A 1,153,433-nucleotide genomic window follows, 5' to 3' on the forward strand; every position below is an offset into this window, starting at 1 on the left:
TTTCCATAATTTGGCTATTCTTGAAAGTGCTGCTATAAACATTGGGGTACAAGAGCCCCTATGCATCAGCACTCCTGTATCCCTTGGGTAAATTCCTAGCAGTGTTATTGTGGGTCATAGGGTAGATCAATTTTTAATTGTTTGAGGAACCTCCACACTGTTTTCCAGAGCGGCTGCACCAGTTTGCATTCCCACTAACAGTGCAAGAGGGTTCCCATTTCTCCACATCCTCTCCAGCATCTATAGTCTCCTGATTTGTTCATTTTAGCCACTCTGACCAGCATGAGGTGGTATCTGAGTGTGGTTTTGATTTGTATTTCCCTGATGAGGAGTTACATTGAGCATCTTTTCATGTGCCTGTTGGCCCTTTGGACATCTTCTTTAGAAAAGTGTCTATTCATGTCTCTGCCCATTTCTTCACTGGATTATTTGTTTTTTGGGTGTGGAGTTTGGTGAGTTCTTCATAAATTGTGGATACTAGCCCTTTATCCGATATGTCATTTGCAAATATCTTTTCCCATTCCATCAGTTGCCTTTTAGTTTTGTTGATTGTTTCCTTGGCAGTGCAGAAGCTTTTTATCTTCATGAGGTCCCAATAGTTCATTTCTGCTTTGAATTCCCTTGTCTTTGGAGATGTGTCAAGTAAGAAATTGCTGCGGCTGAGGTCAGAGAGGTTTTTTCCTGCTTTCTCCTCTAGGGTTTTGATGGTTTCCTGTCTCACATTCAGGTCCTTCATCCATTTTGAGTTTATTTTTGGGAATGGTGTAAGAAAGTGGTCTAGTTGGTCGAGTTTCATTCTTCTGCATGTTGCTGTCCAGTTCTCCTAGCCCCATTTGTTAAAGAGATTGTCTTCTTTCCATTGGATATTCTTTCCTGCCTTGTCAAAGATTAGTTGGCCATACTTTTGTATGGCCTCTCACCCTGGGGTTTCTATTCTATTTCATTGGTCTATGTGTCTGTTTTTGTGCCAATACCATGCTGTCTTGAGGATGCCGGCTTTGTAGTCGAGGCTAAAGTCTGGGACTGTGATGCTTCCTGCTTTGGTTTTTTTTTTCAACATTACTTTGGCTATTCACGGTCTTTTGTGGTTCCATACACATTTTAGGATTGCTTGTTCTAGCTTCGAGAGGAATGCTGGTGCCATTTTGATTGGGATTGCATTCAATGTGTCGATTGCTTTGGGTAGTATTGACATTTTAACAATATTAATTCTTCCAATCCTTGGGCACAGAATATTTTTCCATTTCTTTGTATCTTCTTCAATTTCCTTCATAAGCTTTCTATAGTTTTCAGCATACAGATCTTTTACATCTTTGGTTAGGTTTATTCCTAGGTATTTTATGATTCTTGGTGCAATTGGGAATGGGATCAATTTCTTTGTCTTTCTGTTGCTTCATTATTAGTGTATAAGAATGCCACTTATTTCTGTACATTAATTTTGTATCCTGTGACTTTACTGAATTCATGTATCAGTTCGAGCAGACTTTTGATGGAGTCTATTGGGTTTTCCATGTATAACATCATGTCATGTGCAAAAAGTGAAAGCTTGACTTCATCTTTGCCAATTTTGATGCCTTTGATTTCCTCTTGTTGTCTGATTGTTGATGCTAGAACTTCCAACTCTATGTTAAACAACAGCGGTGAGAGTGGACATCCCTGTCGTGTTCCTGATCTCAGGGGGAAAGCCCTCAGTTTTTCCCCATTGAGGATAATGTTAGCTGTGGGCTTTTCATAAATGGCTTTTACGATGTTTAAGTATGTTCCTTCTATCCCGACTTTCTCGACAGTTTTTATTAAGAAAGATGCTGAATTTTGTCAAATGCTTTTTCTACATCGATTGACAGGATCATATGGTTCTTATCTTTTCTTTTGTTAATGTGATGCATCACATTGATTGATTCGTGAATATCGAACCAGCCCTGCAGCCCAGGAATGAATCCCACTTGATCATGGTGAATAATTTCTTTTACATGCTGTTGAATTCGATTTGCTAGTATCTTGTTGAGAATTTTTGCATCCATATTCATCAGGGATATTGATCTGTAGTTCTCTTTTTTTACTGGGTCTCTGTCAGGTTTGGGAATCAAAGTAATGCTGGCTTCATAGAATGAGTCTGGAAGTTTTCCTTCCCTTTCTATTTTTTGGAACAGCTTGAGAAGGATAGGTATTATCTCTGCTTTAAATGCCTGGTAGAATTCCCCTGGGAATCCATCTGGTCCTGGACTCTTATTTGTTGGGAGATTTTTGATGACTGATTCAATTTCTTCGCTGGTTATGGGTCCATTCAAGTTTTCTATTTCTTCCTGTTTGAGTTTTGGAAGTGTGTGGGTGCTTAGGAATTTGTCCCTTTCTTCCAGGTTGTCCAGTTTGTTGGCATATAATTTTTCATAGTATTCCCTGATAATTGCTTGTATTTATGAGGCATTGGTTGTAATAATTCCATTTTCATTCATTATTTTATTTATTTGGGTGACCTCCCTCTTCTTTTTGAGAAGCCTGGCTGGAGGTTTATCAATTTTGTTTATTTTTTCAAAAAAAAACTACAACTCTTGATTTCATTGATCTGCTCTACAGTTTTGTTTTGTTTTTGTTTTTGTTTTTGTTTTTATTCTCTATTGTTTGTATCTGCTCTGATCTGTATTATTTCTCTTCTTCTGCTGGGTTTGGAGTGCCTTTGCTGTTCTGCTTCTATTTCCTTTAGGTGTGCTGTTAATATTTGTATTTGGGATTTTCCTTGTTTCTTGAGATAGGCCTGGATTGCGATGTATTTTTCTCTCAGAACTGCCTTTGCTGCATCCCAAAGCGTTTGGATTGTTGTATTTTCATCTTCATTTGTTTCCATATATTTTTTAATTTCTTCTCTAATTGCCTGGTTAACCCATTCATTCTTTAGTAGAGTGTTCTTTAACCTCCATGCTTTTGGAGGTTTTCCAGACTTTTTCCTGTGGTTGATTTCAAGTTTCATAGCATTGTGGTCAGAAAATGTGCATGGTATGATCTCAGTTCTTTTATACTTATGAAGGGCTGTTTTGTAACCCAGTATGTGATCTATTTTGGAGAATGTTCCATGTGCACTCGAGAAGAAAGTATATTCTGTTCTTTGGGATGCAGAGTTCTAAGTATATCTGTCAAGTCCATCTGATCCAATGTATCATGCAGGGCCCTTGTTTCTTTATTGATCCTGTGTCTAGATGACCTAATCAATGCTGTGAGTGGAGTATCAAAGTCCCCTGAAATTACCACATTCTTATCAATAAGGTTGCTTATGTTTGTGAGTAATTGTTTTATATATTTGGGGGCTTTTGTATTCAGTGCATAGACATTTATAATTGTTAGTTCTTCCTGATGGATAGACCCTGTGGTTATTATATAATGCCCTTCTTCATCTCTTTTTACAGCCTTTAATTTAAAGTCTAGTTTGTCTAAGTATGGCTATTCCAGCTTTCTTTTGACTTCCAGTGTCATGATAGATAGTTCTCCATCCCCTCACTTTCAATCTGAAGGTCTAAAATGAGTTTCTTGTAGACAGCAAATAGATGGGTCTTGTTTTCTTTTATCCATTCTGATACCCTATGTCTTTTGGTTGGAGCATTTAGTCCATTTACATTCAGTGTTATTATTGAAAGATATGGGTTTAGAGTCATTGTGACATCTGTCGTTTTCATGCTCGTAGTGGTGTCTCTGGTACTTTGTGGTCCTTGCAACATTTCCCTCACAGAATCCCCCTTAGGATCTCTTGTAGGGCTGGTTTAGTGGTGTTGAATTCCTTCAGTTTTTGTTTGGGAAGACCTTTATCTCTCCTTCTATTCTGAATGACAGGCTTAAAGGATTCTCAGCTGCATATTTTTTCTGGCCAATACATTGAAGACTTTCTGCCATTCTTTCTGGCCTGCCAAGTTTCAGTAGATAGGTCTGCTACTACCCTTATGTGTCTACCTTTGTATGTTAGGGCCCGTTTATCCCTAGCTGCTTTCAGAATTCTCTCTTTATCCTTCTTTTTCCAGTTTCACTATGATATGTCGTGCAGAAGATCGATTCAAGTTATGTCTGAAGGGAGTTTTCTGTACCTCTTGGATTTCAATGCGTGTTTCCTTCCCCAGATCAGGGAAATTCTCAGCTATGATTCATTCAAATACACCCTCAGCCTCTTTTTCTCTGTCTTCTTCTTCTGGAATTCCTATGATACATATATTATTCCATTTGATTGTATCACTTAGTTGTCTAATTTTCCCCACATACTCCTGGATTTTTTTTATCTCTCTTTTTCTCAGCTTCCTCTTTTCCCACAATTTTATCTTTGAATCCACCTATTCTCCTCTCTGCCTCTTCAATCCGAGCTGTGGTCACCTCCATTTTATTTTGCACTTCATTTATAGCATTTTTTAATTCCTCATGACTATTTTTTAGTCCCTTGATCTCTGTAGCAATAGATTCTCTGCTGTCCTCTATGCTTTTATCAAGCCCAGCGATTAATTTTATGACTATTATTCTAAATTCTTGTTCTGTTATATTGCTTAAATCAGTTTTGGTAAATTCGTTAGCTGTAGCTACTTCCTGGAATTTCTTTTGAGGAGAATTCTTCCATTTCGTCATTTTGGCTAGTTTTCTATCCCTTATGAGTGTTCAAATCTTGTTATGTGCTCTGCATCTGTGAGCATTGCTATATTAAAGGAGGGTCTAGGGGCGCCTGGGTGGCGTAGTCGGTTAAGCGTCCGACTTCAGCCAGGTCACGATCTCGCGGTCCGTGAGTTCGAGCCCCGCGTCGGGCTCTGGGCTGATGGCTCGGAGCCTGGAGCCTGTTTCCGATTCTGTGTCTCCCTCTCTCTCTGTCCCTCCCCCGTTCATGCTCTGTCTCTCTCTGTCCCAAAAATAAATAAAAAACGTTGAAAAAAAAAAAAAAAAAAAAAAAAAAAAAAGAAAAAAAAAAAAAGGAGGGTCTAGGGCCTGGCCTTTCAGGAGGTGTTTTTTCAGGGATTGTTACTTGCTCTCTGTTGTTGTGACTTTGATTATTTTATCACCCTACTCGTAGTGATTTTTTGGACCCTCCACCAGATGTGCCTTGATTTGTTCCTTGGAGTAGCCCTGGAAGGGAAAACAGATAGACAAACAGGAGACAAAAACACACAAACACACAAACAAATAAACAAACAAATAAACAAAAACAAAAACCTAAAGACTAAAAAAAACAAAACAAAAACAAAAACACCAACTACAAGTAAAGAATAGAGTGGAGGCAGTGCTAATGGATGAGCACATACCACGGGAGAAATGCGTGGAGGGTGGTAGAAAAAATAAACATTGATTAGGCAGAGAGACTAAAAGCCTTAATCAAGAGAGAGAGAAAGGAAACTAAGGAAGGAGGTGGGGAAAACGAAACAAGGATACAGTTACCCAGACAGAGAAACTGTGTGGCTTGGTTATTCCAGAGAGAGGGAAAGAAGTATAAGGAAGGAGGTGTAGAACATGTATGAAGATAATGGGTTAAATGTCTGTTTAGACAGACCGATAACCAGAGTGACCAGCCAAGGGAAGGAAGAGATAAGGAGGAGAAATGGGGTGGTGGGGTGGGGGAATATATCTGTATATCCAGAACTGACCTAGAGTTAATCCAGGCAATGCTGCATAGCTTGTCGGGATGAGCTGTCCGCAGGGTCTGTGCCACTCCAGTCGATAGCAGTTACCCAGTGCAAAGGAACGTGGTTTGGTGTGGTCTGGACCCACCTCCACTATGGGCCTGGTAGTGATCCCTGAGGCCCCGCCTTGGTGGTGGTGGTGGGGGGGGGGGGGAGGGGGGATGGTGATCCCCCAGTCTCTTCCACAGAGCCAGACCCAGTGGACAGTTTGAGTTGTCCTCACTGTGCCGCGGGTGCAGAGGGGGCAGTCTTACCTCTCTCTACCGACTCCCCTGATCCTGTGCTTGACTAGGATTCAAAGTCCTGCTCTGCGTGCTCTGGCCCTGGAGAAGCGCCTCTCAGTGTGGCCGATATGTGGTCCCGCTGGCTTTGTGTCGCCGCACTTCAGGGAGGACCGACTTCTCCTGCGGACTGAGCCGCCACCCTTGCCACCGCAAGCCCCTGGGGTGGCGGACACAGGCCGGCTTTGTCTTTTCCCACAGCACTCCAGGGAGACAGCGGCCTTGTCCCCCTGCAGACTGCGCCCTCGGCCCAGCCACTGTGCCCAGGGTGGCTGATGCAGGCAGGTTTTGTACTATTGTGCAGCCCTCCGGGGAGGGAACCAGTTTCTCCAGCTGCGGACTGCGCCCCTGACCTACCACTGCACCCAGGGCTGGCTCCCCTCCTCTTCAGGTGGACTTCGGAACAGGGAGCCGGCCCCAGTCCAAAGAAGGCCACGCAGTTAGAGATGGGATCCCTCTCAGTCTCAGTCCGAGGTCTTTCTCCTGTCCAGATATGGTCCTGCACTTCCCCAGCCACTCTTTCTCCTCCCTTTGCCTCTCCGCAGAAGGGGGTGCCACCCCTCCGTGCCCCCGTGGCCTTTTTTAATCTCCCCCAGTTCTCAGTTATCCACCTATCTTTTTTCCAGCTTTCCCATTTTCTTCCTAATAGATTCAGTTTCTTTTCCTCCCAGGCTCTGGTGTTCAAAGTCCCTTGGCTTCTACACTTCTTTGTTTGAGAGACACGGGACATATGGATCCCCCTACTTCTCCTCCATGTTGGCCCCTCTCCCTTTGTTTCTTTTTCTCCCATCATTTTGATCCTGTAACTAGGGGGAGCATCTGTAAAATATAATTCTCTGGACTCATGGTCAAATGGGACCTTTTCAGGGTTGGACATGAAGATTGGGTCCTTTGGGTTACTATAGTTATGGAAATGGTAAACCCATTCAATTATGCCAGTTTTGTACCACAGGACCTGGGCTTTATCTTATTGTTTTTCATTCACTGTGAGGAGACGGTGCCAAGCCATAAATATCCAAGTGAGGAGAAGAAGGTCCTGGTACAGACATTAGTGGTTCTAGGGGTCTTTGCCTTTCCTTTTCCCCCTTTCTCCTCACCAGAGGACTCAATAACCCTGTTAGCTTTTCCCTTTGCAGGAAGAATGCCTCATCGGGTACATTTCTTCATTCTCACCTGTTCAGGGAAAAGCCAAGGGATGCAGGATTTGTGATGTTTCAGAGGGAATAAGTATATAGCCCAGATGGACCTTTAAGAAAGTTATGGATTTTAGGGGTTTTAGAGATACTGGCCAGTGGACACATTTTAGCAGCCATGAGTAAAAATTCAGAGCTCTTTTAAGCAAATAAGAAAACCCACAATAGCCTCCTCTCCTTCTTTCTACATAAAATACTTAAGAAAGGTTTAAATTTCAGTTAAGGCATAATTGTGTTTTTTTTTTTAATCTCAATTGCTACTTCTTGATTTTTTTGTGTGTTGCCTTAATCTTACGTGTTATTACCAAAAAAATTTCAATGATGTCACTATGAGCCCTCTTTGTAGATGGCTGATTTCTTTTCCAGGGAGTCCCAAAAGACTTCTCCAGAATTGGGTCTGTCACTACCAGCATGATAACAATGGGAAAAGCCCCTAGGCTCCTGGAGTGTAATGCCAGAGTCTTGGCTTATTGGTATGCATGGTATTAAATAATGTCCAGGAAGCGTCCATGGGGTTTTGCATTTATCAAAGGGCTAGTCTACCTTCTCAAGGCTCTAAGGAGGTGCTAATCCCAAAAGTTCAGGACATTTTTATTTGTCCATTATTTTTTTTAGCAACATCATGCCAGGAATTAGACCCATCATATCCCATCAGGTCAGGGAAGGCAGTGACACTTGTGAGTGAACTGGTGACACAGAGACTGTAGGCCTCTGTTGTAGTTTTCATTTTGTGTTGTCTTTGGTTTCTGCTTGCAAGGCTATTTCACTTTTCTGGGTTAGGACATACAGTGCAGGCAAGATCCATTAAGTCATTGGTTGCAGGCAGGCGTCTCTCATCCCACTCACCTACAGGAATCCTTTCCTCATGCCTTTAGTCCAGAGCCTCTCCTCAGGAAGTGACAGTAAGTCTGCAATCCGATCTGATCCAGTCCAACCTCCTCAGCTTTCCTTGGCCTTGATTCAGAGACGACCCCTTCACACTTTAATAGTCAAGTAAGGCTTTTATAATTAGTGGTCTAATCATCTTGTTAGAACATATGATACTGATCATGCTTCTCTGGGGATCATTGGATTATTTTGGAAGCGATAGCCTTTTGGGTTGCATACCACAGGCAAAACGTGACAGAGGAAATATGGAAAAGCACATAGTAGCAAGAAAACTTCTAGCAAGTGGTGCTTCTTTCCCAGGTGGTATTACCCACCTGAGTTAGATGGTTAGTTAGCAAGTCACAGGTAAAGGACACTCCTGTTGATTAACTGCTAGGGCAATCATGCAATCCTACTGATTACACAAACTGTTTTGTGTGGGTCTTAGCTTATAACTAACCAATGACCCAACCTTTGTTGTTTTTAGTAAGATGGGAAGACACCCTTCAACAACAAGTTCAGGAAAGTGAAAAAAGATAGTTTTATTACTTAAAAGACATGGAAATTACACTTGGTGTCACACAGCAAGATTTTTGTTGGGTCAGGGAGACAGAGGAGGGGAGAGAGAGAGAAGACAGTACACACAGGGTGGGGTTGTGTTTTTGTTATGGTATAAATGGGGGTCTTGGGTGTCATGGCATTAGTCTTTATTGGTAAATTAAAACATAAGAGTGGGAAGAGTACAGAGAATAAAAAACACAAGTGTCCCAAATGCTGAGTTATTGAAATCAACCAAGCCTTATCAATCAATGGAGCTTCAGTGGGAGGAGGTGTCCTATTTGTCTAGTCCTGTGGCTAGGGATGTGTTTATTGGAGATAGCTTTCTTTGAAATGGATGCCTCTTTGAGATGTATGTCCTGGCAATCAAAGCTTAAGTCAGACACTTGCATTACAAAAAAGAAAACCACAATTGTGTGGGTTCCTGCTACACTAACAAAAGTCAATCAGTCCTCTGGAAGGTAGTTCCTCACCTGCAGAGTGTTTAAACTCTCCTTTAGGGTAATGACAATGTGCCTTTATCCTGACTTTCACATGACAGCATTTAGATGCATAAAGACCCTTAAAATATTTTATTCCACTTTAGGCCTCCAAAGTTCCATCAAGTTTTTCCTCTTGACACTCCAGACACACTGATCTCTCTGGAAAACTCCACTCAATGTGGGCAGTGTGGTATTTATCCCTGAATGAAAACTTGGCTAACTACAGAGATGAGACCTCTCACAGTATTTGCTGATATCAACTGCCACTTTCTAAATCCCAAGGCTCAGAGATAATTCTCTCTCCCACTGTCATAGCCTTCTCTAAAACATGGATGCTTAAACTGATCAGAGTGCTAGGGGTGTGTCTTACTTTCCTTCTACAGATTTGACTCTAAGAATATTTGCTACTCAATGGTTAACTCCTATGCAATCAAGAAAATCACTACCTTCTCATGGTGTTCAACATTAAACATTTCACAATATTAACATCCTCTATGAACAATGGTTGACCACGTACTATGTAATAGTTTCTGCAAAAACAAAAATAAAATTAAAAAAAAAACACTAAAGTTTGGCTCTGAAATCCAGGAATCAAAAGTTTTGTTAGGATAGAAAATTTATCCTACAATAGCTGGCTAAATTCTTCATCACAGATACAGCTAATATTTTACCAGTTCCTACCATTTTCATAGAACAAGATGTTTCTAGTAATTGAATGTTACAGCTATTAAAATCTGGATTATGTAGGAAAATTAAAAGTCTATATTTTGTAAGAATGTATACTATGACATTATCACACTACTTGCAAACATGCGTATCCACAGAGGTTTATAGAATATTTTTTAAAATTAAGGTTATAATTCTTGCCCTCTCAGAAGATTTTCTTGTTAAAAACTATAGTCACTTGCAGATTTATAGTATGAAAAATAATAATTTCCAGCAACATATTAGTCATTATTTCACATCTAATCAGAGATTTAATTCACATTAATAAAACAGATATTTTAGTAAGGCACTTGTATTCTGGAAAGATGATTACTCCGTTGGCTTCTGCAGAATATTGAGGGTAATTTATTGAGCCTCCATGTATTATTTCTCTCAGATTCAGATCTTTACCATTGATATGCTCATTATCCTCAAATGTACATCTCAATCTGAAGTATTTCTGAGCTTGACACTAACATGGCCATATCCAGTATCCTACTGGAGAATCTCATTTGGCTAATATGTCTTCAAGCTCATGTAAAACCGTTAACTTTCTATCTTCTTTATCAGTTCCTTTTCCTGTTTTCTCCACCTTGAAAAGTTTCTTTCCACCTATTTCTCTGTCTCTTACCTCTCAAGTAGCTTATTAATTTTATTATATAAGAGTCTCTTGAGTGTGTTCTTTCCTCTTACAAAGAAAGAAAGAAAGAAAGAAAAGAAAGAAAGAAAGAAAAAAAAGAGAAGAAAAAAGAAAGAAAAGAAATTCCTACTTATGTCCTAGTTCAGATCTTTACATCTTCTGTCAATATTTTCCATGTTACTTCCTTTCAATCTGTTCTCCATGCTGCTGAGAAAATACTCTTCATAAAATACAGGAATAAAATCAACTCCTTCTTTGTTTAAAAACTCCCCAATTTTGGGGCGCCTGGGTGGCTCAGTTGGTTGAGCATCTGACTTCAGCTCAGGTCATGATCTCGCAGTTTGTGAGTTCGAGCCCCGCATCAGGCTCTGTGCTGACAACTCAGAGCCTGGAGCCTGCTTCCGAGTCTGTGTCTCCATCTCTCTCTGCCTCTCCCCTGCTCATTCTCTGCCTCTCTCTCTGTCAAAAATAAATAAATTAAAAAAAAATTTTTTTTAATCTCCCCAATTTCTTCCCATTGCTTTTTATTTCCTTAAATAAATTTCCTTAAAAAATTTAAAGGAGATTTAAGGAAATTTAAATTTCCTTAAAAATATATTAAAAATACATTTTTAGCCTGGTAAAATACATATAATCTAAACTTTACCATCTAAATCATTTTAAGTGAACAGTCTGGTAGTGTTATGTATATTCATATTGTACAACCATCATCAACATCCAAATCCAGAACACTTTTCATCATTCAAAACTGAAGCTGTATCCATTAAATAATAATTCCCCATTCCCTTCTCCTCCCAACACCTGGCAACTGCTATTCTACTTTTTATCTCTATGAATGTAACTATTTTAGTTACTTCATAGAAACAGAATCATAAAGTAATTATCTTTTTGTGACTAACTTATTGCGCTTAGCATAATGCCTGCAAGGTTTATACACATTATAATATATGTAAAAAAATTCCTACCTTTTCAAGGGTAAACCATATTCCAGTGTAGTTGTATAACATATTTTGTTTATCTGTTTGTCAGTGGACCCTTGGCTTGCTTCCACATTACAGATATGGTAAGGAAGGCTGTTATAAACATAAGCGTACAGATATCTTGTTGAGAACCTGCTTTCAATTCTTTTAGGTATATACCCAGAAGTGGAATTCCTGGATTTTATGTTAATTTTGTGTTTAATTTTTTGAGAAAATGCTATATTGATTTTCAAAGAAGCTGTGCCATTTTACATTACCAAAAACAGGGCACAAAGATTCCATTGTCTCCACTGTCTTGCCAACAACCACATTTGTCATTGTCTATTTTATCTTAGTCATGTTCATTGTAATGGGTGTGAGGTGATACCTCACTGTTGTTTTGATTTGCATTTCCCTAAAAACGAGCATCTTCTATTGTGCTTATTAGGCATTTGTGTATCTTCCTAGGGAAAGCGTCTATTCAAGTGCTTTGTCCAGCTTTTAAATTAGTTTGTTTCTTTTGAGTCTTAGGATTTCTCTATATATTCTGGATATTAATCCCTTATTATGTGTATAATGTATAAATATTTTCTGCCATTGAGTAGAGGAGGTCTATCTATTACAAATTTGTGATCTCCAAAGAGGCAGCATCAATAAACAGTTCCTCATGTGTTGATAACTAGTAAAGATACTTCAAATGTGAAAACAGCAATATAGTAATGCTATAGTATAGTATATAGCAATATAGTAATGTCAAAACCAAGAAAACATGGCATTGCCAAAAGCTATCAATATTTCCCCAACAACAGAAAAAAAGACAAATCTGTAATCTAGCTGATAAAAAATGTAAAATAGCTCTATTGAAGAAACTTGACAAGCTACAAGTAAACTCAGATAAACAGTTAAATAAAATTCACAAGAGGGTACAGGAACAAAATGAGACCTTTATCAAAGCACAGAAATGATTAAAAAGAGAGCAACAAATTCTGGAGGTAAAGAATTCGATGAGTTGGATGAAGTGAAGAATACAATAGAGAGCATCTAAGGTAGAGTAAGCAGAGAGAAGAAAGGGAAAAAAATGAGTTAAAGTATGTAACATTTGAAATCACACAGATATAAGACAATGAAGAGCCAAGAATGAATGAGTGAAGAAACCCTGAGTAGTGTAGGTAATTCAATCAAAATGTCATCTCCAAATAATCAGGATTCCAGAAGGAGAAGAGAGAGAGAAGACAGAAAATTAAGTTAAAGAAATAATAGGTAAAAAGTTCTCAAGCCTAGAAAACTTGGACATCGAATTTCAAGAAGATAATAGATCACTGTATTATCTCCATACCAAATGACCTTCTGTAAGGCACATTATAATGAAACTATAAAAAAATCAAAGGTAAGTAAAGAATAAATACTAAAGGCAGCCAGGAGCAAAAACAGTTTAACCCACAAAGGAACCCCCACTAGACTGCCAGCATATTTCTCAGCAGAAATCCTGGAGGCCAGGAAAGACTAGGATGATATATTCAAAGTGCTAAAAGAGAAAAATTGCAGACTGAGAATACAGTATCTGGCAGTTATCCTGAATATATGAAGGAGAAAGAAAGACATGTATAGACTAAAAATCTGAGGGGATTTATCACCAGTAGACCTACCTTGCAAGCAATGCTGAAAGGAGCCCAAGTTAAATTGAAAAATGCCACTTAGTAATAGGGAAGCACATGGGAGTGTACCACACACTGGTAAAGTGAAAAATATACAGTCAGATTTGGAAAATTCTAATTCTGTAAGGATGATGGAGAAACCACTTAAGTATAGTATAAAGGTTAAGCAAATGGAGGTTTCAAAATAGCTATAGCTACTATAATTTGGAATTGAATATACAGCATAAGAAGAGGTAAATTGTGGCATCAAAAATATTAAAGGGAAAGAAGAAAAGTGTGAAGCTTTTACTAGAAAAATGAAGGTAAGTAGCTATCAGTAAAATCAACAAGTGGGACTACATCAAAATGAAAAGCTTTTACACAGCCAAAAGAACAATCACCGATATGAAAAGGCAACCTGCAGGATGGAAGAAAATATTTGCAAACTATATATTATGTAAGGTTTTAATATACGAAACATACAGAGAACTTACATGATTCAGTAACAACAATAACAGTAACTACTACAACAAAAATAACTATGACAACTCAATGAAAAAAAATGAGCCGAGGAACCTAATAAACATTATCCAAAAGATTAACACATACTTGAAAGGACGCTTAACATCACAAGTTATCAGGGACACGCAAATCAAAGTTACAGTACATGTCACCTCACCTCACACATGTTAAGATGGCTATCATCAAGAAGGCAGCAGGTAACACACATTGGCTAAGATGTGGGGAAAAGGAAATCCTTGGACATGTCTGCAGGAATGTAAATGTGTTCAGCCGCTATAGAAGAAGAATGGACCCTCCTCAAAAAAATAAAAAATAGAATTAAAATATGATTTAATATTGACACTTCAGGGTGTATACCCACCCAAAGGATATAAAAACAGGATATCAAAGAAAATATGTACACTCATGTTTGTTGTAACATTATTCACAATAACCAAGATATGGAAATCATCTAAGTGCCTGTCGATGAATGAATGGGGAAAGAAGATGCGGTATAAGTGTATAATGGAATATTATTTAGCCATGAGAAAGAACGATACCCTGCCATTTGTAATAGTATGGATAGGCCTAGAGGAAATTATGCTAAGTAAGGTAAAGCAGACAGAGAAAGACAAATACAGTATAATATAACATATATGTGGAATCCAAAAAAAAATCACATCCATAAAAACAGAGTAAATGGAGGTTATCAGAAGCTGAGGTTGGGAGAATAGGGCAGATGTTGTTTAAATGTACAGATTTGACACCAATAGACAAATAAGTCCAGGAGATCTAACTCATAGGATAGTGAAACAACAATATTGCCCTATAATAACCAAGCTTGCCAAAGACCAGATCTTAGGTATTTCCATCCCAAAAAGAAATTAAAGTTATATGATGAGATAGATGTGCTATCATTACAATGGCAATTAAATTACTGTATATAAATGTCTCAAATCAACACATTGTACACCTTACATGTGCACAGCTTTTTATGTCAAATACATTTCAATAAAAAAGAGAAATGCTCAATATAGTCGATTAAGGTGAAATGAAAGAAATAGACAGCAGCTTAAAGCCACATGGTGGAATGAAATATTAATAAAAGTAAATGCACAGGTAATTGTTGTGAAATGTCATCAAAAAGATGTGGTTTTCAGTTGACCTGTGAGCCAGACTTCAGGCCCTCAGAGGTTTCGCACTTTTCTCCTCTCCTTGTGGTGTGTATTCTAACGGCCTTTCCCATTCCCAGAGGCTACTCCAAGGACATAGCCGTGAGATGGTGATTTGGTATTGAAAACACCTACGTGGTACATGTGACTGGGCCCAGTTCCGTTTCTTTAGAAACTTGTAGGGTTTAGTGAGTGGGTGCAGGGATCCATCTGCCTTGCTACCACCTAAAAGAAATCTCAAATGTAAGTTCCTTTTGCTTATTAAAACTGCCACCTACCAACCTGAAGTGGCCTGCCTCTTCCTTTGGTTTCTCTCTGTCTTCTGTATATGAAGACCAGTGTCAGGTGATACCTGGAAACTTCTCGGAGGGTTATGAACCAACAATTGGTAAGTTAGGCAGGAGACCGAAGAATGGGCCTTGAGAAAAAGACATCTGGAGGGGAAATCCCAAGTGGGCCATTGACCTGTCTGTGGGGCGGGAGGACCCTATGTCAGATACTTGTAGATGGCCACACAAAGATGGGATGGCCTAAGAACACCACTGGGTCTAATGTGCTTGTTAAAGGAACTACACCTTGTGCAGTATGTCAGAGAAAGGAAGCTCATGGTAGCCCCAGTGGGCTGGCCTCTACTGTGGATACTTTGGCCAGCCACGATGTCCAACTGGAGGCTAAAGTCGTGTCAGGAAGTTAAAAGATGAGCTAAGATCAGAAAAGGACATGAGAGTGCCCACCACCATGACAGATTTGGGGCTGGCAGACAAAATGGTAGAGCAGGATGATAGTAGGAGACTTTAGCATGCCATTTTGCAATGCAATCTGCCATGGACTAAAGATCTAGGCACTAATGACAAGGTCTGAGTAGGACACTAAAAGGTGGAATCTCTATAAAGAAGTGATGAAAGTAAAGAGGAGGATGTTGTGGTGATTGATGAAGAAACAGAATCTCTAATACAAAGGAAAATTTTAAACAACAAGTATCCCCCAAACCTTTAGGAGAAAACTTCTTTCTTTCCAGGTCCTTTGAAGTTGTAAATCTTAACATGTCTTTGAAATGTAAACACCCCAGCAGATTATCAAAACACTGCCCAAAGAGACTGAAGAAAATACAAGTGGGGTGGGGGAAGACTCTAACATACAGACCACTATAGCAGTTAGCTTTTCAACTGCATTATAATGACCTCTCAAAAAATCTTTAATTCTGGCCATTTTTAAGTCTTTTGTTATTTGTTATTTGCAGATAGTAGCTGTTTTACCCTAATGCTTTGTCAAAAAAAAAAAAAAAAAAAGTGTCCTTGCAAAAGTCTTTTAGGAAATTCATTTAAAAAAAAAGGCTTTGGTGAGTAAAGGTTTCTGGTAACTAAGGTTAATTTGGCTTCATGTGGAAGGGACAATGATGAACTTTCTAACCCACCCCCCCCGCCAAAGCTACCTGAATAGGCAGTCCCGCCATATGTCATGGATGGTAGCTGGGGACCTATTTATTCTGTTCTCTTTCCCACATAGGTGAGACAGGATCATTATATTGATGATATAATTTTAACACGTAAAGATTTGCCTCTACTCCAGGACACCTTGCGGGCTTTGCTGGAACATCTGCAAAAGAAAGGATATACAACAAACCCATAGAAAATTCAAGCAACAAGCACTCACATAAGTTTTGAGTTATCATCTAGTCAGATAAGACTCATATTGTTCCAGAAGCTGTGATTTATAAGATGCAAGTCCACCCAAACTCTAAGAATGTGAAAGAGGCACAAGGTTTTGTAGGGGTTTGGGGGTTTTTGAGGACTTTTATTCTCTACCTGGCACAGTGCCTCTATACTTTAAAGCACCTGATGAAAAAAGGACATATATGGGATAGGGGATCAGAACAGCAAGCCACCTTTGAGAAAGTAAAAATAATAGTAAGGCATGGGGCGCCTGGGTGGCTCAGTCAGTTGAGCTTCTGACTTCAGCTCAGGTCATGATCTCATGGTTCGTGGTATAAGCCCCTCATTGGGCTCTGTGCTGACAGCTCAGAACCTGGAGCCTGTTTGCGGTTCTGTCTCCCTCTCTCTCTGTCCTTCCCCACCTCACACTATTCCCCCCACCCCATTCTCTCAAAAATAAATACACATTTTTAAAGAAATGAATGTTTAAAATGGTACATTAAAAAAAAAATAGTAAGGCAGATTAAAGCTCTGGGCATTTGTCCAACAGGGCTACTTTTTGGATTAGATGTGTCTTTGACTCCAGAGGCATGGGTTGGCACTGTGGCAGGGACAGTAAGAGGAGAGAGTACCTCTAACATTTTGGTCAAAATCTGACATACCCCCAAGAGAACAATGGTTTTTAGGCAATGTACACAGCTCTCCTCCAGGTAGAGCCTCTCACTGTAGAACACACTGGGATGAGAACTTCCATGACTGTGCAGGAGAAGATGAAAACTATTTTTCATCGACCCATCTCTGCTATGGCTCAAACCCCTACTTTGACTAAGTGGCATGCCTGTTTTCAGCAGAGGAGTCCCTGTCCACTTCCCAGGGTCTCTAGATGTGCAGGCACTACCAGGCCCTGTATAGAACCTCCAGATGCCCCACACCTATTCCTAATGGTGGCCCCTGCAGCCGAGAAAGAGTGGGTAGGAGTGATTCCCACTGATACCTGGTATACTGAGGACATCTACTCACATGGTCTGTGATCAGTATTCAGTCCAACACCGACACCATCTGGATGAGAACAGGAACAAACCATAGCAGCCAGTGGGTTGAAAGCAGCAGTCAGGCTGTTAACCCTTTGCACTAACAGCTGGGCTTTTCTAAAGGTATTAACCAGAGGGCTCAGACAATGGAAAGCCAAGTGTTTTGATGATTATGAATAAGTCCTTATGGAGTCAAAATATGTGGAAAGACATTTGGGTCTGTCTGCCAGAGCCTAAGGCGGACCTCACTGTTTTCACTGTACCAGCGTATAAGACACTGACACCTCCTGGCAGTCAGAAAGCTCACGCTTTAACTACTTGTACTCAAGTACAAGCTTTAACTACTGAACTCCGTTAGAATGGGTGCGTAGGAAGAGTGGCCACTGCAGTGCCCAGATGGAATGGCATATTGCTAGGAATGCTGAATTACCTTGAAGTACATTGACGTGGGTAACGCAGTAACAGCCTGTCCTGTGAGTTCTAAACAATGTCCAAGGAAACTGCCAAAAGCATCTGGAGCCATTCACTGGAATTCCTAACCAGGAAGACATTGGCAGGTTGATTCGATCAGCCCTCTTCCTCTGAGTGAATGTTCTAAATACACCCTGGTTTCTGTGGTCACTGCATCTGGCCTAACCCAAGCTTTCCCTTGCTGCCATGCAAACCAGGCCGCCACCATTAGGGGATTCGAGAAACTGGAAACTATGTATGGATGCCTTCATAAAATATACACCTTTCAAAAGTGGGAGTCACCTTTCAAAAGTATAATATGCAAAACTGGGCAAAAGAACATGACTCCGAATGGAGGTTTTACCTACCCTATAACTCACAAATGGCAGGGCTGGTAAAAAGAAAAAAAAAAGAATATTAAACTAACAAATTAAATTAAATATGAAAGTAACAAGCAAAACCATCTTGGCTAGTGGCCTAAAATACTGCTCCAACCTTAACACATTGGAATGATCAACCAGCAGGGCCTATTACTCCCTATGATAGACTAGAGCCCCCCACCGAGATAACCAGCACCCTAATAAAAGTAAAAGCTGTGGGAAACAGCCTTTACCATGACCATACATAGGATTAACTTGCTCTCCTGCTGACAACACCAAGTCCTATGACAACAAAAAAAGGAATTACCTCCTGAAATTTAGAATGGGACATTCCCCTGGGATAAGAAGGTTGCTTTGCACCTTGAGTGCCATCTCTGCTTGGATCTCTGCTTGGATTCCATCGCCCTGCTTCAAGCTGGACTTGATGAAATACACTATGCTTGAAATTGAATATACCTCGAGAGAGGGGAAGTGTGGGCATCTTGGACGGTATATCTCATTCACGATTTACCTTCTCATGCTTGCCACTGTGTTCCCCCTGGCCAACATCTATGGTATCCTACAACCAAGCCAAGGTTTTAAAGCTGCCAACTCCATCTCCTCGAGGCCAGGAAGACACTGTGCTTCATTAGTATGATCATTTGGCCACCACTTTGTTCCCTCCACGGGAACAAAGAGGATGTTTGCATATTTTCCAAACTCCTCTTCCCAGGTGTCCCTGTTGGCCTGACCATCCTTCCACACCTTCTCCAAGTCTGGCACATGATCACGATGAGCAGGGGGATTTTTAGCCACAGGGATATGGGGCTCATGGCATTATGTCTGCTGTTCTGCACTTTGGTTGCCAAGGAACACGCCCCTGGGACCCCTCCAGATCAGGAGCAAGGGCCTTACCACCTAGACAACGTTCTGGAAATGAGACCACTCACGTCCTCACCCATTCAGCCCTTCACAAATGTGGGATTGTGACAGGATTCCCTTTTCTTGCCATGTCACAGTGCTGCACTGAACATCCTACATGTCCTATCATCCTGATCCAACCTCTGCCAGGTAAAGTCCCTGTCTTCGGATCCCCAGAATGGACTGTGCTGTTAGAAATCACAGGGACACTGCTGTTAATGCAGGGAGCTGCTGTCCATACTCATCTAACAATCTGACCTGAGATCCTAATGTGTTCAGTCATTTCCCACCTCAAATTCTCGTGTGAATGCCAGGATCCTTTTTCCTACTCTGGGCACCCAGGTCTCAGGCTTGCCACAAGTCACTGGGGTCTGGGGATTTGGTCTGCATTCTGGACTCCAACCCTTCTGTTGGCCATAGTGCTGTGTCTGATTCTATGTCCTTCCTGTGTTCTACCTCAGGGTACAAAGGTCACACCCGGGAATGAGAATGAGAACTGTGTGGGGTGGACCATCGATGCAGGCCTGCTGAAGCAGCGAGTGGAGCACCTCGTGCCCGCCTTCTTGGGGAGAGACCCCACGTATGTCTCCACCTTCTTGGGCACGTACCCAACTTTTACTACCACCCAGCAGGTCCTGGAAGTGTTGTTTATGAGGTGAGCACCCTGCCCTTCACAGCCCAGTGTGATTCAGCCCCTGAAAGCTCTGAGTCTCAGGAAAGTCACCAAACGTCCTGGAGTCTCACTTTGTTCCTCTGATCCCGGTGGAAAAACTCCAGGTTCTCAGTAGGGGCACTGAAGGGAAAGTCACCCTGGCCTGTGGAAAGGTCTGCTGGCAGGGCTGCGTCTCTGCTGGGTCATCTTTGTCCTCTTCCCCATGATCAACTTTCTGCCTCCTCCCTCACCGTCGCCAGGTGTTGAGTTGGGCTGTTTTCCCATTGGAAAAGGAGATTGGAGGCTCTATCCGTGTGTCTGAGTCCTGGCTCAAACCAGTCAAGGATGCCCAGGATGAGCAGGACGCCCAGACCCACACCAATATGTGTGATGGAGCTGATTGGGGCCCTATCATTCTTCAAACACGCAGGAAGCCCCACTAGGTGCAGGCACTTCTGTAGGAGCTGACTGGGATCCAATGCACAGAGCCGACAGTACCCTCCCCTCCAGAGCTCCATTCTAGCCAGCAGTCAGTGACTCTGGATAGGACAAGACGTAGCATCCACAGGGCACCTGATATGATATCCTTCCGGCATCCTCCAGATATGGATGCTTCCATTCTGAGGCTGAGGAGGATGGCGGACCCCGGGAGCAGGAGAAACTGTGAGTAGGCTGAGCTCATGCTGGAGGGCCTTCCTTCTCCAAGAGGGCAGTGCTGAGACTGCGTGGGAGGGGCTGCAGGACCCAGCATCGCACACGTCTGAGAGTCCTGTGAGAGGGCAAAGTTCTGAGGGCTTTCTCTTGGAAGCAAGGAAAGGGGTTCTGTCCTCTCTGGTAGAGGATGGGCTGTGGGCACAAGGAGACAGCAGAGGGCGCCAGAGGACCGCGTCAGCCCCTTAGAGAGTCCAACCCCATCCCTTCCCACTCACAGCCTTGCTTCCACCCCCATCAGGGGACCCAGAATAACGGTTTTGGGGAGCATCACGCTCACCACCTTGGGGAACATCCACAGTGTGTGCTTAGCAAGGGTACAGGAGACACAGTGAGGGCTCAAGGAGCACATATCACCCACACGATGGGAGAACAGTGTCAGCGGGAGGACACCCACATGTGCACTGAGGGCATGAGGCAGCACAGAGGCACAGGTCGTCACGTTGAAGGCATCAGGAGGGTCCCAGCAAGCCCAGGTAAGAGACAGAGTCCCCTTGTCCTGTATTTGTGCAGATTTTCATGGAGCGCTAGGGTATGCAGTGAAGGCACCGACTCACCCCGACACCACCCCTCCACTCTCGCACGGACTTGAATTCTGGTGGGAGGTAGGCAGCGGGACACAGCGAGGAGTCTGGCTGGCTTCCCCAAGATGGACAGACTTTGCCACATCATTGTTTAAGGGGTCCCAGTCAAAAAGACTTTGGCCAGTCCCTCTTCAGTGACTAAACTATCTCAAGCAGGACTCCTAAATCACAGGTGGGCAAGGTGTAGGAACAGTCTCTGGACATCCAGGAGCAGGAGGCATAGAGGCCAGGTCCCACAGGCCTGTCCTGAGACATCAGTGTGGGAGGAACACCCCGTCCTGATTGTTCTGGCTACTTTTGTATTCCCAGGGCCATCTTCTCCATCCTGGGCACCTGGCTGGACTACTACCCAGGGTACTTTTTCCAGCCCCCAGATTTCATCAGCCTGAAGGCACTGCAGGAATATGTAGGGGTCCACATGCCGGGCTCTGAGCTGCAGCGCCGCGCCCGCCTTCTCTACTCATGGCGGAGAAAGTGTGAGCCCAATAAGCCAGAGTCTCTGGGTGAGGAGGACTCTGGGTGGGAGATGTGGGCGTGTGGAGGGGACGGGATATGCCACAGAGAGCATGTTTACTGAGACTGCAGGTGGGCCAGGCGTAGGGACTAGTCTCAGATCACTGTTCCATTAGCCTGCCGTCTGGGAGATTTCCTCCTGGTGGGTTCTTTGACTCAGATGACAATGTCTGCGGGAGAGGTTTCCTGCCATGGAATGGCAATCACGGTGATGACACTTTGTATTCTTGAAGCTTTGGCAGCAGCTCTAGAGCCACATCCACACGTCCCTCGGGAGCGAGCCCCCGCTATCCCTGTGGTGCCCACTGCAGCCTCGCAGCCCAGGCTGCCTGAAGCCACCAGTTCTCCTGGAGCTCAGCGCGTACGAGAATCGGAGACCCTCACTACAGCGTCCCCACCAGGGCAGGAGGTACTCCCAGCTCTGGCTGACAGACAGGAGCTGGAAGAGCCACCTGCCCCTTTGGTGGCCCCAGAGCATGAGCAGCCCTAAGCCCCAGCCGGCGGGGTCACGGAAGGGCTGGAGCAACCACCTGCTGCAGCTGAGCAACCAGCCTCAGCTCCCCAACAGCGGCTCATGTCAGCAGCAGCCCCAAACAGTGAATTCCCTGACCCTCTCATTTCGTTCTTTGTAATTTTTGTGGTTTGTATAGAGCTATTTACTGTCCTTATGTATTGTTTTATAAGTAAAACATAAATTAACTTCAAAATAATTTTACTCTGATCTTTTGAAAGTACACATTGAAGTGCCATTACGTATATTCACAGAATTATACAACCATGACCACTATGTTCTCCTAGAATATTTCCATCACAGACACATGTATACTACCCATCAGCCATGGCTCAACCCTCACCCCGGTCTCTGCAACCACTGACCTCGGTTTCTGCTGCTTTAGCTCCTCTGGGGTTTTCAGGTGTGTGCAATCACACACCATGGCTTATTGTGTCTGGCTACATAACATGAGAGTGATTAATAATTGGTTAAATATTCAATCAAACTAATATTTTTAGGACAGAGGAATATTCCCCAAAGAACAAAGATTATGGAAGCCTCCTACTTGAAATATCTTCATTATCTGGGATAGGGATCCCATTTAGAAGTTTGACTTGATAGCTAAAAGCCACAAGAGAAATGTCTGGAGCAGAGTGATACCTTGAAGACCTTTCATTTTCCTGGTGAGGCCATCTTTAAATTAGTCTAAGGTGCATATTAAACAAATATCAAATTCAAATATGAAATCTTCTCATTTACTACTGATATAGGTTTTATACGGATGTTATTTCTTAAATAAAATAAAAATCTGAATAATAAGGACAGGCGCCAAGGTGGCACAATTGGTTGAGTGTCTTGACTTGATTTTGTCTCAGGTCATGATCTCATGGTTCATGGGATCAAGCCCCAAGTCAGGCTCTACAATGACAGCACGAAGCCCTCCTCAGGATTTTCTCTCTCTCTCTCTCTCTCTCTCTCTCTCTCTCTCTCTCTCTGTCTCTGAAAATTAAGAACTAGAAAAAAAATAAATACAAATACATATGAATAAAATGATATACCCTTGTCAAGAAATATTTGCCATTAGACATGGGGTCCCTCCTTCCAGTCCTTTTACTTTGAGTGCAGCAAATTGTGTGTGTGTGTGTGTGTGTGTGTGTGTGTGTATCAGTTGTGTGACAGGTTGGGCGGGGAGGGTTTCATGAGTATGCTCTTTAGTACCTGATGTCCCCATAATGGACAGGCTCAAGTCCTGTCCCCTTCTGCATCCTCAGTGGTCACACATCATCATTTACTCTGTGTCTCTACAAGTTGAATAATTGGGCCAATTCCAATATTTTGACTCTCATACTTGTACCGAAGGGTACATGTGTACCATTAATCTCTATTTCTTTAGAATGGCACACCTAGCACAATTTTGGGGACATAATTTGTACACATTTTTCAGGTGTAGCCTGAAGTTCCTAATATCTACAGACTCTTTAAGACGTTAGGGCCTTCTTTGGGAAGGGAGCGACCCCTGGGACTGAGTGGATACCTGAGGACTTCAGAGGACAAGCCAGCACTGAGGTCATCGGGGTACTTGGGAGTGACCCAGGGGGCAGGGAAGAGCCCACACTCCCCTCATTCTGACCTCCTGCACAGCACCCCTGCCCCATGTCCTGGAACACACTCATCCAGACCCCATCCCGTGACACATCCCAGACCCTTGTGCACCTCCTGTTCCATAGCTCAGCTTCTAAGTAGAGCAGCCATTCCCTGTTTTCAGGTCAGGGGAGGATGCAGGCTGGGCCTCTGCTGCTTGCTTGGGTAACTAACTAGGAGTGTAATTGCCAGATCATAGGGTCGTTCTATTTTCAACTTTTTCAGGCACCTCCATACAGTTTTCCAGAGTGGTTGCACCAGTTTGCATTCCCACCATCAATACAAGACGCTTCCCCTTTCCCTGAATCCTCACCAATACCTATTGTTTCTTGGGTTGTTAATGTTAACCATTCTGACAGGGGTGAGGTGGGATCTCATCATGGTTTTGATTGGTATTTCCCTGATGATGAGGGATGTTGAGCATCATTTCATGTGTCTTTTAGCCATCTGGCTGTCTTCTTTGCAAAAATGTCTATTCATATCTTCTTCCTATTTCATTTGTAAAAGATGTATTAATTTATTGTGAGACAGAGAGACAGAGTGTGTGTGTGTGTGTGTGTGCACGCGCACACACATAGAGGAGAGACAGAGAACAAGGGAGAGAGAGAATCCTAAGCAAGCTCCATGATGTCAGCACAGAACCGGATGAGGGGCTCGATCCCACAAAACCATGAGATCATGCCCTGAGCTGAAATCAAGAGTTGGACACAGAACTGTGCTACCCAGCATGCCTCTTCTACCCATTTGTTAACTGGATTCTTTGTTTTGGGGGCATCGAGTTGTATAACTTCTTTATGTATTCTGGATAATAACCTTTATTGGATATGCCATTTCCAAATATCTTCTCCCATTCCATAGGCTGTCTTTTACTTTTGTTGATGGTTTCCTTCACTGCACAGAAATTTTTGTTTTGTTTTTGTCTGTTGTTGTTGTTGTTTTGGTGGTGGTGGTGGTGGTGTTTTATGTTTTATCTCGAGGAATTCCCAATAGTTCATTTTTGGCTTTGTTTCCCTTGCTTATAGTGATGTGTGTGGTAAGAAGTTGCTATGGCCAAAGTCAAAGATTTTGCTGCCTGTGTTCTCCTCTAGGATTTTGATGGTTTCCTGTCTCACATTTAGGTCTTGCATCCAGTCTGGATTTCTTTTTGGGTACACTGTAAGGAAGTAGTCCAGTTGCCTTCTTCTGCATGTTGCTGTCCAGTTTTCCCAACACCATTTGTTGAAGGGATGGTCCTTTTCCCATTGGCCATTCTTCCCTGCTTTGTTGAAGATTAGAAGACCATAGAGTTGTGGATCCACTTCTGGGTTTTGTATTCTGTTCCACTGATCTATGTGCCTGTTTTTATGCCAGGACCATACTGTCTTGATGACCTACAGCTGTGTAATACAGCTTGAAGTCAGGTCGGCCAGTCCTGTCCATACATAATTTTTTTCGAAAATTTGCCTTCACATGCTTCTACAACTTTCTCTTTCATTGAGATTTGGTCCTAAGTTTTTACCTTTCCAAATAATCTGTCTTGTTTCCTGGCAAAATTACATTCTTTTCTTTCCAGAAAAATGTATTCTCACTTCTCATTCCTTTTATACATGTCTCCTAATTTCTTACATACAAGATTCTTTCCTTCAGGGTGCCCTGGTGCCTCAGTTCAATAAGCATCCAACGCTTGGTTTTGGCTCAGGTCATGACCTCATGATTTGTGAGTTTAGGCCCCAGGTCAGGCTCTGCACTGACAGTACAGAGCCTGCTTGGGATTCTCTCTCTCTCTCTCTCTCTCTCATTCTCTCTCTCAAAAATAAATAAACAAAAATAAAAAAGAAAAGATTGTTCCTTACAATATTCAGTAGTTTCGATTCCATTTATCTGATGAAAACTAAGTAGTAACCAGTTGTGAATTACCACAGGAGAATTCTTTAGGTTAGCAAATTCATGAATATTTTGTAATTTTTAGAACATGTTCTTTCATAGTACAACTCTTTCATAATGAATGAAACATGTTTCCAATACACCCATATTTACCTTTACATCTCTATAATAAGAAGCCAACAAATGATAAACCTCCGTTTAGCAATGAATGGTTTAGCGTTTTAGCTTCTTTGGAAAAGACTTAGACATCTAGTGACTTTAACTCAATTTACAAAACTTTATGAAACCAACGAATACTTCATAAAATAGGCAAAATCAGTCAGCACTTTCAGGAATCCTTGCTGACAGAGAGCAATTATTACAACATGAATTTAATAAATTCAGGTAGAATAAAAGTGGATTATCTATATCACATTTGACACTGATAACTCAGGAAGACGTATCTCTGTTCCTTGAAAGAACAATGTTTAGTATGGAATATGTGGCACCTGCACCCCCTGAAAGTTAATCACTTTGTTCCACACTGGCAATTTTACCTGGGGCTCCCATGGGGAAATCTCAAGTGGGCAATTTAACCCCAAAGCAGGCCTGGAGCCTTTTCATGTTGCTTTGGTAGATGCTCCACTCTGAAGCTCATAAGGCTGCGACCCAACAGCCTGGGTGGGGTACTTTTGCTCCTCAACAGTGAGGGGAGGAGAAGCAAGATCTGATAGTGGCAGAAATGCGGAGGATGGAGTCCACTGTGACAGTGGAAGCCTTGCCGGTCGTGCAGGAACTAGAGGAGGGGAAGGCGGGGGCAGAGGGGTGCTGGTAGGGATGCCACCAGCAAGGCCAGAAGCAGGTTCAAAGTTTGGACTAACATTCCGCTGTCACTGACTCCTGTCTCTTCCTCCTGCAAAACATGTCTTTTTCTCTACTTGGTTTTGAGCCCTCTGGTGGAGGCAGAGGAGCAGGAAATGGGTTGGACAGCTGGTGCTCGTGCTTGAGGAGGTGGATGGAGTATTTCCAGTGTTGGCCTGCCTTCCTTCTTCTTTTTCTCATTATTCTGACGATTGGCAAGGGTGTCCCGTGTCGTAGATTTTCACCCATCCTTATCTTTCTGGACCATAAATTGAAATCCTCCCCACCAGGCATCTTTATGATGGAGTCACAACAAAGCCTGAATGTAGGTGATTTCATCCCAGATCGGGTGAACTTGAAAAACACTTTGTTTAGTTTTTATTTTTCTGAGTTTTAGAAAGCACAGTCTTCCTCCACAACTGCTTGATTTTAAGCCAATTAAGTAGAGCTCATCTATAAACTATTTTTTGGAATGCTATCCAGAGGTAGAAAAAATTTCAGTCACAGTTGTAACACATATGGGCACATATACACAATCCAGATGCAAACAAAATCTAGCCTTTGTTTCACTGATATTTGTGGAGTGAACATTAAAGATCCAACTTCCAATGATCTCCCCGTTATTAAAGCAAATCAAATGGCAAGATAGCATGTCAATTTAGGGACGTATGAATTAGCTATTTTCCAGTTTCCGACTAGAATACGACCAGTTTTGTCCAAAGATGCCAAATGCTGCAGCCATCAGCACAGCAAGTGAAGCCCAGTCTGCTTCTGTGAGCATTGGCTCCTCTCAGGAAGTCAGGGGTTTCACTGACAGAACTACATGGCTTCCTAGTCTCTGGTTGCTTAGTGTTAGAGCTGGGTTTCTCTAACTCTGTGTAGAAGAAAACTCATTTCCACATGTCAACAGGAGCACGTCTGAGTCATCTGTGACCCAAGTTATTCTTGGTTAGTTTTCCCAGTTAAGTAAGCACTTCCAAAGAGAGGTTCCATATACATTGTATCTATATCCTGTGGAATTCCTGTGGGTGGTGGTTGCTTTTCCAGAAGCCGTTTGGCTTTGAAAGCACAATTCCCCATTCATTTAGTTTCAGTTTTAGAATAAAGCTTGAACAAAATAAAAAATGGTAAGTATAGTGGGTTGGGAGGGTGCTGCCTGTGAGTGTCTCTTACAAATAGCCACAATAGACTCTCATGGGTGTCAGGTTTTCCCAGAGAGGGCTCAAACCGTTGAGGGGGCTCAGAGCACTGGAAGATCAATCCGGGCGTGTGCGTCTCTGGATGAGCCAATCACTAATTACATTATGGAATAGGAAGTTCCTCTAGGACTGATACACATCTCAAGGAATATCCTCAGACATTTGCACTAGGCTTTCAGCCACCAAAAGGTGACATTCAGCTGGAAGAAACAAGTCCTTCTCTTTTATTGGAGAGGAATGCCTTAGTCTCTCATAATTCTAGCCAGAAAATTGCAATCACTATGAAGTCAAATTCAAACAACAAACCCATCCAGGTCAACACCTCTATGGTATTCCCACCTAGAGAACATTAACAGTAACACTTAACACCTGGAATAAAAGTCAGGCCCACCAACCGAAACTGGGGAGTTCCAGATGTCAGCAGAACTCATGGATACACTTTCAGATGCTGAGAAGTCAGAGGGGGCACAAAGAGCCTGTGCTGGTACCAAGCGCTGAGTTCCCAAGGACCTCCAGGTGCTTGTTCTCAGGCAAGTTTCTGTGATATCCTGCCCACTATGCCAAGAAATGTCGACACTAAATGAACAAATTGGGGAAAACAATGAAAAGAAAATGGGTTTTATCTGAGCTCCAGTTAGAAGAGCTGCTCGGGATACACAATTTTCACAAAAAACCTCTGCTCCACTGAAGGATCACCTGGTGTAAGGGTATATAAATATGCATACATATGTGTAAAGGGTAAGGAATACTCATGAAGAAAGACATTGCAGAAAGTTACAGACTTAATCTTAAGATTTTAGTATATGGAAGGCTATATGAATTTAGACATATGGGAACAGGGAGTTTTTTTGTTTTTCTTATTTTTATGATTGGAATGAACCTTTTTTGTCATTTTAAAAAACCTATCAGATGTACAGTATGTCCTCACGGGAGTAATAGAGCCCATGCTTTGAGGTTTTGCAGGGTTATTTTGACCTTGATCACTGTTAAAGGATACCTTCCCTGGGAATCACACAATGAGGCCCACAAACATGAAAACTGGAGAATTGCTTGTATTATACCTGTTCCCATGTGTGAATGGAGCCTGCCTATAAGCCCACACTTTGAATTCCTCTGTCCCCACAAACCTGTCCCACATTTGAATCCCTTATTCACAGCCCCACTTCCTGAGAGGCTCTTTCCCTCAGTTCTGAACAAAACAACACCTGTCACCTCCCTCTTGGGAAAGAAGTCCTAGGGTGGAGTACCTTGAAGTGGGGCCCAAGCCCACCTCCTCACCCTGAACCCAGCCTCTCTCATCCCTTACCATCAACATTGTGCCCTTTTCCTTCCTGGATGCAGGGATGTGTGGTAACCTCTAGAGTGCATTTTAAAGTAGTCAAACAAATGAATTGTATTTTCTGTTGATTACTTTTGCTCTTAAAATGACTTAATATTGAAATTGACCTGGAACCTCTAGGGTCTCTGGTTCCCTCAGGTGGTGTTTCTTGAAACATATCTCAGAAAAACATGTTCCTACTCCCCCACGTTGTTTCAGCTTCCTGCTAAATGTGGTGTTGCAGACCCTGGCGCCCAGCGCTGTGCCCCCTGCGGGGTGGGGGTGGGGGGATGGGGGGCTTGGATCCTGGACCCAAGTAGGTCTGCGGGAGCGCCTGCCGCCCCAAGCCCCCAAGTGTCTGGGCCAGCCAGGGGCTAACGCCCACCTCAGCCCCCGACCGGGGACATGCTGCTGCCTGGCGCCTGCGACCCAGTAGCCATGGCATTGGCGGTAGGGGTAGCGGTAGTGCTCGCAGGAGCGCTCGCGGGAGCGCTGGAGGGCCCGCGTGGAGAAGATTGGGAGCCATGAGCCTCCAGCCCTGCTGCTCCTGCTGTTCCTGGAGCCAGCGGGACGCGCTCCCCGGGCAACTCGGTCTTTGGCTGCGCTGGTGGAGTGCCAGCACTGGCAGGGGCAGAGCGCAATTCGATGCCCCCCCCCCCCGGGGCCCCCGAAAGACCATCTGGGAGAAGCCTAAAGGTGGAGGAGCTGAGACCCTCAGCCTCCCTCCAGGACCTGCCTCAGTCGCGGTGCTGCCAAGGTAGAGATCCTAGTGACAAGGTCCCACGTGGCCTTCCCCCCTGCCCCTCTCTGTCTTCCCCTTCCATGACCACCCCCCCCCCCCCCTTGCTCCAGGCTTCTTCCTGGGCTCCTTTGCAGCTGCAGTCTGGAGGACTCAGGAGTGAGCTTTCTGGGTTGGACCCTGGTTCCCTGGAGGAGGAGGGCCCCAGATCAAGTAGGGGGTTAGGCTCCAGTGGTGGGGATGGCGCAGGTCGGAGTGGGGGGGAGCGCCCTGAGTGCCCTTGGAGGTCTGACTGGGTTGGTGGCTGGAGGGTGGAGGTGGGAAGGAACGAACGAAAGAACGAACTAACGAACGAATGAAGGAAAGCGTGGACCTGCGGTTGTGGGAAAATGTCAAGGCAGGGCCAGGGACGTCGCAGTCATGAGCAGGACGAAACATTCCTGCCTGTGAAAATGAAGCACAAGGGACCTGAGATTCCAGAGAAACATTCCAGGGAGAGTCAGGGTGGTGGGCCTGAGTTGCTGGAGGCCAGCCAGGGCACTTGTTGAAGCAATTGATATGGAAGCAGCAGGTGAACACAGGCCTCCTCCCTCCTCTTCCACACCCACTGCCCTTCCCCGCCCTGCCCCGCCCCTGGTGGCAAAGTTGCACCCTCTGATGGGGGGGGGGGGGAGGGAAACCCCACCCTGCTTTTGGCTAAAGGCCAAATGATACTCCAAGTATCTTGGAAGTCAATTTGACTCTGGGGTGTGGAATCTGAAGTAGGGGTAGTGTAACTACCTGTTGAGTTCTTCATTTCTGAAGGCAATTTGCGTTCAATCAATGCACTCTGAGCAAATGGGCCAGGAATAAGTGGCGCTTCTTTCTTTTAGAGGGTGGTCCAGACACCTTCCTACTTGGAGATGTATGCTGAAGAGAACTGGGTGTTTCGGATAGTTCAAAGTCATCTTTTTGGGAAATGTTGAGTGGGAACGTCTTCTTCGCACTCTCTCAAGGAAGGTGGATGGGAAAGCTCCTTGTTCCAGGACGACTTGTGGGTTTTGTTCTTCATATCCGTGGGGCGTGGTGCTTCATGTTTCCGAAGAGCACCTCCTGTCTTGAATTCGTTCCGTGTTTCAAGAGTTTCTGACCTTAAGAATTACATCTCCTCCGGGACTCCCCAGGTAGCTCGAGGCAGAAGAGTCTCTGAGACCACCGGTTCCCTAGAAACCAGTGCATGTGTACTTGAGCAGGCAGTGCTCCTCTCTCAGCTTCCTTTGGAAATGAGGTCTTGAGCAAACGCTCTTTCATTGCATGGGTTCCACCTCTGTCAGGTTGTTGGGGTTTGTGTTTGTGCATGTGTGTAAGTGTCTGCGGTGCCATGTCCTGTATTTAGTCTGGACCACGGCAGGCTCCCAGTTCTTTCCAAAGACACTGTTTTGTTGCATAGGAAATTCACATTTCAGTAGAGTGTTCCAATCCTGTTACAAAGGATGAAAACTTCCTGAAGGCAGCACCGTGACCTCACCGAAAGCAAAAGTCTGAGAACTGAGGCTTTCCCAAACTTACATATCAATCTGACTGGTACTTTATGTTTTCAGTAAGACGGTGTGGTGTAGGTCACTTTCAGCAGCTGCAGCTACTAATCATCTGTTTGTCCCTGGGGGTGAGTTGTCTCTATCAGCAATTAAGGATATTATGATTATCTTGAAAATCATTATTTTCTTGATTACCATGATTACTATATTCTGCGTAACCCTTCCATGGAATTTGGTACATGAGCTACATACCTGAAACCTTTTCGTCACCAAACACGTGCTACAACACGGGGAAAAAAATCACTTTTGTGTGATGGACAATGTACCTTACCTTTATAGTACTGTTTTAGTGGTATGTACATATGTTTAGAGTAATGAAAGTGTCCACTTAGATCTAAGGAGTTTTTTGTGACATAATGGTACTTCAAGAAATCATAAAAATAATGGAAAATCTAAGTTACGTAGTAATCTAAGGACTCTGTCCTTTTGGATACGAAATCCTAAGTAAAGAACTCATCTTGCAAAAACTGCCAAGACCTGATACTTCGTTACTATTCACGTAGGTCTAGTGAATGGAATGGACTGAACTAAGGTCTCTGAAATAGAGGAAGCTAGAATTTGAGATATTGAGTCACCTTTACTCTCCCTTTCCCTGGTGACATGGTCTTTTTTTATTCGGTGATGTCTCTTGACCTTTACCCTATTTCCCTCCTTCCTGCCCCCCACCTTTGCAATCATCTTTATGTATTGATGGGCTTGTTTCATTCTGTTTTGAGGATTTTTGGTTTTTGTTTCCTTAGTTTTTGTTTCAGATTCCCCATATATGTGCGAGCATTCTGTATGTGTTTTTCTCTGTGTGAGTTCTTTCACTTAGCATAACGCCCTCCAGGCTATTATAAACACTGTGGCATAATAACAGGTGTGAAGGTATTTTGGGGAGTTAGTGATTTCATGTGTTCTGAGTAGTACCTGGGGAGTACTTGAGGGAAATTGCTGGATGATATGGATGTTCTCCTCTGAATTGTGTGAGGAAACTTTACATTGTTTGCGACTGCCTCTGCACCAAGTTCCAATGCCACCAACAGGGCCCAATGATTCGCTTTCTTCCACATTGTACCCGACACTTGTGTTTTCTTGTCTTTTTGATAAGACCGTTCAGACAGGTTTCAGGTGATATCTCTTTGGCTTTGGACTTTCATTTCCCTAATGTGGAGTGACATGGAACTTCTCTTCATGTATGTGGTGGCCATCTGTATGTCTTCATTGGAAGAATGCCTCTTCAGGACTCTGCCAGGTCCATCATTGCTCTTTGGTTTTGCATTGTGGCGCTGTAGGAGTTCTTGGTATCTTTTGTGTTTTAACCCTTGACCATGTATGTAGTTTGCAAGTATTTTCTCCCATTCACTATGTTGCCTTTCCATTCTGTGGAAGATATTGTTGCTGTGCAGAACTGGTTTTTTTAGTTTCATGTAGTCCCACTTGTTTAGGTTTCCTTTGTAGCTTTGGCTTCTGGTGTCAAATCCCAAAACTCAAGTCAAGACTGAGACTAAACATTCTCTTGGGTTTGGCATTTGGCTTTGCCCAGCAAAGCCAAGGAGAGCAGAAAGGATTGCTTCAGACTCCATGCAAGTCAAGAGAGGTGAGAGGGAGTTTAAGGGACGTCTCCGCGAGCTGCTCGCAGGCTCCCGTAGTCATTAAGCCTACAAACGATGTGCAACACGCCAGCAGGCCACATGCTACAAAGAAAGTATTGAAGACATGGTGCAAACCACATCAAGACAGGATAAAATATTCCACGCGACAACACGGTCCAAGGACTTGGTGAGCCCATGCAGAACCCAACCCCTAGATACACATGCACTAGATCAGCCAAGTCTCGCCTGCCCCCCAGATACACACCAACTAGGTAAGTGAGCTGCTGCTGGCTGTTTGCAGGGAGGCCAGAGAGCAGTGATCTGCTCGGCAAAGCGTTCCCTATAATCTCCCACCTCAGGACATCGTTGTGCGATTTCCCACACCTTCTGTCCAAGGTCTTATCCAGGTCTTTGTGGTTTCAGGTCTCAAGTCTGTAATACATTTTAACTTCGTTTCTGTGTGTGATGCTAAATAGGTGTCAAGTTGTGTTTCTGTGCCTGTTGTTTTCCTGTGCCCAGTGATTCTGGGCACCACCTATTGAGGAGACTGCCTTTGCCTCAGGTTATGTTCTTGGTTCTTTTGTTGTGAATTAATTGGTTACATATGTGTGAGTTTCTCCCTGGGCCTTCAGTTCTGTTCCAATGACTTGTGTGTTTGCTTTTACCCCAATAGTGTACTGCTTTGGGTTATTGTAGCTTTGAGATCTTGTTTCAAATCAGAAAGCATGATGCTTCCAGCTGTGTTCTTCCTTCTCAAAATGACTTTGGTATTCAGAGCCTTGTGTGGTTCTGTCCACATTGAAGGATAATTCTATTTGTGGTAACGTGCTTCAACTTTGATAAGGATTGCACCTAGGGAATGTGTAGATGGCTTTAAGTAGCGTGGACATTTTGACAATCTTAATTCTTGGGATCCACTAGCATAGAAAGTCTTTCCGCTTATTTCTGTCCAAATTCTTTCTCCACTGATTTCTGGTTTTCAGTAAAGACGTCTCTCTCCCTCTTGGTTAAATTCATTTTTTTCTTTTTTAACATTTCTATGTTTATTCTTGACAGAGAGAGATACATGGAAACACACACACATACACACACATTCAGAGAGATAGAGAGACGGGGGGTGGGGGGGAGCGTATGAGTGGGGATGAGCTGAGAGAAAGGGAGACACAGAATCTGAAGCAGGCTCCAGACTCTGAGTTGTCAGCACAGAGCCCAACACAAGGCTCAGAACACAAATCATGAGATCATGACCTGAGCCAAAGTCAGATGCTTCAATGAGTATGCCACCCAGGTACCTGTAGGCTTAATTTACTCTTAAGTATTTTCTTCTTTTGGAGTGATTTAAAATTATTTTCTTAATTTCTCTCTCTGATACTTCGTGATCATGTATAGAAATGAAGCACATTATGTACATCGACATACATATCTTAACATGACTGAAATCATTTATTAGGTCTACCAGTAATGTTGTCGAGTCACTTTGGTCTCTCTAGAGCGTATCATGCACCCCCAATAAGTGAAAAAGTACCTGGGAACATAGGATGATGTGATCGAATTTAGATGAGAGTAAGCAGACATATGGAGTGAGAGTGTGCAAATTTTCTGAAATGTTTTGTGGGTGATATAATCCAACAAGTCCACAAATAAGGTTTGTTTGGATATATTTTTTCTTTAAACCAGAACCAGAGAGCTGTGACATAAATATATGCTTCCCAACACAATCCCACAATATGCCCTGTGCATCTTAGGAGGTAGCCACCTTGTCTCTTTTTTCTGTCCTGGAACCCAGTGCCTGACTCCACCGCTCAGTGAATTCATCTCAGAATACTGCAGTTGGGAAGAGACCTATATTTTTCATAGACTTCCTGAAAGGCACCTCAAAAACATTGGATTTTACAGAGTTGTGTCTGATCTGCCTGGAATCCTCTAAGGATGTGTCGGTTGGAATGGCACTTTCTTTGCTGGGAGATCAGGGAGCCCTGCAGTATTCCTGTGTGTCTTGTGGTCACCAGTGGGTGCTGTGTGGCTGCTCATGGCAGGGACACTGCTCCCCAAAGATGAGGCTGGCAGGGCCGGGCGCCATTGCTGGAGGAGCCTGAAGGGTGGAGGGGCTTGACTCGGTATCAAAGCCTGACTGAGTCTCCATCCTGCAGTCTCCTTGAGCTCCTGATGTGCTGTGTAAAGGACTCTCTTCCTTGCCGAAGTTCAAGTGGTTCTTGCTGTTGCCACTCAGTCATCAGGATGAACACATTCAAGTTATGGTCTTTAACTCATTGACCTGATCTGCACGTAGAGGTACTTTCCTGAGAGTAAGCGACCCAACCTGGGAGGAGGGCCAGCAAGCAGACAGCAGTGGCCAAGCCTGCATCCTCCACCGGCCTGAATACAGGGACTGGCTGCTCTACTGAGAAGCAGAGCTATGGAACAGGAGGTGCACAGGCAGCTGGGGTTTGTCATGGGATGGGACCTGGATGAGTGTGTTCCAGGGCATGGGGCAGGGATGCTGTGCAGGAGGTCAGAATGAGGGAGTGTGGTTTCTTTCCTGCCCCATGGGTCACCGCTAGGTACCCTGATTGCCACAGTGCTGGCTTGTCCCCCTGATTCTTCAGGGATCCATCAGTCCCAGGGGTCCCTGCTTTTCACATAAGACCCCAACGGAATAAAGAGTCTATAGATATTGGAAACTGGAGGCAGCGCCCGAAAAATGCCTATAAATTATGTCCCCAGAGTTGTGCTAGGTGTACACGCCTACAGAAAGGGAGAGTTTCGGTACACATGTACCCTTGTGTACAGTGATGACAGACAAAATATTGGAATTGGCCCAGTCATTCAGCTTCTGGAGACGTAGAGTAAAGGATGATGTGTGACCCCTGAGAATGCAGAAGGGGACAGGACTGTGCCTGTCCACTGTGGGGACATGCCATAGTACAAGACCATAGTCCTAGATGGATGCCCAACCTGTCACACCACTCGTGAACACAAACACAGACACCTGCTGCACTCAAAGCCAAAGGACTGTGAAGATGACACCATGAGTTGGGGGCCATTATGTCTTCAAAGAATATACTTTTTTTTCCGTATATATTTGTTGTTTCCTATTTATTTTTTTGGAAAGAGCAAGAAAGGGAATCCTGACCAGGGCTTCAAGCTGTCATTGCAGAGCCTGACTTGGGACTTGATCTCAAGAACCATGAGATCATGACCTGAGCCAAATTCGACTTGGAAACTCGCCCACTGAGCCACCTTGGTGCCTGTCCTCATTCTTTAAATCTTCATTTTACTGAATACATGTCACCTGTAGGAAACCCTGAGAACTTTATACTTTATTGCCTAATAGATTAGCATAAATGGCATATTGACGGTTTCATTTGGGTATTTTTATAATATGCACGTTAGACCAATATCACCATGGCCAGTCCAGGAAAATGAAAGATTTTCCAGGTATTCGCTCTGGTCCAGACATTTCTCTTCTGGCTTCTGCTCTTGTGTCAAACCTCAGAGGGTCCCCATGCCAGATAATGAAGATATTTCAAGTGGGGACTTCACCTAATCTTTGTTCTTTGAGGACTATTCCTCTGTCATAAAAAATATTAGTGCCATTGAATATTTAAGCAATTATTAATCAGTCTCCTGTCATGTAGCCAGACACAACAGGCCATGTTGTGTGTTTGCACACACATGGAAGTCCCAGAGGAGCTAAAGCAGCAGAAACCAAGATCGCTGGTTGCAGAGACTGGGGTGAGGGAATGAGCCGTGGGTGATTGATTAGTAGTCCACGTGTCTCTGTGATGGAAATGTTCTAGGAGTACATAGTGGTCACGGGTGTAAAATCCTGTGAATGTACATATTGACACTTGAAGTTGTAATTTCAAAAGATCAGAGTAAATTGTTTGGAACTTAATGTTTTATGTATAAACCAATAATACATAAGGACAGTAAATACCTCTATACCCACTACTAAAATGACAACGAATGCCATGACAAGGTCAGGGAATTCATCCTTTGGGGCTGCGGCCGACATGAGCCGCTGTTGGGGAGCTGAGGCTGGTTGCTCAGCTGCAGCAGGTGGTTGCTCCAGCCCTTCCGTGACCCCGCCGGCTGGGGCTGAGGGCTGCTCATGCTCTGGGGCCACCAAAGGGGCAGGTGGCTCTTCCAGCTCCTGTCTGTCAGCCAGAGCTGGGAGTACCTCCTGCCCTGGTGGGGACGCTGTAGTGAGGGTCTCCGATTCTCGTACGCGCTGAGCTCCAGGAGAATTGGTGGCTTCAGGCAGCCTGGGCTGCGAGGCTGCAGTGGGCACCACAGAGATAGCGGGGGCTCGCTCCCGAGGGACGTGTGGATGTGGCTCTAGAGCTGCTGCCAAAGCTTCAAGAATAGAAAGTGTCATCACCGTGATTGCCATTCCATGGCAGGAAACCTCTCCCGCAGGCATTGTCATCTGAGTCAAAGGACCCACCAGGAGGAAATCTCCCAGACAGCAGACTAATGGAACAGTGATCTGAGACTAGTCCCTACGCCTGGCCCACCTGCAGTCTAGGAAACATGTTCTCTGTGGCATACCCCATCCCCTCCACATGCCCACATCTCCCACCCAGAATCCTCCTCGCCCAGAGACTCTGGCTCATTGGGCTCACGGTGTTTCCGCCATGAGTAGAGAAGGCGGGCGCGGCGCTGCAGGTCAGAGCCCAGCATGTGGACCCCTACATACGCCCGCAGCAGCTTCAAGCTGGTGAAGTCTGGAGGCTGGAAAAAGTCCTCGGGGTAGTGATCCAGCCAGGTGCCCAGGATGGAGGAGATGGCCCTGGGGATACAAAAGTAGCCAGAACAATCACCATGGGGTGTTCCTCCCACTGATGTCTCAGGACAGGCCTGTGGGACCTGGCCTCTATGCCTCCTGCTCCTGGATGTCCAGAGGGTGGTCCTATACGTTGTCCACCTGTGATTTGGCAGTCCCGCCTACGAGAGACCTGGTCACTAAAGAGGGACCGTCAAGATTCTGTTTGACCGGAACCCCTTAACCAATGATGTGGTCTTCTGTCCTTCTTGAGGAAGCCAGCCAGACTCCTCGCTGTGTCCCACTGCCTACCTCCCACTGGAATTCAAGTCCGTGCGTGAGTGGAGGGGTGGTGTCAGGATGAGTCAGTGCCTTCACTGCATACCCTAGCGCTCCATGAAAATCTGCGCAAATACGGGACAAGGGGACTCTGTCTCTTACCTGGGCTTGCTGGGACCCTCCTGATGCCTTCAACGTGACGACCTGTGCCTCTGTGCTGCCTCATGCCCTCAGTGCACATGTGGGTGTCCTCCTGCTGACACTGTTCTCCCATCGTGTGGGTGATATGTGCTCCTTGAGCCCTCACTGTGTCTCCTGTACCCTTGCTAAGCACACACTTTGGATGTTCCCCAAGGTGGTGAGCGTGATGCTCCCCAAAACCGTTATTCTGGGTCCCCTGATGGGAGTGGAAGCAAGGCTGTGGTTGGGAAGGGATGGGGTTGGACTCTCTAAGGAGCTGATGCTGTCCTCTGTCGCCCTCTGCTGTCTCCCTGTGCCCACAGCCCATCCTCTACCAGACAGGACAGAACCCCTTTCCTTGCTTCCAAGAGAAAGCCCTCAGAACTTTGCCCTCTCACAGGACTCTCAGACGTGTGCGATGCTGGGTCCTGCAGCCCCTCCCACGCAGTCTCAGCACTGCCCTCTTGGAGAAGGAAGGCCCTCCAGCATGAGCTCAGCCTACTCACAGTTTCTCCTGCTCCCGGGGTCCGCCATCCTCCTCAGCCTCTGAATGCAAGTATCCGTATCTGGAGGAGGCCAGAAGGACATCATATGAGCTGTCCTGTGGATGCTACGTCTTGTCCTATCCAGAGTCACTGACTGCTGACTAGAATGGAGCTCTGGAGGGGAGGGTACTGTCTGCTCTGTGCATTGGATCCCAGTCAGCTCCTACAGAAGTGCCTGCACCTAGTGGGGCTTGCTGCGTGTTTGAAGTATGATAGGGCCCCAGTCAGCTCCATCACACATATTGGTGTGGGTCTGGGCGTCCTGCTCATCCTGGGCATCCTTGACTGGTTTGAGCCAGGACTCAGACACACAGATAAAGCCTCCAGTCTCCTTTTCCAATGGGAAAACAGCCCAACTCAACACCTGGCGACGGTGAGGGATGAGGCAGAAAGTTGATCATGGGGAAGAGGACAAAGATGACCCAGCAGAGACGCAGCCGTGCCAGCAGAGCTTTCCACAAGCCAGGGTGACTTTCCCTTCAGTGCCCCCACTGAGGACCTGGAGTTTTTCCACCGGGATCAGAGGAACAAAGTGAGACTCCAGGACGTTTGGTGACTTTCCTGAGACTCAGAGCTTTCAGGGGCTGAATCACACTGGGCTGTGAAGGGCAGGGTGCTCACCTCATAAACCGTACGTCCAGGACGTGCTGGGTGGTAGCAAAAGCTCTGTATGTTCTCAAGAATGTGAAGGGGTAGCAGGGGTCTCTACCCAGGAAAGCAGGTACCAGGTGCTCCACTCGCTGCTCCAGTAGCATCCAGCCTCCTTCGATGGTCCACTCCACACAGTTCTCATTGTCGGGCATGGGTGAGATGTTCGTACCCTGAGGTAGAACACAGGAGGGACACAGAGTCAGACACAGCACCATGGACGTCAGGAGGGTTGAGGTCCAGAATGCAGACCAAACCTCCAAGCCGTCAGTGACTTGTGGCAAGAGTGAGACCTGGGTGCCCAGAGTCCGAAGAAGGATGTTGGCATTCACACGAGAACTTGAGGTGGGAAATGGCTGAACACGTTAGGATCTCTGATCAGATATCCCCAAAGGAAAGGGAATTAAAAGCAAAAATGAACTATTGGGACCTCATGAAGATAAAAAGCTTCTGCACAGCAAAGGAAACAACCAACAAAACTCAAAGGCAACCAATGGATTGGGAAAAGATATTTGCAAATGACATATCGGACAAAGGGCTAGTATCCAAAATCTATAAAGAGCTCCCGAAACTCCACACCTGAAAAACAAACAATCCACTGAAGAAGTGGGCAGAAAACATGAATGGACACTTCTCTAAAGAAGACATCCGGATGGCCAACAGGCACATGAAAAGGTGCTCAACGTCACTCCCCATCAGGGAAATACAAATCAAAACCACACTCAGCTATCACGTCACGCCAGTCAGAGTGGCCAAAATGAAGAAATCAGGAGACTATAGATGCTGGAGAGGATATGGAGAAACGGGAACCCTCTTGCACTGTTGGTGGGAATGCAAACTGCTGCAGCCACTCTGGAAAACAGTGTGGAGGTTCCTCAAAAAATTAAAAATAGACCTACCCTATGACCCAGCAGTAGCACTGCTAGGAATTTACCCAAGGGATACAGGAGTGCTGATGCAGAGGGGCACTTGTACCCCAATGTTTATAGCAGCACTCTCAACAATAGCCAAATTATGGAAAGAGCCTAAATGTCCATCAACTGATAAATGGATAAAGAAAGTGTGGCTTATATACATGATGGAGTACTGCATGGAAATGAGAAAGAATGAAATATGGCCCTTTGTAGCAACGTGGATGGAACTGGAGAGGGTTATGCTACGTGAAATAAGCCATACAAGGAAAGACAGATACCATATGTGTCCACTCTTTTGTGGATCCTGAGAAACTTAACAGGAACCCATGGGGGAGGGGAAGAAAAAAAAAAGAGCTTAGAGTGGGAGAGAGCCAAAGCATAAGAGACTCCTAAAAACTGAGAACAAACTGAGAGCTGATGGGTTGTGGGAGGGAGGGGAGCGTGGGTGATGGGTACTGAGGAGGGCACGCGTTGGGATGAGCACTGAGTGTTGTATGGAAACCAATTTGGCAATAAATTTCATATTTTTTTAAAAAAAAACATGAAGGAGAAAGAATCTCAGGTCAGATTGTTAGATGAGTATGCACAGCACCTCCCTGCATTAATAGCAGTGTCCCTGTGATTTCTAACAGCACAGTCCATTCTATGGGGATCCGAAGAGAGGGACAGTACCTGGCAGAGGTTGGATCAGGATAATAGGACATGTAGGACGTTCAGTGCAGCACTGTGACATGGCAAGAGAAGGGAATCCTGTCACAATTCCACATTTGTGAAGGGATGAATGGGTGAGGTGAGTGGTCACATTTCCAGAATGTTGTCTAGGTGATAAGGCCCTTGCCTCTGATCTGGAGGGGCCCCAGGGGCGTGTTGCTTGGCAACCAAAGTGCAGAGCATTAGACATAATACAATGAGCCCCATGTCTTCTGGGTAAAACTCTCCCTGCTCCTCACGAACGTGTGTCAGATGTGGAGAAGGTGTGGAAGGATGGTCGGGCGAACCGAGACTCCTGGGAACGTTCGTCTGGGAAACGTGTACAACAATGTCAATATATTCTAGACTGAATGGGACGTGAAATGGTCTCACACCTCTTTTCTGATATTCCTACAAAAAATGGAGAGTGATGTTCTGTCTGGCCGTGGCAGGGGCTGGGCCTGAGGGCATGTTTGGGGAGCAGATGGGGTTCCAGGTTCATCTGGGACCAGGAGTCTCCGAGAGCTACCAGGGGAGCAGCAGTGTGTTTTCTGGGCCCTGGGATTCTTTGCATTGCCTCTGGGCCCTGGGGTTTGGGTTTCCCTGGTACCTGCACTCACCCTGAGTCAGCGCGGCCCCCTGCTGATGGCATGGGGCTTCCCCTTTCCTTTAGGGAAGTAGAGCAGGGGCTCTCATTCAGCTTCTCCTCCATCTGTGGCATGTGTCTCTGTAAAGACAGTGCCCAGCAGGCAGGCAGGCAGGCAGGCAGGAATCCTCAAAGCCGTGTCTGCTTGCTTTCACTTGTCCTCAGACCCATATGAATTCATTCCAGATATGGCACCACAGTGTGCACTCACCTCCCCCACGGAGGAGAAGCAAGGTGGCTTGAGGGCTTGGATTCAACCTGTTACAGGTTAGAGGCACCTCAGAGATCCCTTTTCCCTCCTTCCCAGCATGACATGTGCGTGGCCATGATGGGTCCACCAGGTGGTCCACTGCCATCCAACCTGCTCCGGTCCCGGGGAGGACCGGCCCCCATGTCCCCCTTTCCCCGAAACTGAACATGAGGGGATGGGAGTGCCCAGGGAAGGCTCAGAGTTGTGACCTGGCTTGTCCTGACCTGCCTTAAGCAGCTCTGTGTTACCTTATGTGACCTCCTGGAAAACATCCTGAGGCATCGCCAGCGTGGGTTAGGGAAACCTCTCCAACATCTGAGTAATCCTGAGCACTGGGGTTTCTGGTATCCAGAGCCCCGGTACCCGGAAAAACAACAAGAGAACATCCCAAAGTCTCTGTGTCTGTAGACAAGTGAGCCAGGTATGAGACCTTACTAGAACATGGGTGCCAGGTTACGGGAGTTCCAAGCTTTCCTGGGGCCTGTTGTGAGCAAAGTGATGTCACTGCCTAGGATCCACCTCCTGAGTCCCCTCCTGGGATAACACCTTTGCAAATAGCCCTCTCTTTGCTGACTGCTCACCCCCATTCTCCATGAAATGTCATATCGGTACACAGTTCCACCAATGCACCCCTCTCCACAGTCCCCTGGGAAGGTCTGGGGGCAGCCAGGGTCCGAGCTGTGAGCCCTATCTGGGTTGAGACAGAACTCTTCTTTCTTACCTCTTTCTGGTCCCAGAGTCGCGACTGTGCTTCTCAGGGATGGTCCGTGTCTTTCCTGCCCAATGGAGATCATTCTAGCCTGTACTTCCTCAGGAGGTCCTCAGGCATATGTAGGATGATACCTGTGAAACTGGAGCAGTGGTATCACCTGTTGGAAGTTTATCCAACCACATTGACTTCAACTTCTCACCTCCTCTGATTCTGCTGCTCCTCCGATCCCAGCCCACAGTCCTTGCAGGTGTGCGTACGTGCGTGAGTGTGTGTGTGTATGTGTGTTTACCAGTGCTTGTTTTCTGGGGTCCCAGAAGGTCACATCCCCACCTAGGGAAGGATGGCCAAACATTTCCCAGGAGCTTAGGTTCTCTACTTTCTAAAGCAATCCCTACAGAAGGGATTGGAGTTGGGGCCTAGTAGGACAGAACTCTCTTTTACGTAGACTTGGTCAGTAGTGTGCCACGAGCCATTCCCTGCCTTTCCACTGGGTACATACAATGGGGACAGGGTGGCACTCAGTGGGTTGCCCTGGCCTGGGGGTCCTCCTCAGGGAAGAACGTGCTGGGATGTCTTCTGTGACGCTCCTCTTCAGCCTCACCCCCACGCCACCTCCATGTCCGCACCCAGTGACAGTAACACACCCTTTTCCAGACCCCCTCCGAAATCCTGGGTCAAATCCAGGACCCCATTTTGAGGACATGAAGTTGGGGTCATGCCTGGTTCTGCCTTTCTACCAGTCTGTGATTCTGGGCGAGGCACTGACCCTGGCAGGGTCTTCACTTTCCCCTCCCCTCAGTGGCTCCCTGGGATGCCCACATCCTGTCAACACATCCTTGTGGGATTTCCTTCCTGGAGTGTGGTATGGACGTAGTGTTTGATTTCTGTTGCAAAGAAGATGGCACCGTGACCCCAGACCAAACAAGTTTAGGTGATAAAATGTGCATGGCACGGCCACGTGCTCACTGTCACTCTCCGTGTTGTCTCTCAGCTCCTCACAGTGGGGACCAACCCCCGTGTTGAGTCGTGACACAGACAGTTACACTAGCCTAGCCCTGAGAGACAACAACAGACAGGGAAGGACTAAGGCACTCGATGTGGACTGAATCGTGCCACCACCCTGAAGTGGGCTCAGGGGTTGAGTGAAGCAGGTTCTGTCTCAGTGATGACAGCAGCCCCAACCTCCTGAGAGGCTCTGGTAGGAGCCCCCAGCTGAGTCCTGCTGAATTCCTGGTCCCCTGGGCCTGTGAGGTGGCAATTTTATGAGGAAGCCACTAAGGGTGGGGGAATATTGTCCCACAGCACTAGAGCAGAGTAGTGACAATGTCCTCTTGCCCCAGGCCCTGGCCCTCCTCACCCTCCCTCTCTGCTGTCCTCCGCAGCTCTTTCCGGTCTCCCTGGTCTCCTTTCACACGTCCCCTCTGAAACAACGACCCCTGCCTCCGAGTGTCCGCCCCACTGTGCCTTCTGCCAGGCTACATACCCTCAGACTTGTGCAGGGCTGGCTCGTTCTTGCACTGCGGCAGGAAATCTTAACGTTTCCTCAGCACAGCCTAGACAGACCCTCCCCTGGTGGAGCTCAGGGACCAGTTGCCGCACCTTGAATTTTTCTATGGAGTCCTTGCTCATGTCATTCCCATTTTTGTTTCATGTTCTTTCCATCTTCCTGGCTAGACCTCGAACTCCTAGAGGGAAGACGTGGCTGTCTTACCGACACTGGCACTATGTGACTGCTCAGATGCTCATTTCCAGTGGCTGACTGAAGTGGTAAGGGGATCCATCCCACCATTTAGCAGCTCAGTCATTATAGCCTAATTTACCTGGATCATTTTTCAATACTTATTTTATCATATATCTGTTGAGTCCACTAGTCGTAATTTGGGGCGTGAAATCACACTCCAAGATCAAGAGTCTCATGCCCTACTGACTGAAACAGCCAATTTTAATGGAACTACACTGATTTCTAAGTTATCTTGCAGGTTAACATTTTGTACGTATATTAGGTTATGCTGAATTACCAGAGAACCAGCCACATTTCACAAACATGTCCCCATAGATTTCCTCACCTGACGTTGCTGGGTGTGTGTTTAGATTGGAGACTAAAGTCCTTCATGTGGTCATTGAGGAACCCAGAGTTCCTCCATTTTGTCCCTTCTCCCTCCCAAGGATATCAGGTAGTTGCACAACCAGCAGCACAAGGGGCGATAAAGGGGAAAGAGGACAAGGAAATGCACATGGGAGCATGTTATCAGCCTGGTCTAGAGTGCCTAAAATATCCACCTTTTCACTTATTCTTGGTTTTAAAGGCAAGGAAGTTTTAAGTAATGATCTGTGAGAAACTATGTCCCACAAAACACAGAAAATGCAACCCTAGATATGCACCACAAAACATACGAAGGTAATTCCTGAGCTGAAGGAAAATTTTCTCCCTACGGGACACACTGTATGAAGGAAATTAGAAGAGTAAACATCTATGTGTGTGTTTATGTGTGATGTCTACATATGTATGAATATGACGTTTTACGAATATCTCTGTATATCTTAAGAAGTGAAGGATCATCGGCTTTTAAACAGAAGACTTAGAAAAACAATAGGTTAAAAATCATAATTAGTGAGCTTACAGACATATTGTATTAAGATATATGAGAGTATCGGGGCGCCAGGGTGGCTCAGTGGGTTGAGCGTCCGCCTTCGTCTCAGAACATGATCTCACGGTTCGTGGGTTCGAGCCCCGCATCGGGCTGTGTGCTGACAGCCTGTTTCCGATTCTGTGTCTCCCTCTCTCTCCGCCCCTCCCCCACTCATGCTTTGTCTCCCTCTCTCTCAAAAATAAATAGACATTAAAAAACATTTAAAGAAATTACATTAAGATATATGCCAGTAGGAAGTAAACGACTGGTGTTTGAGAAATCAATGAAGTGCCTCTTAAGATTGATTGTATTCAAGTACGAAAACTCTCATAAACTACATGACTGCAAGTATAGTGTAAATATGGAAACTCCAGCCAGTTAAATGGGTAGAATTCCATATATCTGTGTTCACTTACACTTCAGCACCCCACTCTTTCTTTCTGCTATGGTCATGATCTCTTGGTAGTGAGAATGCTGAGAGAGGAAGTTGGAAGGAGCCCCCTTGTGTCTGGGTGCTGGTGACATGGAGGGAGCTATTGTGGGCCTCCATGTTTTTCTAGGTGTCCCCGGTCCAGGAATATTATAGCCCTCCCTAATTCCCCTGCACAAACCGGTCTAGGTGAGGAAGTTCTGGCTGCAGCAACTTCCTGTGAGATGTGGCCCCAGATCTCAACAGATTTGACCTGAGATATCATGAGATTTGCCCCTCGAACTCATGACATCTGTCAACAGGACAGAGTTGGCTGTTTGCTCTGAGATTAGAAGAAACACAGAGATTCTGGAACCCTGAAGTGTCCAGAGCCCAGGAGAATCAATGAGGGCTTATTGTGTGTCTGGGGGAGCCAGGTGCTGTGCACTTTCCTTTCCCCTGCACCTCCTCACCTCCTGTTTCAATCCCCTCTAGCTTCACAGAAAGCAAGGGCCACCAAGCCAAGTGTTCCCTATTTTAGTGGTGGTTGTTACCCCGGCTGCTCTTGGAACGCTGGGTGAGTTGGAAAGGATGAGCCAGGGACCTCATATCCTTTTGGTGGTGGCCTTAGTTGGTTTGTGGGACCCTGGGTGTTGGTAGCAGTCCACAAAGCAGAAGTGTCCCAACGCTGCCTATTTACACTGCACAAAGGTGACTACACTAAGGAGTTGTCGTGCCTCCCCCCTTCTGGCTATATTTGGCCTGACATCTCATGAGATTTTGCCTGGGGATCTCACAAGATTTGTAAACCAAGCAGAATGGCTACATCTTTTTGAGTCAGGACAGACACAGACTGCGCTAAGTGTCCATGGCCTAGGACAACGCTCAGGGATACCTTTTAAGTGTTCCCAGGAGTCCATTTCTGGGCACTCTTCTTCACCCCACTCCTCCTCCTCTGCTGTGTCTTGCACCTCTAGTTTACTGGGAATAACGGGCCAATCTGGTCCAGCAGCCCCTGTTTCTGTGGCCAGGTGTTTCACCCACCACATCTAGGATGCTGAGACAGGAAATATGAACACGACCCCTCGTGTCTTGATGCTGGTGACATGGCAGGGTCTACTGTGGGACCACAGGTTTTCCAAGGTGTCCCCAACCCAGGCAGAGCACAAGTCGACTTCTTTATCCTGCACAAAAGAGGTTAGGCTACCTAGTTCCCGCTCCTGCCAAGTTCCCAGGAGGTTGGAAAAGATCTTGCCAAGTTTGGCCATGGATCTCATGAGATCTGCCCCGAGATCACGGGAGACTTGTCAACAGGGACGAGGTGGCTGTGTTCTCCGGCGGCAGGAGAGACACAGAATGCCCACAAGTTCCTGCACCCTGGGAGGTGCAATGGCAGGCTGCCTCTGTGTTCAGAAGAGGCGGCTCCTGTGCACTTTGTTTCTCTCTGCACCTCCTGACCTCCTGTTTGCACCACCTCTCGTTTAGCATGAACAATATGCAGTCCAGCTGTTACAGCACATACTCGGCACCCAGGAAGAGCCAAGCCACACTCATTCAGGCAATGAGAAAACACTGTTTATGGGGCAACGTTGCCGGCCCAGTGGAGTCCCCTCCAAAGGCTGAGCCCCGCACCTCGGCCTTCGCCTCCTTTTCTGGCGGTGATGTCAGGGGCTTGAGAGACAAAAGAAAAATGGAAGGGGGTACTTATAAGTGGTGCTCCACGGGTAGTTGGTGGAGGCAGGAGGCAAAGAAGATCACAGAAGCCATTAGAAAGCATGGGGAGTATCTAGCCCCAGGCATCGGGCCGGCCCCTTTTATCTTTTTTTCCCTCTAGGTTTTCTTCTCACAGCCATTCTTTCCTATTTCAGTAGTCCGTGTTACGGCCACTGTTCCTAGAATGCTGAGAGGCTTGGGGAGTACTGGTGAGACACCTCGGGACACTTTGGTGGTGGTGCCTGGAGACATTTGTGGAAGTACAGGAGTTCCTAGGTGTCCACAATCCATGAATGTCCCTGTCCTGCACAAACTAGGTGAGTGAGTTCCTACTCCTGTGAGATTTGTCCCGAGATCTCCTGAGAGGTGCAATTAGATCTCGCATGATCTGGCCTTATATCTCACGAGAATTGTCCCTAGATCACGGGATACTTGTGACCAGGGGACTGTGGCTTCCTTTTACAGACTCAGGATAGACACAGCCTATGCTCCAATGTCCAATGTCTGGGACAGCTCTCAGGTAGCCTTTTTGTGTGATCACAGAAGCCACTTTCTGTGCACGTTGTTTCTCCCTTCCCCTCCTGCACGCAGCTTTCTCTGTCCTGTAGTTTGTTGTGACAAATGGGCCTCCGGTCCATTTATTCTTACTTCATTGGTCCGTGTTTAGCTATTGTGTACCTTAAGGCTGGGAGCGGCAGAAAGTAAGAGCGAGGCCCTTCGTGGTGAATTGCTTCCGGTGTCTGTTGGTTTTTGTACACCCCTGGATGTCGCAGCAGTCCCCGTGCAGAAATGTCCCAGCCCTGGCGGTGTGCCTTGCAGGTACCAGGCAAGACCAGGGAGTTCCTCCTGCTGCCAATTTCCTGTGAGATGTGACTCAAGATCTGGTGAGCTTTGAACACACGTGTCCTGAGATATGACCTTAGATCTCAGGAGATTTTCCCTTCATGAAGCGCTATTGGTCACCAGGGAAGAGTGGCCGTGAATTCAGGGGCAGGACGACACAGACTGCCCTGAAATGTCCAAAGCCTGGGAAAGTTCTCAGGGACTCGGTTCGTGTGTTCATGGCCACTTCCTGTGCGTGTTGTCTCTCTGTACTCTCCTACTTTCTGGTTTGTGTCCCCTGTATTTGTGTGTGGAAAATGGGCTGTCTGGCTCATCCCTTCCTGTCTTGGTCTGCGCCTCACTCTCCTGCACCTAGAACACTGAAAAGCTGGAGGTATGAGCCAGGCACCTGATGTGGAAGTGCTGGTGGCATCTTTGAGCTTTGGTGCAACTACAGTTGTTCCCGGCGGTCCTCAATCCAGGAATGTCCCAGCCCTGCCAGCATACCCTGTGTGAATCAGACGAGGCTAGGAGTTCCTGCTTCTGCGGACTTCCTGGGAGATTTGGCCAAATTTCTTGCAAGAGGTGGCCTTAGTTCCCTCGCGATTTGCCCCTAGATCATGGGAGATTTGTTAATAGGGAATCGTGACTCCTTTTGAGGAGGGCAGGACATATGATCCTCTCAATCGATGGAGAAGAAGGAATTCACAAAGGACAGCATTCTTTCTGGAATGAAAACCCTCAATAAATTAGGAACAGAAGGAACAAACCTCAACATCCTGAAGACCATGTATGAAAGACCCACAGCGAATATCATCCTCAATGGGGAAAAACTGATAGCCTTTTCTGGGCTTGAGATGATTTTGTGGCAGAGTCCAGAAGGAATATCTCCAGTGCTTGCTCCCTGTGTCTCGCAACTCATGTTAAAAGCTGGAGTAATTGTCTCCGATTGGGACTGGCTGGCATCTTTGCTCTTAGGGAAACTGAGAAACCCGGCATGTGAACCTTCAGTTTCAAAATGTGGGATATTCCTCAAACATGCAAAGGGATTTCAGACACTGAATGGACAGGATGTGACAAAATATCCTCCAATGCCCAACACCATGTAGACAGCCTTGCGGAGAACATTCTAAACCCAGTGCCAATCGCTCCCCGACACTCTCCCAAACACACACTCGTGCACAACACAACTCAGACATTGATACTGCCCAGAGCATAGGGTCATGGGATAGAATTCTTAGTGTGGATGGTTGATTCAACCTTCAGTATTATTTAAATCATTTACAGTGAACCTTGAAAACTTTTAAATTTCACATTTCTCAGAATAGAGCAATTATTCTAAAGCCATGGTAACAAATAACGCATTAAAGCATGTTTTCAATCACCTGTATCCGTCAGTGACCACTCTAGGAGCCTCCTACTCCTATTGTAACAGATTCCCACAAACTCACTTGCTTAAAACCACACCAACTAATTGTTACGCTCTGGACATGAAAAGTCCACAATGAGTCTCCCGGCACTAAAGTCAACATGGCAGCAGGACTGAATTTCTTTCTCTGGACTCCATGGAAGAATCTGTTTGTTGTCCCTTCCAGCCTTTAGAGGATGCCCACCTTTTTGTCTTGGAGCCCGTGCCATCTCCAAAGCCGGCCATGTCTGATCAGTTACTCTCACATCACATGATCTTGACACTGACTCTCCCTCTTTCACTGACGTGGACCCTTGTGATTACATTGGCCCCTCCAGGCTAATCTCCCCAGCTCAAGTTCCTTCATCTTATCACAGCTACAAAGTCTCTATCGCCGTGTAAAGTAGCATATTCCCAAACTCATGGGGTGAGCATGTGGACATTTGTGGGAAGCTCTAGTCTACCATAGCTACTCCCATCAGTGAACACATTTCTAAAATATGTCAATCAATGCAATCTCCTCATTCCTTAAATCAGCGCATTACCACCCGTCAGTCTCCTGCTTTTGAGAGCCAACCTGTCAGCAGCTGACACCAACTCATGTATGTCCCCGACATCCACCATTTCCAGAACTCCACACTTGCCAAAAATTCTACATAAGATCAGCAGTGTGGCCGGTTCAGAGAGACCGTGAGTGACTGACAGGGCTTGCCCTTCCTGAAGGAAGCAATACATTCAGCTCTGTGCTTGCTGCTGCAGAAATTATGAGCAGAGCTTGTCATTTTTCAAACTATTTCAGTATGACATGTATACATTTCCCAGAACATAACTGAATGAAAGGGAAAAGGGAAAGAAAGACCGTGCACGTGCCAGTGTTGAGGCATTTGAATTGGGGAGAGAGAAGGAGGAACTCTGTGGTGGGAGGAATCTGAGGATCCAGTGCCTTGAAGGTTCTCAGGGATAAGAGCTGTGTGCTGCAAGCAGATTTCATGGGGGGACGGGGCTGGAGGAGTGTGTGTGGATTGACTGTGTCCTGTTAAAAAGTCACACATTGAACTCTAATGCGTAATGTAACTCTAATGTGACTGACTTTGCAGAAAGGCCTTTACAGAAGATATAAGGTTAAATGCAGTTAAGGGCATGGGGCCCTTGATCCAATAGGGTTAATGTCCCCAAAACAGTGAGCTTGAGCTCCCCACCTCCCACCCGTGCACAAGCACCCAGAAAAGGACACGTGAGATCACAGGGCAAAGAGGGCCCTGTATGAGGACGGGAACAGAGCTCTCACTGACACCTGAATTGGTGAGAACTTCCCATTTTGATCTTAGATTTCCAGCCTCCAGAATTGTGACAAACAGATGTCTGGTAAACTCAGACATGGTGTTCTGTGGTATTCTGTGAAGGTAGCCTAAGCTGATTAAGGTGGGTGACACTCGGTCATCGGCCTCAGCAGCGTATCCTACCTGGGCATTTCCAGAATCTAACTCAGTTTTGTCTATGTTCTGGAACTGGCACTCACAATCCACTTCCCCCTTGTGAAGAATGATCTGTGAATTTACTTTTTTTCAGTTAGCTCCATGCCCAGTGTGGGGCTTGAACTCACTGACCCCAAGATCAAGATTCACACGCTCTACCAATGGAGCCAGCCAGGTGTGACTGACCTGTGACTTGTCACGTGGTTGATGATTTCATAGCACAATTTCTTACATGTAGGAATGACCTAGACCGAAGATCTTCTTGGATTTTCTTATCATCCAGTTTGACCTCAAATATCAACCTAGAATGACCCGGGAAATCTAGATCCAGATTCTGCAGGGTGACTTCTTGACCCCACATGGCATGCTCTTCCTTTTCTCTTGGGAAATTTCTGTGCTTCTGACTCTCCAGAACCACAAGACACGTATTTGACTGCTGTGGAGAGAGCTGGGCTTAGTCTTGGGGAGACACAGTTGAAAAGGAAAGAATCCCCAGAATCAGGGTATGTTGTGGTGTATGGAATTATAGAGGATGTTCCTGTGGGAGGAACAGAAGCTGAGGATGAGAGCCCCTCTCCGACTCCGCTTTTTGGCGGGCCCAAACCTTCCTTTTGTGGGAGCAGCAGATGAGACACTTCCAGCAATAGTCAAAAACCATCATAATAATTTATAGAAGCAAGGATTCCGTGCAGCCTCTAGATTTGAAGGCCTGGAGGCTCTTACATAGATGGCAAGCCAGCACAGCAGAAGAGGACCTCAAAGTCCGAGAAGTGTGAGTTCACCAAGCGGATAAGGAGCCCTTTGCAGATAGGTGGAGTGTGCTTAGTGGAGGTAATCTCGCAAACGAAAACTCAGGTAGGAAGAACATGCACAGGCCAACGGCAGCGCGGCCTGAGGGAGAAGACAGTCTGTGCCAGCACAGGTGTATCTGCACACGGCCACCAGCTCCATTTGGGCAGGCACAGGTACTCTGTTCATCTAGGTTTGCCTGGCTCCACCTTGAAATTGTCTTTCACACAGGCCAACACAGGAAAGGCTGTGTCAGCCTGAGGGGAAGATGAGGGAAAACTTTGCACCAGCAAGAGAAGCACTCATCTTTCACCCTGTTTGATCAGATCCTGGGGAACTCAGCATTCATGGCCACCTGCCCCCCGAACCCTTCCCCCGCAGGCCTGGGCACGACAGGCCTTAGGCCAATGTTGGGGGAAAGGTGACCAAAAGTCAGGAAGCCCTGGGCATTCAGGATGACACCTGCCTGCAAAATCTTCATGCACTGAACATCTGAGTGCCTGCTTCTACACTGTGGGTTCCGAGAGCAGGACCACGGTGCCCCTCGTGGCCTCTTGGGGGAGGCGCACAAGGATCCCAGGATTGAGGCAAGGGCAGGTCCAAAGGATACCATCCCACCTTCCCCTTTAGGCCCAGCTGAGAGTTGACAGCAGGAGGTGAGCGGGGTTCCAGGCACACCTCGTTCTTCCCTTGGGTTCCTCCATGACTGCACCTTGGATGAGATTTGTGCAATCCAAATCAGCCCTTGGAGGGAACAAGCCATGTCTTGAAAACAAAGCCAAACAACTATTCCGAAGACACTAGAAGCATCTGGGCAATTTTATGGTCATCAGCAGAGCACTTCCAGGGGTCTGATTTGCCTATGTCTTGATTGCGCCTCTAGGTACTGTCTGTCTTTTCCACATCTATACATATACATATACATACGTATATGTGTGTGTGTGTGTGTGTGTGTGTGTGTGTGTGTATATATATTTACATAATTAATTGCTCTAGTAACGAACCCTCTACCTTCATTGCCCTTTTTAGCTTCTCTCGGTCTTTTTTCTTGCTACCATTCTCCTTTCAGCATGGATTGGGTCATTATTATGGTTGAACTTCCAGATTCTTTGTCCCTTTCATAGGCTTCATGGGGTAGTGCATCTTCGTGAGATCTGCGAGATCATTTTGCTGTCCCTTTGTGTGGTATTTGTGGTGTACTCTCCTATGATCCTGTTGCCAAAGATTGACTCTAGAGTTGCTTTCGTTAAGTGGTCTGGGTTGTTGGTGCACTACTAAGAAAGAATGAGTTCAGCGGTAAGTATATTTTGTCATGAAGCCTTTGGCTTGCCTCCTATGTCTTCCCATTATGTCTTACTTGAACATTCAGGACACTCTGGCTGTATCAGAACCGTCCTGTGGACCTTGTCATATGCAGATAAGATAAGCCAAGAGATTCACATTGAGTTTTCAGTGGCATCAAAATCTTTTGACAGGGGCTCCTGGTAACCCACAAATCCTCACAACAGTTGTGGAGACGTATACTGTGATTTATATTTTTTGGAACTGTCAATCGGGCGCCTGGGTGGTTCAGTCAGTGGAGTGTTTGACCTTGGCTCAGGTGGTGATCTTGCGGTTTGTGTGTTGGAGCAACCGAGTTGGGTTCTGTGCTGGGCCTGGAGCATGCTTCAGATTCTGTGTCTCCCTCTATCTCTGCCCCTCCCCTGTTTGTGCTCTGTCCATATGTCTGTCTCTCTCAAAAATAAAACGTTAAAACAAAAACCTGAAATTGAGATCAATGTATTTATTGTAATTCTATTTCACATTAGCATTCTTTATCTCATCTAGTTAAACTTGTCAACATCTGTTTGGGTGGTGTCTCAGTCCGTTCGGCCTGCTCTAACAAAATCGACCACAGAAATTTCTTTCTTCTGGCTCTGGAGGCCGGGAAGTCTAAGACCAAGGCCCCAGCATGGCTGAGTCCTATGAGGGCCATCTTCCTGATTCATAGCCAAACACCTTCTGGCTGTGTCCTCCCTTGGTAGAAGGAGCAAGGGGTCTCTGTGGCATCTCTTTTATAAGAGCACTAATCCCATTCATGAGGGCCTCGTGATCTCATCACCTTCCAGAGGCCCTAGCCGCTAATACCATCACATCAGGCATTAGGATTCCAATCTATGGATTTTGAGGGGACATGAACATATGGATGTTAGCAGATGATGACATGACCATGTGTTATAGAATCTCCACTTTGTGTGCCTTGGCTGGGAGTCTTTGAGGAAATTACTGAAGCTCTCATTGACTCAGTTGATTCACTTGTAAAAGGAGAAGTGCCTTAGTGTTGTGGGAGGCCATGGGAAAGTCCCCCACTTGAACCTTAACTCTTTGTGTAGGCTGGATCAACAGATTGTGAACTTGTCTCTAGGCAGGCCCTCTGGTGTGTTGATTTCTTAACAGATGCACAGTGGCTCTGAGGGGATGAAGACTTGGCATTCTTTAGTCAGCGACTAACCTGGATGCTGCAGGTCCCTGAAAGTACCACATAATCTCTGCTTGTTTCCCTCCTCTCTTCCTTTGCCATTTGAACTCCCACCATATGTGAAGAGGCTCAGGTGATTGATGTCTGGGAAGAGGATGCTGACTGTTCCCTCAGGTAAGAGTTAAGTGCCAGACCTGGGCAAACCACGTTGAGGACCTCCTAGCTCAGGTATTTTAATGGCCTCTTTGTGGTGTGTGAGCCTCTTAGATCTTAACCTAGAGGACCTTGGTGCAGAAAAGCCTAGCAGATGGAGGGGAAAATGGAAACAGGAGTTGGATATAGATGTTAGCCTCAGGGGAAAGAATGTGGTTTGAGTTAGGAAATGAGGAGGTGGGTAGGAGGGAAGGTGCAGATATATTTCTGGTGGCCCTCTGGCCATCTCACTCCCCCTCTCTCTCCATAGTAAGGAAACATGAACAAATATTAATAGAACGTTCCCCAGGGCAGGTGCTGGCCCTGGTCACAGCCATTCATTCGCTGAGTAATGAACTCGACTGTGTTCCTTTCGTATTATTATTCGAGGTTCTTTGTTTTTTTCGTTCATTCTGAGACACAGAGAGAGAGTGCACGCATGCATGTGTGCCTGTGAGCAGGGATAGAGCAGATAGGGAGGGAGAGAGAGAGGACGGCCAGCGGGCTCCACAACGTTAGCACCCATCTTGAAGTGGGGCTCCTTGTGGGCTCAGCCTCAGAAATTGGAAGATCATGACTTGAGCCGAGATCCAGAGCCACATGCTTTTGTTTCATTTTTAATGTTCACGTCTAAGAGAAAGAGAGAGAGAGACAGAGAGAGCACAAGCGAGGGAGGGGCAGAGAGAGAGAGGAAACCCAGAATGGAATCAGGTTCCAGGCTCTGAGCTGTCAGCACAGAGCACTAGGTGCGACTCAACTAAGGAACCCTGGGAACCTGACGTGACCCAAAGTTGGACCATTACCCAGCTGAGTCATCCAGGCGGCCCAGAGTTTTCAGTGTGTATTTTCAAAACAAAAAACAGCTGTATTTATATATAGATCTATCTATCTGTGTGTCCATACGGATAACTCTATACATACACATACATGTATACCTATACGTACATATATTCATGAATATATATGCATATGAATACACACACACACACACACACACACACACACACCAAGTAAGCTGAGCAAAACAGTCTTCTCAGTGGAGACGCAGAGCCAGGAGGAAGGCATCAGTACAATCTTCAAAATGAAAGGGAAACGTCATTCTCCTATCTATCAATACGTGCCATGACACGGAGACACACGTGAGGGTTCTGGTAGGATAGGAAGCTGCTCCCCCGGAGAATGCAGGCAAATGGTCCCTATGGAGCCAATGGAACCCAAGTGGACTTGTGGCATGGGACTGATAAATGAGGCCGAAAACTGGTGACCTTTCTAATGCTAGCAGAGGTCATTTGCATTTGTATAGCATGAGATCATTGACATTGCCCCTGGGGGGAGAAAGGTTTTGCATCTCTATTCTCCTAGGCTTGTGGCTTAGTTTTCTCTTCCCTTGTGCACTTGAAAGAGTCCTGACAGGTCCTGATGGTACACAGTAAGTCCAAGTCACCAGAGTCCAGAGTCCCTTGGTGGGTATTGTGGGATGGTGTCCTTCCCATGACCATGAAGTCCACAGACCAGTCTTGTGCTTTTGCTGTAAGTCCTGCTTCTACCAGGTCCAGTCTGGGGGTGCCTCTTTGCAAGTCCTCAGGTGAGGACATGTGATGAAGGCTGCACATTGGGACTGACCTTCGATGATCCATATGTCCGTGACTCCCTGCTCTCCTTCCAGGGCTGCGTAGGTTCGTGCCCTTGATGCTCCTTTCGTAGAAAGCCTTGACTGCTTGGTCTCTCTACTCCTCCTCACCCTGGATGGTAGTCCTGTGGCTCCCCTTGAATCCTCAGGCCTATGTTTTCTTGCCCACCTCTGTACACTGGCCCTCCAGAGCGGGGTCTGGTACACCTTGCACGTTCAGTCGATGCTTGCTGCAGAATGGCATGGGTGATGGCCTCTCTCTCTCTCACCAAAAGAAAGAAACGTAGAAAAGCAATTGAAAAGCAAGAAAAGGAAAATGGCATGGAGGAGTTGGGATCTGAGGCACACTGTGAAGAAAACATGGGGGTTGGGAAGTAGTGGAGGTGGAAAGGCGGTTCCACAGAGTTGAAGGACATGCCACAGTCAGCGGTGGCAGGGTGGACTTGAGGGTGGGACCGCTGGTGGTGCAGTCCAGGTAGGGCCATGGGAAGGGCATGCAGAGCTGAAAAGCACCGGCATTTCCAGGAGAAGGGAGGTGGAAGGAGTCTCGTGTGCCCAGTGTGTCTCCCTGTCCCTTAGGGCTACCCTTGCGGTCACGGGTCACGAGCGAGGAGGGTGCACAGCTGCAGATGTCCACGGTTGGCGGGAACATGAGGCAGAGTGAAGAACAAACACAGAGGCCTAGGATGCAAGAGGGAGCACTGGGTTCCCGTCCAGCCACCTCCCTGGGAAACCAGCTTTGCAAAAGCTTCCTGGTTCTCTTGAGGGGTGACAGGGAGGTGTCCACCTTGGGAGGAGACACCTGCCAGTCCCTCTCCCACTGGCCTGGTCTCTGGAGCCCTCTGCCTGGCTCCTGGCTGTCAGGCTGGCGGGCAGGCGGTCAGAGCATCTGGTGGGCGCAGCGAGGTGCGGTGGTGCAGACCCTGGCGCCCAGGAGCTGTGCCCCCTGCGGGGGGTGGGGGTGGGGGTGGGGGGATGGGGCGGCTTGGATCCTGGGCCCAAGCAGGTGTGCGGGAGCGCGCGCGCACGAGTGCGCTCATGCGCGTGGGCCAGGGGCGGAGCCCATGAGGCCCACAGCTGAGGCTGCAGCCGTGCTGTGAGTCCTGGCTCCCAGCCTGCCTGCCGCCCCAAGCCCCCAAGTGTCTGGGCCAGCCAGGGGCTGACGCCCACCACCCCCCCCCCCCCCCCCCCCACTGCCCAACGGGGACATGCTGCTGCCTGGCGCCTGCGACCCGGTAGCCATGGCATTGGCGGTAGGGGTAGCGGTGGTGCTCGCGGGAGCGTTCGCGGGAGCGTTCGCGGGAGCGTTCGCGGGAGCGTTCGCGGGAGCGTTCGCGGGAGCGTTCGCGGGAGCGTTCGCGGGAGCGTTCGCGGGAGCGTTCGCGGGAGCGCAGGCGGGGCCCGCGTGGAGAAGACTGGGAGCCATTGAGCCTCCAGCCCCTGAGGGTGGCGGCCCTGCTGCTCCTGCTGCTCCTGCTGCTGCTGGAGCCAGAGGCCAGGGCGCGGGACGCGCTCCCCTGGCGCCTCGGTCTTTGGCTGCGCTGGTGGAGTGCCAGCACTGGCAGGGGCAGAGCGCCATGCGATGCACACACACCCCCCCCCGCGCCCCCCCCCCCGGCGCCCCCGAAAGACCATCTGGGAGAAACCTAAAGGTGGAGCAGCTGAGATCCACAGCCTCCCTCCAGGACCTGCCTCAGTCCCGGTGCTGCCAAGGTAGGGATCCTAGTGACAAGGTCCCATGTGGCCTTGCCCCCTGCCCCTCTCTGTCTTCCCCTTCCATCCCCTCCCCCCCCTCGTGCTCCGGGCTTCTTCCTGGGCTCCTTTGCGACTGCGGTCTGGAGGACTCAGGAGTGAGCTTTCTGGGTTGGAACCCGGTTCCCTGGAGTAGGAGGGCCCCAGACATGTAGGGGGTTAGGCTCCGGTGGTGGGGGGTGGTGCAGGTCGAGAGGGGGGGCGCCCTGAGTGCCCATGGAGGTCTGACTGGGTTGGTGGCTGGAGGGTGGAGGTGCTAATGAAGGAACTAAGGAACGAACGAAGGAAAGCGTGGACCTGCGGTTGTGGGAAAATGTCAAGGCAGGGCCAGGGAAGTCGCAGCCATGAGCAGGAGGAAACATTCCTGCCTGTGAAAATGAAGCACAAGGGACCTGAGATTCCAGAGAAACATTCCAGGGAGAGTCAGGGTGGTGGGCCTGAGATGCTGGAGGCCAGCCGGGGACGGTGTTGAAGGGATTGAGAGTGGAAGCAGCAGGTGAACACAGGCCTCCTGCCTCCCCCCTCCACACCCGCTGCCCTGCCCCACCAAGCTCTGCCCGTGGTGGCAGAGGTGCACCCTCTGATATGCGGGAGAGATCCCACCCCGCTTGTGGCTAAAGAGGTTCCTCTATCATGGGAGTCAATGGGACTACGGGGTAGGAGTCTGAATTAGGGGAAGTGCAACTCCCTGTTGAGCTCTTCATTTCTGAAGGCCATTTGCATTCAATCAATGAACTCGGAGCCAGTGAGGCAGGAATAAGTGGTGCTTCTGTGTTTTAGAGGGTGGTCCAGACTCTTTCCTACTTGGAGATGTGTGCTGAAGAGAACTGGGTGTTTTGGATGGAGTCCGAAGTCATCTTTTTGGGAAATGTTGGGTGGGAACGTCTTCTTCGCACTCTGGCGAGGAAGGTGGATGGAAAAGCTCCTTGTTCCAGGCAGACTTTGGGTTTTGTTCTTCCTATCCGTGGGGCGTGGTGCTTCCTGTTTCTGTGGAGTGCCTCCCCTCTTGCATTCGTTCCGTGTTTCAAGACTTTCAGACCTCAGCAATCACATCTCCGGGACTCACCAGGAAGCACAAGGGAGAAGTGACTCGGAGCCCACCGGGTCCCTAGAAACCAGTACATGTGTACTTGAGCAGGCAGTGCTCCTCTCTCAGCCCCCTTGGAAATGAGGTCTTGAGCAAACGCTCTTTCATTGCATGGGTTGTACCTCTCCCCGGTTGTTGGGGGGAGTGTGTGTGCGTGAGTGTGGTGCTGTGGCCCGTGTGGAGTCCGGACCGTGTCAGGGACCCAGGTCTTTCCAAGGAATGTGTTTTGTTGCATGGGAATATCTCATTTCACTAGAGAGTTCCAATCCTGTCTCAAAGGCTGAAAACATCCTGAAGGCAGCACCTTGACCTCACTGAAAGCAAAGGCCTTAAGAGCAGAGGCTTTCCCAAACTTCCATATCGAGCTGACTGGTGCTTTATGTTTTCAGTAAGATGGTGTGGTGTAGGCCAGTTTCAGCAGCTGCTGCTCCTAGGTGTCTGTTTTGTCCCCAGGGGTTGAGTTGTCTCTGTCAGCAATTAAGGAGATTATGATTATCTTGAATATCACTATTTTCTTGATTACCATGATTAGTATATTCTGGGTAACCCATCACATGGAGTTTGATACATGAGCTCGATTCCCGAAACCTTTTCGTCACCAAACGCTGGCTACAACAAGGAGAAAGGAAATCACTTTTGTGTGATGGACAACGTATCTTACCTTTTGTGTACTGTTTTAGTGCTATGTACATATGTTTATTTTTTTAAATGGTTTGTGTATTTTTGAGAGAGAGAAATAGAGCGTGAGCAGGGAGGGGCAGAGAGACAGGGAGACACAGAATCCGAAGCAGGCTCCAGGCTTCGAGCTGTCAGCATAGAGCGTGATGTGGGGCTTGAACTCAGGAACTATGAGATCATGACCTGAGCCAAAGTCAGACGCTTAACAGACTGAGCCACCCAGGCGCCCCTGTACATATGTTTAGAGTAATGAAATTATCCACTTAGATCTAAGGAGATTTTTGTGACATAATGGTACTTCAATAAACCATAAAAATAATGGAAAATATAACTTACCTAGTAATCTAAGCACTCTGTCCTTTTCGGTATGAAATCCTAAGTAAGGAACTCATCTTTCAAAAACTGCCAATTCATGATAATTCATTATTATTTAGGTAGGTCTATTGAATGGAATGGAATGAACTAAGGACTTTGAAATAGAGGAAGCTAGAATTTGAGGTATTGAGTCACATGTAGTCTCTATTTCCCTGTTGACATGGTCTTTTTTTATTCACATTTATCTTTTTTTAAAAATTTTTTTTAACGTTTATTTATTTTTGAGACAGAGAGAGACAGAGCATGAACAGGGGAGGGGCAGAGAGAGAGGGAGACACAGATCTGAAACAGGCTCCAGGTTCTGAGCATTCAGCACAGAGCCTGACGTGGGGCTCGAACTCACGGACCGTGAGATCATGACCTGAGCCGAAGTCGGACGCTTAACCAACCGAGCCACCCAGGATCCCCTCGCATTTATCTTTTGACCTTTAACCTATTTCCCTCCTTCCTGCCCCTCACCTTTCCAATCATCTTTATGTATTGATGGGTTTGTTTCATTATGTTTTGAGAATTTTTGTTTTTTGTTTTCCTAGTTTTTCTTTCAGATTCCCCATATATGTGCGAACATTCTGTTTGTGTTTTTCTCTGTGTGAGTTCTTTCACTTAGCATAATGCCCTCCAGGCTATTATAAACACTGTGGCATAATAACAGGTGTGAAGGTATTTTGGGGAGTTAGTGATTTCATGTGTTCTGTGTAGTACCTAGAGGGTAATTGAGGGAAATTGCTGGATGACACGCATGTTCCTGTTTAATTTTTTGAGGAAACTTTATATTTTTCCGACTGCCTCTGCACCAAGTTCCAATGCCACCAACAGGGCACAATGATTCGCCTTCTTCCACATTGTACCCGATGCTTGTGTTTTCTTGTCGTTTTGATAAGACCGTTCAGACAGGTTTCAGGTGATATCTCTTTGGCTTTGGACTTTCATTTCCCTAATGTGGAGTGACATGGAACTTCTCTTCATGTATGTGGTGGCCATCTGTATGTCTTCATTGGAAGAATGCCTCTTCAGGACTCTGCCAGGTCCATCATTGCTCTTTGGTTTTGCATTGTGGCGCCGTAGGAGTTCTTGGTATCTTTTGTGTTTTAACCCTTGACCACGTATGTAGTTTGCAAGTATTTTCTCCCATTCACTATGTTGCCTTTCCATTCTGTGGAAGATATTGTTGCTGTGCAGAACTGGTTTTTTTAGTTTCATGTAGTCCCACTTGTTTAGGTTTCCTTTGTAGCTTTGGCTTCTGGTGTCAAATCCCAAAACTCAAGTCAAGACTGAGATCCAAACATTCTTGTGGGTGTGGCATTTGGCTTTGTCCAGCAAAGCCAAGGACAGCAGAAAGGATTGCTTCATACTCCATGCAAGTCAAGAGAGGTGACAGGGAGTTTAAGGGACGTCTCTGCAAGCTGCTCTCAGGCTCCCGTAGTCATTAAGCCTACAAACGATGTGCAACACATCAGAGGGCCACATGCTAGAAAGAACGTATTGAAGACATGATGCAAACCACATCTAGACAGGATAAAATATTCCACGCGACAACACGGTCCAAGGACTTGGTGAGCCCATGCAGAACCCAACCCCTAGATACACACGCACTAGATCAGCCAAGTCTCGCCTGCCCCCCAGATACACAACAACTAGGTAAGTGAGCTGCTGCTGGCTGTTTGCAGGAAGGCTAGAGAGCAGTGATCTGCTCGGCAAAGCGTTCCCTATAATCTCCCAACTCAGGACATCGGTGTGCGATTTCCCACACCTTCTGTCCAAGGTCTTATCCAGGCCTTTGTGGTTTCAGGTCTCAAGTCTGTAATACATTTTAACTTCGTTTCTGTGTGTGATGCTAAATAGGTGTCAAGTTGTTTTTCTGTGCCTGTTGTTTTTCTGTGCCCAGTGATTCTGGGCACCACCTATTGAGGAGACTGCCTTTGCCTCAGATTATATTCTTGGTTCTTTTGTTGTGAATTAATTGGTTACATATGTGTGGGTTTCTTCCTGGGCCTTCAGTTCTGTTCCAATGACCTGTGTGTCTGCTTTTACCCCAATGGTGTACTACTTGGCTTATTGTAGCTTTGAGATCTAGTTTCAAATCAGAAAGCTTGATGCTTCCAGCTGTGGTCCTCCTTCTCACAATGACTTTGGTATTCAGAGCCTTTTGTGCATCTGTCCACCCTGAAGGATTATTCTATTTTTGGGAACATGCTTCAACTTTGAAAAGGATTGCACCTAGGGAATGTGTAGATGGCTTTAAGTAGCGTGGACATTTTGACAATCTTAATTCTTGGGATCCACTAGCATAGAATGTCTTTCTGCTTATTTCTGTCTGTTCAAATTCTTTCTCCACTGATTTCTGGTTTTCAGTAAAGAGGTCTTTCATCTTCTTGGTTAAATCCATTCTTTTCTTTTCAAATTTTTTTATGTTTATTTATTCTTGACACAGAGAGATACATGGAAACACACACACATACACACACAGAAAGGAAGAGAGCACGTGTATGAGTGGGGAAGAGCTGAGACAAAGGGAGACACAGAATCTGAAGCAGGCTCCTGACTCTGAGCTGTCAGCACAGAGCCCAACAGAAGTCTCAGAACACAAATCGTGAGGTCACGACCTGAGCCAAAGTCAGATGCTTCACTGACTGTGACACCCAGGTGCCTGTAGGGTGATTTACTGTCAAGTATTTTCTTTTTTTGGAGTGATTTTAAATTATTTTCTTAATTTCTCACTCTGATAGTTTGTGATTCATGTACAGAAATGAAGCACCTTATGTACAACGCATACATATCTTAACATGACTGAAATCATTTATTAGGTCTACTAGTAATGTTGTAGAGTCACTGCGGTCTCTCTAGAGCATATCATGCACTCCCAGTAAGTGAAAAAGTATCTGGGAATATAGGATGATGTGATCGAATTTAGATGAGAGTAAGCAGGTATATGGAGTGAGAGTGTGCAAATTTTCTGAAATGTTTTCTGGTTGATATAATCCAACAAGTCCATAAATAAGGTTTGTTTGGATATATGTTTTCTTTCAACCAGACCCAGAGAGCTGTAACATAAATATATGGTTCCCAACACATTGCCACAACACGCCCTGTGCATCTTGGGAGCTGGCCACCTTGTCTCTCTTTTCTGTCCTGGAACCCAGTGCCTGACTCCACCGCTCAGTGAATTCATCTCAGAATACTGCAGTTGGGAAGATACCTACATTTTTCATAGACTTCCTGAAAGGTACCTCAAAAGCATTGGATTTTACAGAGTTGTGTCTGATCTGCCTGGAATCCTCTGAGGATGTGTCGGTTGGAATGGCACTTTCTTTGCTGGGAGATCAGGGAGCCCTGCAGTATTCCTGTGTGTCTTGTGGTCACCCGTGGGTGCTGTGTGGCTGCTCATGGCAGGGACACTGCTCCCCAAAGATGAGGCTGGCAGGGCCGGGCGCCACTGCTGGAGGAGCCTGAAGGGTGGAGGGGCTTGACTCGGTATCAAAGCCTGACTGAGTCTCCATCCTGCAGTCTCCCTGAGCTCCTGATGTGCTATGTAAAGGACTCTCTTGCTTGCCGAGGTTCAAGTGGTTCTTGCTGTTGCCACTGAATCCTCAGGATGAACCCATTCAGGTCATGGTCTTTAACTCATTGACCTGACCTGCACTTACGGTACTTTCCTGAGAGTAAGTGACCCAGCCTGGGAGGAGGGCCAGCAAGCAGAAAGCAGTGGTCCAGCCTGCATCCTCCACTGGCCTGAAAGCAGGGACTGGCTGCTCTTCTGAGCAGCAGAGCTATGGACCAGGAGGCACACAGGCCACTGGGGTTTCTCATGGGATGGGGCCTGGATGAGTGTGTTCTAGGACATGGGGCAGGGATGCTGTGCAGGAGGTCAGAATGAGGGAGTGTGGTTTCTTTCCTGCCCCATGGGTCACTCCTAGGTACCCTGATGACCTCAGTGCTGGCTTGTTCTCCTATTCTTCAGATATCCACTCAGTCCCAGGGGTCCCTGCTTTTCACATAAGACTGCAACGGAGTAAAGAGTCTGTAGATGTTGGAAACTGGAGGCAGCACCCGAAAAATGCCTATAAATTATGTCCCCAAAGTTGTGCTAGGTGTACACGCCTAAAGAAAGAGAGAGTTCCGGTACACATGTGCCTTTGTGTACAATGATGAGAGTCAAAGTATTGGAATTGGCCCAGTCATTCAGTTTCTGGAGATGCAGAGTACAGGATGATGTGTGGCCCCTGAGAATGCAGAAGGGGACAGGACTGTGCCTGTCCACTGTGGGCACATTCCGTAATACAAGACCATAGTGCTGGATGGATTCCCAACCTGCACACCATTCGTAGACACAAACACAGACACCTGCTGCACTCAAAGCCAAAGGACTGTGAAGATGACACCATGTCTTACGGGCTATTATTTCTTCAAAGAATGTATATTTTTTCTCCGTCTGTATTTGTTGTTTCGTCTTTATTTATTTGGAAAGAGCGAGAAGGAGAATCCTGACCAGGGCTTCAAGCTGTCATTGCAGAGCCTGACTTGGGACTTGATCTCAAGAACCAATAGATCATGACCTGAGACAAATTCGACTCAGAAACTCGACTGTTTGAGCCACCTTCGTGCCTGTCCTCATTATTTAAATCTTCCTTTTACTAAATAAACATCACCTGTAGAAAACCTTTAACAACTTTACACTTTATTGCCTAATAGATTAGCATAAATGGAATATTGACTGTTACATTTGGGTATTTTTATAATATGCACATTAGACCAATATCACCATGGCCTGTCCAGGAAAATGAAAAATTTTCAAGGTATTCGCTCTGGTCCAGACATTTCTCTTCTGGCTTCTGCTCTTGTGTCAAACCTGAGAGGGTCTCCATGCCAGACAATAAAGATATTTCAAGTAGGGGCCTTCACCTAATCTTTCTTCTTTGTTCTTTGATAAAATGTCCATATCATAGAAATTCCAGAAGAGTCAGAGAAAAAGGGGCTGAGGGTTTACTTGAACAAATAATAGCTGAGAACTTCTCCAATCTGGGGAAAGAAACATGCATTGAAATCCAAGAGGTACAGAGAACTCCCTTCAGACATAACTTGAATCGATCTTCTGCACGACATATCATAGTGAAAGTGGAAAAAGAAGAATAAAGAGAATCCTGAAAGCAGCTAGGGATAAATGGGCCCTAACATACAAAGGTAGACACATAAGGGTAGTAGCAGACCTATCTATTGAAACTTGGCAGTCCAGAAAGGAATGGCAGAAAGTCTTCAATGTGATGAACAGAAAAAATATGCAGCCGAGAATCCTTTATCCAGCAAGCCTGTCATTCAGAATAGAAGGAGAGATAAAGGTCTTCGCAAACATACAAAAACTGAAAAATTCATCACCACTAAACCATCCCTACAAGAGATCCTAAGGGGGATTCTGTGAGGGAAATGTTGCAAGGACCACAAAGTACCAGAGACCACTACAAGCATGAAAACTACAGATGTCACAATGACTCTAAACCCATATCTTTCTATAATAACACTGAATGTAAATGGACTAAATGCTCCAACCAAAAGACATAGGGTATCAGAATGGATAAAAGAAAACAAGACCCATCTATTTGCTGTCTACAAGAGACTCATTTTAGACCTAAGGACACCTTCAGATTGAACGTGAGGGGATGGAGAACTATCTATCATGCTACTGGAAGTCAAAAGAAAGCTGGAGTAGCCATACTTTTATCAGACAAACTAGTCTTTACATTAAAGGCTGTAACAAGAGATGAGGAAGGACATTATATAATAATTACAGGGTCTATCCATCAGGAAGTTCTAACAATTAAAAATGTCTATGCGGCGAATATGGAAGTCCCCAAATATATAAAACAATTAATCACGAACATAAGCAACCTCACTGATAAGAATGTGGTCATTGCAGGGGCTTTAATACTCCACTGACAACATTGGATAGATCGTCTAGACACAGGATCATTTAAGAAACAAGGGCCCTGAATGATACATTGGATCAGATGGACTTGACAGATCTATTTAGAACTCTGCATCCCAAAGCAACAGAATATACTTTCTTCTTGAGTGCACATGGAACATTCTCCAAGATAGATCACATACTGGGTCACAAAACAGCCCTTCATAAGTATAAAAGAACTGAGATCATACCATGCACACTTTCAGACCACAATGCTATGAAACTTGAAATCAACCACAGGAAAAAGTCTGGAAAACCTCCAAAAGCATGGAGGTTAAAGAACACCCTACTAAAGAATGAATGGGTTAACCAGGCAATTAGAGAAGAAATTAAAAAATATATGGAAACAAATGAAGATGAAAATACAACAATCCAAACGCTTTGGGATGCAGCGAAGGCAGTCCTGAGAGGAAAACACATTGCAATCCAGGCCTATCTCAAGAAACAAGGAAAATCCCAAATACAAACTCTAACAGCACACCTAAAGGAAATAGAAGCAGAACAGCAAAGGCACTCCAAACCCAGCAGAAGAAGAGAAATAATAAAGATCAGAGCAGATATGAACAATAGAAAATAAAAAAAAAAACAACTGTAGAGCAGATCAATGAAACCAAGACTTGTTTTTTTTTTTTATTTTTTTTGAAAAAAATAAACAAAATTGATAAACCTCCAGCCAGGCTTCTCAAAAAGAAAAGAGAGGTGACCCAAATAAATAAAATAATGAATGAAAATGGAATTATTACAACCAATCCCTCATAAATACAAGCAATTTATCAGGGAAACCTATGAAATATTATATGGCAACAAACTGGACAACCTGGAAGAAACGGACAAATTCCTAAGCACGCACACACTTTCAAAACTCAAACAGGAAGAAACAGAAAACATGAACAGACCCATAACCAGCGAAGAAATTTAATCAGTTAAAAAATATCTCCCAACAAATAAGAGTCCAGGACCAGATGGCTTCCCAGGGGAATTCAACCAGGCGTTTTTTTTTTTTTTTTTTTCATGTGACATTTATTGTCAAATTGGTTTCCATACAACACCCAGTGCTCATCCCAACAGGTACCGTCCTCAGTACCCATCACCCACCCTCCCCACCCTCCCACCCCCCATCAATCCTCAATTTCTTCCCAGTTTTTAAGAGTCTCTTATGGTTTGGCTCCCTCCCTTTCTGTTTTTTTCTTTCCCCTCCCCCATGGTCTTCTATTCAGTTCTCAGGCATACACATTTTCAATAAAATAGTTGACTGAATCCAAGACTGCATTACAAAACTAAACTGAGATCAATTAGTATTTATCCCAGAAATGCAAAGATGTTTTATTTTTTAATTTAATTTTTTAATTTATTTTTTAATATGAAATTTATTGTCAAATTGGTTTCCATACGACACCCAGTGCTCATCCCAACAGGTGCCCTCCTCAATACCCATCACCAGGCATGTAAAGCAGAGATAATATCTATCCTTCTCAAGCTGTTCCAGAAAATAGAAAGGGAAGGAAAACTTCCAGACTCATTCTATGAAGCCAGCATTACTTTGATTCCCAAACCAGGCAGAGACCTAGCAAAAAAAGAGAACTACAGGCCAATATCCCTGATGAATATGGATGCAGAAATTCTCAACAAGATACTAGCAAATCGAATTCAACAGCATGGAAAAAGAATTATTCACCATGATCAAGTGGGATTCATTCCTGGGATGCAGGCCTCGTTCGATGTTCACAAGTCAATCAGTGTGATACATCACATTAATAAAAGAAAAGATAAGAACCATATGATCCTGTCAATCGATGCGGAAAAAGCATTTGACGAAATTCAGCATCCTTTCTTAATCAAAACCGTCAAGAAAGTTGGGATAGAAGGAACATACTTAAACATCACAAAAGCCATTTATGAAAAGCCCACAGCTAATATCATCCTCAAACTGATAGCTTTCCACCTGAGATCAGGAACACGACAGGGATGTCCACTGTCACCAGTGTTGTTTAACATAGTGTTGGAAGTTCTAGCATCAGCAATCAGACGACAAAAGGAAATCAAAGGCATCCAAATCGGCAAAGATGAAGTGAAGCTTTCACTTTTTGCAGATGACATGATACTATACATGGAAAACCCAATAGACTCCACCAAAAGTCTGCTAGAACTGATACATGAATTCAGCAAAGTCACAGGATACAAAATTAATGTACAGAAATAAGTTTCATTCTCATACACTAATAGTGAAGCAACAGAAAAACAAATAAAGAAACTGATCTCATTCACAACTGCACCAAGAATCCTAAAATACCTAGGAATAAACCTAACCAAAGATGTAAAAGATCTGTATGCTGAAAACTATAGAAAGCTTATGAAGGAAATTGAAGAAGATACAAAGAAATGGAAAAATATTCTGTGCCCATGGATTGGAAGAATTAATATTGTTAAAATGTCAATACTACCCAAAGCAATCGACACATTCAATGCAATCCCAATCAAAATGGCACCAGCATTCCTCTCGAAGCTAGAACAAGCAATCCTAAAATGTGTATGGAACCACAAAAGACCCCGAATAGCCAAAGTAATGTTGAAAAAGAAAACCAAAGCAGGAGGCATCACAATCCCAGACTTTAGCCTCGACTACAAAGCCGGCATCCTCAAGACAGCATGGTATTGGCACAAAAACAGACACATAGACCAATGAAATAGAATAGAAACCCCAGGGTGAGACCTACAAAAGTATGGCCAACTAATCTTTGACAAGGCAGGAAAGAATATCCAATGGAAAGAAAACAATCTCTTTAACAAATGGGGCTAGGAGAACTGGACAGCAACATGCAGAAGAATGAAACTCGACCAACTAGACCACTTTCTTACACCATTCCCAAAAATAAACTCAAAATGGATGAAGGACCTGAATGTGAGACAGGAAACCATCAAAACCCTAGAGGAGAAAGCAGGAAAAAACCTCTCTGACCTCAACTGCAGCAGTTTCTTGCTTGATGCATCGCCAAAGGCAAGGGAATTCAAAGCAAAAATGAACTATTGGGACCTCATGAAGATAAAAAGCTTCTGCACTGCCAAGGAAACAATCAACAAAACTAAAAGGCAACTGATGGAATGGGAAAAGATATTTGTAAATGACATATCAGATAAAGGGCTAGTATCCAAGATCTATAAAGAACTCACCAAATTCCACACTCCAAAAACAATCCAGTGAAGAAACGGGCAGAAGACATGAATAGACACTTTCTAAAGAAGACATCCAGATGGCCAACAGGCACATGGAAAGATGCTCAACGTCGCTCCTCATCAGGGAAATACAAATCAAAACCACACTCAGATACCACCTTATGCCAGTCAGAGTGGCTAAAATGAACAAATCGGGAGACTATAGATGCTGGCAAGGATGTGGAGAAAGGGAACCCTCTTGCACTGTTGGTGGGAATGCAAACTGCTGCAGCCGCTCTGGGAAACAGTGTGGAGATTCCAAACAATTAAAAATAGACCTACCCTATGACCCAGCAGTAGCACTGCTAGGAATTTACACAAGGGATACAGGAGTGCTGATGCATAGGGGCACTTGTACCCCCATGTTTATAGCGGCACTTTCAAGAATAGCCAAACTATGGAAAGAGCCCAAATGTCCATCAACTGACGAATGGATAGAGAAGTTGTAGCTTATATATACAATGGAATACTACTTGGCAATGAGAAAGAAGGAAATCTGGCCTTTTGTAGCAACATGGATGGAGCTGCAGAGTGTTATGCTAAGTGAAATAAGTCAGGCAGAGAAAGACAGATACCATATGTTTTCACTCCTATATGGATCCTGAGAAATTCCACAGAAGACCTGGGGGTAGGAGAAGGGGGAAAACAAGTTACAGAGAGGGAAGGAGGCAAACCATCATTGAGACTCTTAAAAACTGAGAATAAACTGAGGGTTGATGGGGGGTGGGAGGGAGGGGAGGGTAGGTGATGAGCATTGAGGAGGGCACCTGATGGGATGAGCACTGGGTGTTGTCTGGAAACCAATTTGACAATACACTTCATATTAAAAAAAAAAAAAAAAGAAATAAGAAAAAGAAACAAAAGCTGGACTTGGCTGTAGCTCATACTCTCCTGGTAGAATTACTGAGGCTTACAGATTGTCATCCTCCTACAGGTCTCTCAAGGACTTTAACGTTTTACCACTATAGCTTGGCCCCGGTTAGTGTCACTTTCCCTGATAGCCATAAACACTTCCCCAGATAGATGTTAGCAATTACCTCTCAAGCATATGGCCTACTGATACACATCGGAAGGGTTTCAAGACTGATGTTTTAATAGCCAGTAGTAAACAACCTTATCTTAGCAGCAGCTAGCTCCTCATGGTCCTGAAAGTGCTACTTCTAAATTCCTTAGAGACTTGCATTATCCTTAGCCCCCACTAAGTAGAAAGTATGGAATCAGTCACTTCTCACAAACACAAGTGCAGCTCTTCCTACCCATGGGTTCTAGCTCCATCCTGTAATAGAAGCACATTTTTGCACCGAAAATGGCTCAAAATTCTTTCTTGACTGTTTGCTCCCAGCCCACATCACACCAGCAATGCTACATATTAGCTCCTGGTGCATTGATCTGTTCCTTTGTGTGTTAACTTTGAATTTTGTTTATTTCTGCTTTACTCTTCATTATTTCCTTCCTTCTAATGGTTTTGGGTTTTGTTGTTCTTTTTCTAGCTCCTTTAGATGTAAGGTTACATTGTTTATGAGGGAGTTTTTCTTGCTTTGTGAGGAAGTGTATTGCTATAAAATTCTATCTGAGAACACTTTTGTTGCATCCCAAAGATTTAGGACCTGTGTATTTTCATTCTCCCTCTCTCTCTCTCTCTCTCTCTCTCTCTCTCCATATATATATATATGTGTGTGTGTGTGTGTGTGTGTGTGTGTGTATGTATATATAATCTATATCTATCTATAAAATTTCCTCTCTTATTTCTTGGCTCACCTTTTAGCTCTTTGGTCACATGTTATTTAACCCCCATGTATTTTTGGTCTTTCCAGATTTTTTCTTGTGGCTGATTTCTACTTTCATAGCATTGTGATCAGAAAAGGTACGTTGTATGACTTCAATCTTCTTGAATTTGTTAAAATTTGTTTTGCGACCTAAGATGTGATCTATTCCAGAGAATGTTCCATGGATGCTTGTGTACAATGTACAATGTGTATTCCATTGTTTCAACATGGAATGTTCTGCATGTACCCATTAGATACATTTGGTCCAATGTGTCATTCAAATGCACCCTTTTCTTGATGATTTTCCTTTTGGATGTTCTGTGCATTGATGTAAGTGTGCTGTTAAAGTCCCCTACTGTTATTGTGTAATTGTCAATGCTTCCATTATGCTTTCAATAGCTGCTTTATGTATTTGGGTGCTCTCATGTTGGGTGCCAAATTATTTGCAATCACATCTTGTTGGACTGTACCCTTTATGATTATATAGTGCCCTTCTTTGTCTCTTGTTACAGTCTTTGTTTTAAAGTCTCTTTTGTTCAATGTAAATATTGTTGCTTCACTTACTTGTGACTTTCATTTGCATGTTAGATGTTTTTTCGTCCCTTCACTTTCAATCTGCATGTGTCTCTAGATCTGAAATGAATCTCTTACAGGCAGCAAATGGATAAGTCTTATTTGTTTATCCATTCCATCACTCTTATTTCCTTTGCTTGGAGTGTTTAGTCGTTTAGTCCACTTACATTCAAAATAATTCTTGCTAGGCATGTAATTATTGCCATTTTGTTACTTCTTTTATGGTTCTTTTTGTAGTTCTTTGTTCCTTTATTCTCTTGCCTTTGCCTTTCATGGCTTGCTGGCTTTCTTTAGTGATATATTTGGATTCCTTTCTCTTTATTTTTTCTATATCTGTTACTGGTTTTTGATTTAAAGTTACCATTAGGTTTGTGTCTAGCAGTCTGCATATGGCAGTCTATAGTAAGTTATGGTCACTTAAACTTGAACCCATTCTTTGCTTCCCCCAGCCCTCCAGGTGTATGATATCATGCTTTAATCCTTTTATTTTGTGAATCCCTTAATTTCTTTTTGTGTACATACTTCATTTTACTGCCTTTGTGCTTTCCACATTCCTTACTCCTGCTCATGTTCTTTCCTTTCCACTCAGAGAATCCCCTTTAACATTTATTGTAAGGTTGGCTTAATGGTTATGAATTCTTTTAGCTTGTGTTTATCTGGGGAACTCTTTATATCTCCTTCTATTCTGAATGATAGACTTCCTGGATACAGTATTCTTGGTTGCAGCTTTTTTTTTTCCTTTCAGAGCTTTGATTATATGATGACACTCCTCTGGCCTGCTATGTTTCTGCTGGAAAATCAGCTGATAGCTCTGTGGGGTTTCCCTCATATGTAACTGTCTTGCTTTCTTTTACTGCTTTTAAAGTCTCTCTTTATCACTACAGTTTGCCCTTTTAATTACCATGTGTCTTGGTGTTGGAGCCTCTTTTTGTCCTAGACCTGGATTTCTGTTTCCTTCCCCAAATTTAGGCAGTTTTCAGCTTTGTTTTCTTCAATAAATTTTCTGACCCCTTTTGTCTCTCTTTTCCTTCTGGGACCCGTATCATGCAAATTTCATTACACTCTGTGGTGTCACTGAGTGCCATTATTTATTTTCATTTTTTAGTATTCTTGTTGCTCCTCTTGTTTTGCTTCTTTTTTTTCCATTTCTCTGTGCTCCAGATCACTTACCTGTTCTGACAACTGAAACTGTGTCCTTATGAAGGAGAAGTCCTGTGGTCCCCTATAGTGCAATGTCCCCTCATCACCTGACCATGGTGCTTCAGGGTGTCTCATGTGTGTGGTGCATATATCCTGCTGTTGTGGCTGAGCTGTTTTTGCCTTCAGTCCAGTCATCTGCAATGGCTCTCTTTGCCTGTTGTGGATAGGGTTTGGGCCCTGTGTTGTTGATGGGACAGTGGGCTTGTGTTGAGTCTGACCTGGCATTTGTTAGAACCACAGTCACACTGAATTCCAAAGTACTCTCTCCCTGTGTTGTCCTCTGAGAAGGCTTCATTGGTGGACAGGGCCTGAAGTCAGACAAAATGTCTGCCCCCAGTTGACTCCACTGCTGGGGCCACAGTGGAACATGTGTTGATGGTTATCTTGCCCTCTTCCCCAGGTAGGAGTCACTTTGGAGCTGTGTTGTACTTCGTGCAAGCTGCATGCACACTGCTACGCTTGTGGCACCACTTTGGATGGACTCCTCCTGAGGGTGTGTTGGATGGGGCAGGTCTGCAGGAAAACACAGAGTGTGGCATGCAGGGTTAGCCAGGCTTGCACAAGTACGCTGTGGGAGCAGATCGCCAGCTGCTTTGTAGAACGACCAGGGGTATCTCAGCAAGGGAATGCTGGTGTGGAGTGCTCTTTTAGCAAGCTCGGTGGAGAGTGCTTTGAATGTCACTGGTTTCCACAGGTGTTCGTGTGTTTAGCTGTGGGCGTGGGGTGGGCAGCGAGAAGGAAATGGCATCCACCAGCTCTTCTGTTCCTGGGTAAGTGTTCTATCCTCTGCTCCTCCAGCACATGTTCTGAGATTACTAAATAAATCTCTTTCCCATATACCCCAGGAATTTTTCAAACTTCTCCCCCTCCTCCTCCTCCTCCTCCTCCTCCTCCTCCTCCTCCTCCTCTGCCTCCTCCTCCTCCTCCTTCTCCTACTTTTTAATTTGAGATGGGGGGGTACTGGAGGGGGAGAGACAACCTTAAAATTCTCAGATCATGAACTGAGCCTAAATCAAGTGTCTGACACTCAACCGACTGAGCCACCCAAGTGCCCTCAAACTGCTACTTCTATGCTTTATCTCAGCGGTCTTGTTTGTTGTACTATCTCTTCTTTAAGGACAAGGACTCTATTTTCCATCACCCTTCAGCTCTCCCAGAGCCAAGTTCACTGATTTTAAAGTTTCAGGTGTTCAGCCTCACTGATTTTAAAAAACTTGTGAAGTTAAGCCTCTCTGGGTTTCACAGCCAAATGTTACAGGGATTCATCGCCCCAGTATGGATCCCTGTGGCTCAGGTGCCTGGGGTGGGATCTGCTCTTCTCCCTTTTTTCTGCCTGTGGGATCCCTCCCTCCCATAGACAAATAGTATACGATCTCACTCCTATGTGGAATTTAAGAAACAAAAGAAATGAAGAAAGCAAAAAAATAAAAAACAGAGAGAGAGACAAGCCAAGAAACAGATTCTTAACTACAGAGAATAAACTAATGGTTACCAGAGGGCAGGTGAGTGGGGCATGGGTGAAATAGGTAATGGGCAATAAAGAGTACACATCATGATGAGCACTGAGTAATGTATAGAATTGTTAAATCGCTATATTGTACACCTGAAAACTGATATAGAACTGTATGTTAACTAAAATAAAAAACTTAAAACAATGAAAATATAAAAGTAAGGAGAAAAGGCATGCTATATGGAATAGTGACCCTTTCACATCTAGTAGGAAATGCTTTTTTTTTTAAAGACCTACTAGGGTTGGGTCGCCTGGGTGGCTCAGTTGGTTAAGCGTCCAAATTTGGCTCAGGTCATGATCTCACAGCTTGTGAGTTTGAGCCCTGTGTGTGGCTCTGTGCTGACAGCTCAGAGCCTGGAGCCTACTTTGGGTTCTGTGTCTCTCTCTGCCCCTCCCCTGCTCTCTCTCTCTCTCTCAAATATAAATAAACATTAAAAAAAAAAAAAAAAAAGACCAAGCAGGGTTATCCTTGAAAAACCAATCTATGGAGTGTCAAAGCTACCACCATTGTTTTGCTTTTTAAAATCTGATTATAAAAATCTATGATTATTGACTAAATCCTTAACTCCGAACTTTCCCATTTCTCACCCAATCTTGTCAATTTTTCATTCACTAATTCTCTTGCATCAGCCATGTTGTGGGGGAAGGAAGCTTTTTCTCTACTCTCTTAGGCTAATTCATTGAGGACTTGCAAATTAAACTGAAATGGTAGGTTAACAGGAGAAAAAAAGATTTATTGCCTATGTAGAGGAGAACTTACGAGTAAGAGGAGCTAGCTTACTACATGATTACCATTAGAGGCTTACATATCTTAGTAGGAGAAAGGGAGTGGGGGAAAGAATTTCTGTGGGTAGAACCAAATAGGTTTGTTTATAAAAGAAAATGGATGAGGCACTTGGGTGGCTCAGTCAGTTAACCATCCAACTTCAGCTCAGGTCATGATCTCACAGTTCGTGGGCCTGAGCCTGGAGCCTGCTTTGGATTCTTTGTCTCTGTCTCTCTCTGCCCTCCCCACTTTACGCTCTGTCTCTCTCACTCTCAAAAATAAATAAACATTAAAAAAATAAAAGGGCAGTGGAATTTTAGGAGAACACATGGGAGATAAGGAAATTTTTTCTTTTCATCATGATAAGTATATTCTGTAATCTCCATCACCTTATTCCAACCATATCCCCTCCCACACACACTTCCCCTCTGGTAAACATCAGTTCATTCTCTATTGTTAAGGGTCTGTTCTTGGTTGGTTTGTTTCTTTCTCTTTTTTCCCTTTGTTTATTTGTTTTTTTCCTTAAATTCCACAGGAGTGAGATCATACGGTATTTGTCTTTCTCTGACTGACTTATTTTGCTCAGCATTGTACTCTCTATCTCTATCCATGTTGTTGCAAATGGCAGTGTTTCATTCTTTTTATGGCTAAGTAATATTCCATTTTACATATACCACTTCTTCTTTATCCATTCAGCTGTCTGTGGATACTTGGACTGCTTCCGTATCTTAGCTCTTGTAAATAACGCTGCCATGAACATAGGGGTGCATGTATCCCTTTGAGTTAGTGCTTTTGTATTTTTGGGGTAAATACCCAGTGGTGTGATTCCTGCATTGTAGGGTAATTCTATTTCAATTTCTTGAAGGACCTCCATACTCTATTCCACCGTGACTCCACCCGTTTGCATTCCCATCGACAGTGCACGAGCGTTCCTTTTTCTCTGTATCCTCACAAACACTTGTTGTTTCTGGTGTTTTGGTTGAGGTAGGAAGAGTTTTGTTTCTGTGGGTGTGAGTAGTCTTTTCATACTTTTTCATGGCCATGAAACGTTCCCAGAGAGGGGATTTATGATAGATTTATTCTCAATCTTCTTCCCATGAGTGGACGCACTCAGAAAATTTATGGCCTTTCCCAGCAGTTGTTGCTTTGAGTCACATCAGAGAAGCTCTGAGAAGATTCTTCTGTTGAATCTCCTATGTCTTTAGATCATAATAATCTCCACACCCACTCTGGGGTTCTGAGTGGTTTTCTGAGTCAGCCCCTCCCCTTTCCTTTACTCCAATATCCTCACCTCAGTAACAGACTAGCCTCCTTACAAAGTCGACAAGTAAGGACCTTTAGGTGGTCACCCCAGCATAGACCTTAGATTCTCGTGTTGCCGTCTATTTGCTTAAAAGTGGAAATTAGACAGCTGGAAATAGGGAAGGTGTGGCAAGGCCAGGAGTAAGTCCACTCTTATTTCTATAAGGCATGACTCCTCCAGTCTGCAAGGGAAATCAACAAAGACTAAGCACATGAGAACAGGCAAAGGCTATGGACTCGGTGCTTGGGACAGCAAGGGAGTCTGCCGTGATCTCTCGTATTTGGCAGAGACTCCAAGTCAGGCAGAGGAATAGGAAAGCTTCAAGGCAGAAAAAAAGGGAAGGCTTCTAGGATGCCCCGACTTAAGTGGAGGCTGTTGTCATGGAGAAACTGTAGGTGAGGTAACTAGAGGTGGGCCATACTATGGGATGGATTAGGGGAGTATAAGTGGCTTTCTCCAGTTGATTCTAAATTGAAAGTGGGGACACAATGTATACAAGCTTCTGCCAGTCTGACTTCCAGATAGTAGCCTGGCCATTGTAGATAACAGGTTGGTTTCCTGAGCAAATAATTGCCACAGATTGCGGGTCCTATTTTGTCTTTGAATTCAAGTTTTACCACATGTAGAGAGGAGCACAGGGCCTCACTGCACTGATCCTATTTGAAAGTTCCCAGGGCCCTGGCTGCTCGTACCTTAGGGCCTTTACTTAATAGTGCTGTTCCGTTGTCCTGCCTCCCTTTAGGTCTCTGCTGCTGACAATTTGCCATAGAGACCTGGCCTGCCTCTCCTATTCCCAGTGACACCTGCCATACCTACTAAATGTTTCATGCAATTTATTTTTCTTCCTGGCCAGTTACAACTTGACATACGTTTGTTTCTTTATTCTAATTATCCATCACTCCTCCCTCACTGGATTGAAGTCTACACTTCAATCTAGAGGGTAAGCTACAATGTCTGTTTTGTTCACTGCTATTATCCCCAAGGACCACAAGAATACTCAACTGAAAGAAGGTGTAGACACATATTGGTGGAATAAATGAAATCCATGTCCATCATTCAGGCAGACTCCATGCGAGGAGAGATGAGCTTTGCACGGGGGACTCCAGGTCGAGCCCAGTCGCTCGTGTATTTGCTTCCTGTGACAACCCAAAAGCCCAGGTTCTAGGATCTTCCCTCATCAGGGGCAGCTGAGTAGGCCTGGGGCATGTCTAGTCCTGTCCCAAACAACAGATCAGAGAATTTCTTGCAACTGCCAGTCACATCCTCCTTGAGAGTTGTTGTACTAGAGTCGTCTTCACCTTGTTACTTTTTCAGAAATTTGTGCGCTCTCATGGACTGTCCTCGGGGAAACAGCCTGGCCAGCCAGCCTTTACCCTATTACCGATTCCTGGAAGCAACCAGCCATCATCTAGAACCAGGTAGAGGACACACAGGAGAGATACCAGGCTAGGAGGAAAGCATCGCAAAGTTTCACCTTCTTTGTTTTTAATTTTTCTTAATGTTTGTTTATTTTTGAGAGATACAGAGACAGAGCGTGAGTGGGGGAGGGGCAGAGAGAGAGAGAGAGGGAGACACAGAACCCAAGGCAGGCTCCAGGCTTTAGCTGTGTCCCCCGCCTGTGCTTGGATCCCGGTGCCCACGGGCGCGTGCCAAAGAGGGCGTGGCAGGCACGTGCGCGCTTCCAGGCGGGGGGCGGGGGGGCAGGACACAGAGAGGGCTGAGGTGTAAGTGCTCTAGGTACTGGCTCTGTGACCTCAAGCCACCCAGATACCCCGACTCCCACCATCCCGGGCCCGCTGGGAGCTAAGGCCCTCCCTGCATTCTCGACCATCTCACGGGGGACATGCTGCTGACTGGCGCCTGCAACCCGGTAGCGCGGCACACCCGCAGAGGACTCGGAGCCATGGATACCCTTCACTTGCTCCTTACGGTAGATGTCTTCTCACAATCCTGCATATTCTGCTTTGTGTATAGTTTGTACATTGTGTGTTGCTATTATTTATGATATCTTTGAAAAAGAGATGGCTATGCTTATTACTTTCATTATACACATGGGAGGAGTATTTATGAGTGCATTGAGGGCCTACCATTTGCCCAGAACCTGGTAGAGAACCCTGGCTGTTGAAGATGCCCAGTCGGTAGCAGAGAGCAGCTGACATGACCTCTCCTAACAAATATAGTTTCTTTTTCAGTAGATGGTCAATCCCTAAGAAGCTATGATAGTACCTTTGTAGAATGAGTAGGCCTACATTTTGGGTGGACAGTGGTTTTTTTCCCCTAGTTTATATAGTTAAAACTTGTTTTAGGGCGGGGTTTGTTTGCTTTAGAGAGATTTTGGAAAACTAGTGTGCAAATGTCAGATATTACATACTTAGAATCTTTGTTCTCAGAAGGTTTGAAAGCGTTGCTTCTACTTGGATGATCATAGTAAAGTGAGTCATGTGTTGCAGAGACGTAGGAAAGCTTGTTTCAGGGCACACATTTAGAGATGGAATTCCTGGCTGGGTGTGAGATTCAGTGGACTATACACTGATCTGGTCAGGCATTTTGATGCATTCAATCTCAATGACTTCATGAAGCCATCTTATAAATTCAGTAGGGAAGACAGACGATCTTGTTTTAGAAATACGACAGCTGAGGTGCAGACTGACTGGCACCATGGCTGATAAGTGGCAGTCAGCTTGAGAACCCAGCTATGTTCTGATTCATCTTTCTTCGGTGGGATGAATACACCCTTAACCCTTGATGTGGGTGTGTTTTCCTAGTGGACCCTAGCACAAAGCCTTCCTTCTGCCTCTCCCCATACCACCCATCCATTTGCTCACAAAGTCACTTCTGAGAGCCTTTGTTGGTAGACTTTCACTCGGCGGAACTGGCTCTCAACCCTGGGTCGTTTCTAGCAGGGATCTTCCTTTCCGCCTCTGGCCCTACGGTACCTGATCTTCAGTCCTACCATGAAGCTCTTGGATTGGTGTGCAAGCTGACTTTGACACCTGGGATTCAGTTAACAAGCATTTAGTGAAGGAAAGACTCGATGATGAAAATTCCCAGGACTTCATAGTCCTCATTCAGTGTTTTCAGCTGGCTCATGAAATATGTCATTCTGTGTTCTTCCAATTATCCAGCTGTAAAAAGGAATAATACCCCATTCTAACTTTAGGGAAGTATTATCTGTGTGTATTATTATATAACATTTCTTATACAAGAAAGCTGTTGTAAAAGTCCAGCTACCAAAAATAATGAAGAAGTTACCTGGATGTTTGCAAATGTCAAAAGCTTAAACTAGCTTCAAGTAGCGATAAATGAAACTATGTTTTAATGGTAGATAGCTCGGCTTCAAAAGTGTTTATCTCTTCTGCTTCAGGAAATGTGGCCACAAATTGTTCAGTTTGGTAAAGATTATTTTTATTTATTTTGAGAGGGGTGGAGAGAGAAAGAGAGAGAGAGAGAGAATGAATGTGCACAAGCAAGGGAGGGCAGAAAGAGAGAGAGAGAGAATCCCAAGCAGGCCCCACACTGTCAGCACAGAGCCCAACACAGGACTCAATTTCAGGAACTGTGAGATGATGACGTGTGCTGAAATCAAGAGTCGGTTGCTTAACCGACTGAGCCACCCAGGTGCCCCCACAATAACATTTTCTGAAGAGAATCTTTTCTAAAGGAACAAATGGAGGTTGATACTTTTCAAAATAAGTTTTATTTGACTAGTTTAATGAAAAATGGTAAAAAGGTGATTAGCAAATAACTGTGAACAAAAGTAATGACCAAGGAGGCCCCAGTGAGGTTACTGAAGATCTCAGCAAAAACACCAGAAATAACATTTTGAGATCAGAGGGAGAATGGGATGGAAATAGTGTCCTAACATCTGAGGGCATTGGGAGGGTGTGAAGAGGAGTGTGTTCTCCTCACAAGTTTCTTGTGAAGCTCTTCTAACTTCCCAGCTGTTTGCTGTGTCTGCTTCCTTCCGGCAAAAAGTGATGTGTGCGTGCAGTGCCATGATAGTCCTTAGTCGATTTTTGTGGTCTGAGAAGAGTAGATTCTTTACAAATTCTTTTTAACTTAACTTTATTTTTCTCAACATGAAAGAATTTTACATGATTCCAAAGTCAAACTGTGAATAAAAAAGTATACACAGAGAAATGTGTCATCACTCTCTCTCCCATCTCCTAACGCAGCCCCCATGGGGTAAGCGTTCTCAGTAGTTTTTACTATACCTTTCCTGTAATTCGTTTAGTAAGAAATTAACCAAATGTAGAATTTTTCTTTTCCGTAACAAGGAGCATAGTGGATGCACACTTTTGCCTATTGTCTTTTGAGTAACACTGCATCTTAGAAATCATTTCATACTGTTTCCGAGAGACCTCGGAACAAGACCTCTCGTTGGCCACGTTGTGTAGATTTCTTGTTGTGTATTTAAGCAGGCTGCTGTGAGTATCTGTGTCATTGCCAAGATTTTGCTATTAGAAATAATGCCATGATCAATAAACCTTTGCATATTATGTTTCATATTTGTGGAGAGATAGTCAGTGGTTAAAGAGAAATACATTCATCGTTTTCCAGGCACTGCTAGATTTCCTTCCCAATCATCATGTCTGAGAGTGCCTGGGAGCTGTTCTGTATGTAACAGTTTGGTGCTTTTCGATACCCTGTCGTAGTTCTGAAGTTTCACACATACCGCCATAGGTCCCATACACACATCTGTGCATGTCACATGCCCCACCACACGGGCAGCTGAGTGTCGAGGGCAGAGAGAGCCTCCTTTCACAGAGTCTGTCAGGCTTAGAGAGAGAGCTGGGAGCAGGATCCTGATGTCTTGGTCTGGATCTCTCTCTGCCACCTTGTAGTCATAGGGCAGTATGGGGAGAGGTGAGTGTCAAGTTCTAAGAAAGTGTGCCTGTCTCCAATAGTGATGGAGAATAAAGAAGGAACATTTAACATGCCACCTGGAAGAACGCCCTGGTTGCTCAGCTTATAATAGAGGACTCTAGTGAAATAAATTGTAATTTAGGGCAGACACTTGAAATTTCTCTTTCTTGCCAAAATAAATTAATTTCTTTAGCTGTCTGAATTTCCTTTCTTGAGCTGGACAGGAACTAACAGAGTCTAAATTAAACTCATTTTCCATTCATACAGCTGGGTCACTTTGGGCTGCCCGAGTGTGCTTCTGGGTGTCCTAAAGCACATTTAAACCACCCCACCCCCACCCCCAGTGTTTCACGCTGTTTTCATAACCCATCTGATTTAGCCAGTGTAACACATAATATTTGCTTTCGCCTCTCCACTCTAGAGTCAGGGTCTGTTTCTGAAACGTCTTGATAGCTATTCGTGAAGACTGTTCTGGGAAGGCATCGCCATACACCTGCTAGCACTGGGCAAGGCAGAGGGCAGATGGCGGGGGTCAGGCTGGGGAGTTGGGTGAGACAGCCCCTGCCTTGCCCAAAGAAAGCTTTGTTTTCGTGACGCCTTTCCCTGTGTTCCCACTGGTAGCTTTGCACTACTATTTGGGAGGTATTGTTTATACATAGGGTCCAATGAACTGGATCATGAATGGAGGAAGTTGTGAATTAAAAAAAAAATGGTAGAACAAGCAGAAGAATTTTAGAAATATCTTGTTTAGGTCCAGGACAGTGTTTCTGCTTGGAGCTCTCACTGAGCACTTGGTGCCGTCGGCTTGCTCTCACTTGTTGGAGGCATGTGAGGCAGTCTGTCTACCAGGGCAGCATTTGCACCTGCTGTGCCCCCCATAACATCAAGTGTGACACTTCCTTGGAAAGCAATCGGGAGGCTCTTAGTGTCTTTCCTCATCACCCTCCCTGTTTCTCATCCCTGGGAATGAGGGCAGGGGGCAGTACTGATGCTGGCAAGTGAATCCTGCTTTACACAGTCTGCCAGATGTGGATCCCCATGGGAGGAGCCATGATTTGAATATACCTTTTGGAATATTCTGAAATACAAAGATCTGGAAAGGTCAAAACTGTGGGAAATACCTTTCAAACACAAAAGTTGGGGAGAAATGGAAATAATTATAATATTTTAGTTCTAGCATATTTTAGATTTTGGAGTATCGTAATATGTGAATTTTAAATTTTGTTAACTTTATTTATTTATTTTGAGAGAGACAGACAGTGAAGGGGGGGGCAGAGAGAGAGAGAGGGAGAGACAGACTCTCAAGTAGGCTCTGTGCTGATGTGGGGCTTGAAACCGCAAAACCGTGATCATAACCTGAGCCAAAACCAGAAGTTGGGCACTTAAACAACTGAGCCACCCAGGTGTCCCCATACTGTGTGAATTTTTAAAAACAGATTGTCTTTAGTTTACTTTTGAATGAAATGGTCATGCCTGTGTATGTAGGGAAATAGAAAGCTAGAAAAATTACAGGCAAAGAGATGTTTTCCTATGTTTTCTTCTTCCCTTTTAAGAAATATAAAGAAATAAAAAGTCATCGTAGAGGGTGGATCTCCCTCTGATTCATGGTCTCCACCAACCCTCTATTTGCTTGCTTTTCTCTGCTTTCCCTTGGATCTCAGGCCCAAGCAGGTGTGCCCAGGGCAGGTTCGGGTATGCGCATGCGCGTGGCCAGGGGCGGAGCCCGGTGAGGGACACAGCTGGGGCTGCAGCGGTGCTGTGAGTCCTGGCTCCCAGCCTGCCTGCCGCCCCAAGCCCCCAAGTGTCTGGGCCAGCCAGGGGCTGACGCCCACCCCACCCCCCGACCAGGGACATGCTGCTGCCTGGCGCCTGCGACCCGGTAGCCATGCCGGTGGCGGTAGGGGTAGCGGTAGCTCTCGCGCTGGGGGTAGCGCTCGCGCGGCCCACGTGGAGAAGACTGGGAGCCATGAGCCTCCAGCCCCTGAGGGTGGCGGCCCTGCTGCTCCTGCTGCTCCTGGAGCCACAGGCCAGGGCGCAGGACGCGCTCCCCAGGCGCCTCGGTCTTTGGCTGCGCTGGTGGAGTGCCAGCACTGGCCGGGGCAGAGCGCGATGCGATGCCCCAGGGCGCCCCCGAAAGACCATCTGGGAGAAGCCTAAAGGTGGAGCAGCTGAGACCCACAGCCTCCCTCCAGGACCTGCCTCAGTCACGGTGCTGCCAAGGTAGGGATCCTAGTGACAAGGTCCCATGTGGCCTTCCCTCCTGCCCCTCTTTGTCTTCCCCTTCCATGACCACCCCCCCCCCCCCCTCCCCCGGCTCGTGCTCCAGGCTTCTTCTTGGGCTCCTTTGCGGCTGTGGTCTGGAGGACTCAGGAGTGAGATGAGATTTCTGGGTTGGACCCCCGTCCCCTGGAGGAGGAGGGCCCCAGATCGAGTAGGGGGTTAGGCTCTGGTGGTGGGGAGTGGTGCACGGCGGGGGGGGGGGGGGGGGCGCCCTGAGTGCCCTTGGAGGTCTGACTGGGTTGGTGGCTAGAGGGTGGCGGTGCGAACCAAGGAAGGAACGAAGGAAAGCGTGGACCTGCGTTTGTGGGAAAATGTCAAGGCAGGGCCAGGGAAGTCACAGCCATGAGCAGGAGGAAACATTCCTGCCTGTGGAAATGATGCACAGGGACCTCAAATTCCAGAGAAACATTCCAGGGAGAGTCAGGGTGGTGGGCCTGAGTTGCTGGAGGCCAGCCAGGGAACTTGTTGAAGTAATTGAGAGTGGAAGCAGCAGGTGAACACAGGCCTCCTGCCTCCCGCCCTCCACACCCCCTGCTCTGCCCCGACCCATCCCTCCCCGCCTCTGCTGGCAAAGTTGCACCCTCTTAAGTGGGGGGGGGGGGGGGGGGGGGAGGAGATCCCACCCTGCTTTGGGCTAAAGAGGGTCCTCTATCATGGGAGTCAATGGGACAGTGGGGTGTGGAGTGTGAAGTAGGGGAAGTGCAACTCCCTGTTGAGTTCTTCATTTCTGAAGGCAATTTGCATTCAATCAATGAACTCGGAGCCAGTGAGGCAGGAATAAGTGGCGCTTCTGTGTTTTAGAGGGTGGTCCAGACTCTTTCCTACTTGGAGATGTGTGCTGAAGAGAACTGGGTGTTGTGGATGGAGTCCAAAGTCATCTTTTTGGGACATGTTGGGTGGGAACGTCTTCTTTGCACTCTGGCGAGGCAGGTGGATGGAAAAGCTCCTTGTCAAAGGCAGACTTTGGGTTTTGTTCTTCATATCTGAGGGCGTGGTGCTTCCTGTTTCCGTGGAGCGTCTCCTCTCTTGCATTCGTTCCGTATTTCAAGAGTTTCAGACCTTATGAATCACATCTCCTCCGGGACTCATGAGGCAGCATGAGGCAGAAGTGACTCCGAGCCACCGGGTTCCTAGAAACCAGTACATGTGTACTTGAGCAGGCAGTGCTCCTCTCTCAGCCTCCTTTGGAAATGAGGTCTTGAGCAAACGCTCTTTCATTGCATGGGTTCCACCTCTGTCAGGTTGTTGGGGTTTGTATTTGTGCGTCTGTGTAAGTGTCTGCAGTGACGTGTCCTGTATTTTAGTCCGGACCGCAGCAGGGTCCCAGTTCTTTCCAAAGACACAGTTTTGTTGCATAGGAAATTTCTCATTTCAATAGTGTGTTCCAATCCTTTTACAACGGATGAAAACTTCCTGAAGGCAGCACCATAACCTCCCTGAAGGCAAAAGTCTAAGAACTGAGGCTTTCCCAAACTTACATATCAAGCTGACTGGTACTTTATGTTTTCAGTAAGATGGTGTGGTGTAGGCCACTTTGAGCAGCTGAGGCTCCTAAGCATCTGTTTTGTCCCCGGGGGGTGAGTTGTCTCTGTCAGCAATTCAGGAGATTATGATTATCTTGAAGATCATTATTTTCTTGCTTACCATGAATACTATATTCTGCATAACCCATCACATGGAATTTGATACATGAGCTCGATACCAGAAACCTTTTCATCACCAAACGCTCACTACAACAAGGAGAAAAAGGATCACTTTTGTGTGATGGACAGTGTACCTTACCTTTATTGTACTGTTTTAGTGGTATGTACATATGTTTAGAGTAATGAAAGTGTCCACTTAGATCTAAGGAGTTTTTTGTGACATAATGGTACTTCAAGAAACCATAAAAATAATGGAAAATATAAGTGACTTAGTAATCTAGCACTCTGTCCTTTTGGATATGAAATCCTAAAGAACTCATCTTGAAAAAACTGCCAAGTCCTGATAATTCGTTATTATTCACGTAGGTCTAGTGAATGGAATGGACTGAACTAAGATCTCTGAAATAGAGGAAGCTAGAATTTGAGATATTGAGTCACCTTTACTCTCTCTTTCCCTGTTGACATGGTCTTTTTTTATTCGGTGATGTCTTTTGACCTTTACCCTATTTCCCTCCTTCCTGCCCCTCACCTTTGCAATCACCTTTCTGTATTGATGGGCTTGTTTCATTATGTTTTGAGGATTTTTGTTTTTTGTTTTCTTAGTTTTTGTTTCAGATTCCCCATGTATGTGCGAGCATTCTGTATGTGTTTTTCTCTGTGTGAGTTCTTTCACTTAGCATAATGCCCTCCAGGCTATTATAATAACAGGTGTGAAGGTATTTTTGGGAGTTAGTGATTTCATGTGTTCTGAGTAGTACCTAGGGGCGTAATTGAGGGAAGTTGCTGGATGATATGGGTGTTCCCCTCTGAATTGTGTGAGGAAACTTTACATTGTTTGCGACTGCCTCTGCACCAACAGGGCCCAATGGTTCGCTTTCTTCCACATTGTACCCAACGCTTGTGTTTTCTTGTCGTTTTGATAAGACCGTTCAGACAGGTTTCAGGTGATATCTCTTTGGCTTTGGACTTTCATTTCCCTAATGTGGAGTGACATGGAACTTCTCTTCATGTATGTGGTGGCCATCTGTATGTCTTCATTGGAAGAATGCCTCTTCAGGACTCTGCCAGTTCCATCATTGCTCTTTGCTTTTGCATTGTTGCGCTGTAGGAGACCTTGATATCTTTTGTGTATTAACCCTTGACCATGTATGTAGTTTGCAAGTATTTTCTCCCATTCACTATGTTGCCTTTCCATTCTGTGGAAGATATTGTTGCTGTGCAGAACTGGTTTTTTTAGTTTCATGTAGTCCCACTTGTTTAGGTTTCCTTTGTAGCTTTGGCTTCTGGTGTCAAATCCCAAAACTCAAGACTGAGATCCAAACATTCTCGTGGGTGTGGCATTTGGCTTTGTCCAGCAAAGCCAAGGACAGCAGAAAGGATTGCTTCAGACTCCACGCAAGTCAAGAGAGGTGAGAGGGACTTTAAGGGACGTCTCCACGAGCTGCTCTCAGGCTCCCGTAGTCATTAAGCCTACAAACGATGTGCAACACGTCAGCGGGCCACATGCTAGAAAGAACGTATTGAAGACATGGTGCAAACCACATCTAGACAGGATAAAATATTCCACGCGACAACACGGTCCAAGGACTTGGTGAGCCCATGCAGAACCCAACCCCTAGATACACACGCACTAGATCAGCCAAGTCTCGCCTGCCCCCCAGATACACACCAACTAGGTAAGTGAGCTGCTGCTGGCTGTTTGCAGGAAGGCCAGAGAGCAGTGATCTGCTCGGCAAAGAGTTCCCTATAATCTCCCAACTCAGGACATCGTTGTGCGATTTCCCACACCTCCTGTCCAAGTTCTTATCCAGGACTTTTCTGGTTTTAGGTCTCAAGTCTGTAATACGTTTTAACTTCGTTTCTGTGTGTGATGCTAAATAGGTGTCAAGTTGTTTTTCTGCGCCTGTTGTTTTTCTGTGCCCAGTGATTCTGGGCACCACCTATTGAGGAGACTGCCTTTGCCTCAGGTTATATTCTTGGTTCTTTTGTTGTGAATTGGTTACATATGTGTGGGTTTCTTCCTAGGCCTTCGGTTCTGTTCCAATGACCTGTGTGTCTGCTTTTACTCCAATAGTGTACTGCTTGGGTTGTTGTAGCTTTGAGATCTAGTTTCAAATCAGAAAGCATGATGCTTCCAGCTGTGGTCCTCCTTCTCAAAATGATATGGTATTCAGAGCCTTTTGTGGTTCTGTCCACCTTGAAGGATTATTCTATTTTTGGTAACGTGCTTCAACTTTGATAGGGATTGCACCTAGGGAATGTGTAGATGGCTTAAGTAGTGTGGACATTTTGACAATCTTAATTCTTGGGATCCACTAGCATAGAATGTCTTTCTGCTTATTTCTGTCTGTTCAAACTCTTTCTCCACTGATTTCTTCTTTTCAGTAAAGAGGTCTTTCTCCTTCTTGGTTAAAGTCATTCTTTTTTAAGTTTTCTATGTTTATTTATTCTTGTCTGAGAGAGATACATGGAAACACACACACGTACACACACACACACACACACACACACACACAGAGACAGAGAGAGAGAGAGAGAGAGAGAGAGAGAGAGAGAGGAAGAGCTGAGAGAAAGGGAGACACAGAATCTAAAGAAGGCTCCAGACTCTGAGTTGTCAGCACAGAGCCCAACACAGGGCTCAGAACACAAATCATGAGATCATGACCTGAGCCAAAGTTGGATGCTTCGGTGACTATGCCACCCAGGTGCCTGTAGGCTGATTTACTCTTAATTTCTCTCTCTGATAGTTCGTGATTCATGTATAGAAATGAAGCACATTATATACCCCGATATACATATCTTAGCATGAGTGAAATCATTTATTAGGTCTACCAGTAATGTTGACGAGTCACTGCGGTCTCTCTAGAGCATATCATGCACTCCCAATAAGTGAAAAAGTACCTGGGAATATAGGATGATGTGATCGAATTTAGATGAGAGTAAGCAGATATATGGAGTGAGAATGTGCAAATTTTCTGAAATGTTTTGTGGGTGATATAATACAACAAGACCATAAACAAGGTTTGTTTGGATATATGTTTTCTTTAAACCGGACCCAGAGAGCTGTGACATAAATATATGCTTCCCAACACATTGCCACAACACGCCCTGTGCATCTTGGGAGCTGGCCACCTTGTCTCTCTTTTCTGTCCTGGAACCCAGTGCCTGACTCCCCCACTCAGTGAATTCATCTCAGAATACTGCAGTTGGGAAGAGACCTATGTTTTTCATAGACTTCCTGAAAGGCACCTCAAAAACATTGGATTTTACAGAGTTGTGGGTGATCTGCCTGGAGTCCTCTGAGGATGTGTCGGTTGGAATGGCACTTTCTTTGCTGGGAGATCAGGGAGCCCTGCAGTATTCCTGTGTGCCTTATGGTCGGTCACCAGAGGGTGCTGTGCGGCTGCTCATGACAGGGACACTGCTCCCCAAAGATGGGGCTGGCAGGTGCCTGGCGTCACTGCTGGAGGAGCCTGAAGGGTGGAGGGGCTTGACTCGCTATCAAAAGCCTTGACTGAGTCTCCATCCTGCAGTCTCCTTGAGCTCCTGATGTGCTGTGTAAAGGACTCTCTGGCTTGCCGAGGTTCAAGTGGTTCTTGCTGTTGCCACTCAGTCGTCAGGACGAACACATTCAGGTCATGGTCTTTAACTCATTGACCTGATCTGCCCTTAGAGGTACTTTCCTGAGAGTAAGCGACCCTGCCTGGGAGGAGGGCCAGCAAGCAGACAGCAGTGGCCAAGCCTGCATCCTCCACCGGCCTGAATACAGGGACTGGCTGCTCTACTGAGAAGCAGAGCTATGGAACAGGAGGTGCACAGGCAGCTGGGGTTTGTCATGGGATGGGGCCTGGATGAGTGTGTTCTAGGATTGGGGCATGGATGCTGTGCAGGAGGTCAGAATGAGGGAGTGTGGTTTCTTTCCTGGCCCATGGGTCACCCCTAGGTACCCTGATGTCCTCAGTGGTGGCTTGTCCTCCTGATTTTTCAAGGATCCACCAAGTCCCAGGGGTCCCTGCTTTTCACAGAAGACCCCAACGGAATAAAGAGTCTGTAGATATTGGAAACTGGAGGCAGTGCCCGAAAATGCCTATAAATTATGTCCCCAGAGTTGTGCTAGGTGTACACGCCTACAGAAAGGGAGAGTTTCGGTACACATGTACCCTTGTGTACAGTGACGAGAGTCAAAATAGTGGAATTGGCCCAGTCATTCAGCTTCTGGAGACGCAGAGTAAAGGATGATGTGTGGCCCCTGAAAATGAAGAAGGGGACAGGACTGTGCCTGTCCACTGTGGGGACATGCCATAGTACAAGACCATAGTCCTGGATGGATGCCCAACCTGTCACACCACTCATGAACACAAACACAGACACCTGCTGCACTCAAAGCCAAAGGATTGTGAAGATGACACCATGAGTTGGGGGACATTATTTCTTCAAAGAATATGCGTTTTTTTCCCGTATGTATTTGTTGTTTCCTATTTATTTATTTGGAAAGAGCAAGAAGGGGAATCCTGACCAGGGCTTCAAGCTGTCATTGCAGAGCCTGACTTGGGACTTGATCTCAAGAACCATGAGATCATGACCTGAGCCAAATTCGACTCGGAAACTCGCCCATTGAGCCACCTTGGTGCCTGTCCTCATTATTTAAATCTTCCTTTTACTGAATACATGTCACCTGTAGGAAACCTTTCAGAACTTTATACTTTATTGCCTAATAGATTAGCATAAATGGCATATTGACGGTTTCATTTGGGTATTTTTATAATATGCACATGAGACCAATATCACCATGGCCTGTCCAGGAAAATGAAAGATTTTCAAGGTATTCACTCTGGTCCAGACATTTCTTTTCTGGCTTTTGCTCTGGTGTCAAACCTCAGAGGGTCCCCATGCCAGATAATGAAGATATTTCAAGTGGGGGCTTCACCTAATCTTTGTTCTTTGAGGACTATTCTTCTGTCATAAAAAATATTAGTGTCATTGAATATTTAAGCAATTATTAATCAGTCTCCTGTCATGTACATGGAAGTCCCAGAGGAGCTAAAGCAGCAGAAACCGAGATCGCTGGTTGCAGAGACTGGGGTGAGGGAATGAGCCGTGGGTGATTAGTAGTCCACGTGTCTCTGTGATGGAAATGTTCTAGAGTACATAGTGGTCACAGGTGCAAAATCCTGCGAATGTACGTACTGATACTTGAAGTTGTAATTTCAAGAGATCAGAGTAAATTGTTTGGAACTTAATGTTTTATGTATAAACCAATAATACATAAGGACAGTAAATACCTCTATACCCACTACTACAATGACAACGAATGCCATGACAAGGTCAGGGAATTCATCCTTTGGGGCTGCGGCCGACATGAGCCACTGTTGGGGAGCTGAGGCTGGTTACTCAGCTGCAGCAGGTGGTTGCTCCAGCCCTTCCGTGACCCTGCCGGCTGGGGCTGAGGGCTGCTCATGCTCTGGGGCCACCAAAGGGGCAGGTGGCTCTTCCAGCTCCTGTCTGTCAGCCAGAGCTGGGAGTACCTCCTGCCCTGGTGGGGACGCTGTAGTGAGGGTCTCCGATTCTCGTACGCGCTGAGCTCCAGGAGAACTGGTGGCTTCAGGCAGCCTGGGCTGCGAGGCTTCAGTGGGCACCACAGGGATAGCGGGGGCTCGCTCCCGAGGGACGTGTGGATGTGGCTCTAGAGCTGCTGCCAAAGCTTCAAGAATACAAAGTGTCATCACCGTGATTGCCATTCCATGGCAGGAAACCTCTCCCGCAGACATTGTCATCTGAGTCAAAGAACCCACCAGGAGGAAATCTCCCAGACGGCAGGCTAATGGAACAGTGATCTGAGACTAGTCCCTACGCCTGGCCCACCTGCAGTCTAGGAAACACGTTCTCTGTGGCATACCCCGTCCCCTCCACATGCCCGCATCTCCCACCCAGAGTCCTCCTCGCCCTGAGACTCTGGCTCATTGGGCTCACGGTGTTTCCGCCATGAGTAGAGAAGGCGGGCGCAGCGCTGCAGCTCGGAGCCCGGCATGTGGACCCTTACATACGCCCGCAGCAGCTTCAAGCTGGTGAAGTCTGGAGGCTGGAAAAAGTCCTCGGGGTAGTGATCCAGCCAGGTGCCCAGGATGGAGGAGATGGCCCTGGGGATACAAAAGTAGCCAGAACAATCACCATGGGGTGTTCCTCCCACTGATGTCTCAGGACAGGCCTGTGGGACCTGGCCTCTATGCCTCTTGCTCCTGGATGTCCAGAGGGTGGTCCTATACGTTGTCCACCTGTGATTTGGCAGTCCCGCCTACGAGAGACCTGGTCACTGAAGAGGGACCGTCAAGATTCTGTTTGACGGGAACCCCTTAACCAATGATGTGGTCGTCTCTGTCCTTCTTGGGGAAGCCAGCCAGACTCCTCGCTGTGTCCCGAGCCAACCTTCCACCGGAATTCAAGTCCGTGCGTGAGTGGAGGGGTGGTGTCAGGATGAGTCAGTGCCTTCACTGCATACCCTAGCGCTCCATGAAAATCTGCACAAATACGGGACAAGGGGACTCTGTCTCTTACCTGGGCTTGCTGGGACCCTCCTGATGCCTTCAACGTGACGACCTGTGCCTCTGTGCTGCCTCATGCCCTCAGTGCACATGTGGGTGTCCTCCCGCTGACACTGTTCTCCCATTGTGTGGGTGATATGTGCTCCTGTACCCTTGCTAAGCATGCACTGTGGACATTCCCCAAGGTGGTGAGCGTGATGCTCCCCAAAACCGTTATTCTGGGTCCCCTGATGGGGGTGGAAGCAAGGCTGTGAGTGGGAAGGGATGGGGTTGGACTCTCTAAGGGGCTGACGCGGTCCTCTGGCGCCCTCTGCTGCCTCCCTGTGCCCAAGGCCCGTCCTCTACCAGACAGGACAGGACCCCTTTCCTTGCTTCCAGGGAGAAGCCCTCAGAACTTTTCTCTCACAGGACTCTCAGACGTGTGGGATGCTGGGTCCTGCAGCCCCTCCCACGCACAGTCTCAGCACTGCCCTCTTGGAGAAGGAAGGCCCTCTAGCATGAGCTCAGTCTACTCACATTTTCTCCTGCTCCCCGGGTCCGCCATCCTCCTCAACCTCAGAATGGAAGCATCCGTATCTGGAGGAGGCAGAAGGACATCATATGAGCTGTCCTGTGGATGCTACATCTTGTTCTATCCAGAGTCTCTTACTGGTGACTACAATGGAGCTCTGGAGGGGAGCGTACTATCTGCTCTGTGCATTGGATACCAGTCAGCTCCTACAGAATTGCCTGCACCTAGTGGGGCTTCCTGCGTGTTTGAAGAATGATAGGGCCCCAATCAGCTCCATCACACATATTGGTGTGGGTCTGGGCCTCCTGCTCATCCTGGGCATCCTTGTCTGGTTTGAGCCAGGACTCAGACACACGGATAGAGCCTCCAATCTCCTTTTCCAATGGGAAAACTGCCCAACTCAACACCTGGCGACGGTGAAGGATGAGGCAGAAACTTGATCATGGGGAAGAGGACAAAGATGACCCAGCAGAGATGCAGCCCTGCCAGCAGACCTTTCCACAGGCCAGGGTGACTTTCCCTGCAGTGCCCCCACTGAGGACCTGGAGTTTTTCCACCCAGATCAGAGGAACAAAGTGAGACTCAAGGACGTTTGGTGACTGTCCTGATACTCAGATCTTTCATGGGCTGAATCACACTGAGCTGTGAACGGCAGGGTGCTCACCTCATAAACAGTATTTCCAGGACCTGCTGGGTAGTAGCAAAACTCTGTACGTGCTCAAGAATGTGAAGAGGTAGGAGGGGTCTCTACCCAGGAAAGCAGGTACCAGGTGCTCCAATCGCTGTTCCAGTAGCATCCAGCCTCCTTCGATGGTCCACTCCACACAGTTCTCATTGTCGGGCATGGGTGAGATGTTCGTACCCTGAGGTAGAACACAGGAGGGACACAGAGTCAGACACAGCACCATGGACATCAGGAGTGTTGGGGTCTCGATTGCAGACCAAACCCCCAAGCCATCAGTGACTTGTGGCAAGAGTGAGACCTGGGTGCCCAGAGTCCGAAGAAGGATCTTGGCATTCACACGAGAATTTGAGGTGGGAAATGGCTGAACACGTTAGGATCTCTTATCAGACATCCCGAAAGGAAAGGTAATTAAAAGCAAAAATGAACTATTGGGACCTCATGAAGATAAAAAGCTTCTGCACAGCAAAGGAAACAGCCAACAAAACTCAAAGGCAACCAATGGATTGGGAAAAGCTATTTGCAAATGACATATCGGACAAAGGGCTAGTATCCAAAATCTATAAAGAGCTCCCCAAACTCCACACCTGAAAAACAATCCACTGAAGAAGTGGGCAGAAAACATGAATAGACACTTCTCTAAAGAAGACATCCGGATGGCCAACAGGCACATGAAAAGATGCTCAACGTCGCTCCCCATCAGGGAAATACAAATCAAAACCACACTCAGCTATCACGTCACGCCAGTCAGAGTGGCCAAAATGAACAAATCAGGAGACGGGAACAGGAGGACGTTGTCACTGCTCTACTGCTGTGGGATGGGGGTCCCTCGGGGGTTATGGGGATCTCGGACGAGCCTCCGAATGTTATGCCCAGAATTCGTGATCCCCAAATACCGCCAGGGAGCCGAGTCCGATGTAAGCAACGGAGCCTTTGAGCTAGCTCGAGCTCAATCCCCTACCTGCACAAACGCAGCGGTGAGATACCAGGGAGAGCATGTTTCCAAAGCAGAAAGGTTTTATTGGGGCCTAGGGGCAGTTGGTTAGGTAATGGCTATGGCCTCAGCCGATTGGCTGGGGAAGGGTCCAAGTTCTGTTAGGCAGGTGGGGAGGGGGTGGCTCAAGGGGAGGAGGTGTGGTCAAGGTGAAGGACACAGAACAAGATGGAGTTTGCCAGCATAGGCCCGCCCTTTCAGAATTACCTTCGTATGTTTTGTGGTACATATCTAGGGATGCATTTTCTATGGTTTGTGGGACATAGGTGCTCACAGATCACTACTTAAAAATCCTTGCCTTTAAAACAAGGAATGAGTGAAAAGGTGGATATTTTAGGCACTCTAGACCAGGCTGATAACATGCTCCCATGTGCATTTCCTTGTCCTCTTTCCCCTTTATCGCCCCTTGTGCTGCTGGTTGTGCAACTACCTGATATCCTCAGGAGGGAGAAGGGACAAAATGGAGGAACTCTGGGTTCCTCAATGACCACATGAAGGACTTTAGTCTCCAATCTAAACACACACCCAGCTCTGTCATGTGAGGAAATCTGTGGGGACATGCTTTTTGAAATGTGGCGCGTTCTCTGGTAATTCAGCATAACCTAATACACGTACGAAATGTTAACCCGCAAGATAACTTAGAAATCAGTCTAGTTCCATGAAAATTGGCTGTTTCAGTCAGTAGGGCATGAGACTCTTGATCTTGGAGTGTGATTTCACGCCCCAAATTACGACTAGAGTGGACTCAACAGATATACGATAAAAGAAGTATTGAAAAATGACCCAGGTAAATTAGGCTACAATGACTGAGCTGCTAAATGGTGGGTGGGATCCCTTTACCTCCTCAGTCAGCCCCCGGGAATGAGCATCTGAGCATTCACGTAGTGCCAGTGCTGGTAAGGCAGCCACGTCTTCCCTCTAGGAGTTCAAGGTCTAGCCAGGAAGATGGAAAGAACATGAAACAAAAATGGGAATGACATGAGCAAGGACTCCATAGAAAAATTCAAGGTGCGACAACTGGGTCCTGAGCTCCACCAGGGGAGGGTCTGACAAGGCTGTGCTGAGGCAACGTTAAGATTTCCTGCCGCAGTGCAGGAACAAGCCAGCCCTGCACAAGTCCGAGGGTATGTAGCCTGGCAGAAGGCACAGTGGGGCGGACACTCGGAGGCAGGGGTCGTTGTTTCAGAGGGGACGTGTGAAAGGAGACCAGGGAGACCGGAAAGAGCTGCGAGGACAGCAGAGAGGGAGGGTGAGGAGGGCCAGGGCCTGGGGCAAGAGGACATTGTCACTACTCTGCTCTAGTGCCGTGGGACAATATTCCCCAACCCTTAGTGGCTTCCTCATAAAATTGCCACCTCACAGGCCCAGGGGACCAGGAATTCAGCAGGGCTCAGCTGGGGGCTCCTGCCAGAGCCTCTCAGGAGGTTGGGGCTGCTGTCATCACTGAGACAGAACCTGCTTCACTCAACGCCTGAGCCCACTTCAGGGTGGTGGCACGATTCAGTCCACATCGAGTGCCTTAGTCCTTCCCTGTCTGTTGTTGTCTCTCAGGGCTAGGCTAGTGTAACTGTCTGTGTCACGACTCAACACGGGGGTTGGTCCCCACTGTGAGGGGCTGAGAGACAACACGGAGAGTGACAGTGAGCACGTGGCCGTGCCATGCACATTTTATCACCTAAACTTGTTTGGTCTGGGGTCACGGTGCCATCTTCTTTGCAACAGAAATCAAACACTACGTCCATACCACACTCCAGGAAGGAAATCCCACAAGGATGTGTTGACAGGATGTGGGCATCCCAGGGAGCCACTGAGGGGAGGGGAAAGTGAAGACCCTGCCAGGGTCAGTGCCTCGCCCAGAATCACAGACTGGTAGAAAGGCAGAACCAGGCATGACCCCAACTTCATGTCCTCAAAATGGGGTCCTGGATTTGACCCAGGATTTCGGAGGGGGTCTGGAAAAGGGTGTGTTACTGTCACTGGGTGTGGACATGGAGGTGGCGTGGGGGTGAGGCTGAAGAGGAGCGTCACAGAAGACATCCCAGCACGTTCTTCCTTGAGGAGGACCCCCAGGCCAGGGCAACCCACTGAGTGCCACCCTGTCCCCATTGTATGTACCCAGTGGAAAGGCAGGGAATGGCTCGTGGCACACTACTGACCAAGTCTACGTAAAAGAGAGTTCTGTCCTACTAGGCCCCAACTCCAATCCCTTCTGTAGGGATTGCTTTAGAAAGTAGAGAACCTAAGCTCCTAGGAAATGTTTGGCCATCCTTCCCTAGGTGGGGATGTGACCTTCTGGGACCCCAGAAAACAAGCACTGGTAAACACACATACACACACACACTCACGCACGTACACACACCTGGAAGGACTGTGGGATGGGATCAGAGGAGCAGCAGAATCAGAGGAGGTGAGAAGTTGAAGTCAATGTGGTTGGATAAATTTCCAACAGGTGACACCGCTGCTCCAATTTCACAGATATCATCCCACATATGCCTGAGGACCTCCTGAGGAAGTACAGGCTAGAATGATCTCCACTGGGCAGGAAAGACACGGACCATCCCTGAGAAGCACAGTCGCGAATGTGGGACCAGAAAGAGGTAAGAAAGAAGAGTTCTGTCTCAACCCAGATAGGGCTCACAGCTCGGACCCTGGCTGCCCCCAGACCTTCTCAGGGGACTGTGGAGAGGGGTGCATTGGTGGAACTGTGTACCGATATGACATTTCATGGAGAATGGGGGTGAGCAGTCAGCAAAGAGAGGACTATTTGCAAAGGTGTTATCCCAGGAGGGGACTCAGGAGGTGGATCCTAGGCAGTGACATCACTTTGCTCACAACAGGCCCCAGGAAAGCTTGGAACTCCCGTAACCGGGCACCCATGTTCTAGTAAGGTCCCATACTAGGCTCACTTGCCTACAGACACAGAGACTTTGGGATGTTCTCTTGTTTTCTTCCCAGGTACCAGGGCTCTGGATACCAGAAACCCCAGCGTGCAGGATTACACAGATGTTGGAGAGGTTTCCCTAACCCACGCTGGCGATGCCTCAGGATGTTTTCCAGGAGGTCACATAAGGTAACACAGAGCTGCCTAGAGCAGGCCAGGTCAGGTCAGGTCACAGCTCTGAGCCTTCCCTGGGCACCCCCATCCCCTCATGTTCAGTTTCGGGGAAAGGGGGACATGGGGGCCGGTCCTCCCCGGGACCGGAGCAGGTTGGATGGCAGTGGACCACCTGGTGGACCCATCATGGCCACGCACATGTCATGCTGGGAAGGAGGGAAAAGGGATCTCTGAGGTGCCTCTAACCTGTAACAGGTTGAATCCAAGCCCTCAAGCCACCTTGCTTCTCCTCCGTGGGGGAGGTGAGTGCACAGTGTGGTGTCATATCTGGAATGAATTCATATGGGTCTGAGGACAAGCGAAAGCAAGCAGACATGGCTTTGAGGACTCCTGCCTGCCTGCCTGCCTGGCACTGTCTTTACAGAGCCACATGCCACAGATGGAGGAGAAGCTGAATGAGAGCCCCTGCTCTACTTCCCTGAAGGAAAGGAGGAAGCACCATGTCGTCAACAGGAAGCCACGCTGGCTCAGGGTGAGTGCAGGTACCAGGGAAACCCAACACCCAGGGCCCAGAAGCAATGCAAAGAATCCCAGGGCCCAGAAAACACACTGCTGCTCCCCTGGTAGCTCTCAGAGACTCCTGGTCCCAGATGAACCTGGAACCCCATCTGCTCCCCAAACATGCCCTCAGGGCCCAGCCCCTGCCACGGCCAGACGCAACGTCACTCTCCACTTATTTGTAGGAATATCAGAAAAGAGGTGTGAGACCATTTCACGTCCCATTCTGTCTAGAATATATTGGCATTGTTGTACACGTTTCCCCGACGAACGTTCCCAGGTGTCCCGGTTCGCCCGACCATCCTTCCACACCTTCTCCACGTCTGACACACGTTCGTGAGGAGCAGGGAGATTTTTACCCAAAGGACATGGGGCTCGTTGCATTATGTCTAATGCTCTGCACTTTCTGGCCAAGCAACACGCCCCTGGGGCCCCTCCAGATCAGGAGCAAGGGCCTTACCACCTAGACAACATTCTGAAAGGAGACCACTCACCTCACCCATTCAGCCCTTCACAAATGTGGGACTGTGACAGGATTCCTTTCTCTTGCCATGTCACAGTACTGCACTGAACGTCCTACATGTCCTATTATCCTGATCCAACCTCTGCCAGGTACTGTCCCTCTCTTCGGATCCCCAGAATGGACTGTCCTGTTAGAAATCACAGGGACACTGCTGTTGTTGCAGGGAGTTGCTGAGCATACTCATCTAATAATCTGACCTGAGATTCTTTTTTCATTGATGCTTTTATTAAAAAATTTTTTGAAACTTATTGCCAAATAGGTTTCCATACAACACCTAGTGCTCATCCCAACACGTGCCCTCCCCAGTACCCATCACCCACGCTCCCCTCTCTCCCACCCCCCATCAACTCTCAGTTTGTTCTCAGTTTTTATGAGTCTCTTATGCTTTGGCTCTCTCCCACTCTAAGCTCTTTTTTTTTTTCTTCCCCTCCCGCACGTGTTCCTGTTACGTTTCTCAGAATCCACAAAAGAGTGGACACATATGGTATCTGTCTTTCCTTGTATGGCTTATTTCACTTTGCATGACACTCTCCAGTTCCATCCACGTTGCTACAAAGGGCCATATTTCATTCTTTCTCATTGCCACATAGTACTCCATTGTGAATATAAGCCACAATTTCTTTATCCCTTTATCAGTTGATGGACATTTAGGCTCTTTCCATAATTTGTCTATTGTTGAGAGTGCTGCTATAAACATTGGGGTACAAGTGCCCTCTGCATCAGCACTCCTGTATCCCTTGGGTAAATTCCTAGCAGTGCTACTGCTGGGTCATAGGGTAGGTCTATTTTTAATTGTTTGGAACCTCCACACTGTTTTCCAGAGCGGCTGCAGCAGTTTGCATTCCCACCAACAGTGCAAGAGGGTTCCCGTTTCTCCACATCCTCTCCAGCATCTATAGTCTCCTGCTTTGTTCATTGTGGCCACTCTGACTGGCGTGACGTGATAACTGAGTGTGGTTTTGATTTGTATTTCCCTGATGGGGAGCGACGTTGAGCATCTTTTCATGTGCCTGTTGGCAATCCAGATGTCTTCTTTAGAGAAGTGTCCTGTCTGGTAGAGGATGGGCTGTGGGCACAGGGAGGCAGCAGAGGGCGCCAGAGGACCACGTCAGCGCCTTACAGAGTCCAACCCCATCCCTTCCCACTCACAGCCTTGCCTCCACCCCCATCAGGGGACCCAGAATAACGGTTTTGGGGAGCATCACGCTCACCACCTTGGGGAACATCCACAGTGCATGCTTAGCAAGGGTACAGGAGACACAGTGAGGGCTCAAGGAGCACATATCACCCACACGATGGGAGAACAGTGTCAGCGGGAGGACACCCACATGTGCACTGAGGGCATGAGGCAGCACAGAGGCACAGGTCGTCACGTTGAAGGCATCAGGAGGGTCATAGCAAGCCCAGGTAAGAGACAGAATCCCCTTGTCCCGTATTTGTGCAGATTTTCATGGAGCGCTAGGGTATGCAGTGAAGGCACTGACTCACCCCGACACCACCCCTCCACTCATGCACGGATTGATTTCCGGTGGAAGGTTGGCTCGGGACACAGCGAGGAGTCTGGCTGGCTTCCCCAAGAAGGACAGAGACGACCACATCATTGGTTAAGGGGTTCCCGTCAAACAGAATCTTGACGGTCCCTCTTCAGTGACCAGGTCTCTCGTAGGCGGGACTGCCAAATCACAGGTGGACAACGTATAGAACCACCCTCTGGACATCCAGGAGCAGGAGGCATAGAGGCCAGGTCCCACAGGCCTGTCCTGAGACATCAGTGGGAGGAACACCCCATGGTGATTATTCTGGCTACTTTTGTATCCCCAGGGCCATCTCCTCCATCCTGGGCACCTGGCTGGATCACTAACCTGAGGACTTTTGCCAGCCCCCAGACTGAAAAAGCTTGAAGTTGCTGCGGGCATATGTAGGGGTCCACATGCCGGGCTCTGAGCTGCAGTGCTGCACCCGCCTTCTCTACTCATGGCAGAAACACCGTGAGCCCAAAGAGCCAGAGTCTCTGGGCGAGGGGGACTCTCGGAGGGAGATGTGGCCATGTGGAGGAGACGGGGTATGCCACAGAGAACGTGTTTCCTGAGACTGCAGGTGGGTCAGGCGTAGGGACTAGTCTCAGATCACTGTTCCATTAGCCTGCCATCTGGGAGATTTCCTCCTGGTGGGTCCTTTGACTCAGATGACAATGTCTGCGGGAGAGGTTTCCTGCCATGGAATGGCAATCACGGTGATGACACTTTCTATTCTTGAAGCTTTGGCAGCAGCTCCATAGCCACATCCAAACATCCCTCGGGAGCGAGCCCCCACTATCTCTGTAGTGCCCACTGGAGCCTCGCATCCAGGCAGCCTGAAGCCACCAGTTCTCCTGGAGCTCAGCGCGTACGAGAATCGGAGACCCTCACTACAGCATCCCCACCAGGGCAGGAGGTACTCCCAGCTCTAGCTGACAGTCAGGAGCTGGAAGAGCCACCTGCCCCTTTGGTGGCCCCAGAGCATGAGCAGCCCTCAGCCCCAGCCGGTGGGGTCACGGAAGGGCTGGAGCAACCACCTGCTGCAGCTGAGCAACCAGCCTCAGCTCCCCAACAGCGGCTCATGTCGTCCGCAGCCCCAAAGGATGAATTCCCTGACCTTATCATGGCGTTCTTTGTCGTTTTAGTAGTGGGTATAGAGGTATTTACTGTCCTTATGTATTATTGGTTTATACATAAAACATAAATTAAGTTCCAAAGAATTTACTCTCATCCTTTGAAATTACAACTTCAAGTGTCAGTACGTACATTCGCAGGATTTTGCACCCGTGACCACTATGTATCCTAGAACATTTCCATCACAGAGACACGTGGACTATTAATCACCCATGGCTCATTCCCTCACCCCAGTCTCTGCAACCAGCGATCTCGGTTTCTGCTGCTTTAGCTCCTCTGGGATTTCCATGTGTGTGCAAACACACAACATGGCCTGTTGTGTCTGGCTACATGACAGGAGAGTGATTAATAATTGCTTAAAGATTCAATGACACTAATATTTGTTATGACAGAGAAATAGTGCTCAAAGAACAAAGACTAGGTGAAGCCCCCACTTAAAATATCTTCATTATCTGGCATGGTGACCCTCTGAGGATTGACACAAGAGCTGAAGCCAGAAGAGAAATGTCTGGACTAGAGCGAATACCTTGAAAATCTTTCATCTTCCTGGACAGGCCATGGTGATATTGGTCTCATGTGCATATTATAAAAATACCCAAATGAAACCGTCAATATTCTATTTATGCTAATCTATTAGGCAATAAGGTATAAAGTTCTTCAAGGTTCCCTAAGGTGACATGCATTCAGTAAAACGAAGATTTAAATAATGAGGACAGGCACCAAGGTGGCTCAATGGGCGAGTTTCCAAGTCGAATTTGGCTCAGGTCATGATCTCGTGGTTCTTGAGATCAAGCCCCAAGTCAGGCTCTGCAATGACAGCTTGAAGCCGTGGTCAGGATTCCCCTTCTTGCTCTTTCCAAAAAAATAAATAGGAAACAACAAATACATACAGGAAATAAAATGTATATTCTTTGAAGAAATAATGGCCCCCAAGACATGGTGTCATCTTCACAGTCCTTTGGTTTTGAGTGCAGCAGTTGTCTGTGTTTGTGTTCACGAGTGGTGTGACAGGTTGGGCATCCATCCAAGACTATGGTCTTGTACTATGGCATGTCCCCACAGTGGACAGGCACAGTCCTGTCCCCTTCTACATTCTCAGGGGCCACACATCATCCTTTACTCTACGTCTCCAGAAGCTGAATGACTGGGCCAATTCCAATATTTTGTCTCTCATCAGTGTACACAAGGGTACATGTGTACCGAAACTCTCCCTTTCTGTAGGCACGTACACCAAGCACAACTTTGGGGACATAATTTATAGGCATTTTTCGGGCGCTGCCTCCAGTTTCCAATATCTGCAGGCTCTTTATTCCATTGGGGTCTTATGTGCAAAGCAGGGACCCCTGGGACTGAGTAAAGAATCAGGACTGAGGCCAACAGAGTACCTAGGAGTGACCCAAGGGGTAGGAAAGAAACCACACTCCCTCATTCTGACCTCCTGCACAGCATCCATGCCCCAATCCTAGAACACACTCATCCAGGCCCCATCCCATGACAAACCCCAGCTGCCTGTGCACCTCCTGTTCCACAGCTCTGCTTCTCAGTAGAGCAGCCAGTCCCTGTATTCAGGCCGGTGGAGGATGCAGGCTTGGCCACTGCTGTCTGCTTGCTGGCCCTCCTCCCAGGCGGGGTCGCTTACTCTCAGGAAAGTACCTCTAAGGGCAGATCAGGTCAATGAGTTAAAGACCATGACCTGAATGTGTTCGTCCTGACGACTGAGTGGCAACAGCAAGAACCACTTGAACCTCGGCAAGCCAGAGAGTCCTTTACACAGCACATCAGGAGCTCAAGGAGACTGCAGGATGGAGACTCAGTCAAGGCTTTTGATAGCGAGTCAAGCCCCTCCACCCTTCAGGCTCCTCCAGCAGTGACGCCAGGCACCTGCCAGCCCCATCTTTGGGGAGCAGTGTCCCTGTCATGAGCAGCCGCACAGCACCCTCTGGTGACCGACCACAAGGCAGACAGGAATACTGCAGGGCTCCCTGATCTCCCAGCAAAGAAAGTGCCATTCCAACCGACACATCCTCAGAGGACTCCAGGCAGATCACACACAACTCTGTAAAATCCAATGTTTTTGAGGTGCCTTTCAGGAAGTCTATGAAAAACATAGGTCTCTTCCCAACTGCAGTATTCTGAGATGAATTCACTGAGTGGGGGAGTCAGGCACTGGGTTCCAGGACAGAAAAGAGAGACAAGGTGGCCAGCTCCCAAGATGCACAGGGCGTGTTGTGGCAATGTGTTGGGAAGCATATATTTATGTCACAGCTCTCTGCGTCTGGTTTAAAGAAAACGTATATCCAAACAAACCTTGTTTATGGACTTGTTGGATTATATCACCCACAAATCATTTCAGAAAATTTGCACACTCTCACTCCATATATCTGCTTACTCTCATCTAAATTCGATCGCATCATCCTATGTTCCCAGGTACTTTTTCACTTATTGGGGGTGCATGATATGCTCTAGAGAGACTGCAGTGACTCCACAACCTTACTGGTAGACCTAATAAGTGAATTCAGTCATGTTAAGATATGTATGTCATTGTACATATTGTGCTTCAATTCTATACATGAATAACAAAGTCTCAGAGAAATTAATAATTTAAAACCACTCCAAGAGAAGAAAAAGCTTAAGAGGAAATTTAGCCTACAAACACCTGGGTGGCACAGTCAGTGAAGCATCTGACTTTGGCTAAGGTCGTGATCTCATGATGTTGTTTTGAGCCCTGTGTGGGGCTCTGTGCTGACAACTCAGAGTCTGGAGCCTACTTTAGATTCTGTGTCTCCTTTCTCTCAGTTCTTCCCCACTCATATGCGCTCTGTCTCTGTGTGTGTGTGTGTGTGTGTGTGTGTGTGTGTATCTGTGTTTCCATGTATCTCTCTCTGTCAAGAAAAAACATAGAAAACTTAGAAAAGAAAAGAATGACTTTAACCATGAAGGAGAAAGACCTCTTTCCTGAAAAGAAGAAATCAGTGGAGAAAGAGTTTGAAAAGACAGAAATAAGCAGAAAGACATTCTATGCTAGGGGATCCCAAGAATTAAGATTCTCAAAATGTCCACACTACTTAAGCATCTACACATTTCCTAGGTGCAATCCCTATCAAAGTGGAAGCACGTTACCAAAAATAGAATAATCCTTCAAGGTGGACAGAACCACAAAAGGCTCTGAATACCAAAGTCAGTTTAAGAAGGAGGAACACAGCTGGAAGCATCATGCTTTCTGATTTGAAACAAGATCTCAAAGCTACAATAACACAAGCAGTACACTATTCGGCTAATAGCAGACACACAGGTCACTGGAACAGAACTGAAGGCCCAGGAAGAAACCCACACATATGTAACCAATTAATTCACAACAAATGAACCAAGAATATAGCCTGAGGCAAAGGCAGTCTCCTCAATAGGTGGTGCCCAGAATCACTGGGCACAGGAAAACAACAGGCACAGAAACACAACCTGACACCTATTTAGCATCACACACAGAAACGAAGTTAAAATGTATTACAGACTTGAGACCTGAAACCACAAAAGACCTGGATAAGACCTTGGACAGGAGGTGTGGGAAATCGCACAACGATGTCCTGAGTTGGGAGATTATAGGGAACGCTTTGCCGAGCAGATCACTGCTCTCTGGCCTTCCTGCAAACAGCCAGCAGCAGCTCACTTACCTAGTTGGTGTGTATCTGGGGGGCAGGCGAGACTTGGCTGATCTAGTGTGTGTGTATCTAGGGGTTGGGTTCTGCATGGGCTCACCAAGTCCTTGGACCGTGTTGTCGCGTGGTATATTTTATCCTGTCTCGATGTGGTTTGCACCATGTCTTCAATACGTTCTTTCTAGCATGTGGCCCGCTGACGTGTTGCACATCGTTTGTAGGCTTAATGACTACGGGAGCCTGAGAGCAGCTCGCGGAGACGTCCCTTAAAGTCCCTCTCACCTCTCTTGACTTGCGTGGAGTCTGAAGCAATCCTTTCTGCTGTCCTTGGCTTTGCTGGACAAAGCCAAATGCCACACCCACGAGAATGTTTGGATCTCAGTGTTGACTTGAGTTTGGGATTTGACACCAGAAGCCAAAGCTACAAAGGAAAACTAAACAAGTGGGACTACATGAAACTAAAAAAACCAGTTCTGCACAGCAACAATATCTTCCACAGAATGGAAAGGCAACATAGTGAATGGGAGAAAATACTTGCAAACTACATACGTGGTCAAGGGTTAAAACACAAAAGATACCAAGAACTCCTATGGCGCCACAATGCAAAACCAAAGAGCAATGATGGGCCTGGCAGAGTCCTGAAGAGGCATTCTTCCAATGAAGACATACAGATGGCCACCACATACATGAAGAGAAGTTCCATGTCACTCCACATTAGGGAAATGAAAGTCCAAAGCCAAAGAGATATCACCTGAAACCTGTCTGAACGGTCTTATCAAAAAGACAAGAAAACACAAGCGTCGGGTACAATGTGGAAGAAAGCGAATCATTGGGCCCTGTTGGTGCAGAGGCAGTCGCAAACAATGTAAAGTTTCCTCACACAATTCAGAGGAGAACATCCATATCATCCAGCAACTTCCCTCAAGTACCCCCCTAGGTACTACTCAGAACACATGAAATCACTAACTCCCCAAAATACCTTCACACTTGTTATTATGCCACAGTGTTTTATAATAGCCTGGAGGGCATTATGCCAAGTGAAAGAACTCACACAGAGAAAAACACATACAGAATGCTCGCACATATGTGGGGAATCTGAAACAAAAACTAAGAAAACAAAAACCAAAAATCCTCAAAACAGAATGAAACAAGCCCATCAATACATAAAGATGATTGCAAAGGTGGGGGGGCAGGAAGGAGGGAAATAGGGTAAAGGTCAAAAGACATCACCGAATATAAAAAGACCATGTCACCAGGGAAAGGGAGAGTAAAGGTGACTCAATATCTCAAATTCTAGCTTCCTCTATTTCAGAGACCTTAGTTCAGTCCATTCCATTCACTAGACCTACGTGAATAGTAACAAAGTATCAGGTCTTGGCAGTTTTTGCAAGATGAGTTCTTTACTTAGGATTTCGTATCCAAAAAGACAGAGTGCTTAGATTACTAGGTAACTTAGATTTTTCCATTATTTTTATGGTTTCTTGAAGTACCATCATGTCACAAAAAACTCCTTAGATCTAAGTGGACACTTTCATTACTCTAAACATATGTACATACCTCTAAAAGAGTACAATAAAGGTAAGGTGCATTGTCCATCGCACAAAAGTGATTGTTTTTCTCCTTGTTGTAGCGAGCGTTTGGTGACGAAAAGGTTCCGGGTATCGAGCTCCTTATCAAATTCCATGTGATGGGTTATGCAGAATATAGTAATCATGGTAATCAAGAAAATAATGATCTTCAAGATACTCATAATCTCCTGAATTGCTGACAGAGACAACTCACCCCCCAAGGACAAACCAGATGCTTAGGAGCCTCAGCTGCTCAAAGTGGCCTACACCACACCATCTTACTGAAAACATAAAGTAACAGCTTGATATGGAAGTTTGGGAAAGCCTCAGTTCTCAGACTTTTGCTTTCGGTGAGGTCACGGTGCTGCCTGCAGGAAGTTTTCATCCGTTGTAACAGCATTGGGACACACTATTGAAATGAGAATTTCCTATGCAACAAAACTGTGTCTTTGAAAGAACTGGGACCCTGCCGCGGTCCGGACTAAATACAGGACACGGCACCGCAGACACTTACACACATGCACAAACACAAACCCCAACAACCTGACAGAGGTGGAACCCATGCAATGAAAGAGCGTTTGCTCAAGACCTCATTTCCAAAGGAGGCTGAGAGAAGAGCACTGCCTGCTCAAATACACATGCACTGGTTTCTAGGGACCCGGTGGTCTCAGAGTCACTTCTCCGTCATGCTGCCTCGTGTGTCCCGGAAGAGATGTGATTCCTATGGTCTGAAACTCTTGAAACACGGAACGAATGCAAGAGAGGAGGCGCTCCATGGAAACATGAAGCGCCACGCACCCACGGATATCAAGAAAAAAACCCACAAGTCTGCCTTTGACAAGGAGCTTTTCCATCCACCTTCCTCACCAGAGTGTGAAGAAGACGTTCCCACCCAACATGTCCCAAAAAGATGACTTTGGACTCTATCTCAAACACCCAATCCTCTTCAACACACATCTCCAAGTAGGAAAGAGATAGGACCGTCCTTTATAGGAGAGAAGAGCCACTTATTCCTGGCCCATTTGCTCAGAGTTCATTGATTGAATGCAAATTGACTTCAGAAATGAAGTGCTTAACAGGGAGTTGCACTTCCCCTAATTCAGACTCCACACCCCATATTCCCATTGACTCCCATGATAGACGACAGCCTGTAGCTAATAGCGGTGGGTGGGGGGATCTTCCGTCCCATCAGAGGGTGTAACTTTGCAACCAGGGGCTGGGTGGCGGGGGTCAGGGGGTTTGGAGGGGGGAGGCAGGAGGCCTGTGTTCACCTGCTGCTTCCACTCTCAATCCCTTCAACACCTTCCCTGGCTGGCCTCCAGCAACTCAGGCCCACCACCCTGACTCTCCCTGAAATGTTTCTCTGGAATCTGCGGTGCCTGTGCTTCATTTTCACAGGCAGGAATGTTTCCTCCTGCTCTTGGCTGCGACTCTCCTGCCCTTGCCTTGACATTTTCCCACAACCCCAAGTCCACACTTTTGTTCGTTCCTTCCTTCCTGTGTTCGCACATCCACCCTCCAGCCACCAACCCAGTCACACATCCAATGGCACTCAGGCGCCCCCCTCTCGACCTGCGCCACTCCCCACCACCGGAGCCTAACCCCCTACTCGATCTGGGGCCCTCCTCCTCCGGGGAACCCGGGTCCAACCCAGAAAGCTCACTCCTGAATCCTCCATACCGCAGCCGCAAAGGAGCCCAAGAAGAAGCCCGGAGCACGAGGGCTGGCGGGGGGGGAGGGGGGGGACGACACGGGGGGGGGTGGTCATGGAAGGGGAAGACAGAGAGGGGCAGGGGGCAAGGCCACATGGGACCTTGTCACTAGGATCCCTACCTTGGCAGCACCGCGACTGAGGCAGGTCCTGGAGGGAGGCTGTGGGTCTCAGCTGCTCCACCTTTAGGCTTCTCCCAGATGGTCTTTCGGGGGGGGCGCCGGGGGGGGGGGGCATCGCATCGCGCTCTGCCCCTGCCAGTGCTGGCACTCCACCACCAGCGCGGCCAAAGACCGAGGCGCCCGGGGAGCGCGTCCAACGCCCTGGCCTCTGGCTCCAGGAGCAGCAGGAGCAGCAGGGCCACCACCCTCCGGTGCTGGAGGCTCAGGGCTCCCAGTCTTCTCCGCGTGGGCCGCGGGAGCGCTATGGCTAGCGCTACTGCTACCCCTACCGCCACCACCACCGCCACGGCTACAGTGCTGCAGGCGCCAGGCAGCATCATGTCCCCGTTGGGGGGGGGGGGGGGGTGGGGGTGGTGGGCGTCAGCCCCTGGCTGGCCCAGACACTTGGGGGCTTGGGGCGGCAGGCAGGCTGGGAGCCAGGTCTCACAGCACTGCTGCAGCCTCAGCTGTGTCCATCACCGGGCTCCGCCCCTGGCCACGCGCATGCGCGCACTCGTGAGCTTGCTCCCGCACACCTGCTTGGGCCCAGGATCCAAGCCGCCCCATCCCCCCACCCCCACCCCCACCCCCCGCAGGGGGCACAGCTCCTGGGCGCCAGGGTCTGCACCACCGCACCTCGCTGCGCCCACCAGATGCTCTGACCGCCTGCCCGCCACCCTGACAGCCGGGAGCCAGGCAGAGGGCTCCAGAGACCAGGCCAGTGGGAGGGGACTGGCAGGTGTCTCCTCCCCAGGTGGAGACCTCCCTGTCACCCCCAAAGAGACCCAGGAAGCTTTTGCAAAGCTGGTTTCCCAGGGAGGTGGCTGTACATGAACCCAGTGCTCCTCAAATAATAATACTCAAATACTCAAATAATAATGCTAAAGTAACACCGTCGAGTTAATTACAAAGCGAATGAATGGCTGTGACTGGGGCCAGCACCTGTCCTGGGGAACGTTCTATTAATATTTGTTCATGTTTCCTTACTATGGAGAGAGAGGGAGTGAGATGGCAGGAGGACCACCTGATATATATCTGCACCTTCCCTCCTACCCACCTCCTCATTTCCCAACTCAAACCACATTCTTTCCCCTGAGGCTAACATCTATATCCAACTCCTGTTTCCATTTTCCCCTCCATCTGCTAAGCTTTTCTGCACCAAGGTCCTCTAGGTTAAGGTCTGAGGTTCACACTCCACAAAGAGGCAATTAAAATACCTGAGCTAGGAGGTCCTCAACGTGGTTTGCCCAGGTCTGGCACTTAACTCTTACCTGAGGGAACAGTCAACATCCTGTTCTCAGACATCAATCACCTGAGCCTCTTCACGTATGGTGGGAGTTCAAATGGCAAAGGAAGAGAGGAGGGAAACAAGCAGAGATCATGTGGTACTTTCAGGGACCTGCAGCATCCAGGTTAGTCGCTGACTAAAGACTGCCAAGTCTTCATCCCCTCAGAGCCACTGTGCATCTGTCAAGAAATAAACACCCCAGAGGGCCTGCCTAGAGACAAGTTCACAATCTGTTGATCCAGCCTACACAAAGAGTTAAGGTTCAAGTGGGGGACTTTCCCATGGCCTCCCACAACACTAAGGCACTTCTCCTTTTACAAGTGAATCAACTGAGTCAATGAGAGCTTCAGTAATTTCCTCAAAGACTCCCAGCCAAGGCACACAAAGTGGAGATTCTATAACACATGGTCATGTCATCATCTGCTAACATCCATATGTTCATGTCCCCTCAAAATCCATAGATTGGAATCCTAATGCCTGATGTGATGGTATTAGCGGGTGGGGCCTCTGGAAGTTGATTAGATCATGAGGTCCTCATGAATGGGATTAGTGCTCTTGTAAAAGAGACGCCACAGAGACCCCTTGCTCCTTCTACCAAGGGAGGACACAGCCAGAAGGTGTTTGGCTATGAATCAGGAAGATGGCCCTCATAGGACTCAGCCATGCTGGGGCCTTGGTCTTAGACTTCCCGGCCTCCAGAGCCAGAAGAAAGAAATTTCTGTGGTCGATTTTGTTAGAGCAGGCCGAACGGACTGAGACACCACCCAAACAGATGTTGACAAGTTTAACTAGATGAGATAAAGAATGCTAATGTGAAATAGAATTACAATAAATACATTGATCTCAATTTCAGGTTTTTGTTTTAACGTTTTATTTTTGAGAGAGACAGACATATGGACAGAGCACGAACAGGGGAGGGGCAGAGATAGAGGGAGACACAGAATCTGAAGCATGCTCCAGGCCCAGCACAGAACCCAACTCGGTTGCTCCAACACACAAACCGCAAGATCACCACCTGAGCCAAGGTCAAACACTCCACTGACTGAACCACCCAGGCGCCCGATTGACAGTTCCAAAAAATATAAATCACAGTATACGTCTCCACAACTGTTGTGAGGATTTGTGGGTTACCAGGAGCCCCTGTCAAAAGATTTTGATGCCACTGAAAACTCAATGTGAATCTCTTGGCTTATCTTATCTGCATATGACAAGGTCCACAGGACGGTTCTGATACAGCCAGAGTGTCCTGAATGTTCAAGTAAGACATAATGGGAAGACATAGGAGGCAAGCCAAAGGCTTCATGACAAAATATACTTACCGCTGAACTCATTCTTTCTTAGTAGTGCACCAACAACCCAGACCACTTAACGAAAGCAGCTCTAGAGTCAATCTTTGGCAACAGGATCATAGGAGAGTACACCACAAATACCACACAAATGGATAGCAAAATGATCTCGCAGATCTCACGAAGATGCACTACCCCATGAAGCCTATGAAAGGGACAAAGAATCTGGAAGTTCAGCCATAATAATGACCCAATCCATGCTGAAAGGAGAATGGTAGCAAGAAAAAAGACCGAGAGAAGCTAAAAGAGGGCAATGAAGGTAGAGGGTTCGTTACTAGAGCAATTAATTATGTAAACATATATATATATACATATATATACACACACACGCATATGTATATGTATATGTATATGTATATGTATATGTATATGTATGTGTATGTGTATATGTATAGATGTGGAAAAGACAGTACCTAGAGGCGCAATCAAGACATAGGCAAATCAGAACCCTAGAAGTGCTCTGCTGATGACCATAAAATTGCCCAGATGCTTCTAGTGTCTTCGGAATAGTTGTTTGGCTTTGTTTTCAAGACATGGCTTGTTCCCTCCAAGGGCTGATTTGGATTGCACAAATCTCATCCAAGGTGCAGTCATGGAGGAACTCAAGGGAAGAACGAGGTGTGCCTGGAACCCCGCTCACCTCCTGCTGTCAACTCTCAGCTGGGCCTAAAGGGGAAGGTGGGATGGTATCCTTTGGACCTGCCCTTGCCTCAATCCTGGGATCCTTGTGCGCCTCCCCCAAGAGGCCACGAGGGGCACCGTGGTCCTGCTCTCGGAACCCACAGTGTAGAAGCAGGCACTCAGATGTTCAGTGCGTGGAGATTTTGCAGGCAGGTGTCATCCTGAATGCCCAGGGCTTCCTGACTTTTGGTCACCCTTCCCCCAACATTGGCCTAAGGCCTGTCGTGCCCAGGCCTGCGGGGGAAGGGTCGGGGGGCAGGTGGCCATGAATGCTGAGCTCCCCAGGATCTGATCAAACAGGGAGAAAGATGAGTGCTTCTCTTGCTGGTGCAAAGTTTTCCCTCATCTTCCCCTCAGGCTGACACAGCCTTTCCTGTGTTGGCCTGTGTGAAAGACAATTTCAAGGTGGAGCCAGGCAAACCTAGATGAGCAGAGTACCTGTGCCTGTCCAAATGGAGCTGGTGGCCATGTGCAGATACACCTGTGCTAGAACAGACTGTCTTCTCCCTCAGGCCGCGCTGCCGTTGGCCTGTGCATGTTCTTCCCACCGGAGTTTTCGTTTGCGAGATTACCTCCAATAAGCACACTCCACCTATCTGCAAAGGGCTCCTTATCCGCTTGGTGAACTCACACTTCTCAGACTTTGAGGTCCTCTTCTGCTGTGCTGGCTTGGCATCTATGCAAGAGCCTTCAGGCCTTCAAATCTAGAGGCTGCACAGAATCCTTGCTGCTATAAATTATTATGATGGTTTTTGACTATTGCTGGGTGTCTCATCTGCTGCTCCCACAAAAGGAAGGTTTGGGCCCGCCAAAAAGCGGAGTCGGAGAGGGGCTCTCATCCTCAGCTTCTGTTCCTCCCACAGGAACATCCTCTATAATTCCATACACCACAACATACCCTGATCTGGGGATTCTTTCCTTTTCAACTGTGTCTCCCCAAGACTAAGCCCAGCTCTCTCCACAGCAGTCAAATACGTGTCTTGTGGTTCAGGAGAGTCAGAAGCACAGAAATTTCCCAAGAGTAAAGGAAGAGCATGCCATGTGGGGTCAAGAAGTCACCCTGCAGAATCTGGATCTAGATTTCCCGGGTCATTCTAGGTTGATATTTGAGGTCAAACTGGATGATAAGAAAATCCAAGAAGATCTTCGGTCTAGGTCATTCCTACATGTAAGAAATTGTGCTATGAAATCATCAACCACGTGACAAGTCACAGGTCAGTCACACCTGGCTGGCTCCATTGGTAGAGCGTGTGAATCTTGATCTTGGGGTCAGTGAGTTCAAGCCCCACACTGGGCATGGAGCTAACTGAAAAAAAGTAAATTCACAGATCATTCTTCACAGGGGGGATGTGGATTCTGAGTGCCAGTTCTAGAACATAGACAAAACTGAGTTAGATTCTGGAAATGCCCAGGTAGGATAAGCTGCTGAGATCGATGACCGAGTGTCACCCACCTTAATCAGCTTAGGCTACCTTCACAGAATACCACAGAACACCATGTCTGGGTTTACCAGACATCTGTTTGTCACAATTCTGGAGGCTGGAAATCTAAGATCAAAATGGGAAGTTCTCACCAATTCAGGTGTCAGTGAGAGCTCTGTTCCCGTCCTCACACAGGGCCCTCTTTGCCCTGTGGTCTCACGTGTCCTTTTCTGGGTGCTTATGCACGGGTGGGAGGTGGGGAGCTCAAGCTCACTGTTTTGGGGACATTAACCCTATTGGATCAAGGGCCCCATGCCCTTAACTGCATTTAGCCTTATATCTTCTGTAAAGGCCTTTCTGCAAAGTCAGTCACATTAGAGTTACATTACGCATTAGAGTTCAATGTGTGACTTTTTAACAGGACAGAGTCAATCCACACACACTCCTCCAGCCCCGTCCCCCCATGAAATCTGCTTGCAGCACACAGCTCTTATCCCTGAGAACCTTCAAGGCACTGGATCCTCAGATTCCTCCCACCACAGAGTTCCTCCTTCTCTCTCCCCAATTCAAATGCCTCAACACTGGCACGTGCACGGTCTTTCTTTCCCTTTTCCCTTTCATTCAGTTATGTTCTGGGAAATGTATACATGTCATACTGAAATAGTTTGAAAAATGACAAGCTCTGCTCATAATTTCTGCAGCAGCAAGCACAGAGCTGAATGTATTGCTTCCTTCAGGAAGGGCAAGCCCTGTCAGTCACTCACGGTCTCTCTGAACCGGCCACACTGCTGATCTTATGTAGAATTTTTGGCAAGTGTGGAGTTCTGGAAATGGTGGATGTCGGGGACATACATGAGTTGGTGTCAGCTGCTGACAGGTTGGCTCTCAAAAGCAGGAGACTGACGGGTTGTAATGCGCTGATTTAAGGAATGAGGAGATTGCATTGATTGACATATTTTAGAAATGTGTTCACTGATGGGAGTAGCTATGGTAGACTAGAGCTTCCCACAAATGTCCACATGCTCACCCCATGAGTTTGGGAATATGCTACTTTACACGGCGATAGAGACTTTGTAGCTGTGATAAGATGAAGGAACTTGAGCTGGGGAGATTAGCCTGGAGGGGCCAATGTAATCACAAGGGTCCACGTCAGTGAAAGAGGGAGAGTCAGTGTCAAGATCATGTGATGTGAGAGTAACTGATCAGACATGGCCGGCTTTGGAGATGGCACGGGCTCCAAGACAAAAAGGTGGGCATCCTCTAAAGGCTGGAAGGGACAACAAACAGATTCTTCCATGGAGTCCAGAGAAAGAAATTCAACCCTGCTGCCATGTTGACTTTAGTGCCGGGAGACTCACTGTGGACTTTTCATGTCCAGAGCGTAACAATTAGTTGGTGTGGTTTTAAGCAAGTGAGTTTGTGGGAATCTGTTACAATAGGAGTAGGAGGCTCCTAGAGTGGTCATTGATGGATACAGATGATTGAAAACACGCTCTGATGCCTATTTGTTACCATGGCTTTAGAATAATTGCTCTATTCCGAGAAATGTGAACTTTAAAAGTTTTCAAGGTTCATTGTAAATGATTTAAATAATACTGAAGGTTGAATCAACCATCCACACTAAGAATTCTATCCCATGACCCTATGCTCTGGGCAGTATCAATGTCTGAGTTGTGTTGTGCACGAGTGTGTGTTTGGGAGAGGGTCGGGGAGCGATTGGCACTGGGTTTAGAATGTTCTCCGCAAGGCTGTCTACATGGTGTTGGGCATTGGAGGATATTTTGTCACATCCTGTGCATTCAGTGTCTGAAATCCCTTTGCATGTATGAGGAATTTCCCACACTTTGAAACCTGAAGGTTCACATACCAGGTTTCTTAGTTTCCCTAAGAGCTAAGATGCCAGCCAGTCCCAATCAGAGACGTTTACTCCAGGTTTTAACATGAGTTGTGAGACTCAGGGAGCAAGCACTGGAGATATTCCTTCTGGACTCTGCAAGAAAGTCAACTCAAGCCTAGAAAAGGCTATCAGTTTTTCCCCATTGAGGATGATATTCTCTGTGGGTCTTTCACACATGGTCTTTAGGATGTTGAGGGATGTTTCTTCTGTTCCTAATTTATTGAGGGTTTCCATTCGAGAAAGAATGCTGTCTTTTGTTAATTCCTTCTTCTCCATCGATTGAGAGGATCATATGTCCTGCCCTCCTCAAAAGGAGTCACGATTCCCTGTTGACAAATCTCCCATGATCTAGGAGGAAATCGCGAGGGAACTAAGGCCACCTCTTGCAAGAAATTTGGCCAAATCTCCCAGGAAGTCTGCAGAAGCAGGAACTCCTAGCCTCGTCTGATTCACACAGGGTATGCTGGCAGGGCTGGGACATTCCTGGATTGAGGACCGCCGGGAACAACTGTAGTTGCACCAAAGCTCAAAGATGCCACCAGCACTTCCACATCAGGTGCCTGGCTCATACCCCCAGCCTTTCAGTGTCCTAGGTGCAGGAGGGTGAGATGCAGAGCAAGACATAGGAAGGGATGAACCAGACAGCCCATTTTCCACACACAAATACAGGGGACACAAACCAGAAAGTAGGAGGAGTACGGAGAGACAACGCGTACAGGAACTGACAATGAGCACACAAACCGAGTCCCTGAGAACTTTCCCAGGCTTTGGACATTTCAGGGCAGTCTGTGTCGTCCTGCCCCTGAATTCACGGCCACTCTTCCCTGGTGACCACTAGTGCTTGATGAAGGGAAAATCTCCTGAGATCTAAGGTCATATCTCAGGACACGTGTGTCCAAAGCTCACCAGATCTTGAGTCACATCTCACAGGAAATTGGCAGCAGGAGGAACTCCCTGGTCTTGCCTGGTACCTGCAAGGCACACCGCCAGGGCTGGGACATTTCTGCACGGGGACTGCTGAGACATCCAGGGGTGTACAAAAGCCAACAGACACCAGAAGCAATTCACACGAAGGGCCTCGCTCTTACTTTCCGCCGCTCCCAGCCTTAAGGTACACTAGAGCTAAACACGGACCAATGAAGTAAGAATAAATGGACCGGAGGCCCATTTGTCACAACAAACTACAGGACAGAGAAACCTGCGTGCAGGAGGGGAAGGGAGAAACAACGTGCACAGAAAGTGGCTTCTGTGATCACACAAAAAGGCTACCTGAGAGCTGTCCCAGACATTGGACATTGGAGCATAGGCCGTGTCTATCCTGAGTCTGTAAAAGGAAGCCACAGTCCCCTGGTCACAAGTATCCCGTGATCTAGGGACAATTCTCGTGAGATATAAGGCCAGATCATGCGAGATCTAATTGCACCTCTCAGGAGATCTCGGGACAAATCTCACAGGAGTAGGAACTCACTCACCTAGTTTGTGCAGGACAGGGACATTCATGGATTGTGGACACCTAGGAACTCCTGTACTTCCACAAATGTCTCCAGGCACCACCACCAAAGTGTCCCGAGGTGTCTCACCAGTACTCCCCAAGCCTCTCAGCATTCTAGGAACAGTGGCCGTAACACGGACTACTGAAATAGGAAAGAATGGCTGTGAGAAGAAAACCTAGGGGGAAAAAAAGATAAAAGGGGCCAGCCCGATGCCTGGGGCTGGATACTCCCCATGCTTTCTAATGGCTTCTGTGATCTTCTTTGCCTCCTGTTCCACCAACTACCCATGGAGCACCACTTATAAGTACCCCCTTCCATTTTTCTTTTGTCTCTCAAGCCCCTGACATCACCACCAGAAAAGGAGGCGAAGGCCGAGGTGCGGGGCTCAGCCTTTGGAGGGGACTCCACTGGGCCGGCAACGTTGCCCCATAAACAGTGTTTTCTCATTGCCTGAATGAGTGTGGCTTGGCTCTTCCTGGGTGCCGAGTATGTGCTGTAACAGCTGGACTGCATATTGTTCATGCTAAACGAGAGGTGGTGCAAACAGGAGGTCAGGAGGTGCAGAGAGAAACAAAGTGCACAGGAGCCGCCTCTTCTGAACACAGAGGCAGCCTGCCATTGCACCTCCCAGGGTGCAGGAACTTGTGGGCATTCTGTGTCTCTCCTGCCGCCGGAGAACACAGCCACCTCGTCCCTGTTGACAAGTCTCCCGTGATCTCGGGGCAGATCTCATGAGATCCATGGCCAAATTTGGCAAGATCTTTTCCAACCTCCTGGGAACTTGGCAGGAGCGGGAACTAGGTAGCCTAACCTCTTTTGTACAGGATAAAGAAGTCGACTTGTGCTCTGCCTGGGTTGGGGACACCTTGGAAAACCTGTGGTCCCACAGTAGACCCTGCCATGTCACCAGCATCAAGACACGAGGGATCATGTTCGTATTTCCTGTCTGTCTCAGCACCCTGGATGTGGTGGGTGAAACACCTGGCCACAGAAACAGGGGCTGCTGGACCAGATTGACCCGTTATTCCCAGGAAACTAGAGGCACAAGACACAGCAGAGGAGGAGGAGTGGGGTGAAGCACAGTGCCCAGAAATGGACTCGTGTGAACACAGAAAAAGTATCCCTGAGCGCTGTCCTAGGCCATGGACACTTAGTGCAGTCTGTGTCTGTCCTGACTCGAAAAGATGCAGCCACCTCTGCTCGGTCGACAAATCTTGTGAGGTCCCCAGGCCAAATCTCACGAGATGTCAAGCCAAATATAGCCAGAAGGGGGGAGGCACGACAACTCCTTAGTGTAGTCACCTTTGTGCAGTGTAAATAGGCAGGGTTGGGACACTCCTGCTTTGTGGACTGCTACCAACACCCAGGGTCCCACAAACAACCCAAGGCCACCACCCAAAGGATATGAGCTCCCTGGCTCATCCTTTCCAACTCACCCAGCGTTCCAAGAGCAGCCGGGGTAACAACCACCACTAAAATAGGGAAGACTTGGCCTGGTGGCCCTTTCTTTCTGTGAAGCTAGAAGGGATTGAAACAGGAGGTGAGGAGGTGTGGGGGAAAGGAAAGTGCACAGCACCTGCTCCCCTGAACACACAATAAGCCCTCGTTGATTCTCCCGGGCTGTGGAACCTTGAAGGCACTCTATGTTTCTTCTAATCTCAGAGCAAACGGCCAACTCTGTCCTGTTGACAGCTGTCATGAGTTTGAGGGGTAATCTCATGAGATCTTAGGTCAACTCTGTCGAGATCTCAGGCCACATCTCACAGGAAGTTGCGGCAGCCAGAACTTCCTCTCCTAGCCCGGTTTGTGCAGGGGAATTAGGGAGGGCTATAATATTCCTGGACCGGGGACACCTAGGAAAACATGGAGGCACACAATAGCTTCCTCTATGTCACCAGCACCCAGACACAAGGGGGCTCCTTCCAACTTCCTCTCTCAGCATTCTCACTACCAAGAGATCATGACCTCACTAGAAAGAAAGAGTGGGGTGCTGAAGTGTAAGTGAACACAGATATGTGGAATTCTTTCCATTTAACTGGCTAACTGGGCTGCAGTTTCAATATTTACACTATACTTGCAGTCATGTGGTTTATGAGAGTTTTCATACTTGAAAACAATCAATCTTAAGAGGCACTTCATTGATTTCTCAACCACCAGTCGTTTAATTCCTACTGGCCTAGATCTTAATGGAATTTCTTTAAATGTTTTTGAATGGTTATTTATTTTTGAGACAGAGGGAGACAAAGCGTGAGTGGGGGAGGGGCAGAGAGAGAGGGAGACAGAATCGGAAACAGGCTGTCAGCACAGAGCCCGATGCGGGGCTCGAACCCACAAACCGTGAGATCATGATCTGAGATGAAGGCGGACGCTCAACCCACTGAGCCACCCTGGCGCCCCGATACTCTCATATATCTTAATACTATATGTCTGTAAGCTCACAAAGTATGATTTTTAACCTATTGTTTTACTAATTCTTCTATTTAAAAGTCAATGATCCTTCACTTCTTAAAGATATTCAGAGATAGTGATAAAATGTCATATTCATTAATATGTAGGCATCACACACAAACACACACATAGATGTTTACTCTTCTTATTTCCTTCATACAATGTGTCCCGGAGGGAGAAAATTTTCCTTCAGCTCAGGAATTACCTTTGTATGTTTTCTGGTGCATATCTAGGGATGCATTTTCTATGTTTTGTGGGACATAGTTTCGCACAGATCATTACTTAAAACTTCCTTGCCTTTAAAACAAGGAATGAGTGAAAAGGTGGATATTTTAGGCACTCTAGACCAGGCTGATAACATGCTCCCAGGTGCATTTCCTTGTTCTCTTTCCCCTTTACCACCCCTTGTGCTGCTGATTGTCAAGTACCTCATATCCTTGGGAGGGAGAAGGGACAAAATGGAGGAAATCTGGGTTCCTCAATGACTACATGAAGGACTTTAGTCTCCAATCTAAACACACACCCAGCACCGTCATGTGAAGAAATCTATGGGGACGTGCTTTTGAAATGTGGCATGTTCTCTTGTAATTCAGCATAACCTAATATACGTACAAAATGTTAACCTGCAATATAACTTAGAAATCAGTCTAATTCCATTAAAATTGGTTCTTTCAGTCAGTAGGGCATGAGACTCTTGATCTTGGAGTGTGATTTCATGCTCAAAATGATGACTATACTAGAGTGAACAAATATACGATAAAATAAGTATTGAAAAATGACCCAGGTAAATTAGGCTACGATGACTGAGCTGCTAAATGGTGGGATGGATCCCCTTACCGCTTCAGTCAGCCACTGGGAATGAGCATCTGAGCATTCACATAGTGCCAGTGCTGGTAAGGCAGCCACGTCTTCCCTCTAGGAGTTCAAGGTCTAGCCAGGAAGATGGAAAGAACATGAAACAAAAATGGGAATGACATGAGCAATGACTCCATAGAAAAAAATCCAGGTGCGACAACTGGGTCCTGAGCTCCACCAGGGGAAGGTCTGACAAGGCTATGCTGAGGAAACGTTAGTATATCCTGCAGCAGTGCAAGAACGAGTCATCCCTGCATAAGTCCGAGTAAATGTAGCCTGGCAAGTTGGTGTTCAGTTGGGGATCCTAGTCCCATCCTTGTGACTGTGCAATAGGTTTGGTAACAGGGCCCCTGGGAAGTTGGTGTCAAAACCATTCAGGCATTCAGATGCCTAGGGAATTGGAAGAGCCCAGGTTGGAACATTTGCACTTGACTAGGCCAGAGGACTGGGAAGGGAGCTGGCTTCCTTTCTTGGCTGAGGGGACATGAAGTTACACATCCCCTTTCCAGATTGTTCCCATTCCCATTGGAAATATTGGCCCTCATAATGGACACTTGCTTCCCATGGTTCTATGTCTAACTATGTACCTGTTTAGACTTAGGAGTGTTGGAGCTGTCACTCACTCAACTGGCGCCCAGGCATAGATTTTCACACAAGCCTGTGCATGTTGGAAGTGGGCAGCCCACTTCCACTGGCAAGCAAGCAAGGCAGCCCAGCCACCGCTAATGGCAGCACTTGCACTTATTCAGACTTGGATTTACCTTCCATCTGGGGGCACAGAGGGGTCAGCAGGACCACAGGCACCAGTGGTGGGTGCAGGTCACCACCACAATGAGGTTTCTGGGTCAGGTGCCAAGGCATGAACAACCCTGTGCATCAGGCAGTTCCATAGCAGCCTCAGTGGCCCAGCAAAGCCACTCTGTGGTCATGGTGTGGCAGCCATGGCATTGGCCTATGCAGTACTGTCCTCCTTCAACATACTCAACAGTAACGACAGTGATAGTTCTGGCTGGCAGGACTAGTTCCACAACAGCCCCAAGGACAGTGGCAGAAGGCAGGGCCTGGCAGATAGGGTGGAACCCATTAGAGCAACACTTAGTGTTTGCCTCCTTACCAGTTCACCTCTCCCAGCCCACATTTGGAGGATTAAAGTGCTTTCACATGTTTACCCTCACATGAAATGGATATGCATGTTGTGATGTGTAAGAGGACCAGGAATAAACTATGTGAGGAGATAGTCAAGATGCTGGCCAGTGTGCAGTATGCCTGGAGAAATGCAGAGGAACGAACTAGAACAGGGTTGCTTTGTATATTCCCATATTATTAAGGTTGCACTGGTTTAAAATAAATAGATACTGACTTGAGCATCATTCAGATACTGTAACAACTTCCCATTTTATAGTTAGTCTCATCTTTTCAAGATGTTTCAAAACCCAAGAGGCTCTGAGGATCTGTTCATGGCAAAACAAAAAGAAAAACATAGGCCTACTTGGCCAGAAACCTGAGTTTGAGACTCATGCAGAGATGAACAAGCATACAGGGAAGTCTATTCTGTAAAGACCCTGGGGCCCTTTGGGACAACATATGCCACAGTCACAATAAATGGACCAGAACCCCAGTGGAGAGCCCAGGATATGACAGTAAGACAATCACATGGAATGGACCCCAGCATGGGCTCAGCACTAAAATAGAGCAAAGGGGTGAAAACATATAGAGGGAATCCCAGAAGTCTGCATCAGAGATAAGAATGAGATAATATAGGAAGTTATGTGACTAGCACAGTCTTCCCCAGTTCACTGACTGACTCAGGAAAGAGAAACACCAGCAGGATTTGGCCAACAGTGCCATGTATAAGTTCCACCTGAAAGCCCTGTCATCAAGAAGCCTTCCGATTTTGTTTTTCAGAATCAGAGGGAAAGACCTGGTTCTACTTATGTGCTCTATCCTTGCCATCAGGACATAGGGGCAGTGGTGATACAGCTGTAGCAGGGATGTACTCCCAGCCGATGGGTAAGTGTTTGGAAGCAGTACATGGTACAGAATTCCATCCAAGGGGACTTTATGTGGTGATCAGATCTTGGAGCATCATGCCCACATGAAAACTGCCTGTTCTTCAAAATGAATGGATCTATATTAGTGAGGGGAGGGAGGGCAACTGGATAGTGATGCTTGTGCATACACTAGCCAGCTAAGCAACACCATGTGCTCAGGGACAGAAGGGCCAGGTTTCCTCTTAGATATTAGACCCAGAGAACCTTCAATTTACAGGAACTGACTGGGAACCTGGCACCATTCATATAGTCATGGCTGTGTTAATAACAGCCCTATGGTCCTGGAACATGAACTGAGACCTAGCTAGAAAATCAGCAATGGGATGTGTATGAGTACAAGCAGTGCCAAAGTTCTTCATCTCCAAAGAGAATAGCATCCATATGCAAAGGAGATATCTCTCTTAATTAAGTCTTGATGCAGATAGTAGGATGGCTACCTTCCTAAAACCTCTGGCTTAGCCTACACACAAGCATTTTCCAGTGGGCACCTGCAAATGCTCTAGGCCTGGCGATGTCTACAAATTCTGAAACACAACTCCCAAAGCCCCTGTGACCAAACCTATTGCACACTCACCAAAATTGTTCCAGACTCCCTGCTTAATAGGAAAAGATATGACTCTGAGACACTGGCTCTGAAAGGATTCCAGGGAATCCCTTGATTCAAAAGAAGAGCAGTTATTCACTATTCCTATAATAGCCCGCTAAGCAAGAAGAGTTTGAGGACATGAGGGTCAGTTGTTCTCTGAGACATCAGACTCTGAGAGTCCTCCACTGGCTCAGGAACTGACTGAAACTGGCTTCCAATCCTTGGAACATGGCTGGGTATAGACAGCCACACTGTCTTTCTGTGTGAACAGAGAGCAAGTTAGAAAAGCAGCAATGGGAGAGGAATGACTACAAGGCCAAAGTTCTCCATTCAAATGGGCACAGGTCTAATTGAGGAAGGAGATATCTCTAACATCCCTTCCTCTTGTCTCACCCAGGATGCAGGATCATCCCCTAAACACTGGCTTAAACTACCCTCAAGGATTCTCCGTGGGCATCTTTACACACCTTAGGTTTGGGGGTGGCCACGTAATTATAAAATGAAATTAAGAAGGACCCAAAGCAATACCTATATCAACATCACAAGGATACCACCAAATTCCCAAGCTGAAACAAGAGGATATTGCTCTAAGAAACTGACTCTGAATAAATTATATGCAGGATGTTTCTTCACAAAAAGGGTTAAGTGGTGGAGATAGAGACACAGACTGCGAGAGTTCTTCATCACGCATGAGATTTGGAGAATGTTGAGAATGAAGTACCCAGTGCAGTCTCCTCTCAACCAAGTTATATCCGGAATAAGAAATGCCTGTGGGCTTAGGCCAAAAGAAGCCTCTGAAGGACTACATCTGGGAGCCCTGTCAGCAAGAAGCCTGCATTTTTTTCCATAGGAACCAGTGAATTATGGCTTTGGGTATCCCTCCCCCTTTTTCAATTAGTTGAGCAAGGCAGCAGTGTTTGAGCTGTAGCTGTTGGGTTCTGCTGGCTCTTGCTCAGGATTCTGGAACAAGGATTTGGTTCCCTCCATCCTGGCAAGGGCTCTTCTAGTGCTGACCCCCTCCCATTCATGTTGCCCATGTGCTAACTTTCTGCTTGTCAGAATGAAGAAAACTCAATCGTCCAGGTCAGTCAGGCAAGCTGGCTCCCCTTTACCTTACATAGCACAGCAGGCCAACCACCAAGCACCAAGGGAGTAAATGCTTTCTTTCCTTTGGTAGAACAAAGCCTGATAGCTCTCACTTAGCACAGGAGCATAGTGGGAGTTTGCAGCCTACCCAGTAGTGCCAGCTGAGTGAGTGATGGCCCCATGGCTCCTAAGGGAGAAAAAATTATCAAAATACAGAAAGGAAAAGGAAATGCAAGGAGAGACAAAGCTCAACACTTCCAGTGGGAATGGGGATACACTTGGAAAGAAGATGTCTTGTTTCATTTGCCCTCAGCCCAGAAAGATGCCAGTTCCCTGGCCAGATCTCTGGCCCAGCCTACATATGAAACATCCTTTGCTTGGCTGCTAAAAATGCCCTGAATGGCTGCATCCTTCTGAAAGCCAGTCACAAGGATTTTAAATAGGAGCCTTGTGGCAAAATCTCTCCACCAGTCACAAGGACTGGACCAGACTCCCAGGTGGAAGGCAGAGGATAGGACTTGGAGACATTGACTCTGAATGGATTGCTGGAAGAACCTTGTTTTTAGAGAAGGAGCAAAGATGTGTGAAGTTGAATAAGGAAAACCAGAACTCTTCAAAGATTGGAAGGGGAATTCTATGGAAAAGTGAGTGCCCAGCAAGAGCTCTGGTAACATGGCGGTGGGAAGAAGAAGAAACACCAGAGGTCTTAGGGAAATATGCTCCCTAGAATCTCCATTTGGGAGCTGTGTTGGCACCAGGCCTGACTTCTTCCTTCGGAAGGACCTAGAGAGCCCTGGGACTTGGTCTGCCTTTCTTGCTTTCTCCATCATTGAATGGAGTGAGCTCTGACAGTGTTTTAGCTGGGAGGTGCCCCAGATGTGGCTCCAAAGTGTGGAGAGAGGCATTGGTGCCCACTTCTTGTCAAGGGCAGTTTCTGGGCTCACCAGCTTCTGGAGCTCACCAGCTCACCAGCTACTGCTCTTGTGTGAACTGTCTGCCTTTCAGGGGGAAGAAACCTCAATCAGGCAGAGCAATGGGTCAAGCTGTCTACACTCCCCCCACCCCTTGCTACAAACAGCCAAGCACCAAGCTCAGGAATAGGAGGGCTATTCTCATTTGGTGTATACGATGCTGATGGCTGTCACTGAGCACGGGACAGTGAGAACACAACATCCATCCCTAGGAGCCCACTGAGTGTGTGCCAGCTCCATGGCTCCTAAGCATGAATGAAGGCAGAGTCAGAGACACAGTAAGGGTGATGGAATGGCTACAGCCATGACCAAAGGGCATTCAATATTTCCACAATGGGAGTGAAACCAATATGGCATGGAGATGTGTTTCTTCATGTCCCCTAGGTGCAGCAAGGAGGCCAGCTCCCTTTAATACCGTCTGGTCCAGCCTCCAAACAAACTGGTCTCGGGTGGTCCACTGCCAAGGCCCTATGGCTCTACATGTCTAAGTAGTCCTGAAACCAGAAGGCCAGGGATCATTTGGCTCAACCTGTCCCACAGTCACAAGGGCTGATCTACATTGGACATCTCCAAGCCAGAGATAGTACTCTGAAAGACTGAATTTGTATGGACCCTGAGAAGATTTGATGGATAATAAACAATGTCATTAAACTTGATATACCTAAGGCAAGAGTTCTTCATTAAGGACAAGAATTGGGTTATGTTTACAAAAAATGCTGATCCTGGCATTCAAAATTGGCTGTCCAATGCACCCAATCCTCATGCCTCTCCCACACTCTATCAGGCATGGTCAATTCAGCCTTCCAGGGAGATCTGTGCACTGGTACCAGTTCTGTCCCTGAAACCTCCTGGGACCTAACCCTGACCCTAGCCAAGGATCTTTCCTTATGGGGGCCAAATTTGCAGGTCTGAAAGGAATGGATATGGGGCCCATAACAGATGCAGATTATTCAGCATGGATGTTGTGAAATCACCCTGTCATATCCAAAGTAAGGATGGAGCTGCACAAGGGGGATCCTGAAGCCCGACCTGAGCTTGGCCCACATCATAGGCTGGCCCTTGAACCCAAAGACTAAGCCTGACCCACAGCCTCCCTTGAGCACTCAACTCAGCCCTCCAGCAAATTCAAGGCACTGTTGGTGGTTGTGCCCCTAGCACTTCCTGTGAGCCAACCCTAACCCTAGCCATGTCTCTGCTTCTGAGAGGGATCACATCCTAGGTCTGAAAAAAGAACAGACTTGGGACTCATGATGGGTGCTGAAATATTGAGTGAGGTATGCTGAATTTGACCTTGGGATTTCCAGGCCCTGAATGGAGCTTCAAAGGGGATCCAGTGCCTAAATCTAAGCCTGGAACACACAATGAGCTGTTCACTGCACCCAAAGCCTATTATTGTTACACACCCTAACAGGTGCACTTACTCACCCCTCCTGGGAAATCCCTGTATTGGTGTAGGTTCTGTCCCTGAAGTTTCCTGGACCTAACCCTGACCCTAGCCAAGGCTCTTTCCCTATGGGGGACCAATCTGTAGGTCTGAGAATAGAAAATAGATTTGGTGCCCATAACCAGTGCAAGATTATTCAGCATGGAACTTGTAAACTCATCAGACCATTTGCAAAACAGGGATGGAGATTCCCAAGGGAGATCCTGAGGCCAAAGCTAAGCTTGGCACATACCTTGGGCTGGTCCTTGAACACAAAGGCAAAGCCTGACTCGCACCCTGACATGCGCCCTCACCACAGTCCCCAGGGAGAACCCTGTGCTGTTGGGGTTTCAGCCCCTGGAGCCTCCAGGGACCTTATGATAATCCCAGCCAAGGCTCTGGCCATAAGGGAGCCCAACATGGACATGTGCAAAAAGAACAGATTTAGGTTCAATGACCAATGGGGAATATCTCAGGGTGAAAGTCAGAATTTCACCATGACATTTCCAAAGGAGGGGTGGATCTGCACGAGATGATGCTGAGACCTTACATAACTTTGGCCCACAAATCTTCTGGCTCCTGTATTTAAACCCAAAAGTTGACATGTACCCAACCATGCACCCTCAACTCAGCCTTCAAGGCAGATGACCGCATTGTTGTTGTTTGTGTCTCTAGCACTTCCAGGGAGCCATCCTTAACCTTAGCCTTGGCTCTGCTTCTAAGAGGGCCCACCTTTTACCAAAAGAACAGATTTGGACCACATGATGGGCATTGAAATACTCAGCGAGTAACACTGGAGTTGACCATGGGTTTTCTAAAGCCTGAAAGTGGGGCAAAGTGCTAAGCATGGGACACATAATGGGCCATCCACTGCACCCAAATCCTGTGCCTGTCCAGCACACTAATAGTCGCACTCAAATATGCCCTTCTGGGAGATCACTGGACTAGTATGGTTCTGTACCTGAAAACTTCCAGGACCTAACCATAACACTAGCCAATGCTCTTTCATGATGGGGGTACAATTCCTTGGTCTAAGAGCAGAACAGTTTTGGGGCCCACAAACAGTGCAAGAATATTCAGCATGGGATTTGGAAAATCGCTATGCAATTTCCAAAGCAGGGAAGGAACTGCTCACAGGGCATCATGAAGGCAAATCTAAGCTTTGCCATGGATAAGACCTGCCCTGGAACCCAAAGATTAAGCCTGACCCACACCCTACCATGTGCCTTCAACTCAGTGTTCTGGGGAGACCACTGCACTACTGAGCTTTTAGGCCCTGGTGCCTCCTGGGACCTAACCTGAACATTTGGCAGTGCTCTGGTCCTACGGGGGCCCACATGGAGGTTTGGGAAAAGGATAGATGTTGTCCCAGTGGCCAACGGGGAATATCTCAGTGTGGAAGCCAGAATATTGCCATGACATTTCCATGGCTGGAATAGAGCTGCTGGAGGGGATCCCAAGACTTTGTCTAATCCTGGTCCACACAATCCTGTGGCTCTGGAATTCAAACCTTAAGCCTGACTGGTATCAGACCATGCGCCCTCAACCCAGCCCACCTTGGAGACCACTGTGCTGCTGGTAGTTCAACTCCTAGTGCCTCCTGGGTGCTTTTCCTAATCCTAGCCTGGACTATGACCCTAAGTGGACCTGCCATCGAGGTCTGAGAAAAGAATAGATTTGTCCAGGTGGATAACAGGGAATATCTCAGCCTGGAAGCCAGCATTTCACCACAACATTTCCATGACCAGGATGGAACTGCAGGAGGAGATGGTCCTTGCCTACGGTCCTTGCCTAACCTTGGCACACACTATCTTGTGGATCCTGAATCCAAACTCTAAGCAGCTTACAAACCATGTTACATTTTCCAGTAGCTTGATGTGCTATTTAGAAAGACAAAATAAGGATAAGGAAGAAAATAAAAATCCTGGCATTCGAAGGCAATCACAGCCTAGGTTATTTTTCTACATATGAACATTATTTTCAGAGTGGAATCTCAATGTGAATTAGGTTATTTGGTTGAGTAAACTGTTTTTGTTTTTGTTTGTTTTTGTTATTGTATTGTTTTCATTTTAACAGGGTAAATGCAAGTCCATATCTTTAAATATCCATTTATATTGGTTGTCAACCTTTTTTACTCTAATCATCATAAAGAATAATCTTCACCTGATGACAGTGCCCTAAATAGTACACAGAAATGAGAACAACAAGTAACCATAGAAGGAATACTCTCTAACATTTTCCTTAAATAAACCATACCTAAGTGGCTGCACGAGTTTGCATTCCAACCTGCAGCGCAAGAGTGTTCCCCTTTCTCCATATCCTCACCAACAACTGATGTCTTTTCTGTTGTTAATTTTAGCCATTCTAACAGGTGTGAGGTGGAATCTCATCATGGTTTTGCTTTGCATTTCCGAATGATGAGTGATGTTGAGCATCTTTTCATGTGTCTGTTTGCCATCTGGAAGTCTTCCTTGGAAAAGTGTCTATTCATATCTTCTGCCCATTTCATAACTGGGCTGTTTGAATTTTGGGTGTTGAGTTTGATAAGTCGTGTCTAGATTTTGGATCCTAACCCTTTATTAGATATGTTGCTTGCAAATATTTTCTCCCATTCTGCAGGCTGCTTTGAGTTTTGTTGATTGTTTCCTTCACTGTGCAAATGCTTTTTATCTTGATGAGAATATTACTCAGCCATCAAAAAGCATGGAGTCTTGCCATTTGCAACACGTGGATGAAACTAGAATGTATTATGCTAAGCGAAATGAGTCATCTGAGAAAGACAAATATCATATGATTTCACTCATACATGGAATTTAACATATGGGAAGGTGGGGAGGAGAAGAAAGGGAGACAATGATAGAGAACAAACTGCAGATTGATGGACAGAGGTGGGTGAGAGATGAGCTCGATGAGTGATGGTTATTAAGGAGGGCACTTGTGATGAGCACTGGGTGTTATATGTAAGTAATGAATCACTGAATTCTACTTCTGAAAACATGTTAACTTTTTTTTATTTAAGAAAAATTTTTAAATGTGTATTTATTTTTGAGAGAGAGAGAGAGAGAGAATATGAGTGGGAGAGGGGCACAGAGAGAGAGAGAGAAAGAGAGAGAGAGAGAGATACACAGAATCAGAAGCAGGATCCAGGCTCTGAGCTGTCAGCACAGAGCCCAATTTGGGGCTCGAACCCACAAACTGAGATCATGACCTGAGCTGAAGTCAGATGCTTATCCAACTGAGCAATTTAGGCACCTCCTAACTAACATTTAAATTAAAAAAAGAAAAAGAAAGTCTTAACAGATCACTTACTAGGTCATGGTCCATTAAAGTGTTTTGACAATGGTGTGAGACATTCTGTCTGACACCATCATTTTAAATGGTTGTGTCATGGTCCTGCTTCCAGGGGAAATGGATCCTCTCTGTCTGAGAAGGAGGTGTCCCATTGAAGGCTCTTAGAGTCAAGCACAGATCACAAATGCCTACATGAATTCTTTGTGAAAATTTCTAATCACTGTCTTTGGTTTCTAAAAGCAGAACCTCTCACCATAATCAAAGCTGATGGCAACTGAAATCATGGCAACAATCACCCTCCAGTAAGAGAGTTGAGGTCCCTCTCACTACTGAAACATAAGTGCCCTTAGCTCTAATGCCCAAAAAGGGGTCTAGTTTCAGGAGTGGTGAAACGTTTTTGCTGGTTTGTGGACAAATCCATTGTCCTGTGTTCACTTTTCTAATAATGAGTGAGGCTGGACGTTCATCACTTACAGCCATTTTGGAAATGGCCACTGTTCTCGCTTCTGGGGTATGCCTGCTCAACATACTCTCCTGGACTTTCCCAGGGGATGCAGACAGTGATGCATGTCCAGTCAAGAAACTTCACTCCTTATAAAATCACTACACTGTTAGTGACTGCCTTCTAACCAGTGAAACCCAGTTGGAGTGATGGGAGATCAATTTCAAGACTTCATGACAAAAATTCTGTCACTTTCTTCTTACTTTGTCCTGTGTTTGTTCCATCTCTCTCTCCTCTCTACTCCGCTGTCTCCCTCCTGCCCTTTCTCTCTCCTCCCTTCTTTCTGTATCTCTACTCTCTCTCTCTCTCTGTGTGTCTAACTCTCTGCTTTCTGTCCTCATTTGCTCCCTCTGTCTCTCCATGAACCCTGGAAATGGGGAGATCAAATACTTAACTTAGGGGCTACCCTATGAGACCCCTATATAGGAGAGAAAGATATACGTTCCCTGGTCAAAAGATTGAAATAGGCTCTCAGTTCAAACTGAATTCTGATATTGCCCATGTGAGTGAGCTTGGGAGTAAAATATCACCCTGTTCAGTCTCCGTTGAGACCACAGCCCTGGCTTCATAGAGACTTTGAGGCAGTATCACACAGCTATGCTGTGCCTGGATTTTCTCCCAGAAAAATGTGAGCTATTAAATATTCGTAGTTTTAAGATTCAAGGTATTCGAATAATGCTGTCAGAGAGGAATGGATAACTAACGGTCTAATAGGTCCCAGCATCTGGTCTATGATCTGCCTTCTCCCTGCCTCTCCCCTTCCAGAATCCTACAGGCACATTTTCCACCTTTCTAATGTTTCTAATGGACAAACACAATTTTGTCTCCTATTCTCTGCACCAGCAATATCTTCTCCCTGACATACTGCAGACATGTGCAGTGTGGATTCCTTTTGTCATTCTGGCTCCAGTAAATGTCACCTCAGTGCAGCCTTTCATATACTCCAGTGACTCCCCAACCTGTCCTCACATCACACTCATTCTTTTCACAATTATATTTCTGGCTTTTTTTTTTTTTTTTTTTTCACATGTCTTTCATACCTTTGTTCATCTCCCCCTCCAAAATGTGAATACCTGGCAGGCAGGGACCACTTTGTCATTGTAAGCCTTGCACTTAGGCCCACCAGATCCCCAAGCACAAGGTGAGTGCTTGGGACAGTTACTGAACGAAGAAATAGAAAGACCATGGAACACTCCATCTAGATTTTGACCAGCTTAATCTGTGGAGATAGCTGCTAGTAATGGGAGATTCCTGTTGTATCCAGAATGACCTCTGAATGACCTTTCCCTGGTCCAGTTTCTCCAGCAAAACTCAGTGGACACCACTGACACTGGAGGCTGCCTGTTCCCTGATGTCCAGCACTAGCACTGGAGCCACAGGCATGAAGATCCCCAAACAAAATCAGCACTTTTATGTGACTGAGAGGAAGGTAGTGGCCCTTTAAGGTCCCAGGATAAAGCTCAGGACCTACAGACTCCAGGACTGTGCAAGGGAACTCAGGCTTCAGCCATTCCCCTTACTCTGTCCATCCCCAGTATATAGTCTTTGCTCATGGGCATCCTCAGGTTGCCAGGACAATGACTCCTTTGATTCCAAATGAAGACTCTGGGTGTCCAACAAGGACTGATATTGTGCTTGAACTCTAGACTCAGTGTACAGTGCTCTGACATATCCTTCCCTATCCCAAATCCTCACCAACCCAATTCCCAAAGCCTCTAGGCTCTCAAAGACTTCCAACAAATGTAGAGCATTTCTACAGTATCTCAGAACACAGTGAGTCACTGATAGAGAGCCAAGGCCAATTGAGCATTTATGATAGTATGCAACTCTGGAGAAACCCACTGGTAACATAACTCTCTATGGAAAAACATTGAAGCCTTTTCTTCTGTAGCTGTTGTCTAAGCAAAGGGGAATTATTCATAATTCCAGGTTCCCACAGAATTGGACTGCTGTACCCTAGTCCTTTCCTCAGAGAGACCTGAGCTCCCACCTAGAACAGGGACTGGCAAATGTTTTCTCTAAGGGACCAGACTATAAATATTTTAGGCTTTGTGGGCCATACGGTCTCTGTCACAACTACTCAACTCTGCCTTTGTAGCATGATAGCATTAATACACAATACATAAATAAATGAGCATGCTGTGTTACCCATAAAACTACACAAATAGGGACTGGGCCACAGGACCTAGCATGTAGGCTGCACTTTGCATTAACTTAGGTAAAGGAACTCAGCCATGCAGCTTAAATTCTGAGCCTCATGTGTTAAAAAAAAAGATGAAGTGGGGCGCCTGGGTGGCGCAGTCGGTTAAGCGTCCGACTTCAGCCAGGTCACGATCTCACGGTCCGTGAGTTCGAGCCCCGCGTCAGGCTCTGGGCTGATGGCTCGGAGCCGGGAGCCTGTTTCCGATTCTGTGTCTCCCTCTCTCTCTGCCCCTCCCCCGTTCATGCTCTGTCTCTCTCTGTCCCAAAAATAAATAAAAAACGTTGAAAAAAAAAAATTAAAAAAAAAAAAAAAAAAAAAAAAAAAAAAAAAAGATGAAGGAAAAGTGCTTACTGCATATGGCCTTTTATAGGAATTATAAAAAGTAAATGGAGTAAGGTATGTAAGCCTCTTAGCATCAGGCCCGGATATTGCTTGTTTAATAAATAGTAATATACTTTTTTGAAGTCAGTAAAAGAGACTCTCCAATGTTAGTAGCCCATTCTCATTTCACAACTTAAAAAAAAAAAAAAAAAAAAAAAAGGTAGGTTTAGAAAAGCCAAATGGAATTAACAAGAGGGAATTTAAGGTGCCCACACCTGTAACATCCAGGGGTATTGCTGGCCTCAGGCATAGCTGGACATAAGGGTTTTGCATGTGCTATTCCTTCCACCTGAAATGTTCTCCACATCCTTGTCTGCCTACACCTGCCAAAAGTCTTTCTCAACGTTCAGATTTCAATGCATTCTTTAGGGAAGGTTTTCCTAAATTCTTGACTAGAAAAACTCTCTCTAGAACAAGATTTTAAAATCCTCCTTTAGCATTATTCATAGCTGTGCTTTAACATTTATTATGAGTAACACTTTTCTTCCTTACTAGTCCACAAGCTCCAAGAAACTTTGATATGCACAGGAATCACCATGCAATCTAAAATGCAGATTCTGGTTCAGTAGGTCTAAGGTGGGCCTCAGAATTTGCATTTCTAACAAGTTTTTAGGCCGTGCCAAAGCCAAGGCTACTGGTCAGCACACCACATTTTGAGTATCAAGGGCTTCATTATCCTAGACCTCTTATTCCCTTCTTTCCCATTAAATCCTATTAATTACTTTTGCAGAGAGGAGTGTCTATTTTTTTCCCCTTCAACCCATCAGCCTAGGTTCCCAAAGCTTCTCCTTTTATTACAGTCAATCCCCCTCCATCTCCAACACCACCACTACTTATGGACTGGCTTAGCAAGGAATTTCCCAAACAGAAGCCCTCTCTTGAGGAACCGTAGAGCCATTGACTAAAATGTTTCCTCCCCACCCTCTTTTTTTTTTCCACTTGATTCCTTCAGGCAGTAAACCCTAAGGAGAGATCTATTGTTAGGATTTAAGGTGCCAGCAAGGTGCATTCCTTTTTCTCCTTCCCAATTCTGGGGACCAATTCAGCTATAAACATAGGAGAGAGTCTAAGTTTTTTAAAAAAGTATTATTATGACAAAGATTGGGAAATGTAGCTGGGATCCAAACCCAAATAGGTTTGCTACTCTGCTCTTAGAGTAACTTTCTTTCAAAGCTTCAAGCCACCCCACTACAGAGGAAGAGCCTACCCCTGTCACCTACCACATGGACAAATGGAGAATTCAGGTGCACCTAGAGGGAGGTTGAGCTTTGCTGCTTAGTTTCTTTTTCAGCTTTATCACTAAAGGCAGGTTGCTCCTACCACAGAAGTGGGTGAGGAGCAGAGAGGGATCAAGGGCACTACTATGTTACTTTCCTTCCAGAAGACCCTCTAACACAAAGCATTAGTACAGTGGGATAAAGGGCTTTTTTCTTCTAGTTGGACAAAAAGCCTAATTTGTTCTGAAATCTCAGACTTCAAATCCCTCTTTTCTCACTAAGCCTTCCATGAAAGTCAAGGGAAAAAACAAAGGTCACCATATTTTGGGTAAACAAATGGCAGGGGATACTTGTGGCTTTACTTCAGTGAAGCTCTGGAAGACAGTGATGATTGGGGGTGGGGGTGGAGGTGGGGTTTCAGAGGAAGGAGTATTTGGGAAATGCTGCAGTTGGCTGGGGCCAGAATGGCTCCAGTAGCCCCAAAGGATGATGAGGGCAGTTGTAAATAGCAGAGGAAGGACTCCTGCTCCATCTCTCCAGATTCTATTTTCTCCCATCTTTTCCTTCTCCTTCTGCAATTTTTACCAATTAGTAAAACTAATGGATGTTTTCATTTTAATCTCTTGACCACACACAAAACAAGCTTAAGATGAGTAGTCATCAATTAGTAATCACATAACCCATGACAAAGACTTTGACCAAACTTTTAGTCAGGCTCCTCTGAACCCTCTTCTCAAACTAGGCCTCAAACTTTGGATTTCCACGTCTGTCTTTGCATCACCCAATTTAGCAAAACTCTTAAGTCAGTTCCATGAGAATCAATATCTGATCAAATCCCTTGTCCCCCAGCCCTGGTATTTGAGTACACTGGCCTGCCTTCAGCAAGAACCTTATCAAGTTGGTTTAGACAGAATTCCCTCCCCATGTTTCCTCTTAGTAATTTTCCATCCACTGAAAATACAATTTGGAATTGAGCCTGGTTCTATACTGAGATCTGTTTTCATCTATCACAAGTCTTAATTAAATAAAACCAGTTTATACCACTTTACTATCCAGCTCTGGTTTTGGCACCCACCCCCACCTCTAATACCAAATACGGCCAATATTTTTGAAATAGCAGAGTTATCAGGCCCAAATGGGAGATGCCATTGCACTACATTCTAATCACATATTTGCCTCATGCTAGATGCTGTACAACACACAAAAATAGATACAATATTTCCTGGCCACAAAGGATATTTGATGTGAATAATAAAACAAGAGAACCAACTGACCAATATTTATTAAACTGTTTTATATGGCAAATAAAAGAACAACCTTAAGGAGTTTTGGTTCCTACCTTGAGGTATATGGTGACAGAATCATGGAAATCGAGGTAGAAAATAGAGTGCTGACACCAATGACTTCCCAGCTCCTAAACCTCACAATGGGAAGGTAGTAGGCAAAAAGCAAGAGGGAGACATTCACAAAGGCAAGAAATCTAACACAAGCTTCAAAGAAAATGCAACAGGACAACCAATGAAATGAAAGGGAAGATTCCTGGGAATCAGCTCTGCCTCAAGTCAGCTGTGTCTCAACAGAAGCAGTGAGTCTAGATAAGCCAAGGGCTGCAAGTATGAACACATTTGTTGGCTCTTAACGGGATGCCTCCTCCTTGGTCTCAAGTCTCATTTCCTCCTGGAAGTTTTCATTTCTAAACTAGAAAACTGACCATGCCACTCCCCTGTTAAATAAGAGCCTTCAGTGCCTAAGAAACAAGACCCTAGCTCCTTGATCTGGCTTATAGGGACCCCACAGATTTAATCTCTGGGACTCCCTCCTCCAGACACAATGCTCTAGCAACACTGTTCCCAGGGTACTCGCCAGCTTGTTTCTCACTTCCTTCTCTTTGCTCATGTCAGCACTCTGCCAAGAAAAGCCCTCCTCTCACCTGTACACAACTAACCTAGTTATGAAGATTTGGTTTGTAGGGTTTCCCCAAACCTTCCTCCAGATGACCAGGGGCATACCTCTTTTACTGGACCTATTACATTACAGTGACCAGTTTGTATGACTGGTTTGCTTTCGACAAAGTTAGCGAGGAAAGTGGCTATGTCTTATTCATTTTTAGAATCCTTAGCACCTAGCATACTCGCCCAGTGACAGTTTGTTGGGTGAAACATAACTCCTTAAAGCAGGGAAGAGGCTATTTTGCAGTGGTTCAGTGCATGAGTAAGATTTAAAGGCTGGTTCTCGTATTTACTAGCTGGGTGACTTCAAATAAAACTTTCCAATATGCTAATGAAAACAAACCTGGTAATACCCATCTGATAGGGCTGTTGGGAAGAGTAAATTAAATCAGGCATACGAAGCACTTGGCTCAGCTCTACCAAGGTTAGTTCTCTCATCCCTATTACATGTGCCCCAACTCCCAAATATCACTCCCAACACAGCTCGGGACAGTTAGCAAATCCTGTTTGCCCAAGATATGTTTAATTGTAAGAATAGAGATAGAGGTCAACTCTTCATAAAAAGCAAACTATGGTCCCATCTTAGATGTGCCGCATGTTTCCTTCTCTTCCTTCTTTGAGTAGCAGTATTTCTGGATTTCTTCTGCAAGCCACAGGCAGTGCAGGATGCGTTTCTTTTCAGCAGCCAGTTCCTTTTCAGAGAACTGGCCCAAGAGTTTCTGGACAAATATGTTTTGATCTTTCAGGAAAATATTCTTATTGACTCCTACATTTGGCATATTCTCCAGGGACCCAGATTTAAAATGGAAGCTTAAATGTCTGTTTCGTTTTAGACCAGGTCCTTTCTCTTCAATCCATGTGAGCGGACTGCAAAGACAAAAGAATCATAAATGTTAGAGATTACAAGAGAGTGCAGGTGGATGTTTGCTAGCCCGTGAGAACCTGGTAACAGGTCTGCATATTGTACCTATCTTCCCTGAAGCTGCTGCTCAATGTAGTGGCTCAGGTGGCATCTTGACCTCTACCAGCCTCCCAAAGGCCTTGGGTGATTGTTTCCAACTTCAGGGCCAAACAGTCCTTCATTTAATTTTGCCATCAGGCAAGGGAATTCACTCAATGATTTTGTGTGAACATCAGTTTGTTTTTTCTTGTGACTGTCTTATCTGTAACTTTTTAAAAAAGTTTTTATTTTAATTCCAGTTACTTAACAGTGTACAATATATTAGTTTCAGGCGTACAATATAGTGATTAAACACTTCCATACATTATCCGGTGTGTGCATACTGACTGTTGGCACTTTACTGTCAACTGAATAGAGTAGGGCTGAGGATGGGACCTTGTCCACACACGTTCTGGGCTTGGACAACACTTAGCTCCAGACATCCCAACCCAAAACACAAGTTTTAAATTCACAGACAGCTCCTCCACTCTTTCTCTCTGCGAGAACTTTCATTTGCAAATATTTGCATTTGTCAACTTGGGCATAGACTACCAACAAAAAGCTTCTTAGGTCTCCCCTTCCACAGGGAGGTGTTTAACCACATCCATATCCCGAGTTTCAGCCTGCATCTGCAAACCCGGTGGAGGTGGTGATTTCTAACTGCTCTCCCCAGGCTCTTAAGGATGAGCAGGCAGGGACCACACTCCTACCAGCTGTCTTTGACAGGAGAGCTGAAACATGTAACTCTTCTATACATTGACTATCCACATGACATTTGCATTAAAAAAGTATTGTTTATTTTTACAAAGTGTGAAAACTGTTGGTAAGATGGAAAGAACACGGGCTTGAGAATTAAGCTGCACTAGGGTTATCTGGATGACCTTGGGCTCTAAGACAATGACACCCAGGTCATTGGCAGGTGAAGACTGCAACAAGGGAAAGACGAGACCTGATGTGGTTTCTAAGACCTTCCTTTCTTGTGCCCTTCCCATGTAGTTTTGGGGAGAAGGTGTCACAATCTGGGGACAGGAGACAGGCTGCCTAAGTGTGATTCTCACACAACACTTAGTTCTGTGCCTTTAGCAAGTTTCTTAACAGTGCTGAACCTCAGTTTCCCAGGTGATCATAATAATTCCCACTTAGAGAGTTCGCATAAAGATTCTATGAGAAAATCCTTGTTAAAGGGCTAGGCCTGTGCCTGGCACACGGTAAGCACTCAGTAAACAGTCTCTAACACCAGCACTTCCACAACAGGAATTCAAGTAATGATCCCTGTCTGGCTAGTCCTTTTATTGTGACCTCTCAAAATCATGCTTCCCACCACCTCCCACCCCCCACCCCCCTTCCCTATTCCCAGTTATGGTTCTGTTCTATTCTACTCTATTGTTTGAAGGTAGCTATAACTTAAAAAATTGTGTCTGGAAACAACTGGCACAGGCTCCTAATGTGCAGTTAACAACCCTAGAAAGACATCTACTTATAGTTGAAAGCTGAAACTCAGGCCTGCAGACTGAGTCAAGTTTTGGGGGAGAGAGAGAAAAGAAGCCCACAGATCCCAAGCATTCTTCCCAAGCACAGTCAGAAGCCATAACTGCATTTACAGGATAAGATGGCCTTTCTCTGTCACAGAGGACACTATACTAAGCGGCATGTAAACCAAGCAGGGACTTACTTGCTTTGAAGAGCTACATTTCACCAAGTTGTCTATTCTGGAAGTCATTAAAATGATAAAATGATTCATGTATAAATCAATGGTAGCCCATACATAAAAAATTCATATTCAGGTCAGAGTCTAAAAGATAGTAGTTAGATTAGTAAACTAGTAAAACTAAGGTGTTCAATCTATCATTTAAAAATTTTTGATTATGACTCCAATTTTTAAAAATAAATTATTACAAACTCTATCATCAAAAAGTTGGTCTCACTTCTAAAACATTAATCTCCATGGCTAGTTTTGTTTTACTTAACTGAGGTAGGTGACATTAACACTGTATTAGTTTCAGCTCATGGCTAGTTTTAAAAGCACATGGTACACGCTTTAAAACATTCCAGAATTTGATAACAAAGATGAACATTAATGCTGTTTATTCACTGCTTTAACGTTGGATACAAATAAATTTGAGACAGGGGCACCTGGGTGGCTCTATCAGTTGAGCATCTGACTCTTGATTTCAGCTCAGGTCATGATCCCAAAGTTGTGGGACTGAACCCCACATCAGGCTCCAGGCAGAGTATGGAGTCTGCTTGGGATCTTCTCTCTCTCCCTCTGCCCCTCTACCCTGCTCGTGCTCTCTATCCCTCTCTCTCAAATAAAATAAATAATAAAATAAATAATTTTTTTTTTTTAAAGGGAACAAAAAGAAATTTGAGATATTCCAAAGGTTCTGATCTACCTAAGAAAATTTCTCATATCCTTCCATAGAACATGGAGTCTTAAAGTCTGAGGAAATGCCAAACATCAAGGATGTTCCTGTTTCAATTTCCTAATCAGTGGACATGACTAATAAATATACAGCTTCACCTATGCTATTGTGGTGGTGTGACAGTAAAAGTACAATCTGTGAAGTAGAAAGTATTATATGTAATTAACAACTTATTATAATATGTTGTTTGCCATCTGTCCCAACCTCTCATCTGATGCCTGCCCCGCCTTTGCAATAATGAGTTAGTCTCTGCTTCCCTCACATCTTATTTCCTGTCAAGGACTGAGAAGAACACACTTTCCTCTGAGAAGCATGACCTGACCTCTCCACATTCCCCTTTTCTGTGCTCCAGAAGCACCCTGAGCTATGTTTAGCTCTGGCTACTGGGGACAGCACCTGTCCGTGGGGATGGTCAGACCAGAGCTGCAATTCTTACACTTACAATGTCAGGGTCCGCTAGTGCTATTACTCCAAATGCAGCACTTGCAGGTTCCGCATGCTTTATCTTCCTTCATCTGTGACCTCTGCCTTTCCCCAGCAAAGAGGAAACTCCTCAAAATGGACAAAGATCAGGCTTCATTCAGGAACCCAAATACTTTTCTCTTTTTGTAAATACCCAATGGTCTGTTTCTTTTACTACCAAGAGCCCCACCAGCTGGAAGCACATTTAGAAACACTCCAAAACACTTGTTATTTTAAATATTTTATAGAGCCCAAGTGCTTTTCAAGGAGAATTATGAATATGCTTTTGTTTTAAAAGACTTGGTATAAAAAATAAAGAATCAGAACACTTTGGGAATAGTATGACAGTATAAGATAAAGCTGAAAAACAGAACCTTAAATTGTAGTCACAATGAGGGATGGATATTTGGACACGTGATAAGCAAGCAGGATAAAATGTCAATGGCAAGATCTAGGTAGTAGTTGTATGGGTGTTCACTGCAAAATTCTTCCAACTTTACCATATGTCTGAAACATTCATAATAAAATGTTGGAAAAAATTCAGGTCTCAGGGGTAAACTGGATTTCTGTTACTTCATCTGATCTTGCTCACTTGTGTGGCTTAGGCAACTTGCTCAAATTCTGTAAGCCTCTAGGTACTTCTTGGCAAAGGGGATCATGTTCGTCTTATTTACCTTCCAAGGCTGCTGTGAGGATGAATAAGGCAACATAAGTGAAATCCCAGCACCTACTGTGTCTACAAAAGCAGACAGTCCTTCTGGAGTTGGGGTTGGGGGTCTAGGCCCTCTGGGCTCGGTCTAGATTCACCTTTGTGAACATATGACAATGTCCTCAAGTTTCCTCCTCACAGTTTCTCACAACCTACCGTTTGTTCTCTGTCTCTAAGCACACAGTCATTTTCATATGTTGATCTTCCTTTCGCTCTTCCAAAGTGGCGGATATAAGAGAAAGTTCCCCAAAGAGGGAGACCAGCCAGGTCAGGCGAGAAATGCCACTGAACGCAGGGAAGCCAAACCGCTCTTCTTCCAATGGGCCAGCTGTGGGGAATCACAAATACCATGGGAAGTGGGAAGTAAGGACTGATAGCTGGAGAGCTGAGGGTGCAAGTGGGCAGGTGTGTGGCTAGGTCCTCAAGACAAAGCAACCTTGCCTTACAGCATGATATGCAAGATGACTACTAATATTTAGGTGCCTGAATGAAAACTTCATAGAAGCATTTCTCTTTTTTCTTGTTTACTTGATTCAATTTTCTTAGGAAAATAAAACATCTTATTGGAAACAGCAGTCCATCTAGCCCATAGGATAATAAAAATATTTCAGGCTTCTACTATGCACATGTGGTTTACATATAGTAAACATACACACACATACATACATACCCTCTTCAGTTAGTGATTTAAAGAAGTCTTATAAAAGAAAAAGAATCAAGGTATTTTAGGCCCCCAAGCCTATATTCCTATAAATACCACATAACTAACAATAGGGTAAATGACAATAGGGTGAAGGCACCATGATAGCTATGAAGAAAACAGCAATACCTATAAACTATGTCAATATAAAAAAAAACTGATACAGTGTTACGTGTTTCCTTAGTCTTCATAATCTCCTACACAAAAGTACATTAAAAAAAATATCTGTGTGAGAAATACATGTGGTTAAGATATTGCTCCCGACTCTCTCCAGCCCCAATTTTAAACATAACCCAAACTTAAAAGGCTACATAACCTGTTACGTTGTTTATAAACTAATTCCTTACAAATTTGATACTGACTTGAAAGGAATTCATATTATGACTATGTTTTAAAAAAGAGAACAAGCTATAAATAAAAGCAAAAAAAATTATAAGTTTCATAGACAACATGGTTTGAAGTCACTAGGACCTAAATATCAAAGTTACAAAAGAAAGGTTTCTCCCTCTCAGCTGGTTACTGTCTGCTCTTGGGCTTTTTGGAGAGGACAGAGCAGCCATCAAATGTTTGAGCCATGAAGTCAGAGGCCTGAGCTCCAATCTGGCTCTGCCACAAAGCTGTTTTTGACAACTTTGTGAAGCTATTCACCTCTCTGAGCTTCCTTTTCTCTGTGTGTATAATGGGGGTATAAATACTCACTTTATAGGATTATCATATATGAATTAACATGAACTAATTAATACATTCACATACGTGGCACAGTTCCTTGTACAGGTTCATGGTTATTATTGTTACAACTCTATCATTATTTTAAAAGATGAAGGTGGATTTTAAAAAGGCGTTTCACTGTTATTTTCTGAAAATTCATTAGGAGATAAATGGTTTTACCACTTAGCAATGCCTGACCATGTCAAGGTTTTGCTTCTATAAGGAAAGCCCTCAGGAAAGGTTCCAAATACTCTAGGATATAGCCAGATAAGAAGGCAATCCAAAGAGCAGGAGGCTCCAGGATGCTCATATCCTATTGCTAATGGAGCTCCTCAAATAATGACCAACATAGAGCAAATAATCAAATATAGTGTAGACCAAATATTCTGGGGGCTGCCCATGTCCTTGTAACGTGTTGGAGGAAGAAAGGGGCTATAAATATTGTTTACTCTGCAAAGAGAACAAAAATATTCTCCTCTCCAAGAACCTGAGTCCATGTTCAACCTCCTGTGGAAAAATAGTCTCCAATTTGTTAAGATTTAATGAGGAAAATTCTATCTAAGAGGTTGGGACAGAAGCATTTGTAAGCTTAAGATTTCTAACATACTTTTACCTAAGGTCCACCAAGCACTTAAATCTCATTTGAGGAAAGAAAAAAAAATGGCTATTTTTATTGTTTGTGGAAGCATGGGAAGATTATATTAAATTGGCCTTCAGTCAGACAGTCTTTAGAAAAAATGAATCCAAATTAACATCCTAGAGAACTAGGAAAGAACCTAGTTAGCTTTCTGGCCTCACCAGTTACACATGACCTGTGATCCCACCTCAAACTGACCTGTAAAGAGGAGAGACCCTTTTAGCAGGTCTTTTCCCACCACTTCTTTTTTCAGGAATGCAAACTCCTCCATCAAGAGTTCAACATGCTCCTCATGCAAGACCTTTCCTGTCATGACAAAAATGGGAGTAAAAAAGGCAGTCATCATCAGTCATGTATAGATGTGCATCCCAGAGTCTAGGTCTGTCTTCTACCAGCACAGAAGGACACAGCGACTGCAGAACCACCTGGGGTACCACTATACCCTTACACACCCCATCTGGAGGTGATGTCAGTTCTCAACTTACAACAGAAATGAAAGTCTAAGAAAGCAACATGATATCTACCTGCCCCAAAGGCAAGATGAGATCTGGGAAGTATCTGAGCTGAGTGCTAACTTCTCTTCTAGCCAGAATGGGGCAGAGCAGCATAAAAATCTAAGAAACAAGGAGAAGAAAAGGAATTTTGAGGACTGAAGAGAAGCTAAAATTAGACTCTTTATTTCAAAAACTGGAAGAACCAAGTGACTTTTTCAAATTACCCAGGTTGGAGGGTGGATAGATAATTATTCATAACTAAAATTTTGGATTATAAAAGAAAGCTGTTAAATTTTTTTGCTCTGGTGGCTTTTTCTTACCTAGGTTAGAAGATTCATAAAATACCAGAACTGGTTCCCCTTCTTCAATAGTTCTTTATTTTCAACTAATCCCACATGACTATTTTTTTTTAAATATATATTCCTTCCATATCACCAACCTCTCTAGGTACACAAAACAAAACAAAACTCAGGAAAAACTTAAAGTATAACAAAGCTCTTTTGTTCAAATATGTTTTGTTCAGTATTTCCCTTTTATTTTTATTTATTTTTATATCTCTCTGGCTTATTTACTACTTGTTACAAGTTTGTGCCCTTAAACATTATGAATCTTACCCCTCACACATCCTATTCCCTGGTGGTAATCACCATTTCACTGGCTATTTTTTTTTTTATAGGTTTGACTTTCTAGATTCCACAAATTAGTGATAATCATATAGTACTTGTCTTTCTCTGACTTATCGCACTTAGCATAATGTGCTCAAGGTTTATCCGTGTTGTTGCAAATGGCAGGATATCCTCTTTTCCCACTGCTGAATAATATTCCAGTTTATATATGTACCACATCTTTTTTTTTTTTTTTTAACATTCATCTGTTGATGGGCATTTGGGTTGCTTCCATGTCTTGGTTATTGTGAATAATGCTACAATGAACATGGGTGTGCAGTTATCCCTTCGATGCACTGATTTCAATTCCTTCAGATATATACCCAGGAGTGGGTTTCTGGATCATCTGACAGTTCTGTTTTTAATCTTTTGAAGACCCGTCATACTGTTTTCCATTTTGGATATGCCAGTTTACATTCCAACCAAGAGTACATCAGAGTTCCTTTTTCCCCACATCCTTATCAACATTTGTTACCTCATTGTTTGAAAATAGCTACCATAATAGATGTGAGGTGATATCTCATTGTGGTTTTGGTATGCCTGATGATTAGTGACCGTGAACTCCTCTTCATACATCTGTTGACATACCTGTTTGTATATCTTCTTTGGAAATGTGTCTCTTAAATTCCTCTGCCAATTTTCTAATTGGATTGTTTGCTTTTCCCCTATTAGCTGTGTGAGTTCTTTATATTTTAGATATTAACCCGTTATGACATATATAGTTTGCAAATATTTTTTCCCATTCTATAGGTTGCCATTTCAGTTTACTGAATATTTCCTTTACTGTGTAGAAGCTCTTTAGTTTGATGTGTTTATGTTTATTTTAGCTTTCTTTGCCTGTGAAGTTGGTGTCTTATCCAAGCTAACACTGCTAAAAACAAAGTCAAGGATTTTCCCCCTATGTTTTCTTTTAGGAGTTTTACAGTGTCAGGTAAGTCTCTTTTTCTTATGATTTCATGTCTCTGACACATTTCAAGACAATTTCTGTGACTGATGTAAGAAAGGAGTCCAGTTTCATTCTTTTACATGTGCATATCCAGTTTTCCTAACACCACTGATTGAAGAGACTACCATTTTCCCACTGTATGTTCTTGGTGCCCTTGTCAAATATTAGTTAACCACGTATGCATGGGTTTATGTTTGAGCTCTCTATACTGTTCCACTGGTCTATGTGCCTGATTTTATGCCAGTGCCACACTGTTTTGATTCCTATACCTTTGTATCATAAATTGTAATTTAGGAAGTGTGATGCTTCCAGATTTATTCTTCATTCTCAAGATTGTTTTTGGTATTTAGGGTCTCTTATGGTTCCACACAAATTTCAGAATGGTTTTACTATTTCTGTAAAAATAATGCCATTGGAATTTTGCTAGGGATTGCACTGGATCTATAAATTGCTTTACAAAGTATGAACTTTAAAAATATCTATCCTTCCAATCCAAGAACATGAGGTACCTTTCCAATTAGTTGTGTCTTCTTCAATCTGTTTTTAAAAATTTTTTATTTAAATTTCAGTTAGTTAACATACAGTGTATTGTTAGTTTCATTATACTGTATGTTTCAGGTGTACAATTTAGTAATTCAACACTTAACATATAACACATGGTGCTCAATTACAAGTACACTCCTTAATCCTCAATACCTATTTAACCCATTCCCACCCCCCCCCCCTTCTCCTCTGGTAACCATGTGTTTGTTCTCTATAGCTAAAAGTGTGTGTTTGGTTTACCTCTCTTTCTCTTTTGTTCCCCTATGATCATTTGTTTTGTTTCTTAAATTCCACATATGAATGGAATTATATGGTATTTGTCTTTTTCTGACTGACTTATTTCGCTTAGCATAAACCTCTCTAGCTCCATCCACGTCCTTTTTTGCAAGATTTCATTCTTTTTTATGGCTGAGTAATATTCCATTGTATATAAATATACCACATTTTCTTTATTCATTCATCTGTCAAAGAACCTTTGGGTCGTTTCCATAATTTGGGTATTGTAGATGCTGCTGCTATAAACATTCAGGGTACATGTATCCCTTTGAATTTGTATTTTTGTATTCTTGGGGTAAATATCTATTAGTGCAATTGCTGGATCTTCATTAATCCCTTTCATCAATGTCTTACAGTTTTCAGTGTACATGTCTTTCACCTCCTTGGTTAAATTTATTCCTAAGTATTTTATTGTTTTTAATGGTACTACAAATGGGATTGCTTTCTTATTTCTCTTTCAGATAATTTGTTAGTATATAGAAACACAAATGATTTCTGCATGCTAATTTTGTATCTGCAACTTTACTTGCTTATTTTATTAGTTCAAACAGTTTTTTGGTGGAGTCTTTAGGGTATTCTGCATATAAGAGCATGTCATCTGCAGAGACAATTTTACTTTTTCTTTCTGATTTGGATGCCTTTTATTTCTCTTTCTTGCCTAATTGCTCTATGACTTCCAGTACTACATTAAACAGAACACAGTGATAAGAGTGGGCATCCTTGTCTTGTTCCTGATCTTGGAGGAAAAGCTTTCAGTGTTTCACCACGAAGTATGAGGTTAGCTGTGGGCTTTTCAATATATTATTATACTGAGAAACATCCCATCTAAACCTAATTTGTTCAGATTTTTTTTTTTTTTATCACAAAAGAACTACCAAATGCTTTTTCTGCACCTATGGAGATGATGATATATTTATCCTTCATTATGTTAATGATTTACATACGCTGAATGATGCTTGCATCCCAGGGAGGAACATCATTAAATCCTCGTGTATGATCCTGTTAATGTGTTCTAGAATTTGGCACTAGTATTTTGGTGAAGATTCTGCATCTATGTCCATTATGGATATTGACCTGTAATTTTCTTTTCTCTTAATGTTCTTGTCTTGGATCATGGTATGTTGGTAATGCTGGCCTCATAAAATGAGTTTGAAAGTGTTCTTTCCTCTTCAATTTTCTGTAAGAGTTTGAGAAGGATTGGTAACAATTCTTTACATGTTTGGTAGAATTCACCTGTGAAGCCATCTCATCCTGGACATTTATATGTTGGGATTTATTATTATTTATTATTGTCATCATCATCATCTAATCCCTTACTCATTGTTGGTCTGTTCCATTTTTCTATTACTTCATGATTAAATCTTGGTAAATTACATTTCTATGCATCTATCCATTTCTTCTAAGTTATCTAATTTTTTGGCATAAAATTGTCCATAGTAGTCTTATGATCCTTTGTATTTCTGCGGTATCAGTTATACTGTTTCCTCCCTCACTTATTCCAGTCATCTTTTTTTTTCCTGGTAAGTGCAGCTAAAGGTTTGTCAATTTTGTATTTCTATTCAAAAAACCAACTCAGTTTCATTTATCTTTTCCATCATCTTTCTAGTCTCTATTTCATTTATTTCTGCTCTAATCTTTATTATTTTCTTCTGCTTTGTTCATTTTCTACTTCCTTGAAATGTAAAATTAGGTTGTTTGAGATCTTTCTCTTTTCTTAATATAAGTATTTACCGCTATAAATCTTCCTCTTAGAAATGTTTTTGCTAGATGCAATAATTTTTGGTATGTTTGTTTCCATTTTCGTTCATCTCAAGATTTTTTTTAAATTTCCCTTTCGATTTCTTCTTTTGACCCACTGTTTTTTCAGAAGTGTGTGGTTTACATATTTATGAATTTTCCAGCTTTCCTATTATTCACTTTTATACCATATCATGTGGTCAAATACTTGATAAGATTTCACTCTTATTAAATTTGTTAACAGTTGTTTGTGGCCTAACATATGATCTATCCTGAAGAATGTTCCATGTTCCATTCTTGAGAAGAATGTATATTCTGTTGTTGGTGGTTGAAATACTCTGTATTCTGTACATGTCTATTGGGTCCATTTGGTCTAAGTGTAATTCAAATCCATTATTTCCATATTATATTTCTATGTGGATGATTTATCCATTGTTGAAAGCAAGGTATTGAAATCCTCTATTATTGCATTGCTATCTACTTTTGTCTTCAGATCTATAAACTATTTAATGTATCTAGGTGTTCCAATACTGGATGTCTATATATATATTTCTTAATGTTTATGTTTATTTTTGAGACAGAGAAAGACACAGCATGAGCTGGGGAGGGGCAGAGAGAGAGAGGGAGACACAGAGTACAAAGCAGGCTCCAGGCTCTGAGCTGTGAGCACAGAGCCTGACACAGGGCTCAAACTCATCAAGTGCAAGATCATGACCTGACCCAACATCTGAAGCTCAACCAACTGAGCCACCCAGGTGCCCCTATTGGATGCCTAAAAATTTACTATTGTTACAACCTCTCAGTGAATTGATCCCTTTATTTTATCTCTTCCTGCAGCTTTTCACTTAAAGTCTATTTTGTCTAATATCAGTATAGCTACTCCAGCTTCTTTTGGTTTCTATTTGCATAGAATATTTTTCCATCCTTTTAGTTTTGGTCTATGAGTGTTCTTATAGGCACCATATACTTGGATCTTTTTTTTTTTTTTTTTTGTAATTCATTGAGCCACCCTATGTCTTTTAGTGGAGAATGTAAGTCATTTACATCATTGATAGGTAACACTTTTGTCTTTTAACCTATGTGCTAGAGTTCACTATTGCAATATTCAGAAAATTAACTATATATTTATATATTTACCTTTAACAGTGAATTTTATACTTCCATATATTTTCATGTTACTAATTCACATCCTTTCAGCTTGAAGAACTCCCTTTAGCATTTCTTATAAGGCAGATCTAATGATGATAAATTACCCCAGCTTTTATTTGCTTGGGAAAGACTTTATCTCTCCTTCATTTCTAAAGTTTGTGATTGACAGTTCTGAAGTATTCTTGGTTGATTGTGTTTTTCTTTGAGCACATGGAAGGCCTGCTGGGCCTTCTGCTGAGAAGTCTGCTGACAGCTGTATCAGGATTCCCTTGTATGTGGTGAGTCTTTTTTCTCTTGCTGCTTTTAGAATTCTTTGATTTTTTTGAGAGCTTGACTACAATGTGATCTCTTTGGATTAAGTCATTTTGGGGACACTTGAGCTTCATGTTCCTGGATGACTGTATCTCTCCCTAGTTTTGGAAAGTTTTTAGCCATTATTTCTTCAAATAAGTTTTCCCTGTCTTTTGCTCTCCTTTCTCCTTCTGGGACTCCCAAATGTGAATATTGTTTCAATTGACGTCCCATAATTCACATACACTTTCTTTGCTCTTTTCCAATTTAATTTCTTTTTTCCCACTGATTGGAAAATATCAAGAGACCTGTCTTCACATGCATAGATTCTTTCTTCTACCTGATTGAGCCTGTTGTTGAAGTTCTCTACTGAATTTTTCATTTCATTCACTTATATGCTTAAGCTCCAAAATGTATTTATGTCTTATGATTTCTCATTTTGTTCATACATTGTTTTCCTGAGTTTGTTTATTGTTCTCTTGAATCATGCTGAGCTTCCTTCAAGTAATTATTTAGAATTTTCAGGTAACTTGTAGATTTCCACTTCTTTTGTGTCAGTTATTAGAAAATTATTGTGTTCCTGATAATGTCATGCTTGTTTTTTTTTCCTATTTCTGATGGCTTTTGCATTGATGTCTGTGTATCTGAAGCAATCACCTCAATATCTTTCAGCAATGTTTTGCGGTTTGTCATATATAGTTTTTATTATCATGAGGTAGTTTCCTTCTATTTATTGTTAGTTTGTTGAATGTTTTTATCATTAAAGGGTGCTGAATTTGGTCAAATGCATTTTTCTGCAACAACTGAGGTGATCATGTGGGTTTTGTCCTTCATTCTTTTAATGTGGTATATCACATTCTTTGTTTTCATATGTTGACCCAATTCTTGCATCCCAGGAATAAATCCCACTTGGTCCTGCTGAATCTAGGCTGCTAACATTCTGATGAGAATTTCTGCATCTGCAGAAACCAGATATACTGGTCTTTACTTTTCTTGTAGTTAACTTTGTCTGGCTTTGGTATCAGGCAATGCTGGCCTCATATAAGTCTGAAAGTGTTCTTTCCTCTTTAATTTTTTGGAAAGTTTTGAGTAGAATTGTTGTTACTTCTATAAATGTTTGGTAGTATTTTCCAGTGAAGCCATCTGATCCTGGGCTTTTCTAGTTAGGAAGTTACTGTTTCAGTCTTCTTACTAGTTATAGGTATGTACAGAATTTATGATTCAGTTGGTATTTTGTCTGTTTTTAGGAACTTATCCACTTACTCTATGTTATCCAGTTGTTGGAGTATACTTGTTCATAGTAGTCTCCTGTAATACATTTATTTCTGTGGCATGTCATAATGTCTCCTTACACTTCTGAGTTTGTTTATTTGAATCTTTTTTTCCTAGTTAATCTAGCTAAGAGTTTGTCAATTTTTTAAATCTTTTCAAAAATCAATTGCTTTAGTTTCTTTGAAATTTTCTATTGTTTTTCTATTTATTTATTTATTTATTTATTTATTTATTTATTTATTTATTTCTATTCTAATCTTTATTATTTTCCTTTTTTTCTGCTAACTTTTGATTTAGTTCAGTCTTCTAGTTCCTTGAGGTGTAAAGTTAGGTTGTTGACTTGAGATCTTCCTTCTTGTTTAATGTGTTTACCACCATAAATGTTCTTCTTTGTACTGTTTTTACTATATCCCACATATTTTGGTATGCTGCATTTTCACTTTCATTTTCTCAAGATATTTCTAATCACTCTTGTGATTTTTCCCTTCACCCATTGGCTAACTAACAGTATACTGTTTAATTTTCATGTATTTGTGGATTTTCCAGTTTTTCTTCTGCTGTTGATTTCTAGTTTCATTCCACTGTGTTCTGAAAAGACACTTAGCATGATTTCAATCTTTTCAAATTTGTTAAGACTTATTGTGGCCTACATACAGTCTATCCTGGAGAACGATCTATGTGTGCTTGAGAAGAATGTGTATTCTGCTATTATTGGATGAAGTATTCTCTATATGTCTGTTCAACTGGTGTTGTCCAAGTCCTCTGTTTCATATATTGACCTTCTGGCTGGTTTTCCTATCCATTACTCAAAGTGGAGTACTGAAGTCTCCTATTATTGTGTCCCTTCAACAATGTTTGCTTCATTCATTTGGGAGCTCTAATGTTAGGTGAACTGACCCTTTTATCATTATATAAGGTCCTTCTTCATCTCTTATGACACTTTTTGATTTAAAGCCTATTTTGTTTGATAAATTTATGTCTTCTTGCTCTTTTGGTTACTATTTACATGGAATATCTTTTTCTATCCTTTTAGTGCATATGTGTCTTTAGATCTGAAGTCTCTTGTAGACAGTATACAGTTGGACCTTGTTTTTGTTTTGTTTTAATCCACTGAGCCAATCTAAGTCTTTTGATTAGGGAGTTTAACCATTTACATTTGAAGTAATCACTGACAGAAAAAAAAACTTCTACTGCCATTTTGTTAACTGTTGTCTATAAATTCTTGCAGTATTTTGTCCTTCTTTTCCTCTCTTACTGCCTTCTTTTGTGTTTTGTTGATTTTTTTTTTTTTGGTGACATGTTTTGATTCCTTTCTCATTTCCTTTTGCACATCTCATGTGGTTACTGTGGGGATTAAATAAAACTTCTAATTATAGTAATCTACCTTAAACTAATAAAAACTTCAACTGCATACAAAAACTTTATTCCTTTACATTTCCAACCTCCCACTTTATTTTACTCATATCACAAATTATATCTATTTATATTGTATATCCATTAACATAGATTTATAGTTATTTCTTATGCTCTGTCTTTCCAATTTCATACTAGAATTAAAAATGATTGGGGTGCCTGGGTAGCTGAGTCAGTTAAATGTCCAACTTTGGCCCAGGTCATAATCTCATGGTCCATGAGTTTGAGCCGCACACAGGCTCTGTGCTGACTGCTCACAGTCTGGAACCTGCTTCGGATTCTGTGTCTCCCTCTCTCTCTGCCCCTCCCCTGCTCATGCTCTTGCTCTCTCTCTCAAAAATAAACATTAAAAAATTGTTTGATGATTTATGAACCAACAAAATACTACAAGATTCTATATTTCTTTTTATGTTTCCCTTTACCAGAGTACTTTTTATTTTCATATGATTAATTGCTGTTTAAAATCCTTTTGCTTCAGTTTAAATGACTCCCTTTAGCATTTTTTGTAGAATAAGTCTAGTAGTGATTAATTCCCTCAGTTGTTGTTTTTCCAGGAAAGTCTTAATTTCACCTTCATTTCTGAAGAACAGTTTTGATGAATATAGTATTCTTGGTTGGCAGTTGTATTTCTTTCAACAAATTGAATATATCATCCAACTCCCTCTGGCCTACAAGGTTGGTGAGAATTCTGCTGATAAGCTTATTAGGAGCTCCTTGAGAAGTCACTTTTCTCTTGCCTTTTTCAAGATTCTGCCTTTATGGTCTTTACAGTGTGATTGTGTGTCTTGGTGTGGATCTCTGGAATTACTCTAGTTGGAGTTCATTAAGTGTCTTCAATTTGTATTCCATTTCCTTCCTCAAATTTGGGAAGTGTTCAGCCATGATTATTCCACATAAGCTCACTGCTCCCTCTGGGACTTGTATAATACATATATTGATCTGTTTGATGGTGTACCATAAATCCCTTAAGCTTTCTTCACTTTTCTTCATTCTTTTTCTTTTTGCCCCTTTGACTCAAATTTCAAATGACCCATCTTCAAATGTACCAATTCTTTCACTTGATCAAGTTTGCTGTTGAACCCTTGCACATTTTTCAATTCAGTCATTTTATTCTTCATCTCTAGAATTTTTTTGTTTTTTATAGTTTACAGCTCTTTGTTGATATATTCATTTTGTTCATGCACTGTTTTCCTGATTTTATTCACTTGTCTGTGTCCTCTTTTAGCTATCTTTTAGAGTTACTTTGAATTCTTTATCAGATAATTCATAGTTCTCTATTTCTTTAGGATTAGCTTCTGGAGATTCATTTTGTTCCTTTAAGAGGCCAATTTTTCCTTGTTTCTTTTTATGCCTTGTGATCACTTGTTGAGATCTGAATATTTGGAAAAACAGCCACTTCTCCCAGTCTTTACAGACTGACTTTTTATAAGGAAAGACCTTCTCCAGGCAGGCTAGCAATTCAACGAGCCTCTCAAATCCTTCCTGGGGATGTATCTTCTCTGGGATTATGTGTATAATTTCCAAGTGAAAGAGGTTTTCCCCTGTTCTCAAAAACCTAATATCTTGCTCACCCTGGTTTCTTTATGCAGTACTGCAGTCTCTCTGTTGCTATAACAAATCACAGAGTTTGCCTTGTTCTTGGCAGCCTCTAATCTCGCATCTAAAGTACACTACTGCTTCCTTCAGCACCCCAAGTCAAGAGAGATAGAAACCAGTCTCTCAAGCAGCCCTTGCAAAACCAGAACACTAGATGCAGGTTCCACTCATCTTTCTTCCCCCAAGGGAGAAGCTAAGACTTGGGAGTTTTGTCCTGATCACACCCTGTTCTGCCAGGGTGAAGGTGAGCAAATGCAATGAACCTTGTTACCGGCTTCAACGCAGCTCTTCTTGGCTTTGTGTATGCCTGGGTGACTACAACCATTTAAATTGTTTCTGGAATTCTCACAAAGGCAATATGGTCTATATATTGCTCTTAAGTCAGTGTCTCCACGGCAGAATGAGGTCCTAGTGCTTCCTATTCCACCATCTTGCTGACATTATTCCCAAATTATCCTTAACTTTTGCCATACAAACTGATATTGCATTTAGGTATTCCAAGTTGAATAAAATTATTACTTCCCTGGGCTACAATGTAAATGTTATAGTTACATTTTCAACTCATTTTCAGCAGATTAATCTTACCTAGTTGTGAACATATGGCAATGTGGGCTCCTCAAAAGCAAGGGTCATCTTTTTATTATCTCTATTGTTAATAAGTACGGTATCTCATACATAATAACTATTGTGTAAAAACTGCTTAATAAACGCTCTGAGTTATAAATACTTGCCTAGAGAAAAAAATGTCAGTTTCATTGCTAAGAACCTTTTTCTTTTTAAAAGCCATTAATGATCTAAACATATCCACCCAGATTGTGCTTGCTAATGGAGATAATACCAAGGCTCTAATATAACACTTATCCTTAGTTTTTAAAAAACTAAGCTTATTATTTTTAATTAACTAAAGTCCATATTTTGTTCAGATTTCCTTAGTTTACACCTAATGTGCTTTTTCTGTTTCCAGATACCACATCACATTTAGTTATCATATCTCCTTAGGCTCCTCTTGGGTTAGAAAGTTTCTTAAACTTCCTTTGTTTTTTAATGACTTTGACAGTTCTGAAGAGTATTGGCCAGGAATTTTGTAGAATGCCCCTCAACTGGGATTTTTCTGATGTTATTCTCATGATCACACTGGGGTTATGGATAGGGGAGGAAAACTACAGAGGTAATGAACCATTCTCATCATATATCAAGAATACATCCTGTTATCATAACTTACCACTGCTGATGTTACTTTTGATCAACTAGCTAAGGTAGTGTTTGGTTTCTCTAGTGTAAAGTGTACTCTTTTCCCCTCCTTTCTATATTTACACTTTGGAAGGAAGTCACTATGTGCAGGATATTACCTTTCTGAGAAAATTTAGCCTGTTATTTTGTAGCATGTTCCACATTCTAGTTTGCTTGATTTTTTACAGTGCCATTTAATTTGCTCCTTTATCCTTGCATGTCCTGTAAGTCTCAATTATATGATTGACACTGTGTACATCACATCAGATGGTATGTATCATCAGACTGACCCATATCAGCAATCATTCGGTTAGGATGAAAACAACAGAGCTCTTCATTGTAAAGGCACATTTTTTTTTTTTCTTTCCTTTGCAGTTAGCAAGAAATCTATGGTGTATGCTTTGGTGTCTTGTTCTTTGTCCATGGATATCTGTGCTATAAGAAAATAATATACAAAGGTGATGGCCTCAAAGCTCCTCTTACTCACAGCAGTAATTCTCTATCTCCTCATTCAAACACCTCCTGAAGGTCTACTCAGTTCTAGGCACTGCTTAGCTGCTGTGGCGATGGGCTCTGTCCTTCAGCAGCACATCCCAGTGCTACAGAGTGCTACAAGAGTTTCAATAAAGTCTGACCAGTCTACACTGGTGATAAGCACAAGGTGCTTTCTTTGGTGATTTTCATGCAATTGTTCATGATACTTTGCTCATATATTAAAGCTTTTCAATAGCAAATGTTGAAACAAAGAGTTTTTAATTTAAACTTCATGTAACTAGGTCCCTTAATCATTAAACATTATAGTTAATTCTTGTTGCCTCCATAGAGGGACTTGTGCAGGTAATGTAAAAACAAAAATCTCTGGAAGGCAGTATGGCTTAGAGGAATGAATGTAGACTTCAGAGCTGGAAAAGACTGAATTCAAATCTCTATCTTCCAATTAGTAGTCCTGTTACTAGCTTTGTGATCTGGCACAAATTAATTTAACTTCTCTGAGCCATGGATTCCTATACATAAGCTCCTATACATAAGAGAAAATACCTACCTCCAAGGGTTTCTAGAATTAAACAAAATAATATATGAAACACGTAGTAGAGTTCCCAAGTTCCTAACATGTAGGAGATATTTGATAAATACTCCTCTTGAGAAACAACACAAACTAGAAAAGTATGCACATAATTGCAAATGACATATCAGATAAAGGGTTAGTATCCAAAATCTGTAAGAACTTATCAAACTCCACACCCAAAAAGTGAATAATCCAGTGAAGAAATGGGCAAAAGACATGAATAGACACTTCTCCAAAGAAGACATCCAGATGGCTAAGAGACACATGAAAAGATGCTCAACATCACTCATCATCAGGGAAATACAAATCAAAACCACAATGAGATACCACCTCACGCCTGTCAGAATGGCTAAAATTAACAACTCAGGCAACGACAGAGTTGGCAAGGATACAGAGAAAAGAGGATCTCTTTTGTACTGCTGGTGGGAATGCAAACTGGTGCAGCCACTCTGGAAAACAGTATGGAGGTTCCTCAAAAAACTAAAAATAGAAGTACCCTACACTCAGCCATTGCACTACTAGGTATTTATCCCAGGGTTACAGGTGTACTATTTCGAAGGGACACATGCACCCCAATGTTTATAGCAGCACTAGCAAAAAGAATGAAATCTTGCCATTTGCAAGTACACAGATGGAACTGGAAGGTATTATGCTAAACGAAATTAGTCAGAGAAAGACAAATATCATATGACTTCACTCATATGAGGACTTTACGATACAAAACAGATGAACATAAGGAAAGGGAAGCAAAAAGAATATAAAAACAGGGAGGGGGACAAAACATAAGAGACTCTTAAATACAGAGAATAAACAGAGGGTTGCTGGAGGGGTTGTGGGAGGGGGGATGGGCTAAATGGGTAAGGGGCATTAAGGAGTCTACTCCTGAAATCATTGTTGCACTATATGCTAACTTAGATGTAAATTAAACAATAAATTAATTAATTAAAAATAAAAAAAATAGGGACACCTGGGTAGCTCAGTCGGTTAAGCGTCTGACTTCAGCTCAGATCATGATCTCACTGCTCACGGGTTCAAGCCCCACCTTAGGCTCTGTGCTGACAGCTTGGAGCCTGGAGCCTGCTTCGAATTCTATGTCCCCCTCTCTCTCTGCCTCTCCCAAAATCACACTCTGTTTCTTTCTCTCTCTCTCTCAAAAATAAATAAGCATTAACAAAAATTTTTTTGAATAAAAAATTTTAAAAAGTATGCATATAAGACTTGGGCATGCATTACTCTGACTTGGGCATTTTTCTACTAGCAATGTTTCATATGAATAACACCAAAATAATATCATGGCACTGGCACAGGGCAAAGCTAATTCATGCTTTTCATTAGAGTCAAAGACTCTGATAAGTCTCTAACAAAAATGTGCAAATTCCCATGCATCCCTCCGCCCTGCTGGCCCTCCACACGTGCTCCTTATGCACGCCTACAATTTTGGGGATGAGTAGGGGGTTGGGAGCCCACAGGACCAGTAACATATCTGACATAGGGTTAAGTTTTAAAGGCATAAAGATGGTACCAAAGACATTTTACAGGCAGAAACTCTAAAAGAGGGTCTGTGCTCCAGACAGAACATACGTCACCTTTCTGCTCAGCCAGCTTCCACAGGTCCTGAGCTGCTTCCCAAGACAGTGTCATTGGATATTCCACAAGGACATGCTTACCAGCATTAAGGAACTGCCTTTGGAAAAAAGAGAGAGAAAATATATTCAAGTAAGCTTCACTAAAATGCCCTGCATAACAGAGAATGGAATGTTATAAATACACATAAATCTCCAAGTTATGTAGGACTACAGATGAGAATCAGTGAGAACTGGGGCCAGAGGATAAGGAGGACGAATTGTACTTCCTATTATTTTCTAATGCGCTAGAGGAGAATGACTTTCCAGGTATGTGTTAATTTGAACATGCATCCATTCAACTACTCATGTATTCAACTAGGCACTATTTATCAGCTACTCTGGAGGAGAAATAAAAGACATTAATATGAAAATTGTCTATTACCACATGATAGCTATAAATAAATACTACCAAACCCATGAACCCATGACAGCAGCTCTGCCTGAGGCAGTTTGAGAAGATTTCAGTAACTACATCTGAATTGGGTCTTGAAATAGGAGGCATTTTCCAGGTGCAACATGCAAGATGAGGGAATTTCACTTTGGGCAGCATATGCAGAGGCGTGGATATTTATGGGAAATTTGTCCATCTGGATAATAGTATGAATTTCGGCATGGCAGGGAAGCGGACTCAGGGACGAGAGGGAAACAAAATCATGAAAGTAGCTGAGAGTCTGACTGTGAAGAACCCAGAATGCTACACTCAGAAGTTTGGATTTTATTTTCTAGATACTCTTAAGGTACAAACATTTATAAGATGAAAATTACACAATTACCTTTTTAAGGAAATACATTCTGGTGCCAAAGTGGGTTAAAGGGAACCAAGGAAAGGTGTTTCTTTCCACACTAGAGTTGGAGAGACAATGAGGGAGCAGCTTACTCCTGGGGAATAGCACGGTGGCAGCTTCAATTTAATGTAAGGACCTAAGAGGGCAGTGAGATTCAGGGAGGCGACTGGTACTGCCTTGTTAGCCGCCAGATCCTGTGTGGGGCTCCTCCTTCCAGGGTCAGTACCACCCAATGCTTGAAGGGCTCTAAGCTTTGCATTTGAAGCTGGGGCAGAGGAACATGTCACCTCCCTTGCTCTATGATATCGATGCCACCACTACTTCTTTCCTCACCTCTTGGCAAAAATACTTCATATTAAAGGAACTCCTGGAGATATTTAACAATATTAAAAGCACAAGAAAGGATTACAACAATCTGCCAAGGCACAGAATAGATGCTGGCTCCACATCCTACCATGAGAAGAAACCAACACTATTCAAACTACTGTCAGTTTTTTACAAAGAAAACTCTTTAATTCTTTGTTTCTATTGTTTTAAATTACAGTGTACTAAATAAATTTTAGTTTTACATAATTTTCATTTTCTTCTATTTTTATAACCAATAGTAAGAGTTTTTAGGATTTTGACAATTTTTAAAGGTAATGGCCCCACTGTAATTTTTCCCTTTAAAAAAATTTTTTTTTTTTTTTTAACATTTATTCATCTTCAAGAGACAGAGACAGAGTGCGAGTGGGGAAGGGGCAGAGAGAGAGGGAAACACAGAATCCGAAGCAGGCTCTAGGCTCTGAGCTGTCAGCGCAGAGCCTGACACGGGGCTCGAGCCCACCAACCATGAGATCATGACCTGAGCTGAAGTTGGACGCTTACCCAACTGAGCCACACAGGTGCCCCTTTTCCCTTTGATTATTAAAACTTCTTTGCAAGATTTCAGCTTTCCCAGTCATTTTTATACTCCTGCACTACTGTGCAAGGCAAGGAATACCTACATTGAAAACCCACCTGATATAGTCCTCATGGCTGGAGCTCTCACTGCAGATATAAGCAACCTCTACCTCTGGGCTGGAAAGAGCATTTTCCAAAGAAATCTGCTGGACTTCATCAATGTTCCCGAGCTCTCGTCTAGTTAAGAATAATAGAAATGCAACTCAAAAGTACACAGAATATCAAATAAATAAATGACCACATATATACATATATATATATATGTTATATTTATATTTATATTTATACTTGTATTTATTTGAATTTATCCTTCTCTTCTCCTCCCAACAATGTCCTGATAATTAGCTTTTGGGCTTTTGGATATAAAGAAATTAATTTCCTCTGTCCCATTTCCAGGACAGTTTCCAACATGGAGTGAGAAAAACAGCCTCAGGGTTTAAGTCAAGAGATCTGGCACTGAGTGCCAATACTACTGCTAACAGCCTACATGACATGGCGGTCTTTGAATTATTCCATCTCTAAAATAAAAACAACTGATCTCCTTTTATCTCATGAGAAGTGGTCTCTATGATCACAGCCAGCTCCAAGCATTTGGCCAAACACTGACTATACCAGACTTCATTCACAGTCTAAAAGAGGAAGGAAGGCACACATGCATAAATGTAGCACCATCACAACATTAATACGAGAAATGTTGTGTTGGGGGTATAGGTGGGTAATTCAAGGAAGGCAGGGAATATCCACTTTAAGGTTTCAGAGTAGGCTTCCAGGGGAGATGCTACAACACAGCGGGTAGGTCATGAAGAATGGGGAACAGTGTGAGAATGGCAGGACTGTAAAGCAGGCCATCTTCCCTCCTGACTTGGGTAGCTTAGGAGTTTCGACTGTATCAGTCACAGCAGCCAGCTAGCAGGGGACTGGGGCTTATGGGACAAAGAGAGGCCCTGCTTCAGCCTTGAGCCCAAGTGTTGTGTTCAACCTGGCTTCAGGCAGGGGTGCAATGGGAGTTACAGTGCTAATAATAATTTTGATATCCCATTTGTGTGCAACTCCCTTAGAATCTTACTGAGAGGAGAAGACTGCCCAAGGGCAGACTCCTAGCACTTCTGGGTCTCTCTACTGTCCCCAAACCCACTTTATATCCTTAAGGGAAAAGCCAGGTTTGAGACAGGTCAACTGGAGGAAAGTAGGTCCCATGAATTAAGATATGGAAAAAACATCTGCAGGGACCATCACAGGAGTTAAAACATGCTTTGTGCCACTATTTATTTGATTTCTCTAAAGCGCTAGAAAGCAGAGACGTGTCTAAGTTGCATGCCACCCCCTCTCCTTAGCCAAGAAAGTGCCTACATCTTGTTCACTCATAAATTAACACTCCTAAATGATGTTATATGGTGTTAGTTCAGTGAATGGTGTGTATGAGGAAGTGGTAAGTGGTGAAGGAAGGTGCTGAGCACCTTCTCTATGGGTCAGGGAAGAAGAAACATGGTAGGAAGTCTGGTTTTGATTGAGTTATAGGAGATAAACGAAACCTTAAAGAAAAGTAAGGCTCAAAATTATCAAAAGGAAAATAACACATGTTGCTTAGATGAAGGGCTTTGGAATCAAATAGACATGCATGCAAATCCAGGTCTTAGACTTTCCAGCTGTGTGTCCATAGTCAAATTATTTAACCCCTCTGTGGCTCAGTTTCTGTATCTGTAAAGTAGGGTTGATAATGGTATTTATGTCAAATAGCTGAAAAGGCTTATAAAACCCAGGGCCACTACATAGATGGCCATCATAACTGACATAATGATTAACTGGTACACACCTAATGCCTTCTTTTAGCCAATCCACATGTGTTCACTGTGACCCTTCTGTAACTATTAGGCACTGCTCTCATCTTCTCTGCCTTTGTCTTCACAGTCCCATCAAGGCTGACTCGCCTTACACCCCAGCCGCAGGCCCAGCACTCCAGACCCCAAAGCCATCCAAACTTGAGATCCTGTGGGGCTGACCCTGAGCACAGTTCTCTGGAATGACCCCAGAGCTGGCTTTCTCTCTCCTGGGTCTGGAGAGTCTCTATGTCCCAAGCCCTAATCCATTCTCACTGGTCTTCCCATGAATTACAAGGCACAAGACAAATGCCAGCCACCTGGATACGAAGCCAATCAGGTTCAGGAACGCCGAGGAAGCATGTGGATTCCGCAAGTCCCTGATCCGCACTGAGCCAGCTCTGCCAACGCCAACCACCACCACTCCAAACTTTCTCTCAGGCTGAAAAACACGGGACCACGGTAGGATTTAAAAACAGTCCATGCATCTAGCAGAGAACAGCAAAACAAAGACCTGTGACCAGGACCAGTCAGAGTCCAGACAAGGAAGGAAAGGAGCCAACCCAGAACCAAAAGTTGCAGCATACAAGGGGCAAATAGGACACTCCCTGAAATGAGAGCTCGGAGAGAAGTCAGCTCCACCCAAGATATATTTCTACAGGAGCTCAAGTGTATCATCCATGGAGAAGGCTCCTCACATCTGGTTCTCCACTTTGCCACCCTTCCAAAGATAAGAGATTTTCCTCGTTAAGCTGTACCTCTGTACTCCCTGAATCCTTCCTCCAGTGGACATACAAATCTGATACAGGTGGGACTCATTCCGAGGCCACAGGTACTTAGTGAGATGCTGGCACACAGAACACAGGGAAAACCATGAGCAGTCACCTTGTTCAGATTCCACATTGGCTGTCTGCATTCCAACCAACTTCACTCCCACGGTACTGTGGTAGCTTACCTATTACTCAGGTATACTGCTGGGTGCTGTATGCAAATAGTATCAGAATGAAAAAATCAAGTCAGTTCTTTAAAGGTATAGAGCCACTTAATATAATCCAAACTGATAAAAAATTATCTACACATCCCTTACACCCAGTTCTTCTTGGATGTCTCTCAGCATACAAATGGGAACATCACCTAGGACTCACCTGTCACCTGAGATATCTGGTATCACCATTTCCCACTAATTCTGCCCCTTCCTGTGTAAACTGTTCTAGTGTTGACCCAGGATTTCTTTGTCTCCACCTGATGCCACACTAAATCACCAACTGCTCTCACTCCTAATCTCACCCTTTCCATGTCTCATCGACAGGCCTGCCAGAGCAGTTGCTTAAGATAAAAACTAAGTCCCTCCCCTGATTAAAGCCTCCATTTTCCTGTTATTGACTGACTGTGTCCTCCTAAAATTCATATGTTGAAATCCTAACCCCCAATATAACAGTATTAGGAAGTAGGGACTTTGGGAGGTAATTAGGATTAGAGGAGTGCATAAGGTAGGAGCCCTCATGAATGGGATTAGTGCCCTTATGAGTCACAAAAGACCTTGCTTCCTCGTCCTGCTCTCTGCCCAGGTGTCAGCAATCTGCAATCCAGAAGAGGTCCCTTACCAGAACCCCACCACACAGCCTGATCTTGGACTTCTAGCCCCCGAACTGTAAGAAATAGACTTCTGTTGTTTATAAGCCATCTGGTCTGTGGTACTTTCTTTGCTTTATCATAGCAGCCTAAACTGAGACACCAGGTAAAGAGAGAAAAATACCAAAGCCCAAGTTCTTTAAAAAAGAAAAGAATCCTCAATCATTATGCTGTACATCTGATACTAATGTATTATTATGTGTCAATTATATCTCAACAAAAAAAAATACTTTAACATAAAAAAAAAAAAAAAAAACCCTCTGCCCCTTGGTGTTCATGGAACAAAAACATGGGAAGTTTTTCATTCTCTACTCCAACCCCTCACCCAAGGTATATTTCCCTCACTCTCCATCTCAGTAATGCCACCACCATCTACTAGGTTGCTCAGGTCCTTAAACTTGGGAGTTATCCTGGCCTTTTTTCTCTGCCCCACATTCCATACCCAATTCACCCATAAGTGGCCAAGATCCGTCCATAAGCCTTCTATCTACTTCTGTCCATCTTCATTGCTACCCCCTAATCCAAGCTACCATCTCCTCTTTTGGACTGTTCCCACAGCTTTTATAACTGCTTTACTTCTTGCCCTGTTCTATTCTTTTTAATTTTTTTTTTTAACGTTTATTTATTGTTGAGACAGAGAGAGACAGAGCATGAACGGGGGAGGGGCAGAGACAGAGAGGGAGAGAGAATCCCAGGTAGTTTCCATGCTGACAGTGTGGGGCCTAATGCAGGGCTCAATCTCACAAAAATCTCAAATCTCAAGTCTCTAGAGCCGAAATCAAGAGTCGGATGCTTAACCAACTGAGCCACCCAGGCACCACTGTTTGCTACCTTTAAGTCTTTGCAAATCCTTTGTCCCTTGAGCTCCTCCCTACTCCCCACCAGGACACCTTCAAAACTTTCAAGACCCAAGGATCTTACGAAGCCCTTTTTGATGCTATCAGTTAGATTTTTTGTATCTAATAAAATTCACCCATTTTAGTGTACATTTCCATGAGTTTTGACCAACATACATATTACTACCACAAGTAAAGATATAGAATAATTCTATCAGCCTCCTCCATAATTACCTACGTCCTTTGTAAAAGTCAAATCCAACTCCCACTCCAGGCAACCATTGATTGGCTTACTGTGTCAACAGTTTTGCCTTTTCCAGAAAGTCATATAAATGAAGTCATACAGTATATAGTCTTTTGAGTCTGGCTTCAACTTAGAACAATGCATTTTTCATCTATGTTGTTACATGTTGCAGTAATTTCTTTCTTTTTATTACTAAGTAGTAGCAGTCCATTGTATACATATCCTGGTTTGTTTATCCATTTAGCAAAGGAAGAACATTTCTGATGCTCCAAGCTCGAATGAATTCATAATTCATTCTTTTATGAATAAAACCGCTATAGTCAATCATGGACTAGTTTTTGTATAAACACAGTTCTTATTTAACTTGGGTAAATACCTAGGTATAAGAGTGCTGGGTCATATGTTAAGTCATATGTTTGTGAATTATGTTAAGTCATACATATGTTATGTCTGCTGGGTCACATGTTAAGTATGGGTTTAATTTTATGAGAAATTGTGAAACTATTTACTGAAGTGAACCTTGGCAAAGCTATATGTGCTGTTCTGCATTCTCACCACCAATGTCTGAGTTCTACATTCTTACCAACACCTGGTACCATCAGGTTTTTCTCCTCTTCTTCATTTTAGCCAGTATAATTGGTATGTTGTGGTATCTCTGATTTCTACATATATTTCCATAATGACTAGTGATGTTGAGCATTGTTTTGTGTGCTTATTTGCCATCTGCCTATAGATGTCTGTATCTTCTTTGTTAAAGCATCTGTTAAAATCTTTTGCCACCTTCTGCTGGATTGTTATTATTGAGTTTTTAGAGTTCTTTATATGTTTTTAATATATTCATTTTGTTCATTTATCAAATTTGTAATTTGCAAACAGCTTCCAGCTTGTCTTTTCATTTTCTTAAGAATGGCTCTTGAGAGGCTAAAGTTAAAGTTCTTAATTTTGATGAAGTCCAACTTATCACAAAAATTTTAATATATCATTCTTCTGGCTAACCCAAGGGTACAAAGGTTTTCTCCTATGTTTTCTTTTAGCAGTTTTATAGTTAAGATTTATAGTTTTAGTTATGTTATAGTTTATATTCTGATTTGAATTTTTATATATGGTGTTAAGGTAGATACAAGGGCTCTTGATAGGTAGAGATGCAGCCTCTAGAATGTGTATTCCACAGGCTCTATACCAACTGTCTACAATGAGGCAGAAGTATGCCAGGCTTGTATGTAAATATACCCAGACTTCACACCCAGCTCATGTGCCATCTCCTCTGGAGGCCAGCAAGGTTCTTTTTTTTTTTTTCTTCCTCTTTGCATATGATATCCAATTGTTCCAACAAAAATTTATTGAGAAAAACTATTCTTTTTCCATTTAAATGCCTTTGCATTTTTGGGGGTGGATATTGTCTCAATTATTGTAGTTTTATAGTAAGTTTTAACCTTACTACAAAGTTAACTATAAACTTACTATAAACCTAACTATCAATTACTGTCAACCTTCCAACTTTTTTTTCTTTTCAAAAATTCTAGTTTTCCTGGCTTTACATATAAATTTTAGGATGAGCTTGTCAATTTCTACCAAAAAGAAAAAAACTGCCAGGATTTTGAATGGGATTACATTGAATATAGTTTGGGGGGGAAAAAACAAATATCCTGGAATAATGAATCTTCAAATCCATGAACATGGTATATATCCCCATTTATTTAGGTCTTCTTTGACTTCGTTCATTCTATCATTTTCAGTGTATGAATCTTGCCATGTTTTGTTAAATTTATACCTAAGTATTTATGATTTTTAGTGCTAGTAAATACTATGTTTTTTTAGTTTCCACTTCTCATTGTTTATTGCAAAGATATAATTGATTTTTATATGCCAATTTGGATCTTGTAATCCTGCTGAACTCATTACTTCTAGCAGCTTTTTTTGTAGATTCTGTCAGATTTTCTAGATAGACCATAAAGTCAGACATAAATAGAGATGGTTTCATTTTTTCCTTCCCAATCTGCAGTGCTTTATTTACTTTTCTTGCCTTATTGCACTGGGTGGGTCTTCCACTATGATTTTGACTAGGATTAGTGACAGTAGACATTCTTGCCTACTTTCTAATCTAAGGGGAAAAACTTTGGGTCTTTTACCATGAAAACTTAAGTTAGCTGTAGATTTTTTTGTAGATACCCTTTATCATGATGTGAATATTTCCTTCTATTCATATTTTTGCTGTTTTTTAAAACTATAAATGGTTTTTATGGTTTTTAAAACTAAAAACAGTTTAATCAAATTCCTTTTCTGATCTATTGAGATGATCATATAATTTTTTTTCTTCTTAAAGTCTATGGATCTGATGATGCCTTTCATTCCTAGGGTAAACATCACTTGGCCATCACGTATTATCCTTTTTATTTATTGATGATTCTATTCACTAAAATCTTATTAAGAGTGTTTGCATTTATGTTCATGAGAGTTACTGGTCCGTAATTTTCTTGTAATGTAAAATGATTTCTAGGATAATTGATTTTATAAAAGTATTCTCTTTTATATTGCCTTTATAAAATATTTTATACCACTGTTGATGCCACTGAAGAGCAATCTTTTCTTTAAGGTACTAACTCCAATAGATGATACATGCTCTTAAAATAGGTGTCCCTTACCTAATAAAATTAAGATCACTGCTAAGTTTCTTGGTTTATGGCTAGACAAGAAGCTAGTAGCACATTTAAACTCAGTAACATTCTTCATTAAAAACTGTGAGATCATCCACTTAAAACTTTCAGAATAATTCATAGAAAGTATATTAAATTACACACTGAATGGTACACACGCTGAACTACTAACCATAGATATTTATACACAAAGCAGCTCTTTTAAGAAATAAGACTCGGGGAGCCTGGGTGGCTCAGTCAGTTAAGCGTCCGACTTCGGCTCAGGTCATGATCTCGCGGTCCGTGAGTTCGAGCCCCGCGTAGGGCTCTGTGCTGACCGCTCAGAGCCTGGAGCCTGTTTCAGATTCTGTGTCTCCCTCTCTCTCTGACCCTCCCCCGTTCATGCTCTGTCTCTCTCTCTCAAAAATAAATAAACGTTAAAAAAAAAAGAAAAAGAAATAAGACTCATAGGGGCACCTGGGTCGTTCAGTTGGTTAAGCATCCAGCTCTTGGTCTCGGTTCATGTCATGATCTCATGCTTCAGGAGTTCAAGCCTCCATTGGGCTCTGTACTGACACTGCAGAGCCTGCTTGGGATTCTCTCTCACTCTCTTTCTCTCTCTCTCTCTGTCCCTCCCCTCCTCGTGCTGTCTCTGTCTCTCTCAATAGTAAATAAGTAAACTTAAAACAAAAAATAAGATTCATAAATATGTCTGTCTTGGTATAATATATATAATTGAGATGAATAAAGTTTGGAAGATCAATGTTGTTACACTATGTTCTGTTAGTATCTTTAAAAATCACACAATTAGCAATCCATTTGTGTTTATGGTATTCATATATATAAGCTTACATTTAACAAAAAAAAACCTCTGTACGTAATAAAAAGGTTATATATTTAATTATATATAACATGTATGTATGTGTTTACACACACACACACACACACACACACATATATATACTATACTATTATTTAAAACACTTTCCTAAAGTCAAACCCTCCTCTTCAGCTGCAATAACTTTTCATGCTTAACTGCTGACATCTGGAAGCCCCTCTGGTATTACGTACAGAACGCAGTGATAAAAGACCAAGCAAAAGCCATTAACCGAGGTCTTTTTTTTTTTTTTTTTTTAACATTTATTTATTATTGAGAGACAGAGAGACACAGAGCGTGAGCAAGGGAGGGGAAGAGAGGGGGAGACACAGAATCCAAAGTAGGCTCCAGGCTCTGAGCTGCCAGCACAGAGCCTGACGTGGGGCTCAAACTCACAAACTTCGAGAGCATGACCTGAGCCCATGTCGGTCAGTTAACCAACTGAGCCACCCAGGCGGCCCTCGAGGTCTTTAAATTGATGGTCATCTTCATCTGCACCTTCACAACCCTCACCATTAAGCCCATCATCCATACAATGATCTACTTTTTCATGTTTGTTTCCCATCACTGTTAACTGTGACAATGTTACAGCAACAGCTGACCTCTTTCTTGCCTAACAGGAAATCATCCAACTTGCTGTACATAAACTAGTAACATGACTTCCGTTGCCATGATAAACTGAAAAAAGGAAGAAAAGAAATATACTGTGCTGAAGGGAACTGCAGCTTATGAAAACATGTACCTCCAATCTAGCCAGTGTCAGCTGACATTTTCATTTAGCACTGACCCTCCCTGTGCATTCATTTGAACATCCTCCTTTGGATCCATTTTCTTTGACCACTAGATTTGGAGCTGGTGAGATTACTCCCCAGGAACATGTGCCAAATGTAGAGGCTGTGAAGCAGTAGGCTGAGCTGGGTTGGCATTTGATGTGGCCTGAGCTGAAACTACTGTTCGATATTGCACATAATACTAATGAGCATACGTATTTGTCATCGTAACACTTGCAGGGGGGCTAAAAGCAGGATACACTGGGAATCTAGGTGGAATAGTTTGCCCGAGAAACTAGCTATCTCCATTTCTTTACATTACATGTGGGAACTGGTAACTCTGTATAGGGTCCATTTGTGCTTGTAGAAGCGTGCACTGTCTCAATCCTTCTGAAGTACTGGAAGCTCTAAACAAGGTTTGTTTGTTTCTTTCTTTCTTTCTTTCTTTCCTTTTTTTTTAACACACTCCCTCAAAAAACACATAGTGTATTATTCCATTTATACAAAAGTCTGGGCAGTGCAAAGTAATCTATACTGACAGAAGGCAGATTAGAGATCACTTGCCTAGTTGACAGATGGTGAGGAGGGATGAAGAGAGAAATTACAAAGGAAAATGAAGAAGCTTCTGCAGGTGATGCATAACCTCATTACCTAGATTGCTAGGATGTATTCACAGATGTATACATACATCAAAACTTATCAAACTGCACGGTGAATATGTGCAGTGTATTATATATCGAGTATACCTCAATAAAGGTGTTTTTTAAAAGGATTATCTAATATCTTCTATCTAACATGCTTCTATCTAACATGCTTCTCAAAGTTTCCCACCAAAGTTTTATTCTATACAATAAAAGGAATAAAAGCTTAGGGGTCTGGGAATATAACCCACAGCCACAAAAACTAAGCTTCTTTAAGTCTCAAGCTATATCTTAAAAATCTGTATGTATATTGGGGCTCAGTCAGTTAAGCATCTGACAACACTTGATTTTAGCTCAGGTCATGTTTTCATGGTTCATGAGTTCGAGCACTGCATCAGGCTCTGAGCTGACAATGCAGAGCCTGCTTGGAATTCTCTCTCCCCCTCTCCCTCTGGTCCTCCCTCTCAAAATAAATAAACTTTAAAAAATATTGTATACATGTTACTTCATAGTCCATAAATTATGTGTTTCATTAGTGTAAACATAATGTTTAATATTAATTACAAGTTAAATTCTATAACATTTCCCTCCACAAATTTTCAGGTTACATAGATACCACAAGAAGATGTACTCTGTTTTCTTTGTGGCAATTGCTTACAACTAACAGAAGTATACAAAATTTTTTGCACAATTGAAAAGTCTGAATGCTTTTATTGTTTTTCTGTACTGTTTATCTTCTCTTACTCCTCTTTTTTTTCACTTATAATTATTGCAAAACTGGGGCAATAAAACGTTTGCCAGTATTAGATACCACTTTCCTCTTTTAAGGAAGTAACACTTAAGAATTCAAAATATTTGTCATTTAATCAATTTGAAAGGAAAAAATACATTAGACTTTTCATTTATCCAGGAAGGGGGCATTTTTGTTTCTGAACAACTGAATATTCTAGATATTCCAGAAAACCTTGTTTTGTTTTTTTTTTTGTTTTTGGGGTTTTTTTTGGTTTACTTTCCACTGGATTAGACAATGCCTTAGGATAATTACGAACTTCAGGTTTTATTATATAGTCCCATGGCTTTTGAGAAAGGTGGAGAAAAATCTGCATTGCAATGGCCCTGAACAAATCTTCCAGGCCTATAGACTCATCTGTCTGCTATGGTCTCTTGAGTATTTATTGAACATGCAACACATGATTCTGATTACTTGAGTTTGCCTTTTCGTGATGAACTATTTGTAATTTTATGATGCTTTATAGGTAGGTGGTTTTATTTTTATTTTGAGAGAGATGGGGAGAGAGAGAGCACCGGCAGAGGAGGGGCAGAGAGATAGTAAGAGAGAGAGAATCTGAAGCAAGCCAACACAGATTTCACAAACCATGAAATCATGACCTGAGCCGAAATAAAGAGTAAGATGCTCAACTGAGCCACCTAGGCAACCCTAGGTAAGTGGTTTCAAATAAATACATATGTCACTTACTCTAGAATAAAGAAATAATTGAAAATTACTTTTTGGAATGGTACAGAGTTGAACTCATCTAAGCAAGTTCGACCATGGTCAGGTTGACCATAGCTTGCCTACACTGTCTTAATCCATCTGAGAAAAAATAGGCAGCTCTAAACATAGGTTTCTAACTGGATGATGGAGAGGTTGATCTTGAGTTGTTTGAACTGGAATTGTTGCTGATGCCAACACTTCATGATTTTCTCTATTGGTACTGTGTTTTGGAAACTGACAGGAGTTCACTAAGTACACAAATGATAAACTATATGACACTCATTTTGTTTTCAGATGTCTTTCAGCTGCAAATGACCAGAAAGGAGTCTGCCCAAACACACCGATCTCTGACCCTTTGTCAAATATATTATCTCACAATTACCATGGGTTAGGTCCTCTGCTCAGAGTCTCAAGGCTGCAGTTAGGAGTTGACCACGTTATGTTCTCATCCATAACAGCTCAGGGTTCCCTTCCAAGCTCCTATGATTGCCAAGAGAATTCAGTTCCTTACAGTTGTAGGACAGAGTCCCTTAAGTCCTAGAAGCCACCGTCAGTTCCCTGACAAATGTCCCTCTCCATAGGCGTGCCCATCATAGCAACCTGTGTCTTCAATCCAGCAGAATTTCTCTCAGTAGAAACATTTTTTAATTAAAAACGATTCAACTTATTTAATAGGTATAGTTGGAATATACATACATTAAAGTTGCCCATTGTTTTTCTTTTAGATTAAGACACTTGATAAACTCAGTTTATTATGAATCTTCATTTTGGAAAACATGCTCAATTATTAATTATTATTATTATTATTATTATTATTATTAAGACTTTTTCCAAGAGTGTCTGGGTGGCTCAGTTGGTTAAGCATCTGACTTTTGATCTCATCTCAGGTCATCATCTCATGGTTTGTGAGATCGAGCCCCATGTCAGGCTCTGTACTAACAGTGCAGAGCCTGCTTGAGATTCTCTCTCCCCCTCTCTCACTGCCCTTCCCTATCAGCTCTCTCTCAAAATGAACTTAAAAAAAAAAAAAAAACTTTTTCCAGAAGACAGTGGAGTAGTAGACACTGGGCATGTCTTGTCCCTCAAACACAGCTACAACAACATCGAAACATCTGGAACACCTAGGAAACGGATCTAAGGATTAACAGAACATTCTGCATAATTTGAGGGAAAGAATGTGGCAGGTATGTGGTGTGGAGAGGTGAACTGGGGGAGAGAAGAGCCATGCTGTCGTGGAGGGGCAGGAGCTGTTTTCATGGAGCTATTTCACGGAGAAGAGAAAGAGAGAGGGGGAGATAAGGCACTGCATTGGGATCATGCAAGAAAAGTACTCCCCCTGCAAGTAGGTAGAGAGAAAGAAAGACAGAAAGAATGAAAACACGAGCAGGGGACTACACAAGAAAACTGTTTCCCAAAACCATTGATGGGGAAAAAAGAGAGGGTTTCAATACTGCCAATTATTTGCAAACAGTGGAGCTCAGGCTGAAATTTTGGAACTCATGCTCCAATAAGGAAGCAGGGCAGAGCCTCGGGAGCAGGCAGCACAGTCTGAGGATCCCCTAGGTTTCATAGGGAGAAGTGGCTCCACTGCTAGGAGTGCATTCAGTAGAGGTGATACAGCCTCTCCATGAGCAAAAGACCCAGTGGGTGTCATAGAACTGCCTGTTCACTGGTATAGGAACAAAGACACAGGCTGAAGGCAGCAAACCCTGGTACAGGCTGTGTGTTGTGATTTTACCATAAACTCTGAGCTGTTGCCACTGCACGGTCACATTAACATTTTCTGGAACAAGCAAGTGTTGGCCAGAGCATGGCAAGAACCTCCCCCAGAGGATCAACGTGGACATGAGCCACAGGTGTCTCCGCAGTGTGGGGTTTTTGAAACACAGTGGCAACTGAGATAAAACTCTGGAGGGAGGCACCACCTGGCAGGTGGACAGCTTGGAAACAGACAGGGTGAATCTCACTTCTGATATTTGTTAACTTCTGGCTTTTCTTTTTCCAAAGCCAAGTTAAAGGTTTATAAATTCTAATGACCTCAAAAAGTTTTTGCTTTCCCTGATTTTCCCAATTGTTTTTGTTTGTTTGTTTCCTATTACATAGATTTCTGTTGTTATTTTTATTACTTCAAATTTTCTGCTTATTTTGAATTTAACATGCTTTCTTCTTTTTAGTTTGAGGATAAGAGTTTAGGTCCCTGATTTGAAACTCTTTTTTTCTTTTTTTTTCCCCCCCAAAAATAAGCATTTAGTCCTATAAATTTCTCTGGGATGACAATGTTTTAGCTGCATCCCACAAATTGTAAAACGCCACACTTTCATTTTTATTCAGTTTATTGTCTAATCTCCTTTTTGATTAATTCTTTGCCCATGGATTATTTGGAAATGTGTTATTTGGATTACAAATGTTTACAGATTTTCCAGATATTTTTCTATTATTGATCTCTCATTCGGTTGCAATGCAGTCACAAAACATCCTTTAAGTGAGAAAGAAAGAAAGAAAGAAAGAAAGAAAGAAAGAAAGAAAAAAGAAAAAAATTATTTAAATGATCTGAATCATCAAAAAAATTTTGAAACACGCTTTATGATCCAGAATACGGCCTATCCTGGTAAATGTTTTAGGCACATTTGAAAAGAATGTATATTCTACAGTTGTTGGGTGGACCTTTCCATAATACCTTCTGTTATTAGATATATAAATGTTTAGGTTGGTTATGTCTTTTTGATTAATGGACTCCTTCATCATTCTGAAGTGACCATTTTTTTTCCAGTTAATACTTCTGCCCTTAAATTTATTTTGTCTGATACTAACAATCCACTTCTGGTTTCCACGGATTAGTGTTAGCATAGTACTTTTTTCCCCCAATCTTTTATCTTTAACCTTTGTGTGTTTTTATATCTAAAGTGAGTTTCTTTAAGCAGCATATAGTCAGGTCTTGTTCAATCTAACAGTTTCTGCCTTTCAGTGAAGTGTTTAGACAATTTACATTATAATCATTGAGATGGTTAGGTTTAAACCAACACTTTATTGTTTGTCTTCTATTTGTCCAATCTATTCTGTCCCTCTTTTTCTGCCTTCTTTTAGATTAATACAGTATTTCTTATGATTCCATTTTACCTCATTTATTGGCTATAGCTGCAACTTCTCTTTAGTGGTTATTTAAAGGCTTTTATATTATACATATTTTACTTACCACAGCTACCTGAAAACAATATACCATTTCACATATAAGACTCTTACAATATTATACTTCCATCTCCTCTCTCCCAAACTTTATACTACCATTTTTACACAATGTACTTCTAATTTTTTCTTATTTCTTAATGTTTTTATTTATTTTTGAGAGAAAGAGACACAGAGCGAGTGCCTCAATGTACTTCTACTTTTGATTAAACTCCACAAGGTATCAGTTAGGAACAGATCTTAAAAAAAAGAAATCATTCTAAGTGTTCTTAGCATAAAGTTGTAATATAAGAAATTAGAGGGTGGGAACTAGCAGAAGGCAGAGGAAAGGGCAATAGAAAGGAGCAGAAAGAGAAGATGCACACAGGTTGAGGAGGTTGAAGGTAACAGAAAGGAGCCAGTAAGGGTGGGCAATGGATTTCTAGCAACCAGGATATCTAAAATTCCATTTTCGGTTGTTTGCTTTACTTTATCTTGAACCTTTGGGTAAATGCCACTACAGTAGAGGAAAAGGAGCAGATTCAAGACAGCAGAAAAAGGACACACACACAGGACAGCAAAGTGACTCAAAAATTCAGAGCCAAATCATAGTCATGGAATGAACTTGCTCCCTCTTTTGGAGTCAGAGAAGCTGGGGTCTGGAGCTCCAGATCTGATCACAGCATTTGAAGGAAGTCAGGATTAAGAAAACATGCTCTGCTAACTTAGAAAAAACTTGTTTTGAGATGAAAAAGGTAAGAGAAAATGTAAAATAATTTTAGAGGAACCTTGAGAGGTGAGACATGGGGACACGTGCTGAACTACCACTCTGGGAGGGGGGGAAGGAGATTCCAAATAATCAGGGACAACAATCTAATGTTTTTCATCCACTGTTCACAAGGATCAAAAAGTTTGACAGCACATTGGTGGGTGTGGAAAAAGAGGTATAGTCATACACTGCAAGTGGGAGAGAAAAATGGGCAAATTTGTGGAGAGCAATTTGGAAATACTTATGCAAATTCTCTGTGCTCCAATAAATCCATTTCTAAAAATGCATCCTATAGAGATACACAATGAGATGATTTAAGTTTATTGCAGCCTTATTTGTAACAGCAAAAGATCGAAAATAACATGTGGACTGTATTATATGTTATATTATATATTATAGTAGCAGGCTGGTTATGTACATTTGGTATGCTCTTAAAATGGAATATTACAGGGGCATCTGGGTGACTCAGTTGGTTAAGCAGCCAACTTTGGCTCAGGTCATGACTTCGCAGTCCATGAGTTCGAGCCCCACATCGGGCCTTTGCTGACAGCTCAGAGCCTGAAACCTGCTTCGGATTCTGTGTCTTCCTGTCTCTCTGCCCCTCTCCCACTCATGCTCTGTCTCTCTTGCTCTCAAAAATAAATAAACATTAAAAAAAACTTAATGAAATATTACACTGCTATAGAAAAGAACAAGGAAGTTCTTTTTGTATTTAAAGGGACTGATCTCCAAGATAGATTGCTAGGTGAGAATAGCAAAAAACAGATCAGTGTTAAGTTGTGTGCTATAGTTTGTACAAAAAAGAAGGAGCCATATGGAGAGAAAAAAAATATTTGTTGTATATGTTTAGAATCTCTCTGAAAGAAAGATTCCAGGAACACAAAGTTACGTGGGAGCATGAGAAACAGAATAGCTGGGAGGGAAGAGAATTTTTTTCTAAAGCCTTTAAAATTTTGAATCAACTGAATATATTAGTTACCTAAAATAAAAACACTTAAAATACATACAAATATCTAAGGGATGCTCCAAGTAGATAAGAACTTGACAGCTTATGGACTCTTTGGCTTACTCCCATCTCCCTTCCTGGAGTTCCCTCTATAAGGCCCAGAATCTTCTGCTGTCCCATGTTGGGGACTTTCTGCCCCTGACGGTGTCCTGTCCAATGTCCCCAATCATCTGACTCCTCACAACTGCTGTTTCCACCCATACTTTCTGGCCCAGTCGTAATCTGGTTTTCAATGCTCCTCTGCTTCATCACAGATCTGAGACCTTCTCGTTGCTAAATTCAAGGGCTTTTTCTCTACTGAATTCCCCTAGACCTCAGACCTATTTAAAATTCAAATGGACCTTCCCTCCTTTCTTGGTTTTTCTCACCTCATACTGAGGTTTTCTTTTCATACTTCACTTTCCTTCTTCACCCTGCCCCCTGGAAGTGCATAATTCCCAGCACTCAATACTTGTCCCTCTGTTTTCCTCTCTTCCCCATATTCCCAGAGGTTGGGGGAGGGGGGAGTCCCTTCACCATGACCACTTTTATGCTGAAGACTCCAACATCCTGAGCTGTGAGCCATTCTTTCCTCCAAGTTCCAATCATAAGAAGAAATGCCAATTGGGCATTTCCAATTTCCACCTGGCCATCTCATTCTGACCTGGATCATCCCGCTCTGTGCTAGATGCCAGCCATCCACTCTACCTTACTGGCTATGCTCTGAAATTCTGGGCAAATGCCAATGGCTCTACAAATCCTATCAGGCACCCAGCTTGAAATGCTCAAAATCCTGGGAGTCATTCCTGTACTCAGCAAAGTTCCTCTGAGATCCAAGGGCTCGCTGAGGCTGACAATCTTTCTCCGCCCTTCTACTCCAGCCAGACTCTGAATCACAGCAAATTTTCCTTGAAATTTTCTGTCATATGATTTCCTTCCTCCACATTTTCTCTAACCCACCCAAGTTCTGGATTGCATTACAGGATTACTGAACAGTTTCTGAACCATCTGATCATTTGACTAAATGATGACTGACACTTGGTGAGGACAAACTAAGTATGAGGCATCATGCCAGATGCTGTGGGTATACTAAGATGAACAAGATACACAGACAGCCATATTTGAGGTCAGAGAATGGAAAGTAACCAAAAAGTAAAGAGCAATGAGAATCAAGGAGAGGGAGATACCACTTCTAGAGAGAAAGCCCTGAGAAACTTTTCATGCAACAGTAACAACATTTGAACTGGATGGACAGGATTAGCTGAATATACACAAGAAGAAAGACATTCATGGAGTCAGAGACATCGGGGCTTGCATCACCATTCTGCCCCCAATACCCTGTGACTTGAGCAATTTACTTAACCCTCATTTTCCTCATCTACAAAACTGAGACAATAATAGCATCTTGCTCCTAGGTGTCTTGTTAGGATTAAACAGATGCACATCATGGGATACTGTGCAACAGATTAACTGTATGTTTTATCTTGAAAATGTAGTGCTGAGTAGGAAAAAAAGAAAGAGAACTAGATATAAACTGTAACATAATACAATTACTAAAATTAAAAGTATATTACACAGTGGTTGCCAGGGGTTAGGGGTGGGAAGGCTGTGACAAACAAAGGAGCAACAACAGAAAGGAATATTTTGGAGTAAGGGTCTAAATCTTGATTGTGGTAATTCACAGAACTGTACACCAAAAAAAATTAAAAAGCTAATCTCACCAAATGTAAATGTGAAGGGTATTTATACAAAGACAGTGACATATAGTTTCCTAAATACATGAAAACAAGAAGACAATCATTTAATACATTAGAACAGCTGTCTTTGAGGGTGAGAATGGGGATGAAGACCAAAAGGAATGAGAACATACATACAAGAGAGGAGCCTTGCACAGACCGACAAAGACAACATGTCACGAACAGAGGCTGAGAAGTCTGTTCTATGCCTAAGGTCTCCTCCTCTGCCCCTCAAAAGACCTAGAAGAGGGTAAGAAAAGGAGGGGACAGTGGGGCACCTGGGTGGCTCAGTCAGTCAAGTGTCCAACCTCAGCTCAGGTCATGACCTCAGGGTTCGTGAGTTTGAGCCCCGCCTTGAGCTCTCTGCTGTTAACATAGAGCCCACTTCGGATCATCTGTCCCCTTCTCTCTGACCTCCCCCACCTGTGTGCATGTGCTCACTCTCTTTCAAAAATAAGTAAACATTTAAAAAAATGGAAAGGAGAATAAGTACAGAAGTGAGGAAGCGATAAGGAGGCAGAAAGTCAAGCAAGAAAAGGGCAGATGTGAAAGATATTATGGTCTCACTTCTCAGCAAATTCCATGAGTACAAGTACCACATCTGTATTTTTTACCATTATAGGCATAAAGCCAAATGTAGAGTCTGGTACAATGTACTGTTTCATAAATTTTAGATCAAAATAAAGAAAAGAGCAGGATTTACGGGTTGGAGTGTGGGAAAGGAGTTAGGAGGATGTCAGGCTTCTAGGCCGTGGAAATGGACAGCACTAGTGCCCTTCCGTACAGGGCCCCATTAAGAGAAGCTTACGTGGGTCAGGTGAAAAACAGCAGGTCCAGCTTGGGTGATACTGAGCTGGGAGTGCCTGTGGCACCTCTCAATGAAGATGAGCAATCCAGGCTTCCAGATAGATGGATTTGACGTTGAGGAGTAGGATCTGGTTGAACAGATCCATCGGGGGCATTCTTAAATCTGATCAATAAAATCTGTGGGACTGGATGAGCAGCCCAGGACAATGGTAGGGTGAGAAGTGTCCTGGGAAATGCAAAGTTTTAAGAAGCAGGCAGAAGAGAAGCCCAAGAAAAAGTATGAGAAGTGAGCAGAGAGATGGGAAGAAATCCTGAGATATCATGGGAACATTGCAAGAACATGGCCGATAGTGTCAAATGCCTCAAGAAGAAAGTTTCCACAAAATTTGGCAATATGAGCTACTGGTGACTTTCAGCTGTAAAGTTCTGGTGGGACAGTGAGAACCATGTCAGACTGCAATGAGACTGACATAAAAGGAAGTGAGGAAGTGGTCACAGACACTGAACCATGAGTGTTTAAGGCAGAAGAGAAGTGAAGATAGTTAAAGGGAATCCAAGGTCTAGGAACGTTTTCAAAGGTTGACAGGAAAAAGCCACTGTTGCTGGGCCAGGCATTTTAGGCTTAATATTAATGCAAAGTTCCTACTTTTTCTTCAGGACTCCTAAGACCATAAGAATTTAAGTGAGTCACAGGGGGTTTCACAATAAGGGGTCAGAGGCACCAGAAAGTGGTTAAGAGAAGTCAGCCCTGAAGTGAGGAAGGCCAGGGGATCAGGCAGTAGGGAGACTTAGTTTTGACTTTTATCATTTTGTAGCTTTTGAGTTTTGTACTAGGTGTTTGTATTGACGTTACTACAAAAATAATTTTTAAAAATTATTATTTACGATGAATTTCTGTATAATGGTAAGAAAGAAGCCCGACTGCAGCAGGTTGAGAATGACTTGGGAGAGAGGAATAAAATGGGGAAATTACCCATGGACATCTCTTTCAAGCCTCCCTTTGAAAGAGATTGAGAACAGTAAGATTACAGTAGTTTGACAAGATGTCATGTGTTATTTTATTCTGAAGAAAGTAAAAACTAAGGCATTTTGAAATATTAAAGAGAACGAATTAGTAGAAATGAGATTAATAATGCAGGTGGTAAGGGAGATAACTAGGGAAGCCATAAGAGGTCTGAAGAGGCAGCAGAATTTGCAATTCAGAGTATGGACAGGAGTCTCATGGGACACTAGAAATGTCTCGGACTGGATGCTATAGGTTTCCTTTTTTCTTTCTATATCCAGCCAAAGTATGGGGTGGGGAACTGCTTGAGGGCAGGCCTGACTAGTCTAAGCCAATTGGCAAAATCTTGGTTCCTCTAACCCAATAATTACTCAAGGAGTGGGCATGTGACATAATTCTTAATAAAACCTAAGGAGGCATTTGGTAGGACTTCAAAAAAAAAAAAAAAAAAAGAAGAAGTTCCTACTTTTCTGGGAGAGCCACAGGAAGTTATCTCTTTCTCCTGCTCAAAGTGAATGAGGAAGCATGTAGCCCCAACGGGTAACTGGCAGCCATCCCATAACCATAAGGGGAACCATCTCTAGGATAAAGCTAACACTTGGATAAAAAGCAGAGCGGTGAAATGATCCTGGATCCTCAAGATTGCCGAGTCACCAGATCAACCAGCCCTGAAGCCTGCCCTCCATTTGGACTTCCAAGATAAAAAAACACGTGAAGTTGGGTTTTCCTATGCTCACAGCCTGGAACTCTCTCACTGACAGACATCCCTTCCACTGTGAGAAGAGCAGTAAGACAAATGGGAAGGTAGGAATTGAGAGAGATGATGTCTGATGGTTCTAATTTTTCTCTGTAAGGTAAAAGGTGGTCCAGATGCTAACAGTAAGGAGAGAGCAGGGAGGGGTGAGAAGACTGGACCTGGCCATCCAGGGCAATGGGAAAGGGGGCCTCCTGCAGCTACATGGGGGCCAGGCTGGCAGTGCTGAGTACCCACTTGAGGGTTTAGAGATAGCTGCAAGCTGTAAACAGCATGAAGCTATACCACTCACCTCAGACCACTGTCCTGGGTTTGGATTGGTGGATCAACAGGACAAGAGGAAAAGAAAAGTTAGGGACATCAGACCAAGAGTGGTTGAAGAGATGGAGCCCACAATTCAGTGGCTTGGAAAGGAGTAAAGACAGGAAGAAGCTGGTTAGTCAGGAAAAAGAACAAAACAGCCAAGTGACTAGACATCTCACCAGATCAAAGAACAGGGACAGTGGAATGGAGAACCCCCAGGAGACAATGCAGAGAGTAAGTGTCCCCAGAATAACACAAAGCAGGGCTCTAGGCCCAGCACCCCAATGCCACCCCGCTGTCCACTCCACGCCTAGCTCTTGACTGTTGTTTCAGGATTAACTGCAATGGATAAATTCTAATCTAACTGAGGCTGGACAGACACAGATAAGAACTCAGAGGAGCCTAATTCCTCCTATATCACCCAGAACCATGTGCACGTGGGCAGGTTGGAGGAGAAATGTTTTCAAGTTTGTGCAGATGTTTCTGAAAGCTCTCTAGGGAGACAAGACACTCTGTGAAAGAGAAATGAGGAATACTGCAAGAAAAGCATTCCTTAAACTGGTCCTTTTAAAGAACTTACCTCTGCATTCATCTTGGTCCCTTCCTTCAGTGGCTGTGAAGACAAAAGCAGAGGTCAGGACTCACATGACACCTGCCCCACACTCCAGGCAGACACTCCCCGCTGCCACCCCACTCTCTCCCACACTACTTACTGTCCACTGGCCCTATATTCCCCAAATGCCTCCACCACCTTGAGCCCTCCAGTAAGGGGACCCAGGCCAGTGTCTGATTCTGAGGCTGCTGGTGGTGGACTCCCCTGGGATGTCATGCCCGTGATGTTTCTCTGAAGAAGGACACTTCCAACCCCCAGGCACACCTCCTATACTAGATGAGGGACGATAAACACAATGCCATGTGTACTTAAAAGAATAATGCTTGTCCCAAGGCTAGTGCTTGGAGAGGATAGCTTCGGGTCTGCCTTTCTTTTATGGAGACAAGCAGGGCAGCAGGAAATACACACTTCTTTTTTTTTTCCTCCCAGCTGACTTTCTAAAGGATTAAATTTATTACGAACAGTTTGATAGGCTAATCTGAACCTGCAGCATTAAGGAGGAGGAAGGAAGGAACAAACAAGTCATCAGGAGTCGGAAGAAATGGGGAAAGAAAAAGGGAAGGGAAGGAGAAACAGGAGAGAGAAGGAAAAGAAATAAAAAACTAGTACAGAATAATAGTGGCTCCAAACTTTAATGTACTCCAAGGACTGCTTGTTGAAAATGCGTATTTCTGGGTTCTACCCCCAGTGTCTGACTCAGGAAGTCTACAGGGGAAGGGACGCTAAAAATCGGGTATTTTCAACAGTCATCCAAGAGATCATGCCACACTTGGAGAAACACTAGAACAGAGAGGCCTATAAAACTTAACTTTTTCATTTGTTTTTCAGAGCTGTTAGAATTGCCACTTTATTTCAACTAAGACTTGGGCAGGCAATGGCAGGGTGACTGGGTAACCAGAAATGACAAAGAGCTAAAGCCTCTCTAGCCCCTCTACCTGCGTGGGATGTCCAGGAAGCCAATGCAGATGACTGCTCAGAGCTGGAGGAGAAGGAGGGCTCTCCAAGTCCTCTGGGAAGAAAAGGCCATGGTAGCCTCAATCCTTGGACCCATCCCTGAATTTGATCTTGTCCTCTTTCAAGATATAGAAAGAGTTGAGCACACTGATGATAACCATGAATAAGAACAATGAAATAATAACATCAATTATTTGAAAAAACAAAAACAGGGGTGCCTGGGTGGCTCAGTTGGTTAAGTGTCTGACTTCTGCTCAGGTCATGATCTCTCCGTTGAAGTTCAAGCCCCGCGTCGGGCTCTGTGCTGACAGCTTGGAGCCTGGAGCCTGCTTCAATTCTATGTCTCCCTCTCTCTCTGCCCTCCCCCCACTAGCTCGTGCGCGTTCTCTCTCAAAAATAAACATTAAAAAAATTTAAAAAACAAAAACAAAAAAACTTGACTCCTGACAATCCTATGAACACCTGGGAGGTCACCTAGGCTGTGTGTTGAAAATAACCCATTTTCAGTAATTCCCCTCCCTTCTCTCTTCTCATTCCTCCTGTTTTGAGATCGGGTCTCATGACCCAACCTAGCCAGCACACATGCAATCTTTCCTTTAATAATCTGGAGGTTTCATGCTTCCTGAAAAAATATGAAAAAGGGAACTGCTAGAAGACAAACCCTAAAAAGCAGGAAGTGACAAAGTGGGTAAGCTTTCTTCTCAGATCCCAGGGAGTCAGTATAGGTGTAATATCTTGTGCATAAAATATCTCAGAGGTATGACTAACACACTGATAGCAAAGTCAGGGAAAAAAGCCAAAACTAAGGCAAGGATGTGTGTTAAGCAACAGTCTTGACCACAGGGACTCCCCAGAGAACACACTTGGTTGCCCTCCCCTGCATAGATGCCCTATCCTAAACTCTATTGTGCTTTACTTATGTTCTAAACAACTTTAGTTTAAGCCTGCTTAGAGCTTACATGTCAGTGGAAAAGTCAGATAACAAAATGCAAACATATGAGGATAATAACAGTTGTGAGCTTACTTGTGTCAACTACTTTATATTAACACTAACCCATAAAACCCTTGACAAAAAGGCCAACACTAACTCCATTTTACAGATGAGATACCCGAAGTGCAGGGTGGGTAAAAGCGTTTGGTCTTTCACAGTCAAGGCACTGTAGCACTGCACTGTAATTTTCAGACTTTCTGGTTCTAGAGCCAAATTCCAGAGTGCTCCGGAGAACTTTACAGATCCTGTCAGACAGCTATTATGACAAACAGGAGAATGAGTGTTTGCCCTGCTTCAGTCATGGGCTAGCCAAGCAGCCAGGTCCAAACAGATTCATCGTAGGCTGTGTGGCTGGACTTCATCTCTAAGGTCTGTTCCAGCTCTAAAATGTTCTGATTTCCACAAAAGGAAATTCAGATAACTCTTAAAATAGGTGGAACAATGCTCAACCTCAGTCAGTCATGATCACAGAATGCAAATTATTATTTCACAATTATTTCTGATGCTCTATCAGACTGTCAGAGATCAAAATGTTTGCCACAGTGCAGTGGTCAAAGTGTGGGGAATAGACTCTCTGACAATATCAGGGGGACTACAGATGGGTATCATCTCTATAGTGGGCAGCTTAGCAATGTCTATTACAAATCTAAATTCAGGCAACCTCTGACATAGCCATTCCACTGCTTCCAATTTGTCTCCAATCCCCAAATCATATTCAAGAGAAATTAAACTGCCCTAAGTCCTTTGTCTTCATAGAAACATTGCTACTACTTGCTTCTCACATGAGAACTTCCAGGAAAGTTTTCCTATAAAAAATGTCTACAAAACATTGTTAATAAACTTGACTGCTTCCCCAAAGAATCTGGGAAAGCAAAACAAAAGAAAACAAACAAACAAAAAAAAATGATTTGGAGAAATGCACATGTGTGAAACAATCCCACTTAGAAATCTACTGCATTAGGCATTAGCAATCTACCACCTAGGATGAATAGCACTGTCATGTATAAAGAACATTCAACTGAGGGATCCTTCCCATGCTCTTTTCCATCCAGCTTTCAACTCCCCTTAAGATGGCACTATCAGGAGGCAGAACCCTGGACAGGTGAGATCTGGCTCTGCCTTTCCACATCTTCCCTGCTCATCACACAGCTCTCTCTTCCTCCCCACTGTCTTGCCAAGACTAGTTAAGGTTTGAAAAGAAGCCAGGGAGAATTTTATTCTATATTTTAATATATTCTTAAATATCTAAGACCTAATCCTATAACAAGAAGATTTAGGTTTGTTTGCTAGTTTATTTCAAGGGTTTAATATTTAAATGGTCCAACTTAAGTTGGGCCAAAAAAACTTAAGTTTTTGACTTTTAGTATTATGTTTAGAAATACTTATAGACACATTCTTATTTCCTTGATTTTTAATTCTTTTATACTTTTATATTTTAATCAATCTAAATAGTATTGTGGTGATGGCATAAGACTCTAACTATACTTTTCCCCCAAATAGTTGAGTTGTTCCCAAATCATTAATTGAATATTTCATCCTTTCCCCCAATGATTCATACATAACTTTTTATAAACACAGTTATTCTTTTTTTCACTTCCTCTACTGTGTCACTGACCTTTATTCCCATGCCTATAATATATTGTTTACATAACTGTGGCTTAACAATGTTTTGCTATCTGGCAGTTTAAGTTCTCTCATTAACTTGTAGAGTATTCCTATCTAGTCTTGCCTGTTTGGACTTCCAGATTAATTTTAGAATATCTTTGTCAAGTTAAAAAAACAAAAAAACAAAAAACAATTTCACTGGGATTGTGCCTATAATTGTATCAAACGTATAAATTAAATTAATGTGAATTAATAGGTTTTCTCATCGAGAAATACATGGTATGCCTGTCTAGGAGCAGGCACTTTAAGAAAAATTACAAAACAGAAGAATCTTGAGTTAGTTCCTGAATTACCACATAATAACAAATGATAGTTCAGGCTGCAGTGGTTCACTAGAAAGATAAAGAAAAAAGGCAACACTTTTGCATAAAAGACCTTCTTAAACCAATTTAAAGTAGGTTTCTCCTTTCCCCTACTGTGGCAGGTCTACTAACTTAACAGAGGTGGAGTTTGAGCTTTGACCCCAAAATATGAGGCACTGAGGTACACACAGACAAGTTATCCCTCTGGGGGATAAGAGCCTGCCTGTGACTCAAGAGCCCAGAATTCTACACCTGGCATGGGCACCCACTACCACTCTGACCAAGGCCAACGTACATGGCCTCTTACTGCCTTGGTTTCTGCACCACAAGAAAGGAATGGGGGCAGATGAACTTTACACAAACTTAGATGATCTCTACGCTCTCTTTCAGTGCTGACATGCTATAATTCTAACCCATTTCACTTCTATTTTTTCTTCTCCTCTGGCCTTAGCTTCCTCAGTGTTTGTCTTGGTTAACTGGAGGTTATTAGCTTCTCTCCTGGTTCTCTCATGGGCAGAACTGTACACAAGTAAACTGGGACAAGGCTTGGGTTATCAGAACCAGGGAAGCTTTCTTGAACACTCCCTCTAAACCTAAGCCACTCTCTTCCCCATCCCACCTTCTTGCCCCTCCTGCTCAATGTTCCTCCTATTCCTCATCACCATTTCAAAACTTTCTACCTTTTCTTTAAAGTGGTCTTGATATAATAAGAGAGAAAGGAGATAGCAGAAGTCAAAATACTTTTAAGGAATAAACGTCTACTGTATTGAAACTTGTAAGGATACATCCATGTTTTTTTTTTTTTTTTTTTTTAAGTGACTTATTAATTCAAATTGCAAGCAATGTGCAACTCAGTTTCAAAATCGGGTTGAGATCAGGACATTCTGGGCCCATACATGTTGTTAGGCACTGATCCCCCAGAAAGATCTGAACCTTGACTCCCTCTTACTGAAAGACTAGTTCTTTCTGTAGGAGGAAACCATGAACTACTGAAGAGCTGACCACAGCACAACTGAGGAGTGGGGGTGGGCAAAGGAACACAAAGCTTCCACACAGGCAAAACGTGTAGGAGTTAACTTTTTGTTTTTAACATTTAAAAAAGTCCTTACATACACAAAACGAAGCGATGGTTGCCAGAGGGAAGGTGGGAAGAAGTCTCTAGCATGCTTTACTACCAAATGACTAGAACTGTGTAACTGAAGTTAACCGTCCTAGGATACTCAGCCCGCAAAACAATATAGACCTGCCTGTGCTATAAGGTAGCCACTTGACACGTACAGCTATGTAAATGTTAAATATAGGCCACTTCCATTACCGCAGAAAGTTCTATTGGACAGCACTGACATACTTTCTTTTTCACCCAGACTTATTTTGTTCTTACATCGTCTCTGTCCCCAGTATCTTAGTCATTTATTTTTTATATTTATGTGTTACTATTCTACGTGTTGTTGTCGTAAACTACGTTAATTTATTTGTCAAACAATTCAGGGTATCAGTACTTCGAAATATCTGTGTATATATTTAACCCTGTTGCTGCTGAGAGCTCAGCCTTAGTTTTTTAGAGCGCACTTAATTCACGTAACCCTCACAGGGGTCTGTGAAATACCTGATACTTCCCAGTTTCCCAAGAGGAAAGTGTGGCGAGGAGAAGCTACGGGGCTTGCGCAGGATTCGTACCCGAGGAGCAGAACCCGGCCCCGCACATCTCCTGTGGGCCGAGCTGTCTCCCTCACGTTGGAGCTGCCTCGACAGAACCACTGGCTCAGCCTCAGTCCCCTAGGCTACACCGTACATGTACGCAGCACCAGTCTACGTAAAAACCGAAACCATAAACTCTTCTTAGATAAAATACAGATTTTTTAAACACTCTTGCATTTTGGAGGAAGCCCCTTCCCGAGGGAGCTCGTCGCGATCACCAAGCCTCCGGACTGCTAGCTTCCCTCTGGGCCCAGCGGAGCGAGATTAGGAGGCGCTGAGGCTGCGCCTGAGGTTTGGGGCTTGGGCCCGAGACCGCAGGGCCGGCGCCGGCCTCCAGGGGCGGCGCTCTCCAAGCTCCTAACCCGAAGGCATTATCAAAGCTGCCCGCGACCCCCACTCCTGGACGGGAGCCTTACCTGCCGCGGGGCACAAAGCTCGGATTCTGCGCGCAGCCGCCTTGCTGCCACCTGACCGCGCTGCTGTAGGAGGCGGGAGCCGGGCTCGGATTGGCCGCGGCGCCGGAGGACGCGAGGGCGCGCGGGGGCGAGGGGGTGGGGGGAGAGCAAATGGGGCTGGGAGGGGAGGGGCCCTGTCTCCCGCCCGCTTCTGGGAGAGCCCGGCTCTAGCGTTCCGCTCCGCTAGAGGGCCGCAGGGCTGGCTGTGAACCTGAGCTGCCTCTAGCCTGCCCCTCGGACTTCTGCCTTGCTCCGCTGCGGGGCCATTGGGAGCTTGCGAACAGGAGGAGATGACCTTAGGCCGTGCTCGGGACCTGCGAGGCCTGAGGGGGAAAGGGGTGGGGGCCTCACCGAGTGCTCTGTCCCTCTCCTTGGCCGCACCGCAACCTCGTGAAACCTGCTCGGTTCTTTTTGGGCCCAGACCAAAGAGGCAGCAAAACTTTTTTTTTTCTTTTCTTTTTTGGTGTTTCTTCCATTACCATCTTGATGATTTTAAGTGCACAGTTAAGCGGTGTCAAGTACGGTAACATTGTGCGATGATCACCACCATCCATCCCCTGTGTTGATCTTGTGAAACGCAAACTCTATACCCATTAAACAGTAACTCTCCCTTACCCCCTGCCAAAAGAACAAAAGTATAGTATACTTTTTGTCTTTATTATTTGACTACTCTTATGTTCCTCCAATAAGTGGAATCGTGCAGTATATGTCTTTCAGTAACTAGCTAATTTGATTTAGCATAATGTCCTCAAAGTTCATCCATATGTAGCATATTGCAGAATGTCTTCCCCTTTTACCACTAAACATTTAAGTCTTATCCGTTCATCCATTGATGGACACTTGAGCTGCTTCCACAGTTTAGTTGTTGTGAATAATCTTGCTATGAAAAGTGGTGTACAAATACCTGAGACCCTGCTTTCGGTTCTTTTATATAAAGTACATACCCAGAAGTGGAACTATCGGATCATATGGTAATCCTATTTTAAATTATTTGAGGAACCACCATACCGGTTTCCATAATGACTAAACATTTTTACATTCCCACCAATAACGCACAAGGGTTCCAATTTCTCCACATCCTTGCAAACACACATTTTTCTGTTTTCTTGATGGTAACCATCCTAATGGGTATGAAGTTGTGTCTCACTGTGGATTTGGTTTGCACTTCCCTAATAACTGGTGATGTTGAACCCCTTTTTGTGAGCATATTTTATCTCTTCTTTGGAGAAATACCTATTCAAGTCATTTTGAATCAGGTTTTTTTGTTGTTGTTGGTTTTAGGAGTTCTCTATATATTCTGGATATTAATTCTTTATCAGATATACGATTAGCAAATATTTTCTCCCATTCTGTGAGTTCCTTTTTTTTTTTTTAAGAGATGGAAAGTCATTGAGGGTTTTTTTTAAGTTTATTTATTTTGAGACAAGAGAGTGAAAGTGGGGGATGGGCAGGGGTGTGGAGGGGTGGGGAGAGAGTCCCAAGCAGGCTCTACACCACCAGAGCAGAGCCCAAAGCAGGTCTCAAACTCATGAACCTCAAGATCATGACCTGAGCCATAGTCAGATGCTTAACCAACTAATCCACCCAGGTGCCCCTATGAGTTACCTTCTTACTCTGATGATAGTGTCTTTTGATACAGAATATTTTTAAATTTTCATGAAGTCCAATTTCTCCAATTTTCCTTTTGTCACTGTGCCTTTGATATCATATCAGAAATCATTGCCAAATCTGATGTCATGAAACTTTTGTCCTATTTTCTTCTAGAAATTTTATTGTTTTAGGTCTTATTTTGGTTCTTGACCCATTTTTGAATTAATGTGGATATTCAGTTTTCCCAGCACCATTTATTGAACAGACTGTCCCTTCCCCATTGAGTGAACTTGGCATTCTTGTCAAAAATTATTTGAACATATATGTGAGGGTCTATTTCTGCAGTCCCTATTTTATTCTGTTTAGTCAATATATCTGTCTTTATGCCAGTACTACACTGTTTTGATGAGCTTTGCTATGTATGAAAAAGAAATCATTGGAATTTTGGGGGACTGAATTGAATCTGTAGATTACTTTGGGTAGTATTGACACTTTAATTTCCATTTACTTATGTCTTCTTTAATTTCTTTCAGTAAGGTTTTATACTTTTCATTGTGCAAGTTTTTCACCTCTTTGGTTAATTTCTAAGTATTTTATTCTTTTTAATGCTGTTAGAAATTGAATTGTTTTTGTAATTCTTTTCAGATTGTTCATTGTCAGCACATAGAAATGCAAGTGATTTTTGTCTGTTGGCTTTGTGTCCTGTTACCTTCCTGAATTCACGTATTAGTTCTAACCATTTTCTATAGGATTTTAAAATGTCTACATATTAGAGGGGTGCCTGGGTGGCTCAGTCAGTTAAGCGTCCAACTTCGGCTTGAATCATGATCTCACATTTCGTGAGTTTGAGCCCCATGTCAGGCTCTGTGCTGACAGCTCAGAGCCTGGAGCCTGCTTCAGATTCTGTGTTCTGTGTCTCCCTCTCTCTCTGCCCCTTCCCTGCTCATGCTCTGTGTCTTTCTGTCTCTTAAAAATAAAGATTAAAAAAATTTTTTTAAAAATGTCTACATATTAGATAATATCATCCAAAACAGACATAATTTTACTTCTTCTTTTCCAGTTTGGATAACTTTTATTTCTTTTTCTTGTCTAAATGCATTGGCTAGATCTTCCAGTGTGGAAAATAAGTTTAAGAATTCTATAGCTTACACCAATAGGTTAACAAGGCTTAGGGCAGAAAGCTGCCACAGGCAAAAGTGCCCAAGGCCAGTCATTAAGTAAGACTTACCGTAGAGGTAGAAAGCAGCTGCAGGGCAAAAGTGTCCAAGGTTAGCTAGTGAGAAGAATGCCTTGTTAACCCTGAGGTTACATGCTCCAGCAATCTTAAACCTTAGAGATAATAGCTAATTGGCTGTATCACCTACAGAAAAACACTTTCCATCTGGTGCCAGTATATCATTGTGCTTTATCTCAACCTCAAACGCCATTTGCCCCCCAAACCCTTTGCTTCTTACACACACAAGTTAATGGTCACTCTCATCTTTTCCTTCTGCACATTCACCACATATGTACAATCTTGAGAGCTCAATAAATACGGAGACAAAACCTCTGTTCGGGGCTCTTGTCTCCTCCTGGACATTAGCCTCTCTGGTTTTCATTGCTGCGTCTGCTCTCTTGTTGGACAAGAGAGAATTCTAGACTCATAGTCTGCAACATTCCAGTACAATGTTGAATAGAAGTGGTGGAAGTAGGCATCCCTGACTTGTTCCTGACAAGGAACCTGACCTTACAGGAAAAGCTTTCGGGTACAATCGAGTACACTATCGAGTATAATTTTTGCTGTTAATTTTTCATTTCTAGACTTTATGATGATGAGGTAGTTTCCTTCTTTTCCTCACTTGTTAAATGTTTTTGTCATGAATGGCTGTTGAATTTTGTCAAATGCATTACCTGCAGCAATTGAAGTGATCAGGTAGTTTTTCCTTTGTCTCTTGATGTGGTACATTATATTGATCAATTTTCATATGTTGAACCATCCTACTTGGTCATGGTGTATAAACCTTTCAATATGCTGAGGAATTCTGTTTCCTAGTGTTTTAGTGACTATTTTTTCATCAAAGCTAATAAGGGATATTCATGTGCAGCTTTGGCATCAGGGTAATATAGGCCTCATAGCCTAAGTTAGGAAGCATTCCCTCCTCTTCAATGTTACAGAAAATTTGAGGATTGGTACTAGTCCTCTTTTAATGTTTAGTAGAATTCACCAAGTAAAGCCAGCAAGTCCAAAGCTTTTATTTTTGTGGGGATTCTTGATTACTGATTCACTCCTTACTAGTTATAGATCTATCCAGATTTTATTTCTTCATGATTCAGTTTTGGTAGATTTTGTTTTTCTTGGAATTTGTCCATTTTATCTAGGTTGTTCAACTTGTTTAGTGTACAATTTTTCATAGTACTCTCTTATAGTCCTTTTTATTTCTACAGAATAGTTACTACTTTCATTTCTGATTTTAGTAATTTGAGTCTTCTCTCTTTTTATTTTTTTCTTAGTTCTTCTAGCTAAAGTGTTGTCAATTTTGCTGATCTTATCAAAGAATACACTTTTGGTATTATTTGTTTCTCCTTTCATTTATTTCTGCTCTAATCTTTATTATTTCATTCTTTTTGCTAGCTTTGAGTTTAGTTTGTTCTTCTTTTCCAGTTCCTTAGGTTATAAAGTAGGTTGTTGATTTGAAATCTTTTTTGTTTTTTAATATAAGTGTTTATAGCTATAAAGTTCCACCTTAGCACCACTTTTACTGTGTACCATAAATTATGGTATGCTGTGGTTTTGCTTTCATTAATCTTTAAGTATTTTTTAATTCCCCTTGTATTTTCTTCTTTAATCCATTGGGTATATAAACATGCATTGTTTAATTTCCACCCTTTTGTGAATATTCCAGTTTTCCTTTTGTTATTAACTTCTAATTTCATCCTATTGTGGTCATAGAAGATACTACAGAATATCATCATCTTTTAAATCTATTCAGACTCCATTTGTGGCCTAGCATCATCTGGAAAACGTCCAATGTGTACTTGTGAAGAATGTGTATTCTGTTATTGTTAAGTTAACCATTCTGTGTATGTCTATTAGATCTAGTTGGCTTATTGTGTTCTTTAAATCCTCTATTTCATTACTTGTATTCTGATTGCTTTATCCACATTGTGAGTGGGGTATTGATGTCTGCAACTATTATTGTGGAACTGTCTATTTTGCCCTCCCATTCTGTCTATTTTTGCTTCATATATTTTAATGGTCTGTCACTAGGTACATGAATGTTTATAATTATTATATATTCTTGCTGTATTGAAAGTTTAATTAATATATATTGTCCTCCTTTGTCTCTTATAAACTTTTTTGATTAAAGTCTGTTTTGTCTGATATTATTAAAGCTACTTTTGCTCTCTTTTGATTACTATTTGCATGGAATATCTTTTTCCATCCCTGCACTTTCAACCTCTTTGTGTCTTCGGACCTCATATGAGTCTCTTGCATGTGTTTTTGTCCATTCTGCCAATCTCTGTCTTTCGATTGGAGAGTTTATCCATTTACATTTAAAGTAATTACTGATGAGGAGGGACATACTTCTGTCACTTGCTATTTGATTTCTACATACTCAGTAGCTTATTTTTGTTCCTCATTTCCTATATAACTGTTTTCTTTTTTTAGTTGACTTTTTGTAGTGAAATGTTTACATTCCTTCCTCATTTCTTTTGTGTGTATTCGATAACTATTTTCATTGTGGGTACACTGGAGATTACATTTAACATCCAAAAATTATAACACTATAATTTGAATTTATATCAGCTTAACTTCAAGAACATACAAAAACTATTCTCCTTTGCAGTTCTGTTCCCTCTTCCTTTTGGTTGTTGATGTCACAAAATTATTTCTTTATACTTTGTGTGCCCTAAAACATAAATTAATGATTTTTAAAAATAGTCTTTTTTTAAAACGTGTTTAATGTTTATCTATTTTTGAGAGAGAGACACACACACAGTGCGAGTGGGGGAAGGGCAGAGAGAGAGAGGGAGACACAGAATCTGAAGCAGGCTCCAGGCTCTAAGCTGTCAGCACAGAGCCTGATGCAGGGCTTGAACCCATGAACTGGGAGATCATGAGCTGAGCCGAAGTCACGTGCTTGACCAGCTGAGCCACCCAGGCGCCCCACAATATATTAGTCTTTTAAATTATATAGACAATATGATTTAGACTTACAAACCAATGTTAAAGTAATACTAACTTTTGCATTAATAACAAATTTTCTTTAAATACATTAGTTTCTTAAATCATATAGAAAACAAAAAGTGCAATTACAAACCATTGTTATAATAATAGTAACTTTTATAATCTTGCATGTGTTTACCTTTGTTGAGATCTTTATTTTTCTGTATGGCTTTGAGTTACTGTCTACTGTCCTTTCATTTCATTCTGCAGGACTCTGTTAACCATTTCTTTTTTTTTTTTTTTTAATTTTTTTTTTAACGTTTTATTTATTTTTGAGACAGGGAGAGACAGAGCATGAACAGGGGAGGGTCAGAGAGAGGGAGACACAGAATCTGAAGCAGGCTCCAGGCTCTGAGCTGTCAGCACGGAGCCCGACGCAGGGCTCGAACTCACAGACCTGTGAGCCCGATGCAGGGCTCAAACCCATAAACCGTGAGATCATGACCTGAGCCGAAGTCTGCCACTCAGCCAACTGAGCCACCCAGGTGCCCCTCATCTTTCTTTTCTATCCCACATCTATGGGTCAGGAAATTCAGTTGGCTGGATCTTCCTAGCATATCTAGAATCTGATTACTTCTTACATTACATTACATCATCACCCACCTGAGTCACTGAAGTCTCCTCTCTGTTCTTCCTGCAGTTTATCCCTCCTGCAGCACAAGAGGGACCTTAAAAAAAATGAAATATCATGTCCCTTCTCTGTTCAAACCCTCCAATGGTCTCCCATTTAAATCAGAGTAGAAGCCAAACACTTAAAAGACCCTACAAAGCCTATATGATCTACTTCTCTGTTACTCCTGCAACCTCATCTACTATGACCTTCCCCTTGGATTGCTCTGATCCAGTCACTCTGAACTTCATGCTCCTCCTTGAGCAAGACAGACAGGATTCTGCTGTAGCATCTTTGCACTTGCTGATCCCTCTGTAATGCATGGCTGATTCCCACTCTTCCTGATCTTTGCTCAAATTGCACCTCAGTGAGAACTACTCTGACAGCTCCATTCAAAATAATCACCTGCTCTGCTCCCCACTTCCTTAGGTTACTATATCTCTTCCCATAGCACTTTCACCTTCTAATGTATTCTATTATTTATTTATTATGTTTATTATTTACTGCCTGTCTCTTCTATCCACCTTAATTCTTTCCTCTTGTGCCATGATATATAACTTTTCTTAAAAATAAATAACTGCACAAAAGGATGCCATATTTTCACTGGCAAAGCTTAGGTCACTAAACTCTGGGATCTGAATGCAAGGTCACTTTAAATAATCTGTATGGAGAAGTGGTTCCCCAAAAATGGAATGCTGAATTCTGTTACTAGGATGAGAGATGCTGGCTAAGCAAAACTCACAGATGTTCACTTGCTGAGTCAGACTAGCATACCCAGACGAATTTTGAAAAAGCCTGTAAGAGGGGCCATATGTGTCCTCACATATAAAGTGAAAGATGGAACCACTAACATCCTAACTTTCTGGTAATGATGTGTTACAAATGTGTTAGCTTACTTATTTTAATCCTTATGAAGTCTGATTTTACTTTCAGTTTCTATGTCATTTTTGAATAGGAACTTCTCAAGGTACAAGGTAGTACAGCCTGAAGAATTCTCCAGCCTAAAGAGTCTGGAGGTGGTAGGTTTTGGGGACAGTAACAGACTTCCTTAGGCCACAAGTAACAGAAAACCTTACTCAAACAGCATTAAACATATAAGAACCTTTTTTAGGGCTCCAGTTCCATTTCTCTAACATTCTTTTTGCATACCCCCCCCCCATATGAGTAACAGATTTTGTATCGGTTTTGGTTAAAACAAAAGGATACACTAGATGTAAAATTCTAGGATCAGATCTCCAAGATAGAAGAAGGAATCAAAGTGAAGAGATCATTTGGCCAAGAAATCTCCAATGAGTTCTTGTTGTGCTGTGACTTTCCCTTCTTCCCATTTGAAGGAAGCTGCAGCCAGGCTATTTCCCTACTATCACACCTACAGGCTACCAGAGTTCAGCTGGGGAACTTGGTAAGTATGTCAGTGCACTTGGGGAACTTTCTGGACTGTCATCTGTCTCCCATCTGGGAGAGACAGGATGCAGACACTGAGGTGGGCAAGCCAGCTGTGTGCTGCTGTGGAGTTGGTCAGCATACACAGAGGGTCAGTTCGTAGGACAAATTTGAGTTTCCTGTTGGTATGGGCGATGCAGGAGGGAGAGTCCTCTTGGGTCCAGTCCAATAAAGCTGGCTGAAAGGAGAAAAAGATTCCCTCAGCAAGAAGCTGGAGGTGAATGTCAGATTTGTAGAGGCCAGGGAAGGAGTCACAGTACATCTGCCTTTGACTTTCCCAATACAAAACTTCCTGTAGACTTAGCCCACCTTTGATAACTTCATTTTAGAGTAGATCAAAACACATTAGCTACAAGCTCCAGCTCCCTCCTCCAAAGACCTCTGAATGCAATTTTAAGCCTCTGCAGCCCATTGGTTAGAACTAGTCCATGGCTTCATCTAACTGCTAGACAGACTGGAGAATATAGGGGACCAAATGCAATATTTAGTAGGTCATACTCTCTCTGCTATCTAAGGCCATAATGTCATCCAGCATTCTACAAATATTTATTGGGCATATACTATGAGAACTGGTACAAGGCACTGGGAAACATGTTAAAGAAATAGTTCTAAACAACAGAGTTTTGAGGGTGTTGTAGCTTTGGAAGTATGTCAGGCAAAGTCAGGAGAGTGCAGTATCCAGCGTACTGGATACTGTTTACAGCCTGTTTATGAACCCTTCTAAGATACTGCTTGAGGAGGGGGTGTTGCATAAGGTCCTGCATATGTAGGTAGGAATGATCATGAAAAAAAAAAAAGGAAAATAAATGCAAATGTGACCTTATTTATAGAAACAGGTGGGGGAAATTTGAGGACATTAGAAACGTATCTACATATTCTAAAATTTTGAATGTTGGCAACACATAGTTGGGAAAGGATTACCATATTGTCCATTATAATGTGAATGTCAGATTTGTAGAGGCTGAGGAAGGAGTCACAGTACATCTGCCTTTGACTTTCCCAATATAAAACTTCCTGTAGACTTAGCCCTGCCTTTGATAACTTCATTTTAGAGCAGATCAAAACACATTAGCCCCAAGCTCCACCTCCTTCCTGAGAAAAAACAAAAACAAAAACAAAAAGTTGTGCTCTTAAAAGAGTTACATCTGAATCCCCTTTAAGATTTGGAGGGATTCCTCCTTTCCTGGAAATACTGCTTAAGAAAACTGTCTCCATTTTATGCTATTTAAATTGTCTACCCAGAGAAATGGCTCTCAACTACCTGCCTCATCATTTACCTCTACCCGTTTCTTTCCCTTAAGGTTCTTCCACAATTGACATTGGGCTGTCTTTTTGGCTCCTTGTATTGGCCCCATATTTTCTTTTCTCTCTGCAAAATATACTAACTAATGCTAAATACTCACAGTTCTAGTATGGTACCCACTTTTATACCAACCCCCTGGGCAATACTCACCAAGTAGTAAATGGACTGTTATAGGTTGAATGACGTCCCATAAAAATAAAAAAAGATCCTTTAAAGTCCTAACTCCCAGGACCTCAGAATGAGACCTTATTTGGAGGTAAAGTTCTTCAGAGCTATTCAAGTTAAAATGAGGTCATTAGGGCAGGCTCTAATCCATTATCCCTGGTGTTCTTATGAAACAGAGAAATTTGGATACAGAGATAGACATACACAGAGAGAAGACATGTGAAGACAAAGAATTGGAGTGATGCCTCTACAAGCCAAGGAATACCAAAGATTTCCAGCAAATTATCTAAAGCTAGGAAGAGACAAGAAAAAAATATACCTTCTACAGGCTTCATAGAAAACATGGCCTACTGATACCTTGAATTCAGACTTCTAGCCTTAAGAGTTGTGAGACAGTAACTTTGTACTAAGTGATCCCAGTTTGTGGTAGTTTGTTATCTCAGCCATACAAAGCTAATGCAGTCTGTGTATGTCAATGCCAGTTATATTAATTATCATAATAATGTTATTTAAGTAAATATATATAAATATATTTAAGTAAATATATATAAACATATAATGTTATTTAAGTAAATATATATATATATTTGAATTCAAATATATATTTGATATAATTCAAATATATTTGAAATATATATATTTATATTTATATATATTTCAAATATATATGTCCAAATATATATTTGAAATATATATCAAAGAATTAATGTAAAAAGAAGCTATTGTTTCTAAGATTTAAGTTGAATGCTTTGGAAAGACTGGATAGGAGTGAGTCAATGCGAGGGGCACCTGGCTGGCTCAGTTGGTAAGGTAAAGCATGCAACTCTTGATCTTGGAGATGTGAGTTTAAGTTCCACTTTGGGTGTGGCGACTATTTAATTTTAAAAAAACAAAAACAAAAAACCAAGAAGTGAGCCTATGTGAGGTTCAGCACTCAGATTGCTTTGAAAGTATTTCTCCTTTAAAGAAATAAAAACTGGACCTCTTTCATGGTGCTTGGTGTCATTCATGCAAGAAAAATGCTAATCCAGACAAATGCCTTGAACCTACAAAAAAGATTGACAAACAAATACACATTTATGTGTTTTAAGTTAAAATATTTGGGAAATGTGGGGCACCTGGGTGGCTCAGTTGGTTAAGTGTCCGACTTTGGCTCAGGTCATGATCTCACGGTTTGTGAGTTTGAGCCCCACATAGGGCTCTGTGCTGATAGCTCAGAGCCTGGAGACTGCTTCAGATTCTGTGTCTCCCTCTCTGCCCCTTCCCCCACTCACACTCTGTCTTTTTCTCAAAAATAAATAAGCATTAAAAAAAAAACATTTGAACGATGTGTGTGTTATTTTTAAGTAATTCTCCATCTTGACTCTGGGTTAATTAATCATTTACATGCAGAGTACATGAGTAAGAGGGCTTCTACTGTATTGTGGTAGCTTGGAACTAGTTATGAATTTGAAATGTGGTTCAATGAGCTGTACGTCTTGTACAAGCTACTAAATTTTTCTAAGTTTTAGTTGCCTCACTCAAAATGATAATAATAATACTAATGCGCTGCAAGTGTTGTGAAATTAAATGATATAATATATTTAGTGTCAAACAGTATTAACTATTTTTCTGTTGAAAGTGAGAGAAAACCTTATCTATTATGACTTTAACAAAAATAATATGTATCAGCTTGTGGCAGAAAATAACAAAATTCTTTTTATTTTACATGTATTTATTTTTGTGAGACAGAGCACAAGTGGGGGAAGGGCAGAGAGAAAGGAGACACAGAATCCTAAGCAGGCACCAGGCTCAGAGCTGTCAGCACAGAGCCCCACATGGGGCTCAAACTCACAAACCACGAGATCATGACCTGAGCCAAAGTCAAATGCTTAACCAACTGAGCCACTCTGGCACCCTGACAATAACAAAATTCTAAAGGTAGCATTGGCTCCAGGCACAGCTGGACTTAAGTCTGCAAGTAAAGTCTCAGGACCTGGTTTCTCTGTCTATGTCCATCAGCTTCTTATCATTGTCTTTGGACAGAATCTCTCTGATGGCCACAATAGGCATTTTTTCATATCCTCCCAAGTTCAAGACTAGTGGCTGGAAAATAGTGGCTGTTTTTCTCTCATAGAGTCCTTGATTCTGAATAGATTATATATTTATCTCTGGGTCACTCACTATCCCAGAGAAATGCAGTGATGTGATGTGATGTGATGTGATGTGATGTGATGTGATGTGATGTGATGTGATGTGACATGATATGATTTGGGAGGTCTAGGTCCTACACTTCACACATAGCAGTGGACTGAGTAGGAAAAGGGAGCTCTCTAAAGAGAAACTAGATGAGTATCAAAAGTAGGGGGAATGGATTTGGGGCAGGTAGAAACACTGAATGCTCATAACACTAGCTCTGAGGATAATTCCTACTCCACAATTAGCATTTGCTACTTCCTTTCAGTGCCTTTCACTCCCAGCCCTTTGCTTAGACTTTACTTAGACACTTTGGGCTCTGATGACAGTGCTGATTTCATTAGGGCAGATGCTCCTGCCATACCCCAGCTCCACTTTTCCATCTACTTTCAAATTTGTGACTGTGAACCCAACCAGTCTGTCAGACCAGTGTGGCAAATCTCCCTTGGCCTAGTTCTAGCCTCCAACTGCCTGGCACTGTATTTAGTCATTAAAACCTTATCAGATCATCATTCCCACCCACTACCCCAGTTAAAGCCTATTTCAAGTTCTAAGTTTTCCCTTCAATTCTAGTACAGTAGGATGTAATAAAGTCTTAATCTCTTCATGATTGTCATGACTTTGCACATTTAACTCTTATTCTTGCTCTTTTTCTCAACTCATATCTTAATTTTGATTTAAGCCACATATGGAAATGTATCCCTCTCCTTTCCCTTGCATTTGAAAACTGGATTTTGTCTATCACTTTTTCTATAAGTGTTTGGAGTAGATGTCTGTCCAGTATTCATAATTGGCTATAAATAGAATACTGTGGTGGAAACTACTAACCAACCCCAATAACCATTCTCCTGCTTTTGGTGCCACAAATTTTACCTGGGCACATGCTTCCAAGAACAGACTATATTACCTAGCCTCCTTTGCAGAATAATCATGAGATTAGGTTCTAATTGGAAGTATGTGAACTGAAGTGATTCACACAATTTCCAGGTAATTTCCTAAAAGGACAAAGGTGTTCCCTCAACTGCTCATTTTCCCTTCCCTTTTAGATGGAATATAGATCCAGTGCACATGGTGGCATGGTCTTTTGATTGTGTGGAAGAGAGCAACATTCTAGGACAGAGATGACACACTTTTTCTGTAAAGAGTTAGATATTAACTATTTTCAGCCTTATGAGCCATACAAACTCTGCTCGACCCTGTTCCAGGGTGAAAGCAACCATGAACAATATGTAAAGGAATGGATGTGACTGTATTCTTATAAAACTGTATTTATAAAAGCCAGCAGTAAGCCAAATTTGGCCCATATGCCATTGTTTGCTGACCTTTGATTCAGAACACAGTGAGGCAACAACATTAAAAAAGCCCGTATCTCCAAAACTCTCAAGTTTTGTATGGTAGAGGAAAATTAACTGTACTTCTACAGAAAGAGTTACCTTTTGTTAAGCCATTGTATTTTGGGGAATAGTTGTTTTAGCAGAAATATCTTTGTATTTTTTAATACCATGAAGCCAGCATTTTTTAACTTAGAATATGACAAATATTCTCTCATTCTTTCTCCTTTATTCTTTCTCTCTCTCTCTCCTCACAGGCCCTTTTCTCTCTGGTTATAAATTTACTTGCATTGTAAAAATTATTTTATGAATCCTAAATTGTTCTCAGCTCATTCTTTCATTTTTTACTAGCAAAAATTTTTCCTTACTTACATGTATTTCTGCTGTACTGAAGTTTGGCTTCTACCTCTGTCTGCTGCAACTGAAGATCACATTGCCACTGAGATCTTCTCCAACTTCACTCTACTGAAACTGTAAGGGTTAAATTGTAGTGTAGGGCTAACCTGCAGCCTTGAGAAATAACAGCTTTGTTTTGACACTGTAGGTTAAGAGATAACAGCCTTGTCCTATCAATCAAGGGAACAAAAGTTCAAGGAAAATCAACTGGATTAGTGTCTGATTGGATTGGGGCAAGGGCATGTCTGAACTGTTTCCACCCCCATCTGGGAACTATTTCTTTTTTCTGTTCCCAGGTGATGATAAGGCGATGTGGTCGGCTATAAAAACTCTGTACCCCAGCTGTTCGAGGCCGCACTCTGGTCAAGAGTGCTGGTCCCGATCAGTCGGCCTTGCCTCTCATTGCAATAAACTTTGTTGTGACTGTCACTGGTGCCCATAGCATTCTGTTTCAGGAGTCGTGTGGATGCAACAAAACTTTCCATTGTATTTATCACGATGATCATCTTCTACAACCTTTACTGCCAAATCCTCCTCTTTCATGCTTTCATGAAACTGTCCCTCCTCAGCTTCTGCAACAATAGTATATTCTTAAATCTTTCTCTACATTTATCTCTGGCCAATTCAGCATAGCTAATCTTAGCAGTTATTCATCTGCTACCTATGTCTTCATGTAGATAATATTGCCAGTGGCACCCTTGGTTCTCTTTCAGTTGATCCTAGAGTCCTACAAAATCCTGAGGCTTTCATCATGCACCATATTCTAATGACTTCCAAATATGTAACTCCAGGCTTAATTGTTCTCTGAAGTTCTAAACCCTTTACACCCAACTGCTTATCTTATTCCAGATGATTTTCTAAATCCATCATCTATTGTATCTCCTTGTATCTATTAGAATTCTTCCATTCAAAAGAATTTACCCTCAGGGCACTTCAGTGGCTCAGTTGGTTGAGTGTCCAACTTCAGCTCAGGTCATGATCTCATGATTTGTGAGTTCCAGCCCCGCATCAGGCTTTGCACTGATAGCACGGAGCCTGCTTTGGATTCTCCGTCTCCCAGTCTCTCTGCCCCGCCCCCGCTCAAGCGCGCACGCTCGTGCACACGTTTGCTCTCTCTTTCCTTCTCTCTCTTTCTCAAAAAACAAATAAAGATTTAAAAAACAAACAACAACAAAAAAGAATTTACCCTCATCAGCTACTTGGGTACCCTGAAATGAAGTATGTACAGAAAAAGCAGGTGAATGTTTTATTTATTCCTGTTCTAATTCAGAATACGGTTCTGGTGCTCTAACAACCACCAAAAGAGAGTTCCTAGGTAGCACTATGTACATCAAAAGAAGAAATCAACCAATTAAAAAGGTAACCTACAAAATGGGAAAAATATCTGTAAACCATGTATCTAATAAGAGGTTAATATAAAAAATATATGAGGAACTCATACAACTCAATAGCAAAAAAGAAATAATCCAATCAAACATAGACAAAGAATTTGAATAGACATTTTTTTTACCAAAGAAAACATACAAATAGCCAATAAGTACACGAAAAGGTGCTTAACATCATTAAACATCAGGGAAATGGAAATCAAGCCACAAAGCACTCCTGTTAGAGTTGTTATTATCATCAAAAACACAGGGGATAACAAATGTTGGTGAGGATATGGACAAAAGAGAACCCTTGTGCAATGTTGATAAAAAATATATATTGGTACAGCACTAGGGAAAACAGTATGAAGTTTCCACAAAAAAATAAAAAATATAACTACCATATGACCTGTTGCAGCATGATTCACAGTAGCCAAGACATGGAAACAACCTAAGTGTCCACTGACAGATGAAAGGATAAAGAAATATACATATTTATATTTATATTTAATTATATATAAAATTATCATATGTACATGTAATTATCGTATGTATATAATTATTTAGCCATAAGAAAGAAAGAAATCTTGCCATTTGCAACAACATGGATGGATTTTGAAGGCATCATGTTAAGTGAAATAAGTCAGAGACAAAGACAAATACTGCAGTATCTATCACTTATATGTGGAATCTAAGAAGGCCAAACTATTCCAGAGAGTGGAATAGTGGTTGCCAGGGGCTGGGGAGTGGAGGTAATGGGACAATATGGGTATAAACTTCCTGTTTTAAATGAATAAGTTCTGGGTATCTAATGATCAGCATAGTACCTACACTTAACTATAACCATGACTTATTATTTATTTATTTACTTTTTTTTAGGAAATGTTTTTTTTAATATGAAATTTATTGTCAAATTGGCACTTGTACCCCAATGTTTATAGCAGCAATTTCAACAACAGCCAAATTATGGAAAGAGCCTAAATGTTCATCAACTGATGAATGGATAAAGCAATTGTGGTTTATATACACAATGGAATACTACGTAACTATAACTTATTAACTTTATTATATACTTAAGATTGCTAAAGAGAGCAGATCTTAAATGTACACACACACACACATACACACACACACACACACACACACACACAAGGGTAATTATGCGATGTGATGAGAGGGTTAACTAACCTTATTGTGGTAATCATTTTACAATATATATGAAGACCAAATCATCATATTGTATATCTTAAACTTACACAATGTAATATGTCAATTACATTTCAAGAAAATGGAAAAACATTTCAAGTATCACTATGAACTTATAGATTTTATTTTTTTAATATAATTTATTGTCAAATTGGCTAACATACAGTGTGTAAAGTGTACACTTGGTTTTGGGGGTAGATTCCCATGGTTCATTGCTTACATACAATGCTCAGTGCTCATCCCAAGTGCCTTCCTCAATGCCCATCACCCATTTTCCCCTCTCCCCCACCCCCCTATCAACCTTCAGTTTGTTCTCTGTGCTTAAGAGTCTCTTACGGTTTGCCTCTCTCCTTCTCTGTTTGTAACTTTTTTCTCCTTCCCTTTCCCCATGATCTTCTGTTAATTTTCTCAAGGTCCACATATGAGCATAAACATATAATATATGTCTTTCTTTGACTGACTTATTTCACTTAGCATAATACCTTCCAGTTCCATCCACATTGCCGCAAATGGCATGATTTCACTCTTTCTTATTACCAAGTAGTTTTCCACTGTATATACAAACCACATCTTCTTTATCCATTCGTCAGTTGATGGACATTTAGGCTCTTTCCATAATTGGATATTGTTGAAAGCACTGCTATAAACATTGGGATGCATGTGCCCCTTTGCATTAGCACTCCTGTAACCCTTGGGTAAATTCCTAGTAGTACTATTGCTGGGTCATAGGGTACTTCTATTTTTAATTTTTTGAAGAACCTCCACACTGTTTTCCAGAGTGACTGCACCAATTTGCATTCCCACCAACAGCACAAGAAAGTTCCCATTTCTCCACATCCTTGCCAGCATATGTTGTTTCCTGAGTTGTTAATTTTAGCTACTCTGACTGGGGTGAGTAGTATCTCAATATGGTTTTGATTTGTATTTCAGTGATGATGCGTGACGTTGAGCATCTTTTCATGTGTCTGTTGGCCATATGGATGTCTTATTTGGAAAAAGTGTCTATTCATGTCTTCTACCCATTTCTTCACTGGATTATTTGTTTTTTGGGTGTTGAGTTTGGTAAGTTCTTTATAGATTTAGGATACTAACCCTTTATACGATATGTCATTTGCAAATATCTTTTCCCATTCCATTGGTTGCCTTTTAGCTTTGTTGATTGTTTCCTTTGCAGTGCAGAAGCTTCTATCTTGAAGAGGTCCCAATAGTTCATTTTTGCTTTTAATTCCCTTGTCTTTGGAGATGTGTCGAGCAAGAAATTGCTGCAGCTGAGGTCAAAGAGGTTTCTTGCTTTCTCCTCTAGGGTTTTGATGGTTTCCTATCTCACATTTAAGCCTTTTATCCATTTTGAGTTTATTTTTGTGTATGGTGTAAGAAAGTTGTCTAGTTTCATTCTTCTGCATGTTGCTGTCCAGTTTTCCCAGCACCATTTGCTAAAGAGAATGTCTTTTTTCCATTGGATATCCTTTCCTGCTTTGTCAAAGATTAGTTGGCCATACATTTGTGGGTCTAATTCTGTGTTCTCTACTCTATTCCATTGGTCTATGTGGCTGTTTTTGTGCTAAATACCATACTTTCTTGGTGATTACAGCTTTGTAGTGAGGCTAAAAAGTCTGGGATTGTGATGCCTCCTACTTTGGTTTTCTTTTTCAATATTACTTTGGCTTTTTGGGATCTTTTGTGGTTCCATACAAATTTTAGGATTGTTTGTTCTACCTTTGAGAAGAATGTCGGTGCAATTTTTATTAGGATTGCATTGAATGTGTAGATTGCTTTGGGTAGTATTGACATTTTAACAATATTTATTCTTCCAATCCACGAACATGGAATGCTTTTCCATTTCTTTGTGTCTTCTTCAGTTTCCTTCATAAATTTTCTATAGTGTTCAGCATACATATCTTTTACATCTTTGGTTAGATTTATTCCTAGGTATTTTATGGTTCTTGGTGCAATTGTAAATGGGATCAATTTCTTAATTTCTCTTTCTGTTGCTTCATTGTTGGTGTATAGGAATGCAACCAATTTCCATACATTGATTTTATACACTGAGACTTTTCTGAATTCATATATCAGTTCTGGAAGCCTTTTGGTGGAGTCTTTCAGGTTTTCCATGTAGAGTATCAGGTTGTCTGTGAACAGTGAAAGTTTGACTTCTTCTTTGCCAATTTTGATGAATTTTATTTCCTTTTGTTGTCTGATTGCTGATGCTAGGACTTCCAACACTGTTAAACAACAGTGGTGAGAGTAGACATTCCTGTCGTGTTCCTGATCTCAGGGAAAGTTCTCAGGTTTTCTGCACTGAGGATGATACCAGCTGTGGGCTGTTCATATACACCTTTTATGATGTTTAGGTATGTTTCTTCTATCTCGACTTTCTTGAGGGTTTTTATTAAGAAAGAATGCTGTATTTTGTCAAATGCTTTTTTCCGCATCTATTTACAAGATCATATGGTTCTTACCCTTTCTTTTATTAATGAGATGTATCACATTGATTGATTTGCAAATATTGAACCAGCTCTGCAGCCCAGGAATGAATACCACTTGCTCATGGTGGATAATTATTTTTATATGCTGTTGAATTCAATTTGCTAGTATCTTGTTGAGGACTTTTACATCCATGTTCATCAGGGATATTGGCCTGTAATTCTTTCTTGTGGAATCTCTTGTCTGTTTGGGGAATCAAAGTAATGCTGGCTTCATAGAATGAGTCTGGAAGCTTTCCTTCCATATCTATTTATTTGGAACAGCTTGAGAAGTATAGGTATTAACTCTGCTTTAAATGTCTGGTAGGATTCCCCTGAGAAGCTATCTGGCCCAGGACTCTTATTTGTTGGGAGATTTTTGATAAATTATTCAATTTCTTCACTAGGTATGGTTCTGTTCAAACTTTTTGTTTCTTCCTGTTTGAGTCTTGATAGTGTTTGGGTGTCTAGAAATTTGTCCACCCCTTCCAGGTTGTCCAGTTTGTTGGCATATAAATTTTCATAGTATTCTCTGATAACCGTATTTCTGAGGGATTGGTTGTGGTAAGTCATTTTCATTCATGATTTTACCTATTTCGGTCCTCTCTCTCTTTTCTTTTTGAGAAATCTGGCTAGGGGCTTATCAATTTTGTTTTTGTTTGTTTTTCAAAAAAAACAGCTCTTAGTTTCATTGATCTGTTCTGGGTTTTGTTGGATTTTATATTGTTTATTTCTGCTCTAATCTTTATTTTTTATTTATTTATTTATTTATTTATTTATTTATTTATTTTTTCGATATATGAAATTCATTATCAAATTGGTTTCCATACCACACCCAGTGCTCATCCCAAAAGGTGCCCTCAATACCCATCACCACCCTCCCCTCCTTCCCACCCCCCATCAACCCTCAGTTTGTTCTGTTTTTAAGAGTCTCTTATGCTTTGGCTCTCTCCCACTCTAACCTCTTTTTTTTTTTCCTTCCTCTCCCCCATGGGTTTCTGTTAAGTTTCTCAGAATCCACATAAGAGTGAAAACATATGGTATCTGTCTTTCTCTGTATGGCTTATTTCACTTAGCATAACACTCTCCAGTTCCATCCATGTTACTACAAAGGGCCATATGTCATTCTTTCTCATTGCCACGTAGTACTCCATTGTGTATATAAACCACAATTTCTTTATCCATTCATCAGTTGATGGACATTTAGGCTCTTTCCATAATTTGGCTATTGTTGAGAGTGCTGCTATAAACATTGGGGTACAAGTGTCCCTATGCATCAGTACTCCTGTATCCCTTGGGTAAATTCCTAACAGTGCTATTGCTAGGTCATAGGGTAGGTCTATTTTTAATTTTTTGAGGAACCTCCACACTGTTTTCCAGAGTGGCTGCACCAATTTGCATTCCCACCAACAGTGCAAGAGGGTTCCCATTTGTCCACATCCTCTCCAGCATCTATAGTCTCCTGATTTGTTCATTTTGGCCACTTTGACTGGCGTGAGGTGATATCTGAGTGTGGTTTTGATTTGTATTTCCCCAATGAGGAGCGACGTTGAGCATCTTTTCATGTGCCTGTTGGCCACCCGGATGTCTTCTTTAGAGAAGTGTCTATTCATGTTTTCTGCCCATTTCTTCACAGGATACAAAATCAATGTACAGAAATCAGTTGCATTCTTATACACTAATAATGAAGCAACAGAAATAAAAAAACTGATCCCATTCACAGTTGCACCAAGAAGCATAAAATACCTAGGGATAAATCTAACCAAAGATGTAAAAGATCTGTACGCTGAAAACTATAGAAAGCTTATGAAGGAAATTGAAGAAGATATAAAGAAATGGAAAAACATTCCATGCTCATGGATTGGAAGAATAAATATTGTAAAAATGTCAATACTACCCAAAGCAATCTACACATTCAATGTGATCCCAATCAAAATTGCACCAGCATTCTTCTCAAAACTAGAACAAGCAATGCTAAAATTCATATGGAACCACAAAAGGCCCCAAATAGCCAAAGTAATTTTGAAGAAGACCAAAGCAGGAGGCATCACAATCCCAGACTTTAGCCTCTACTACAAAGCTGTAATCACCAAGACAGCATGGTATTGGCACAAAAACAGGCACATAGACCAATGGAATAGAATAGAAACCCCAGAACTAGACCCACAAACGTATGGCCAACTCATCTTTGACAAAGCAGGAAAGAACATCCAATGGAAAATAGACAGTCTCTTTAACAAATGGTGCTGGGAGAACTGGACAGCAACATGCAGAAGATTGAAACTAGACCACTTTCTCATACCATTCACAAAAATAAACTCAAAATGGATAAAGGACCTGAATGTGAGACAGGAAACCATCAAAACCCTAGAGGAGAAAGCAGGAAAAGACTTCTCTGGCCTCAGCCGTAGCAATCTCTTACTTGACACATCCCCAAAGGCAAGGAAATTAAAAGCAAAAATGAACTACTGGGACCTTATGAAGATAAAAAGCTTCTGGACAGCAAAGGAAACAACCAACAAAACTAAAAGGCAACCAATGGAATGGGAAAAGATATTTGCAAATGACATATCAGACAAAGGGCTAGTATCCAAAATCTATAAAGAGCTCACCAAACTCCACATCTGCTCTAATCTTTATTAGTTTTCTTTTTCTGCTGGCCTTAGGATTTCTTTGCTGTTCTGCTTCTACTTCCTTTATATGTACTGTTAGATTTTTTGTTGGGGGATTTTTCTTGTTTCTTGAGATAGACCTGGATTGCAATATATTTTCCTCTCAGGACTGCCTTTGCTGCCTTTGCACCCAAATTGGGTGCATAAACATTTATAATTGCTAGCTCTTCTTGGTGGATAGACCCCATGATTATGATATAATGCCCTTCTTCATCTCTTGTAACAGCCTTTAGTTTAAAATCTAGTTTTTCTGATGTAAGTGTGGCTACTCCAGCTTTCTTTTAACTTCCAGTAGTATGACAGATGGTTCGCCATCCCCTCACTTTCAATCTGAAGGTGTTCTCAGGGCTAAAGTGGGTCATTTGTAGACAGCAAATAGATGGGTTTGTTTTTTTATCCATTCTGATACCCTATGTCTTTTGATAGGAGCGTTTAGTCCATTTACATTCAGTGTTATTATTGAAAGATATGGATTTAGAATCATTGTATTATCTGTAGGTTTCATGCTTGCAGTGATGTCTCTGGTTCTTTGTAGTCTTTGCAGCATTCCACTTACAAAGTCACCCATTAGGATCTCTTGTAGGGCTGGTTTAGTGGTGATTAACTCCTTCAGTTTTTGTTTGGCTGGGAAAATCTTTATTCCCCTCTTCTATTCTGAATGATAGCCTTGCTGGATAAAGTATTCTTGGCTACATTTTTTTCCTGTTCAGTGCATTGAATATTTCCTGACCTTCCCTTCTGGCCTGCCAAGCTTCAGTAGATAGGTCTGCTACTACCCTTATGTGTCTACCCCTTTAGGTTAAGGCCAGTTTGTCCCTAGCTGCTTTCAGAATTCTTTCTTTACCTTTGTATTTAGCCAGTTTCACTATGATATGTCATGCACAAGATTGATTCAAGTTACATGTGAAGGGAGTTCTCTGTGCCTCCTAGCATTGCTTCTGGGAAAGCAATGTCTGTTTGCTTCCCCAGATTGGGGAAGTTTTCAGCTATGATTTGTTCAACTACACCTTTTGCCCCTTTCTCTCTCTCTTCTTCTGGAAATCCTATGATATGGATATTATTAAGTTTCATTGAACCACTTAGTTCTCTAATTCTCCCTTCCTGGTCCAGAATTTTTTTGTCTCTCTTTTTCTCAACTTCATTTTTTTCCATAATTTTATCTTCTATTTCACTTATTCTCCCCTTTGCCTCTTGAATTCTTGCTGTCACTGCCTCAAGTTTATTTTGCACCTAATTTACAGCATTTTTAAATTCATTATGACTATTTTTTAGTTCCTTGATCTCTGAAGCAGTAGATTCTCTGCTGTCTTCTATGCTTTCTTCAAGCCCAGTGATTAATCTTATGATGATTATTCTAAATTCTTGTTCACTTACATTGTTTATATCTGTTTTGATCAATCCTTTAGCTGTTATTTCTTCCTGGAATTTCTTTTGAGGAGAATTCTTCCATTTCATCATTTTGGCTACTTTTCTTATCCCTTATGTGTTTTAAAAGCTTGTTATGGTCCTGCACCTGTGAGACTACTATATTAAAGAGGGGTTATACACTGCCCAGGGCCTGGCCCTTCAGGCCTGTTTTTTGGAATGTGTTACTTGCTCTCTTGTTGTGACTTTGGTTGCTTTATCTTCCTACTCATAGTGATGTTTTGGACCCTTTACCAGGTATGCTTTGATTTTTTCATTGATGTTGCCCTGGAAAAGAAAAGAAACAAACAAACAAAAACCAGACAGACAAAAAAAAAAACCTTTAAAACAAAGCAAAACAAACAAAAACACCAGCTACAAGAAAAAAACGGGGCAGAGAAAAGGAAAAGAAAAGAAAATTGACCAGGCAGAGAAACTATACAGCTTAATCCAGAGAGTGGCAGAGGAAAATAAAGAAGGAGATCTAGAACAGGTATAAAGAGAATAGATTAAATATGTCTGCTTAAACAAACCAATGACCAGAATAACCAGACTAGAGGAGGGAAGAAATAAGAAGGATAAAAGGAAGAAAAAAAAAAAAAAAAATATATATATATATATATATATACATATAATAGGAATTGTCCATGAATTAAATCAGAAAATGCAAAACTGCTGGGTGCCTTGGAACCAGTGGCAGCACTGGTCTGACGGAGGGGCTGTCTTGTTCATCAGCATCTATCTTGCTTCAGTAGATACACAGTTACCAGGTGCTGAGGCGTGTGGTTTGGTATAGGCGGGCCTGCCTCCCCTGTGGACCTGCTGTCTGTTCCTTGAGGCCCAACCTTGTTGGTGATGGGGAGAAAATTGGTGACACTCCAGTCTCTCCTTCACAGACCAGGTGTCCCAAACCACTCTGTTCAGGCCATCCTCACGGTGCCATCAGAGAGAACGAGGCCAGTTTGTCTCGCTCTGCGGACTCCTGCACCTCCCTGGCACTTGGTGGGGATTTAAACCCTGATGTCTTAAGGGGTCCTGCTCTGTGCATTCAGTTCTAGAGAAGTGCCACTCCATGCCACCAATGATATATTGCCTCTGGCTGGCAGGCACAGGCAGTCTTTGTCCTTTGAACTGTTGTATACCTTCTTCTCACAGCACTCCAGGGAGGGGATTGCTTTCTCCCACTATGGAATGTGCCTCTGAACTAGTTACTGAGCCCGGAGCTGGCTTCCCTCCTCCCCAGGTGCACGAACAGGGCAACTGGCCCCAGTCCGGAGAAAACTCTGCAGTTAGAGGTTGGATCTTTCTCCCTCCAGGTCCGTGATTTTTTCTCTTGTCCAGATACAGTCTTATGCTTCCCCTGCCTCTCTTTTCTTCCCATTGTCTCTCTGAAGAAGGGGATCCCTCCCATCTGTGCCTATGCTGTCCATTTTATCTCTCCCAGTTCACAATGACACACCTATGGCCCACCAGGTTGTCCCCGTGGGTCTCTGGAGACAACTCTGTCACTCTGCAACCCTGACTCCTGGAATTTAGAGTCCTTTGGCCTCAATACTGCTGCATTTGAGGGATGAGGGAACTTTGGGTCCCCCTACTTCTCCACCATGTTGGATCTCCCTGAACTCATAGATTTTAATATGCATTTTGCATATTAAATGCAATGTAGTCATTACTTTACAAATTTGTCTTATTTTTGGCCAGATAAAAACGATGTCTTTGTCTTCTTAACAGTGATGTCTGTAGTCTTTGATAGTTACTTTGCTTTCAGAAGTGACAAGATATCCCAGATACATTTTTTTCTGTTTCCTGTGCCATATTTGGAGTCAGCCATTTCTTCAAAAGTCCTGGTTTCTTTTATAAAGGAATAGCATTTTAAGACCACAATCTATGCACTAGAAATGTTTATTCATTGCTAATAGATTGTAATTATGTTTAGTCCTTTTTAGTGAACAGGGTTAGGAAATATGTATTAATTTAGGAAAAGAAAAATAAATTCTATACTTATAGCTATATTTTTTATTCAAATTAAAGATTATCAGGTTTTTAATTCTTCATTTTTATATTTGCAACTCATTTTCTTATTTTGAAAAAAATCCTGATAACACTAATGTAATTACTTATTTGATTTTATTCTAATGCACTCACATAGACATTGAATATTATATATATATAATATTGTAATAGCTTCAAAATAAATACAAAATAGCTTCAAAATTAGTATAAACCTACTGAATTCAATTTAAGTCTTTTTTTGCAGGTATTTTTGTCTTTAGATGGATAGTCAAAATGTAGTGCTTTAAAGTTATGATAATTTTTCTCAAAGTGGTTATACCACTAACTTCATACAGAGTTAAGTTTATTTCCTTAATTTTTGCTTTAGACAGTCTACTCTTTAAATATTTTTTTGAAGTTTATTTATTTATTTCGAGAGAGAGTACAAGGGGGAGAGAAGCAGAGAGGAGAGGGAGAAAGAAAGAATCCCAAGAAGGCTCTGCACTGCCAGCATGGGGCCCAATGTAGGGCTTGAACCCACAAACCATGAGATCACCCAACTGTAAGTTGGGCCCTTAACCAACTGAGTCACCCAGATGCCCCACTCTCCTTAAATATTCTTAAAAATTAAATTTTGGTCCAGTGTGTCATTCAAAGCTATTGTTTCCTTGTTGATTTTCTGCTTAGGTGATCTGCCTATTGCTGTAAGTAGGGTATTAAATCCCCCTATTATTATGGCATTATTATCAATAAGTTTCTTTATATTTGTTATTAATTGATTTATATATTTTGGTTGCATTAAGTTGGGGGCATAAATATTTACAATTGTTAGCTCTTTTTGATGGATAGATCCTTTAATTATGATATAATGTCCTTCTTTATCTCTTGTTACAGTCTTTGTTGTAGTATCTAGTTTGTCTGATACAAGTATGGTTATTTCAGCTTTCTTTTGATGTCCATTAGCATGATAGATGGTTCTCCATTCCCTCACTTTCTTTTTTTTAAACTTAAAAAAAATTGTTTAATGTTTATTTGTTTTTGAGAGACAGAGAATGAGCAGGGCAGGGGCAAAGAGAGAGACACAGATTCCAAAGCAGGGTCCAGGCTCTGATCTGTCAGCACAGAGCCTAATGCAGGGCTTAAACCAATGAACCATGAGATTATGACCTGAGCTGAAGTCAGATGCTTAACCAACCGAGCCACCCAGGTACCCCACCATCCCCTCATTTTCAATCTGCCAACATCTTTAGGTCTTAAATGAGCCTCCTGTAGACAGCCTATAGATGGATTTTTTTTTTTTTTATCCATTCTGATACCCTATGTCTTTTGATTGGAACATTTATTCCCTTTATATTCAGGTGATTTTTTTTTTTTTTTGTAATTCCAATGTTACAATTTATTATTTTTAAAAACTTTAAGTTCTACACCTAAAAAAAAAGCAATCTCTACACCTAAAGTGGGGCTCAAACAACCCTGCGATCACGAGCCAAATGTTCCACTGATTGAGCCAGACAGGTGTCCCTCCAATATTGTAATTTATTTATTTATTTTTAATTTTTAAAATTTACATTCAAGTTAGTTAACATATAGTGTAATAAATATTTCAGAAGTAGAATTTAGTGATCTATCACTTACATACAATAACCAGTGCTCATCCCAACAAGTGCCCTCCCTAATGCCTATCACCCATTTAGCCCATCCCCCCATTCAACATCCCTCCAGCAACCCTCAGTTTGTTCTCTGTATTTAATGGTTTGCCTGCATCTCTGTTTTTATCTAGTTTTTGCTTTCCTTCACCTATATTTATCTGTTTTGTTTCTTAAATTCCACATATGAGTGAAATCATATATATTCAGGTGGATTATTGAAAGATATGAATTTAGTGCTGGTGTGTTACCTGTAAAGTTGATGTTTCTGGTGATGTTCTCTCATCCTTTGTAGTCTTTGTTGGTTTGGTCTTTTTTTTTCACTCCACTCAGAGTCCCCCTTAAAATTTCTTGCAGGACTGGTCTAGTGGTAATGAACTCCTTTAGTTTTGTTTGTCTGGGAAACTCTCTATCTCTCATTCTATTCTGAATGACAACCTTGCTGGATAAAGAATTCTTGGCTGCATATTTTCCCATTCAGCACATTGACTATTTCCTGCCACTTACTTCTGGCCTACCAAGTTTCAGTGGACAGGTCTGCTGCTAATCTTACGTGTCTACCCTTGTAGGCTAAGGACCATTTTTCCCTAGCTACTTTCAGAATTCTCTTTTTATCTTTGTATTTTGCAAGTTTCACTATGATATGTTGTGGTTTTGACCTGGTTTTTTTGTTTGTTTCTGAGGGCTGGTATTCAAAACCTATAAAGAACTTATCAAACTCAACACCCAAAAAGCAAACAACCCAGTTAATAAATGAGCAGAAGATATGAATAGACACTTTTCTAAAGAAGACATCCAGATGGCTAACAGACACATGAAAAGATGCTCAACATCACTCATCATTAGGGAAATACTAATCAAGACCATGATGAGATACCACCACACACCTATCAGATTGGCTAAAATTAACAATACATGAAACAACTGGTGTTGGTGAGAATACAGAGAAAGGGGAACCTTCTAACACTGCTGGTAGGAATGCAAACTGGTGGAACCACTCTGGAGAACAGTATGCAGAGCCCTCAAAAAACTAAAAATAGAACTACCCTATAATCCAGCAATTACACTGTTAGATATTTACCCAAATGATACAAAAATACAGATTCAAAGGAGTATATGCACCCCAATGTTTATAGCAGCATTTTCAAGAATAGACAAACTATGGAGAGAGCCCAAATTCCTGACTGATGAATGGATAAAGAAGAAGTGGTATATATATAGAATGGCATTTTACTCAGTCATCAAAAAGAATAGTCTTGCCATTTGCAACAACATGGATGGAGCTGGAATGTATTATGCTAAGCTAAATAAGTCAATCAGAGAAAGACAAATATCATATGATTTCACTCATGTGGAACTTAAGAAACAAAGCAGATGAACATATGGCAAAGGGGAAGAGAAGGAAAGGAAACAAACCACAAGAGATTCTTAACAATAGAGAACAAACTGAGGGTTCCTGGAAGGAGGGAGATGTGAGATGGGCTAGATGGGTGTTAAGGAGGGTACTTATTGTGATGAGCACTGAGTGTTGTATGTAAGTGATGTATTAATGAATTCTAATTCTGAAACCAATATTGAATTGTATATTAACTAAAATTCAATAAACAATTAAAAATTTAATTTGGGTTTTCAAGTATGTAAGATAGACAGTTGTATCCAAAATAAAAATTATAAAATCTGATATATTTAGAGGTCTAGCTTCCATTCCTGTTTCCTTTCTTCTCTTCCTTCCCCACTTCCTATAAAATGATTAGATTTTATTTATCAATATTTTTCCAAAAGTTAGCAAATACATATCTCTCTCCCTCCCCTCCCATTTCTTATACAAAGTATAGCATATTATTTCTACTATTCTGACTCCTGGTTTTTTGTTTTTTTTTTTTGACACTACTTTCTGAATATCATATCATTCCTTGGACCTATGAAGACATCTTCATAACTTCTTTCACAGCTTCACAGATCTCCATTGAATAGATATATCATAATTTATTAGACTAGTCTTTAGTTAATAAAGTGAGTAAATCCCAGTATTCTATTAATAGAAATAGTGTTAAAATAAGTATTTTTGTGTATATTTAACTTCATATTAAAAATTTTATTTTAATTGAAGTTTAATTAACATACAGTGTTATATTAGTTTCATGTGTGCAACATCATGATTCAACAATTTCATACATTACCCAATGCTCATCATGACAAGTTTACTTCTTAATCCTCATCACCTATATCATCACTTCCCCCTGACTTCCTTCCAGTAACCACAGTTTGTTCTAAATAGTTAAGAGTCTGTTTCTTGGTTTACCTCTCTCTCTCTTTTCCCTTTGTTCATTTGTTTTGTTTCTTAAATTCCACATATGAGTGAAATCATATGGTATTTATCTTTCTCTGACTGGCTTATTTCACTTAGCATTATACTCTGTAGCTCTATCCATGTCATTGCAAGTGGCAATATTTCATTCTTATTTATGGCTGAGTAATATTCCATTGCATATATATATATATATATATATATATATATATATATATATGTATAATCTCACATCTCTTTTTTCCATTTATCTATTGATGGACACTTTCATAATTTGGCTATTATAATGTTCCTATAAACACAGGGGTGCATATATCCCTTGGAATTAGTGTTTTTTGTTTGTTTGTTTGTTTTTTTGGTAAACATCCCATAGTATGATTATTGGATCATAGGGTAATTTTATTTTTAAATTTGTGAGGAACCTGCATACTGTTTTCAGCAGTAGCTGCACCAGTTTGCACTTCCACCACTATGTAAGAGGGTTTCTTTTTCTCCACATACTCGTCAACACCTGGTATCTTTTGTGTTGTTGATTTTAGCCATTCTGACAGGTATGAGGTATATCATTGTAGTTTTGATTTGTATTTCTCTGATGATGACCAATGTTGAGCATCTTTTCACATGTCAGCCATCTGGATGTCTTCTTTGGAGAAATGTTTGCTCATGTTTTCTGCCCATATATTAATTGGATCATTTGTTTTGGGTGCATTGTGTTTTATAAGTTCTTTATACATTTTGGATGCTAACTGTGTCAATTTCAAATGTCTTCTCCCATTCCATAGTTTCCCTTTCAGTTATGTTGACTATTTCACTGTGCAGAAACTTCTTATTTTGATATAGTTCAAATATCTTATTTTTGCTTTTATTTCCCTTGCCTCAGGAGACACATCTGGAAAATGTTGCTACAGTCAATGTCAGAGACACTGTTACCTGTGCTCTCTTATAGGATTTTTATGTCTTAGGTCTCACATTTAGGTCCTTAACCCATTTTGAATGCATTTTTGTGTATTGTTTAAAAAAGTAGTCCAGTTTCATTCTCTTGCATGTCCTGGACTGGTTTTCCCAACGCCACTTGTTGGAATAGACTGTCCTTTTCCCATTGGATATTCTTTCCTGCTTTGTTGAATATTAATTAATCATATAATAATGGGTTTATTAGTGGATTTTCTCTTCTGTTCTATTGATCTATGTGTCTAATTTTGTGCCAGTACCATACTGTTTTGATTACTATCTTTGTAATATAATGTGAAGTCAGGAATTATGATACTTATAGTTTTGCTTTTCATTTTCAAAAATGCTTTGGCAACTCAGAGTCTTTTGTGGTTCCAAATAAATTTTAAAAATGTTTTGTTCTAATTCTGTGAAAAGTACTGTTGGTCTTTTAATAGCAGCTACATTAAATGTGTAGATTGCTTTGGAATAATATTTATTAACAATATTTATTCTCCCAATCAATGAGCATGGGATGTCTTTCCATTTCTTTGTGTCATCTCCAATTTATTTCATCAATGTTTTATGGATTTCAGAATGCAGGTCTTTCACCTCTTTGGTTAGGTTTATTCCCACGTGTCTTATTATTTTGGATGCAATTATATATGGGATTGTTTTCTCAATTTCTCTTCCTATTGCTTTAGTATTAGTTTTTAGAAATGCAACACATTTTTATACATTGATTTTGTATCCTGCAACTTTACTGAATTCATTTACCAGTTCTACTAGTATTTTTGGTGGAGTCTTTAGGGTTTTCTATGTAGAATATCATGTCATCTGCAAAGAGTGAAAGTTTGAGTTCTTCTTTGATGATTTGGATGCCTTTTATTTATTTTTGTGTTCCGATTGCTGTGGCTAGGAATTCCAGTACTATGTTGAATGAAAGTGGTGATAGAGGACATCCTTGTCTTGTTCCTGACTTAAACCTACTTTGTTGAGGGCTTTTATCATGAAGCGATGTTTTACTTGTTGAATGCTTTTTCTGCATCTACTGAAATGATTATATGGTTTTTATCCTTCTCTTATTTATGTGCTGTAACACATTGATTGATTTGTGAATATTGAACCATTCTTGCATGACAGAAATAATTCCCACTTGATTGTGGTAAATGATTTTTTTAATATATTGTTGGCTTCTGTTTGGTAGTATTTTGTTGAGGATTTTTGCAGCTATATTCATCAGAGATATTGGCCTGTAGTTCTCTTTTTTGGTGGAGTCTTTATCTGGTTTTGGTATTAAGGTAATGTTGGCTTCATAGAATGAATTTGGAAGTTTTCCTTCCTCTTGTACTTTTTTTTTTAATAGTTTGATAAGAATAGTGTTAAATCTTCTTCAAGTGTTTCATAGAATTCTGGTTCTAGACTTTTGTTTTGGGGGAGTTTCTTGATTACTGATTCAGAACATATAATCAGTATATTTATATGTTCTATTTCTTCCTACTTCAGTTTTGGTAGGTTACATGTTTCTAGGAATTTATCCATTTCTTCTAGGTTATCCAATTTGTTGGGATATAGTTGTCACAATATTCTTTTACCATCATTTGTATTTCTTTGATGTTGGTTGTTATTTCTCCTTTTTCATTTGTAATTTTACTTATTTGAATACTTCCTCTTTTTTTATGAGTCTGGATAGAAATTTATGAATTTTGTTTACCTTTTCAAGGAACTAACTCCTGGCTTCATTTATCTGTTCTACTGTTTTGTTGTTGTTGTTGTTTATTTTTATATCATTTATTTCTATTTTACTGTTTATTATTTCTTTCCTTCTGCAAGTTTTGGGTTTTGTTTGTTTTGTGTTGTTTCATTTTTTTTAGAGAGAAAGAGCACAAGTGGTAGAGGGAGGCTCCACATCTAGCATGAAGTCCAACATGGGTTTCGATGCCACAATGGTGAGAGCATGACCTAGGCTGAAATCAAGAGTTGGTTGCTTAACTATGCCCTCCAGGTGCTTCTGTTTGTTGTTCTTTTTCTAGCTCCTTTAGGTGTAATGTTAGCTGGTTTAAATGAGACTTTTCTCGTTTCTTGAGGTAGGCCTGAATTGCTATAAACTTCCCTCTTAGAACCCCTGGCTGATTCTAAGTAAAGAAAAAGTTTTAAACCATTGCATTGTGTTTTCATTTTCATTTGTTTCCTTGTACTTTTGGATATTTTCTTTGATTCCTTGGTTAACTTATTCATTGTTTAGTAGCATGTTATTTAACATCCATGTGTTTGTGGTCTTTCCACATTTTTTCTTGTGGTTGACTTCTAGTTTCATAGTGATGAGTTCGATCTTTTTGAATTTGTTGAGACTTGTTTGTGGCCTAATATATAATCTATTCTTGAGAATACTCCATGTATATATAGCTGAATACAATGTGCATTCTGTTTTAGGATTGAATGTTTTATTAAATCCATCTGGTCCACTGTATCATTCAAAACCATGTTTCCTTATTGATTTTCTGATTAGATGATCTGTCCATTGGTATATGTGGGGTGTTAAAGTCCCCTACTATTATTGTATTACTATTGGCTAGTTCCTTTATGTTTGTTTTAAAGTGTTATATGTATTTGGGCGCTCCCATGTTGGTTGCATAGCTACAATTATTATACCTTCTTGTTGGAATTACCCCTTTATGATTATATAGTGCCCTTCTTTGTTTCTTTTTACAGTCTTTGTCTTAAAGTCAGTTTTGTCTGATATAAGTATTGCTACTATGGGTTTCTTTTGACATCCATTTGCATGATAAATATTTCTCCATCCCCCACTTTCAATCTGTAATTGTCTGTAGGTCTAAAATGAATCTCCTGTAGGCAGCTTACAGATGAGTCTTGGTTTTCTTTTTTATCCATTCTATCACTCTATGTCTTTTGATTGGAGTGTTTAGTTCATTTACATTCAAAGTAATTATTGAGAGATATGTATTTATTGCCAATTTGTTACTTGTTTTGTGGTTATTTTTGAAGTTTTTCTCTGGTCCTTTCTTCTCTTTCTTTCATGGTTTGCTGGTTTTCTTTAGTGATATAGTTGAATTTTTTTCTTATTCTTTGCATATATATTAGTGGTTTTTGATTTGTGTTTTCCACTAGGTTTGTATATAACATCTTCTGCATAAAGTAGTCTATATTAAGTTAATGGTTATTTACGTTGAACATATTCTTTTCTCCTCTCTTCCCCATGTTTTAGGTATATGGTGTCATATTTTATATTCTGTTATTTTGTGAATTCCTAGACTGATTTTTACAGATATATTCATTTTTACTGCTTTTATGTTTCCTATTTTTAAAATGTCACATTTGGTCTTTCAGATCCACTCAGAATTCCCTTTAGTATTTCTTGAAGGCTGATTTAGTTATCATGAACTCCTTTAGTTTTTGTTTGTCTGGGAAACTCTTTGTCTCCCCTTATATTCTGAATGGTAACCTTACTGGGTAGAGTATTCTTGGTTGCAGACTTTTCCCATTCAGCACTTTGAATATATCATGCCACACCCTTCTGGCTTACAAAGTTTCTGCAGAAAATCTGCTGATTACCTTATGGGGTTTCCCCTTATATGTAACTGTCTTCTTTTGTCTTGCTACTTTAAATTTTTTCTTTGTTACTAAAATTTGCAATTTTAATTACAACATGTCCTGGTATGGAACAGCTTTTGTTGCCGGGCGGGGGGTGGGGGGTGGGGTGGGGCGGGAGGGTGGTGGTGGTGGTGGTGGTGTTCTCTGTGCCTCCTGGATCTAGATATCTGTTTCCTTTGCCAGATTAGGGAAGTTTTCAGTTATTATTTCTTCAAATACATTTTCTGCCCTGTTTTCTCTTTCTACTTCTGGGATCCCTATAGTACAAATGTTATTATGCTTGATGGCATCATTGATTTCTGTATGTCTATTGTTGTTTTGCATAGTTCTTTTTCCTCTCTTTAGTTCAGCCTCATTACTTCCCATTACTCTGTGTTCTAGATCATTAATTCATTTCTCTGCTTTTTTCAAGCCTGGTGTTTATTCCATCAAGTGTGATTCCCATTTTATTTATTGAAACTTTTATCTCTGCTATGTTATTCCTTATCTCTGTGTTAAGGTCTTACTGATGTTTTCCACTCTTTTGTCAAATTCAGTGAGTATCTTTATGATCATTACTTTAAATTCTCTATCAGGCATGTTACTTATATCTGTTCCTCTTAGATTTCTGGCCATGGCCTTGTCCTTTTCTTTCATTTAGGACAAATTCCTCTGTCTTCTCATTTTTTCTAAGTTTCTGTGCCTGTTTCTGTGTTAGGAAAGTCAACTATGTCTCCTGTTCTTAAAGGGTAATGTCTTGATGAAAAGAGGTCCTGTAGTGACCTGCAGTGTGGTGTCCCCTGTTCCCAGGGCCTGGTGCTTTTGGGAGTGTCTTCAATGTGAGCTATGTGTGCTTTGCTATTGTGTCCTGGCTGCTTTGTCCTTCAAGCCTGTCATCTGCAGAGGCTCTCTTTACCTGTTGTGGGCAGTATTTGGACCCTGAACTGAATGTGATGTATTTTAACTAGGTATGCTCTGGTATGCTTGTGAAATGAGACTTGACACCCCACCACTGGATTTGAGGTTCTACAAACCTCCCAGTTCAGGAGATGCTGTGTTGGGAGGTGTTTGGGCTGATCTTTCTTGGGGAAGGAACTTGCCAAGGTGAAAACTGAAGCAAGCCTGACTTGGTACAGTGTTTCCACTGGAACACAGGGTGGGGTGGGTGTGTAGGGGGTGTGTGACTTGATATAAGCAAGTTAGGTATGAGGGTCAGTGCTGTGCTGATTCCTGCAGGTGGCCCTTTACTTATGTTGAAGGGCAGGGGAGAGAAATGTCTCCTGCCAGTTCCTTTGTTTCCGGAGGGGTCTCTCTGTGAACTCTGTCTCTTCAGAACATGGTCTCAGGTGAGCAAATAACCTTACCCCTGTGTGTTCCAGGTGCTCTACAGATCACTATTTCCATGCTGTATGTCCACAGGCTGTTTGCCCTGCCTTTTCTCCAAAAGCAACCCAAACGCTCCCTGGGCTCTCCCTGAGCCAAGCCACTGACCCTAAAACTCTAGGCTTTATGCCCTGCTGGTTGCAAGAACTCATGAAATTTGGCCCCTCTTGCTTTCCAGGACAATTGCTATGGGGAATTAATATGCCTTGTGTGGGCTTCTCCAAGTGCTAGTCTGTCTCTCACCCTTGTCCATGACCACAGCTCCTTCCCTACCACAGCAACCTTGATCTGTCTCTCTCCCAAACTCCATCTCTGCACTTCCTACCTTCTTTGATGTGGTCTCTTCTCTCCCTTTAGTTGTAGAGTTTGTTCTGTCAGTCTTCAGGTCACTTTCTGGGGTATTTAAGATAAATTGACAGTCATCTATTTGTATTCATAGGTGAAGGTGAACTTAAGGCTCTCTTATTCCACTACCATCTTCCCAAATCCTTATTTAATCATTCTCCTACCATTAGGCATTTTCACAATTTTATTTTTTTCATGTAATTTTTGTGTGTGTGTGAGAGAGAGACAGAGCATGAGCAGAGAAGGGGCCGAGAGAGAAGGAGACACAGAATCTGAACCAGGCTCCAGGCTCTAAGCTGCCAGCACAGAGCCTGACGTGAGGCTTGAAATCACGAATGGTGAGATCATGACCTGAGTCAAAGTCAGAAGCTTAACTGAGTGAGCCACTCAGGTGCCCTGATTTTCACAATTTTCCAATTATTAATATTCTAAAGAATACCATAGTTAACATCTATATGCAAAATTTTCTCATTTCTCTTTTATCTATAGATTTTATAAATAATTTTGCTATAGTGATGAACATTGAAAATATTACACTAAGTGTAAACCAGTCACATAAACTTCATGTTGTATGATTCTTTTATAAATAGCTAGAATAGTTTATATCTATAGAGACAGGAAATAAAGTACTAGTTGCCTAGGGCTGGGAAAGTGAGTGAGGATATTGGGGATTGACAGCCAAGGCATGTAGGAGTTCTTTTTTGAGGTGATTAAAATGTTCTAAAATTGAAGGGTACCTAGTGGCTCAGTTGGTTAAATGTCTGACTTCAGCTCGGGTCATGATATCACGGTTCATGAGTTTGAGCCCCACATCTGGCTCTCTGCTGTCAGCACAGAACCTGCTACAGATCCTCTGTCCTCCTCTTTCTATGCCCCTCTCTTGTTGGTTCTCTCTCTTTCTCAGAGAGAAAGAGATTTTCTCTTAGAAAAAAACGTTCTAAAATTGATTGCAGTCATCGTTGCACAAATATAGTACAAGCCATTGAATTGTTCACTTTAAGTGATTACATGCATTTCAATAAATCTATTCAAACCAGATTTTGACCTAATTACGTCTGCTGCTTTTCTATTCTCTACCTCACTAATTTGTGTTTTTACTCTCATTATTTCCTTCTTTTGATTTCTTTTGGCTTATAGGGCTTTTTTGCCTCATTTTGTATCTGGGAATTTAATTCACTTATTTTAATTCTTTAATTTTGATTGACAATAGTATCTAGTGTATTGAATTTTCTTCTGATCACTACTTTACATACATCCCATAGGTTTCAGTGTGTAGTGATTTTAGTCTTTTTTGTAAACTTTGTAAATTTATTTTATATTTTCTTTTACCAAGCATGTTTAATAGTATGTCTTCAAACATAAATCTAGATTCTAGGTTGACAGTTTCTTCCCTTTCATCACAGTGGAGAGGTTTCATTTTCTTCTGACCTTCATCTTTTTCTGAAGTGAAATCAGCCATCCTTCTTATACTTATGTCCTTTTCTCCCTCCTCTTTCTTATTTTAGCATTTTCTCTTCTCTTTAGGTTTTTAGTACTTCTTTTATTATATACCTAAGTTTTTTTTGAAAGTCCTGGGGGATTACTGAGCTCCCTGTCTCTGTCTGTTCTTGCTGTTGCTATCTTTTTGGGGCGGGGGGAGGTTAAGTTTATTTATGTTGAGAAAGAGAGAGCAGGGGGGTGCAGAGAGAGGGAGAGAGAGAATCCCAAGCAGCCTCTGCACTGTCAGCACAGAGCCCAATGCAGGGCTCTAACCCATGAACGATGAGATCATGACCTGAGCCAAAATCAAGAGTCAGATGCTTAACTGACTGAGCCACCCAGGTGCCCCTATTGTTTTAAATCAGATTAATAAAGTTTGGGCTAATATTTCACTTTTTTGCCTGATTTGGGAATTGTGATGTTTTCACCTATTTGTGGCCATTTCTTTTTAGTGTGCCTTAATTGTGTATAGAGATGTTATTTTGTTCCTTACTCCTTTTTTCTCACAGTAACCATTGGTTTGAAACCTCTCAGGAGCTTCCTAGGTGAAATCTGAAACTAGCCCCTGTACACAGAGGGCAGGAAGAGACCAAACAAAAACACAAGCCATTCTAGGTTAGTAGGTGGCAGCAAAAGGAACTTATATACAAGGTTTGTGTTTGGTGGCAGCAAGACAAGTGAGTCTCTGTGCTGGCCCGCCAACTCTTAAAAGTTTATATAGAGGCCTTAACTGGATTCAGTCACATATACCATGCAGGTGTTCTCAACACCACATCGCCATCTCAATACTATGTTCTGGGGCAGCCTCTGGGCATAAGAAAGTCAAGTAGAACCCACATTCCAAGGACAGAAAGGGGATGAGGAGCCACCTAGTGCCTGAGTCCAGCTCACAGGTCACTGTCTTAATGATCTTCTTCAACAATAACTTTATAAAGGATTCAGTTGTGTGATCTATTTGCTTGCTCATGCTTAAGTGAGGTGAGTATTTCTATACTAGTGGAGGATGTAACCTAAGGATAACCTTCTTAATGTCTCAGTTCTAGAGCTCCCTCTTATGTTGTTTTCATAAAGTGCTCCTCCTCCTATGATTGCATCTCTTGTTTCCTTTGCCTTCTCTATTCCTAACTGCTCAATTTGCTCTGCTCAATTTTAGTTTCAGCAGTTTCTTAATGTGGGCTTTGTCCTGTAAGAAAACTTCCATCACTTAGAATTGAGAGTTTATAGGACTCAGACTGCTCTAGTCCTACTGTTATTTGGGACTGGGAGTCTTCAAAACTTCATCCAGTTTTGGCTATTCTCAGATTGGCCTTATGAGTATTTCTGAGAATACTTATAGTAATTTGGGGACTTTCCAGCTCTCAGGGCTATCAGAAGACCCTCTTTTTTCTCTGCTCCCTCCTGTGTAGCTGCTGATAATGCCATGCATGTTTGTTACTATTGGAGATTGATTCCTACCTACTCAAATTTTAGTTCATGAGAATACTTTGTCACCTAGTGTGTTATTGATGTTTTGGCTTCCCTACCCTACTTCTTCTGTTTGTTTTTATGGCGGGCTTTAGGAAGTTAAAAAACATATGGTACCATTTTATCTTCCTAAAAGATATGAGGAAAAACCACATTTCTGAAATGTAGTTAAGAAAGTGATTTAGAGCATGAACTTTAGACTTAAGAACGAAAAACTTAGCTCTTTGTTACATGATCTTTGGCCACTGATTTATTCTTAGTCTCCATTTTCTTACCTGTAGGAATGATGTTCAAAATTCTTAATAATTGGAGTAGTCCATGTGCTGATGGATAACAACAAAAACTGTGACTAATAAGAATGGATGGCTTTGAATAACTGGTTCAGCTGTATCAGTATGAATTGACTGAAGACCAACAATGCTCATCTGTAAAATAAAATTGTAATTATATATGTCTTGCAGTTTTGTGAGGAATAAATGTAATAAATGTTTGTAAAAGGAATTTGGTGCAGAGCCCATGACATAGTAAACACTTAATAAATGGTATTGATTATTACTATTATTTATCAAAAATTGGGAAACACTAATATACTCTGTAAACTTTTCCTGGATGTTCTCTTCACTTTTCACCTTACCTGCTATTGTCAAAGAGTACTCTATTCTCTGAGTTTTCATAAAACTTTAAAAATCATTAATATAGAATTTTATCACATTTTCCCACATTGTATTTAGTGGTAGAAAAAGGAATGATATTCAAAATATCATAACAGAAGCTGTCTATAATGCCAGACCTTTGGTTGCTGGATAATAGGATGTCATATGGGTCTCAGAGATGGGACCTAGTTGTGCCTAAGGTTATTGTTGTGGGTTAGGGAACTAGGGTCTTATGGTATCAGCTATTTATCAACTAGTACAGAAATATTTTGGCATTAGTTAATAGGATCACATTTGTGTGCCCTGGCTGAACTTAAGCTGTTAGTATATACAGTTTGCATCTCTCTTTGTGGCTAGGACTTTGACTGACACAGATAATCAATATTCACTTGCAACAGGGTTAAGAACATGTGTGCACATGAAAGAAGCAGTTAAATGGGGATGACAGAAATGGGGGGATCAGATAATGATCTTAGAGGAGGGAACACTTTCAGAGAAAGTTTCCACAGTAAATAACAGATATTAGTAAGAATGTTTATGCTTTTTAAGTGGAAGAAAGCATCAATGAAGATATACTGACAGTAAATCTGTCAAAAATAAAACCAAAAATAAGCAAAACTAAAAGCAAAATAAAAGCAAAAATAAAAACCAGCCACACCTAATGAGGTAAAAAAACACTCACATCTGATGGGCACAGTTGGTGTATAAAGTATTTGACAAAATCATCTTCTAGAAGTAAGAAGGAAGAACTAGAGAATACAAATTTAAAGACAGTTGGTTTGCAATAACTTTGGTAAAACTTGTCCTGGAACATTTGACAACTAAATGAAAAGATTCAAGAGAAGTTTGAAAGTCCCAGGTGAAGAGGCTCACACAAAATTTTGCTCTCACAAAATAACAATGGGTCTGATTAAAGCTATATTTTAACTGAAAAGACAGCATGCTTGTCACAAAATTATAGAGATGGAGAATAGATTAGTGGCTTCCAGGGGTTACGAGGTGGGGGTGGGGGCAGTAAAGACAGGAATTGACTGGCTATGAAAGTGTAGCACCAGGGATCCTTGATTGGGATGGTGGTTACATGAATCTAAACATGTGATAAAACTGAATGGAACTACACACATGTACACACACACACACACACACACACACACACAGGAGTGTGTGGAAAACTGGTGAAATCTGAATAAGTTCTTAGAGTATGCCAACATCAATTTCCTGGTTTCGATATTGTAGTATAGTCAACAAAAGATGTTATTATTGGAGAAAGCTGGGTCCTGGTACACAGGACCTCCCTTTACATTCTTTTTTTAAGCTTCCCGTGAATCTATAATTATTTCAAAATAAAAAGTTTTTTAAAAGACTACCCACAGCATACTTGTAAGCTCACATAAAGTTTATATAATTTTAGAAATTAGCTGTTACTTTTCTCAGTTCTATGCTTTGTGTCACAGTATTTCCTCAGGGGGAAATGTTCTTCTTTTCCTTTGTCTAAATCCAGCCTGTCTTTTTAGGACATCTTCCAGGAAGCTTTACCTAATTTATTTTTTCCTTTAAAATTTTTTTTTTAATTTTAATGTTTATTTATTTTTGAGAGAGAGAGAGACAGACAGAGTGTGAGCAGGGGAAGGGCAGAGAGAGGGAGATACAGAATCTGAAGCAGTCTCCAGGCTTTGACCTGTCGGCACAGAGCCCAACGTGGGGCTCAAACTCACAAACCATGAGATCATGACCTGAGCCAAAGTTGGACACTTAACCAACTGAGCTGCCCAGGTGCTCCCCCTTCTTTTGTTGAATAATTCTTATGTCTTAAATACCTGATTCTCCCCACATTTGTTTCTCTTCCTCTCACAAGTTGATGGTAGTTGTTGAGACACACTACCTGGCATGAAGAGCTCATTACCCTACCTTCTAGGAGCTCCCTCAGTTCAAGAGAACTGTCTCACTCATGGCTATGTTCCTTTCCCAGAGTGGCCAAAACCCTATGGCTGACCTCTTGCCTCTCAGGATATCTTGGAATGTTGATTCAATCTTCAAAATGTTTAATGTTTGTGGGATCTCTAGTGATAACTCCTTTTTCATCCCTGATACTGTTAATTTGTGTTTTATTTCTTAATCAGTCTAGCTAGCAATTTATGGGTTTTGTGGACATGTCAAAGATCTAATCTTTGGTCTTGTAAATATAATCTGTTTTTAGTTTTCTATTTCATTGATTTATACTTTTATTTTTATTATTTCCTTCCTTCTACTTTCTTTGGCTTTACCTGCTTTACCTTTTCTAGTTTCTTAAGGTAGAAATTTAGATCATGAGTTACACATTTCTTCTTTTTTAAAACAAGTATTTAAAGCTATAAATTACCTTCTAAGTAGCTACAAATATTTAGGGATTTTCCAGGTATTTTGCTTTACTTATTTCTGATTTAATTTCATTATTGTTAGAAAACATAATGTATGATTTTAATGTTTTAAAGTTTATTGAGATTTGTTTCATAGCCTGGAAATGATCTATCTTTGTGAACAAATCATGTGTATTTGAAAAGAATGTGTATTCTACAGTTGCCGAGTGCAGTGTCCTTTATAGGACACTTTATATTACTTTATAGTAACAGGTCAATGTGGTTGATAATACTATTCAGACCTTTAAGTCTTCACTAAATTTTAATCTAGATCTCATACTAACTACTAAGAGAAGAGTGTTGAAATCTCCAACTATAATAAGTTAAAAAAAAAAAAAGGAAAAAAAAAAAAAAAAAAGGAAAGAAAGTTCCAACTATAATTGTGGATTTGTCTGTTTCTCTTTTCAGTTGTCAGTCTCAGCTGTGGTAGACAGGAGATAATGTCTCTTTTCAATTTTTGAGTCTTAGATACCTTAAAAGCCTGCTCCACACATGTGTGTTTCATGTGTCAGCCAAAAATATGGGCAGTTTGTACACAGAATTTGGTCTTCTTCCTTTTTGACTTCTTTCCTAATTGGGACTTCCTTTCTTAGATTATTCCCTACTTTCCAGCTCTTCTAGTTGTCCCAAACTCTGTCTCCTGGGACTGAGGATAACAACTGGGATTCTCCCTCAAACAAAAAGCCATACAAATGGGAAGTTGACAGTGTCCCATTTCTTTTTTTTTCTTCTTTTCCTTCTTTCTTTTCTTTTTCTTTTTTTACAAAAGGATTAACTCCTCTCCGGTATACATCTTCTTGTGATGTTCTCTCTTTACCTTCAGGTAGTTATTTTTTCTACTTGGTCCAGAGTTTACAGTTTTTACCTACAGGAGGGCTAGTCCAATAGGAAGTACTCAGCTACCACTAGAAGCAGAATCTCTTATTTTTTTACTAATGTCTGTTAAGATCTGTGCTCATTTCTCTCATTCCCAATATTGGTAACTTGTGTCCTCCCCCACCCCTTTTTTTTTTGATTGATCAGATTTTTAGCTAGAGGCTTACTAATTTAGTCTTTTAGAAGAAGCACATTTTCTATTCAATTAATTTCCAAAAGTATCTTTATTTCCTTCACTCCTACTTTTGTTTTTTTTTCTCCTAATTTCTTTTTTTTTTTTTTTAATGTTTATTTATTTTTGAGACAGAGAGAGACAGAGCATGAATGGGGGAGGGTCAGAGAGAGGGAGACACAGAATCTCAAACAGGCTCCGGGCTCTGAGCTCTGAGCTGTCAGCCCAGAGCCCTACGCGAGGCTCGAACTCACGGACCGCGCGCTCATGGACCGCGAGATCATGACCTGAGCCGAAGTCGGCCGCTTAACCGACTGAGCCACCCAGGCGCCCCTCTCCTAATTTCTTAAAGTGGGAGTCTAATTTATTTTAGATTTTCCTTTTTTCTTTTAATTTTTTTTTAACGTTTTATTTATTTTTGAGACAGGAAGAGACAGAGCATGAACCGGGGAGGGTCAGAGAGAGGGAGACGCAGAACCTGAAACAGGCTCCAGGCTCTGAGCTGTCAGCACAGAGCCTGATGCGGGGCTCGAACTCACGGACCGTGAGATCATGACCTGAGCCGAAGTCGGCCGCTTACCAACTGAGCCACCCAGGCGCCCCTAGATTTTCCTTTTTTCTAATGAAACATATAGAGCTATGATTTTTCCCTCTAAGCACCACTTTCACTGTGTTCTACACATTTTGATGTTTTTATTTTTATTCAGTTCAACATATTTTTCAGTTTTCTTGTGATTTCTTCTTTGACCCATGGGCTATTTAAAAATATGTTGGGGGCATCTAGGTGGCTTAGCCAGTTAAGCATCAGACTCTTGATTTCAGCTCAGATCATAATCTCAGGGTTTGTGAGTTTGAACCCCATGTTGGGCTCTGTGATGACAGCATGGAGCCTGCTTGGGATTTTCTCTCTCTGCCTCTCTCTCTCTCTGCCCTTTCCCTGCTCATGTTCTCTCTCTCTCAAAATAAATAAATAAACATTAAAAAATGTTGTTTAATTTCAAAATATTGGGAGTTTCCCCAGATATCTTTCTGTTACTGATTTCTAATTTAATTATATTCTGTAATATAAATATGATTTGATTATATTATTCTAATTTAATTGTTATATAATTATATTACAGCTAGATAACATATTAAGTAATTTTAATCTGTTTAAATTTATTGAGATTTATGAACCAGCATAATAAAGATACATTTTGCTTTTTACAAAGTAATCTATAAATATTAATAGGTCAAGTTGGTTGATAATGTTTTCCAGTCTTCTATACACTCACTGTTGTTTTTGTCTACTTGTTCTATTAATTGCTGAGAGATGAAGGTTAAAATCACTCACTATAATTGTTGATTTTTCTAAGTCTCCTTTCACTTTTTGTTTCACATATATCAAACCTCTGCTGTAAGTTGCATACAAATTTAGGATTGTTAGATCTCTTGACAACCTAATCTCTTTATCATTACAAATTGTTCCTATTTTCTACAGCATATTTGAACAGATGCAACTTTATAACCAGACTATAGTAAAGCATGTAATTTCCCATAACAAATGCGTAGAACAAGCATAGACTTTGCATTAAAGGTGACATTCTGTAAGAACAAAGAACTTTCCCAGGGTTAAAAAACAGGATATCATGGAGAAATTTCTTGTAAACAAACTAGTCATCATTCAATCTCATGATGATAGTATGCAAGATAAGTAAGAAAGGACATTCATTCCAACCCAGCTAATGTTAATTTTGTTAGTGTCTTTGAGGTAAATATTGTCTGTTTACAATTACTTTTATGACAAGATGTAGTGGCATGCTTCATTCTGTTTTCTCAAGGCCCCTGTGTCAAAATTTTCCCTATTCTCTTAATAGCTGGATACTTCCTTAACGTGATAAAAGATAAAAGATTTACCTCAGTCTCCCAAACCAGCAGCATACTTAATGGGAAAACTAGAGGTATCCCATTAAAGGTAGGAATAAGACAAAGAATCCCACTGTCTTCACTATTATTAAATATTTTTATTGGAAATAACTAGCCAATACAATTAGATATGTGAAATTAGAGGTATAAAACTTGGAAAGGATTAGGTAAAACTCTATCTCAATGAGACTGTAATCATAGAAAATCAACTCCAAACAATAAGTCAACTTAGTAAGGTAGAACATTAATATGCTGAAAATGATACTTCCATATATATGAACAACTACCATATGTAGTAACTATCCAGATTTGATAGTTCTGGGCTGCTGCTGAAAGATAGACTGGATATGCTGGATTAGCTCCTGTCACTATTGAGTGCATTTCTCAAAAGAGACATTTCACCACTTAATAGTGCCCCACATTGACAGCACTATAGTCAACCCCTCTCATCTCTCCACCTCCTATCCCTGTCCTGGTTCCTTATAAGGTAAGAGGTAGCAAAACAGATACTTTTCTTAAACATATAGGAAACAGAGAGTATCAGATTGGATAATTTTGGCTATAAGAATTAGAAACTCTGTCTCAAGCTGACTGGACAATAATGATAACTAATATTTTTGAGCACTTACAACATTACCAGTGCTATCTAAACTCATTTAATCTTCATACCACCTCTATCAGAAAATAGGGAAATGTATTAGATAACCCTACAAGAACTTCAGAAAGAGGGTGAGTTCCAGCTTTGGAATGACATTTCTATCACTTCACTCAGTTGTCCTCAGCATCAGCTTTATTCTCTTGTGGTTGGCAAGATGGCAGCATGGGCTAGATGTTTCCACATCAAGAGGACAATGTGTTAGAAACTGCCCTAAGCAAGAAGTGGAAGTATTTTCCCTTCAGTCTGATTGAACCAACTTGTGTCACTTGCTCATCCTTTGACCAATAACATTCTTAGAAGAATTCAGTATGGTTATTGTTTTAAATTTAATTAGTATTATTTTTTAATGCTGGGAATAGGGTAGCCATCTGAACAAAATATGAGTTTTGTTACAAAGGAGTAAGAGAGGAATAAGTATCTGTTGGATACATACCAACATTATTCACTGTATTTTGAACTCCATATTAAATTTAGGTTAAAACTTTAGCAGATGTAAGTCCAGTGATAGAAATGTAAATTCCGAGTTTTCAAGCAAATGGTCAAAGAAAGTATATTTTATGCTTTCCTATTTGGAAAGTAAACATGCAGAACTAATGGATCCAGAGTTCATTTTCATGAATATTGCATGAAATACACATACACAAAACCTCATAAGGTTTTTGTTACTTGATTTATTCTGTGAAATATCAAACTTCATGTAAGGCACTGTGATCTTAATCTTTCTTTGGAAATTTAAGAAGTCAATAGTTAGTGTCAGATTGATGATGATTATGCAATGGATGCCCATTTTATTTCCTCTGTTGTACTCAAATAGTCCTTATAAGTTCAAGCACCTCAAAATTTGATTAAATTCTTCCTAAACAGCTATTCTGGAGATTCCTAATTTAAAGACAGGCCACTTTGATAATGTGCTCTTTAGCCAGGAGACTCCAAAGTGATGGAACTTATGTACCACAACCCATTTGTTGCATGGGAAGAAAATAATAGAACTTCGATTAAAATTTTATCTCAGTTTTTAAAAACTCTACTTTTTGTGAAAGTTTTTTTTAAGTTTATTTATTTCGAGAGAGCAAGAGTAGGGGAGCCACGGGTCGGGGGAGAGAGAGATAGAGAGAGAGAGAATCCCAAGCAGGCTCTGCACTCTCAGCACAGAACCTGATGCAGGGATTGAACTCAAGAACTATGAAATCTTGACCTGAGTGGAAATCAAGGGTTGGTCACTTAACCAACTGAGCCACCCAAGTGCCCCTTGTGAAAGTTTTATTGTGCACACAATATATATCAATACCATACATAGTACATGTATATAATTTAATTTTATTTTTTAAAGTTTATTGATTTATTTTGAAAGAGAAAGCTAGAGGGAGAGAGCGTGCATGCAAGTTGGGGAGGGGCAGAGAGAGGGAGAGAGAGAGAATCCCAAACCAGTTCCCCACGGTCATTGTGGAGACTAGTACAGGACTCGAACTCAGGAACCATGAGATCATGACCTGAGCCGAAGTCCGATGCTTAAATGACCTAGCCACCCAGGCGCCCCTTATTTGATTTTTTTTAAATTTGTTTAATGTTTATTTATTTTTGAGAAAGAGAGAGAGACAGAGCATGAACAGGAGAAGGGCAGAGTGAGAGGGAGACACAGAATCTGAAGCAGGCTTCAGGCTCTGGGCTGTCAGCACAGAGCCCGACGTGGGGCTCGAACTACTGAGCCATCCAGGCACCCCTCTTATTTGATTTTTAATAGGGATGTTTGATTAAGAGTTTGAAGATTACCAGCTTAGATTAAACTTGATTAGTCTGGTTATGGAACACATCAAATTTAGGGGACCGACCAATAGAGAGACTCTACTTCTTGGACTTCACATTTGACATTAAAAAAGTAAAGGATGGTAATAGGGATGATGACAGCAGTGAAATAATCAAAATGAAAATAAGGATAGTTAACATTTATGGATAATTTACAAAGTGCCAGACACTAAGTGATTTACATCCTCTTTACAAATCTATGAGGTAAATTCTGTTGTTCATTTTACTACTTAACTCACGGAGTTTAAAGCTTTTTCTTACCCTTGCATTCCCTGGAGCATAGTAGGCTTAATAAATATTTGGTGAATAAAAGAAAATTTAGTGTTGCCAAATTTCTCAGCTAAATGGGGCAAGATGGACTTCAGAGCCAGAATGGGATTCAGATGGCCTGAAACCACATCTTTGTAATGAGGGAGAATAAAGTAAATTGAAGACAAAGTACAAGCTACTGTTCCCCCCCACCACCCCCCCCGCCCCCCACCGGGATATGTGTGACATTCCTCAGGCACTCCTGGCTGCTCAAGAACAAAGGAAAGAAAACAAATGGTTAAATAATAGAGGTCACAGTCATACAGGAAAAGAGTCTCCAACAGTTTACAAATATCTTAGTAAATTACAAGAAAAAGGCAATCTTATCAATAGCCTAATCTTCAGAAACCCATAGACTCAGTTTCCTGAAGTTCCTAGTATCACCCTCCCCTCAGCAGTGATGTGGGGAAGAAAGACAAGAAGGAAATGGCAGGTAAAATTAAATTTCCTTAAAACCTACAGCCCACTGACAAATACTTGAGACAAACACAGAGTACAGCTTTTTTCCAGGAACCCCCTACTGTCCTAATGTTAACGCCTTACTAGAGGAAAAACAACCTTAGCTTGATAATAGCAAGGCCTCATATCTTGAGTCATCTTTAGCATGGGAAAGTCCCTCTGGAGGCCTCCCTTGTATCTTAACCTCCCCTAATTCCATAGTATATAATCAGTTGCTCTTCACAACCCCAGCACAGCTCTTTCTGCCCACAGGTCCTGTCCCCATACTTTAATAAAATCACCTTTTTGCACCAAAGACGTCTTCAAGGATTCTTTCTTGGCTGTCAGCTCCGAGCCCCACCATCACCCCAAAACATCATCACTTGGACTTCAACTAAAGCTCCAGATCCTATGAGGAGCAATAGAAGCCAGGTGTTTAAATTTCCTCGCCTAGCGCTGCTGGACTGAGTATGCTGGGGACACAAAACAAAAAGAGGGGATCTGAAGAGACGACTCCCTTCCCCGTGCGGGACCGAAGATGAAGCCACAATCTACCATTCTCAGGCTGGAGCGCCAACTTGGATGCCCTAACCCAGAGCCGCAGCGCTGGAGCGGCTGGCGCACCCCGGCGCTCTAGCCCCTGGAGGATGACGCACTGGAAGTCTCAACTGCTCTCTGCGGGGCTTGCGGGCCTGCGGGCTAGTCCCACCCACTTTCCCACTTCCGGGAGGAAAGCACACGCTTTTGGCTGAATTGTGTTTATAGCTCTGACAGGTTAGATGCTCTGTGGGCCCTAGCGTCCCGGTCTCTTTTATCCCCGGAAACGTTTGTCCCCGCAGCCTGGGCTGCTGCGTTTGTGTGCCACGTGGGTTTCGGCAAGGGGAATGCCCTTAGGTATCACCTCCCAGCGGCTTGCGCAGTCGCTGGGTCGCGACCTCCCTTCTGCTTTTGGTTGGTGCATGGGGGCCCTTGGTGGGCTCAGCGCCTTGAGATGCTACCTCACCCTGTGGTTATGAGGCCATGACGAGCTGACAGTGGCCTTGCTTTGCAGTCCCTGAGACCACATTTGTGATGGGTTGGAGTCCTTTCAAAAAGGTAGAACAGGGCACTTAGTTGGTGGTCCTAAGTTACAATACTGAGGAAGACCCTGCCTAGATGATTGTATTAAATAATTTTCTGATAGTGGTCATAGTGAATTTTGCCCCCATCACACTTGAGGTCCATACAGGGTTTTGACTATGGGAGTGATTTTAGTGCCGGGGCCGGCATTAATGTGTGTGTATGGATGTCAGTCTGTGTGTTTGTGTATGAGGGGGTGCGTTGTGTGTAATAATAAAAATCCATAAAGATTAGGTGTTGAGACGCTTCTGAGTTGTTTAGTCAATTAAGGTCTGACTCAGGTCCTGATCTCACCGTTAGTAAGTTCCAGCCCTACGTTGAGCTCTGTGCTGACAGCTCCGAGCCTGGAGCCTCTTTGAATTCTTGTGTCTCCCTCTCTCTCTGCACTTCACCTACTCATGCTGTGTCTCTCTCTGTCTCAGAAGTGAACAAATATGAAAACAATTTTTTTTTAAGGATTCTTACATATTAAAATTAAAAAAAATGTTTTTATTTATTTTTGACAGAGAGAGCGCGTGAGAACACACACACACACACACACACACACACACACACACACACACGCGTGGGGAGGGGGGTGTTGGTAGGGGAAGAGAGACAGGCAGCCTCCAGGCTCAGAGCTGTCAGAACAGAGCCCCACTCGCGATTGGAACTGGTGAAATCAGGACCTGAGCCAAGTCGGGTGCTTAACCGACTGAGCCACCCAGGCGCCCAGATTCTTATATTTTGATACTTGCTTCTTGAATCTTCACCCAACTCTTACTCATTCTTACCTGTGGGGTATTGCTCTACTTGTAAGGCATTTTATTGCTCAATTTCACCTTTGGATAGAAGTAATGACTCTCTACTTAAACTTTGCATGTATAAAACCCAAATCTGATTATGTTATTACCATCCTCAAAATCTTATTTCCCTGCCCATTGATTCAGGATAATATAAATTCCTTAGCCTGGCTTCCAGACTGTTTTCAAGGTCTTGCTCATGCTGAGTTTTTCAGTCTCATCTTTCACGGAAAACATGCCCGCACATATACATTGCTCCAGCGATGCCAACATGCAGTAATTTCATCACTTAGGGTATGAAAGTTTTATAATGGTTTATCTGCCTTTTGAAATTTATTTTTCCATTCCATCAGAATTTTTTCGAATTCCTGATATTTCTAGGCACTGTTTTAGGAGCTAGGGATATAATAGAAAAAAACAATCCTTTAAAAAAGTAACAGTTTGATTGAGATATAGTTCACATACCATAGAATTTACCCATTTAAAATATACATTGATTTTTAGTACGTTAGCAAAATGGTGCAACCATCACTGCAATCAATTTTAAAGTATTTTCATCACCCCCAAAAGAAGTTCTGTACCTGTTAGGAGTGTTTGGATTTTTACTCCTACCCCACCCACTCCTAGCCCTATGCAATTACATCTACTGCCTATATATATGCCTATTCTGGGTAGTTCATAAAATGATATTCTGCAATATGTGGTCTTTTTTGGTTGTTGTCTTTCACCAAATGTTCATGTTCATCCATGTTGTAGCTTGTTTCGGTACTTCATTCCTTTTTATTGCTAGATAGTATCTTACTATATGAATATACCATCATTTGTTTATCCATTGGCCAATGGTAGACATTTGAGTTTGAGCTGTTATGAATAATGGGGGTGTGAAAATTCATGTACAAGTTTTTGTGCGAACATCATGTTTTCATTTCTCTTGGGTATATACTTAAGATTAGAATTGCTGGGCCATATGGTAACTCTACATTTCACATTTTGAGGAACGGCCAAACTGTTTTCTAAAGCAGCTGCAGTTCCCATCAGCAGTATATGAAAGTTCTGATTTCTTCATATCCTTGCCAACACTTGTCATTATTGTTTTTTTTTTTTTTGATTCTAGCCATCCTAGTAGCTGTAAACTGTATCTCATTGTTTTGATTTTCATTTCTCTGATGGCTAATGATGTTGAGCATCTTCTCATGTGATATCAGCCATTTGTATATCTTTGGAGAAATGTCTATTCATATCCTCTGCCCATTTTAAAAATTAGGTTGTCTTTTCATCATGGAATTGTACCTATATACTCTAACTACAAGTCCTTTGCCAGAAAAAATGAGGTTAATTTTTACTCAGGTAAAAATCAGGTCTGTGCGGGTAATTCAGAGAGTGAGTTGATGACAACTTTTATGTGTGGAAGACCAGTCCTAGGAAACCATGCTGTGAAGAACCTGTGAACAGCATTTTAAGAGTTGAAAAATGAAGCAGGGGGAAACAGTTTTTATAATTTGTCCATTCCCTATTGAGTTTCACCTTTTCCTTATTGATTGGTAGGAGTTCTTTGTGTAGAGCTATTAATCCATTGACTGTTGGATATGTGGCAGATATTTTCAGTCTATTTGCCTGTTAACTTCGTTTTGTATCTTTTACTATACTAATGGTTTGCATTTTTGTGTTGTCGAGACTGCCAGTCTTTTCCTATAAAAGGCTTCCAGGTGGAAGTTGGGGATACTGTTCTTAAATTATAGGAGTTACAGAAACTGACACTGGTTAGCATTAGTATCTGAGTCCCAGGTACTATATTTAACTTTATAGCTTTCATTGTTTCAGACACTGATGCCTCCTTATCTCTCTGCCTTGAAACAATACTATAATCTTCTTTAGCTTTGTTGGTTCATTTAATTTTCTATTTGAAACAGATTCCTAGATGTTATTCCCTTATTCTCTTATTCATGTTTAATATACTGCATTAGATTTTGGAGAACTATATTGGACAGTTGGTCAAATAGTAGGTACTTACCTCATACCAGCAGGAGTTTATTTGAAGATTTTGTGTGTGCAGGGCTTGAATGTAACTATACTGTATTCTATATATTGATTGGGACATCCTGGAGATAGTTTTAAAAAGTCCTACTAAAATTATTTTCATATTTTTCTCACTTCGTTGGATTAAAGGTAGTGGGAATATGAATATTTCTAGGATCTCTGAACATTTTGAGAAACTGAGGAAAGCTATATAACATAGCTTCCTAGAAAAAATTGCATCTCTATTTTACATACAGTGTCCAAAGCTTCATTATCACCCTTTGGCCTGATTTGTTAGGAGGACTCTATATTTCTTGATCCAGTGTTTCTTTTTTGGTTGTTTGTTTTAATTGTGGCAAAATATACATAACATGAAATCTAGCATTCTAACCATTTTTACGTGTACAATTCAGTGACATTAAGTACATTTATGTTATTGTGCACTATCCCCACCATCCTCTCCAGAACTTTCATCTTCCAAACTTAAGCTCTGTACTCATTAAAGTAATAATTCTCTAGTGCCCCTCTCTCCAGTTGCTGGCAGCCACTATTCTGTTTTTTGTCTCTGAGTTTGGCTATTCCAAGTACCTCATATAAGTGGAATCATACAGTATTTGTCCTTTTGTGTCTGGTTTATTTTACATAACATAACGTCTTTAAGGTTCATTCATGTTATAGTATATTGCAGAGTTTCCTTCCTTTTTAAAAGCATATTCCATTGTATGTATGTATCACTTTGTTTATCCACTTCAAATTATAGTTGATAGATATTTGGGTTGTCTCCATCTTTTGGCTTTTGTGAATAGTGCTGTTATGAACGTTGGTATACAGATATCTGTATTCTTTTGAGTGTGAACCCAGAAGTAGAATTGCAGGATTACAGGGTAATTCTCTCTTTAATTTTTTGAGGAATTGCACATATGCTTCAGTGATTTTTGTCATTCACATAAAATATGAAATTTAAAAGAACTATGTAATTTAGGCGTGTATTATCACATTTACCTTTCTATAAATGTAAATTCAAGGAGCCATCTCGTAATTGAAGGGATATAGAAGTTTTTGTCTTAAGACATGTGGATCTTGGAGTTTATTAAAATTATTAGATTTTGGATTAAATGAATGTTTTACCTGGACAGTGTCCCAAATCCTAAACATCTTTGTCATCCATGCTCTGTTTTTGTTGTTGTTGTTGTTGTTTGTTTCTTTTTTCCTCAATTCTATGTTTTTAATCTTTGGGGGCAAGTTACCCATGATGGCATACTCTAAAATGGAGGTGATTTTGCATACTTGCATAGTTCCAAAGGTCTGGATTACTCTATTATTCTGCTCTTCTAGGTGAATATTTTGGCAATTACTCTGGTATGCTGTGACTACTGCTGCTTCTGATAGGTGAGATTTCCCTCCCCCACTGCAAAAATATCCATGATATTTATTAGTGAAGAATGTAGGTTGCTGTTTACTGTGGGGTATGGGCTGTAACAGTGAGGAGGGTATATTAAACAGCAGTTTGTGAAAGATGTTGCAGTTGGAGGGCAAAGGGGTTAAGGAGGGTCAGCCAGGCAGCAAGCAATTTCAATTTTCTAAGGTTTTGTTGAACTATACTATTGCCTTTTTTTCTACATTTGCCCATTGGTCTCAGGGAGGTCACAGTTGTTCAGAATGGTCCCAATACCCACAAAAATTTGCAGTTCAAACATCAGGGGAATAGTTGAAAAAATAATGGTACAGTAATAAATATCATTTATTTCATTCTTTTGCATGTAGCTGTCCAGTTTTCCCAGTACCAGTTTTCTCTGTTCTTGCCTCCTTTGTCATATACTAATTGACCATATAAGCATGATTTTACTTCTTCCTCTCAATTCTGTTCCATTGACCTGTGTGTCTGTTTTTGTGCAAGTAGCATACTGTTTTGGTTACTGTAGCTTTGTAATATAGTTTGAAATCTGAGATTTTGATACCTCCAGATTTATTTTTTATTAAGATTGCTTTGGCTTTTTAGGTCTTTTGTGGTTCCATACAAATTTTAGGATTATTTGTTCTAGTTCTGTGAAAAATACTATTGGTATTTTGACAGAGATTGCATTGAATCTGTAGATTGCTTTGGGTAGTATGAACATTTTAATAATATTAATTCTTCCAATCCATGACCACAGAATATATTTTCATTTATTTGTGTAATCTTCAATTTCATTCACCTGTTTCTTAGGTTCCAGAGTACAGGTGTTTCACTTCCTTTGATAAATTTATTCCTTGGCATTTTATTCTTTATGATGCATTGTAAATGGAATTTTTTCTTAATTTCTCTTTCTGCTAGTTCATTATTAGCATATAGAAATGCAACAGAATTCTGTATATTAGTTTTGTGTCATGCAATTTTACTGAATTCATTTACTCTTACAGTTTTTTTTGTTTTGTTTGTTTTTGTTTAGTCTTTAGGGTTTTCTTTATGTAGTATCATGTCAGCTGCAAATAGTGACAGTTTTACCTTTTCTTTACCAATTTAGATGCGCTTTATTTCTTTTTCTTCCCTAATTTCTGTGGTTAGGACTTCTAGTACTATGTTGCATAAAAGTGGCAGAAGCGGGCATCCTTGTCTTGCCCTTGATCTTAGAGGAAGAGCTTTTAGCTTTCATCACTGAGTATGTTATTAGCTGTATGTCTTTCATAAATGGCCTTCATTATGTTGCAGTACGTTTTGTATATTCACTTTGTTGAGAGTTTTATCATGAATGGATGTTGAATTTTGTCAGGTGTTTTTTTCTGCTTCTATTGAGATGATCATTTGATTTTTGCCTTTCATTTTCTTAATGTGATGTATCATGTTGATTTATTTGTGGATATTGGACCGTCCTTACATTCTTGGATAAATCTCCCTTGATTATGGTGAATGATCCTTTTAATGAATTGTTGAATTCAGTCTGGTAATATTTTGTTGAGGATATTTGCATCATGCATCATGCTCATCAAGGATAGAGTGTGTAGTTTTTTTGTTTTTTTCTTTCTTTCTTTCTTTTTTTTTGTATTTGTCTGGTTTTGGTATAAAGATAATGTTAACTTAAAAAATGAACTTGGAACCATTACTGTTTTAAGTTTTTGGAGTAATTTGATTTTTAAATGTTTAATAGAACTTACCAGTGAAGCCATCTGGTCCTGGACTTTTATTTGTTGGGAGTTTTTTGATTACTGATTCAATTTCATTACTAGTAATCAGTCTGTTTACATTTTCTATTTCTTCCTAATCCTATTTGGAAAAATGTATGTTTTTAGGAACTTACATATTTCTTCTAGGTTGTCCAATTTGTTGGAATATAATTGTTTGTATAATTTCCACAATCCTTTGTATTTCTGGTGTGGGTTTCTGGTGTGGGTACTTCTATTTCATTTCCGATTTTATTTTAGTCCCCTCTCTCTTTTTTTCCTTAATGAGCCGGGCTAATTTTGTTTGTCTTTTCAAAGAATCAACTTTTGGTTTCATTGTTCTTTTTTGCTGTTTTTTAAAGTCTCTACTTCATTTATTTTCAATCTCATCTTTATTTTCTTTCTTTTACTAACTTTGGGCTTTGGTTGTTCTTTTTCTATTTTCTTTACTTATGCAGTTAGATTGTTTGTTTGAAAATTTTCTTGTTTCTTGACATGGACCAGGCCTGTATTACTATAAACTTCCCTCTTAGTACTGCTTTTGTTGCATTCCAAAGATTTTGAACCATGGTGTTTCCATTTTCATTTGCCTCAGGTATTTGATTTCTTCTTTGTTTTTTTTTGAGACTCATTGGTTGTTTAGTACCATGTTTAGCCTTCACGTGTTTGTGTTTATTTCTAGGTTTGTTTTTTTTTTTGCTTGTGATTGATTTCTAGTTTTATACTGCTGTGGTTAGAAAAGATGCTTGAATTGTTTCAATCTTCTTTAATACTGAGATTTGTTTTGTGACCTAACACGTGATCCATGCTGGAAAATATTTCATATGTATTTTAAAAGAATGATGGGTCTTATTTGTTTTTTTTAAATTTTTTTAAGCTTTATTTTATTCATTTATTTATTTTTTGAGAGAGAGAGAGTGAGCGAGCATTAGTGGGGGAGGAGCAGAGAGAGGGAGACACAGAATCAGAAGCAGGCTCCAGGCTCTGAGCTGTCCGCACAGAGCCTGACGCGGGGCTCAAACCCATGAACAGTGAGATCATGACCTGAGCCAAAGTCAGATGCCCAACTGACTGAGCCACCCAGGCGCCCTGGGTCTTGTTTTTTTTATCCATTCAGTCACCCTCTGCCTTTTAATGGAAAATTTAGGCCACTTACATTTAACGTAATTTTTTTTAAAGATTTTATATTTAAGTAATCTCTACACCCAATGTGGAGCTCAAACTTAAACTCCCAAGATCAAGGTTTACATATTTTATCAACTGAGCTAGCCAGATGCCCCACATTCAAAGTAATTTTTGATAGGTATGTATTTATTGCTCTCTTGTTTTCTGGCTGTTTTGTAGTTCTTCTGTTCCTTCTCTTTTGATTTGATGAGTTTCTTTAGTGGTATGCTTCGATTCCTTTTTCATTTTCATTATCTTCTATGTATCTACTGTGTATCTACTCTAGATTTTGGCTTGGTGGTTACCATGAATCTTGTATATAAAAACTTATATTTATAATGGTCTATGTTAAGTTGATAATGAGTTTAATTGCATTCTAAAGCTCTACATTTTACTCTCTCCCTCATGTTTTATGTTTTTGATTATACATTTTATGTCTCTTTATCTTGTGTATTCTTTAATTACTGTAATTGTTATTTTTATTACTTTTGTCTTTTAACTTCCATACTGGCTTTATAAGTGATTTTTTGAAATTTTTTAATGTTTATTTATTTTAGAGAGAGAGAGAGAGAGAGAGAGAGAGAGCGCACAAGCGGGGGGAGGGGCAGAGAGAGAGGGAGACAGGGAATCTGAAGCAGGCTCCAGGCTCTGAGCTGTCAGCACAGAGCCTGATGTGGGGTTTGAACTCACAAACTGTGAGATCATGACCTGAGCCAAAGTTGGACACTTAACCAACTGAGCCACCCAGGTTCCCCATATAAGTGATTAATCTTCTACCTTTACTACATATTTACTTTTATCAGTGAGATTAATGCTTTCATGTTTTCTTTTTAAATTAATGCCCTTTCTTTTCAGCTTAAAGAAGTCTTTTAAAACCTTCTTGTAAGATTGGTTTAGTGGTGATGAACTCCTTTAGTTTTGTTTGCCTGGAAGACTTTTTATCTTTCCTTCAATTCTGAATGATGACTTTTCTGGGTAGAGTATTCTTGGTTGGAAATGTTTTTCTTTCAGCACTTTGAACATATTGTGGCACTCCTGTTGCAAAATCTGCCGATATTCTTAGGGGGGTTCCATGTTGCATAACAAATTATTTTTCTTTTCCTTCTTTTAAGATTCTCTGAGTCTTAACTTTCGACATTTTAATTATGATGTGTCTTGATGTGGATCTCTTTGGGCTTATTTTATTTGAAACTCTATTTCATGGATCTGGATGTCTCTTTCCTCAGGTTACAGAAATTTTCAGCTATTATTTCTTCAAGTAAATTTTCTACGTCTTTCACTCTGTTCTCTTTCTGCAACTCTTACAATGCACATGCTAGCCCACTTGATGTCCTAGAAGTCCCTTAAGGTATTTTTATATTTTTTCATAATTTTTTTCTATTTTGGCTCCTTTGCCCTGTTTTCAAGTTGACTGATCCTTTCTTCTGCTTCATGTAGTTTGCTGTTAAATTCCTATAGCATATTTTACAGTTTAATTATTGTATTCTTTAGTTCTGTGATTTCTTTTTGGAATTTTCCTATATTTTCTACCTCTTTTGAAATTCTCAGTGTTCATCCTTTCTTCTTCTGAGTTTGGTGAGCATTTTATGACTATTAATTTGAATTATTTATCAGATAAATTACTTATCTCTGTTTTTATTAAGTTTTATTTTCTGAAGTTTTATCTTGTTCTTTCATTTGGAGCATATTCCTGTTTCTTCCTTTTGTTTGACTACTTAACTCTCTGTGTTGGTTTCTATGCACTACATGAAACAGCTACTTCTTTCTGTCTTGAAGTATCAGCCTTGTGTAAGTGATGAACCTTATTGTTCAACCCTTGCCATAGGTCATAGTTGTCTCTCAAACCTATTTGATTGTCCAAGTAGCCTATTTTATTTTAGTAGCTCCCAGTAGTTGGGGGTGTCTCAAAGGGGAGGTCAGTCAGCACCTACATTCAGGTGATTGGAAGCCATACCCTCAACAGCTTTTAAAGTATGCAAACATATATATAGTTCTGTGGAACCACTAACATAAGCCCTGCTGGCCACCAGAGCCAGGCAGTCTGGAGGTGTCTTGTTGCCAAGAGTTACAAAAATCAAGATTCTGGATGAATGTAAAACTTCATTTTGGGAGATACTAGTGAGCTGTAGCAAGGCATAGGGAAAGTGCTAAAATGGTGGTCCTCCAGCCTGTTTCTTTTCTTTTTTTAATTTCGTTTTATTTTTTGTTTAATTTATATTTTTTTTAATTTACATCCTATCCAGCCTATTTCTTAAGAGTACTTGTGTGGCCTCCAGATGTGTGCCAAACCTGAAGCCTTTCCCAAGGCCGAAGCTCCAGAACTATCAACTAGGCCTTTCGTGAAAAGGTAGTCTTGGTAGCCTGCCAAGAAATGTTTCTTTTCTTTTTCTTAATGTTTTTTTTTTTTTAATTTTTGAGAGAGAGAGGCAGACTGCAAGTGGGGAAGGGGCAGAGAGAGAGGGAGAGATGGAATCAGAAGCAGGCTCCAGGCTTTGAACTGTCAGCACAGAGCCTGACACAGGGCTTGAACCCATGAACTGTGAGATCATGACCTGAGCCAAAGTCATACATGTAACTGACTGAGCCACTCAGGCGCCCTTACCAAGAAATGTTTCTAATTATTGTGGTCCTGTGGGACCCAGGAAATGCAAGCCCCATTGCCACCAGAGCCATTCAGTCAATGGGTATCTCCTAAGTGGCAGATGCAAAATCCAGGGACCAGACTCTTCACTAATTGTTTTTATCAAGTGTGATGGGCTAGAAAGGATAAAAACATATGCCTTTTCATATTCTTTCAGAAATTCACAAACTTCCCCACAAACTTGATTAGGAATAAAAACATTTCGTTAGTGACAACTTCCAACAGGTGGCAGTGTCGTATCATAATAGGACATGCTAATAAAGATTGTAATGCTTCTTGTCAGCTGGAAAATAATTGCTTTAAGTTTTTACTTCAGAAAAACAATTAATTAAGATTTAAGTTTTTATTTTAATTCCACTTAGTTAACATACAGTGTTATGTTAGTTTCAGGCATACACTATAATAATTTAACAGTTCTATACATCACCCTGTGCTCATCATGACAAGTGCACTCCTTAATCCCCATCACTATTTAACCCATCCCCCCCTCTCTGGTAACCATCAGATTGTTCTCTATAATTAATCGTCTGTTCCTTGCTTCATTTCTCTCTCTTATTTTTTTTCTCTTTGCTTGTTTTTTTTTCTTAAATTCCACATATGAGTGAAATCATATGGTGTTTGTCTTAATCTGACTGATTTCATTTAGCATTATACTCTCTAGCTCCATCCATGTCATTGCAAATGGCAAGGTATCATTCCTTTTTATGGCTGAATGATATTCCATTGTGTGTGTTTCTGTGTGTGTGTGTGTGTGTGTGTGTGTGTGTGTGTGTGTTCTACCTCCTCTTTATCCATTCATCAGTCAGTGAACACTTGGGTTGTTACATATCTTGGCTATTGTAAATAATGCTTCTATAAACATTCTATGCATATATCCCTTTGAATTAGTGTTCTGTATTTTTTGGGAAAATACCCAATAGTGTGATTGCTAGATCATGGGGTAGTTCTATAATTAACTTTTTGAGGAACCTCTATCCTGTTTTCCAGAGTGGCTGTACTGGTTTGCATTCCCACCAACAGAGTAAGAGGGTTTTCCTTTCTCCACATCCTTGCAAATACCTGTTGTTTCTCGTATTGTTGATTTTTTTATTCTGACAGTTTGGAGTGATATCTCATTGTAGTTTTGATTTGTATTTCCCCAATGATGATTGATGTTGAGCATCTTTTCATGTGTCTGTTGGCCATCTCTATGTCTTCTTTGGAGAAATGTCTGTTAATGTCTTCTGCCCATTTTGAAATCGGATTATTTGTTTTTTGGGTGTTGAGTTTTATGTTCTTTATAATATTTTAGATACCAGCCCTTTTTTGGATATGTCATTTGCAAATATCTTCTCCCATTCAGTAGGTTTACTTTTTACTTTTTAGTTCTGATGATTGTTTCCTTCTTTGTGCAGAAGCATTTTCTTTTGATGTAGTCCCAATAGTTTGTTTTTGCTTTTGTTTCCCTTGCCTCAGGAGACCTGTCTTGAAAGAAGTTGCTATGGCTGATGTCAAAGAAATTAATACCTGTGTTCCCTGCTAGATTTTTATGGTTTCAGGTCTTAAATTTAGATTCTTAATCCATTTTGAATGTATTTTTGTGTATGTAGGAAAGTGGTCTAGTTTCATTCTCTTGCATGCTGCTATCCAGTTTTCCGACCACCATTTGTTGAAAAGACTGTCTTTTTCCCATTGGATATTCTTTCCTGCTTGTTGAAGATTAATTGACCATATAGTTGTGGGCTTATTTCTGGATTTTCTGTTCTGTTATTGATCTATGTGGGGTGTGTGTGTGTGTGTGTGTGTGTGTGCGCCAGTACCATACTGTTTTGATTACTACAACTTTGAAATATAACTTGAAACTGAAATTGTGATGCCTCCAGCTTTGCTTTTCTTTTTCAAGATTCCTTTGCTTTGGCTATTTGGATCTTTTGTGGTTCCATACAAATTTCAGTTGTTTGTCCTAGTTCTGTGAAAAATGCTGTTGGTGTTTTGATAGAGATTGCATTAAATGGGTAGGTTGCTTTGGGTAGTATAGACATTTCAAAAATATTTGTTTTTCCAATCTGTGAGTATGGAATGTCTTTTCATTTCTTTGTGTTGTCTTGAATTTCTTTCATCAGTGTTTTATAGTTTGCAGAGTACAGGTTTTTCACCTCTTTGGTTGGGTTTATTCCTAGGTATCTTAACTATTGTGGGTGCAGTTGGAAATGAGATTGTTTTCTTAATTTCTCTTCCTGCTGCTTCATTATTGGTATATAGAAATGCAACAGATTTCTGTACATTGATTTTGTATCCTACAACTTTACTGAATTTGTCTAACAGTTCTAGCACTTTTTTGGTGGAGTTTTCTACATAAAGTAGAAATGTCTAAATAGAGGAAAAATATCATCTGCAAAGAGTGAAAGTTTTACTTCTTCCTTACTGATTTGAATTCCTTTTATTTCTTTGTCTTCCAATTGTTGTGGATAGGACTTCCAGTACTATGTTGAATAAAAGTGGTGAGAGTGGACATCTTTGTCTTGTTCCTGACTTTGGGGAAAAGCTTTCAGTTTTTCCTCATTAAGGATAATGTTAGCAAAAAATAAAATAAAAAATAAAAAGATGGTATCTGTGGGTTTTTCATATATGGCTTCTATTATGTTGATGTGTGTTCATTTTAAATCCACTTTGTTGAGAGTCTTTATCATAGATGGATGTTGTACTTTGTCAAATGCTTTTTCTGTGTCTGTTGAAATGATCATATGTTTCTTATCCTTTCTCTTACTGATGTGATATATCACATTTATTGATCTGTATATATTGAATGATTCTTGAAACCCAGGAGTAAATCCTACTTGATCATGGTGAATGATATTTTTTAATGTATTGTTGAATTTGATTTGCTAGTGTTTTATTGAGAATTTTTCCATCTGTGTTCATCAGGGATATTGACCTGTAGCTTTCTTTTTTACTGGGGTCTTTATCTGGTTTGGGTATCATTTACCCAGGTGCTCATAGAAAATATCTGGGATCATCTTTAAGATCTCTCAACATTCTTTTGCTTCCTCGCAAATGTGATCATATCTACCTTTATCATCCTAGTCCAAACTACTATTGTCTCTTATCTGAATACTGCTTCCTAACTGGTCTGCCAAAATGTATTAATAACTGGACTTTATTTTTCACACAAAAGCCATTTAAAAAATATAAAATCTGATCATATTAATCTCCTGCTTGAGACCCCACTATTATTTACTACTATACTTAGTATAAACTAGAAATATTTAACTTGAACCACAATATTCCTCTTTCACAAGCCTACCCTGTGATCTCTCTGCTTATTGTTACAGCCTCATATCATGCCACTTTTCCCTAGTTCACTGTGCTCCATCCTCTCTGGTGTCCCATTTGTTCCTTGATTGGAGGAAGTGAGTTGAATAGATGCAGGGAGACTTGTTTTTAAGCCAACAGACATTTTAGGCAAAGAAAAAGATGCTTAGTAATATATTAAAGTTTGCAGCTCATAGGGACATTTTTATAGCAGTTAGGAACCCATCATCGCTTTGCCACTTTTCAACTGTTCAATTAAATCTAGGGATAAATGCACATCTGAGCGCAGATTCTGTGTGGTGAAAGAAATTATTTTTCAACTGAGAAAAGGAAATTTAGTACTAGCAGTCATTACCTGTTATATTCTAAGTGTGGGAAGTTCTTTATATTTGGGAGCTTTCTCTCAGTTTACCTAGGTTTTAGTTTTGTAATTTCATACTTCTAACATTTCATCATTTGCAAATTTTATTTTTCACATGTGTTTGCCTTGCCTCAGCAACCAGTCTAGGTCTTAGATGCTATTATTAGTGGCATCTTGAATAAATGATAGTTATGTGGCCTGTTTGTTTATTTTAGAGAGAGAGTGTGAGTGGGGGTGAAGGGGTGAGGAGAGGGAGAGAATTTTTTTTTCTTTTAATGTTTATTTGTTTTTGAGAGAAAGAGAAAGACAGAGCACAAGTGGGGGAGAGGCAGAGAAAGGGAGACACAGAATCCAAGCAGGCTCCAGGCTCTGAACTGTCAGCACAGAGCCTGACTTGAAGCTCAAACCCACGAACTATGAGATCATGCTTAACCGACTGAGCCACCCAGGTGCCCCCAGAGAGAGGGAATCTTAAGCAGGCTCCCGCATGGCTCAATCCCACAACCCTGGGTTCGTGACCTGAGCTGAAGTGAAGAGTTGGATGTTTAACCCCCCAGGCGCCCTATCAGAGTAGAGCTTGATGTGGGGCTCAGTCCCATGAACCATGATATCATGACCTGAGCCAAGATCAAGAGCCAGAAACTTAACCAACTGAGTCACCCAGGTGCCCCATCTTTACTCAATTTCTGAGTTAATTTTTGTGAATGATGTAAGATAATGTTCTGATTTCATTTTTTTGCCTGTGAATATGATTTTCTAGCAACATTTATAAAAGAGACTATCTTCTCCCCATTGAGTATTCTTGGATCCCTTGTCAAATATTAGTTGGCCATATAAACATAGCTTTATTTCTGGGCTTTCTATTTTGTTCTGTTGCTCTGTGTTTCTGTTTTTATGCCAGTACCATATTGTTTTGATTACTATAACTTTGTAATATAGTTAGAAATCAGGAAATTTGATACCTCCAAATTTGGTCTTACTTCTCAGGATTGGTTTGTGTGTTGGGTCTTATTGTTCCATGTGAGTTTTTATTTTATTATGTTTTTAATTTTTTTTAATGTTTATTTATTTTTGAGAGAGAGAGAGAGAGAGAGAGAGAGAGAGAGAGAGACAGTGTGACTAGGGGTGGGGCAGAGAGAGACACACACACACAGAATCTGAAGCAGGCTCTGGGCTCTGAGCTGTCAGCACAGAGTCTGATGCGGGGCTCAAACTCATGAACTGTGAAATCATGATCTGAGCTACAGTCAGTCACTAAACCAACTGAGCCACCCAGGCACCCCTTTATTTTTTATTTTTAATTTATTTTTACTAAAAAAAATTTTTCCCATATAGAGAGGTGGGGGCGGGGGGGAGAGAGAGAGAGAGAGAAAGAGAGAGAGAGAATACCAAGCAGGCTCCATACTCAGCATAGAGCCCAACACAGTGCTTGATCCCATGACCCTGGGATCATGACCTGAGCTGAAATCAAGAGTTGGATGCTCAACCGACTGAGCCACCTAGGTGCCTCTCATATGATTTTTCTGTAAAAAATGCCTTTGGAATTTTTATAGGGATTGCATTAAAACTATAGATGACATTGGGTAGTATGTCTATTTCAACAATATTAAATCTTTTAATTCATGAACTCAGGGAATATTTGCATTTATTTGTGTCTTCTTCCATTTAATTCATTAGTGTCTCATAGTTTTAAGAATAAAGATGTTTTACCTCCTTGATTAAATATATTTCTAAGTATTTTATTATTTTTGGTGCTATTATAATGGATATTGTTTTTATTATTTCCTTTTTAGATATTTCATTGTGAATGTATAGAAATGCAATTGATTGATTGCATTTGTGTTGATTGTTGATTTTGTATGTTGATTTTGTGTGCTATAAATTTAATAAGATCAGTTTTAATAGTTTTTTGGTGTAGTCCTTAGGATTTCATATGTGTGTAAGACCATGTTATCTGCAGAGATAATTTCTTTCTGCTTTATGAGTTGGATGCCTTTACTTCTTTTTCTTGCCTAATTGTCTTGACTAGGATTTCCAGTACTGTGTTGAATAGGAATGATGAAAGTGGGCTTCCTGTTTTGTTCCTGATCTTAGGGGAAATGCTTTCAGTATTTCACTGTTAAGTGTGTTATTAGCTGTTGGATAGTCATATATGGCCTTTATTATGTTGATGTACATTCCTTCTATTTATTGAACATGTTTATTATGAAAGGATGTAATTGTTTTTTCACATGCTTTTTCTACATCTATTGTGACGATCATATGATTTTAAATTCTCATTCTGTTAAATCACATTTATTGATTTGCAAATGTTTAAGCCATCCTTGCATCTCAGGGATAAGTCCCACTTGATCACGGTATATGACCTTTTAATGTGCTATAGAGTTTGGCTTACTAGTAATTTTTTTGAGAATTTTTGCATCCATATTCATCAGGCATACTGGCCTGTAGTTTTCTTTTCTTGTAGTGTTCTTATCTGGCTTTGGTATCAGGATAATGCTGGCCTTGTAAAATGAGTTTGTGGGTGTTCTCTTTTCTGTTGTTTGCAAGACTTTAAGGATTGGTGTTAATTCTTTTCCGAATGTTGGCAGAATTCACTAGTGAAACCAGTTGATTCTGACTTGTTAGGAGTCTTTTCATTAGCTATTCAATCTCCTTGCTCATTTTTGGTCTCTTCAAATTTTCTCTTCATGATTCAGGCATGGTAAGTTGTATGTTTCTAGGAAATTGTCCATTTTATCTAGGTTATCCGGTTTGTTGGCAAATAATTTTGTTAGCATTTATAGTAGTTTCTTTTGATCATTTGTATTCATGTGGTGTCAGACTTAATATCTCCTGTTTAATTTCTGACTTTATTTATTTGAATCTTTGTTTTCTTTTCCCAAGTCTGCTAAAGGATTGTGGATTTTGTGAAAAAACTCTTAGTTTTGTTGATCTTTCTTTGTTTTCCTACAGTAAATTTATTTATTTCTGATCTCATCTTTTTTATTTCTTTCCGTCTGCCATTTCTAGGCTTAGTTTGATCTTAGTTTGATCTTAGTTTGAACTAGAAAGTTCCTTTAGCTGTAAGGCTAGGTGGTTTATTTTTTGCTAAGGTAGGCCTTTATTGCTGTAAACTGCATCATATTTCATGAATTTGGTATGTTGTGTTTCCTTTTTCATTTGTTTCAAGATACTTTTTGATCTCCCTTTTGACTTCTTCTGTGACTCACTGGTTGTTTAGGAATATGTTGTTTAATTCCCACACATTGGTGAATTTTCCAGTTTTTCTCTTGTAATTCGTTTCTAGTTTTATGCCATTTTGGTCAGAAAAGATATTTGCTGTGATTTCAATCTTGTTAAATTTTGTAAGACTTGTTTTTTGACCAATCATATGCTCTATCTTGGAATATATTTTGTGTGTACTTAAAAACAATGTGCATTCTGAGCCTTTGAGTGGAATGTTCCGTAAATGTCTGTTAAGTCCATTTTGTTTAATGTATAGTTCAAGTACAAGATTTCCTTATTGGTTTTCAAAGTAAGCTATCCATTGTTGAAAAATGGAGTATTGCAGTCCTCTTATATTAATATATTTTCTCTCTTTACATCTGTTAGTATTTGCTTAGTATATGTAGATGCTCCATTATTGGCTGTATATAAATATACATACTTATATGCATGTATATATGTATATATATATTATATATTCTTGTATATATGTATATGTATATTTGTATATGTATATATTTGTGTGCATATGTATATTTGTATTGTATATATTTGTATTTATTATTTACAAATATTTGTATTTGTATATATATGTATATGTATATCTGTATCTGTCTATATATATATGTATATATATATTTAGGATTGATATATCCTCTGATGAATTGATCCCTTAAATATTATATTATAACCTTTTGTTTCTGGTTTCAACTTTACAGTTAAAGTCTGTGTTCTCTTGCTCTCTCTTTTTTTTTGATGTTTGTTTATTTTAAATGTTTATTTTTGAGAGAGAGAGAGGGAGGCAGAAAAAGAGGGGGACAAAGGATCTGAAGCAGGCTCTGTGCTGACAGCAGCAAACCTGATGCAGGGCTGAACTCACAAACAGTGAGGTCATGACCTGAGCCAAAGTCAGATGCTCAACTAACTGAGCCACCCAGGTGCCCCTAAATGTTTATTTATTTTTGAGAGAGAGAGAGAAAGAGAGAGAGAGAGAGAGAGAGAATTAGAATCTCAAGCAGGCTCCATGCTCTCAGCACAGAGCCCGATGTGGGGCTTGATCTCACAAATGGTGAGATCATGATCTGAACTGAAATCAAGAGTCAGACGTTTAACTGACTCAGCCACCCAGGCACCCTGCTCTCTTTTGGTTTCTATTTGCAAGGAATATCTTTGTTATTCCTTCATTTTTTAGCTTCTGTATGTACCTAAACCTGAAGTTTCCTTTTGTATATATCACATAGTTGGGTTTTGTTATTATCTGCACTGCCATGATATGCTTTTTGATTGGAGAATTTAATCCAAGTACGTTCAAAGTAATTATTGATAAGTAAAGAATATTAATGTCATCTTTTTGTTTTCTGCTGTTTTGTAAGCCCTCCCATTCTTCCCCTACTATCTTCTTTGGGAATTGATGATTTTCTATACCTTTGATTCCTTTTTTTTAATATTTTTTCTATCTGCTGCAAGTTTTTGCTTCTTGGTTACCATGAGACTTCAATAAAACAGGTTATAGATATAATAGTATATTTTATGCTGATAACAACTTAACTTTGAACACATACAAAAACTAGCATTTTACCCCTCCCTCCATCTTTAATGTTTTTGATGCCACAATTTATGACTAATTTACAAATTATTGTAGCTATAGTTATTTTTCATATTTTTGTCCTTTAACCTTTATTTAGAAGTTAAGTGGTTATTACACCCACATATTACAATTCCAGAATATTCTAAGCTTGACTTGTACTTACCTTACCGTGGTATGTTTTCATGTTACTAATTAGCATCCTTTCATTTTAATTCATAGAACTCCTTTTAACATTTTTTGTAAGGCAGGTGTGGTGGTGATGAACTCTCTCAGCTTTTGTTTGGGAATGTCTTTATCGCCTTCATTTCTTTTTTTTTTTTTTAACTTTTTTTTTAATGTTTATTTATTTTTGAGACCGAGAGAGACACAGCATGAACGGGGGAGGGGCAGAGAGAGAGGGAAACACAGAATCGGAAGCAGGCTCCAGGCTCTGAGCCATCAGCCCAGAGCCAGACGCGGGGCTCGAACTCGCAGACCGCGAGATCGTGACCTGAGCTGAAGTCGGACGCTTAACCTACTGAGCCACCCAGGCACCCCTCGCCTTCATTTCTTAAGGACAACTTTGCTGGGTAACATATTCTTGATTGTAAGTTTGTTTTCTTTCAGCACTTTGAATATATCATACTATTCTTTCTTGGCCTGTAAGATTTCTGCTGAAAAATTTGCTGATAGCCTATGAGATTTCCCGTGTAACTGAGGATTTTTTTTCCCTCCTGCTTTTACAATTCTTTCTCTTTGACTTGAGACAGATTTATTTTAATGCATTATGGAAAAAGTTATTTAGGATTGAACTGGGATGTCTAAATCTTTCCTTAGATTTGAGAAATTCTCAGCTATTATTTCTTTAAATATTTCCTTTGTCCCTTTACCCCCTTCTGGGACTGCAATACTACATAGGTAATTTTTCTTAATGGTATCCTATAGTTCATATAGGCAATCAACACTCTTTTTTATTCTTTTTTTTCCTTTGTTATACTCCAATGATAATTTCAAAAGCCTTCTGTTTCACAGATTCTTTCTTCTGTTTGATTCATTTTCCTGTTAAAGTTTTCTATTGTGTTTTTTATTTCATTCACTGTATTCTTCAGGTCCAGAATTTCTGTTTGATTCTTTTTTATGATTTCTACCTTTCTATAAAGTTCTCATTTTTTTTGTCCATTTCCTGATTTCAATGAATTGTCTTTCTGTGTTTTCTTGTAGCTCACTAAGCTTCCTTAAAACCCACTATATTGAATTCTTATTCGGTAAATTTCTGATCTCCATTTCTTTGGGTTCAGTTATTGGAAAATTATTGTATTCCTTTTGTGTTGTTATGTTTCTTGATATTCATATTTCTTCATGTCTTGCATTGCTGTCTTTACATTTGAAGAAGCAGTCACCTTCTTCTGACTTCGGCTCAGGTCATGATCTCATGGCTGATGAGATCATGTTCTATTTTTAACAGAACACTGGAGGAGTTTGAAAACTCCTCCAGTGTTTATTCACTGGTTTTGAGAGAGAAATATCTTCCTTCAGCTCTGTGAGAGATTTAGTCTTTCTCAGAACTCTTCTACAGTTGCTCCACACTTCTTGCTCACTCTTATGGCAGAAAGAATTCTTAAGCTTGTATGCCATTTCTGAATCCTGCAAAGCTGGACTAGATGTTGACAGCCTCCTTCTTGCTTTCCCTAGGGTGATGCTGAATGCTTAAGTTTTCTCCAGGACTGGCTTTCCAGGCATGCTTACCTGCAAAAGCTTGTTCTGGGTGTGCCTGAGTGGCTCAGTAGGTTAAGCACCTGACTTTGGCTTAGGTCATGATCTCACTCTTCATGGGTTTGAGCCCTGTGTTGGACTCTGGACTGACAGTTCAGAGCCCGGAACCATGCCCTTGAGCTTTTTTTTTTTTTTTTAATTGAAGAATAATTGATGTACAATATCCTGTTACTTTCAGGTGTACATAATTGTGATTTGATGTTTTTATACATTACAAAATGATCCCCCCAATCTAGTTACCATCTGTCACTATACAAAGTTATTAACAATATTATTGACTATATCCCTATGCTGTACTTTTCACCTTCATGACATACTTATTTTATAACTAGAAGTTTGTACCTTTTAATCCCCTTCATTTATTTGTCCTTCCTACTCTGGTAACCAACAGCATGTTTTCTGTATGTTTCTGTTTTGTTTATTGGTTCATTTGTTGTAGTGTTTTTGTAAATAAAATTTTTTAAATGATTATTTTTGAGAGAGAGAGAGAGAGAAAGAGAGACAGATCATGAGTTGGGGAGAGGCAGAGAGACAGGGACACACAGAATCCAAAGCAGGCTCCAGGCTCTGAGCTGTCAACACAGAGCCTGACATCAGGCTGGAAACCATGAGCCATGAGATCATGACCTGAGCCGAAGTCAGATGCTCAACTGACTGAGCCACCCAGGAGCCCCAGTGTTTTTTTGTTTTGTTTTGTTTTGTTTTGTTTTGTTTTGTTTTAGATACATATATTAGTGAACTCACACACTATTTGTCTTTGACTTATTTCACTGAACATAATACCTTTCAGGTTCATCCATGTTGTCGCAAATGGCAAGATTTCATCCCTTCTTATGGCCGAGTAATATTCCATTTAATGTATATTTTCCATCTTCTTGTCCATTTATCTATTGATGGACATTTAAGTTACTTTCTTATCTTGGCAGTTTCAGATAATGCTGTAATGAGCATAAGGGTACATGTATCTCTTTGGACAAATACCCAGAATTTGCATTCTGGGAATTGCTGGAATTTCACGGTAGTTCTATTTTTATTTTTATTTATTTTATTTTTTGTGTGTTTATTTTTGAGAGAGAGAGAGAGAGACTGAGTGGGATAGGAGCAGAGAGAGAGGTGGACAGAGGATTGAAAGTGGACTCTGCACTGATAGCAACAAGCCCAATGTGGGACTCGAACTCATGAACCATGAGATCATGTGACCTGAGCCAAAGTGGGACACTTAACCTACTGAGCCACGTAGGCACTCTGGTTGTTCTATTTTTAATTTTTTGAGGAACCTCCATACTGTTTTCCATATTGGCTGCAGGAGTTACATTCCCAACAGTGTATGAGGGTTCTCCTTCTCCTTATTTTTGCCAACACTTGTTATTTTTGTCTTTTTGAAAACAGCCAATCAGAAAGGGTCAGGTGATATTTCGTTGTGGTTTTGATTTGCATTTCCTTGATGATTAGTGAGGTTGAACATCTATTTATGTGCCTGTTGGCCATCTGTGTGACTTCTTTGGAAAAATGTCTATTCGAGTCCTCTGCCCATTTTTAAATGGGATTGTCTGTTTTGAGAGTGTTGCGTTGTACAAGTTCTTTATATATTTTGGATACTAACCCTTTATCGGACATGTCATTTGCAAATAAATATCTCCTCCCATTCAGTAGGTCTTTGGTTCTGTTGATTGTTTCCTTTGTTCTGTGGAAGCTTTTTATTTTTATATAGTCCCAAAAGTTTAATTTTGCTTTGTCCCTTGCCTCAGGAGACCTATTGAGAAAAATGTTCACAGCTGATGTCAGAGAAATTAATGCCTGTGCTCTTTTCTAGGATTTCTATGGTTTCAGGTCTCACATTTAGGTCTTCAATCCATTTTTAATTTATTTTTATGTGTGGTGTAAGAAAGTGGTCCAGTTTCATTCTTTTGCATGTAGCCATCCGGCTTTCCCAACACAGTTTGTCTTTTTCCCATTACATACTCTTGCCTCCTTTGTCAAAAATTAATTGGTCATTTAATTGTGGGTTTATTTTTGGGTTTTCTCTTCTGTTCTGTTGAGCTATGTGTCTATTTTGTGCCAGTACCATACTTTTGATTACTACAATTTTGTAATGTAACATGAAGTCTGGAATTGTGATACTTCCACATTTTTTGTTTTTTCAGGATTGCTTTGGCTATTCACTGTCTTTTGTGGTTCCTTACAAATTTTAGGATTGTTTTGTTTTCTTTCTGTGAAGGTGTTATTGGCATTTTGATAGGGATTGCGTTGAATCAATAGATTGTTTTGGGAGTATGGACACTTTAACGATAATCTTCCAATCCGGAGCATGGAGTAACTTTCCATTTATTTTTGTTGTCTTCACTTTCTTTCATCAATATCTTACAGTATTTTTTTTTTTTCGTATACAGTTTTTCCCCCTCTATGGTTAAATGTGCTCCTAAGTATTTTATTCTGTTTATGGGACTGTAAATGGGATTGCTTTCTTATTTTCTCTTTCTGGTAGTTTGATATTATAGCACATAGATATGCAACAGATTTTTGTATATTGGCTTTGAATGCTGCAACTTTACTGAATTTTTTTTGTTATAACAATTTTTTTTTTTGGTGGAGTCTCTAGGATTTTCATGCCAAGTGCAAATAGTGACAGTTATAGCTCTTCCTTTATGATTTGGATGTCTGTTACTTTTTTCTACTGCTTAATTGTTCTGACTAATGCTTCCCATACTATGTTGAGTAAAAGTGGCCAGAGTGGACATCCTCATTTTGTTCCTGATCTTAGGAGGAAAATTTTCAGTGTTTTGCCATTGAGTATAATTTTAGATGTGGGCTTGTCATTTATGGCCTTTTTTTATGTTGAGGTATATTTCTTCTATTCCCACTTTGATAAGAGTTTCTATCATGTTGAATTTTATTAAATGCTTTTACTGAATCTATTGTTAAAATTATGTGATTTTTATCTTTTGTGTTGTTGATTGTTTGATTTGTGGATGTTGAACCATCTTTGCATCCCTGGACTAAATCCCACTTGATCATGGTATTTGATACTTCTAATGTATTGTTGAATTCAGTTATATTTTTGAGTATCTTTGCATCCTTGTTCATCAAGGATTTGGGCCTCTAATTATCTTTTCTTGTGGTGTCCTTGTCTGGTTTTTTTAGCAGGGCAATTCTGGCTTCATAAAATGAGTTCACAAGTGTGCCCTCCTCTTCTATTTTTTTTTAAAGTTTAAGAAGGTTTGTTATTAATTTTTCTTAAACATTTCAAAAAATTCACCAGTGAAGCCATCAGGTCCTAGACTTTTGTTTGTTGGGAGGTTTTAGGTGACAGATTAATCTCCTTACTAGTATTCGATCTGTTTAGCTTTCTGTTTCTTCATGTTTCAGTCTTGGTAGGTTGTATGTTTCTAGGAATTTATCCATTTCTTCTAGGGTGTCCAATTTGCTGGTGTCCATTAAACCAGGTGCCTTGTAGAAACTTTTTTAAAAAGTAGAGTCTTAGGTCCTGCCTTCAACCTGTTTAATTTATAATTTCTAGGAAATCACCGTATAAATTGTACTCACCGATAAAAATGGTTAGTCTGATTGATCTTAAGTGTATTGCCTTGTATTACTGATGTGGTCCAAGGAGTACAGAATGAAGTGGGTATATTTTTTTCCCTGAATGTAGTTCCCATGATCTCATTATATAAGGAAATTGTTCTCTTCTACCCAGTTACGCTAACATGGATCATAGTGACCCCTTATCTTTCGATGGTCCTGTAATAGTTTTAATTTATATCTATGTTAAAAACCAAATCCCAGGATTTCTTCTGTCACTGAAATGGAATTGTAAAAAGCGTAGGGTGAGGGGCGCCTGGCTGGCTCAGTTGGTCAAGCCTCTGACTCTTGATTTTGGCTCAGGTCATGGTGTTACAGTTCCTGGGTTTGAACCCTGAATTGGGTTCTGTGCCGACAGCACAGAGCCTGCTTGGGATTCTCTCTCTCCCTCTCTCTGCCCCTCCCCTGCTTGTACATGTACACTCCCTCTCTCAAAAATAAATAAATAAACTTAAAAAGTGTAGGATGAGATATATTACATGATCTTCATCATGTGTTAAAGATCTAAATATCTTTAATTTTTAAAAAAATCCTTTAAGCTTCAGGTACCAAAATTCAAGGGGAAAAAGAAAGGCAAAATCCCCACAAAACCCAAAACAAAAACAAAAAAATGGAAGGAAAGAAAGAAAGAAAGAAAACCAAAGAGACAAATCTAGTGTTGTTTTCAAAAGTGACTTTGTTAGGGGCAGTAATGTCAAAAGACTCCCATGTGACTTACTGTATTTATTTACAGTGAAACCCTGACACCTGCCTGGCTGTTGTTTTAGTGTCATTTTATATATCCTCCAGTGGAAAATCTAGTCTTTCAGCTCAGTTGTGAAATAAATATCACATGGATAGTAGCAGTTTGCAATGATAGAAAAAGCTTAGCAAATGAAGGCTTTAGTTAAGATCTAATATCTAGTATTTTCTTTCCCATTCCTTTTTTTTTTTCATTTGTAATTTGAGGCAGTAATATGTTAGAGTTGGAAAGATGAAATGAGATCATGTATGTCAAGCAGTAACCACACTGCCTAGTTGCTAAAGAAATATTAGTTCATAGTGTATTAGTTCTATGAGCATGCTTTTCTCAAGCCAGATATCTAAGAATCATCCACGAATCTTTTGTCTCTTTTATCTATCAAAGATCTATCCATTTCATCTTTTTTTCTTTTTTTTTTTTTTTAATTTTAGAGTGAGAGGGAGAGCATGAACAGGAGAGAGGGGTAGAGGGAGGGAGAGAGAAAGAGAATCTTAAGCAGGCTCCATGCTCAGTGTGGAGCCCAATGCAGGGCTTGATCCCATGACCCTGGGATCATGACATGAGCTGAAATCAAGAGTTGGGTGCTCAACTGACTGAGTCGCCTGGGTGCCCCTATCCAGTTCATCTTAATAGGCCTAGAATGGGAGTTTGACATAACCCACATTTTTTTTTTTAATAATTGGACATTAAACAGGCAGTAAATAAATCCTTTAGGACACCCAAGTTCTTTTGCACTTTTATTAGTAGTAAGCATTACTAGTTTTCCAGAACTCTAAAAGGATTGTAGTGATTTTCTTTTCTTTTTTTAACATATTTATTTTTTTAATTAAAAATTTTTTTAATGTTTATTTTTGAGAGAGAGAGAGAGAGCATGAGCAGGGGAGGGGCAGAGAGAGAGAGGGAGTCACAGAATCCGAAGCAGGCTCCAGGCTCTGAGCTGCCAGCACAGAGCCCTATGTGGGGCTTGAACTCACGAACCACAAAATCATGACCTGAGCTGAAGTCAGGCATTCAACTGACTGAGCCACCCAGGCTCTGTGTTTGTAGTAATTTTCAATTCAGTTCAGAAGTAATTTTCACTTCTACTGGCAAAATTGGTACTAATAGTACCAATTGGTATAGTACCAATTCATCATAAATTTGCCATCATTGACAGAATTAATTATCTTAACATTGCCCATAGTAAGTTGAATAGGTATTAAAATAATATTTTTTACTTGTGTATATTTTTATTTTTAGGCTTAAAATTTTTACCTAAAAAATTGAGTGTGAGCTTATGGGCATGCCGGATATTGTATTATAAAGCGTATACTTTGTACAAAGATACTCATGAGTTCAAGTCTAGACTTTGCAATTTTATAGCCTCAGGCAAGTTACATAATTCTTCTATACTTGCTGTATCATATTTTTTTAAGTAGGTTAATAAGATTTAGTTACACACAGGGTTGCCATAATCATTGAAACAGGTAAATTTATATGAAAATGCAAAAGGCTAAGAAGGGTCCAGACATTCTTCAAGAACAAAGTGGAATAACTTATTTGATTAGATATCAAGATTTTAATGAAGCTAGATTAATAAAGACAATGTTCTTTGTTCAAAAGATGAATAGAACAAAATAAGGAATATAAAAACAAGCACATGTATATACAGACACTTGGTTTACAGGAGAGGTGGCCGGTAGAACAATAGAAACATGGTATTTCAGTAAATAGTGCTGGAGCATCATGCATATTTATATGGAACAAAGATCTATATCACACCACACACCAAATAAATTCCCAGTGGATTGTGGGTCTACTTGTGAAAGGCAAACAGTAAATATTTTGCGAGACAGTATAGGAAAATATCTTTGACCTTATAATATAAAAACTTTTCTTACACAGGACACAGAAAGCATTTTAAACCTAAAAGTGAAAACAATGAATTGAACTTTATTAAAATGAAGAAGTCCATTTCTCCAAATTAAGAGAGTGAAAAACAAGCTATTTCTACAGAGTAGAAGATAATTGTACCACTCTGACAAAGACCCCAAAAGGATATAATTAAGACTACAGATTCATGAGAGAAAAGCCTGATAGAAAAATAAGTGAGAGACTTGAACAGATACTCATGAAAAGACTGTTCAATGTCTAGTAAAAGTCAGAAAAGTTGCTTGAGACCACAAGTCATTAGGAAAATACAGATTAAAACCATGATGGCATACAACTACCACAGTTCTACCAGAACAGTAAAATTAAAAAGACTGATAATAGTTTGTTGGAATGTGGAGCATTAAATTCTCATACACTATTAGTAGAATATGTATTGGTAGAACCACTTTGGTAAACTGGCAGTGTAGAAGCTGAATGTAGGTATACTCTGTGACCCAGCAGTTCAACTCTCCACAGAAATGCCACGCATGTGTGTAATCAAGTGCTATGTATATGAGTGTTTATGGCAGCATAATTTGACCTAGCTCCATATTGGGTGGGAGAGTGTGCATCAATTTTATAGTAGGTAGTAAGGCATTATATGTTCCCCTTGGAATATTATATTGTAATAAAAATGAACAGACACTGTTCACGTAACAAAATGTATGTAACTGGAAACATAATGTTGAGCCAAAAAAACCACATGCAAAAGAATGCATGCTCTATGATCTCAGTGTTTACAAGTCATGGTAGTTACCCTTGGAGAGGAGGAAGGGGTAAATGATTAGGCAGAAACAAGAAGCATTTGTGTGGTAGTGACAGTGCTCTATTTTTAGTCCTTAATGGTTGTGAGTACATGGATGCTTGCTTTGTTATAACTTATTAAGCTGAACATTTATATTTTGTGTGCTTTTGAGTATTAAACTTCAATAGAAAAATAAGGAAAGAATAACCCAGCTTTATAATACCCGGCAAATATTCAGTATGAAATTTTCCTTTTGACCTCTCAATCTAATTTGTGAATACTCGCCTATGTCCTTTGATTAATGATTAATTTTAGGCTTGATATTATACTTGTAAACTCTTCAAAGATTAGATAGGGATAGTTTTAGCCAGCACACATACACAAAGTGACTCTGCCCTTCAAAATTCAGATGCTCCAACTTTTTGTATGACCCACAAACAGCATACATTTTTTTTTAAAGATGACAGAAGTGTAACGAAACACTCTTATGCCACATTTGTTGTTTCTTTTAATTTTCACTGAAGAAAAGTCTAATTGTGAAAAAAGTTATCACTTTTTTTTAGTACTTTTTTCTATTGTTTTAAACCTTATTTTAACCCAGGAGGTTTGTGGTTTTATAAAAGTTACATATATTTTCTGTTAAAGTTTAGAATTTTTAATATATAGGGGCGCCTGGGTGACTCAGTCGGTTGAGCATCTGAGTTTGGCTCAGGTCATGATCTTGTGGTCCGTGAGTTCAAGCACCGTGTTGGGCTCTGTGCTGACAGCTCAGAGCCTGGAACCTGGTTCAGATTCCCCTGCTCATGCTCTCTCTCTCTCTCTTTCTCTCAAATAAACATTAAAAAAAATTTTAAACTAATAACTTAGAATAAAAAGTGGTTATTTTTATGAAAAGGATTCTTCAAAGTAATGTAATTGCTTGAAGTCTACATAAAGTTCTTGGTTTTGTTTGTAGCTTTCTTTTGTAGGAATGCAAACAGATAAAATAGGCGGGATATATGTCAGCATAAACTCATTACTGCTGTTGATAAAATGACATGTTAGTCCATATTATAATTTCTTTGAAGTAAGGAACCCTTTTAAGCCTCTGATGGCCCGAGAAGTACTTAACTTCTTTACAGAATATCTAGCAGGGAGGTCTGTGTTCTGGCCAGCTCAGCTATGGCTTTATTTTCTTAACTCACTACATTGTAAACTGTAAAGAATATTTTCATCCCATTTTTAAGAATTGAACTGTTGTGATAAAATACAGCAAGTCAGTGTAAACTTGAGTATTAAGTTATAAATTTAAGGTATTTTTTTTTCCATCATATGTATATAGGGATCTTCCTACATTTTTAGAAAGCTACTCAGTGCTTCTCTGCCAGTTTTTTTTTTTTTTTCCCGTGATATTACCAGAGATTTTTGAAACTTGAAAATTGTATTTGAAATTGGAGGACAGGGGTGCCTGAGTGGCTATGTCGGTTAAGCGTCTGACTTTGGCTCAGGTCATGATCTCATGGTTCGTGGGTTCGAGCCCTGCATCGGGCTCTGTGCTGACAGCTCAGATTTGCTGGCATAGTCCTGATTTTTGTTTCAGGAGGGACACCAAAGAGGTAGAAATTAAGTCTTCCCTCACCTTTTACGTGCTTACAAAGTGATGTCAAATGTGTATATATGTTTAAATATACTTATATTTTTAACATCGATCCACTAGATGAGGAATCAAAAGGACAGACTGAAAATATCCTCCAAATAGTCCCAAGACCTGGAAGTTGTATAATTGAAACATTAGGCCAACTCTAGTATTGCTCCAAGAATTCCCTACCTCCTGCCTAATTTTTCTTTCAGCATATTTCTCAAAGGCCTCTGGCCGTAACTTCTAAGGTAGCTCTCATTCTGAAATGATAATGCCTATGAAATGAATAACATTCTAAATATGTGTGGTATTACTTGTAAGATATCAAATAACCTATGTAGGACATATTGAATCAATTAAAACATTTTCTAACAGAATTGTTTAACATTTCCTTTTTTGTGGCTATGTGACAGTGGTGTTGTCTGTCAGTGGTAAAGAGAGTTGAGTGGAAATCTAGGGAGTCTTTCAAGATTGGAAACTGTATTAAGAGCAACTATAAAACACACCCATGCTGATTAGTACTTAGAAAAGTCTTCACTTTTTTTTTTTTTTTTTTTTTTTTACAAATAACAGGTTGACTCTGTAAATCCCATGGCTCACTTTAAACAGATATAATTAACTCTGTAATTAATAAAGTGAATAAGAACTTTTAATTACATCATAATAACTACCTTGGTTACAGCTAAAAGCATGAATTTCTTTTCTTAGAGACCTATGAATTAAGCACTTCTCATTGTTGTGCTTCCTGTAAAATTCACCAAGTGATGGGTAAATGTGGCTTTTTTCTGCATTTGATTCTAGTTTATCAGAATGCAGGATTCACTTTTGGGTGTGTCATTTTATGAGTGTCTCGATTAATGTCTTTACCTCCCACTCCTATAATTTGATGAAGGCAGCAAAGATATAATTGTAGCTTCCTTAACCCACCCTGTTCTGAATTTTCCCAAGCCCTAGATATCTCTGCAGTGCTAAAATAAAGCCCTGGGGAATTTGAAACTTTCTGGTTGACAATTGCAAAGCTGTTTATGCTACTATAAAAAAAAAAAAAATGGTGGTCGTGAAGACTTGTAGCTTTCAAATATGCATATACTTTTTCAGAATGGATATATCAGCCGTTTTGCAGATGGATCATGTGTGTGGCACTTGCTGTGCCCTCCTAGCAATATCTAATTGTGAAGTTTATTTAATCAGCAACAACTGGTAATGGGCCTTTAAAGCACATTCAGTCTTTGATTAGTTCCTTGGAAACTAAGTACCCAAGATCATGTGCAAGTATGACAGACTCTTGATGATTCACACCTCATAGCCACTAACAGAATTTATACAAAATAATTAGCATAATAGAATTATTCTCCTGCTATTTTACTGTCATTTTTGGCTCATGACTACCTATTGCATCAACTCTTTTTTTTATGTTTTTTTTTTTAATTTTATTTTTGAGAGAGAGAGAGAGAGAGAGAACGCGAGAGTGAGCATGAGTAGAGGAGGGGCAGAGAGACAGAGACAGAATCTGAAGCAGGCTCCAGACTTTCAGCACAGAGCCCGATGTGGGGCTCGAATTCATGAGCAGTGAGATCATGACCTGAGCCGAAGTTGAACACTTAGCCCACTGAGCCACCCAGGCGCCCCTGCATCAACTCTTTTAACTTTCACTGTGGTTACAAAGCAGGTTTTGCATTGCCTTTTGTCCTGAGATTCTCAAAGTTTCTGTATAAATATAAATAAATAAATATAAAGAAAATATAAATAGTGGCAAGTATTCAGTATCTTAAAAGTGTATAAAAGCAAGGAAACCATAACATTAAGAGGTTTGTCATTTATACCAGTCAGCTGGGTTTATGCCTCTGCATCTGTGAACTATGGCTCAGTTTTCATGTTTGAGATCTTATTTTAATTTTTAAAAAATGTTTTTATTTTTGAAAGAGAGAGAGAGAGCAGGAGAGGGGCAGAGAGAGAGGGAGACAGAGGATCTGAAGCAGGCTCCAGGCTCTGTGATGACAGCAGAGAGCCCAACATGGGGCTTGAACTCATGAACCACGACATCATGACCTGAGCTGAAGTTGGACACTTACCTGACGGGAGCTACCCAGGTGCCCCTGTCTTTGAGATTTTTAAAAACAATCTTGCTAAAAGAGCAAGTGGGTTGTACTGAGTCACTGAAATTAATCTAACCTGCGATTTATTTGCAGGCTAAACATTTCTTTTTCATATTGTATGTGATTCCATAACGTTTGTTTTGATCTTGCAAAAGTCAGTTTTCCTAAAGATTGTGTTTTAGTGTTCCTGGATTTCCATTCTGTATTAATCTAATTAATAAATGATCCTAAGGAAAATTTTTCCAGAGTTCAACTTGAATAGGCACTTTCTGGTTTTGATAAAGGTTTGAGAAAACAGAAGAGAGATCACTGGTTCTACTACAATCCGGAAACCCAAGACTCTAAAACAAAGAGCTTTTATCTACATTTACATTAGTCATCTGTACCAACTGGTGATTTTACAAGCTCACGTGAATCTTCATGCCTGTTGCTGTGTCTGCTTTAAATTACATTTCCACTTCACAGTCCTTACCTAGGGAAGTGTGTTTATGTGGTAGTGTTTACAGATGATTAATATTTAAGTAGAAATATGCTACTTTAAGAAAAGGAAGCTGAGGTGGAATACTGAGTGTGATGGCAACCGACCATCTTTTTGTGGAATTCCAGAATTTTCAGAAAAGCCCTGACAACCTTACCATTCACTTCAGTTAGAAGAAGCTAAGGTGACCATTGTTATTTGTGAAGTTTGGAAAGTGTGGAATTTTAATCATATAAGTTTTCTTAGAATGTAATATGCTTGATTAAAATTATGCATATTTTAAGCATACAGAAGACTTTATTCTCTAAAGCCTAACAAATACCCATGTACCTATCATCAATTTCAGTCAAATCTTGATATTTTTCCATACTTGCTAGGCTTCTCTTTTTTAGGAAATAAAACATATATAGTTGAAACATTCTGTATAATCCTCCCTGAATGTATTTTTCTCTCTTCCCTTCCTCTTCAGAGGTAACTAACCACTGTCCTGATATATATTATTATGTATGAATATGGTCACACATAAGGTAGCTTCATTTTCCAGGTTTTTAATAATATATATTCATAGGATCATATTGTAATATATCTCCTTCTGTAACTTGCTTTTCATTAGGTTACCATTATGGTTTTAACTACAGTATGTTGATATTCATGGGTTGGTCATTCATTTAGCTGTTATATAGTATTCTAGTATATGTATCTGTTATAATTCGTACATTTCCTGGTGGTAGATATTTAGGCTTCTGGTTGTTTTGCTTTACAACAATGTGGCAGTGACTATTCTTGTAGGGTCTCCATGTGTACTTGTGAGAGAGTTGCTCTAGGCCCTGGAATCTAGGATATGTATGCAGAGGTGCAGTTGCTGGATTGAAGGGTGTGTGTATCTTCATTTTTACTGGATATTGCTAGATTGTTCTATCAAGTACTTGCATTAATTTATACTCCCACCATTGGTGTGTAAAAGATTTTGTTCCATATTCTGATCATTCTTGGTTTTATCAGACTTAAATTCCAGGCAGAGAGAAAAACAAATGAGAAGACTTTCATATGTAGCATGTCACAAACTTCAAGAAAACCAGGGCAGCTGGAATAGGGTAAGTAAAGGGGTAAAAGGAGATGAGGTGAGAGAATTAATAGGGAGGCTCATAGGCTATTGTAAAGACTTTTATTTTTTACCTTGAGTGTGATTACTATCTGAAATGTGAAGTTTTTTTTTTTTTTTAACAGAGGAGTGATGTAATCTTACTTAGGTTTTAAAATGATCACTCTAGGGGCACCTGGGTGGCTCAGTTGGTTAAGTGTCTGACTTTGGCTCAGGTCATGATCTCAGGGTCCTTGAGTTCAATCTCCCCGTTGGGCTGTGTGCTTACAGCTCAGAGCCTGGAGCCTGCTTTGGATTCTGTCTGTCTGTCTGTCTGTCTCTCTCTCTCTCTCTCTGCCCCTCCCCTTTTCGCATTCTGTCTCTTTCTCTCTCAAGAATAAACATTAAAAATAAATAAATAAAAGGATCACTCCAGTTGCTGTGTTAAGAGGACAATGTAAGGGAGGCTAAAGGAGGAAGCAAGGAAACTAATTAGGAGATTGTTGTTATAAACCAGGCAAGAGATGATGGTGACTTAGTCTAGGGTGGAGATAAAGGTGGTGAAAAGTGTTCTCAGTCTGATATATTTTGAAAGTAGAGTGAACAAGGCATGCTAAAGTATTAGATGTGAGATGTGAGAGAATAAGTACAGAGTGTTTGGCCTGGACAACTGGAAGGCTAGAGTTGCCATTCATTGAAAGGATGTGTGGGAGAAGCAGGTTTGGGAGAGGAGAGATTAATCAGAATTTTTTGTTTTTGAACAAGCAAGTTCTAGATGCTTCCTTTACATTCAGGTTAAGATGTTGACTAGGCAGATAGATTCATGAGTCTGGAATACAAAGAAGTCCAAGCGAGAGATATGGATGCCAGCATAGAGGAATGTTTAAAGCCATGAGATTGGATGAAGGAATGAGTGCAGAGGTAGAAAAGAAGTTCAAGAAGATCCCTGGGTCATTCCAGTGTTTATAGGTCAGGAAGATGAGGTTTATCAATAAGAGAAACTGAAAAGAAGTGCTCAGTAAGGTGGAGGAGAACCAAGAGTGAGTCGTGTCCTGGAAGCCCAGTGTAGAAACTGTTTCATAGGAGGACTGGTTGGCGATATTGAATAAGCTCAGATAGATCAAGTAAGATGAGTGCCGAGACCTTTGGTTTTAACAATATGGAAGTCATTAATGACTTTCATAGGAGCTGTCTCTTTGGAGTAGCAAGGAGATAAAGGCTAGGATAGAGTGCCCTCAAGAAGGAATGGGAAGACAGGAATGGGAGCTAGCAAAAATAGATATCTCTTTTGAGGAATTTCTTCCCAAAGGGGAATAGAAAATGAGACTATTGCTAGAAGAAGATATGAGAGAGAGAGAGAGTTTTTTCAAAGATAGGAGCTATTATAGTGTGTTTGATGCTGATATAAATAGTATAATAAAGAGGGGGAAATTGATGATGCATAAAAGACGGGGAGAATTTCTGGAAGGAGGTTGAGGAGATGGGATCTAACATACAGTGGAGGGATTGTTTTTAGTAGGAACACAGACCATTCATCCATAATGGCAAGGGGAGGGCAGGAGTACTCAGGGACAAATGTAGGTACTGATAGATTCTGATTGCTTGGAAGCAAGAACTGGGAAGCAAGTTCATCTACTGAGCCTGAGAAGGGGGAAGGAGATATAGAAGTAAAAAGAGAGCTAAAAGTATGACCTGATCATTCAGGAGACTAAAGAACTTGTTTGTGATTACAAGGCCACAACCTGTGCTGATAAGGTAGAGAAGAGTATTTATCTAAGATTAAGGTTTGCCTGGTGATAATGATAGAGGAAAAGGGGCAGGATAGTTGAGGGTATATTAGAAGGAGAGGGATTATAATAATGGACCATGGACTCTAAGTTTGGGTGAAAAACAATGCAAAGGTGGTAGGATCAATGAATTACAGAGCAGGAGTTTAAAAATATTGGAGTAAAGATATTTGAAGAGGTGATTTGAAAAGATAGAGGCTGGCTCAACAGTGGGAAGCTAGAAATTGAGACTGTACAGGGGATCAAGTTATTGGTGACAAGTTCTAGAGTATGACTGAGAATGAGTAGCTGTGGTCAAGCAAAAGACTGGACCCTGAGAGGAAAGGAGGATATTAAGGTTCATCTATGTGGATATTTAAATATTCATGCATTTTGTTTCTAGGAAGTTATCAACTTCTATTAGGTTATCTGATCTGTTGGCATATAATTGTGCATAGTAGTCAGTTATGATTCTTTGTTATTTCTGTGGCATCAGTTGTAATGCCTCTTTTCATTTCTGATTTTACATGAGTCCTCTCATTTTAATTCTTGGTGAGTCTAGCTAAAGATTTGTCAGTTTTGTTGATTTTTTTTTAAAGTTTATTTACTTACTTTAAGAGAGACACAGAGAGAGAGAGGCAGAGAGAGAGATAAAGACAGAATTCCAAGCAGGCTCCATGCTATCAGTGCAGAGCCCAATGTGGCTCATAAGATCATGACCTGAGCTGAAATCAAGAGCCAAAATTAATTAACCAACTGAGTCATACCCAGGTACCCCTGCTGGTCTTTTCAAAGAAGCAGCTCTTAGTTCATTGGTCTTTCCCATTGTCTTTTTAGTCTCTATTTCATTTATTTATGCTCTGATCTTTGTCATTTCCCTCCTTCTACTAACTTTGGGCTTCATTTGTTCTTCTTTTTCTAGTTCCTTGAGGGATAATGTTTGCTTGTTTATTTGAGATTTTTCTTTTTTCTTGAGGTATCCATTTATTACTATGAACTTCCCTCATAGAACTGCTGTTGCTGCATCCCATAAATTTTAGTATGTTGTTTTTCTATTTTCATTTGTCTCAAGGTATTTTTTGACTTCTTAGATCATCATGCATTTTGGTAAGAACAGTGTTGGACAGAGTCATGGCCAGGAGCTAAAATATTTAAGGAATGATGTTGGGGGTGTCATGCCAATGACTACAGCAAGAATTAGGGATGGTATGGTCTGATAACGTGAGATTGAAAGCTAGAATTTTAGGGAGGCAGGTGAGATGGTAGTTTCAGAGTAGCAACAAGAAATAAGAACACCTACCCTGTCTCCAGGCCTAATGTGAAGAGGACTGTGAGATTGAAGAGAGCCAAGACAGGGGAATCCTGGGAAGATGGCGGCGTAGGAGGACGCTGGGCTCACTGCGCGTCCTGCTGATCACTTAGATTCCACCTACACCTGACTAAATAACCCAGAAAACCGCCAGAAGACTAGCAGAATGGAGTCTCCAGAGCCAAGCGCAGACGAGAGGCCCACGGAAGAGGGTAGGAAGGGCGGAGAGGCGGTGCGCGCTCCACGGACTGGTGGGAGGGAGCCAGGGCAGAGGGGCAGCCCGCTGGCCAAGCAGAGCCACTGAGTCTGGCTTGCAAAAGCGGAGGGACCGGATGGAGTGTGTTCTGACAGCAAGCGGGACTTGACATCTGGAAGGTTATAAACTAACAGCTCTGCTCGGAGAACGGGAGGGCTGGAGGACAACGGGAGGGAGAGTTGTTGAGCCCTGGACGACAGAGCTCAGCTTGGTGGGGAACAAAGGCACTCGCCAGCGCCATCTCCCTTGCCCATCCCCCAGCCAAAATCCCAAAGGGAACCAGTTCCTGCCAGGGAACTTGCTTGCACCGCGCAAACACCCAACGCTGTGCTTCTGCAGATCCGTCCTTCCGGCGGGTCTGACTCCCTCCCGGTGCCGCAGGGCCCCTCCCAAAACGGATCTCTGAAGGAAAAGCGAGCTGAGCCTGCCCCTCCCTCCCCTGTGCACCTTGCCGATCTGCCCCAGCTAATACGCCAGATCCCCAGCACCACAAACCTGGCAGTGTGCAAGTAGCCCAGATGGGCCACGCCACCCCACAGTGAATCCTGCCCCTAGGAGAGGGGAAGAGAAGACACACACCAGTCTGACTGTGGCCCCAGCTGTGGGCTGGGGGCAGACATCAGGTCTGACTGCGGCCCCGCCCACCAACGCAAGTTATTCAAGACAGCACAGGGGAAGTGCCCCACAGTCCCGCACCACTCCAGGGACTATCCAAAATGACGAAACGGAAGAATTCCCCTCAGAAAAACGTCCAGGAAATAATAACAGCTAACGAACTGATCAAAAATGATTTAAACAATATAACAGAAAGTGAATTTAGAATAATAGTCATAAAATTAATCGCTGGGCTTGAAAACAGTATAAAGGACAGCAGAGAATCTCTTGCTACAGAGATCAAGGGACTAAGGAATAGCCAGGAGGAGCTAAAAAATGCGATCAATGAACTGCAAAATAAAATGGAGACAACTACGGCTCAGATTGAAGAGGCAGAGAAGAGAATAGGTGAACTAGAAGATACAATTATGGAAAAAGAAGAAGCTGAGAAAAAGAGAGATAAAAAAATCCAGGAGTATGAGGGGAAAATTAGAGAACTAAGTGATGCACTAAAGAGAAATAATATACGCATAATTGGTATTCCAGAGGAGGAGGAGAGAGGGAAAGGTACTGAAGGTGTACTTGAAGAAATAATAGCTGAGAACTTCCGGGATCTGGGGAAGGAAAAAGGCACTGAAATCCAAGAGGCACAGAGAACTCCCTTCAGACGTAACTTGAATCGATCTTCTGCACGACATATCATAGTGAAACTGGCAAAATACAAGGATAAAGAGAAAATTCTGAAAGCAGCTAGAGATAAATGTGCTCTAACATATAAAGGGAGACCTATAAGACTCATGACCGATCTCTCTACTGAAACTTGGCAGGCCAGAAAGGAATGGCAGGAGATCTTCAATGTGATGAACAGGAAAAATATGCATCCCAGAATCCTTTTTCCAGCAAGTCTGTCATTTAGAATAGAAGGAGAGATAAAGGTCTTCCCAAAGACAGCCAAAACTGAAGAGGGCTACAGGGAGAGCCAAGTTTCAGTTGGCAGTGGCTTTCAACCCTGGCTGTGCATTAAAATCACCAGGGAGGGCTTGTAAACATACCATTTCCTTGGTCCCAGCCCCCAGAGATTCTGACTCAAGACCATCTTAGGTGGAGCTCAGGCTTAAGTAAATTTTTTTTAACTCCCAAGTGATTGTGTGTACAGACAGGGTTGTGTCCCAAGCAGGAATGTTCTGAGAAAAGGATGAGTAATTAAGGATGACAGATGTGTTTTTAAGGGCATAGGTAAAAGGTTTGGGAGTTCAAGAGGGGTGGGGCATCTTTAAAAGTTAATTGGCCTTTGAGTTTCTGTGAATTACATTTTCATACCCATGAATCTTTTATTATATTGGTACATGTTTGATTTTTGTTTTGGTTTGAGCTTTTTTTAAAAAAATTTTTTTTTTAGAGAGTGAGAAAGAATGAGCCAGGGAGGGGCAGAGAGAGAGAGAGGGAGAGAGAGAATCCCAAGCAGGCTCTGAGCTATCAATGCAGAGCCCAACTCCAGGCTCGATCTCACAAACTGTGAGATCATGACTTGATCTGAAATCAAGAATTGGACATTTAACTGACTGAATCACCCAGGCGCCCCTGGTTTGAGCTTTTTATTGAAGTATTACGTGAATACTGAAAAGTATGCACCTGTACATATTGTGTAATGAGCACCCAAATCAAGAAACTGATCATTACTTGCATCTAGAAGCCAAAGTTGTGCCCCCATTATATCAACTATCTCTTCACTGGGGAAGATTTGATTATTAAAAAGGATCTTATGCTACCTGTCTTGAATAGCATAATAGACTTCATACCAAAGTATACTGGCCTTAGGTTATAGAGTAAACCAAAATAGTCCCCAACACAATTTTTTCTCTTTTTTTCTTAAAGTACATAGAATACATAGAAGAGGGCTCACAAATTACAAGATGACATTTTTTCATCTGAAAACTGGCCTCCTGGAAATGCATTGTAGTTGGAGATACCATGGTATTTTCTGCTGCTCCTTCATCATCTCTTTTCCTCTCTGACTGGCAATGAGTTGTTTTGGCAAGTGGAAACATGCTCTGAGTGATAGGGCCTCACCCAGTTGGCCCAGACAGTTTGGGTTTTCCATACCTGCCTGATTGCAGTTCTGAGTCTGGGATTTCGGGCTTGAAAAATAGCTGTAAACCAGGTTTGAGTCAGGGAAGACCCCTGAAGAATGGTTACCATGGTTTTTCTTAACTGTAAAATATATTAAATAAATGTAAATTGCCAGATTATGCTTTTGGCATTTGCAATTATTCATCTCCAGTATTTTGACCTCTGCTGTAAAAGAGAGAGAGAGAGAGAGAGAGAGAGAGAGAGAGAAAGAAAGAAAGAAAGAAAGAAAGAAAGAAAGAAAGAAAAGAAAATAACTGGATTTTTGATCTGTAGAATGTGCAGCATAGTGAACTTAATTTTTCATTTTTAACAGAAAGCTGGGAAGCAAAAAGCTGGGAGAATATCATAAAGACTTTTTATTACTATCAGGAGCAGGAAATACCAGTTTTTTATTTTAGTTCTTTCTTTCCATCGTTGAAGAATAAAGTTAATTGAAAGTTACATCGTAAATGTTAAAGACCACTGGAAAAATGGTGAAGGCAAAAATACTGCTTGCTTGGGGCACTTGGCTGGCTCATTCGGTGGAACATAAAACTCTTGATCTTGGGGTTGTGAGTTTGAGCCCCATGTTGGGTATAGAGATTAATTAAAAAATAAAATCTTAAAACAAAGTACTGCTTACTTGCTTTTAAATAGTCACATTGTACCACATTCTCTAAAATTCTTTGAGGTTTAGGTGAAGATAATATCAGAATATTGTCAGATACATCAATAACTTATTAATAAGGGTGCCTGGGTAGCTCAGTCAGTTGAGCATCCTACTTTAGCTCAGGTCATGATCCCGCACTTTGTGGGTTCAAGCCCCACTTCAGGCTCTGTGCTGACAGCTCAGAGCTGGAGCCTGCTTCGGATTCTGTGTCTTCCTCTCTCTCTGCTTCTCCCATGCTCATGCTTTCTCTCTCTCTCTCTCTCTAAAAAAAAAAAAAAATAAATAAGCATTAAAAAATTTTTTTAAATAACTTATTAATGCTAAGTTTCATGGGTGAAATATTTTCCAACTCTTGTCAGTTTCCTCATCCTGTATTGTCTATATAATAGTGACATAGATCAGGTACCCTGTGATGCTGTATGACAGTGAGTGGAAACAGCCTAGGAAATTAAACGATCATATAACAAGTCTTCCCAACTTTAGGCTACATTTTCCTAGGGTAAATATTTGGCCTTTAAAAAAAGTCACTTGAATAAAATGATCAGTGGTTGCCAGGAGTTGGTGAGAGGTAGGGATGAACTAGCAAATCTCAGAAGACTTTTATAATAGTGAAAGTATTTTATATGGTGCTGTAATGATGGATACATGTTGCCATACATTTGTCAAAACCCATAGGATATATAACATCAAGAGTGAACCCTAATTTAACTATGGACTTTGGATAATAATGACGTGTCACTGTAGGTTTATTGATTGAAATAAATGGCCCATTCTGGTGCAGGATATTGGTAGTAGGGGAGACTGTATGTGGAGGAGGTGTACACAGGAGACATTTGGGAGCTGTCTGTATTTTATCTCAATTTCTCTGTGAAACTAAACCTTCTCTAGAAATAAAATTTGAGGGGGGCCTGGGTGGCTCAGTCGGTTGAACATCTGACTTCAGTTCAGGTTGTCATCTTGCAGTTTATGAGTTTGAGCCCCATGTTGGGCTCTGTGCTGACAGCTCAGTAGTATTCACTGATTCATCGGTTACATACAGTACCCAGTGCTCATCATCACAAGTGTCCTCCCATCACCCATGTAGCCCATCCCTTACCCACCTCCATCCATCAACCCTCAGTTTGTTCTCTATCTTTAAGAGTCTCTTATGGTTTGTTTCCCTTTCTCCCCACCCCTCCCCATATGTTCATCTGTTTTGTTTCTTAAATTCCACATATTCAGTGAAATCATGTATTTGTCTTTCTCTGACTGACTTATTTTGCTTAACATAATAATACTGTCTAGCTCTGTCCACATGGTGGCAAATGGCAAGATTTCATTCTTTTTGATGGCTAAGTAATATTCAAGTGTGTGTGTGTGTGTGTGTGTGTGTGTGTGTGTACACTTCTTTATCCATTCATCAACCAATCAATATTTGGGTTCTCTCCATAGCTTGGCTGTTGTTGATAGTGCTGCTATATAAACATCATGGTGCATGTACCCCTTTGAATCTGTATTTTTATATCCTTTGGGTAAATACCTAGTAGTACAATTGCTGGAACATAGAGTAGTTCTACTTTTAACTTTTTGAGGAACCTCCATACTGTTCTTCAGAGTTGCTGCACCGGTTTGCATTCCTACCAGCATATAAGAGGGTTCTCCTTTCTCCACATCCTCGCCAACACCTGTTTTTTGTTGTGTTGTTAGTTTTAGCCATTCTTTTTCTTTTATTTCATTTCACTTCACTTTATTTTATTTTATTAAAACTATTTATTTATTTTGAGAGAGAGAGAGCAGGGGAGGGACAGAGAGAGAGGGAGCGAGAGAATATCTAGCAGGTTCTGCACTGTCAGCACGGAGCCCGACTCAGGGCTCAGTCCCAGGAACTGCAAGATCATCACCTACAATGAAATTAAGAGTTGTACGCTTAACTGACTGAGCCACCCACATGCCCCAATTTTAGCTATTCTGACAGGAGTGAGGTGGTGTCTTATTGTGGTTTTGATTAGTATTTCCCTGACAATGAGTGATGTTGAGCATCTTTTCATGTGTCTGTTAGCCATCTGGATGTCCTCTTTGTAAAAATGTCTATTCATGTCTTCTGCTCATTTCTTACTGTTTTTTTGTTTTTGTTTTTTGGGTGTTGAGTTTGATAAGTTTCTTATAGATTTTGGATACTAATTCTTTATCAGATATGTCATTTGCAAATATCTTTTCCCATTCTGTAGGCTGCCTTTTAGTTTTGTTGATTGTTTCCTTTGCTGTGCAGAAGCCACATACTCACCATGTAGAACAGATAATCATTTATTAAAAAAAACTATAGCTCTTAATGTGTACATTATTTACATAAACATTTCTGAATTCTCAAAGCCTACCTTACTAATGGTTATGTAAGTGTTAGCTGAGGCCAAAAAGTAGCCATCTGGATTATTACTTTCAGAGAGGATTTCCCTTTGCTTTTAGGTTGACTGTAATATTTATACTTTTCAGTGTTCCTCTGGTAAATTAGTGTAAGATGGTTAATAATTATAATCAGTTCTTTCTGGGAAAAAAAAGTCTAGGAACTATCTCTAGGGATTTAGTTACATTAAATACATGAAATTGCTATAATCAATAAGTATTCACATATCATATACAACATTCTTTTGTAATAGGGATTAACTGCATAATATATTTCAATACTTTATCATTTTAAAATTAGAATTCAGAGGGATACTTGTGTGGCTCAGTCAGTTAAGTGTCCAACTCTTGATTTTGGATCAGGTCATGATCTCGTGGTTCATGAGTTTGAGCCCCATTTTGGCCTCTGCACTGACAGAGCAGAATCTGCTTGAGATTCACTCTCTTCCTCTCTCTCTGGCCCTCTCTCCCTCTCTGTCTGTCAAAAATAAATAAACTTAAAAAAATTAGTATTCTGAGATCATGGGGAATGGCCGTTCATTAGATTAATTTTGCATGTTTGTTTTTAGGTTTGTATTCTAAGGTATTTATTAATCAGTTGATTACCATTTCATAACTCGTAAATTATTCTTGCTGAATGACACTTTCTATTTCCTAGCAACTGGTTCCTCTACCTTTCTCTTTCCTTCTTGCCCAACACTAAAGAATGGCTAACCTTCTAAAATTTTCTTTCCTTTCTTAATGGCATAATATTATCATTTTATGTATTTTTATTATTAGAATCATCAAAATATGTCATCTATTGTGGCTATTTTAACTTAAATGGATTACGTTGAAAATTTAAGTGATATGGGGTGTCTGGGTGGCTCAGTTGGTTAAACGTCTGACTCTTGATCTCAGCTCAGGTGTTGATCTCAGGGTCATGAGTTCAAGTCCTGCATTGGGCTCTGCACTGGGCATGAAGCCTACTTGAGAAAAAAAGGAAAGAAAATTTAAGTGATGAAAATGCTATAGAGAGTCAGATTTTTTCCCACAGTCTTACTATTTTGAAGGTATCATTTGGCCTCAAAATTTTAAAGTCTACTTTTCTATTCTCCATTCCCATGGGAAGATGAAGTGCTAAGCCCTGGTTTCAAATTTAAGGAGAATAAACTTCTGGTCTTTGTTTTCTTCCTTTCTCCCATATTTCATTATGTTTTGACTTGGGATAGACTTTAGAGGATAATTTAGGTCAACCTTTTCATTTTATAGATGAGGAAAATAAAACGTGAAGTTAAGTGCCTTGCCTAAGAAAGATCTTGTAGCTAGTGACAGATCGTGGACTCTGGTATCAAACCCTGACCCTCAGCCCCCGTTCCCTCTTTTTCTTTTGTCTTTTTGTGCTTCTGATAGTTGGCACTAATGTTCTCCAGCCACTCTATTCTGGGCCAAAATATTGTGCAGTAATGTTAAGGCTTCCTTGGCAGCCTTGTCCACACCTCTCCTGAAGATCTATAAAAGTGTGGACTTGGAACCACAATGGTTACCCATATTTTCCCCAATCTGTGGTGTTTTTCCTCTTTAAACAGCATTGCTTTATCCATGCAAAGCAGTGAAGAAAAAGAAGCTGCTCAGGGCTCTGTGGTATGCAGAATAATGCTCCCTCCCCCAAAGGTGTCCACGTCCTAATCCTTGGAACCTCTGAGTGTTTGGTTACATGGGAAAGGGGAATTCGGTTTGCTAGTCCACTGACCTTAAAATATGGAGATGATCTTTGATTAATTTGGTGGACCCGGTGTAATCACAGGGGTCTCTGCATAAGAAGGAATTGGAAGGGAAACGTCTTAAGATAGCAGCGTGAGGAATAGGCCTGCTGTTGCTAGCTTTGAAGATGGAGGAAGGGGCCACAAGTCAAGGAAAGTGGAAAACCTCTCTGAGCTAGAAAAGACAAAGAAACAAATTCTCCCATAGAGCCCTCAGAAGAGAGTGCATCCTACAGACACCTTGATCTTAACCCAGTAAGATCTATGTTAGACTTCTGAATAACAGAAATAGAAGAAAATATATTTGTGTTGTTTTAAGCCACTGAGTTTGTGGTAATTTGTTACAGTAGCCATAGATAACTGATACAAGTACTGATACAAGAACTTACACTGCTTCTTAGAAAAAGTCACTTTGGCTCTCCCTCTTCCCAGGTCATCTGATTATTTTATTTCATTAGCTACCTTGGTTTCCCTTACACACCTTGGCTCCATGTTTCTCATCTAGATCCTTGGATCAAACAACCCACTGTAAGACTATTCACTGTGAATCAGCTATGAATGTCTTTAGGATGCACTTTCTCAGTATTTGGTCATTAGCTTTACAAAACACAACCAATGTTAAGAGGCTACGTAAAATTGTGAAACTATTTTGTTTGCTGTTTGCTGCTGCTTTTCAGGAATTCAAGGTCAGATAGTGATTCAGAACCCATAACTGTCCTGACCTAATTCCTAAGAAATTATTTTTGTCACCTTGTGATGTTTATGGTTGTAAATGAAGCTGCTTATGGCTTTGCTATTTATGAAACAGACTGAGTGAGATGTATATCTTGTTTCTTACCTGACAGAGGAGGAAAATGCTGGGCCATTGTCTGGTTACCTGTTTTATCAGGCTGACTTGCTCAGTAGACTAAAGTACACGTTTGACAGCCTGACTTGCCAAGATATGGCCAACACATCTATTAACTCCTGTAAAATCCTTGACCTGATGCAGCATCAAGTTTTTTTCTCATTGCTCAATGGCCTGTTAATTGGTGTTGAGGGCTGAACTTTGCGAAAGCCTCAGTGGGATAAGTGAATCCCTTATCCTTTTCAAATTAATGTAATTCTTTATGTGGCTGGGAGTCTCGAATTCAACCAAAGTTTCTGTCTTTTTAGATAATTTTTTAAGCATTTTATTTTTAAGTAATCTCCACACCTAACGTGGGGCTTGAACTTACAACCCTGAGATCAAGAGTTGCATGCTCTACCAGCTGAGCCAGCCAGGTGCCTCCTCTTCTCAGGAGATCTGATTCTATGTTAAGGCTACCAGAAGGCAGAATTCATAATTCTGACTTTCTGCACTTGTTTACTCCATGGCAGGGAAATTTTTTATTGATGAAAAATTTCTTGACCCACTGTGAAATGAGAACCCTACTGTGCTCTCCTTTCTGTACTAACTGATTTTCCAGAGAGAAGAGGATATTCCATATTTTTGTAGACCTGAGGGACACTGGTCATTGTCATGGGCCAACTAATTTTTTCAGATGGTATGTGGTTGAATCTTGTTTTCTTGTTTAATCCATTATGATAATGTCTGCCTTACATAGTGTTTAGACAATTTACATTTAATTATCAATATAGTTTAAGTCTGCCATCTTGCTCTTTATTTTTTGCATTTCATCTTTGTTCCCCCCCCCCCCTTTTCTTTCATGTTTTCCTGCTTTCTTTTGGATTAATAGAGTATTTTTTTGTGATTCCATTTATCTGCAGTATTGGCATATTAGCTATACCTTTTAAATTTTTTAGTAGTTACTCCAAGGTTTACAATATATATCTAATTTTATCAATTTACCTTTAAGTAATGTATCATTTTACACAAGAGCCTTACAACAATATACTTCTGTCTATGCACCTCCCCCTGATGCTATTTTTATCACATCTTTTCTTCTACATGTGACAAACCATATACTTTACTAAGTTTGCTTTAAATAGCCAAGTAACTTTTTCCCAGCTTTATTGAGATATACTTGACAAGTAAAATTAGTATATTTAAAGTGTACATCATGATGTACAATGATGATGATTTAATATACATGATGATTTAATATGCACGCACATTGTGAAAGGATTTCCACAATCAAGTTAATCAGCACATTCATCACCTCACATAGTTACCTTTTTATGTGTGTGTGAGACAACCCTTAAAGTAAACTTTCTTAGCAAATTTCATTTATATAAAATAGTCATTATACTATACATTTTGCTATATAGGCTATAGGTTATAATCACCATGCTGTATATAGATACTCAAAACTTATAACTGAAAATTTGTACTCTTTGACCAGTCTCTTCCCATTTTTCCACCTCCAGCCCCCTGCTATCCACCATTCTACAGTTTCTGTGAGTTTGACTTCTTCTTGTTGTTTTTTTTAATGACTCCAGATATAAGGGAGGTCATACAGTATTTGCATTTCTCTGGCTTATTTCACTTAGCATAATGTCCTCCCGGTTTGACCATGTTGTTGCAAATGGCAGGATTTCCTTTTTTTTTTTTTTAAATGGCTCAATAATATTCCGTTGTATATACTTATATATACATCTCTTTAAACACAATTTTGCTTGCATAAAGAATTTTGAACACATCCATTTACTGAAAGTATGGGATGGGGTGACACACATAGAGAGCCTGCCACAGGGTGGGAGTATGTGTGAGTGAGGCATGCGAAGTGCTGGGGGTAGGTACATGGGTCAGTTGGAGGAATTGCAGGCAGGGCATCCCCAGTACCTCAGCGGTAGGCTTCCTGATGCAGTCCATGAAATGGTTTGTAGGATACACGTCTCTTTGATACATTTTAGCCCTGGGTGCCCAATCTACCCTTCAGTTGTGCAGTTCACCTCAATATTCTGGATGAGATAAGAAAGAAGTGGGTCTTTTTGGCAGATTATAACACAGCTGGGGAAGCTGGATACTCACTTACATGCTCTGTTTCCCTTGTGGGAAAAATTGCAGGTGAGTGGGTCTTATGGTACTGAGCTGTACCATAAGGTATATATATAGTACCCTACCTTGGAGGAAGGGTAATGTGGGTAAAGTGAAATTGTTCTTCTTACCCTCTTCAATAAGTCAAATGTCAGAATTTTTAAAAAATTAAAGTATAGATGATGTATAATTTCATTTTAGGTGTACACCATAGTGATTTGACAATTATGTATGTTATGAAATGTTCACCCCAAAAAACATAGTTACCATCTATCACTATACAAAGTTATTATAATATTATCAGCTATGTTCTCTATGCTGTACTTTTCATCCTTGTGACTTATTTATCACCTTACCCCCTCCCCCAGCAACCCTACCCCCCTAGCCCCAGCAATCACTAGTTTGTTCTCTGTATTTATAAGTATTTTTTTCTATGTTGTTTGCTTGTTCACTCATTTGTTTTTCAGATTTCACATATAAGTGAAATCACATGGTATTTTTCTTTCTCTGACTTATTTCACTTAGTATAATACCCTTTGGGTCCATCCATGTTGTCACAAAAGGCAAAATTAAAAAAAAATGATTTAAATTCTAGTTAGTTAACATACAGTGCAACGTTGGTTTCAGGAGTAGAATTCAGTGATTCATCACTTACATACAACACTAAATGCTTGTCATAAGTGCCCTCCTTAATACCCATCACCCATCTATCCCATCCCCTGCCCACCTCCCTCCATCAACCTTCTGTTTGTTCTCTATCATTAAGAGTTTCTTATGGTTTGTTTCCCTCTCTCTCTCTCTCTCTTTTTTCTTTCTTTTTTTCCCCCTTCCTGTGCTGTGTTGGGCTGAGTTATTTAGCATGCTGGCTCTTTAAGGGTAGAGACTTGGTTTCCTATAGCAGTACAGTTATCCTGAAGTTAAACCTTAATGATTTTTAAAAGCACGTTTTAGGGGGATTTGTCTTCTCAATATGGGTCCCCAGGGTGATGGGTGTCCAATGTGGGCCCTAATCCCCTGACTCCTCCATGCTTGTGATGTCTGTCTCCTTTGTGAGTAGTTGGGCTAGGGGGTTTGGCTTCCTACCCTTTCTCTGCCCCTCCTACCTTTTTGATGTCACCTTCTCTCTATAACTAGCTGTAGAAGATTCTGCCAGTCTTCAGGTTGTTTTCAGTGTGAGTTGCAATACATGTAGTTGTTGCCTTGGTGTGTTGTGGGAGGAGGTGAGTTCATGATCCTCTTACTCTTACTCTGCCATCTTCCCTCTCTCCAAGCTAATGTCAGAAGTTTTTGCTCTGATGGTGTGCTGGAAGAGTAAGAATGGGGAGTTCTTCCTTTGCTAGGCTGTCTTGAATGACAAGTCTGAAGGACAAGGCATAGTGCCTCTCACTCAGATGGCTCTTTCCATGCTTATACCAGTTAGTATTAGTCTTTAGTTTCTGTGCCCAAATGGAATTGCTAATTTACACCTTGGTGAAGGAGATCAGGTAGGATGCTATAGTTCAAGCAAAGGTGATGATGAGGTAAATTAAAACCAGGCTGATGGGGTTGACTTAAGTAGATAATGATAAAGAACTGAGGAGACTTGGATGTGTAAGGTAAGGGAGAAGTATCAGAGCTTACGACTGTGCCAATCCCAGCTTTCATTTTCTTCTTCTTTTGTGTAATAGAACCCTAGTTTTTAGCTGGACTTATTTTTGCTTAGTGCAAAGAATGCATGTTCAGGTTCTTTTAGTAAGTGGATGTGACCATATCACTAAATTCAGATTAATGAGATGAAAGTAGAAGCATTGTGTGCAACTTCTGGAAAAATCTTAGGATTGAATGAATCCTGCTTCCCCTCTCCTACTGGCTGTTTTGTGCATGTGATACCAGGAGCTCAGGCAGCCATCTTGAGGTCCTGGACCTCAAAGTGGAAGGCACATGTTGGGAATGGCACATCACCAAGTGGAAAAGAGTCCAACACTCTGAACTGCTATACACTGAACTGACTACATCAGGGCTTCTTTTTTGTGTGGACAAAAAAAGATTTCTGTCTTATGTAAGCCGTCGGTTTTGTCTGTATATCTGTTTTGTTCTTGTTGTAGATGGCGATCTGCAGCTGCACCTAATCCTGACTAATGAAAACAGGGTGATAGAAGAGGTCTAAGTTTTTTTTTTTATCTTGGATGATGGAACAAGTGGTGATGCATTTGGTAAAGAACAAACAAGTTAGGAACTTCTGGACATAGATTATCCAATAAAACAATTATACACTGACCTGGATAAGTCTTAAATCATGAAAACATTCAACCTGTATTTGAATCTTTTTTTTCTTTTATTTTCTTAGGCATAAACACTGATCTCATGCCTTAATTACTTTAGGAATTTGATGACTTTGTCTGAGAACATAGTGGAGTTCTGAAATATTAATGCTGTCTCGACTTCATTTTCTTGTTAGTGGAGGGATAGATCTTAATCACATTCTTGAATTATAAAGAAATTTTTAAGTTTGGGGATCCTCAAAAGATAAATTGAAATAAAACATGGAGGAATGCATCATATGTTGGAATTATTTATGAGGTGCTATTTTTACTTTGGAGTAGGTCTTTGCCCTCAATCACTAACTGCTAATCTTTATCACATGTTTTGAACTCTCATGTCAAAATTATTGTTGAGCACATCTAGGGAGAATTAAATGCAGTTTACATTTTTGGCATTATTTATTATCATAAAACTTTTAAATGACAGTAATTTTGGATTGTAGATTTCACTTTGCTTTTTTATTCTTCAAGCTAGTCAAGGAATTTTTAGGATGCAAGTTTATTTTTAATTTATTTTCTCCCTCTGACTTTCTCCCTCGGGACAAATATAGTGGATTTGTGGTGGTAGTTTTAAGCTTACTGCCATCAAGGAAGCATTTAAAATGTCTTTAGGCAAGCTTGTTTTCCCTATCTTCTTGTCTGGTAGTAATAAAAGCTAAGTCTTTTTGTTTTTTTTAACTTGTTAATGTTTATTTATTTTTGAGAGAGACAGAGAGACAGAGCACGAGCTGGGGAGGGGCAGAGAGAGGGTAGACATAGAATCTGAAGCAGGCTCCAGGCTCTGAGCTGTCAGCACAGAGCCCGACATGGGGCTTGAACTCACAGACCGTGAGATCATGACCTGAGCCGAAGTCGGATGCTTAACCAACTGAGCCACCCAGGCGCCCCTTAAGTGTGTCTCTTTTTATACCTTTGAAAAAATATGTCTTTTTTAGATGCTGGCAAACAAGCTGGAATTTGACCTGTGATGTCTTTCATGGGACTGTATATGGGAAAAGGAAACTCTGGGGCAGATTTTGAGTTAGAGCTAATGTAATGCATCCCCGGGAAGCAGTGCTTGGAACTCAGGTAGCTTTAAGCAGGTAAGTTAATAGCAGAGTAAACTTGCCAGAAACAAGCATGTATAAAAGAATAAAAGAAATGGAAACAGTAAGACCATTGATAACAGAATACAGGGAGAAGGATTCAGGGCCTCTGTGGGAATCCATAGAAGCCAAAGGCTCTAAAAGCTGAGACTATTTCATTTTTCTTTTGATGTAACAGTCATTAAAAAATAGTAATAAGGCTCAGGCCAGGACCAACATGGATACTCACTTATATTATATCAGTGTTGTGTTTTTGTTTTTGTTTTTAATACTTGTATTACAGCATAGGGCAGTGTCGCATACACAAGGCCTTTTTTTGCGTAAATTGTGTGTTTCATTGAAAACAAAGACAGGCTTGCTTGAAACTGAATTGACAGCTTTGTGGCTGTAAAGATAAATATAGCACTTGTCAGGTAGTGAATTCATGAATAATCAGTGAACCAGCAAAGGACAAAAAGTGACATATGGCAGCCTGGTTTGGATTAAGTGTGATTGTCACATTCCCTTCCCCACCTTTTTCCCTTCTCTAATTTATTGAAAGAAACAAAGCCAGCCTCATTTAGCCAGAACACGGTACCTCTGAAAAAGTCTACTTAGGCAAAGTGTTAACAAGGAAGTTTATTCATTAAATGTCTCCTCTACTGTTTGATGTTTAAGAGCCTAGCCCAAGTTGTTTGCCTTAATAGAAATTTTACTGAGAATGAAAATTTGACTTGAAATCTTGAAATAAACTGGTAGAGTAGTTTTTGTTTTTTCAAATTACTGCTACATCAGTATTTCCAAATAAGTAACACTTAACCATGCTGATTTGCCAGAATGTTTTTCTAAATAAACCATAAATACATTATAGGTGTGTTTTCATGCCTTCACCCAGTATATAAGCCAGAATAGAGAGAAGGCATTCTTAATTTTTCCCTTTGTATCAACCAATACTTGATTGAAGATACTGATTCTATTATTTGTAACAAAAAATAACCATTTTTAATGGAAATTCTTCGGTAATGCCAAAGTTTTTACAATAGTGTTCTAAGGAACTGATGATGAGAGGTATTTGTTCCCAATCCAAGTAATAACTCTACCACTTTAAAACTTTAGTCTTTTCTGGTGCCTAATGAAGGGTGAGGTGTTCAGTCCAGTTAGTCAGTTTGCACCTTGAGTTTGCCTGGCTTTCGCCAAAGATCTGCTTCTGAAGGATTTCACATTGGAGAGTCTCTAGATTCTCTAGTCTCTAGAGTTCCCTTGATTCCACTCTCGTCTTTCCAAACCCTTTGAAATTGGCAGAGGAATTAGCAGTAAGTTTTGATTAAGTACATGTTAAATAAAGAATTGCTGTCTGTTTTGAATGGCTCCTGCCAACTTCCCCACAAAAAAAGCTTCCGAAAACTTATTCTTAGAATTGTAGTTTCCCATATGAATATGAAATATTAAAGGGAGTAATTTTTAGAAATCTGTTAGAGGGCTTCTTATTAAAGGAATCAGCAGAGCAGTACATTAATTATTTTTATTCCAGTGAGTACAAGTGAGACACTGAATAACATCTGGCTTTGTTCAAATTCATTGGAAGATTCCTTGATAAGATTTTTCATGTAAATTCTCTTGCACTGTGTACCAGTAGCCCCTTTTTTCACCTTAAAGTATAATCTAACTTTCTCTGTGTGACATTATCCCCCTATAATTCAGAGTAGTGAATGGTCATGAGATATTCAGCAAGTAATTTGTTAAATCTAGGAATTCGATTAAGTTTGTAATTAATTTACTTTTACCATACAAATTATGGTAGATTAACACTTAATTTTATAATAGTTTTTGACTTGTTTCCTTGATCATGGGGAAGGAGACGGTGTTACTGTGAATGCCCTTGTTTATTCTAGAGCCTGGCATGTATATGTGCATCTAAATGTCATGTGGTATGTGTGTTGGGGGAAGAAAAAACCATGAAGGACTACTGTTGTATAGACAGACGGTATCTAAGAAAAACGAAGTGTAATATCTGTTGAAAAATAAACTTGGCTAATGACCTTTAACCTTTAAAATTACCTTCAGCCAAGCAACTCTATCAGTTTATCAGCAGTTTTGAAAATGCCTAATACTTATGCCATGGTTCAGCTATAGAAAGCGCAGACTGGGTTGGAATGAGAATGGTCATGGGAAGCCTGCCCTTCAAACTCCTGAAGATAAGCCCTAATACTGAATTGTGTATATTTACTCCCTCTGCGACTAACTCAGTGAATGAAGCCTATTCATCAAGGAAATCTTGTCTTTGACTCAGATCCATTTGTCACAAATCATACACTTCAATTTTAGGATTACGTCAGGCTGAAATTATGAACAAAGCATGCTGCTATGTTCATTCTTTTATAACACAAAGGGTGGCTTATCATCAAATTGCCTATGGTAGTATCACCAGCAGTTTTATATATTTAGGGTAAATTCTGCCAACTCTGCCTGAAAGCTATTGAGCTTTCACTTTTGGAACAAGTAATAAAGAATCTTTGTTGTGTATTGAATGCTTACCATTTGCCAAACATTGTATTATGCTGAACTGGAGACAAGTTAATACACAGTTTCTACTTGCCGGTAAACACAGAGTATTGTTAGGAAGATATAACACACATGAGACAGAAGTTTATCCAGAGCTGAATTTTAAGAATAGTTTTTATTTTTATCAAAGGTCATCTTAGTCATTGGAGGTTTATAGTCTATAAAACAGAAGTGTTAGAACTGCTATTGGGTGAGGGAGGAGGAAGACACATTTAAAAATTCTATTTAAGAAGCCATTATTGAACCCCTTTTTTTGTTTCAGAAACTCTTTGATAGTCACTGGGGTTACAAACCTGATTATGCTCCCAAGATACTCAAAAGTATGGGACACAAGAACAACTGCATTGCCCTTTACAGAATACAAATTGCTTTTGATATTATATTATCTACATTATTCCTTAAAATTTTTTTTAATGTTTACTTATTTTTGAGAGAGTGAGAGAGAGAATGGGATCGGGATGGGGCAGAGAGAGAGGGAGACACAGAATCTGAAGCAAGCTCCAGGCTCTGAGCTGTCAGCACAGAGCCCAACCTGGGGCCTGAACTCACAAATCATGAGATCATGACCTGAATTGAAGTCCGATGCTTAACTGACTGAGCCATCCAGACATCCTTCTCCATTTTCTTTGTGACAGTACTGTTGGTGTTTTACATTTCAAAGGCTGAGACTAAATGAAGAATAGAGGAGGTGGTTAGTCCCCTCCTGTGTTTCTGCAGTATCTTTAGAAAATGCTGAGTCAGATAAGCTATTAATAAACTATGTAGAAAAGCACAAGGGACCTTTAGAATATATCCTGTATTGATCTTTGAGTGACTTTGCAAGGATAAAATGGTGAAGCAAAGCCATTTAGTGATTTGATAATATTGACAAGGTGAGATATATACATTTCTTTATTATCATAACAGATACATAATGTGCTTCAGGCATTGTATTCATTGACTGTTCTATTTGGTTTTGTTGTCATTCTTAGTAATCTAAGCATGCTTGATGCAGAAGATTGCAAAGTACAGATAAATATGAAGGTCCAGAAAAAAATTAATTTACTCTGCCTCTCATCACCTAGAAGTAGTCATTGTGAACATTTTGATCTATTTCCTCCAGTTCCTTTTTAATCTTTAAAATATGGGTCCAAATTGTACGATATTTTTATGTAGGGACTTTCACCTCACATTAAAAATAGTTAATATTTCTTGGGCATTAACTATATGTTTGGCACAGAGCTAATATTATGTTTTAAAGATTTTATTTTAAAAATCTGTACCATTAAATACATGCAAAGGAATCTAGGCATCACATACACATGGGTTATGGATTTCTGTGAATGGATCACCTAATGTAAGAACAATGTGAGAATGTAGAATAATATTGAAGGGTGGCAGAATATGCTACCTAAACATATGCCACTTTGGCATAAGGATTATTTTTAGCTAGAGGCACGTGAAAAACAGCAGGTGCAGAGAAGAATGCTCTGATCACCCATGTGAAAGATGCCCTCCCTATACAGGGAAGAAACATGCTTATCACTGGAGTAAGGAGTTGAGACTGGGTATTCTGTACAAACAGACCTTGTTAAAATAACAATTTTTATTTAGGTTTGCCATATATTCTAGTTGTCTTTCCAAAATCATCCTTCTTGTTCAACCTAATATCGAAGAACTTGGATTTTGCCGGTTCTTTAGGTCTTCATTTTCTTGTGGGAACTTCCAAGTGTATGTAAAAATAAAATTTGTGTGCCTTTCTCCTGTTAATCTGTTTTAAGTCAATTTAATTCTCAGGCCCAGCTGGAGACTGTAAGATGGTAGAGGTAAAATTTTACCCACCCTACATTGTTTGTCCACATGTATGTTTTTCCCCATTCCATTCTCTAACCTCCCCATCAGAAATACTACTGTACTCAATTTTACCATTTTCTTGCCTTTTAAATTTTTATTATTTTACCTTATTTTTAAAAATTTAATTTAATTTTTTAGCATTTATTTTTTTATTGAAGAATAATTGACATACAACATTGTACTGGTTCAGGTGAATAACATAATGACTAAACATTTATATACATTACAAAATGGTCACCACATGTCTAGTTACCATCTGTCACTATACAAAGTTCTTATAATATTATTAACTATATTCCCTATTTATACATTACATCCTGTGTTTTATTTATTGTAGAACTGGAATACTGTACCTCTTAATCACCTGTTTTGTCTGTCAAACTCCCCTCCCCAGCAACCATCATTTTGTTCTCTGTAACTATGAATCTGTTTCTCTTTTGTTTGCTCATTTGTTTGTTTTTTTTAACAATGTTTTATTTTTTTAAATGTTTATTTTGAGAGAGAGAGAGAGGTAGAGAGAGAGAGAGAGCAAGCAGGGGAGGGGCAGAGAGAGAGAGGGAGACAGAGAATCCCAAGCAGGCTCCATGCTGTCAGTGTAGAGCCTGACACAGCGTCCCATCCCACAACTGTGAGATCATGACCTGAGCCGAGATCAAGAGTTGGAGTCTTAACCGACTGAGCCACCCAGACACCCCCATTTGTTTCGGTTTTTTTTTTTAGATTCCATGAATAAGTGAAATCATATAGCCTTTTTTTTTTTCTCTGACTTATTTCACTTAACATAACACCCTCTAGGTCCATCCATATTGTTGTGAATGGCATGGTTTTTTTCCTTTTTATGGCTGAGTAATACTCCATTGTGTATATATACCACATCATCTTTACCCATTTATCTCTCAGTGTACACCTAGGTTGCTTCCATACCTTGCCTATTGTAAATAATGCTACAATGAACATAGGGCTGCTTATGTCTTGTTGCATTGGTGTTTTCATTTTCTTTGGAAAAAGATGCAGAAGAGAAATTGCTGAATTGTATGGTATGTCTATTTTTAATTTTTTGAGAAACCTATACTGTTTTCTATAGTGGCTGCACCAATTTACATTCTCACCAACAGTGCATGAGTGTCCCTTTTCTCTACATTCTTGCCAGCACTTGTTATTTTGTGTGTTTGTTGATGACAGCCATCTTGACAGGTATGAGGTGATATCTTACTGAGGTTTGGATTTGCATTTCTCTGATGATTAGTGATATTGGGTATCGTTCTTTGTGTCTGTTGGCCATCTTTATTTCTTCTTCTGGAAAAATGTCTATTCGGGTCCACTGCCAATTTTTTAATTGGATTTTTTTTTTTTTTAATATTGGGATGAATGAGTTTTTAATATATTTTGGTTATTAATCCCTTACCAAATATATCATTTGCAAGTAGGTTGCCCTTTCATTTTGTTGATGGTTTACTTGCTGTACCAAAAACTTTTTAGTTTAATGTAGTCCCTTTTGTCATTCTTTCCTGAGGAGACATATCTCAAAAATTGTTGCTAATATCAATGTCAAAGAGCTAACTGCCTATAATTTCTTTTAGGGTTTTATAGAATCAGATCTTTAATCCATTTGGGGTTTATTTTTGTCTATGGTATAACAGAGTGGTCCAATTTCATTCTTTTCCATATAACAGTCCAATTTTCCCAACACCATTTATTAAAGAGACTTTATTGTATATTCTTGTGTCCTTTTATAAATTGACCATATATGTGTGGGTTTATTCCTGAATTATCTATTCACTTCCATTGATCCATTTGTCTGTTTTGTGCTTGTACCATACTGTTTTGATTACTATAATTTTGTAGTAGTAGAGTTTGTAGTAGAGTTTGAAACTAGGAAGTGTGGATACATCTAGCTGTGTTCTTTCTTAAGATTGCTTTGGCTATTTGGGATCTTTTCTGGTTCCATAGAAATTTTAGGATGGTCTTTTCTAGGTCTGTGAAAAATGCCATTGCTATTTTGATAGGGATTTAACTGAATCTGTACATTGCTTTGGGTAGTATGGCCATTTTAACAACATTAATTTTTCCAATCCAGGTGCATGGTATATCTTTCCATTTGTTTGTTTTGGCTTCCCCTTTATCATCAGTGTCTTATAGTTTTCAGAGTACAGGTCTTTCACTTTGTTGGTTAAATTTATTCCTAGGTATTTTATCCTTTCAGATACAGTTATAAATAGGACTTTCTTAATTTCTCTTCCTGATTGTTATTAGTAACGAACTATAGAAATGATCCCTGAAAGTATAGCCTTTCTGATTGTTATTAGTGTACAGAAATACAACAGGTTGATTTTGTATTCTGCAACTTTACTGAATTTATTTATTTTCACAGTTTGTTGATGGGGGTTTTAGGGTTTTCTATATGTAGTGTCATGTCATCTGCAAATAGTGACAGTTGTACTTCTTCCTTTTGAATGAGGATCCATTTATTTATTTATTTACTAAGCCTAATTGCTGTGTCCAGGGCTACCAGTCCTATGTTGAATAAAAGTGGTGAGGGTGAGCATCGTTGTGTTGTTCCTCATCTTACAGGAAGAGCTTTCAGTTGTTCACAAGGAGTATGATGTTAGCTGTGTGTTTGTCATATTTTGCCTTTATTATGTCGAGGCGTATTTCTTCTATACCCACTTTGTTGAGAGTTTTTATCCTAAATGGATGTTGAGTTTTATCAAATGCTATTTTGTCTGCAACTATTGAGATGATTATATGGTTTTTGTCTCTCATTTTGTTAATGTGGTAAATCACATTGATTTGTGGATATTGAACTCTCCTTGCATCCCTGGAATAAATCTCACTTGATGATGGTTTATAGTCCTTTCAACGTCTCTGTCTCCAAAGGAAAAAAAAAAGTCTTTCTTGGTTTGCCTCTCTCCTTTTTCCACTATGATTGTTTTGTTTCTTAAATTCCACGTGAGTGAAATCACGTGGTATTTGTCTTTCTCTGACTTAGCATAATATTCTCTAGCTCCATCCATGTCATTGCAGATGGCAAGAGTTCATTCTTTTTTATGGCTGAGTAACATTCCATTATATATATGTGTGTATGTATTAATATATATACACACACATACACAGCACATCTTCTTTATCCATTCATCAGTCAGTGGGCATTTGGGCACTTCCATAATTTAGCTATTGCTGATAATGCTGCTATAAACATCAGGGTGCATGTATCCCTTTAATGAGTATTTTTGTATCCTTTGGGTAAATACCTAACAGTGCAATTGCTGGATCATAGGGTAGTTCTATTTTTGCCTTTTTCAGGAACCTCCATGTTATTTACCAGAGTGGTTGTACCAGTTTGCATTCCCACCAGTGGTGTAAGAGGGTTCCCCTTTCTCCACACGCTTGCCGATACCTGTTTCCTTTGTTGTTAATTTTAGCCATTCTGACAGGTGTGAGGTGGTATCTCATCATGGTTTTGATTTCTATTTCCCTGATGATGAATGATTAAGAGTACTTTTTAACATAAAAAACTATTCCCTTGTCTTCAAATATGGTTACATTCTGAGGTACTGGGCATTAGGGTTTCAACATATGAGTGGATGGCAGGGCACACAATTCAGCCCATAAAACAGAATGAGGGGCAATATAGAAGAGATAGAGGGTATAAATTTCAAGAGGACTGGCCAGAGAGGTAAAGGAAGAGGACTGGCCAGAGAGGTAAAAGGAACAGGTAGAGAGTTGAGTGAACATGATAGGAGAGTTTCAGGGAGGGAACATTCAGCCACGAGCCTCCCAGATTCTACTTCTAATCACTGATGCCAAATTGTTTTATTTTCCTAGATACTTTCTTTTTCTAAGATGGAGGGTTTTAATAGAAATGCTGAAGTAAACGTTTAATAGGGTTTTCCTTACTCATATTCCCTTGCAAAATGGTTATGAATCAGAGTCCTTTATCTAAAGTTTTTGATGCCAGAAAATACTGAATATCTTTTTGCTGTGTTTTCAAATCTGCAAGAGAATGGCCTTGAAACGTTTTTTATTCAAATGTATGAGACATCATGAGTAATCAGATTTAGCTATCAAAGTTTACTATTTTAAGCTTTCTACCACAAGTCTATCATTTCTAAAGTCTAAGTGCATGGTAATTTTGAATGCTGGTAATACTTGTAAGGAGGCTTAAGGATAATAATGATAAATCCTGTGAAATCACTCTGCCTTGCCCTTCACCATCCCTCCAGTATCCTGTTAGTTCTGCTTCCTACTTCATATGCTTTCACTTTTTTGCATCTTTGCTGCTACCAGCTAGTCCAAGCTGCCATTATTTCCTACTGCAGGAGCTTTTTAATTGGTTTTCATGCTTCCATCCTGCCCCTTCTAGAGAAATCTTTAAAAAAAGAAAAGGCAAGCCAGACTATATCATCCCATTTGAAGTCTTCAGCAGCATCTCATTACACTTGGAATAAAATCCAAACTGTCTGTGATACCCGAAAAAGGTCTACATGATGAAGACCCTGCCCTCCTGCCGGCCCTCAGTTAACATGCTAGCCTGCCTTCTGGTTCTTGAACATACCAAGTTGGTGGCTGCCTGGAGGCTTTAGCCTGCTCTACTTGCCCCTCTTCTGGGTTTCAAATTACTCCTTCAATCTCAACTCAAATGTTGCCTTGGTAGAGAGGCCTTCCTTCACCCCACAGTTTAAACTGCTCTTTCTTCCTTTTATACTCTAGCATGGGTTAACCTTAAAAGAAAACTGCCAGTTATTTCCCAGCAAAAGATGTTTTTTTTGGGAGGGGGGGGGCGGGGGGGGCGAAGGGCGAAGAATTGCAATCTGGGTCAAGTAAGCTATGTCAGAACCATAGGGAAGTTAGGAGAACAAAGGAGAGGCACACTCTTTTATAGAGGAAAACGGGGACTTGGGGAGGCTGTTATAAACAGCCCATTGCAGTAAACTGAGAGTTGGAAGTATAGTGGCTCCTCATTGGCTGAGTGGTGATTGTCTCTCATTGGCTGATCTGTTGCTTGGTGGTGGTGCATAGGCGTGAGGAAAACCTTTGTTCCACCTGCTGGGATGGGAAAGTAGAATCCACCTGCAAGGTCCCTCTCTTCCTGTTGGATTTGCATTTGAGGATGGGTGGTAGGGCATAAGAGCTCCCCTGCCAAACCCCCCGACTCCATTTTAGTGTGGTTTCCTTTTCTTGATTTTCACACATGTCACATGCATATATTTGTTTGTTTAGGTTGGTAGGTGGGCTACCAAACTGTTTCTTCAAAGTGGATGTACCATTTTGCATTCCCACCATCAGTGTTTGCTCCACATCCAATATTTGGTGTTAGTGTTTTGGCTTTTAGTAGTTCTGATAGATGTGTCATGGTATCTCTTTGTATTAATTGTAGTTCCCTGATGACAGATGACATTGAGTATCTTTGCATATGATTATATGCCATCTGTGTATCTTCTTTGGTGAGACATTTGTTCATTTTTTTTTCCTATTTTTTAATTAGGTTTATTTTTCTGTTGTTGATTTTTAGGAGTTCTTTGTATATTTTGGTAACAGTCCTTTATCAAATACGTCTTTTGCAAATATTTTCTCCCAGTCTGTAGTTTATCTCCTCATTCTCTTGACACTCTATTTTTTCCAAAGTATTTATCACTAACTAAACTAATCTTATTATTGTTTATCTCCTCCCACTACAATGTAAGGTCCACAAACCACATGTCTATTTTGTTCTCTGCTGTATCTCCAGTGCATAGATGGTGCCTGGTATTTTGAGTGCAGTTGGAAAATATTTGTTGATTGAATTAATGGATAACAACTGTTAACATTTTCAGTTTGTTTTATTCTTAATGAAAATGGCATTAAGCTGATTTTAATTTCTTCCATCTTATTTGAAACTCAATTTCAAATTTTGTCATTTTAATCTTCAAAATTAAGGATAATAGCTGCTTGCAGTAGTGGAAGGTCAATTTCCATCGTTGTATATATGAATTGACTTAAGATACGTAACTGCTGATCTGTACTTGCTTTGTCTTCTCAAAAATTGTACAGATTTATTCTCCAGGAGGTAGTCACAGGACTGGGCAATGGGAACAGTAGAATGTTTATGTCAGTCCCACGAAGCCTTATGCTAGACACTGGAAAATCTTAGTATGTTCAAATGTGTATTCACAGATATGTGCGCGCACACACACACACACACACACACACTGAACCTTGCAAGGTAAAAAAGTTATTCAGATTCTTGGTTCTTGATTGCTTTTTTTGTTCATTGGATTTGTTAAATATAGAAAATGACATGTTGGTTTCCTGCTGTAGTTTTTTTCATTTATTCTTTTATTTTTACTAGTTTTTGGCTTTATATATTTTATTGTATGTTGTTTGCTACTACTGATCATAGGTATTATATTTTTGTCTATTTTTGACTCCATTAAAGGCTTTTTGCCTTGAATTCTACTCTGAATATTTCCACTCTGCTTTGTTTTTGTTTGAATATAATTCTTCTTTTTTTAAGCCTTTCATTGCTTTTTTAAATTGTTGTTCTTAAAAATAATGTATATTTTACAGGGCACCTTGGTGGCTCAGTCAATTAAGTGTCTGACTCTTGATTTTGGCTCAGGTCATGATCTCACAGTTGATGAATTTGAGCCCCATGTCAGGCTCTGTACTGACATTGTGGAGCCTGCTTGGGATTCTCTCTCTCTCTCTCTCTCTCTCTCTCTCTCTGCTCTTACCCTGCTCGTGCTCTCTCTCTCAAAATAAATAAATAAACTTAAAAAAAATTAACATATGTTTTACAGAGTTTTTAAAATCTTTTCAGAAAAGCTTTTAAAAGATATTTTGGTTATCTATTGCTGCATAACAAACCATCTCAAAACTTTGTGGCTTCAAACTAGAACAATTTATTATCTGTTGTGATTCATGGATGGAACAGGTGGATGGTCCTTCTGCTCCATAGATAGTCTGCTGGTACTATAGTCATCTGGTGGCTCATGAATGTCCATGGTTGCTCATTCACATGGCTAGTGCGTTGGTAGGGATGGCTTGTTTCCTGCAGAAAGAACATGTGAACTTTTGGAGTGGCTTTTGGACAGCACATATTACCTGTATGGGAAGTTGATTGTTAGGAAACCCATAACATATCAGACAGATACATGTGATAGCTCTGTTGTGGAATAGCTATGTAACCATGAGCAACTTTTAGAACCTTTCTTAAGACTTCTTTCCTAGCTCAAAAAAGGCAAAAATATTTTACCATTTGTAGATATTATAAGAAATAGTAGTAGTGCATATAAAATATCCTGATTTATGCCTGGCCCATAGTAGTCACTCAGATGTGGGACAAGCCAGACCAGCCATATGTTATCCAGAGGAAATTGAGTGGGTAGATTATTCCTGGACTGGGTCTCCCTGAGCAAAGCCCAGAGTTAAAGAAGAACCATGGGATATTAATAGTCTTGCTGGGAAGCTCACATGGTCCTGAGTTCATGTACAGGCTGGCCCTGCTCCAACTTCAGCTGCCTATTATGCCCACTCTTAACGTATTAAGGCAAATTATGGTTTTAACAATTTGGGGATGGTAGTGTTGAGAAAAGAATCACTTTACTAAAGAGACCTAGCTTGTAAGACATAGCCTGATTTCAGAAATATTACAGTGTGAGAAAACTGCCTCATAAAAATCAAGGATTTATTATCTTAGATCAGTCCATCTTTCTCAGCTGGGTTTTGGGGTGCTTGTCTTTCTATAAGGACCTCCTGAGCTTACCTCTTATTAAACTCAAGGATTTTATCTCACACACTGGCAGATTGCTGCTTCAGGTTCCCACCATCAGACCGGGGCCCACGAGGGTTGTGTGCCTGTTATCCAGGGCCAGACCACTTGGGAAGAGGAGTCTATTTCATTTATTGCCACAGCCTCTAGATCTCTCAAGATGTGGTCGGGGAGGTGGTGTGTGTGGCGTGGAGAGAACAGCTGTCTCCATTCTCTAATGTCCCAGGATCCCCTACAGGATCATCTGACCAGCCTTTGCACCACAGCCCATGTGCTTGACTTGCAGGGTGTTGTTTCTGTAGACCACTGGCTGCAAATTTGGCTGTGTATTACGCTCACCTGAGGAGGTTAAAAAACACCAGTGCCTGGATCCCACTCCCATAGATTCTATTTCAATCGATCTGAGGAGTGGCCTGGACATCAAATTTTTTTTTTTTAAAGCTCTTCACAGGATTCTGATGTGCAGCCCAGTTTGAGATCGTACCACCAGATTGCTTCCATCTTCCCCTGGTCAGATCATGACTGTGGCTTGAACCGTCTAGCTGCTTCTGTTTATCTCCCTAATGATACTTCCTATGGATCTCCTCCATCTGGTCGGGGGCTCGGAGAGAGGTGACAGGAGGGTCCTCGACCCTGTTTCACAGATTGCCCTTTGACTCCGGAAAGGTGCTCACTCCTTTGAGAAGAGTTTGTAAGCCATTAGCCTTTGGGGGCCTAAGTCACCCTTCGTGTGTCAGAGCAGAGTTACTGACTGCTTTCTGAAAAGAGCCTACCTGTACTTTGTTCCGCTTTCCTGTGGCTAACCAGCTTCATTTTCAAGATGTGTCACAACCCTTGCCTCTTAGTTAACCGTAAAGCAAAAAATCTTCCCCTAATTGGCTGTGTATTAGGCTAACTGAATTTGAGTGTCTTGCAGATTTTCACATCAGATTAACAAATTTTCAGTGACCAAAAGCTTAGTTCTAAAATACAACATTCCTGGAGGTAGCCTCAAATTTGTCTCTAGTTCTCCAGGAATGCTTTTTGAATTTGTGGTGTGTGAGGTTGGGGGCTGCTGACCACTATCTTCAAGGCTGCAGATGAGGTAGGTAAATGGAAGCTGATTGAAAGGGGCAGAGGCTGAGTCCTTGTTCTCCTCTCCCCACCTCAACCCCAAATCCCTCACCTCACTGTCACACATGGAGGGGCTCCCTGGAGACCTGGTCAGTCATGACTGCCTTAGTTCTCCTTTGAGTCAAGGTAGCCGGTCAGAACTTCCCACTTAGGCCCCAATGTTTAGGCCACTTGTAGAATTGTTTATGTTTCTGCTTTGACTCTGATTGTGGCTTTTATTAGGGGATGTTATCCAAAAAGTGATTATTTGGAATTTGTGAACTTTTAAAAACAATTCTAGGGATGTTGTTTGCAAGGCTAGCCAATTCAGAGACTCCGTTGCTGAGCATGTGTGGGAGAGATCTTTCTCGGGCTTTGTGTGTTATTAGGAATTGTATTCCTCCTCAGCTGCTGTGTCCCATGACCCCATGGACACTGGGCCTTGTAGTTGCTCAGACTTCCCTCCTGGCTGCCTTGAAGAAATGTCTAGTGCACCAGAGTGTGTAATTTTATGCACTAATGTTACCCCAGCTGTATTTCTTTTCTTAAAATTATTTTCTCTTTGGCTTCATTTCCTCATTCATTTCTTTCTTCTCTTCTAAAATTTGCATCCTTGTTAGCCCTATCATCCTTTTTAGAATGAGCTGGTGTACAAATGAGCAAATAAATATTTTAAGAAACTGCCCTTCTCATATACTCTTTCTACTCCACTGCTGCTGCTCCTGCCTGTGGCCCCTTCTATGGGGTAGAGCCCAGCAGCTCAGAGACGGTGGCCTTCCTCAGCAGGAACTGCCTCCATTCCCAGACAACTGTCCTGTGGCTCTGACTCCTCCCACACCCCCAGCCCTCATTTCTGCTGCTGGCCTTCGCTGATCGTTTCCACCGACCTGAAGCCTGTCACCCTTTCCTTCAGCTCTGCTCTCTCTGCCGAGTTGATTTCCTCTGTGAAACCTTTGCTGACCCCCTCCAGGAAGAGCTGACCACTTCCTGGGCGTCGCTTCCTCTCCTGGTGCTCAGGACTCTGCCTGCATTAACCGAGCTGCAGCTCGCCCATAGGCACCTTTGTGCAAATTAGGAAAAGGTACCTGCCCCTTCCTCAAGTAACTTTCTAGAACTTCCAACTGTTGGAAAACCGTCTTAATAATGAGGAATCTAGGATGTTTCACCTGGAAGTGGAAGCCTGCTAGGATTGTGCTGTGCTGTACTGCATAGTTATACTTGACGGCCCTTTTGTGAATTGTCTGTATTCCCCTCAGCACTGTTTGCCTGACCAGAGCAGGCCCTCAACAACCATTTGCTAAATGAAAGAGTGAAAGTTCAAGTATGCGCCTCATTCCTATCATGAAAAATAGCAGGAAAGGCATATATGATGAGGTCTTTTTGCACTGAACATGAGTATATTTTAATTCAGAGACATACACATATGTGTATATGTATATGTATGTGTATATATTTACTTTTCAGTATTTCTGAAATCAGCAGGTATCTTAAAGTCAGTGCATCATGGTGCCTAAGAACACAGACCCTGGTACCAGACTGCCTGGGTCTGAATCCCAGTTCTACCACCGAGACACATATCAGTGACTTTGGACACTCTACTTAACCTCTCTGTGCCTCAGTTTACTTATCTATAAAATAGGGATAATAACATAGTTCCTACTTCATGGGGTGATTGTGAGAATTAAATGAATTATTGTATGTACCGTGCTTAGCATATAGGCACCAAGCACTAATAGAGATATGTTACCTCGTATCATTATTATTAAAGCCTATGTATACACTTAATACACTGTTGTTTCTTCTTAACCCTAAAAAACTGCTTTAATCCATGCTGTACAGCTTATATTGATGGTGTCTTGTTTTGGTGGGCAGCTGCCTGTATCCAGGATCGTGTGCATTGTGGTCAGACACGTGCCGTGTATGCCTGCCCCTCCACACCAGTTTTCTGGTTGTTATAAGAGATACATGGTGCACACGCAGGAGACCATCAGGCTTTGTTGTTTCTTCTTTTCCTTACATGGCAGAAGAGAAGGGGGGAAAACCAGAGCCCTGTATAGACAAGGCTTGTTTTGAAATTTAAACTTTTTATTCGTGTTCCAAAGCTTTGATTGGTAACAAAACTTGGCTGTCTTAAACTGGAAATCAGAGAGAATTGGGTTTGAAAAGTGACTTTAATGTAAAATCTTTATCTAATTGCAGAGCGACTTCTCTTTGATGATTTTCAAGAAAGCTGTGCTGTGAAGTGGCAAAGGTAATGAATGTTCTGGGGCCACGTTCCGCCTTAGAACCCACCAGAGTATTCTCAAGTTAGACAATAGATGTAAGTTGCTCCCTTAATAATTGTGAGTTTTTCCTGGTCTCTAGTGTCCACTTGTGGCTGTAATTTCACATGAGAGATGGGTGGCTATTCTCTGAATTGTTTCAGGACAGTTTTCCTTCTCATGTCTCATGCCAGCTGTAGAAACTACAACCTTCTGGGGAGTTCTATGTGATTCATGCTTACGGCCCCACCCTCCTGAGTTGTCCTTCAAATTAAGCAAGATCTGACTCCTGCATTTTTTGGAGATGCTCCGACCCTTTCCATTATGAGACTAAATGGCTTTTCCCAGATTACATTGCTGTAATTAGCTTACACGCAACTTTGATAAATATTCTTACATACTACCCAGCACCAGCCAAAACTGTCACAGCGATCTGGGTACATGTATTTGGGGTTTCAGCAGCCTTCTCTGTTGGATAAAATGCGTATAAATAAATAACACAAGGATGCTCTAATGCTTCATCTTCCTTAATTTGATATGTTGATCAAAATACTTTTTATACAGAAACCTCAATTTAGTGTTATTTTAGTGTAGAGCTGGTCAACATTAGCCCTGTCTGAGGGTATATTTAGTTCTCAGTTCCCAGAAGGAATATCCGTATGAGGAACTTTCTCCAACAGCCCTTCCTAAGTATTCATTTACCTTCAGGTTTCAGAAATAAGTAGACAGTTGTTAGTAGTGTCTGTATTCTAGAAGGTGGAGGAGTAGATGGTGAGAATATGGATACCTTGACTCACAGATCTAGCTGGCAGAGAAACTAGCATCATGCCCAGTATTTTGCACTGTAATGCCTTGGACCCCTTTAGGTCACATCAAAAGCTTGGTCCTAAAGAAGCACATAAAACTCTAACGTTAAATCTTCAAATGGGGATATAAACACTTTTTGTCTTTTCCTTCCCAGTTTATAACTGAGGTTTCCATCTCTGTCCAAAATCTCATTTCTTCTTGGAGAAATATCAGCAAAGACAGACAGAGGAATTTACCTAAATCTCATGGAGGGTGAGGATGCCCTGGTGCAGCTTGGGTGGTCAAAGCAAACCAGAAACCTACAGAAAGAACCTGACTCATATGCATTTTGTTGGGGTTTTTTTTTTTTTTTTTGGTTGTTGTTTTGGGTTTTTTTGTTTGTTTTTCATTTTAGTTGGTTGTCAACACTTAGAATTGGAACAGTTTAACATAAAGGGTCTCTTGAAGTATTGGAAGATCCATCCAGACTTGGCCTGCATAACCATTGTCAGCTGGAGCTGGGTCGAAGCTGCCCTTTGGCTGGGCCATGCACTCCTCACTTTTCAGTGTCTGCTCTCATTTATGTGATTTATCCAGTCCTAAGCCAGTGTCCTGCTCTGCTTTATGGCCGGGTATCTCACAGCTTCACAGAAAGGCTTAGGCCAGTTGTGAGCAGTGGTTAAATGGCCACCCGGAAGGAGCATAATTGGTACCATTGAGGCCCTAGTGCTCCTCAAAGCCCCACCCAGGCCTTCAGGAGACAGGAGTTAAGGCCAGGGTGGCCATGGTATGCTGAATTTGCTGAGCTGGCTCCTCTCCATCTGTTCATTCATCCTGAGAGTCATGACCACAGTTTCCTCATCCAGGGGGGTGGGACATTTTTCAAAATATGAAAGAAAGCAGCCAGTGACCACGCAGGCCTATTGGTAGGCTCATAAGACCAACTACTGCCACAAAAGGATAAGCTTCCTGTTTACCAGCAGGCAGGAGACAAAGTGGTTGTGCTTCCTGGCCATGTAGGACTTGGCACACGGGCTGGGTTCCGTCCGAAAAGACAAGTGCTGAATGCTTGCTCTGTGCTCAGCCGTCGCCCCCACGGCCTGGGTCCTGGATGTGGGCCACCCTCGGGAGGGCACTTTTGCTTTGGCTCCAGAACCAGCCCTGGTTTTCTGAAAGGAAGCAAATGGGGAAGGTGGCCTTGCTTCCTTGCTGGCTTCCTCTTTAGCTTTCCTTTCCCTGTGGGGCCCGATCCAGCCAAAGTCCCTTGTCCTAAACTTGAATTTAAAGACTAATTCATGTCTTTTGTTTGTAAAGTCTCCAGGAAGCAAGATGCCATTGCCTCTGGGGAAACTGGTCCTTCTTTCCAGTGTGGTGGCCAGTGGGAGCTGCACCCTTATATATTACCTTATACGAAGTAAGTATCCAGTGAACCCAGCTGCCAAGGCGTGGCTTCCTCCCAGCTCTCTCTGCCCTACTCCTCCATCAAAGGAAATACTTGAGATGCTTTCAGGAGATTAGAGAAAGGAGAAGAGGGCTATTTTTAGTAGCCAGTACCATTCCTTTGGCTGCAGCTTCCTGCTTATCCTATAATCCCAGTTTTTCCTGGAGCTCCAAGCGCAAATGAAAGGACCAGGATTCGTTTGCATCACAAGCCTTGCAAAAAGCAAGATGGGCTTTCACTCCAGTGCACACACAAGAGATCCCTTAAGATTTCTGAGATTATGTAAAGAAGAGAGGGAAGGGCAGTACCAGATGGTTCACAGGTGGGGAAAACTGGCTGTTTTTCAAGAGTCGTCAGCCTGTTTGCCCTGCCATTCTCTGCTGTAGATTTAGTGGAGGAGGGGACCTTGAGCAAGGGACTCTGGTGAGGGAAGAAAATAAAAGAAGAGCCCGGGATGCAAACTCCTGACAGATGCTGCTTCCAGCCCCACTGCACACAAATTTGAATTTGTAAAGACAGGCCACAGTTACTGTGGGCAGCCAAGACATTTAAGGTCATTTCAGTGCTACTAGTTGCAAAGCAGCAGCAGTTTTTTTCTTTTTTCTTTTTTTTTCTAGACTGCCTTTCTTTGAAGATCCTTTATGCCCACCCAGCCTGGCTTCTCACCCTGACTCTGCACCATTTTCACTTCCTGCCAGGACGTATCACCAGCAGACAGGCAGAGAGTGCTCAGTGTCCTGTGCGTCCCTTCTCCCCCACCTTCCTTCAGCCTTGGCCCAGGGCTCTCTGAGTCTTGAGGTGGCCTGAGGCGAGCACAGCCAGGGGTAATTCAGACTGGAATAGCTCAGCCTCCTCTCCCCTCTGCCAAAGGGGTGGGAGCAGGACACAACATGAATGGGTACATTTTATGGGTCAGGAGACCGAGGTCTTTCCTCCTCAGTAGGCCGGGCTCGTCCAGGAGAGATAGCCCAGCTGGCATCTGTAGCCAACCGCCTGAGTTGAATGCCAGAGCCAGCTCTGCGCTGGCTGTGTAGCCTTGTGGGAGGATCTCTCACCTCCATTATCTGTGTGATGAGGGGCAACACTAGTGCCTGTGCATGAGGTTGTTGTAAAATTAAATAAATTGTAAGACATAGGAGATACTGAGAACGGTGTCTCGCCATGGAAATCTGGACCCGACCTGTGCTCCTCCTTTTCCTGTCTTGGCTGGCACCATGCTCATACTTCCCAGTCCTGGGAAGTAGCCCAGGGTGAGCATCCTCCCTGGGCTCTCCTGTCTCAGGCCATCCTCCTCTTCCATACTGGGATGGGGCCTACAGGAGGGAAGCTCTTTCTTGTTGCCAAACTGAAACCCCTACTTGGGAAGCCTACCTTTGCTCTCTCCCGAAGGCAGCTCGTCTACCTTATACCTTCAGGGAGGAACTTCCTGGGGTTTCTGGTAGCCTTTGGCCCAAGAAATGTACCTGAGACTGAGAGCAGCTTAATAAGCAGCTTTACCTACATGAAATGTTGCCTTAAATCTATAAACTTGACAAACCAGCATTTTCACGTTCTGTTTCTTGGCCCAAAGGTTTTGTTGCTGTTGATGTTGGGGGCTATTTTATGCTGGTTTATTGGGGCCTTCATCCTAGTGAAAGGAGCAATGTTTAGAAGTCCAGAGTCATAGATTTTGGCCCCAGCTCTACCATGGACGAGCCATGTCACTTTGAGCAAGTCATGGAATCACAGGACTTTAGAACTGAAAGGAAAGCCAGAAAGGATCTGGGCAAACCCCTTAGATGAAGAAACGAGGCAACGAATAAGGTGGGAAATGAGAGATGAAGGAATTGAGGTACGGAAAGAATCAAGTACCTTGCTCAAGGTCATCTGCCACGTTCCCGCAGATACTGACTGTTAGGGTCAGGCGTAAGGCAGGGTAAAGATAGGAGTCAGAGGCTAAAAAATTTTAGCAAAGGCTTTATTTGGGAACTAAAGTCTCGGGCGAGGTTCCGTGACTCAGGGAGAGAGAGAGAGAGGAGTCAGGGAAGTCGCGCCAGGTATGGTGGGGTAGGGTTTTTAAGCTGCAGCAGTTCCGGGTTTAGGCTCGGGTGGGTCTTTCTCTTCTGCCAGGTTGTGCTGGCGCTTGGTGATTGGTTGACCTTCAGTTTGTTCCCGCGCGCTGCTCGGGGCTTCAGTTTGTTCGAGTGTGCCGGCAAGAGGGCCGTCCCCTTCCAGGGACATCCTAACATTCCAACCTCTTATTGGTGATAATGGGCGAGGGATCTGATCTGGCTGCTTCCTGCGGGTGTAAGGGTGATGCCATAGTATGTGGGGTCTGAGGTTGGAATGCAGGAATAGGGCTGGACCACCATCCGATGAAATGCGACCTGGGAAACTTCATGAATTCGTTTCCATACGAAACGGAGAAAACAAGGTAAGAGCATAAGTATTATACAGATAGAAACTAGTGGGGTGACTATGGGGAGGAGCCAAGTTAGGTGGGGTGATTGCCACCAGGAGGTTAGGGGGTCTGAGGATCCTGGGGGGGCGGATAGAGTTTTTTGGATTTCCTTTAGGTGTTCTATATTGGTTTCAACTAAGCCTGACTCATTGAGGTAGTAGCAACATTCTTCCCTCAGGAACAGGCATGTTCCCCCTTTTTCTGCCGTCAGGAGATCTAGAGCTCGTTGGTTTCATAGAGTGACCTGTGCTAGGGAGTTGATCTGCCTTTGTAAGTCGATAGGGAGGTTGATGAGGCTTCTATTGCGATCTGGAGCCTGTCTGACAGGTCCCTGGAGGAGGTAATGGAGTATGTGAGGGAGCCGGTCCCAACCCTGGCGGCCAATAGGGACGTGGCTAGCGATAGACCATTAGTGGGAGGAAAACGACTCGTTTTTGGAGATGGAATTCGAGGAGTTGATGGAGTTCTTCCTGTCCGTATAGGGTGAGTTGGGGGATAATGGTGACTGGGAGACAGATAAAAGCATTTTGGGGCATTTGTTTATAAGCTGTGCCCTTACACCAATAGAATCCCCCTGGGGGAGGGTCGTGGCTAGGCATAGGCAGGGGGGAGGGGCAATTTGGGGAGGCATGAGAGGAGTAGCATATTGGGTGAGACGTGTTGCCTTGAGGGGTCTCAGTGAGGATGGGAATCTGTAGGGAGATTTGACTTCTGGGGTGGTTGATGGAGTTAGTGGTGTTGGGAAAGGGGGTGGGTAATGGGACGGCTATTACTGGATCCTGCTGAAGGGATGCACAAAGAAAGCAGTGTGACAGGTTAGTTAAACCTGAGTGGTTAAGCAGGATCGCTCCTTGTCTGATCAATGTAAGCCATGAGAAGGGATGTTGTGCAGGGGGTGTCTGTAGTTGTGTGTTGAGCTGGTCTTTTTGGTCCGTGATTACTTGGGTAAGATCTTTAAGGTTGGAGAGGAAAGGAGACATTGAGGGCTCATAGGTTTGATAGATGGTTAAAAAGGAGATGGGGTTAGAGAAATGGTCATTCTGATACAGTTTGCCCTTTATTCCGGTTTGTCAGCGGGTATCCCATGGATCAGGGACAGTAAGGGTAAAGTTGCCATTTTTTAAGCAGAAGTGGACTGTCCTTGGTCCTGTGAAACAGTATAGGTTGAGCCAGTGTATGTTACAATAGTGATAGGGGCATCTTCCATATTGGGTGGGGGAGGTTTGGAAGCATATTTTGTCGGTTTGGTCATATAAAAAGCAAATGGCAGGAGTAATCCGCGTAGAGGCTTGGAGGGTGTTGAAAGAGGGGAATTTAAAGGTGACTTGATTTTGGCACCCAACAATGGGGCAAGTGGTAGAGGGTATGATAGAGGTGTGTCCATTAAAAGTTTCGGATAGGTAAAAAACTCACCTATAGGAGGGTTGTGAGGGTATAAGGGGGATGATGTTAACAAGGAGTAACAAGGGAAGTATCATCATGATATAGAAGTATGGTTAGTAAAAAGCTCAAGAAGGAGATTTCAACGGGGGAGAAATCGGAGAGAGTTCCCTGAAGTCAACAGTCAGAGACCCAGGAGAGAAATAAGGGGAGGGTGATGGGGTCGGATGAGTGGGAGAGTTGTAGCTCGTGTAATATTGTGAGTGTGAAGATGGGAAACCGAGGGGAAGGGTCCGTCATGAAGGGGCCTGTCGAGTTAGTTTGAGGGTGAGGGGACCGGTTGGTTGGGAGGTCCACAATTCTTCTGGTATAGGGGGTAAAGGGGGGGCCTGTTTGAGGTCGGAGGTGTAAACCCACGGGGTGTGGCCCAATAATTTAGCAGCCATGGGGGTTGTGAGTATGACTGTGTAGGGACCCTCCCACCGGGGGGGCAAGGGTTGGTTTTTGTCTTACTCGAAGGAGAACTGAGTCTCTTGGGTTTACAGATAGTGAGGGAGAGGAGAGATCAATGGGAACTAGTAGAGTGAGGTCAGCGTACTGTCGAATCAGGTGTCAGAGCAGGCTGAGGTAAGGGAGATAGGCAGCCAAAGGAGGAGGATCTTTTGGTAGGGGTTGGGGTAATAGGAAGGGTCGCCCGTATAGGAGTTCAAATGGGCTGAGGCCTGTGGGTCCTCGGGGAGCAGTTCGGAGTCAGGTGAGTGCTATAGGTAGGAGTTGAGGCCAAGAAAGCCGAGTCTCTATGGGGAGTTTAGTGAGATGGTCTTTTATGAGGCCATTGGCCCTTTCAACCTTACCCGAGGACTGGGGGTGGTGTGGTATGTGGTTTCCAAGTAATACCCAAAGCTTTGGAGACCTGTTGGGTGACTGCTGAGATGAAAGAGGGCCCGTTGTCAGACCGTATCCTTCTTGGTAGACCAAAGCGGGGAATGATGTCCTTGAGTAGGATCTCAGCCACTGTGGAGGCCCCTTCAGATGAGGTGGGGAAGGCTTCTATCCACCCTGTAAAGGTGTCAGTTATAGTAAGGAGATACCGTAATTTTTTGTGTTTTGGCATGTGAGTGAAATCTATTTGCCAGTCTTCTCCCGGGAGATGGCCCCGCATCTGATGAGTGGGGCCTGGGTGCCTCATTCTCCCTTGGGAACTGACTGCGGCGCATGTGGTGCATTGTTGGTGTGTTTTGGTGATCAGTTGTTGTAGGTGGGGGTGGTACATAAAGGGCTCAAGGAAGAGGAAGGTGGCCTCCGGCCCAATGTGTAGGGTTTTGTGGATTTTTGTTAGTAGGGAAGGGACTAGGCTATTTGGGGGGCCAGTCAGGGGCCCAGCATGGTCCAGCCTGCGTTGGCGTGGGCATTGGGATGGGCCATGTATTATTTTTGTTCATCTGGGGTATAATCGGGAGTGGTATCTTCGGTGAGGATGCCCATAGGAACTGGGTCGAGAGAGAGAGCTGTTTGTCTAGCAGTGTTGTCAGCCTTGTGATTTCCTGTAGCTATCTCTGTGGTTAGGGGTTGATGGCCCTTGCAGTGGACAATGGCCACTTCCTGTGGGAGTTTGAGGGCCTCAAGGAGTTTTGCCATGAGTGGCCCATTGATGATGGGGGTACCCTTAGTTGTGAGGAGTCCTCTTTCTTCCCATAAGTGGGAGTGTGTATGTGCAATAAGGAAAGCGTATTTTGAGTCTGTGTATATTGTGACCCTTTTGTTTCTGGACAATTGGAGAGCCCTAATGAGGGCTGTGAGTTCAGCCTTCTGGGATGTGGTTCCTGTGGATAAAGTCTGGGTCTCCAGAGTTTGGTTTAATGTAACTACAGCGTACGCTGCTTGTCGGTGGCCCTTGCAGTCAACTAGTGAGCTGCCGTCTACAAATAGGGTGAGATCAGGGGAAGTGAGGGGAAGGTCCTTTAAGTTAGATGGAGGTTTGGAGAGAATATCTATAAGTTCAGGGCAGGAGTGGAAGAGTGGCTGTGAAGTGTCTTTGGGGTTGATTTGTGGAAGTAGCGTGGCAGGATTGAGTCTGGGGGAGAGTTGGAGAGATATTTCAGGATTTTCAATAAAGAGCAGATGGAACAATTGTATGCGTGATGGGGAGAGGTGTGCCAGGGCCTTATGTGTAAGGAGATCAGATAGATGGTGCGGTGAAAGTACTGTTAGGGAGCAGTGCAGGGTGAGTTTGAATACCTCTTGGGTTAGAGTGGCTGCTGCTGCAAGTGCTCTGAGGCAGAGTTGCCACCCCCTTATCGTAGGGTCCAGTTGTTTAGAAAGGTAGGCGACAGCTTGTAACATAGGGCCACACGGTTGGGTTAGGAGCCCTGTTGCAATTCCAGCCCTCTCATCTGTGTATAAGAGGAAAGGCTTTGAAACATTAGGGAGGGAAAGGACCGGTTGAGTGACTAGAGATGTGACCAGCTGTTGGAAGGCCCTTGCGACCGATCCTGGGCTGGAGAGTGGGCCTTGGGGGGTTTCTTTGGCTGCTTTGTATAGGGGGGCTGCTTGTATAGCAAAGTTAGGGATCCAGTGTCGGAAGAAGCCTACTAGACCCAGGAAGGAGAGTATTTCGTCTGCATTGGTAGGTGGGGACAGGATCTGGAGGGCTTGAAGATGATCTTGGGTTAGGGCCTTGGTAGTAGGTGTGAGTGAGACTCCCAGGAATATGTCTGTATTAGTACAGATTTGGGCTTTGTGTGGGGAGACTCGATACCCCAGGTTAGCCAGGAAATTTAGGATTTGGACTGTATCTTGTTTGGTGTGGTCGAAAGAGGTTCCACATAATAGAAGGTCATCTATGTACTATAGTAGAGTACAGTGACTGGAGAGTGGGGCTTTGAGGAGATCCCTGGCCAAGGCCTGCCCAAAGAGATGGGGACTATCACGAAATCCTTGGGGAAGTACCGTCCATGTGAGTTGGCAGGCCAGAGAAGTGACTGGATCTTGCCATGTGAAGGCAAAGAGGAATTGGGACTCAGGATGTAAGGGAATGGTGCAAAAGACATCTTTGAGATCAAGCACTGTAAAATGGGTCGTGGATGGGGGGATTTGGGAGAGGAGGGTATATGGGTTGGGCACTACTGGATGGATGGGAATTACAGCTTCATTGATTATTCGGAGGTCTTGAACTAGTCTATATGAGCCATTTGGCTTTTTTACAGGCAAGATTGGAGTGTTGCAGGGGGAATGACATGGGATTAGGAGGCCCTCCTTGAGTAGGCGATCGATGATGGGCTTCAGGCCTAGTCTAGAGTGTGGGAGATTGAGTATTGGGGTCTAGATGGGAATTGTGATGGATTTTTGAGTCTAATGAGGACAGGTTGGTGATGGGTGGCGACTGTTGGGGTGGATGTCTCCCATACGATTGGGTCTATTGGGAGGTCTGGGCGTGGGTTGAGGCTGTGGTCTGTGTTGTCCGTGATAACAGCCAGTAGGAGATGAGTGGGGGAGGGAGAGGAGCAAATAGCTGGTAAATGTATAGAGGCTCCTAATTTACTGAGGATGTCTCAGCCCAACAGGGGGACGGGGCAGGAGGGGATGACTAGGAAGGAGTGGGAGAAGTGGAGGCCATCCAGGCAGCAGGTGAGTACCGGTGTGCATGGGGGAATGGAGGGGGTGCCATTTATGCCCATGACCGAAATGGAGGATGGCGTAGTGGGGCTGGAATAGCTCGGCAGGACGGAATAGGTAGCCTCCGTGTCCAACAGAGAGGAGATGGACTTACCCGCTACCTGGAGTTTTACCCTGGGCTCAGCGTGGGTCACCGGAGTTACTGAGTCTGGGCCTCGTCAGTAGTCATCCTCCATCTCCAGCAGTTGGAAGGCAGAGTCCCATCCGGGTGAAGCCTCGCCACGTGGAGGTGTTGGGAATCTGTCGTCCCTTGGGTTAGGACAATCGGATATCCAGTGACCCATTTGCTGGCACAATGGGCATGGACTGGTAGGCTTTTTGGGATGGGGACACTGACGAGACCAATGGCCTTCTTGGCCACATTTAAAACAAGGCCCCGGAGGGGGCTGTGGTCCAGAGGCCTTTACTACGGCTGGTCTCAGGGCAACTACCAAGGCTTGGGTTTGTAATTGTACCTTTTGTTGGAGACGGGCCTGTCGCTATTGTTCTTGAGCTTCCTCTTGGCCATTAAAAACTTTAAAAGCCATCTTTACCAGGTTGGCCATAGGGGTTTGAGGGCCGTCTTCAGCCCTTTTTAGTTTTTTTTGAATATCAGGGGCTGATTGGGAAATAAAATAGGTGGCCAGTACCGTGGCCCCAGCGGGGGTGGTAGGGTCTCGTCTGGTATATTGGGTAAGTGCCTCTGTGAGCCGGCTAAGGAAGGCTGTGGGGTTTTCATTGGGGTCCTGTATTATTTCTTGAAGTTTGTTAAAATTTACTGATTTGTTTGAGGTTGCCCTCATGCCTGCTAGTAGGCACTGGATCATCTGGTCCCGGCGCCGGTGACCATTGCCTGCATGTTGGTAGTTCCAATTGGGATAGGCTGCCGGGACAGCATTGGCTCCTATGGGCATAGTGGGGACGATCATGTGGGTTCGGTCTGCATGCTCTCTGGCTGCGGCCTGGATGCGCTCCCTCTCCTCAGGGGTGAGGGTAGAGGTGAGGATCACATGAATGTCATGTGAGACTGTAGGCTTGGGCGAGGTATTGGAATTCCTTAATGTATTGGGTGGGGTCTGCTGAGAATGACCCTAGTCGCTTTTCAGTGGCGGACAAGTCTTGGAGAAGGGGACGCGAACCAGGCCTTCAGTCCCTGCCACCTCACAGAGCGGTAAGATGGCCGCTGGGGTCTGTTCGCTGGGAGGGGCCTGAGCACGAGTTCGGGATGATATGGGAGGTGAGGGCAGGATGGCTGGGGGTTGGGAGTACGGAGGGGGGCGAGGCCTGGTGGGTGGCGTGGCTAGATCCTCTAATGGGTTGGAGATCGGGAAGTTGGTGAGGTGGGGTCATGGGGGGGGGGGTTGTGGGCGGACAAGGAGCACGCATGCAGAGGGGCAGGAGGAAGATAGGTGGGGGCGAGACCTGAGGTCCCAAAAGGCCATAACGTAGGGTATTTCTCCCCATTTTCCCAGCCGATGGCAGAAATTGTCCAGATCGGTTAAGATTTGGTATTGTAAAGACCTCTCAGGTGGCCATTGAGAATCATTATCTCATTTGTATTGAGGCCAGACTACAGTGCAAAGGCGGATGAGTCGGTTACGACGAAGTTCACCTTGTAAGCCCAGGAGCCGAAAGTTTTTTAACAGACATTGGAGGGGGGTAAGAGATCGAGGCGGTTTAGAGTCGTTACTCCCCATTGGCGTGGCAAGGCGAGGCGTCCCTCGCGTTGCGATAAGGGGTCTTTCGGCGTGTGGGCCTTTCGGCGTGCGGAGGAGAGGAGACTGACTTGCAAGACGTCTCTCGTGGGTGTCAGCTGTAGTTGGAAGGGGGGAAGGAGGGGTCTGTCCTACTTACCGGCTCCTGTAGGCTCTTGAGAGTAGGGTGGTTGGCATCTGGCTTGGTGAGGAGGGGGGAGTACCTCCGAGGGAGGCAAGCTACCACCTCCTCCTGGGTTCCGGCACCAAATGGTAGGGTCAGGCATAAGACAGGGTAAAGATAGGAGTCAGAGGCTAAAAAATTTTAGCAGTCAAAGGCTTTATTTGGGAACTAAGGTCTCGGGCGAGGTTCCGTGACTCAGGGAGAGAGAGAGAGAGGAGTCAAGGAAGTCGCGCCCGGGTATGGTGGGGTAGGGTTTTCAAGCTGCAGCAGTTCTGGGTTTAGGCTCGGGTGGGTCTTTCTCTCCAGCCAGTTTGTGCTGTCGCTTGGTAATTGGTTGACCTTCAGTTCGTTCTGGAGAGCCGCTCAGGGCTTTCTGTTGGATTGTGCTGGCGCTTGGTGATTGGTTGGCTTTTAGTTCATTCTGGAGAGCCGCTCAGGGCTTTCTGTTGGGTTGTGCTGGTGCTAGGTGATTGGTTGACCTTCAGTTTGTCCCAGCGCGCTGGCAAGAGGGCCGCCCCCTTCCAGGGACACCCTAACACTGACTTTCTATACTTTGCTTTTGGAGTCTCTAAAAGGGACAGTTTAGGGTAAATGTTCCCGAATTATTTTCCATCCAGAAATTTCACATATGTTTCTGTTTCCATGCTGTACATGAATTGTATCCTCCAACTTTCTATAGAGAGTCTACCTGACTGAGTTTAAAAAAGAAAAATAAATGTAACAACTGTCTTTCCCCCTTAGAAGCTTTTTCCAGGGCTTCCTATTACCAGCTAGCATTGGAGCAGCTGCACAGCTACCCAGAGGCCCTGGCGGCTCTGGGCCCTCCGCTTTTGTCCATTAGCTCCACCTCACCGACAAGTACAGCTTCGTGGACATTGCCCATGCCCAGGTAACATGCTCCCCATGCAGACTGAAGTCCGGGAGAGGGCTGCCATCGCTGGGGGGACGGTCTTGGAGGATTCGGGATGGGAACATGCACGAAGCAAAACCTCCACTAGGTATTACTGAGCACCTTCTGTGAAAGCATTATGGGTGAATTTATTCTCACATACTCCTCTTCCTTTCTGGGGGATAACTGTGGCAGGGAAGGCAGTGTTCGGGCTCAGGGCACCATCTGGAACTGACTGTTGTAGGGAAGTGAGCAGCGGCAGTGTGCCACAGCTTCTGCCTGGAACTTGAAATACATCTACGACCAGTCAGTGCTCATTCAAGTGTGAGCAACTCTTTAAACTGTAGTTTTAATGCTCATTTATTCCATTGCTGCCACGAAATGCCAGTCCATTTTCTCAGCTATATACGCTTTTATATTTCAGCCAGTAAAGTCACCTGAATATGAGATGCGATTATTCTTCTGTTGAACAAATATGTTTTGAGCCCAAACCAAGTTAGAGGAATGATTCGAAGCTGTGTGGGCAATACAGAGATACAGAAGGCTTTCCAGGGGGTTATGGTTTAAAACTCCCAAGTAAGACAGGGTGAAGCGAATGCTGTGGTAGCAGCCTGGGAGGGAGCAGTTAGCCACCTGGGACATTGTTGTGAAGAGAAGGAATGCCAGCTATGGAGCAGTGTGCCCAAGAAGGCACGTGGCTGTGCCCCCTGCCAGTGTGACCTCCACAGAGGTGCAGGCTTCCCAGGCAGGTGTGGTGGGTAGGACAGGCTGGGACCACAGGGCCGTGACATCATTGTGTGAGATAGACACACTCGATTGTGGGGCCAGCGGAAGCCATGGGTAAGAGTGAGATGCTCTGATCTATTTTTTTTTTGTCAGTGTTGTTTTTATTAATTTTTTAATGGGAATAGTTTCATTGGGACTTTTTTCTGACAAAAGCCACTCATACTTGAGTATTTTGATAAAAATATTTGATCTGGCTTTAAAAGATCAATTCATGCTGATTGGAAATACCCAGATACTGGACCCCGGGGACTGCCTTTAGGAAAGCAGTGTGGCTATGCAGCTGTGCAGCCGTGAGAGTGTGAACCAGAGCTATGGCCTGCTTAGATCAGGAGAGGACTGCGTCAGAGGTGATGCTTTAATGTCCGATATGGGTGAGTGGGAAGGTGGCGGTGCCACTAAGTGAGAGAGGGAGCCCAGAAGACAAAGGGAAGGGGTGGACAGGTACAGAGTGCCCCACTGTGTGCCGGGTGGCCTTATGTGCATGTCAGCGAGTCTTTCACACCATGCGGCGTGGCTCCTCTGTGCTTCCCCATGGGCTGGATCCTCTCTTTCATTATGAAAAGTTTTGAAGGTACAGAGAAGATAAAAGAATTGACACTCTGGTACCCAGGTAGCCGCTACCTGGATTCTCCGATTACAATTGTTCCCTGAACAACACAGGTTTGGACTGTGTGGGCCCACTTCATACACAGATTTTTGTTGATACAGTACAGGACTGTAAATGTGTTTTCTCCTTACGATTTTCTTAACATTTTCTTTCCTCTAGCTTACTTTATTGTAAGAATACAGCACAGAATACATAGAACATACAAATATGTGTTAGTCGACTGCTTATATTAGTAGTAAGGCTTCCAGTCATCAGTGTGCTATTAATAATTACATTTGGGGGGAGTCAAAAGTTACGTGCAGATTTTTGATGTGTTGTTCGAGGGTCGACTGTAATATTTTCCTTGATTTGCTTTATCTCATATCTGTTCATCTAGCCATATCTGTGTCCATGAACACATCATGTTCAAACATCCATACACTTCGTTTAAACACATAAGCAACATATCATTAACCAGAGTGTAATATATATTTATTGTTCTTTCTTTTTTTGAGGTAAAATTTGCATTCTGGGAAAGGTACAAATCTGTCCTATTTGATGAATTTTAATAAATGCATTCACCAATGTAACAAGCCCCCATCTAGATGTAGCCTGTTCACATCACCTGAGAGTCGCTTATGCTCTTCCCAGTTGGTCCTCTCACATCCCTCAGCCCTGCTAGAGACAACCACTTCTCTGATACATTTTTCCAACATAGCTTAGCCTGTTCTAGAAAATTAAATTATATGCTTCTGGGTAAGGCTCTTTCACTTGGCCTGTTTTTGATGTCCATATTGTTGCATGTATCTGTAGTTATGTTCTTTCTTAACAGTGGTTTTTTGAATATGGTTGTAAGTACTCAGAGCCCTGAGTTTGCACATAAGGTCTCTGCCAAATAGGAGGACTGCCACTGACCTCACCAAACCATCCAAAGAGGGGCAGGACATTTGGAGGGAGCCAGATGGAAAATCAGGTCAGTTCTCCAGCTAGAAAACAACCAATTCTGTGAATGATCATTGGACTTCATAGGGTTAGCTCTAGAAAACATCACTTTTTCATCTCTTGGGAGGACAACAATGTATCCAATTGTATCTGGCATTTTATACCCCCAGTTGAAGATTCCAGTCTCTGGAACCAAGTTAGAGGGCCATATCTATGTCAGCCCATACAGAGATGCCCCCTTTCAGAGGTATTATGGGAAGGTGGGTGGGAATGGGGGAACAGGAAGAGAACCCTCCAATGGAAACAATCCTGATTCTCATTTTCATTGTAGTGAAATGATTGCAATAGTAAGAATTCATTTTTCAAACCTTGAAAAGTTTCATGGCCTGGACACCAAGCCAGTGCTTTGGCTCTTAGCTCAGTCCAGATGTTTTATGCAGTGCAGCCTCTTGAATTGTCCTCTCCTTATGCTGCTGACTGTGAAGAACTTGACAGCTCTACTGATCTAGATCTATGATATTGATGCTGTGTTACAACTTCTAACACTTGCCTCAGTCTTCACAGATGAACAAAGGCATGGGTTCCTGTTCCAGAAGTATTATTCACATTCTTTATAGAAGATCTCCACCCCATTAATTGGCTTTTCTTGTCTGATTGCCAATAGCTACATTCACTCACTCCCTCTTCTGGAAGCCTCTCCAGAGATGCTTGCTGTTTAGCCAAGTTGTGTTTTAATTCCCCAGGACAAAAGGAGCAGGCAGCCCTCAGGCAGCCCCCAGCCGGCTCCTCCTGGGCTCATTGACCCCGAGCCTGGGATTAATGCAGGAGCTGGCAGAGTTCCAGCCAAGAATTGAAGGTTGATGTGAATTAGGAAATGGGGAATAAGCTCCTTCTCTTTCCTGGTGCCCCCTCCATTCACCGGTCATTCATTCTTTGTTAAACTTGCCTTGACAGTGATGTTGGTTAAACTATGAGAGTCCTTAAGAAAATGCTAAAACGTTATCTTATAGCTCTAACAAAATAGTGTGTAAAATTTTTAAGACATTATTCAAAAACTGTTTTTTTTTTTTCTTTTGACTATGCGTTTTGCTTTGGTGTTTGTGACTAGAGGCTATTCTTTTGTTTTCTCTCAGGTGGCACCTTCAGAAGGTCTTCTTAAAGCTCAAGGGTGGTCAGCAGATTCCTGTGTTTAAGCTCAGCTGGGACACTGGTGATGAAGGAGGACAGGTGATCAAAACGACTCTGCTTTCTCCAAACGTGGCCTCCCCTCCTCACCGGGTCCCTCCAGGGCCTTGAGCCGGGTGTCCAGCACCAGGGGTGACTGTACGTGCTGGCATGTGGTAATTTTGGTATAATGCTAATTTGACCACGGTTATTGCGGGTTTTTAATTTAATCAAAAATGGACATTTTACTATAAGTTTATAAGAATTTATCTGCAAATTCACTGTCTAAAAGCAAAGCACAGAGTAAAAGGAATCAGTGTTAATAAGATGTTCGCTGATTTTTGCTAGTTCTCCTCTTTCTTTCCTGCCCCCCCCTCCGGACCCCCATAGTTTTCAGTTCCATCAATGAGAAGGCAAGTCTTACTAGCAGCTCTGAAGAGGTCTGTAACTGTTAACATGAGAATGCCCGACCCTGAATTCATGTTAAGTAGCTTGCGAACATTGTCAATCCCTTTGAAATGCTTTTTGCTTCACTGCTTTCGTTTTATCTTCTTGTTTCTGTTTTATTGTCAGCTGTCTGCCTGATGAAGGTTTGCAAAATAACTGCTTTAGTCCAAACATTTTAGAAGCTTAAAAAATATGTAGGTGTACATAGCACATGCAAAACTAACTTGGGAATGGTAGTTCAAAGCTAGTAGGTCCTTATCCTTCTGCTCTGCAAACAGCCACATATTAGAGGAGCACACCTTTAGGTGGTACCTTTTTTATAAGTGAACATTATGAAGCCGACCATCTTCCTCCCCTCTGAGCACCAGAGCTGATGAAAACCAGAAATCTGATACATTTGCTTTGAAAAGGCCAGTATCACCCCCTTATTGTTATTAGGCTTAATGCAGTTATAATTGCCTACAATAAAGGATGTTCATTAGATCTTTTCCTAAATTAAAAAAATATTTTTTAATGTTTATTTTTGAGAGACAAAAATCATACTCTAAATATATAAAGAACATATAAACCATTAAGAGGTACACTAAAACCGTATTATAAAGAGGTCCAAGAAAAACTTAAAACAATTTTTTTTAATGTTTATTTTAGAGAGAGAGAGAGAGAGAGACAGAGCACGAGCGGGGGAGGGGCAGAGAGAGAGGGAGACACAGAATCTGAAGCAGGTTCCAGGCTCTGAGCTGTCAGCACAGAGCCCGACATGAGGCTCGAACTCACGAACTGCAAGATCACAACCTGAGCCAAAGTAGGACTCTCAACCAACTGAGCCACCCAGGTTCCCTCTTTTCCTACATTCTTAATATTCATTGGAGGGAAGACTTTCCAGAAATATTAAGCTTAAATTCAATATAGAGCATGAGGCCTTTGATCATTGGAAGTTATTTCTGTTCTGGAGCTTGTTTCTTTAAAAACAAATATTCTTTGAATAGATTATAGAGTGAAATAGGAGTCTCCCTGAAAGCACTTTTGCAGATAGTACAATCTGAACAATCTTTTAAAGTACAGTAAATCTTTGGTTTGCGAGCATAATTTGTTCCGGAAACATGTTTGTAATCTAAAACACTCATATATCAAAGCGAATTTCAAGAGCCATTGGCTCAGTTTTGATCATGTGACATCCACCATCACATACTGCTCATATTGCAAGACATAGCTCATTTATCAAGTTATAATTTATTAGAAATGTTTGCTAGTCTTGTGAAACACAGAACTTTTACATGCAATCCAAAGTTTTACTGCAAATGGTAGACTACTGTGCATGTACTTTTGTGCTTTTATTTTTTCAATGTTTATTTCTGAGTAAGAGACAGAGACAGAGGGTGAGGAGGGGAGGGGCAGAAAGAGAAGGAGTCACAGAATCCTAGGCAGGCTCCAGGCTCTGAGCTGTCAGCACAGAGCCCAACACGGGGCTTGAACCCACAAACTGTGAGATCGTGCCCGGAGCCAAAGTCGGACACTTAACTGACTGAGCCACCCAGGCACCCCTGTGCTGCTTTATTCGTGAACAGCTACACACTGTTTATTGTATATGTGTTAGTTTACATATTGTTTCATGTTTGATTGTTCTCTTTTACTTCCTTTCAGTGTTTGCTTGTTTCTTCTTGCTGTTGCCAAATCATAGAAAGCCAGGGCCTGGATGGGCCATCTGTTCTGAAGTAAAAGCAAGTGACAGTTTTTGTTTGTGTAGAATTTGAATTAAGAGGCTTTTCTAACCCAAGTGACAGGAAATAGTATTGTGTCAGGAAAAAATCCTTGATTTCTATTTGGAAATCACCATCTTGAGTACTTCTTCCAGTTAAGTTTACTTCCATCCACCTTGGGCAATTGTGAACAGGCTGGGACTTGGCCATTGCAGACAGACATTGTCTTTCATTGCTTTGAGCATAGCAGTGATGTGTATTTGCAGCCCACCACTTCCTATGTATCCAGTAATCACTGTGACTCAGCCGTTGGACTCCCACTACCTTGAAGACATCTTGGATAATGCACATTGTCATCAGAAGAAAAGGCAACTGTTGCCCACAAGCAGAGTTTGAGCAAGTGCCCCCTGCACACCCAGCTCAGGGACTGGAAAAGGGCTTCACTAGAATTGTAAGAATTCCATAAAGACTGTGGAAGAGAGAGCACAGTCAACAAATCAGAAATCACAGCCAACAAATGGTAGTATGACTGCTACATCCTTTACAGGATGTGGCATGTCTTCCCCTGCAAATTGCCTACCAGCTGGCATGCTGAGTGGGTGGGGAGGGCCCAGGGAGTTAGAGTGTTAGGAACACTGTGCCAGAAGAGTTTCAAGCACTGGTGCTAAAACGATAGAGAAGACTGAGATACTGATTAGGAGGAATCCAGGAGGCAGTCTGGAGGGAGCAGTCATCTGATGGGCCTTGAAATCTAAGATTTCTTTCTCTCTTTTTTTTTTTTTTTTTTTTAAATCTAAGATTTCAGACACGATAAGAGAGTGGCCTGCAAATGGAAAGAAAACACACACACACAAAAAGGCCTCAGCAGGAGAAATATGAGCTATGCCCCAGAACGAAGATACCCATTTTGGCCAGGGGATAGGTTAGCTGAAGCCACAGTAAAAGAAAGCCCTGGAAAGGTGAGTTGGCCACCACATGTGCCAGTGTTAGCATTTTGCATGTGGCTTGTGGCCATCATAGATTTGGGAGTAAGCATATGATTGCACAGTTAATGGATGGTTAAGAGACTATGATGAATATGTCCTGACAGGCTGATAGGACTTTTTGATAAATCACACATTTTACTGTCATTGATTCCATTTTTCTAGGATTGGCTTCCTCCTACCTCTCTTCCCTTCAACCATCCCCCCTTCACTGATTTAATAATACCTGATGAGACGTTTTATTACTCCTGGTTTTGGTAAAGTTTTTAACAGTAAAGATGAAGAAGCTGAAATAAAATACATGTATACAAAACAGCCAGAACTTGACAAAGTGGCCTCTGTCTGCTGGCACAGTGGGAAGGTCGAGGTAATGCTCAATAGGCAGCAGCTCAAGGGTTTCCTGAAGTCAGGCAGCCTTAGGCCACTTGACTGTTTGGTTTTCAGTTTGTATGAAAAATATGAAGAAATACTTACCAAGCACCTATCTTACAAGTGAGGCAATGCTTTTACCGCTCGTTGAGATGCTTGGCAAAAGCTGCCGTATACACAGGAGGCCTGATGGCTGAGGAGGTCAGGAGGAGGCGGGAGGATGATGGGAAAACCTCTAGGCCCCACCTACAGGATTCTTGCCTCCTTAGTAACCTGTACATCATCCAGGCTTGTTTTTTGGCCAGCGTCGGAGTTGCTCAGGTGAAAGTACATTCAGGAACATGTAGAGAAAAACTGTGGCATTTTACAATCCAGGGTAGAAAAGTGGGAGATGAAAATATTAAAAACATGCCTCTCAGACATAGGTATGTATCACATATCACATGTGGTATATTAAATGCCTTTTATCATTAAATAATAAGCCTTCGAGGCAGAAATTTTTTCCTCCACCACATAATACTTAGCTTTTTTATTATTATTTTGATATTTGATCTTATTTGTTCTTAGAACAATCTCATTTTTGACAGGACTCAGACTCAGAAGCTTTCCGAGAAGACAGCCTCTGTCTCTTGGCAGTCTGTTCCTGGTGTTTTCCTTGGCCTCCTTCATTCTGTTGGCCACCAGTCTGGCATATCCTGCAGCCTCTTGCTTATGTTTCTCAGTGTGCTGCTTCCAAGCAGTATGCCAACGTTCGTGCTGGACGACTGGTGGAGGAACAAGACGCTGAATCTTGAGAGCTTTGGTTCTAGGTTTCTTCCCTTCTTTGTTTAGGGGCTTTCTCACAAAGACTGGCAGACATCATCTTCCTTCAAGCGACTGTAAAGTCTGAGGTTTCTGCTAGCTCTTTTGGGGCCCTGGGCAATGAGGCACTGTAGTGTCCGTGAGTCTAGGAATATCCTTCTCCCTTTTCTCACGATGGCCACATGGAGAACACTGAGGTTGATCCGCAATGCAACCCGAACAGATATGGGCTTTCTCCAGTCCTCCTTGGTCGGTAGCAGGAATGCCCCTTGCTCAGCAGCAGGCGGACACGGCCATGGGTCAGGACACCTGGTTCATGGGGAAGCCTTGTTTGTCGTTGCCACCACTCACTGATTCAGACCACATCACCCTTCCATTCTTCACCTAGTTCATCAGCAGCAACTTCTGTGGCCATTCGCTTCTCAAAAAAGGTGTGAAGTTTCCATTCGTCATCCACTTCAATGAGTTTCTAGCAGTCAGCAGCTGGGAAAGAGATGTTCAGCTTCATCCTGAAGCAGCCTACTGCCTCCGAGTCCCCGCAAAAAAGACCTGTAACACTTAGCTTTTAAGTGCAGCTACCATGTGCCAATCACCTTGCAGCCTTAATAAGAAAGTAATTTTGTACTTCCATGTCAGTTTTATAAAGAGAGAAACCAATTCCTCCCATGAATGTGGTTGCAGAATTCTAAACACTAGCAAACTGAATCCAGGGACATATAATAAGTGGTATATTATTTTTCACAAAATATGGTGGTGCCTATATCTTTGCAGTGCCCTCCTCTATGGGAAGATTATATATCCCTGTCTTGTTGAACTCAGGTGTGACCAGGTGGCTTGTTTTGGCCAATTGATTTGTGAGTGGAAGTGATAAGCAAGACTTCTGAGTAAAAGTTTTAAGTGCCAGCCCTTGGTTCTTCATGCCCTCTTTTCTCTCTTCCCAAAAGTCAGTAATGTTCTAGATGGTAGCTACTCTAGGGACTTGAGTTCTGGAATGAAGATGATATGTAACAGAGCTTACAGATGACCCACAATGGGACATGTAGCATGGGTGAGAAATAAACCCTTAAAAGCCCCTAAAATTAGGGGCCATTTTTACATCAGCTTAACCTAGCCAATTCTGTTAACAGTGACTAAGATTTATTTCAGGAATGCAAGGTGGTTCAATATAAGGAAATCTATTGATAGAGCTAATCATATTAACAGAGCTAAGGAGGAAAATTATCTTTATTTCATTTTTTTTTTTCACTAGGCCTCATGCCCAGTGTGGAGCCCAACATGGGGCTTGAACTCACGATCCTGAGGGTTAAGACCTGAGCTGAGACCAAAGTTGGACACTTAACCAACTGAGCCCCATGTGATACTTTTATAGATACAGAAAGTCATTTCACAAAAACTCATTAAGTGTTCACATTAAAAACAAATGAGAATTGATAGTTCCTCTCATAAGAGGAGAGTGTGTGCACGTACATGTATTCCCAAAGCGATCATCTTACCCAACTGGAAAACTACTAGAGGTTTTTTTCCATTCAAGTCAGAAACAAGATAAGGATACACTATATCCACTATTATTTAACATTATGCTGTATCCAATATAGTTAGGCAAAAAAACCAAAACAAAAACAAGAGACCTCAAAATTAGGAAGAGTAAAGCAGTTGCTGTTTATGTAGATGATATCATTATATATCTGCAAAACCCAAAAGAATCTGTGGAAAACTAGAGTATTTAGTAGAGGACATTAATGTTTAGAAACAATCTTGTGCCTGGGTGGCTCAGTCAGTTGGTTGAGCATCCAACTCTTTATTTCAGCTCAGGTCATGATCCCAGGATCGTAGGATTGAGCCCCGCGTCCTGAATGTGGGTGGCTCAGTCTATTGAGCATCTGACTTCGGCTCAGGTCATGATCTCACGGTTTGTGGGTTTGAGCCCCGTGTCAGGCTCTGTGCTGACTGCTTGGAATCTGGAACCTGCTTCGGAGTCTGTGTCTCCCTCTCTCTGCCCCTATCCCACTCATGCTCTGTCTCCCAAAAATAAATAAACATTAAAAAAAATTAAGATGATCCTTCTCTCTGCTCCTGTCCCCCTCTTGTGCTCTTCCTCTTAAATTAAAAAAAAGACAAAAGATAATGGAGAGCAGACCCTATTTACAGTAGCAAACAAACAAACCCAAAATAGTAAAAACTTAGCAAGAAATCTGCAAAACTTATATGAGAAGTGCTGAAACACTACTGCAAGATAAAAAAGTAGAAATGGACAAATGAAAGGGCATACCACATTTGTGGATAGCAAGGTTCTCCATCAGAAAGATGCCAGTTCTCCCAGAGTTAAATTTAATGTGATGCCAATAAAAATATCACTAGTGGCTTTTTAAAGTTAGACAAGCTAATGAGTTATAAACCCATTTGGAAGAATAAACAAAGGTAGCCAGGAAATCCCTGCAAAGCAAGAGCAAGGAGGGAGGACTAGATGTTAAAACATATTTGTAAATGAAATAATGAAGTACTGACACATGAAGAGATGATGCTGTGTTGCAGGATAGAGAACACGGAAGTACCCAAGTGTATACAGAAACCTGGTTATGATAAAGGCAGCATCTAAGTCAGGGGAGGGAGTGGAAGGCCTCTGAAAAATGATGTTGGAAAAGACAGCTATATGCAAAAAGATAAAATTGGATCCATTGCTCAGCATACAATTTCCAGTTAGGCCAAAGATCTAAATGTAAAAATGAAACTATCTAAATACTAGCAAAAATATTGGTAAACTCTTAGAACTTGGAAGTGGAGAAACTTTTCCAACCATGAGTCATCATCTGTAAGTGATCAGGGAGACTGATAAACTTGACTATATAAAAACAAATTTCTGCATGTCTGGAAATAACAAAAACAAAGCAAAAAGTAAGTGACAAACTTGGAAATAATTTACAACGTAAATCACAAAAGTTAATATCCCTGATTTTTAAAGAGCAAAAATGGAGAAAAACAGTAACCCAGTAGAAAAGTGGCCAAAAGATATTAATGAATTCACAGAAAAGAAATGCAAGTGAATTTTAAACATTCAGGGGGGAAAAAAAAAAGGCTCAACTTCATTCTTAGAAAGAATGCAAATTAAAAGAAGATACCATTTTTCTTCAAGCAAATTGGCAATAACACCTAAATTTGAGAACCTACTTTCTTGAAAGGCTGGGAGGAATCAGCCTTTCTTAAATTGCTGGTGGGCACACAGTGATAAAACTCCTATAGAGTTGTATAGAGGGGAACTTGACAAGACCTAGAAAAATGTTACATGCCTTTACCCTTCGACCCACCAATCCCATGTCTGAGACTCTGCCAAAGAGATGATGGCAAAAATACTAAATGCCATTTAAATAGTATTATTAATGCAATACTATTTGTAATAGCAAAAACTGGAGACAACCCAAATATAACCAAAATATCCATTAATAGAAAACTGATTAAATAAACTTTGAAACCTTTGATACTTTCACACGATTGAAGAGTGTGTATAATGCATATTGTATATGCATGTGTGTGTGTATATGTATGTATGTATATATTAGCTCCTATTTTCAAAAAGAAACACTGGGATAATTACTACCTTAGAGAAAGCAAACAAAGGGCCAGGGGATACAGGTAGGAAACAGGGATAGAAACTTTACTTACCTGAATGTATCTTCTTTTGTACTTTTGACTTTGAAACCATGGTGTTTTGTTTTCACATAATTTAAAAATAAAATTAAATCACAATCTTTAAATGTGTGTGTGTGTATGTATATATATATATACACACACACACACACACAATATTGAAACAAGAGAATCTGTAGTGAAGAAATATTTCTAGTGAGTTTAACAGTTCTGACTCAGCATCTTTGGTAGGATATATCGAAATGGCAAAAAGAAACCCCAAGAAATCTTAAATTCCATTCAGTGGGCTAGTGTGAGCATACATGAGTATACACTCATTCACTTACATACACAATTGAGACTTCCTCCTTTCCACAAATGTAACTTCCATCTCCAAGAGAAAGAACTTGGCTCTCATCCTAGGTATATTTACTAATTTGCTCAAATCTAGAATATACAGAAAGGAGTTCCAGAATTGCTAACTCTGAAAAAACAAAAAAAACCCTAATAACTGGAGGGTTTCACATGGTTTTTTTACACTTGTAAAGGCAAATTTTATAAACAGTGAGATGCACGAATATTAAAGTGTACAATTCCATGTATATTTACAAATGCTTGCACTCATGTAATCCATACTCTATGAAGATTGTGATCATTTCCATCCTCAGGGAAAATACCCTCAGGCCCCACTATAGTCGATTTCCTGCTCCTACTCTGATCCCAGAGAGAACCATGTATTGATTTTTTTCACATAAACTTTGGTGCTTGAGATTTACTTTAAAAACACTCCACACATCAATGAATCTAGATTACAAAATTGTGATTGTTGAATGTTATTGCTTGATGAGTGTATGGGGTTTATTTTATCATTTTCTCTACTTATGAGAATTTTTGAAATTGTCAGTTTTTATGTTCAGTAGTATTTCAGTGTTTGTTCAGGGGCAGTCTCCTTTCCTAAGTATTAGTGCCACTCTGTTCTTTCATGAATTCTTACCATAAACCGTGGGTTTTCAAAGTGAGTGATAAATTAGACAAGTATCATAACATCTCAGGCAAAACACATCCCTTCTCTCCAATATCCACCCAGCCCCTCCCTCCCCCTCACTTTTCTCATAAAGCAAGTGATTTCATCTAAGGGAGGGAATTATGGCAGGTATTTGCTTTAACATCGTGTTTATATAAAATATTTGACACATTAGATCAGCAAGATTTACTCTTAATAGCTCAAAGAAGGAAGCTTTTAATATTAACCATTTTTTAATATACAATATATCCAAACTACTGTCATAAAGCTCTATACTTGTTTACCTAAGAATCCCTTATCAAGTTGGGTGGCAGATATCTTACATATGACAGTATTTTAGGTCCCAGTTTCAGTGGCATGATTTAAATGGGGATAAGAAAGATCTAACATAATCCAGGATACTTTAAAAAGAAAACACCTAAGAAAATTACACCACTCTTTGAAAAGGGAACTTAAAGGCCACAAACATCTCAAAGGGGAAGACTGTGTTGTTTTCTGCTTCTATTAAACGCATGGGATAAGCAAGACAGCCAAGTTCATACCAAAATTAAAACTGTTAAAACTCCTCTCAGTCCCCAGAAAAGGAACTTGGAAGCAAAGTATAGTGAATTTGAGAGTCATTTGCTAAAATTTTAATATTAAAGATGATCCTAGTTTGTGTTGGGTTTCTTTATCTAGAAACACAAAGAATTCACGGTTTGTGGAGAAAACAGAGCAAAAGCTGAAAGCTTTGAGGACACATCAAGGGTTCTGTATAGGAAACATGTTCCGGGCAAGTCCAGGGACCTTGCACGCAGATCCATTTGGAGAAGCCCTAGTTATCTAGGACCTCACCTAGGGCTGGTGGGAAAGTCTTGTAGGATGGTTGTTAGAATCTTGTGTTTGTTTTAAACCAGCAAAAAAAAGCATTTTTAAAAAGTTAAATCATTTAATTTCTCTTCCATTGTATCATTTGCCACAAAAATGACATTACCTGTCATCTAAACTATTCCCCACATGACACTAAAATCTTAAAGGTGTTCCCTGAAAGATATTCATGAGTTCTCACTATTTTTAAGAAGCACAACGAAGGAAAATAGCAGATTTGTCCATTGCTATCCAACTGGGGAAAAAAAAAATGTTTCTATAATACATTTAATGTACTTTGTACTAATTTATATCCCAGTTTGTGGGGTCCCCATTGATTTACTTTTTATAGCCCAGGTAGCATCTTTCTTTGCCATTGTACTGATTATACCAGTAAACCATCTCTCAAATTCTCCCATTTTGCAAATGTAAATGTTGGCCACAAGAGCACGGTGCTATCAAGATCAGCACAAATTAATCACAAGCATTATGAAATGTCTGCTTGACTGATGGTACTTGAACAGCGTCACCTTTCCACAGATATCGGGAATTGTGGCTTTATAAAAAATGTTGCTCTTGATGAGTGCAAGAGTTAGTAGATTAGAAGACAAGACTAATTCCTAGTTCTAGTCCTGGCATTGAGAATTCAGTATCTATATTTGCCCGGGTAAAGACCACTACTGAAGATGTAGCTGAGAGAAAGAGATGATTATAGTATTCTAACGATCATTGTAAATTTTAGCCAAAGATCTTTTTGTACGATTTTACAAATTTAGAGATTTTTAAAACTTTGATTTTACTTTTGTCTTAAGATAGGTCATTCCAAGATATCTGTCATTCAAACTTCCCAGCAGTTTGATGATTCCCTTACTCCTATTGCTACAGCACCCTATGGTTGCAGGGTGTGGGAGCTGATTACAGAATGTGTCCTTAGTGGTGTGCCTGAAGCCAGTGGGAGTGTTATAATGGTTCATCTGTGTTAAACAATACTTAAATACTGCTTCCCTTTTACAAATTAAGTCTACATAAAGCCAGTCTAGGACACTTTCAGCAAATTCATTATTCATAACAGAGTAGGAGGGACAAGATGGAGTAGATATGTTTTTCCCTGGAATTCTTCCCACTAAATACAGTTAAAAGCCCTGGACATAGATAAAATAAACATGAGACACTTCTGAAAGATGAAGAGAAGGAGAATGCAGATTGGCAAAGTACCTCAGTAAGAACACAGTAGTGAGTTCCTTGTGTTTTTGTTTCTTTGGTTTGTTTTGCTTTCATGTCTCAGACTGGGGTGTAAATGGAATGAGCAACCCAGAAACACCAATGAGAACAGACAACAAAAGCCAAGAACAGCCTGCTCTCTCAAGCCAAAGGACCCGAAAGCGGCAACCTAGAGAGGCAAAGAACTTTTATACAGTAATTGTGCATTCTAGCCAAACACATGGAAAAACCTCAGTCCCACCCTGTCAGCAAAGGCCAAGTGGAGTCTAGACTTCCTCCCTTGCTTGGCTACAATGAGGTCTCCCCAACCCAGTTCCCTATTGGGGTGGTGGCAGAGAAGGCCTAAGAGAAAGCTGGGACTCTCATCCCTGCCTGATGGTATGCCACCCCCCACCCCTGCCCCGTGGTGTCAGTGGAGGCCACCTGGAGAGCCTACACTTCTCCCCACTCCAGCAGGAATAAGCGCCCAACCCCTTGGTACCACTGGAGCCCACATTCTCCAGTAGGAAGCAGTAATGACGTACCTCTGTCCCTGCCTCGGTGTCAAGGGAGGCTGAGCAGTGAGCCTGAACCTTCACCTCCACCTGGCAGTAGTGGGGAGGCACTGTATGTACCCCGACTGTGCCCGCCAGTGTGGTGTCAGAGAAGACCTGCTAAAACAGAAGATGTAAATACGATCCAGAGTCTCACTGTACACAAAGTCACACTTTCATACCAAGAACCAGGAAAATCTCAACCTGAAGGAGAAGACGATCAACAGATACCAAGATGGAGATGACACAGATGTTGGAATTATTGGACAAAGCTATTAAAGCAGCCATCAAAAACATTTTAGAAATCGGGGCACCTGGGTGTCTCCATCAGTTAAGGGTCCAATTTTTGATTTTGGCTCAGGTCATGATCTCTCGGTTTGTGAGACAGAACCCCATGTTGGGTTCTGCACTGATAGCATGGAAACTGCTTGGGACTCTCTCTCTGCCCCTCCCCAACTTGTACTCTCACTCTCTCAAATAAACTTTAAAGGGGCACCTGGGCGGTTCAGTCAGTTAAGCATCTGACTTTGGCTCAGGTCATGATTTCACAGTTCCTGAGTTCAAGCCTGTGCTGACAGCTCAGAGCCTGGAGCCTACCTTGGATTCTGTGTCTCCCTCTCTCTGCCCTCTCCCCGCTCATGTTCTGTCTCTGTATCAAAAATAAACACTAAAAAAATTTTTTTAAAAACTTAAAAAAAATTTAGAAATCTTCATTAAGCAACTATGAACATGCTTGAAACCTGAAAAAACAAAGTCTCAGCAAAGAAATGTAAGAATCAAATGGAAATTTGAAGCTGAAATTAAATAAAAATCTCACTGGGAGGGCTGAACACCAGAGTGGAGAGGAAAAGGGAAAGAATCAGAGACTCAAAGTTAAAACAGAAATGACTCAATGTGAATGGGATAACAGCCTGAAGGTAGTAACTATGGGTTTGTAACAAAAAGATCTAACATGTCATCAGAGTCCCAGAAAGAGAAGGTGGGGCTGCAGAAGTATTTGAAAAAAAAAAAAAAAAAAAAAAAAGGCTGAAAAGTTTCCAAATTTGGCAAAAGACATAAATCTATATATTCAAGAAGCTGAGTGAACCCCAAACAGCATAAACTCTAAGAAATCTTGATAAGACAAACTTCTGAAAACTAAAGATAAAAAAGCTTGAAATCATCAAGACAGAAACAACTGCTTGCCAATAAGGGAAAGATAATTGAGATCACAGATTTTTCCTTGGAAACCACAGAGGCCAGGAAAATCCATACAATTTTTCAAGCGCTCTAAGAACTGTCAACTCTGAATATATCTGGTGAAATTAGCCTTCAGGAATTAGTGGGCGGCGGGGGGGGGGAACATCCTCAGACTCTGGCAAACTAAAATTGTTGCTTGAATAGACCTATGCTGAAAGAAGAAGGACTAAAGGAAGTTTTTAGAACAGAAAAGAATGTTTTTTAAAAAAAGAGAAGTCTTGGAACATCAAGGAACAATGAAAAGAGTGAAGATATGGGTAAATGTAATAGACTCTCCTCCTCTTGAGTTTTCTGAATTGATGGTAGAAACAAGATATATAACATTGTCTGATGTAAGACTTTCCTCAATCTGGGAAAATGTTGACCTCAACTGATTTTTGTGATGAAAACAGTTCTGGATCTTAATTGTGGTGGTGGTTACAGGAATCTACACCTGATAAAGTGGCACAGAACCGGACACATTGTACTACCATTGACTTCCGGGTTTTGATACTGTTTTGTAGTCACTGAAGACATACTGTACTATCTTTGCAATTCCCCGTGTCACCATCTAGGCCCCCAAACCTGGCCTTTACTGTCCAGCTGCTTGTACTAACCTTTCTCTTACATTTTACTGTAAGCTCTCCTTTTCAGCTTTCTCCTTCACTCAAATGAAATCTGAGAACCACCCACCCCCCCACCTTCCCAACCCACCCCCACCTCCCCAGATGACGGCAACTGCCTGGACTCTCTGGCCTGCCCAGACCATCCCATTTGAGATAAACCTGACTCACTCCTGCACAGATGGACCATGGAGTGACCTCTGGAATGAGTACTATTACCTTTTTACCTCATTTTAATACTAAACTCTCCGTCTAACAAGGAAACTCAGCCTCATTTACAAAGTATACAATGTATGGGCATGCGTGACCTTACGCTTGCCTCTAAATAGTATGACCAGGCTCCCCCAACTAAATATACAACCTAACCCTAAGCAAAAGGAACCCATTCACCCTCTCTCAGGGAGTAACAGCTTTGGAAGCCATTCCCTGGGAACTCTCCTTAGTTGCTGCAAATAAAAGTTTCTTTGTGTGAAAACTCAACCTTATAGTTTCTGACTCATCAAGGAGTGAACTCATGTTGTTTTGGTTCACTCACAAATCTTTACTTCAAAATAAAGTTTTTAAAGGGTATAGGACAAAGACACTGACTATGCTACTTTGAGAGGGGCAGGGATGAAGTGATAATCCCTCCTCCTGAATAATTTCCAGCTCTCAGAGATTAAACTGATCTCTTCCCAAATATCTTCCTTTATTTTCTGCTGGGTACATTTCTCTCACAATTTGTTAGAAGTCTGGTTATTTTAACAAGAGATAACTAGAGAGATACTACCAGTAGAAAAACCTATCACAGTTTATTGAAATTAAGATTACATTTTTTTTTAAAGCTTATTTGAGAGAGACAGAGTATGTGAGAGACAGCAGGGGAGGGGGCAGAGAAGCAGAGAAAATACCTAGCAGGCTCCTTCTGGTCAGCACAGAGCCTGACGTGGGGTTGGAACTCATGAACCATGAGATCATGACCCGAGCTGAATGAAATCAAGAGTCAAATGACCTTGAGCGAGAGGTGCTGAATCGACTGAGCCACCCAGGTGCTCTATAACAACTTTTTACATTAAGAATGTACTCTGGGTGTGGGCGCCTGGGTGACTTAGTTGGTTAAGCGCATCTTACTCAAGTGAGGCTCACTCTTGATTTCATTCAGCTCAGGTCATGATCTCATGGTTCATGAGTTCCAGACCCATGTTGTCAGGCTCTGCGCTGACCAGGAGAAGCCTATTTGGGATTCTCTCTACTCTGTTCTCTCTGCCCCCCCTCTCTCAAAATAAATAACGTTAAAGAAGAAAAAAGTTACTACTGATAACGTATTTAGGAAAACTAGTTTAGTTTTAGTAAGTACAACCCATATTTTAATAAAATGCATAAGAAGGAACGCAACCAAAGTTGTAAGATTATTCTGCCACGTGAAAGAAACTGGTTTCTGAAGGACTGTATCAATATTGGCTTTAAATAGGAAATATCCCATATTTCAAATACATTTAGGTTACAACAGCCTGGGAGTTGGCAAACTTTTTCTTAAAGGGCCTGATAGTAACTATTTTAGGCCCTAAGATCTCTGTTGAAACTGCTCAACCCTACAGCTTTAGTATGAAAGCAGCCACAGCCAAACATAAATGAATGGTCAGGCTGTGTTCCAATAAAACCTCATTTAACAAACAGGCAACAAGGGCCATAGAATGCTAACCTCTGCACTAGCCTGAGCTCAGGTTACTCATTCTCCAGTTATTAAAAAAAAATCCATACATAACCAAGTTACACACAACTAATTTTTAAAAATTGAGTTATGGACCCGAGCTAAAATGTAGCCAAAGGTAAAATGAATAAACATAGGTAAATGTAAATGAGAGAAAGGAAGGAAATGAAGCCAGAGTACAATCCATAGGTAAAAGCCCTTCCCTAGCAGTCAGGAGGTAGACTCATTGTTATTTAAATAAGTTCTAACATAGGTCTAAGCACAAGGAGTTAAAAATGACCACTGGAAGATAAAGTATCAAAAACACAAAAAAGGTAAAAGCAGAGTCCAAAACCATAGCATCAAGCAACAAAATATACAGAGCTAAAGGATGTGCAAGATCTCTATGTTAAAAAATACAAAACAATGCTGAGAAAAATTAAAATGAAATATAGTAACTTGTTCTGAGTGTTCTGCAAGACCAGTAAACATTTCTAATAAATTTTAACTTGATAAACAAGCAATATCTTGCAATACAAGTAGCACGTGACACCAAAAGTCACATGATCACAACCGAGCCAATGGTTCTTGAAATTCTCTTGATATATAAGTGCTTTGGATTACAAGCATGTTTCCAGAATGAATAATGCTCATAAACCATGGTTTTACTGTAAACAGAAACATATACTGTGCTTATGGAGTGGAAGATTCTGTTAGAATATCAAATTGATCAACAGATTTAATCAATGTCAGTCAAAATCCTATGAGGCTTTTTTTTGGTGGTGGGGGGGTGGGTAGTAATTTTGGTAGAAATTGCCAAGCCATCTCTAAAATTTATTTGGAACTGCAAAGGACCTGGAATCAACAGCAGTTTTGAAAAAGAAGGAATTGGAAGTCCTATTTTGACATCAAGACAAAGTTCTGACAAAAGTATAAGCAAATAGATTAATGGAAAGGAAGAGTGTCCAGAAGTAGATCCACAGAAATGACCTTAGATAAGCACAGTGCAACAATTCAATGGGGAAGGAAAATCTCTGACAAATGGTGCTGGAATGATTGAATATTCAAAGATACTTGACACCTACCTAAAAGCCTCTGTCCCCACACACAAGTGTAGTTCAAAGTGAATCACGGACCTAACGTAATAGCCCTAACTATTAAAGTTAAAAAAAAAAAAAAAAAAAAAAATATCTTCATGACTTTGGGGTAAGGACTTCTTAGAGAGGATACAGAAAGTATTAGCCATAATGCAAAAAGTGATAACTGGACTTCATCGAAATGAAAACCACCTTCTTCTGAAAAGGCATTGTTGAGAAAATGGGTAAGCCAGAGTGGGGAAAAAAATATTTAATACATAAATCTGACAAATGACTTGTATCCAGAATATATAAAGGACTATCACAACTGTTAAATTAAAAAGGAAAAAAAAGGACAAAAGAATGGTTCAATAAGCACATGAAGTAGTGTTCCTCATTAGTCACCAGAGAAATGCAAATTTAGCCAGTGGGCGATACCACTGCCCACCCACAAGGATGGCTAAAATGAAGACGATGGCCAACACTAGATCCTGGCAAGAAGGTGAAGCAGCCAGGACTCAGGTATTGCTGACAGGAATGGAAAATGGGGCAATCACCTGGGGAGGCCGTTCTTCAGCTTCTTAAAAAGTTCAGTAACCATCTATCCTATGACCTAGCATCCTATGCCTATTTAACTGGGGAGAAATGACAATGTGTCCACAAAAATTCTTGGACAAGAATATAGAAAGCATCTTTATTCAGAATAACCAAAACCTGAAACAGCTGAGGGATCCATGAACAGAGGTGTGGACACATAAACTGTGGTATATTCAGAGTATGACACTGCAATAGAAAAAACAAACTACTATGGCAGCTGGGTGACTCAGTCGGTTGAGTGTCTGACTCTAGATTTCAGCTCAGGTCATGATTTTCATGGTTCACGAGTTTGAGCCCCACATTGGGCTCTGCACTGACAGCGCGGAGCCTGCTTGGGGTTCTCCCTCTGCTCATCTCCTGCTCATGCTCTCCCTTTCTCAAAATACACACACACACACACACACACACACACACACACACACACACAGGAACAAACTAACTGATGTAAGCCCCAACATGGAGGCATCTCAAAAACATCATGCTGAGGGAAAGCCAGACACCAAAGAGCAAAGAGCACATTCCATGATTCAGTCCATGTGAATCTGAGGATAAGTCAAACTATAACAATAGAGTAAGAGCGGGGTTATAGGGTACACATGGCAAGCCTGATGCAGTCTAGTGTAGATTTAGATCTACACATTTCCTTATTTGCAAATTATATCCCCACTTCCCACGATGAAACAATAGTTGAGAGTAGGCCCCTAAAGATTAAGAGTTTTCATCTAGTTTTTTAAATTATTCAACAACCTGAAGGTACTAGGTGGTAAATGACTTTGAATGATTTTGACTATTTTTAGTTTCATCAGTGCAATTCAAATTCCTACAAGTGTGAGCTTAAAATATATTTAAGATTAGTTTGTTAGTACCCTGAATATTGACCTTTCCCCCTATATAAAACAATCTATGTTGATGCCATGGATCGATCTTGCTTTAGGCCTCCATGAACTGAGCTGTATACAACCCCATTACGTTACTAGGACTGTTATTCACCTCTTGCCCAACATTCTCTAAGTAACCTTTATGATTTTTTCTCTAGTAAATTTTCTTCCAAACTGAGGTCAGTTGTAAAAGTTTAAGAGTTTGTGGTGTCTCTTAATTAGCATCTAACCACTGGACAGTGGCATTTTTCTCTTACTTTTCATGTGAAAACCACAAAACAACATTAAAACACAATTTCCCAATTGACTAAAACCACATATACATTTTGCATATTTCACAAACTTCTCATCAAGCTAAATTATTAGTGAATTTTATTATAATTAAAACTGGACTTATAAATTCTAAGACTAAATTCAATAATACTGTTTAGTTCTTTGTAAACTTGTTAAAAGAAAAAATTACCAGTATTAGGTAAGTAAAAAGCTAGTTGGTTAGTCATTAATGGAAAGATTTTTATTTGGCCCAATTTTGTGAAGACTCTTCATGCTCTATTTATATCATATAAAACAAAAAATTCAGTATACTTTTACAAGTATAAATGCTTCTAAAAAAAAGGCACTGTACAACTCTAAATTCAAGGTACAAAAGCAAGTAGGGATATCAGCACACTGCAATCAGCTAAGTGGTCAGCTAAAGGAAAACAAATACAGCAACTGTAGTAAATGTATTTATTTTGAATGTAATATAAAATGGCTTGGAAAAAGTCTAAATGTTATCCGAATGATTCTGATTTTAAAACTGGACAAATCTATCAAGTATAAAAATATGTCATTCAATAATGGGTATTCTCACCTCCCTATTTTTGTCAGAGAGATATTTACAAAAATTTGTCTCGAATTGTGTCTTATTTCTTCCAAGACTTACCTGAGGCTTAACCGAAGTTTTCACCGAAAACCCTGCCACTATGGCATAATTTCCTCTTCCTCCTTCTAGAACTTATTTAGAAACTGTGTAAATAAAGCCAATTTAATGAGAAAATAGTGCAACCTGATGTATGGAACTGCCTAAGCAATCTCATCTGCTGGTGCCCCTGCACCTGCCCAGCAGGGCTGGGTGTGACTACAGACCACGGGGTAAATGTCTAACACTGAACTCCGCACACACCTGAAACGGGTGGTGAGGTGCTGCCACTGTCAGGATGTGACATCTGAGAACCCATGCTAGGAAGAGAGCATCATGTGACTTCCAAAGAGCAGCCTGCAAAGGGACTGGTCTGAATTGTACACAGTATAGGGCACAGTGCACAGCACAAGCCTGGCGTGTGCACAAAGTACATGTGGGAAAGACCAACTGCATTCACGAGCATCTAACGCCCTGAGCCTAACTTTGATAAATAAGGACACTACTAAGACTTTGTGTGAAAAAGAGATTTAGTTGCTTCAAGTTACACAGTGTACACTTTTACATTTCCATTAAAAAAAATTTTTTTAGTGTTTATTTTTGAGAGACATGGCACAAGTGGGGGAGGGGCAGAGAGAGAGGGAGGCACAGAATCTGAAGCAGGCTCTGAGCTGTCAGCACACAGCCTGATGCGGGGCTCGAACCCACAAGCTGTGAGATCATGACCTGAGCCAAAGTCGGACGCTCAGCCGACTGAACCACCCATGCGCCCCTACATTTCCATGTTTTTAAATAAGAATTTACTATTCACTGTGGGGACTACTTGCAATTGAAGTGTTCAATCCCAATCAAATTAAATTCTACTGAGTATATTTTTATATATCCTTAGGGAACAAGGCTTCCTCCCTAATGACAAAGTATCCAATGTCAAATTTTTTATGAACAAAATAAAAGTTTATAAATATTTTGGCATTTTAGAACTTTTCCTAATACAATCTGAGGTCTAATAAACTCAACAGAAATAGAGATTCGATGGCCAAGATGAATATGCTTCCAGTCTTACCCCTCTCTGGGGGATTTTGTTAACAAAAACAATACAACAGCGTCTTTGCATTGACCAAAGCAACCATCATGTTGATCAGATCACACTGACACTTGCAAGTGACCAAAATTAGGTGATAAGCATGTGAGGTGGTGGCAGGGGACAGCCTTATGAAAGGGGGTAAATACGTAAGGTGTGAGGAGGGAAACAGCTGAGAAGCCAACGCTGGTTTAATATTACAGGATTACTTAATCTACCTTGACCTTAAAACCAGAATAATGGGAGGTGAAAAATCAACACCACTCTTATTAGTGACGTTGAAGAGAAAAAAAAAAATGAGCAAGGGTTTTCACTGATAGGTTATAAGCATTAGGCAAAAACAAAGACAAAAGAAGTCAAATCAAGTCGATACAAAGCAGTAATAAAATATAAAAATAAGACATTATTAAACTATCATGGATGTTATTCTAGGTCTCAAAATTTGAAAGATACCTAATTAAAATCTTACTCCTCCAAAAAAATCCAAAGTGAAAAAGTATCAATTTTAGTAAAGATATCAATACATATATGCATATATAGATACACAAGAATAATGCAAATAGATTTACAAAGATGTTAATTTGGCACTTTTACTTCGATTTTTAAAGAAAGTAAATACAGATTATCTTTGCATAACAAATTTTCATTCTGGAGAAATAGGATTTAGAAATAAAAGGTTCAAACATCTCCCTTCTTAAAAATAACATTGACACAGATAACTTTACCCGTTAAAACTCCTGGTTGGCAACTTTATAAATCTGTCTTGATATATCTAAATCCACAAGTTTGACAAAGTAATTTTAGTTTTTTTTCTATCAGTGATACCTGGTTTGTCCACTTTCAGTACATGTACCATTTGGCCAGAAGTCCATAAATAATATTAATGTTTTCAATGTAGAAATCTTAAAGTTCTAAAGGGAAGTACTGCTCAGTAGATAAATTCTCCTGGAATTTCTTGTAGCAAAGGTTCCTCAAATTTAAATCGTTTGGAAATGGCCTTTTGCTCCATTTTCTCTTTTTCAGACTGTCTGCATTGTCCTAAAGTATATGAAGTAAATACAATTAACTCCTCTGTTACAACTGATTCCTCGGTTTCTGGTTTCTGAGTATCTGAATTAATTTCAGGCACAGAATCACCTTCTTGGAGTGCATTTGCTTCTTCTAATGTCCCTTTCACCTTGAAAGAAGGATCCTGAATACTGCTCTCTGTCAACCACGGATGCTTTAGACATTCTTCAGCTGTGGCTCGATGTCTATAAAAAGATACACATTTTACACTTAAGTAGTTTAAAACTTCAATTATAAACTGGAGCATAAGAGAGGTGCCTGGGTGGCTCAATTGGTACAGCATGAGACTCTTGATCTCAAGGTTGTGAGTTCAAGCCCCATATTCGGTGTAGAGATTACTTAAAAAAAAAAAAAAAATCTTAAAAAATAGTGAATGAATAAATCTATAAATCAACCAATTTAATAAATCAGAACGTAAGGTAGATTTATTGTATTATATTTTGGGAGTTATGAAGAGTTAACAAGAATCTTATTGTGATTCCTGGATAAGACTGGAAGTTTTGGTGTTTGTGTGCAATGCCATTCCCACAATCATGAAAAATATTTTAAGTAAAATGTCTCTGAAAAGTCCTTTTGAAAGACCAAACACAGCAGAGGATATCTGTTATACTGAGATGCAGCTTACATTTTCTAGAGACATTCTCATTTTTTAAAAAATGTTTATTCATTTTTTGAGAGAGAGAGAAAGACAGAGCACTAGAGGGGGAGGGCCAGAGAGAGAGAGGGAGACATAGAATCCGAAGCAGGCTCCAGGCTCTGAGCTGTCAGCACAGAATCTGACACATGGCTCAAACCCACAAACTGTGAGATTGTGACATGAGCCGAAGTCCGACGCTTAACCAACTGAGCCACCCAGGCGCTCCGAAACATTCTCAGTTTTGACACTTTTTCTTTCAATAGGTATAATAAGCTCAAGGTCTTATCTAGCTTAATGTCTACACTTTTGTGTTTCAGTTTAACCTGCTTTTGTTCAGAGCATACTAAAAAATTGACAAAGATCAATATTAACTAATACTTACTCAGGTTTCTTAACTAAAAGTGTCTTAATGAAGTTAATAGCAGACTCAGACACAACATCAAATTCTTCCTCAGAATAGCTTAAGTTCATCTGAGAGATGTTTAGGAACGTTTCTTGTTTATCATCACCTAAGAAAGGCGATACTCCCGTAAGCATGACGTATGTTAACACTCCAATGCTCCTAAATCAGAATGAAAATGTAAGAAAAATTAGTGACTTATTCATTTCTTGAAACTAATTTGATCAATTTTTTCATAAATAGCTCTTACCACATATCTGTTGCCATGCTGATAGGATCATAACTAAGAATTTCAGGAGCTAGTATCAGAAACAGAAGAAAACATTTAGGTGTGTGAAAAAAATTCCTAATTTGCTTTTCGAGATAAAAGTTTTTTTTAAAACCCACCAGAAATTCTAAGACACTAATCACGATTTGGGCTAAAATAAGTTAACATTATATATATTGTATAAGTTAATCTGAATTATTATAAAGTCTAACTAGATATAATTAACTTGTTTATTTTTCACACTTGCACCCTCCATTGTTGGGTCTTAATATTTTTAAAATATCTGAATGCATAAATAGTGTAATAGAAACTGACAACTGACACCTTTCTCTTCCCATATCCTCTATAATCATGCAATGTATCTAACAGATTACTACTTTCAAATCTTTCTCAATGCATCTGTGACTCTCCTTCCCTACCTCCCACCCTAGTCGAGGGTACTTTCCCCTCCTGACTTCCCCATTCATTCCACATGCCTGATCTATTTTCCATGCTGTAGCTTTAAAAGGTCTACCCACTGACAAAAAGTCAGCCAACAAAGTTAAAAAAAAAAAAACAAAAAAAAAACAGAGCCCTGGGCATTCTCAGATGACATGCATCACACACAAAGACAACAAAGTTGCCTCTGTGGAGTTTGTAAAAAACAAGTTTGCTTTGATAATATTTAATTAAACCGCTGTCACACATACAGTAATAGAAAGACATTCGCAAATGTTTAAAAACTTAGGAGAGGTTTATGAAAATCCTCCTTTAAAGAAAAACCTACTCATTGATACAATCCAGTCAACCAAAAGATTATTTTTTTTCAAAAATATGCAAATAGGAAGAAAAGATAGGCAATCAAGTACTGGATCCATTTAAAAACAGGGGGGGATGAAGATGTTCCAATTCTAGGAAAAGACAAAACACTCAAGTCACATATTCATTACTGGTTGGGGACAACCTTCTCTCCTCGTCCCCTGAATATGAGGAATGACAGGTTGGGAGAAAATGTTAAGTAGGTTAAATTTCCTCAACTTCTACTTCTGAAACTGACTTGTGGAACAGAAGCTACAAGTATTATTTAAAACTTTTACTTTATCAGTAAAACAATTTTTAATAGTTCAAATTTAAAAGTTTTAAAAGAAACTACTAGGAAATTTAAAATGAAATGCATAGCATCCAAATTACTGGAGGAGAAAAAGTAAAATAAGAGACCATAGAGCAAAAGATGGTGGGAAGACCATATGATTTCACTCATTTGTGGAATTTAAGAAACAAAACAGATGAACATAGGGGAAGGGAAGGAAAAATAAAATAAGATAAAAACAGAGGGAGGCAAACCATAAAAGAGACTCTTAACTACAGAGAACAAACTGAGGGTTGCTGGATGGGAGGTGGGCAGGGAGCCGGGGGGCGGGGGATGAGCTAAAAGGCTGATAGGCATTAAGGAGGGCACTTGTGATGAGCACTGGGTGTTGTATACAAGTGATGAATCACTAAATTCTACTCCTGAAACTAAGATTATTAGTATGTTAACTAACTAGAATTTAAATAAAAACTTGAAACATTAAAAAAAGATAGTGGGAAGAGGGGGTAGGAAATAAAAACAGCTTCCTTTTTGGTGATTATATGCTGAACACTGATATAAGAGCTTGGTATAGCAAATCCAATAAGGCAGTATTATTATGGCCCCATGTTATGGACAGAGGAATGTGAGGTACAGAGATTTCAGTACTGAGGTCACATACACAGCCAGTAGATAGCATACCGTTCCCAGGCAGGTGATACTGTGTAGAAAACAAGGTGGGAGTCTTACACTCATCGCTAAAGTCCATGAAAGAAAGAGGAGAGGCCCCCTTGTTTTTCTTTATTATATACTTTTGAATCATTTAATTGGGATTAGTTGTTTGGGATTGGGTTTGTATTACTTTTATAACAAAGATACTTCTATTTTTTGGAGGGAAAAAAAGCTCTCTTGGTAGAAAATTTAGAATTTACCAAAGAACAGAAAGCATAAAACAAAACAAAACAAAACTCATTCAGGGCAATAATTACTATAAGATTCTTAGCTCGCAACCCTTCATTCTAGTTTATAATGCTCTAAACTGGCCGAAATATCTGGACTACCTCTTTCCCAGATGAAGCCCTATTAAGCCACATTCTTAAACCTTACTTTGTGGTCATGACACTTGCTGAAATTTAAGTATTCTAGCCACAAAGAATACATCAACATTTTCAAGGTTGTTTTTCTGCCTGTGATATCATTTATTACCTAACTAAAGATCTGTTTCAAATTGTAGAACTTATTTTTTTATGTTTATTTTTGAGACAGAGAGGGAGAGAGGGAGAGAGAGACAGAGAGTGTAAGCAGGGCAGAGAGAGAGGGGGACAGAGAATCTGTCGGGACAGAGAATCTGTCAGCACAGAGACTGATGCGGGGCTCGATCTCACAAGTTCATGACCTGAGCCAAACACACATGCTTAACTGACTGAGCCACCCAGGCGCCTCTCAAATCGCAGGACTTATGTTAAAGCTTTGAGTTATTTTTTTGTACTATCATTGCCAAACAGCTTGGTTTTCCTCAACCCTATCGTCCTCCCAGCCTTGTGTCCTTGGAATTAACTTTCCCCTGTAAACAAAGTCCCGCTATCCTCCACTCCTTCAAGAATGACTTTCACTGTCTCTTCTGTGAAAGGAGGCCTAGGCCGCCCCAAACCCCGTAAAATGCAGCCTGTCTGCCCACCTGACACTTCTACTGTCAGGTAAATATGCTTCCCTTCAGGCATGGGCCCTGGGTGCTTGCTGTCATCGGACACAAAAACTATCCTCCTTAACCTGCCTGCCATCACCTCTGACAACTTCCACACGTGTTCATGACCCATGCAGCCACCAGCATATCCATGCTTCTTGACCTACAGGTCTAAAGAGCTGCCCTTCCACAGCTACATCCAAGGCCTTAAAATTACAAAGGGCTGTTTCATCTCTGAAATTTTAAATGTTGATATTATAATCTCTGGTCACAACCTTTAGATTATTTCACTGCCTTGCTCTGCTTACAGATATCTTTTTTGTTGTTGTTGTTACTCATTCAAACCACTATTCTTTTGCATCCTATTTTTCTTCCAGTTTATCAAAAAGGTCATAGTTTATTTATTTTTGTACCAAACGTAAGAGCCACAGTTCATCACTTCAGCTGCTCTCTTACTAGTACCTTCACAGTTTAATCTCCTTTTTCTTTCTGGCAGAGGCTCTCAACCTTGTATCAATCCAACAAAATACCTCTGTTTCACACATCTATGGAATTGCAGGGCTTGCAATTACTTTAACAATGTTTACTATGAACTTGAAATTCTTTAAAGGCCCTTACTTGTTTAATATCCTCCCACTTTCAGATAATATGATATCCTACACTTTGTGAAGAAAATCCTCTTCTATTCTTTTTAGAAGTAATACCTTCAAATTCAGTTAGCCTTTCGGGAAAGGGATCATCAGTTTGGTACCTTAAAGTTTACCATTTTTATATTTAATACAAAGGAAGGAGTCTCTGATGGCAGAATTTTAACATAGCAGATGGCTGGCCCCACTATTAATCATGCCACATGTGAATTTGCTAATGAAGATGATGCCTGACCCCAAACACACAACACAACCCAGTCTTATGAATACTTACCCACATATTCAGGAGTACCCATAATTTCTCGGAGCTCTTCACTGTTCTTCATTATTCTTGAAAGACCAAAATCAACTATCTTAATGTCACCCAGTGGAGATTCACTTGTCAGCAGAATATTCTGAGGCTAAAAACATAACATCCCACTCTCCAAATTAATGAAACCATGACTGAATAGAAAGAGCAAGTAGTGCATAAAACATACACATTTCAACTGTGAAACTGAAATTGACAAATTTAACAATAAGCAGTCATTCATTAAGCAAATATTTTTACAATGTACTTACGATGTGTAAGGCAACAGGCCTTGTACAATCTCCTTCTTTACACTGGCTCCTGCTCAGACCATAAATGTGCATCTACCCCTATTTTAAAAACAAGACCAAGCTACTCATAAAGGAATCCCCTATGACTCTGCATTTCTTTCTAGCCAACATACTTATTGCTATTCCCTCACTTCTCAATGCAGTTGATTCTGGATTTTGCCCCCTCTCCTAGATCTGTCCTAAGATCATAAAATCTTTAATAATCAAAGACCCACCAAATCAATGGATGTCTTTTAGGCACCATTTTATACACACTGATTGCTATATAATGTACTACTGGCAACCATCCTTATATGCCCTCTTGGACATCTTCCTCCTCAATAGATCCCTCACTGTTTTCTTAGGATTTTTTTCCCTTCTTTCCTTTTAAATATTGGTGTTGCCCCAGATCTCTTGCCTACTGGCCCTCTATCTTTCAGCAATCTCATCTACTATCAAGGCTTCAGCTACCACTTACCTGCTGATGACCTCTATCTACCTTCTACCCTAAGCCCCTTGCCGACTCATAGGTCCAATTAAAATCTATCTTGTCATTTGGCTGAAATGGGCCACACCTTCAGCTCCCACTACTGAGCAAAGGCCATCAGTTCAGTAAACACCTCAAGAACAGGTTCTTCCTTCAAACCCCACTAAACCCATGCCTCCCCTTCTGTACTCCCAGTCTCAATGCCCAGCTCAGCAACTAGGGAATCATCCTACAGTAGTTCATCTCCTTCATTTTCAACCATGTCTCACCCTTAGTGAAATCACTGGCATGCCAATGCTATTTCTTAAACTGCAAAAAACCTGCTGCTTAAAGTTTGGGCTTTCATTATTTCTTACCTGGACTACTAACCTCCTGCCTCTAACTGCCCCCACCTTCAATCCATCCTTCACTGTACAACGATCTCATCATAATGTAAGTCTGATCATGATACTGATGCTAGTCCTCACCAATGGACACACTCTCAAATGGGATGTATTTGACCATGGGTGAGAGAGAACTACCCAAGGCCACAAAATCAATAAGGTTCATATTCCTGGAGTCATTTTTTTTTTTTTTAACCCAAATGAAAATAACCTAAGACACTTTTACATAAAAAGTCAAACAGATATATTATGGACTAGAATATAAAATTCATTAGAATTTTTGAAATGGCACTTGAAAGAAAAGTTTGTGTTGCTTCAGAAAGTCTACACTGTCTTCTGCCATTAAGAAAATTTCCAAAGATAAATTGAGAAGCACCAGTACTAACAAAGTATAAATACCTCACTGTAGCACGACAAGTGTTTTATAACCCAGCTTCTGCTTCCTCTCTAAGATTAACCTCCTGCCACTATTCTGTAGGCAATCTGTGTTCCAAATCCAACAAGCTGTAATCCCTAAACAAGATGTGCACTCCCACATCTTATGCTTTTGCATTATGTATTGCCTTTTCTCAGGAAGCTCTCTCCCGGACAAATTTAGTTTCGTCATTCACTCCATGCATGGTGGCTCTCAACAAAGCACTGATTCCTCAATAAAGCCTTTTCTGATGCCCCCTCTGGTCTTCCAGGGAGGGTTTGATGCCTGACCCCTCTCTATTCCACAACATCTTATACATAGCAAACTTATCCCACTATTTAGCTAATTGTATTTTTCTGTCTTCTCCATCACACTGTGGTTCTCCAGAGTTTTACAATGAATGTTAACATTTCCTTTCCTTCCATGCATATTCAACCACTCCACTGGGCTTCTGTGTCCTCATTCCTCTACCGCAGGTCATTAAAATCCAGCGACGTATTTCCATGCTTTCTGGACTACCACCTTAGCAATGCTTGGCACTGCCGCCACTCCTTCCTTGTTTACAAACTCTTTTTCTCTTGGCTTCCAGAACAAACACTACCCTGGTCTTCCTCCTAATACTCTGGCTGCTGTGTGTGTCTCCTCATCTTCCTTTAACTGGGCCATTAAATGGTGGGTTTCTCACAGCCTGATCTTGAGGCTTTTTCCTCTTTTCACTCCACACTCTCACTTCACACAAGGTATCTGTACCCAAGGCTTAATTATCACCTATACATTAGGAGTCACAGATTTTATCTCTGGCTCAGACTCTTCAACCGCTTACCTAATCTCTCTCCTTTGATGTCTCAAGGCTATCTCGAATTCAACATGCCCAAACCAGACTCCTATTTTCCCTCCCAAATCAGATTTCCTGTATGTCAATGGTCATTACACCCCAGGGAATGCCATCCTCACCTAGCAGGGTAGAAGAAAACACTAAGAATCACCTTGGTCATTCCTCTCTCCCCACTTTCTCCTCATTTAACTAACATGTCACCATATCCTACTGATTTTAAATCATAAATGTAAGCACTTCTAAACTTTACTTATTTCTCTCCAACTAGAGAACAATCATTCAAGCTACCATCAATTTTTGCTTAATTGCAACAGACCCTAAATGGTTTGCTAGGATCTATTTTGCCCATACTTAGCCAGAAGGAGCTTTTGCGCTATATAAATCTGATTGGTCACCCCCCTGCCTAAACCCTTCAGTAGCTTCCCATTACTCTTAACTTCCAAATGTATTTGGAAGCTGCTAATTCGAGCTCCTGCCTAGCTCTCCAGCCTCATTATAAACTTGCTGCCCTTGGCCCAGGGACAGTGAGTCTCAATGGACACTGTTCAGTCTCTCCTACTTGCCATGCTCTCTCTCACAAAAGTATCTTTGTATACTTTTTCCCCATTCTTCTTTTCCTGGTGTCAACTTGCTGGGAAGACCCAGGAGGGCAGCGAAGCAGATTCTAACAATGTTCAACAGTGAAGAGCTGCAATATGAAAAAAGAACTTGAAGTGTAGACAGTCCCTTTTTAAAGGGGTTCAATGTTGACCCAACCATCCATTCTGCCCTTATCAGAAAATACTTGTAGATTATTCAAAGTCTGGATTCAGAAACAGAGGATGGGGAGAATCTAAAGATCCATGAGCCACAGTACTGGTCACTGTGATAGCACCAGGGTCCATGCCAGCACATGGGAGGCACACGTTATTTACTGTTTGAAAGAAAGGAAAAAACATAACTAACTATAAAAAACAATTTGAAGGGTGTCTATTTTGTGTCAGGAGTGGAGGCACTGTAAATATGAGTGATAACAAGTCCCTACTGACAGAGAGCTCACCATCAGAAGAGAAAACAGAAGCACCTATATCAGGCTTGACTAACTCTGCTGTGCATTTTAAGTGTTGTCATAGACAAAGTGCTCAGGTAACAAATAAATAAGAGGGAATAGGGGCGCCTGGGTGGCGCAGTCGGTTAAGCGTCCGACTTTAGCCAGGTCATGATCTCGCGGTCTGTGAGTTCGAGCCCTGCGTCAGGCTCTGGGCTCGGAGCCTAGAGCCTGTTTCCGATTCTGTGTCTCCCTCTCTCTCTGCCCCTCCCCCGTTCATGCTCCGTCTCTCTCTGTCCCAAAAATAAATAAAAAATGTTGAAAAAAAAATTAAAAAAAAAAAAATAAGAGGGAATAATTCAGCCTTGGAGAATTACACAGGAGGTAAGTGAGCAGACCCTGAAGGATAAGAAGGATTTTGACATTTATTAAAAAAAAAAAAAAATTATGGACTGCATACTGGAAAAATAACAGAAAATAAGACGTGAGTTCCCTGTTCTTTTGGAACCTTACATTCTAATGGGGACAAACAAATATGAATAAATAATAATACCTCAGGTAGTTTTAAGCACCAAGGAGAACTCAGAGTAAGGTAATGGATGACAGTGCCTGTTGTGTGTGTTTGTGTGCATATGCATGTTATATTCAGAATAGTTGAGGAAGGTTTCTCTAAGACAGTGTTTGGGGAGAAAGCAATGCTAAGAAGGAACGTCATGGCAGAATACTTTGGGGAGTGGGGTAGGCAGGGAGCATTCCAGGGAGAGGAAAGACCCCACCCAAGGCAAGGACAAGCTACTAGTGGAGGGACTGCACACTGGAGAACAGCACAAAGGTGAAAGGGACAAAAGTGGTGGCAGGCACAAAGAGGGTGGATGGACAAGAATCAGGGCTTTCTGAGCCATTCTGGAAGAACTGGAAGAAGTCAGACCACAGGGGAGGGCAAGAGGACATTCCAGGAAAAGAAAATGTCACATGCCAAAGAATACAGGTGAGCCAATATATAGCATGACACATGCAAAGTATCATCAAATACAAGAATGTCTCTGAAGAATGTCTCTGAAGTCTTGAAAGGGAGAGCGTGAGTGAGGGATATGATGAAGCATGGAATGAAAAAACACAGAAGAAACTTTACACATTACAGTGGCAAAATCCACAGCCCATTGTGACTGTTGCTGTGTAGGAGCAGGAACAATAAGGTGCTTATGTCATTCACTGACTAATATAGTCAGGTCAGCAAGAGAGGACAACTGGTTCAATTTTGATTCTCAGACCCAGAATCTGAGGTGCCCGCAGAACCACCCAGAACAGTTGGAAATTCAGTCTGGAGAGAATATAAGGCTGAGGATACTGCTTTGGAAAGCAAGGGCACAGAGGCAAGACTAAAACCATGGAAGTAAACAAGAGGAAGAGAATATGGCAGAAGAGAAGTGGCCAAGATGAGTTTTGGCTGATAACCACATCTAACGAGAGACAACAAGAGTGATGAAGGCACTCAGAAATGCAGTCTGAGAGGGAGGCAAAGAACACAGGCATCGTGTTGTAGTAAGAAAGGAAGGAGAGGATCATCAAATGGGATGAGGGGAAGAATGAGGACTAAGAAAAAGCTACTGAATATAGCAAATAACCAAAGTCTGAAAGACTTCTGAGAAAGTAATTTTTAGTAAAACCATGGGAGAAAAAGCTAGATTATAATAGGTTGAAAAGTAAGTTGAAAGACTAAGCGATCTTTACGTTACAGGCCATTCTGGCTTAATTATCTGTGGATACTCTCTAAACTGGTGCTATCCTATGAAAGGTACTGCAAGTCACAGAATGTAATTTAACATTGTCTAGTAGCCATATTATCAAAAGTAAAATGAAACAGATGAAATTATTTTTTAATTCAATATGTCTAAGATATCCCTTCAACATGTAATATATAAATTATTGAGATATTTTGCTTTTTCTTTTCCATACTAAGTCCTTGAAATCTGGTGTAGAGTTCACACTTTGAATACATCACAGTTCTCAAGTACTCAACAACCACAAATGGTTAGTGGTACTGGACTGAACACTGCAGCTATAAACGTTGTTAATAAAAAAGGATCTAAGTGATATCCCAATAAATGTTTAGGAATTCTTAACATCTCTTGCATAATGTCCATATTACCACTATGCAATCACAGACTGTACTTCATTTTGAAAACATGAAGTTTTGAAAACTTCATTCACAAAAACAGACTTCTCAACAGTGAAAATAACCATACCATGGCTCAGTGTAATCTGTGATTTTATATAAAAACCTGTTTTTTAAAACCATAGAAAGTTTTGGCTACAGTAAAAACCTAAAACTGAACAAAAAGACAAAACCAAATTGCTGTCACTATAGAAGCTTGGGCTGCAGACGCATGCTAAATTGTTATAAATACCCAAACCAGGTAAAGCACCCCTGCCTTGCCACACACACACAAAAGGAGTAAAAATGCTCAGCTGATCAGTGTTAGAATCAATCTCTCTTTTCAATGATAAAATAACGAGAGGTTTTGGTAATATATATAAACAAACTCCATTATAAAGTGACATTCTCCTTGTTAATTAGCTTCTAGCAATTTCTTCAAGGAAAAAACCTAGGATTATGAGTCCCAAGACTTCTCAAGGTAATTTTAGTTTTATTATATTAATGAAATACTATAGTAAAATAAAATGTCATTATTCAGGCAAATTAGATGAGTGAAGTTTGGTTCTGTTATATATATTCATCACTGAACGTGTTTTGCCCTTCCCAGTACATAAAAAAATGCCAAAAGAAATATTGCCAAGTGGAAATCTTCACCATATCTTAAGGTTCATTTTATGATTAATAAAACATGCACATTCTGTGAAATGTTCTTAAATATCATTTGTTCACTTAAAACAGCTTACATGTTTTCATAAGCTTAGAACAGCTTACGTTTTGTTTATACTTTACATTACTTGGGAAATGCTTTCTTTAGTAAAACCCACACTAGTTGGGTGTGGTGGTAATGTCGTAAATTCTCAACTAGTGTGATCAAATTATTAAAACGTTACTGTACTTGAAATCTAGGCCCAGTCACATGCATCTATCACCTACCAACGTGAGAGAACTTAAACAGTTGACAGAGATGTTGCTAGGAAAAAACACATCTCATAAAATCAGAACTCTTTCATGGAATTTCAGTTAATGTTTATTATGTAGTTTCTATCAGTTGTGCCTTGGTTTGAACACAGGTACATTTTAAAAACAGATCTTACTCCTCTAAATAAAACAAGTACAATTACAGGACTATAATCTGTCAGTCTTTGATGGCAAAATATACCCACTTCCAGTAAGTGAAATATATGGGTTGAAAACAAAGAGAAGTGCATTAGCATTACAGCTTAGACTTCCTTTCTAGGGAATCCAGTTCATGATAAAAAAGCTGTGGTTCACAATATTTAATTCTATTTAAGATGCATGAATCCCAGGTGGTAAGAAAGAAAATGACATGGTCAATTCAGAGGCAATGAAAGTGGGGGAAAAAAAGGAAACACACAAACTGTCCTCAAATAGACAAAGGCAGTAGGGAGGTCTTTGTAAAATCTTATTTCTCTGTTTCATGGGGGAATCCTTTCATTTATCTTGGTATCTTTATCTTTGTACATAACCCATTTAACATTTACTGAACAACCACTTCTGGGTAAGATCATTGTAAAGTTGAGGCTAACTTGCTTATTAATTAGCCTTAAGGTGCCATGGATAAAATTTTAAGGAACATTTTTATCAGGCAATGAGAATTCAAGTTAATTGGCTTTTTATTTATTAAAACCCAGGTCATAGTACAGAAATAGGTTAATAATACTGTCTAAATCAGTCTGGGGGCTGTTTAGAAATGTTCAAGTAAATGTTACGGTTTCAAACTGTCAATGATCAACTTAAATCTCAGAAGGGAAAGCTCTGGCTTCCTGGTCTGCTCCTGCGCTTCTCATCATATACATCTACCAGGGTGGACAAGCTAACAACTGAACACCTACCAACAGAAAACCATCCAAACACAAGGAGCACTGGGTTTTAAGACTGGATTTCTTTGTGTTCTTTTTGGTCAAGACCTTCCTCTGACTGAAGTAAAAGCAGGCCACTATGCCAATGGCTAATTCACCAACTGAGATTATTTTGAGGCTTTTAGGTTTGTTCTGACTTTGGTAGAGTTGTTGTTTCTCAGATTTGTCAGTCCCGCCATGATTTACATGAAATGAATGGGCTTTCTCCTAATCATAATCTAGTGTCTTTTCTATTTTTGTCGTCCTAGAAACACTCCAAAATCTGCATCTGCTACCCCTCAAAGCATTTGCCATATTCAATTTAAGATATTTGGCTGAGAGTCTTCAGTGAATCAGCCTTTGGCAAACTGCCCATCTGGAGTCTGATCTGAAGCCAAGTAGCAGATTTCCCATTGTGTCAATTATCTCTTTCATAGGAGCAACTATAATAGTTATTCTAACTTCTAACTACTACTTGTCTCTGTGACAAGAATTTCCCATTTTAACCATAATGGAGAACAAATAGTCTACTAACTCAAAGTTACCCTATACATAGGGATTACCAAGTTTCACAGATTTAAAACTATTTTTTTCTCTAATTCACAGAATTAAACCTTTAGAAAACATATTTAGCTTTGTAGCTTTCAAGCTCTTATAGAAACTCAGAGTCAACATTACAAGCATAAATTGTCATTGGGCGGACAGCTGTTAAACGGTGTAGGACAGTAGACCCTCTGTCCAGATTCACAGAAGTCACAGAAAGTCAACTGCAGATGACCTTTTGGTAGAAATCATTCCTATCTGCACTCCTGCCACACCAACCCCACCTCCAACCTTCCCCCTCCAGCAGTTCACTTAGAGACAAATTCTGACTGCACATGTGAAGACTGTGAGGGCAGAAGAAAGGCTGAGGACCTATCAGGCCACCCTGTCTTCTTTCTAGTTCCTCTGGGCCTAGGCAACATGAAGAGTCCAGCTTCCAACATCAAAGGCCCATCATCAAAGCCTCTATTAAATCCAGAAAGAATTCTACACTAAGTGTACTGGGGAGAAAGGAATATGATTTATACTGAGTGTATTGGGGAGAAAGGGATATAATTTCCAGTTAAACCTGGTATTCAAGAACTTAATTTTCACCCTTGGCTGCTTTCAAGTAACATCAAAGATCCATGACACATAGTGTTGGCAACCTGACTTGCTACTTAATTAGTTCCTAAATAATAGTCATAGGTTGAGCTGTCATAAATCGAAAGCATATTACCTATAAATGCAATGTTATTTAAATTGGGGTTCATTCCTAGAAGTCCTTTTTACTTCACAAAACTAGCAAAACATCATAAAAAATAAAACTTAAGTGTGTGAAACCAAATATGGAAATAAGCATAGCACAAACTTTACTTTTGGGAATTCTTCTGCATGGCTGAGACTAACTGAGGCTTCTTATAGTCTGAGTCCACTGAAGTCTGGACTGCAGAGACCATCTCTTTCTCTGTGTTCCTGAGGGAAGCACAGTTGGGTATTTCTTACAGCAAGGATCTTTGAATTTCTAACCATATGACAGGCTAAAGTATAAAAAACAAAGCCCCAGTTCCCTCACTCTTGCTATGAGGGTTGTACCTAGATCATCTCTAAGGCCACTTCAACTTTAATACCTTGGGACTACATGTGGGTACACACATGTCCACACTTACCTTCAAAAAATGACACTATAACTACCATAGTCTACAGTGTTATAATCATGCATTTTAGCTACCGTACTAAAAAATTAATTATCTTTTAGAAAAATATGTTTACAGAATGAATTTAAATTGGCATTTTTCAGAAAAAAACAAGAAGTTTCCGAACTGTTTTCTTTCCCCTATATTTTTCGGTAGGACTACTATTTGAGGGAATATCTATTACCCTTCCCCCTTATTTCAAATGGAATTTTATCAAGTTTACTTTAGAAGTCAACCTCCAGAGTACACATTGTTCACTCTTCCTTGAGAGTGTTCCTTCATGCAGTAAAGCTTAGACACAATTATTTATACAGTATTCTATCTATCAGGTGTCACGGTGTGCCCTACAGCAGGAGTTCTCAAAATGGTGCCTGGACCCACAGTATCAGCATCACACACCCCTTCCCTGAATCAGAAACTCTGGAATTGGGGCCTAGCAATTTGCTTTAATAAGCCTTTTCTGGTGATCCTGATCTCTGTCAAAGTTGGAGAAGCGCTGCCGTAAGTGTCTACTTTCTGCTACGGGGCAAACTACAGCAGAGGTCAAGATAGATTGGGAGAGGATGAGGAGTGAAATGAGGCAGAAGTCCAAGATAGGAAAGCCTTTTTTGGGTCCAGGGGTTCAGCCTCCTCAGGTGATGTTCCTTCCTAACCTGAACTCCTCTGGCTAATAAGGAACTGGAGCCACTGGTGTAGTCCTTGAGGAATGTTTCATTTCCCCATAGCTACACCTGGACTTCATGTGGTAGCAACCATCAGCAGGGATCTTAGACTTTTCTACTCCAGATGCCTGAAGGACTATGCTAAGGATACTTGTAGTGGACATTCACTGTCTGTCTCCTGATCGCCCACCTACTCTCTATTCTTTCTGAAACAGAACTGGTCTGAGAATCCATCCTTTCCCCACTCTCAGTCCAAAAAAAACTTGGGATGGGAGGAGGAATTTAACCCTCCCAGGTTGGAGCAAAGGACACTGGTAATGCTGGCCTGGCCAGTCAAAACCCAGCACCCCCAACGTCCCCCTGACACACTTACTAGTTCCAGACTGATCTAAGTCAGTTTGATGAGAGTGAATCTCAGAACTTCTGAAAGAGCTAATAAATAGAACCTGGCTCCTTCCTGCTGAATCTCTGGACAACTGTAAGGCTAAAATGGCAGCATCTAACTTACTACCATCTTACTGCCATTTTTAGAAGGTAGAGCTGGAGACCGAAGAAAAACCAACTATGTACTTGCAATATTTGAATTAACGAATAGTGGCATTCCTTAAGTTGGAATTGTCCCTGGAATTTTTAGCTAATAAAATTTCCTTTTTTGCTTCCCTTACTTTCAGCTGGCATTTTGATCACTTGAAAGCATCATAACTGCCCTTTGTGTATTCTTTCCTCCCTCTTCCCCTTCCTTCTTTGATAAATTTTAAACTAGAAATCTACCCACCTCCGAGGCCCCTGGGTGGCTCAGTCAGTTGAGCGTCTGACTTCGGCTGGGGTCATGATCTCATAGCTCTCATGAGCCCCATATTGGGCTCTGTGCTGACAGCGCAGAGGCTGGAGCCTGCTTCCGATTCTGTGTCTCCCTCTCTCTCTGCTCCTCCCCTGCTCACACTCTATCTCTCTCAAAAATAAATAAACATTAAAAAAAACAAAAGAAAAAGAAATCTACCCACCTCTAATTTCTTTAGTTCTCTATTTTATTTACTGCTGCCTAATATTCTACAAAATGGTTTTTCAGATATCCCTGCTAAAAAGTCATCTACCACTTCATGATATTTGAAACCCCTGGAATCTGGCCTTTCCTCAATTGTCAGCATCTCCTATTTCATCTCTCAATTCCAGTGACACTATTCCATTTATGTTTGCCCAACAAGTACTCTTAACTCTTGTGAATTAATTTTATCCTCTATTTTCTACATTTTCCTATATTTTCTCTATCTAAATCCCATTTTTTTTTTTTTAAAGGTCTAGCTCAAACTCTGTCTCTTACCAGGAAGAGTTCACCTACCCCACCAATATCCTCTAAGCTCCGTTTCTTGAGCAAAGTATTATTATTTATCTTTCTATGTACACAGATGTGCATTATCTCCTTAATATAACTAATTGGTTAGAGGATAAGAACAGACACAACCTTTATATCCTTATTACCTAATAAAATACACAATCTTGATAAATGTTTTAATAAATCACTGTTAAAAATATTTTACATCTGTAGTGTCATTCTCTAGCAATCTCAAAATTGTAAAGTAATCTAGATCTTACCTTCAGATCAAGATGTACTACATTATGAGCATGTAAAAAGCGAACACCTTCTAATATCTGCCTCATGAGTCTTTGAACATCTTTTTCTTTAAAGGCGTCTTCTCTGTCTGCAACACACTGGTCAAAGATTTCACCCCCAGCAGCACTAGAGAAGGGTAGAAGCATACTTTAATTATAAAGGAAAAGGACTCATTAAAAATATTTAGCCTTTTGTTCTTAATATTTTACATATTAAGTGTCTTTATTTAGGTAAAGTATAATTTGAGTGTGTGTCCCTATATCCATTTTTCTTTTGTCTTTTTAAAATAAAAATGTGAAGCCTCAAATATGAGTTCAGATTAAGAACTTCAAAAATTAAACTTTAATGGTAAAATGTATTAACACACTCTCAAGTGAAAATTTTTTGAGAATTTTTGGTTGAAAAACACATAGAAATATTATTTTTAGAAAAAATACAAACGATGAAAATAAAGCAAATGCTCTTCAATGAATTAAAGACCCCTTCCCCAATCCTACAGCCACATCTAGAGGTAAACACTATTCTCCCTTTGGTGTACTATATCCTTCCAGAGTTTCTAAAAATATATACTTATTAAATGCATACAAAAATATTAGTTGCCTGGATTTTTAAAAAAACAAATGGTAATATAGGACACATTCTCCTGATACTGTTCCACAACCCTTACTTTTAAACATGTCTTAAGAATCTTTCCATGATGGTTTTATATTTATCTATTTTGTAATTTTGAACTCTTACATCCCTGTGAATAGATAAACCATACTTGATGTAACCATTCCCCTTTGAAGGTCATTTACTTTCTTCCTAATGATTCACAACTATAAACAATGCTGTGATGAGAAGGCACATTACAATTTCTCATATGTTTTCTCATGTGTGAGGAGCTCTCAAGGGTAGACATCTAGAAAGAAACAGCTGGACTGAAGGGAATGTGCATTTAAAATTTTAATAGGAAGAGCCTATCCTCTCCAAAAGAGCAGTACTGATTTAAATTTTCTTTCAACCTCTGGCCAAAGCATCTCAGTTTTTCTCTAATTTTGCCAATAACGCGGGGGGGGGGGGGGGGGAATCAACATTAAAAAATGTTCATTTCCCTTCAGCAAAAAGTCCATACTTAAACATTCATTCATACCATAAATAACAGCTCGTGTCATATCACAAAATTTCTTTTATGTGTTAAAAAAAAAAAAAAAAGGCAAGATTGCTTTCATAAAGTTGCTATAGAATTGACATGGAATACCTAACTGCAAACAGCCATGCTGCTGTCAGACAAGAGCTACTTACTGAATTCCTTTTCAGAAGATAATTTAGTTATTTCCTTTCCTGTTAAAGCAACCTATTTCCAAATTCTGCCCATATAAGGAGACACAATTTGTCACCAAAATTAGATAAGAACATATTTAAGTTTAGCTGAGCAGCTGCAGGTGATGAAAGTGAAAGAATAATTCATTGGCTGATAAGGTTTTCATTTTGACTAAACCTACACAACTGAATTTTTATTACATTTTGATTATAGCATGAAAAAAACCATGTGTGAAAGCATCAAAACCATTTTTGTTATTTAAGTGTAAAATGGCCATCGTGCATCTGGGCACAGTTAAAGTAATATACAAGTCAGAAGAAAGGAAATGGTGAACATTCACAACACAATTACAGAGTAATAATGGCAGCCTAGGAGTACCATATACTGTTAATATGGATTTGATGATCTAAAGTAAAAGTCAGTATGAACTGTGTCAACTCAGTCTAAGCAGCACGATGCACCATGATATAACATATAGCCCACGTAGCCCTCTGCATACACACACCGCAATTTGCCTGTTACACTCAGAACTGTCCGTGTTCCTCAACTAAAACAAAGAACTGTATTTTTGGTTGAAAAAGTTTTCCAATCACAATTTATTGTCCTCTGAGTCTTTCAGCTCATTACTAGCATCCACAATAAAATTCACTATAGGTCAATTTACATAAGTACAATGATTTCTTTACCTAAAATTTAAGAGCAATTTATTGTTAGTTCTTTTCACTATAAAGTTTACCCATTCTTGCCTTACTTAACATAATTTAAGTACTTTACATAAGCACAAGATATGAAGCACAAAACTACCATTTTCTGAAAATTTTCAAGGATGTATTTCAAATGCAGACTATTAACAAAGCTGTAAAAGCTAGCCTTCAGTGACCAGCAAGACTTGCATATACCCTCTGATACAATCACCCTATTTTATACCTGCTTAAATGTAAGCTTGGCCCATTAACTCATTGTCATATTTACTAGTGGAACTAAACAAAATTATACTAAAGAACAATTTGCGACATTAAAAGCATTTGTTAGGCATGGTTACAGGAAATGTAAGAATATTATCAACTACTTCACAGGAAGTATCTTCCTTTACATAAAGCCAGAGAAACACTACATTTTGTTGTGCCTATCTTTTAACTACAGCAAGATTTTCATGTATATTATGGTATATTTACTTTAGTAGTGCTTGTTTTCCACTACTTTAAAACTATTCAGAAACTCAGCAATTAACTTTATTATGAATTACACACAATTCTTTACCAAAAAAAAATTTTATGAAAACATTAATTCAAAAACTTTTTACAAAAAATTTTACAAAAACCTATTTTTATAAAACATATTAAGAACTTTTAATTTCAACTTTCTAGTGGCCCTTAGAAAGTTAGGGAATAAGTATCTTTTTGATCAACATTATGCAGAGCCATATACATGATATTTGCAGGCTAAGAGCCACTGCGTTTTCTTGGTTGCCTGCACCTTGTCTAGATTTTAGCTCCCAACCTCGAACATCAAACACTCCTATTTCTATAGAAACTAGCATTTCCATTTCCATCCTGCTTAAAGGGTTGGTTTAGATCTTTATTCCTTCACTCTTAAAAATGAACAAATACCAATCAAACATGTTAGGTCTTGTGCAATGTGCTATGGACAGAAAGATAAATTAATTATAAGTATGGCTTATGACTTCATGTACCAGTAGGAGAGAGAGAAAATGAAACACATTTTAAAGAATATATGTGCATAAATATATATGGGTGTGAAATTATATATAAAGTGATGTGATAATTTAGCAACTGAGCAATTAATTGGAAAGGAGAAAAAAAAAATCTTAGAAAAATGACATTTACTCTGAGCCCTGTAGAATGAATAGGAATCCACCAGATGAAATGGTAAGAGCACATCCCCAGCATAGTGAACACAAATAAAAGGGCATGGTGGTATCAACAACACAGGATACAGACTCACTAAAGGTTAAGTAAGCTGTTACTTCCCCTTTCAGCCAAATGGTATGGAACTTACCCTTCAGCCATGAACAACTAGAAAATGAGCAAAGTATATAAGCCAACTGTTTTCAGACAGAACATAGGCAGTTAGGACCATGATCCCTGAAAAGAGGGACACAAACAAGTTGGGCTCTACTGTTTCTGTCTTCCTACTTTGGAAGTAATTTATGGACTGTGGTATAAGGTGAAGGAGAAACCCAAGCAGAATATGGCGGCCTTGCTAAACTGAGGAAACAGACTAGGAGTTTGACAAAGTTGGATTTCATAGGGACAGTACCAGAGAGGAGTGAGCTACACAGAGAAAGACTGATCCAAGTAGTTCAAAATAAATCACAAGCAGGATAAACACAAGGCAAATCAAGGCACATTATGCACAAATTACTGAAAGAAAAAAATATTTAAAAAGACACTTATAAGGGAACCAAAAATCAAAACAGACTTCTTGTCATAAACAACGCAAGGCAAATGACAATGCAATGCTATCTTTAAGTGCAGACAAAAGAAAGTGTGTCTAAAATGCAGGATGAGGTTGGAAAAGGACTAGCAGGAGATGAGGCAGAATAGAACACACACAGGAAAGCATGAGATGAGGTCAGAACAATCTGAAACATCCTAGGTAAGGCAATAAAAGTGCTAATATATAAAGCTAAATGTCTCCTCCAAAAGCACTCCCCACTCTCCCAAGCAGAGGAAAGCAGGACAACACATGGCTAAAAGCTTTGGAGTCACACACTTCCAGACTAAATCCCAGCTCTATTTGCAGTGTGACCTTAGGTTTGATTACTTCTCTGAATTTTTTTCTCATATAAAATCCTGTTCTAAAATTTATAAATAAACAAATTCAGTAAAGTTGCAGGATACAAAATCAATATATCAAAATTATTGTGCTTCTATACACTAAAAATGAATCTTCAAAAAGAGAAATTAAGAAAACAATCCCATTTTCTATGACGTCAGAAAGGATACTCAGGAATAAATTTAAGCAAGAAAGTGAAAGATCTATACAATGAAAACCGTAAGACACTGATGAAAGAAATCAAAGAAGATACAAGTAAATGGAAAGATATACCATGCTCATGGGTTGGAAGAATTAATACAGTTGAAATGTCTATACTATCCAAAGTGATCTACAGATTCAACACAATTCCTACCAAAATTCCCATGGCATTTTTCAGAGACACAGACAAAACAATCTGAAAATTTTCATAGAACCACAAAAGACTCTGAAACGCCAAAGCAATCTTGAGAAACAAGTCTGGATTTGAGAATATTTTCCGATTTCAAAATATATTACAAAGTACTACTCAACAAAAAAAGGAATGAAATCTTGCTACCTGTAACAATACAGATAGACATTGAAGATATTATGCTAAGTGAAGTAAATCAGAAGGAAGAAGACAAATACTATAAAATTTCACTCATATATGGAATCTAAAAAAACAAATGAACAAACAAAAAAAGAAACAAAATTCATAGGTATAGAGAACAGACTGGTGGTAATCAAAGGGGAAGAGGGGAGAGAGGTGTGCAAATGGGCAAAGGGGGTCAGTTAGAAGGTGATGGATGGTACCTAGACTTTTAGTGGTGATCACTTTGTAGTGCATACAGATATCAAATTATGTTGCATACCCAAAACATGTTTTATACCAATTATATACAATTTGTAAAAAATTTCTTGTGGAAAAAAATGTGTGTGGGTGTATATATGTATCAAAGCTATAGTAATGAAAACAGTATGGTATTGGCATAAAAACAGATCTATCAGTGGAACAGAATAGAAAGTCCAGAAATAAAACTATGCATATATTGTCAATTAATTTACTAAAAAGGAGCCAAGAATGTACAATGGGGAAAGGAGAGTTTCTTCCATAAATGGTTTTTAAAAAACTGGGTAGCTACATGCAAAAGACTGAAACTGAACACTTATCTTACATCGTACACAAAAGTCAAATCAAAACGGATTAAAGACTTGAACGTAAAACCTGAACTATAACACTCTGAGGAGAAAACAGGCAGTAAGCTTCTTGACATCAGTGTTGGCAACTTTTTTGAATTTGACAACAAAAGCAAAAATAAACAAGTGGGGGCTACATCAAATGAAAAAAACTTCAGCAGAGCAAAAGAAACCATCAACAAAACGAAAAGCAACCTACGAAATGAGAGAAAATATTTGCAAATCATATTAAATGATAATGGCTTAATATCCAAAATATATAAAGAACTCCTACAACCAATCTGACTAAAAAAGGGCTAAGAAACTAAACAGACATTTTTCCAAAGACGACATCCAAATAGGCAACAGGTACTTGAAAAGTTGCTCAACATCATTAATCATCAGGGAATTACAAATCAAAACCACAACTGGGTACCATCTCACACCTATTAAGATATATATTTTATACACTTATGTATAAAATGGAATATTATTCACCCAAATAAATATATTCCACTTATATGTGGAATCTAAAAAAGTAGAACTCCTAGAAACAGACAGAATGGTGGTTACCAGTGGGTGGGGGGAGGTGGCAGAAAAGGAGAGCTACTGGTCAAAGGGTACAAACTTCAAGTTATAAGATGAATAAATTCTGGAAATTTAACATACAGCATAGTGATAATAGTTAATACTATATTATATATACTTAATACTATATTATATACCTGAAAGTTGCTAAGGGAATAAATCTTAAATGTTCTTACCATACGTACACACAAAGGTAATTAAGTGACTTGATGCAGGTGTTAGCGAATGCTATGGTGGTAATCCTTACCCAATACATAAGTGTATCAAATCAACATACCCTACACCTCAAACTTACAAAATGTTTTAGGTCAACTGTACTTCAATAAAGCTGGAAAAAAATTTTAAAATAAAATAATGTATATAAAGCATGTAAATAATTTACATAAAGTTGGCTGACTTAGCTTAGTGCCTGGCACATGGTAAACTCTTAACACATTATGACTGTTACAATTTGTGTTCCCACAGCAACTAGCATTTCAAGTAAAACACCAACACTGCTGCAATCATTTATATTTCTTTCACTAAACCTGTAGCACCTGGAGGGAAAGGGCTATGCTGTTTTCACTTTTATACCACTTTTCACTTTTATACCTATTAGCACTAGTGCATATGGCAGGTATTTAAGTGTATGTGAAGTGCATTACTGAAATAGTGATCATAAACCTGCCTGTTTCTGTAACAACAATCTATTGATGTTTGCCATGAATTTTGATACCTCAGTATCTAAAAGTATATTTCTAAGACTTTCCCTTCAAACAAAAAGTAGAACACAAACATTTTTAGCCAAATCATACTCATTTGTGGTTATAAAAACATGATCATTGAAGCAATAGAAGCCACCAAAGGTTTCTAAGCAAGGGAATAATATCACCACATCTATGTCTCAATTATCTAGCAGCAGTCTGAGGAACATCCTAGAACTAAAGCCAGGGTGATCAGCAAAGATCTCTCTCCTGTGAGAGTCCACAGGAGAGACAATGAGAACCCAATACAGAAGAGAAATAGCAAGTACCAAGAAAAGGGGACCAGTAGGGGAAAGGCTTAAGTGTAAGACTTGGTGATTTATTATACATGAGCTTTTAAAGGAGATAGACAAAACAAGGATAGATTCAAAGTTTCTAGCCTGAGCTATGAAATAAATAGGGCTATTATCGAAATGGGGAACAAAAGAAAAACAGGCATTACCAGGGTAATGCAGGAGTGCACACATATCGATCCTGAATTGGTAATGATGTGTGGTTGGATGCAGAGATATGCAGCAGGGAGTTGGAACTTCAGAAGGTCCAAGGTTGTAGACAAAGATTTGGAAATAACTGCATGTAAAGAATAGCTGAAGCCACAAACATAGACTGTTACCATTCAGAGTAAGTGTACAGAATGAAGGTATGACAAGAACAACACTAATGAACTTGGGGGGAGCACTTGTATTCATACAGAAGAAGGGTAAAAGGCTGAGAGAGAAGTTTTTTGTTTTTTGTTTTTAAAGAGGACCATGAAAACCAAAAACATCATTTCAAGAAAGTATAATAAAATATTTACAGAGAGTAGAATGAACACTAAAATGAGGAGACTGATTTTGGCAAACAGGGTTTGAGAAGAGCAGGTGCAGCAGACGAGGAGTAATGGGAGAACTGGCATATGGCAGATTCCTGGGTCAATGAAGAACAAAACAGACCAGAAGGTGAGGAAAGCTATAAATTCAGACTGCTCCTTTAAGGACTATAGATAGCAATAAAGGAAAGAGCAAGCCAGGACCATGGTTTAAAGACAGTCAGAGATGAGGAAAAGGAATCTGAGGATAGGAGAGACAGAAACACTGGAAGATGAGGGAAAAGAACCACCTTGGGAGAGGTGTTCTTTCAAGAGAACCTTGAAAGGCTTCGAGAGGTCAGTGAACTGATTAAAAAACAAAACAATGGCGCTAGAAAAGGAAGGAAGAGAATTAAAGAGCACAAGTAAAGGTTTAAGCCTTGGAGTTAAGTAGTGAAAACTTCTTTGAACAGAAGGGAAGGACTGAGAGGAGTAAAAGCAGAGGGACACTGAGGGAGTGTGTGCCATCCTTTATCTTCTCCATGAGGGGAGAAAGGACTAGGTATCTAATAGAAGATGGGAAGGAAGTGATGTAGCAAGAGTATTAAAGATTCTGATTAGCTCCTTTTGGGGCTGGGGGGTACATTAATAGAAGGGGATGAGAGATTAGGTAAAAAATCACCCAATGACAGCGAGAGCCCAACTGAGGACTCTCACACTTGTAACGAGCAGGTCACAGACTATACAAAATCCTCCCCAGAGTGTTCAGGACACAGCACGGGCCAGGGTAAACAGGCAAAACAAGTTGCAGAGGAAGATGAAAAGGAAGAAGGAAATAATGGAAGGTGCTGATGAGAGATTAGCTAAAATAACTACTGAAGAAGAGAAGGGAATCACAGGAAAGAAAAAAGTCAGGAGGTGGCTGAAAGACTGGAAGACCTAAGAAGAGTTCAGGGTTGAAGGCTGAAGAGCAGGTTTGGTGAGAACAGGAGAGGAACAAGATCTGGTCAGAGAATAGTATTTTGCAAAGTCTCCTCTAGATCAACTTCCAATTCTGCCTTGATCCTCTCCAAAACAAACTGGAAACCAAAAACCTAGGTAGGCAGGGGATTTATGTATGAGATTCCTATACCAACATTTTTTAAAAATCATAAAACAACTCTATTCAGATATAATTCACATATATTACATTTGTTAACCATCCACCAATTTAAATATTTTTACTATTGTAATTAAAAATACCTTGGGTGAAACACTTTTGTGCTTCTCACTGTTCACATTTAACAATTTTTTTGGAAGGGATTCATATAAGTGAAATTACTGAATTAAAATATATGAATATAATGTTCTTGAAGTACATCATCAAGAGGAAGACACCACCAAGAATTTGCTTCCTACAAACTCTTAAAGTTTTTAAAAATAATACTACACATTAACTTTTAAAATTTTTAATATTTAAAAAAAATCTATGTCAATACATTTATATCTACCTTATCTTTTTAAATCACTGCACAGTAATTCATTTTGTAATATTATCACTTATTTAACCAACTCCCTCCTATGTTAATAATTAGATTATTTTTTGTTACATTTAAAAAAAAACTTCACTGAACATTTTCTAATATATCTTTGCACAACTGGCCTATTTTCTTGTGAAAAAATATTTAAGTGAAATTGCTGGATGAAATAGTGTTGCTGTTGTTTTTTTTTTTTAAAGCTTTTGATATATAACTCCAGCCTGTCCCCCAGATAAGTTGTACCATTAAGACAGACTCCCACCTGTAGTATAAATCAGATGGTTCAACCCATGAATATCACCTTTTCTTTATCATCTTTGCCACTCTTATAAGGGGAAATTGAAAACTTATTTTTAAATTTACATTATAAAAATTATAAGAATCAATACTTTCACGTACATATAGACCATTTATATATGTTATGTCTATGCGGAGTTCTCTTCATATCTTTTAAAAAGAAAAGCAGGCTCAAAATGGTGTCGCTTATACCAAGTCACCAAACTGGGGCTTAATATCTAACCCAAGTACAGTTTCAACCTCCCCCCAGAAATGTAAGTCTCAATCGGTCAGTCAGAAAATTTCTGATCAGCATCAATAGGAGTCTCACATGGGGCCTATCCATCCCCCAAAAGAAAATGAGGCAATCCACCTAATGAGACCCTCTGCTCTTTCCATAAGGGAAGGTGATGGATCTTGCTTGAAATAACCCTTTCTTTTCTTTTGCTAATAACTTCTTGCCATACCCTCCTTCCTAGAAAACCTATCCATTTTGTACAATGCCTTGGAGCTGCCCTCCGCTTGCTAGAATCATTTAATAACATTGATTAGATCTTCAATTTTATCTGGTTGAAAAAATTTTTTAACATATCCTTTGTCCATTGTTTTTAAACTGGGAGGTTCATGTTTTTGTGTAATTTGTAAGATCTAGTTACACACAATAAAGAAATTTTAAGCATTCTGGGTGAACAGGTATGAGAAGTACTTTCCCTGAGCTTGTCTTTTCCTTTGTGTTTCTTGATGTAGTAAGGATTTTAATGTATTCAAATCTGTCAATCATTTCCTTTGGTAGGAGAAGTAGAGAGGAAAAAAGGATTTCTTAGGAAGAAAAAACTGTTCATTTTCCAAAGCTGTTTCCTATACTGTCCCTCCTTACTCAAATGAAAACATGGTATGAATCAAAAAAATTGTTTCTGAAAGATTAACTCAGACTATATGAACATATAAAGGATTGTAGAATGTCTTTTAATATTACCTTGGTATCACTTACTTTCTCAAGAATGCCTCTAAGAATATAAGAGAATTTTACCCTACTATCAGGAGAATTTCATTAAAGAATGAAAATGAAAAATCTAATCTACATGCATTCTTGTTAATTTGAAAAATGTCAAATTAATATGAGAAATACATGAAAAAGTTCTGGAAATTCTTCAGATTTCCAGAGCCAGGCCCCAACAAGTATCACAGATGACTAGCTTCCTATAAAGGAAGTGTGAACTATCAAATAAACTCCATTTAAGGAAAATAATACTTACTATTCCAGAACTAAAATCATTTCTGATGGAGTTTCATAGACTTCATGTAAATTAATGACCCAAGGATTATCCTGTGCTAGTTCAAGAACAGCAATCTCATGAATTATTTCCATTCGACAATCTTGGCCTTTTCTTCTTTTTCTCATGAACTTTGCTGCAAATTCTTTTCCAGAATCTTTCTTTATACATTTCCTCACCACTGCAAATTTCCCCCTAGAATTAAACAAAAACATTCACTGTTAAACTTGACAACTTTCTAGAAGTGGTAATAATTTTAATAAAACTTCCAAATACTCATCAGTGGATATTCAAATTTAGATTATATTCAAACACAAAAGCAGCACTATCATTTAGGAATTTAATAGGATACATCTATCTATAATAAAATGTAACTGCAAATCTGCAAAATTCCTTCTAAACTGAGGATAACCAAATATTAAACTCAATATTTTTGCAGCTATACATAATTTGTTACACATTTATACATAAGAATGATTTAAATCTTTTAAAAAGCCACTTGACTTGTTAGAAACTAGTTATCAGAACTCCTAAAAGAATTGAATTGACTCTAATACTATAACCTTCCAAAATTAAAAAAGTTAGGGATCTCATTTATATATTTCAACTACAGCATAGCTGGAAATGTCTTGTTTTCCTATAAAGACAGACACAACACACATTATTTTGATACCTTACACTATCATTTGTTATTAAACTAATAAAGCAAGTCACAGGGGAGTTGAACTAAGCAAACTAAGGGTATGAGCTCTGAAATCAGATGTGAGCTTGAATCCCACAAATAGCTCTACAGCTCACCTGACATATAACCTTGGGCAATTTATTTAACCTTTTTAAATCTCATTTTCCTTATCTGTTAAGAGGACACACTGGAATCCAGTTCCTAGGGTTGCTGTGAGAATTCAAGTACAAACACATATCAATTGCTTAGCATGGGACTTGCCACGTGGTAAGTGCTAAATAAAATATTATTAAACAAATCATTGATTTGTGATAATCACCCATAAATACCCAATCTTTATACTGGAAGGCAACTTAGAAATCACAGGGTTATTTTTTAACCTATTGCCAGATGCCAATGCCTTCTTTCAAACTGTGAAGCAGTCTCTTCCACTCCTGGGTACATTTTTTTAAAATTAATTAATTTTGAGAAACGAGAGAGCACGCTCATGAGTGGGAGAGGGGCAGAGAGAGAATCCCAAGCAGGCTCCGCACTGTCAGGGCACAGCCTGATGTGTGGCTTGAATCCAAGAACTGCGAGATCATGACCTGAGCTGAAATCAAGAGTCTGTCGCCCAGCTGACTGAGCCACCCAGGAGCCTCATTAATAAGTTTTCATGACAGGCCTAAAGTGAAGGGTTGTTAAGTCTGGGTCTTTTGCTGAACAGTATAGAAAGACGTTTCTTTCCTGAATTTCTTTTTTTTTTTTTAATTTTTTTTTTTAAACGTTTTATTTATTTTTGAGACAGGGAGAGACAGAGCATGAACGGGGGAGGGTCAGAGAGAGGGAGACACAGAATCTGAAACAGGCTCCAGGCTCCGAGCTGTCAGCACGGACCGCAAGATCACGACCTGAGCTGAAGTCGGCCGCTTAACCGACTGAGCCACCCAGGCGCCCCTCCTTCCTGAATTTCAAAGACCAGTTTGTCAGGTATTGATTGCAGCTAACATGATCTGTTAACTGCCACTCCCTTTTCCAACTTTCAATCATTCTTTAACCCCATAAAGGTTTTTAAGACTTTCTCACTATTATGCCTCATCAGAACTGCTGATGAAATAAAACGTGCCAACCAAATTTGAAGCAACCTACTTCAAGTACAATTGAATCAAAGGGTTGCATGATTATTTTGTTAATCCAATATTGCTTTAAAAAAAAAACTTGACAGGTTTTTCATAGTTCATATTGGGCTGGTAAATAAACCACCTAGATCTTTTTCCTTTTGAAAATTTTCAAGCTGGTGTACTCATACTTTATTTAAAGGCAAGGTTTTCATTTGTTCTGTTAAATTCTAATTTCTAGGTTCAGCCCCAGCATTTGACACTACTGATGTAATTTTGAGTACTAATTCTTCCTTGCTAGTATTAACCAGAAACATGTTTTTCATGCCCTCTGTATTTTTGCAACCACCACAAATAAAAATGTTAAATGATACATCCTTAGGCATAGACCTCTCTAGCTGTTCAAATAAGTAACAATCTACCTAACAGCACCCTTGTTCAGATCAAAGTTCTTTTTGTTCACAAAAATGTGAAAGATTTCTACAGATGCTTGGAGGGATTAAATCATAAACATATTCATCACAGACTAATGCCTCCTTTTATTTTATCCTACAAAATCATTAAACTAACATTTCCATCAAATTTTAAGTGTTTATTTTGAGAGAGTGTGCACTTGAGTGCAGGCGTGGGGGAGGGGCAGAAAGAGAGGGAGAGAACCCAAGCCCAATCAGTGCTGTCAGGGCAGAGCCCAACCTGAGGCTCCCATCTCATCATGAGATCATGACCTGAGCTGAAATCAAAAGTTGGACACTTAACCGACTGAGCCACCTGAGCACCCCTCCACCAGATTTTAAAAGGTTCCTAATGACCTTTGGGTTCTTTTGAGAAAAAAAATCATTAATAACATGACTTCTTTTAATAGCTGTGAGAAGTTTTAAAAGAAGAGAAAAAAGAGAAAGGTTCATTTGTAGAAAACTGGCCAACATATATAACTGATAGCAAGCATATGCCTGGTATATCAGAAATAACTCGGTTGAACTTGCCTTCAAAATATTCCCACATCAAACATACCAATGTTTACTGTTACACACTTAAAATTCCAGGCAATACAGTACTCTGCAGTTAAGTAAAACACTACTTAATATCTGGCCAGAATGTGTATTTTTTTAAATGTATATTTTTGAGAGAGAGAGAGAGAGAGAGAGCGCGCGCGAGCGAACACGCACGCGCTTACAAGCACGGGGGAGGGGCAGAGAGTGACAGAGACACAGAATCTGAAGCAGGCTCCAGGCTGTCCGCACAGAGACAGACGCGGGGCTGGAACCCAGGAACCATGAGATGATGACCTGAGCCGTAGTCGGACCCTTAACCGACTGAGCCACTAGGAGCCCTGAGAATATGTATTTTTGAATAGATAGGGAGACTAATGACCCAACAGAGAAAAGGATCCACACACATCACTAAACTGCAAACTCTGGAAGCACTTCTTACAGAAGAGCTATTGCTAAATTCAGGGACCAGAGGCAAATACAGGGAAGAAACCCAGATGTATTCGACATCTGGGGCCATGCAACTGTTTCTTAGGGTCACCAGCACAGGTCCCAGAGCTCTCTTCCTACACCAGTGACTACTCTTGACATCATCTTAGTTTCTGTGGAAGCAATCCTCACAGTTTTAGTTTTATTCTTCCCACTGTGTCATGCACTATATTGGGAGTCAGCAAACTTCTTTTAAGGGCCAGACAGAAAATTTTCTTTTGCTGGTTTATGTTGCCACTGTTCAAGTCTGCTATTATAAAATGAAAGCAGACATAGACAAAAGGTAAATTAATGGGTGGATCTGGGTTTAAAAAACAAAAAACAAAAACTTTAGGGATACTGAAATGTGAATTTCACATGATTTCCATGTCATGAAATATCACTCTTCTGATTTTGAACCATTTAAAAAATGTAAAAATCATTCTACATAGCTTGTGAGCCTCACAAAAATAGGTGGCCAGCAGTAGTTTGCCAATCCCTGCATTATTCCACACTGAAGAAACTCATCCATCATTCTGATATGGAAACTGAGAGTAAGACAGCAGATCATGAAAGTTTTGATGAAACTTGGTCTTGCCTTCATTTCTAAATGACTGGTGCAATGAGTAGGGAACTCTTAAAACTACTCAAGGAGGAGTCCAAAGGAGATCAAGATATTTCTGGAGCTATTCTTTGTGTAGAGCAACACAGTACACAGGAATGTGAGATTCAGCATTCAAGGTGAGGAGTCCTAGTGAACACATTAAGAACTACATTATCACAGCACACCCCACAAAGATTCTAATATGTATGTTTTACCACAGCTTCATGGTAAAAATTGTGATTGTACCTAATCCTTTAATTTTAGGTTACTGAGACAAAGGCATAAAAATAAATGTTTCTTTGACACTAAGAGCCAGTTATATACAGACTTGAGGTAGATGAGATTCAAAGGACATAAGATGTTTGTTGCTCATCTACTTTATCTATTTAGCCAAAATTCTTCCTGGACTACATAGTTTTTACAATTTCCTGAGCTCTTCATCTATTTCACAAATATCTATCGTTCACTATTACATACTGAGAACCCAGGTTTTCATTAAACAGTTTTGGGGGGAATATAAAAAAAAAATCAACATATTTCAGAATTACTTAATGATAATGTATTGCAGAGTGGTGGTAAAGGAAAGATACATCAACAATTATTACAAGAGAAAGTGACATCTGAGTTAGACACCAGTCTTAGCTTCCTAAGAACAAGGATTAGGTTTTAGTTAACTTTGCATTGCCAGTGCCTAAGTGGTAAAGCTTAGGAAGGCATGGTGAGCATCTTTAAGTATGTATGACATGCTAAGGAGTTTGAGCTTTCTCATGGTAAAAATGAGTACATTAGAATTTTTAAAATAATTGTTTTTAAAAGATAATTCTGATAGTGCTGTGAAGAGTGTATTGCAAAATGTTAACAAGAAATCAGGGAAACCAATAAAATAATTCAAGGCAGTGGGACTCAACTAAAACAGCAGCAGTAGAGGCTAGGAAAAGACAATGCATTTAAAAGAAGGTCAAGGCTCATTAGCACCCCTGGAATTGCAGGCAGAGATGAGGGGAAAAGAGAAAAGTAGAAGCAGAGGAAAACCTGTAGATTTTTACCTGAATACTGGATAAATGTGGTACCATCAACTGAGACTGATTATAAGAATGGTAACAGGTTTGGATAAGGGGATAATGTCTTAGGTTATGGATGGGAGAAGTTTTATTTACTGGATAGATTCCAAATATAAGTTCCAGTGCTGTCTTACAGACAAAGGTGAACAAATAATAGAATACATAAGGTTTAGTCAAAGATCAAAAACTGGAGATGCTAATTCAAGTGGTATATAGAGGAAGCAAAATAAAAGTGATCTCTGAGGTTCTGGATTGGTTCTAGATTACAATAAAGTGCTTTGTTTATATCTGTATTATATTATTTAAGTTGGTCTGACATAGTACAATTTGTTCACTATGCCTGTCTCCCTAGCTAAACTGAGTTCCCTAGCGAGACCTCCCTTATCATTCATCTTTGTATCGCCATAGTGCCCTGCACATGGCAGGTACTCAAACAGGATATCAGCATGCTGAATATATACAACTGTTCTTGTTATTTTATTAAATAAAAGTTCTAAGGCAACTTAATCTCATAAAGTTTAATATCTTAACCACATTAGACTACTTGCTATTCCCTTTTATTGACTTTTTCTACCACTGTGCTTATTTATTTTATTGCCAAAGGCGAGAGGAATATCTTTCATCACTACTACTGAAATTCCATCCATTCTTTAAGGCTCAGCTCAAATGTTATTTTCCCCATAATATTTTCCCATGTGGCATGTCACCTTGCTGATAAAGGGAGTAGTGATTGATTTGTTACATTTGAGAATAATTTCCAGAGCCTAGTAAAGTGCCTTATGTGCTTAACATATAACATTTACTTAATAGCACTGGAGTAATACCTTAAATGTAAAGAAGTCCCATTCAAGGAAGACCTAGAATATATTCTACCTGTCTTCTTTACCTCGGAAAGGAAAACAACAAAACCCAAAATATCTGTTGACTCTAAGTATAAAAATTCATTGAGTCCATCAGACCAGATATCACCATGAGTAACAAGAACTGGCAGGGCTTTGAAAGTCAGACTTTTAAATTCTGGCTAATAAATGTGTATGTAATCTGAGGCAATGTACTCAACATTTTTGAGCCTTAATTTAACCTCATCTGTAAAATGAGGTTGATGACACTTACCTTGCAAGACAGTAAAGACTAAACAAAATTACATCTCTATAGTGTGCAGCATTCAGAAAATGATCAGTAATCAGTAGCTACTTTTATTGTTTGGGGCACTAAACTCAGTTCTACGATAATGATAGTAATTTGTAAAAAAGAATCCTAGAACAGAGGAGTTTTGAAGGTGGTCTAATTTGAACTCTTTACTTGATGCAAAAGTTCCCTCAATAAATCTAGTTCCTTCTTTACCTGAATAGGTGAATCAATGACAATACCTACTTAGCTTTCTAACACACTTGGCTTAATAATCCGACTGTATAAAATTTTGTTACTTATGGCTTTGTAAAAAGGCTGAAATTCATTAAATCTTTAAGTTTATGCATTTTAAATTACGATTTTAACTTCATAAGCCTGAACTTTTTAAAATTAAGATAGGTGACTTAATGAATTCTGCCTTAGAACACAAGCCATACTTCCTAAGTAATTCCCGTTGCTGAACCACATACATAGCCAATTTTTTAAATCCATCCAAAAATATCAGATTACACACAACTATTGGTAAATATTCTTCAAACTAATACCTAGTAGCCAGGAAATCTTAAATAAGAATATCCATCCTAAAACAAGGCAATTTCTACATGGATATTATTTAATAAGGGTCTTAATTTCTAAAGAAATTATGACTTACAATTTATGACACATGCTTAAGTAGCTGTAACATACAAAAACCTGAAGCCATTACCTACAGCCATGAATCCAGGTAAAGAACACACAGTTCTTGAAATACACCTGCCCCTGCATCTGCTTCAGCTTGAACATTCTCTTATTCTCTGATAAAAATCCTTCCTTGTTCTTGTTACTCTCAACTGCTTTGAAGAGAAAGCTACAACATCCCTACCCACCATAAGGCCCAAATGAAGAGGGAACTATAAATGAGGAGGGTGGTCTAATTTGAACAAACACAGGGTTTGTCCCAACGTGGAACTCATAAAAACTCTGGGAAATTGCTTTAGCTACAAGATAGACCTCAGATTATTCTCTGAGAAACACCCATGACTTCTACAATGGCAGGGATTTCAGAGTCCCAGCTAAGCGGTCTATCATAAGAATCAATTTCTGCCTTGGTTTTCTCATAGAAAATGGGATTTACCAAACATGCATGTGATGAGAATTAAATAAGATAATGCATGTGAAAGCACTTGTGTAACTGTACATTTATGTAGTACTCATTCAGCAGAGAATTCATCTCTTTTGTCCCAAAGGGAAATTCAACTGTCAGTATATAATATAAAGAACAAAATATATTCTTTTGGCTTTAAAAATCCTTTTTTAAAGATAAAATTTATGAATACATCAAAAAATGTTAAAGTTGAGGATTAGATAATAAGATCACATGCAAAGCAAATCAGTCAATGTGAAATTACTATAATTTTAAATTTCTAGAAACCTCTTTTTGTTTCTGTACTGTCAAACTCAAGGCAAATCAACATTATGAAAATATTCTCAGAACTGAAGGTCACGTCTCCCACATCTATAATCATTAATGTGGTTCACACTGGCACATATCCTGCCTCAAGGAAAGGCAACAAGCTTTATGAATAACAAGTCAAGCTTTTAGCAACAAAAGAAAATTTTACATCATATATTTACCCACATTTAGGTTGCTATGGACTCTGTTGGAGACATGAAAGAATGTGACATTTCATAAAATAATCAACATCACATCCTGTCATTAGATGGATATAGAACGAATATTGACCATTTCAAAAATCCTCTTCAACCATTTCACTGAAAGCTTTAATTTTCTGTAAGATAATGGTAACTCCTGAAAGAACTCAATTTCTTTGTTTGAACAGTTGGCTCTTCACTCTTCAACATTTTTGACTAAATGAAAGACCACAGAATATAATGTCCTAGGAAAACCTTAAGATCTATTCATCATTAAAATGTAACAAAGGTAACTTTGTAAGTTCTATATCAGAAGGAGAGGAGTTATATCAGAAATGCAACCACAGTTTATAGATGGAAAAAGAGACAACTTCATTACTACTGAAAGGTTTATGAATAAACACTCAATTATGTCAGAACCATAATATACAGGCAGAATTTGCAAACTTGGAACAAAGATTGTTTATGACACAAAACGGAACTCTTGCTTCCTGAGAGTTCCAAACAGTTCCTCTACCTTTTGCAATGAGATTTCATCACTTTTGCCATAGAGAGAAGCATGAAGTTGTGCAGGTTTTCTTGTTTTGGCTTTCTGGTTACATTAAAAATAATGTACATTTATTGTTACACAATGAGTTATATTTATTGAGTCCTCCTCCTAAGGCAGGCACAGACTTAGTGCTATAAACACGTGTTCTATTTAATTCTCCGCACAACTCTAAGTCAATAAATGGTTAGGTAACTCACTCAAGTGTACATAACTGGTAAGTAAAAAGCTAAGATTCAACCACAGACCGCCAGACTCCAAAGCCCATGTTCTTCACCACTGCATTAAACTTCCCTGTGATCAAAAAAACAAAAACAAAAAACAAAAAAGAAGAGGAGGAGGAGGAGGAGGAGGAAGAGGAGGAACCAAAAAGAAACAAATAATTTTGTTTTTCAATTTTAGATTTTTTTTTATATTAAGTATCTAACTGCATTATTCTGCTGCTTCAGGAATTATTACTTGCATAAAGAAATTTACATAAGCAAATATGTATAGAAGATAAACACCTATAGGCAAGTGAATTGCATAATGCAGATAAAAACAAGAGTTGAAAGGAACATTCCTAGAGGAATCAGTAGCAACACCTGGTAGGGCACACATCAATTTTTTCAGATTAAATCATTCATTTTAAACTCTACAAGACAGTGCTTGCCACCTGAAGATCTTTCAGTTTTGTAATACCAGTTTTCCTTTTGTGGAATGAAGCCAGACAAGCAAATAATAATGGAAAGTCTTAGTTTTCTTTCTCCAAGAGATCAGGGCTACTTCAGAATGTCCGGAATTCTGATGAATTAGAATACCTAGCTGAGTAGGTCCCTAGGTCTTCCCTGTCATATTTAAAGTGTGCACAGATCCAGTTCATCAGTGCCTGCCACAGTCAAGCATTACCTCTTGTTCTGAGGGATGTTTTTCCTTTTGTTAACATTTGGAATAAGTATGACATTTTAAAATGGTAGGATCCCCTCCAAAAACAAACAAACAAACAAAAAAACCAAAAACAAAACCCAACCAACCAAACAACAACAAAAAGCTTTTTTTTTTTTTAAATTTTTTTAATGTTTATTTATTTATTTTGAGAGAGAGAGACAGAGCATGAGCAGGGAAGGAGCAGAGAGAGACACAGAATCCGAAACAGGATCCAGGCTCCGAGCTGTCAGCACAGAGCCCGACCCGGGGCTTGAACTCAAAAACCGTTGAGATCATGACCTGAGCCGACGCCGGACGCTCAACCGACTGAGCCCCACAGGCGCCCCACAGAAAAGCTACTTCTAAACGCTACCTTAACATTTGTAAGGTAGCACATTTTCGATATTGTTTGTAACCAATGTTACAAGACTCTCCTTTTCCAAGACTCCAGAGGAAGGCTGTCACAATTGTCAGGCCCTTTCCCCATCGCAACATGGTGTTATTTTGCAACAACAACCACCATTTCTTGAAGGCTGTGTGCCAGGACCTGCAGCACGTGCTTTACAGGCATCTGCACAACACCCCCCACGAGACAGGTACCGTCATTATAGGATTTTATGGGTGAAAAACAGGAGGCTGGGGAGTCTAAGTCACCCGCTCAAAGGCACACATGACAAGCAGGCCGGGACTTAAGCTCAGGTCGGACTCCAAAGCCGATGCTCTCGACAACTTCTCCAAAGTGTTCGAAAGCAAAAAGGAAGTCAGTCCTCAGGCCCCGATCACTGGATCATCCCTCTTCACACAAAAAGTGAAGTATCCAAACAGGCTTCGCCGTTTACCATTTTAAAAGACCGAATCAAGAGCGGCGTGGGGAGGAGAAGGCTGGGGCCAGCTCCCAGCAGAGTAGAAAGAGCGAGGCAAGGGACAGGCGCCTGTGAACTTAACAGCCACAAGGACCTGAATATTCTAGAAGTAAAACAGCACAAAGCCAAGGCACCGAAACTGAAGTCCGCCGAAGGCTGAGAGGTTCACACAGCACTGACTCAGAGGAAGCTGTCACGTCTGGAGCGATCCGTTCTTACAGCCACACAAGGAGGCGGAGAACACGCACGAGTCGGAGGGCAAAGCCAAAGCCGCCTGCACAGCTCCGGGTCTGCTTGAGCCTCGCTGGCTCCGGGAAAAGGCGGCGGCGCGGCTCACACGCCACCCCCCCCCCCCCCCCCCCGCGCTCCGCCGCCTCGAAAACACCTCAGATGCCGAGAGGGCCGGGAGCGGAGGCAGGGGGGACGTCTCGGCGGCCCGCCATTGGAGACTTTCTCACACCCGCTACCAAGTGAAAGCCGCACGGTCGCGGGAGCGCCGCGCCGACGTCGGGAACCAGCGGAGGGCTGGCTGGTGCCACTCGACCGCCCCGATATCGCCGCCCGCACCCAAGTTTGTGCCATGTCACAGAGCACGCTATCGGCCCCGGCGCCGCCAAGCCACCGCGCCCGCCGGCCTCGGCACTTATCGGCCCGCCCGGCCCCCGCCCTCCTCACCTGCCCAGCTCTCGGCCCGGGCTGAGGCTGTAGCCGTCCTGGAAGGGCTCGGTGCGCACGGCGGTGCGGATCTCCGTCAGCAGCCCGCGGGCCTGGGGTGGGGGCGGCGGCCGGCGCGGCGCGCCCAGACTCCGGCCCGCCCCTGAGGCGGCTGCCGAGGGGGAGCCGCGGCTGCCCGGCTTCTCCAAGGGGATCATGGTGCGCAGGCACGCTTCCTTTCCGGCCGCCCCGCTCGCTCTCAGGTGCCGGGCGGGTAACGGTCCCACCTGCAGCTCCCTCGCGCGGGCCCGAAAGACCTCCCGGAACCCGCTCTCCTCCTCTGCGCGCTTAAACTACTGCCGGCAGACTCCCGGTGCCCCGCCCCATGCCCCGCCCCGCCAGACTCCCGGGTGCCCCGCCCCATGCCCCGCCCCGCCAGACTCCCGGGTGCCCCGCCCCATGTCCCGCCCCGCCCCCTGGCCCTACCCCTCCCCGTCCCCTCTTGGAGCTCGCCGGCCTTCTAGAGCGCCGGATACCTCACGCGCGCCCTCTGCAGCCGAGAAGGAGAAGGTGCAGCCTGGGGGCCGTCCTGGCCTCGGGGAGAAGAGAAACAGCACCACCCTTCTGTCCTGGCGGGGGAGTTGGGGGGGGTGGGGTACCCACTGCCTCAGCCAATTAACACACCTGTTGAGAACCCGAGTGTTCCAAAACCCGATCCCTCCTCAGTGAAAGGCATATGAGTTGCCAGCTGGAGCTTTACTTTGGGCGGGTGAGGAATGGTGATGAGACTCTGATCTCAGCTGCTGTACAGCACGTGGGAGTTGGCCAGGGCACCTGGTTCCTTCATACCATTAGGAGGAAATCTGGAAGCAGGAGTTGGGATAAATATTATTAAGCCCTCACACTAGCCCTATGCAACAGACACTGAAACTGTCTGTAGTCTACTCGGTTTTTAACATGGTGTTCTCATCTGGTCTTTTAAAAAAATGTTAGCTCGGGTTTTTTAAAAATGTTTATTTATTTTTGAGAGAGAGAGACAAAGTGTGAGCAGGGGAGGGGCAGAGAAAGAGGGAGACACAGAATCTGAAGCAGGCTCCAGGCTCTGAGCTGTCAGTACAGAGCCCTACCTAGGGCTGGAACTCCGGAACCGTGAGATCATGACCTGAGCCTAAGTGAGATGTTTAACCCACTGAGCCACCCAGGTGCCCCTAAAAGGAATGCCTTAATAAGGTGTATCTCTCAAAAACGTACAGAAGCATTGCTATTGAAGTCAGGGGCGTAACAATGATACTTGCCACTCCTATTCACTCCTAGTCACTCCTACTCAGCGTTGCAGTAGAGAAGGGAAGCAGTGTCATAAGACTAAAATGGTGTTAATATTAGAAAAGAAGAGTTAAAAAGGTCAAGAAGGAAAAGACAAAGTCATTAAATATAGACAATTCAATTACACTTCTAAAATATCCAAAAGAATTGACTGAAAAATATTAAAATTAAAAAAAGAAGGGTGATTAGATATAATAAAATAAAAATAAATCAACAGCTCTTTTACCTCAAAACAATATGAGGCATGCAGGATAGTGAGGATACTATCCCATTTGCAATAGAATTAAAAAAAAGCATGCAGAAACAACCCTAATAAAAATGCACAAAGCTTACATTTTATTTTATAATTATATAGAATATAATTATTCTAGAAGACATAAAAAAAGACAAATAGAGATACATAATCTGTTCTTAAAGAGATTGGATCCTGTAATTTTTTGTAAATCAATCAATACATTTAACAAAGTTTAATAACCCAACAAGATTTCTTTTGGAACTTGTTAAGGCTATCCAAAAGTTATTATAAAGAATGTTCAAATAAGAATAGCAAGGAAATTTTTAGAAAAGAAAGTTTGTAAGAAGAGAATTATCCTAACAGATACTAAAATGTAGTATGAGATAAGACAGCTCAACATAATAGAGCACAGTGTGCAGTTTTGAGATACTTTTTTAAAAAATTTTTAACGTTTATTTATTATTGAGAGACTGAGAGACTCAAGGCATGAGCGGGGGAGGGGTGGGGGGAGGAGTGGAGAGAGGGAGGGAGACACAGAATCTGAAGCAGGCTCCAGGCTCTGAGCTGTCAGCGCGGAGCCCGACATGGGGCTTGAACCCATGAACTGTGAGATCATGACCTGAGCTGAAGTTGGTTGCCCAACCAACTGAGCCACCCAGGCACCTCAGAGATGGAGACTCTTAACGGAAAACAAATGATGGTTACCAGAGGGGAGAAGGGTAGGGGGATGGGTGAAATAGGTGATAGGGATTAAGGAGGGCATTTGTGATGAGCACCAGGTGATGTATGGAAATGTTGACTCATATTGTAAACCTGAAACTAATATCATACTGTATGTTAACTAACTGGAATTTAAATAAAAACTTAAAAAAAAAAGAAACTTAAATAGGCCCCAAATATTCTAGATTATTAAATGTAATAAAACAAGACTATAAAGTCTAGAAAGAGTATGTAACAATTAGCTGATTTCTAAAGGAGAAATAATTTATAAACAGTAAAGTAGTGGGGACAAAACTCACAGGAAAACATTTGGCTACCAAAAACTTAAAAATTCTTGCATATCAAAAAATGTTATATATAAAATTAAAGGCAGACCAACTACAGAAACATTTGTATCAAACATTATAGACAAAAATCATAGTAAATTTATAAAGAACATATAAATCACTAAGAGGTATGCTAAAACTATATTAGAAGGAGGTCCAAAAAAAGACATTAAAAATTTTTTTTAAATGTTTTTTTATTTTTGAGAAAGAGAGACAGAGACAGAGACAGAGCATGAGCGGGAGAAGGGCAGAAAGAGAGGGAGACAATCTGAAGCAGGATCCAGGCTCTGAGCTGTCAGCACGGAGCCAAATGTGGGGCTCAAACTCACAACCCGTGATATCATGACCTGAACTGAAGTCAGACACTGACTGAATGAGCCACCCAGGCATCCATTAAAAAAAAAAAAAAAAAAAGAAGAAGATATTTTAAAAGGACAGATATAATAAATCCATATTAATGGTCAAATTTACCAGGAATCAAAGAAATATAAATTAGCCAATGAGGTTCCACTTTTGACAGTAAAATTAGCAAAGATTTTTAGTGCTATTCAATTCCCGTCATCAGTGGTAATGGAGGAAAAGACCAGAAGGATAAAAACACAGGTGCTTTTTATTTCCTTGTTTGATTCTATGTGTATTTTACCGCACGTTTCCAACAACTCTGATTATTACTTTCTTTTTTTTTTTAATGTTTATTTATTTTTGAGACAGAGAGAGGCAGAGCATGAACGGGGGAGGGTCAGAGAGAGGGAGACACAGAAACTGAAACAGGCTCCAGGCTCTGAGCTGTCAGCACAGAGCTCGACGCGGGGCTCGAACTCACAGACCAGGAGATCATGACCTGAGCCGGTCGGCCGCCTAACCGACTGAGCCACCCAGGCGCCCCTCTGATTATTACTTTCTATAGGGCACCTTACCTGATTCTATCAGACTGAGATAGAATGTGGCCTGTCTGCTTGCATATCATCATGAGCTTATCTTTATCAAACTGCATTATAAATGCATAATTTTCTCTCTTCCTAGTTAGATAGGATGGAGACCATTTATTTCTGTACCCTCAGTGTATAACTGACACTCCATAAGTATCAATAAATGTGGTTGAACTGAATACAAAACACTCAGTTATCTTTCAATAAGGGAAAAATTAAATGAATTATGATATATTTAACGGATAGGCTATTATGCAACACTGTTCAAAGGGTTAATAATACTGAACTATACTTGCTTTGCAATTATAGCCATAAAGATGGTTCAATATTATTTCTATTATATATTATATTTTAAAAATGCACTGAAGAGAGAAGACACAGAATTATCATTCTGTGATTGTCTTTGAGTGAGGTGACTATTGTTGAGTAATTTTCGTTTGTTTTGTACTTCCTAAATGTCTTTCAACTATTATGTTACTTTTGTTATTGAACTAAATTTAAAGCTTTGTTTTTAAAATAAATATTCCATAGTGCAGCCATCCAGGCACAGACAATGGTTATTTTAAACACCACTCACCTCTACCCAGGTGCTCCCTATCTCTCCATTTATTGATGGGGGCTTAAGTCACAGCCTCTTTCTCCCAGTTCAATTCAAATGGAAGCTTGCCGGGGCGCCTGGGTGGCTCAGTTGGGTGAGCATCCGACTTCAGCTCAGGTCGTGATCTCATTGTGAGTTTAAGCCCCATGTCAGGCTCTGTGCTGACAGCTCAGAGCCTGGAGCCTGTTTCAGATTCTGTGTCTCCCTCTCTCTGACCCTCCCCTGTTCATGCTCTGTCTCTCTCTGTCTCAAAAACAAATAAACGTTAAAAAATTAAAAAAAAAAAAAAACAAAAACAAATGGAAGCTTGCCATATGTCCAAACCTCTGTCATTTTTTAAATATCAGAGCACTGTTCTGGGAAATGATGTGCAAGTTACAGATCTAAGCTCTTTGAGGATAAGTATGCCTGTGAGACCGGCAGTTCAACTGAAAAACATAATTTCCTTTGATATCTGCTGTCAAAGAAAAAAGATTGATTTGTACTTCTCATTTGGGTGCCAAAATTAGCATTTAGGTCAAATGTAAGACTAGGCTCTAATCTGTCAGTGACTATTTCTCAGAATTCTGTTTAGAAAGGAGTAGCTTATGATGGCCATCTCTTTTTTTTTTTTTTTAATTTTTTTTAACGTTTATTTATTTTTGAGACAGAGAGAGACAGAGCGTGAACGGGGGAGGGTCAGAGAGAGGGAGACACAGAATCCGAAACAGGTTCCAGGCTCCGAGCTGTCAGCACAGAGCCTGACGCGGGGCTTGAACTCACGGACCGTGAGATCATGACCTGAGCCGAAGTCGGCCGCTCAACCGACTGAGCCACCCAGGCGCCCCTGCCATCTCTTTTTTCATTTTCTTTGCCATTTAGCATTTCTAAGCCAAGATGACATTTGAAAGAATGATAATTGTTCTATCAGAGTTATATATGATAAATCCTGTGAGGAGATTTGTTGTGAAACTAAAGAAAAATTCACAAATATTGAGGATTCAGGCTTGATAGCACCAGGATCTGAGAGAACATAAATGAAGCCGCTATACCATGTAATACAATAGCTGTTTGGTGAATGTTGTGGAATCCAGTGAAATGATCAGCTAATACTCTTTGATATGTTGATAAATGTGCAACTCAATTCCTAGATTACAACTTTCTATATAACTTTGAAGTGTTTATTGGCTAAGGAAATTAAATATCTTTTTTTAATGTTTTTTTTAAATTTTATTTATTTTTAAGAGACAGAGAGAGGGAGAGAGAGAGAGAGCCAGAGAGAGAGAGAGAAAGAGAGAGAGAGAGAGAGAGAGAGAGAGAGAGAGAGTATGGGTGGGGGAAGGGCAGAGGGAGAGGGAGACACCGAATCAGAAGCAGGCTTCAGGCTCTGAGCTGTCAGCACAGAGCCCAATGGGGGGCTGGAACCCATGAACCATGAAATCATGACCTGAGCCGAAGTCGGCACTCAACTGACTGAGCCACCCAGGTGCCCCAGAAAATTAAATATCTTAATTCATGTAGAAGATATAATGAAAAGTATAAGAAATATTTTCATAAGTTGAATGAAATTCTTGCAGTTCAGTGTTTTACAATGCAAATATTAAAATGAGAGCATGTCAGCTTATGAGAGAAAATGTGGATCCACTTCAGAATGGTTGAGAACATAATATAACTGGTATTTTATTGGCTATAATGTTTGGAGTTTGGGGGTTATTATTACGTAAAATACATAACAGATTTATGTAAATCTTTGAGTAAGAGGCAGAGGGCATCATCAAGACCGCCTAAACAGCAGCAGCTTAGGTGCCTAGAATCCCTCTCCTAAATCCTATTTAAATACTCATGGAGAGATGGACGTTGAAAAGGGCACTTGTTGGGATGAGCACTGGGTGTTGTATGGAAATCAATTTGACAATAAATTATATTAAATAAATAAATACTCATGAAGAGGATGAGGAAGAAATACCCTCATGAATTCTGAAAAATAAAAGAGAAATAAAATCAACCATAAAAATGACTCTACAAGAGAGACAAATCAAGAAACAGACTCTTATCTATAGAGAACAAATTGATGGCTACCAGAGGGGAGAGGGGCAGGGGTTGGGTTAAACAGATGATGAAGATTAAGGAGTGCACGTGTCATGAGGAGTACTGGGTGTGGTATGGAAGTGTTGAATCACTATACTGTATTCCTGAAACTAATGTAACGCTGTATGTTAATTACCTGGAATTAAAATAAAAACTTAAAAAAAATACCCCCCCCCATGACTTAGTTTCTACTATTTACAGTTCGATATCTGAAGGCACAACATTAAGAAAGATTAGTACATTTACTTACAAAATCCTTTCTGATGATATCTCCCAGGAAATGAAAGGAGAGGAAAGGTCAGCCTTCTTATGTTCTATGAAGACTGCAGACACAGACGTAATTGTTTTGTACTGGACTTTACTGACCTGATGCAGGAATGTTTAGGAATGTTTTAATTCCTAAATTCTGTCTCCTATGCAAGATAAGGTGGTTGAGGGGCACCTGGGTGACTCAGTCAGCTAAGGGTCCGACTTTGGCTCAGGTCATGATCTCACAGTTCGTGAGTTTGAACCCCATGTTGGGCTCTGTGCTGACCGCTCAGAGCCTGGAGCCTGCTTCAGATTCTGCGTCTCCCTCTCTCTCTGCCCCTTCCCCACACATGCTGTCCTTTTCTCTCAACAATAAATAAACATTTAAAAATTTTTTAAAAAGATAAGACTGTTCAGAAATGAAATTTATTAAATCCCTTGACTAAATGTATTTTAGGCACTGTTTTTTTAAGACTTCGCTTCAGGTACTTTCTTGAGGCCTCCAAATAACAGCATCTTGGTCTGTAGATTAAACATAATCTCAGTAAAAATCCCACTGGATTATTTTGTAGATATTGATTCTAAAATTCATATGGAGAGGGAAAAGACCTGGAATATCCAATACAATGTTGAAGGGAAAGAACAAAGCCAGAGGACTGACATAACCCAAATTCAAGACTTATCACAAAGCTACAGTAATCAAGACAATTGGTATTGATGACATCAGCAAAATGGTAGAATTACAGGTTCCCAAATCACATCTCCCACAGAAGCAAATATTTGATAGCTACCCACAGACAAAAGTGACTGTGAGAATTTTGGGATCTGAGAAGGAGGTTGTAACACTTCAGTGGAACCCAAGACTGAGGACAGCCACTTTGAGAAAGCAGGCTCATGCACCATTGGCAGGCCTGTTGACTATCATCTCAGCTGTGGAACAGAAGCAGCCCTGTCCTGGGTGGCTCAGTTCGTTAGCATCTGACTCTTGACTTGGGCTCAGGTCATGATCTCATGGTTCAGGAGACTGAGTCCCTCATCAAGCTCTGCACTGACAGTGCAGAACCTGCTTGGGATTCTCTCTCTTTCTGCCCCTGCCCTGCTTTCTCTCACTTTCTCCCTCAAAATAAATAAATGAACTAAAGAAGAAGAAGAAGAAGAAGAAGAAGAAGAAGAAGAAGCCACCTTGTCCCTCTGTGGACTTGGCTCAGTCTCTGCTTGTCCTTGGTTCTGCTACCAGCCCCTCCTACCAGGGGATGCAGGAGCCATGCCTGTCCATGCCCCTAGTAATAGGGCATGTTGACCTCAGACCCAACTACAGTCCCTGAAGTAGTCATGTGACCCAACTCTAGCTCCACTCCAGAGGATCTTGAGGCAGTTATACCTGCCTAGGAACCTGCTCAGGGACCCAGCAGTAGACAAGCCCATGGGCATCTCTGCTAAACAGGTCCACCAGCTTCAGATCCGTCTGTGCTCCTTGAAGCAGTCTTATGACCTTACTCCAGACCTGCTCTGTTGCAGTCCAGGGACAGTCCTGCATATGCAGGGACCAGCCCAGGAATCCAAAATGAGAATGCTTTAGGGACCTGGCAGAAGTTACACCTGTTTCGTGCTCCTGGTAACATACCTGCCAACCACAGACCTGACCATGGACCCACACCTTTTGTAATTGTTCCACAATGCTTTCATAGTCTGCTCTACTGTTTTATTTCCCAGTCTTTGTTTTCTTTGCTTTTCAGTCTTGAGGTTACAATTGAGATATCCTCAATTCTAGAGATTATTTCCCCATCTGTGTCCAGTCTACTAATAAGCCCATAAAAGGCATTCTTCATCTCTGTTGCACTGTGTTTGATCTCTAGCATTTCTTTTTGGCTCTGCCTTAGTATTTCCATCTCTCTGCTTACATTTCCCATCTGTTTTTGCATGTTGTCTATCCGTTAGACATGTAGCATATTGGTTGTGGTTGCTTCCCAGTCTAGTCATTCCAGCATCCCTGGCATTTCTGGTTCTGATGTTTGCTTGCTCTTTCCCTTCAAATTTTGTGTTCCATTTTGGTCTTTTGATAGGCATAATTTTTCTTGATAGTCAAACATGAGGTACTGCATTAAAAGAATTGCTGTACATAGGCCTTTAGTAATGTGGTGGTGTGATGTTGGGGAGGGAAGTGTTCTATAATCCATGATTAGGGCTCAGTCTTTCAGTGAGCCTGTGCCTCTGGACTGTGAGCTTCACAAATGTTTCCAAGTCAGTTCGCTTCTCTTTCCTTAGCTGGGAGAGTATGGAGTTGGGTATTTTCTCTTCTCCCAAGTGGAATTCTAGACTGGCTTGGAGTCTGTGGTATTTCCTTTTCCTGAAGTCAATTAGACTCTAATAACACCCCAGCAGGTTAAGATCTGATTAACTAGTTTCCTATGAGGACAGGCCTTGACAAGAACAAAGTGCTCTAGGGACACCTGGGTGGCTCAGTTAAGTGTCCAACTCTTGATCTTGGCTCAGGTCGATGAGTTCATGATTTGTGAGATTGAGCCCTGCATCAAGCTCTGCACTGACAGTGTGGAGCCTGCTTGGGATTCTCTCCTTCTTTCTCTGCTCCTCCCTCCCCACACACGTGTGTGTGTGCACGCATGCTCACTCATGCACACGTTCTTGTTCTCTCTCTCTCAAAATAAATAAACTAAAAACAAACAAACCAAAGCACGCAAAGTGCTCTGGGATGTTTCAGAATGGTTCCATTTGCCCTCTCCCCGCCAGAAGCTTGATGAGATTATTCTCTGATATCTACTGTGGGGACCTATTAAATATCTGAAAGTAGCTGTCATAATATTGTGGAGGCTTCCCTGTGACTGGAGTTTTTGACTCTCAGATTTGTCCACATTGAACTTCCAGCAATTTGTCAATTACAGTTCAGGGTTTCCTACTTTGGCAAAGGTTCCTGCAGCAATTTCTGCTCAAGAATCTTTGCTCAGCTTTCTCTGTGTCTTTCCCTCTGTTATGGATCCAGGGAGAGTTGATTTTTGAGTCTGTTCAGGTTTTTATGTGTTGCTAGGACAGAGTGGCAGTTTATAAGCACCTTACATGCAGAACTGGAAACTGGAAGCCTCATTAGTTTTTGATACTCTGTAGAAAATTAATTCATTAATTTATTTAAGAAATATCCAGTGAATATTTACTCATCCAGGAACTGCTCTTGGTACTGTAAGGGTAAAGCAAAAAAATATCCCAGCTTTCCTGGAGTTTACATTATTATGGAGGTGATACAATAAAAAAAACTGATATACAGGTGACCCTTGAACGACACGGGTTTGAACTGTGTGGGTCCACTTATATGCGACTTTTTTTCAATAAATGCAGTATGGTGCTATACTTGTATTTTATGATTTTCTGAAAAACATTTTCTTTTCTCTAGATTGCTTTATTGTAAGAGTACACATAACATACAAAATATGTGTCAATAGACTGTTTATATAATTGGTAAAGCTTTTGGTCTATAGAAGGCTATTAGTAGTTAAGTTTTGGGGGGTCAAGAGTTGGATTTTCAACTGCGTGGGGAGTCAGCATCTTAAGCTCAGTGTGGTTCAAGGGCCAACTGTATAACACAGTGTCAGGTACAAATAAGTAAGCAGGAATAGGGAAAAATATGAAGCAAGAATAGGACATAGGGAGGGACTGGAGGCAGTACTTCAGATACACTGGCCAGGAAACATCTCTGTGAGAAGGTGACAAATAGGGAGAGACCTAAGTAAAGACAGGAAGAGAATCTTGCAGACATGCAGAAAAACATCTCAGGCAGAGCAAATCATGACTGCAAATGCTTTCAGGTGAAAAACGTGTTGGGGGGTGTGGCTAGGAGAGTGAGGTAAGAGATAAGAGAGGTAGCAGCAGATCGTGTAGGGATTTATAAACTGATGGAAAATCATTGGAGGGCTTAAACTGAAGAATGACATGATTTAACACATGTTTTATAATGATTATTTGGCTACGGTGTGGAGGATAGGCTGTAGCATTGTGAACTGGTTGTGGGAAGGCTGGCTAGGAGGCTATGACAATCATACAGATGAGAAATTACTATGGCTCAGACCAGGGATGTGGCAGTGGGATTGATGAAAAGCAGTGGAATTCTGTCAAGCTAGGTTCAACAGGAATTGTTGGTGGATTCAATGAAGGGTTTCTCCGAGTTTCTCTGCAGTTTCTCTGAGTCTTGAGTCAGGAATATGTGCAGCTCCATGATGAAAAAAACCATCACTTTTGGCAGGTCACCAACCTGAAGAGGCTTCTAGTTTGCTCTCATGGGTTTCAGTTTATCTTAGTTCTTTGTTCTAGTTCACCCCTGCTTTATGTCTGACTTTTCTTCCTGATTCAGGCCAACCAGCAGCTGCAAAGCTTCCACAGATTTATTCACCAGCTCCCACAACTATGTAAGGTCTATTTTTATAATAAATTCCTTATTCTGAATCATTCGGAGTAACTATACTTTCCTGATCAAAATCCTGACTAATCAAATATGATATGTTTATTAGCCCACTGAATAGAGATGTTCATTGACCAGTTGAACATGTAAGTGTAAGAGATGTTTTAGCTGTTTCCACGAGTTAGGGATGCTTCATGCTTTGTTACTATCCTGTGGTAAACATTTTTTTTTTTTTAAGTTTGGTTTTAATTATGTTGTATTGTGGTCAGAGAATGTGGGGCCACCTTTTTTTTTTTAATATTTCTTGTGCTTGGGAAGAATGCATATTCTCCGTTTGTTGAATCTTATGGGTATTTACACAATAAGTGAACATAGATATCCACAGAACCCTTAATAACTCTTAATAAGCAAGATAATGCAATTTTAGGTGAATATTGATGGGGACTAAGAAGGTCATTACATATTTGTAAAATAAACAAGACATAACAATCATTAACTTATATACATGTAATACATAGTCTCAAAATATATGAAGTTTAGTGAACTACAAATTCAAGGAATTTTGATTTATAAATTACACAAATCAAACAAATTAATAACAAAAATGAACAAATCAAGTCATATTTATGTATATGTGTGTTGCTATGCCAATGAAGCAAATTGTATTTCCTGTAACAAAATGAAATTTAAATAACATTTATTAAGCTACACATCTACTTTTTGAAAGTTGAAGGTCAGCACTCTAAGGGTAGAAGTTCAGCATTTGCATGTTCTTACCTCAACCTGATAGTTAAATTTATAAAATAAAAACCAACTGAGGAATATTTGTTTTTACCATGCAATTCTGATAAAATTACATTTTATAAACACATCCATATGAAAAATACAGATTCACTTATTTTAGAAGCTACATCTTCCAAGTGCTGTGAGCTGTCATATACATTTTCATACAAGTTAAATACTTAAAGAATTCAAGTGGCTTGTTCCAGACCAAAAAAAAAAGAAAAAAAGAAAAAAAAATAAAAAGGAAAGAAGCACAGTGTTGTCCTTGTCAAGCCTGCCTTTCTAGGTTTATAATCTTCTCTTTCTGATTTATGTATTCTATTACTTCCTTGTCCATTTGAACATTTCAAAGTACTTATTTTATGCCTCTTTTAGATTGTAATATTTCAAATTCCTCCTGTTCCTTCTATCTGTGGATTCTCTTTCTGGGCAGTGGAGTTCCTAGAAAATATTATTTTCTAATATTTTTGTTGATGAGCTCATATAAAGATGTCAATTGTCTTCTCTCTTCAGTATCATTATTAATTTAAATTAAAGAATGGCTACTGTGCCTAGTGTGGATGCATTTATAACATTAAACTCAACTTCCAGTGCTTGGTTTCAAAAGTTACCCCAGAGAGGAAAAGATGCCTCCTGGTCTTTGAATCCATTATCTACTTCCACAAAAATGATGTGTAACAATCACAAAATATCACTGACATATAACCATAAACTTTCATTTCATGTTTCTGGGGTCAGCTGCAATTTGGCTTAAGTGGCTTTCATAATCTTGGCTGCATTTACTCAAATACCTGGGGGTCAACTGGCTGTTGATTGATTTAGCCTGGTCTCAGCAGCGTTCCCCATGTGTTTATCCTCCTCTTATACCACACATGTACTCCCCATGACAGTAGAGCATCAGGAGAGAGGTCAAGCTCAATTGTGCAAGTAATTTACATGCCTCTGTGCTTGACTCCCAGTAGGAGGTGACTGCACAGTTACAGGTAAAGGGTATGGTTATAGAGAGGGATGAAGAATTGAGGCCATTTTATGCGATCTATCACAATCTTAGAAAAGAGACATTCTCTATTGTCATTTATTTTTTCCTGCTAAAATAATAAGCTTAAAAGAAGAGTAGCTCTTTTTATAAAGGACAAATATAAAAGTCTGGATGTGATAAAACTCATGACCCAATTTTTATTACATTTAAAAAAGTCATGAGGATTACGTAATTATAGAGGAAAAAGAAAACTATGTGAAGTACTTTTTGGAATAAAATGGAAAGAAATACAAATTCTTGGGCACACATAAGATGATTAATCTCAACAAGTTTTGACACTAACTCACTCAGAGGTTCCAGACATTAAAATAAATCTCTTTGTAGCTGTAATCCCCCAGCTGTTTAAGATATGAAGGTGCTTAGGCTGATTCAGTCACTTCTAATCCTTTCTCTGTTTACTGTCATTCCTGTCTGCCTTTCCTCTCCGGTGGAGCCAATGGCTCCTGTTTTCTCTTCCCCGTAGCATTTTGTTTATTTATTATTATTTTTTTAATGACATCATATCTTACTCGGGAGTTGGGGTAGGGTTGGGTGCGAGGGACTATTCATATCAAAAACAAGGGCCAAATCTCACATGAAGCAGAAGAATGCACTGCATATTGCTAGACCAGAACTCACTGAGGGCAAAGACTGCTATTTCCCCCCTGTACCTAGCACAGGACACAGCATGTAATAAGTATTCAAGGAAGATAGTGTGGGGTGATGCTTGAGTGTTTGGGCTCTGGAGCCTGGCTTTCTCCTTCAATCTTGCCTATACCATTTATTTTGGACAAATGAATTAACTTCTCTATGTTTCAGGGTTTTTTTTCAGCTTAAGATAGGGTTATAAGTTATTTCATAGGGTGATACATGAAAAGCACAAATTAGGTTTTTCTTAAGTAGTGAAAAAATTTATTGTGATCACAGTCATCTTCATTAATCCAGTGATTAAACTGACACCACAATATTAATTATTGATTTACTATATTAAACTATTTTAAAAAGCAGTAAACTTATACGCAATGATTTTTATTCCTTCTGTGATTAGTATTAGAGCAATTAGAGAGCCTAGTGAATAGTGTTGCTGTAAGTATGTTAGCTTTTATTATTATTACAATTACTGTTGGGGCTGATGACAGCTATTAATGTGGCAGGAAAGAGGATAGTATGGACTGGATTGTGTCCCCCATAGAAAATATGAGCACCTCAGAATGTGACCTTATTTGAAATTAGGGTCTTTACAGACGTAATCAGGTTAAAATGAGGTCATAGGACAGGCCCTAATCCAATATGACTGCTGTCCTTATAAAAAGAAGAGATTTGGATGCACACACAGAGAACGTCACATGAAGATGAAGGCTGAGGTCTCCAAGCCAAGGAAGGACAAATGTTGCCAGCAAATTCCTGGAAGCTAGGAGAGAGGGATGAAACATATTTTCTCAGAGGGAATCAATCCCACCATCACCTTGGTCTTGGACTTCTACCCTTGTTTAAACTACCCAGTGTGTGGTCCTGTGTTGTAGCCACCCCAGCAAACTCATTCAGAGGGGCTACAGCCATAAGCAGCCTGCGTCCTTCTCTGGTGAGTACACATTGATTCCTGGCATTCCTTATGGTATGCCAGATACATTTCAGCTTCCATCTCTCCCACCTTCCTGGCAAATTTATTTTTTCTTTCTTTCTTTCTTTCTTTCTTTCTTTCTTTCTTTCTTTTCTTTCTTTCTTTCTTTCTTTTCTTTCTTTTCTTTTCTCTTGAGAGAGGGAGCACCAGTGGGGAAGAGGGAGAGAAAGAGAGAGAATCTTAAGCAGACTCCACACCCAGACTGACAAGGGGCTCGATCCCACGACCCTGGGATCATGATCTGAGCTGAATTCAAGAGTCGGCACTCAACCGACTAAGCCACCAAGGTGCCCCCTTTCTGGTCAATTTCTTAATGGTTCTGCCAGGTCTAGGAGCTCAGGACCCCAAAGGATATTTTGAGGGCATACCTTTAACCCTCAAGATAATGCTTCTGGCCTTGAGCAAATCATCTCTCCTGGTCTCAGGTTCTTTATCTCCAAGATGAAACTCTTCAGGCAAAAGCGTCTAAGTGTCTCTCTCCAGCTAAAAATGTGATGATTCCTGCAGCAGTGATAAAGGTTAGCCTGACCTTCCATAACTCTCTTCATTTATTCTGTTAGAGAACCAGCCTCTATAAACATACTTAAACTTCATCTAACTTCATCTGGAATATAAACTATATGTGCTTTTTTTTTTTTTTTTTTTTACAGCTGTCAGCATAGCATATTGGAAAAACATGGCCATAGAAATCAGGAGATCTGAAATCTAATCTTGATCTCAGAATAATTACCAGATTAAAATATAAAATAATATCATTTACTGTCTATAAATTATGGTTTAGGCTAATTTTTTTCTTATGCCTTAAGAGAAAAATCATTTTCAGTTAGAATGAATGAAAGTAAACCCAGCATGTGCATGAAATGAAATATTGAGACTTCTTAGATTTTTCCCTTTCTCAGTCCTACCTGCACTCTTTTTTAAAATTAAAAAAAAATATTTATTTATTTGAGAGAGAGAGAGAGACAGAGAGAAAGAGAGGAGGAGAAGAGACAGAGGGAGACACAGAATCTGAAGCAGGCTCCAGGCTGTGAGCACAGAGCCCAACGCAGGGCTCGAACCCACGAACCGTGAAATCATGACCTAAGCCGAAGTCGAACACTTAACTGACTGAGCCACCCAGGTGCCCCATATCTGCACTTTCTAATAATGTTTTTCTTTTTTTCCCTCAAAGAATAAATCAGCTTCTGACTGCCCAGTGACAGCCACATGGCTTGTCTTTTAGAAGTTGGAAAGGAAGTAATACCACTGCAATATTGGCAGTAATGATATGTGTCATTGGACACAACATTTTGGCCTGGTGCTAAACCTTTTCCTAGGGTCACACTTGGTATTAGGCTGTGTCCTGAAGTCTTTGAGAAGCACCTCAACATGTAGTAATTCAATAAGCCAGTGTATGCGTGGTTCAACATAAAGGACACTCACAAAGGAAGCCCACGTGGCTTGTGTGCAGTTCTAATAGGCTTACACAAGGAACTTGTTACAAAAGCCGTTCCTTTATTCATGGGTTTTTGAACACAGACTATGCTTTTTTGATAAATAATTTTTCCAGGGATTGTTCTTCATAGCGCTGGTAGCCTTCCATGTTGTTTTATTGCTTATATCCAATGAGAACATAGGCATAATACAAATTGTTATGCATTATCTTGGCTTTTGTTTGGAAGAAGGAACACACACAATGCCATACCAAAGTGAGTTTATTGACATTCCTTGAAGGTGGTATGATGGAAGAGAAAGCTCTGCCTGAGTATCACGTGACATTTCTCTTGCTGATGTAAGCAAAATCAGCCCAGTAATGTGGACTTCTCCTGCTATTGACTAGAACAAAGACTTTTAACAAAATTGTTATAGACATTTCCTTAGATAAATTGGAAGCTGCAGGAAGTAGGCTAATGGAACAATATTTACTCTATACACTACCTCTAGGCACCTTTTTTTTTCTACTAGAACAAAGGGACTACATGTCACTAACAGGAAAATAACACTTTCTCTTTTGGACCTCATGATGGCTAGAACATCCATCCCAGATTTTTATGATATAGTATTGCAGTAGATTTAATAATGAACACTGAAGTACATAATAATAATAATAATAAAGCACCACATTTGTTATGTAAAGTTCTAACTACTTTCATTTGAAAGTGTTTCATCTTGACTGGGAAATCATTTGCGGCAACTGAGAAATTTTTTGAACCCAAATTTTGGACACACAGTTTGACACATGGACTGACAATGCCATAGATGTAACATTAAAACTGTTCTGGAAAGTCTGGCTTATTGACTTGCCACACAAATATACTTACCATGAATGGACATGTGGTCATGGATTAAAAGAGAAAAAGATTTAGAAGCCTGCCAAAGAATCCCAGATCTCTTTTTCTTAATTTTCTCATGGCCCGCAAGAAACTGTGCTACAGCGGTGATGGGAAGGAAAAGTTCTCACAACCACTGCCAACTTCTCTCTACATAGGAAGTAACAGAGAACTCCTACCCTGAAGAGGCAATTTCTAATTTTAGGAGTATCATTTTCATGTGATAGAATAAAATGTCATATCCATAAAATTATTATGACACTTCATAGCATTTTAAAAGCATTTTTCTACTTGAAAGATAAATTTTCTCCTGCTTATTGTTCTTGTTTATCCTCTAGTTAAGGGTAATACACTCTTACCAAACTAACTCTAAAACGTTTTGTTTTAGGAGAATTGTGGTTTATAAGTAATTAATATAAAATGTCTCCATGGAGAAAATTCATACTTTTAATAAAAAAAAAAATTAGAAGTGGTAACAAACAGATCTGCATTGCCCATTGAGTCACATGATTGGGGGAGGTTTACACCTCCAGCTGATGGAATTAATAGCATAATTATATATGTAATGAAAAATTATACATAATTTTCATGTATTCCAGCTTCACATGTTAGGGAATAATAACTAAAGAAACATGACTTGGGACATGGGGAAATCATAGAATCATTCCATAACAGCTGTCTGTTCTCCTCTTCCCTTTGTTTACGATTCTGTGCAAGACTGTCATACAATCTGGGGCCCTGTCAAGCAAGATTTGCTTCCTTTCAGCTGACTTTGACATCAGTATTTCTTTTTGGAATTTTATACTTTTATCAAATACTGATCTTGTAATGAATGCTTCGTGGGACACATTTAGAGCCATGGCATCAGGGCAGGAGGGAGGAGGAACAGGAAGAAGGAAAAGTTAGTTGAAAATCCATTTATGCCCGAGATATCTATCTCTATATATTTTCTTGGATACCTTGTTCCTTCTGTGTATGGGTGGAATAGACATCAAGTAATCTAATTAATGTATTAATTAGATGTTTGTGTAAATGTAAAGCTCCTCACGAGCAGGTTCCATCTTTTGAACATCTTCCTCCCTTGCCAATGCCTAACAAGAGAAATACTAAAAAGAGAATGGATGCTTGAATTAATGAGTGTTTACACATGTATAACACCAAGTTCTAAAAATGAAAGATGCTCCCTATACTAGATATGATGTTCAAAGAGTTAAAATGGTGAAATGATTTGTATTACTCTTATGCTCTGATTTTATAAATAACAGCTTCAATGGAATTCATAACTTTTCAGACACTGAAATATGTACTGAATTTTACAGATCCTTCAAATTTATATTATATAACTTACACATTCCATCTTACCTTGGCAAATAATAGAAGCTAAATTTCTGAACGTATTACTTCCTGATTGACAATAGATACACAGCAGCAAGGTGTGCTGGACATTATAAATAATTCCTACTAAAAGAAGTTTCATTTTGGAGGGCAGGAAATGCAATGTGCTGCCTGTACACAAACCCATACAAGGAGCAGGAGGCATGGCTTCCTGTGAAACTGACTTTGTCTTAAATGTCTCACATTTCTCCCTTGTTTGGTATATTGGAAACAAACGATGTGACGTTTCAACAGTGAGGCCCCTTTAGCTCTTCTTTTCCCAGTGAAGAAAAACACTTTCACTCACGACATATTTCAGACAACATGGATAACAAGTTTAGAAAAATAGAGATTCACCATTATGTTTGCACTTATTCCAAATGGAATCAAGAGGTTAGGCTGTCTTTGGAGCCTGCAACTGTTTTCTTGAAAACACTAAGTTTTCTGAGATACCTCTTTACTGAGTGCTAAAAGAAACTGGATCTCTATTCTGACAAATCAATGTGCCTCTGGGGGTGTTAGGTGTCTGCTCCTGGAGGATTGCTATGGATGAAGAAGGAGTATTATATTGCCCTTGACCCCGAACAAGCACCATCACTCTCTGCAGCTTCTTGTTTAGTGTGGTCCCCATGGGACAATCAGATGTGAAGGAATTTGAACACCATCATAAAGAAAAGAAAAAAAAGAAAAAAGCATGAAAAAAACAGTATCAAAGTTAAAACAAAGTTTGTTTGCCAAGCAATAATTACCTGGCTTTAACAAAGTCATGAGATTATCTATACATTTTTTTCCTTTGTGAAGGAGAACTGTAGCTAGACCGAACAAAGCAAAACAGAACAAAACAGTACAGAACTCAGGTATTCAAACCAACCTAACATGGCCTTCTTCCCTCTCTCCTCTTTGCACCATCACATTCCACACAACACAATGTGGGGAGAAGCCTCGTCCTTTATGCTACATAATGAGATCTCCTTCGTGTGCACAAGTTTTCTGCTTCTTGTGTGGTAAGTGCTCATGAGGGGTGCACCCCTCCTAGACTTCTCTAAACTCAGGTTGAGCCACAATCCCCACAACCACTGAGATGCACCACATTGCATCAGCAGGAGGCGTTTTTCTTGCTTTTGTTTTTTGTTGGAAAGTGTAATATTTGCACCATATGCCTAGGCTCGTTCCAGCTAATGGGACTGATGCCACATATGAATCATGAGTTGAATGTATAAAAACTGCAGCTTTGTCACTGCTGTTTCTGGATGGATAGTGTGCACAGGGAAAAGTAGAGTGGGAGCAAAAGAAAATGTTGATTGACTCCTAGACCTGGAGTTGCTCGTTAGAAATTATAAAAAATGGTGGCTCTGCTCAGAAGACATGGGCATAAAAAAGCTCGGAATGCTTAATGCTCAAATTTCCCTAAAATTATATAAATGGAAGTAAACTTTTATTACCATTTGGTCAAGTGTAGCATAACTTGCATTCATATTTCATTGTTAGTAATGGAGGTATGTGGAGATACACACAGACCTTGAGACAGCTGTTGTTTAATATTGCATACAGGCTAGCAGTTCATTGAGAGTAGAGGAGATAAGCCTGAAGGTAGGATCTCAGAAGAAGGCAGTTCTTCATGCACAGCTTTTGTCAATCCTGATTTGGTTTGAAAATGAAAATCATGGAATACCAAAATCAAAGGAGAGTTGATTCAGGGAAAGGGCAAGGGGATGATCCCAGAAAGGGTGATGTGATTGCCAGGAAAATGTCAGGTGAGTTTCCATTTCCTCATTCAAGTCCAAAGGTGCTGGTTTCTTCTACTGCTGTTAGCAGCTTTTCATATAACATGGAGTATGAGGGATAAGGTGGAAGATCCAGTCGGTTGAAGCATGTGTGTGCCCTGAATGGGGAGAAAAGATTGGTGAAGGTGTTTGTTTCAAGGTACAACTGGTCTGTATGTATCTGTATGTATCTGTGATCAATCTGAAGGTATGAAGCAAAAGGGAATAAAAAATGAGCACAACCAGGTTTTGGACCACCATATAAGATTGCAACTAAGAACGATGGCCTTCTAGGCATGAATAAACTAGTTGAGGGAGTAGAATAACTAGAAACATTTACAAGCAAACCACACTCATCAATCGACAATATCAGTTTTATTCTGCAGTTGAAATATGAATTGGATGTGATCAGTGAAGGAGGCAGAAACATCATTAGTACTAGAGGATCATATTCCCAAGTCTCCTTGTCTAGCTCTGATTTCTGGGCCACAGTAAACCATGTGTATTGATGTAGAGATGCCACCGGATGCCCTGAAATTCTGAGATCCAATGCTCTATCAAGTCAGGTGTGCCCTGGAGACAGTGTGACTCTTCTGTTTCAGGGGGACACAGCTAACCTGACATCAGAGTGCGTCACTTCCAAGAACAGCTGAGCTTTTGGAATAGTCTTCCCTGGTTGCCTGGAGCATCCCTGTGCCCTGAGTTCTGCCTTATTTGTCATATCCTTCATTCATCCTATGGGCCCACGCACACCAGTATCTGGTCTAGATAACGAATGGCTTTCCCTGCCTTGCACTAATGCACGGACCAGGACCAGACCCCGTATTACCTACATAGGGCTCAGTGGTGAGCCCGAGAGGCCCAGGACACAGTTTCCCCTCGTGGAACTTCAAATAACCTGACTAATTTCTTCCTGTCAGATGTGCTTTGTTTTTATGGAATTGTTGGTTGAGGCCAAGGTCTATACCAAAGTAGGGAGAAAGGTGGATGGGTGCAGCTCAAGGTCAATTTAATGTCTTTTGCTTCCTAAAAGGTGTGTTGCAATGGTGTCTTGAGAAGCCAACCAGCACAGAAAAGGGCACATGAAAATGGAACGAAATAAACTAAACTAAACTAAAATAACAATAAACGAGAAGATAAAACATCACAAAACAAACATATACACAATAAGACTAAACAAAACTAAGCAAAGAGACCATTCCCCTTCATTTGAATTTCACTTGGGATACTGAATTCTTCTTTTAATTACAAGATCCTTAAGGAAGTTGTGTATTGTTTATACCTTTGTTTTCAGAGTTCCTGACCAGGCTGATGCAGTGCTCAGGGTATGAGAGAGATTATTTGGGTGATGGGGAGGTGGGAAGAGGGAAGAGGGAAGAGGGAACAGGGAAGTTGGGTTCTCCTGCACGGGAAGAATAGTGGGAGGATGCTGATGTTTTTGCCTCTCAGCATCCATTTCTCCTTCTCCTGGCCATAGCTCCCTCACTGTTCTTGGAAAACTAACCCCCGAACTCCTTGTGCCCCCACAAGCTCCAAGGGTGGGCACAGGATAGGAGTGTATCTGGCCTTAGGTCTTAAGGATTTACCCGGGAAGAAGCATAAAAATAGACCAAGATTAGCAGAGTCTCAGATTATGATTGAAGATTCAAACAGGCCTCTGTTGACCTCACAAGAGAATAATTAAAATATCTTACCTAAACTCATTTGAGTAAAAGTGGAAGAGCACTCAATGTAGGATGACAATTACAGCGACCCTTCTCTATGTTTAGAAAGATTAAAACAAAGACATGCTCCGGTTTCTGGCTAACCAAGTTAAGTAGGGTGGGAAAATCCCAAGTATGCTTCTGAAACTAGCTGAACTAGTTAGGAGCAAGGTATGAGCAGCCATCATTGCCTTGGTTTTCTTCCTCTGGCCATTTTAACTGGCACTCATGAGTGGAAATGTTACGTCAAAGATCCCATATTTGCAAAATAGCTGGAACCAAATGAATTGTGTAGAAGATACTTTCTGGGAATAATCTGAAAGCATTAGCAAATGGCACCTCTTCAAGACCTAGCATGGCTACCCAGTTTCCTCGAGTTGGTTTTACTGCATTTATCACCAGCTTTGGTTGATTCTCTTAAGTAGACTGTAGTTTGTAATTGAGAATGAATAACACAATCAAATCATGGTTTGATTCAGCATTCTTCTTCTTTTTTTTAATGTTTATTTATTTTTGAGAGAGAGACAGAGAGAGAGACAGAGCACGAGCAGGGGAGGGGCAGAGAGAAAGGGTGAGACAGAATCTGAAGCAGGTTCCAGCCTCTGAGCCATTCAGTGCAGAGCCCAATGTGGGGCTCGAACCCACGAACCATGAGATCATGATCCGAGGTGAAGTCAGACGCTTAACCGACTGAGCCACCCAGGTGCCCTTGATTCAGTATTCTTAAATGCTTGCAGTTCTCCAGGCATGGTTCTGACAGCATAGAACACCTGCTCATTCCCTCCCTAGGCTCTGGGCCCAGTGCTCCCGTGTGCAGTAGGTGGCAGAGAAAGCACAAAACCAGGGGTTGGAAGACGTCTATTCTGATTACAGCCTAGCCACTTGCTAGCTTTATCACCTTGGGAAAGTCAGTTAATCTTTCTAAGTCTCAGTTTTCTCACTTGTAAAATGAGGGCAATAATATATGCTTTGTGTACCTCAGGGGGTTGTAGTGAGGACCAATGTTAGAATGCACATAAATGCCTTTTGTAATCTGTGAATATTTATTTATTTATTTATTAACTTTTCCTTTCTTTTTTTTTTTTTTAGTTTTCTTTATTTTTTTAATTTAATTTTTTAATTTTTTTAAATTTACATCCAAATTAGTTAGCATATAGTGCAACAGTGATTTCAGGAGTATATTCCTTAGTGCCCCTTACCCATTTAGCCCATCCCCCCTCCCATAATCCCTCCAGCAACCCTCAGTTTGTTCTCCATATTTATGAGTCTCTTCTGTTTTGTCCCCCTCCCTGTTTTTATATTTTTGTTTCCCTTCCCTTATGTTCATCTGTTTTGTCTCTTAAAGTCCTCATATGAGTGAAGTCCTATGATTTTTGTCTTTCTCTGACTGACTAATCTCACTTAGCATAATACCCTCCAGTTCCATCCACATAGTTGCAAATGGCAAGATTTCATTCTTTTTGATTACCAAGTAATACTCCATTGTATATATATAACACATCTTCTTTATCCATTCATCCATCCATCGATGGACATTTGGGCTCTTTCCATACTTTGACTATTGCTGATAGTGCTGCTATAAACATGGGGGTGCCTGTGTCCCTTCAAAACAGCACACCTGTATCCCTTGGATAAATGCCTAGTAGTGTAATTGCTGGGTCGTAGGGTAGTTCTATTTTTAGTTTTTTGAGGAACCTCCCTACTGTTTTCCAGAGTGGCTGCACCAGCTTGCATTCCCATGTGAATCATCATCTAAACATAAGATTCTCTTAATAATGCAACCACAACTGCAGTTATAATTTCCGGAACTGTGTCACACCTGTGGGTACTCAAAAGCCTCTTTCATATAAACCACTGGTAAATGAATCACCCACCCTGATCTCCCATTTGTGCAACTGATACTTTGGAACTCCACATGAATCTTTTCAATCATGCCAGGTCAATTTTCACTCTGTTGTTGTTAATCTAGGGTTCCAGCATTTTGAGATAATTCAGGATTTAGATTGTGCCAATCACTGTATTATTTGCCCTTATACTTTGTAACATCTACAGTGTCTCCTTGATTTTTTCCAAGTTGTTGATTAAAATGGTAACCAATGATAGCATGCTCCTCCCCAGAAGAGACCACTTTAAGGCTGGCCAAAAGCAAACAACACTACTAAAAGCAAACAAAGCAGCTCTCTGCTGCTGGTTGTTCAGCTAGTTGGGAGGCCAATTTTAGAAGTCCTGTCTCCCCTTCATGTCACTTTCTTCCACTGTCCAACCATAGCCTCCCTGTACATATGGTTCTTACTCTCAGGGGTGCCTGAGTGGTTCAGTCGGTTGAGTGTTCAACTTTGGCTCAAGTCACGATCTCATGATTTATGAGTTCAGGTCCGGCATCAGGCTCGCTGCTGTCAGTCTGTCAGCCTTTCAGCGCAGAGTCAGCTTTGGATCCTCTGTCCCCCTCTCGCTATCCCTCCCCCATTTATGATCTCAAAAAGAGAGAGAGAGAGAGAGAGAGAGAGAATAACAGATGGTTCTTACTCTCAGTACTACTAAACCTATTCTTTTTCAACTTGAACCTCTTGGTCCCCAAATCCAGAGGCCCATTCTCTGCCCACACCTCCTCAAGTTTTTTAAAAGCCTTTGATATCTTTTCTTCTTGAACATCTCTCTCCTCTTGCCTTCTCTATGGCTTCTCAGTGGCTGTCAGTTTCCCTTTCAAACTCCCAATTGCTCCCTCAAGCCTCCTTTGTAGCCTTATAGCCTACAGAGCAGGGTTTTTCACCTTGGCACGACTGACATTTTAAACTTGATAATTCTCCATTATGAGGGGCTGTCTTGTGCATCGCAGGTGTTTAGCAGCATCCTTAGCCTCTACACTAGATGCCACTAGCCCCTCCCCAACAACCAAAAATGTCTCCAGACATTGCCAAATGTCCCCTGGGGGGCAAAGTCATCTCTCCCATCCCTCTTGAGAGCCATCCCTATAGAGTAAGTCAATATCTACCTCAACCAGGCCTTCCCCTCCACCTGGGCTTGGGCTCAGTTTATATCTGCAGTGGAACATGTTGTTAGAATTCTGTTTGCAACTTTTAGGCCAATCTGCCCATGACTCATAGTTCTGGAATCCCTGGTTCCCACTCCAAATGTAAACCCTTAAGTTCTCCTCCTCTCCTTTATTCCATCTCCATGCTGCCTTGTGATGTGTCTATTCAGACTAGCTTCCACGCTTTTCTTTGGAGCCTCTCCTCTGTTCCCTCCCCAGTCCTTGTTGTACAGTAAGGAAACTCTCCCACTCTCCCTTTCTGGACGTGGCCTACAAGTCTTAGTATCCTGTCTCAGTCCCCATGAGTAGAGATGGTCAATGGTCATCCTGCCACATTCTTTGATGTGAATGAGCACTTTGCTCACTCTCCACTACCAATTCTAGATCATTACTTTTGAGTCTTTGATAAAAAGTTTCTGTTCCTTTTACTCAGCTATAACAAAGGATGAGATCTTGCCGTTTGTGACAACATGGATGGACCTTGAAGGTATTATGCTAAGCGAAACAGATCAGACAGAGAAAGAGAAATACCAAATGACTTCACTTACATGTGTAATGTTCAAAACAAAACAAAGCAAACAAACAAAAAGCAGAAACAGACTCATAAATACAGAGAACAAACTGATGGTTGCCGGGGGTGGGGTGGGGAGGGAGGTTGGGCAAAATAGGTGAAGGAGAGTGGGAGGTACAGAGTTCCAGTCACAGAATGAATAGGTCACAAGAATAAAAGGCACAACCCAGGGAACATAGTTAATGGCACTGTCATAGCATTGTATAGTGACAGATGGTAGTGACACTCATGGTGAGCACAGCATAACCAACAGACTTGTCCAATCTCTATGTTGTACACCTGGAACTAATATAACATCTTGTAGCAACTATCCTTCAATTAAAATGAATAAATAAAAATAAAGGGAAACAATGTTTAAAAAATTCTATTTCTCTGAATCTTGTGCCACTTAGATTTTTTTCTATAATTACAGGTTTTATTTGGCATTTTATTTCAATCAAATAGGATAGATTAGAAGAGTGTACTACCTGCAGGTAATAAGGGTAAAGTATTGTTTTTTTTCTTAATTTTTTAAGTGTTTATTATATACTTTTAAAAGAGAGGGAGAGACACAGAATGAGCAGAGGAAGGCAGAGAGAGAGGGAGACACAGAATCTGAAGCAGGCTTCAGGCTCTGAGCTGTCAGCACAGAACCTGATGTGGGGCTTGAACTCATGAACAATGAAATCATGACCTGAGCCGTAGTCGGACGCTTGACCGACTGAGCCACTCAGGTGCCCCAGGGTAAAGTGTTGTTTTGAGGAACTTGTATTTCAGACAGACAGACCTGCACACACACACACACACACACACACACACAAACACACAGAAGTAGATACACATGTACTGGGTTGTGACGTTATGTAAAAGGTATTTCTTTCTGTGGCCTGTGATTAAAAAGTTTGCAAATCAGTGCTCTAGATATACCTTCCATACCTTCTGACCTTCCAGCTATAATTACATTTATTAAAATCTCTATCACTTTGCTTAAATCCTTCCCATTCTCAATACATTCTCAACAGACTGTGTAGCTTCTGAGTCCACATGGATGACCTGTTCAATGCCCTAACATGCTAGCTCCTTGACCTCAACCTTAGTCACTGTCCCACCTGTCTTACACCGAAGTTTATCAGGCACTGTAAAATTACATCCTAGAAACCATTATTCTCAAAGTCCTCTTTCCTAACCCTCCTATAGTTTTGGGGAGGCAAGGGCTTGGATTGATGTAAAGGTTTTATTTAGCTGGGCTATGATTCAGGTTTGGTTGCGTCAGTATTTGGCATTCTCATCTGGGCATCCAGTTGTCTGTAGAGGGGAGATCTGCAGACAAAGCAGCTCCAGACCACCTCTCCTCCCAGTGTGGGCAGTGTGCATTGAGCTCACATTCTCTGGGAAGTCCTGGGTCATCCTGTGTCTGCTTGACTCTCCTGCCAGCCTCTGGGCCCTTCCCCGCCCCAACTCATTGTAGATGTTGCTCCCGCCCACCTCAGGGCCTCCTGCCACCTGCCACGTCACCTGGCCAGGTCTTTCCAAACTACCATTCTTAGAAGTCAGAAGTTACTTCTTTCTCTTCACACATTGGTGACACTTTTTAGGTTCTTGGATCTTCAGAAAATGCACAAGGAAGACTAGTTAGGGGTTACTATCCAGGGGGTTATTTTCACCGTCCTCCCAGGAGCATCTCAGCCTTTGCTTCTTGGGGTCCTCCTGGTCCAGGGTGAAGTCCCTGCCTCCCCAAAGAATCCTCTCTGGGGTTTGTGGAACAGCAGACTTTTTAGGGATGCCTTGGCCCCGATGTGAAGAGCCTGACGATAAGCCCAACATCCACCTCATAAGCTGTTTGTGTAGGTGAATAGAATTAATGCACAATTCAAAGCTACTCAAAGCAAATACGTAATTAGACTCAATCTGTGATCCCCAAATGACAAAAGCAATTCCTATTTCCATTTCCTAAAGAACAAAACTGAGACTCCTCAGCAGGGGCTTCTCTCTGTGATCCACCAAACTATCTCTCTCAACCTTATTCCTTGTGAGTATCACTTAGGACATTCTGTCCTCCATGCTGGCCCAGCACTCCTTCCTGAACACATGCTGGCCACCTCCCACCCCCAGGCCTTGCTCAAGCTGCTGCTTCAGCCTAGAGTTCCCCTCCACCCATTCCTTGGCCCTCAATGCTCACCTAAATACCAGCTTCTTTGTGGCATCCCCTCCTACCAGCTCAGCTGGGATTATTAGGTCTGTGTTCTACATCCTCATAGCACCTTGTTTTTATCTTCCCTTCTCAGTGCCCCTTGGATTCCACCTTGTGTTGTAAGTTATTACTACTGGGCTGCCCTCTTTCCTAGACTATAAGACTACCTTCCTCTGGGAAGGTAGGTGGTTGTATCTTAGTCCCTCCTCGGGGCGGAGGCTATCATCAAATGGTGACTCAACACATTCTCCAAAATAAGAACAGAGTGTTTCCAAATAACCTTGTCTTTCAAATCTATCATTAAACTAGACAAATGGGAATCTTGCCTTTTTAGCATTATTTTCTTGCCAGATTTAATTCAGTAGGTTCAGCCATCAGCAGAACCATGCAAATGAGCCCTGAGGGGCTGCTGAGCAAGTGGGTGAAGCCAGGGCTGAAAATTGTGCCAAGGCTTTTTGGCTGTTATTAACCAGCTGGGCATGAGCTCTGTTTCCTGGGCCTCCTGATGCTCACTGGCATCAGGTGACTTGTCTTCAGGACATTAGAAGGTGTGGGAGATCTGGATGCAAATCATAGTTCAGTAAATCCTTCCATCGGGATTTAGCAATGGTATCTGGGAAGTCATGTGGAAATGGAGCTGAATGAAATGTGAATCTCCTTTTATAATTAGAAAGTATCATAGAAGAAAGTAATATGGATCAATCTTTTCTTTTGTTGTTGAGTAGGATTTATTACTGTAGTACCTATACAGAAGCATGTCTTTAGTGCTCTTTATTTCAGGGCAGGAAAAGGCTGCCCAGAGTGGATTATGAAGGACCCAGGAAGTGTAGGGATTAAAACTCACAGTGTAGGAAATTCATCAGTTAAACTGCCGGGATCTTTAGTGTCTCCTTTTTTGCATTTATCCCACAATAATCTCCTTGACAGCTTGCTATATAGAAGTCTCTCTAGAGGCCTGAGATACATATAGTCTTGTCCTCACATGGTTTAAAACACAGTAGGATAGGGGCACCTGGGTGGCTCGCTTGGTTAAGTGTCTGACTTCAGCTCAGGTCATGATCTTGCGGTTCGTGGGTTTGAGCCCCATGCTGAGCTCTGTGCTGACAGCTTGGAGCCTGCAGCCTGCTTCTGATTCCATGTCTCTCTCTCTGTCCTCCCCCACTTGCTCTCTGTTTCTCTGTCTCTCTCTCTCAAGAATAAATAAACATTAGGAAAACATAGTAGGAAAAATGTGCCACGTACATGCATAACTATCCTACAGAGTATCAAGTGACATGCTGGAGGAGTACAGATATGGCGTTGGAAGGGTTATTTTGGGCTTCCAGCCTCTCCTCCCACCCTCCCCAGGTGAGACCTTCCTCCTTAAATTAAACGGCTATGTACAGATTGGAAAGCTTCCCACAACTCACACACGGACCATGACATTATTGCCCAAACACCATCAATAGTCCAAAAATAACTAAGAATACGGTCTAAATTCACATCCCAGAGACTCTTCATTGGCACCTTTCATCAGTAACTCGTAACAAACTGTAGGTGGTGGGGAATTCTATCCTAAAGGATCATCATCCAAACTTAATAACAAAGTATACTTGGTGGGTTTCCTGAAGGCTGGCAGGAGCCCGTACCTGGGGAGAGACGTAATCTTCCCCCACTTCTCTATGCAGAAACGCCGAAGCCCATTGCTTCCTCGAAGGGCTGCGAAGCCTTCGTAGGGCACGCTTGACGTTCCCGTGACGAACTGAAGTAATCTCAGTCTCTGCTCATTATTGAAGCGCTCCACGGCGGCCCAGAACCAGCGGATCACAAGATGCCCGTCATGATAACCTGAATGGGGCAGAAGGAGGAAGGGAGGATGTGCAGAGAGGAGGAGGAAGGGAGAGAGGCGAAACACGCAGCAGGTGCAATGGGGACCGACTAGCTGCTGCTGGCCTGCCGATTTCTCTGACAGCCTTCACACAAGTTTAAGACCATCTGTGTAGCTAGGTCAAATTTTATAACAAAAGCAGATTTAGAAAGTAGCCATTTTATTAAAAGATTTTATGCTCTGAGGGGTGTCCTCAGAGATGTCTGCTTTCTATGTAAACAATTGGGACCACACTAGTCATTTTCCTGCCTCATATAAATGAGACAAGGAGTGGCTAGAGATCCTTGGGACCCTAAGAGACAAAACCCTCTATGAACATATTTCACTGTATTTTCTCTGTTCTGAGGTCTTAGCTCTTGGTAACTGCATACCGTGGGACAGTCTAGGACTTAAGAAGGACGGAAGGTAAACAACAAGCGTAGAGAACAGAAGATGCTGGAATCTCCAGTGGCCATTAGTGATTAGTGCTTCCGGAACAGCTGCTCTCAGGCCATTTGGGCCCATGGAAGAGGTATTGAGCCGCTGTCACTGTACAGTTGGGAGAGCAAGCTTGGGTCACCTGATTCAGGTAAATGATTCACCACCCCTGCAAATGCAACAGGCACTCCAAGATGGGAGAGATGTATGTCAGCAGGGGTAGAAAGAGAGAAGTGAGGTGTACGCTGAGCGCAGGAAGGCTTTGTGGGAGTGGAGAACAGGAGAAACGGAGAACAAGAATGAGGAAGAAATATGCAGGGAATTGCAAGCTGACTAGTGCAGAGAGGGGTCTGAGGGAAACTGGCTGAGGGCCATAGAGGGCTGTAGCAGCCAGGCAGAGACACTGGGACTCGACTCCTTGGTTTTCCCCTGCCATGCCAAGAAGTGCCCAGCGGTCCCACACAGGCTTCTCATGGCTGAGTACACTGGGGAGACGAGGGAGGCTGGGATGGCGGGCCCAGCTTTCTGTCTATGGCTCCAACTGAGGTTTCTCTGTCATATTTTACACAAAGAAATGGTTTTGAGCCTTAAAAACAAAACACTTTCAAAAGTAATACGGAGTTTGTTTTGTGGATAAGGAAATGGCTTGGTGAAAATGTCTCAAGAAGACTAGTTTGGCAGCGTGAAGGCCAAGAGTTAGGAGAAGTTTAGGGTTTGGAGAGACAACAGAACCAGGTTGCGGCGAACTGAGACGGAGGGGAAGAGGATTCCAGTTCCAGCTGGAGCGGAGACGCTTCCTTGCCAGCATGTAACCTAGCTCAGGAGCTGGTCTCTGGGTGGCCATCTCGGTCATGCAACTACATGCAGTTAGGCCAGAGATTACAGTAATGGGGATCACCTGAAGGAACATTCAGGATGGAAGTCACTGGAAGGCTTGTTAGGAGAACCTACTCTGCGTTGAAGGCCAAATCAAATTAAGGCCAAATTTTATTCACTCTTTAAGAAGTTCTGAAATATATATCATATATATAGCTATAACATGGCATTTTATCTTATATTTATAACTATACATGGAATATAAATATAAAAGGAATATCATTCAACCACAAAAAGGAATGAAGCAGCGAAACACACCTTGAAAGAGAATGTCTAATGAAAGAAACCAGATCCCAAAGACCACAGATTGTATGACTCTGTATGAAATATCCAGAATAGGTAAATCTACGGAGACAGAACGCAGAGTGACGGCTCTCAGATATGGGAAGCAACTGCCGAATGAGTCCGGGGTTTCCTTTTGGGGTGAGGGCAATGTTTTGGAACCAGCGAGAGGTGATGGTTGCACAACATTGTGAATGCACCAAATACCACCGCACCGTTCACTTTAAAATGGTTAATGTTACGATCTGTCAATTTCACTTCAATATAACATGTTTTATATTGAATATATTATTATATAAATAAATATTAATATATTTATATTGAAACATGTTTCACTTCAATATAACACTGTGTCTGTGCTGGGCCCTGCAGTCTCACCTCCCCGGTACTCTGTGTTATTCCGCCAGTCATTCAGGTCGATTTCCGCCGTGCCCGCTATCACCAGCTCCAGCTCCCTGGCGTCGAACACAGAGACAAGCCTCGAGTCTACCACCTGAAATACAGATTAGGCTTCAGGTACAACCACACTGAAAGGTTTTGTTCACTTATTATTACTTCTGTGGGTTAAGCTGGGAAACTGATCATCATTTACAACTTTTATTTTCTCTTTAAAACAATTTTTTTAACATTTATTTATTTTTGAGAGAGACAGAGAGACAGAGAGAGAGTGGGGGAGGGGCAGAGAGCGAGAGGGAGACAGAATCTGAAGGAGGCTCCAGGCTCCCAGCTGTCAGCATAGAGCCTGATGTGGGACTTAAACCCACACACAGAGATCATGACGTGAGCCAAAGTCGGTTGCTTAACCGACTGAGCCACCCAGGCTCCCCTACAACTTTTTAAAAAATGTACTATCATGTTTAAGTTCAAAATCGTGACTTACACATTTTGAAACACAACCCATTCACGAGCTGTGAACTCAAAAAAGGTCCCAGGGTTTTTACTCCCTCTGTCTCAGAATGACGTTATGGGCAAACCTGACTTGACTTTCTCTAGTCACATTTAAGTTCCAAGTATCCTTGCATTTTAAAGGCAAAAATCCAAACACTGTGTAGTGACTTGATGTTAGTATTATCACTTCACTTAAAAGGTACCCTCTCTTCCACATAAAACTATGACTTGTTTCCTAGGAATGGGCATTCTATATTAAAACAAGTGTATTTTCCTTCCTTTCTCCCCTCTCTTCCTTCCTCCCTCTAAAGAGGGAAGACCTCCTTTGTGAGGGCGCTAAGCTCTGACTTTATACCTTATTGCCAAATGTGTCACACACAACTGAACACCTGAGGTCAGTCGGTACCTCCTCTAATCAAAGTAGAGATGGACAAGCCAGTGAGCCATGTTGTTGTCCATCACGGCAGGGAAAGAAAACTTTCCAAGACTCAAGCCTTGAGAAAACATTTACAGTGTCTTGTTTCTTAATTGCAAAAGTTTAAGGGTGTCGACGTTTGGAGCATAGGAAGCTGGAAGCTGTCCCTGTCCTCTTGATTTACCACCTCAGTATGGATTACGTGGCACCGAGTGACACTACAACAAAAGAGAAATCTACCAAGAGTGGACAATGCCCTCGAATGCCTTCGCTTCACTTATTTTTATTTCGCCGAATGAAAGGAAACACACACGCGCAGCTCTTGACAGGAGATAGATAACAAAAGTTTTCCTATCTGGCACACTGGGGCCACAACAATATCTTTGTGAGAGCATTTTTCACCTACCGTAAGAGTTTGGTTTCCCAGAGAACTCTGACACCTTCTTCATCCACCCCAAGGGTGTCCTCTTTGCCCTCTGGTGACGGGAGCTGAGCCCTTTGCCCGCCTTGGTTCTTCTTCTCCGTTTTCCCCACAAGCCACCCTCCTCACCTCATAGAAGCCCCGCACCAGGGCCTCGGTCTGCTGCACCACACCGCGCTCCACCCGCCACTTCACCATCCTCTCGATGTACTCCTTCTTGTTCTTCTCCGTCACCTGCGTGTTGGCTCCTCCAGATTTCAACTCCCTTTCCGTTACCTTGTGGGGAAACAGAGAGACTGTGATGCTTGTCAACTCAGTGGATCGTGCAGTGACTCACATCAATTCTAGGAGGATGAACTATTTACAAAAAGTCCTCTTCAACGTGGCTTCTGCATTATTGCCTCCTTAGTTCTTGTTCCTTTCCTGGAAGCTACTAAAAAAAGCTCTGCGTGTTCTAAGATGATACTGATGCACCTTACTGCAGTTTTTGTTTTATAAAGAGGAAACATGTTTCTTTAACTCAAGAGGCATAATGGAAATAAAAGAAAAGTGCTCCTGGTTGTCCCAGGGGAACAGATGGACCAGAATGTCCTTATACCATAATCACACATTCAATTTCCCCAAATCCCAATTAGATCAAATTCTCAACAGCCACCAGCCTCCCCACCCGAAGCAGATCATTGGCAGAAAAATAGCAGATAATGAGAAGATGGTTTTTACATCCCAGTGTAATAGTGGCTGAAGAATGACAGACTGAGAAAGGAAACAGAATGACAATGCCACTTAACGTGGTGACACTTGTTTGTTAGGACAAACGAGTCACTGAGAAAAGTTACGATCTGTGTTCTGTCTTTTGAAAGGCAAGAGGGTGGGTAACATATTAGACATTTTTTTTTTATCAGAAAGCTTTGGTGTTTGGAGGGGGTCATCTTAAATTCACTTAAGGGGCTCACCTCATGTCTCAAAGCTATACGACATGTAAGGCATACCTCTACTTAGTCATTGGCTTAATAAACATAGATATGTATATTTGCACTCATTGACACAGCTACCTGAACAAATAGTCCACAAAAGGCTGACAGTTATTTTTCTCTCCAGCACTTAGGTGATTAGTGCTAATCACAAAATACTGGCCGATTATAACATCCTAGTTGCCACTAATTCTCCACATTCCTTGGAACCTCTGATTTTTAGCTGCCCAGTAAAAGACTTTATTTCCTAACCTCCCTTGCAGCTGGGTGTGCCCTGTAACTAAATTCTGGCCAATACTCTGTAAGCGGGAATGTTGTATGGCACTTTCAGGAACCCCCTGAAAGGGAGGGGTTGTTGCTCCTTTGTCCTGATGCCTCAGGCAGGAACATGTTGGTTCGGGAACTATTAGCATCTGGGCCATAAGTGCAGATGCCCTTGGTAGGTGTTGCAGCCTTGGGTTGCCTGCCTCTACACTTTTCTGTGAGGGAAGAATAAACTGTTAGTTTCAGCTGGGTCATTTTAGGTTTCTTCTCTGGCAGCTGACTCTAATCCTAACTAACACACCCAGGAAACGCCCATCATGTCTTTCACCTGCATCTATCTGTCTGCTCCGCGGTGTCTCATAACTTGCCAAAAAGAAGGGCTATAACTCGGTTTCCTAAAACCCAAGTCATAGTTCTTAGTGACCTCATTTGAAGAGGAACGAGACACCCATTTACAGAGATATGAGTTATTCTAGACCTATGGCACATCCTCTTTGGGAACATCTTAAACTTTTCTGAGTTGTTCCTATGCCACATACCCGTGAAGGATGGCTCTTTGTTTTTTAGATATTATTTTTTCCTTCTAATTTTATATATTCAGTTATTTGTGGTTTACCTCATTTTTTTAAGTAGGTAATATGCATCCATGGAATAACATTCAAGTGGCATAAAAGGCCATAAGTGAAAAGCAAGCTTCTTTCTCATTTCATCTCCCAGCCATACAATCTCCCTACCTGGAGAAAAATTGCCCTTACTTCTCTTCCAGGAAGATTCTATGTATTTATCAGAGAATATGTATATATCATCTCTTTTTGTTCACAAATAGTAGCATATTATATACACTGTTCATCACCATACCTTTCACTTAAAAATGTAAGAATTGTTTTATACCAATTTAGAATTGACTTATTCTATTTTTGTTATAATACCCTATTTATTGTTTATGATTTACATGTAAGTTGATGGGCTGGGATGTCTTGCATTTTTCAACCACACATCCCACTAGCTCACTATTCTGTTGTGTGGATGTATCATAATTTATTTAACCAATGCTCCATTGCTGGACATTTATATTGTTTCAGATCTTTTTCAAGTATCAACAATGCTGCAGTGAAGATCTTGATACATTACTCATTTGAATTAGGTGTGAATAAATATATTAGCAGGACAAATTTCTAGACATGGGTGCTGAGTCAAGGGCAGGTGCATTTATTTTCTTATTTTTCTTAGTTTAATTATTTTAATTTTTATTTAAATTCCAGTTAGTTAGGGGCACCTGGGTGGCTCAGTCGGTTAAGAGTCCGATTTTGGCTCAGGTCATAATCTCATGATTTGTGAGTTTGAGCCTGCATTGGGCTCTGAGCTGACAGCTGGGAGCCTGGAGCCTGCTTCGGATTCTGTGTCTCCTTCTCTCTCTGCCCCTCCCCAACTTGTGCTCTATGTCTCTCAAAAAATAAATAAATGTAAAAAAATTTTTTTTTAAATTCCAGTTAGTTAACATACAGTGTAATATTAGTTTCAAGTGTAGAATTCAGTGATTCACCACTTACATACAACACCTGGTGGGGGTGTGGGTAGGTCCATTTAGAATGAGGGTAGCTATCCCAAAGGTGCCCTTCATAGAGAGTGAACCAAACTTCTATCTACACTCCCATACAGCGTGTCTGTTCTCTACACCATCTCTAAAACAGAATACTGTTAAACTTTCTGACTCAAGATAATCTCATAAGAGAAAATGGCATTTCACTATGCTTTAATTTACATTTTTTTTTTTTAACATTTACTTATTTTTGAGACAGAGAGAGACAGAGCATGAATGGGGGAGGGTCAGAGAGAGGGAGACACAGAATCCGAAACAGGCTCCAGGCTCTGAGCTGTCAGCACAGAGCCCGACGCGGGGCTCGAACTCATGGACCGCGAGATCTTGACCTGAGCCGAAGTCGGCCGCCCAGCCGACTGAGCCACCCAGGCGCCCCTACATTTTTACAACTTGTGAATGAGATCGAGTATTTCCTCATATTTCCGTTTCTGGGAACCATTTATTTTTTGTTAATTTTCTATTGTGTTGTTGGTCATTTCTTATTGATCTGTGGGATCTCTTCCAATGTTGAAAGAATAGGCTTTTGTCTGTGTAATACATTACAGCGTATTCGATATTATGCCATGTTTACTTTGCTTATGTTGTGTCGTGGCCACATAGAATTAAAACAATAATTTTAGTTTGCTATGTCAATCTCTGCTTTTATGACTTTGAAAGTTGGGTCATATCTACAGGAGCATTCCTTACTGGAAGATTAAAAATAAAAATCTTGGCATTTTCGTCTTTTTATTTATTTATTTTTAACGGTTCGCTTTCTGATCCAGGTGGAATTAATTTTGGTGTAATGAGTTAGGTTAGGAGTGTAACTTAAACTTTAAGATGACTACCCATTTGTCTTAATAAAACTTTCTAAATGATTACCTTCTACTACAGGACAGATATAAAGAATGAACTAAAAGAAGTCACACACAGGGAACAATGTATTTTATACTTTCATCTAGTACAAGGTAGGACAGTCATGTGAATCGTATATTCTTTTTTTTTTTTTAAGATTTTATTTTTTAAGTAATCTCTACACCCAAAGTGATGCTTGGATTTACAACCCTGAGATCCAGTGTTGCATACTCCACTGACTGAGCCAACCAGGTGCCCAATGAATCATATATTCTTGAACATATTTACGTGTACCCTTTATAGTTATAAGGAGAAATAATTTTTTTCTCAAATATGGAAGAGGGTATTATTCAGAATACCTGAGTGTCCTTTACACAAAGGAAATTCAACAGAATGCTGACCTGTCCAAAATTTATGATTATGGTATGGTGCTGCAGAGGTCAGTGGGTACCTCTCACACAGACTCAGCACACTGTTCACATTCATCAAGATACTTATACAGCCTATCAACTCAATTCTCACAACAACCCATTTCAAATTATCATGTGTCAGAGGCTTTTGAAATCTCTTGTAAGTGACTCAGGCTATGGTTAACCTGATAAAACTGTAACCCAGAAGATTCAAAGGTATATATACTGGTGGGAATAAAAATGCAAAGCTTTATCTTATTAATAGTATTGAGATACGTGCAATTTGGAGGAGCAAACATCTAGATGCTAGTGATAAAAAAAAGTATTCTTGTCGTTGCGCAGATAACAGAAATACCTTACAAGTGTATTTCACACTTCAAAAAATGTTTTCTGATCCATTATCACATTTGATTTTCAAAAAACTCTCTAAAGCAGATCCATGTCATAACAAGGAAAAGAAAGAAGACAAGGAAGTAGTCCTCAAAGAATTGTATTTTAAATGGATGAGATTCTTTGTTTTCTAGATTAAAAAAACAATCCCATTACTTTACGATCCAGCAATCCCACTCGTCAGTATCTATCCAAAAGAATTGAAAGCAAGAACTTGAACAGGTAAATGTATACCCATGTTCACAGCAGCATTATTTACAATGGCCAAAATGTGGAAGCAACCCAAGGGTCCATCAACAGATAAATGGGTAAATAAAATACGGTATATACATATAGCAGAATATTATCCGGCCCTGAAAAGTAAGGAAATCCTGTCACATGCTGTAATGTGGATAAACCTGGAGGACATTGTATTAAGTGAAATAAGCCAGTCACACGAAGACATATACTCTATGACTCCATTTATGTGAGGTATCTAGAGCAGCCAAATCCACGGTGAGAGAAAGTAGAATGGTGGTTTCAAGGGATTGGGGAGAAGGAAAAATGAGGAATAATTGCTTAACGGCTATAGCTTCAGTTTTGCCAAATGAACAAGTACTAGAGATTATACAGCAGTGTGAATACACTTCACAAGTTTGAACTGCAGACATAAAAATGGTTAAGGTGGTAAATTTTGTGTTATGTGAATCTTCCACAATAAAAAAACAAATGGTCTTTTCCAAGCACCACATCTCACAAACCTGTCCAAAAACTTCTTCGTTAACAGTGAAAGTGAGGTCTAGGATATCTGTGATGTTGTTGTCCTTCATCCATTGCAAACTCTGGTGAAATTCCTCATCCAGATATTCCAGATCACTTAAATCACAGGGCCTGGATGCATCCCAAGGGTGAAAGGTAAACAGATTGTTAAACAAACGGCTGCCCAGCCCTGGCTAAAACAATATACACTGAGTCTAACAATCTGATACTTTTGAATACATTGATGAATCTTTCCATTCATTCGATGCTTTTTTTTGTTTTTGCGAATGACAGTAATAAACATGGGATAGTTACTGACTCAGGAACTCTTGATGGCAATTGGATAAAAGTTTTAAAACCTTTAAAAACAACTAAGTTTTAGATCAATTCTACTTAGTAGTGTAATGCAAAGTTTGTAATGTTACTGTAATTATTTATACAAACTGATTCATATCCTTTATATGATGTTATAATTGTCTACTCCTATGCTTACATAAAAACTCCAAATGCCTTTTTATTGTACTGAAAGGTTTATGTGATATCTAAGCATTCAGGAAAGTGAACAAACAGGAATGGTTAGGGCAAAACAGGGACAAAGGGTCAGTGGTGCCAGGGAGGTCAGCGACTGTTGTCCCATAGGCAGGGCTGCGGACCATGGCCTGCAATACACTTACAGTCTCAGGAGTGCCTTATAGAAGGGCCTTGTGAAGAAGGCATCAAGAAGGTACTGATGGATCAAAGCCAGGCCTAGGATCCGACCACTAAACCTGAACCTGGAACACAGACAAGGCAGAGCAATTTAAGGCCGGGTAGAAATTTACACTGTTAAAAATTTCAATTTGTATTTGTGTTTGATGTATTTCTTGATAATATTCATTGTAAGTTGTTTAAGGAATTTGCCAATTAATGACACAAGGGAGGTACCCATTCTCCTTCTCCTTCTTACTCTTTACCATAAACAATGCCTATGTGCTTGGTATGTGCTAAAGGAACCCTCCTTTCCCCCAGGTACCAGAATACAGTCATTAGGCTGGAATTCTCTCCTCAGAACTGATGGTATAAGGACCCAAAAGAAGAAATGCACTGTAAAGGGGAAGTCTGGAACCTAGATAAACAGTCCACATTGAACCTGAGGAGGACCTGAACCCAAGACACAGAAAATTTTTTTGGACCGTCCATCCTTATCTGTTCAGATATTCCAGAGATACCACCTGAAGGTCAAATGTGCACCTGACACCTGCCAAGAGGTGGAGAATTTGAGTATGAGTCCCATATGGCAGTTGTGCTTACAGTCAGTGGGAAGAGTTACATTGAATCACATTGTGATAAGCAATAAGCTGAGCCCACATTGCTATTAAATACTGCCAGCCACATGCAAACAAAGAACAGGTCTCTGCTGGAAGAATTGGTCCTGTAGATCTAGCTACCTCCAGCTGTAAGGGCCTTTACCAATTTAAATCCTTGTTGGGGCAAATCCTGGGATTTTTTCTAATATCCTGGAAGTTTTGCTAATAACCTGCTTGGCTGAGTGCTGAGGCTCCCTTGGTCCCATTGTGGCCCTGCTCCGCAACCAGATTCTTATCTGCTTGGTCTAACACCCTGGTTTCCTCACTGTGTGGGCCTTGGCCATCTCTGGCTCCTATGTCCATATAACAGGGGTCTCCCTGGTCTCTTTCCATCTAAGTAGATTTTTCACCTAAGTGTGAACTTAATTGTGATTTTTCAGATGGTCTTAGTTGGAATTTCCAATTAACCCATCTTTACTACCTTTCATGAGGTTCTTTTCAGGCTCAGAAGATTTCCTATTCTTTACTATAAAAATTGTTTAAATTAATAGATCATTTGATCCCATAGAATAAGCATAATTATAAACAACACTTCAAATTGGCAATAGTCCTGGGGCTCCTGGGTGACTTAGTTGGTTAAGGGACGAACTTTGGCTCAGATGATGATCTCATAGCTCCTGAGTTCGAGGCCCACGTCGGGCTCTGCGCTGACAGCTCAGAGCCTGGAGCCTGCTTCTAATTCTGTGTTTCCTTCTCTATCTTTCCCCTTCCCTGCTCACACTTTGTCTCTCTTTCTCTCTCTCAAAAATAAAAACATTAAAAAAATTTTTTTTAAAAACCCAAAAAACAAAGAAAAAAAAACAAATTGGCATATTTCAGGTGGTCAATTGTATTTGCAGGAAACAACATGGAAATATTAACATAGAAATATTATTGACTCCAAATAGACTAGAGGTGAAGGGAAGCTCAGTGAAGGCGTTATGGGCTGCACCGTGGATGGAGAAGTTCATAGGATAATTAGACATCTTAGAGTCCTTGAGTCCTTGCGGCCAGGGTGCCCCACCAGTGCTTCATCCCTCAGTGCTCTCTCCTGCCCTGCCCAATCAGTCCCAAACATGGTTACCACAATCCTGTTTACTTCTACTCCAATATAGGCTTACCCATTCTAACTGTACTCTAAGCATTACAGCTGATAATTCTAGCATGATGATGGGGTTGGTGACCATCCAGATGGAGATGACCAAGGCCACCCAAAGCAGAAAGACAGCAAAGATCAATACAGGTGCCTGGCTAAGTACCCTCCTCATTTGGAGGTGGCCCCAAAGGGCCTACTAAAGAAATATTGTAATCTCAGCAGGGACTAAGTACCCACAGATATGGAGTAGATAAAAATATTACACAAAAATCCAAGTTTCAACTCAATGTTGAAAAAATGGAATATTTCAATGAATTGTGAATTTTCTAACAAAATATAAAATTATTCAAATCTATTCAAGAAGAAGTAGAAAACTTAAATAGACCAATAACTACAGTGTGAACTAGAAAATTATAAGGAAAAAGGACTTCTACAAAATTGATGCTGGGAATGGATATATATACCCATGTATTTAAAGACATAGTCTTTCAAACCCTCCACAGATAGAAAACTCCCTTGCTATATAAATAGTTCAGAAATCATAAAAGTATAGAAAACCCAGTTCATCATTATGAGTTACATCACCATAAATGGAATCTGGAAAAGAGCAAAAGAAAGAAAACTAAAGACATCTCACTCATACATTAAAAAAATCATAAATAAAACACCAGAACCTACCAATCCATTCCCAGAACAATGCAAAGTGATTAAAGATATTTGATTTTAGGAAACTGAGGACAGTTTAATATTAGGTATTCTATTATTAGAATAAATTATGATGTCAAAAGACAAAAGTCATATGGCATTTTTGGTTGTTGTTAGAAGCTGAAAAGTTAGTTGTTAGTATCTGCCATCAATCTCTGAGGAAAAAAATCTTTGTAGTAACCAGGACGAGAAGAATCCTTCCCTACCATAATGAGGAACATCTATCTCAGCACACTATTTAACAGTAAAAACACAGAAGGATGCTGGTTACCACCACCCTTTACAATATGCCTGGTATGTGACCTTGTGCAAGGACTTAACTACCTGATTTCCATTTCCTCTTCTGGAAAACTGCACTCTTTAAATGATATCATTGTCTTATTTTATGTGGGCTTCCAACACCAACTTGTGGTAATTAGAAATATTTCAGTTTAAGTAAACTTCAACTAGCTTAAGCCAAGGGGAAATTCTTTATAAGTCCCTAGTGGTGTCTCACAGAATCCAGGGTCAGGAATGCAGTTGGGCATCAGAAAAATGAGGGACTCAAGTGACTTCTCCCTTCTGCATCCACCTTTTCCCTTTGGCTCCTCTCTGTGCACATCTGCTCCCTTCTTCTCTCTTGCTATCAGTGCTTCTCATGGTTTTCATCCTGGAGTTCAAGAGCAACTTGAGTCTCTTTGTCCTAGGTCCAAATTTCCAGCACGATTTCTTGCTTGTTGCAACTCAGGTTGGATGCTCACCTTGGATCAATTGTAAGTGATCAGGAAAGCAAGGTCTGGGGAGGATATCTCAGGGTTTGGTGTCTTGCTCAGCACTGTGCAGCAAAGATCACCACTGCCTACCTCTCAACAAAGGGCTGTGACCAGATGGACTGTGGCAGATGGCATGGTTTCTAGCACAGCAGACTTGCAATGCAGACCACCAATAGACAGTTGTTTGTTTGCTTTGAAAGGAGTAGACCATAAGATGGAATTTCTAAAGACCAAATTATACTGGTTTCACAGTATAGGCTGATGCAGGCCACTAGTAAGCTCTAGATATTTTTTTGTAGCTGTGCAAGCAATCTATGATAATGTGGTTTGGCTTTGCATAAACACAGACAAGATGGCTCATAGCCAGACCAAAATACATATAGTAAGATATATTCCAGAGTGATGAACTGTGATCTAGAATGAATTTGTGTAAAGCACAATACAACTGTACAATTCAAACCCAAAACAATAGCTTAAAGAGCATAGATTGGAATGGAAAGCCGCCTTTACCAGTTGATGAATTGCCATGGTGCTTAATTTCATTTATGAGAAAACATCTTCTAGTGATCCTGCACTTCCTTTATTTATCTCATTTAGCTTGAACAATTACTTGTTGGGAGAGTGATTGTATGTGTTGTTACAAATGTGTAGGAATTATGAAATGGAAAGAAATTATGTCTCTTTACTTCTGTATTAATAATTGAAGAAATTATGCACATAATTTATTTTATTTTTTTATTTTAAAGTGTTCTTTTTTTTAATGCTTATTTATTTATTAAGAGAAAAAGAGAGACAGAAAGTGAGTCAGGGAGAGGAAGAGGGAGGGAGTCACAGAATCTGAAGCAGGCCCCAGGCTCTAAGCTGTCAGCATAGAGCTCGAACTCATGAGCTGTGAGATCATGACCTGAGCTGAAGTCCGATGCTTAACTGACTGAGCCACCCAGGTGCCCCTACTGTGCACATAATTTAGGCAAAAAAAAAAAAAAAAAAAAGTTTGTTTTGATCTAAGTTACTTGGCACAAATGGGTTTTTTTTTAATGTTTATTTATTTTTGAGAGAAAGAGAGTACAAGTGGGGCAGGGGTAGAGAAAGAGGGAGACAGAATCCGAAGCAGGCTCCAGGCTCTGAGTTGTCAGCACAGAGCCCAATGCAGGGCTCAAACTCACAGATCCCAAGACCATGCCTTGAGCTGAAGTTGGATGCTTAACTGACTGAGCCACCCAGGCACCCTGGCACAAACAGTTTTAAGGACAGATAAAAGTAAGTCACTACAGGGGGCACCTAGATGGCTCAGGAAGTTAATTAAGCATCTGATTTCAGCTTAGGTTGTGATCTTGCGGTTTGTGGGTTCGAGCCTCCCGCTGGGCCCTGTGATGACAGCGCACAGGCCTGGAGCCTACTTCTGATTGTGTGTTTCCCTCTCTCTGCCCTTCCTCCTCTCATGCTCTGTCCTTCTCAAAAATAAACATTAAAAACAAACAAAAAAAAGTAAATTGCTACAGAAGTACGAGATTATGCCTTCCCTGCCTGTGAGTATGCATGGGTCACTTTAATATCCAGGCCTCAAGCCCCCGTTGCAGAGCCCCCATGAGTGAACTTGCAGGGCCTCCGTCCTTCCTTCCTCCTCAGGGACCCCATAAAGAGTCTCATCAGATACTGCAGACCAGCCTAGCTCTCGGGGTGTGGCCCTGTTCCTTCTTCTTTGCTGGGCCGCCATTCTTAAAACCGTACTGATCTCAGCAAATCCCAGAGATAGTTAATGTGCTGCATGTTCTGGTGCCACTGCCATCGACCCCCAGGCTGCTGCCCAAGATCTACGCTTCGAAGAGGCTTGTGCTCATTTTTATTTTGCTGGTAGGGAAACAGCTCCTCGGTATTGACCTGCTCTGGTAGAGGGACTTCACAGCGCAGTTTCTGGGGACCTGAGAGTTTCCTGGGACTCTTTTTGAAGTGCATTCATTGTCCTTGAATTCCTAGACTGGCAAAGCCATGGTGGGCCTAGGGAGCAGCTACCACCCCTCATTCACATCTCCAGCTCAGGCTTGCTGGCCACTCGGGCTTGCTGTGCCATTTTTCTGCTTCTCTTGAGCTGTGTTATTTCTGAGGACCCCAGATTCCCTGCTCACACTTGCTTTTTGTTGGCTTCCCTTTGCAAGCATATCAGACATGTCCACATGTGTTCAATTCCACTGAGGGACACCATTCAACTTCTCTTCACAGGAGGGGTCTCGGACCCCAGGTGAATCAGAGGATGCAAGTGAAGATAGCATGGAGATATCTGAGGACACGAGGAGACAAGGCATCTCCCTCAACTGCATGTACCAGGCATGTCTAAATCCACACACCAGCTATACCAGGGCAGGTCCCACAGGGGCCCTTCCCCTTGTACCAGATGGTGGGTCTCAACCTTTCCTCCATTCCAGCCACTTGAAGGATACAGCACTCTGATGGGTCAGGAGTTGGGTTGACCGCAAGGGCCTCCTTGCATCAGTAATCCTCAAGTTGTGGGAAGACAGAGTTTCCCTCTAGCTCCACCTTGCATATAATATGAAAACTCCCCAGGATATTCAGATATGCCAGCACCTTAAGATATATTCCTGACTTTTTAAAAACACAGGAGCCATTTTTCCTATTTGTTTACTGATCAGAGATGAATCCACAGAAACCCATTTGGACCCAAGACACCACAAAAATATGATCAATGTAGCAAAATACCAAGAACTCTATATTTAATAGAAACAAAATCACTTCTATTGAGAGCCAATCAACAACAGGTTTCACTGGTAAGAAGGAATGGTCTGTTTTCCTTCAGGGGAAGAATATGCACAGCTTATAAGCAGACTTATCGACATAACCCCACCAACTTTGTGATTTGTAGAAATAGCACTTGGACCCTAGTTCTTTCCCATGCATTGATTTTCCATGCATTGCAAGTTTCTGTTATTGGCGTCATCGACACTTACCCTCCTGCCAAATCAAACCAAACCAAACGAAACAGAATTGGGCATTTTTTAGTGTAAAGAAAAATATGAACAACATAGAAAATACCAAATAAAAGTACATCAACTCCATTGCATGGGGGGACATCTTTCACCCTGATGGGTCTTTCCCCTGCATATCCCTGGATGAGCACAGACACACTTGTGTGTGTTTATGGGGTTGCCTTGACACTCCTGCTCCTCTGCAGCGTCCTCTTTTCACACCACAGGACAGCTCAGAGGCCCTCACATATCTGCAAATATAGATTTGCATCGTGAGATTTAAGTAAACTGGCAAAGTATTACAATTTCATAAATGTTCTTCACTTGGTTTGGCCCCTCCTGCTCTGATGGAAACATAAGTATTTCTCACCTTTATCCATCTGCTCACAGGTATTGGGGGAGGCAGCATGCAGCCAGTTAACTCTGGGACCATCAGAGGACTTTTGAAATGGGCAGATGTCAGTCTTCAAACAGCCTCCTCAATACCTCACTAGATGTCTGGAGGATGAACGGAGTTGCCTCTGTTCTCATAAAGACATGGAGGGAGATTATGGCAGGAGATCTAAAAGGAACCAATGTCACTGGCACGGATTTATCTCAGTTCCATCTGCATTTTGTACATTTTAGTGAGTTCAAAAGGTAATGGAGTTTCACACTTTCTAGCACATCTTCCCACGTGGCTTAAAGGCCCAACAAAGACCTGACTCCCCTTGAATGTATTATTGTTTGTTGACTCATTACTCTCTGGGCTATTTGCTAATAATTCAAAACAGGCAATTTGGTGGGAAAGAAAAAACTGTCAGTTCTGGTGTCAGGCTGCCTCAGGTTAACTCTTCTGACCTGTGTGACTTTGGACAAGCTGCTGAGCATCCATGAGCCTCAGTTTACTCATCTGCAAAATGGGGGTCATGATGGTACCGCTTGTATAGAGCAACTGCTAAAACACTAAAAGACTCTGTCCAAGGACTAGTGGAGGTCAGTCTACCTGGGTATTTAATACATATGATCTGTAGATCCCTTATACCAGGCTCAGAACCCCAGGGCTGTACACCCATGCTGGATTGAAGGATGAGAATTGGACTAAGCCAGTGGACTAGTCTGCTGTTTGCTGCTGCTGCAGAACCGCAAGCTTTTGCTCTGTTTACACATAGCATTCAGGCATCACAGTGCATGATTTATTGAAATGAATTAAAAATTATCATTTGATTTTATCCCAGCGGAGCACAACTAAACAAGCCTACTGAAAATTTCTGAAACATCATCTATCACTTGATGCCTGTTGATTAGGTTAATTGCTCACATTCCCAGTATTGATAGCAGGTCTCTAGTCAAGAAGAAAGCAAGAAAGACTGAACTGCAGAGGAGACTAGGTGACTAAGGCAACGTATTGAAAGACGTGGTGAATGTTTTACACCAAGAAGCCGACATAGCAGGTTTCCTCCTCCTTCCCCCTCTCCCTCTTCAATCTCTCCAATGGAACTTTGCGTGAGAGCATGTTTTAGCCGGAAGGTATTATGTAATGATTTCACAGTGTATTTTTCAACTGATTCTTTAAACAAAAACAGTTTGTGCAATGGCAAAAAATTTAGTCAGGAAGTGTAGGAGAGGAATTTCTTGTTCACAGGCTGAATTTAGGGTAGTGAAAGCAGACGGCTTGCCAAGGGAAGAAAATAAAAGACCAAATGACACCTTGGAAGGACAATTTGGAAAGTGAAACGAAACACTCTTAAAAGGCTTCTAATTAATCCCTTTATATAAAAGTGATATAAAAATGGAATAAAACCCTCAGTGCACTATCCAGGCAATATGCTAAGTCTAAAAGATTCTGTAGTATGTATCTGGCATTAAACTTGCCCCCCTAATAATTGTCTCAAGGTGTCGTTGGGTTTGGTGATCTTCTCATTTTCTTCTTGACTTATAAGTAAGCCTTCAGTCTCCCTCTGTGTGACTCTGGTTTCTGGATATTTTGATGCAACACTACTCAGCATCACAGAGGCCCCTTGCATCAGCTTCAGCCTTGAAAGACCCAAAGCTGACCCCATCTCCTGGCCTTCCTGCCTAGAAAGGTAATCAGATTATTGAGTAATCAGTATATTGAGAACAGTAAAGAGGCTGGACACTTGGTTATAACATGCTTGGCTCTTGCTGCCTTTGGTGAGGGGATAGCAACTGGAGTAGATGTGGGAACATCTGGCAGGAAACAGAGATTTGCCCCAAATCCAGTACAGTTTTCAGACTTTGGAGGCCTCTTCCAAATGCCACAGCATCTCCTGGAGCAAAAACACCTGTCAGAAGTAACAATGTACTGGCAAATCCGAGGGGCTCAAAATCATTTTGTTGAGTCAATGAATGAGGCCATAGGGCTGCTAAAACTACACCCATGCCAGAATGCTCCCAGAACACCATCACAATGGCCTCCTTTCCAAGCTGTGACTCTGTGACTGCACCCACCTGTGCCCTGCCTAACACTTGCAGACTTGACAGCAGGTGGTTTGTATCAGCTGAATTCTAGAAGGCTCTCTCTGCAGAAACCATGTTTTCCATTCCTGCTACTTTCTTGACTGTCTTAGGTCACTGGTAATTGACCAGACTTGTGGGGTTAAGGTCTTTTAAGAGGTCTCAAAAGAATAGAACTGGTTCCTCAACTGCAGCACTATTGACTATTGCTGTCCAATGCACTCTAAGATGTCTGACACTACCTGTGACCTCTACCCACTAGATGCCAGTACTTGTTGTGATAACCCAAATTGTCCCCAGACATTGCTCAATGTCCCTTGGTGGACGTGGCGGCAAAGCCATCCTCTCAGGGGAAGAATATCCAATTAGGTGATCAGAGTCTCCTTTCTAACTGACACATAGGCACCACTTGCCTCTCCTGGACCTTCTGAGGCAACGAGGTTCACCAATCTTAAGGCTTTATGCTCTACTCTGCAATACCTGGGCAGTTGTTCAGTACTCCTAGAATCTCTAAGTATACCTTCCTACTCCACCAGATGTTATTTTAGACTCCCACCAAGAACTTGGCCTCTAGGTTTCTCTTGGGGAACCGATGGGAGGGAAGAATGATTCTTTCCAAGAGCACCAGACTGTGTCATTCTTTCTAAGCAGATGACACCTGATCTGAATTAAGCCTCCAAGAGAATGAGCATTATAAGCTTGGGGAACAGCAATGTCCAAGGGGGACACATACAGTTTGTTTGAATAACAGAGAAGAGCCTAGTGTGACTGGACCGCAGACAGACAAAGGGGGAATGGTAGAACATGAGTTTGGAGAGATACCCAGGGCGCAGTCCATGGTAAGGACTTAGGATTTTATCCAAAGTGTGACAGGAATCCACTGGAGATTTCATGTAGGGTCTATGAATGAACTGATTGATATGCTGAAATGATCACTCTGGATGCTGTGTGGAGAGAGGTGAGTCTGGCAAGAGTGGAAGCAGAGAGAATAGTTTAGAGGTTCCTGCAGTAATCCAGATGGGTGATGATGGTATCTTACACTAGGTTGTGATAGTGGAGGCGATGAAGTCAGATTCAGGATGTATTTTCACAATAGAGCCAAGAGGATTTGTTGATGGACTGGATGGGAGATGTGAGAAAAAGAGAGGCACCAAAGACATTCCATGATCTTGGACCAGAGCGATTGTGTAGATTGTGGTGTCATTTATCAAGATGGAAAACACCAGAAGAGAAAGTTGCAGGAAAAACTTGAGAGTTCTCTTTCAGACATATTAGGTTTGTCACGCCCATTAAATATCTGGGTAGAGCTGTTGAGTAGGCAGCTGTACCAATGAGTCAGTACTTCCGGGAACAGGGCCTGGCTGCAGATATTAATGTAAGGGTCGGCAGGATGTAGGTTGCAGTTGTAGTTATGTAGCTGGAAAGGATTTCCCCAAAGAAGTGTATGCAGATAGAGAGGTGGGCCAAGGGCTGAGCATTCATGGATCTGAAAGATGAAGAGGCACAATAAAATATATTGAGAAGAAATGGCAATGAGGTTGGAGAGGAACCAAGAGAACATGTTTTGGGATGGAGACAGAGACCAACTGTGTCAAGTGCCTCTGAGATCAGGTCACAGGAAGTCTGAGAGTTGCCCAGTGGATTTGGCAACCTTGATGAGAGCTGTTTCCGCGGGGGTAAAGGGGAGGAAAGGCTAGCTAGAGAGAATGGGAGAAGAGGAAGTGGACAAAGTAAGCACAGATACTCTATATGAATGTGTCCCTAAAGAGGAGCAGTAAATCAGAGTGGTAGGTGGAAAAGGGTGTGACACCAAAGAAGGCTTGGGTTTATTTTTCACATGAGAGAAATTATGGTGTGTTCATGAATTTCCAATTTCAACAAATTTACTGAGTGCCTTCTATGTATGAAGTGTGTAGAAAGATGACAAAGGTAAATGTTCATTCTGAAGAGTTTACAGGACAGTAGGAGGAGAGACATAACAATGCAGCATTTCATTGCCACATGAGATGTGCTGTAGAAAAGTACACAGGGTGTGTGAAAACACAGAGGAAGGACACTTGTTGATTTGGGAGGGATTAAATCTAGGCAGGGTTCCTGGAGGAAGTGATGACTGAGGTAAGCTTGGAAGAATGAGTAGAAATTAGATCACTTTAAGGCAGGGAAGGGGTTTCCAAGAAAATAAAATCACGTGAGGAAAGAGGTAGGAAATAGAATGGAATGTGTTTAGAAACGCATGCAATTCATGATGACTAGAGCACAAAGAGTGAGGAGGGGCAAGATTAGGCTGAAGAAAGAGGAAGTAGGAGGTCCTGCAAGGTCTTATTTTCCACGCCAATAAACTCAGCCTTTAAATCATAGAGAATGGGGACCCACTGAAGGGTTCAAGCAAGGGAGTGATATATTTGGTTTGTGATTTAAGAAATCAGTCTGCAGTCAAATGGAGGGTAGACTTGAGGAGGGCAGATAGGAGGGTGTATTAAGTATGTTCAGGTCATTGTGAGAAAAATTTTGGAGGTAAAAATGTCAGGACCTGGAGCTTTATGTGAGTAGAAGAAGGGAAGGATGGTAGGAGGTGGTTCATGGGAGAGATTAGATGCTAACTTGGAGGAGGATCAAGATAAAGATGTCTAGTAGGTATGTGGATAAAAGAGTCTGCAGCTCAACAGAGAGGTCAGGCTACAAATAGCTTTAGAATTCATATTGTAACATGGAGAGAACTTTATAAAACTATAAACTTTGATTCTATTGTTATATTTTTATAGAATTATATCTATCTTCCCATCTATCCAACCGCCTATAAAATATCATGGGAGGACTTGAGACAAAATATTAATAGTACCTACTTCTGTGTGGAGATATTTCCTTATGTGAATTAAATTTCTTACAATGAATGCACAATACTGATATTATAAAATTATATATGTTTATTTATGTAAAAAATATGTAAGTTAAAGTTTCCATTAAGGGAAGGACTGATAATCGTTCACTGGGTTTGTTGATTAGGTGCTCATAGAAAGGGCAGTTTTGGCGATGAAACTGATCTGATACTGATCTGATACTGACATCAGATTCAGTAGGAGATTGAATGAGGGAAAGGAGTCATAACCAGGGGGAGAAGGTAAACTATAAAGATGGATGAGAAAGAGAAAATTGCTGGAGCAAGGGTGTGGAGGAGATGGAAGCAGATGGATCCAGAGCCTAAGTGGAAGGGTCTGTCCTGAACAGGAGGAGGGCAATGCCGAGAAGGTGTCAGCACTGGGAATTTGTAGCTGGGGTGGGAACTTGAGGTGGTCACCTCAGTGTTTCTACCTTAGTAGGATCTGAAGTCATCTCCCCAAAGTGAAAAAGTCTGGTTGGTAGGGGCTTTCAGGCCAGTGGAATGCAAGACTCATCAGTCCAAGGACTGGTGAGCTTTGCTGTACAACCTGCTGAGGTCAAAGAGTGTGATTTAGGACTGTACCATTTCTCAGGATTATTTCATTTTCTTTGGTTCTAGAGGTACAGGAGACAGCTCTGGCACTGAATGTGGGAGAGTGTGTTTTGACATTGAACCAAGGTGGCGTTTTGCCCATCAGATGGAGTGTAAGCATGGAGGCCTGGGGTGAAGGGAGCCATGCCAGATGGGAAGGAGATGGCGAGTCTGAGGCGCAAATGAACTTGGTGAGCAGCTGTGATAGGGGGAGGAGGTGGGAACACTGGCTTTAGAATGATTGATGGTGGGATTTTAGAGTTTTCAATTTCAAATATGGCACAGTTCTGGGTGATAATGAGTCTGGGAGAGCCATTATGGGAGCAGGTGGATGAAGTGCAATGTAGGTCAAGGCCTCTGGGGTTAGGGAAGTTAGGTCTATTCTCTACACCCACCTTTATTCACATAATGTTTCAAGGAATGTGTAAAGAATCCCCTCCTTCATATTGCCAAAGTTGTTTAAATATTGCATATGCGAGGCATTTTTATTTGGTTTTCATAGCGCCATGTGTGAGGAAACAGTGTTGCTGAGAAACCTTGAAATTTTCCTTATCTGCCACGAAAGAGACTCTGCCAACACAAGATAATGATAGGATATTATCTTCTGATTGCTAATTAGCAACTAAAATGAGTGTCTAGCCCTGATGCCTGCCAAGTGCCCGCTATTAATATCAGCCTTGCAGGGGGCAAACGAGTAAGAACAAGGCTGCTTGTTCCTCAACATGGTGGCCAAATGAACGACTTCTTTTTAGAGAAATCTCTTCTAGAAGTATATAATGCAAATTATCTGTGTCTGTAGTGGGTTGAATGGTGCCCCCCAAAAATATACATCCACTTCCTAAACCTTGGAATCTAGGAATGTGAACTTATTTGGAAAAAGGGTCTTTGCAGATATGATTAAGGATCTCAAGATGAGATCACTTGGATTATTTACATGGGCCCTAAATTCACTGACAAATGTCCTTACTAGAGACAGAAGACAAGACATAGAAACAGGGGAAAGGCCACAAAAAGACAGAAACAGAGATTGGAGTGACAGCCACAAGCCAAAAAGTGCTTAGAGCCACCAGAAGCTGAATGAGGTAAGAAAGGATTCTCCTCTAGAGACTTCAGAGGGAGCATGTCTTTACCAACACTTTGATTTTGGGATTCTGGCCTCCGGACTAAGAATGTCCAGTCTGTGGTAATTTGGTATGGCAACCCTAGGAAAGTAATATTGAGCACAAATATAGAATCCAAAAATCCTCTTCTTCAGGTTTCTGGAATGCATATTGTATATTCTCAATAAGCATATTGTTATGTAGTTTGTAAGTTGATCCACTAAAGTCATAATATTTAATTTTATGAAAGAACAAAATTTATCTAATTTTGAATGAGACATGGAGTCTAGTTCCATGCCCAGAATTATGCAGAAAAGTTGGCCGAAAAGGGCTGCTTGCTGGATCACTAAAATACTCTCAAATCTGCTATATTCTCATCTAACTGAGTAACTTAGGAAAGTTAAGTTTCAAAAATCTTAATTATCTGAGCTACACAGAGCAGAGAATATAGGAATAGCAATGTCGCTGTGCTCTAAGCAGAATCCACAATGCCTAACTGACCCTTTAAACGTTATGTCCCTCTCTTGCCTATGACTCATTGAGCAATGCACAATATTTCACTAAAACTCAGGTTAAAAAATAATCAATTTGATATTGCCTAAACAACTATTAGGCCTACTTGCCTTCTTTCCGAAAAATCATAATGAGGTACCTACCATTTTTGGGCACTGGCTGGTTGTTGGCCTACTTGAATGAACACAACAGAAAAGGCTCCCAAGTTCCCATGGAGCATACTATCTAGCGACTTAGGGTTCAGGAAATTATTAGAATTACTGAAAGCCTCAACTACAGTGACATTCTTTAATTTTCATGTGACTGGCAAAATAACAGTGGCTCTGACAACACCAAGTTCTACACATGTACCGATGTAACCAGGAAAGCAGGGTGACTTGAAGCTACTTAAGTAATTGGTTCTGAATTAACTGTATTGATAGAGGGAGAGTATGGGAAACATAAACCAAACAAAATAATAAACAAATATGATATTGAGGCTTGCAACTATGTTTTATTTGGCTTCAGTGTTTTGAAGATTTATCTAGTAACTGTACTTTTCTTTAGATGATAGAATTAGTTGATATTCTTTGAGATTATAATATAAAGACAAAGTCCCTAGGAACCTGGACGGTAGGGAAAGCCAATTTTGGGGTCTACATTTGTTACTCATCATCTGAAAACTTGAAGCCCTTCTTGCCCTTTTTGCCCTTAAAGATCCCAAAGTCCCAAGGCATCTGCCCAGCCTATGCCTGGGGGTCTGTCTCCTGGATCATATTAGATACTTCCTTAGAAACCAATGATCTCCCTCCTCAGATCACTTGGATCCCTTGATCCTGTTCTCAACTTGATTAAGGTCAAACATCTGTCCCTGGCTCACCTCTGCAAATGCCATTCTCAACACTTTTTCTCAAACAGCTTTACTATTTTCAATTTAGGAAACCCATTCTAGGTGGTTCATATTGATCCCAACCCTTTGTTCACTCCCGTTTCTGTTGCTGCCAAACTCCACCCTTCCCCCTGCCATGAATATACATCTCATCTCATGAGATTGAGGCTAAACAGAAAATAAACCTCTATATTTTCACATAACTTATGTCTCTTTCAGTTTCTCTCAATAGACAAGGTGCTATTGACTCTCTTAATTCCATTCAGTATTTAAATAAATCAGAAAATGAACAAATTTCATGGAAAGTGCATCTTTCAGTGACTTAAACAATAGCTCCAACTTTGTCAATTTTTATACTTAGAAAGAGTCAAGCCTATGGATTCTCAGCCATGATGTTGGCCACATATTCTAATTTATCCTTGGGCTTGACATTGTTACTAGAATGCTCTCCTTTTTCTTTGTGCTCAAAGCAAATATTTAAGGTGGGCAGCATCAATTATCATTTATTTAATCAAGCCATAATAAATATATTCATAAAAAAGAGTTTGAGTCATATAATCAAAGCATAATTTTTAATCCCCATTTTATATATATGATGCAGTCAGGTAATGTAAATAGTCTGGTCAAATTAATTAACTCTGATTCTTTCAGAAGCATTCCTCAGTTTAAATCCCAATACACCAGGGAAATCAAGAGAACAGTAAATGGCATCTCTCCTTCCTGTGCAGCAAGGAGTTTCTTCCACCCTTCCACCAATGATTGATCATACAAAATCTGCTATAACTTCTTTTCCAATACTGTAAGCACACAGGAGAGCTGGAGCAAAATAACAGCCTGAAAACCCAGATCTTCTCTACAGTGGGAACTTTCTTTTTTTCTTTTAAATCCTTTCAATTTTAGGTCTACAATGGGCATGTCACAACTTTTGCACTCCTCTCTTCCCTTCTACAAATAAGGGATAATAATGTTAACATTTGCTTACCTACCACACAGGAGAATTAAAAACAAGAGTAATTTAATGTTAATAGGTTCTTTGAAGATGAAAAGGCCTTTGTAATTGCTAAGATATATTCTACTTTATAAACCTATCTCAAAGATACTCCTCTTTCCTTATGCTCATAACAATTATTAATTAAACATAATTATCCTTTCTCAACCTCATTATTTAAGTGCATACAATATTTATGATGTTCCCACACAGTGTACATTTCTATGCTTTACCAAATATCATTGCCTTCGTTTTTGGATTTTCATGTTTTCTAACTTCTCACACTTTGGTAAATTGAGTGAAAATCTGTTGTTTCTGCCTGTGGTGATTTCATTACTCTGTGTGAAAACTGCATGAACTTCTAGCTTTCTTCTTCCCATGTCTCTGAGGGCTCATGAAGCTGCCAGCATCTATGGCAGTGTTTCTTCAAGCGTGGCGACCCTTCTGTTGGCATCAGACTCCCTGGGGTGCTTGTTAAAATATGGGTGCCTGGAGATGAGACTCTGTGGATGGGTTCTGGAAATCTGCATTTAGAACAAGTTCTGCAGTTGCCAACTAAAGAGAACCATGGGCTTCATATCCCTCGTCCTTTTATTTATTTATTTTTAAATGGGAAAAAAAAGGTCTGAAAGTAAGAAGTGAAGTTTTGCCTTAGTTATCAGCCATTGTGCTTTCAGCACAGACATCAGAGAAGGGATGGGGTATAAAGCCCTGTCTCTTCTCAAAGCAGAGGGTACAAAGTGACCTGCTTGGCCTCCCCTCAGGCCACTTACCTGCAGCCACACACATCTGTCTGTGCCACCTGCCACCCCGATAAATAGGAAGGTTCTTCTTTTTGCCAAAGCTAATCCCCTTTACACATTACCAACCTCACGTGTGCATCTGCAGCCTCCACTAGTCAGTTCTTTCCCTCTGTCCAGGAAGTGGGAGCTGTCCTGGGTTCAAAGATTCTCTCTTCACTCGTGTGACAGTGTCTTTCCTCCTGTCCCTTCAGGGCTCTTGTCCCATCAATTTTCTGCTCTCTCTTAGAAGTCAAGTCTTTGCCTCTTTTCTTACATCATCTCCTTACATGCTTCTAGCTGCTGCACACAGCTAGGCTCCCAGAAAGAGACACTTTTCAGGGCCATTGATTGCTAAAATAATTTTTTTAATAGAAGTATAATTAATATACACTATCCTACTAGCTTCAGGGGTACATCATTACAAATTTATACATTACAAGATGCTCACCACGGTAGTCTAGTTATCATCTGTCCACCATACCAAGTTATGACAATGTTACTGATTCTATTCTCTATGCTGGACATTACGTCCCCATAACTTACGGAAGCAGAACTCCCTTTGGAAAGTGAACACACCTTGCAAACATCAGGGGCAAATGCAACAACAATAATATCCCTGCTACGGAGCTGTTCTGGAACAAGTGTTAGGAAAGTGAGGTTTTGATTCTTTGCAGCTCCTAGTCCTCCCAGAGGGGTGACATTTCCTTGTTCCTTGTTCCGTGCCACACCCACCATTGTTTCATTCCCTGTTTGGTGCACATTCCTGCTAGCTGAGTTCAGCGTTTGGCCCCAAGCTAGTCTCCCATTTCCACAGCTTATACTGGGCTGCACTTGGCCCTGGCATCTCCACCGGTGGTTTTGTCTGTAATTGCTCCCTCCTGGTCTAGAGGAAGACTGAGGCATGGTATTGGGCCCTCCTGTGCAGCTGTAGGCCTGCTAGAAGGGACAGGGTAGCCCGTGGTGTAGATGACAGCACTCAGCCTAAGAGAACCGGCTGCCTGCAGCCCTCCCAAGGGACTCCACTGGTATTCTGATCCCTGAGAGGGATGTCCTCTAATCTTTGCCCCTGGGTCCATGTGGCAATGGTTGTGGAAGCAAATGATTACAGTAGGTGGGAGGCTCCCTTCTGGATGGACAAGAAGGAAGCAGAGCATGGAGTTAGGGGCCTGACTGCACCGAGGTTCTTGCCTGGTCCCCACTCAGAGGCTGAGTCATGCTGCTCAGGTAGCCAGAGATGTCTAATAGGTGACTTGTTCCAATGTTGACTGTGTTTTTATGACACTAAAATAGGCCTGCAGAAATATTCTTTATCCTGCAAAAATGTTGCTGCCCTGGTTCAGCCACAAGACACTTAATCTCTTCCGAACCCCTTTCCATATGGGAACATTAAAACAGTTGTTCTCAACCGGGAGACATCTGCCTCCCAGGAGACATTTGGTGATGTCTGGAGACATTTCTGGTTGTCACAACTGGGGGTGGTGATGGGGTGCAACTGTACCTAGTGAGCAGAGGCAAGGGACACTGTTAAACATTCTCCAGCACATGGGACAGTCCCTACAGTAAAGAATTATCTGGCCCAAATGTCAACAGTGCTGAGGCTGAGAAATTGCGGATCAGATCGAAGGAAGCACTCTAGCTCTCTCTAGCACCTTCTCATGTCCCTGTAAAATGTGAAGGAAAGAAAAATAGCATCTACATTTAAATGCATATGGGGTGCCTATTACTTGCTCAGTACTTTTACAACCACCATGCAGAATAGGCACTGTTATCTCAAGGACGCTGAGATTCAGACAGGGTAAGACACCTGACCAGGCTCACACAGCAATGAAGAGCTGGAGTAGGAATTTATACCCGTGTTTGCCTGGCTCTGATGTCATCACCCTTGCTGAGTGGCACCCTGCCTTAGGAACTGGAGAGCTGCCTCCATGCCAGAAACCATGCTGGGTGCAAAGGGTAAACAAAGACAATGGGGGTGGGGGAGGGGGGGGTTGCCTGATCCAGTTTCAGAACTATCACAGATCTTTACAATGCAAGGAGCCAGGGAGAGCTGGAAAGAGAAATGCAGGCAGGAGGCACCCAGAGCAGTGTTTTTCAAACTCTTTTGAACAGACGCATAGAGATAGGGAAGGAGAAGGATTTGAGTGCGCAGGTAAGCAGCCACTCTGCTCCTGGAGGTGACAGGCTCTGCTTTCATTGTTCTGGGTACTGGGATTGAACACGAATTCCATTGGCAAGCAAAGTTTCAGCTAAAAGTATTTGAACGCCTTTGTTTCTAAAAGAACTCAAGAGAAGATGAAGTTGTTTTTCAGAAGAAAGTTCAGGAGAGCAATAAGGAAGGAACCACAAAATATTTTACATGGGCTTTAAGGGCCAGTGAAACATGGACTCCTGTGACTGAAAGAAGAGGGACAGAGGAACATTAGGGAGTGGAAGGGAGTGGAGTGCAGCCCCGGGGAGATGAAGGGGGAGGACAAAGTAGGAGCTGGCCAGGGGAGTCCGATGGTGTCTTAAGGCCAGAGGTCTCAGAACTCGGGCTGTCCTGAGGATCTGAGGAAGCCGTACTTCATTCTGTAGACAGTGGGAATTAGTGAAGATTTTTGTGCCGAGTGACAGGGGGAGGGGTGGCAGAATGAGGTGGAGAAAGGAGGAGACCAGGCTGGGAGAGGCAAGGTAGCACATGTACACATGGCACTTACAACATGCCCCAGGAGGCTCCCTGCGGGGCCGTCCCTGTGCCCAGCACCAAGTGCCCAGGAATGGGAGCGCACAGAGGAATTCATGCCTGAGACGTGCTTCCCTCCAATAATCAGCTAAGCCCTTTGTAGCAAATGGCATTTTAGCTATTAGGAATTTACTTTTTAAAAATTACACACATGTAATTTTTAGATAAATTTTTATTGTTGTTGGTTTTGTGTTCTCCTGGCTCGATTGGCTCCTCTCTCCTCACCTCATCTCCTGTGACTCACGTTGACTAAGACGTATCCTCCCGCATTTTTCATATAAATCCTATAATCACATACTAATTTATTTATATTTATATATCTGTGTTTATACACACATAGGTTTTGCATCAATGTTTCCCAATTTTGGATCCTATTGTTCATACTTTTCTACTTCTTTCTTCTCTCTACATATCTTGAAGAAATCCCCCTTCATCATCTGGCAAGGTTCTATGTCAGTGCTTTGCTGCCTCATGTCACTGTACAATGTGGATCTGCTGGAATGAAGTTAACCAGTCCCTGAGGATGGACATTTAGTTGCTTCTACATCCGTGTCTTTGCAGAGGATGCTGAAATAAACACCCTTGTTGGTTTTGTTAGGCAGCACAGGACAGCTGTTAAAAGTCTACATTCTAGAGCTGGACTGAGTTTGATTTCTGGCTCTGACACTTATTAGCTGTGTTACCTTGGGAAAGTATTAAACCTGAGTATCAGTTCCCTCATTTGTAAAATAGAAGATCATAATAAGATGTGTAACTCATGTAGAGCCTTTAAAAGATACCTGGTCCAAAATAAGCACTTAATAAGTATTAGCTATTATAATTATTTTTTAAAGTTTAGTTATTTATTTTGAGAGAGAGAGTGAGCAGGGGAGGGGCAGAGAGAGAAGGAGAGAAAGGATCCCAAGCAGCTCACAGAGCAGAGCCTGATGCAGGACTTAAACTCAGAGTTGGATGCTTAATCGACTGAGCCACTCAGGTGCCCCAATATTAGCTATTACTATAGGAGTCCTCATAGTTGTGATTTTGTTTCTGTGAGATAGATTCATGGGCCAAAGGGGTATATTGGGTTTTACATTTTTAGTATATATCATTCGTTGCATTTTTAAAAATGCTGTAATAATTCATGTTCCTACTGGTAATACATGAGAGTATCCTTTTACCCATATCCCTTTCCAAAAGCGATAATATAACTTCTTAATTTTTGCCAATTTGATAGTTATGAAGTGATAAATCTTTATTACTTTATTTTGCATTCCCATGGCCATAAAATTGACAGTAAAATTGAAATTCTTTGGCTTTTTGATTATTTGGAATTTTCTCTTCTCTGAACAGCTTTTTCATGGTCTCCTTTGATTTTTGTAGAATTGTCTTCCCTCTTCCTTTCAAGTTGTAAGATCTCTTTGAAATCCATACTATAAATTTGCAATCTCAAAATCAAAAGCTTGCCTTTTGACTTTATTTATGGTATTTCTGTCATCAAAAGTATTTTAATTTTAAATATTCAAATATATCTTTTCTATTATAGATTCTAGGGTTTCAATAATGATTTTAAAAGTTTCTACCACTCAAGGTTTCTGAGTTTCTTTTATGTTTTTAATGTTTATGTTCTAGAATATCTAGAGGTTTGAATTACTGAGGTTTGAAGAAATTTTGTTACATTTTTTTACATATGCTTTCAAATTAGAAATTGAACCTATTTTTGTTGTTGCACAGCTAATTGTATTGGCATCACTAACTAATGAATCCATTCTTTTCCAGCTGAATTGAAGTACATATATTAAATCCTCAGGTCTATTTCGGATAATGCAAGTGTTCAAAGGGAGCATTCTTTCTAATGGTTTTGAAACTTTTCCAGAAATTTCTCACAAGTTCTGAAGAAAGCTGGGTTAAGAGATGAACAAAATGGACACAGTCACAACTGGTCATGCACATCTGAATGGTGACTTCTATCTAAACTGATTTATGCCCCACAGTTACTCTAGGGCATTGTTGGGAGGGCTACTCAGATTCAGTCATAGATGAGAGCCGTGAAGCTCTTGGTCTAGGAAAGATCCTAGGGACTGCTGTTGGATGACTTGGGGCAAGGGAGTTCATCTGATCCTTGACTCAAATGAAAACTACACACTGACCTCTTCTGTAAGGAGGGACCCCTTCTGTAAGGGGAGGTTGAAGGGCCAGGAGACATCCAATGGGATCTTGTGACATTGTGGTTTCTAACTACTAATTCAAGACTCTGCACATGTAGCAAGGGATATTTAAAGTGTGTTATCCAGGACTTCTTAAGTTCCATAAAACTCTACAATTATACTTAATACCCACTTGGCCAACCTCTAAACATGTTCAAAGGAGCCTCCCTCCTCCCCCCAACCTCCCCTTGCTAAAGACCTGAAAGCAGAAGATTTTTACCACCCAAGTAGTGTCTGCTTGGAAAGGGAGAGAGGTCAGGGTAGAGGCAAAGGCTTTAAGAGATTTTCGCTTGAGAGGTCCTAGAATTTCTGGTTGTGACACTGATAATGTTAGATCTGTCACCATTACTGACATGAAATGACCACATGGACTCTAGTTGTTGCACGAAAACTGATTAAGCAGTGTCAGATTTGAAACCTGGCTTCTGAAAATTCTTCTTGTGCTGACAACTATGGAAAGAGTGACTCATACCACAGTAACTGCTTAAATGATGCATGATAATACTTAAAACAGAGTGTGTCTGACACTCCAGCATGTGGCCTCAAAATAGAGAAGGTGTTCACCTATTTCAATTGTTTAGACATCAATGCATCTTAGATTTGCTCTGGGAAAAGTGGCACTTAGAATCATCAAGACAGAAAAAGAATTTCTAGTGGTAATTTCAGAGAGGACAACTGGTAGAATCTTTAATGACATTCAAAAATAAGCACTTGTTCTGAATCCCAAGTATTCTGAATTAAAAATTAAAATGAGATTGAAATTCTTATAGCAAAGGATTTTTAACTGAGGGTTACTCCATCCATCCATCCATCCATCCATCCATCCATCCATCCATCCATCCTTCTTGCCTCCATTCCATCCTTCTTTCTTTGCTTCCTTCCACACATATTTATTGAGTGCCAAATTGTGATTAGGAAAACAGACCCTGGTCTTACAGGGCTTACATTCTAGGGGGAGAGGCAAACAATAATGAATTATAAGTATATAAGTTAAATATATAAATATGCCTTATTTCATATAGCAATAAATTCTGTCACTATAAAAAGCTGTTAAGTTGGAGAATTATAAATGGATGGGATATTTTAAATTGAGTGATCAGGCCTTTAGAGATGTTTAAGCTGAATGTGAATCTTTACTATTCAAGCATAATAATCTGAAAATATATGCATTTTCACCATTCATACTTTATAGTAGATACAAAAATAAGATTGGAGTTTTGCAAATTTATAGTTTTGTTGCTTCCATTCAAAAATCTATGAGAATTTCTTACTTGATATTTTCTTATACATCATATTTGGCAAGTGGGAAATTTCATATACTTAAACCCCCATCATCTATAATCCAACATCAAGTGTTGCTCATTTGTTCATTATCCTTCTGAAATAACTTTCCATTACCACTGTTTCTGCCCTAGTTTATTTTCTTTTGAAAGAACTATTTCAACAGCCTCTTAAATGACACCCCATCACCCACTCCAATTCAACTACTTATAACCAGAACTGACTTTCTAAAATACAGATCTGATCAAGGCATTCCTCTAAAAATATTACATTGTCATCTTCATGATAAAATCTGAACTCCCTGGAATCCCATCAGAAGCCCTTTCCTACCGGACATGAGGATGCCTTTATATCCTCCTTATGTCTCATTTTGCATCCACACCAAACTGACGTGTTTGTTCACCCCTCCACCCCACTGTGAATGTTGGGACCTCTATCTGGAAGTCCCTTATTCCCACTCATTCTTAAAGCTCCTTATACCTAATACCAATTACCATACAATGTGATATGTGCATAATAAGGTATATATGGCAATTATCACTTTGTATTGTAATTTGCCTTATTAAGTACCTGCCTTTGCCTTAGTATGATGTTTAGAGCCTGATGCTGGAGCCAGGTTGCCTGGGTTCCAATCCCAACTTAGTTGATGACTATCTCTGTGACTTTGGTTATGTCTGTACCTTATTTTCTTCATCTGTAAAATCAGGATACTCAGTATCGGGTTATAGTATTGTTATACAAAAATGTCTAGAACATTGCCTGGCATGGTTAGTAAGCTTTCAATGGATGCTTTATTATTTAGTTTTATATTAATTTCTGTATCTCCAGGGACATAAAATCAGCATACAATAGAGATTAAAAGAATAAAAATATCAGCATATGAACACCTCACTACTATGCAAATGGAATAATCATGATCAAAGAAGTAAGATATGGAATTTGTAGTATTAGTTTGAGATTTTTGTAGTCAAAGACACATACGGTAGATATACAGTTTAGCAAATGGTAATAACTCTAGTGGATGGATTGAAAGTCCTGAATTGTAGAAGCTCTTCTGGTTATTTTTAATCCCTGCCTTACACCTTCATGAGTTTCCCACCATTCCTTGCCTTGCATGGTGACCTTGGGACAGGCTGCTATGGGCTACAAAATCTGGAGATCTCTTGCCTTCTGGTCTATGGTTGGTTTGGCTGATGGGACTGGAAGATGGAAGAAAGTGTCAGGATACTCTTTTCCAGCCAGTCTCTGCCTGACTCATGTCTTTTGTGACCACAAGTCCCATGAGAGGACCGACGGGGCTTTAACTCCATCTGCTCTCTCTTGCTTGTCATGAGTGTTATCACTGCTGATTGACAGGATCCTTATCACCTTGGAAAGTCAGTGGTACAGATAAATAAAGAAACAGCAATTACAAGACATCCTTTTAGGGCTATGACAAAAACTTGGATTTTTTTTTCAGTTTAGTAATTGTATATATAGATTCCTCACTGTATTTATTCATATTGGGATCTCTCGACACTTGACTAGAAACAAAGAGAAGCAAGTGGAATCCATATACCCTTCTATATATGCTTTGGATTTCCCTGGCTGTTTTCCAGTGTATGTGAAGCCCACAGTTAGCAAGCAGGAGCCAGAGAATTTCAAGTGGCTGCTGTCAGGTGGGAGCTTGCAGGGAAGGCCCCTCTGCCCATCTCTTTGGGTAGTGCCTGGCCTGCAAGTGACTGATGGAGAGGCCCTGAGCAGTGTGAGAAGAGATGGAGGCTTTCTGTCAGTAACAGGTAGAGTTTGGGCACCGAGCAGAGTGCAAAGCTCCCAGGGGACATGTGCGTTTACTGCTGACATTGTAAGAGCTTTAAAACCATAGATGATTTTAAAAAAAGTGTGACTTTTGAGCAATTAATTGCACATGGAAGGTATGAGCCCTCTATATTAATGGCCCTGGTACAAGGAAGGTGTGGCTTGTGGAACAATACTCATTTATGAAGCCAATCTTCAAAGACATGTTATTTCAAACACCTCAAAGTAGCAGGTGTGTGCTAAAATAAAATAAGATGGATCTGTCTCTGCTCCAATGGAGTTTACTTTCAAGGGGGGAATCACATAAAACAGAGTATGAGACACAGAAGAAGGCCAGAGAAAGATAAAGACTAGAATAACAAATGAGCAAAAAGTGACCAGTGCAAGGATGCCTCCTCCAGCCACACCTGAGCAACATTTCAAGCCTGGGTGATGTTTGAATCCTGCAAAGCTGACTAATTTTCTCACTTTTCATTTCTGGTGTATATAGTGAAAAGGAGGGAGTCACTCCTCCTCCCTGGCAGACCCCTGCACAGGCCTGTTCTGCATCAGGAACAATTTCCAGCTTTACAAAGTCAAGGCTGTGACCGTGATGGGTCTCCTAATCTTTATGATCTGTTTTCTTAGGTGTGATGTATTGGTCACATCAAGAATCATCTTTCTAACTGCGCATGTGGGTGGTGGGATAAAATGTCCTGGGGACTAAGGAAGGAAGGAGAGCCTTGCACCTAGGTCTAAGATCAGCCACAGCTCTGCCCAAGGTTGGCGGGGGGGGAGTGGCACCTGCTTGGGCCATCAGATTTGAGAACTCAGGATTCAGGTTTCCTCAGTGTTGTCAACCTCCTGGCTGCAAAGGTGACAGTAACAAAGCCTCGGGCGGGGGCCTCAGTACCCACTCACTGCCCACACATTGTGCAAGGCCTAGAGTGACGTCAAGGTGTGAGGCCTCCTTGGCGCCCCTCAGTATAAGGCCTGCCAAAGAGCTAACTTAGCACTTGAGGGAGCTCAGTTTTCTTTGTAAAACCATTTGCTACAAGACACAAGGATGGCTCGTAGGAAAATACCCCGAAGGGATAGCTGCAGCATCACCGTTTGGCTGAGATGCCCACAACCCAGTAAGGCTTCCCTCCCAAAGCTAAAGCAAGCTGCCAGTGCCTCAGGTTTGCTCAGCCACGGCCATGACCGCCCAAAGGAAACCTGTTCCCTGCTCCCAGGACCCCCAAGGTGAGGATGAGAGAAGAGTTTGACTCCACGTGAATTTCACCATACAATCTGGCGCCTGTGCTGGTTCTGCATCCCTTGTCTCCACCAGCCCAGGGCTAGAGGGACTGGAGGTTCAGAGCTTCAGCCTCACATCAGAGGAGAGGTCCCTGCTCACTTTATAACAATTTGTTGTGCAACGTGCAGCACCACAGGGAACTCATCTGAATGAGCTCTGTGTAGACTGCTAGCTGCTCAGAAAGCTACCTGCAATTTTGTTCCAAGCTAAACAGTAAATATCCTCAAGGAGACTGGGAACGTCCTCAGGCGGAAGTCCTCACATCCCTTCCTTTGGGAAGACGAGGTTAGCTAGCACCTCCAGGGCAGTCATTTTCGGGCCTTTGACCTTTCTGAAGGAGCCATCCAGAGAACTCTGTTACTGCCTGCAATATCCCCGAATAGCCAGTTTCCTTCCTCACTGCAGTGAAGTAACTCACACATGGATAGAGCATCTTTAGCGCCTCTGTGCCAGAGATGAGCAGAGGGCAACCAGCCAGATTGACAGCAGGGGCCGGGCAGTTGGCCAGCCACCTTATCCAGTGGCAGGTGACTGAGGCCACCCTCATGTAGCACATGAGCAGGTCACAAGTCCAGCAAGTCTTCTGTGCTTCTCATTAGACCTCCATCTGTAGCCTCACTCCCTGTTTGCACGAAAACATGCTCAACTGCAAGGTTTTCTTCAAAATGTTGAGTCCCCATAATGCCACCATAGAGCTGACCCCGTGACCCCGTGCCACCATCCAAATGCGGCTCCCTTGGTCATCTCAACGCTCTTACTTCCTTGATGACCTCAGTTCTGTTCACTGAATCATATGTTCTGGAGCCCTGGAGCCCTGGAGCCCCCCTTCTATTGCCTGCACACCCCCTCTGCTTCTACCCCTCCAGCCCTCCTCTCCCTGCCCCAGCAGGTCTCCCCTGAGCACCTCCTGTTCCACCAGGCTGCTCCTTCTGTTGTCACTCTCATCCTAGGTGCGCAGCTCTCTGCCCACTCCTTCTTAGCTTTTTCAGGGACCCGCGACTCTGCCCACACCTTGCACATCCATGTTGTCCACTTCACCGCGGTCCTCTGCTCTGCTGGCCCTCCACCCAAGTTCTGTGGGCTCTCACCTCCTCCCACAGCTAAGTCACTCGGCTGTCTTCCAAACCTCAATTTCTAGCCCAGATGCTCTCCTGCCAACCAGGGCTCTAGTTCCAGTTACATAATACATCAATCTGTCTTTATAACAGAAACTGCAAACTACCTGTAAAAGAGTGAATTCCTCATCTTTCCTCTAAATATTGTTTACTTCACATAACTCCTGTTACAGCTAGCAGTATCAGCCCACCCAACCGGGAACTCCAGACACATGCTATACTTCTCTCTCTCTCTCACCTCTACATTCTGTCCGTGAACAAACTAGCTCCATCTCTTCTCCCTCCAGGATGTCCCTGAAGTCAGTCCCTTCCTTTTTCAGATGCTGCCTCTGCCTGAGTTTGAACCTCTATTTCTCCCCTTGACTCATCAACAGCTTTATAGCTAGCCTTGCTCTTTCCAGCCTTACCTCCTCAAATGTGTCTCCATGCTATAGCAAGATTTGTTTTTCAAAACCACAAATCCGGTGACAGCATTCTCCATACAGGGTCATCTGCCTCTCCCTTCCGTCCCCAGCCTCACCTCCCACCACAACTCCGAGGTCATTCTCTGCTCTGATCTGTCTTCACTGCTTGCTGAAGGCTCCGTTCCCTTTCATGCTTTTCAATTCTTACTTCCCATTTTGGTTTCTGCGAAGGTCTTCTCTCCCTTTCTCTGCTGAGTCTCCTGTTCAACTATTCCTTAAGACTTGGTGCAATTAATCATCCCCTTTTTTTATAAGATATACTGGGTTCACTCCCCACTCCCCACCCCCTACCTTGGGTGGAGTGAGACATTTCTTCCTGTGATTTAGCACAGTTCTCGGGCTTATATATGCACCCCAGACTTAACACACACAAATGCACATGCACGTTAAGTATTACCTGGCATTTAGGACACTGTAGCGTAGCTGTTGGTCTACTCCTGTGCTTCTCCCACTCCCACTCCACAATTTCATCTTTATATCATCCTGACACATAGTACATACTTGGTTTATAATTGCTAAATTCATGAAGCATCCCCATAATACCTTAGCATAGTCATATGTGGTATCATATTTGATGAAAATATTTATTGATTGCTCATTCTCATTCATGACTTCTAAGGCACCGTCTTTTTTTTTTTTTAATTTTTTTTTAATGTTTATTTATTTTTGAGACAGAGAGAGACAGAGCATGAATGGGGGAGGGTCAGAGAGAGGGAGACACAGAATCTGAAACAGGCTCCAGGCTCCGAGCTATCAGCACAGAGCCCGACGCGGGGCTCGAACCCACGGACTGCAAGATCACGACCTGAGCCGAAGTCGGACGCTTAATCGACTGAGCCACCCAGGTGTCCCTAAGGCACCGTCTTAAATTTCATGCTCACAGTATAATCTGTGTATGTAGGTACTCTTGTGCCACGGGCACTACAGCACTCTCTACTGTTGGAATGAACCCTGCCTGATATGACCTAAGTCAGAGCTGGCATTCAATTGTCAGGGTCATAAGTCCCCTTAAGGGCCACTTGCCTGCTCCACCGGCCCTGTCTCTGTGTTTCTGCCTCACAGACTTTAACATCCACTCATTGATAAATTACAGGAAAAGGAGCAACAAAGGGCAACCTTTGGTTCTTCCCTTATGTCAAACACTTGATGTAGACACAATGCTGCCTCAGCTCAAGAACTTCAGAGCTCAGAGTTTTTGGAGAGAGAGGACGTGTGCAATAGCTGGAAGCTTCAGCAGAGGTGGGTTATTCGGATGCTGTAAACCAAAATGCGGGGATCAGGGCTCTGAGCCCAGGAGGCCACGTATCACCCCAGGAATTCCCTTTGCCAGTAGCTGCTGCAACACATGATAAACAAGCAATGCCAGATAAGAACCCACATCTGCAGTTTCCAGGACTCATTTCCCTCTTAACAGCAGGAGTACCTGCAGTGAGAGTGGGGGTAATTTTCAATCCAGGTGTGGTGGTGCCACAGCAGGAAAAAGCTTGCAACCTAGATGTCCTATGTGGCTTTTTGGAGACTTCTAATACCCATATCTGAGGTATCTCACCCACAGAATTGCATTGTGTTGACTGATGCTTATCTTCTTACACATCTAAGTGGTAATATGCCTCAATAAAAGAAACAAAAGAGAGATTGGATTTTCAAGTCAGGAGGATGCTCAGAGAGCACCTGGCCCAACAGCCTTATTTCCCAGTAAGATGCAGAAGCTGACGTCCACAGTGCTAAAACCTCTGGTCCAAAGTAAAAAAAATTCAAACCCACAAATACCTCTAAGAAGCCTCCACCGAGGACTAATGATTTTAGTAGAGTTTTCAATATTTAGTAAAAATTTCAACATTCAACTGTGTCTACTTACTTTAGGGTTTCCTCAGAAGGCAATTACTGGATTTTACATCAATTTGCAATTGATAGTAAATTTGCAGTGTCTTTAGCAATTTATTTCATGTTCTGGGTGAAAATTAACAGTCTTCCTTCTAGGGCTTTGCTGTTCACTCTCATCACCCCTCATAAGATATGGCCCTCTGCTCTAAACAAGAAATAGTGCTGCTCAAGAAATACAATCCTACTGACTCCTGACCAGGAAAGACCAGAACTTACAAGCACAGAAAGCCAGCCTTCCAGATCTTACCATTCAAGATGGTTTTCCACAAACGCCGACATGGGGCTGATCTGCACCGTGTAGGTATCATTTGCAGAGTACTCAAAGAGTCCGTAGTAAGGGTTGAAGAGCTCCTGAGACAAAAGGAAGAAGAACTCTCGCGAAGGACCACTGTAGTCCAGACTGCAAAGGAAGCAGAGGCCCGGGAAGTTCGTTACATGCGGGAGGTGGGGGCCTGTTTCTATCCAGGTTCTAGTGTATTCTTTCAGACTCAGTGCAGGGAAAGCAGAGAGCAGCCTCTGTTCTTTACAGTGATCCCTACAGAAGCATAACTTGCTGTAGAAAGTGAGGATGCAGTAATTGGTAGGGATGTTGCTTACTAGATGTCCATGAATAAACCCTTAGGGCAGTATTTCTTAACCTTTTTTTCAATCATATAACACCTATTGTATAAACCACACAGCTGGTCCATTGAAAAGAAGGACTTTGTTGTGAGAGGCATAAAAGAATTTCCCATGATAGTGCATGTGTATGAACTGAAAGAACTTCCCAGTTTGTTTTGATATACCCTCCTAGGTAGGCTGATCCTCCACTGTTGAGATGGTTTTCTATGAAATCACTGAAATGCTATGAAAAATTTGGTATGTAGTGGTGTATGCGTGTTCTAGGAGGAGGAGCTCTGTGATCAGATATTCAGAAGTGTATGCCACCTGAAAAAGTGAAGATCCAACAGCTTAAGTCTGTATTTTTGGCTCATGCACAGTATAAGGGTATAACCTCAGACTCTAGCACATGTCAATAATTTTAGGCTTTTGAAGAACATGAAATCTAAAGCTTGGCAATACCTGGAGAGAGAAAGACCTCCTGGAAGGACATGATCAGAATCACCTTGGGGCAAAGCTAAGAGCCAGCCTCCTCTTTCCTGAGCAAAATAACCAAGATACGGTGGCTCTGGCCTGCCCACATTGAGTGAGGTGTCTGCATAAAACTGCTGGTGCCTCACCCCTCCTCTCCAACAAAGGTAACGTAGAGTTTGTTTCGCTGAAGCTCCTTCCGGGAATAGGCCATCACCTGATTGAAGGTTCCTTCTAACAAGTGGTCCCGACGAATGATGAGCCTGGGAAGAAGAAGCCATGTGGGCGGTGAGTGGTGGCTCCAAGCTCTGATGTTGGAGGGTGTTCTAGGTGAGCTGTGGGTGCCCTGCCTCTCCAACAAGGTGCAGATTCCATCAGTTCAGCAATGGACTCATTTTAATGCTCTTTGCAAAACATTGGGAGCACAAGGACAACATGTACACTTTTATAATTGGATGTATTCCATCATACTGGACTACTTTTAGGATTCTTTTTGATGAATTCCAAAAAGAATCTCTTAAGTTGGATACCTCAGTTTAGACTCATATTTTAAAGATAAAAATAATAAACCTAGAGGGGAAAAATACAACTATTCACTTAGACCCCAATTACAAAGCTATAGAATCCATGGCTTTGATCAATGAGTTAAATTTGTCCCCAAAATAAGTAAAAGGAAATATACATTATTTTATTCTGTTCAAGATTCTTTGTTTTCTGAAAAGGTTTATCATTAATTTTATATATATGTCTTTGCTTGAAATCTGATTTTTCTCTCCCTCCTTCTCTTCTCTTTCCTTTCTTTCTGCTTCTCTTCCAATTTAACTTCCTTTTTCTTTCTTCCCAACTTTTTTTCTTTCCTCCTTTACATGAACATGAATATTACCACACCACGGAATCCAATCTCCAAAAAGTATCACAAAGGTTATGGGGAAGAAAAGGATAGAAAAATCTAGCTTCTGAATTCAGGAATAAGCACGGGAGCACTCACTTAATTTTCCCTGGACCCTGACCAAATCCTTTGGCTTCCAGTTTTCGGTAGAAATTGCGGAGCTTGGCCTCGAAGTCTCTCCGGTAGGGTGAAGGGGCTCTTGCACTGGCTCTCTGTAAACCTGCAGAGAGAAGCACATGGTCTGAAGGCCATCACTGATACGTGAAGCAATGTTAGAAGAAGGGCCAACCAGAGGCACATTCCTATGTCTTCATATTTTTCTTCTCAAAGAAGTTTCCCTTGATTTCCATTACTCTTTCAGTTACTTTTATAATAAATGGAAAAAATATTAATAAAGAGATAAAGGAATTCTGATGACAATAAACATTTAAGTCTTGCACTCCATTTCAAGTTGTAGTTCTCTTAAAAATACCTTGATTAGCATATCTATTGGCTTAATTGTACTTAAATAATCTAAAACAACATAAATCAAACTAGTCTCAACTTTTCTTGTAAGTTTCTATACTATAAGAAGTGATTGTAACTATGATGAGGCAAGTCAGACTGTAATACATATGTATGTCATACTTCTCTAACTATATTGATCCTAAATTAAACATAGGTGTCCAGTAGGGCCCAGAGCATTTAGGAATTTGAATTAGATTACCTTGCATCATAGAAGAAACATTTATAATAATAATAATAATAACAACAACAGCAACAACAATAAGTCATTCACTCTATATAGAAGAGAGTTTTTATATCATTCAGGATCTTTGTAAATGTTTTATTATCTTTATATACTTTTTAATGAAAATAAGGAGTGGAAAAAATAACATTCTTTTCCAAGTTTTACAGATGGATAGAAATACAGCTTGCCCCTTCAATAACAAATAAATAGTTATATTTAATAGTTATTACTTATAAACAGGTATTATTTATTAGTTATATTGTTAATATAATATTAATAGTCATATAATTGTATATTATTATATATAATCATATATTATGTATAATAATATATAATTACAATGTATGTTATAATTATATATAATTATATAATTAATAGTTATATTATTAACAACTATTTATTAGTTATTGAAGCCCCTTTAATTACTACTTATTATATTCCAGGTATTGAATCTATATTCTAAAGAATACTGATACCAACAAACTCACAGGAATGAGAATATAATTACAAGTTGAGATGATTGCTGCTCATGAAGGAATGGAACTCAGTTCTTTGAGATCATGTTCTTTGAGAACTTGCCCTCTGGACAAGTTCAGGAAGGCTTTCCTAAGAAATAGCTGAAGAACAAGTAAGCATGAATTAGACTAAACTAGTTAGGAAAGGCCTCTATTGAACTAAGACAAGAGATGAGCTGGGAGAGGAGCAATCTAGGTAGAGGATCAGCATGTGCAAAGGTACTGCAGCAGAATGGAAAGTGGTGCTCCAGTTTATCTGGACCACAGGGTATAAGGACCAGAGTGATGCAACACAAGCATTGAGAGGTGGGCAGGAGATGATCAAACAGGATAAAGTCTACTTTGTTAAACAGTTTTGTTTAATGCTAAGCACAATAGGCAGCCATTGCATGAGGGCTGACATGATGAGACTAGAGTTATGAAAGCATCAGTCTTTCTGAAGTAGAGGCAAAAATAAATGAGAGGGATAAGGTGGATTTAGAGAGCTTAAATTGGACTAGGGTGGTGTCAGTGGAGGTGAGAAGTAGACAGACTGGAGGTGTGTTTAGGAGGCAATGAACTAGACACAGGTAATGAGGGAGAGGTGGGCTTCAGATTTTGTAATTGAAGGGACTGCAGTGACAGTCATTGAGAGGGGAACAATGGAAGAAGAACAGATCTGTAGGGGAGATAATGAGCTTGGCCTTTGATGGCATTATCTTTGAACGGATGATTGGAAAGAGATATAGGTTGAGAGAGAAGAGAAGAAACCTGGGACTGAGTCTTGAGCATGGTAGGAAGTGAAGGATGAGTTTGAAAAGGTGACCAAAGTAGTAGATGAAATGCATACAGTAGTGTCACAGAAACTAACTGAAGAGGTGACTTAGGAGGGAGAGCAGTCAATAATGTCAAATGTGGCTTAGTGTTAAATGTGAGAATTACCCAGTGAACTGTGTGCCCAGATGTCATGGTGACCTTAGTGAAGACACCTCCTCTAATGCACAGGTGTGGAGCAGAAGGAGAGGCAGGCTTTGTAAGCTTGTAGGATTGGTAGCAGGCATTTGAGAAAATGTTTATCTAATGGCTTTAATTTTCTCAGTGAAGGGAGAAGGGACATATTTGCTAGGAGAGACACAGAGGGTTGGAGGTTTGAGGGGAGCATAAACACTTGAGATTGCAGTGGAGAAGTTTACAAAGAAAATGTGGCAGAGTTTTCTTTTGGGTGTTCAAGGTCCATGTGAAGTGAGAGATGACTAACTTATAATTTATAATCTGCCCTGTCAGGTGAATTTGATCAAGAACGCCTGAGCACAGATGTAGAAGATGCAGATAGTACACTTGTCTAGGGGCACAGTTCTGCAAAAAAAAAAAAAAAAAAAGAAAAAAGGAAAAAAAAGAGGGGACCGTGGAATTTATATCACTGGCAGAGATGTTACTGAAATAATGAACCATGGAATCTATGCCAGATAAGGGAAGGACAGAAGGGAGGGGAGAGGTGTGCATGAACTAGAGGTCCTGATGAAGGCAAAGGACAGTAACGGGGAGAGCAGTTGAATAAGTGTGTTGGACGGGAACAGGATGCTTGAGTCAGTGATTTTAGAGATGACAACAAGGGTGGGAAGGTGACTGTGGGAACAAGTGGTTGTGGTGGGGAAGGGGAAGGTCATTCCAGACCAGAATTCCAGAAACCAGAAGGCCAGGGAAATGAATGGGTATCCTTGTGGATGTTGAAGTCATTCAGGATGATGGAAGGACTCAGCGAAGGAGAGGGAGACTATGAGACAGGTACCATAGTCTTTGGGAATAAGAAAAAGGCTGGTAGATGACAGCAACTGGGGGTGGGGGGAGAGACAACTGAATGGTACAAGCAGGGAAACATGAAGGGCACCAGCCCCACCTTTGGGCTACCCAGCAACTGAAGTGTGAGGGAACCAACAGCCACCACTTGAAAAGATGTATCCTCAGTGAAATGCCAGGTTTCAGGCTACAGGTAGAACTAGAATACAAGTCTGTAGGTGCAAGTATCATTTTCTGTCCAGTAGATTACAGTATATTTTGTAATATGATTTTTATGCTTCTGGTATTACCACTGCCCATGATGTATTTTTCTAATCATTTATGCTTTACAAAGTACTTTGGCATAAATATCTATGATTTGCTATCTCTGTAGCACCCAGTTAAATTTCATTAAAGTCTAGAAAAATGAGAATTACAAAATTTAACATCAAAATTTTTGGATTGCGTAATCTAGAACCTCATGATCAGAGCTAGGATAATAAAGAATTAAAATGAATTGAATGATTGTTTGGATTCATGGTATTAGTAATGCCTCATTAGGAAACTTGATTCCTTTTATAAAAGTCATACAAGTAATTCTCATTTAGCAAATAACTCTTTATTCTCTATTATTTTTCTATTTGTAATATGATATCTCCCCCGTGCAATGATGTTAAAAGCATACTATAGTGTCAAATGTTTCAACCAAAGTGCAGATACTTTATCAGGCTGGAACAATCTCTATAAGAAAATGGCAGATCATCATGCAGATGATGGTCCCCGCAAACGGAAGGCTCTGCTTCCCAAAAGTAAGTCATCCTGTGTGCACGGGAACATTTGACTGTCCTGATGCTGGCTCTGGAAAAGCTCTTTGTCCTCCTTTTCCCAGGCCATGGCATCTCAATTATGTTGTATGTCAGAGGCAGCACACATTGGGCATTTCCTCAGCAATGCCATTGGTGAACTGGTTTGGAGGAAATGACAAGGAGACACTGACTTAGAAACAGATTTTAGCAATTAATAAACTCTAAGAGACATTTCTGAGTGACATGAGTTGGAAGAGGCAAACTAAAAGATATTCTAGTTTTAGAGACCTATGGCAGTACTGAGTGATGCTGAGTGAGACATCCCTTCTGAGGGACTGAGCACACTGCTAAATTCTGTATTTCTTGTGAGTTTCTCCACTGGTTTCAAAAGCCAAGCTCAGATTCTGACTCTAGAAGTTGTGAGATAGGAATCTACTAGGTTTTTTCTTCTTTTCTTTTCTTTCTTTCTTTCCTTTTTTTTTTTTTTTTTGAGAGAGAGAGACAGAGAAAGAGAAGGAGAGAGAATGTGCATGCGTAGGTGCAGGTTAGAAGGAGAAGGAGAGAGAGAATCTCAAGCAGGCTCCATGCCCAGTGAGGAGCTCAATGTGGGGCTTGATCTTATGACTGTGAGGTCATGACCTGAGCCCAAATCAAGAGTTAGATGCATAACCAACCTTGCCACCCAGGTGCCCCCCTTACTGGATTTTTGAAACTAAATCCCTTTACATTTATCTATATATCTATATTCCTTTACTTTTAAAGTTATGAAAAGAAATTTGGGTTTATCCTCAAGACTTAGAACAAGGTGGCATTGCAATCAAACAAGTGAGGAAAAACTTTCCAGTGTCTGGATCCCATTTGGGAGTATGAATTTGACTTACACTAATTATCTGGATGAACCCAGGAACAAAAGCTTCTTTATTTTCACTAAACAGTTCAGTATACATTTCCTCATTTGGAACAGAAATTACCTATAACGAATTTCTGTGATATGAGTAAATTAATCCTAATACATAAAGAAAACTGTAGGGGAACAATTTCACATGTAAGAAAACTCTTCGACAGACAGCTTGGTGGATACATAATGGTGGTCCCTAGTAACCATATCACCTAGTAATTCCTTTACACGTTAACACAAAGTTACTAAAATCGGTATCTAATAACATTCAGAATTATAAGGCAGAATGTTTCAGAAAGGGCTCTTCCCTTCTAAGTGCTTGCAGAGTACCTTTGGAATGTAATAGTAATTTAGAACAGGGGTCAGCAGACTTTTTCTGTGAAGGGCCAGATAGTAAATATTTTAGGCTTTCGTGGCCATCTGGTCTCATTGCTACCACTCAACTCTGCTGTTGTAGTATGAAAGTTGTTATAGAAAATACATAAATAAATAGGTGTGGCTGGGGTCCAATTAAATTCTATTTATAGACACTGAAATTTGAATTTCATATAATTTTCACATGTCATGAAATACTGTTTTTGTAAAAACATTTTCAAATTATTTAAAAATGTAGAAAGCATTGTAGCTTGGGGGCATTACAAAAACAGCCAGCAATTTGTCAACACCCAATGTGACAGTGTGCTTTCAATCAGGAAATTGAAAGGGATGAAGGGAGAGAGGATGTATATACAATCACCTTTTTTCCTCTTCATCTGGAAACACAGATGTCTCTACAGGATACAGAATGCCAAATATTCAAGTTACCTGGGGAGTTCTGAGGTGAGGAACAGGGTGAACAGCGGGGAGAGAAGCTGTACCCGGGATGAAAGGCAGTCTGCAGTGGGACGTAGGACATAATCTCTTCTTCAAAGAGACTGCACAGTGAGAAAAGAAGGAGAAAGAGAAGGAAATGGTAAAGGAGAAGGACGAGAAGGAGGAAGAGCAGGGGGGAAGAAGAAGAAGAAGAAGAAGAAGAAGAAGAAGAAGAAGAGGAGGGGGGAGGAGGAGGAAGGAGGAGGGGGGAGGAGGAGGAAGGAGGAGGGGGGAGGAGGAGGAAGGAGGAGGGGGGAGGAGGAGGAAGGAGGAGGGGGAGGAAGGGGTGGAGGAGGAAAAGAAGAGGGAGAGGAGGAGAGGGAGGAGGAAGGGGGAAGAAACAAAGGGGGGAAGAAGAAGAAGAGGGAGGAAGGGGAGGGAGAAGAAGAGGGGGAGAAGAGGAACAAAAAGAAAGAAAGAAAAGAAAGGAAGGAAAAAAGTTAGTTTTCTGTCCATGAGTGTTCACGAATTGGGGTGATAGTGGTTACAGTTCTCACAAGGCAACAAAAGCACTTAGGTTCACTTAGATAGGCAAAAGCCAGTATGCAAATTCTCAGAGTTATTTTATACTCTAATTAATCATACAAAAATAAATTCTCTATCAAGTACTGTACACAGTTCTTGATACCCCAGTTGTAAATGTAAAGAAAGCAATGGACAGCAGGTATAAGGGTGGGGCCCTACTTTAGTTGCAGTCACTAGAATCCTCTAGAACAAATGTTGAATGTTTCAGTCATAGCTGTAGTGGAGAACTACCCAGAGCAGCTTTTCCAGAAGGGTTTCAGGCTTAGCCCCTTACCTCAGCAAAATGACTAGATCTGCATCACAGGACAACTTTTCAAGCCCATGATTACCCTCAGTCCGAATGTAATGGATTTTCTCCCTAGAACAATGTGGGAAAGAAAATAAGAATTACACACCAATACATAAGCTAAGGAATAAATCCCTTTCTGATTCATTTTGTCTGTCAATATGGCTGAATAGCAATTTTCTAACGTCCAGTGAGTTTTGTGGCATTTTAAGTTTCTATTGCAGGTTCCCATGATGCTCTACTAGGGACCACCCTTCCTCAGACTCACACAGGGATGGAAGCTGAGGAACACAACAAGGATAGGACCTCAGATAGCAATGACAGTCAGGAGTGAAGATGGATAAAGAGAGCTGCTGGAGGACTGTCATGGACTCATGGTGTCTCGGGAGCCATGGGAGGAAAGAGCAAGAGGAAATCTCTTGAGAAACCTTACGCCTGCTGGAAAATGTATAATGCCACACTGAGTAAGGGAAGGTCTGGTGTTCAGAATGCCAGAGTCCCCTAGGTCAGTCTGAGCACAGGCATCAATTTCTCCGTTTAATTACAATTTGCATTCTCTCTTTCATGACCTCCAACTATAACCTGGCAAATTATTCCGAGTCTATAGATAAATAACATTTATTTTGATCAAATGAACTTTGTACTTTGCTTCTCTGACATTCAAATACTCAAATATTATAGGGGTGCCTGGGTGGCTCAGTCGGTTAAGTGTCAGACTCTTGATTTCAGCTCAGGTCATGATCTCACAGTTCGTGAGTTTGAGCCCTGCATCAGGCTCTGTGCTGATAGCATGGAACCTGTTTGGGATTCTCTCCCCCCCACCTGCTCTGCCCCTCCCCCCCATAAACATTTAAAAAAACAAAAACAAATGTTCAAATATTACAAATACCACAACCAATGGTTTTTAATGGTTTGAAAAAAAATAGAGCAGATGTTTCCGCACATCATTTTGCAGGGAGGATGTGGAAACCTAGCCAAGAGTGCAAACACCATGCCTCCTCCACCACCTGTTTCTTCCTCCGTGTCCCTGTGTTCTTGATTCCATGTTCCTGAGCTTTGGCCTCTAAATCCTGATACCACCTCACAGGCCTCTTGTTTGGAAGACTTTTGTGGTTAATTGACTTCAGCCCCACAAAGGACTCTTCAGTTCATATGTCCTCCCAATGACAATGTCCCTAGGGCAGATTATCCTGTTGCCCTAGGTACCCATATGTGGGTAAGCCCCTGGTCTCCTTGCTTGGAGGAAAAATGGAGAGAAAATTCTAGTGATTGCCCTTTGTTCCCAGGGTCCCTGAGGAAACGAAGTCCAAAGGGGGTCAACTCTACTAGGGCAGCAAAGTAGTTCTATTATCTCACCACCCACATGGAGCATATCCATGTATCAGCCAAACACAGTTTTCTGAGACTTTCAGTGGCTCTCCACAGGACATTGCATCCTCTGTCACATAAATGAAAATTTCATGCAGACCCAGTGGTCTGGGGGGCCTCCAAATGCCTCTGGGACTCAACTCCAGTTCCATTGGAACTGGGAAAGATCTCTGAAGGCAAGAAGGCCATCTGCTCCTTCAACATATATCCCTTGCTCACCAGGAAAACTCCAGTGCAAAAGTCTCCTCAGAGCTCAGTTCAGTAGAGCCACCTGCCTTTCTGAAATCTTGACATCTCCCTTTGTAGCTTCAAAGACCTCAAAGCTTAATATCCAAACGAAATCCTTGACATTCTTCTATCATTATCACTGAATTCTGATCTTGTCTTTTGTGGCCTTTAAACACATGCTACAGCTATATATTTGACTTAGGGAAAACAAAAAGTCAAATTTGTCTATCGTCTGCCTTCTTCAATAGGTTGCAAATACCATGCGAAGTAGGGCCAATGTCTGTTTTGTTATGCTACTGCATACACAAATCCAGCACAATCCTGATTCAGAATACTGGTACAATAAAAGCACTAGTTGAAAGAGGAATGAATGAATGAGGACTAGTACCATGTCCCTTAATGTGAACAGATGTCATTAACCTCTGGGTTTTCTGGCTCCATCTTGCCTCTCCACATGTGGCTTCCTTATGATTCACTGTTGTCTGCTGAACACAGTTTTCTGATAACTCACTCTCTACCCTTTAACTCAGCAACTGGCTTTGTGGACCCAAGACAGTGGATCGATGGCTCTCTGAGATGAGCAATGGCTTAACAGGGTCACAGTCTCCACTTGGGGACAACAGAGGAAGCAGGAGGTTCTTCCTTTGGGAAGTGTCATAGGAAAAGGAGGTTTTCTTTTCAACTTCTGGACCTGTAAAATGGAGCTGATGCACCCTCACAGCACATCGAGGGGCAGGCACAGGCCCAGTCATGGTAACTAGTGCCTGGCTTCCTGCTTCCTGTAAGCCTGATTCCCTGAGGAGCAATTTCTTGTTCTTGTTCTCCCTTTTTAAATCCATGGCCTCTTAGTCGTTGTGGGCCTTCTGTTTTTGATGAGATATTTGGGTTCTCATCTTGGGTCTACAGGTCCTTAAAAGAATCCATATCTTAAAGAAGTTATTAGTTTCTGTACAAAATAATTGCCAAGATTTTTTCAATTCCAGTATCTCCTAATTCCAAGTTCTGCCATATCTGGAAAATCATAATTATACAATTCTGCACTGCAACAAAGCCTTTAAAAAGTCTTTTAAAAAGTCTTTAAAAAAAAGTCTTAAAAAAAGCCTTTAAAAAATATCACTATTGCATGTGATACTATGCAAAAGTACAGAAAATGGCTTCCCTTCCCTTGAAAACAGTTCACTCTTTTACCCAGGGGATTACATTTTTCACTTTTAAAATAACTTAAATGGGACTCTAGTGCCTTTGGTGAGATCAAATTCCTCCAAAAAATAAGCTGTGAAACTCATTACTTAGTGGTAGTATCAGAAACATAAAAAATGTTCAAGAGCAGCAAGCTCTCAGAAATTTTTCAGGTAGTACAACTCCTCTGAAAATCCCTTGAAATTCCCTTAAATTATGATGTACCGTGAGTCAGAGAATAGCCCACAAATAAACGACACAGTAATGAAATGGGTAGAGCTGAACATAAGTGGAAATGACAATCACTTGTGTGAAAGTTCATCTGTTCATGCTAAAGATCTTTCATTCACTCTAAATGTAATTAGTCCTTCTTCTCTTCAAAGAGGACTAGGTTCTGAAGGGGAGAGTGACACAAAGGCAAAGAATGGAAGGTCCTGCTCTAAGGAACCTATGTATTGTAGGGAGACATCAGTATGGACAACTATAAGAGATAATGGAAAAATATCCTAGAGGTACAAAAAGGAATGCCGTTAAAGCAAGGTAAAAGAAATACTAAAGTTTGCCTGGGTCAGTGAGTCTTTGCATTTGGTTTGAGCCTTTAAAATGAGTTAAGAGGTCCTTCAGAGAAAAGCCACTCCCCAGAGGTAGGAGATGACACAGACTGTCTGGTGAAGATAGAAGACTCTAGAAGGAAAAAACTAGTGTGGGATGGCGAGTTAGGTTAGGGCCAGACTTTGGAGACCATGGAAACTGTGCTTAGAAATCCTGACTTTATTTCACAGACAATGGGAAGGTGTTTTTTTGTTTTTTGTTTTTTTTTTTTTGAAGGGAAGTAGTAGTATAATTTAGTCTATGCCAAAATAAGGTAATTCTGGTTATAACAGGGTGAGAGAGATACGTGGTATCTTCTAGGACATTCCTGCAAAATCCAGGAGAGAAATGCTGAGCACCCAAACACAGGCCATGACAGGGAAGAATTAAAAAAAAAGAAAAAACGCTGGAAGAGAGAAAGTGAGGAGGCAGATGTTTGGGTGTGGAGACAGAGAAAGAGGGAGGAGTTGAGACAAGGCAGTGGGGAGGACATGGTTCTAATTCACACAGAGTAGAACACAAGGGAAAGAGGTGTCAGTGAGGGTGTGTGTGGAGGGGGAAGGACAGCGAATGATCCACTCTGGCATGATTAATAGGAATTTGAATAGCAAAGAGACTATTTTCAGGTGTTGGTGATTCACTGAGGAAGTCAAGGCAGAGTATTACAGTTGTCAACTAGATTCAAAAGACCACCAAATGGGAGGTAAAGAATCAGAGGCATTCAGTGACTGCATTCCCACCCACCTTGCCTGATCCTTTATACACATACCCATAAAAGCATCTCCCCAGTGCCCACACAGTGACCTGTTTCCAAGGAGATTAAGGGCAGATTTGGGCTGAATAACATGCCTCCATCAATGGTTCCTAAGAGCTGGAGCAAGAATTTGAACTCCAAGGGGACACACTTAACCATCATGCATTGCCAGCTTCCAAAATGCTGTGTAGTCAACTGAAGCAGAGTGATACTGAGATATCTTGGAGAGAAAGTGGGATTTAAGTTCGGAGGATATTTTCCCTTTTTATCACTTTTGGTGGCTATCCTTTCCAAATGAAGTGACTCAGTTTCAGAGACACTCATGCAACAATGACATTAATGGACAGTAAGATTTAACTAGTTAGAACATATATTTTTGATACTTTTTGTTTGCTTGTTGGTTTATTTTCTAATGTGTTCATCTAGTTTTTTGTTTACCATTAAACAATGATATTTTAAAAATAAAAACATTTAAAATGGATTAAAGACCTAAATGTGAGATCTGAAACCATAAAATTTCTAAAAGAAAATACAGGTAGTAATTGCTTTGACATCAGTCATAGAAAGATCTTTCTAGATATGTCTCCTTTGGCAAGGGAAACAAAAGCAAAAATAAACTATTGAGACTGCCTCAAAATAAAAAGCCTTTGAACAGTGAAGGAAACCACCAACAAAACAAAAGACAACCTAGTGAATGGGAGAAGATATCTGCAAATGATACATCCAATAAAGTGTTAATATCAAAATATATAAAGAATTTGCACAACTCAACACCAAAAATCCCCCCAAAAATTCAGTTAAAACTGGTCAGGGGACATGAATAGATTTTTTTCCAAAGAAGACATACAGATGGCCCATAGACACATGAAAATATGCTCAACATCACTCATCATTAGAGAAATGCAAATTACACCACAGTAAGATATCACCTCACACCTGTAAGAATGACTAAAATAAAAAACACACACACAGAAAATAAAATAAAATAAAAAACACATTGTGGAACTTCAGAGAACATTAGAATTCCTGGATCCTTCAGTTGGAGTATTCAAGACATAATTAAATGCATGAACAAAATGCATCATAAGCTTTTATGCTCTCTCCACAGATATGTTGTCCCACCTGGACGACTAGTTGGAGCTACAGGGTGAGGGACAAGCCCTTACCTGAGTGTGTGGTTTCTCGCCAGGCTTGGCTGACGCTCTTGCAGCATTTCAAAAATGTTTGGCTGGCGGAGAAATGCCACAATCTTGTCATTATATGCTGAAACAGACAAAAGTGCAAGTTGTGGTTGAGTTTTCAGCCCAGAGATGATTTCTCTAATGGTTGGAAAATAGCTGCTTGATACCAGGATTAATGCAAGAGTTCGAAGGGCAGGTAGCACACTCATCAGAAAAATGTAAGCTCTCGAGGGCTCTTTGTCTGTGACATAATAGCATTGTCATTTCTAAAAGATCAAACCAAAGTGAACTAGATCTAAGTTAATTATCCTTAATATTCTAAGACCTTAACGGGGTGTTAACTCACCCCTGTGTGAATAGGTGAAGGAGAATAAAATCATTCTTCCACAAGCTATTTTACTCTCTTCCTTCTGACTTCTCTTGGTTATTTTGGCATAGTTATTATGGCCAAAGATTCTTTGTAACTTCAAAGAAATCCATTTCTGAACACTTGACACTTACAACCTGTGGCCATGGTTGATTTCCCAGTAGTCATAATGGAAATATCCAAATCCATTTGGGCTTTCTTACCTCATTTCCCTTGATACAAGTGGCACGTGTTTTAGAAGGAGGTGGCTGAGGTTAGGAATGAAGACTACACTGACTTGTCCCCAGACACACATGGGAAAAGAGGTCTAAATTACAAACTGCATCTAGTAGCAATAAGATCCATCACCTCATTTAAACTATGCTCTCCTGTACTCAGCTAACAAATCACTGAAAGGAATAAAGAAGGGGCTGAGAGTCTGGAAAATAACTGAGACAGGGAAGAGGGAAGAACAAATCAAGGAGGGGAGGGAAAGGGAAAAAGGGCAAAGGAGGGATGGAAGCAAAGGGTAGGGGGTAGATTTTATCATAGGAAAGGAAAAAGAAAATACAGAATCCTGAATATTAAAGGACTTGTGATAAGAAAAACAAGGCTAAGGACTGGGTATCCAGGATCCCAAAAGCATGATACATACCTAGTGGCAATGACTCATGTTGATGTTGGCTTCGAATAGCAGCTACCAGGCTGTGTCCTGGCCTGGCCAGTAAAGAGGCTCCTCTGTTTCGAGAGACTTCTGAAGCCTAATTTCAAATAAAATTGTTAGCATTGGAAATATTATCAAATTCAGATGGTCTTTTGATACTAATTTTCCAATATGAGGGGGAAAGGACCCAGATATCACTTAAGTTAAAAAGCAATGAAGTTACAATCTTCAAAATGAATGGAAATAAGCAAGTTAAAAAAAAGATTAGGTAGGATGGTTGATGTGCTATGTTAGGGTTTTTAAGAAAGTGATTGTGCATGGGGCGCCTGGGTGGCTCAGTCGGTTAAGCATCTGACTTCAGCTCAGGTCATGATCTTGCGCTCCATGAGTTCGAGCCCCACGTCGGGCTCTGTGCTGACAGCTCAGAGCCTGGAGCCTGTTTCAGATTCTGTGTCTCCCTCTCTCTCTAACCCTCCCCCCGTTCATGCTCTGTCTCTGTCTCAAAAATAAGTAAATGTTAAAAAAAAATTAAAAAAAAAGAAAGTGATTGTGCCAAATGTCCTAAATGTTAACTAGATTAACATACTGACTAAAGAACATTTCTCTTCGTAAATATGTTCAAGAGACATAAATGAATTCTACATGAATACTATCAATAAAGATGGGTTTATGACCTTAATTTGTGAGAGTTGGTACTGAACTTCAGAACTGAATGTGGAATGGACTTGCTCTTTCCAACAGCACGTATCACCCTCAGATGGCCGCTCTTTGCTAATTGCCTATTATTCCATTCACTGTGCTGGCTACTCTTCCTTAACATAGTATCTTTTTATTTTCTCAAAATTCTGGAAGATAAGCATTATTAACCACATATTACAAGCAGAAAATCTGAGGATTGGATAAAATTAAGTTTTTACAAAATTTTCAACTGTAAGAGGCAGAACCAGGATTTGCTTGATTGCAAAGCATTTGTTGACTTCTCTCATGCTGCTAGCCTGCATCCAGTACCTTGGTTTTGGATGGGCATTTTGACAAAACGTCATGGAATACAGAACTTGCACAGCTTAAAGCTGATATTTGTGATGATTGATTTAACTCAATTTTAAATTTCAGAAATCCCCTAAGTCCTAGAGCATGACGATGAACTTTCTACTGTGATTCCATGTACATTCTGTTTCTTAAAGGACTCTTGAAGGGTAAGCTATTTAAACAGAGGCTGTATAGATCTTCCACAAATATATGGGTTTGCTGTAGAGTATGACTCATTCTATGATATTTGGTAAAGTATGCCAAAATAGGCTTTAAAAACATTTAAGAATTACATTGAAGATTACTTTGTAACATACTTATAAAAAGCTCAAACATCCAGACAAAAAAGGAGAGAAAATTCTCCCTCTGAGACCAGTATACAATTCATTCCCACAGAATTCAGGAGAGGTACTGAGATCCTATGCTACAAAGTCCAGAAAGGTCAAGTCAATCTCAAAGGGGTCATTTAAGACGAGACCATGTGTCCTAGTGCAGATGACAAACAGGACAGATTACTTAGGGCTTACTAATTAAAGACATAGTAATTGCAGGTTTTCCTTCGGGTCCTACTTCCATACTTCACACAGACAGGATGAACATCCTTCCTTTGCAGAGATGTGCTATCAGTTCACTGTCTGTACATGGCGGTCTTTGAACTGCTCTTCTGGAAGTAGCAGAGATGCAGATCCATCCCTTTTCTCTCCTGGTTCTTCTCCTTGCTCACTGCTTACTTGAGGGACAAGGAAATGGATTCTGTGCCATTGTGGTGGACTTCTCACTTCGGTGTCATTAACCCTCAGCTACTGTAGCCAGCCACCAAGATTTAGAAGTAGGTACTTCGACAACAGCACTTTCCAGTCCCAATTAAATGGTTACAACGCAAAGTGGTAAAAGAAAGGTTTGCTCGCTCTTCAGATACGCAACACCGAGTCTCTACGTTTCTTCCACCATGAATTAATATGTAAATATGTAAAGCCTTTCTGGCACTGAAATGTTAGGTTTCTTTTCCTTAGAGGGAATTATGTCAGTCTGCTTTATTGTGTGTTTGAAATATTTTCCATGCTGTAAAGACAGGAATCTCAAAGACCACTCAGCAGAAGATTATCTAAATGATGCATTACAGAGAGAAACTGAGGAAGTGGATCTGATAGCAGACTTCAGGAAGGCATGACTGTAATACAGAACTCAGGTGATATCTGCTGTCACATCCTGGGCTAAAGTGTGTCATTGTTGGTGGGTTGCCTGAAATAAATGGGGCTTTGAAACAGGAAGAAACTCACTTCTCTTCCTAGCTGCCAGAGGGAATTCACGTGTTACAGATATGCTTTAGGGGAAAATGGTGCCTTCTCCTGAGGTTACCTGTTCACCGGCAAAACCAAGCCAGACTGCAAAACTTCAGAAATCAGATGAAGGCCAGCCACCCCAAAGGTAGATGACTGACTGATGAATATGCTTCAGGACAATGACGAGTGAGATGGAGAAAACAATCCAGGGGGAAGGTGCGGCATGTGGGGTACCTGAACCACAGAAACAACTGCCAAGGGCAAAGGAGGTGATTGCAAAGTAGTACTGGAAGGTCTACAGATGAGCTGGAGGATGGGAAGGTTAAACAGAAACAGGCTTCTCCAACAAGGAGCCAGGAATTTATAGGGATAAGGACAGTTCCAGACAGGGCTAGAGAGAATTCTGAGATTGGGCGAGAGTTTAGTATGTGCTAGGATCCTTGTAGCCCTAAAGTAATACGAAATGGTCCATCCTGAGGAATATTAGGTATCGACTGAGTAACTGATTTGGATCTCACCGCAAACATGATGCTAACATTTGCTTTCCGAACTACTGAAAATGACTAGAAGTTTGAATTTTCCATTTAAAACCAAAATTATACGACTCACTGAATTCCCTGGCATTTGACACCTTCTGTGTTCCCGAATTTCTCAGGGATGTATGTGAGAGACAGACAAAGAAGGGACTCCCCCAGTGGCCTGCCTCTCACCAGACATGCTATGACTACTCTATGACTGGCTAAAACCCAGTTTCCAGTAGGGACTACTTTTAAGATTTCTTTTCCTTTTGATGTTGAAATAGCTTTAATCATAATTGCAAATGTGAAAACTTCAAACATTTAGCTCTCCAGAAAAAAAAGTAGATATGCTCAGAAAATAGTTTACAGTGACTGGTAAACAAATTTCTCTTCTGTGTTGCAATTTAGAAATGTAAACTGGTGTGTTTTTTTTTTTAAAGATGTGATTGAAAATTGCAGGTTTTAGACTGAATTTGGGTTAATAATCAGTGAATACTCTCTTTGAAAACACTGGAGATCTGATGATGAAAAAAATAGTGAGTTCAGAGGAAAGGCCCAAGTGATGAATTTTAATTCATCTCTAGAATCCTTTTGTGTTCTAAAAACAGATCATTAACAAAGTTTTCAGAATTAGCTTAAGGAAACAAAAGAGAGAGAGAGAGATCTTGAGCTATTCAACATATTTATAAAAGCGAAAAGTGGGCGATAAATAATGTACAAAGAAAGGCTTGATTTAAATTGTGGTAGATCTATATGAATAAATATAGAAGAATTTTAATTGCATGGGGACAGTCTACAAGGTACTGTATTAGTAAAATAGGATGCAGAACCATAGACAACATGATTCAATTTTTTATTTCCATGGTTACCAGAAAGTGTCTCCAGATCGGGAATTATACTCGCCTTTTAACTTCTTTCCCACCTGTGTCTGTGTTTTCTACACTCATTGCTTACTGTTGATAATTCAAAAGTTTATTTTCATAGGTGCCTGAATTTTATAAACTTCCAACCAAACTGTAATCAAATATTGGTTGCATGGAATCAAGAGAAAAATTCCCAAAATTTAGAAGCAGTGCAGAAGTTACCTCCCCACACTTCCCTGTGTCATCCGAGGCAGTGAAATAACTTTTGTCATCAAAAAATCTCACTGCAAAGAACGACCAAGAGTGACTTCTGCTTTTAAAGTGAAAAGTCAGTTTCTCTTCCCTGCCAGATTCTTATCCTTTCATGAGGCAACGCACCCATGTGTGTACCCTTCCAGAACTTTTCTATGACTAACGATTTTCTAAACTGGTAAAAGAAATAAAACTTAGGTGCTCTGTTATCCTTCCTTATTAATGTTAATTTATATTGCTAATTGCAGTATAAATAAGGCAAATGTGACCTCCAGTGACTTCCTCACTGATAGAGAGATGGAAACCAATATTTATAGCCCTATATGCTCTTTCCATTTGTCTGTGTCCATTTCCCTTGGGACATTATGGGAAGATACAGACTTGTTTTGTTAGTACTTTTTTTTGTGTATTGCAGACAGACGTGACCCTGTACTAAAATGCAGGCTAAAGTGTCAAATAATGATCTTTTTATGCATAAAGTATTATATTCCTGATAATGGCTTTCAGCAAACTTCCTGAAAAATGTTCACTTGAAGTAAAGGCTAATCCAAAAGACACTTAACTGTGTCTCTTTTAATAACCTATCTTAGGGGTTTTGAGAAAAATTTTTATCAATTAGGATCCTGAATATAGAAACTGATTTCAATTCTATCCTTAAATTCAATTGATAAAAATATCAACTGCTGAGCAACACTCGAGAGAATGGCCCATGAAGGTGAACAGAAAATAACTGATTCCTAAGGTTGTAGTATAAGAAACATCTATAGTAAATCCCCCATTGCCCCTGTTATGTGACACAGAAAAACCATGGATTATAAAAACAATTCATTGATTATTTGTGAGTCTAATTATTCCATATTTATGTCTGCTTAACTGTCCTTTCAAATTGGATATCCTGCTGTTTTCATACTCATTATCAACTTATCTAACAGCAAATCTACCATTGTCCCCAACTGGCTTTCCTGTTCATCTTACCAATGTGTTGATAATGTGAGTCAAGCCCCACAGACTCTGAGAGTCACAGAGCTAGCTGGCCATCCAATTCCCTTGTCTCCACTTGCAGATGAGGAAACTGAGGCCCCAGAAAGGAAAGGAAGGAGCAATGATACACAGTTCCTCTGTGGAGAAGCCAGAGCTGAGACTCTGTCTGCTAACTGAAGTCCCAGGTACCCCTTCCTTTGCACCTCTTGACCACCTGAGGCTTCTTCCCACACGGTGTCCATTATCTTCTGTCTCTTTGCTGCTTCCAAGGCCTCCCCACCTTATACCTGGTCTGTGGCAGAGGCCCCTGACGGGTCTTTCTCTCGCAGATCACTCTTTGCCACAATCCTTCCTCCTCTTGGCCATCATTATCTCCTTTCTAAAATACTAGTATACACTGGACTGGGACTTAGGAGATCTGAGTTGTGGTCTTGAACTCCCTGTGTCACCTGAGTTTTTGGTATTTAAGTTTACCTGACTTTAAAATACAATTCCTAACTAAAGTGGCATTGCCACATGGGAATATTTAGAAATGCTTAGGGGTATTTTGTTTTGTTTTTTTGTTTTGGTTGTCATAGTGACTGGTGAGGTGAGGGCACTCCTGACATTTAATGGATGTGACCAGGAAGAAAAGGTCCAGCAATGACATAAGACAATTCTACACTTCACAAAATTGTCCTCAAAATGCCAATAACCTTCTCTTCTTGAGGGACAATGGGTGACTTGATCTCTAAAGCCCATTTTTATACAACAACCATCATATTATTCCTCTCAATTTCATTCAGTGGGCTTTTAAGAAAGTGCCAACCATGTGGCATTCAAAACTTAACAAAAACCAAGACAAAAACCAAGTGGAAATGGTATTCTGGTCATACCAAACTATTTGTTGTGTCTCTACTGACACTTCTCAATCCTACCGCTGCATCTCTGCTTATGCTGTGTCTCTGGGGGATTGCCATTCCTCTTCCTTTGTTCCTTGCTAGATTCTACCAATTTTCTAGGGTTGGGTCAAGTACCTTATTCTATTTTATGTAAAAAAAAATTTTTTTAACGTTTATTTATTTTTGAGACAGAGACAGAGCATGAATGGGGGAGGGTCAGAGAGAGAGGGAGACACAGAATCAGAAACAGGCTCCAGGTTCTGAGCTGTCAGCACAGAGTCGGAACTCACAGACTGCGAGATCATGACCTGAGCTGAAGTCGGACGCTTAACTGAGCCGCCCAGGTGCCCCAAGTACCTTATTTTAAAGATGCCTTTCCTTGGCCTCTTTTGAACTCCTATTGCATTTGTCCTAACATCTCTCTTGGCACTCAATCATATTCTAATTGTTCTTGTTACTTAACTCTGTGTTTTTTTGGCCTGGCTTCAAACATAGAATATAAAATTCTCCTAGGGAGGGATCATATCTCATACTTCCTTGCATTCCACAGTGCTCAGAGCAGGCCATGAACTTAATCAATGTTTGTTGAGCAAAATCACATCACGGCAAACACAATTAACCTTTCTCACTACCCCCTCCCTCTGTTTTTATATCAAGATCCTCCTATCTTCTCATTCCCAGGCTGCGGGCTCTCTCAGCAGGAGGAATCAGATATTTGTTTTCATAGAGGCTGGGTCTTTGTTTTCTCTGGTATGCTGCTTCTAGATCAGATAGTCTCTGCCTCCCAGCTTTTTCTCTCTGTTGCTTTTCTTGGTTTCTCCCTGTGTCAGTGCAAAGGTACCAGCAGAGAGTGGATGCACAGGGGGACGGGAGGGGTTTGAAAACCTGATGAATTGAATCAGTTGGCGAGTGGATGAATTAGGAAGAATACAGATCGCTGGTACACATTGATGCCCTTTCATTGTTACGTATTACAGTCTTTCTGGACTGATGCAGGTGGTCCTTTGTCATTAATGTTGATATTCAATGTAACTGGGCTTGGGCTATTCAATTGTATTAAATGAATGTTTTAGAACTGGTAATGCAAGTGGTACTCGTGATCTTAATCTCGTTTCAACAGAAATGTTTTAGTACTTGTATTTTCAAGTTAATTTCTTATAAATGTGAGAGATCTATATCTTTAGGGGGTTCATCTTACATTTGAGTAATCTACATTTTTGTTTTATTGATACCGAATCTGTAGTACTCAGATTCTTTTATCAAATGTGATTACTCGATATTAACACTGAAACTGCCTTAATAAAATTAAAGAATTTTAAATAAACAGCATATTTCAAAATTTTAAATAAATTTAAATTTTAAATAAATTTTAAATAAACAGCATATTTCAAATTGATGCAGAGTTTTGAATCTATCCACTATTATCTCATAAATGTTGTACTTTCTAAAGTATTGTAAAAATGCCACCAGAGAAGGATACAATGCATGTTGAGATGGGAAGTCAGGGCACTGTTTTCCGTAATCTGTGAATGTGCCTGCTGCTGAGTGTGTGCTACCTGAGCATCCTGACACCCACATAAGCCTTGGGGATGCATAATATGCCTTCTCTGCATAGTCACATACACATTTTACATCTATGCAGAAAGGAAGAATTAACACGTTTTCAGCAGTTTCCTAAAACAATATCTAAGATGAGCCATGAAAGAAAAATTCATTTTATCACACTGGCCTTAAATCGTGAATGCCCTTGGTTGGAAACAGTTATGCCTGTCAGAGCATTCAGATGATTTCCTTAAAAAGTAGTAAAGTGGTGCCGATACACCAGCAACAGGCCCTTCCCCTGAGACTTATGTTTGCTGTCTGGAGTCTGCCAGGTAGATTGTTATTTTACCCATTTCTCCTGAGATGTTCACTCTAGTTCTCCCAGGAATAACTCTTGGGGGACAGGGTGGGAGAGGGGGATACACACACACACACACACACACATATATTGTATATACAATACATATATATACACTTTTTTTTCCTACACTATTTATTCATTTTTTACTTCATTGTAATCCAACTCTACAAGCTGTTTTATGAGAAGTGGTTCTTAGCACCCACATCTCCTGAGATCCTGGTGATTTTTATGAAAACATGGTACCGATACTTGGGAAATGTCAGTCAGGACATAAGAAGGGATTTGCTCGTAATATTGCCAGGAACTGACTAGAAGTAAAAAAGAGCTATGTTTTGAGTTTTGGCTTGAGAAAGGAGGCCAGGAAAGGGTATGGAATACAGAGATAGCAATTCAGGAAGGCAAAGAACATCATGTTTTAAGATGATGTTTTTCATCTTTTCAGCTTTTCATGATTCAATGGAAGGTGACCACAGGCAGGTAGGAGAGAGCACAGGGTAGGATGGGAACAGAGTACTCATGTGCCTTGTTGATTTCCCCCAATCTTTAGTTCATATATATAGTATTGATGTCTTCTCCAGGATCTATGAAAAGCCAGAAGTTTAATGTCGGTCACACACTGTATGATCTTTTAAGAATTCACATGTGACTGGAAGGCCTGAGGAAGCACAGCTCCAACCATAATGTAGGGATCTCCTTCCTGACCCTGCATTTTCAATTTCCTTTAAGCTAGACAGATTTTTCATAGTGACAACTGTTAGGACAAAAGGGAAGGCAGAAGGAAGGCGATATCAAGATGGGTCTAGGGAGTTCAGTGGGTGTCCCTGACTTATCATTCTTCTACAGAGCAGTGTGGATATGGCAGAGGCCCTTGAGGAACAGGCAATCCTAGATCCCAACCATTAAAACAGTGCTGGCCCCACTAAACGAGGGGCCTAAGGAACTGTGAAGGTGGCAGGGGACCTGGGGGTGTTACCTCTCCAGCGCTGTAACTCCGGAGCCTCTGGAGGTGCTGTCGATGTGTCAGGTGATTGGGAAGGCGACCGTTCTGAAGAGGGATTCGGGGGTCAATGAAAGTGGTGGCTCGACTATTGTGGTCCACGAAAAAAGACTGCAGACAGACCAATAAAAAAGAACACTGTGTGAGAATGAGCCAAAATGAAGTCAGTAATGTAAGGGAACGCGACGGGGCTCAGTCTTCATGTTTATTTCTGTCCCTCCTTTTTATCTGCTCAAAACTAGACTGAAGACTGGGGCACTGTGCATCTGTTTGCTCAGTAGTTGAATGAAACAATACCAGCCATTGATAAGCACTTTACAGTACACAGTTACAGAGTCATGATCACAGCATTTTATTCACGATGGAAAAGAAGAGAAATGGAGACTTTGAGACAGTAAAATAACTAGTAATTAATAATTTGTGAAGCATTCTATTTATTTTTTAAATAAATGCTCTTTTTTTTTTGGTTAAAGAATTAGCAGTCTCCCTGAGAAGAAACTTTAAAAGGATAAAAAAGTAAGGAGAAAGCCAAAATCATCCCAAATGTCACAATCTAAGGGTAATCACCAAAATATTTTGATAAATTTTTTTCTATTTTTTCTTTTCTTATGCAAATATACAATTATTTACATCTTTTCCCCACATTGGTACTTACAATTTTGTTGGAAGAATTTTTTCACCTATTATTTTTTGAGCATTTCCCTAAGTTATTAGACATTCTTTTAACACAGAATTTTAGTAAGCATATGGTATTCAGATGGATGCACAATAATTTCAGCACCTTCTGTCATTGGACATTTTACTTTTTTACTGCTTTAAAATAATGCTTCAGTAAACACTCTTGTTCATAAATCTTTGCAGTATGTCTGATTACATGTTCCAATATATGACAAAAATTATTCTTTAAATCTAAAATTACTTCTCATAAAAGAGAAAATTAATACTTTCTTTATAATGTCATGAAAACATATTTACATCCCTAATTTACTAAAACTATGTTTTATTTTTAAAATATAAATGTGTACTTAATTTTTATCATGTACTTGTATAGCATTTCTTAAAATAATCAACTAAAATTTCTCCTATAAACTATTGGTTAATGTTCTAGAGATAATAGATTTACTAGTAGTAAATGAGCCTTACATCTTTGGGAGAAAACCTACTTAATTGTGGTGGGTCACTCTTTCAATATACTATCTAATTCAACTTTACTTTCATTTATTTTTATTTTTTTTTATTTTACTGTTTTTTTAATGTTTTATTTTATTTTTGAGAGAGACAGAGACAGAACACGAGTAGGGGAGAGGCAGAGAGAGAGGGAGACACAGAATCTGAAGCAGACTCCAGGCTCTGAGCTTGTCTGCACAGAGCCTGATGCAGGGCTCAAACTCACGAACCATGAGATCATGACCTGAGCCGAAGTCGGACGCTCAACCAACTAAGCCACCCAGGCACCCCTCAACTTTATTTTTTAATATGAACTTTCTAGAACTCAGGTGAGTTTTGCCTACAGTTCTGTTTTGTTTTTTTAAATCAGATTTCCCTACTTTTACTCGTATTCGTGTGTGTGTGTGTGTGTGTGTATTTAGTTTTACACAGTTTTATCACCTGTGTAAGTTCACGTATCCACCACCACAGTTATTGAATGGTTCTCTCCAATGAGGATCCCTCATGTTGCCCCTCTGTCACACCCATCTCCCTCCCTTATTCCTCCACCCCTCAATTCCCAGCCAATCACTGATCTGTTCTCCATTTCTGTAATTTTGTCACATCCAGAATATTCTATAATGAAATCACACACTATGTAACCTTTTGGTATTTTTTATCCCCCCACACAGCACAATTCCCTTGAGCTTCATCCAAGTTGTTGTACCAATAGTTTGTTATTTACTGCTGAGTAAAATTCTACGGTGCAAATTTACTGAAATTTGTGCCAATGATTTTTGCTTTTTGTCTGGTTTCATTAGCAAAGATATGACTGCTCCAAAAAATGAACTATGCTGTTTCTATTTCTATTTTTCCCTTCACTATGGAATAGATCATAAAGAAACGTGGCACTGGGCAAGTAATTCATTGTTGCATTTTCCAATTTATTCCATAAGTCCACTTGATTTCTTGTATTTCTTAAGTCAATTTTTAAATCACATATATTTATTTTTAAATTATCCATTTCTTCTAGATTTTCTTTTAAAAAAAAAATTCTTTTAACATTTATTCATTTTTGAGAGACAGAGCACCAGCAGGGAGGGGCAGAGAAAGAATGAGACACAGGATCCGAAGCAGGCTCCAGGCTCTGAGCTGTTAGCACAGAGCCTGACACAAGGCTCAAACTCATGAACTGTGAGATCATGACCTCAGGTGAAGTCAGACACTTAACCGACTGAGCCACCCAGGCACGTCATCTTCTAGATTTTCTAACTTTGATTTCAAACATTTATATAAGTAGGTATGCATTTTCTCTTTAAAATTTCCCTGCATCTCTTATAACTCATTCCTTGTTTTTATTTATTATTTTCCTTAGATTGATTTATTTCTCTTCTAAAACAACTCTTACCTTTATTTCTTATACTGTTTTCCAGTTCATGAACTTCTGGGTTTTTATTGTCACATAAATTTTGGAAATAAATTTTTGCTTCAATTACTGTTGCTTTTTCACCTTCTCTATTAATTTGAAAGCTTGTATTTTAAAATTTTTCTTGTTTGATAATAAAAACCAATGTGCAAATCCTTTGAGCACAGTCTTTCTATATCACGTTTTATTAAGTACTGGTGATATGCATTTTCAATAATTTCTCAATGGTTTATAAGTCTTGATTTTATTTAAAACCCAATAGTCATGAAGAATACTGTTTTGAATCTCCAAGTGGCAAATAGTTGGTTTTTGATGATTGTGTTTAAAGTTATTGTTTATTTTTGTTGCTGTTTCAAGTTTTTATTTAAATTCCAGGTAGTTAATATACCGTGTAATATTGGTTTCAGATGTAGGATTTAGTGATTCAACACTCACATATTACACCCAGTGCTCATCCTAACAAGTACCCTCCTTAATCCCCATCAACCGTCTAGCCCATCCCCCACCCACATCCTTCTATCAACCCTCAGTTTGTTCTCTACATTTAACAGTCTGTATTATGGTTTGCCTCTCTCTCTGCCCCCACCCCCCACCATGTTCATCTGTTTCATTTCTTAAATTCCACATACAGTGAAACCCTATGGTATTTGTCTTCTTCTGACTGACTTTAAATTTGTTGTTTAAAATTTAGCTCTATTACTTATGGCCATGGAATGCAACATGAGTATTTTATGCTTTTTTGTTTCCTTTGTGTTACAAAATATTATCCCCTAAAAAAATGTTCCATAGGATCTTGTAAAGAAGTTGTAAACTATTTATTCCTTATTAAAAAGATTGTGGTAAAATGTCCAAAACACAAATTTTGCCCTTTTAATAATTTTTAAGTGTCCAATTTAGTGGCATTAAGTACATTCTGAGTGTCGTGCAACGATCACCACTATTCATCTCCTGAACTTTTTCATCTTCCAAGACTGAAACTCTGTACTCATTAAACACTAACCCCTCATTGCCTCCCTCCCCCAGCCCCTGAGAACTTCTATTCTAGTTTCTGTCTCTATGAATTTGGCTACTTTTAGATACCTCATGTGAAATATAATACTTGTCCTTTTGTTTCTGACTTGCTTCACTTAGCATGTTTTCAAGGTCCATCCATGTTGCGACATGTGTCAGAATTTCATTCCTTTTTAAGGATGCATAATCTTCCACTGTTTGCACATAGCACATTTTGTTTATCCATTCATGTAATCTCTATTTTTTCCACCTTTATTGAGGTACAATTGACAAATAAAATTGTATGTAATTAAGCTCTATGTTAGCTCTATTTTTAACAAAAGTATATATGTTCCATTAATACAAAATTATTCAAATCCTGGCTTATTTCGTCTGTTTGTCAAACTGATGGATATAAAACACATTTTCCTATTGTGTATTTATTTCATTTCCTTTTGTATTTCTCTTCTAGTTTTCTTCATATGGTAGGATGTTATTTCATTCATAAGATATATGATTATTGTAACTTTATTTTAGTTGTGCCATTGATTAATATAAAATCTTACTTTGACTCCATTTAATGGTTCTGGATTTGAACTCTCCTTTGTATGATATTAATATACCGCCACTGATTTTCCTGTTAATGTTTTCCAATTCTATTAATATTTATTCTTCTATTTTTTAAACTCTCTGAATCATTTCTTGGGTATGTCTTTTAATAAGCTGGATCTGTTTGTTACTAAATCTGAAAGTGTTTTCCTTTCGGTATGCAGGTTTATCCTATTTCCATCTACCACTATGACTATTATGCTTGGCTGTGCTTATGTTATTTTATTTTTATTATTTCTGATTTCTTTGCTTCCTGGTGGATTTTTTGGTGTTTTACTATGTAAATTGTATTTTGTTTGATTTTATTTTTGTAGGAATTTGAAACAGCAATCTTGTTTTCAATGGTACAAATAGTTGCCTTTTAAGTTGATCAAATAACTATATTTAGCCCTTGTTTTTCAAATTATCCAATTTGACTTCTCTTACACTCAACTGGGGACTTAGCACAACCTTCTTTGCCCCGTTCTCTGGTCCCCTTTCTGCTTCCTTGTCAATTTTATTCCAGGCTAGAGATATGATTCAGATTGTCTTTATACATTTATTCCATTTTCCTTATACATATTTTCCCATATTTTATTGAGTCTTTTCCAAAACATTTTAAAGCATTTTAAAATCAATTATTTGTATTAATATTCCTGTATTTGATTGATAAATATTTACCACCATAGTCCATTTATACTATGTTTTCCCCATTATTGATTTCTTGTTCTGCTTCATTTGTGAGCCATCTGGAAAATGGCTTTTGGTGTTTACTTCAGACAGGGAAAAGAGGATGTGAGCTCTGAAATTTTTCTAGTGTCTTCACACTTGAATGACACCATTTCTGGATATGGAATTGTGGGGCTATAATATTTTCTCACCAATAACTTGTACTCTTTGCCCTGTGGATTTCTATAGTTGAGTTGTATAAATGGAAAATTTTAAGCTTGTCTTATTTTTATCCTTTTTAAGGTGACTTTCATATTATCATGGCTATACATTGGTAAGATTTTTTTAAATCTCCATCTACACATTCCAGAGTATGTGTAGATATAGAATTTATGTTAATTGATTTTACTATAACTCAGTGAGCCCAATTAATTTGCCTACTTGAACAATTTATTTTAGAACAGAGTTTTATTTTCAATATTTAATTAATTTAATTTAATTAATATTTATATTTAGTATTTAATTTTTGCTGCTGTATCTATTATTCTGGTTTCTTCTTTAGAAACATCTATAGATCATTCATCAAACAGAGATGTTTATTGACTGCCAATTATATGCTGGGAATATTCTAGGTCCTTGAGGTTTCATCAATGAGCAAACAAAGATGCCTTTTCTCAAAGAGCTTAGAATTCTGCGAGGAGAAACAGAGAAAACAGTAAATCTAACAAATACATAAATTATATGGTGGAACACATGGGTTAGAGATCTTGGGATGCTTTTTGTATTAAATTAGGTGGTTAGGGTAGGCCTTGCTGAAAAGGTGAGATTTGTTCTTTTTGGTTTTTACTTTTTTTTTTTAACCTTATCCCTCTTTGTTTGCAATCTGGTTCCCTCCCTCACTTTGAGGCTAGTTTCCATGTCCTATATCAGTGATTTGATTTTACACAGCATCAGTTATGCTCTGTTTTATCCCTATGCTATTACACTTTGCTTTTCCTTGCAATCTTAAAACGTTTATTTTGTCTGCTTTTTCCTTTTTAATGTTTATTTATTTATTTTGAGAGAGAGAAAGAGTGAGCAGAAGAGGTGCAGAGAGAGGGAGGGAGACAGAGAATTCCAAGCAGGCTCCAAGCTGTCAGTGTGGAGCCTGATGCAGGGCTCGAACCTATGGACTGTGAGATCATGACCTGAGCTGAAACCAAGAGTCAGATGCTCAACCAACTGAGTCACCCAGGCGCCCCTTTTACTTCCTTCCTTCCTTCCTTCCTTCCTTCCTTTTGTTTCTTTCTTTCTTTCTTTCTTTCTTTCTTTCTTTCTTTCTTTCTTTTTTAAATTGTAGTAAGAACATGTAACATAAGACTTACTCTCTTAACAAAATTTTAATTGTACAGTATTAAGTGCACAGGATGGAACAGTACTGTTAACACAATGTTGTGCAGCAGGTCTCTAGGTCTCTAGAACTTACTTATCTTGAATAACTGGTAAACTGCACCTATTGAACCTGAACTCCCATTTCTTCCTGCACAAGTTGCTGGCAACCACCATTGGGCTCTGTTACCCTGAGGCTATTTCAGATACTTCATATAAGGGGAATTGTACAGCATTTGTCCCTCTGTGACTGGCTCATTTCACTGAGCATAATGTCTTCTAGGTTCAACCACCTTGTAGCATGTGTCAGAATTTCCTTCATTTTTAATGTTGAATAATATTCCACTATATGTATATACCATATATTTTTTTATAAGTTTCTGAATTCCAGTTGATTTAGTGTAATATTAATTTCAGGTGTACAATATAGTGATTCAACATTTTCCTATATCGCCCAGTGCTCATCACAAGTGCACTCAATAATCCTCATCACCTGTTTAACCCAAGTCCCCCACCCACTTCCCTTCCACTAATTATCAGTTTGTTCTTTATAGTTAAGAGTCTAGTTCTTGGTTTGCCTCTCTCTTTTTTCCATTTGCTCCTTTGTTTTGTTTCTTAAATTCCACATATGAGTGAAATCATATGGTATTTGTCTTTCTCTGACTGACTTATTTCACTTAGCATAATATTCTCTAGCTCCATCCATGTCATCGCAAATGGCAAGATTTCATTCTTTTTAATAGCTGGGTAATATTTTATTGTATATATACACCATATCTTCTTTATCCATTCATCAGTCTATGGACATTTGGGCTCTTTCCATAATCTGATGATTATAGATCATGCTGCTATAAAGATTAGGGTGCGTGTATCCCTTTGGGTTTAAATACCTAGTAGTGCAATTGATGGATTGTAGGGTAGTTCTATTTTTAACTCTCTGAAGAATCTCCATACTGTTTCCCAGAGTGTTTGCATCAGTATGCATTTCCACCAAGAGGAAATGCATTTCCAGTGCAAGAGGGTACCCCCTCATCCACATCCTTGCCAACACCTGTTTAACACTTAGGTCTTAATAAAAGATGTTACCTGAAAGATGCATTATGTACTGTGTAGTTTCACTGAATTAAAAGCAGCTCTATTCCCATATGCTTGTACACATAAGTTTACAAACACATCTTTTTTTTTAAAGTTTTTATTTTAATCCACTTAGTTAACATTCAGTGTAATATTAGTTTCAGGTATACAATATAGTGATTCAACGCTTTCTTACATCATCTGGTGCTCATCACAACAAATGCACTCCTTAATTCCCATCACCTATTTCACCCATCCCCCCACCCACCTCCTTTCTTATATACCACATTTTCTTTACCCATTCATCTGTCAATGGACATTTAGTTTGTTTCTGTATTTTTGCTATTGTGAATGACGCTTCAAGGAACATGAGAGTTCAGATAGCTCTTTGAGACTTTGATTTCAATTCTTTTGGATATATACTCAGAAGTGGGATTGCCAGATCACATGGTAGTTCTTTTTTCTTATATCTGCTTCTTCTCAGCTTTTTTTTTCTGTTTGTGGCTGCTGCTTCTCACTCAATAGAAGTCAAGTTCTCCTAAACATTTTGTGGATGATAATCAGATACCTTTGAAATGTTTCTGTTTTCTGAAGAATATTATACTATGAGATATATTTTTTCTCAGATAAAGATTCTGTTTCCTTCATGTCGTAGTTTAGTCTTCATAGGCTCCTTTTAACTTTGCTGTTGTGTGTCCATTCCTTTGTAGAGGTTGCCTCTGCCTCATCCGGGCCCTAGATAGGGCCCGCAAACCTGCCCTCAAACCTGCAGCCCCACCCCGTCTCTGGTGGATGAGCCCCCTCATCGGCTCAGGCCTAGACCCACTTGAAGCCCACACACAATCTCTACCGAAGTTGGTAGGAGGCTGTGTCCTTTCCAAGACAAGAGATGAGTCAGATGCCATTTGGTCCTTTATTCCAGTCCTCTTGAAGTGGTGCAACTCTCAGAGGTCTGTCCCTGTCACCCTTTGTGAGGATGATCAAAGACCCCAAACAGCTAGTCCTGGTCCTTCTATTCCTACTACGGTATACACTAAAAACGAAGGCTGTCATCTCTGCATGTGTTAATAAAGCAAGAAGCAGATGGGATGAGAAGGTGATGTGGCATTCTGGAACCTGCTCTGGCCATCTATGAAGATGGCTTTTGCATAAAGAGCTATCACCACACCATTTCTCGGTGAGTGGGTTTCCTAAATCCCAGGCTCCTTTGCAGCACATTCTTTCCAAGTCAGAGGGCTGAGCCTGTAGGATATAGTCCAAAAATATTTTTCTCAACCTATTCCCATCATTGATGGGCTTTAGCAATGAGGTATTCTCGCATTCTTCCCAGTTGCCAGTCTTGATGTTGGATTTTTGTGTGTGGATATTTCCCACAGCATCAAGAGGAAGAACAGCAGATATTACTAATCTGCTGTATTATCATAGATTCCCACATCCACTTATTTGCTCTTTACATCTGGCTATAAAATCATGAAGGCAGGCATTATTACTGCTACTTTATGATAACGTGGGGCTCAGCTATAAAGGGACTTGCCCCCAGTCAACGTGTTTAGAATGGGATGGGGCAGCCTTTTACACATCCCCCTCCTCCTATTTTCCCCTCTATCCTCCATTGTTGCTCTTTACTCTGTGGGTTGTGATGACACATTTCTTTAAAAAAATTTTTTTTTAGAGTTTATTTATTTTTGAGAGAGAGAGAGAGAGAGAGAGAGAGAGAGGGAGAGAGTGGGGGAGGGAGAGCAGAGAGAGAGCAGAGAGAGGGAGACACAGAATCTGAAGCAGGCTCCAGGCTCTGAGCTGTCAGCACAGAGCCCGACGCAGGGCTCGAACTCACGGACCGCGAGATCATGACCTGAGCCGAAGTCGGACACTTAACCGACTGAGCCACCCAGGCTCCCCAAGCCCTTTCATTTTAGATGCAGACTTTTTCTTTCTTTTTTGTATATGATACCATCTCACTAAACAAAATTAGGGGGGAAATGTTTTTCCAGAAATATGCACTTCAAGATGACTAAAATTCTTGGTGCATGTCTCAGCTGCTGTGCTTCTTTGCTACTGTGATGACCAGGAGGCCACGTGGACCACGGAGGACCAGGACTGATGGCACTGGGAGGGGGGTTTCCCTGGCATCCCACTGGGCCTCCTGCTGTTTGAACCCTAGTGTGAGAGCTGCAGTCATGGCCTCATGGTGATCTGAGTCTAAGCAAGGTGTTTGCATGAGCATGGGCTATTTGCATAATACACCATAGTGACCCCTTCTGTTCATTGATTCATAGTGGTGTACTCTTCGCAGCTTGGTTAACCAATAAATATATCTGGGGCCACCACAGACCACTGAGATGAGGCATGAGCACCCCAGCTCTGATGAGATGCTCCTTTACTTTCTGTTCCGGCTCAGGCTTTATTTCCCACCCTAACACACATTTCCAAGTCCTCCCAGCATAAACCACTGTCATTCTCCAAGTGGAAGACACATATGGTAAAAGAGGAGGTCCCGAGGAGCAGATTCTGGCTATGGTGGCCTTTCTACTACACAAAGCCACCCCTGCCCCCTATCCCAACTGTCTTCCAACTCATCCAACCACACAGGAGCCGATCAGACAGTCTTATGGAACTAACACACTTGCATTGGTGGAAATCCTTTCTCCACACACTCCAGAGAGCCAGATTCTGAGACATGCTAAGGGTTTGTGGGGAGGAATTTGTGGATCCCAGGGGACAACGATGCCCTATAAACCTACTTTGGGGAACTGCAGCTTTGCACATTGACCATCACAGGGCATAGAAGCTGTGTAATGTAGTTTCCCCCTGAGACATGTCTTCTGACAAAATTTCTGATTCCTTTGACCCCAAAAAAGGGAGGGATTCTCCCTTCCGCAGATCATAAAGGAATACACAGAGACTATTCTTTAATAAACAGTTAAGCCTGTCCTATGAATACCTTGATGTCACTGATAGTGATTAAGAAAAAAACATGTTTGTTTTAGCAAACTCAACTACGCTTCCAAAACATCACTGGGAAAGATCAATTTGGTTAAGGTCACATGAAGGCACAATGCAAGCCAATAACATCACATGGACCTAATACACCCTACCTGTTTGTCAGGCTGTTTTAATGAGAACTGAAGGCTTATTAGGAAAATCACAACAAGTAATCTAATAATGTCACTCCCATTTAACTAATAATTTCATTCCCTGAGAGTTAGCTGTCTAAGGAGGCATAACAACAGAAAGGTCATTGAACAGACTCTGGTTTCAGGTTCCAAACCTAAATTTAAAATCATGGAAACAATAGTTCTCAACTGGGCATGATGATTATACCCTCCAGGGGACATATAGCAATATCCCAAGTTGGTGGGGATGCTATTGGCATCACTGGGCAGAGGCCAGGGATGCCGCTAAACTTCCCATGCAGGATGGAAACCCTGCTGTGAATAGTTACCTCTCTCTTCTTCCTGGTAGCTGATGGCACATCTCTGAGACACAGACTTTCCTGTCCTCACAATTTCCCTGCTCACTTTCTCATGGGTTTTCTCTTTCACATAAAGAGCCTGTTTAATGACAGGCACACTCACCTTTCCCTGCTGGTCCGTTTTGATCTCCCAGCCCCGGGGCAATTCCAGCCGCGTGTCTGCAAACATGTTGATGAAATTCACCAAGTCACGGTTGTGCTGGTAACGTTCGAAATTGCGAGCGTCCCGCCGGACTTTCAGAATCATGTGCTTTAAGCAGGTGCTACTGGTGAAGACTCGGTAGGCACCCTGAGAGGGGGTCAGGGACGATTTGGGTGGGGTGTGGGAGGGGGTGGGTAAGAAAAACACAGACCAAGTACACTTTGAGTGCCACGAAGTGTAACCTGATAGCTAACACAGTGATTTATTGTGAGCCTTGAGGGGGAAACCTCAGAGGTGGAGATCTTGCCCCCAAATTAAATGTGCACCGTAAACACACATGGGCCTGTTGGCAATCTCTACCCAAAGCTCCTCTGCAACCTTGGACACTGTCGACCTCCGGGTGCATCTCAAAGACTCTCCTGCCCCTCGTCCCTCCTCTGTCAGTCAGCACCGGACTGGGCTCTCTTGAGTCTCCTTCCACCATTGGGACCATTGCTCCTCTCTCCTCCACCCTTCCTTCCTAGTCTGCACAGGTCTGCCCTCCCTCCTCTTATAGGTCTGTAACAAGGAGGATTAACTTAAGGTCCCTGGGGATTTAAGGCTGGACCTTTGCGTGTGGACGAGTTGGAGATGAGAAGACAGGAAGAAAGTTTCAGGAGTTTGCAATTGTGCCAAATTGTGGGAAATAAGTTTAGGAATTCCCTGACCCTGCACTGATGGGTTAACAAGACATAAAGAATTACAAAGCCATAGGATGCTCACACCCAAGTTTGGGTAAACAAGATTAGGTAAATAGGTGTAGAGAGGGCCGGGCAAAGGCCCCAGTATAGAGAGGGTGGGGCAAAGGCCCCAATGCAAAGGTATATGAGGTAAATAAGATTAGGTATTGAGGGTGGTTACACCCCCCAATTTAGTACTATGGCAGAAAGCTGCTTTCACAGGAAGGAAGGACCAGATTAGGTAAACAGGTAAATAGGGCTATAGACCTCTGCTGGATGAAGTTGCTCAAAGCAGAGCTAATTAGCAAAATAAAGGCACCTTGTTGACCCTGAGGTAGCATGCTTTAGCTTTCTTATCCCCTGGGGAGCTAAAATAAACAGACACGGCACCTCATGTCTTCCATTAACAACCATCTGCCCAGCACCAGGATTTTGTTTTATATTGACCCAAACCTCTAACACTGGATATCTTCGAAGCCCCCTTTCCCTCACACCCATGAGTTAATGTTCACAGATTTACTGTTTCTTAGTGCACGTCCATCACCATGTTTGTAAGACTTCTGATCCTAATAAAAACAGAGCAAGGACCCTTAATCAGGGCTCTTGTCTCCTCCTGGACATTAGCCATCTCGAATTTTAATCCTGTATCCTGCTTCCTTGCTGGACAAGAAAGAACTTTAGAACCAGAGTCTACGACACCAAATGGTGCACAGGGCTGGTATGCATGTGGTGAAAGCAAACACTGCTTGCTGGCCCAGTGCTCCAGGGCACCAATATCCAGCATCTGTGTCCCCCTTTGTGACTCATCCCTGTACTAGTGGGCAGATGCTCTGGGTCTAACAATGGATGTCCCAGTAGCTTCTCAAATATAACCTGCTAAAAACTGGTCTCCTCCCCAGCCATAGCCTCTGTCACCTAATCAAACAATTGCACCTGCTAATGGAAACACCCCCTAACTCAGGTGCCCAAAGTGGAAAGGACTCAGACTTTCTCCAGTCCTCACTCCCACCACTCCTCCATCACAATTGTCCCCCTTTCCATTCTCCTGGCCCCTTCCTTTGGGCGGGCCTCCATCATCTCTCACTTATGAGCCTGGATCAGCCTCTAGCCTCACAGCTCCTTCATCTTTCCTGCACTTCTGCTCGAGAAGATGTTGAATCAAACGTTGGACCATGTGACACAAATGCCTAGGACTGTTGTTGGTTCCTTTCCAAGTAGAGCCAGGCTCCTTTTCATGATTTACCCTGCGTTTTGCTACTCATTCTCCAGCCCCTCTTCCCAGCTTTGTGGGTCACCACATCCCACCCTCACAGACCCAACCCCCGGCTGGGTTGGGTCACAGCTGTGTCCTCTCTCCCTCTCTCTGGAGCTTCTCCCCACCAACTTTCAACCTTTATGACTCAATTCAGCAGTTGCCTCATCAGGGATGGCTCCCCTGTGTTATATCTCCTGTGTTCTCAGAGCATTTCACTCCTCCCTGAGGTCAGGCCCTGTCCTGACTCATCACGCTGGTCTTTGTACATGTCTGTTGCTGCAGAAATTGGGCAGCTTGTACCGTTCAGGTGTCACACTGTCTCTGTAATGCCAGCACCTAGGTCTGTACCTGTCCACAGAAAATGTTTGTCAAATGAAAGGATTAATGAATATAGTGATAGCATGTCATTGCTTTCCTGAAAATACAAAAAAAAAAAAAAAAAAGAAAAAAGAAAAAGAAAAACTGTATGTAAAACTCACATCAAATATAACTTAAGCATGATACTTAAACAACTAGTTTTATTAAAAGGAAAACTAGATATTTATCCAGGAGAAATCTATTTCAAAATTTCTTTAATGAAAGTGATTTTATAATATAATCCAGGCTGAAGGGAATCTGTCAACTTCAGAATCTTGTTCCTTTAAAATTTTAACAGTAAGAGAAACATGCATTTACTTCTGAACCACTTTCACTGACATTAATACATTTGAGCCTAACAAAATTGAAGAAGCAACAGCATGGCCAATCCAGCTTTTCTCCTTTTTGGGAGACTCACAGAGAACAAAAACAGTGGGCCGAGGTGTTTTTTTTTTTGTTTTTTCAATCTTGCCAGGGTTAAAATGCTACCCTCTTTAATCTATCAAACAACTTTGCAAAAGAGTGTTTTGGGTTTGATGGGAGCCAGGTGGGCTCTTTATGCGTTCTGGAGCACTTACATAATTGGCGTGTAGTACAGTGAAAAACTCGGGATTGGTAATGAACTTCACTGCTGGGGACTGCAGCAACAAGGTGATTTTTTGTGAGTTCACTGGAGAAAGTGACCCTTCTCTCCTCAGATCTGGAAAAAAAGTGAAGCAAAGCAAAGGATGCATCAGAAAAGGCATTTCAAATACAGTGCTTCTCTCTACAACAGCAGCACACAAGCCTTCACCCAGACAGCTGGAACAGACTGTTGTTCTGAAAGGTGATCTGATCAGGTGTCACAGTGATAGGAGCAGGTGTCGTATCACTTTGTGTGTGCCAGTTAAGAGTCATTGCTTCCTAAGAGACCTTCTGCATAACTTCAGTTAGGCTCAGGTCCTTGAACATCTTGTCCCTTTTATTACAATGACTTTACTTCTTATTCTCTTTATGAGTTGCTAACCATAGCTTGGCTGTTTGCAGGAAGGAGCACAATTCTTGCCCTCCCTGCATCCACACCCACCTGTACAAGACTGCAGCTTCTCCCCTTGGGGAGCTGGGGTAGCCTTGTGCCTCTCCCCTTGGTGAATTGAGCCAACCTTGTACCTTGCATTAAGAAACAGGATTTGGCAGAAGTTCTGAGCCAGGGTTTCAAGAAGTCTGTGTGTCCCCACTCTCTCTGAGAACCCTGCACCTCCGTGAGGACAAGCTTGGCCTACCCTGGTGCAAGATGAGACACTACGGGGAATAGGGACAAGCCGGCCCAACTGAGGTCCTCTCAGGCCGGCCAGCCAGTGGCTAGTTTGATAGCTGACCCAGGATGCATGCGTGAGCCCTGCGGAGCTCAGTGCCAATGGCTCACCTGTGGGAAAGATGCAGGACTGGGAGTTTAAGGTACTACACTTTGGGATAGTTTGTTACACAGCAAATGCCAAGGGATCTAATACCAAACTCAGAAAGAAATTTTCTGTTTATTGTTTTCCTAATGTTTTTAATTACTCAACCACTTTACCACATCTCTCCCAGAGGTCGAAGAAATTAATAACAGAAAAACCTAAGCCAGTAAGTTTAGCTACCATATGTGGTAAAATGAATAGAATGGATGCAGTTACAATTGTTGGTGGGACTGTGTACACACATGAAAATGTCCACTAATCTGCATCACTGTAGGCAGCTGCGAGCTGGCAGAACGGGAGGCACATTCCTGCTTGCTCACTGCTTCCAGTGTGCTGTCATTTAACCCAATTTAAGAGAGAGGGGATTATTAGGATGTCACGGTGATAAGCTTACATCATCACAGGTATAAAAAGCTGAAGGCAGTCTCCTATGCCTTTCGAATATTCTTGTCTGAGCTCCACTCAGGCAGATTCGGAGACATGAAAAGCAGACCCCTGGCAGATGCCTCGCCTACAGTATTAGGTAAACAGACTCCGGGGTGGAGTGCATCAGGTAAACTCTCCGGAAAACCTCTTTACTCCAGGTTGCTCCCTCAGGGGGAATTGTATTTTATTCTAAATGCAAACAAATAATTATTCCTCGTGTTGTCATGGGGCTTCTTTGAAGTAGACTGTGAAATTTCATTGCATGTTTTATCTATAAGTGGAAAATCCTTAGGACACCAACAGATAAATTTACTTAACACGAAATGATTAGGCCACTGAACAAATTGCCTTGATGCACAAGTATGAGTTCTCTTACTGTGAATTCACTTCTCCTTGATGTTCCTGGTAGGAAACTCCTGTCTGTTTCTCCCTGCTGGCACCAAGCCTCTTTCCCCTCCACCCTGACCTCCCCAATTCCATTCCCAAGGCCCACTGCGAGGCACCATCCCACAAGGCAGGGCAGGGGCTCACACTCTCTGTCACACTGCCGCTGAATGCCATCCCAGGAGTCTCGGCCCCCCTCCTCCCATACCTAAGCTTGATTGAGAAGAGTCAGCCTCTGAGTCGCTCCCACCACCTCCACTGCCTCCTGTTGGGACCTGCTCACAACTTTGGCCTCCAGAATCTTCTTCTGGTCTCTCTGTTGCAATGGTTCGCTGAATATTTTGATACCTTTGCATCAGAAAATGGAAAGACAGGAATTAACTTTTGCTTATTGGCTTGTTGGGGGCTGATGTTCTGAATCAGATAACTGGAGAAATCTGTGAAGAATTGTCTTGGATGTCAGGAAAGAAATGCTTAAAATTCCCATAAGATACCAAAACAATTAACAAGACAACTATCTCTGGATGGCTACACTTCTTTTTGTTTTGTAAACTGTGATGAGTTTCAAGTATAGTGACATTTTACACATCAACACAAATAATAACTAGTCACAAAAACAGCCTCTGCCCTGCATTAAACAAAACCAGGCTAAGTCCAAAATAATGGTATGGGAAGTAATTTAAACGTTGTAACTAAGATATCACATTACCTTTACGTTATTGTGACAAGTCTACAAGCCAGAATAACAGTCCTGCTCACTTACTTTTCTCTGACAGGTAACTGATACCACGGGCAGGAATTGTGGAAATATTAAATGTTAGACACATGCTGGCTGACAAATGAATGTTTTCTGCTGATTTGAAGGCTCATTTTATTTTTCTTCCCCAGTTGGGGAATCAGTCAGTTGGCAGTTGGCCAGGTACTTGCTAAATATTTACTAACTCTTCCAATATGCCCAGGCTGTATCCTGGACTTTTAGATCAAAGTCAGGATGAGAATAGGATATCACCCTCTGAACATACATAGTCAAGACAGGACAGGGGGGGGACAGAATATAAGCCATGACTCTAGCAACGTGAATTAACTGTCCTGATGTGTAAGACATAGATGCGGAAACACCTAGCTGCATGTATATATATATATATATATATATATATATATATATATACATATGCTGCATGTATATATATATATATATATATATATATATATACATATACACACACACACACACACATATATATTTTAATGTTTATATATTTATTTTGAGAGAGAGAGAAAGAGAAAATCCCAAGCAGGCTCTGGGCTGACAGTGCAGACCCTGATGCAGGACTTGATCCCATGAAGTGGGAGATCATGACCTGAGCCTAAATCAAGAGTTGGACACTTAACTGACAAAGCTACCCAGGCACCCCACCCAAGCTGTATATATTTTGAAGTCAGTGTGAACCTTTTGGGAAGCTTGTAGGGAAAGAATGTGGACTACCATGCACAGAAGGGTTCACCTGGGGGACTCTCAGATGCGTAGGGGTGGCATCAGGGTGTGTGGTTCCCGGGCGGTACTAAGGCATCGGGGTGGGGGGGGGGGAGGTGGGGAGTGCTGACAGGATGCCCTGGCCACAGTTTGAATGTGATTTTCTAGGCACAGAGTTGCCAACTTGACCTGTGTCTGAATCACCTGCAGCTTTGTTAAAGCACAGATTGCTGGCCCCCCCTCCCAGAATTTCTCGGATCCAGAAGGTCTGGGGAGGGAGGAGGCAAGAGTTTGCATTTCTAACTCATTCCCAGGTGATGCTGATGCTGTTGGTCCAGGGACCAATTCTGAGAACCACTGATGTAGGGGCTGGCTAGCTGCTGAAAAAGAGAGAGGGGCTGAGCTATGCACTGAGGATGATGATGCCATCTGGGTGGGGAATCCATTGGAGGAGGAGAGTGTGAATTAGGGAAAGCAGCTGGGAACCAGCCACAGCAGCAGTCTAGGCTGGAGGTGCTAAAGGCTTGGACCCGGGCAAGGATGGTGGGTCATGGTGGCTCTGCAGGCATGCTGCTGGGGGGGGGGGGCACCCACACACTGCAGGGATACTAAGATCTCCTACCTCTGCCCCCAAAATCCTCAGAGAAATTTCCTAAACCTCCCTGCCCCTGATAGCCTGCTCTGTGTAATTCACGCTGTATTTTGTAGGCAGATGTCCAGCTGTGTTGTTCCCCTGCTCTCCTTCCTCCATGCCGGGTAGCCCCCTTTTCCTCCCCATATAACCTCTGTTTTGCCTAATGTCTCAGCCTGCTGAGGCACATGACCAGGATTCAGCTTCCCTTTTCCTCAAGGCACAGCCTGAATGGGAGAAAAAGCCAAATTCAAGAGAAATTTAGCCATAGAATTTGTGTGATTTTACAAGTAGACTCAATAGGACTTGGGTCCTGGCTGGATGTGGAGGTTGAAGACAGAGGACACAGTTGTGAAGGCAGGTGAAGGAGTCAACACTTAAGAGGAGGACAGGCAGGTGGGGAGGGAAAATTTGGTGTGGATTTGGATACTTGACTTGGAGGTCGTTAAGATCATACAAGTGACAACAGCCAAGGGAACGATGGTTGCTGTATGAGTCTTGTGCCCAGGGAAGAGATATGAGGGTAGAGGAAGAGGTATGAAGAGGAGGAGAGCGAGAATCTGGGGAGCAGTGAATAACCAGGTCTGCAAATGCAGTCTAACATGGGGAGAGGGGGACGTACCATGATAGACAAGGTCTGTTGTGGCAGGGCTTCTGAAGACCAGTGACCTCTTTCCCTGACCTTAAAAAAGAATTTTTTTCTCAAGTGTGGTCTCTAGACTGACCACTTGGGAGAGAATCAGCTGAGTAACTGTTATAATCGCAGATATTGAAATAAAATTGAAATCTGCATTTCTAAGAAGTTCTTCAGGTAGCATTACCTACATCTACATTTAAGAATCACTGGTTGTTTCTTTACATTGTATTTTATCTAGAGAGGCTCAGCCACTCACTCCTGACACCTGTCAGAAGACACCTTCGCCTGTAGCAGTTACTGTGAGGCATTCCTGAGAAGGCCTCTAATAAGAAAACATGGAGGGGGCAGGAATGAGCAAAGAATTGTACAGAGAAATACCCATGTTTATTTACCCCCTTGTGGGGAAGGTCAGGAAGGATGGCTGTCTGAGGTGTTCTCTTTGTTGGAACTCAGGGAGTGCCCCATGGTGGGAGTAAGTGTGCAACTTTGACCAGGGGAGGCATGGGGCCTGCCAAAGATCAAGGGAGCTGCTGTCGGGAGGATCCCCTAAATGACTCATGGCAGGTTGCATTTTCCAAAAATGGTTCAATAATATTTTTAGTCCCACATGCTCTTCTAGAACCTTCTAGACTCATCTCTTAAGAAGTAGAATCAATGCCCCCTCCCCTTGAGTCTGGGAAGATCGTGTGGCGACCTTGACTAACTGACAATAATGTAAGTGACAGTTTGTAATGGAATGCTGTAGCCATGCTGTGAGGAAACCCAGGCTACACGGAAGTCCACATGTAGGTATTCTGGCTGACAGTCACAGCTGAGGTCCCAGCCAACAGCCAGCATGAACCTCCAGATATATGGGTCACCAGCCCCAGCCCACTCTTACTGCAACCATAAGATACCCCGAGAGAAAATGGCTTCACTGAACCCAGTCAACCATGAGAACAATGACAAGTAACAATAATGATAATAATAATGATGGTAGCAATAAATTATCATTGTTTTACACCACCAGGTTTGGGTGGTTTGTTACTCGGCAGTAGATACTCAGAACAGAGCTTAGACAAACAAAGTTGTAGCCTCACATTTCCTTCCCAAAGAGCAGTGACCACAGAAGAGAATTTTAATGAACAAATATGATCTCATTTGATGATGAAGATGTCAGTAATTTCGCAACCTGCTGTGTCCGCAGTTGGACCTTGGTTGTCTTGTGCCTTACTGCCTCAAATTTCAGGTACCACCCTGATCTTTGCTGAAGTATAGGGGAAGTTTTGGGGAAGAAGGTCACTCAGCAGTTTGTGGAGGGATCACTCAGCAAGGGCAGGTTGGCAGCCTTAGAGGCTTGCTCTGCTTTAAAGGTGAGAGAGGGAGTCAGAAAGCAGGTTCTCTTACATTTCATCAAGAACCATCCTTCAGTGTCATCACTGACTTTTTTTTTTTTTTTTTCAGCAAAAGGCCAAATTTTATATAAAGAGTTTATGGAAATTGGTAAGAAAGACAACTGGAATATCTAATTTATAAATGAACAGCCCTCCCCTCACAGGCACACACAAAACCAAACAAGGAAAAAACCTTCCAAAACCAAGCCAAAGCAAGCAAAACCCAAACAAAGCCCAAGAACACACAACTCTCAAGGGAGGAGCTACACTTGGTAAAAGAAAAGCTTAAGGAAACAAAAGTTGACCCTCCCTGTAAGAAGTGAAACTAAAGAAGAACCAAAATACCAGGAGCACCTCTTAAGTCAACAAAAACATACCAACAGACAAGACCAAGTAAAGCTATTGTTGCTGGCATACTGAAACCACAGAAACACTTTAAAAAACATTTAGGCATTGATATCAAATACCAAAACCACAGTGATCCCCCTTGGCCTGCTCTTTTGGAACTATAACCCCCAGGAAACATTCTACATAAGACAATACTAATATTTAACAGGAACTTTAGCCTCATCCAAAATAGTGATAAAAAGCAGCGAGGAAAACATCCAATAAAATGGCAAATTAACTAAAGTACATCCATTCATTGGAATACTACACAACCATCTAAATGATACTCTTAAGGCTATGTAGCAATAGGAAAATGCTTATAGTGTGGCAAGTGAAATGTGAATATAAAACTAACTATATTTTATCATCACAACTATGCAAGTCCTGTGCATGTACATGGAGATTAAAGAGAGGTAAGATTTTTTTCAAAGGTCAACCTTGGGGTGGAAGAGTTATGTATACATCACTTTTTTTTCCTATTTAAAAATTCCATTTCTCAATAATAGAAAAACTTCATCCAAATAACTAAAAAAACAACCTTAAGTGTATTATTTAAAATGCGAATATATACTTCTATCTTCTGTTTGCTCAATAAATATCTGTGAAGGTAAATTTAATTAATTCAGGATATTCTGAAAGTGTAAGAATTAACTAGAGAAACTGTCTTACACTGAGTCCTGTTAAACTCTGGCACCATCCCAGGCACTGGCAGGGATACAGAGAAGAATAAGATGGAAGGTAAGGACTGTGCTCGAGGCAGGCACGATCAGTCATAGGGTTGTAGTAGAGGTGACCACGGGCTCTGTTTGGAGGGTTCTGGGAAGATTTCCGGGACCACACGATGTTCTCATTGAGCCTTTGCAGAATGGAGACGGATACCAGGTGGAAGGCAGACAGTGAGGGACGTCTGTGCAGTAGGAGCACGTGGCAAAGCTATAAAGGCTAGGAAGGGTGTGCTAAGTTTGGGGAATGGCCAAGTTTGAGTGTGGTCACCATAGGCTGCTTTGTGCACTCTGTCTGCATTTCTCAGTGTGTGTCTCCTTGCACAAACACACCTGACTTTCACAATCATGCTGTCAGGAGTCCAGGGAAACTCCTTTGATGGGGTCCAGGGCAGGCCACCTTAAAGTATGCCATTTTGGCATATTGATTATTTTGAATTAAAGTTACTTAAAAACCAGCCAGTGCAGAAGGACACTCTGACCCTCCTCTGTTCTCCTGAAAGCAGGAAATGAATTCGCCTTGTGAAGGGCACCCTTCCTGTACCCGGAGGCTGGAAGTCATCCTTATCACCAGGGATAGGGAATCAAGGTGGGGAAGACTGTGTAAACAAACCTTGTTACTCTTCACTAATTTATTACCCCAAGCCGAAACTTTTTTGTCTTGTCAATTCTTCATCCCCTGCTCCACCCCAAATGTTTCTTTCTCTAAAAGATATAAAAGTTGTCTGCTTTGGTCACTTCTTTGAGTCTCATATTTCTAGGAGCTCCCATCCATAAGAAATTAAGTTTGCTTTTCTCATGTTAATCTTACGTCAAGAACCTAGAAGTTTCCTTCCTTAGGAAGTTTTCCTCCCCTACATCTTCTTGCAACACTGACAATATTTCCGTTTTGCTGTTAGACAGTGATGGTTGTAAACTCCTCCCGATAACCAACTGCAGGTTATCAAAAACTGACCCCTGTGACTGATCACATCCGTGATGGGGAAAAGACTGGCAGTATACTTTCTGTGGCTGCTGTTATCATGCCAAATCACTAAAAAACCGTACATGCTTGAAAGTGATAGCTTAAGATAAGTGCTGAAGAGCCTGAATACTTATCTCAAGGTCATCTGACCTTTCCTTCCCTAAGTAGGCTTTTTCACAAGAAATAAGTACTTTCTCAAATCTTTAAATTCCTTTTCTTTTTATCTGTCCAGATGGATGCAGCAAAACACAACTTCCTATTCCGCAAAGTCTGGCTGCCTCTCCCAGAGTGTTGGGCTCCATGGAGGGCACAGGAATTTACACATTAAAGCCTTCAGAACTTCTCTAGAGGCCTGATTCAGGATGGACTTGGATTAATTTTTATATTATACAACACGAACATGATGAACTTTCATGGATTTTTATGTCAGAGGTCAAGGTGCTTACTTTGCTTTGATTTATTGTTTTCTTCTAGTGCTCAAACTGCCACCTCTCATAGATATAGCCTGGTGATGCTCTCCCAATTTCAGCCTCTCTGTTCTGGCAAGACAGACCTAGAGACTATTTCTGCCTATGGAATTTCAACCCGGGCTCTACGTAAAATGAGCTTGCTGTGTCCTCTACATTTTTATTTACAGGAGTTTGGTTGCAATCATCATGAAAGGACTCTCCCATGGAGTTTTGGTGCATTCATATCTAGTAAAACTGGGTTATCACAAGTTCCTCTTGTAATGTGTTTTCTTTCTGTGGGAATGACTGTAGAGAAATGCACTGCCAATGAAAATCCTTCCTGATTCTCATTTTGACTTTAAACGCTCGGCTACTGATGGAGAAAAAGTGGAAAGTGAATGTCTTCCCAATGCTCAAGCAATTAAAGAATCCTGATGATTTTTACCAAATCATGCTGCTCTGTGTACAACAGTAACTAGAAGTTGAAATTTTTTGTCTCTGTGTATTTTTTCATAGGACTAAATTGTCCACTTTATTTTTCTGGCTGATACAGTTAGTTTCCAAAGGAAATCTGCTATCAAGAGATGTGTCCCTCAAGCCCATGGGGCTCCTTATTCTTTATAATTCCTCCCAACCATTCCTTTATTTCGTACTAATGAGATGGCATGTGGAGACAGGTGAAATTTGCATTCCTGGCTACTAAAAGTATCCCAAAGCTGCAGTCTTGGCCTGAAGCAAGAGGTCATACGATGCTCATGCTAGCTTACAGCATGAGAGAAATGTTATGTTGGGTCTCATTTACAGGTTAAAAACAAAATGGCATCTTTACAAGTTAAGTAAGGGTCTAGCTTTTAGACAAAACAATTCTCAAAAACTGTTTTTAAAGATTTCTTTTTCTAAGATGAAAACTTTTTAGGAATTACTATTTCTGAGTATATAGCAATTAGGAGACCAGGGCAAACATGAATACAGTGATTTAGAACAGGGTTTTTTTTTTTTTTTTTTTTGTCTCCAGGCAGCTTTTAATATTCTATGGAACCATCCTTGGCATGTTTTCAGCTGTTTGAGTTCTGGACCCTTTTGAGAGTCTCATATGGACCAGTCGGACAGAAAAATGTGCATCCATATATAATTTTGCATACAATTTCTGGACGGTTCATGGAATAGGGGCACCCTCAGAAAATACTGGGCAGGGGGCGGGCGTTCTGGGGGCTGTTGGTTTAAGAACACCTCGTTTCAAGCATGTGCCATCAAGAAGTTCAGAGGATTGTCTATGCTTAAATGACACTCAGACTTTAGCTTGGCTCCTGCCACCAAATTCTGAGTCTAGCTTCCCAAGTACCTACTGTAAATGGTTTTCTTAAGATACATAATTACTTCCCAGTCTCCTCATACAATCTGAGCAGAAAAGTGTAAGAGGGGGCTTCTCTGGCTGCCACTCTCCTTTCCCAGTGCTTCACAGGGGCTCACTGCATGCTGATCACCAACCGCCTGTTGAGTTGCTCCATCTGCTGGATGGACCCCGATCTCCGCATCCCGTCGGGGGTGGCTGCTGCTGTCGGCCGCTGCCAGGTGGTTGTGCGGTTCACGTGGTCCACATAAAAGACCCGCCCGTGGCTGTCAATGCGAGCTTCCCAGTCTAGTGTGTAATAAAAAGGCAAAAATAAAAATCAAGGACAAACTATTGATTCATGTGAAACAGATACCACTTCCGGGTCTTCTGTGGGTAGAACTCCCTATTGGTTACTGGCTGAAGGCCAGACACTGCTCACAGCACCTGCCCTGACTTCTGAGGTACTGGTACTGAATTGGCATTCCAAAAGAGAGCCTACTGGACTCAGCCTCTCTGCTGGGCCATTTTAAACAGTAACTGTTTCCTCAAATACGACCTGTGTTAAAAAGTCTAACATTTTCTAAAGAGAAAGGCTGATATTTACTTTATTTCTTCCTTTAACAATTTCCATCATGTCAATCTTGTTGGCTACTCAACTTACAGCTGGAAGACTGGAAGCATCCTGCACTGAGAGTGCACAGTCTGATGCTGGAGAATCCTTTTTTTGCTAAATCTGAGGGACAGCAACTAGTGGGTGAGGGAATGATGGCCCTCACCTTCAAACCACCTTTAACTACAGTTCTAAGATACTGTACCTGAAACTTCAGAGGACCTCTATTCAATACTTAGCAACCTTGATTGATTGCCATTCCTCTTGAGAGGAAGAATGGACGGATTTGATCCCTTCAAACCATCCTTTTGACAAGTTGTAGGTTCACAGTGTATATTCAACCCACCTGTGGCTGCCAAATATCTCTTGACAAAACAAAACAAAACAAAACCAATAACGACTATTAACACACATCAAGCGCTTAAATACCTCTTTGTTGATAAATAACCATGGCAAACAGCAGAGGGAGCCCAAGACTAAGATAAATTCCTTTACTTCTCAGATTTCAAAACCAACAGACTGAAAGGTAGAAGCATGGATGATACACTACATAATACATATGGGGGGGTGTGTGGGTGGGTGGAAAAGTCCTCGAAACTGGGAGAGCTGGAAATAATACATACATATCTGAGCTTCACACACAAGAGCAATGTCTGCTGTACAGCAATGGGCAAAGCTTTTGGAGTCCACATGTGAAAACGTGCTGGAAATAACAGCTTCATGATAAAGTTATGCTGAAAAATGCATTTGATTAAAGAAGAAAAAGCAAAAATGGCTGCAAATGGAGGGAAACTATTCAGCTTTTTAAGTGAAAAAAGCAATAGCTTTTGGGAGTAGGTCAGATATTAACAATTCTATTGAAAAATGATTATTCAGGTAATGACATAGCAACTCTCAATTTTCTTAAGGAAAAAAAATCAATGTATTTGGTTTAATTTTGGTATTATATGTGCATGGTACATCTGTTTGTGAAGATTGTGGCTTATGTCTGACATTTACCTGAGGAATTGTCAAATAATGCCCAATGAAAACCAAAATACCAGAAAACACCAAATTTACCTTATCTAAGACAAACTGAAGGAAAATGGAGTCAGATTGTATAACTATATTCTAGGAGGTGTTGATTGAAATTGCTTACTATATAATCCAGCTCAACTGTTAGTTGTAAATGTTAATTAGCTCACTGATGAAATTGTGCATATGTGTAACTACTAGGTAGTTAATGTTGGAATTTCAGTGATTCCCAAATTAGTAGCAATTGGACACTTTTTTTCTTGAATTCAACATGACTGTCTTCCAACAAAGAATGAACATTAATCTTTGAAGAGTATTGTGGTCTCTAGTTCAATTAAACATACTCCTCCCAACACTCTCTAGGAGTGACACCATGCCAGGTCCCCTGGACACACTGCTGAGAAACTAATGCCTCCGCCCTCCAGGTTCCTATAGTAAAGGAAGGATTCCTTCAAAGACATGGCTCAAGTCTCAGAAATTTGCTAGGGAAAACATTAGAGAATAGCTCAGTGGTAATAACAATTTCACTGTACAAGTTTCCATATTTCCAAATCTCTCATGGAAAAGGATGGCAAGCCAGGTGGACAGGCCATCCTGTCAATATATTAAACAACAAATAGTGCTAATTGTAAATGCATAGTGCTAAGTTCTTACAAATATTCAGAAAGTAATAGCTAAGCACACTTATAGATTATAAGTGTATTTTCTGGATTGCTTTGTAAAGAATTTGCTTTCACATATTGTGTAAAGAAAGACAGAATTTCAGGCCTCAGCATGTCCTGATGGATTTAGGACTGTGTTGTGTAAATAGATTTCTGCCAGTGATTACCTTCATGATGGTGGGGCAAGTTAGGGTCATTCATTTGTGACTGAAAGACCTATAAGATACAGAAGTATATCTTTTCCAAGAAGTCTAGGAACAATGTAGAGCCTAATAATGTATCATTTTTAGTTATTATACTAACAAAAGCCTGTGAAACTGTTCCTCCCCCCTTTTTTTTCTTTTTACTTTAACAAATGCAATACCATGTTTGTAGTCTAGACCTTTCCCTTGAACTTTAGCCACATATCCAATTGCCTTCTTGACATCACTACTTGGATAACATCTCCAGTATAACTTGATCAAAACCACACTTCAGACCGTTCCCACCCAAACATGCTCTATCATCAGCCTTCCCTTCCCATGTCAGTTGAGGGCAACTCCATCCTTCTAGGTTAAAATTTTTGAGGTCATTCTTGATTCCTATCTTTGTCTCACACATCACATCTAATCTGTCAACAAATCTACCTACAAAACACATGTCTAGAACTTGACCAGTCCTCACCACCTCCACTGCTCCCACCTGGGCCTAAGCCACCACTGCCTCTCACCTGGGCCACAGTGATAACCTTATGTTGGGTCTCATGCTTCTGTCCTTCCTCTTCCAAATTTAACGCCAACAGAGCAACCATAGAAACCTAAGTCAGAGAATGTCATTTCTTTTCTCTACATCTACAATGTTCCCCTTTTATTCAGAGTAAAAGCCGAAGCTTTTAAGTGATCTACAAGGCCCTCTGTGATCCAGTCCCTGATATCTCCCTGACCTTATCAGCCACTGCTTTCTTCCTTCCTAAATCCATTCCAGACACACTGCCTCCATGCTGTTCTTCAAACCTACCAGGCAGGCAGTTCTCTTTTCTCAGAAAGCTCTTCCTCCCCAAGGATAACCTTCTTACCTCCTCTAAGGCTAGCTTCAAATGTTGCCTCTCAATGAAGCCTACCTGACCACCCTATTTAAAATGGCAAACCAGCCACCACCATATACTCCAAATTCCCCTTAGCATGCTCTGCTCATGCTCTGCCATAGCACTTATTACCATCTAACATGTTATACTATTGCCTCATTCACTCTTCTTATTATTCATAGGTCTCTGTCAGGCTAGACTATAAGCTCCATGAGGGCAGGGATCTTTGGTCTGTTTTGTTTGCCTAAGATAGTACTTCACACAGAGTGAGCATTTAATGAATATTTGTTGAATGGATATCAGTAATGAAGTCATCCATGTACCATATGAGATTACCTAGAAAATTCTGTTATAAGGCTTCACTATCAGCTTCTGTAATATTTTTCAGGGTTGCATGAACAGAGAATTGAAATCTATGAACTTGTTTTCATTATTGAAAGCAGCTTGTATAAAGCAATTCTTTGAAATATACTTACATTCAATTATTTACAAGGCTTGTGTACATAACTAGTTATTACTCTTGCATGGATTGGAAGTCAATTCATGCATACATGCATTGATAGGTTATTTATTGTGGGGAAAGTGTTCCTTCACTGGAGAGAACATGTGATAGATATTTTTACATAAGTGCTAAGTAGAAAGTATAGACACTGAAATTTTACTAGTCTTTTGTGGACTATCCATAAATCAATGTATAAGTAAAGAAATCGGTTATCAAAAGTTAAAGAACATAATGTTTTCCTTGACCCCCCCAAAACAAATACAGTGTTCTTTTAAATGTTTACATATTCAAGGTATTTATTGCTTTGTCAGTGATAAATTACAACTGAATAGGACAAGAATGGTGCAAATGCAAAATATATCACATTATCAAGAATCGATCCATCAGGGAATAGGCATTTTTTCTTAGTTTTGCAGTTTTGCAGTTACCAGAAAATGATGTGGAATACCATCCCTAAAGATAATATGTATATATTTTTTTCTGGAAACCCCTAAGAACTACAGAAGAAATTTGAGACTGTCTCCTATTGATGGAAGTTAATAGCAAGGAAAACGCAAGTTCTTTCATTCTCTTGGGTGGAATGTTTTATTATATGGAGGTGCCTGTGGCATAATAGGTCCAATGGAGAACAACAGAATTATTCTATTTTGACCTGTGAACTTTTAAATATGAAATAGTAGAATTTAGGACTTAAAGGTCGGGTGCAGTTTGCAAGGACTAGTCAAGTCTTATAAAGAAATACTCTCTGTTTCAGAAGGTGAGGGGGCACTGAAAATACTGGGTTATCTCTTCAAGACCACATACTGAAATCATTAGTCCAAAATGCCCCATTTTTATAGTAGTAGGTGCCATATTGATTTTTGATCACAGTGTGAAGTATGGAGTTGGGGAAGAGTTTGGATGTGTACATACAAGTTCATACTGACCTGTTCAGACTTGATAGGAAGAATTAAGACATAGATTTTAAAAACTAAAGCTTACTTGGTGGAAGAGGCTCATCGATTGTTGGGTAGTGATGATGTTCAGGCCTCAAGGAAGGAAGCTGGCTTACTGGCTGGGAATTATGGAGTATAGGACATTCACCTACGGACAAGATAGTCAAGACATTCAGATTCACTCATTGCTGCAGCAACGCCATCAAAAACGCATGACCGTAAAACAAACTAGTACAAGAAAAAAAATCCCAGGATGGGAAATCTGTTTTTTATGTCAGTTTGCTACATTCACAGTCATTCATGAGAGAGGGAGTAGAGGGCACTTTTTTGTTTCAAACCCCAAAGAAAATAAACACTTCATGACTATGATCTCTACCACACAGACCAATATGTGGGGATCAGGGTCTGATTCTATAACCACCTGACTTTTCTTTGATGGGAAGGTGGCATCAGACAGGGACACAAAAGAAAATGAGCAGAGCCTGACTCTAGCCCAGCTAAAGAAACAGGCCTGTCTGAGGGAAGTGTGGCATTTCTAAGGTCCCATAAAACTCGGTGAGCCAGTGTAAAACCATAGGTCCTTATCTGGATCGGTTTCATCACAGGGCTGCTAAGATGCTGTTTTTCAGGTTTTGTTTTTGGAATGAGATTCTTAGATGGTGCCTTTCCAAGATGGGGCTGAGAAACTGGTGGGCCAAGAAGGCATATTCCTGTAGTATGGGAGCGTAGGGGCTGGGGTGGGGAGCCAAGCAGGTATGGAATCTTGTGATTGTTCCAGATTATCTTGAGGAAAAACCAGACAAGTCAGGGTGCTCTGGAAAGAGAAAAGGACAAGAGACGAAGGAAGTAGATAAGAGGCAGGAAGACTGAGACAGGAAAACTTGAAACACAGAAGTGGGATAGAAGGAAGAAAGACGGACATGGAGAGATTTTAGAAGTAGACATATCCACAGAATGCATGCCTCAATTATTATAGACATAGCTGATATTATTGTCATTCACACTTATAATAGACTGAACAATGTCCTAAAATGATGTTCCTATCTCATGACGTGCTCAGGTCCTGGTAATACTGCATGAGAGTGGCTATGTGGAAGGCAGGCCAACTCACTATCTGTTTAGGGCATATTATCAGAGGCAATTGCTCTTGACCTTTGGAGAGCTAGAAGGGCCACGAGACAGCCCCCATTCAGACTGGTATCCCTCCAGCTCACACGCTCATGGCTCTCTCAAAATAGACCCTATTAGCCAGAGGACAAAGGTCAGGCCTTCTCCTTCCTCTGCCCTCCATGGCTGATGGAAATATCACGTGTTCCATTATCCCTTGAGTCAAAAAGGGTAGAAACTGAAAAACGGTGGTTAAGATCTTTATGGGATCTCACATTTCAAAAACTTCCTAGAATGTCCATACATGGAAAGGACGGTAATTTCTTCTCATTCTGGATCCATAAAACTGATGAAATTAATTAGGAAGGAAGTTAGGCAGGTTGAATTTAGCAGTTTGATTCCTAGAGCTAACTGTAAAACAAAAACAGAGATGTATTCAGGAACAACGGATCCTTTTAAATGTTAAGTATATAGCATGGTTTCTTGTGCAAACTTTGGTATGTGACTCAAATCCTGGGGTGGAGTCTCAGTGCACAGCTCCTATGAACTGACTCCTGCTTCAGATAGGGGTTCTGTTTTTAGTGGATCTCACACTCATGTTTGTCGTTGTAGGTGTTTCGTGTCAGAAACTAAAAAGCAATGGCACAGTTGTTATGTCACCAGCTGCTGCATTTTCAATTTGGTTTCTTAAAAAGAACAACAAACTTACCTCTTGTAATTAATTCAACCAATCAGGTTAATTACTCCTCCAAGCTAGTGGAAACATAATATTGCCGCTCGCTGGGGTTAATGGAGCTGACCCCGCCTGCTCGTGAAACCCAAGCAAATGCAATGATGTGACGGGCGCAGCTCAGCCTACTGAATGGATGGAGCGCACGAAAGAAGCAAGCGATTCTGTTCTGCAGAGGCCACGGCTCCACACACTCACCCTTGCCTCAAACACAAAGCAAGTGTTCAGAGCTGCTAGAATCCCTGAGAAGGAAACATACTCCACTTAAAAAGTTAGCCTCACTGCTTATCTGCTTGGAAGAACCCTCACTCAACGAGAGTCAAGCGCTTCATATGTATTATCTCATTTAATCCTTCCCACAACCCTTTGAAATAGATTCTACCTCTGCACCCATTTCAGACAAGGGCATAGAGCACTCAGGTAACTCGGCTTGGGTATCACAGCCAGAAAGTGGCGGGGCTGAATTAAACCCAGGAGGCCTGACTCCAGGGTCCGAGCTCAAATCACAACTTTATATTGCTCTTTTCATTCGATCTGCAGACAATTTTTTAAAAAAGTATTTTATGTTGAGGTTAAAAAGGAGGTTTTCACAGAGGGGGAAAAAAAGCAAAAAATAGATACAGAACACATCTTCCCAAAATTGCTGCAGATGCAGTTTTGCGGGCATGGGTATGGTAAGTCTACCTTTGCTAAGTTAACTGAAAGAATTTGCAATCTTAGAAGTCACAGTAAAGGGGCACCAGTGATTCTTGTGGAAGAAGATTCTTGTGCAAATATCGGGTGGGTTGTGGTGAAGCCCTGCTTTCTCAGAGCATGTGCCAGTGAGGGACAGAGCCACATCACTGACACAGGTAGCTCAGGGGCTCACTGCTGACAGGGGAGAAGATGGGCTGTGAAGAAGTCACGCGCCAACATATGCCCAGCCTTCGTGAGATTGACAGTCTCAGGAATCTTTGGATTGCCCCTTGCAACCACCTGAGTGAAGCCTGTAGGTGCTTCTTAACCTCTTCTGAGTTTATAGTCTGCAGAATTCAGGAATTCAGAAATGTCTTTAAAAAACTTCCCTGCAAAGACTTCCACTAGGTCTCTGAAATGCTTTCCTGTCCTTTCTGTTAAAGAGGAGTTTTCCCCCATTGGGCTGTTAGTCCCTCAAAGGCATGGGCAGCGTTTTGTTTTGTTTGTTTTGTTTTGTTTTTGTTTTCATAATGCCTTTATATATGAAGGCAATTGTTTACTGAGCCAATTTTCAACTAATCATATGTGGGTTGTCTCCCAACACAGCAGTCAAAATATATACCATAGGCTGCAGCAGGTTGACAAACTACGAATCTGGCCTTGTTTTTATACGGCTCTGAGCTAGGTAAAACTGTTAAAAAAAAAAAAAAAAAGAGTAGCCTTTGGTGAGAAGAGTTGCTTAATTTTATCTCTTGATCTATAAAGCCTGAAATATTTATTGTCTGGCCCTTTATAAAAAAAGTTTGCCGACCTCTGGACTAAAATATCCCTGCCAGCTCCTAGTTGCGCCCTTTATGTGTGTATCCAAATCTCCTTATACTATACTTATTTTTAATTGTTAATAATTACTGAGCACCTTTCACAGGTTCTGACACTGATCCATCTCCCTGTGCTCAGCACATAGCATCTGGCCCAGAACAAAGGGACTCAAAACATCCACATTAAAGAAAGGAATTGTCTGTCCCGTTTTCAATTGTGCCTTTTCCTATTCTATGCCACTATGGTTTCCTCTCTGTGTTTCTCTTTCTTTTCCAGTCTCCTCACACTTCTCCTTAGCCCATGTACCACTTTCTGAAATGTAGAATTGGGCATTGCTAAATACTCAGGATGAATTTTTGTGCTCACTTTGGTTCCTATAAAAATTTACAGGTGTCAGGCATTTGTGTAGGTGCTAAGAATGAAACATAAAGAAAATACAGTTCTGGCCCTTGATGAGCTTACAATCTAGAGACAATACCACCACCTTTGTTTGGAAGCTAATATAAGCAGTAGAACAGAAAAATAGCAGAATCTATATTTTTTGCTCTTAAAACAACTGAATTATTTCATATTATTTTGTGCCCTTTGAATTATTTCCCCCATGTCACTGTCACTTGACTGGAAAATGGTTCCCAATTCTGGATAAAGAAATGTGAGTTAATTTTACATACGATTCCACAGGCATGACTAAGAAGAAACATCTTGAGTTAAAATACTGAATACTTTTTAAACCTGAAGGTGGCAGCTTTTAGGTTAGAATCCCACTTGAAACAAAGCAATTTACGAATTCCTGTTATTTTTCCTTCCATTAGCCAAAATAGCCAAAACAAAACAAAACTAACAAAAAACAACAAAAAACAAAACCGTAATTAATTACGATAGCTTTGTAATGTAGTTTGAAATCAGAGAACATGATGCCTCCAGCTTTGTTCTTCTTTCTCAAGATTGCTTTGGCTATTTGGGGTCTTTCATGGTTCCATATAAATTATAGGGTTGTTTGTTCTATTTTCGTGAAACATGCCATCAGAATTTTGATAGGGATTGCATGGAATCTTGCAATCTTGCAATAATACTGCTTTGGGTAGCATGGACATTTTAACAATATCGATTCATCCAATCCATCAGTATGGAATACCTTTCCATTTATTTGTGTCTTCATCAATTTCTTTCATTACTGTCTTGTAGTTTTTCACGAGAACAGGGAACAGATTGATGGTTGCCGGGGGGAGTGGGGGTGAGAGAAATGGGTGAACTGTTTTTGTTTTTGGATTGAATAATAGTAAAAAAACAAAACAAAAACAAAACAAAAAAACAAAACCAACAATAACGAGAACTGAGCAGACAGAAATAATGACAAATATATGTAAGCTATACATATCCATATGTACACAGGCTAAGTTAAATTCTAAAGCAGAGGTAAAATCAATGTTCTTTCAATTTATATTAACATTTATTGCTAATCTTCAGTATGTTTTGGGAAGTGAGCAGGTATTTATACATTATCCACTGAATGTTGATGAATATTTTCTGCTTATATCATGAGATACTCCTGTTGGTGCTCTGGTCACTGTCAAGACTAGAAAGGTAACATGTACACTAACCAGTTCTAACGATTAGTTAAAACAGAGAGGCACACATACAAGTGCACACTCACATGAGTGTGCTAGTTGTGATTCTTGGTGTCTACCTGAGAGGTGGTGGATGTCTGCTCTTCACAGTCACGAATACTTACATACACATATACGCATGCACACATACATGTACAGGACAGGCGTACATTGCCCCAGCAACCCCACTGGAGACTGATCCTCTCACTTGTTTTTAAACCATGTTGGTGAGACCTGTGTCCCCCTGCTGGTCCTATTCTCACTCTGATCAGGTTTGAGGTCTAACCTTCTCTCCGATTGCTTGGCCCTGCCACGGGGGATTCCAGACCTTCCACGGTTCTTGCCACGCTGGCGGCGGGGGCGGCCAGCTCGTCGTGCCACGGCCCGGCGCCATTTGCCGACTCCGGGTCCAGCTCCGGGCTCTGCACCGAGTCAGGCACAGATTCGAACGCACTGTTCTCCTCCTCCTCATCGTCTTGCGACGAGAAGACGGTGCTCTCAGAGATCTTGGCGCTGTCCACGGAGGAGAAGCGGGTGTGGCTGGCGAACCTGCTGCCGTTGTAACAGGAGGGGCTATAGCAGGAGGCGCTGTAGCAGGAGCTGCTGTAGCAGGACGTGCTGTAGCACGAGGAGCTGTAGCAGGAGGGGCTGCAGCAGGACGTGTCACAGCCCTCGCAGCTGTGGTCCCCGCCCTGCCGGGGACTCGAGTCGCTCTCACTCCCTGTGCTGGGGAGCGTGTCGCCGTCCGGGCCCAGGCCGTTGGTCAGGCCGGAGTGGCCGGGGGTCGCCGTGCCTGGAGTAGCCCCCTCGAGTTCCTCCCCATCCTCTTCGAGGGGAGGCGGCGCGGCAGCTAGCGTGTCCACCTCGCTGAGCCCGTCTTTCTCCGAGGCGTCTTGGAGGGTGGCCTCCTCCTCGGCGCCGTCGTCGCTCGCGGCGCCGCCGCCCTGGGCGGAGGGCATGCTGTGCAGCAGGGTGTGGATGCGGATGTAGTGTGTCCGCGGGGTCTCGGGGTCTCCGCAGGCGGACGCGATCACAGTCTCCAGCTCGGACACCGGCAAGGAGCACGGCCTGCTTTTCCTCTTCACCGAGGCCCGCAGCTGCAGCCTGTCCTCCCCCTGCCCCAGGGCGGACACGTCGCCCTCCTCCTCCTCCTCCGCCTGCTCCTTCTCCTCCTCTCCCCCCGCCCGGCTCTCTGTGGCCGCTTCCTCTGCCTCGGGCTCCCCGGTGCCGCCCGGGCCTTCGCTGTCCTCCAGCAGCCCCGGTGGGGGCACCTCCCCACCCAGCTCCAGCCGCTCCGCCAGTTCTTCCGCACTCAGGGCGGGCTCGGCGTCCTCACGCCCCGGGCCCAGAAGCTCCCCAGCCCCGTCAGGTCCCACAGAGCCCGCGCCGTCGTCTCCTGCCTCGTTGGTACCTGCCGCTTCCTCAACCGGCTCGGCCAGCTCCAGGCTCCCGTTCCCGGCAGCGTCCCCGGCGCTGCCCTGGCTCAGCGGCTCGGGCTTGGAGCCCCTGGGGAGCTCCGGTGCCTCGCCGGGAGGCTCCCCGCGGCTGCTGGCCAACAGGCTGTTCATGGGGCTGTCCTGAATGTCCGCGGACTCAGGCTCGGCGCTCAGGGACATCTCCTCATCATCTGCGGGCGAGAAGAAAATGTCATTTCTTCCAGAAGAGCGCATTGTGGGGTTAGTGTATTAGTGTACTCTGCAGGCCATGTAAGCCATCCTAAGGGATTTCTGGTGAGGATATTGGATGTAGGGTGGATGAAGGTTTCTCATAGGCCAAAACTCTGCTAAAAAAATCTGTAAGGACTTCTTCTGTTAATGACAATTTGCTGTCATGATATATTTCAGAATTCTGTTTCAAGGGAATTCATAGTTTTGGTTAAAATATCCAAAGCCTAGAACTACCCAGTTCCCGGCACATAGCGGGTGCTCAACAATGTTGGCTTGGCGGAAGACTGCGGAGAAGACTTGGGGGGGTTATAGGGTCTTGCGCATGGCAGCTAAGGTTAATACTTGCTCAGAGTGTTTCCTCTGGCTGGGTCCACCAGGTGGCAGAATGGGAAAGCTGGGTTTTTAGCAACTACAGAGAAGAAAATGGCTAGTTGATGGGAGCAACCACAGTCCTTCGGTAGCTCAGACCCGGAGGCCACCAATATTTGGAGGTTATTGCGATGGAAAATAAACACATCTCCACATCAAGCAACCATTTAAGGAGCAGCAATCACTGTTTAGTTCTCCTTCCTCCCAGGTGCTTTATCTATTGGATCCCCAGCCCAGTGTGAACTTCCCATTTCAAAAGCACTAGTGCAATTGACTCATTCAAGAGGAATGATCTCTCTTGGTGAGCCATAGGCCCTCTTTTTTGCTACAGTGAGGGAAGAGTCAATTTTATTCTCAGGATGAAGAAAAGGCTGAGTGAAAGGACCAAACAGTCAGCATGTTTTCTTCCAATCTGCATTATATATTGGGCATAGACAAGTACAACAGGACTTTAATGAGCGGGCAGTGATAAACTCCAGACCCTGAGTTTTCAAAGCCTCATTAGCTTTAACGGCAACTCGTAAATGTGGCCCAGAAGGACTGGCTAATTCTCAGCATGATCTACACTTAGTATGGGAGTTCAGGAGAAGAGCTGAAGTGGAATTAGGAGGCATCTCATCATTCTTATTTGGAAATGTGTTTTGGCTTGAAAAACTGGACACTGGATGATTCTGAAATTTTCTGTCCAACTTATGTTTTTCATTGTGATAAATCCATTGGATAATAATAGTTTTTCAATAATATGACATGTATCACATTCATTCATTTTCTCATCCATTCATTCATTCATGTATGTAATGATTAAGTATCTATTGAGCACCTCCTATGTGGGTGCTGGAAGTAAAATGATAAATCAGACATGGCTCCATACCCACGTCGGCCTCATTGTCAATTCCCACTCCACTGTCTAACCCTCTACCTTTGGGTCACCAGAATGAAGAGGAGCCTCTCAATCAAGGGGACAGCAATCTGGTTTCCAGAACAGATCACTGGCTTCTGGGCCTCAAATGGAGAAGAGAGAGAACCACAAAACCTAGGACATGTCTGGAGAGAACCACGGTTATTGTATTTTAGAGAAAGGAACACACTGACCCTCTGCTAGGACAAGACATGAATTCATGCCAAAAATACCTGGGTGGATGGAAGAAGTGATCTCAAATCGGAATTGCAGCTGTCCACTCACATGATCTGTTGGAAGCCTGCGGCCAAGTGTATAGCTGACCACCCTATCCCTAGAAGGAAATAAGCACCATTACAGATCTGGTCAATACCTCTCCTTAAAGATTCTACAGCATGGTTTCTATGCCCGTGGGTGAAGTAGGCAAGCCCAGGGAGGCCCTGCTAATAGGAGGTGATGATCCACTCAGGTACATAGGAAATGGTCTTAAGGTAAAGATGGGAAATTACATCTGCTCAACAACAATGTAAAACTTCAAGGAAATCCCTCTCGGATATTGTAAAGCAGAATTCAGCAAACTACAGCCCAGGGGCCAAATTTGGCCCACCACCTATTTTTATAAAGCCATGAGTTTTTTACATTTTAAAATGGTTGGGGAAAAAAGCAAAAGAAGAATAATATTTTGTGACACATGAAAATTGTATGAAATTCCAATTTCAGTTCCCCAAATAAAAGCTTTATTGGAATGTAGTCATGCTTATTAGTTTACTTACCATCTGGGGCTGCTTTCATGCTACAATGGCAGCGTTGAGTAGTCAGAGACTATATGGTCTACAAAACCTAAAATATTTACTACCTGGCCCTTAACAGAAAGTTACCTGCCAACCTGTGTTCTAAGCCAAAAGAAGCTCCCCAAAAGACAACAATAACAACAAAAAAGATGGGTATCTTTGCTTGCTTTTCCTGTGCAGGCTGATATTTCCCAAATATGCCCTTAATAATGGACATCGCCAGCAACAGATACATATCTTGCGGTACATATATGTAATGTCTAACAAAATATGCCATCATGGTTACTGGAGTATCCTCCTCCATGTGAGGAGCTGTGGAGTGCTTCAGAAGGTGGCCTGCTGCAGGATGGACCGAAGCAAGACTTGTAGGCTGGTGTCCAACTACACCAACATCACGGCCCCATATATAGACCTTGAAACTCCACCCTGGTCTGTTTATAGGACTTCAGGGCAAGCAGAGAGCCATTGAAGGGCTGGGGTGTTACAGGCAAAGGAATTGAGGGAGCCTTTTGAGTTTCCTTTATTTTAAAAATCATGTAATATTCTATTAAAAAAAAAAATGAACAGTTTAGAGCAGTTTAGTCTCTATGTACCAGGGACTGCTTTGCATTCTTTATGTACATTTGTTTGCTGGTTTAATCCTGTGAGGATTTCCATAAATGGAAAGTGCAAACCCTGTGTTTGACACATGGTTATAGCTCCATAAATGTCTCTACCTTTCGCTTGAGAGTTAATGGCATGTCTATATGCATACAGCTGTACATGTGGTTCTAATTAAGTGTCTCCATGATAATCATTAGTGATTCCAAAGTCCTGAAAATCCAAAAAGCTTTAATTGAAGACACTTGGAAATTCTGTAAATTCTCCTCATTCCTTTGATATCCTTCTAAGGATTACATTGTATAGCATAGCATACATTTATGGCCAGAGAGCCATACCCAGTGTTTTCAAATAGAGTAGCTATTAACTAAGGAAACACATATTATATATAAATATTTTACCTGTTAGAGTTCACTTTAATGAGAATCATGAGTGGAGATGAATGTAAAAGATACAGAAACATTCTTATATACAACTGAATTCTGCGAGTAACATAATTGCAGTTGCCCATGACAATTCATGCTTTTAAAATTTCATACATACTATCTAGCATTTTCTAAGTCTCTCTACTCTAGTAACCTAGCATTTGATCTTGTAATACAAACATCTCAAATGATTAAATCCCACAAGCAGAAATAATATTCTTCATGGTAAAACAAATTTTTAATTTCTACCTGTCTAGAAAAATGCCTCATTAAGGGCTTCTTTCAATATCGTCTTAGGATTTTCTGCTCTCTTGTGTAAGTAACCAGTGGTACAGAAAAGGGGAAAGGTAAGGGTTTGTTTAATTGAATGTTGTGGCTCGAGCAACAGAATTAATGGGAGAAGCCAAAGAGATTCAATACCACCATGAGACTATATTATTGCAGCTTGCAGGCCTCCCTTCGTCTGCTCACTGAAGCCTTAGTGATAGTGAGGTCTCAGTCACAGGTTTACCCTATGGCGTGTCTCTCCAGGAGTCTTTGAACGGGCATCGACAGCTTTCCCAAGAAGCGCTTGATGATGGGGCGGCTCTTAGCAAACTTGTCTTTCACCTCAATTTCCAGTACATCAGTGGGCAAGGACACAAAGCTGAATTGCTGCAATGAAATTATATGTCACATCAATTAACTGAGAGGTGCAAGGGCTGGCCAATTCCCAGCCCATCTGCCTTGGATGAAGTCATTATAAAACATCCCAGTGGCAATATATATATCAAGGTCTTAGAAATGCTGTGAGCCCTATTTATTCAGTAAATGAATAACAGTAATATTGAGGTACTTCTTCAATGCTTAAAAATAAGGCTATTCTCTGAGATTCAAATAATAAAAACAACTCACCTTAAGGAGAAAGAGTCCACTTAAGCCTCACTATACTAAAGGTATTAACATATTTAAAGAAAGAACAAGCACAAACTCACCTATTATTAAGGAAATGCACTTTAAACCGGAACAAAATACCCTTTTTTAATGATTATAATGGCAGAGATTTAAAGTATTTGATAGTACCTTGCATTCTTGACAGTGGAAAGAGAACTCTCACACTGTATTGATGTACAATCTCATTCAATTGATTCAACCTTTGGGACAGGAATCGACAATATTTATTGACGTTTAAGCTGCAAATTCCCCGCAACTCAGAATTCTAATTCTGGAATTTTTCCTCTGAATTAATTTGCACAAGTGTGCAAATTATACATTTTATAAGGACGTTCACTGGAGCATTAATAGTAGCAAAAGACTGGAAAGGCCAAAAATGTCTATCAACAGGAAACCAGTTAAATTAAGGATACTAAATCTTTGAAATTGACAACTCTGCTCTCGTTCAAAAGAAACATGTAATATGCACCAACATGAATAGATAATTGAAAAACAAAGTAAAAAAGCAAGGTGTTAAGAATATGAAGAGTGGGATTGCATTTGTACTTGGAACTGCAAAGAAAATGCCTGGATGGGTTTACTCCAAACTCAACCCAAGGAGGTAGGCTAGTAGGGAGGACAGAAAGCAGACTTTTTTCATTTGATTCTAAATTGTTCATTTTTAAAGTAGCATGCCTTATGACTTTTAAAATAAAGGCAACAATAATTAAAGAAGATTGTGACTATCAGGAGTTGGCATGGCCAGCAATGAGAGTATAGAAAAGGAATAAACAACCTAACCTTATACCTAAAGGAGCCAGAAAAAGAAGAACAAACAAAACCCAAACCCAGCAGAAGGAAGGAAACAATAAAGACTAGAGCAGAAAGAAATGATATAGATACTAAAAAAAAAAATGCAATAGAACAGACCAATGAAACCAGGAGTTGTTTTTTTGGAAAAAAACCCAATAAAATTGATAAACCTCTAGCTAAACTCATGAGAGAGAGAGAAAGAGAGAGAGAGAGAGAGACAGAGACAGAGAGATAGAGAGAGACAGAGAGAACTCAAATAAACAAAATCACAAATGAGAGAGGAGAAATAACACCTAACATCATGTAAACAATTATAAGAGAATATTATGAAAATTTTATGCCAACAAATTGGACAACCTAGAAGAAATGGATAAATTCCTAGAAACATATAACCTACTGGAGCAGGAAGAAACAGAAAATTTAAACAGACCAATTCAAGGAAATTGAATCACTAATCAAAAACTCCCGACAAAGAAAAGTCCAGGACCAGATGGCTTCATAAGGGAATTCTATCAAACATTTAAAGAAGAGTTGATATCAATTATTCTCAAACTATTCTAAAAAATAGAAGAGGAAGGAAAACTTCCAAATTTATTCTGTGAGGTCAGCATTACCCTAATACCAAAACCAGATAAAGATACAACAAATAAACAGAAGTACAGGCCAATATTCCTGATGAACATAGAGCAAAAATCCTCAAGAATATACTAGCAAACTGAATTCCACAATACATTAAAAAAATAATTCAGGACAATCAAGTGGGATTTATTCCTGGGATGCAAAGGTGGTTCAATATTCACAAAGCAATCAGCATGATACTTCACATCAATAAGAGAAAGGATAAAAAACCATATGATCATTTCAATAGATGCAGAAAAAACATTTGACAAAGTACATCCATTCATGATACAAGCCCTCAACAGAGTAGGTTTACAGGGAACATACCTCAACGTAATAAAGGCTTTGTATGAAAACCCACAGTGAACATCATACTCAGTGGAGAACAACCGACAGCTTTTCCCCTAAGGTCAGGATCAAGACTAGGATGTCTACTCTTACCACCATTATTTAACATAGTACTGTCAGTTCTAGCCACAGCAATCACACAACAAAAAGAAATAAAAGGCATCCATGTTGGTAAGGAAGAGGTAACATTTTCACTATCTCCAGATAACATGGCATTCTATATAGAAAAACCGAAAGATTCCACCAAAACACTGCTAGAACTGATAAATGAATTCAGTAAAGTCACAGGATACAAAATCAATGTACATAAATCTGTTACATCTCTATACACTAATAATGAAGCAGTAGAAAGAGAAGTTAAGAAAACAATCTCATTTATAATTATAACAAAAATAATAAAATACCTAGGAAAAGACTTAGCCAAAGAGGTGAAAGTCTAAAAACTGTAAAACACTGATGAAAGAAATTGAAGAAGGCACAAAGAAATGGAAAGACATTCCATGCTCATGGGTTAGAAGAACAAATATTGTTAAAATGTCTCTATTACCCAAAGCAAGCTACAGAGTTAATGCAATGTCTATCAAAATACTAGCATTTTTCACAGAACTGGAACAAACAATCCTAAAATTTGTATTGAATCACAAAAGACCTTGAATAGCGAAAGAATCTCAGAAAAGCAAAACTGGAGAAAAACTACCTCCAGACTTCATGTCATACTACAAAGCTTTAATAATCAAAACAACATGGTACTGGCACAAAAATAGACATATAGATCAATGGAGCAGAATAGAAAACCCAGAAATAAACCCACAATTATATGGTCAATTAATCTTGACAAAGGAGGAAAGAATATGCAATGGGAAAAAGATAGTCTCTTCAACAAATGATATTGTGAAAACTGGACAGAAACATGCAAAAGAATCAAACTGGACCATTTTCTTACACCATACACAAAAATAAATTCACAAATGGATAAAAGACCTAAATGTGAGAACTAAAACCACAAAAATCCTAGAATAGAGCATAGGCAGTAATTTCTCTGACATCAGGTATAGCAAAATTTTTCTAGATGTATCTCCTGAGGCAAGGGAAATAAAAGCAAAAATAAACTATTGAGACTACATCAAAATAAAAAGCTGCTGTACAGTAAAGGAAATAGTCAATAAAACTAAAAGGCAGCCTATGGAATGGAAGAAGATATTTGCCAATGACATATCCGATAAAGGGTTAGTATCCAAAATACATAAAGAAATTTTAAAATTCAACACCCCAAAAAACAAATTATCCAGTTTAAAAATGGGCAGAAAATATGAGCAGACATTTCTCCAAAGAAGACATCCAGACACATGAAAAGATGCTCAACACTACTCATCATCAGGGAAATGCAAATCAAAACTTAATGAGATATCACCTCACACCTATCAGAATTTCTAAAATTAACAACACAAGAAACAACAAATGTTGATGAGGATTTGGAGAAAAAGGAACCCTTGTATCCTACTGGTGGGAATGTAAACTGGTGAAGCCACTGTAGAAAACAGCATGGATGTTCCTCAAAAAATTAAAAATAGAACTTCCCTACAATCCAGTAATGGCAGTACTGTGTATTTACCCAAAAAATTAAAAAAAAAAACTAATTCAAAAGGATATATGACCCCTATGTTTATTGCTTCATCATTTACAATAGCCAAATTATGGAAGCAGTCCATGTGTCCATTGCTAGATGAATGGATAAAGAAGATGTGGCATATATACTATATATATATACTATATATATATATATATATATAGTATATATATATAGTATATATATATATATTTATTCATTCATGGAATAATGGGATATTATTCAGCCATAAAAATGAATGAAATCCTTGCCATTTACAACAATGTGGATGGAGCTAGAGAAAGTAATGTTACATGAAGTCCTAGAAAGACAAATACCATGTGATTTCACTCATATGTGGCATTTAGGAAACAAAACAAATAAGCAAAGGGGAAAAAAGAGAGAGAAAGAGAGAGACAAACCATGAAACAGACTCTGCACTGTAGAGAACAAACTGATGGTTACCAGAAGGGAGGTGGGTGGGGGGATGGGTGAAATAGGTGATGGAGATAAGGAGTGCACTTGTCCTGATGAGTACAGGGTGATCTATGGAATTGTTGAATCACTATCTTGTACACTGGAAACTAATATAACACGGTATATTAATCACACTGGAATTAAAATAAAACTTGATAAGTAAAAACATAAAAATAAAAATAAAGTGTAGGAAAGGAGAAGGAGGTACCTGTTGGCATTGCCCAGCTCAGACTATCTGGGGAAGAGAGTGTTAATGATACTGAACATCACAGTACTCTTAAGCAAGGGCTGTGTAACAGCTGAAATAGATAATTATTTCTTTTTATTGTGATTCATTTCTAATAGGAATCTTTTAACTTTAGTTGATTTCTAATTACAGAGATTAAATTTGTTAAGTGTGCTAATGTTAAAATCTCCTTTGTACGGTGATGATGGGTTACGGTGTGCTGCATTAACAACCAAATTCCGAGTTTCAGTGACTTTTGATGGTAAAGTTTTGTTCCTAGCTCACTCTGCCACGGAGGACTGGCAGAGGCCTCTGCTCATTAGTTATTCAAGAAGCCAGGCTGATGGAACAGACATCCCCTCAAAAGTTGCCAGCCACAGTGGAGAAAAGAGAACTCTGGAGTGTCTTCCTCCAGCAAATAAGCATTGTCTTGCAAACCCCACTCCTCATCAGGACTAGACTCATGTCTCAGCAGGAGACAATCCTATAGTGTGTCTGGAGGTGGAGAATTATTTGGCAAACAGCACTAATGACTTCCATACCTCCATGCTGTGCTTCTAATTTCCATTATACATTAGTTTAGTTCACTTCTATACAATTCCTAAGAACCAATCATTCCTGATACTAACAGAACAGAATTTATGGACAGGCTAAGCTTGAGGATCAATCTAGGAATAGGTACTCCTTTAAAAAGGCCTATCTAAGCAAGAATCCAGCCCCCCTGTCTCAGGTCCTCAAAACTTCTGTATCTTTGATCCAGTAACTCCATTCTAAAGTGTACGGTAATAAATATCCTTACCTAAATGCTCAACAATAGGTTAGGTACATTGTAGTAAATGCATATGATAGAATAGTTTATAATTTTCTAAAGTACAGTAATTTATAATAATATTATAACATGTTAAATGAAAGATAGAAAATGCTTGTTTTACAATTCTAAGTGATAAGAGCAGGAAATATTTAATTCATGATCACAAGAATATGAATTATATGAATAAAAAAACTGGAAAGAATTACAATCAATTTTAATAGCAATTGTCTTACCAAGAAGGATTGTTTCCCCCTCTTTATTTTCCACATTTTGTATAATGAGCATGCGTTATTTTCATAATGGAAAATGTAATCACCTTTATTAAAATGAATATTTCTGATTATAGCAGCCTGCACAGGACACTGAAGTCAGCTTAGCAAAACTCACTCTGAAATTTGGGGGCAATGCCTGTGTTCTCTCCTCCCTCCATAGGGACTTCCTTCTCAGCCTCTCCATATATCCATCCCTCCACCCAGGCATCAAGCTCTCCCCACTAGGCCTTTACTTCTATGCCATGGTTATTGGAGTCCATGTAAACCCCCAGATATGTGAGGTTCTTTTAAGAACCAGTGAGCAGGGGTGCCTGGGTGCCTCAGTCGGTTAAGTATCCAACTCTTGGTTTCGGCTCAGTTCATGACCTCATGGTTCATGAGTTTGAGCCCCACGTTGGGTTCTGCATTGACAGTGTGGATGGGCTGTTTAGCCTGGCTGCTTCTTCTGACCTGGCCTTTATGTGAATACCCTGAAGAACCTTTGGAGTGAGATGGACTTGGCTTATATTTCTAGCTCTGCACATCCAACTTCTTGAGTCTCATTCATAACCTCTCTGAAGCTCAGCATCTTCAATTGTAGAATGAATGGGAAAAAAAGACCCACGCCATGTTAGATTAAACTGTATTCTTTTTTTTAATGTTTAGTTTTGAGAGAGAGAGCGAGTGTGAGTAGGGGAGGGACAGAGAGAGAGGGATACAAAGGATCTGAAGCAGGGTCTGCGCTGACAGCAGAGAGCTCGATGTGATGCTTGAACTCACAAGCTATGAGATCATGACCGGAGCCAAAGTCAGATGCCTAACCAACTGAGCCACCCAGGCACCCCAAACTGTCTTCTTTCCTTCCATTTCTGCTCTATCCAGATTCCACCTGCCACACCCACTACAGATTCTACTTATGATGGAGTTACATCCCAATAAACCCATTGTAAGTTAAAGATATCATAAGTCGAAAATACATTCAGTATATCTAGCCTACTGAACATCAGTAGCTTAGCCTAGCCTGCCTTACACACGTTCAAAACACTTACCTCAGCCTACAGTTGGGCAAAATCATCTAACACAAACCTTTTTTATAATGAAATGTTGAATGCCTCATATAATATTGGATGCTGTACTGAAAGTGAAAACAGAATGGTTGTAAAGTATTCTGGTTGTTGACCCTCACGATCGTGTGGCTGAATGGGAGCATCACTAGATAAGCCAAGCATCACAAGAGAGTATCACACATGTATTGCTAGCCCAAGAAGAGATCAAAATAAAAAATTTGTAGTATGGTCTCTACTGAATGGATATCACTTTTCACACCATCATGAAGTCAAAAAATTAAGTCCAGCCATCCTAAGTCAGGAACTATCTGTACTACTTCCTTCTCTTTTTGACTTTCTAATTATTGTACTTTTTTCAAATTAACTACCTCATTTCAGCTGTTGCTTAACAACCACTAATTCTACAGCTGTTTGTAGTAATCTATACGGCCTGGTTCAAATGCCTACAGTACAGACAAAAGCTACAATTTCCCTATAACTAATGTCCCCTCTGTCATTCTATTCAGAGAAATGGCATGGTTCTGGGACAAAAGAGAAATCTATGAAATGTATCTGCAAAAGATCTTTGGAAAAGATGCACTATTGATCCAAGCCCTGTTTTGGGAATTTTATCTTTTTTTTTTTTTTTTTTTTTTTTTAATCCCAGTTCACCTGTGAACGATAACCAATGTGGCAAATGAAGGAGCCAATCCTGAACATTCTTAGGGTTTAAATTCTGGCCACTTCATCTTTTCGTTCATGAGCGTCTAAGAACAACTGTAACAGTGTTGGGGAATGTGATCAAAAAGACCACAAATGACCTGTGAGCTGGACCCAGATGTTCAGAGGCTCCTCACCCCCACCCTGTCCTTGAAATGTGGGTTCGGCTTGCCTTTCTCACTCCCAGAGCCTGCTCCAAGGACATAGGCTTGAGATGGTGATGTGATGTTGAAAATATCTTCCTGGCACATGTGACTGAACCCAGTTAAAGCCTCTTTTTGAGCTTTTAAGATTTGGAGGGTGGCGTGGGGATCTACTTGTCTTGCTGCTGCCCAAAGCACGCCTCATATGTAAGTTCCCTTTGCTATTTTTAAAACTGCCAACTACTAACCTGGCCTGACAAGCCTCTTTCCTCCTCTCTCTCTGCCCTCTGCCTATGGGGGCCAGTTTCAGATTATACCTGGGAAGCTTCCTAGAGAGTTGTGAGCACATGCATGGACCAACCAATACATAAATGGCTCCTTATGTCTGCATAAACATGAGACTATCCTAAACAAAGGTGTCTCCAGGGTCAGATAGTAAAGTTCCATAGGTTACCTTTCCATTAGAGCAGCGGATTCTCTTTCTTGGCTATACTTTAGGCACCAAGGGTCAGATATCTTACACTTGGTCAACAAGGGCAGAAATAGAGCTGTCCAAGGCCCAATGCCTGGGCATGAGCTGGAGTGATACATGCAGTATTCCTAGAGCATCAAGTTTCCTTTTGGTTAAAAGGAAACTTCACATAAAAGTAAACTTTCAAACAAAAAGTTTACTTTTTGCTTGAGCACAGGTTGTTGGGACTCTTATTTCTGTTTTGAGCCATTGGTACTCAGCCCTGGTTCTCCTCAGCATAATCAGGGGAGCTTTCACAAAAATACCCATGACTGGATCCAATTTGTGACTAATTAAATTAGATTCCCTTGGGAATGGAGCTGGGTCCTGGTAGTGTTTCTAGCTTCCCAGGTTATTTTGCTGTGCACCCAGGGTGAAGAGCCATAGTTCTCTCAATAATGATCCATTTTAACTTCCAATAATCTCATTGTTGGGAACTTCTCCTTCAATCTAATCTAGATCTTTTTCTTAAATATTTAGCCCAATGATTTATAACCTATTCTTCGATCCCCAGTTTAATATATATATATATTTTTGTCTTGGCATTCTTAACAATAGCAGTGGATGGTAGTACGTCTCTACTCAGTAGATGTCAGTAATACTTCCCAAGTTGTGACAACCAAAAATGTGTCCAGAAATTGCGCAACGTCCCCTGAGGGACAAAATCACCATTGTTGAGAACCACTGATGTAGGCCATATTCAGTTTTCCAGAGAGATGTTAAGACTGGTGTTGCAATATGTAAGGGAATTTATTTATTTTGGTTGCACCGTTACTCAATAGGCCATTTATAGAAATAACATAATTTATTATGTTCCATCTTGCTTCATAAAAAAAGAGGCATTTTTTTATAAAAAGAACCTCCATGAATTGAACTTATTGAAAAAAAAGAGTAGCTAACTAAAGGGAATATTTAGTTGGCAATTATATAAACTGGCAGCAGTTCCATAATGGGCAATTGAGGCAGAAGTTAAATGTCGCTAATAAAGGAACCAATGACTCAGAAGAAGGGGAACATTATACACTCACAAACACTTGTTGAGCACTGGCTCTGAGCTGGGTACTGGTGGCACAGCCACTACCCTTAAGTGTTTGGGGCCATAGATCTTTTACCTTAACAGTCACAGTATTTATGCTGTAAGTAGACAACCCTAAGACAGGAAGTACTTTTAGTGAAGGTCTGCAAAGGCTCATCCAGATGGAGGAATACAGAGAGGATCCATAATGTTGGGGAGGAGCCTGATAGACAAGTAGAGATGACTTCTCAGAGGATGCGATGTCTTAACTGAGACTTAACAGATAAGCAGACAGACAACTGCCAGGTGAAGAAGATGTGGGAAGAACATTCCAGGGAGAGAGAGTGCCATGGGCAAGGGACTGAAATTCACAGAATTCACAGGTCCCTCTGGGGACTGAGGGTGGTTCACTGCATCTAGGCCCTAGGGGGGATCTTGTTGTAAGGTAAAACTGGATAGAGAAGTAGGATCCAAATCATGAACAGCTTCCTGTCTAGAGCTGGGATTTATCCCAAAGGCATCAGGGAGCAAATGAAGGATCTGAATCATGCAAATGAGACACACTGAGGTCTGCATTTGAGAAATGAGGTAGGGCTGAGGAGGTGGCCTATACATAGGTCAGACCTGTAGGCGGGCAGATCAGGTGAGACAAGTTAAGATATGGGGAGGAAGACTGGCAGGGAAGGAGGAGAGGGTGGCCAGGGAGAGCTGTGGCATGTAAGAGAGAAAGAAGCCACAAATTCCTAAGATTGGATTCCCAAGATTGAGGACATGTGGGAGGGCTAATAGCTAGGAATGAAGAAAGGGGATGAGTGACTGAATGTCTCAAAGTAATCAGGGAACAGAATGATGGAAATAGAGGGTTGCATTATGCAAGGACAGTTGACTGTAAGAGCTTGTGACATTTTAACAAGATCTAGGGTATAAGCATCGGAGTTGATGGTTGCTGATGAATGGGAGTGAAGGTCAAAAAGACCAAGGAGATTGAGGAAAATAGTATCTCTAATAGGTCATTCATGGACCATGATCAACCATACTAATAGCAGGTCTTGGGTAGAAAGGGAAGATAGTACCACAGGTAGAAATGTCTCTATTGGCCATGGCTGAGTAAGTAATGGGACTTATTATTGCCTCAATGTAGCTAAGATGATACAGATATCTATGTGAGGGTGGAACTATAATAAAAAATGAGTAAATAGTTGTGGGAAATTTAAGAGATATGTTCAACATGATCTGGAAAGTATTTTCACTTGGATGCTTAGGGAGGGGTATGAGAAAAGATGACCCCAGTCTGAGACAGCAGAAGTATAGTGACTCATTTATAAACTTATGCAAGTCAGGAAAGGTTGAGAACTGAAAATTAGTAGGGATGGTTAATTCAGGTGATGTTGCTTTTGAAGAGGTAGGAAGATATTCAGGAGTAAGGCAGGAACACCAACTAGAAGCCAAGATTATATAACTGGTGATGTGGGAGTAAGAGTGGTCCTAACTGTTATGTGAAATAGGTCAGTTACAAGGGAACCCAGTTTTGCTTCTCCTCTATTGCAGTGGGGCATAAAGGGGAAATAAGACACCAGTTCTGTTCACAAGAGGCTGCCTGGTACCATCCAGCCAACACCATTGTTCATTGCTAATGAAAGTTAAATGGACTAGGCCTGCTGCTTCCCGTGCAAAAGTTCTCCAAGGAGAAGGAAAGCAGGAAAGAAGTAAATGGAGCATGCAAACTGGGCAGCTACTCTTCCTTGGAGCCTTGCATAGTACATGGCTTTCAATCCAGGTGGCACTGTTCATTGAGTTTAAAAATGGCTCTCAAAAACAGGGCTGCCTAAAGTCAAGGATAGAAAAACAAATTCATTAGTAGAGCAATAATTGAATCAAGAGAAACTTTTTTTCCCTCTCATTAGCAACCACACTGTTTTATACTAAAAAGTGGTGCCCTTGGAGTCTGGGTGTAGGAGAAGACCTGCCCCTCTAAGAGATGTGTGGCTTGACTCTGCGCTAGGAAGGGAGTGCCAGAGACAATCCTGCTGGGACATGAGCCTTGTAATTGCAGGGAATCTAGCTGTTTTGAATAATAAGGGCTGCTCTTACAAATTTGTGATATACAGGAAGTTTCTATTTCTTATAAGAGCAAATGAACCGGATCTTGGCAGGGCTTCAACCATCTCTATATGAGGCTCTAAGAATCTTAAGTTTCATAATAGAATATTATTAATTTTATTTGCAGGCACTGCTATGGCAAAGTTAGGCCAAGATTTACTCATGGTTTGGTCGGTGGGAAGCAAGATCTGTATGTGTGTGCATGTAAATATGTAATGTGTATATTATATATTACACATAAAATATATGAATGCAAAAGTGCATATTATACATACATGCAATCTATCTTCAACCATATCTATATCCATGTCCTTGTCCACATCTACAACTACATCTCTATTCTTTGGCTTCTGAAGACGATTCCTTAAAAACACCTATTAAGAAGGAATGGGATTGGGGCGCCTGGGTGGCGCAGTCGGTTAAGCGTCCAACTTCAGCCAGGTCACGATCTCGCGGTCCGTGAGTTCGAGCCCCGCGTCAGGCTCTGGGCTGATGGCTCGGAGCCTGGAGCCTGTTTCCGATTCTGTGTCTCCCTCTCTCTCTGCCCCTCCCCCGTTCATGCTCTGTCTCTCTCTGTCCCAAAAATAAATAAAAAAACGTTGAAAAAAATTAAAAAAAAAAAAAAAAAAAAAAAGAAGGAATGGGATTAAATTACTAGATTGGGAACAAAGACCAAAGTTTGCCATGTGGTCATAAGCAACTTAACTAACTTTTCTGTCTCTACTTTATGGTAACTCTGACAGTTTTACCATCTGCACATGTTTTGTTGGTAAATTGCCATCATCACTGATATAATTCCTCAACTGTGGGTCTTGGGCCAACCTGAATGTTCTCTCACCTGCAGGAGCCCATCCAGTCAGTCAGAGTCTAAAGTCTCTTACTAACTCTCCATTATCTCCTCTTCACTTTGGCTGCCCTCGCCATTCCTAACTGGTCTCCCTGTCTTCATTATGGTTGCCAGTAAACCTATGTCTCTGAAACACAGATCTGATCATTTCATTCCTCTGGTAATAACTTCATTTTTCTTCTCATTTTCAGGATGAAATCTAAATGTCCTGATGACATGTCCAGCTCCTGCCAACCTTTCCAGGTCCATTTAACATACTCGTTCCCTGAAGACCTTATTTTCTTTCACACATTTTCAGACTTACTCTTTGCCTGGGAGGTGTTCTTTCCCAGCTTCCTGGCCATGCTACTTCTATGCATCCTTTAAAATCCCATTCACATAAAATTTATTCTGTGAAGCCTTTTCTGACTTTGGGAACCATCAAAAGAGGCGGATATTCTTCTGCTTCAATATCTTCTCTATAGTTTATTTATATTCTTGTGGTTAATAAGGATACACATGTAGTATCTGCTTTTGGTAAACCTCTTTGTGCACAGAAGCCACACATTACCTTTGTATTGAGCACATCAATAAATGAGGTAATGAATGACTTCTGAGGTAATTCCACTCCATATGAGACACCAATGCTGCAAAAGTGAAATACAATCCAAGCTTGTGGGTGAGCCAAAATATTCTATGAACACTAGACTGAAACATCAGTGTCCAAGCCATACTAGTTATTGTTCTGGCAGAAAAATCTAAGGATTATATTACAGTGAACTATTACATGAACTATTATATATATATATATATATATATATATATATATACACACACACATATACATATACATATATATACATATACATATACACATATGTATATATGGAGAGAGGGAAATAGTTAATCAAATATAAGGATTATGCTATAGTGGACTTTGCCGAAATAAAAGGAAAGTGAAATTCTATTTGCGTGTGTGATATGGATACCCACAGGATATGAAGAATTAATAAATATGGTAGGGAGAATTCTGAGATGAACCCTCAAGATTCTCCCTCCCCACCCATCCCATATAATCCCCTCCACAGAGTAGGTGGAGCTTGTTAACATCATAGATGCCACATCCACAATTAGGTTAATTAATTAATTAATTTGAATTAATACAAAAGAAGATAATCTTGGTGGGCCTGACATAATCAGGTGAGCCCTTTAAAAAAGACAGGGCATTTTTTGAAGTCAGAGAGATGGAAAGCGTGAGAGGGATTTGATGCAAGGGAGAATCTCCATTACTGGTTTTGACGATGGACAGAGCCACATGGCAAGGACCAGAGAACAGCCCCTAGTAGCTGAGAGTGGTCTCCAACCAACAACCTGCATGGTCTTGAAAATAATCTTTTTTCTAAACAAGGTTAGATGAAGACACAAGTCAGCTAACACCTTGATTTAAGTCTCTTGGAACCCTGAGCAGAGAACCTGTTAGGTGGGCCCAGATTTCTGACTTACAGGACTATGAGATACTAAATAGCTGTGGTTTTATGTTGCTAAATTTGTGGTAATTCGTTACACAATAATAGAAACCTAACACAATAATCTAAAATAGGGTAAGTAACAGCAGGATGAGGAGACTTTCTGAATATGTATGTGGAGTTATTTTTTGATATTTAGTATTTAAATCTGTGTACTGTAGTATCTCCTGAACTGGTTTCCACATGATGATGAGACTTCCCCCCAAAAAAAGAAAAGAGAGAGAGAGCTCTGATGAGAAGCACTGGGCTAAACAGGGGAACCGTTCTTTACTGGCTGGAACACAAAGGCTTTAATTATACAAATGTGCATCATAAGTCTGCAAGATAGAATGCAGTGTTTCCATATTTGACTGTGGCACCTTCCTGGGCATGTGCGTGCACGTGTGTGTATGTGTGTGTTGTTCTGTGTAGACTGTTACTAGGTAAATCATAGTTTGAGAAATTGGTGTTTTTGTGTCCAATTATAGTTCAAAGTGCGGAGGAAAAAATAATTGTCAACTTAGAGTTTTATACCTACTAAACTCTCATTCAAGAGTGAAGAAAAATAAAAACATTTTCAAATAATAAAGACTTAGAGAGTTTACCATCTACAAATTTTCAGGGCCTTTTTTCAGACTTATAATTTATAAATTGCAAATCAAAGCATCAGATTAATAAAAAGAGATATGCTAGAGATATAAAAATCATACATATATATACACTAACATAGCCTCCACATTTGTGTATATTTTGTATATATTTTTATGAACAACTTTATAAGAATAAACAGAAAACAAATATATAACAGGTACTTTCTAGAAAAATTGTAAAGTAAATTCAAGAGGAAATAGGAAACCTGAATAAATTACAACATTAAAAAATTGCCACCAGGTCATTTTATAAGTAAATTTTACCAAAACTCCTTGGAATAGATAATCTCTATCTTATATAAACTATTCAAATTAAAAATAAAAAAAAGAGACAGCTACCCAAATGGTCTGCTGAGGATCATCTTTGATACAAACTGCACAATGATTCAAGAAAAGAAAATTAAGGACATTTATTAACATAGATAGTTGCAAAAATCCTAAATAAAATTGGCTGCAAATCAAAAGCAGTATTTATATGACAAATACCAAAGTATGGCTTCCAGGCTGAACACTACCTGTGTGACCCTTCCTCTGAGGTCAGAAGCCCTTTTCTCCTTGGTCATTACTAATGTTCTTCTAGAGGGTGCACAAGGCTTTGAACATTTACATTATGTGCTAACTTTATCTTTGTACTAAAATATTTTTCTGATTTCATTTTTCTCGCTTATATTAAATATATTTTATCATGCTGTATGGTATGCATTTTGTGGGTGTCCAGGAATAAGAAGAGAATTGAATGTTTAAAATGGTATGTTATAGAGCACCTGGGTGGCTCAGTTGGTTAAATATCCCACTCACGGTCATTAGATCAAGCCCTGCATGGGGCTCTGAGCTGACAGTGCTGAGCCTGCTTGGGATTCTCTCTCTCCCTCTTTCTCTATGCCCTTCCCTCACTCATACACACAGGTACACACACTCTCTCTTTCTAAGTAAATAAATAAACAAAAGATATAAAATGGTATATTTAAAGGTGAATATTTGAAAGGGTTTATATGCTGTGTGGCCTCAGATTTGGTATTTGTTTTTTATTTTTTATATATATATACTTTTTTAATGTTTATTTATTTTTGAGACAGAGAGAGACAGAGCACGAACGGGGGAGGGTCAGAGAGAGAGGGAGACACAGAATCTGAAGCAGGCTCCAGGGTCTGAGCTGTCAGCACAGAGCCCGATGAGGGGCTCGAACTCACGGACCGTGAGATCATGACCTGAGCCGAAGTCGGACGCTTAACCGACTGAGCCACCCAGGCGCCCCTCAGATTTGGTATTATATGCTCACAGGAAAAGTCAGGTCACTAAGGGATCCATGTCTAAAGAGCTGGTCCAACATCTAGGGCCAGACTCCCTTCTCTTCCCTGTACCATCAGGTGGATTTACCATCTGCTCTTTAATGTTAAGTGTGGGCTGCATAATATTCCCTTTCAATTGTTCTGTTAATCACTGGAATTGTGCTATATTACTTCTGTCTGTATGTCTTTCTTACAAATGCACTAAGTTACACCCATACCCACTAATGCCTCCCTTAAATGTAATGTTTTCTTAGACAAAGATGGATATAGTTAGTGACCTAAATGTTTACCAGAAGATTTTTCCAGATACATATATTGTCTTTAAAACAAACCAAACCCCAAAAATGTGAGATTAGCTAATTAATCATGCTGGTACCATAATAATAATTTCATAATACATGAAATCAATAGCCTAACACAGTAATTCAGTTGTAACAAAATTGCAAATTAAAGTCATTGATAATATGACAAGAACTCTATTGATTTTCCCTGGTATTTTTAACATTAAAAATACCGTTGTCTATATTTGCTTTTGTTCATATATCTTTATTTTTTCTAGATAAATTACCCAAAGCACTGAAAAAGCTGAGAAAGCTAAACAGATTAAAGCCTGACATGAGTTGGGATTTATCCCTGGGGCACAGCCATTACTTCCTGCAAGACAAGAACGAGGGAGGCAAAGATGGGGATCTGCTGTAGGCCTCCCAAAAGGACAGGATCACTGCCAGAGATGGGCCTTGCTGAAACAGCATTTCTATTAAATGAGTAAGGAAAGAAAACCACAGGATTTGGCAGTTCCTATGAGTTAGTTCCCATTGGCTTTGTTTTTTTCATTCTTTCAAATAAATGTGATCAGCTTGTATGGGTGTGCTAAGCACAACTGCATACCGCCTCTGAAATTCCCCAGGGCATCTCCCACCTGCCTGCTCCATCATCCCCGACCCTTGTCTTCCTTGGTTTCTAGATCCTCCCCTTTGGCTCATCTGTACTTGATTTCTTTACCTCTCAAGCCTTTATGCTTAGAAATCCACCTAGATCGGGTACCTATGACTCTAGCCTCACTTTTGATTTTTGGTATCAGCCCTGGAGGATGTCATTAGCTTAACAAATTTTGATCAGTGAAAGAGGCACCACCCCATCCCATCTTTGATTTGTAGTGTTTGCAAGTTTTCTTGGTATAAATACTCCCACAGCAGACTTCACTAAATAGGCTGGGGAGAGATGTGCGTAGTGGACGCTGTGAGCCCACAAAAGTCAACTCCAGCACACTCTGACCCCATGGATGGATGTGCTGAGCCAGCCCTCACTCAGCTCGCTCTATTCATGAGACATTAGGAGGCATTGGGTTTTATTGCATTCTCAAAACCTCCACTTCTTATTTCCTCAGAGGCTGTAAAATGATGCTAACAGACAAGTATAAGGAGCACTTCAGCCAGTTGATAATCAAACCGTGTGCCTCCTGCAAAGGAAACAATCAACAAAACTAAAAGGCAACCAATGGAATGGGGAAAGATATTTGCAAATGACATATCGGACAAAGGGCTAGTATCCAAAATCTATAAAGAACTCACCAAACTCCACACCCAAAAAACAAATAATTCAGTGAAGAAATGGGCAGAAGACATGAATAGACACTTCTCTAAAGAAGACATCCAGATGGCCAACAGGCACATGAAAAGATGCTCAACGTCACTCCTCATCAGGGAAATACAAATCAAAACCACACTCATATACCACCTCACGCCAGTCAGAGTGGCTAAAATGAACAAATCAGGAGACTATAGATGGTGGCGAGGACGTGGGGAAACGGGAACCCTCTTGCACTGTTGGTGGGAATGCAAACTGGTGCAGCCACTCTGGAAAACAGTGTGGAGGTTCCTCAAAAAATTAAAAATAGATCTACCCTATGACCCAGCAATAGCACTGCTAGGAATTTACCCAAGGGATACAGGAGTGCTGGTGCGTAGGGGCCCTTGTACCCCAATGTTTATAGCAGCACTTTCAACAATGTCAAATTATGGAAAGACCCTAGGTGTCCATCAACTGATGAATGGATAAAGGAGTTGTGGTTTATATATACAATGGAATACTACATGGCAATGAGAAAGAATGAAATATGGCCTTTTGTAGCAACGTGGATGGAACTGGAGAGTGTTATGCTAAGTGAAATAAGTCATACAGAGAAAGACAGATACCATATGTTTTCACTCTTATGTGGATCCTGAGAAACTTAACAGAAGACCATGGGAGAGGGGAAGAAAAAAAAAGAAGAGGTTAGAGAGGGAGGGAGGCAAACCATAAGAGACTCTTAAAAACTGAGAATAAACTGAGGGTTGATGGGGGGTGGGAGGGAGGGGAAAGTGGGAAAAGGCTTGGGATGAGCACTGGGTGTTGTATGGAAACCAATTTGACAATAAATTTCATATTAAAAAAAAATGTGCCTCTGAGTTCAGTGGATGAGCCTCAGGCATCACCTGGGAACCAGAGGCAGTATTATGGAGTCGAACCTCTTGTGTTTTTACATGGGTGTTCATTCATGAGTTCCTTTCAGATGATTTTAAACCCCTGGTTTAACGAACTACAATAACTGATTTGGTGCTTAAATGATCATTGTATCAGAGAACTTCAAAAAATCTTTCTCAAAAACTACTGCCCTGGGACAGGGCTGTTGGGTTAGGGCTTCTCACTCACCACCAAAGTCAGCTTTGCATTTTGAAGAATGCTTTTCTTTCATAAATGTGATTTTTGTGTTTATGAAACTGTTCACTTAGTCCAGGTCAAAAGTACAATTTAATTTCTGAGTAAATTATCTCTCAATTTCTAATCAGTCAGGACTGGGGTTAACAACCTATTTGAAACCAATCAGAGTTTGGTTAAAACCTGTTAGGGCTGGCTGATTACAGTAATCATTTAGCAATTGTCCTTACTTTCTACAGATCATGAGCCTTGGCCAGGCTCCTTTATTTATCTCTGGAGGATGAGGCTTGTAGCCTAACCTGATCCCCTTGCTCTGCTTGGTCAGTCAGGTTTTGGCCATTTCCCTGCTAATTACTAGCAGGGAGTTGAGTAAACATTCTTACCTCCTCAAGATGTTGTTGGAGTGATTAAGTGTGGTAACAACCTATTCCTACTTGGTATCTAGAAGAGTACTCTAAGTGGTCAATCCATGCCTGACTCTTGTGAGTTCATGCCCACATCTGACACTTCCAGTTGTCAGGGCAGTGGTTTGTGGCTTAACCGTAAGATAATGTTTTGGTTATTGGTACCTACCATAGACTCATAGCCAGCCTTACAAGTAGGAGCTTTCCTGAGCTACCTGCGCTGCTTGAAGTCCCTCTCACATGCCAGAGCCCTATTTTAAGTGCATAATAGCTGAGGATATTGAAGGGACCCAGTAGACAAAAGTGAGGCATAATGGCTAATTATGGCTACACCTACACTTCTCTATATTCACTGCCACCATTCTGGTCCAAGCTTCATCATCTCCCACCTAGCTTCTGCAACTGCTTGTTAACTGATGTCCTTTCTCCCCCTCCTCCCTCTCACACCACCCCAGCATCGGCAGAATGTGAGAATCTTATTTGTTCCATACCTCGCCAGCAATAGTTATTGTTGATCTCCTTCATTTTAGCCATTCTGGTGGGTGTGCAGTGGTATCACACTGTACTTTTAATTTTCAGTCCTGGATGACTAATGAAGCTGAGAACCTTTTTATGTGTATATTGGCATTTGGACAACCTCCTTTGTGAGGCGCCTGTTCAAGTCTTTGGTTCATTTTTCTGTTAGTATGTGTCCTTTTCTTCTTGATTCATAGGGGTAGTGTGTGCATTCTAGATACTAGTTCTTTGCTCTCTAGGTAGGCTTGCTCTTAATGTAGAGTTTTGATGAACAGACACTCATAATTTCAATGTCATCCAATTAACCGAGCTTTTGCTTTATGGTTAATGTTTTCCATGTTCTATTTAAGACCTTTTTTTTGGCTCCCACAAGGTCATGAAAGAATTCTTGTATGTAGAAGCTTAAAGTTAAACTTTCATATCTAGATTTATAATCTATTGGGAATTGATTTTTATATATGCTATGAGACTGCATTAAAAATTCATTTTTTAAAAAATTTTTAATGTTTATTTATTTTTGAGAGAGAGAGAGAGAGAGAGAGAGAGACAGAGCGTGAGCAGGGGAGGGGCAGAGAGAGGGGGAGACACAGAATCTGAAGCAGGCTCCAGGCTCTGAGCTATCAGCACAGAGCTGAACGTGGGGCTTGAACTCACAAACTGTGAGATCATGACATGAGCCGAAGTCGGATGCCTAACTGACTGAGCCACCCAGGTACCCCAAGATTCATTTGTTTTTTATATGGATAGTACATTAACCCAGCACCAAATTTTGAATAGGCTCTTCTTCCCTTACTATATTGCAATATATCACCATTGTCATGAAACAATGTGTATGTATCTAATTTGTTATTCTAATCTATTTACTTAAATATAATAGTTATTTGTCTATGCCAATGCATACTATCTTAATTCCTATAGCTTTATATTTACCATGGCATCTGGAAGCATAAGTCCTTCTGCTTTTCTTCTTCAAGATTTTCTTGCCTATTCTTGACCTTTTGTATTTCTACATAGATTTAGAATTAACTTGTCAAGTAACATTAGAAATACCTCTTAGGATTTGATTGGGATTCGCTGAATCCACAAATCAATTTGAGAATGAATTGATACCTTAACAATATTGAATTTTATAAGTCTTAAACATATAACATCTCTCTTTGTTTAAGCTGTTTTTAATTTCTCTTAGAAATTTTGCATACTCATATAGAGGTCTTTTTGTTCGATTTATTCCTAGGTACTTTATGTTTTGTGGTACTATTGTAAATGGCATCTTTTTAAAAATTTTATTTTCTATTTGCACATAGAAATACAATTTATGTTTATATATTAACCTTTTATTATTTAGTGACCTGGTTAAATTCACTTATTAATTCTAATGGTTTATTAATTATTTTACACTATTTACTTAAACAATGTTATTTGAGAATAAGTACAGTATTCCTTTCCAATCGTGATATATTTTCTTTATTTTTGCTGTATTCCATTGGATGGATCTTTAATAAAATATTAAATGAAGTGGCTAAAGCATGTTATCTTGTTGTTATCTTGTTCTCAATTTCAAGTAAAAGTATTTTAATATGATGTTTAAAAGTATTTCAATATGATGCAGATTTTATCATTATTATTCTTAATATTTTAAATCCTCTATCAGATTGAAGAGGTTCTCTTCTATTTTCAGTTTTCTGAAAGTTGTTAAAAATCAAGAATGAATATTAAATTTTGCCAACTACATTTTCTGGGTCTACTGGGATAAACATGATTTTTCTCCTTCATGTTGTCAATATGGTAGCTTATATTGATTTATTTTTTAAGTTTAATAGATTTTAACAGCACCTTAAAAAGAATAGCACAGAAGAAAGCCAGCCATTGTTGCTTGTTTAAAAAAAATCCAAATTCTGGCAATGTCCAGAAAAAGTGTAAAAGGATTGTTTATACTTGTGATACAGTTGAATTGTGAAAACTTGTTCGGTGAAATAAGGGACTGGGGGTCTTTGACCTGAATGCAGCTACAGTTATTCCAACAGAAGGGCACAGCAGCTAAAATTTCAATAAAAACCCTAACATATTTTTGGCTGGTAGAACCAGGCAGAGGAGCCTGGTGTAACCAGCATCAACAAAGAGTGAAAGAAGAATGCCAGAAAGAAGAGAGGCAAAGAAGGAAAGCACCCACATTCTGTTTGTAAACTCAGACCTAGTTTCTGGCTGATCACAGAATCATATACGCACAGGGGAAATGAAATCAGCTTGCAGTTAGGGCTTAAAGAACTGAACTGAGATCTGAGCTGTTTCTCACCACACACATAGCAGTGTAAGCCTAAACCAAGCTAACTGCCTATTATGGCAAAAACAACAAAATAACAAATAACAAAAAATGACCCATATGTTAGAATTATCAGAAAGGGACTTTAAAGATAAGCTCTTGCAAATATACTCAGTGAGGTAAAGGAAAATATACTTGTCATGATTAAATAGATTAAAAACATCATCAGCAAAGTACAAATAACATAAACAAAACCAAATTGCAATTTTAGAATAAGAAAATCTAATACATGAAAAAATTCATTGAATGGAGATAATAATAGAATGGAGGTGATAGAGAAGGGTCAGTGAAATTGAGGACAGATCAATAGAAATGATCCAATTACAGGAAGAAAGAGAACTGCCTTACAGTTGTACCTGTATGACCTGTAGGACAATATCCAAAGGTCTAACATATAGTATGTGGAGTCCAAGAAAAAAAGGAAAGCGAGCACTCAACATAAAAATATTTGAAGAAATGATGGCCAAACTTCACCAGTTTGGTGAAAACATAAGTTCAGTGAATCAATAGGATAAATTAGAAGAAAACTGTTATGGGTTGAATTGTGTTGTCCCTCCAAAATATGCTGAAGCTCTAAACATATAAATGTAATCATATTTAGAAATAGTCTTTGTGATGTAATCAAGTTAAGATGAGGTGATTAAAGTGGGCCCTAATCCAATGTGACTGGTATATTTATGTATTAGGTGTATTACTGGTGTAATATGGACACAGAGACATATGGTTAGAACGCCATGTAAAGAAGCAGGCAGAGATTGGAGTGACACATCTACAAGCCAAGAAGTGCCCAAGACTGCCAGCATCACCAGAAGCTAGGGCAGAGGCATGGAATTTGCTCTTAGGGCAATCAGAAGGAACCAACCCTGCCTACTCCTTGATTATGGACTTCTTGTCTCCAGAACTTTGAAACAATACATTTCTGTATATGGCAGAACAATGTATATGGTAGCCTTAGGAAACTAATGCAAAAAAAACTATACCTAGAAATTTCATAATCAAACTTGAAAATCAAAGATAAAGAGACAAACTTGAACCAACAAAGAAAAACGACACCTTCCATACAGGGGAGCAATGATTTAAAATATTGCAGATTTCTTACTAGAGACTACAGAGACCATAACACAGTGGGGCCATAACACAGTGGGACAACATTTTTAAAGTTTTGGGGGGTGGAAATACCAGTCACCCAGAACTTCATATTGAGTGAAAATATCTTCCAAGATGAAATTAAAACGTTCAGATAAACAAAAAATTAGGAGAATTAGTTGTCACTCTACAAGAAATGCCACAGGAAGGGTTCCACACCTAAGGGAAATGATACCTGAAAGAAACCTGGATCTTCAGAAATGAATGAAAAATATTAGAAACAGGAAATAACTGGGGGAAGCATGAGGGACTATACTTTTTCTTAACTTATTTAAAATATATATGTCTGTTTAAAGAAAAAAATTATAAATAGTCATGTGGGGTTTATAACACATTGTAAAATGCACTACATATGGCAAATATAATGTAAAGGATCACAGGCACAGGTAAATGAAGGTAAATATTGTTGAAATGTTACCACACATTTGTGAAGTGGTATAAATTAAGTCAATGTAGATAATGAAAATATAGTAAGGTCTTTGTAGTCCCTAAAGCAACTACAAAGAAAGTAATGTAAAAACGTGTAGCTAAAAATCCAATAGATGAATTAAAATGGAATTTTAAAAAGTACTCAAATAATCCAAAAGGAAAGAAAAGAAGAAAAAACTGAAAAAATTATGGACAGACAGAAAACAAATGAAAAAATAACAGACCTAAATACAACCATATGAATAATTACATTAAATGGCAATGAACTAAATAAATACTCTTATTTAAAGGCAGAGATTATCATAATAGGTGAAAAGCAAGACCCAAGTATATACTGTCTATAGGATATGCACCTTTAGTGTAAGATCACAGATACTTGAAAGTAAGTAGATGAAAATAGATACACCATTCAAATATCAAATATAAGAAAGCTGGAGTTGCTACATTAATGTGAGATAAATTAGCCTTCAAGACAAAGGGTATTATCAAAGATAGGATATTTCAAAGAGAGATATTTCACAATGTTAAAAGGGCCAATTCATCAGGAAAACATTAGAATGCATGTACCTAACAAAAGAGCCTTACAATACATAAAGCAAAAATTGACAGAACTGGAGAAATAGATAATTCCCTGATCATAGCAGGAGATTTAAGCATCTTTTCCTCAGAAATTGATAAAAAGCTAGACAAAAAGAACAGTACCTGGAATTTGATTTTTACAGACCACTACATAAAATAATAGAATACACATTCTTTCCAAGTGCACGTAATAAATCCACCAAAATATACCATATGCTGGACTGTAAGACAAAGCTCAATGTATTTAAGTAGTTTGAGATCATATCAGGTCTATTTTCTGATCACAATAAAATTGAAATAGAAATTAGTAGCAAGAGGCTATTTAGGAAAAACCTAAAATTTGGACTATAAACAATCCAGTTCAAAATCATCCATGGGTCAAAGAAGGAATATTAGAAAATGTGTTGAACTGAATGATGATGAAAATAAAAAAATGTCATATTCATGGAATGCAGCTAAACCACTGTTTAGAAGAAAATTACTAGCTTTTAGATGATCATATTAGAGAAGAAAAATAAGTCTAAAATCAAAACCTAAAATGTCACCATAAGAGGCTAGAAACAGAAGAGCAAAATAAGCCTAAAGTAAGTGGAAAGAAAGCAACAAAGGCAAAAAATAAAATTAAGAGTAAAAATAGAAAGAATTAGGAAACAAAGAAATTTAGAGAAAATTATCAATGTCAAGTGCTGGTTCTTTTGAAATAAATCAACAAATTAACCAATCAACCCATAGCTAGATTGGTTAACAAAAATGGGGTGCCTGGGTGGTTCAGCTGGTTAAGCGTCCAACTCTTGATTTCAGCTCAGGTCATGATCTCATAGTTGTGAGATCGAGCCCCACATTGGGCTCCATGATGACAGTATGGAGCCTGCTTCGGATTCATTCTCTCTCTCTCTCTCTCTGCCCCTCACCTGCTCGTGCTCTCTCTCTCTCAAAATAAACATTTTAAAAAATGAGAAATTATCCTTAGCGAGTTTATAAACATTAAAGGATAATAAAACACTATTTTGAACAACCCTATGAAAAGTAACATGAAGAAATGGCAATAATCCTTGAGAGACACAAATTACTGGAGCTTACTCATGAAGAATTAGTTAACTTGAATAACCCTATTTCTACTTTTAAAAAGTGAATTCATATTTTAAACTTTCTCACATATTTTAAAACTACAGTCTAAAATGTCTTCACTCATATATTCTAACAAACATTTAAGGAAGAAATAATAATTATACACAAACCCTTCTTGAATATATAAAATAAGGAAAACTTCAAAAACTCATTTCATAAGACCAGCATTACAATCATACCAGGCTAATAAAAGAAAACTGCAGATAAATATTCTTCATGAATGTACAGGCAAAAATTCTTAATAAAATTAGTAAAAGGAACCCAACATAAAATATAAATACATAAAAATAATGATACAGTTTACCAAGTAGAATTCATCTTAGGAATGCATGGTTGATCTAACATCAGAAAATCAATCATGGTAATTTACCATATTAATAAAGTAAAAAAATTATATAATAATTTCAACAGGTGTAGAAAAGGGTTTAATAAGATTCAATATCATCTATGATTAAAAAAAAGAATTCTCAGCAAACTAGGGATAGAAGGAAACATTCCTAAGCTGATGAAAAGCATCTGTACAAAAAAATCCAGTATTGCTACACTTTGTAGTGAGATATTGAATGCTTTCCCCCTAATATCAGTAAAAAAGCAAAGATGACTTCCGTCACCCCTTCAACATTGTACTCAGGGCCCTAGACATTGTAATAAGGCAAATACCAAAAATAAACAAACAAATCAAGAGACACAAGTTTTGAAAGAATTGAGTAAAATTACTTTTATTTGCTGTAGCATGATTGTTTACCTAAATATCCTCACACAAAATAACTACTGAATAAAAGAAATTAGCATGAATGCAGGATTCAAGGCTAATATAGAAAATTTTAATATTAGCAGCAATAATTAGAAATGAAATGAGAAAAAGATTCCACTTACAATAGACCAAAAAATAAAAAGTACGCAAAACCTGTATACTGAAGACTACATAACACTAAAGACCTAAATAAATGGAGAGATATATCATTTCATAGAATGGAATCATTAATACAATTCAACAAATTTCCAAACAAAATTCCAGAATATTTTTTTTGCAGATTCAAAGGGCTTTCTAAAATTTATAAGAAAATCAAAAGACATCATGGTTGCTTCCAAGTTTTGGTAATTATGTGTAAAGGTGCTATTAACATTCTTGTGCAGGTTTTGGTGTGAACATGTTTTTAAATCCTTTGGATACATACTGAGGACTTTGACTGCTAGATCATATTGTGAGAGTACATTTAGTTTTTAAGAAACTGCCAAACTCTCTTCCAAAGTGAATGTACTGTTTTGCAAGCCCACCAGCAATGTATGAGAATTACTGTTGATCTACATCCTCTCCATCTTTGGTGTTGTCAGTACTCTGGATTTAAGCCATCCTAATAGGTGTGCTGTGGTATCTCACTGTTATTTTAATTTACATTTTCCTGATGACATAAGACGTGGAGCATCTTTTCATATGTTTATTTTCCATCAGTATATCTTCTCTGGTGAGGTGCCTGTCAAGACCTTTCGCCCATTTTTAAATCGAGTATTTGTTTTCTTTTTGTTGAGTTTTAAGAGTTCTTTGTATATTCTGGATAACAGTCATTTATCAGATATGTATTTTTCAAATATTTTCTCCCAGTCTGTGGCTTACCTTCTAATTCTCTTGATATAGTCTTTCACAGAGAAGTTTTAATTTTAATGAAGTCCAGCTTGTCAGTTATTTCATTCACAGATCATGTTTCTGATCTTATATCTAAAAAGGTACCACCAAATCCAAGGTCATTTAGGTTTTCTTCTATGTTAATTTCTAGAGGTTTTATAATTTTGGATGTTATATTTAGGTCTATGATCCTTTTTGAATTAATCTTTGTGAAGGGTATAAGGTCTGTCTCTAGATTCTTTTATTTGCATGTGGATTTCCAGTTGTTCCAGCACCATTTGTTGAAAAGACGGTTTTTCCTCCATTGTATTCTTTTTATTACTTTGTCAAAGATCACCAAAGATCAGTTGGCTATGTGGGGGTCTAATTTTGGGATCTCTACTCTGTTCCATTGGTCTAGGTTTTTTGTTTTGTTTTGTTGTTGTTGTTTATTTGCTTGTTTTTTTGCCATTACCACATTTTCTTGATACTGCAGCTCTGAAGTTGGGTAGCATTGGTCTTCCAATTTTGTTCTTCTCCTTCATGTGTTAGATATTCTGGGTCTTTTGCCTCTCCATGCAAGCTTTAGATCAGTTTGACAATATACATAAAATAACTTGCTGGGGTTTTAAGATTGCGCTGAATTTATAAGCGATGTTAGAAAGAACTAGTATCCTGACAATAGTATCTTTCTATTCCTGAAGATGCATTCAATATAGTTTGTGGTTATTCTTTTATAGATCTTGTATATATTTTATTAGATATATAGCTAAATGTTTCATTGGATGGTAATATAAATGCATTATGCTTTTAATTTCAAATTCCATTTGTTTATTGTTGTATATACCATTGTACAGCAATGGACGTTTTGTATATTAACCTTGTGTCCTGAAATCTTGCTACAATCAAATTGTTTGCTTTAAATTAATGCAGTTTTTCCCCTTGTTGTATGTAATAAATTGTATTTATGTAAGTTATCCCTTAAAGATGATGACAAAAATAATCGTGTAAAGAGTGTTTTCCATTTCATTGAAATTTTCAAATTTATTAGTGTAAATATTTTCATAATACTCATCTTTTTAATATATGTATAATCACTACATTATAATTTTTGTTAATTTTCTCTATCACATTTAGTTGTTTTCTAATTCAGTGATTTCTGCATTTATCCTCTTCATTGGACTGGTACAGTAGCTTGATCACATGAAAACTCGGTTCACTGGGATCAGCTTGTCTTCTTTTCTTTTTTTCATTAAAAAAATTCTTTTTAATGTTTATTTATTTTTGAGGGGGGGGAGGGGCAGAGAGAGGGAGACATAGAATACAAAGTCGGTTCCAGGCTCTGAGCTGTCAGCACAGAATCCCATGTGGGGCTTGAATTCACCAACCGCGAGATCATGACCTGGGCCAAAGTCAGACGCTCAACCGATTGAGCCACGCAGGTGCCCCATTCTCTTTTTTTTTTTAATGTTTATTTATTTATTGACAGAAAGAGAGAGAGACAGAGCACGAGTGGGGGAGGGCAGAGAGAGAGGGAGACACAGAATCCGAAGAAGGCTTCAGGAACCTCAAACTCAGGAACCATGAGATTATGACCTGAGCCAAAGTTGGATGCTTAATTGACTGAGCCACCCAGGGGCCCCAAAGCTTGTCTTATTTTCTAATTTAGCTACATCCCACAAGCTTAGATATGTCATATATTCATTATTATTCAGTTCAAAGTATTTTCTTTTATTGTGATCTCTTCTTTGACCCATATAATTTTTTTTTAATGTTTATTTATTTTTGAGAGTGAGAGAGAGAGAGAGACAGAGCATGAACAGGGAGGAGCAGAGAGAGAGGGAGACAAGGAATCTGCAGCAGGCTCCATCCAGGCTCTGAGCTGTCAGTACAGAGCCCGCCGAGGGGCTCGAACTCAGGAACTGTGAGATCATGACCTGAGCCCAAGTCAGGCATTCAACCAACTGAGCCATTCAGGCATCCCTTGACCCATGTATTTTTTAGGAGTTTTTTGCTTAATTTTCAAGATGAATGGGCATTTTCTACTTATATATTTTTTAAATTTATGTTGAGCTTCTTAAGTTTAAAAATATAAAATAGTGTTTAAAATCTACCTCTAATAACTCCAAAAATAGTCACCCATGGTCCGTCTGTCTTGTTACTGAGGTGAGATACTATTTTAACTAATCAGAGACTGACTGAGCTGTTTGAGCTGTCTTGAAGTTTTCTACCACTGGTTTGTCCTGATCCTTCACTGCAGCCAGCCAGGGGTCCAACTGAGAATCTAGGGTTTTGCTGGGACATCTACCCTTGGAGGATCCAGAACTTCAAGTTTTGGCTCTTCAACACTCAAATTATACAAAATTCCTCTTTGCTCTTCAGCAGCTTTTGGCCTACTTTCTTAGCCCTCTTATAAAAGCAGGTGCAGAAAGTTGGCTCACTTGAAATTCCTTTCTCTCAAGATTCGTGACCACATGAGGTCTGTTGTCCTGACCATTCTCTCATGTTATCACAAATGTTTAAAAAAAAATTTTTATCTGGCTTTTCTAGGCGTTTTGTATTAGCATGCCACATGTTGCTCCATGACAGCCAGATCAACTGCTTCCATTCTTGCCTCTTTGTAATGCATTCTACACAGAGCAGCAGGAATGTTTGTATAAATTTTGATCAGAACATGATGCTTCCCTACTCCAATGGCTTCTTACCACATTTAGCATAAAATCTTCCCACGATTTACAAGAAGCTGGACCTTGACTCTCTCCCCGACCTCATCTTATACTCCACCCCCATCCTTCACATATGGCTATTCTCCAGCCACAATGACCTTCTTGCTGTTGTTTAAGCATGGCAAGTTTGGTACACCCAGGCCCTTCATACTAACTACTTCCTCTATCTGCAGCATACATCTAACCAGGTCTTTGTGTATCTGTCTTCTCAGTTCATGTGACAGTAATTCAGAAAGTCCTTCCTGGGCTGTGGACACCTAAGTTAGCTCTTCTCCATTATCTACATCATATGACGATGTAATATTTCTTTTGTGTTGCTTATTTTCCATTGCAATTGTCTTGTTATTTATTTATTTATTTATTTATTTATTTATTTATTTATTTTCTTACATTAGAATATAAGCTCTGGGAGGTAAAGCCTTGTCTTCTAATCTTGTGACCATACTGGATCAGGCTGATAGTGTACATGTATGGGATTAATCCACCCAGCTTTGAGGGCTGAGACAGAGGGAATGGAGTGGATGCTGACAAACACCAACGCCCCAGGCTTGATTTTAATATTTTCTCAATCCACTGGATATTTCTGAGAATTTGCTTTTAGGAGTTTCTTGTTTGATTTAGAGGTATAAATATACTCTCCACATAGGCACTCTGAATAAATAACCCAAGACTCTTCAGTTGCTGCCATTTTCTATTTAACTTCTCTGTGTAGCTATAATCTTATAAGTCCTCATTATATCCATTCAGGAAAGTAAACAGACCTGAAAATCAAGGAGAGGTGCTCCCTGGGTAAAAATAGTTTCTAATTACAGTAATAATAATAAAAAAAAGAGATAAATCAATCAATGTGGTAGTCTCTTCTAAAATTTTTCTCAGTTGATATTACATTTAATATGTATTTCTCTCCATTTTCCCTCCTTATTTTAAAATTCAGATAGTAACTATAATTTTTCTAAGATTTAGCAAGTTTTAATCAGCAAAAACATGTTTCAAGTTTGAACTTGCATAAATTAAAAAAAATCACATAAGACTTTAATGCAGCATTAATCACAGAAATAAATTTAGCATTTGAACTACACATTAAACGATATTCTTGCTTTTAAGTGCAGGCAACTTCAATTATTTCTCATGAACATCTTTTGTATATTAGTCAGTACATAGAAAATAAGACAGTCTGGTTCTCACTTACCTGCTGGCAGAGAGATTTAAAGACGTGCATGAATTCTGTAGGAGCAGGGAATCTTCATTTCATTCACCAAGGTACAATGTGAGACCCAGAAGCCAACATTAGCTTTTGTTTTTAAGAAATAAGAGAGCCATGCTGGATGTGTGCAACTGGAGTAAGCCCAGCCCAATCACCATCACTTATCTGTGTGTACCATGAGCTCCAACCACATGGCATTTCTAAACAGTTCCCTAAGAGTTTGTGAGATGCCTTGGTGCTTTTGCACGTGCTGTTCCTTCTACCTGGATGACCCCCATCTCACTCCCCAAAAATGTCTCCTCACCCATCAAGACCTCAGTCCACAGCTCACCATGGGGGAAATCTTCCCTCAGTATGCTGCAGCATTCTGTCCACACCTTGATTAGAACATATATTTCATTGTATTGTCTCCTTCCACCAGCCTGAGAGGTCTTACCTATCAATTATTCTCTGTCCTTCCAGGGGCTTCTATTTCTACTACAGTGTATATACTTAGTAACATTTCTTAAATGAATAATCAGTCATAAGAATTTCAGCTGGATTTCCCCATTAAAAGAGTTTTCATCAATCCTTCAGACTTACCCTCCAGAAGTTCACGATTAGCTGGAAAGACCAAATAAAGCTCTTTGATAACTGTTTTTGGCCTTATCACCCAATGCTATAGATTTAAACTTTAGTTTTCCTCTGAAGGGGAGGGATTATACTGATCACTTTGAGTACCTGATATAAGCTATGGATACTGTCTCCAGAATTTATTCACACCCATCTGAACACAAAACTGATCAGTATCAGGCTCTTAGGCAGATGACCTGCTTCAAATTCTCGTTCTGCCATTTACCAGCTCTGAGACCTTGGGAAAATTACTTAACTTTGCCATGCTTTGTTTCCCCTTCTTTAAATGGGGATAAAAATAGTATATATCTCATAGAGTTGTTGTAAGGATTGAGTTAATTATATAAAATGTTTACACTTGCAATAGTAAGCCCTAGATAAGTCTTATATAACCTATTGCTAGTAGGTTCCAGGAACTGGAGGTGCTAAGAAAAATTGGGTGTGATTCCTTCCCTTGAGGAACTCAAACTCTCACAGGGAAGACAGACGTGCAAATAAAAGGCAGTATGGTAGAGGTCTGGACAAAGGGGCAGAGAGAAAGGAGCTCTTTCCTCCTGAGGCCTGGAGTGGGCGGGGTCAAGGAGTAGCCCACACAGGAGATGATATTTTAGTTGAGCCCTGATGGATGAGCAGGTGTTGCTAGTTGGGTTAGTTGGGAATGCACACTCTAGGCAGATAAGCAAAGACATCTATGCAGCCATGTGAAAGCATGAGAGGCAGTAGGGTACTGTAGCTCTCAAGAGTGGCCTTCACATAATGTCTGAGGAGCAAGGTACTGAGGAATAGAGCTGAAGTACACTGCACACACCACAAGTTGTTTTATTCAACACCCATGTCCAGCCACCTTCTCCCCTGCCCTCCCTATCTATAGAGTCGGGGAATCAGAGCACTAAGTTTTCCCAAACAGAGGTCCTGTGACAGGTAATAAAGCTTTTTCTGGGAAGTGCTTCCCTTAAAGAATAAAGATGCAAAGCCTTAAAAGGAGAAGACTCTTTGCATTTTGGCTTTCTTTCTGCCTGGTACTTGAGTTTGAGACTTTAAGACAGGAGGATGAAAGCCATCTGCTAACAGTGCAGTGAGAAGACCCAGAGATCCGAGTCCTTGATGGCTCTATCAGTGGCTGCACTACCAGGACCACCTCTGTCTGGACTTCTTGTTTGTGAGAAATATCAGAGCTGGCCCCAGTTCCTCTAGCTTAGAGCCAAATGCATCCATACCTGACACAAGTGGCAAGTGATGCTGGTTCACCAAAGTCCTGGAATACTTTGCATAGGAGGTATGCAAAGTACCTCCATCAGGGCACTGGTTTCTCCATCAGGGCACTGGGCACTATAGTATACTTTAGGGGTTGAAAGTACAGATTTGCATCTTTTGCACTACTGATGGGAATGAAACTGGTGCAGCCACTCTGGAAAACAGTATGTAGGTTCGTCAAAAAATTAAAACTAGAACTACCCTACAATCCAACAATTGCACTACTAGGTATTTATCCAAGGGATACAGATAGGTTGTTTTGAAGGGACACATACACCCCAATGTTTATAGCAGTGCTATCAACAATAGCCAAAGTATGGAAAGAGCCTGAATGTCCATTGACGGATGAATGGATAAAGAAGAATGGATATATATATGTATATATATATACATGTATACATGTATATATATATATACATATATATAATCTTCTTTATCCATTATAATCTTCTATATCCATATATAATATCCATTATAATCTTCTATATCCATATATATATATGTATATATATACACACAATGGAGTATTACTCGGCAATCAAAAAAGATGAAATCTTGTCATTTGCACCTATGTGGATGGAACTAGAGGGTATTATGCTAAGCGAAATTAGTCAGTCAGAGAAAGACAAATATTATATGACTTCACTCATGTAAGGAATTTAAGATACAAAACTGATGAACATAAGGGAAGGCAAGCAAAAATTATATAAAAACAGGGAGGGGGACAAAACATAAGAGACTCTTAACTATTGGGAACAAACGGGAGGTTGCTGGAGGGGTTGTGGGAGGGGGATGGGCTAAATGGGTAAGGGGCATTAAGGAAGACACTTGCTGGGATGAGCACTGGGTGTTATACATAGAGGATGAATCACTGGAATCTACTCCTGAAATTATTGTTGCACTATGCTAACTAACTTGGATGTAAATTGAAAGATAAATAAATAATAAATAAATAAAATTACAAAAAAAAAGAAAGTACAGATTTGCAGTCAAGTTAGTTACTTGATGTTTAACTTGAGAAATCAGTTATCCTCAATCTGAGCCTCATCAGGGAAACACGTGGCAAAACCTATTTTAGAACACCAACTTCAACCACAGCACGTTGGATAGAATGCAGGAGGTCAAGAGCAGAGGACGAGCAAGAGTTTGCCAGGATCCTTCCAGAGAGAAGTAAATCTTAACTAAAGACTCATAAATAATTGCAGAACTTAAAGCAGATTCTAGTTGACATTTTAAAACAAAAAAAAAAAAAACATTCTGATGGTGCTGGATTTTTGAAATGTTCTTTGAGACTTATAATACCTTTATGACTAAATGTTTTAGAACAAGTTGCTCTGAAGTCCTTCAGAAGAGAGAAGGCTTCTTCTTCTTCTTTTTTTTTTTTTCATGTACTATAAATTCCTGTGGCATCTTGTATTATCCCCAGGAATGCAATGAAGAGACCAGAAATAATTGGCAAGAATAGCCTGGACTAAAGGAACAAATAATTTAAGATTCATTATTCCATGCTACTGGTACTCTCAGTGCTTTAGAATCTGTTGATAACCAAAGTCATAGGAAGATTAAATATAATTCCATTTCCTTTATGTTGCTCTAACTTCAAAGCTGTAACGTTGCTCTTCTGTAAGGCCTGGGTCAGGGTTAATTAAGCCTAGGAAGTAGGTGGTATAATTTAAGAGACAATGAAAAAGCTTTGCCCCAAAACATCTAATTACACTTTCTTGCTCAAGAATGTTTGAAAGGTCTACATCATAGATGATATACTCAGAAGAATAAAGGAAGGAGCCCTGTCTAAAGCAAGTGGCTTGGGTAGGAGTCGCATACTTCCTTCAGTAACAGATGGATGAAGGTAATCTGAGGCTCAGAATGAGGATGACGGATTTCTTAAATCTACACAACTAGCAAGTGGCTACACTGGGATTTGAACAAAGGTTTGTGTGGCTGCAAAGCTGTGCTTTTAACCCCTACATTATACTGTAGGCTTTCCCATGACCTAAGCCTCTTTGCTCCCCAAGCTACACAGTTAGCAGGTCATACCCTCAAGCTAAAGCATGTGAGTTAGGCTGCCAATGGGTTGTGACAACTTTCTGCTAGTTCTCTAGGAGAGGACTGAGCCACTGTGAAGCCCAGCCTGACACACATGTGGCTTTGCTCAGGAGCCTCCTCACTCCTGGCCAGCAGAGGACCCATTTGAGAGTGGAGACAGGCCTTCATGAGACAAAACAAACTGTCAATACTCCTTCAAATTGCCTAGCAGGAAGATGGGATGCACAATTAGGTTTCATGTTTATTTAGATCAAAAAATATGTAATTCCCAAGGATATTTTGGGGCTTATCTATTTACCTGTCCCAGGAACCTGGCAATTTTAGAATCTCTGGAACTGGTCTAGAGGGACTCATTTAAAATTTGGCACTCTTGCCTAAGGACCGCACATGTAGGAGGGGTGTGAGAATGCTCAAATCAAAATTCTTCTCTTCCTTCTCCCACACAGAGGCAGAGAGAGGCTGTCTTGCTTTCAGATGCAGGTCCTGAATCAGAAGAAGGAGCTATAACAGGGCTACTGAGTGTAGGAGCAACAAACAGTTTCCTGGTACTGCCTTGAGGGGCTCTGTCAAGATCCCTGAGTTATAACCCACAGAAAACACAGCCTCCTTCCAAGACTGGAGAGCCACAAACAGAGCAGTTTAGGGCTCTAAGAAAGGAGGGTATAGCATGTAGGCTGCTTTATGGTCAGTTGGTCACTGAAGTTTCTTCTCAGGGCCCACAGCACTCACCTCAGCCTGCCAGATGGGGTTCACGGTGTTGCCTATGATCTTGGATCTCCTCTCCTGTCCATGGTGTGGGAGGGCAGGGAAGATGCTGTGCTTTCCAGGCTGAATGGAAATCTTCAGGTAAGGGTCTGGGTTGAAAAACATCCCTTTCTTCAGCCCCATGGCCTGGAAATCTATAAAACAAGGAATATTTTAAGTTAAATGTGTTTTGGTGAGGTGAAAGATCACATCAGGGCTTACACAAGGAGTAAAGCCCAGCCAAAACATGGAAAAATCTTCTCAGTCTTCAGTCTACTTTTCACCTCATTATGAATATGGACTGGTACGTCTACAGAACCCATTATATGGAACACTTACTGGCATGTATAAAACCATTCCTTAAAATAAATCAATTCAACTGACATTGTGGTCATGATGTGTTTCAAGAGAGGACCATTGGCTTTTACTGGACTGGACTACTGGCATTCCTCAGGCAAGCTGGGGTGAGGGTCTGAAATCACCTCAGGAAACTTGGGTTGTACACTGAGGGAGGAAATCCAACTTTCAAAATTCTATGGGTCCAGGTGAAAATTCCTCTGCAAAGTGGAGGTGGAAAAAAACCAAAGGCTATAGTCTCACAATGAATATAATTGTTCTATCAGCCCTTGTCTGTATGGTAGAACCAAAATGGGAACCAATTAACAGAGAATTTCTCTCCTTCTCCAGGCCCATGCTGCCCATCCTGCATGGCATCCCTCTTGGGCTTCAGGATTTCACTGAGCTTTGGTTAGTGAATTTCCTACAGGTTTTGTACAAATAATTGTTATTTCTCAAGCATTTCAACAGGAACATAAGAACGGAAAATCAGGAGTTGTTGGTTTTCTGCCCTAGTAATACAAAAGTATTGAGTTTCTTCCTTTTTCTTTTAACTTAGAGAGACATATGCTAATGTTGTCAACATTTTGATTTTTTTTTAATGAAAGACTTTATTTTGAGGGGGGAGTTATAAGTTCACAGCAAAATTAAGCAGAAGAACAGATTTTTCCATATACCCCTTGCCTTACACATGCAGAGCCTCCCCATTATCAACATCTTCTAGCAGAGGGGTACATTTGTTATAGCTGATGAACCTACACTGGCACATCATTATCACCCAAAGTTCACAGTTCACATCAGCATTCACTTTTGGTGGTGTACATTCTATGGGTTTTGACAAATGTATCCATTATTAGAACATCATACAGAATATTTCCACTGTCCTAAAAATCCTCTGTGCTCCATCTCCTCCATCCTCTCCCAGACCTTGGAAACCACTGATCTCCTTACTGACTTCACAGTTTTGACCTTTCCATAATATAGTATGTAGCCCTTTCAGATTGGCTTTTTTTTTAACTTAGTAATATGCATTTAAGATTCCTCCATTTCTTAGTCTGGTTTGACAGCTCATTTCCTTTTAGCAATGAACACCAATCCATTATCTGCCTGTACTACAGTTTATTTATCCTTTCTCCTACTGAAGGACATCTTGGTTGCTTCCAAGTTTTGGCAATTATGAATAATGCTGCTTTAAGCATCTGTGTACAAGCTTTGTACAGATTTAAGTTTTTAATTCGTTTGGGTAAATACCAAGGAGTGCAATCACCGAATCCTATGGTAAGAGTGTGTTTAGCTTTGTAACAGATCACCACACTGCTTTTCAAAGTGGCTGTACCCTTGTGCATTCCCACCAGTGACCAGCGAGAGTCCTTACTGTTCTACATCCTTGTCAGCATTTGATGTGGTCAGTGTTCTGGATTTGGGCCATTCTACTAGGTGTGTAGTGGCGTCTTGTTTTCATTTGCATTTCATTTGCATTTCCCTGATGATATATAGATATATGATGTGAAGCATCTTTTCATATGATTATTTGTCATTTGTATATCTTTTTTGGTGAGGTGTCTGCTAAGATATTTGGCCCGTTCTTTTTAATTGTTTTTTTTGTTTGTTTTCATATTGAATTTTAAGAGTTCTTTTTATATTTACAATAGTGTTCCTTTAACAGATGTGTGTTTTGCAAATAATTTTTCTCAGTGTAGTGTAATTTTTCTCACTCTCTTGACGTTGTCTTTTTACAGTACAAAAATTTTTAATTCTGATAAGGTCCATCGTTTATCAATCATTTCTTTCATGCACCACATCTTTGATATTGTATCTAAAAAACTATTGCCGTACCCAAAGTCATCTAGGTTTTCTCCTGTTACCTTCTAGGAGTTTTATAGCTCTGCATTTTACACATAGGTCTGATCCATTTTGAGTGATTCTTTAAAATTGAGATATAATTGACATATTTAGTTTCAGGTATACAACATGATTCATGTACTTGTATTATATTTGGATATAATGCAAAATGATTACCAAATAAGTCTAGTTAATAGTCATCACCACACATTATTATAACTTCTGATGAAAACTTTTAAGATCTCTCTTAGCAATTTTCAAATATACAATACAGTATTATTAACTATAATCACCATGCTGTACATTACATCCACTTATTTGTTTTACATTGGAAGTTTGAATCTTTTGACCATCTTCACCCATTTTTCCCACCTCCCACCTCTGGCAACCCCCAATCTGTTCTATCTATGAGCGTGGTTTTGTTTTGTTTTGTTTTGTTTTGTTTTGTTTTGTTTTTCAGATTCCACATATAAGTGAGATCATATGGTATTTGTCTTTCTCTGTCTGGCTTCTTTCACTTAGCATAGTACTCTTTAGCTCCATCCACGTTGTCACAAATAGCAAGATTTCATTCTTTTTTATGGCTGAGTATCACTCATGAGGGTGCATGTATTTTTTTGAGCTCATGTTTTCATTTTCTTTGGGTAAATACCCAGAAGGGAAATTCCTAAATCTTATGATAGTTCTACTTTTAATTTTTTGAGGAAACTCCATAGTGTTTTCCATAATAGCTGTACTGTTTACATCTCCCCCAATAGTCCATGAGGGTTTTCCTTTTTCTATATCCTCACTAACACTTGTTTCCTCTTGCATTTTTGATACTAGCCATTCTAACAGGTGTGAAGTGATATCTCACTGTGGTTTTGATATTTTGCATTTCATGAATGATGAATGATGTTGAACATGTTTTTATGTACTTCTTGGCCATCTGTATGTCTTCTTTGGTGAAATGTCTATTCAGATCTTCTGCACATTCTTTAGTCAGATTGTTTTTTTTTTTTTTTTGATAAATTGCATGAGTTCTTTATATATTTTGGACATTAGCCCTTTTTCAGAGATACAATTTGCAATTATTCTTTCTCACTTCTTTTAATTTTGTTGACATTTTTCTTTGCTGTGCAGAAGCTTTCTAGTTTTATGTAGTCCCATTTGCTTATTTTTGCTTTTGTTGCCTTTGCTTTTGGTGTTAAATCCAAAAAATATCATCACCAAGACTGATGTCAAGGACCTTACTGCCTATATTTTCTTCCAGGAATGTTATGATTTCAGGTCTTATGTTCAAGTCTTTAATACATTTTGAGTTATTTTTGTGGATGGTGTAAGATAGTGGCCTAGTTTCATTCTTTTGCATGTGGCTGTCCAGTTTTCTCAGCACCATTTATTGAATAGATTGTCCTTTTCCCATTCTTGGTTCCTTTGCTGTAAATTAATCGACCATAATATGTGTGTTTCTTTCTGGGCTCTCTATTCTGTTTCTTTGATCTGTGTGTCTTGTTTTTATATAAATACCATACTGTTTGGATTGCTATAGTTTTGTAATATAGTTTGAAATCAGGAATCATGATTTCTCCAACTTTGTTCTTTCTTAAGATTGCTTTGGTTATTTGGGTCTTTTGTGGTCCCATACAAATTTTAGAATTCTTTATTCTATTTCTGTGAAAAATGCCATTGGAATATTGATAGAGGTTGCATCAAATGTGTAGATTGCTTTGGATACTATGGGAATTTTAACTACATTATTCTTCTCATCCATGAGCATGGGCTATCTTCCCATTCATTTGTGTCTTCTTCCATTTCTTTCATCAATGTTTTCTTGTTTTCAGTGTACAGGTCTTTTACCTCTTTAGTTACATTTATTCCTAAGTATTTTGGTCTTTTTTTGATGCAATTGTAAATAGGATTTTTTACTTAATTTCTCTTTCTGACAGTTCATTATTAGTATTAAAACATAGCAGATTCTTGTATTTTGATTTTGTATCCTGCAACTTTACTGAATTTATTAGTTTTAACAGTTTTTTTAGTGGGTTGAGTCAATTTTTGTGAAGAGTGTAAGTTCTGGATATAGATTTTTTTTTTTCCGCATGTGGATGCCCAGTAGTTTTAGCATCATTTGTTGAAAAGACTGTCTTTGCTCCAATGTATTGCTATTGCTCCTTTGTCAATGTTCAGTTGACTAAATTTATGTGCATCTATTTCTGAGTATTCTCCTCTGTTCCATTGATTTATTGTTTTGTTGTTGTTGTTGTTGTTCTTTCACCAATACCATGCTATCTTGGTTACCATAGCTGTGGTAAGTCTTGAAGTTGAATAAGTCAGTTCTCCAACTTTGATCTGCTCCTTCATATTGTGTTGGCTATTCTGGGTCTTTTGCCTCTCTCTATTAGTTTGAGAGTCATTTTATCAATATCCACAAAATGATTGGCTCGGGTTTTAATTGGGATTGCATTGATTCTATAGAAAAACTGAAACTCTGACAACACTGAGTTTTTTAATCTATCAACATGGAGAATCTTCCACTTAGTTCTTTTTAAATTTCATTCATCAGAGTTTTTGTAGTTTTCCTTACATAGACCTTGTACATATTTTGTTAGGTTTATACCTAAATATTTCATTTGGGGAGGTGCAAATATAAAAAGGTATTGTGTATTTAATTTTAAATTCCACTTGTTATTGCTGGTATGTAGGAAAGCAATTGACTTGCATCCCGCAACCTTGCTATAATTGTTTATCAATGAATCTTTAGAAATGCATTTTCTTTACTGGGGTTCACATAGACATAAAAATGGCAGTTGACTGTCTATCTCCCAGGAACACTCATCATTTCTGTGGTCTTAGATCTCTGACATTCATGGTCTGTAACACTTGTTGGTTTGACAACAAGCTAAGGCAGTACTTTCCAAACTGTGTTCAATAGAGTCCTAGAGCTTCATGCCATTGTGTCTCCTCAAAGCCCAGTTAGGGTGGAATTCAGTGTGTAGGGCTCTGAGATTCGTATATCATTTTAGGCAGGGTAACTCAGTTTTTCTTTATACTTTTAATTTTGAAATTATTCTAGATTTACAGAAGAATTGCAGAGGTAGTACAAAGATTTCCCACATACCTTTTACCCAGTTTGTCCCATTGTTAGCATATTATAGAACTACGGTAACTTGTGAACACTGAAAAATTAGATTACTCAAAAAAACCACTATTAACTAAATTACATACTTTATTTGGATTTCACTGACTTTTCCACAAATGTACTTGCTTGAGCAGTTTGGCTTTTATCGATTTTATCAATTGAGCTTCATGTGAGATTTTATTTAGACAAAGGGTCTGCTGGCTGCTTTTTCCCCAGGTTTTCTCCTACCTCCACTTTATAAACTTTCAATTAATGCTATTGATGATGGAGGTAAAGTGGAATTGTGGCTTCTCTTCTCATCATCACAAAGTGCTTAGCATCTATTACTTATTGACTCCTCCAATATCCTCATGAGGTCAAGGAAAATGGAGCAGACATTTTTAATTTTTCTTTTACAGATGGAAAAACTGAGGCGCATAGAGGTGAAGTAACTTGTAGGTAAGAGTCAAATTGAAGTAGGTGTGCTGACTGCTGGTTGACCTTCTTATTTTCTCCGCAAGGCTTTCAGGTGAGCAAAACATACCTGAGAGAGAAAAGCTGATCAGCCTCCGACTTCCTTGCCCTTGGACGGTCTCATCAGAGCCAATGCTTTTAAAAATCTGTAAGAAGGAAAATGGGAGACAAGCAAAACAAGCATTGAAACAGCTACTCATATTGTAATACAAACACACTTAATCACAGTTATTTCTCCAGCTACAGTCTACAAAGACAGCAGCGTTGTGATTTTATTAGGCTACTATTGATTAAAAAAAGCTTCTCACAATCTAATGTCTTTCCCAGTAATAGAGGATCTGCTAGTGGGGATGAGGGGTCTTTTTCAGGGTAATGGAAATCAACAAACACAATTACTGTAATATTAGAGGCTCTTTGTAACTATTTATGTAAACAACGTCTTTTCACATTTAAATTTGCAAAATGTATTTATTAAAGCCAACCCTAAGGCAATAGAATGATAGGTCAATAGATGTTTACTGTTGTAATTACAATGTTTCCACTTAGCAAAGTATAGTGTTAAACTGCTGTACCTTCATTTCTTCTGATCTGTATTATTATCTAGGGATTTCCAGGAAATTCTGTTTATTAGGGAGGAGCCTGAGCATAGCATTAAGAAACTACTCTGAGATCTCTCCTCTTTAATTACTATCCTGGGAAATTTCAGAACATAATTGTTAAATGGCTTATCTGTAGTCTAGTAGGTATTTGCAAACCAGGTTGTTAAAATGTTTTCTATCCCATCCTTGCTCAATATATATCTGCTAACATATTAATCAGAACAGCTAGAGTCCTTGCTTCCATTTTCTCCTAGGAAAGTTTTACTCAGAAATAATTCTGAATATTTATTCAAAGGCAGAGTTACTGCTGAATACACTGCACTTGCAGGAAATAATTTTTAAAATCTGAGTATCAAGCAAATCCATAGAGTATCCACTTTTTAGAAGATAATCTGTACCAAAGAAGGAAAAAATGGAAAACTCGATGACCTCTAGCTCAAAGTCTCTTTGTTGTAGGTCGTGTGGGCTGTTCTCTCACTCTTTCTACTGCCTCTCAGTATGCTGTAAGAGTGTGATTGGATGTTACCATCAGCTTGCCTTTATGAGACTGGAGCATAATGATTGGGCATCTCAAAGCTGGGCTCACTCACAGCTTTGGCCCAGGAGAGTACAAAGGGATTATTATAATTCCTCCCCACTTTGAAGCTGCTGCCCCTGGTGTGCCTATGTGCTTGGCTACAGCTTGTGTACAAATCTCCTCAGTATGCTTGCTTTTAGACCCAAGTGCAAGGTGCCTCTCAGGGATGCTGGGCTGCTCAGCAGAGAGAACCAATGTGAGTGGCAGATGGAATGGATCTTGGCATGAAGTGAGATAAGAGACAGGTCTGTGTCTCTAAGAGTCTCATTTGATAGTAGAGAATCAGAGGAAGGCACAGCTGGGATTCATGCATTGGGAATGTGAGCTGGTCCCAAGGAATGATCTCCCTTCAATTTGGAGACACTTATCCTTCCTACTCTGGGTTTGTTCTTCACTTTGCATGGTTAACACAGAGTAATCGAAGTCAAAAAAACAGCTCAGAACCTGCATCCTCAGGCTGGACCACACTCCTAACTCTCAAAGTGGCCAATATATATAGGCATAAATCAAAATTCCTTAATGTTGTAAAGTTTTCTTCTTTGTCAAACCTATGCCCAGATGAAGGCCACAGCAGCTCTTGGCCAGCTGGCCACAATCCTTAAGTTGCTGTACCTGCCTAAGTAGGACAATGACAATCAACCTCTTAATTCTAGTTTAAAAATGTCAACATCTGGGGCTCCTGGGTGGCTCAGTCAGTTAAGCGTCCGACTTCAGTTCAGGTCACGATCTCACAGTTCTTGAGTTTCAGCCCCACGTCGGTCTCTGTGCTGACAGCTCAGAGCCTGGAGCCTGCTTCAGATTCTGTGTCTCTCTGCCCCTTCCCCACTCACATTCTGTCTCTCTCTCTTGAAAATAAATAAACATTAAATTTTTTTTAAAAAAATGAAGATGTCAACATCTAGCTTGTCTCTTCAGACTAAGTTCCTTGAAGACACAACAAAAACTCCTTTCGGTAGAGCCTTGTAGAATTATTAAGTCTAAAGCGTGTGCATTCCCATTTTAAAAAGTGTAGGGTAAAAGTACACATTTCATAGGAGGCTAACATGAACTTAAACATGCACTATGATAGCAAAAGATAGTGTATTTTTTCCTTCCTGTTTAAAGCATACACATTTTGGTTCTTCATATTTAAATATTCCCCTGCTGGCTATTCAGGATATTTACAAGCAAGTTCTTCATCTTTATGGCATCAAAAATCAGGTCTGAGACAAAAAAAAAATGTCTATTTTTCAGAAGCTACTAAGCTCAAAGGGGAGACACACATTTAAAACTCCACAGAAGTCTACTTAACTCGTGGCCTTTTGCTAACATCATTTACAGTCATCGCCAGATTGATGACATGAACGCGGAGACAACAGTAGCCATGATAAACATTTTCCAGGAAGTAAAGATGTTTGCCTGTCTCAGGAAGGTTCTACATCCTGACTTCTTGCTCCAGATGAGTTCCGGGGGCATGTCCGAGGTTAACAAATCTGTTGCCCTTACAGACTACCATTTATTGAGTATGAAAGAGGTGTGATGACGCGGCCAAATCGCTCACTCTGGAACAACCTGGGGTGACAGAGGCGCATGAAGGAATTGCTCACCTTCTCAGATCTGCACGTTCCACGAGTCCCCTTTGCTCTTCCTCGCTGCTAGTCTAACCACTGGGTGCTGGGTCCTGACTCCCCCTCTCAGATGCAGCCCTGGCAGCTTCACTGTTTTGCACACAAACGTTTCCACGGTAAAGCCTCTCTGGCAGATGGTTTCGCAGATTCAAAGCCACATCTGCTGGTGGTGTGCAGGAGACCCCGTAGGTACTGAGAAGGCCCTCGGAGTTGAATTAAGGGCTCTAGGGTTAATTCTGATGTATCTCTCCTACTCCCATTCTCGGTTTTCTCTTCATGTCTGATGTTTGAAAGGCTCTAAGTATGAATCCACACCACTGTTGCACACTCCCAAAATGCAGTTCGCCAAAAAATGGAGTGAAGATCATGCCTTTTTACCCTGGCAAGGGAACTTCTGCCTCAGCAGGAGGAAGACTGTAGCTCTCACGACTTGCTGCCCTCCGCCTTAACTCTACACGTTCTTCAAATTCCACCTTTTCCTTTCCTGGTACCAGCTCACGAAGATGAGGCTGTTTGCTGGAAACATACCTGTGTCTCACACACACGATCATGTAAGCATGCCGACCTATATCCTCCACCTTCCAGTCTCCGAGGCAAGGGAGGCTTCTCAGGTGCGTGCTCATTCCCAGAGGTAGGCAGGTGTGCCCAGGGGCAAGAGTGCCTGTCTTGGAGCATCCACTGTACTCAAAGATTGGGGTAAAAATGAATTTAGAAACTAACGTGAAGAGATTTAAGGTCGAATGCAAAACATGCGTGCATTTTGGACATAACACAGGAGTTTTCAAAGAACTTCCTCGCAGGTGAAAGGCGACTCCGAGTTGCTCCTCTGAATGTCCCAGACCTGGCTTTTCTTCCTCAGGTAAGAGCTGGAAAAACTCCATGTAGCATCCCCGGCATTTCCAACAGGGGTGTGGCCACATCATGCTCAATTCTGATGCATTAACTCCATTTATATGCCCACAATTATTCTTAAATAATTGTAGAATGACTCTGCCCCCTAAAAATGCTGATAAGGTTTGTGTTTAGTTACAGAATAATTAAATCTACAATGATGCCAGAAATCGAAATCCATGCCTTCATTCGACCTTTATTCATTCACCTGACCCAGATAACTCTGATTTTCCTATGAATGAAAAGTGCAGGGCTCCATGACTGATAATGTAAATCTAAAAATCAGGCACCAACTAACAGTGCATTACAAATAATAGAATATCCAAGCCATGGCATATCAGCAGCCAAGATACAGGTCACAGCTTCCATTTTAGATCAGAGATCAGTGGTTCCCGTACACTTCAATATCTTTTGCCTCCAAGATAAAGTCTAGTGAATAATCTGATATGCCTCCAAGCCACCTTAAAAAAAACCCCACAAATATCAAACAAATCCAGGTCTCAAATTCCATTTCTACCTCCAAATCTCTGAAATGTTCAAACGCGCAAACAGAAAACAGCGAACACACACACTACAAATGTGTATAGAGCACTTTCGGGTACATTTGCCTCACTGAATCCTCATAATATGAATATTGGGTAGTTAGGCAACTCATTCCAAGTTCTCCAGCACCAAGGCCTATACACCTCAAGGGCAAAGTCATCTTTAGGGGCATTAAAAGAATAAAACATAAAACTAACAGTCAACCGCATCCCAGGCAATTTCCCCATCTCAGGGACACATGCAATGGAAGACTCACAAGGCCCATCGAAGGGGCAAGAGACGAGTAACAGGGATGGGATCGGATTATGTGCCAAGTACAGAGCCAGTTCTTCTAGACACACTCTTAACAGTTTGCGAATTAAGCATCATTCACTCCCCACCAGTTCACAAATGTGAAAGTTGAGCTAAGACCAATTTGTTGACTTCCACAAATTCACCTGGGATGAATCCAACTCTGGTCCCTCCAACTTAAATAGAATGAATGACAGAACCTGACGTAGAGTCTGTCCACCCATGAGGTTGTTTCTTCAGACCCAGCCTGGCTGCTCAGCTGTCGTGTGCTCATATTCTATTCATATTTTGGTCCTATTCTGCCTGTTCCTCTCTGCTTTCTGATGCTGCTGTCACCAAGTCAACTTCCAGAGCCCTCAGTGCTTCTACTCTTCCCTTGAAGGCAAGACGCAAGCTTCCCAATTGCAGGGCTCTTCCGCTAATCACTGTGGGCAAAAGAGAGGCGCTGGAAAAATGAAGAATTCCTCCTACTTTCCATTGTGTGAATTGGGCAAAACATGTTAATTACGTAGGGATGCTCTGACTGCTTTAGGCAACATGGGATTGCAGATATTAGCACCAGGGGCAAATCTGTGTGGGGCAAGGGGCTGCTGTGTGTGAGAGGCTAAGCATTTGGTTCACTGAGAAGAAAGTGAGGAGACTGTGTAAGAAGCACTGTGCCATTGAGAATGTTAGCTGGAAGTAATCAAATCCTGGATGTTTCCTGATGATTTTTAGTTTTTCTAGCTATTCTTTTTAACATAGTTTCTTGTGTAGTGCAGACTGCTCTGAAAGTAAGCTTATGACGAACTACCAAATTCTAAGGAATAGCTGAACCATTCTGTTTGCCCTAGGGCTGACGTCCTCTGACTTCAGCACGCATCAAAATCTCCTGCAGGGCTTGATAAACTAGAGATTTCCAGGCTCCATCCCAGAAGGTCTGCTTTTGTAGGTTTGGGAAGGGCCCGAGAGTCTGCATTTCTACCAAGTTTCGTCAGATGAGAGAGATGCTGCCGGCCAGCAAGACGATGCTTGGAGAAGCATCGGTCTCAAGTGTCTACTTCTTTCAAATGGTAATAGAAAGATGTGTTAGCTTTGTAACTCTTATCTCAAACTGTCTTGATCCTAGTTCAAGCACCAGAAGCAGGTTCTGTGATGCCTTAACCCACGGAGGCCCCATGCCCAGTGCTCAAGCCTGTACCCATTAGGAACAAACAATTCAATTCTCTGCAGATCTCACTTCCTTGTCTGGATGACTGTCACCTAGCCAGCTGCTCCCTTAGTCTGTGAAGGATCATCCTTCACTCTGCTCTCTGAGCTGATCATTGTTGCCTCGTTGAAACCTACAAAAGGCAGCCTTTTGCACTCACTGGGCACAAATGAGGCTGCAGGCTGTACGGCCCAATGACAGGTTTTCTTTGGCCCATGCAACAAGTGAATTTTTAAAAAATTAGTTTCCAACGTATTTTTCAAAATCAAGCAATTTGTTTAAGTTGTGGGTTTTAGAGTCTTTTGGAATGTCCATCAGTAAGCAACTGAAGCTGGGCACCTTCCCAGGCCTCTTCTCTGGAGCCACTTTCATCAATCCTAAGATGCCCATTGGTTTCCAGGGGCCCCTGGGTGGCTCAGTTGGTTAAGCATCTGACTTTGCCTCAGGTCATGATCTCGCGGTTTGTGGTTTGAGTCCCACATCAGGCTCTCTGCTACCAGCACAGAGCCTACTTCAGATCCTCTATCCCCCTCTCTCTCTGCCCCTCCTCCATGTGCACGTATGGGCACTCACTCTCCCTATCTCAAAAATAAATAAACATTAAAAAAAAAAGATGCCCATTGCTTTCCATGTTAATGCTGTGAAATCAGGGTGTGGCTAATCATCAATGTGCCTTATAACTGTAACGGGAAAGCTTTTTCCAGAATGGTGGTATGAAAATCAATGATGGATCTTAAAATCCATAGCGTTGTAGATTCTATGAATGTGATACCAGCTTGGTTCCTTGGAAGCTTTTGAATCCTTCCTCTGGTGTGTACGTACGTATGTACATGTGTATGTATATATGTATGTATGCATGCACATTTGTACGTACGTGTATATATGTGTGTACATATGTATGCATGTGTGTGTGCATACATATGTATGCATCCCCTACTTTTTCTGTTTCATTTAAAATAATTTATGAGGCAAAATTCACATAACATAAAATTGACCATTTTAAATGGAACAATTCAGTGGTATTTAGTACATTCGCAATGTTGTGCGAGCACCCCTTCTACCTAGTTCCTAAACATTTTAACGACTTAAAGTAAAACTTTATACCCTATGACCAGTAAGCAGTTTCTTCCCATTCACCTCTCCTCCTCAGCCCCAGAAAGCCTCCAATTTACTTTCTGTCTCTACGGATTTATGTATTTTACATATTTCATATAAGTGGAATCATACAATCTATGGCCTTTGGCGACTGAATTCTTTCACTTCATAATGTTTTTGAGGTTTGTATGAATCAGCGTTCTCCAGAAAAGCAGAACTAATAGGGTGTGTGTATGCACATATGTGATAAGGAATTGGTTCACACACTTATGGAGGCTTGCAAGTCCTAACATCTGCAGTCAGCAAGTTGGAGACTCAAGAGAGTTGAGGGTGTAAGTTGGAGCCTGAAAGACAGCAGTCTTAAGACCCAAGGACAGTTGATATTCCAGTCTGAGTCTATAGGCCGGGAAAAACTCATGTCCCAGCTAGAAGGCAGTCAGGCGGGAGGAACCCCCTTTTATTCAACAGATGGCTAGGATTATTGCCCCATTCAGATCTTCAGTTCATAGGATGAGGCCCACCAACATCAGGGAGGGCAATCTGCTTTCCTCAGCCTATCAATATAAATGTTAAGCTCATCTAACAGTACCTTCACTGAAAAACCCAGAATATCATTTGACCAAATATCAGTGTACCCTGTGTCCCTGTCAAGGGTTCCCCCATGAGGTAGCATGTTAATCCTCTTTATATCTAATAATCCATTGTATATATACACCACAGTATGTTCTTTTTGCTGTTGAAATCCTGTCAAGTTATTTTTTTCTCCAGTTTTGGGATATAATTGACATACAACATTGTACAACGTGTCGATTTGATACATTTATATACTGCAAAATTATTATCGTCATAGTGTTAGGTAACACCTCCACCATGTCATATAACTACCATTTCATTTTTGTGGTGAGAACATATACAATCTACCAACGTTCAAGTTCATAATACAGAATTATTAACTATAATCACCACGCTATACATTAGATCCCCAGAACTTACTCATCTTATAATTAAAAGTTTGTGCCCTTTGAGCAAAATCTCCCCATCATCCCCCACCTCCCACCCATGGGAACCACTACTCTACTACTCTCTGTTTCTTTGAATTCTGCTCTTTTAGATTCCATATATAAGTGACACCATATAGTGTCTGTCTTTCTCTGACTTATCTCACTTAGCACAATGCTGTCAAGGTCCTTCCATGTAGTTGCAAACAGCAGGATTTCCTTCTTTCCTTCTTTCTCATGGCTTAATAATATCCAATAGTGTGTGTGTGTGTGTGTGTGTGTATCTATGTCACATTTGCTTTATCTATTCATGCACTGATGGACAACTTAGGTTGTTTCCATAGCTTGACTACTGTGAATAATGCTGCAATGAACATGGCAGTGCAGATATCTCTTCAAGATCCTGCTTCCAAATTTTTGGATATATACCAGAAGTAAATATATAATATACATATAATATATAAAACATATTTATAATATTTATGCTATATATATACACACTATATATATATATATATATATATATATATATATATATATATATATATACCACAAGTGGATTATATGGAAATTCTACTTTTAAGTTTTTGAGGAACCTACATACTGTTTTCCATAGTGTCTGCATCAATTTATATTCCCACCAACAGTGCACAAGGGTTCCTGTTTCTCCACATCCTCACCAGCATTTATCTTTTCTCTTTTTGGTGATGGCCATTTTTTAATCTTTTCTCTTTTTGGTGATGGCCATTTTAATCGGTGTGAGATAATAGTTCATTGTGGTTTTGATTTGCATTTACCTAATGATTGGTGATGTCAAGCACCTTTTCATGTCCTTATTTGCTATTTGCCTGTCTTTGGAAAATGTTTATTCAAGTCCTCTGCCCATTTTTAAATTGGATTGTTTGCATTTGGGCTATTGAGTTCCATTATTTCTTTATATATTTTGGATATTGATACCTTATCAGATACATGATTTTCAAACACTTTCTCCCACTCTGTACGTTGCCTTTTCATCTTGTTGATTGTTTGTATTGCTGGGCACAAAAGTTTTTTAGTTTGATGTAGTCCCACTTATTTTACTTTGTTGCTTGTGGTTTTGGTGCCACATCCAACATATCAGCGCCAAGACCAATGTCAAGGAGCTTTTTCTCTGTTTTCTTTGAGGAGTTGTATTGTTTTAGATCTTTCACTTAAGTCTTTAATCCATTTGAGTTGATTTATGTGGCTATCCAGTTTTCCCAATACCATTTATTGAAAACACTATCCTTTCCACATTAAGTATTCTTGACTTCCTTGTCGAATATCAGTTGACTGTATATACAAGGATTTATATCTGGGCTCGTGTTTCTTTTCATTTGGTCTATGTTTCTAAATGTATGCCTGTAGCATACTGCCTTGATTACTATAACTTTGTAATATAGTTTAAAATCAGGGAGTGTGATATCTCTAGCTTTGTTTTTTCTCAGTATTTCTTTGATTATATAGGTTATTTTGTGGCTCCATACAACTGTTAGGATTTTTTTTTTCTATTTCTGTGTAAAGTGCCATTGAAATTTTGATAAAGATTCCACTGAATGTGTAGATTGCTTTGGGTAGCATGGATATTTAACAGTATTAATTCTTCTCCTCGATAAATATGGAATATCTATTTTTGTATGTGTCTTCTTTAATTCCCTTCATCAACATTTAGTATTTTTCGGTGTACAGATCTTTCACTTCCTTGGTTAAATGTATTTCTAAGTATTTAATTGTTTTTAATGCTATTGTAAGTGGGATTTTTTTCTTTATTTCTTTGATATTTTCTGCTAGTATACAGAAGCAACTGTATGTTGATTTCATATCCTGCAACTCACTGAATTCATTGATTAGTTCGTTGGAACTAAGAAACTGTTAAGTTTTTTGTTGTGGTCTTTAGGATTTTTATATATAAGATCATATCATTGCAAACAAGGACAATTTTACTTCTTTTCCAATTAAGATGGATTTATTTCTTTTTCTTGCCTGTTTCTGGCTAGGACTTCTAATACTATGCTGAATAGGAGAGGTCAGAATGGGAACCCTTGTCTTATTCTTGGTATTAGAGGAAAAGCTTTCAACTTTTCACTGTTGAGTATAATGGTAGCTCTGGGTTTGTTATACGTAGCCTTTATTGTATGGAGGTACATACCTTCTATACTCAACTTGTGTTTTTTTTTTTTATCATGAAAGGATGTTGTATTTTATCAAACGCTTTTTCTACATCTATTGACATGATATGACTTTTATCTTTCATTCTATTAATGTTTAGTTTACTTACTGATTGATTTGCATATGTTGAACCATTCTTGCATCCCAAGGATAAATCCCACTTAATCATATTGTATGATCTTTTTATTACACTGTCAAATTCTGTTTGCTAATATTTTGTTGAGAATTTTTGCGTCTATATTCATCAAGGATATTTGTCTATAGTTTTCTTTCTTATAGTGTCCTTATCTGGTTTTGGTATCAGGGTAATACTGGTCTTTTAAAATGAGTTTGGGGTGTTCTTTCCTCTTCATTTTTTTTTAAGTTTGAAAAGCACTGGTGTTAAATGTTTGACTGGAAAAACCAACAAAACCATGTAGTCCTGAGCTTTTTTGGAGAAAGTTTTCGATCTTGTTATTGATCTGTTTATATTTATACTTCTTCATGATTCAGTTTTGGTAGGTTGTATGTTTTCAGGAATTTATCCATTTCTTCTAGGTTATCAAATTTGTTGGGGTATAAATAGTCACAGTAATCACTATTATCCTTTGCATTTTTGTGGTATCAGAAGGTCTCCTCTTTCATTTTTGATTTTATTTATTTCAATCTTCTTTCTTTTTTTTTCTTAGTCTAAGTAAAGTTCTTTCCATTTTTATCTTTTAAAAAATAGTTCTTAGTTTTTTTAGTCTTTTCTATTATTTCTCTGGTCTTTATTTCATTTATTTCGGCTTGGATTTTTGTTATTTTTTTCTTTCTGCTAACTTTAGGCTTAGTTCTTTTTTTCTAGTTCCTTTACAGTATAAATTTAGGTTGTTTATTTGAGATCTTTCTTTTTTCTTAAAAAATTTTTTTTTGAGAGCGAGAGCAAGCAAGTGGGAGAGCAGTAGAGGCAGAGAGGGAAAGAGAGAATCTTAAGCAGGCTCCACCCTCAGTGTGGAGTCCAGTGTGAGGTTTGAACTCACTCCATGAGATCATGACCTGAGCCAAATTCAAACAGTCAGACACTTAACCAACTGAGCCACCCAAGCACCCCTTTATTTTTTCTTAATGTAGGCATTTGTCACTATAAAATTCCCTCTTAAAGCTGCTTTTGCAGCATCCTGTAGGTTTTGGTATGTTGTATTTCCATTTCATGTGTCTCAAAGTATTTTTTAATTTCCCTTTTATTTCTTCTCTGGCCCATTGATTGTTCAGGAATGTGCCATTTAATATATAAATATATAGTTGCTTATATGCTCTTGATAAATGGTCCCCTTTGTAATTATATAATGACCTTTTGGCATACACAGTGATGAAGGTCAGCCATGGGGGTTCGAGAATGGCATCTTGCACTTGTACAGCTGCAGAGGCCTAGGCTGGCTGCTGGTGTGGTTCTCAGGTTCTGGTGGGAGAGGGCAGAAAGGGAGCTAGGAGGGACTCTGGTAGTTTGTATATGCAAACACAAATACCTGGGGGCAAAAGCTGGTAGAATCAGGAGGGGTTCTGCCACAGCTGAGCTGGTCATTAGTTCCCTCCACAGTGGTGAAAGCTGCTGGGTTTGTCTATAGAGCATTTCACTGCGAACCACAATTGCTCCTGCTGCGTGGCTGTTATTGGTAGACACTACTTTTCTTTCTGGTTCCTAGCTATCTCTATACAGCACAGTTTTGCTGGTCTGGGTGCAGTGAAATCCAAGTGGGGCCTTTGTGTGGTGCCCTAAAAGACTGGGGTCACTTGGGCGTTCCATCTTGGTGCTGAGCAGTGCCAGCCTGGGGAATGGGATGATGCAACCAAAACGAAACTCTCTTCCCTCATTTCTGGAGTAATTATTAGGATTTTTGTTCACTGTGTTGCTGAAGTTTCTTAAGCAGAAACTTAAGGAACAACTTTCCCAGAACTGTTTCTTCTCATGGATAGCTAATTGTTGATCTTCCTGGGGGCAGGGGTCTCCTATACCCCCACCTTGATGACATCACAACCACAGTTTGTTTCTTGCTCTGGTATTTAACCAAAAATTTCTGGAGGTTGTGATAGGTAGGTGTATTACTGGGTGTTGACAGCTCAAGCCAGAGTCTGCACACCCCTTTCTCTACCAGCTCCTCCTCACCATGTGGCCCAGGGCAAGGCAATCAACTCCTCCAACTCTCAGTTTCCCTTTCTATCAAATGGAGGTCAGAATAGAACCTACCTCTCTGAGTTCTGAGAACTGAATGAGGTGGTGCATACAAAGCATTTAGCACAAAGATTGGTACACAGTAAGTGCCCTCAGTTAGGCCAATGTTGTTATACTGTTACTTGTTTTCGAGCCTCTGTCCTTTTACTGTTAAGAATTATGTTAGCAGATTATCTAATATTTGATTCTTTACAATGAGAAACGTGAAGCATAAAAAGATCAATTGAGGGACCTGTTTGGCTGACTGTGAAAAAGAGACATGACCAGAAAGTATTCTGGAAGCTGCCTCCATGGCTTTGTATGTCTGGGTCATTTTTCTGCTCAGCCAGACTCTCTTGTAAATTCACACCCCAGGACAACAAATGCATTGTCTGCTATGCCATGTTCGTCTGGATTAATTTAATATACTTGGAATCTTGTCTATATTTTTCTATCCTCAGTCTTCCAACAAATCCATGTCAAGCTGCTATTTTAATCATTTTGTAAATAACACCTGGCCTTTATGAAATAGAAGATAGAAGCAATTGTGCAGTAAGCATATGTTAGCTTCTACACCCTTCAGTTGGCCCAGAAAGACGATGAACACATCTCCCTCATCTTGGAACTGATCTGAGGCACCAGGGGCCTGGATGAAGGGTCACAGATTGAGATTAGGGGTCACAGAGTAACATCAGGCAGGAGTTATGGGTGGGCAGAACTTCTGGAAGAGTTCCCTCAGAAGACAGGGGAAACATGTAGGGAGTTTTCAGCATCTCCCTGATGACTTTGGGATAAGGCTGGACTTAGGGCAAGTACTTGGCAGCTCATGGGGAAGGAACGGTGTTTGATCCAGGGCAGCACTGCTTCTTCAGGGTCCATGTGCATCCCTGGGGGTGAACGTCTACATAACGTGGGTAGTTGGGAATTCTGGGCTGGCTTGGCTCCTCTCTTTCCTCCTTCATCTTCAACCGCCAAATACTGGGAAGTCTTTTAAGCCGTGTACCAGGCAGAATTCTAAGAGGAGTCCCAAGGTTTCCTAGCCATGGTATACCAGTGCTGCATAATCCCAGGGACTGTGAGCTAGTCCCATGATTAGGTTATGTCATATGTCATAGTTGACTTTGAGAGAGGGAGATTATATGGTAAGTCTAATCTAACCACACAAGCCCTTTAAATTTGGGTCTAGAGGCCAGAGAGAGAGAGAGAGAGAGAGAGAGTCAGAGATTCAGAGTGAGAAGGATTCAATGCACTATGGCTACCTTCAAGAGCCATGAAGGAAATGGGAACTGTAACCACAAGGAACTGAATTCTTCCCCCAAGACTGAGCTTGAAAGCAGACTTTCCCCTAGAACTCCCAGATGAGAACTCAACCCGGCTGACACCTTGATTTCAGGATTTTACCTGCAATCCACAGAGCAGAAAATGCAGCCATCATGTGCTGGACTTCTGACTTATAGAACTGGGAGCTAATGTGTGCTTTTTTAAGCTGCTAGCTTTGTAGTAGTTTGTTAAACAATAGGAGACTAATATAGCCTTCTTCACTCTATTTCCTTTAGGAGCCAGAGCTCATTTTCAACACATTTTTTTGACTTGTGAGAAATTTCTGCCATATCCTAGAACCAACAGGTGTACTTCTCCTGAGCAACTGTGGCCAGTTTTCATCCCCCGGTAAACCATGAACTGTATAACTGGACTTGTTCCTCTGTTAGCAAGGACCACTTGAGCACATAGACTTCAGCCCCCACCACAGCCCCTGTAAAATGTGTGCCCACCATTGTTAGGAGCACCTGACCTGGGAGCCCCACTCTTCATTGGCTAAAAGTACATGCTCATGTATTCTGTAAATAGCCCGAATCTCTGGAGCAAGGCAGGGCTTGTGCGTACACACACACATACACACACGCACGCACACACACACGCACACACACACACACTTCTCCCTGTGATTCCAGACTCTTAAGACACTTTGTAGGGACACAAAAATTGAAAACTGGATCCATTGCTTTAAATTTAGAACACCTGGGGGCCCCTGGGTGGCTCAGTCAGTTAAGCTCTGACTCTTGATTTCAGCTCAGGTCAGGATCTCACAGTTTGGGAGATGAAGCCCTGTGACAGTGCTGAGCGTGCTTGGGATTTTTTTCCCTCCTTCTCTCTCTTCCCCTCCCAACTCGTCCTCTGTCTCTCTCAAAACAAACAAACAAACAAACAAACAGAAAAACACCTGGAAAGGTGTTTGGAGGGTAAAGAAAAATATATTAACTATATTATTTGGAAATACAGTAAAACCTTAGGTTGCGAGTAATGGTCTGTGAGTGTTCCACAAGACAAGCAAACATTTCTACTAAATTTTAACTTGATAAGTGAGCAATGTCTTGCAAAACGGGTAGTATGTGATTCTGAATGTCACATGATCACAACTGAGCCAATGGCTCTTCTCTCTCTCTCTCTCTCTGCAGGATTGTGGGTGATTGTCAATGCAATGTCACACTTCCACAAAATCCCCAAAATGAGGCAAAAGCAAGTGTCATTTGGATAGGTTCCTTGTTAAAGTTGCATGAAAAGAAAAAGATTCCATTGAGCCAACAGATAGCAGTGATTCCATTAGTGATAGTGAAAGTTGTTCTACATGATAACCCTCCTCTCTCTTGTGTCCCTTACAGCAGTCATGAAGGTTTTCAAAGGTAATTGCAGGTTAATTTGTATATTTTTATTTATATTCTGTATTTTCTTTATTATTTTGTATTATATTACAGTATTAAAATAATTTTTATATAAATATTTTTGGGTTGTGGAATGAATCATCTGAGTTTCCATCATTTCTTATGGGGAAATTTGCTTTGATATACAAGTGCTTTGGATTACAAGTCTGTTTCCAGAATGAATTATGCTTGTACACCAAGGTTTTACTCTATAACTAACCTCCTACCTAAAAATGAATGTATTCTGTTTCCAACTTTGTGAAAATATGTGTGTGTATAAAGCATCATATACCATATAGAATAATTTGTTGTATACTATAAACTTGTATAGGTATGTACATTCTTGAATGATAACGTCCCCTTAAGTAGCAATGCTTTCATGACCCTGTGTTCCTCCCATATCTGCCACCATTTTGTGTGTTCTACACACTGATAGATCATAATTTTACTAAAGTCAAGCCATGCCAGAGTACGCTCTGAAAGCCAGGGGCGGAAGTCAGGGGAAGTGGCCATAAGAGTGTATAAGGGGGAGAATGGAAGTTGGAGAGGCGGGGCCAGGGGGTCAGTCAGAATCTCATCCTGACAGACTATGAAATTCCTCAAATCCGCTGTCCTTCCAGACCTGGGTTTTTCCTGGTGGCCTGCCCTCAGTCATCTCTCCTGCCACCTTGGAGTGCCATGGGGGGCTTGTCATCTTCCGTTATGGAACTAATCTTTGACAGACAGGCAACCGATTGCTTCAATACTCCGCAATTGGAGGTATGGCCTAGGTTTGCTCTGGAGGCTGGACACTCCTGAACTGGGTATCTCTGGATGAGGTGGAATGAGCCAGAAGAGGAAGGGGAGGAAGGAGGCAGCAGACAGAGCTGCAGCAGCAAAGGCAGGGCCATGCAAACCAGCCTGGTGTTCTGGGAGCCACAAGCACTGCCACATCTCTGAGCTAGAATGATTAGTGGCCCTGAGGCTCTGCAGGGGTCAGGAAATGGAGGCCAGTGTTGCCATGTTTGGAACATTTAAATTTATTTATGTTTTATTTTTTTATTTCTTTTTTATTGTTGTATATGTTTAGGCACTTGACCTTTCCCTATAGGCAAGGGAGAGCCACTGAATGTTTGGTTTTATTTTTTGGCAAGTAAGTTTGTATTTAAATGATCAAATTTGCCTTAAAAAGGAAGATATACTCATTGCAGAAAGTTGGTGTCACTCTGGATGAGGATGCGATACTTAGATTGTGTCCTGAAGGCTCGCTTGGCCATAGCTTAGAGGGTGTAGTGCAAGAGATTTCCAGACCTGAGGAAGTGGACCCTCGGGTTGGGGGGGGAGGTTGGGGGGGGAGGGCAGGTATCTGTCCTGAAAGCTCCTCAGGTGAGTCCAGACTACACTGCAGGCTGAGAACCATGAAAACAGAAGGCACAAGACCAAGGCACTTGCAAGGGCCCAGGTGAAGCATAACGAGGAGGGTCCTGACAACATGCACAGAGAACAGAGAGAAGGAGGCCTCGCTCCATTAGGTGGTAAATAAGGGAAGTCTGGGAACCTCTGTCTTTGTATTTTCTTTGAATTTAGAATCTCGTTCTGACAGACTATGAAATTCCTTGAATCCCTGGGTTTTGTCCTCTGCCACCAGGCCCTGCAGCTAAGGGGATAAAAGCACCAAGAGTTAGGTCTGTGCCTCTAAACCGATGAGGATGGAGGGAAAACAGCCTTAGTTCTGCTTCTTAAAAACAGCTATTAAATTAATTTACTGAAAACCTTTGGGTAAATTAAATTGTGGGGGAGTACATCAGCTGCTGTTTGTTGTGGGTCAGAAGTCCGCTGAGTGAAACAAAAGGGCTACATTCTGCACAGAGCTCTTTGCCGCCACCCACTTCCTCTGACTGAATGGTCCAGCCATGTGAGGGATCACCCAGGGAGGGATGTGCATGGTTCTTCCAGTCCAGCGCTGGGTGACATCGCGGCAATATCTCCACCTCACTAAATGAAACGTGTTCCTGAAAAGATGCCTATAAAATGATTTTGCTTCCACACAAACCATTGTCCCCTCACTTGCTTTAAAATTTCCAGGATGTGTTCCCATGTAAAAAATATATTTATGTGCAGGCAAAAATGTGTGTCTGTCTCTCTCTAGTGCAATGTCTTTTGTCCCATGAAGTGCCAGAAGGGTACTCATTTTGCAAGAGAAACTAGGAAGAGGTCTCCTAAGTCCTAGGGTGGGCTTGCTGTTGGCCCCCAGGCACTCTGCCACCTCAGGGCCCTTGGGCAGCAGCTGCCTTCCCTCTAGATGCATCTGGTTGCGGGGGGGGGGGGGGACAGGGCTCATGCTGCCTACAGTTTGCTGGATCATGAGATGAGTGGTACTTTTCCTTCTTTCACATATGGCAGGAGAGTTCTTGCTCTTTCATTAAGTATCGCTCAACATCCAAGAACCTCACACCTACCTCACACCTCTGCATTTCTAGGGGTTTTGTGGAAAGCCATGGCCCTCCTTCTAATTGCCTAGACTGTGATTTTCTGAATAACAAGACTCACTTGTGCACTAGAAGTTATCCATATACTTCTGATCTAGTTCTTTCCTTACAAGTATTTGTTAAAATCAGGGGTGCCTGGGTGGCTCAGTTGGTTAAGCGTTCAACTTCGGCTCAGGTCATGATCTTATACTTCGTGGGTTCGAGGCCCGCATTGGGCTCTGTGATGACAGCTTAGAGCCTGGAGCCTGCTTTGGATTCTGTGTCTCCCTCTCTATTCCCCTACCTTACTCACCCTCTCTCTCTCTCTCTCTCCCAAAAATAAATAAACATTCATCAGTTGATGGACATTTAGGCTCTTTCCATAATTTGGCTATTGTTGAGAGTGCCGCTATAAACATTGGGGTACAGGTGCCCCTATGCATCAGTACTCCTGTATCCCTTGGATAAATTCCTAGCAGTGCTATTGCTGGGTCATAGGGTAGGTCTATTTTTAATTTTCTGAGGAACCTCCACACTGCTTTCCAGAGCGGCTGCACCAATTTGCATTCCCACCAACAGTGCAAGAGGGTTCCTGTTTCTCCACATCCTCTCCAGCATCTATAGTCTCCTGATTTGTTCATTTTGGCCACTCTGACTGGCGTGAGGTGGTATCTGAGTGTGGTTTTGATTTGTATTTCCCTGATAAGGAGCGACGTTGAACATCTTTTCATGTGCCTGTTGGCCATCCGGATGTCTTCTTTAGAGAAGAATGGATAAAGAAATTGTGGTTTATATACACAATGGAATACTACGTGGCAATGAGAAAAAATGAAATATGGCCTTTTGTAGCAACATGGATGGAACTGGAGAGTGTGATGCTAAGTGAAATAAGCCATACAGAGAAAGACAGATACCATATGGTTTCACTCTTATGTGGATCCTGAGAAACGTAACAGAAACCCATGGGGGAGGGGAAGGAAAAAAAAAAAAAAAAAAGAGGTTAGAGTGGGAGAGAGCCAAAGCATAAGAGACTGTTAAAAAACTGAGAACAAACTGAGGGTTGATGGGGGGTGGGAGGGAGGGCAGGGTGGGAGGGAGGGCAGGGTGGGTGATGGGTATTGAGGAGGGCACCTTTTGGGATGAGCACTGGGTGTTGTATGGAAACCAATTTGACAGTAAATTTCATATATTAAAAAATAAAAAAAAAAAATAAATAAATAAACATTTAAAACAAACAAATACTTGTTAAAATCAAACCCATACATTTGGCCATCATTTTGAATTATTCCCATCCATCCACTCACCCATCCATCCATCCATCCATCCATTTTATAGGTACTATTCTTGGGCTAGTGAATTCCTTTAAGGAAAACATTTTAAATGAAGGAATTAAACCCTATCTTATAGATACTAACTCATGATTTTTGGTGCTTTCAATCTTTCTTTTTAAATTTTTTTTAGTGTTTATTTATTTGTGAGAGAGAGAGACAGAGCACGAGCAGGGGACGGGCAGAGGGAGAAGCAGACACAGAATCTGAAGCAGGCTCCAGACTCCCAGCTGTCAGCACAGAGCCCAATGTGGGGCTCGAACCCACAAACTGTGACATCATGACCTGAGCTGAAGTCGGATGCTTAACTGACTGAGTCACCCAGGCACCTGCAACACTTTCAAACTTTCTGTATACTATCCAAACATGCATTTAGTTACCCTGTATTCTACGGACACTAAAGTCTATGTATTTTGCAACCAGAGAGCTGGAGCAGTCCCACAGAGAAACAGTTATAGGATTGGCTCATGCTCCTCATAATATGAATTAATTCTCACCGTATCCACACTACATGACAGGCACTGAGGACAGACAAGCCTGCTGTATTCAAGGGTCAGAAAGACAACCAGTGAGGCTAGAATCATGGAAAAAGAGGAGGCAGCAGGAAGCTGACCATCTAGGACTGAGGGCTATGGAAAGAATGTTGTTTGGAAAAAAGTCAGTTTTGAGCAGAAATATCATGTGATGGCTTGGGAAAGGTCCAGTAAAGGAGATAATTGATGCAGGAGACAGTTACCAATTTCATGATCAGGGTTTCTTAGAAGGCAAGATGGAATAGGATGTCACAGTGGTGACAGGAAGGAGGCATTGCCCACATGCAGGCAGGCTAGTAGACCCGATGGTGGGAGCACAGGTTGGCTGTGTTGTGATTGCCTCCATTTCTCAGTGAGGAAGGCAGGTCATCAACTGACAGTGGAGGGGTGCTGAGGTTTGAAGAAAAAGAAGAAAATGTGAAACAGCCTTCTCTAAATGTGGTAAAGGTGGAATACTTCTGGGGAATGCTATAGGGACCCTGAGATCTGTGGTCATAAGACTAATGGAAGACTCTTCTGCTGCTTAGAAGCAAGTAAAGAGCAGAAGGAATTGCGTTTAATCTGGGCTAGATTTTTCCAGGTGACAATGACACAAGGATAACAGGAGCAAGTGATAGATTAGAGTGAGGTATGGCAGAATCTTAGCCAGGGAGGAAGGTGAACACATGGGTGCAATCATATAGTTAAGGCAGGGCAGGGAAGCGGGCTGCAAAGTGCGGGGAGGATGACCCAAGAGTCGTGTACCCAAAACTGAATCTGGAAGTGATGCTGTCACTGGAGGTCACTATGGGAGTCTCTGCTGGAATAGATCGGCATTAGGAACTGAGAAGCCAGAGTGTGGGACAGGGCGTCTCTTTTAGATGACATGGAAGCCATCGTATCATCAAGAATCACAACAGAATCATCTTTCAGCGCCATATTATAGTACAGTTCTAGGTGATAAGAACAGTCGTCACTGACTTTTGTCCATGCTGATACATGGGCTTAGACTTGTAGGGGACCAAACCCTTAACCCATAATGCCTGCTTCTGGACCCTAACTCTACATGAATAACCCTGATAGCCAGGAATATAAACCCATCCCAGTTTTTTGACATCCTTGTATATTATTTGGGGAACTATAGGGCAAGGGGATATTTTCTTTAATATCTGGCAACAAATGAGTAAAGCATCATTTAAAATTTTAATTTGCATAATCCAAGTAAGAAGAAAAATTATGACAAAATGGTATTATCCATTTCTTTATTCCATTTCTCCCCACACCTTAAATTATTTTTAAAAAGATTTTAAGAGTGGGAACTAAGTGTATGAAGGAGTAAGGCAAAAAATCCCCACACAACTGTTGGGGTTGGGTATCCTATTCTCAGCTTCAAATGGATACAGCTAGTCAGTAGGTCAGAGAGCAAGGGTTTGAATCTGGTTCTGTTTGCCTTCAGTGTGCTTTTAACTTCCCACTTATATTAGCCTAACAAGGTGTGTCCCTGTGTATGTGCACAAACACACACACACACACACACACACACACACACACACACACACGTAAGCAATAATTAGCCCCCAAGCCCTACACCTGAAATGTACATTGTCCATATTTTCTTCTCAGTTCAAAGTGCTTCATCATGCACATCTGGAACGTTGGAGAGAACAATGCAGAATCTTCAAAGGCAGGTTATTTGGGAGCACTCCACCCGTAAACCACATGATTGTTTCAGGTTATAAGTAGCTCTTTGAAAAGTTAGATTCCCGGGGCGCCTGGGTGGCTCAGTCGGTTAAGCATCCGACTTCAGCTCAGGTCACCATCTCGCGGTCTGTGAGTTCAAGCCCCGCGTCGGGCTCTGGGCTGATGGCTCAGAGCCTGGAGCCTGCTTCTCATTCTGTGTCTCCCTCTCTCTCTGCCCCTCCCCCGTTCATGCTCTTTCTCTGTCTCAAAAATAAATAAACTTAAAAAAAAAAGCCCATATGACTTTGGGAAAATCATTTGAAAATTTAGATTCCCCTGCTCTTGAATAAATATTCTGAAATAAATCTCCTGACAAGTCCCCTCTCTTCTCACCTGATAGTTCCTGTGCACATAGGAGAGCAAAATGACCTCCTATGAGCTCTTTAAGTCCTTAAGAAAAGGCAAACTAAAGAGACTTAGACATTGCTAGACAGAGTCTAGAAAGAAAAATAACAATAATTTCAAATAGATTAAAAAAAAACAACCTTAGGTTAATGCTGGCAATTTTAAGCAAGCAAGATTTTTTTTTTCATCTGAAAGTGTGACACACACATATTATATACTTAACCAATAAAATTAAATAGGCTCCAGTAAAACTCAAGGAATTCTTCAAAGCAACCTGTTAACGACTATATAGAAATGCATCTATTTGGATGTATACATAAACATTTATACCCACACACCAAAGCATTAAGTTTCGGTGCTAAGTTTCTACTGACCTCTTCTGAAATGCCGGCAAAGTAGACATTTTTCATAAAAGATGGTCATAGCTAAGCATACAGAAGGAGAAATTATCCACAGCCCTGGGAGCAATATAAGAAAATCCAGAGGATCGGGCTTCCACTTTAGATCCTAGGGCTACCTGATAATTATGGCTTTTCTTTGGTGGGGACACAGATAAGGGCATTTACACCCTGGTAACATGCCTGAGGACTTTATTAATTTTAGGGCTGCTGCCATCTTTGTCAAAAGTAACCCAGGAAAACTCCAAAAGGGAAAAGAAATTATCTCTGTGCATTAAAATGGAAGGATCTGATCCTGACTTTTTGAAACTCTAATGAAACTGCACCTGGGAAGATGCCTGATCTAAAAGTGCTGGTCCTGGCTTCCAGGTCATATGTTAGCACCTTAAATCCAGGACCCTTCAGGTGGTCGGAGGAGGTGGGACTTAACTATACACCACAACCCGAAATTAATTATTGTGAGGGGACAGGGTAAACAGCAAACTCTTGAATAGGTGCATTTTGAGAGCTTGGCTCCTTGGTCAGTCTGGTGTATTTTGAAGCAAAGAAATGAGAGATGGGAATCAAATCACTTGCTAATCAACCTTCACTTTCCTCATAGACCAAGGATGGCAAAAATGTTGATGGCAGTTTGCTGTATATCACAACCATGAACTTTTAATTAAGCTTGAAAATGTGGTCGGCAGAAGGGAAGTGTGGCCCTCCTGGGGGTGGGGACCAGGCCGGCTGGTAATGGCTATCTCTCTGCACCTCCCATGGGTGGCCAGTTAATTTTCTGCTTGAGGTCAGTAGGAACTGAGCCCACCCTTCCAAGTCCCAGGTGTATCTCTGTCAAACCAGAATGCCTTATACCCTACATTCATTCAGTCTGTGTATAGCTCAGATTTAATTTACTTAATTCGCTCTGTGAGATCTTTGGGAAGTAAGAATCTACTTTTTCTCAAGATTTTTTCCTTGAAGGCAAGTTTTTCCAGAGCGTGACCATTGAGTTGAACACTGGAACTGAACGTTGCAAATCTGGAATCAAGATCTTTATATTTGAAATTTTTTATCCTTCAATGAAGTGTTAATAAAAAGAGTTTTTATAGATAGCTCATTTGGGTTTAAAAAAACTGGAAAGTTTTCAGCTAGATTTTTGCCAATCTGATGACCCTTTATTGGACACTTACTGTGCAAAAGACACAGTGCCAGATGGCCATGAGAGTCCACATAACCCAGATGCTGGCTGGAACCCCCTCACTGGGAGACTTGTTAAATTTTCTCCAAACGCTGGCTCCAGAGCTGAGAGAATCAAAAGCCTTTCATTTCTATGAGTTCCTCAGGCTCTTAAGTGGTACGGTTACAGGTGATACTTATCTCTTTATATATATTTCCAAAGAGCATACACTATTTATACTCTTTTAAAGTGTTAAAAAGGATGATACCCTATATACTTATTTTGGTTGAATTTTGATTGTAAAAACCTTTACTGTGTCAAGGCTAAGCACTGCAATGCATGAGTATATTTTTGGTTTGTTGGACTGTGGAGAGATGATCAAGCTCACATAAATAAGAAAAGAAAAATTCATATATAATTGTATATATGCATATATCTGTATACCTCTATTTATATCTATATCTACAGCTACAACTATATGTACATCTACATCTGTACCTATATTTATAGGACCAGGGAGACAAGACTGGTACTTTAAGGTCAACCTTCTTCCCCAGTGTTGTATCATTAAAGAGTCCCAGAAAATTAGACTCAAATCCTTACGTTTTAATATATATAGATTAAATATACATATTAAGTATATAAGAATATATTAAATATATAATTATATACTTATGTGATAATACATATTTACATAAATATATAATATATATTATTTATAATAATGGTTAATAGCAAGCTAGCTCCAGGAGCACAGAGACTTGACCAGACGGCTAGGGTAGATTTCATCAAGTCATCCGAAGAAGACAGTAGGCCTCTGTTATGAACTGACTTCTGTTCCCCCAAATTCACATGGTGAAGCCCTAACTCCCCCTGTAACTAACATATTTGAATATAGAGCCTTCATTAGAGGTTTTAAGGTTAATGAGGTCTTTAGGGCGGGGCCCTAATCCAATCAGACTGGCGTGTTTATAAGAAGTGGGAGAGCCACCAGAGATGCATGTGCGCAGAGAAAAGGCCAGGTGAGGCCACCGTGAGAAGGAGGCCATCTGCAAGCCAAAGAGAGAGCCCTCAGGAGAAACCAGATTTGCCAAAACCTTGCTCTAGGATTTCTAACCTTCAGCACTGTGAGAAAATTAACGTCTGTTGCTTAAGCCATGCTATCTGTGGAATTTTGTGATCCTGCCCACTAATACAGTCACCATGTTAGTCCTCATGGCTGCTCAAGAGCCCTTTATAAACTAGTCATGAGCTAGAAGTGAAGCTCATGAACATATAAAGGTATATTTCAATGCATTCAAAATAATAATTTACATTTCCAACATGAATAGATCAGACCTATGTGTACAATCTACTCCTGTGGACACCGGCCCCTGTGAGGTTAGTGGTGGGTAAAGCCCCATCAAAGTCCCTCTGCGCCTCAACAAGCATGACACTGACTTTTTGTTTTATTTTATTTGTTCATATTTTTTATTTTTATTTTTTTTTCAATATATGAAATTTATTGTCAAATTGGTTTCCATACAACACCCAGTGCTCATCCCAAAGGTGCCCTCCTCAATACCCATCCCCCACCCTCCCCTCCCTCCCACCCCCCATCAGCCTTCAGTTTGTTCTCAGTTTTTAAGAGTCTCTTATGCTTTGGCTCTCTCCCACTCTAACCTCCTTTTTTTTTTCCTTCCCTTCCCCCATGGGTTTCTGTTAAGTTTCTCAGGATCCACATAAGAGTGAAAACATATTGGTGCAGCCGCTCTGGAAAACAGTGTGGAGGTTCCTCAAAAAATTAAAAATAGACCTACCCTATGACCCAGCAGTAGCACTGCTAGGAATTTACCCAAGGGATACAGGAGTACTGATGCATAGGGGCACTTGTACCCCAATGTTTATAGCACCACTCTCAACAATAGCCAAATTATGGAAAGAGCCTAAATGTCCATCAACTGATGAATAGATAAAGAAATTGAGGTTTATATACACAATGGAGTACTACGTGGCAATGCGAAAGAATGAAATATGGCCTTTTGTGGCAACGTGGATGGAACTGGAGAGTGTTATGCTAAGTGAAATAAGCCATACAGAGAAAGACAGATACCATATGACTTTTTGGTTTAAACAAGTATTCTTTACCATGGTTAGTCTTGTTACTGAGTTGTGTTTTTCTTTGTAGAGTTTTTCAGGGTGGCTTTTTGATTGTTAAGGTTAAAGTATTTTTTCTTTAACCCATTCATGCAATAAGTCATACAATGTATATTTGAATAATAAAACAATAATGTACCCTCACAATTATTTTCCCTATCTCTTTATAGCTAACTAGTTTCCTTATTCATTTCCATGCACAATTTCCTCAAACCTGGGATTGTATCTCTGATGTGTGGGCAATTTCTGTCTTCTTATAGTCTTGAGGATATCTGTCTTTCCTTGTCCTCACACACCTTTGACAGTTGAACAGTAGAAAATAAAACGTTTCCTTTAACTAATCATTTAAATAATCATTAGTGCTTGACAGGGAACACTCAAAAGTTTCTTGGCTATTGTTTTTTTCCCAAGGATCCTGAAAGTTTCTCCTGATTGTTTATAGAATTCATCAGTTTGAAAATTCTTCTGGATGTAGTTAACAGAGGCTTGCTGCGTGTTGGGTTATCAGTTTTCTTCTTATTTATGTGCTTACTAAATTTTCTGCCATGAACATACATATGTATTTTAGTATATAAATTCCAGATCTCTGATGTATGATTAGGACTTTCAATGTTAAGTCTAAAACGTATTTTTTTAAGATCAGAAAATGTTTTTATCTTTTATTTCATTGGTAATTTTTTTTTTGGAATATCCTATTGTTGCTAGATTTGATCTCTAGATTTTTTTTATTGTCTATTTTCATCTCTTATTTCAACTGGGTTTCAGGTGAATTTTCTTAGTTTGTTTTCTAACTCAGTGAGTGCCTTTTGGGTAGCCTCTATGTCAGGCATCTGAACCAGCCTTTCAAAGGTGCCCCCATTATCTCCTAGCTGTCCTTTTCATCATTCTCATACCAAGTTTCAAAGATACAATGTTATTGTGGATCACATTGAGAACACAAGTGAAATTTTCTAAAATGTTATTCTGTTGATTACATTGAATTTACTTCAGAAGGAGCCAAACACTGTGAGTTTCCTGTGAGTTCTCACTTGAACTGCAGAAAACTTTTTTAAACCAGTGGTTTATTTTTTATTTTTTTATTTTTCATAACATTTATTCAGTTTTGAGAGACAGAGACAGAGCATGAGCAGGGGAGGGGCAGAGAGAGAGGGAGACACAGAATCTGAAGCAGGATCCAGGCTCTGAGCTGTCAGCACAGAGTTCGACACAAGGCTCAAACCAACGAACCATGAGATCATGACCTGAGCTGAAGCTGGACGCTTAACCGACTGAGCCACCCAAACATCCCTGAACTACAGAAAACTTTTTAAAGATAATGAGTTACATCCTTCAGTGCAAGAAATCCTACAACTTAATTTTCCTGACCCAAATACCAATATTGATTCCCTCTAAAAATATCTATGCCAAACAGCCCAAGTGTCCATCAATGGATGATGAAGGGATAAACAAAATGTGGTATATAACTACAATGGAATATTGCTCAGCCTAAAAAGGGAGGAAATTCTGATACATGCTACAAAATGGACATTGAAGACATTATACTAAGTGAAATAAGCCATTCATAAATGGACAAGTACTGACTGATTCCACCTATATGAGATACTTCAATTCATAAAGTCAATTCATAAAGACAATAAGTCAGTGGTGGTTGCCAGGGACTGGGCTAGGGAGGAGGAAAGAGGAGTTGTTATTTAAAGGGGACAGAGTTTCAGTTTGGGATGATGTTAAAGTTCTGGCGATGGATGGTGGTGATGGATGCACAATAATGTGAATGTAATTAATGATACTGAGTTACATGCTTAAAAGTGATTAAATGTATGCTTAAAATGGTTAAAGTGGTAAATTTTATATTACATATATTTTAGCACAATAAAAACTTTTCTAATTTTAAATGAAGTACACCAGCTGTTCTCTGTAAAATGGGATATTTTACACAAATTTGTATTTTTACATATAGGCAAATTAAAATTAACATGCTTCAAGGGGGAAATGACACCAAACTGCATCAGCAGCATGCACATCACTTACTGTGGGCAGGGGGGGCAGGTGGTGACCATGGAGTCCCCAGTGCTGCCAACCTGCTTTGCCTCTAGCTTTTCCCCCTTCAAGCTTGGGACATCCAGTGACACCGTCATCACCAGAAATTTCTTTTGATATCTGGCCTGAGCACTTTCTTCACCTATGGTTTTAATAATTGATCATGCTTTTTAATATTGACAAGTTTTTTTTTTTTTTTTTGCCTTTTTTCTGTTTATCTATCATTCCTGTAGGAATGGAGGTGGGGGGAGTAGGGCAAACTAAAGTGGGCAGTGGACATCTGCTTCCAGCTGTGGAAAAGGCGGACTTGGCAGGTGGTTTTAGTGCTCTTATGTTAATATCTGCTGGGAGATATTCCTTCCCTTCACATCATGGATTAAATTGTGACACTACAAATGTTTCAGTATCCAGATTTAGCCAGCCTAGTCCAGGAAAGAAAATGGGAAGGGAGGAAAGGGAACATTTTTTTTCTTTGATGCAATTGGCCTTTTTGTTAAAAAAAATATTGATTTTAAAATGGCAAAACAACTATGATGAAAACACAAAATTTCACAATCTCCCTATTTTGATGACTCCTGCTGCTTTTTAAAAAAGTAATCTATTGTTAGGGAATATAAACAGGAAAAAAGGGAAGGAATCCATTGTTGGAAAATATAAACAGGTAAAATCCTCAAAGGTCACCACTGTTATTCATTTCTTATTATCTTTTCCTGAAAATAATTTTGTATTTATCTTCTTAACTATTAATAAAAAATTACATAAATAGGGTAATATTAAAAACACTGTTCTATGCCTTGGTTTTTCACTTAATAAAACCTTCCCCATAATCACAATCAGATCCTCCCAATCTTTTCCCCTTGGGATGTATCATCCTGTCTCCCAACTATGGACTCTTGGTTTTTCCTATTGTTGCTTTTCCTTCAATGCAGCAATGAATGTTATTGTATGTGTATCTCAAAGGTATTTTGCAACATGTCTAATGAGGAAAATGGACGGAGTAGTGTACACATGCTTTTTCCATACCCTCATCATTTCTGAGTACCATTAACCTTTTTAATTTTTGCTTTCTTATTAGAACATCTCTTTTTTTTAATTGACGTTTTTTTAAGAGCAGTTTTAGGTTCATAGAAAACCTGAGAAGGAAGTACAGTGTGCCCCTACTCACACGCATCCTCCCTCATTACCAACATCTTCCAACTTTGTTACAATGTATGAACCTACACGCTTAAGTCATTATTACCCAAAGTCCCTGGTTTACATTGGGGCTCCTCTTGGTGGTGTATATTTTATGGATTTGAACAAATGTATAATAACATGTATGTACCCACCATTATAATATTGTATAGATTACTTTCATTGCCCTCAAAATCCTCTGTGTCCCTTCTGTTCATCCCTCCTTCCCCACCAGCCTTGGCAACCATTCATCTTTTTACTGTCTCTATGGTTTCGTCTTTTCCAGAATACTGTATATTTGGAGTCATACAGTATTTGACATTTACAGATTGGTTTTTTTCACTTAGTAATATGTATTTAAGATTCCTCCATGTTTTTCCATAGCATGATAGCTCATAATAATATTCTATAGTCTGGATGTACCATAGTTTATTTATCCACCCACCTAATGAAAGACATCATGGTTGCTTCCAAGTTTTGGCAATTATGAATAAATATACAATAAACATCTGTGTGTAGGTTTTTGTATGGACTTAAGTTTTCAACTTTTTGGGTAAACACTAGGAGGGTGATCACTGGATCATATGGTAAGAGTATATTTGGTTTTGTAAGAGACTACCAAACTGTCTTCCAAACTTCCAGTTGGCCCTCCCACCAGCAATGAATGAGAATTTCTATTACTCTACATCCTTGTAGGCATTCTGTGTTGTCAGGGTCTAGATTTTAGCCATTCTGATAGGTGTGCAGTGGTTTCTCCTTGGTTTAATTTGCATTTCCCTGTGGACATATGATGTGGAGCATTTTTTCATGTGTAGATTTGCCATCTGTATATCTTCTTTGGTCAGATGTCTATTCCGATCTTTAGCCCATTTTTAAATTGGGTTGTTCATTTTCTTATTGCTGATTTTAAGAGTTATTTGAATATTTTGGATGACAGTTCTTTATCGGATATATCTTTTCCAAATATTTTCTCCCAGTGTGGCTGTTTTTACATTCTTTTGATGGAGCGTCTTTTCATGTGTTTATTGGCAATGATACTTTTTCCTCCTAAAGACTGACTTCAGGTTCTTTGCTTGCTTCTAAAAAGGTTTGATTTGATTGTATTTTCTCTAACAATACAAATATATAATTAACAATATAAATGTAAATAAACAATATAAGTTCTATGTAAATTAAGGAAGTTGGCTTTTTGCCTGATTTTTTCATCAGTTTCCTTTCTTCTTTTTATTTTCTACTTTTTACTTGTTAGAGTTTTTCTCCATTCAAATTTTTTAAATTGTATCTAATGAAATTTATTGGTACTTTCCCTTTATGGCTTTGGGTTTTGTGTTCTGATTAGAAAGAACTATTCCTCTCCAGGATTTTAAATTGTTTATCCATGCTTTCTTACCAGAAGTTTTATGTTTTTTTTAATATTGAAAACTTCTATCCATTTTTACATAAGGAATTAGGAATAATAAGAGGAATTAGTGTATATATATTTTTTTCAATCGTTTGCTTTGTTGCCATAATACTGTATATGGTAAAATCTCTCGCACACTGATTTTATTTTTGTTTAAATTTTATTTAGTTAACATACAGTGCAATATTGGTTTCAGGAGTAGAATTCAGTGATTCATCACTTATATACAACACCCAGTGCTCGTCACAACAAGTGCCCTCCTTAATACCCATCACCCATCTGGCCCACCCCCCACCCACTTCCCTCCATCAACCCTCAGTTTGCTTTCTATCTTTAAATGTCTCCTTAAGTGTCTCTTAAAATGTCTTTAACACTGATTTTAAATACTATCTTAACTGTTAAAGTTCCCAATAACCTGGGGCCTATTTCCTTACTCTCTTCTTTTCCATTGTTCTACTAGTCTCTTTCTTCATCAACTATTTTAATTATTATAGCTTCATTGCACATTTCAATTCCTGGCAAGCTAATCTTTCCTCATTACTTTCATTTTCCAAAACAATTATAACTTTTCTCACATATTGGTTCTGACAAGACCAGGGTTACTCTGCTGTCAAAAGCATCCTATTTATATTTTAATTGAAGTTGTTTTGAATTTATAGATTAATTTACAGATTAATTTACAGTTGATCTTGGCATATATTCAAATCTTCTACATCTTTCAATAGTTGTAAATTTTTCATTAAATTGGTCCTGCGCAATTTTTCTACCCTTATTGAGTATAATTGACAAATAACATTGTGTGAGTTCAACTTTTTTAGATTCCACATATGAGATCATACAGTATTTGTCTTTCTCTATCTGACTCATTTTACTAGCATGATGCCTTCAAGGTCCATCTATGCTGTCACAAATGGCAGGATTTCCTTTTTTCTCATGGCTGAATAAGACTCTTGTGTGTGTGTGTGTGTGTGTGTGTGTGTGTGTGTGTGTGTGATATTGTCTTCATCCATTCATCCATTGACAGACACTTAGGTTGCTTCCATATCTTGGCTATTGTGAATAATGATGCAATGAACATGTGAGTGCAGACATCACTTTGAGATCATGGTCCTGCACATTTCTTATTAAGATATTTTATTTTTCTTGGTTAATCTAAAAATGAAACATTTTTGCCATTATGTTTTCTAATTGGGTGGTTTTTTTTTTTGCTTATAGTAGAGTTATCAATGCTTACATATTAGAAATAATTTATTGTTTCTAAGAGTTTCAATCAATTAGTTTGGGTCATATAATAAGGTTATTTATAAGTGGTGATAATTTCATTTCTCTTCCCAATATTGAATCTTCATTTCTTACTCATGTTTACTGGGGAACTACTAGAAATGGTTTCACTAAAATTGGGAACAAGACAAAGAGATTGTTAGTAATATCGCTAGTAATACCACTAATACTTAGCATTGTTATGAAAGTAGAAGCCAGTGGGATTACTAAGAGAAAGAATTGTCAGATAGATGTTGTTTTTTGGATCTATGGAGAGGATGATATGGTTGTCTATTAATATAGTTTATTGTAATAACTTCCTGAATATTGAGGCAACCTTACAACCTGGGTGTAATGTTCTATTTTCTTGTACTTTTGAAATCTATTTGCCAATATTTAACTTTAGGTTTTTATATTTACATTCACCAACAAGATTGACCTATCATTTTCTATTTTAGTGCTAACTTTGGCTGTTCTAGTTTCAATGATCTCTATGGTGGATAAAGAAAATAATTTAGAAGATTTTTCTTTCTTTTTACTCTAGAATGTTTAAATTGTACCAGATTTATTTATGTCTCCATCATTTGAAAGACTTCACCTATGAATTCATCCATTTTGCTTGTTTTGGAAAGAACAATACTTTTTAATTTGTTGACTCTGTGCCAAGCTCCTGGCCTCTAATCCTTGGGAAGTCAGCATTTGTATCCTGTTGCAAAAGAAGAATAAAAAGCCTTCTGATTAAGAAGGCTTCATTTAATTTTCATGTCCTCCTGTATCAGGCTCACTGGATATATTCATGTCTAGAGTCATCTCTTTTCTAGGTCTGGGTCTCTTATCTAGATACTTACTATCTGGTTCCTTTCATTAAGAACACTCTTTGCTTTATGTAGGGTTGCCATAGACTACGGTGTTTACTCCAATAAAGGCAAAAGTAGACTTTTAATAGCACAAAGCCTAACAAATTAGGTCTGTATATTAGCAAAGAATGATACTGGTGTTTTCTCCACCAGTGACACATAAGCTTTCTGGGACCATGAATCCTGTTCAGAATCTGAACAAGGTCCACCCCCTGTTCAGAATCTTCCTTGGACCCACTCCCTAGGACATGCATGAACACATTCATATAACATCAGGGCTTCACAGATATCCCGATCCCAGTGTAAGTACATGGCTCTTACAAACATAGAGAGGATCTCCACTTTGCACTAGTGATATGTGTCTAGGTATTTTAAAATGTGGTTTCTATGGAAAATGAAAATTGAAGAGATGATTTGGAATTAACTATTGGTAATCACAGAATATTATTTGGCATTTTGCTTTCTACATCCCAGGAAAGAAGGATGGAAATGAACCCTATGCAAACGTAGCTGAAACAAAGCTGGTAGAGGAACATTATCAGGAAACACCACCTCCAGACTCAAGACCCCAAAGTTCCACTTTAGAATAAGCTCTGAACCTTTCCCCCTGAAATAGAACAAATTTCTTAATATTGGGCCAAAATGGAATCTAAACTTTCAGGGTGCCTTTTAATTTTTTTAATGTTTATTTATTTTTGAGAGAGAGAGAGACAGTGTGTGAGCAGGGAGGGAGCAGAGAAAGAGGGAGACACAGAATCTGAAGCAGGTTTCAGGCTCTGAGCTGTCAGCACAGAGCCTGATGTGGGGCTCGAACCCACAAACTGTGAGATCATGACCTGAGGCAAAGTCAGATGCTCAACTGACTGAGCCACCCAGGTGCTCCCAGGGTGCCTTTTACAGAGGTACAAAGGTGGGCAGGGCGTAGGCAAATTCTCTGAAAGAAGATGCTTCATGTGGCTGTGACCTCTCTTCCTGATATTTCTCTTCTAAAAGAAGGAGTCCATCTAATGTGTTACCCAAAACACGAATGTCTAAATGTTCTGCTGCGTTTGGTGCTTGGGTGGCTCAGTCGGTTAAGCATATGACTTCAGCTCAAGTCATCTCACAGTTCATGAGTTCGAGCCCCATGTCGGGCTCTGCTCTGACAGCTCAAAGCCTGGATCCTGCTTCAGATTCTGTGTCTTCCTCTCTCTCTTCCCTTCCCTTGCTCATGCTCTGACTCTCTCTCTCTCTCAAAAATAAACATTAAAAAATTTTTTATAAAAGAAAAAATAGAAAACAAACGATATGTTATGCCAATATCTAACCATCAAATGGGCTCAGTGAGTCAAAGTTTAAAAAACATCTGACCATCAACTTCTCCCTATTCTCCTGAGAAACTCCTTTCCCAGCGCAACCTAGACTTTGTGGAATAGAGATAGACTTTAAAGTTAAAATAGTCAGGAAATCCTGTAAAATACCCCCTTATAAAATCACTCTATAGCTCACTAGTAAATGTCTGGGTAACACTGATCCTTTGCATGTAAATAAATCATGTGTGTGGTTTTAGCTGGAGCCCTCAAGTTTACATTTATTCTCTTTTATCAGTAGCATTTAATTTATAGATTATACAAATCAAAATGTTTTCTTAAGCTGTCTCCTAAACAGAGGCTAACAGGCATATATATGAAAGAAAGAAATGAAAAATTAGAATATTGTAAGTCTTATTACTTCAGGCTTCTTGCCCTTCTAGCATAACTGAGATTCTTTCATTTAGAAACTGATTTTCAGACTATTAGGAACTAAGTCTTGGAATTGCATTTCATCATAGGATTATTGATGAAGTTCTCTTTTAGTGCCTGGTTGGATAGCTACTGGTGAAATGCTACAAAAATAAATTATGGATGTGTTTGTGAGAAAACAAACAAAACAATTAATTTTCAAAGGCTCCTATGGCTATTATTAAAATACAAGTCATAAAATAAACATCATGTCACCTTCTCAAAATGCCATGGGGCCAGGTTTACAGAACCAGAACTGGAAAAGAGGGCAGATTTAAGAATATGATTGCAGGGCACAAGTCTAGTGAGATCATAAAAGGCTCAATTCTGACTAAATCCTCAGAAGGCCCTGTTTCTCTCCATCCTAAGATTTGCTCAAGGCTGCCTGTGCCTGGGCACTGTGAGATCCTCTGCCCAGTCTCTCCCAGATCCAATGCCAAGACCTCTCCAGTAGAGCAGTGCCGTCCATCCCAGTTAACAAGGGAGGATAAACTACGTGCTCCTCCATTAATTTTTTGGGTATTTTAAAGGTGAAGCTGAGACTCCAAGTGGACACACAGGATGAAGGGGGCCCTTTGGTAAGCTGGGAGACCTTCACCCCGAACTGATGATACATTGCAATTGATGCTTATCACAATGATTTCAATCAGCACCAAGGCTTGCCACTTAATCTCTGCCACACATAAACCACAAGATCATTTACTATAAGACCAACATGCCTTCCAGATTATCAGTTTATGTCTAACAGTTCTTGACTGTTGGTCTCACCAGTCAGTTGCCTATGAGTTAATTTTGCAACTATTTGGCCAGGAGGTTTGGTAACTTGAAAGGAATTGTTCTATAGTTATTTTTAATGATTTGAAATATTTTTCTGAAAAATCTGCTTTTAAAATTCCCAACACAAATATTACTAGAACCAAGTTTAATGACTTAGGCTTTGGGTGCTTTTGACCTGTTTGTTCATTGCAGAAGACCCAGACTGTCTATGAAGGAAAATCTCAACCTGATCTTATTTTTAGAGTACTAACTTACCCTACATTCCCAGGGAAATGGCCTACTGAATTGATTTTTTTTTCAAATAGGAGAATGTGAACTCTTTAGGAATCTGACAAAGCAAATAAATCTGTGAACATGAACTTAAGGAAATACATTTCAATGTTGTGACAGAGAACTTTGCTTTGGACTTTCTGCTGTTCAATTGTTATCAAAATCTTGGTTGCAGAGACACTGGATCAAAGTGATAGAAGAAGGGGAGGAGCCAAGATGGAGGAATAGCATGGAAGTTTTTTTGCATCTTGTGTCCATGAAATACAGCCAGATCAACACTAAACCATCCTGCACACCTAGAAAACTTATTTGAGGATTAATACAACAATCTGCACAACCTGAACCATAGAACTCAGCAGTTACGTGGCGCAGAGAAGTGAAGTGGGGGAGAGAGAAGCTGTGGAGGGCAGGGAGCAGTTTTTGTTTGCAGAGAGAGGACAGATATGGGGAGAGAGTGTGGGAAAAGCACCCCCCCAAAAGCAGCTGGAAAGAAAGTGGAAAAATGGAAACAGCCGCAGAGACTGAACGAGGAAGAGAGAAAGGAGAGAGGAGAAGGCTTAAATTCTATTAAGACTCTGAAAACAGGGGAGCACAGAGTCTTAAACTCTGCAGCTCAATACCTGGTGGTGCTCTGGTGGGAAGGGTGAATCCCCTGGAGCAGAGTGGGGTCCAGGTGGTCCACAGGCCACACGAGGAGAAGCGGTTCCACTGCTGGAAGGACATTTGGTAGAAGCTGTGTGGCCACCAAGTCCCAGCAGACTCCAAAGAACAACTACATTTACTGGTGCTGGAACAAGGTTGTTAAGGGTGAAGACTGGTGCCAGATGTGTGTTGTGATTTTCCATTTCCTGAAATGCTGCTGCTACACGATTGTGTGAACATTTTCTGGGGTGAGCTGGCACCCAGCCACAGTCTCTGGGCATTGGTGGCAGCACGGTCCTGCAAACATTCCTGGGTGCATTTCTGGGTTCCACAGAAACTTGACAGGCCAGAAAGGAGTGGCAGGATATGTTCAATGTGCTGAATCAGAAAAATATGCAGCCAAGAATTCTTCATCCAGCAAGGCTCTCATTCAAAATAGAAGGAGAGATCAAAAGTTTCCCAGACAAATAAAAATTAAAGGAGTTCATGACCACTAAACCAGCCCTTCAGGAAATTTTAAGGGGGACTCTCTGAGGGGAGAACGGATGAAAAAAAAAAAAAAAAAGAAGAAGAAGACCAAAAGCAACAAAGACTAGAAAGGACCAGAGAACACCACCAGAAACTCCAACACTACAAGAAACATAATGGCAATAAACTCATATCTTTCAGTATTCACTCTAAACATCAATGGACTAAATGCTCCAATCAAAAGACATAGGGTAACAGAATGGATAAGAAAACAAGATCCATCTATATGTTCTTTATGAGAGACCCACTTTAGACCTAAAGACATCTTCAGATTGAAAGTAAAGGGATGGAACCATCTATCATGCTAATGGTCAACAAAAGAAAGCTGGAGTAGCCATACTTATATCAGACCATCTAGACTTTAAAATAAAGATTGTAACAAGAGATGAAGAAGGGCATTATACCATAATTAAAGGGTCTATCCACCAAGAAGACCTAACAATTGTAAACATTTATGCTCCGAATGTGGCACACCCTAATATATAAATCAATTAATCACAAACATAAAGAAACTCACTGATAATAATACCATAATAGTAGGGGACTTCCACACCCCACTTACAGCAATGGACAGATCATCTAAACAGAAAATCAACAAGGAAACAATGGCTTTGAATGACACACTGGACCCTGGACCAGATGGACTTAACAGATATATTCAGAACATTTCATCCTAAAGCAGCAGAATATATGTTATTATCCAGTCCACATGGAATGTTCTCCAGAATAGGTCACAGACTGGGACACAAATCAGCCTTCAACAAGCACAAAAAGATCGAGATCATACCGTGCATATTTTCAGATCACAAAACTATAAAACTTGAAATCAACCGCAAGAAAAGATGTGGAAAGAAAATAAATACTTGGAGACTAAAGATCATCCTACTAAAGAATGAATGGGCTGTTATTCAACATACTATTGTAAGTCTTAGCCTCTGCAATCAGACAACACAAAGAAATAAGAGGCATCCAAATCGGCCAGGAGGAGGTCAAACTTTCACTCTTCACAGATGACATGATACTCTATATGGAAAACCCAAAAGATTCCACAAAAAACTGCTAGAATTGATTCGTGAATTCAGCAAAGTTGCAGGATATAAAACCAATGCACAGAAATCGGTTGCATTCCTATACACCAACAATGAAGTGACAGAAAGAGAAATCAAGGAATCGATCCCATTTACAGTTGCACAAAAAACCATAAAATACCTAGGAATAAATCTAACCAAAGAGGTGAAAAATCTATACACTGAAAACTATAGAAAGCTTATGAAAGAAATTGAAGAAGACACAAAAAAATGGAAAAAGATTCCATGCTCCTGGATAGGAAGAACAAATATTGTTAAAATGTTGGTACTATCCATAGCAATGTACATATTCAATGCAATCTCTATCAAAATAACACCAGCATTCTTCACAGAGCTAGAAAAAACAATCCTAAAATTTGTATGGAACCAGAAAAGACCTTGCATAGCCAAAGCAATCTTGAAAAAGAAAACCAAAGCAGGAGGCATCACAATCCCGGACTTCAAGCTGTATTACATGGCTGTAATCATCAAGACAGTATGGTACTGGCACAAGAATAGACACTCAGATCAATGGAAGAGAATAGAGAAATGGACCCACAAACGTATGGCCAACTAATCATTGATAAAGCAGGAAAGAATATCCAATGGAAGAAAGACAGTCTCTTCAGCAAGTAGTGCTGGGAAAGCTCTACAGCGACATGCAAAAAATGAACCTGGGCCACTTTCTTACACCATACACGAAAATAATGAATGGATAAAGATGTGGTATATATGCACAATGAAGTATTACTCAGCAATGTAAAAGGATGAAATCTTGTGATTTGTAACTATGTGGATGGAACTAGAGGGTATTATGCTAAGTGAAATTGGTCAGTCAGAGAAATACAAATATCATATGACTTCACTCATATGAGGACTTTAGGATACTGAAGAGATGAACATAAGGGAAGGGAAGCAAAAATAATATAAAAACAAGGAAGGGGAAAAAACATAAAAGACTTAAATATGGAGAGTTACTGGAGGGGTTGTGAGAGGGGGAATGGGCTAAATGGGTTAAGAGGCATTAAGGAATCTACTTCTGAAATCATTGTTGCAATATATGCTAACTAACTGGGATATAAATTTAAAAAATAAATTAAATGAAAATTTTAAAAACAGTGATAGAAGGAGCAGAAATGGATATATTCACTTCCAATCTTTCATTGAAAACACTAATAGGTAGCTAGACAATAGCAATGTGAATTAAGGATATGAACAATTCAGAATAACAAAATTCTGATGGAATTTCCACAAATTAAAATTTTGATTAAGACTGAGTAAGAAATACATTCTTGGTCGGGGTGCCTGGGTGGCTCGGTTGGTTGAGTGTCCAACTCTTGATTTAGGCTCAGGTCATGAACTCACAGTCCTGGGATTGAACCCATGTCAGGCTCTGTGCTAACAGTGCTGAGCCTGCTTGGGATTCTCTCCCTCCCTCTCTCTGCCCCTCTCCTGCCTGCACATGCTCTCTTTCTACATAAATGAATAGACATTTAAAAAATACATTCTTGGTCTAAATGTAAACCTGGGAACCATCTACAGCAGGCCCCAGTTAAGGGGGCATAACGTCCTCTGCCTGCCCCTCACTCTGGTGGCCCTTCCCCAACTCCCTGTACCCTGCCTCCTGATCCTGCCACAGTTATTCTTCCAACAGCTGCTTATTTTCTGCATCCAGAGGCTACAATCCCTAGGCCTCCACACTGCTGGGTGCAAGGGAACACAAACCCTCTTGAGGGAAAGTCCTGGAAAGTAGGAGTGGCAAGCAGTGTGCTCAGGACTCTGAACATACATCGAGAAGAGCTACAAGCTGCATCGGAATCTCACTCCCATAGAGAACCCAGCAGGCGAAGGGAGAGCTCTCTCCCCTCCAGCAGCCCCCATTAGAGGATGCCCACTTGGTCCACAAAGAGGGAAGGGCAGATTGAAAAGCTACTGTGGAGGCACAGACCTGAAGGGAAAAGCTGCAAAACTCCCAGTGTGCTGAGCTAAGGACAATTTATCTTCCCTGTCTTTTGGCAGTTTGTAGGTATGGAGAGATTTCTGTCCTTCGATGTATAAAGAGGGAGAGAAAAAAAAATATCATGAGGCTTATAAAAGAGACTGTAATGCACAAGGGAAAAGTAGCAAAAGTGCTGAGAGAAAGAGCTTATTGTGAGCACAATTTTTTACAGAAAATAGAATAAAACAGAAAACATATGTGAGGTGCTCCCAATGACATACAAACAGTATGAGAAACAAAGTGCAGGGTGCTGTATGGTGAAAATTAAGTAAGTTGTATGTTCTTCAGACCTAACACACAGTAGGTCTCCTTCCCTGCTAGGCCTGTGGCACCTCATACCCCCACATGCCTCTGCACATGCCGTTCCTTCTGCCAGTGCCTTACTCCCTCCCAGGCCTGGCAAATCCCATTCATGCCGCCCGCATGCCACTTCCTCTGGAAGCTCTCCCAGCTGCTGCAGGCACCTTCTCACTGCCTTCTCTATACACTAGCACAGTGGGTTTTTATACCCCAGTACCAGGCATTTCAAACAGTATTTATAAATCATCATGGAATAGCCATGAGTCCTCAATGTCAGGACTTATATTTCATTATTTCTATACCCTTTCACTCATCATAGTTTCTGATAAACAGTTAGGACTAATACATAAATAAGAGCCTTGGAAAGATAAAGACAGGTGACAACCTCTTTTCATAACTGGGACCTTGGGGCACCTCGGTGGCTCAGTTGGTTAAGCATCCGACTCTTGGTTTTGGCTCAGGTCATAATCTCACAGTTCGTGAGTTCGATCCCCACATCGGGCTCTGTGCTGACAGTGTGGAGCCTGCTTAGGATTCTTTCTCCCTCTCTCCCTGCCCCTCCCCTGCTCTCTCTCTCAAAATAAATAAATAAACTTTAAAAACATATAAATGGGACTTCAACAATTTTCAGTGAGACAAAGACAAAGGATAAGGGGGAACGAGGAAATGAGAAAAAGAATGAAAACATATTGAGAATCTTCTGTGCTCAAAACATCAAAGCACTGATTATATACTAGATGGGCATTTGACATCTTTTCCTCCTTTACAAAAAACTGTACTTTCAGCATACTGTTTTGTCACCAACTAACTCAGTGACTCTTGGGACATGACACAATGGCCATTGACAGCCAACTTTTCATAAAAGATTAGTGCAGCACCAGAGATCTCGCTTAAAAATGGATACTCAAAGTTCATCGGCAAAATGATTTTGGAAAACTTGAATAGCATTTCCCCTTAGTAACAGTGTGTACAAGGCCTTAGACCAGACTGTAAATACTTATTTAATCCAGAAGGCTGCTAGATTGTATGAGTAACTAAACCGAGATTCATTCCAACTCGATCACCAGATAGCCAAAGGGTCACATGACCAAAATAGCACTTCCCGCCTGTCTCACAGATGTGCTGTGAATCACCTAAAATAAGGCAAGTGAAACTCCTCTAAAGAGTGCACTGTGCTGTAAGAGCCATGAGGTTAACTATTATAAAACCCAACTGCATGTTAAAATACTGTCTGCAGGAAGATGCATGCTCCCAACGCAAAGGACGTCCAGCACGGCAGCGGGAGGACTTCTGTCTGTCCTTGGCATCACTTGGCTTTATGATTAGGCGCTAACATGTGTGGGGATTAAGAAGAGAAATGAAAGTTGTCTGTGGAATATATATAAAAGCAGCAACTCAAGTGTCTACTGATTTATGTGAGAAAATCATTATGGAGATGGCCATCAGGATGACAGCAACGTGTCCAAGTATTCCAAGGTGTCTGATATTTAAGTACAGGCAATGGTAGCACAGGTTAAATAACAAAGATGAGGTCAGGGCTGACTCAGAATCAATGCAATCTCCTGAACTTTTCTGTCAAATAGCAGGTTGAAGCAGCTCACATGATGTTTCCTCTCCTCAGACATCATCCTTGTTTCTTGTCGGCAGCCCCTGGAAAGACTTGTTTGTTGACGGTTTATCCCATTTTGTAAAACTTGTCTGCTGTGCAATCCAGGCAGTATTCCAGGTAGTTGGCACCTTGTTTTCTTTTAGGCTTATACTGCACATCTCTGTGATGATGTGATTGCAGTTTGCATTGGTCTGAGAAACAGATTACATCTGGAGTCTCCAGTAGGCTGAGTTCAGAGAAGCCAAATGCTCCAGAGAGCCTTCTCCAAAAAGGGCTTACCTAAAGATTGAAGGGCTGGCCAAGCTCACTCACAGTAGTACTCCGAGCAGAGGCAGATCAGGAGCTCTTCTCCCATTCCAGCCTTGAGACAAAAAGGCTTGTCCATCACTGGGCATGGTCCATCCTGGCTGAGAAATCAGTGTATCCGGAGAGAGGCTGCCTAATTGCATGACATGCTGTGCTGTGGCAAAAGGCAGCCAAGCCTGCATCTGAAAGGTTTTTCCCGAGTCAGCAGACTCCACTTCCAGCCTCTTTTTTCTTCTTGGTCTGCTGTGTGTTCTGTGCCTCCCTGCCTTGCCCATCTCGCCTCTGGGTCAGTGCAGCCCCAGCTCCAGGTTCACTGCCTCGATGTAGCTGACTCTACTGCCTTGACAACTGGAGGCCTGTGTCAGGGCCTCTTTCGCTTCCCCAGGCACCTTCTTTTGAGGATTTCCCACACACAATGGGCCCAGAGAGGAGGGTGTGGCACCTGGGGATACTTTCCCAAATTGCCATACTTACCTTCCTGTCCTACCCAGTAATATGGCAATATCATCCTCCAATCTGCCTGGTTAGTGTAGGGGAAAATGGTACAATGAGTCAGAGGTGCGGATGGTCCCTCCCCTTCTACCCTCCCTCTTGCTGTGTGTCCCCTGACAAGGAGTCCTGGGATCCCCCTCCCTGGCCAGTGTCCAGTTCTGCACCACCTCCCTGAACAGAGGCACACTTGACTCACTCATCTTCTGCACACTGAAGAACTGACTTGTGAAACAGTGAAATGTTGTCCTTTGGAGGCAAAGTTCTTTCTGGGTAATTCATATTTCATTTCAAGTTTTCTCGGTCTCTCTTTTTTCACATAGAAGAAACAAACTTTTTTTTTACTTATACCACCCCAACAAAGTCCTTACCGGTTTGTGGTTAGCCTCCTCCACTGAGTAATCTTTAATTCATGTGAAAAGGAAAGGGAATGCCACTTGTAAGTAGATGTATTGAGAACCAAGGAAAGAAGCACCACAGAGATACAAACTAGACTGTAATTTAGGAGAAAATGGCAGCTATTCTCAGAATACTCAGCAAAACCAGAGAGTAAGAAACAAAAGATTTGACCTAAGTCCCTGGTCTGCAACTAGCTAACTGTGTGAGCTTAGGTACATTCCTTGGGCACTTTCCTCGTTCATATAAAGGGAAAAAGGACCAGAGATTCCAGTCTTTTCTAGGCCTACCATTTTCTCGTTCTATGCTCAAAATCACTCTGAGATTATAAATGCTATTCCAGAAATTTATTTATAGGCCTAAGAAGAAATCGAGACATATGAAAATATAAATCCTTAAACGCAAGGAATTAAAAACAATGTATTCCAAAGAAACACTGGTTACTCACAGACATTATGCATGAGTCTACTAGAAACATCTCACTATCTAAGCTTAACATTCCTCAAACAAAAAGTGGTGTGATTTTAATCAGTTTACCTTTGGATAATTTCTATCGAACTACCTCTCATAATCTATCACTATAATCACACACACACACACACACACACACACGAGTGAAATGGGAGTGAAAAAGCACCAGGGTTAGCTCTGACAAAGAGGAAGAGATGGGACTTACAGGAGCTGCAGAGTTTTTGACCGTGACACTGGGGGTGGTGGCTCGCAGGGCTCCACTCACGCCATGGTAGTATTTGAAGCAGATCTTAGTTTCGGCTGAAAGACAAAAATCAAATGGTACTGAGAAGCCAGGTATAACCCAGGAAGAGATAACCATCTCCAGAGGAACACCCCCGGACACTGCCACTGAACTCCTCCCATGAGCCAGGCAGGCCACACTTGATGACACTTGTTCAATGTGTGACCCCATGGACAGGTCTGATGTCTTTCTAAAAATGTATCAGCAAAAATTACTCTTTGTAAGTGAGATTCAATATTCAACTTCTCAGCATCCATCCTATCTGATTATGGATGATTTGTTTTGTTTTATTTCATTTTAGGTAGGTTTCACACCCATTGCAGAGTCCAGTACAGGGTATGAACTCACAATCTTGAGATCAAGACCTGAGCTGAGATCAAGAGTCCGACGCTTAATGGACTGAGCCACTCAGGTACTACAGAAGTTATTAGTTTTAAACTCGATGAAGAAAAGTATAAAATTTCTTCTCTGAGTGTTTTTATGCAAATTTGAGGGTATAAATTTTAATAGTATATGTAATGTCATAAAATAATAATGCAATGAAACTGCATTTTTAAAAATTAACATTAAACAAACAGGTTCAATGATCAAACCTTTGTTGATAACATTCTTTGTTTTATAGAATCATTGAATCGATTTGTAATTTGTAAATATTCCTGTAATTTTGGAACTTTGGGCTTTTCCCTAAAAATGAACGACTTTTTGAAAATTATGTTGAAGTTCAATTTTGCTCCCTAGGATAAGGGAGCAAAAACTGCTGGTTACCTACCCAAACACCCATTCTTCCTTTCCTCCTTAATGACAGAATTTCAATTTTATTTTATGTAGTAATGTCCAACTGAAGTATCATGTTTTGGAGCCTCCCTTGCAGATAACATTTATGTTGTTTTCCATTGTTATTTTGGGGTTTCTGTTATCTGTAAACCTAACTAGATAGATAGATAGATAGATAGATAGATAGAAAGGCTTCTTGACATAGAAGATGAATACTACAATACTCTTCCTTAGAAGATGTGAATTTTTTTTAGAGAGAGAGAGAACAAGTGTGCACACAAGTGGGGGAGGGACAGAGAAAAAGAGAATCTCCACACTGAGCATGGAGCCCCGGGCTCGATCTCATGAACCATGAGATCATAACCTGAGCCTAAGTTAAGAGTTGGAAGCCCAACTGAGCCACACAGGGGCCCAAGAAGATGTAAATATTTTAAGGATTCTCCCTTCTTGTGGCCCAACTGCTTTCCAAAAAGCACTTTATGCTTCTACCAGAAAATGTAGCTCTGACTATTTCATGGGAACCTTGTCAATATTGAGCATTATCAATTAAATATGAGTTTAAGACAGTGTCCATTTTTACTTCATGTATTTGATTAGTAGTGAGATTAAACATTTTTCACCAAATTAAAAAAAAAGTTTTTTAATGTTTATTTTTGAGATAGAGAGAGAGACAGAGACAGAGTGTGAGCAAAGAGGGGCAGAGGGAGAGGGAGACATAAAATCTGAAGCAGGCTCCAGGCTCTGAGCTGTCAGCACAGAGCCCAACGCAGGGCTCAAACTCATGGACAGCGAGATCACGACCTGGGCCGAAGTCAGATACTTAACCGACTGAGCCACCCGGGTGCCCCTCATCAAATTTTGATTAGCCAACGTATTGACTCTTTTTTATTCATTGAACTGTAGTTGCTAAGACCTCCTGTTGCCTGGATAAAACCTGGGTGCTCACCTTTTAGTGGATATGTCCATACTTTAGATATGTCAATACTTTCCATTTCCCTCCTGAGTCATTCTTTCCTTGCAGTCATTTTGCATTATTGTTAATTGCCTTTTAAGCTCTTGGTGGACAATCTTATAACCTAGTTCTATATTCTCCAAGGCACCTCACAGTTGTCCCCACATTGTTAGATATATTCACCCAGATCCACTATTGCTTCAGCCTGACAGGCAGGTTAGGGATCATGGAGGAACACTGAATAAAGCAGTGAGCCTATATAGCAACACAACCCCACTGGGCCAGTGCAGTTCAGAATGTGAGGTACTCTGCTTGTAGGTGCCAGTGAGATCAGCATGGAGGGGTGACTGGCCTCACCTCAAGCACAGTTGGGCGCAATGAAATTTTAGATAACAGGCATTCAGAAAAGGCACCACTAGCTTTCCTTTTCAAACAAAATTAGCCCAATGCCCTTAAGTAAAAAAGATCGGTAAAATTATATACAATCTTGTATTGAATCCTATTGCTAGGTGAACAGACTAATGCATATTTTGTGCCAAGAATTCATGGAAAATTTCAAAGCATGTTAATCTTCTTAAACTGCTGGCAAAGGTTTTTTTTTTTTTTTTCAAACAACTTGTTTTAAAGCAAGTGTTTTGTCTGTTCCAGTATTTAGCAACTTGATTAATAATGAATCTTCCTTTTATTTAACCTAAATAAATATCTCCTATAGCTTAAAATGATTTTCTACTCAAAGTTGAAAGAAATTGAATTATGTAAAACTTCTTCTTCTTTAGGTATGTAGTGTGAAGAGAAGTCACTCACAAATGTTAAAACACACACAATAATATATAAATGATGTGTTGTATGGATTTTTAAAAGGTTCATTTATTTATTTTTAAGAGAGAGAGAAAGTATGAGTGGGGGAGGGGCAGAGAGAGATAGAGAGAGAGAATCCCAAGCAGCCTCTGCACTGTCAGTTCAGAGTCTGAAGCAGGGCTCGATTTCACTAATCATGAGATCATGACCTAAGCTGTAATCAAGAGTCAAACATTTAACTGACTGAGCCACCAGGCACCCCTGTTGTATGGATTTTTAAAAATCACTTCATCTTACAAATTCTATGCTACATCGCTCTGATTTTGGTGACAGTTATATTAAATTGATCTGTTTGATTAACCCCACACTAAGTTTTTCCAGGAGAAGGAGACTGCGTACTATTTATTTTTATATCTACAGTGCAATATAATGTAGGGATCCTCCAAAAAGACCTGTTGAAAAATGACTAATGAGCTGTTAGTTTCATTTAATTGACTCCACTGCCTTATTATTAACACAGGATCAGGTATAGTGTCCTGATAGGTCTTAATTCTTCATATAGAACACAAATTTTCCATGGCCTGATATCACATGACTTTTAAAATAGACTCAAATATAGACTAAGAAATGGGCACATTTTTAACTTTTATTGTTCTTTTTTGAGAAAAGTATCAAGGTTCAAAGGCCAAGTAATATGAAAGAGCTGTTGGTTATTATGTCAGATACTTCATCTAAGGAAGCCGACAGTGGCTCCATCTTTCTCTACTCTTTTTAGAAAAAATAATAATCATTCAAAAATCTCAAAGTTTTAACACCAGAAATCCCTGCTATAATAGTTGTATTGCTTATTTGTAGTAATTATGTGTGTAGTAACAGAATTTTAAGAAAGCAATCTAAAGAAAAAGAAGGAATGTGGAATCAAATAGATAGAAGTCCAATTCTTGACTTACCTGTCATTAATAGAGTGAGTTACATAGACTCTCCAAGCCTTAATCTTTATGTAGAATAGTGATGTCATTGCCAACGTTGCATATGTTGTTTCACATATGGTTGTTGTACAGAGAAAATGGAATAATGTGTGAAGCCTACTATACATGAGGTTGTCAGCACATATAAGTTACTCTTCTCAAATGTGCCAGCCAGATCAGCTTTTATGATCCACAGAACTATCTTGTATAGTTGTTCAGATATATCCTACAATAGGGTGTCCAACTATGGGTTAAGTAGGGGGTCAAAATCCAACCCAGGGTCCATTCAGTGTTCTTGCCATTCCAGAAGATGAAGTTTACATCCTAAACTCTCGTAGGCCCATGGTGGCCCTGAAGTAAGTCTCCCTATTTTGGTTGCTTTTGCCTGGCACATGATTTGTTTTCCAATGTGGGCAGGGGTACCAGCTCATTCACAAAGTGGAGTAAAACTGATGTTTCTGCCTGTATAAATACGTATGTTTGCAAATGTAATTTTTATTTTGGGGGAATGTATCCAGAAAGTACAGGTTATTTTACTTCACTCGTAGTATCACTTAAGCAAACAAGAAAATTGTTGGCTTTTTCCGCCTCCACTCTTGAGGGATTGGCAAGGCTTCTGTAGTATCTGAGACATCAGTATGCCATGATGGTAGTAGACCTGGCAGAAGTATAATATTCAGTTAAGTTTAAAAGTTATGATAGAGAACTACTCAAAGAACTTGGGAAGATGGTGGAGCAGGACCCTGAACTCTCTCCATCCAAAGTTTACAACTAGATATAATCCACATACAAGTAAATCACTAGAGAGTGACCCAAAGGCTGGCACAACAAACTCCACAACTAAATATAGAGAAGAAGCTGCATTTGAAAGGTTAGGAAGATCAGGAAGGTGAAGGGAAGCCGCCCACAGGAGGAAGGGAGCTGCACACTTAGAGAGGGCAGAGACATGGATTCTTGCACCAGGGAGCTCACTGGGGAAGACTAATCCCCATAATATTTGGCTTGGAAAACCAGATGGGCTGAATTCCATGGCTTTGTATAATCAGTGGGACTTGGAGCCTGGACTGTTAAAAGTCAGCTGACTCAGCACTGGGCAAGCCAGGAGGGTGAGTGACAGCTGGGTTGCTGCCCTTAAAGAGACAACAGCCTGCACACAGAGAGGCAACATAAAAATGGCAGTTTATGCAGCACCAGAGGCAAATGGGAGACAGCTCTCTTCATACTGATTTTGGAGTATGTTGGGGATTTTTTTGAAAATGAAGAAGTTGGCAGGTGTCATTTTCCTCCCCTGCCCCCCAGCAGGGCCATCTGTGGGGGTAAGGAGTGGTGCTGTACCTGCTATGTAACCTGCTAGCAGTGCACCACACCCAGGAGTTCTCCTGAGGACTCGCTCACTCAAAGCTTGCTAGCTTTGGCCCCGGGAACAGGGCAAATTTTGTTAAAGCCAGGTATATGACCTGTCCAGTCGCTGGGTGCCCAGCTGCTTCTGTCCACCTCATCCAGCCACCCCAAAGTGCCTAGCCATGCCCAGCCATTGCCATGTGCCCTGCCCAGCCTCACAACCCAAGCCAACCCAGGGGATTTGGCATAAGGCCAGCAGCCCAGTGCAAGTTTTGCTGACACTGCCACCTTGCTCCCAAGTTTCCAGATAGGCATGCCCACTCAGAGCTGGCTTACCTGGGTGTCACTAACAGGAAAGAGAACAAGCACAGACCACAACAGGCAAAGTCAGTGCAGACAACTGCACTGAAAGGAAAGGTGACTCAGACACACCAGCAGGGCATAAGAAACACGCATAGGATACTTTCCCGAAGTGCCAAGTTTGGGTGCAGAGGGGACACTGAACTGCAGGCACTCCAGGATCTCCTCTTCATAAAGTAACTACTTTCAAGAGCAGAAGACAGATGAATTTCCTAACACACAGAAACAGACACAGAGAGGCAGACAAAAATGAAGAGACAGACAAATTTATCCAAAATGAAAGAACAGGACGTTGGCCAGAGATCTAAGCAAAACAGATAAGTAACATGCCTGATAGAGAATTTAAAGTAATAGTAATAAGGATACTCACTGGATTTGAGAAAAGAGTGGAAGACATGAGTGAGATACTTAACACAGAGATAAGGAATAACAAAGCAGCGACAAAGGGCTCAATAAACAAAATGAGAAACACACTTGATGTAATGAACAGCAGGCTAGAAGAAGCAGAAGAATATATTATAACCTAGAAGACAGAGAAATGAAAAGTAATCAACATGAGCAAAAGAGAGAAAAAAGAATTATGCCAAATAAGAATAGACTTAGGGCATTCAGTGATTTCATCAAACATAATAACATTCATATTATAGGTGTTCCAGAAGAAGAAGAGAGAGAAAAGGGAGCAGTACATTTTTTTGAAGAAATAATAGTGAAAACTTCTCTAATTTGGGGAAGGAAACCGATATCCAGCTCTAAAAGGCACAGAGAGGGGAACCTCAGTGGCTCAATTGGTTAAAAGCCTGACTCTTAATTTCAGCTCAGGGCAGGATCTCACAGTCATGAGATCAAGCCCCAGTTTGGGCTCCATGCTGAACACATGCCTGCTTGGGATCCTCTCTCTCCTTCTCTCTCTGCTCCTCCCCCATGCAGTCTCTCTGTCTCTCTCAAAATAAATAAATAAATAAAAAATAAATAAATAAATAAATAAATATTTAAAAAGGGCACAGAGAACCCCCACCAAAGTCCACAAAAGCAGATCTACACCAAGACATATTGTAATTAAACTGGCAAAATATAGTGATGAAGAAAAAAATTTTAAAGCAGCAAAACAAAAGAACGCAGTAACGTACAAGAGAAACCCCATAAAGCTAGTGTGGGATTTTTCAGCATAAACTTTCCAACCTAGAAGGGAGTGGCATGATATATTCAAAGTGCCGAATGGGAAAAATATGTAGCCAAAAATACTCTATACAGCAAGGCTACCATCAAGAATAGGAGAGATAAAGAGCTTCCCAAACACAAACTAAAGGTGTTTATGACACTAAAGCAGCCCTGCAAGAAATATTAAAACGGACTCTTTGAGTGGAGAGGAAAGACCAAAAGTGAAAGTATAAAGGTAGGTAACAAAAAAGCAGTAAAAAATGAGTTTTTCTGTAAAAAGTAGGTCAAGGAAGGCACAAGATTAAATGGTGCAAAAAAATGACAAGATATAACTAAAACATGGAGAGAGTAACGAATGGGTTCAAACTTAAGCAACCATCAATTTAATATAGACTGCTATATGCAGAATATGTTATGTATAAACCTAATGGGAACCACAAAGTAAAAACCACTAATGAATATACAAAGAATAAGGAGAAAGAAATCCAAATATATCACTAAAGAAAATCGGCAAACCATGAAAGGCAAGGAAGGATCAGAGAAAATCTTCAGAAACAACCACAAAACAAATAATATAATGAAAATAAGTACATATCTATCAACAATTATGCCGAAATTAAATGTCCTAAATGCTCCAATCAAAAGACACAGGGTGACAGAATGGATAAAAAAAACAAGGCCCATCTATATGCTGCCTTACAAGAGACTCATTTTAGACCTAAAGACAACTTCATATTGATAGTGAGAGAATGGAGAAGCATCTTTCTTGTGAATGGATGTCAAAAGAAAGCTGAAGTAGTAATACTTATATCAGCCAAAATTGACTTTAAAACAAAGACTGTAACAAGAGAAACATAAGGACATGATATAATGATAAATAGAATAATCCAAAAACAATATATAACAATTGCAAATATTTATACACCCAACATAGAAGAAGCCAAATACATAAAACAGTTAATAACAAACACACAACTATTGATAATAATACAATAATAATAGGGGACTTTAATACCCCACTTACATCAATGGACAGATCATCTAAATAGAAAATGAACAAGGAAATAATGGCTTTGAATGACACACTGGAACAGATGGATTTAACAGACATATTCAGAACATTCTATCCTAAAACATTCTTTTCAAGTACACATGGCCATCATCCAGAATGGATCACATATTAACCTACAAAGCCAGCCTCAACAAATTCAAGAAGATCTAAGTCATACCATGCATCTCTTCTGACCACAATGCTATGAAACTAGAAGTCAATCACAAGAAAAATATCTGGAAATACCACAAATACATGGATGATAAACAACATGCTACTAAACAATGAATGGGTCAACCAGGAAATCAAAGAAGACATAAAAATCCATGGAAAGAAATGAAAATGAAAACACACTGAGCCAAAACCTTTGGGATGCAGCAAAAGTGGTTCTAAGAGGGAAGTTTATAGCAATACAGGTCTGCTTCAAGAAGCAGGAAATATTTCAAATAAACAACCTAATCTTACACATATAGGAGCTAGGAAAAGAAAAACAAAATAAAACCTTAAACCACCAGAAGGAAATAAATAATAAAAATTAGAGCAGAAAGAAATGATGCAGAAACTAAAAAACAATCAAACAGATTAATGAAACTAGGAGCTGATTATTTGGGAAATAAAATAAAATAAAATTACACCTCTAGCCAGATTTAAATCAAGAAAAAAGAGAAAGAACTCAAATAAATAAAATAACAAATGAGACAGGAGAAATAACAACCAATACCACAGAAATACAAACAATTATAAGACAATATTATGAAAAACGATATGCTAAAAAATTGGACAACTTAAAAGAAATTGATGAATTCCTAGAAACACATAACCTACCAAAAATGAAAAGGAAGAAATAAAAAATTATAACAGAGTGATAAGCAGCAATGAAATTGAATCAGTAATCAAAAACCTCCCAACAAACAAAAGTCCAGGACCAGATGGCTTCAGAGGGAATTATATCAAACATTTAGAGAGTTAATACCTTTTCTTCTCAAACTCCTAAAAAACGTAAATGGAAGGAAACTTCCAAACTCATTCTATGAGGCCAGCATTACCCTGATGCCAAAACCAAATAAAGACTAACTGAAAAAGAGAACTACAGACCAATATTCCTGGTGAACATGGATGCAACAATCCTAAACAAAATACTAGCAAACCCAATCCAATAATACATCTAAAAAAATAAGTCACCATAATCAAGTGGCATTTATTCATGGGTTGCAAGGGTGGTTCAATATTCACAAATCAATCAACATAATACATCAGATCAGTAAGAGATAGTATAAGAACTATATGTACATTTCAATAAATTCAGAAAAAACATTTGACAAAGAATAACATCCATTTATGATAAAATCCTTCAACAAAGTAGGTTTAGAAGGAACATACCTCAGGGCACCTGGGTGGCTCAGTTAGTTGAGCCTCTGACTTCAACTCAGGTCATGGTCTCAAAGTTTGTGAGTTCAAGCTCCATATAGGGCTCGCTGCTGTCAGCACAGAGTATGCATCATATCCTGTCCCCCACTATTTGCTCCTCTCCTACTAATGCTTCCTTTCTTTCAAAAATAAATTTAAAACAGCATTAAAAAAGAAGGAACATACCTCAACCTAATAAAGCCATATATTAAAAGCCCACAGCTAACATCATCCTTAATGGGGAAAACTTAGAACTTTTCCAGTAAGTTCAGGATCAAGACAAAGATGTCCACTCTCACTTTTATTCAAAATAGTACTGGCAGTCCCAGCCACAGCAATCAGACAACAAAAAGAAATCAAAGGCATCCAAATCAGTAAGAATAAGTAAAACTTTCATTATTTGCAGATGACATGATGCTCTGTATAGAAAACTTGAAATACTCCACCAAAACACTGCTAGAACTGAGAAACAAATTCAGTAAAGTTGCAGGATATATAATCAACATACAGGAATCTGTTGCATTTCTATACACCAATAATGAAGCAACCAAAAGAGGAATTAAGAAAACAACCCTATTTACAATTGCCCTAAAATAATATAATACCTACAAATAAACCTAACCAAAGAGGTAAACAATCTGTCCTCTGAAAACACTGATAAAAGAAACTGAAGACAACACAGAGAAATAGAAAGACATTCCACGCTCATGGACTGGAAGAACAAATATTGTTAAAATGTCTATACTACCCAAAGCACAATCTACACATTTAATGTAATCCTTATCAAAATACTACCAGCATTTTTCACAGAGCTAGTACAAGCAATCCTAAAATTTATGTGGAGCTACAAAAGACCCCAAATAGCCAGAGAAATCTTGAAAAAGAAAGGCAAAGCTGGAGGCATCACAATTCCAGACTTCAAGTCAGATTAAAAACTATAGTAATCAAACCAGTATGGTACTGGGGCAAAAACAGACACATAGATCAATGGAACAGAATAGGACACCCAGAAGTAAACCCGCAACTTAATCTTTGACAAAGCCAGAGAGAATAGTCAATGTGAAAAAGATAGTCCCTCTAACAAATAGCGTTGGGAAAACTGGACAGCAACATGCAAAAGAATGAAACTGGACCACTATCTTACACCAAACACAAAAATAAATTCAAAATGGACTGAAGACCTAAATTTGAGGCCTGAAACAAACAAACAAATAAAGCCTAGAAGAGAACACAGGCAGGAATTTCTCTGACACTGGGCATAGCAACTTTTTTTTCTAGATATGTCTCCTGAGGCAAGAGAAATAAAGGCAAAAGTAAACTATTGGGACTACATCAAAATAAAGAGCTTCTGCACGGCAAAGGAAACAATCAACAAAACTAATAGGCAATGCACAGAATGGGAAAATATATTTGCAAATGACATATCCAATAAAAGGTTAGTCTCCAAAATATATGAACTTGTATAAACTTGTACAAGTCAACACCAAGGAACAAATAATCCAACTAAAAAATGGACAGAAAACATAAACAGACATTTCTCCAAAGACATACAGATGGTCAACAGACACTCGAAAAGATGTTCATCATCACTTACCATCAGGGAAATGCAAATCAAAACTACAATGAGATATCATCTCACACCAGTCAGAATGGCTAAAATCAACAATACAAGAAGCATTAGGTGTTGGCGAGGATGTGGAGAAAAAGGAACCCTTGTGCACTGTTGGTGGGGATGCAAATAGGTAAAGCCACTGTAGAAAAAAGTAAGGAGGTTCCTTAAAAAGTAAAAAATTGTGGGGCACCTGGTGGCTCAGTTGGTTAAGCAACCAACTTTGGCTCAGGTCATTATCTCACAGTTCTTGGATTCAAGCCCTGTGTCAGGCTCTGTGCTGACAGCTCAGAGCCTGGAGCCTGCTTCAGATTCTGTATCTCCCTCTCTCTCTGCCCCTCCCCCACTTGTGCTCTGTCTCCCTCTCTCTCAAAAATAAACATTAAAAGTTTTTTTAAAAAGCGAAAAATAGAACTACCCTTTCGTCCAGCAATTTTACTCATGGGTATTTACCCGAAGAATACAAAAACATTAATCCAAAGAAATAAATGCACTCCTATGTTATAACAGTATTATTTATAATAGCCAAATTATGGAAGAAGTTCAAGTGTCCATCAACTAATGAATGGATTAAGAAGATGTGGTGTATCTCTATCTCTATCTACCTATCTATCTATCTAAAAGTCAGTCAGAGAAAGACAAATACCATATGATTCTACTCAAATGTGGAATTTAAGAAATAAAACAAATAAGCAAAAGGAAATATGAGAGGGAGACAAATTAAAAAATGGACTTTTAATTATAGAGAATAAACTGATTGTTACCAAAGGGGAGGTGGGTGGATGGGGATTAAGGAATCCACTTATCTGCTGATCACCGGCTGATGTATGGAATTGTTGAACTGCTATGCTGTACGCCTGAATGCATATTAACTATGTGGGATTAAAATAAAAACTTAAAGAAATGTGAAACTGCCGTATAATTCTACTGGTTATTTATCCAAAAGAACTGAAATCAGGGTCTTGAAGAGATGTCAGCACTTCTGTGTTCACTGCAGCACTATTCACAATAGCCAGGATGTGGAAACCACCTAAAGGTGTATCAATCAATAAATGGATAAAGAAAACATGGTAAACATAGTATATTCAACAACAGAATATTATTCAGTCTTCAAAAAGAAGGAAATCTGCAATATGCAACAACATGGATGAAACCTGAGGACACTATGCTAAGTGAAATAAGCCAGTCACAGGACAAATACCAAGTGATTCCACTTATATGTGGTATCTAAAATAGTCAAATCATGGAAGCAAAGAGCAGAATTGTGGTTTCCAGGGGGAAGGGAGAGAAAGGGAAATAGGGAGTTGTTAATCAATGGGTGTAACGTTTCAGTTACGCAAGGTAAGTCCTACAGATTTGTTGTATGAAATTATTCCTACAGTTATAAATAACTGTATTGTACACTTAGGGGTTTGTTAAGAGGGTACATCTCATGTTAAATGTGCTTAATACAACTGAATAAAAATACAAGTAAAAAAAAGCAAAAATAAAAAAACATAAAAGTTATGACAAGTTGACCTTAACAGTTAATTAGCACTGAAAACATTAGAGGCCATTCATACTATTTTCTAATTTGATCTTCATAAAATCCTTATGAAGTATAGGTAATTATTATTAATCTTTTTTTAAAGTGCTTAGCACAGGGGCACCTGTGTGTCTCAGTCAGTTAAGTGTCTGACTTCGGCTCAGGTCTTGATCTCATGGTTTGTGAGTTTGAGCCTTGCGTCAGGCTCTGGTGCTGACAGCTCAGAGCCTGGAGTCTGCTTCAGATTCTGTGTCTCCCCCTCTCTCTGCTCCTCCCCTACTTGTACTCTATCTCGCTCAAAAATGAACAGACATTAAAAAAAATTTAAAAGAAAAAAATAAAGTGCTTACCACAATGCTTAGCATATAATAAGACCTCAACAAATGTCATCTATCATTCCTTTTTTACAACCAAAAACAAAGAGGCCAAAATGTGAGGCCACTTATACAAGTTCACAGATGTAGTTCACAGAAGCTAGGATTTAATTAACATTAACTTTCCATCTGGTGATTGTCTTTTAAAATTTTTAGAAAGTCAAGATTATTGACTAGCTAGCAATAGCAAACTTCCACTTCCAGTAATGACGTACTGGGTAAATTCAGAAAACATCTAGAAAAGCTGGAAAAATATGAAAATAAATCTGCCTAAAGTAGGGTTGCCAGATAAAATAAAGGATACCCAGTTAAATTTGAGTTTCAACAAAACAGGGAATACGTTTTTAGTATGTCTGTTCCAATTATTACATAGAACAGACTTGTACTAAAAAAGATATATATTGTTAATCTCTCAAATTTAGTTCGAGAGTCTTGGAAGTTTTCCCCCCTATAATTGGAAATCCTAGCCTGGAGGCATCAGAGATCCAGTGAGACAATGGGAATATGAAGACAAGATCCATAAAAAGAAAACTCAGAGATAAACCTAGTATTTGGGGTTGCTGTTTCTTTAGTTGGGCTGGGGAGAGCTGTGTTGATTCTGATAAATGCAGCTGAGAGGATAGAAAAGTGAAAAGAACTTCTTTCAGACTTTCAAGGCTAAGGGGATCAAACTTAAGAGTTCAGAGCTTGCCAAAGATGAAGACTCTGGTAATCCTTCACGATTCAAATCAGCACACTGAATAGCAGAACAGATATGCTGTTGACTATACACTTGCCCTTACCCTTCAAATCATTTCAAGCCTTGAAATTCAACTGAGTGTATTCTGGATTGCTAGATATCATCCAGAAAGAAATGTAACTCCTCTCTGGAGGGAAACAACATCATTCTAAGCCTCAAATTATTTCTACAAGTTTTCATTTACAATGGCCAGTCCTCAATCAAAATTGCCCAGGCACTTGCAGATACAATGCAATGTACAAAATACCGAAAGAACAAGTAGGCATTATAAGCTGACTCGTTTGACTTCTAGATATTGGAGTTATCAGACACAAGCTTTAACTGAACTTATACTGAAAACATTCAAGGAAATAAAAGATAGGATTGAAAATATCAGCAAAGAATGAAGTCTATAAAAATGAACCAAACAGAAATTCTGGATCTGAAAAACTACACTTTTGAAATAGTGTACTCATTAGATGGGTTTAAAACAGATTAAACAAAATACAGGAGAATATTTAGGGAACTGGAATATAGGTCAGGAAAAAGTTCAGAATGAAGCATGCAGAGAAAAAAGGTATAAAATATAAAAGAGAAGTAAGAAACATATGTGATACTAGGGGGTGGTCTAAAATATGTATAAATTAGAATCCAAAAGTAAAGGAGACAGACAGTGGTGCTAAAGCCAAAAATTCTTCAAAACTTAAAAATTCATCAAAAAGTTCCAAAAGTTATAAAAAAACATTTTTTCCTACAGGGTCAGGAAAAACCCCTATGAATCCAAAAAGAACAGAGCACACAGACATCACTGTAGAACTTTGAAAAAGGCAAGAAAAATCACATCATCAACCAGTGAGGGAAGGAGCTGGATTATCTTCATAGGAGCAATAATTTGACAGATAGCTAGTCAACATCAACAGAAACTACAGAAGACAAAGGAATGACAGCTTCAATGTGCTAAAAAAAGAAAACCAAAACACCTTGTTACATAGAATTCTTCAACCCAGAAAAAAATAAGAAGTCTTATTCTATAAGAATAAGGTGATCATTCCTATTGCTGTCTGAACATTGCACAGGCTGCCAACACCATGAATTTTGAACTTCATGGCAAGTTTTTAGCTATCCATATGTTACAATGCATGTAATGCAGAAATGCCCAAATCTTATGAATCAAAGTGTGATCAGAATTGATGACTTAGACATTTGGATCAGCACAAATGCCTTCCTTTGTGAACCACTTATTTGTGCAGAAAGAGCCAAATTATCTATGCAATAACATTCTGTGGCAAGAACAGTGAGCTTAAATCTAATATTCCATTAGTAGATTTATAGCTTAAATCTACCAATATTCCATTAGTAGATTTATAAATCTACTAATATTCCAGTGAGCTTAAATCTACTAAAATAGATGTGAGCCAAGGTAAACCATAACCTCAATATCTAGGTAAAGCACTTTTAACTCAAGAAGTTATAATCACAGTGAGACAGTCAGTCCTGACAGTTATTTAGAAAGGGTAATAGAGAGTACAATATCTTCACATGCTCAGAAAGATCTAGAAGCAATGGAGAGGATGTGGAGAAAAAGTAATCCTCATGTACTGTTGGTGGGAATGCAAACTGGTTCAGCCACTGTGGCAAACAGTATGGAGGTGCTTCAAAAAATTAAAAATAGAATGACCACATGATTTGATAGTTCTACTACTGGGTATTTACCAAAAGAAATGAAAACACTAATTTGAAAAGACATACACACCCCTATGTTTGTTGCAGCATTATTTACAATAGCAAATATATGGAAGGAACCCAAGTGTCCATCAATAGATGAATGGATAAAGAAGATGTGGTATACATACACAATGGAATATTACTTAGCCATAAAAAATGAAATCTTGCCATCTGCAACAACATGGATGGATGTAGAGGTTATAATGCTAAGTGAAATAAATCAGAGAAAGGCAAATACCATATGATTTCACTCATATGTGGAATGTAAGAAACAAACAAATAAAAAAAAAGACAGACAAAAACACAGAATCTCTTAAATATAGACAACAAATTGGTCATTGCCAGAGAGGAGGTAGGTGAAGTGAAATGCATGAAAGGGATTAAGAGTACACTTATCTTGATGAGCACTGAGAGAAGTATAGAATTGTTGAATCGCTATATTGTACACCTGAAACTAATATAACACTGTATATTAGTTATACTTGAATTAAAAAAAAGAAGCAATGGATTTCAAATTAAAATTTGAATCTGAAGAACATTTACCTTCAGTAAGAGGAAATACCAAGAGCAGTATTTACAAAAATAATCAACACTAATGATATAAACCTTCTTAGGTCCTTCCAGTCTATCCTGTATAGCAATATGTTTACTTGTATGCTTTTTCATTTTAAAATTAAATAGAGCTTAAGAAATGAGTAGCTTAGAGAACAGCTGTGATTTTTGACCAAAACAAAAGGAAGGGTTTTCCAGTAAAAGGGAATAAATGGGATTAGTGTTCATTGGAAAAGCCTCTAACATTGAAGATTCCATGACATATGTAAAGAGTTAACACTGGAAAAGTAATTTTATTTTAAAACTGATATTGTTTGTTGGATATCTTGAAGGTAGAGTTTTAAAGCTTTTCATGCATCAGGCTCTTGTTTTGGACTTACACCAGATTGAAGGAGTCACCTTTTATATACACTTGTCCTGTAACATTTCATTTTAGCAGCGTGCATTCAAGAACTCATTCAAAAAAGAAACTTATGTAAGTGTAAACATAAGAGGTTGTACCAAAAAAAAAACAAAACAAACAGCTTTGTTCTATTATAAATATTTCTGAGAAATATGGTGTTTTAACTTGGTTCAAATGATATTTTTTGTAGTAAAATTCTCATTAAAGTAATATATGACTCTAATAGAAAAAAATCTTATTGTATTACAGGATATCATATTGATTTGTCAAAACGTTGTCATTTGGTAAAGATATTATCTCAATTAATATCTTCCAGAGGTGGTTTAGAATGCTATATTATGGACTAATATTAGCTTTGTAATTTGAAAATAATTGAAAAAAATACAGTCATAAATTTTGAATAAACAGAGGAGATGTCCACATCCTTTAGAGTTTCAGATTTGCCTAACTTGTAAAAATTGCTATGTGCTAAGGTCATGTTTCTCTAATAGCTAAATTATGATGAAAAATAGTTAATTGCAATTTCTGTCTGAAGTAATTTTAATAATGGATATATCTTTTTTTACATAAAGAACTGAACATTATTTAACTAATTTCCTATTTAGAATAGCAGCATAAATCTTATGTTAATGCTTTCAAATATGGTACTGCAGCAAAAGTGAGAGATTGATCAAAATGAACCATTACGTAAAATAATGTTACAAGTTCAATTTATGGGCAATATTTATTTCAGGTGCTGGAGGGCCAATTCTAAACCCAAAAACAATCTCATAAATGCATTTTGTTCCTGCTTCAGTGCTGGTTATTAGGCAAGTGTTTCTGGTCTCTAGGATCAGTACATGTGGGGTATTTGCTAAAAGGAAATTAGACTTCCTCTTCCTGCTAGAATAATTGTAGCAGATTAAGGCTTCTACTGCTAACTTGGCAAACTGATTTTGAAATGAAATGTTTAAGGCACTGCATAACAATGGAAACAACAACTACAAATTCTGGACAGGAGAGCTAGTCAGGTGAATTGATAACCTACAGCCTCTACCCTTGGTGGCAGAAAACCAGCAGAGCTGCTGTTGGCCATGTGGGCCCAAAGGGGCAGGACCGAAGACCTCAAGACCCAGCTGGTTTCCCCTCAGACCTTTGCCAAATCCTATGCTTTTAGGGCAAAAGTCTAAAAATGCAATCATGAAAACATCTGAAAAGTAGAGCCCTCTCTTGGTACTGAGGACACCTGGCAGGGACAGGGTCAGGGAAGGGTCCCTGATGAAAACTCTTGGCTCTCTGTGAAAGCCTTGCAGAGGGGTCCCTAGGAACAGGGTGAGCTAGAGGGAGACTGAGGCTTTACCATGACTCTACTGCACTTCATTCTGCTCATCCTTTAATTGGACCACCACCCATCAGCATCTGCACTGCCTCGTTGAGAAAAGGGCAAACCTTCTGCAGGGGAAGATGCTGCTGCCAAAGTTCCTACATTTCACACGCAGCTTATGATGATGGATAGAAAGCTGCCAAGGATGGTAAGAGACAGAAGCAACTGACCAAAAGCAAGAAGGGAAATGGAAAGAGGATCCTGATATTGAAGTCATTAAGCAAAGACTTTAAAGAAACCATGACTTATATTTGCAGAAAACAGATAAAGTGCAACCTTTGTCAGAAAATTAGAACCAATAGAAATGAATCAAATAGTGACTTTATTATTGAAAAATAGAAAAGCTGCAATTAAGAATTCAATGTATTGGCTTAGCAGCATAGCAAATACAGCAGGAAAAGGGTCAGTACGATGCATTCATAGAATACATCTAGAGTGAAGGAAGAGAAAAAAGAATGATAAATACAGAGGAGAGAATAAGGGACATATGGGACAATGGAATAGCTGGGTTCCAGAGAATGGGGAAGAGGCTTTTAAGGAGATGATAATAGTTAGCCATCCAGCCTCAGGATCAAAATGAGAATCACTCATAAGAACATCATAGTTCAACTGCTAAAAATGAAAGAAAAAGGGGAAAGTCTTAAAAGCATCAGAAGGAAAGAAAACCCCATGTTATTTTCAAAGGAATGACAGAGACAAACAGATGACTTTTTGGAAGACAGAGAAATGACATTCTTCCGTGCTACAGAAAATAACAGCTAACCTAGAATTTCATACAACTATGAAATTATTCTTCAAAAGTCAAAGTCAAATAGTGATGTTTTCAGACAAGCAAAAACTGAGGGATTTATCACCAGTAGGCCTGCACTAAAAGAAGTACACAAAAGAGGCTCTTTCCTTTTATTGTTTTTTTTTTTTTTTTTTGCGGGGGGAGAGAGTGTGCAAGTGAGTGAGGGGCAGAGAGAAAGAATCTTATGAGGGGCAGAGAAAGAGGGAGAGAAAGAGAAAGAGAGAGAGAGAGAGAGAGAGAGGAGCAGGGCTCACCTGAAGCAGGGCTCGAGCTCACCCAAAGCCAGGCACGAGCTCATGAACCATGAGATCATGACCTTCGCCAAAGTCAGATGCTTAACGACTGAGCCATCCAGGCAACAGCTCTTTCCTTTTAGAAGGAAAATGATCCCAGACAGAAACACAGATGTGTGGGGCTCAAGCTAAGACAGTGGCAGTAGGACCCTAGGCTGGTCTAGTCCCTCTGACACAGCTGGATAACTATCAAATCAACCTGAAGATTAACAGAACAAACTCCACAACCAGAGGGAGTGAAGAGCCAACACGGAGGAAGGTAGGAGGTGTGGAGACACAGTTTGGGACTGAAACAGACAGCGGCTGCCACAGAGGAGGGAGAGCCATGGTTGAGGAGAAAGGCGAGAGAGAGTGGGGTACAGAGGGGAACACACAGGAGAATATTTCCCCAAAGCCATTGTCTGGGAAAGCGAGAGGGGCTGATTTTTGTGAGTTCTAGTAATCAGTGGGGCTTGAAGACTGGAGTTTTAAAGATCTGGCTTGGCTGGGAGAGCCCTGAGGGTGCTGCCCCTCTCCTACAGAGAAGGCAGGCAAGCAATTTGGGGGCATATGGGGCATGGCATGGAAACAGCAATCTGAGGAGCACCTGGGACACAGTAGGGAGATTGTTAACTCTTCTTGGAGCATATGCCTGAGAGGTAGTATTTATGGAGGCACCTCTCAGGGACAAAGGAGATGGTTGGCACCATTTCCTCCCCCTACCCCTCAGCATAGGTGCAGAGCCACCTGAGGAGGGCAGCTTGGCCCTGACACTGGCTGCCTAGCCTGCTTGCTCCAAGTCCTACGCCCCGGTGCTCTGGTGCGACTACCATTCTCAGTCAAACCTCCCTCAGTCCCAGTGCAGCTAGAGGCTCCTCCAGAAGACGAGCACAGGTCCCTGCCCACACTACATTCCTGAAGTCTTGAGTTTTAAGTCGGCCGGCTTGGCTGGGATAGTGCCCTCTGGCTGCCCAGAGGGCACTGCACTGCTCCTAGAGAAAAGGCAGGCAAAGAACTTGGGGGCAGTGTGGAAACAATGAAATGAAAAATGCCTGGGACACACAAGGGGAGATTATTCACTCTTCTTGAAGTGCTTCCCTGAGATGCCACATGCATTGAGACTCGTCTTCAAGGACTAAAGAACTGACTGGCACCATTTCTATTCCCCACTCCTCAGCATAAACACCGAGCCACCCGTGGGAGGAAGCACAGCCTCTACACTGACTGCTTCGCTGGCTTCCACTAAGTCCTACACCTCTGTGCTCTGGCAAGATTGCCCTTCTCCTGTAAGTGTACCTCAGTCCCAGCATGGTGGGTCCCTTCCCCTGAAGGCCAGCAGAAACTCCTGCCCACACCATGTCTCCTGACCAGACAGTTCTGTAGGGTCTCAGTTCCAGTAGAGGTGGTGACAGGTCTGATTTCATAAGCAGACCAAGCACACCTAGTTAAAACTTGTCACATCCTGGCCAAGGACAAAACACTGCCTACTGCAAGCAAAGAGAGCCTCTGCAGATGACCAGTCTGAAGGATAAAGCAGCCAAAATACAACAGCAGAGAGCACACAGCACATACCAGAGACATGGAATGGAATGGAATATTCCTCAGCCATAAAAAAGAATGAAATATTTCTATTTGCAAGGATGTGGATGGAGCTAGAGAATATTATGCTAAGTGAAATAAGTTGGTTAGAGAAAGACAAATACCATATAATTTCACTCATATGTGGAATTTAAGAAATAAAACAAATGATCATAGGAGACTAAAAGAGGAAAACCAAGAAACAGACTCTTAACTATAGAGAAAAACTGATGGTTACCAGAGGGTAGGTGGTGGTGGGGGGGGGGCAGGTTAAATAGGTGAAGGGGATTAAGGAGGGCACTTGTGAACAATGGCTATTGTGTGGATGTGTTGAATCACTGAATTGTATACCTGAATCTAATGTTACACTGTATGTTAACTAACTAGAATTTAAATAAAAACTAAAAAAAAAAAAAAAAAAAAGCATGCAAGATAAAAAACACATACACATGTCAATGTATAGGAAGGAGGGAAGAGAAACAGAATGGGTTAAAATGTGAGTAAAGCTCTGCTTCTTGATTTGGGTGCTATGTACATGGATGTGTTCACTTTCTGAAAATTCATAAGCTCTTCATTTAAATTTGTGCATTTTTCTATGTGTGTGTTATGCTTCACTTAGAATTTTACCAAAACAAAGCAAAACAAAAACTGCTTAGTGGAAAATTTACAGCCTTAAGTGCATACATCTAGAAGAATAGCTAAAAACCAATGAGCTAAGCAGCCATCTCAAGAAATTAGAAGAACAACAACAAATTAAACCCAATGAAAGTAGATGGAAGGAGATCATAAAAATTACAAATAAGAGCAGAAACGAATTAAGCAGAAAACATACACAGAAGATCAAGAAAACCAAAAGCTGGCCCTTTGTAAAGATTAATAAAATTAAAAAATCCCTGGTGAGAGAGAGATAGTTAGAAAAATAGAGAATCTGAAAATGAAAAAGCAACACTTAGCTGCTGACCTTCTTTGTGTTATCTCTCCTGGGTGGAGTTGGATGAGCTGTCTCTAAGCCTCCCAGGGGGCATTCAAGTTGGAAGCAGGGATCCCAACAGATCCTCAGAGGCCAAGTGTACATGATTGGCTATGACACCACAGATTCCAGTACCTTCTGTGCCACATGTTTTTATCCCTAAATCTGGATTACTGGGGTAGGTCTCTGCATGTTAGTCCAAGTAGTGGGAAGGCTCTTGACTGGTCAGATGCTGGAGAACTGAGTTCCTTAGGATTGAGGTAGGGCACGTAAATCAGAAGGACTGACAGACTGAAAGTTCCAGAAAGTAGAAAGTACAGCTCCTGGCATAAAGAGAAAGGGTCAGATGGAGACCCTTCCCTATATTCTATGCTGATTACAAATGTCTTAAGCCAGGTCTTGACCTGCTGGAGTGTGTTCTAGAGGTCTTTCAGGGCAGCATGTACTTTTTCTCAGGTATTAACCAACTTTTTCCAGATTGGTGGTGCCATGAAGTACAAGGATATATTAGGAAGAGGTTTAGATGTGTGAAGGGCAGTGTTGAGAGTGTGTGGGTACAGGAGGGAAGCAATCTCAGCCTGACGTTTAAAATGAACTGCTCTGATCAGTAAGAGAATTTTGAATATTGACTTATGAAACTAGATCAAGGTAAGAACCACAAACAAGTGTCAGGGGCCTATTTCAGAAGACCTGAGTGACAAATAGCTTTTATGACATTGGAGTGTGAGTAATGCACTACCACAGTAAAGCAGGTCAGAGCTTCATACCTATGGCTATTCAGGAGGTTAGGAGGGTAGTCTAATCCTTTAGGCTAACAGGGTATATCTTTGACCATGCACAGATCTTAGGGATGGTAGTATGAGGCAGTGTAATTTCTGATACATGGTCACCAGACATTCCTGTGGCTATATGTAACAGGACTGATGCATTACCAGCTCCAGAGACACAGCTCACAGAAACCTACCAAAATGGCTCTCTTGGAATCATATAACACAGACAATCACGTTTTAATCTTGTGAATAGGCTGCACGACAAGGTAGACTCCTCAGAGGTGGGCTTCTCTGGTAAGAAGTACAGGAATCCACCCTAGTAGAAAATGTTGCTCTGTCCCTAGTAGAAAATGTTTCCCCTCAGGGTGCCTCTCTTCTCCCTTTACCCAATTTCCCCTTGGGTTCTAGGAGACATTAAGCTTTCTCGCAATTTGATGCTCAGTCAGGACTAACGTGGTCGGCTGCAGATGGGACCACAGTTTTCTGTGGGGAGACTTTTGCAGGCCAGGAATACTCAGACCTGCAGTTCCGGCCCAGGAAAGCCCACCCACCAGTCTGGCTCCCTGGCACACAGGACGTGGTAGCTCAAAGCACATATAGACATGCCAGGCCATCTGGCATGCTGCATATTGAATTTGCTGCTTTTCCCAGGTGCAGTTGATTCTGAAACCTAGGATACAGCAAATGAATGCTGGGTCCCTTTTAGGGACCTCTGACATAAAAAAAAAAAAAAAAAAAAAAAGCAGCCTTACAGCAAGCAAATTCCTGAGAAAGGAACAATGCACTCCACTGGTGTCGGATTTCATGAAAAAAAAAAAAAAACATTTTCAGCTTTGGAATTTACTGGAATTGTTGCCACTTGAGGAAAAACTCATTTCTGAGTTGGAAGCTTTGATCTTCACTATACAGCTGAGTTGGAGAGGCCATCCAGAAAGAAAGTCTACAGACACTGTGTGGTATGATGGTGCAGGTTAGAGTCACAGCCATTAGAGAAAAAAAGTGATGAATGAGGCACACATGCCATCCCATAAAACACAGAAATATTAACCTGGCTAGTAGCACAAGCCTTTACTGGGATGGCAGAGCCCTGCGTTCCACCAGACCGGCATGTGCAAGGCACTTGGCTGAACTGGAAATTTCAGCATCTTTTTCAGGGTAGGCTCAGAGATGAGTCTATACCAGATGACCAAGAACTGTCCTAGAGGAAAGTGTGTGGAGGTGGGAGGGGTGACAGAAGATTCTCGAACACACCAAGGTCAGACTCTTGCTTGTGTCAGAGGTGGTCAAGCAAGAGGGGCATGCGTCTTACAAACGGTCCTAATTTGACATAAACATCCCAATAACTATCCTGTCACTTCTACACTTTCTCCAGGTGGCGGGAAACACAGGCTTTATGAAATTCTTACTATCTTGCATCTGGTTTAGCTTCTTGCCCGCTGCAGCTTGGAGCTGCCTATAAGCTTCGCATCATTCTCTTGCGTCTCATACAAAGAGTTTTAGGACACTCTGATCCTTTAGTTGAGTTCCGGATTCTCTGGCTCCTTTCCAGCCTTGGTGGGATGGGGACAGAAGCAGCCTCACGCGCAAAGGACCTTCTTCCTGCTCCTCTTCACTCGGTCGCCGACAGAGGGCGCTGCAGGGGCTGAGCGCAGGGACCCCAAGGGCCCCCTGGGCTGAGCCGGTGATGGAGACAACTGGGGACCCTCATGAGACCCCAGGAGCCGAATCCTCTATCAGAGTCCATCTCTTGTAAAAATTTGCTTTGTGCAGTTGCTTATGAGGTCACTTAGTTTGTGTCAAGTATCCAGAGCTTCCATTTAACTGGTTGTGATGTTTTAATGTTCATTTTTTGTATTGAGTTTGCCCGAAATGTATTTTATTCAATTTGAGAACTACCTGTGATTAGGCTGGCAGTACAAAGGGTGCAGTCTCGTGATAAATTATTTTGACTATTGTTTATTTTCCATGTTCCATTACCCTTTTTGCCTTTTTGCCCTTCTATTACTGTTTTTTTTTAATGTAATCTACTCTTCCCCTTCAAAAAAATACTTTGTATTATTTATATTGTTATTATTTCATCTATTCCTTTGTTAAAGGGTCAGCTGGGCCTTAAAGGTTTAGTGTTCACTAGAAACTCATGTCCTCTGTTATGGAAAACCCACACTGTAAAATAAGGCTCTTTTATTCTAGGGTAACTATTAATGGAGAGAGAGAGAGAGAGAGAGAGAGAGAGAGAGAGAGAGAGAGAGAGAGGTTTTAAATATAAGGAATAGAAGTCTCATGAAAGGCTTTGAATATATAGGTTCAAATTTCTAGATTTTGTATAAAAATAGCAGTGTTTCATAGATGCCATTCTCTAGTAGACAGTGTGATATTTATAACTGTATTTTCTCCAAGATATGAGAGGCATAATGACACAGATCATCTCTTAGAAGATGAGTTCTCTGGTTTGGATTTTAAGGATTTTAAGGAGAGATTGGAGCTCATTCTGGTGAAGTTGAAAGAAACTCAATTAGCTCCTTCCTCCTTTCTGCTTTTCGTCTGCCATCTTCTCTCAGGTAACAGCTGGCAGTAGCAACGTGGGTCTGAATGTGGCCCAGTACCTGCAAACTCTGGTTTTGCTTGGAAAGAGGGAAACAAGGCTGAATTAGCAGCTGCCACAATGGACAAGGTGTTTGTATTTTCTAGACTTTGTGGGTGTTCGTGGGTTTTGCAGTATTCTTGGGTACCATATCAACTCTGGAATTTTGGGAAGGTGGGATGCATGAGATACTGAGGTCTGGATTAATGAGAAATTGTGAGGACTTAGTGCTATTTATATAGTATATGAACTCTGAACTCTTTTTTGGCTGTACAAAGCCCATGTGGACAACATCGCTGGCATCATTCAAAAATGGCCTTGGAGTTGACTTGGAAGAGACCTGTCTTGGCTGATGACAGCAACTCCTGGGAGTGACCTCTGAACTGGCCCCAGGTAGGTGCAAGGGAGCAGTGACAAGTGTCTAGGGAGGCACACATGGTGTTCAGGCAGGCTTCCCTTACTTCTGTGGGTCTCTGTCCTCACCAAGAACACTACCTACAATTGTGCCTGACCGTAGACTCAGCTGAAAGTCTCAATGGGTCAAAAGGAAGCAGTGTAAGTTGGGGATGAGGTGGAAAAGGGAAAGTTCTCCCTTCCTATTGCTTGTCTAGCATCAGCTTCTAACTAATCAAAGGAGGAACTGCTAATCACTAAACTGGTTGGTCAGATTCCCAGTGTGGACTGAGCCATGTTTATTGGAGAGCAGAATAACTCTTCTTTAAAAGGTGGGGGGCACCTGGGTGGCTCAGTTGGTTAAGCCTCTGGCTCTTGATTTTGGCTTAGGTTATGATTTTACAGTTCATGGGATTGAGTCTGGCTCTGTGCTGACAGTGTGGAGCCTGCTTGAGATTCTCTCTCTTCCTCTCTCTCTCTCTCTGCCCCTCCCCCGCTCTCACCCTCTCCCTTTCTCTCTCTCTCAAAATAAATAAGTATTTTAAAAAATTTTTTTAAATTAAAAAATGAAAGGCTGTACCTCTCTGCCCCCTCCTTATTCCAAGAAGTTGGACATATCTGTACGCTGTATTCCGTTTTTGTGGTGCCCACTTGCCATATGTGTCTGACCAGGGACCACTTGGTTCCCTCCCTCACCCATATTTCCCTGTTTCTTCCTCTAGATGGCTCAGAGGCCACTTGTGGGAAAGATAAGACATAACAGTTGTTGTCCTTGAGCATGAGTCTCTTGCTTTCTACACAGGAGTTCTGAGCACTAGCTTAAGTAATTCATTAATTAATTGAATAAATATTTATTAGGCCCCTCTTAGGGAGATGCTACTAGTGATAAAAAAAATCTCTAAAAATATTATCTCGTGTTGAACTTATGGGTGATTTTTACTTTGATCTTTTCTTCAAATTTTCTGTAGGGAATCAGTAAACTTTAAAAATGCATATACAAATGAGATTCATACACACATAACAACTATATTGAAATGGAGAAGATTCTGGGTTTATGTGTGGGGAAGTAACTGACATCTTGGATAGCATCTGTCTTCTAATTTGAACTTTCTCTGTAGCTTTTTATGGTGGAGCTTACTGAACCCCTCACTCAGAATCATATGGATAGGAGGAAGGCCATATGTTAATCACTTCTACTTTCCTTCCTCTGGTCAAGGACTTACTATCCCAGTGACATCTGGGTCCCCATTTTGATGCCCAAATAATCCCCTGCCAGTCACTCTGGGAGGTAAGCCCCCAGCACTGACTCCAACTTCAAAGTTCCATCCAGTGTATTGCCTGGATATGATACCTGGATGTAATACCCCACCCCCCATGGGACCAGAACCCTGCACTGAATCTCCATCCTCCTGGTGGTGGCCCTTCTGGCCTACTTTGATCTTATCAGGACATCACGGGAGTGAAAAGAGCAGGCTCCAAGGTCACACTGCCAAGGTCTGACGGGTCCCACCCTGTGAATAGTGGAGCAGCTGCATTTTTCCTGCACCTCAGATTCCTTATCAACAAAAGGGGAAAGTATTATCTGCCACCTAGGATTCTCATGAAGGTTAAATGGGACAATACGTGTTAGGGTGCTCAGCATGTGCTTGGCACATCAGGAGAGCTCAGAGATCTTCAGTTCTGCTATTACTATTATTACTCCTCTATTCAGGACATCAGTCTTTCCCCAAATGGCAGTTCAGGGATCAGATCTTATGAGCCAGGCTCAGGTCCCCAGGGACAAGCACAGGCCACCGTCCGTGGGATGGCTGCAGCCGCCTTCATTCCCATCTGCTATATCTGTCTAATTGGACATCACGGTAATCAGCTGGGCATGCCCTTCAGACATGGCCTCACCCACCTGGCTGCAAGTCCAGACACAGTGTCCTAGTTAGGTCAGGTTCCCTTGTCTGCCCTACATATTCTCCTGCCAAACGCGGTGTCTCTCTGCTTTGTCCCACACCGGCCTTTAGGAGAAAGCTATCACGCCCCATCTCATGGACATTAAAATGGGCAGAATACTTCCTCCTTCTCTTGTTGAAGCACTGTCCAGAGGCAGGGGTATGGAGAATCTCAGCAGCCCTGCTTGTTTCTAGCTCCCTGTGTCTATGGCATGGAGAGAAAGAGACTCATTTTGTGTACAGAGTGGCTTTGAGAGGGACCGAGAGAGTCTTTTTTGTAGAGTGGTAATTTTGCTCCACCACACCTATACAGGTGAAAATCACTCCTGAGTCTTTCCAGTTTCTTCTTATATCCCTTCGGTAGGAAAGGGGTGCTATAAGGTGGTCAGCACACACGTCTTGACCCCAAGTCCTGTCCCTATCCTGCCCCACCACACTTCCAGTCTCCTGGTCCCTAGCAGGTCAAGGACTTCCAGGAAAGTCTGGGCTCTTAACTTTCTCTGCATCCAGTGCCTTCTGACTGCTTATGGGCCCTGGTCCATCGAACATCCAACATCCCCTACCTCTTCCCTGGGGCTGATGAGCACAAGCAGGTGAGGCTGGTTCATACCCCAGCTGTACCACACACACTACCACGTCTGTTTTCTCCTCAGAAACAATGGTGCTGGCACCCTCCTCATGGTGCTGTCATCAGCATAATAGGGTGTAAAAAAGTGGACACGACTGGGTACTAAATCAATGAGAGCTCTTATGTTATGGCTCCTTCCCCTCATTCTGTACACATGTTCAAGCCCGTCTCAGTCCTATTCCCCATGCTTCCACCTCAGAGTCTCTCAAAGCCTCCTCACTGGAGGAACGCCAGGACACTTCGCTCTCCTCTGTCAGTGCAGATGTACCAGAGGGCCACCACCATTCCAGTGTGCCCAGGATGGACAGGTTTCCTGGGACTGGAAACTTTCAAAGCCAAAACCAGGATCGCTCTGAGCAAGGCAGGATATGAACTGTTCACCCTACTCTTTCTCATCAGCTTGTTGAATTTTCTTTTTAAGATAACCACCATGGCCCCCATATGGCAACTGTGCATAGATGCATTCCAGACCATGTCTCCCGTGACCGCTCCATTGGCACTCACCAGGTTGTGTTGATGATGCCTCTCTGATAGGTTCTCCTCCCTGACTCCCACGGCCCCACTCTTTCCATTTCTCTGGTGCTATGGCAACTCTTGCTACGTAACGAAGGAATCAAAAACTTAACTTAAAACAGTACTATATTGTGATCTCTCAAGGTTCTGTGAGGTGACTGGGTCCAGCTGGACAGCTCTCCCTTGGGGGTCTCACATGCTGTTGCCATGGATAACAGCCGGGCTGCACCCCACCGTCCCTTGGATGGGGACAGCTGGAGCAGCTGAGCTGGTGAACCATCTCTCTATGCAACCTTTCACGTGGCCACCAGGGTTTCTTACAGCACTGCTGTCTCATGGTTCTAAGAGTGAGTATTCTAAAGGGTAGGAAGTGGAAGCTACCAGAGTCTCTTAAAGCCTGGGCCTGGAAGTTGGCACAGCATCACTTCAGCACGGAAACTCTCACGGGAGAGGAGACATGGACCCCTCCTCTCAAGAGGACTGTCAAGGAATCTGTGGCCACACTTAATCCTCCACACTTGATGATCTCTCTTCTTCCCCCTCCTCCTCTTCCTCTCCTCCTTCTGTCAGGAATCTGTCTTAACTCTCACCTATCCCCGCCTGCCCACTCCCCATGCCTTCATGCCTTTGTAGGTGCTGTCCCTTTCCTGAAATGACCTCTCTACACTTGACCCCCAACACAGCCCTTCCCACTGGCCCAGTCTGCCTATGAGCTCCTCTTATGTATGGGGATGATTAACTCTGTGCCCCAAAGCTGGGTTGGGTGCTCCTCCGTCTTCACTGATATGGGACACTATAAGAGGTATGTGCTAGTCTCCTGTACTAGAATGCAAGAGCCTTGGCAGGGACCAAGCCTCTACCTCTAGATCTGAGGTCCTGAAGACTAGTACAGTCCAAGAGGCCTCCAGCACTATAGGGTTAAGAGAGGCAGGTGAATCTGTATGTTCTTTTACTGACATGGTGACTCATCCAGAAAGGTCCCAGTCTGTGATAATAGGGCCTGACCATTTATTTGTGTTGATGAAGAGCTTTCATGTCATTGGGAGAATCTGACACATATCCAACTAGAAGTCAGCACTATCTGTATTGCTGCAAATCTGAATTGACTGGTTATATCTTTCTGTTTTCTGTAATAATGCTGAGTCACTCTTTGTATGGTCTGTTATTTAATCTGATAGACTGACACTTCTGTGGACTGAAGATCAATTTTGCTGCCCCTGATGTAATGGAATATTCGACATGGTAAGAAGTGATTGCACCCAACACTTTGGCTTCTCACATTGGGTAGACTGGGGGCAAGCCGGCTGTGTGTGTCTCCTTACTTGTATGTCCTGTTTTCCCACCTGGACCCCTGCCCTTCCACTGCCACAGTCCCATCGTTTTATTGGCCCTGTTCGGCCAGAACCACTGCACACTTAGATTGGCTTGGCAGCCAAGATGGTATGATTATGTGAATATCTCCAACCATTTCACTCTGGTCTATTGAAGAGTGAGTGATTGTGTCTTTGGTGACGTGGGTTCCTTTCTCCACCACTCCCAGAGATTTATCTCCAGAACGATCACTTTTAGGCTTCTAAAGCAAAATGTGAAGGAAAAAAGGAAGGGAAGAAGAGCACCTTGAGTGTGAGCTACAACCAGGAGTACGTTTATGGAGAAGTTTAGGTGGAAGGAAAACCAGGGGAATTGTGTGGTGACAGAGAAAAATGAATTTTAGGAGTATTGCTGTGAACTATCCATTTTTTTCCTCAATCTTGAAGAAATGTAAGTAAGAACATAAGCAGTATGTTATAGAGTACAATGCTGACCATGATTTCCCTTTGGGACAGTATTAAACTGGATGAACAATGGAGATAGTCATGGTGTCCCAGGAATTATGGATTATTCCTATAATCCTATGGATAATTATTGGGAATTATTATAGAATTATTCCTATAATCCTATGGATAATTATAATCCTATGGATAATAATTCCTATGGATTATTATTATAAGATGACATAATAATATTAATGTCCACTATCTTGCAAATATTTCTATGGAGCCATTCTTGTTCCTCACAGAAAACCTGTGAAGCAGCATGAGTACCGGGGTTATGTTTAGTCTCCCCAAGTAGACTTGAGACTTCCTGAGGGCTTGAAGTCTATGGCTCAAATGTTTACTGTAGTACAGATGGAGACACCTCCTTGGAAATCACAAAACAGTGATTGAAAATGGCAGCCTGCAGTGCAGTTCTCAGCCATACTGGTTCCAACAGCAGAGCAGTGCTGGTGAAAATATGCTCAGGTTCAAATAAAAGGCTGTAACAATGTGTCACCTGAACCAACTTGATTGTCCACCTGATGAGACCCCTGTGTCTAATCATGGATCTGGGTGGCCTCCCGGCTCCAGGAGGACTGGCCCTTGCTCTTGCTGCATTGCTGGAGAGGAGAAAGCTGTGCCAGAAATGCTAATGAGGGGAAGCCAGCTGGTTCTCCTGCAGCCCTACTTTTCCTCCAGTGCTTTCGGTCTTCAACTCTAGCTGCAAAGCATTTCTCACAGAAAACTCTCCGAATAAAGCCATTCAGTTCACACAGTTGTCACCATGACACCCCCTTGTCCATTCCCTGAGGAGAAATGCCAAGTGCAATGTGCACTGCTGATCTGACTCCCTTTCCGAGTGGCACCGCAATCCCTAACTCAAAGCCTTCTTCTTACACAGCGGATCTGGTTACACCAGACACACCTGGCCTTCACTGGGTGAATCATCCATCCTTATGGGGCTGCACTGGGGGCAGTACACATTAACTTCATTGTACAGATGAAGAGACAGAGCGGGCCACACCGGGGTTGATGTTGAGCCCACCTGTCTCTCACTGGGAAGCCCCTTGCTCAAGTGTGGACTGAGAGGCAAATGCTGACCCCTCCCACCTGTGTAAATTTCGCCTCACCAGGCTCAATGGGTGTCATTAAAAACTAGGTGCTTAGATTCGGTGTTAAGTATAATCAGGGGCCACTGTGTGCTTTTTAACTTTGGGAGGATGGATGGAAAAGGATCTTGGGAATGTGCTAATGTTTGACGGACATTCTGACAAACGCAGGATGATAGAATCAAAGCGGGCAGTAGTCAGGGAGTGATTCTGGAAATGAGGACACAGTAGGGAAGGATCCAATGTGGGAGCAGGGCAGGACCAGTGACCTGAGCAGGGGCAGGAAACCAAGGCAAAGCAGAGCAGTTAAAGGACTGTGGATTTCTGGTTGGCATCCAGACAGCTGTGAGAAGGCAGAGCTCCTGACCGTGATAACAGGACACAACACAAAAGTGGGTGGAGAAAGGAGATCCCTTCGGGAGAAACTCTTTTTGGCTGTAATTAGTGGTGGCAGCAGGCACATTTTTCTTCCTGCTACCGATGGGGAGCAACAATGAACAGGGAGCTACATGGAACAGATTTGGGCCAAGGATCAACACAAAGATGCCTTCCCTGTAGAATCATCACCCTTGTCATTGCTTCTGGGCAACATAAGCCCCAATTTTGAAGGAGTTCTGATAGGAGCACACGATCAGCAAGGACTGTGGTGACTCCTGAGGATTAAGCCTAGCCTGCTCTAAGCCTGACTACACATATTAAAAAATAGTAATGGAGTTACTATAATGATACGGCATTTTAAGATTTGATCAGGATGAGTAAAGCTGAAACTTCACTAGTTCTTTCTTTTGTCCGTGTTAAAATTTGCATCTTTTTGCAGTTCTCATATTACAGCAATTATTAGTATAGTCAAACCGCCAGGGGCCCACTAGGGAAAAGTTATGCCAGAGAAAAGGAAACAATTCAGGTTTTATTTCTTTTGTGTTTTATCATGCATGTAATTCCTTAAAGAGTGCAGAAAATAATCTGTTTTGAATGTTCCTAATTTGGAAGTACGTTCAAAATCCGATTTAGCCAGACCTTAAAAAAAATTGTATAAATCAACAGCAATTACCTAATTCTAAATTGAATCATAACCCTGAAGAAATGTACTGTTAGAACATTATAGACTCCAAGTAATCAGTGATGTATCTCTACTCTTATAAAAGGAAATAATAAAAGGAAAAAATAAAGACAAAAACGGAAAATAAAAATGAAATAACAACCCCATTTATTTTATTACTTTAATTTAACCCTCAGATAGAAAGAATGACCTCCTGTTGTATTTCAACATTTAAAATCTGGCCTATGTGCAAAGTTTGTAAAATAATTTTTAATTTTGAGAAGATATAATTTACCAATTAGATTAATGTGTTTATTACTATTTAGAGACTTCAAGAGTCTTATTTCTATTAACGTCAAAAACTTCTGTAAACTTCTGGTTAATGGACTGTGTTCTGCATTTTTATTATAGCAAGAGGACATTTGATGCTTTGCTGCATTAATGAAAGATAGTGATATTAGAACATTTTGTACATCCAATCTCTTCCTGTTTGTTAATTTGGCACTTTTTCAATCATACATTTTTGAAAATATAAGTGATTTCACATTAAAATATAAATTCACACAGCATATTTATAGTTTTAATGCATTCAGACTCCTAAAGCTATAGTCCATCACAGCATTTTAATTTATTTGATTTATATGTGTGCCCTGAGCTAATATTCTAATCACTTTTAAACTCAATTAATCTTTTTCTGGATACATTTTTAGTTTTTGACAAATTATATTACATTTGTACAAAATCTTACATTCTTTGTATATTGAGCACTGTTTTGATGTATTTGCAAAATGTAAACATCCGCCTTCTCAATTTCATCCATTTGTCTAAAACACTGAGATATTGCTAGTCCAACAGGGATACTGCAGAGTGAGATTGTCTCAGTTTTGCACCAGAACACTTATAAAATTCCATTTTTCTAAAGTGTTCGATTTTTAGTTATTTTGAATATGACGTGGCAAACCATTTGTTTACTATAGAACATTGCTACTTAACCAAGTTTGAATACACTTGCACTCAGTTATGGCAATATTTTTTATAATTTACAGAGCTGCTTTTATATTATAATATCTTCTAGTGGTATTTAAAGTGTTTCTTCATGAAGACAATTATATGATATGGCTTGTTATTTGAGATGAATATACAAAAAATATTCTATATGTCACAGAAATCTTGGAAATCTTGAAAAGAACTTCTTTGGAAAGAATGGCACTATTGCTAGATTACTTTATACACAGACTCATCTTTTTTACGTTAGCTCATAAGATTTCACATTATCCTTAGTACTTATTTCCTTGACTCTAAAAAGACAAAAACTTGTAAGCTGTGCTCATTCCTGCACCATTTTGAGCTGAGACTATATTTTGACCCTAAATGGTGTCGATTTCCCAATTAGTTGGAACTCCAAAGAAGGAAACAGGTGTGTAGTAAAGAAGTCCTTTCCTACCAAACTTCCAATGTAGATCAGATCAGGGCATATAGTCAGTTATTGTGTTTAATATTCATTGCTAATGCAAGTTTTTACCTTTTTTGTTCTTTCTGGCATTTGGGAAGTCATATTAAGTACTACTAGCTGGAACCTGTCTTTGTCCCCAAATCAAGCCCACCTATGTCCTTTATGATAAATGATGCTATTTTCGGGATGAGGAAGATACTGGCATGACTTGGGGAAAGGCGGCATGCTGGGGAGGGTGGAGAAATAGGGTTGAGGGATGAGGGTGGGTTTTGTTGGGGCTTGGCAACAAGGCAGAGAGGTTTCAGCTGATGTAGTCAGAAAGCAGAGCCATGAGGCTTTTGAGCAGATAGTATCAGAGTTGAATATAAAAGCATTTTGTCTGGTATCAGAATCAGAATGGATTAGGAGGAGAAAAGCTAGAGACAGGGAGATAAATACTAAGGAAAAGGGAATCTCTTGTTGGGAACTTCATTATGACTAAACCAAAGTCAAGGGCCCAACCACATCTCATAAAATCATGTCCCCTCTACATCTGATAGTATCAATCTCCTATCTACATATGTTTGCCAATAAAAAAGGGGGGCATTTGTATCATTTCTAGGAGCAGAGACACCAAAAGCTTCTAAAGGGAAGACACCAGACCTCTCCAAATCTCTGGTTTTTGGAATATAGTAGGTCTTACAAAATGCTTACTAAGTGAAAAAATGGAAATGAGAGTAAATAAAAATGGGAGCAAAACATGCTAGAGCCTGTAGTTTTTCCTGAACAAGTCAAATGATTATAGACTTTAGTTTCCTGGCCATGTATCCTTTCCTCTGAGAACTGGACAGTTGGAACAAGGGACTATTCCATCATTACCTTTCAAAAGTGACATACTGACTGAATCCCTGCTATGGACCAGAAGATGCAGGAGGGATTTGTACATTTAGCACTCTCCCATACCCAAGTGGGAAGGGAAGAACTTGCAGATAAGGGTATTCTGTGCATTCCTTCAGTTGGTAAACATGAGGCCCACATAGATATTTCCTTGTGCAATGGGAAATGCACCAGTATGGGGATTTTTGAAAAGAATCCTTCCTTAACTACAAAAATGACTTATTTTCAAAGATAGCATAAAATTTTAGGAAATATCTCAGTAAAATACATGATGACAAGTTTATACACCCAGAGATATCAGTAGATCAGGAATCAAAGAAACAGGTCAGTAGTAGTAACGTATCACCTCCATCCTGGGGAATTATGGCCAGAGCCGAAAATCAGGGTGAAGTGTGGAATATCCCCAATATTCTGGGGCCATGATCAGGGAGTCTTGAAGAACTGGCTCAAGCAAAGCCAACACTGCACTACAGGATACAGAAGGGGCAACTATCGCAAATTTGGAGAGCACGTAGAGGAGCACGGGGTGAAAGTTAAAAGATCTGAGCCAAAAGGTTCTGAATCCAGAGGCCTATGAATGACCATGAACCAAACATCTCTTTGAAACAAAAGGAATGGCCGTCTGGGCTGGTTTGTATGGCTGTTGCCCAAATGCTCTAGATCTCACCTTTCATTATTTTTAAGCATTTCATTAAACATATGCCTCTCTTACACAGCACATTTCTCAGGGAAGCAATGCAATAGAACGAAGGACTTGAAACAGTTGAACCCCATCGTGAGCAACAGGAATGGGAAAAGTACTCACGTTCCACAAAGTAAGAGCTGGCATCGATCTTCCAGATGATCTGGCCCCGATGAGAACCATTGACTCCACGGTTCTTATAGTCCAAAAAGTTTTCTGACAAGACCTCATCTATACTCCCATGAAAGAAAGAAAGCAGAGTAGAAAAATGTATCAGCTAACAGCATATTTAGGGAAAAGAAAGAAAGAAAAAGAGCAAAGGATATTAATGCTATCTCTAACTCAACAGACGAAAAAGCACATGGAATCCAAATCAGTGAGCTAGAAGTATCCTCAGGTACCCTCTCGACCAACCCTTTGTAATACAGAGCCAATCCCTGCTCTGCAATACTCCTGCGATCATCTAGCTGGTTTGCAAACACTTCCACAAACAGAAAATAATTGCTTCTATGGCAGGCCATTTCACTTTTGAATAGTCTTTACGTGTGTGAAATCTGAGTGCAAAAATCTTCCTCCTAAAGCTTTCAGGAATTGGTCTCGCTTTGGGTTTGTGAATGAGGCATAAAGAAAACATTCAATCACACTTTCTGTTTGGGGCCCAGCTCTCATAGACCCCACTTTATAGCATCTCTTCTCCAGCCTGGATACCTGTCATCATCTAATACCTGGGACTCATCCATGAATTTATCCATCCATCCTTCATGCACTCATGCATTCATTTGTTCATTCAACAGATACTTATCAAGACTGAACCGTCTGTCATGCTGGGAAAAATGCAAGAGCCATGGTGTTGGGCAAACTCAATATGGTCCTTTCTGAGCTAAAGCTTTCAAACAATTGAAGATGCAGACTTTATTTTTTAAAATTTTTTTTTAACATTTATTTATTTTTGAGACAGAGAGAGACAGAGCATGAATGGGGGAGGATCAGAGAGAGAGGGAGACATAGAATCTGAAACAGGCTCCAGGCTCTGAGCAGTCAGCACAGAGCCTGACGCAGGGCTCGAACTCACGGACCTCGAGATCATGACCTGAGCCTAAGTCGGACGCTTAACTGACTGAGCCACCCAGACACCCTGAGGATGCAGACTTTAAACACTAAGTGAAGAAATAAAGGTATTATTACAATTTGTGATAGGGGATGGGAAGGAAAAGAACAGGGTGCTCTAACAGGGAGTTTGAAGGAGGGAGGCCACCTGGAGTTCAGGGAAGCACTGAGGGATAAGAAGCCACAAGGGTGGAGATGGAGGGTGGGTGTGGAGGGGGCAGAGAGAGGCCTTGATGTGGTGTCCAGGACCTAAGATGATGGAGAACCTCCTGCATGGAGGCACTAAGAGGAGCTTGTGGGGGACTGTGTACTTTTCCTTTCCTGCTCTTTCTCTGCTCATCACATTGCAGTTGCCAATATCCTCCTTAAAGTTGGTGTCCAGACAGGAACAGCGTTCCTGGAGAGGACTGATCTGTGAAGGAGAAGCTGACTGCCCCCTCTCTGGTTCCAGACCTCATGTTTTCAGTGGAGGCTAAGACAGGGATATGAATTTTACTTTGGTTACCTATGGGGCCCTGGCAGAAAGTAAACACTTGAGCTAGATGGGTCTGTGGCTTTGAGAATCCAGATCCACTGCAGTGACAAGACGAATAAACAGAACTCAGGGGTTCCTGAGAGCAGGCTCCAAGTTCCAGCTCTGCCAAGAGGAGCAAGGTCATGGTTGTCCTTTTTGCAACCAAGATTGTATCTGCCTAGACTGGGAAAACAGGCAAGAAGGAGGTGAAAGGAAGGCAGGACTTGTAGCAAAGGACTCAGTTATCAAGGCTCTTTGTGCCATATACCAATGGCATCGAGTCTACATCTTCAGGTCCTCCCCTGCAAAATGGGGGTGGGGTACTAATCACTGGGACCTCCTAGTGGAGGAATAAATGAGACAACTGGTCAACGTGCTTGTGCCCTCCCATGTTGACTGCACATTTTTGGCTATCTCGTCTTTGGTAAAGATAATTGGGCACAGCAACACTATCTCTGCTTCATTAATGGCAGGCACTGTATCCCCTGGAAAATCACTTGGTTGCAAAATTTGCCAGTCTTAATATTCACAGTGTGTGCTCACAGCCCTGGTTGGGTTACTAAGATGATTGCATAATATGTCTTTTACCGTAATTGCCTCATTTCTGCCAAAAAGGCATAATATTTTCCTAGCTCCTTGGGTTTTCAGTGTAGAGATTTGCCTCATTATAGCAATTCTCTAAGGAGAGGTATTTACTTGAATCTTCCACTCTGATCACCAGAATATTCATTTTAACAGTTATGATCAGGTATCCCTGTAAATAATATCTAGAAGGGATGCTCATTCATGCATTAGGTAAATGTGCAGTAAGTATCTCCTCCACTCTGGGCATTGTGCTAAACCCTGCGGACACACTGGTGAACAAGATATGGTCTATGTTCTTGGGAAGTTTCTAATAGATTTGGGGACCTATTCAAGAAAACAGGCAATTCCATTAGACTATAGTAAGTTTAAGAATAGGTTAACTATTAAGGAACCACAGCAGCACAAGGAGAACCTCAAGGAGAAAAGGATGGGATGAGTAGGTGGGAAGAATCTGCAAAGACTAATGAGGATAGCAAAATAACACACATTTTAAAGAAAACAAGATACACTTCACTGTACACATTTAAACATGACACCTTTTGGGGCGCCTGGGTGGCTCAGTCGGTTGGGCGTCCGACTTCGGCTCAGGTCATGATCTCTCAGTCCGTGAGTTCAAGCCCCGCATCAGGCTCTGTGCTGACAGCTCAGAGCCTGGAGCCTGTTTCAGATTCTGTGTCTCCCTCTCTCTCTGACCCTCCCCCATTCATGCTCTGTCTCTCTCTGTCTCAAAAATAAATAAACGTAAAAAAAAATTAAACATGACACCTTTTAAAAGACTGTCAATTGGTCCTGATAAATAGCCTATTCTCTTACATTTATAATACTTCATAACACATAGCACATAAGAAAAAAGAATAGTCGATATTCCTGCCTGAACCATCTGTGCTGAGAGGTCAACTCCTTCCCCAAAGGCATTCATTGCCAATTGTTGGAAAAGTTATTGGTCTTTGCTTGGGAATTCAAGTGTATTGTGGGGGTCAGATGCAGAGAAACAGAATCACTCCAGATATTTTATGCAGAAGGGGATTCAATGCAGAGGATTGGGTTCCTAGAGAAATGGACTCCAGGCTGGGTCTCTGGGAACAGCCCCAGAATAACTGGTTCTCCAAGGCCCTGCTTCCACCTCACTCAGAGTGGCCTCATGGGAACTGCTCAGCTCAAGAACCTCATAGAGCAGCGGTGGCCAGTGGGCAGGACAGCAAGAGGCTGCTTCCCAGGCCACAGCGATTGCCTCTCCACCCACAGAGAGCAACCAGCCTGTAGCAAGATGGGTACCTGCCACCACCACATCACCCAGGAAGTGAGTGAGTGGATAGCAAGGCACTGTGGTGGATGGCTGAACTTTCCAAAGCCATGTTTGAGGCAGCCAGAGGCTAACCAGTAGGAGGAGGAACCCCACAGTTTGCTGCCTCCTTCCCTGTCTTGCACAGGTGTGCCTAATGAAGGGACCAGTGTGCATCTGGGACATGGTTGCACAGGAGTCTGAGAAATACAAATTTTAGGGACAGGATTCTGCACTAGAGGAAAGCACTGGAGAAAAGAAGAGGCCTGGAATGGATGGCGGGGGCCCAGCCATGCTCTCTGCCACCCTGAGGATTGATAGGCCCTGGGCCATCTGTCCCAAGGTTCTTTTTTTCCGTATTTTTTTGTCATAGTGGAAGTCATTTTGTGGGAGCAATGTTTGTGTGATTACAGGGATATTGACAACCCCTTGAAGCAGGAATGTTAGGCTACCTTAGCACCTATGTGAACCTAGGTAGCTTATTTAATCCCCCTGTGTCTTTGCTTCCTCACTACAATGCGGGGATAATATCAATACCAGCTTCAAAAGTCTCTTGTGAGGACTGAATGAGTGAATACAGGTACTGGTCAGAGAACATTATCAGACATCACTAGTAAGCAGATCTTACTGCTTACAGTCTGGGCTAACAATGGGGCAAAGCCCCATGAGTAATATGCAAAACCATTAATAATAACCTGAAGCAACTGCTTAGGCCAGTACTATTTTAAATTTTGTCATTACTCACTTTGTACGGAACACATAGAGATGTATTAAGTTCCTCAAAAAAGCTATTTGCTTAATGACATTTATTTTTTCTAGTGTGTAAAATCCTACCTCTTGTTCCACAGTTTATAACAAAGAAAAGATCTCTGCAGTTTGTTAAAAATTTGGATCAGAAAGTTCTAGTGAAGTTTACAGAAACAGCACACCTAAAAAACATGAAATGTACTTTTCTTGCGTTGTCATCAAAATGAAAACTGTAACTCTGCTTTCCGGACCCTAATCTGTAATAGAAAAGTATACAACAAAAAGACTATTGCTGTTGAGAAGAGAATCGACAAGTAAGCGCAGAACCAGTTAAAAAGGAGAATTGATCCACTATCTACATCTCCTAAGCCCAATAAAGAAAATGCAACCTGACTTCTGCTTCCCAGAGGAACTCACACTTTCTGATAATCAAAGGGGGGCAAAACCACTCTCGATTGAGAACCTCTGGTCTATGATTAAAAGCACTCAGCAAAAGAACAGTAAGAGAATGTTAATCTTTTAAATGTTTTCCATTTATTTTTTGGGTGGGGGGAGAGGGGCAGAGAGAGAGGGAGACACAGAATCTGAAGCAGGCTCCAGGCTCCAAGCTGTCAGCACAGAGCCCAACAAGGGCTTGAACTCACAAACTGAACTGTGAGATCCTGACCTGAACTGAAGTCAGACACTTAACTGACTGAGCCACCCAGGTGTCCCAATATTTTCATAATTTTAATTACACATTTATTCCATGTTTAAGCAGTTTTAATAAGGGCTGCTTCCAACAGAGTCAAAGGAATGGTTATTTTTTAAAAAACTGATAGTCCTAAAGAGGGTTTTAAGATTTTAAATATTATTTTAACATGAATGTGAGATGAAGAGGTGAAAAATACTTGAATAGATACATTCTCATTGACTTAGCATTCTAATGACTAGAGGTATTAGTTGTATCCTCCAACTTATGTATCCTAACTCAATTATACAAGACTGTTCCCTTAGTATGAGTAAGCCATGGGCATTGCTGACTCTCTAACCCTAAATATAGAACTCATAAATAATTAGGTTTTATTTGTCAAAGTCAAGTAGGCATTTTCAAATGAATAACGGCAGAACTATTTTCTGGAAATGCCGATTTCTAATAAACATGCTTCTATGTACTTATTTTTGACCAGGTGATGACCTTCTTCCCATTTACTGAACTTTAAAATCTGTTTCCATGTTCCTATTGGTTTGGTAAGAAGCTTTTGTCTATAGTGCACAGTTACAACGATTGAGTACCCATCTAAGGGTGAAGGCTAGGCTGAACGAAGCCTGGGAATTAAGGTAATTTGCTATCACACATCCAGAGAATAGAGCTCCCTGACAAGGTAGATCAAGACATGAAGTATTGATCAACGGGCAGTAAATGTGCAGTGTCTCATCAATTCTGCTCAATGATCCTGAGAAGAAAGTTATGTTTTCCCCTCTGTTTTGGAGATAAGAAACCGAGAGCTCTGATGACAGTACTTGTCTGGGGCCATATATCTGGCCAGTGGCAGGATAGAATTCTAAACGAGGTCAAGCTGTCACTGAAACCACATGATCTTTCCCCATTCTGTGTCACCAGGAGAGAGAATCCTTCGTTACTCCATATCGAGCTCATGGCCACTCATAAAGGAGGGCAACCAAATTGGATTTCACGGATAATAACGGTAATGCTACTGTCACTGTCCCATCACTGGGTTCCTGGCTAAGGACAGCACTGGTGTTGGTGAGAGGGCCACACGTGCCCGTCCACATGCAGGTGTCTCACTCTCTATGGCAGAAGAAAAGTCGTGTATTCCTGGAGCTCTAGAGGCCAGAGCTAAAAGCATCACAAACCTGGCCTCACGTGGACAGGTTGTCCACTGGCGTGGAATGATACTATACCAGATTCCACTGAGATGTTCCTATGGGCAGCATGGGGTCTGCCACCAGGCGAGGGCAGCTGTGTGGCCTTGGGAGCCACTGCATCGCCATTTCTTCAGTGGTGAAATGACAGATTAAAAGAAATCATCATCTCTAAATCTTTAGGCCTAGAATGGTGATTCGATCTTTGGCAAGACACTGCAAATCTGACAGATACGTTACTAAGGACCTACAAATTATGAACTCTTAAGGCACACAGATAATTTTGGATTTGGAAATTATTTCTGAAATGCTATGTTGCCGAAAGTGTTGGCGTTCTGCATTAAATAACTTCACAGTTATATATGTGCAGCTACTATGAGAAGAGCAAACTGTCAAGTTAAGATCCTAAGATGACGAGCTGTGTTTACTTTTGTCTCCGTCAGAATGTCATATTAACACCAGATCTTATTCATTCCTAGAGTTTTACGACATTTGATGCTGCTGACTGCCCCTTCCTTCCTCCGCCACTTTCTCTTGACTTCTGTGACGTGGTCTAAGTCTCCATCCTTCCTCCACCTCCTTTGTGAGCACCTTTCCTGTCCGTCCCTCTGACAGAGGTGTTCCGGTCCTCTTTTCTACACAATCCACAATGACTTAATTGACTCTTGGGGTGCCAGTTACCCCAAACCTCCACCCACAGCCTGGATCTAGGGCTGAGCTCCAGATCTGCCCATTCCTTCATCTTGGATGAATGTCTTTGGATTTCTCACCTTCCCCACAAAACACTCTCCTCCTCCAATGGTTCCCTGAATGAATGAATGAATGAATGACAACAGGACTCACCACTGCAGGAAGGTACAGCTTCAAAGAGCTGGTTCAAAACTAGATCTGGGGCCAAAACCCTAATTGCCTAAGGTGCTAAACAAGTAACATTTCACAATGAAAGTAGGGATGGGTGGGAGGGAGACTGTGGCAAAACTAAAGGGTGCAGACCAGGCTAAATGAGGCAGTTAATGCTTAACTTTAGCAAACTAAAGCCAAGTAGAATTACAGGCTCAGTCTGCCAAATTGAAGGCTTTTGTGAAAGAAGCTAGAAATTTGGATTTCAATGTGAAATCTCTACATTTTTCAATGTTGATAACTTATCAAATTTAAAACAATGTGGACTAAAAATATGCTTGGTGGGCTGTTATTTTGCAAGCTCTGTGTTAGATTGATGGTATCCAAACAATTTTACACAAGAACTATTTTTTCAGCAAATTCAATTTTACCTAAGTCTAACTTAGCTAGTAACCATTACTTGTGTACAAATTTAAAAAACTATGTTTCTCCATCTTTACAATAATGCATATATTGTAAATACATCAGCCAAGCTGATTGCAAAGCCGTTAAGAGATCTAAAAATATTTCCCTCACAGCTAGTTAGTTAGATAAGATCCCCTTTAGTTTATCAGAAAAACAGTCCAGGTTGCAAAATACTTAGAACAATCCACTGGGTTCTGTGATATTCCATGTTAAATCAGCATTGTGTGTCAGAATGCGTAAATTGCTCCTTGCACAGACTGATGGCAGAAGGCCTGGTCTCCCTTGAACTTGGTGCCTGACTTGAGCAACTCCCCTCCCCCACCCAGCAACCACACCTCTGCTTGCCAGTTAACCAGCATAAATGCATCAATTTCTAACACACTCAATTCTATCATGTAAAATAGATCAAATACATTTTTTCATGGGATTTCAAATTTGTGAGATCTGTTTTCTGCAGCACACAGACTTGTGTGGCCATTTTCCTCTCAACCATCACTGTTCCCAGCCTGCGGTCTGCTTGCTGTCACTGTCCACTGAAGCCCGTTACATCTTTTGAATACAAAGCAGTAAGAATGGTCAAAGAACAGGTGAAAAGAGGCACATGATTACGTTGGAAACAAAGTAGAACCCCCTCCGTAGAGATGTGTGTCCTTTGCTTGTGTATATGGTGTTGCTTTGGTGTTATAAACATACGGACTTGAAAACAGGCTTTTGATATTAACTTATTCATAATTACAAGAGCGTCTATACTTGCAAATGGTAATAACATTTGTGTTCAATCATAGCTGGCCCTTCTAACTCATGGTTTTCTTCCACTGAATAGAGATGGTAAGAGAAGCCTTAGTGAATGGGTCTCCAGTGTGTTAGAATTTGCTGTACAGGGGCGCCTGGGTTGGGTTAAGAGTCGGTTAGGAGTCCGGCTCTTGACTTCGGCTCAGGTCATGATCTCACAGTTGGTGAGTTCAAGCCCCGCATCAGGCTCTGCGCTGACAGGGAGGAGCCTGATTGGGATTCTCTATCTCTCATTCTCTCTCTGCCCCTCCCTCACTTGTGTGCTCTGTTTTTCTCTCTCTCAAAATAAATAAATAAACTTAAAAAAAAAAGAATTTGGTGTATAACACATTTGGTTGTAAATTGTGCACTTTAATTAAAGTATGGAGTCTGTTGAAATATTAAAGCATACCTAAAAGTGCATTGTGAATGCTACGCTCATTGACCACCTGACCCACATGGCCAAGACCATTCTGTCTGCAGCACTCTGTCAGCGAGTCTGGCTAAGTGCTGTCCTACTCACCAATGAGATACATGCCGATCCAGTCTCCAGCATCCACTTCCTCCTTGATGTCCCAGTGGATCACCAGGTCCTGAGAGTGTCCTATGGAGTAGTAGGAGCTGCTGACCATAAGTGTGGAGCGGCTATCTGAGGTGACCAGGTCGGTGTCGCTGGTGGAGCGGGGGATGGTGACGGTGCCGTGGGGGCCAGTCCTGATGGCCATGCTGTGGAACTGGCCAGGGTTGTAGCTGTGACGGAGTGGCTCCTTGCACCGGCGGCGATTCTGGGAGTTTCTAGATGGGGATGCCATGGCGGCCAGGCCTAAAAACCTGTTCTGGTACAGATTCTGTGGGGGCAAACAGACAATGAGCAGGGGTGGAAGATGCCAGCTCCACAATCACTGTCTTCCCAGGGAAAGAAGTATATGCTGGGAGAGATGGGCTGTGAGAGAGCTGCTCTCCAAGGGAGATCTGAAATACGACACAAAGCATCTTCCTCAGGGTTTACACAGGGATGGCAAGAACAAAAATGCAAGCTCCCCGAGGGGCCATGCTTTTCCATGCTCTGCTGGGGTCTGTCTCTCCCCGCTCCTTCTAGCCCACAGGGATTAGGAGGACCAAATGGCCCCGGCGGTGTGACTGCCCCCAGAGTGCCGTCCTTTGAGAAATCCAGCATCAATTCAATTGGATCCAATTTTATCCTTCTTTAGGGTTGATTATGGTTATTATCACTGAATATTTTAGTGATCCCTGCAGCCTTCGACACCCTATACACAACCCGGAATTAGAGGCGGTCCCTGCTGGGTGAGGCCACCAGTCTTGCATTACAACTCTCTATCCTACAGAATGTCCTAGTCATCTGAGATTTCTATTAAGGACCTCTGATACCTTAGTAATCTTCAAACACCATAATTTCCAACAAAATCCAATCTCAGAGGACCATGTCTCCCTTGGAGCCAACGTTATTGTAGAAACCATTGTATCTGATGAGAAAAAATGCATTTTTTTTTTTTTAATCATTTGCTACATTGAGCATTCCATGTGAGCTGAGCCGATACTCCGCAATAGCTGGGTTGTTTGTAACTTTTAAAACATGGGGAAAAAACATCCTTTCAAACTTGCACAAGGTATTCTTTTTTGAAACAAGCAAGTGTTCTGACTCCATCAAAGTATATTGAAACTGGGATTTAAATGTACATTTTTGGGGTTCCTGGCTATAAAAGTACATGCTATTCTACAACTAATAACACTTTTGTTTTCAAGAGAAGATTAAGGCCTAAAAATGTGTTGAGTCATGCAGTTTAGATCCCAGGGGCAGTTACTTATTACACACATCAATCAAATGCAAGTTCCTGACTTTTTGTTTACACATCATGAGGACCAGGCCTCAGCGACAGTCTACTCTTTGGATTACATAAGTCTATTTAGCAGCAATTTAGGCCTGCACTTTTTCCATCTTCCAAGAACAGGGCACTTGTAAAAAGTCCATTAACCTGATGAAGCACAGTGTTGGCATTCTGTGTCTCGGTCCTTAATGGCCATGTGGCATGCCTAGTCATTCATTATTTGAGTCTCTTGTTAGGCATTCTTCTGGCCCCACTGGCGGTAACCATGCAATTTACCATAGGCAGAAAAGCCAGACTTCAGAAAGCATCTCATCACACTATTGGTACCATGCGGTCATTTTTTTTTAAATGCTTGTCATTACGACAGTATGAACATGGACAGACCCCAGTGTCACCTGGAAACCAGTCTTCCTGTCAGGAAGACTGGCAAAGCCCAGGAAGCATGAGCTATCTGTGCACTTCCCAGGTGCCCTGGGCTCTTTTGGGCAGTTCAGAGACCTCAGTTACCTGACCATCCTCCAGGGGCTTTGTCCAGAGACCTTTGTAAATCTCCAACAAAGAAAGGCTGCTGCTAGAACATAAGATTTCTGCAGTTTATATAAACTTCATGTGGACTGATAACATCTTAAAGTATTATTATGGAGATTAAAAGCAACTAGGAATTAAATACTCAAGAATATAATTGCAAGTTAAACCAAAGTTGGTGCAGCACCTACCAAGTTCCAACCTGTGTATCCTGAGACGATTTACTTAATTAATCCTTCTGGTCCTCAGTAACCATTTGTAAATGGGCTGTTGTCAGAACTTAATGAGATAATGCAAATCAAGCCCTTAGCATAGTGAGTACTCAACAAATGAAAATCTGCTACTAAAATACTACTGATATTGCTTTACTAAAAAAGCCTCACTGAAACACAGGTCTTGGGCAGTTGGCCAGGCTCATTCACTGGCCAAGGGTCCCCTCACACCATCCCCAGAGCCCTCATACTTAAATCCTCCTGCAACAAACCCACAAATCGTTTCTAGTCATGGCCCTGCAGGTTTAATCACAAAACTGAAATTCCAAACATTAAACAGTCTAGTGTATTTGTAAAGGTATCATACCAATTTTTTGGAGGGGAGCATCCCTTTATCTGAAAAGTTTGTGTTTGAAAAAGGGTATTTATGCATTAATGTTGAGGCAGAGGGATTTTTATTGACATAGTATCAGTCACGGCCTCAAAAGAGATTATAGAGAGCTTTTCTTTTGTTGAAGACACTTCTGCTGTGGTATTTTTATCAGAATTCCCTGGAAACCAGGCAACTCTCCTGAAACTGTCAAGTTACACCAGTGATCCCTGTCCACGTGGTGGGAACTAAGGCATACAAGGAAACATTAGTCAAGGAAGACATTTGTCAGTAATTTACTTGATTGGAATAATGGCATTTGCCTGGAATAAGAAGGGCGCCCTCGGAGCTGTTCCTTGAAGGCTGCACTCTCCCATCCCTGTCTTTGCCCACATTCTCTCCGTTTGTACTTGCAGCAGAAATGCTTCAAGATTACGCTCCAGCACCAACTCTGCTATAACCTCTCCTTCCAGCCTTTTCCCATTCCTGAAAACATGGGCCTCTGCTCCCTGATCCCACAGGAATCCCCTTCCCCTGTAGAGATCCTTACTGTATTATTGCTAGTTGACCTGTTCATGTGCATCCCTATGCTGTGAAGACTTGAAGCCAGTGTTCCCTGCTCTTTATATCCCCTGGAACTGGCATGATTCCTGGTGCACACACACACACACACACACACACACACACACGCAGAACTTCAAAACTTTAATTAATATGATGGATTTTCTTCAATCATGTCATTTCTTTTTGCAGAAAGTGTTTAAGTTTGCCATTAAAAATAGATAAAATACAGAAAGACATGACAAGTTAGTAGATAGTGCAGAGAGAGAAGAAAATAGAGACAAAAAGTTATGTACAAAGGCTAACATAAAACTAAATGCCATCATGTCCCTAAACAGGTGTTATCGTTAAAGACTCACGACAGCTGCCTCTTGAACGCAGCAGGTGGATAGCTGATTCCCAACGTGCGATTCCTTTGTGGCTGTGTTTTCCCGGGCATTCACAAGTGTTCCTAGCTCACACTATAGACTCATCCGGGTGGAAGAAATAATTTAATCATTCTCCCTTCACATCTGAACCATGGGAGATAGAGGTGGATCTGTCCTGTTTTTAAATGGCCGTGGATAAAAGACCACTCTCTTCCCAGACAGTGATTCCACTGTTTTACCATCTCGCAATTCTTCCTAATTGCTAAGGCAAATCTCAGGGGACAGAGACCTCACTTCTCCTCCATCCCTGCAAAGAGGAGTGGCTTTCCCATTCTCTGTATGAGGAGGATTTTAACAGTATCACTAAATTGCTTCCAGTTTTTTCTCCATCCCACTAAGTAATTCAAGTGTCTTTTATTTTCTCTTCCTGGGTGAAGAGTAACAGACACTGATAAGAAACCAAGAGAATATTAGTCACAGTTTCAGCAACACTGTAATTTTCCAATTATTGGTTGTAATCAAGGCTCTCTGGTTGTGGGCTATGTTAAGCATAGATTTTAACTGGCCCTTGAAAAAGTGAATCCAATGTGTGAGCCGCTGAGAACAATCTATCACATTGTGACCTACTTCATAGGGAGTAAGCTTGCATTTGCTGGCTGTTTTCCTATGTGCAGCAAGGATCCAACAATGATATTTTGTTTACTTGTTTTGCTTTCCAACTTAAATAACTCAAAATTGTTAAAATGTTTTTAATTAAGTGATATATTCTTGGACTTTTAAAAAATCTTGGGCCGGCCTTGCATGTTTAATGTTTTAAGTTATTCTTATGCACTATAGTAGATTAGCAAAAACAAAACCTTCTGTAAGGAGATGGAATCTTAAAGGAAAAAATTGTCACTTCTAGGGAAGGGACATGTTATCATAGATTTTTTTTTTTCAGAACACAGGGAGACAAAAGATTCTGCTTTGTCAATTTCTAACTGACAAAGTCATTAATAGCTTTTCTGTTTTGGAATATATAAAGCCGTGAGTGAGTACCATCTCAGAAATGAAAAGAAAGTGGACAAAAGCCATATCTACAATAGAGAAAATGATTCTTAAAAATTGCCTCTACACTAAGAAATCAAAAACAGTGAGTGGAAAACACAGGCCCTGAAGGAAACCTCATTAAAGTATATGAGACGAGGTTATAGAAACTGGCATTATTTAGCTGGAAGAAGGACCATAACAGTTTTTTGAGTTCAGGAACAGATTTTATTTTGAGCAAGTACATGCCTGAAGCTTTTTTATCCTACTCTCAGCTCTGGTTTTGCCATCAGGGGGTAATGGAACTTAAAAAAAATTTACATGTAACTTGTCTCTTTCTACAATGGATTTGAGAAAATTTGCAACAAAAGAAACGTACAGGGAAATAGAGGAATAGAGACCTGACAGAAATTACAAAGTAGCAATACGGAAAAGGATAATAATTATGAGCATTTACTCTATGCTGGGAGCGTGGTGCATTATCACATTAGAAACCTCCTGAGTATCACCCCTCCCTTGTTGGTGAAAACTCAGCTCAGAAAGGTGGTTAATAAACATTCCCAAGGTCCTCTTACAGTAGGAAATGGGGATGTGAGCCTGCTCTGTGTGACTGAAGTGGGCGCTTTTATCAATCTTGAACACTCTCTCCAAATTATAACCTGGGCAGATATAGTTGCAGAAACTGATTCAAATATTCCTCTGATCTTCTTGACAACCAAGAAGACATAAAGAAAGCATAGTTCTCATGATCAGAATATTAGAATTTTTGCTCCCTCCAGGTTCTTAATAAAATGCTTCACTTTAGACTTTACATGGGGAATACCACAGGATGTGGTGAACATTATCTTTTAAAAAACTTTAAAATCACAAACAGTGGCAGATTCTCGCACAAGTTTTTGACAAAAGTCAAGGTTATAATAGAAAAAGTCTATTTGGGGCTGTGTTTAGCTGTGTTTCCTTCTGACCACATGCAAAAGCCCCCTGGGCTTATTCCACCCTTTATGCTCCAAACCTCCTGCTCTCAGTTCAGTTCCTATTCCCAATCCCACATCTCTCTGTCCGGCCTTGATGCAGATAAACCAGAGCCTGAATGACCTGTTCTATCTGCAACGGTCTTACTTATTTCTTATCAGTTCCCTTCTATTAATAAGCAAGTGCCAAAAGAACACGGGCCTTGCCCAGCTCTTCTGGATCTGCATTTCCAGCTAAAGTGGTGCCTAGTGAGAAGGTAGTGAGTGCTCAGTAGATGTTCTGTCGGATGAATGAATGAGTGAGTGGATGGTTCGGGATGGGGCGTATCTGCCTCTGTGTTGCAGACCCATGACATGATGCTTTGCTGTTTGAGTTCAGGAACCCTTCTCAGTGCCTATTTTGCCTAAAGCACAAGGCTTATTGTCCAGAATCCCCATGACAGGCTCCTGAATGACACTGGTAAGAAGGGAGAGGTGGGGATGAGGTCCCAACCCTGGGTCCCCTTCTGCATCTCACATCCTGAGATCCAAGTCTAGCCTGTACATTCGCATGTTTGCTCACGGGACAGAGGTGGCTGATCTGACAGATCATCAAATGGCCAAGCACTTCCGAGGAGGAAAGTAGGAGGTAGCTGCAATATTACCATCTCTATCCAACTCTTTAGCTCCTGACACCTGTCCCTGAGACTGTGCCTCAAAACTGTGTTTTAAGCCTCGAAGCCATGTGTTGAAAAAGCTGTGTTTTGTGGTGGCCATTGTGCAGAGGAATATCACAGAATTACATAAACTAAATTGTGTGGGCTCCTTTTCTTTGAAGAAGAAATAGAATCCCACACATTGCCGGCTGGAAGGGAACATTAGGCGGAAGAAATTTTAATAAGCAAATCAAACTAAGTCAAGGAATATCCACATAGGAAGTCATGATTTAACAGACAAGGGACTTGTTAAAATGACAGTCAAATGAATTATTTTAGGAACACAAAAAGCCTTACCCCTAACAGAAAAAAAAATTCAACAATAGGTTTAAGAGAGTTGAACAGCCCCCACCCGCACTTCTCTCTGGGGCCCCCAGTGATGGTGGCAGAGGGATGTCTTTGTTTCTTGTTGCTCTAATGCCACTCTTGCAGCTTGTATGTAAGAGAGGTGAGCAGGAGGCCCGGCCGTGCTTTGAGGATATGTACCTGTTACCATTTTGGTCAAATCTGGAATTCTTGGTGCAACTCTGGGCCACTTGGGAGATTTATGCTTGAAGGTGTTCAATAACAAAGCTGTCAAAGTCTGGGCAGGGGTAGGGGGACAGGGTAAGGAGAGAGAGGAAGGTAGGAGGCAAGGGGGGCCGTCCCATGTTATTTAAGGGAAGCATCTCCTGATCTACTTGAAAAGAGACATCGCTGAAAATGGTCTTCCTCTGTGTGTGTGTATGTGTGTGTGTCTTTGTGAGAGAGAAAGATTGGCAGACAGATGGACAGACTGACAAGAGACAGAGAATGAATAGAAATGCACAGATGCCTTTCCCTTTTCGATCTCAGACATGTCGTTGTCTTCCTCAGGAGAGTCTCATCTTGATGCAAGTTGGAAAGGTTCCTTCTTTAGGTGCTGACACATGCCAAAGCAAAGAATATGCTCTCGTTTCCCAGAACCACAGTGTCACTCCCAGCAGGTCATGGCGCCCAAGCCCCAGGGACCCCACTGACCACTTGGGAGCCCCCCGGTGGGGGTGCGAGGGAGCAACGAGGCTGTGGAACTGGGCAGCCGTAAACCACACCCCCGACCACCACAACTCCACTCCTGGAGCCACACAGGGCTGCTGTGCCAAGCAAGGTCACTGTGTCTCTTCCACACCCAGGGCACCGCCACCTGCCTAACAAACCTGACCCATAAAACCAAGTCACAGAGACCCCCAGAGTGAGTGGTGGGATCGTGTCCAGTCCCTCCTGCTGCTCTAGAAGGGCAGTGGCCTGCCTTGGGCACAGCACGTGAGCAGGGGAGCCACGCCTGGAACCCAGGCTCCATGGCTAGGACCCCACTGCCTTACTCAGGAGGGAGCATCAAGCTTGCAAAGAATGTAAGCCATGGTGTGTTTTGCTCCTCTGTTCACAATCCTGTTCAGATTTGCTGACTAATCGTCAGTGTGGTCAGGCAATGAATATAGTTCTAAAAAGGACATTTCTGCAGGATTGAAATGAGGTGCTAAGTTTGCATCCTTATTGAAGTTAATCCTCAAATACCTTATTATTTGTTGCGGAGGCTCAGGGCGCCATAGAGATGCTCTCTTAAGTTGTGGCACCCCCTGGGAGGCTGGGTCCAGCAGAGTTGGTCAGATTTTTAAGTAAAAAACTGTCTTTGGTTTCTTCCTTCCTTTAGCCCATTCAACGAGCAGATGTTTATTGAATCATTAGTGTGTACAAAACATTGCACCAATTATTGAGTATGCACAGAGGGATGGATTAAACAGTGCTCCTACCCTCAAAGAGTTTTGCACAGGAGGCAAGCATTTAAGCAGTCAACTCTGAAACAACAACAAGGACCACAACAGGAGAGGTAGGCAAGGTCCTTGTGGGAGGGAGAGAGATGCTGGAAATAACCTTCCAGATGGGAGAACAGAGCCTCCGTGTTTGGAAGGAGAAGTGGGAAGGTCACCAACTGGACCTGGGCAGAGGGAAATCCAATCTAAGCAGAAGGAGCTCTGTATATAAAGACTGGGTGTTGTATGGAAACCAATTTGACAATAAATTATATTTTTTTAAAAAGGCAGAGCTTGACAAGCATACCACTGGCATACCAGTGGATTGAGGGGAAGCCAAGGGGTGAGAGGGGAGAGGGTCCCACAACACACCAAGACATAGGACCTCCTCCCTTGGAGGAAGGGCCACAGGAGATTTTTTATCTGGGGAAGGATACAGTCTGTTCACCTTAGAAACATCAGCCTGCATCAGTGAGAGGAGAGCTAGGGGCAAGGAGCCTGCTATGTCTGGGGAAGCCCATACTACATCAATCCTGAAAGCCAAGTCCACCTGTAGGGAGATGATACTTTATCAGATGATACTTTAAGTTAAACCCACAGTGCCATCTGCAACCGAGGCTCTAAGTCTCATGGAAGGATGAGAGGTAAAGGAACAAGGTTCTTGAGGGGGTCCTTGAGGGGGTCCTTGAGGGGAGTGTGTAAATGAAGGAGGCACAGTCATGGAGACCATGGACATCACCGTGTGTGGCCTATTTCCACTGGGATCTCGTGGTCCTTGCATTCACTCTGGAGTCTGGCAGTGTCAGTGCATCTAAGGCAAGTGGTACTTGTGCCTAATTTTATTGTCGGGGACACTGAATCACTTAATAACATGTGCCCTGGGACACTTTGCTCCTCAGAACTAATCAGGAGAAATAAATGTCAGGATTTTCCCATCCTTCATTTTCACAGCTTTGCCAACATTTACGTCAATACAAACTGAATTGGATTGGTTTTCTGGAACGTACTGTATTTGAAATCTTATTTTGCCATAGAATACAGTACAAAGGCTATTCTGTACCATTATAGTGCAAAGTAACTTCACCAATGGTATATGATGGCTAACTAATATGTAATTTAAACACATGTGGGCACATACAGTGTAGCTTGTACCACACCGGAGATGAGGCATATGTTATGAGCTGGATACTATCTAGTGGTGAGAAGATACATAAATTAATCATTTTAATATAGGGTGACAAAGAAACAAGTTTAGAGGGATTTGCAGGATAGGAAGGTAATTACTCATTTTGTTAGGGAAGGAAATAAGACTTAGAAATGTTTTAGGCAGAAAGAACATATGGAAAGGCGTGAAGAGAGTTACAAAGACTGCCCACGTGTGTCCAGGGACTGAAAGACCAGTGTGTCTGAAGCAGAGGGTATGCAGAGCAGGAGCAGGGAGGGGGCGGGGGGTGTGAGGCTGGAGCAGAATCAAGACCGACTTTAAGGCCAAGAAAGCCCAGGTAAGGAGAGAGGCTCTTTGGGGGACACTGAGTGCTTTTGAAGACAGAAAGCAGTAGTGGGGGACTCCCCTACATTGTGCTTTCATGAGTACTGTGATTCTGAACACTGTCCTTTGGGCAGAAGGAACACGGCAGACAGTTTCTGCCAAGGTCCTAGAGGAACTACCGGCCAGGTATATAGACATGCACAGCTCTCCCCTCAGGAGGATAGGTGGTCATCAACATGGCTTTTTTAGATCACCCGTCAGGACGGAGGAAGGCACCACCCTGGACTGCAGCTCTAACAGAAGTGCCAATCCTGGGGAACATGACCCAGGATGGCCCACGATCAGTATACAGGGGTGCTGAACCAGCCACAGCAGCATTTCCTTTTGCTATCAAAGTGCCCCAGATGAACACATCCATAGCTGGTATTAATTCAGCATTCATACGTGAGACCATTTTTTTGGAAGACAACTTAGAGCAGTAATAAAGAGGCAAACATAGATCACATCTGGCAACATAAATGCATCTGGTTTCTCCCTTCTGTGTCATACTTATGCCTCTCCCTTAACTTGAGAAGTGGCACGGCCAGTTCACATCCCAGATGGGGTCCTGGGTGAGACATTCCTTCCCAAGTCCCTCTCCTCCCCTCATTGTGCCCACTCCTGATATTTCCAGTCCAGGCTATTCAAATCCAATGCTAGCTGTCACTCATTCTCTTAGCCACACCAGGTTGTACCAGTTCAGCACCCAGGCTATAATACAAGAGCCGGTAGAGATGGTTTAAATCAAGAGATATCCTTTGGAAGAAGAAGGAAATAATTAAGAACTGATGCTATTAAAAAGGATGAGGCCTATCTTCAGTGATTTAGTTTATTGTTTTAAGTTTATTTATTTATTTATTTTGAGAGAGACAGAGACAGTGCATGTGGGGGATGAGCAGAGAATGACAAAGAGAGAATCCCAAGCAGGCTCCATGCTGCCAGCACAGAGCCCGATGCGGGGCTTGAACCCACGAAGCTGTGAGATCATGACCTGAGCCGAAACCAAGAGTCAGACGCTTAACTGACTGAGCCACCCGGGAGCCCCTTCAGTGATTTAAGATAATATGATTGGGAAAGTTGGAACGATAGGGAGAAAAATCAACCCACCAGCATCTCCATCAAGATTTGAACATCTATAGGAGAGTTAAAATTTTTTTTTTTTTTCTCAACGTTTTTTATTTATTTTTTTTTTGGGACAGAGAGAGACAGACAGAGCATGAATGGGGGAGGGGCAGAGAGAGGGAGACACAGAATCGGAAACAGGCTCCAGGCTCTGAGCCATCAGCCCAGAGCCTGACGCGGGGCTCGAACTCACGGACCGCAAGATCGTGACCTGGCTGAAGTCGGACGCCTAACCGACTGCGCCACCCAGGCACCCCATATAGGAGAGTTAATACAAGAGCAGAGACAAAGCGTTGCATTTTAAGTGAACCGCAACTAAATGGACAAGTGTCTAGACCTGCGAAAGTCCCTTGAAAGTTCCCACAGCATCAGGATATCCCCATGGTCAAAACAGCAAATCAAGTGACCTAGATAAGTACCATATTACTTTGTTACCGGTTATTTATGGAAATGTCAAAAGGAAGGAAGAATTCTATTTTGAAAACAAAAAGTAGGATTCGTTATTCAGCTCTGATGGCACTGGGGGAGGCATCACTAAGATTATGGCCAGAGTGGATTGGGAACTGGCATTCAGGCTGTGGTTATCCAGATAACTGGGTTCCCTACTTGACTTCTCATGTGTGTCTTGCTTAGTTCTAAAAGAATATTAAGAGAAAAGAAACACTTAGCCATCCCTTTTTCAAACATGACACACTGCTGAAATTCTTGAATATCTTTCACAGAGAATCCCTTCCGACATTTGTCATACAAATTCACCTTTTTTTGATTTTTCAGAACTAAGGAGAAGGGATAATCAACTGAGGCTGCTAGGAACCTTGGAATCATGGACAAAAGCTAGAGTCTGCTGGGGATTTTAGACAGTGTTTTCAGTTTTCCAGACTAAAGGAATAGAATGGTTTTCTCCTAGTCCGTCTCTTGTTTGGATGCCTGGGACCATCACCTGAGCTTGTCTGTGATACACAAAAGCTACAGCTGACACAGTGCTTCTCCCAACAATTCCCAGCCACGGGGAATCTTTGCTCAATAGTATGGTATAGGTTTACATTAAATTCAGTGAGAAGACCATTTAATTTGATTCTCTGTGGCAATCTCCAGAAGGCGAACTAGATGATTATTGTCTGGCTAAGACATTTTCCACTCTTAAGCTGATGCCTAGAAGTCGTGGGTCTCAATGATACGGTAATATATTCAAGAGCACTTGCTGCCATTTCAATTAGTTAAAAGATAAGCCACCTACCCAGATAAATAGAACACAGGAGTCTCAATGATCTGGATATTTTAGAAAAAAATCTTTTTTTTTTCCATCTGAGGCTTGAATTAATTATTCAGATAACATCTCTAATTTTCCCTTCTACCTCGTAGGTGGGAAACATCAGAGATTAAAGTCTTGTATCCTTCCAGGGAGTGACAGCTGTAGGAGAAGCCACGGGATGTAGGAGCAGCAGACACAGCCCTCCTTCATAGGGAGGCAGCAACAGAGACAGTGTCATCACAACGAGATGCCTGGGTTGCCATTCAAACTGCTCGTTAGGCTTTTTCACAAAACCCCCAGAGACAGCAGTATTAAAAGGGAAATGAGAAAATGAAGTAATCTGGGTTTCTGAAAGCCTGTTCAAGATGAAACATTAGTTCCCATGAAGTAAGAGTCACAGGTACCTGCTAATGAGTCTTAAGTGCATGCATTTCCAATACATTAGCTTTGTTCTTTGCAGAGGACAGGTCTTATCGCCTCTGTACCATGCGCTCCATGTCAAAACCTCAACTAACACCCACAGTCAGAGGCCAGCATTTTACTCTGGCTTTATTAACATTACTTGAAGGTGGCTAGAGCCACATTTCAGGATGGCTTTAAGCTGCTAAAGGCGGGTTTCCCAGCCAATCTTCATGTATTTATTCATTCGGTCAACAAATGCATGTGTCAAACGCTGGAAAATGAACACGAATAGAAACTATGGCATCTGCCCTGGAAAACCAGAACACACCTGAGTGAAAAATCAGTGAACCCAAGGTCCTCTGTGGAGTCATACTCTACTGACAAGGTGAGAGTTACCAGAAGAAACAAATGCAGGGCGAGAGTGGGGTGGATATTCCTGAAGGGAGAATGGTGCAAGCCAATCAGAATGTAAAGGAACCAGGAAATATTTGAAGCCCTACCCAATTTAAGTTTGCAAATATCTTCTTCCATTCAGTAGGTGCCTTTTCATTTTGTTGATGGTTTCCTTTGTGTGCAGAGACTTTGTAGTTTGATGCAGCCCAATTTGTTTACTTTTGCTTTGGTTTCCCTTGCCTTTGGAGTCAGATCCCACCCACCCATCCACCCCCCGCCAAAAAATTGCTGCAAAAAATGTCATATATATCCAGTAAGGAATGAATATCCAAAATATATGAAGAGTTCATGTAGGTGAACAACAAAACCCCAAAAAACCTGATTTAAAAACGGGCAGAGGACCTGAACAGATATTCCTCCAAAGAAGACATACAGATGGGCAAGAGGCATATGAAAGATGTTCAGCATAATTAATTATCAGGAAATATGAATTAAAAACCACAATGAGATATCGCCTCACACCTCTTAGACGGTTATTATAAAAAAGACAGAAATAACAAGTGTTGGACAGGATGTGAGAAAAGGGAACCCTCATACACTGTTTGTGGTAATGTAATCTGTGAATCCACTGTGGAAAACAGAATGGAGATTTCTCCAAAAATTAAAATATAACTGGGGCTCCTGGGTGGCTCAGTTGGTTAAGCGTCCAACTCTTGATTTCAGCTCAGGTCATGCTGTCACGGTTCATGAGTTTGAGCCTGGCATCCATCGGTCTCTGTGCTGATAGCATGGAGCCTGCTTGGGATTCTTTCTCTCCCTCTCTCTCTGCCCCTCCCCTGCTTTCTCTCTGTCTCTCTCTTTCTCTCTTTCTTTGTCTTTCTATCTCAAAATAAATAAATTAAAAAAAATTAAAATATAACTACCCTATGATCCAGTTAATCCACTTCTGGGTATTTATCCAAAGAATATGAAAATACTAATTTGAAAAGATATATGCACCCCTGTATTCAGTACAGCTTTATTTACAACAGCCAAAATATGAAAATAATCACTATTTGAAGATGACATGATAGAAGACCACAGCCTATGTTTTCTTCTGGGAATTTTATGGCTTTAGGTCTTAAATTCCAGTCTTTAATCCAGGTTGAATTATTTTGTATATGGTGTAAGACAGTGGTCTAGTTTCATTCTTTTGCATGTGGTTCTCCAGTTTCCCCAGCATAATTTTTAAAAAAAAAATTTTTTTAACGTTTATTTATTTTTGAGACAGAGAGAGACAAAGCATGAACGGGGGAGGGTCAGAGAGAGGGAGACACAGAATCTGAAACAGGCTCCAGGCTCTGAGCTGTCAGCACAGAGCCCGACGCGGGGCTCGAACTCACGGACCGCGAGATCATGACCTGAGCTGAAGTCGGCCGCTTAACCGACTGAGCCACCCAGGCGCCCCCCCAGCATAATTTATTGAAGAGACTTTCCTTCCCTTATTCTATATTCTTGGCTTCTTTGTAGTAAATTAAGTGACCATATATGTGTATGGGTTTATTATTTGCTCCATTGATCTATGTGTTTCTATGCCAACACCATACTGTTTTGATTACTATAGCTTTATACTATAGTTTGAAATCAGGGAGTGTGATACCTCCAGCTCTGTTCTTCTTTCTCAAGGTTACTTGCTTTGCCTTTTTGAGGGGGTCTTATGTGATTCCATACAAATTTTAGATTTATTCTAGTTCAATGAAAAATGTCATTGGGGTTTTGATAGGGATTGCTTTGAATCCACAAGCACAGAATATCTTTTATTTATTTGTATCTTCTTCAATTACTTTCATCAGTGTCTCACAGTTTTTAGCATACAGATCTCTCACCTCCTTGGTTAAATTTACTCCTGAGGAATTTTATTCTTTTGATGCAATTGTATGTGGTATTGTTTTCTTAATTTTTCTTTCTTATAGTTCATTATTAGTGGGTAGAAATTCAACAAATTTCTGTATATTGATCTTGTGTCCTGTAACTTTACTGAATTTATATATTAGTTCTAACAGCTTTTTTGTGGAGTCTTCAAGGGTTTTCTATATATAGTATATCTGTAGATTGCTCTGGGTAGTATGGACATTTTAATGATCTTTTAATTCATTCATTGATCTTTTCTTTTGTGCTTTTAGTTTCTATTTCTTTATTTTTACTCTGACCCTTATTTCCTTTTTCTACTTACTTGGGATTCATTCTTTTTCCTGTCTCCTTTAAGTATAGATTGTTTATTTGAGACTTTTCTTGTTTTTTTAGGCAGGCCTGTATAGCTGCAAACTTCCTCCTTAAAACTGCTTTTGCAGCATTCCACAGAGTTTGGACTGTTGTACGTCCATTTGCATTTGTCTCCAGGTATTTTTATTTCTCCTTTGATTTCTTCATTGATCCATTGGTTGTTCAGTAGCATATTGTTAAATATTAACATATCTGTGATCTTCCCAGTTTCTTCCTATAATTGATTTCTAGTTTCTTACCATTGTGATTGAAAAAGATGCTTGATATGATTTCAGTCTTGTTGAATGTACTGAAACTTGTTTTGTGCCCAAACATGTGATCCATCCTGGAGAATGTTCCATGTGGACTTGGGTGTCTCCCTGCCCATGTTCCCTGTGGGTACCTCTATAGCCTCTTGTGTGACAAACGTGATGCCTGACCCACAAGCTGAGGTTCCAAGACAAGAAACTAGGGTTTTTTTACATGAAGACTCGGGATGTGTTTCTGCTGTTAGTACAGTGTCTTGGGGGTGGTAGCCTGATGAGGACTGTCTCTCTGACTGTTTCAGACCCATGAGGCCCAGAAGCACAGCGCCTCCCCACAGCCCCCCGCCACCAGAGGCTGGTGCTCAAGGAGTGTTCCCTGTGTGGGCTGTGCATGCCCACCAGCTGTGGTAGGGCTGGCCACAGCTGCAGTACACAGGATCAGGGCACTCCTATCAGAATTAGCAGGCTAAAAGTGGGGTACCAAAATGTTGCCTGCCGGCAACAGCACCAACAAAGCAAAAGGAGAATGCAAAAATGGAGCCCACCATTCTATCCAGAAAGAGCTCCTAACAGGTTCTTGGCCCTCTGGCAGATTCTTTAAGTTTAACAAATGAGAGGGACTCCTTCACATATGGTTTAGGCACTTTTCAAATTGTTGAGAATGAACCTGTGCATGAGACTCCGCAGAGCAGATTTTCCATTCCCTACAGCCCTGTGGTTCTCCTGGAATTAAGCCTCATTGGTTTTCAAGGACAAATGCTTTGGGATGTTTGATGTGTGGCAGAGAACTCTTGTGCCTCAGAAACAAGCTCCATACTATGAGATCCTGCATGAATGGGGGGGGGGCATGCCTGGGATGGGGTTTCTGTGAGACCATGTCTTTGCCTCTCCTACCTATCTTGATGTGGCCCTTCTATCCTTGTGGAGGTGCTATTCAGCTAGCCTTCAGGTCCCTAACTGTTCTATGTGTAACTGTAGCTTTGCTGTGTTCATGGGAAGAGATGAGTTCAGATCCTTCTATGCTGCCATCTTAAACCCCACAGGTTGAGCATTTAAAGGTTGCTGGAGTGCTCAACGTCTCAAGAAGACACTGAATGTTTGGATAAGTTGGTCACAGAATGGGTTCGGATTGATACTAGCTCCCCCACCAAGCTCAAGAAAATTTCCATGCAACAAGGTACACTATAAAACACTGCACAACCCAGTGACACATCCTTTTTAGGTGACAGATTGGCTTTGAGAAACCCAAAGCCTTGGCCGATAGGATCCTTAAATCTTAAAGAGCCAGGCATGCCACCTTCTGGCACACCTACTTATTTTATGTCTAAAATCTATGGCCTTAGAAACTATAAATATCTATAAAAATGGCAAAATCTTCCTAAAAACAATCCAGAATTTGGAACTTTCCAATTAGATAAGATCATGTAAGAAGTGCACTTAAACATAAGAATTCTAAAATTAAAAAAACAGAATGGAATACTTATTTTAATTGGCATGCACCAGATCCAAAAGGTTTCACAATTCCAAAATAGCTGCATTGAAATATTTTTCATTAAAGGCTAATGAAAAATTAAAGAAACAAGAGGTACCTAAAACAAAGGAATATAAGACATGTAATTCCTACTGCTCTCCTCCATCTTTCTTCATTTAAGTACTCGTTCTAGCTATCTTTTGTCTGAATCGTCTTTATACAACTGTTAACAAAAGTCCTCCAAGTAAATGGCCTTACAGACATTCCCATATCTACCTTCAAAGCCTTCCCAGAGTTAAGAAGACTCTGAGAGATTTTCTGGTCAACTTCTATGTTATCATCTTAAATGACCAAGGGACAACTAAAACTAAAAATAATGAAAACTCTTGTCGAATTCTGGGAAATATTAGAGCTTCAGATGGGAGCCTGGAAAAATTGGCAAAAGCTGGGTAAAGGTGAGAATGCTTATAGGGTAAGCCTTTATGAACATCTGTCTATAACCCCCAGTCTTTACAGGAAAATAAAATTTCACAATGTCCGTTCCTTTCCAAACCCACACCCATTGGTTATTGGTCTTTTTCGCCAGAGATAGCTACTGCCTTCTAGCTTGTCTAAGGGCGTGGCTTAAGTTTCTCACTGCCTGGGACATGCAGATTGTCACTTCTTTCTTCTGGCTGTGACTCTGGATCTTGGGACAGTAATAATTCTTGTACCTTCTTTGAGGTCACCTGTCGAGTCCAAGGAGCTACTCAAAATTGCCAAAAATGTATGCTGTTTGTCCCAGACAAAATTACAAAGTGGCTCCATGATTATAAATTGGCCAAACCACCAAGCCTAAAAGAATTTTTTTTTATTTTCGGCCCTCTCCCCTAGGCTTAAATAAAATTTTCTTGGGCTGAGGGGTGTATGTGGAGGGGATTTTCTAAAGCCTTTATAGAAAGATGTGATAGATGGATCAACCTACAGTGTCATTTAAGTTGCAATCCAATTCTTTGAGAAATTGTGAGCAACTGTTCTTACCTTACAAATCTTTGCAAAACTAGAAATGTAACTCTAAGGGCAGTTCAAAGATCACCCAATCCTTTTAACCATTCCCCAAGCCTCCCTTATTTATATTAAAAGGCTTGTAACTTGCCTTCTTTCCCTGTGCCTTTGAGACATAAACGTTAAAGTACACATTTCAGAGAGGTAACCCTTATCAGAAGAAGAACCAAAGTAGGGAAAGGTCATTTAAAACTTAGTTTTAGACATCTGAGTAGAAAACCTTCATTTATTCCACCTACCAGAAAAACAACTTAGATCCTATTTCTTTTGATTCTATTTTTTAATCCTGCTTATTTTCATAAAAAGGAAGCTATAAAGTTTCTGTTTATATATTTCCATTTGTCATATGTGTCTACATATATGTGCTCTAGATGTGTGGTATTTTCTTTAAAAAAATTTTTTTTAACATTTATTTATTTTTTAGAGAGAAAGACAGAGTATGAGTGGGAGAGGGGCAGAGAGAGAGGGAGACACAGAATCTGAAGCAGGCTCCAGGCTCTGAACTGTCAGCACAGAGCCCAACGCAGGGCTTGAACCCATGAAGCACAGGATCATGACCTGGACCTAAGTCGGATGTTTAATTGACTGAGCCACCCAGGTGTCCCATAGATGTGTGGTATTTTCTACCTTTGGATGACATTGCTAAAATTAACTTGTAAAAGAACTTTATTTATTTATTTGACTTATATAAGCCCTTATGTGAATTAATTATTCATAAAAAATCTCAAAAATATAATAGAAACTAACCCAGCTACTTTTCAGGTTCATGTGACCTGGGATAATCTTTGCAAATAAAAGGTAGTTTAGGTTTGGTTTAATTAAAATAGGCATGTCTTCAGAGTTGCCAGCATTAAATATAATGCAGACATACAACTTCTTTTTTACCTGACTTTATTAGTCAAATAAGTTCATGTTATCTTATAAAATTCGTCAGCAAGAAAAATAAATAGCTTGGGATGATGGCTGACTTTGATGTCTCATGAAGTTTTTGTAAGTAATCTAGACATAATTATTAAGAATAAGAAAATTAAATGGGTGTAAATAGAATGAAAAGGTTTTAGGTGATCTTTTTTATTTACTTATTTTTAATTTCAGAGAGAGAGAGAGTATGTGAGATGGAAGTAGGGCAGAGGGAGAGAGAGAGAATCTCAAGCAGGCTCCACGCTCAGTGAAGAACTTGATGTGGGTCTTGATCCCATGACCCTGGAATCATGACATGAACTGAAATCAAGAGTCAGACGTTCAACCAACTAAGCTGCCCAGTTGCTCCCAAACTGTTTAAATAGTTCCCCCCAAATCTTTTTGGTAACCTGCAATCTTAAAGTTTTGGGGAGTTAAATGATGAATAGTCATTAAATATTAAACATATAAAATTAAATACCTAGGTCATTTCTAAATAAGATAAAATACTAAAACATTAATTACTAAAGATAGGTTTCCTTTTACAGAGGAACTAAAGATATTTGGGTTATTAATCAGTGTGTTTTGTGCCATGCAAAAAAAGAATTTACTATGAGAAAACATGTTTCTAGAAATTATAAAAAGTATTTTTAAATTTGCCAAACCACAGAATGCTAATATAAAAGACAAGTCATAGTTGTTTACTTCTTCATTTTCACTAAAAATTAAGGTTTTTAAGAATTTTAAAGTTCTTACATAATTAAAGCTGTTAGAAATTTAAACTACCAGGGAAACATCTGTGAATGCAAGTCAAGTAGGATGTGTGTTTCCAGGAAAAGAAGGTGTGAGGAATGGAAATGTATCTTTGTGGAGGGAAATGAAAGTAATTTCATCCTAAAGAGAAGCTAATTATTTCAAAATGGGAAAGAAGAAAAACATAGGACAAAATCTTAATGTAAGATAGAACGTTGTGAAAGGCTTATGGAAAGGTATTTTATAAAAGAATTTTAATGTGTGATCAAGCTAGGATTAGAATGAACTTAATTAAGTGAAATGAATTTTGATACCCAAAATAAACTGGTACAAAGTTAAATTTGATTTTCTTTCTGTTAAAAGGACACCATTTTCTTGGGAAAAGTTTTCTTGATTTGTTCTTAAGAAACTGTAAAAAGTTTTTCTTGACCTTTTAAGTAATCTGCCTAGAAACATATTTTATGTCTTGTCAAAATATTTTCCTGAGTTCCTGTGTATTTATCAATTCTTTCATTACTTAAAAAAGTGAGTCTATTTAAAAACCTAAGTTTTGTTTGTTTTGTTGTTTTTCACAATTTGCCAAGCCACAGAACTATTCAACTTTCTGTATTTGCCTGTGAAATCTTCATTTGTCACTATAAGTAAATGGATAATTAAGTACTGTTTTACAATGGCCTATAATCTTATTTTACCAAATGTTTTAAAACCTTTTGATAATTTTTTAAAGTTTATTTATCTATTTTTGAGAGAGAGAGAGAGAGAGAGAGAGAGAGAGAGAGAGAGAAAACACCCCTGCAAGCAGGGGAGGGGCAGAGAGAGAGAGAATCCCAAGCAGGCTCCATACTCAGCATGCAGCCCAATGCGGGAGCTCAGTCCCACGATTGTAAGATCATGACCTGAGCTGAAATCAAGAGTAGGACACTTAACCGACTGAGCCATCCAGGCACCCCAAACCTTTTAAATTTTTGACAAACTTTCCCCAAATCAAATTCTAAATAAAGTGTTTTTGAAATCAACTAAGTTTAGGAATTTTTTTTAGAGGATCCCTGGAACATGTACAAGATTTATTCTCTCTCCTTATAAAATAAGAGATAAACTAATGAGGCATATTTGATATGTTTTTTAAAACTTTATTTTAGAGAAAGGGCATGTGCAAATGGGGGAGGGAAAGAGGGAGAAGGGGAGAGGGGGAAAAGAGAGAGAGAAAGAGAGAGAATCTCAAGCAGGCTCCATGCTCAGCACAGAGCCAGACATGGGGCTCAATCCCAAGACCCTGGGATCATGACCTGAGCTGAAATCAAGAGTCGAATGCTCAACTGACTGAGCCACCCAGGCTCCCCAGGCATATTTGATATGTTAAATTACATGGGAAACGCTGTCAAATAAGAAATAATACTAGGCCTTCTTTATGCTGTGTTTGTATATGTTATTAGTTTCCTAGAAATTGTATGAAATCTCTAAATTCTGTTAGGTCCTGGCATAATATTATCAGTCATGACTCTAGTTATTTTCTCAAAATGTTTATGTTACAAAAATAACCAAATTTCTTTGTCAATTTCATTTAATGAACTCTCATCAGATCTCTAACAATGGACATTTTTTTAGTTTTTGTCATTTACAGACAGTTACTGTTTTACTCTGATGATTTGCTGAAGTGTTCCTGCAAAAGTACTTCATCTTAAGGAGATTCAAAGAAAGAGTTATGTTAAGTACAGCTTTCTGATCATAAGAAGCCTGTAAGATCATAAAGCTGAACTGGGTAAGAATTTCTAGAGCTAATGGAAAAACTGGATTCAAGCAAAATAAGAATTAATTACATGGGACTGAACGAACTGAGGAGGATGATTTTAATTTTTATGACTTTTTGTTTGAAACAGTGCTGGTCCTTTAATGTTTTGTTTTTCCAGATCTAAGGAAATCTTGTGTCTTAAGCTATCTATGGCTTACAACAATTTGGTAAAGCATACCCTTGTAAACAAAGATGAAACATTTACTTCTTCTCCCTACCAGATCCATCCAGAATTTGGAAACTCTTGAGTATTCTTTTCATGGTAAAATAGTTATTATATGAGTTCAATAAGAATCTGTTCTCCTTGGATGAGCACTGGGTGTTGTATAGCCAATTTGACAATGTTATATTAATATTAAAAAAAAAGAATCTGTTCTCCTTGTAACAGGACACAATTGGAAACACTGGTTATACTATCAGGCTTTGACCAGAATGTCATATTTTATATAGCTATGCATGGACTCAGATTTGACCAGATAGTTTTAAGGAACTCAAGTTGACTTCATGGAGCCAATGAAGCCCCTTGGAAAAAATGGCCTGGTACCTTGCTTACAAGGTTCCGACAAAGCTATCCTAAAAAGAGTTTACATGGTCAAACACTATTCTTGCTGCACTTATGTAAATGACCAGTTCAAGTCTAAAGTAAGCAAATTAGTTTTACTGTGATTATCCTTGGAAAAAATGGGGATAATTGTAGAGAAAAAAAATACGTACACTTGTCTATACTAGATTGTGATCCTGTTCATTTTCTTTGAAATTTTGTTATATACCTATAAACTGGACTGGATCCTGAATCCTTCTAGTTTCCTGAAATATCTGGCAACAACTTACTAAACTAATGTTCTCACTTTTCTCCAATCCTTCTGATTTGGAATCACTAAAACCAAAGACTGCCCTTGAATCTCCTTGGCAGGAGATACCAGATCCTCTTTACTCCCCAGATGGTAGCCAAACTTCAGGGATCTGAAACTTAGATACACATCTCACAGCTGAAGAAGGCTCCACCTGACACCTAGTCCTATAAAAACACTAGAAACCTCCAAACCAAACTAACGAGGAAGAGAAGAAGCTGACATCTTGGTAGACCACTTACACACAAGAAGCCAGATCAAGACTTCATACTTTAACTGAACATTAAACTTCTTTTCTCCTCTTTCTTTCCCTCACTCTGGCATTGGCCTGAAAAGATAATTCCCCCATTTGTTTCTCTCAGGACATTGCTAAGGAATGGGGGCATAACTTTGCCTTTCAGACTACTGGATTTATCATCAAAAACTCCTATCTGTCCATTAATAGTGTCACCTTAGTGGGAGTGATTTGTGCCCTGACAGGAATTAATTTTAGCTGCGGTGGTCATCATGCTCCTTGAGCCTATGAAGGCCTAGATGGCTGGACATAACCAGGCAATGTGTCTCAGATTATCTAACTTTCCACAAAAAAACTTTAGACACACACACACACACACACACACACACACACACACACACACACACACACAAACTAAGACACCTCATTTGTTGACTTTCCTGGATTTACACCATCAAGTTAGAAAGGAATTACCAGGAGGCCTTTGTGACTCAGAATCAAGATTCACTTCCCTTGGCAGGGCCATACTTTCTGGTTAGGAGTGAATGTAAATGAGAATATGGTCAGAAACCTCTCCTTAAAGATACTGCAGAATCCATAGCTAAAACAGTAGCTGCCCACAAAGCGTCTTAGACTCTCTGGCCAAAGTCATTCTTGGTAATAGGATAACCTTTGATTATCCTTTATCTGAGCAGAGAGGTATCCGTGGATTACTTCACCTGGATTAATACTTCTGAGGAAGCTGAAGCTCAGTTATGTAAGGTCACTGAGCAAGCTACTTGGCTTTAGAAGGTGACTCCTTCAGCAGACTCTTTCTTTGACCTCTTTGATTTTGAACGTTTGGGTCTTGGGGATGATGACTCCAAAGTGCACTCCAGATATTGGGAATTATCCTGTTTATAGTAGTCATAATGATCTCCCTGGTGCATTATAGTCTCTCAAAAGCTTTTAAATGCTTTTTTCAGCTGCTAACCACCAAGAATATGATCTCCCTAGGACTGGAATGTCAGAAAAGGAGCAAAGAAAATGGCTGACTTAAAACTGTGAACCTGAATTCATGGCCTGTGCCTATCACAGAGATTAGGTAAAGGATGTCACGACCTGTGACCCCACACAATGAATTGGCAAAAGCTGCAAGGACTACAGAGTCCTTGGGTGGTGCTGGTGCCTTACATTTTAATCACATTTTTCATTCAAGCTGAATCTGATCAAAAAAAGAGAATTGCTAAAACGGAGACAGCATACCCCAAATGGAGTCACTCGCCTGTGCCAAATCCCATGCCGGCAAACCCAGGCTTAATGCCGAATCTAACTGCAGTTTCAACCCCTCCAGGACTGTAATTTTTAAGGAGATAGCATGGAATTACCTGGTCAGCACTGGTGAGTTCATCCACCCAACAGACCCCTTCCATTCCCCTTAGGAAGGCGATCTTGCTGAAACAATGCATTCTTTGGTAATAATTTCCCTTTTCTGCCTTTCAAAACCTCTCCTTTTCTACAGTTTGGTGGAGCTCTTTTCTGTTGCTAGATGGGACGCTGCACAATTCATGAATCACTGAATAAAACCAATTGATCTTCAAGTTTACTCAGCTGAATTTTTATTAACACCAGCCAGGACCAGAGATACCAAGGCAGCCAAGTGCCTCCTGAAGGTTCAAACGTCTTGAGAGGTGCCAGGGAGAACCTTGAAATGGTTACTGAATGGATTCACCAGGCTCAGTGCACCTTTGCCCTCACTTTTCAATCTAGAAGGGTGCAAAGGGGCACCAAGGTGAACCAAGATAAGCGAAATGGCATGGGTGCGTTTACTCTGGACCTGAGAGACCCAGTGGAGGATGAGCAGGGACAATGTCACACCCTGGCCCTTCTTTCAGCTTCATCATCCCATGGGGGGCCATGGCTGTGCTGCCGACCTCAGAGCCAAACATTCAGGTGTGTGCCTCGACCATGGGCCTCACTCTCACTACATCCTTTCCTGGGCAAGAAGAAAACTCGAGCTACATCATGTAAATTCCCAGGACCTAAGGAAGTGCCGGGTTGGGATTTTGGTGTATAAAAATAATACTTGCTAAAAACTGGAAAAATACCAAAAAAAATTTTTTTTTAAATATATATCATGCCCCCATAACCATACTACTCAGAGGCTCCCCAAATGGTCATTTACAATATTTTCTTCCTTTTTGCTTTGCTCATTTTGTCAGGTAGTTGAGACTACACATTTTTGCATCCAGTTTTTATGCATAACTATCAGAGTGTAAGAATTTCTCCATGTCACTAAAAATATGCTACAAAAGTCATTTCAATAACCATAATTAGCACATGGATATTTATAGTAATTATCACACTAATTTTATTTTGGGAAATTTAGATGGCTTGAATTTTTCTCCATTGTAAGTAATGCTAATTAAGCTGGCATGACCACGGACTAGTGAAAATGTCCAAGTCAAAAACGGCATTTTGAGATTTTAAAAACAATAATCTATAATTTGAGATGTTAAAAATAATTTAAAACCATATGCTTTTGTCACCGATGCCATTAAAACTTAAAAACGATTTAGTGGATCTGTGTTTGTCTGGTAGGAACGGGCTTACAACCACTTGTCTCTCTCTAACCAAAGTGTCCTGGGAGCTACCACTTGGAGCTACGACAGATAATCGGGGATAAACAAAGGTCAATTTGAAAGTCTTTAGATTGGCTGGAAAATACTCATGCAAGACGGAGTTCCTCTTCTTTCATGGCCACCTGCCCCCCTTGCCTCTTGCCCTCTCCTCGTCCTCTGGTTTTCCTTTCATTCTGTAGAAAACCTCCCTCCAAGAGTGTGCTGATCCAGGTCCCCTGCCCAGAATGGTTCTCAGTCCTCAATCTTGCTGGCAGCTCAAGGATGGCCGAACAAGAGAACAGGTGTCCCAGTAACACACAGGCTAGGGATGGGGGCAAAAGCCCTTGAAGTCAGACTGACTGGCCTTAAATGTATTTCTAACTGTTGCATGATCCTGACCTCCCCAAACTTCAGTTGATTCAATAAAATAAGACCTGACCTCCTCAGGAAATGGTTGCAACAGCCAGAGTGGCGACAGGGATGAGGACTGAGGAGCTAGGTATTAGCGAGCTGAGTAACACACCTTTGCTGCTTCAGTGGGACTGGAAGGAGCTAGCTTCACCGCGACAGTGGCAGCCAATCCCTCTGGGGCTTCTCTGAATCAAGTTACTTCTCTCTGCCAAGAGATGCTTTCTCAGAAATGCCCTTTCTGGGGTGCTTGGGTGGCTCAGTCGGTTAAGTGTCCGACCTTGGCTCAGATCATGATCCCATGGTTTGTGAGTTTGAGCCCCACTTCAGGCTCTCTGCTGTCAGCACAATGCCTATTTTGGATCCTCTGTTCCCCCCACACACCTCAAAAATAAATAAACATTTGGGGTGCCTGGGTGGCTCAGTCGGTTAAGCATCCGACTTCGGCTCAGGTCACGATTTCATGGTCCATGAGTTCGAGCCTCGAGTCGGGCTCCGTGTTGACATCTCAGAGCCTGGAGCCTGTTTCAGATTCTGTGTCTCCCTCTTTCTCTCCTCCACCACTCATGTTCTGTCTCTCTCTTCTCAAAAATAAATAAACATTAAAAAAATCACCCTTTCTCCCACTACCTGCCCCAGGCCCCAGAAAGGCTGGTTGTAGGACTGTTGCCATTGTCTTGAAGATTTCCCCTGTTGTGGTCACCTGCGTGGCCACACGTGTTGCTCTTGAGAAAAGGGGATGCCATGTTAAAGGTACCAGAGTGTCTGAGGTCACGGGGGATGCAGCAAGGTCTCTGCCAGGCAGCACTTGGAGGTTGCCACTTGATTGAGTCTAAGAGTTTTCCCCTAAGGGGTTTAAAGGTTATGTGATACACTAAAATTAAGTTGTTTCTAATTTAAAAACACAAAATCCCACCTTCACTCCAGAGGACTCTCTTGAGATCTGGACAGCACCCTAGAGCATGTGGTACTGAAGACTGGAGACGGGGCCTTGGGAAAGTGCTGGTGAAAGCAATGGAGCATTATCTGACACAAACACCTAGGTTTTGCCTTGAACTATCAGAAAACCTGAGCTCAATACAGAGCTCCCACAACCCCCAGGAAACACTGCTTCACACACGGTAAAGTCAGAGGAGTCCAGGGTGGTGTGACAAGTACTGGATGGAGAAGAAGGTCATCCACAAGCGACCTGCCCAGCTCTGCCAGCCCTTCCTCACCTCACAATATGCCACTTGCTGCTGGTGGTACCTGGCCACCCCTGTGACTAGTCCATCATGGGGAAGTAGGGTGACACAGCAAGAAATTCAATTTGCTTCTCTTCTGCTGTGACCTGTGACCAGGGTTATTGGCTCTGGACATTACAACATTCTTGCCTACTTCCCTTATACCACCTGTGGGCCAGGTCAATCCCACACACACCTGGTCCATTGACAGTGCTTGAATAACTGTCTCCGGATCCTCATTCTCCTCTACTCTAACCCATGACCTCCTGAACCCTTGAGTTGTCATTCTGGCAAGTGAGAAGACCAGGGAGGTCTCAGAAAGGGGCTAGAACTCACCCTCCAAAGGGGTTTAGTGCTGAATGGCATCAGCAGGCACTAAAAGACTGTACTCCATTCCTTCGTTGAACAAAGATTGTTGAGTGCCTGTTACCAACCAGGCGCTGTTGTGGGCAGTGAGATAAACCAGAGAATTAAACAGGCAAAAGGCCCCGCCCACGTGAAGCTTGCATTCGATTGTGCAAGGACATGAACCTAATTGGAATGGGAGGGTAAGGTGGGAGAGGCAGGCTGGGATCAGGTTTGGGGAGTTTTGAGTGTTAGGAATTGTCTTTGAGATTCATTACCCCCGATGGGGAAGAACATGCCATTCATTGCAAGTTCTTCAGGAAGGATGGAGAGTAACAGGATGAAAATGAACTGTTGGAAAGGCAAGACCGACAGAAGACAATGAGGGAATGATAACAACGAGATTCTGCACAGCATTTTCCAGTTTCCAAGAAATTTCCTCAATTGTCATGTCACACAATCGTGTCAGTGGCAGTGGCCCAGGAAGACAGATTACAGTCCATTTGGGGGGGGGGGGTCCTGCCTGGGGTCCCAGCGAGCCGTAAAGTGGGGCTTCAAACCTCTGGCTTGTGACTCCTGGTCTTCTAGCTTATATTTCTTTTCCTCGCAATAATTTTATTTACTCCAAATACAATGCACATTTTCTCTTTAAAAAAACCTCTCAATTTAAAAATCTGGAAAGCTTTATCACAACATTCCCACAAAAATGTCAGGAGGGAGGAATACTATCAGAATTACCTGGGGATTTTTTCCAAATACATATGGGCATCCTGTTTCTCCCTCCCTCCTCTGCTCCCAAATTCTGACAGTGTCATTGCGGTGCATCTGATTTGCAAGAGCTCCTTGACTCTGCTATTTATCAGCGTTCACTGCAGCAAGTCCTGCCAACCCCCTCCCCCAGCTGAGTCCTGAGGCAGCTCAGTCCTGGTGGTTTCAGCTGTGTGTTCAATCGTGCAAGCCCAGGAGAGAGTGGAGATGTTACTATAATACTATCAATGAGAAAAGGCGTGGAGAACATGTCCCCATTTGTAACATGCAGAGAATCATATGATTACTGCTGGTGGGTTTTCCCCCCAACTAGCTACATCTATTTGGATAGGATATCTACTAGGAGCCTCAAGCACAACATTGGTCCAAAAAGACCAAGTTCTTGGTCAACGTAGCCCCAAATCTGCCTTTCCCCATCTCAGTAGATAGTAACTCCACTCCTCCCCCTGCTCAGGCTGAACATTTGGAGACATTCTCGACTCTCCCTCTCACACCTCTGATCCAATTCAGCGCATCTACTCATCCCCAACCATCGCACACCAAGTAGCATCTTTTCCCTGTGGCTAATAGTTTTCCCCTTTCCCTTGTGCTATCTTCCCCCCCACCCCACACACAATGTTTATTTATTTTTGAGAGAGAGAGAGAGAGAGAGAGAGCGCGCGCATGAGTGGGGGAGGGGCAGAGAGAGAGGGAGACACAATCTGAAGCAGGTTCCAGGATCTGAGCTGTCAGCACAGAGCCCGACTCGAGAGCCACAAGATCATGACCTGGGCCGAAGTCAGACACTTAAACAACTGAGCCACCTGGGCACCCCTCCCTTGTGCTGTCTTGATAGCACTTAACGTGGACAAACAAATATAGATCCATTTGTTTGTGTGTCTATCTTCTTCCAGTACAAGGGCATGTTTCATGAGTGCCACAACTGTTTGCTCACTGCTGTGTCCTCCTGGTGTCTACAGCAAACCCCTTGATTACTTTGGAAGGGTGAATAAATGAATGTTACTGCTGTCATTGTATGTGAATCACTTGCAAATCTATTGACTTTCCGGTTAATTAGTATGAAGAAGTTAAAGGACCACCCCAGGAAGTTCAGGGTGCTTCAGTAACTCAGGGCAAGCATTTCTGTAGCCTCATGGAGCTTCCTGAATTCTGTGACCTTCAAACTGTATGTAGCCTGGGGCTATGACTTTCCAGCAGTTAAAGGTATGATTCTGGGTGGCCATTAGGTTGGTGGTAGTTCGGACTTCTGTTGGACACAAAACCATTTTAAAAGTGGCAAACAGAAAATCTGCATTTGCCAATAGGAATAGAAAAGAAAAAAAATAACAGCTACCGTTTTTCAGAGGGAAAAATTTACCAGCACTGGCTGAATATTATTTTAAATATTTTCTAAAAAGAAACTGACATTATATTCATTCTTATAAGGAATCAACTGAGCAGAGATCAACTGCACCATCAGGAGAACAGAAGTGAGAGCAGGAAACGTTGCAGCTATGAAGGCTTGAGGACCAGCTGAGCCACAAACTAAAGGAAGGGCATCACGGGGCTCCTTGCTGCTTTAGCAGAGGCTGGTCTTGCTGGCATGATCACTGGGCTTGATGGTTTGTGGTTGGCTTAGTCCCAGGTGTTGGGTCTCTGTAGCCTGCTGCTATGTCTCTTCTTCACTGAAAGCTACTTTTTTAAAAAATATATTTATTTTTGAGAGAGGAAGAGATAGAGTGGGGGAGAGGCAGAGAGAGAGGGACAGAGGATCTGAAGAGGGCTCTGTGCTGACAGCAAAGATCTTGATGAGGGGCTCAAACCCACGAACAGTGAGATCATGACCTAAGCTGAAGTCAAATGCTTAACCAATTGGGCCACTCAGGCGCCCCTCACTGAAAGCTCCTTTGGACTGTTTTGATTTCTCATTTCATCTCTGTTCAATTCATTTCTCTGTCTGCCCTCCTTGAGCTCCCACCCTCCAGGCTCTTGAGCTCCTCCTTTGCAACCAGGGCAGGGACGCACTTGCTGTCAGCCTGTCCTTTCCCTCTTGGACACAGCTTCAAAGTCTCTTGTGATCTCTCTTTACGGTGTCCCATTTATAGGCAAAGTGTAAGTATAGACTTACACACCATACACCAAGAGACCTCTGACCGGTTCTCGCCATTAGACCACTGGCCTCTGCCCAACTTGGATTCCTGGTGCTTTCAATATGATTTATTCTTCCATGTCTAGGCATTTTCCTGGGATCAGAGATTAAAGCTTGCTATTTGTTATTTGCTTTTTTTTTTTTTCAGACTGGTCTGGGTCCTTTGTTTTTTATGACTCCGAGCAAGTCCATTCTTGACTGTACTCCTCGTAAATAGTTGGAATCCAAGTGGCATATGCTTCATGAAATTCAGAGAGCCTCACTGACCTTTGCAGAGCTGTATTTTGATTTTCTAGCCCACTAGTTGTCAATAGTGCTTGGACTAGCCTGAGCAGCTTTAACAAATACATGTTAATACCTAGACCCCAGCCCCAGGGATTCTGACTTAATTGGCTCCTGGACATGCCTGGGTACACAAAGCTCCCCAGGTGAGAGCCTGATTCCATTTGTTTCAACATCTAATCCTGGGAGGCTCCAACAACAGACCCCCTCCTGGTCCTTTGTTTTAAGCTGCTTTTTAGAGTGAGGGCTCCAAGACTCACACTATGTTAAATAATCTCCCAGCAATTCCCAGTTATTGGTAAAATCTTCCCTTTTAAAAAGCCAGGCAACTTATTTTGTAACCAAAAGTTATATATACTAAGTTCATACAACTAAGTTTAATAAATTTGAATAAAAATTTAAGTCTTAAAGCAAGAAAAAAATCCATATAGAAAGCTCACATATGTAAATAAAACACAAAGGGAATAAAATCAGACCCCTTTGAGGTTTTGAATTATAAATCCTGCCCCTGTTCTGGCTCAACGCCTCTGGCTTGATCTGTTAAACTTTGGCAAGTCTCCTACCCTCTTGTTCCTTACTGTCCTCATTTGTAACAGCAAAATGTAAATACTATGAGTTCACAGGTAGGAAGAACGTGGACTAAGTGCTTGTGAATGTATCTCATAAAGTTAGTATTTTTTTTTTTAATTTTTTTTTAAGTTTATTTATTTTGAGAGAGAGAGAGCATCATTTGGGTAGGGGGAGAGAGAGAGAGAGAGAGAGAGAGAGAGAGAGGAGAGAGAGAATCCCAATCAGACTCCCATGCACTGTCAGCAAAGAGCCCAATGTGGGGCTTGAACCCATGAACCGTGAGATCATGACCTGAGCCGAAACCAAGAGTTGGAAGCTTGAGCCACCCAGATGCCCTGAAAGTTATTATTTTATTAAGAATAGAATAAAAATTATTTTAGAACCTGGGAAAGACAGGCCTCGCATTTAGGTGCCCCTGAAGCTATTATTTTATTAAGAATAGAATGAAAATTATTTTAGACTCTGGGAAAGACAAGCCTCGCATTTCTTATAGTAAAATGGCCTGTGACTAATAGAGCCCACAGACCCAAAAGAGAAGGGTCCCAGTCCTGGGACTCCACTTGCTTTAAAGTCACATATCTCAAATACTGTGAGCCTTTACCGCTGGAGACCTCTTGTGACCATCACCCAGGCCCTGGAGACATGCTCCCCCCTCTACTCAGGTCCTTGACTCAAAGGGCAGCCTTGTATCTGAGCACCAGGAAGGGGCATGGCTGTTCCACTGCTGACCTGAGGCAGCTCGTGATTTGGGTAGTTTTTGAGCAGGTAAGTACCCAAAGGAGATGAAAGACGATTTAGTGAACTTTCAATGGTTTCTCTCAGAAAGCCTGAATGAAGTAGACTGTTGCATAGCAAAGTATCCTTTTCCAGCAGGTCAAGCTCTTGCTTCTCTTCCCATTCTGATCCTGGGTTCTACAGGTGCTCACAACCTAGTAGGATGGAAGCTGAGGGACACTGGCAATATTGGACAATACAATTACCCTTAAATTAGTATAGCTGTAGCTCTCAATCTGTGATTCTGAACGTTTGGTTTCAAGATCACTTTACACTCTTAAATATTGAGAATCCCAAAGAACTTTCATTTATGTGGGTTTTATCTATCAATTTTCATCACATTTGCAATTAAAGCTGAAAAATTTATATTATGTCCTATATCATTTAAAAGCAACAGGAATAGGGGCGCCTGGGTGGCTCAGTTACTTGAGTGTCTGACTTTGGCTCAGGGCATGATCTCCTGGTTCCTGAGTTTGAGTCTCTTGTCAGGCTCTGCTGACAGCACGGGGCCTCCTTGGGATTCTCTGCCCTGCTCTCTCTCTGCCCCACCCCCGCTCATGTTCTCTCTCAAAAATAAATAAACATTAGAAAAAATAAAAGCAACAAGAATAAACTCATAGAATATTAACATGGGTAACATATTTTATGCAAAATAACTATGTTTTTCAAAACAAAAAAAGAGAACTGTAGCATTGTTTTACATTTCGCAAGTAAAGGTCTGGTAGAAAAGAAGACAGCTGCATTCTCATGCCTGCTCCTGACTTTAGTCTGTTGATCATCATGGAGCTTCTGAAAAACTCCAGTGCACCACACGAGAGAATCAGGTGAAAAAGGCAAATAAAGTCTTAATATTACTATACAGTTGGTAATGACCTTACAGATCTTCTGCTTGTCTAGGCAAAAGCACAACGCAGGCAAACAGAAAAAAGGGAATTGCTGACGATTCAAGGAACCGCATGAAGACTGCATGAACACAGTGCACACAGTGAACTTGGAGACACACGAGTCTGCACATAGTGAACAAGGAAAAGAGAGGCACAGGACAGAGGTGGCAGGGACAGGCGACACAGAACCATGGGAAGACCTGCAGTTTGTTCTCAATACAGTGGGATAGGCTTTGAGGGCATCAGACATGATCCAATGGAAGTTCAGGGGTTCCGGTTATGAACAAATCACTTTTTGTTTAAAATGCTTCTTCTTTTCACTTAATTGAAACTGGGAGATACCCCTCCCGCACACAAAAGTACTCATAAAAATGTTCATTCTGGAACTTTTCTCCTTGTCTATTAAGTAGTAACTAGGAAAAAAAATGAAAGAAAGAAAAAAACACCACTGCAAAAGCCCAAGGCTGTCCCTGCATCTGCTGCTTGTTCAAAATCAGTTCAGGAAAATGCAAATGTAACTCAGTTCAGGATCACAGAGTCCCCTCAGCTGGAAAGAAAGGGCCCTTACTTGTAATTCAAATTGATGCCCCTCTCCTTGAACCCACCTAAATGTTGCATCTAAGATAAATGAGGAGGAAATGTAACCTGGATTAGCTCAAAGGAATAAAAACATGCATCCACATCTGTGTGTCCTCGTTCTTAATCACTGAAAATCTTTGGATATATTCATACATGCAACTGATTGTGTCCCTGCCTCTGTGCTAGGCACTCTCGATTGAGCAGCAAACAGTAGACAAAAATCTCTGCCATCAGGAAGCTTAAATTCTGATGAAGGAAAAAGGCCATAAACAAGTCAACTGAACCAACTATAGACTATATTAGGAAGGGATAAGGGCCGTCGAGAAAAATGAGGCAGGAAAGTGAGTTCCAGTGTGAGGCGGTTGCAATTTTAATAGGATGGTGAAGGAGGCTGGTGTCTGAGGAGGAGAGGAGGCAGGCTGTCTGGACATCAGGGAGCAGAGGGGAGACCGGGCATGAAACACCCAAGTCGGGGTGCTGGGAGTGCCAGAGGTACAGCAAAGAGGCCCATATGGTTGGGCCAGAGTAGGCAGGAGAGGAAAGTGGGAACCAGTTCACATGGAGCCTCAGAGGCTGCTGAACCAGTCTCTGGAGCCATCCATTGGAAGCTCAAACAGAGAAGTGGGATATTCCAGATTGGGTTTGAAAAGGGGCCTGCTGGCAGGAGCGTCACCATATGTACTGAGTGTGGAAACAGGAAGAGCCGTTAGGAAGCTGCTGCTGTGATCAGGGGAGACATGCCGATCCCCCAACCAGGGTGGTAAGTGTGGACGTGCTGAGAAACCATCTATTTTTGAGGATGGAGGTTTGGATGCGGGGTACAGAGAAAGGATGAGTCAGGGATGACTCTGCAGTTTTGGCCTAAGAAACCGGAAAGATGGCATTGTCATCAAGTGGGGAGACTGAGTGGAGGAAGCTGGTGAACAGACAAGGACGTCAGTCGGAGAGTTTAAATGTGAGATGTTTACTGGGTATCCAACTGCAGCTCTCAAACAGGAACTGAATGTGCAAGCATACGGTTCAGGGGAAAGGTCCAAAATGGACATATAAACATGGGAGTCACCGGCTTATGGACGTTTTGTAAAGTCATGGCAGTGGATGAGACCACCAAGGGAAAGGAGAGGGCCAGGTTCTGAGCTCTGGGGCAGCCCACAGTTTACAGTTTGGGGGAGTCAGGGAAAGAGCCCAAGAAGCAGTCAGTCAATTAGGGACGAAAACCAGGAAAGGATGATTTCCTGGAAGTGGAGAAAGCAGTGTTTCATGGAAGCCGCTGTCCACTGTTTCAGGTGCTGAGAGGTGAGGACTGAAAATTGACCCGTGGATTTTCCGAAGTGGAGGCCAGTGGTGAGTGTAACAAGAGCTGGAGTTAGTGAAGCTTGATTACAGGATGGAAGGAAAGGAATGGGAGGCAGTCCAGATACCTTTGAAGTCCTGCCTGACAGCAGGGTGGGAGGAGGCAGGAGATGAGAAGGTGAGGGAGATGTTGCTGGTGCACACTTAGGGAATGATCTAGCAGAGACTGGGAGTGTGGGGGTGCTGAACTGATGTCCTCCTAGGAGACAGAGGGCAGGCGCTAGTGCACAAGTGGGTTTAGAGAGGAGGTAGGCAGTTCACCTATCCTGAAAGGCAGGAAGGTTTCTCTGGCCATTTCTGACCCTTGCAATAGTCTCAGCAAAATGTGAAGCAGGGATATCCCTCATCTGAATGAGACAATGAGAAGGACATGATGAAGATCTGTTCATCACCACATTTTAATTAATAAATGAATTCATTTGTCTTTCAGAAATATAAAATCTTGTCTTATATGGAGAAAGAAGAGCAGGACTAGAAGGAGGAAGAGAAAAAAGCCCTGAGCATCCCAAGGACCCAAGAGAAACCCCAAATGAAGCTTCCAGACAACATGGAGAGTATCCAACTGATATTTTCTGAGAGACAAATGTACGTGGAATAAGAGGTATTTGCATTTCTGCTGAATGTACTTTCTATCCCTCAGGCAAAGGAGGGCTACAGTGCATTCCTTGTGATTCAGGTGGCTGACTTCAAGGTAGAAAAACAAAATAGAAAAAAAGAAAAGCTAGACCATGCGTCATAAAGGGAAGCACTCCTCAGGAGACAGCAAAGTAGAACTAATTTTGCACATACTATAAAACATTAATCATTTTCGGTTTGTGGTCTATTTTCAAATATGTATTCTATGATAGTAGACAAGCATATTCCAAGAAGAACTACGGCCATGTTTCCAGAAGACTACATTTGACCTAATCTAGCTGCTCAAAAATAAATAGTACCATCTAAGAAATGCAACACTTACTTTTCATTGGGATTAAAAAAAATTTATAATGACATAAAGATGATGGAATTCTCCTGAATGAAGGAAGAAACAGGGCTACTCATCACAACTCTTAAAAATATAATAATGATGTGAATTTCTGCCTACATTTTATTTTGAATAGTATCTGATAACATAAAAGTTTTTAAAAAGATTTAATTCAACATCTAGTTAAATTCTAAAACCCGCTGTGTAAGACCTTTGTGTGTGTGTGTGTCTGTCTGTGTGTGTGTGTGCGTGTGTGTGTGTTTAAATTAATGACAAACTGGGAGAAGCATCACTGGAGGTCTCTGGTCATTGCTGGGACAGAAGGGGAATTCTCAGAGGAGCCACATATACTGGGAGTTTATGAGTCTTGACGTGGAAATCAATGTTGCTGGCCTTTAGATAACTCTAAAGAACAGGCCAGGCTGTAAGTCAGTCTGTTAGATTGATCCAAAACAAACTGTCCGTTGCATGGTTTTTATGTAATGTGATTTCCCACAGTTTCTGGTATCCTTTACACAGACAACAAAATAAATAAAAGGGTCACTTCTTGCCACAGGGCCTCCATCAACTGGAACCAGACTGGCCTTTTGACAAGAGGCCTTCTGCGCAATCAATTCTTGAAATCTTATGACTCTCCCCCTCCCTCTGTCTCCTTCCAGCACCAGTATTGAATGTCATTTCCTATAATAGATCTCAATTTATGAAACAATTCCAACAACAAAATCTAGTAAGGAAATTCAATTATAGCTGACACCATAAAATACCATAAATCACTAGAGGAAATGGCCCCATGGATCAATTAGCGGTATATTGGCAAAAACTCTTTAAAGCATTTCATTGAATAAACCTAAAGCCACCTATCCAGTTTTCACATTGTTCTTTTGAATGGTGATTAGATTTGTTGCAGGTGTGTGTGTGTGTGTGTGTGTGTGTGTGTGTGAGAGAGAGAGAGAGAGAGAGAGAAAGAGAGAGAGAGAGAGAGAGAGAGAGAGAAAGCAGTGGAGGGGAACTACATGGATAAATTAATGATCAAGCTACAAAGCAGTTCCATAATTTGGAGAGAGGCTTCCTGCATCTACATTACTTCCTCCTCTTGCCTTTGCAGAACTAATATATTCCATTTCTTTCTAAGTCACAGTTTTTATGATAAAAACAATGCCACCTAATTATAAATAGCTTATAAAATAAACAAAAACATACAGAGAACAACTAAAACCACCTCAAGCCCCATCACCTCCACATATTCAGTGCTGATCTATCAGGGATTTCCTCCCCAACTATTTTCAATGCATGCATATGCATTTTTCAGCCAAAAAATATTGTGCTGTATACATTGTACTTATATAACATTATGCCATGGGCAATTCTTATTAAGTATTCTTAGGAGATTTGTTTTATAAAGGTTACACACTATTCCATATTATGGTGTTGCTTTAGGTATCTTAAGTAATCCTTTTTTGAATTCTGTAATATATTTCTAATTTTTCATTATTGTAAATGCATGCTTCAAATAAACTATTTTTTAATTTTTTTTAATCTTTATTTATTTTTGAGAGAGAGACAGACAGCGTGAGCAGGGGAGGAACAGAGAGAGAAGGAGACACAGAATCCAAAGCAGGCTCCAGGCTCCGGGCTGTCGGCACAGAGCCCGACGCGGGGCTCGAACCCACGAACTGCAAGATCATGACCTCAGCCGAAGTCGGACGCTTAACCGACTGAGCTACCCAGGCACCCCAAAATAAATTATTTATAGCTTATTCTTTGTACCAATATCTCAGTATTTTGTTAAGTTATTCTCTGAGGACCCTGATAACTCAGTCATAGTACTGATGCATGCAAACTGCTAGCCAAAACCTATGACTCACATCAACTCATTTATACTTGCTTCTGCATATTTTGAGTGCCTGTCCTAGCACACATCAATGAGTAGTGTCATTTTAAAAAGTTTTAGTTTGATAGGCAAAACAACAGAGTGTTTTTTATTATTTTTTGTTTTGTGTTTTAGGACAGCTAAATATATTCTCAGTGGTTCAATAAATTTTGACATGTGTGACTCACATCTATCACAGTGTCTGGTACACCATAGGTGGTCAATAAATATATACTAAATGGGGGTGCCTGGGTGGCTCAGTAGGTTAAGCATCTGATTCTTGGTTTCAGTTCAGGTCATGATCTCACGGTTTCAAGTTCAAGCACCTTGTCAGGCTCTGTGCTGGCAGTATGGAGCCTGCTTGGGATTCTCTCTCTCTCTCCCTTTCTCTCTGCCTCTCCCCCACTCATGCTGCCTCTTTCTCTCTCAAAATAAACAAATTTAAAAAAAATGAATGAAGAATTTGATATATATATATATATATATATATATATATATATATATATAGAATGAAGAATCAATGGAGAGACAACTCGTGTCTTTTCTATTTTGTCATAGGATATTACTGCTTTACTTATCATAAAAAGATATTTTACTACTTCTCTTAAATACTTAGAATATTCACACTTTTCCATAAACATGACAAAATTTGCTGATATTTACTTGTCTTTAATTTTGTTTGTGGGTTTTTTTAATTTACAGAGAATCTAGCATTTTATATTGGCAAATATCTGGATTTCTTTTCCATTGTTACAATTCTATTAACTTATACTTAAGAGATGTCTCTCTCTCTAACTGAACATAATAGTTATCCATATTTTCTTTTGACCTTTGATGATTTCACATTGTATATTTAATACGAATCTATTAGGGACAGTTGTGTGGCTAATGGGGGAAATAAATGTTAAGTTTTTTTTTTCTAAGTAGTTAATTAATTGTATCAAACATTTACTGTGTAATATATTTTTTACTTAAAGAGTCTTTTATTCCATCACTATTACTTACAAAATTTATATTAGGGTCAATTTCTGGCCTATTTATATAGTTCCACTGATCTTCCTTTATATTACTGTACTAATACTGTACTCAAATTACATTATAATATATTAATGTTAAACTGAACATCCACACTTCTTTCCCTAAAGTTTCTTGGTTATGTCATTCTATTTATTCATTGACATAATTTCTGTAATTGTTTAATGAAATATATATATATATATATATATATATATATATATATATATATATAGCATACAGGAAATTATATTTATATAAATCTCTCTCCTTGGATTTTAGATTTACATCCAGCCTATATATAATTTGTGAAGCATGAAGTTATATAAAGTTCAGTGTTTCCATCCCAACCACTTGATGTATCTCTCAATAATATTCAAATCTTTTATGTCCCTTTGTGAAATTTTATATTCTTCTTCAAAAAGTTTCTGTAGACTTCTTTTTGCAGCTAGCTTTAGACACTTTATAATTGGATTTTCTTTCCCTCATATTTTCTAACTTTATATCACTGGCTGAGATGAAATCTATTGACATGTATTTATTTTGTTTCCTGTCATATTATTTAACTCTTTTTAATTCTAATAATATTTCAGTATTTTTTTAGTTTGACAATTGGACATCTCTAAATGTTATACTAATTTATTTTCTTTTTACTTGTTTTCTAATATTTTATTGGGAGCCCCATAGATGGCTTCCAATGATCCTCACCTCCTGGTATTCACACCATTACAAAGTGCCCTTCCTCACTGGGTCAGAGCTGGCCTGAGTGACCAATACAATATGGCAGAGTGACAGATTGTGCCATTTCTCAGGCTAAGTCATAAGGCATTGTAGCTTCTACCTTGGTCTCTTAGCTCACCTGTTCTGTAGGAAGGCAGCTGCCATGCTGTGCCAACGGGCACACGGTATGTTTACTGTGTTCCTCAACCTTGCTTTATATTTTGAGCTGGACAGTTCTTTATTATGGGGCTGCCTCGTGCACTGCAGGGTTCTTGGTTTCTACAAGTCAGATGCCACAAACAGCCACTCAACTGTGAAAACCAAAACATGCCTCCAGACATTGTCAATTGTCCCCTTAGGGCACTGCCCCTCTCCCCCAGTGAGAACCACTGCTTTATTTTCCTGACTTCATTAGACCAATTGTGTGTTATCAGACACTTCAGACTTGTGGCAGCAGTTACAGGTGCTCTAGAAACGCCTCAGTGTTCTATGTGCTGGTTTTTCCTTGGACCTGGTCTATCCAAAGATGGGTGAACTAGCCCTTTCTGTTCATTTACTTTCTTCAACTCTCCAAATACCCTCTCCAGTTCCTTCACTCCTATACTGAAATTGCCTTCCTAACCCAAATCTGTTCCAAGTTTTCATTTCATGAAACTCTAGAATAAAGTTTGTTACTGTGTCAGAGAAGTGCCAAGGGAGAGTAGTATATGGCTGCAGGCCTGAAGTTTCATAAAAAGCCTCCTGGAAGAAATGGCATCACACGAAGACCTGAATGAGCTCATCAGTGAAGTGTGTGTGATTGTAGGCAATGCAAACTGTTATAGCCTCAAAGAGGAGAAGATGTGAGGTTCTGTGGTTCTGTGGCCAGTGCAACTAAAATGTAGAAGGTTCCTGGCATGCTTGTTATAAGAGGGGCAGGAAACAGGAATGGTAGGAAGACTGAAGAAGTAGAAGTCCCACAGAAGAGCATGGTAGATGGATTCAAGAGATATTTAAGAGGGAGACTGTCAAAATTCCATTAAAGATAGTATTTCCATGGTGAGGGAAAGGATGGCACTCAGAGTTCTAGTGTGAGCAAATGGGTAGATAGTGGGGTCATTTACTTAAAAAAAAAAAAGAACTCAAAGGAGGCAAGTTTTCCAGGGGAAGATGACAAATTTCAAGTTTGAAGCTCCTGTGGGATATGAAGTGGAGAGGCCTAGTGAACAGTTAGATACATGGCTCTGGCTCTTTGTCCCCCACTGGAGAAAATTTGGGATTCATCATCATCATGTACTAGGGTTTCTCAGCCTCAGCACTATCGATATTTGGAGCCAGGTAATTGTTTGTTGTGGGGGGCGCCCTGTGCACTGCAGGATGTTGTTTAGCAGCATCCCTGACCTCTACCCACTAGATGCCAGCAGCATCTCCAGAGTTGTAACAAACAAATGTGTCTCCAGACATTACAAACATCTTCTGGGGGACAAAATCACTCCCTGTTGAGAACCAGTAGGTCAAAGGTTTGATAGCTAATAAAGCAGCAGACCTTTGATTCAAATTCTGATGCTCTGGTTCTGAACTACATCTCTCAACTACTGAGCCCATGAGCAAGAGCCACCTCATTGTGCACTGTTCTAGCACACAGTGGGTCTCCTAGTATTTATCTCAAACAAGTAACTAATTCTGTAGTTACTTGTATATATCAGTCTTCCCTACTAGAAAGGAAGCTCCTTGAGAGCAGAGATGCTGTATTTGGCAGGCTTAGCAGAATAGCTTGCACATTAGAGAGACTCAGTAAATACTTTTTAAATAAAGAAATGAAATCTAGATTGGTAATTTTGATTGCTAATGATCTAAAGGGATGTTAGCACCTCTATTTATGAAAGATGTCAGTCTCTAGTTTTCTTACTTTGTGATGTACTTGTAGGTTTGGACACTGGTTATGAGAGCCTCATAAAATAAAGGGACAAGTGTTTTATCTTCTCTGATTATTGTTACTGCTGATAATTACTACTCATGTCTTACAGTTATCATGGGAATTATGTATTTCTTGAAAATTTATAAACATCCATTTCTAAAAGGGTGTGGTTCTGGAAACTTTAATAGGTAATTCCCTGGCAAGTTTTATAATTTCTTTCATGGCTTTGGTATTTTGAAATTTTCTACTTTGTAAGCATGGTAATTTTCCTTTTCTAAAAAAATCAGTCCAAGACTTTAAAATATAGTATTATAAGTTTAAACATAAAAATTTATGTTAATATATCTCTTTGAACTTTCTGTAATTTTAGATGCCTTTTCTTTTTTAATTTTTTAATGTTTATTCATTTTTGAGAAAGAAAGAGAGACAGAGCTCAAGTGAGGAGGGGTAGAGAGAGGGAGACACAGAAGTCAATTGGCAGGCTCTAGGCTCTGAGGTGTCAGCACAGAGACTGACACAGGGCTCCAACCCACCAACTGTGAGATCATGACCTGAGCCAAAGTCAAATGCTTGACTGAGCCACCCAGGCACCCCTAGATGCCTTTTATGATTCTAATCAAGGATATTTGTTTTCTTTTAATTAGATCTGCTACAATGTTGCCCTTCCCCAACTAAATGCTTTTAGATTTTTTGATCAATGCCACTTTTTTCCTGTGTTTTATTTTTAGTATGTCAATTTCTTCTTATATTTTAATTATTTAATTTTTCTTTCTAAATTTAGGTTTGTTTGGCTGGGGGTTCTCTAATTTCTTCATCTGAATGCTTAGTTTTCTTTTCTCTGATTTTAAGTAATAAAACATAATTGTGAATTTTTCCCTATAAATAACTTCAGCAATATTTGATGAGTTTCAATGTATAATAATCACATTGACATTATTTCCTAAATAGTGAAAATTATAGCTTCCATTTCTTCTTTGGACAACAGTTATTTTTCAATTTTAAAAATAGTTAGAATTTTTAAAAACCTTATTGTCTAATTGTATTGTGTGTGGAATTGTAATTGTAATCATTATGGTTTCATTGATTTTCTCAATTTATTATCTGTTTTAAATTTCATTGATTTCTGCCCTAAGTCCTATTATTTATTTTCTTCTGCTTACTCTGGCTTTGATTTACTATTCTTTTTCTAGTTTCATGATATGGGAACTTAGATTATTGATTTCTTCTTTCTTAATAGATCCATTCAATGCTAAGAATTTCCTTCTAAGCACTGCTTTTGTTTCTTTTCACAAATTTTGATAAGTTGGTTTTCAATTTCTTTTCTTTAAATTATTTTAATATTTACTTTATTTTTGAGACAGAGACAGAATGTGAGTGGGGAAGGGGCAGAGAGAGAGGGAGACATAGAATCTGAAGCCGGCTCCAGGCTCTGAGCTGTCAGCACAGAGCCCGACACAGGGCTCAAACTCACAAACGGTGAGATCATGACCTGAGCTGAAGTCGGACACCCAACCGACTGAGCCACCCAGGCGCCCCAGTTGGTTTTCAATTTCAATTAGTTAAAAATATTTTAAAATATTTTAAAGAAGTGCTTCTTTAATCTCCACACGTTTGGGGATTTTAAGGTTATCTTTCTGTTACTGATTTCTAGCTTAATTCTATTGTGGTCTGATAGCAGATACAATATTACTTCTATTATTTCATAGCTTTTAAGGTGTGTTTCATGTGCCAGAATGTGGTCTATCTTGGTGAATGTTCTATGTTAAGAAGCATGTGTACTCTGCTGTTGTTGGATGAAATTGTCCAATAGAGATCAATTGTATCTGGCTGATCAAGGGTGCATTGAGCTCAACTCTGTCCTTACTGATTTTCTGCCTATGGGACCTGTCCATTTCTGACAAGGGTTGTTGAGAGATCCAACTATAAGAATGGACTCATTTATTTCTCCAAGCAGTTCTATCAGTTTTTGTCTCATGTAGTTTAACAGTGTTTTTTAGGTGCATACACATTAAGGACTGTCATGTTTTCTTGGAGAACTGACTCCTTTATCATTATGTAAGGTCCTTCTTTATCCCTGATAACTTTCTTTGCTTTGAAGTCTACTATCTGAAATTAATACAGCGACTGCTGCTTTCTTCTGATTAGCATTAGTATGGCATATTTTTCTCCATCCATTTACTTTCACATCTTTACACTGTTTCTTGTACACAATATAGAGTTGGGTCCAGTCTTTTTGATCCACTCCGACAATGTCTGATATTTAATTGGTACACTTAGACCATTGGTCTTCAAAATGATCACTAATATATTTGGATTAATATTTCACATTTTGTTACTATTTCCTATTCACTGCCTTTGTTCTATGTTCTTATTTCTGCCTTCCACTCTTTTTCTGTCTCGGTGGTATTAATCAGAAATTTTATGTGATTCCATTTTTTCTTCTTAGCTTATTTTCTTGGCTGTCCAAGTGTTTCTAATATAAATTTACAGCGAATCTACGTCCACTCTCAAATAACACCCTACCACTTCATGGATAGTGTGAGCACTTTATAATAACAAAAGAATCCTAATTCCTTCCTTCTCTCCCTTGTATCATTACTGTCAACCACCTCTCTCATAAAAGCATGCATAAGTATGTACATAAGGTATGCATATAAGCATACAGAATCAAATACACTGTTGCTATTATTACTTTGAACAAACTACTTCCTGCATTTTACCCTCACTTATTCCTTCTTGAGTGCTCTTCCTTTCTTTATGTAGATCTGAGTCTCCGACCTATATTATTTTCCTAGTTTCTAAAAACTTCTTTTAACATGTCTTTCAAGACACGTCCACTGGCAACAAATCCCCTCAATTTTTGTTTGCCTGGAAAAGTTTTTATTTCTCCTTCATTTTTGAAAACTTTAGAATGCGAAAGGTACAGAACTCTAGGTTGGTGTTTTTTTTTCTCTAAACACTATTTCATTCTACTCTCTTCTTGCTTGCACGGTTTCCAAGGAGAAGTTAGATGTAATTCTCTCCTTTGTTCCTCTATAGGTAAGGTTATTTTACACTGGTTTCCTTCAGAGTTATCTTCGATTTTTCCATAGTTTGCATCTGATATGCCTAGGTGTAGCTTTTTGGTATTTATTCTGCTTGGTGTTCTCTGAGCTTTCTGGAACTGTGATTTTAGTGTCTGACATTAATTTGGGGGCAATCCTCAGCCATTGTTTCAAATATTTATTTTGCTCTTTTCTTTCTTTCTTCTCCTGGAATTCCCATTCCATCTATGTCACACATTTTGTAGTTGTCCCACAGTCCTTGGTTGTTCTGTTGTTTTTTTCAGTCTTTGTTCTCTTTGCTTTTCAATCTTTTAAGGCTTCCACGGACATATCCCCAAGCTCAGAGGCTCTTTCCTTGGCAGCAACCTGTCTTCTAATAAGTCCATCTCAAAGGTATTTTTCATTTCTGTTACAACAATTTTGATCTCGGGCATTTAAGTGTCTTCTTAGGATTTAATCTCTCTGCTTATTTTGCCTATCTGTTCTTGCATACGGTGTCCTTTATTAACTAGAGTCCTTAGCATATACATAACAAATGTTTTAAATTCCCAGTCTGATAATTCTAACATCCTTGCCATGTCAAGTTCTGATGCTTGCACTCTCTCCTCAAATCGTGTTTTTGGGGGGCACCTGGGTGGCTCAGTTGGTTAAGTGACTGACTCTTGGTTTCAGCTCAGGTCATGATCTCACAGTTTGTGAGTTTGAGCCCCATGTCGGGCTCTGTGCTGACAGTGCAGAGTCTGCTTGGGATCCTCTCTCTCTCTCTCTCTCTCAAAAATAAATAAGCTTAAAACAATTGTGTTATCTGCCTTTTAGTACGCCTTGTCATTTTTTTCCCTGATAGCCTGATATGATGCACAAGATAAAAGGAACTGCAGTAAACAAGCCTCTAATAATGTGGTGGTGAGATATGGGGGGAAGAGAACATTCTATAGTCCAATGATTAGATCTGTGTTTTAAGTGAGAGTGTGAAGTTTGAAGGGGTTCAGGACACTTGGCATGTGAGTTATTTTAAGATGAAGTCACTTGAGACCCTGTGGGCCCAAAAGAAACTTTTGCCCCTTTCTTAACTACACAGAAGAAACTAAATTGTTTTTTTTTTCCCAGAATACAGGTATTAGCAGAGATAAATTTTATCTGAGTGACTCATCTGTATGGTAGGGCAAATATCCAATTACGAAACATCTGTTTGTCTTATCTCCCTGTGAACTACATTCCTATCCTCTGAAATCCCAGACCCCTACCTCTTTCTCCTTAGTTCAGAATGGCTTATATACCTCATTTTTGCCTGACTGTGTGGATTCCCTGTGCATACACTACTAAATTTGATTTTCTTCTGTTAACCTGTCTCATGTCAATCTGATCCTTAGTTCAACTAGAAGGATCTTTGAAGAGACCCAAATTCCTCCCAACAAGTTCACAAGTGTTTTCCTATATTTTTCTCCCCAGTTAGGTAAGACAGGATAGCTAGAATGGGCTGGAGTTGGGTATTTCCCTTCCATCTAGTCAATTAGGTTCTGATAATAATCCAGCAGGTTAGACTGGTTAACTAGTTTCCACTGAAGGCAGGCCTGGTTAAGAACAGAGTGCCCTGAGGTATTTCAAGATGTTCCTTTTCCCCTCCCTTTGCCAAAAGTATTCTCTTATTGTCAAAATCTGGTTCAGCTCCTGGAGAGAAATCTCTCAAAATCATGGGGGCCCCCTAAGACTAGGTCCCTGGAATTTCTAATTCTCAGAGTTGTCCGCCCTAAGCCTCCAAGCAATTCATCAATTACAGTTTAGGCTTTCCTACTTCTGCATGTGTGATTCCCATGGCTGTGTCTACTCATGAGTCTGCTCTCGTAAGCCACGACTCCGTGTATTTGCCAGTCTGGCTCTCCAGTCGTGGGGGGAGCAATTTGCCCTGTGTCTCCCTTTCTTTAAATATTCAGGAGTTGTTGCTGATTTTTCAGTCTGTTCGGCTTCTTGTTTGTTAGGATGGAGTGGAAACTTCCAAGCGTCTTACATGTGGAATCAGAAAGCATCATGCAGAACAAAAACTGGAATAATTTTTAATTTCATAAATTATTTGGCTTCTGTGTAATAATATTTATCTCACATTTGTATGCCAAACGATGAGCCAAAACTCTCAACAGAAGTACATTTCTGCTCATTTCCTGAAGCTTTACCTATTTCAATGCTACATTATTAGGAGGAACATAGAGGTTCGTGGCTCTCTCACTGGGGACTGTGATTTCCCTCAGTACAATATTAGCATCTTTGTCACATTAAGAATTTTTCCCCAGCAAACAGTACTTGACTTGACAGTAAGCTGACTTTTATTTATTTATTTATTTAGTCTCTTACTTCTCTTTCTTAATTATTTACTTTATACACGTCTCTTTTAAATACAATATACATAAATTTTGTAGTTTGATTCAGTTTGAGAATTTTCTGTTCTTAGGAGATGTTTATTGATACTTATAAGAGGTGTGTGGTTTCATATATGTATTTGGTTTTTGTCCTCAGTTCCTGCACAGAGCAACTTAAACCCTTGCTTGGAATTTCCTGAATGATAGAAGCATCTTTTCGTATTCATATGAACCCCTTTCAGCTGTGTCTGAATTTATGCTAGTGAGGCGACCTGAGCTGGAGGATGGGTCTAGTCACCAGAAAAACCCAACATATAGTCAGAAGATTGGAACTTTTGGATCAATCACCAATGGCCAATGATTTAATCAATCGTGCCTACCTAATGAAACCTCCATAAAAGCCCCTAATTCCAGCTTCCAAGTTGGAATACATCCATGTACCAAGAGGGTGGTACCTCCCAACTCCACAGAAACAGAGGCATTATGCCTCAGGAACCTGTTAGGACCTTGCCTTATGTACTTCTGGCTGTTCACTGGAATCCTTTATGATACACTGTAATAGTAAGTACAGTGTTTTTCTGAGTTCTGTAACTCATTCTATTATATTATTGAACACCAGGGGAAGGAGTCATGGGAACCCGTATTTGTACTTGGTACTTGGCTGAGAAGAATTTATAGTTGGCCTGAGGAAGGGTAGCCTGGGTGCCCCATTTGCAGGTAGGACTTAAAGCAGGAGCAATGTGGTGGGACCGAGTCCTTAAGCTGTAAGGTGTATGCTAACTGGGAGTTTGTATCAGAATTGAATTGATATTTTGGATACCCAGTTGGTGACAGAGAATAGAAAAAGCACACAGTGTGAGAAATGGTGTCAGAAAAAAAGACCAGGTGTTTTAATCTTACTAGTGTGAGCCTTCTGAAATTGTAGTTTTGTAGATCAAAACAGAATCTTAGCAATTATATACATTGCAACACATACTTAAGTTATCTGATATGAAGGTTCTTCTTTTTATGCTTTCTTCCTTTGCAGTATTATTATTACTATTTCCATTTACATATGAAAAACTGAGTTTTAGAGAAGTAAAGTAACTTACCTCAGGTCATAGAAGTCAGCAGTAGCAAAATATGGATATAAACCTAAAAGTCTGAAGCAAGAGCCTATAGACTTTATCCACTCTGCTGAAATTCCTGGCAATTACTGACCCTCAACCCCTTGCTTTCACTATTCGTATTCAATATTATTAAATTTAATGATGCAAATAAAATAAGTTACCCTCAAGTTTGTTTGGTCTATATGACTGTGTTCTCTCTTGGTTCTCTACCTACTAGAAGTTTGCCGCTTCCTCCATCAGAGTCAGAACTCTGTCTCACATGATCCCCATGCCTCCTGCTAGGAAATTACCAACCCTACTAATATCAGCCTCCTTACCCAGAGGGCAGATTCCTGCTCAAAGGCTTAAATGTGCAAGTCTCAGAATATACCCAAGGAATCATGAATTACTAGATGATGTTAAAAAAAATGCTATATAAATGCTGCATGCCTGAATCTCCCTCTCATCTCTTAAACTCTCTTAAGAGGTCCTGCAGCAAAGAAATCAGATTACGTTTGTTTATGCCCGTGCTGCCCAAGCTTACTTGATCACAGAAGCCTTTTATGGACAATTACTAATAGCTCATCTTGGAATATCACACATATACTGTACTTATGTAAACATGTGTTTGTGTCTTGTTCATTTGGATGGCCCCACAGCCCTTAGTACGGTAATCAACTAACGTTCACAGAATGAATAAATGATGGAGAGAATGAGCAAATACCTAGTGGTAATCACTGTAACACAAATTGTTAATTCTGGGACAGGAAGAGAGTAGACATTTTTCCTTTCTGTTTCATGATTTCTGTATCAATTATACTAAAATGTTTAGATCTCAGGCTGAAATTGAGCCTTAGAGAGCACAAATAGAATCAAACAAATGATTCGCAATACCTTATCCATATACATTTCTTTCCCTGTGGGGCAGGAGGAAGAGGGAAGCCACATTCAGAGAAAGGAGATAGGAGAATGCTCTCTTCTAGGAAATATCACTTTTAGTGCAGTAGCTTTTACTTAACCAATCACTCCCTTGGTACACATTAGGCTAATGCGTTACTTATTAATTATTCCAGAATTTCACTGTGGTATTAGTAATTAGGAGAAATTACTTTGGTGCTCATCTTTTACTTTACTATATTCTTACTTGGCTTGAACTGTAATTCTTCCTTTTTATAGGGCTCAGTAGAGCTTTTCTGCTATGCACGGCTCTGTGACCAACATATTAACTCTTCAAATTTATTAGTTTGGGTAGTATGATAAAGCAAATAGCCAGTCATTATTCTCTTCCTTGAAGACTCTCAAAATATTTATGAGAACCTCCTACAGATCCAGAGTGTGAAATAACTTGAAAAGCAATTGCCTAGATATATAGGAGATGGTTTGCAAGGTAATGAGCAGTAGACTTTAAATGTTACATGGATGGTTCTAGAAAGAACAACTAGGAACTATTAACATGTTTTATTTTTTTTGTATCTCTCCATATTAAATAATGAGGTCAGATTTTCTTGGAAGCAGACGACATCAATTTTAATAATAAGAAAATCTTTCTGTCTTACCTAATTAACTACAATCCACGTGTCAGTTCCCTAGTAAGTGCCCCCTGCATCAAGTACGCTTCCTAAACCCCAGTCTGAGTATCCCCTTTATGTGTACTCACAGAGCTATGTTCTTTCCCTTCTGAACACCCATATAAGCTATAAGCTATGGTTTGAGTGACTTTTCTCTTTCACTAGACTGTAAACCTGGAAAATCACTGTGGGCTTTGTTCACCATTTTATCCCCTGCATGTAGCACAACACGTGGCCCAGAGTAATTACTCCACAAATATTTATGAATGAATCTATAGTATGAAAGTATCTGTAGTATCTGAAATAGCACTTGACTCCTCAGTTGTTTTCACTGCAAACCCTTTGGCTTGAAAGTAGGATTCCTGATGAGGAATCAGCATAAATGACTTAGCACCTTGGATCACATTGGGCACACCTATTGAGCCTCCAGATGCCTTAATTCTTAAATAATACGGAGTTGGGGGTTATAGTGTTAAATCTATCATGTTGATTAACCAAGACACTGTGCTCCCCTTCTTGACTTTTAACTATACTTTTCATACATGAATCCTAAATAAATGGAGAACAGATTACTGGACTGAGAGTATGGAGACACCACTGGGCAGCACAGTGAGCAACGGTAAAGTGACCTGAAAGAAAGTAATTAAAAACCCCTGTTTCTAGTGACACCACTAGGGTCTTGGGGGTATAAGGCCAACAGTTACAGTTGGTCCTGTGGTTTTCAGGAGAGTAGAGAGTGGCCATTTCTCTGGGAGGTTGGCCCCATGTTGGTGGAAAAGAGAGGAGGGACGATAATTCAACAGAGGTGGAGCTGAGGGTGCCCTGGCTCCTCACACACTTTCATATATCATGTTCTGGGAGCTGAAGGGCTGAACCCTCTGCCGGGGCAAAACAGTGCTAGACGAGGCAAGAAGGTTTTTGCTGTGGTTCCCATGAGTGTGGTGTCAGTAGGTTGTGTATCGACTTAACGTTTGATAGATGTGATTTCTACTACGTCCTGTGAAATTCCCTGACATAGCTTTCCAGTACGAGCGCTTGTCAGATAATTCCAAGAGGTTGGGAAAGTAGAAAGGTAGAAAAGTGCCGCCTGGCAATATCTCCTAAAACTAATTATGTTAGGGAATTCATGAAAAACTGCAGATACAAGTGTTAGAATATAGGGTTAGTGGACCGTATCATATTTGCTGCTAACAATTACCTGAATTATGTTATTTCTTCACTTAAGTGGGCCTTTGTTATTTTTGCCCTCACTGGTCATTGATTCTCCACTGGGGGAAAAAAAAAGGTTCCTCTGTATTTGGCCTCCTCAGATTTGAAAAGACCTAAATACAAGACTAAGTTAGAGCTTGACCCAGGAAACAAAGCTATTTCCCAAACAGTTGTTAATCTAACAATTGGGGGAAATTCATCGGCAGTCAACCGAGAAGATTTGCCAGGAAAACTCCCTTTAAAATGAGCTTTTGATAGAAAAACAGCAGTCCAAAGACTTGAGCCCCACTCTGGTTGTGCAGTGGGCAGAGTTCAGCAAGCCCCTTGCTTCTCTAAGTCCTTATCAAGTGAGGTTAAGATCATGTGAGAGTTCTGGGCACGCCTGCAGATCACAGGGAATGTCAAGGGTGATGATGTCCGGTATGGCACCTGGAGAAACCGAAGGTACAAAACAAACATAATACATGCTATTATTCTCTATGCTGTCTGTACTTTTCACCCCCATGACTTACATATCTTATAACTGGAAGTCTTAATATTATAGGTCAGCTATACTTCAATTAAAAATAAATTTTAAAAAACGCAAATAAAAACCCCAGCATTATTAAAAGGGAGGATTTGAGTCCGATGCAGATCTACCAGCAGCCATGATAAAATAATCATATTTATTCTGACAAGTTATGTTAATAAGCCTCCACAAAGACAGACCCATATGTAAAGTAATGCTTATATTTTAGAAAAAGGAATGAAGATTTGTGCAAGTCCAGAGGGTGTGTAAATGGAACAGTCATTGTCGTCATCGTCACTGCCGGCACCACCACCATCTTCCTTATCATGGTCATCACCATCACCATCACCATCATCTGTGTCAGGCATGTGACGTGACCTTTCCCTCTGTGCTACCATTAAATTCTCTCAAAACCCCACCTTATTTCCTCATTTGAAGATGCCAGTGGTTCCCAAACTCAGCTGTGCTTCAAAGTGACCCAAGGTTCTTTAAAAATCCTGATGCTTGGGTCTCAGCAGAAAGCCACTGAACCAGTGTCTCTACTGACGGATCCCAGGCAGCTGAAAATTTATTTCCAAATCCCACTGAGCAGGTGGGCTTGCAGATGACTGGGCTCAGTAACTTCCCCAAGGTCACACAGTGGGAGCAAAGCAAGACCCTAACCTACATTGGCCACTGGACTCCCATGTCAGCTCTTAACCACTTCTCTGTCTCGCCTGACACGTAATAATATTCTGTTTAATTTAACAACTTTTTTTTTAGTGGCTTTAATTGGTTTTTCCACATTCTATACCCAGTGTTAAACTACACTGCAAGATTAGTTTTTCCCTAATGACCATTTAGATATTTATGATGAATTACTTAGTTCCCAAGGACATTTTATACTGTGGCCAATGCTTAAAGGTCCACACAAATTTGCCGGGAATCTTATTAAAATGCAGGTACTGATTTAGCATTTCCTGAATGGGCCTGACTGTCCACATTTCCAAGCTCCCAGCTGATGCCAAAGCTACTGGTTCCTGGGTACAGGCAACCTAGGGTAGCTACGGAGAGATCTACTCTCAGCAGAATGAGCACAGGCCTGTGAGTGAGGATCAGACTGCCCCTCGCCGACAGGGATACTGACTGGGGCAAAATGTTGTAGCGGACACTCAGACATGTGCTTCTGACAGAAGGAAAGACACGTGCCACAGGGGCAAGGCATCACCCACAAAGAATCTATTATATCATTATGGAGTAAGGAAAGATTATTTAAGTGAAAATGACACTTATATACTGATTATGGGGGTTGCAAACATATGGTTATGAGAGTTACGTACACTTGCAAACATCCTGTATAAGTCAAATGAGTGAATTCTAGGCCAACCCTGGTTGATCCGGTTAAGAGAAGGAGGAGGACACTCCTGAACGCTGACATTCTTGGGAGTGAGCCAAGGATCCCAGGGCATGTGCCCCTTGAGCACCACTTTGAACTCAGGGGACGCGGCCTCTTGCAATTCCTGTGGTCACACTCTTACCAGGTAATAAATGTCATCAGTCTCTGAAAAACCGCATCAAACTCAAAGAAACGGTAAATGGAACAAAATAACATGCTTTGGCTAATTACATTTTGCAGGGGAGAGAAAGTCTGGGAAGGATCTGGGAGGCTGAACTGATAAAGGACAAAGGATGAAATAACTGGAGAGTGGGCAGGAGTGTAATGAACCCATCACTCCAAATCGTCTTAGTTATTTATTTATTTATTTTATTTTATTTATTTATTTTTTTAACGTTTATTTATTTTTGAGACAGAGAGAGACAGAGCATGAATGGGGGAAGGGCAGAGAGAGAGGGAGACACAGAACCGGAAGCAGGCTCCAGGCTCTGAGCCATCAGCCCAGAGCCCGACGCAGGGCTCGAACTCACGGACCCCGAGATCGTGACCTGAGCTGAAGCCGGACGCTTAACCGACTGAGCCACCCAGACGCCCCTTGTCTTAGTTATTTAGACCTGCAACTGTCACCAATGAAGTAAGTGTCGACTGCACTGAGTCCCCTGCTCTGCTGGCCTATGTGAGACAAGGAAGGAGGAGAAAGCTCCATGGTGTCCGCCCAGTGAGGAATGGAATCAAATTTGGCATCAAAATGGGCTGAAGCCAGAGCTGCCTTCAGAGGCCAGCAGGAGGTGAGCTAAGTGGGAGCAGTGACAGTCAGAAGGTCATAGGCCCCGGACCTAACAGGGGCCCCCTACCTCAGCTCCTGAAAATTGCCGCCAAGCAGAATGTGGGTCATGTAATGTAAGAACTTTTGATTTTTTTCTTCAAAAGAGGCTCAGATTCTGAATTTTTATACAGAACTTTTTTTTTTTTATACTGTCCTCTACAAAATCAAACTCTGTGCCAAAATAAAAACCACAACAACGACAAAAACACCGGTGGCCAAATAAAATAATCTTGTCAGGGAGTATAGAGGTGACGACCTCTGGGTTATGTTTTTATGCAAGTTCAGGGTCAGCATGGGCTTCTGGAGACTGTACCCAAAGGTGGGGTGCAATGGCCAAGCAGACAAACACAGCGTGTCCTTGGGGCCTCTCTTCTCCACCTACCCTTACCCTGCTCTCTCTTTCCTCTTAGAACTTCCCAGTTCCTGACATCATGCTGTATACTTACTTTAATTTCTGGTGCCTCCCCTCCCCCAACTAGAATGGAATCTTCATGAGGGCAGGGGCCTGTTTGTTCGCCGCTGTGTCTCCCACACAACAGGGTCTAGTACATAGTGTGGTCAGACCCTGCCCAATAAATACTTGCCAAGTGAATTATGAATGACTGTCGATGTCTCCATCTGCAGCATCTGAATCAGATGAGCCTGTCCCATAGGACCTTTATTCTGGGGTCTGACATCTAATTCCTAGCAGTTCATGACACCAGAGTGACACGGATAATCTATATCCAAAACTTCTACAGGGAATAAAATACTCTAAAACCCTACTTCTACTTTGTAAAAAAACAAAACAAAACAAAACCCAAAAAACCAAAACAAAACAAATAAAACCCTGCAAGAGACAAAGAAAAAAAATACATATCCATTCAGGGTATATACTTAGCTGTGATCATGAACACACTGACTTACTGTTTGAAATCGTGTAAAACAAGGACCTTCGTTAAGAAAGCACAGCTAAGCAAACAAACCCAGAACCCACATCTGCTGACACACAGCACGGTACCCAGACAGCAGCAGGACACCAGCGATGCCGTGTTCTCGAAGAATTCCTTCTACACAATGCAAACGAGCAGAAGGGCATAGAAATCGGTACCAAGGGACTTCCTGTTCTTGCCGAAAAAGAAAATTCGGGTTCTAAATCCGGCACTACCGAGCAAGGGGGGCGTCTCATTTGTGGCTGCATATAAAGCTGGCACTCCCTTGCCTGAACTAAGGCACTTACTCCGTGCTACTTCAAACCAGCAAAGCTCAAAACAATTAGCTACTTGCACACGTTTTTGGCCAGCTGCTGTCTGAGGAAAACGGCCCTGCAACGTGCATGCCCTAGTTTAAACCAGTCTTTGAGTTGCACACAAAAGCATCCTTCCCCTACCTGTCTCGCTCTCTCAAGTTGAGTCCACAAAGAGACTAGAAATACACTTCCCTTTAAGTGAAAGAAAAACATGTTTAAAGGACAGTCCAGACCTTTTTTATAAAAGCACTTACTTTGAAAGAATAGCACAGATTATGTATTCAAAACAAGACACCTTCTTAAGAGCAGACCGAGAGGTTGTCCAGTGCCACAGCCTTGCTCTGTGCTGGCAGCTCTGCTTCTGCTGGGCATGGTTCACAGAGAGAGTTGAGCCTGTGGGGCTTGGTCTGCTGGGGCTGCTGCGTCAGGATGACGCCTGGAACAATTATTGGGACAGGCTCTGGGCAAGTCAGCAGGACAGTTTTATTTCTGTGCTGAGATTGCTGCTTCCTCACGGGAAAATATTGGTGGCAGAGCTCCCCCCAGGTATCAGGCAGTGTTGATGCTCCCCAGATGATCCGAGTTCTGAGGGAGGCGAGGAGGGGGGTGCCTGTCACCTGTTGGGGGGCAGAGGGCAAGCAGCCCCTATAGGAGGCCTCGTACGTCAGATCAGGCCCCTTCCAGATTCACCCAAGGATATTGGTCTCCTTGACGTAGTGCCTTGACTCGGCCAAGGGCATGACTCAGCTCACCCACTAGCAGTGCTAGACTACACAGTTGCTCTCTCATCATCCAGTAGAGCTGAATTCAAGACAGTGACAGGAAGAAGGGCTAGGGGGAGAGCCTGGTGGTCCCCAGCTCAGTGAATCTAGAGCTTGTGGCTTCACGTGCCAGGAGATTTAGCGCTTATATCTTCAGTAGTTATTGCAATACAGTGGTTAGGACTTCGGAACCTGAAATCTATGAGGGATGGAGGAGGTAGAGGAGGAAGGGGAGGAGGAGGGGGGAGAGGGGGAGGAGGGGCAGGAGGGGTGCAATGGACCTTTCAACTGAGTTCCCAAATCGATAAATGTAGAGAATTAATGATTCGCTGTTGCTGATTTTCTACTGGTGTCAAGATAACAAATTGTGGGGTGGAATTAAAGGCCTCCGATGACTTTTCATTTATGCCTGAGTGGCACTATAACTGAAAAGCAAGACTGAGAAACAGTGGGTATTTCAGTAAACCAGCTGTGGGCTTCAGATGCTCAAGGATCCATACCTCCGTCTACTAATACATACATTCTAGATACAGAGCTTACCTCCAGCATGTAATGGGGTGGAGATAAGGTGTAGGAAACTTTGGGATCATTTTTCATTTGGAAGACTTATGTAAAAACACTCAAGTTATGAAGATATATGATTTCTTTTATCATGCAGTTTGGGGTCAAGGAGAATGAACAGACAAAGAATATTCTGTATCTGGAGGAGTGTGTAGTCATGGGCAGACGTGAAGCTGGTGGAGCAGGGTCTGACCCCAGGGCTTCCTTAAGCTCTGCCTCTCTGGACAATTTGGGATAGCAGCACACAGCCTCTCTGGGCTTCACTTCCTACATGAGAAGTTTTTAAGATCCCTCAAGTCTTAATGCCCTACTCTTCCTAGTCCTGCCTTCTAGCACATACCCCGACACAGAGAGAAATCTAACGAGCCAAGTCTGTCTCCCTATTTCTTCCATTCCCCTCTCTCCCTCCAGGAAGGTGGCGAATTCCAGCAAAGAACCACAGCTTCGTTCTGCCTCCCTATTCTAGCTGCTTCTGACCAAACTCTGAAAAGCCCAGAAGCACTGATTTTTCTAAAGTCTCCGGAGAGTGGGGCAAACAATAGAGATAAGGACTCATTGCTTATAGCAGACAACTCCTTCAGGTCCACCTCTGCTTATGAGGTGTGGTCATGATCTTCTCAGGGTGCCCTGAGCTTGGTGGGGGTCCAAAGGCCTGGCTGTTCCCCATTCAACACAGGTGTTTCTGCAGACAGATTTGCTCCTGGGGGTCCCACTTGGTGGAAGACGGTCAGGCTGCAACTCAGCCCAATTCTACTTCCTCCTTTTTTCTTTCACAGGTGTTATTTCTCGCTTGCACAACCAGTATCTATGTTCTAGGGGACCCAACAGACACAGAGGTGCTAGTCATTGCAATGTGTAAGTCCTAAAGTCTATTTGTTTGCTTTTCCAAAAAGGACCTTTTACAGGCTTCAGGAAGCTTATCTTCAAGCAACAAGATCCTCTTTGTGCCCTAAAGATCTGCAGTGTAGATTTCTGTTCCACTCTCATTCACAGACACAGAGAGGCTGAGATCCCATCAATTTTCGCCAGCCGTTCTCAAACAGGGGTGCATATAAGAATCGCCCCCAGAGACTTTTTTCAAAATGCAGATGGCCAAGCTGCACACGCAAAGCTACAATTGGTGATGAGACAGACCCCTAGTTGAACCACTAGTCTTAGTGTGAAATTCTGCCTCATCTGGGCTTCTTCGAGAGATGAGCATTCATCCTGCTGAGGATCATTCCAGAAGCTGGAAAGTATATCTGCACTAAATGGTCAGTTGAGTGATCCCTTATTCATCTCCAGATATTTTTATAAATCCAGCTAGTAATTCAGACTTATTTTGGATCATGTTGAATGAATCTTGGAAAATATTATAGAAAGGCATAGAGCACGTTGGGATCATTTTCAGTTTTGAAGATCTAAACAAAACCCACAAAAGTAATGGGGCTGTAACATTTCCTTTATCATGCACTGTGGGGCAAGGAGTTTTGCACTGATTTTCCACAGAAACTGGAAATAAGGTTGCTGTGTTCGGTCCCTTTAGGTTTCTAGTGTCATTGCTGTGTAGGAGGTTGTGGTTATGCTTACATTTCACAAACTAAGTCCTCTGGGACCACCAGTCCTGATCTCTGTCTTCTCCCTCCTGTTACTCAGGGAGAGCTCACTCACATAAATATCAAGGGAGAATATTTGGCCACCATATTTCCCGGATCACTGAATACAATCCCCTGAGATTGTTTGCAATGCACACTTAGCTTCGTGGTTACATTCAAGGCAGACCGTATATATCTGAAGAGGCACATAAGCTGAAATTTCCTGGGACAGGAAAGCCCTAATTTTCCAATGATCCCCGTCCTGAAAAGAGGGAAGTGAGAACATTCTCCTAGAATGTAAAATGCATCCAAAACGTATTTTTTACGACTTCCTCCTATATCTTTATAGCCAAAGAGACAATTCAGAAGTCCCAGGGGAATGTAAACAGACAAGAGCACTGTGCATTGGGGAAAGCATTCTCTTAGCAAAAGTCAAGCCTTCCCCACGTGGGGAAAACTAGGGGATGGGTGGCTCAGTGAACTCAGAGAAATAAAGCAGCTGCTCGACAGCACAACAAACTCGGAGACACAACAGGAAAAAAGTTTAACATTTAAAATTTGAAATTGCTGCCCTGTCACTGTCCCTGTACATTTGGCAGCACGTGATTAAGTAGTGATTAATCCTTCTTGAACACAACACTGAAAATGCTCATTCTCTAAGTGTGCTGCTCTAAACTTACTAATTAAGATCGCTCCCTGTGAGTGAGTTGGAAACAGTGCCTCGTGGTGGGAGAGAGGACCTCAGTCTGAAGATTCCTTGCCTCCTGTGAGCTGAAAAATGCCAAGATGCTCACTGAACATCTCAGAGCTTTGGTCCCCTTACTGCAGGGCCATTTCAGGGATTAGCTGAATATGCACGTGGCTATGTTTAGCACATCTGCAAAGCACCATGCAGATGTGAGCTTTTAATTATTTTTTAAACAAAAGCCTCCTTTAAGGGTTGCCACAGTAGGGCCTGTGGATGGAGATTCCAGCTCACACAGGCACGGACCTGCTCCTCGCTTACCCACCCAGAGACTCAGCAGTGACAGAGCCCTCTATACCCAGTTCCTTAGAACATAAGACGGGAACAATGGTCATACCTACCTCTTCAGATTGTGGCAGGTAGAGAGGATTCATGCAGAAAAGCATCTAACACATATCATGACACAGAGTGTCCGGGTAATATAAGCTGTGATTATTGTAAACCAAGACTGTCACTGAAAGTTATAAGGCTGTGAGATATGGGAAGGAGGGGACTTGGCACAAAGTCTGCAGGGATCTGGGGAAAGCCCTTCCCAGGAGAACCCCCCCCCCCCCCCAGCTACAAGAGGCCCCCTGCAATGAACTGGCAAACTCCTGGTGGCTGGCTTGACCGAGGCAGCAAGAGAGATTGCTGCTCTGGTCTCCAGGTGAATTTCCATGCATTCACATCAACTATAAGGCAATTCCCCACAGCCCAGCAGAGTGCTCCACTATAATTTGGGAAGGACCATCACAGAGTGCTCGTTTCCAGGTACAAATTCACTTGCGACAACTGTACGTTCACATCACACAAGGGAAACTTGACATGCAAAGAACATCATCTCAGAATGGAGCACAGTCAAAAAGGGGTAGATGCAGGTGGCAGGGGAGGGACGGGTGATGGATCTCAAATGTCCGAGCTGCGCTGGCGGGAGTTCCCGAGCCGGGCGACCACCGTGGCCTGTGGGCTGAGGCACATTCCATTATGAGTGGCGTGGGTTTATAATGGAATGACATGGATGGGTTCTTATAATCAGAAAAACACACTGACCTTCACACTACAGAGGTGCAGCAGCATAATGACCCACCACGTGCACGCGCATCAATTCCTGGGGAAAAGTCCAACGAGGTTAACTCAGCGTGTATCCCGAGCAAACAAAATCAGCGACATTACCCAAAAGAAGAATGCCGTGCCCCCACCCCCACCGAGGTACCTGGCTCAGGCAACCAACATGTAAAAGGGAAACTTACACGAGGATCACAATCATTTTCATAAAATTGACAAAAGGTAGCAAACAACATTCTTTTATGTCATGAGTCATTTGATTTAGATTTTAAAACTTAATGCTAAGGAGTGAGAATCACAGGACTAGAAAGAAATCTTTTTGTCCCTTTCAGAAAGCAAGGATTTGGTTGGTGTGGGGCTTGTGGGGAGGGGGAGATCTGCTTCCCCAGCCCTCTGAGAAAACTACCTAAAGACGTCCTCAGACATGCTCCACTTATAAGACTCCCTCAACCACAAAGGAACCTGATCTATAGTTAAGCTGCTGGAAATATCACTGACTCATCTCAGCGCAGTTACTTGGATGTGAAAGATTCAAGAGGAAGCAGTGTCCCTTACGTGCCCAGTAGAGTATTGCCCCAGACAGCCATCACTGGTCACAACATCTGCACTTGAGTACAGAGAAACCATGTCAAAAATTAGGAGTTGAATGGAGACATGCCAGGCATAGGAAAATTGCTGACGGTATTCTACCAGGGTCCTATCAATCCCAGTGTCACTGTGGCTCATGGGTCTTAATTCTGATTAAGTTAACGTTGCTATGAAAGTAACTGATATGGTCTTATACTCCAGAGAAAAGTGGTATATGATATCAGCTTTCCAAAAACCCCAGTGAAACCTAAAGCTTTGCTGACAAATGGGTTTGGGTAAGAAACAAGTCGCAAGCTTGCATTCTGCATGTGTAGGTTATATTCTCAGCCCTGGTGTGAGCAGATTTGCATAGGGGAGAGTCAGAGAATTTAAGGTACACGTACTTATGTACTCAGATCCTGCTGTGTGCCCCCCCACTACCACACGCTGGGCACTGCATGCCTTCTCAATGGTGAGGAAACAGCGTGGCGTTCACCCCTTTCCCTATGGCTGCTCTTCAGGCTTCCCCAGCCCTGCTCCATTTACAGGTTCTTCCTCACTCACCCTTTTCCATGTTGGAGGTCCTCAGACCCTCCCACATTCACACTAGGGGCCCATATTCCCTTCCATGGCCTCAATTACTCTCTTAACATTGACAATTCCCAAATTTCCCTGACAGCTCAAAGCTCTTGTCTGAGCTCCAAACCAACATCCACTGGGGCTTCTCACAGCTCCCAGACACAGTGCAAAAGGAACTCAGGATCTTTATCCTTAAACCTGATGCTCCCCACCAAAGCCCAGACTCAGTAACAATTCCTTCTCCACTGGGTCTCCCTGCCAGTAACTCTTTTTTCCCTGTCAATAACTTTTGCTACTACTTTTTAACCATTCTAAGAATCCATTTCTACTCCTTCGTCATGGCCCAAGCCTCTCCGCTCCCCAGTCTAAGTCTCCCCACCCTGCCCATGCCCCATATACATTCTGTACAACAGGTAGAATGCTTATAAAAGGACATCAGATTGTGGCTTTAATGGCCTCACACCTCCTTTAGGCTAAAGTTTGAGACAAGAGGAGACATTTCATACAAGCATGGAAAATGGATCTGGCCCTTCCTCCTCCCTGGCCCTACTGTCTCTCTCCACCCCATGCATGACATCCCAGTCACTTGGGGAGTTTTGCTCGGAGGTACTCCTCTTTTTCTGGGAGATGTCAGTATGCTGTTCCCTCTGTCTGAAACATGCTTCCCTCAGTCCTCCTTCTCCACAACCTTTCGTCCTCGCTCCTCTGGGCTCCCCACCCAGAACAAATGTCCCTAGAACAATATCTGGTACTTACATTAGTGTCTTTGAAAATAATTCTAAAGAACTATTTGTGTATTTTGTTTAAAGTCAACCCGAAGTTCTGTGGGGGCCGGGCTACCGTCCTCAGTGCTGAGCACAGACCTGGAACACAGGCTTGCTCACCACGTGCAGTGAGAATAGGACAGATGAAAGAACTGCTGAACGATGGGGGACTGACATCTGTGTCCTTGAGGAATTCACAGTCTAGACTTTAGAAGACAGAAAAGAAGCCTCTTGATGCACCTGTCCTTAACCAAATGTTGATCTAATTAATCAAACATACACATGCGCATTTGAAGAGTAAGCAGAACAGAAAAAAAAAAAAAAAAAAAAAGACCATTCAAATTACACGTTACCAATTTAGCACTTAACCTGGGGGAAGACTGGTTATTTTACTTTATAGTTTCCTGTAAATTGTTTTTTTACAGTTTACTAATAGTTTAGCAGCAAAACTTGACACTGGCAAAGAAGAATAGCAGAGTGAAGACTTTATAAGTAAAGTGAATGGGGATTAAAAAGGATCCAGCTCTAGATCCCCAAATCTCATGGCACCCCACCAGCCAGGACCTCCTGGATGGAACCTCCTCCATCAGGAATAAGCTAGAACCCAAGCAGGTTAAGGAATGAAATGGGGACCAAGTGACCGTCTACATGAACACAACCAGTAAAGTGCTCTACTCTTTGCCTTTGGCCCATCCAGGCTTTACAGATCTGTCCACGCTCTTCAAAGATTTCAAGTGGAGGAAAAGACAATTGACAGTATTAAGGATCACAAAGTTGTACCTTGTAAGTAACCTGAGATTAGATAATTCTTCCTTCAAATGCATGAGCATTTATACGAGGTTATATCCACTTCTCCCACTGCACTCCAGGGGCTAGGAACCTTAGGGACACTCTTGGAGTCCACCTTACAGGGCAACAGGAAAATCAAATGGGAAGGACGCCTTTGAAGACCACTGCAGCAGGGCCTGAGTCAGAAGCCCTAACAGCAGACAAGCACAGCCCTTGACAAGAACGCTCCTTCACGGTCCCTGATTCAGCCCTCTGAGGACCCAACATCCATGTAAGTGCCCTGGAAACTAACCCTCTGTCAGCCCCATCGTGGGGGTCAAGGCTGAAAGGCAGAACACTCTGCCACTGCTTCCAGGTCACGTGGGTGGAAGCTACCATTATTAAAAATCAAATAAACCATATAAGATGTTAATCCAGGGCCAGTATCGATCCTGCCCCTACCCAAATGAGTCAAGGTTAAAAACTAATAACAGAAAGCATACCACAGTGATTTATAATGTGCTAAAAAATTTTTTTGTTGTTTTGCTTTTCCCCTGTTCCTTTCCATCTGCATCTAGGAAGTAAAGGGTTTTGAGGAAGAGATCAATATCATTATGGGTGAAATGGATAAAAGGGAAAATCCTTTTTTTTTTTTGTAATTATAGAAACAATGTACATTTGGTATTTAAATTCCCAAACCAGGAGCGCCTGGGTGGCTCAGTCGGTTAAACGTCCGACTTCGGCTCAGGTCACGATCTCGCGGTATGTGAGTTCGAGCCCCGCGTCGGGCTCTGTGCTGACTGCTCAGAGCCTGGAGCCTGTTTCAGATTCTGTGTCTCCCTCTCTCTCTGACCCTCCCCCGTTCATGCTCTGTCTCTCTCTGTCTCAACAATAAATAAATGTTAAAAAAAAAAAAATTAAATTCCCAAACCAGACAGACAGTACAATAAAAAGTCACTCATAAACCTACCCCTGAAGAAAGTAGAGATTCTGGTTGGGAGTGGGTTTCTTCTTTCTAAGAAGTGGGTTGAAGAAAGCCTGGCCAAGGGACCACCTTCAGGGTGGCCCGGTCTCAGCAGGTCCCACTGGCCTGGGGGTGGGGATCCTGGAAAAGAAGCCCAGAGTTGCTGGCCTTCCGAGGAGGCCTGTGATATTTAAAAAGACTTTACACTCACTTTAAGTGGATGTATCTGATATCCTCAGAAAGCTGGTCAACCAGCATAATCACTCCCCATAAAAGACTGCAATCATGTCTATCAATTATTTTAGGTTGTCCTCAGAATGGATGATTGACAATTAGGATCGACTGAATTCCAACAGGAGATGCCAAGCTGCACGTGGGCAGTTCCAAATACAACACGACAGACCCGCCTGCGAGGACAAATTAAGCTCAACTGTACGTGTTTTGAATGAGATTTTTTAAAGCTTATTTCTTCTTGGATATCAGAATATTACATTCACTGATTTAATAAGATGATTATGGTTGAGAGCTCCCAGGAACATGCTGTGTCACCAGATCTTCCCTCGTGTTGTGTCCCAAAGGCAAGGTGTCCTCTGCTAACAGTCAGCGTTGACAGTGCATTGACACAAATGAATCTGGTCCTGTTACCAATTTGGTGACCATGAGGCTGGTGGGTGTCAGCACTACTGGGGGGCTAACCAGTCTGGCTTCATCCTGAGCTCCTTTCTTTCAGCCCCTTGTCTTGATGCCATTTGCATCTCCAGGACATATAAGATTTACTATCACATGACCTTAAAGGAACTACTCTCCTTGAATTTGTCTTCCTGAGAGGAGGTGTCTTCATGAGCCACTACCTAAATCATCACTTCCTGTCATTAATGGCTTATAATGCCTTCCAGATTCTCAGGCCCCACCACTCATATAGATCATCTCTCTTAAATTAAACACAAAAAAAAAGGCTTTGACAAACTGGCGAGGCTCTTCTCAAAGAACACGGACTTGGTGGCATAAGCTGTGAGCCTTTCATTTTTTATACTCACTTCATCAGCATATTTTTAATTTCATTTGTGCATATATTTTTCCAGGTCTCTAGCATAACCGTGACCAAATTTCTATCAATAGTGATGCACATATTGAAGAGGGCATCTCTTGGGATGAGCACTGGGTGTTGTATGGAAACCAATTTGACAATAAATTTCATATATTAAAAAAAGAAAAACAGCAATACACAGAGGGAAAATAAAGATGTCTTGACTCCCAAGTTCACCAAGCTTCCCCATTGACTATTTCTTCCCAACATGATGGACTCATGCTGGTTCTAAGAAAGGCTGGCCCCAGAGACGGCCAGTTGGTCCTCACAGGGACAGTTCCAACTCCATGAGCAGACAACATAAATATGTGAATGCAGCCTCCTCCATCCAGCACCTTCTTCCTCAGACCCCAACTCTGAGCAGCAGAGGGGAAATGCCAGGAGGAGGCGTGCAGCTGAGTCTGGTGGCCAAGGTGGTGAGGGCAGGGTGGAGGCAGCCCCCAGCAGCCCTCGCGCCAGGGTCAGTGTTCATGGCCCTGAGCTGGGTCCCCGCCTTACCACTTCCATCCTTCCCAGGGCTGAGATTTACTGCTGTTCAGCCCACGGCTGTTTGCTTTTCCTCAACCTTCATGTTCCAGCCGCAGGACATCTGTGACGGGGAAATTCTCATAACAGAGCTCCATACTTGACTAACTCCACAACAAAGCTGTCTTCTAAGAATAATAGCTGATCCCAGGATGTTTTCATTAAAAACAGATTTCAGTGACAGACTATCAAAACATTTTCTTTGTACAATAAGCAATATGATGGGGGCAGAATTATGCAAAACATATGGGCTTAACACTGCCCTCGGCAGCTAGGAGCTCATTTCCCCTGTTTTCAATAGCTTATTTGACTCACCCATCACGAGTATGTGCAGACTTTGTCCTGCACGGTGCTTTTTCATGCTCCAAGTGGCAGAAGAAAAAGGCTGGTGAACTGCATTTCTGCCTCTGTTTCCAAAATCTGTCACTGGTGGTCTTAGAGGGGTGGGGCTTGCTTGTATCCTTAGAGAGTCAGAGTTGTTCATTTATTAACCATTCACCACTTGCCTGGCATCATTTTGGCATTGGAAAAATGCCGTCGTGAAAGCTAATATCTAGTATTTCTATGGCTTCCAACGTGCCAGGCCCCGTTCTAAGTGCTTTACCTATAGAACTCCCTAACCCTCGCAGCCGCCCCAGAGGCAGTTGCTATGACTGTCTGCATGTTATAGGTGAGGAAACAGAAGCATGGAGAGGTTATGTAACTTACCAAGTGTCACACAAAGAATAAAGAGCAGGGCCAGGACTCAGACCCAGGCATCGGGGCTCTGGAGCGCATACATACTTGGTCCCTGCCCTAAAGGAACCAACACACGGACCCATCACCTGAATATGCAAGATGTCTTGGGTCACTGAATTTAAGAGTGGAGGGGGCTCCAAGCAGTCCTTGCTCAGTGTTGAAAAGTTATTTTTGTCGGTAATACCTTTATGACACCAATGGGGATATACCTCCTGGAACCCTGTTCTCCTCAGTTAAACACTTTGTTTGCCCTGTTCTTTTTTATTTTTTAGTCTAGTTTCCACTTCATAGCCTAATTCTTCTGAAACTTATCTTTGTGTATGGTTTATAACAGTTGCCGTCTCCTTCATTTTCGGTTTTGACCCTTACAAATAGTTTTCCAAGGGCTATGTGTTAAGAAATCGTTTAATATATTAGAAATCACTAAACTTTTTAATAAACTCATATGTATTGCAAGAGTCTCAATCTCTTTGATTGTCCTTTCTGTTCCTATACTGACACATTAAGTTTTCAGGTTTGTATGTATGTGTGTGTGTACATGTACCCAGAGTCAAACATATACACTTATTTACTATATATGTATGACAATTTATCACATTGGATAGCACAAGTACCCCCTTTGTTAATTTTTGAAATATATTCTTCTTAAAAATCTCCTAACAATGCTTGCATTTTTATTTGTCTAGAATCTGGAGAACCAGGGTTGCTGTGGACCCAAGCTAGGCATGGAGAAATGCCATAAGAGCCCTATGTTTATCACAAGGCACTGACAAGGTGTGTTTATCACAAGGCACTGACAAGGCAGGAACCTGGGGAATGCTTGCAATACCCACACAGAGGATTCCCACCAAAGATTCAATGGAACTCAGTCCTTACACTCAACTGGCCACATTCTAGAACATGAAAATCCCCTGGATCTTGTCAGTGGAATTAAGTTTAACTAACAGATGAATATGATAAGGGTTTGTACGTTAAGTTATTCCAACCCAGAGCATGATCTGTTTCTCCACTTATTAAATTCCTATTTTGATTTTTTAAAAATTAACATTCATAGCTTTCTTCACGTAGGTCCCACAAAGTCCTTGCTATTTGCAGTTCAGGTTTTCTTTGTTAAGATTGCAAGATGGTTTCTAAAATTATCATGGGTTTGGGCCAATAGATGCCTTTCTAATTCTGCATGTTTTATGATTATGGCACTCTATTCCCTTCCTTTTCCTTCAGATTCTTGTTATCAGCCTAGTCTTCATGCTCACGTTTTATCATGTAATATACATGTGGGGCCAAATATCAACATGTTTGCTGGTCTGGGGTTCATCACCAGCCAGGAGGGCAGACTCCTACCTACATCCCCCAGTACAAAGGGCCAACATTTCCTTCCCTCCAGCCACTCCTGAGGCAGAGGAAGGTGGTTCTCTGTAGGGTTCCCCCAGGGAGTGAGCTCTACCTTCCTACAGTGTCCCAGAGGGAGAGCTCTGGAACCCCTTGGGCAAGGTTCTGCCTGGTTCCAGGTGAGGGCTCTCCCTTACCCAGGTCTTCTCCCTGCAGGTGTGCTGGGGCTGGGCTTGCACGTACCATGGTGGTCAAGGCTTGAGTCAGGACCATGGCTCTAGCAGGGATTGATCTGATTTGCTGATCAATCTTGAGCCAACAAGATTAGGTGGACCAACAAGACCTTGCTTTGGGTCTGCTGCCTAAACCTGGATAGTCACAAAGCGACCTAACATTTTTTTTCATCTCTTGTGCATCCATTTCTCTCTAGGGCCTCATGTGGAGGAGTCTTTTCATTCAGTCATATATCCAACAAGTGTTCATTGAGGGCTAACCACACACCAGGCACTGGAGATGAGGAGGCATTGTTAGTTACCATCACAGACTACGAGCCTGGCTGTGCAGCTTATGTTTGAGAGGAGAGAGCAACATAAAAGCCCCTGGAAATAAATAAGTAAAATATAGATGTTAGAGGGTAGGAAATTTTAAGGCAAAATAATAAATGAGAAATGAAATGTTAAGATGTGGATAGGAGGTGGCATTCTAGATTGGATTTCTCAAGGAAAGAAGATTTGGAGTAAAGAACAGAAGGAAGAAAAGAAAGTGTCCAAGGAAATGTCTAGGGAAAGATGGTTCTGGTCAAAGAGAACAAGTGCAAAGGTCCTGAGGTGGAAAGTGCCTTTTTTTTCCTTCTTTGTTTCCTTGTTGAGAAACAGCAAAGAGGCCAGTGTGGCCAGAGCTAAGAAACCAGAGGGGAGAATGGTAGGAAATGAAGTTGAAGATGTAGCATGGGGCTGGGTGGTGCTAGGTTTCCTAGTTCAGTGGGAGTGTTCTGGTCTCCACACTAAGCGAGGTGGGGAATCACTGGAGAGCTCCGAGCAGGGAAGTGACACGACCTGGCTGGCAATGAGCAGAGTGTCTCTAGCTGCTGGTTTAAGACCACACTGAAGGAGAGGCAAGGGAGGAGGTTGGGACAGCTTGCAAGAATCCAGCACAGACACAAAGGTGGCATGAGCAGCAGGAGGGTGAGAATTCGGTCAGAATTCTGGAGAGCGGAGCATTGTCATGGGCAAGGCTGTATTACATTTCATTTGTAATGTCTCTAGCTAAGCTTCTGTTCATCGAGCAGCCATTTCATCACATGCAGCTCTTGCAGACTGAAGGGGATGCTTGCCACGGCTTACCTGCTCATCTACCGACAATGAAACTTCCTGCTGGAGAGTATGAAGCAGCTTCTCTTTCCCTTGCCAGACACCGTAACCTGTTTTCATGTCTCTCTGCAAATCTTTTGTTTATCATGGTCATCAGAGCTCCTGTTGTGCCCATTGTATCTCTAAGTCCACTTCCAGCTCCACTGCATTTTGGGGAGGGGAGGACCCCAAATGAAAACAGGAAGAGAGGAGCAAATGGAGGCCAGGATGTGGGTTGGGGCTGGCCCACAGCTACAGAGGGCAGGTGGAATGTGCAGCCTGGCAGAGGTCCAGCCCTGGTCTTCCGGGCCCCAGTCACACCCTGTGTCCTAGAAATCAGTCCCGGAGACAGATACATCGATCACTATTTCTAGGCTCCAGAGCACTACCACTTGGTATCATTTCGGAAACTTTTCACAAAATTATGTTCGTAGAAGTTGTACTTGGGGGAGGGAGATGCATCCGGTGACCTTCATGATGACCAGTCAGTCAGTTTGGTAACTGAATATCACCGCCATCTCCTTCAGTGCACTGGCTAACATTTTAAGACTCTACAGACACACAGAAGAGTTTCTCAGACATTGAAAAACAAGCAATATCAGCTTTTCTTTGAACATATGATCCATAAAGATATTGAATCCATAGGCATATGCTGACCCTGATATATGTGACTGTGTGTCACTTATCTTTTCCACAACAGCATCTCAAAAGCCCTGGGGACTAAATGTAAGCAAATTGTGTCACTCGATGCTAAGATGTTGAGGGCTCGTGAGGCAAGAAAAATTATAATATCCAAGTTGCAGTTTCTTCAGTAACTTTACTTTCTCCACATTGATGGTGTGTATAAACATGAACAGTTTCCAGATGTAATATCTAACCCAATAATGTCCACCAGCTGGGATAGGAAGACAAGTGTTAGATTTTCACTCTGGTCTCAGAATTTCAGCCAGAGAATATTCACCTACCGAGAACTGTGGACCAGAGGGTTCTCATCTCCACCTCTGAAAATGTGGGTCTACTAAAACTTAAAAACAAAACTCAGAACATTAAAAAACACGAGTGTTGGGAAAAATACTCTATGAATATTATCATGTTTCTGGTCGTTAGGGGTTTCTGAGCAAAGAGCACTGATACCTGGGTTTGAGGGTGATTCATGGCCACCCTAAAGGTAGAGACCTCTGGAAAGATGTAATCCCACCTCCTCTGGAAGCATCTGTTTACATGCAGGTGTGTAAGCCCAGAGTCTTTTGGTTCCTCTCCTCGGAAAGGATTTCATTATATTCCAGAACAAAGGTCTTTCTTCCTTTCTGCAGAGAGGAAGGCAGCCAAATATTCCAGTAGCACCTATATAAGCTCTGGGATTCATAACTTCAGGGATCTCTCCTGTGGCACAAACCTCTGCCTGCACGGGGGACATCTGGCTCCTATCACGTCATCCCACGGGGATGGTAAGATTGCCAAGAAATCAGTCTGTCACTGATCCTAAGACCTCATGTTTTCTGTCAGAATAAATGAATACAAGTAGATGTTTAATTTAACAATGGAAGGAGAGTTGGCTGTGACAGTAACACCACTTGCTATTACACAGTGGATTATGATGCCCCTGAATCATTCCATTCTCCTCTGTGGGGGGTCAAACATCTCTGTCTGCCATGAGACTTGCTCATGCTGCCTGTAGGAAGACCATATACATCCACCTCACACGCTGCGAACGTGGTCATGGAATATGTAAAATGCTCTGGCCAATTACACATGATGTTCACTTCCGAGCAAGAAGTTTTACGAGGTGTCATGGGTTTACACCAACCCCCTTGCTCCCGTTCTCTCCCCAACAACAGCATGTGCCAGTTCTAGACTAGGCCTCCAGCCTATGCCTCAGAAACCCAACCCACAAACTGAAGGACAGCAGCAGCTGACCCACAGACTCCATGTGATATGAGGGAGAAATAAACATTTGTAGCAGAAGGATGTTTATTTCACAGCCTACCTGGGAAAAGCACATTGTGTGGATATTTGTTTCACAACATAACCAGCAAAAGCAGACTAACACAGCCTCACACCAGTCTCCATTTCTACCCCCTTCTTGAACTGGACCCCACTGCTCAATGGAAGGGGGCACATCCAGATTCTTCTGCGCCAACCAGCACTCGGCATTCCCCTAAACTGACCTTCTCTAAAAGAAAGGTTTTCAGTTTCATGAGTCAGGGAGAGGTTTCAGCACCAACATAAACTCATGAGGCAGCAAGGATCGAAGACACATCTTCCTTCTCTCCTGTGTCCCATTCAAACCATCCCATTCCACCAAATCCTCTACTTTCTGTTTCGGGTACTTGCTGGTTTCACTGCACTTTCAAGCTCTTTACAATGACTTTCCCCTAGTAACTGTCAACTCTCAGGTCAAATTTCTCCCGGTAGTTATCATGTCAGGACGCATATTGTATCCTCCCCTCCTCAATATTTCCCACAAAGAAAATAATCTTTGCTAACAAGGGAGAATGTTGGATTCCACTCTGTGGCGGCAGTGCTGTTTTGCTGATAAAGGCTCAGAGTTAAATTCTTGTATTTACTACTTTTTTTTCCTCAAAGCATAAAAAAACAGGGAAATACATCTCTTGCACCATCGAAAGGCTACATTTCCTACTTGAATCTGCTGTCTTGACTCTTTTCAATCTCCCAGCTGGCAAACACAAAGTCCCCTTTAGGGCACTAACACAATTACAAAATTGGAGTTTAACAGACTTAAACGGGGTCCTCCTGGAGGCATTTACACTTTAGAGTAAGAGCAGTCTGAGATCATAGCAGCTGGGATGGGGAGGCAGGAGGAGGGAGAAGACCTGCCAGGAGAGGTTAGTGTCTTGTCTCTTTTCACTGTCTACCATGGCCAGGAGGGGCTGCTGACGAACCACAACCAGGGAATGTTAGAGATTGCTCATTCTACACCAAAGAGCTTTAAGGACCTCAAATTTAGAGACTTAATGAAATAGGTCACTGCTTCGTCTTTCCTATCCAGAATCTCATCGTTTAAGGAATAACAGGGCAGAACTTCAACGTGATTTTAACGGCAGCACACTGAGCAAATGGGGCAACATGTGTTGGTACAAATCAATTTGGCAAATCCACATCATGTGTAAGGACCACAGGGATGCTTTTAGGGTTGTAAATAGCCAGAAAGAAAGAGTGGTGTTGAAAGGATTGTGATGGGAGAGACAGATGGTTCCCAGATGTGGAACAGGCAGAAGGGCAGAAGGAGGCAGAGAAGCCAGAGTTTAAGTCTGATTCTGCCACTTTCCGGCTCTGGGATCTTGAGCAAGTTACTCAGTCTCTCCAAATGTCAGAGTTCCCGCTTGTACATGAGGATTATGATTGCATCTACTCCATAGTGCTGTTAATAGATTTAGGGAGGAAAATATACGGAAAGTACCAGACCCATGGCACCTACAGGACCAAGAGAGACAGAGAGCTCAGTATCAAGAAAGGAGGGTGAAGTTCAGGACATGAGCGGCCTTCTCACTCCAGCCAGGGCCCTAAAGAAGTACTAATGCTCAGCTGAGCCTGCGAGCACCTGGCCACTTTCTCCTTTATTGTTTTTCTTTCTTTTCTTTTTTTTTTTCCATGTTGGCATACTTCCAGACTTGAAGTTGCAAGAATATTACAATGAATTCCCTAATATATTTCAGACAGATTCTCCAAATGCTAATAATGTTAATATTTCTCTCTCCCTCTGCCTGTGTGTGTGTGTGTATATACATACATACACATTCATGCATATATACATATATAATCTATATAATTATGCATATTGATATGTGTGCATGTCTAGTTTTTTTCTGAACCATTAAAAAGTCATCTGTAGACTCTTTACTCCCAAATAGTTTGGTGTGTCTTTCCTAAAAACAAGAAATTATTTTATAACTTATTATTTTATAACTATGGTATAATTATAAAAGTTAGGAAATTAACATTGAATCTACAGAACTTATTCAGATTTCACCAATGTTTTCAATAATATCATTTATGGCAAAGGAAAATCCAAGATCCCAGATCACGGATCTTTCTGCATATTTCATGATACTGATAGTCTTCCAGGGTAAAGACCAGTGATTTTGTAGAATGTCCCTCACCTTAAGTTTGCCTGATGTTTCCTTGTGATCAGTTCCAGGCTCTGTTTTTTGGGCCAGAACACCAAAGAAGTGGCGCTGAATTCTCCATCTACCATATTCAGTGATAGTGGGCTATCACTACCCCATTTCCGATGTCAGCTTTAATCACTTAGATAAGGTGATATCTGCCAGGCTTCTACACTGTAAAGCTATTCTATCCTTTGTAATTAATAGCTATCTTGTGGAGAGATATTTGGAGATTATGTAAATACACTATTACTTCTTAAACTTTCACCCACTTCTTCTAGCATCCATTAATTATTTTTGCCTGAATCAGTTATTATCTTGATGGTCCTTGCCTGTTTCTTACAGAGGTTTTGAATTCTGTCTTTTGAGGAATACTTTCCATGGCAATGAATTTTATAATGAGACTCACCAATGCTGCTATACCGTAAAGCATCTTTCCAAAACATGAGTTCCTGCCTGATGTCAGCTCATTGCAAAGACTTTAATTTAGGAAAGGTGGCCATGACCAACACTAGGAAAACATTTTATTTGCCAGAAAGTCTTCTAGACTTCAATTATAATAGACATTTCACATTTGGTTTCCACATAGCACCTTCCTTCCTTCCTTCCTTCCTTCCTTCCTTCCTTCTTTCCTTCTTTCCTTCCTTCGTTCCTTCTTTTCTTTAATTATGAAAGAAACTCATAAGAAAGTGTGTAAAATGTGAAACTGTGAAAAATGTGAAAGCAATCAAAAGCATAAAACAGAAAAAGCAACACCCATAAGCCAGAATCTAACACTATAAACCAATTTGCTATGTTCTTTGCCATCATCTCTTTCCTATTACTTTATCTTAAGACACACTGGAAAAATGTCTATTCATGCCTTCTGCCCATTTCTTCAAAGGGGCACTGCACACCAATGTTTACAGCAGCAGTATCAAGAATAGCCAAATTATGGAAAGAACCCAGATGTCCATCAACTGAAGAACAGATAAAGAAGATGCAGTATATATATATACAATGGAATACAACTCGGCAATGAAAAAGAATGAAATCTTGCCATTTGCAACAATGTGGGTGGAACTAGAGGGTATCATGCTAAGCAAAATAAGTCAGTCAGAGAAAGACAAATATCATATGATTTCACTCATATGTGGAATTTGAGAAACGCAACAGATGAACCAGATGAACAAAGGGGAAGGAAAGGAAAAATAAGATAAAAACAGAGAGGAAGGCACACCATAAGAGACTTTTAAACACAGAGAACAAACTGAGGGTTCTTGGAGGGAAGGGGAGTGGGGGGGATGGGTTAAGTGAGCGATAGGCATTAAGGAGGGTACTTTTTGGGATGAGCCCTGGGTATCATACGTAAGAGATCAATCACTGGGTTCTACTCCTGAAGCCAAGACTACACTGCATGTTAACTAACTTGAATTTAAATGGAAAAAAAAGACACATTGAATATATAATTTTGCATTCCAATTTTTCAATAAAATGTAAACATTTCCAATGTTGTCAAAAATCTTTTTCGTAAATAAATCTTAATGGATGCTCTTTAGAAATATGCTATAATGGAGTTCATTTTGCTCTATTTTGAACATTCAGGCAGTTTATGTTTCCACTATTCAATAATGAAAGGACTAATATCCTTGCATACATGCAAGGTATTTTCTGCATTTTTTTAAAATTTCTTTCGGAAATATAGGGCCTGAATGAGCACGGCCTAGTTGCAGGCTATGAATACCTATTGTAGCCTTCCACAAAACGCCTTACACCCATTTATATACCAATTAGCAATCCACGTGAGTCTTGTCCTCCCCACAAACTCAACAACACTGATTATTCTCATGATTCTAGCTCTTGACTGTACATCCTCCACCTCCTCTTAGCCACTCCTATTGCCCTTTTGTTAACTGTCTGATCCTGCTCTTTGAGTGCTTATCTACTGAAGCTTAGTGTTATTTTTTACTGAAGTACATGAGTTCTACGCACCCTAAAGTATTAAGCTTTCATTCAATATGCTTGTTGCAAATATTTTTCCAATGTATTATTTGCCTTTTAATTTTGTGTATTTGGATATGAATGGAAGATCTCCAATTTGGGGCAGTTAAGCTTTTTCTGTGGAGTCCTCACAAGTTCTTTTAGGAAGCTCTCCTCTCCCTCTCTCTTGCACCCACTAGCTGCCATGGCGCAGTTGGAAACCTTGCCTCTCAAATCCATTCGCAGTTTATTTGGGAACATGTGAATTACATCCCTCTTCCTTACTGATATCTGCTGCCTCTGATCATGTTAGAATTTATCCTTGTTATGCAGTTCCATAAACCTATTGTTGTTTTCAGAGTCAAGACCACATTTTATTCATTACTATAGTTTTGAATATGGTAATGTTGACCTTATTTCATCCTTTCTCTTTTGCCCCCTTTAGATGTATCTCTTGTGGCCTCTTCATCCTTTCAGAATACTTTAGAATAATTTTACTAAATTAAATTAATAAAAATTTGTAATTAAATAGGAAAATTGAGTGTATTTTCATCATAACACTGTACTCTATATATGAATTACCATGAAACATATCCTCAATTTTGCAATATTCAGTTTTCTCCTGAAAGAACATGCAATATCTATAGATTAATTTAAATCTTTTGTGTTTCTTTTTTTTTTAATTTTTCTTAATGTTTATTTATTTTTGAGAGAGATAGAGAGAGACCGAGTGCAAGCGAGGGAGGGGCAGAGAGAGAGGGAGACACAGAATCCAAAGCAGGCTCCAGGCTCTGAGCTGTCAGCACAGAGTCCAATGCAGGGCTTGAACCCACAAACTGTGAGATCATGACCTGAGCTGAAGCCGGACACTCAACCGACTGAGCCACCCAGGCGCCCCAAAATCTTTTATGTTTCTCAGTAAAGTTTTGTATGTTTATTTATATACTTCTTGCACTTAATGATTACATATGGATATTTCTTGTTTTCATTACCACTGTGAATCGGATGTTTTTTAAATGACTTTTAAATTTCACATTCTGTAATTGTTAATTTTGTAAACTGCCTTAATTATTCAACTAACTAGCTATTTCTCTTCCATTTTACAAGTATACAAACATTGTGTAATATTTGTCCAAAAATAATTATCATTTTTTTCCCAACTTTACAATGGCCATCCACATTGCTTTTTTTCTATATCTTGTTGCATTAGCCTGAACACCAAGATCAATGTTAAAAAATCACTAAGAATGGCAGTCAATTTTATATTTTTTTTCTGACAGTGACAGAAATATATTAAAATAAAGCAGGACATTGGCCATTAGTTTGAAACAGACATTAATTCCCATCTTATATTATCTAAATGAATACATGGTTTAATAAGGCCTTTTACTGTGAATAATGGCAATCATGGTCATCGAACATAAAATAGGATGAGGCGTTTTCATGACACTGTGGCCTGAAAATGTAACTCAGATTTCTGACTGCTGGAGATGGGCCCAGTCCTGTGCTCTGGAACCCATGGCTTGTCACAGGTGGCTCCTGCCAAGGGCTGGGTGTGGCAGGGAAGCTAGTGTGGGCCCATTCCCTGGAGACGAAAGGCTCTCCTGAAAGGCCACATTGAGAATCACACTGAGGATCCACTCAATCTTCTTCTTCCCTCTCCCCTGACCATGGTCAGCCCCGATCTGCTGGGTCTCCCAGCCTTTCAGACTCCCTCCCCACATCCTCTTCCAAGGGATTCTCCTAATCAGTTGCCTGTGTGGCTAATCCCATCTTGTACCTGCTGCTCAGAGGACCGGAAGTAACACAGATATGAATAGTTTTGGTCCGTGAATAGAAAATTCAGGCTGCTTTACTGTCCTTTCACACCTGCCAATTGAGTGACAAGGTTATTTCAAAATCTATTACCTCAGTAAGATAAAAACATAAAGCATGTGGTCAGTGAATTTAGAGTGACAAGCTTGGAGGGCACTTCAACTTCTCAAAGCCCCTTTTCTCTGCACATTTTCACTTGGCCTTGACCATCACACCATCAGCATCAGGGCAGGTGGTCCTATCCTCACTTTTCCATGAACACCAACCAACAGAAGTCTCAGAAAGTTTAAGTGACCCAAAGGCTACAGAATTTAGGACAGAACCAGGGCCAGAGCTGACATCTTTTCAGTGTTTATTCAAAACTCTTTCCATTTTAACCCCATGTTCCCTAAATTCAGACAAAACCTATTATGATTATGTTTACAAAAGAAAATATGGTGTTTAGTGGCATTTTGACTTTTCAGGTAGGTATCTAAAAATAATCTAACAATGCAAATCAAAGATCTCTTCAACTAGTAATCAGGTATCCTATGCATATTCTATATTATAGAAATCTCACAGAAAATGTTCTTTTTTCTATTATCACTTATGGCTTTTAACTAACCTTCTCTAGTGGCATGAATGATTTCACATTAGTTTATCAAAAAGCTCCTTACATTCTAGAAGTAGCAATGTTATGTTTGGGATATCTATGTGCTTAGAAGGTAGCTCCAGACTTCTGATTTATTCATTTTATAGTATTTCATTGCCATATATTCCAAAACTTACTTATCTACACTCCTATAAATGAGCATCTGGATTTTTTCCATTTTTTTTTTTGTTTGCCATATAAGCATGTTACTTTCTTTTTAAAAAAAATTGTTAATGTTTTATTTATTTTTGAGAGAGAGAGAGAGCATACAAGCAGGGGAGGAGCAGAGACAGAGGGAGACACCAAATCCAAAGCAGGCTCCAGCCTCCGAGCTGTCAGTACGGAGCCTGACATGTGGCTCAAACCCATGGACCGTGAGATCATGACCCAAGCGGAAGTCGGACATCTAACTGACTGAGCGATCCAGGAGCCCCAGCATGTTACTTTCTTAACGACAAGCGGTGACACACATTTATGAGAGGTTCCCGAGAGTGTGCATGGGCATGGCTTTGCTAGAACAGTAAGACAGCTCATCCTTCACTTTGCCAGAGGGGCCACAGTGCTTGCCAAAGGGGCAGAACCCATTCCTCTCCCATATCAGAGAGGTTGTCATGTTTCTACATTCTTGCCAATACTTGCTATTGTCAGCTTCCTTTGTGCTTAATCTGATGGGCGTATATCACTGTGGGTTTAATTTGTATTTCTCTTATCACTCGTGCTTAAGCCTTTATTCCACAGTCAGGGTTTTATTAGAACCAGGCCAGTCACCCTTTCATATTTCTGTAGGTCGCTTGCCCCTCCTCACTCCATGGCCAGGCCCTAGCCCAACCTCCATTGTCAAACCACTGGCCTTCACTCTCCTTCATCCTTCGCTGAACTTTCACTAGAGATATTTACCTGCCATCAATTTAATCTGGTTATTTCTTTGCCTACAGGATCAAATCCAAACTTGCCAGTCCAGCAAACTCACCCTCCACAGGCTGGGCTCATTCCTCCTCTTTCCAGGATTATCCCAGCCGCTCCCGCCCACAGACCACACTGATCCTGCTGTTCAGTGATTCTAGAAACACTTCTTACCCATGTCCCTTTTCACATGGTTCAGTCTCTGCCTGAGATGCTTCCCTTTTCTTTCCCTGGGGACTCCCACTCTGCACCACATTCGATGCCACATCTCCTACCTCAGCCAGATTGTTGCTGCCCCTCTGAGCTCCCAGGACATTTGTTTTTCAGCCATAAGCATGTGAATCACATTACACTGTGCTTGTTCACACATCAGACCCTTTGAGCTTAGTAATCCACAGATAATGTCTTAGTGATTCATGCTGCTGGCAGGGGGGCTGATAAGCACTGGATGACAAGCACATGATGTTTTACTTTAAATGGGGTTCAGTCTTCTTTGGAAGAGCAAATATATCCATTCATTCATGGTATGTGCCTTTTCTAAGCAAGAGTTCACAACAGTGAGCAAAACAGTTGAAATGCCTTTTTCTACCATCTTGGAGCTTACCTTTAGACTGTGAAGACAGAGGAAGAACAAAACTGAGTAAGTTATATAGTGCGGTAGAAGTGACATGAGCTTTGGGGAGGACAGGGTTCAGACATGGGATGGGCACTGGGAGGCGGGAGGCTGTGAAGGGCTGAATCCTAGAAGGGGCAACAGGAGAAGATGGATGTGAAGGTGGGGAGGGAAGGAGATATGTGGGTATTTGGGGGAAGAACTTTCCAGGCAGGAGAATGGAAAAAGTCAAAGCCCTAAGGAAGGGACATTCTCAGCACCCTGGAGGAAAGCTGGAGCAGAGACTGGGAAGGGAGGTGGAGATGAGGACAGGGAGGGAAGTGGGAAGGCCACCTACATAGCACCTCCTAAGTCCTAGTAAGGACTCCAATTTTGCTCCTAAGAGATAGGAAGCCTGTGAACAGATTTGAGCAGATGTTTTAACGGGTTCTCCCAGGGTGTGAAGGTGACCAAGAGAAAAAGCAGGGAGACAAATAAGGAGTCTTTGAAATAATTCCAGTAAGAATTGTTAGTGGTTTGCACTAGGATAGTGGCAAGAAGTTGTTTGGATTGTAGACATCCATCAAAGATAGAAGCAAAAGATCTGCTGCCAGATTGGCCATGGAATGTGAGCAAAAGAGAAGGAGGATGCCATTGTTTGACCTGAGTCACCCAGAAGAATAGACTTGCCATGTACTGAGATAGGGAAGGGAGTGGAGCAGGTTCTGGAAAGAAAAACCTGAGTTCAGTTTTGGACATTTTAGGTTTTAAAATGTTTATGAGGGGTGCCTGAATGGCTCAGTCGGTTAAGTGTCCGACTTCAGCTCAGGTCATGGTCTCACAGTTTGTGAGTTCGAGCCCCGCATCAGGCTCTGTGCTGACAGCTCAGAGCCTAGACCCTGCTTTGGATTCTGTGTCTCCCTCTCTCTCTGCCCCTCCTCCGCTTGGGCTCTGTCTCTCTCTCAAAAATAAATAAACATTAAAAAAAAATTTAGGGGGGCCTGGGTGGCTCAGTCGGTTAGGCGTCCGACTTCGGCTCAGATCATGATATCACGGTTTGTGACTTCAAGCCCCACGTCGGGATCTATGGTGACAGCTCAGAGCCTAGAGACTGCTTCAGATTCTGTGTCTCCCTCTCTCTCTGCCCCTCCCCTGCTCATGCTCTGTCTCTCTCTCTCTCTCTCTTTCTCTCAAAATAAATAAACATTAAAAAAATTTTTTTAAATAAAAAAAATTCTTATAAAAAATATAATAAAAATGCTTATGAGACATCCAGGTGAAGAAACAAATACAAGTCTGGCATTCAGAGAAGAAATGTGGGGTGGAAATACAAATTCACAAGTCATCAATACCTAGGTTAAACTGAAAGTCTTCAGAATGGATGGAACCTCTAGGACAGTGAGCACAGAGAAAACAGGAAGCCAAAGGCCTGAGCCCCAGGATGCAGGAAAAGGAAGAAGAACCTACAAAGGCAACAGAGGAGTCAAGATGGCCGTGAAGGTCATTGTGTGGCCAAGGGAAGCTAAAAGGAAGGTCATAAACCTCACACATGTCAGGTTTCCAGATTAATTTCGTAAACTGAAGCATCTGTGCAAGCTGCCCCCTACTGAACTTGGCTCTTTATAGAAGAAAAACAATTTCTCCACACTAATTCAGTGGTGGCATCAGAAAAAAATATTATTAAAAGACCTGACCTTGCAAGTTTCTTACGAGATTCCTCAAAGTACTTCAACCATACTCTTCAAAGTGCACATTTTGAAAACAGCTGATCCTAGATTAAACATGGCTTGAATGCAATCACCTCTAACACAAAGTATCTTCCAGACATGAATGTTCTATAATTTGTAAGACGTGCAACATAGAGAGATGAAGCCAGATTTTATTGGAAGGAAAGGTGACTCAGTTCATTACTGTAGCATCTGATTTTTAGAATAAAAACCCAGGTTGTCCAGATACATGCAAAAGAAAGAACCTGGACCACTTTCTTACAGTATACACAAAAACAAACTCAAAATAGATTAAAGACATAAATGTGAGACCAAAACCATAAAAATCCTAGATGAGAGCACAGGCAGTAATGTCTCTGACATCCATTGTAGGACCGTTTTTCTAGATATGTCTCCCGAGGCAAGGGAAACAAAAGCAAAAATAAACTACTGGGACTTCATTAAAAGAAAAAGCTTCTGCACAGCAAAGGAAACAATCAACAAAACTAAAAGGCAGCCTAGGGAATGGGAGAAGATGTGTGTAAATGGCATATCTGATAAAGAGTTAATATCAAAAATATATAAAGAACTTATACAACTCAACACCAAAAACCAAATAATCCAATTGAGAATGGCAGAAGACATGAACAGACATTTCTTCAAAGAAGACATCCAGCTAGCCAACAGATACATAAAAAAGGTGCTCAATATCACTCATCCTCAGGAAAATACAAATGAAAAACCACAATGAGATATCACCTCACACCTGTCAGAATTGCTAAAACCAAGAATATAAGAAACAACAAGTATTGGGGAGGATGTGGAAAAAAAGAACACTTGTGCACTGTTGGTGGGAATGCCAACGGGTGCAGCCACTGTGGAAAACAGTATATAGGTTCCTCAAAAAATTAAAAAGAGAGCTACCATATGATATGGTGATTCCAGTACTATTTACCCCTCAAATACAAAAATACTAATTTGAAAAGATATATGCACCCTGGTGTTTATTGCAGCATTGTTTACAATATCCAAATTATACAAGCAACCCAAGTATCCATCAATAGATGAATGGAAAAGGAAGAAGTGGTATATATATACAATAGAATATTACTCAGCCACAAAAAAAGAATGAAATCTCACCATTTGCAAAATGTGTATAGACCTAGACAGTATAATGCTAAACGAAATAAGTCAAATCAGAGAAAGACAAATACCATATGATTTTACTCATACGTGGGATTTAAGAAACAAAACAAATGAGCAGAGGGAAACAGAGAAAAAGGAGAAAACAGACTCTTAAAAATAGAGGACAAACTGGTGGTTGCCAGAGGGGAGGTGGGTGGGGGGATGGGTGAAACAGGTAAAGGGGATTAAGGGTTCGCTTATGGTGATGAGCTCTGAGTAATGTACAGAATTGTTGAATCACTGTATTGTACACTGAAACTAATATAATACTGTATGTTAATTTTACTGGAGGTAAAATAAAATTTAAAAATTAAAGAGAAAAAAAAGCCAGGTTGTCCAAAGTGACCAAAGCTACTTCCTCCGGAGTTACAGTGAGCTCCCCTGTGATTTTCCTTGGGAGTTTTAAAAAATACCAAAACCTGTTTCCACCCACAGAAAGCCTGACCTAATTGTCTGGGATTTTAATTGCCACTAGGCTTAAGAAACACAGTCCAGAGTGGGCTTCTTAAACCTAAATGCGTATGAATTTCCCACAGACACTGTCAAAATGCACATTCTGATTCATCAGGTCTGGATGGGGACCTGAGACTCAGCATCATTATTAATTTCCCAAAGGAGGATGTGATCTCGTCCAAGGACCACACTTCGAGGAGCAAGAATCTACACTTCCTAATCATCTTTACAAAACTCAACTAGTATTCCTATCTATGATAATAAAATGTAGTCAACTCAACTATTAAAAGCTAGTTCTCCAGAAATTTCATTTAGGAAATATTAACTGGGCAGTACAATGCATGAGGTTTGGCATTAGAGGCTTCAAGAGATACAGAGGGTAAGAGGGAAAAAGAAGTCAGGGTTCTGACCAGCAAAAGGAAGGTCAAATAGGCTTTAAGTCTTTTCTCAGATTGACTGATAAATATGTCATCCTTAGCCTAAAGACATCAAAATGTAAAATAATCCTGGACAATCAATGGCAGAAACCACAGAATCTCCCCAAAACCCTAATATGATACTAGGTCCCATTACATTTGTCTAGTACACATGAAATGGGACCCCTGGCAACTGTCTATCTAAACTCCCTCAACCTTAAAGTTCAGGTAATTAATAACTCACCACGCTATTTGATAAGGGACCTGCCAAACCCTGTTCAAAGTGCTTCCAGGCCTTAGAAGAAAGATTCATTAAAGACTCTTGAGCAAGCCTAGAGTGTCTTGCATAGGTGGGCACCAAGCTGCACCTGCATGGTCCTGTCGAGTAGGAGGATCTGACCATGAATGTGCAAGTCTCAGGGCTTCCTTCTGTGACACCAGCCACACCTGATTATACACAGTGAAGCCTGTGAATTTCTGGCCCAGCTCTGCCCACTTTTAGAGCCAAGATACATCTTATCTTCTTGTTTGGAAAAAACAACATGAGCGTTACAGGAGTCGAGAGCCGGGCTCTCAAGGTGACCCTGTGCCACTGCATGAGAAATTAGAACCGGGACCTGACACCCCTCCTGTTCTCTCATATCATGTTGCTGCTCAGGAACAAAATTCAACCTGTGATCTAAATATACTTGAAGTTGAATGGCCCAGCGTTGTGATATTGATTTTTTAAGTTAAAAATACAAGATGAACTATCAGTTTTCACCTGCAAAATTCTGTTCCTAATGCTTCAAAATCCTTTTGGACACAGACAGTGGGGCCATTTATACAGGTCTCCTCCAAGGGGAATGTAAAACACCTCCTAATACCTCGGTGATCCTCTGCCCTTCTCCCTCCTCTGCACCACAACGAGCCTCACTCCCTGTCCTTCTGCCTCAGAATTTCCTCTTCTGGGAAATTCTTTCCTCTCCAGCCCCACAAGGAGCAGGTGCTGGTAGCCAGGTTTGCCCTAGATGACATCACTCCTGGGCCAAAGCTGACTGCCAGAGATGGATATGGCACCAAGTGGAGCCAATTAATTGGCTGGTCAGTGACCAAAAAGAGTTCTTTTCCTGATGGTTCTAAGATACATGAGTGGTGGGTATTAGTTCTGTGAGGTCATCCAACCCCCAGGCCATGTAAGGACATGGACAGGCAAAGGAATACAGTCCAAAAAGAGAAGTAGAGAGAAACCTGAGCCCCTTGTGAGTTTGCAATCGCATCTATCTGTTGTATGATTTCACAACACTGTTCCTCTACAACTCCCCCTTTTTTGAATCAGCTCAGGTTGGTTTCCTTTCCTTGCAAGCAATGATTCTGGAGGGAATAAGACACACCTTCCTCTCTAGGACAGAACGATTCATCCACAAAGGGAAAGAAGTTGCAATAGACCTCATTAATTTAATATAGACATTCAACTATAATCCAACACCGACCCTATTTAACAGAATTCATGCATTTTAAGTAGGAAGACACATGTTTCTTATTTCTTATCTGCATTCCCAGGGAGAGACTTCATTTAGCTGGAGCCAAGAATACACTTTACATATCTGAGACTCAATTATAATTTATAGCACTGGGTTCAGGATCAGAATTCAAGCCAAAATTGTCTAAGAAGGAAAATACGAAGAGAAGATAAAAATAAGTGAATCTCTACATTTTTCTAGTATAACGTAACTGGTAATAAGCTACTGTCATTAAAACGTGTGCATCTCTAAGGGTGGGACACAAATGGGAAAGAGTAATCAGAGAAGGAGCTGTTAAAATAGTGCCACAAAGGACTCTCATTCCACTTATGACCAGATCCTGAGCAACGTTCCCTTAAAGGCTAGTCCAAGGATGCTTTAAGATTGCACAGCTTTTGTGACTCAAAAAAGGTGAACAGGATATGTGCTAGGAGGCTATTGCCTCTGGATGGACACAAACATTGAAGAGCAGTACCAGGCAACATCTTCAGCTTCCCGTGGCCCAGGAGAAATAGAAGAAGCCAACAGTGCTGACGACTAAGCCGGATGGACTGCCTACTGCTTCGGCTGAGACCTTTAAGGTTTTAAAAACTTGCTACATGTCAGCAGACTCAAATTTCCTTTCATAAAACCCAGACCCATATGACTTCTAAGTCCGCCTGCTCTGTGCCTCAGAGGGCCTGAGTTTATTCCCATAAAACACTGGGCAAATATTTCTCCTTTGTGGGGGTCAGGCATTATGAAGAATTATAGTTGTTTCTTTTATTATTATTTTTTAATTGTTTTCAATGTTTTATTTATTTTTGAGACAGAGAGAGACAGAGCATGAGCAGGGGAGGGGCAGAGAGAGAGTGCGACACAGAATCGGAAGCAGGCTCCAGGCTCTGAGCTGTCAGCACAGAGCCCGATGCGGGGCTTGAACCCACAAACCGCGAGATCATGACCTGAGCCAAAGTCGGACGCTTAACCCACTGAGCCACCCAGGCACCCCATCTTGCTTTTTTTTTTTTTTTAAGAGATAGAGAGAGTTTGTGAGTGTGTGTGTGGGGGGGGAGAGAGAGAGAAAGAGAGAGAGAGAGACTTCTAACCAGGCTCCACGCCCAGTGCAGAGCCTGACGTGGGTTTCTGTCCCATGACCATGAGATCATGGCATGAGCTGAAATCAAGAGTTGGATGCTTAACTGACTGAGCCACTTAGATGTCCCAGAACTAGAGTAGTTTCTGTCTGCTCCCTTTTCTGCCTGGATCTCTACACACTGTCCTTACACGTCCTCTGGCACAGCCATGGCCAGAACAAAACTATTGAAGAAAGCCTTCAAGATTCTGACCATCAAAGAATAGATTTTGTTTTCTAATATTCACAAGCCATTTACAGAAACTAGTTATACACAGCCTCAGAGAAAAACTAGATAAATTACAAAGATATGGAAAGGATATGGATGACATTTTCTGACCATGAAACAACGAGGAGATACTAATAATGCACATTTGAAGTTTTAAAACACCTTAACCAATTTAAAACTAAGAACCAAAACAGCTTTTTGGTGAAAAGGCATTTTAAATTGCAATTACAGACTTTAGAAATTGATGATGATGAGAAGGCGACAACAGGAACACAGGTGGAACTATATGCAAAAGGAGAATCTGTGGCATGAAATAAGACTTCTTCCCCGCCAGCACTCACTGGGTCAGCCATCTAAAGGTTAAAACATACAAACCCTTCTGTATGGGATGACAAATAGTGCCACTCCGAGCCTCTTTCCTGGGAACACCAACTCTCCCGATTGCGATGGGTCAGACATTATACAGGACCAGTAATGAACTAATATGTGGTTAAACCGTTTTTGCTATGAAATGAGACAACAGGTAAATAAAGGAAATGAGAATTAAATCCTTACACTTTTCAAAGTGAGAAAGAAAATAAAAGCAGGTTAGCCCAAGAAGAGGATGTAAAGTGTGACACCATATACCTAAGATGTGGGGAAGAAGAGGAATAAAAAATGGGTTCAAACTTAAGTGACCTCAACTTAATAAAGACTGCTAAATACATAACGTTATATACAAACCAAATGGTAACCACAAAGCAAAAACCAGTAATAGATATGCAAAGAATAAAGAGAAAGCAATCCAAATATGTCACTAAAGAAAGCCAAGAAACTATGAAAGAGAGCAAGAGAAGAAAGGATCAGAGAAAATCTACAAAAACAAACAAAAAACAAGTAATAAAATGGCAATAAGTACATATCTATCAATAATTACTTTGAATGTAAATGGACTAAACACTCCGATCAAATATTTTGGTTAATGGAATAGATTAAAAAAACAAGACCCATATATATGATGCTTACAAGAGAGTCATTTCAGACCTAAAGAAACCTGCAGATTGAAAGTGATGGGATGGAGAAATATTTTAATTTTTTTAAGTTTATTTATTTTTGAAAGAGTGCAAGTAGGAGAGGAGTTGGGAGACGGAGACAGGGAATCCAAAGTGGTCTCTGGGCTGATAGCAGCAAGCCCAATGTGGGGCTTGAACTCACAAACCATGAGATCATGACCTGAGCCAAAATTGGATGCTCAGCCAACTGAGCCACCCAGGTGCCCCAGGATGGAGAAACATTTATAATGGAAATAGTGTGGAAAGAAAACTGGATATCAGTATTCATATCAGACAAAATACACCTCCAAACGAAGACTATAACAAAAGACAAAGAAAGACACTATATAATCATAAAGGGAACAATCCAACAAGAAGATATAAGAATTGTAAATATTTATGCATCCAACCAACATGGGAGCACCCAAATACTTAAAACAATTAATAACAAGCATAAAGGAAATAATCACTAGTAATACAATTATAGTGGGGGAGTTTCACTCCTCACTTGTATCAATGGACAGATCATCCAAATAGAAAATCAAAACGAAACAGTGGCTTTGAATAACACAATGGACTAGTTGGATTTAACAGATATATTCAGAATATTCTATACTAAAACAGCAGAATACACATTCTTCTCAGGTTCACATGGAACATTTTCCAGAATAGATCACATATTAACACACAAAACAAAATTCAACAAATTCAAAAAGGCTGAAGTCATTCTATGTATGTTTTCTGACTAAAATGCTATAAAACTAGAAATCAGCCGTAAGGAAACATCTAGAAAGAGCATATATACAGAGAGAGGTTAAATAACCTGCTACTAAATAATGAATAGGTCAACCATAAAATCAAAGATAAAATAAAAAAATACATGGAGACAAATGAAAATGAAAACACAGTGATCGAAAATCTTAGGGATTCAGTAAGAGTGGTTCTAATAGGGAAGTTTTTAGTAATACAGGCCTACCTCAAGAAGCAAGAAAAACCTCAAACAACCTCACCTTACACATAAAGGAGCTAGGAAAAGAAAGACAAACAAAACTTAAAATCAGTAGAAGGAAGGAAATAATAAAGATTAGAGCAGAAATAAACAAATTAGAACCTAAAAAAATAAAAACCAATAGAATGGATCAATGGCACCAGAAACTGGTTTTATGGACAAGGTCAACAAAATTGATAAACCTTTAGACAGACTCATTGAACACAAAAAGAGAGAAAGGACTCAAACATAATCAGAAATGAAAGAGGAGAAATAACAATAGACACCACAGAAATACAAAGGATTATGAGAGAATATTATGAAAAAGTATATGCCAACAAGCTGGACAAAACAGAATAAATGGATAAATTTCTAGAAACAGATAACCTTCCAAAACTGAATTAGGAAGAAATAGAAAATTTGAAGAGACCAATTACCAGTAATGAAATTGAATCAGTTAAGAAAAAAAAAATCTCCCAACAAACAAAAGTCCAAGACCAAATGGCTTCATAGGCAAATTCTATCAAACATTTAAAGAAGAGTTAATATCAATTCTTCTCAAACTCCTCCAAAACACAGAAGAGGAAAGAAAACTTCCAAATTCATTCTATGAAGTTTACATTACTCTGATGCCCAAACCAGACAAAGACACCACAAAACAAGAGAATTACAAAAGTTGAACATAGATGCAAAAATCCTCAACAAAATATTAGCAAACTGAACCCAAGGATACATTAAAAAAAATCATTCACCATGCTCAAGAGGAATTCATGCCTGGGTTGCAAAGTGGTTCGATATTCTCAAATCAATCAACATCAACAAGAGAAAGGATAAAAACCAAAGGATCATTTCAATAGATGCAGAAAAAGCATTTGACAAATTACAATATCCATTCATGATGAAAACCTTCAACAAAGTAAGTTTAGAGGGAACATAACATAATAAAGACCAAATATAAAAAACCCACAGCTAACATCATACTCAATGGTGAAAAACCGAAAGCTTTCCCCCAAGATCAGCAACAAGACAAGAATGTCCACTCTCACCACTTTTATTCAACATAGTACTGGAAGTCTTAGCCACAGCAATCAGGCAATAAAAAGGAATACAAGTCATCCAAATTGGTGAGAAAGAAGTAAAAGTTTCACTATTTGCAGATGACATGATACTCTATAAAGAAAACCTGAAAGATTCCATCAAAAAACTATTAGAACTGATAAATGAATTCAGTAAAGCCACAAGATACAAAATCAATGTACAGAAGAAACCCCTTACATTTCTATTCATTAATAATGAATCAATAGAAGCAATAATTAAGAAAACAATCTCATTTGCAATTGTACCAAAAATAATAAAATACCTAGGAATAAATTTAACCAATGAGGTGAAAGACCTATATTCTGAAAACTATAAAACACTGATGAAGAAACCGAAGATGACACAAATAAATGGAAAGATAATCCATGCCCATGGACTGAAGAACAAATTCTGTTAAAATGTCTATACTACCCAAAGCAATCTACACATTTAATACAATCCTTATCAAAATACCACCAGTGTTTTTCACATTGCTAGAACAATCCTAAAATTTGTGTGGAACTCACACAAGACTCAATGGCCAAAGCAACTCTGAAGAAAAAGAACAAAGCTGGAAGTATCACAATTCCAGATTTCAAGTTATACTACAAAGCTGTAGTAATCAAAACAGTATGACACTGGCACAAAAATAGACACATAGATCAATGAAACAGAAGAGAAAATCCAGAAATAAACCCATAATTATATAGTCAATTAATCTTCAATAAAAGAGGCGAGAATATGCAATGGAAAAAAGGCAGTCTCTTCAACAAATGGTGCTGGGAAAATTGGCCAGCTACATGCAAAAGAATGAAACTGGACCACTTTCTTATACCATACACAAAAATGAACTCAAAATGGACTTGAGACTTGAAACCATAAAAATCCTAGAAGAGAACACAGATGAATTTCTTTTAAGATATGTCTCCTGAGGCAAAGGAAACAAAAACAAAAACAAAAACAAAAACAAAAACAAAAACAAAAACAACTATTGGGACTTAATCAAAAGAAAAAGCTTCTGCACAGCAAAGGAAACTATCAACAAAACTAAATGGCAACGTAGGGAATGCAAGAGGATATTCAATGGCATATCTGATAAAGGGTTAATATCCAAAATAAATAAAGAATAAAATCTTGCCATTTGCAATGACATGGATGGAGCTAGAGTGTATTATGCTAAGTGAAATAAGCCAGTCAGAGAAAGACAAACACCATATGATTTCACTCATATGTAGAATTTAAGAAATAAAACAAAGGAAAAAAGAAGAGAGAGAATGAGACAAACCAAGAAAGAGACTTTTAACTACAGAGTGTTCTCTGATGGTTACCAGATGGGAGGTAGTTGGGGAGATGAGTGAAATAGGTGATAGGGATTAAAGAGTCCACTTATCATGATGAGTACTGAGTAATGTACAGAATTGTTGAATCACTACATTATACACCTGAACTTAATATAATACTGTATGTTAACAGTTGAATTAAATAAAAAATTAAATTTTTAAAAATAAACAAAAATTTAAAAATTAAAAGTATGAATCCCTTCCCAGAAAATTATTTCACAAATTCAATGAAGTGATCATTATTATACAATTTCCATATTTCAGAATATACAGGACAGTTTCCTAATTTATTTAACAAAGCAACACCTATGCCATGCACCTTCCCCTCAAAAATTACAACCTACCCATTCTTAAGGTAAATGATGCAAAAATTCTAAATCAAGATATAGAAAATGAATTCAGTAATATGTTTAAAGAAAATTAATACATGAATAGTTGGGAATTTGCCACTTTTCCCGCAGTGTTGTGCTCGTAAACTGGCTTTCTAGGGCTGGCAGAGGGCATTTGCTAATCTCCATGGTAGAAATTCCCCCACCCTGGTCAATTGCAAGTTATCACTGGTTTAACACCAGACTCCCAAAATTCCTGAAATTGTAGCCATCATTTCTTGCAAGCCTATGCCTGAGTGGGCAGACTCCAGTACCCCACTGCAATTCTGCTCAGCAATCACACTTCTGGGAAGGTATGCTAAAGATACACCTTGAGAATATGAAAATATTGATGCACAAGAATATCCACTTCAGCCTCACTGTAATTACAAAATACTACCTCAGTGACCAAGCATAGGATACTGATTGAATACAGTTTGCTTCCACCATACCTGCACACCTACAGTTCCCCTAAATGGGTCCTCCACGACGGGCCCCATCTTCTGCTTAGCTTGGCTCCTGTGCACCTTTTCTAGTCCTGGTGACTCCGGGAAGTTTTCACTGACCTTCCTGAGAGATGTGCCATATACTTATTATACGTATTACATTCATGGAACCATGTGATAATTGTTTTATTTCTATGTGAGCTCTCTTATAGTTCTTTTGTTCTCTTCACACATTTCTGTTACCATAACCAGGAAACATGTATTTTGAAAAACTATTTGGTTGCATGAACATTTTAAAATTGAAGTAGAAAATTTTTTCATCAACAATTTCAATCACAGCGAAGGAGGTGATTTCTTCAATCTTGTATATGTGTTGACATTGTAAAACTAAATGGTTGCATGTGTCTTTTAAATGTATCCAATAGACTCTAACGTACTCATTTGATGGCCACAACATACAGAAATCTTATCCCTTTTGTTATTGCATGCATGTTGCCATTGCAATTCCCTGCCATAATTTAATCCTAATGCTATGTATTTATGATGTAAATTCTTTTGTTAGTTATGCCTTTCTGTGACTCTATCTCTATCTCTATCTCTATCTCTATCTCTATCTATCTATCATCTAAATATAGAGACTAAAGTGTAATTTAAAAAACTTCAGTGATCCCAGGCTGTAAGTGTTAAACAACTTCTTTTATTAACTTCAATTATTATTGTTGTTAAAATTATTATCAGTAGTGTACAACTGATCTAAATAAAAATAAATGTATTACAAATTTGGTTTTAAAAATTACTAACAGAAAAAATGATAAAAAATGCACCTATCAATAATATGAATAAAGGCTGTTTCTCCTCAAGTAGCTTATCTAGCCATGATTAATATGACATTGCTAGAATGATTCAGGCTTCTAAGTTAATGAAACTATTAATCCTACTATTATCATTATAGAATTAAGCAGTAACATATCTTGGTAACATAAATAAGTAGATGTGACTGGAAAAGCTTTTATTATAGTAATACAATACAAGTCTTTGAACTATATCCAAGTTTTATAATCCAAATCTTATAGTTATTCATCGTTGAAATTATTTTTAATGCTCATAAGCCAACAACTCAATTAGATCCTGCTTCAGCTTAGTAAAAGTAAAGAACTAAAAAACATCTGACTTGAAAAAGTTTACTTGTCATCAGAGTCATTCACTTTCTGGGAAGCATACAAAAAAGTTTATCAGATGATTGATACTCCTCTTTCACTTGGAAGTATATTCATCAATTCATGAAAAGTTAGGAAAGTCCCTTATTAATTTCATTACACTTTTACGAATCCAACATTTTTAACAAAACAATTTTACATTAAATATATTTTTGGCATAATTCTGGACCTATAGATTTAATTATTTGATGTATGTCAATATTTACCATAGAACATAAATGGTAAAGCCATCTTCTTTGTCAAACCAATAAGTCAAAACAGACGTTTTTGTCAGAAAAACTCTGATTTCATTTTTAAATTCAAATCAGTGTGTTAATGCATATTTTAAAATATTATAAATTGACTAGATATAAAGTAAAAGATGCAATTTATAAGTTAGATCACTAAAAATATTCCAGTAAGATTAAAATTATATGATCTAATATATTTATCCTTTTTAAAGTAAGTTGTATAAACAAGATAATAAATCCTTCTCATTATTTAATTCGTTCTAGTGCAATGTAATTTGCAGCTAAAATTATCAGTTATTTGAGAAGAGTGGAGCCTGGCAACACCCTTGGCATTCCTTCTGTAATTGTTTGTATATGACTCAGTTTTGAAGGAAAATAAAGTGAGTCTCATGTATAAAAATCTGAAATAACTCCAATAATTTTGTTAGATATAATCATGAGAATTTTTATATCTATTTTAAAAAGAGAAAAGAATATTTTGCTAATCAGTCTAGTAGCTAGCATATAATTACAATTTTATTTTGTGTTACAGTAGAAGGAAGGAAATATTAAACATTTAAACATGATAATGATTGTAAGACAGAGTTTGTGATATGATTTGAGAAACTAGGTTTTGACTATCTGAATTAAGTAACATACTGCTCACCTGAGGGAAGTCGGTAAGAGTTCTATTTGTGCATTTTATTTAACAGCATAGAAAATGTTGGCAGTGCTGGGAAACATCCTCACTGCATCTGCAGGAATCAGTGACTGGCTGGAGGATGGGCACTGAGGGTGGGTATAAAGAGCTGCACATATTTAAAGATGGTGTCCTGTTTTGGGGCGCCCGGGTGGCTCAGTTGGTTAAGTGACCAGCTCTTGATTTCAATTCAGGTCATGATCTCACGGTTCATGAGACTCCCTCCCCATTTGGTATTCTTGCTCTCCCTCTCTCTTTGGCCCTCCCCCACTCATGTGCTCTGTTTCTCTATCTTTCCAAATAAAAAAAATAAACTTAAAAAAATATGTGACCTGTTTTCAGTATTTATTATTTCATACAGAAGCTCTCCTTGCTTTGCTGTCCAGCACATGTCCCTTAAGAACTTTTTTCACAATAGGCAGAGAATAAAGAGGTGAAGTCATTGAAATGAAGCCTGTCATTTCTCCACATACCATCCATCAGCTACCACAAATACATGGGGCCGACCTCTCCTTTTCAACACCACACTTCATTCTTAACAGAACTATAGAAGACAGGAACATAAGAAGAAGCTCCAAATGTTATGATGTCTTTATTTATTATTTACAAAAAGGTTTTCTCTTTGTTTGATGCCCTTGAAGTTTTGCCTGTGAGTAATCCACTAGGGTAAGATCTGAGGTAGGTGAGGGGAATGCCTTCCTTTTGTAAAAAGTTATTGTGAGCACAGGCTCATCCAAGCAGATTAATTTTAGAGAAGAATAGGTAGAAGTTGATGGTTTGAGAACAGAATTCTATAAAATAGCCATGCTTGAGTACCTCTTGGAAAGCCTTCTTTTGCCCCTGGGAACCATGTCTCCCAGTTTGAGGACCACTGCCCCATGAAACTATGAGTTCCCTGAGGACAGAGGCAATTTACCTGTCTCTGCATCTCTATTCCTTTCCATGGTGCCTGGCACATAGTGTCACAAATCAATACTTACTGAATGAATTAGTTCATTCATTTACAGAAAAGTGCCATTTCAGAAGGACTTAAAAGTGAGAACTGCCTGAATAAATCCAGAGCAAGCTGTACTTATGTAAAATTGTAAATGTTCGATTTTTCATCCTGATTTTTAGCCTATCTGCTTCTCTCTCTCTCTCTCTCTCTCTCTCTCTCTCTCTCTCTCTCACACACACACACACACACACACACACACACACCTACTTAACCCTTCTTGGGTCCTCTGTCAGCCTCCTCCAAGCATGCACAAATTCTGTCTTCTAGATGGCTCTGAATCCCTCTCTACAATTTTCTATCAACGCCATCCCAGGGCCTCAACCTTTGAAAGTTTCCTTATATTCATTCTGCTATGAACTGAATGTTTGTATCTCCCCCAAATTCCTACGTTGAAGCCCTAACCTCTAGTGTGATGGTATTTGAAGGTGCGGCCTTTGGGAGGTGACCGGATTTAGAAGGAGTCATGAGGATGGACGAGGGGGTTAGCATCCCTACAAGAAGAGGAAGAAATCAGAGCCCCTGCACTCTCTCCATGTGAGGATACAGCAAGAAGGGGGCGTGTGTGAACCAGGAAGAGGGCTCTCACCAGCCAGCACCTTGATCTTGGACTTTCCTGCCTCTAGAACTGTGATAAATAAATATCTGCTGTTTCAGTCACTCAGGCTAACACACTTTGTTAGAGCAGCTGACTAGAATACACCCTCACAATGTATCTGTTCAAGGACTCATCCCCCCAAGTTATTTTTGGGCAGTGACAACAGACCCATCAACTTCTAAGAAATTCCTCCAGTAAAAGACTCACTGACCACCAAGGTGCCCCAGTCCAGGCAGGCTGACAGGCTGCAGGGGTCCTCGGGTTGAGGAAGGCCCCACATCAGACCCCACAGGTAGCTGCCTCCAGCCAGGCCAGGAACTACCAGTCCCATAAAGTCAAAAATCAAGGACAGTGATTTCAAATCTCTGCCAACCTTTTGGAGAAGAATCCGAAGGTAGGGCTGTGAGCTGTGGCATTGTCCCTTCAGTGAAAGTTTTCCCTTCGACACAATCTAGTGCATACCTAAAGTGGAGACATTGTGGGGCTGTGTATGTCAGGTCACCTCACAGGGGAAGGCTGTTCTGGTCCCTCCATAACTTTGTTCTATTAGTTACCTTCTGCTGTCTTGGCTCCTTCCCATCAGCCCTCAGGTAGGCTCACTCCTCTCCCTCGTGTGTCTCACTCAAATAACCTATTTATCTATCTTCTCCCCTTCTCAGCAGCCTTTTGGAAGGACAGTCATGGTCCTGGTTTCCCTTCTCCATGTCTCCCTCAAGTCTTACCCAGTTGTATCCTGGCTACAATCTCACCCTCCAATTGAAACCTCTCTCAGAGAGAAAAAACGGGGTGGGGGGCTCCTTCTTGCAGATTCTAATCTGTAGAGACAGGAGATGGGGGAAGAAGTTTCCTTGCAAATACTGCAGGGCTTTATAGAGGAGGCAGCAGCCCTAAGAAAGAAAAAAATCACCAGTCTGAAAGAGATAGGGAACTGAATCCAGAATGAACTGCTCAGAGAGCAGAGCAATGCTTCTTGTGTCTAGAGAATGTCATAGGCCCCCAGTCACTGACTGAGGACACCTGCCTGTGAGGGGTCACCTGCTTCTGGGCCGACAGGTGTGACAGGGAAGCATGGATCTTCCACAGGCCAGTGTGCCAGCGCCATCTTGAAACCATTCATCACCATAGCATCATTATTAAGGGGTCTCAGCAGCTTTGACGTCAATGTTATGCTGGTTTCATGAAACACCTCAGGGTCTCATACAATAGGGCAAGCTGAGCTGACATGAAAAGGCTCCCATCTCCTACTCCTAATACTGACCTACCTGCTTCAAATACATAAAAGCACTAAATAAGAAATACTATTCTGTGTATATATCCAAGTTCAAGATCAAAAGAGGTGCCAGGAATGAAGAGATAACTAGAAGCTGGAGGAAATTGGCTAAAGCTGAAGCCCAAGCCAGGCCACAGGTATTTCAGAACTGGATACAGGCCTTAAATTCTGGGAGCATGGCTTTCAATGAATGGAGACCCCAAGTTTCCTGCTAGAAGCCGGGAGATTTGGAGGGCTGTCTTGTCACTTAGTGGAGAAGGCACAAACACTGCCCACCAGCCCAGGGACACGGGGACTCCAAAGAGGCCAAGAATGATAGGAATTATCGGAGAACATCATGTCCCAGACCTAACCTACCAAGAGAAATGGAGTCAAAATTCACATACATGGATAGCAAAAAACACATGACATCCCCAGCCAAAAACTGCCACAGAAGATTGCCTTGAATGCATGAATTGCATGAAGCCCAGAGAGGTAAATGTGAGCTGTCCTAATGGGAGGCAGCCATGGTCCAGGCCCACAGGACTCTGTGAGAGGACACTACCATAAGACACAGTCGGCAGGTAAGAAATGGGAAACTTTGAACCCTGAGTATCAAAAATAATAAAACAATCTAAGAGAACGTTTAAATTAAGACTGTCACTTTAAATTGTTCAAAGAGATCAAGGAAGAAATATGAATCATAAGACAGGGACCTATGGGACAAAGAACAAATTGATGCAAAGACATTCTACTTATCAAATATCAAGCCACTAAAATAGTGAAATCCACAGACTGGCTGATGAACAGACCTCAGAGAATTAGTCTATTGGAAGAAAGATATTAGAAAATCATCTAGAGTGCACCACAAGAGAGGAAAGATATGGAAAACACAAGACTTTAAGTAATATGGAGGGAGAATGAAAATGTCCACTATATACAAACAGGTATGTTTTTCAGGAAACACAGAACAGAGAAAATGGGGAAGAACTGATAGTGGAAACGTTTCCGATGTGAAGAATGACACAACCCATAGACCAAGGCCACATAGCAGGTGTCAAAGAGAATAAATTAAGCAGACCTGCACAGATACAGCAGAGTGAATCTGCAGAACATAAAAATACTTTACAAAAATTGCCAAAAGGAAAGGAAAGATTATCTAAAAAGTAACGGCAATTAGACAAAAGCATATTTCCCCAAAGCAACAAAGGACTCCAGAAGACAATGTAATGATACATTCAAAGTGCCAAGGGAAAATAGAACCGCTAGGCTAGAATTATATACTGTAATTCACGAGTAAGGGTTAGCTTTCAAATATAACAAAGACTGAGACATTTCCTCACTCTACATAGCTTAAACATTATTTCAGCACACAGTATATTGAATCTAGAAGTAAGCTGGATTTAAGATGCCATATGAAGCAAAGAAACAGGCAAACATTTCGGTTCATCTAAACATGAATTGACTATAAAAATAATGATAAATGAAGAGACTTGGAAGTTCACAAAAAGAAGAAAATAAAAGCAGTGCCAAATATGGGAGACAGACAAGGAAAGCTGGGCGTTTTAAAGCCTTTGTGTTGTTAAGGATAACGCAGAGATTAATGAGCTCTTGTGTTTGTAAAGTTAAGTATGCCTCTTAGAAACATAAAGTTAACCACTAGAAGAATTCAAATAGAATACATTACTTTGTGAAGGTGGGAGGAAAGCTGTAAAGAATACATAATTGATCCAATAGAAAGAAGAAGAGAGGGAAAGCAAAATAACAAAAAAAAAGCATGGTAGGTCTCTTTAGCCAAACCACCCTTTGTACTGCATTTTGCTCTCTTCTGCCCATCTACCCTTGTTTTATGGAAGTGTCTCCTGGAAGGCCCCTGGTCTCTGATGCAGACTGGCTGATGTGTCTTGGTGTCTGCTCCCAGAGCTCCCTTACTTTCCCACCAGAACCCTGCAACTGCTTCCTTAAAAGTGCTTCTGGGGGCGCCTGGGTGGCTCAGTCGGTTAAGCGTCCGACTTCGGCTCAGGTCATGATCTCGCGGTCTGTGAGTTCAAGCCCCGCGTTGGGCTCTGTGCTGACAGCTCAGAGCCTGGAACCTGTTTCAGATTCTGTGTCTCCCTCTCTCTCTGACCCTCCCCCGTTCATGCTCTGTCTCTCTCTGTCTCAAAAATAAATAAACGTTAAAAAAAATTAAAAAAAAAAGTGCTTCTGGCAATTATCTACATGTATCAATCCATACGTTTCCTGTGTTCCTGATTTTTCTCTCCTCAATGCAAAGAGGAAACAGAGACTGGAAAGAGCCACAGTCTTAGGCGTCAGACGGTGTCTGCTTATAGAGATTTTAGACTCCAAAGAGAACAGCAGTGGGGGCAGAGAGTGTTGTGGATGGAGAAGGGAAGTAAAGACTTTCTCTCTGGAAGACCAAGGGACAGGGTAGAAGGCAGTGGGGACCAAGTTGTACTCAGCACTTGGATGCACTCAGCACTGTAGACCACAGTCAGTCCGGCAGTCCAACCCTCTCAAATGACAATGAGGGACTCAGACATCTTGGGTAGGGATAGGACAGGAGGCACCTTCTCCGCTGACCAAGATGGAACTAAAGGGAACCATCCGGAAATTCTTCTACCAGCTGAAGCCACTGTGGTCACAGGACTGCCGCACCTGGCCATGCAAGCTATACGCCACACAGCTCAGACGTAGGTAGTCATTCACATAGCCTATGAAGTAAACGGTACTTCTAGAGTTGCACAGTGTACAAATTGCACACCTTTACTGGCAGCAACATAATAAGTCTCATGTTAATTGGCTGGGTCCTGGCAAAGACGGTCTCCCTGACCCAACTTTAGTCAGGCTTCTGAGCCCACTTCTCAACTAGGCTTCAACCGTTGCTTTTAAGAAGTACAACATTAAGGATAAGAGCCATATGATCATTTCAGTAGATGCAGAAAAAGCATTTGACAAAGTACAACATCCATTCATGATACAAACCTGCAACAAAGTAAATTTAGAGGGAATATACCTCAACATAATAAAGGCCATATATGAAAAATCCACAGCTAGCCTCATCCTTAATAGGGAAAACTGACAGCTTTTCCACTACAGTCACAAACAAGATAGGGATGTCCACTCTTACCACTTTTACTTGACATAGCACTGGAAGTCTTAGCCACAGAAATCAGGCAACAAAAAGAAATAAATCAGCAATGAAGAAGTCAAGCTTTCACTATTTGCAGATGACACAATACTCTATATACTCTCTATATAACACCTGACAGACTCCACCAAAAATCTGCTAGAACTGATTAACAAATTCAGTAAAGTCACAGGATACAAAATCAATCTACAGAAATCTGTTGCATTCCTATAGACCAATAATGAAGCAGCAGGAAGAGAAATTAAGAAAACTCTCTCATTTATAATTGCACCCAAATAAGATACCTAGGAATAAACCCAACCAAAGAGGTTAAAGACCTGTACTCTGCAAACTATAAAACACTGATGAACACAAATAAATGAAAACACATTCCACACTCATAGATAGGAAGAACACATTTTGTCAAAACATCTATACTACCCAAAGCAATCCACACATTTGACGCAATCCCTAGCAAAATGCCACCATCAGACCTACGATCTTAAAATTTGCCTGGAACCACAAAAGACCCCAAATAGCCAAAGCAACTCTGAGAAAGGAAAGCAAAGCTGGAGACATCACAATTCCAAACTTTAATTTGTATGACAAAGCTGTAGTGATCAAAACAGTATGGCACTGGCACAAACCTAGACACAGAGATCATTGGAACAGAATAGAAAACCCAGAAATGAACCCACAGCTATATGATCAAATAATCTTTGACAAAGCAGGAAACAATACCCAATGGGAAAAAGACAGTCTCTTCAGCAAGTGGTGCTGGGAAAACTGGACAGCCACATGTAGAAGAATGAATATGGACCACTTCCTGACACCATACACAAAAATAAATGCAAAATAGATGAAAGACCTAAATGTGACACAGGAAACCATAAAAATCCTGGAGGAGAACACAGGCAATAACCTCTTTAACACTGGCCATAGCAATGTTTTTCTAGAAAGGTCCCCTAAGGCAAGGGAAATAAAAGCAAAAAATAAAACTATTGGGACTATATCAAAATAAAAAACTTCTGCACAATAAAAGAAACAATCACAAAACTAAAAGGCAATGTATGTAATCAGAGAAGATTTTGCAAATGACTTATCTGATAAAGGGTTAGTATCCAAAATGTATAAAGAACTTATATAATTCAACACCCAAAAAACGAATAATCCATTTAGAAAATGGGGAGAAAACATGAATAGATGTTTATCCAAAAAAGATATACAGATAATTAACAGACATGTAAAAAGATGCTCAACATCATTCATCATCAGGGAAAAACAAATCGAAACTATAATGAGATATCGCCTCCCACCTGTGAGAATAGCTAAAATCAACAACACAAAAAAGAACGGGTGTTGGGAAAGGTTTGGAGAAAAGGGAACCCTCTTGCACCATTGGTGGGAACGCAAACTGTTGAAGCCACTCTGGAAAACAGTATTAAGGTTCCTCAAAAAGTGAAAAATAGAACTACCCTGCAATCCAGCAATTGAACTACTAGGTATTTACCTAAAGAATACTAAAATCCTAATTCAAAGGGATACATAAACCCCAATGTTTATAGCAGCATTATCTGCAATAGTCCAATCATGGCAACAGCCCAGATGTCCATCAGCTGGACCATATACAGAAGATACATTTCACTTGGCAGAATACTCTCTAGCTCCATCCCCGCTATTGCAAATGGCAAGATTTCATTCTTTTTTATGGCTCAATAATATTCCATTGTGTGTATGCACACATGCGAAAATAATGTGAATAATGTGAAATAAGCCAGTCAGAGAAAGACAAGTGCCATATGATTTTATTCATATGTGGAATTCAAACAACAAAACAAATGAGCAAAGGGAAAAAAGAGAGAGAGGCAAACCAAGAAACAGACTCTTAACTACAGAGAACAAACTGATGGTTACCAGAGAGGAGGTGGGTGGGGGTGAAATAGGTGATGGGGCTTATGGGGTGCACTTGTTGCCATGAGCACCAGGCACTGTATGGAAATGTTGACTTGTTATATTGTACACCTGAAACTAATACTAGACTGTATGTCAACGAACTGAAATTTAAATAAAAACTACAAAATAAATAAGTAAATAAGAAGTACAACTTTCAGCATAGTTGTGTCCACACCTCCCACTAGCAGACTTAAACAAACACTAGCATAGTTTCTATAAGCTCAAGGCCTGTGTTCCTCAGAAGACTCCAGGACCTTTAAAATGCCCACCCAAGAAAACTCAATACTGCCCAAAAAGTTTATTGTTTGTTCCAGCCGAAACCTGACTGTAGGCGACCCCCATCTCCTTTTCTGAGAGCACGTACTTTAGAAAGCTTGCTATTATAAATCCTTTCCCTGCTGCTTTGAGATATAAATCCTCTACCAGCTGTAATTGTCTCCTCAAGGACCAGGAAGCTGGCTCTTTGAAATGCAGGCATCCAGGAAGGCAGCCTTCCTGTCTCCCAGTTCCTATGGAGGGTAAGACCCTAACGTGGATGGGGCACCTGATTCCAATTTGCAAGACCACCTCCAGTCCTAAAGAAAACGAGAAGTTTGTGTCTCCCCTAGATAAGCACCAATTACCAATTGAAAAACAAAATGGCCTAGTCACATAGATGCACCCCCTCAACATCCTTTTGTAGCTTTTCTTTGGCACACGCAGAGTTTAAAAGGCCTTTTATTTTGGCAGAGTTGAGCTCAGGTTACACTGAGGTCTATACTGCAGCAGTACTAAACCAAAAGAATATGTCCAACTGCATTTAACTAATGTCCAGCTTTGTTTTTCTTGGACCGTCCCAGCAGGGCCATAAATCCCAGGAGGGCAGGCCCGTGCTTTGCAAAATTGGCCACCAGCAGGGTAAAGGTGCTCAATAAATATTTGCATAATAAATAAATGAGTATTAAGAGAGTCCACTCAATTTGGACTCTGATCGTGACTCGCTTACAAAATACAATTAAATATAGTCTGGCACAAACTAACCCACAAAGAAAATGACTTAGGTTTTGATGTGGGAAACAATGTCAGAAAGAAAAATGTAGAAAAAATCAAATTTCCTTATAATCTGCAGCCCATTGACAAATACTTGAGGCAGGCAGAGTACAACACTCTTCCAGGAACTCCCAACTGTTTTACTGTTAATACTTTGCTAGAGGGAAAAACAACCTTAGCTTGACAGTAGCTGGGCCTGCAGGATCCTGGGAGTCTTCATTAGCATATGAAAGTCCTTTTGGAAACTTCCCCTCGTCCTTACCTCCCCCAAATCCCAAGTATATAACCAGTCACTCCTCACAAACCCAGTGCAGCTCTTTCTGCCCAAGGGTCCTGTCCCAAGCTTTAATAAAACCACCTTTTTGCACCAATGACGTCTGAAGAATTCTTTCCCAGCTGTCAGCTCTAAACCCCATCATCTTCCACATCAGGTTCTTGAATGCATCTACGCAAATGAAGAAATGGAGTGATCTCACTGCCTTAGATTACCTTTGTTTCTTCAGTAGAGTGTACATGAATCACACAGAGTGGTCTTCAGAGATCTCCTCATGGTAAGAATGAATTCACATAATGATAGGGCAGCACAATTAGCTGCTCTGACATCTACAGGTGAAGAAAGCGAAAATATTTCTTTATGGTAGTGGAGGGGTAGGTAAAGTCAGAATCTGCCAAGAATTGCAGGAATTACTCACACCCTGAGCTAAGTAGCCACAATAAGCATTCTTGTAAAACAAAATTTAATTTGTTATTAATTACAACTTCCAAGTACTTCCTTTGGGAAAGACAAAGAGAGATCATTTATAATTCAGTTGGTGCTTTTTTTCAGCAATGAACACCTAAACACAATGAATAAAAGATATTACTATGTGATAGCCAGACTTGTCTGCTATTAGATAGATGTAACTTGAGAAAGTGGAGGTACACTTACAAAAGGATGTTAACATTAAAATACACCAACCCTTGGGGCACCTGGGTGACTCAGTCGGTTAAAGCAGCTGACTCCTGATTTTGGTTCAAGTCATGATCTCAGGGTTCAGGAGTTTGAGTCCCTGCATCAGGCTCCAAGCTTACCCTGCAGAGCCTGCTTGGGATTCTCTCCCTCCCCCACCACCACTTGTGATCACTCTCTCTTTCTCTCTCTCTCCCTCTCAAAATAAACAAATAAGATTTACACAAAAATACTCCAATCCTTGTGAGATTGCAGAGGAATGGGTTGTGTGTCCTGTAACTGATGACCATGTACAACTACTCATTTGGAAAGTAATGTGACTTTATTTTTGCCACAAAAATGTTCTTATCCTTTGGTAATCTCACTCCTGGGGATTTATCATTAAGAAATAGCCCAGAAGAAGGAAAAGAAATCATTTATGAGATAGTCACTGCAATGTTATTTGCAGGATCACACAAAAAAGAAACCAGGAGGGGATTGCCTCAATAAATCATGGAACATCAACTTACTGAAGCATTTTACAGCTATCAGAACAATTACGATGAAGACAAGGTGGCAAAATAAAAATATCTGAAATAAAATAAGTAGAAAAAGCAGAGAACAAAGTTTAACTATCTTATGATTATAATCTTACAATAATTATGAATGCATATGGACCTGGAAAGGAATACAGAAAAGGTGGAAAAGGAAAATACTCTTCCTTATATTCTATAATTATTGTCATTACTGCTATGGTGTTTTTAGTGTGCACAAAACCCCAAAACACATATGCAGCTTTTTAAAACTGAGAGCGATCCGTAGGGTACAGATCTTGACCAAAACACGTGAGGAATCTTCCACGTCAGTGTGCCTAGGACAGGCTTGAGAGCCAGAACCGAATGTTTGGATTCTTGCTTGGCCACCAACTAGCTGGGTATCCTTGCAAATTACTTAACCTCCATGTGCCTTGATGTCCTCATCCCTAGAGTGGGAATCTTAACAGAGCCTACACGTACTTCTCAGACTTTACCGTGAAGACTAAGTAAATGCTTAAAACTATCTGGAGCACAAGGAACAGTTCTATGTTGGCTTGGTGTTACTTTTTTTATTCTCAAAAACCCTCTTTACAAAGAAGGTCCTCGTAACAAGTTTCTCTGAGTTTTCACAGAGCTGCTATCCACAGGCATGGGTTATAGTGCTTCACGTTACCACACTCTCTTAAATATGTTCAGACATTCAGCAAATATGTTTTCTCCTTTGTTTAATGTTTAGTTATTTTTGAGAGAGAGAGAGAGGGAGACAGAGAAAGAGGGAGACAAAGGATCTGAAGCGGGCTCTGTGCTGACAGCACAGACCCTGATGCAGGGCTCAAACTCATGAACCAGGTCATGACTTGAGCTCAAGTCGGACGCTTACCAACTGAGCCAACCAGGTGCCCCCTCGGGTGCTTTCTTTTTGCTTTACATTCTAACATTAACGACATCCTCGTACATGCAGTCTTTTCACTTAGTAGCAAGAATATAACAGATATGTCTCTCCACGCGAGACCTTCCTCTACAGGTAAGTCATCACAAATTCCCCAAGATTCTCCAGCATCAGAGCCACAGGAATTGCTGGATTTCTTTGGCAATTTTGTGCAGGAAAAAGACTTGGCCAGTGTGTGAAGAAAATGGTAACTTGAACCAGTTTAGGTCAAAAATAATCCACCATGGGGAATATAAAGATGAATTCATGCTGGCTCTTACTGTTTTTCTCATATAATTATCCTAATAACTTATAGAAAGGCCCCATCACATGACTTCAGCTTTCCATGTCTTGAACACAGCAGAGCTTTGCCCTGGACATTCACCAAACCCCATCTCCTCACATCTCACCTTGGAGATTTGTGGACGTCCATGGCTCACCTATCACCTTTACGACAAAGACTCAGAAACCTGCCTTTTTAGCTTCTAAAATCCTCTACACTGGAGCCTCGTGACTGGGACAGTCTCTTCCATCTGGCTTGTCCTTAAATAACCAAGCTATTGCTCTGCCCAGCATGCAGGAGGACCCGGCAGGCCAGTCACGGGGGACTTTGATGAAAAGGATCATAAGGGCTGGTGTGTGAGGGATTTGAGCCCAGCCCACAGTAAGGCTGTCACTTCATGTCCATGGTCCCTGAACCGGGTGTGCATACAACTCACCTTCCACAACTCCCTTCTGCCACGTTTCGAAATACAGGCGTACTTCTCCCCACCATGAATCCTACCCTGACTCCCCATGTTGAAACCTCTTGGAACTCCACAAAGCGTTGATGTAAACATCTCCTTCCTGAAGCTTCCTTCAATCAAGGTGCTTTGGTTGAGGTTTCCTGTCTTCCCAGTTTTACAGCTACTTTTGTTAAGGGTAAAGCATGGAAACACAGAATCGGAAATGAGCATTTTTGGCCCACGTTGCTATGTTCATTAACCAGACATACTATCAAACGGGGACACAAAAGTGTCTCTTCTATTTCCCAGCTCATAGCAAACAATGCATGGCTCCTGACGGAGCCTCCCACAAAAGCAAAGCAAAGGGTCTGGTACAAAATATTGGTGGCAAAAGAGCCCTAATTTATCAGCCAAGACATGTGTGGGAGAGCTCCCTGGCTTCTCTATGTAATTATCTCCGAAGGAGAATTCAGAAGTGAGCCGGCTGTCTCAGAAACATGTATTAACACACACTGTTGGAATCTAAAAAACAGGAAGATAAGATTTTTCTTGCAAAAAGCAAATCTGATTTGGCTAATTGATTTGCCAAAGAGAGCCGGCTTTGCAAATTTGGTTAGAAGTGATCATTTTACCAATTAAATGACATACATGAGATAAAAAAGTCAAGTGTTTGCCAAAAACATTTAAAAATATATAAAATGTAAAAAGATTGTATCTCGTTGGCTAAAGTGGACTAAGTTAACAATATTTCAATCTCACCTTTGCTAACCATACAGACCAACTTTCAGAAGATGCTTCTAAGTTTAAGAGTAACAGGTATAATTGACAGTCATTTAGGAGAGCCTTCCCGGTTTTCAATACTCCCAGAAATACACCGAAAGAGAATCTAGTCAAATTGTCAGGGGACATAAACTTAAAAATAATTGTGATTTGGGGCACAGGCCCTAGAAAGAGTTTAAAAAATTGAGTGACTCCTCAGTGTCATTCACAGATTATTACTGTTACCAAAACCGAACAGAATTAAAGCTAACAATTGTCCTCACCACTTTCAACTGTGAAATTGCTTATTTCAATGCACAGAATTGATGCTGACAACTGTCTTATTCTGGCAGCAAATAACATTCATCTATGGGCACATGAACATGTGAAAACTAAATGCCCCTTCCTACTCAGGAAAAGAGAGATTTCTAATAAAATTGTATATTTTTCCTGATAAAGATTTATAGCATATTTAGGTTGTGAACTATTGTGCACTAACCATAAATATAAAAATACACCAATTCAGATATTTTTCACATAAAAAAGAAAAACTTCATGTTCGCAAGAAATTTAAAAAATGTAATTCCTACTTTCATGCGTATTTTGCTGCAGCAAAATATAACACAGCGATCAATAATACTGCTCTGCATAAAAATATATTTGTATTAGGATGAAATTCAATGAGGTCAGTGAAACAGAGGAATTCCAGAGGAAAATGAGAAATGCTAATATTCCATTTAGGTTAAAGGAAAGCTTTACCTGGACTTTGTAAATTGATGATGTTTTCAAAATACTATAGTATTTAGATTCCATTGAGTATATGTATTTACATTTTTTTTAATGTTTATTCATTTTTTTCAGACAGAGACAGAAAGACAGAGCTCAGGTGGGAGCAGGGCTGAGGGAGAGAGAGACACGCAGAATCCGAAGCAGGCTCCAGGCTCTGGGCTGTCAGCACAGAGCCTGACGCGAGGCTTGAACCCACGGAAGGTGAGATCATGACCTGAGCCGAAGTCAGACACTTAACTGACTGAGCCACCCAGGCACCCTGAGTATATGTATTTTAAAGCAAAATATTATTGGGGTGCCTGGGTGGCTCAGTCGGTTGAGCATCCGACTTCGGCTCAGGTCATTTTCTCACGGTTCGTGGGTTCGGGCCCCACGTCGTGCTCTGTGCTGACGGCTCAGAGCCTGGAGCCTGCTTCGGATTCTGTGTCTCCCTCTCTCTCTGCCTGTCTCCTGCTCAGTCTCTGTCTCTGTCACTCTCTCAAAAATATATAAAAAAAATTAATTAAAAAATAAAGTAAAAAAAATATTATTGTAAAATGTCACTATTTAAATAAATAAGTTATATATTTCCCCACTGTTTAGACTTATTGAGAAAATTTTTTGAATGTTAACTTGAAAAGTGCAAAAGAGTACACAGTTTAAAAAATTCTCTCTGGTTCGATCCCGGGTTTTTGGCACCACACACACGCACACGCACGTAAAACAGGGGCTCCTGGCTGCCTCAGTCGGTAGAGTGTGCAACTCTTGATCTTGGGATTGTGAGTTTGAGCCTCACATCAGGTGTAGAGATTACTTAAAAAAAAAAAAAAAAAACATAAAAAAGGAAATATTAATCGATCAATCAAAAAATTCTCTCTGCGAAGCCTCCTAAAAAGGAGCATGAAGACCACTACAGTAGAAAAGATCTAGAGAAAGAGCTACATGATGTGGCCTGAAGAAACTCGTGAACTGAAGAGAGAGGTGAAGACAGGTAGGCGAACTTCAATCACAACAGAACATTCTTAGTGTTAGAAGGGCTGGCTGAGTGAAAGATAGTTTAGCCTCTCTGGGGAGGAGAGTAAAGACAGTGAGTATGAAATGAGGTTCTAGAGAATTCTGCGTGTTGAAGCAGAATGTTTCGACTCTGCTACATAGACATTATGAAGCCATTCTAGACTTTGGACGCGGGAAGGAAAATCGTTTCCATCACTCGACAGGCACAAGGAGTGAAGCGGGCAGTTAGTCTTTAGAGACATAACATCCAGTTTGATCCTCACAGCAAGAATGCTGGAAAGGCGTAGTTCCCATTGTACCAATTCTCTCAGGGAGAATAAAATGAAAGGCCCAAAGCCATCCTGGCAGGAGTGTGTGTGTGTGTGTGTGTGTGTGTGTGTGTGTGTGTCTGTGTTGAGGGTCAGGACTGCTCAGGGGCAGAACCATGAGACATGTGGGGTTTCTCGAGGCAGTGACAAGCAAACGGGAGTGAAAGGAGTCAGGGCGGTCTCCACTGCCTGCTCTTACAAGATCCCCACATTTATTTTAATTGCCCTGCTGTGACCATCTTAAAATTTTAAATAGTTTTTTTCCATAAGGTGCCCCAAATTTGCATGTTTCACGGGGTCCCACAAATTATGTAGCCAGTCCTGTTAGGGGCTGCCCTGGGTGAATGATCCTCACCTTCTCCCTGCCTGCTACACCCATCCTAACCCACCACCTCCTGGGGTCACCAAGTCCTGCTGCTTATCTTCCATCATGTGTCACACCTGGTTTCCTTCATTCGGAAGTGCCTTATATAGGCTTAGGAGCTCAGAGAAAGGGAGAAAATGCTCAGGGCTGGGGGACCTGGAAAAAACTGTAGAGAAGACACAGGCAAACCTGCAGGGGGCCAATCACCCAGTAGACACTGTGGCTTTGGAGGGTATTACTACTCCCCACAGATGGCAGGAAAGAGCTCCGAGCAAACAATGCCTTTCTCTAATTTGCCTGAAGTCATTATATAGAAAAGGTTTGCTCCCTCTCTCACTTAGCGAGTGCCCTCACGGATACCCCAAATAGAAATAAGAGACTCTTAAATATGGAGAACAAACAGAGGGTTATGGGAGGGATTGTGGGAGGGGGGATGGGCTAAATGGGTAGGGGGCATTAGGGGAATCTACTCCTGAAATCATTGTTGCACTATATGCTAACTAATTTGGATGCAAATTAAAAAAATAAAATTAAAAAAGAAAAAAATAATTCTCTTTTCTCTTCTTTTTTCCTTCCAAATTTGCTTGGATGTACACAGAACAGTAAATATTTTTCTAAGAACTATACTTCTGATTATATCACCTTATAGAAAGGTACACTGCGACCAGGGATGGGGTGCTTTTTGTGTTCCAAATGATACACATTTTTTTCTTTAAGGGTTTATTGGATGATATGAATGGGTTCAAGATATATGAACCTGTCCTCTAACTAGCTCACTGGTATCCTACAAGGAGCAGGTGCTTTTATGAAACGAACGTGAAAGCATCAGACACAGAAATGCACACAGACACAGAAATGCACACGTACATGAACATGCACATGCACTCACGTGTACCGGGGACCAATGAACAACACAAGTTTGAACTCCATGGGTCCACTTACACGCAGATTTTTTTTCAATAAATACAGTGCAGTACAGCTGATGTATTTTCTCTTCCTTGTGATTTTCTTAATAACGTTTTCTTCTCTGTAGCTTACTTTATTTAGGAATACATATATAGTACATATAACATACAAAATATGTGTTAATTGGCTGGTATGTCATGGGGAAGGCTTGGTAGTGAACAGCAGGCTCTTAGTAGTTTTGGGGGAGTCAAAAGTTATAAGTGGATTTTCAACTTGTGTAGGGGGCCGGTGCCCCTAACCTATAAGTTGTTCAAGGGTCAACTGTATATACTTTTTTTGGGGGGAGGCCTGCTTAAGTGGAGGGGAAAAAGTAGAATTCTTTTAAATGTCGTCCAGCCCATCTCTGGCTCAGTGTGGTTCTGACCTGTGAGCATGCAGCCGTGTCGCTGAGGGTTTTAAATCACTGGGAAAGGAGATTTCATGAACATCAATTATCCTCTGAGGGCCACAGCTAAATAGCCAGGACGCATGGCAAGCCTCTACCCTGGAAGGCATAAATGCTGAATTAGGTAGTCACTGACGATTGTCATCAAAGTATGGTTTACTCCATGCAAAGTGAAAAAACTGAATGTGAAAAATCCTCTCCCAGCCCTATATATTTAATAAAACAATTGCCTCTGAAACAGTAAGACACATTTGGGTTAAGATAAAAATCAAGTGAAGAGAGGCCCTGTCTACCTTTTGAATTAAGATGCCAATAAAATACCAGACTGTTTTAAATGCCAAAAAACTGAAGTCCCATAGAATGTCAAAATTAAGAAACAAGCAAAAAGGAGGATCTCCTACTACTAGTACTGGGGAGGAACAAGAGTCACCTGTGTGTCACCAGGAGGCAATTACTCGGGTCTGTAAACTGCAACAACCCTACTGGAATATAATTTTTCAACATCTATCTCAAGAGAAAAACATTTAGGTCTTTTCAACCAGTTATCCCCAAATCATCTTTACAAACAGTAATATGAGAGAAAAATAATATATAATATGTAAATATTATATTTCTCATACAAAATATAATAATACTATGAAAGAGAGAGAACACCTTATGCACAAATCCATTCATGCAGTGTTATGTACATTGTGGACAATCTGAATCAGCCAATTGTCCAAAAAGGACATGGTTTGTTAAATTGCAAACTCTAAAAAAGATATATTTGCACCACTAAATGGCTACAAGAACTGATACTAAGCTAGGAAGCGGCATATGTTATAAAATCTAGGGAAAAGATCAAGATATAGAAATGCATGTACAATCTTAACAGGTGAGGAAAGACGTCTACTAAAATAAGATAATAAAAATAAAGTACACCAAAATGTTGATATTGTCACAAGTTGTTGGCATCAAAGGTGCTTTTTTCTTCTTTATACTTTTCTGTGTTTTCCGAATGCCTAAAATGAGCATGTACAACTAACAATTACAATAATTAAAGAATTTCCTTAAAAAGAATCATCAGGGATGTACCATTTGCTGAAGCCATAGCAATTACTGGCTAAGCATCAAAAAATGTCTTTTCACAGTGTTTTTCTCTCAGTCCCCCTATTCTGTTACATGACATGAATTTGCTGTATCATTTGACATTACTCAGGTTTGCTCAAGAAGACAAGAAAAACAAATAAAATGGAATAAATTCATAAGCAATGTAAAGCATAGACAGTGAGTTAGCAAGCGGCTTGTGAGCTGCAAGAGGAACTCAGTATGCGTTAAGTACAAATAATGATTCAACAAATGGCTTGGGAGGCATGGGCAGAATTATAGTGTGTGCTAAATGCCGACAGGAAGTTAAAAACCTATAATGCTACAAAAGATAAAAAGCAGAATATATAATGGCAGAAATGTAAATATTACTTAAAACTAGGAAAGGATGGACAGACCAAGTCATGAACTGACAGCTGGGTGACCCCTGTCATCAACCACCCATTAGTGACACATCTTGTGTCCCCATTCTGACTCCATTGGTGCTTTGCCCAAAAAGTGCAATTAGAAACCATAGCTGTTTAGCAGCTAACTGGCAAGCTACAGCTACAGGTTAAGCATGTTTCTCAGGGAGAGTGAGAGTGTGTCAATGGTCCCAGGCACCTGCAGCCTGTGGGTCCCCTTGCTCAAACCCAGCTCTGGATGTCACTGAGGAAGGCTGCTGCAATGGGTAGGATGCATCAACTTTACTAGCCCAAATTCAGACTAGCCCTACCTGCTGATACCTTAGCCTGATTTATATTAATCTACCCCACTGGTTTCTCCTTATTTGTATTTTAAATTGATTTAACAAACTGTGGGATTCAAGCATCTTAATTTGGTCCAGAGCCTTCTTAGTTTGGGATTTCTGGAATACCTTGCCTGGTAGGTTCTTGCCTGAAGTCCTTCCCTACACAATAGTGGAAGGGACGTGCTTTCCTTTAGTCCAGTCTCAAGAATAATGCTTCAGACAGACTCCGGTTTGGGATTTGATAGGAACTCATACAATGAACCTATTAGCAGCCAGAAACCAAGACTAGACCTAGGTCAGTAATGATCCTTTACAAACGTAGTGGAATTGAACAAGGTAGGAGTTTGGAATATGGAGGGTAGAGCATAGTTGGAGGAGGATGTGCCTCCAGGTGGGTTTATTTGTAAACCATAAGACTGCCCCACTTGGGGTGGCTGGCAGAGGGGCCATCTCTCGATTTACCCAACGGCAGCAAGCTCTGTGGTCCTTGGGCAGTCTAGAAGATGAGGACTGGAATTATTCTTTGTTGCAAATACATCACTAATCAACTGAATACGTTATGAAAATCATTCTTGGTCCAAGTTTCCCCATACCAAAGTATTCCACTGTCACTATTCTTTGAAAATCCCTCAAGCTTATCAGGATTTAGCAGTACAATGAAAAAATTCATTCTCCCTCCCCTTGCCTTCTGTGACTATAAAATACATTTCCTCAGCCATGACCACAGGTGTGTGAAGGCGATGTCAGAGCAAAGAGCATTTATGTTGCTTTGAATCCACTCAGCACGTCTTCCTCTCTGCCCAGATTAACTCTAAAGTGTCGAATATCTACCGCAGCTAATAATCTTCCCCGTATTAGAAAACAAAATACACAAAAAGCTCCAAGGTTCAAGAGATTTTGCAGGCCTGCTATCCTATTCTGTGTAAAAGGCACCCCTAGAGTTGAGCAGCGAGGTAGCCCTGACTAAGATCTTGTGAGATGAATCTGCCTAAAGCCTGCTTAATTGCTGAAAGAGTCTTGGTAGCTTCCACTGGCAATCACACATCCCATGTAACTCGGTAGAAGCTCTAGAAGCTCTTCTCCAGTATGACTGCTCTGCCAATGTGAATAGGGTTTTGAGTAGACAATTACTTAAAAACAATAAATGAGCACCTGACAATTTGACTTCTAGCCCCAAACATCTACGTTTCACAAGAGGGTCAAGGTCTTTCCTTTGAGTATGTTTCTCTTAAAGTGGAAATCACATGCCCTCAACCACACAGCCAGCTCTCTAATGCAACCACCGTGTACTCCGGGAGAAGCGTCTGCAAAGTGGAGACTTCAGAGGACCAGATATGGTCAAAACAACCTAAAGGGGACGTCCTTCTGGACATTACTGATGTCCCAGAAAGCGTCTGTAACTATCTCATATTTTGCTATTACCAGTGTGATCTGTCGACGGGCAGTATCACCCTCACCTGGAAGCTAGTATAATCAGAATCAGAATCTGCCTCAAGCCATCTCTGAGTGGTTCTTATGCACATTAAAATTTGAGTGGCACTGATCAAGCCTACACTTATTTCTGCAGCAACTATTTATTTATCTGTTTGTTTATTTATTCATTTTGAGGCAGGGGAGGGGCAGAGAGAGAGAGAGAAAATCCCAAGCAGGCTCTGAACCATCAGCACAGAGCCCGATGCAAGGCTTGAACTCACGAAATCATGACCTGAGTCAGACACTTAACTGACGGAGCCACCCAGGTGCCCTTTCAGTAGCAAAGAAGATCTTCTCTTTCTTTCTGTCCTCGTATTTTATAATATTATATCCGATTTAACTGAGTTATGCAACTAGGAAAGTAAGCATAGCTAGTATAAACAAGTATGGGAGAAGCACACCTGACTCTGGAAGCATTCAACGCCACAGTGAGAATGGAAGAGAGCGAGTGTGATTAGTGACATGCTCGCCACATCATTGGCATCATTCGGGATGTGCAAAAGAGGAAAGACAGCGTCTATTAACCCAGTGAGTAGTTTATGTGCAGCTGTTTGAAGGCACCGGGACGGCCACAATAATTAATATTCACTGATGGATTTTGGTGAATGGTTTTTAACCGTAATGACAACACCATGGGAAGGCATTTGAGGTAGGTGCTTGTGCTTGCCAAGTGTCTCCAGTTCTCCCGTTTCCTGCAGGATTGCCCTTTCTGGAGCACTGTGGCCTGGAGGCAGGAGGCCCATCCAGTCAGTGAGTTGTGAGACAGAGTGACACATCATTCCAACCAGAGCATCTCATTTTTAGTGGGAGGCCCTCCAGAGCCCACTCTTTTCCTTTGGCCCAAAGACCAGAAACATCAAAAAGACTCAGCCAGAGAGGAAGCAGTGCTGACATTTAAAGCCCCTGAGATTCTGAGGTTTACTACAGCAGAACATGGTCCCTCCTGACTGAGACAGTACTCTTAAACTGAGTGTGTCGTCGTTAATTGTTGGTTTGGCTACTCTGATGGTTAATGGCATGCATCAACTTGGCTGGGCTAAGGGGTCACTGGGAAAGCACTATTTTGGGGTGTGTCTGTGAAGACATTTCTGAATCTGTGGACTGAGTAAAGACATCCGTCCTCACCAGTGTGGGAGGGCATTAGCCCATCTGTTGGGCGCGTGAATAGAACCAAAAAACGGGGGAAGGGTGAATTCTTACCCTCTCTTGTGAGCTGCGACTTCCATCTTCTCCTGCCCTCAGACATCAGAGCTCCTGGTTCTCAGACCCTCAAAGTAGATGATACCACTGGCTTTCCTAGGTCTCCAGCTTGCTGATGGTAGATGTGGAACTTCTCAGCCTCCGTAACTGCGTGGACCAATTCCTACAATAAATCTCCTCTTATATATCTATATGTATCCAATTGGTTCCATTCCTCTGGAGAACCCTGACTGACACAGCTACATTACAGAATTTAGATTACAAAAGGTGTGACTGAAACAGGAAGGTGAATAATACCACTTCGATGATTCCAATGAGGCTCTCCAAAAGGAGACTCTTCTTTGGCCTACAAACTTTTTAATCTGTAGGTTTCCACAATTAAATAAGAGGAAATTTTGGGTGGGAGAACCTCTGTTTAAGAAAATACTAAGTTTATTAAGGAGATGCAGCTGCGGGGAAAAATATCTTTCCATTTCTACTGTTTATTGTGGTGGACTATGCTCTCCACGCTTACTGCCAGTGATTACGAAAACAGCGTTAAAGTAAAACAAAATAGAATGCAGATAATAAATCTATGTTAAACAAATGTGAAAATTTAAAAAGTGCACAAAACAAAAGAAACTAAGAAGTTAAAGGTAGGAAGAACTCAATAAAAAGAATAAAAGGAATGACCAATATATAATGTAAAATAAAATTTAAGAAATTAAATGTTACGCTTTGGGAATTAAACATAACACACGTCAATACATAAGCAGAGTGCTTGAGTTAATCTGTAACCCAAGGGTAGTTGATTAATACCTGATGCTCCCTGACCCAAAGTCCCGCTCCCTCCCTAACATTGGATGAGCTGTAATGAAGCATCCTTAGCCCAGAGTGTGACTGTCCTTCAAAAATCCCAATCTAAATCTGCCTCTGAGAGACCACTAATTGGTCTATGGGATTTGGAGATTAACTTTTCATTGACCAGAAATATTATTCAGGTAACTCAAACCTGGTATGAACAGGGTTGGAGAATCCAAGGAGCCAGGGAAACAAACCTCTTTGCACAGAACTCCTCTCAGTCCTGTGCCCACAGGACATTCTCTCACCTGAACCCACTACAGGTTTAGCGGCATCAGAATGTTTGTTGTGTTGGCACCAGAATTTGTCTTCCCGGCAAGATGTGGGGCAGAACGCTGGAAAGGTTGCAGGTAGAGGCTTCCCTGGGTTTACAGATGGGACACGCAGCTCTTTCGTGCCTACGCCTGCTTGCTAATATGATTGCACACGTGGCCAAACACAGTTTGAGACTTGTTTCTGCGGAAACATACCACTGGAGAGTGTGGCTGTGGAGATATGTAGCTCCCATTTACCTTTAAATGTCAGAGGTTGCCAATAATTATCGAAAGGCCTCACAGTTATCAAAAAAATCTGTGTAATCAAATTGGGTCAGTCTGCAACAACTAAAATATAAAATGTAGAAAGTTTCAAGTCAAGAAGATAGACGAGGAGAGATAAGCAGGGAGAGTACAATGAGCTAGGAATAAATCCAATTATTGAAAGATCATTATAGTTGAAATAAAAAATCACGTGATAATACAAATGAAAACCCAAAGCTCAATCGCATAAAATCGAAAGTTTCAAACAATATAAATTAAGAATATTAACGATAAAAGTCACAAAGCAAGGGGCACCTGCATGGTTCAGTGGGTCAGTTGAGTCAGTTGAGCATCTGACTCTTGATTTTGGCTCAGTTCATGATCCCAGGGTCCTGGGATTGAACCCCAAGTAGGACTCCATGCTGAGTGTGGAACCTGCTTGGGATTCTCTTCTCCCTCTTTCTACCCCTCTCCCTCATTTGCAGTCTCTCTTTCTAAAATAAAAAAAAAAATTAAGTTACTTAACAAGATTTTAGAATGAATAAAAGGTAATGGTATCTATGAAAACAAAACATAGATAATGTAAGGAACTATTAAAAAGTAAAATAAAAATCCTAAAATTTGAAAACATAAATTAGAATGAACTAAAGTTATATGAAACTATGGTATATGGTAGTTCAAAATATGCCCACAAATTCTTTGACACCACCTTCAAAAGGTGGAGCCTAATTTTCCTCTCCTTGAGTGAGCTGAACGTACTCACTTCTGATGCACAGACTAAAGCTGAAGTGATGGCATGTGGTTTCTGAGATGAGATCATAAAAGCCTCCGTGGTCTCCTGCGTGCTCCATCTTGGATCTCTGGCTCTGGCAGAGACATTGTGAGGACATTCCAGTGGCCCTATGGAGAGGTCCGCGTAGCAAGGGGAATAGCCATGTGCTGAGTCATCTTAGAGGCAGGTCGTCCAGTACCAGTCAGGCCTTCAGTTACTCTAAACTTGGCTGACATGCCAACTGAAGCCTGGTGAGAGACTGAGCCAGAACCTCCCATCTAAGCCACCCCCAGACACTGGACTCTCAGAAACTGTGTGAAAAAATGAGTATGTATTCTTTTAAGCTACTAAGTTTTAGATCATTTGTAAAGTGGAAATAGATCATGAACACAAATTGCTAGAACTATTTTTAAAATAAGCAAATGTATTAGAAAGGAGTCAAGTAAGGTAAGTTCTAATGGAACCCTCTCTTTGCAGATAGAGGGGGTCTCAAAGCATAAAACTCCCAGAGGAACTCTCTCAGGACCATGCCACTCTTGATCTTTGAACAGGTAAACCCCAGCAAGAATCCCTTATCTAGGACCTACCAAATGGAGCAGGCCCATCCTCTCTTGCAAAGAGAATCTTAAATCCACCACCTAACTCACATCCATTCTGGCATGCTGGGGCCAGCTCGTACTGGCTTGTGAGAGAACACTGCTATACTTTCAGTGATTGATTAAATCAGTTACATTAAAGAAAAAGGCAATAAACACTGATAGCTCATCACATCCTAATTATTTTACTACATTATACTCTTCTCTGTGCTTTTGAGGTAACTGATGTGTACTGAATCTATATGATGGAAATACAGCACTGAACATCTCTTCCCAACTGCTCGTTCAGTGGGAAATCACACTGGTAGCTGGTGACCAGCTGTGGTGGGAGTAATTATACCCTGGGAATTAATAGAAATCTGGCCTGGATTTACTATTTTTTTTAATTGTCTGTTCTTTAGGAAGTGATAGGGAAAATGTTAATAATGCAGTTATTCTGCAATAGGCTGTCATTTCTGTACCTGTTGCATTTGGAACAAGCACAAAGCTTTGAGGAAACATTCTTCCAGGGTTCAGAACACTTCGCCCAATTCAACATGGAAGAATGAGTGGAGTTCTAACACGTGCCTTCATGGGTTCACTTTTATCTTACCAGTTAAGGGAAATGAAAATACCAAACAATATGCAATTTGAATTGCATTCTGTCCACTGCAGCCACAGGTTGCAAAACACAAAAATTTGGCAGAAATTAACATCGACATTCTATGAAAAAAATCTATCAACTTTATGGAATTTATAACAAAAAAGATGTATATGTGATTTGTAAACTGTGCGCTACCTGTCCTCTATATCAGCAAAATTTTTAATAAACGTGTGTGTATATATACTCCATTTTCTTAAAAGAGCCAGTTTTTAAACATCGCCACTAACTCATTCTGATTATGACAGATGAACACTATTGTGTATGGCAGGGACTGTGCTGAGGGGCAGGGATGCTCAAGGTACCTTTCTTGAGGGCAAAAGCAGAGGCAGTCAGAACAAGGAAGGAGAATCAGGTAACTATTTCCCAGCCTGATGGCACCTACCAGATCTATAGGATGGAGGAGCAAGTGGCAGGAGCTGCAAGAGTTTTCACAGGGGAAAGGTTTCAGTTCATGTTACTGTGCCCTCATTTGTAATAGAAGCCGTGAGGGCAAATCCAAATGACACGTGAGCACCTGCACACAAAGACTTATCTTATCTTACACCCTTTGCTCCCACAATCCAGCACCTACCCTTTCAGGGCACTGAGCCTAGTAGATGGTTGATAAATATTTGGTAGATGCCTGCATGAAAATAAAGAGGAAGCGAGAGCTGCTCTCACTTTATACTTGTATATAATTGGCAAGGGTTTCTTTCAAAGTTTATTTGAGAGAGAGAGAGAGAGAGAGCACATGCGAGTTGGGGAGGCGCAGAGAGAGAGAAAAAGAGAGAATCCCAAGCAGGCTCTCTGCCCTCAGTGTGGAGCCCAACGTGGGGCTCGATTTCACCACCTGTGAGATCCTGACCTGAGTCGAAATCAAGAGGCGGATGTTTAACTGACTGAGCCGCCCAGATGCTGCAATTGGCAAAGGGTTCATGGTGCTCTGCGGGGATGCCTGGGGAGGTTCCTTGGGAAGTTACAGCCAACATTGCACTTAAATCACTGAAAATACACTCCACGCATACAAGCCTCGATTTAGGTACTCAAAGTTGTTGGGTTCTTTGGAGTATCTAACCATGGGACAGCGTGAGGACTAGAGGACATTGTCCCTGGAGCCACGGTGCAGTGACAGTAAAGCCCCGTCTCTTCCCTGAGCAAACACTCATTATCAGCAGCCTCAAACACAGACACGCACCCTGTGCTAAAAGTCCTCAACATTTTTCTGATTATTTTACCTTCTGCAGACAAAGGCAAAGGTGCCTACATAGCCTTCCTGGACAAACTGTACCCTAACTCATTTCGCCAATGAAAAATTACTTCTAAAATCCCTTGAGCTAACTAGTGAAACTTTTAGGACTAATTTGAATGTTGACAAATAAAGCTCAACCTCGCTCTGTTGTGAGGGGACAGCAATCTCTTGGTTATGTTCTAGTGACACAGCCCTTGATGTATGGGTTCCTGAAAAAGAACATTTGGTTATCTAACTTTCCCTGGGTATAAGGCATAGTCTACACTCTAGTATCTCATACGGACAATACACAATACTAAATAGATTGAAAACACATTTCTTTGTAGTCATTTGTCCTTAAAACTGCAAGTGTAATCTTTGCATGTGGATACATTTGATCTCTGGCTAAAAAAAAAAAAAAAAAAAAAAAAAAAAAAAATGGCATACATAAAACTTCCCTCTGCTGGACGTCATTTTAATGGGTGACCATAATTACGTTAAGGGGTCCAGGTGTCAATAAAATATAAAGACTGTTCAGTCTTAATACCATGCCGAGGCTCTTGAATACAAGGAACTTCTACTGAAGTGCAGTACAAATCAGGCCAAGGTTGGCATTAATATCGCACCCAGGATTCTCAGACTCGGTAGTAAGACCATATGTTACAATCACCTTTGGTCTCAGTGCAGTAGATTTGAGCTTCCCCTTTTGATGTTGCACAAATAACACAGCTTGATTCAAACTGGAGCCCTTGGGTAGAGCCGTCAGCTGCTCTCTCCAGCAGCCTAAGATGGCTGTTTTCCACTTATTATTTCCTGTGGAAAGTGAGATTCTCTTTGGAGTGTCAACAACTTTGATGATTTCTCACTGCAGAAGGAACAGGGATGAATTATTCTGGAGAAAATGCTTTCTTTTTTCTTGCTGGTATTCGTGAAGGGCCTGGCACTTCCAAGAGAGTGGCTGATATTCTCCAAGGCTTTGTCGTCTAGACAGCATTATGTTCAGGGTTTTATTAATTCAAATTAAATATTCTTTAAATGATATAATCTCATGGAAGTATTATCCTCCATTAGGAAAACATTTTCAGGAAGAGTTCTGAAAATACTATTTTTTAATTGAGGCTGCCATGTCGCCAAGCCGTCCTTAATTTAAAGAATGGACAATGAAAGGACCTTTGTAAGACTTAAAAGAGTGGGCCAGGGTAGGGCAGGGACATCAGCACAGCATAACCCTTCAAGACATGAGCTCTATCTGGTTTTACATCCTCTAACTGTGGGACTTTGAGCATATTTTCTTCACCTCGTTAAGCCTCTAGTTCTCACCTTTAAATTGGGGGTGTTGGAGAACCGAGTCAAAGCCATTGCAAAGGTTTGATCAGGGACAGATCTTCACACAGTGACTAGTGCATAATAAACATCAAATAGGGATGCCTGGGTGGTTCAGTCGGTTAAGCGTCTGTCTCTTGATTTCAGCTCAGGTCGTGATCTCTCCTGATTCGTGAGCTTGATCCCCGTGTGGGGCTCTGTGCTGCCAGTGTGGAGCCTGCTTGGGATTCTCTCCATCACCCTCTCTCTCTGCCCCTCCCTTGCTCTTGCTCTCTCTCTCTAAAATAAACTTGCAGTTGAGCACCTTTTAAGTGCAAAAAGCACCTTTTTGTCTGGGTCCGTGGGGATAATGAGACAGGAATCCTGCCCACAGGGAGCAGGGCAGGTAAGACTTTTTGTGTACCTAAAAGTCACACAAAGTAGGGACGGGTAAATGGCTGAGAAAGATAAAAATAAAATGTTACCTGTACTCAGAGGAGACACAGAGGGCCTCTTGCAGGGGAAGTGTTGGGAGACCCAAGGAAACTTCTGGGAGATGATAGGTTTGGGACTCAGAGGGAACGGGGGAAGGCAGAGGGACAGAAGGGACAGGGCCAGTATTCAAGCTCTTCTTGTGTGCCAGACACACGGCTGAGCTCCCCAACTTTTGCTGAGGGAGGTACAATTATTCTTATGTGATTATGGATGAAATTGAGACTCAAGGTGATTAAGCCACTTGTCTAGAGTCACACAGCTGACAAGTGGCAGTGCCAGGGCGGGAGTGCAGGTGTGTCTTACCCTGCAGCCTTTTCAAACCCCACGACACGAAGGATGGGAAGGTGAGTGGCTCAGCTTGGCTGGGGTGAGGACGACGGGAAGGAACATAATGAAAACCAGCGTAGGGACCGACCTGGCCCAGAATGCTACAAAACCATTAAGCAGTGGGGGGCAGGTGACATTTTGGACTGAGAGGTAATATGATCAGAACTGAGTATTGGAAGAATAATTGTTGAGGTCCTCGTCACTGATGGTCTAGCGAGGGGAGCGCTGGGGCTTGGTTCTGGCAAGTTCTTCTGGCCATCAAGCCTCTCTGGGTGCCATTTCCCGCAGAAGCTGAGCCACTCAATCCCAAACTGTAAGACAGCAGGATTAATTCCTTGAGGGCCCACGGATTCTATTTTCTAGAGTAGTAGTTCCAAATATTTTGACTGTCAGGGGAAAATGTTCATATGCGAACCATAAAAATATTTGGATACAATTTCAGGAAATTTCAAACCCTGAAGCTATGGAGAAGTGGTTCCCAAACTTTAGTACACTATAAAGTGCAGCCAGAGAGCTCGATGATGATGCAGATTCCCAAACCCTAGTTTCTACGAGAGTAATCTAAGAGATCTACAGATGAAGCCCAGGAGCCTGCCTGTTAACAGACATTGTCAGGGGATCCTAATACATTTGGCCTGTAGACGAATTCCAGAAACTCTGACCTAGGGGTCCCCAGGCCTCAGGGGCAGAACCCCTATTCTAGAGCATCACAGATACATACTGAAAAATGGACCCCAAATACAAAATTAGGACCGCTTCCTAGCCCCTCACTACAGTTCCATTGTACAGGTTTGGTTGTGGCCTCTCTCTCTGTCTCTTCTTTTTGGAAAAAAAGAAAGCATAGGAAAGGAGACATTGGGGGCCTCTTTTCCAGTCCCCCCCCACAAAGCACTCTGCACGCAGTAATGGACTCCGGAATTGAACCAGGGGCACAGAAGGCCCACTATCATTTGTCAATAATTGCCCACATTTGCCGCTCTTTACCTGCAAATACCAACTCCATCAGGTAATCCATTTTTCCTCCTCAAGGAGTACTTGCAAAATAGGTAAACATTATGCTAAGAAAATGCCATGTGGCTCCCTGAGAAGAATTATCTAAAAGGTTACTCAAATGTGAGCAGGTCATTAGCCACAATGAACATTAAGAAGAAATGTGGTTTGGTGGGCAAGGAAAAAAAAAAAAAAACTTGAGACATAATTATCTATTGAAAAGGTAGCAAAAGCAAGAGACTGCTGAAATAAAGTATGCCTGTGAGAAGGAAAAAGTGACTAAAATATTAAAAACATTCACCCATGAAAGGTCTGCATTTATCAAAGTGAGCAGTCTACTGAAAGGAAGTGAGTAAAATGCCAGCCCAGCGCCCTGATGACTTCTTTGTTACATAAAAAGCTGCATACTCTTCCAAAAATACTTCCTCTTACATGCACAGAGCAGATCTAGCAAATATTAGTGGATTTACTCTGCCTACCTTCAAATCAGCTGCATTTTGGCAGTGACTCGTGCTTGTAAAGAGCCTTTCATCTGAGGATTCACAGCCCACAAGGTGAAGTGAACTCCTAACTACCCACTTGAATAAGAAACAACCAGCATTGACAGAGTCCTACGTTGCTGAAACTCCGTCTTCAACATTGGAAGACATTTTTACTTTGAAAATAATGTTAATGTTCACAATGAAATTCTTTCAACCTTCCTGTATGTTTGACAACGTTCGTAACAAATGCTGGGGAAAATAATAGCAAGAAATCAGGAAGACGAGCCAGGGGGTGGGGACATAGGCACCTGCACCTTCAGTTGTTCTAATTCTTCTTTTTAAAGTTTATTTATTTATTTTTCAGAGAGAGAGAGAAAGAGAGAGAATGAGCAGGGGAGGGGCAGAGAGGGAGAGGGAGACAGAGCAGATGTGGGGCTTGAACTCATGAACTGTGAGATCATGACCTGAGCCAAAGCTGGACACTTAACTGGCTGAGCCACCCAGGCACGCCCAGGTGTTCTAATTCTTAAGTTGTGAAAAGGCTTTATTAATATGCCCCATCACTTACATATGCATAGAACACTTATTTCTTTTTATCAAATATTAAATTTTAATTAAATCAAAATGAGACATGAAATTAAGTGTATTCCATTTGAGTTGCTTTGGGGTAAGAGCAAATGTCAACAATTTTTTCGTCATTTGCTTCGTATCCACAGACAGCACAGAAGAGACATTTTGAAAGTGTTCCTCGTGTCAGTGAGTTGGTTGAAATAAAAACTTTGGGCATCCTGCAGTAAAGAAACAAAATCTTGTGGAAGTGTTTCTGTTCCTATAAGCTGACAAAAGAGACAGTGACTCGGGGGGTGTGAAGTAGTGGGTGGGGGGTTCCTCTGAGCTCATGCCAGCACCTGAGCACAAGGTCCTAGGATGGGCTGGAGAGTTACTTCCTGGTCCAGGCTGACACTGGGAAAAGACCCAAGAAGCAGAGGAAGAAACCGGGGTCATCTCTGAATCACGATTTGGAGCAAGGACTAGGGCAGATACTAAAGCTGAGGAAGAAAGGACACTTGGGGGTTGGCTGGGGGAGGGCACTACTCAGAGGCCACCTACCCATGTCCCAGGAAACCCAGATTGGTAAGGTGCCAGCTTCCTCGTAAGGGATTTCCATGGATCCTCCGGTGGCAAGAATGATGGCTCAGACCCTGGGGCTTTGCCAGGCACTGTGGTACAAACCCCTTCCCTATGCAGTAGGATATTCATGCCATCTTCCAACTTTGCCTGAGATTCCACTTATCAAGATTCACTGAAGATAACAGGCACCCAGGTAGTCGTGGGTACACTGGGAGACATCCATACCCTGGGTGACTATTTAATCAGATAGTTTTTCCCAACACATAGTTAGGAGTGGACATCCCCTGGAGGACAGCATATGGTCACTGGGTGCCAAGGGAGAAACAACCCATTTGGACACAGTGCATTTGATCATCCCCAAGTAGACCAATCCTTCCTTTCCAGAAACCAGACAGCAAAATCTTTCGGCCCTGCTCAACGGGCTAAGTGGCCCTTTAATTTTCCTCTGGCTCTTTCATCTTTCCTTCATGCAGGGTAGGAGGAGAGTGGATTTATGTAATCCCAGAACCTAACCACCCTCTGGGAATGAGACGACTGTTGTCTTCTTGAGTCCCCAGATTTACTGCTTTCTTCCTGGGGTGCCTCCACTCCTTGCCTCACTTGCCGCAGACCTGAGAACTGTTCCCTAGTGGCCCAGGTATGACTGGAACATTCTCACGGTGGTCATTTACATCTGAAAGCTGAAGTTTGCTGTCTTTGTTCATCCCCCGCCCCCCCCCCCCCAGGCAACCCTAGTTTCAGATTACATTTTACACAAAATCAAAATGTACAGAGAATCAGAGCAGCTCTGGGTGTAAGGGATGGAAGGTCTGATCTCTCCTCGGAACCTGAGACTTTTGTGCACACAGTGTGAATAAAAACCACTGCCTCGCAGGGAATGAGGGTTAGGAACCATAAGTAGTGGGCACTTCAAGGCACAGTGAGGGATGGACAAGGGCAAACAAAACAACCAGGGGGAGGGGGGAGGGGGTCTAGCAGTTTGCATCCTTCCGGCTGCTCATCCATTCCTCCCTGGGATAAGAAGCATCCCTTTCACTGTGCACATGGCTTTCTAGAGAGCCTCTGCATGCTGTGTCCAAGGATTGCTTACAATGGGACTGAGAAAATAAGAGTATTTTCCAACACCTTGTATTCCTTTGAGCCTCTGATAATGAGGGCAGACTTCTAATTGTCACATTGGTTCCCTGTAGGGATCTGTGCCAATTAAGAGGATTCTGAGTTCTGGGGGAAGGAATGGGGGGTTGGGGAGAGACTCATGCCTCTTTTGATTGCTTATTTTCCTCCAACCTAAAGCATGCTATAAAGGTGATTTTGAACATTAAGTAACACATTACATTCAAGTGCATAGAATAATAGTTTAATTAGTGCATAAGTATAGTTCGACCTGTCCGTTTGAGTGCATATAATCCTGTTTTAATTAATACACAAGTAAAATTTGACCCTGTCTATAAGTGCGCATATGTGTTTGATGTCAAACAGGCATATATGAAAGAATTATTATGAAAAAAACATCCTAGCAGTCTCTAAAGCCCAATGGTGAAAATACTGAGTTGTAGATTTTTTGTTTTTTACTTAATAATAAATAAAAGTAACTCTCAGTGACTGTGAAAGTCTTGTATCTGCTTAAATATTCAGCTCATCGGAACTTAAAACTCACAGCACACAAGTAACATTAAACTAATCTCAAAAGCTGTCCGATAAAATACAAAAAAAAAGCATTTTACTTTTGTTATTTCCAAGTGCCATCTTACCAAAAAGATTTCCTACAATGCAGCTGACAAAGGGAAAAGGGATAAGAATGCCCAACCCTTTGAGGGAGAGTCTACATGAAACACTTGCCAGTCTGACAGTTTATCATTCACAGGCAATTCCTCAAATTTCAGAATTGTAGATTTTTCTAGGTACGAGCTAGAACTCCCAGGAGGGGAAAAAGGATTTTCCTTCCATTGCTTCTCATACATCTTTTACGGGACTGTCTTTTCCCACTAGATTGTCCACACGGAGTTCCTGTCCGTGGGGACTGGACGGCACACAGTGGGTTTGCTGAAACCATGATGCCTACAGAGCAAATACTCACTCAAATTCTGATGAAGACCTAAGGAAATACCAGACGTAGACACTGGGAGATGCAACTTGAAAATGAGATTTTGTAAAACAACACACCAGAATGTAAACACGTGTATGTGTTTAACTGGTGACTCTGAATAGCTCAACACCTCAGGGAGTTACATTTCCCATCCCTCAGAATGGTTTTGGAACTCCTTGACTATACAGTTGTAATCTTCGTTCCATATAAGAAAGTCAGATACTCTCTTATTTTATAAATTTACGCACTTATCTTGTTTTTATTTTAGACTTAAAATTTGAGGGGGCACCTGCGTGGCTCAGTCGGTGGTGCAGCGTCTGACTCTTGGTATTGGCTCAGGTCACGATCTCACGGTTTTGTGAGATCGAGCTCCACATTGGACTCCGTGCTGACAGTGGAGAACCTGCTTGGGATTCTGCCCCCCCCCCCGCCCCTCCCCCACTTGCACTGTCTTTGTCTCTCAAAATAAATAACCTTAAAAAAAAATTGAGGAACAGAAGAATGCAATAGAAAACACAAGGGCTCTCCATGCTAGCACTTCCCCATCTTGCCCGCCAGTGTGCTCCCAGAAACCTTTTGTAAGTAGGTGAGAGTGCACACCGTGCCATGCTGGTGTCACTTTCTCTGAGTTAGAGGACACTGGTTCCTTTAATGTCCCCTAGATGCCTAAACTTTCAAGGGTATATTCCTCTTCACTGTGTGCGAAAGGACAATTGCACTGCATACGTGTCACCCAGGCCCCACTTCTAGCTGAACCCACTGTCTGGTTTCCTTGGGATCCAGCTACTTGCTCTATCCACACTGTCACCAGTCAGCTGGGCCACTTTCTTGCTCAGGGCTGCTGGCACCTACTTAACAGATTCCTCCTCACCCTGCTCTTGCTCCCCAAAATAGCCTCCAGGCCCGGGTGATCTGTGACCTAAGAGCTCTTCTTCTCTGGACAAACAGTGCTCACTCCCTAACACGGCTGACAGGGCCCTTAAAATACAGACTCTGCTCTCACTCAGACTTGGTTTCCAGCGCTCTGATCTCTGCATGCATGCGCTCCCCATGCGGGGCCCTTCAACAAGTTGTCATCTCCTGGTGACCGATTCCTGCTTTTGGTTTAGGCTAGTTTGTGTGGGTTTCTGTTACACCCAAGAGCCAAGAGCCGTAGTGCATCTATGACTGGAAACCAAGTGCATCCACTGGAATCATCTTCTGTCCAAAAACTCTTGATAATGTTCAATGGACAAAATAACCACTTTCTTTCCATCATCTCATGGCTCTGAGCTACCCTGCAGGCTCAAAATCCACTGAGCCGTGCCAGGCAAAGAGTTGCCCCTACCTGGGCATGGGAAATATATTTAAGATACAAAGGTAAGAAAAAGCAATAAAATACAATGTTGTCAAGGAATATGCAACAGTGGTGTAGGGGATAGCAAAGTACTACCATGCAATAATTAAGTCCCTATTTATTTTTTCTTCTATAAGTGGAATTGGGCTGAGTTGGGAAGCCTAAGTTCTTTTTCTGGGCTTTGCCTAGACCAGTGTTTCGTCCCAACTCAGGAGGTGGGCAGAGGACAGCAGTGCTGCTGAATATCCCCCATGGCACAGGATGGCCTCTAACAACACAGAAATGTTGTCAACCCAGCCAGCAAATAATGGTGCTTTTCTTGAAAAGCCCTGCTCTAGACTCTATTTTCCCTCTTAACTGGTATTTCCTTTACTTCCAGATTCTGTATCACTAATCATTAAAATATGGTGGAAAGATAGCCGAATTAGTAATGCACATCGTGAGTCTTTCTTGCTGCTGTGAAAGCAACAATGAGTAACACACGTCATGACTCCTTGTAATTACCCAATAATGTAAGATGAGGGGGAGGCAATGATTTCTTTCTTTATTAATTTTAAATATACAAGCAATGCATGAACACATTCTCCTGCTAAACAATTTAAACATCACAGATAAAAGTCAGGTTTCCCTAGCAACCACTCCCCCCTTTGCCCTCAGAAGTTGACATTGCAGTTTATTCTCAGTGTGGTTTGTACCTTTCTATGAACAAAGACCCCTTTCCTGCTCCCCTTAAACTGTTTATTTCACCAATCCTTCCGGAGTAAAATAACATCCATTGTTGCTTAACTTGCACATTGCTAATTACAGGTGAAACTGAGCATCTTTTCATACGTTCATTGACAATTTCTAGTTCCCCTGAGAACTGCCAGTTCATTTCCTTCCTCGTTTGTGTCAGTGTAGGAATGTGTCCCTTATCCCCATTGATTAGTACCCTAAATGCTTTGACAAGTATATGCTTGTGTTGCAAGTGGATTCTCCCAGCCCCACGTCTTCACTTGTATTTACTTTTGTTAACCTTCTTTGCGACAGAAGCTTTCCATATATTGATGCGTCAAATTTGTCAAGTGTTTCCCTTAAAGGTATTGCTTTCGTTGTTTTGTTTAAAGTCTTCCCAGCTCAGTGATTTCCAAATTCCGAATTCCAATTCATTCTTTCCGAACAGAGGCTGCCTGCCATTCAAATAGCTCCTGCAAGGCAGGATGCCCAGGATGCAGGACCTAAAAACCCAGCCACCCTTCAGACATCTGCACCCGGAATCCTGAACTTATCAAGTCCCAAATCAAATCATTAACTTCCCTCCCCCCACAAGCTGCTCCCCTGTGACCACTGCAGGAGTCATTCCTGCCTCCCTCCTTCCCCGACTCCTCCATCTGCAACCAGGTTCTTTTGATCCTAGCTTCTAGTGATCTCCACTTCTCGCCCCTCTACCCCAGGGCCCTCGCCCCACTTCCCACGGCCCACACTCTCCTCACAGATTCACAGCTGCTCTCAAATAGCCTCCTGCCTCCAGTCTAATCCCCCCTAACCCATCCCCCACCATGCTGCCAGACAGCTGTCCCCAAAACTTGGGTTTGGTTCTTCAATTCTTCAACTCTCTAAAATCTTTCAGATGTTTCCTCTGAAAAAAGGTCAAACTCCACAGCACAACAGAAAAGGTTCTGATGGCTTTGCCACCACCTACCCACCCAAGTTTATTTTTTTCCCCATCTCCAGCCATTCTGAGCCACATGTGGAGCTCTTGTCTCTGCCTAGAACCTTCCCCTGGCTACCTCTACCCATCCCCTCAGGTGTGGCTCAGGCCTCAGTCCCAGAAAGCTACCCTGGTCGGAACCTCCCCTCCACTCCCCTCCCAATTTGAGCTAAGTGCTCCTCTTAGACTCATCCCAAGGTCCTCATGCTCACCTCAATCTTGGCACACAACAAACTGTTCCATAATTGTATGTTTCTTTGTATCTCATCCAGGATGGACATATAATTGTGGCTTGAATTAATAATATCCCTTTGTTCAATGAACACACAGGAATATGATCTTTGTGCAATGCAAGGTACAAGACACTGGGGGCACCATGCAAAAGTTGAAACAGGTCCAGATCATGCCCTCAAGACTTGCACACAAATCTATACAAAAAGAAACTAGTTAGGGGCACCTGGGTGGCTCAGTCAGTTCAGCATTTGACTCTTGGTTTTGGCTCAGGTCATTATCTCACAGTTCATGAGTTCGAGCCCTGTGTCAGGCTCTGCGCTGGCAGTGCAGAGGCTGCTTGGGATTCTCTCTCTCTCTGCCCCTCCTTCATCACTCTCTCTCTCTCTCTCAAAGTAAATAAATAAACTTTAAAAAGAAAATAAACTAGTTATAAATTGACAAGGCCCAAAAGAGAAATAGACCTCACGTGGTATCGGAGTTCAAAGAAGGAGAAATAACTAACTACTGATGGGGATGCAGTGGGGGCATGTGATGTGTGAGTGTTCAGGAGTGCTGGCTTTGGAGTGTGCTTGTGTGGTTCAAGTCCTAGCTCCTCCATTTCTCTACTAGCGTATCACTTGGCCTCTCCAAGACTCCATTGTTTGGTCTCTACGGTGGGGTGGGGGGTGATCAGGATAGTACCTGTTTCTGAAGACTAAGAATTAAATGAGATAATACTGGTAACACTCTTAGCACAGTGCTAGATGTAAAGTAAGGCGGAAAAAAAATGTGATCAGCCATTTTTACAGGAGGAAGAGTGGCATACGAGCTAGGACATAAATGATAGAAAACACCTAGATGGACAGCATGCAAATTTTGTGAAGATTCATTTTTTTTTTCATTCCATAACCCCTCAAACTTCTTTTTACCACTTCCTCCCTCATTTTCCCTAAACACACATTTCCTAGAAACTGTCTCCCACCCCATCCTACCCATGTACTCATTCTGTCTCCTCGTAGGTGTCTCATTATAACACCTTCCCAGGTCCTTCCAGAATCTGATTATCTGGACCTCTCCCAACTTCTCCCCACCTGTAGTTGGTTGATAGCATGCCCCCAAAATTCATTCCACCTGTAACCTCAGAATGTGAGCTTATTTGGAAGTAGGGTCTTTGTAGATGATATAACTAAGGATCTCAAGATGCAATCAACCTGGATTTAGGGTGGGTTCTAAATCCAATGACTAGTGTCCTTATAAAAAGAGGAGAAGCCACAGACACAGGGAAGAGGGCCATGTGAAGAGAGAGGCAGGGATTGGAGAGATGCTACCACAAACCAAGGAAAGCCCAGAACCACCAGGAACTGGAAGACGAAGACAGATTGTCTCCAGGGCCTTTGGAGTAGCACGTCCCTACCTTCACATTGATATGAGATTTCCATCCTCAGAACTAGGAGATAATCAGTGCCTGTTGTTTTAAGCCACCAAATTTGTTGTAATTTGATACAGCAGCCCTAGGAAACTAATCCACCATCCCATCAAAGTGCAATCACGCAGGATCTTTCTGAAACTTCCCACTCTGATCATGCTTCTTACCGTCTAGCATTCTTCAGTGGCTGGCATAACCCCTGGGAGGAAGTGCAACCACGCAGGCATGGCACACAGGCTCCTTCCTATTGGGCCACCTCTGAGCTCTGCAGCTGCCTTCTGTCATCTCACGTGGCCAGACACATGCAGGCCACATACCGTGTGCCTGTGTCACCATTCCTGACACCACTGCCCAGCCTGGCATCTGGTACCTCCTACTTTTCTCTAGGATTAAGAATTCAAATTGACCTCTCTGCTCAGTGACGAGAATGCTTGCAGAATGGTTGGTATTCACCTTAATTCCTCATTACTCTTGAATGAAAAAGATTCCTACCATACTTTCAAGTAACTAATCTATTTTTTTAAGTTTATTTATTTATTTTGAGAGAGAGAAAGAGAGAGAGAGAGCAGGGGAGTGGCAGAGAGAGAAGAAAGTGAGAGAGAAACCCCAAGGAGGCACTGCACTGACACAGTGGAGCCCAACATGGGGCTCATTCTCACCGCAAGACCACGAACCATGAGATCGTGACCTAAGCTAAAACCAAGAGTTGGACATTCATCCTACTGAGCCACCCAGCCACCCCATCGAGTAACTAATCTTCTATAATAATCTACAAAGAGTGATATGAAATGCAATATATGATCATACAGTACAGTACAAATTAAACAATTATTAGTATCTTTGTGCATAAGGAGGCCTTTATTTATTTATTATTATTTTTTAACATTTATTTATTTTTGAGACAGGGAGAGACAGAGCATGAATGGGGGAGGGTCAGAGAAAGGGAGACACAGAATCTGAAACAGGTTCCAGGCTCTGAGCTGTCATCACAGAGCCTGACACGAGGCTCGAACTCACGGACCACGAGACCAAGACCTGAGCCGAAGTCGGATGCTTAACCGACTGAACCACCCAGTGGCCAGGAGGCTTTTAAATGTGACTAACCACTATCCTTTCTAAAAGTATCAGCAATGGTTAAAGATTTGGCTCAGGGGTCAGCTTTTCCAGGGAGCCTTCCTTCACCCATCTCTGCCTCGCAGTTTGATTGGGTGTTTCGTCTAGAAATACATACCATTATATCCTGGCAGCTTCTGACCTAACATTTACCATATTAAAGACTTCTGACTCCTTATCAGTCTCCTTCACCAGACTGTAAGGATTTTGACCGTGTCCTGTTCATCTTTATGACCCAGTGACTGTAACTGTGCTTGAACCATATGGGTGCTCATAAACACTGGTTGAATAACTGCATGGATAAATGAATGAATGAATGGATGGATGGATGAACAAGGAGTTGGAAGAAGGTCTCCTTTTGGGACCCAGAATCTCAACACACACCAATGGCTTATAGCATGGTTTCTTACCTCTGGCATGAATGATTGACGGGCATAGCCTCTAACTTTATTTGTCTGACTATAAAGCTCATGGCATGTTTTCATAACTGCTGGCATGATTGATTGAAAGGAAAACCACTGCCAAAGAAGTTAAATGATTACACGGAGTCCACAATGCCTGTCTATGTATAAAAGAGCCCCAAAGAAATGTAAAAAGCTCTTGGATAGCCATGGCCTTTTCAAATGCACAAAGAGCCAAAACAAAAACACCCTAATGTGCTCAAAGTAATCTAAATTTCACAGAATAAACATCTTACACCTTTATGAATAATCTACTGAGTTGTTATTAATAACTTGTGATGACTGGAAGAAGGCTGGATGTCAGAAGATACTGTATTCATTCACACACACATATACACACACACACACGTCTGCAAAACTCCAGTTTCCTTGACATTATTTTCTAATTTCCTAACCTTATGATATATGTACTTGGACATAATTCACACACAATACACTAAAATTAGAAATTTCATGTAAGTGGTTACCAGTGTACTTTAGAAATCTCCAGCTATGGACACACAAGTCTTCAAAAACATAGGAAAGAAAAGAACACACACACACACACTCATATACACAATAAACACAAACAGTTTCGCAATGCACTATAGTCACACTTGAAATACATGCCAGTGAAACATTAAAATCTTTCATTTTCATTATTTATTATTGACGGACTGAGAAGCCCCTGACATTAAAACAAAACTTACAGGTAGACGAAGTTAAGGCATTTCTCAAAAAGTAGAAAGGTACTGAAGCGGGGGGCAGTTTAAAATAAAAGCAGATATATTCCCAGGCCCAGAGGGGAACAGACCTATTCTTCCTTCTGCCCTCACCCAGGACTCCTCACTCCTAAGGCACACCCTGATAAAAGAGCTCTCGTAATGACCTGCGCTCGGCACGACAGTATTCTAAATAAGCACTGGGTAAGTGCTGCTCCACACTGGGCATCTCCTCAATTCTGTAAAGAAAAGTCTGTGCCCACCTCCCCTTCACACTGCACTTGGTCAGTCCTGGAGACCTGAGCTAGACCAAGGTTGTGACCATGGTGCCTAGGGGAGAGTGGGGGAGACCAGGAGGTCCACAACCCCCTCTGCCCAATTCCTACACACATAATTGCACCTCCAGCTCAGAAATACACATCTTTGTTTTGTTATTTATGCACCTTTTCTTAGCTGGCTTAATTCCTTTCCTTAAGTAGTTGAGGCATAAATAAACAAAAAATAACTAATAAATAATGAATGGCAATGGAGCAGCCTTTCTCCCTGTGCTTTCCCGCTGCTTCTGTGTCTTCTACCCACACAGAACAAGATGCCCGCTCCCTCGGACTGATCCTCATTCCCCAGCCTGATCTGCGGCCTTTCTTTCAGGAAGGGAAAGAAAACCAGGAGCAGGTGGGAGTCCAGGAGTCGTGGGGGACCCACGAACGTTCCTGAATGACTGGCCTGTGGCCTGGGCCTTAAATGGAAGGTCTGGAGCTCAGTCATCGTGGGTTAGGAATACGGACAGAAGCAGAGCCTGCATCCATCCCCACTCTTCCCAGCACTTCCTCCAGACAGAACAAGGGGGGGTGGCTGGCATACAGACAGCACTCCTTCAGTGGGCCCAAGGATGTGTGTGTGTGTGTGCATGCGCATGTGTGTGTGGTGTGCAGGCACGCCCGTGAGCAAACTGGTCAACCATAACCATGTTCTCCTTTCCATATATGATTTATGATCAAATCAAATGGGATGGAGTTTGCACTCTTTTCTCTAGTAGCTTGGCAGTGGAGGGAAATTGTTCTGGGAACTGGACTGGTTATTTTTACTGGCAGCCCTTGGCACAGGGCACTCAAGACCTTTGAGTCTTTCTCTAACTCACGTGGTGTGTGCCACTGTGCTCCTTGTCACCTCCCCTGCCCTTGCTGGACAGGTCACAGGGGACAACACTGGGTTGCTTCTGTTCACGAACTTAACAGCCATGGTTACCAACACAGGTCTTGGTGTCTAACTCACACAGGTAAGTGACTCTTCTGTTTGCTGCTCACGTGACCTTGGGAAAGTTCTCTGACTTCTCTAACACTCCTTTGCTTCATCTATAAAACAACAGTTGCCTCCTCACAGACTTGTCGAGAAAATTGGCCAAGCTGATGCTTAGTTAGAACAGTGCCTGGCATATAACAAGTGCTCCCTAAATTGTAGCTGCCATTACGGTTATGTTATTATCCTAGTGAGAGGGGATCTTTGTGTAAAGAGGCCACTAATTTCTTCATTCATTTGACAGAGAGTCACCAGGTCTGTGCTATGAGTCAAGCCCAGTAATAGACAAGGACCTAGAAACTCAGGAGCTGGTCTGAGCTCAGGGCCAGGCCAGTCACACCGTCACACAGGGGGAGGAGGACAGTGAGCAGGCAGGTTCGCTGCAGTGTTGCTCACACGGTTACTATGGGATATCTGAGGAGGGGGTTACACGGAGAGCTTTCTAGAAGAGATGACCCATTAGTTGAGTCCTGAAAGCTGATTAAGTCTCAGCCTGATGAAGGGAGTGTGTGTGTGTGTGTGTGTGTGTGTGTGTGTGTGTGTGTGTGTTTGTAGAGGATGCAGGGCAACTCCATGGCAAAGGGAATCCAGACTTTCATTCACTTAGACAAATAATTTTGAGCCCATTTAATAGGTGCCAGGGACTGTTTTAGATGCTGAGGATGCACAGAGAAGGAAAGAAAGAAAATACCCAAGCCTTGCATTCTGGTACAGGACACAAACAATAAATTAAATCTTTGACATGGCCAATAAGCAAAATAAAGAAGAAAATATGTGGTATGTCAGGTGACGACAAGTGCAATGGAATAAAACGTTGTAAAGCAGGAAAGGGGGACAGGGAGTGTCTGGGGCAGATGGGCTGGTTTTAAACAGGGCGTGCCCAGCTGAGCACAGTGAACCAGGAAGAAGCCCAAGGAAAGGCAAGTGCTACCTGCTGTCTTCTCCATGCCCCCATCTTGACCCTCAACATATCTGACGGTGCCTGGCCCACCTTCTCTCCACCAGCTCCTTATTCTCAGGTCAAATCCAAAACCTTAGGGATATGAATCCCATTAAACAGAACAAAGAGAAAATAATTATATCAATAGCATTGAATAAAAAGTAATCTCAAAATATAGTACCATAAAAACATGCAAAAGGGAGCTCTTTCAGAAAACTGACACTAAATCAAATTATTCTCTCACTCATCATTCCCAATCAGCACCCACAGCTGCCCTGGACCAGACAAGAGAGACCCCTGTGGGAGGCCATGAGCTGTCAAGGTCCTGCGACCCTTCAGCCCTGCCCCCTGACCAGCCCTGGGGAAACACACACTCAGAGCCCACATCCTCAAGAAACCTGGCGATTTAGAAGGAGAAATAAGCCATAGACACAAAGGAGAGATAAGCTATAAAAAATTAAATAAGGTAAATAAATTGAATAAGGTAAACAAAACAAATGAAATCGACACAGAAAGTGAAAGAATGGGGGCCCAGAACAGTTGAAGCCCTGAAATTCATGAAAAAAAAGATTAAAAAATATTTTTAAAGGTCCCTGGGGTAAATTTTGACACATTTTTATTGGCCTTTCTGAGAGAACCAGACACAATGTCATTTTATTTGAGAGTAGTAAGCCATTATAATTGCTAAAGAAATTTGGGGGGAATAAAAGAAAGTCAAGGAGATGCATTAAAAGCATTTCAAATGTTCAGTAATTAACAGTGTTGTCCTTGGACAGGTGTTGACAGACCAGTGGAACAAAAAGAAGTTCTAAAAACAAACCCCAATACACTTAAAACTTTGCAATTGATGGAAATGCTGTTTCAGAATAAGGGGGAATGGACGAATCACTCAAGAGTGGTTCTAGGAGATTTATGGAGGAAAACTATACCTCTGTCTTATCAAAACAAAGTCTAAACACTGAAACACGAAAGGAAATCCATTAAAGTATTAGTAGAAAACACTGGTAGAGAGTTTCCTCCTGTTGGGGGTAAAGGTGGCTTTTGTTTTTCTAACCATAAGGGCTAAAGCCTGACACTAGAAAGTGAGGGGCTGAGAATTCTAACTACAGACAGAACAAAATATTTTTTGTCTAAAAAATAATCATAAACAAAATCCAAAGACAAACGACAAACTGGGGGAAATATTGAAAACGTGCAAAAGGCGAAGGTTGGTATTATTTACAAATAAAAAGTATCTCAAATTATAAAACAAACAACAAATATAGGCATAGACCATGGCAAAGACCACGAAGACACTACCCCAAAACTCAAAGTGCAGACCCACAAAAGCATATGAAAAGCTGCTTCATTTCAGTAGTTATCAAAATAACTTGAAGAAAAACAAGAGTTCCATCTTCTCATTTGTCAATTGGCAAAGATTTTAATAAATGATAACTGCTGCACTATATTTGCAAAGATAGCACAGAAATGCTGGTTTTCATATATGTTGGAATTTACAAATTTATAGAGACTTTCTAGTGGGCCATCTGGCAATACAGATCAAAAACCTTAAAAATTTGCATATACATGTACCCAAGTTCTACTTGTAGGAAATTTTTTGAATGAAGCTAACAAATCTGTGTGTAAAGATTTAGCTATAAGGATATAAAGGTCAGAGTTACTTGTACAAAGGAGAGATGGTTGACTAAATAAATGGTCAGACTCACACAACAGAGTGAAAGTTTAATGCAATGATTCTCAAAGTGTGGTCCCTAGATCAGCAGCTCTAATATTGTCTGGGAACTTGTTAAGAATTCAGACCCTCTCGCCTTTCCCAGACCTACTGAGTCACTAATTCCCCAAGGTCATGCCCAGCAATCTGTTTTAAGAAACGTTCCCGGAGATTCTGATGCACACTACAGAGGTTTGAGAACCTCTCACTCACTGTCTGAATCAGGGTCCTAGGAGGAGCTATATGGACACTCAAATTGGACAGTTTGAAGAATTTTAAGGTAAAGTAAACCACAGGGCTGGTACAGGATCCTGAGACTGGTAACAGTAGGGCTGCATTTTTACCCTGGGAGGGGATATAACTAGGCCCAGGGAGAGGCAGCTGTGTGGGAATGACTGCCTGATCACAGCCACAAACCCCCAGTGGCCTCACAGGAGTTTCCATTCAAAGGACAGACTCAGGTGCACAAAAAGTACCATTCAGCCTATAAGTACAATAAGTCAAACATTTATGGGATGTATTAAAAGATGTGGGAGGTATTGCTTCAGGTACAGTGTTTTGAATTCAAAATCTGTAAACTCCAATGAGTTCATTACTTCCACTCTATAGATAAGAAAACTTAAAGCCCGAATACATGAAAGTTACTAGCCTCAGACTTCATACCTCATCAGTGGGGAAGCAAAGACTCAGACCACACCAAGGCTAAAACCTGAGCTCTATATTGCTGCAGATGTGAATCAATTTGATTTTGAAAAGAACATCAATTTTATCCCTATAAAAGTAAACTCTGTTGCAGTGATCCACTGAATAAGATCACACAGTAATTTACTTCCTTAAGAGTAGAGCGATGGTTTCACACCAATTATTATTATTGGTACTATTATTATTATGTATTAGAATAACACATTTAATAATATTTAAAATTTATTATAAATTATAATTTAATTGTCTATGCAGAGGAAATTTGTTTCTCAAACATGAAAGCACTTTAATTTTTTTCCTTACTCTGGCCTTGAATAGTACAGCCAGAGGAATTAGTCTGCTGATAAAATATTTTCTGAGTGTTTGATAGAAGCCACTTCAACAATGAAATCGTTGGAGTTTACAGATTTTGAATTCAAAACACTGTACCTGAAGCAATACCTCCCACAACTTTTAATGCACCCTACGAATGTTTGATTTATTGTACTTATAGACTGAATGGTACTTTTTGTGCACCTGATCTCTCATTTGAATGGAAACTTTTCTGAAGTAAAGATACATATTTTATCGGTAGTGGTTTCCACCATGCCTAGAAAAATGCCCAGCTTTGAGAATGGATATGTATCCGTCAGGACAGGCTAAATTACACTGTGGTAGCAAATAACCACCTTTATCTCATTGGCTCAATCCAACAAAAGTTTCTTTTCTGAATCATACCATGTGCCAAATCTTGGTCAGGGAGAGAGGTCTGTTTATCAGGAACAGACACTGATGGTAGCTTCAGCTTAACACATGCTGCCCGGATCACCTCTGTGTGGAAAGATAGTATGGTAAATAGCCTCATAAATCTCAACCTAGAGGTAACACGTATCACTTCCATTCATATTGGCCACTCTAAGGCACATGACCACGCCTAACTTCAACGTGTGGGAAAGTGCAATCCTACCACACACCTAGAAGATGAAGAGCCAGAAATACTGGATGACAGTCTTAGGGGCTGCTATCAAAGGTTTAAAGAATGAAACACAAAGTTATTAGTACTCATTAATATATTTACTCGCTAGTGATGGTTTCCTATGTCCATTTCTCTCTTTTGATAATAATTGAAAGACACATAGAAGCAGGTGGCTTTATATATCTCCTTGACATTACAGGTGTGTTACTGCTGAAATATCTATTACTTTTATCCATTATGTGTGGCAATTTGAATATGAATAAATTCATATTTATTATACATTTTATTCATTGGTTTTTCATAGCTACAAAGATAAAAGAAATAACCATTGATTAACAATGGCCAATAAGCAAGATGAGAGAAGACAGAATGGTTTGAAGATACCCCATAATTAATTCACTTAATTCAGTGAACATCTATTGAGGGCCGCTCTGGGAACATGAGGATGGCTAAGACCTAGATTCTGGCCTCAGCCCAAATGCAAGCACACCAGCATGCTAGAGTGTTACAACGAATAATTTATTCTTTATTCTTTCGATGGTGGTTTTTCATGTGTTACACTTTTGTTATCATGTGTTTCTTTTATAATTTTGTTAAAAGATAATTTTTAAAAATTAGCTATCCTTTTCATCAGAGTTCAGAATTGGTGTAATTTACATTCTCTAATTGCATGTTCTTAGATACTTAACTGCAGCTGCTAATTTTCTTCCTGTCTAGCTGTCATAGGATTCATTCTCAATTTACTGTTTAAAACACTTAAACAAGAAAGGGACAAGTGAAATGTAGTTCCTTGCCAGTTCAAGTGGCTTCATCCATGAATCAAAGACACCAGGCCTATATCTTTCCTGTTCATTCATAAATTCACTAACCATTACACCTGTGAGATTGTGCTGGGCACATGAGATGGGCAGGGCCCATGTGAGCACAGCAGGCCAGTGACAGCAAGGGTTCCCACCAAATCCATTCCATAAAATAGGTGTCTTTGTATCCCATGATAAATGCCTGCCAACTTTATTATCTTGGAGATATTATAATTATAGTAGTGAAAGACCATAACAATAATTTAGTACTTGATAAATATAGGAATACATGTGCAGTTAAGTCTATCAAATAGCATGTTTAAATTGATCTTCACATGTTTACTATACAAAGTATTTAAAAACATATACTTATAAGTCTTTTGCCAAAGTAAAATACAATTTCCATGAACACTGCATAGTAATATTTTTAAATGTTTATTTATTTATTTAGAGAGAGAGAGAGAGAGGAGGAAGACAAAGAGAGAGAGGGAGAGAGAGAGAATCCCAAGCAAGCTCCGTGTTGTCAGCACAGAGCCCAACACAGGGCTCGAACTCACAAACTGTGAGATCATGACCTGAGCTGAAACCAAGAGTTGGGCGCGCTTTACCCATTGAGCCACCCAGGTGCTCCCTGCATAGAAATTTTTAAGAAGTTCAAATTTATTATCATACAGATTTCCTTTGCTCTGTTCACTAATTTCATTCAACCCTCCTCTATGTATGCCCTTCTTGAAAATTTCTTTGACAAGCTCTAAACCATTTTTGTCTCCAAGGCCTCCTTTGTTCTTCCCGTTTCCAGTTGCCATGGATCCTAACCCTCTTGGTGTGGTCTCTGTTTATTGTTCATGTAAAACAATTTTACCTCTGGAGGGCATCTGAAAGAGTTGTTAAATTTGATAGCAGTATATAGCGTCTCCATAGAGACATTTACACTCATAGGCAGTTTCATAATTTCTAGGGACTTTCCTATATGTGATCTCATTTACTAGAACAAAGCACGGGCTTGTGATTTTGAAGGTTATGCTACAAGTTAACCAGTCTCCCACAGGCTGCTCTTCAGAGGTGCATGGATTTACTGCATGGTTTGAAAGCCAACTGCAGACTCACCAAATACTGCAAGGCACAGCCTGAGGGTGCAGTCCGTACCCTTTGCAGGTCATGCAAAATACAAGCTGGAGGCTGAGGAGGAATATCCAGGTGGATTCAACACTGTTAACAACGTCCTAGTCCTGAGGTTACATATCTTCTTTGTATGTATCACATGTTATATAATTTTTAAAAGAAAACAAAAAGAGAACATGGAACATTTACAAAGAGAATTACTCGTTTCACTACGTCAGAAACATTACTCTGCACAAGTGCATCTAGAACCTACCGAAAACAGAGCTATAATGGCTGAGACCCCCCCCCCCCCCCCAACAGAACTCTGGTCTGGCCTTTGATTGAGCCTCAAGTAAGAAACACCAGAGCATGGCTTAGACACTCCTGCTTCCTGCATTCAAACACACAGAGTTCTTAAAATTTCCTCATTGGTGGCAAACCCAAGAATTGATTTAAAAAGTACTATTAGAATTGAGATGGAATTCAAGGAACATATCAGGATTAAAGGCTATTTCTCCAGAGGGAAATTGCTTTTCTAACAACTATCAAAAGACAACTGAAGTATTGAAAGTAAACAGCTCTTTTATCTTAACAGCAAGAAAAAAAATACACAGGCATGCACCTGGAAGTATCCTATATTTGTGAAATGGTAAATGAGGACCATCATCTTTTATCTCAGTTCTGTGTGCTTTACACAGACTCTTTCTACTTCCACTGCAGCTCCACTGGGTGGTCGTTAACGTCCCATCTGGGCCTGAGGAAAAGGAGGTCAGGACAATGGACTAAGCCATCAGATGCCACTCGGCCCCTAGGAGAGCCAGGCCAGAAACCTTTGTTTTTCTTCAAAGTCTTTCCACTCCCCACAGTCCTTGGGTTAGCTCCTCGATCCAGGCAGAAAAAAACTGAGATGTTGTAGAAGACATTTGAACTGAATGCCGAGTCATCTATGTTCCCAGATGGGAAAACTCAATATTAAAAAGAACTTTTTTTTTTGTCTCAAAGTAATGCACAGATTTAATGCAACTTCAGCCAAAATCCAAATGGGATTTTCTTTTTGACAGAAGAGACTTTTTGTGGCGATGCTACCCCAAAGTTCCTGTGTAGGCACAGACAGGGAACGAATGCATGTGCTTACCTCTGCTCCCTTCTTTCAAGCTAATGAGATAGCAGAAAACTTGAGAAGCAATAAAGTTACAAGAACAAAAAATACAGGAGATAATGACAATGAATGAGAGATAACCCACCCACCTGTTTTTGAACCATAGATGGAAAAGGGAAATGTGATTAGCAAAAAAGAAAGCAGATACCAAAGAACTAGCCCAAAGAAAAAGCAGTCAGCAGAAACAAGCCAATTCACACTGCAGAATCCCAGAAAGTTCCAGAACTCCGGGGGGGGGGGGAGGAGATGGGGGGTAGAAATAGGAGAAAATAGGGAAAGTTGGCTTGTACATCTTCTTCCCCCATCCCACAGCAATACATAAAAAGTTTATCCCCAGAGGGAATTTTTTCAAAGAAGCTCCAGATTACAAGGCACCAAGCACAGAAGAGGGGAGAGGTGCATCACTGAACTGCGCCACGTTGACCCCCACCTGATCCAGCTTCCAGCACTCTGGCAGTCAAGCTCAAACCCACAGGCAGGAGTCTAGTCTTCTTTTCTGGGAGAAAATGACCAGCTCAAGGGAAAACACTGCTAGATAATGAGGACTGGAGGGCTCTTCCGATGAAGTAAGGTACAGCAACTGATAGACTAAATCTCATTCTTAAATATGACCAGACAGCCAAGGATGACCATATTTTGAAGAAAAGCTTCTAGTAGGAAATATAGAGATTAAAACCAACAGACACGTTAAAAGGATTTGGAAGAAAAAAACATCAAGGAGCAGAAAAAAACTAACAGTAAGGGGAAAAAAGGAATGTTATATGAGAGAGTTCATCCACAAAACAAGAACAGGAGTCTATAAAAAAAGAATAAAGAGTAGTATAAAGCTCTCAAAATTAAAAGTAAAATACTTACTTCACCACCATACAATTTTTTGAAACCAGTTGGAACTTTACTTCCAGATTATTACGATACTGTTCATTTATGTCTCTTAATTTAGGATTTTTTTTTTATCAGAGTTACATTAAAATTCTTCCAAATACATGTTTTAAAACATACTTTGGTTTATCTATGAGATTAGCAGTTTTAGTGCTTCATACTGTTTCCTATCTGCACTGACTTCCCTTTTGTTGGTTCTGCATTTTGATGGATTTTAATGAACAGTGTACTTCCTTGAACATTTTTCCAGAAATAATGCATTGATAGACTATTTACACAGTACTGCCAGGTCACAAAGTATATTTTGTAGTGTGGCTCTACGAATACAAATTTGTTTACATAAAATACTCTAGCCTCACAATCCTGGTGAATCTTGTTCCTTTGTCAGGCCATTAGTGAAGCAAATGAGCTACTTGATAACACTATTGGTCTCTTCCATCTTTTTTCTTTTTTTTTAATTTAAATGTTTATGGATTTTTCTCTTTATCCATGAAATTAAAACATATTGTTAGGATACGTATATGTGTGTGTCTTTTTCAATATCCTATATAGGCTCGGGGGGCACTTTTACACCGGAAACCACAACTCTTTCTTTAGCGCAGGTAAATTTTCTTCTATATGTCTTTACTTTTAAAAATTTCTTTTAGAAATTGTGGTTTATATACACAATGGAATACTACTTGGCAATGAGAAAGAAGGAAATCTGGCCTTTTGTAGCAACGTGGATGGAACTGGAGAGTGCTATGCTAATGAAATAAGTCATACGGAGAAAGACAGATACCATATGTTTTCACTCTTATGTGGATCCTGAGAAACTTAACAGAAGACCATGGGGGAGGGGAAGAAAAAAAAAGAAGAGGTTAGAGAGGGAGGGAGCCAAACCATAAGAGACTCTTAAAAACTGAGAATAAACTGAGGGTTGATGGGGGGTGGGAGGGTGGGTGATGGGCATTGAGCAGGGCACCTGTTGGAATGAGCACTGGGTATTGTATGGAAACCAGGTGGACAATAAATTTCATATTAAAAAAATTTCTTCTCTCCTATATATCTTTAAGTGTTGTTACTTCTCCACCTGCTCCAAGTTAGAGTGTGTGAGGGGAATACATGTATGTTAGATTCTATAAACCTATCCTTAGTCACTTATTTTTTGTAATGCCTATTTATTTACATCTTCACTCTGTTCTGTGAAAATTCCTCAAATTAGATTCTAAATCCGCAATTCAATTCCTAGCAGTGTTTAATTGGGATTTGTTGCCAGTATTGGTGGGACTCTGTCAGCAAGCAAATTTTCAATTTCCTTTTTCAAAGCAGCCTACTTTTTTGGCACAATATCCTCCTTAACTGTACTTCAGATAGCTAATTGGAGTGTATTTAAATGCCTCTTAAATTCTGTAAAAATTCATTCTATTTTATGTGTTTTCCTTGAACATGCCACATCTTCCCCCCACTCAATTTGACCTGCTGCTTCTCTTTCAAGTATCTTCAGCCAAGATTCTTCATTTTTTGCCCATATTTACCAAATGAAAGTATAAATCAATTGCTTTTACAAGAACAGGTTTTACTAAGTACTTTCTGTGTGCTAGGCAGAGTGCTAAATAATATAAATGTTATGTCATGTAAACTCCGAAATAATTCTATGAGATAAATGTTATTACCCTGCGTGTTGCTTGGAGGTGAAAGGACACAGGTAGCCTTGCTGAGTTATAAGTTCTGTTCTGCCCAAATTACTGAAGTCTTTTGGCCTCTCAACTCTGCTTGGTCCTCCAGCCTCTGCTTGGGACCATGGAGACATTTGTGCAGTCAGAGCTATGGGTGCCTGGAGGAAGTCCAGGACGAGCACCTGAAGTGATTTTCCTTTCTCTTTTCTGTATTTGTTGTGTGAGCACAGTCAGAGGGGACCTCCTTCCTTCTGCCCAGGTGGAAGCCAGCTGTGGCCCAGGCCCACTGCACCTAGTGAGCAGGCCACCATGTGGAGCCTGGGGGCAAGGCCGCAGCTGCCCTTGGTGGGTATGCAGGGTCAGACGTCTAAGTTCTCCATCACCTACCCTACCCTCCCAACCTCAGTGACTCAGGGCCGGGATTTTGAGGGGTCTGCGAGGACACCCTTTTCTCTGGACACCCTGCTTTGCCTGTACCGGGTTGAGGATCACAAATCACTGGTTGATTTCTTGGTCATTCTGATCTCTTTAAAATGTTGTTTAAGTGATGGTACCCTTCCATGTTAAAAAATCTGAAATCAATCGCTAATATTATTAAGCAGTGTTATGGAGAGTGTTAACTAAAAGCTTAGGTGCCAGAGTCACATAATCTTGGTTCAAATCCTTGCTTTATAAATTACTGTGAACTTGAGCAAGCTATTTTACTTCTCTAAATATTTGCTTTTCTGTAAATTAGCAGTAATAACAGGCTATTGGACAGAATAAAGCATTTAGTACAGTCTTAGTTTGCAGTAAACACACTAAATATTATCATTATTTTTTATTCTAAAACCTCTATAGTCAGCAATGCTGCTAGGATATCTAAGACCACCATAGTAATTTAGAATTGTTTGAGTTCTAGGTTTGGGGGAAGAAAAAGAGGTACAAATAATAGAAAATTAAGTGAAAAACCATCATTATTGACAAGTGATATGACATATAAAGTCTAAATAACGCTATTATGTAAGTGCTTTTGCAGGTAAAAATGGCTTAAAAATATGAAGAATATACCTAGAGATGTATCTACTTTTTAAATTTATTCATTTTTAAATAATGTAGACTTACCAAAAAGTTGCAAAATTAGACGACTTCCAGTTTACCTTCCACCAAGCATCCCCTAATGTGAACACCTTACGTCACCATGATGCATTTGTCAAAACTAAGTATTTGGGTAATGCAATAAACTAGAGATTCCATTTACACATTTTACTGTCCTTTTTCTGTTCCAAGATACAGTCTCAGATCCCCCAGTCATGTCTCCTTTGGTCCTCCATTTGTGACAATTCCTCAGTCTTTCTTAGTCTTTCATGATCATGACACTTTTAAAAGAGTTATGGTCTGCTATCTTGTAGACTATCCCTCAGTGCGGGGTCATCTAATATTTTCTCATTAGATTGAAGTTCCGTGTTTTACATAAGTGTGCCGGAAGTGATGTGTCCCTCTTAGTGCACCCTATATGGAAGTGCATATCAATATATGTCATTATTGGTGATACCAGTTGTGATCCCTTGGTGAAGGTGGGGTCTTGCTGTAAACGTATTATTTTCCTTCTGTAATCAGTAAATACTTGATATTATGCAAATATCATGTTTGTTATCAAACTTTTACATTCTAAATTTAGCATCCATCCAGATCTTACCTGAAACAATTACCATGGGCGGGGCGGGGGGGGGGGGATCTATTGGTGATTTTCCATTTCCTTAATTTTTTTCTATATTTACCAACTGGAATTCTTGTCTAGGGAAGAGCTGTCCCTACATGTTTAAGACCCATTGAATCTCAGAGCTGGAGACTTCAGGGTCTTCCGAGGCCTCATACACCAGCAGCACTGGCATCACCTGAGAGCTTGTTAGAAATGCAGAACCTGAGGCCCCACCCAGGACCTGTTGGATCAAATCTGTATTCTAATAAGATTCTGGAGTGATTCGTGTGCTTCAAAGCTCATTTTAGCTCCATGTTTATTAACGAGTTTAACAACTGAAGCCACACTTGGAGTGAGCGGCAGAGCCAGTCAACAATCTGTCTCCTGACTCCCAATTCATGCTCCTCTTCTTACTTGGTTAATCCATTCCCAAAAGAAACCCAAGGCTGCACACAGGCTGCAAGTCAGAGCTGAATTTAATTTAAATATTTAGCACTATTTATATGAGATATATATAAATTCATTCTTTTTTTTAAATTCAAGTATAATTAACATACAGTGTTATATTAGCTTCAAGTGTACAATACAGTGATCAAAATGCTTCTATACATTACTCAGTGCTCATCACAATAAGTTTACTCTTAGTCTCCTTCACCTGTTTCACCCAGGCCCCCCACCCACTTCCCCTCTGGCAACTACCGGTTTGCTCTCTGTAGTTAAGAGTCTGTTTTTTTGTCTCTTTTTTCTTTGTTCATTTGTTTTGTTTCTTAAATTCCACATATCAGTGAAATCACATGGATCTGTCTTTCTCTGACTGACTTATTTCACTTAGCCTTATACCCTTAGGTCCATCCGTGTTGTCCTGAATGGCAAGATTTCATTCTTTTTTATGATTGGGCAATCCTTCATTATATATATATATATATAAATGAGATAATATATATACTATATATAATTATTTATATATCATATATAATATCTATAATATCTATAACTATGTATATATTATATATATATTATTTACATTACATAAACATTTACATATATATATATAAATATGTTTTATATATGTAAATATTTATATATATAATATGTATACTGTTTTCCACAGTGGTTGCACTATTTGCATTTCCACCACCAATGTGCAATTATTCCTTTTTCTCCACATCTTCACCAACACTTGTTATTTCTTGTGTTTTTTATTTTTGCCATTTTGACAGGTGTATCAAATGATATCTCATTGTAGTTTTGACTTTCTCTGATGATGAGTGAGATCGAGCATCCTTTTATGTGTGTTGGCCATTTATATGTCTGCTTTGGAAAAATGTCTATTCAGATCCTTTGCCCATTTGTACTTGGATTGTTTGTTTATATTATTTACTTGTTAACCTCTCTGAGCTTTAGTTTCTACATGCAAATGAAGGAAATATTAACAAACTTTAAGGATAACAGTGAAGACAAGAGATAGCATGTGAAAAGCCACTGGTGGAGTGATGGACACAGAGATGTGCATGTGCATGCGTGCCCAGCTGTGGGGAGTGCACACACCTCTAGCTACACCTTCAGGGTCAGCCTCAGTAGTAGACAGCTGCCTCACCCAAGGTCATGCCCTTCGGAAGGTGACTCATATCCAAAGACAAGGATACAGAGGCCCAGACATTTTGGCCCCACAGAAGACAGCCCTGTGATCATTGAAATGTGATCATTTTCAGCGCCAGAGGCACTCCCTACTAAACATCCCAAACACCCAACTCCATATCACAGTCCATTTTCAGGAGAACCAGAAACTGCCACATGATAAAAAGACGGTCTCAAGAATTGGGAACGGGTGTTATGAGTATGATAATATGATTGCTAAGCTTGTGGGGAAACACCTTTGCATATTGTCCATATCACTCAATACGACTTGATCCTGCGTGTATGAAGAACCCATGTTGCACCCCACACAGTGTTAGTTACAAAGACGGAGACTCCAGCAAAACAATGTTTGCTGTCAAGACTGAAAACTAAATGAGATTGTGCAATTAACCAAAATATGGTTTCGTCAAGAGTACTATGGCCAGTGGGCGGTGCCTTCCCAGCCCAAATTCTCCTCATATTCACCTCCTGATAGAGCTCCATCAAGGGCCATCACTGGGGAACCCTGGGCCAACAGAGGGAGGGTCACAACTGGTTTTCTAACAAAACAGAACAGAACAAAACAACCTAATTTTACACAAAAAACTCATTGTTTCCTGAACAACTCTTTGCTTACCCTTGTCAAAAAAGTCCACAGACAGATGTCAGCAAGTTTAGGACACCCAAGTTGTGAAGAATGTGGACCTGAGTTTTGTAGTTCTGCTTTTTAAAAATGCTTCTATAAAGTTTCTCTGCACCTCTATTTCAGCTGTTCTGCAATAACAAAGGAAAAACTACATTGGGCTTCTATTGTAAAGGAATGTACCCTGAAAGTGAAATGAAATCATGTTTCTTCAAGCAAAGGGCAAAATGCGCTCTATATCGCTATCTCTACAGGCAGAAACAGTGTAAAACTCAATTATTTACTCTGATGAAAGATCTCTTAGCCTGAAGTGTTATTCACACACACACACACACACACACACACACACACACACACACACCACATTCTTGCATGATTAAGTCCCTATTGCCATTAGAAAAACCAGAATAGGCACATGAAAATGCTTGCCTGGGTACTACCTATTATTCTTTAGCTCTGGCTTTGAAAGGTTGGTAAAGACTTCCTTGGAAGATAGACAACTTTAATGGTCTTTCACAGAAAATTTTAAAAGTACAAAATGTCCATTACCCACTGCTGGCCAGAGGCAAGTTCCTCAAGGGATACGCAATTGTACTAGCACATAAAGCAGCCTTAAAATAGTCTTTAGAAGCAATAGGGCCCCCCGAGGTGCCAAATAACCCAATTCTTATGTCCCCATTTATGATCTCTATGCTCTCCTCATGTTCTTTGTCTTCGTTTCCCATGTCCACATTTTCTGAGTTATGTATTATATTATACTGGGCAGTGGAAGCGGTGGGAAGCTCTGCCTGTGTGTGGACAAGGGGCTTGACCAACCCCTGTGAATGATGGCTGCTGATACACCCCGTTTGTCTTGCTTGTCTATAGCAGAGTGGGAGTATCCAAAGAAGTCTGGTCCATTACACGTCCTCCATGTCTCTGCTTCAGAAGCTCCTCTCTTTAAAAACATGACAACCCCGTGGACTAAATCTTGCTCTAGCACCCTCAGGTGAATACCCTCACAATTGCCAGCGCAATTGCAGTGATGCTTGGGCAACTTATAAAGGCTCTAGACTCTCTCTATTGGTTCCTTATATAAATGCTCCACACCTCATTGTTTTCACCCATTAAGGCTTATTCAGTATTTATTATTAATTTAAAATTTTATACACTGTCGTATAGACAAAAATATTTTCATGATGACATGAGTACACATAGTCCAGTGATTCTCAACCAAGGAGCGATTTTGCTTTCCAGGGGACATATGGAAATGTCTGGACAGATTTTTGTGTGTTACAACTGGGAGTAATTGAGGCTGCTCCCAGTGGCAGAGGCCAGGGATGCTGGTAAGCATCCTACAAAGCATAGTGCAGATCCCCACAAGGAAGGATTTTGTGGCCCAGAATGTCAATAGTGTAGAGGTAGAGAAACCCTAAATTCAATACTGTAGAAAACTGAATGGAAAAGGAAGTAAGGACAAAGCAAAAATTGGAAGCAGGAAGGTAGGATTCAGTCAAAGGCAAATATTTTGTTATAAACGAACCACAGATAACCTGCTCTGAGCTCCCTATCACCCAAACCAAAGAGGGAAAAATACCATATGGTAGAGGAAACAGTGCCCAAGAGATAAAAACTAACCACAACCACCCTGGGGAAGTTTCTTCTGGCCGACAAATCTGATAAGAATTCTTCCTAAGGCTAGCACAAAGGAGACACAGGGTGATGGAGAGGACCACATCTTCCATCATAAAGGCCCCAAATGCTATATCCAAGCGTGGTTTCAGGGAAACTAGCTCTCATAGCAGCCCACAGTGCAAGGATGTGACAGAAACCAACACAAGAACAAATCTACAAAGGACCAAAACCGGTAGAGCCAGTCCACTTCTGCTCTGTTTTGCCCTGGTGGTACCATGTAGAAAATAGAGTATTGGGCAGACCATAGATCTTTCAGAAAATATATCATGTACTCTGTTTCTCACAACCACACCCCAGTGACACTTGGGCAACAGGGGGTTTGAAGATATCTCCTGCGGCACTGAGTTAGAACAGATGGATTTTCAACAAGGGGAGTCCGCCGAGGTACACTGAAAGAGTGCTCTGTGGCCACAGCCAGAAGCTAGATTTCCCAAGCAACAAGACATGTATCCATTGCAAGTAGGAACTGTTCATTCAGATATAAGAAAAAAGGAGGGCAAAACAACTCTGATTTTACCAGTGACATATCGCTCAACTGTATTAAGGGGGCAACAGACACTAGACTGAGTTTGCACAGCTTAATCCATAATCCAATCAAGATTCAAAGGCCAAGGAAAAATTACTTAAAAAGTGTAAAATAAATCCTATTGAGAGAACTAGCAATGTATTTGAAAAAAACGTAAAATATCGACTTGATACCATGTACCAAATGTATAGCTTATCTACTCAAAGATTCAAATGTTAAAAATATAGCCAAGAAACAATTAAAAAGACATATGTTATTTGGTCTGAATTTATATCATCCATTCATCTATTCTTAGAAAGGAGAGGCATTTTAAGGCTACCCTTCTTGCAAAGCAAGAAAATAGTGAATAAAATATTGATAATTTTATTAAACCAAGTTTAATGTCATGGGTTTTTGCACATCAGAAATGCCATAAAACCTTGGACCCAGATTTCAGTGTCTAATTCCACTCTCCCATAAAGAAACCAGAGCTACTTGGAGAAATGGCTGACGCTAGCACTGAAACAGGAAATATATAAGATGGGCCTGCGTGTCTTTGGTGGTACCAGGAACTAAGGAAGTGCTCAAGCGAAACCAAACCCAAAAAACCCACATGATGATGGGGTATGTAAAAAGAACACAGAAGTCAACTGAAAAAGCTCCCAATGCCCAAAGCTGGAACAATTTGAGCAACAAAATAAATAATGTATCATCAGATTATAGCTTGAAGCATAAAATAAATACTCATGAGTCTGTACCGACATAAATAAATGATTGAATGAACAAATAAGTGGAGGAGAAGAGACAAATCTCCCGTGGAAAATAATTCCAAATAATTTCTGTAGGTACTCTGCCCTCAAGGAGGTGGAGCACAGCTCTCACTCCCAGAGTATGAGTAGCACATTGTGAATTCCTGTGTGGAAAGGAGAAAGGAAGAGGAGGACTTCACAGTGGAGAAACCTGACACACACCTCATCCAGGTGATCAAGGTCAGCATCAACAGTGACAAGTCACACTGACACGTGCCCTTGATACTATGTGAAAATGGCACTCTGCCTCTGTGGCCTTCCTCCTCAAAACATACAACCTCACACCAACTGTGAGAAGAAATCCCAGTAGAGGGACATGCCACAAATACCTGACCAGCACTCCTCAAAATTGTCAATGTCATCAACAACAAGGAAAGTCTGAGAAATTGTCACAGCCAGAAGGAGCCATGATGACTAAATGTAATTTGCTATTCTGGATGGAATCCTGGAACAGAAGAGAGATGTTAGGTAAAAATTAAGGATATCCGAAAGTCTGGCTTTCAAGTTAATAATACACAAATACTGGCTTATTAATTGTAACAAACGTACCATATTAACATTAGATATTAATAGTAGGGAAAACTGGGTGTGAGGTATACCGAAATTCTCTGTAATAAATACCTTTGCAATTTTTCTGTTAACCTGAAACTGCTGTAAAATTAAGTCTATCTTTTAAAATACCACGGTCCTTCAAAAAGTTAAACAGAATTACCAAAGAACCCAGCAATTCCACTCCCAGATTTATACCCAAAAGAAGTGAGAAGAAAACAAATATGTGTGCATAGCAGTATTATTCACAACTGCCAAAAGGTGGTAGAAACAGCACAAATGTCCACCAGCTGATGAATGGCTGAGCAAATTTGAACATATACATACAGTGGAGCATTATTCAGCCATAAAGAGAAATGAAGTACTGACATGTGCCACAACGCAGATGCACCTCAAAAACATTATGCTAAGTGAAAGAAGCCAGACTCAAAAGGTCACATTTTTAAAACAGATGTGCACAGGGGCGCCTGGGTGGCTCAGTCGGTTGAGCATCTGACTTCAGCTCAGGTCATGATCTCACGGTCCATGAGTTTGAGCCCCGCATTGGGCTCTGTGCTGATGGCTCAGAGCCTGGAACCTGCTTCGGATTCTGTGTCTCCCTCTCTCTCTGCCCCTCCCCCATTCATACTCTGCCTCTGTCTCAAAAATAAAATAAAACATTAAAAAAATTTTAAACAGATGTGTACAGATTTATTTAAAAGGAAGGTTATCTTTTGAATAAACCAGTGAAAATTGGCAAGAACCTAAATGCCCAGCAACAGGACCTGAGTTAAACTGGATTATATCTATATCTAAGGACCAAAAAAAACAGTGTCAGAATAATCTTTCATTATTTGAAGATATTATCACAATAAATAATGGGGAAAAATGACTTGCAAAAGGTTAAAATGTGTATGTGTTATGCATGTACATTCATATGGTGATAGAAGAAACACTTAGATTTTCTATAATGACTATGGATCTCCATATACAGAGAGAAATATTATTTAAAAATAGCAAAAGGTTTAAACATTATTATATTATCCTGATAGATTTTTTTCACTTAGTGATGAAAAATGTACCTAAGGTCTTCCTGCTTCTACAACTGAGCTCTGATCAGGAAGCTGGCTTGAAAATAAGAGCTAAAGGGAGAACCATTTGGGGATCACAGTTAGCAAACCAAGGGTTTGATGAATGAAAGAGTAGGGGACTTCATCTTAAATATTAGGATGGGGCACTTGTGTGGCTTAGTCGGTTAAGAGTCTGACTCTTGGTTTTGGCTCAGGCCATGATCTCATGGTTCATGAGTTCAAACCCCCCTTCAGACTCTGTGATGACAGTGAGGAGCCTGCTTGGGATTCTCTCTCTACCTCTCTCTCTCTCTCTGTCCCTCCTCTGCTCACTCTCTCTGTCTCTCAAAATAAATAAATAAACTTAAAAACAATTTTTTAAAAAATAGGATAGACCTCACTGTGGGTATGTGGCCGTGCCTGCTGAGTTGATGAGGAGAAATGAACCAACCCTCAGAGTCCCACTTCTATGGGTAGAAGGTCCTCACATGCCCCTATCTACTTTCTAGATTAATCCAGCAAAGTAAAGCAAAGTTAATAATGCCCAATCAGAAAGAAGTGTGAGGCCTACAATATTTACATAAACGATTTGTCTTTCAAATAGAAAGCTGATAAAACTTCTTAAATTCAGAAGCATCTTCCTCGAGTCATAAAGGGACAACAGATAAAAAGTTAAATTGTCAACGAGTCTGGGCTGGACCCGGGGGAGCCACTGCTATTAGGCAAACACCACATCTCCCAAACTTGTGTATGCTTTGTGTTTTATTTTTGTGAGTGATAGGGTGTTCTTATTTTTTTTCTTGCTTTTTTTTTTAAGATTTTATCTATTTATTTTGAGAGAGAGAAAGAGCACATGAGTGGGGGAGGTACAGAGAAAGAGGGAGAGAGAGAGAATCTCAACAGGTTCCATGCTGTCAGTACACAGCCTGACGTGGGGCTTGATCTCACGAAGAGAGATCATGAAGAGAGATCTCTTGAGATCATGACCTGAGCCAATATCAAGAGTCAGACACTTAACTGACTGGGCCACCCAGGCGCCCCAGGGATAGGGTGTTTTTAGAAAGACTTAAATTTGCTACAAAACAGTGGTCCCCTTTTCAAATTCTGACTCACATGCCCTGTCACCAACCTGGTCAATGTTTTGGGGTATGTGGGTTGGGAAGTGAGGATATGTGTGTGGTAAGCTCATTAATAGTTATTTTCAAACTGGGAACCAGAAGACAAACCTCCAGGTGGAGTGGATACATCTTAATTCATTAAGATTTATCTCTTATTAGGTGAAATCCCTGACTAAGCTTCAGAGCTCCTCAGAGAGCAGCAGGTCTCTGAATCACCCGCTTTCTCTCCTACCCTGTGTCACAAGCAGCTTTGGGACACCCATGTATAGGTTAAGAGGAGGACAGGATGACCACTTGTTAGTAACAGTGGAAGATTACTAACACTTATTAAGGGCACTATGGGCCAGTCACAATGTTAGTCATATTACATGTATATCCTCATTTACACCAGGAACACCCCTAGAAAATGAGTACACAGTCATTCCAATTTCACGGATGAAGAAACCAAACTTTTAAACTTGCCCGAGACCCACAGCTAAAAATGTGTGCAGAGCCCCTGCTCTTGACCTCCACATCAGTCCATCCCACTAGATGCTCCATTCCCCTGTCACGAGGTCACCCTTGAACACCCTGAGCCAAGTCTGTGGAAACCAGGGCAGGGCGAGGCAGCTGCTGAGGGCTGCAAGGCCCAAAATCACCAAAGAGGGGACAGATAAAAGGGGTAGTGATGTCCCCGGCGCTAACGCAGCATCCTCGCCCACATGAGGGAAAGGCAGCTACAGCAGCCAGGGGGCCGTTCAAGGGGAGCAGCCAGCCCACTCCTCACAAGGCCATTGCCAGCAGGAAGTAGAGGGTCCCCAGTGAGTACAAAAGACACTCTGTGCACTCCCGCTGCTGCTTAACGTCCCAATGCTGCAGGCAATGGAGTTGCTGAGGGAAGGGTGGCTGTGGACAGAGAGGTGTGCCGGGCTGCCAGCTCCATGAAGGCCAGAACCCTGGGTCAGCAGAAATGGCAGCCGATCCTAGCAAAGTTTTCTCACTTTTCCTCCCTGTAATCAGCGTTGGGAACAGGTAGAGGGCTTGGAGAATCCACACGAGGTGGTATCTCGATGTTTGCAGACAGTCTGTCTGTCTCAGAGCCTCCCTCCCGATACAGTGCCTCTCATCTCCATCCCATCAGAAGGCCCCTCCTCAGGGTAGCAGACCAGGCCAATGTGCCAGAGAGCTTTCTAGGAGTACCAAAGTCAATGTTGGAGACAACACTGGGATAGGGCAGAGGGTTTGGGTCCACATCAGGGTGGGGTTGATGGTTTACAAGAAGGAAAGACCAAGGCCCAGGGAAGCAACGAAAATGAATTACAGCCCCACCTCTGGATGCACACTGTGGAGGCATCGTCCCACAGACCATTCAGTTGCCTCCATACCCAAGAAGGCAGATTGGGTCCAGGCAGGCAGTGGGGCAGGTCAGACCAGAGCTTGGCTAAGCACTACATCACAACGTGAAATCCAGGCTCAACCTGGAGATTTGTGCCCATTGATCTAAGCATGAGGGATGGGGTACTTTTGGGAATGACGAGTAAGGGTTTTGAGCAAGTCTTCTATAGTCCTGGGAGGGGAGGGAAGGGGCACTCCAAGTGCCAGGCCTTCATGCACAGAAGCCAAATCTCTCCCTTACCCAGGGCACGCATGGCCATCTTGCCACGTGTGTGCCCAGGCTGAGGAATCATAAGGGAGAAAGTACACATTTAAGTGGATGGATAGAATAAATGGTGGCGAGCTAGGTAAAATAGGAGCCATTAATTTCATAAGACTCCTCCAATCCTTTTTTAAATTGGAGATGATAACAGAGGCAACTCATTCTGTTCCAGATGTGACTATGAGGTAGATCCTGGAGCAGCCTGCCCCACACTACAGTCAACCACAGGACTCTGGTCAAGTCTTTTCTTTCTCTCTCTCTCTTAAAGTATGTACGTTTATCGAACAGTCGCAGCATCTCAGCCAACGCCCAGGGAGACCGAAAGTCTTCATACATTGGAATTTTGGTGGCAAAAAAGGGGGTCATGATGACTGACTATTCAAAATTGAACAAAATAGTCCATTTTGGAAAAAAAGACAGTCTCTTCAACAAACAGTGTTGGGAAAACCAGACAGCAACATGCAAAAGAATAAAACTGGATCACTTTCTCCCACCATACGCAAAAAATAAGTTCAAAATGGATCAAAGACCTAAATGTGAGACAAGAAACCATTAAAATCCTAGAGGAGAACACAGACAGTAACCTCTAACACTGGCATACCAACTTCTTTCTAGATATGTCTCCTGAGGCAAGGGGAAACAAAAGCAGAAATAAACTATTGGGACTTCAGCAAAATAAAAGGCTTCTGCAGAGCAAAAGAAACAATCAACAAAACCAAAAGGCAGCCTATGGAATGGGAGAAGATATTTGCAAATGACATATCTGATAAAGGATTATTTTCCAAAATATATAAAAAACTTATAAAACTCAACACCTCCCAAAAAATAACAATCCAATTAAAAAATGGGCAGAGGACATGAACAGACATTTTTCCCAAGAAGACATACAGGTGGCCAACAGACACATGAAAATATGCTCAACGTCACTGCTCATCAAGGAAATACAAGTCAAAACTGTAATGAGATATCACCTCATACCTGTCAGAATGGCTTAAATCAACAACGCAAGAAACAACAGGTATTGGCAAGAATGTGGAGAAAGGGAAACCCTCTTGCACTGTTGGTGGGCATGGAAACTGGTGCAGCCGCTCTGGATAACAGTATGGAGATTCCTTAAAAAGTTAAAACTAGAACTACCCTATAATCCAGCAATTGGACTACTAGATATTTGCCCAAAAAATACAAAAATACTGACTCGAAGAGATACACGAACCCTGATGTTTACAGCAGCACTACCAACAATAGCCAAATTACGGAAACAGCCCAAATGTCCATCAACTAATGAATGGATAAAGAAGATGTGGTATATATACAATGGAACATTACTCAATTGTAAAAAAAGAATTAAATCTTGCCATTTGCAATGACATGGATGGAGCTAGAGAGTGAATATAGTGCAAGCCAGTTAGAGAAAGACAAATACCATGCGATTGCACCCTTAGGTGGAATTTAAGAAACAAATGACCATGGGGGAAAAAAGAGAGGAGCAAACCAAGAAACAGATTCTTAACTATAGAGAACAAACTGATGGTGACCAGAGGGAGGTGGTGGGGGGATGGGTTAAATAGGGGATGAAGATTAAGGAGTGCACTTGTGATGAGCACCGGGTGATGTATGGAAGTGTTGAATCACTGTATTATACACCTGACACTAATGTAACACTGTATGTTAATGAACTGGAATTTAAATAAAAACTATTTATTTTTTTAAATGCTTATCTATTTTTGAGAGAGAGAGCACGAGCGGGGCAGGTGCAGAGAGAGTGGAACAAGGGATATGAAGCAGGCTCTGCACTGACAGCAGAAACCCCGATGTGGAGCTCAAGTTCACGAACCTCGAGATCAGGACCTGAGTTGAAGTTGGATGCTCAACCGACTGAGCTACCCAGGTGTTCCTAAATAAAAACCTTTAAAAAAAAAAAAAAAGATATTAGCTGAAGAACACATAACAAAAATTTTTTTTTAATAATTAGATATTCAGTTGAGAAAAGAAAGAAACTAACAAGTATTCAGGCAGAAGGTGAAAAAAATGGACTACATAAATTACATAAAAGCAATGCTTTAGTGAGCAGACTGGGCGAGGTCTGGGCCATTATCCTTAGGGAGATGTGGGGAGGTGTTTGGAAGGCAAGGAGTTTCCTGGAACAATGCATCTCATATTTGGAACGACTTGAAAAAAAAAGCATACAATCAAAACACTCGATCACATTGCACAACTTTGGGGAACAGAAATTCCAACTGACCCCTACCACCTTCCGCATTCCAGTTTTTAAATCCTGGGTCAAGGTACAAAAAATGAATAAATGCATCCATGCCAACATCATCTCATCTTCTGTGCAAGTGTCGTCTCATCAAGAAAGGAGGTAATGCGCCATCTGCCTGGAAGCATTTGAGGATGCGCCATCTGCCTGGAAGCATTGAGGATTTGACGATGGACGGGCTGGACTCGTGGTTCTCCCACTCACTGACCACATCTGCTGGAAGGTGGGCAGTGAGGCCAGGAAGGAACCACCGATCTACGCAGATGTCTGCACTCAGAAGCACGATGATCTGGCCTTTCACGCTGGGGGTCAGTGGGGAGATCCCTTTCCATCCTATTGGCAAAGTCTGGGTACGGGTGGTCCCACCAGACAGACTGCACTGGTATACATGTCACGTGTTGTGGACGGTCAATGTCATACTCCACAGTGGAACTGCAGGTAGTTTCATGAATGCTTTAGGATCCCATGCCCAGGAAGAACCCAGGGCGGTGGAACCACTTGCTGCCAGTGCTAAGGACTTAACCTTCCGAGGCTCACAGCTCTTCTCCAGGGAGGAGCTGGAGGCTGCTGGCCATCTCCTGCTCCAAAGTCTGGGGCAAAACTGCAGGGCTTTTTCTTGAGGCCTCGCACAATTTCCTGCCTGGCCTGGTGGTGAAGCTCCGTGAGGATATCCTAAGGCAATCTGTCAAGTCCCAGCCAGCCGGGTCCAGACACACGATGACACGCACGGGTAGATGGGGTGCAGTGTGAGTGAGCTCGTTGCTTGAGTCCCTCGCACAGCTGTGGTATGGCCAGAAGTGTGAAGGGCAGCATGGCTGGCTACGGTGCTAGATGTCTTGAATATGATCTGGGTCATCTTCTCCTGACCTTAGGGTTTCAGGGGCTTCTCATGCAGCTTTCTAATGAATGTGGCACCAGATGTCCGTCATCCCAGCTGATGACAGTGCCATGTTCGGTGGGGTACTTCAGGCCAGTGCCCTCTTATGATGGGTCCCCTGATCCACCTACAAGTCCTCCTGGCCAGGAGCACCATCATGCTAGGGGACCCCTCACAGTGGGAGGGAAAACAGCCCCACAGCCAGGATCCTCCGTGACAGACGGGGCTGGGGCCCAGACAAGTCAGGACCCCTCATTTCTGAGCATGAGGAACATGAAGCTAAGTGGATGCTGAAATTTGGTCCTAAAAGAACCAATATTTGAGCATGGCAGATCATCCAAAAACTGTGCTGTCAAATTCCATGTATAAAAACAAAACAGTAGAAGACATAGCTGGTGGGCAGAGAAGCCAGGCCGGCGGTTGGCGGGGGGATGTAGGAGGTGCGGAGCTAGCGTGGTTGGTGTCACTCCCGAGCTGAGAATACGAGGGCACACTGGCTCTGTTTGTGAACAGGAGCAAAGCAGGTTGGTCTCCTCAAAATAACAGCAAATCATCCTGGCACAAGGAGGAGCTAACTTCCTCCAGGCTCCTCTCTGGTGCCGCCTTTCCCTGTAGTAGATTCTGCGCGTGAATCCATTTCTAAGAAGTTTCTATTTGGGAGAGAAAACTGCACTCCGGGAGGAACTCTGTAGTGTGTATAAGAATCACCCACAGCCAGGTCACGATCTCGCGGTCCGTGAGTTCGAGCCCCGCGTCAGGCTCTGGGCTGATGGCTCGGAGCCTGGAGCCTGTTTCCGATTCTGTGTCTCCCTCTCTCTCTGCCCCTCCCCCGTTCATGCTCTGTCTCTCTCTGTCCCAAAAATAAATACAAAACGTTGAAAAAAAAAAATAAAATAAAAAAAAAATAAAAATAAAAAGAATCACCCAGGAACCTGTTTTAAAATGGTGATTTTAGGCAACATCCTCAGCAGGGGACAGATTCCAGGGCTCCTCCCAGGAGCTCGGAATCTGCCTTTTTAAATTAGTGTCCCTTAAGTATTTCTGATGTGGGAAATCCAGGCCACATGGTAAGGAACAAAAGCAGGCATCCCACTCCTCAATCAGACAGACCCCAATACTAGTCAATCCTAGTGTTCAGATTCTCAGAGAATTTTCTCCATCATAGAATATGTGCAACACAGGGCGACAGATAAATACAGACAGACCGATAGACCCCAGTCCACACATATTGTGAGCATTTTCTCAGGAGGAATAAAACACTGCAGTCAATTGCATCCAAAAGGCCAGAGGCTAAATTAGGACCAGAGGCAAAAATCCTGTGGTATCATTTAGAGTCTGGCAGAGGCCCCTCTGGGGCTGACATAATTCAGGTGGTGAGTTCTCCCTACCGTTACAGAAGATTTTTATTTCCTCAGTTCCTTACAAACTGTGGAAATCAGTTTTCTAAAATCTAAATTTCTCACATAAGTGTGATATTAAAACCCAAGAGAAATGTCTACGCTCTCGGCTACATTCCAAGAAAGGCACACTCCAAGGAAACCACTGGCCCCAAAGGCACAGCGGATCGCCTCATGTCGCTCAGTTCCAACGGCAAGTGTAGCAGTTTGATGGATCAGGGGGCCAAAGTTCCTTGCCTTTGGACAATTCCTGGACAGGCAACTTCTGATGGATTCCAGAACCAGGTGGGCGGGGCTCCCTAGGGAGTGGAATCGAGAGTTTCCTCAGGACTCCACTCAGTGGATTCAGGCAAAGAGCAGCTCAGCCTGGGGGTGCAAGGAATGGAGGTGGAAAATGTCACCATCCAGTGCTGGCAGACAGACATGTCACCAGCCAGCTTTTTCCTTACCTAAGAAAACAAGGGCAAGGCAGACTGCTCTACGTCGTGCTCTCCTGATCTGTGGGAGAAAACCGAACAACATATATTGAATCACCATTATAATCGTATAAGACTAGACTGATCATGACATCCTTTGGAAACAACCTTCCCAAAAAATAACAAAAAAAGATAAGCTAAGGGTGACGAAAGCCGGAAGTGACAGACTGGAGAGTTCTTGGAGTGGATGAGGGCTGCAAGGGAACAGCAGCATTACCCCAGCACTTAGACCCACTCACAGTGAACGTAAGACTGACCTCTGCTCAGGAGGAATTCATGAGTAGAGCACAGTAGGATTTTTCTGGAGAACTGACGTGAAAACACACAGGAGCTTTCAGAGGGGCAGCAGTCGCTTAATGTGAAAGAAAAAGCCCTTGTAACCTGTGCTCTCCTCATTGGTCCTATGACCCTCTTAATTTCAGCTGTGCCTCATCCTTCTCCATGTAGCTAGATAAAGAGACGCCATAATAAAAATGACAACATTTGAGAGACATTGAAAGAAACTAATGAAGAGAAATATAGATTAAATAAAATTAAAAAATGAATTTCAAAATCCTAAATGTCAAAGATTAGAGACGAATAGAAAGAAAAAAAATGAGAAAGAAAATCATCGAAGATATCAAGTAAGTATAAATTTAACAACAAAGAGAGATAAAACCGCTTAAAATGCAGTAATATCAACATAGCTGTGAGGAACTTTCATTCGACACTTGTCGTCTAGGCACTGGGCTAAGGACTTCAGGCGCATTTTGTCATTCAGCATTTAAAGGAACTCATCACTAACTCCATTTTCTAGATCAGAAAACTGAGGCATATCCACGAGTCAAACAGCTTGCCTAAAGATACTCAAGAGAGGAGCTGGTGGAAAGAGCAGGCAAAATCCCATGCTCTGACCCCAAGGTTGTCCCCTGCAGCAGGGCACTGTACTTCTCTTTCCAAAGATGAAACTGATAGCATCCAGGGCAGGCCATCCCAGAATATGCCACTTTTGATTAATTGATTGATTATTCTGAATTAACATTACTTGAGAAAGAGCTGATATGAGAAGGATGCTGACCCTTCTCTCTCCCCCTAAAAGCAGAAAATACACTTTCTCATGGGAAGGATAGCCTCCCTGTACCAGGAGGTGGAGAGACGCCAGAGATAGGGAATTCAGGGACAAGATGGTTGTGTAAACAAACTTGGCTTACTTTGTTCACTAATTAGTACCAGAGCCTAAGTTTCTTTGTCTGGACAGTTCTTCAGAAATGTATTGTTTTTATGTTTATAGGTATAAAAGCTGCCTGCTTTGTTCACTTCTTGGGGTCTCATATTCTTCTGGGGCCCTCATACGTACATAATTAAATTTGTTTTTCTCCTGTTAATCTGTCCTCGGTTAATTTAATTATTAGATTAGTTAAGAGAACCACAAGGGGTAGGAGAAAATTTTCCCCTCACCAACAAAATCCTCAAAATCAATAATGAGATAAAGCAATTAAGATAAAATTCAACTGAAGTTGAATTAAGAAAATAAAAGACTAGAGGCGCCTGGGTGGCACAGTCGGCTGAGTGTCCAACTTCAGCCCAGGTCATGATCTTGAGGTCTGTGGGTTCGAGCGCCGTGTCAAACTCTGTGCTGACAGCTCAGGGCCTGGAGCCTGCTTCCAATTCTGTGTCTCCCTCTCTCTCTGCCCCTCCCCCGCTCATGCTCTGTCTCTCTCTCTCTCTCTCTCTGTCAAAAATAAATAAACATTAAAAAATAATAATAATAAAAAAGAAAAGACTAGAAAGCTGAGAAGAATAAGAGAAAGGGTGTTAAACTTCTAAATCAAGGAAAATTTAAAAAAAATCAAAAGCAGGAAAATTACAAAAAAAGGAAGTTATTTCAATAAGATAGACAAGGAAGCAAAAAGAGAAAAAATTAAAATGGCATAAGCAAGGTGAAAAATACCATGTTAAAGCAAAGCTGAAATGCCAAGTGTTACAAAAGAGAAAATGTGACAGTAATAGTCTGTAGGAAATAGACTCCTACAGCATGGTCTCCCCACGGCACCAAGACCAGCTCTGGCATCTTGGTCACACATCATGCTATAGAAGGGGCCTTTTGAGCACTTTTAAGCCAAACTGGTGGCAAAACCCTAGCAAAACTCCAATTTTACCTCGATTACAGGGTTTACGACAGCCGAGGCTGTTTGACATGGTGTGTCCCATAAAAGACTATTTCTAAAATATGTTCTAAAAAAAAAAAAAAAAAAAAAAAATGAGCCTCATGGCAGATACTTCTGGAATGCCGCTGAAGTGCCCTCTGGGGTGGTGTCACCGGACCCCTTCCAGAGGCACAGTTCACATCAGAGCTGCTCGGTGTTGAGTCCAACAACCTGTCCTGCTACAGCTTTGTGCTGCACACCAGTGTACCAAAAACCCTGAGAAGTCCTGCAACAAAGAAACCTGTTTCTCTTTGTTGAAGCCACCTCATCTGACCTTGAAAATCCCAAACTTTTTTCCATGGATCAGTTCTATTTTCATCCTAGAAGCAGTTTTATGGAAAGCACTCCAGAATATGTGGTCCTAACAAAGGGTCACTTGGTCTAAAAGGGAGGGCAGTCTTTACTAATGTATAGACCATACCAATTTAAAAACAGATGCCATAGACATAGATTCGGAAAATGAAGCTTCCATGGGGGTGATAAATAGATCATGCAGACAAGTACATATGCAGACAGAAAAGTCAGGCATTTTGTAACAGCAATTCAGGAACCAGAAATGTGGGCAATAGGACGTGATAAATGAACTCCACCAAAAAGACCCTAAACTCCTGCCTCCCGGAAGAAAAACCACCTGGTGCTTCATGATTAATTTACTGGCAGTGCTAGAGCAATCTGTGCTTCAGGAACCAAAAAGAAAAAACAAAAACTCAGGTTTTCGATAAAGAGACATTCAACCCTCAGCAGAGATTAAGCCACTGACTACCTGTGCCAAGAAAGTATAGAGCACAAAATGAGAATTTCACCAAGCATTCCAATAGTGCCCATACAATGGGTCATGCCCACCTGAGCAGCACAATATCAACCTACAGAGAAGGATGGCATGTTCTTGCATTACCTCTCAAAGTCGGGTGGTTTTTATCCTGACTTTTAGTGCCAGGAAAAAAGACTGTCTATTTATTGCCCATTCTTTTTGCTCATTCATTTGTGCAATGAGACACTTAGATGAGAGTGATGTAAAAGGAGCAACACACAAATCTGGTGAAATTATTTCCAAATGTACATAAACCCTACTTAATTTATAATGGCCACAATCATTTTTTGAAACGCATTGGTTACAGAACAATCTGATCACTGGATTTGAGCTGGTCTTTGGGAAGGGGTAGAATCCAAACTGGTGATAAAGAATGGAGAAAATATTCCAGGAGGGGGGCAGGGGGGAACCAAACATCATAAATAAGATTTAAGAGCTGAGGATGAGCACTGAACGGGTGTGTGAGATCTGCTAATGAGTATCCGTCCTCGACAACAGTGGGAATCACTACAGGCAGATGAACGTGGAATCCAGCTATGGGGGGGGGGGGGGGGCTCTGAACCTGATACCACAGATCAAAGGAAGGACACAGCAGTTCCCACGCAAAGTAGTAGAGCATGACTGAGGTTCTGTCTAAAGAAGATGAACCCGGAATTGATGTGCTTGGGGCGAGCACGGGGAGAAGAGACAGGATAAAGGAGGTGAGCGGGAATGCTCCTTTGCTGATTCAGATATGAAGTGATGAAATCCTGCACAAGAGTGGCAACAATGAGAATGGACCAGATGCAGGTGGAATTCTGAACAACCTCAAAGGTATCTAGAAGGCAATGCTTCTTGTGTCTGGCTGCTTACCTCCTATATGTTAACTCGGACATGGGTCTAACTATGTAACTACAAGTTTTAAGGGCCAGGAGAATTACAATGTCATTGCCAGGAGAAGTCATAAATTTGGCCTTATACATATCAAACTTGAAGTAATAAAAGGATGCCTCGGATGAAATGCCTTTAAATCTCAGCAGGATCAGACTCAGGTCTGGAAAATCTGGGCTTGATTTGGCCACCACTAAAACAAGTGTGAGTGGGCTTCCATCAACGGTAATGCTCCCGAAAGCACGGTGCTGGAAATTGATCATGTGGCCGATCAGTATTTCCAGCTCTCTGGAAGAAATCCCTCTCAGCTGCAGTGTGGATGGGCTGGATTGCAAAAACTGTGGTCTGTTCAGAGGGTGACTCTGAAGAAAACAGAAGGAATGGCAAACCATCCTATTTCAGAAGTGAAGCAGGAGCCACACGCCCCCAGAAAACGTGTCTGGCTCCTCCAGCACTGTGGAGAACCTGCTTGCTCAGGTGATCTGTCTGCACGGAGATGGGAGCACCTCCCTCTATTTCAGCCCCGCTGAGGAAGGAGCACCACGCAGGGGTGTCATCTGCCCTAGGATTGGAATCAGCCTCCCTTGGGAATGGAGAGGAAGAGTCCTACAAGTTCGCCCCTTTTTATTGTGATCTAGGAACCAATTTCCATTCGGTGATCACACAGCCACACACACTAACCTTGGGAAGCTAGATAAACCCCAGTAGATAAATGCCAAGGAGGCACTAAAACCTGGCTGGAGCCAGGTAGGTACTTTACCTTGCCTCTGGGTAATATTGGCACTCCTCTGATTCGGGCAGGACACACACAGAACCCGGGAGAACAGACAGGACCATGTGCCCCTGGAAAACATCAGCCCAGATGGTTTTACTGTCCAAAGGTGAAAAAAACAAAAAGAAAACTGATGACAGGCAGACAACAGGGAATTCAAAGAAAAGTGTACTTTGAGAGGAGGTACAGCAAATAGGAGAAAAGCCTACACTGAATCTATTTTGCATTCTGAACAGATGTAGCAAGTGTGCAAAAGGCCTTGTGGATGCACATGGGAGGTGAGGTGAAAGAGAACTTAAGAAAAAATTTCAAGAGAAACTTATATTCAGAGATCAAAAGAGAAACTGGATGAAATGTAAATTAAAATTAAAAAAAAAGATATGGCTCAAATTGGGGATTAAATCAAGAAAAATTAAAAAGCAGTAAGAGAAATAAAGTCTGCTTTGGAGTGGAAATTCAAATTACAGATGTAGAAAAGAAATAAAAAGTTCTTTAAGAATACAAAAATAAGGGGGGGGGGGCAAAGGAGTGTGTGAGAAGATGACAGTTGTAGACAGTTTACCTTTAGGAAAGAGGCATTTGTTTATCAGAGAGGGAATTTGTTCAAAGATACCGATCAAAACAAAACAAGTCACTCATGGTGGCTTAGCCAAGAGACAAGTTTGCTTTTTCTCCTGTGAGAAGAAGTCCAAAGATGACATTTCTGGCAGCTACACTGCCAGGGTCCCGGACTTTATTTTAGGCCTTCTTCCACCAGCTTTAGTGTGTGGCTTTCTTCCCCAGCTCACAGGATGGCTGCTGGCACTCCAGCCACCAGGAGCACATTCCAGAATAACACGGAAGAAGAGTGAGGGCAAATGCAGCATGCCAGATGGGTGAGCCCCCCTCCTTAAAGAGCTTCCACAGAAGTCCCACCCAGTGACTTACATGTACATCTCACTGGACTCAAGTATGTCATTGTTATGTCCAGAATTCGTGATCCCCAAAGACCACCAGGGAGCCGAGTCCCATGCAAAAGCAAAGAGCCTTTATTCGAGCTAGCTCGAGCTCAATCCCCTACCTGCACTGACGCAGCGGTGAGATGCCGGGGAGAGAGAGTTTCAAAAGCACAAAGGTTTTATAGGGGTCTAAGGGCAGTTGGTGAGGTAATGGCTGTGGCCTCAGCTGATTGGCTGGGGAAGGGTCGTGGCCTCAGCCGATTGGCCGGGGAAGGGTCGGAGTCCTGTTACGCAGGTCGCCAGGTGTGTTTTGATGGGGAAGTTTGAACAGGTGAGCGGGAGGTTACTCAAGGGGACGAGGCGTGGTTCTGCAATTTTCCCGGAAAGGGGGCATGTCGGGGACATAGTCACTCAAGGTGGAGGACACAGAACAAGATGGAGTCGGCCGGCGTAGGTCCGCTCTTTCAGTCATATGACTACCTCTATCTGCAAGGAAGACTGGGAAATAAAGCTTTTAAACTGGGATCATCCTAAAATTAAGTCAGAGTTTATGAGTAAGTAAAAAGGAAAGAGGAGATACTGGTAGATAAATAGACTATAAAAAATTCCTGAGATAAATAGAATGACAAAGGAACAGAACCAATATATACAGAACCAATATATACAGAACCAATCATGCAGGTCATGATTTTCCTGCAAATGAAAAGTTTGTCATGTTTTTAGTAAAGTCCAATAAAAACAACCACAGCAACAAAACCCTATATACCTAGATATCTTGATAAGATGTTCTAATTAAATTATTTTAAATCCTGAAAGTATCCAATACAGGGGAAAAAAACCCCGCAAATTATCTACAAAGAATTTAAATTTAGGCTCTCCTCAGACTTCTCCATGATTCCCAAAGACAGGGGATCATAAAATAGCATGTCAAGAGTCTTGGGGAAAAAGATACTTCACAAAGGTGATAATCACAGTCAAAACACTGTTTATTTATAAAAGTAAGAGGAAAAAAATCCCCCATATGGTGAAAGAATCAAAAAATACTCCATAAAAACTTAATGCAACATAGATTTTTCACCCAAATCTATGAATGAGAAACTCATTACATTCATGTTTAATAATAAAATTAGTCTTATGATTTAAGAATGGGAAACCTGTGCTATACCTGATTTGGGTAAATTTGAACCTGTTAGAGAAGTCTAGGAGCCAACTGCATTTTCCAAAGATGGACACAGCAGCACCTTCTACCCTACATGTGACAACGTATGGCTCGGTGTTGAGAAAATCCTTAGGCCAAATCTGGGCTCAGCAGGAAAACGATGAACTGCGTAGAATTACTAGCATGACAAGATGGAAATAAATAGATTCGCTTTTTATCCAAGACAGCATAAAGAGAAAACAAGAAGAGACTCACAGAAGAAGGCATTATTAAAAACAGACACATAGGTAACAGCATTAGATAGAAGAAAGTGCTAAATAAAATAAATAAATACCAGCACTAGTTCTTGGGTTCAAGAAGTAAGATAAAATAAACAAATTTCTAACCAATTTTACTTTTAAAAGAAAGGGAAGAAGGAGGAGATGGGAAAAGAGGGAACTGAGGGAGGGACAATATAAAATTAAAAAAAAAAAAAAGGTAAGACCACATAGTAGGAGGCAATTTAAAATTTACAAAAAAATATACTCAGCAATTTGAATCTAGGCAAATAGATAACTTTCTAGGAAAATAATTTATTTGTCTCAAGTGGAAGTAGCAATTCTATATAGACCAATAACCATGAGATTAATGAGTTAATTCATCATACTGCCTGAGAAAGGCATAAAGCCCAAGGAGATTTTACAAGTAAACCTGTCTGAATTCCAGGGAATAATAATCCTAACAGCACATTCATTTTGGGAGGACTAAAACAACAGTTTCCCAATTTATTTTTTACAAATTTTAAATATACAGCAAAATAAAAATGTAGACTAATCTAATTTCTTCATTTATACACAGAGATATAAGTACATTTATATGAAGTTTATAATTAACTTTGAAGATATTATATATATATATATATATATATATATATATATAACTAAGCAATATATATGTATACATAATTTATATATATATGTATACATATATATATATAACTAAGCATATTGAATCAACACAGAATTAAAAAAATAATAAGCAATTTTCAGGTTGGGTGAATTTGAAGACAATACAAATAGTTCACTATTAGGAAATATAGTAATGGGATTGATCATTTCACTAGGTCAAAGGAGAAAATGCACTATAAATTCCCCCGAAATTCTATGTTTACAACATGACTAAAACACTTTCTAACCTAGGAATAGAATAACTCTAACTTATTTTTTTTAACTGAAATAAACAGCCTATACCATTTAATAGCAAAAAATTAAATCCATTTTAATTAAGGGCAAGAAGAAGATAAGAAGACCTCTTGTTACCACTTTTACTTAATACAGCTCTGGTTTCAGCCAATGTTATAAACACCTCCCACTCCAATGAAAGAGAAAAAACCGAAGGAAGGAGGGAGGAAGAGATGAAAGGAGGGATAAGGAAGAGGGAGAAGAGAGGAAAGAAGGGTAGAAAATTAAAAAGAAATATAAGCCTTCAATTTCTGGTGTTAGAAATAGCATAAAAGGCTCCCACTGGCCAAAATTGGGTTAATTTGAGCATCAAAAAATAATAATAATAATAATAATAATGACTGTAATTGTATCACACTGAGTAAATAAAAATTTATGAGAACATAGTGATTCCTTTCTTCCCAAAAGAAGAAGAGAACAGAAAAAAGGGAAAGCTCTTTTTTCACAGAAGAATGACAACTAATAAATGTGGAAGGAATTATACCATGGAAATGTCACTAATTTGGATGGATCCAGGGAAAGATCCACTGGATGATAAAACAATTAAGTGCAAGGTTATTGGGGGGATAGGAATCTGTCTCTATTACTAATTGTGAAGAAAATGGTACGTTTTGATGCAGACACCTAAAGATCACCACCTTAACCAATAGATCATCGTAAATAAAATTTAAAAAGTCACATTATAACCACATCAAATATGATGGAGTTGATATCTATAATATGTAATGACTTCATACAAATTGGAAACAGAAATACCAAGACCTTTCCTAGGAAGAGGGTGTTGGCAAAACACAGGTACGAAGAATTTGCAGAAACAGAGCTTCACTGTCTCTCTGTCACTTCAAGGGCAAGTGGGAGAAACAACACTGGATGGGACTGCCTCTAGATAAATCATATCAGAGCCCTAGCAACAGATGCTTCACTATAGAGGAGTATTTTTCCCACCCGGTGCCCCCAGGGACCCAGACCCCCAGATCACCTTTTCATTTGCCTGCCATTCTTAGCCTGCAACTTCCCATCCCTGGTCACAAGACAGCTGGAAGAAGTGGAAAGGCACAGGGGCAAAGATTTGTGATGAGAGCTGACCCTGTCCTATTTTAATCCAGAAAACATCTTTCCCACAAGTTGCTCTCCCAGGGGTCATCGGCCATAACTACCTGCAAAGAATCAGCCTCCGGTATCCCTCCTCCCTTGATTAAAGAGTAAAAACAGAATGGCTAAATCATGGGCACCGAGGTGGCTCAGTAGTTAAGCATCTGACTCTTGGTTTCAGCTCAGGTCATGATCTCCCGGTTTGTGAGTTCAAGCCCACATCTGGCTCTGTGCTGATGATGCAGAGCCTGCTTGGGATTCTCTCTCTCCCTCTCTCTGCCCCTCCCATGCTCACTCTCTTTCTCTCAAAATAAATAAACTTTAAAAAAAAAAAAAAAACCAGAATGGCTAAATCATAGCAGTCAGTACTGGGCACCCTCACAGAGTGTTGGTGGATGGTATATGTTGTTACAACTTTGCCCAAAGCAACTCTGACCCATTTGAGGAAGCCGCAATGTGCCTCTAGTTTTTATTCTGCTTTGGGGAATCATTTCTAAGGAAATAATAAGAAACACAGTTAATGATTTGTATACTTGATATTCATCAAAGTAGTGTTTCTAAGACACAGTGTCCCTCACAAACAAAAAAGGTCAGTTCAACTTCAGTGCCCAGTAATAGGTGAATGGCTGAAAATGCAGGACGGGGTGTCAGATAGGCTAACTGTGTGAGTTGATCAAGTCACAGAAACACTTTACATCTCAGTGTTCCCATCTGTAAAATGGAGTTAGTAATATTTCCTACGTAAGCTTAGAAGGATTAATAAAATTTTGTATGTAAAACATACAGCTAAGTGTCACAATAAAATCAATACATAATAGATATATGCCTAATACATATGCATGGAAAGTTGTATAGACTATTATATAGCCAATTAAAATAACACATGCAAATATCAAAAATTATATGACAAGAGAATGTATCTGATACATTGTTAAATGTATTTATGGTGTGATTTCAGTATCATGCATATGCCTAGAGGAAATGCATTAAGATGCCAATGTTCTGGGTGCTGGATGGCTCAGTCAGTTAAGTGCCTGACTCTTGACTTTGGCTCAAGTCATAATCTCACAGTTTGTGAGTTCAAGCTCCGTGTTGGGCTCTGTGCCAACACTTCAGAGCCTGGAGCCTGCTTGGGATTCTGTCTCCCTCTCTCTCTGTCTCTCCCCTGCTTTGTCTCTTTCTCTCTCAAAAATAAATAAATAAACATTTAAAAAGATGCCAATGTTCTTCCGCCTAATCATTGAATCACAGGTGGTTGTTACTTTATACATGTTTTCCTTTTCAAGTGTCAGTAAACTTTTTCTTAAAGGGCCAGTTAGTAAATATTTTAGGTTTGCCTCTATGCCTTAACTACTCTGCTCTGCCATTACAGCTTGAAAGAACCACAGATCAAAATGCAAATTATGGGTGTGACCATGTTCCAGTAAAACTGCAAAAACAGGAGGCAAGCCAGCCCTAGTTTGCAGACCATTGTATAGTGATATATACATGTTGTATTAAAAAAAGAAACAGTGAGAGCAAACTATACCACTGACCCCTGACACGGCTTGGAAATGTGTGGGTCCACTTGTAAGCCAATTTTTCTCAATAAATATAGAACAGTACCGTAAATGTATTTTCTCTTATGATTTGCTTAATAACATTTTTTCTCCAGCTTACTTTATTGTAAGAACGCAGTATATAATACATGTAACTTACAAAATATGTGTTAATTGACTGTTTATGTTATCATTATGGGTAAGGAGTAGTTAAGTTTCTGAGGACTCTAAAGTTACACTTAGATTTTCAACTACATGGAGGGCCCCCTACGCCCATGTGGCTCAAGGGTCAACCGTAGATGGATGCCCCCTGAAGGCTTTGGGCCATCCTCCCACGGCACACCGAAGCAGGAGGAGGCATGCAGGATTACTGCAAAGCCAGGTTACACGGCAGCCTTAGAGCTTATCACAGAGGTGCCAGGACCCCAGGCCTCTAGCCAGCATCCCAACGAAGGGCCCAGTGAACCCTGCTCAGTGGGACCCTGGCCCACTAATGCCTCGCTGCTCCCAAGTAATTCCGAGTAGCAGAAAATGCTTATTATCATTGAATCCAAATCCTCTGCCCACTGGTTTTCATTCTGGACTCGGAGAAAGTCCCTCTGCCACATTTCAGATTTTAGTAATTTGAAGCAGTGTTCATGGTCCTTTCTTTCCATCCTAGAAATCCTCAAAGGACAGTTTTTATAGAGCACAAGTTGCAACTTGGAGGCTTAAAGTTATGGCTGGTCTGGCCCACTAAGTGTTGCCATATCATTAAATAAAATAAGTAAAAAACAAAAAAAAATCGTAAAAAATATAATTCTCTTCAATACCCAGCCTTTAGGTTTTCTGGGAGAAATCAGAACTAGCCACCCACTCCCACATGTCAGCAATTGGCTTGAAACTAAGTAGCCACCAGCAGGAGCCCGTGGTTCACAGTCCCCTGCCTGCAACTGCCCACCACCCCTCCCACCCCCAAATCCACATGTGCCTAGACCCCAAGGATATCCAAGTTTCCAGCCCAGGCCCAAAATGAGCTAGCAAGTGGTGCCACAGAGCATCAAGCCAGGAGCCCAGAGACAGCCTCCCATCCTAGGTTCCACAAATGCGGGGTCCATGACCCTGGGAGATGGCTGTTTCATTGTGCAGAACACGAGAGGGTTAAGTGGGACACAGCTTAGGTGACTTCCCCAGCCAGCATTCTATGAATCTATAAATGGCTTAGCTAATTTCCAAATCTCACTGAGCTCATTGCCTGAAAAATACCGGAAGTCATGAGTTCCACCTGCTAATGGCACTTCGGAAAAAATAGATTTGAAAAGGAAAATATCTGGATCCCTCAAAAGCCATTTGCAAATTCATACCAAGATGTGCTAAATGTAAAAACAAAGCCATTCACTCTATGTTGCCTCTAAAATGAAATTTCAAAGGCAAGAGCTCTTACAATTAAGACAAAATTCCTACCACAAAGTTTAATGTTTTTAAAAAAACACTGAATCGATTACATTATTCAACCGAGACAAATGAATACTTGAGAAAGGGTGGGGTCAGGACCCCAGCATGACCTTTTCTTCTCTTAAAGTGTGACACTTCTGACACCTAATTCCTACCCCACCCTTTTACTCCCACATGTCTACAGACACAGCTTGGGTTTAGACTGGTTTTCCTTCTCTTGCAATAATCCCTCAACTTTCTCTACATAGCTGAAATGGTTTGTTCAATACTTTCTTCAAGAAACTAAAAAAATCCTAGGTTTGCATGATAAACGCCATTTAAGCCAGAGCAGGACGCAGGCCTCTGAAGAGGAGAATCTGGCTTTCTGTCCTTTGCCTCCCTTCGCCACCCATGACTCACCCCATCGTCAGGGCTATGGCATCACTATTCCACAGCATAAAGCAAGCAAGCAGCCCCTGAGGGGGAGCGACCAGTGCAGTCTCCATCTGAGGACTTGTCCCCTTGCTAACAATGTGCATCAAACCAGACCATTCACTTCACCTGGTCCTGGGAGCCTATGGGTCCTGAGCAGGTAGCCAGAATGTCCCTTCACACTGCTGTTCACTGAAGTCTATCTAAAATACTTAGATAAAAAAGTGCTTCCTCCTCCAGAAGATTCTCTGGATCACTGGGGAAAACAACATTTGTGGCCAAGTTTCAAGTCATGAGGACACATGATCCTACAGCACTGTGGGCTCTCAAGTAACAGACCCAGGGCCTTGGCCCTAAGGTGCCTAAGATCAATGACAGGAGCATTCAATTTGGTAAAATTAAGTTTAGCTAAAGAATAGCAGAATGAGGGGCGCCCAGGTGGCTCAATCGGTTAAGTGTCCGACTTCGGCTCAGGCTGTGATCTCACAGTTCGTGGGTTCAAGCCCCGTGTGGGGCTCTGTGCTGACAACTTGGAGCCTGGAGCCTGCTTCTGATTCTTTGTCTCTCTTTCTCTCTCCCCCTCCCCTGCTTGTGTTCTCTCTCTCTCTCTCTCTTTCTCTCTAAAAAATAAATAAACATTAAAAGAAAAGAAAAAAAAAAGTAGCACAATGATTTCTAAATCCCTGACAAGGGCGATGTTCTGTTTAATGACCAAACTGTGTAAATTCTCAGAAGCAAGGTCACAAATTTGAGGACCTCAACTCTAAGCTCTGTGAAGACAAGGACTGGGGCTGCATGTCCATTCACCAGGGTAACCTAGCCCCCAGCTCAGTGTCTGGTACATGACAGATGCTCCATTAATAGTGTGAAAACAAAACAATCACTCTTGGGGCACCTGGCTTGCTTGGTAAGTGGAACCTGCAACTCTTGATCTCAAGGTTGTGAGTTCGAGCCCCACGTTGGGTATAGAGATTACTTAAAAACAAAAAGTCATTTTAAAAAATATCATAAAGGACACAACTTTTTCAATTTGCTTTCTCAAACTAAATGTTTCTCCACTGCAGGGATTTTATTCTGCTGTATCTTTTGTACATTTTCACCTTCAAGTAGATTTTAACTAGATGTTAAAATCCCACGCACAAACATAAGTACTTGTCATATAACAGAAGTTCAAGAAATTTCTTCTAGGTGAATGAAACAATTGAAAATTACTTTGAAAATAGTAAGAGTTTTAAAAAATTATATCATGTACTTATATATTTTATATGTATTTCTATATTATCAGTACACAGATATGTGTGTATACATATATACAATGCATTTCTATTTTGGTTTGTGATCCAGTAGTCCCTTGGTCAAATTTCTTATGAGAAGCAAGATGCCTCTTCATTATACATATAGTGATACTTTTCCTCTCTCCTAGGAAAAAGATGAAAATAACAATTAGTGACTTTCAACTATTTTCCCAAGGATGTCACACCAGGATCTGAATGTAAGTTTCCAAGACAGATACATTTTACTTGCTTGCAACAAAATGATGGAGAATGCTCACAAAGTTCTTCTGGGAGATATTTTCATCAAAAATTGTGCTAGCTTGCTACTCAAATTTGTCATGAAGATAGAGACCAGCATTGCCAATAAAATTCCCTGGTGAAATTAAACTAGATGACTTCATTGTGAATTGTTTATGCCATCAGAGAGATTCTAAGAAACACCGACCACCTCATCGCTTCAAGCAGACACCAGTTTTAAGCAAAATTCCTGAGGGTGGCCCACCGGAGCCAAGGGGCTAGATCTGCTCGGCATTTCCAAAAATGAATGGACCAGGCAAACAGCAAGGGAACATATAAATGTTGTTTCCTATTGACTAGTCTCTGAGTCCTTTGAAATGCTGCAATTTTTTTCTCTGTTGCTTCTTTCAGAAGATCTAAGAAGTCAGGCTTCTTCTGAAGAAAGAAGTTGCCCAGATATTGGTAAGAAAGTAACACTGTGACCATCCCTCTGGAAAGTTATGGGGCATTCTTCTGTTCAAGACCCGGCTGGACAGCAGGGAGAAGACAGGTTCCGTGTCTTACTGCGTGATCTTGGGAAAGCTTCTCCAGTCCTCGGGCTTGCTCATTTATATACAGTGATATTAAAAATTTAAGATATGGTCCAGCTATGAGCCGCATTCAATCTTTAAATAGTGAGTTCTGTTCCTGAGCACTATTCTAAGCACTTAGGAGAATCAACAAACAAAGCAGGATAGAAATTCCTGTCTTCGTGGAGTTCACCTCTTCCAACTTCCTACTTACTGTTATGATACGCATTTTGTGGATGCATACATTGTGCATAACGTCATTCTAGAAGCAATAAAATACAGACCTTCTCAACTCAGATTGTTCCTTGGGGCACTCACTCATTTAACATTCAGAGACGTACCTGCAGTGGCAGATACCAGGACAAGTGTATTCAGGATACAAAGATAAATGTGACACAGTCCTTAACCTTGGGGAGCTCATCATTTAGTAGGGAGGCTGAAAGGCAGGAGAGCTAATAGCGGGCATTCAGGGATACCTATCACAGGGGAACTCAGTGCAGGGAAAATCCTATCAATGGAGAAACTCAGTGGCAGCTTTGGCTAGGATGTGAGAGTTAAGCTAGATGTTAAAAACAGGTAAATTTATAGAGGGGTAGGGAATCTAAGGGTAGAAAACGGCATACAGAAGAATGTACATAATTATAGGAAAACACAGAGCATGCTTGGAGACATGGAAAGAAGGTCTGTCTGGCATCAGCAGAGATCCATGGGGCATACTGGGACATGACTAGTCACAGCCCACAGACCCGCAAGGCCAGTCTGGGGAGTAGGCTCTTTATTGTGTAGATTTTTGTGGCTCCCGACAGTTTTAAACATAGGAATGACGTGCTCACAATCAAGATGACAAAACCAGTGTGGCCCAGAGGAGGCAGAGACCAGAGGGCAGAGATTTTTCTCAAGTCCTGGCAACAACAAAGAAATGATTCAATTCAACAATAATTGAGTGACCAACTGCTACTTGCTGGGCGTTGAGGAGGAAGCAAAGACAAGCTCAAGCCTTAACTGTCAGAGGAATCCAGCCAGGATAAATAACACAGAGATTCACTACCAACAAAATGCCCAGACAGTAATGAAGACCCCTGACCCCCACCTTGTGGTGTGGGGGGAATCATTTATGGCAAAGAAAAAGAGTATTCTTGGAGGATCCAGAGACTGGAAAATACCATCCAAACTCTAAACCATCAGATTCGGAAAAATTTGTATTCCGTAAAGAGTGTGGCTACTATGTTCCAGGAACCAGGCAAATAAACAGGCCCCTGCTCTGGTGAGTTTAGAAGTTAGAATGGGAGACACACAATAGACACATGAGCAAGAAAATACATCACAAATCATGTGGGGCTAAGTGATGTGAAGAAAAAGAAAGCAGATAGCTGGAAGAGAAGGCAGTATAAATGGGTGCTCAAGGCAAGACTTTCTGAAGAAGGTCATTAACCTTGTTAAGGGGCACGCTTGCAGGTACCTGGGAGACAAGCCCCTCCACCCCACACACCGCCCCCTTCCAGGTGAAGGGAGCAGCATGTGGGATGAGAGCGTGCCTGGCATGGTCAAGAAAGAACAGGAAATTTGGGGGCATTGACCTGGAAAGGCAGGAGCAGGAGGCCCAGCTCTGCAGAATCTTGTAGGCCAAATAAGAAGTTTGGATTTCATTCTGAGAGGGATGGAACCATCGGAAAATGGTGGGCAAAGAAATAACAGAGATTTGTGACTGTTCTGCGTTGTGTTCATGCTGCATGCCAACACCAAAAATAAGGCCTGGCACATAGCAGACATTTAGTCAATATTTGGTGAACGAATGAATGATCATTTGGGCTGCCGTACAAAGAACAGATTGCAGATGGGCAAGGAACACAGAAGACTGGTTGGGTGTCAGTGTTGAAGTAGAGACATCATGGTGGCTGAAATAAGGCTGGTCCTGGTGGCCAGAGGGGCCGAGAAGGGAGAGCCGTTTGCTAAAAGCTAGATGAGGTGAGGGAGGGAAGCCAGGGGATTGAAGGCATTCAGCCTGAGCAACAGGAAGAACAGAGGTGTCCCTTACACAGGTGGAGAACTACAAAGGTAAAGCAGCTCTGAGCAGTGAAAGGTGGGGGTTGTGAATTGCACAAATTTCAGACTGCGTGGCATTCAGGGAGATGTTGGTGATGGCATTCTAGGAATGAGTCAGGCAGGACAGCTGAGATAAACTTGGGCTCATCATATGGGTAAGAAGAGATGTCAGAGCCATACCCTCGTGGATTCCATCATGTGGAGGTCAGTAGTGATAAAATGTCAGGGGCCATCAAGAAAGCCTAACACAGGGACACAGTAAGAAACTGGGAGAACCTGGTGTCCTGGAAGACAGAGGGAGTGGACCCAAGTGTGCGATCAGCAGCACCCAGATGGAGAGCTGACCTTGTACTGGATGAGCAGAGACCATCGGTGACCATCAGGGGGACAGAGGAAGGGCGGGATGGGGACTGGAGCTTGGCGGGGGGCTCTGAAAGGCAGAAGAAGAATGAGGCAGGAGCACACAGGGCACTCCCTTCAAATGAACGGACAGCATTCTGGTCTCCGGCTGCATCGCCGGCCAGCACTTGTTTTATTTTCTTCACAATTTACAGATATGTTAAACATCTTGTTAGTCTCAATCAAACATTACACGATAAAATATGTTTCTACGGGCTTAGACGGGGAGAGCAGAGAAAGGCAGCATAGACCACTTTTTCCAGGCGTGTTCTGACAGAGGGACCAGAACACTGATTCAACTGTGAGGGCGTGTGGATTCCAGGGAGGGGTCTGTAAATGTCACATATCACAGCACATTTGTGTGCTGTCTCCTTCTCTTCAGCCCCTTTACCCGCAGGTCTAATGCCTCACCAGAGACAGAGGTGACACTCAAAACTACTTTTTTTCTCAACTTCAAAAAGCTCATTTCCACAAAAATAGCTTGTGCTCAAAATAGAGGAGAAATTTTTTTTTTTTAATTTAGCTGTCCTAAGTTTTGATGGTAGAAGGAATTAAGAATAACAATAAAAAAAAGAGAAGCCTTTTTAAGGGTAAAAATCTATGGATCATGTCCTGTGGTTTTCCTGCTGGTCAATGTGTTCCAGGAAGGAGGGTGGTGGATGGCCGCCGTGGTCCGTCAGTTCCTGCACCAACAGCGAGCAAGCAAGGTCTCCTGCGCTCGACCCTTGTCTCCCCTTCGCCAAAACCTCTCAAGTGCAAGACTGAGATTTCTGCTAAACCCCGAAAGCAAACACAGGGAACAGGTGTGCAAGTTAAATGGGTGTCAATTTAAGGACAAAGGGATTGAATTACAATCCCCGGCCATGGATGTGAATTTCGGTCTTCTTTTTTTCCCTTCCACACACATGATATTTCCCTGACATCTGTGCAATGCAAATAGATCTAGAAAGTGTGAAAGGGAAAATCTGCTCCACTAAATATATATAAGGGACCCCGAGTGAAGTCTCCATGATGGCATTCGTCATTATGGGCACAGATGGCATCCTTTTCCAGCGCTCTCTCCTCCCCCCCATCCCAATACCAGCTCAAGTCCCATCCACTGAATGCTCCCAAAAATACTTCAATGCAATAGATGCTGGATAACACCAGAAGAGCCTGTCTGTACCCTATATCCTTATTTTCAGTCTTCTGTGTACCTCACGCTTTGGGCCAATAAATCAGGAAAAGCGTGGGTTCTCAACAAATAATGTGCACATCACTTATGGCTACGGGAATCCAGAGGTTTTCCTCTAGTGACCTGGGAGCTCAGTGGTCTTTGTGGTATCTTGCCAACAGCAGTGACGTTATTGACATCCTGCACTGACTACTTCTCATTTTCCGTACCATGCCCATGTCATGGAACATGACAACCACTTCCCAAAAGATACTCACACATCCAAACATTATGGCATGGGATATATAAATCGCCTATATACTGCTTTGCTGCCTAAAGCATTTAAGGAGGCTTGAAGACAAATGCCCAGTGGTCAGAAAGTCCGTGTTCACGTCTACTATGATCAAAATCATCAGACGAAACCTCATTGTATCTGGAGAAGCAACGTTTATGAAGAAAGTAGAAAATGTTCAGATAAGCAGAAGGTTATGAAGCTCTGACTCCTGCATCTAGCCGGGCAGGTAGGGGGTGGGCGGGCAGTGTTACCAGCACTGTATGTTTCATGGAGGCAACCAAGGGCCAGCCGAGCTTCAAGAAGGGGCAAAAACAAGAAACAGTAAGTGAATAAATACATAAGAGCAAAATGAGCGACCAGAAGGAAATGGAAAGGAACATTGTTAGGTGAATCCCAGGGAACACTTTTGACCTCAAGAGCTACTCAGCTGTGAAACACACTCAGTGGTGAGAACAGAAATATTTTACTGTAGGTCCCGGAACCTTGACTATCAAACCCTAAACTTAAGAATCTTTTATTTATTTATTTATTTATTTATTTATTATTTTTGGGACAGAGAGAGACAGAGCATGAACGGGGGAGGGGCAGAGAGAGAGGGAGACACAGAATCCGAAGCAGGCTCCAGGCTCTGAGCCATCAGCCCAGAGCCCGACGCGGGGCTCGAACTCACGGACCGCAAGATCGTGACCTGGCTAAAGTCGGACGCTTAACCGACTGCGCCACCCAGGCGCCCCAAGAATCTTTTATACAGGAGTTGGGGATTGTTTGCTTTTTCACCACTGCCCTCCTCACTGGCAACAGAAATGCTACAAATCTTTTCCTTTAATAGAGTAAATCTAATTTAGCAATTAAGAAAGATTTACTATAGATATTTACAGACAATATTGTTAACAGAGGGTCCAAAATTATTATTAGGTAACCCAGAGACTAACACACATCGCCTTAAGTATTTCTAGTGTATACATATCACAAAGTTAAATTTATAAATAAATGTCAATATTAATGTAATTGTAATAATTAATACTAAACTTTTTCTCCCTCTAATTCAGTCAGTTGAATAAACCCACAAAAACAACCCCAGAATCATGGCATTAGACATGACCTTTGGGATTACCTGATTCAACTCCTTACTTTTATTTATTTTTTAAAGTTTATTTATTTTGAGAGAGAGATAGAGAGCGCGCGTGCACACACACACACACACACACACACACACACACACACACTTGTGAGGGAGGGGCAGAGAGAGAGGGAGAAAGAATCCCAAGCAGGCTCTGCATTGATAGTGTGGAGCCTGATGCAGGGCTTGAACTCATGAACCATGATCATAACCTGAGCCCAAAGCAAGAGTCTGATGCTTAGCCAACTGAAACAACCAGGCATCCCTCAACTCCCTACTTTTAAAGAAAAGAAAACTAAACCTCAGAGAGGAAAAGTGACTTGGAAAAAGAAGCCATGTGGAGCATTTCACACAGTTGTCTCTAGAAGTCCATGCATGTCAAACATGCCCCAGGCTGCATTACAGTAGGACACATGGGTTTGAACTTTCTGGTTTCCTAATGGTAACCTGTCCTGTTTTTCAGGACGTGATGGGATGGAAGCAAGGGTCTGTCTGTGAGTTACACCTGTTAGCACAGAAATCTGACTATTAGGAGACTCCGTCAGGGTGGGCTGACCCAGCAATGATGGTTGTCTCTGGTCTAACTACTGGGTCATCTCAGAGGCACAGCTCACAGTGGTTAAATGTGATTTGGACAAACAATGGGCAGTCCGGGGCATTGCCTAGAAAAGTCCATCATCCGAGCAAGCTGTGGGTGGTGGAACCAGCCTTGGAGAGGAGGTGGCAAAGAGGGGCTCACCCTCACTGTCTAATTGCAGGTTGGAGGCCAGAGTGCTGGGGCTGAATAAATTCCCTTCTAGGGCCACAGCAAGACAGAACCAAGAAGCTCTCAGATCGATTTTGTCAAAGGACAACCCTGGTCTTTCAAGTAAGAAAGAAGCCAAGCATGCAGCATGCCAATCTGCAGTCTACCTGGTTTCTCACTGAGAGTGGGGCGAACCCCTCCCTGGGGCAGCATGGGGGAAGGCCTGGATTTGAGTCCTGGCTCACCTGTTCCCTCAGATGCTTACATAACCCCTCTGATCTGCCCATCTGACTCACACAGGGAAGAATTCCCACCTACCTCCTGCCTAAACGAGTAGAGGGCATTTTTTTGTACCTAAAATGCACTTAATCAACATTCCTGAGAATATGACTCCTGTCCCGGGCAAAGTGCAATGTGCCAGAGAGAGATGAATTTAACAATGTCCTTGACCTCAAGATGCTCGTAAGCATGTTTAAGACAAGGGGGCTATGGCCCTTTCACACCTCATGTAACAGCAATATGGTAAGTGCTGTCTTAGCAGTATGAACGAGAAGGCTATGGAAACAAGAGAGGGGGTGGTGATTCGTTGTGCCTGCCACGTAGCCTTATTTCTGGATGTTATTTTAATTGTAACTTTAAAACAAATCGGCATACTACTGTGGAAAATTGAGTAGATAAGCATAAATCAATGACCAAATACCTCAACCATCCCCAAACTGTAAAAATTACCATAAGCACATAAAAATGCTTTGCTTGCCTGTTTAGAGTAATTGTCGCCTCACTCATTTTTATAACAAGCACCCATGCTAGCAAGTTTTATCAAATCCCATCAGGGAAAGTAAGTCAGATGCTATTGCCAATTGCCGTGTAGGATGAAAACAGCTACTCGGAGACTTTCGTTAAAAACAACAACAAAATCAACATTGTTAATAAGCTACATTGTCCATTACCGACCAAAGATGGAGCTGCAATAAATAACTAACCCACAAATAAGGAGAAAATCCGATATCCAATATTCTTCTCAGTACCCCAGCCTCTACCTAATCTTTTGCTCTAGTGGCAAAAAATAAAAATAAAAATAAAAAAATAAATGACCTGTTTGAGTCGTTGATTAATTTCATTTAAGAAGAAAATGCAGATACTGGGGTTAAAACAAATTGTGATATGTAAAAATAAACCATAAATTCTGTAATCTGTCCCTGGTTTGTTTGCAAAATTTGGGCTATAATTATTGGCCTTAAGGAACTGGGTAACTTTTCTTATTCCTTTACCATTATCACACAAGGCTGGGGCTGGAGGGAAGGAACCACAGAAATCAGTCAGTTCAACTTCCTCACTTTACCCATAAGGAGGGGAGATGGCAGAGGCTTGCCTCCCATGAACACCTCTGGCCTTCTAGTATTTCCTGTACTGATAACCATATCTGATGCAAGCATCACGAAAAGTAAAGCTTCAGGCGATCTTTTAAAACATCCGTCTTTAAAAGCCAGAAGTGTAATCGGAATCAAATGATGCTACGTCCACAGACCACAGCAGCTGCAGTCTGTCCTGATGCACTGATAGGCTGTTCCAGCTTAGACTGTGGTCTCCCTACCAAGTCAATAATGTCACAATCCAAACAAACTTAGGCAAATTGCCTTCGTGAAATAACTAACCAGAGACAAAAAGAGAACTGTCATTCCACAAAGCTGCTAAAATGCACTAGACTGGGATTCCAGAATTAGTCACACTCTGGTTTATTAAATGAAACACTCTCGAGTCCAGTCTGCCTGTAGGTCTAGGAACTAAAACAGTGCGACGTTTTTCCGATGCCACATTCCAGAGGAGGCAGCAAACAGAGGGAAGGGTTAACAGGGAATTCTGCCACATTCTCTCGCTCTCCCAAGCAGGCACACACATTCATACCAGGATAGACATGTGGACTCTAATCCCTTCTTAGTGGAAAACACACATTTTCAAAATGAATCCCCGATCTAGAACGAATTACCGTAATAGCCACAGCCGGAGCGAGTCCGCTGATGAGAAACGCAGATCTGGCCACCTGCTTTGAGACGCCTTGGACCACGACACTGCCTGGGTCTTTAAAGTCTGGCCTTTTCAGGTAGGGCATCTGCCCTCCTAAATCGCGTTTAAATCCCAGGAAAAGAGAGACGATGCCTCCCTTAGTCTTTGAACTACGCTGCTCCTCCTGTATCCATTTCTGCTGAACACAGCCTTGTTAGCTTTGCAAAGAGAAAAAAATAAAAACAAGGGGAGAATTGCACCACTGCAGATCCCAAGAGAAGCAAGCACAAAACTATCGCAACGTCAAATAATATCTTCGGCAACTAGGAAAATCCCCACATGCTATCTGGTGTTAGCTCAATGCAGACTGGGGCGCGCTGTGCCCGGAACCACAGGAAGCCGGGCATCTCTGCAGCCTGTGTCCCTGCCAGCTCCCCCCACGCGCTCAAATTGGGCAGGGAAGTTATGGTCTCTGTGTGCAAGACAGAGAGACAGACCACGCACCCACACTCCGCAAATCCGCCAAGTGGCCGGGACGTCAAAACGGCAGAGCAATCACAAGGCACTGGAGGAGCGGGGGCTGGAGGGGCCACATTGTTTGCGCCCCCGGATTTTGCTGCATTGTCACGGTCCGGGAATGTAGGGGTAGAAGGAAGCGCACCTCCAGCCAAAAATGGACCGGACGCGTTTTTCCCAGCGGCTTCCTCCCTGCCTGTGTGCAGGTCGCAATACGGTAGGCGACGAGACGGGCTGCTCCCGCTAAAACTGAGCGGTGCAGCCGGCCGGGGACTGGGAGGCATTGGAGGAGCACCCACAGCGCGCATCCTCCCAGCCTGCCACCACCCAGGGGAGCACGGCCCCAACCTGCCACGCGCCCCCTTAGCGACCACTGGCGAGGTCGTGCGGGGCTGGGGGCTCGCTCGGCTAACCACGGAATTGCATGGGACACAATTGTCTACAAGGGAGTCCAGGGCAAAGCCCCAGATCAGAGCTGTGGTTCACAAGGGGTGGGTGTGGGCTGGGAAGGGGGATTACGTAGGTCTCTCCGCCCCCTCCCCTGACACCTCCTCGCCACTGGGAGGGCGCCGGGGGGCGGGGGAGGCGCCACGAACCCGCCTGGGGGCTTCTTTGTTTCTCTCCGTGCCCCGCAGAACGGCCCGGTGTGCCCGCGGTACCCGAGTCGGGGTCGCCACCCGGGATGCCTGCCCCGCCCGGGCGGCGGCGCGCCCAGGCTGACAATTGAACCTCGCGGGAGAAGCGAGAGGGTGGGGAGGAGGGTGGATCCCCGGCCCTAGGGAGGGAGGGCGCTGCCAGGGCCTCGGGAGCGGCGGGGAAGCCGCCCAGAGAAGGGCAGGGGTAGGGGCGGCAAGCAGAGTCCCCGCACGGCGCTCGCTTACCTTGGCAGCCCCGGCCTGGGCACAGATCGGGCTCCCGTCAGCTCGCAGGTTAGAGCCGGGGGGCGCACGTGCCCTGCATGGCGCGCCGGGGACCTGCTGGGGGACCTGGGTGCCCACCCGTTCTCGCCGCGCTCAGGGGGCTCCGGGCGAGCGGCGGCCACCGCCAGGGCCACGGCGAGGGGCGCGCGCGGCTCGGTGAGTGTGTGCGCGACGATTGGGCCGGCTCGGTCAGAGACGCACGGTATTCCGGCTCCAACAACGGCGCCTGATGCGCGGTAACGCAGCACACTTCATCGCTTTATCCTCCCGCCCGCATCCCCTCCCTCCCTGCCTGCTCCTCTGTGGGTACCAGACTTCCCGAACCAACCACAGGCCGGGCTTGCTCTCATTAGCGCTGCCCCGCCCTGCAGCCTCCGCGCACCCCCCCCCCGCCCCCGCCCCCGCCGTAAATATATATTGATTCTTGTTACCGCCGGCCCCGTCCTTCCCACACCCAGCACGGGTACTGGGCAGATCCAGCACCAGCCCCGGCCCACTGGCCCTTTTGTGTCGGTGCAAACAGTGTGCTCAGGGAGGATCTGGTACCCCAGCAGGTACCCTATGACAGGTGTTCTTGGCCTCCTCCTTACACACTTTCCCCACCTGCCCTATACACAGATACAAACGCTCACACATGCCTGGGCACCGTCCTGTGTCTGCACCGCAAACAAACAAAACAAACATTGTAATTACAAACGCAGAGGGTGAAAATACTCCCCCCCCCCCCCCGGAAAATCTATTGTTGGGCAAGACTAGCTTTCAAACCGGGTTTTTATATTAAACTGCACGCAGTGTCAGGATGCTAGAACTGGAAGGAAGCAAAGAATAAACCCCTCCTCGTAACAGCCAACCGAGAGGCACAGAGAACTGAAATGTTGGTTACTGTTGGCTGCTGGCTGCTCCGTGTATGTATATCTATGTGCGTTGGTTGATATTTAGCCTAATGTATTCATAGAAGATGCAGTGGTTTTGAGCACATCATCTCCATAGTCTGGGATTCCATGAACTAATGGCATTTTTCGCAATGCTTATTTATCACCATTCTCCAGCCCAGCATCCCCTCCATGAGACATTTCACACACTCGGAGAAATCTTTCCCATACCGCAAACCCAGTCCTCCTCTAGAATAAACAAAGGGCTGCCTCTGACTCCAGAACTCTTCACTGAAGCCAGTGTCCCCCCTCTCTAAACCAAATCTTCTCCTTCCCCAAACACTCTGCGATGGGGTGCTTCTCAATGGCTCTCCTTTCACTGACCCACCTCTTGATTCTCTCTCACAACCAGAACTTGGGAGATGTGAAGGCGGTTTCACTGGCTGTACTCTTTTCCCCAAGGAGGCACCCATCATCAGGCCTTCCCTAGCATCCCACTGGGGGTGAGGTGCCCAGGACTCCTCTTTTCCTGACAGACACCTTCCCATTGCTTGACACTGTTAGATGCCCCAGTCAGATGAGCTCAAATCTATCACTTTTCAAATCTCAGCTGAGGGTCAAAGCAGGAAGCTGGCCACACATTTTTCCAGACTGTACACTGGTCATTATCACCTTGTATGTGAAGAAGGCCCCCCAAGAATAGACTAGAGCAGGTTGCAGCAGTAAACAGCAAAACATAAACCAATCGTGTGAAGTTTCCGACCAAAGACTTGAACGAAAACAAAAACTCTGCCAAAACCCGGCATCCACAGTTTCTAAATTAGCACAGTATCCCCCAACCACAAGAAAGAAAATCCTTTACCTCAGTTAACTGCCAACATATACACCTCCTTGTTTTCAGGGATACGGCATCAACCTGGCTCAGAGATACTTCTCTGTGTTCTTTCCGTCATGGAGATAACTTGACGAGTCAACACCTTTCATAAAGGCCATTGAAGCAACAGTCTTGACGTGTGCTTTATTTTCCTCTGCAGAGTTTCCGTTTTTATACGGAAGGCAGAAGATAAGAAAGCAGAAATATACAACCTTTCACATTTTAATATGTTGAGTAAAGAAACTCTTTATAAAGCTGCTTCTCTGTGCTGGGGGCAATGGCAACATACATAGTAACCCACACTTATTGTCCTCTGTATTCCCCACAATCACATTGTCTTGTTTATTCCTCACGGTCCCCACTGCAGCCTGGATAGCATCATCCTCTTTTACAGAGGAGAAAACCAAGGCTCCCTGGGTTGTACAATTGCCTTAAGCTCCCACTCATGGCCAGAGGAAGACTTCAAGTCTAGAATTAACTGACTTTGGCATATTTGGTGGAACCAAACCTTAAAGCGAGGCATATTTGGTAGAGAAATAAAAAGACTTGTCACAAATTTTAAAGCCACCCGCTTGTGAATCATATTTACAAAGCTTGTAATATACTCCAAACAGTGTTATAAGTACCATAAAATCAAGTCACAGTCCCAAGTGCCCCTGACGATACTAATCTTACATAACGGCATAAAATGATGAAGGCATTTTGAGAAGCCCATTCAAACACTGGGTGTTATCATGATAGTCATGTAACCTAGTGTTTCCACCTTTTATAACTCAGGGAGGGACCAGCATGCATGCTCATCCAGGCCATATGCAGACAAAGATGAGCAAATGGCATCCTTTGTAAGTGGCTCCTAAAATACTGAGAAAGCTAGTGACTTGAACCAAAGAAGCAATCACCTTTGGGAGCACACTTCATCGTAATGTCCAAAGTGAATGTCTTATAGAGAAGTATTAAGCAGCCAGACCCACATTTATGGTGTCGTGTCTGACATAGTCTGTCTCCATAGGACCAATCATAGCCAGTGATACAGAATTATCATTTGAGAACACCTGAAGCTAAGGATAATAATCCAGAGGCCAGGGTGTCCAACTTTGGTCAGCTGAACAAGTTACCTAGAAAACCAGGCCTTCCTCTGATGAAGGAAATAGGATTTTAGCTTGCAAATGACTAGAGAATGGCTGTGACTGTCTTGGTAGCTAAGAAAACCCAAGGGGGGAGGGGGGTGGGGGTTGGGATCAAGGGTGGTTCAAACAGAGACCGAGGTTCATACCTAGGACTTATATGAATTTATCTACTCATTCAACAATATTTTTTCATGTGCTAGTTTCTGTAGCTATAACCTTGAAGAAGACAGAGTCTGACCTCATGGACATCAGAGTTAAGAATTCTAAAACCTCTGATTAAACAAATTAGCACTCTATATTTGATAGATGGAGTGATGGGTAAAACGGAAGGCCCATCATTACATATTACAAGGGTCACTGATTCACACCCAGGTGTGAGGAGTGAGGGTGGGGTCAGAGGACAGACTTCTTGGAATTAACAGTATCTAAGTTGAGTCCTAAAGGATCAGTAGGATTTGGCAGGTGAAGGGAGTGAAGAAAGAGGATGCTAGAATATGTGGCAAGGTCAGAAGATAGGCAGAGAGGTGTATAGTATATTCAAGAAAACTTCAGTCTGATTGAAATGCAGACAAATGCATAGGTATGTAGCAGTGTCTTATTGTGGTTTTAGTTTTCATTTTCCTATTGGTGAGTGAGGGTGAGCCTCTTCTCATGTGCTTATTTTCCATTTTTAGTGAAGAATCTGTTCAAAACTTTTACCCATTGGGTTAAAGCAACCCATGGGTTGCTTCCTCTCCTGTCGAGTTTCAGAGTTCTTTCTGTATTCTGGATACAAGTTCTGTGTTAGAAATGTGATTTCTGGGGCACCTGGGTGGCTCAGCCGGTTAAACATCCAACTCTTGATTTTGACTCAGGTCGTGATCCCAGGGTCATGATTCCAGGATTATGGGATTGAGCCCCAAGTCTGGCTACATGCTGAGCATGCAGCCTACTTAACATCCTTGTCCCTCCCTCTGCCCCTCCCCCACTCTCTCCTTCTCTCTTTCTCTTTAAAATAAAAAATAAAAATAAAAACACAAACTTAAGGGATGCCTGGGTGACTCGGTTGGTTAAGCGTCCGACTTCGGCTCAGTTCATGATTTCTCCATTTGTGGGTTTGAGCCCTATGTAGGGCTCTGTGCTAATGGCTCAGAGCCTGGAGCCTGCTTTGGACTCTGTATCTCCCTCTCTCTTTGCCCCTAGCCTGCTCACACTGTCTCCCTCTGTCTCTCAAAAATAAATAAATGTTAAAAAAATTTAAAAAAAAGAAACGTGATTTCTAAATATTTCCTCCAAGTCTGTGGCTTATCTTTGCAATGTCTTAGTAGCGTCTTTCACAGAGCACAGTTTCTAAGATTGATGGAGTTCAACTTACCAACTTTCTTCTAAAGATCTTGTATTTAGTACCATATCTAAGAAAGAACTTTTTGACTAACCTAAGGTTACAGAGAGGTTGGCTGATTTTTTTTTAACAACTTTTACACTTTTACATCTTACACTTAGGCCTTTGGGCTACTTGGAATGATTATTATTTTTTTAGATGTGAGGTATAAGTTGTGGGGTTTATTTGTCTGTTTTTGCGAATGGATGTCAAATTATTCCAGCACTATATGTTGAGAAGACTATCTTTTCTTGATTGAATACCTTTGCAGCTTTTCAGAAATAAATGTTTGCCTGGGTCTCTTTCTGGATTCTCTGTTCTGTACTACTGATCTGTTTGTCAATTTGCCAATGTTACACTATCTTAATTACATAGGATCATCCTAAGTCCTGAAATCAGGTAGAGTCCTCCAAATTTGTTCTTCTTTTCCAAAATTGTTTTGACTATTCTCACTTATTTGCTTTTACATATAAATTTTAGAATCAGTTTATCAATACCTACAAGAAATTCCTGCTAGCATTTTGATTTCAATTATGTTAAATTTATATATCAACATCAGAAGAACTGACATTTTGTTTCTTTTTTTGTAATTTAAAGATATTTTTCCCTTTTTATTTATATTCAAGTTAGTTAACATACCGTGTAGTCTTAGCTTCACAGAACCCAGTGATTCATCACTTACATATAACACCCAGGGCTCATCCCAAAAAGTGCCCTGCTCAATGACCGTCACCCATTTATCCAAAGGATATAAAAATGCTGATTTGAAGGGGCACACGCACCCCAACGTTCATAGCAGCGATATCAACAATTGTCAGATTATGGAAAAAGCCTAAATGTCCATCGGGTGATGAATGGATAAAGAAGATGTGGTTTATATATACAATGGAATACCACTCAGTGATGAAAAATAATGAAATCTTGCCGTTTGCAACAACGTGGATGGACCTAGAGCATATTACACTAAGCAAAACAAGTCAGTCAGCAAAAGACTTATCATATGATTTCACTCATATGTGGAAATTGAGAAACTCAACAGATGAACATAGGGGAAGGGAAGGAAAAATAAGGTAAAAACAGAGAGGGAGGCAAACCAGAAGAGGCTCCTAAATATAGAGAACAAACTGAGGGTCACTGGAGGGGGGAGGGTGGAGGGATAGGCTAAACAGAAGAACTGACATTTTAACAATCTTCTAATTTCTTTCCGTGTTCCAATCTATACATTTAGTGTATCTTTGTATTTATTTAGGTTTTCTTTATGTCATCAGTATTTGGCGATTTTAGCATACAGACCATACACATGTTTTGTTAGATACATACCTAAGAATTATATTTTTTAGTCCTACTGTAAAAGGTATTAATTTTAATTTTGAATTTCACCTTGTATTAAAATGTACCTGGGATTTAGTTTTAATCAGTTATGGACTTGCAGGCACAGAAATTATTGTCAAGAAGCAGGAAGTTTACAGATTTCTAGAAACAGGAAGCAGGATATGCCATGCAGGGCCACCTGGGGAAGTACCTGGTCTGTCAGGAGGCAGAAAGAGCAAGGGGATACCATGGCCCAGAGCCTTTATTTTGTTCTCTGTAGGAAGGAATCAGGGGAGCAGGATAGGCAAGTTCGAACAAATTTAGGATTGGAGAGTTTGAATAATTTTAGTAGGCTCTGGGCTAAACAGGTGGTCTCAAGTTATTCTCTACTTGGCCTGGGGGTGACGAAGGGCAGGGGAAATACTGTTTTGGTGTGTGAGAGTTAGATAAAGGAGATGGTTGGGAGTATGGACTCAGAATTAGTTGGTTTGTATGTGAAAGGTGTATTCACAGGAAAGTTGTTCACTCCCCAGGTAGCACGGCCCCTATAATGTCAAAACATTGTAAAATACAGAAAATTTAAAAACATGATTAATGGATAGTGGGTCATCACTAGAATATAGAAAAAAAATGAAGGATTATTTTTGTACATTTATCTTTTATCCTATGATCTTGCTAAACTCACTTATTAATTCTAGGAGCTTTTGCGTAAATCACTTGGAATTTTCAATGTAGACAATTAGGTTGTCTGTGAATAGAATTTTATTTCTTCTTTTTCTGTCTGTGTGCTTTTTTGGTATTATCTTTTCTATCTTTTGGTATTATCTTTTTTGGCTATCTTTTCTAATTCTTGCATATATTTTAATATTATTAAAGCAATAATTTATTATTTGTTGAGCTTCAGTGTAAAGATGAATAATACTTGAAGAGCATATAAACTTATGGTCAAGTAAAATATATAAATACAATATGATGTAAGTGCTAAGACAGAGATGTGCTATCAGTGTGATGGGACTGGGCATACTAATTACGGCTGGGAAGCTAGGGAAAGCCTTCACGAACAGGGCTTTAAAGGAAGAATAAGAGTTTGCTGAATGGCCAAAAGGGGAGATACATACTAAGAAGAAAGAAGAGTGCACATGCAGGTACAGAAAGGCCGAGGGGATAGAATGTATTTGGAAATGGTGAAGAGTTCAATTTAAGTGGAGCAAAAAGAGAGGTGATCAAGGATAACAGGATAGAAAGCTTTGAGATAGACTGTAATGAAACTGAATATGCCCAGCTCTAGATTTTAAACTTAATTCTGTAAGTAATGGAGAACCATAATGCTTTTTAAAGCCAGGAAGTAAAACAAGATTTGTCATTTAAATGTATAGTAAAGTAAAATTCACAGTGCACTTTTAAGTTTGTAATAATTTTAGATTATTAAGATGTGTTGATAACAGAATTATCAGGACAGGATGGCAGCTGGCTAATCTGCTTGCACCCAGCTTTCCATCAAAATACATATTAAAGAAAAGTGGCAGACCATTATGAACTATGAATGTTTATCAATTTATCACACTCCAGAAGGATTTTTCACTAATCAAACTATGGCTTAGGCATTGAAACACAGCCAGACTGGGGCACCTGGGTGCTCAGTCAGTTGAGCGTCCAACTTTGGCTCAGGTCATGATGTCACAGTGCGTGAGTTGGAGCCCCATGTTGGGCTCTGTGCTGGCAGCTCAGAGCCTGGAGCCTGCTTCCGATTCTGTGTCTCCCTCTCTCTCTGCCCTTAACCCACTCACATTCTGTCTCTGTCTCTCTCAAAAATAAATAAACATTTAAAAAAAATTTTAAAAATTAAAAAAAAAAAGAAACACAGCCAGACAGAAAAAACAAAAATATAGAAACAAATATTGCTGTGTTCCCCTTTCTTGGAAACACAAAGCCTTCATCTAATGAGAGAAGTAGAGAGTAGTGGTGATGAATATAGACTCAAATCAATGACTGGATTTGAAAACATGGTTCTACCATTTACTTGCTTCGTGTTGTTAAAAATTTTACTTAAATTCAATTTTCTTATATATGAAATTGACTTAATATTACTTACCTTAAAAATTGTTGAGGTTGAAGTGGGATAACAAATGTGAAGTTCATAGCATTGAGCATGGTGGCATTCAATATTCCTTAGCTTGTTCCATCAGTAATGTTTTTTACATAAATCCATTTGGGGATTCCAACATGCTGCAATGCATATGACTGAGTTTTAAAGTGTCTGGACAGGAGCATCTGGGTGGCTCAATTGGTTAAGCGTCTGCCTCTTGGTTTTGGTTCAGGTTATGATCTCATGGTTTGTGAGTTCAAGCCCTGCATCAGGCTCCATGCTGTCAATGAGGAGCCTGCTTGGGATCCTCTCTCTCCCCTCTCTCTGCCCCTCCCCACTCATGCTGTCTCTGTCTCTCTCAAAATAAATAAATAAATAAACTAAAAGAAAATAAAGCCTCTGGACAAAAATTAGACATTTAAAATATGTAAAAAGGTTTTTCATAAAGATTTTTTTTTTCAACGTTTTTTATTTATTTTTGGGACAGAGAGAGACACAGCATGAGCGGGGGAGGGGCAGAGAGAGAGGGAGACACAGAATTGGAAACAGGCTCCAGGCTCCGAGCCATCAGCCCAGAGCCTGACGCGGGGCTCGAACTCACGGACTCACGGACCGCAAGATCGTGACCTGGCTGAAGTCGGACGCTTAACCGACTGCGCCACCCAGGCGCCCCAAGATTTTTAAAAACCAACTTATACAAAAGAAAGTGGGACAAAGTACACTCAAAAATGTTAATGGATGATTTAAAATTAATAATGAAAGGGGCGCCTGGGTGGCTCAGTTGGTTAAGCGGCCGACTTCAGCTCAGGTCATGATCTCGTGGTCCGTGAGTTCGAGCCCCGCGTCGGGCTCTGTGCTGACAGCTCGGAGCCTGGAGCCTGTTTCAGATTCTGTGTCTCCCTCTCTCTCTGACCCTCCCCCGTTCATGCTCTGTCTCTCTCTGTCTCAAAAATAAATAAACGTTAAAAAAAAATTAAAATTAATAATGAAAGCATTAAAAACTTTTAAATAGCCCTGTGAATCAAATAAGTGGAAATTAAATTGAGAAACCGTTTGCACTCATTAAGTTGCCCCCCCAAAAATACACATTTAAAAAGTTACTTGTCAGGGTGCAGTGAGCTTCTGCTAGTGAGAAAGCAAATTATTCTAATACTTCTAAAGTGCAATCCATCACTTGTTTATGAATCTTTAAATAGCTGATGTGCTTAAATGTAGCTGCATCAGTTAGTTTATGCTGCATAACAAACCATCCCAAAATTTAGTTTGTTAAACCAACAACCATGTATTATTTCTCATGAGTCTGTAAATTGGCTATAAATTGCTGATCTGTGTCCAACTAAGCTGATCTCAGCTGGGCTCATCCATGTGGACAGTTGGCAGGTTTCCTGGGAGCTGGCTGATCTAGGACAACCTCATCCAGGACAGCTTGGCTCTCTTCCATGTGACCACTCATCCTTCAGCAAACAGTCCAAGCTTTGTTCTCATGGCAGCAGCTTGGGTGAGAGAGAGACAGAAAGAGAGAGAGAGAGAGAGAGAGAGAGAGAGAGAGCAGAAGCATACAAGGCCTCCAAGGTCTAGGCTCAGAATTGGTGCACCGTCATTTCCACCAAATTCCATTGGCCGTAGCCTGTAATGAGGCCAGCCTAGATTCAAGAGATGGGGAAGTAGACTCCAGTTCTTGATGGGAGGAACTGTGAGTTCACAATGTAAAGGTCATGAATACAGAATAGAGAATTGGGGCCCAAAAGTGGCAATAGTATGAGAAACAAAAGAGACAATATCATATTGGCCAGAACCTGAGCAGGAATCTAACAATTGCATCCTTGATATGAAGGACTGAGAAGTACATTCCTAGACTATGTATCACGTGCTTTATTCTGTGGGATCCAGATCATTGACACCCAATGACACCAGACAAGGTGGGTTACAATGCAGAGAAATTTGAAGTACATATGATTAGAATAATATGATGTAAAAGTTCAATTAACTGGTATATTATCAAAAGTTTTGAAAATCAGGGGCGCCTGTGTGGCTCTTAAGCATCTGACTCTTGATTTCAGCTCAGGTCATGATTTCATGGCCTGTGAGTTTGAGCCCCTCATGGAACCCTGTGCTTGGGATTCTCTCTCCCCCTCTCTCTCTGCCCCTTCCCTGCTTGCACTCTCTCTCTCAAAATAAATAAATAAAAATTTTTTTTAAGTTTTAAAAATCAAATAGATGTGTTTTATTTAATCAGCCATGAAACTTTATGAAAACGGATTATATACAACTCTACAAAGTAAACCTCCAGAACGTCTAAAGTGAAACCTTTTATACCCCATGTATTATGATAGATTAGTATATTAAAACATCATTGCATTCCCTCACATTTTCCTCTTAGGATAAATATTCCCTGTTTTTTTTTTTTCTTCGTAGATCTTAACTGCAAAATCTCAGACCTTGCTGGTATACATTAGTCAGGTCTTATAATTCTTTCACTGTAAAACCTATTTCCTCCTCCTGGAAGACAGACAGTAATCACTAGGACCGGACCTTTGTTTCTCAGGATGGAAATAATGACAGGAGATGAAGGAAAAGCATCATCATGTAAGGTTTCTGCCTCAGGTGAACCTCACCAAGGACTAGAACAAAGGAAGCTTTCTCTCCTCTATCCAGAGAGAGAGAGAGAGCGAGCAAGCTGCAGGCCTGAGATATTCCAGGAAGTCAACCAAATGTCCCAGCCCCAGGGCTCAGGGTCTCATTATCAGAGACCTCACTTTGACAAAGGTGACCCATCAAGGATGTGCCTTCAGTCTCCCTTGCAGCAATCTCTTATAATAGGATCCACGGCCTGATTTTCAGCAGTGTCTTCCCTATAGTTGAAAGACCTAAGGGTTTCCCCAAACCCTGTCACGGAGACCTCTGACTGTCTGGTGGATAGTTTGTTAAAGGATTCTAATGCAATCAAGGCAACCCAGCCTGGATGTCATCCCTATGCACCTAGAAAAATAGTTAAAATTTGTTTTGCTTTGTTTCAAATACCATGCATCTAAAAAGGCATCCTTTTTCACTGACCAGATTTTCACCCAAACATCCAGTGCTTTTGTTTGTAGATGCTTTTTTAAAAAATTGTATTAATGTTTTATTTATTTTTGAGACAGAGAGAGACAGAGCATGAGCAGGGGAGGGGCCGAGAGAGAGCAAGACACAGAATCCGAAGCAGGCTCCAGGCTCTGAGCAGTCTGCACAGAGTCCGACTCAGGGCTCGAGCTCACAAACCGCGAGATCATGACCTGAGCGGAAGTTGGATGCTTAACCGACTGAGCCACCCAGGTGCCCCAACCAAACGTCCAGTGCTTTTGTAACCCAGGTATCAGCTGGGACCTCCCTACCTTGGAGTTCTTGATACCCTTCATAATTAGCTCAGACTCGAATCCCAGACCCTGAGAAAGCTCAAAGCCTACTAAGATCTTCAAATTCCTGGTCTGCTCATCATCTCACAGCCACCTCTGCCCATGGACAACGTCTTCAGTGTTTGTTTGCCATGTGCTGTGTTGACATGGATGTGATGCTTTTCTTCAGATACCCCCCTCAGAAAGGTGGGGGGAGAGAAAAGGAAAAAAAAAACTACTCACAAAAATATTTCTGGATGTTTGGAGGTAGGTTGTGGGGAAGGGAGGTGGCATTGCAAACATTTCCTGACTCTGCATTTAACAGTGTTGCTCAAATTCTTTTTGTCACCCTGCCACCCCATCTCATCGACTCTCCTCTTTCCTCCGTTGCTCACTTCCCCCCACTCAGATTGCCTTGGAAACTAAAAGGCACTTTGTCCTCACTGTTATGGAGAGCTGAAGTTCAGCTTTCCCTTAATTCTTACTCCCAAACTTTCCCACATAAACCCTCAGTCCAGCAGGAAAGGGCTGCTGTTCCACGGAAGTCATCTTTGTTTTATCAGCTGTACAGATTATAAATAGTAACATTTGCTTTTCTCTCACACTTTTCTGATCCTGTGACTCATTATTATCCCCAAGAAGTCTCAAAACATGTAGCCCTTAAACACATTTCTTTCTCAAGGAAACCCTTACACAAAAAAAGCAAGACTATCCTTCTGAAGTCAAGGTTTCCTTATTGCAAGGGAAAGACTTCTATTCCTGTTCTGCCTCATTACCTCATGGAGCTCTGAAGTCCAATTCCTTCTTTTCCTAATCATTTCCAGCAAGAGGGGCTCATGTGTATTTATTTAGCTATGTTTTTCAGCCTCTTTGTCTCAATTTCTCTCATTTAAAAGTGGAAATAATAATAATGTCTTCTTTATAAGTTTATTACGAGAATTAAATAAATGAATACACTTAGAACAGTGTCTACCTAGCACAAAAAGGGTTCAATGTACATTATTCACTTATATTTTAATTATGATTATCATATCTGGACCCAAGAGTCTTTTCATTGACAGTAAAAAGTAAAGTGGCCTAATGTTTCTGAATGTCAACTAGGTGTAAGATAGGGCTTATTTTGAAAATGGCAGCACAGAATTAAAATAGCACTTTCTACAAAGTACCCTCTCTCAGTCCCTTTTTTTTTTTCTGATATCAGACTCTATCCCATACTTAATTTAATACCTCTCCAACTAGAGAGTAAAAAATAGACTGAATGCCATGTTTTCTACACACACACACACACACACACACACACATATACATACATGATGTAGGAAAAGAGAGGGCTATACAGGGTCAAGGAGATTTGGGGAGAAGATGCATGTGACATCCTTTCTGGCCACGCCTCAACACCAGCCAGATGTCAGGGCTTCCTCTTGGATACAGCCCATCAGAGACAATCTTGTTTCTATGCATGCTGAAGAACATTTTCTCTCTTAGGGAATGTTGGGAGAATACTGTCAAAGTCCTGGCAGAGCCTTATTGGGGACCGTGCTCCTTTTTTTTTCTTTGGCCCCTGGAAATGACTTCCATTCAACATTTGCCTTAATCAAATGGATAAGATAAGCAATGTATCTTAAATAGCCCTCTTATAATGCACCTGGGTGGCTCGGTCGGTTAGGCGTCCGACTTTGGCTCGAGTCATGATCTCGTGGTCTGTGGGTTCAGGCCCCATGGCGGGCTCTGTGCTGACAGCTCAGAGCCTGGAGCCTGCTTTGGATTCTGTGTCTCCTCTCTCTGCCCCTTCCCTGCTTGTGCTCTGTCTCTTTATGTCTATCAAAAATAGATAAATGTAAAAAATAAATAATAAAAAAAAGAAATATGAATGCAATTTTGGAATTTATGCCTTTTTTCCCCCAAAAAGTATGAAATCTGGGGAAAAATCTGGGGAAAATCTAAAATCTGGGGAAAAAAACAGATTATGTTCTTAACATCTCTTGAAAAAAAATCTCAAAAAGCCTTCTTATTCCCTCCAATATCATCCTGCAATCTGAAGTTTAAAGTTGAGAATAAATTTAAAATATAAGTGGTAAGAAAAACTAGGCAAATTTTTTGTCACCTATATGATGAAGAAATCCATAATATTTAAATTTTTTTAATGTTTATTTATTTCTGAGACAGAGAGAGACAGAGCATGAGTGGGGGAGGGGCAGAGAGAGAGGGGGACACAGAATCCCAAGCAGGCTTCAGGCTTTGAGCTGTCAGCACAGAGCCCGACGCAAGGCCCGAACTCACAGACCGCGAGATCATGACCTGAGCCGAAGCCAGACGCTCAACTGACTAAGCCACCCAGGCGCCCCAGAAATCCATAGTATTTAAAGAACAATTACAAGCTAATGAGAAAAAGGAACAATCTGTTAAGAAAAAAAGGAGGATCTAGCTAAGAAAAGCAAGTCACCACAAAACACAAAATAATGTGTCACCTTACTAGCAATCTAAGGTGAACATATTTACGAACAGTAATTATGGGTCATTTTTGCCTAAGAAATGTGCCAATACTGGGGCGGCTGGATGGCTCAGTCAGTTCAGCTTCCAACTCTTGGTGTTGGCTCAGGTCATAATCTCAGGTTTCGTGAGATCGAATTCCACATCTGGCTGTGTGCTGACAGCACAGAGCCTGCTTGGGGTTCTCTGTCTCTCTGTCTCTCTGTCTCTCTCTTTCTCTCTCTCCCTCTCTGCTTCCCTCACCCACTCAGTTGCATGGCACACACTCTCTCTAAATAAAAAAACATTGAAAAAACAGATATGCGCCAATACTAATAGTAAAAGAAAAAGAAAAATACCTGATTTGGGTGATGGTGATGATGATAAACTGTCATTCTTTTGTTGAATAGAATAGGAGGATGATTTGGTTCAAAGATTATAGTTTGAAGGTAATTGGCAATACTTAACACCTTGTTCTTTGACCCCCAAATTGTCATTACACAAATTTATCCTAGAAATGTATCTACGATATATTTAAATACTTATCTCTGGAGATGCTTAATGGAGTATTTTTTGTAATTAAAAACAATTATAAACAACTTAAAAATACAATATAGTGTATTTGTTATAGTATGATGTATTCTTAGAATGGATTACTATGAGGAAGTTGAAAATGCTAATGTAGGAAGACTAGGTATGATATGGAAAAATATTTACGGCATTTTAGGGGAAGATGAGAGTGAGAAAACTACCTCCTTAGTTATGCTTTCTTCTTAACAGATTCAAACCTTCACCACTCCTCAAGTTCTTTATCTAACACATTGAGTTCTCAACTCTTAGTTTGAAGGAAAAAAAAAATCTGCCAGATTCAACCTGTCTAAACTTCTGTCATGACACCTACAAGTTTCCTGACTTACCCAGGGCTACTTCATTCTCTCTTGTGATGATGACAGAGGCATTCCCTTTTCTAGCCTTCACCTCATTCTGCCACCTGGACTTTGGGGAGCTATCTGCCCCCCTCTAATATATGAGGGGCAGGGCAAACTTTAAATGCTGGCCTGCATACCTGGGTCTAAACATTTTAAAGTTATAAATCAAACCAAATCTTACGTCAAATATGTTTCATCATCCTAATGAACAAATATGCCTCTCTAATGACCTGGAAAGCCAGGCCGGAATCCAAATTTACCAAATAATTTCTTCACTTTCACTGAGATTATTATATACAATTTTCTTTCTTGTTAATTTGGTCATTTATATTGTAAATCACTATAATGGTTTTGATGGTTTTAATCTTATATCAACCTTACTTTCTGAGAGTCCCACATGTTAGTGAGGTATTTTCTTTTCTATATATACTAAGATTTTTTTAAATCAGGTTACAGTGACAAAGTTTCTCTGGCTTTATAATATAAATTATCCAGTGATCTCGTTATAATAGTCCCTTTTTATAATTTTAATGTTTGCAAGATCCATAATGATGTCCCGTTTTTCATTCCTGATATGAATGAATAACATTGGTTCCTTAGTTCTTGATCAGCTTCCCAGGAGTTTAATTTTAGTAGTATTTACCAAGACTCAACTTTTGGAATTACTGACCTCCCCATTTTATTATTACTGTTAATGTTATTATGTCCTCAGTTTTTACATTTAGCTATATTTTCATTAGCTATATTAGATCATTTTTTTCTGCCTTTTGGTTTAATTGGGTGCTCTTTTACTAATTTCTTTAGATGAATACTTAGATCATTGTTTTTCAGTCTTTTTTCTAATATGTGCATTTAAGGCTATAAATTTTGTATAAGCATAGATTTAGCAGCATTTAACAAACATTAAAATTTGATATATTTGTCTAGAAGTAGAAACCATTTTTTGTACTACTTTTTAATTGCTACATTCTTTTTTTTCAATATATAAAATTTATTGTCAAATTGGTTTCCATACAACACTCAGTGCTCATCCCAAAAGGTGCCCTCCTCAATACCCATCACCCACCCTCTCCTCCCTCCCACCCCCCATCAACCCTCAGTTTGTTCTCAGTTTTTAAGAGTCTCTTATGCTTTGGCTCTCTCCCACTCTAACCTCTTTTTTTTTTTTCCTTCCCCTCCCCCATGGGTTTCTGTTAAGTTTCTCAGGATCCACATAAGAGTGAACACATATGGTATCTGTCTTTCTCAGGATGACTTATTTCACTTAGCATCACACTCTCCAGTTCCATCCACATTGCTACAAAGGGCCATATTTCATTCTTTCTCATTTTCACGTAGTACTCCATTGTGTATATAAGCCACAATTTCTTTATCCATTCATCAGTTGATGGACATTTAGGCTCTTTCCATAATTTGGCTATTGTTGAGAGTGCTGCTATAAACATTGGGGTACAAGTGCCCCTCTGCATCAGCACTCCTGTATCCCTTGGGTAAATTCCTAGCAGTGCTACTGCTGGGTCATAGGGTAGGTCTATTTTTAATTTTTTGAGGAACCTCCACACTGTTTTCCAGAGTGGCTGCACCAATTTGCATTCCCACCAACAGTGCAAGAGGGTTCACGTTTCTCCACATCCTCTCCAGCATCTATAGTCTCCTGATTTGTTCCTTTTGGCCACTCTGACTGGTGTGAGGTGATATCTGAGTGTGGTTTTGATTTGTATTCCCTTGATGAGGAGCGACATTGAGCATCTTTTCATGTGCCTGTTGGCCATCCGGATGTCTTCTTTAGAGAAGTGTCTATTCATGTTTCTGCCCATTTCTTCAATGGATTATTTGTTTTTCTGGTGTAGAGTTTGGTGAGCTCTTTATAGATTTTGGATACTAGTCCTTTGTCCGATATGTCATTTGCAAATATCTTTTCCCATTCCATTGGCTGCCTTTTAGTTTTGCTGGTTGTTTCCTTTGCTGTGCAGAAGATTTTATCTTCATGAGGTCCCAGTAGTTCATTTTTGCTTTTAATTCCCTTGCCTTTGGGGATGTGTCAAGTAAGAAATTGCTATGGCTGAGGTCAGAGGGGTCTTTTCCTGCTTTCTCCTCTAGGGTTTTGATGGTTTCCTGTCTCATATTCAGGTCCTTTATCCATTTTGAGTTTATTTTTGTGAATGGTGTGAGAAAGTGCTCTAGTTTCAACCTTCTGCATGTTGCTGTCCAGTTCTCCCAGCACCATTTGTTAAAGAGACTGTCTTTTTTCCATTGGATGTTCTTTCCTGCTTTGTCAAAGATTATTTGGCCATACGTTTGTGGGTCTAGTTCTGGGGTTTCTATTCTATTCCATTGGTCTATGTGTCTGTTTTTGTGCCAATACCATGCTGTCTTGATGATTACAGCTTTGTAGTAGAGGCTAAAGTCTGGGATTGTGATGCCTCCTGCTTTGGTCTTCTTCTTCAAAATTACTTTGGCTATTCGGGGCCTTTTGTGGTTCCATATGAATTTTAGGATTGCTTATTCTAGCTTTGAGAAGAATGCTGGTGTAATTTTGATTGGGATTGCATTGAATGTGTAGATAGCTTTGGGTAGTATTGACATTTTGAAAATATTTATTCTTCCAATCCATGACCACGGAATGTTTTTCCATTTCTTTATATCTTCTTCAATTTCCTACATAAGTTTTCTATAGTTTTCAGCATACAGATCTTTTACATCTTTGGTTAGATTTATCCCTAGGTATTTTATGCTTCTTGGTGCAATTGTGAATGGGATCAGTTTCTTTATTTGTCTTTCTGTTCATTATTAGTGTATAAGAATGCAACTGATTTTTGTACATTGATTTTGTATCCTGCAACTTTGCTAAATTCATGTATCAGTTCTAGCAGACTTTTGGAGGAGCCTATCGGATTTTCCATGTATAATATCATGTCATCTGCAAAAAGTGAAAGCTTAACTTCATCTTTGCCAACTTTGATGACTTTGATTTGCTTTTGTTGTCTGATTGCTGATGCTAGGACTTGCAATACTATGTTAAGCAGCAGTGGTGAGAGTGGACATCCCTGTCGTGTTCCTGATCTTAGGGAAAAAGCTCTCAGTTTTTCCCCATTGAGGATGATGTTAGCTGTGGGCTTTTCATAAATGGCTTTTTTGATGTTTAAGTATGTTCCTTCGATCCCAACTTTCTCGAGGGTTTTTATTAAGAAAGCGTGCTGAATTTTGTCAAATGCCTTTTCTGCATCGATTGACAGGATCATATGGTTCTTTTATCTTTTCTTTTATTAATGTGATATATCACGTTGATTGATTGATGAATGTTGAACCAGCCCTGCATTCCAGGAATGAATCCCACTTGATCATGGTGAATAATTCTTTTTATATGCTGTTGAATTCGATTTACTAGTATCTTATTGAGAATTTTTGCATCCATATTCATCAGAGATATTGGCTTGTAGTTCTCTTTTTTTACTGGGTCTCTGTCTGGTTTAGGAATCAAAGTAATACTGGCTTCATAGAATGAGTCTGGAAGTTTTCCTTCCCTTTCTATTTTTTGGAATAGCTTGAGAAGGATAGGTATTAAATGTCTGGTAGAACTCCCCTGGGAAGCCATCTGGTCCTGGACTCTTATTTGTTGGGAGATTTTTGATAACTGATTAAATTTCTTCGCTGGTTATGGGTCTGTTCAAGCTTTCTATTTCCTCCTGATTGAGTTTTGGAAGTGTGTGGGTGTTTAGGAATTTGTCCATTTCTTCCAGGATGTCCAGTGTGTTGGCATATAATTTTTCATAGTATTCCCTGATAATTGCTTGTATCTCTCAGGGATTGGTTGTAATAATTCCATTTTCATTCATGATTTTATCTATTTGGGTCATCTCCCTTTTCTTTTTGGGAAGCCTGGCTAGAGGTTTATCAATTTTGTCTATTTTTTCAAAAAACCAACTCTTGGTTTCATTGATCTGCTCTACAGTTTTTTAGATTCTATATTGTTTATTTCTGCTCTGATCTTTATTATTTCTCTTCTTCTTCTGGGTTTTGGGTGTCTTTGCTGTTATGCTTCTATTTCCTTTAGGTGTGCTGTTAGATTTTGTATTTGGGATTTTTCTTGTTTCTTGAGATAGGCCTGGATTGCAATGTATTTTCCTCTCAGGACTGCCTTCGCTGCATCCCAAAGCATTTGGATTGTTGTATTTTCATTTTCATTTGTTTCCATATATTTCTTAATTTCTTCTCTAATTGCCTGGTTGACCCATTCATTCTTTAGTAGGGTGTTCTTTAACCTCCATGCTTTTGGAGGTTTTCCACACTTTTTCCTGTGGTTGATTTCAAGCTTCATAACATTGTGGTCTGAAAGTATGCATGGTATGATCTCAATTCTTGTATACTTATGAAGGGCTGTTTTGTGACCCAGTGTGTGATCTATCTTGGAGAATGTTCCATGTGCACTCGAGAAGAAAGTATATTCTGTTGCTTTGGGATGCAGAGTTCTAAATAGATCTGTCAAGTCCATCTGATCCAATGTATCATTCAGGGCCCTTGTTTCTTTATTGACTGTGTGTCTAGATGATCTATCCATTTCTGTAAGTGGAGTGTTAAAGTCCCCTGCAATTATCACATTCCTATCAATAAGGTTGCTTATGTTTGTGAGTAATTGTTTTAAATATTTGGGAGCTCCTGTATTCAGCTCATAGACAATTATAATTGTTAGCTCTTCCTGATGGATATTCCCTGTAATTATTATATAATGCCCTTCTTCATCTCTTGTTACAGCCTTTAATTTAAAGTCTAGTTTGTCTGATATAAGTATGACTACTCCAGCTTTCTTTTGACTTCCAGTAGCATGATAGTTCTCCACCCCCTCACTTTCAATCTGAAGGTGTCCTCAGGTCTAAAATGAGTCTCTTGTAGACAGCAAATAGATGGGTCTTGTTTTTTTATCCATTCTGATACCCTATGTCTTTTGGTTGGCACATTTAGTCCATTTACATTCAGTGTTATTATAGAAAGATATGGGTTTAGAGTCATTGTGATGTCTGTAGGTTTCATGCTTGTAGAGATGTCTCTGGTACTTTGTCTCACAGGATCCCCCTTAAGATCTCTTGTAGGACTAGTTTAGTGGTGACGAATTCCTTCAGTTTTTGTTTGGGAAGACCTTCATCTCTCCTTCTATTCTAAATGACAGACTTGCTGGATAAAGGATTCTTGGCTGCATATTTTTTTCTCTTCAACACATTGAAGACTTTCTGCCATTCCTTTCTGGCCTGCCAAGTTTCAGAAGAGGGATTGGTCATGAGTCTTATCAGTCTCCCTCTATATGTTAGAGCATGTTTATCCCTAGGTGCTTTCAGAATTTTCTCTTTATCCTTGTATTTTGCCAGTTCACTATGATATGTCATGCAGAAGATCGATTCAAGTTACGTCTGAAGGGAGTTCTCTGTGCCTCTTGGATTTCAATGCCTTTTTCCTTCCCCAGATCCAGGAAGTTCTCGGCTATTATTTCTTCAAGTACACCTTCAGCACCTTTCCCTCTCTCTTCCTCCTCTGGGATACCAATTATGCGTAGATTATTTCTCTTTAGTGCATCACTTAGTTCTCTAATTTTCCACTCATACTCCTGGATTTTGTATCTCTCTTTTTCTCAGCTTCCTCTTTTTCCATAATTTTATCTTCTAGTTCACCTATTCTCTCCTCTGCCTCTTCAAACCAAGCCGTGGTCATCTCCATCTTATTCTGTAGTTCATTTATAGCATTTTTTAGCTCCTCCTGGCTGTTCCTTAGTCCCTTGATCTCTGTAGCAATAGATTCTCTGCTGTCCTCTATACTATTTTCAAGCCCAGCGATTAATTTTATGACTATTATTCTAAATTCACTTTCTGTTATATTGTTTAAATCATTTTTGATCAGTTCGTTAGCTGTTATTTCCTGGAGATTCTTTTGAGGGGAATTCTTCCGTTTTGTCATTTTGAATTAAAAATTTTTTTTTTAATGTTTTATTTATTTTTGCGACAGAGAGAGACAAAGCATGAGCAGGGGAGGGGCAGAGAGAGAGGGAGACACAGAATCCGAAGCAGGCTCCAGGCTCTGAGCTGTCAGCACAGAGCGTGATGCGGGGCTTGAACCCACAGACAGTAAGATCATGACCTGAGCCGAAGTCTGACGCTTAACGGACTGAGCCACCCAGGCGCCCCTCCTTTCGTCATTTTGGATAGTCCCTGGAGTGGTGCGGCACTTCCCCTGTGCTGTCTTGAATAACTTGCGTTGGTGGGCGGGGCTGCAGTCAGACCTGATGTCTGCCCCCAGCCCACCGCTGGGGCCACAGTCAGACTGGTGTGTGCCTTCTCTTCCCCTCTCCTAGGGGCGGGATTCACTGTGGGGTGGGGTGGCTGTCTGGGCTACTTGCACACTGCCAGGCTTGTGGTGCTGGGGATCTGGCGTATTAGCTGGGGTGGGTAGGCAAGGTGCACGGGGGCAGGAGGGGCAGGCTCAGCTCGTTTTTCCTTCAGAGATCCGTTTAGGGAGGGGCCCTGCGGTACCGGGAGGGAGTCGGACCCGCCAGAGGGATGGATCTGAAGAAGCACAGAGTTGGGTATTTGCACGGTGCCAGCGAGTTCCCTGGCAGGAACTGGTTTCCTTTGGGATTTTGGCTGGGGGATGGGCGAGGGAAATGGCGCTGGCGAGCGCCTTTGTTCCCCGCCAAGCTGAGCTCTGTCATCTGGGGCTCAGCAACTCTCCCTCCCATTGTCCTCCAGCCCTCCCGTTCTCCGAGCAGAGCTGTTAGCTTATAACCTTCCAGATGTCAAGTCCCGCTTGCTGTGGGAACACACTCCGTCTGGCCCCTCCGCTTTTGCCAGCCAGACTCGGGGGCTCTGCTTGGCCGGCGAGCCGCCCCTCCACCTGGGCTCCCTCCCGCCAGTCCGTGGAGCGCGCACCGCCTCGCCGCCCTTCCTACCCTCTTCCCCGGGCCTCTCGTCTGCGCTTGGCTCCGGAGACTCCTTTCTGCTAGTCTTCTGGTGGTTTTCTGGGTTATTTAGGCAGGTGTAGGTGGAATCTGAGTGATCAGCAGGACGCGGTGAGTCCAGCGTCCTCCTACGCCGCCATCTTCCTACCTATCCCAATTGCTACATTCTTATACACACTTGACTCTGTTTCTAGACTTCTTTTTCTATTCTATTTGTCTGTTTATCCCTGCAAGAATCCCACCTTGCTTTACTTTTCCTCATTTTATAAGATGATTTGATAGCTCGCAGAGTGAGGCCCTTTTCAATGTAGTGATTATGGACAATTCTCTTGTCTCTTCTTATAAATTCATTCACAGGTATAAACTTTAAAATAATTTTGTCAGGCTCTCTAAAAAATATCATTAGACTTATGTTCTGAGGAGAATTGAAAATATACATTAGTTTAGGAAGAAGTGACATGTTTATAATATTAACTTTTTACATCCAGGAACAGGATATATCTGTACATTTATTCAATGAATTTCTTTTATTTGTCTTTAAAGTATAATTGACATATAATACTATACTAGGTTCATGTATACACCATAGTGATTTGACAATTATCTACATTACAAAATACACCACAACAAGTGTAGTTACTTTCTGTCACCATACAAATTTATTACAATATTATTGACTATATTCCCTATGTTATATTTTTCATCCATGTGACTATTTTAAAACTGGAGATTTGTACCTTCTAATCTTCTTTTCCTATCCCACCCAAGCCCATTCCCCTCTGGCAACCACCAGTTTGCTGTGTGTATGAATCTGTTTCTGTTTTTGTTTGTTTTCTAATTTGTTTTGTTTTTTAGATTCCACATATAAGTGAAATCATATAATATTTGTCTTTCTCTGTCTCACTTGTTTCACTTGGCACAATATTCTCTAGGTCTTTCCATGTTATCACAAATGACAAGATTTCATTATTTTTATGGCTGAGTAATATTCCATTGTGTATATATACTACATCTTCTTTATCCATTCATCTGTTGATTGATATTTGGGTTGCTTCTATCTTGGCTATTATAGATATTATATATATAATATAATAATATATATGATATATATTATATATATTATTATTTTATATAATACATATAATATTGCAGCTATATTATATTTGCAATAAACATAGGGGTGCATAATCTTTTCAAATTAGTGTTTTGGTTCTTTGCATAAATATTCATAAGTGTAATTACTGAGTTGGATGGTACTTCTATTTTTCATTTTTTTAAGAACCTCCATATTGTTTTCCACAGTGGCTGCACCAATTTACAATCTGACCAACAGTGCACAAGCATTCCATTTTCTCTACGTCCTTGTCAACACTTGCTATTTCTTGTCTTTTTGATACTAACCTTTCTGACTGGAGTGAGGTAAAGTCTCATTGTGGTTTTATTTGCATTTCTGGGATGATTAGTGATGTTGAACACTTTTTCATGGGTCTGTTGGTTATGTGTACTATGTGTATGTCTTCATTGGAAAAGTTTCTATTCATGTTTTCTGCCCATTTTTTAATTGAATTGTTTTGAATTTTTTGTGTGTGGAGTTGTATGAGTTCTTTATATATTTTGAATTTTAGCCCCTTAACAGATATATAAATTGCAAATATCTTGTCTGATTTCTGTGGGTTGCCTTTTTGTTTGGTTGATGGTTTCCTTTGCTGTCCAAAGTTTTTAGTTTGATATAGTCCCAATTGTTCACTTTTGCTTTTGTTTCCTGTGCCTCAGAAGACTCATCCAGAAAAATATTGCTAAGGCTGATGTTTAAGAGTTTACTGCCTATGTTTTTTTCTAGGTGTTTTATGGTTTAATATCTCACATTTAGGTCTTTAATCCATGTTGAGTTTATTTTTATCATTACATTTGTCTCCATGTATTTGATTTTTATTGACTCATTGGTTGTATAGTAGTATGTTGTTTAGGTTCCATATCTTTATGCTTTTTTTCCATTTTTTCTTGTGATTGATTTCTAGTTTCATACTACTATGGTTGGAAAAAGATGCATGATATGATTTCAATCTTCTTGAATTTACTGAGACTCGTTTTGTAACTTAATGTGATCTATCTTGGAAAATATTCCTTGTGCACTTGAAAAGAATGTGTGTTCTGATGTTTTTGGATGGAATAGTCCGTATGTATATCTATGAAGTTTATCTGGTCTAATGTGTCATTCAAAGCCACTGTTTCCTTGTTGATTGTCAGAATGATCTATCAATGTAAGCAGGGTGTTAAAGTCCTCTACTATTATTGTATTACTATCAGTTTCTCCCTTTATGTCTGGTAATATTTGCTTTATGCAAATGTTCCTATTTTGGCTGCATAGTTATTTACAATTGTATTAACCTCTTGTTGGATTAATCTCTTTATCAGTATGTAGTGTCCTTTGTCTTTTGCTACAGTCTTTGTTTTAAAGTCTATTTTGTCTAAGTATTGTTACCCTAGTTTTTTTTTTTTTTTTCAGTTCTATTTCCATGGAATACCTTTTTCCATCTGTTCACTTTCAGTCTATGTCTTTAGGTTTGAAGTGAGTCTCTTATAAGCAGCATATAGATGGGTCTTTTTTTTTTTAATCCATTCAGTAATCTGATGTCTTTTAATTGGAGCATTTAGTCCATTTATATTCAAAGTAACTATTGATAGTCATGTGGTTATTGCCATTTTGTTCATTGTTTTCTGGCTGTTTTCGTAGTTTTTTGCTGAGCCTTTCTTATTCTCCTACTCTTTTCCATTGTTATTTGATGACTCTATAGTGTTACACTTGAATTTATCTTTTGTGTGTCTATGATAGGTTTTTCATTTGTGGTTACCATGAGGTTCATATATAATATCCTATGTATATAACAGTCTATATTAAGTTGATGGTTGCTTAACTGAACACATTCTAAAAGCACTACGTTTTTACTCTCTCTCCATGTTTTAAGTATATGGTGTCATATTTTACATATTTTTATTTTGTGATTTCTTTGATTAATTTTTGTAGATATAATTGATTTTACCATTTTCATCTTTTTAGACTTCATTCTAGTTTTATAAGTTCTTGATCTACTGCCTTTACTGTATATTTGCTTTTACCAGTGAATTTTTTTCCTTTCATAATTTTCTTACTTCTAGTTACAGCCTTTTCTTTTCCATTTAAAGAAATCCTTTTAATATTTCTTGTAAGGCCATTTTAGTGGTAATGAACTCCTTTAACTTTTGTTTGTCTGGGAAACTCTTTATCTCTTCTTCAATTCTGAACAATTATCTTGCCAGGTAAAGTATTTTTGATTGTAGGTTTTTTTCTTTTAGCACTTGGAATAAATCATGCCTCTCTCTTCTGCTGCAAAGTTTCTGCTAAAAATCAGCTAATAGTCTTATGGGGTTTCCCTTGTATGTAACTGCTTGCTTTTCTTTTGCTGCTTTTAATATTTTCTCTTTATATTTAGTTTTTGCCATTTTAACTATTATGGGTCTTGGTGTGGACCTTTTTGAGTTCATCTTATTTGGGGCTCTATGTACTTCCTAGATCTGGGTGTCTTCTTCCTTCCCTGTGTTAGGAGAATTTTCAGCTATTATTTCTTCAGATATGTTTTCTATTCCTTTCTCCCTTCCTTTTCCCTCTGGGACACATATAATGAGAATGTTATTATGCTTGATATTCTTACAGAGATACGTTAACCTATTTTTGTTTGTTCTATTTTTTTTTTCTTTTTGCTGTTCAGTGTGGTTGCTTTCCACTACCCTATCTTCCAAATTACTGTTCCATTTTTCTGCATCCTCTAATCTACTGTTGGTTCACTCTAGTCTATTTTTCATTTCAGTTATTGTATTCTTCAGCACTGACTGGTTCTTTTTTATATGTTCTAACTCTTGAAGTTCTCCCTGAGTTCATCCACTCTTCTTTCAAAACTGGTGAATATCTTTGTGATAACTACCTTGAACTCTTTATTAGGTAGATTGCTTATCTGTGTTTCATTTAGCTCTTTTTCCGAGGTTTTGTCTTGCTCTTTTGCTTGGATCATATTTTTCTTTGTCCTCATTTTGTCTAACTCTCTGTGTTTGTTACTATGCATTAGGTAGATCAGCAATGTCTCCCAGTCTTGAAAGTAATGGCCTTACATAGGTGTCCTGTGGCACCCAGTAATGAAATCACTGTGGTCACCAGAGTCATGCATTTTAGAAGTGTCCCTTTTGTGGGCTGCATACAGCCCTGTTGTGGTTGGGCCATGACTGCTGTGAGTGTACTAGTGTGTGGGGTCACCCCTCAGCCTAGCTGTCAGCAGTGACTGGCTGCAGCTGCCGTGGGTGCACTGGTGGGCAGGGTTTGTCTCTGGCCTGACTGATTGGGAGGTCCAGCTGGTAGCCACTACAGGGTGGGGTAGTTCCAGGCTCAGCTGTGGCTACCGTATTCATCCTGGTGCAATTGCCCTGCTGCCCCAGAGGCTGGGCATGACTGCTGCCATTCCCCCACTTTCTGTTTAATAGCCATTTGAACTCAGAGTCAGTGCAGTTGACCAATCTAGGACTTGTACTCAAGCCCTGGATGCAGGATAAGCTGGGAAAACTAATTTCATCTTCTATATCACACCAACACTCACAAGGTTCAGGATTCTCTAAACATGTAAAGATGCCAGACAGTAGCCCACACATGGTCAAAAGATGGCTTTTACACTTTAATTAAGGTTAACGAATGTCTCCTTTAACCTACTAATGTGAAAAAATATATTAGAGTCCCTTATGTTGCATATATGGAACACAAATTCTACTTGGCTTCATTATTCTTTAAATATAATCCTTATTTCAACTTATTCATACTTACCTATATTTATCATTGGGAATGGTCAAGAATTTTCCTTTTTGTGCTAACTCTGTCAGGGTTTTCAGAGCTATATAAATTGTGTTGGAAAGATTTCCTATTCTATCTAGGCCCTTGAGAAATTCATCTAAGAGAGGCATGATCTGTTCTTGAAGGGATTGGTCTAAATGATCAATAGAACTTCCTACTCTATTACATTTTGGGACAGTTTTTTGACAATATTCCCAAATTTTTCATGATTATTGATCTATTCAGGTTTATGTCTCTTCTGCAGTCAGTGTCTTAGAAAATGTCAAGGAGTGAAGTTAGTATGTTAAAAGCTGAGAGATGCCGGCAAGAACTGGTTTGTAGTCCATGAACATGAGTGATAGAGATTGCAAATGGATTATTTTTAGAAAGTGTGTAAGAGAAACCCTTCCAGTTCAGTAAGGTAAGGTTGTCACACTGTTAAGTTACTGACGTTGTTTATATTGAGAGTGTGTCTGTCCAGAGATTGAATACTGGAGGTATTTAGTTTGAGAAGTTTAGTGGATTTCTTCTTCATTGAGTTGGTTCACTCCTGTTTGCTACAGTTTCCCAAAATTTCAGGCCTTGTCACACAGTCACATCATCTTGAGAATCCCTGAAAGCATTCAAGTCTGTTTCTTTTTAAGGCACCATTTTAAAATTATTTTATGCTTTGAAAATTATAACAATATTATATGCATGCTATACAATAAGACAACCAGTACATTATAAATATATATAATGACAAAGCTAACCCTCTCCCTGCCATCTCACCCATCCCTGTGAGATAACCAGGATAAACAGCATGCCATATGCCAGCCCTCTGTTCCCTTATTCATACAGGTACCTTTAAATGTATATGGTTTCTTTGTGTCTTTGTTTGCTTGTACTAAAATGGAATCATACTTTGCCCAGTTTACAAATTGTTTTTCCTTGAAGGCTTAATTTTGGAAAATCTCAAACCCATACAAGTAGTATGATGAATTCATATGTACCCACCATAGAGCTTCAACTCTTATCAACTCAAAGTTAATCTTGTTTCAAATTCTACCCTCACCTGTCCATATACCCCCCATATCTGAGATTATTGTTATTTTTCATATATAGTATTCTTCCCCAACATTTAACTTTTAAATCCTCACACCTATAAAAATTGTTGGAAGGCTAGTACAATGAACAATCATTTACCCATCACCTGGATTTACTACTTGTTTTTCATCATTGAGAACATTTTATGAACATTTTTATATTTAGATATAACTTTATCTTTCCCCCCCTAATTCCTTGATACAAAAACACACATATATATTACTCTATATAATTACTCATTTTTCTAGAACACTGTTGATGTGCAGAAGCAAAAGTTGGCTGAAATGCTTCAAACAAGATGGCCAAGTTCACCCAAACAGAAGGATTTAACCAAAACGGTTGCCAAATGGAAAAAAAAAAAAAAAAAAAAAGGAAGCTCTATGCAACAACAGTGTAGGCAGGCAATTTTTCATGCTTAGCAGGGGAACTTCAAAAACTTCTTCTGCCAAAGTGCTCGCAGACACTTAACTTGAGGCCCAGGCAGCCATCTATATGAAATGGCCCCACTCCTCAGGGAAAACAGGGCAGGTAGGAGCTCTGAGTCCTGGCCTTGGGCTCAGCAGACCTCTTCAATGACCAGACTGCTAGCCAAAGTCTTTTTAAATAAACCGTTGGAACAGTAAGTAATTCCAAGTCCAACTGCTTTTAGATCACTCAAATTGCTTTTTGAATTGGGCAAAGTTTACCACTAGTATTGTATTTTTGTCAATTCTTGTATTTCTAATAGTTTGCACTTTATATACCTTTTCAAAGTATTATTAGGTATATCAAAGTTCATGAAAGTTATCACTGCATTTTGAATTTCAGTTTTTATAGAAGAAAAATGATCCAATTTGGTAGTAACAAATGATATATGTTTGCCTAGCCTTCTGTGCACATATCTCTCTTCTCACCTTGTAGCAGCAGGAAACAAGTCTTGTAAGACTGAGAAAATCTGGATACCAGCCTTTTCTCTCCATATCTATTTTCCCATTTTGAACAATGATGAGTTATACCATGAACTTAACACCACTTAGGTGGTGATTAGATTTCTTTTCCAGGTTTATATATGAAAGGGATTTTAGTATTCATAACTCAAGACTTGGTCTACATCAACTAATGTTACCATCATGATCCCAACAAATTTTTGTTTGCATTTCCCTGATATGCTGTAGCCATTGTAATAGGTTTAACGTATCGGTTTGTTTGAGATTTGTTTGCTTTAACTTCATATTTGTTAGCTATTATTGCATCACAAATTGTCCAAAATGTAGTGGCTTAAGCAATAACTGTTTATTATTTCACAGTTTCAGTGTATTGGGAATCTAGGAGAGGCTTGTTGAGTGGCTCTGGCTCTTGCCTGAGGTTACAGTTATGTCACCCAAGGAGACAATCAACCTGAAGGATAGATGGGGGCTGAAAGACCTGCTTTCAAGATGGTTCTCCCAATGCCTGCCGGTTGCTGACAGGAAGCCTCAGTTCTTTGCCACATGGACCTCTCGATAGTGACGTTTCAGTGTATCCTCATGACATGGCAGCTTGCTTCTTTTACCACAGTGACTGATACAAAAGAGAGAGCAACAAGAAAGCCACAACACCTTTTGAGACCTTGGTTCAGAAATTACATATCATTGTTTCTGTCCCATTCTATTCATTAGAAGTAAGTAACTAAGTTCTCGACTAAGGGGAGAGGAATTCGGTTCACCTTTGGGGAGGAATATTGAATAATTTGTGGACCTTCCATTAAGCCATGACACACTCTCATAAACAAAAATACTTAGACTTTGAGGACACAACCCAAAACTCTTTACCATCTAACTGCAGAGTTTATTTATATAAATCATTGATCTCTTAGCTCTTCTGCCTCTTCTTATTCGATTCCTTCTGCTTTTATGCATTCTAGCTGATTTGCTCATTTTCTTGTAGTATAGGTCTCCTAGTGAGTCAATTCAGATTTCATATGTCGATAAAACTCTTTATTTCACCTTTGTTTTTGAAAGATATTTTGCTAGGTATAGACTTCTAGGTTAATCGGGGTTTTGTTTTTGGTTGTTTTTTTTCTGTCAGTATTTTAAGAATATTGTTCTGCCACCTTATGGTTTGTGATGTTTTTTATTGCTTCCAACAAGAAGTTTACTGTCACGCATAAATTTTTTCCTCTGGCTGCTTTCAAAATTTTCTCTCCATCACTGGTTTTGAGCCATTTGATTATATGATGTTCCTTGGTGATGCTTTCCTCATGTTTCTTGTGTTTGAGTCATTGAGCTTTTTGGATATGTAGGTTTATAGTTTCATGAGATTTTGAAAAATTTCAGCTATTCTTTCTTCAACTATAAATCCCAACTCCAATGTGGACTTCAGGTACATATATGTTAGGCAGCTTGAAGTTCTCCCACAGGTTACTGATACCTCATTTATTTTTATAAATCTGTAATGTCCAATTTACAGTTCATCCCACCATATATATTTTTCAACTCAGATACTGTTTTTTTTTCACCCCTGGAAGCTTAATTTGGGTCTTTTTTATGATTTCTGTGTTTCTCCTTAAATGCTGATTCTCTTATCTACCTACTTGAACATAAGAATATGGTTGTTCCACTTGATTGGTAAAAATACAAACCATTATTGGACCTGTGTGAGTTCCTAGAATTGTTCCTTCTAATCCTCTTGGGAAGTTTTTCATCGGCCTCTGGTGTTTCCTCACACTCTTGTGCAGATTAGTACTTAGCAGAAGATATGAGAGGATCCCTCTGGAGAACCCCAAAGCTCTTTCTTTGTGCACCTCTCTCCTCTCTGAGAAGTTCTCTACTCTCTTGTACTTTGCTCTGTGAAGTCTAGCCTCCATGGCCTATGGAATTCTCGAGTCTATCTCCTTAACTTAGTTAGACTTCTGGGCTCTATTTGGGTTTCTTCTCCCTGCATTATAGTCTAGAAACTCTCTAGGCATAAGCTGAGAAAATCTTTAGGCTTATCTCATTTATTTCTCTTCTCCCAGGTCTTGTGCGAGTAGTATCTAATGTTTGGGAACCTGTGTGTGGGGGGGGGGTGGGGGTGGGGGTGGTTTTTGTTCATTTTTGTTTTGTCTGAGTTTCTACTTATTTAAGGAAGGGGAGTATAACTAATCTCCATTATTCTATTCTGTTTGACAACAGAAGACTCTCTAGAAACTGGCTTTCAAATCAGCATTCTGCATTGTATCAGTTACCCATTTTTACACAGTAAACCTCCCAAAAACTTGTGGTTTAATATGATAACCATTTATTTCTTCACAGTTCTGTGTTGATGACTCAAGATGCCTTCAAGCCCAAATTTTTCAGAATTGTTGAACATTGGGCTCAACTAGAAAATGCTGCTCCTTATGATATTAGCTGTGCTAACTCATGCATTTGAAGTTAACTGGCAATTTGGCTGCTGGCTGGTTTAGGGAGACCTCACTCAAATGTCTGGCTGTTGGTGTAAACTCTATTCTCTTTATTTTCTATCTGTGGCTGTATGGACCATACTTTCTTCACCTTTGTCTTCCCTAGCATTTTGAAGGTAAATGTATGTGCATTGATTATTGTGATAAAAATGGTCAGTATTTACCAATATCCAGTTGTACTCTCCTTCTTGGGCTCAAAGCTAACTATTTCCCAGCAACTATCCCTTCACCACCCCACATTTGGTTGTGACCTTGTGATTGCCCAGTGGAATGTTAGTCCCAACTGGCCATGAAAAGTCCAGCAGGATCTTCCTTATGCATACTATCTCCTTTCCTCTGTATGGCTGGAGTAAAGCTCTCCAAGATGGTGAAACCAATACATTAGAAGAAGCCCAAATTCTTAATAAGAGACATTCAAACAGAAAATCTGCACTGGACTTTGGATGAATGAGAAATAAACTTGTGCTGTGCTAAGCTACTATAATTTTGCTACTTGCAACTAGTTGTATACTCAAATTAATACAGTTACCAGCAAGTTTTAAAACTGTTCTTTAAGTTTCTGCAATGTCAGTGAAGAGCAAAATGGTATGGTTTTATCCATTCCACTTAAGATGAGGACACCATAGCTTTCAAGTTTTCTTCCTTCCCTTTCCATGCAATTCTGTTTATTAATTTGTTAGCATTATTTGTGGTATAATATTATTATATGATTTAATTTATTCATGATATATAATATAGATAAGATAAGATCTAGGCCTAGATTATTGCTAACACATCAACATTTTTTAAAAATTTAAATTCAAGTTACTTAACATATAGTGCAGTATTGATTTCAGGAGTAGAATTGAGAGATTCATCACATACAAAACCCAGTACTCATCCCAACAAGTGCTCTCTTTAATGCCCATTACCCATTTAGCACACCACCCTACTCACCTACCCCCCCAGCAACCCTCAGTTTGTTCTCCATATTTAAGAGTCTCGTATGGTTTGCCTCCGTCTCTGCTTTTATCTTTATTTTTTCTTCCCTTCCCCTATTTGCGTCTGTTTGTTTCTTCAATTCAAGTTATGACTGAAATCATATGATAGTTGTCTTTCTCTGACTGATTTATTTACCTTAGCATACTACACTCTGGTTCCATCTACCTTGTTGCAACTGGCAAGATTTCGTTCTTTTGGATCACCCAGTAATATTCCATTGTAGATATAAACCACATCTTCTTATCCATTCATCAGTCGATGGACATTTGGGCTCTTTCCATACTTTGGCTGTTGTTGAAAGTGCTGCTGTAAATGTTGGGGTGCATGTGCCATTTCTAATTGTTGTAATACAATATTTTTATACCATATGTATTCTTTTTTAAGAATGACTCCTCATCTCAGCATTCAGTTTTATGTTCAGAATGGCCACTGTTATGGAAGGTTGTGTTGCCATTTCACTTATTTCAGTGCTGTTCCCACCAGTTTTTTGGAGCATGGTTTTCTCTTCCTGGGTTCTTGATTCTATTTCCTTTTTCCATTTAGCTACAGTACATCTGAACATAAATTTTTCAGAATCTGTGAACATTTTTTTTCTTCTTTTGCCTATAAGATTTTTCGTGTGTGTTTGATTCACATTTTTTTGTTAGGAAGGGTCTAGATACAATTCTCTTTTCGGTGATTTTTTTCTTAGAACACTGTGAAGCTTTTCAATTTGTACCTTGATGGTTTATCAGCTAAGAAAAATTTTTAAATGATATCTTTAATTTTTCCTGGTTTTATTTGTCTTTGTGTCTTCCTTAAGGGAATCTAATTCCTTGGCTGCACCTCTGTTCTCTGCATCTCATATACAAACTCCACACTTCCTTGTAACTTACGTTTTTGCCCTTTTGTCTTGCTCTCTAGGACACCTAACCAGATTTGTTCCTCATATCATTTACTCTGTGGTGACAAATTTTATTCTTCATTCCCTGCCATCATGTGTGCTTTACTTCTTCTGTTGTATTTTGAGTTTCCTTGCATGATTTTCCTACCTTGACAATTTCATTCTCCATCTTTAAAATTTTCTCAGCTTCTTCTCTCCTTATGGATTTATTTCAGAGATCATGTTTTCAATTTGATTTGAGGATACAGAAAAAAGTCCAACCAATCTAAAAGATATATGAGTAAAAGAACTTCAATTATATGTCCTCCTTTTGATACTTATCCCACTATGCCTGATTCTGCATACTTTTTTCTTAGCACACTCGCCCACCCCCACGACAATTTGAACTCATTCTGGTGTAACGGGCTATTTGCAGACCTGATATTTGTTAATTTTCTTGTATGACCCTTTTCACTGCTCGTAACTGTTGTTGCTAGATTTTCAAATAAAAGTAACACATGAAATATTTATATGGTCATACAGTCTATTCTTGTTATTTATGATAGTTATGTTGTATAAAGTTGCCCTGGACGTCTGAATTAGTGAATATAGAACCATTGTTCCTAGGGGAAATTTGAGGTTAAGTCCCTCAAACCTCTAGTTATAACATTTTTGTTAATTGATTAAAACATTGCCTTCTTTTATGTGTTTCTGTTTAAAGACAACTTATTTAACATACACTGTTGATTCATTAACACTGAACTTATGGCTAAATGCACCATAAGTCATGCCTAAATGAAACTTAACCACACACATGTTTTCTCCATCTGGCATATCACAGACTTCTTGTGTTTGGAACTAGACAGTACTTGTGCACTACTCTTGGGGGCCATTTTAAGCAGAGAAATCACCAAAAAGCACAAACACATGAAAAATGTGGCATTAAATCTACTAAGACATACAGAAGGTAGAGCGTCACCTTAATTCAACCTTAGCTAGAAATGCGTGTTGGACAGCCCCAAATTTTCACTGCTCTGCACATGTCCAGGAATGACTGTGGAAGTGCTTTCGGTGTTGATTTTGGGGTTACAGACAAATTACAGCAAGTTGGTGAATCCTAACATTGGAATCAGTGAATAATAAAGAACAACTGTAAATGTTAAAAGATATTTTGGTCTTTCTTTTTTCATTATCTACTATGTCAAACCTATCCAAGCCAATGAACTATCTTAATGAAGCATAGATATAATCACATAATTTCCCCTACATTTTTACCATCTGCTAATCTCTATTTCTTACAGAATGTACACAGCAAATATGTATTCAGTGCTGCCAAGCAGGATGTGACACAGTGGGATAGGACCAGATACCTGAAAGCACCCTTGGGTTATATTGATGTACGTTGATGGAACCTCCCCCCACTGATGTGCAACCAGAGGCCGGATCACAGGCAGCATCTATGAGGCCAATTGACATTCTCCTGAGATTGGATTAAGGTATAATTTTCCTGAGATTGGATTAAGGTATAAATTTCCCCAATCTCTCTTGCTCTTAAGCTTTATAACTATGAACAGGGTCTAATAACTTTTTTTTTTGTATAACACTAAAATGTCTAGCAATATTTACCAAGGTGCATTTTTCATTTATGGTAACTATACCCACTTGAGTGCAACCTGTAGCTATGAAACTTCTGTTATCTGCATTCTGGTTTTGTGATGGTTGTATTTTCTGAATGCATGTAGAGTTTGGGAAGCAGTACTCAGGTTGGAAGGGCTAACATTAGAAAAGCATCTCTGAGAGAGAGGGGAATGGAAGCCAGCTCCCTTTCTGGTAATACCTGGGAGCTGGAGAGGAGAGAGGTGCTCAGATTTCAGAAGGCAATGGCATGTACGACCTTGGAAAGACTAGTCATTAGACACCAGGGTGCCCAGATTTCAGAAAAATTTTTTAGTACCTCACTACTTTCAAGTCATCATGAGGCTTTGAATAGTAACTCACCTCCGGTTACTAGTGTGAATCGAAGGCCACAGGAATTATTTTAGGCAGCATAATTCCTTTGGAACTTTTGTATAAGCCTCGACAGCCAGGGATCCGGCACCACAGTTAGATTTGATTTTGAAAATAAGAAAAAAATTTATTTCTTACATCCTTTATGGTTGTATAAAATTCATAAGACCAAACTTGCTAGTTTACTTTGCCTTTTTAATTTTTAGTTTTTTTATTTGTAAAACAGGGACTGTAATGCTTATCTTGTAGGGTTGTTTTGGAGATTGGTTATTTTTGTGTGTAGGTTAGCTAATAGGTCTCAGAACATGACACTCAATCAATATTGTACAGGGTTCTCTCCTTGCAGCCCCCTCTGAGTTCTCTGTTGTTTTAAGGTCATCCTCGCTGCCAAGCATTTATATTCTCCCTTGTTCATTTTTATAGAACTTTGCAACCATGCATTTATACAGATACATCAATATTTTGATGGGGTCATATCATCATTTCATTCACTGGTTAGTCTTGGGTCCGCCTGGGTTGGCTGCCCTGCTATTCTGCTCTTCTCAAGCATACCCCAGAATTCACTCCAGATGTGCCTGAGCAGGAACCCCCCTTTCCTTAGGTAAAATGACTCTGTCAACTTTAATTATGTCTGATTTCTTATTTAAATAGTATATAGGGGCACCTGGGTGGCTCAGTCAGCTAAGCATCTGACTTCGGCTCAGGTCATGATCTCATGGTTCATGGGTTAGAACCCCACATCAGGCTCTGTGTTGACAATTTAGAGCCTGGAGCCTGCTTTGGATTCTGTATCTCCCTCTCTCTCTACCCCTCCCCCACTCGTGCTCTGTCTCTTTCTATCTCTCAAAAGTTAATAAAAATTTTAAAAATTCAAAAAAATAAATAGTATATAGGTATAGGTGTATAGTGTATTTTATCAGTTATTTTATTCATTTACATCTGAAATCTTCTTAAAAGGGCTTAAAGATACTCAGAAATATAAATAAATAAGAAAAAATTACATTAAAAATAAGCAGGTTAAAAACTCTGGGCAAAAGAAAAAGAAAAAGAAAATTGGGATGCCAGATGATTTTAATAATAATATTGAACATGCTTGGAAAAATGTGTCAAACATAAAAAGTACATTAATAATAATCTTAATTATATTGTTATGTTTCGTATCTGATCATGGAGCTGTTTTTTTTTTTCCTCTGCTGCTCAAAAGATTTTTAAAAATCCTCAAAGACAATGCAGTTTATACTAACTTCACACTTAATCTGTTATATTCATTGATCCATAGAGTAATCATGACACTGAAATGAATCTTTATGCTTGTATTTATCACAGGAATTTGAAAAGAATATTAAACCAGGTTTTGACAGATCTGGGCCAACAAGTAAATCTTTATTGAAAAAAAAAAAAAAAGTCTACTTTAAGAAATGGGAAGCACAAGGGAAATAGTAATTATTTCCCTAAAGCATCAATATTTACAAAAAGAGAATGTAGAAGATTATTTTCCATGATTTTAACAAAGCACATTTACTTCTCTCTAAAAAGAAGACAACTTCTCCCTATAACTCTCTTAAAGTGCTGAGGGCACACTGTAATGCAATTTCAAAAGGAAACCACTTCTACAGATTCTTACTCACTCTGATGTGCGTTGATAGCTTCAGAGGTAAACTTATTGACTGATTGTAACAAGAAATTAGTCTTTATGCAATGCAAATTTAAATTCATTTTCAAGTGTTTAAACAAATATCTTGAAAAGCAAGATATTTTAGAACCAAAAATTAGTAAATTATTTTTAAAGTCAGGCACCTTAAAAAAAGGTTCTCACTTGCAGACTTGCTGTTATCAATAGTTGAATTTATGTAACATTTACTTAAGCTATAAACATAATGAACACCTGTGAGCCTTCTACTCAAATTATGAACAAAGACCCTGCCAATATCACTGAAGCTACCTGTGTGTTTCCATGCTCCCACCTCTTCCCTCCCTCCCCAGTGTCGCTCCTACCGTGAAATCTTGTAGTTTGCCACATACTCATGAATTTTTAAACATGATACTGTTCACCTTTACCTGGGTTTGAGCCTTAAAAAATGTTATAATACTTGATATACTATACATTAATACATTGTAATTATTACTTTTAAAATATATGAATTGCTAAGTTCCATCCATTTTGTTTTAGTAAACTGCAAAATATTCATTTTCACTACTGTATATTTCATGTGAATATTCCACAATAAATTTACTCATCCTCTTGTCAGTGCATACTTGGGCATTTTGAATGTTTTAAAATAACAAATAATGCTGCTATGAACAGTTCTATGAATGACTTCTAGAACACATATTTACAAGTACGTACCTGGGAATGGAATTTTTGGATTGCAGGAAACTCAAGTGCTCAACTTTTTAAAGTGATGCCAAATCCACACTCTCATCAACAGCATCCTTTGCTGTCTTCTTTCTTCTGCATCTTTTCTAATGGTTGGTGTTGTTAGAAGTCTTGAGTATTTATTCCTTTACACAATGTGTTTTTGTTTTTGGTACTTCCCTGACTAAGCATCTTTTTTATCTCTCTCTCTCGCTCTCTCTCATCTATCTATCTATCTATCTATCTATCTATCTATCTATATCAGCCATTTTTTTTTCTATAAAATGCCTAGTTGGTGCTTTGCCCAATTCCCATTGAATTTCTGATCTCTTTGTTATTAGTTCATAAGAATTCTTTAGATTTATAGATATTATTTTTTCATTAGTAATATGTGTTGTAAATAGCTTCTCTCAGATTGTGGCTTATTTAAAATTTTTTATTATAATGTCTTTTGAAAAACAGTAAGTCTTAATTTTAATTTAAGATTATCCGTTTTTTATGTTCATGGTTTTTGGGTCAGGTTTCAGTAATACTGTTCTATCTTAAAGTAAGAAAGGTAGTGTCTAACATTTCTTCTGACTTTTTAAAAAAGGTTTTATATATATATCTTCTGTATTTGTCATTAATCCATTAAATTTTGTGTGTGGCATGAGAGAGAAATTCAATTTCACTTTTTCCATGTGGATAAGTCAATTATTTCTGCATCATTTACTGAAAAATCATACCTTCTCTCATGGACGGGCAATTCCATCTCTGTCATACATCATTTTCTTATATGCACTAGTCTAATTCTAGGCTTTTAACTTGTTGCCTTGGTCAACATGTTTAACTGTGCATCAAAACAGTTATTTTAAAAATCACAGTACTGGGGGCATCTGGGTGACTCAATCCAACTCTTGATCTTGGCTCAGGTCGTGATCCCAGAGTCGTGGGATCAAGCCCCCTATCAGGGCTGCTTGGGATTCTCTCTCTGTCTGCCCTTCCCCCACTTGTGCACGCTTTCTCTCTCTCTATCTCTGTCTTAAAAAACAAAAACAAAAACAAATCACCATTCTGGAAATGTTAAAACTATAGAGACATAGTCAGGTCAGAGGTTACCAGGGCTGGGAATTGGGGAAAGGATTGATGAGAAAGGAACAGGGAACTTGGGGGAGGAGGTCATGGTGATTTTCTGTATTTTGATTGTCGTGATTATAGACAATATATATTTGTCAAAACTCAAAACTGAACAACTAAAAAGGCTAAATTTTACTGGACATGAATATTACTTCAGTAGCTAACTCAGAAAAGTTTCAAAATATCCAAAATAATATTCTGATATGTTGTTAGTTTTCTTCAAGAATAGCTTTTGCACACCAGCATTCTTCACAGAGCTAGAACAAATAATCCTAAAATTTGTATGGAACCAGAAAAGACTCCAAATAGCCAAAGAAATCTTGAAAAAGAAAACTAAAGCAGGTGGGGCGCCTGGGTGGCGCAGTCGGTTAAGCGTCCGACTTCAGCCAGGTCACGATCTCACGGTCCGTGAGTTCGAGCCCCGCGTCGGGCTCTGGGCTGATGGCTCGGAGCCTGGAGCCTGTTTCCGATTCTGTGTCTCCCTCTCTCTCTGTCCCTCCCCCGTTCATGCTCTGTCTCTCTCTGTCCCAAAAATAAAAAAAAAAAAAAAATAAACGTTGAAAAAAAAAAAAAAAAGAAAACTAAAGCAGGAGGCATCACAATCCCAGACTTCAAGCTATACTACAAAGCTGTAATCATCAAGACAATATGGTACTGGCACAAGAACAGACACTCAGATCAATGGAACAGAGTAGAGAACCCAGAAATGGACCCACAAACATATGGCCAACTAATCTCTGACAAAGCAGGAAAGAATATCCAATGGAATAAAGACAGTCTCTTCAGCAAGTGGTGCTGGGAAAACTGGACAGTGACATGCAGAAAAATGAACCTGGACCACTTTCTTATACCATACACAAAAATAAACTCAAATTGGATGAAAGACCTAAATGTAAGACAGGAAGCCATCAAAATCCTCGAGGAGAAAGCAGGCAAAAACCTCTTTGATCTTGGCCGCAGCAACTTCTTACTCAACTCATCTCTGGAGGCAAGGGAAACCAAAGCAAAAATGAACTACTGGGACCTCATCAAAATAAAAACTTCTGCATAGCAAAGGAAACAATCAGCAAAACTAAAAGGCAACTAACAGAATGGGAGAAGATATTTGCAAATGACACATCAGATAAAGGGTTAGTATCCAAAATCTATAAAGGACATCAAACTCAACACCCAGAAAAACAAAGAATCCCGTGAAGACATAGGCAAAAGACACGAATAGACACTTCTCCAAAGAAGACATCCAGATGGCCAACCGACACATGAAAAAATGCTCAACATTACTCATCATCAGGGAAATACAAATCAAAACCACAATGAGATACCACCTTACCCCTGTCAGAATGGCTAACATTAACAACTCAGGCAACAACAGATGTTGGCGAGGATGTGGAGAAAGAGGATCTCTTTTGCGCTTCGGGTGGGAATTCAAACTGGTGCAGCCTCTCTGGAAAACAGTATGGAGTTTCCTCAAAAAACTAAAAATAGAACTACCCTACAACCCAGCAATTGCCCTACTAGGTATTAATCCAAAGAATAAAGGTGTGCTATTTTGAAGGGACACATGCACCCTTATGTTTATAGCAGCACTATCAACAATAGCCAAAGTATAGAAAGAGCCCAAATGTCCATCAATGGATGAATGGATAAAGAAGATGTGGTATATATATGCAATGGAGTATTACTTGGCAATCAAAAAGAATGAAATCTTGCCATTTACAACTACGTGGATGGAACTGGAGGGTATTAATGCTAAGTGAAATTAGTCAGTCAGAGAAAGACAAATACCATATGACTTCACTCATATGAGGGCTTTAAGAGACAAAACAGATGAACATAAGGGAAGGGAAGCAAAAAGAATATAAAAACAGGGAGGATGACAAAAGAGAAGAGACTCATAAATATGGAGAACAAACTGAAGGTTACAGGAGGGGTTTTGGGAGGGGGGATGGGCTAAATGGGTAAGGGGCACTAAGGAATCTACTCCTGAAATCATTGTTGCACTATATGCTAACTAATTTGGATGTAAATTTAAAAAAATAAAAAATTAAATTAAAAAAAAGAATGGTTTTCCCATTCCTTAGGCTTTTGCTTTTATGATAAATTTTAGAATCCTACTTTGAAAAGTTTCACCAGAAACAAACCTGTTGGAATTTTCAGTGGAATTAAATTGAGCCTATAGATAAATTTTGGGATATGATATATTACCCATGAAAACAATATTTTTGTCCATTTAGTTAAGCCTACTTTAATGCCATTTCATATTTAAATATTCTAAATATTCTAATATTCTGAATACCTAAATATAAAATATTGAGATATCTATACAAGAGTGGGCTAGACTATTAAGCCACTCTTATTCCAAGCCAATCCTTCCATACTCTGCCATATGATGCTGGGCTAGGTCTTTGCAAACTGTAGGTCTCCTTTGCCAAATGACTTCTTTTTAAATTCTGCAGTAAGGGGGGGCGCCTGGGTGGCGCAGTCGGTTAAGCGTCCGACTTCAGCCAGGTCACGATCTCGAGGTCCGTGAGTTCGAGCCCCGCGTCAGGCTCTGGGCTGATGGCTCGGAGCCTGGAGCCTGTTTCCGATTCTGTGTCTCCCTCTCTCTCTGCCCCTCCCCCGTTCATGCTCTGTCTCTCTCTGTCCCAAAAATAAATAAAAAACGTTGAAAAAAAATAAAAAAAAAAAAATTCTGCAATAAGGGATATTGGAGGAAAGGCGAAAGATAAGGGAAGAAGAAAAAAAATAAATTCTGCAATAAGGGATATTGGAGGAAAGGCGAAAGATAAGGGAAGAAGAATCTTCATCTCTGCTCTGCTGTCCTTGCCAAAATCACTCTAGCAATGGGTCTTTATCATGGCAGGTGGGTTCTATTTCCAGCTTTCTTCTATTCTCTCACACCCTACTTAATTGTCTCCCCTTAGAGGTATAATTACCACCTGGGTAAAGGCCCTTCTTAGAGGCTTGAGCCCTATTCGGTGGGTCCTTTATTCAAAGATTTTGAGGGACTAACACCAGCCAAGCAGCTCCCCTTAATTGCTGTACAGAAATTAATCGACTTAGGTCTATTGATCTTATATGCAGAAATCTTGCTATACTTTCTTATTTCTTATAATTTGTATGTATATTCTTTAGAATTTTCTGTGTATCAGCCATATCATATATAAATAATGACAGTGTTCTTCTTTTCTAGTTTTTATGAGCTTTCTCTTCCCCCCACCCTCACTTTGCTTGATAAGGTCTGCAGTATAATGCGGGATAAAAGCGGTCATAGTAGTAGGGTTATTAGGTCTCTAGAAACCTAAATAGCAAATCATTATCATTTGCAAATCCCTGAATTTGTACATGATCAGTGATTATTTAATTCGCGGGGTTAATTACAATAAGAGTAATGGTAATAATAATATAACAAAAATATATTAAATCATTATTTTTTCACTTTTTAAAAGATGGATATAATGAGCCTAGGTCATCTTGGATGAGTAGAAGCCTCAAATGTCCCGAATTTTTCTATCTATCTATCTATCTATCTATCTATCTATCTATCTATTGAAACTTGGGGGTTTACAAAGGATAGAAATTTTAGAGAACTCCCCAGATCTCAGATTGTTTAGCAAATTTGAGTTTTTAAAACTCTTTACTTCTACTTCCCTCATAGGTAGTATTATTTCAGACATATCAGCCAGATTTTCTCCTTGCCCTAACCACCATACTGATGTTTATTTTCAGAAGTCTTTATATCACTATAATGATAATAGCAATAGTAATAATAAATGGTTAACTCTCATATGGCACTTTCTATGTTATAAGCACTTTGAATTCATTAAATCATTTAATTCTTACAAGAAACCTATAAGGTAGATATTATTATTGTTATTATTATTATTATTATTATTATTATTATTCCCGATTTCCAGATGAATAAATGGAGGCATAGAAAGGTAAAATAAGCTACCTAAGGGTCACCTAGTGAATAAGTAATGGATCCAGGACTTGAACCCAGACAGTCTTCATCTGGAGTTCTTGCTGTTGAAGGTGTGCTGGATTGATCACCATCTGGTACTGGAGACCCAGGTACCTCTGCTACTTGGTGCCCATATGTCTAAGAAGGGCCAGGAATTTCCTACAGTGATTATATGTTCATAAACTAAGTACTTGCGGTCAGAAATGTCAAAAACTCTTCTTTCCAAGAGGCTGTCTTGGAAAAAGGGAAAGTGGTCGAGAGTACCCTGATGCATGTTTAACATGTCTATAAATGCCATTCTGCAGATGACCTCAAGGTGAATGGGGGTTTCAGATGACCAATTCCATCAAAGAATGTAGGACAGAAATGAAACTCTACTTAGGGCTCACACTTTTACAAAATCTCCCTGTAGAATAAATAGAGTGAGTAGTGGTAAGAAATGCTACACACTGAGTCCCAAGAGGAACCCATGTATTGCTGAAATGCTGGGTACTCCAAGGGAGTCAATAATAATCTTCCAGGCTTCTGTTTGCAGGGGAGCCTAACATGTGTGTGTAGCCCCTTTCTTTCTCACCACAACTTATAAGATGAGCAGACTAAGTAGGAGACAAAGTCAATGACTCAATGAGGTGCTAGAAATCCACTGTTCTGGTGGGACTGGATGTTTTGGAATTCTTATGGAAAATATTTTGGGAGGGGCAGAGTGTGGAGAAGATGAAGACTTTTGGGAAAGTAGAACCGTAACACCCAGTCTTTAAAGTTCTAGTCATCTAGGAATTATGGATCCATCAGTTTACAGACCTTCTTGAAAAAGAAGAGCTCTTTTCCAGTCTCACAGGTCCAATCACTTTGGAAATGGGAAGAAATAGCTGGAATAGGAAAGTTGTTCTTTACTGATGCCTATGTACATGTACATACATGTAGATGCATGCACGTGCTCTCTCTATGCACGTGCTCTCTCTCTCTCTCTCTCTCTCTCTCACACACACACACACACACACACACACACACACACACACACACCTGCTTTCCTTACTATCAACCATGGATTTCCTCCCTTCTATTAAAACCAATGTTTATAGGAGCACTTTCAACTATAGCCAAATTATGGAAACAGCCTAAATGTCCAGCAACTGATGAATGGATAAAGAAGACGTGGTTTATATATATAATAGAATACTACTTGGCAATGAGAAAGAATGAAATCATGCCGTTTGTAGCAACATGGATGGAACTGGAGGGTATTATGCGAAGTGAAGTCAGTCAGTCAGAGAAGGACAGATTTCATATGTTTTCACTCATATGTGGAATTTGAGAAACTCAACAGATGACCATGGGGGAAGGGAAGGGAAAAAATAGTTTCAAGCAGAAAGGGAGGTGAACCTAAGAGACTCTTAAATACAGAGAACAAACTAAGGGTGGATGGGTGGTGAGGGGGAGGGAAAATGGGTGATGGGCATTGAGGAGAGCCGTTGTTGGGATGAGCACTGGGTGTTCTATGGAAGCCAATTTGACAATAAATTACATTCATAAAAAATTTTTAAAAATTTAAACAAAACTGTCTTGGGGTTGGGATTCTTATATAAAAATATTGTCACGAAGGGAGGATGGAAAACAGGAGCAGGTGGGGTTGCAGAAGCCACGAAAAGACAGAATTTTATAATTTATAAGAGGGTCCAAAAGTCCAAGGTAGCCAAATTTCTGCCTAACGTGTCGTGATTACAGGGTCCTGGATTTGGCAGTGAGAACATGGTGACTTCTCACAGAGTCACTTGAGTGGAGTACCACGGGCAAAGCCAGATGGCCTTGGATTGGAGAGAGAAACCAATGGGTGTACTGAGTATAGGTTTCACCTTCTGCTTCACCTTGTACTCTTATGTGATAGAGATGGCTTCTTTCCTTAAACCAAATGAACTCTGCTGGCTTCAAAGTTTTCTTCTGCAGCCTCCTCATCTCTCTCAGCCCTCATAGAATTGAAGAGAGTCAGGGCCTTGCCATGGATTAGGCCTTGATTTAAGAGAATGTTGAGTCTGGTTTGATCATCTCTCCAGACTCCTAAACTTTCTCCATATCAGCAATAAGGCTGTTTTGCTTTCTTGTCATTCATGTGTTCACAGGAGTAGCACTTTTAATTTCCTTCCAGAACTTTTCCTCTACGCACACAACTTAAGAGGCCTAGCTTTTGGCCTGTCTCAGCTTTCGACATGCCTTCCTCACTAGGCTTAATCATTTCTAACTTTTGATTTAAAGTAAGAGATGTGCAATTCTTCCCTTCTTTTGAACATGTAGAGACCATTGTAGGGTTATCAATTGGCCTAATTGAGTATTGTTGTGTGTCTGCAAACAGGAAGGCCTGAGGACAGAGAGAGAGCTGGGGGAACGGCCAGTTGGTGCAACAGTCAGCACACACACATCTATCAATGAATTTTGCTATCTTATATGGGTGTGGTTCCTGGCAATTACAACAGATCAAATATTGCTGCTTATGAATCACCGTAATACATACATAATAATGAAAAAGTTTGAATATTGTGAGAATTGCCAAAATGTGACCCAGAGACAAGAAGTGAACAAATGTCATTGGAAACAATGGCACAAATAAGCCTTGCTCAGTGCAGGGTGGCTGCAAACCTTCAATTTAAAAAAAAAAAAAAAAATGTAGTGTCCACAAAGCCCAATAAAGCAAAGTGTGATAAAATGAGGTATGCCTGGATTATGAACTATTATAGCATGGCATATAGAAAAAAATATTCCTCAGTAAAGGAATGCTTGTATCATTAGCATTTAAGGTAAGGAAATGTTTATTTTGTTCTCTTTTTCTTTCTGGAGTATTTGGAGTTAGACTTCACTTACGATCTATAGTCCAGCTTTGTCCAAATAGCAATTCAGAGGGTAGAAAAGAAAAATGGGATGAATTGCTAACTCCCTTGGCCACCTGTTCTAATTTTAAACTCTTTTTGGAAAGAGGAAGGACAGGAAGAACTGTCAAAGTAGCAGTCTTCCTAAATTGCTAGCAATGACAGTTGACAAGTGCCAGCTCACCAGAAGAGTGCCATGGTCTTCCTGTGGGTCTCCTCCTCTGCAGCCACAGCCACCAGAAGAAACATGATGTGGTTGTTTGCCCTGATTGTCTAGGTCAGCGGGATACACAGCAGACCTGCATACTCAAGCCTCATTCCATTGTTTTTAATTATAACCCTGACATTATCGCTCAAACTCTTTCCAAGTTTGGTTTCCACCCAATTCAAGATCTTTGTTGATGAATGGCTTCCCTGACAAGGCCAGAATCAGTAACACAGACAACAGCCAGGGAGACTTGTGGAGCCTAACTATTTGTTTTTTTTTGGTTTTTTTTGGTTTTTTTTGACATTTATTTTTGAGAGACAGACAGAGTGTGAGCAGGCGAGGGGCAGAGAGAGGAAGACACAGAATCTGAAGCAGGCTCCAGGCTCTGAGCTGTCAGCACAGAGCCCAACACAGGGATCAAACCCATGAACTGTGAGATCATGACCTGAGCCAAAGTCAGATGCTTAACCGACTGAGCCACCCAGGTGCCCCTAGAGCTTAAATATTTGCAAAGAACTTTCCACCATTTGTATGAATCCTGGCCACATATTTAATTGGTTATAAGTATAATTGAGGGTGTTTTTTCTTTCTCTCAACCATAGTCTTTCTATTTATCATGCGGACCAAGAAAGATACTTAATATACTCCAAGTAGGTATATCTACAGAGGACCTTCTCTCCCTCATAAAGCTTCTTACTAAATACAATTATAGCTTTTATGAGTACTTATACACTTCACTATAAATTAGTAGTCTGTTTATTCGAACACAACAGCTTTCCTTTTAGAAGATGCCTCTTTGTTTTCTTATAAACTTTTCTCGTTTTTTCAGACCTAGAACTTCCACAAAATGCCTGGTTTATATATTCAGTGGGAAAGTAGCAATGTTTAACCCTTATGAAACATCTCTGTGTCAGATTTCAGTACCTGCAGTTCTGGAAGTAGCGAGCCAAGTTGATTAGGCATTGCTTGGTGTCATTCCCTAGAGACCGTGGGTTTCCTCTGTCGCAAGGCACGGCAGCCTAATTAACATGCTGAAAATACCTTCTCGACTCAAATTGCACTTGAGACATTTGCAGAAGATGACTTTCAGCTGCCCACAAGAAAGCCAAAGGATCTTAGGCCTTGTTTTTAAAAATTCTTGACATGATTGCTAAGTTTCCAAAAAAGCTTTCTGTTTTATTACGTTCTTTGACACCCTCCTTTGAAGAGGTGGGAAAAAATGTGGTGTTTTTGGTTTTGGTTTTTTGGTTTTTTGTCTTCTTAGCCTCATGAAGTGTTGGGATAAAAACCTCAAGGCTCTGCATCTGAAAGAGTTAAAGCAGGCTGCATGGCAGAATATCAAATCCCACCGCTTCTCCCTGCCAAACAGGAAAAAAAAAAAAAAAAAAAAAAAAAAAAAAAACCAAAAAAACAAAAAAACCCCAAAGCAATAAGAAGGAAGAGAAAAGGGGAACATTGGTGTTAGTAAATCAATCAGTTTCTGTACAATAATCCTCTTAAATCCTCCCTCAAGGTGGGGAGAGCCCTCTTATCAGGGTCTTTGGTGAAATTTATACCAAGGTCTGTCAACTCTCTCATGGTTGACAGTCCACATTTAGTCCTATTTATCTGGATTTCGGGATCATCCTACGGAAATGATCCACGAGTACAATTATAGGAGTACTTAGTAATTTTTATCCTTTTACTCATTAATATTAATTAGTGCTTGGAGGGGAAAGAGGACAAGGAACAGCTTCTCATATCCAAGCTAATTAACTTTGTCTAGCTTGTATGAAAGAGAGAAAGTACTTTATTAAAAAACGATAAGATAAGCACACAAGGGACTTTTATTTTCTGCTTAGGCTAAACTGTGATAACATTTGGCTCTTCGTGAGCATCCTAGAATTGCCAGCAAGAATAAAAGGATTGTTACTGGAAAGTAAAGGCTCCAGCATGGTTTCCAAGGCACCCACTCAGCTGGTGGTAACGTACATTTGACGGTTTTCATGCTATTTTGGAAAACGAAGGGTGGTTTCCAAGCCTCATATTTAGGACATGATAACATTAAAATGACAAGGAAAAGTAAGGTAACAGAAATACTTGTTACTTCTTTTTCGGTATTATAGATTTATATATTATCTAATCTATACTGACACAATGAGTTGAAGGTCCTTTTTAATCTAATGCCTAAAATGTATTTGGTTTCTAGTTAGGATTAGGAGCATCACACACACACACAAAAAAAATTTAATGTTTTATTTATTTTTAAGAGAGACAGACAGAGAGACATAGTACAGGTGGGGGAGGGGCAGAGAGAGAGGGAGACAAATCTGAAGCAGGCTCCAGGCTCTGTGCCGTGAGCACAGAGCCCAACGAGGGGCTTGAACTCATGAACCGTGAGATCATGACCTGAGCCGCTTAACCGACTGAGCCACCCAGGTGCCCCAGGATTAGGAACATTTTTTAAACCAAAGATTTCAGTGGACATATTTCCTATCCTCTATGAATAAAACACTGAAAGAAATATGTAAGGTTAGTAGCATTAGAAGTTATGCATTCCACACATTTTTACTATAATATTCATTGATTACTTTGTTCTTTTGGCAAATTTGATTGAAGAAACTATGTTGAGCGCTAAAACTTTAGAAATAAAGACAAAATCTTAAAAAATTAGCTATCCTAGTTTTTCCTCGTGTTTATACTTTGTCCGAGGCCTTTGAGAAGTGGACACAGAGACAAGACTCAATGTGAGGACATTACTGGGTAATAAAATAGAAGATGGAGCTGGGAAGAGCCCAGGAAGCTATCAGACTGGACTCCAAGCCTTCCCCTGAATGAAGGGGAGAGGGAATGGAAGGCTGGGTGGGAAACATTGCAGATCCCCAGGCAGCCCATAAGGAAGAGGCAGCGACTGTCAGGGGGTTGGTTCATGAAAAACAGTTCCCTGTCAGAGGAGGCCCAAGTCTCCCTAAACAGGCCTGCTTTAGTATCCCTGCTGTGCTCAGTTGCTGGCTGGGAACAGTCCATAGGAAGCATCACTTTGGCTCAGATATGGTAATGAATTTCAGAACAAGTATCTGAGCTCTTGGTCAATTATGCTTCTTGTACTTAAAGGCTGTGAGGTGTAATCTCATAGCCGAACCAGCCTCTCTTCACATCTTTATTGAAATCTCACCTATTTTAATTCATTTTCCTGACATTTTTTACCGAGAGTAAACATTGGAATCTTATTTATGCCCAAATCACAAAATTTTGATTTTTTTTTTCTAGAATTAGATTTTGGAAACTTTACTGTGACATCCCTAAAATATCTAATTCTTTAGTCCCAAATCTAAACATATTTGTGGTTTATGTATTCAGCACTTGATTCCAACCTGAAGGCAATGAAATGCATTTGCAAAAAAAAAAAAAAGCAAAGCTTTAAAATCTTTCATAACAAAATAGCATGCAAAATATGGACTCTAGAGGATAGCTTCAGTGATATCCTAATGTGACTTTTATTTCTTCTGAGCATCTTGAAATGGTATCTTTGAATTGATATCAGAGTTGGTGTCATTCTATTGTTGAAATCAAGGTCATTGTGAATTCAAAGCATTGTCAAGGTTCATTGATATCTTTTACTTTAGGATATATCCGTTTAATTTGAGGCCATTGAGTCTTAATGACCTTTAGCAAATTTGGAACTTGATTTTTTTGTTGTTGTTCTTTGCAATAGTTCTCTATTTTCAAATGACCTTACTGGGTTAAGTATTTGTTTATATTTTTAGCACTTTTGCAAAAGAAGTTTTAAAGGTTGTGTCATAGGATGGAAGGACCATGATCTTTGAGGTAAAATAGACTGTATTTGGGTCTCACCTCTGCCACTCCCTCATTGCACAACTTTAGACAAGCTGATGAGCCTTTCTGAACTGGCCTCCTTCTCTGTCACTTAGGGATCACAGCTCCCACCTTGTAGGTTGCTGTGGAAAGGAACTGAGGCAACAACACCAGCTGACGCTGAGGATCTCCACCTGCACTCTTGTGCTACCTGGCATTTTGCCTCCTCACTTAGGGTCACTGGAGATGCACAGGTCCTGTGTTTGGCCAGCCCAGTGGCCCAGGTGCCAAGTACAGACCCGCAGCAGCTGGTTGCACAATGTCTGCCCTGACAACCTGTGGTCTCCCACGATCTATGCTCCCGCAATCCCTCCTTCAGCTCACGTGTTTGAATGCTGTTCTGTCCCCTCATGCCCAAGACTGTCCCATGATTGTAACAGTGAGGGAGTGTTTTCTGAAAAGGTCCAGGAGTGCAGGAAGCAACGCCCTCTAGGTCTGATTCACCTGGATCTGAACCAGTCAGTGGTCTGCAGTGGTGGAAGCTAGCAATCAGGTGTGTGCATATGGCGGCACCAATTCTTGCCTGGTTTCTCACTCATCTCCTCTAAGTGCTTCCTCTGGCACGGCTCTCGTTTCCATCTTCTCTGGCTCTTTTTCTTTATTAATTTTTTCATTATAATTCCAATGTAGTTAACATACAGTGTTATATTAGTTTAGGTATACAATGTAGTGATTCAACAATTCTATACATTACTCAGCGCTTATCACAATAAGTCTACTGTGTATCCCTGTCCCCTGTTTCTCCTACCCCCACCCTTTCCCCCTCTGGTAACCATCACTTTGTTCTCCGTAGTTAAGAGTCCGTTTCTTCATTGTCTCTCTCCTTCTCTTTTTCCCCTTTCCTCTTTTGTTTTGTTTCTTAAATTCCACCTATGAGCGAGATCGTATGGTGTTTGTCTCTCCCGGACTGATTTCACTAGGCCTAATACTCACTAGTTCCATCCATGTCATTGCAAATGACAAGGTTTCATTCCTTTTTATGTCTGAATATATCTCCTGCTCTTCAAATCCCGTTCACCTCATTCTCTCCGCTGCATTTGTTAATCTCCTGCTTTGCCACACCTGGATTACACACCCTCCCAGGCAGAGGGTCCTAACAATCCTAGGTACGTGCATGGTGGGCCTCCTGAATGTCCTTCACCTAGTTTCCTGCCTCTTAGTAAAAGGCGAAAAATTTATTCGATCTGAAGAAAAGCCAGAGTATATAGTTTCCTGCCTCTTAGAAGCAGCCATACAATCTAGGTGGCCTAAGCTTGGAGCCTCTGCTCATCACACATCCTGGGAGATCTTCTAACGAGCTGTTGGGTTTCTGAGAGATGGTTGTGTTGGACACTCCTGACAGACACTGACAGACAGAGCTTCTGCCGAAGTTTTTTAAAAGGCTTTTTTTGTGGCACATGCAGAGGGGCAGAGTATGTTTGCATTTTTGTTCATGAAGTCATAGAAGGAAATACATATTGAACAAGGAGATGCCTCCCATTATGCAGATTTCTTGATCTGTGGGGGAAGGGAGCTTGTAGGGTAGGGCATTTGTTACAACGCTGGTCATTTGGTCCCCTCAGTTTCTTGTATCTAACACAACGTAGTCTCAGTTGCAATGAGGAGTCTGGGGAGTTGAGAGACTCTGAAAGGGCTGGGGGATGTGGAAAATCTCCATGCTCGGGATGAACCGAGCAGCCCAAGGGTTATCACTGAAGTAGGGATCCAGGGATAGACACTGTTGGATGTTGGAAGCCAGGACTAGGGTGAGATAGGTAGGCGTTCATCTTGGGTGTGAAATTTGTAAATAATATTCTAATGCACTATTTCTGAAAACTCACAATGTATGGAGAAAAATCCACCGTGAACGAATGTCAAAATGTTAAATGAAGTAACCATGCAGTGTCAGGGGCAATGTTGTGCCCAGCCAAACTGGGGCTGGCAACAAAAGAAAAAGCCAATAATGCCAATTCTGTCTTTATTAAAATTTTTAATATTTTATTCATCATGGATTTTATTTTGGCATTCCTTTGATGTTTCAGAAGGCTGTATTAAAATATTACTTTTCTTCAACTATTGAGTCTTTTAGCACCCTTAAATTGTGAGCCCACGGCGAGTCCTCAGCTACCGCACCCTCGTTCCAACCTTGCCAACAGCCACTGGATTCGAAGAGCATTCCTTTGGCTAATCTGAATCTAATGACACCTTCCGTTTTGCTTCCTTTCATCTTCTGCCCACTCACAGAAGGTCGTTATAGCCCAAGGGCCACAAAACTACCATATATCAGAAGCTGTATTGATAGTATTTAATATTAATCTGCATGTGATTTATTTTTGGCTTTGCAACTCAATCTTCTTCTCTACCAGAAATCCCTCAGGGGAAAATCGAACAGTACTAGAGTAAATTAGTAATGAAAAAAACACATGATTTTTAAAAATAGATTTCCAAACACTAGAAACCTTCAGGGTGTTTTGAAAAATAACGGCTTCCTTTCTCACTCCAACACGTCTTCGAAGTGGAGTCACACTCCTCTTGTGTACGAGATGATCGCATGGTGGTGTGGCTGAGGCATATTTCAACCTTTCACCAATTGGGAGTCGTGATCAGTAGGCAGTCTGCGTGTGTAAAGCTGCTGGGAGGGTGCTTGTGCTTAACACTGGGCCTGATGCTCCTATCAAAGGTAGTGTGAGATGCAGGGAAGTGCCCAGGCTTCAGGATCAAAAGACATTGATTCCTCATTTGTCGCTTATTACCAGGTACACTTCAACCTCCCTAAGTCTTGATTAATTACATTCTTTCAATAGAAATCACAACAGATTCTTCCCAGGGTTGTTGGAAAGAACAAATTGAATCACAGGGGGAAATGCTTTGAAAACTGCCAAAGGGCTCTACAAATAAAACAAGTTCTTTCCCTATGTATGTATGTATGTATGTATTTATATAATTTATCGTCAAATTGGTTTCCATTCAACACCCAGTGCTCATCCCAACAGGTACCCTCCTCAGTGCCCATCACCCACTTTCCCCTCTCCCCCAGCCCCCCATCAACCCTCAGTTTGTTCTCAGTATTTAAGAGTCTCTTATGGTTTGTCTCCTTCCCTCTCTGTAACTCCCCCCCTCCCCCTCCCCCCTGGTCTTCTACTTAACAAGTTCTTTCCTTGATCCTGTGTGTGTGCAACTGTGGGGCTGATGAGGCCCTGCAGGGAGCTGAGGCTGACTTCTCCGTTAGAAGCCCAGAGAATATCTAGGTTGCATTTTTAGTGGTAGTATGTTATTCTAAAATACACTAACTATATAAAGAGGTGGTGAAAGGAAATCCTTAGAGGTCTTCACTGAAAAGTTCTTGCTTATAAAATGCAAAGTAATCATAAAGACTCATAGCAAAGCTTCCTGGGAAAGATAGGTGGACCTCAAACGCATCTAGCTAATTGCACAATATTTTCATTGACGTAGCAGTGTGGAAATAATGAAGAAGAAATGGCAAATGCTCCATAGAGAAGGTAATTGTTTCTTTAAGGGATGAAATAGTTGCACAAATTCCTAGAACCAAAGGGCCAATGTATCTTAACTAATTGGACTAGAAATTGGTCATCTCTGCTTTAAAAGTGTCCTAGCTATTGGAAGCCGGAATAGTCCCTTAATAGATCTAACTGGAAAACCAAAGAGATAAAAGTAACCTGTAGGGTTTTCATCTGTCAGATAAACAGATGCCATTTTTGAAGAGTAATTAATTAAAAAGCCCTCAATTGAAAGAATGCCAGTTTTGTTGATTTCTCTGTCCTTGTGTGGTCAGCGACCAGGTGATGACAAAAGTCTTGTCTTTAGTTAAACTGATGACAATAGCTTGTGTCAAGAGAAAAATATTTATTGTTTACTGACTGCATCATAGGATGTGCCATGTTTGAACATGAAGTTAGAGATGGATCAGCTCCTATCTGACAAGGTTCTTGGTTGGCATTAGGTTCATCTCTGGAAAACCATAACGCTCCAGAAGAACCCTCCAAGGAAAATGTCACTGCTGTAAAGGAAAAAGCAGAAAAGCAGACAGGTGCTTACTTCTACTATGTATTCATCCCAGATCCCAAGAACATAATTCCCTGAAGTGAAGGGTTTATTTGGTCTTGCATAGTGGTGTCTCCCAAACTGTTTGCCAATTGTAAACTAAAATATCTTAGTGAGTGAGCCTATTTTTAAATGTCAGTGCTTATCAGGCAGCATTTTAGAAACCCGAGTATTATGTAGAACCCATTATGGGAAAGTAACAGACACCAGCTATTGATTTAAATTATTTTTATTATACTGTTACTTAAAATACAGCAAACATTGTGACACACTGAGCAGAATCATCGTGTGCTCACACTGGGTTGCCTGGGCAATGAACAAGAAGGGACCAGGGGATTCATCTCCTCCCCCTCTGTCGGCAGCTGTCTTCCTCTGAGAGCAGAGCCTGGGTTCCCCTTTGCAGACTACTCTGGAGACAGCTGGTACCCACTTCCCAGCTGGTGCTCTGAATACCCCCATTGATGATGATTCGTATACCAGCCTTGTAAAGAGTAACACCCACATGGGGAAGGGTCCCTCCGTTGGGACACAAGCTCCACCGTGTGTCCATCAAAGTACACTGGCTTTGGCTTTCCTCTCCCTGGGGTGATGGGAAAAGGGCAACCCTGTGCCTTCTCTTATATTCATCTGGCCTCGTCAGTTTTTTCTTTCCTCAATAAACCCTATCCCTCATCTCTTTCCTTATGGAATTTGTCCTAAATTCTAATGGATGACAGATGGAAACTGTTGGGACCTAGTTCTTATGACAAACGTGAAACTAGGTGAAAATGCCTTATGAGTTTCTACAACCAGGAAACTAAAACTTAAAACTTAAGTACAAGTATAAAAAATCATACTAACAACATTAATGTAACATACTAACGGATTGTTGTTTGGGTGAAATGAAATCATCCAAATTGAGTTTAATAAAAGAGTAGCCTTAGTTTCAGTTGGATGTTCTATTTCTGTATTTTAACTTGAAAGATACTAATTTTAGAGAAGGCCTGTCTGGATAAGTTCAATGGCTAAAGTGATTTCATAACTTCAAGGCTTTTTCAGTAAATAGGTCTCCAATTTAGCCAAAATTCTGCCAGCAAGCAATTGTTGAGTGAAGAAATGTCACATGGTAATTCGTAAAGCTGACTAGTTCACCTTAAAATAAAGTCAGCATTGTGATGGTATTGAATCTATAATAAATGGGTGTTTAATCCATTTATTTCTGGCATTGTAAAAGGAAAAAAATCTTCATTGCAATTCTAGTAGTTGCTGCTAATGAATTGTTCATTAGCACAGAGCAAGATGGGCTAGACTCTATGCCGTGTACCTGCCTGGAATGAGAACCCAAGGCTTGTTGAGCCGGGGCATCACATGATCTGTCTTACAGTTTAGAAGGGTCACCCCGGAAGGATGGAGGTGCCTCCAACCAAGCTGGGGAAGTTGCCAGAAGAGCAGGTGTGGGGTTGAGGAGAGACAGGAGTTCAATCCTGACCCGATTAATTTGGGGACATCTGGCAGGCATCCAAGTGGAGGAAAAGCTGGGTACAAGAGTCTGGAGTTTGGGGGAGAGGTCTGCACTGGAGATAAAAATTTAGGAGCCAGTGAATACAGAGATGGCATTAAAGCCAAGGGACTGAATGAATAAGACAGAGAGTGGATGAAGCTAAGACAGAGAGTGGATGAAGCTAGAAAAAAATGGGGGACCAAAGATCACAACTGGGGGCCTTCAAGTCATGGAAGACATGTTCCCTGAAATCCTACAGGAGGCCTCAGGATAGAGTCATTCAGATGGTCCACACTACACTATAGTTACAAGTTACCATTCATTACTTACATGTTATGCCAGAGAACTCACAGTCCTATGACGCATCATCTGTGGTCCTCATTTGAGGAATCCTGCCCCTCAGAACTCAATCATAAGCAAGGTGTTTCTTCAAACGGATGGAATAATGTGATTCTACAATCATGCTCATGGCTGACTTGCTCCAGACAAGTGATTTTCACATTTATGCCTTTGTTCTACTTTATCAACATATCAAAAATTATATTGAAAATGTTCTATGCCATAGAAAATGTAGAAAACCTAAAAATGGGAGTTTAAAAAATAAAGAGCAGTGGGGAGTCTGGATGGGTCAGTCGGTTAAGTGCCTGACTCTGGCTCAGGTCATGATCTTGTGGTTCATGAGTTCGAGCCCCGTGTTGGGCTGTGTGCTGACAGCTCAGAGCTGGAGCCTGCTTTGGATTCTGTGTCTTCCTTGCTCTGCGCCCCTCCCCCGTTCACGTTCTATCTCTCTCACTCTCAAAAACAAACATTTAAAAATTATTTATCATAATTCATTATATCTTTAAGGTATTTTGATTTATAATAATTACTCTACTTAAAATAGAAGTTTTAACTCTAGAGTTTTTTTTTTTAATGTTTATTTGTTTTTGAGAGAGAGAGACAGAGAGAGACAGAGAGAGAGCAGGGGAGGGGCAGAGAGAGAGGAAGACAGAATCTGAAGCAGGCTCCAGGTTCTGAGCTGTCAGCACAGAACCAGACATGGAGCTTGAACTCATGAACCACGAGATCATGACCTGAGCCGAAGTTGGATACCCAACCCCACTGAGCCACCCAGGCATCCCTACATTTAGAGATTTTTAACCAGGGGAAATGAAAAATAATTTTAATTTATGGACATAGTTCTGCTTAAAAGAAATTTGATAGTGTTAAAAAATTAAATACTTTGTACATAAAAGTCGTATTGGGATATAAGTCTACGGGGGAATTGTGATAGAAATATGGTGGTAAGAGGAAAATGATTGATGTAAACTTTCTGACTGTGAAGGAAGAAATGTTCACATATTTTAAAAATGGATGATGTTGGGTATCAAATGGCGACAGTGTTTATGTTCCAATTTTCAGAATGCATTTCATATTTATCAAAGCAATGTAACCATTTTATTTTAAAATGTTAATATACAAATATATCAAAATCACATCCTTTGAAACTAAGTCGGAAAAGTTTTAGAAACTATTTAAAAAATATAAAAGGAAATACATCAGTTGTCAAACTCCATTCAGGGATCAACATAAGTTTCAAATGTCACAGTGATTTAAACAACGTCAGTGAGACCTGCATCAAGAGATCTCATCAACGATGGAAAACTTCGTCCTCAGAAGCAGAACAAGCAATCTTCAGTCGGTTATTTCTTTCTTTTGTAACATCCATTCCTAATGTTGCTGACCTGAAAACCTTGTTAAGAATTGATAACAAACCTTAGTCCTTGCCTGTGGGTCACACCAGGGAGTATCGACCACACTTAAGCATTAATCCCCCTCCGGATGATCTGTCCCACACATGTCTCACTGAGAGCAGAGGGCTATGCAAGTATAATATCAAGGAGCTGTTAAAGGTCCCCTTAGCTCAGCGGCTTTGCATCGCCCCTTCCCAGTGTGGCAGCTGCCCTCATGAAGAGCAGCTGAACATGAAGGTCCTTCCATCTTGACATCTTGCCTTGGCAGTCGCCCTCCCATCTCAATTTTTACCCCTCCCACCACAAGTTGCCAAGCTTTGCTACATGTGGCTGCCCCAGCAACCAGCTCTCTTGTCTGCTCTTCTTGACTCTCCAGTTTGTAAGGAGGAAAGGGCATTGGTTTCTTTTTCCCACTGTCACTAACTCCTCCCCTCTCTTCTATCACTTATCCACATTCTCCTCATTCCCAGTCCCCTTCCTGACCCCCTTCCTCTCTTCCAGCTGGACTCAGACTTTTGCCATCACCAATATCTCTTGCCGAGCAGCTGTGGGCAGAGGATGGGAGAAGAGGCGCTGAGGTGTACGTAACCGGCACACAGTGAGCTCCTGCATCCGGGCCAGGACCCTGAACTGACCCCAGGTACAGGGTACGTGACCTTTGCCTCCATCTCCTCTTCTCTCTCTGCGGACTGTGGCCTTAGGCATTTAACTCCATCAGATGGGATGAAAGAGAAAGAGGGAGGTGGGTGGCCTAGTTAAAAATTGAAAGCACAGAAAGAGAGGATGCAGTGGGGAAGAAGGCTCTGGAAGACTTCACACAAAATATTTGTTGACGTGGTCCCTTGAAAAGACACAGGGTGACTGGGCATGCAATGGGGGTTCTTCAGAAATGGCAAAGTTCCATGACAAAAGGAGGGCACCCCAGGGAGCAGATGTGGTAGGTTGAATGTTGGGAAGAGGGCCAACATTCTAGAGCACCAGTGTGCGTGGAATGGGAAGTGCTCTCCTAAGAGCTTTGGGAAGCAGGCCTGGGCTGACATTGCAACCCTGGGAAGGGGCCTTGCCCTGCCACGTGAAGGGCTGTAGCAGGTGCACAGAGCAGTTGGGGATGGCTCCATCCTGTGAGAGGGGCGAGGTTTCCATGAAGGTGTGTTACTGAGCCCTTTGTCTCATTTCAAGCTTCATTTTAAGTAAGTGAGGACTTGTTTATTCAGGCAAATTCATGATGCAGGGCTCCTTGGGACCTTCCTGAAAATAAGCGGGTATCTTGGCTCTTTTCCACATGCCTAGGTGGAAAGAACTCTCAAAAATGTTCCTCATAGGGGCACCTGGGTGCCTCAGTCGGTTAAGCATCCAACTCTTGATTTTCGGCTCAGGTCATGATCTCATGGTTCATGAGTTCAGGCCCCATGTTGGGCTCTGCACTGACAACATGGAGCCTGCTTGGGATTCTCTCTCTCTCCCTCTCTCTGCCCCTCCCCTGCTCGCACTCTGTCTCTCTTCTCTCTCTCTCTCTCTCAAAGTAAATAAACTTAAAAAGAAAAAGGGTTCTTCATATATCTGAAGGTATGTCACCATTTGGCATATTTCTCTTCTGAATTATACATGTGTGACTATATGCATAGAGATATTTAGAAAATAATCTTTCTAGGCTGCTTTTAAAAATATAAAGATCAAAGGAGAAGCCGATCGGAGAGAGCCAATACTTTGGGTGCATAAAGAATGTGTCAGAGAATCAGCCTCACCTGAGAAACCACTCACACCTTCCCAGGTCTTGCCCACTGGCACCCATGAGAGGTGCAGTCAGAATGTCCTTTCCCTCAGCTGGCATAGGTGGGACACACGTGGGCCAGTCTTCCTGAGTAGAGCTCCCAGCACATTCTTCTGAAGAAACATCCCTCTTCCAATTTCACATTCATGCCCTGACAAGGTTCGGTGAACTATGGGTCAAATGAGCTTCTAGAACCCACCTGCATGTCTTTTTTTCTTAAATGAGAAAGTTCATTTGGTTTTACAACCAACTTAGAATACAACCCATTGTAACAAAAGACTTATTATTTCTTCTAATTTGTTATAATTTACAATCGGTGGAATTATTTATCAATGTTTTTCCTGTATTATTTTTACATGTCAGAAGTCTGTATCTAAAATACTTTAAGTAGTATTTATTGCGTGTGTAATTATATTGCATATGATGATTGATATTCTTTGCACATGTACTTTTCCAATTTATCGGTTGCTTTATTTGGAAAATTAGTCTTGTCGCACTAAATGTTTCTCTAAAGGTGTTGTACTAGGCCCAGCAATTCAAGGTGCGTTTCATGGAAAAAGAATAGAGAAGCAGAAGATGACATTGATTTCAGCTTTGCTTTCTAAAAGAGACCAATTACAGCACTAAAAATGCCAATTCCTAGCTATATTATACAAAATAACAGAGTTTGGACATTATAAATAACCAAAATAGTTTCTCTGTGATTACATGGAGGAGAACTTTCCTATCTTGTATTTCAAGAGAGTAATTTGATATCTGGGATTTAATTTCTGCAAGTAAAACTATAAATGCACCATGTCTTTCTTTAAATTATTTCTAAACTTTTACATCAAGTAAGGAGCGATAATGATGTTTTCAACAGATAGGCTCATGATTTAAATATGGCCGAAAGGATGTTTACATCAATTAATTATATACATTTTTTCTCCTAATAAAAATAGTACATGCTCAATGTAGGAAATTCAGAAAATTCAGAAAATTCAGATAATAATTCTACATGTTACAAAGAAAAAATGCATTTTTTCCGACTAACGCGAACTGTTTATATAAATCACTCAGGTCACAATCTTTGAGCGCAATAGATAGAACTTAAATTCACTTTAAAAATAAAATGAGTTGGGAATTAAAAGTAGATATTCATAAATAAATCCTGAGGGAAAAAGAAAGTTAAAATCAAACTGCAGACTATTAGATAAGACATTACATTAAACAGAATAATGAGATAGGGTTAAGGTTCTTCTTAAAAGAAAATCCTTGGCTTTATTTTTTGTGCACACACAGTCACTTTACGTACAATAAAGGGGGGGGGGAAGGGGACAATGAGAGAATAGACACAACTATACTGTAGTAGTAGTCAGAATGCGGTGAAACCAAATTGCAGTTTTCTGATTGAGAATGTCTTCCTGGTCCGGAGGAGCAGAGTTTCTGGAGGAAAGTAGCAGATTCCCTTTTCAGTAGACACCTTTGTCTGCTGGAACACACCGACTGTGCTTCATCTTCCATTTCCAGCTGTGCAGATGTGTCTGTTTTATTCATGGGCTGCCCATCAAATCAGAATCTGCCTCACTGACAAATCCTTTGCTTCGCAACAGACTTTCAGTGCTTTACTAAGTGACGTATGCCTCCTTTTTCTTTCTTTTTTTTTTTTTTAAGTTTATCATTTTGAGAGAGAGCAAGCAAGAGAGATCAGGAAAGGGGCAGAGAGAGGGAAAGACAGAATCCCAAGCAGGCTCTGGGCTGCCAGGGAGGAGCTGGAAGCAGGGGTCACACTCACCAACAGTGAGACGGTGACCTGAGCTGAAATTAAGAGTGGGATGCTTAACCGAGCCACCCAGGTCCCCCTAAATGGTGTATGCCTCTTAATCTTCCGTTGTACCATAGAACCATCCTGCCCACCACCTTCACGTTAAAATGATCGCTGTTCTCAGTCTTGACCCCTTCCTTGGGCTATTTGCCAGACCCCAGTCTCCTCCACTGCTGCCTCACGAAGAGGTACCAGCTCCCCACTGAGCAGGTGACAAGCAGCCCCAGGAGCGGCAGAAGGAGGAGGCAGACCCTATGGAGCACAAAAATCCTTGGCTTTAAATATGATTATTAAACAAAAAACAATATTTGTGTAAGGATTCAATAAAATAGCCTAGAAGACACAAATAAATAAAAGACACTGTAAAGGAAAAACAGTGTTGGGGCGCCCGGGTGGCTCAGTCAGTTAAGCGTCCAACTCTGTATTTCCACTCAGGTTGCGATCTCACGTTTCATGGGATCGAAACCTGTGCCAGGCTCTGCACTGACAGCACAGAGCCTGCTTGGGATTCTCTGTCTCCCTCTCTCTCCACCCCTCCCCTCCTCGCACTCTCTCTCAAAATAAATAAACATTTTTTTAAAAGATAAAGAAAAAATAGTGTTACACATCAATAACTTGCTTTAAATAATGGAATTGTTTCATTTAAAAGCAGCTAATACCAGTGTTTTGCTCACTCAAATTTCTAAGAGAACTGGCTTCATGTTTTTTAGTGCTATTTTCACTGGTCCCTTCATTATTCCTGACAATTGCACCTTTACTTGAGATTCTGCCTTTGGTCTGTGAAATGGCTGTCATTGTTCAAGTGATTCCTTTCCATTTCACGCTAGTTGGTCCAGTATTAAAATTGTCACTTCTGCTTTCCATTTGTGTTCCTCGGGTGTGTCTTTGTCCATCTCTGTGAAAAATATGTTTCTCTCCAATTTGTTTTACATGTTTTTTGAAAACAACATTTAGCTAGATTTTGTTTTCCAAACCCAATGCGAAAACCCATTCTCTTCTCAAGATGGAATTCGACCCTTTGGCTCTTATCTTACTTAATGCAATTGCATTTCATGCTTGACTGTTGTATTGCTTTTTGGGGTTTTATTTTATTTTATTTTTGGATGTGTTGTATTTTATCTTTCCACTGACTTGGAAAATAACACTTTCTACTCATAGTCTATTTGAGAGCATCTTTCCTTAAAAATAGGGAGCCATTTCTTGCCCTGTCTATACTATCAATAAATCCTCAATGCCTCATAGAAGGGGAAGAATTAATTGAGCTTGCTTTCATTTTTTTTCTTTTTTCTCTGCCTCTCAGATTGTGTTAGAATTATCTCAGATTTTAAAACCAGGGTGTTACAATTAGGTTTATCAGTCTGTAACTTCTCTTAAACCATTTTGACATTTTAATTACACGTAACCATCTAAACAGTAATTATTCACTGAGGACCTTACTTTGTTTCATTATTATCACTATTATTGACCACATTTACCTTCTTGAGTATTTTTCATGTGACATGGGTGGTTTGCTCCCCTGAATACTCACACATCTCAGAATATGGTTATTTCCTAATGTTGCCATGATAAATTGTCACAGTTTGGAATTCCTGGGCCACACTCTTTTCCCTAAAAACTCTATAGATCTTGTTTCACTGTCTTAGCATAATTCCATTGCAGAGGAGATGAGCCACGGCCAGCAACCAACTAGGAGTTACTGCTTTTGTCCTTTATCTTTGAACATCTGAAGTTTTACCAGGATAAATTTAGGTGTGAGTCTCTTTTTGTTCTCAAGGTAAAAACCAAAATAAACCCTGATATCCCAAAAGTTTCTTCAATCTGAAGTCTCAAGGATTTCTTTTATGATTTCTTCAAAAATTTTTTAAGTTTATTTATTTTGAGAGAGACAGAGACAGCATGAGTGGGGGAGGGGCAGAAAGAGAGAGGGGGGAGAGAGAATCCCAAGCAGGCTCCGCACTGCCAGCACAGAGCCCAACGCAGGGCTCAAACCCATGAAATGGTGAGATCATGACCTGAGCCAAAACCAGGAGTCAGATGCTAACCTGACAGAGCCGCCCAGGCACCGCAACTTCTATTAATTTTTTAGTTGTTTGAGGTTTTTTTTCTCCATTTGGTCTATTTCTTCACTGTGAATTTTCTTATTTCGTATTTCAACTCCAATATTTTATTCACTGGTATTTTAGTTTCCATCTAAATCTCTTCTTCCGGCACATCTGGAAGGTTGCAAGGTTGGAAAGCAGGCAGGGAGAAATGCATGTGGCTTTAGCTGTTTTGCAAATTAGCATCACTGAGGGCAGGGGTGGCCTCGTAGCCCAGGGCTGCTGCTGGTGGTGCTCAAAAGGCTCCCAAAGAGTCTGGATTCCCAGCACCTTCACCCCTGGCACTCTTGAGTTGTTTGTGGACTCGCCAGATCCATCTTTCTGTGGCCCCTGAACCTCTGTGTCATGAATCTTCTCTTGGTAACTGAGATCAAGCTGCTGGCCTTGGCCTACTGTACACAGAACTCTCAGTCACCATCTTGGGTGATTTCTTTTCCTTTCTTTCTTCCCCAGATATGCATTCCATGAAGAAGTATGTTCTGGATGCCTTTGCAGAGTTCTGACCTGCAATGGGGCTTCCAGAGCATCTCCTGCCTTTGCGCCCCTTCTCTGGAAATGTCTTCGGGACACACCACCCCTCCCTTTTCTTCTGGAAGTCTCTGGCCAGAACTTTTACACTTTGAAGCTTTGGTTATGGTTGTTTCCTTCCCTCTTGCCACCACATATCCCAGTGAAATATTTGCAGCTTTTTGACCAAGGATTCCTACTTCAGGTGATATGAAAAATGGCAGAGATCATGTTAGTGATCTTAGGTTTTTTTGTTTTTTTTTGTTTTTTGCGTTTTTATTTTACCTTTTATCCAGGAAGTCCATAAATGGTCTTTGCATATGGCCTCCAAAATGCTCGAAATAGCTTAAAGAAACATGAATGATACCCCTATTCATGGCCCGTGTTCAGAGATAATCTAAAGCAAAGAAAATAAGTTGCAGAATGGGTTTCCACTTATTTTCACTGGGACTCAGACCCTGCTTTTCCCAGATTCAGGAGTGCTTTAGTCCTGTGGCTCTGTTCTTTCTGACACCTCTGGGGTAGCATTGTGAGAAGCAAAATGTCAAAAGACAGTCACATATTTATTAATTCCTATGGAAGTGAAAGGGTTGGTGTCCAAGCCCCATCTTTCAATCTCTCCTATCCTGTTTTTTATTCTTCTTCCTCACTACTCTCTATACCTCAGTCGTCCTCTTTGAGGAAGGATTTGACACACGAGATCCCAAATTTACTTTGAGGAGTGCCTTTTTTCTTCCCATCAACTAATAGGGCTAAGGATCCTTCTACCATTTACAGATTATTTCTCTGAGACATCTTAATTGAGCCCATTCCTTTTGTTACCTGCATTTTCTCCATGGATCTCCAATGGCTCCACCATGAGAGAAGAACTCACGTGGGATGGCCAACTTCTACAACAGAATCTAGAAATCTTCTCATAGCTCCTGTCCTTTCAATGGTATTACAGTGCGCAGCTGTGTCTTATCTCTTAGACGTGCAAAACTGATGTCTGGTTTGCATTAACTAATTAGTTGCCAGAACAGCACATGTTAGCATGCAAGGCTGGCTGGACAACCACCCCGGAACATATATGTTCTTTTTTCCACTGACCTCCATTTATTTAAGAGGATGGTGACTCTGCTTTTCCTAGTCCTGAAAATGCCCTTCTGTCTTCCTCTTCTTACCAGGAACCCAGTTTAGAATAGAAACCTGAGGTCAGATAATTAAAGATTTGTAATAATGGAATGGATTTTTACCAACCTTCTATAGTCTTCAGGGACTCCCACTCTTGTGCTAATGGTCCATGATGCTGAATTGTGGATTTGCAGTTCTTTAGAAGTGTTTCTAGAAAAATCCAGGTATCAACAAATGCAGCTAAATGAATCCAATGTGATGACCAACTGCCATGGAGTAAGCCTAGTTCTTTAACTCCAGAAGCTGAATCCTCTCGGGAAAATGACTGTGAAAATTTCTCTTCGCAGATTTCATTTAGCTGCCTTTGTCTTATTTTCATCAGGATTTCCCAGCACCAGGCAGAGTACTTTTTCCTCTTACCATTCTCCATAGCCTAAGGTTTCTAATTAAAGCAATGGATCATTCACACTGCTCTTCAGAAAGCCTATAGTGAACAGGGTGCAGCCATTTCAAAATGGGTTTTTGTACACAGCCTTGTAATTGTACATAAATACTGCTCAATTATATTGAGACACTCGTAGACATTTATTTCTTTTCCTCTTCAAAGAAAGAGCAGACATTTAGTGAGCCATAGCATGATTTGGAAGACAAACATTTTACATAAATTGGAAAAAAAATCTCTAATAACATACACCATTCTTGTTCATTTCATTTTTCTTAATTTTCTACAATCAGCATGTACTATTTCTGTTAAGAGATAAGAGATACAAAAATAAATTGGCCTAAAAATCTTTGTAGCCATCTTTAAGCCACAAGTCTGCTGAATGAAATTAGCACTATAGCTCTTTAGTTATTGATAGAAAAGATTAGAACTGTTTCAGTGAGAGAAACAGTGCCTTATAGTTTTGAACCTTGAAACATGGAGACAGCCTGGAGTGCTAAGGAAAGGGATCTGAATTCTGAGGTACATACTACAGTGGGGAAGAATGTAAGTCTTGGAAAAAGATTCTGATTATGTAACCCAATTATTAATGCAAGACATGCTTTTAGATAAGCTTTTTTCATCAAATTCATTTTCAACGAGATAGCTGGGTTTAAAAAAACCCGACTTACTTTTTACTCTAAAAGCACTGCAAAAAGTAGCTGCATATCTATATCATTAAAAGAGTTATTTGACTTGTTACAGGTACCATTCTGGGACTTCCAGCAGGCACTATGATTCTGAGCACCCCTCAGTTGGGACACGAGGGAGAAGACACCAGTCAGGATGACAGAATGGGAGGACATCACATGCCGGGCCCACAACTGGCACATTGTGAGTGCAGGCCAAGTCCAGGCAGCCTGCACAGACCTCTCTCATCACTAGCCATCTCTGGGTGGAGATCCCGGGAAACGCTGTCATCTCTCAGGGTTCAGTTGTTCCTTCAGTAGAATGAGGAGCAGGGATACATGGGTTAGGCTCTTCTGTCTTTAAGTGTGATTCTATTCTGTGGTCCTCGGGGATACTTCTAAGTGGCCAGTGTGCCACAAAGATCCAAAGCCTATTTTTCAAGGCCAGGGTCCTCCAGAGTTCTCAGACCTTGGCTGGGCCCCTTCTCACACGCAGACACACACACATGCACACACACACACACACACACACACGCACATTGTCTTCGGCATCCCCTGCGAAGTGAGTTCTGATCACACTCACTGGGTAGCTAAAACGCTCTGACACAACTTTAACTGGTAAGGGATATAAGAGAGGAACAGAGGAATGGGGGAAAGGGGTTCTGAAAGGGGACACAGAGCTGAGATGGGAGATTTGTCTTCCTCTTCCAGCACCCCTGCAACACCACATGGTGACCAGTATACTCTCCGGGGAGCTGATATCACCGCAGAATTTGGTTGTTTCCTGATTTTGCCTTGTGAGAGTCAAATACGTGTCATCAATACTGTCTACCACCCTACACTTGGCCAGATGGATACCGGGTAAAAATCTGAGGCTACAAGGATGAATCCTTAGACTTTGTCCTCGAAGTCTTAATCAAGGGCAGAAAGAGGAACGCACCTGACCAACCTGAACGCAGTATTGATGGTACCAAGGTCAAGATGGGGAAGCTCAGCAGACAGCCTGGGAGCTGAGGAATGAAGGCCAGTGGGGCTCTGCCGGGCTTACTGGACCGAGGTGAGTAGGAAGGCATGGAAACACATCTGAGTGTGGCACGTGCCGGGAAGACAGGCTGCTGTGTGTGCCTGGTTGTAAGGCACTTGTGGGAAGGGACCAGAGAGATAAACCTGAGAAGACAGGCAGAACTCTAGAAATAAAAGGCTTTGGATGATGAGCTAAGAAGTCCGGAATTCATCCCTAGACAGCAGTGATTCTCAGCCATGTCAAATCCAGTGACCCTTTTTATAATAAATACTGTGTAATGCCTCCTATCTAGTGTATTCTGAAATGAAATTTGTATTACAATAACTTACCGGAAAGCATAATGAAAGATTACATAAAAAGTGAAAATCACTGTAATGCGCTAGCTATGACACGAAGGAGACCATAAAAGGAAAATGCATTTTCAATATGTAAATGCCTGAACCTCACTAAAATAGCAGACATAATGCAGTGGCTGGAGGTTTATACTTATACGTGGAATCACCAAGGACATGGCAGCTACAAATATACATGATACAGGGGCGGGTTCTAGTGACTCAAGGACTTCACTGTCATCAGTGTTGGATCTTCCGAAATGTCAAACAACCCATGGTGGGGTGCTGAACACAAAGTCCAATAGTCTCGTGATTTCCTTAGGATTTTCAGTTCCAGCTACCAGAATACATGAAACCCATGCAAGACTATTTTGTGTGTCTTTGTAAATTGGAATTGGTCCCAAGTCCATATACTTATAAACAGCGTTTTCAACTATAGGAATGTTTGGTGAGACATTCAAAAGTCACACTGCAGGTGGGACTGTTACTTCTCAGAGAGAACACCTCTCTGTGTGTCTGGGGGACCTAGACATGCCTCTTTGGGGGCCGAGGTGAATGGCTGTGAAAGTGAGGAGCTGTGAAGACTGCGGCACAACCAGGGGAGCCTCTGAGAGGCACAGGAGTGCCCTAGAGAAAGAGTGAGTTTGAAACCGCAGCCCTGTCCAGAGGAAACTAACTACAGATTATATTGGTTACATTGGCACCACCAGCCAGGTCAGAGCTCTTCTGCCCTTGCCCTCTCCTCCTCGGTCCTGCTTCAACTCTGGAAAAGCCTAGTGAGTAGGGGGAGGAATGCAGAAAAGCTGAAGTGTCAGAAAAATTCATTATCCCCTTGGGAAGAGTTAGACCGCTTAATACCATATATAAGATTAATTCCAAGAGGATAAAAAACATCTAAAAACAAAAAGTAAAACTGTAAAAGAACTAGTCGAAAATATTGTTAAATACTTTTAGAATCATGGGTTAGAGAAAGTCTTCAAAATCGAGATGTCACAAAAATGTACAGAGTTGACCACATGAAGCTTTAAAATCCCTCTGAGTTGTGAGATACCCAAACCAGAGACAAATGACAGAGTCGTAGAAACTAATTGCAAAATATATTACAAATACAAATATCCTGGGGGAAAGTGGGTGATGGGCATGGAGAAGGGCACCTGTTGGGATGAGCACTGGGTGTTGTATGGAAACCAATCTGACAATAAATTATATTTAATATTAAAAAAAACAAATAAAAATATCCTGAAAATATAGTGATGGTTTCTGAACAGCAAGGATAAGAAACAGAAAAGCAATTCCTTAGAAAAATCTAAGAAAAGTGAATAGGCAATTCTCCAAAGGAGAAATACAGACACAAAATTTGACAGAGGTAGCACTAGATACTAATGGAGAAGAAAAGGTCTCTTTAGTTAGTGCTGTTAGGTCAATTAGTTATACACCCGGAAAAAAGGAAATTCGATGGCTAACACATATTATAAGAAAAACTAATTTCCAAGTGAATAACTCCTTACATGAAGAAAAGAAAATGTTAAAGTACTTAGAAGAAAATACGATTTAACACTTATGTTTTAATAACCTTGGGGCAGAAGGGGATTTCCTTAAAACACAAAAACTACTTGATACAAAGCCAAAATTTTACAAATGTGATTATATGCTTTTTAAATGTTTATTTTTGAGAAAGAGAGAGAGAGAGAGAGAGAGAGAGCAGGGGAGGGGCAGAGAGAGAGGAAAGACAGAATCCCATGCAGACCCCTCACTGCCAGTGCAGAGCCGCACATGGGGTTCAATCTCATGAACTGCAAGATCATGACCTGAGCTAAAACCCAGAGTCAGAGGCTTAACCGACTGAGCCACCCAGGCACCCCAAATATGATTATGTTTTTAAAAATTGTTTTCCTCAAAACCATCACTTTACAAAGAACTATGAAAAAGACAAGCGACAAGTTGGGCAATATGTTTGCAACATGCGTAATTGAGGCAGTGTTAGTTTACAGGATGTATAAAGTCATCTTATACAAATTAATAATCAAAAAGATACTCAACTTCTAACAATATTGACAACAAATGGGTAAAAGAAATGATCTGACAGTTTGCAAAAGTGTCCAGATGACTCACACACATCTGAAAAATTTTCAACCATGTAAGTAATCAGGGAAAAGCAATTAAAATCATAAGGCGGTATCTTTGTACCCTTTTAAGATTGGCAATATTTGAAGCGTCTGAATAGACCAGGTGTTTGTGATGTGGGGAGAGTCAGAACCTTTCATGCAGTGCTGTTGAGAAAATACATTACTAGAAAAATTGGGGGCTGAAGTTTGTCAGTGTCTATTAAAGTTGAAAAAGGCTTAACAAAGAAATATAGTCTCAAATTATGATAAGATGTTCAACTTAGCCAGTAATCAGAGAAATGCAAATAATGTCCAGTATACGTCACCAGTGCAAAATCGATAATATTCAATGTTGTCAAGGAATAAGATAGTATCTATCAACATTTAAAAACTGTGTCGTTGGGGTAGCTGGGTGGCTCAGTTGGTTAAGCATCCGACTGCGGCTCAGGTCATGATCTCGCAGTTCGTAAGTTTGAGCCCCGCGTCGGTCTCTGTGCTGACAGCTCAGAGCCTGAAGCCTGCTTCGGATTCTGTGTCTCCCTCTCTCTCTGCCCATGCCCCACTCATTCTCTGTCTCTCTTCCTCTTTCTCAAAAATAAATAAACATTAGGTTTTTTTTTCAATTGTGTATCGTGAGTCCGGCAATTCTACTTAATAGATCTCTATCTGTGAGAATAAGTGTACAGAAAGCAGGGTAAAGATTTTCATTGCAGCATTGTTTCTAACCATGAAAACCTGGAAACATTATATATGTTTATCTACAGGAATGTGCTTGAATGGATTATTGTACCTCCATACTGTAGAATAATCTGTACAAGTTAAAGAAAAATGATGTAAATTTACAATGATATGGAAAAAAACCCTCCATGATTCATTAAGTATAGAAGTAAATTTCGTAACAATATAAACAAATAATCCCATGTATGTAAGGAATAAAAATTATATACATACACTTATATACACAAACACACATAAATGTATACAAACATGTACATTGAGGAAATTGACTGAGATATACCACGAATTAGTTAACAGGTTTCTTCTCTGTTAGAGGATAAGACTGGGACGTGATCAGAAGTTTTACTTTGTGCTCTATGTTTTTTTACATGTTACATGAGAAAATGTTGATGTATTTCTTGTGCAAACATTCAACAAGGACTTAAAAATTGGCAATCATGGTTTTTATGTGGATATTGTGTATGGGTCCTCCTCTCTTCCTGACCTCTCAATGTTGGAGTGTCCCAGTGCTCACATATGCAATCTGTTCTTTCTTAGCCAACTATTATTTCCTACATATTCACAATCAATTCCATGGCTTTGTTGACAAGTCTTACCTTTAGCTCCAACCTCCAACTTGGCCCTGAATTGTTGAGTCTTACAAACAGTTGTGTACTCAGTATTGAACATCTGAAAGTATCTGTATCTTCAAAAACAAAGCTATTTATTTAACTTTTTCTCTTCAAACCTTCTCTTCCCACTGACATCCCCATGTCAAGAAATGGCACCTCCATTCATCAGTTTGCTCAGGTCAAAACTTTAGGGCCACTCTTGACCTCTTTTTCTTTCAAACCTTGACTTCAACCCATCAGACAATTCGGTTGACCTTCAGAACAAACCCAAATACACTGTTTCCAGGACTTTGACTCTAGCCCAAACCACGTTATTTCTCACCTGGACTATCACAATAGCCTCACAAAACGGGTCTTCCTACCTCCAGTTCTGCCCCACCTGAGGTCCATCCTCCACCCAGCTGTCAAGGGATCCTTCTAAAATTGAAATGAAATCATTCTCCTCCTCAAAAGCCTTCAAATCGCTTATCAAGGTTGATGGTCTTACAAGACCATCTTACAAGGGCATCTTGTAAGGGCATCTTACAAGGTCTTACAAGGGCATCTTACAAGAAGTTACCCCTGACTAACACCCCCTTTCAGCCTCTGCTCGCACCACTCTCCCCCTTCGTTATCCCTTACGATTGCACTACTTTGGCAAACTAGCTGTTCTTTGTGTACAGAGGGGCCTGTGTTACAACCTCTGCTCTACTCTGCGCCTGAAGCTCTTCCCTCATATGTGTAGGCATTCTTTTCTTCCTTCATTCAAAAGTTTGCTCTAAACTCACCTCCTCAGAGATGCCTTTTCACATTACCCTAACTAAGAAATAATCTCTTATCCCTCTCAAGTCTATCTTTTTTTCTTCATGGCGCTTATTGTTACTGATGATGGATTACACATGAGGGGAGGAATTTTCTGCAGAGTTCAGTCGAATCCTTATCACTAGAACAGCATGTTGAATAAACTAGTTAGAACTCCTTGATAACAAAATGTTTTATTTGAAGTAATGCCTTCTCGATTCTCTTTAGGAATAAAAATGACAGATTTTTAATAATTTCTTTTTTTGAAGTGAGCCTTTTGCTTTGATTTTTAAAGTTTGTGTCTTTTATTTTTATGTATTAAATTTTTCAGTTTAAAAATTGTATTTTTGTTATATAGATAATGGATTATTACTCAGCAACCAAAAAGAATGAAATTTTGTCATTTGCAACAACATGGATGGAACTAGAGGGCATTATGCTAAGTGAAATAAGTCAGTCAGAGAAAGATAAATATCATATGATTTCACTGATGTGGAATTTAAGAAACAAAACAGATGAACATAAGGGAAGGTAGGAAGAATAAGATAAAGAGAGAGAGGCAATAAATACAGAGAACAAACAGGGCTGCTGGAGGGGAGGTGGGTGGGGGGATGGGCTAAATGGCTGATGGGCATGAAGGGGGGCACTTGCTGGGATGAGCACTGGGTGTTAAATGTAAGTGATGAATCACTAAATTCTACTCCTGAAATCATTGTTACGCTATATGTTAACTACCTTGAATTTAAACAAAACTTAAAAATTAAAAAATTAAAAAAAGAGAGAGAGGCAGTGCTTCATTGTAACAGTTCAGGTTAAAATGTTATTATTGTCTCAGCACTGGATTTCAGTTAAGCCATCATAATCGTGGATCACACAATTATGATTATCACCATCCTGGGGATTCTCTTTACTTCTCTGCTATTGAATCTTGTGTTTCTTGTCTTTAATGAAGTCCTCTTTCTTAGTTACTTCCTTATTTTGGTGGAGCACATCCTCTAGTAGCCTCCCGAGAAAGGGTGGGCAGGAGGTAAATTTTTTTGAGAATCGGGCTTGTCTGAAAGTATCTTTGTTCTTTATTCTATCTGTTCCATGGATGTTGGCTTAACAAACTGTAGAGCTCCAAGTTGGGCATAAATGTTCCTGGAGAAATCCTGTAGGACCCTTCTTTTGTCTTCTAACTTGTAGTGTCGCTGTCGGAACAACCACAGTCATTCTGATTTTTATTCCTTTATTTATGAACTTATGACTTGTGTTCTCTCTCTCTCTCTCTCTCTCTCTCTCTCTCTCTCTCTCTTTCCCCGTTGCTGTCTCTCTCTCTGTCTCTCTCATTTCTCTGTATAGAATGTCCTTCTATCACTCTGTGCATCTATCTCTGTTTCTGTCTGAAGGATGTTCTCATTGTCCACAGGACTCAGAAACTTCACAGTGATGCACTGTTTGGGTCTAATTTCAACTATTTGACTTCATCTCTCATCCTCTGTCCTGGAGAAATTGTGAGTTATTTCATCAACAATTTCTTCTCCTTTTCCATTTTGTCCCTCTCCCTTTCTGCAATTCCAATTATTTAGATATTGGACACTATACACTGCCTATTTTCTCATCATTTCTTTCCATTTTTTAGTCTTTTACCTATATTTTCTAGATATTCTCTCAACATTATTTTCTAACACTTCTTTTGTGTTTTTCATTTCTACCAGCATAATTTAATTTCTTCAATTTCCTATTTTTTTAAGATTTATTTATTTTTGAGAGAGAGAGACAGAGAGCAAGCGTGGGAGGGGCAGAGAGAGAGGGAGACGGAATCTGAAGGAGGCTCCAGGCTCTGAGCTGTCAGCACAGAGCCTGACATGGGTCTCAACCCACGAACCAGGATATCATGACCTGAGCCAAAGTCAGATGCTTAACAGACTGAGCCACCCCAGGTGCCCCCTCAATTTCCTATTTTTTAAATAGCATTTCATTCTCTCTTCATTGACTTTGTCTGTTATGCCACTGAGAATAATAGCTTCTTTTTACGGTTCTTTTTCCCTGGGTAGTTTCTGTTTCTCTATCTTCTTTCATATACATGGTCCTTCCCTTGTACAAATGGCGGTTCTTGGAGGTATGCTCAAAATTAAGGGAGGGGGAAAAAAGCTTCAAATGGAAGCTCTAAACCTGTGCTGACAGGGTGGTCTGTCAACTTTGGGCTTCGCTTTACGGTATTTGGGTGCTCATTGCCTGGACAACCCTGATATCAATATTTTCGGGTCTGTTCTGAGTACAGAATGGCATCTCCCCTGAAAAGTAAAGGTTTAGCTGTCAGCTCTCTGGAGGCTGGGAGGAGAACGTGGCTCAGGAGTCAGCCCTCTGCAGACATGCAATCATTTCACCACCCTGGTTTGGGTTAAGGTCCAAAGGCTCTCCCCAGTATTCCCAGTACAGAGTGCCTTTTACAGTTGCTAGGGTTTTCACTCCCAGATATCTGTTGGTTGGGGTGAGGCGAACAGGAGGGGCAGCTGCCTAGTGAATGGGGTGGGGAGCTACAGATGAATTTCCCAAGTAACCTATGCGACCCTCCTCATTTTAGCGGTCCCCTCTGTCCTGTGAGCCAGAGATTTAGCGCTGGTAGTTCTCAAGCCTTATGAGGACTCTGCACTATAAGTCAGGGTGGGCTGTCAGCAGGACCCCTGACAAAATATATGTGTATGTAGAAGAGTGCCTTTCTAGGCAAAGGCAGTTACATATATCTGGGCACCCATAGCCGCATGCCAGGGTCCATTGCTTGGCTGAGGGATGTGGCCAGGATTTCATTTACACAGCTCGGTGCATTTACACAGTGAACAAGCCACACATGGTTACCCTGGTTCTCAGCTTCCTCTGTGACTCTTTTGTGCCCACCCAGTTGGTTTCCCTGCATCCATTTTCCAGAAATATGTTGCTGTTGTCTTCTCCTTGTTCCTATGGATGTACGTGTTCTTGGTAAATGTCCTTGTTAATGTGATTTTAGCAGGGCTTGGGAAAGGAATACAATTAAGAGAATATATTTAATCCATTATTTAACTAAAAACCTTTCTCCTTCTTTTGAACTATCGTACTTTTTCAGGTCCTTATATTTCCTGTTTGTTCATCATTATGTGGGAGGCATTTGTGTTTGCTTCATACTGGAAATTCATGTGGAACCTGCCAAATAATGTCAAAAATATTTAATGCCAAATATTTGCCAAAATGATGTCAAAAAGATAAAGGGAGGAGATAGAAGTGTATGCTTCTGGCTATTAAAATGAATGCCCTACACATTTTGGGATGAGCACTGAGTGTCATATGTAAAAGATAAATCACTGGGTTCTACTCCAGAAGCCAAGATTACACTGTATGTTAATGGACTTGAATTTAAAGTAAATAAATAAATAAGTAAATAGATAAATAGATAAATAAAATGAAAGTCCTTATGACCATCTTTGAAGGTGTCTATTTTGTTTAATTTTAAGCTTCATCTTGCCTTTTAATAAGAGCATCCAATACATTTATACTTCTTGGTCATAATTGTATATATAACTTCATGTTGTTCCCATGGTTTTGCTTTTCTTTTATATTTTCCTTCTCCGTAGTATTTTGTTCTCCATGTTGTGTTATATATTCTCTATTTTTTCTTTCTTTATATTTTACTTATAAGAATGATTTTGATGTATGCATTCATTTTAAATTCTATATTTAGTTGTCCATGTTCCACATGTAAGAGTTCTATAAACTTGCCATATATCTATGCCACAAATTTCCTATTCTTTTTATTGGTTTCTCAATTAACTGGAATACTTTTGATAAATATTTATAGCAAGGTTACATATGAGGTTTATTTCAGAACTGTGTCATATGTGACCATTTTTCTGTTGCTATCTCTTGGTTCCTCTTCTGTGAAGGGGAAATCTGAAGCAAGCTTGATTTTCTCCTATGAATGAGTTAGGTGGAAATGTTTTCCTGTGCTGAAGTGGGATTTTTAATTTATATGTGGGGTTGTTTTTGTATGTGCATATGTGAGTATCTGAATGACTTGTTAAATTCTTTCTTTAACTTTGAAAATCAAGATTTCACTGCAATTTGTTGACATCTCTCTTAATCAATGCATGGAATGGACATACAGATGACCAATAAAACTTTAAAGGTGCTCAGTCTTGGGGTATTTGGGGGAAACCAAGTTAAAAGTATAACAAGACACTTTAGATTGCCAGCATTTTTTAAACTTTCTGATTGAAGTGTGATATATGTATATATCTTAATTGTGCAGCCTGATAAATTACCACAAACTGAGCCACTGAGCATAACCAGCAGCCAGATAAAGAGCAGGGCCTTGCCAGCTCCCTGGAATCCCCCCTTGAGCCCCATCCACCCTACTCCCCTCCACAAAACAACTGACTTCTAATAGCCTAGATGAATTCTGAGTTTGCAAACAATATAGTTTTGTGATATCAAGCAATTGCAAAATTGGAAGGGAAGTCCTCTCCTTCAGTACTGGGAGGAATTTCTGGAGCAGTTAGATAACACTCATGTTCTTAATTTCTCAGCCTCCCTTTTCCATCATTCATTTATGACTCTCCCTGTCCTTTTTAATACAGGTTCATTTGTGTTTCCTCTTACCTAATTATGATTCATCCAACCAACAATTGCTATTGTACTTCCTGATAGAACAAGCTTGCTCTTAGAAACGATTGTTAATGTTGACCTACGGTGCCTCTCATGTTCATCAATTCTGAGCTGCCTGCCAAATGTACCTGCCTCAAAATATCTTTCCAAATGTTGCCTTGTCCTTCCGGTCATCCCCAATTCCATTTATCATTTCCCTGATGAAAACTGAAATTTCTGCCAATTGCAAGTGTACTTAAAGCACTCCACCAATGAGATAAAATGGAAATGATATCTATGAAGCATCTCCCATAGAATCTAGTGCAGAGTGTGGTCCAAAATGTTTCCTTCCTTTTCCTTTTTGTTTAAAAAGCCTCACTTGCCCTCAAAACAACTCTGAACATCATGAAAAGCCACACTGGGGAACTTGCACAGAGCATAAAGAATCCTTTTCTCTTTCAGAGAAATGTTCTTTGGCGGGCCAAAGTTTTTAAATAATATTTGTGCTTATTCTTTTGACAGTGATAAATACAATCTGTGAAGTTGCAGTTTCCTACAGATTAATTTTATTAAGCTGTTTCTAATCAGTAAAATTCTTACGGTGTTTCATTCTCAGGTAAGCAAAATGACAGGGACAGAGAGCAAGCAACCTGAAGCCAGTAGACATGGCACACGGTGTGTGTCCCCTACAAAGCCAGGGGAACAACTCTCCAGAGTAGATGTCAGAACCACTTCCAGTGCAGGACCTGCTGGGCTCTACCAGGTATTTCAGCGTGGTGGTGTTTAGCCAAATTCTCTCCATTTCCGTATTCCTGTGATATAGCTTCCTGTAGCTTGTTGTGGCTTCATTTGTCTGACTTACCCCAAATTACACCACAAAGCCCCAGAAAATATTTATTCTGATAGCGGCCTAATTTTCTTGGAGCTAGAGAAGTAGGCAAGAAGACTGAGAAATTGACACATTCCTTCAAAACTTAGCTGCTGCAAGATTTAAAGAAATAGTTGTAAATTCCATGAAATCCATATTGGTACCTTATAGATGCTAAAATGCTATTCTGTATTCAGAGAAGGCTCTTTTCTTTCTACAGTGTCAATGAACAGTCTAAACATTCATGCAGAGATATGTACGTGAGGCATTTTTTATTCCCTGATTGAAATAGAATTGCACTAAACTCCTTCATCTGCTTCTTGCTCCCACATGACCAGTGGCCCAGAGCTTTTGATTTATTTAACTTGTTTATTTATTTATTACCAAAAACACAGAGAATATTCTTCAAATAAACAGCCCTTTCAGAGACTGCATCTTTAGTTGTGGTCTTATTAGGACTCCTTCCCTTGGAGACGCCCACCATCTTGGAAAGATGCAAAGCTGTTTTTGATACATTTAGTAACTGACAAACCCCTAGTCTTTGAGTTTCCTCATCATCACGAAAGTTAATTGAATAACCTTTTGGCCCTTGATCTTCTGAACCTCTCAAACACTGTGTAACTATGGAGACAGGAGCAGGAGTTCTATGACTAATTGGAACTTGTGGGAAATGGAGAGCTCAACTTGGAAACAACTATTCTTTTTCTAACTTCTCTTTCTTGTCCCCCAACTACAGCCATGCCCTGCAGCTCTATGCAAGGCCATCTGCTTGTTTCTTACTGTACTTGGCTCTACAAGGACCTTGTTCACTTTCTTGTTTTCTTTGGAAGGCTTTCAGGACATGCCACCCCAAAATTTGCCACTTTGGTATTTGATTACTTTGAACTGAAGACATGTGAAAAAGAACAAATGCAGAGAGACGCTTTCTCTCTTTGAACTCCCCTTATCTGCCTAAAGACTGGTCCTCCAAAAGGAACTCAATTGTCATAAATCCCCTTCCGGGAAGTTTCATCAACCAAGGAAGATAGACTCATCACAGGAGAGGAGACTCAAAGTCGACACCCTACCCAGACACACTCAGTCACACACTATCACATCTCCCACCTCTTCTTTTAAGGGCCCATTCATCTCTCCTAAAAATCACTTACTGTCCAAATGGTCTACATACCCTCTCCCCTTCTCCTATTAACATGGGTATATAAACTCTCAAATCTCACTGCTTTTGGGGGTATTCACTTTTTCCCTGCAGTGCCCTAAGCATGTAATATTAAAAATTAATAAACTTGTATAGTTTTTCTCCTGGTAATCTGCCCATTGTCAGTTTATTTCATAGGGTCAGTGATAGAGCCAAGAAAAGTAGAGAAAGAGAGTCTTTCTTCCTCCGTACTGTGATCCTTTTATCCTGATTAGTATGCACATAGTACAAATACCCTCATGATCTCCAGTCTTCTGTTTTTAGCTGCTTCTAGGATGTTGCCACTCACTTGATCCCAAAGCATCCAGAGCTAAACTGCTTATCTCTTCCTGCCTCCTAGAATCAACTTCTCTTTCCCATTTCTAAGATTGTTCTGGTTAAATTTTCCAAAGGCTGGTGACCTTATCTGGAAACAAAAGGGGACTAAGTATTTTCTTTGGTTAGAAGATGAGATTATGAGTTTCTTGAGGGCAAGAGTTCCTTTTTATTTTATTTTTATAAAAATGTTTAAATGTCTATTTTTGAGAGAGTAAGAGAAACAGAGGGTGAGTGGGAAAGGAGCAAAGAGAGAGGGAGACACCAAATCTGAATCAGGCTCTAGGCTCTGAGCTGTCAGCATAGAGCCCAATGTGGGACTCAAACCCATGAACCACAAGATCGTGACCTGAGCCGAAGTTGGTCGCTTAACTGATTGTGCTACCCAAGCCCCCACAAGAGTTATTCTTTATGATTTTTATTTACTGTAGTGCCTGGTGAAGCATCTCAATGAATATCTATCAATTATTGACTGGTTGATTACAATAGTGTGTTAAAAGAGACAAAATATTATACTTCCCAAATGTAATAACGATTAGCTAAAACATGGTAAGAAAATGTAAATATATCAGAGCCTATCCATTTCTGCTATCAAAGCAATTGGCTTATGAATGGCGAGTGGGTTCTGGCCTCCATGAATTTCAGTCCTGTTTAACCAAACTTGTGGTGTGGAAAGAGATGAAAGTGAATTATACTTTACTAATCTCATTCTAACTGGCCCTTTACATACAAAAATTAATAAATTAACCCCAAAGGTAAAATCCTAAAACTCTCTTCAATCATGGCATAATTATTATAGTACCTGAAGCAACAAAAGAAAACAAAAACAAAATAAAACCCAACAACCCTCATTCTAAAAATATTCAAACTTTTCTTCTAAATGTAACGATTCTATGTGCATGATTACTTTGTGCAATACACCATTACTATGACTGGGTATAGCCTAAATTCTTCAAAGGCATTTTATTCTAAGAATGACTAGGTCTTCAGAGACTCTACCCCATAGTGATGCATGAACTCTTTACCTTGATGTAAGAAAAACATCAGCAGAAGCTTACCATGAGGTTCATGAGATTAACACCTTCCCCCTTTAAGAATCACCCTCGGGTCCTACACAATTAATCAACTACATAAGGTTGTTTTTCAGCTTTCTGAACTAACTATATTGTCACACAGGATTGGAAGATAGGCTGCAGGATTAAGGGCTTTGCTATGGGACAATGGCTTGAATACTCAGGATGACTTTGTGAGAAAGACACCACAGTTCCCTGGTGTGATATCTTTAATGGAAGTGATAAAATGTGAACTGCTTTGGAAGATGACTCCCTTTTCAAATGATGGCTGTGAACCTATTTACAATACTCTTTATTTAATGTCTTCCTGTTCATTGTGTTTTCTTCTTCTTAGCCTGGAATTAACAATTAAGTGTGTTTTGTTGGCTACCACCTAACGGGTTTTTTTCCCACTAAAACATGTTCCATCTCTGACACTAATGAAAACTCTGTGAATAAGTGTACTTTGAGAATACAGCATATTAAGGCTATTTTTTTCCCTGACAGTTCTGTGTAGATCTAGGTCATTCATTCATTTAATTAACCATTTGCTGCCACCATTATTATGATTTTTATTAAATTATTATTGAGCACTCGTAGTGCAAGAAGCAATGCTTGTGTAAAGTGGGATGAAAGATAAGAAAGTATACAAGAGTTTTGAGTCTAACAACAGGGTAGAACTTGTAGCCTCAATAGTCACAATCAAAGCAGAGAATTAGAAATGTCACCCACTTGCCCACTCACTTTCCATTGCTGGGCTTCCATACTTTATTCCCAGCATTTGACTCCATCCCTTTAGCCACCACCACTTTGCACATAAGAGAAGTTTCCCTCCCCACCAGGTACCTGAATCTAGATCTCATTTCCTGTCCAGAAGAGTGGGTGCTCAGGGTTTTTGTCTCCAAGTATGTTCTCATTTTGCTCTGTTTTATCCCCTTCGCCCACGCATGTATCATAGAGGTGGGTCATTTCTAAAGAAGTGCCTCTATTGCTGCCTGTCCAACAGATTGTATAAGCGGATGACTTTCTTCTCCATTTCAGCACTGAGGTGGTAATTCATTGCACTTTCTACCCAGAGTGCGCCATTCCACAGCAACCACACCCTGCCCTGCTTCTTGTGGCATTCTGGATCACCACCATGACACCCTCCGACAGGCTAGCACAAAACAAACGCAAACAGGCAAAAGATTCAGGGGAGAAAATTTGGCTACCTATCAGCATCACAGCATTCAACTGTTCCCACAGCTTCCTCTAGAACCCATCCACAAAGAGGAGAAAGAATTGGGCACATGGGGGAGGAAGATGAGACTCTGGCCAGCATCATACTCAGTTCTATTGCCAGTGGTGATAGAAAAGATGTGGGCTGCAAAAACTGTTACTGAATCTTCCCACCATCTCAAAAATACCTGAGAGGCACCAAAGCAGTCCAGTGGATAATCCCCAGCACTGAAATTTGTGAGGGGATGGGGTGGTGGTTGTATCTGCTCTACCGAGGACCTTTCTTGAGGACTTAACAAATTGTTCACTTCTTACTTTCCCCACCCTACACCTTTCCCACATCTGCCAGCTTTGATTCTCATGCTCTTAGTAGCTTCAACAACTTGATTCTAAACCCTTGGTTCCTCGCTCCACATAAGACCTGGGTGCTTACAGTTTAATTGCTCTTTCTGTATCGCCTCCAGCACTAGCGTCTTTGAACTCATGCTGTCTCAAAGGAAGATTCCCAGACCTGGTTCCGGCTTCCCCAAAGGCTCTTGCCCTTTTCTCTTTAGGGTTATGATATTCAGACAAAGACAAGGTAATGAGTTTGCTAACTGAAAGTTTTAGAACAGAATTGTTGAGTCAAGGCAGTGCTGGAGAAGATGAACCAAGTTGTGTTAGCTTTTGCAAACCATGACAAACAACCTCAGGAAATCTGGTGGCTTACGAAAAACCCCAAAAGCATTTCTCACTTAAGTTACAAAAGGAGGGCTGTAGATCTGTTTCAGTTCGGCTGACATGGGTAAGCTCTTCTGAGACCTGCTTAGTTCTGGCACCCAGAGATGGAGAAATTTCTATATGACACCTGTTATTCTCACAGCAGAGGACATGACTACAATAGAGCCTGGGCCAATCCACGTAATATAAAGCTTTCAGTCAAATAAAGCTAATGTCATGGAGATTTGCAACCCATCTGCTAAAGGACGGTGAGCCAAGTCCTGATCACATATCTTCTTTCCCTGGTATGTGGGGCAGATCACTTAACACAGGGTAAGGATGCATAGTTGTATTTTGAAATAAAAGCAAATATTTGGAAACAATATCATAGGGAATATAGCTAAAGGGAGGGGAGAAGAAGTAAGGGTCCCAGTTACCAGAATGGGGTACAAAGCAGTTTTGTCCTCAAGAGATAGGCAATAACTCAATTACTAATTTCTATTGTGTGTGTGTGTGTGTGTGTGTGTGTGTATTTTATTACAAGCAATAGACACCTAATTCAAATTAGCTTAATTGAAAAGGGGACCTAATGGGTTTACAACTCTGGATGGAGTTAAGGGATGCCAGCTCTATGCTCACAGATAATGTCCCCAGGAATAACTTTTTCTCTGTTTTAGCCTCTTTTATACAGTTTCAAAATGGCCCCTAGAAGCCCCAGGCTTACAGTTTATCAACTTAACAACCCCAATGGAAAGAAAAATACATATTTACCAATAGCTCTAGAATAGTCTTGAGGTTGACACTCATTAGTTCATACTCCTAAAACTAGTTCGTATGTTAAGAGGAATGTGATAGTTACCTAGACCTGGGTCACATGCTCACACATAGAAATGGAAGTGAAGTCAGCCACACTTGAAATACTTGAGTGAAGATTGGGGAGGAGTTCTTCAAGGAAATTTGAGGTGCTCTCTCCAAATGGGAATGCTGAGGGTCCCACAAGGAAACTAGGGAGAATTGTTGGGTAAGTTAAATGTATTCTTGCTAGGCAAGGGAAAACAAAGTCTCACCAACAGGGAAAGTTATGGCAGCATTTTTATAGGAGTAGGCTAAAAAGGTCAAGTGAAACTCTGGTGATGTTGGGCAGGATTTTGGAAATGAGGAATGAGTAGGGCAGGTGGACAACACTATCAATAGGTTGGAAGCCATTAAGTGAGGATTTTCCAGTAAATTGTTTAATGTAATATTTCAGTCCTCCTCTGAGACTGGTTTTTCCAGCACAGTTATAAGCACTAGCTTGGCTCTTGACTGACTGCAGGCTGCATTCTTGGTAAATATCCATTTCATAGTGAGGGGATAGATGCCTGGCTGGTAAAAAGAGAAGATGTCCACAAGATGGGTCATAGTGCAAGCCTGAGGACAGCCATTGGGCTGACTTGATGTGGAGTCACTTGAATGAGGCACTTGCATGCCTCATATATCCCTCTTGCCTGAGTGCAGGGTTAGATCAAGGGCTAGGTGACCATCAAGAATTTCGAGCTGTGGTTATTGGCCTTCCAATATTGGTTGACAGGCAGTAATGGAGCACGAGTGACATTTCTTAGACTTGCCTCATTGGTCACTAGAATATCCTCACAACTTTTAACTTCTCTTTTCATTCCTAAAAGCTGTAGGCAGCATTGCATTTCAGGGGGACCAGGAAGAAGGTTTAGGATATTGGAAAACAAGACAGAGAGTGGACAGTGGTGGACAGGAAAGGAAAAAGGATGTGTTGTCAAGGAGAAAGTCAAAGTTTTCTTTTTAAAATGACTGGGGGTCACTATATGAAGAAAGCTGAAGAGTCAACCCATTTAAATGAAATACCACATCCCCTTTTCCACCAAAAAACACCAAATAATTTCTTCCTCTCTCACTCACATGAAAGACTCTTTTCCCCTAAGGAGACCCAGAAATGGGTTTTAAAGAACTTGAAAAGTGCTCATTAATTCCTATGAGTTCAGCAAAATTCCCAATTTCATTGTTCAGTGTTGTATCCCCTAATAATTTTTGTCTAATAAAAAAAATCATTTTTCTTTCTTCTCTGACTGCCAGAGAATCTTGACAAAGGGTGCTAAAGAAATAGGACTCAGGCCACCCCTGTGAGGTAGAAAGAACTTTGACAGTCACCATGTTGTGTGAACAGTCTCTTAAAGGTACCCTTCTCTGCTTGTGCAGGGTTTTGGGCCTTGGTTCCAAATCCCTTTGCTTCCTAAATTGTTTCTTTCCTCCCCATGCTTTTCAAAAACAATGAACACAATAAATTTAAGGGGTTAATGGCAGAACTAGAGACTCTTTTCTCCATTTTTCCAGTGTCTCTCTGAGAAAGGGCCCTCATGTAGGGCAATCAACATGCCTTGATTTCTGACAGTAATCAATTGGCGAGTTATGCCAGAAAGGCCAATCCAGAATTAAAAGCATTCTTCTAAAGAAAGGTGAAGTTTTAAAAGGTGTTTTCCTGGTGTTTAATGATAGTGTTATATATATATGAGTAAATTAGGTTCAAATTGTAAAACTCATATATATGTATATTACTATATATACTATATTCCTTTATACTGTGTGTGTGTGTGTGTGTGTGTGTGTACTGCTTTACAGTTCTCACCTTTGAATATAGGACCCATTGTAATGGTCTTGTCCTTACTTTGCTGAGCTCAGCACAATAGATTCAGCCAACAACCTGTGTTTATTGTATTCTGCTAATGTGCACATAGCTTGGAATTGGTTCACTTTCTAATAATGAGAACTTTAATTCCTCCCCCATGCACTGTGCACAGCATATCCTGCATGGAGAGACAGGCAGGGGCTGCTGTTTCTTTCCCCATGCACAACTGACCAAAGAAATCATACCTCCATCCACTGTGGTCATCAATAATACTCGCTCTTCTTGAAAGATAAAAAGTGAATAGGCGTCTATTGAAAGAATTAACAATATTTTAATTTTCAGAAAAAAATATAAATGTAGATGTTGAAAAGCAAGACACATATTTGGTTTGGAATATCATTAGGATGGGCTTTTTGTCTTGTGCCCTTTCAACAGATATCTATTGTACAACCAACCTTTTAATTGTGCACATGTGTTTTCTGTCATTTTGAGGACACATTAGAACTCCCATTGCCTAGCCTCTGCTAGCCAAGGTAAATATGAAAGGATAAGAGAAAATCAATGAAAATAATAGACTTACCATGTACTAGATATATTTTATATACTATTAGTACTTCATAATAAGTTCACTGTAAATGTCAGAAACTACTTTGATTAACTATGGGTAGTATTAGGGAAGGTTTGCAAGAATGGATTATAAAATGTTGAAGTTGATCAGATGTCTGTGACCCCACAGGGAGCCATGCTGTTTCTCTCTTCCCCTTTTAGATAGAGAAGGAAGAATGCCTGAAGGTAAGTGATTGTGTAAGAGTCACAAGAAAGCATGACCCATTGCTATCAGCCAAACATTCCTTGCCTTAACCTAAGCCTCACTAGTAGAGAAGCCAACCACCCCCCGAATGACATTGTCAGAATGTGGGCAAGAGATTTTTTTCTGTGAGCCTGGGTTTCCTCCTCTGTCGAATGAGAAAATTCTCCCAGTTGATCTCTAAAGCCCCTTCTAGTTCTAAAATTTGATTATTCTTTTTATCTAGACTTGCCCTCTCAAATAGCTCATGGGATTATTATTTTTTAACACCCCATGAGAAATGAAAGACAATTATTGTTAACCCTCCTTTAGGATGATTAAAGAAAGAAGGAGGAATTAATTTTGTACTTTACACACAATAACATAACATTAGTCAAATAACCAGAAATAGAATACAAATCCACAGATGACTTGACTTCAAGTCAGTTTAGCATCCAGCTTTAGTAGAGTGCGTGCTATAAAGAAGAAGGATAGACTTTGGAGTCAGGAAAACAAGGATCTGAATCCTAGTTCCATCTCCACATGACCCCAACTTACTTTCCTCCTTGTGGAGGAAGGAGAACACCCTGCACAGCTCAGAGTGGTTGCAAGACTGAAATGATTAGTCACACTGTGTGACTAGTGTGATGTTTGGTGTATTGTAGTCCTCAATAACTCTTTGTTTCTCTCATAACCATCGTCTATTCTTTCCTTTTATCTCCATTTCATTAGTCTTTCTAGGGGTCTATTCAATAAAGCCTTTGAACCACAGTTCTGTTGTAATAACCCTTGCCCATAATTATATTTTCATTATGTGCCTGACACTATGCTAAATCTTTACCGGCATTCCCGTACTTAATATTTACAAAACTCCATTAGATAGACACTATTCTTATGGCCCACATTTTCTAAATAAGGAGCCTTTGTGTTTAGATATGTATAATTCTCTAAAATCACATAACTAGTGGGCTCTAGGATTTGAACAAAGCTAAGTTAAGTACTAAAATCCATGCAATAAGCCACCACTCTATAATTTCTTCTTTCCTATTATGAGAAGCATAGAATAAGAGGCCATCATTACTTTTCCTAGTGTAAAAAAATATCAAATTAATATTCAATCAACTGAATTGCCAACGTTGGTTTTATAACCTAAAATCAAGAAGGTAGAGGGGCACCTTGGTGGCCCTGTTGGTTAAGCATCTGACTTTGGCTTAGGTCATGATTTCATGGTTCTTGAATTTGAGCCTCACATTGGGCTCTCTGCTGACAGACAGCACAGATCCTCTGTCCCCCTTACTCTCTGCCCATCCCTGCTCACATTCTCTCTCTCTCTCTCTCTCTCTTTCTCTCTCTCTCTCATTCTGAAAAATAAATAAACATTAAAAAAAAAAAAAAAACAAGAGGGGCACCTGGGTGGCTCAGTCAGTTAAGTGTCTGACTCTTGGTTTTGGCTCAGGTCATGATGTCGTGGTTTGTGAGATTAAGCCCCATGTCAGGTTCTATGCTGACAGCACAGAGCCTGCTTGTGATTCTCTCCCTCTCTCTCTCCCCTTTTCACTGTCTCTCTCTCTCAAAATAAACCTTAAAAAACCCCAGGAAGGTAGAGTTTAGACAATGGGTATTCATGGATAACAGATATTGACATAATCTTCTGGTTCTTGACTTTTAGGTAATATTTCCAGGGCTGCTGTCACTGGCAGAGTACAGGGTTAATTGTTGCTTTTTGGCCTCCTGGAATCACATTGACTAGAAGAAATATACATCAGAGAGGGAGAAAGATTGCAATTATACCAGGTATACACTCTTTGAAAATTGGATGCATATTGAGGTGCCTGGGTGGCTCAGTCGGTTAAGTGTCTGATTCAATTTTGGCTCAGGTCATGATCTCAATGGTCATGAGATCGAGCCCTTTATCAGGCTCCATGCTGCATGTGATGTGGAGTCTGCTTGGGATTCTCTTTGTCCTTCTGCCTCTATCTCTCCCTGTCCCCTCAAAAAAAAAAAAAAAAAAAAAAAAAAACCACACACACACACACACACAACAAGAAAAAAAGAAAATTGGATGCATATTGAGTTTACTAAACAGATACATACTTTCCAATATTGCTATTATGTTGAGTACTAAATTCTTACAGGCAACAATGAAGATGTACAATACATGTAATCTGAAAGATTTTTTGAAGGTGTGCATTATTACTCGAAGACTTTAGAATAGGTTTAAACCTTTTGATTTTGTTGAAGACTGCTCTGCATTAAATTCATGAATCTATTTTCTTTAATTAGATGCAAACTTTAATTAGAGGAGAAGGTGTTTCATAAGAGCAAGTATGTCATGGTATACCATGGTGGCATATGCTTCAGCATGAGACTGATCTGTGTTCCAAACATAGCTTTACTCCCTACTAATTGAGTGACCATGAAATTCCATATATAAAATTGGTATAATTCACCTCTGTGTTGTTGAGAGAACTCAATGAGTTTCAGGTTAAACATAAGGGCTTAAACACATTACCCAATCAAAATGAAAGCAATAGAGCAAGATGCATATACACCCTTAAAGGAAAATAGAATAGGAAAGAAAAGGATAGCAGATGAAGGAAAGTTTTTGGAAAATGAAAAGTGGAAGAAAAACTGGCAACTTCCTTAACACAGAAAGTTAAATCCATGTGTTTAAAGAAGGGATGACCAACAAGAAGCAAGCAGACTGTGTTGCAGAATTCCAGAAACTGGAGGCATCATGGAGAATGGATGAAACATGGGAGGATTTAGGAAAAAACTTTGTAAGAAATACCTAGATCCATATATCTGCTCCTATCTTGACATAGCCAGGTGACTACCCCTCTCCTACTCAAGCATGAGAAAGGTAAGTGTGAGGGACAGACTGAAGCAGGAAGATTAAGTGAAAGTCTACTTACTGAATGGTGACACTAGTATAACTGATATGAAGACAGTTAAATTTCATTAATGGAAAGTATGAAAAATTAGAAAGACAATTACATGAGCAGAGGACAATATAGCAGGAGCCCAGATGGAAACAAAACTTCTTGGGACTCCTAAGTGTTCTATTAAAAAGGTCACATGCAACTGCCATTATCATTTGCCATGCATGAGGTGAGGATTCCACAAACTAAGGGTGACACCATTTGTCTTCTCCAGTTCCACTAGAGTGTTCTGCAAATGGCTTATAAGTCCACACGATCATCAGGTAAAAGTCAAAACTGCAAAGCAACCTCAATGTATTCTTAAATTTTGCCAGAAACCTTGATGTACTGAAGGTCAGTTATCCAGCCATAACGCACCTCAGAATCCAAGATTCTTTATGAAGCCACCTTTCATAAAGCTGCAAGTTTCCTTCTGGAGTATTCTATGTAGAAACTCTCAGAGGACAAAATTTGAGTACATTAAAAGATTGCAATAAATTTTCATGTCTTTCATTTGTAAACAGTAATGTCCAGGAGAACTAGTCTATAAGAAAATGATGTTAATTAAAAATAGGGACAAATCCAAACAAACAGAAAAAAGAAAGAATAACAACACAAAGAGCATGAGAAAATTACATACCTGTGTGTGTGAATGTACATATGTATGTGTGCAAATATGTGTGTGTGTTCTATACAGAGATTTAATAAAATATTATGAAACACTAATAAGGTGCTATATAAAAAAGGAAAAACTAGAGATAATTCAGACAAATTCTTATACTAAATTATATAATTATAAAATTATAAAATCCACTTGACTGAACCAAGGAGGTGAAAAAGTTATGCACTGAAAACTACAAAACGTTGTTGAAAGAAATTAAAGAAATAAATAAATGGAAAGGCATCCCATGTTCATGGATTGGAAAGCTTAATGTTACTAAAATGTCAATACTATCCAAAACAATCTATAGATTCAAAGCAATCTCTATCAAACTTCTAATGATTTTTTTTCAAAAATAGGAAAATCCATCCCAAATTTATATGAAATCTCAAGGGACACTAAATAGCAAAAACAATCTTGAAAATGAAGAATAAATTAAAAGATTCACACTTCCTGATTTCAAAGTGTACTACAAAGCTTCAGTAATCAAAACAGTGTGGTGCTGGCATAAAGACCAATGGAATAATAGAGACCCCCAAAATAAATCCTCACATATATGGTTTTCTACAAGAGTGCCAAGACCATTCAATGGGAAAAAGCCATCTTTTCACCAAGTAGCATTGGGAAAATTTGATATCTAGATGCATGAGATTGAAGTTGGACCTTTACATTATACCATATACAGACTGTAAATCTTTGATCTACAATAAAAGCTATAATTGTAAAACTCTTGGAAGAACACATAAGGAGAAGCCTTCATAACATTAAATTTGGCAATGATTTTTGGATATGACACTAAAAGCCCAGGCAACAAAAGTAAAAATGGAAAAATTGGACTTGATCAAAATTAAAACTTTTTATGCATCAAAGGACACTATCAACAGAGTAAAAGGCAGCTTACAGAAGGAACATAAATATTTACAAGTCACATACATAATAAAGAATTAATACCCAAAATATATAAAGAAGTCCTAAAACTCAAAAACCAAGAAACTAACAATCCAGTTCAAAAAAGGACAAAAGAGTTGAATAGACATTTATCCAGAGAAGATGTACAAATGGCCAATAAGCATAGGAAAAGATACTCAATACCACTAATCATTACAGAAATGCAAATGAAAACCACAATTAGTTGTAAACCTCATGCCTACTAGGATGGCTATTATGAAAAACAAAACAGAAAACAAGTATTGGGAGGATGTGGAGAAATTGGAATTCTTATGCAATGCTGGTGAGAACGTAAAATGGTGCAGCTGCTGTGGAACACAATATGGGGGCTCCTTAAAAAAAGAACATAAAACTACTATATGATCCAGTGATTCCACTTCTGGGTATATACTCCAAAGAAATAAAAGCAGGATGTCAAAGAGATATTTACACACTCCTTGTTCACAGCAACATTATTCATAATAGCCAAAAGGTAGAAGCAACCCAAATATCCATTGATGGATGAATAGATAAACAAAATATGATATATACAGACAATGGTAAATTATTCAGCTTTAAAAAGGAATGAAATTCTTATACATGCTACAACATGGATGAACCTTGAAGATGTTATGCTAAGTGAAATAAGTCAGACAGAAAAGGACAAATATTGTGTGATTCCACTTATGTGAAATATCAAGAATAGTTAAATTTATATAGATAGAAAGTGGAATGGTGATTACCAGAGGGTGGAGTTGGAGGAGGAAATAGAAGCTTATTGTTTAGTGGTTACAGAGTTCCAGTTTGGGGTGATGAAAAAGCTCTGGAAATGAAACGATGATTGCATAACACTGTGAATGCTCTCAATGTAACTAAACTGTACACTTAAAAGTGGTTAAAATAGGGGCACCTGAGTGGCTCAGTTGGTTGAGCATCTGACTCTTGACTACGGTTCAGGTCACGATCCCAGTGTTGTGGGATTGAGACCCACATCGGGCTCTGTGTGGAGCTTGTTTAACATTCTCTCTCTCTCTCGCTCTGCCCCCTCCCCAGATTGTGCACACACTCTCTAAAAATTAAAAAATTAAAAATAAAATTGAAAAAAAGTGGTTTAAATCTGCTGGAAGTTATCAGAAGACTGACCAGAAGGTGAAGATTACTTGGTTAAGTCTGAGAGAAAGCAAACAAAGCCAAAACCAAAACAAACAAAAAACTGAAACCAAAAAACCAGATGACAATCCTATCACTTTGGACATCTTTCTGCCAGGGAACAATTGCCAATCCAGAAGAGGTAGCTGAGAATCTGATCAGCATTTCTCACAGCCCTGTGGAATTTAAGAGAAGAAAATAAGAGTTCAACACCATTAAAAATGAGGCCTCTGGTAAGCTCAATGTAGTCTAGGTTTGGGTCCTAAAGGATTGTATCTTAAGAGTAAGGGAAAATTGGAAGTAAACTAGTGTTCATTCAAATTGAATTCTAACTTCAAATCATGTGAGTGGCCCAGGAGATGTCAAACTTTGAAAATGTAATAACATGAGCCTGTATTTCTAGGACCCCATAAAAATGTAGCAAGAGCAAATGAAAATAATGTTCGGAGGAAAATGACATGACTCTATGCATCAAATTATTTCTACAAACTTCAAATACAATTCTTGGAACCCTCCCACCCCAGAAAAAGAAAGATAAAAATCAAAGTCAGTCATGTCTAGTCAGTCATGTCTCCTACATGAAGGAGAACCAGCAGAAACAACACAGTTTCTACAGAGCTAGAGACATTGGAATTATTAGACAGATTTTAAAATACCTCTTCTAAATATGATCAAGGGGCTAAAACACAAGATGAATATTTTTGCATAAAACTAGAAAAAAATACATGTTAAAAATAACAAAATATGGGGCACCTGGCCGGCTCAGCTGGTAGAGCATCCAATTCTTGGTCTCAGGGTCAAGAGTCTGAGCCTACATTGGGTGCAGAGATTACTTCAAAAACAAAATAAAACAAAACAAATAACAAAATATAATTATAGAAGTTAAAAATATAATTATTAAAATTAAAAACTCAAGGTTTACAGAAGATTAGGAAAATCTGAAGAGAAAATTAATGAAATGGATAAAATACTAGAAGAAAAATATCCAGAAGACAGGATAAAATAAAAGGATGAAAAACACAGAAGAGAGGGTAATAAACATAGGTGATATGGTTTAAGTCCTAATGGCTTTGAACTTTACAGGACTAATGAAAAGTATAGATTCACAGAGTCAAGAATTCCAAAGAAAACCCAAGCCAGAAAATAAAAATAAATTGACACCTAAAAATATCCAAGTAAAATGGGAGTAAGAGGAGTGTGGAGGAAAAAGAAGGCAAAAAAAAAAAAAAAAAAAAAAAAAAATCACAAAAGCAAAGATTACTTTCAAAAGAGTAATGAAGCTTAAAGTTAATGGGATACTATCTTCAATATTCTGAATCCTACTTTGCAACAAAAATGTCCTTCAAGAATGAAAGTGAATTAAATATATTTTCAGACAAATGAAAGCTGAGGTAGTTCAACAGATCCGACCCACATGGAAAACGTAAGGATATTCTCCAGACAAAAGAAAACTTATCCTAAATAGAAAGCTTGAGATGCAGGAGGAATGAAAATGATAAATATAGATATTAATCACAATAAATATTGATTACCTATTATTTTTTAAATGTTTTTTTTTTTTAATTTTTGAGACAGAATGAGTGGGAGAGGGAAAGAGAGACAGAAAGCTAGAGAATCCAAAGCAAGTTCTGCACTGTCAGCACAGAGCCTGATGTGGGGCTCGAACTCACGAGTCCTTAGATCATGACTTGAACCAAAATCAAGAGTGGGACACTTAACCAACTGAGCCACCCAAGCACCCCTTGACTATTATTATTTTCATAAGATTTAAAATTGTAGAAAGGGTTAAGATTGCATGGCCTAAGCAGAATAAACTGAATTAAAGGGTTCTAATGTCCCTGCATTGCCCAGGAAGAAGGTGAAAGGGTAAAGTAATGTTCAACTCTGATGAGTCAGGATGCATGCTCTCATCTCAGAAACAATTGGTGGAAGAATCATAGCATGCATATATTCCAAGATGCCAATAAATGAAATCACTTATTTTTAATCCAAAAAAAGTTGAGAAGAGAGAGTATAGAATAAGTAAGAAAAACAAATTATATACTAAGGTTATAGATTATATTCAGTAGAAAAGAATGAGAACTCAAAAGACAAAGCTTATGAGACTGATAGAAAACCTTTATGCAATTTAGGGGAGATACATCTAAAACACAGATACAGAGAGGGGTTCCTGGGTGGCTCAGTCGGTTAAGTGTCCAACTTTGGCTCAGGTCATGATCTCGTGGTTTGTGGGTTTGAGCCCCGTGGCGGGCTCTGTGCTGACAGCTTGGAGCCTGGAGCCTGCTTCAGATTCTGTGTCTCCCTCTCTCTCTGCCCCTTCCCCACTCATGCTTTCTCTCTCTCTCTCTCTCTGTCAAAAATAAATAAACATTAAAAAAAATTACAAAAAAGGTACAAAGAGATTAGAAATGCATGAATAGAAAAATATTTCATAGAAACAAAATAAAGTTGAAATGGCAATATTAATATTGAAGTAGAGTTTAAGGCAAAAAAAATTACTAGATAGGAGGAGAGGTACCTCAAAATGATAAAATGTTTGATTCACCTGGAACATTCTATGTATGTATCTAAAAGCAAGTTTTATATACAAGAAAAAGTAGGAGAAATACAAGGATACGTAGACAATTAGCAGTAAATGATAAAACAAATAGGCAAAATATCAGTAATGATTTGGATTTAAATAGATATGAAAGACATACATAGCTGCATTCAACAACCACAGAATGAGCATTATTTTCTCTTTCTTTCGGTATTTATATTTAATTTATTTTTTTAATTTACATCCAAGTTAGTTAGTATATAGTGCAACAATGATTTCAGGAGTAGATTCTTTAACGTCCCTTACCCATTTAGCCCATCCCCCCTCCCACAACCTCTCCAGTAACCCTCAGTTTCTTTTCCCTATTTAAGAGTCTCTTATGTTTTGTCCCCCTCCCTGTTTTTATATTCTTTTTGTTTCCCTTCCCTTATGTTCATCTGTTTTGTATCTTAAAGCCCTCATATGAGTGAAGTCATATGGTATTTGTCTTTCTCTGACTGACTAATTTCACTTAGCATTAATACCCTCCAGTTCCAACCACGTAGTTGCAAATGGCAAGATTTCATTCTTTTGATTGCCGAGTGATTCTGTGATTACCACATCTTCTTTATCCATTCATCCATCGATGGACATTTGGGCTCTTTCCATACTTTGGCTATTGTTGATAGTGCTGCTATAAACATTGGGGTGCATGTGCCCCTTCAAAACAGCACACCTTTATCCCTTGGATAAATAACTAGTAGTGCAATTGCTGGGTCATAGGGTAGTTCTATTTCTAATTTTTTGAGGCACCTCCATAATGTTTTCCAGAGTGGCTGTACCAGTTTGAATTCCCACCAGCAGCTCGGAAGAGATCCTCTTTCTCACATCCTCACCAACATCTGTTGTTGCCTGAGTTGTTCATGTTAGCCATTCTGACAGGGGTAAGGTGTTATCTCATTGTGGTTTTGATTTGTATTTCCCTGATGATGAGTGATGTTGAGCATTTTTTCATGTGTTGGTTGGCCATCTGGATGTCTTCTTTGGAGAAGTGTCTATTCATGTCTTTTGCCCATTTCTTCACTGGATTATTTATTTTTTGAGTGTTGAGTTTGATAAGTTCTTAATAGATTTTGGATACTAACCCTTTATCTGATATGTCATTTGCAAATATCTTCTCCCATTCCGTTAGTTGCCTTTTAGTTTTGCTGATTGTTTCCTTCGCTGTGCGGAAGTTTTTATTTTGATGAGGTCCCAATAGTTCATTTTTGCTTTGGTTTCCCTTGCCTCCAGAGATGTGTTGAGTAAGAAGTTGCTGCGGCCGAGGTCAAAGAGGTTTTCGCCTGTTTTCTCCTTGAGGATTTTGATGGCTTCCTGTCTCACATTTAAGTCTTTCACCCATTTTATTTTTTGTGTATGGTGTAAGAAAGTGGTCCATGTTCATTTTTCTGCATGTCGCTGTCCAGTTTTCCCAGCACCACTTGCTGAAGAGACTGTCTTTATTCCATTGGATATTCTTTCCTGCGTTGTCAAAGATTAGTTGGCCATATGTTTGTGGGTCCATTTCTGGGTTCTCTATTCTGTTCCATTGATCTGACTGTCTGTTTTTGTGCCAGAATGAGCATTATTTTCAAAGGCAAATGGACCACTTACAAATATTGATCATACATTGAGTCATAAAGCAAGTCCCTACAAATTACAAACGATGAAAAGCATACACTATCTTCTCTGATCACAAGGCTATTAGGGTGAAATAAATTTTAAAATAACTTAGCAAAACATTATATGTTTAGAAAATAAGAAAACAAAAATAATATAAAGGTAAAAAATAAATGTAGCAGAGGCGCCTGGATGGCTCAGTTGGTTAAGCCTCAGACTTCGGCTCAGATCATGATGTCATGGTCAGTGAGTTCAAGGCCTATGTCAAGCTCTGTGCTGACAGGTTGGAGCCTGGAGCCTGTTTCAGATTCTGTGTCTCCCCTCTCTCTCTTCCTCTCTCCCGCTCACACTTTGTCTCTCTCTCTCAAAAATAAATAAACATTAAAAAAAATTTTAATGCAGCAGTAAATAAAAATTAAATTGAAATTGAAGAGAAAAGAATAATGAAAATCAGAAAATCTTTCATGCTAGGGGCACCTGGGTGGCTCAGGCAGTTAAGCATGTGACTTTGACTCCAGTCATCATCTCTAGGTTCATGAGTTCCAGCCCCACATCGGTTTCTGTGCTGACAGCTCAGAGCCTGGAGCCTACTTTGGATTCTGTGTCTCCTCTCTCTGCACCTCCCCCACTTACGCTCTATCTCTGTCTCTCTCTCTCTAAATAAATAAACGTTTTCAAAATATTAAAACAAAATCTTTCTAATTAAATGTCAATATTTCATATCAAAACTTGTGGGAAAATTTTTTCTGTACATGAACTCATCTACCTTGCTACCATCTCATGAACTAGATGTTATTATTATCCCTGTTTTTACAGAAAAGGCAGTGGAGGGCTCTGGGGAAATCACACAGCTAGTAAAGGGCAGTGTCAGGCTAGTGCCCTGGGCCTTCTGACTGTGGCTCTCCCATCCTGAGCCCTAAGACACAACCTCAATTCGCAAATACACCAGTCACCTCGTTTCCAGGAGAACTCAGACAAGGAGCCCAGACTTTCTCAGTAATTATCAAGAGCTTTGATGTATTTTTAGCGAAATAAATTAATTGTCAAAAATCTCAACAGGCTTTTTTTTTTTTTTTGTAGAGATTAACAAGATGATTCTAAAATGATTATGGAAATGCAAAGGGCCTAGAATATCCAAAGCCATCTTGAAAAAGAAAGCAAGTGGAGGATTTACACTACCTATCATGAATGACTAAAGTTAGTCATCAACGCACTATGAATTTGGCACAGCTTAGATTAAAAGTCAGGACCAAAGCCAAGAAATAACTAACAGGTTGTGGATTTTCCATATTTCCCAAAAGTTCCCATTAAAGATGTTTTTCTCTTGGGCCGTCTGGGTGGCTCAGTCTGTAGAGCATCCGATTTCAGCTCAGGTCATGATCTGTGGTTCATGAGCTGCAGCCCCATATCGGGCTCACTGCTGTTAGCCTGTCAGTGCAGATACCGCTTGGGATCCTCTGTCCCCCTCTCTTTCTCTGCCCCTACCCCGCTTACGTGCCCACTCGCTCTCTCTCTCAAAAAATAAATAAAACATGAAAGAAAGAAAAAAAGAAAGAAAGAAAGAGAATGAAAGAAAGAAAGAAAGAAAGAAAGAAAGAAAGAAAGAAAGAAAGAAAGAAAGAAAAAGTTTTTCTCTCTCCCGGGCATGCTCGTCACCGGGACTTTCACGCTGCTAATTCAGGTACACTGGTGGAAGAGAAGGTAGACCCAAGACGTTCCAGAACCACGAGCACAGCCCGCAAGGAGGCAGCATCCACAGCAGCCACTGGGGAGCTTTTGCGGCAGCCGGAAGGGGTGGTTTCCCAAACAGCCAGGAGCTCGCCCGCAATTCCACGTGGGGTGACAGTGAGAAAGTGGGGGCTTCAGCAAAAGCGTTTGCATTGTTCAAGTGATGTTTCACAAAATTAATGACTTTGGTCTTTTATTAATTTCACGAGCAGATATTGAGTCATCGTGGCGAGATGCAAGCAAACTGTGTTAGTAGAGGAGAACAAATATAAAATAAAACGAGGATAGGAAATGAACTTCTCTTTGTAGAATCCGCCGTTCCCGGCAGGCCGGCTCCCACGCTTTTCCAGAAATCTGGGTCTAAAATAAGTATGTCCTTTGGGTAACTTATGCTGAGAATCAAAGGGAAATATTTTAGAGCCTCAGAACTCCAGACTAGATGTTTCTCAAATCGTTCCCCGTGGTACAAATAAATTCAACAGAAGTAGCGGCAGTCCGTGTTCCTGAGCAATTACTTTCGCCTTTCATCCTTCTTTGCCTTCAAGGTTGAAGTCCCCCGGGGAAACGTTCCCCGCCCACCCCGCAGTCTCTGGCGCCTGGGGCTCTCTGGCTCCCCCATTACATTCCTGGTTAAGTTCACAACTCAGCTGTACTATCATCCTCAGGACTGGAAAAGAAAACCCTGGGAGACAAGGACATTTACTACCCTGAGAAATGATCTGCTCTTTCTTCAGTTGCCTAGGGGTAAACAAGGCGGGGATGGTGGCTGAACCCGTAGCACAGAGCAGGGATACTCCCTCCTTTTTTTTTTTTTTTTTTTTTAAAGTTTCTTTTCTAGAAAAATCTTCCAGTAAGTCACAGAGTAGTAGAATGTTCAGGGGCTTGATTAGCTAAAATAGAAAAAAAGACATTCCAAATCACTAATATGAAACTAACAATATTTAAAATGGAGGAAATATAAAACAGAACAGAAGGAAAATGGCTTGGGATCCAGTTGTAACATCTATATTGCCAAACCTACAGAATAGGGGAAATCTAAATATCAAACTAAACAGTACTGTGTTTATTATTTAAAGATAGAAGGAGGTTAAAGATAAATAAGGAAGTTTGCTAAGAGACTATATCCCACTTTACAGGTGAATTTTAATTTGGACATAAAAATTAACACCTGTATATGCAGAAGTCACTGATCCAAACCATTCTTAATATTTCCTTGCTCCGGAATGTCACCCTGTAACTCTCCTTTTGAGAGAAAGAGAACAAATTTTTCTTCTGGAAATGGCCAGTGTGTTTTATGTATATATATATAAACATCTCAGTTGAATAACTGAGCTGCATTCTGGGCTTACTGCATAAGAATTTCAAAGATGGAGTAAAAGCATCCTTGCATTCTTTTTATTCCAGAGGTGATGTACAGGGTTCTTCTGGTACCATTATTCCAGGCTTGGCTGAGAATAGCTTAATGACTGTATGTGATGTTCAAACTCCAAAAATCTGTTTGTTTGTTTTTTTGTTTTTGTTTCTTTTTTTTAGTCAATATTCCCCGCCCCCCCCCCATTCTAAATTACAAAAGGAATCAAATTTTCTCTCTCAAACTTCATCTGGATGCTTCTCAAAAGCCAAAGAACCCAGAAGCACAAGAGGAACCTGAACTCGAGAAGGTTCACTGAATAAGTTTTGTAAGCCTAGCAAATGTCAAAGTAAATTCAAAGTAAGATTTCGGGGTAGAATAAAAACACTTCCTGTCATGCTAAAGCACTGCAAGTACATTTCCACCCAGATCATTATAAATTCAGGTTGCATTTGGCAATTCTTTTAAAAATGGAAAGAAAGAAAGAAAGAAAGAAAGAAAGAAAGAAAGAAAGAAAGGAAGAAAGGAAAGAAGACAAGGGAAGCTCTTCAAATATCTGGACTCAGCCTGCTGTACAGTAAAAGGTTGAACGTTGGAGGAAAGCACACCGAGGCTGGAAACCTATTACTAATTCAGGAGCAAATGCATTAGGAGGGCTTCTGAGCAGCAGCCCGTCAGATACTATTAAAGAGCTGCACATTGAGACAGCCTCTTCATAATTCATGGGGCAATCTCACTTTCTTTGTGGGGAGAAGGTTTTCCTATCAATAGAAATTTGTCCTTGTGAGTGAATTGTTAGGAATACCAACTATGTGCTTGACTATTAAATTCTATAGCTACTCTTAGATAATCGTGAATGTGTGTGTAGTTGATCAAAATCGATTTCAGCATCTTTTACAGTGTTGGTTTTCAATAGTTCCAGTCTTGTTAAACGTGGGTGGATGCCAAGTAAAGTTTATTAGGAATTTCTTCTTTGATGTTCAAAATAGCTCTAAGGCCAAAAAAAGAAAGAAAAAAGAAATCATTCAAGTATCAATGCTCCAGCCATCCCTCCTCCTAAAATATTTCTGGCTTTGATGCAAGTAAAGTAATATTTATTTATTTATTTTTATTTATTATATATATATATTTTTTTTTTTTAATTTTTGTTTTACATTTTATTTATTTTTGATATACAGAGAGAGAGAGACAGAGCACAAGTGGGGTAGGGGCAGAGAGAGACACACAGAATCTGAAGCAGGCTCCAGGCTCTGGGCTGTCAGCACAGAGCCTGACGCGGGGCTTGAACTCACAAAGCGTGAGATCATGACCTGAGCCGAAGTCAGACACTTAACTGACTGAGCCACCCAGGCGCCCCATATTTATTTTTTATTCAGCGTTTAATGTTCTTGACTTGTAATAAAGAAAAATGTCCAGCTAACACTACAGATGAAAACAAGTAGCTTCACTTACAATCAGTTCTTATGTATTTAAAGATGTTAAGAAGGAAAGGGAGTTGGAGTTTAGATTACAAGTTCTTGTCCATATGAAATTGGGATTTCTTATTCATAAATGTATCTTAATGACTCCATTAAAAAAACTTCCGATCTACTACCAAGAGTTACTGTATTTTAAATGTATATTTGTTGGAATTCAGCCCAGTGCTTGCAGTATTTGAGTACATACTCTCATAAAACATTAGTCCAGTTCACAACTATATAGGACAAAAAAAGTAAAAATTTTAAATGGAAGACAATGAAAAGTATACTTAATGCCTGAGATTAGAAAACCCCTAAATATTAGATCTTGTACCAATTATGACATAGATTCCTTTTCTCGATGTAGGAATAATCCTAGGAAACCAAAAGGAACTTTGAAAAGAAGATACTTATGGAGGGGTGCCTGAGTGGCTCAGTTGGTTGAGCATCTGACTTTGGCTCAGGTCATGATCTCATGGTACCTGAGTTCAAGCCCTGCATTGGGCTCTGTGCTGACAGCTCAGAGCCTGGAGCCTGCTTTGGACTCTGTGTTTCCCTCTCTTTCTGCCTCTCTCCTTCTCTCTCTCAAAAATAAATAAACATTTAAAAATTGTTTGTAAATAAGATACTTAGGGAAAAATTTCTGTTTGGAAATATTTCACTAAAGCATTCCCAAACACCCTTGCTTTTTCCCCCCCTAAGAGCACATATTTTGGAATTCTGCTTTTGAAACAGACATGTAAATCACTGCAACTGGAAAGTTGAGGGTTCTCTAAGATTTACCTTTACCCTGGAAATTTTAGGCAACGGCTTTTCCTTAGTGGGGGGGGGGGGGGGGGGGGGAAGGGGAGGTCTACATGGTGTGACCTAACATAGCAATAGATCGATGGATTTACAGTAGAGAGGATCTCCCAAGTGCACTAAAAACAATCAGTGCCTCCCTTTCTACCAAAAATGGTAAAGAAGTCAAGATTCAGTGTGATGCAAGAGGGTAGACATCAACATCCAAGAAGAAACAGTGGTTTTAGTAAGCGATCTCCGATGGTAACATGGAGTTTGGTGTGCCAAACAAATTCAGGAGGGTGACTGATCTGACGAAGGGGCCTGGTAGTAGATTAGACCTTAGGTGGGGATGGTTTGGTGAGAGGAGCTGAGACTCAAGACTTAGATTTAGTATATATTCAGTTTGAGTTCCAGAGGCGGGCTTCTCCATGGCTTTTAATTCGACATACATTTGATTCCCAGTAGAGAGATTTATTTACAAAGTTGAGTTGTTTTCATGATATTCAGTAGGGAGAATCCATAAGGGGTTATGTTAATCACAAAATTCAGCATCTGACTTAGGCTCAGGTCACAATCTCACGGTTCGTGGGTTCAAGCCCCGCGACGGGCCATATGCTGACAGAGCCTGGAGCCTGCTTCAGGTTCTGTGTCTCCCTCTGTCTCTGCCCCTCCCCCACTTTTCAATCTGTCTGTCTCTCTCTCTCTTTCAAAAACAAATAAACATTAAAACGTTTTTTAATTTTAAAAAAGCACGCAACCAACAAACCCTCAATGCATGTGGGTAATGCATGCAACAGTAAATAATTTCACACTGTTCAGCCAAAGGTTTTTTTTCCTTGTCTATTCGTGACCACATCCAGGGATAAGCAGCAATTTCTCTTACTATTTCTTTGTCTTCCTCACAGGTTTTGAGAATAGAATTAAGTTTTTAACTTGAAACAGTTGGAAGGTGGCTGACTTGATACAGTTTTGCATGTTTGAGTTGTAATATTGGTTCCTCCAAAAGGCATTTTCTGTATCTGATTGAAGATTAGCTCATGCCTCAGCTAACATTACCAGATTCTAATAGAATGCCTTTTCAATCCAAAGCACTCAAAGGACCATGATGACTTCAAGTCACATAAGTCTTAGTTATGGAAATGAAACTCATTCAAGTCTCTACTACGGTGTTTACACTCTAAGCCTCCCTCTCATTTGACCACAGCAGCGTTTACAAAGGCAAATTCATGATCTGGGGAAGGGACCCTGTCTTTTGCTCTGTCCTACTTGGTATTTCTACTTGTTTCTCTCTAACCACTGGAAGAGATGACCCTGCAGCGAGTATGGTAGCAGGGCCAAGTGCCCAGAGGAAGGTGGGGCCTCTCGGACTAGGGGACTGGGAGAAGAAAACTGCCACCTCAGAGAAAGGGAGAAATCAGGAATGGAGCAGTGGCCCGTAAAGGAAATTTGAGGATCGAATGCTTGGAAAAGCAAAGGTGGAGCGGGATCAAGGATGAAAGCTGAAGTCGAGTTTGGGAGGCAAAAGAACATGAATGGGAGGTCAGGCAGAGGGGCCCTGAGCTATGCTCTGGAATACTACATTCTGGAAGGCCCCTTGGATTCCTCCAGCTATTGCCTCCTCCTTTAAATCTCCCTATTAGTGACTTTTTCTGGCACAACTAGTAATGTGCTTTACAATCTATTGGGGGATTTGCCAAATCCTTAAGGTCTTTCCTCTGTATCTAAGTAAAGGTAACAAGGAGATAAAACTGGTATTTACTGAGCACCTGCTATGCGTGTGAACCAACTTAAGCGTATTTATATATTATTTAATAGTGCACATTTGACAGATGAGGAAACTGAGGCTCAAGATTGCTGAACTAACAAGCAAGGGAGGGAGGCAGGACCTAATCTTCCACCTCAGCCCCCATAGTTTGCCTCCCACAGCACCATCAGCCGGCTGTCCGGGAACGAGGGAGTGAGTCCTGATTGCAGATCTTCTCTGTCTTTGCTCTATAACCAGGAGGAAGCCCCAGGGCCTCAGCCACCTCCTGAGTTCTCCCAAGTGGATGTTCCAGCTTGTGCTTTATTCAGCCTTGGTTCCTTCCTTTGCCTGTTCTCAGGGTTTGGATCATTTTACTTGCTCTTTTGTAGGACTGTTAGCCAGGGAAGCTGAGACAGAACCAAGGAGAACCCTGGTGTGGATTTCACTCTTTGTTGGGAGCTCTGGAGAAATGTTGCAGACAGAAATGATTTGCTTACGTTAGTTTTATGGGAGTAACTTCTGACTTCAGAGAAGCTTAAAATCCCCTATTTTGAAGGAACCTAAGGAATCACCCGTTTTTGCCTCCCATTTCTCATTACAGACACAAGGGACTTAGGAGACACATGCTGAGGATCACTGGGATTGGGGGCCTGTTGTTATATATTGTAGAGAATGTCCTGTGATTGTTTGTTTGTTTTTTAAAACATCTGTATCCTTTTAATAAAGGAAGGGGAAAGTCTGAGTATCTAGAGTGCCTTTCCTTTGGGCAGTAGAAGCTTGGGAGGTAGATATTTAGCAAGAAATCTCCTAAGCTGGAGACTAATTCCCTCCAACTTTGGTTAAATTTCTGACCTCTCCATCCAAACCTCCAAAATGCACTGTCCTTAGGAACATCCATTGCTCCCTCTAAGACCTGGGGGTGAGCTCCTCATGGTTGTGGTCTGAGCGCAAAGGGCTATGTGCAAGATTTCCAGCATCACATAGAACACTTCTGAACTTCTTATTCTAAAAGATAACTTTCTTTCTGTGGTCTCTTCTCTGCTTCCGTTGTTATTATTTGACTGCAGTCTCTGTCTCCCTTGTAACCTCTCAGACAAGTATAAACCGCTCTGTCATCTTTGAATGCCAGGAAACAAAATGAAAAGTAATGAGATGTCTCTGCCAGAGAGGTTTGTGTTGATGGATTCTTTCATTTACGCATTTTTTTTTATTTTGCATTATTGTGCATTTTATTATCTTGATTTAAAACCGTAGGTCACAATTAGGAGGTAAAACATAAAGGCATAGATTTAAATGATACCAACCGTACCCTCTCCATTTCATTCTTTTATCTGTTTGGCCAAAACTGAAATCCCTTTGATTTCATTTCCTCATTCCCTATAATGGTGATCAATCTGCCAGTGTAGACAATGTGTCATTGGCTCTCTTGTTTTCAGTTAATATTACACTTTTATGCATTAACTCCAACCCACCAGCTATACGTTTGTGTCATTACACGCCTGGCTTACACACATTTAATTAGATGTAAAATGTGCATCCCATAGTTTATTGAGTTGATTATGATAAGAATTGTGATAAATGGCATTTAGTAGCTTTAATTTATCATCCAGAAATTTTCATTTTCCAACATCACTCAGGGAATTAAGAGTAACTATTAAGCTGACCCAGTGTGAGTCTTCCTTCTCTTGCATCACTGCACATTCATTACGGTTCACGGTACAGAACGATGACATTCATTCATTCAAACAAGTTTCGCTGAATACCTGGTGGGTGCCAGATACCAGCGGAGGCACGGGGGACACCGGGGAGATAACAGGCAAAACCCTCGTTCTGGGTGGCTAGCAAGCAAGGAGCAGAGAGGACGACAGACCAATAAATAGTCTGTCATATATCCAGGGACAAAGGGTTCATGAGGCCGGGGAAAGGAACTGAGGTCACAGTAGGCAGGGACAGCGTCTCTAAGAAGGTGGCCTGGAGGAGAGACCTGAATGAAACGGAGCGAGCTAAGCAGCTACTGGGCAGCCTTCCAAACATGAGCAACAGCAAATGTCCAGGACCCCAGGATGGAGTGGAAGTGGCATGTGTGAGGGACAGAAAGGACACAGAATCTGGAGTGCAAGGAGGAATGGGGAAAGTGACTGAGAATAGGTAGCTGATGGACAGATTCATGTAAGGCCTTGTGGGCCTAAAAAGCAGCTTAAATCTCATTCTGATAAAGTTGGGATGCCATTGGAGGGTTTTGAGTAGGGGGACATAAACTGACCTTTGTTTTAAAAGAGTCACTCCAGGGGCCCCTGGGTGGCTCAGTCGGTTAAGTTTTCCCACTTTGGCTCAGCTCATGATCTCATGGTTCGTGGGTTTGAGCCCCATGCCGGGCCCTGTGCTGACAGCATGGAACCTGCTTAGGATTCTCTATCTCTCTCTGTCTCTGCCCCTCCCCACTCGTGATCTCTCTCTCTCTCTCTCTCTCTCTCAAAATAAATAAATAAACATTTAAAAAGAGTCTCTCCAGCTGTGATGAAGAGAATGGACTACAGGGGTAAGAGCAGAAGCCAGGAAACCAGGAAGGAGTCACACAATAACCTCACAAAAGGTAATGGGGAGCTGGACCAGGACAGGGTAGGGGAGGGAAGGTAGGCAAGGCTAGGTTCCCACTGTGCTCTGAAGGTGAAGCCAACAGGCTTTGCTGAAAGATTAAGAGACAGAACTCCAAGGACTGGGGGTGCATAGCTACTAGAATAAAGATGGTGTTTACTGAAAGAGAGAAACCTGAAGGAAGAGAAACTCAGAGAAGGAAGAAACTGAGGGTTCTCCTTTGGACATATTAACTTAGAGGAAGTTGTTGGATGTGTGGGTAGAGATCAAATTCAGAGGTGAGGTTAGGTGGAAATGTGAGCCAAGCCTTTGACATCTATAGATCTTGTTAACCTTAAGTTTGAGTCTGTTTATGTCTGAAGTTTTGTCTCTCTTTATTTCCCTTCTCTTATTCCCAGATTCTTCTCTGCCCCCCTCCCCCCACTCAGGAATACACCTTCTGAACTCTCCTGCCCCAAACCCACAAACCAGGTATTCTCAGAGCACTGTGCAGGAACTAGAAAAATCCTTTGGAAAAAAAGGAAATTCCTCCTCTTTAAAGTATGTTTTGATTATTCCTTCATATGCAGCGTGACTGAGAGCCTTTACATTTTAAGCAATGTGAGAGAAATTTTTAAAAAAATTTTTTTAACATTTATTTATTCTTGAGACAGAGTGAGAGAGAGCATGAACAGGGGAGGGTCAGAGAAAGAGGGAGACACAGAATCTGAAACAGGCTCCAGGCTCTGAGCTGTCAGCACAAAGCCCGACCCAGGGCTCGAACTCACAGACCATGAGATCATGACCTGAGATGAAGTCAGTCGCTTAACCGACCGAGCCACCCAGGCACCTCGTGAGAGATTCTTATTGAGAAAATTAAATGCCTATAGAACAAAGGCTGAACTTGCCAGGCTGGCATTTAAGTTTCTGAATAATCTGACTCCATCCCACCTCTTCAAGGCTCCATATGTTTAACTTTGGAGGGCAAATCTACAAATCCAAGAGTTGGTCTGATCTTTGCCCCATGAGAGGAGGCCATTACTCCAGGCACCCAGGGAGGGCAGGTAGTGGCAACATCGAAGGAAGAGATGTATGGACAGAAGCTCAGTCCTAGTCTTAGGGAAAGACTTGGAGAACACAGATAACCTAGTTCCTGGAGAGGGGATCTCTGGTGCAGGGCAGAGCAATTTCACCACAGCCCAGGACCCAGCTTCCATGCTCTTTGGTGAACCTGTGGTATCTTGTACCTGAGGAAAGGTGTGACTTAAATTGCAGAAGTATTTGTATTGCTTGAAATGGGACTCCCTACTTCACAACAATCACTGATTAATACCCTGTCATTCTTCTTAGAGATTATTGGTCTCGCTTGCTGCATAAAGCTGTGGTTGAGTGTTGCCTCTGGAGTCTGTGTACCTGAACTTGGAACCCACTCATACTAGGTCTGTGACATGGAAGAAATTATTTAGGGTTTTTGTAGCTCAGTGTCTACGTCTGTAGAACTTACTTCAGGAGGTTGTGATGAAGATTAAATGACTTCGGATGAACAATGTGCTTATAACAATGCTGAGCATGGAGTAAACGCTTGGAAGCAAGAGCCCTTGTTCTCATCAGTGCACCAACACCGAGGACGTCAGAGCAGAGCGTCTGCTTGTCTTTGGGGAAAGGTGGAAATGTAGCCTAAGGAACTGGGAGGCTGCAAGGGAAAGCCTGAGTTAGAAGTGGACTCAGTCATGTGGTGTTCTGGGAGGTTCTGCCAGTGAAATGCCACCTCTCCATATGCCTCTCCTCTCAGACCCTATCATAAACCACACTCTTCTTTATGCCCCACTGAAAAATACTTCTTCATTGGCATGTTAGTTATCAAATTACTCATTATACAAACTACTCCAAAACTTGGTGGCATAAAACAACATGCATTTAATATCTCATAGGGTCCTGAATCTGGGAACACTTAAGTGGGAAGTTCTGGCTCAGGGACTCTCCTGGGGGTGTAGTCAAGATGATGACCAGTCGGGGTGCCTGGGTGGCTCAGTCGGTTAAGCGTCCGACTTCGGCCCAGGTCATAATCTCACAGTTCCTGAGTTCGAGCCCCACGTTGGGGTCTGTGCTGACAGTTCAGAGCCTGGAGACTGCTTTGGATTCTGTGCCTCCCTCTCTCTTTGACCCTTCCCTGCTCACACTTTGTCTCTCCCTCTCTCAATAATAATCATTAAAAAAAAAAAAAAAACATTAAAAAAAAAAAAAAGATGGTGACCAGTCATCTGAAGGGTTGGCTAGGGGACCCACCTCCAAAATGGCTCTCTCATGTAGCTGTTGGCGAGAGGCCTCAGCTCTTCACCCACACAGACTTCTCCACAGGGCTGCCTAATGTGGCAGCTGGCTTCCCCCAGAGTGGGTGATTCAGGAAGCAAGGATGAAGCCATCATATCTTTTATGATTAGTTTCAGAAGTCATTTGCTGTCACATCCCATTTGTCAGATGTAAATCCCTAAGTCCCATTCATAAGCAAGGAGAAAGTGAACTCCACCTTTTTGAGGAGGAGACGGACAAAGAATCGTAGACATTGCAAAATGACTACAATTGGTAACCAAGACTCAGAGCCAGTAAGTTGTAATATTGAGGACAGTACCAACTCTGCCTTCATCATCTTTAAAAAAAATATATATATATATATTTATTTATTTTTGAGAGAGAGAGAGAGAGAGAGCGAGCAGGGGAGGGGCAGAGAGAGAGGGAGACACAGAATCCAAAGCAAAGCAGGCTCCAGGTTCTGAGCTGTCAGCACAGAGGCCCACACGGCTAGAATTCACAAACTGCAAGAACATGACCTGAGTCGAAGTTGAACCCTTAACCAACTGAGCCACCCGAGTGCCCTTGTCTTTATTATCTTTAAAACTCATTGGTTTATGGAACCTTGGACTATCTATGGGGATAGGCACTAAAAACTCTGAGAACCCCAAAACAGTGTTTTGTGGTTGGCCCAACTCAGGCCCTGTTAAGAACCCTGAGCACATATGAGTTCCTTAAAGCATACGTGACCACAGGAACTGTTGGGGATGGTAAAGAGGCAGCAGGGTCCCTGTGAGTCCCTGATCATCTGATGACTGTTGCTCAGTCAGCAATATGGTTAAGCCCACCTTTTGTAACTCTTAACATTAAAAAGTTATTTTCTTTTCAGCCATGAGACTAAACTCTGTTAAGGTGAGTTTTGGCATCAGTGGAGAGTGGCCCTCGGGATTTTTAATTCTTTTCTTTTGATCTCAAAAGCATGAGATGGTAAGTAAGTTATAAGAAAATGATAGAACACACCTATCACAGAAACCTCCACAGAAGTTGCAGAAAGATCTTTACTAACATAAAAAGATGTTTATGTTATAACATTAGAAGTGAAACAAGCTAGTTATAAAACAATATATAAGCCAGATCCCTTGTTAATTTAAAAATTTCCTATGGTTTTATGTCTGTCTATAGATCTATATCAACGGATTTACATTTAGAAGCATATATACCAAAATATTAACACTGGATAACAATGGTTATTTCTTTTTAAAAATATATATATTTATTTATTTATTTTTAATTAATTTATTTAAATTCCAGTTAGTTAACATACACTGTAGTATTGATTTCAGGAGTATAACCCAGTGATTAACTTACATATAACACCCGGAGCTCATCCCAACAGGTGCTCTCCTTAATGCCCATCACCCATTTAGCCCTTCTCCCCACACACCTCCCCTCTGGCAATCCTCAGTTTGTTATGGTTTATCTCCTTCTCTGTTTTTAATCTTATTTTTCCTTCCCTTCCCCTATATTCATCTGTTTTGTTTCTTAAATTCCACATGAGTGAAATCATACGATGCCTTTATGCTAAGCGAAATAAATCAGAGAAAAACAAACAATGGTTATTTCTGCTTGATAGGATTAGAGGGACTTATGCTTTTTTCCTAATTTCTCAGTGATGAATACATATTGTTCATTTTAAATAGTTGATTTTCAAGGAAGAAAGTCTGGGGATAGCAGACGTAATATACACTGGAAAATATGGTTACTGAAGTCATTGTGTTAGTGTCGAGTGACAAAACCAAAACATTTCGTAATGAGTTTGATATTCTTTATTCAAGGGAAGACAGTCCATGGATTGGGGTAATACAGTGCCTCACAAGCAGTGGAACACTCCCCCCAGGGTATTTAGGGGACAGTGAGTTTTACACAGTTAGAAGAGGTAATGTGGAAATAGTTGGCCAGGAGGTCCTATTTCCTAGGGTAGAGTAAGCTAGCTAAGGGTAAGTTGGAGACTTGAGACTGGTATGGGTTAGATTTCCTTGACAATGAGGCATTTCCCGTAAGTGTGGCTGATTTCGGTTCAGATTTGTAACTTGAGCCAGCCAACTGGGATGGCTTCTATTTTGTGGGTACTGATCTACAAATTAACTTTATCATTAGAAACTTTAAAATCATTTAAGGCTGGGTGCGCCTGGGTGGCTCAGTCGGTTAAGCATCCGACTTCAGCTCAGGTCATGATCCCGCGGTCCGTGAGTTCGAGCCCCGCGTTGGGCTCTCTGCTGACCGCTCAGAGCCTGGAGCCTGTTTCAGATTCTGTGTCTCCCTCTCTCTCTGACCCTCCCCCATTCATGCTCTGTCTCTCTCTGTCTCAAAAATAAATAAACGTTAAAAAAAATTTAAAAAATAAAAAATAAATCATTTAAGACTGGATTCAAAACCTTGTTTGGATCCTGATGTGAGCTGAAAAACCAGTGTGATACTGCAATTTATAACAACAATTATGTATGTGGTTTTCCTCTCTATTTCTGGCACAAAGCTCCTGAAACCATTGGAATTTCCTAAGTGATGAGAGCAACACAGATGTCTTTTGTTATGTTAATTAGGCAGCTTTTGGGAAGCCCCTATAAAACCCAAGGATGGGGATGGTTGCCAGGCAAGCCAACCATGTGATTAGAGGATTGGAACTTCCAGTCCCAACTCTTATCTCTGGGGAGGGAAAAGGGGCTGCAGATTAAATTCAATAACGGACGGCCAATGATTTATTCAATTGTGTCTATGTTATGAGACCACCATAAAAACCCAAAAGGATAAGGTTCAGAGAGCTTCCAGGTTGGTGAACACCTGGAAATTTGGGGAGACTGAAGTACTCAGAGAGGGCATGGAAGCTTTTGTGACTTGCTTTATGCATCTCTTCCATAGGGCTGTTCCTCAGTTGTATAAACCAATAATCTAGTGAGTAAACTGGTTTTCTGGGTTCTGTGAGCTGCTCTAGCAAATGAATTGAGGGGAGTCATTGCAACCTGAGATCTAAAGCCAGTTGGTTAGAAGCAGAGGTAAAAACCTGGACCTAAAATTGTTATCTAAAGTGGAGGACAGTCTTGTAGGATTGAGCCTTTAGTCATGGAATCTGACACTATCTCTGGGTAGATGGTGTCAGAATTGAGTTAAACTGAAAGACACTCAGCTGCTGTTCCAGAACTGCTTGGTAGTGTTGATGAGGGAGCTTGGGGCAAGCTGAGGGCAAAATACAGGCTGGCACACTTCTCTGCCCCACAGGTAGAATATGTATGATATTCCTCAGACAATCCTGGCTACCCAAGAACAAATGAAAGGCGTTTAAGTGTTTGCCATGGTAATGTGGGAAACTAAGGCAAATGAAAAATTAAATTCCCTTACTGCCTACAGCCCATTGACAAGTCCTTGAGACTGGCAGAGTGACCTCCCTCTAATGAGTTCAGCTACCTCAAGGATGACACTTTTCTGGGGGCAAAAGATAACTTTAGCTTAACATTATCCCAACCTGGTGGATCCTGAAGTCAACTTCCTTTATCTCAACTGCCCCAAGATATGTGTTGGCAATCATACTCCAAGCTTATAGACCCTGATATACATCTAAAAGATCTCATGATTGAGGTTTTATTAAATGGTAATAAATGGTGTTTCCCTAGCAACAGCTAGCCTCTCACAGTCCTGAAAATCTTGCTTCCAAAATTTCTTAGAGACTTACTCTATCCCTGACCCCCTCCCAACCCGAGGGTACATAATGAGTTACCTGTCATGACCATAGTGCAGCTCTTCCTGCCCATAGGTCCTGTCCCCATGCTTTAATAAAATCATCTTTTTGCACCAAAGAGGACTTCAAGAGTTCTTTCTTGGCCATCAGCTCTGGACCCCATGAACCCCCTGTTACCCCAAAACTTTGTTTCCCACACTTCATCACTGTGGGAAACCCCCCATCAGAATTGGTGTCAGGGGCACCTAGATGGCTCAGTTAGTGGAGCATCTGACTCTTGATTTTGGCTCAGGTCATGATCCCAGGGTCATGGGATGGAGCCCCAAGTCAGGCTCTGTGCTGAACATGGGGCCTGCTTAAGATTATCTCTCTCTCCTTCTGCTGCCCCTCCTCCCACTCACACACACACACTCTCTCTCTCTCTCTCTCTCCCTCTCCCTCTCTAAAATAAAAATTAAAAAAAAAATTGGTGTCATAATTGTTAAATGGTAAAAAGACATTTTTGCAATCTGGGAAATTTGATCATAGACTGGATACTAGATTGGGTTTGGCAAACTATGGTCTGATCCTTGTTTTTATAAATAAACTTTAGTAGAACACAGCCACATTCCTTCATTTATGTATCATTTAAGGCTGCTTTCTTCCCATAATAGCAGACGTTGAATAATTACAATAAAGGCTATAGAGCTCACAAAGTCTGACCCTTTCCAGAAAATAATTTGCTCATCCATTAATGCTATTTGAAAAACATCCATAATGTTTGGAGATGCAAACCAAGTAATCCCTACATCCTTTACTATGCATGTCCACTATTTGCCTTAAAATACTTCAGCAAAGGAGGGGAAAAAAAGCAAAATAGGTTACATGAAACACATCTTAGTGACTACTGAAGCTAAGTGAAGGCTATATGGGGAATAATTGTATTATTCTCTCTACATTTGTTTGAATTTCTTTTGTACAAAGGATACATAACTGTGTTTAATTTGAATCATTAACATGTGTGCTAGATTGTTTGCCAAAATGGCTTCCATGACTCTCTTCCTTGTCCCTCAACTGGGAGATATATATAAACAAGTGCAGTACATCCATACAATGTCATAGTATTCAGCAACGGAAAGGAAGAACTACTGATACACTCAACAACATTGATGAATCTTCACTGTATATTGCCTAGATTCAAAAGACTACATATTGCATTCCATTTATATGGCATTCTGGAAAAAGCAAACTAGCGGGATAGAGAAGCGATCAGTGGCCATCAGGGGTTAAGGGGTGAGGGAGGAGTTGACTGCAAAGGGGACATTCTGAGGGTTTATAGAGACTTACCACAGTGTGGCGTGATTTTACACCTAGTCTCAGGTGATTCTAGTTATTGTCAGTCCATCACCAGTGATCTGTTCAGTTCCACATTAGAATTGTTCAGTTCCAGTTTCTAAGAGGCTGACACCATAACCCTTACTCCCTAATGTGATGCTGCCTGGAGAAGTTTTTTTCCAGCTCTTTACTACATTCCTGTCTCATAAGACGGTCCATACAAGACTTTCTTCTGATAGATCCCTCTCATTGGAATGCTTATTTCCCTTTGCATTTGCCTGAAAACTTGTCCCAGAAATAGAGAACTTTGTACACAAAACTTTAGGTTGTCACTCGGGTGTCTCCAGACCAGCTCCTGAAGGATTTGGGTCTAGTTCTTAAGGAAAATGTGATTGAAATACACTGAACAAGTCAAGTGATACTCGAGATGTCATATTATTCTTTCCCCTGACCTAGGTAGGGTACCATCTCAACACAGTGCAACCAAGGGGACACTTACCCACATTCCTACACCAGATGATTACTCAGAACTGCATAATGCTTGAGATCTTAAATTCCAGAAAACTATATTCATTCTTGTTACCATCTGCTCTCCCTATTCATTGAGAACATCATTACTTACCTCTTTCTAGGCCACTTGACATCTAGTAGCCTTGTTCTTCTGCTGCAACTATCCCAATGTGGCAAACCCAGGACCAAACCATCCCTGGTCTATGTTCCTGTCTGTCTTTGCTCAGAACACCTGAGAGCGATTTCACCATCATGCCAAAACAAAAGCATGGCCTCCATGAAAGATCAAGTGGTTCTTCAGTGCCATTTGGAAATCTTTTTATGTGCCATATTTTCTGCCTGGCACATTTTAAATGCCCATCTAGTGGTTGGAAAATTAAGAAAAAAATTGCACCCTCATTTTCCTGGCCTTCTTTACAACTAAACCACAGACCTATCACGTAGGTGCCCCGGTCAAGCTCATCCATCTGAGACCTTATTTTGGAAGTCAGCAATGTAAAGAAACAGGCTCTTGTGAGGCATCAATTCGACTGGTGAGAGCAGCAGTAAAAGCATCCAGATGTTGAAGTTGGCAATGGTTACAAGATTGAGGGGACAGACATCCCTTCCACTGTGGGCCAGGGTAGACACATCAGGAGAATGAGAAAACATTTCCCATACTGCAATGCAGTAAGTCCCTTGATGGCCCATAATTTACAACCTCCATTCTTATGTACTTGGCTTATAGTAGGTGCTTAATACATGTTTAGAATTGATGACTAGCCGAAGGTCACTCAATAGGTCAAGGATCCAGATGTGTCAAATTCATTCTTTCAACTCTAAAGCCACTACTCTTTCCCAGACATAACTGGCAGAGCTGTTTTCTGTATCTGACTCCACCATTAGGCCTGGAATAAATAACGATGGTTGCTTACCACGAAGTCCTCCCATTCCTGGCTTTTCTGCTTCTGGCTCAGCAGCGGAGATGGTAGGACATTTGCAGAGGGCATAGCGCATTTGATATTTGCTGAAGGGGATGATTCATTGTGCCTTCTAAAAGCAATAGCTAAAGTTGGGTCCTGTGAGATGCAACCTTGAGGAAAGTGTGAACAGCACTGTGGGAAGCTTGACTGGTGAGAAATGACCAGGGGATTGGAGGCCTTCCCAATGCCAGAGAAGGTGGCAGGGGACACATTCGGGGCTCAAGGAAAACAGCTGTCTTCTATCTCTAAATGAGATAACCATGACAGCTTGAAATGCATGCAACTAACTCTTCAGTCATTTCAAAAGTATTTTTACCATAGTGTTCCTCAAGACTCTCTGCATGCATCACACTGTGAAACATGTGGCAGAGACAGTGCTGTGTTTTTGTCTTCCACAGGAGGGGCTGCTGCCCTGTCTCTGGTGACCCTTGAGAAGCTCCAGCGCTGTTGTGGGCCCTCCGCACCAACACCGATCGGCGGTGGAAAATAGCCTTTGCCGTCACTGCAGTTGAGGGTATGGGCCCAGATATGTGCACGTGCTGTGTGGGAAAGCAGATGTCAACCTCACCAACAGTTCAGGAGAGCTCACTGAGGATAGGGTGGGGCATGTGATCACCATTATGCACAATCCACACCAGTACAGGATCGAAGACTGGGTCTTGAGAAGACAGGAGGTGAAGAAGGGAAAAGTACAGCCAGGTCAGGCCAACGGTCTGGACAACAAGCCCTGTGAACCTGGACTGACTGAAGATTCAGGCCCATGAAGGCTGCACCACTTCCCACGGTGTATTCTCATATTGCAGTAAGTTTCTTAATTGCCCCTAATTTACCTCTACCACCTTGGACTTCGTGTCAAAGGCCAACCAGGCTGCTGTGGCTGCCAAGAAGAGATAGAACTATAGGTCTTTTCTGTTAAAACATGTTTTCTACACATACAAAAGAAATGAGGTCATGTGACTTATTGCCAACGGAATGCAGATGAAAGGCATGTGACCACCTTCTCTGCCTCTGAAAACCGTTGAGATCCCCCAGTGCACCCCCCACCCCCACCACACCCCCCTCACTCTGCTCTGGAGTGAAGGTTTCAGAATCTGGAGCCACACAATAGAAGAGGTCAAACTATCTGGGTTCACCACTTGGAGAGTCACCTTGGAGACCGGACTGACTAAACTCTTTGTTAGGCTGTGATGTGCATGAGATTTAACCCTGCCATTGAGATATGTCAGACACATTATGGATTGTATTAGTGACTGGCATGAATCACGGTAACACAGACCATGACCAAGATTCTCATCTACTGCTTAAAGGAACCAGTGGATAGTACCAATTAAAATAAAACTTACATTTGGGCAATTTAGTTTGGAAAATATTTATCATTTACACTGTAACCTCCTTTTTACTTTGGGAAATTTCTATCTGCCCTCTGCATGGAATTTTCCTCTGCTCGTGGCCCACCTCTCGCTCACCCTCCAACTCTCACCTTATGTCCCATGCCCACAGAGAAGGTTTTTTCTGAAGCAGGTTCCCCCACCATTTTCTCTCATCGCACCCATGTTGTTTTCCTTATATAGCACTAATTACGATTTCTATCAATACACGTTTCTCTGTGTGTGTGTGTGTGTGTGTGTGTGTTTATTCCCCATGAGACAGTAAAAGCTCTGTGACACTGGACCTCATCACTGCTGCGTCCTCACTCCTTATAGCATGCAGCCACATGATGGGAGACGTTAGTTGTACAAATGAACAAATTAATGAATAGGTACATGCTTTGGTCATTGCAGAGAATGAAGATGAATACAATGAATTCATGATTAATGGTGAGGCTTAGTCAAACATGTAGTTAAGGACAAGATAAACTGCAACGTGGTATTTTTCAAAGTAACAGAATAAGAAGCCAACCTGAAGGAGTTCCCAATGGCCAGCACTGAAACAATTTGAGCAACCAAATAAATAACGCAGTATTGGATTGTAATCCAAAGTCTAAAATAAACATCCACGAGTCTATACTAACATAAATAAATGCTTGAATAAGTAAATAATGGGAGGGAGAGACGAACCTCACATACAGAAGAATTCCACGTAGGTACTTCATGTAGGTACTTCCCGTCAAGGATCCAGCATCTAATCCCCACCACGGGGGTGTGGGTGAGCTTAGTAACGTGTTTCCAGCGGATAGAGTATGGGCAGAGGGGAGAAAGTAGCTTGACACTGGAGGAACCTCGCAGAAATGACCTCAGCCAGGTAGGTGAGCAAGGGTAACACTATCGTGATAAATCATGTTGAAAACACACACTGTTGATGTGATGAAGGCACTTCGCCTCGGCAGCCTTCCTCCAAAGACCCACAAGCTGTCTAACCATGAGAAAAACACTAGACAAAGCCAGTCTGAAGGGCATTGTACTCCGCAAATGTCATCAGAAAGAAGGAAAGTCTGAGAAACTATCACAGCCAAGAGGAGCCTGCATTAGCCAAAATTCTCCACAACGACGGAAGCAAAACACTAGGGTGTAAATGTTTGCATCCTCGCCAAGTCTGTATGTTGAAATCCTAACCCTCAAAGATGATGATATTAGGATGTGGGGCCTTTAGAGGTACTTAGGTCATGAGGGTTGAGGCGCACGAATGGGATTAGTTTTCTGAAAAAAGAGACCCTGCAAAGATCCCTTGTTCTCTTCACCATGTAAGGAGACAGATGTGAACCAGGAAGGCCCTCACCAGAGCATGACCACATGACCATGCTGATGTCTTGATCTCAGACCTCCCAGCCTCCAGCACTATAAACAATAAATTTCTGTTGTTTAGAAGACACACAGTCCAGTCTGAGGTATGAATACCAATCTGAATAGACTAAGCCTACACACCACACACACACACACACACACACACACACACTCACACTCACACAAATGAATTAATTATAAAGAATTGGCTCCTACAATCATGAAGGCTAGCAAGTTCAAAATCTGCACAACCAATACATGTCCTAGTTCAAGTCCAAAGGCTGCCAGAGTTCTGTAGAACCAGGAAGAGCTGATGTCCCAGTTCAAAGGTTGTCAGACAGAGGAAATTCTATGTTACTTGGGGGAGAGTTACCCTTTTGGTGTGTTCAAGCCCTCAACTGATTGGACGAGGCCCACCACATTGGGAGGCCAATTTGCTTTACTCAGTCTACTGCTTTAAATGTTCTTCTCATCCAAAAGCACCCTCGCAGAAACACCTAGTTGGTTTATTCTGGGGTTTCAGCACAAAAAACAAACAGGAAAGCAAAAATAAAACCATCCAAACAAAAACACCCAGAATAATGTGTGCCCATTAAATTAACTATCACAGAACCTAGGGAAACATGATGACTAAATGTAATGTGGTCTCCTAAGTAGGATCCTGTAACTAAAAATGACATTAGGCAAAAATAAGGAAATCTGAGTAAAGTACAGATTTTATTTAATAATAATGTATCAATATTGGTTTATTGATTGTGACAAATGCACTATACTAATGTAAATTGCTAGTAATAGAGAAAACTGCATGAAGGGTGTATGGCAACTCTGTACTAATTTTGAAATTTTCCTGGAAATCTAAAATTATTCTAAAATAAAAAAAATATATTTAAAAAGACAATCTGTTGATGAGTGATGTCAATAAAGGATTCCTGGACAAGGGTGGCTTTTGAAATAGATATTTTGATTGCAGGTGGGCACACCAGAATGTGGAAGCCCTTGAATGTCAGACAGGAAAGCTTTTATGCATGAATGTCTTCATGAAGATTTAGATAAACAGATCAGAGAAAGAGTGGGGATAGGGAAACCAAAGAGATTATTGCTGGGTCCAAGGGAAGGTAAAGAGGGATCCGATACGGTGCCAACTGTGGAAACAGAAAGGAGCTAGTGGATTTGAGAGACACTCAGGAGTGAATCGATGGGATTTAGGAGCAGACTGGATATAATGAAAGATCCAAAGGATTTTAAAGGATTTTTCAAGGATATTAGCTTCAGAGGCTTGAAGAATGTTGGTGACCAAAATGAAGGTAAGACAAGACCAAGAGCAGATCGAGAGAAGAACAGAAGTTTACATTTGCATTATCCTCAAACTATTCTGGACAGGACATCTGGAAGCACTTGGAAAATACACATGTGGTATTTGGTAGGGTGCCTCTGGTTAGACTCAGAGGTACTGGAGTCCTTGTCAGAGGTGGGAAACAGCTGGAGTCCTGGACATAGAAGACTCTGCTCAAAGGATGGGGAAGAAAGAAGGTTAAAGACACAGCACTGGAGGACACCAAGGGAGAAGGGGAAAGAATGTAGAAACCAGAGGACTTTAGGAGGTCAGAGGAGAAACAATGATGTGACTGAAGTTCAGTACAACCCACCTTCCCCCTCCTTGCAGAAACAAAGTAAAAGAAAACCGACAGCCCTGTAAAATACACTGCAATTGATCAATCTAAACCAAAAAATCAGGAAAGAAGTTAAAACCTACTGGGAAGTCTTTTACTGTTAAGTAAAAATGACCAGTGAGGTGTGGTTAACAAACTGAATGCAAGGCAAAAAAAGATTTCGGGGATGGGGCAGTTTTTGATGTAAAAAAGGGGAAATCACAATAATGATCTAGACCTGTAAGTCACAGATGAAATAAAGACTGAATCATAGAATTAAGGGTACCTTTATATTTAAAGAATAGACAAAATTTATTGTCTTATCCTAATATAGAAGTTGTTATTTACTTGATATTCTTAAGAGAAAAATGGTATTAAACTAATGGTTTAAAGCATGATTTCTAACATCTGTACTTCAAGAGAGAAAAAAATGACACATAGCCTATACCAGATAGAAAACAAATTGCACAGCAAAGAAGAAAAAGGAGGAAACAATGCTTTAATATGCTTTAGTAGGCATCAGACATTGCGGTACCTGGATCCTTCAGTCAGTTAAGTGTCTAACTTCAGCTCAGGTCATAATTTCACGGCTTGTGAGTTCAAGCCCTGTGTCAGGCTCTGTGCTGACAGCTCAGAGCCTACAGCCTGCTTTGGAGTCTGTGTCTCCCTCTCTCTCTCTCTCTCTCTCTCTTTCAAAAATAAATAAGCATTAAACTTTTTCTTTTAAATAGGCATCAGATGTATAGAAAACCTAATCATCTGACTAAGTGTGAGTTAATCAACACTATTAAAATGCAAAAATATCAGATGAGGCTAAAAATGCTAGTCGAAAGGAAAATGAAATATTGTAACACAGAAAAGTTAAAAAAATAAATACACTAGCAAAAATGTAAAATGTAAAATGATTTGTACACAGGGTTGTTCATCATGACGTTAATAATACCAAAGGAATACAAACACCCAATGTCTACCACTGTGACACCTGTTGGGTGATCTGTGCCACATCCGCACAGCAATGAACTGTGTGCCCTTCAGGCCTTTGATGGTATATGGAAGGTCTCTCTATCCTGCCATGGAGATGCTGCCAGGACACACGGCTGTAGTAGTCATTTAGGTGTTCTCTCTCTCCAGACAATGGCGGGAACGCACTTCCATGCCCACTTGGATTTGCTTTTGCCAATTCAATGTCAGCGGAAGCATCGTGCCTCACCCCTGTGTGGAGCTGTTGCCCGGCACGGTGTGACTAGCCTTTCTTTCCTTTCCGCTGAGCCCACACAATGTTCCAGATGGTGGTTGCTCCTTTAGCTTGGGTCCCAAAGTCAGGATGACAGTGACACAAAATAGGGTTCCTAGCTGGAATGGCAAGGGGCATGTAACATGAGTGAGACATAGATCTTTGTTGCATAAAACCACTGAGATTTTTGTGTTAGGGTGTTGCTGCAGCTTAACATAGTATCTTGACAGATAGATCAACTTGTAACCAGAAGTAGGGTGCTATGGTTAAAAAAAAAGTGGGAGGTGATACTGTCTTAAGGTTCAGCTGTAAAGGGTTTGGAAACTGAGTAGAAGCTGGAAGGAGGGGGATCCATACTATGCAGTGGTAAAATGCCTGGTCACATTTGGACCAAGAAGATAATGGGTAGAGAAAGGTCTTCCAGAGGTTAAAGTCAAAGAGTCATAAAAACAATGGAGCCCCAGAACAGTCCTACTCAAGAAACAGCCCCAGGGTAGAGGTCCTCAGACAACTGCCCGGTGGTATCCCAGAGTTGCTGTAAAGATTGCTGTTCGTCCCACTGGTCTACTTCCCAAATGGGAATGTCCACCAGGACAATCTTACTCCATCCTGTCGGGGTGTGCTGTTGCTGTGTGTGGACAGATGGTCAGATGACTTGTTAAGTCTCTGGATCCAGGAAATGCATCAAATGTGAATAGATAACAACCACTTTCAAGAACTATTTAATACGTAAATATAAGCATGATATGAACCATTAAAAATGAAATATATTCCTATTCCGTAACCCAGCAATTTCACTCCTATATAAAAAACATAAGCGGGCATATAACCACCAAAAGATATGTACAAAAATGTGGATAGCATCTTTATCCATGATAATCCAAAATAAGAAAACAGTCCAAATGCTCATCAATAGAATGAATAAACAAATTGTGGTATTTATACAATAGAATGGTATTTAACAATATACTACCTAACAACACACTGTTGAATGAAAGGAGCCAAACATAAAAGATTATATACTATAGGATTCTATCTATACGAAGTTCAAGAACAGACAAACTATATTGATAGAAATCAGAATAATAGCTATCTCTGTGTTGGGAAAGGGGCACAAAGAAACCTTTCAGGGTTCTGGAAGTGTTCCGTTATATCTCAAGAACAAAATTTCAAATAAAATAAAATATGAACACAAACTCTCCCTCTCTCTCAAAAATAAATAAACATTAAAAACAATTTTTAAAGGGGTGCCTGGGTGGCTTAGCCCATTAAGCACCTGACCTCAGTTCATGTCATGATCTCATGGTTCATGGGTTCGAGCCCCACAGTCAGGCTGTGTGCTGACAGTTCAGAGCCTGGAGCCTGCTTCAGAATCTGTGTCTCCCTCTCGCTCTGTCCCTCCCCCATTCATGCTCTGTCTCTCTCTCAAAAATAAACATTTATATATCTCTATATATAATATATACATTATATATTATATAATATATACATGATATATATAATATACATATATATACATATGATATATATGATATATATATGATATGATATATATATACGATATATATGATATATATGATATATCATATATATATATGTATATATAGAAGCCACATCTGGATCCAGTGTAGAGACACACACCTGACCCTTAGTGTAGGGCTACCACCAATCATCCCAAAGAGTCTGACTTGGAGATGAATGCCAGGAATGCGCTAGCATCCTCAGGTTAGACAAGCATATTTGTATGCAGGGAAGAATTGGAACCAAGTACTTACTGCCAAGAAAAGTGGACTGTGATAGTTATTATGGCTGTTCACAGGTGTGCTGGCTTTCTCTCTTCCCCAGCATATAATAAAAGCGCACTTCTCTGAAATCAGCTATGGCCACAATTTCGACAGCCAATGAAGTGTGTGGTAGTGAGTCCTCTGAAAACCAGTGTGGGCTCTGCCACGTTCCCTTCCCTCCGCAACAGTCCAGGGAGAGCTGCTCTCTCAGCTTAGGCCGGAGGGAGCCCACGATGGCAGCAGAGCCCCAGCCCCCCGAGGGGGACACGGACTGTGAGATGCAAAGTGAACTGTGTTTCAAACCACTGAGGTGTCAGTGCTGTACCCAAACCTACACATAGACCCCAGCCTATCCTGGTAGGTAACAATTGTTAGGTACGAAAAGCAAGTGGTAGGCAAACTGCTTTTCTTCTGTATCTTTATATGAAAGAAAGGGAAGGAATAGGAATAGATACATATATTTGCTGATATTTTCAGAAAGAAAACAGTGGAAGAATACCAATTTTTAAGAAATCACTCATAATGAAAAGGAGGAAAGAGGTAAGAAGACATGGAGAGAAGCCAGACTCCTTTGACTGTACCTTAGTATACAGTTCTCACTTTTGAATCATGTAATTATCTTCTGTATTCCAAATATAGAAGTAAATCATGAGAAGGGGCCCTTGTGGTGATGGAACTGTTCAGTATCTTGATGGTGACAAAATTATTTAGAGCTAAACACACAGACACACACACACACGTGCAAGGAAAACTGGCAGAAGCCGAACAAGATCCGTGGATTGGATCAATGTTGATATTCTGGCTGTGATATTATACTATGGTTTTGCAAATGACACTGAGTAAAGTGTATGCATGATCTCTCTGTACTATTTCTTACAACTGCATGCAAATCTATGGCTATTTCATTTATCAAAATACATCAAGAAGAATAAAAAACATTCCCTGACTATGAAATTGTATCAAATGATTCAATTGTATCTCAAGTTAGTGACATAATCATATAAAGAACATTATTATTTCAAATAACTTTAGAACAGATATTTTGATTGCATATTGTTAGTGAAACGTATCATAAGGGCAAATTAAGCTATGAAGAAATCTTTTTTTTAAGGTTTTATTTTTAAGTAATCTCTACACCCAGTGTGGGGTTAAAACTCACAACCCCGATATCAAGAGTCACATGCTCTGCCAATCGAGCCAGCCAGGTGCTCCAGCTATGAAAAAATCATAACTTCATTCAGTAATGTTACTATCATTATAAAGTGGTATGGCTATAGCTAAATTGTAAGCTAAAGCAAATAAGTAACTATATTAATACTGTTAGGAACTAAGATTCTGAGCATTCTGCAACAGAGTTGCAAGTATAAAATTAAAGAAATAAAAGTCCTGTAACACTGCATTCAAAATGAAAATAACACTATAAAGTCATCAGTATTTTCCTTTTAAAAGCAGTACATTTCTTAGTTTTTTTCCATTTAAAAATCCTGAAGGCAGTGACAAGTTGGGAGCAATGAGCACCCCAAGTAAACAGATCAGGACCTCTAAATGCCATTCGCTCTGGGGATAGACTGCAGTAACGTCACAGCTTCCCCTGGTATTTGCAAGCTTGAGTGTTTCCCTTTGAGTCTAGGCTTGGCCATGTGACTTGCTTTCACGGATGGGACACTGGCAAAGGTGATGCAAGCGGAGGCTGCAAAGCACGTTCTCCTTAAGATTTACTCTCTTGCTGCTCTTGAGAACTCTGTGACCACCAGCATATGAAGAAGCCCCCCACAAACTGACTGGATGAAAGAAATATGGTCTGTCTGCTCCTGGTGTCCTAGCCTAGTGCCACCAAAGGCCTACCATGGGAGCAGAACCAGCTACATAAATTTCGGGGTTAGAAAAAAGTGAAAATGTGGGGCCCTTTCTTTAAAACATTAATTTCAAAACTGCCACAGCAGATCTCTGGGGCCAAGTATGAGGCCCTTCAGAGCATGGGGCTCTGTGTGCCTGAATAGGTCACAAACCCAGCCCTACATGTGAATAAGGCCATCCTCGATCCTCTAATTACCTGCGTTGTTTACGACAGATGTATGAGAGGGCTCAGCAGAGACAACATGAGCAGTCCCACACAACCCACAGAATCATGAGCTAAAAAATTGGTTGGTTTCCGCCACTTGGTTTTGGAATGGTTAATTGCACAGCAGAAGCTACATGGCCTAAACACCAATGTCTAAAATATTATGAACTAATGTCTAAAGAACATTAAAAAAAAAAAAAACCACTATAATTAATACTGAAATCTAGTTAATATTATCCACAATGAAGTGTTTAAGGGAAGTTTATGATATCTGCAACTTACTCTGAAATCCATTAGAAAAATAGCAAGGATTGATGGATAGATGGATACATGAGAAAAAACAAGTATACTGAAATGTTAATAACCAGTTGAATCCAGTAGGTGGGTATAGATGTTCACTGTACAATTCTTCCAAACTGTCTTTATGTTTAAAAATTCTCAAAACAGGGTGCCTGAGTGGCTCGGTTGGCTAAGTGTCCGACTCTTCATTTCAGCTCGGGTCATGATCTCCCGGTTCATGTGCTCGAACGCCGTGTGGGGCTCTGCACTAATAGTGGGGAGCCTGCTTGGGATTGTGTCTCTCCCCCTCTGTCTGCCTCTCCCCTGCTTATGTGCACGAGCATGCACTCTCTTTCTCTCAAAATAAATAAACATTTAAAAAACAAAATCCTGAATAAGAAAGGACACAAGAGTCAAACAATGATTGAAAAACATATTAAACATTTAAAACACTGTGTAGTTATCCTGATATTCAAGTAATTATTTAAGTCTGGTCACCATTATTGATAACTAGGGCACCAACTCCATGTTCTAAAAAATGGCCAATAAAGGGGGGGGGGGGGATCCCACATCTCCCCTGATTTTCCTGTATGACCAATGTTTATCCTCATTGATAAGGGAAAGTTTATTTACAGGATAATTCCAACTGCTAAGAATGAGTAGATCATAGTTAGAAATCCATCATTTTGCAAGTCCTAATAAAATAATTGATTCAGGCGAAGATCCACCAATAGATGAAACCCTTAGATGATAAGTTAATAGGGAACTTGACAGTGGAAAAATCAGGCTGCTGCTACCTGAACCCACTTATGGGACTTCACATCACTGAGAGCCGGTCAACCACACATCACGTGACTTCTAATGCAATATGTTAAGGACACAGAACTACCTTCATATTAATTATGCCAAACACAATTGAGTCTGCATCTAATCAAGCATTAAGGCTAACTTCCTGTTCACATGGGGACAGTGGAACAGAAGGAGGGAACAGAAGGAAATGAATAACAGAAGGAAGTAAAACAAAAATTCAAAATGTGCGGGGTTCCTGGGTGGCTCAGTCGGTTAAGCCTCCAACTTTGGCTCAGGTCATGATCTCACGGTTCCTGAGTTTGAGCCCTGCGTGGGGCTCTCTGCGGTCAGCACAGACCCTGCTTCGGATCCTGTCTCCCCCTCTCTCTGCCCCTCCCACACCCATGTGCGCACAGACCCTCTGTCTCTCTGTCTCTCTCAAAAATAAATAAACATTTTTTTAAAAATTCAAAATGTGAGGGGCGCCTGGGCGGCTCAGTCGGTAAACCATCCAACTTCGGCTGGGTCATGATCTCACGGTTCATGGGTTCGAGCCCCGCGTCGGGCTCTGTGCTGACAGCTCAGAGCCTGGAGCCTGCTTCAGATTCTGTGTGTGTGTGTCTCTCTCTCTCTGCCCCTCCCCCACTCTCTGTCTCTCTCTCTTCCTCAAAAATAAGTAAACATTAAAAAAAAATTTTTTTTTTAAATTTAAAATGTGAGACATTCCACGGAACAACAAACCAAGGCATGACAGAGATGGGTGTGGGGACCACACTAGATTAGCAATATGTAAGAGACTTAATGATCGAACATACAGTGTGGGTTTATTTGCCTCCTAATTCAGACAACCCAACCATAAAATGGTATTTATAAGGAGAGAAACTTTAGTTTGGATTGGGTACCTGAGGATAACCAGGAATTGGGACAAACCTCTCCGACACTGTGAGGTGGCATGGGCGGCTCTTCCCTGGAACCAGGGTGCACGGAGAGGGATCCTTTAAGACATCGGGTTTAAATCCCAGCCGAGCTCCAGGGAGGCACAAGAACTGGTGCAGTGGGACAAACCGCCTTGTTCGTGCCCGCAGCACTGCAAGGACGGCCTGAGCAGAGTGGTTTGGGACACTCAGTCAGGGAGGAGAGGCTGGGGTGTCACCATTTTTCTCCCCGTCACCGACAAGGTGGGGCTTCAGGGAATGGACAGCTCTCCACAGGGGAGGCAGGACCCGCCTACACCTAGCCACGCCCCTCCGTGCCTGGTAGCCGCCTATCTACTGGAGTGAGATTGCAACTGTCGAACCAGACGGCCCCTCCTCCAGACCAGTGCTGCCACTGGTTCCAAGGCACTCAGTGGTTTTGCGTTTCCTCATTTAATTCTTGGACAATTCTTATTTTATATATACATATGTAGATGGATATAGATATAGATATAGATATAGATATAGATATAGATATAGATATAGATATTTTTTCCCTCTTCCTTTTCTCCTTATTATTTCTTCCCTCCTATAGTTTGGTTATTCTTCCCTCCTATAGTCTGGTTATTGTTGATTTGTTTAAGCGGACATATTCAATCTATTCTCTTTATAGCTGGTCTATAGCTCCTTCTTTATTTTCCTCTGCCTCTCTCTGTATTAAGCCATAGAGTTCCTCTGCCTAGTCAGTTTTCTTTTATTTTTCCCCCACCCTTGTCATCTCTTTATGTATGAGATAAGCCCTCTTCCAGCAACAAGGTGGCCACCTCATTGTTTTGCTGTAGTGCGTGTTTTTGTTTTTCCTGTTTTTTTGTTTGTTTGTTTGTTTTCTTTTCCAGGGCTACTTTGGAGAACAAATCAAAGCACGCCTGGTATAGGGTCCAAAACATCACTACGAGTAGGGAGATAAAGCAACCAGAGTCACAACAACAGACAACAAGTAACACACTCCAAAAAACACCTCCTGAAAGGCAAGGCCCTGGACAGTGTATGACCCCTCTTTAATATAGTAGTGCTCACAGGTGCAAGTCACATAACAAACTTTTAAAACACATAAGGGACAGAAAATCAGCCACAATGATGAAACAGAAGAATTCTCCTCAAAAGAAATTCCAGGAAGAAATGACGGCTAAATAATTGATCAAAACCGACATAAACAATATAACTAAAAAAGAATTTAGAATCATAGTCATAATATTAATTGCTGGGCTTGAAAAAAAGCACAGAAGACTGCAGAGAATCTATTGCTGCAGAGATTAAGGAACTAAAAAACAGTCATGATGAATTGAAAAATGTAAATGAGGTGCAAAATAAACTAGAGGTGGTGACAGTGAGGTTGAAGAGGCAGAGGGAAGAATAGGTGAAATAGAAGATAAAATTAGGGAAAAAGATGAAACTGAGAAAAAGAGAGATAAAAAAATTCCGATCCACAAGGGGAGAATTAGAGAACTAAGTGATTCAATGAAATGGAATAATATCCATATCATAGGATTTCCAGAAGAAGAGAGAGAAAAAACGGGTGGAATGTACTTGAACAAATCGTAGCTGACACCTTCCCCAATCTGGGGAAGGAAACAGACACTGAAATCCAGGAGGCACAGAGAACTCCCTCCAGACAGGACATATTACAGTGAAACTGGCAAAATACAAAGATAAAGAGAATTCTGAAAGCAGCTAGGGACAAATGGGCCTTAACCTACAAGGGGAGACACATAAGGGTAGTAGCAGACCTATATACTGGAACTTGGCAGGCCAGAAAAGAGTGGCAGGAAATTTTCAATGTGCTAAATAGGAAAAATATGCAGCCAAGAATCCTTTCTCCAGCAAGCCTGCCATTCAGAATAGAAGGAGAGATAAAGGTTTTCCCCAAAAACTGAAGGAATTCATCACCACTAAACCAGGCCTACAAGAGATCCTAAGGGGGACTCTGTGAGGGAAATGTTGCAAAGGCCACAAAGGACCAGAGACATCACTACCAGCAAGAAACCTACAGATAAGACAATGATGCTAAATCCATATCTTTCAATAACAACACTGAATGTAAATGGACTAAATGCTGCAATCAAAAGACATAGGGCATCAGAATGGATAAAAAAAAAAAAAAAAAACAAGACCCATCTATTTGCTGTCTACAAGAGACTTATTTTATTTTATTTTACTTTTTTAAATTTTTTTAATATATGAAATTTATTGTCAAATTGGTTTCCATACAACACTCAGTGCTCATCCCAACAGGTTCCCTCCTCAATACCCATCACCCACCCTCCCCTCCCTCCCACCCCCCACCAGCTCTCAGTTTGTTCTCAGTTTTTAAGAGTCTCTTATGATTTGGCTCTCTCCCACTCTAACCTCTTTTTTTTTTTTTCTTCCCCTCCCCCATGGGTTCCTGTTAAGTTTCTCAGGATCCACATAAGAGTGAAAACATATGGTATCTGTCTTTCCAAGAGACCCATTTTAGACCTGAGGACACCTTCAGATTAAAAGTGAGGGGATGGAGATCTATCATGCTACTGGAAGTCAAAAGAAAGCTGGAGCAGCCATACTTATATCAGACAAACTAGATTTTAAACTAAAGGCTGTAACAAGAGATGAAGGGCATTATATCATAATTATGGGGTCGGTCCTTCAAGAAGAGCTAACAATTGTTAATGTTTATGCACCAAATTTGGAAGCACCCAAATATATAAAACAATTAATAATAAACATAAGCAATCTTATTGGTAAGAATGTGGTAATTGCAGGGGACTTCAATACTCCACTTCCAACAATGGACAGATCATCCAGACAGAAAATCAATAAAGAAACAATGGCCCTGAATGATACACTGGACCTGATGGACTTGACAGACATATTCAGAGCTTCTCATCCTAAAGCAGCAGAATACACATTCTTCTCGAGTGCACACAGAACATTCTCCAAGATAGATCACATACTGAGTCACAAAACAGCCCTCAATAAATATAAAAGAATTGAGATCGTACCATGCACATTTCAGATCACAATGCTATGAAATTTGAAAGCAACCACAGGAAAAAGTTTGGAAAACCTCCAAATGCATGGAGGTTAAAGAACATCCTGCTAAAGAATAAACGGGTCAACCACACAATTAAAGAAGAAATTTAAAAATATGTGGAAACAAATGAAAATGAAAACACAATAGTCCAAACCCTTTGGGATGCTGCAAAGGCAGTCCTAAGAGGAAAATACATTGCAATCCGGGCCTATCTCAAGAAATAAGAAAAATCCCAAATACAAACTCTAACAGCACACCTAAAGAAACTAGAAGCAGAACGACAAAGAAACCCCAAGGGCAGTAGAAGAAGAGAAATAATAAAGATCCGAGCAGAAATAAACAATATAGAATCCAAAAAACAGAACAGATCAATGAAACTAAGAGTTTGTTTTTTGAAAAAATTAAACAAAATGATAAACCCCTATCCAGACTTCTCAGAAAGAAAACAAGGGACCCAAATAGATAAAATCACAAAATGCAAATGGATTTATCAAAACCAATCCCTCAGAAATACAAGCAATTATCAGAGAATACTATGAAAAATTACATGCCAACAAAGTGGACAACCTGGAAGCAATGGACAAATTCCTAGACACCCATACAATACCAAAACTCAAATGGGAAGAAACAGAAAATTTGAACAGATCCATAAATAGTGAAGAAATTGAATCAGTTGTCAAAAATCTCCCAACAAATAAGAGTCCTGGGCCAGATGGCTTCCCAGGGAAATTCTATCAGACATTTAAAGCAGAGTTAATACCTATCCTTCTCAAGCTGTTCCAAAAAATAGAAATGGAAGGAAAACTTCTGGACTCATTCTATGAAGCCAGCATTACCTTGATTCCCAAGCCAGAAAGAGACCTCATTAGAAAGAAGAATTACAGGTCAATGTCCCTGATGAACATGCATGCAAAAATTCTCCACAAGATACTAGCAAATCAAATTCTACAGCATATAAAAAGAATTATCCACAATGATCATGTGGGATTCATTCCTGGCCTGCAAAACTGGTTCAATATTCACAAATCAATCAATGTGATACATCACATTAATAAAAGAAAGGATAAGAACCATGTGATCCTGTCAATACATGCAGAAAAAAAACATCTGACAAAATTCAGCATCCTTTTTTAATACAAACCCTCAAGAAAGTCAGGAAAGAAGGAACATATCTAAACATCATGAAAACCATATATGAGAAGCCCACAGGTAATATCATCCTTAATGGAAAAAAATTGAGAGCTTTCCTCCTGAGATCAGGAACATGACAGGGATGTCCACTCTCACTGCTGTTGTTTAACATAGTGTTGGAAGTCCTGGCATCAGCAATCAGACAAGAAAACGAAATAAAAGGCATCAAAATTGGCAAAGAGGAAGTCAACCTTTCACTTTTCACAGACGACATGATACTCTACATGGAAAATCCAAAAGACCCCACCAAAAGTCTGCTAGAACTGATACATGAATTCAGCAAAGTCACAGGGTACAAAATCAATGTACAGAAATTGGTTGATATTTCTATACACCAATAATGAAGCAACAGAAAAAGAAATCAAGAAATTAATCCCACTTATAATTGCACCAAGAACCATAAAACACCTAGGAATAAACCTAACAAAGATATACAAGATCTGTATGTTGAAAACTACAGAAAACTTACGAGGGAAATTGAAGAAGACACAAAGAAATGGAAAAACATTCCATGCTCATGGATTGGAAGAATAAATATTGTTAAAATGTCAATAATACCCAAAGCAATGTACACATTCAATGCAATCCCAATCAAAATTGCACCAGGATTCTTCTCAAACTTAGAACAAACAATCCTAAAATCTGTATGGAACCCCAAAGAGCCAAGTGAAAAAGAAAACGAAAGTGGGAGGTATCACAATCCCAGACTTTAGCCTCTATTACAAAGCTGTAATCATCAAGACAGTATGGTACTGGCACAAAAACAGACACATAGACCAATGGACTAGAATAGAAAACCCAGAATTGGACCCACAAATGTATGGCCAACTAATCTTTGACAAAGCAGGAGAGAGTATCCAATGGAATAAAATCAGTCTCTTTAGCAAATGGTGCTGGGAGAACTGGACAGCAACATGAAGAAGAATGAAATTAAACCACTTTCTTAGACCATACACACAAAAAAACTCAAAATGGATGAAAGATCTAAATGTGAGACAGGAAACCATCAAAACCCTAGAGGAGAAAGCAGGCAACAATCTCTTTGACCTCAGATGCAGTAATTTCTGGCTCGACACATCTCCAAAGGCAAGGGAATTAAAAGCAAAAATGAACTATTGGGACCTCATCAAGATGAAAAGCTTCTGCACTACAAAGGAAACAACAAAACTAAAAGGCAACCAATGGAATGGGAAAAGATATTTGCAAATGACATATCAGATAAAGGATCAGTATCCAAAATCTATAAAGAACTTAACGAAACTCAACACCTGAAAAACAAATAATCCAGTGAAGAAATGGGCAGAAGACATGAATAGAAACTTTTCCAAAGAAGACATCCAGATGGCCAATAGAAACATGAAAAGATGCTCAATGTCACTCATCATCAGGGAAATACAAATCAAAACCACACTAAGATACCACTTCACACTGGTCAGATTGGCTAAAATTAACAGCTCAGTAAACAACAGATGCTCCACAACAGTGGAGAAAAGGGAACCCTCTTGCACTGTTGGTGGGAATGCAAACTGGTGCAGTTGCTCTGGAAAACAGTGTGGCGGTTCCTCAAAAAATTAAAAAGAGAACAACCTCAGAACCCAGCAATAGCACTACTAGGAATTTATCCAAAGGATACAGGGCACATGTACCCCAATGTTTAAGCAGCACTTTCAACAATAGCCAAATTATGGAAAGAGTCTAAATGACCATCAACTGATGAATGGATAAAGAAGATGTGGTTTATATATACAATGGAATACTACTTGGCAATGAGAAAGAATGAAATCATGCCATTTGCAGCAACGTGGATGGAACTGGAAGGTATTATGCTGAGTGAAATGTCAGAGGACAGATATCACGTTTTCACTCATATGTGGATATTGAGAAACTTAACAGAAGACCATGGGGAAGGGAAGGGGGAAAAGAGTTACAAATAGAGAGGGAGGGAGGCAAACCATAAGAGACTCTTGAATACAGAGAACAATCTGAGGGTTGATGGCGGGGGGTGGGGGAGAGGGGAAAATGGATGATGGGCATTGAGGAGGGCACTTGTTGGGATGAGTACTCGGTGTTGTATGTAAGCGATGAACCATGGGAATCTATCCCAAAAGCCAAGAGAACACTTTACATACTGTATGTTAGTCAATTTGATAATAAATTATATTAAAAAAATAAACATTAAAAAGAAAAAAAAACAATTTAGAACATTAGAAAAATTTGAAAAAAAAAAAAAAAAGAATATTTTAAAAGTCAAATATGCCTGGGATTATGGTCCAAATAGATAGTCCTAGACCCATCTCTAACATTCACTAGCTTTGTGATCTTGGTTAAATCTAGGGTTAAATTTCCTGAGCTCCAAAATGAAGCCATTGGACTAAATCATTTTCTTTCAAGCTCTAACAACCTATTCTACTATAAATATCTATATACCATCTGGGAGGCTCGCCAACATTTGTTCTATAGAATTAAAAAGTACAGCTTTACGATTAGCACGTGCCCAACACCAAAGATGCAATGAGGCACATGGGAGAGCCCAGGCTAGCTTCAGATACCAGCTCCCTTCCAGAAGCTCCGGGATGTGGGCAAGTTTCTGTCATGTTCACCATCTATAAACCCCAAGGCAGTCTACCATAGTAACAAAGTCACTAGGATTTAGGATTTAGAATCGGTTTAATCTCAATTCTTAGCCTCTTTGCTGGTTTGACAATGGCAAGGCTTTGCTGTGTGCCAAAGTCTACCTCACGGTGTTGCTTAGTTTCTATTGTGAGGCTCCATTCTACCAGGTGACAGACACAACCGCCAATTCAAGGTCAACAGATCCTGCTTTGCCTCACCACACACATATCTGGAGAGTCATCCTTGGTTCCTGTCTATAAGACCCTGTCAGGACCAGACATTCCGTGGTTCTTCACCTCTCAGTGATACTGCAAAAGGCACTGCCTGCCTAAAAACACCACACAGACACTTATTCCCTGGAGTCTTTCTGCCTCCCCAAGGCTATACCCACACCCACCCTTCCCCTCCCCACCCCTCCGCCAAGAAAAAACAAAAACAAAAACAAAAAACTCCAGTCCTCCTTCCAGAGTTAGAATTTGACTGGGGACTGGGTGGGGTGGGCAGGACACAGAAAACTTCCTCAGACTCCTGCCTTCTTGTTCTCTGGCCCAGGGCTTTTTCATCTGGTCCCTCGGGCAGGGAAGCTAACCTACTACATAAATGTGTGCCTTCCCCAATCATTTTCCTTAATTCTTTGGTTTTTCCCCTAACGGCCAAGATTTTGAAGTCTTTTTTTTTTTTTTTTCTTTCTCTCTCTTTCTGCCTTTCCTTCCTTGAGAAAGTAAATAAGGTGTTCTAGTTCCCTGATTCAGATAAAGGCCAAAAGATACAGAAGTATCACAGAAAAAAAAAAAATTAAATTTTTACAGCATATATTGCTTTACAGCATATATTTAAATAGTAGTCTATATAAAACACTCAGCACTGTGCCTCATGCATTATACACACTCAGCTGTAATTATTAGTAACGGCTCTACGATATTATTTTAAAGGTTATTTATAACATGCAAAATGCCTGACATGTTCAGTAAACATCACTCACATTGAAGAAAAATGATTTCGAGCTTATTATAAAGACTAGTATTGGTTTTTGAATGAGGACATTAACTGGAAATAATAATTTTTTAAAAGCTTTGAGAATTTGTCTTTCCTGTTGCTCATTTTTACCTCCTATAAACCATATCCTGTGCTAACTCTGAGTGTACAATTCGATGTCCCTGGCCTCCATGTTCTGGAAAATAGTATCAGCAGAAATAACCATTAAGCTTCCCAAATGATACATGACTTACAACACCAGCCATTAAATCATCAATACATTGGACTGAATAGAAGTATTTGCTTTACCTAAATCTAATGGCAGGAAAATGGGAAAAGCAAAATTATAGATTGGGCTGTGGTGAGCACAGATTCAGAGACCTAGGCGTCTTAGGCATATTCCAGAAAAGTATGAAGATGAATCAGCCTTCTCAGATTTCCTCCAGCTTCTGGGACTACTTTAGAAATACTGATGTCTGATCACTATTTATTCCATGCCTGATGGAGGTGGAAGTTTCTCTGGCTAACTAGCAGGACACAGTCTCCTCTCCACTGACAGTGGTTTGGGTCAAGGGCATCGAGGTGGCCCTTGCAGTGAATGTGTGGGACCTTAATTAAGGCTGGAAAAGAAGATTGGGATAAATATAGAAAAATACCATGTTGCCATGTGGAAAGACTATACCAAATCCATTAAAGTTTAGGGTTAACATCTCAAGCAAAGTCTCAATGAATACAGAACTAGACTCTGTCCTTCAGCATTTCATCAAGTCTCCTCTTTTACTGGATAATTCCCATAAGCATAAACACATGTCTGAGCTGTAAGTTCATAGCGCATGTGTGTGCTACACCGGCCTCTTCCTTCCCTGTCTTCCTCCAGCTTTCCCCTCATCTCTCTACTCCCTTGCAGAGGAAGACTTTTGGAAAGAACTCTCTAGGAACACTGCTTCCCTCCTCAGTCTGTCTACTCTTCAGCCCACTTCAATCTGGCTCCGGCTGCAAACATTCAAAGATAGCAGTTTTGCCAGGTCACAAATGAGATTTGTCCTGATCGCTGGGCCCCCTTCGATCCTCACCCCAGCCGCACTTGACAGAATAGGGAACTCCCTCTTCCTGACATGCTCTCCTCTCTTGGAATCCGTGGCTGAACAACCATCCTGATTTCCTCCTCCGTTTAGGGTTCTTTCCTCTCTCTCTTACTTGTTCTGGATAATCTCATTCGTTTCCATGGCTTTAAATGTATGGCTTCGGTAGAATCAGAAAAAAATGTCCCCTGCATTGCAGGACCTGACAGGCCATTATTTCTCTGGAGAAGAGGCAGTGCAGTTCACCTGCTGCCCCCTAGTGAGGCAGCTCGGGATGCCTGGTACATTGTGGCACTTCCAGGGTTTGGTTTCAAGGCTGAGAACTGTCAAGCTGTTTCAGAGCTTGAGAAACAGGGTCCAGGAGACCAGATTATGCTGGTCGCCTAGCTTTCTTCCCGTCCTGGCTCCAACCTGCCTCCCTAACCCTCTCTAGCCACTTACCAAACATTGAGAAGGGGGAAGGCAAAGGAGGTCAATGGGACAGGAGAGGAGCAGGGTGACACAAGGGCATGGCCATTACAGGAAGTGTTTCCAGTAAGGTAAAAAGAGCCTCTGGTGCCAGAACACGCTCTCTGTTGCCCTCTGCCGTAGACAGAAGTGAAGACAGCAGCTGGAAGAGACACCATTCCATTAGAAAGGCACAAGTTAAAACGCTATGCACCAATATAGGCCACAGGATGACACTGCTCCTTGTGAGCTGCGCCCAAAGGCAGAGCATCTATTTTGGTGTGCGTGCCAGGAAAAGAAACACTAATCATAGATGGTAGAGTTCCTAAGCACAGTTTTAGAAATTCTGAGGGATTAATCCTGTCTCTGAAACATAACAACTGCATATGGGAGGGTGGGGGCTCGGATAGAAGAGTTCTCCAGTTAGAAGAGTGTTAAAGTGACCCATTCCCCTACCAGGAATGGCTGAAAGCCCTCTATTTTTCATATATATAAAAAGAAATCTTGAATTTGAAAGTCATGCCTGACAAATTATGAAGAATGATTCACATTTTTAAAAGATTTATTACAATTTCTTTAAGTGGGGGTCATCCACAGTACACCTAAATCTCAAAACTCAGTTTATCCACAAAAGGTATATATTTATGTAATGCAAAAGTCCTCACGTATGTATCCTCACGTTTCATCCAAGTTAACGTTTTGAATAAAGGAATTTGAAGAGAGGAGAGCCATGGCTTGCCCAGTTTTGAAAGGATTCTGGCTGCTGTGTTGGGGACAGACTATAGGAGACCAAGTGGTAACAGGGACACCAGTGAGAGGGATACTTTGGTATTCTAGACAAGATGATAGGGGCTTTGATTGGGATGGCAGGTGGTGGTGAGAGGTCAGATTCTAAGTATATTTTTAAATGTAGAACCAGTGGGATTTGTGGATTTGCTCAGATTGAATATGAGAGGAAGAGATGGGTAGATGGCCAATTTAAGGATGACTGGGGTGGGTTGTGGGACTGAGCAACCAGAATGGAGTTGCCATCAGCTGGGATGAAAAAGGTCTAGGGAGTAGCAGAAAGTAGACTGGGAGAGAAGGGATTCTGAACTGGAGATAGGGAGTTGAAGACATCTTCTAGACATTCGACTGGAGATGTCATGTAGGCAGTTGAGCATGGGTCTGCAGTTCAAGGGCGAGGCCCATGCCAGAAACACCACACTGGAAGGTGTCAACATATAGTTAAGGCCATTGACTGGATGAGATCACCAAGAAGGGAGCCTCGGGCACTAGAAGGTGAAAGGGCTAGGGACAAGAGGTGCAATCAGTAAGGGAGTTTGAAGGACGCTGAGGTCGGAGAGGCAGTGAGGCCAAGTGAATGCAGTGGGAGAGGAGTGAAGCCTGCTGAGAAGGTGGTCAACTAGCGGCTGCAGATGGTTGACTTCAACATTCTGAGGGATGGGCGGCACACTACACTGCGGTAGGAGGCAGGCATGAAGACTTGGACGGACTGTGAAGATGAGGGAGGGTTTAACCAGGAGCCTGGTTCTGACCAGGGTAGTGATACAATCAGACATGGGTTTTAGAAAGCATCTAGTGGCAGGGTGACATTTAGAAGCATAGACACCAGGTGGTGTGGTAGAAGGCATAGTGGGAGAGAAATGATTCTCAACTTTTGCTTACATACTTTGCATTGTTTCATTAGCCACAATGACGTGTCACTTTTGTAATTTAAAAACTACTGAAGAAAATTAGAAATATGAGACTAGAAACTAATAATTGGGAAGCACATGGTAACAACAGCTCAGGAAGGAGGACAGGGTCAGAATGAGGACACTGGCAGGGAGATGGAATGAAGTCAGACACCTGATTTTCAGAATCCACTAGGACTCGGTTAATCTGCTAGGACCAGGTTAAACAAGAGTCAGGAAGGAGGAGGGGAGCGCCTCAAGCTCAGAGGGGGCATGCCCCAGCCTCTCCCAACCACAACTTGAACCCTTGTGGAGTTCTTCTCCAAGAGTGCCTAGCAAAATGTCTCAGCGTCTTGAGGGCAGGGGACAAGTAGGGAAGGAGTTCATTTCTAACGTTCAGAACATTAACACATCAGGTACGAGAATAATTTAATTCAAGCTCATGATGCCCTTTTTCTTCTAATACTAAAAACTGGAAGAATGAACTAATAAAATGTACTACACAGATAACTTTGAGGGGGCTTCTTAGAAAAAATGGTAATCTTTTATGACACCATTTCCTAACAAACATCTGGTTTTGACATCAAATCTGGGGATCTATTTTATAACATCCATGAATGTTTATCCATGAATAGCAAAGTGACCTGCCCACATATGCTCACCAGGTCTGTGTGTGGAGCTGCTAAATCAAGGACAGCACGTTACCTAGGGGCACACTACACAACCTGTTGTCCACGGGGAGGCTGAGTAGGCGGTGGGAAGATTCAGGCATGTACTTCACTGGCCTCAGCTTTCATGAATCACCGATTCCACCTTAAGTTCGACACACAGCACTTCTAAAGCTTATCAACATTAAGAAATAATGATCTGTAGATGACTGCCTTCATATGATTACCCACATAATTAATTCTTCCAGACTCTTAATTTCATGCTTGGATAGAGTCAAAAGTTACTTACTGGGATTCCAGTACTTTGGAAGTTTTAAGGATTTGCTTTTACTAAATTGTACCACAATGCAGTATTGGTCTATACTGTACCTCATGAAATTGGTTCATTTCACTTCTAGGAATACTAACATGGATTACTGCATCACAGAATCCTCACTATGAAATCCCATGGGAGAAACAGCCCTCAGGTTTGAGTATGAAGAATGTGGTATATTTCTGGATCATGTGTCTTACCTTGTGAGGGTTTATCCTCGTAGGTTCTTTCAAGGAAAAAGTTCCTAGTTGAATTCCCCGCCTACTTCCAAAAAATATTCAGGCTACAGTGGCATGCATTTAAATGTATCTCTAGGTTTTATATTATTTTGCCTACTAATTTTCCATTTAATTGTAATTCCCTTATTTATCTGTGTGTTTTTGTGTTTTAATAAGTTTTCTTACTTTTTCTTTTTTTTTGATGAGGCAGGAGACACATAAAATAGCCAACTTCAGGTTCAGGACAGACACAAGAATGGGGCACGAAGAGGGAAATTTGAAATGAATTATGTTAAAAATGCCATTGCTACAAAGAGATAAAGTGAAAAATAAACTAAAAGGACATTCTAGAAGAAAAACACAAAAGACAACATTCTTAGTACATTTTCTGCGGACTAGTGAATTTACTCACATCTTTTAAAAATCTCTTCCAGGGGCGCCTGGGTGGCTCAAGCCACGGTCCGTGAGTTTGAGCCCCGCGTCAGGCTCTGTGCTGACAGCTCAGAGCCTGGAGCTTGCTTCGGATTCTGTGTCTCCCTTTCTCTGCCCCTTGACTGCTTGTACTCTGTCTCTCTCTCTCTCAAAAATAAAATAAAAACATAAAAAATAAAAATAAAAAAAAATCTTTCAAAACTATAAAGTACAAATCTCATGAGCTATCCAATAAATTCTGAACGTCATTTTGATTTAATGTAAAATATGAAGAGATTTCTATCTAAATTAACATAATATACCCATATAAAGTGAGTTCCACCAAAGGAAATTCTAATTTGCTAAAACAAAACCGAACAAACCTTCTCTTACTGCCACTACCACCATTTGAAGAAACAATACCCAGAATTCAAATTAACCTATTTTCAGGTGTTACTTAACCAAAAGTATCTGTGTATTTTTGTGTAAGACAAATCACTAGAAAACAAAACCAGAACCAGAACACATACTTTTTTTTTTTAATTTATTTTTATTTATTTTGAGAGAATGAGACTGAGCAGGGGAGGGGCCAAGAGCGAGGGAGACAGAATCCCAAGCAGGCCCCTTGATGTTACCACAGAATCTGATGTGGGGCCCACCCTCATGAACCCGAGATCATGACCTGAGCTGAAATCAAGAGTCAGACGCTTAACCGACTGAGCCACCCAGGCACCTCCAAAACATGTGATCTTTGCTAAGAATTTTACATTGTTTATTTTTCTGTACTAGAAATGTTAGGTTTACTCAAAACCTTACAGTGTAACAGAAATGCACATATTAATCCATTGTGCCTCTGCATAAACAAGCATTTTCAGAGTTTACTCCTGGTATATTCTTCAAATTAACCCATATAAAAGTAACTGCTTTGAGAGAATGTTTTAAACTATACTGGTGATTTTAAAACAAGCATAAAATCAACATGAAAACAAAGCATCTTCCTCTCTTCCAGGACAAGTGTTTTATATGAAGTTATCCTCCTCGAATACCTTTGGTCTTAATGCTGGGTGAACCAGGACGGTCGCTTCCTGTCTCGTTCAATGATTCTCTTACCCTGATCTTGTTCAGATGGTGCCTCTCCTGTGTACAGCACCACAGTCTCCATGGGAGGAGCCTTGAAAGGTCCCCCTTCTTGTTTCCCTATCTGTCTTCTGATTTCTGCTGTCTCCTTGCACACCTTCTCATAGCAATAGCCACAAAGGACGTGCTTCAGTTTCAGGTGACCACATTCAGGACACACGTCAATATTGTTCTTTAAAAAATCAAACAAAAAAACAACAAAATCCTGTTTTAACAAGAAGCATAATAATGCACATCAATCACAGACAGGAATGACGCTCACACTTGAACTTTCTTGGAATGTTCACGTTGCATAAGGTCATGCACCATGTAGTTCAACCTCATCTTAATAAGGAAACAGAGGACAAATGAATTTCAATTAATAGAAAAAGTGGGACTAGAACTCAGGTTTACCAAGTATGAACTTGGTACATTTTTCCTAACCATACAGGCATATTATGTAAAATGAACTCTATTACCCAACCTTTAAATACTAAACATCTAATAAGGAGTCCTTCAACACAATGGGGAGATCCATATGGCCGGCATCTAATGTGGCCAAGGGATATGGAACTCATTTTTTCTTTCAATTTACTGTGGGGAAAACAAGGCGACAAACATTAAAATTGGCTTCCCCTATTTATCGGTGTACCCTAAATTCCTGTATGAAACATATGGTATAATAGTATATGTATCATATATGGTACAATAGTTGGCATATGGCATAATTTTTCTTTTTAAGAATGAAGACTGTTTGTAATCCTTAACATAAAACTCTCTTGTTATGCTACAATTTGAAAGTAATTTAATGAGTTTTTATACACGTCTGCCCTACTTTCATAAGGCATTTATAACCTCTATAGAAATCTCTTCAACAATGTTCTAAAGGTAGATTTCAAATAGAAAAGAAAAATTGTAAATAGGAGCATCAAAGAAATTCCAACCACTTCATGAGATTAACATATAAACGTTTGTGAGGCAAGGACAAAAACAACTTCATTTTTTGAAAGGAGCAAAGAACCCTGCAAATGACTTGCCTCGCCAATTTCTCATTTTCCTCACGACACTGGACTGCATGTCTAACCAGAGGTACAGGAGCTATACGTGAAGTCGGTGCTCTCTTCCCGACCACGACAGCAGCATAATGTACCGTGTGTGGCAGAAAACAATTTAGTGAGGAAAATGAATACACAGGGCGATATCCTTTTCCCTCAGAATAAAATCATGTCGCAGACTGGTATAGGCTCTCATTCTGAAAATCTTCGGTTCTCTCAACCAAATTGTATAAATTATTGTTGCTTTAATTAAGGACATACTTTTCAGCTCCAGACTTTAGGTCCAGTTCCAAATGTGACTCAGTAATACTTTTTGGCTTCAGTTCTAAGGGTGTGGTTTAATACTGAATGTGGAAGTTTATGCAAGTCGATTCTCTGTTCTTGAGTTTCACCTGTACTGAGCTGCTGCGGAATGTTATGGAGGAGAACCACTCAAATGATGGCTGGTAAAGCCTTCAGTGAACAAATGAAAGGTAGTAAACACTCTAATTTCTGTCTACTAGATTAATGAAGAGTGTATCTATGGGGGCAGGGAGCGGGTGTGGAGACCTGGAATTGTCTGAGGACAGGAACACACCAGAAAGTTTCAAGAGAAGAATGTGAGTTCAACAATCAGACTGCCTAGGCTTAAATCCTGGCTCTATCACTTGACAGTTTGTGACTACAGTCAAATTCTTTTTGCAGTAATGTCTTCATCCTAAAAATGAGCAAAGCTATATTTACTTTGGAGGGCTGTTGTGAGGATTCGATGAGATAATTCACATAAAGCACTTATATCCATCGTAGGTATTTAACAGATATTAGCCATTTTTATTACCTACCTAAGGATTTTCCTTCACAGCATTTTAATGATCACAGTGAAGAAAATAAATACGTAAGGGCTAGTAAAACACAGGACCCAATATATCTACTGCTTCTGACTTTAATTTTAGGTTCTGCCCTAATTAAGATGTTTACCCACATATAATTCCAAATCACCAGCTCCTAACAAAAGTCACACAGGTTCTTCACAACCCAGTCCTCTGCCCAGATTCCAATCTCTCCTCAACTGTGGTCCTAATATTTAGGCTATAGGACAATGGACATACATACATACATAGCAAGAGGCCAGAGCAAAGTACACATATAAGCTCTAAGGATGATTTACTGATAGGCCATATAAGTACCAGAAGACATGCAGTGGTGGATATGAGAGAAAGCAAACCCACAAAAATCAGTGTATTACCTTAACTTTAATAAGCTTCTGAGGGTTTCTTCTCCTACAGCGGTTAACTTCAATGCTGCGTCTGTTTTTAGGAGCTGCCATCCAAAAAATACTATCCAAAAGGCTGGAGATCTCCTTACTTCCATTAGTATCATTTGCTGGTTCTGTAAATACTGCTGGACCTTGGACTGCTAATGCTGGTCCTATAAAAACAAAACATGGAAATGCAGAATGGATTTCTAGCTTCAAAATGACTGTTTACAGGTATCGTTCTCCTTAACAATCAACAGTGATGTCAATAGCCATATATAAAGTTTAGAATATTACATTCAATAGGCATTTAACAGAAACCTTGGCTATTAAAATACACTAAAACTTATACACAATTTTAAGCAACACAAACAGAATTTTTCTTAGAGGCACCTGCTGAAATGAATCTGTGAAATTCTACCCAGACTTCTCACCTTTTGAAATACAGAACCCACGGGTTTGGTAAACATGAATAAATCACTCAAACTCCACATGCTACTTGGTAGGCAGTTCCTATTTACTTTACAAGTCAATCTAAGCTTGAGATTCCCAAAATGTACTTCCAACCTTCACTCAGTAACTGTCTATTGCCACCCTGCCCCCGCCCTTTTTTTATATTCCAATTGAATTAGCTCCTTTGTCATATAACCTGGTAGGCCCTTTAAATCACTTAGTTCTTCATAATATTTATTATCCGTTCTCTAAAGAACTCACCACTCTATATAATACTTATATGACTATCAACTATCAGGTTTTGTTTTCCTAAATGGCTGATCAAGTCAAAAAGACTCCTTTATCCTTTTCCTGCTGTTCCTCAGACCTGGAATACTTCTTATGGTTTTAGGAGTTCTTAAAAATACACAAAGCTAACATTTAACAACCGGTATTCCTTTTCAGTATATCTATAGAAGTATTGTTACGCATAGCTCAGTGGTTAACAGCTCGGCCCGTGTGACCTTGAGGCCCTCGCGAGCCTACTTCTTCCGCTGAAAAGCAGTGGTACCTAAAGGGATGGTGTGGAGATTTCCGAGGAAGCACATGTAGGCTTTGGCATATCGGGGACTCTCGGTTCAGACTCCCGGGGTATTATGTTCGTAATACCTTAGAATTAAGGATAGATGTAAATGTCAAAGCAATGACAATTTTAACCTTCAAGATACTTCTAACTGAAATTAGTTTCCAGGGAACACACCGATATCAACAGTATTCAACTGCAGAGCTCAAACACCACAAAGGAGGGCAAATTGCTTCAGGGGTTGAGAGGCTGATAAGGAAACAGGATCCAGATAGTAGCGCCCCTGATCTAAGATGGGCTTCGGTTACATTCCTTGTGCGAAAAGGACACAGAACGTTTTCTGTTTTTCAGGGCGAAGGGAAGCAAAACCAGCTGTTTTTAGTTTCTAAGTAAGGAATTAACCCGGACAACGTCCCCACCGGCGGCAGCGGATCAAAGCGCGGGAGGAGGGCGAAATATGAGCAGCGCTCACCACGATGCTTGGGGTCCTCTCATCCAATCCCTCCTCCACGGCGGCATAGCTTACGTACCCCACGAAGAACTGGGAAAGCCTCGCCAGCTCTGCCAAAGTTTCCGTTGCAGTCGTTCCCAACAGTTCCGGAGGAGTCCCCGGGCTGCCGGCCACGGAGGAACCGCCAGGACCAGCATGGCCGACGCCATCTTCCTCGCCTGAAGACCACTCCCACCTGGCTATTGGCTCCCGGCCCCATCTCGAGCATGCGCACAGATGCAGAGTCTGACAAACCTGGCTACTGGAACTACAACGCCCAGCGGGTCCCTGGAACGGCTCTGACTCTCCTCCAATCAGAGAGAGAGAAAGGAAGGAGCGGGGAGGGGAAATGAAAAGAAACCGGCGCCAGTGCGCATGTGTGCGGATGTGCTTTGGCACTCCAGGCAAAGATGGCGGAGCGCGGTTACAGCTTTTCGCTGACTACATTCAGGTATGGAAGGGGCACCGAAAGCCCTCCGCGTAGTCGAGGTTGCAGGAACTCCCCGGCTCCTAGTTTTTTTTCCGGCCTAGTTTCTGGCTTAATGCTTCCGGGGGGCACAGTAGGAAATAGGGATGGAAACGCGAGTTTGCAAAGTCATTTGCTTGGCTCGCCCGCGGCCTGAAAACCCCGATGCCGGGAAGCCGCGGGAACGCGGTTTTGGGGATCCAGGGCGACCTTGGGGCTGAGGGAGGGTAAGGCCTTCAGTCAGGGATTTGCTTTCTCTTTGGAAACTAGAGAATAAGGCAGTTTTGGATTAGCTGTCTCCGGGTGTCCCGTTCGGAACTCGGGATTTCCTTCCTGACCCACCACGTAGGCCTGATTGGGGAGCTTCTGGAGCTTAGAATCTTGGTCAAATCTCTGAGGTCCCCTTTTCTCTTCTGAAAACCTCACCGTTACAGTTTGGTCTGAGTCTTAGTCTCCATTTGGTACTTAGAAACCTCTTCCCGCTTCCGGTTTCTTCCATGCCCCTGTTAGAAGTTTAAGGACTAAAAAGGAAAGCGCGAATCTCTCTGTGTCGCTTTGTGTTTGTGGGCCCCAAACTACTAGACTACATTTACATTTGGGGCGGGGGGAGGGGAATGTCTTTACTTTGCAAAAGATTGTAGGCTTTTCTGTTTTAGAACAAAGGATTAAAATAATACGTATACTTTTCAATATTGTTCACAATGTAAGAAACCGTCAGCGCAGCGAAGGGTTTAATAAATCGACCGGGTAATGATTCAGTTTTACCATTTTCTTACGGATCGGTAATCTCCCATTTAGCTGAAATGTAGTTGTATCTGGCAACTGAAGGCAAGCAGGATCCAACTTGTTGAGTACTTTATGTGTGGGTGCAACTTAACCTACTCCATTTCTTCCTCCTATCATGTGAGATAAACGTTATCTCAACATCTTACAGATGAACCAACCACAGGTTGGTCAAATTAAGTTACTTGTCCAAGGTCTTAGATGAGTAGCTGAGGTCACATTCAAACTGGGTTCTTTCTGATGACAAAATTAATACATTTCCTATTACTGTTAGATGTCTTTTTAAAATAGTAAAATAGTAATATACTAAAAAGTAAAGTACTTTCCAAGTGTAAACTTCACAGTTTTCAGTGGTAAATGAGGGTGTTTTAACCTTTGAATGAAATGAAATTTTGTAAATCAAAGGTGTTATATACAATGATAGAGAACACTATTTGCTAAATAGTCACTGTTCATATTTGTGAACAAAGCAAACTTGGTTCTGTATCTTTAAGAGAGTGTAATCCTTTCTTTAGAATAACTGGAGCCGAAACAATCAAATATCATCAGGAGCTAAATCCTTCTGTAATAATGTCTTTAGTAAAATAAGCTTTTTTTTAACATAATGGTTCAACTCTTTTAGATTTTAAAAATGTGTTTCTCGCCTCTTGTAATTAGAATTAAACTCTTAATGATGGAAGTGATGAGGCTGTGTTATAGGATGAAAAAGTGTTCATGTGAATTACATTCAGTTGAGGATATTGACAGTAAATGAGTAAACAAATTGGTGTCTACTAATACATTCTGAAAAACGTTTTACTCAGGAATTTTATTAAAAGAGCCTAAAAGAAGCAGCATAACTGTAGATTGGATAGTCAGGAAAAGCCAGTGCTTCAGGGTGGTTTTTGAGACAAGAAGGTGAAAAAGAGCAAACTATTTGAAGATTTAGGGGTAGAGAGACTTATGGACAGAGGAAAGAGGATAAATGAAAGTCCTGAAGTTGGAAAGAGCTTGAACTCTTACAGGAATTGATAATAAGGCCAGTGTGCTAGAGTATAGTGAGCAAAGAGTTAGTGTGGGTAGGGCCAATCTTGAAGAGCCTGGCAGGCCAGAAGAAGTTTGTATTTTAAGTGAACCAGGAAGTTATATTTAAGTGACAGGTGACCTGGTACAAAGGTAACTGACTGGTGGGATAAAAGTAAGGGTGGGAAAGAGGAAAACTAGTTAGAAGGCTGTATCGGTTATCCCAGCTAGAGGTGCTGGTGCTTTGGAATGGGCTAGTTGTGTGACTGAATACACAGATGGTTGATTGTTCAGTGAGCTCACAGATGGGCGAGCTTTCATACAGGAAGATGTAACAGTAGATGTTCATGCAGGTGATTGTGGGGAACAGTGAAAAGGTAAGTTTAAGTTTACCTGAGCCTTTAAAATGTTCCCAAGTGTATTTGAGCTCGATGTTGAGCAATAATTGAAAGCCAGATGGACCTAGTGGGTCATATGATTATTGAAATAGTGACTAACAACTACAGCCTAATTTTAAAAATTTAAATACCTATTAATGTTATAACACTCAAGTTAACTGCTTTTGTCACTTAAGAGTCTTTAAACTGTCACACTTAGGCTTATCCCTTAAATAGGTCTCCTTGTGTCTCTGTCAGCTAAATGATGCGGACTCCTGGTACTAGGTTGTACGTTAGGATACTGACCAAACAGAGCTTAGACTTTGTTGAGGAAGGCGAACATTGTATGAGTAATTTAAGCATGATGAATCTTAGCCAGAGAGGAAGTATGGGGCACCATAGGCATGAGTGTGTGGGATTCAGCCTAGTCCCTGTGGCCAGGACAGCTTCTTTAAGGACATGAATGACATTTCTACTGAAGACTGAAGGATGACCAGGAGGAAAGAGTTCACCAGACAAGGGTGAAATGCATTGCAGACAGAGGGGGTTAGCTTGTCAAAGGGGTTTTTGAATTCTAAGAGTAGTCTGTGTGTCCGGAACAAAGCTGAGGCTTGGGTGACAAGAGAGTATCCATAATTTTATGAAGATAAATGACCTTCTGAAACTCAAGTTTTATTTTCACTAGTAGACTAGAGACACGGACCAAGCTATGTCATTCTGGACAAACTACTTTCAGTCAAAAACTTTTTAACTGTGAAATCAGGTTAGTTTATGATGATTTTAACTCAACAACTGGTTCGAAATAAAGTATGATCTTAAAAGCCAGGTTAGGGCTAGAATCTGGCTACCAAACCCATGAAATCAGATATGTTAGGTATCACCAGCTCACAGCTTCTAGAAATAGCTTATATAGAAGATACTTTGTCGTGGCTGATAACCATCTAGGTCTTACATCTTAGGCCATGCCTACTTTCTAAAATGTGGAACTCCACCCATATGAAATCTATGCTGTTGTTTGGTATTTAACAGACATATACATGTTCTTAATAACACTATTTGGTATTTACTTGCTGCTGATTTTGTGCCAGGAACAAAAGGCATCCCTTTATTTAATCTTCACAACAAACTTCTGAAATGGCTGTAGTACTATTATCCCCATTTTATGGATGTGAAAACTGAGACACAGCAGGATTAAGTAACTTGCCTGAAGTCACAAGGTTGGTGAGTGATAAAAGGCAACAGTAATAATGATGGTGCTTAAAGAGTCAGACAAGAAGGAGGGGGAGAAAAAGGAAAGCTAAGTGCTTTACTATGTATATGTACAAATTGCCTGGTATCCTCAATTTCTGTACAGCTTTATAACGTGAAAGCCCAGCTATTCCTTGGTATTTGGTTAATGGATTTGACTTATATATCTGCCCTCTCTAAGAGATATTCCTATTATACATATTTGAAAATATGTGAATTTAGCAAATACCTTTGTTTCTTTTTAAGCCCATCTGGTAAACTTGTCCAGATTGAATATGCTTTGGCTGCTGTAGCTGGAGGAGCCCCTTCAGTGGGAATTAAAGGTAATTAAATGTTTCATTCATTTCACATGCCTGTTAATAGTTATCTTAAAGTGCTTTTGGAATTAATTAGTGATTAATATAAATAAATAGGGCAGCATAATTTTTAATAGTTCTTTCTGTTGATTTACAGTATTTTGAAGTTTAAAGAAAAGTAATAAGCCAATGAGTACAAGAAGATGATTAATTTTTTTTTCAAAATAAATATAGCTCCTTTATCTTTTAGTTGTAATAACCCACAAGTAGTCTTTCCCATTGAGAAAAACTGAGCATTCTTTTGTTTTTCCACTGATGATAATCACTATTCTGTGGCAGTTTTTATCCTTTCTATAATTTAGAAAAATTTAATTATAAAACTTCATCTAAAGATACCCTTTTTTTAAAAAAAGCCTGTATCATTGATTTTAAATTTCAAATTACAAGAACAATAGCCAAGTAAGCAGAATTCTAAAAGGTACAGACTCTTCGGACTCTTCGGTGTCCTGGAATATTGGGTAATGCATTTACCTATAGGGATTCCTTAGCATAATAGAGATGACCAATGAGGGAAAAATGGATTTACCATTTAAAAAAATTTTTTTTTGATTATTTATTTTTGAGAGAGAGAGAGAGAGAGAGAGAGAGGGAAAGAGAGAGAGAGAAAGAAAGAAAGAAAGAAAGAAAGAAAGAGAACAAGCAGGGGAGGGGCAGAGAGAAAGGGAGACACAGAATCCAAAGCAGGCTCCAGGCTCTGAGCCGTCAGCACTGAGCCAGACGGGGGTCAGTCCCATGAACCCTAAGATCATGACCTGAGCCGAAATCAAGAGTCAGGTGTTTAACTGACTGAGCCACCCAGATGCCCTGAATTTATCATTTCTTAGGTGATTTTAATACAGAAAAAGTTTTATAAATAAGAAATAAAGGAATTTGGGTAAAATGCATCCATAATTAGAAAACTGTTGAAGCAGAATCTTTAAGTGACTAAACATTTAGCACTGTTTTTTTTTTTTTTTTTTTTAAAGCTGCAAATGGTGTGGTATTGGCAACCGAGAAGAAACAGAAATCCATTCTGTATGACGAGCGAAGTGTACACAAAGTGGAACCAATCACCAAGCATATAGGCTTGGTGTATAGTGGCATGGGCCCAGATTACAGGTACTTTGTACTATTTGTTTTTCCTCACTGTTTTATGAGCTGCTTGTATACTTTGAGGAGAAAAATCAAGGGATGTTTTTCCTTTAATCTCCCAACTCTTCATTTTTGTGCTTTGCTTAGCAACAGCAGCATCACGGGCAGCTGAATTTAGTCTGTCTGCATGGAATAGACCAAGGGTTGCTTTAAGGATAACTCAGTGCCACTGCATTGTAAAAGAGGAGATCCAGTAATTCTCTTATCTGTTTAGTGGTTTTTCCCCTCTGATCACACCCCTTTTTTTCCATCCAAGGACTGGGCTTCAGAGGATTTGCTGTTCTCTCATGTATTTTAAAAACCAAAGCAACACAAGTTATAGTAAACTATATTTAAAAAAAAAAGTTACAAGGCAGCAAAAGAAAACATTGCCATCCCATTCAGAGTTTTCCCCATTATATTTTTGTTCTTAGCAAAGGGACAAAATTCTCAAGGCCCCTGAAACATCAGGGTACCAGCAAGTTGAAAGAGATTGGCAACTTTGTATGTTTGCCACTTAATGAGTAAAGCAAAGGAAGTAAAGAAAGTAAAGAAAGAAAAAACAATTAACTTCATTCCTGATTTTGGGGGAACAAGACAGAGCCAAAGTTTCACTTTCATGAGTTGGAAAAAGCCACAGTTGCTGGAATGTGGTCAAGCCTCACTACAGTGGATCCCGTTGCCACTGTGTATAGAAGGGATGCTGCAGTGCACTGATGGGGTAAAGTGTGAGGACAGGACAGCGGAAGACAAACTGAGTATTACACTGGGGGTGATGGTTCACATGAGTAGTTTACGAGCAGGTAAAGGTACATCTATTTGTTTTGCTAATTTGATTATTATATAGAATATTCTTAATATTATTTAATACATTTGTTATTTTTTTATGTTCTAAGTAGTTTCTTGCTGTTCCTTAATCTCTTAAGGGTACTCTTTGAAGTGCAGAGTAGCAAAAAGATTGAAGTAGAGTGAGAAAGATATGCCCCAAATTGTGTGTGTGTGTGTGTGTGTGTGTGTGTGTGTGATCGTGTGGGCATTTATGTGTGTTGGCTTGACTAAGATACAAAGACAGGGTGACTGCCCTCAGGAAAGGGGGCACAATCTTGAAGAAGCCATGGAGGGAGATAAGGCTCCCATTGTGTATGCTAAATCTGTTAGTACCGAGCTGACTGGTACCCCTTGTCCCTAATTTTCTTCCTTTTGCCTTGTCCTTGTCTCGTCTCCTGTGGCTCAGCTCCTCTGTGTGGCTCTGTTTTCGTGTAAGATAACTGTAACCAGATGTAAGAGCAAGACTGGCTTTGAGCTGATTGTTACTATTCCATAGAAGCATGTAAGACTTGTGCTGTAGGTATATGCCTGTAGAAGAAGAGTCGTTAAGGAGCCGAGTGTCAAGATTTTCATGAAGTCTTATTTCTTCCTTGTTTGTTAGAGTGCTTGTGCACAGAGCTCGAAAACTAGCTCAGCAGTACTATCTCGTGTACCAAGAACCCATTCCCACAGCTCAGCTGGTACAGAGAGTAGCTTCTGTGATGCAAGAATATACTCAGTCAGGGTAAGTTGATTTTATTACTTGAAATGCAGCATGAATTAGAAAAAAGAAAACATTTTAGAAGAGTAGGTGTATTTAAAAAGAGGACTTACTATTCCTGTATTTATTGAACAAGTAGAGAAAATTACTATGATGAATATTTCTGATCTTAGTTGGAGCTAGAATATTTTTTAAGGAAGAGATTGGAGTGTTTTCTTGCTGTTGATCTACTAGCAAAATGCGGCTTCCACATAAAGCCCTTTTGCCAGTGACTGAAACACTTCCCTATGGGCAGGCAGTTATTTCTGCTTCCAAGTTTATCTTTCCAACTATAAATGATTATAAGCACATAATGAAAGCAATAGCTGTTGGACACATCCATATTCATTGTAATTCTCTTGAATCTGGGTATACACGTGGATGAGATAGTATAAAAGTACTTGCTAACGTGTAAAGCTAGTGGAAAAAAACTGCATTTGTTGAAAGTTGTTCTTTGTTAAGACACAAAATGTTACTCCACACTTATTAACTCCAAAATTTGTGTCACTCCATTTACCAAAATGATTTGACTAGTGTTCCTTAGTACCATAAAGAGAATTCGTTTTTGAATTGATTTGTTCAGAAAGATACTAAATACTGTTTAAGGAACTTAAAAGTCTAATTCATTTTACCTGATGATTTGCTTTGTTAAGACTTGAAAGTGTTAATAAATTCCTACCTTAGGTTGATTTTAACACCATGAAGATGCCAAATAATTTTTGTTTCTCCTTTCTTTAGTGGTGTTCGGCCATTTGGAGTTTCTTTACTAATTTGTGGTTGGAATGAGGGGCGACCGTATTTATTTCAGTCAGATCCATCTGTAAGTATTATCAGGTATACCGGAGGGATTAAAGTACTCTTTGAACAGCTAATAAAAACAAAAACCATAAAAAGTTTAAAATTTAGCAGTATTTTCTTTTTTTTCTTTTTCATTTGGGCTTTAGAACATATGGAGTAGTGCATTTGTACATTTAAAATGTTGGTAATTCAGTCTTCTGATTGAAGAGGGTACATTAGGTCTGTGCTCTCTGTTCTTCTTCCTTTTTGTATTCATTAAGTTCACACAGTGGAATGATTTCTTGAAATAGTTATCAAATCTCTTTAAATCTGTGGAGTTTTATTACTTTGAGAAATATTCCGATAAAAGATTTGGGTCTAGAAGACAGTGCTGCACTCCTTGCCATCTGTTTAATCCTGGGGCCGACTTGGAGTATGACTCTAATTACACACACAGACATGACTCTTGAAGACAGTGTTGTGCAAAGTGGGTGAGTCTGTCTACTCTGAAGCAGGAGATCGGCATCTGAGTTAGAAGGCATTCAGAGGGGCTACTACTGCTCTGCAACTGTGTGAGGAAGTTTCTTCCACAAGTTTCTTCCTTGTCTGAGGAAAGCCGGAAGAAAAAACAAGTATTCTGGGAGTTCTGACAGTGTCTGTTACCCCATCTCTGAGCCTCTGAAACTAAATGACATGCCCTCTTAGCTTTCTTCCCAGTGGGTAGCAGAAGCCATCATCACTGGAATCCAGGTTTCATCTTTTGCCCTTTTCTTCCCTGCTTTATTTCAAAGGCAGTTGTTTCTTTTAAAGAATGTTTGGTGTATTTCTTTCAGTATTTTTCTTAATGTGTGTGCATATGTATTTTTTTCAACAGATGAGGCCATGTTATATACAACATATTGCTGCTTTCACTAAACATTAGATTACAAAATATCAAAATTTCAAAATATTAAAAAAAAATTTTTTTTAAGTTTTATTTATTTTTGAGAGAGACAGAGACAGTGTGAGTAAAGACAGGGAGAAAGAGAACCCCAAGCAGGCTCCGCACTGTCAGCATAGAGCCTGACACGGGGCTTGGACTCATGAAACCATGAGGTCATGATCTGAGCTGAAACTGAGAGTTGGACATTCAACTGACTGAGCCATCCAGGTGCCCCAAAACTTCAAAATATTTTTAATGAAATACTGTCTCTTTTTACTTTGTTCAGCAGTGATGATAAAGACTTGATCACCATTTTTCTCACGTGTGTGTGTGTGTGTGTATATGATTCTAGAGTCCTTCAATCCTAATATGCTGAAATATTACTTTTGATTATTTGTTGTAAGTGAACCTGTTGCCTTTAACTGACTTTTTCACATAAATTGTAACCATAAATCACACATATGCAAAGTGTACAATTTGATGAGTTTTGATGGATGTAAATAGCTGAGAAAGCTGTCACCACGATCAAATTACTGAACTTCTCTATAATCTCCAGAGGTGTCTTTGTTCCTCTTTGTTATTTAGCTCTCTAATCTTTTTAGAAAGTAGCCTCTCTTGTGACATACTTCATTGTATTCCAAATATTCTGTGAACTGTTAGAGACTAATTTATAGACCTAAAAAAGAAACGGCAGAGTGATATAACTAGATTAATGATTTAAAATGTGTTTCCCTTCTCTTCCTGATTAGGGAGCTTACTTTGCGTGGAAAGCCACAGCAATGGGAAAGAACTACGTGAATGGGAAGACTTTCCTAGAGAAAAGGTAGGCTTACTGAAACTCAGTTTCTTAGCAATCTCACTTTATGGTTCTCAGTGTTTTTAAACAATTAGTATCCCGAATCTAAACACATTTATTACTTTATATTCAAACACTCATTTGTTTAGCCTAGTTACAAATAAAGTAAAAACTTCTCTTCACCCTGGCTCCCTAGTCTTCACAGTATATTAAGTGGTAATATTATCTATTTATTAAGAACTTTTATTTCTGCATTCTTTGGGTTTTTTCCTAAATTTAATTGTTTTTATTTTTTACTTCATTTTTCCTCCTACAATCTCAAAGAAAAAATAGTTGGAATTGGAGTAAAAAATTGGGGAGGAAAATTTAAGTGACGTAAGTGATAACCGTTTACCTTATGACAGTTACAGAAAAAAATGGTGAAGCTCAGTTCCTGGTATTGGCAATAGATTGTTGTATGTGCTGGATGAAAAGTGCGGTACCGTGTAAAAATCTGCTGTCACTGCTCTTATTTCCAGCTATCTTCTCAGCATTGGTCCACCGAAAAATGTCCTACACGCATTTTGAACGGCAAAAATTTATAATTAACTCTATATAACCGGCAGATGAACCTTTCAGTACATTTTTCACATAATGTTAAAAGATTATGAAAAATTTTAGACATGGGATTAATCAGTAAACAAATAATTTTAAGATCTTTCCTAAAGCACTTTCCTTTTCCTTTTACGTATTAATAGTCTTCAGACATTTCACATGAAGTTAAAACTTACAAGAACAAACAAAAGAAATTTTAGCAAAGGTCTGATTTCTTTATTTAAAAAAATTATAATATTCCCACCACATTCTGATTATATTAAAATATTTATACTGCTGTTAGGATTACAAGTGTCAATTTATTATTGGGGGACAGCTATCGCAATGAGTGGACTAAAAGAATTAATCTGTAGCTTAGTATTTGTAGGAGCGTTTTAGATTTTGAGAAATTCTTATGTTGCCGCTGTCATGTTTAAGTAACCATAAATAATGTAAGTTCTGCTATAAATCATTGCCTTTTCAAAAAATTCTTTAGATATAACGAAGACCTGGAACTTGAAGATGCCATTCACACAGCCATATTAACTCTAAAGGTTAGCACAATTTCTAACAATGGGATTTATAATGAGTTTATAATTAAGTGCTTGGAAAACTGACCTTTTGCCCTTCCTCTTCAATAGGAAAGCTTTGAAGGGCAGATGACAGAAGACAACATAGAGGTTGGAATCTGCAATGAAGCCGGATTCAGGAGGCTTACTCCGACTGAAGTTAAGGATTACTTGGCTGCAATAGCATAATAATGAAGTGACTGAAAAATCCGGAATTTCAAATAATCCCTCTACTTAAACATGTTTAAAGTATGTTTTGTTTTGCAGACTTTTTGCATACTTATTTCTACATGGTTTAATGGACAGATGTTTTTAAAATGACACTTATAAATCATAATAAACTGTTAAATCCAACTTCAGCTTTTTAGGAGTTAGTAAAATTTTAAAATAGTTATCTCCTGCTTTTTATCACAGTTGACTTCTGGAAACTACATTGCAGAGCAGAATGGTGACACACTCTTTAATCTTCATGCAATTTTGGTTAAGTCAAATCTTGTTAACCTCTTTACTATCAGATGTTGTCCATGTTTCAGGAAAGCAAAATGCTTTTAGAGCTGGGAGAATCTGCAGGCTTTCATGGATTCATGAGACAAGATGGGAAGCGTGGGTGCTTTGTAGGCACCATTAGGTGTGGATCAGTGAAACTGTAGCACACTGAGATTGCACTGGAGCTGTGAAGAGTGCCAGGCCAAAGAGTCTCCTATAGGAGATACATGATGCAAGTGGATAAAAATGATGTACTGGTTCCTATTGGTTTCTCCATCACAAGTAGGTAAATGTATTTAAAAGGAGTCCCTTAGATTCTACTAGACTTTTTAAACTCGAGGATAAACATGAGTATGGAAATAAAATCCTAATACTTAAACATCAAAACTATGGCTTAAGGGTCTCCCTTATTCATGTTATCTCAGTGTAATCAAAACCTTGGCTTTAAATTAAGGCCCATACAAACAGGCAAATAACGCGATCTCTGGTTTCATCAGATGTGTAGACATTTGCTTAGTTTTTTGTTTTTTAAAGCTTCTTAGGATAAGAGAAATCATCATTAGTTTGGCTCACAGAACAGAGGTTATGAACATCATTCTTACCAACAAAGATACAGTATGTAGTTCTATGATTTAAATGTGGCTCAAAAGATCTTGATTAAGATTTAGCTGAGTGTAAGAGAAAAGAGTCTTACCTTGGACAGTTTGGTCAGGATTCCCAGTTCTGCTCCCACAATCACGACAGCACCATATCTTAGCATAGGCAGCAGCAGGATTATTATGAAAGATGGAAGATGGCAACTTGATATCCAACATCAAGATGTTGGTCTTGAAGGCCTTCTCTAATCATCTGTCCTCATGTCATGGGCGCTTGGTATATTGCACACTGGAAAGAGAACATAGTGGTAAAAAGGAATGGGTTTGGGGTCAGATCTTAACTCTCATTTACAGGCTAAGTGACTATACAGGTAATTATCTCAGAGGGTTTTCTAAGGACAGAATTTGATGATGCCAATGAAAGGCCTGGCAGGGTTGACGGTCAAGTACTCTAAGGTTTAGCTGCCTTTGATTTGCGTAAGCCCTCCCTTCTATCCAATATTCAAAAACCAGAGGAATGCCAAAATCCTACAAATCAAAGAAGGGAAACATAAGGCAGGCATATTAGGGACAAAAGGAAAATGTGTGTAAGATTCCCAATGGGGGCTAACAGAGTAAGTCCACAGAATAAAGGGAGGAAAAACTCCCTGAAGCAGATTTATGTCCATATTCTGTTCTTGTCTCTTGCCCCGTTAAATGCAAAGCCTAGTTCAACTGAAGCTGCCTAGAACACTTTTATCTTTGTTCTCAGTTTATTCTTTTCATTAACCTTAAAATTAAGCCAATCCTTTTTGTCTCAGTTCTTGGGGAACTCAGTTCTTTGGTCTTATGACCCACTGCATCCCAGAATGCCCCACAACCCTTCAGTCATCGCTAGCTTGTGGAGTTGAGCTGCTTTTAATCCACTTATGTGTCACAGTGCTCCTCATGTGCACAGCCCCCCTCCATTCTCAGTTCATTTTGTATCCTCCCAGTCTTAAAAAGTTTGCCTCCACTTGTGCTGTCCATCCTCTTTTCTAGTTCCTCACTGAAGTTGGCAGAATAATTAGTTATGAACCATGGAAGTGTTTAAAATTCACATGTGGGGGCAGGAGGGAGTTGGAAAGGCGAGATAAGGATGAGGGGCAATACTGACCTTTATAGTTCTCGAGCACCGGTTCACTGGGCACTGACTGGATGATAAGGAGGATCAAAAGAGCTTTCACATGTTCAGGGACTGAAGCCGCCAACTCAGCCCCTTAACCCCACCTCTGTCACGTAACTCCACGTGAGCGACAGCTTCCTAAGCATGAGCATATTTAAAAAGTTCGATAATTCTAACACTTCATCAAAGGCTGTGCCCCTGCGTTTCATCACTTTGAACTTTTCTAGGTTTTCCAGCAGGTACTGTCCTCCATATTTCACACAGTAGGCTTACCCAGTTATCTCCGGATTCCTGAAGTTGAGCCACTATATAAACTTTATATCCTGCAAGATGGGAATTCAGAACTCTCCCTCCCTTCTCTCTGCCTCAGTTTAATTAGATCATAATATTCAGTTTAAAAGTTTCTGTTACGGCTGTGGAAGTATGCTGTTACCCCGTTTCCTAAATAATCTTCCTGCAGGTAATACTGCTTCACTTCTTTGTGTTCTGTGTAGCCATCACCAACTCCCAGATTCCCGTGACAGGATCGTAAAACCTGCATACCGTTTTCCTCAGTATATCGTGTTAAGTGACCTTAACGGTTCTCTCCTCAGTCCTCCAATCCCCCACCCTGGTCCCACAACACCTCCAGAAGTTTCTGTCTTGGAACCTTCTGTCTTTCTGCCCTAATCCAGCCAGTTGCAGGTTTGAAACTATGTTCTCTCTCCATTGGCTGGTATAACTTTTTTCTCCTTTGCAGTTCTTAGGACTTTTATCTGCAGCATTTTGAAATTTCACAATGACATGTCTGTCTTTGGGTTTCTTAACTCAGGAGGCCTTTTCACTGTAGAAACTAAGATCTTTCAGTTTTGGTAAATTTCATAGTGTTTGAGAAATATTTTTTGCTAAAGTTTTCACCTGTCTTTATTGTGCATTCTAGTACAGTTTTACCCATTCTTCCTACTCTTTCATTGATATTTTAACATTGGCGATACCATTTTTAATTTTGAAAAACTCATTCTTGGGGCGCCTGGGTGATTTAGTTGGTTAAGCCTCCGACTTGTGCTTAGGTCACGATCTCATGGTTTGGTTCATGAGTCCTGCACTGGGTTCTCTGTTTTCAGTGCGGAGCCCCCTTCTGATCCTCAGTCTCCCTCTCTCTGCCCTTCCCCCACTCGCGTGCATGCTCTTTCTCGAAAATAAACATTAAAAAAAAAGAAAACTCATTCTTTGTCACCTTTCCCTTAAAAAAGTCCTCATGTTTCATGAATGGAACACCTTTTATCTGAGGATGCTAGTTATAGAATACTTTTCAAAGCCATTTGTTCTGCTTTATGTTTACTTCAAATTCCAAACAGAAGAATGTTTGGAAGCACTGTGTTTGCGAGCCCTGCGCCTACTTACTCAGGGATCCTGCTATAGGCCATCTTCTGTGGTCTTTGATTTGTTCGGCTTCTCCAGAGAAAAATAGGGAGAGGAGCGTCTGCATCCTAGGAGGGGCAGAGGAGGGACTAATAGTATTTCACATTCCATAGGAGACTGTCACTTCATAATGTGTCTCGAATCCCTCTGACTCCCTGCCTTCGACATGGTAAACTCTAGTTTTCTACCCAGGGAAGGGTGGCTAGCTGTCCAGCTTGCACTGCACCTGAGAGAGCATTTAGCTGTTTGTTCTCACAGACTGAAGCCGTGCCCATTTTCAGTCCTGCCTCACTGCTCCCCTCCCTTCTGTCTTCCAGGCACCTGCAGTTCCAAACCCTTTTTGGGCTCTGCTCTGTGAGTCACTTGCTATAGACACTTCCTCCACTGTGCTCACTGCTCCATTTACAGAGAGGCTGCCTGGGTTAAACAACCTCTTTGTGGTGGACTACCTGTAAAATATATTTACTTTTCAGTTTGCGAAGAGGATCAAATAAGTTAATATGTGAAAAGTACTTAGAGTAACACCTGCCATATACTAAGCATTGAATGGATGTTATTATTGCTCTTGGTCTTCCAAAAATGTGTTGACATATCTCATGTGCAGTCTCATTTCTTGTTCTTTTTATTTTCGTGGGTCTGTTGCTTTTTCTTTCCTAAGACTGCCATTCAAGTAAGGCTTGGGGAAGGAGCAGGCACACATGGGATTAATATTAACTTGAAGCCCATTTTAATTTTTTAAAATTAGCTTTATCAAAAGTCCTAACCTTTTGGTTGACTTTGGACACTCTTGTTAGCCTAATATAAGTTCCTCCCTCAGAAGCCATCCGATTATTTGTCCTCTTCAGAAAGGCAGCATATCTCTGATACCACACTTCCAATGGAGAGCCCAGGATGGTGCAGTAGAAAGTGCTTTGGCTTGGAATCCAGACTCCCAGCTCCGGCACTTACCAGCTGTGACACCTTTGACAAGCTTCCTGCCTGTCTCCTCTTATATTAAAATGAGCTGAAAATCTTTCTGGAACCACCAATGCCTGTCACTTGGTAGGAGTTTGAGCTTGACAGCAGGAGTGGGGTACTTGGGCACAACTGGGAGTTTTCTCCACCAAAATGCACGACTCCCGCCCCAGGGAAAGTCCAACCGAGCGTAAGACCTAGGGCGCGGGGTCGGCCTCATAGACTGAGTGGCCGACGACCCACTGGGAATGATGCCCAGCCCCGCGAGCTTCGCCTCCGCTCCTTTCCTGGGCCCAAGTGGCCGCGAACCCCCGGTGCCTCCCTGCTCCGTGCGTGCGAGAAGCCGGGTGCCCTCAACAAACATGGCCGCCGCGTTAGCGTCAGCCACGCTCGGTAGATCGCGCTGCCGCCTGGGACTCGCGGGCTCGGCGTCACCCGGCGCGGGGCCACGTGACGCGAGAGGCTGCCGAGGCGGCGGCGCTCGCGCGGGCTGAGCAGCCGCGGCGGCTAGAGTGGGGTGGGGTCCGCCAGACGAGGTTTCCCGGCGGGTCCCGGCCTCGCGCACGCACGTGCCCGCTTGCTCGCGCTCCCGGTCCTGGCGCTGCCGGTGAGGAGCCGGGGAGGCAGAGGGAGGGAACGGGGCGCCCCTACCGAGACCGGGAGGGGGCTGGGCCGGCCGGCCTGGCGGGGGGAGGGGGCCGGCTCCGGGCCGCCGCGTCCCCCCCCCTCCCCGCCCCCCTCCGCCCCCGCTCTGGCCTCCACGCCCGGCGCTGGTTTCGGGGGCTGTTTGAGCCAGAGTCTGCGTGGCGGGGTCCTGCTGTGCGGGCGGACCCGTTAGGGTTCCAGGGCCCAATGTCCCCCCCCCCCCCCCCCCGCGCCCCCGGAAGGCTCCGCAGACCTCCGGGTCGTCTCGGGCTGCACTCGTGGGGTCTAGTTAATCTTGGGCTTGTCCTTCCTGGTGTGAGCGGGAGCCGAGTTGGTGGGTCCCGTAGCTCTTTTAAAATATACTGTGTTGACGTCAAATGCAGGATCGGGGCAGTCTTGATTCCTCGGCGGGTGTACCGTGTGCCCGTGGCATAGCACGAGGCAGTCACGTCAAGGAGAGCGACTCACGAAGGAGGAAAAGGTTAGAAAGGCTTACAGTATGGGTTTGGACAATTTGCTATAACCGGCTAGTCATTTTTAATCTAGTCACGTTCTCTACACTTTCCCAGCCTTTTAGAAAATTGCTCTCCCACCAAACAGCAAAGCTGCTGCTGAGCGAATCCCTCATGTAGTAGATTGCGGAACAACTGTGCTTTATTCTGACCCGGGACGTGCCGGATACTACCTTAAAACTGAAAAAAAAATAAAGGTCTAAAAAGTGTGTCGAACCCGGCATACCACAGGAAGAGTTCAGAAATACAGGTATCATCCTTAGTTGTCAGAGGAGGGAGTCACTCCCAAATCAGTCATGCCCAAGTCCAGGTTCATAGACTCAGACTCCATAAGCTTTGTTGCTAGATTGAACTTCTGTAGTCCTCAGTGAAGAATTGATTGCCATGATTTTTGAGGACTATTTCAATTTGCCTTGTCTTGTTTCTTTTCACAGGAAAGGAATAATGCTGTCAGCATGTCCGCACACTCCATGCTCTGTGAACGAATCGCCATAGCCAAGGAACTGATCAAGAGAGCGGAATCACTTTCTCGATCAAGGAAAGGTGGTATAGAAGGTGGTGCAAAGCTGTGCAGCAAATTGAAGGCAGAATTAAAATTCCTACAGAAGGTAGAAGCTGGGAAAGTAGCTATTAAGGAATCCCATTTACAGAGCACTAATCTAACACACCTAAGAGCCATTGTGGAATCAGCAGAAAACTTGGAAGAAGTTGTTAGTGTTCTTCATGTCTTTGGTTACACAGATACCTTGGGAGAAAAGCAGACCCTTGTGGTGGATGTAGTTGCAAACGGTGGTCATACGTGGGTGAAAGCCATTGGCCGCAAGGCTGAAGCTCTACACAACATTTGGCTGGGCAGGGGCCAGTATGGTGACAAGAGCATCATTGAGCAGGCTGAAGACTTCCTCCAGGCCAGTCACCAGCAGCCAGTGCAGTATAGCAATCCTCACATCATCTTTGCGTTTTACAACAGTGTCTCCAGCCCCATGGCGGAGAAGCTCCAAGAAATGGGCATATCCGTGCGAGGAGACATAGTAGCGGTTAACTCTCTGTTAGATCACCCTGAAGAGCTCCAACCAAGCGAGAGTGAGTCCGATGACGAAGGCCCTGAACTTTTGCAAGTGACCAGAGTAGACCGAGAAAATATACTAGCAAGTGTTGCATTTCCAACAGAAATTAAGGTTGATGTGTGCAAAAGGGTAAATCTGGACATTACTACTTTAATCACATACGTATCTGCCCTCAGCTATGGAGGCTGCCACTTTATCTTCAAAGAAAAAGTGCTCACAGAACAAGCCGAGCAAGAGAGGAAAGAGCAGGTGTTACCACAGCTGGAGGCGTTTATGAAGGACAAAGAGTTGTTTGCTTGTGAATCTGCTGTCAAGGACTTTCAGTCTATTCTAGATACCTTAGGAGGACCTGGGGAGAGAGAGAGGGCCACTATGCTAATTAAACAAATTAATGTGGTGCCAGACCAGCCTTCTGAGCGTGCCTTGAGACTAGTGGCCAGTTCAAAAATCAATAGCCGCTCATTAACAATTTTTGGGACGGGAGACACTCTAAAAGCCATCACAATGACTGCCAATAGTGGTTTTGTCAGAGCTGCCAACAACCAGGGTGTTAAATTTAGTGTGTTTATCCACCAGCCCAGAGCGCTTACTGAGAGCAAAGAGGCCCTGGCCACCCCCTTACCAAAAGACGACACAACTAACAGCGAACACTAATGATATCCTTTAAATATTGTCATGGAAGTAAGTTACTTATACCAAAGGCTGGGTCTTCCCATCTTAAATGGGGAAGAAAAAAAGGTCTATAGTACACATAACATTTAGAACTCTTAAACCAGTAGAGTTGATTGTGTGTGTCATCTATAAAATATATAACCTCCTACAGCAGTAGCAAAAGCACAAGAGACAACCTTATTTATCAGACTGTCTACATGATAGCAGTTAAGAACAGAAATACATCTATATTAAAGCTTTTAGCTGTGTTGTAGTACTTTTGTTTGATTGAGTAGGGCAACAGCCCCCTAGTGGTCATCAGCATTTCATGGAATATGGCTACACTGCATCTTGCATTAAATATCTGGAGAAAACTCTGAAGCTTGTTTTTCATTATGGTGATTGATCAGTTGATGTGGGTTGAGGCTGGGAAGTAATAGTTTATGATTAGTTTTAGACTGTAAAGTTATGGCCATTATCAATGAAAAGGAACTTCCTTGGTTGCTATGTGTCAGGCATACTCTGGTGGTTAAAGAGTACATTAATGTAGAGGAAAATAAAGTGAATACTGGTCATGGGAGTCCCATGAGCCTATGGATATGCCTTTGTGAAAAGAAAGGTAAGCAGCAGTCCCACTCCTGTAAAGCTGGGACATTTAAGGCAAAATCGTAATTTGAATAAATGGTAAAAGAATTAAGCATTTAGATCACATTTTACTTTAAAGTACAAATAGTTCCCATAGTGCAAGTATTTGACTCATAAATACTGCCTTTACTGTTTCTTTTGCAAGTGGCGAGTAACAACTGCATTACTTCACTCTTGTGAAATGGTGGTAGGGGAGATTCCATACTTGTTGCACGACAGAATTTGTAATTAAAAATAAATTTTTATGTCCACATTGCCCTAGGTGCTTCATTTACAGCAAAACAAAATTAGCAAAGTAGATAGGTACTGACAACATTTTAAAAAATGGGACATTACACCTTGGAGCTTAAGTGTTAATGCAAGCTAAGTGTAGGAAATGGTATTAGAACACATTGCCACAGCCTAACCTCTTTCTGTTGCGCCAACTTTACTGTTCTGTGAGAAGGGAAACTCAACTTCTAGCCACAGTGTTTGTTGGGGGCAGGGTTTTAGAATTTGGTTATAGGATGTCTGTGAACACTAAGATGAAATGAAAAAGTAAACTCGGGGGTGTTTCTCTTGGGAGAGATTCCATTATTAACTAGGAACACATTTCCTAGGGGAAAAGGCTGAGATTGGGGTTCGCATTTAGTGGGGAGAGGTGGATTTAACTTGTATTGCAACTGAAATTGTGTAGTGTTAGAAATTGGGCTTAGGCCTTTTCAAGCACTTATTAAGGTACTATTAAGGTACTATTAAGTACCAAGCATTATTATAATAGTTTGGTCTAAAAAAAAAATGAATTATTTATTGGTCTTTGCACTAAGGAATTCTTATTCTGAAATGGAGCTGAACAACTGAAGTGTGATTAACTTATTGAGTGTTGTCATGTGTCAGGCACAGTATGAAGGGCTGAGCTTTCAAGGAGTAGCAGGAAGAAGATAGATTTTTATTCCTTTCTGCTATGAGTTGGCACCAAAAAACTTGAATCTTTGCCAGCCACGATGTGTACAACTACAGTACTATTTGAAGAAATTGATTTCTGAAGTGTCCATACCTGTGCTTCTCCCATGATCATTAACCTTTTCTAGACATCCAGTTGTTAACAATTCCCAACAATCTAGTCAATGATGCAAGCACTAGATATGGACACGTGGTGGGGCACTGGATCCTAAAATATAAAGAAGTGCCTTCTCTAGAAAGACATACATGCACACTCCACCTATATATATCCTAGACCTGTTACAGCCGACCAAAGGAAAAAAAAATTAGCAAAGGTAAAAAATTAATAAAAGAATGAGAAAAGAGAATGTTGTTAAATAGCAGTTAAAAACTGCCAAGTCCAAGGAATCCTATGGTTGTAAAGGAAATGAGATGTCCAAAATGCTATGAAGAGTGGATATACATAATGTAAAAACTATGGCTACGACCAAGAATTGAACGCGGTGGGGGAAAGTAAAAGCGTGTTAAGGCCTCATCTTCTTTAGAAGGGAGTCAACAGCAACTTTGTCATTTTTGCCATTGAAAAATAGAACAATATAATTTGAGGTGTCAAACAGGAAATGTGACTGATGGTGTAAGTTAAACCAAGCTGACTGGCTTTCAAATGAGGGGTGAGGATGGAGAATAAATCTAGTCCATATAGGTAAAGACAAGCCAGAAGAACTCTCAAGGGAGCAGAAAAACCAGAAAGCATAAAATAAGACATGTAAGACCAAGAAGGATATAAAATAGCTGGGGAGAAGATAAATTAGTATAGGGAAATACACTGTATTTGTATATTGTCTGGATAAATTTGGAAATCTCAATGAAATACAATTGAAGAAATAGAAGACCTAACTAACCAATAGCCATTGAAAAAATTACAGAGTTATTAAATAATGACCCAAAAAATGTCCAGGTACAGTTAGCTTCATTAGATAAGTTTTTGCTTACTTTTAAATATCAAATAATGCTCTTGCTCTAAAAGTGACGTGGAGCACAACACTATAAGCCCCATGGAAAATATGCAACATGGTCGCTGTGGTGTTCCTTTTACTGCCCCTCTCCTGTCTGAAGAGAGCTCTGGCCTGCTCCTGCTTGAGGGCAGGGCCTCTGTGGAGGGCTGGAGCCCTTTGGCTATGTCGGAATTCATGTGACAGTAGGCTGGTCATCTCACTGTCATTACTGTATCAGGAATGTTTTCAAATTCATTTTATGGAATATAAGCATAATTCTGATACTGAAACCTGACATTGTATCCTGAAAAAAAAAAAAAAAGCTACAGCTAAGTTTCAGTTTTAAGAATATATGCACAAACATCTCAGTTAAAATGGAGCCGAGGCAGAGAACACTTCATCCCGTGGGAATATTGTTTCCCAGAGGATGAAAGGCAGAGATGAGTCCCCAACCTTAATACTGGGGGTTTGGGGATTAAGCTCCATGCTGGGGTAGAATCAGAGACATAAGGCTCACTTGAGATGAGGTTATCCCCAAGACGCCTGTGTAAAGCCAGAACCTTTGGAAATCTGTGGCCCCTTGAAAGAAGATCGTGCAAACATTGCCCAGGAAGGCAGCAAGGAAATTTGACTCTAGTGGCTCTGAGCAGAAGAAAATAAGTCAGATTTGGGCTTGATTTGCCCAGCCTATGCTGTACATGGGTTTAGAGTCCAAATTCTATTAGTAGCTTCCTGAGGATGTAAAATTAGTATAAAAGTTGTCTCAGGCAAGTACTATCCCTCAGACACCTGACAGAAACGTATGTGGCATCATTCTGGGCTTGGGGACACTTCAGTTTCCCAAGTCTCACATAAGCATCACAGAGTCCCATGGAAAAACCAAACTTGGCGTGGATGAGCTTTCAGTGTGACATCCTGAAAACATGAGGAAACCCACCATCAGTGAATCAGCAACACAGAGTTCCTCAGTATTGGGGTCTTTGATGTGTTCCACATGTATGTTCTGGGGACAAGAGGAATAATCCAGAATGGCAAATGGAGGCTAAAATACCATTTGCAACAAAACATTGGGCGCAGCTAAGTTGGAGGATGTGGTTTATATCTACAGAAAGAGAGCTGGGTTAGCTCAGGTAGGGTTTAGCTCAGGTAGCAGATGCTACCTACCCAGTCACAGGTTGTGCTGGCATTGTGACTGGAGAGCTTGTCCCTTGCAGAGCTGCAGAAAACACCGCATCTGTGGGAAACTTGTTTCCAAGAGGGAAAAAGAGATGAGCCAAGCATCCCATGCTGTCCTCTCAGATTTAGTGATCACATAAATGGCTCTATATTCCCACAGTGGAACAAGGCCAGGAGTGTACTGGGGGGGCAGAGAGAACCCCCCCCCCCCCCCCGCCCTTCCACCATCATGGAAATCACAATAGGAAAAAGACATTTCTGTCTCCACCCAAATAAAAGGGATTAAGGAACATAAGTGTGCGGGCAAACAGGGCTTCTAGAAATATAAAAACTCTCACTAAAATTAATAGTTGAGAAACAAACTTTTAAAAAGTTGGTTAGACAAACCTAAAGAAAAAATTCTGAGTTGAAATATAGATCTTAATAAATTTCCCAGAATTCAACAAAAAAAAGTTAAGTGTTGGAAGATGTGACCGGATGACAAAGAGGACACTTAGGAATATCCAACAAGAGTCACAGCAGATATAGGCTGGCACTCTGAGCCTGGCCCCAGTTCTCACTTCCTTTGCCTGCCAGTCCTGTAGAGGCTGCAAACCCTCATCCCCCCAGTCTTATCCATAAGTGCCCAAATTCCTTGCCAATGAGACAGAAGTGGGGTTCTGTTAGTGCTGCCTCCTCTTTGTGTCTTCCTCCTGGTTAGTGTGGGTGATGGTGAGGCTCACTTATGGGAAAATGATAGCTAAGAAGTGTAAAGGGGATGAGAAAATTGGGGAAGTCACCATTTTGTCATTCTGAATTAAATAATTTTATAAGGATGAGAGAAAGGCCAATGGAATCTTGTACACTTTGGTGCTGACCAACCTGGTTCTTCCTTCAGGATTTGTTGCCGTGTAGAAAAATAAAACCTCAATTTATTTAAGCCACCTCGGCTTTTCAGTTACATGTAGTTGAAATATTTCTAACAGGCATTAAGGTCAGGCAGGATTTCCTTTCTTTTTAATGGCTAAATAATGTTTCATTATATATCAATATATATATCAATATATCTATATCTATATCTATCTATCTATATCTATATCTATCTATCTATCTATCTATCTATCTATCTATAGATTCATTGCTCCATAGATGGACACTTAGATTGTTCCTATGTCTCCTCTCTTGTAAATAATGCTGCATTGAACTTGGCAGTGCAGATATATTTGTGAGTTTGTTTCTTTCTGATAAATACCCAGAAGTGAAATTGCTCGATCACATGGCAGTTCTATTTTTAATTTTTTTGAGGAACCTCCATATTGTTTTCCATCATGGCTAAGCCAGTTTACATTCCTACCAACAGTACCCAAGGGTTCCCTTTTCTCCACATCCTTGCCAACACTTGTTATACTTGTCTTCTTGATGATAGCCATTGTAACAGGTGTGAGGTGATCTCACTGTAGTTTGATTTTCATTTTCCTGATGTGTACTGATGTTGAGCACTTTTTCCTGTACCTGTTGGCTATTTGTGTATTTTCTTTGGAAAAATGTCTATTCAGTTCCTCTGCTTACTTTTTAAAATGTTTATTTGTTTTTGAGAAAGACAGCATGAGCAGGGAAGGGACAGAAAGAGGGCAACAGAGGATCCCGAAGCAGGTTCCACACTGACAGCAGTGAGCCGGTGAGTCGCTCACAAACTGCGAGATCACGACCTGAGCAAAGTCGGATGTTTAACCAATGGAGCCACCCAGGCCCTCTTCTGTTTATTTTTTAATTGGATTTATTTTTTCTGTTGAATTGTATGAGTTCCTTATATATTTTGGATGTTAACTCCTTACTAGAGATATGATTTGCAAATATTTTCTCCCATTCTGTAGGTTACCTTTTCATTTTGTTGATGGTTTCCGTTGCTGTGTAGAGGTTTTAGTTTGATTTAGTCCCACTTGTTTAATTTTGCATTTGTCACCTTTACTTTTGGTGTCAAATCAAAATATCATTGCCAAGACCAAGGTCAATAAGCTTATTTCCTATATTTTCTTTTAGGAGTTTTATGGTTTCAGGTCTTATGTTCAAGTCTTTAATTAATTTTAATTTGATTTTTGTGCATGGTGTAAGGTGGGGTCTAGTTTCATTAATATTTGCATGTGACTTTCTAGTTTCCCCAGCACCATTTATTGAAGAAACTATTCTTTGCCCATACATATTCTTTTGGCACCTTTGTCCTTAATTAATTGACCATAAATGCATGGGCGTATTTCTGGAGTCTCTATTCTGTTCCATTGACTTATGTGTCTGTTTTTATGCCAATACCATAGTGTTTTGGTTACTCCTAGCTTTGTAATATGGTTTGAAATCAGGACGTGTGATGGCTCCAGCTTTGTCTTCTCAAGATTGCTTTGGTTCTTTGGGGTCTTTTGTGGTTCTATACAAATTTTAAGATTGCTTTGTCTACTTCTGGGAAAAATACCATTAGAATTTTGATAAGGATTGCATTGAACCTGTAGATTGGTTTGGGTGATATGGACATTTTAACAATATTAATTCTAATCCTTGAGCATGGAATATCTTTCCATTTATGTGTCTCATCTTCAATCTCTTTCATCAATGTCTTATGGTTTTCAATGTACAGATCTTTCACCTCTTTGTTTAATTTTATTACTAGGGATTTCATTCTTTTGATACAATTATAAGTGAAATTGTTTGCTTAATTTCTTTTTCCGAAGATTTGTTTTTAATGTATCAAAATACAACAGATTTCTGTGTATTGATTTTGTATTCTGCAGCTTTACTGAATATTAATTTTAGTTCCAATAGTTTTGTGTCTGTGTGTGTGTGTGTGGACTCTTTAGGGATTTCTATCTATAATACATCATCCGCAGATAAGTTTTTTGGAAGCTTTACTTGTTTTTTATTTATTTGAATGCCTTTTGTTTCTTCTTGTGCCTGATTGTTATGGTGAGGACTTCTAATATTACGTTGAAGAAAAGTGAAAAGAGTCAGCATCCTTTCCTTGTCTGTTCCTGATCTTAGAGGAAAAGTTTGTAGCTTTGAGTAGGATGTTACTTGTGGGTTTGCCTTATATGGCCTGCATTATGGTGAGGTACATTCCCTCTAACCTCAGTTTTCTGAGAGTTTTTATCATGAATGAATGTTAAAATTTGTCAAATGCTTTTTCTGTGTCTATTGGGGTAATCATATGATTTTCATTCCTCATTTTGTTAATGTGGCATATCACACTGATTGATTTATGGATGTTAGACTATCTTTGCATGCCTAGAATAAATCCCACTTAATTAAGGCATATAATCCTTTTAAATTGTTGAATTTGGTTTGCTAATATTTTGTTGGATATTTTTGCACCTATGTTCATCACAGATGTTGGCTTGTAATTTTCTTTCCTTGCAGTGTTTTTGTCTGGTTTTGGTATCAGGATCATGCTGACTTCATAAAATGAGTTTGGAAGTATTTCTTCCTCTTTAATTTTTGAAAGAGTATAGGGATTGGTATTAATCCTTTTTTAAATGTTTGATAAATGTCACCAATGAAACCATCTGGTCCTGGACTTTGTTGAAAGGTTTTTGATTACTAACTCAATCACCTTATTATTAATTGATCTGTTCAGATTTTCTATTTCTTCATGAATCAGTCTTGGTAGGTTTTACGTTTTAGAAATTTTCCGTTTTTTGTAGATTGTTCAATTTGTTGGTGTGTAATTGTTATAGTAGTCTTTATGATCATATGTATTTCTGTATTATCTGTTGTAATGTCTCCTCTTTCATTTCTAATTTTATTTGAGTCCTGTCATTTTTTTCATGGCAAGTCTAACTAAAGTATGTATGTTTTATTTACCTTTTCAAAAACCCAGTTTAGTCTCATTATTCTTTTCATTTATTTTCATAATGATCTTTGTTATTTCCTTCTTTCCTAACTTTGGGCTTAGTTGGTTCTTCTTTGTCTAGTTCCTTGCAGTGTAAAGTTAGATTGTTAATTTCTGGTTTCACAATTCAAGGGTGATCTCTTCTGGTGCTGTAGATGCAGTTTCTTTAAAATTATTTTTTAAATACACTGTGCCACATATGTATGTGTGTGTATGTTTGTTCTGGGTCCCTATAATTCTTCAGTGTTAACACAGTTTAGTAGGGCTGTTATCATCAGCTTCTCCCTTCGTTCCTTTGTCATCAGATTCTCTCTCCAAGGGATTCCACACCCTTGCTTTCTTCCAAACTCAGTGCCTGCTCCATACTGCCATGTCTAGTAAGGAGTACTTTCCAAGTCTTTTCTTTTTGATTCTGGTGTTCCTAGCCCTCAGACCCTCCTGGTCTCAGATTGACTATGGAGATAGTTCCCACTTCTAGTGCTGTCCTCTACTTTTGGAAATGGAACATTTTTGTTTTCTCTCAGGTCTATTTTCCCCAGGAATCTTCCACATCTCTGCTTTTCCATGAAGTTTCTTCCAAATCTGTTGACTTTAGGTGTGCATTTCCCCATTTATTTGTAAAGTAGGAGTTTGTTTTCTTCTCTGTATTATAGTTATGCCATAGGAGTAGATTGTGGGTGTTTTATTTGCTCTCCTTTTTGTTCCATATGGTTTAGAGGAGAGCAGTAGTGAAGATGACTCTAGGTGTCTGTCATTAATTGTTTAATAGCTCCCATTGAATATATATATCATAATTTTCATGAACTACTATACAATCTATTGATGGACTTTTAGGAATTTATAGTACTTTGCTATTATAAGCAGTTCTGAAAAAAAAATCTATCCATCACTAGGGCTACCGTTGTGTAATTTGTTGTCTAAACCAAGAAACTTGAAAATACAAGAAGATGCTAAGACAACAGGGCTAGCTTCTTGAACCAGCTGTCCTGGGAAAATTGGACACTCTACCTTACACAACACATAAATTCCTAACAATAGAATTAAAATATTAAGTGTTATGTGCCTATACCAATTTATTGCCAGATTGTCCTCCAATAAATTGAACCAATTTACAGTTACAGAAATGGTTTGTGAAGGCATCTTTAACCCATATACTTAGGAATACTGAGTATCATACAAACTTTAGAAAATTTTAACAAGTATATAAAAAAGATTTCATTATCTAAAAGAACATGTATTTAATTGTGAGTCAGGTTGTTGGTAGGTTTATTTGCCATTTATGTTTCCCTTGCTCTGAATCACTTTATATATATTTTTAAATTAAAAAAAATGTTTATTTATTTTTTAGAGAGAGTGTGAGTGGGGGAAAGGCAGAGAGAGAGGGAGACACAGAATTTGAAGCAACCTCCAGGCTCTGAGCTGTCAGCACAGAGCCACAGAGCCCGACATAGGGCTTGAACCCACAAAGCGTGAGATCATGAGCTGAGCCGAAGTTGGTTGCTTAACAGACTGAGCCACCCAGGTGCCCCTGAATTACTTTATATCTTTTGGAGCATTCCTATTATGTTTTTCTATTTCTTTACTGGTTTTTAGGTGCTCTTTGTATAAGAAGGAAATTATATTTTTTATGTGTTACATATTGGTAAAATCTAGTTTGTGTGTGTGTGTATGTGACTAAGAAAATGCTGTTATGTTTATCAAACCCCATTGCCCTTTTTGTCCTGAGCACACAGCTGAACCACATTTATCAGCCTCCTCTGATAAATGGGCTGACTTTTATCAGATGGGACCATGGAATACGGGTAGAAGTGAAATACACTACTTCCAGGTTTGGCTTTAAACCTTCTTGCATAATCCTTCACAGTCTTTTTCTCTTTTGTGGCCACATACAAAAGAATTAGTGGAAGACTTGGAGCCTGTGGGTTGGTGGAGGTACCAAATAAAGGGAACTGGGTTAATGGTGTCTGTGGTGTTAAAAAAGAAACAACAGGCCCGAAAAGGAGTCACCTGTACTAAGCCCCATGTCAGCAAACCAAGACCTAATACCTAACCTAACTTTAGTTTCAACCTTTTCCAGGATGTACCCTTTAACCAATGAACCTGTAATTACCCATTCAGCACTAGTGAGATAATCCTCACCAAATACAGCCCTTCCATTCCCCTTAGAAGGATGACCTTGCCTAAAACAATGCATTTTTTTTTTTTGCTAATAATTTCCTTTTTCTGCCCCTTTCTGCCTTTAAACACCCTTCCCTTTGTACAGCTCAGCAAAGCTCTTTCCTATTGCTAGATGGGATGCTTGCCAATTCATGAATCCTTGAATAAAACCAATTTGATCTTTACATTTACTCGGGTGAATTTTTTTTTATTTTTTAACATTGGTGAGCAAAGTCTACCTACATGAGCAGAGTCTAACACTGTTGATAATCCACTGATAAATATACGCTTTGCCTTAATTAATGGTATTTCTCTTGTCTTGGAGATGTTTTGCATTTCATGCAATCAAATTATTAGTCTCTCTTCCTGGATTCTGCATCAGTCTTGAAAAGGCTTTCTGAAAGTTCTCTTGTCAGATTGCCAGTTTCCATTTCCATAAATAATATATGGCAGTGCTTAGCTCCCTATGGCCTTACCAGGATTGGACTTTTTATATTTTTTCAGCTGGTAAAAAAAAAAAAAAAAAAAAAAAAAAAGAGAAAGAAAGAAAGAAAGAAAGAAAGAAAAGAAATCTCACTTATTTGTTTACTAGTGAATCTAAGACTCTTTATATATGTTTAATGATCATTGTATTTCTGTCATAATTTGCTTGTTAGTATGTCCTCTCTCTCAACTGAGATGTTTTACTTTTCATTGATTTATAACATCTGTTTATACAAATTAAGGATTGTATCAGTTATCTATCTAATATGACAAGCTATCCCACAATTTAGTGGCTTAACACAATCACCGTTTTGTTGCATCTCATGATTTTGTCGATTAGGAATTCAAGCAGGACTTCCTGTGTGATTCTTCTGCTCTGAGTGGCATTGCCTGGCATTGTCACTTGGTGGTACTTAACTGGAAGCTCGCATGACCTAGAGGTTCCACAGTGGCTCTGCTCACATGGCTGTCACCTTGGCAGGGATGACTGGGAGGCTGTGCTCAGCTGGTCCCTCTCCCTCCTCATGTGGTCTCTCCAGCAGCCTCTTGCGTCAGCCAACTGCTCCAGGAGCACAACTGGTAGTGCTTCCTCTGTGCAGCCAATAGAAAGATTCCAAGTGCCCAGAAGCTAGCCAGGCATAAAAGAAGGCCAGCGCCAGGGCTCGGGGCTCAGCCTTTGGAGGTGACTGTGCTGGGCTGGCACCGGTGTGAAATAAGCAGTCTTTTCTGATTCCCCAAGGGCATGCCGCTTGTCTTTTCCTGGGAGCCGAGTATTTGCTGTAACACCAGAAGACAGGAAGGGAAAGCATGCAGTCCCTTAAGACCCAGCTGGGCCCAGAAATCAGTACAGCATCTTCCCTACTCTAGTGGTTAAAGCAGGCCAGGGGCTCACTTCAGTGGGAGGGGACATAGGGCCCAGCACTTGATGGAAAGCCTATTATAGAATTTGTGACCATTTTTAATCCACCATGAGGATTCAAGCCTTTCCCTGTTAAATACATTGCATATTCCTGATTTTTGTTTTAGTCTTTCAATGTTAGGTTTTTTTTTTGTTTTTTGTTACACAGATGTGTTGAATTTTTATGTATTAAACTATGTTGGCTTTTATTCTTCATTATGGCTTCTGGATTGTGTCAAGTTGAGAAAGGCCTTCTTCATCCAAAATTACTTTTAAAAATGAAATTCCCCTATACATCTTTCTGGTGTCTATATGGTTTGATTTCAGTGTGCGTATGTTCACTATGTATGTAACGTACACACGAAGTCAGAACCTTTAAAATATTTTCCAAAATAAAATGAGTATCAGTCTTTTAGTTCTTTTTATTTAATTGTATTCTTGCTCCATGAACAAAATCTATTTTGGGCTTCCATATTATACTAATAAAATAACATTTTATATGTACCGCAACATAATTTTGAGGACCAGTCCAATATAAATGAGCTCTTCTCATAGATGCTTAAAGTTGATATTCTGCTAAACTGTTGAAAACTATTTAAAGAGCATTTCCACTGGGTCTGACAGAATTGTGCTTCCATTTTTTCTTCATAACTGGACTCCATGCAGCTTTTTGGGGTATTATCTTCACCCTTCATTGCAGTTTGAAAGGAATTCCTTGGATGTGATCTCTTCTCTCTTCCCAGAGTTTTGGCTGACTGTTTGGATCATCCTGACAAGAAAGCAATACAGATAGGACTATATGAGGTTTTCCACCCTGGATGTAGGATTAGCCCAGGAGACAAACATTTTTCCCACAAAACAGTTCATTTTAAGAAAGAGTTTTTGCATCTCCAACCAGGCATATGTAAACAGAAGGCTCATACAGAATGTCTACAGATCCAAACTAAATTAATTTCAAATTGCACATTTTTGTTCTTTTCTTCTTTTGATGGACAACTGCATCTACCAGTGAACTACAGAGTAAAAACAACACACACCGACAATGCAGACATGCACTTATGCACATGCACACGTGTATGTGTATATGATGCGGTGTTTTCTCCCTTTAAATAAAAAAGCAAAACGAAACTTTTCTACAAAACTGTCTCCAAAAACTTTCTGCAAAAGAAAATAATTGTCCATCATTAAGAATTAAGGGTGGAATTCGTTTTGAGTGGTGAGTGTGTGTGTGTGTGTGTGTGTGTGTGTGTGTGTGTGTGTGTGTAGGGGGCAGTCAAGGTGGCCAGAGGGTTGTGGTTCCTAATCTCTAGCTCAGAAGAAAAAAGCAGACAGCTTTTGAGGACTCTTTTCTAGGATATTTGGCAGAGGATGAAAAAGGAATTAGCCAGTTGGAGCCCCTTAGAAGTTGAAGATGGCGATAATAACTACATATTATTAACAATAACAATACAGTGATAAGAAAAATGTCATCTCAGGGCCTAATTTAGTCACTTATAAAACAGAGGGAACTACATAAATTGTCTTTAAATTCAATTCTAGCTCCATGGTTTCCAGTTTTTCTTTTATTCACCCCCCCCCCCAAAAAAAAAGTGAGTATAGAGCTGGTTTAATGATCTTACATTAATCTCTGAGGATGAACTAGTCATCTAGGAGCCCCTCTGGTGTGAAAGACAGTTCCCAGTGTGAGGAATGCAAAGACAGATGAAGTCTCGGTTCTGGTCCTCATGGAGATTTATGTATATGCTAATAATTATAGTCTCAGGATTCACATGCAAGACACCGATTAGCCTTAATATGTAATTTATAAATCCAGGCTAAATGAATTACTATCAGTTTGGCCATAAAGTCAGGATACTTAAGAATCAGTTTGCTATTTGAACATATTTCCCTATCTCTGGTGCAATGAAGGAGGCTGGGAATAAAAAGGACTTCGGGGATCATGTTTGCCCAGCCCATCTCTGAGGTGAAAACAGAGTTCAGGAGAAACGAAGAGAAACAGAACCAGAATTCCGGTTTGCTAATTACCAGCTCTTCCCACTGGGGGGCAGCACCGCGGAATGGTCAGACCTTGGAAGTCCAGCCAACTCTGGTTTGATTCCTCAGTTCGCACTCTGCGTGGGCCTTGGGCCAAGGACTTAACCTCACCGAGCTGTGGTTTCCTTGTCTGTTGAATAAGAATAGTATTTATTTTATAGGATTGTTTTGAGGCTTTAAATGAAATAAGATTATGCATAGCGTTTAAAGCAGAATCTGGCACAATGACAGGGCCTAGTAACCATCAATTGTTATTTAGTTATCATACTTCCTATACCTTTTTATATGTAATTGCTCTGAATTTGTGCTAATTACAGGTGGTTGGAACCCTACTCGGCCTGTGGAAGACCTTGTGAAACTTGACATTGGCACTCCATGACCACGCACGTCCTAGAGCAGGGTCCTAACAAGTTTTAATGAGGGCTATTTTAATTTTCTGTGATGAAGAGAATACTGGCTCGGGATACCTTTCCTGTGTGTCTTTGTGGATTTGGGGGTACAGGGGTATGGAATGCGGGGAAGGATGGGGCCTTTGTGGGCAGGTAAATTCTATGTGGAGAGAAGTTTAAATGCTGACGTCAGACTGTTCAAAGACTCCAAGATACACAAAATAGATCTTTTTGCCCAGATTCAAGACTGTTCATTTACACGTGTGCTGCTTGCTACCTGTCCAACCAATTCTGAGTTTTACCTCTACCCACCACTCTCCAGGAGCCTTCTGGCAGGCAGTGGCGGGGAAGACGCTGCCGCCCCTTCTCAGCCGTGCACACTGACGCCACCCAGAGGGAGGATGGAGAACTACGGAGGCATCAAGTTCTTAAGGTCAACTTCAGTACTGGTTCTAGTAAAAGCTCTAGGCTTTGTTTATCATTTTTCCTTCTCAACTTATAAACTGCCTTAAATCTATTTTTTTTTACGTTTATTTATTTTTGAGACAGAGAGAGACAGAGCATGAACGGGGAAGGGTCAGAGAGAGAGGGAGACACAGAATCTGAAACAGGCTCCAGGCTCTGAGCTGTCAGCACAGAGCCCAACGCGGGGCTCGAACTCACGGACTGCGATATCATGACCTGAGCCAAAGTCGGTCGCCCAACCGACTGAGCCACCCAGGCGCCCCTTAAATCTATTTTTTAATCAAAGTGGTGATACAAGTCATATCAGCTCCTACTAAATATTTTTGTGATTTTAATACCCGTCAATCTATTATTTAAAGACACGTATGACACAAAGAGTGAATCACACAGTGTCACCAGCAGAGCATTTTTAGATATGATGTGTGATTCTGTGTTCCGTATTTTACCATGAACATTACAAAGGGAATGAAAATATTTGTCAAATAGGCTTATTTGGGATGGAGAGAGCCGTCTCACCGTATTTATATTCTTTGTGTCATTTCCCGACTTTGTCATCAGTTCTATTTGCTCCATTATTAAATACCACCATCTGGTGAGATTCTAGCCCTCTTGGCCTTTCTTCTGTTGAAGATTCTTGTGATCTTAGTCTATAAAAGCAAAACAAATGGATAACGTGTGAGTTGGGACCAGAAAGTAAATTTGGTTCTGTCTGCTTAAAAGGGTGCTTGTGCATTCTTGGCTGTGCCCCATTCTCTTTTGATTTTGCACAATGTGTATTGAACTGAGGGGACTTACTCTTCATGCATAATTTTTAAAGTAGAGAACATTGGTTCAAAAGAAAAAAAAAATGTGACAGTAGGAGAAGGTTACAATCCTGAAGAAAATCCTGCTGGAAGAAAATCAAATGGGAGATGCTAATAGATCCTATTCATTTCTGAATTCCTGAACACGGAGTCAGGCTATGGCTTACTACCACAGAGGGGTTGTTTTTATTTCCACATTTATCCAGGGTGATAGGATGGGAGCCAAGCAGAGTGGTGGATTATAAAAGGTGTAGAAGTGGGCTGCTTGGCATCTGACTCTTGCTTTCAGCCCACATCATGATCTCGCGGTTCACGAGATCAAGCCCCATGTGGGGTTCCAGAGCTGACAGCACGGAGCCTGCTTGGGATTCTCTCTCCGCCCCCCTGCCCCGCCCCGCAACATGCGTGGTCTCTTTGTCTCAAAATAAATAAATAAACTTTAAAAGGTGAATGAGTGAAGAGGGAAAACCCACAAAAATGGGCTAATTGAAACAAAAGCAAAATTCAAACTGGAAAGTCAACCAAGAGTCTCTGTGTAAAGTCAGGGAGCAGAGTGTCCTTACAGGCAGTGGAATCCCCAAGCAGGTCTGTTGTTGGTGCCACTGGACTCTGAGCGATTGTCACCCAAGTCGGTAAGGTGGCTCGTATCTGGCTCCTAGATTGGCTTTTGACTGGTCTCCTCAGTAGACGTGGCATGTATTCTGTCTGTGGTTGCTTTGTTTTCCACTGGCTCTGTAATCACAGACTCGTCATCCATTGAGCCTTGGCTAGGTGGAATCTTTATTTCTTCTGTGAGCATTGGACTTATGGTCTCAGGTGGCAAAGTTTAAGATAAATCTGAGGAATAACAACAATGACAACAACTGTAAGGACAGCTAATGAAATGTGGCTCTGTATTAGACTGTTTTCTTCACTCTGCTGAGTTTATCCTATTTTTAAATCAAGGCAATTAGATAATAGAAAGGGGACAATGACAAACTATTTTAGGAAAAATTTGCTTTCACTTCAAAATCATGCCTGTGTCACAACGGTCCAGGTAACGTGAGCTCTCCTCCACTCTCTTTTGCAAGGATTGTTCTTGGCCTCTAACTGTTGATACAAGTGATCAGATCACTAGGTCTGGAAAGTAATGAACTTACCAAATTTGCACCTTCTAAGGCATTTTATATGTTAAATCAGGTAATGTCTTTTTTATAAAATCTTTGTATTTGAATGTCTCCAAGGAAGGGAAATAATCTTTTCTATATAAGAAATCAATAGAAATATACAACAATCAGCCCAATACAGTTAATTTCCCAAATAATTTCCCTTAACATCCTTGCTTTTCTTGGTTCAAATCTATTCAGACAGTGGTTTAGGTGACTGGAGTGTTCTAAGCTTAGCCATTGATGGGACTGTTCCAATCCAGCAACATGGAGAATAAACTTTTCATTCGAGAAGGAACAAAACTATATTATCTTATTAGTGAGCTCCTAAACCAAAAAAGTATAGAACAATAAAATGTTTTTGACTTCAGGGACACCTGGGTGGCTCAGTTGGTTAAGCATCCGACTTTGGCTCAGGTCATGATCTTGAGGTTTGTGAGTTGGAGCCCAGTGTTGGGCTGGAGCTCAGAGCCTGACAGCTCAGAGCCTGGAGCCTGCTTTGGATTCTGTGTCTCCCTCTCTGTCTGTCCCACCCCCACTCACGCTCTGTCTTTCTGTCTCAAAATAAATTAAAAAAATTTTTTTTAATTAAAAATTTTTTTCGACTACAAATTGACAAAACAAAATACAAGCCAGTAAAGAGAAATAAAGGTAATATCTACTTTGCCCCTGTTAAACCCGAAAAGTTCAAAGATGCTTCAGCATTTGTGCAAGGTTTTGAAAGTGTGAGTAGTAGAAGGAAACTGAGGCATGTTGGCAGCTAGTTGAGTCAAATTATACATATTTAGAGACCCTTGTTCTTTGCTATTAGTTTCTCAACCCATTTTGAAATGTTGCTGCAAACATGAATACACTTTGTAAGTAAAAGTGCAGATTCCTCCAGTCCCATCACCACAGAAAAATCTGGAAGTTTCAGTGCGCTTCCATTCAGAAGGGCCCAAGCATGAGGTATGAAGGTGTAAGAGGAGAGGAGAGCAGGCATTATTGCAGTTATGGAAGAGGCCAGGAGGTGGGGCTGGCCAGACGTCAGGGCATCCTGGCAGGTCCTATTGTTGGAGGCTGGTGGAGGCTGATGAGGGAGGCTGCCCTTCCGGAAAGTCGTCACCAGCTTGTTGAGGAATGGACCTGTCTTGGCATTTTGCCTCTGCATCTGGGAGCTGGGGGGCCTCTGCCTCGGGTGTAGGACCCGTGATGGGTGGGACATGATTCAAATATAGCAGGACACCCAGTTTTAAACTGTTTGTTCCTGTAACTTATGGAATCACCACAACGTTGTCTTCAGCTTTTAACCTTTGATAAGGACCACAGTACCACAGTCTGGATTTCAGCTAACATTTTGAAATGTAAAGAAAAATTACTTGCAAGTGACATGGACAGAAATAATTTCATCCCACAGCCTTCTTTCCCAAGACTTCCCTGGGGGTGGCTCCTCAGGGAGGTGTCAGTGGCAAAGAGGGAGAGTTATCACGACTGTCCCCTTAGGTCTACCACCTGCAGACTCTCCCCCTGTTGCTTCTGCACATCTTAAACTCGAGAAAGAGGTGTCACATATGACAAGCCTGCATTGCTCATCTCAGGAAGGTGCGGTCTACATACAGGTCCAAAGGCAGATGTGGGACAGAGGTCCACCCCAGAACGGAGAAGCACGTATTACCCTATTACAGGTCCAGGACAGACAATCAATAAAATTATGGTCACACCAGGGACTGAGAGCAGGTTGTTGAATAGAAGCATCTGATTTTACGCGTGAGTGTTGCAGAGGAGACAGTAATTGTTATCATGCAATTTAATATTGATTGCAATAAGTAGTTATAACTAAGTCTAATTAATAATACCCCGACCATTTAAAATTACCTGTAATTCTAAGGTGCTCATGTAGCGTTTATTGCACTGTGGAGGGGGGTGAAAACAGGTTTGCAAAGCAAATTAATAATGTTTCGGAAAGGGAAGAAAACTAACAGGATGTGCTGGGCACGTTGCCAGGCACTGATCTGTCTCATTTACTCCTGACCAAAGCTCTTGGAATTATTCCCCTCATCTGATTTTGACAGATGACCAAACTGACGCTCAGAGAGGCAACTCGCTTGCCCAACAGTGAGTGAAGCCCGAAGCCCAGGCCTTCTAAGTACAAAGCCTGTGTCTCTAATATTTTAAGACGTAAGGGCAGCCGCGGATTTCCTGTCACCAAGAAACCACTCTAACCGTGGTCTCCACTTGATAACACGGGAGGTGCTCTTTATAGTAGTTTAGAATATGGTTGAGGGGCACCTGGGTGGCTCAGCCGGTTAAGCATCCGACTTGGGCTCAGGTAATAATCTTGCAATTCATGGATTTGAGCCCCGCGTGGGAGTCTGTGCTGACAGCTCAGAACCTGGAGCCTCCTTCAGATTCTGTGTCTCCCTCTCTCTGCCCCTCCCCTGCTCTCGCTCTGTCTCTGTCTCTGTCTCTCAAAAAATAAACGTTAAAAAAAAATTTAAATATGGTTGAAAGAAAGCTAAGATGTCTGGCAGCCCAAAGTCAGCTAGAGGGTGAAAGCACTACATCTGTTTAAGGACTCGAACATAAAGTCATTTGTTCTGAAAATACGAGCCTCACTAAAGGAAAGAAAAAATAAAATTCAAATTCAGTTTTGGAAGCAACCGAACTCAGGTGCTGGGCCCAGGCATCATTAAGGCCACCAAAGGTGGGTGAGAAGGATGGCTGCCTGAGTTACCAGGCCCAGCAGCTAATAATTAACACTGCGTTCCAATCACAATGTCTGTGACTTCCGGTCAGCCCAGGCAGTGATTAATCACCCACCTTTCCCTCCACCTTTCCTTGGTGGCGCACGTTGGGGTGGGGGGACCGCCTCCAAATGCATCCCTGGGGGAGATAGATGAGATGGATCTTTTGAGCTCTCCCTCCATTCCCGCGGCTTCTCTATGTTGGATATTTCTTCTCAGATCTAGTTAATCATTTCTCCTGCTTCAGTACCATTCCTGAGGCCACCTGGGGCCCTTTCCAGTGCTCAGAGCATTTTCTCATCTTCAACAGGGCGGCCTTCCCAGGACCTGGGCTCCCCCTTTTGTGTACCTCACCCCTGTGCCCTTCCTGGGTCCTTGTCGGACTTGTTGCCTCTGTCACTTGAGTGACCCAATGGCCCAGGCTCAGAGGAACACCGTGCTTTAAGAAGCACAGACCAATAGGCAGAAGTCATGAGTGAGGACATTGGGGGGGGTTCAGTGTTTCAACCCCGGAAGCACTTTGAATGCCTGCTTAGGACCCTTCCCATTTTATGCCCTCCCCCTCCCGCAAACTATAGAGTTTTTCATTCTCCATGCACCACCCTCATCCTCCTCTTCCACGCTTTTTCCACACCTATCCCCCATTCTTCCTCAGCCTCAGACCCCCCACCCCCTTTCTCTATGTACTTTTCCTCTTCGTGGGACCTTCCGCAGGAACTGGTCTTGTGGGGTGGACCTTCCCCTGTTAGCTGAGAGGCATCTGGTGAGAATAGGTGCAGTGCTGGATAAGCTCATGGAATGGGGACCAGAGGCTGACAAGCACAAGACTCTCTGAGGCAGGCAAGAGTTGGGCCAACCGTGAACATCCCCTCCTCCCCACCGGTTAATGGATTCATTAACAAAGGCCTCTTGAGTGAACCTTGGTCACTGCAGGGCTGGGGACCCGAGGTGTGGGGCACACGGCCTCGCCCCCTCTGTACCTACGTACAGGGCCAAGCCTTTTCTGGGATAAGTGGTTATTGGGCAGCCTTTCTCTACTAGTTTCATTTGTGTGGGCAGATCTGTGCTTTTGATCAAAATAACCTATTTCCAGTATCCATCCATAGAGCACCTAAAGTAAAGCCAACGCCAAAGTCTTTCTGTCTCCTTTTTTGTTCTGATTACAAAAGCTTAAAAACGGAAGCTTCCCAGAAATACGTAAAATAAGATCTTGAAAGGTTTTTGTCAACCATTTGGTTACACTTCCATCCAGGCACGTTCATCTCATGTGCTACATTATCCTTATAAACGAGGGGAATGCTATAGATATCACTTAGGAATTCACTTCCCTCCAAGCCCCCAATTAAAATGCAGTTCATTAAAACTAAAATTAAAATCTTGGGCATTAATCACATCAGTTCCAAAAACCCATCTTCAGCCATCCCAGGGCAAAGGGCCAATTTTTGCCCAAAAAGCTTTTTGTTTTGTTTCTATAGAAATGTACCTTTTCTCTTTCTAGAGCATGTTCCTGCATTACATAAATAGACTAGTTTTTGGAGGAACTCACCCTTGTGTGATGCTAACTGAAGACGCTGTGTATCTCTTTTCTCTCTAAGATAAAGAGGCCTGAAGAAGGATAAAATAAACGCCTTTCTAAAGAAAGGCTTTCCCTAGAACCAGGGCAGCATATTTCTGAAACTTTTATTAGTTTTCTTTCCTTGAAATTTCAGGATGCCATTAAGGATCTAGAAACATGGTGGTCCAGCCTTAAGGTAGCAATATATTTTCCATAAAATTTTCAAATATCAATCAATAGACATTAGACAGGAAGCTAAAAGCCCAGCCTCTCTGCTGTGAAACAGACAGGAAAGGAGATTCATGAGAATTCTAAACTGAGAAAAGAATCATCCATCGTCTTATCAAAATAATTTTGGGTTTCTTTGCTGAAACTTGTGTGATCTATTCCATTCCTTGTTTCTGTCCCTTAGCCTGTGAGATTGTTACTGACTTGTTGGTTCTGTCGGAGAAACCTCCAAGGGGCCTGAAGACAGGCAATGTGAAATGGCTCACCAATTAGCCATCTGGGTTAGATAGGAAATGTGAGTGAGGGCATTTGGTTTATGAGCATTTTATTTTGCCTTCGAACATCCCCTACAAGGTCTCAGTTATCAGCGGGCGGGGAGGGGGGTTGTCTTGCTCTGTAGACATAATAGCAACCTTTTAACCTTTTGATTGGAGATGTCCCTGCTCTGACCAGCCCGGTGGCTCAGATGAAAGGTTTCGCATTTCTCTTCGGTCTACGAGAAGAGAAGAAGAAGGTCCCATCCTGCACCTGGGAAAATACACACAACCTACATCCCGGAGCATCCTGCTAACAGCTTTCTTATCACAATATTTTAGTAAGGTGTCTGAGGAACCAGGCACAGCAGCTACAGATGCTCACCTACAAGTGAACCGGAGGCTCTCACTGCATCCCACGGCCCCTCAGGCTCCCTCCTGTCTGAGTCATGGACAGGAGCTGGGCCAGACGTCTGAGTGGCCTCTTTAAGAACTTCACCAGGAAGCCTACTGGCCACTGTCGGTCCTCGTTGTCCCACACACTGTGGCCCTGCTCTAATGCATCACTGGTCTTAATGGGGACTACTTTGGAAAATGCTATCACCTGGTTCTTTCAACTGCCCTTTGCCTTGGGGAAGGAGACAAACAAATGTCCCTCCTAGGGCACCTTCCCTTTCCCCATTCTCTCCTTTGCATCCATGTCTCGTGTGTCACATGACACTGTTACCCTCTAAGGATCTTCTTTTTAGGTGCTCTGAAGCATCCCCAAAGCTCTTTGACGGTACCGTCTGCCCTCCAGGACTGTGCGCTTTCCCCTAGAATTGGCTCACTTCTCAGCAAGAGGGACACAAAAGGCCAGCCACACCAGAGGTTATGGATGGTGCCCTTTGACAGGCGTGGGGCCCTCATGGCCACGTGCTGAGGTGCTCAGTACTGTCGAACCCAGTCTCCAGGTGAGGAAGCTGAGGCTCTGGGCTGCTGAGTCACCAGCCCACAGCGACAGGGTTCTTCTCACGCTGCCGGGGCGAAAAGACCAGTTCTCCTAATTCCTGTTCACTTCCGTTCCCGCTGTCCACAAATACAGCTTTGCTGGAGACTGATATAACCAGGCAAGATGGGCACAGTTGAGAAATTTTTTTTCTTTTTCAACTTTTCACTTACATTCTAGTTAGTTAACATATAGTGTAATAATGGTTTCAGGAGTAGAATTTAGCGATTCATCTCTTACGTGCAACACCCAGTGCTCATCCCAAGAGGTGCCCTCTTTAATGCCCATCATCACCCTTCTGGCCCACCCCCCCAGCCACCTCCCTCCATCCATCAACCCTCAGTTTGTTCTCTATCGTAAAGAGTCTCTTATGGTTTGTTTCCCTGTCTCTCTCTCTCTCTCTTTTTTCTCCCTTCCCCATATGTTTATCTGTTTTGTTTCTTAAATTCCACTTTTGAGTGAAATCCTATGGTATCTGTTTTTCTCTGACTGACTTGCTTCACTTAGCATAATACGCTCTAGTTCCATCCACATCGTTGCAAATGGCAAGGTTTCATTCCCTTTGATGGCTGAGTGATACTCCATTGTCTATATAAACCACATCTTCTTTATCCATTCATCAGTCGATGGACATTTAAAGTGTTCTCTCCATAGTTTGGCTATTGTTGATAGTGCTGCTATAAACATTGGGTTGCATATGTCACTTTGAATCTGTATTTTTGTATCCTTTGGATAAACACCTAACAGTGCAATCCCTAGGTTGTAGGGTAGTTCTATTTTTAACTTTTTAAGGAAACTCCATGCTGTTTTCCAGAGTGTACCAGTTTGCATTCCTATCAATAGTGTAAGAGGGTTCCCCTTTCTCAGCATCCTCGCCAACATTCTGTTGTTTCCTGTGTTGTTAATTTTAGCCATTCTGACAGATGTGAGGTGGTATCTCATCATGGTTTTGATTTTGAGTTAAAAACCCATTTATGCTTCAGAAATGATGAAAATATACATGTGTCTTTAGATCAGAAAATCCGCCAAGAATGTAAGACTTCATGAAGTGAAATGATTTTCTATTACTTGAGATATATATCCAGACAAGGGTTTGTTTTTCTAAGAATTAGCTAGATTTTGTTTCTACCACAGATAATCCTGAAAAGATAATTTTTCTTTAGTCTCTTAATTATAGGTTTCTACCACTCTGACAATTTCCAAATTTCTGTCATATGTTTTCAAAAAATTTTTAAGTCTACTTATTTTGAGAGAGAAAACGAGTACAAGTGGGGGAGGGGCAGAGAGGGAGAGAGAGAATTCTAAGCAGGCTCCATGCCATAGGCACAGAGCCCAATGCAAGGCTCAAATTCACTAACTGTGAGATCATGACTTGAGCTGAAATCAAGAGTCGGATGCTTTTTTTTTTTTTTAAATGTTTATTTATTTTTGAGACAGAGAGAGACAGAGCATGAATGGGGGAGGGGCAGAGAGAGAGGGAGACACAGAATCGGAAGCAGGCTCCAGGCTCTGAGCCATCAGCCCAGAGCCTGACGCGGGGCTCGAACTCACGAACCGTGAGATCGTGACCTGAGCTGAAGTCGGACGCTCAACCGACTGAGCCACCCAGGTGCCCCTAGAGTCGGATGCTTAATTGACTGAGACACCCAGGCACCGCTACAGTCATATTTTAAAGCGTTGTAATAGGTATTCTTGTTTTTGAAAATCCAAATTTGGAAGATTGACTCAAAAGTACCCTTGTTTCACTTGTGTTAGCCAGGTTTCATAGTTAATAGGAATTAACATATTAAAATATATAATTATGTTTATTTTTATTTTTCCAATTCTAAAAGTAGTATTTGTTAGGAGAAGAAATTTGAGAACTATAGAAAGTAGAAAGGATTTAAAAATATCCCATAATTCTAGTATCATTGTTAAAATTTTAGTAGTTTCTGCCAGTCTTTTTGTCTTTTGTCTTTTAATATTGTATATGTATTAAAATCTATATTGTATGTAATATATTATATGTAATTTCTTATATGTAAATTTCACAGATATGAACATCACTGTGCCTATATATATATGTGTATATATATATACATATATATATACACATATATATGGTAATTTGTACATTTGTAGTAGTAACATTAATAAAAATTACCCAAATGTTATTATAAAATATATATAGTAAAGACAGTTGATTTTTAAAATAAGGAATAGGGTTAAAATAATGGAGCTTGTCTTCAGATGTAACTAATTACACTGACAGACTAAAATAGCTATGTTTAATACATGCTGGAAGACAGTTTTACTTAGTATGAAGTATAAATATACACATCCCAGAACTTAAGGTGGAATTTAAATAGTGTCTACTTACAAAACATTGTGTTACAAAAGGTCTTTTGTAGATTGTGCTGGGAGGTGGGACTTGGGAGCCAGAGGATACCTTCCCTGAAGAAGGGCTGGTCCTTCCATGTCCATGGTCTGGTTAAGGGTCGTGGGCTGGGCTGGGCTGGGCGGGATCGGCAGGTGAAAGTGAGCAGCAGGCAGAAGGGGGGAATAGAATGGATGTCCAGGGAGGGCTTTCTTTGTGGGCACTTCTCTCTTCTTTTGCCTTCCTCCTCCCCTTCTCCATCTCCTCCAGGCCACTCCTGGGGGCACTGAAGTGGTGGGAATCGGGGAAGGGAAACAATGGGGGGTTCCCTTCCCTTTCTTTCACTGTCTTCTCTCTCCTTTTTCCTTTTTTCCTACCAGGTCTGCCTTCAGGAGACTAGGAGTGCTGGGCCCCCAGACCCAGGGATGGTGGGTAAAGAAGAGTAATAAGTAGGATGAGGGTGGGCTTGGGTCTGTATAGGGTAGCAGGGTATGGCACAGGGAGGAGACTTTCTTTAGCTTCTGAGAGAGAAAGGAGTTATTTAAACAGTTGTATATCTTCAAACAGCCACTGATATGTAAGAGGATAAAGTGGTTTGTAGCAGACACTCTAAATGGATCACTTGATTCAAAATCCTGGTCACATCAGGCGGTAGCGAACATCCAGCTCTAGGTGGTGAAAAGAAAAAAGCTGAATTCTACAGAGTACAGGGCATTGAGATATTCTTTCGTTAAATTGAGGAAAAGTTAGAAAAGTGAACATACGGTGTTATATTAGTTTCAGATGTGCGATATTATGATTCAACAATTCTATACTTCGTCCTCATCATGATCGGTGTACTCTTAATCCCCTTCACCTATTTCACCCATTTCCCCCACCTTCCTCCTCTCTTGTAACCTCCAGTTTGTTCTCTGTATTTAAGAATTTTTTTGTGTGTTTGTTTCTTTTTTTTCTTTGCTCATTTGTTTTATTTCTCAAATTCCACATATGAGTGAAATCAGACGATATTTGTCTTTTTCTGACTGACTGATGTATTTCATTTAGCATAATACCCTCTAGATCTATCCATGTTGTTACAAAAGGGATAACTCACTCTTTTTTATGACTGAGTAATATCCCATTGTGTATATATACCACATCTTCTTTATCCATTCATCTTTCAATACCCATTATTGGACGCTGGGTTGCTTTCATATCTTGGTTATTGTAAAGAATGCTGCAATAAACATAGGGGTGCATAGACCTTTTCAAATTAGTGTTTTCATTTTCTTTGGCTAAATATCTAGTAGTGGAACTGCTGGATCGTATGGTAATTCTGTTTTTAATTTTTTGAGGACCCTCCAGACTGTTTTCCATAGTGGCTGCACCATTTGCATTCCCACCAACAGTGCACAAAAGTTCCTTTTTCTCCACATCCTCATCAATACTTGTTTTTTGTCTTTTTTATTTTAGCCATTCCAACAGGGATAAGGTGTTAAGTTGTTGTGGTTTTGATTTGCATTTCCCTGATGATGTTGAGCATCTTTTCATGTGTCTGTTGGCCATCTGGGTGTCTTCCTTGGAGAAATGTCTGTTCATGTCCTCTGCCCATTCTAATGAGATTATTTTATTTTTTTGGTGTTGACTTGTACAAGTAAGTTCTTTATATATTTTGGATACTAACCCCATACTGATATATAATTTTCAAATATCCTTTACCATTCAGTAGGTTGCCTTTTCATTTTATTGATGATTTCCTTCGCTGTGCAGAAGCTTTTTATTCTGATGTAGTGCCAACAGTTTATTTTTGTTCTTTCCCTTGCTTCAAGAGGACACTTGTATAAAAATGTTGCAACAGCTGATGTCAAAGAAATGTCTGCTTATGTTGTCTTCTAGGAGCTTTATGGTTTCATGTCTCACATTTAGGTATTTAATCCACTTTTGAGTTTACTTTTGTGGATGGTGTAAGAAAGTGGTTGAGTTTCATTCTTTTGCATGTAGCTGTCCAGTTTTCCCAGCATGATTTGCTGAGGAGACTGTCTTTTCCCCATTGTATATTCTTACCTCCTTTGTCATAGATTAGTTGACCATATAAGTGTGAGTTTATTTCTGGTCTCTCGCTGGTCTCAGTTCTGTTTTATTGATCTGTGTGCCTATTTGTGTGCCAGTACCATACTGCTCTGGTTATTATATTTCTGTAGTATATGTTGAAATCAGGGATTGTGATACCTCCAGCTTTGTTCTTTTTTCTCTGGATTATTTTCTCTAGATTATATCTCTAGATATTTCTCTAGATTATTATTATTCAGGGTCTTCTGTGGTTCCATACAAATTTTACTCTTATTCTATTTCTGTGAGAAATACTGTTGGGGGAATTGAGATTTTCTTATTCAAATAGTTGAGAGCAAATTGGCATGTTCACCAATTTGGAAGAAAGTGACTCAGTCCATACATATTGACTTGGGAAAATTTAACATTGGTTCTTTTTCAATGGTTCTTAGATTTCCAACCTGCACATCATTTTCTTTTAAGAGATTCTGGTGTGTGTCACCTCCTTATTCATAGATGCTCCCTGTTGCGTTTGGCCAGGTGACATCGAGTAATTAAATGGATCCAGGTTAAGTCTCCAACACCATTCAGGGCTCAGGTTGTCAACCCTTCAGTTGTGTTACCAACCATCAGAAAAAAATTATAGTGGTATCGTTGGGGGGAAAAGTTATACAAAACATTATATTATTTCCAGATTATCTTGAGAGCGGAAGGAAGGCAGGGAACAAGTGATGATGTGGCTAAGCAGTAAAAATTACAGAGCTTTTGGGGAAGAGGTTCACTTGCAAAGTTGAATTGGGACAGACATAGAAAATGTGAAAATAATCAAAATCAGGCATAAACAGCCAATAACTCTTTATTAAGTGCCTACAATATGTTTAATGCTGTTCCAAAGATATGATATAAAGTGTGAAGAAACTGTCCTAACTAAATCTTTCTAAATGATTTGGTTGGTTTCACAGTGTGAGGAAGAAAAAAGGCCTGGCATCTTTATGGAGTCTCAACCCTGAGGCAAGCAGATTTTGTTCTTGGCTGGGAACCGGGAGTGAGTAAGTGAAGTTCGGAAACAGTAAGACCTTGAGAAAACCCTGGCAACTGCACGAAGAGATGGGCTGTCCCTGATGCTAGTGGAGGAGGCAGCCTGGCTCGAGGGAGCAGTTGCCACAGCAAACCATTAAGTTTGGGTCTCAGCCTCCTAAGTCTGTAAATTTAGTCTCATCCACGTCAGGGGCCAGAGCAAGGGCAGAATTGCCAAAACAAAACTCCTGGGAAAATGATGACAGCCAGGGATGCTCATGCGTGAGTCCTTCTGGAAGACTGTGACTATCGAGCAGGCCAGAATGTTCTCATCAGCTGATCACATGGTATCAGGGAGGTGATGACACCCACATACCCAAGTTCCCCTGGAAGCGACCTGGCAGCAAGGACATGCTAGTTAAGCGGACACTTGCAACAGCTCATGCTACTCCCCAAGGGGCACAGGAGACAATCCTGACATGGTGACTTGATTTTCTACTTTTCATCCCTTTAGTTCATACTGCCTTTCTCTATGATCCCATACCTCAAATCTTTGCAGTCAGATGTGTTTTGGATTTCGGACTATTTTGGACTTTAAGAAAAAAACATTATAACATGTATTGCGTATCCCCTAGTAGCATCTGGAGCAGCACTCTGTGCAAAAACTGCATTAATATTTCAGCAGTGAAATACACACACACACACACACACACACACACACGCACACACGTGAATACTCACATTAAATTAAATGGGATATGTAAAGAATATAAATCTTTTCTCCTCAAGCCAGCCCAGGTTTTGTGGCTACCTGAGATTGTTTTTATGCAGCTTTAAGGGCTTTATGGGTCTCAGAATTTCAGATAAGGGCCTGTGGACCAGAGTTACTGTTTATGTGCCTTTTGAATCCTGGACTTATTTCTTATCAATAATGAACTCATGAAGTGCAATCTGAAGCCTTGGAGCAAAGGGCCACCCTGTAGCGGTCACTCCATTTCAGTGATAGTAGATGTCATCTGTGCATCTTGAATCCCACCCACTTCCTGGGCATCGACCATGCCTGCGGAACCTCAACCCAAGTCTTTCTGGGTAGGTTAGCCAGGCAGGAACTCAGGAACCAGAAGCAGGGGGTGGAGACATAGTCTCAGAAAAGGAGACAACGGAACTAACATTAGACCCCTACCACATGCCAGAGGCTTTTCAGAGGCCGAGTCACTAAACAAGGACAGCAGTGACGCGCAGGGGTGCATCTCCACTCTCGCCAGAGAAACAGGATCAGAGAGCCTGAGTGTAATTCTGTTGCATAGCGGTGAGGTTCAAGCATTTTGGTGTCTGATATCCCTACCCTTGCTTCCCTCCTCCCTCTCTTCCCTTCCTTGCAAGTGCAAATACAGAGTCGTGTATTAACTATACTCCTCAATTCATTCTCATCCGTGGTCCATGTGGGACCAATTTCTTGCATCAGCTCTCAATATCTTCCATCAGCTCTCTGGATGATTCTGATGTACTAGAGACTTTGGGAACCAAGTGTTATAGGGTGGGAAGGAGAGAAACATATTAGAATGGTACACCTTGGGTGTTTTTCATGCAAATATTTGAAAATATTAATGTTGCAGCTGCTTCTTGATAACAAATATGTCCTTCCCACGTAACTACTTTGGTGCTCTTATATGTCCTTGTACTCTGTCTCTTGGGCTCTGGTGTGGGTATGAGTTTCTAGAAAATATAGACAAACCTGTGCTATAAAGGTCTTGTTTTGGTTCCTACTGTTTCCACTCAGTACTCTTTCCATCAACTATCCACTCTGCTTTATTCACCTTTAGGTTATGGCTTCTAATTGCATCTGTCATATTTATTTATCTATTCTCCTGCAATGGACCTCTAGATTGCCTCCAACTTCCCATGACTTCAGATAACTCTGGGATGAAAATCCTGGTGTGCACCAGGAGCTACACATGAGAGTTTCTTGGGGTGCATCCCAGGGAGTGGGATTTCTGGGTCCCGGGGAAGGACCCTACTTAAACTCCAGACTGACTGTTCCCCTTTACGGTCCCTAGTCACACCTACCTACGTTCTCAACAATCTCATTTTCTCTTCATTGTATCCTGCCATCTTCTGGAATAATGTGGAAACCCCCTTTCTAGAATGGAGCTCAAGGCTATCTTTTGATCCCGTCAGATTAGGGTCAGGATTAGATCCTGGAGCCACCTGAGTCTGTAGGTGGGGCCTTAGCTGAAGGAGGCCATGTGCTTGAGGCAGTTTTCTCAGAGTACAGTCCAGGGATCCCTGTGTTATCTGGGGCTGTCCTAAGCTACTAAAGGAGACTCTCTGTTCACCCCTCTTCACCTTCCCAGGGATCCTGCTCTGCATCCAAACTCAGGAACCACAGGGTTAGGTCAAGTTTTGAAAGAACGTTAATGGAAATAGTTAATCTGATGGGTGGGGCATTGAGCCACTAATTTACATTCTTCGTCATCACCATCGCCATCATGACCATCATGACCACCTCGTCATCATCATCACATCATTATTATTGTCAACATCAGCACTACTAAGAACAAAAATGTTACCGACTTGTCTTTATTATGGTCCTATTTAATTCTTATGAGAAGCCTATGCCTGAGGATCACTCCCACGTTGGAGATGCAGACTCCTGACCAAAGGTATAAAAGTCTCAAGCATACAACTAATACACCAGGCTCCTGGGACCCCAGAAGCTGCCTCTTATTCCCTTGGTTCTATCTTTAATGAGCTCCTTCCAAAGTGGAGGTTTATGTGCCTAAGGAGGTCTATTGGGGTGTGCCCTTGACCCCAAGCTGTGATTCATCCACTGTGGGGAGTAAAGGAGGTAAGATTGGGCAGAGGGACTAGTTAAAATCTGGTATAGTCACAACTGAGGCATGGGGAGCCTTGGAGCAAGGACAGCCCTTCAGAATTGCCCTGTATGGGGCAATAAGGCCTGGCCTCTGTATGCCTCCTTGAGTCATTGGGGCTGAGTTGCCCCTCCTTAGGAGCGTCCCTCCGGACAAGGAGTCTTTCCTTGGCCCAGAGCAATTTGAAGAAGGGGCTCATGTCAAAGAAAAGCCAAAGCTGGACAGTAGTTAAAGTAGTAAAAACAGATTTTATTCAGGACTATCACAATCAGGGAAAAGAGACCTCAGTTTAGAACTGGGCTGAATTCCGAATTATTGCACAGGCAAGTGGGGATTTATGGCCAAGGAACAGGGTGGGGGTCAATGGATGAAAAATTACTAAGAGGAAACATCAGAGGTTGGAGGGGATTCTGGCTAAAGGGGCCTAGCAGGATCTTGGCTGAAGGTAGGCTGGGGTGATCCATTCCTGGGGAATGGGGGAGGGTGAGGACCTAATCAGATGTTAAGGGTGGGGGGTTCTTGCTGAAGTCCACCTGATGGACCTACGAGAAAGCTCAGGAACCTAACTAAAGTTTGGTCAAGCAAAGAATCTTGGGCTCCACAGACATTAGAGAAATGGTAAAGGCTTAGCTTTTGAACAGAATGATCATCTAGCCCAGTGCCCTCATTTTGCAGAAGAGGAAGTGGAGGCTGAAGGCAGCCATGAACTCCCTGAGGCCTCATACAGAGAGGGAAGTCCCGGGTGTGTAGGGCTGTGGGAAGGGCACGCCTGGGGGGAGACAGTCCTGGCCTTGGGGTCCGCTCTGCTGTGTGTTCCTGCGGCGGGTCACGGCCCTCTCCATCACGAGCACTGAAACAGTATCCCTCTGGAGCCGCCCTGAGGATGGAGTCCAGAGTGGTTACTCCCTCTTTCCTGCTCTAATTCCCAGCGAACTGCAGAAAGTCAGTGCTATCAGAGAAAGTCAAATTTTTCACAGTGTTCACTTTTTAAGATTATTCTTTCTCCATTTGGACACATTAATAATTTGTTATAAAGTAGAACAAAATGTCTACAACCCTTTTTCCATGCCAGAATTTAGTGGCAATCACATAAAACATTTGCAAAAGCTGACACATAAGACCTTAAACACATAAAATGTCTAAACCTTTTAGGACAATTATTATTGAAATATTTTTTTATTGTTCTCCGACTAAGGAAACTTATTTCTTTGGAAAATTTGTTTTATTACTATTAGATGGGAGAGCTGGATTCACATTCAAGAATGTATCAGGCCTGGGGGCATCTGGGTGGCTCAGTCAGTTGAGAGTCTGACTTTGGCTCAGGTCATGATCTCCAGGTTTGTGAGTTCAAGCCTCACATCACGCCCTCTGCTATCAGTACAGAGCCTGCTTCATGATCTCTGCCCCCTCTCTCTGCCCCTCCCCTGCTTGCGCTCTCTCAAAAACAAAATAAAATATTAAAAAAAAAAGTGTGTATCAGGCCTGGCAAAGAGTACGCTCTTAGATTTCTGGCTGTATCTGCGTGTAAGGACTGAAGGAGTCAGGAGGCTTGCGCCGCTTTTCCGTTTAAGGCATGGCTTGTTTTAACCTGTACTGGCCACATGGGGGAGCTTTAGGCCTTTTCTGCACAGCCCAGCCGCCCTTTGGATGTTAATGGTGCGGGCACCAGAGCCAAAGCTACCTTTAGACCAAATGCATAATCCCTCTTCCGACAGGACCACCAAATCTGGTCATCCGAGGCGGCCTTGTCACTAAAAATTAGTGTCAATTTAAAGTTACATAGGAAGACAAGGAAGACATTTCAGGATTCCCTTGTGGTAATGGTTTGTGTGGAACAGTTCATCTTTGTAGTTGAAGACAGAATTACATTTGCAAATAAGCTCAGGTTGCATATGTTGTATTTTATAGAATCAATACATATAATTTGTCCTTAAGTTTGGAAAGGTGAAAAGATTTTGGGGGGTCTTCCAGCTTTGAATGCTTTTTATTATTGAAAATTTCAAATTATATATATATATATATACACACACACACATACATATACACACATATATATAATACTATGGTGAACCTGATATGTCAATATATATATATATATATATATATATATATATATATCATACACAATTGTAATTATTAATGTCTGGGCAATCTTGTTTGAACTATACTCTCTTCAATGTTATTTTGAACCAAACCCCAGACCAAATCTTCTAATTTTATCTGAATATTTCCTTATGAACCTCTAAAATAGAATAATCAGAATACTATTATCCCACCCAAATAATTAACATTAATACCTTGGGGCACCTGAGTGCCTCAGTCGGTTGAGTCTGACTTCAGCTCAGGTCATAATCTCAAGGTTCGTGGGTTCGAGCCCCGCGTCAGGCTTTATGCTGACAGCTCAGAGCCTGGGGGCCTGCTTTGGATTCTGTGTCTCCCTCTGTCTCTGCCCATCCCTCACTCATGCTCTGTCTCCCTCTCTCAAAAATAAATAAACATTAAAGAACTTAGCATTAACACCTTAATACAACCAAATAACCAGTTCGTGTTCACAGTTTCCTGTCTTATTAACTTTTTAATAGTTTGTTTTAATCACAAAGAAAATAAAGTTCCTACATTGTGATATGTTGGTATTTCTCTTGTGTCTCTTATGATCTCTGTGTTCTTTTTGCTGTTGGAAAAACTGGGTCTTTCCTTCTGGAGGATTTCCCACAGTTTTGATTATGCTAATGGCTTGTGGTGGTGCTGCATCCCCTGCAATTCCTATAAATTGGGAGTTTAGACTTGGTAAGAGGCAGATTATCCGTCGGATCACTGCCTGGATTCGTTAATACTGAGAAGCTGCAAAATAGAGAGACTGTCATTCTTTTTCTGTTTATTAGCTGGGATAAAGAGACTTTGCCCCTCATCAACCACATGGATAGCTCAGGTTCAGATTATACAAAACAAGACAAGACAAATGGCTGAGGATTTCCCTTTTTTTATTCACCAATATTCTCAACAATGTGTTGATTCCCCAGCGTCCACTAAAGGTGACCAACAAGGTTTTTCTTATTGCATCATTGTGAGTTCACAGATTTGAATACATTTGATGGTTTCCACCCCATTGCAGTTATTGTGTTATCTTTGCCAGGTGGGGGCTTATTCGTGTTGGCTTCTGAGCCCTGTTGTGTCAATCCCAGTAGTCACCAAGAGCTTTGTTGCTGTTTGGTAAGGCAAGATGTCCAAGGTCATCTTAGACTCCTGGTCCCTTGGTGAGATGATATTTATAGACCACAAGCTGGGCGTGCCAGACATTTTATGAAGAGAAGCTGTTTTTCATTTCCTGAGAGTCATAAAGAGAGAAGGGGACCAGGCATCATCAACCCACTTGGGGATTTACTGGTAAGATCAAGTGGCGGTGTGCCATGTGGTGTCCTTCCATTTCTTTCTTTGCACAGCCAGCCAATGCCACTGAGACAGTGCAGTCAGCAAGGGACTGAGGGCTGCTGCTGCTCAGCTCTGCCTGAGACACTGGGTACACTTGTTTCCTCCTGGAATCCAAGGGAGACCAACTCAACTACAGCTGGTAATGTGAGGGGAAGGGGAGGGGCATTGGGCTCACGAATACCCAATCCAAGCCACAGCCAGCCACTCACTAGCTGTGTGCCATGGGCAAGTTATGTAAGCTCTCAGGGCCTCAGTCTCTTAATCTGTAAAATGGAATTAATAGCATCTGCCTAACACATTTTTTATGAGGCTTAAAACAGATGATCTTTTTGGATGCCTGGGTGGCTCTGTCAGTTAAAGATCTAGCTCTTGATTTCAGCTCAGGCCATACTCTCATGATTCATGAGTTCGAGCCCCGTGTTGACCTCTGCGCTGAAAGCACAGAGCCTGTTTGGAATTCTCTCTCTCTCCCTCTCTCTCTGCCCTTCTCCCGCTCATGCTCTGTCTCTCTCAAAATAAATAAACATTAAAAAAAGAGATGATCTTTTCTTGCTTAATGAATTTAACCTATGAAGAGCCTAGCACAAAACTGGACACACATTAATATAGGCTATTACTTCACATCCCCAAATAGTAAATTAGGAATGATTATTTTAACCCTAAATAGTAATTAAGTACCCTATTCTAAATTAAATCGAGCATAGTGTGGTTGTGAAAGCAAACAAACAATGAGGAAGAAGTCTGGAAAAGGAAGCGGGTGAGCTATTGGCTGGTCTGGTGTTAACCATTAGATTAAGGTCTCAAACATTTTCTGTCTTTAGATAAATTTGTTAAGGTAAGTACCTTCCTATTTCTCATCTTCCAAGAAAGTTGGTGGTAAACATATGTTACACCCTCAATTTATAAAGTCAGGCAGGAGTCCATTTCATAAATATTGAGCTAAAAAGGCCATGACCAGAGGGAAGGACACCAGTGTCTCTAGATTCTCTGACATGGCGCCATCTTTGTTCCTGTTTGGTGATCTGGGAAGTCACCTTCCTCCACCCCTGCTTCACCTCTGCCCGTGACAGTGATTCCTTACTTTCCAAAGTTGTATTTCTTGACCCTCTTTCTCACATTTAGAAAAATTCCCCAGAAGTTGGGATAAGACCATCGCCTAAGTAAAAATATCTATGTGAAATCAAGCCTGTCACCGGCACTCTTATGCATTTAGGGTAAAAAAAAAAATCACAGAAATGAATGCAGGTAGAAGTATTCTTATGTGTTGCATCATCAACATGCAGATAATGTATTTTGAGGCTCACATATTACAATATATGTATAACTGCCAGAAGTACTTCCCTCTGGGTGCCTGGGTGACTCAGTTGGTTAAGCATCTGACTTCGGCTCAGGTTATGATCTCACAGTTCGCGGGTTCGAGCCCCACGCTGAGCTCTGTGCTGACAGCATGGGACTTGCTTGGGATTCTCTCTCTCTCCCTCTTTCTCTGCCCCTTCCCCGACATGTGTGTGTGCACGTCTGTGCTCTCTCTCTCAAAAACAAATAAATAAACTTAAAAAAAAGAAGCACTTCCATCAATGGCTGGGCCCCCACATATTGTACACACATCCTGCACACATAACTCATTTCACTGTATTCTTTGTTTAGTTGACTGAGGGCAAAGACAATTTTTTTAAAATGTTAAGTGCCTAGGGCAGTGGCTATTACACAAGTAATAGTGAAGTAATAAAGTAATAAAGTAATAAAGAAGTAAAGATACTTCTTTAATGGTGATCACTGAAGTCTGTTAAGATTCCTTCAAAAAAGACTTGTCATTTTATTAAAAAAATTTTTTTAAATGTTTATTTATTTTGAGAGAAAGAGAGAACACATGTGCAAGTGGGAGAGGGGCAGGGAAGAGAGGGAGAGAGAGAATCCAAGGGAGGCTCCGTGCTCTCATCACACAGCCCGATGCGGGGCTCAAACCCACGAACTGTGAGGTCATGACCTGAGCCAACACCAAGAGTCAGACCCTCAACTGACTGAGCCACCCAGATGCCCTGTGGACTTGTTTTCGTTTTAAAGTACCATTCAAGTTGTGCAAAATTTAGAAAAATAGTGACAAGAAAAAAGACAAATGATCATCTCATCACCCATAAAACTAGTGTGAGCATTTTGCTGTCTCTCTACATGATGACATTTTAGAAAGAATAGTTTACACATTTTCCATATTGTAGTTTTCTTTTTTTTCATGTTTGTTTTTTATTTTTGAGAGAGAGAGAGAGAGAGAGAGAGTGGGCATGAGAGGGGAGGCACAGAGAGAGGGGGACATGAAGGATGTGAAGCAGACTCCGCACTGGCAGTGCAGAGCCCAAAGCGGGGCTCGAACTCACCAACCACAAGATCACGACCTTAGCCAAAGTCAAATTCTCAACCAACTGAGCCACCTAGGTGACCCTATATTGTATTTTTCTTAACCTAACATGATGTCATAAGCATAATATATAATATATATATTATATGATATATAATTGTATTTAATTGCACAATTTTTAACATTTAGATCGTTATTTAGATTGTTATATTCTGATATAATAAATAGAACTTTAATAACTGTGGGTCCATAGAATTGTTCGATGAATTCTGAATTTTCTCTATTACAAAGTGAAAGATGTGGAATATCTATATTAAAGGATATGAATATTTTTATGGATTGTGACGCCTACTATTCACTTCTCAAAACATTATGTCCTCTTATAACCTTATCATACATATGTATGAATATATGTTTCATCACACCTTAATGAGATGTGGGCATTTCAAAAAGATGCCTTTTGTGATAATATCATGAGAAAACTGGAACTGTGTTTATTGTTGAGGGTAAGCATATTTTCATGTTTGTTACTATTTGTGTTTCTTTAGGCGATATATAGAATTATGGATCTTGACCAGATCTTAGCAGTCATCTGCTCCAGTGTTCTTTAATTTATTTTTTATAAACAGTAGTATGCATTTTTCAAATGCAAGTTTATACACTGTAATCTCTAGAACAGATACATGTGTCTGGTTGGCGTGGGAAGGAGGGTCCCTTGAGCCCAATGACTCAACTTGCCCTCAGTCCATGAGACTGCTGTGCAAAACCCTAGCCTTCTGTGAACTAGAGTTTGCAAACCACCCATTTGCCTCTAGTGTGGTCTTAGCCCCTTGGCAGATATCCCTGCTGAATCCCTGAAGAGGTAATTTAGCGATGTGTGGAGCTACAGACTGTGTGTGATCTGGGAGAGAGCAAAGTGCTACGCTGACGGCCAAGGACGATCCACAAAAACCCCTGTGAATGTGTAGGCAGGGGTGGGGAGAGTGCTGGGAATATTTCTGCTGAGAAGGTGTGGCTTTCTCTAATTCTTTTACATTACCTAACGGTATACCTAACATTGGTATCTGAGCATCTATCTCACAAGCGAAACGATAAAGGGTGTAATGACTCACATTATAAAAGGACCATAGGGTCTCTTTATGTGGCATCTTCTCCGGAGCTTATTTGTAGATCATTAAATACTTAATAGAGGGATAAAGAAATAATTGATGTGTTCTGGGCCACTGGTGTTTAAGTGGCAATCAGATATAAAAACAAAGCAGATCTGAAGTTGCACTGATTTATGTGTCTGATTTGGAAATTTTGCCTTTTACTGGCCAGAGAGCCAAAGAATGAAACCACGCAATTCGATATCTAGGTACTTGCCAATTAAAAGTTGTCTCTCCAATCTTGTGCTGGTTTTGCCTCCGCAGGGCATCTTCAGTGTGCCCACCTGTCTCCCGGGGATCTTGTTAAAATGCACATTCTGATTCAAAGTCTCTGGAGTGGGAGTAGGGTGTCTTCACTTCTAGAAAACTCCCAGTGCTGCCATTGCTGTGGTATTGCTTTGAATAGCAAGGATCTAGGGAACCTTTCAACAAATTAGTAAGACAGTCCAAAAGTCTTTCATCTCTCCTCTTTTAGAACAGATGAGGACACGGGGTGCCTGGGTGGCTCCGTCAGTTAAGTGTCCGACTTCAGCTCAGGTCATGTACTCACGGTTTGTGAGTTTGAGCCTAGTGTCAGGCTCTGTGCTGACAGCTTGGAGCCTGGAGCCTGCTTCGGATTCTGTGTCTCTGTCTCTCTCTGTCCCTCCGCTGCTTGTGCTGTCCTTCTCTCTCTCTCTCAAAGTAAATAAACACTAAAAAAATAATTAAAAAAAAATAACAGATAAGGACCATTTTTTTTCCCATACAGAGACTAGAATTCCAAAATTAGAATCACTCATTCAAATTAAACTATGCAACCAATCAATAAACTAAGTAAATACAGACATCCCAGGAAGTTTTCCTGCTCTTGTGCTCTTGGCCCAAGCCACTTCCATACTTGTTATCTCTTTACCTCGAGGTTGAATACAAGCAACTCACAGAGTTAAAGAGCCACTTGAGCAGATATTGAGCACATTATAGGGTTGTTGGGTTTCTCAACCTTGGCACTATTAGCATTTTGGACTGGATAAATCTTTGCTGTGGAGGGCCATCTTGTAGGATGTTGAAGAGCCTCCCTGGCCTCTACTTACCAGATGGCAGTAATATTCCGACTGTACCTCTATCTCCCCAGCAGCGTGCTGGCTCCTGACAATCAAAAATGTCTCCAAGTGGAGCGCCAGGGTGGCTCAGTCGGTTGAGCGTCTGGCTTCGGCTCAGGGCATGATCTCACGGTTCGTGAGTTCCAGCCCCGCATCAGGCTCCGTGCTCACAGCTTGGAGCCTGGAGCCTGGAGCCTGCTTTGGATTCTGTGTCTCCCTCTCTCTCTTCTCCTCCCCTGCTTGCACTCTGTCTCTGTCTCTCTCTCTCTCAAAAATAAATAAACATTAAAAAAATGTCTCCAAGTAAGAACAACTATCCCCTGGGGGACGGGATATCACCCCCAGTTGAGAACCACTGCTCCAGATTGTGCATGGCTTAGGAAACAAATAGAGGAAACTTTTGAGTAGAGCAAGGAAGAAGGTGGTATTTTTTGTTTGCTGATTTTCAACACCGGCAAAGTCAGGGACTGGGCACCGAGATCTAAGGGCAGTTACACTTCAAGACCTTCATGACCATGATCCAAACTTTGTACGTGTGCATCTTATTGGTGGAACCCAAATGACTTGCTGAACCCTTGTAACAAGTGTGTTTAGGTAATGTGGCAGTTTGCTTTTCTCCTCTGCAGTGAAGGAACACTTGCTAGACACATCTAGAATGGACACAGTCTACAGGTCCACCTCTCTCCTAAGCCTCAGACTTCCCAATAGGACCCAAATATGGAGAAACTGAACTTTGGCTAAGCAAAAAGCCTCATTAAATCTTTTTATAAATAGCAGGGTATTTCTCCTGAAAAACTTTAACATGATTATTTTCTTCTCTGAAAAAATCATTACAGCTTAGTAAGATTAGAATTAGTAGAGAAATACACAATGCCTCTCTCACCAAGCCCATCTTATGGCTGATACTATGGGATTACAAAATGGGTAGACTTTCCATCAATAAAATAACCTTCCTTATGAAAGATTCATGATCATTGCTAATGCTTATAGAATGCTTCCTATGTGCCAGGAGCTTTTAAGAGCTTTTTCTAGATTAACTTATTTAAACCTCACAACAATCCCTAAATTATAGCTTTTACAGATGAGAAAACTGAGGCCCTGAGACCTTAACTATCTTAACCGAGGTCACCAAATTATCAAATGACAGGGTTGGAATTCCAACTCATGGAAATCTGGTTGTAAACTCTCTTTTTACTAACTAGGATTCAACTGGACAGCATCTTATTATTTAGAAAGATTACATGGTCGTAACAGGGAGAATATGACAAAAACATAAATCTGTCAATTTCAAGGTCTTTAAATTTGTGAAAAGACAATTAAATATTTGTATGAAGGAAATGAATGGAAAACCCAGCTAAGTGATATAGCAGCATGAATAGGGGTAGCAGGTTTTCATACAGAATTCAATTAGATGTAACTCAAACCTAAAAGACGTAGGCTCTTTGTGAGGCTAATCCATTCATCATGCTATGGAACCCCTGTTGTAATCTGTATATACAGTTGAAGGAAGACTATTGGTCTTTAACTAGAATTTAGACAGCTTCTTTCCTGATAACTCTAGCTGTTAAGAACTGCCAGTTGTGGCACCTGGGTGGTTCCGTGGGTTGAACATTGGACTCTTGATTTTGGCTCAGGTCATGATCTCACAGTTCATGACTTTGAGCCCTGCATCGGGCTCTGCGCTGACAGAGCTTGGGATTCTTTCTCTCTCCCTCTCTCTCTGTCCCTCCCCCTACTCCAAGATAAAGAAATAAACTAAAAAAAAGTAAAAAAAATAAAATAAAATAAAAAAACCCTGCTAGTTATTCTCTAAATTTTAGAGAGTGATGTAATTATGTTTTAGTTGCTTAGCATATTTTAACTTCAAAAAGATTTAAATTTAAAAATATTAACAGAATCAAGACCATTGTGTTAATGTTTTTGTAATAAGGAATCTGAATATGTCTATAAGATTTGGTCTATTACAATAGCAGTCAGCTTTTGTTAACAAATTAAAAATGTGTGATTGAGTAATTGATTTAGGCTTATAATTTCTAGGTTGAAATTGTTCTAGGGTTGTAAATAATATTAAATCATTTAAGAAAACCTAAAGTTCTTGTTTACAAGTTTAATTTATTAAATCCATAGTCCAATATTAATATATTTAGGAAAAGGTTGTTTGTTCAATCAGACAGTTGGTTTAAAAGGAAATCACTTGTCTGAAATTTATAAATGCCATTATATGTATTTGAAGTTTAAAAATTAAGTTTGTAAATAGAACCAAACATGAACCAAAGACCTTTTAAAAGTTATTGGTAAAGTGTTGGTAAGGATATGGAGAAAAAGGAACTCTTGTGTACTGTTGGTGGGAATGCAAACTGGTGCAGCCACTGTGGAAAACAGTATGGAGGTTCCTCAGAAATTAAAAATAAAATTACCAATATGACCCAGTAATTCCACTTATGGGTACTTACCTAAAGAAAATGAGAATATGAATTCAAAAAGACATATGTACCCCTATGTTTATTGCAGCATTATTTACAACAGCTAAGATATAGATGAAACCCAAGTGTCCACCAATAATGGACTGATATACAATGGAATAATACTCAGCCATAAAAATAAGGAGATCTTGCCATTTTAAAAACATGGATGGACCTAGAAGGTATAATATGAAGTGAAATAAGTCAGACTGAGAAAGAGACAAATACCATATGGTTGCACTTGTATGTGGCATCTGAAAAACAAAATAAATGAACAAACAAGAAAACCAAACAGACTCTTCATCCAGAGAACAAACTGGTGGTTGCCACAGGGCAAGTGGATAGGTGGGGATGGGTGAAATAGATAAAGGGGATTAAGAGGTACAACTTCTAATAAAATAAATAAGCCACAGGGATGAAAAGTACAGCATAAGGAATATAGTCAATCATATTGTAATAATGTAACACGGCGACAGATGGTGAGGACATTTATGGTGGTGAACACTAAGTAATGTATATAATCATTGAATCAGTTTAATTATTGTACACCTGAAACTGATATAACATTCTATGTCAATTACACATCAATAATTTAAAAGTTTTTAGACCTATATAGTGAATAAGATATATAGGTTGAACTTGACATTTTAAGGAAGAACTATATATGTTTTGAATTTGTGACTTTAACAATAACTTGAATATTGATTTTTAAACACCAAAATAAACCTCTGATTAATCCTTCCTGTTTCAGGCACTCTCCTTGAAGACATCATACTGCCCCCCACCTCTCCATCTGCAAAGCCTCAAATACAAAGTCATTGAAGAAACAGTGAAAAGCTTCTCAGGATAACCAACAGGGAGGCAGATGAATTTGGGGAAACACAGGATAATCTTTCGTTAAATTAGGAGTCCAAGGTTTTCGATATGAAAGAGAAAAACTGGATGGCATATTTTGATTAATAACGTATTTCAACACGTTTGCCTTTCTTATTCTGCTCCCTTCTTTTAGAAACATCTGGATGAGTTTCACCATTCAAAGATCAAAACAGTGAAGCAAGTCTTCATAGCAATTATGAAGCCGATGTATTTCACAATAGACTTTTTAGTGCTGGCTGTTAATGCTTTTCAGAATATTTCCTAATTTACTCATGCAAAGGAAGGCCTCAACTTTGAAAACTTCCGTCTTGAGGACAGGGCTAAAATCAATATATTGCTCGTGAAAAATTCAGAGTAAGATTTGATCCATTTGGCTTAGAATGACATTATGGTTTTATTATAACTAACTCCTATCTATGTATTTTACAGATTCTGGAAACTTCTAACTCCAAAACTGGCTTTTAGCAGCAAAATAAAGCAAACGTCTTTGATGAAAGAACTAAACAATATAATGAAGATGTCAATGTATGGATATTCTTCAGTTATTCAAATTAATGTAATAGAATCACATACACAAACACGTACCTCTTTCCTCACTGAAATTGTGAAAATGTATGTCTTCTGTGCATGTGCATTTTGGTTTCTTTTTTAGAATCAGGATTGGCTCCTGGATTAGACTTCATAAGGGCGGGGCAGGGTGGTGCATCAGAGGAGGTATGCTGCTTCGTGTCTCATGTCTCATCTGGGCTTCAGATCCTTCATCCTGGAAGGGAGAGGATTAAAGATGACCCCAGAAGGATATTCAGCACTCATAGGATATTTTTCTGCGGTTTAAAATCTGGTTTGCTATTCAGAAATAATTTGGTGGCAAAAGCAGTGGAAAAAATTGTAATGCTGCCATTCCTGGTCATCTGAGCCGCCCCCATTAAGGGCATCCGGATGGCACACGCTTTTTCCCAGAGCAAAGCTCTTTCACCCTGGGGAAGATGCCAAACCTTGGTTTTCTGTGTGTGAGAAGGCAAGGCTCACAGCTCCTCACAGGATTCGGTGATGGGGAACTCACACGCTGGCTGACTCACAGCATAGTGCTTTGCAAGATAAGGAAGAGTCGCCACTAATCATTAATAACAGAGCATGGCGTCCGTCCTTGCTCAGCAAGACTGCAAGGTGATCCAAGGCTCTGGTTAGCCATGTCAAGACTCTCCTGTCCAGAAATCTCCCACCTGGTGTTGTCACCCCTCCCCCAACTTCTCTTTCCATTAGATGCTCAATATCTTAGGGCACATTCTTTCTCACTCCCCCTCCCTCCTCTCTTTCTCTTAAGAGAGAGTCTCGTAGTTTTAGTTTCTAAAACTAAGCCTTTGGGGCGCCTGGGTGGCGCAGTCGGTTGAGCGTCCGACTTCAGCCAGGTCACGATCTCGCGGTCCGTGAGTTCGAGCCCCGCGTCGGGCTCTGGGCTGACGGCTCGGAGCCCGGAGCCTGTTTCCGATTCTGTGTCTCCCTCTCTCTCTGCCCCTCCCCCGTTCATGCTCTGTCTCTCTCTGTCCCAAAAATAAATAAAAAACGTTGAAAAAAAAAAATTTAAAACTAAGCCTTTGTTTTGGGCTACAGCCCACGGGTCTCCTGTAACGGATTCATCCAGGGCACTTACAAAATTGAGGTTTCTCGGCCTCAACTAAGACTTGGGCCAGGTTCTTATTTTTAACGACCTCTTGGGCTTTTTCTTTGGGTCCCGAACTTTGAGATTCCATCCTCTAGGTACGAACGACGTCACTACTTAAAATATAGAAACATACTTAAGAGGGCTACATGGGTTTAGGTCGAAAAAATGGAGTTTAATTCTGCATTTCAGTCATTAGGGCAGGCAGTAGAGTGTTTGAGACACGTGTCCAGACTCTGGAAATTCACCTCTGCCACTTGACAAAACCAGCTTCACTTGACCAAGTGATTTCTGGCACCTTCCTGTCCCCACAGCTGTTTCTGAGGTTAGGGTGACCTCTTAGTAGATGAGTTACTCAGGAATGACAGTCTGTCAGAAGGCATAATTCAAAATCTTCGGGCAAGGGTGAGGTATGGAGTAATTATCAAACGGATCCTAATTTTTTTGTTTATTTATTTATTTTGAGAGAGAGAGGCAAAGGCAGAGAGAGGATCCCAAGAGGGCACTGCGCTGACAGCACAGAGCTCGATGCAGGTCTCTCTCCTACGAACCGCGAGATCACGGCCTGAGCTGAGATTAGGAGTCAGACCCTTAACCGACTGAGCCACCCAGGTGCCCCACTGATCCTAATTTTTAATTTGAGTAGGCTATAACTTTAAAACTGTGGAAAATGAAAAGGCGCTTGGTTGTGCATGTGTGTGTGCGTCTGTGTGCGTGTGGTATGTTTTGCCTTCTGCTGAAACAGCAGTTCAGGTGATGCAAGCCTCCTGTTCAAGCACAAAACAGATTGTTTTCCTCCAAATGCCTCGGACGTTGCTGGAGCTCTGAGCCAGAATCGCTATCCTTACCGTGGAGAGGGAGTTCATTCCAAATAAACACTGTCCGTGAGGCTGACAGATTCCTGAAATGAACTTCAGTTTGGGTTCCTATTTACTATCAATTCCTAAGAAAATGATCTGAGAGCACAGTATGCGCACAGAACCTTCAGCTGGAGTGAGCTGCAGGATAGAAGAGGTGAGTTGGAGGAGTTGAGTGTTAAATTGTGAAAATACCATATCGTGTGTTTTTATTTATTTATTTTTTTTACGATATTTTTGAGAAGCAGCTCAGGCTACATCAGCAGCATTTCCTTCCCTGGCCAAAGGCCATGTGTTCCCTTCTCCTTTGGCTTCTCTTCTGAACCACCACCCATATCGCTAAGCCAGCACAGACTTGCCATTCTGAAGACCGCATGCGCTTAGTCTGGGGCCTGGGGGGTGGGTCATCGAAGCTTCCAAGGCCGAGAATAAGGCGCCCTGGGCCAGCAGAGGGCGCTTTCCACCCAAATTGGAACTGCCTCTGAATTTGCGGCCTGGACTCCTAGCCTCCTTCCTTTTAAACCTTTCGAAGCAATTTTCAGACAGCTGAACTTGAAATTGCTGCCTGGCTTTGTGCATCAAATGGCATATGTAATTCCATATCGGAGGCGTCTATGTGATGCTGCTCATGAAGGCCTCGCATGCGGTCCTTTGCCACAGAGGGAGAATGCCTGTAACTCCCCAGTGTGTTGGCTTCAGGTTAACTGTTTGAATCTTGCCTCGCTGCCCTGCCCTGGTCAGAAAACCATGGTGTGAGATTGGACTCCTGATGAACTTTCTTGTTCTTTGTCCCTTCATTTATGAGATGAGGCTGCTACAAACACGCACTAGGATAAACAATGACCTCAGCAATATAATACAGCTCCGGGCTAGAGCCAAAGCCAGGATCAGAGACTCACAGCATCTCCAAGCTGGAAAGAAACCATGGGGAGGGGACACCTGATCCAAGCCCCCATCTGAGGGGCATAACAGCTTCCAGGATGAGAGAGTGCTGTGCCCTTGGCGGGAGCCCCAGGACTTGGAATTGCAGCCTATTGTTGTCCAGTTTATTGAGTTTCTGCAGCCTTGGGTGTGTGGCTTAAGGAACCACAGCTTTTGACTCCAAGGGAAGGAAGAACAAGCTCTCTGGTGTGGCTGATGCATGAGTCCCAGTCCTTCCATGAAACCATACCATTCCAAGAGGCAGTGGTCAGCCTTACTCTGTTTTTACTCCATCTGCAGAATTCACTTGTTTATGGGCTTATTCATTCAGCAGGCACTTTTCAAGTTCTTCCTGAGTATCAGTTTCTGTGCGACATAGGGGGGCTATAGCCACAAGACAAGCATCGCCCTTGCACAGCTTAAAAGAACACTGGGACGATGCAGCCAGTCTGACCCTCTTCACGTTTGTCTCATGCCGTTTCCCTGGGTAGTGTCCTGAGTTGCCACACTGCATTCTGATGCCTGTGGAATTACTGCTACATTTGTTTTCAGTGGTACCATTTTGCACAACCCTCCCAACCTTCCCAGCTCCGTGCCTTGCAAGCCCACGGGAAGGTTGCGTGTCCCTGCCCTTTACGGTTGAGTGGGGCCATGTGACTGGCTCTGGCTGGTGACCTGTGAGTGTGATGTGCTTTGCTTCTAGGCCACAACATTCATTATGGGTTCCAGACCTTCCAAACGAGAGTTCTGGAGAAGGGAAGGCAGCTGCCCCTCAGCCTTGAATGAGCAGAGCCACCTGCTGACTCTCAGGGGTCATGTCTCCTGAGTGAGAAATAGATCACGGGCTATTTCTTACCAGGAGCTTATCCCAAATGATTATCCTTTTATGGGACATAGCAGTGTGGTTCCTTCTTTCTCTGGGTTAATTACTAGGATAAATTCATTTATCTCATCATTAATTAAAAAATAGGCAGTGAGTGCCTCCTGTGTGTCAGGACTGTTCTGGGGAGGCAGCGTGAACACAGAATCAATAATTTGGCCTCTCACTGAGCAGACCTTCTGCGGAGAAGAAGAGGTATGATCATAAAAACCTCCAAATAAAAACAGAAACACAAAGGCTTTGCAGTTAATGAGACTATTCCTGGCATTTCAGCTTCTTGTGCAGGAAGTGTGTGCGTGACCACACGAGAAACCCAACACTGCCACCCGAGTGGATTGTGCTCGAAGGAAACCTCACAAAAGATGAGAAGACTAGAGCGTATGACCTTGTGGGGGATGCTGGTGAATGCTTCAAGGCGGCCAGTCGGGTGAGAGAGAGGCCACAGGCACCCCAAATCAGTACCCAAATTCAAGGCAGGAAATTCTCTCCATTCTCTGGCTTCCCCCACGCCCGCTCTCACTCGGCTCTGTCTAACCCATTCTCTGGCCACAAGGGAGTTAGTGGGAAACAAAAAGGAAAGTAGTCTCCGAGGAAGTAGGGGGACCATCTGTAAAAGGTGGGGGGTGTCCCTTTTGCCACTTCCTCAGGTGCAAAGGGGAGAATCAAGCTCACAGAGAATGGGAACACTTTAGAGTCATTTTCAGGCTGAATCCCAAACAAGTGTTTTATGTGGTTTGGCAAACCATTTCCCTTCTTGGAGCCTCAACTGTGCATTCCTCTAAAATGGGACCAGTGGCTACTTTACAGCATCGCTGGGCAGATGAGAGGCAATCTGCATGCAGAATGTCTGGCCGCACACAGTGCCAGCGCTTGGCCAACTCACTGGTAGCCATTGTTTCACGGAGGTTGAATGTTCTATGGTCCCTTTTCTTATTCACAACACTCCTGAAGAGGGGCTCCTGTTGTTGTGATTCACCGTATAAGACAGGTGGTCTACAGAGTATTACCTCTTTGTCAGTAGGTCACCACGCTTATTTCTTGAGATGCCTGCTTTCCATTGACCATCAGCTTTTGTATTTCAACGAAAGGAACATCTGTAAGGATGATGTCTGATTGAACATAATTAAGACAAGCCCTTAAACACCTGAATCATGTGGGTGCTGAATACCAAGTTCTGGGTTGTACTCAGAACTCACAAATTCAGAAATGCTTCTTATGATACTTGTTAGTTGCTACCTTGGGGAGCTAAACACCCAGCACAAGTATTTAGTCCTGTCCCACCTGAGGTTGTGGGTCACGGACTCCTAAGAACTGCCGTCAGACTGGAGGTTGTGAAGTTGTCACTGCTCATCTGTGCTGAGTTCTGCGGTGCCTGCGGGCTGCCCTTACTGGAGAACTCAAATTGGTTCTGAGTTTATTCTGTATGGGAGATACCCTAGAATCCAAATCCTGAAACGAGCATCCATCTGATTAACGTTTATGGTAATTGAAGCATGAAAATATCCGCCACCACTGGCCTTTTCTTTCTGGGGTGTTGGTTAAGGAATGATGGCACCTTGGGCACATTACACTGTAGAGGACCTATTGCTTTCTAGAAAACAGTTTCTTGGGGCGCCTGGGTGGCTCAGTAGGTTAAGCATCTGACTTCAGCTCAGGTCATGATCTCGCGGTCCGTGAGTTCAAGCCCCACGTCAGGCTCTGTGCTGACAGCTCAGAGCCTGGAGTCTGTTTCAGATTCTGTGCTCCCTCTCTTTCTGACCCTCCCCCATTCATGCTGTCTCTCCCTCTCTCAAAAATAAATAAACGTTAAAAAAATTAAAAAAAAAAAGAAAACAGTTTCTTCTTTTCCATATGTCATGAGACCTTATGTAAGTGTCAGCTTTTGGTATTTTAGATGATGAATAATAAAAGATACTAAATCAAGTCAATACTCTATCATCATTCTAACAGAGTGCTGGACATTTTTGCTATAATGTCCTTAACATAACTGGGTAAAAAAATAAAAAAAAAACCTTCCTTCTGTCCAACCACAGCCAGTTAACTTCCTTATATAAAAATGTAGGTTCCTTTTTTTTTTATTAGGCTACAAAATGATTTCAAGCAAATGAAAACCAAATGTATACAAAAATGGGCCGTGTGTATTTGCAAACATATATCTCAGTGGTCTGCTCCTTCAGACTCTGGAACAAAGAGCAGCCAAATCCCCCTCTTTGTGCCGTTAGAAAGAATACAATTCATACCTGTTGAGAACATGTTTGTGTCATTGTATTAAGGAAATTGTATATTATAAATAGCTCCAAGCATTTTGGACAGAACCATTCCAATGTTCGGTTAAAAACTACCCAAATAACAAATACATGATCATTAAGCTCTAAATACTTACTACGGAAGAGACACTTTCCTTATAAATAGAAATTAATCTTATTATTTAATTGTCCTGAAATTTGAATATCTCTGATTATTTGGAGTCTGATGAGCAAGGACCTATGAATCTCTTAACCAGCAATATGAAAGACACTCAGTGCTCTAAAATTAAAATTTCCCCTTTTAAATCAATAAGAACGACTGTCATACTGCAAAGGTCTATGGGAAATACAAAATGAATGCAAGGAAAGAAATGGAGGAGAAGATGAACAAGACAGCAAGTAACCAAGGAAAAGAATTAGATCCTATGAAGGCACGCGCACACACACACACACACACACACTCACACACACACCGAAACCCATGTTCACATGAACGTAAGCACATGCACAGACACCCACCTTGTGATGCTATAAATTCAGTGTGTGGCAAAGACGGGGCAGTTTAAAATTTTTATTTCCAAAACCGAGAACATGGTATTCAATGGCAAATATTTTGAAGAAAGTATCTTGAGTTTCCTTGCATAGTATTTCTTAAGCCTTCCCTACTGTCTTTACAAGCCTGGACTCACATAATGTTGTCGTCTTGGCAGGCTGGGCCTCTGTGGCACACTCCGTGTAATCAATAAACAAACAATTAAGTGCCCTATTATGAGGGAAGCAGGGCTGGCCATTATCCAACAGGAGCCTTCCCTGTCTTCTGTATTTATTAGACTTCACATTACCCTTGTTCACCATTAGGCTTAATAAAGGCTAAAATAGGTACCAAAGAATAGATTTGTTGAATACTTGATTCCTGCTTTTTTCCCCATCAAAGCATCAGCTCTGAATAGGTGGAACTGTATCCAGCAGGAGCCAGAGCTGGAAGTAGCATCTGGTGGGAGAGTTCACGTACACAGTTGTGATCTTGGAGTAACAGAAAGCAAATGAGCTAACGTTGGACCAAACCAGATGTAGAGCCTCCAAGCCCAACCAAACGAGTTGTAAAGAGGTGGTTGTTCTGCTGAGGCAAAGTGATCCATAGGTTATTCATCTGATGGTGAATTTAATAGGGCTTACCCCACCCACACAACACGCCATCTTGATTTTAACATCTCCTCTTCCCTGAGATGAGGAAATTATCTCAGCACAAGCGTTGTAAAGGGTTGCACAGAGGATGACAATCCGTCATAGACTTAGAGATGTGACATCTTGCGGGGCCCGGGGTCTGGGGACTACTCACACCACAGGCTCATCCACTCCAATGATCACTTCACCCAGAGATAGTACAAGTCAAGGGAAGTGAGGCATTCTAAGCCCAAATTTGTTTTCCCAGTGCAGTTCACTCCTCCTTCTTGGTGTGAATATACCTGAGGAACCAGCTTTGTTTTCAAGGGATTGCTTATTAAGCCTTGAATTGGAACAAATATTTTGAGGAATCTGTCGTACAGAACCTTGTGAACTCCCTGCTTCGTCCTGGTGCTCAGCCTCCTGGAGAACCTACCGTCAGGCCCAATGGACTATCTCACTTGACTTGAACTGTAGAATAATTGACCCACCCTTACGTGTCTTATCATACTGCCCATGAATAAGACCCCCAATCCTGGTTTGTTTGTTTTTTTTTTCCTCTCTGCATTTGCTTTTTTCAGTTCAGTTTACTTTCAGGCATGTTAGAAATCCCTCTGACTGCATGTTCTACAAGCACTGAATTAATTCTATCTTTGAGTATGAAGTCAGAGTGGCTTCTGCTTCAGGGTGGCTCCTTCCCATTTCCAGAGCAGTATTATCCTCAGATCTGGCATCTCATCAAATGCCTGGAATTCTATTGGTCTTTGGATTTGCAGTCTGAATGAAGTGAACAAATATTTGGAGAGTAAAAAGGAGAGTTATAATGAAGTCATGCTGTAACTCTATTTTGAATGTGCTGTGTTAATTTTACATTGTATGTTAAAATGTTCATTATGAGCAGGGTTGTGGGCTCATGAAGGAGAGATTTCTACTGGAGAAGGATGAAAATATTGCAGCTTGAGGGACTTAATGGATGTGGGATTTCATTCCTGCTCCTCAGGAAGAGAGGAGGGGTGGATCAGGGAGGAGGGAGAGTGTGCTTGTGAACACGCAGGGAATAAGAATCACAAGGGAATGGAGCAGAAGTCAGTAGAATGTGGGAAAAGGAAGTAAGCCAAACTTTCTCCTTTGTTTCCACTTCTGATCTGGCAAAGGATCTGATCCATGATAAAGAAGGGGCAAGGAGAAGGGTACTTCATGTTTTCCATGAACCCAGCCATTTGTTGATAAAGATGTGAGGTAACATAATGACATTCACATGCATAATAATTGTATGCTTCAAAGAAATTGTGACCTATCAATTCCAAAAATCAATTAGGGCAAGGCATAGACCGTGTTTAATAAAATATTCAGAGGAGGAGCTTATAATGAAAAGGAACTGCTTTCTTCACCACCTTTCTCCCTCCCAAGGCCTACCCTTCAGAGCAACTACTTTTGATCCATATTATTTTGAAACTGCTTCTATTTCTAAATAATATGATCTTGTACTGATAATTACACTTTTAATATGCTTATACAGATATTTCTAAATTTATAGACTTTTGACATTGCTTTCCAGTTACCTGTGGGATAGATGAACTTTTAGCCTTCTTATACCTTTTATCCCCGAATGAACTTTTGATTGTTGGTTTCTCTTTTAGTACAGGCATACCTCATTTCACTGTGCTTTGCTTTATCATTGTGCCTTATAGATACTGTATTTTTTACAAGTTCAAGGTTTATGGCAACCCTACATCGAGCAAGTCTATCAGCGCCATTTTTTCCAAGAGCATTTGCTCACTTTGTGTCTCTGTGCCACAGTTTGGTAATTCTTACAATATTTAAAACTTTTCATTATTATTATATTTGAATTGCTGCAACCTCATGACAAAACTTCAAAGTGGTCCTTGAGTGGGATCTACTTCTGGTGAAGATGCTGTGAAGAGAGTTCAAATGACAACAAAGGATTTAGAATATCGTATAAACTTAGTTGATAAAGCAGCAGGGTTTGAGAGGATTGATTCCAATTTTGAAATAAGGCCTACTGTGAGGAAAATGCTACCAAACAGCACTGCCTGCCATAGAGAAATTGTTCATGAAAGGAAGTCAATCGAAGCAAACTTCATTCTTGTCTTATTCTAAGAAAATTTCCACAGTCACCCCAATCTTCAGCAACCACCACCCTGATCGGTCACCAGATGTCAACATCAGGCAATATCCTCCACCAGCAAAAAAGATTATGACTCATAGACATTCAGATGAGGGTTAACAATTTTTAACAATAAAGTATTTTTTTAAGATTTTTAAAATGTTTTTTATTTATTTTGAAAGACAGAGAGAGAGAGAGGGAGGGAGAGAACATAAGTGGGGGAGGAGGAGAGAAAGGGAGAGAGAGAATCCCAAGCAAGCTCCATGCTGTCACCACAGAGACTGATATGGGGCTCGATCTCACAAACCATGAGATCGTGACCTGTGCCGAAATCAAGAGTCAGACATTTAACTGATTGAACCACCCAGGCTCTCCAGCAATAAAGTATTCTTTAACTAACGTGTGTGCATTGTTTGTTTAGACATAATGTCACACACTTAATAGACTGCAGTGTAGCATGAACATAACTTTTATATGCACTGGGAAACCAAAAAATTTATTTGACTCACTTTACTGCGATAACTTGCTTTATTGTGGTGGGCTGGAACAGAACCAGTATATCTCTGAGGTATGCTTAAATACATTTTGTTTATCTTCTTTAATTAACTTTGAACTTTGAGATACTTGTAGATATTCATGTAGTTGTAAGAAATAACTCAAAGATCCACTTAACTCTTCCCTTATGGTAACGTCTTGCAAAGGTATAGTCCAATATCATAGCCAGGATACTGACATCTGTACAGTCAAGAGAACAGTTCCATTATCCCCAGGAGCCCTCATGACCTTGTATAACCATACCACATCCTTCTCATCCCCTCTCCTCCATGCCTATAATTTTGTCATTTGAAGATTGTTTTATAAATGAAATTATAAGTGTTTCACCCTTTGGAATGGGCTTTTTTTTTTTTTTCCTATTGGTGTAATTCTGTGAGGACTCATTCAGGTTTTGGCATGTTTCAATAGTTTGTTCTTTTTATTGTTGAATAGTATTCCAAGGTACGGGTTTCCCACACTGAGTTTAGCATTCACCCACTGAAGTACCTCTGGACAGTTTTCAGTGTTTGACCATTACGACTAATGTGTGAGCATAAATTTTCATTTCTCTGGGATAAATGCTCAGGAATGCAATTTCTGGGATGTACGGTGCTTACATGCAATTTTTTAATTGCCAAGCTCTTCCAGAGTGGCCGTACCATTTTACATTCTCCCCAGCAGTATCTGAATATTTTTTGTTTTAGCCATTTAGAAAAGTGTGTGTGACATCTCATTGTGGTTTTCATTTGTATTACTTTAATTGCTAAAGATGTAGAATATCTTTTCATGGGTTTTTTTTTTTGGCAACCTGTAGATCTTTTTTGGTGAAATATCTCTTCATATCTTTTTACAAATGTTTGAATAATATGGTTTTAATTTTTATGGCTGAGTTTGAGGGTTCTTGATACATTCTTATCCATTGTCAGAAATGTTGTTGGCAAATATTTTCTCCCAATGTGTAGTTTTTCTTTTTGTCTCCAAAGGTCTTTTACAGAACAAAAGGTTTAATCTTGAAGTGCAATTCATCAGCTTTCCCTTTTATGGATCACGTTTCTGGTGTCAAGTCTATGAACTTTTCATCTAGCCTGAGACCCTGAAGATTTTCCCTTAGCTTTTTAAAAGTTTTATAGTTTCACATTTTATGCTGTGACCTGCTTTGCATTAATTTTTGTATAAGATGTGAGGTCGAGAGTTTTTTTCTTATTTGTTTGCTTCTTTTATTTTGCCTATGGTTTGTCCAATTTGCTCCAGCAACATTTATTGAAAAGGCCATTTTTCCTCTACTGAATTGTTTTTGCACCTTTGTCAAAAATCGGTCTTGCATATCTGTATGGATCCTTTTCTGAGTTCTCTGCTCTGGTCCGTTGATCAATGACTATGTTCCTCTGCCAATACTAAGCAGACTTGATTATTGTAGCTACATAGTGAGCCTGGAAAATGGGATAAGTGATTCCTCCCACTTTATTAGTTTTTCAAAAAAAAATTTTTTTTTTACATATTCTAGTTCCTTTGCCTTTTCATATAAATTTTAGAATATTATTGTCTATATTTACAAATATTTTGGCAGAAATTGCATCGAAACTATCAATTTGAGGCTATTTGATTCCTTTGCTCTGTTGTATTCTAATCCATGACCATGCTATCTCTCCCCCTTTCTTTAGCTCTCTTTTTGCTGACATATGTAGTTTTCAGCATATACAGCCTTGTACATATTGTTAGATTTATCTAAGTATTTTATTTACTTTATTTTATTTTAATTGAGCTGTAACTGACATATAACATTATACGTGTTTCAGGTGTACAACATAATAATTTGATAGTTAAGTGTGGTGTAAGTCTAGTTACCATCCATTAAGACGCAGAGCCACACATGTTCTTGTGATAAGAACTTTTAAGATCTACTATCTTGACAACTTTCAAATATGTGATACAGTGTTATTAACTACAGTCACCATGCTGTGCACCATATACCCAGGATTTATTTATTTTGTAACTGGAAATTTGTACCTTTTGACTCCCCTCACCCATTTCACTCCCTACCTCTGACAACTACCAATCTGTTCTCTGCATGCATGAGCTTGTTTTGTTTCATTTTGTTTTAGATTCTATGTATACGTGAGATTATAGGCTATTTATTTGTCTTTCTTTTTCTTTTTTAAAGTTTATTTATTTATTTTTAGAGAGACAGGGGGGTGGGGGAAAGAGGCAGAGAAAGAGAATCCCAAGCAGGTTCTGTGCTGTCAGCACAAAGCCTGATGTGGGGCTCAAAATCACAAACTGTGAGATCATGACCTGAGCGGAAGTCAAGAGTTGGATGCTCAACTGACTGAGCCACAAGGAGCTGCTGATATCTGTCCTTCTGTTTGACTTATTTGACCTAGCATAATACCCTCAAGATTCATCTATGTTGTCACAAATGGAAGGATTTCCTTCTTTTTTGTGTGGCTGAATAATACTCCATTGTATACGTATTCCACATTTTCTCTATCCATTCATCCATAGCTGGACACATTGGCTGCGTCCTCATGTAAGCTATTGTAAATAATGCTGCAATAAACATGAGGGTGTAGATATATCTGCATGCTAGTGTTTTTGTTCCCTTCAGATAAAGACCCAGAAATGGAATTGCTGGATCATACAGTAGTTTTATTTTTAATTTTTTGAGGAAACTCCATACTCTTTTCTATAGTGACTGCACCAATTTACATTCCTATCAACAGTGTTCAAGGGTTTCCTCTTCTCCACATCCTGGCCAACAATGTTATTGCTTGTCTTTTTGATAATGGCCAATGTAACAAGTGTGAGGTGATACTTCCTTGTGGTTTTGATTTTCATTTCTCTGATGATTAAAGATGTTGAGCACTTATCATGGACTTGTTGGTCATCTGTATGTCTTCTTTGGAAAAATATCTAATCAGATTCACTGCCCATTTTTTAATCAAATTTTTTTTCTATTGAGTTGTATGAGTTCTTTATATATTTTGGATATTAACCCCTTATCAGATATGGTTTACAAATATTTCCTCTCATTTTTTTAAAGTTTATTTATTTACTGAGAGAGAGAGAGAGAGAGAGAGAGAGAGAGAGAGGAGTCTACTGCAAGCTGGGGAGCAGCAGAAAGAGAGGGATAGAAAGAGAGAATCCCAAGCAGTCTCCATGCTGTCAGTGTGGAGCCTGATGCAGGGCTTGATCTCATGAATCATGAGATCATGACCTGAGCCAAAATCAGGAGTCAGATACTTAACTGACTGGGTCACCCAGGCACCCCCATTGTCTCCCATTTTTACATTGCCTTTTAATTTTGTTGATGGTTTCCTTTGCTTTGCAGAAGTATTTTTGTTTCATGTGGTCCCACTTGTTTATTTTTGCTGTTGTTTTGTTTGCCTTTGCTTTTGTGTCAAATACAAAAAAATCATTACCTATACCGATGTCAAAGAACTTACTATTTTTCTTCTAGGAGTTTTGATTTCAGGTCTTATGTTCAGTCTAATCCATTTTGAGTTAATTTTTATTTATGTAGCTGGTTAATGTTTTTGCATGTGACTGTACAGTTTTTTCAACACCATTTATTGAAGAGACTGTCCTTTCCTCTTGTATATTTTTGGCTGCTTTGTTATAAATTAATTGACCACATTTGCAAGAGTTTATTTCTAGGTTCACTATTTGTGTCCCACTGATCTATATGTCTGTTTATATGCCAATTTGATAATGTCTTGATTACTATAGCTTTGTATTATAGTTTGAAATAAGTAAGTGTTATGCCTTCCACTTTGTTCTTCTTAAGTTTGCTCTGGCTATTTGGAAGTCTTTTGTGGTTTTATACAAATTGAGGATGATTTGTTCTCTTTCTGTGAAAAATGTCATTGGAATTTTGATAGGGATTGCATTGGATGTGTAGATTGTTTGGGGTAGTATGGACATTTTAACAATATTAATTCTTCCAATCAATGAGCAATAATTATTTTTTCATTTGTTTTTATCTTCTTCAATTTATTTTATTGTGTTTTATCATTTTTAGTGTATAGTTTTCTTTCCTCTTTGGTTAAATTTATTCCTAGGTATTGTATTCTTTTTGATGCTATTGTAAATGGATTAAAAAAAATCTCTTTTGGATAATTTGTTTATTATTGTATCAAAATGCAAGTGATTTTTGTATATTGATTTTGTGTCCCACAACTTTATTGAAGTCATTAGAATGGAATCTTTAGGGTTTTCCTTATATAATATCATGTCATCTGCAAGTAGAGATAGTTTGATAGTTTTACTTTTTCCTTTCTGATTTGGATGTCTTTTATTTATTTTTCTTGTCCAATTGCCGTGGCTAGGACTTCCAATACTACATTGAACAAAAGTGGTGAGAGTGATCATCCTCATCTTGCTCCTGATCTTGGGGTAAAAGTTTCAGCATTTCACTCTTTTTTTTTTTTTTTTCTTAATTTTTTTTTTTAACGTTTATTTATTTTTGAGACAGAGAGAGACAGAGCGTGAACGGGGGAGGGTCAGAGAGAGAGGGAGACACAGAATCTGAAACAGGCTCCAGGCCCTGAGCTGTCAGCACAGAGCCCGACGCGGGGCTCGAACCCACATACTGCGAGATCGTGACCTGAGCCTAAGTCGGACGCTTAACCGACTGAGCCGCCCAGGCGCCCCAGCATTTCACTCTTGATTATGGTGTTGGCTGTGGGCCTGTCACATAAGACCTTTATTATGTTAAAAGATGTTCCCTCTATATCAATTTTTAAGAGTTTTTATAAAAAAGTGAATGCTGAATTTTGTCAAATTTTTTTTTCCTGCATCTATTGCAACAATTATATGATTTTTTATCCTGTGTTTTGTTAATGTGGAGTATTACATTGCTTGATTTGTTGATACAGAGCCATCCTTGCATCCCCAGGACAAATCTCACTTGATCATGGCAAATAAACCTTTAAATGTATTATTGAATTCAGTTCGCTAATATTTTGAGAATTTTTGTATGTATGTTCACCAGGGATATTGGCCTATAATGTTCATCTTTTGTGGGGTCCTTTCTATTCTACTTTTTGGAAGAGTTTGGGAAGAATTATTATTAATAATTCATTAAACATTTGGTAGAATTCACCACTGAAGCTATCTGGCCTTACACTTGTGTTTGTTGGGGGATTTTTGATTACTGATTGAATTTCCTTATTAGTAATCTTTCTGTTCAAATTTTGTATTTATTCATGATTCAGTATTGTAGGTTGTATGTTTGGAATTATCCAATTTTTCTAGGTTGTCCAATTTGTTGGCATATAATTGTTCATAGTAGTTTTTATGATCCCATGTATTTCCATGGTATCATTTGTAATATTTCCTCTTTCATTTCTGGTTTTATTTGAGTCCTTTTCTTTTTTTCTGGGAGACTCTAGCTAGAGGCATGCATATTTTATTTATCTTTTAAAAAATCCAGCTCTTAGTTTCATTGATCTTTTTTATTGTATTTCTGTCTGGATGATCTATTCATAGATTAAAGTGGGATAGTAAAGCCCACTACTATTATTGTACTGTTGTTTATTTATCCCTTTAGATATGTTAATGTTTGCTTTATATACTTAAGTGCTCTTAGGTCAGATGCATAAATATTAACAAATGTTATATCTCTTGTGGGTTGATCCCTTTTATATTATATAATGACCTACTTTGTCTTTTATTATAGTCTTTGTCTTAAAATCTGTTCTGTCTGATATTAAGTGTAGATACTCCAGCTTTATTTTCATTTGTTTGAAATCTCTTTTTCATTCCATTTACTTTAAATCTGTATGTTTTCTTAAATATGAAGTGAGTCTCTTGTAGGCAGCATATAATTGGGTCTTGTTTTTCTCATTTATTTAGCCATTTTATGTATTTTGATTGGAGAATTTAGTCTATTTATATTTAAAGTAATTAGTGAAAGGTATGTACTTACTGCAGTTTTGCTCATTGTTTTCTGACCATTTTGTAATTCCTTTCTTTCTTTTTTTTTTTCTTGCTCCCTTCCTTTGTGATTTGATTTTCTGTACTGGTATGCTTAGATTCCCGTCTCTTTATTTTTTGTGTATCTGCTATAGGTTTTTGCTTTGTGATTACCATACTTACATAAAACAATTTGTAGTTATGATAGTATATTTTAAGTTGATAACAACTTAGGTTTTAATGCATTCTTTAGAATGCTTTAGCTCTACATTTTAATCCCCCCCACTATATTTTATATTTTTTTTAAGTTTGTTTATTTTGAGAGACAGAAAGAGTGCCAGTGAAGGATAGGCAGAGAGAGAAGGAGAGAGAGGAGAAAAAGAATCCTGATGTAGGGCTCAGTTTCATGACTGTGAGATAATGACCCAAGCCCAGATCAAGAGTTAGATGCTCAAATCGACTGAGCTACCCAGGTGCCCCTATATTTTATATTTTTGATGTCTCAATGCACATATTTGTATTGTGTATATCCATTAACAAATTGTGTGCAGTTATTTTTACTAATTTTGTCTTTTAACCCCTCTACTAACTTTAAGTGATTAACTCATCACCTTTACATTAGAGTGTCCATAATTTTACATAATCCATATATATATATATATATAAATTCATATATATAAAAATTTATATAAATTTATAAATATATAAATTCATGTATATATTTATAAAACTTATATATATAAATTTATAAATATATAAATTCATATATATATATATATATAAAAAACTAGTGAGATATATGCTTTCATGTTTTTCCAATACTAATTACTGTCTTTTTGTTTCAAGTTAAAGAACCTTTAACATTTCTTGTAAGAGGTATTGAGTGGTGATGAACACCTTTAGCTTTTGCTTGTCTGGAGAACCTCTTTATCTCTGCTTCAATTCTGGATAATAGTTTTGCTGGCTAGAGTATTCTCAGTTGGCAGGTTTTTTTTTCCTTTGAGGCCTTTGAATATACAACGCCTCATCCCTTCTGGTCTGAAAAATTCCTGGTGAAAAATATGCTGATAGTTTTATGGGGGTTCTTTGTACATAACAAGTTTTTGTTTTGTTTTGTTTTTGTTTTTTGGTTTTTAAATTTTTTTCCATCTTACTGCTCTTAAGATTCTCTTCTTGTCTTTTACCTTTGACATTTTAATTATAAGATATCTTGGTGTGGAGCTGTTTGGGTTTATTTTATTTGGAACTCTCTGTGCTCCCTGGATTTGGAGGTTTGTTCCTTCCCCAGGTTGGGGAGGTTTTTAGCCATTATTTCTTCAAATAACTTTTATGTCCCTTTCTCTCTCTTCTCATTTTGGGAGCCCTATAATGTGAATGTTGGTCTGCATGATGTTGTTCCATAAGTCCCTTAGGATATCTTCACTTTTTGTATTCATTTTTTCATTTTGCTGTTCTGATTGGATAAGTTCCACTGTCCTCTCTTTTAGTACACTTATCCTTTCTTCTGCTTCATTTAGTCTGTTGTTGAGCCACTCTGTTGTAATTTTTTCAGTTCATTGTATTGTTCAGCCTTGTGACTTCTGTTTGGTATATATATATATATATATATATATATATATATATATATATATATCGCTGTTGAGATTCTCACTTTGCTCATGCATTATTCTCCTGAGCTTGGTGAACATCTCTATGACTGTTATTTTGAACTTTTTGTCAGATGAATAATTTATATTTGTTTCACTAAGGCCTTTTTCTGAGATTTTAACTTGTTCTTTGTTTAAGAACATATTCCTCTGTTTCTTTATTTTCTTTGATTCTCAGTGTTGGTTTCTATGCATTAGATAAAATAACCACTTCTCACAGTCTTCAAGGAGTGGCTTTTGTAGAAGATGAAACTTATTTTTTTAAGCCTGCTTTTTAGCTCTTGGTTCTCTCTCAAACTTTTGTGATTATCCAAACAGCTTACTTTATTCTTAGTGGTTCCCAGTAGTTGAGGGTGTTTAAGACCTGTCAGTGTCTCAAAGGGAGGGTTCCAGTCAGCAACTAGATTCAGGCTAATTGGAAGCCAGATACTTAGGCAGTAGGTTTTAAAGTATGCATATATACTTCTTTCAGGGAAGACTCTCTCCTCCCTTTGTACTGAGCCCTGGGGTGATAGCCAGTTAAAAACTGTTTCTTTATTTACTACTGTCTCAAACAGCCTATCAACATAAACTGCACATGGCAACCAGAGCCAAGCTATCAAGGGATGTGTCCAAGCTATCAAGGGATGTGTCATCTGGACCACAGACACGAAAGGCAGGGCACTAGGCATGTACACAAGCTCCTTTCTCAGAAACACTGGGGAGCAGACATGAAGCAGAGGGCAAATGTGAAGGTGACACCTCCTGGACTCCCTGGTCTCTGTATAGGATTATTGTCTGCCCCTCAATGTGTATTTAATTATAATTCTTCCCTTCGGTCTACAGCTGTACAGATAAGCTAATAAGCCTCTTTCATGGAAAGACTAGGGGTATATTTCAGTCTGTTGTCTTTGGGTTGTACCAAAGGGCAGTGTAGCTAGTTAAGAACAATTTTTCCATTGTTACAGTCATATAGGACCCATGAATATAAGCTCCATTGGCCACCAGAACCAGGAAGGCAATCAAGGTACATTCCCTGGGCAACAAAAACTAGGGTACTAGGTGTGTGCATAAACTCCTTTTTAGGAGTTACTGATGACCTGGAGTGATGCAGAGGGAAATGGCAATGATAACATTCAGCCTCTGAGATCTCTGGAGAAGATTACCATGTGTCCTTGTATGTGTATTCATTTAGAACACTGCCTCTGAGGTTGCAACTCTAAAGACAAGCTAATAAGCCTCTTTCACAGAAAGACTTGGCGTTTCAGTATGCTGCCTCTCCACTGTGCCCTGGGGTATAGCTAATTATGAACACTTTCTCCATTTGTCACAGTCTTGTGAGACCCACAAATGTAAGCCTTGCTAGCCACCAAAGCCAGGAAATCAAAGGGTATCCCCTTGGTGGCAGCTGCAAACTGGGGTGCCAGACTTGGGCACAACCTCCTTTCTGGGAGATACAGGACCTGGAGTGAGGTAGAGAGAGAACACAAAGATGGTCTTTGCTGGTCTCTGTTTTCAGAGGTGTATCAGGAGTCCCCTAGATGTTAAATTGTGTATGTTCAATTAGATGTCTGACCCTCAGGCCCAAAGCTTTAAGATTAGCTAACAGGTCTCTTTTGCAGAAAGACTGGAAGCTTTTTTGGCTGCCTGTACTGGGCCATGGGGTGAGTGAGTTCATGTGAGCCCTTTAAGAACAGTTTCTTAGTTTGCTGTAATCTTGTGGTTCTCACGGATGTAAGCTTTGTTGGCTTTCAAAGCTACATGCTTTACGGTTTTGTCACTCAAGTGAAGGTCTTAAAATTTGAAGTACCAGGTGTGGAGTTCAAACTTCACTGCTTAAGGAGAAGCTTGGAGTCATGAGTCCCTCCAGACTGTGGGCTGCTGCACCAAGGGTGGGATTTATGGTAAGATTGTGCTCAGCTTCTTCTACCTGTTTCATGTAAGGATTTTTTGTTCCCCTGCTGTGGAGAAGTCACTCAGCTGGTTTTTGGATTTCTTTCAGAGAAAATGGCTCTGTATGTAGCTGTAGACTAGGTGTGTCTATGGGAGGAGGTGAGTTCACGATCCTCCTACATTGTCATCTTGAACCAGAACTTCTAGTTTCCTTCTATATAATTTGTATCCTGGAACAGATCCATTCTCTACTGAAGAGTGATGTATATTTTCCTCTTTTTGTTTGTTTTTTCTCTTTTTTTATTCTTATGCATCTTTTATTAAATTCTTTTTTTTTAATTTATTTTTTTAAATTCAAGTAGTTAACACACAGTGTGGTATTGGTTTCAGGAAGAGAACCCAGTGATTCATCACTTCCATATAACACCCAGTGCTCATCCCAACAAGTGCCCTCCTCAGTGCCCATCACCCATTTAGCCCATCTCCCCAGCTACCTCCCCTCTAGCAACCCCCAGTCTGTTCTTTGTATTTAAGAGTTTCTTATAGTTCACCCCCTCTCTGTTTTTATCCTATTTTTCTTTCCCTTCCCCTATGCTCATCTGTTGTGTTTCTTAAATTCCACATATAAATGAAATCATATGATATTTGTCATTCTCTACCTGACTTATTTCACTTAGCATAATACACTTTAGCTCCATCCACATTGTTGCATCTTCTATTACATTTTTAAGGGGAAACTTGGTGAGACCTTAATATCACTTACAGTTCATTCATGTAGACAATGGGAACTTACTCTTTGTATCCTAAGAAAAAAACCAGGAATAAATCAATTGAGATTTCAGAGAATATATATCTAAGTGGAAAACAATACAACAGGAATCAGGGAACATAGCCACTACCTCCTTAGGAGGAATATCATGGGTAGGATCCCACTGTTATCTACTGTTCCTGACAGCACTGGGACGAAAATGAGTTCCAAGAGTTTGTTTAGCCTTTGTGTTAATGGTTCAATGAGGAGTCATTTTTGTTGAACCTAGATCATGGGCTTATACTATAGCATATACATGTGGCATTTAAAGGAAGGATTAGTCTATAGATTTTTAAAAATAACAAAATACTCTGTTTTATTTTTAAATATAATGACTTTATATCCAGTAGTATGTGCATGAAAAATAATGAAGTATTTTCATCAATTAAAATTTATCAATAAAAATACATAATAAAGTATAATTTGTAGCATAAATACAAACTGGCCAATTTATCTCCATTACCCATGTTATGACTTATCTTTATTTTATAGTTATAGTGCTGTAGATCATTAACAAATACAGAAATATGCGATATAGTCACAGGAGATTCTCAAAAATAATTCCATTCATTAGTTACTGTTACACTTCATCAACATTTAGTCTGCAATCTGAATCTGACATGAGGAGATTGACTGGCCCTTGGATGGTTGTTCAGAAGTAGCATTGTGTGAAGTGTTTTTGATAGATGGGCTTTTGCAAATGATTTCTTGAACATCTCACATAAGTGGTACCATGCAGTATTTGTCCTCTGTTACTGGCTTGTTTCACTTACCTTAATGCCCTCAAGGATTATCCATGTTGATGCATATGGCAGAATTTCTTTTCAATGTTGCATAATATTCCATTGTATGTATAAGCCACTTTTTCTTTTTCCATTCATCCCATTGCAGACTAAATGCTGATGACATATAATTGTCACTAATGAATGGAAATATTATTTTTGAGAATCCCTGTAAATATATCACATAGTTCTGTATTTGTTAATGATGTACAGCACTATAACTATAAAATAAGGATAAGTCATAACATGGGTAATGGAGATAAATTGGCCAATTTGTATTTATGCTATAAATTATACTTTATTATGTATTTTTGTTGATAAATTTTAATTGATGAAAATACTTCATTATTTTTCATGCACATACTACTGGATATAAAGTCATCATATTTAAAAATAAGACAAGTTACTTCGTTACTTAAAAAAATCTGAAGGCTAATCCTTCCTCTAAATGCCGCCCTTGATAGACATTTAGGTGTTTCCACATCTTGGCTATTATGAATAATGTAGCACTGAACACAGGAGTGCAAATATTTTTCTGAAATCCTTATTCCAATTCTGCATAGACACCCAGAAGTGGGATTCCTGGATCATATGGTAGTTCTGTTTTTTGTTTTTGAGAAACCTCCCTAGTGTTTTCTGTAGTGCCGTACCACCTTAAATTCTCACCCACAGAGCACAGGGGCTCTAATTTTTCCACATCCTTGTTAATGTTTGTTATTTATTTATTTATTTTGATAATAACCATCCTCACAGTATGAGGTATTATTTCTTTGTGATTTTGATTTGCATTTCCCTGATGATGAATGATATTGAGCATCTTTTCATGTGTCTGTTGGCCATTTATATGTCTTCTTTGGAAAAGCCTGTCAACTTTAGGAATGGTGAGTAGGTCGTGAGAGGTAAGAGTCAGGAATTTCCTCCTACTAAGATTCCATATAATGGAAGAGAGGTAAAGGTCTGTAAGAATGAGATCCGAATAGGAAAGAAGTTGAGTGCTGGGCCATCCAACCTGACAAATCAAGTAACCACTACGTGGCTTATTCTTTACTCTTACTTGATTGACTGACTTGAAAGCAGGGAATGACTTGTGGAAGGCATTGATCCATCATCTGCTGACATTCAATGTGCTGCTGAGAAGCTTGATGTTTGTTCCTTTGTGGATGTTTTATTTTTTAAACTATAGGGGAGTTTATATATCTTTTTCTTTATCTTCGATGTTCTGAAATTTCATGCCATGTGTTGAGGTAAGCACCTTTATTCATTTACTATCCTGAGCACTTGGGTCTCTCAATCTAAAGACTTTTACATCTGAGAAATTTTCTTCTCTTGTTATTTGATAGTTTCATTTCTCTCCTTTTCGTAATTCTCTCCTTCTGAAACATTTATCAGGAGGATGCTGGGCCTGCTGGATTGCTTCTCTATGTCATTTGTTTTCTCCCCCCACCCTTTTTTTTTTTACTACTTCTGTGATTATTTTTAGTGGATATACTTTACTTTATTCTGCAGCTTATCTCTTAAATTGTTTCTGCTTCATAATGTCCTATACTTGTTTCATGGATAAATATAGTCTCATTCTTTTGAGAATACTAATCAGAGTAGTTTTAAACATTAGTTTAAAATATGTATCATGTTATTCCTTGGCTATCTCTGTCTTTTTTTTTTTTTTTGGTCACTTTTCAGATCTAATGTTCAGTCATTCGAAAAGTCATTCTTTTTGTCTTTTTATCAGCTTTATTGAGATATAATTCACATATCATTTAAAGTGCACAATTAAATGGTTTAAATATATTAGCAAATGTGTGCAATCGTCACCACAACCAATTTTAGGACATTTTCATCACCTGAAAAAAAGACTGTATATCATTTAGCTACCATCCCACTGCTTTCCATCTCCTTCAGCCCTGAGCAACCACTAATGTGGAGTGTCTCTCTCTATTTCCCTGTTCTGGACATTTCATATGGGTGGAGTCATATAAGATGCAGTCTTTTATGACTGTTTTTTTTTCCACTTAGCATAATGTTTTCAAGGTTCATCCATGTTGTAGAATGTATTAATGTTTCATTTATTTTAATGGCTGAATAATGTTCCATTGTATGGATTTACCACACTTTGCTTATCCAAATATATAGTTGGTGGGCATTTGGTTCTTTTTTTTTTCTAGCCCTGATTATTATGAATAATGCTGCTATGCACATTCATGTAAAGTTTTTTGGTAGGTGCATATTTTTATTTCTCTTGGGCATATACCTGGGAGTAGAATGTCTGAGTTATACTATAACTCTATGTTTAATTATTTGAGGAATTTCTAGAATGCTGTCCAAGGAAGATATACCATTTTACATTCCCATCATCAGGGTATAAGTGTTTCAATTTCTCCATACCCTCCCTAACACTTGTTATAATCTAGTCCTTGATTCTAGTCATCCCTACTGGATGTGAAGCGGTATCTCATTGTGGTTTTGACTTACATTTCTCTGATAACTAATAATGTAGAGCATCTTTTCATGTATCTATTGCTATTTGTACATTTTCCCTGGAGAAATGTCTATTCAGATTCTTTTTTTTTTGATTGGATTATTTGTCTTTTTATTATTGAGTGTAAGACTTCCTTATATATTCCATGTGCAATTTCTTTATCAGATATGTGATTTGTGAATATTTTTTCCATTCTTTGCATTACCTTTTCACTTTTTTGGTCGCATCCTTTTAAGCACAAAAATTTTTGGTTTTGATATAGTCCAAATTATCTATATCTATATCTATATCTATATCTACATCTATATCTATATCTATATATTTTTGTATGGTTTTGATGTCATATCTAAGAATCTTTTGTCACATCCAAGGTCATGGAGATTTACCCCTACGTTTTCTTTTAAGAGGTTTATAGTTGTGGTCCTTACATTTTGGTCTTTGATCTAGTTTGAGTTAATTTTTTGTATGTGGTGTAAGGTAAGCATTGAATTTATCCTGTCCAGTTGTTTGAGCATAGTTTGTTGAAAAGACCATTCTTTCCCCATTTTAGTTATTTGGCACCCTCAACTCTATTCTACTGACCTATATGTCTATCCTGGTATCAGTGGCATAGTGTTGGTAACTATTGCTTCCTAACATGTTTGATATCAGGAAGTATAAGTCTTCTTACTTTGTTCTTTTCTCTTCTCTTCTCTTCTCTTCTCTTCTCTTCTCTTCTCTCTTCCATTTTATTTATTTAATTTATTTTGTATTTTTTTTGGCTACTTTGAATCCTTTGAAATTCCACATGAATTTTGGGGGTACTTGGGTGGCTCAGTTGGTTAAGCATCCGATTCTTGGTTTTGGCTCAGGTCATGATCTTATGGTGTGTGAGTTCGAGTCCCACATTGGGTTCTGTGCTGACAGTGTGCAGCCTGTTTGACATTCTCTCTCTCCCTCTCTCTCTGCCCCTCCCCTGCTCAATTTCTCTGTCTCTCTAAAATAAATTAATAAACTAGAAATTCCATATGAAATTTAAAATCACCTTATCAGTTTCTAAGAAGACAGCTGGGATTCTGATATGGATTATGCTGAAACTGTGGGGTAGATTCTTAAAAGCTAAAATGCAGAGGTTTGAAGCTTCATCACCCACAGTGATTTTTCTGAGAAATTTCATTTTATATTTAAAAAAAATTTTCTTGTAGAAAAAGACACAGACATAGAAAACTACATAAAACAAATATATATCTTAATGAGTAACAAAGCAAACACTTTTGCAACTACCATTCAGTAAAGAAGTAAAACTTTACTAATCACATGGAAGTCTCTTGATGTGTGATTGGAAATTACAACCTTCCACCCCCAGTAACTATTATCCTGACTTTACATTAGTCACTTCCCTACTTTTCCTCGTAGTTTTATCATGCTCATATGCATCCCTAGAAATTACCACAGGGCCTTGCATTAAATAAATGGATATGTTTTTAAGTCTCTTTTAATCTAGAAAGTCACTCTTCTATTCCTTTATTTTCCTTACGACTTACCTGTTGAACAATGAGGGTATTTGGTGCAAGTTTATTGTAGTCTAGGTTTTGCTGATTGTATTCTCTTGATGCAGGTTAAAAGATTCCTCTGTTATCTGTATTTCTTGTAAATTGGAAGTTGGATCCAGAGGCTTGATCATATTCATGTTTTATCTCTTTGGCAACATGGTAGGTGTTGGTATGTATTTTCATCGGGAGACACAGAATATATTGTTGTCTCTCTTTTTGTGATGTTAGTATCTGTTGGTGCTCAATGCCTAACTCCGTTAATTCACTGTATAGTACAAAATGATGATATTCTAATTTTATCACTACCTTTTATTATTAGGTTAGAATAGCTTTATAAAAGGTGTACTACCTCATCTACTCTTTTATATTCTGATATAATTCTTAGGGAGAAGGAAGGATAAATGCAAGATTTTTCCATTTTCTCTTTTTTTTTAAATGTGTATTTATTTTTGAGAGAGAGAGAGAGAAAGAGAGAGAATGAGCAGGGTAGGGGCAGAGAAAGAGGGAGACCCAGAATCCAAAGCAGGCTCCAGGCTCTGAGCTGTCAGCACAGAGTCCAAAGTGGGGATTGAACTCACAAGCCATGAGATCATGACCTGAGCAGAGGTCGGACGCTTAACCAACTGAGCCACCCAGGTGTCCCCCCACCTTTATTTAACCAATTTTTAAAATATGAATTTATTCCCTGTCCTCTTCTAAGGAAACCAAATATGTTGTCTTAATATTATTGTAATAATATTATGATACACTTATGGATTTAAATACATGCTGAGTTTCAATCACCTGTAATTGTCCTTTTTGAGATCATTCCATGTTTTGTTCTTCAAGCTGACTTCTAAGTACATTCCTAGTGATCTTTAATAATTTGCTCTCTGTCTGGTGTGACAAAATGTTTCAGGGTGGTCTTGGACATTTCTTACCCTAAACATGGACTCAACCAAGAAATTTTGCTTTCTTTTAGCGGGAAATCTTATTGTAAGACAAAATGTGAATGCTATGGAAAATCACTGTTTTTTGCTTGGCCAGTGTTTTGAGGCCTGTTTGATGGAAAGAGTTAAAAAATTTTTATCCTGTGTGTGAGTGTGTATCAAAGATCAATTTATAATTAGTTCTACAAGGAACTCTATGTATACTGTTCACCACCAATCCTTACGTCAATGTCTTTCTAGTATTTGGTTTATCTGAAACACACTCAGTAGATTTCTCAAAGGGATCTTGGGAACTTTTTCCCTGAGTTCTTGCATTTGGTAAAAGTTTGTATGCGTCCTTTAAACCTGAAAGTGAGGTCTTGGGATATAAAAACCCCTGAGTACTAATTTTTTTTTCTTTTTGACTATTCTAAAAACATTACTCAATTTTCTTCTGTCATAAAATATTAGTTTTGAAAAATCTGATAATAATCTAATTCTTCCCTTATTAGTCTTGCTTTTTGGCCAAGCAGTCCAAAGGATTTTTTATTCTTCTTTGAAGTCCAGTTATTTCGGTAGACTCTTTTGGTATCGAGCATTCTGGGTCAGTATTCTCAGTAGTCTCAGTGATTTGCTTGTTTGTAGGTAGCTTCAAGTAGCTCGTTTAAGTTCAGAAGAGTTTTCTTGATTTAGATTTTTTGTCGTTTGCTCTTTCCCCTTGATTTGGTTTTCTTCTTCAGGGACTCGTATCATCTGTGTGCTGATTCTTCTGTGTCTTTCTTTAACACTTGTCACTTAAAAAATCCTTTTGTTCTCCTTTTCCTTTGATTTTTGATTTTTAATTTTTTTTCTCTTCCCTACTTTTTACTTCTCTTGAGGAATGATCTGTATGTTTGCTTGCTCTTGGTCTGCTTAGTGTAGTCTTCATTTCTGATATGATTCTTTTTCTTTTCTGAATTCTGTTTCTTAATTTTTAAGAACTTCTAATTTTGGTTGTGTTGCTTTATTTCTCATCGAGGTGCCAGGAATACAAACATGAAAAGAGACAGTCCTTGCCTTTGATAAATCCACACTTTGACATTTGAGATAATTACAATAGATTGTAATACATGCACTACACAAGCAGAGTATACAGATAGTCCAAAAAAAGGGATGAACAATTTGAAGAAATTTAAGTTCTTGAGTCCTATGTTTAAATCACCAAAGTATAGTGTTTTACACCCTGTATAACAAATTCCAGTGAGGTTAAATTATCTTTATTGTCTATCAATAATCCATCTCAGCATAAGGCCATTAGTGTATGTGTTGTTTTGCTTTAAATGGTGTTTTAAAATATAAACATAGACGTTCTAGCTGGAGCAGCAAGATTCAGTAAATGCCACAGCTCATTGATATGTAACACTATTGCCATGGTGTTTTACTCTCCAGGAAGCTGACTCTGAGATAGGGGCTAGTGTCCAGGATATTTGTTAAGTAGTGCGCTTGGCATCAATGTCTGTAAAATGTGGAGGAAAAAAGCAGGATTGGGTAGAGGTAGAAGCTGAGCTGTGATGCAGGCCTAACAACCTCATGGGGAATTGAAATTGCCTGTCAAAGTTGTTCTAGACTGTGTCAAAATGGTCTCCTTGATACCTCTGTCTCCATCAGTCATTGGATGTTTGCTGTCCACGGAAGGGTGTGATCATGGGTGAGACAGCTTTCCGCTGCCAAATTGTTCCTGCAGGGGCTGGGGACTGACAGCACTCCCAGAAATTGGGGCAGTAGGTCCCATCATAAAGGGGGAAATGGGAGACACGTCTCCAGGTGCAACACACAATACCATGAAGGACTTACCAAGGAGGCATCATAATCTGACCTAGTATCTCTTACATATCTTACCCACCTCAAAAGTATAAAACAGTTGAAAATGAAAGATTATGAGTGTGCTTTTTAAAAGAAATGTTAGTATCTGTGATTCCTCTCTCCTTTCCACTTCTTCTCAAATCCAAGATAGTGGGGCTGCAACAGGACTGGGTACAAAGAGTTCCACGTGTCCACTACAGATACATCATTGCCGCTCACACCCTCATGGACAATCTATACATTGAGATATGGGCCAACAATCAGTTTAATGGAGGAATGAAAGCAATGGCTTCTGTGGGCAATCTGCACTCAGAGTGACTCGGTGAGGGTTTCTCAGTTGTGGGGAGCCTGTAATAGAGTCAGTATGGCTTTCTAAAGATTTTTATGAAGAACAGCTGGAGAAAAGAAGAGATCTTAGCAGAAAGAAGGTGCACGTTGGCTAAAGAAGGAGATGTAAGTGAATAACTGGGGATAATGCACCACCCACATCACAGAAATAGTTGATTAAAGATTATCAGACAGAAAGGAGAGGGGTCCCCCAACCCATGCAAAGCCCCATTCAAAAGCCCTGGTTTAAGCACCTGCAAGGACCAGACAGCAGGATAAATAGCCACTGTGCTAGTCAAGTAAAAATTTTCTGCTCCTCTCTATTCCTTCTTTCCTCTACTCCAAAGCTGGAGACGCCATCCTTCAGATTAGCAGTTAGGGAAGGAATACACAATGCTGTGTACGAAATGTACAATAGGAAAGGACGGGTGCTCCAACAGCACCAGCTTTCTTGACTTCAGGACTTCATCTGCAATTGTCCTGAGCTTGTGGAGGGAGTTAAGTTGTAATTTAACTCCAAAGTAAGATCACTTTCATTTCATGGAACTGGAAAATTTTACTTATTAAAATGAGACTTTTTAAAATTGGAAGTTACCTGAAGATTCATGGAACTTGTCTTAAATTTCATCCAAGTGAAGAACTGGACCCAGAAAAAATTTCAGGTATACTGGAAAATAATAAAATTGCCATATCTGTATATCCCATAGTATATCTGCCTAGCTAAATTTCTAGACTCTTCAGAGTTTTGCTATTACTAAGTTGTTGTTTCTAATTTATTTAAGTGAATTCAACTCAAGGGCTTTCTGAATCCTCAAAGAAAAATTATATACTACTTGTATAATTAATTAGAATAGACTTTCATATTTTTCTAAAGAAGCCAAGTTTTGCTTTTATTTCCTCATTTTCCGAATGTGCCATAACGCTGGATGTTAGCCCATTTTGGAAGCAGGACAACTCTAGGCCAGAAAGTTCCACAATGTCACAGAAATAAAAAAGGATGTTGGAGAAAGGCAACTGTTAGTCTGAGTGTTCAGTGAGCCTTGGGACTGGAAATGTCACTAAACATTCAGGACTGTAAGCTGTCATGGGTTTATCTTTCCTGGAAAACATTTATAACCTGGTAATATCACTAACTTAAAATCTATTTTCACTTGTTCCCATATTTTAAGGCTCAAGTTAAATTACATCTCTGCTCTGAAACCCAAACCTGTCAAGCAATGCCCTGATTTTTTTCTTCTATTGAATATTCCCTTGATGTGGCACTTATATGGTCCTTGACACAGATGGAGTCCTACTTCAAGTTAAAATTTTAAGTTAAAATGTTATCTTCATCAAAGCATATGTGTATATAGTTTAAAGAGTCAAATAATACTCTAGTGCTAATAATAAAACAAGCATTCTTTTGCTCTGTCTTTCTCACCCTTCCCTACCCTCAAATCCCTCTCCCCAGAGGGAAACAATTACAATTCTTTTAAATGTTTTCTTTTGTGGTTATTTTCATATTTGAATATAACATATATAAGTTGTTATTTCTGGATTTTTTTCAATGTCAGACTATTATTTTATTTCCTACTATGGGAGATGAGGTTTAGCTTTCATACTAAACCCACACCTCACCTCTAATTTCAGACCTCCTCACATCCTACCTATAGTATGTGTATCATATTTTTTACTAAATAAATTTTCAGAATTTATTTAATACAACTATGCAAATATTGTTTGTCGCTATAGCTCTAAAGTGTTGGACAGGAAAAAAGAAATCGCTCTAACTTTTTTGAGTAGAGTAAGTTTAATGTAGGAAGAAAAATCATTGGAAATGCATGTATTGCATAAAATCTGCTTCCAATTAGCTGCCTGAACCTCTGAAGTTGATGAGTCTTAGAGACTACTTTTCTGGAAGTTGCTGCTGCTGCTAACAATCATAGATGTGTATACACCTAATAACAGAGTTCCAGAATATACGAAGCAAAAATTGACAGGGTTAATAGGAGAAGTAGACAATTCCACAGTAATATCTGGAGATTAAAACATCCCTTTCTTAAAATTGAAAAAAACTAAGCAAGCATGCAGCAAAGAAAGAAGACCTGAACAACTATCATGTGTCTTGACTTAGTTGTAGTTTCTAGGATACTACACTAACAATGGCAGAAAACACAGATTTTTATCGCTAGACTGATCAAGTAAGAAAGAGAGAAGACAGAAATTATTCATATCAGCAGTGGAAGAGGGGACATCACTACAGAACTTATAGATATTGAAAAGATAAAAAGGAAATATTAACAACTTCATGCCAGTAAATCTAACAACCTAGATGAAAAGGATACATTCTTTAAACAATGTAAATTATTATAAAATAATTAGAAATAGGAAACAGATTACCAAAATAGGAGTAGCTCTATCTATATTACAGAATATATATATTTGAATATATGTATATTCAAAACTTGAATAATCTACATCAATTAAAGAAATATAATTTATAATATAAAATTTCTCATATAGGAAACTCCAGTCCTAGATGACTCTTATTAAATATTTAAAAAAAATAAAGCTACTCTTATAAAAGTCTTTCAGAAAATAGAGGAGGAAAATGTTCTTTTCAATTTATTTTATGAAATAAATATTACCCTGTTACTGAAAGCAGATAAAAATGTCATAAAATAGAAAACTACAGAGCAGTATTCCTAATGAACATAGATAAAAGAATCCTTCATAAAATTAGTAAATTGAATTTAAAATAGTACTTGCAAAAAATAACACATGACCATAAGTTTCATTCCAGGAGTGCAAGGTTGCTTTAATATTTGAAAATAAATGAATGCAATTCACCTTATTGACAGAAAAAAAGGAGAAGAAAACATAATCACTTCAAAAGTGAAGAAAAATATTTGACAAAATTCAACATCCATTCATGATTTAAAGAAATCTCAACAAATGATGAACAGAAGGAAAATTTCTGAAACTGATTAAGACTATCTTCAAAAAAATCTACTGCAGGGGAGCCTGGGTGGCTCAGTCAGTTAAGTGTCCAACTCTGACTCAGGTCATAATCTCATGGTTCATGGGTTCCAGTCCCACATCAAGCTCTGTGCTGCCAGTTTGGAGCCTGGAGCCTGCTTCAGATTCTGTGTCTCCCTCTCTCTTTGGCCTTCCCCTGCTTATGTTCTGTCTCTCTCTCTCAAAAATAAATAAACATTAAAAAATTTAAAAAATCAACTGGAAACATCATATGCAATGATGAAAGGTTCAGTGCTTTCTACCTTAGATCAAGCATAGGCAAGCATTTCTATTTCAATACTTCTGTGTATCACCAATTCCAATCATGTAAAATATATTCAATTCCTTGTCTTATTTAGATGGTGACTCATTTAGCTTTTCATCACTCATCAACATGTATTTATGGAGGACATACTCTGTGTCAGGTGCTGGGTCAGGCACAGAGGATGCAAGTTTGAATAAGACATGAGCTTGGCCCTCAAACAATCACCCACAGACCACTATGCAGTCAGATAAGACAAACACAGAATTATATACACGTTTCCTTGGCGGCACAGAAGAAAAGTGGCTAGTCTGGTGTGAGCTGAGCATGGGGTCTACGGAGGGCTTGATTTTGAACCATGTTCTAGGTGGTCTGGCATGAGGCAGACATGCCCAACATGGGGGCTGGAATGTCCCAAAGCATGGAGCTGTGCCAGAGGCCTGGTTTGCTCTGTAATAGTGATACCGAGCATGGCTGGGGTAGGAGGTGTAGGTAGAGATTGGCATGATATGAAACCAGAGCACCAGCAAGAGGGTACTAGTTGTGAAAGATTAGATATAATTTTCAAGGTAATGAGGATTTTAAAATAGGAAAGTGACAAGGTCAGATTTGCGTTTTATTAAGACAATTAAGGGTACGGTGCTAAAGTTGGATTGCAGAGGGAGAGATACTGGAACCTTCTGCAAGAGCCTCAGGGAGATGAAGAGGGGCATATTTGGAAGAGAAGGGAAGGGGAGGTGGGATACATTCATTTAGCAGGACCTTGGGAAATATGAAATTTAGCAAGTGAGGGAGAAAAAGCATTAAAGGACAGTTCTTGGAGTTCTGACTTGGGTCACCAGATGGATAATATATCCATTAACCAAAACTGGGTATACAGGAGAACATTTGCTTTGATGAGTGACAAAGACATTGAGTTGAGTTTTGGAAATGTTGAATTTGAGATGTCTGTGGGTCACCCAGAGAGAAATGTCCAGAATACCAATAAAAATACACGCTTCTTACATAAACCCAGAATCATGAACTGGAGATTATCTATTTATGACGAAGTCATCATCATATATACAGTGCTTAAAGTTATTGGATCAGATGAATTTGCCCAGTGTGAGAATGAAGAGTGAAAAGTACAGCGCATAGAAATGGAATATTGTGAATAGTAACATGTAGAGTGGATATGGAGCTTCTTTGCACAGTTGGGCAGGTTGTGCATGGCACATTTCCAGGCACTGATCATATCAATGTCCAGGGGAAGGGCAAACTCTGGAGTTGTGTAGCGCACAGCCTATGTGGCTATCAATAGCAACTGGTTGAGGAGAAGACTGTGTAAGGCTAGGAAAGTATTAGAGATAGGAGCAGAAAGAGGAAAGAAAGTGACACAAACCATAGAAGCAGAACGTTTCTCTTGGAGTAGGCAGCAAGAAACTATGTCTGAAAGCTCTGAAGAAATCTAGTAGGTTAATCTTAAGGGTTTGCTCGATAGGAGCTCTTTGGTGACGTTCGGGGGAGAGGTTTCCATGCACTGGTGGGGACAAAAGTTCTAACTCCAAAGGTGGCCGTGTGGGTGAGGATGAGACCCTGAAGACTAGAATACAGACCAGTCAACAGTGTTGAGTGTGAGGAAGAGAGGGGGGAGAGCCCAACATCCCGCGAGGTTTCGTTCTGTCCTGGTTGTAATTCAGTGTGTACAGCAGAGAGGAGCCAGAGTGGAGGATGGGCTGGTAAGAAAGGAAGGAGGTGCTGCAAAGGGTACTTTGGCAGGAAAAGTGAGAAAGAGGGAGGAACACTGAGGTGCAATCAAAATAATAATGGAAATGCAGCCATCCCCATCACCCCAAATAAGGTCTTTTCCCTCCAGGCCTGGGAAACTGGAGAAGGCTGGTTTATTTCAGGAGTATATGGGGAGTGTGTGCGGGAGGAGGATGGAGCCCATCGTGGTGCGGGCACAGGGGGAGGGGCAGATGACCTTACATGGCAGCTTTGTCAAACGACTGTCCCAGGAGAACACTGCCAACCACACGTGAGAGGCAGGCCTCCCATCAGCTAATGGGAGGGTCTGCAGGGCTCTCCCTGGCTCAAGAACTTGTTCTCTCCTAGCCCCACATCAACCTCCACTCACCTTGTCCCCTCCCTTCACCATGCCCTCCTTGCCTCTCTGGCCGGGGGTCCGCAGTTCAAGAACTTATGAAGAGCCCATCAGGTGCCAGGCGCTACTCTAGGCACTGGAGTTCTAGCCAAAATATTCCTATATTCTAGGGAGGGTTGGCTGTTGAAAACACCAATATAAACCATGGCAGATAGTGATAAGAGCTATGGACTAAGTACAATAAATGGAGGTGGGAGCGATAGAGTGATGTCGGGGTGGGGAGTTGGCTTCTCTGGTTGGTGACATTTGAACAGAGACATGGGTAGGGAGAGAGTGGGTCAGGAGGAAATGGACCCATGCAGAGGACACAGGAGGTGCAAAGGCCATGGGGTGCACATGTGCTTGAGCTTCAGGGAACAGCGGCAGCTGGGGAGCATCTGGTCACACACAGTGTGGGGGGGTGGGGTGAGGAGTATGGATTTGACCCAGATGGAAGGGAAGCTATTAAATGGTGTTTCTTTAAAGGCTTTCTGTGCTGTGGGAAGAAAACACCGTCAACTGGGAACAGTGAGAACAGTTAGGAGGTGCCAATGATGGCAAGCAGAAGGTCATTATTTGTGTTAAGTCCCTTGCTCTAGACTTCCTGCTCTGGCTCAGCACTTAGTTAACGTAAGATTTTAAATTCATTTTTCCATTTTTTCCTGCCTGTGGATTGTCCTGGTCAAGAGGTCCTGAAGGTCATCTGGCAGTATCCAAAAGTGCTTCATGGGGAAGATTCGAACCCAGGACTCTGCTGGAAGAAACCAGTAGGAAATATGACACCAGGCTATAACATGGGGATTAATAAAAATCATTAAATTACCTTCATACTGGCCCATTATATGGATGCACTATGATTTAGTCAAACATTTTCTGTATTTTAAAGCATTTTATAGCATAGCAAGTTGATTAAATAGGTACTATTCTGGGGATGTGATCCAAGTGCATATTTATTTTTGTGTCCCAAGGTTTTCCCCCATCCTATGGCAGGACCTGTGACGTCTCTGATATTTCCTAGGTGATGGAAGGTCCTCAGACTTTCTGTATGATAATTACAATGTTCAGTCTAGTGGATATTTCAACAGCCTTGCATTGGACTTAGAATTAAATCTCTTTTACCCGCTGGTAACAGGCGAGAAGGTGTAGTGTGGAAAATGAGGGTGGCATCTCCTTGAGGTGCATTTTGGACCTGGAGCCCTTCCTGGTCTCATCCAAGGGTCCCTGCTCTGCTGAGAGTCTTTCTGAGTCCACCCCTCACTATGCCCCATCTCACCTGGACTATCTTTGTTTCCTCATCCTATGACAGGTGTCCTCTTGGGAAAGATCCTATTAAAAATGACCCCAGGTCCCCTTCCTTCTCAGGATGCCACGTATAATCTTTGGGCCTCAGGCGGCTCGGATGAGACATAACTCCCTGTTCAAGCCTGGGCATTGCATGCACTTAGCTCTCTTTCGTGAATACCCAGCAAGGGAAAGACTGGGCCATTCACGGACATGCTGAGTTTTACATTCCCACGAGATGTGTAGGAGAGTTACAGTTAATCTCTATACCCACCAACACTTGCTGTAGTGTCTTTTTAATTTTCACCATTCTCATGGGTGTATAGTATCACACCGAGATTTTAATTTTCCTTTCCTTAATGACCGATGATGTGGCAATTTTTTGTTAGAGTCATAGGGTGGAAGGGTAGGGATGCAGAAGTTTTGCGCATCCTGTTTAGGGTGAGGGGGCACAGAAATGCTGTCAGAACTGTAGGCTGGAAGGCTCAGGACGAGTAGGTGAGGGAGGAGCGGACCATGGGGTACGTGGTGGGAGGTGCAGACCTTCACAGTGTGTGTTAGCAGGACACCTTGCTGGGAGGACTCATGACCTGGGGAATCAGGGAGACCTCACTGGCCACCAGTGGGAACCTAGGGGACAGCACAAAGGCTAGACTCCTCTCTGCCTCTGCTCTGAAGATATGTGGAAGAAGTAGAGGAGAATCCCACTGGAGAAGAATCATCCCCCATAAAGAATCCTTCCCAAACTTTGAATTGACTGAATATTCACTTGAAAGAGAGTGCTTTAATCTGACAGAATGAACACAGTGAAGGGGATGGACAAGGATATGTTGGCTGAGAGCAGAGGGGTGGGAAAGATATGACAGGAAAGGAGCCATTGTTGGTGGCTGGGTACTATGTGGCCCAGGTCATGATGGATTCATGAATACGTCATCCAGTTTAAAGCCATGTCAGGGATGGGCATCACACTGCTGATCAATTCAGAGCATATTCTCAAATATCCCTAAGCTCCTTTTATAGGTCTGTAGTTAAACCCTCTTTTCCCATCTGATACTTGTGCAATTGTTTGGATTCTAAGTCAAGAGTCTTACGATTGTATTTTGTGTTTATCTTGCTGAATTTGGACTTTATTTGAAGGCTAAAGGCCTTCCATATTCTGATTTTCTCACTGATAGGGCACGTTGTGGAAAAACTATGTTTGCACACGGTGTTGATGTTGACATTTGGCGTCTCTACTTATGGATGTTAGGAAAGTCGTCCAGCCTGTATTACCCTTAGTTTTCTTCTCTGCAAAATGCAACACGTGGAATGATATGATGTGAATTAAATCTGGTCCTCAATAAAGAGCGGTGGTGATCAGGAGTGTTGCAGATAATTGTTTAACAATGGGCTTTGTGAACTGTTGCTCAGCCTCTGTCATTCACATACTCCAATCGTGGCTGATTTCAGGCTCTAGGTGTAATGCCATGAAGCAGTGAGTTGGGGACGAGATGTACACAGTCTCTTCTTGTGAACGTATGTGCACCAGCTCCAGCACACCATTGATGGTAGGTGTATTTTTATTCTCTCAACCAGCGTATTGGATGGTGTCATCTGTAAACACACAAGCATTACTTTAATATCTTTATCCAAATTAACATTTCTATCAGAACAGAAAAGAGATCTGTAACTTGCCATGAGGACTCCTTAGGCTTATCACTAGTCCAGTTTAGCCAATTTTTGAATTTTTATCAATTAATTTTTAACCCACATGATTATAACTTGATTCACTCAACATTTGTCCAACTTGACTATGAGGCCATCCTGCAGTATTGTTAAATGTCTTATTGAAGTTGAGTTGCATTATTTCTACTACATTCCCTAACCTGGCAGTTCTCAGCACTGGCTGCCATTAGAATCACCTGGGAGGTTTGCCTGTTTGGCTCAGTTGGTTAGACATCTGACTTTGGCTCAGGTCATGGTCTCATGGATCATGGGTTTGAGCCCCACGTTGGGCTCTGTGCTGACAGCTCAGGGCCTGGAGTCTGCTTCAGATTCTGTGTCTCCCTCTCTTACTGCCCATCCCTCCCCCAACTCGTGCTCTATCTCTCTCAAATATAAATAAACATTAAAAAAATGTTTAGAATCACCCGCCCAGGATTGGCTATGTAATTTGTGGGGCCCAGTGCAAAAAAAAAAAAAAATGTGACACCTGGTTCAAAAATTAATTAAGAATTTCAAAATGGTGGCAGCAGAGCATTAAACCAAGCCTGGACTGTTCTGAGCTTGGGATCCTGTAGGACTGCACAGGTTGGATACCATAGAGCAGACCCCTCATGTGCAGGCAGTGTTGCAAACTCAGTGGTTCTTCAACTTGTTGCATGAGAATAAATTAAAGAGGTTGTTAAAGCACAGACTTTTGAGTTTCTGAATCAACAGGTCTGGGGCGGGGCCCTAAATTTTGCATTTCTAACAAGATTCCAGGTGAGGTTGCCACTGCTGCTCTAAGAGCCATTGACTAAAGGGGGAAGCATCAAGTCCCTGCATGGCCTGCACTGTCTTTATGATCTGACCTCCGCCCAACTCCAGAAGATGGAGTCTTAAACTCAAGCCATATGGAACTCCTCACCACTGCTCACAATTCTCATGCTTTCTGTATGCCTCCATGCAAGAGCTTCAGATCAGTGTCTGCAGGAAAAATTCTTATTTCCCCTTCAAGATTCCTTTGATTCCAGTCCCTCTCCTCCTGTTCTCAAGCAGAGAGGCTCCTATGCTCTGCTGTACGTCAGCCTTCACTCTGCTGACTGGCTGCGTGTCTGCATCTTGGAGAGCAGACTCATCTGTGTCTATTCAGGGCCTAGCGCACCGTGAACATCCAACAGTCTGTTGAGAGACTACATTCATTATTCACTCTAAATAAATACATGATTGTTCATCATGATTACTATTATCTGAATAGAACTTCAGAATGAGCGAAGGAGTTTTTCTTCCAACCCCTACAAGATGTCTTAAAAATGCATGCTGTTGGTCCCACAGAGAACCCGGGTAGAGACAGGGATAAATCACTGTGGATCAGTTCCTGCAGCTGGAAAAACAACTCAAAACAGTTCTCTACTGAATCAGCATTTTGCTTTTTTGCCTCTACTGAACAGCTCTTTAAGGGACATCCTCAACTCTAAAGCTACTACCATCATCTTTTCCATGGAATGAAATAGACTTTTGCAAACAGCAATAGTAGCTTAAGGAAAAGGCCTATCAGTGTCGGCTGTTTTGTTTTCATTTGACTGCAGAGGATCAAATATTGATTGGGCTGGAAAATGATGTGAAAATAAGAATATCAACATATATGTAGAGTTGAAAGATTAACGGACAAATATCCAAAGTTGTTGGTCCCTTGTTGGTCCACAGAGCCCTACTTTGGAGTGTGTGTGTGGCAGAGGGAGTGGTGGTGGCAGCGTGTGTGTGTGTGTGTGTGTGTGTGTGTGTGGTGCGTGTGTGGGGTGTGGGGCTGTGTGTGTGGGGTGTGGGTTGGGGAGGAGGTGGGGGGGAGGAGAATACAGGTTCCTTGAGGTTTCTCCCTGGAGGGATCATGCACACCCACATAAAATCCAAATATAATAAATTTTGGAATGCAAGCACAGATTATCCATCTAACTGCAGAGGTGGAAGGCTGCCTTCAGACATGGAAAATGACAGATAATTATCCAGGCTTTTGACAGCATGTCTGCTACCTAATAATTCAAACTACTGGTATGAAGAAGAAAGCCAAGAATCTTGATGAAGTTGGAAGAGAAGCCTAACAATCTGCCTCCACCTTCTGCCCTGAAGTCTATTCTTCTGTATTCAACTGCAGGAGGGGGTATGAGGTGGCCCAGCAGAGAACAGCTAAGACTCAGGGGAGCCTGGCTTTATCTTTCAGTTCATGTGCAGTCCCTTTTTCTGCAAATGGTAAGGCACCGTGTAACTAAAGGAAAATTGAATAATAATCCCTTACATTTGCAGAGTGCCTCTGAAGTTAAAAGAGATCTCATTTATTTTTTAGGACAATCCTGGAGGGGAGGTGGGATGGGTATCATTGTTCCTTCCTTATAGGTGAGGACCTACAAGGTTGTGCGAAATGGTCACTGGCGTAGCTGGCAATAATCCACGTCTCTGGTTTCTTGTCCACATACTCCATTTTTAGATTAAAATGAAGTGCTACTTTTATATTCATGGGGTTAGATTTTTAATAAGGGGCACTTAAAACAGTGCCCGAGCAATTTTATTTGGAGTAATTTGATTAGTGTAGGTTGATTTCACAAATTCCCTTTCATCAAAAGGAATATTTAAAGAGAGAATTACATAGACAGTTGTCTCAAAACTTCACTTGATTTTGCTTCCATTTAACTCACATGTTCTTTATCGCCTTACTTGCCTACATACGAATTGCTTTAAATAAGTTTGAATGATACATGTCACTGGAATCCATCCAGGGACCATGGATGCACCGTGACATTCCTATCTCTTTAGTTACCTGGTTTAGGTCTCCAGAAAGAACTTTGATAAACAGTGTTCAAATGTATTTTCTGTAATTGTTAAAGTGCTCTCTCTCATACACACATGCATGTACACACACACACACACACACACACACACACATACACACATTCCTGAGTTATTTAAGGCATATTCAATAGGTGCCTATAACACAAGTTTCATAATACAGAAAAACTTTAAAAAATATTTTTCTGGGTCCCTAGTGAACCTATCTGAAGGGTGATATATAATGAACTAAAACTCAGTGCCCTCTATTTTCTCTTACAGGAAGACTTATTTAAGAAAACAGGAGGGATTTATTATAATTACTTAAAAACTAGTTTAAGTAGGGGCGCCTGGGTGGCTCAGTCAGTTGGGCGGCTGACTTTGACTCAGGTCATGATCTCACAGCTTGTGAGTTCAAGCCCCACATCAGGCTCTGTGCTGACAGCTCAGAGACTGGAACCTGGTTCAGATTCTGTGTCCCCCTCTCTCTCTGCACTGTGTCCCCCACTCCCTCTCTCTCTCAAAAATAAATAAACATTAAAAAAATTTTTTTAAATCTAGTTTAAGTAATAAAATAAAAAATATTTCTATTTTCATCTTTTATACTAAATGTTTAAACAGTGTGAGCACTTTCTACCATATTTTTGGCTGAAATGAATATAAATAATAATTCTCAAGTGGATTTCAGTTTTTTCACATTTGATGATGCTGGCATCTCTGTCTCTGGGGCAGATGGAAAGAGAAGACTTTCCTAAATTCTTCTCCACGTTGTTCCCTTCAGCCAGGTTGGAAGTAGCTTGCATGGTGTTCTCAAGCTTTGAGAAAAAGCCGAGAGACTTTTGGTAAAGACATTAGGCTTCGCTGCTGGGGATGCAGCCGTGTCCTGGGAGTCATTTTCAGTCTCTCTGGGCCCATCACTCTTCAGATGGGCCAGGAAAGGGGGCTCCCTTTTATCCCTCCTTTCCCAGGGCATGGAGGGCAGACAGTTCTCAGAAACTTTGTGTGCTCAGACAGTTCTGAGGAAATCACCCTGCCTGTGCCAGGCAGCATCAGTGATCCTAGAGTAAAACGAGGGCTTCAGGAGGGCAAAAGCTGGCAAGATCTCATACCCACAATTGGAGGTGTGGTGGCCATGGTCTGAATGTGGTTGACTCCTTCTCTCCTCCATGTTTTTGCTCATCTGTCTGAGATTCTGCTCCTCTCATCCTTCCTCTGAGAGCCAGCTTGTGAGGTTGCCTTCACAAGTCCTGAGGACTAACCATTATCTTCGCTTAGAGTACTTCTGAGAAACGGCTTTCCAGGGGACCAAAATAGGTTATTCTAGTTGGAACCCAGGCAAAGGCCAATCTGCTGTAACCATCATTCAATGAAACAAACCAAGGCCCTACAGGGGCACCGGATTTTTTTTCTTTTTTTTCTTTCTTCTTTTTTTTATGTTTATTTATTTGCGAGAGAGAGAGAGAGAGAGAGAGAGCGAGCATGAGTGGGGGAGGGGCAGAGAGAGAGGGAGACACAGAATCGGAAGCAGGCTCCAGGCTCTGAGCTGTCAGCACAGGGCACATCGCAGGGCTCGAACCCATGAACCTGGAGATCATGACCTGAGCCGAAGTCGGCCACCCAACCGACTGAGCCACTCAGGTGCCCCGGGGCACCGACTTTTCTTAATCCCAAATTACGTTCAGAATTGCAACTCCAGTTAATCCTGTAGACCCCAAATCCTGTCATACTTGGCCTCTGGCCCCAAGACCCACTGGCCATTTAGTTTCTCCTTATGCTCTAGAGCCCCTTTTAAACGTCACCTCTCATTCTCTCCTTCCCACCAAACTCTCCCTGCTGCCCTCAGTCCCACTTGTTTCAAAGAAACAAATTCCCTTGTCTGCTGACTCTTCCTAGAACACCAACCCTTATCCTCGTTGTAATCTTGCTCTCCCCGAGGACATTTGCAGGAGGCTCTCCTTCCCTCATCTAGTATAATAAAAGGTCAGGAGAGAAGATGTTATATATAGTTCAGCTTCTGCTCTTGTGAGTGTAATGTATCCCTGGGGGTTCCTCTTCTCTCTTGACTGATGCATTGGTCATCCACCATCCATCGCCAATCCTGCCCTCAGTCAGGGGCCTTATTCCATTGGTGCTCCTCTGGCAACTTCCCCTGTAATCCTGCTTTTCTGAAAATTTAATGAACATGATGATCAGTGGAGGGGTGCGTAAAAATACAGGTCCCTAAAGTCTTTACTCAGAGATTCCAACTGTTTAGGTGAGAGGGCAGGGCCTGGAAATCTGCATTTCACAGATGATTCTGCTGCATGTTCCTGACAACTCTGAGACACTCTCCTTTCAATTGATCCCTTCAATTGTTCCTGTCAGGGTGTCAGGCTTGTCCTGCTGTACTTTCACCTGTAACTGGTGTAGGCTTTTATCTATAATTTAAATCACTCTCTTCCTACCACCATTGTAATGGTTAATTTTATGGATCAACTTGGGTAGGTCACAGTACCAGATATTTGGTCAAACACCAGTCTAGATGTTTCTGTGAAGGTATTTTTTTTAGATGAGATTAACATTTAAATCAGTTGTGGACTTGGGGTGCCTGGATAGCTCAGTCAGTTAAGCGTCCAACTTCAGCTCAGGTCACCATCTTGTGGTTTGTGAGTTCGAGCCCCATGTTGGACTCTTTGTTGACTCAGAACCTGGATCCTGCTTCAGATTCTGTGTCTCCTTCTCTCTGTGACCCTCCCCTGATCACACTCTGTCTCTCTCTCTCCCTCAAAAATAAATAAACATTGAAAAAAATTTAAATGAGTCATGGACTTTGAGTAAAGCAGATTACTCTCCATAATGTGGGTGGGCCTTACCTAAACAGTTGAAGGTCTTAAGAGAAAAAGACTAAAGTCCCCAAAGGAAGAGGGTATGCTGACTCCAGGTTGCCTTCAGACTCAAGGTGCAACATTAACTCTTCCCTGGATTTATAGCCTTCTGATTTGCCCTACAAAATTTGGACACTGCATATTCACATATGCACACACTATTGTTTCCGTTTCTTTGAAGAACCCTGACTAATATAACCATATACTTCTATGTCTATTTGAATAAACACATCCTTTGGGATTCTAGGATTCTGTCTCTGAGCTGCTGAACAAAATCTCAGGGACTGAGAACACCACAACATCACATTCTTTGGTCCTGCAGGGGTCTCGGTATTTTCTAGCCATCCTTCTGTGTCTGTACATTCTGCAGTACTGACTTTTCACAACTGCTTTTTCAAACCTCACCACTGTCCTTAAAGCTCCATTCCTAGTCATCTCTGCTATAGATTTTGACTGGTGACTGATCTACGTTACGGAGAAAATAGAAGTCAAGTTAGGAACTCTCTCTGTTTCTTACCCACCATTAAGTTTTTCACTGTACATCTATCATTTAGTCTGGCTTTTGTGGCCAAGGTAGGTCCAAGATGGCTGGTTTCCACTTCAGATTCCACCCTTTCACTCTTCCTCCAAGGCCTTTTCTACTCTATTAATTGCCCATGCTTCTCTACTGACACCATTTCTACTGCCCTATTTTCCTTCTGTACAGTCGGTCCACACCATCTTAAACAAATCACAAAACCCTCTCCCCTCCATCCATGTTCTTTTCTAGCTACTACCATTTCTCCTCCAGTTATCACTGCCTCATCTTTTCTACTCACAATCATATAATAGTACCTAAAATTTGACGACTACTCCCACTGTTTCACTGAAAATGCTCTTGTCAAAGTCATCTTCCAGCTGCTAAGTTCAGAGAAATATTTTCAGTCCTTATCTGTCTCAGTATCTCTGCAATATTTTGCACTGTTGGTCAATTTCTTCATGAAACTCTATCCTCCTTCTTGATTTCCCCCCAAGACAGACTGTATTGATTTTCTCCTATCTGGGTGGTCTTTCCTTTTCTCTTAGTTGAGTGTTTCCCTCCAAGACTCTCTGACAGGTAAGTTTGGGGGGAGGGAGTTGAGAATGCAGGTAATTTATTTGGGGAGTGATCCCAGCAAGTGCAAAGAAATGAGAAGAGTGAAATAGGGATGGGGCAACAAGCCAATAAAGGGTGTGTCAAAGGTCAAGTTAGTGTGGTGGGCACCTTGGGGACCCTGACGAACCCTTTGGAACACATTTCAGAAGTGACCCATTAAGGACGGGGAGCTGGATTATTTCTCCACCTGAATTCATTAAACCGTCTGTATCTGTGTGATACTTGCTTTCTGAGTAGGTTCGTCTGGCACCAGAGAAAGCCTTCAGACCATAAGGCAGAGAGGAGAGAAGTTGGCAACTTACCAGGAACGTCTCCAGCATGGTTGCCAATGAACCCAGGTGTGGGCCAGGACAGGGGAAGAGGTGACATCTACAGTCACAGGATCCTTGTGAGCTATTCTCTCTTCCTTTCCTTTAAATGCCAATTTCTCAGTGTTTTGTCCTTGCTCCGTTTTCCTCTCTCTTTACACATTCTTTCCGGAATGCTTGCCTATTCTCATGTCTTCAATTACCTCTTGATTCTGAAGTATATATTTTCTACCCAGATCTGTCTCCTGAGCTCTAGGTACATGTATCCAGTTGGCTGTATTACTCTGTTCCTGTATGTCCCGTGGACATCTCAACCTACAGAAAGTTGAATCCATCGTGTCCACAGGCTGCTCCCTTTCTATCCTGAGAGTCCAAATTCACTCCTGCTCCATGATTCTCTCTTGGAGAATGGCACAATCAGGTACCCAGTTGCCACAGTGGGAAAACCCAGAGAAAAACTATGCATGAAGCCACACTCTCCATTAGCATCATATGAATTGCTGAGTTTGCATTAAGGATGGTTTGGTTCTCTTTTGCCTGACCCTTCCTCATCTCTCCCAGACATTAGCTCAGGCTCCCATCAGTTATGCACCCTCCCAGGGGCACCTGGGTGGCTCAGTTGGTTAAGCATCCAACTCTTGATTTTGGCTCAGGTCATGATCCCAGGGTTGTGGGATAGGGTCTCATGTTGGGCTCCATGCCCTTGGAGCCTGCTTAAGATTCTTTCTCTCTCTCTCTCTCTCTCTCTCTCTCTCTCTCTCTCTGTGTGTGTGTGTCTCCATCTGCCCCTTTTACCCACTTGCACTCTCATGCTCTCTTTTTCTAAAATAAAATAAAAAAAAATGCACCCCTCCCCAAAAGGCTTCGTTATGCAGGCTTACTCACTCCTTACATAAATATTAGTTATTTTCCAGCCAGGGTATAATGCATTTAAAAATAGAGACCCAGTATTATGTATGTTCCACCTAAATAGAACATTTTACAAGTTAAAAATATCTTCAATTTCCTTTTTCTCTTCCCCTCCTCCATGCTGCCAGTGAACAGGTCCAGAGTTATTTAGCAAAGACTGCATTATTGATGTTGTGCTCAGAACCCAGATTCCATCATCCTATTACAATCCCAGGTTATCTAGCCCCAAATATGGAAAGAGTACATTTACCAAATAAATCCTCAAACAGTTTGAAGATTGCTTATTCCTGCCTTGATTCCAAAAAGGGTTTGAGGAAAATTAAGGAATTATTTCTTTTGTAGAAGGACAATAAATAGCAAATATTAAAAGATAACATTTGACTGATCTCCCAAGATTAAATAAATAATATCAGCACCGCTAGCTATTGACAGAGCATGAGTCTGCCCCCACTCCATGCGTTATCAATATGTGTTTTCTATCTTAATAGCTAGCTTAACATTTATAAAATGAAATGGAAAACAGACTAAGTCCATAAATCCAGGTGAACCAAATGAATTCCTTGGAGGGAGTGCAGTCCACTTGTAAATAACTCTCATTTACATCTTGTAACTTGGAAAGGCTGAAACCCACAATCATTAAAATGACATTTCCTGTATTTTTATCATTTTAGTAGGAATGTCAGTAATCACCATATTAAAGGTCTCTGGGGAAGAAAGTAAGTAGGAGGATTGACGGATCCTAAAATATTCAGGAAGCATAAATCCAAAATGCAGTTTTATATCCTTGGATTTGCTATGGAGAATACTTTTTGGAAAACTCAAAGTTTCATGTTCACTTATTTTGAGAAATTTGACATGCCTCTCACTACATTTATAAAATTTAACTAATGTTAAAAAAAAAACAAAAAAAAACCCAAAGACATTTGTTGAGTAGGGCAGCTAATTTCTCTCTCTAAAACAAAACAAAAAAATCCATTGATTGTTAAGCACAGTTTTACGTTCAGTAAACAGCAAACTCTCTTAATGTTCTTATTATTAGATATTAGGCAGTCAGTAAATGTCTGTTCACTGAATAAACAGTTTTTCCACACTAAAATTTCCAAAGCACTTCCCTGATTATATTGGTCCTTGCTCAGAAATCTTACGTGGCTCCCTCTTGTTTAGAGCTACACTGGCCAAAAGCCACATGTGGTTAGGAGCACTTGGAATATGGCTCGTCTAAATTGAGGTGTGTTGTAAATGTAAAACACACGCTAGAATTTGAAGATTTAGTCTAAGAAAAAGAATGTAAAATAGTTTAGTATACGTTATATAATCAACTGAAATATTATATATATATATATATATATATTCAATTAAATAACACACTTTATTTTGTGTTTTCTTTTTTACTTTTTGTTTTAAATATGCCTACTAGATAATTTAAAACTACTTTCATGGCTTGAATTTGTGGCTCACAATCTATTTCCATTTGCTGGTATAAAGATGAGGGTTTTTTTTCTTTCTTTGTACTTAACTTCCAAAGCTTATTTCCTACTATGGTTTCCTTTTTGCTTTTTTCTTGCTGTTCCCTCCTGTTAGAATGCTGTTCCTTGTAAGGAATTACCACTCTTTGGGATTTAGCTAAAATTCTCCCTTCTTTAGGAAGATTGTTTCTCCCAGCCAGAAGCACTTTTTCCCTTCTAAACTCCTAAACCCTATTATTTATAGCTTTTTTAAGGCCTTAATCAATATCTGTCTGTATTATAGGGGTTTGCTCATATGTAGTATTTCCCCACTAAGCCCTGAGCTTGATGGAAAGGGGCATTTTTAGTTCTGCTTTGAATCCCTCAGACTGGGTGAAGACATCAGTGTGTCTATCAGCCAGAAACCACACTAGTTGTTTTAACAGAAATTATTTAATACAGGGAACTGTTTAAACAGGTGTGAAAGGCTGAAGAAGTGAAAAAAGGAACACCAAGGTAATGTAGGGTTAGCAGCTGCCAGAACAGCACCCACCCTGAGGGTGCCAGGATCCCAGGGAAATGGCGCAATGGCCAGGAGCTAGGTAGGGGCTGGGAGAAGGATCTGGTGGAGATGGAACTCAGATCTCTGAAGAGGCTGCTCTCAGGCTAGTGCTTGGGTGAGGGGCCTCATGGAACTGGTGCTTCAGCCTCTAATGAGGAAATGCTGCCTGCTGGAGTTGGTGCCTCTGAGGAGGTGTGATGAGGCTGGCTCTAGGAGTGTGGAAATATCTGGAGAAGGTAACTGCTACTCATTCCAACTTCTACTTCTACATGAGGAGCCATTGCAGCAGTGACACTAATAAGAATAGTGGGAAAATACAAGGGTGCAAGATTCTCTCCCTCTTCCTGCCTTCTGGCTTCCTCAAGGGCCCTGTATTGATGGACCTTAATAGGTACCAACGGAGAATGAATAAATGTGGATTCCCAGCATCCTGGTTTTTGTCACCCTGAGTGTGGGCTGAACCTAACGACTTGCTAGAATATGGCAAAAGTTAAAAGATTTCATTTCTGTGTGACTTCCATCTCGCTGATATTCTCTGTCTATTGTCTTCTTGGTGTTTGTGTGTTGATGAAGCAAACTGCTGTTGGGAGAAATCCAGATTTTAAGTAACTGAGGATGGTTTCCAGCCAAGAGCAGGTGATGACCTAAGGTCTGTAGTTCAAGAGCCTATGAAGAACAGAATCTGTCAAATAACACTGACTGAGCTTGGAAGTGAATTCTTCCCCTGTTGAACCTCGAGATGAGACCACAGACCTTGAGCTGACACATTGTAGCTTTATGAGAGACTACGAAGCAAGGGATATAGCTAAGCTATGTCTGGATTTTTGGTCCACAAAAATTGGGAGATAATGGGTGTGTGTTGTTTAAAATGGCTAAATCTTGGAGTAATTTGTTATGTGGCAATAGCTAACTAATACATAGCTCTAAAATCACGGACCAAGATATAGGGAAGATGGATTTAAAAATAAGAAATAATAGCTTACTAATTGGCAAAGCTAGTACCTAGAATATGTATGTATATCATCTATCAAGATATCTATTTCTATCAATCAATCATCCATCTATATTTCCTATGAATTAATGAGTAGTAAGTACCAACAACTCAATAGGAAAATAGACAAAAGATTGAATAACCTCTTAACAAAAGAGGAAACATATGACCAATTAGTATATGGCAAGACCCCAATATGATTAGTAATCAGACAAGTGGAAATTGAAAACAAATGACCATAATCAGAAGAATGAATAAATTGTACTAATTCATATAATGGACATATAAGTGACACCAAAATGAATGCACTACAACTATCTATATAAACATACATGAATCTTAGAAATATAAGACTGAGCAAAAGAAGCAAGCCACAGATAACTGCATACAGTATAATTCTTTACACATAATATTCAAATCAAGCAAACCTAAACAAATAATGTTTAGAGATGCTTCCATATACAGTAAAAGTACTAAATACAGCAAGGAAATGATTATTGCATAAGTAATGGAGGTGAAGTAAATGTGATCTGGGAAGACCCATAGAGAGCTTTTAATTTCTTTGTTTTTTTAAAATGTTTATTTATTTTTGACAGAGAGAGAGAGACAGAGCATGAGCGGGGGAGGGGCAGAGAGAGAGAGGGAGACACAGAATCCGAAGCAGGCTCCAGGCTCTGAGCTGTCAGCACAGAGCCCGATGCGGGGCTTGAACCCACAGACCGTGAGATCATGAACTGAGCTGAAGTCGGATGCTCAACCGACTGAGCCCCCCAGGTGCCCCAAGAGCTTTTAATTTCTAACCTGAGTGATACAATGTGGAAATTCACATAAGTATAATTCTTTTATTTACTTTTATTACTTTTATTTTTTAAGTTTATTTATTTTGAGAAAGAGAGAGAGAGACAGAGAGAATTCCAAGCAAGCTCCACTCTCAGTGCAGAGCCTGATGCAGGGCTCGAGCTCATGAATCACGAGATCATGACATGAGCCAAAATCAAGAGTTGGGTGCTTAACCGACTGAGCCACCCAGGTGCCCCAGTATAATTCTTTCCAATATAAGATTAATTTTATACATTTCATTTCCAAAACTCTGAGGCTCAGCAATTCCTTTAGTATCACTTTAGTTCCCTCTTTTACTATTAAATTTGAGGAAATTAAATAAAACCTTACATACACATGAAAATACCCTGTGATCTGGCTGTCATTCCTCCATCCACCTATCCATCCATTTATCTTTGGCAAGTGTCTAAAAGAATGCTCACCAACTTTTTCTGATTAGCATAAAATTATTTTAGTACAACTGAAAACATGGTATTAGTACATTGATCAAGAGTAACATTAAACATAAAGTTTATGTTTGGATGTCATGATTGCAAGTTGCAGTCGTAAAGTATTTTAATAGTCACAGTTGAAGGGGTTAGAAAATGTTGAGAAAATTTGAATTCACACACACTGGTAATGGAAATTATAGTACTTTTCAACCACACACTTTCAGTCTCAGGATGTTCTTTATGTGGTTAGACAGTGATAGCAGAAGTAACTTCAGTCCTTAATCTTTTGGAAAATTGGGTTTATTTACATACATGGGAACAGGTAGGTAAATCTCCAAGTTCGGTTTTTTAAAAGACAGTTCCAAGATAATTGAAAAATGCTTTTAAAAAGTGGAATTTGAGGGGCTCCTGGGTGGCTCAGGCAGTTAATCATCGTCTTTAGCACAGGTCATGATCTCACGGTCCCTGGGTTCTGGCCTCACATCATGCTCTCTGCTGCCAGTGCAGAGCTTGCTTTGGATCCTCTGTCCCACTCTGTCTGCCCCTCCTCCCCCCCTCAAAACTAAATAAACATTTTAAAAAGTGGAATTTGAATCAAATATTTGTGAAAGTACTTCTTTGGACGCCCAGGGTTGGCAGGGGGCACTACTTGAAAACTATTTTACTGGGCATTGTGTCAGATTTTGCTCTCTACTTTAAAAGAGTGGTTTAGCAATACTTTTGTGAAGTTTATCAATAGAGAACAACAGATTTAGATTAAAGTAGATGCCCTGCATTTTTCTCTGGGCAATTAAATTAGTAATTAATAATTTAAACCACTCAGTGAAAAATTCAAGCTGTTAATATAGGCATGGAAAACTCCCCAAATTTTAACAGCGATGATTTTTACATGATAGCAATTCGGGTGATCTGTTGCTTTACCTTTCAAGTTTTCTACTTTGCTTGAAATGTATGTAACAAGCATGCTTAATTTTTACAGAAACAACGATGCAAAAACAAAGAAAAAAAGTGTTTTCATGCATTGCCTCAGTGAAACCCCAGGACAACCATATGAAATCAGTGCTAGATAAGCTGACTTGCCCAACGTCACACATTTAGAAACTGGCAGAATCAGAGGGCAGATCTGGGATTTCTTTGGATATCGGAACTGTTGTGCCAGCATTATATAGTTTGATGTCCTGCCCGTAGTCGTTTCTCACGAGCAGCTCAGAGCCCTTCCACGCCCCAAAGTCCCGGATATAAGGCAGGGGCTCTGTTAACGACCGCAGGGATTCTCTGTGACTGCAATCATTCGCTTTTACCTTGATGTGTGCGGCACACTCCATAAACATTTAAGGCTCTGGCCAAGCACACGTGCGCCAATTACTTCTCTGTCTGATCATTCCTTCCATTCCATCATGCGGGGACGGTGCCCTGTGAAGCCTGCGGCACAGCCCTCCCCATGGATGATGTAATGGAAGCAGGGCACACCAGCCTTCCTTCTCATTTGACTTGAATAAACTTCTCTCTCCCCTCCATCCCTTGCAGGTGTCTCAACTCTCGCAAGTGAAATCAGATTTTCCATGTTTGGACCGAGTTTCTCAAGTTTCCCTACTGGCAGGGGGTAAACCTCTAATTAGTTCACGTGTGCCAGCTAATTAGGTAAGAAATTATTTTGCTCGGAATGGCACGCAAGCCTTCACTGGGGTCAATCCAACTGTATTTGAGTCAGAAACCGCCTGTTCATGTCCCTGCTCTCCTGACAAAGTGATGAGATGATAGATTTACTTTAGAAAGAAGAAACAAATGGAGAAAATGATTTGTCCTATGATTCAAAGCACCCTCAGGCAAAGCTGTGCAGAGGCCAGGCTTTTCCCAGGACACTACCGTATACACTCCATGCCCTCCCCTGCAGACTTTTCTCTTACACGGGAAGTTCTCTCTTAATTTTTTTTTTTTTTTTTTTTTTTTTTTGCTCCAAAGCTTCTCTTAGAAAATGACGAATCAACTTATTGACTCCAAGGAGACAAATGACTATTTCTCACGGTGATATCTTTCCTTCATCATGGGCTAAATTTGTGAGCCAAATGGATATTTATCTAATGATGATTTCAGATTTGAATGACATTTGTAAAACAAAGTTAATGTCTAGGTAACTGTCAGTTTCATGTGTTTCCTTCTTATCCATTTCTACACGAAGGATAATAAGAACATTCCACTTACTTTCTTACACGGGATACATTTGGACAAATGTTTTTACAACAACTCTAAGTTGGCTTCACTGACCGTAGATTTGGTTAATTTTGTCTTTGTCCTTATGAAGAACGAATTCATCACATGTGCATACAGTTGTCTAAACAACCACAGACTGTTAGCTTTGGAGGTGTTCTTCATGATCATCTGGCTCTACCTCCTTATCTTAGAGAGGAAGAAACATCCCTAAAGGCAAATGTGACAGGCCCCAGAATACAGCTGGTTGGTGGTGCAACAGGGATTAGAACTCAGTTCAGCCATTGAACAGTGAAAACAAGCAGATGGACACACCTTACAGTATAGGAAGGGAGGCTCCATGTGTGCTCAGCCTGAGCTCTTTAGTAATGAGCCAAAGGAGTGGATCCCCTTCCAGAGGGGAGCTTGATGTCTTCAATAATTCAAAAGATTATTTTGTATCCTTTGTAGAAGTCTGACCCTTATATGGAGCATCTAACACTAAAAAACGAAGTAATGCATGTATTTAAAATTTGCGGTGATGCCGGGCTCCAGCCAATGTTGAAAGAAACAGCGGTGTCCTTTATTGTGTCCAAAGGGTCATGTATCAGAGACAACCACTCTGTGTGTGTGTGTGTGTGTGTGTGTGTGTGTGTGTGTTTCTCTAGTGCAAATAGAAGTATATCCTCAGGCACACAAAGCTGATCTTGGAACCTTACGATTTCACTACACAATGAAGATTTCCAGAAAAACAGTGACTTTCCTTCTCTGCAAAAAATATTATTCCTTCCACTGGGTTCATGTTTTGGGGGCTCCTGAAAGAACAGAGAAGGGTAAACTTCTTTCACACAGCTTTTATTTATATAGGTCTTTACTGTTTGGGAAGTATTATCACATGCTATCTTGTTTGGAGTATGAAAGAAAATCACGCACACTAAAGCTATTGAGATGAGCTCTTTATTCCAAAATGGTTGGTAGATTCAAGACATCTACGTTTTCCTAAAATCTCCTGCATGAATAAACTTGTAGCAGGCTGACAGAGTTCTGGCTCGTTTCTCTGATCTGTGGCCATTTCTTACGTTATTGAGGATAATACTCTGTGATTGGGAACTGGCTGTAAGTTGTGGTAAGTGTAAGCCTTGTTTTCCTATTACGGGAAGCCTTTTTCTGGGAGTTTCAGAACTTCTGCTACTAAAAAAAAATCTGCAACGTCTCCCACCTAAGTTATGTAAAATGAATTAATAATTTTAGGAAGGCATAAACATTTTAAAAGTTAATATTAAAATTGGAATAATAGGAGCTAGCACTGATGTGTTAGTCAATGCCCATGCAAAAGTGCCCTTGAGATTTAAGCTCTTGGCAATGGAATGCATGAGGGTCTTTGCCTGGTCGGAGTCAATGACACGGGTTAAGGGTGCCAGGGATCCTGGCATTTCCTCTCACTGAGGGTGACAATTGTTATTAGCAAAAGTGATTTGCAGAAAGTTCTCTCCTTCACAGGAAGAACAGAGAACGGATGTGGGTGGGGAGTGGGTCACAAGGACTGAGTTCTGGAATTCATTCTCCTTAAAAATAGGTCAATTCTGTTTTTCCTAGGAAGTCCCCTGGGCAAAGACCCCATCTCCTGCACTCTTTCGAATATAAATTGACCCTGACAGTGAAACAACCTCCAACTTTTGCAACTCCCTTTGGGGAAGAGCTTTAAATACAAGTTCAGAAATGACCTTGGTGCTCTGGGGAGCTTGGGCTCAAGGTTGTAACCTTCCTTAGGCCCTGGGGCTTAGAAATCCAGAGGCCTAAAGACCCAAGAAAGTAGGCTCACTGGCTTGCATTTCCTTTCCTAAAAGGGTTGAAAGTAAACACTTTCCTGCATCCTGCAGAGCCTTTTCCTTCCCTGGGCCTAGTGTTTCACATACCTGATGATATCCAAACAGTGCTAACCTCTGGACTCCATGAAAAGCCTTTTAACTAATCATTCCACCCATAATAGTCAAGCTGTCCAGAAGATGCGGATTGAACTGATGTGAATAACTTTGGTTTTGGTTACTTTGAAAACTTTTTTTGTTGTTGTTCCTTTGAGGAAAATGAGCTCTTTTAAAAAGATTTTCCTTTATTGTTGAGAATTATGGGCATGGGGAAGAAAAAGAAATAATTCATACTTAACGCTGGTGAAGGAACATGCTAAGAATCTCAGAAACAAGAATGTACCGTTGGAAAATTTTACTTAATAGATGCAAATTGTCTTCTTATAACAGAAACTTGCCTCACTCCACACTTCACAGTTGTGGTTAAAAGACACACTATGTTCAAATTTGATTATTTACAGAGTCAAAGGACACATGTCAAATTCAGATTGGTCAAAGGCCCTTCTGTTTGTGTTTTTAAACCAGATCAAAGAGGTCCTTTATTTAAAACAATGACTGTAATGCTCAGCTTGCATCCAGACACCAGTGATCCAGCCTCTCAGAAAGGGAGAAAGAAATGGTCTATAAACCCTCTGGTCTGCTTCTCAGGCTTTTTTTCCAGATAAAGGGAAACTCCTTTGCAAGGTTCTGACAGCCAGTGAGGTTAGGGCTATTCTCCAGGGCTGGTTCAAAGGGGGATTTGGGATGGGTGAGAGAGTGTCTTCTGAGCTTACCCCTTTTCTTTGGCTGGCCTGGGTCTATATATAGAAGAGAATCTGCATACATATAGAAGCTAAGAGAAATTGCTAGAATGCTTCTTTTTTTGAAGTTTATTTATTTTGAGAGAAAGAGAGACAGAGAGCACAAGCCAGGGAAGGGCAGAGAGAGAGGGACAGAGAGAATCCCAAGCAGGCTCTTGCTGTCAGCATAGAGCCCAACGTGGGGCTCAATCTCATGAACTGTGAGATCATGACCTGAGCCGAAGCCAAAAGTTGGACTCTTAACTGACTGAGCCACAGAGGTGCCCCACTAAAATGCTTATTTAAATAGTTACCTTCGCTACAATCCAATGGATTGTATTAAGACCCTTTATATACGAATCAGTTTGAAAGCCATAATCCTTGCCTTAAACGTCTTAATATCTAAATATATGATACTAGCAGAGTCTGAAACAGAGGTAAAAAAAAAGAAAATATACAGAAACCTACAAAATGAGTTTAGCAATGTGATGCTCATGGATGAATTTTAGTGAAAGTCATGGTAAAGGCCTAACTAACATATCTAACTTAGGGATTCTTGGATTTAAGGGAAGGGAGGTGTATTTACCTCTCCCACACCTTCCAGTAGAAATACTGAAAAGGATTCTGGAATTCATTCCTAGGCCCTTCGGGTACCAGGATTCATTCACTTACTCAATTTGACAATATTGATGGAACACTTGTTAGGTGCCTGGCTCTGTTCTAGGTACCTGTGAACCAAACAAACTTAATTCCCTACACTCATGGACATTATAGTCCAGTGAATATGGTGGGCCAGATAATAAAATAAATGTGTAAGCTCTGTCATATGTTGGAAGAGGACAAACACCACGAAGAAAATAGAGTGAGAAAATGGGAATGGGGAGTGCAAGAGTGTGGGGGGCAGAATGTGCCAGGGCAGTCCTCATTGAGAGGGTGACAGTGGAGCAAAGACGTGAAGGAAGTGGGGAAATTAGCCATGCAGATATCTAGGCATTTTAGGAGGAAGGAAAGGCCAGTGCAAGGGACCCAAAGTGGAAGCAAACTGAAATATTTGGGGAGCAGAGGAGGAAGAAGAGTACTAAGGTTGGAGACATAATGGGGGGGACACCATAAAGGGCTTTGGAGACCGCAGTGAGAATGTTGACCCTGAAGAACATTTCACTCTGAGTAAAACAGGGCAAGACTGTCATGGGGCAAGAGGAAGCAACAAAACCAGTAAGGAACCTATTGTAATCATCAAGACAAGCAATGACGGTGGCTGGGACCATTGTGGAAGCAGTGGAGGTGGTGATAAGCAGTTATAGTCTCAGTATTTTGAAGGTAGAGAGATTTCCTGAGCAAATGGATATGTGGTATCAGCAGGGTTAGATCTAGGATTTAAAGGGTCAGAATTTATACAATTTGAGGGCAGAGACTGGCAGATGTTTACTTATCACTCTCTTCTTCTTGAGTACACAGAAAGACTTTGTTTCCCAACCTGCCTTGCAGTTATATTGGACCATGTGACTGAGTTACGGCCAATGGGATATGAGCTGAAGTGATATGGTCATCAAGCCCTTGAGATTTAGGGATTTATTAGTTATTGCAGAACAGTATATTGTTATCCTTTCTGATATAGCCTAAATCTGAAAACATGTGAACACAATCCAATAAGGAGGAAATGTATATGCATGTTGGTATGTATAATATCTACATCTCCATAACCTGAGTTGTTCATGACCAACGTGGAGAGATATCTTTGATGCTAGCAACCTGGAGTCCTGCCAAAACTTCCTGACTGGGTCCCTGGAGAGCATGAAAAAGTAAATATTAAAGCCAAAAGAACAAAGGTATTTTATAATTATGTAAAATTTATGTAATTAAAGTCGACCTATAATGCTCAAACTTTCGGAAGTAGAAGTTTTTCTTAGTCTGGAAATTCAAGAATGGAGGTATAGGATCAGTAATGAGAGAGAGTAGAGCATGCGGCTTGAGTGCAGGCAGGCAGGGAGAGAGGTAATAGTTAACTCTGAGCAAGCATGTCAGCCACTCCAAGAAGTGGAGGAGTCTGAATGGTTTGGGATCTTGATTCTGCCATGCTCATAGCCACCTGTGCGAGACAGTGGCCATAGGCGAGTCCTTAAGCATAAATTAAGGACCATGTCCTTAATGTTCTAAGGACCATGTCCTTAATGTAGTCACCATGTAGGTTCCATAGGACTCCACAGCTTAAATGGGCACAGGTAATTGGTTCATGGAAAACGATCACATGATCTAAAAGAGTTCTAGCACAGTGAGCAGGAACTTTGGAATTAGGTCACCAGCTTAATTACCTTATTAGCTTTAAGTCTTCGTTTCACTTTCTGTAAAAGGAGGTTAATACTTAGCACATTATCTGGCCCATGGTACACGATCAATAATTATAGCTATTGTTATTATCATCATCTTCTGCATCATTATTGTCATTTTGCATATATTGACAGCTGGAAATATCGATGCGAGGGGTCTGTCCCATGGAGTGTTGATGAAGGGTTGTGATATACTAGGAAACTAGCGCAGTGGACGGATCAATAAACTCCTATGCTAATCACCCTGCAATTGATGGGAGAGCACAAGTGGGTATTGGGTGGACTTTGAGCTTTGAACTCTATTTCAGTCTTTATAAGGTCCAGAAGCATGGCTGTGGTGTAGTTCCTTCAGCTCTAGCTGAGGTTTCTATCTTTCTCATTTCTGGGTATAACTTTACAGTATCTTCTCCCACCATTATTTGTTTCACTCCATGGGGATCTCTGAACTGATCTGTTCTGCCAGAGTCTTTGGCTATGAAGAATTCCTTTTACTGCTCTGGAGCTGTTTCCTCACATATAAAGTTAGAGCATTATTCCTTACCTATTCCACTGGCATTGACTGATGGGACAGGCATATCGTTAGAGAGAGACAAAGCCTTGTAAACTCAGGGTGTTTCTGGGTTCGATGACACCACACTTAACACATGTATACTTTGCAATCATCGGTGATAATATAACTGAGAAGACATCTGATGAGGAGCCCAATCTATGACTAAGGCTAACTCAGCCTTTCTGTGATCCTCAAAATGGCCAGCTCTCAGAGATGTTCTCTAAAGTCTTACTCCGACTTGCAAAGAAACCTAACTTGTCTTACAGATATAACCATGTGGAGCAGGATGTCTCCTGAACATGAGATTCTTCACATGAACTCAGCAGAGAAAAGTCAAATGATTACAAGAGTGGCATTGCAGTAACAGGAAGGGAAAGACACTTGGGAGGAGTTAGATTGTTTAAAACATTCATATTTGCGCTTATGTAAGGAGAAACTGCCTTTGGGTAATATTCTCCACTCACTGCAAAGTCCCTCCTCTTGACCATAAAGAGTCATTATATTAAGGTTGCAGTAAATCATGGTTTCTGAGGAACACCTGGTCAGTCTCTTTCCTCTCCTGAAGCTACCATTTGATACCTGCCCGATCTAGGTTCTCTGCCCCAGATCTTTCGGACTGTGTAATATCCATGGCTCCTGGATTTGCATGATTTCTTCTCCATGCCTCTCCTTCCGGGCACCAGGGAGATCTCCAGTTCAGTAGAGCTCTGAGGGATTTCATGGTCTCTGATAAAAATCATTCAAAGGATTCCTCTATTTTGATTTCTTCTTTCTGGCTCAGAGTAGATGACTGTCTAAATTTGGAAAAGTTGGGGGGGTGTCTATTTTTAATAGTGATTAGAAGGAGGTAAATGCTGGATGCCCACAGTCCAGAATCAAGCCTGTTACTCCTAAGGTAAAATGAATGGAATATAATCCACATGGCTTTAAGTGGGTCAGTGGAGGCATTTTAAAAAATGATAAAATAATAGCAAATGAACTAGAAATGTTAAAATGAAAAATAATAGAATAGAATAAAATAAGAAAATACTACACAGTAGTGATAAATATTAATGATTTCTTCTGAGATGGTCTTATGTTGGTATGCGGGGTCATCCTGGGGTGTTTAGGAAAGTTGTCCTTCAATGCTTTGACTCCCACTTACTATTTACACAGTCAATAAACTTTTACTATGTTGTCCTGTCTCCCCAGTTCTCCTGGTTTTCGGTTGATTAATTCTATTTTGTCAAAACATGTAATGCTTACATACAATTTTTCCACTCTTTTTCTCCGTATTTGTCTTGTCAGCTCTAATACATATATTCTGTTCTTTTTTAAAAAGTTTATTTATTTATTTTGGTGGGGGGGGTGGCAAAGAGAAGAGAGAGAGAATCCCTTTCTGTCATCAAGGAGCCTGGTGTGGGGCTCGAACCCACAAACCACGACACCATGATCGGAGCAGAAGTCAAAATCGGCTGCTTAACCGGCTGAGCAACCCAGGCTCCCCAAATGTATTCTGTTCTTAGCACTAGACTTTTTGCTAGTTTCTCCAGCCATCTCTTAGTTGGAAGACACTTATGTGTTAGTAGCTTTGTTAGGAAGGGGCTATGAGCACTGTGTTCCCTGACTCGTTGTAGATGAAAACCTTTTGTCTGTACCATTGATGCTTGAAGGAAAGCTTGCGTAGATAGATACAAGATCATTCCACTTAGGCTTTCTCACCTTGGGTTTCCAAATATGTTGCTGCAGCCTCGTCTTGTATACATGTGATGCCAAGAATTCTGAGACGCACTGATTTTCTGTCTTTTGTAGATGATGTGGCCTTTTCTGCCTGAGGATTTTTTTTAAGTCATAAATATTTTACAAAAATATGTTTTATCATTGATAATTATACACATTGTAGGCATTTTCAATACGTATACCCAAGTCTTTTATTTTTAGAATGCTGTTTTGGATACGATTTTAAGTATGCCCAAATGAAGTACATGTTGGATCCTTGTAATTTTCTCTAGTTTTTTTCTTTTTGTCTTTATGCAGTTTCTAAGCCATTTCTCTCTTCAGCGTCTCTGTCTCCGACTACATTTTCATCCAAATGTCTTTTTCCTTGGGAATCTTATAAATAAGCATTCATTTCTGAGATGAATTTTTTTAAAGTTTATTTTTTTATTTTCAGAGAGAGAACTCGTGTGCAGAGGAGGGGCAGAGAAAGAAGGAGAGAAGGAGAGTCCCAAGCAGTCTCCACACTGTCAATGCAGAGTCCGATGCAGGGCTCAAACTCACGAACCGTGAGGTCATGACCTGTGCTGAAATCAAGAGTTTCACATCCCTCTGTTGTTCATTTCTTCACTGAGTTTCAAATCTCTGATTTGAGATATTCCTTTATTAAACATACTATTAAAAATAGTTGTTTTTTTATTAAATGTTTTTTAATGTTTATTTTTGAGAGAAAGAAACACACACACAGTATGAGTGGGGGAGGAACAGAGAGACAGACAGACACAGCAGGCTCCAGGCTCTGACCTGTCAGCACAGAGCCCAACACGGAGCTTGAACTCACAAACCACAAACCTCATGACCTGAGCCGAAGTCAGACGCTTAACTGATTGAGTCACCCAGGCGCCGCCCAAAATAGTTGTTTAATATTTAACTTGTGTTGGGATGTTATGTTAATTTTTTAGTACTTTTCCTGGTTAGCAATTATACATGTTTGTAGTGGGCAGGGGAGAGGGAACCGGGTGGTTTACTAAGTTTCTTAGTCTAAGCCTGTTGGTACAGCAAGGTGGTAATTCTTTAATAAATGATGCCTTTTGGGGTAAGGGGGTGGGACATTTGTTGTGTGTCCGTTTTTATTTTAAGTTTTCTTTTCCAGCAATTGCTCCTTCTTATCCTTCACCACCGTGCACCCAAGGGCTACCACAACCATCCAAGTCTCCCTATCTCCCAGAATCTATGCCTTTCCAAGACCACCCTATCTGGTCATGCACTGTTGTAAGCACTCTTTTTTCAGATTCTTGGTAACCACAACTCTGCTTTGCCACCAGTGATCCGGTCTGTTTTCACTATTTTCCATTCAGGGTGACTCTTTTTTTTTTTTTTTTTTTTTAATTTTTTTATTTTTGAGAGACAGGGAGAGACAGAGCATGAGCAGGGGAGGGCAGAGAGAGAGGGAGACACAGAATCTGAAACAGGCTCCAGGCTCCGAGCTGTCAGCACAGAGCCCCATGCGGGGCCCGAAACCAAGAACCATGAGATCATGACCTGAGCCGAAGTCGGATGCTCAACCGACTGAGCCACCCAGGCGCCTCCAGGGTGACTCTTTTGGGGGATGATTACATCTATCTTCTGCCTTATTATTTTTTTTTGTCTGTGTATGCACTGAATGTTTGTGTCCTCCCCAAATTTGTATGTTGAAATCCTCCAAATCCCCTCCAGTGTGATAGTATTTGGAGGTGGGGCCTCTGGAAGGTGATTAGGTCCCCAGGGTGGAGCCTTCATGAATGGGATGAGTGTCCTTCTGGAGGAGACATCTGAGAGCTCCCTTGCCCCTTCCTCCGCATGAGGACACGGGCGTCCTGAACCAAGGAGCAGGCGGCCATCTGCAAACTAGGAAGTGGGCCACATCAGGTGCCAAGTCTGCTGGTGCCCTGATCGTGGACTTCCCAGCCTCCAGAACTGTGGAAAACAAATTTCTGCTGCTATAACCCACCCAGTCTATGGCATTTTGTTACAACAGCCCACATGGACTCAGACACTTCGTGCCCTCCTGTCTGCAGGAGTCCTTGCAGTCAGTCCCTGCCTGCCTCTCCCTTCTAGTGTGGGCTTCAGAAGCAAGCTCGTAGGGCCCGGAGGGTCTATTTCTCCATTTTCATGAAAGTAAAGTTTGTAATAGCCTTGGTCTTAGGGCATGGCAGAGAAGTGAGTATAGGTAACGTGACTGACTTGTCTCCTTTTTGAGCTTTATGATTCTGTAGTGCCATAAGAATTGGTTTTAGAGAGCCTCCATTATCCCATGGGAACTTGGCAGCCCAAGATGGCCTTGGTTCTGGAGGTCTTTATTAAACTGGGAAAAGGCAGGGGCGCCTGGGTGGCTCAGTCAGTTAAGCCTCTGACTTTGGCTTAGGTCATGATCTTGTGGTCTGTGGGCTCAAGCCCTGGGTCAGGATCTGTGATGACAGCTCAGAGCCTGGAACCTGCTTTAGATTCTGTGTCTCCCTCCCTCTCTGCCCCTGCCCTGCTTGCACTCTGTCTCTCTCTCAAAAATAAATAAAAGGCAGGGGCACCTGGGTGGCTCAGTCGGTTAAGCCTCTGACTTTGGCTCAAGTTATGATCTCATAGTTCGTGAGTTCGAGCCCCACGTTGGGCTCAGTGCTGTCAGCGAAAGCCTGCTTTGGATCCTCTGTCTCCCTCTCTCTCTGCCCCTCCCCCGCTTGTGTGAGTTTTCATATGGGTGCAAACACACCCTATCTCTCTCAAAAATAATAAACATTAAAAAAGAGAAATTGGGAAAAGGCAGAGAGTAATGGATGCCTTTATTTAGCACCTACTATGTCTGTCACTTAATACCACATTGCCAAATGTCTTGAGTACAATCTGGTCCATGGTAGATGCTTATTAAATACTGATGAATTAAAGTACGACAGGTGATTTATATATGTATTACATCTGATCCCATGGTGGGTACTATTATAACCGGTAGATAGAGGAGGAAACAAGGCTAAGGAAAGGTGAATAGTTACCTCTTGGTTATACAGCTACTAAATAGCAGAGGCAGAGTCTGAGCCCAGGTCCGTCTGACCCACACTGCACATTCTTTCCTTCTTACTAGGCTGTCTTGGGAGGCCTTAGTAAAGGCATGCTGAATGAAAATTAGGAGGAGTGTCCTGGGACTGCAGAGAAAGGAGCAGATGAAAGGAGCAAGAGTTTTCAAGAAAGCAACATAGATAAAATTAATTGGGAGGCAATTTTCCTTTTCTTCCTCTTCACAGCTTGATTATGCCAGGAAAGAGGACTCTGAAGAAAGGGTAAAGTTGCTGCGTTATATGTTGATGGGGTCCCCTATAATCTCATTTAAAGTCTTTAAACTCCTAGATGGCTTCATCACATATGCCCCGAAGGCACAATCATTCTTATGAAGACCAAATCAAAGGTAGAGCAAGTGGGAGAGGAACAAGGACTCTAGATGCAGAAAGTTATCAGAAGGCGCCTCAAACTGGAACCCAAAAGTTGTAACTGCAGTGTCTTGTCTTTGCTACATGCTTTACAGTATACAAAACACTTTCCCATAAGTCATTGCTATCAATCCATCTTTGAAGGACGTGGGACAAATGTAAATATAGGAAGCCTATGGGGTGCCAAGGTGGCTCAGTTGGTTAAGTGTCTGCCTCCTGTTTTTGGCTCAGGTCGTGATCTCACAGTTTGTGAAATTGAGGCCCGCGTGGGGCTCGAGCCTGCTTGGGATTCTCTCTCTCTGTCCATCTCTCTCTGCCCCTTCCCCACTCATGCTCTCTCTCTCAAAATAAATAAGTTAACATTAAAAAAAATACATAGGGAGACTAAAGCTTAGAGAAGTTAGGCGGCTTACCTGAAGGTCACAGAGTAGAAAGTAATGATGGGGCTAGAATTTTTATATTCTGATCCTTTGAGGGCTTTTCCCACAGATACATATTCAAATTCAGAGTGACATGAGCAATGAAGGATCTATCATCACTTTAGTAACAAACTTGATTTTTCAAAAATTTGATGCTTTTATTTGACTCTCTCTTGTGGATGAACAATCTTTTCTCTTGCTTGAGAGACACTCGATCCCTCTTTGCACTTTGTAAGATTAATCAGCTCCTGAAATGAGACAAAAAGTACTTTCTACAAGAATAACAATAAATAGATTAACCTTATTTTCACTCTTGAAGCTGATGTCAATTTGATCTGATTTGTTCATTTTATTATGAACATTGTGATCTCCAGGATAATGAAGAGAGCAAATCATAAAAAGTTTTCTGATTCATGGCGATCTGGGTACGAATCCAACTGTTTGCCTCCAATATAGAGATCAGCCACTTTTCTAGAGCACAAGACTCTGCAGGTCAAATAAGGGTCATAATAATAGCACTGAGTGGTGTATTTCTGTGACTTTTGCCTACAGCTGCGATTGTAGAACTTTCACCTGCCCTTGTAAGTCCCCACGCCTGTATTCCATATAATTTTGAGAATATCTTTGATGTACCCACAAATGCATCCGTTGAGCTGTCACATAGAAGTCACCATTTTCTTTTCGCTTTTCTGAAATCTACGCTTAAGGCCTCTGAGACTTGTCAAGCAGGCAATATCTCCCAGGGGCGCTAGACTTTGGGTGCTAGACAACAGTGTCACGACTCTTGGTGATACTTAATGGGTATCTGAGTTTGGGTGACTGAGACTTGCTATCCAGGGCACTGATGTCTGTCTGTTCAAAGGGGTTGCCAAGAGCTCCAAAGAGTACAAGCCCATGGTGGCTGAGTCTCTTTCTCTGAACTTCGTACTACAAGATTCCAAAGCAGACTTCCTGATGCTTCCAACCTCTTCTAGACACTCAAGTGACTCAGTTCTTTCTGTTGTCACTCCTGGAGGGCCCAGAAATGAGTCCTTGGGGAGTGGGCCAGACACCTACCCATGTGGGCTTTAATCACCCCTCCTCCCCGCTGGGGAGACACTGCTCTCACCCACGCCCTCTCTTTCTCCATGGTCACTTCTCTGCCAGGAAGCTCCTCAGATCCTCGTGCAAATTTCCTCCTGGAGCCCCGCTTCCCCTGCCTGGCTCTTTATCAAAACATTTTTAAAGAGTGAAATTCACACAGATATCTGCTCCTTTGCAGTAACTTCCTATTAACCACTCTAAAACTATCAGCATTATCATTATTTATCCCCCCCATTAAAAAAATTAAGTTTTTTACTACCCCTGAAATTGCAGCCTAGGGAGTTCAGTGGTTAGTGTATGACTACACTTGGGGAACAAAAGGCTCCTTTCCAATTAAAGTTAATAGTGGGATAACTTCAGACACACAAAGGGAGAAAAAGGCACTTATGAGTCATGGTGAGTTCAAAAGGAAAGCGTTAAGGTGGAATCACAGAGCATCATGGGAAGGGCTATTCAAGCCACCATGTCAAAAAGGCTGATTAACAGCCGTTCCCAGTCGGCCTGATCACCAGGGAGTCTTACTGATAAAATTATTTCCCCTCCAGAGAGAATCTCCCTGAACGGAATAAATGTTTCACTTCTGAATAGGATTCATGAAAAGGCAGGGGGATGGTGGCGGCAAGAATAAAGAGCTACATTCATGGAGCGATCAGCAAAGTGTAACCTGATCTTGTTTATCACTTCTCACCCCCTCAAGGAAGTAGAAATTTATACTTTGTTTTAAGTCATTCCAGTGCCAGCATCTCAAGTGACTTTTTGCAGATACGTAGTTAGTAAGGCTAACGTATAAGGGAAGGCCATTCCAGGTTATTTAAAATATTATTTCACTGTGTGACAACTTTCGAGTTACTATTTTTAATAACATGTTAATAAATCCCGCTGTGCATGAAGGTTTAAACAGCTGAATTTTTGTAGTAATTTAACAATATTTTGAAATTCTTTAAAAAAATTTTTTTTTTCATTTATTTATTTTTGAGAGAGAGCACAAGTGGGGAGAGTCAGAAAGAGAAAGAGACAGAATCTGAAGTAGGCTCCAGGATCCGAGCTGTCAGCACAGAGCTCGACGTGGGGCTCGAACTCACAGACTGTGAGATCATGACCTGAGCTGAAGTCAGACGTTTAACCCACTGAGCCACCCAGGCACCCCAACAGTATTTCAAAATTCTTACTGGGAATGTTTCTTCTTCCTTGGATCCGCTTGTTTTAATACGTGCATATTGCCTGATTTCTTTTAAACAAGGTTTCATTTTAAGTCTCTGTAAGAAACAAGCAAAGAGCACGCAGCATACATAGGAAATGAGACAAACCACCAGGAAAAACTGTACAGTGAGGAAAAAGGGCATTTGTGTGCCACATAGGAACACTTTATTTAAAGGGCTAATATGTCGTTCCTGAGTACTATAAATATGTCATCACTCTAGTGAAATGATAATCAAGTATTTGTGACCGCATATTTGTTACCATGGCAACAAACCATGACATCATAAGCTCAAGTGACTGACATAATTGTAGGCGGCAGCTGGGCAATGAGGGAAGGCATCTCATACATATCTATTTCTGCCTGCCACAGCTGAAATAACATTTTATAAAATGAACTGCAATAAAACCATGTAGAAGAAAATATGTTGATGGTCAACGTCTGCAGGTACAGCAAAGGACCTCCTCAAATCTTTACCGAATATGGGATTCTTTTACGGTGAAGCACCATCTTACATAAGCACAGTTTTTGCCAAGGGAGTCCAATTAAAAACTTGCCAATGATCTTGTGGGACACCTACACTTGGGGCCTTCCAGAGAAAGAACTGGGAAATTTGAGCAGGAGCCGGGAAGTCAGCTGTAAGAGAAAACGGATGCTGTGGCTCTCAGCCGGTGGAGCGAGGACAACGATGGCACAGGGGGAGGGCCAGAGTGGCCCCATCCTGCTGTGAGCAGTAGGTACAGTAAGGCAGTAGAACCTGGTCTAACAGAGAGTATGTGGTAGGAGGACAGCTGAATAGAACAAGAGGGTGGGGTGGATGTGGATATAGAGCTCAGCTGGACTTCAGCAACTTTTGGTGTCCAAGAGTTCATTTTGAACACTGGTATTTGAATTTTCTAGATTGTTCTCTTCTTCCTAGTGCAAATTCTTTCTGCTTCTCCTCAAAATCTTTACCAGTTTTTTCTCTGAGCTTCAGAGAGAGAGTGTCACCTGGGCTCAGAAATAAATGTGCTCGAAACTCCAGATTGCTTGTGGGGTTTGCTCTCTGCAAATTATTGGAGGGAAGTACTCAGACAGCAAGGTTGGCCGTGATCAGTGGGAATATGCCCTGCCTGCTCCTGCCAGTACACCCACTCTCCATGGAAACGCAGGCTGGCCACTAGTGTTTCCCACAATGCTTAGCGGTGCTAACACTGCATGGCAGAGTGATGTGGTGGGGAGGAAGATGGCCCCACCTATGCTCAGGAACTCACAAAATCTCTCAAGAAAACTGACTGATATCCAGCTTACCAAAGTGTTCACAATACACTAAAACCTTGGATTATAAGTAACCTTTTCTGCAAGTGTTCCACAAGACGAACAAACATTTCTAATAAATTTTAACTTGATAAATAAGCAATGTCTTGCAATAAGAGTAGTATGTGAAGCCTAATGTCACATGATCACATCTGAGCCCATTGTTCTGGAAATTCACTTTGGTATATGAGTGCTTCGGATTACAAGCCTGTTCCTAGAATGAATTATGCTCGCAAACCAAAGTTTTACTGTAGTACAAAGTAGGGGCAGATATTATGCCAGCTCATGTTATCCTTCTCTCCTCTACCTGTGTCTCTGGCACCATACACAGACCTCTTTACATGTATTCTAGGATAAAAAAAAAAAAACACCCATCATACACATTGACTATATGAAGGGCCCCAGGCCAGAGGGAGAGAGGACAGTGGGGTGGGGATTGGCCTGGACCCATAAACTCAATCTCTGTTTAAGCATAGCTGTCCCCATGATGGCTTCAGCGTTTCAGGCTTCACCATCAAAGCAACTGATTCTTTCCCTAGATCCAAATCTTCATGTGAAATTTGCTATTAGATCTCTCTAATTCTATCCCCAGTCTACATCCAAAGTTACTGTTGTTCATTCCTGGAAAGCACGACATTTTCTTTCTTGGTCCTTTCTTGGCCACCTGGACTGTGAATCCACCACTGCCCCTCACGCTACCTGCGCATATTGTGTTCAATAGCTTTCTTCTATTTGGAACGCAGAATAACCCTCTTACCTACGCCAAACCCAATGCCCTCACAGATTTCTTCATTTTCCCTCCGAGCTCCCAGCTAAGGGTTGCTCAGCTCACCTCTTCATTTTTAAAAACCGCATACCTCAACTTTCGTGTGAAGAGTGTATGTTGTGCTTTTAACAAGAGACTAACGTATCCCCCCCCCCCCCCCCCAGGGGGAGGCATACATTCCAGGTCCCAACCCACATTATACATTTTAAAGTCAATGTGACGGTGCCATGACTCTGACATGTAACAGTCGACCTTCTTCTACCCTCTGTCAGGTACCTTCAAACGGGTGTTATGTTTGGCATTTTTTGCCCTATTCCCAAGTTCTTCCTCGACTAACAATTTTTTGTTATTGATTTCATAGATTTGCTTAAAGTCACAGAATCTCTTGAGAATTACGAATCATCTCCTCTGAAAAATGTACATATTCTCATATTCATATTCATATTGCGTTTGGTTTTACAAACCCTTGAAGTCCTTACTTGGGCTATAGCTTAATCATCCCTGAACTGGATCCTTTTCGGGATTTGGAGTTTAAATTAGCCTTCTCTACTGCTTGCCTATAGAAATCACTGCTGACCTAAAAACAGTGGTGAGTGCTGGCATAGACCTTCCTTTCCATTCATTAAGTAAACTAAGTACCAGGAGGCCAAATATCTGTGACAAGAAAGAAAAATGATTAAGTTGATACATGGGGTTATCTTGATTCTACTGTAGCAGTTATTAACTTATTTTGCATAACAGAGCTTGCCTTGGATAAAGGTTCAGTGAGAATGAGTGAATAAAAATGTGCCTACATGTCCATAAGTTTACATTTCAAACACATGGCCAAAATGCAAGGTTCAAATAGCATTCTCCTATGCTGAAAACTTAGCAAGGTCTTAGGCTCGGTCCAAACATCAGGGTAACTGTGAATTGTGATTTATGAATTTGCTAGCTCCGCCTCGCTGGGATACTTGGGTATCTTTTTTCATTTGGGATTGGGAGTCAACTAAACATTCCTGTTGCAGAACCGGTGAACACGTGTATTCCATGGAGTCAAATCCTGGTAGGCGCTGGCTCTCCTACTATGAACCCCACCGGGCTCGGTTTGTGACTTCTGGCCCAGGCAGTATAAAAAGTATGCAACCAGAATGGTGGAGGTAAAGTGCAACTGAGTATTCCTCCTTGGTGAATCATTTCTGGGAGCAAAGTCTAAAAATTGATTTAGTGTCTCTATCCCAGATAACAATTCAAAATGAATCCTTTAACCCTAAGTAATGGCTTTTATCTATTAGTTTGGGGAAGATGCCTCCTCCTGTGTACCTTTGAAATTTCTTTAGAAATGCGTCTATGATAGGAAATGCCTACAGGCTTTTCTCAGGGCCCCAGTAGATTCAGAAGTCAATGGCCCACCCATGGAAGCCATCTTCAGAGGCCTCAGTTGAGGGCTGGCTTCTAGCTTGAGACTTTGGGGTGAAAATTTCAGGAGTTTCTCACTGTTTTCCCTGCTTCCTGTGTCTGATAGGCTGGATCTCCTGGAAGTTCAGCGTGTTGAGTGGATTCTTACAACATTGTCCAACACTCATCTTACAGCTGAGAAAACAGAGGTTCGGTGGAGTGAAATGGTTTGTCTAAAATTACTTAGTTCTGACCGATTCTTCTCACTTCTGTTCTTCTCTGGCTGTGTTCATCACTCCCCCCAGCCCCCAACCAGCGCACACAAAACAGATCAAAACCTGTTTTCCTTTTAATACTTTTTTTCCTCCCCTAGCGTGAATAGAGTACTTGAAAAAAAAAAAAAAAAAGAAGTTACTCCATGTGTGCATAGCAAAGATATTCTCCGGTAATCTCAATTTATAGTTTATCTTTGACATTTTTTTTTTTTTTGTTATTTTTCTGTGTGTGCAAGTGTGAGAATAAACGGAATGGTCACTTCAAGGGGCCAAGTTAAGAATATTTCAAAGACAATCAAATAAAAAACAAAAAATCTAGTTTTTCATCCATCCACATTATTAAAAAAAAAAATCCATATGCAGAGTCTTGTGAATAATTACATCGTGTCTTTGAGGTTAACTAAGTGTTAGATGACCAAAGTCACAAAAAAATGCTTTCACAGGCTGCCAAAGTCAGCAGGGCACCAGCGGGCATGTGTGGCTCTCTCCTTTGGAAAATATGTTTCAGACAGTGATGAAAACGTAAACCACATAAACCATTCGGTTTCTAAGAGAACAAGTTTTGGGAAACCATGTTTTGGAATAAAGCCTCAATTTTCCATTTCACAACAAAGCTCTCCAAAGAAACGTTTTAAAACGTTTTAAAATTATAAGGGATACTGAGGCTAGCATGTATAAAGAAGGCTCAAAAAAAGAAAATACAAGCCTTGTTTAATCACGAAAGACTCAATTGCCCAACCAGCAGAACTGGTGTTATAAAGTCCCTCTCTCCTGCTTCACAAAACCCTAACAGCCAGCCATAACTTTCAGTTCAGAGCTCCACGAAATTTCACTCCTAGAGATTAAACTCCAGAATTTTATTAAAAGTGAAATTCTCATGAAAGAGAAAACACTAGGCTGTCTACTAATAGTAACTGTTTTTAAGCATTGGTGTCACTAAGCAATTAGCGTGGGAGCATGTGGACACTTAGAAGAGTCAAAGGGAAAAGTTACAGAACAGAGACTTTTGGAGACATGGAAATATTGTGGCCATTTTAGGGAGTCACATAAGGGTGATGAAGCCAGGACATCCCTGCCCTTACTACTGCAAGGACAAGGTGGCCAACAGGGTGGGGATTGGAACTCTCTGAGGTCCCCACTGAGCAGCCCTGGGCAAATAACTAGCCTCTCCGAGCCTCAGTTTCCTGCTATATAAAGTGAAATTATATGTCTTCTACCTAAGAGCATGATTAGGACTCACAAATGTGATAACAAATGGAAGCATGATTAATCAGTTACTAAGTGCTATTCAGTCATAAGGATAAGCTTCCACATGATTTTGTTCTTTTCACTTTGTAATTAGAATTTATTTTTTTGAAAGATTGAAAAGGACAGAACAAACTGTAAATGGTTTGGACGTATTATTCTATTGCAGCAATGAATTGAAATGCTTTTCTCTTTTGTTATATTAAATAGACATTGAATCATTAAAAATGATTGAAAAATCAATGTCTATCCAGTTTTAATATATAAAAGCAATGTAGGGGAAAATCTGAAGGTTCACCCAGAAACGTGAAAATGTGCGATATGAAAGAAGAGGTCATTACTTTAAAATTATTACAACTAAGCGTCGTTACAATGCTCTGCATGTGTGTTCCCATTAACTTGATTACCATCAAATTTGAAAACAAACCACTCAGGCATACAACATATCCATTTCACAGCACTTGTGCAACCTTGGCGCACGTTTTTTCCTGTAAAGGTGAAAAATACAGAGAAAGACCTAACTCTGAATGCAGAGCACCTCCCCCGCTCATTAGAGGACACACACTCAGCCATCACTTGGACAGACTGGTAACATCCTCAAATCCTCTGGCGGATGTTCCGGTAAATAGTAGAAGTGTAATTAGCAGGGTCAAAAGGCAAATTTTGTCATGCTCCATGTCCAGACCAACACTTCTCTAGGCAGAAAACAACTAATAGAGAGGACTTCAGGGACACGTGTGTGAATGACAGAGCTAGAATCTGGTTATTTAGCATCGTGTATACCCAGAGCAAATCCAGGGGGACTGTGAAAGGCAGCACCTGATTCTGTCTCAAGCCCATGCTTCTCCCCCTCCTCCTGTCATATGTGTAACGAAACTGCTCTGATTTCCCAGGGGTGAATGTTTATCTTGAATCTGAGTAATTTGCAAACGGAGAGTCTGCCTGAGCATTTTCAAATTGACCTCGAGGATTCCCAGGAAATTTTGTGTTGAGTCACAAGTTTCCCTTAGGTCAAGAACTCATTCTCAAGGTCAAGAACATTTGCAGTCTGGCATACTTGATCAATTTTTCCAACTTTCCTGTGGTTGATTAAGGTCTGATTTAGTCAGTTCTTGGTTTTCCCTGGTTAGTGTCCCAAGTCAATTGCAGGCAGCATTCAGTATAATTACACCCTTCCATTAAATAATTCTTTTTTGTTTCCTGAGACTTTTTATAAGTGAGCTGTGTGTTGACATTTAAAATTTGAGTTGGGGAAGAGTGGATATTTGCAGCTGCCCCTGCTTTGGTGTGGATTTCTTTTATAAAATGTTTAAGAAAAGGCATAGCCATCACCAGGGTGCGTGTCCTGAAAACACATAGAAAACTATGTCTGAGCCGGAGGAATTTTAGGGTTTATTTGGTCCAAATTCTCAGATGGGAAATGGGACTCAGACAAGTGTTTGGCCCAAGAATTTGATGCCGTGTGGCAGATAAAGGGCAAGAACTAGATTCCCAGTTGTTGGTCCTATCATTCCACTGTATCACTCCTAACAGAAGAGGGGACGAGATTATGAAGGATTCATCAATTGCTTCATATTGACTCTGAAATATTAAATTGTTTCTCTGTGTAGTAGCTGCTGTTGACCCCTCACCCGTATTTCTTAGCAATCACGGTTTGTAGGACTGCTGAGCTGTTACTTCCCCCTGGAAGCTTCTATGACTCTGGGCCTGAGGGCTTCTAGGAGATGCTCTCAAGAGTAGCCCTTAGCCAATGATGGTCTGATAAGTTGTCCTTTAAAATGGGAAAATTCTGAGGGTAGTTCTAAATCATCTCCCCGATGGCCGCAGCGGGATGGAGTCCCAGTGACCTGCTCATTAACGCACACTCTGGGCTGCCTTCTCTGCTGTCTCACTTCCACACTCCCCGTGGCAGGTAGAATAATGGCCCCCAAGCATGTCTGCATCCTAATTCCTGGAACCTGTGAGTACATTACCCTACAGGGCAGAGGGGACTTTGTAGATGAGATTAAGGTTTTGGGACTTGACACAGGGAGATCATGCCAGATTATCTAGGTGGGCTCGATGTACTGGCATGAGTCTTTGAAAGTTGAGAACCTTTCCCAGCTGTGGTGAGAAAGAAAGATGAGAGGGTGTGGGGGGTCAGAGAGATGCAACACTGCTGGCTTTGAAGGTAGGGGCCACCATCTCCAAGTGGAAGAAGGGGACCAGGAGCCAAGGAACACAAGTGGTCTCTAGAAGCTGCAAAAGGCAAGGGCTGTTGACACCTTAATTTTAGCCTAGTAAGATCCGTGTCAGACTTCTGACCTACAGAACTATGAAATAATTAATTTGTGTTCTTTTAAGCCACTACATATGTGATAATTTACTAGGACAGCAATGGAAAGCTAATTCATTCCTTTACTCATTCCAGAATTTTTTAAAAAAAAATGTTAATGTTTATTTATCTTTTAATTAATTAATTAATTACTTTATTTAGAGGGAGCAAGCTGGGGAGGGGATAGAGAGATGGAGAGAGAGATCCCAAGCAGGCTCCACACTGTCAACGCAGAGCCTGATGTGGGGCTTGAACCCATGAACCGTGAGATCATGACCTGAGCAGAAAACAAGAGTCTGTCGCTTAGCCAACTAGGCCACCCAGACACCCGTCTACTCATTCCAGAATTACCTCTGAAATAAACCCCTTGCATTTAAACCCTTGTCTCAAGGTCTGTTTCTTGGGGCAATCCACTTTACAAGGTGCTATATGAAGCCCTCTATTTCTACCTATTCCTTATATATCTTAGCTCTTCAGTCAGGAATCAGACTTTTGTGTTTCTTAATGTGCCTCTTATGATTTAGTATAATGTTTAGCAATAACCAAATGTTATATAAATATGTGTTCATTCAATTGAAGGAATAAAAACACCCATTAATGAAGTTCAGCAACTATATATGCAGTCATGTGATGGAGTAGAAGTGGATGCTTAGGGCAATTCTATCTTAAACACCTTAGTGGTGGCAGTTGCATTTCTGTTCTGCTTCATGGCAATATTCAGAGTTTCTAGTACTAAGTCATAAACTTGTAGTAGTAAGTCTAGTACTATGTACCAATCAAAGAGGCAACTTGCTCTGCATCAGACAGCAAGGACTATTGAAATTAGCTTAAACATATACCTTGCACATTATGTTTGAATTCATGACTTTGTTTGAAATAATAAGCACTCAGTAATTTTTCTTTTAGTGGAAACACCCTAGTAAACGGTCTTGATTTTATTTGAAACCACAACTCCTGCAACTTTTAGAAGTTTGCCAGGCAGATCCCAGCTGTGCTGTAGACCCTGTGTTAGGCATTACAAGTGTTCACCAATGCTTCATTCTCCTCTTCTGAGCTCATACAAGGCTGCATTTCCCAATTCCTGTGGTCGGACAGGGCTATGAGATTAGTTCCGAGTCAATGTGCCCCTCTGGGCTGAAGCACTTAATTGTCAGTATGATACCTTCTCCTCACTTTCTTTTTTAAATAATAATCAAGGAGGCTGTGTGTTGCAGATGTTGTAGCTTCCAGGATATGGAACTGCTTTCAGTCTGGACAAGGTATGGAGGATGGTTCCTCTGGAGATTGGGCTGGGTTTGCAATGGGCTTTGCACCAAGAAGAAATAAGTTATTTGTGTGCTGAACCACTGAGATTTTGAAGTTGATCCTCAGCATAACCTAGCTTAGATAGTTAACCCCCTACTAGGGTTACAATAATTATGGGTAATGTCTCTCTGAAAGATCAGGGAAGGAAAGGTAGTCTGTGTGAATGGTGCCCCCATGCATGTGACCTTGGATGTGTATAAATTAGTAAGGATCACTCAAGTTGGATAAGTAAAATCTGGGTGAAGAAATGTATATACATTTTATGAGCTACCACATATTTCACAAGAACAAAGATGGTGTAAGCCTACCTAATGTGTACAGTATCAAAATCAGATTACTAGTGAGCCACACAGACTTTGCTAAGCTACCAACAGAATGTCACCGTCAAGAGACCAGGACCTCACAACAGTGAAACCGTTGACATAGTTCACTTTTTCACACAATGCATGTGATGCCCATGTATATAGGTAAGGAATAGTAACTCAGTGCATTTGTCAGCCTGAACGAGAACATGCAGTTAATTGGAAACTGGAGTTTTTAGATAAGTTTACCGTATCAGCTGTTCTTTTGATCAATTCTACTCAGTTTCAAGGTGACTCTCTTCTGAGTGAAACCATGATGGGTCACTCATATGGTATACTCAGCGGAAGCCAAGTCAGTCTTTGTGGAGCATTCATTTTGGGTTCCAGATTATGTGTTTGCTCTGAGAGGCCCTGAGGCAATGAACTTGCAACACACTTAAGCACCTGGATCAGGGTTTCTCAACTTGGCGCTGTTGACATTTGGGGCCAGATAATTCTTTGTTGCAGAGGAATGTCCTGTGAACTGTAGGATGTTTAGCAGCATCTCTGGTCTCTACCCACTAGATGCCAGTAGCTCCCTTAGTTGTGACAGTCAAAAAGTCTCTAGATATTGCCACATGTCTCCCAAGGAAGCAAAATCACCCCTGGTGAGAATCACAGGCTTAGGGAGATAACCCTTGGGGGTAAAGAATTACTTGATTCCAGTGCATAGTACGTCATAAACAAGATACGCATTGAAATTAAATTCAAATCTGATGGTACCAATAACTGTAATGAAGTGACAGGAAAGGTAACTGGAGTGCTTCACGGAGGGGAGAGGGAAGAGCCTCTGCTCTACAGCAGAAAGTACTTCCAGGGTTTCAGTTAGTGTTTGTAAAGCTAGTATTGCTAAAATATTTTATGGCATCAACTCATGCTTCCATAAACATACACTGATGTCATTTTCATCTCTGCAGGTAAATTGGGGGTACAGTATTGGTGGTTCCTTGTTTCTCCTTTGGTTATGTATTTCAGTTTCCTTAATTCTCATGTTCTTCCTAATCTTTCACTCCCTTCTTCCTCTTCTTTTCTCCTGATCCTTTGCTTTTCTCTTGTACCTCCGACTTTTTCCTCCCACTCATTAGAACATAAGGGCAATGGCAGTGGTGGCAATAGGGGATGTTTTTTGGGTATTCATCTGTCATTGACATCCTTTTCCCCATTCCTAATGGCACCCAGATTTTCCTTTGGCAGTTTAGCAGCCATAATTTTGGGTAGGATCTACTCCAGTGGTCATCTCCCTGTGTGAGCTTGGACCAGCCCTAGCCAGACGAATTTCATTGCAATAGCTCCACTTATCAGTTCAGTGACTGGTGTATAGCCCATAATAAGCCAAATAATGATCAACTTTCTCCTGGTCAAAGTGACTGGTTCAGAAGTAGGCAAGTGAATGGAATAGAACCAATAAAATGAAAGCCAGAAATTTTGACTGTTGGTCGGAAGACAAGGTCTATCTTCTGGAAAATGTGGTATGAGGTGTTATAATTGCTATAGTTCTCTATGCTAACATGCAGGGACCCATGGATGGAATTCACACATGGAAGTAGGAAAGATCAGAGAGAATGAGAGAGAAATGGGGTGTTCTGCCTTCCTCCCTCTCCCTCAACTCTATTGAACAGTTGACTGAAGAAGAAAAATCACAGCCCTGGTTTATGGATGAGTCTGGACAGTATGCTGATATCAACTGGAAGAAGGATGGATGGCTACATCATATGCCAAACAGGAGTGTCTATAGACATTGGGGAAGGGAAATACTCTCAGATGGCAGAAGTCTGAACAATACATCCTGTCGTTTACTTTTTCTAGAAGACGAGATTGCCAGAGGGGATATTTATCTACACTGCTTTTGGTTGACTTGTAATCCATGCTGGCTTGTCTCAAGGGTCAAGATCTTGGAGATAAAAAAAGTGAACGATGGTGAGGAGAAAGTGTTTTGAAGAGACATGTGGATGGACATGTTGGAATAGGCACAGTGCATGAGGAAATTTGTGTTCCATGTGAATGATTCAACAGAAAGCACGCGCTGCAGAGGAGGCTCTCTGGAATCACATAAACAATATGCCCCAGGATTAGGATTGTCCTGTACTATTGTCACATGGCCACTCTGCAGTGGTGGTGCCCAGATAAACCTTGACTGGGAAAACCCTTGTTATTGGCCCCTTCATAACCTCTATGTCTGTATTGCAGCTTCAAGGCTACGACAGCTCTCTCCTGATGCCAGCACTAAGAATCTTCCCACTAGAGAAAACTACCATTGTTTGAGTACCTACGAGCTATTTACTTAATCCTCCCATCATTTCTATAAGGCAAATGTTTTTACAGTTTTTAGATAAGGAAAGCCAAAATTTGAGAGGTAGGTTACTCACAACCACAAGGGTGGTGAGCAGAAGAACCAGCACCTTAATCCAGATCTGTCTGGCTCCATGGCCTGTGTTCCTTTCATGGTAACTGTGATGTCTCAGCTGCATGGGATAAGTGACTCTCGGGAAAGAGTTTGGGTCCACTCAGAGGCTTCTGTACCCCCTCTGGGAGAGCCCCTTTGGAGCTGATCTGTGCTACAACTCTGAGGTGTTCATTCCAGTAAAACTGGATGGTGGGCACTTCTCTCCACTCTGCTGCTGTAAGGTAGCCCAAGTCTTCATCACCTCTTGCCTCGGTTATTGTAATGCCTCCTCCCTGCCTTTATCCTTCCGCCTGTATATTTATTCCCAACGAGGCATCAGCACGATTCTGTTAAAAGTCAAAAGAGGTCACTCCTTCACTCAAAACCTTGTGGAGTAAAACTGTCTGTCATATTGTAAGAGCTACAAAACCTTGACGATCTTGCTTCATGCTTCCCTTTCCCCCTCTCTGACCTTCATTTCCCTGAGTTCACGCTGGTCCAGCCACAACAACCTACTTACTTTTCTATCAACTCAACGTATGCCTAGAAGTATTTTCCCAGATATCCTTTGGTTTACTCCCTCACTTCCATGTGTTCAAATATCACCCTCCAAGTGAGCTCCCTTCATTGCTCTGATGAGTGTTACATTGCCCCTTCCCAGAAGTGTACTCCCTTTACCTCTTCTATATCTTACTTTTCCCTGTAGCACTTATCACCTACCACCATATGATGTTATTCATTTATATTCTTTTGTTTGCTCACTAGTTCCCTGCACCTGCCACCGCTGAACTACAAGTTTCATGAAAGTAGGATGTTAAAAAACTAATAGAATTTATATTTTAGAGTAGATTTAGGTTTATAAAAATATTATACAGAAAATACAGAATTCCCATATTTTCCATCACCCCTTCCTCTTTCTCTCCATCTTTCTCTCTCTACCTCCTCTCTAATCCAACTCCTGGCAACCACTGATCTTTTTACTGTCTATAATATTGCCTTTTATAGAATGTCATATTGTTGGAATCATATGATATGTAGCTTTTTTCAGATTAGCTTCTTTCACTTAGCAATATGCATTTCAGTTTTCTCTATGTCTATTCATGGCTTGTTCATTTTTTATTGCTGAATAATATTCCGTTGTATGGATGTATTATGGTTTGTTATTCATTTACTGAAGGACATTTTGGTTACTTCCAAGTCTTGGCCATTATGCATAAGGCTGTTATAACATTCATGTACAGTTTTTGTGTGGGCATATGTTTCAACTCATTTGGGTAAATACCAAGTGGGGCAATTGTTGGATCAGGTGGTAAGAATATGTTTGGTTTTATAAGAAACACAAACTGGATTCCAAAGTGGCTGTACAATTTGACATCCCTACCAGCAATGAATGGGAGTTCCTGTTGCTCTACATCCTCATCAGCATTTGGTGTTGTCAGTATTTTGGATTTTGTACATTGTCATATGTATGTACAAGGTATGTAGGGGTATCTTATTGTGGTTCTGCTTTGCATTTCCTCAATGATATATGATGTGGAGTATCTTTTCATGTGCTTATTTGCCACCTGTATATTTTCTTTGGTGTGGTGCTTGTTCAGATATCTTGCCCATTTTTTTTTAGTTGGGTTATTTGTTTCCTTGTTATTGAGTTTTAAGACTTTGTATATTTTGGACAACAGTCTTCTAACAGGTGTGTTTTTGCAAAATTTTCTGCCAATCTGTGGCTTGTTTTATCATTCTCTGAACAATGTCTTTCACAGAGCAGGAGTTTTCAATTGTAATGAAGTCCAACCTTATTCAATTTTTTTCTTTCAGGAATTGTGCTTTTGGCATGAGAGTAGGGTGTTTCACCTGATTTTTTCATTGCTTTATCCTTAGCTCATAAACTTTTATTGGCACATAGTAAGGACCCAATAAATATTTGTTGAATGACTGAATGCTGTCACCTTAGGGAATTATATGCTTTCTTTTTTTTCCAAGGAAAATATTCATTTACCACGTTACCCTTAAGAAGCAACTCCAGCCCAAAGCCCATCTAGTCTACCAAAGGATCCATAATGTGGATGTGAACATTACCTACTGCATGATGGAATAGCAGCAGTTTAGAGTACATACTTTTTTTTTTTTTTTTTAGGACGACAAGGTTTTGGGTCTCCCTTTGTCCAAGCACCTTTGGTTAATGTGGGTTTTCACTCTCAGGTTAGAATAAAAATGAAATAGGGCTCCTGGGTGGCTCAGGCGGTTAAGCGTTTGACTGCAGCTCAGGTCATGATCTCATGGCTCGTGGGTTTGAGCCCTGCATCAGGCTCTGTGCTGACGGCTCAGAGGCTGGAGCCTGCTTAGAATTGTGTTCTCCCTCTTCTCCCCTTCCCTACTCATGCAGTGTCTGTTTCTCTCTCTCTCTCAAAAAAAAAAAAATAAACACAAAATTTTTTAATGCAATAATAAGGCCAGAATTTATGACGACACATAATATACTAAGGACATAAAACAAAACCTGGATTTGTCTTTATGAAAGAGTAAGCTGGTCTTGATTGTGGGTCAGACTGAGGATGCTTTTGATTCCCTTAAAGAAGTATGCTTGTGAAGGTGAATTGCTGAGTGACTCAAGAGAATGTGTCCCATCAAGAATTGATCCCCCATCTACTAAAAGCAAGACAATGGCCTTTCTTTCCCCTTCCTTCCTTCCTCTTCCTTCCTTCCTCCTTTCCTTCCTTCTTTCCTTCTTTCCTTCCTTTCTTCCTTCCTTCTTTTCTTTCTTTCTTTCTTTCTTTCTTTCTTTCTTTCTTTCCTTCTCTCTCTTTTTCTCTTTCTCTCTTTCTTTACTTCCTATTTTCCTTCTTTCCTTCTTTCTCTCTCTGTCTTTCTTTCTCTCTGGAGAAAAGAATTCAACAAACTTTGATTACATCATGTGGAGATAAATGGAAAAAATCAATCCATAAAAATATGTAGGTGGGTGGAAGTCTATAGTACAGGTAGGAAGTGATAAGAATAAGAAAATGTTCCTAAATTTGTTACTCCTGACTAAGATGTGAAGGAAGAGAAATGCAGTATAATCTTTTAGAGAGAGAGAGAGAGAGAGACAGAGAGAGAGATCGAGATTATGAGAAGAAGCCTGATGAACTTTTGTTACTGTTATCCATCAGAGGATTTTGGAAACACTGGGTGCATTGCACTGCACTGGTGCTAGAGTTTTAAATTAGGATTTTCAGGATTTTTCTGAAGGGAAGATTCCTTTGCCCTAAGTATGAAAAAGACTTTGGCTTTTCATCATGTCTCCATCCCATCAATGAGCAGAAACATGGAGTCCTGGGACGTACTAGGATAAGACATTGAAAAGGTGATATCTTTCTATGAACAGTTTTGGTTTTGTCATTGTGAAGAGACAAAGCTGAAGCTGAAAGCAGCTGAGGGCAGTCTGACCTGCACTAGCCCTCACCCTAGAATATGGCCTCCTTAGATTTTGGCTCTGGGTGCCTGCCTATGTGGGAGGTGGCTCCTGACAGGGGGGTGTCTGAGGAAGAACCTGCGTTTATGGCACCTCTGGAGGTGCATGGGTTGGGGCTTCTCACGAAAGAACTTGCAGATCAGCTGCAAGCTAGGTGACATCCTCCAGCTGCTGGGACCTTTGTGACCCTCCTTTGTTTCCCAGCCAAGGTCACCTTTTCCCAGGCAGCCCCTAGACAGGTTGTGTCTCAGGATTCCCATTGGGTTGGCCATGGTGTTATCAGATATGCATTGTGATCTGAAGCCCATTTGCCTAATCCTGCTTCCTCCTCCTTCCCTGGCACTGGGGAGAGATCTGCCCGGTTGTCTGAAGTCTTGTTTCCTAGTTCCGCTCTGTTCCCCTCTGATGGTATACCAGCCTCGTTTCCAGGAGACAACTGCACTCCTGATGTCTCCGTGTCTGCTTCCCAGAGGACCTTGCTGGCCCAGGGTCTTATTCATTTCTAAACATTCTAAGAAAACAAAAAACAAACAAACAAAAAAACCACACCTGTCCACATAAATCAAGTTTATTGTAAAAAGTAGTCTCGAAGTATATGGTATAGAGGTAGACACTGTATAGAGATATTCACATCTAACAAGCAGAGAATAAATGCTCCTCTCCAATTGTTTCCAATCTCAATTCTACTCCTCATGGGAGTGGTAGATTTGGGGTACATCTCACTCCCCACTTACCTATGCATATACACATACTGACAATTTTGTATTACACAATTAAGTCCAGAATACAGGCATTGTTTTGCACCTGGATTATTTTTCTATTTAGTAATATGTCTTGGGGATTTTTCCATGCCAGGACAATAAATCTGCCTCCATCTTTTGGACAGCTGCATAATATTCTATTGTGTGGACATTCATGCATGTTTCTTTTTCTTTCCATCTTTCTATTTCCTTGTTTTTCATTCTTCCTTTTATTTCTCTTTATGAAAAAAAATATAGAAATTGAACATACTAACAAAAATTCAAACTATGTACAGGCCACACTTCTTTATTTTTTCTTAAGCGAGAGCAAGAACCGGGGAAGGCCAGAGGAAGAAGGAGAGAGAGAATCTCAAGCAGACCCCATGCCCAGTGCAGAGCTCGATTCGGGCTCGATCTCACCTGAGATCATGACCTGAACTGAAATCAAGAGTTGGATGTTCACCCGACTGAGCCACCCAGATCCCTCAAGAGACCACTCTTCTAACGCTTCTTGATTTTTCCTCTTTTAATGGTTTCCATGATGGCTTTTGGTGCTATACTTCTATTTCTTTTTTTAAGTTTATATTAAAATAATAGTTATCATAACTAAAATAGGAAACAGCAATAAAGACTTATAATGAGTAACATCATTTCTGAAGTGGCCCACAGAATGGAATGAAAGCATAGACATGTGCTCAGTTCACCACCTTGAACACAAAATCTGATGATGTGGGAAGACATTGTGGTTAATACCCAATGGACGGTATCAGTTCTAACCCTGTTCTGTCACATCGTGACTGTGCAGCCTTGGACTCTTGTGACACCTCATTTTCCTTATCTCTAAAATTAGAATACAACAGTATCTTTTGTATCTATTGTAGGCTTTCCATAAATTGGGAAGAATGGCCTGTATTGTATAATATGTCAGGATTTGGGCTGCATATGTAGCACATACTGACCATATGATGACCATATTATCCTGGACCTCTTCTCAGAGATCAGTAAAAATGGTACCGGTCAGAAGTTCCCTCCCAAAGTTACGTGAGGACTCAAGTAATGGAATATCAACATAAAAGTATCCAGCATATCATAGGCACACCATAAATGTTAGTTTCTCTCTTTCAGTCCTGTCAGGAATACATGATTGCCCTAGACTTGAGGATCTTACGTAGTCTTCCACAGTATCACTGAGAGTTCATAAACTTCTCAATTGCTTAAGGAATGTCTGTGGGGTGTACAATTATTGCATGATCCTAAAAACTTCAGTCCTTTTTTTTAAGTTTATTTTTGTTTGAGAGAGAGAGAGAGAGAGAGCGCGCGCGCAAGTGGGGGGAGGGGCAGAGAGAGAGGGAGACTGAATCTAGAGCAGGCTCTGTGCTACTCGCACAGAGCCCGATGCAGGGCTCAAACTCAGGAACGATTAAATCATGAGTTGAACTGAAATCAAGAGTTGGACACTTAACTGACTGAGCCACCCAGGCGCCCCAAAACTTTAGTCTTTGATAAAGAAGAAAAACATTTCTGATTCTTTTTTTTTAAAGTATATGAAATTTATTGTCAGATTGGTTTCCATAACACCCAGTGCTCATCCCAACAGGTGCCCTCTTCAATAACCATCACCCACTCTCCCTTCCCTCCCACCCCCCATCAAACCTCAGTTTGTTCTCAGTTTTTAAGAGTCTCTTAAAAACATTTCTGATTCTAACACTGAGAGAGAAATGCAGGTGGATACAAATTTTGTCTATTTCAAACTAATGTCTGATTATTCATAACATGTCAAAGCTCTGCACATTTTTATTGATTATTGGAAGGAGAAATATCATTTTATTTAATTTTCATAAACATTGTTCTACTGGTGATTAGCTCTTCCCAGTGTTGAAATAATAGTTGACTTTCTTCAAGTCATCTATATTTATTTATGATTTTGATGAATTTGAAAAAGCATTCTAAATATGAAGAAACATGGAGATTTAGTATAATGTTTGCTTATTACCAATCTTCCCCCATGTATTTATTGGGACTAATACTAAACTGAAAAAAATTTCCTATTATACTTGTGCAATAAAAGATCATCTGTTGCAGTTTCTAACATTTGTGACGCAGTGCAAGAAGATATTCTAAATTTCTAGTTAATGGTCCAAACTAAATAGGTCAGTTGATTCTGGGCACATTGCCCATTTTACGGAAGGATTATAACTAGAAGAAATACCAGCAGTAATATCAGAAAACATTAACAGTTTTGTGTATTTAGAAAAGTAACTACGGTGTAGGAAGAAGAGTCTTGAAGACAAAGGTGTATCTGACATAGGTCCTATTTGAATTATTTTTCTGTCTTTCATTTCTCTAGCTGACTGAATTTGGATGAGTCTTGGCATACCAGGTATCTTATGGCTGGGTTTCCTAGAAGTCAACGCTAAGTCGAGGATGCCAGTATGGCCAATTTATTACCAACGTGCTTCCAGGGAAACTAGTAAGGAAGTGGATGTGAGGACAGGGAATAAGAAGGTCCCAAGCCAGGGTGTGCTTTTAGCCTCATTCTTAGTGTGCTTCCACAGAACAATTCCCTACATTGCATTCTTGAGAAAGTCCTGCCCTGAGTGTGAAGGGCGTTAGAATTTCCTCATCAGTCAGTCCCTGGATCCGTGAATGCCCAGACACTTCCAGCTACAGAGACAGCAGATCTGGTGCTTTGAAGACAGTTCCCTCCAGAATGTTACAGGTGTCAGCCATGGGCATCAAAGCCCGTGGCACCTAGGGGAGGGTACACCGAACTGGTACCAGGAACTAGGGAATCTGGACCAGAGACAGTGTCTACACTGAGCAAGATTCTTTATTTTTATTTTTATTTTTTAAAATATGAAATGTATCATCAAATTGGTCTCCATACAACACCCAGTGCTCCTCCCAACAGGTGCCCTCCTCAATGCCTATCACCCACTTTCCCCTCCCTCCCACCCCCCATCAACCCTTATTCTCAGTTTTTAAGAGTCTCTTATGGTTTGGCTCCCTCCCTCTCTAACTTTTATTTCCCTTCCCCTCCCCCATGCTCTTCTGTTAAGTTTCTCAGGATCCACATAAGAGTGAAAACATATGGTATCTGTCTTTCTCTGTAGGACTTATTTCACTTAGCCTAACACTTAAAATTCGAACTTGAATTCTAAGCCAATGTAGGCTAATCAATGGTAGTGGGGAAGAAAACTAGAGATGTTTCTGGTAATACATATATAGCAGGGAGAAAATTCTTGGAGATTTATTCAGATTCATTGTGAAAATTTTATCTCTTTATATTTATAAGTTCAGAACCCAATAGCATCTGAGAAAATGACACTTTATGAGAATTCTTTTAACAACTATAGCCTGGATTTACTTTTTCCAAAATGGTTTATCATGTAGCAACCCTGCCACTTTTGTTGATGGAGGTATATTCTAATTCACACTGTGGTTATTCGTGGAAAATCTAATAGGTGTCATGTGTTCTGCTGGGCAACTCTAAGACATATAAGCACGGTTCCGTTTCAGCATTCAGTTTGACTTCTAAAATACTCAAGTCTGGGGAAACAAGATTCATTGTAACATGCTCTACTGTGGACAAAAAGGGAGTAGAGAGGGACTAGTAAAGAGGGGGAAAGGCCTTTCATAGGCTACTTGATGCATTCAGTGAAAACTCTGAATTATGACAACATGAGTTAAGTCTCCAATAAACATAAGTCCTATCAATCTGCTAATGTGCATCAGCCGTCATCTATGCAGAACACTGCTTCTCAAACTGATGCATGGAGAGCTTGCTAAAACATCAATTTTCCAGATCTCACACCCAGGGATTTTGATTCAGGATGTCTCAGGATGGCTAAAATGAACAACTGAGGAAACATCAGGTGTTGGCGAGGATGAGGAGAAAGGGGAACATTCTTACACTGTTGGTGGGAATGCAAACTGGTGCAGCCACTCCGGAAAAGAGTATGGAGATTCCTCAAAAAATTAAAAATAGAACTACCCTGCGACCCAGCAATTGCACTACTAGGTATTTATCCAAAGGATACAAAAATGCTAATTTGAAGGGGCACAAGCATTCCAATGTTTACTGCAGTGCTATCAGTAATAGCCATATTATGGAAAGAACCCAGATGTCCATCGACTGATGAATGGATAAAGACGATGTGATATATATATGTGCAATGGAATATCACTCGGCAATCAAAAAGAATGAAATCTTGCATTTGCAACAATGTGGATGGAACTGGAGTGTATTATGCTAAGTGAAATAAGTCAGTCATTGAAAGACAAATAACGTATGATTTCACTCCTAGGGGGAATTTAAGAATCACAACAGATGAACATAGGGGAAGGGAAGAAAAAAATAACATAAAAGTAGAGAGGGAGGCAAACCATAAGAGACTCCTGAATACAGAGAACTAACTGAGGGTTGATGGAGGGGAAGTGGGTGGGGGATGGGCTAAATGAGTGATGGGCATTAAGGAGGGCACTTTTTGGGATAAGCACTGGGTGTTATATGGAAGTGATGAATCACTGGGTTCTCTTCTTGAAATCAATACTAAACTATGTTAACTGACTTGAATTTAAATTTAAAAAATCAAATAAAAAAATAAAGAAGGGTCTGACAATCTGCATTGTTAAGAAGTTCCTGGATGTTGCAGACACTCTTGGTCCTTGGGCCATATTTAAACTATATCATTAATGTAGAAGCTTTTGTATATGTTTGCCTAGTATTGCATTTGTTTTTAATGGAAAACTACAGGGGCACCTGGGTGGTTCAGTCGGTTAAGCGTCGGACTTCAGCTAAGGTCATGATCTCCGGGTTGTGGGTTCGGCCCCACGTCGGGCTCTGTGCTGACAGCTCAGAGCCTGGAGCCTGCTTCAGATTCTGTGTCTCCCTCTCTCTCTGCCCCTCTCCCACTCACGCTCTGTCTCTCTGTCTCTCTCTCTCTCTCTCTCAAAAAATAAATAAACAAACATTTAAAAGAAAAAGAAAACTACAGCAGGCACTGGCACATCAGAGTCATTTTTCTAGAGTTACCAAATTGATAGATTAGCTTTGTTTTTCCTTCTTTATTCTGAAGTCAATATTTTGATGCGACTAATAAGGCAAGAAAGTAACTTCACTGTGTCTTTGCACTTGTCAGAAAGATGTCCGCACATGCATATTTAATTGGGAACTAAGGGATCTTAGAAGCAAGACTTATATTGCTACTACCTTGCTGATCACTCTCGGTTAGTTAACAAAATAAAACATGCATTTTTGTTTCTTTTCTTTCAAAAACATAGGCTTTTTTTTGTCCAAGTAAAGTAGAAAATCTAGTATTTTGGTATCACTTTTAAGGTGCCATTAGATCTATCTGGAACAGTCCAAATGTATTCTCAAACAATATCATTTTGTTTGTTAAGATCTTAAGCTAAATTGTTATTTGGCTAGAGATTCTCAACCCTAGTAGGAACGTTTTTCTTATTTCCACTCCCCATTTCATTCTCTTTTCTGGTCAACACTATCCCCGTAGGAGTCAAAGAACACCTAAGCTCCAGGGATACAATGAAACCACTGTCACAAGAAAATAGATTTTATAGAGCAGGGATAGAAGATTGCAAATAGAAGAAAACCAGGGAAAAGACAAGATTGTGGTGCTTCTTACACTGGAAGGGGTGTGGATGTCTTGTGCTCCTGAGGTTCAGCAAAACACAGTTTAAATATCTTTTAAATGATATCACTTAGGTGATGACTTTGTGCCCATGGATTTTGTACATATAAGAAGAAATGCAGGGACTGGGATAGAGTGGCAATACTCAGTTGCAAAATGATTAACAAGGAAATTTAGAATATGTTTATTGCCTATTTATTTTAGGTTACAGATGACATAAAAATGAAACTAAGGGAACACTCTCATGGAAAACTTCCAGACATATGATAATAAACCTATTGACCCCCATATCCTACTTGAAAATCATGCTCTGGTGGATCTTTTGGATTATGTTCCCTCTTTGGATTGGTTCTCCATTTCTCCTCCCACAGACAGCTATAATGAGAAGGCTGGTCCTTCTCTCTTCTAAACGAGGCATATCTCCGCCTTGGTTCTTTCTTTCCCCCTTGTTAGAAGGCCATTTGGGGGTGGGCTCAGAGGACATGGGAGCAGACAAGTTAGTGCAGCTCTGTTCTAGGTGTTAGGGAGAAATGTTTTCCCTGAAGTTTAACTTTTCAAACCTTTTACTGATAAACCTTGAGGGCTGCAATGAGACTACAAGCAAAGGGACAATATCTGAGCAGATTGATTCAACTACTTTTATTTTCTTAACCATTTTACTGAGGTGTAATTGACATGTGAAAGGCTATACATATTTAATGTAACAACTTGATGAGTTGAGGGATAAGCATAAAAACAACAAAAACCATAAATCATCCACAGATATACTCATAACCTCCCAAAGTTTCCTCACACTCCCACCATTATTATTATTATTACTAATTTATTGGTATGTGTGCATTATGTGTGTGTGTGTGTGTGTGTGTGTGTGTGTGTGTTGTAAAAACATGTAACGTAAGATCTGCCCTCTTGGAAAACTGTAAGTGTACAATATAGTATTGTTGGCTATAGGCACTATAATATAGATCTTCAGAACTTACTTATGTTGCATAAAACTTTGTACTCTTTGACCATGACTTCCCCATTTTCTCCTCCCCACAGCTTCTGCTCTCTGCTGCTATGAATTTCAGTATTTTAGATTTCACTCATAAGTGAGACCATACAGTAGTTGTATTTCTGTGTCTGGCTTATTTCACTTAGAATAATGCCCTCACATTCCCTCCATGTTGTAAATAGCAGAAGTTCTTCGTTTTTGAACGCTGAATTATATAGACACTGAGGTTATTTCCATATCCTGGATATTATTTCCAACTACTTTAAGTTCAGGCAAAACAAGTCTTCAAATCTTACTCAGGAACCTACTTCCATCACAAAGTAGAAGAGTAGAGTGGGATTTCGGGCTAAGGATTAGTTTTATATTATAAAAAAGTGGGTCTGTGTGTGTAAGGTTAAGAGGTATGTTAGTGAGCTAAAGATACTGTTTAGACATCTAGGGTGATGGAATGAGCCAAAGGATCTTGGTGAAGCCCATGATGGCAAATAAGATACGTGGATCTATATATGAGTATAGTTTTCTGCCACAGAGGCATGGCACTACCCTGTATTGTGAGAATAGATGCTCTTATTATGGAAGCATCATGGAAGCATTTTCCATTTCTCTACTATTTAAAATTCAAAACTTCTGGCATTAGCTTGGCTTGCTGGCATCAGCTAGGTTTCCAAAGTTTTCATTTTATACGAACTGAACTTTTATTCAGTATGGGTCAAGTGAGGAGTCAGTGAATGTTCTAAGACAAGGAAATTTGGTCAGGATTATACATCTAAGATAAGAGAGTCTTTGAAACCATGGGCATTGTTTCAACTTGAAACTACAATTATGAAAGTATATAATTGCAAAATCATAGCATCAGTCCCAACCTCAAAGAATATTCAATGGATGTTTGAATATTTTCTATGATGTCAACCCATATTAACAACATATCACCTAAAAACCTGGGCTCCTTGGAGATTTCCTGAGGTAATTATTACAACCGTTCTTGTTTTTTTTTTTTTTTTTTTTTTTTTCAAAATCTTTTTTCCTTCTTACCTGGATTATTTAGAATTGCTTTTCGTAGTAACATTCCACTCCAAAGTATTAGGAACTACTTAAAGTCTCGACTCTCATACGATGGACTCATGATGTGAATATTTTCAGTCCCATTTTCCTAACGATGATGATCCCAATGACCTTTTCTTGATGTTCAAAAGGTGACAAGGCCACTTTCTGCCTACCTTGTCATAAACTTATTTCTAGATGCAGGTCAGCATTAGGTTTACAACTTTTGTTCCTTAAGTAATTGCCATTTTCAGGAGATGGCTTTTCACTTGAGTTTTTCCAGTAAACTTTGTTTTATAGTGGCTATAGTTTCTTTGGAGTTTTGTTTTGTTATCTGAACTGAAACTCAGGGAAGTCTAGAGAAGACAATGAGAGTCACTAAATAAATATTAATCCCAATATAAGCAATAACCTCTATATCTCTCACAGAGGAGGGAAGCTTACCAGATTTTCTTAAGGAATTTTATAATGGAGGATTTGAAGCATACAAGTAACGATTATATTGTCACCAAAGTTTTTGCAAGACTAAGTACGATGTGGACATCAGGGAACATGCCTATTTTAATTCATGAACTTTACACAAGAAGTAGAATTATATACTACCTAGGTCCAAATAAAGGCTGGCTTTATTTATTTTTTATTTATGTGTTTTTAAGTCAGCTTTGTGCCCAGCACAGTGCCCAACAGTGGGCATGAACTCAACCTTGAGATCAAGACCTGAGCTGAGATCAAGAATTGGATGCTTAGCCAGCTGAGCCACGCAGGTCCCTAAAAGCTGGTTTTAAATTGCACCTGTGCACAGAAGTGGCAGTTTCAACTGGTCTGCCATAAACTGTTGGGAAATGGGTCAGCGCTTTCAAAATATTTACAGATGAAAAATGCAGAATGTTACTCTCAGCTTTGCAAAAAGTTATAGATCCAGTTGGAATCTTTGTACTAAAATAGTAATTTGAGAAAAAAAAATTGCCTCCTTCTTTAGCCGAGTAGGCAGTGGGAATATCACTGCCTATTCCAGAATTATGTAATTTATTACACTTTTAGGAATCAAGTGATTTTTTTGAAAATTAATGTGCTAATGCATTTATTTTCAGAGGTTGAGCAAAATTAAAATAAACCCCAAGCCCTGGTGGTCCTCAGTCTTCCCTAACTTGTCTGCTTGTGGATATTCTTTTATTTATTTATTTTTTGGGGGAGGGAGAGGGAAAGAGAGCGTGCGAGTGGGTGAGAGAGGGAGGGGTAGAGGGAGAAGGAGGGAGAATCTGCTTGAGGATGTTCTTAATGCAATCCATAGGAATGGCATACATCCACCTTCATATCAGAAGCAAAGAACAAAACTGCTCTCTCAGGAGATGAGCTTGGATCATATTCCTTCAACCTTCTCCAAAAAAAACGTGCCCTGAGTTTGTTCTGAGAAACAGAAAGAGAAATCAGGCACAGCCTCACACACTCCTGATTTTGGCTCTAAAATGTTGAATGAGGAGAAAGGGGCTCTGACACATTTCTCAGTCACAGGCACCGACCTGTCACACATCTGTCCAAGTCACAGTCAACCCAGGAACTTGATATCTTTGAGGCAAGAGAGAATTTTTTTGTTTTCAGGTAGACTTAAAGAAATGAATTAAGGCTTGTCGGTGTGATTTTAAACAGGCACCGCTCCGATTTAAACCTTCTCCCTGGAAGATAGATGGATATCCAGAATCATAAGTTCAGGAAGGAGTATTCATTGGTTATAAGAGCTGATGAGATAGAAAAAAAATGATAAAATATCCCCAGGGGACATCAAAGGATAGGCTTGCTCTTTGAAACTTTCTCCCTCTGTGTGATCTGGAGGCTTACCCAAAGCTAAGGTGCCTGGTGTAGTCCCAGTCTTTTCTGTCTTTCCCTCTGTCATAGCTACAGCACTTGTCCCATGGTCCAGAAAAGACCCCATCCCATTTGCTGTTGCCTGGATGTCTGTGCTAATAAAAGTTGGACATTGTTTTGTGTGTTTCCTTCAGTAGGCGTGAAATGTTCTACTTCCGTGTAGGCAAAATAACAAAATCGAACCACGAAGAGGAAATGACTTTTATTAGAAATACAACGTGCCACATGCGGCCCTTCCTCTAGGTTTTACTGACTACCTGGGCTGGTCAGGCCAGACAACAGAGTTGGGAACCCAGAAGTAGGTAGGAGCCACTCAGTTGAAGGAGTGATAATGTATCACAGTATGTGGACGAACTGTTCAGTCCGTGACTTTATGAAAAAGAAAACATATAAATTAGTTTGATTGGAACACACTGTGGAATTAGAATTGTGGATGTTTTAATTTTTTTTAACATTATATTTCTTTATTTTGAGAGAGAGCAAGAGAAAGTGAGTGGGGGAAGGGCAGAGAGAGAAGGAGAGAATCCCAAGCAGGCTTTGCGCTGTCGGTGCAGAGCCCAATGTGGGGCTCGATCTCACGACCCTGGGATCATGACCTGAGCCGAAATCAAGTGTCAGATACTCAACCTACCGAGCTACTCAGGTGCCCTGAGTTACCTGTGTTTTATAATAAAGAGGACCACACATATAGAAACATCAAGGATGATAAAACCAGATTCTCCCCATGAAGAAAAGTCCTGATAGAACTTAGAAGCTAGAGGAGCCTTCACTCTTCCACTTCCCACCAAAAAAATGTTGCGTGGAAAAGTCTAGCCAGAAAGGCAAAGCAGAAAAGAGAGTTCTAACAGCAGTCCATTTCTCAAAGGACAGAAGTGAACAGCTAGGCCTGTTGGAAAGTGACAATGAACCGTGAACTAAAGACATCTCCTGGGAGATTCTTCCCATTTTAGGTCAGCTCTGAAGTCTGGAGTTGTTCTGGACAATGCATGGTCCCTGGCCGTTCCACTAAATCCGGAGACTTCTGCTGTCTCTGCAGCACGAAGCAGCACTCTCGGTGCTCGCGTAGTGATACTTCCTTGTAAACCAAAGAGTCAGCCAGACGCCCTGTCGCCTGAGCCCACACGCCCACAGGCCACAGGTGCCCTACTCCAAGCCGATCCTGTGCGCTGAGAGCTCTCCCTGTGTGCAGCCTGGCTGAGACCTCACAGCCCTTCTCCAGCCACGTGCCTGACTTGGTCTGTTGGCACATCACTGCCCCCTGTGCCATTTTGGAGTCAGCACAAGAAAGACCCGGGGTCTTTCTCACGGCAGTTCTATGCATCATGCTTTTTGTCAGTACATCTCTATCAAGGAGACAGTTTCATGGATTTCTCCTTCACTTGGTAAGGAACTAAGAATGGGAATATAGGCATGTGAGATAGTGATGAGGGCCTCCATGGCTTGGCATCTTTCACAGGGTACTGGGGTGTGTTTCCATGCCTGCTGTCCACTGGAGAGGGAGGCAAGGCAGGGAACTTCTCGCTTGTATTCCCCGCTTTGGCTGGCTCTGAGCAGTCTGATTTCTACATGCACATCCTACAGGCTCTGTGACAGACAAGCACGTCCTTCACCTGTTCCTCACCGTTTGCCGTGTGGCCATGTGGCACTTGTCAACTGTGAAGGTACAGTTTGTGCTAAGCTGCAGAAACAGAACCTGCATCGAGGATGTGAGTGCAAGTAGTTTATTTTGGAGGTGGCCCCAGGAAAGATTGGTGCTCAATCCCACTGGGGAATTCTGGAAGCCAGTGTGGATCATGCAGTTGAGAGTTACCTCACCCAAGTGTGAGAGGTAAGGTGTTTCTACCACTCCCTCCTCTCAGTCATTGGTGGAGGGCTGCTGGCCTGGGTGACAGGTGCTTCCAGCCCACTTCCAAGATGGGCTAGGTGGGATCTGGCAGCCAGAGGATGCATGAAGGCAGCCACAGGACGCAGGAGGACAGCCACAGTCAGGTGGAGGTCAGGCTGGTGTGGGTGCATGGGAGGAGTGGAGGAGCCTCGGCAAGTCCTCTGGCTCTCCCTCCCTCCCCACCCCTACCCATCATAGTCTCCAGAGAGCCCTGTTTCAATAGCTGCCAGAATTGGACTTGGTTCAGGCACACTCAGAGCAGGTGGCCTGGGAAGGTTGGGCCCCGAAAACAGGGCTGCTCCTGGCCTTGCTCAGACACAAAAGCCCTGTGAGGCTTTTGCCATGTTAGCCAGTCGTGGAACCCAGGCCGACTCAGTTCAGAGATTGTTCTAATAGGCCCTACAACCAAACCCATATTCCTGACACCCCAATCTGCCTCTGCTCTTTGCTCATCACAGCTCCTGAGATTTTTGGAATTTCCTTGATATTTCTGGGAACTTCTGTGATGAGTCTCCATTAATTACCCTGGGCTTGACTGATCATCAGCCTACATTTACTGCAAACGCAGGTCTGAGCTTTGTTTTGCAGAGTCTTGACGCGAGCAGCTTACACACATTGGTGGAGAAGCAAGGCAGGGAGATGAGTCTGTACCTGCAAGAGGGTCAGAGCGAGGTGCACCGTTTCCAGTTCCCAGCTTCCAGTGGGCTTCTTTTGGTCTTGAGCAAGGGGTTCCTTTGAAATGACTGTCACGCAAAGATGGCGCCCAAACTCCTAGCCCATGAGATCATGGCCTCCGGGCAATAAGGAAAATCATGCCCCCTTTATTTCAGCTTTGGAAGCCTCAAGACAAAGAATCGTCGTTGCTTTTTAATTAATTAATCAATCAATCAGCCGAATAACAAATGTTAATTAGGCAACCACTGTTTGCCAGCCCAAAGTGGCAGATGCTGAAGGAAGCTCACAGATGTTGGAAAGGGTTCTTGCCTTTGGCAAGTTTACAGCCCAGATGAAGAGACCAAATTTATAATGCGTGACTCTAAGGTAGCATGACTTAATTTTTAGAGCAAACATGCCAGAATTTTTACATGGCTAATTCCCCCTCATGTGTTCCTATATTAAAGTATTATCGTTTCCAATTATGTAATGGTTATTATTGTAGTTACACAGCTTTGTACTGCAACATGTTTGTGGTAACTACGTTGGACAGCAGAACACTAGAAATGAGATGATTTTTCTCAGCCACCCTGTAACCTGAGGTTACTCTCCTTCATCACTGAACAGTGATGTAACAGTTTTATTGACTATACACAGAGCTGAAGAGGCAGTTCGAGAAAATGCTGACAAGGCTGGACCAGCAGCAGGACACGGAGGTGAATCTGTTTCACCATTACTCGATGCTGTAATTGGAGCTTGCACGGAACAGGGGATTTTACTTCAAAAAGCCTTGCTTATGATGATTCTTTCTTTACAGGGAGGAAAACTGATTTCTAGAGATACAAAGTACTGACCATTTACTGTGAGCCAAGTAATGTATATGTGTTTTCACCTCACACAGTCCTATTGGGTAAGTTTTGACTTGTTCCATTTGCCAGTTGAGGAAACTGGCTCAGAGAGCTTGGATGACTTCCATGCCCTCCTGCTCCTCGAGGTCAAGGCAGGTTTGGATGCTGGTCTCTGGGACCCCATAGTTAGTATAATGTACAGCCTGGGACTGGCGAGAAGTCTCCCTCAGCAAGGGCTGCAATTAATAAAGGCCTTGCTTCTTCATTCAGGTGTAGAGGAGAGTGTTGCCAAAAGCCGGTTCAGTGTCCAGGATAACAGTGGTGGATACCTGCCAGGGGCTGAGTTGGGACCCAAGCCAGGGCGGCCACAGGTTTGCTCTCACATTTGTCCAGACGTGGAGGAGGCCAAAGTGACGTTATCTTTGAGACTAACAACCAACTCTGTGCTATCAACATCGCTTCAAACACCCAAATCTAATTCTTGGCGTGAGAGATACAGAGCAAGGGAAAGGAGGAGAAATGTCCTAATAAAAGAAAGGGCACAGTGCGAATCCCATTTCTTAGAAAGAATCTTAAGAAATTCTTTCTTTTGTCTGCATTGTCATCAACTCTCCGCCTGCTGTGCTGGCTTTCTTTCCGCTACCCCTTCCCCTCAATATGCATCGAAACTTCTTTTTCCTCTTTTGTTCAGTTTAGCAGGAAAGATCTTTGGAGACGAAGGAATGGGCGCCTTTAGCAAGCTCAGATATCAAATAATTTTTTCACCTCCCTGTAATTGAAATCACAGGATCAGGATTTGCTTCCGTCTGGCCAGCTCCTCTCTTGTTCTTTGGGATCACAGATGGAGTGGGGTGAGGGTGCTGTTGACTCCCCACGGCTTGTCATCTGACAGACGGACACCCCAGCCAGGAAGGGGTCTGACTCTTAGATGAATTCTTTTATCCTCAAAGGGGCTTCCTGCAAAGGAAACCATTAGTGTTTTGCTATTGGGTTTCTACTCCCCATGGTGTCTAAGAAACCATTCATTTAATTTTGTGACATTTTGAGTGGATTTGGAGAGCTAAGCCCATTTGAAAAGGCCTGTTCCTGTCTGGGAGGACAGAGCGAATGCAAATAGAATCCCAATGGTCAAACCACCAGCAGGCTGAGTGTGGGCCTGCCTGGCCCTGGGGACATTTCTGGTCTCCCTTTAGCCTTTGAGACACATGTCATGGGTTATGTTCCTCATAGTCGGTGATGTGGCACCCAGCTCTTCCCTTGTCATGGCTGTGAACTGACCCCAGAACATGAGAAAATTGGCCTGAAACTCGACAGCCAAGGCAGCTTAAGGAAGCTCATGCATTAAAGAGAACGGTGCTGTACGTGTGCCTTCCACATCCTTATCTGGTGGGCAAAGGTGAGGGGGGCACCAAGGTGAAGAGCACATGACCCAGGGGATGCACACCTGGATGGGAGGGCCAGCTCTGTCATCGCTGGCTGCATCACCTGGGTAAGGTCATGGCAAAATGCTGTTAATAATTGTCAGAGTTATGGGGCACCTGGGTGGCTCAGTCGGTTGAGCATCTGACTGCGGCTCAGCTCATGATCTCGCGGTCTGTGAGTTCGAGCCCCGCGTCAGGCTCTATGCTGACTGCTCAGAGCCTGGAGCCTGTTTCACATGCTGTGTCTCCCTCTCTCTCTGACCCTCCCCCGTTCATGCTCTGTCTCTCTCTGTCTCAAAAATAAATAAACGGTAAAAATAAATGAATAAATAAATAAACATTAAAAAAATTAAATAATTGTCGGAGTTATCAGCCTGTGGGGGTTGTTCTGAGACCAGAGATAAGATAATTTATATAAAATATTTAGCATGCTACTGGGACACGGTAAACTCACAGTGTTAGGTATCACTAATACCGTGTTCAATACTGCTTTCCCTTTTATGCTACTTATCCACGGTGATTTGCTGTATATCCCTTCTTTTACTCAACCAGCACTGTCCAATAAAATATAATGCCAGCCACATATGTAACTTTAAGTTCTTTAGTAGCCACATTAAAAAAGTTTTAAAAAAGTAAAATAAGGTAAAATTAATTTTTAATCACATATTTAAACCCCTCAAATAAAAAATGATCATTTCAATGTGTGATCAGTATACAAATTTTTAATGAGATATTTTACTTTTTTTTTTTTTTTTTTTTGGTAATCCCTGGTCCTTGGAATCTTTGTATACTTAACACATGCAGATCATCTCAGTTCCGTTGAGCCATATTTTAAGTCCTCAATAGTCATCCAGAGCTAGTGGCTGCCCCACTGGATGGCGCTGGCCCAAGCTCTGTAATTTATAGGCATTTGGGGGAAAAAAATGCAAAACTTCTCAAGGCAATTCTCTGAGGATATCATTTCTTAAATTTAGGTTTTTGGTTTTTTGTTTTTTTTTAAAGTCATTGTTGATAATTTGTATTTTTCTAGATATTAGTCTATTCTATTAAGATCTTTAAATTAAGTACAAAAATGTTTGATATATGATTCTCTTTTGATCTAAAAACTTCTACGCTTATGGTTATGGCCTATTTTCCATTCCTAATTTCATCAGACTCGGAGATGTTAAACCTGTTTACTTTAGCAAGGTATACGGTTACTCTTTTGGGGGCAGTCTTAATGAATTTCCATTTTAACACAGACTGGGAGGGAAGCATCTTTGTGTTTGGAGCCAGGAGGTCATGAATGGCCCTGGTTAGAGCCGATCTGGAGGCAGAGCTGAAATAGAAGCCATATGACTGTGGGCTGAGGGGGAAAAAGGAGCCAAGAATGTAGAAATGTGGACTATTCTAAAAAGAGATCCAAATAAGAAATGTATGGGCAGCTGGAGCTGGAGCTGGAGGAGAGCTGGGGCTCAAGATTAAGAAATGACCGGTTAGGGGCACTTGGGTGTCTCAGTCGCCGGAGTGGCCAACTTCAGCTCAGGTCACGATCTCACAGTTTGTGAGTTCGAGCCCCGCATCTGGCTTGCTGCTGTCAGTGCAGAGTCCGCTTCAGTTCCTCTGTCCCCCCCTCTCTCTGCCCCTCCCCTGTTCACCCTCTGTCTCTCAAAAATGAATTAAAATTTAAAACAAGAGAGAGAGAGAGAGAGAGAAAGAAATAACCAGCTATTAAGAGGGTGGGCTGGCAGGCATCCTTGACTCAGACATCCAAACCTATGCTCTCAGAGAGAGAACCCCCTGCCCCTGGGCCCAAGAGCTGTACCCTGATACAAGCTCATATGGCAGCTTGTGCTTCCCTTTTCTAGCTCTTTTAATATTTGTCACGATATGCCCATTTTATATTCATTATATATCATCCCTCTCATTCATTAGACCCTAAGCTCCTTGAAGGAGAGAGTCATGTCTGTCTTCTTCGCCAATAGATTTCTTGTGCCTGTTGTAGTGGGTGGTAACCCCTAGGTTCGCAATAAATACTTCTTGAGTGAAAAAACACAAAACTGCATTTCAACTTTGATTCTGCATTAGAGGGGAGATAGTGATAGGGTGTGGGGAGATTGTCATCAACTCTGAAGAGGGTGAAGCTGTGAGAGAGAGAATAGTTTTAACTATATCCTTCACAAAATGGGATTAAGTGTGACCAAGAACAGACACAAAAGGATAGTCACTGAGGAAGAAGAGAAGAGACACCCCCTCTTTTGAAGAGGATTAAAAGGTTGCCATATGGGTTTGTAGGTGACAAACAGAAACTTGGGGCCACCAACTCCTGATAATCCTCACTGTCTTGATGAGACAGGAGCTGACATTCTCAGGGGTGCCTGAGGGAGATAGTGAAGGTTAGCTGCTGAAGGGGAGAGGGGAATGGAGAAGAAGTGGAAAAGGACAAGTGAAAGGCCAGCAGTGGACCTGGGGATTCAGTGGAAGATGGAGTGAATGGGCGAGGTTGTCTCCGGTCCATCAGCAGCCCAGGTGGTAGAGAAGGTGAGAGCGTTTAGGGGACCAGCCCTGGGCTGTGGACTGGGCAGGTAAAAAAAAGTACAACAAAGAGGCTTCAATTATGGGAAACATCACGGAACAGGAGAATGTGGGTCAGAGGGATGGAGTTTGGAGTTTCATCTTTCGCAAGTGGAGTTGCTCTCGGTGATGGCCAGGTCCCTGGAGTGACCAGAGAGTGGGTAGCTGAAGCCAATGGATGTGAGGATGGAGTTTGGTATGGTTGTTATCTTGACCATTGGTACCCCTTCCCATTCCTTCAGGCCATATGTTGGAAGGAAGCATTCAGGTTTCACGTCTAGATGACCATGGCAGTAGAGAAAGGTAGTTGACAGATGACAGAAGCAAGGAAGGGCGTAGCTGGAGGGAAGAGTCAACTTCAAAACTGGAAGCTTTATTTGAGGATGAAGAGCAAGCCAGTGTGGCAAATGCAGATCCTGGCTCTTACACTAATGTCTGGAAAGTCATTAAGACTTTTCCCTCTGAATCAGTGTGGCGAGCTGCTGTGTTCCTGACATCCATACTTTCTCAGGCACTAGAAACCGTCCTTCCATGTTTCCCACACCTCAGTCAGTCAATCTCTCCATACTGAGATTTATTAGCCCAGAGAGTCTCTATGTTTGATTAAGGACCAGAGCTTCTCCAAGCCCAGAAAACTAAAATGTTGAATGGAAACATGGAAAAAAATAGTCAGAAGTGACTCCTTGAAGTTACTGCCAACAGCCAATGTGCTAAGGACTTTGTAGTTAAAACACCCACGTCATTTCTCCATCTGAGGAATGTTTGTGTAAATAAAAATCAGTTTGTTCTCACTAGTGTTCTCATCAGCTTTGGTGGGGAGGGGTGGGCCATCCTTCATCTTAGACATTTGGGATCAGAATGTGTACCCATGCTACTTAGGAAACATTATAAGTCACCATTTGCCCTTGTCCCTCCTTTTCCCTAAGAGCATTTGTGAGCCAGATCTTGTCCTTTGCCCCACCTGTTCTCTGTCAACTTCCCATCGGTGACCCCAGACCACAAACACTGTGTGTGAGGCCTTGGCAGGTGCATGAAGGTCTGCTGTGAAATCGACGTCTGTCCTTGAATTACCTGCTCACTGTTGGGAAAGTAAGAGAAATTTGCAAGCTTAGCAAACTCTCAAACTTACCTGAGAGCGATAAAAATCTTAAGGGAAAAACTATTCGGGATGTAGGCTAACATATCTTCAGATTAATCAGATATTCACCGGAAGCCTGGACAGCCATCAGCCAGTGACTGAGAGGTAGGAAAGATCCATAGGAAATTTAGAGAGGAGTTGAGGAAATTGACAGACATAATCTGCTTTCTCTGAAGGTGCTGGTTTTAGGGATGCTGACCCATTTCTCTGGGAAATGTGTGGTCTGCTGACTATTTAGTGAATACAAGAGAAAGGAGTGATTCATTGGAAACCGGCACGTGCTCCAGTCCTGCCTTTTCTCGGCAAGGCCCTTGGCACTCTGGCTCTTGTTTCTGCATCTGGGAAATGGAGCCGGCGGTCGAGATTAATGCTTTCCGATAGTGCTCCAGTATGAAAACCTAGGGAGTGCCCCAGCACACCTCATGCTTCTTGTTCTTATTTCTTTGGCTTTCCGATTCTCTGATGTCATGGCCTCACCTTCGATGCCTGTCTTTGGTGACTCATTTCAATCCCTGCTTTGGTTTTTTGGGTCTCGTCTCAATACTCAGCTCTTATCTAGATTCATTCTTCCAACATAAGCCTCCCTATAAAGCCTCCAGAATGGGATCCCTCTTCATTTTCCGAAGGGAACTTAGACATCCACTGTTAGAACACCTCTGGTTTCCTCGAGGGGTACCCAGCTGAAACCTGAACGTGACATCTACCACACCCAGTCCTCACCTTATCACTAGTAAATTTCTACCTCCAGCACCATGTCAGGATACATTCCAGAGAATCTGTGGCTCTGGCTGTGTTCACAAGGGCCTCAGTGGAGAACTCCATGATGATCTAGCTCCAGGGACCGAGCACTCTGACAGCTCAGCCCTCATTGTCTGTGTTTTGACCTAGAAACATGTTTTGGGGCCTTTTCCCTCAGGACTGCCACGTACAATTGTGCACTACATGTCTCTGGGAGGTGTTTTTCATATCCACTATGATGCAAAAGTTGTCCCCTAGAGCTACATAGGGCATAGCTTGCATGGCCATATGCAGCAGATTGTTCATTGTTACCCCTGGAACAGATCCTCCTTTGAGGTTGTTGAGGAGGGAATGCACAGGTTGTTGGTTTTTTTTTTTTTTATTTTTTAAAACGTTTGTTTACTTTTGAGAGACAGAGAGAGAGAGCACAAGCATGGGAATGGCAGAGAGAGAGAAAGACACAGAATCTGAAGTGGGCTCCAGGCTCTGGGCTGTCAGCACAGAGCCCACTGCAGGGCTCGAACTCACGAACCACTAGATCATGACCGGGGCCACTTAGCTGACTGAGCCATCCAGGCACGCTGAGAATGCACAGTTTTATCAGGAAGGCAGAATGTTGGATGTGTGAAGCTGGACTCCCTCAATGTCTCAGAGGCACTCCCTTAAATGGTTACAGTGTATATGGTTACATGTACCTAAAATTCAGCCAGTGTCAGGTGATGTGGGCCATGTTCTTCAGAAGGTTCAATTTTGACATTGTCAATGACCTGGCATCCCACACTGAGGAGCAGATAACAAAGGTAAGTTGAGAACCTCAAGAAACCCTCTGGACTGGGAAGCTTTCAACCCTCTGAGACTGTGTAACAGTTGATGGCAGTGATCGAGTAAGGGCAGCAAACAAATGTTTACTCACAACAGCTCCCAGCTGAGATCCATCCAGGAGCAGAGAGCTGAGTCTCCAAAACAGAAGGCTATATCCTCCTGGAGGAAAAGGCTGTATCCAAGGACTGTGGCTGGGCCTCTGTTGGTCCATGGAAGCTCTATTGGACCTATGTCAGACATGGTACCTTCTGGTTCTAATCTCCCTATTATCATACAAGGGTGGAGATCTTCATCTGTTTGTACACTTACCTATCCCAAGGCCTGGGACACAGTGGGTACTCAATAAATATTTCTTGAATGAATGTATCACTATTCAGTAATAGGTCAATGATGAGCCTTGGACTCTCAAAGAATTTATACATCTATTTCTGCCCTAGGATACCATTACAATGTATTCTCTTGTACAATGTACCTCTCCTATAACAGAGACAATTTCAACCTTTCCTTGAATGTTGGTCATGTATCTTCATCAATTTAACTTCTCTGTTCATTATAGAGATTGAGTACACAGACAATCTAGACCCATGATCTACAACCATGACTATTACCCCACAATTTTTCTTCCTTCCTTTCTTCCTTCCTTCCTTCCTTCCTTTTGTTTTCTTTTTCTTTTGTTTTTTCCTTCTTCTTTCTCATTCTTTTCTTTTGCATTTTTAAAAAATATTTATTTATTTATTTTGAGAGAGCAGGAGAGAGACAGAGAAAGATGGAGAGAAAGAATCACAAGCAGGATTCACACTCGGCATGGAGCCTAATGCAGGGCTCGATTTCATGACCATGAGTCGGACACAACCAACTGAGGTTTTAGAGAACATTATCCAAAGTGGTACACTTCTGGACTCACTTGTCCACTTCCTAATACCACATGGAGTCTATCAAGAGGCCCATTAATGTATCCCCATCAGATGGGAATGCAAGCTGGTGCAACCACTCTGGAAAACAGTAGGGAGGTTCCTCAAAAAACTAAAAATAGAACTACCCTACGACCCAGCAATTGCTCTACTAGGCATTTATCTACGGGATACAGGTGTGTTGTTTCGAAGAGACACATGCACCCCCATGTTTATAGCAGTGCTATCAACAATAGCCAAAATATGGGAAGAGCCCAAATGGCCATCGATGGATGAATGGATACACACACACACACACACACACACACACACACACACACAATGGAGTATTCCTCGGCAATCAAAAAGAATGAAATCTTGCCATAGGCAACTACGTGGATGGAACTGGAGGGTATTATGCTAAGTGAAATTAGTCAGAGAAAGACAAAAATCATAGGACTTCACTCATATGAGGACTTTAGGAGGCAAAACAGATGAACATAAGGGAAGGGAAACAAAAATAATATAAAAACAGGGAGGGGGACAAAACAGAAGAGACTCATAAATATGGAGAACAAACTGAGGGTAAGTTACAGGAAGGGTTGTGGGACGGGGGGATGAGCTAAATGGGTAAGGGGCACTAAGGAATCTCCTCCTGAAATCATTGTTTCACTATATCTAACTAATCTATCTAAAATTTTAAAAAATAAAAAATAAAATTTAAAAAAAGAGAATGTTATACATCCTCATTTACCAGTACGGCTAAAATCTAAAAGAGTGACAATACCAGATGCTAGTGGGAATATGGAGTTAACTGGAACTCCCACCCATTACTGGTAAGAGCGAACATGGCACAATCACTTGGGAAGCTGGCAGTTTCTGTTCTAGTTACTCATTTCTCTATGATCCATAAACCCCAATCGTAGGTATTTACTTAAGAGCAATGATTGTGTATGCCCATAAAAAGATTTGTATGTGGATATTCATAGAAACTTTAATCTTAATGGCCCCAAATTGGAAAAATATCAACCGGAGAATGAATAAACTATGTGTGCATATTTATAATTAGCAATAAAAGCAACTATTGATACATGTAAAAATATATATATATATATATATACATATAGCTCTGTCAGAGAAATAGCACCAGGCAAGCCCTCAGCCATTGAAGATGTAGTCCCAGAAGTTTATTTTCTTTCTTTTTTAAAAATTTTTAAAAAATGTTTACTTATTTTTGAGAGAGACAGAGACAGAATGCTAGTGGGTTAGGGGCAGAGAGAGAGGGAGACACAGAATCCAAAGCAGGCTCCAGGCTCTGGGTTGTCAGCACAGAGCCTGATGCGGAGCTCGAACTCATGGGCCGTGAGATCATGACCTGAGTTCAACCGACTGAGCCACCCAGATGCCCCAAAAGTTTATTTTCTATACCTGTAGTATGCTGAATAACGGTCCCCAAAGATATCTAGGTCTTAATCCCTAGAACGAGTGAATGCTGACTTATATGGCAAAAAGGACTTTGCAGATGTGATTAAATTAGGCTCGAGATGGGGAGATTATCCTACACAATTTGGAAGGGCCTAGTGTAATAACAAGTGTCCTCCTGAGAGAGGAGCTGGGATGCCTGGGTGGCTCAGTCGGTTAAGCAGCCGACTTCGGCTCAGGTCGTGATCTCATAGTTCATGAGTTCGAGCCCCGCATCGGGGTCTGTGCTGACAGCTCAGAGCCTGGAGCTTGCTTTGGGTTCTGTCTCCCTCTCTCTCTGCCCTTCCCCCCGGTTGTACTCTCTCTCTCTCTCTCTCTCAAAAATAAATGAACATTTTAAAAAATTAAAACAAAAAAAGAGAGAAGCTGTGGGAGATCTGGTTATAGAAGAAGAGAAGGCAATGTGAAGACAGAAGCAGAGGCTGGAGTGATACAGCTACAAACCAAGGAATGTTGGCAACAAACCAAAAGCTGGAAGAGACATCAGATTCCCCGCTAGTGCCTCCAGAAGGAACCAGCTTTGCCAACACTTTGATTTTAGCCTCATAAGACTCATCTTGCACTTCTGTTCTCCAGACCTGTTAAGAGAGTAACTTTTTGTTGTTCTACGCCACTAAGTTTATGGGAATTTGTTACAGTAGCTGTGAGAAACTCATATAACCTCCACACGGATATATTTGATCCTTTTTCAGATGAGGACAGGTACATCATAGCATTTCTGAGCACCGTCATTATCCAATCAGCCATCCTGTTTCCAGAGGACTGCACATTACTCAAAAGAATGATAAAGACCCTCCGACCTCTCCATTGGGAACATCATTCACAGTAAGGCCTGCACCAGAAGCCCATGTCTGCAACTCTGCCACTCAGGCCAATCTTTACCCAACCTCTGGCACCAGTCAGGTTTCCAACAGGCCTGCCCATTCCAGCCTTACAAGAACGTGTGTGTCTATGGCTTGAAAATGAAGGGTTCTCTTCCCAACAAAACCCATGCTTTTAGAAGACAGCTCCCTGGCCTTCATCCGGGACCAATTATTTTCCCTTCTGGAGAGTATGTGTCTTGTGGCCCCTCCTTTCCTTCTCTGCGTGACTTTGAAGAATTTCATTGTTTACTAGGGACTTTCATGTGAAGCAAAGAGAGCAAATAAGGTAGGTTCACAAGCTTGCAACTAGAGGATGAGTAAGTTCTGGAGAGCTGATGCACAGCATAGTGATTATAGTCAACAATACTGTATTACAGACTTCAAGTTGCTAAGAGACTAACTCTTAAATGTTCTCACCAGTTAAATGTTTTCACCACAAGAAAAGAAATGATAATTATGTGGTGTGCCAGAGGATTTAACTAATGCTATGGTGATAATCATATTACAATATATAAACGTATCAAATCAACACATTGTACATCTTAAACTTACACAATGTTATGTCATCTATATCTCAATAAAAAATAATATTTCAGATTAATATTTATTTCATATTAATATAAAAAATTGTATATTAAGGCAGAAATAAAAGGGACTTAGGATTGTTTATTTATGTCGTACTGTTTCCGTACCTTGACTGTGGGTTTCTCCAGCTTATCCAGGATGACATTTGTACTTGTTGGTCAAATGTTTGACCAAATATATGGTCTTGTTTAGAATATATGACTTGTTTGGTCATATATTCACCATGCTTGTATTGTGGTTGGTACAGAGTTATGAAAAGGGGACATCATGCATTATTTCTAGGTCAGCAGCAAAAGAAAGAGAAAGAAAGAAAGAAAGAAAGAAAGAAAGAAAGAAAGAGAAAGAAAGAGAGAGAGAGAGAGAAAAAAAAGAAAGAAAGGGAAGAGAGAAAAAGATTCATAGGTTTACTTCTTTTAGTAAGCCACTAGGTAGTTTGGTGGAAAACAAGGCCTCTACTGTTGGTGGGAATGCAAATTGGTGCAGCCGCTCTGGAAAACAGTGTGGAGGTTCCTCAAAAAAATTAAAAATAGACCTACCCTATGACCCAGCAGTAGCACTGCTAGGAATTTACCCAAGGGATACAGGAGTACTGATGCATAGGGGCACTTGTACCCCAATGTATATAGCAGCACTCTCAAATTGTGGAAGTTGTGGAAAAAGCCTAAATGTCCATCAACTGATGAATGGATAAAAAAATTGTGGTTTATATACACAATGGAGTACTACGTGGCAACAAGAAAGAATGAAATATGGCCTTTTGTAGCAACATGGATGGAACCGGAGAGTGTTATGCTAAGTGAAATAAGCCATACAGAGAAAGACAGATACCATATGGTTTCACTCTTATGTGGATCCTGAGAAACTTAACAGAAACCCATGGGGGAGGGGAAGGAAAAAAAAAAAGAGGTTAGAGTGGAAGAGAGCCAAAGCATAAGAGACTCTTAAAAACTGAGAACAAACTGAGGGTTGATGGGGGGTGGGAGGGAGGGCAGGGTGGGTGATGGGTATTGAGGAGGGCACCTTTCGGGATGAGCACTGGGTGTTGTATGGAAACCAATTTGACAATAAATTAAAAAAAAAAATAAAAAAACAAAAAAAACAAAAGTAAATAAAAACATTAAAAAAATTTTTAAAAAGAAAATATTTTGAATGTAATGACAATGAAAATATAGCTAATCAAAAAATTGGTGGTGCAGCTAATGCAATGCTTAGAGGGAAATTTATAGTTTTTAATACCTTATTAGAAGAGAAGTGTTTAACTATATGGTAACTAATTTGGATGTAAATTTTAAAAAATTAAAAAATTAAAAAAAACATAAAAAAATTTTTAAAAAAGAAAAAAAAAAGAAAACAAGGCCTCTACTTGTGGTTTAGTCTGTCGATTTTGGCAGTTTTTGTGCTCTATATGGTTCTTCTTTTTCACTTAGTTGAAGTCCTGATGGATGTATGTTATCACATGTATTTTATATATATGGTATATATGTTATTGTATATGTATATAATTAAGGGAGTAGAACCTATGAATATTTAATCAGGAGAAAGAAGGTCTAAACTTCTTAGCCAGGTGCAACTGATTGAGTCCCACTCTGCATCAGGCACTGAGATGCTTTCAATATGTCACCTCATTTAATATTTTCAACAATTCGATAAAGGAGCATTATCTTATTTTAAGATAAGGTAACCAAGTCTCAAGGATTTGAAATAATTTGTGGAAGTCTACATGACTAATGGGAGGTAAATCCAGAATTTGAATCTCGTTTGCAAAGCCACTGTTTATTCCTGGGCACTATCCACATGCATGAGGAAATACGCAGTTATCTGTCGTCACCCAGGAAGGAGACTCAAATGGAGACACTACACCAGTTAGAGTGACCTTAGTCCTCTGCACCATTCTGAAATCCCTGACATGGTGCTTTTGACTTGAAATCCCTCAGGGATTCCCAGGAATATTTTGCATGGGGAGACACCATCATTGGGTTACCTACCTTAGAATGTAGGTTTGGGGTCTGAAACACTATTATTTATCCTATTATGCATCCAGAAAACATTAGGTTGGAGGATTTGGTGGTCCTGGCACAGAATGGACAACTAACACTACCTGTATGTATTGATTCAGATCCCCAGAAATGGCAGCTGTAGTTGCATAGTATGTGCCCTGCCATCTTGCTTCCATCCCTCACCTTGGGTGGATCATCTGTCCTTGAAATAATGTCTGAGGAGGTCCACTGTGGTGGTCCAAGGGAGTGCATAGTTGGCCGTACCTCTAAGTCAATGATGGTAAGAAGCTGGGAGATGGCCTGGAAGGGTCAGGGTGGAGAGAAGATTCTAACATGATTTTCGCCATACTGATACAAGATTTTTGCCATTTGATGAGCAACAGACTGCCTATCTCCAGTCTGGTCTTTTGTACCAAAGTAGCTGGGATTTGAAGAGGTCCCAACCTTCTCAAATGTCCCCAGTGAGGAGGAAAGGACCTGCTGTTTCTAACCTGGGTGTTTTAATACCAAGTAAAATGTCGAAGAGTTTCCTCAACTAGTACAACTTCCAAACAGGTATTGGTAATAGATCTTCTATATCATTCGGAAAAAAAGATCTCAAATTTATTTGGCCCCAAAAGTTAGTTTTGTGTCATATTAGTTCTGTGAATTCTGCTGTGTAATGAAAAGAATGCTATAATCTAAATTTGTGAGGATATGGTATCTTCTGTGTTCTACTGCTTTTGGAGATTAACAGTGACATATAAATCCTACAATAAATTTATGTTTTCAGACCTGTTTCACCAAGGAATCCCCCTATGTATAATATCTATCAACATCCCTTAAAACCTGTGTTCTCCAGAGCCCTCCTTGGGAAAGGCTGGAGAATGAACAACTCACAGGATACAGCCTAGGACCAGAAGCCTAGTGGTCCCAAAGCTACCGCATGCTTTTCTTGACTGGGTCTAAGACACACCAGAAAAGCAGAACTTGTCAATTGGGCAGGTGGTTGGATCCACAAACTCAACCTCCCTGCATCATTCCGCGCCCTGTCAGTGTACATCATGTGGCTGTGCTGTCCACACACATTGTATTCACCAGACGGCTGCCAAATTCGTGCCTCCCTAGGGCTTTAATGGGGGAAATGGAAGAAGTCCTTTGATTTTGGACACCTAAACTTCACCATCTATAAAATGGATGGAAACCTAACCTACGCTTAGGTTTCTCAGAGGTGCAGTGGAGATGAGGTGAAAGGTTCTCTGAAATGTCCCGATTGTGGGGCATTATCTTAGCGCTGAGTACAACTCTTAGAGATAATGACTGCTATTAGTACCGCAAAGGAGGTGAAGCACATTTAATGCAAAAGAAAGTGATGCTATTTTGAAGAGGGTTCACACAACGGTGCATGTTATATGCATTTAGCTTGAAGATGGAGTGACAAGCATGAAGGAAGTAAAAGAATTCTATCAGTGGGCTGAAAAGCTCCATGCATGTGCTCATGTGTTATATGAAGATGCAAACGGTAATAAGAATTTTGTTAATGAGAAAGCAAACTGCCTCTACAATTGCAGTATTGAATATGTAGGAAAAAAAACTGAATAAGTGACTTCGTTCACTTATCCCCCTCCATCCTGTCCCAAGCGAACCCTTTCATCTTTTGGGATTAGTATGCATTTAGTCCACCTTTTTATACACTTTGTACATTTATTGATTTTTAAATTTATTCTGCTGTACAGTGGGATTTTACATTTAGAGATGCACAAGATCTTCAATCTGTCAAAAATGTATTTCCAGAGTATGTTCGTTACCCACAGGAAACATAGACAAGCACTTATTTACCCATTTAACTTAATTATATCCTGCCTCATTCCCCAAAGGATTTATAGGAGTTTCTAATGAGACATATAATGAGAAATATTTACAATAAATTTAAATTCAGGTAAAAAGAAAATAGTGTAGAAAAAATAAGGCCAGACCATAAATTATGTCAATAAAAGCCATTTCAATGCAATTCACTACAATTTTATTTAAAGCCTAAGGAAGATTTCATGGAATTTGACAACCTGAATCTAAAAGACATACAGAAGAGTAAAGACACATCTAAATCTAAAAGACACATTGAAATGTAAAGGGAGGCAATTAGCCACAGCCAGGAGGGATGGTTTGCCCTATTGGATATAAGGTTATAGGAGTCTGGAGCACTTTGGGCAGCAAAAATTGTGCAGGGATGGAGACGCACACCACATAGAGTCAACTAACTGACCTGTGCATGCATGGAAACCTGGTCTGTGATAGAGCTAGCCTTACCAACCAGTGGGAAAGAAGGACTATTGTGTACATGGCATGGGCAGAACCAGCTATCCATTTGTAAAAGATAAAATAGAACCAGCCCTCTATGTCTTACAATGCCCCCAAATCAATTCCAGGTGGAACATTGACCTAAGGGTGACTGAGAAACTTGGTAAAACTTAAGAAAAAAGATAGGAGAATGCCTTTATGGTATCAGCATAGGATAGGACCCCTCAGACAAAGGCAGGAAAATGTCAAAAGGGGAAAATGTATAAATGCAATTGCATTAAAATTACAACATTTTGGGGGCGCCTGGGTGGCTCAATCTGTTAAGCATCTGATTCTTGATGTCGGCTCATGTCATGATCTCACAGTTCTTGCATGGAGCCCCCGTGCTTGGGATTCTCTCTCCCTCTCCTTGCCCCTCCCCCACTTGCTCTCTCTCTGTCTCAAAATAAATAAATAAACATTAAAAAAATTACTACATTTTGTATAAAAAGGAGAAAAGGACGAGAGGGAGGAAAAAAGGAAGAAGGAAGGAAAAGGAGACTATAGATGAGACTCAAAATTTAAGACTTAAAACCTACCCAACACAGATTAATAACATATAATGAATCATATATATTGACTACACATGTAACATATAAGTATACTATATATAATAACATGTGTGAATATATGTAATGAATAATATGTAATTGATTAGAAAAATACACTTCAACGGAAAAATGAAATGGGGGAAGGATGAACAAGAGATTTTTGGTAGAGGAACCCAAACATCTGAAAAATGTTCAAACTCACTAATGTGGTAATAGAAATGTGCATGAAAAGGACAGTGAGAGACTGTCATCCATACAGTTAGAAACAATGTGGGGAAACGGGAATCGTCATAGGCTGCTGGTGGAATTCAGTGCCTTTACTACTCTGGTGACGACTGTCAAATGGGAAAATGTGCTCACCCCGTGATCAGCAAGTCCATTCTTAGAAATACACTCTGCAGAAACTTTGGCACATGCACGCATGGAGGCCCATATAAACACATTGGTAAGACTTCAAAACTCATCAATGGGAATACGCATACATAAACTTTGGTATGTTTTAGTAATGGAATATACTCTATGCCAGTTAAAAGACCAAAGGAGAGCTTCCACTATCAAAGTGGATAAGTCTCATAAATGTAACGTTGAAAGAATAAAGTAAGTTTTACAAAGATGGATAAATATGGGAACATTTATCTGAAGTTCAAAAAATAACAAAATAGCACTTTGTGTATCTTATAGAAACATGGTAAGTCAATCAAAATTTGTGAGAAAAATAAGCACTAAGTTAATGATAGCGATTTCCTTTAAAGAGGGAAGAAGGCAATGTGACAAGAGGGCCTCAACTTTATCTGTAATTTTTATTTTATATAAAAAATGTCAATGGGATGCCTGGGTGGCTCAGTCGGTTGAGCATCAGACTTTGGCTCAGGTCATGATCACACAATTCATAGCTTCAAGCCCCGCGTCGGGCTCTGTGCTGACAACTCAGAGCCTGGAGCCTGCCTCGGATTCTGTGTCTCCCTCTCTCTCTGCCCCTCCTCTGCTTGCACTCTGTCTTGCTCTCTCAAAAATAAACATAAAAATTTTTTTTAAATGTCAAAAACAATAGACAGACAATCCAACAGAAGATGTGCAAAATGCACACGCCAGGTTTTTATAAATAAGGAATGCAGATGACCAATAAACATATGAAGAAATACTCCACAGGAATTAAAATCAAGACCAGAATGAGATGCCATTTTGCACCTGTTTTATTGGGAAAAAATGAAGAAATCTGACTTACAAAGATCCAGGATCCTGACTTGAAGATCCAGGATCACGGCTGGTGGGAGTAGGAACCAGTCTTGGGAGTAGATAATGGTATATTACAAGGAGTCCTAATACATCTTAATATATAACAGTATATCACAGTGAGTCATACACAGTATGTCACCACGTATCATATAGCATATCGCAGTGTATTGTGGCATATCCAGTATATCACAGCATAGAAGTGGATATTATTACAGCCTGTGTCCAAGCTACTCCACTGCTAGGAGTCTACTCAAAAGCACCAAAAGATACCTGTGAGAATGTTCCCCCCTAGTTCTTGTAGTAACAAACAAACTGAAAACAAACCAAAATCACGCAAAATTGAGGCATGTCCTCAATATGGAACAAGTCAGCAGTGAGCCACATATAACAGAGCCACATATAACACACAGATGAATTTGGTAATGCATTATTGAGTGCCTGTAACGTATCTCAGAAAACTTCATACACCATGATATTCTTTTGAAGAGGGTCAAGACCAAGTAAAAGAATATATCAATTGAAAAAAATATATTGATTTGGTATTAATACATCATATATCTATTTATCTATATATAATCATAAAACTGTATCTTAAAAAACACAAGAGAATGACAAACACCAAAATCAGGATAGTGTTTGTCTCTAAAGGGTAGGTGGGGATACCCTTTACCCAAAGGGTTGCAGGGGATACCAAATCAACAAGTGACCACATGAATAAACGAATTAATAACTAGTTGAAGGCCATAAATAACTAACTGAGGGCCACTAAAGAGCCAAGCATTATACTGTGTCAAAAACCAAAAGTGATGGTTGATCTAGTTCTGTGCAGCTGAGGCCATTAAAAATAAAGAAAAATATAATTAATAGAGACCAATGTTCTTTTGATAAAACAGACTGGTGGATATCAGAGATTCTTTTAAGTTTTCGGTATCCTTGAAAATATCCCACAATTAAGAAAATTAAAAACATAAACATATCACACAGTTTTTGCCAATGGTCTCTTCATTTTGCTTTAATGTTTGTGGTTGAAACAAAGCCATATCCTAGACATAACCATCTCAGAACTTTGAACTTAACAAGAACAGAAGTTGAATGCTTTAATCTGATAATAAAATTAATCAGTATTAATGGTATTCATACTAATGATTTGTCTACATGGAGATTAAGTATACATAGTAACTAGATCAATTCAGCTCAGTTCACTTAATATCCATTGAGAGATCATTATGTACAAGGCACTGTGTTAAGTGCTTGGGATACAGAGGTAAATGTGTCCTACAGAGACAGCTTATGCCCTCCTGGGATTTCTTGTTACATAAATTGTATCATTTAGCACAGCTCCTTGAGGTTTTTAATTTGATTCTTTGTTATTTCTTCAATATCTGTAAACAACTTACATGTCAACAGGGTTATTGGTATCATATGAAGATGATTAGAAAACATTTCACATTTGGGGAGGCACCTGGGTGGTTCAGTAGGTTAAGTATCCAACTCTTGATTTCAGATCAGGTCATGATCTCATGGTCATGACATCGAGCCCTGCGTCAGGGTCCACGCTCGGCGTGGAACCTGCTGGGGATTCTCTCTCTCCCTTTCTCTCCCTGCCCCCCACCACTTACGTTCTCTCTCTCTCAAAATAAATAAATAAACATTAAAAATATCCAAGATTTCGGGGTGCCTGGGTGGCTCAGTCGGTTAAGCGTCCGACTTCGGCTCAGGTCATGATCTCACGGTCTGTGAGTTCGAGCCCCGCGTCAGGCTGTGTGCTGACAGCTCGGAGCCTGGAGCTGTTTCGGATTCTGTGTCTCCCTCTCTCTGACCCTCCCCCGTTCATGCTCTGTCTCTCTCTCTCTCAAAAATAAATAAACGTTAAAAAAAAAAATTTAAAAAAAATATCCAAGATTTCAAATTTTTGTCCACATACACATGCACCCACCCACATTCAATAATGTCCCTTCACATTTACTAAGATGCTAAGCACCAGGCGTTGTCCAAGTTCTTGGAGTTCATTGCTTTTGTGCAAAAGGCTGGAGGACTCATGTGAACACATTACACATTACTCTATTCAGTGAGTTCATCGGGTGATTCCTATGTTGAAAGCTCAGGACACCAGCCTGTGGACCTGTATTTCTATTGCTTTTTTTCTAATTGCACTCAGCACAGCCAGGAGGGAGCTCTGTGTTAGTTCAGATTTGGGGGCTGCCCGGAGTAGAACTCACTCGTGCTACCTCAAGAAATGGGATTCCATTTAGAGATATAGATGACACTAAGGGAAATGGGCCCTCAGGGGATGAGTAGGAGATGTATTTGAGCTAGGACGTACAGAGCAATGATCTGTATGGCCCTTGTGGCGGCCAGGCGGCTGGAGGGACCGTGGTCCCCTTCCACCTCCTTGCTTTCTGTGGTTGCTGCCACACGACATCATGAGTCAGCTCTCTCGCCGTGGAGAAACTACTAGGAAAGGTTAATACTTTCTCATGGGCCGGTTGCTGACATTAAATGAGCCAATGGATACAAAATCGTTAAAATAGAGCTTGGCGTTTTGTAAACACTGTAATATTATTGTTTATTATTGTTGTTGCCATCTCGAAGTCTCAGTCAACTAACATCCTGAGTTTATCCATCACTTAAACTCATTTGCTGCCTCCACAGCTTACCTTCTCCCCAACGTTTTATGTTCTGATCAAATTAAAAGTGCCCAAGAGGCAATCGAACTTTTTTTCCAGGCCCGTCACAGTTTGCCGGCTACCTTGATGATAGGCCTTTGAGACTGCCTACCCAGTTAGGATGGCCGGAGCCTCCTGCAACAGTGATGGCACCCAGCTTATGGAACCACCCAGGCTCCTTCCTTAGTACAGACTGTGGCCTTGGCAGTGCCTCAGAAGGGACCACAGCAGGTCTTGAAGAGCAGGAGCTGAAGCTGACCTGTCTCACACATGCTTATTTTCCCTTGTAATTTATCTAAAAAATCAACTCAGTGGAGTCATACTGATCCTCAAATACACAATAAGTGATACAGACCTGGAGTCGTTGTACCCATCCACCAAAGAAGCTTTATGAAAACATCCATTTTAGCTCTGGAGCCGCTGCACAGATGGAAACCATGCCTCAATCCACTTTAGAATGAATCAGTGCACAAGTAAGATCAAAATAATCTTAGGGTCACCTGGCTGGCTCAGTCGGCTGAGCATCTGACTTTGGCTCAGGTCATGATCTCGCAGCTCACAAGTTCGAGCCCCGCATCGGGCTCTGTGCTGACAACTCAGAGCCTGGAGCCTGCTAAGGATTCTGTGTCTCCCTCTCTCTCTGGCCCCTCCCCCACTCATATTCTGTTTTTCTCTCTCTTTCTCTCTCTCTCTCTCTCTCAAAAATAAATAAACATTAAAAATAAAAAAAAATAATCTCAGTAAATTTTGGATTTACCCAGATAAATTCATGACTAACGTCAACCAAAATAAATTGATATGACACTGGTTTTTCAATATCTACATACATTGGAAATATCTGAAAGCCAATACGTATTGGAAATAATATAGATCTTGGAATCAAAGGCCTCCAGGTTGAATCCTGACTGTCATTCAATAGGTGGGCGACTTTCTGTAAGTAGTTTAACTCCTCTGAGACGAATTCCCTTAGTTGTGGAGATTTTCGATACTATTACACAGCCATGTTATTGACACATAAAGTAACATATTCAAAAAAAAAAACCCAAAAAACAAAAAAACAGATCTTGCAGGTCCAATACCAGAGATAGAGTAGGTTAAAATGGATGAAAAGTAAAATTGGAAATTCTTTATTACTCAAGTTATTGATTTGTTTCTGTTATTTCTCAGAATACAATATATTCCATGAGGATGAAAGAAGGTATAGGAATATAACCTAAACGTATATCAACTGAACAAAATACAGCATAAGGTTTTGCTATTGCCCAGCTTAATTAATGCAGGTTCTGTCTTTGCTTTTAGGAGGCAGAGTGACTAACTGGCTCCTAAAAGACCTCTACGACTTTTGTTTCTTCTATCTGCAATTGCATCGATGGTAAACTGAAGCTACGTAAAACACAGGTGAGTGAAGAAATCCTGATCTGATTGAAGTGTCTTACAGATCAGAGTTTTAGTTTGCACAGGGTGTATATATGATTTTTGCCCACTTCATGGATCCTTCAGGGGTGTTATTACTATGTGGTTTTTAACTTGTATATTTATTTATTTATTTATTTATTTATTTATTTATTTAATTTTAGAGAGTGGGAGAGTGCTTGAGAAGGGGAGAGGGGCAGAGGGAGAGAGAGAGAAGAATCTTCGGCAAGCTCCACACTCAGCACGGAGCCTGATGCGGGGCTGGATCCCATGACCCTGAGATCATGCCCTGAGCCAAAACCAAGAGTGGGAGGTTAACCGACTGAGTCAGTCAGGCACCCCTAACTTGTATTTTTAAACCGCAGTGTGGTCTGGATGCATGTGCTGTTTGCGGCAGCTAAAGACACTACCTAGCACATTTGAACTACTTTTTCAGATAGTGAGTATAGGATACATTGCGGCACCGAGGCTTTCTTCGCGGTTGACGGCGATGTGAGGGGCGAGCGGGCGCAAGGGGCCAGAGTGCGCTGCCCCACCCCCGGGCCTCCCCACCTGGGCCTGGCCTTCCTGTGCTCAGCGAGGAAGAGCCCAGAGCCTGCAGCAGCCCATGAACAGGCAGCGATTTCTGTTTCCCATCAGCACAGCCTCAGAACAGCAATTATACATGAAACCTGAATCTGGAAAGCCTCGTTAATGGGAATCCAGCAACTGGCAGAGCTGTGATTTTTCACAACCTTATGTATGGGGAGGTCTCCCCTCTCTCCTGTGCCTCTGCGTCCACCTCCCCTGGTCATCAACGTCTCCATCACGTCTATGTTGAGGACCTCCATCTTCAACCTGCCCAGAAATTAGAACAGAACAGATGAGAATAGTGATTAGGAAAGTCTGTATACTGAAAATATATATGTAGAATCTATATGCACAAATTATTTAATCCCCACGGGAACCTCACAAAGAGTTACTTACTACTAGACCTATTTTACTGCTGAAAACAATATGAGGTTTGGAGATGTTAAATGATTAGTTGGCCAAGGTTGCACAGTTCGTTACTAACTTGGGAGTCAAACTCAGGCCCTCCGTCTCCAGAGGTTCCTAGGTGGGAGCCCCACGGAGAGAAGAAGGAGAGGACCCATGGGTGCAGGCAATGTGTGTGTATGTTGGGAGTGAAGATGTCCTGTACCTGTAATCTGGCGCTCGCAAATCTGTTCCTTTTCCCCCCGTTCGGAGTTGGTTTATGCTCAGGGTGTCAGTAGACTGAGGTGGGCTCTTGGGGTGAATATTTTTGATTGTATGTCTTATGGCTAGCCTTTCCAATCACACAGATAACTGTGAGGGAGGCCGGCATGTCTTTTCTTATTACTTTCCTCAAAAAGTGAAAAACAAACAAAATTTTTCCTTTAGTTAAACAACCGAGAATCGACATTACTCAGTATTGCTAATTTCGGTAGACAGTCTCCAACCTGGCAACATGTTCCCATGTAAAACTCATTTTTAGGTTGGTCGTTTAAAATTCAGACCACATTTTCAGAAACAGTGTTATAAACGGCAATCTGGTCTCCAGGCTACCTTATAAAAACCTATTTAACCCATAACATAGCTCAAATATTTTGTATTTCTAGTAAAAATAGTAGAGAATAACGCTATTGCACTGCTGGCAATTAAAATAAATAATAATCGTGGGCTAATTAACTTTTACATCATTTGCATGACGTATAGCTTGAGGAAACCCAGTGTAGATGGTATAAGAGCTAAGAGATTGCTCTGGCGTCAGAATGTCTGGTTCATATATTAGCTCTATGGACTACTATCTGTGTGACCGTGGGACAAGGTATGACTCATTAAGCCTCAGTTTCCTTAACTGTAAAGCAGGGGTAAAAAGTTTGATGTGGAGATTAAATAATAAGGTGTGTAAAAGCACAAGTGTTGTGGGATTTAACACAAATTTCTTAGGGTGTCATAGCAGTAATGGATATGATTGATACCTGCTGAGTACCAAGCCCTTCTCACTGGACAGACACCATGCCAAGGATTTTGTCTATAATTTAAAACCGATAGCTCAGAGAGGAAGTAGCTTTTATAAATGTGGTGCTTGAGGCTGCCCTAGATCAAACAACTCTGTCCGAAGTCACATAGAAATGTGTCAACTTGCGTGGACCACAGGGTACCCAGATTTTTGGTTAAATGTTCTGGATGTTTCTGGATGAGATTAACATTTGAATGGTAGACTGACTGGGTAAAGCAGATCGACCTTCCCCAATGTGGATGTGCTTGAATCGAACAAAAAGGCTGACTAAGAGAGAATTCCTTCTCTCTCTCTCTCTGCCTGACTTTCTTTGAGCTAGGACATTGGTGTTCTTCTGTCTTGAGATTCAGACTCACTTACGCCATTGGCTCTTTGGTTCTCAGGCCCTTGGACGCTGACTGGAATGATACCATCGGCTGTCCTGGCTTTCCATCTTCCTGACTGTGATGTATCTTGGGACTTCTCAGCTTCCATGATTGGATGAGCCAATTCCTTGTAATCAGTGTGTGTGTGTGTGTGTGTGTGTGTGTGTGTGTCTCCTGTATTGGAGAATAGATATATATCCTATATCAGTTACATATATATATATTCTGTTTACTCTGTTTCTCTGGAGAACCCTGACTGATACAGTCACAAAAGTGGATACACTAGGCCTAGAACCCAGGTCTGTAGGTTTGAAAGCTGAGACTCCTCTGAGGTCAGGCTGTGACTCCATGATTCGGACTGTGCAGTCCTTACCCTGTGCAGGGCTACAATGTCCAGGGTGGGGATGGGGGCCATTGGGATTATCTGGGCCAGGAGAGGGGAGGAGAAATGGCAGGGAAGAACATTCCGAGCTAGGCAGCTGTGTGAGCCAAGGCAAAAATGGATCCCCAACTCTTATCAATTGTTGCCTAATTTAACTATGGAGTTCTGCCAAGGCTTACTTTGGAGACTCCTTTGAACTTGCTCCACAACTCTGTATTTGGGGCCCAAAGTCCCCCCAGTATGCATGCCTGGAGGCCCTCCAACCCACACCTGGTGCATAGTAGGTACACGATAAACCTCGTTAACTCTGAACACGCTCTCGTCACACTTGCATCATTTCTTCTGCCGCTTCCAAGAAGTTTAACTTCCTAGGGGTAGGTCATAAATCCTTTGATTTCTGGAGGTTCCCTCACCAGCATCCCGCCAATGCTCACCACCAAACTTCCAAGTGACTCCCTGTGTGAGGGAAGCAGAGGAAAGACGGAGGTTTGCTAACTGCAGATGCCAAGAGAAAGATTAAAAAATGTGCGTACTCACACCCTGAACCTGAACCAATACCTTTACACCTCTCCTGACTGGAAGGAGGCTTTGTTTTGCTTTACTAACTTGCCTAAGACTTCTCCACTTCAGGAACTGATTTTCCACAGATGCTGTTTCATTATCTTCAATGCAAATGTCTCTAAAGCATCAGCTTGTGAACTTGGTTTTACTCTCCTTTAGAATACAGTTGACTCCTGAAACAACATGGGTCTCAACCCATGCGTCCACTTATATGCAGATTCTTTTTCAATAAATACAAGTACTAATAAATAAGTACAGGACTGTAAATGCATTGTCTCTTAGGATTTTCTTAATATTTTTTTTTTAGTGTAAGTGGATAAAGCAGTGAAATATAGAACTGCCAAGTGATTGCAAATATTAGGAAACTATGCTTGAAAGAAAGAAGAGGGTGTAAGAATATGGTAGTGTAAGAATATGGTATGCAATGCATGTAACATATAAAATATGTGTTAATTGACCATCTATGCTACTGTTTAGGCTTCCAGTCAACAAACAGTAGGCTATTAATAGTTCGGTTTCTGGCGAGTCAAAAGTTACACATGAATTTTCAACTGTATGGGGGTTGGTACCTCTGATTCCTGCATTGCTCAAGGGTTGGCTGTGTAATATTTATAATTTAAGCTTAACAGAAAGAACCTCATCACACTGAAACATTGGCCAAGTTAACAAAATGCAGACTAATAAATAAAATCCATCTAAAATTAAATATCTACGGATTAAAAGAAAGCCATCCTAGGAAGTCTGGGAAACGCAAAAACGTAAAAAGCAGGTAAAGCTTTAGTGCTGGCGGAAAAACTACCTCCGCCACCATTCTGGAGACCCCCCCACCCCCACCCCATGGTCTTTTCACTCTGTGTTTCTGTGTGTTTGGCTGGTGTGGTTTGTCTCTTTTGCAACTTTATTACAAATTAAGTAAAAGAGATTTGGGTTCAAAGTTGTAGTGTGGGCCATTCCTTCCACTTTGCAGGAGTCCCCTTCTGGCCTTGGCCATGGCCACTGCCTTCTCCCAGTTCTGCAGGCACTGAGGGTAACCCGTGGCACAGGAGGGACCAGCCACGCTTCCCTATCATGACCATCACTGTGCTTCCCAGTTGGGAAAACCCTGGAAAACCCGGGATGCTGACAAGACCCAACTCAAGGTTTCTCCACTGGAATTCATTAGTTTCATGTTGTTACCCAGACTCCCTGATTAGTTGAGGTCAGTCTTGAAAAGGTGACAACATTATCTACTCAGGGCCCAGCTGCCGTGTTCTTTTTTTCCTTCCACATGCTTTTTCTCTGTAGAGAACTTTTGACACTGAAGTAGATATTTTTACATGAAAATGATACACAGAATTCTGAGAGAGCCTGGAATCTCTCCCTTTATCTACTTCCATGTGGCTGTTGACAACAGAGATCTATAACTTCTGGGGTACATCCAACACATGAAAGGTTGGAACATCCATACATCACCCACTTCTTTCTTTCAAGAATAGTTGCCTAATTTTTGCAATCACTTGGCAGGTCTATATTTCACCACTTTATCCACTTTCTCCCCATCACTGATTGCTGATATAAATGTGGGGAGCAAAGAATCATTCTTAAGACTTTTTCCGGGGCTTTAGAATTGCTACCAACTGCTTTGACACAAAAACTACAAATAAATATATGCTCCACAATGAATGGAGTAAACAGGGGACTTTTAGAACCCAATAAATTGGTGTCTAGAAATAGGTTTTCCATCTGTGTGCAGCCTCTTGGCAAAACATGTGCATTTTCACTAACCTATGTGCTAAATTACTGAGTTTTACTGCATTTTAAATTATTTCATATCCAACCCATAGTTGCAGAGATATGTGGCAATCATCCAATTTTTTTTTTTTTTTTTTTTTTTTGGCTTAAGTTTTACTCTTCTATGGATTAGGACAGAAGCAGACTTAAAGCAGAGTTTTACTGGTCAGAATCTACATGCTGCCCAGCCCAACTGCAAATATAATACTTTAGTGTTTGGCAGTTGCCTAGTGAAATTGCCAAAAAAAATGTTTAGGACAATTCTTTACCCCCATTAATGAACGACTCCCAGGAGAAGGAAATAATGTAAAACTTAACATATGCCAACAGCTGTTGCGAATATGAATAGTCGTTCAGGCTTGATTAAAGTCATCAAATTTTGTTCCCCCATTCGACCACGCACTCAGAGTAGAGCGATGCATGAGGTGTGACTAATGGCAAAGACAGTAACTTTAAAACAAAGTAAACATCTAGACAAATGTCATCTGTCAAAGAAATTGACTTGAACTGCTGTATACACATTCCAGTGACCATACCAGTCTTTGGCTTCTCTAGAATTCCTCTTTTGAGTCAGTTGGAGCCATACAGAAAACTTATGCTTGCTGCATTATGATAATGAAGTCGACTCCCGAGGACAAAGATCTATTATCATTGATTATGTTCCCAAGACTGGATCTATTTTTGGGTTAAATAGGTCTATTAAAAACAAACTCATGTAGTCATTGACTGCTTTGATTATTGCCTGGAGATGTATGTTAACCTATACCACACAGGTCCCATGTTGAGCCCTGCAATTCGAAAATGTCTGGACATTTCTGGAGGGGCTGTAAGGAAGGTCTGCCATGGTTCCATTTACATTGAAAGAGTCACCAAGAAAATAAGACCCTTAGGAAGCCCATGTATTTAAGCCAGTCTAAGGACAAGGCATCACTGTTAGAAGGGACACTTCAAAGTCTTCTATGGTATCTGTCAGTTATATAAACTTCTGGGGAGGAGGAGGACAAGACTGAAATTACAATTAAAAGTGCTGCTTTGGGATGCCTGGGTAGCTCAGTTGGTTAAACATCTGGCTCTTGATTTCGATTCAAGTCATGATCTCACAGTTTGTGAGTTTGATCTCTCTCTCTCTCTCTCTCCCTCTCTCTCTGCCCCTCCCCTGCTCTCTCTCTCTCTCAATAAATAAATAAATAAACTTAAAAAAAGTGCTGCTTCGCTAAATGTTGCAAGTCTTCAACAGTAGAGTGTGGGGTAGTGACAAGTCAAGCAGGACTGTTTTCATTGTTAGTGTGGATCAGAACCATGTTTATACTGCTCAACAAGTCTAGTCCTTCAATGGTTAAAACAATTGTTCATGGAGGCTTCTTATAAATCCTTTCACAATACGTATCTGGAGAACATAAATTATCACAAGAGTTTTTATTCAACGAAAGCACCACAGTGTAGTGGCTAAAGGCACAGACTTTGAAATGAGGCTGGTGGGAGTCTGAACACCCGACCCCATTACTCACTAGATAGGTGACCTCAGGCTGGTCACTCGCCTACTCAAAAACCCAGGTCTCTGGTCTATACCAGAAAGAGCGTTGGTTAAATACGTGGTACATTATCTGATCACAGAGTTCTAGATCACTCAACACAAGTCCTGGGAAATTAAATCTGCCTCTACTTTTCTGGTCCATGTGCCAACTATGAAAGAAAGGCTCCCACTTGGTCAAATGGCTACCTGTATAACAGCCCTTTAGTTTAAAATTGGCCAGGATTTAAAAAAAAAAAAAAAATCAACCCTTCAAAGCAGTGTCCTGTGTTTGTTTGGCTCTTTGTTTGTGACTTGCGTCCTGTGGCTCCTCTGGGGGCAGCAGTTGTAGATCAAAGCAGTGATGGTTCTTATCAGACCCAGTTTAATTTAATCCTATATTTTCTAAATCTCATCTGGAAAGGCTTACTCTTTTTCTTCTACAAACTCTATGATCGTCTCTCTCTGATTTGTTCTGGATACTGTGTGTTGACCATTCGACACTTTTAATCTCTGACTATCACAGAGCCAAACCATCACCTACACTTTGGAAATGTTCTGGTTAGATCGAAAAGAGCAGAGTCAACTTGTCACCTCTCTGTCATTTCTTTCCTGGAAATCTCTTCTCTGGTCTCCTTGCCTCCAACCTTGCAGCCCTTCTAGCTAGATCAGGAATCAATTTTCTGGAGACAAAAATGACAATTTCTCTTCTCATGCTTTTTCCTTTGAATAGTTCAGTGGTTCCCAGGTCCTTCAAGATGAAGGCTGAACATCCTTACATGGCCTACATGACTGACTCGTTGCAGCCATGTTCCTGCCTGCTTCTGGACTTTCTTACTCCACACTGTCGCTCCCGCATGCCCTTCATCTGGCCACACTCTCTCTTACTCTGGTGTCTTTGCTCACACAGGTGCCCTGGCCCCCAGAGTGCTCGCTCTTATCCTGCCACATGACTGCCCACTGCTCCTTATGCCAGAATATCCTCCCTGGCCCCATCTCTCTCCCTACAGTCATATTTGGTACCCTTCATATGTAGTCTGAAGGACTGAGGATGATAAAGCTTGTGAAAACACATGATACATGGTAGGCTTTCAATAAATGTTAATTCTCTTCTAGTGACCAAAAAAAAAAAAAAAAAAAAAAAAACCAACAAAAAACAAAAAAAAACCCCAAACAAACAAACGAACAAAAACACAACTCTTAACACTACCTATTCCATTTCTGGGTTGCCTTTCAGATTCTCTCCAAAAAACTATTCCTTCTTTCTTGAACTTGGTGCTTTCCCTTCCCTTGTTGCAAACATATTGAGCATCTTGGCGGCTACATGAATTATTACCCAACTGAAATGTATTTTTTGAAACATTCTTATCAGCCCTTTATTCTGGGATAAATGTGGCCTTATCTGTCCCCTAAATAGATAGGGTTCTAAGGATCTTTCTAAAGGCCTCTTCCAGCTCTAACATTCTTTGGTTGTAAGATTTATTTTTGTAAAACTCCTTAACAGAGATGAAGTCAAATTTCTGGAACCCGATTATACAAATTTAAAGATTATCTGGGGCTTTGGTTCCTCCCCCTCCTCCCCCTCCTCCCCATCGGCTGCCTGCCCTTTAGCCATTTTTACTGCTCACAAACATCTCTGGGCAGGGAGGAAGAAAGGAGAGGCCATGCTAATACAGCAGCTTTAGTAAAATGCATCACAGGAGAGGCTGAAACTGTTGGTTGGAAAAGGTTGACCAGCTTCATCATCCCCCTACCTCTTTAGACTGACCGAAGGTAGGGTAGCTGGACAATTACTCCATCTCCTCTAATTTAAAAAATTTTTTTTTTCAACGTTTTTTATTTATTTTTGGGACAGAGAGAGACAGAGCATGAACGGGGGAGGGGCAGAGAGAGAGGGAGACACAGAATCGGAAACAGGCTCCAGGCTCCGAGCCATCAGCCCAGAGCCTGACGCGGGGCTCGAACTCACGGACCGCGAGATCGTAACCTGGCTGAAGTCGGACGCTTAACCGACTGCGCCACCCAGGCGCCCCCATCTCCTCTAATTTTTAAAAAAGAACAGTGTTCGGTCCACGTAATCGCTCAGCCCCCTGTTGGGGTCCTCTTCTGTGTGCTCAACTTCACTGCCTCCTTGACCATGATCTCTTTCCTGAACTTGTTCGGGGGTTGACTGTCCTGCTTCTCTCTCCCTGTCACACTCTAACATCCCTCTATTTTGATGAAATATGGAATGAAGGATGTGAGGACTTGAAGGCTTGGAACATTTCACTGTTTCAACCTGGCATCTTCTATTCCCCTAAGGAAACCTTCCCGAAATTGCCAGTGAATGCTATAAAGAGATCTCTTGGTTGTAATGTCTGAAACTGACCTGGGGATTTTATGTAGAACTCTGCAATGTCAGCAGCTGCTTAGCTACACATATTCCACACACAACCCCTTTTATAGCTTTGACTTAGAGCCAACTTCTGTTTCCAGCTCCAGTGCCAAGAGCCAATGGCCTGCTTAGGTTGAAGACAGCTTATTCTGCCCTAGAACTTTTTTTTTTTTTTTTTTTTTTTTTTTCAATTTGGCTGACAGACACAGAGCCCTGGGGTCCTTAATTACCCCAGGGGATATCATGACACTGTTTGCAGAATTAAGATTGGGTCCTGGGAGTGTGCCTGAATGCTTCTGTTCTTACGACTTCGTTGCCCTGGGTCTAAAGTTTGCCACAGGTGTCTTGCACAGCTCAGGGGTCCCATAAGGCAAACCAGTGAGTCCTGTTCTGGTTTGAGTTTAACCATTACTGACTTGTTTTCTTTCTTCTTCTTATCCATGGCCAAGAATGTTTTGGCAAAGTTGTCTAGACTTGAATGGCGGTGTGTGTGTGGGGGGGCAGGGGGGACGTATGTATAATGGATGATCAAAACCTTTTCTAAACCGTTTGGCACCTTATGTCACTTCATGCTCCCAGTCTGTGAATTCTGAGAGAAGCCAGGTAGATGGCCCACTATCACAAGGATTGAGATCTGGGCACACTGTCGGAGCAATATCCTTGATGAAGGTAGCCACCCTCTTTTTTTTTTTTTTTTAATTTTTTTAATGTTTATTTATTTTTGAGACAGAGAGAGACACAGCATGAGCAGGGAAGGGGCAGAGAGAGAGGGAGACACAGAATGTGAAGCAGGCTCCAGGCTCCAAGCCGTCAGCACAGAGCCTGACGCGGGGCTCGAACTCACGAGCTGTGAGATCATGACCTGAGCTGAAGTCGGACGCCCAACCGACTGAGCCACCCAGGCGCCCCAACCACCCTCTTTCTGAGTGGCAATAGCATGGAATATTTCTTAACTGCGTTCTACATGTGTGTATTACTTCACATGATCATTGCAATGACCCGATTCATTTTGTAATAGTCTTATCTTCATTTTATAAATGAAGGGGGAAACAGGTGGTTACATGATTTCTCTAGGGTCATAGAGCCGGTAGGAGGCACGGCTGGATGTTGCACCATAATGATCTGCTTTCAGAGCCAATATTTGTACCAGTATTTTTTACCGTTGCTGCTCCTTTGATCCCCTCTTCAAGTTATGATTTTTCTATTCAAGTGGGAAGCAGTGACTATACTTCAGAGAAGGCCTGGCAGGATCGAGCCGTCTTCAATTGGAGCTGTGGTGGCTGGGTGAGTTTTGTCATGAACTCAGCAAACATTAGGCAATTATCTCACCAAAGCCTGGCACTGAGCTAGATCTCATGGCCACGGTCTTATGGATGACATAGGCTCTGGGCAAATTCTTACAAATGGGTGCTCTAGAATTGATCAGGCCACATGGTAGGTCACTGTGAGGTCTTGGTCCTGAGGATCACCTGGAAACGGAAGGATGAATCGGAGTTAGTCTGCAGTAAGCCTGGGGAGAGTCTGCTGGGTGAAGAAGAGCGTGTTCAAAGCCTGGAAGCCAACTAGAGGCAGTTAGCCAAAGTCCTTAAGTGCTCTAGAAATCACACAGGGGCCAAAGCACCCAGTTGTGACTCCTAAGCTGCATGTGATGAGGGTGTGCGAGCATCCAGGCTGAGGCCCCGAGACAGATCAGCTCTGAGTCCCAGCCCTGGTCAACTTCTTGCCCAGCCCACCCCTGTGAAGATACAAGGAAGTGTGGAGGCCTATTCCTGAGTTTCTGTGGCTCCATGATCATGTGGGTGCGTCAGGGACAAAGTGAGTCCAAACCACTGTGAATCAGCACAGGATCCTGAATGAAGTCAGGATGGAGTCTAACATAAACATACAACAAATCCAACCAGCTCACCAGTTAGGAAAGAAGCTCAGTCTTCCACTGGAAAGTGATCATGTGTTGTCTTTTTTTTTTTTTTTTCTTCTCTTTTTTCAAATATTTTTCAGACTTTGTGATTCACTAATATTTGAGCTCTCGGGAAAGAAAGTGCTATAGGAAGGACCAGGGCTATCCACTAGGAATAAATAGGGATGATCCTGATACAGTTTACTTCTGGGGACTTGGTGACACCTGAGTCACCAGCCTCTTCCTGTTGCAATTTCCTTTTTGGAGTGACATCTCAGTGAATATCCTCGATCCTAGTAACGTGTTAAGGAAGCTCGTATTCGTTGATGAAAGTTCTGTGCAGGTTTGTTCTCACTGGAGTTAAGAAGGGGGCTGGATTGGTAAAGGCACTAGGGCAGCTGTCCTGTGAATCAGGAAGGGAAGGAGCATCACTTATTACAGCACCCCTCTGTTGGAGTGCCTACCACATCCCAGGTACATCACCGGGCACTGCAAACATACATACTTGCTCAAAGCTGTCAGTATACCGTGGTTTCTTGAGGGGAAAGGCTAAGGAAAGGAGAAGAGATTTAAAAACCAAGCTTAGGGAAAGGCCGAGGACAAAACTCACCTGCTTTCCAGGTGTGTGCAACGGGCACAGGGGGGCCAAGAGCCCAGGCTCTGAGGAGGAAGCGCTGACATAAGGAAGATAATAAATGTTCTGAGATTTCATCACCATCGAAGAGTTCTGACACATTACGGCGAGGGCTTAGTTCTCTCTCTGATTCATATTTCTCCTGTGCTGTGGGATCATTTGGATTTTGAGCGTGTAGAATTACTGACTGATTTCTTTCTGGTCAGATTCCTTTCAGCTACACACAGACCCTTCTTGTAATGAAAACCAGGTTTCCTGTTACAGTTAGCTTTACATTCAGGTAACATGTTGCTGTCTGGAATGAGCAAGTGTCGATTTTGAGTCATACTTTCCACGCTGATGCTAAGCCTCTATGCTTCCTATGTCTGGTGTCGAAGGGGAGACTAGGAAATAAAAAGCTGTGGCTGGGTCAGAAAATTTACTTCCCATCCAAAGGGTTAATTGGCTCCTCCAAAAACATGGAGCTACCTACCGAGGCTGCTTCCTGAGCAAAGAGAGTGTGAAAGCCTTCTGGGTCGCCACCGATGAATGTTCTGTGAGAGGCTGGCCTCAGTTGGTGGAGAGCGGACCCATCTCTCTGTTGGCCACGGCGTTGGCGGGAAGCCTGATGAAGTCATCTGATGCTTGGTATCTCGGAGAACCTTATTTTGAGCTGCCTTCAGAGATTCACAGAAGATCTTTAGGTCCTGGATCGAAAGAGTCCAATTGGCAAGAAAAACGTTACTGGAAATTATTTTCCTCAGGGACCAAGTGTAAGTAGGAACAAGTGTTTGGTTACAAGTCCAATAATCGGCACATGACAAAGTTTCATGTTAATGTGAAAATTATTTGTGCACACGGTAACCAGACATCTTTTGTTGTTAGTGAAAAGGGAGGGCAAAACCAGTCCTAGGTTCCCAATTTTAGTCCCAGCTGCTGGGTGATGACACACATGCACCCGTGTGGGTACCATGGCATCTATCTAGTTATATCCCCAGGACTGAAGGCCACATTCTTCCCTGGGCCTGGAGTTTGAGGCTTTCCTGATGTGAGCAGCTCGGGGCAGGTGAGTCGGTGCCTCTGTCACTCATGGGAAGCTTGGGAATGAGGGTGGGGTGGGATGGGACTCCCCTTTCCACAGCAAGGACCCCAGTCCCTGAAGAGACAGCCTTCTCTGCAGACATTGTGACTACAGCTAGGCAGACCACGCCCTGCATGGAGAAGTGGGCCACCCCAAGGTGACATGGAGAATGAGAATGAGGCATTGGAGGCAGTAAAATGATACAAGTTCACCCAAGCACGACTGACTCTCAGTAGAGCCGGGCTCCAGCTTGGTACAGTGCCCCGGGGTCATTCTTGGTACTGGCAGGCCCAGAGTTGAAAATGGACTTGGGAATAGTTCCATCCAGTCCCCATAGGACAGCTTTTCCTCTGGCCTCTTCTGCTTGAATGAAACTAGATGATGAAGCTTGCTTTTCTCTTATGCTTAGCTGCCAGCACAGCTTGTGGGCCTGGGAGCTCCCTTCCTAGCCCCAGCAGGCTGCCTCCAGCCCCCAGTGTTCCCCAGGGGCTGATGGGGCCAGAGTACAACAGACTGATTGATCAGAAATACTTACTAAACAGTTTGTTCTTGAAAGAAAGAAAGAAAGAAAGAAAGAAAGAAAGAAAGAAAGAAGAAAGAAAGAAAGAAAGAAAGAAAGAAAGAAAGAAGGAAAGAAGGAAAGAAAGAAAGAAAGAAAGAAAGAAAGAAAGAAAGAAAGAAAGAGAGAAAGAAACAGGGGCGCCTGGGTGGCTCAGTCAGTTAAGCGTCTGACTTTGCCTCAGGTCATGATCTCACGGTTTGAGAGTTCAGGCCCTGCGTCGGGATCTGTGCTGACAGCTCAGAGTCTGGAGCCTGCTTCAGATTCTGTGTCTCCCTCTCTCTCTCTGTCCTTCCCCCACTCATGCTCTGTCTTTTAATAATAAATAAACATTATAAATAAATAAATAAATACATAGTACCACTTAAAAAAAAAGAGAAACATTTTATGTGTACTTTTCAATGAATTGGACGTGTGTATAATAACCATCACAGTCAAGATATACAGCATTATCTCACCCAAAGAAGCTCCCTAGTGTTTTTTCCCAGTCCATCTCCCCAGTCCACCACCGATCTGCTTTCTGTCACTGTGGATGGCTTTGTCGTGCCGCATGCATGGAATCACCTGCATGTACTCCTGTGTCACTTCTTCCACTCAGCATGTTTTGAGACTCATGCATGTGTGTGTGCTTTTTATTTCTTGTTGATAATTCTGCTATTGATGGTCCCAATTTCTCTGTGGATAGGCACTGGATTGCTTCCAAATTTTGGCTATTATGAATAAAGCTTCTACAAACAAAGGCATGTACAAGCCTTTGTATAGATCACTGTTTTCATTTCTCTTGGGTAAATAATTAGGTATGTGATTGTCGTTTGCATGGACACTGCATGTTCAACCATCAACAACCATCAAATAGTTTTCCAATTGCTTGTGCCAATTTGCATTCTGACCAACAATATGGAAGAGTTCCAGTTGCTCCATATCTTCCCTGACACTTGATACTGTCAGTCTTTTTTACGTGGCCATTCTACGAGGTGTGAAGTGGCATTGCACTGTGGCTACTGGTGTGCTTATTAGTGATTTATCTTCTTTAGTGCAATGTCTATTTAAATATTGCCCTTATTTTTATTATATTGTCATTATTATGTTGTAAGACTTTTTAATTTAATTTTTATAATGTTTTTTTTTTTTAATTTTATTTTCGAGAGGGAGAGAGAAAGAGCACAAGCAGGGGAGGTGTAGAGAGAGAGGGAGACACAGAATCGGAAGCAGTTTCCAGGCTCTGAGCCTCCAGCACAGAGCCTGATGCGGGGCTCGAACTCACAAACCGTGAGATCGTGACCTGAGCCAAAGTCAGGCATGTAACCAACTGAGCCACCTAGGCACCCCAAGAGTTTTAAAAATAATACTGTTGACCTGCTTTTTCATTTTCTCAACAGTGTTTTCAAGAAGCAGAAATTTTTAAACCTAATTTATCATTATTTAATGGTTTATGCCTTTTGTGTCCTAAAAAATATTTGGGCATCTCATCCTGAGATGATAGAAATTTTCTCCTATATTGTCTTCTACAACTTACATAGTTTTGGTTAGGTTATGATCCATTTGGAGTTAAATTTTATGTATGACCCAAAGTAAAGATTGAGATTCTTTTTTTAAATAAATATTTAATTGTTCCCACATTATTTGTTGAGAAACTACTATTTTTTCCAATGAATTACATGGCATGTTTGTTGAAAATTGGTCCTATGTGCCCAATCAATCCTGGACTCTTAATTTTTTTCCCATTGACACAGAATGTCTATTTTTTCCCATAATTTTATAGAAAGTCTTAACATCAGATAGTGTAAGTCCTTCAACTTTGTTACTTCTTTTTCCAAGTTGTTTTGGTTATTCCATATCCTTTGCATGTGAATATAATTTTCAAATTCACATTTCATTTCTACAAATAATCTATAATTTTGATTGGAATTACCTTAGATTTATAGATCAATTTGGGCAGAATCTACATCCTAACAGTATCGAATATTCTGATTCATGAACATGGTATGAGTCTCCATTACCTAGGTCTTGTTGAATTTCTCTTGGAAAAGTTTTAGAAATTTCAGTGCACTCACCTTGTACCCCTTTTGCTAAATCTGTGCCTAAATAGCTCATGTTTTTTAATGTTACTGTAAATGGTATTTTATTTCAATTTCTGCTGGTTTGTTGCTTAGTATATAGAAATAAAACTTGTTTACACTGCCCTTGTGTTTGTCACTTTACTAAACTCACTAATTTATTCTAGTAGCTTTTTGGTGGATTTCTTAAGAAGGATTTAAAAATTTTTTTTAAATGTTTACTTAGTTTTTGAGAGAGAGAGAGACAGAGTGTGAGCAGGGGAAGGGCAGAGAGAGAGAGAGAGGGAGACACAGAATCCGAAGGAGGCCCCAGGCTCCAAGCTGTCAGCACAGAGCCTGATGTGGGGCTCAAACTCACAAGCTGTGAGATCCTGACCTGAGCCGAAGTCAGATGCTTAACTGACTGAGCCACCCAGGTGCCCCAAGAAGGATTTTTTAAAGTCATGATCATGTGTCTTTAAATACAGTAAATATTGCTTTTCTTCTCTACTGTGGGCATCTTTTATCCCTTTTTCTTGCTGCTTTATTGCACTAACCAGAAGCTTCAGTATGATATGGAACAGAGGTTGTGAAAGTAGACATCCTTACTTTATCCCTGATCTTAGGGGAACATCAGTCTTTTACCATTAACCACGATGTTAGCAGTAGGTCTTTGGTGGATATCCTTCATCAATTTGGGAAAACCCTTCTATTCTTACTTTACTAGAAGTTTTATCATAAATTGGTATTAAATTTGGTCAAATGCTTTTCCTACATCTATTAAGGTAACCATATCCACCTCCATGTTTAAGGCATGTTGGTGGATCCCAAATTTCCAATTATCTTTCATGATTGTTCTTCCTGTGTTTTACTTTTTAAAATAACTCTCCTTTAGCTCCTGATCTATCTCTCCTCATTCATCATGACCCACCAGACTGACTCAGCTGAGGCCCAGCTCTAAGGAGAAGGGCAGAGGATTAAGGCAGCAAGACTGGACTACCTTCCAGGTCATTTCCACCTAATGGATCTGAGCAAGATATTAATACCTATATCTCTTCCTCCTCTGTCTACCAAATGGGAATAATATTCACTGCACTCAAACATATCTACTGAATGAGACAACTAGTCCTGAGAGTTACATATATGAGATGTTTGTAACACAGTGGACTCATTACTGATCTCAAAACAATTTTCTCAAGGGAAACTTAAAATGAAGAAATCAAGCAAGGAAGAGAAAAAATAAAAATTCTGGAACTATTATTTGCACTAGACTGGTTTCCATACATTGTTAACCCCAATCTTCTTTCTCCTGCCTGGCAGTCCATTCATACCTGGGTGTATATGGAAATTAACATTAGCAGGAGGAGCATTTACTATGTAGGTGGCAAAAAGGGAAAAGAAAAGTCATATTACATCCCCAAAGCAAGCAAGCAAACAAAACTCTAGTCGCTTACATGATTGCGGATGAATTTTCTATGCGGATTGCTTCAAGAGTCAAGGAAGAAAATCAGAGATACTTCACTAGGAAAGCGGATACCTGACTTACTTTTCTCGGAATCTCTGATATTGGATTTCTTCACCTGCTGCACTCCACTGACATTTTGCCAGCATATTGTAAAGTATGATAAAAATTACTGAATATGTATACATTTTGTTTGTTTTGTTTTGTCTTATTTTGGGTCAGATTACTGTTTAAGTCTAAAAGCCTACAAATATGCTAAGTACACATTGATACAATCATGAACAATTACATGGATGCCTACTGGCTTTTCTTGGGACACCTTTGTTCGTGCCAAGAGCTGTCACTGTGTGGATGTAGATGAATTATTTTCTGGGAGTAAGAAGTGAAGAAAAAAGCAAAGGACATCTCCCTCGTTGCTTTAACCTTGGGGGAACAGGATAAATCTGGTTTTGGCATCTCTCTGAGGAAAAGAATATCTTGACACGTACATAGAGCTCTTGGAGAAAACCCAGTATCCACTGGCAAGAAAGGGCGAGATTCTGAATACATCTAAATAATGGGCATAGCATTGAAATGCCTGACTATGGCAGACCGCTCACCAGGATATAAATCATGCTGCTTGCCATGTGCGACACATCAGACATGAGTGGAACTCCAGCTCATGTAATGAAATGGCTTTTTATGAAGTTTGCGCAGATAAATTAAGCAGCATTGCTAAGAATTACGTTTATAATCCAATTTCGAGAACAAAGCCGAATGGGCAGTGCTACATCTATGCCCAAACAAAGCATTTCCTTGTTGAGATGCACACAGGCAAGTCGACTGATCAAAGAATTGAGCATACCAGAACTCCATATGCTCCTCCTTAAAGTTAGGGGTGACTGGTGTGAATTCTGGCACCTACCCTAAGTCCCAAAATTTGTTCTTAATTTGCTCTTGGACTGCAAGGTACATGACCCTCTTGGGGGCAATGATTGCAAGGACTCTGCTTCCCTGGGGAGAAATTATGCCTCCAGAATCAGTTCTCATTCCCCAGGGGAGTTGTATTATGTTAAAATATTCCTAATGTTGAAGTTAAGATTCCTTTGATATCATCCCAGACATTTTTCTTCAAAAAAATTTAGGAGAAAATTAAAAAAAAAAAAAAAAAAAGCAAAAAGTATCTTACTTTCCTCTCATGTCTTCATGTTATCTAGAGAATGGTTTTCTATGCTTGTGCCCAACTGGTCCTGGCTTGGAACCCCAGAAAAAGGGTCCCTCTCTTCCTAGGAATCTGTTATGGCCAACAGTGCTGGCATCTGTGTGATGGGAACAGGCTCGTGGAAAATCCTGCTGGCTACCTGTCCGATTGGTTCAGCTGCATTCTATCTGATCCGATATTCTTTCTTAGTAATGTTATTCAAGGGTCAAATTCCTGGTTTCCTTGGTGTAAATAAATCGACTGTGTATAACTAGTCTGCAACAGAAGGCACATCACCGTATATAGAGTGTGAGAGAGATTTCCCTTTGATGAAAAAAAAAGGTGAATGTTTATAAGAAATTCTGCAGGTCTGGATACCATTAAGTTTAAACAATTAATAAAAGTGACATTAGGACACAATAAATTCTAGATTTCAAAGAAACAATTTGACTTTATACATTGCTTCTGCCTCACTGGTGTTTGAGATGAAAGGGACGGTAATTGCAATGAAGCTGATCCGCATTAAAGAAGGCCTCATGGAGAGAAGCGGAGGGGGGTGGTGGCTTGGAATCCTGCAACTGGACAGGAGCTTGGGGATCAGAGGCAGAAGGCCACAGGACACACAGCTTCTTCCGAGCAAGACCAGGGCCTGGTGAAAATATTTCAAGTTTTGAGAAGGTAAGAGAATAAGCAAGGGGTGGATTAAATACATTTTTTGTATCTTACCTTTCCTTGTTCCAGTTCCACTATTAAAAAAAACAAAAACAAAAACAAAAAACATCAAGCTCCACAAAAGTGGTTTCTATCAACTGAGTCTAGAAGCTAACGGGAAAATAGTACATTATACAAATAAAGAATAAAAAAAAAATATATGCACTCTAAGTGGTCCCAAGTTTTCTCACCACTCTGGGATTCCACAGCTTCTGAAATCTAAATAATTCTTTTTTTAATAATTTTTTCAAAATTTTATTTATTTGTTTATTTATTTATTTATTTATTTATTTATTTATTTATTTATTTAGAGAATGAGCTGGGGGAGGGGCAGAGAGAGAGGGAGAGAGAGAATCTGAAGCAGGATCCGGGCTGTCAGCACAGAGCCCGATTCGGGGATCAAACTCATAAACTGTGAGATCATGATCTGAGCTGAAATCAAGAGTCGGATGCTTAACTGACTGAGCCACCCGGGTGCCCCTGAAATCTAAAGAGTTCTAATAGCTGACATTTAGTGAGTGTTCGGTATATGCCATGTGTTGATCCTCTAGCAGTCGATCTTTACTGGGACCTTAATCTTATCTTGCACATATCGTGACCCCCCTCATTTTAGGGTTTTGGGGTGCTGGCCTTTCAGTTAGCCAAGAACTCACACCACCTCCTACCCCAGGACCTTTGCCCATGCTGGAGCCTTTTCCTCCCTTGTGATTAACCTCACATATATCTCAGATCTCAGCTCAGATGCCATGTCCTGGAGAATATCCTGCCTCCCCAAGTTTGATAAGGCCCCGTATCACAGTCTCTCTCAGCACCTATATCTCTCTGTTGTATCCTTATCATAGTTGTAATTGGGCATTTGAGGGTGACCGTTTGGTTCATATATGTCTCCGCTAGACTGGAACCACTGTGAGGGCAGGGGTCACCTCTACTTTTGTTTGTCAGAGTTTCTCTTGGCTTCTGGTCAATTCCTGGCACAGAAGAGGTACTCAGTACATATTCGCTGACTGAATGCATGGATGGGTGTTGGGTAAAATCAAAAACAGACCCGGCTTGCCTTCACTAGGGACTCATGCCATCCATGGAACCAATAGTTTCCGTGGGAAGAAGCAACATGCCATATCAAACTGATTGGCTCTCGAGAGGCTACACTTTTTTTGTAGTTGTGTTTTTGGAGCTCTAGACCCAACTAATGTAAGCCTTCATTTTCCGTTGTTTTTGTTTGTTTGTTTATGAAGTGGGCTTCATGCCCAATGCAGAACCCAATGCAAGGCTTGAACTCATGACCCTGAGATCAAAAGTAGGACACTTAACGAACTGAGCCATCCCAGTGCCCTTTATTTTCCATTGTTGAAAGTGACTTTCCCGATCTTGTCAGTTAGCAGTGAGAGGTCTGGGATTGCTTAGAACCTGTGTTCCATAGGCAATGTCGTACTCAACGTTTATGGTTGTGGAAAACCCTTCACAAAATGCTTCTTATCCCAAATATTTCATAGTCCCTCTACTTCAGCAACTTGTCTTCGTCATAATTGCATGCCTCCTACACTTTCATGAAAAAAAAAAAAAAAAAAACCTCTTTTTCTGAAGTTCATGTTTGACCTCAGTTACTTTTTTCTCTCCTTGTTACTGCATCACTTTCCTTAAAGATGTGGGTCCTGAGCCACTTTAACTCAATTCCTTCTATTCTCTGGGGAATTTCAAGGTCTGTGACGCAAAGTTATGCCAAGCACTGTTCTCACAGCCTCCTTCACCCACTAACAACTGAAGCCACTCCTAGAACCACTCTTGTCAAGCCAGACCCCCCTGCATTCTCTCACGTCTTCCTCTGTCTTGTATTCAGTCCTAATCAACAGCCCTTCAACCACACGTGTGCGCCACATTTCCTCTGTTTCTAGCAGTCATCACCTGGAACCGTCTCTCAACCCTTACCTCTCTAGAAACGTTGCCCTGAAAGTCTCCAACTCTGATTCCATCCCCAAATATGCCATCTCCACTCCTGCGTCTGAGCTCAGCTGTGCAGGTCAGTACCATGGGCCATTGGTGATGTGCAATGGCAGCGGAGCCCACACTTCTGCTTGGAATGTCTTTCCTCTGTCTTTGGCAGCACCTGTAGCAGGAAGCAAGGCTTCACCATGCTCCTGCCTCCCCCTACCTAATCCTCACCAATATTCCATGAAGATGACCTAGCCTCCAATTGTACAAGGAAGTGTCAGGGAAGGAATAGGAAAGACTTCATCATACATTGTCCTTCTCCTTCAAACTTGTGGGCAAACCGATGGATCCCTTGGCCTGAGCCATCCATAGAATGAAGTGTCCTCTCTCCTGCCCCTTCCACCTCTGTTTTTATTCAAATCTCTTCCCATTCTCCCTCCTCCTTCCTCTTAGCATATTACCGGGCTAAACTAGGACCTTGGCCTCAGTCTCTGTAGTGAACATGGCAAACTGGCATCAGTTCCCACCGGGCCTCTCACCCTGCAGGGCTCCAGGATACCCCCCAGCCTCACCTTCCATCAGCCTCCATCTTCAGTCCATGATTTCTTTATCCCGTTCTTGATGGAAGCACACAGTTACAGTCGACCGAATTTCACTTTTGCCATTCCTCTTGTGTTGTATTCTTTCGGGACACTACTTCTAAAATCCATGCTTCAGTTTTACCTGCAGGGTCCTCAGATGTCAGGAACCTGTCGAGAGTGCAGATATCCCGGGAACCGACATTGCTAGGTATAGACCTTTGAGCTTCCCCTTCTCAAATTAACAAGAAACAGTTTTAGGTGAGACACCAGCATTTGACAAATGCTCTCTTGTCTTTGAACACTGTCCTTTCTTCTCATGCAAACTTTGAGAATATAGTCTACATACATGATGTACACGTATATATCATGAATCATGGTGTGAGCTCATTCAACGTGAGTGTCATGCAATATGTTTATTGGCAGGGAGGGGGCTGGGGGAAGAATAAACATATGAATAAAGAAAGAAATAGACATTGAAAACTCAACAATTGGATGCAAGAACATGATATGGAGACTATCGTTTATTACTCTCATTTTTTTAAGTACATAGAAGAATCAAGAACTGAGAAATTTCAGAACATACCCATTATACCTTGCCAAAAAGGATGAGGTAAAAGAAAAACATTCTCAATTCTATCTCCTGAAATATATATGTGTGTGTGTGTGTGTGTGTGTGTGTGTGTGTGTGTGTGTGTATATATATATATATATACATAAGCTTGGCATAAGGCAAATAGTATGCTTTGCTTGAAGGAGCCTTGGAGGCAAAGCATTGTCATCCAATGAGCTGGGCATCCTGACTTATTATGGAGCCTCTAACTTCCATAGTTACTCATCATAGTTTTTCATCAGTGAAAGAGCACTGGGCTACAGTATTTCCAAGATCTCTTTAAGACTCAAATCTGGTATTACCTGAATCAGTCTTGGTGGACACAGGAGCAAAAGCTTAGAAAGTAGTTGCCTAACTTGCAATTTCAAAAGCATCTTAGATTACATATAGTAAAATTTTGATGTCTCCTCAAAGGTTGGATAAATTAAAAGGGAAAAATTGTTAGAAAAATAGTTTGTTTGAGGAGCTAATTCCCCATCAGATGTCTCGTCCAAGCGTCCTGGCCTTGGGTTGGGATTATGAGCATGAGAGCGTTGGACCTCCCGTGAGAACAGACGCAGCTGTGTGGCTCTGGGATTTGACAGCCAGCACAGCCGGCTTTCCAAAGAAGTAGTCAAACCCTTCTGATTGTACCATAATATCTGCTTTTCTTTTTGCAGCTAAAATTTCAGACTCCTCTGTTGGTCCCTAAAGAGAATATGGAAATTTGGAAAGGAGGACAAAGACACTGCAGAGTAGGCTGATCCCAGGTCTCCAGCTGGCCCTGGTGCCCAATCTCCAGACCCTCCCTCCTGGGGGAGAGATGGGCCCTGTGTGCAGCCTTTCTCATAGCTCTTCTGGTTCTTGACTTGAGGAAAGCTTGATGTGATTTTTTTAAAACAAATTCTGGGACACTGAGAAGTTTATGTTTTTGTTTTGTTTTGTTTTCTTAATCCTTGTAATATGTTTCTAGAGAATTGGTTCCCAGACATTAATGAATATTTTTTTTTTTAATTGAGGACATAGTTTACTCTGGTACAACAATGTTTTAAAAATTCCTCATCTCAAAACTGTTATCTAAGATTATCATCACTCCATTTTATTTTATTATTTTTAAAATTTAATCTTAAAGGCTTTATTCAGACCTTTTCTATCTCCCCCTTGCCCACCATTATAAACCTCCATTCAAGGATTCACAGAGCACAATTTTACAATTAAGAAGCAACAGCAGTAGAAAAAAAAAGGCAGCAGCAACAACAAACTCAAATTCTCATAAATAATCATTACAACTTTTCAAATACTTTGGTTGGCACAGTGACAGTTTACCATAACCATCCAGCTGGTTTTCTGTTGAAAATATTGCTCACGAATTCCCAAGAGCTAGTTTTTGGAGTCAAATTTGGATACTAACTTTTCCATGAACCAGTTATGGGACATCAGGGAAACTAATTTTTTAATTATATTTAAACCCAACTTAGTTAACATATAGTGTAATAATGATTTCAGGAGTAGAATTTAGTGATTCATCACTTACATATAACACCGAGTGTCCATCCCAACAAGTGCTCTCCTTAATACCCATCATACATTTAGCCCATCCCCCCACCCAACACTCCTTCATCAACTCTCAGTTTGTCCTCTGTATTTAAGACCTCTCTTATGGTTTGCCTACCTCTCTGTTTTTATCTTATTTTTCCTTCCCTTCCCCTTTGCTCATCTGTTGTGTTTCTTAAATTCCACATATGACCAAAAATCCTATGATATTTATCTTTTTCCGACTGACTTATTTCACTTAGCATAAATGTACTCTAGTTCCATTCACATTGTTGCAAATGGCAAGATTTCATTCTTTTGGATCTCCAAGTAATGGTCCATTGTATATATACACCACGTCTTCTTTATCCATTCATCAGTTGATGGGCATTTGGGCTGTTTCCATAATTTGGCTATTGTTGATGATGATGCTATAAACTTTGGGGTGCACGTGCCCTTTTGATTCAGCATTTTTTGTATACTTTGGATAAATACTTAGTAGTGCAATTGCTGGGTCGTAGGGCAGTTCTATTTTCAATTTTTTGAGGAACCTCAATACTGTTTTCCAAAGTGGCTGCACCAGTTTGCATTCCCACCAGCAGCGCAAAAGTGTTCCACTTAACTCTGCATCCTTGCTAAAATCTGTTGCCTGAGTTGTTAATTTTCACCATTCTGACTGGTGTGAGGTGGTATCTCATTTTGGTTTTGATTTGCATTTCCCTGATGATGAGTGATGTTGAGCATCTTTTCATGTGTCTGTTAGCCATCTGGATGTCTTCTTTGGGAAAGTGTCCATTCATGTCTTTTGCCCCATTTTTTCACTCAATTATTTCTCTTTTGGGTGTTGAGTTTGATAAGTTCTGTATAGATTTTGGACACTAACCCTTTATCTGATATGTCATTTGCAAATATCTTCTCCCATTCCATCGCTTGCTTTTAAGTTTTGCTGATTATTTCCTTCATTGTGCAGAAGCTTTTTATTTTGATGAGGTCCCGATAGTTCATTTTTGCTTTTGTTCCCCTTGCTTCTGGAGGCATATCTACTAAGAAGTTGCTGTCGTTGAGGTCAAAGGGGTTGTTTCTTGTTTTCTCTGCTAGGATTTTGATGGTTTCCTGTCTTACTTTTAGGTCTTGCATCTATTTTGAACAGGACATTATAAGATTGAAAATGTAAAATGGAGAGAGGATCTCATCTTATCCCACAGAACAACCTATACCACGGGAGGTAGAAACCTCATGCAGATGTATTTGAAAACACAATACTGCCTTTATTTTTCTCATTTTGTCTTTAACAGTTAACTCTTTGCCACACATTGACACTGGTGCATTTTAGAATTACTCTTTTAGGGGAGATGTCTAGATACAAACCAATAGACTTTACATATACTTTTTCCATAAAGCTTTTGTAGTCATGAACTTCGCAGAAAGATGAGATCGCACCTTTCTCTTATAATATTTTTGTGTTGTTCACATTTTAAGATGGCACATGCTACATTTCACTGCATGTGTCTTTCTCTTATATATGTTGGAAGGGCAGGGTCACTTCCAGGGGCTCCTTTCTTCTGCAAAGAAGTAGGATGAGCTGGGTTTCACTGGGTGTTCTTCTTTGGTTTGTGGAAGAGAAGCCACTGTCCAACTGCACGTCCACAGACAATGGTTCCTTATCCCCAGTCATTACCCTCAATGGAAGCCAGAAAAAATTGGTCTAAATATTGTCGAGCATAGAAATGATTTTTCCCAAGTTAAGTGGATAGACTTTTTAGAACAAACATAGGAACGATAGTTTTGAAACTGAGTCCTTCTGTGTGCTGTTTCTGATTTCTAATGAGAACAGATATTTTACAGTGTTTATGTAACTTTTTAAATTTAATGATTTAAAAACTAACGTAGCAGACGGGAGTTGGGAAACAGTCTGGCTTGGCAGCATGATTGATGGTTGTTGAATCTGGGCAGGGAAAGAGACCCCAGGCCTTGGTCTGGAGGAGCAGTGAGACAAAGAAAATTAAATTGGCCTGCCCAATAAAACAAGAATTCAAAAATTTTCATGGCAGCTTAAGAGGAAGGCTGTGAGAGGGCTTACGGATGAATGGGGAGTAAGGAAGGATTGGGGCCAGCTGCACGGAAGGAGATCAGAGGCAGGGGTCAGCCAGGGAGATGCCTCCTCTGGGGGAAGTGGCCAGGGAGGTCTAGGCTGGGGGGGTGTCTCTCTCATACACACTAATAGCCAGTTTCCAGCCACCTGCTATATGACTCCGTAAGCTCTCTCCTTATTTCTGACTCCTTAGGAAACTTCATTAAAACTACCATCTTGTGTGAGAAATAGCTCAGAAAAATCATGGAAGAGTATCCATGTCTCCACATTTGGTTTGATGCAGAGTGGAGAGAGGAAGCAGATGTAAGAGATGAGAATCTAAGTGAAACAGATAATTGAACAGAAGGAAGATATTAGGGCAGGGAGTAACTAGAAGAAATGGAAAGTCCCTGGAATTCTTGAGAAATGCAGGGAGTCAGCTAAATGAGGGATGGGGAATAAACTCACTTTTATTTTGATATCAAAGGAGAGGAGGATGCTCTCACAAGATGGAAGGCTTTGGAAACACCCACACAGCTGATTCTCGGGTTGTGCCTGTAACTCATCTGATGTTTTTCACAAATGGCAGCTTCTCCTGACTTGTTGCTGACCAGTTGAGCAATGTCTTCTCTTTATGGTGTAAACAGAACTGGGAATCCTGCCCTATGACACCCAACATCCTCACGTCGTGGGAGAAAGCTCCTCGAGTTTTTCTCGGCACCCAAAACTTTTCCTTGGAAAATGGCTATAATGGTAGGACTTCTTCAAAAAAATGAACTGGTTTAGTGCTGCATTATATAAAATTTTTTTTTCCTCCAAAAATTATTATTATCTTTTTTTGTTTCGTTTTTTTCAGAAAGCAACATCAAACAGAAATTTCTGAGATCAAGAACAGGAAATGAGTGATTCAGCAGGCTGGATTTCACCCAAGGAGCTGTCTCCACAGCTGTAGAGAAGTTCCAGGGGACTCGCCTGGTACCGCTTGAAAGCAGTCAGGCTGAGAATCACAGAGAACTCTCTGGAGTGTGACGGAGGATAGTTGGAAAGCCCAACTTTCTGTCAGAAATATGTCAGCCTGGTGCCACTGCTCCACTGACTGTCCTTTACCTCTTCTGAACCCACATTGGGAGGTGGTCCAGGATGACTCAGGACTCGAGACAGAGGGAGCATCTTCCCAGGCGGGCACGTCCAGGTGTTTGCTCTTCTCTGCGAGACTGAACAGATGGTTTACCCCAGCAGCTGGCACTGCTGTGCTGTTCTCCACAACCGAATAGAGCACTGGTAATCGGGCCTGGATGGTCCTTTGGGAGGGCTGGGGGAGTTCTGTTAGCACTGATTCATTTGCTTACTCTCTCTCTCTCTCTCTATCATCTTAAAGTGCGCTCAGCAAACAGCCAACTCTGCCTCTTAGTAGCTAATGAGTCTATGTGCACAGTTCGGTCGAGTCCATGGGGAGCCATTTGGGAGGGACTTGCCCAGAGACGGGGACTTGGCACCTGCCGCGGAAAAAGGAGTCGCCCTCCAATGTGCTTATTTTGAACACACCTGATTTCAGCAGGAGAGCAACGCCCTTTTACACCCTGAAAACATTTCTGGTACTTAACCAGCCCCCAAACTTGTCCCCCACATGCTTCTCCCACCACCTCCACAGCAACCCTCTGTCCAGGCTCTCTCCCCCTGCATGACTGCATTTATGTAACACCCCGGTTGAGTTGTTCCCCCGGTTTCCAGACTTTTCACACTCCTACCCATCCCTCACACCACCCTCCGTTTCGTCTTTCTAAAACGCTATTTCCATCATGTGACTTCCCATTCAAAAATCTCAGATAGATCTTTAGTATCTTTATAGTATCAGATGGATTTTTTTTTTCAGGATTTCACCTGTGTTAAGCTATAGTTTATGCATTTCTGAAGCTGCATTCAACTTTTTCCAAAATGAGCTGGGGTCTAAACACAGGGACGTGGATTAGACTTCTGTCATCAAATACTTCTGTCAAAGGGCCCGAGCTGAGGACAAGTTTTGATAAGTACCCCCAATTCTTACAAATGTCCATATTACATTTGGCATTACAACAGCCTTACAAGTGTCCAGGATTTATTAAGAGGTGGCCACATTGGTCTTACAAGTGCCTGTCCCAATCCCCAAATATTTATAAAAAGAGAAGACTAGAAATTTGAGGGTAGTTTAATGTAATGGGCAAATTTTAGTAGCTTCAGTATTGCACACTATTGGCTGAGTGGAAAGTTCGAGGCATTTCCCCACTCTCAGGCCAGCTGACAGAGGCTCTAGGAAAGCCATGTGTGAAAATCTGGGGTGCCTGAGGAGGGAAAGCTGGCGTCTGCCTCCTCAGTGAGATGTTTGCTGAGCTGTGGTGTCTGAAGGCCTTCCCTAGGAATGCCAGCCCTGTAGAGGGAAGTTTGATGAGAATGTTCTAGGGATAATTTTGTGTCTCTGAGAGCATGTAGTGCTGGTGAATGTGGATAGGATGCTTGAGAATCCTGAAGGCAGGAGACTGGATTGAACAGCCTGCAAATGAAGGCTGTGGAGAGAGATGAGCAGTATAACAAAGATGCTTGAATTTTTCCAGGTACCAGACCACCAAAGAATATAGACTCAAGGTCTATATTTGAGACCTGGGTGGCATCTTTGGTGCCTCCATGAAGAGGACCACCTTCTTCACGCCTGGTGCAGGGTCTCACGTCAGTGAGGGGTGTGCTCCTAAGGACAGGAGCTTGGGGGTGGTCAAGAAGACAGCAGAGGAGAGCTGGAGAGCACAGCACCCACACCCGAGAGTCTGAGCAGTAGATGCAGGTCACTTGTGATACAAGAAGAAATAACGGTTCTTTCCTCAAGGAATGCATAGGAGGGAGACTCATGAAAACATATAAATAGAGTATAACATGTGCTATCATCGAACAGACAGTGCTTACTTTCTGTGTACCATCCACATTAAAGCAGGTTTGGATCTGGTGACATAGGAATGTAGGGGAAGGAACACCCCGTGGGCAGGAATTCCTGGCTCCGGTGACTTGGCCACGCCTGAATTGATCATTTTCATTGATGACCTTCTCCGTCAAAAATTCCATTTCTTTGATTTTTCCTGACCCAAACTGGAGCTTCTCTTTTCTTGTTTCCTCATTGACTTATTTCCATCTAAAATGCCCCACTTTCCCTTCTCTGCTTATAAAACAGTACTTATCTTTGCTCAAGTCTTGCCTTCTTTCCTAACCACCGTCTCTGCCCTTACATCTAAGACATTTTTATTTCTCCTCAGTGCTTAATCATATCCTATCTTGTCCTATGTCTTGACTGATATTTAACCTTAAATTTGCAACACTGTGCTTTGCCTATCACTTTAAGTTCAGACACATGGTTTTCTCATTTTCCTTTTCTACCTACTGGTATGTGACTCAATCCTGGTCAATGAGGCTTGATGGGAAATGTGCTGGGAGCATCTCATAAGACATAAAAGTCCCTCTTCATCTCTCTCCAGACACTATTTTGTTTGTATGTAATGGGACATAGTGTCCATGCATTAAGCGATGGATCTTTCAAGGCCCAGGCAGGAGACAGTCAGTTGACTGGGAAAGTTTAATATACAGGATTATTAAATGAACAGGGAAATAACCTATAAAGGGTGAGGAGAACTCTAAGGAATACAAGATTCACAGATATAAGAACAGCCACTACTTTGGCAACAGAGACAGAGTATTGAAGAAAGAACAAATCATGGGGTATCTGGGTGGCTCAGTCGGTTAAGTGGCCAACTCTGGATTTCGGCTTAGGTCATGATCTCAGGGTTCATGAGACCAAGCCTGGCATTAAGCTCTTGTGCTCACAACATGGAACCTTCTTTAGATCCTCTGTCTTCCTCTCTATGCCCTTTCTCAACCAGTGCCTGCACATATCTGCACACACTCTCTCAAAATTAAATGTTTATATATATATATATATATATATATATATATATATATATATATGAAAGAAACAAATCAGAAGAGAGTCCAAAGCCCCCTAGCCTGAGATTCATACCTCCCAAGAGTGTGGCTGTGGCCCCACACCCACTGGAGAGATTACCCGAGGTGGCCCAGGGTAGGGCTGGCAAGCAGGAAACTGCCCACTGGCATGCTGGCAAAACGCTCTAGGAGAGCACCAGATTTGCAGGGGTGAACGCTTGCAAGTTGCCCAGGGGGCGGGTGAAGCTGGCCTGCAGGACTCGCTGGAAAGCTGCACCCTTGGATGTTGCTGAAACTTACCTGGAACGTGCCTGCTGGGGCCCCCAGGACATTGGGAGGCTGGCGGGGCACGGGCAGGATTCTCTGGGAGTCCAGCCCCTGGAGTGGGGTGAGCGCCCCGGGTGCCTCACACCCCGCTAGCGACCACGTGCTGTAGGAGCCGGCGGGATGTGGCTCCCAGGAACCGAGAAAGGAAGCCCTTTCCGCTGGCCTGTCCGCAAGCACCTTCCTTGGAAACTGCTCGACTTTGTGCCTTCTGGCAAGGAAGTGTTGACGGAGCCCAGCCCCAGCATCCCGGCGCCAGGCAAAGAAGAGCGAAGTGGAAGCTGACGGGCAAGAAAACATAACTGGCACAAGTCCGCAGAGCGGACAAACGGAGAGACACCGTGCAGGGTGGCGCTGGCGGACTGCCAATCTGGGCTTCCGCCTGCTCTGCTCCCAGACTGCTTCTTAGGTGGAATCGTAAGATGTTTATTCTTTATGCGGATTTTAGTTGGAAATTCTGTGACGCGCAGCTGGAAGTATTCTATCTGATACAAAATTTACTTGCTTTATTTTCATCAAAATATAAATATAAAAAAAATGCTCTGCTGTCTTCCTTAATGCACATGGCAAACAAACCTAAATAGCACAGACTTTTAGTAAAGTACAACAGTCCCGTACTCAACGTATCTCTGACTCAGAATCAACCAGTTGCAACCAGTTCTCTCTCTTTAAAAAAAACTTTTTTTTTCTTTTAAGTAGGCTCCACACCCAGCACGGAGCCGCTTTTCAAAAACATTTTAATTGTGGCAAATTACACTAACATAAAAGTTACCATTTTAGGGGCGCCTGGGTGGCTCAGTCCGTTAAGCCTCTGACTAGGGCTCAGGTCATGATCTCGGTGTTTGTGAGTTCCAGCCCCGCTTCTGGCTCTCTGCTGTCAGCACAGAGCCGGCTTGGGATCCTCTCTGCCCCTCCCCTGCTTGTGCTCGCTCTCTCTCTCTCTCTCTCTCTCTCTCTTTCAGATAAATAAACATTAAAAAAAAGTTCCCACCTCAACCATTTTCAAGTGCAAAGTTTAGAGGCATTAAGTCTTTCACACTCACACTGTCTTGTAGAACAAATTCTGTTTGATGATTTTATTTTTGGTTGCCTCCATGTATCTGAGGTATTTGCTTCACAAAATGCTGTTTTTTCCCTATCACTTGAAGACATCATCTTTCTGACTCCTCCTATAATACGTGCACTGAATCCACTTCCCCCACATCTCCTCCTTCTTCAACCCAAATAGGTATATGTAACTGCTCCAAATGTAATTCTTTTACTCTGTGCATTGCTCTAGGAACTTAACACGTAAACATCTACTTCTCTACTCTAAGTTATAGGTACCATCCTTCTCACTTCCTTTTTGAAAAGAAAATATTGTCTCATTTTCTTGAAGTTAAAAGGCAAGTTACAAATACTACTTTCTTTGCCAAACTACCATGCAATGGCAGAGTAAAGTTTTGGACCTGAATCCCCAAGTGATCCAAGGTAGTGGGCAGAAGGTCAAATTTCCGTGTTTTATTTCCCAGCTTAACTTTCTAAAGTTTTCTAAATAATGTCAGTCCTTTTTAGTGGAGTCACTTTCGTCAGGCAGTTGCAGGCCTTAGAGACGCCATATGTGCTGCTGCTGGAAATTGGTGGCTGGGTGTTTCTAGCATATCCAAATCATCCTCTGGGGAATTTTGGTGGCATTTGTTCCTGCTGAAGAGCTTACTATGGAGCTCTTGTCCTAGGGCCTGAATTCTGTGTTGGGTCCCTGGATCCCTGGATTTAATGTTCTCCCCTTTTGGGTTAAATCCTTCATTGTCCTAAAGTACATTCTTTAGTAGCTTTTTAAGAGTGCGTACATTTCTGATTCCTTGCGTATCTGAATTGTTTTTATTTTGCGTGTACGTTTAATGAATAGTTCAGGTATGTTGTTTTTCGCTGAATATAATTCACATAACTTAAAATCCATCCTTTTAAAGCTTACGATTCAATGGGTTTTAGTGTATTCAAAGTCATGCAGTCATCACCGCCTCATTCCAGAACATTTTCATCAGACTTCCTATTTA

General features: G+C 41.0%; 10 protein-coding genes, 2 long non-coding RNA genes and 1 pseudogene across 32 annotated transcripts; 5 read left to right on the plus strand and 8 right to left on the minus strand.

The window, feature by feature from the left end:
- The first annotated feature begins 13,269 nt into the window (after positions 1–13,269).
- On the plus strand, positions 13,270–100,942 carry LOC132675795 (ral guanine nucleotide dissociation stimulator-like). Its single transcript, XM_081790573.1, has 4 exons — positions 13,270–13,275; positions 19,500–19,693; positions 20,294–20,353; positions 99,549–100,942. The coding sequence occupies exons 1-4, from the start codon at positions 13,270–13,272 to the stop codon at positions 99,586–99,588; spliced, it is 300 nt and encodes a 99-aa protein (XP_081646699.1). The 3' UTR covers positions 99,589–100,942.
- LOC144615658 (ral guanine nucleotide dissociation stimulator-like) lies at positions 36,050–40,993 on the minus strand. 3 transcript variants are annotated; one of them, XM_081795016.1, is made up of 5 exons: positions 40,749–40,993; positions 39,136–39,335; positions 38,476–38,535; positions 37,371–37,537; positions 36,050–37,101 (listed from the first exon to the last, which is right to left on the minus strand). In XM_081795016.1, exons 2-5 carry the CDS (start codon positions 39,315–39,317, stop codon positions 36,608–36,610), a joined length of 903 nt encoding a protein of 300 aa, XP_081651142.1. In that variant the 5' UTR covers positions 39,318–39,335; positions 40,749–40,993; the 3' UTR covers positions 36,050–36,607. The 3 variants fall into 3 exon arrangements, with proteins under 3 accessions (XP_081651142.1, XP_081651140.1, XP_078298718.2); XM_081795014.1 differs by lacking the exon at positions 40,749–40,993 and having other exon boundaries at positions 39,136–39,831; XM_078442592.2 differs by lacking the exons at positions 38,476–38,535; positions 40,749–40,993 and having other exon boundaries at positions 39,136–39,818.
- LOC132677887 (uncharacterized) lies at positions 87,821–97,787 on the minus strand. Of its 2 annotated transcripts, none has more exons than XM_081795017.1 (5): positions 97,699–97,787; positions 92,580–92,778; positions 91,921–91,980; positions 90,836–91,002; positions 87,821–90,566 (listed from the first exon to the last, which is right to left on the minus strand). In XM_081795017.1, the coding sequence occupies exons 2-5, from the start codon at positions 92,582–92,584 to the stop codon at positions 90,253–90,255; spliced, it is 546 nt and encodes a 181-aa protein (XP_081651143.1). In that variant the 5' UTR covers positions 92,585–92,778; positions 97,699–97,787; the 3' UTR covers positions 87,821–90,252. The 2 variants fall into 2 exon arrangements, with proteins under 2 accessions (XP_081651143.1, XP_078298720.1); XM_078442594.2 differs by lacking the exon at positions 97,699–97,787 and adding an exon at positions 93,559–94,540.
- Positions 100,943–135,048: 34,106 nt separating the features above from the next.
- BLVRA (biliverdin reductase A) lies at positions 135,049–184,490 on the minus strand. Of its 8 annotated transcripts, none has more exons than XM_060632170.1 (9): positions 184,273–184,490; positions 180,310–180,447; positions 178,214–178,246; positions 159,307–159,428; positions 157,227–157,346; positions 155,404–155,501; positions 141,338–141,445; positions 139,251–139,422; positions 135,049–135,427 (listed from the first exon to the last, which is right to left on the minus strand). In XM_060632170.1, exons 3-9 carry the CDS (start codon positions 178,223–178,225, stop codon positions 135,130–135,132), a joined length of 930 nt encoding a protein of 309 aa, XP_060488153.1. In that variant the 5' UTR covers positions 178,226–178,246; positions 180,310–180,447; positions 184,273–184,490; the 3' UTR covers positions 135,049–135,129. The 8 variants fall into 8 exon arrangements, with proteins under 8 accessions (XP_060488153.1, XP_060488147.1, XP_060488149.1 ...); XM_060632164.2 differs by lacking the exon at positions 180,310–180,447 and adding an exon at positions 179,182–179,318 and having other exon boundaries at positions 184,273–184,360; XM_060632166.3 differs by lacking the exon at positions 180,310–180,447 and having other exon boundaries at positions 184,273–184,371.
- Positions 162,504–167,129, minus strand: LOC132679031 (homocysteine-responsive endoplasmic reticulum-resident ubiquitin-like domain member 2 protein pseudogene; annotated as a pseudogene).
- Positions 184,491–231,717: 47,227 nt separating the features above from the next.
- On the plus strand, positions 231,718–313,826 carry COA1 (cytochrome c oxidase assembly factor 1). 4 transcript variants are annotated; one of them, XR_013554049.1, is made up of 6 exons: positions 294,505–294,673; positions 296,881–296,932; positions 299,043–299,142; positions 309,263–309,410; positions 311,615–311,755; positions 312,858–312,968. XR_013554049.1 is itself a non-coding variant. In XM_078442588.2 (5 exons), exons 3-5 carry the CDS (start codon positions 299,058–299,060, stop codon positions 313,018–313,020), a joined length of 396 nt encoding a protein of 131 aa, XP_078298714.1. In that variant the 5' UTR covers positions 231,718–231,761; positions 296,881–296,932; positions 299,043–299,057; the 3' UTR covers positions 313,021–313,826. The 4 variants fall into 4 exon arrangements, 3 of the variants coding, with proteins under 3 accessions (XP_078298714.1, XP_078298713.1, XP_078298712.1); XM_078442588.2 differs by lacking the exons at positions 294,505–294,673; positions 311,615–311,755 and adding an exon at positions 231,718–231,761 and having other exon boundaries at positions 312,858–313,826; XM_078442587.2 differs by lacking the exons at positions 294,505–294,673; positions 311,615–311,755 and adding an exon at positions 290,878–290,916 and having other exon boundaries at positions 312,858–313,826.
- A 19,223-nt stretch (positions 313,827–333,049) lies between these two features.
- On the minus strand, positions 333,050–371,397 carry STK17A (serine/threonine kinase 17a). 3 transcript variants are annotated; one of them, XM_081795019.1, is made up of 8 exons: positions 371,040–371,397; positions 360,367–360,579; positions 349,942–350,086; positions 338,500–338,626; positions 334,829–334,877; positions 334,561–334,740; positions 333,611–333,750; positions 333,050–333,511 (listed from the first exon to the last, which is right to left on the minus strand). In XM_081795019.1, exons 1-8 carry the CDS (start codon positions 371,234–371,236, stop codon positions 333,402–333,404), a joined length of 1,161 nt encoding a protein of 386 aa, XP_081651145.1. In that variant the 5' UTR covers positions 371,237–371,397; the 3' UTR covers positions 333,050–333,401. The 3 variants fall into 3 exon arrangements, with proteins under 3 accessions (XP_081651145.1, XP_081651144.1, XP_060488155.2); XM_081795018.1 differs by having other exon boundaries at positions 333,050–333,750; positions 371,040–371,396; XM_060632172.3 differs by having other exon boundaries at positions 333,050–333,726; positions 371,040–371,394.
- Positions 371,398–386,533: 15,136 nt separating this feature from the next.
- Positions 386,534–808,261, minus strand: HECW1 (HECT, C2 and WW domain containing E3 ubiquitin protein ligase 1). 4 transcript variants are annotated; one of them, XM_060632177.3, is made up of 29 exons: positions 807,942–808,261; positions 684,638–684,695; positions 626,324–626,648; positions 617,747–617,854; positions 583,078–583,172; positions 540,692–540,767; positions 534,855–535,024; positions 500,106–500,248; positions 498,012–498,112; positions 495,131–496,471; positions 489,953–490,054; positions 485,276–485,426; positions 477,359–477,498; positions 475,480–475,601; positions 472,532–472,717; positions 461,672–461,806; positions 452,980–453,085; positions 451,964–452,060; positions 446,666–446,749; positions 445,819–445,928; positions 440,410–440,530; positions 439,571–439,684; positions 438,598–438,750; positions 409,261–409,359; positions 408,589–408,718; positions 403,509–403,655; positions 402,034–402,148; positions 399,842–400,040; positions 386,534–390,857 (listed from the first exon to the last, which is right to left on the minus strand). In XM_060632177.3, exons 2-29 carry the CDS (start codon positions 684,662–684,664, stop codon positions 390,746–390,748), a joined length of 4,809 nt encoding a protein of 1,602 aa, XP_060488160.2. In that variant the 5' UTR covers positions 684,665–684,695; positions 807,942–808,261; the 3' UTR covers positions 386,534–390,745. The 4 variants fall into 4 exon arrangements, with proteins under 4 accessions (XP_060488160.2, XP_060488159.2, XP_078298711.2 ...); XM_060632176.3 differs by lacking the exon at positions 807,942–808,261 and adding an exon at positions 806,528–806,641; XM_078442585.2 differs by lacking the exons at positions 684,638–684,695; positions 807,942–808,261 and adding an exon at positions 806,528–806,665.
- LOC132679035 (uncharacterized) lies at positions 762,153–790,148 on the minus strand. Its single transcript, XR_009609942.3, has 3 exons — positions 789,974–790,148; positions 788,902–788,984; positions 762,153–762,241 (listed from the first exon to the last, which is right to left on the minus strand). It is a non-coding gene; the product is annotated as an uncharacterized LOC132679035 (long non-coding RNA).
- On the plus strand, positions 806,752–923,418 carry LOC144615656 (uncharacterized). 2 transcript variants are annotated; one of them, XR_013554046.2, is made up of 3 exons: positions 806,752–807,277; positions 841,799–841,993; positions 920,153–923,418. It is a non-coding gene; the product is annotated as an uncharacterized LOC144615656 (long non-coding RNA). The 2 variants fall into 2 exon arrangements; XR_013554045.1 differs by lacking the exon at positions 920,153–923,418 and adding an exon at positions 864,617–864,756.
- Positions 923,419–944,379: 20,961 nt separating this feature from the next.
- On the minus strand, positions 944,380–948,972 carry MRPL32 (mitochondrial ribosomal protein L32). Its single transcript, XM_060632183.3, has 3 exons — positions 948,800–948,972; positions 947,246–947,427; positions 944,380–945,158 (listed from the first exon to the last, which is right to left on the minus strand). The coding sequence occupies exons 1-3, from the start codon at positions 948,927–948,929 to the stop codon at positions 944,904–944,906; spliced, it is 567 nt and encodes a 188-aa protein (XP_060488166.1). The 5' UTR covers positions 948,930–948,972; the 3' UTR covers positions 944,380–944,903.
- Positions 948,973–949,080: 108 nt separating this feature from the next.
- Positions 949,081–959,659, plus strand: PSMA2 (proteasome 20S subunit alpha 2). The gene is made up of 8 exons (XM_060632182.2): positions 949,081–949,210; positions 952,882–952,958; positions 953,957–954,089; positions 955,531–955,653; positions 956,407–956,488; positions 958,117–958,190; positions 959,233–959,290; positions 959,378–959,659. The coding sequence occupies exons 1-8, from the start codon at positions 949,170–949,172 to the stop codon at positions 959,492–959,494; spliced, it is 705 nt and encodes a 234-aa protein (XP_060488165.1). The 5' UTR covers positions 949,081–949,169; the 3' UTR covers positions 959,495–959,659.
- A 4,688-nt stretch (positions 959,660–964,347) lies between these two features.
- On the plus strand, positions 964,348–967,662 carry CA2H7orf25 (chromosome A2 C7orf25 homolog). Of its 2 annotated transcripts, XM_060632181.3 has the most exons (3): positions 964,348–964,493; positions 964,915–965,012; positions 965,478–967,662. In XM_060632181.3, exon 3 carries the CDS (start codon positions 965,499–965,501, stop codon positions 966,762–966,764), a length of 1,266 nt encoding a protein of 421 aa, XP_060488164.1. In that variant the 5' UTR covers positions 964,348–964,493; positions 964,915–965,012; positions 965,478–965,498; the 3' UTR covers positions 966,765–967,662. The 2 variants fall into 2 exon arrangements, with proteins under 2 accessions (XP_060488164.1, XP_060488163.1); XM_060632180.3 differs by lacking the exon at positions 964,915–965,012.
- The last annotated feature ends 185,771 nt before the right edge of the window (positions 967,663–1,153,433 follow it).

The sequence above is a fragment of the Panthera onca genome, chromosome A2 (genome assembly GCF_046562875.1).
Source record: "Panthera onca isolate mPanOnc1 chromosome A2, mPanOnc1 haplotype 2, whole genome shotgun sequence".
Classification (NCBI taxonomy): Eukaryota; Metazoa; Chordata; class Mammalia; order Carnivora; family Felidae; genus Panthera; species Panthera onca.

Bases quoted from the DNA above. Each gene is read 5' to 3' on its own strand.
- LOC132675795 (XM_081790573.1), top strand. The intron at 19,694-20,293 runs GTGAGCACCCTG...GGCATCCTCCAG, and splicing joins CTGGAAGTGTTGTTTATGAG to ATATGGATGCTTCCATTCTG. The intron at 20,354-99,548 runs GTGAGTAGGCTG...TTGTATCCCCAG, and splicing joins CCCCGGGAGCAGGAGAAACT to GGCCATCTCCTCCATCCTGG.
- LOC144615658 (XM_081795014.1), bottom strand. From the start codon at position 39,380: ATGGTGCTGTGTCTGACTCTGTGTCCCTCCTGTGTTCTACCTCAGGGT. The intron at 38,536-39,135 runs GTGAGCACCCTG...GGCCTCCTCCAG, and splicing joins CTGGACGTACGGTTTATGAG to ATACGGATACTTGCATTCAG. The intron at 37,102-37,370 runs GTGAGCCCAATG...CTATTCTTGAAG, and splicing joins CTACTCATGGCGGAAACACC to CTTTGGCAGCAGCTCTAGAG.
- LOC132677887 (XM_081795017.1), bottom strand. The intron at 91,003-91,920 runs GTGAGTAGACTG...TTGTATCCCCAG, and splicing joins CCCGGGGAGCAGGAGAAAAT to GGCCATCTCCTCCATCCTGG. The intron at 90,567-90,835 runs GTGAGCCCAATG...GTATTCTTGAAG, and splicing joins CTACTCATGGCGGAAACACC to CTTTGGCAGCAGCTCTAGAG.
- BLVRA (XM_060632163.1), bottom strand. The intron at 139,423-141,337 runs GTCAGTTTGAGG...GATTCCCCACAG, and splicing joins AGGGTCTCTCCTCTTTACAG to CTGGCCCATTGGAAGAAGAG. The intron at 135,428-139,250 runs GTAGGTTGTGAG...TTGTCTTTGCAG, and splicing joins TTAGAGACAGAGAACAAACG to TCCGCTCACATGGATTGAAG.
- COA1 (XM_078442588.2), top strand. From the start codon at position 299,058: ATGCCATTGCCTCTGGGGAAACTGGTCCTTCTTTCCAGTGTGGTGGCC. The intron at 299,143-309,262 runs GTAAGTATCCAG...TTTCCCCCTTAG, and splicing joins TATATATTACCTTATACGAA to AAGCTTTTTCCAGGGCTTCC. The intron at 309,411-312,857 runs GTAACATGCTCC...GTTTTCTCTCAG, and splicing joins TGGACATTGCCCATGCCCAG to GTGGCACCTTCAGAAGGTCT.
- STK17A (XM_081795018.1), bottom strand. From the start codon at position 371,236: ATGATCCCCTTGGAGAAGCCGGGCAGCCGCGGCTCCCCCTCGGCAGCC. The intron at 350,087-360,366 runs GTAAGTATTATT...ACCCTTCTCTAG, and splicing joins ATGATTTTAGTTCTGGAATA to TGCTGCTGGGGGTGAAATCT. The intron at 333,751-334,560 runs GTAAGTATTAGT...AAACTACTTAAG, and splicing joins CTTTTAGTTAAGAAACCTGA to TGTAAAATGTGTATCTTTTT.
- HECW1 (XM_078442585.2), bottom strand. From the start codon at position 806,650: ATGCCCTACCTGAAAAGGCCAGACTTTAAAGACCCAGGCAGTGTCGTG. The intron at 626,649-806,527 runs GTAATTCGTTCT...TTGCCCCCACAG, and splicing joins CTCCGGCTGTGGCTATTACG to AATCTGTACCAGAACAGGTT. The intron at 440,531-445,818 runs GTAACTTGAATA...TTCTCTCTGCAG, and splicing joins CTCACCTCAGAACTCCCCAG to GTTTACAGAGAGCCAGTGCA.
- MRPL32 (XM_060632183.3), bottom strand. From the start codon at position 948,929: ATGGCGTCGGCCATGCTGGTCCTGGCGGTTCCTCCGTGGCCGGCAGCC. The intron at 947,428-948,799 runs GTACGTAAGCTA...TTGTTTTTATAG, and splicing joins CTTTCCCAGTTCTTCGTGGG to GACCAGCATTAGCAGTCCAA. The intron at 945,159-947,245 runs GTAATACACTGA...GATTTTTTAAAG, and splicing joins AGAAGCTTATTAAAGTTAAG to AACAATATTGACGTGTGTCC.
- PSMA2 (XM_060632182.2), top strand. From the start codon at position 949,170: ATGGCGGAGCGCGGTTACAGCTTTTCGCTGACTACATTCAG. The intron at 949,211-952,881 runs GTATGGAAGGGG...TTTCTTTTTAAG, and splicing joins TTTTCGCTGACTACATTCAG to CCCATCTGGTAAACTTGTCC. The intron at 959,291-959,377 runs GTTAGCACAATT...CCTCTTCAATAG, and splicing joins CAGCCATATTAACTCTAAAG to GAAAGCTTTGAAGGGCAGAT.
- CA2H7orf25 (XM_060632181.3), top strand. From the start codon at position 965,499: ATGTCCGCACACTCCATGCTCTGTGAACGAATCGCCATAGCCAAGGAA.